This window comes from Anastrepha obliqua, chromosome 4, assembly GCF_027943255.1.
Source record: "Anastrepha obliqua isolate idAnaObli1 chromosome 4, idAnaObli1_1.0, whole genome shotgun sequence".
Lineage (NCBI taxonomy): Eukaryota > Metazoa > Arthropoda > Insecta > Diptera > Tephritidae > Anastrepha > Anastrepha obliqua.
The window spans coordinates 45,991,469-47,144,901 of record NC_072895.1 but is presented as its reverse complement, the minus strand read 5'-3'; the positions used below and the strand labels follow the sequence as shown (position 1 = coordinate 47,144,901).

Below are 1,153,433 nucleotides of genomic sequence, written 5' to 3'. Positions count from 1 at the left end.
TTTCCTTTCATGGCCAATTGCAATTTTCCGAATAGGTCACAGGGAGCCATATCAGACAAATATGGTAAGTGATTGATGGTTAAATGCGATTTCTAGTCAAAAAATCAGCCACAAGAGTGGACCGATGAGACGGTGCATTATAATGCAATAAGCGCCAGCTTCCTCCTTCGCGGTATTCAGGGCGAATTCGACGAATGCGATGCAACAAACGATTCAAAACGCCAAGATAGAAAATTGAATTGACGGTTTGGCCCGTTGGCACAAACTCCTTGTGCACAATTCCCTTGGAATCGTAAAAACAAATGAGCATCGACTTAATTTTTGAATTCTCCAAACGCGATTTTTTGGGTGATGGCTCGTCTGGGACCTTCCATTCGGCACTTTGACCGCTTGAAAAGTTGTTCAGAGGTGAAAAACGGCGTTCAACATCCCTTAGTTTTAACTCATAAGGAACCCAAGTCACCTGTTTCTGAATCATTCCCAAAAGCATGCAATCGCTTGGAAATGGATTGGCGGGTAACTCCTAATACTCCTAATACTGAAGCAAGCTTTTCGTTTGACACGAATCCTCATTGAGCAATGCCTCCAATTCAGCGTCTTCGAAGGTTTTTATCCTTCCTTCACGCGGATGGTCGTCAACATTAAAATCACCGTCTTTGAAGCGACGGAATCAATTTCGCCACATTGTTTCACTTAAAGCAGCATCTCCATAAAATTTTTGTAGCTCTCGATGCTCTTCAGCTGCCGTTTTTTTCGAATGAAAGAGGAAAATCAACACTTCCCGCAAATGACGATTATTCGGCACAAAATCAGACATTGTCACAAAACCAAAAGTATATATGTATATGTGACCTGGTCTATGAAAAGGTACCTTACGTGTGAAAAAATCATTTTTCACTTTTTTGTTGATTCGAATAGTGTGTGAAAGGCTCTTTAAAATGGTGAAAACCAGAAAGTCATAATTTGTTTAAAAGTTTGTTAAAAGAAAAAAAAAAGAAAAGTACAAATACGAAAAAGACTGATTTTTTTGTCATGATACAAATTAGAATACCGAAGATAATAATTTGTGCAAATTAAAAACTGAACCATTCCTGGACAGTCTGAGGTGTAATGAATACGATACTGAAGTCTGTTTTCAAAAAATTTTTGTCATCGGGTCTTATAAGTTTTTTTTGGCATGGATGATTTTTAAAACGATTTCTGCGATTTGCATTAACTTTTTCATTTTTTTTATATTTATATAATAATATAAAAAAATGTTTTTCACTGCTTCTGTGATTTTATTGATACTGTGATCTATGCTGAAGAAAATAAGCCAAACCGGATTGAAAAATATTAATGTTTAAAAAGTTACAAGGGTTTTTAGAAGTTTAAATTTTAACTGCTGCTTTCTCGAAAACTTGTCTAAGCTTGGTTTATGACGTTTAGGTTATGTTAGAATCGACTAGCACACACTGCTGGCGGCATCTATTGACAAACAGCGGGAACTTAGTCGCACACCTAATATATAAATCATTTCCACGTGTAGTGTTGCACCACGCCGCCGGTAATATTGTATCAACGGAACACACTACACTCTACACGTTTTAAGCAACAACAAAAAAATACTTTAAGACAGCAACATATGCGGTGCGCTTGTCATGTAAAATGTTCCCACATTAAATCTTCTCATTTGGTAATTTCATTTCGGCTGCTAAAAGATTTTGATTTTTCTAAGAGTTTCTATTTTTTTTTTTGTGTTTTTGTGTTTTGCTATCAATGGATACAGCAAAACGTGTGCGTATGTGGGCTTGTGCGCGTATACATACATACACACATTTTTATATAGAACGACTATTTTCATCAATGTATTCAGTAAGTTGGCGTGATTTCATTCACTTTCTGGTTTTCAGCAGAATGCTCCAATTGCCAAGGCACCGCACAGTATGCCAACATTTCCAGCATTCAACTGCTAAATATTGTGCATTTGTATGTAGGTATGTATGTATTTCACCAAAATCGCATTGTACATTTAAGTGCGCAAGTATGCGTGTACGCCTGAGTGTGTGTGAACTTCTATGGCGCGCTTATTGCTTGGACGCTTATTTTTTCATTTGGCCGAAAACAAATCAGGCGAAGTCAACAAATCTATTTTATGTTTTTCTCGCTTTGGTATAACAAGCCTGTTGTTGTTTCGTTTTGGTAGCAATTAATTTTTTTAAGTGAAGATTTGTTACACAATGTTATTAGAAGGAAATACAAGAACACACAAAATTTAATTCTTCTACTTTTTCTGTGTGAATCAATTGGAAGCGTTAAAGCTGTTGTAGTCTTATCGAAAAATGCGAGAAATGCGCGAACGCCTGTTTCAATTTGTTCGAAAATTAGAAATCAAATAATATTGTCAGCGAAACAAATTCAAACCGTAGAGCACATATGAGTGTATCGAGGGTGTGAAGCGAGGAGGAAACTTGGAAGCTGAAATTTTGGTCGGTCTAGAGGAAGATTAGATTGGATAAAGGAAATGGAAGAAAAGGCAAGGAGTTCAAAATTTACAGAAGCTTTAATAAACTCGAAAATAAGAAGAAGAAAACCATTTTTCTAATAGCGGTCGCCCCTCGGCAGTCAATGGCAAACCTCCGAGTGTATTTCTGCCATGAAAAAGCTCCTCATAAAAATATCTGCCGTTCGGAGTCGACGTGAAACTGTAGGTCCCTCCATTTGTGGAACAACATCAAGACGCACGCCACAAATAGGAGGAGGAGCTCAGCCAAACACCCAAAAAGGCTGTACACGCCAATTATATATATATTTAATAAACTCGAGTTGGATTAGCAAAGTTTGACGAAGCTGCCGCTCAACGTGGTACGTAGATATAACGACATATATAAGGCGAAGTCCAAAATAAACAAGATTGGCGTCATAAAAATGTTTTTGACGGCGCCATCTTTTTAATGAGTTAGTGCTTTGGAAGTTACATCCCTAGCTGACTTCCAGTGAAAGCTTGGTGACATTCGGTTTTGTGGAAGCGAAGTTATTGAGTCTAAAGTGGCAGTAAGTTTGTGTCATCGCCACAAAAATGAGTTTCGAACAAAGAGCTAATATCAAATTTTGTTTTAAAATCGTTAAAACGTTTACCGAAACATTTGAATTGATGAAAAAAGTCTATGGCGATGATTGTCTATCTCGTGCCAAATTTCATGAGTGGTTTTCACTTTCCAGAGATGGTTGAGAGGACATAAATGACAATGAACATCGTGTCACCGAAAATCAGTAATCACCGAAAACTCAATCGAAATTGTTCGTAAATATATCAAAAATTAACCGAAATTATCGTTAAAATTCATGGAATCGGAGTTTAATATCTCTAAAACATCGATTTATTCCATTTTAACTGATCATTTAGGCTTACTAAAGGTCTGTGCACGTTTCATGCCGCACAAGTTAACTGAGGACCAAAAATTGCTCAGAATTCAACATTCGAAAGACCTCATTAAAGAGGCGAGAAAAGACGAGAGTTTCTTTTACAACATTGTAACTGGTGATGAAACGTGGTGTTTCCAACATGAACCTGAAACTAAGCGTCAAAGTGCCGAATGGAAGGCCCCAGACGTGTCCTCACCCAAAAAATCGCGTTTGGAGAAGTCCAAAATCAAATCGATGCTCATTTGTTTTTACGATTCCAAGTGAATTGTCCACAAGGAATTCGTGCCAATGGGCCAATCCGTCAATGCAATTACTATCTTGGCGTTTTGAAGCGTTTTTTGCATCGCATTCGTCAAATTCGCCCTGAATACCGCGAAGGAGGAAGTTGGCGCTTATTGCATGATAATGCACCGTCTCATCGATCCACTCTTGTGGCTGATTTTTTGACTAGAAAACGCATTTTAACCATCAATCACTCACCGTATACGCCTGATATGTCTCCCTGTCACTTCTACTTATTCGGACAATTGCATTTGGCCTTAAAAGGAAAACGTTTTGCGTCCGTAGAGGCTATCCAAAAGCTTTGTAGCGACATCTGGAAGGACATTCCGCTCAATGACCTGAAGCACTCTTTCGAAAAGCTTTTGAATCGCGCAAAACAGTGTATCCAGTCGTTCCCATTTTAGCTCAGTCTTGTTTATTTTGTACTTCACCTTGTATTTCATATTCGTAGTGAGCACCAATTCAGGATCCAAACGAAAGTTAGTATTATATGGCCCAAACATACTCTGGTACTAAAACACTTTCGTATTTGGCATTCACGCCCAGCGCAGAATGTCCACGAATTTGGAAACTTTATATAGCCATATTTTTATATTGAAAGTCTTGCTTTAACGAGTCTCAGTGGTGTTTAAAATTTTTGGTCCCAACATGAATATCACGAGGTGAATAGATCATCGTGAATAGATCGTCGGGCCAAACGTAAATATCACGAGCAGAGGTCGTATATACGAGTAGTACAGAGAGTCGGATCGCACATAAACATCACGAGCCTGGGTCGTGATTGAGTGTTAGTTTCTGTCTGTACGCCATCATAGTTTATCACGAGTCTCATAATTGCTGTTACAAAGTAGTTTATATTTATAATTCTGCTCTGTTTACCACGCATTGACGCGTGACACTTGGACCCTAGTTTCGTCGAGCTAAATGGCACGGCATTGGGTTAAGGGGTTACATGGGTTTCGTTGGTTCAAAAAATCGATTTATTTTTTTTTTTTTGCTTATTAATTTCTACAACTTCTCAGGAATATTATCCAGAATTTTCAAGTCGATCTGAACTATAAATTCGGAGATACAGCCATTGGAATGTGTGCGCTCCAAGCCACTTTTATTGTTACTCAAAACTTTAAACGCGTTTTTCTCGGTGCAAAGTCGGTTGTCAAATGTTCTCGGAAACTACTCAACCGATTTTGATGAAATTTTACACAGGTGTTCGAAATATAATTTACTCAATTTACTAAATGTCAAGCAAATTTGACCGAAATTTTCATTTTTTTGCAAAAATGTCTGCCAAAACTCCAATTTTTACTTTTTTTCTTTCCTTCGTCCAAGCACGAGTTTATGGTCTTAACTAAAGCACTTATTTTTGTTTTTTCATTTTTGATGAGCCTGTTATGCTGACAACGCGGACGAACCTTTTTTTCGAGGGTCACAATGGAGGAGTTTTAATTTTTTTTTTGAAAATTTCAGAAATTATTCTTTAAATATGTATCTATAAGACAGAAAAAGTTTGAATTAAATAAATAATTTTTTACATAGAAAAAAAAAAATTGAAAATAGGCCTTTTTTTACCCGACGAAACCCATGTAACCCCTTAAAGGTTAAAATCCCTCAGCCCAAGCGTTTCAAATCTTGAAAGATTTTTAAACGGACTGCTTCTGAGTGATTTCAGATGGCGCGCCATCTTAGAATTAGCTTGATTTGAGAAATTGCTTGTGTGTTACAAAACACAGTTAATCGTTAATATTTTTCGGAAATTTTATTTCATTTCTCAAATACTTCATACATTACATTAGTATTTATTAAATTCATTCTCCACTCTATCAACTTATTAATTCATTTTGCTGTGGAAGATTATTTACCATTTTCGCTACGTCTAATAACATTTAGAAGTATGTGGAGAATTACACTGTGCTGAATATACTGTAAGAAAAAAATGTACCGAGTGAGCGCAAGTAATTACAGCGCACGCTCGATAACGTGAACTAATTCAAACCAAGGCAGTTCACGTTAACAAAAGTGTTCACGTTTTGAAATGCCCAAAAAGACTCAGTAAATATATTTTTTCACATTTAAATTCACATTTTATTCTTGTTTTCGTTACATATTAATTGAAAATTAAGTCATATGATGGTTTTATTTAAAAAAAATCAGACATCTTTTTTTGTATCTTCTGTGTTTCTAAAACTTGAAGCACGATGTCTTCATGACCACCCCTATTAACGCCTTGTTGAAAATTTCAACTGCTTCAGTCGGATTAATTTTCTCCAGCTCCTCTGATTCGGTGTCATCATCGGATTCGTCCTCTTGTTGATGATCGTCATCTGCATTGCCCTCCTCGATATCTTCATGCCATTCATTAATGGCTGGTAACGTGAATTAAATCTGAAATTTTTAATAAAAAAAGCTTTTTCAATAACCCACATACATATGTAGGTAGCTTTGAGCATATCTGCGAGGACGAACGAACCTCAGGATTTAAACTACTAAGGAGATCGACGGTGTTGCTCATCAAGGTTCAGGGAAGTTGAAGGAAGTTCGATTTCCCATTTTTCTTTTAAAACCGCCAAAGGAACATTATCTTCGGGATCATCATTGTTTACCGCAAAATTTAAAATATTGTTTCAGCATTTAGCTAATGTTGCTTTACCAACACGAAACCAAACCGCTTCCAAGAGATTTATAGCTGTTTTTAAGTTAATTTTCTTGAACGACTCGAACAAATCAGACTTTGTCGCTGCTATTGAAGCTAGAAGACTGTTTCTGAAATGCAACTTAGTGATTTTTATTGCATTCTGATCCATCGGTTGAATGAGGGGAGTAACGTTTCGTGGCATAAACATACCCGAAATTTGCCCATTCTCCGTTGTCAGTTCAGCTTCATTTGGGTGAGAAGGAGCGTTGTAGATTAGGAGGAGAGTTTTAATTGGTAAGGCTTTCTCCTTTAGAAACGATGTAACCTTAAAAAACAACCAGTTAATCTTAAAGTTAAAAATCGGACAAAACTTAAAAGGAATATTTACCTGTAGAACAAATGACTCATGAAACCATTGGTTGCAAATAGCCGATGTCATCCAGGCGGAGTTTGAGCTCTTATAGTCGGTGTGACACTGAAAGTTTTTAAAGCAGCGTGGATTCTTCGCCTTTCCAATTACAAAAAGCTTAAGCTTGTGGGATCCAGTGGCACTTGAACAGCATAAAAACGTGATTCGCTGCTTCTCGGACTTTACCCCTGGGGCTCTCTTCTCCAAACTTGACGCGTACGTTTTCTCTGGCAAAAGTCTCCAGAATAGCCCCGACTCATCAGCATTATATAACTGATCGTTGCACAACTCCAATTCGGATCCTTGAGGATCCACTAGCTGAGGTTGAGAAGACAGCTTTTCGCCTAATATTTTAAGAAGACGAATGCCGTACCTCTTCTTGAATCCTTGGAGCCATCCATCACTAGCGAAGAAGTTTGCTTCATTTTCTTTAATTTTTGCATGCAGTGTTTTTGCCTTTTCTTTCAACATTAGAGCACTTACTGGCCAGTTTTTATCTCGCATTCGGGTAAACCAACGATAAAGAGCGCTCTCCATTTTGGGCAACTCTGAAGAACGCAGTGTTTTTCTATTTCCAGGTCCACAATACGTGTTGTTTACGCATTTTAAAATCACTTGCTTTTTCGCTTTAATGTTACAAATGGTTGATTTAGCAACATTATATTTCTTTGCTAAAATCGTCACATATGAGCCTTTTTTTAAAAAGCCGAGAATTTTAGGCTTTTGTTTAAATGTCATGCACACGGGTTTTTTAGAACTCATTTTCACCAGAAAACATAAGACGAATCACTCTTTGCAAAACCAAAACCGCGATTGAAATATTTTACTCCTCACACGCAATTACGAATAAAATGCATATTTTATAATTAGGGGATTCCCTATTTTCAGAATTCCTTGAGATCAACGTAAACTACATTCAAATAATTGTGCCGTTTATTGTTCATGTTATTGGGCTTTTTGAGTTTGTACACGTTTTAGAGTAGTCAATGCACAAAAACGTCTGTTCACGTTTTGGGGTGTTCACGCTTTAGAGCGTGCACGTTATCGAGCGTGCGCTGTATAATAATTGTAGGTACCATATAATCCAGTGCCATTCTCGATGGAAGAGTTTTGTCGAGGCCCTATGCTCCCGAGAGGAGTGAACAAGGGGGAAAAAGACAAAAAAAACGTATATAATTTACTAACCGAACTAAAAACAACCATACTTTCACATTCGCAAAATGCCACTAGGGGGCAAAACTCAAAACAAAAAACGATTATTGTTAACTGAAACGAACCAATTTTATTATACGCTATGCAAGTAACTACGAGACATACATATGTATATGTACACATACATGCATATCAAGCAGATTGAAAGCGTATTAAGAAAATTATTTAAATGAGGGAAAATTTAATTCGTTACAGATTTCCAACTTGTTTTCAGTGACAAATCAGCCAACACAAATTGCTATTGTGCAAATTATTCATACATACATACACACAATTTTGCACAGTCGTACAATACATATATACGTACATATCAAAAAAAATTAAATAGTACATTTTGCATTTTGTAATTAGCTGAAACCACACACTTGCACTTGAACATTCACACCAGCTAATACTTTCATATTCCAGCAACGCCTACAAACCTACACAACAAATTAGTATTATTTTTGCATTTTTAATTGCATATGGCAACTAAAAAGTCCCTTTTTAGCTGAGGCACTTTTGCACTGACTAGCAGCGAGTAGGACGATCGCTCAGCTACATAGCAAGCCGGCATAATCGATTAGAAACCCCTTTAAACTATGATTTTTGCGGAATAGCCCCCTTCACTTTAACACGGATGAGTTGCTCTATTCAATAATGATCACAACGGATCAGCGCAAACGTCATCCTTCATAGTTAGTAGCCGCCAAAAGCATTTGCAGAGGCAGCTTGTGCAGTGACAGCATCGAGTGGGCCACTAGCCACTAGCCGGCGCACAGCCAACGTCTGCCACAGTCTTGCCATTCACTCACTCCATCCACAACTGCACAGCAGTGACCAAAAACAACAACAACAATTTAGCTAATAATAGAAGGAGTACCTAAAGTTGGAAAAGAAAATCGAGAATTAGTTGTCAACATTTTACACAACCTAGAATAACTCGAACAGCAAAAACAGACAAAAAAGAAGAATACTAAGGAATAACAAAGCAAAACGAAAAAATACAGTACACAAGTAACACCAGCGGAGCAACATTAGATGATGTCCAGTGAAGGTGGAGTGAAGCAGCAGCGAAACATCAATAAACGATCAAAGTTTTACGAGCGCAGCGTGTGCCACACGATCAATCGATTTGATGCCGGCAAAAATGTTACATCACTGCAAAATAAGAAATTAAAACAAAAAAACATTGGCAGGAAGAGTAGCAACAGCATAAGTTAGAGGAAAAATACAGAAATAAACAGAAAAGATCGGCCAGCGGCAAAAAATTACATTTCTCACGGAGAATCATTAGAGCGGTGATGAAGGAAGTAAATTGTTATTGTGTTGGTAATAATTTCAATGTAACCCACTCTGAGGCTCATAGCCGATCGCTGCATGCCGAAGAAACTAGAACAGAGTCATCGAAAAGCGTAGTGTCGCATTCAAGAACAAAAAAAAAAAAAAAGACAAACGCCGCTAATAACTTATTCCCTGCTTTAAATAACTATAGCACTAGGTCTTAATGGCAAGTTTTGACAATTTATTTGCTTCTGAGTTAACCATATCACAAAGTTTGCGTTTCACGATCAATGGCTGTCAAAATCCATACAAATTGCATTGCCGTGATATATACGTGAAATTTCGCATGTATATCACGGCAAAGTAGTACTCAGTTCCCGCCGTGAAAACACCCAGCAACATGCCAGCAATATTTTTTTACATCTATGATGTGTTTAGCAGTTGACAGTTCGTTTGCGAGTGAAGTGTCTGAGTTCGAATATTCCGAAGGTATGGCATTGTTAAGGGAAACGTCTTCGCAAAGAGTAAGTAAGTAAGTAAAATGTAAGTAAATCTTCTTCTAATTTTTTAGTGTCAATATATGTATATGCCCATAATTACGAAGGTGGTCTAAGTCATATATTTCTTGTTTCGAGATATTTAATGAATTGCGTTTAAAAAAATAAAAAAAATATTTTTGCATTACATACACTTTTATATAGAATTTTATAAGTCACGATTAACCAAATTTTTTTATAAAAATGAAATTGTATGTCAATTTCATAGGAAAATGTTGTTATTGTAGTTGGAACTGACTTAGACCATTTTCATAATTAACTGAATGTTCTATAAATGTCTTAAGGGGTAACACCACTGTACACGCGTAAAATAAACACGATTTTTAAAGAATTTTTTTGTATAGAAGGAAAGGGGAAACAATCACTCTGATTTGGGAAGTTATTACTTATATACTAAAATACAAAACTACAAAGTTTGATCGAAAAATTTTACAAAATGGCGGCATTGGAGACATTTTTGTAATGTGGTTTCTCTTGAAAGAGCTCCGCGGCACGCAGCACAGAGGGTGCAAATTTTAATCTGGAACAAAGAAACATTTTTTTTCTTAATCTAGATAAGAATAGCTAGAGAAACACGTAGGGGATTTAAAAAATATTTATTTTTGTGGAATTAGCAAGCATTTGAAGGAAAAAACTCTATTTTGGACTAAAAAAACGGCACTTAAATAATTATAACAATCGTTTAAATTAATCTATCGAAAATCCCCTACGCTCTTCTCTTAAGAAGGTTATTATACAGACGTAGTGAAAAACCTGATTAAAAATATTTAAAATTGTTTGAGTTATGCTGCGTGCCAATTTCAGAAAACGTGTTTTGAGAAAAACGCGTTTAAAGTTTGGAAATTTGGAGAAGTCGTTAGGTAGCAGTCACTAACGCTTGGTTAAAAGCTTAAAATATTTATGAAATAGACTTCGGTAACGTATAAAACTTTTTGTTCTGTATTTTAAAAGGTTCAAAGAATTGTTTAAGCTTATAAAAAAAAATCAATTTTTTGAAATTTCTACAGTGGTGTTACCCCTTAAAGCAATAAAAAAGCAATAACTTTAATGTGATAATTAATGAAAATTTATTAATTATTTTAAAAAGTAAGCCATTTTTATCATTTCGATTTTTTAAGATTCTTACTAAAATGTTCCTGAAAAACTGGTGGGATGCATGGCAGTGAACACATAATATCTTTATGTTTTTCTTCCGTTCCTGGTCTAGAGGTGGTGTATAATCGAAGTAGCTTAACATTTCCCTATATACCCTATGATCAAAAAGTACCGGGATTGTTTAATTTAAACGAACCACGCACGTGGGAACCGGTCCATATTTTTTTCTTATGTTGGTAGGACAATAAGACACACATCTGTCACTTTTTAGCGCCATCGGATCATTACTGTCTGTCGGGCCGGCCGGAAATATGGGCAAACAATTCTTGGATTTTGCATGATGATAACGCGCCAACGTACCGAGCCCAAATTGTGCTGAATTATTTGACCAAACACCTAGTAAATACCATAGTGCAAGCACCACATTCACCTGATATGGCCCCGTACGACTACTTTTTGTTGCCCAAGTTGAAGTTACCACTTCGTGGAAGGAGATTTCAGTCGATGCAGGAGATCAAAGAGAATGCGACGAAGTAGCTGAAGGTCGTCCCTCTGTCGGCCTACTAGGGGTGCATGGAGGACTGGGTTAAGCGTTGGCACATGAAGGAGATAAAATAAATTTGCCTGCAATTTAACTCTGTTTTGTTTTATTTAAACATTCCCGGTACTTTCTGGTCATAGGGTACATCGAATTTAGAAACATATTAAGAAGTTTTATATAACATTTTATATGGTTCATTTTTCAACCTAGGGCAGATTCGCCCGCTGTACTTGTACTCTTCTTCTTGTTGAGTCTTCCAGGTGCGACAATCTTTTTATCGAAAATTTATATTTTCTTCTATACTTTTCTATCAATTCATAGTAAAGCTCAGGTTTGTATAAGTAATATTATTTTTATTTTTATTTTTTCATTTCTCGATAGAAAGGAATGACCCGATACCAAAAATATATGGTAAGGCCCGACGGAGTTCTCAGAGGGGCCCGGATTCGAGAGTAATTCGAATTATACGAATTAGACATAATTGGAAAGGGCCCGCATTTGCAATTTTCTCCCGGGGCCCGGATTTGCTCTCTACGACCCTGTATATGGTTTATCCTTTCAATATTATTATTTGATGAGCTGGAATTTTTAGCCATGTTAATGCTACTTTAATGTTAAAATTACCACTGTAGGCTATTACCTTTTTTTCAGTAGTTATAGTTTCCATATGCACTAAAATGCAGGATGCTACTTCCTGTGCTGTCGTTTCCTCCCATGCATACATCTTGTCATTGTCATCATGGAGATGATCGAAACTCAATTTGTATACGTACATACATTTTTCGCTTATAATAAGAGAACGAAACAGAGAGTTTAGCATACGTAAGCTCTTTGTGCAAATCAAATGTGAATCCATAATATATTTTTGTTTTGAATTTTCTTTTACTTTTCTTTTTTTCTGGTCCTCAGCTATATAGTTCCTAGCTCGTTCAGCATTTTGTAAATGCTCATCATGACTTTCTGTAAGAAGTAATTTCTCTTCCTCATTATTTTTCTCATCACATTTTTGGCATGTGCCTTTTTGAAAAGCTTGGAAACTTAATTTATTATATAGTTCTGAAACACGGCAAAGAGGGCCACGCGCCATTTTCAAGTTATGTTTATATGACTTCTTTAAATTTTTGACTTAGACTACTTTTGTAATTAACACTAAATGAATTCCATATACTGTTGAAATCAAACCATGGTTCATTTTTGACGATATCTTAAAAGTTACATTGAATAAATTTAGTTTAAAATAATGCCGTGTGAAATAATTGATTTTTTAATTAATTTTTTTTTTCGATCTTAATTAATTTTGTTTTCAATTTTGACTTAGACCAGTTTCATAATTATGGGAACTTGTATATAGGTACTTTTATATGTATTAATTTATTTAAAAATACTTTTCTTACCAAACTTTTCTTCTCATTTTACGACTGCGAAGTTAATACTAGCCATTAGTTGTAATAATTTTTTATATGAAATTATATATTAGTGCATTCTCCAATATGGTGTATTTTCCTATAGGTGATTTCTTTCAATATAAAAAATGTCGAGCACTCCTTATATGGTAGGTACGTAGGTAGGGTGGTTGTCGCAAGACACACTTAGACCTTCAGCAGGTCCATTGTGATACCACTGGAGCTTATCCTTACTCTACGTGTTCCTTTTCAAACCATCCGGTTGCTTTAATAAACGAGCAGAGCTTCGTTAGTTTTAGATGGGCTATGTCCGCTACATCGGTTAGAAATGCTGTATCGAGAGTGCGCAGCCTCCTCATAGCTAGGCTTTCACACTCACATAAAAGGTGTCTGACTGTTTCCTCTTCTTCTGTATTAAGACAGCTTCTACAGAAATCGAAGTAGGGGAGTCCTAACCTTCTAGCGTGGCTGCCTATTAAGCAATGACCAGTTAAAACACCTATCATTTTTCTTATAGATTCTCTGTTGAATCGTAGCAAGATCTTCGATCGACCGCTGTTCCAGTTCGGCCATGTCTGTCTGCTTAGTTCGCATGTTGTGAGGTTTTGCCAGATTGTATTTACCTTTTTGATGGTTTCCCTGTCTATAAGTAATTTACAAGTGGCTATGGGCATGGGTATCAGCGCCTTATCCGGTTCGAGACCGAGCGTTGTACCGGTTCTTGCGAGTTCATCCGCCTTACAATTTCCTGCAATGTTTCTGTGGCCTGGTACCCAGATAAGGTGCACCTTGTAGCACTTAGATACGTCATCTAGTAGTTTAAAACATTCTAGAACTGTTTTTGACGAGTGTGTTTTTGATTCCAGCGCTTTTATTGCTGCTTGACTGTCCGAGTAAATGAAGACTTCATTTGCGGATAATACTCTCGTTTTTATCTCTTTAAGCCCTTCTTTTATGGCAGTGACTTCCGCCTGAAATACACTGCAATGATCAGGCAAGCGAAATGATTGGCATACTCCGAGTTTGTCGGAGTAGACCCCTCCGCCTACTTGGTTGTCTAGTTTTGAGCCATCTGTGTAGATGTTTAAGTCATTTATCTTGACAATGAGCCCGTTATCCCATTCCTCTTTGGAAGGAAATACTGTGACAAAGGATTTATCGAAATTGATGTCCTTGGTCTTACAGAAATCCGTTGTGCTGGGAATGCAGGGTAATTGTTCCAAAATTGAGGAGTGCCCTCTTTGGTACGTTCTGAGTAGGCACTCCTTATATAGAGCAAACAAATTTTTTTCAAAAAATCAACGCGATTGGCCTCTTCAAACTGCACTTTATTATACCAAAATTCAATCAGCTATATAACTGAATACTTCAAATTTTTCTAGAAAATCTGATTAAAAAGTATAAAATCTTGATCCGTATCGATATCAAATCCGACGCAACATTCATCAATCGCATCATTATTGGAGGCGAGACGTATATTTAAGGGTACGACATGTAATCTAGACACCAGGCGAGTGAGTGGAGAGCTCCCGATGAACCAAGACCAAAAACCAAACCATGCCATTTTCAGTCAAAAAAGAAAACGATGCTCACGCTTTTTATGAATTACAACGCCCCTTGGGCCCAGTTGGGCGTTATGAGACGTTTACGTGAGTCAATTCGTCCAAAAAGAAAATATTTGTGAGAAAACAGTTCGCACCATGGCAACTCACCGTCGCACAGTACCATAATTAACCGTGAATTGACCAAGAAACGAATTTGGTATCTAACAGCCATCGAATTCACCTGATAAGGCTACCAGCGATTCTTTTCTGTTTGATCGAGTCAAAAAACCTTTGCGGGGAACGCGTTTTAACCGGCGAAAAGAAGTGATGGAAAAACCGAGGACGGCTTTGATGGCTATGCCGAAAATAGAGTTCCAGAAATGTTTCGTAAGCTGGATCAAACGCTGGTATAAGTGCATTGCAGTTGATGGGGAGTACTTCGAAGGCAATATTATCACTTGTGAGTAATAAATTTGTATTTTGAATTTTATGAACATGAACTTTTCGATGAAGGTGGTATTGTAACTTTTTCCAATTATGAAAAAATTTCTCGTGAGGTAATATTGCAATCGAATTATGATCCTCTGTATGTTCCGATACGAGTGAGAAACCAATATCAGCTGCTTTATCTCTGATATTCACATCATCGAGCACAATTTTCTGAATTTTGTCGATATTTTCGTCGGTTAGCGAGTTGGATGAATGGAGTTGGTCATTTAACGCGGCAAATCTCAACCTCAGCGCAGTTTGCCATGTTCTTTGTAATACTCGCATGTTTGTGTTAGACACACAAATTTCAGACGCTTTGCTCAACTAAATTCCACCAAGCGAAGTTCGAGAATACACCCAACAATAATTTGTTACGCATACACCATCTGACCGATGGAGTCCAGAAATGGCATGTGGCAACTGGAAATAATTGATTTTGATATTATCTCAAGAGTGGTTCTTTTAAATAAGAAATTCCGGGTACTTTTTGAACAGAAACCATGTTCTTATGTACATATATGTGTACATATGTTAGACTGTTCGGGATACATAGTTACGCAGTACGTCACGTGTTGGTCAGCATGCAAGCTTTGCGAAATGTTACCCCTACATGCCCCAGTGCCGCAGAACGTGTCTTATGCCTAATTCGCAAACAAATAGCAATGCGGTCTGATGAGATTGTGGAAAAGCTCAAATCGACCGCGTTATTGCGGAAGGAATTCTGTTTGTGATAACAATACAATTGCGGAAGTAGAAAGGGTCGAAAGGAAAATGTAGGAAACTGAGTCGAAGAAGCACGATCACTTGTAATTGAGTCAAGTGCACACGTTTGATGTTATTTGGGTGTATATGGAAATAACCCAGCTTGAAATTTGAAACGAAATGAAGAACAGAAATATCAATAGATAATCACATAAGAACATCGATGCTGCGACCACTTGGTGCGTACGGCTATACAAAATTTAAAATTTATCTTCTTTTTTCGGTAAGGACTTCAGATCTAGGTTAGGTTAGGTTAGGTTGAAGCGGTTGTCCTGTGGGATACACTCAGGCTCATAGCCCATTGTGATGTCGCATGGGGAGCTTCCCATATTAGCTGGCGAATGTCGCTTTGGCTTTTATCTTATATCAGTCCTCGTTCCGCCATCTGGTGTAAACTGGCTTTCTAGGTAGGTAAATATATCGACGCTTTGGATTTGTTCACCTTGCACTGTAAAATTGTTTGTCTGCGAGGTGTTGATTTGCATTAATGTATTTTTAGCCCCATTTATACGCAGACCAACGCGCTCTGCGTGGAAACTCAGGTCATCAAGTTTCTTCTGCATGTGTCCGCTATGCCAATAGAGAAGGGCAATATCGTCAGCGTAGTCGAGGTCTTCTAGGTGTTCCATACCAAGAGGATTCCAGAGAATTCCCCTTCCAGAGTTGTTACCGAGGCTGTTATTTAGCACATCATCAAGTACCATTAACATAAAAATAACAGTGGCGATAATACTGCTGCAACCTTCCAGTGACAACTTTGCTTAACTACTGCTACTGGCTCAGATGGAGCACTATCATGATCAGGCCCTTGTAGGAGAACTGCTGATCCACGGTTGGCCTATTCATCGGCAATTTCGTTTCTTTGAACACCGGAGTGTCCTGGAACCCATATAAGTACAAGCTTGTTTTGTCTTGCGACATAATTAAGCTTCTTCTTACATTCTTGAACAATCTTTGAGTTTTGCTTCACGTTCTCCAGGGCCTTCAGTGCAGCCTGACTGTCACTGAAAACTCCAATCGATTTCCCGTCCATCTCCTCTCGATTATCCATTCGGCTACTTTCAGGATGGCAAAAACTTCCTTTTGGAAAACAGTTGCCGTTTCTCCCATAGCATAGTGAAACTTATTACTATCGTTTAAGTACCATCCGGCTCCAGACCCTATTTCATTCTTGGACCCATCGGTAAAGAAAATATCCGTCAAATCACGGTGCATGCGTTCTGGATTACTCACGCAATGGAAATCTGACATCAAATTTCCTTCCAAATGAAACTATGGGTATCAGGTCGTCTTTAGGTGCAAAAAAACAGTGGGTAGTGGTCAGATAGCAATTTAAAGATTTCTCTGTGTCTCGAAATTCCATCTTCGTGCCAGAAACCATATTTATGGAGTCTACACATTGCTTTTATTGCTTCCTGGTGTATCTTAAGATCCAGGCGGAGCACATCAAGCATACCATTGTTGTGGTACTCAGAGGTTGTACTTATCGCACCCGTGATGCATAAACAAACACTTCTTCTCCCGGATTGTGGACTTAACCATATTCCGTCCTACCACAGAGGTCCTTAATGCGCGATTCACCTTCAGTGAAACGTGTGTCTCCCAAGTCAGCTTCTTATCCAAGATTACTCCTAGATATTTAACTTCATCGGAAAGACCAAGTGTCACACCTTTCAGTGTTGGAAGACTGAGTCCATCCAATTTCCATTTTCTCGTAAACAAAACTATGGTTGTTTGTTCGGATTAATGGAAATACCTTGCCTCATGCACCAGTCATCGATTTGGTCCAGAAGCCTCTGCACCGAAAGTGCGATGTCAAACTGATTGGTCTAAAACTTTTTGTTAGGGAATAGTCGTCTTTTCCTGGTTTCTTAATAAATACTACTCTTACGCGTCGCCATTGGGATGGTATATAACCAAGTGCAAGGCAGGCTGGGAAGATCCTTTTCAGAGCCTCAATCAGCTTGTCTCCTCCTTTTTTAAGCATTGCTGGATATACTCCGTCCGGTCCAGGGAACTTAAAGTTCTCAAAGGAAGACAAGAAAAACCTTATCGATTCTCTTGTCACTACCCGACTAGCAATATACCAGCTGTACCTAGAGGTTCTAGGGTTGCTACCGTTATTGTTCATGCCACTCTCTACTTCAGAGAGAGTTCTACCACTCGGAAAATGGGTTTCGAGTAAAGCATTAAACGTTACCGATTTTGAAATGGCGTGTGAACCATCAGGTTTTCGAATGGAATCCAGCCTTACTGAGCGGTCTAGATGAAGGACCTTACATAGTCTCACTGTTTCCCTCACTTCTTCGACGTTACTGCAGAATTTAATTTAAAAAAAAAAAAAGAGAAAACAACAAAATCAAAAAATGCACTACTCCCTGAAACCTAATAAGAAAATAATAAAAACAACACCAAATTCTCTGCTAATAAGAAAATAATAAACACAAAAAATAAATAAAATACAGATGAGTCAAACCACGTCAAGTGGGCCCCGAATTTTCCATCAAATTCCCGATTTTAAAATCAAATGCATTTTTGGATAGAGAATTTGTCACATAATAATTGCTGTGAATAGTTTTTTTTATTTCGCTTTTTGTTTATGTTATTAACAATTGAATTTTTTTGCATGATATTTTTGTAAAATCAATATCTCAGAAACTACAATTGATAATTTAATGAAATTTATTTCGGTTACCGAAAAATGTTTACTTTACCGATTTAACGTTTAAAGACTGTGTATTTGTTGAAACAATAATTTTTAACAATAAATTTTATGAAAAATCGCCATTATTTTTGCGTTCTTCACGCTCTAAATGGACAATATTACAGTCAGATTAAGCGCACAATGCTCACCTTTAATAATCTGTAAAAAAAACTTTGTTCATCCAATCCGTTCTGAAGATATCGAATTTTTTGTCAGTCGAGGCACTACGCACGAAAACGAACTTGCATGAACTTGCTGAATTCAATTTTTTTTCCTTGCTGAATATTTACTCTCGCTGTATTTTTTTTTTTCGTTGATGATTTCTGCTATTATCTCTTTGACATTCATATCACTTAATTTTGAAAAACGTCGTTTTTTTATTGGCGGTTCACCAAGTTCCTGTAAAATATTGTTCACCTTTTCTAATTTTAGGTCATTCTGAATTTTCTGGTTTTCAGAATTAGCTTCACTATCCGAACATTCTTCTGTATCAGATGAAGCTTCAGACTCATCGTTTTCTGCTCCTTGGTCAGCACTAGAAAAAATTAATCAAAATTTTCTCTCACAAATTTTGAGAACTAATTGACTTTATTTGCCTAAATAACAACTATTCAATGCACAATATATGTATATAAATATGAAGATTATACCCACTGTGGACTTGGACGTATATACGCTGCACTTTCAGTAACACTTCCATCTCTATATATGACCTGGTCTATGAAAAGGTACCTTACGTGTCAAAAAATCATTTTTCACTTTTTTGTTGAATCGAATAGTGTGTAAAAGGCTCTTTAAAATGGTGAAAACCAGAAAGTCATAATTTGTTTAAAAGTTTGTTAAAAGTAGAAAAAAAAGTACAAATACGAAAAATACTGTTTTTTTTGTCTTGATACAAATTAGAATAACGAAGACAATAATTTGTGCAAATTAAAAACTGAACCTGAGGTGTAATGAATATGATACTGAAATCTGTTTACAAAAAATTTTTGTCACCGGGTCTTATTTAAAACGATTTCTGCGATTTGCATTAACTTTTTCTTATTTATTTATATATAAAAAAATGTTTTTCACTGCCTCTGTGATTTTATTGATACTGTGATCTATGCTGAAGAAAATAAGCTAAACCGGATTGAAAAATATTAATATTTAAAAAAGTACAAGGGTTTTTAGAAGTTAAAACTTTAACTGCTGTTTTCTCAAAAACTTGTTTTCGCACGTAAGATACCTTTTCGTAGACCAGGTCACATATATGTATCTTCATGACACGACATGATTTGCAAACGTATTTACCGATATATTGTTTGAATTTTACATCCCAGTGAGCGGTTATTTGGAATAAATTATGACGTACGCAATTATGACCTTCTTTCCCCAACGGATTGCAACACTCATTAGGTCGAACCATTTTCATAACAATACATAATAATTTTTTTCTAACCTCAAAGCATAGACAACATACTAGGAATCACAGCACACTGACACTAGAAGTTGCGGCGACTGTACGACTCTGCAAAGCCATGTTTATGCAAGTTCGTTTTCGTGCGTAGTGCCTCGACTGACAAAAAATTCGATATCTTCAGAACGGATTGGATGAACAAAGTTTTTTTTACAGATTATTAAAGGTGAGCATTGTGCGCTTAATCTGACTGTAATATTGTCCATTTAGAGCGTGAAGAACGCAAAAATAATGGCGATTTTTCAAAAAAATTATTGTTAAAAATTATTGTTTCAACAAATACACAGTCTTTAAACGTTAAATCGGTAAAGTAAACATTTTTCGGTAACCGAAATAAATTTCATAAAATTATCAATTGTAGTTTCTGAGTTATTGATTTTACAAGAATATCATGCAAAAAAATTCAATTGTTAATAACATAAACAAAAAACGAAATAAAAAAAAACTATTCACAGCAATTATTATGTGACAAATTCTCTATCCAAAAATGCATTTGATTTTAAAATCGGGAATTTGATGGAAAATTCGGGGCCCACTTGACGTGGTTTGACTCAGATAAAAAATCAATATAAAGAAATTGCATAGCAATTATAAATTAGAAAATTTTATCTACCTTTACAAAATTCTAGAATCCCCATGAGTAAGCATTCCAATTACAAGTAATTACAATAAATCAATTCCGCTCACCGTCTATTTACTCAGAGAAATTGCGATAAAGCCACGGTTGGGTCGTGCGATAGACTTTGAAGAACATTAGGCATTTGTTATAATACGTACATACACATGCACATATGTATGAGCAATACGTGTGTAATAAAAACGTTTAAAAGAAGCTAAATTCTTATCTGTGGAATTTCCGCTTTCCGCGCAAATGGTAAACGACATTAAAATGCAATTATTATTTTATTTGTTTTCTGTTTTTTTTTTTGTGCTTTTTGTTTTGCTGTCCACAATTAGTGGCCACAATTTATAAAACTTATAGTGATAGAAAATTCTTTGAAGAATATGGTTTGCAATTGAATTTTTATTTTTTAAATGCAAGTAAGTTTTTTTTATATCTTAAGGGGTTTAAGGTTTAAAGGATTTTTATATAAGAGGGACGACTACTTAAATAAAAATTCTGAAAATATTTCTTTAATGTGCGTGCAATAAACTACGTGTATATCCTTTTTTATTTTCAAATTACTTATAATGCGAAGGAAAGAGGCGGCTGCACAGTTTTTCTCTGGCGCGTCAATGCAATTTTGGTTAATTGTTTTTTTTTTATATGGTTAGGTTAGGTTAGCCTGGTTGGCAACAAGCCATGCATAGACCTTTTGGTCCCTAGCGATACCAGATGGAGACCGACCTTTATGAATACGGAAAGTAGAGATCATGTAGGATGTCAGCGCTTTTGGCGAATCTAAACAGTGCTGGGAGATCCGGTTGTGAGACGTCCTCCAGACCCTCTCCAGACAATGGGGCTCCCAGGCATTTTAAACGCGTTTTTGATAATGCCGGACAAACGCACAGAAGGTGTTCTAAAGTTTCCTCAACATCCTCTCTGCATTTCCTGCATTTGTCCGTGCGAGCAATCCCTATCTTGCACGCATGTGGAGCCAATAGATTATGACCGATAAGTACGAATTGAGTCAGTTTTTTGCCCTTAGTTCTACACATGACTTCTGCTGTTTTGCATGTGGTCAGATTAGTCCACCTAGCTTCCACTCGCCTTTTCATGTAGTCGTCCATTTCACTGTATATTGTGTTTGCTCAAAAGGTAGTCTAACAGCAATTTTTGCTATCTCATCTATTTCGTTCCGCATAATGCCTTTGTGACCAGGTACCCAGTAGATGTGCAGCCTACTGTTTGCGGCTAGCTTTTCTATGGCCTCCCTGCTCCGTCGAACATTTTTGGACTTAATACAATATGAGCTTATTGCTTTTATTGCTGCTTGACTGTCCACGTATATATTAATTGTTTAGTTCTTTCTTGTTCTAGTGTAGGCTAGCTCCGCGGCTTTTCCCACAGTAAAAACTTCCGCTTGGAAAATACTGCTGTGGTCTGGCAGCTTGATAGGCTGCCTTATCCCTATTTTTGAGCAGCAAATACCCGCTCCCACTCCATCTGAAGTTTTAGAGCCGTCTGTATACATAGATGTGAAAAGTTCTATGGCCAGGCTTCATACCTTTGTGCCATCCTTCCTCTTCAATTGTAGTGCGAAACCTTCTATCTCAACTAAAGTACGGAGTCATGTAGTCTGTGCAACCTGAGCTCCACTTTCCTATTGAGCTGTGACCGAGGGTTCTGTAGGTGAATACTCCAGCAGCCACCAACCTCCTCGCGGATTTCGCTGCCAGGTTTTTCGCCATAAGATCAGTAGGTGGCATGCTGAGTATCATTTCATTTTGATGAAAGCGCGGCCGCAAAAATTCGACGGGCAGTTCGCACATAAGTTATCATACAAAGAAAAATTACAAGTCTAATGTTTAAGAAATTATCTTCGTAAAGATATAAAAGTACATTAAATATTAAATTATAAAAGCTGTACTTACTACTTGATGTGTGTAACCATTTTAAGTTAGAGGTAAGAAATTCACCAAAAGCGCTACGAAACGCTTCGAGTTGCTGGTTAGTCAGCGCGGAAATGGCCTACAGTGCAAAGGGTTAAACAGTTAAAATTTCAAGTTCATAGTAGTGAAAACTTAATCGACCAGAAAAATGTAATATTGAGAAAAACGAGTTGGAAGTTTCCAGCGCCATATACAGGGTGGGCCATATAGCGTTTGCTTTTTGAACCACCTATTTTTTTGAGAATGGTAACACAAATGACATGTCAAATGTGTTGACATATATATATATGCTATATGCTTGAACAAAATTCGGAAATATTGAAAACCTATTTCCAAAGTGGTGAGTCTTCTTCTTCTTTTCTGATGAAGCTCATTTTCACATCACAATAAGCAAAATTGTCGGATTTGGGGCTCAGAAAATCCACACGTTACTGTAGAGAAACAAATGCATCCACAACAAGTCACTGTTTGGTGCGGTTTTTGGTCTGGCGGCATCATCGGGCCATTTTTTTCGAAAATTAGCGAGGAGCCACGGTTACAGTAAATGGCGAGCGGTAACCGTGACATGCTCAACGAGTTGCTTCCAAAAATTGAAGAAGATGACATGGACGACATTTGACTTCAACAGGACGGTGCAACTTGTCACGCTGCCAAAGTTACACTCGAACATTTGACTACCGTTTTTGAAAACCGAATAATCAGCCGAAATTCTGATGTCAATTGGCCGCCTCGAAGCTGTGATTTAAGCCCTTTGGACTATTTTTTGTCGGGAGACAAATGCTATGCGAATCATCCAGAGACGATTGATGGTTTAAAACACGAAATCGAAGTTGGCATTCATGAAATTGGAGCCCAAACAATCGAAAAGTTGCTTAAAAATTGGGTTGATCGAATGGCCTACTGTAAAGCCAGTCGTGGCAGTCATTTGAACGATATTAATTTTTAGTCATAAATGACAATGTTCAATCTTCAAAATAAAATAAAAAGTTTGAAAAAATATTGATTAGTTTTTTTTTTTTATAGCCGATGCAAAAAGCAAATTTTACATGGCCCACCCTGTAGAGCGCACTAAATGAGGTGACGCCAAAATTCAAAATAAAAGTATATAGACATTTTTTCTACGTTACTATTTTGATGCCCGGTTTCTCCAACTATTTGTAAATTTATCAGATAGTTAATTTAAAATAAATAGGTTTCGTATTTAAATTTAAAAACTTGATGCATTTTAAAATTGATTGCTGAAACCGAGTACGAGTATGATGTTTTTAAGTTATTACGGCAACTTTTGACAAAAAAATGTATTCTTGGAAGTTTCTACAACATGAGTTTATGAAAATGTCCTCTCTTTTTAATAGATGATTTTTGGCAATAACTAGTAATACCGATACCCATGTGAATAGCATTTTTTCGCCTAATTTTCTTATAACACTCAACCATTCGCAAGTTAGTTAGTTCGTATATTCTATATTTTGTTTTTGGCATTTAATTATCTCAGTCAAGGGCAGATATGCTCTGCGTTTTTTGCTATGGATAAAAATATCGAACAAAGAATTTGTCTTAAATTTTGTGTTTTGAACGGGACTTCGTATGCCGAATCGTTGCAAATGTTGCAGAAAGTCTATGGCGAGTGTGCTTTATCAAAAGCACGGGCCACCACTCGTAGCCCCGCCCCTAAGGCTTTTGCAGAGGTCCGAGAAGTCGTGGAAGATTTGCACCAAACTGGTCGTCCATCAAGCAGTGAACAGATGGCTGAATGGCGCTATCCATATCAGCCGAAACCCAAAAAAACCACGTCAAAGTCGGTCAAAAGTGAAAGTCATGCTACTCGTTTCCTTCGATTATCATGATGCTACGCACTCGGAATTCGTTCCAAATGGTTTTAATGTAAATAAAGAATATTATTTGGAAGTTCTCTGACGTTTGAGAGAGAATGTGCGCAGGAAACGGCCCAATTTGTGGAAAGAAACTCATGGACCTCGCTCTAATAATGAAGTACCGTCTCACAAGGCTCATATTGTGAACATTTTTTTGACCAAACGACAAATATCGTCGAACAACCATCGAATTCACCGGATTTAGACCCTGTGACTTTTTCCCTTTCCCAAAACTTAAATTTTACCGCTTTGAGTTGATAGAGACCATTAAAGAAAATTCGCTGAAGGAGCTGAAGGAGATCTCTTCAAACGCAATTAAAAGGTGTCTTGATGACTGGACTAATTGTATGTGTATTGCTTCGAATGGAGCCTAGTTTTAAGGCGACAAAATAAATTTTGATGATTAAACAATTATTTTGCGTTTTATTGAACAATTCCCGGTACTTTTATATATCTACTCGTATGCATATAAATGAATACGCGCCCATACATTTATGTGTACTTATATGTGAATATTAAAAACAAATCACTTATTAAACAAACTATTTTTAAATTAATTAATGATGGCATTTCCTGTCTTTCGTGCAACTTGCACGCCGTCTGTTGGCTTGTTATGTATCTATGGATGTTATGTTTATGCACGATGCAAATGCATATGATTGTATGTAGCTGAACGTGTTGCTGTGTTCTAGTTTTAGTTACAATATTTATTTATTTTCCTGTTTTTGTATATTTCGCTTTGTGGTTTTCATTTTTGACTTAGATGTTCATATGCACATACTATATATGTATATATATATATATATATGTTATGTATAACTCTTTTGCTGTACAGTACGCACATACGCATGAGGAGATGCCTGTCTGTACCGCGAATGTGACAAGCTGACTGGCTGCTTGATTGCTTCTTCACTGCTCCACTTAATTTGTGATCTCCTGTTTTATTTACGCTACGCACGGATGTACAATATGTGTGAGTGACTCGATATTACTAGACAGATGGATGAAAGTTGAAGATGACATTAGTTCGAATTTATATTACTTTGGGGAAGAAGAAATCCATTATTACTCATTTTGTATTATTTTGCGCAAAAGTGGCTTAAAACTATGTATTTATGATTGATCTTTAGCCCCTGGCCGATGTTGCCACTACTAACATTCCGGTCAACTTCGATTACTTCTGTGATTTTATCGATATTTCGACGACGAACCTATCTACGCGAGGTGCATCTTTAACATCAAAAATGCCTGAACGGAATCGACTTAATCAAAATTGAACGTATTTAGTAAAAAATTTTAAAAACTATAGTATCGCCACCATAAACACCATTCACAATTTTAAAGGACTGACTTGTATTTTCGACTTTATCAAAGGAAAACTGTAAAATGTACCGAATTTCCTCTTTATTGATTTCCATGGTTAACTTCATGTAATTCACAACTGAATAGAAGAAACCAAAAGCAGTAAAATAATTTTTTTAGTGTGAAATGTAGCCTTGACAACGAGTATCAAATCTAAATAGTTTGGCCGATACTTTACAAGATATCGATCCCTACAGCCGTCTATCGAGACAATAATGTATTTTTTATTCTTTTTTATTGGGTTGCTGATAACACCGCGTTACACACATTTTGGCCTATGAACCAAATATACTTTTTCGGAAAGGGGATAAAAAATAAAAATACACGTGTATCGGCGATTTTCATGTACACGTCACAATTTTTTTTTTGTATTTTATAACTTTAAACGAGCAATTCTTGTATGCATATCTGTATAGCCACACGATCTCAGGATTAGCTTAACGGATTTGAATGAAATTGGGCACACAGCTAGTGTATCACATTTCTAGACTTTTCAATTAGGTGTTGCCACTGACAATGTTTCACAGGGTTGCCACCTGTTCGAAATTAAAAAAAAATTGCATGAGATATGCCGATGTGGGTATCAAAAGAAAGGTATTTCGCTCCGCATTACAATAGAGATATAAAACCCCGAATTTTTTTATTAATTTTATTATATTAAAATTAAAAATTGTTACATTAAAAATTTTAATGCTTTTAAAGAAACTTAGGCCTTTTATTTTTGCGTTTGTAAGCATTTGTGTCAGTATCGCAACAAATAGACCAACAGTATTCGCTAAGCATATGCGTAATGTCTTGTCCTTTAAAGCGCTTTTCAATAGCCGCAATGTCCTGATGGAACCTTTCGCCATGTTCATCGCTACAAGCTCCTAAATCACCAGGGAAACAATCTAAATGATTGTGAAGGAAATGGAACTTTAGCGACATTAATATGCCCACTTCGCCATATGCCGAAATCATTTCTGCAACAATATTTTTATAATTGTCAGCTCGTTTGTTGCCATGCACGTTGTTCGATAGCATTCAATTTTGATGAAAATTCATAACTTGCAACTATTTTTTTTATCTGCGGACCACTGAAAACACATTAAATTATATACATCATTAAAAAAATAAAGTTAAAAGTTCGTAAAAAAAATACCTGCATGAATCTTTGCGCCGCTCAGTTTCGGAAAAATATTGCGCAAACTTGCAATCGCCTCGCCCTCACGATCCAGTTTTTTAACAAAATTTGATACGTCTTGAATATTTTCTGAAACGAATTAACCACAGTTTTCATAATATTTTTAAAACTTTTACTTGGTGCGAATAAGCCACAAACGTAACAAAAGTTATTTCGAGTCGGGCACTGCATTTTTCGTAAGATGAAATATACAGAAAGACGTTTTCGCGCAACAGAACTTAAAACAATTGTCAAAGTATACGTCTCCTAGTAGCGCAACTGTCAGATGATCGGAACTTCCGGAACTGTAACAAACACACAAACGGCACAGAGTGTGTTGTATAAAACAATAAATTAAAGGTTAATAAGTTGTTTAAAAATTTGGAGTTCCTTCAAATTATGCCGAAAATTTAGAAAAAAAATTTTTTTTTAGAAAAAAAAAATTCAAGAAAATCTGAGAATTGATAAATTTTTTTTTTAATTTTACATAATTACCCATAACTCACAGCCATACTTCAAAACTTGTCTTATTATTGTTTTGTAAAAACTGTTGCGAGAGTAGTCTGGACTTTAGTAGTTTCAGGTTGACGAAAAAAGCTCTGTTTGCTGTCGATCTTGTATGCAGTCCTGAACACTATTGTCTCCCAGGTACTTGAAACCCTCTACTCCTCCAAAAACGTACTGTCCAATAGTTATATTATATTTTCAGGCTTTCACCTTTCAACATCGCGTGATATTTTCACGTACTTGGTCTTATCGGCATTGATATGGAGCGCGGCAGCCTTTGCTTTTGTTTCAATGTTAGAGAAAAGAGAAGCCGTCAGCAAGATAAAAAAAAAAATGTATTCGCAAGAGTGAGCCACTACATATTCAGCCACTTGAATCAAATTATATTTATTTCACAATTAGTCTGAAGCTTGACTCTTCTAAACATATCATTTGAGAAAGGAAACCAGTAGGTCGGCCCTACTTCAAGTTCTACAATTTAATGCAGGTTTGATTCGACTCATTGACAAGAACTACTTAAGCCTCTGCTCATGAGCATGTAAATTTAATGCGCTGCACACTTTTAGGTATAAATACTTACATACATAAATTTAGCACCGCAACTACCATTCACTTTGAGCGCGAAAATGAACCAAAATTATTTCTTACTTTTCAACTAGCCAAAATGTTTGTCAAAAAAAATATATTATATATATATATACGCAAACATAATCACGAATGCAAATGTGTGTATACATATATATGTATGATTGTATGCAAATATTTATATGTACATATGTATATGCAGCTATGTATGTATAATTGGCGCATACATTCTTTACCAGATGTTTGCCTCAGCTTCTAGTTAATATACCTTTGCATATAATTAAATGTAGTATTAGAGGGGGGCTAGTCTCTTCATGCATATACATACATATTTGCATACAGAAATTTATGTGTTTGTATCTATATTAGAATGGGTCGCCCCTAGTTTGAAAGCTTACTTTGATAAATGTAAAATAATCATAAAAATGTCCTAAAACAGTCGGTATCGAAAAAGTTATACAGTACTTAAAATTATCTCTTCAGCTATGTAAGCTGAATAAAAGAGCTATGAAGAAAACTCGATTTTGAAAGAGTTTGGCACTCGCCAAGGACCAATTTTGATAGGCCATAAACTTCTCTAAGATTTAGATTACAAACTAGGGTGGGTATGAAAGAAAGAAAGTTGAAAGGTCGAGCCAACAAGTACTGAAAAATTTGGTAACTCCTAAAACACTGAGAATTAAAATCCCATAGTATTTAAAACACTGGAAAGTGAAAGGGTAGATAGTCAAGAAGGAAAGGAGAGAAGTCGCAGAAGGAAAAGGATTGGATAGAATAGAGGAATAGATGTAGTTATATCTGTGCGAATTTTCCAGATTCTTTGATAAATCTGAAAATATCCTCCAGTTTGAGAGAACGAATTTTGCTTGTTCTCATGACATCGGAACCTAAAATTCGTAGCTTTGCTTCAGCAAATGCGAGACACTTATAGAGAAAATGCTCAGTGACATCCGTCTCCTTAAATCAAGACAGGCAAATCGGATCTTCAATGATTCCAATGGTGGTCAAATGTTGACCCTATGGGTTGTGTCCTGTAATAATACCGACCATCAACCGAATGTATTTTCTTCCAGGTTTTAGAAGTAAGTGCGACAGTTTTCTGTTCGGGCTTGCCACAAAATACTTTGCAGTTCTACAGCGTTCTAGACCGGAATAGCGTTCTTTATGTAAATTGCATCCACTTCTTGATTCCTGCAGAACTGATTCCGATTATTGGCCGCTGATCCACAGTTGGTCAATTCATCGGCAATTTCAATCCCCTTGACACCTGCAGTGTCCTGGCACCCATATAAGTACGAGCTCATTCTGTCTTGCAACAGAATTAAGTTTATTTTTATATCTTGAACACTCTTTGAGGGCAGGTAGTTGCGAAGTTTTTTCTATCGTATAGCAAACGATCCGATCTAATGTATATGTATGATTCGTGTAGTGCATATACTTATACACATACATACACATACTTTCCATAAATTTTCGATGAAAAATATATGTACGAGTATGTACATATGTATGAGTATATGCACGCATCTGTTATTTACGCTTTCCTTCAAATTAGCGAATTTGCTATGGATTTGAGCAGCAATTAGATGAAGCAAACGATCATGCAAGCTCCACCTAGCGCGCTCAGATCTACATACATACATATGTACATACATCGGCACATACAATTTTTCTTTTTAATATTTTAATGTCTGCGTTCATCAATTTCATAGTCATCTACTTCTTTCTTATACGCTTTTTTATATCTCTATCGTTCTCTTGCTCTCTTTCTTTCTCACTTGTTGTTGCTGTTTCGCCTATGAATTTTTGCGCGTCCATTAATCAACGTCACTTATGCTTTGCATATGAAATAATTGAACTTAATTATAGCTTTTAGTACATAAACCTAAATATTTTCAGTTGTTTCAGTTTATAGTGTAGGTAGGCATGCACATATAATACGTATGTATGTATGAACGTATGGAAAAGCGTACGCCCCAATTTGTGTATAGAAAGATAAGTAAATATTTTAAGCGCTCACTCCATTCCTTATAATGCAATATAAGAAGTGAGGAGCACAATTTTAAGCGCCATATTTTGTGAGAGCTACAACGAATGCACGACATTTTTTTCATATGGCGAATATTATAAGAAAAAAAAATCATATAGAATAAACGAAATTTTAGCACTTTATTGAAATAAAACTTATTAAGCTATAAATCTGCATACCAAAAGTGTTGCTAGAAATTACAATTAAAAACCGCGAAATTGGAATGAAAAGTTTGTGAAATTTTTCCAAGTTTTGCATAAGATTTAAAAATTGGATTTATACGGTTTTTGGTGGACAAAGAACTATATAAAAATAATAAATATTAAAAAAAAATTTAAACAAAAACATATGAAAGCTCGTAAAAATATTGTTGTGCACCATTTTATCATGTGATTTACATACATATATAGGGTCCGGGTTGCGGCCACCGTAGCCAAATGGGTTGGTGCGTGATTACCATTCGGAATTCACAGAGAGAACGTTGGTTCGAATCTCGGTGAAATTATATATATATAATTATATATATGTACGGTCCGGCACTCAAAGGGTAATTAACTTCAGACCGCTCGCGCTGCACAGGCATCAGCTGTCTGTTAGTTGGCTAAATGACAGTCCAGAGTATTGTTTAGAAGAAAGTAAACGCGAAAAAAGAAAATCAATAATGGATTTCAAACGGAAAATGTTATTGCATTATATTGGGCTGGAAAACCACAACCAGCGCTTGCTCGTGAGCTCGAGCACCTTAAAGTAAATAAAGTTTACTCGTTACATTGTTACTGGTAGCATCGCGAAACGTCATGATCAAAGTATCTGCCGTATACTGAAAAATAATCTCAAAGTCAAGCCTTACAAGATGCAAAAGGTGCATAATCTCACACCAAAGCAGCGACAAGTCAGACTTGAGAGAGCGAAGGAGTTGCTTCGCGTGGCCGAAAGCGGTAAATTTCCGAACGTTGTGTTTTCTGACGAGAAAAATTTTCAAATTGAGCAATTCGTAAATTGCCGAAACGGTAGGGTTTATTTCACCAACCGTTGGTACGAGAATTTGAGTCATCGATTGGCTACCAGGAGGCAGCACCCGCCACAGGTAATGGTTTGGGCCGCTCCAATCGATGTCATCGAGCATGGCGTCAAGGTAAATGCGAAATATTATCGGGAAAGTATTCTGATGGTTGCTTTGAAGTCGTAGGCAGACAAACATTTCGGTGGCAAACCATGGACGTTTCAACCGGACTCGGCACCGTCACACAAAGCTCGAGTGAACCAAGAATGACTAAAAAACAACGTTCCAAAGTCCATAACGTCCACACAAAGGCTCTCGAATTCACCAGTCGTGGATCCGATGGATTATTCTCTTTGGGCCATTTTGTAGTGCACGGTCCGAACTAAAAGACTCACCAGTCTCGAGGCGCTGGGTAAAGCCATTGTTCATTAGGGCAGCTTGCGATTCGTTTCTGGGCCGTCTCAAGGCCATAGGTGGCAGGCAAGGCAAAAGGTGGTCATATCGAGCAAACGTAAATTGATTCTTAATTTTGTAGTATTTTCACACATTTCCTACTTTGAATTGAATAAAAGTAATTTTCCAAACTAAGTGTGGCCTTTTTAATTGGTTACACTTCGAGTGCCGAACCCTATATATTAGTTTGGTGTAAAAGAAATCCATTATTTTTGCGTAACATTTTTGCGAAAACGGCTTAAAACTCTTTTACGGTCGATCTTTAGCTCCTCGGAGACGTTACGACTACTTACATGCTTCAACTTTGATTATTTCTGTAATTTTATCGACATTATCAACATTTTCTTTAACATCAAAAATGCCTGAACGAAATCGACGAAACTAATATTGTACGTAATTAGCTACAAACACCATTCACAAATTCAGCGGCCTGGCTTGCATTTTCGATTTTATAAAAAAAAAACTGTAAAATATACCGAATTTTCTCTTTGTTGACTTCGGTTGTCAACACCCTGTGACTCACAACAAACAAAAAATAGCAAAAGAATTTGTTTAGTGTAAAATGTTTTTAACGACCTGAAATTTTAAATTGCTGGGGCGATACTTTACCGGTCTACCGATAAAGTAATGGATTTTTTCCCCCCAATTTTAGAATATTGTTACAAACACATACTTTCTTCCCACGGTGGAGAGAATACAAAAGGTGTGGCCGACATCAGACTGTTAACAGGTTTTTGGCGATTTAGAAGGAATCTGCTGATTTGCTGACGTAACAGAGGACGTGACAGCGGTTTTTTTACAACAGAGGTCAGCAAAACTGATATTGTGTTTGTGAAAAAAATTAACATGTTGAGGCACTCGCCGAATGCAAGCTGGTTTTGCTTACTGTATTTGCTTTGAACTTTGGCATAGCTATCAGATGATCCGCACAAGGAAAAAAGGAAACTGATGTGTTAGCCATATTCAATAATACATGGACCAAGCATGTGACGAGCGCTGGAAGCGACAGAATTTTTAGGGTAGCGAGAGATTTAATACCAACTGGAAGACGCAGGCCGGGCCGTCCATCAAAGCGATGGGGCGAAAGCTGGGTTTCAACTTCAACGGAAGTGCAACAATAAAATTACTTTTTAATGGTCATAATATTATAAGTATTTCAGTAAATTGTTAACTTATACCTGTTGCTCATTCTTATCTGTAAATTGTGTGCGGAAAAACCTATAATGAAAGACTAAGAAGAAGAAGGTATTCATGAATCCAGATGTTAACTAGAAACTGTGTAAACATATTTCGATTTTATCTTTTAATAGTAAAAATGTACAAGACGCCAATCACGTCAACGAGTAAAGTTTTGGCTGCGCGATTTATATTTAGATCGATAAAACTGTGGGCTGCTTGAAAGTCCTTTGCGCAAGCTTGCAAGAGGCGAGGAACAATTCAAGAATGATGTACATCTATGCTTTCCAGTAGCATTTATTACATATTCTTCAAGCATTTTTGAAAAGCAAATGTAAATAAATAATCACTCCAATCTGCCTAAAATTAAAAAATGAAGCTAAACCACATCAAATTAAATGAAAGACAGGGGTGCTATTTGAAACGTGGTCGTACTCAAGCGCTTCAAGCAATGCTGCTATTTGTTCTCTTTTCATTTTTGACAGTTATCGAAGTCAAGCCAGCAGAGCCAGCTTGCGTTGGGCCAGCACCTTCACTTCGTTGCTGTCTCAGTAGCGACTGATTGGAAAATTGTTTGTATTTAACTAGCCTAACTTTACACATTTTGCTGTCATTTCATTCCCTCCTCTACCTATGAAATACTCTCCGACGTTACAGCCAAAGTTTGCAATTTTGCTTCATATGGCGAAATCTTGTAATCTATCAAGCTTTATTCCTATTCTTTTTACAATTACCATCTATGTTTACATGAATTTTACATTTTTTTTAAATAAAAGTCTTCCACAGCTCCATCTTCGTAATTTTGGTCAAGCTTAACCAAACTCTTTTTCATTCAAACGATCGGTGAGTCAATCGCAATGGTTTTCTATCGTTTAAAAATCTACGCTCTATGATATGAGTGGCTATGATGAAATAATTACCTACAATATTAAGTGTGATTTTTGCTCATTGAGAGACAAGTTCACTCGTAAACTTTTTTATTTATTCCATGTCGAATAAAGATCGAATAAAGAAAACCTATTGACAAATTTTGAGGAAATTTAATGTTCCCCTCTTTGTAAGTTCTTGTCTCCTATCTATAAATGAGCTTACTCAAATATCCATATGTGAGTAGTAGACTTTATTTAATACGTAACCACTTTATTTCTTACTTCAAGTGTCAATTGAACTGTCAAATTAGTACCTACCCCGTTTACATTTATCTTAGTTGTTGTAGCCGCTTATGCTTATGCTCGTGTCGTTGCCGCTGTTGTTATTGCTATAGCTGTTGCCGCCATTTAACCGAATATGACCACACATTTGGAGCGCAATGACAGTACTCACCTACTGCCGGCGGCACTACTACTATACATACATACAATCACACACGTGTACATATGTATGTATGTATATTCAACGGCTGCAGGGGCCGACTCGACAATCAGTCACATGGTCAGTCGCACCTTCTTGGCAAACATGTCAATTAGGCGTCATTTATCTTCTGCCGCGGCATCTCAACATTTCCACAGGCAAGCGCGCACATCGGAGGCGCCGCAGCAGCAGCATCAGCAGCAGCAGCGCCTTAACGTCTCGGTTTTCGTCTGATGACAATTAGGCTAACAACCGTGTTGTCACCCGACAGTGCATACGATCTGTAAGTTTCCAGTCGAGCACTCAACCAGCCAGCCAGCCGGCGATGGCAGCACAAAAATTGCAAGAATCACAAAAATTCCAACAACAATAAGAATGACATAAGTAAAGCGGCAAACCGCCAAACAACAACTCATACGTGTATTCACAGCAGGAGTTTGCACGTTATGACCATCACAATGACCAGTTCAATTAGCAGCAACAACAACAATAGCAACATACGAAGGCATTGAAGCACTTTTATAAAGATAAAAACCTTGTTTTTTTTCTTTTTATGACTACTGTTGGATTTTCTTATTTTTTATAATAAAACTTATGTATGTACATACATACATACGTACATATGTGTAGCAGTACATGGGTTGAGATAATTTTTCCGGTTATTAATTTAGTAAGTTTCCATATTAATTGCAAGACTTTGTGGAAATGGGAAAAATTTCTTGTTTTTTTCTTCATTGAATCGAGGGTTAGCAATACTTAGCAGCTTTCCTGACAGAATGAAGGACAAAATTTGAAGCCTGCCAAATGATTTCAACCGTTAAAAATAATAAAAAGAGTCTTAACGCAAGTTCATAGAGAGCCAATCAAGTGGTAATAACGGAAGATCAACAACAAGATTTCGGAAAAATACTTTTGTTTTTGTTTTATAGCTTAAACAATAGTTTAGAACCTTGAAACTACATTCAGTTGGACAGCCAGGCGGAATACTCGGACAGCCAGGCAGTTGTGAAATCGTTAGAGTCAGTAAAACACTCGTCAAAAACGATAGTTGAATGCCACAAATTATTATGCGTAGTATCGCAACAGTCCGAAGTGTGTCGGAAGACAACAACTCAATCTAACCTAATCTAACACATGTTTTAGCGGAAATTTAGTGAAGCTGGTAATTTTTTATTTGGTATGGGAATAAGTTTCCGTCATTTCTTAGCCAAAGTTACGAATTATTTAAAGAATTAAATGAGGTACAACTTTATTTGATCTTTCAGGCAGCATACGGATTCCTCTGACGAAAAATTCGAGCTCTTTTGACTTGATGGATTCATTGCGAGTTTGCGGTGCTCTCGTAAGAAGTGAAGCGCTCTGCAATAAGGGCTGACTGCATTGATCGGAACAGATGGTAATCCGATGGTGCAATGTCTGGGGAATACGGCGTGTGGGGTAAGATTTCCCAATACAGTTCCTCTAAATATCTTATTTCTGGATCGATTTAGTAATGCGTGGCCTGGCGTTGTCATGCAGCAAAATCAGTTTGTCATGTCTACCATCCCATTCCGACAACTATTCTTTGATAGCGCGATTCAAACGCATTAACTGCAGTCGGTAACGATCGCCAGTGATAGTTTCCGGAGTTCATAATAGATGGCGCCCTTCTGATAAACTTTGAAGCATGAATATTTTTTTTCGCTGTCGATGGACCTGGTTCACCGGTCAGGCTCCAACATTTTCGATGCTTAGGGTTATCATAATAGATCCATTTTTTCATCGCCAGTGACGATGCGATGCAGAAAATCCTTTCTTTTTATGCCCTTCAAGGAGCATCTCACACGTCACCAAACGTCTCTCGATATCCTTCTCCTTCAATTAATGTGTCACCCAGTTACCTTCTTCCTGGACCATTTCGATCGCGTGTAAATGTTTACCAACGGTTGATCTGTCAGCATCCAAGGGTTCATCAAGGGTTTGACTTGTGTTTTCATCCAATAAGTGTTGTAGTTGAACATATTCGAATTTTTTCGGTGCCCCTTCGCGATCTTTATCACTCACGTCGAAATTGCCACTTTGGGAGCGTCGAAACCACTCTTTACCGTAAATATTGATCAACACATGACACGTTTCAGCTGCATTCGGGACGAACGTAAACACTTTGACGTCAGATAAAAAAGGGTCTTTACGCTTCAAACGAATGTCAACTACTGCGATCGAGACCCCACATATACAGCTTCAAATCACCAGTATATTACTAGAGCCAACACATCAGAACAATACACCGTGTCACAAGAGCATTTTGTCAGTGGTTAAAACCAATGAATGAAAGTTCGAATTATGGGGTCATCCACCGCATTCACCAGATTCGGCCCCCAGCGACTTCCATCTGTTTCCAGGTGTATTGATATTCAGGGAGACTATACTGAATAACAAAGTGTAATTGATATCATAAAATTGTGTTTTTCTAATCGATCCCCAAAAAAAGAAACAAAAATTAACATTTCACAAATAACACAGTCCTGCGAGGTACAGTTTCTAAAACGACTATGGGTGTTTCTTAAAGGTTTTTTTATGCTGAAAACGGATATGACCTTGAAAATGCTTCAGCACGTCAGGATTATTGGCAATTTTAACTTAAATAGTTAAAAAATGCGGATTTTGGCCATTTTTTAAATTTTTGAGCAAGGTAAAGTTTTTTTTTTTAATTTTCCCCAACGGCATCGCAAAGTACTACTCTTTAGCTTTAAGGTCCTTTTTTTAAAAGTTTTTTGCGATTAATATAAAAAAAGTTATACTATTTTGAATTCGTCCTTTACAGGGGCGAATTACAGCAATTACAGTCAAAGATCTGCATCACCCATGAATCGCCGTATAGTTACTTTCGATTGTATTTCGACCGAGTTCTAATAACTTACCCATGAGGCAACAAACAAATTGAGGCTCGGAAGAATTTGCAGAGCTGGAAGTATTTGCAGAGCAAACCTCTATTTTGAAAAATATTCATTGATGGTGAAATTACTTTCGTTAGTGTTTCGAACTCCTATTTCAAACTTATATTTATTTTGTTGCTTTGTCTTGAAAATCGTATAATATTTAAGTAAAAGTAAAACCTTAATATTTTATTTACAAATACAAGATTCAAAATTAAATTAGACGTTTTCCAAATACATTAAAAGTTTTGGCTGATGAAATTATTTCTGCAACGAATATTGATGGCATGCATTGGAAAGATGGTGTAAAGTTATTCAAGGCATTCTGCAATATACTCAAAGGTATTGTATTAAAATCTGAAAAAAATCGGATTTCTATATCTTATTTTAGAACCAATATCGGAAACGGAGGCATCGAGCCACGCGAAAATGCAGCTTCGAACATCCATGCAACTTCAAAACCGATACCTCAACGAAACTTTAACATCCGTAAATCATAAAAAGTAAAATAAAAATTATATTACATAAAAAGCTTAAAATAATGAAATTAAATAGTAATAAATAAAATTTCATTTTTCACTAGAAGAAGAGCATCGAAATCACCAGTGGATGATAGAAATTCACTTGTGCATTTGGCTTATTAAACTCTGTGGATTTCAGGAGCAATTCGCCCATGAATTCACATCTGATTGGTGTTGCTGAAAATCATGCCTGAACGTAAATTCATTAACAAAGTATAAGCGGAAAGTAGTGGTACTGAACAAACTATGAATGCATCTGTGATTCAGTGCTGAGATACATTTACTATAGAATTGTTATTAGTAGATGTGTATGAAAAAGATGCTAAATGCGCAATTACAAGAATTTTCAACATGCCCAACCCTTTGTCTACCGCAAAACAAAACTTGCGTTTGGAAGGTAGTTCAGCTAGAAAATTTGTTTTGGGAATACCAGTTATTTAAAAAAACAGTATTAGTGGAGTATTACAGAGGACATAGAAACAAGCAAAATTAAATAGTTATAGAGTTTAGAGGCAACAGATATTGAAATGACAAAGGGCTAAGCGCTCGTGCGCACATACACACGCACTCAGTGGTAAAAGCTCTTGTTTGCTTTTCTTCGTTTTACGATTGCTAAAAACATACCATTAAGCACTTATCGGCTTGCATAGTATTCGTACTTACTATAATTTTTGCATCGTTTGTGGCAGCTACAACATACTTTTGTTTAACCCTCTCGACCCCAACGTTGCCTGTGAGCAACTTCGGCAGTTTAACAGCTTACGGAAAGCGTTCGTCTTGTTTTTGCCTGTTCGTTATAAATGATAATAGTACTTTTATGTATCTACTCAAAATATGAGCAAAAAATATCATTTGTAGATCATTTAGCGAAGTTATGTTGAATAAACACCAAGTGTAGCGCAGAAAATGTTGTTGTGGAATTCAAAAGAGTTTTTAAAGTGGGTGAGTAACTTTTATAATAATGGAACAATTTAAAAAGTTTATGACATATGTTTTTTAGCAAGGATTCAACTTTACGAAACTGAATTTAAATTTGATTAGTTAAAAATATTAACCAGGTGAGTAATTTTCAAAGTTGCAATGTTGCTGGTGGGCAACCTTGGGCCATTGTGGTAATAAATATTTTTGTACTTAATTATGAGACCGAAATAGAAAGGATTGACAGATGATGATATTTAAAGGATTGTTAACTTTGATTGGAATGCCTCTTCTGACGACGAAAGTGATGATGAGATGGATGACATTTCTGCAGTGCTAGAGAAGAATTTGGAAGGGATCGTGCAAAGAATGGAAACTATACCTCCTCGAAAATATAATTGCAGAAGAATGTGAGCCGAAAACTTGTGTGGCTGATAATTGCTTTGAAAAAGTTGACCCCAAGACATTGAAGTGGAGAAGAAGGTCATTTGTACCTTCGGATACCAGTTGGGAAGAAAATACAGGGTGGCTGATGAAAGCCGCTACCAAAAAAAAATTGAATAACTTTTTTTCTTTTTAAGTTATCTGTTCAATTTTTGTTTTAATTTACAGATTGATCTTTAAAATTTATTAAAATGGATAACTGGGACACGCAAACAAGAATTTGGATAGTCCGCCGCTATCACGCACTGGAGTCCGTAGTTTTGGTACAGAGAGAGTAGAGGCGGATGTTTGGCGGCGATCCCCCGAGCAGATGGACCATAATGAGACTGGTGAATAATTTTGCTGAGCAAGGAACAGTCGCAAGAAGGCCTTATCATCGAAACCCACCAGTTCGGACGGAGGAAACGATCGCTGCTGTAGCTGCAGCTATACAAAGCAATCCAAGAGTTTCAACAAGAAGCTTATCTGCTCAACTTGGTGTCAGCCGACAGTCTTTGCAAACAATAATGCACAAAGATTTAGACTTATTTCCCTACAAAATTCAAATGGTTAACAAACTGAATGCAGCAGACTTGCCGATTCGCTTGGAATTTTGCCAGAAGATCCTGCAAATGGTGGAAGAAGACCATAACATGTTAAACTGCCTTTTCATGTCTGATGAGGGCCATTTCGATGTAAACGGCAATGTGAACAAACAAAATTGTCGAATATGGAGTACTTCTAACCCACAGATACTCAACGAGACGGAATTGCATCCTCTTCGCGTGACAGTGTGGTGTGCGGTTTCTTCACGCTGTATTGTCGGGCCTTATTTTTTGAAGAAAATGGTCACACCGTTACGGTTATGGAGACCGTTATTTGAAAATGCTGAAAGAATTTTTCTATCCAGAACTACGCCGAAAGAGAATTCCTTTCAACTCTGTGTGGTTTCAACAAGATGGGGCAACGTCTCACATAGCCCAGACTGTTATGACAGAGTTGCGACGAAAATTTCCCAATAAACTGATTTCAAGAAACTCCGAATTTCGTTGGCCCCCCAAGGTCGCCTGACCTTACTGCACCTGACTTTTTCTTGTGGGGTTTATGTAAACAAGAAGTTTGTAAAACAAAGCCAACAAATTTGGATGAACTAAAACAATCCATTCGGGCAACAATTGCGGTTATTCCTGTCGCAACTCTCAAAGCAGCAATGAACAACTTTTTACTAAGATGCCGCACTTGTGTCAACGAGCATGGGGGGCATTTAAATTCAATTATTTTTAAAACTAGTTAAGCTACATTTAATAAAATTTGACCTTCAACTTGAAAAAAAAATAAATGAATTCCATACATTAAAAAAAAAGTTATTTGAGTTTCTTAATGTAGCAAAATTCATCAGCCACCCTGTACTTTGAAAGTCGACGATGTGATGACGCCAGTAGAATATATCTGCACTTTTTTTAATAGCCAAGTTTTTTATTTGATCACACAACAAACAGATTTGTATGCGCTGCAAGAACACGGCATTGATCTGAAATGCACTGTTGAAAATATTAAACGCTATATTGGTATTTTGTTGTACATGGGTTTTTTAAAATTGCCTCCACTCAAAATGGCATGGTCAAAAGATTTAAATTCTACCGCTATAATAGATTCAATGAGCGCGGAAAGTTTGAAAAAAATAAAACAATGTTCACATTTCAACATAACACAAACAATCCAAAAAAGGCGATTTGAATTAATGACAAGTTGTACAAAATACGATCTTTACTAGACAGTCTCAAAGAAAATTTTGGAAAGCTACCCCGGGAAGAACATCAAAGCATTGATGAACAAATCATTGCGTTCAAAGATACATTCATAAATGTCATAATGAACATTTTAGTTTAAATTTTTGTTACAGGTCGATCGTCATTTAAACAATACAACCCTGCTAAGCCTCATAAATGGGGTCTGAAAATGTGTACGCATGCTGGAACCCCTGGATTAGTGTACTATCTTCGGATATAGTTTTATATTTGGCAAAGGTCTTCCTAAGGACAAATATTTTAAGCTTTATTTCGATACGTCAGGAAGCCTTCTTATCTCGTTGAAAGAAATGGGCATATTTGCAACAGGAACTGTACGTAAAAATCGCATAGGCAATTGCCAGCTACTTTCAGATGCTGAGTTAAAAAAGCGTGAAAGGGGATCTTTCGATATGAAATATGAAATCAACAATAATATTGTATGCGTCAAGTCGTTTGACAATAAGCCAGTTCAACTTATATCCTCGTGTGAAAGCATTGAACCTGTTGGTATATGTAAACGTTGGAATCCAAAGGAAAAAGTTTATATTGATGTTGCAAGACCTGTGATTGTTGCTTCTTACAATAAGGATCCGTTACAAACGCATAGCTATTGTATAAAAAGCATTTAAACTTGATAAACCCGAGGCAAAAGCATATTTCTCTAATATAATTGCAACTAGAAATGGCTCATGAGTTGTTACTGCCACTACTTCGCTCGGAAACAGGAACGGCCGACCATCGAATGTTGAAAGAGCTAGCTCGATAGTATCCCTGGCCTCCTCATCAAGCAGCGTGCTTTCCCAACAGTCGAAAAAGTACAGGTCCCAACCGAATCTTTCAGTCTCACAGCGTTACGATAAAATGAAACATTGGGTTGTCTTTAGTGAAAAGGGACGTTGCAGATTGTTCAAGACAGGAACCCCAATGTCCAAATGCCTTAAATGCAAAGTCCACCTTTGCCGTTATAACAATAAAAACTGTTTTTTGTCTTATCATATCTAACTTTTCTAACCATTAAAAGTTGTTCGAAAGAAAAAATTTGTTTATTTTGTATACCACCATTGCCCAAAGCGCTCAAACCGTGGGGCGTGACGACTCAAAATTTTGGGGTATTGCTTCTTAAGCAAATACAAAAGGATTAAAATTAAAAAAAAAAAATGTTTGTTCCACAGGAAAAATGTTGGGGTCGAAAGGGTTAAGTAATGAATTACTAAAAATTGCTGGGAGCCGAAATTTAGCTAACGACAATGGCTAAAAAGGAAAAATTGAATGAAAAGTCAAAATACTACAACAAAAATTAAAAAAAAAAACAGCGGAAATTGTGTATGCAAATTGAAAATAGCATTTTTATTGCATTTTCAGTGTATTTTTTTTTGCACCTTTGCTGTTGTTGTCTTACACACATGCATATATATGTATGTATTTATTTTCCTGTGTTTCCTTTTTTAGGCTTTCGTTTTGTTTATTCACCAGTCCCCACTCGAATTGTCATCAAATTTAATTTTGTTTGCCTAATTTGCTATTCGATTTGGCCAGACTTGTCACAGATTCGTAAAGCATCAAATGTAAAAAAAAGGAAATAGGTAGATAAAAAACAAAAAAGCACACACACTTGTGGTGGAAGTGGAAGAAAAAAAACAACGATACACGTCGCGGAAAACACCATAACCACTGGGCGCGCGATAATGCTTTCGAGCGAAAATAAATATTGATTTTTGGTGTAAATGACCGATGAGCCATAAACAACAGTTAAATGGTAAGTATTGTATTTATTTCGCCACGGTTCCACGGTTGGGATGACGAATTTCCACACATGGCAGAACCCAAACAAGCATACTCACACACACGTTTGAGCCCACAAATGCCCTGCAGAGAGAAGTTGACGTGTTGAAGAAGTTGACATAATATAACATTTTCTAGTTTAGAACTAATGTTATTTCAACGAATGCAAACCAGTGTGATGGTGAATAGATTTTCTAGTCGAAAAAAGTGAATTCAAATAATAAATGCTTCCATACAGTTGTCAATCCATAAAAGAAACTAATGATTACAGACCCTCATGCGGATTATCGAAATGTTCGTATTATTTAATTGTTGTCATAAAAGATGTGAAGCTATCGATAAAATGCCCGCGCAATAGTAGCGTGCAGCATTTGACGTGCAATCGGTAAAGTATCGACAGTTGTCGGTTCTTTCGGCAAATTACAACAAAGGAAATAATAAAAGGCTAGTCGGCCGAAATCTTTCGAATGCAGTACCGTGCACTTCAGTGAAAAGCCAGTATTGCTATGAGGAATTTCATTAAAATTTTGGAGCAACACGCTAATAAAACTTAGAAAGAAGAGAAAAACATGGAAATTCCATCGCATGCCGAATGTTTGGTGTCTTCAAGATGACTGAGAAGTTGCTAAAAATGATTCACATCCGAGTCTCCTTTCCATACTAAGAACGGACGAGAATAAACAAAAATTTGGTAACCTGATTCAGTCAGTTGGTTGGGATGTAGAGAATAGAACAAATGACGTCTTGCTACTTTATTTCTGACGAATGTGAAAATTGAGTAACGTTAGTAAAGAATTATTTATTTATTATAAATTTTTGTGTGCAAATGTATGCAGATGCACGACTAATTCTATATTTCTGCCTTTCCAGTTTCTTCTTTTTGTTTTTATTTATTTATTTTCTGTACTGACGTTACGGCACTAGGAAAGACACAATGTTGTATTCTACCACTCATGGATTAGGATGTGGACGGACAAGTAACCAGGCTTGTACCAAGTCACTATAGGAAAAACACCGTTAATATTAAGGGAAAGTTCTGCGTGCTCATGCGGATGTTCTATATGCGGCTGATATCCAATTTTGAGAGCTCCTCAAGTATAGTTAAAAAGTTAGAGCTAAAATGGCGTATGCTGAGATGGTTCCTCCTCATGCCCCTCGCTTAATTGTCGCAAAACCATAGTGTGTGGTTAGGACTCTTACGACTGACGAGAGGTATGACATTGCTAAGTTTTAAAATACTCCTCGACCTCTTTCGATCAACCTGCAATAAGGTTTTAGTTTTACGCTCAGCTCTCGCTGGGTTGACTCGAATTCCACTGTCCAATCGCAAAACAAAACTCTAACCATCTTTGAGGATGGAGAAGCCACCAAAAAAATTGACTTGTCTTGCCAGTTTATCGACCATATAGAGACTTCTAACGCCAGCGTGGTCTGGCATTCCTATAAGCTTTATTACCAAGTACCCGGATGTCAGCTTAAGTGACTGTTTTCATTTCCGACCATAGCAACGACTCACTTGGAAAATGCTGTAGTGATTTGGAAACCTAACTTTGCACTAAGTGGAGGGTTCCTTACAAAAGACTCCTCCGCCAACTTTCCTATCCAACTTGGAACCTTCAGTGAATATTTGCTTCTAGACGCCGCAGGCCACTAGTATCTCTTTCCCTAGAGAGAATGTGGGGGAGAAGGATCTGGTTAGACATGTCTTGGGTATGCACTGGTCAATCTTAACGGACTCGAATAGAAAGTTTTTGAGAATATCCGGATGTCCGTAGTTTTGACCAAACTTGTATGTTATGACAGCTTTTACTACTGCTCGTAGTACCGCTCTGATTCCAATGAGGACAGCACATTGCACCCTCTCCAGCTGTTCAACTAACGTACGTTCAGTGAGTTCTACTAGATAAAAGCTCCATATAACAGTATTGGTTTTACAATAGTTTCATAAAGTCAGTGAATTGGATTAGACGATAAACCTATCTATGTATTGCCAATTTACGCCTACCACTAAAAAACACAGCTGTTGCTTTTTTTATGCCTTGCTCAATATTGGATCTCCGTGTCAGCTTTATATCTAGGATCGGACCAAAAAGTAACCGATGGCACCCTTTCTACAAAATATTCGTTGGAGAACTTGCATATTATACTTTGAACATCGCAATAGTTCCATTATATATAGTTTATATAATTGGCGCGTACACCCTTTTTGGGTGTTGGGCCGAGCTCCTCCTCCTATTTCTGGCGTGCGTCTTGATGTTGTTCCACAAATGGAGGTACCTACAGTTTCAAGCCGACTCCGAACGGCAGATATTTTTATGAGGAGCTTTTTCATGGCAGAAGTACACTCGAAGGGTTGCCATTGCCTATTGAATAAAGTTACCCTTTAAGCAGCCATTCGAATGTAACTTAAATGGGATCCCTACAAAATGCTGTATATCAAAATTATTTTCGTACGAAATACTGTAAATTAACGTAACAAAATTCTGCAGTGACAAAATTCTGTATTTACAGAATTCTGTATTTACAAAATTCTGTAAAAACAAAATTCTGTACTGTCTTAAAAAAATTCTGTATTGTCAAAATTGTGTATTGACGAAATTCTGTACTGACGAAATTCTGTATTAACAAAATTCTGTATTGAAAAAATTTTGTGTTGACAAAAGTCAACGAAAAAAGGAGTTCTACGCAAAAATAGAGGGTTATTTTTTTGAACCGCGGCCGAAGGCCGCCCACGCGAAAAGAAGTTCTACGCAAAAATACGGTGGATTGCGTGGCGGAGTTGGACTGATGAGGGTTATTTTTTTGAAGCGCGGCCGAAGGCCGCCCACGCGAAAAGGAGTTCTACGCAAAAATACGGTGGATTGCGTGGCGGAGTCGGACTGATGAGGGTTATTTTTTTGAAGAGCGGCCGAAGGCCGCCCACGAGAAAAGGAGTTCTACGCAAAAATACGGTAGATTGCGTAGCCGGAGTTGGACTGATGAAGGCTATTTTTTTAAAGCGCGGCCGAAGGCCGCCCACGCGAAAAGGAGTTCTACGCAAAAATACGATGGATTCTATCGAAACTGAAGAAAAAAAGTGCGCACTTTTTTTATAAAATTCGTTGAATTTCTTATCATTTACTTACAGCATTTCGTCAATAACGAATTTTGTCAATACAAAATATCGTCAATACAGAATTTCGTCAATACAGCATTTCGGTAATACAGAATATTTTTTACAGAATTTTGAAATACAGAATTTCGTATACAGAATTCTATAATACAGAATTCTGAAATATAGAATTTTGTATACAGCATTTTGTAAACAGAATATTGTATCATACAGCATTACGTACCCAACCCAACTTAAATCACTTCCTAGGCCATAAACGTGTGAACAGTAGAGGTTTTATGGAATGAAAGAAATGCCCAGTACAGATGCAATGGATATCCCTGCAGGGCAACTATATGAGTGTGCAAACATATACTCTAATGCATACATACATTTATATATACAATTCGAGTATAAAACTGAGTATTTAGTTACCTTGTTTGTATATACATATTTAGGTAAATTTGCTTCGATTTGTCTATTTTCCTATGAATGTCAAATTGTACGCTTTCGGTTAGATTTACATAAATTCTCCATAGAAAAAAACATAAAGACATCAGAATTGCAATTACAAAAAAATATGCAGAACTTTTTTTTCTCAAATTCATTTTCATGGGCAATAATTGCCATGGTTAAATCCACTAACCGATCACTTGACCCGTAAGTGGATGAGACTTTTCGGTCATAGTGTAATATTATGCATACATATGTACATACCTAATGAATTACCCTGCCCGTATGTCTTAGCGCCTGATATAATCGATCTTTTCAAACCAGACAAATTTTTTGTTTTCAAATATTTTGTATCTCTTGTTCTCAGAAAACACACAAATTATATCTTACTCTAGTAAGTTTTTAAGGCGCAGCTTTCTAAAGGGTGGTTAAGTTTTAAGGGCCGGTGTTGATTTTAAATAAACTACAATTCTTTTAGGAAATTATTATCTTTTCTCTTTATTATGATAATATTGGTACGGCTCAATTATGCATGGAAAATATTGGCCAAATGACCGCCGCGGTCTCGGCGGCATACCTCCATCCGATGGTCCAAATTTCCGATGACGCTGAGGCATAATTGAGGTTCTATGGCGTTAAAGTGCCGAATTATATTATCCTTTAGCTCTTGAATTATTGCTGGCTTATCGATGTACACCTTTTCTTTAAAATAACCCCAAAGAAAGAAGTCCAACGGTGTCGTTGACATTTAGGTGTGGTTCACTTTCAGCATCGGCCTTTGAAATTTAACCACCCTTTACTACTAAATTATTAATATTAGTACGGTGATCACTTGAAAATTTAGCAAGGGCTTCTATCCCTAAACCCTAAGAGACTAATTGGGAGTCACATTTGATATTGGTAGCACATCTTAAAAAAATCCATTTGGTTTGAACAACAGTGGGTACAACTCATCCCGGCCCAAAGTGCACCGAACGTGGAAAAATACAAAAATTGAAAGTTTTGGAACTAGAACTTTTTGGTATCATTTGAAATTTAAAATTTAAGTTAGGAAAAGTTTCTAACCCATTTTGTGATAAAATAGACTTTAAACCTTACACGGGATGTGTAGTCACAGGTAATTTGTATGTATGTAGATACCATTTCACTTTCTCGCTTGGCATTGTAAAAGTAGGTGTGGTGAAATATTTGTTAAAAATACATTTTTATAACTTACTAGCATTTCCCAGTGGGCTTCGCACCACCATACATAAAATGTTTTTTTTATATCGCAAAAAATTTTTCATATTAAGTTTTCTTTATTGAACTCGTAAAATGTTTAAACAGTTGAATTAGTTGATTTTTTTCATTCAACATACTTTCTAAAGATGTCACAATAGCCTTTTCTGTACTTTTTTAAAATTTGATTGTGGTGGTCAGCTATATACAGGTAAGGTGAAAGAGCCGATAAAACCTTGTAATTAAACTTTGATTCTTTAATTTCCATTTCAATTTTTTACGCTAAATAAATTATGCTAAAATAAATAAAGAAAAATGTTTTTCCAGTTCCTTGAATGCTCCAGTTTTTATTATATTTTCGTCCAAAATTAATATTAACATAATACACTTACAACCACAACAGTACAACAGAAACGCTCATAAGCGGCTGTGTATTTGTTGTTGTTTTTCCCATACAGGCATTTCGTATGAGAGGAAACTATTACTCACATAAAATGTCATAACTCAGGAACGGCTGCACCGATTTCAATCAAACTTCATACAAACCACCTCCTCAAAGATAGAAAAGAACTCTAAAATTTTTGTGTCAATCGGTTCGGCGGTTCTTGAGTTATAAGATTACCAAGGAAATGTAATTTTTTTTTATATATATAGATTATTATATAATTATTTTTAGATATTTATGATGAGCCCAAAAGTATATGTCTCATAAAAAAAATTAAAAACCGTAACTGTTTTTCAAGTATTAAGTAAATCCGTGTTTGAAGATGCAAAAACCCCAGAATTAAGAAAATTTAGAGACATAAAAAAACTTCTACACACGACTGCAGGATTGACGATACCACTCAACCCCTTGCAGTTGTTACATGCTCAGTCTAGTTCGATACGAAACCAGTACCCAACGATTTTTTTTGTTCAAACAGTATATATAAATAAATATATATAATTAGCGCGTACACCCTTTTTGGGTGTTTGGCCGAGCTCCAGCTCCTACTTAATGTTGTTCCACAAATGGAGGGACCTACAGTTTGAAGCCGACTCCGAACGACAGATATTTTTATTAGCAGCTTTTTCATGGCAGAAATACACTCGGAGTCTTGCCATTGCCTGCCGGGGGGGCGACCGCTATTAGAAAAATGTTTTTCTTAATGTTGGTGTTTCACCGAGATTCGAACCCACATTGTCTCTGAATTCCGAATGGTAGTCACACACCAACCCATTCGGCTACGGCGGCCGCACAGTATAGGCACTTTCATTTCATTAAATTCATACACAATAGCTTTATAATTCGATGAAAAACGTTTCTTTTTGGCACAGAAGCTTGTAGGATGGCAATATCCGAAGAGGCGTCCCTTGGAATGTTTGGAAGAAAGATTCTGTGCAAGGTTTTGGGACTTCCCGAGGTGCGGCCGCTATTAGATAAAACAGTTTCTATCATTTTAGTATTTCATGCACGGAGATTCGAGTCTACTCCCTTCCGACTGGTAGTCACGCCTAAACAAATTCGGCTACGCAAACCTTATATACAGAGTCCGGCATTCGAAGTGCAACCAATTAAAAAGGTCATACATGTAGTTTGGAAAATTACTTTTATTCAATTCAAAGTAAAAAATGTGTGAAAAAAAAATAAATACAAATTTAAAATCAATTTACTTTTTTTCGATATGACCACATTTTGCCTTGACTAATGAGCTTTGAGACGGTCCAGAAACGAATGGCACGCTGCCCGAATGTGAAAGCTGAATTTGAGAGCCGTTGTGTAGACGTTATGAAGTTCGAAACTTTGTTTTTTTAGCCGTTCTTAGTTCGCTCGAGCTTTGTGAGACGGTGCCGAGTCCGGTTGAAACGTCCATGGTCTGCCACCGAAATGTTTGTCTACCAACGGCTTCAAAGCAGCCTCCGGAATACTTTCCCGATAATATTTTGCATTTATCTTGACGCCGAACTCGATGAAAACAATTGGAGACCGCCCATCTGCGATTACAGTGGCCCAAATCATTACCTGTGGCGGGTGCTGCCTCTGGTGGTCAATCGATGACTCTAATTCTCGTACGAACGCTCGGTCAAATAAACTCTTTTGTTTTGGGAGTTTACGAATTTTCTCGACTGAAAACACAATGTTCAGAAATTAACCGCTTTCGGCCAAGCGAAGCAACTAGCCTCGTTCTCTCAAGCCTGACTTGTCGCTGCTTTGGTGTGAGATTATGCACCTTTTGAATCGTGTAAGGCTTTACTTTGAGATCATTTTTCAGTATGCGACGGATGCTACGGTCAGATATTTTCAGTTCTTTCGCTATTTGATTGGCACTCGTCGGGGATTGAGCGAAATCCTCTTCACTTTTTGAACCATTGCAGTCTTTTGATGACCACCTCCATGACGCTTCGCGATGATACCAGTATCATTGTAACGAGTAATGGTGCGATAAACAAAAAATTTATTTAGTTTAAGATGCTCGAACTGACGAAAAATCACTGATTGTCGTTTCAGCTGTTGACTGCAGCACAAATTTAAAGCAATGCGCAGCTACAACTAAAAACTCTCTTACAAATTGCTAAGAACCAAAAATATACACTCTTTATAAAACAACAACACATTCAAACAAACCAGTCAACTCGATTCAATTCAATTTACACACTTTGATTGATTGCTTTCTTAAAATTCATGGCATTTTAAAAATGGCCAAATGCAACTTTTGAAATTTTCTAAAATACTGATATGAAAAGCAGTGCACGTGAGAATCGGGATGTCAAAACGAAACAATAAAAGTGTCACTTTAGTAAAATGGAAATAAAATAAAAAAGAAATACATTGAATTACGCGTACATATTGAAGGAGAACTCATAAATGTGCGTCCGATTATGAAGAAAATTATTTTAGTTCAGTCAAATGGCACAGACACAGCGCCCATCGCACTTTTCCCATTATTAATCAATGGCAATATGGAAAACATATGTGCGGGCACACACTGAACCGAAGCACTAACCCATGCGTACATTTTCCATATCGCACGAAAATTGCTTAAATCGCGATAGACTACAACAATAAAATGTACAGACATATAGAGCGGATAAGTTAGAGAATTGTAGGGAAATAAAGGAGCACAACTGACTAAGTATGAAAGTGGTAGGGTCGTCAACAGACCCGGTCACAACTACAGACATACGATACACTCACAGTCATCTCACTGCACACGCATTCATCTACTTGGACTCTTATTAATGTACCGTATTTGATATGCTCGTACGTATTTTCGTGTGTTGGTAATATTTTTAGAAACGTCATTTCAAGCAGTACTCGTACACTCACTATCCCGAAGGGAAGCTGTCAGTGTCAGATTCGCTGAAAGCGTTGATTGACGTATTCAAATTAAAAAAATGTTGATGTTGATGTTAATGCAATTGTTGTTATTGTTGTTGTTATTGTGGATGATGGTGATGATTATGAAATTCAAAATCATTTAAGTAAATGCGTATTGAAAATTTATTTGTAAATCATATGACAACTAAAAATAAATAATTCGAATGTAATTTGGGCACGCAAAATGGCATGCCGATGTTGTTGTTCATGAGTATATTTTAGAATACTCTGTCGTTAAGGTAAAAAGCGGAAACTATTTAAAGTGAAGGCTGTTTTCTGATTTACTGAAAATGTTTAATATAACTAATATCTGCTGTAAATTTGAAAGCTGGAACTTTGTTGATCTAAAACCAAGCTAATGAGAATGAGTTGAAAATGCTCTTAGAGTTGCTGTGCGTCAGAGCAGATGGGCCACCTGAGCCACCTCCATTAAAAAAGTGTTCAGAATCCTTACTTTTCATTATATCACACACCGAAACTTGAATTCCTCTCACAACTCTTAGCAACCCGACCCTCAGCAACTTGATGGCTAGAAGCTGCACTCCTTCTCGTTCGCCTGAAAATCAGGTATGCGTTACCGAATCGGCTTAGATATGCATACGAGGTGTGTTCAAAAGGTATCGTGAATTTTGAATTTTCGCAGGTTACGTATATTCGAATTTCGATTTTTTGTGGCGATATGTGGGTACTCATGTCTCTCACTCATGCCGAGCTCGGCCATTTTGAATATGGATGGGGTAGTCGTTGATTTCGGTGCTAATTTATCAGCTTAATACCTTATTTTAATGACTTGGTGATCAGGAACTTTTGTGAATTGAACGCTATAATGGTCGGCCTTCTCATTTAAAGATTCACGACATTCAGTAATTGTGCCCTCGCATGAGTCTAAAGCTTTCAAGGCAGCTTGATAGTCTAAAAAAATAATCAGTATACCGTATACTTGCTTTTTCTCATTAGATCTTTGATGCCCAGTACATCCAACTGATATGAACAAAAAGTCCGAATCATCTCCAAATAAGTTCATCGAATTAAGGTTCCAAATATTAAATCTCTCTTCCAGGGATAAGTGTCATCTAAAATCCCTTTGAAGCCGAGAAAGACGCACTCTGCTTCTTACTGGCTAAGTTGAGTTCAAATGTCTTACAATGATCGTATCCGAGACAATTTCAAAACTGAAACCTTTTTATAAAACACTAATTTTAACTACATTCACACAGCTATAAACATCATACGGATGGTAATTTCGCCAAAGGGATTAGTTGTGGTTACGAAAGATTCAGTAAAATAACTAAAACAGAAGTCGGAAAAACAATGAAACATGTTATCTCACCTATCAGAAGCACTCTGGATGCGCTCACGAAATGTATGGTTTCACAAGCGCCTAAGCGTGCCAGAAACGGCTTTGAAGCTTAATACTTTCTAATGTTTTCAAAAAGAATGCAAATTTCAAATTGCGTGTGGGAATTTTTACTGGCGCACCTACCAACTAAGCAGGTAAACAACTAGAATAGGTGAACAACTAAGAAACTAAGGCAATTAAGGATCAAAGATTAATCAGCATTACAAGCACAATCAGCCTCCCTTCAAATAGTTTCACTAACGCCTGGTGGGAACATTACACATAAAACTTTAAATAAATGCTAAAGAAACTTGGTCATACCTGAAAAGCCCACAAAAAGCACAAAGTAATCAGTTTCACTTTTTCACACCACTTCACTACAACCACCACCACATTCGTATATGGTGAGTACAAGAACAATTGTCTCTACGTTGACTAAATATTGCTTACTTCAAGTTGTGCCTTTGGATAATTTGATGTTTCTGGTGTTTTCTGTTGCTTTTGTTGTTACTGCTGTTACTATTGTTGGTTCCGGTGCTACAATGGCACATTAGCAGACCGTAGCTGGAAAAAGATCAGTGCCAATGACAATAATGTTGATGGCAAGAAAGTGAACTCCCAATTGGAAATGTGGATAAGTTCGTATGTATAAGTAACAGGTGTTTTTTTAAACATATAGGAATATATAAAAATATATTTGTCAAATGAAATGCCCAAAATTTTTTTCGCTTTTGATATTAATTTCTAGTATGTTGTGCGTGTTGGTGAGGAGAAAATGGAAGAGTCCAAAGAGGTATTCGAAAACTGACGATCGTTAATCGCGGCTGAAGAAATACGTCGTGCTAATAAGAAAGTACTAGGAAGACTAAAATCTAAGCCGGTGCGCTCCTCTGGCATTGATAAAAATGGGAGCCAAGAAGTCTGAATATTAATCATGCAAGAGGAAGAAGTTCCTCCATTTGTGGTGTGCGTCTTGATGTTGTTCCACAAATGGAGCTCGGCCAAACATCCAAAAAGAGTGTACGCGCCAATTATATAGGGTGGGCCGTGTAAAATTTGCTTTTTGAATCGGCTATAAAAAAAAAACTAATCAATATTTTTTCAAACTTTTTTTTTATTTTAAAGATTGAACATTGTCATTTATGAATGAAAAATAGTATCGTTCAAATGACTGCCACGACTGGCTTTACAGTAGGCCATTCGATCAACCCAATTTTTAAGCACATTTTCGATTGTTTGGGCTCCAGTTTCATGAATGGCAACTTCGATTTCGTGTTTTAAAGCATCAATCGTCTCTGGATGGTTCGCATAGCATTTGTCCTTAACGGCTACCCACAAAAAATAGTCCAACGCGCTTAAATCATAGCTCCGAGGCGGCCAATTGATATCGGAATTTCGGCTGATTATTCGGTTTTCAAAAACGGTAGCCAAAAGCTCGAGTATAATTTTGGCAGTGTGACAAGTTGCATCGTCCTGTTGAAACCAAATGTCGTCCATGTCATCCTCTTCAATTTTTGGAAACAAAAACTCGTTGAGCATGTCACGGTAACGCTCGCCATTTACTGTAACCGCGGAAAAAGAAGAACCCTTACCACTTTGGAAATAGGTTTTCAATATTTCCCAATTTTTTTCAAGCGTATAGCGTCCCATTTCGTAAATGTTAAACCTTTAAGTAAATTATGAACACATTTCACATGTCATTTCTGTTACCATTCTCAAAAAAATAGGTGGTTCAGAAAGCAAACGCTATATGGCGCACCCTGTATATATATAAGAGGAAGAAAGTTTAATCTCAATACCGGGGTGATTCCTCCTAATATTCATCCTCTAAACGCAGAAAAGACATCATATTGTGTTTGGTCTCGCCGCTTGGACTCTTCTCAGGCAGTGTATGGGTTGCGCCGTGGACAGCTCTAGAGGTCAAGAGCAAACCACACTTTGCCCTGCCAGTTCATCACACACACAATTCAATGCACCTGTGAATTTATACCAAAATAAGCTTAGTGGTAAGGTATTCAGAGATAAATAAGCGTAAGACACGATGCGCGACTAATTTCGAATTCACCGTCAGTTAGTCGATGACACATGCCGAATGCTAATAAGAATAAAAATGCTTAGTTTCTCAAAGTGTATTACACTGGCCAGCAGCTAAGTGACGACTTCTTTAATGGTGGCTACCGGGTAACTCCGCCTGAATAGCTCTGCTGAGATCCGAAAAGAGAAAATTTAAATTTAAAGTGGAGATCTTGAAAGTGTTACTACCTCAAATACCGATGCTTGCTCTGCACCCACGATTTACCAGTCATTGAGGAAACTATCGTCGGAACTTTTGCAGATGACACCGCTGTTCTCGCTATTGACTCTAACCCCCAGAAGGCTTCACTTAAACTCTAAAAAGAACTTAATATTTTTGACTTCAACGACTTGACTTTAAAGGATAAAAGATTGGAGATTAAAATCCAATGGCACAAAATCAGTTCCAATAATTTTTACACTAAATCAAGGCATTTGCATTCTCGTGAAACTCAATAATGCAATCATACCCCAAAATAATGTTACGAAATATCTCGGTATGCACCTCAACAGCAAGCTTATATGGAAAACACATATTTTCACTAAACGTAAGGTACTTGGAATCAAACTCCGAAATCTATAAGTATATTGGTTACTTAATCAAAATTCTGAGGTTTCTGTCAAGAGCAAGCTCTCACTCGGCAGTGCCATATTAAAAGCGATATGGACCTGCGGCATACAGCTCTGTGGAATTGCAGCCAATTTTAACATCGAAACACTCTAAGATTCCAATCGAAAACACTTAGAATGACTACAAACGCACCATTTTATTTCACAAATTCCCCAATCCATCGAGATCTCAAATTTCCCACAAAACCTTAAAAAAAAAGCTTGCCAAATCACACTGTAAAAAACTCCAATCGCACTCAAATCCTTTAATTGCAGAAATAACTCTGAATCCCATCTCCTTTAACAGTATTGTTGAATGTTAAAAAACAGATTGCAATAAATAAATGGATAAAAAAAAGATTTAAAGTTCTTGGTTCGCCAAGCCAAATCAATCGCCAAACCTCGCCAATCTTACCTCAAGCGAATCAACTTGGACCCAATGTAAGTAAGAATTGTTCAGCCACATCAGCAATGAACTTGAAAATTCTAAGAATTTTGGAGTGGATTTATTTAAAACTTACGCGTACCCACACGTCCTACAATGCCAATCTGACAGCCCCTCGACCAAATTACTTACGCTTAATCGTCTGCCTGAACAACTTATTGTACGTTCACTCTTGTGCACTCACGAATAAACAAAAAAATGGAAGATTAGACCAACACTCATATAGGATCCAAATGGTGCAACAATTCAAGTCATTCGATCATCGTTTGAGTTCCACATTCGCTGAAGAGGGTAACAATCAACTCCAGATAGCAGAAAATTTTCATAACCATATCAGCTGTAGTAATGATACTCATGTATAGTTGAATAAAGGAAATTACATATTTGGGTTGGGAACCATCTCACGAGAATATAAAAAAACGTCGTTCGTAGCGTACATGACGGAGACATTATTCGTTCAGACTTTTTCCAAACTTAAATATTTGAACACCAGATCCGAATTATCTGCAACTATTCGGATCACCACCAATCGTTCAAGTCTAAACGAATCCAAAAAATAGTACAATATGCCATTCAGCATATCGATGGTTTTCGAGAAAAGTGGCATAATTCAAAAATACAAAATACTGAGGTGGGTCAGTTTTCTAGATAATTGACGAGCCAATTCGATCACCTGACAAAACGACACTAACGCCATCTCTCAGAATTGCTTCAAGATTCGCTTATGACGCTTTTCCAGATAGAAATATATAAACTCTGTAGTTGATTTTTGCTTTTAACGGCAGAACTCCGAATTTCAGTTAATTTTGAGTTGTGTCGCTTTTCTCGAAAACCATCGATATGTAGTCATCACTTCAATAACCTCAACTGTTGGTAATTGAATCAACTCATGAAATTTGTGTGTCAATTGGCCGCCTGCACCAAGTGAGTTAACTTGTTTGGCTCACCTGTTGAAAGCTTGTGAAAATCGTTTGCCTATTCTATTTGGAGAATTGTAAACCAAAATTCAGAGTGTTCGGACCAGAGCTAACGTCGATTATGCTTGAAAAAGTGCCACAAAAGCAGATCGATCCAAGTGGCGTCACAAGGCGCAGTCTTTTATTTTTACAAAAAAAAAAAAAATTCTGGACCTCAAAAAACACCCGTTTTATTATGTCAAAGCTTAACCTATTGTTACTTTATTTTATTATGTGAATATTTTACATACATACATATTTTTACTGACGTTTGAGTGTTGAGCGATTCTGCTACTTGCAACTTATTAAAAAGTAATGACATTTACGCCGAAGAAAAAAAATCATAAAATCTAAAGCGTTGCCAACACCTTTCGGTTCTTTCTTATTGCCTCTTTTTTATTTATCATATTTCTAATTTTGTTTTGTACCCCTAACTTATGGTGACTATAGAGTCAACCATGAAAATGTCCTCTATCTAAGTAGAACGAATCACTGATGGTACACTTTTATGATTAAGTCCAATTTTGCAAACAACTTTGTCATCTATATTGACTCTTCTCGGCTATAATTTTTTCTGTAGATAACAGATGTGGGTACATAAGCGAGGTATCTATGCAAATGTGGAAACGTTAAAAATGTTCCATCTTCATGGTAAGGTTGTATCTTATTAGTTATTGATCGTTTTCGCACTAATTTTACTCTTCTCGATTCAAACCTTCACATAGAAATGTAGCGCGAAATGCTGAAAAAGACGCCAAAATGTACATTCGTCGTCGTTACCAACTTGTTGTCCTCTGTACTTCGAATACGTAGAAGAATTACTTAAACATCTTGGCTTATGTCCTTATAAAATTCAGCTCTTGTAAGTATTGTAGTCAAATTACCATCGTTTGCGTGGCATTTTTGCTGATTGGGCTCACTTAGATATGTCATTCAGATTTATTGAAAAGAGTAGTCAAAAATTGGGCTACGTACCGGTAACCGCCACAGAATGCGGAATGAGTTTTCACATAGAAAATAAATTTACAATGCAACAGAAAATAAATTTACAATTTATTTATAGTAAGTTGCGCGATTAACGTCGATTTACTGTTATCTCTGCTTTGCAATGATCACTTTGATGCTTTCATTTTATCATTCAATGAAAAATTTTCAATTGAAATATAGTTTTTTTTTAATGCTTGGCAAAAGATTATCCTTTGAGTTACGCAATTATTATGTTATAATTACCACTTGGGTAAAAGTGTTCAGGAATTGTCTGAAAGATTTTCGGTAACACGTCAGATATGTAGTTTATAATGTTATAAATCGAGCAAAAAAGAGGGTAGATTAGAGCAAAAGCATGCAGGAAGCGTCTAAAACTAAATCTACTGGACGTGCAGAACGCTTGTTGTTCCGAAAATAGGAGCAAAGTCATTATGAGTCATTCGCTAAAAATATTTCTGAAAGTTATTTATAATAATTAGAATATATCAAACTTGTGTGGAAGTAATGGGACAATCACAATTTGTCTTCAGAAATGGCATGGGTACAAGAGAAGCGTTATTTTGTGTCCATTTGCTAGTAGAAAATTGCATGGACGTGCAAAAAGACGTTTTCTTATGTTTTATTGATTACGAAAAGGCATTTGATAATGTGCTGCATGAAAAGCTCTCAACATTTTGAGGGCATTACATCTTAAAGAAAAGGACATACAAGTGATACAAAACTTATATTGGAATCAAACTTCACACATTGTTGGAAGGACTCCAACGATTGGTCGATAGTGTGACAAGCCAAAGCCAAATATATGGTTTGAAAATCAATGTCAATAAGAAAAAATTTATGTCAATCAGTCGTAAGAATGTCTACAATAATCTCACACTGACAAGTAATAACAGGCCGATTGAACGGGTTAATAAATTTAAGTACCTTGGCCGATATATTAATGATACATATGATGATTCAATGGAAATTAAATGCCGCATAGAAATGGCTAGAGCTACTTTTTAATAATACAGCAGCGTTTTAAAAAAACCATAATTTTAATTTAAACTTAAAAATACGTTTTATTAGATGTTATTTTCTGTCAGTTTTGTTGTATGGCATGGAAACTTGGACGATGAAAGTTTCTGATATGAATCGCATAGAAGCATTCGAAATGTGGTTACTAAGAAGAATACTTAAAATTCCGTGGACCGACCCTGTCTCAAACTCTGAAGTGCTTCGAAGAGTAAATAGCGAAATAGAGCGAATACGGTGCATTAAACGCAGAAAAACAGCCTACCTGGGTCATATATGCCGAAATTATAAGTATAATCTTCTGCAACCTATACTGCAAGGAAAAATTGAATGAAGACGAGGCATCGGAAGAAAAAAATTATCCTGGTTGCGAAATATACGTCAATGGATCGGAGTGCAAAATATCGATCATCTTTTGGAATTAGCTCGAAACAAAGACGATTTTTCAAATATTATAAAAAATTTATAATAATGTTTTTATTTTTGTGAGCATATTTGTTAAACTTTATTGTATTCATTTAATTTTGTATGCATATAATTATATAGTTACATTATATTTTATACATGATCGCTTACATTCGGTAACGAATTGCAAATAAAGAAAATTTAATAAAAAAAAACCGGTATTAAAGTTTGTAAAAACAGTTCACTGACAGTGTCGAAATATAGTGTTATTTGTTTTTGTTGCTTGAGTTGTTGTTTTTTTTATTAATTCCCTTTAAATGCTGTAAATAAATATTAATCAGTACAAAGAAGAAGTCAAAGATAAATAAAGATGGTTTTTTTTTGCTATTGAAGTAGAAAAATTTAATTTATGATATTCTCTATACCAAAATTCACTCCTAAATGTATGCCGGATATGATATTAAAAAAATTAGTGCCATGAAATTATCTACCAGATTATATATATACTCGATATTATACACGTAATGAGCTGTTGCAGACTTACCTCGCAAGCTACATGCATACATATTTACTTACTATGCCTACATATGAAATGAATCACAGAAATCTTTAGTAAAACTTTTCAAATTCATCTCCATGCTGACCGAAATGCGTTCAAAGAGATGTGTGTGACAAAATCGTTGTTTCTTTGAATAAATCATTACTTTCAAATTACGATCACTTTTCAAAAAAATTGTCTTCAATTATATATTCATTTGTATAAATGTGTGAGTGTGCAACGTCAATGGAAAGCTAAATAATTGACACATTCATCACCGTCACAAATTCATAATAATCTCACCTTTTTCTCTCGAACAAACAAGCAAACAAGCATACATACATACGCACATATTTTTAACACAATTTAAATTCATTTTGGTATTTTTTTGCCACATCAACTAAGCGGTGTAGTTGTGGTCGGTCAACAGCGACACAACACCCCAACACACAATACTAACAACAACGTTATTCACACCATATCACTCCCGCGATTGCAACAATACAATCTTTTGTGTAACAATATGAAATCTTAATAACAATTACAAACTACAGTATAATGAGCATCTATCAGCATTGTCATTTAAGCCACACATCGCATCGTCGTATTTATGATGAGATGAAAGGTAGAGCTCAGAGGTTTCCACCGAGACCCAGTTAAGCAGATGCTCTGACATTTATCATGACGATGTATTCATATCAATCAGACAAAGCGAATGAGTATATCGCAGATGGAATTTCAACATGCACAAATATGTTTTGTAAGTATGTATGTATGTATGAATAAATATACTAAATATGTACACTTTATACATTAACACATATTTTTTCCATCCGCATGCATACAAATGCCCACAAAAGCTTACTAATTTCACGCGTGTAATCCTGCCTAGTGCTACGTGATCGCAATCAATGAGATTTGTGCCCGAACATTTCATTTTGTCATTTGTTAATTGTGAATGAGTATGTTCGTAGTCGCGTAGATGTCCGAGTATGCATACTCGTATATACATTTGTATGTGTGTATGCGCAGAATGAATACTCGTAATATAGGTACTTACTGATATTTATATCGGTATAATTTACATTAAAGGTTCTTCGGTGGAAGCTTTTAAAACTAGTTTATAAAGCTAGAGATGCCTTTACCTCAGGTATTCGAAAGAGTGCGAATGCAGAGTTGCATTTTAGAAGGAAGAGTACTTAACGAACAGCAATATTTGGCAAATAATTTGCGTGCCACCAAAAGGAGTTGAAAATTTGACCTTTATCGAAGAAACAATGCACAAGTATGTCTATTTAAAACTTCGGCAAGAAAATTGCTCCAAGGTGTTAGAAAATTACAAATTGAAGATCACTTTCGCTTTTATAAAAATAACGACCCTAAGCACAAATCACAAATAGTACAAATATGGTTAATATTGAGTTGAGGAATAAGTTCATAGCGTTTTTATATTTACTTTTATTTTATAACGATTTGTTTGCTGTTTGGCAAAGGGAAGTATTCATTCGATACGACTCTTTCTGCTCCTCAAAACTATGTTAATTGTAAAGGGTGGTTAAATTTCAAGGGCCGTTTTTGAATGTGAACCACTTTTATAAGTCAAGCTTTTTCTGCATTTAATTTGAGACTTTTTACAATAATTCCAGACTAACTCAATTTGAACCATGGAAAGATACACAAACGAGCAACGCGTTAAAGTTATTCAGGCTTATTATGAAAACGGGCGTTCAAATCAAAATACATATCGCGTACTTCGTGATTTTTTCGGTCAATTTAATCGTCCAAATGTGCGTACAATCGGAAAAATTGTGCAAAAGTTTCAGCAAACCGGGTCTGTAGGAGAAAATATTGCTGCTATTCGCGATAGTGTGGTTGAAGAGCCGCCAACCTCAGCTCGTCGTCGTGCCCAACAATTGCACCTCTCACGCTCGTCGTTGATGAACATTATGCATAAAGGCTTGCATTTACATGCTTACAAGGTGCAATTGACTCAAGAACTAAAGCCTTTTGACCATTTCAAGCGTCGTCAATGGTCAGAGTGGTGGCAGGAAATGGCAACAGTGAATGACCAATTTTCGAAGAAAATCATCTTCAGTGATGAGGCACATTTTCACCTCAGTGGATTCGTCAATAAACAGAATTGCCGCATTTGGGCGAATGATAATCCAAGAGTGATTGCCGAAAAACCAATGCACCTACAAAGAGTGACTGTTTGGTGCGGTTTATGAGCCGGCGGCAGCATTGGGCCGTATTTTTTCCAAAATGAGGCCGATCAGGCAGTGTTCGCTATCGTGAGATGGTAACGAACTTTTTATGGCCCGAATTGGAAGATATGGATGTGGACGATATGTGGTTTCAACAAGACGGCGCCACTTGTCACACAGTTAACGAAACAATGGCTCTTTTCCGCTAAAAATTTGATGGCCGAATAATTTCACGTCGCGGCGATGTCAACTGGCCACCAAGATCATGTGATTTGACACCGTTGGACTTCTTTCTTTGAGGTTATATGAAAGAAAAGGTATACGTCGATAAGCCAGCAACAATTCAAGAGGTAGAGGATGAGATAATTCGGCACATTAACGGCATGGAACCTTAATTATGCCTAAGCGTCATCGAAAATTTGGACCATCGGATGGAGGTGTGCCGCCGAGGCCGTGGCAGCCATTTTGCCGATATTTTGTTCCATACGTAATTGAATCATACCAATATTATCATAATAAAGAGAAATGATAATAATATCCTAAAAAAATTGTTTTTTATTCAAAATCAACAGCGGCCCTTAAAACTGAACCACCCTTTATTTTTGAGTTATTTAATTTTTTATTAGCATAGAAATGGAATACCCAGAAGGCAAAAATCAACATTTTCGGCACCTGCTCTTCTTTGATCTTCATCGAGGTCAAAAAGCTGCCGAAGCAGCCCGTAACATTTGCGACGTGTATGGAGTAGATTTCATAGACAAGGCTGCAGCACGGAAATGGTTTACAAAGTTCAAAAATGGCGACTTTGACGACAATAACACGTCCCGCCGCGGAAGGCCATCTGAATGGGAAATGCTCGAAAAGAATGTCACGGTCAAAAAGGGGCTCTACATTGCTCAGCTACACCGAGTGAAAGATCTGATAGACATGGTCAACCCATACTCCTTCACGACAACGCCAGACCCCATGTTGCACAAGTCGTCAATGCCGCACTCCAAGATCTCGAATGGAAGGTCTTTCAGCATCCACTGTATTCTCCGGTCCTTGCACCGATCGATTACCATACAATGCATTACCTTCGATAACAAAGAAGTCCTTAAAAACTGGTTCAACAACAGCTTTGACACCAGACCAAACGATTTTTGGCGGAGCGACATCAACAAATTGGTCGAGAGGTGGGAATAGGTTAAAAATAGCAACGGCGAAAATATAATATAAAAACGCTACGAACTTATTCCCCAACCTAATATTATATATAAATGTCCCCACATTGTTGAAACTCCAGCACAATCTCCGGGCTCATCGAAAATTTGTGGTCGGTTTTGAAGACAAATATGTTACAATATAGGAAAATATGGCATTCATAATAAATCTGATCTTAAATAGGCGATACTTGAAGAGTGGAACCAAATTAGTGCAGAATACACAAAAAAATTGGTTGACTCCAAGCCACGTAGGCTTCAAGCTGTAATTGATAATAAAATATACCGAAGTAAGTACTAAATACCTTAAAATTTTGAAAATAAGAAATAAAAAGTTGCTCTTGTTTAACTTCATCATTTAAGCTGCGGCGTGAATTCTACCTATGTTTTTGTATTTTTTTTGTTCGTATTACAATAAATTGAGAGGACACTTCTGTGTATTTTATGTTGAGAAATGAAATAAAATGAAATAAATAAAATATCTGCATACTCTGTTTTTCCAATTTCGCAAAATATTATGAAATATAGAAGACTTTACAAAAAAATCGTATCTGTATCACATGAAGTGGTAATGACTGTATATGATAGCCTAGCATTACTCATCGCTCCTAAGTACTTAATTGCTGACCTGGTGTGAATGTGATTATTTGTCGGTAAAGTACCCGCTGCACTATTTTAAACATGAATATTTTTTTATGTAAAGTATAATTGGCACTTACACCCTTTGTTGGGTGTTAGGCCGAGCTCCTCCTCCTATTTGTGATGTGCGTCAACATGAAGTTTTCCACAAATGGAAAACCCATTCTCGAATGCCAGATGATTTTTTTGTTATAACACGCTTTTTCATGACAAAAACACACTCGGAGGTTTGTCATTAGATGGATTGGGCACGTACTGCGCATGCCGAAAGAGCGAAATGCTAGGAAAGCTTTTATTTTAACACCAATTGGAGGAAGAAAAAGAGGACGCCCACGAAAGCGATGGTTAGATGACGTCGAATCAGATCTTAAGCAAATGAACGTACACAACTGGAGAGATGTAGCCATGGATAGAATAAAGTGGAGAAAAATTGTTGATGAAGCTATGGTCCACCACGGACTGTGAGGCTAAGAAGAAGAAGAAGGTTTGTCATTGCCTGCCGAGCAGCGACAGCTATTAGAAACAAATTTTCTCTATCATTTTAAATCTAATACTTCAGTTACTATAATATTTTGGAAATATGACACAAATTCCATTTAGCTCAAATTTTCACTTTTTGCACATTTTTAGTGTAAATCGGCTTAGGAAGCTATGTGATCCGTGCATTATAGATGTGCATTACATTCTACGATGTGCTCAGCAGGTATATGTAAAAAATAAAGACAAACATTTTAACTCGCAGATGGCTAGTTTGGGAACGGGTAAAAGTACTCATAGCAAGGGGATATAGCGGGTTAAAAAGTAGCACAAAAGTATTTGCCGTAGAATTGGCGGAGTTTAACAAAACGCGCCAATTGTATCTTTCTCGTGCTAAACGGCGCCAGTCAGAAACACCAAGTAAAGCCAAGTCCTTTTCCAACTGATCCTTCCAACAAAGAGGAGGCCTTCTTCTTCCTTCTCTGCTACCGCTAGCTGGTACCGCGTCAAATACTTTCAGAGCCGGAGCGTTTGTTTCCATTGTGACATGGCATCAGGACCATGTCCTAATACGATTAGTGGGATCATTCAAAGGGCGCTAGGCGAGGTTAACTCACACATAGCCTATGCCGAAGTTTTTACCCGCATAAAACAGGACTTATGCTTTTTAGCACCAGATAGAAGGTACCAATTTTTACCAAATATTATGGACAATCTCCCTACTTCACCCAGTGCAAAGTACTTAAGGGTAATTCTGGACTCTAAACTTAGCTATAAATTAAACGTCGAAGAACGAGTAAGGAAAGCAGAAATTGCTTTATATGCCTTTATATGTAGGTTTGCAAAAATATAGGGTCTTCAACTTAAGTATACTTATTCATTATCGTTGAAAAGACGGTCATACGACCAATTTTATCGTATGGATTCCTAGTTTGAAGGAAAGCACTAGGGATAGATTACAATATCAAATTACTTAACAGAATACAAAGGTCAGCCTATGCACTAACACCCGTTATTCCGATAAATTTGCATGGATGATGGTTACCATTAGTACATTTAGATTAAATGACGCAGGTCGCTGGGTTGTAAAAACTTATGGTCTACCCAGATGTTATTGTGACGAACTCAGTACACTTCGGAGAGGACTGATTGCATCGTTCCGACGGTAATTTTCAATAGGAATTTTGCCACTCTCTTTCCATTTCAGGAGGAATGGAGCAAGGGGTTCTCACTAAGCAACTTCTACACTATAGTCTGTACATATGCCTTTAAAATGGATTGTGGTGTGAGAGTAGATGCATATTATCATAGACTTAGAATTGAAAAATGTGTACGTATTCTTAATGCTCGCAGTGTCTTCCAGGCCGAAATACTGGCAATTGGGGAAGCTTGTAGTTTACTAATAGTAGATTTCTCTTTCAAGGGCAATGTCGCTATTCTTCCGAATAGCCAAACTGCAATCCAGGCAATGCATTCGTTGACAACAACCTCTAAATTGCTGGAACAAAGCAGGACTAGCCTTACCACCTTGAGCGACAACTATAAAATTACCTTAATCTGGGTGCCGGGACATCGGAGCATTGAATGTAATGAAAAAGCAGATGAACTGGCAAGAAGGGGATCTACCATGAATAATGTGCTTGCTGAATCGGTATTCACACCACTGGGTGCAATCAAGAATACAATTTCCTCCAAATACCTCAGAATAACGTATTGTATAGGGTCCTCCATATAACTTTACGGAATTAAAAATGCTATAAAAAAGAAACTACTCAATATTTTTCCAAACTGTTTTTTTTATTTTGAAGTACGATCCTTCCGTTTAATGATGGAACACAACTTCATTCATATGGCTGCCTTGGCTAGCCATGCACTATCTTATACGATCGGTCCAATTTTTCAACACATTTTCGATTGTATGCGGCTGTATGACAGCTATGACATGTCCAATTGTTGAGAACGACCACTCTCGGCCACAGCAGCAATATTTTCGGGTGTACGCACGGTTTTTGGTCGGTCACGCGTTGGTTTGTCAATAAGCAACCCAGTTTCTCTTACTTTTTTCGCAAAGTAACGCACATACGCTTCATTCGGTACTTTTCTTCTTCCCATTGCCGTACGTAATTTTCGTACACATTCTGCAACATTACCATGATTTTCAAAGTAATGACGCAATATTTTCCAGCGTTCTTTGAGCGTATACACAACCATATTCGTTCAGCGGAAGAATAAAACTAATTTTCTGTCAAATCAGATGACAGCTAAGTGTTACCATTCTTCAAATAATACCTAGTTCAAATCCGTAACGATAGATGGCGGGCCCTGTATATGGGGAGACCACAGACGACATGCAAAATTAGTAGAACGTTATGGTCCACCTACAACCACAAACAAACGTCAGCATTGATAAAAATGGAACGACGGTACGCCTGGAGACGGTCATCACTAGCTTTTGGCCTATTGGGGAACAAGCAAGCAAAATGAGCAGCCCATTCAATGTCACAGTTGTAAGCAATCAGAGAAAAAGGAAAACATTTTCCGTTTCCTCTGTGAAAGCCCTGCCCTGTGGATGTAGGGCAACCCTGGCAAACCACTGTTCGATAGTCTCGAACGATTGTCTGACTTAGACGTCAACAACATAACGAAGCACTTAAATCTGTGCAGTTAGATATAGTCATATAGTTGGACTGGATATAGTCATATTGTAAATAACCATTAACCTAGTTGATAGTGAAGATGTGGCAATAAAAAAGTGCGGAAGCGCTAGTTGGATTCTGGGTGAATCACCACTTCAACCAACCAACCAACTGCATTAGGGAGATTGGAAATTCTAATTTATTAAATGTGTTTTTTATATAACTATTAAGTCACTCTGGTAAATAATTATACCGAAAACATACTAAACTCAGTTATAATCAAACAGTCATCGTTATGTAGTCGGGCTTCTTTCATAAGAGCACCTTGAAGGCGAAGCGTTGGATATACTCGTATTGCTACATAATTTAATAGCTTTATTTTATTTATTGAGTGCTTACAGTAAAATACGGCACACATCTTACAGCAGTACCTACTAAATTACTCCATTCTTAATTTCTCGATTTCATTGAGCATAAAATCTATTAAGCTGTTTGCAATTTCAGAACTTACCAAATGCCATCGATACACCGAAAGCTTTTAATTTAAAACCACCACAGATAGACGTGTTAATCCCTAATCCTATATGAATGGTATTCACACAAATCAAGTGTAATAGTAGGAACACAAAGAATAATACGAATAACGAAGCAGCAAAAAAAAAAGAAATAAACTCGAAAGAATCACAAAGAAATCTGTTTTCAAACGAAAGGAAATAATCAATACTAGCGCAGGAGTAAATTGAAAAGAAGACAAACGGTTAGGACATAAAATTAAGTGCTCTAATACGAAACCACAGAGTTGAGGGATTTATAATAGTCAAAGGACGCAAAGCTGGAAGGACGCCAAGTTGGTTGGTAATTCACTCCTACGTTTGAAGAAGCCGTACAAAGTCTGAAGAACCGAACAAATGTAATACATATTTATGATATCTGGTATGCAATCGACATGTGTGGAGTAGTAATGCCCTAGCAGAAAGTATAAAAACAAAGAAACGATAACAAATGCAGAAGGGAGAATTTAAACCCATAATTGTTGGAGACACGACAGGGATAATGTTGTAATATCAAAAAGATAATAAGTAGACAAATGAAGGGGAGTTATTATTACAATAAGTAAAATATTTACAAATTATCACCGAAGCCAAGGAATGACTTCGATCAGACAGAAATGTAACCCGATAATGGAATATTTGTAAAGTAAATATGAGCAATATTAATACGTCTACCGGACAAAAAGGGAAGTCATGTTCATACATACATATGTATTGAAACAGAAAAATTATAAACAGTCGTTAAACAGGAAAAATGTAGCAACCTTCGGTGGCTTAAATTGTCTTTATTACACACAAGCCGCCGCTCATACATGCAGGCATGCAAGTACTAAGTACAAAAACATCACATCCCTGTAAGGAAATCCATTGGTAACGAAGTGGTGCACCTCTAATAAATTTAGAGCGCTTGCTGAATTTTATATCGTGACGTAGCAGACTTCATGCACCAAAAATTCGACGATTTGCGGACGAATTTAGTAAGAACTGGATCTAGTGAAACTTTAAATACATTTGACTGATTTTTTCACTTGAACCGATTTTTGTGTTTTTCACATTTTTATAAAGTTTAACGCCTTCTTAATTTTTGTCAAAATTTCACGTAAATCAAAGGAAAACTGAGGGAGATATAGAACTTTGACTGAAGGGATTTATGTTAGTAAGGGAAACTTGGAACTACAGCCAATTTATTAGGCTCAGGTGTTACTGAAAATGAGCACATCCTAGATTAATAGCAGGTAATCATTCTCAAGCTACACAAGGATTATTTTTTATAGTATTATTAGGATTTTTTTTACCTATGAATATATAGAAGCACCTTTATAAATTGCTGATTCATTTTTTGGATCTGCCTTTTTAAAGCTGCATTTAAGCATATTTCACTAATTTCGATAGTTCTGAGCCTGCGACCTTAGCGACCGTTCTGTAGAGTCCACAATTCGTCGTTTTATACATACATTTGGGACTGGTGCCTGACGAATTATTGCCTTTATGTCGCAGAAATGCAGGATCGTTGGAGAATATTGTTGAAGTTCGGCCCAGTGTTTGATGGGATCATTAAAATCATGTAGCATTACATGGATTATTGCCAAGAGTAGCTACATAAGTATTCCGGCTAAATTTAAGAGCTTCAACCAGATAGTCACTTTACACTGTTAAAGTTCGAGCGCTCTCAATGAAAAACACTTTACATATTATATGTACTTATACATACACATCTATGAGAAATCGCTGTCACAGTAGTTTATCGGTAGATATAAATACCATTCAAGAGAATCTAAGGTCGGTTCTTTACGCAGCCAAAAACAGTTTGAATTATGAAATTTTCAACTAAGAATTAAATATAATCATTATTTTTTAAAAGCTTGTATTTGAATTTATAAATTTGATAACTTACCCTAAACGAATCAATGCCGCCATATAAGTGGCATGACAATGTTACTTACTGCATCCAGTGCCGAGTATATGACAGAAATTATTTTTATTATTATCATTTTATTATTTTTGTATTATATTAAGGTTGTGTTATACTTACGATTAGCGGGTTAAGCATTTCCAAGGCACTTCTGTAAATTTGCTTTTGACTTGCCTTTTTTATTCTGTAATCTTTTGCCGTTTTGTCTACACCAAGGACGGTCAAATGTTGAAGAAGGCGACTACATGAAACACTCCACATCATTCGCAGTACAATAAAGAAAGGCCGCCGTGAATGCTTGTATCAAAAATGTTCGAGCAGACGAGAAACGAGATTTTTGGCATGTTTTCACTCTCAAGCCAGAGAAAGGTATATATCCCAAGCGCATTAATCCCTAAAAGGATATAAAATACTGTAAATATGTAATACAGTCTGTGTCAGAAGATATATATATAAAATTTGTTTACATGAAAGTATGTACAGAACTACGAGTCGCAATTATTCAATGAACCGAGTAGTCGTCATCGTTGTCGAGTACAGCCTAGCATCTTCTTCATGCTTTGAATCAGCTTTTCTGCGTCGCTCGTCGACAAACAGGATTTGATTTTGCGAACTTGACGCACGAGTTGCTTTAAATCATGGACTGCCCTCCCGGCAAGATGCGTGTTCATAGTTCCCCACACATTTTCAATGGGGTTGGAGTCTGGGGACTGTGAAGGCCAGTACTGTTCTGTTCTTTTTCAATGTATTTTTCTGAGAGCAGTGGTTTTAATGATGTGGGATATGGTAGGATATGTTTACCCCCTTCAGTCGACGTTCGATGTTGTCAATACTCACTACGCAAGAATTGATCGTGCTTGGCGTAGTCACAAAGAAGGGTCCCGCTTAAAATGTTGGACGATCTTTTTATCCTGCTTTTTTGTCGTCACTCGCTTCAAGCCGCGCTCGGAAATGTTATCAACGTTTTTGTATGTGCCGCTGTTATGCCGCTGATTCCATATCACAACAAACTTTTTTGATTTTGTAATCCCTTTCAAATACGTGCATAAAAATACCGGCTCAAAAGTCTTCGCATACTTCTCACTCATTTTTGTTTGGTTGCGTTTACGGGAAAGCTTCGAACGACACTAACCTGAATTAGCACTGGCGTCGTAGCCCTTGAGTGGGAGTATTACGCAGCAAAAAGCAGAACGTAATATATCTTGAAGTTACAAGAAAAAACCCATTTCTTCTTCTTTTCATCAGATACTTTACTTGCATCTCGCTTCTTCGTCGGAAATTATATTTTCTTTTTCCTGCAGGGATACTCACCGGTATCCTTGTTTGTGCAACTGCTTATCATCACAACGCAGTCATTCACCACTCTGAAATGTATATGTGATTGTGTAAATTGCTGGCATTGGGGTCAGCTTTGAAGGTCACATTTCGACAGTTGTCACAACAACATATCCCCCGTTTAATAAATTTTATACAAGTATAGCACACGGATGTCTGAATTTATCTGTCTACATGCATTTACTAAATGTAGTGAGTGTACAAGTATGCCTAGAAGATTATCACCAGCTTATGGCTTCAATTCTACACACACACACATAAATTGAGTAATGGTGATTTTGTCAATATTAAACTGAGGAAATCGATATTGTACATAAAAATTGAGAAAATTTTATTTATTCAAAATTAGTTACTTCAATTACTACCAATGCAATAAAATCACGTACTTGTTGCGGTGAAATAATTTATAGCCCTTCCAAATGGATTGAACGTGATAACCGCTGGTGTAGAGCAATTAGAATATCATCTCAATGTTTGGTGTGTGTATGGAATAATTTTAATATGATTTTGTTATTCATAGTGGATAGGGCCCGCTCAGCAAAGTTAACAAACAGTTGCTTGTATGCCTTGGCGCAATGAAAAGATAAAACTATCTATTTTTAATTATTTATTTATTTTTATTTTTTTTATTCCTTGCAATTATATACTTTTATATGACATTTTTAGGCAGAACTTTCTATATAAAAAACCTATCTTTCTGCACGTATTATCGCTCCTAGTGGGAGCATGCAGCGGAAACAAAGGCTCTCCAACGATTTCTGTCAAGTGCTATATGTCTAATTTCGTTCCAGGTTGCGGTGGAAGAGCTCTCATTTAGGGTTGTGCGCATCCAAGTGTGTAATGGGCTTCCTTTGCAACGGCGTTGGTGGGTCTTCTTTACAGAGAGTAGATCCAATCCACTTCCATTTTCGTCTTTTAATTTCTAGATTGATTGGACAGCTATCAGTGAGCGAAGGAAGGTCAGCATTGGAGCTTCTTCTTGGTAAAAAAATGCGGCATAAAATTCCACTGCCGTAGCTGAATGGGTGGTGCGTGACAATCATTCGGAGTACGTAGGTTTTAGATCAATATAGGAGGATCGATTTTCAATTATATAGTACTCTCTTCGAAATTATTATAAAGGTACCACATAATTACTAGTTTTGACCATATAACGGATGCATGACATTTTTTTTTTCAATGCGGAGGATATGCGAAAAAATAAAAAAAAATAAAACAAATCAATGAAAATTTTGAGCGTTTTCAAATTTAAACTTTGTTGTACAAGAATTTAATGGGCTATAAAGCTGCGTTGCCTGCTTTTTGGTATAATGAACATTTTTCGAATTTGTATTCATCTCGTACAAAGTTTGAGACTTCAGTTATTATGGTATTGTTCTACAATTATCTATATTTTTATATATTTTAGTAATAAATTTTTTTCAAATTTTAATAAAAAAAGACGATTATAGTAATTTCTGGGGCTGTATCATCTACAATAGCCGTTTCATGTACCATGTAGCCGCATTTCATGTACAACCAATATCCGTTACGCCTGAGCCTGCAAGTATCCATCAGACCTTCTTACACTCAAATAAGCACTTAGTGAGTCTGATCACGGCCGTGCACTTTCGCGAGGTGTCGGTACGCTATGGTTTTCTTAAGACTATATTTCTCCTCCTAGAACTAATTCGAAGTACTAATCGTAAAAATCAAGGCAAAACCTCCTCATCTCATTCCTTTGCATTAGATTAGTTTCTACATTTTAAACGAATCTTGTATTTGAGATGGAGATCGTTAATTAAGAAAAAATCTTTCTATTTCCTTTATTTTATGTCTATTTTCTGTTATTTTTGTTACATTATGCCCGAAATGAGGATTGAATCTGCTTCTTAACTTCTCAGGAATAGTGCGCGAGCTCTACCATAGCCAAATTTGTCACACCGTTTTAATAACTCTTTATTAAATGAACTATTGTTGAACCATACAAATTTCCAGCGGTGTTTGTTTTAGGGATGCTACAGTAGCCCCAAAGAAACTCGTACAGTTAAAAAAAAATATTTATTTTCGTAAATCATACGTAAAACAAACGATTCAAAAAAGTTGTTATATATTTTACTACTACAGTGGTATCAATCAAGAACAAAATAATTAAACTCAAATTTTTAATTCAATTACATTTTAAGTGAGGTGAAAGAATAAAATTCATGTAATTCAATGGCAAAGTGAAACTCTTACATTATATAAAAGTAAAGTTAATTTAAATATTAATATTTCGTTGAATAAAATCACGTACTTGTTGCGGTGCAATAATTTACAGCCATTCCAAATGCATTGAAAGTGATAACCGCTGGTGTAGAGTAATTAGAATACCATTTCAATGTCTGGTGAGTGTTCTGAGCGTCCTCAAAAAAAGGAAAATCTTCCCCTAGACCAAGTTTTTCTTTACAAAGTGGCAATTTTTCTTTTAAAATGTTAAGATACACAGTCTGATTTATAATACCCTCAATAAATGTAATTTTCCTGGCCGAGATGCAGAAAATTAATGCCACAATACAGGGTTTGATTGAAAAGTATTGAGCCTTCCCGCGCGGAGCGTCTGCCAAGCGATCAACCGAATCGGCTGGTGGGGGAAAATGATCGTTGGACCTTCCTCTTGCACTAGAAACCGGTCCCAGTTCGCTGGCAACAGCGGTGCAGTCAACATCGCTCCGCGCGTGAAAGCTGTTTTAAAAGTGTGTTAGGATTTTGCAGTGGCGAAAATGCAGCGATCGTTAGAGCAACGTTACTCGATAAAATTTTGCGTAAAGCTAAACAAAACGAGTACCGAAACCATTGGGCTACTCAAGGAGGCTTACGGGGACCAATCTCTGTCCAGGGCCCAGGCAAAACGGTGGCACAAGTCGTTCAAGGAAGGCCGGGAGGACGTCGAAGACGAACAGCTCTCTCTCTCTTAGACTCTCGAGGCATCGTCCACAAGGAGTTTGTACCTCCAGGAAGCACTGTAAACGCGGCATTTTACAAAGAAGTGCTCCTTCGGCTGAAAAACCGCGTCGCCCGGGTTCGGCCCCACCTCGTCAACAATTGGATCCTTCATCGCGACAATGCGCCGGCGCACACCGCCTTCCTCTGTACCTCTGAATTGGCCAAGATGGGGGTTCCGGTGCTTCCCCACCCTCCCTACAGCCCAGACCTGTCCCCTCCGGACTTCTTCTTGTTCCCGCGCCTGAGAAGAAAGCTGAAGGGGAAGCGTTTCGACTCCATCGAGGCGATCCAAAAAACTGTGACAGCCGAATTGAGCGCGATTCCGGCGGATGAGTTTAAAAAATGTTTCCGGCAGTGGAAGGACCGCTACCAGCGGTGTATTGACGCTCAAGGGTCCTATTTTGAAGAATATTAGTTGTATAAGCCAACAGGTTTAATAAAACTGCTTAAAAAAAATAAGGCTCATTACTTTTCAATCAAACCCTGTACTACTGACCCATCACTGTGCTTTACTGTAGGCTTCATATTTTCGACAAGTAATGCTTCAGTTGATCCTCTCCTTACCTAGGGTCTGCCATCTTATTGAATATATTTCTAATTGTCTGTGGGCACCATTTTTTCCGCAAATCATTTTCAGCGATTGTAGCGAATTTTGGTGCACTTAAAAATGGATTCTTTTTGATTTGTCGTAGAATATATTGTTCATCACCCGGAGAGAAAATTTTGTTATTAGCAACTTTTAACCTTTTTTTTAACACTTCTATCCTCTTTGTACTGTTTTATGATGTACTGTATGGTCGATCGGCTTCGATTTAAAATTTCAGATATTTCTCGAAGCGATTTTCGTAATGATGAATTAATAATTTTCGGATTGGTTTCTCCTCTTGTTCTGCCCATTTCACTTTTTTATTATCCTTTATCAACAAAAGACACAATATTCAACATATGACGAAGATGTTTAATGCTTGAGACTTCCGAACTCCACTTTAAAAATAACGTGAACTTAGGTGTGATTGCAATACTGTGGCCTGATAAATTAACACTGTACGAGTTTGGCTTTTGCGTTGAAATCTGCCACTTGTTAAGGGGGAAGTCTACTGTGACAAGGGAAAAAACAGGCTTATTTTCCGGATTTTATTTCTAACAAAATATTGCTCATACATAAAATCTATTTAAACTCTTATCTTTATTATATATTTAAGTTTTTGAAAAAAAAAATTTTAAGTCAAAATATTCAAAATGGCCGCTGTGGCACTTCTGCAAGCGCAGGTCCGCTTTTCTTAGGTGTCTAAACGGTGTACATGAAATCTTACGTTTCGGTGATCTAAAACAAAAAAACAAAATATTGTTATCATCTACATAGTATTGACTCTCGTCTGACGTAGGATTATGTCGATAAAAAATTTTGGCGTTGAAAAAAAAATTCTTGAAATTTTTTTCTTTTTTTTGCCTAAAACTGATGTTACTATTGTTTATAACAATTTAACAAATAACGATATCAAAAAAATCCTATGTCAGACGGGAGACACTATTACAGAGAATATATAATTAAATTTTTAAGCTGATTCATTTATCAGAACTCGAGATATCGTGTACACCGTATACGAAAACTTAGTTTCGAGAAAAATGCGTTTAAAGTTTCAATATTAGCAGGTACGCGCTTTGGAGCGCTTCGGGAAAAGGTCGAAATTTCAACGAAGAAAAATTTAGCCAGCTGTAACACATATTGTACCTTATTTAAGAGGGTTCAAAGTATTTTTTAAGCTAATAAAAAAAAAATCGATTTTTTGAAAAAATCACAGTAGACTTCCCCCTTAAATAATTTGTTTTTATTTTAATAAATAAGGGAGCATTTCAAATTTTGCTTTTGCCATTTAATGCACTACCCAGTATACTAATTAAATAAAACCAATTCATTTTTATTGCAATACTATTCCCCCCTATTTAATGTAAAGCCAAATACCTAGGAGGACGTGCGAGTTTCGCTCTGAGCTACTGTTGGTTGGTTAGAGTGGCGATTCATTCAGATGGAGCTACTATAGCTGCGAACCTCTCCACGCTGTGTCACAGATGATAGTAGTTCCGGAAGGTTTGTTGCCGTTCCTAAGACCATAAGCCAAAACTAAAAATATTACTATGTACTGAGATTTGGTCGCAGGAGATAATATTTCAAAATTCCTACAACTCAGTCCATCTTGAACTCGTTAGTTTGGAGAGCATGTCGATAATGGTTCCTTGCCCGTTTCAGTCGTTTGTTATGGATATCCCAGTATTGAAATAAAGGGTCTTTCAAAAGTGAATCCTTTATGACAGTAGTGAATAATTCCTAAACGGTACTTTTTCTTATGTCATATTTGACATTTGTCAAGTAGACAAATGTCAAACTTTACATGATAGAAAATCCGTTAAAATTATTGAGACTTATTGTAAAAATTGTCCATGTTTAAGAACAACATATCGCAAAATTTGTGATTTTTTGGTATAAAAATAATCGTCCGAATGAGTGGACAATTCAAAGGTTGGTGAAAAACTTCAAGAAACTGATTTTGTTGAGGCTGGAAGAAGAACTGGTATTCACTGTTTTACCTTAGCTGTCGGCGTACTCATGGCGGATATTTAAATTATTTCGTTTTTCTCAATAATTGTTAAGAGCCGTATTTTAAATAAAAATAGTGAAGAATGAAAATTTTTACATGTGTTATTTTAAAACGACATCAGCGCGTCTTGATGTTGTTCCACAAATGGTGAGACCTAAAGATTTATACCATCTACGAACGGCAGATAGTTATGAGGATCATTTTTACGGCAGAAATATACTTAGTGTTTATCGAGGTGACCGCTTTTCTATCATTTGATGTTTCATGCCGACTTTGTGTTTCCAACCCAAGGCAAACGAATGTCAGTGATGTACAAACCCATTCAGTTATAGCTCTACGACCCTTAAATTAAAATTAAAAATTAAATATATAGTAGGCAAAAAATCGAATTTTTTTTTGCTATTTTAAGCTATTCTGCGTCGTGCTGAGAAGTGTGTAATTTAGCTCTTGGTTCTTCGAAACGTTTTATTTTTTTATTTATTCATTTTATTTTATACTAAGCAGTATAACATTTTGCCTCAATGTCTTGTGTGTCAAAAGTTTGATTATTTTTATGAGGAAAACATATATTTAAATAATTTAGTTCCTTCTCTCTACTTAACATATTGTCCCTTAACTAATTATGAGGCCTCAAACGCCATGAAATTTATTGCTTTAGAATCCATAATCACTCTACTAAACTTTCGAGAAATACAATTTATTACATTGAAAGTGCAAAGCCAAGTTGAATTGTACAATAAAATATTTCCTCCTCAAGGTATTTAGTATAGACAACAACTTGTTTCACGCCCACATTCTATGTCAACGCGCATCACAATTTACAACATTTTTTAATCTATTGGTGTAAAACGAAAAGCTTCCAAAAAAAGAACGAAACACCTCAGCTCTAACAACAACTACCATTACTAAATACAACAGAACAGTTGCTGCTGTCCATTTGCTTATAAAAAAAAATTGGAAAAATAAAGAATCAAATCGTGTTGTTCTTAATCGACAACGCGCATTCTGACAAATTAAATGAACAGTGGCGTTCAGGAATTGATGCAATCTAAACTTTAGTTATTTATAAAGCAGCAGCAGTTGTAGCTGCCTATACGGAAATAATGAAGGGTATTCAAAAGACGCGCCTAAATAATGTTTTAAAATAAAATTTGTAACACTTAGATTTTGGGTTTCACTATTTTTATTCCAAGTACGGCTCTTAACAATTATATATGAAAACTCACATAATTTAAATGTCCATAATGAGTCTACAGGGGAGGTAAAATCCGCCAAACAGTCGACTTATAAATGCCTAATTGTTGACAACGCCGAGATATCGATGTTGAATGTTGTTCAGCAACACCTTGCGCTACAGCAGCAATGTTATCAACAGAACTCCCAGTTGTTTGTCTACCAGTCCTTTTTCTTTCCTCGATAGAACCAGTTTCTTGAAATACATTCACCAACCTTTGAATTGCTGATTCATTCCGGCGAATATTTTCACAAAAAAAATCACGAATTTTGCGATATGTTCTTTTTAAAGATCTAACATTTCCATAATAAGTTTCAATAATTTTAACGCGTTTCCATAATTGACGCAACAAATGTCAAAGATGACATAGAAAAACGGTACCGTTTAGGAATTATTTACTACTGCTGTCTAGGCGTGACTATTGAAATACCCTTTATTAGCGGGCACCGGCGCACAAAGTATCAAAATTGTGCAAAGCTTATTTTCTTTAAGCACTTTTTTTGTTTTTCACCTTTTAAACGCGTTTGAAGAGATCTTCCTCAGCTCCTTCTGCGAATTCTCCTTAATGGCCTCTATCGACTCAAAGCGACTTCCGCGGAGTGTCAATTTAAGTCTTGGGAAAATGGGAAAAGGAAAAAGTCACAGGGGGCTAAATCCGGTGAATACGGTGGTGGTTCGATGATATTTGTCGAGTGTTTGGTCAAAAAAGTGTTCACAATATGAGCCTTGTGAGACGGCCCGTTATCATCGTGCGAGGTCCATGAGTTTTCTTTCCACAAATTGGGCTGTTTCTTATGCTCATTCTCTCTCAAACGTTGTATAACTTCTAAATAATATTCTCTATTTGCCGTAGAACCATTTGGAACGAATTCCGAGTGCACAACACCATGATAATCAAGGGAAACGATCTCTTGCCAACAAGTGCTACTTTGAACTAAGTAGGCGAATGAGTAGTAAAGTCCTCTCTCTACTTACAAAACTAACACTCTACAAGGCTCTCATCATGCCAGTCCTATCATATGGCGCAGAAGCGTGGATGATGAGAAGAGAAAGAGAAGAAAAGAAAGATTCTGCGCATGATTTTTGGACATTTGCACGTTGGCAACGGCGAATATCGCAGGCGATGGAACGATGAGCTATATGAGCTTTACGACGACATAGACATAGCGTAGCGAATGAAGATCCAGCATCTACACTGGCTGGGCCATGTCGTCCGAATGGATACAAACGCTCCGGCTTTGAAAGAGTACCATGCGGTACCAGTTGGTGGTAGCAGAGCAAGAGGAAGGCCTCCTCTGCGTTGGATAGATCAGGTGGAGAAGGACTTGGCTTCACTTGTGTGTCCAACTGACGCCGGTTAGCACGACAAAGAAACGACGGCGTGCTTTGTTAAGCTCGGCCAAAATCGCGTAAGCGGCTATCGCGCAAATTAAGAAAAAGAATAAGTATATGAGCAGTGATGATTGTTAAAATTCTGCTAAAAAAGAAACACTTGAAAGAGCCTTTAGCTACATTTTCATGGGTGTAGTCTCAGGAAGAGACAACGGTTTTTAATAAAATGTAGCGTCAAAGCACTTAAAAACGTAACGGTCCAGGTGTTTTGAAATAGAAGTTTCTAAAAAAGTTGAATTTCTTTAGAGTAACTTTTTTACGTGTACTCTGCCTCTTTATGTGCGTACCAAGGAACTCTTTCTGTTCTTTACAAGGCGAGGAAAACGCAAATAATATTTATCTTTATTGCTTACGATTTCCGTGCGTTTTTTTTTCATTTTGTTGTTTTGAACAATATTAAATTGTTAAAGAAAATCGCTTCGATTTATTTGCTTCGATTATATGTGAATTAGTCATAATATAAATGTGCCTTGGGGCTTATTCCTCCTCCTAAATTCGTATACAAAAAAATATATTTTCGCAAAATTCTCTCTGCTTCTACAGCTAACAGTCCGTCCCATTTGTGAACGCCACATTCCGCACCGCTGAATTTGATTTTCTTAAAAGCTCCATTGAAAATGTATAAAATTCGCTTTTGATATCTCAAATAAACAACATTTCGATTAATTTATTTTGGCACAATAATCTGTTATATCTTTTGTGTTCACCATATACTACTTTAGACTAATGTTGTTATTGTTGCTTTGCGTTGAGTGTGTTGCAGTGCACAGTATGTAGCTATTGTTGCTGCTGTTGTCGTTACGAGATTCAACTAATGCCACCACTAAGAAAATAAACAATCTTGTCACGAGACAGCCACACAAAGGTAGGGGCGTAGGGGCACCACATACACACACACACATATGTACATAAGCAATGGAAGAGATTGAAGTGAGGTGGCGAGGGCTTCAATTCAAACTGTACTATTGCGTCAGGCGCCACGACGTTTGTGCGTCAAGCAATTCATTACTAAGTATTCGATTTAAATGCTATAAATAAAATTAGAAAAAAAGCAAACTGCGTTAAATTATCTAACAGCAATGCTTGATGGAGATTATAGTTTTGTGGTTAATCGAAATGAGAATTATATAAATTGCGAAAATATACATACATCCAAATATAAGGAGCTCGACAAACACCAAATAAAAGGTGTAAGCGCCAATTGTATAAATGTACATATGCACGTATGTAGAAAGTATTTTCATCAAAAATATATATGTATGTACAGGGTGGGCCATGTAAAATTTGCTTTTTGAATCGCTTTAAAAAAAAAACTAATCAATATTTTTTCAAACTTTTTTTTTATTTTGAAGATTGAACATTGTCATTTATGACTGAAAAATAACATCGTTCAAATGACTGCCACGACTGGCTTTACAGTAGGCCATTCGATCAACCCAATTTTTAAGCACATTTTCGATTGTTTGGGCTCCAATTTCATGAGTGGCAACTTCGATTTCGTGTTTTAAAGCATCAATCGTCTCTGGATGGTTCGCACAGCATTTGTCCTTAACGGCTCCCCACAAAAAATAGTCCAACGGGCTTAAATCACAGCTCCGAGGCGGCCAATTGATATCGGAATTCAAAAACGGTAGCCAAAAGTTCGAGTGTAACTTTGGCAGTGTGACAAGTTGCACCGTCCTGTTGAAACCAAATGTCGTCCATGTCAACCTTTTCAATTTTTGGAAACAACTCGTTGAGTACGTCACGGTAACGCTCGCCTTTTACTGTAACCGCGGCTTCTCACTCATTTTCGAAAAAGAATGGCCCGATGATGCCGCCAGACCAAAAACCGCACCAAACAGTGACTTGTTGTGGATGCATTTGCTTCTCTACAGTAACGTGTGGATTTTCTGAGCCCCAAATCCGACAATTTTGCTTATTGACGTAGCCACCGATGTGAAATTGAGCGTCCATTCTCAAAAAAATAAGTGGTTCAAAAAGCAAACGCTATATGGCCCTCCCTGTTCTTCAACGGGCATTTAAAGCATTTACTTAGTATACAATTTCGTCACATTAAAGTTTCGTTTCTCTTACAACTACAAACATACACGTATACGAAACAAAATTTTTTTGCGCATACATATATGTATGTATATTTATGCATTACACGCCCAGCAATACCCGCCACTGGCATTAAATACTTTTCCACAGTATTTAAATTTTTTTTTTCTACTTGTAGTCTTGCATTACCTTGCCTCTACTATTGGCCGGGTATTGATGCACGTAACTATGGTCTGTTGCCGCTTTTACTACTGCTGGCAACACTACTACGTTTTGGTTAACTAACTACTAACCAACAACAGTTTTATTGACGTAAATTTATCAGGTGCAACGGCAGTAAACTGAAGAAATGCGAAAAAATGGAGAAAAGTTCAACCGTGGAAATTCGTTCCACTTGTCGAAGAAGTTAGCAGAAACAAACAAAAAGCTAGATAAGGTTTCAAAAGGTAAGTAGTTAAAATGAACTTGTGCATATGCATACATACATACATGAATATATGTATATTTTTTAAAATACATTGAAATGCATAATTTTGCTTGCAATAAATATAGTGACACCAAATTTTATTTGCATAAATGTGCAGCAGTAGGGGTGCTATCGTTAAAAAATAAGTGTGGTATTAATGTAGGCATCAGTGTAGGTATGTCTACTAAATTTTCAAAAAATCGATTTATTTTTTTACAGATTATTATTCTTTAAAGTTTTAGGCGTATTTCTGTGGAAATCGTTTGTAAAAATTCCCCATAGATACAAAGTTATGGTAGAAAATGTTACTGCCTGACGAGAGTTTGATGCGCACAGGTAGCTGTCCTTCCTTATAGGCGCGCGACCTCGAGCGAAATGCACTTGAAAGTTTAAACCCCTTTTTCTCGAAACTACTTTTTCCGGCACGGTCTGCATGATAACTCATACAGTTTGTAATATTTTTTGATGCGGGTTTTTTTAAATATTTCAAAGTGTTTTCTCTACAGTCTGCCGAGCCTGATTTTTGATATTTTTATTAAAAAATTTTATAAACATAATAAAAGTGTGACATTTACGCATTAAACGCATACTTTTTTTTAAATGCCGTAAATTGCAAAATTTTTCGAAATTAAAAATTTGGCGTGACAGACTACAACAACAATCTTATTTCACAAGATTTTTTTACTTTTTACAGGTCCATCAACACTTCAAGGAGAAATGATGCAGACCGCCGAGCAACTTTTTTTTCATTGAACTTTGTGTCACGTGTTTGTATATATACTACTTTTTGTAAAGAAAAATCAAAATCAATTTTTTTATAAAGTTTAAGTACAAATAAACAGTGCATAAAATGTTTTTATATTTCTTTCTATAGTTTCCCTTCTAAACACAGTTTTTCTTTTAGCGCATTTTTGGCGCTGCTGTACGTATATAACCGCTGAAATAATGAGGAAACATTTTATTAAAAAAAAAACATACTTTGATAAACACGCAGAACTGACCACTAATTTTTTTTACACTATATAAAAAATTCATGGCGATATCAATTAACTGCATATAATTATTATTATTTTTCCTTTTTTTATTCCTTAATAATTAATTAATTAATTTAGAGATATTGGATTTTAAATTGCAATAAAGCAAGGAAAATTCAAAATGACAGGGCAATATTTATTACTTTTGTATAAAACCAATCATGATATTTATTTAATAATTTATTTATTTATTAAAAATAATCCCATTCAAATATTGGCCGCAACTGCGCCGTAATTCGGTTAACCGTAAATACCAATTTTGAATGACTCACTAGAGAACTTCGGTCGGCATCTCGTGAATAACTGTAGTAATGTTGGCTTCCAACTCCTCAATCAAAGCTGATTTATCCACAAAGCATTTAGACTTTACATACCTCCACAAATAAAAGTCCAAAGGTGTGATATCACACGATTTTGGTGGCCAAAGCACTGGCCCGAGACGAGAGATGAATTACACATTGGAATGACGATGCAGTAAATCCATTGTTTCACGGGCTGTATGGCAAGTAGTGCAGTCTTGTTGGAACCAAATGTTTTCGAGATCACGGGCCTCAATTTCCGGCATCAAAAGGCGCGATAGCGTTCGCAATTCATTGTTACATTGCCGCCAGCCTCATATTTGAAAAAATATGAGCCGCTAATTCCTCCAGCCCAAATGGCGCGTCAAACGATTGCTTTTAATGGATGTATGGCCTCTTTGCCATACCCTATAAGTTGGCCTGAGCGCGCGATGAACACATTCACAGAGCGTCGATTTTCGTAATCCAATTGTACGATTTGTAAACGTTAATGAGACGTAAGTTTTTCCATGATGAAATGTCAATGAATACTTTAGTTTGACAGTAGTCACGCGTGATCTGTCAAAAAATCTTATTGGAAAAAGTACATGAAATCTGATCACCCTTTATATACTTTTAGATGCCATCTTATTAGATGAAAATAACTGCGGCTTTACCAAATTAAAAACTTCGAAATAGTTTTGCTCAACATTTGGGTTTTTTGACACTCTTGAGGGCAAATAAGCGATATGAATCTACTCCAATACACACCCTTTTTTTATTCCAACAACACTGCATGAAAATCATACCTTGTTTCAAACAGTGCTGAAAGTCTTCTGCTGCCAGCTACTATAGGACGGGTGCCGATTGCTCTTTCGCAGCTTCAAAGTGAAAAGGAGCCAAATATTGTACCTTTCAATGTAGATTTCATCTTAGGAAGCAGACAGAAATCGCACGGTGCAAAATCCGGAAAATAAGATGGATGAACTAACACTGGTAGCTATACTTGGCTAAAAAACTCTTAATCAGACAGTGCAGAACGAGTCTACGACTTGCTTAATATTATACTTATGGATATTCACATACACATTAAACCAGATTTGGAGCTCATCGCTAAATTTGGTTTCCCGTTAAATTTCCAATTTCTAATTAAGGTGCAGTGACTGCAATTTAAGCGCCAGAGAGAAGAAATGATGGCTGTCAAAGGCTTGCATTTATTCAAGCAGTGGTTTGTGCTGGTACTTTTTTCAATGCCCTATTTTATAAATCTAATTTTTATAATTCCTTCCTTCAAGCGATTTCAATCGGGTATAGAAACGCCAAGTGACGAGTCGTTCACAGAGTGCATTATCCTCAGAAAAGCTTGGAAAAACAATAAAGAAAAATTGCGCGATTTTATCAAAAATGATTACTAACTATTTGAGCATATAATAGTATTTGGACCGAGTTTGTGAATCTTCGTACGCCTAAATATCTAAAAATTGACAGTTGATCACTTTTGCACGATACCTGATCATCTCATCAAAAGTCATGAGTGAATTTTATAAGCTAAGAGTGAACTTCTGACAAAAATTAAAATTATTTCGTTGCATCACTTATCTTTCTTACCTAATTTGGCACCCTTGAAGGATGAACGGAAAGTGTTATGAAGTGATTGTAAGCATCATCAGCGCAACAGAAGGTGGATATGTTGATTTACTTATAAACTTTTTTTTTTTTTAAATACACACTTTGTAAACAGTTTTATTCAAGAAATAGGACGTATCTGTAGCAAGAATAGAATATCCAACCTCAACGAGTGCTTTTTGGTGCAACAGTTCCCCTTTAACATATCAGATTTTGCTTCGAAGCGTTTTTCCCATAAGGGGAACGAATTCCAATGTTTCTCACTCATCCTCAATCACCCAAATAGTTTGCAAAATTCTTCTTATATAGGCAATGCAAGCTGAAACTCATTAGATTGTTTCAATAAGTCGTACAGATAAAAATAAAGAATGTTCGTACAGATAAAAATAAAGAATGAATTTTGTAGGACTCTCAGGACCTCCATGCGCTCATAGCCATCGCCACATTGAGGGTAACTGTAGAGCTGATGAACTAGCGAGACTCGGCACTAAATTGACTGATGAGTACATAGATAATGATATAGGGATACCCTTACAAAAATGTAAGCTACTCATCCTTAAAGAAATTGTAAAGAAAACAAACGAAAGATGGCGCAATGAAGCCACCTGTAAAATCGCCCGTCAACTGTGGCCGACTCTAAATGCTCAAAGCACAGAATTTTTGCTAAGCCAAAATAAACACAGTTTTAGCACATTGATCTCAGTCATAACGGGACGCTGCCTAATAGGTAGACACGCCCAAAGGATGGGTGTGCAAACACATGACTTCTAGAAGTTGTCTAGATGAGGACGAGGAAGAGACAAACTCGCACCTATTGCGCCACTGTCCTGCTCCATCCAGACGCAAGTTTACTATTCTGGGTGAACAAGTTTTAGATGATTTGGAAGATCTCCGTTCTACAGAAATCAGAGATATTTTAAAATTTTTAAAAAGCACACACTGGTTTTAGGAGAGATAGGGGCAAGCTCCCCACGTGGCATCACAATGGGCTATGAGCCTGAGTGTGTCCCACAGGACAACCGCTTCAACCTAACCTCAGCACCTCCGCTCACCGAAAGTCCGACTACGACTATGGTTGTAAAGACAAGTTTCTGAATATGGAAATTAATTCATGATTAATACAAAATTTCATGGACTCCCTCTGTTTCACGTATTTATGTACTGTACTATATGCATGTAGGTGTCATGAAGCTCAAACCATCATGCGCTTGAGCGCCACAATTTTGTCAAATGTTGACAAGTTAAATTCTTTGTTTTATACACTTATTTTTCAACTCATTTAATTGGGCACATATTTTATTATATATGTGAATGTGCAAATAATTCGCTTAACTAAATATGTAGTAGTTGAAAAAATAAATGTTTATTTAAAAAAATATATATATATCTAAAAACAGCAACTTATATTTTCTATAATAAAATATCACACACTAAGCCAGTACGTTTGGTAGATTTCATAAATTATTTCTTAGTACGCATGAAAAAAAAATCAAGTAATTTATTTAGATGTCACCAAGCATTCCAAGTTCAACGCGAAACAAATTAATCAATCTTTTAAAGAGATTTGTGGATTTCCGTCAATTCCGTTGCCAACGCCGTAAAATGTAGTTGGATAATATTATTATTCGAAACTTGTATGTTATTTTATAATATGAATTTTTATCTAAAAATGCTCACATGTACATACTTGCATACATACCTGTACACTCTTAATATTCGAAATTTTCAATACAAATTCAAGGCATTATCGAAAGAGTTGAATAATCACCTCATCCTGCGTATGTTCCCAACAAAAATACTCAAGGCTTATCTACCTCACGACTGAGGGGAACATTGCCTATAGCTTAGATGAATTGCCACTAAAGTTACACATGCATACACACATACATATAACTAAATAAATAAGAAGAATAGCTATAAAGGAGCGCGTGAGGTGCTGCTGCTGCGAGCGATGGCCAAATAAAAGATATTTGGTGGTGGTGAGGGCGTCGGATTAATTAATCAAAGTGTGTGTGTGTGTGCATTTGTCTCCTCAAAATGATTTCGTCCGCATTGTTTTTCATTCCAACAGCGATCAGTCATTGCAGTTGCTGTTGTTCTAGGTGTTGGTGTTCTTGCAGTTGTTGGTCGTAATGTTAGTTTGTATAATAAATAAATTTCAGATCAACCTTTCCGCGCCTGAAGACCTCTTTCGCGTTCCTTCTCTCGCTCTCGCGCGCTCTCGGTTGGCTAATTTCAAATGGACGCGAACAACTGCGTTTGTTATTTTAAAGATTTAATTTTCTATTTCTATTTTTTCTACACTTGATCTCGTTTATCGTCTTATTATTGTGCTTGCATTTTTGGTTGGTTTTTGTTTTTTTTTTGTGTATGCGCCTTTGTATCAAATTAATAAAGATTTTTATCCTTCTTGCTTAGGTTAACCCAAAATGCGAGGAGTAAATAGATTTCTATAAACAAAAACAAAACACAAAAAATTGGTACGAAATTTATATTCTGAACAACAAAATTGTCGCAACGCCAAATACAAACATTTATATTCTTCTAAGTAACATTGTTGTTGCCGATTGCTGGTTGTAGATGGTGGTGTTGCTATTGCTGTTGCTTGTAATGCTGTGCTCCACATTCTCCCGTTCAAGTTGCACTAAACTTTCTCCATTCGGCGGTTTGAGGTGATGAATTGCCGTGCGGATGGTTTGGGGTGTTGCATTTAATCACACCGGATACATGGACGTCAATTAGCCTAAGTTTATTGTATAATTGTTTATGATATTTTGTGGCCCAAGTACAATTACGATATTTTAAGTAAAATATAATTATAAATATGAATGAATAAAATCTACAGCTTAGATTCGCTTAGATGGCTCGTAGGGTGCTCCCTGATACAGAGAATTCGTTTGCACGAAGTGTCGAATTTTCATGATTAACCTATTTGGAGGCAGTGAAATTTCTGAAAAGGGAACTGAAAAAAGAGTTATTTTATTTTATTTGTTTTATATAAAAAACAAAAATATTGTTTCCATATGGGGAGCCCTCGGTTCAAGCAGTATGAAAATTTTGCCATAAGTCTTTTCCGTTTCATTCAATTTTATTTTTCAATTGTTATACTTTTTTACTAAATAAAAAAAATTATACTGAATGATAGAAATCTGTATTTCGACCTTTACTAGCTCTATTGGTAGTCGGTTTGTATACAGCAGATGTCTAATTCACAAGTGTTAAATATAATTGACGTATGACGCCATCGGCAAATATAGGGTGGGCCATGTAAAATTTGCTTTTTGAATCGGCTATAAAAAAAAAAAACTAATTAATATTTTTTTTTTATTTTGAAGATGGAATATTGTCATTTATGAATGAAAAATAATATCGTTCAAATGACTGCCACGACTGGCTTTACAGTAGGCCATTCGATCAACCCAATTTTTAAGCACATTTTCGATTGTTTGGGCTCCAATTTCATGAATGGCAACTTCGATTTCGTGTTCTAAAACATCAATCGTCTCTGGATGATTCGCATAGCATTTGTCCTTAACGGCTCCCCACAAAAAATAGTCCAAAGGGCTTAAATCACAGCTCCGAGGTGGCCAATTGATATCGGGATTTCGACTAATTATTCGGTTTTCAAAAACGGTAGTCAAAAGTTCGAGTGTAACTTTGGCAGTGTGACAAGTTGCACCGTCCTGTTGAAACCAAATGTCGTCCATGTCATCTTCTTCAATTTTTGGAAACAACTCGTTGAGCATGTCATGGTAACGCTCGCCATTTACTGTAACCGCGGCTCCTCACTCACTTTAGAAAAAAAATGGCCCGATGACGCCGCCAGACCAAAAACCGCACCAAACAGTGACTCGTTGTGGATGCATTTGCTTCTCTACAGTAACGTGTGGATTTTCTGAGCCCCAAGTCCGACAATTTTGCTTATTGACGTAGCCACCGATGTGAAAATCAGAAAATAAGAAGAAGACTCACCACTTTGGAAATAGGTTTTCAATATTTCCCAATTTTGTTCAAGCGTATAGCGTCCCATTTCGTAAATGTCAAACCTTTAAGTAAATTATCAACATATTTGACAAGACATTTGTGTTACCATTCTCAAAAAAATAGGTGGTTCAAAAAGCAAACGCTATATGTCCCACCCTGTATTTTAAATATTCCGATTGGGTGAGTAATTTTGGAATCGCAGATATTCACGACGCTGATAGTTTTCCAGATTCCGATGGAAGCAAAAATGAAGATGATGTGCTCTCCACTACTTAAATAGCTGATGCTGCAAATGAGGTTAAGCATGAGGAAGCAACAAATTGATTAGAGAAATGATTAACCTATTCAATATCAAATAATGCTGAACTCCCATAACTTTTGGTACTTAGAAATTTGCAAGAAATCGCATTGCAGAAAAGCTTGGAAACTGAAGCGAAAGCAGATACGAATTGAAGACTTTTTCCGTAAAAAATAAATAAAATGTTAAATTTTTTTGTCATTGAATTTAAGACAATGTATACTTTTTTAAATTTATGCACTTGGTTATTTAATGGAAAATACTGTGGCATTGTGTGTAAAAAAAAATGTACGCAATTTAACGTATTTTTCGATTATTCGAATTTGGCGCACAACATAAGATGTGTTATATTGGGTGTCCACTGTAAAAAAGTTTTGTTAGTCGACTACTATAGCATATGTGCAAATACATATAACCAAATCACACTGTAAGTCATAAGATTAAAAAAATTACCAAAAATGTTGTTTTTCCAAAGTTTTTTTTAACAAGAAAATATAACTGGTTTTTCCAAATTTCATTTTTTAGTAGTATTAAATATGAAAAAAAGTCAAGAGTGCTGAAAAAAGCGAACAAATAAATTTTATTTTTTAACTTTGAATAAAATATTAAAAAAATGTCTCTAAAAATTGTTTGTAAATATGATAGTATATATATTTTAGCACAAAAGAAAAAAAATATGCACAAGCTAAAAAGTCCTCCAAAAAAATTTTTTAATAAAATAACAAAAATAATGTTTCAACTAATTTTTTATAATCAGTATATTTTACGCTAAAACTTTCAAAACAAAAAAATTTAAAAAGAATAAATAAAATAAATAAAATAAAATAAAACTTTCTCTAAGAACTTTTTATAATCAGTATATTTTATCCCTAAAAGATAAAAACACATAAAAATTTAAAAACAAACCGACCAAAAATGTCTTTAATAATTTTTCTCTAATTAATAGTATTATTATTTGTTTAATAGTAAATAAAAAACAAAAATGTATTTTTTAATTCTGAATAAAATAAGAGAAACATGTTCTCTAAAAATTTTTCATGCTTGTAAAGGGTGGCGCAAAATTAATCGGGTAGCGCAAAATTAACCATTCAACTTTTTACTAAAAAAAAAAATTATTTTGAATGACGGAAATCTTTATTTTGACCCTTACGTGCTCCATTGCTTGTCTGTTTGTATGCTGCAGCTGTCTAGCTCACAAGTGTCAAATATGATTGCCGTAGGACGATATTTGCAAATATTATAAATCTTTCCATAATTGATTAATTTTGCGCCACCTGTTAGTTAGTATGTTTTATCTTAAAAAGAAAATATAAAAAATTAAAAGCAAGCCGACCCAACAGAATTGTAATGTTTTTCATTTTGAATACAATAATAAAAAAAAATATTTTTGCATTTTTTTAAATAGTAAATTTTATCCTAAAAAAAACTAAACTATTAAAACAAAAACACAAGCCCAACAAAAAAATTTGATTTTGAATAAAATAATAAAAAATGTCTCCACCAAGTTTTAAATTTTTTATAGAAAATATAAAAATTTAAAAATAAAATGACCAAACAAAATTTTTATTTTTCAATTTAGAATAGAATAATACAAAAACTGCCTCTATTGATTTTTAAATAGAAAAAATATTAAATAATTGTAATACAAAAATTGTCTCTATTGATTTTTTTAAATAGTATAATATCTTTATACTAAAAAGAATAAAAAAATATTAAAAAATATTAAGTTTGAATACAGGGTAACAAAAAATAAGTGTAAACAAACTTCTCTGTGCAATTAGATGAATGTAAAATTTTTTTAGCGAATGCTCTTATTTTGTGATTGTTGTGTGTGTTCTGAAGTACAAAAAAAAGTATTCGTTTCTGTTGCAGCTCTTTTTAAATATGTACTCTGTGTAACGATGTCAAGTAGCCGCTCAGCTATTATAGCCCTGCATCAGCTAGGAGCACGCAACTGCGAGATAGCACGGAAGCTTGGAATTGCACGTTCATTGGTTTCTCATGCAATCAAACGATTTAAGGAGCTTAAGGGAGAAAACGATCTGTTAACACTTTCAACAGCCGAAAAATCATCAAAAAACAAGAGTTCAACGAAATTCCATGGTCTCGATGACGGAAAATGCTCGTGAGGCAGGCAACAACCGTGAATCGCCTACTAGCAGAAAAAGAACTTAGACTTAAGCCTTATAGACTACAAAAATGCCAGCTGCTCACGGAGGAAAACAAGAAAGTAAGACTCGAAAGATGCCGCTCGCTCCAACGTCGGGCCGCAGGTATGGGCTCGGAACGCAGAGAACGTAAATTCATTTATGAATTCATTATGAATTTACGTTCTCTGTTTACCGTTGAAGAAGATCACAATCATCAAAACGACAGAAATTGGTCTATAGAAGCCCCTGGACCTTCGCCCATTGTTGAACATCGTCAAAATCCGCGATCTGTCATGGTATGGGGTGGAACTTGCGCCAGTGGCAAGACTCCTCTGATTTTCATAGACCAAGGAGTCAAAATCAGTAAAAAAGTTTACCATCAAGACATAATAGAAGGTAAGGGTTTTAGCGAAAAAAAAACACTATTTTTGGGAATTTTTTCTTAAATATGGATTGAGCAAATTTATTAAAACCTTTTGTACATTATTAAGTATACTTTAACTATATTCTGTAACTTTTTCATGCGGAAATACTTAAAAAATAAGCCGGTGACAGACCACGTCCGGGAACGTCTTGAAAAAAAAAGCATTTTGCAGTGATCACTGTATCTCGGTCGGAAATTATCTGAAACCAAAACCAATTCAAATTTAGTTAAAGTATCATTAAATCTTCTCCACAAAGTTGTCCGCTTATTTTTTGCTTAAATTAAAATTTTTTGGCGGCGGTCTAACGTGAAAACTTCTATTTTCAACGAAAATTTCCGCCATTTTGTGGGCTGGAAACCCCCTTCATGCCAAAAAAAAAATACAAACTGAACGTTGGGGGGATGCATTTTATATGAAAAAAATGTGTGCCAAGTTTGGAATGAATCGGTCAAGTATTTTTTAAAAGGCAGTGATCACCGACTTTCCAAAAGTAGTTTGGAGAAAAACGCGTTTAAAAGTTTGAGAAGCCGAACGCTCGCACCTGTCAGAACTAAGACGCGAGACTAATTGGACAATAACTCCAAAAGTTTTGCTCAGATTGGCTTAAAATTTTAGGATATATTCTTGAAATGTTAAACAATAAGATAAGGCAAAAAAAATCGATTTTTTGAAAGTGGAAACCCTTACACCCCCTGAATATAATGTTGCTCAAACATTGTCTATTAAAATTTCACAATTTGTTTTGAGCTACTATCAATGATAGATTTTTTTTCATTAAAAAATGTTGTATGCACTTATGTAAACTATCAAAAAAAAAATGTTCTCTACTAATTTTTCTATATTTTATGATAAAAAATTTAAAATATAAAAATTTGAGCCAGAAATATTGCACTACAAAAAACTCCGTACCATAATTTTCGACATAGCAAAATATATTTATTTGTTTTGTTTTTGTCAGAGCTTTTGTTAATATGCAAAACAAATTTTTAGAAAAATTTCCCACCATTTCCAAAATCCTTGAATCACTTGATATGCTAATATGGGTGCCTAGAGTAATGTAATAAAGCGCATAAAAGGGAAAACAAGGGTGTATTCTAGTGTAGAGGCATGCATTTGAGGTGTTTTTGCGTGTTTGTTATAAATATAAAACGAAAAATATTTTTACCATCCATTTTTTTACAAGATATTTATTAATCTTCTAACAATACATCAGATATTATCTCAAGCGATTTGAAAAATGTAGTTTTGAGAAAAATGCGTTCAAAGTTTTCAGACAAGACCGATCGGAACCGATGCCATGTCACCAAAAAGACTATAACTCATAAGAGAAATTTAAAATTTAAAAATAGGAATTTAAAAATCCTCTTAATGACATATTCTTAAATTCCTAAACTTTGAAAATATGCAAAAAAAAATTCGATTTTTTCAATATTCTACACTAGAATACCTCCTTAACTCTTTGTAATTAGCTACCCCTGTAATAATCACCCCTGGATGTCTATTTGCAATTATATTCAAGCTTAAAGTCGTATATCGAGTCCCACATTTTATGCTCCCCAATAAAATTATATGTTTGCATTTTATTTTTTGACCCCATCAGCCGCCTACTACCGTAGCGTTCCACCCTGACCCCAGCCGCAGCAAATAGTATTGAGCTGAGTATGCCAATTGATTTTGTAATTTTAGAATTATTAAAGTGGATTATTTTTCATTGCAATACAATGAAAGAAACCACCTAAGTGCACAGAAAAAGACTACTTAGTGTATTTTTCATAACATAACATAACATAACAGACATACATACACATGTATGCACATATACTCGTATACACCTATAAAGCATACACATAAATGTCAATGGTATTATTTTTATACACTGTTCGGCATTTAACTTAAATACTTTCGTATGTTCACAACTGTCAACAGAATGACAATATAATACTGTATTTATTGTATTTTTATTTTATTGCATTATAAGTGTGTATGTGTGCACTGTATGTGCATACATATATTATGTACATACAACAAGTGCTATGACAACCTGTACTTGCAGTGCACTCGTGCGATTGGGGCGCTATAATGTTTTAGTATTTGTTATTTAGTTTTCTTGATTTTTTTTTTTGCACTTTTCTACTTTATGTTTTTTTCCGAATGTGAAATGATATTACGCAAATGCGATACCTCAATGTCATTATTTGTGTCATGTGGCAGCTACAAGCACCCATCTACATTTGTAGGTACATTAGTAGATAAGTGTACTTGTGCATGCACATACATACATGCAAATAGGTTTGTATGCGCAGAGGTACAATGTAGTTGTAAATATGGAAATATACTAATTATTTGTAGTTATGAATAACGACATTTTTAGATTTAATTTAATTTAGTAGTTGCAGTATTTCGTTCAAAACGTGTACCATATAAATTAATTAAAAAAGCAATGAACTAATGGGCTAATAACATGAATAAATATAACACAACATATACACATAGTTACATATATACACATGTGTATATAATTTACGCTTATATCATTTTTTGGGTGTTTTTGGCCGAGCTTCTCCTCCTATTTGTAGTGTGCGTTTCGATGTTGTTCCAAAAATGGAGGGGCCTACAGTTTCAAGCCGACTCCGAACGGCAGACATTTTTTATGAGCAGCTTTTTCATGGTAGAAATACACTCGGAGGTTTGCCATTGCCTGCCGCGCCTGGCGATCGCTATTAGAGAAACAACTTTTTCTAAAATTTTCGTGTTTCATGCACAGAGACTCGATTCTACGCGCTTCCGAATGGCAGTCACGCACCATCTATTCGGTCACGGCGGCCGTAAACGTAAATGTCAATATATAATCCCAGTGGAGATTAGTTTATCTGATGCACGCAAAAACAAATTGTGAAAACCCATTAACTTTTGAAACAAATAAAATATTAAAAGCTATTTTTCTTCAAAATAAAAAAAAAACTTACGCATACATATGCACATGTTTATTGGAGAAATATGGAAAAGAAAACATTGAAAAAGTAGGATAATCTGTGCTTTTGCTTTATTTCGGCGATGAAATTAGCAAAAATATAATTAGTCGTTTATATAAAATATGCGCTTCGCCCCGTTTTCAAGACAATTTCATAATTCCTCCATTGCAGAAGTTCTAGTCCCTATTGACAAAAAAATTCTGTTGCAAATGAAATTTTTACAAATACTTGAAAAGGTGATAATCTCTCGGTGCCAGATCGAGACTATACGGCGGATGCGATAAAACCTCCCTAAGCTCTGCGGGTCACTTGGGCGACGTCCAAGATGCTTTGTGTTGATGGAACACATAAAACACTTTCTGGTTGCCAACTCTGGTCGATTTTGCTTGTTTGCTTGTTTTATTTCCCTCAGTTGCTGGCATTAGAAGTCCAAGAAATTATCTTGGCCGTTAATTTGAGCTTGGCGATCCTTCGATCCGGCTCCGAATGACATGTACAAAATCCTTTGCGGTTGTTTTTCTCGTATGAGACCAATTTTCCATCGTCAGGAACCATAAACTTCGGTTTCGTTATGTTTCAGAAAATAATATCAGGTCTCAATTCAGTTCGAAACGTTATTTTACATCAATTGTTGTGACACCCATACATCGAAATTCTTTTTGGAACCAGACTTATTCAAATGGTTTTCGGGCGATTTCTTAGTGCCTGGTCAATGCAATAAGTTCTCACTTGTTGGTCTAACTCCACGCTTTTCATGATTTTATGGATACCTATAACCAAAATAGATATATAACCGGAACGCAGTCATTGCAACTAAAGCTTTGGTGTTGCATTTTTATAATCGTAGAGTTCCTTCATATTTGTTTTTAATCAATACCCATCTTCGTTAATATCTTTCACCAGCGTAGAAATTTTACACTTCTATAAAAAATCTGACTACATTAAACCGAGAGGATATTGGCGTCCTTCTGCATTGTTTTTGTTGTTGTTGAAGTCGTTGAGTATTTCTACTTAAATAATCTTAATTAGTGACTAAAAAACGGCACTTATTGCCACTGTTCTCATGTGATGTCTTCTTTTTGTTTTTAAGTCAGAGATCCAGAAATAAGAGCAAATTTTTAATCTCTATGCCTAAGATTTCATTAAATTGTTGTAGGAAAGGTTTACCAAATGAACGCAGTCTTGTTCTGGCTAAACCTGGACATACGCATAAATAATGGAACAGTCTCTCTTTCACCCTTTCCGCCTGACTGCTTCTGCAGATGGGATTGAAAGGCAGGTTGAGTCTGGCTTCACCTGTAAGGGTTGCAGTAATACGTGAAAGGTTTAAGCTAAAGCATCCTATACATAATTCGTCCTCTATATGTTGTACGATGACCATGTTTTTGTTGCTGTAGTACATGTAGTTCATTGATTCCACTTTCTTTCGGCTGAAGCATATTAGTGTGATGTAGTGGATGTTCTTATTGTATTGAATGGGGCAGCAACTGTCACCGCCTCTGGTGCGTCTAATGCCGAACCTTTTCTTGCTAGCTCATCTGATTTCTCATTACCCTCTATATTCCTGTGACCGGAAACCCATATCAGGGTAATTTAAAGCCAATGACCAAACAGTTCAAGTTCCTCTCTGCACTGTGAAACTACATAGTTTGTATGAAATGGAGTTGGCGTCTAAGACCTTGATAGCTGCTTGACTGTCTGAAAAGGTAGTTACTCATGCACCAATTTCTTTGTAGTGTTTCAGTGATTTGCAAGCTTCCCTGGTTGCTAATAGTTCTGCCTGGAGCACGTTAGCATAGTCAAGAAGTCGAATTGATTTGAATAAGTTGAGCTGTTCCGAATAGAGGCCAGCTCCTACACCACAGTTCATCTTAGAACCGTTAAGGTAGATTTCGAAATCGAGTCTACCAATCATTTTCCTTTTCCTCCAATCGGCACTCGGTGGAAAACGTACCGTAAAGTGTTTCTTCAAGCTGAGGTCGGGGATTGTAAAGTCTGATTTGTTTTTGAGCAGTTCGGGTCCCTGTAGAACGATCCTGCTGTGACCGTACAAACTTGTTGTCGAGCTTCCTATATCTCTGAGTCTCACCGCGCTGCAGCTGGCGGTTGTTTTTATGTTGTTACTATCGGTCTTACAATGGTTGTGTGGGATAACTTTGGTGGAAGACCCCATTTTTTATGCAACATTCTCTGAAACATGTTAAGTTCTATACTAACTTTCTTCACCCAGTTTTCTACACTGAGCCTCCAGCTGATTTTGGGATCGAGGATAACTCCTAAGTATTTTGTTTGTTCGGCTAGCGTAAGACTAACTCCTTTAATTTTGGGAGTTTTAAGTCTGGTATCTTGGTTTTCTTAGTGAAAAGCATCAATTCTTTTTGGCTTATACTGCAATTAGGACACCACAGAGTAGTGGGCTGGTCGTGCCCCTCCTGCAGGTCTTCCCCTATTATTAATCACCTATGCAAAGATATCCTCCCTTTGGGAATTTGAGCAATTTTCTTCAATTCCAAATGGTAATTTTTGGTCAGCTAACTTTTATATGACAAATCGATTAAACCCAGTCTGACTTGTGCTAGCGAACACATTCTTCTGATTTGCAGACACTGCAGGTTTAATTCTATTTTATACTAAATACGAGAGTTCGAATTTATGATTCTGGTCTTGTTGTCTGGCGCCATCCGACACTTCCACTGGAAACTATGATATATTTTACCATATTAGTTTTGCTTACAGTGCCTTTAAAAATTAATCTCGGAAAGAAATGCAATTAAACGACGAACATTTTCGTGCCAGACAAGAAGGCATCATTGAACTACAGCGAGCAAGCACCATCCTTTCGCACCCTAAAAACTGGTACAATGTATATTTTTATAGGCGTTATTCGCTCACCGACAAGTTCCAGGAATCACGCCCAAAATCAGTTGTTGTGCCAGAAAATATCGGGACTGAGCATTAATATGCATAAATATAACGAGCATCAATAAGATTTTGCGGGATCACCTTGTGGATCACACACAATTTAAAAGATGTTCTGGAAACGCGACTGGAAAAACTGCTTCGAAAATTGCAAAATTGTATATATCACGAAAAGCCATAAAACCGTTTTCAGCAATCAATGTTCATTTTCTTATTGTTAAGCCAGAAATATAAAAAGCAACCCCCGTATAGCGAAGTAAGACCATCAAAGTTACCCACTTTTTAGTTGTAATGCCGCAAGAATCTGTAAGTAGGTAACAAGGCTGAAATGTTTAGAGCATTAAAAGTAAAAAAACAAAAACATAATAACCTCTGCTAACGGTCACCTCTATTAGCCGGACAACTTCTTTGAGCGGACATTTTTTTCTGTACGAAATCTTATGTATCGAAAGAAGCTATCTTTTTTTTAAAGGGACACACCTTTTAGACGGATAAAATCGGACTGACGTTGAGTACCCGCTTAAGAGAGGTTTCACTGTAGGAGAAAAACTCAATGCACAAGAATCCAGAGTCTTCCGATTTCTTGCTGCTCCTATTATACTCGACTAATTGTATGATGCACCTGACATATAAAGCCTTTATTAGTGTCCTCTTCACTCACAAAACTTAATTTTATATTAAAATAATTTTATGATGCACCTGACATATAAAGCCCTTATTAGTGTCCTCTTCACTCACAAAACTTAATTTTATATTAAAATATTATTTAATAAAAAATTAATTTAATGTAAGGAAAAATACAGAGAAAATGTCATATTTTTTAGTTGAATACTTATTAGACTTTTTGACAACTGAACTTGCTCGATCTTCATCAATTTTTCCCCCAGGCGCTTAAACATTGTTTTATCGCCGCTCACATGTCACTCATGCTCAGACAAACACCCAAGCATATACTATAGTCAACAACTATGTACCCAGTGACAAGTTTATGTTACTCCAATTTCACTGAATTCTCCTTCCCCCATCACAAGCAGCACCAGCAATCTTAGGGTGCTGCTACTTCCTCTGTCAGCATGGCATGTGTTGTATCCTCCTGATCTCATTTTAATATTTGATTTTCAATATTCCTCACTATTGTTTGTTATTATACATATGTATTTCGTTTATTTTTCAACTGTTTGTCACTTAATCAATCACACACCAACACATCGCATGATTGACAGAAAGCCATTAAGCGCGAAAATAAGTTTTATACGAATGCGAGGAGCAGAGCAAGAAATTTCTGCTGAAAATTAATAATAACGCAGATAGAAATAAGTACATACCTACATACAAACATACAAGCACATATGTGTATGTATCCATATACGGCACACACATACATTCAGGTACACGCATTAAATCATGCATCCAGCCATCCATACATTCAATCAACCAAACGTTGACTTTCGGTGGCATCAAAACTAAAACGAGCAGACAACAAAATAAAAAATAACAAACGGCATCGAACGTTGAATGATTTGTGCTAAAAATATAAGATAATACATACGCGTACAGCGAAGAAAACCTGCGGGTATATAAAAAGTTTAATACAAATGAGAAAAATATGACTTTTGTATTGCAGTGAAATTGAATTTTGAATTATTTTACACATACACGCGTACCACTGCAATTCCTTACATGTATGTGGAATATATTTATACAGTATTGCGCAGAAAAGCAGCACTTTCATACCTACCATCTCTTTCTAGAGCGTTAGATGGCATACGAAGCGTTGAAGCTTCAGATATTTTTTACAAAATCTAGTAAAAGTCAGCTTTAAATTAAATGAGATTTTGATATAAAAACCAATTGACCCGAATTATATAACTTCGGCAACTTTTTATTCTGTTGAAAGGAATTTTAAAATGTCATAATTTTTCTAATTGAAAAATATAAATATATACCATATATCCAAGAATAATAGAAAGAAGATTGCGCCCATCAGAGAGTGCGTGACGTCACGTTTTTCCGAGTTGTGCAGTATGGCCAACCATTTGCTCTTCGTAATAAATTTAGTGCTTTTTTATACCGAAAATGCGAAAATTTTGAAGTTTCGTGTTTTCTTCTTTTTTTTAATTTAAAGCTACCGAAATTCTAAGTTAAAGAAAAGTGTATTATTGCACAAAATTTCTAAAATAATAAGTATTTTTGAAAAATAATAATATATCTATGAATGTGTCAATAAAGTGGAAATGTTTAATTTATTCGTTGAGATTTTTTTTCATTGTATGGAATTTTAAATTTTATCATTTAAAAATCTCTCTTATCTCTTATAAAAACTTATTCTAGGTATGTGTTATTCTGTTAAAAATTTTGTCGTTATAAAATTTTATAATTTTTATAATTACCTTCCATCTCAGAAAAACCAATACCTGGAACATTAATATTTATTTTATTTACTCTGTTGAAATTGTTTTCAATTTTAACAAATGTGCCAGAAATGTGTCAATAAAGCTAGCACGGTCCATTTATAACTTTTATTTACTTTAAAGTAATCTCCATTGTAGTCAATATGCCAACGCTTCTTTCAATCTTCCAAACTTCAGCCTTCAACTTATTCAACGGATTGTCCTTTATAACCGCAATTGTCTTAAAACGCTTCTCATTCCCCCTCGAACTTTCACAAAACTTAAACTTAGTGTTCCTCATATATGTATAAACACACCACCTATGCAATTTTTGCAACAAAAAAACAACCAAGACTTTAGGTTACGTTAGGTTGACTTGGCTGGCTGAAAGCCATCGCATTGACCTATTAGTCCTTAGTGTTACCAGATGCAGCTAGACCTTTATGTTTCTTTGTAGTAGACATATTGTAATACGTCTGCGTCTTTTGCGAATCTAAGTAAACTCTGAAGCTCTGACCTCGAGAGGCATTCTTTTCCTTTCTCATATTGTAGAGCTCCTAAGTATTTTAATCTGATTCTAGCTAACGCGTGGCAAGAACATAGAAGGTGTTCTAGCGTTTCCTGCGATAGTTCTGCTCTCTTTTCTATGCAGAGCTAGTACGAATCGGACGTATTTAACTGCATTCTGTGCACATGATTTTCGCGGTTTTGCAAGTGGCTAGATTATTCCACTTCCTCTCTATCCGTATTTTCACATGCGCAGGTCGTATTTAAAGGTTTCAGTATGACGTTTTTTTGTTCAAATGGTATGTAAACAGCGCTCTTGGCAATCCCATCTACAATTTCATTTCCTAATTGATATGTCCTCTAATGCCCTTGTGTACCTGCTTCCCTGCTTTTTAGAACACTTTTATATGAAATTTCATATGAGTTTTTTGCTTTTATCGTCGCTCGGCTGTCAACGTACATATATATTTATTTTGGTGTTGCTTGATGCTTTTGCTAATGATATTTCCGCAGTCTTACCTACACTACAGCAAAGACGGAGAGCTTAAATGGCTGCCTGATGCCTAGCTCTGCGCAATAGATCCCTGCCCCGACTCCGTCTAACATTTTCGAGCCATCAGTAAATATAGGAGGGGTGCCTTTTATATCTCGGGATTTGGCAACCCAGGTGTTGCAATCTGGCAACTGACAGCTGTATCGCAAAGTTTGACATTTTTTGACTTTTACGTACTCAGAATGTTTTGAAATACCAGCGCTATTTGTGTTGTTTACAGTAACTTAAAAGATTCATCTCGGTCCAAAAATGGAATTAAATCGTGAACATTTTCGTGCGATTATTTTTTACAACTTTCGACGTGGCTTAACTCAGCAACATTGCATGGACGAACTTAATTCATTTTTTGGCGATGAAGCTCCATCAAGGACCAGTGTTTATCGATGGTATGGTGAATTCAATCGTAGTCGTACTTCACTCAAAGACGAATTTCGTGAAGGTCGTCCAAAATCAGTTGTTGTTCCGAAAACCATTGATGCTGTGCGCGAACTGATATTGCAAGATCGTCATGTGACCTATCGTGAGATTGAGACAATCTTAGGCATTAGTGGGACCAGCATACATTCAATATTGCATAAACATTTGACTGTCAAAAAAATTTGTTCGCGTTGGATCCCACACAATTTTTCAATCGCTCAAAAAAAAGGCTCGTGTCGATTGGTCGAAGGAAATGCTCAAAAAATACGATCGCGGGGCTTCGAAACAGGTCTATGACATCGTGACAGGTGATAAATCATGGATTTACGCGTATGAGCCCGAAAGTAAACAGCAGTCGACTGCATGGGGGTTCCAAGATGAGCCAAATCCAGCAAAAGTTGTTCGCTCACGAAGCACCTCCAAGCAAATGGTCGCCTGTTTTTTCGGAAAAACTGGACACGTCGCAACCGTACCACTAGAACAACGCAGAACAGTAAATTCTGAGTAGTACACAACCATTTGTTTGCCAGTTGTCTTCCAAGAAATTAGGAAAACCAATCGCCAAAGACGGATCACTCTTCACCAGGACAATGCGAGCTCTCACACATCGGCTCAAACAACTGCATTTTTGAGCACCCAAAACATCAAATTAATGGGTCATCCGCCGTATAGTCCTGACTTGGCACCGAATGACTTCTTTTTATTCCCGTACGTAAAAAACAAACTGAGAGGTCACTGTTTTGCGACACCTGAAGAAGCGGGTGCGGCATTAAGAATGCATGTTTTGGAGGTACCTCATTCAGAGTGGCAAACGTGCTTCGACAATTGGTTCAAACGCATGCAAAAGTGTATAGATCTTCATGGAGAATATTTTGAAAAACAATGAAGTGATTTTCGATGATTAAAATTTGTTTTTGTTCTCTAATCCCGACATATAAAAGGCACCCCTCGTATTAAGATTATTTGGGGTAGGTTTCATTCCTCTTTCCTATCCCTCTTCTTCTATTTTTGTTCGGAACTTTTTCACTCAATTGCATTTCGGAGTCATATAGTCCGTCTTGTCCCTGTAACTCATGCCTATTGAGCAATGCTCGAATGTTTTAGAGGTAAATTCGCCTGTCGCGCTAAGTCTTACGGCAGATTTAGCTGCTAGACGTTCCGCCGCAATATCAATCGGTGGCAAGCGCTGCCGTGGGTGTAAGTTCTCAATGCACCTGTGGTGCAGAGTACACCAAGACGTTGAATTCTTTTCATAGGTTTTTTATATGTCGGTTTTCTTAGCGCAGTCCATCTCATTAGAGCACCGTATAGTAATATTGGCGTTACTATAGCGGAGTAGCACCAATACATTGTGGCCGGAGATAGACCCCATGTAACTCCCAGCATGGCTTTTGGGCCTTTTTCTTGCTCTCTAATATATTGTATTTCTAACAAGACTTTAATTTTGGTTCAAATTCATCGCGGTTGGTTCGTTTCGATATAAAATTTATAATGTCACCAGTAATGATTAAAGCCGGTAAACTACCGATGGCGCTATCCACTACACATCTGTGTTATTACAAAACACTTGGCTTGGCCACTTAAATTTGAGTAAGCAAAATACATAAGGCTAAAAGTAAAATAAAATTTCAACTAACAATTCCTTTTAATTCAACTTTTATTGGTGTTGAGGAGTTAAGAACATTCTCGACATGGAGAAGTTCTTGATTGATCCCATCAAACGTGAGAAAAAATCCTAGTATCCCGGCAACATCCACATAATCTGAACGAATGTTCGGCAAAACTGATATAATATCAATAATAGTAAGGTTGGACCTCACAATGGTCTAACTATTATGTTTAGCCTTTAAGTGAATCTTTTTCTTTTGGAATTATTTTGAAAAGAAACGTTTAAGTCCAAAAATGTTAACAATACTATCGACAGCATTGAATATTTTTCTTTCCAAACATCGAAAAAATCGAACGGAGCCAAAATCGATAACTTTTGAACTCTAGTAATGGCACCTTCGTTACATTTTGTCTAAAAGTAAGCATCCGTTAGAGCACAGAAGCTGTAGTTTCGCTTAATGCTCAGGTTACATATAAGAAATAAATTGGAATTAATTTGCTTAAATTTCGGAACCGTAGAGATTCAAAGGTTTCGCTTACTCCCTTGCTCACATAATCCTGGTAAGTGTACAGTTTTTCCGATATACTTCTCGCATAAGCATTTTAATATTTAGTATCATATCGAGTTTCATTCCCACATATTTGATTGAACTTTTGGAATTATTTGCACACTCAATGTTTCTAATTTACGAGGATTGCTATTTATATTTCTGGCCTAACAATTGAAAAATGGACATAGGTGGTGAAACGGAAAACGGTTTTACTGTTTTTCAAAATATTATTCTCTTTGTTGGTCAATACACTTTTGCATTCGTTTGAACCAATTTCCGAAGCACTTTGTTCACTCGCGCGCAAGAATGCCTCAATCCGTGACATTACAAACTTCCTCAATAATTTCGCGCACATCATCGATATTTTCTTGCAAAACAACTGATTTTGGTCGTGGTCCCTACCACGAAAAAAAACATTGTTCTAATTTTTTATGGTGCAAAAAATTGTGCGTGCTCATTTCATTCAATTCAATTCATCGAAAATTGTGAAAATAATCTGACGAAAATGTTCACGGTTTAGTCTCAGTTTTTGCCAAGATCAATTTTTAAAGCCACTGCACACTAATATGGCTCACACATCAAAACTTTCTGAATGCGTTTATGATAAAATATGTCACAGTTTCCAATGGAAATGTCAGATGATGCCTGACAACACCAGAAGTGTGCAAGGCCAGAATTATTAGCATGGGAACTGCAAGGCTAAGAATTTAATGCAATTAAGCAAACTAATGATGCATATTTTAATGATTTATTTCATATTTCTAGACAAACAAGCGAATATAAAACACGTAGTTAAAGTTTTTTATACACACATTTCGTAAATATCAAAAAAAAAACAATGAAATGCATTATGATGAAAAAGTTGCAATGCTTTTGCACCATACTGTACAGTTTTTAATTATTAAAAGTTATACTTGTGCTTCTTCTTCAAGTGCACACCCCCTAAATGCAGCAAATAATTCCGCGCATAAGATTTTGCTTGTACGTACAGTATGAGTGCGTGAGTTGGTGGCGTTTTTGCCCCCGCAGCAATGTCATAAATCAAAACGGATTCTCTTCTCCCCTATTAATCTCCTCTCTCTCTCTCTCTATCGACTACACATGCACCCCCAAGCAGTGCAGTCATCATTATGAGCCTTCCAGATCGCCAACATCGAAGTCGCACTCGTAGCCTTTTTTTCAGCCGCTGCAGTTGCAGATCTAAATTTAATGATCCACAACTGATCGCGCTTCGTTTGACCGTTCACACAACAACTCAGCAGCCGTGGCTAAGGCTATTAAAAATGAAATTAAATTGAAGACTTGATATATTTGGCGCGCATTCAATCAAAATTTTTATGGCAGAGATTAACGATTAAGGTCATTAGCCGCACTGCGGTTGAGGATCACTCAAAGAAAAGTAAAAGGTTTTATAGCAGCATTGAAATGATATTTTCAAGATGTTATTCATATCTTGATTTTTTATAATTCTTTTTTCATTTACTTGGAATTAAGGGTTATTATATGTAGAGCGTTACTGTGGTATTGATCAACGATTTTGGTGTAATCAGAGTGGATTAATCAAATTGCAACAATGTTGAAGTTTTTCGATTCAGGAATTTTTGGTTCATTTTGGCATGAATTGGGGACAAACAGCTAAATGAAATCTCCTAAAAAGAGGAGAAACAAATAAAAATGGCAATTTAATTACCAATCACACTGAACTTTTGTGGAATTATGGGCAGTTTGTTAACATTTTAACTACTACTCTGATGCATTTGATCCATATGAAGAGAAGAAGAGAAAAAGCGTAGCGATGATCACCTGTACTACAACTGCGATAGAGGTGATGCTCGAGCTGATTCCGCTTCACACAGTTAGTCAGCAATCAGTCAAGCGCACCCTGTTTAATATGACTAGGGAATGTTTTGGTAAAGTAAAAGTGCTCTCATTCAAGAACAATGGATCGTTGACCCTGAAGCTCCCACTTGCCTAGCTACCCAAGGATGATGTCACTAAAGTTAGTAAATTTAAGAAAAAATCCTTGATCGATATGGACAATAAAGTACACCTGCTCTCGAAAGGACACTTCAAGAACACTCAGATGGCTCGAAGAAAACATAGGTGCTGGATTATGTGGTCTCAAAACAAAGCCTTCTGTGCCGATGGGTGGTTTTCCCAGCATCTCCCAGGTGGAAGTGTGTGCCATCTGTCTATATGCAGGGATCCACATAGATTGAAACCTCGGGCATGAATGAATTTCCATTCTGAGCGACAGTTAGGCGGGACTCAAGACGTTCCATACTTTGAAGTTAAGCCCTCATTAGTCCTTGAGTGCATCAAAAAATTGCATTTGCTAGCAATGCACAATCGCAATTCATATGCACAATCAAAATCGAAAAAGATTCAAGCCACTCATAACCCTGCCTAAAGACAAATTTAGAATGCTTTTAGACATTCTCACAGGTCACTATAGATTGCGCAGCCAGCGGTACGAGCTTGGGGCATGGTCCACTGACGCCTGTCGCTTCTGCGACCAATAGAGGGCTAGACATCTTTGCCGGAAGAGAGGGTCATACGCTCAGCCCAACCCAGCTTCATCTTCACTCTATTGGGAGAGCCAGATTTGAATGAGTAGAGGGCATAAAATGCCGTACGTCGAAGTGCCAACCTCCTTTTCAATCATTCATTCATATCTCAATAAAAAAAACTGCGCGTAACGTAAAATTCGCTAATTTTCTTGAATGAATTTTTTCCGCGCCTATTTCACATACTTAGTTAATAAAAAGCAAAAGCAAGTATTAAAATATTTTATTTTTTATACAAACGTTTATATGTAATTATATGTTAGTATTTACGTACATATATGCAAAAATGCTATTAATATTTTTATTTTTTTTTAAATTTAAGATACATTCATGGATATTAATTTGTGACTATTAGCGCTCAAATTAATGAGTATTCTTTTTATAGCCTTAATTGTTTTATTTACCAAGTTATACGCTTAAGGTTATGACTCCATTCAGCGTTGTTATGTTATGACTGCGAGTTTGCAGACCCTCCAACATCATCAACTCCACGCGTTCGGATGGTGTTGGCTTAAGTTTGCGTTTAGTGGGTAAAGTGAGAGAAACAGGCACACGAAATCAATTACTAAAACACACAGAAATGCAGAAGAATAACAATAAAAACTAAAGCAAAAACTGCATTAAAAATACTCGTAGAGAAACCTTGTGGGTATATTTATTGCAGCATTCAATTCTTTCACTTCATTTTTTATCCCTCAAATTAGTTAATTATAGCTCTAATCTATATTCATAATTTTCTCATGTTCTCACATATCGTCTTAGAAACGAGCTATAAATACTTGTACATTATTAATGACTATTTAAAGGGCCTTTTATCGATTACAACGCAGTTGTGAAGTGAGCTACAAATTTATTTCCCACGAAAAAATTGAGAAAAGGGAATAAAATGAAAATAATCACAAGATCAGGCATCAATAGTTAAGGTGAACATGACTGCCTTGCATATTTGCTGTTCTGATCAAAATTATATCTGCCGATAATAAGCGCGGTTTGTGCCAACCTTCAAACCCTTAGTGCGAAGGAAGCCTCCCAAATGAGAGTTCAATTGAAGATTCAAGTGCAGATGAATTTTGCATAAATACACTGAAACCTGTTTGCTTTTTCAAAGACTACATTAGATTACTGACATATTTGAGGATTTTAGTTTCGGAAAAATTACTACTATTCGAACAATCCCAACAAATAAATTTGAAAATTCTTCGAAAATAGTGCCAAATGGTCACTTTGGCCTGTGTGGATAGCTTTGGGGTTGGTTAGCAGCGCAAAATTAATTAACCCATTTTGTTTTTATATACATTTTTTACTAGCTCAAAGAAAATAATTTTGAGTAATGGATACTTTTTTTGAACCTCTGCATTTTTACTGTTAAGTTGAAAATATGATATCTGTCAAGTGGCTGCCCCCAGTGTTGATACACATTTGTGTACGTTTTATCGCATTTTTCATAACTTTCCGCAAGATTCCGGGTAATAACAGTTCGTATTGCTGCCGAATATTCTCCTTAAGGTGTGCGCTTGTCTGAGGCTTGTTGGCATGAGCCCGCGACTTCTAGTTGCCCAAAAGCAGAAACCTGAAATGGTTAAATCGGACGATCTTGCTGGTCATACGAGAGATTACGCTTCCTTTACAATATTTTTTGTGGGCCGTGTTGTGTGCACGCTAACACCGTCTTGTTGAAGCCACATGCTCACCAAGCTCCACACATCCAATTCCGGCAATAAGAAGTTGTTTATTATAGCCCTGTAGCATTCACCGATGACGGCCGTAAAATTTACGGTCCAATTACTTCTCCGGCCGGAACCCCGTAACACGCAGTGCCTTTAAGTGGACATAATGCCTCTGCATGCATCACAGGCGGATTTTCAGTATCCCAAAAATGAAGATTTTGCTTATCGACTAACCGCTTAAGTAGAAATGCACCTCGTCGTTCATGATAATTTCCGAGGCCAAATCGTTCTCTTCTCTTGTTGAGGTTGACAGTAATTGCACTGTTGCAGTGTTTACACTTTGTACGGGAGCGTGTGTAAGTCCTTGACTAAGATTCACTGTATGGTGTTGCCCAATTGCTTAGCCCGTCGTCTGATTGATGTTTTTTCGTTCTCGGCGACCTCGGCATCCACAGCAACGATACTCTCGGCCGAACGAACAGTCCGGCGGCGACCATGCTCTGCAAAGCCTTCGGTGTTTCAGCCTTTTCGAGTCAAATCCAGCCCAGTCTTTTCGGCTAAGCGCCGGAATATTGGCCCAGTTGGCGTGACATAATTAGGAAATCAGCTTCGATATTCACACTGCGCCCACACCACCGACAAAAAAATCGACACAATTACTCCACGCTCTTGCGGAGTATAGCGCTCTATTGCTTGTCTGTTTGTATACCCAAGCTGTCTAGCTCACATGTATGATTCACGCACGACGCCATTAGAAAACATTATAACATCTTCCGGTAGGGTAATTCATTTTGCGCTTGCATAAAAGTTTTCGAGTATATTAAAAAAACTGTGTACATTATTCACTTGAGTGTTTTACATAAGGTTAGGGGCACCTGTTTTTTCTTGTGCAAGATGAATGTTTTTTCCATATAAGGATCTAAATCTATTGTAAAACTTTATTTGGGATAGCAATTTTTGGAGTAGCTCATTCAGTTTTTGCTTGATTGAATTTGTTTCCCCTTTGTTTGGTTTTTGGCCTCCTTCTAAGGTTCGTTCAAGTTGCTGTCGTACAGTGTGGTAATAGCATAACGTTCTCGCCAACAACAGCTCACCAATCCCCCGGCCGTGCTCCAGAGGAGCTGAATGTAATTGTACGCCGTTAAGAAGTTTAGGTTCTCTATACATTCCAGGCTTCGCTAACGATTTTACTTTAAAATATGATAATGCCTTGAGTGCAGTTAGGCGCAGTTAGGCTGTCAGTTTTACAATAATTTTTCTGTGAATTTATCTCTGCGGCAGGCTAATCACCTATAAAAAAAAAAAAAATAAATAATTGGCGCGTACACTTCTGTTAGGTGTTTGGCCGAACTCCTCTTCCTATTTGTGGTGTGCGTCTTGATGTTGTTCCACAAATGGAGGGACCTACAGTTTCACGTCGACTCCGAACGGCAGATATTTTTTTATGAGGAGCTTTTTCATGGCAGAAATACACTCGAAGGTTTGCCATTGCCTGCCGAGGGGCGATCGCTATTAGAAAAATGTTTTTCTTAATTTTGGTGTGTTCACCGAGATTCGAACCAACGATCTCTCTGTGAATTCCGAATGGTAATCACACACCAACCCATTCGGCTACGGCGGCCGCCACCTACCTGTCAGAAATCACCTACCCTGTCAGAAATCAAAAACAGATTAACGAAACCAACGCAAGACTGAGTCTTGTCGAGGCCCTATACTCCCGAAAGGAGTGAACAAGGAAAAAAAATCTCTGCGCACACACTGAAAAATTATGCTTTACGTGTAAAAATTTTCGTGGAGTTGCCGTTCGTATGGATGGCTTTGCTATACGGCCGCAGATCCCCAAACTTATGGCTTCTGGCGCTTTGTGCAATCTGTTCACCAATGCAGCTCCATGTTACGTGGTTATTTCACATTACCTTTTCCATGTGTAGACGAGTTCGTTTGGCTCATTGTTCTACTTGGTGTAACCCAATAATGCATTTCCTTCTAGCCATGGCGATGATTCATGCGTTGTGCAAACAGCATGGCAGCAATACACTCGAAGATTGTCTGTCGTGGGGTGACCGCTATGAGAAAAAACTTTTCATCATTTTTATCATTTTTGTGTTTCATGCACGGAGATTCGAGTCTACGCACTTCGGAATGGTAGTTGACTACGGCGGCCGCAAGGGTTGGATTGAAATATTTATATAAAATTTTTTATAGTTAACGGTACAATATCACGTAGTATTTAACCTCCGTACACTTTGGCCTGTGAGACCGATTAGCAACACTCGCGCCCATTTTTTTAAGCCAAAAAACTAGTTTATTGGAGTCTTTGGTAGCTTCCCTTTTCAATGGTAAACTTTAATTTAAATGCGTAGACAAACTTCGTACAAATTGTTGGTATTACTATACATGGCATAAATTAGTCTGTCAGAACGTTGCGGGTATAAGTGTCATATTTTTTTGTAAGTAATATTTGGAATATTTCAAATTATTTCCACAAAACAAAGTGGGTTTCCAAAACTAAAGGAAATGCGATGCCTTGCACAACCCAACTTAATTCCCAGGCATGGCTTCTCTTTCGACTTTTATTGGACTCTCGTGAATTGCCTCTTTGTCTTTTGAAGTTTTTGAAGCAAACTGCATAGTATGAAAAGGGTAGGCAAAAGTGAAGGCTAGAAAGAGGCAATATTAGGTTAGGTTAGGTAGTGAGTGGGCCCACTTGGACGAAGAAGTTTGGTTCATCCTTTGTGATACCATTGCAAGAGGAGGAAAAGAGGTGAAGGAAGAAAGAGGACGAAAGGGAAAGGGATGGGGAAGGATGAGTGTTTGTGGACTACGAACGGTGACTAGCCTGCGGTTGTGTTAACCTCTTTATGTTGCTGATGAAGTTCATCAGATTTTTGTTTTCAATACCTGCTATATCAGCAGGCTCAGAAAAGAAGTGAGAACCAGGATGCTTGAATCTTATTCCCGCGAGAGCTGGGCAGCTGAGGAGCAGCTGCTGAGATGATTCCATCTCATCTTCCATACAGCTGACGCAAAAAGGACTCGAAGTAACTCCGAGTCTCACGGCATGTATACCGATAGTGCACCATGAGGATGCCCACGAAATTTAAGAGATGAGATTTTGTCATCCTCAGAATATCCCTTGAACGCCACCTATCCAAACGTGGCCAGGAGGACTTCGCGACCTTACACGTTCGTGTACTTGTCCAGCGCTCGCTGAGTTGGTGCAAAGCCCATCCTTTCATGAGTAGAGCGCAGGTTGTCAAGGGGATCCCGATCCTCTCCTTTCGCGGGCACACAACCTCACAGGTCCCTTGTCTGGCCAACTCGTCGGCTTCGCAGTTTCCAGTAATGTCACTATGACCAGGTACCCAAATTATCTTTTTATCGAAGAATTCTAATGCAATCGAGAGAGAGACCAGGCATTCCCTGACCAGTTTCGAATGCACCAGCATAGAGCCTATGGCCCTAATTGCCGCTTGGATATCGGAGTAAATATTTACCTTCTTAACAGTTATTATGCAAATAAGTTGCCAGTCAGCTGCTTCTTTAATTGCGGCCACCTCTGCTTGGAACACACTGAATTTGAGTTTGAAGGCGAGCTCTTTGCAGAATACTCCTCCTCCAACCCTACCGTCCAGCTTCGAGCCATCCGTGAACAGGTGGAATGTGGGTGGAGAAAGTTCCGCAATATTAAGAAAAAATAAATAAAAATTTGGGATGAGAAATAAATACGCCGGTTTACTATTTGTACCGGTTTACATGTAGTAAATGAACATGGGATATAACATTAAATTTTTAGTTCAAAAACGATAAAAATTTTGTATCATTCACTCCAAACTGTTGTTCGGCCGATATAAAAGTAGTTAAATAAAATTAGTACATTTTATTTTTTTGTTATTTTGTGAGCTTTTTCAGCAAACAAGTAAAACAACGAAAACCATACAACGGATGTGAATAATAAATGCTTTTGTGTTATTTTCTTGTTCCGACCGTCGCGTCGCGCCGCTTTGAAAACGAAGAGGTGAAAAAACCTACAAAATTCAAATCTAAAGTTAAATATGTTATGCTCACTTCTAATTTCATTGTTAATCTATGAGCATATGGATAACTCAAAAGCTAGCTTGTAAGTGCGTATGTATGTATGTATGCATGTGTACTCATTCAAACCAATTTGGCATATTAATTCCTAGTAACGAACGAACGCTTTTGGTAATAATAAATACTTGTACATACTTATGACACTATTTGACAGGAAATTTGTAGAGTTAAGTCAATAGCGATGACAGTTTTGTTGTAGTTGCATTCTTTTTTCAAATAATAATTGTGGTAAATTTCAACGAAAATAGCGCATATGTAAAGTGACAAGCGATTTCACCAAATATAAGTACCTACGTACATACACGAATGTACGTTGTTGTTCTTTTACGTGTGCGTAAATCGTAATGCGCAAAAAAGCGAATGATTATACAAGGTGGCGCAAAAGTAACCTTGCGATGTTTTTTGGCTGTAATTTAAAAAAAAAAATGCAAAACTTTGATTCTTCTTGTGGATTATTTTTATTTGATCTTTTAATTTTTTTTACATCAAGTCGAGAATATGATGTCATGTAAATAGCCGCCGCCACAGTTGATTGCCATTTGAGCCCTTTTTATGGCATTTTCCATCACTTTGGCCAAAACTTCCGGCGATAGGTCCTCACATTCTTGACGGATATTGTCTTTAAGAGCGGCAAGAGTCTGAGGTTTGTTGACATAAACCCGCGACTTCAAAAAGCCCCATAAAAAGAAGTCTGGAGCGGTCAAATCAGGCGATCTTGCTGGCCAGTGCAAATCGCCAATACGGGAGATTAGCCGCTCGGGAAATGCATCCTTCAGCATATCGGTTGTGGCACGTGCAGTGTGTGCCGTTGCACCGTCCTGTTGGAACCACATGTTTTCCAATCCCAATTCATCAAGTTGCGGCAAAAAGAACTCGTTGATCATTGCTCTGTAGCGCTCACCATTCACAGTAACCGTTTGGCCCGCGACGTCTTCGAAGAAAAAAGGTCCGATGACTCCTCCAGCGAAAACAGCACACCATACAGTGACTTTGAGCGGGTGTAATGGCTCTTCGTGGGTTACACGCGGGTTTTCAGTGCCCCAGTGGGCCTCATCACTCATGATTATTTTTGATGCAAAATCATCATCCTCTTGGTGGTGATTAAGGATGGCTTGAGCGTATGTTAGACGCGATTGGCGGTCAGCAGCTAACAGCTGATGCACCGTCTGGACTTTGTACGGAAACATCTTCAAATCTTGTACCAAAATTCGCTGTAAAGACCGTCGACTGATACCCATTTGCGTGGCACGTCGTCTGGTCGATGTCGACGGCGCTTCCATGACATCCTCGGCTACAGCAGCAATATTCTCAGAACGGCTACTCCGGGGTCTGCCACGCCTGGCAGCATCTCGTGTTGTGCCAGTCTCTTCGAGGCGAGCGGCTAAACGTCGCAGTGTTTCACCAGTAGGCGTTGGACGGCGAGGAAATCTGCGACGAAATTCACGTTGTGCCAAAGTCACCGATCGATTATTGGTCAAATAAATAGTCAGCAATATTCCGCGTTCTGGAGCAGTGTAGCGTAACATTGTTTATTAACGTGTATTTCGCATGTGTTTACTACACAAATGTCAAAACAGAACTGACATTAAGGGCCAATCGCAAAATTTATAGCATTCTCTGATAGGAGGATTACTTTAGCGCCACCTGTTATAGGAAAGTACAAGGAAAAAAAGTTCTCAACAATTTTATTTTTCAATTTATTTACGAAGGTGCAAGCGTATATATATACACAAACATACATATGTACATATATATGTATTTTGTTGTTGTGTAAAATAATACCTAAATGTATGTTGGTAAGTATGGTACAAATGGAGCGAAATAAGAATACTGGGCTGCCCATATTCGACGGACCCATGTTTTTTTTTAATCAAAGAAAAACACAATTGTTTTGATGTTGACGATAATAATCATTTTATTTGGTTCAAGTAGATTTGTTGACATCACTTTTTGAATATGATATCTCTCAAATGGCCGCCTTGAGCCTGCCAAACAGTGACTTTTTCGTCGTAAAGAGGTACCTCTTGAATTTCGTGAGGATTTTCAGTGGCGTTAATACGGCAATTTTGCTTGTTTGCCGTCCCATTCAATAAGAAATGAGCCTCATCGGACATGATGATTTTGTTCTTCTTCTTCTTCTTTTGACTTCTTTTGTTGAATGTAAATTTCAACAATTTGGGAGCGCTCGCGTGGCGTGTACTGTTCCATGGTAAAAATCTGCTTGGGCTGACGCTTCGAACGCGGTATGTCATTAAGCGATCTGACGTCTCTGTGAAAAGATACAGGGTTGCCAGATGGGTCCGTCGAATATGGGCAACCCTGTAGTCATTCGTTTCGGCCTGTGTTTTTAAACAGGGCGAATAACGCTCGCGTATTTAATTATCAATGCAAATTTTGCCTTAATCATTTTGTGCTTATTTTGGAAAGCATGCACAGATACACTTCTAAGGTACGGACATTTTTTATCAAAAACTTAGAAAAAATAAAACAAAACTAAAATTAAAATATCGACACTTACTGCCTTGCAGCGGAATACTTTACTGCTGAATTGCAGGGCAATTCTTTACTGCTTCTAGCAAATTCTGGGGTTTTACCTTGTTTGATGAAGTAGATAAAACTCAGTTGTATTTTTTAAAAAGAATTTTGAACTTGCCCACCGTTTTATTGTATCTTTTTAGAAACTGGCTTTCCAAATTGTCATTTCTGTAAATTACAACTTCAACTCAGACATATTCATGAGTTCTTATTTGACTATAATGCTGCTATAGTGCCACATAAATTCTCCAAAATCATCCTACAAAGACAAATCTTGTTTTTGGGCAAAAGCAGTTCAGAATTTGGAAAGAAAATAATACAAATCTAACAGACAGCTGAGTACACTTCGAGTGTCGGACCTTCTTGTAACCACAGTCTGCTATCTGATTTACGATATGTGGAATACTAGAAAGTCCGGCATTCGAAATGTAACCACTTCGTGCATCAGCTGTCTCTTCGTTGGCTAAATGACAGTCCAGAGTACTGTTTACAAGCGCGCGGAAGCATTTTGCCGAGAGTTAACGTGAGAAAAGAAAATCAGTAATGGATTTCAAACGCAAAATGTTATTGCATTATATTGGGCTGGAAAATCACAACCAGCGATTGTTCGTGAGCTCGAGCATCTTAAAGTAAACAAAGTTTTTGATTATCGCATCATTACTCGTTACTGATGATACTGGTAGCATCGTGAAACGTCATGGAGATAGTCATCAAAAGACTGCAACGTCACGTGAATTCATTCAAAAAAAGAAGAAGCGACTTGAGCGAAATTCCCGACGAAGTACCAATCGAATGGTGAAACAACTAAAAATATCAGACCGTGGCAACCGCCGCATACTAAAAAATGATCCAAAAAAGCAGCAACAAGCTAAACTTGAGAGAGCGAAGAGTTGCTTCGCTTGGCCGAAAGCGGTCAATTTCCGAACATTGTGTTTTCTGACGAGAAAATTTTTCAACTTAAGCAATTCGTCAACCTCCAAAACGATAGGGTTTATTTGACCGACCGTTCATACGAGAATATGAGTCATCGATTGGCCACCAGGAGGCAGCAACCGCCACAGGTAATGGTTTGGGCCGCTGTAACCGCATATGGGCGCGCTCCAATCGTTTTTATCGAGTCTGGCGTCAAGGTAAATGCGAAGTATTATCGGAAAAGTATTGCGGAGGTTGCTTTGAAGCTGTGGGCAGACAAACATTTCGGTGGCAGACCATGGACGTTTGAACAGTACTTCGCACCATCTTATAAGGCTCGACTGAACCAAGAATGACTAAAAAACAACGCTCCGAAATGGAGTTCGGAATTCGACCGTTCACACAACGGCTCTCAAATTCACCAGACACGAATCAGATGAATAATTCTCTGTGGGCCATTTTGGAGAGCAAAATCCGAACTAAAAGATTCACCAGTCTCGAGGCGCCGAATAAAACCGTTGGCTAAAGTGGCGCAAGTGGGCTAAAATACCTGCAAATCACAATCGGGCAGCTTGCGATTAATTTGTGGACCGTTTCAAGATCATAGGAGGCTGGCAAGGTAAAAGGTGGCTATATCGAGCAAAAGTGAATTCATTCTTAATTTTGTATTATTTTCCCAATTTTTTTACTTTCAATTGAATAAAAGTAGTTGTCCACACTAAATTCATTGTCTGTTTAATTGGTTACACTTGCAGTGCCAGACCCTGTAACATAGATGCACTTCTTTCAACTGTGAGCTCGACGAACAAACAGAGATTGTGAGAAAAAGTTTTGAAAAGTACTTGCGTATACAAGGACCTGGATCATAAAAAATCCTTAGCTGAAGAAACATTTATTGATGATTGGAAGCTCACTTCAGTGACTCCAATTTGCAAAAGCGGCAATAGGAGCGACAGTGCGAATTACGGACGAATTCTCAAATTAGCTGCTTTGTCTAAGCCGTTTGAATTTGTTGTCAAAGACAAGTTACATATGTTTCAACGTGAAACGTCTGATTAGGTCTAGACAGCATAGTTTTGTAGTTGCAATATCTACGTTATCTAACTTATCAGTCTTTTCTGAAGATTGCCACGCAGACTTCCAGAATGGATACCAAATTGACGCGACATAGACGGACTTTTCTTAAGCCGCCGACAAAATCTCCCATACGATTTTAGTAACAAAATTGGCATGCCTCGGTTTTCATTTTACTTTCCTTGATTGGATTCGATCCTATTTAATAAAGAGGTACAGTACTGTAGTTATCGATGGAGTTTCTTCGACTTAAATTATGCCGTTTCCAATTCATTTGCCGTGCTCGCTTTTGTACGACGTCACTCATCGCACTTCACTGACTCATAACTCAGATATTATATTCTGCGTTTGTTCGTTCCAAATTAGATTACGCTATTTTTATTTGGATGCTATATCATCTAATCCATATAAATCAAGTGGAGAGGGTTCAAAAAATTCTTGTGCGTTTCACACTAACTCACTCAATTTTCAGACCCGAAACAATCATTCTAATCCCGCTGTCGATTGATTAGTCTTTTCCCATTGAGTAACAACAGATGTACTCTTCAGGCAGTATCATTTATTTTTGATCTCGTTAATGGCGAAATTGACTGCCCGGGTCTTCTAGAAAATTTTTTTTTACCTTGTTCACTCCTCTCGGGGGCATAGGGCTTCGACAAGACTTGTCTCGCGTTGTTTCGTTAATCTATTTGATTTCTGACACGCTAAGTGATTAGCCTGCCGGTACTAGTCCTAAGTGGTGGAAATGCCCACCTATCGTTGCTTAGGAACAACGCCTTCTTTAGCTGCTTGGAGCGCCATATGTGTTTCAAATTTTTCTGCAGAAGGATCGCACAGATGGTTTTGGGTTTGAGGAATGACGTTTTTTGGGTTTTTAATAACAGGGGAAGTAGGTATATTTGGAAAAGTGCGAGGACCGTGCTTTACGTGGGATTCGAAACCACAACCTCTGGGATGGCAGGCTAGTGCACTTACGCTAGACTACCGCTATACTATAAGTATGAATTATTATAGTTAAGTAGCTGTAGTCTCTAAGAAATCACGTATTCCTAGATTTACTAAGAATGAATGAATAAATACCGTCAGGCCTGATGGGAGATCTACAAGTATACTTCTGAAATGGTACAGATTTTTTGGATTTAAAACTAGTTCGCGTTCTTTCCTTCTTTACGGTGATGCCCCATGGAGTGCCAATTATACCCCACTGAGTACCTTTGTTGCAAGTTCGAAGCTAGTGTTAAGTATATATGCCAAATTATATTTCGTTTCCACAGCAATTGAGGCTGGACTATCGAAACGACCCGATGTTTTAATCGGTCAAGGTTTTTAGAGTTAAGTCACTGTAATCCAAAACACAAAATCCAAATAATATAAAAGTACTTCCACAGTAACAGCAACGTATTTTATCTGTTCGATGCAACTAGATCGCGTTAAACCCACTGTCCCAATATACATATTTAAGGGGTCCCAGTGACCTAAAGCTCGAAAATTTAGGGTATTTTCAGGAAGTTTTTTACAATAAAAAAATGGAAAACGCTATTTAAATTTTTTAGGCTTTTTATTTAACTTCTTTTACTTACAAAAATGCAAAAACAATAATTTAATTTAGTAATTTAAAAAACGGCGCTGAAGTTAACCCTCCCGAAAAATTGGACCTGGACGGTGATGTCCATTTTGTCTCTTCTATTTATCTGAAATACAAAACCTAAAAAACATATTAATCAGAATGATTGTAGCTATGCCCCGTTAAATAATAAAAAAAATTTACAAAATCGCGCGACTTTGAATTTGACACTCTAAAAATCGGGGGTTTTCAGTTTTTTAATCAAAAAAATACGAAATAATTGAAATAATAATATGATTCTAGAATGGGCGTTAGTCATTGATGTTGTGAACACATATTAAAATTTCAAACGATTTTTTTTTTTTTTTTAAATGAGTTTAATATTTGAGGTACAATAGCGCGCGGACAGCTCTCTAACTAGGTAATGGCCTGTAGAAAGTAAAATATTTGGAATTTCCGCATGAAAATTTCACAGTATATTCCTAAGATACTATATTTTCCAAATATCGAAAAAACCTAAAATCGATTTTTTGAAATTTCTAGACAACCGGGTCCCCTTCAGATATACATAGATACTAGAATATTGGCGCGGTACAGTCTTATAGGTTGATGAAATGGTTGAAGTGCCGGTCTGGCACTCCTCAAGTAGCACTAAGGCGCCGTTTTGATACCATTATGAGACCTCTAACAGGCAGATAGTGCAGTCAGATAATCCTTGGCTAAATTCTTTGCATCGTTAAACTTGTTGTGGCACTTCAATTTTACAATAATTTTATACCCACGTACTTAATTCAAGCTTATTATAATTTTCTACACCTAACAGCATAAAGGAAGCGAGAAAGATATAGACATATGCATAACAAAATGCTTGTATTGACGAGAGAAATCGATTGAGATATGCCTGCCCGCCCATTCCATTGTACGCGTGCTGTAAATATATTAATTTTAATAAATCTTAATTATAATTTAATAAATAAATAAATAAAAATAATAATTAGAGGTGCGGTAATTTTAATTAGTTACCTTAGAGTTAATACGTATAACAAATACAATTATATTACAAGCGAGCAAAATTATTTGTGATTTATAGCACGAAAAACGAATCATCATCCCGCGCACATTTGTACTTCGCAATTATACACTAGGAGGCCTTCACAGCAATATCCATAAGCAAAATGTGTGTAATCGCAATGTTACGACCGATACACGCGAACAAATATGGAGTAAATTTCAATCACCAGCAATCACATAAGCAACAAAAACAAAAATAATGGCAAAGCCCCGAACCTACCACCACAAAAAACTCAACAATTCGAATTGAACACGCCCCTGATGATGAAGAAGACGTTGAGCGTGAGCAGCAACAAATATGTGAAAGGGCGTATTTTAATATAAAGATACGAATAAGGTAAATGAGAAATAAATAACATATATAAATGGTTGCACACACACGCGCATACGTGGCGCATGTGATTATTCTGATTGAGACGACGGCGATGCCGGCCATATATCGACGACTTCCACTCAGACGACAGCAATAACGATGATAACTACCGCGCGCATATACTGACCTCCTAGGTAAGAGAAGGATAGCGTCACATGGGCTGAGCCGCGAGTAAAAGAGAGAGAGCTCGCGCCAACGATATCAATGCTGCAATATACCATATGCAGAATATGCTCGTATCAAGAGAGAGCCAATTTTTTTTCTTGATATTGAAACGATACGATTGTAATTCCACCACCTGCCAGGCGGCAACAGTAGCAGCAGAAAACAACCAACCAACAAGCCAACACCCGACGGTCGGATACCCAAAACAAGTTCGACGATGACGAGCAGCGCTCCAATAGCAGAGAAAATGTAATAAGAAGAAGAGACAACAACAAGCAAGCAATACAGCCAACAGTAATAATAAAACACAACATTTATTCATCCTGAGGTTGTTCTTGTTGTTGCTTTGGTGGTGGTACAGCTGTTAGAAGTATATTGGAGCGACAGACGGGCAGCTGAGCGTCGCATACTGCACGGGGATTGGCTGCGCCTCTAAACAATAGGCCAACAACAAAATGCAATAAAAAACCCCTTAATGATTGCGCTGTGTGCGCGAGTATGTGTTATGATAGTCGTGTGTTGGTGTTGTTGTGGTGGTTTGTCGGGTGATTGCTCGGTGGTGGCGGCACGAGGCGCAAATCATATATATAAAGAGCAGCTGCTGACTGTGCAGTTAACGCGCATGCAAGCGGTGAAGGGCATGTGGAGATCTAATAAAACGAGTCTCCATGCCAAAGACTAATTGGAACATTCGAAACAGCAATGATATATTGGTTGCTACAGAGAGTAGAAGAGAAGAGCGAATAAACCAGCAACATCTTAGGAACAACTATTGTTCCGCTGCGCGGCGCAGTTAAATGATTGGAATTGGCACATTGATGGCATCGGCACGTGAATGGGGGAAGTGGTTAAGGTAAAGGCAGCGAACATTTATGAAATCAACGTTCTCTGGTAAAGGTGGTAAAAAATGTAATAATAATTCATGCTCTGACTTCTTTTTTGTGTGTTTTTGATTAGCGTGCATTTTTATTATTGTTTGCTATGGCGCTATAGATTTCAACGCGCTCTCTCTCTCATTCTCTCTCCTCTATCGTGTGACTTGTGCATGTGCTCCTTCACACTCATGCGTTTGCTCTTATTACTGGTGGTGGGGCAATCAACATTTTCATCAATTAATGCAGCCGCTGTGATGAGCCAACCGCAACCTCAAGCGATCTAGCTGAGCGGCTGAGCAGCCGTTTTCCGTTTTGATTGCTATGCATGTATGGTGTTTACTTTGTCATTGTTTTTGTCATTGGGTGGCTTGTTTTTCATTGAGCTATCGTTTGACTCCTTCTCGCCGTTTGTTGCGTGCGCTCTTTTTTTTACATTTATTTCGCTCGTGTATCCGCATTTCTATCCCTACTCAATTTCAATTCGAATCGAGTGCTGCCGCGTCACGCCATCATCGTCAAACCAATTCGAATTGAAACGTATCAACGTCGTCGCGGCCGCGGTCTTCGTCGTCGTTGCCGCTCTTCCAATTGGATTTTCTAAAGTTGCTTCGCTGTTTCATTGTTTTGTTGGCCATTCTCATTCGTGTCTGGATCTTAGCTGCTCAAGCAACGGTGTGTGGTTTGTTTTTTAGCCAGCGGGTTATTTTGATTTGCGTCCCTATCGATTGAATAGATTTCAAACTTATGAAAATCGCATGGAAAACAGTTATCATCCGATCTGCATGGAGACAATGAATATAGAAAATTTAAATTAAAAAAAAATGCAAACGTGGTTTATAAATTAAAAACAATAACAATGTTATGAAAACTTTGTGAAAGGAAGTGAGCAAAAACCAACAAACATTTTTTTCAAGAATCTCAACAAAGTTGTGAAAAGTGCGGATAGACATAACGGCACGCAACAGCTGATCGGCATAACAGCAGCTGACTTATAAAATTGCTATATTTTCTTTGGTGATAGTAAATGAACGAAAAATGCAAATAAACAGCGGCATACGTAGTGATTATTCAAGCATAAACATGAATGAAAACATTCCGATAAATAGAGAAATAAATAATTAGAAAAGGTGATTGGCTAATAGAGAAGTAAAGTTAAGCATTCAAAGAAGAAAATCCAAGGAAATCCATACTTGACAAAAGGAATAAAACTACATATTTTGAAACTTGTAAAAATATTTGATATATCGGGAAGTGATATTAAACAGTTACAAAAATTGCTCAAAACGCGAGAAATTATAGTGTGCAATATAAAAGAACAATAAAAGCAGACACTGCCGGCCGTCAAAGTTAGCACATGCGGTGATAGCTGCATAACCACAGTGGAGCAACCACACCGGTAGCAGTGACGTCTACGAGGCGCAGCTTCGTTGTTTCCGTAATCACAGGGCGATGCTTTTGTAACGGTGTACTGTCGCGCAGTCTTCTTATTGCTCACTGCTATTGAAACTAACGAATGACAGCAGTCGCTCGCCAACAATAACAAGCGGGAAAGGCAATACAACATTACTATTTTTACCTGTGTGTGCGCGTATGTTCTGCATAGTTCAAAAGTTGGCTTACGCAAAAATTAACAGTTCAACACAACAAATCGACAAATGTAAAATTTTAATTCATATACACTTACAAACAAACACTCACCGAAGAACGATCAGCTCTCGCGGTGTATCGATCAAAATAACATCAGGTTTCAAGTAATTTCGAGTGAATGAAAACATTAAAAAAAAAATTTAACTGCTTACATGCAACTGCAAATATGTACGTTTGTATGTATACGTGTGCCTATGCAAGTTTTTAAATAAACTTTGAGTGATTTGCTTAATTCATTTGAATTTCCATACACAAATATTATGCGAGAGTGTAAGAAAAATATTTTTTTGCGCGCGTGTGTGTGTGCGTAAAATTATGGTGTAAACGTGAGCCTCAAAGTTCAGAAAAACTTAAAGAAGGAAAAAATTCCTTAACTAAATGCAAATATATAATATGGATTGTACTAACCGCCGTTCAAATCAAACTGAAGGTGACTCGGAGTTAGGCGACAATTTGGTAAGTGCTGTTTTTTTATTTCTATGTTACCGGAATAGGGGCTTACAAGTATGATACATAAAATGGAAAATATCACATAATAAAACTGCTCAATGAGTAATGCCTATCATCAAAACGGGTGATTTAATTTCAACATTAAGTTCTATGTAGGTCCAGTGCTCGGACCTTAATGTAATTGCAGTAAGCCTAGATCATCACAACCTAACTATTCCAATTTTTTGTTCGGTTATTCCAAACACATGTATGTCTCCCCATTGCATGTATGAATATCTCGCTTTTGAGAAACATTTTTCTAATATGAATCTAATAAGAATGTGTTGCAAGTTATATACTCATATACATATTATATAGCATGTGCATATATATATATATATATATAAGGTTGGCAAAAAAGTCTTGCGGTATTTTTATTGAATTTTCAATTGTTCATAAAATTGGTTATAATAATGCGATTTAAGTCAAATATGCGCCGTTTTGTTCGATGACGAGCTCCCAACGAGATGCCAACTTCATAATGCCCCTCTTATAGAAGCTCGCTTCCCTATTGTCAAAAAACTCGGAGAGCCAATTTTCACAGGACTCTCTTGTGGACAACTTCCGACTACCAAGCTCGTTCGCCATGGACAGAAATAGGTGGTAATCACTTGGTGCGAGATCCGGACTATACGGTGGATGCAAAAGAACCTCCCATCCGTGGAGCTTCTGGCGCGTCACCAAAGATGTGTGTGGCCTGGCGTTGTCCTGATGGAAGACAATTCGGCCTCTGTTGATCAAAGATGGCCTCTTCTGCATAAGTGCTGCATTCAAGCGGTCCAGTTGTTGGCAGTACAGGTCCGAATTGAGCGTTTGGCCATAGGGGAGCAGCTCATAGTGAATGATTCCCTGCCAATCCCACCAAACATACAGAAGAACCTTCCTGTCCGTCAATCCAGGCTTGGCCACCGTCTGGGCAGCTTCACCGCTTTTCGACCACGACCGTTTGCGCTTCACGTTGTCGTAAGTGACCCACTTTTCATCGCCAGTCACCATCCGCTTCAAAAACGGGTCAATTTTGTTGCAATTCAGAAGCGATTCGCATGCATCCATACGGGCAAAAATGTTTTTTTGCGTCAAGTCGTGTGGCACCCATACATCGAGCTTCTTTTTGAATCCAAGCTTCTTCAAATGGTTTATAACGGTTTGATGACTCATGCCCAGCTCTTGGCCGATGCTACGGCTGCTACTATGCCGGTCTCTTTCGATCAATTCAACGATTTTATCGCAATTTTTGACGACAGGCCTTCCGGACCGTGGCGCATCTTCGATCACCTCTGCACCAGAACGAAAACGTTGAAACCATCGTTGTGCGGTGGAAATGGAAACTGTATCGGATCCATAAGCTGCACAAATTTTATTGGCAGCATGAGATGCATTTTTGCCTTTATCGTAGTAGTACTGTAAAATATGCCGTATTTTCTCTTTATTTTGCTCCATGTTTGCGACGCTATAACTCACGAACGACTAAAAGCAAACAACAATTAATCAAACACGTGTTAGCACGTGAAAAGAGCTTTCCAAAAAGCTCTAGCGTGAACCGATGCGATGAATACAACTAGACCTACGCGCTTGCAAAGACAAGCTTGCGGAAATACCACAAGACTTTTTTGCCAACCTTATATATATATAATTGGCGCGTACACCCTTTCTGGTTGTTGGGCGAGGTCCTCCTCCTATTTCTGGCGTGTGTCTTGTATCACAAGTGGAGAGACCTACAGTTTCAAGCCGACTCCGAATGGCAGATATTTGTTTTTTTATGAGGAGCTTTTTCATGACAGAAATGCACTCTGAGGTTTGCCATTGCCTACCGAGGGGCGACCGCTATTAGAAAAAAACTCTTTCTTCATTTTGGTCTTTCACGGGGATTCGACCATACGTTCTCTGTGAATTCCGAATGATAGTCACGCACTAACCCATTCGGCTACTGTGGCCGTGGTAAGCTACAACTGCATATAATTTAATGGTTGCCATTAGCCGAATTGAAGCGGAATCTGCATTCAATTGTAGAAGCGTCTTGTTCAGAAAGAGTCAGTTCTTCAAATACGTTCCCGCGTCGTTATTCGGGCCAAGCAGGAAAGAAGATGTTTTTGCCATGACAGGTGAAGGGCCTGGTATACCATTGGTAGACGACTTATCAAAGGCCGTAGGTAATTATTAACGCTACAATGGCAATGAAAAGTCTTCGATATGCCGTCAACTGACAGGTCTTCAAGACGTTTGCACATCTCTTAATCTTGATTTACCTACACAGTCTACAAGCTCACTTCGTTTGCATTCTTCTAAACTACAAGCACTTACCTCAAGCTGCACGTAGCAGAGCGCGCCAGTCAAGTGACATTCACCGCCGTCTCTTACTTTTGAGTAACCAGTGCCGAAATTTATGGTATGACAGGTAAAACCAGAGGCGCACCTCCGTGCAGATAAACAAATATCGTCACACGTCCATGGTTATATGGTCTAGATTTCCTGAAAAATCCTGTCGAGAAATGGCCAGTTACACTTTGTATCCACATGCCATATCTGTCTTGTCATAAGGACTGAGGTAAATTTTTACTTTTAATAACACCGCGTTACACACATTCTGTCCTATGAACCAAATATACTTTTCCGGAAAGGGGATAAAAAATAAAAATACACGTGTATCGGCGATTTTCATGTACACGTCACAATTTTTGTTTTTTTGTATTTTATAACTTTAAACGAGCAATTCTTGTATGCATATCTGTATAGCCACACGATCTCAGGATTAGCTTAACGGATTTGAATAAAATTGGGCACACAGATAGTGTATCATATTTCTAGACTTTTCACTTAGGTGTTGCCACTGACAATGTTTCACACGGTTGCCACCTGTTCGAAATTAAAAAAAAAATTGCATGAGATATGCCGATGGGGGTATCAAAAGAAAGGTATTTCACTCCGCATTACAATAGAGATATAAAACCCCGAATTTTTTTATTAATTTTATTATATTAAAATTAAAAATTGTTACATTAAAAATTTTAATGCTTTTAAAGAAACTTAGGCCTTTTATTTTTGCGTTTGTAAGCATTTGTGTCAGTATCGCGACAAATAGACCAACAGTATTCGCCAAGCATATGCGTAATGTCTTGTCCTTTAATGCGCTTTTCAATAGCCGCAACGTCCTGATGGAACCTTTCGCAATGTTCATCGCTACAAGCTCCTAAATCACCCGGGAAACAATCTAAATGATTGTGAAGGAAATGGATCTTTAGCGAATTAATATGCCCATTTCGCCATATGCCGAAATCATTTCTGCAACAATATTTTTTATAATTGTCAGCTCGTTTGTTGCCAAGAAACTGCTCAATAACGGCAACTGTGCCTTTCCATGCACGTTGTTCGATAGCATTCAATTTTGATAAAAATTCATAACTTGCAACTATTTTTTTTATCTGCGGACCACTGAAATCACTTTAAATTATACATATCATTAAAAAAATAAAGTTACTAAAAGCCTTCGTAAAAAAAATACCTGCATGAATCTTTGCGCCGCTCAGTTTCGGAAAAATATTGCGCAAGCTTGCAATCGCTCTATATTTTATACGTAAAAAAAAAAATTCTGACGTGTACATGAAAATCGCCGATACACGTGTATTTTTATTATTTCTTCCCTTTCCGAAAAAGTATATTTGGTTCATAGGACAGAAAAAAAGTTCGTTTATGTAACGCAGTGTAATGAATCGCTTTTCGTCGTACTTAAAGCTGAAGCGGGTGATGGCCTGGGTTCAACGAGCTGCCAGTAAGTTCTTTTAGATTTACATCGCCGCTAAGAGAACGACGAGCTGACAACAATGCTAACCGCATTGCAACTCGGCAAAGCGGAGAAATAGCAGTCCTAAAAAAGCAGGAATCCAGGGAAACTTTAATGAAATTTTAGTCTTGCTGATAGAGGCCAGGAAACCAATTTGGATGTAGTCCAAACACGTAGTTTCCAAGCTCATAACGCGCCAGTATCACTAACAGCTTCACCACCAGAACTTCTCTGTCACTATAAATGAATGCAAAATTTTACAACTTGAATTAGTCTGTAAGACATCTTTCCTTAGATTGGTTGAATGAAGTCGTCAAACGCAATATAAACTGAGAGATCAACTGAGATTCTTTGGTGTTGCCAAGAATCTGCTACACAAAACTGTCAAAGAGAAGACACGTTGAGGAGCATACTGATAGAGATTGTAAACATACTGAACTCTAGACCACTGAGTGAGACTCATCGGACGAGGATGATCCAATCACTCCAAGTCACTTTTTAATTGGATCTTCCAATTCGAAATAAATACCTCAGGCAACTGATTTAAATGTATGCCTTAAAATAAAGGGTCTTTCAATAACAGGTGTTATTGGTGAATGGATTGCGCTATTGATAGGTCATTAACGATTTTTCATGGCCGGAATCGGATGGTATTGATTTGGACAACGTTTATTTTCAACAAGACAAAGCTACGTGCCACACAAGCAACGAAACCATTGATCTTTTACGGGAAAAGTTTCCGGACCGTGTTATCTCTCGAAGAGGTGATCACAATTGGCCACCGAGATCTTCTGATTTAACAGCATGTGACGTTTTTCTTTGAGGCCACGTGAAAGAGAAGGTCTACGCCAACAGCCCAGGGTCGATTCAAGGCCTCAAAGATGGAATTCGTGAGGCTATCGAGGACATAGGGCAGCCACTTTGCAATTCGATTATGGAAAATTTCATGAAAAGGATATTGTCTTGTAGGCGTGGCCGTGGGGGTCATTTGCCTAATGTTATTTTCGACTATTAACGGCATACCTTCCTCTTTATAATGAAATAAATATCCGATCATTTATAATGAAAACTAACATTTTTCTTGGAATATGAAAATAACATCTCTCATTGGATAACCCTTTACATTGTATGCTGAGAGAGATTGAGAGAATGTTTATGCTACAAAAATTATTAAGTATTTGGGATAGACTTTCCTTCTCAATTAAAGCAATGTAAATATTGCTAAATTAATGACATAATGTAGTTATTAAAGAAATAGTAATTAATAGTGGCCGACAGGCAAAGTTAATACTGTTAGCGTAGGTTTATCATAAAAAATATTCACACAAAAACTATTTGATCATCTCGATCGAGCTTAAGGAAAATCCTAGCCTTGCAAGCTGAACCGCTCGTTACACTGAAAGTTCCTGTGGTCTGGAACCCATCGCAGAGTGATGCCGAACCGTTGACTAAGCGAGCTGAGCTGCATTAAAAATATGGTAGTTATGTTGCTTGAATTTTATGCTTGTATAGCAGCCTGAATATTCGTGAAGATGGCTCCAATTCTGCCTGAAATTACGCTAGAGAAATTACGTTCTGAGTAGAATCTTGTTCCAACGCTGCAGTGCATTTGCATCAACAAATCTGAAGAATTGGCTTACTTTCTCATCTGCACTAGAAGGTAATACCACAGATAAACCTTTTGTGAAGTGAGAACTCGGTAATAGGCAGTCGGTAGTGATGCCTGAAATAGGATTTTGATGTGACCATACGTTTTAGTCCAGCTCCTCATGTCTTTGAGTCTGACCGCACTAGTTTTCGAAAGTATTCAATACGGTACCAGCTGGTGGTAGCAGAGGAAAAAGAAGACCTCCTCTACGATAGAAAGAAGAGGTGAAGAAGGACTTGGTTTCACATGGTGTGTTCAACTGGCGCCGGTTAGCACGAGAAAGAAACGGCCGGTGCGCTTTGCTAAACTCGGCCAAAATCGCGTAAGTGGTTATCGCGTCAGTAAAGAAGAAGAATACCACGCTAGTTGCAGTTGTGTGCATCGCCTGGATTAGAACAAAATGCAGCCATTATTATAATAGAACCTCAACTTTGTATTCTCTCGAGTTTGGTTTGGTTGTAGCTTTTTGCTAGTGCAGCTCACCAAAAGAAATGACGGACAATTGCAGTGTAAGACCAGAGTGAGATTTGTGGTTAGCGACCTCACTTCTATGCGCGTTGTTTGCTCTTTTAGCTCTTTTAGCTCTATACTCAATATTGGATTTCCAAATAGGTTTGGTGTCGAAAATTACGCCAAGATATTTGGGTAGTTCTTTGAGTAAATTTATTAGTAAGAAAATTTTGTACGCATTAATTTCCACCATCCAATTCTTGTGGGTTACTTGTGACCCTAATTATTAATGTTTTAAGAATTTTTTATATTTTTTTGCATAAGAAATAAAATGGAAAACAGACTTTTGTTTACATAATTAAGTTTTTATCAAGTAATTGAAATATTCTACACATTTCATGCCGTGCCTGCCTTTACCTTTGACTCTAATTAGTTGAGCGAATTGGGAGAAACATTTGAATGCTTGCATAACATCCTTTAATCATTTACGAATAAAACACACTCGAAATTTCCAATTGACACGATATTAAATTTCGCGCCTCATAACTAGCTACCCGCTCTGCTATTCAACGAATTCCCCTTCAAAAGCATTGACTCACCAACGGCCAACCAGTAAGATTCTATAGAAAAGTGTGAAATAGAATTGAAAGTAATAAGCGAAAAAGCGAATAATAATAATAATAAAATCAATAAACCATAACTGCCATTTTTTGAGTTAGCGTGAGTGTAAATTATACGATAAATAAATTCAATTAACTTTTCTCATTAATTGCGATTAGTTGGGCGAGGAGCAAGCGTTGGCACAAATGCTGCGCTATAAAATTGAAAACACGTCAATGGATTGAGATGACTTTGATGTGTTTGTTTGCATGTATGGTATATATGTATGCACATACAGTGCGTTAAATAACTTCAGCACAGAGACTTAATGACAAGTTTTAAAAATTTATTGCTTTCTTACAATATTTAATTTTAATAATGGTTTTATAAAATGTATGAAACCATGTAAATCCTAGTTTCAAACAAGGCGCAAATTTACAAAACAGTTCAAGAAATCTTTATGACAATTTCAATCAGCGTTTTTAGAAAATTTTCGAGTTCGCAGTTTTGTAGCCCATTAAGGGGGAACACCACTGTGATTTTTCAAAAAATCTTAAAGTATCAACATTATACCATCTCACTCAGGCCACGTTTCAGTCATGTAATAGCTTAATAGCATTCACACAAGTGAGTATGCCGTGCCAAGTTCATCCCCGCTCAAACCCAAATTTCTTTGATCGATCGTAGAACCAGCTCGCGCCGAATCTTATGTGTCCTTATGTGTCCATTGCGTCTTAGGTGATGGAATTTTATCTGACTGAAAACAAAGCGGGAGCGAATCGCGATCATCATATTGGCGAATACACCATTCTCCAAAGGGCAAATGTTGGATTTTTATAAAGAAAATTATTTTGGATTTGGGTGCTCAACTGAGCATCTAACGCAAATCTTTACAAACAAAATAGATGCTTTTGTTTTTGCTATAAGAAATATTAGTTTTTAAATGACACTTTGATATAAGCGACCGTTTTTTAACTCTCTAAAACATTTAGGCTGATGGGGTTTTTATGGGAAAACGATGAATAGATACTCTGCTTATTCAGAAATTCAAGGCAGTAATATGAAAGAAAATATCAGAGCAACCAAAATATTGATAGGCAAAAATATGTAAAAAAATGTTAACTTAAAATCTTGAAAATTACCGATGTTATACGTTACATATCATTTCAATTATCGCTACTTAATACCGAGCGCTCTCACTGAGCGTCGCCCATGAAAACTTTAAACGCGTTTTTCTCAAAACCACTTTTCTGAACACGGTGCCCTCGATTTCTCCAAGACTTATGAGCCGATTTAAATTTTTTTTTTAAGTTTAGTATGTACATGTATTGGCTACAGTCGTACATAGCCGTTTTTAAAAATTCCAGAAATTAATATTTTTTGAAGCCTTTCGAAAATAAAAAAAAGGGTAAAAACACGAACTCATTTTTCAAACCTGCACCATTTTCTCAGAAACAAAAAAATAATTAAAATAAAATAAAAAAACGCCACGTACGACGATAGCCATTGATGTATAGATGAAGAATTTGTTTGGTTTTGTGCTTTCAGATGATTTTGCACCGCTGCATCGTGGCCACCAGGGTGCATCAGTTTTTTATGACGTCATTGCATTAATATTGATAACAATTGTAATTTTTAATATTTTTTAACAAATTTGAATTAGCATACTTGAATATATCGCACTTGTTACGTTAAAGCGTAACAACTCAAAACCTGAACATTTTCAGTAGAGACGAAAAACTGTTTCCGTAAATATTAATAATATAGGTATTACAAGGGAAAAAATATGTAATTGCACGAAAATATCATTAAAAACAATATAACGGTTGTTTCATTCTTATTTGTTTAGTAGTTGCGCTAAAATAACAAATTTTTGAGTGGTTACTCTTTTCCTTTTCTTTTTGAGTTGTTACGCTTTAACGTAACAAGTGCATATGTTAAATAAATTATAATTTGTCCGATCCTCAAATAATTATCCCTACTTATAAAAAAAAATTGATGAAAGTCACTTAATTTTCACGCGTTCACAGTGGTGTTCCCCTTTAAATTTTACTATGTGCCAGTTTTAAATGGCTCAGAAATCGCATTGATTTTTGACTATTTTTTTGGTGGCATGAAGAAAATAGGTGCGATTGAAAGCGATTCTTGCAGACTCTGCAAAGAGGCACAAGAACCGACAGAACATGTTCAAAGTGACTGCCCAACAGTGGCACGATGCAAACTAAATTACCTGGGAAATGGAGCTATAGATCCAAACCTCGTCGCAGTGCAGAAACAGCCAATCATAATAATATCGGTCAGTCCATAAGTTCGTGCGTTTTTTAAAGCTGGTTTTAAAATTAATAAAAAAGATGTTTAAAGTATTTATTAATCAATAATATATAATATTTCCCTTCATTATTTACAATGTCTTCCCAACGTTTAGGCAAATTTTTAATTCCCTGCTCAAAAAATTTTTTGTCCTTGGAGCCAAAATACGCTTCGATATCCCTTTTTATAGCTTCTTTTGAGGAGTAGTTCTTGTTGCTCATATGGGTTTGAAGTCCACGGAAAAGGTGATAATCACAAGGTGCAATATCCGGAGAGTATGGTGGATGCGGCATTAGCTCCCATCCGAGCTCGTTCACCTTGCCTAATGTTTGCCTTGCGGTATGAGGTCTTGCGTCATCGAGGTGAAACAAAACTTTCCGTCTATTCACTAAAGACGGTCGATTTTTTTTAAGTGCCTCATTCAGGTTCGATAGCTGATGGGAATAATAATCAGCAGTTATCGTCTCGTTTGGTTCCAGAAGTTCATAAAAACAATACCGGCCTTATCCCACCAAATAGACAGGAGAATCTTCTTGGAGTGAAGGCCATCTCTAGGGGTCGGTTCTGGTGTTTCACCTTTATCTAACCATTTTTCATCACCAGTAACGATACGGGTAAAAATACTTTCATCTTCATGCCGTTGCGTTGCAGGTTGGCGACGGAAAGTCTATGCGGAACCCATTTTCTGAGCTTTGAAACCTTTCCCAACTGAACCAGGTGCCTGTGAACTGTTCCATGCGATGAATTTAACCTCTGAGCTATCATACCGACTGTCAAATTTGGCTCAACTTTCACGAGTTCGAGCCAGGCGTCGGAGTAAAAGACTTCAGGACGACCAGCGCGCGGGGCATTCTCCTCGTCGCAGTTACCACTTCGGAATTTTGAAAACGACTTTTGCTCAGTCTTTACACTCACGGTATCCTCTCCGTGAACAGTGTTTAATTCTGCAGCAGCAGTTGTTGCATTTTTACCACTTTTATAAAAGGAATACAAAATATGCCTGTTATACGCGTTCGAAGATTCCATTTTATTTTTTAACAACACGTGCCTCTATCCGCGATTAAAATCACTTGTTGAATGCAAAATATATCAAAGAAAATATAAATAGTTCAGTTATATTCAGCGAATAATTTTTTCTATGCAAAAATCGTACAAAAGTGAAATTATGGATAAAATACGCACGAACTTATGGACTGACCTGATAATAAAAATGGTGGCGGTCTTGCTTGTATTTGCTCGATATTTTTTCAATACTATCAGCAAAAAAATTTGGCAAAAATCAACGCGATTTTTGTGCCATTTGAGACTTGCACTTTATTATACTAAAGTTGAATGGGCTCTAAAACTGTATACTAATTTTTTAAGGTTTTATTAAAACGTGTGAGCTTTTGATAAAATGTTGTTGATGGAAACTTGTATTTATATGATTTTTATAGAAGAAATAGATGTATTTTCATCAAAAAAATTTAATAAAATTAACATACATTTTTTACATTAAAATTAATTTGTTTTTAATTAAAAAATTTGAATTAAATTAAATTTTAATATTAATCAACATAAATTTTTTACATGAAAAAAATTTTTTTTTAATTAAACAATTTTAATATTAATCAACGCACATTTTTTTATATTGAAATTAAATAAGAAGCAAAAAAAAATAAGTCTGCTATAAGGTGCTATAGCTATTCCACGCACTGTATACAGTGATAAACAGAAGTAACGGTGACAGTTCGGCTTCAAGTGGTTATTGAATGCTGAATGACCAACGAAATACTAAAAAGCAAAAATATCTAGGATTGAGTAAAGTTTTCGCACAAAAGTAAGTTGGTTTTGTACTGTATGCAGGCTTTTATCAACGCTGTTTTTGCGTTTTCTCCACTAAATTTGTTAGAAAATAATTTGGCCTACTTATTTTTTCATTTACTGTGATTAGAAAAAGGCCTCAAATAAAACTGTTTCAACACATTTTTCAATATACTGTTTGGACTTTCAAACCAACGAAAATAGGGGTGTATGGTATGTAGACTTTTGTTCTTCACTGTATATTGAAGCTGCATATATTTGTATTCAATTAAAGTTTGTCAATGACTAAGTGTTCTCGAAAGTCATAAAAAAGGCCCCACACAGGTATACATAGGTAAGTAAATGTGAGAAATCAAAAACTCGTCATTTTATTAAGTCAATATCTGCATATATCTGCATACATAACTACATAAATAAATGCTTATAAATGTGTATATGTCTATATGTTGGTATGTAAATACAAAACAATGCCGTCAATGTGATGCCGGCAACAATGAATGATTTGTTGTTGTTTTTTTGTGCCACTTACTGAGATGATATCAACACATCAGTAAGTCGAGTTGACGTTCGTGAACAATTTTTTGTGCCTCTAAATACCATGGAAATGGATAGAAAGGGGTAGGTGGTATGTGCGACAGGTAACTTCACACAGCGTTGTATGCTGCTGTGGGATTGTTCTGGAGTCAACTTGACTCGCGCATTCCTGCCAAAGCAGTACTGTGTGTGTGTGTGTGAATGTATACATCCTCACCTTGTTTGCACTACGTTTCGTCTGTCCGATTTCCAAGATTTCTTTTGATTTAAAATCACACTTGTTTTTTGATCGCATATGTGAATTAATTGTTTAAATATTTACATTATTTGTTAGTGAACTAAATGAATATTAAATGGTATATCTTTCTTTATACTCTGCCATTCTGCCATTCGAATGATGTCTCCAACACTTTGCGACTTAACAGCTTTTGGGGTGCTGAAGCGGTTTTTGTTTTGTTCCTTGTTTTTATTGTACTTCGGTTTTTATTATTACTGCTTTGGTTGAGTTCACTGGTATTTTTATTTATTTTTTGTCTTCTTTCGGGCAGCAGTAACAAAAACGGCCACGAAGAGTTCTAAGCGCGATCACTAAACGTTGATTGTTGCATGAATTGATCAGCTGCCAGTTGTGCTGGAACAAGTGAAATTCTGCTGCTGCTGCTGCTTCTTCATTTACTTGATTACACTACATTTTGCAGGTGCCAACAACAATCTACTCAAATCAATAGATTTTATTCAAGAATTAGTATTTTTACTCTATGCTTTATTGTCACATTGTTGGAGTTGTGCGAGTACGTGTATGTATGTATTGTATGTTCGTATGTGTGCAGCTAAGTTGCTTGGCATGCTGACGTACAGTTGATGGAAAAGGGTACTTGTTGCCACATTTGTTTACACACTATTGATGGCAACAACAACAACAACGTGAAATCTTACTGACAAATATCTTCCATGTAAATACTCGTAATATTAAAACGTAATTTTATTGCCATTGTTTATTGATACACGTGTTAGTTATTGTATTGTTTGAAGGCATGAGCTTTTAATAGGCATGCGCATACATACATACATGTACGTACATACTTCCCTACTTACTTAAGAAGTTTGTTTTTGTAATTTACACAAGCACAATGTAAGCATTTTCATGGTGATTTTGTGATTTAATTGAAAAGTACTTAATTAAATCTGTCCATACAAATGTATGTTTGTATGTACGTGTATAGGACTGCCATTAGAGTTAACGTTTGGGTAAAATTTACAAAAATGTTGACCAATTTATTCGTTACTTGCTAATAACTTAAAAAGGTGTTAATTTTCAATCTCTTTGCTGTAAGCCTGGGAATCTCGCGTATCTTTCGATAGCTGGGAAAGTGTAGAGAAATTATAAAGAAAGCGTTGGACAGTAGCTTGTTTAGATTTCTCAGTGATTTATTCAATATGTAAATACTGTGATCACATTGGCAGATGAGTTTCAGGCGTACCGATACTGACAATTTCTTTTACATTGGTAGTACACCGACATTTCTAATGCCTGTGTCAAACTTCAAACTTCTTTGATTATGCCCACTGGTTGGCATAGTTAGGCCAGCGCGTATTTTGTAAATAACAAAAAGTGAATTTGGTGACTTGGCCTACTTTGCTGTAGAAAAGTTGACCAAATTTTTTCCATAAAAAATTATGCGCAAACGGCTGCAATAAGCCAGAAAAGTGTTGAAAAAATGTTGTGTGCAATCGGTCAAAAGCCTTTGACACTCAAATATTGTTTGAGCTTTATTGCTGTTATATCCTATAAATTGGGTATGGGAATAAATTTCAGTCCTCTTAACAGAGGTGTCGCTACTGATACCAGTTTTGTGTTCGCTTTAGTAATATATTGGGGATTTGAAGGTGTATATGGGAGGTATCGATCGCAGTAGTTGGCATTCGTTTGAAGCGTAAAGAAACTTTTTTATCTGACGTCAAAAATGTCTACGTTCGTCCCGAAAAAAACAGCATTTGCGGGAAGTCATGCTTTAGTATTACCTTTTAAAGAAAAGTGCAGCTGAAACTTGTCGTATATTGATCAATATTTACGGTAATCACAATCCACCAAATAAAGCTTTTAAAGAATGGTTTCGACGCGAAGGGCCACCGAAAAAATTCGAAGATACTCTACTACAACAATTATTGGATGCAGACGCATGTCGAACCCTTGATGATGTGTCTAAAGAGTTAGATGTTGACAGATCAACCGTCGGTAAACGTTTGCACGCGATGGAAATGGTCCAGAAAGCTGGTAACTGGGTGCCACATCAATTGAAGGAGAGGGATATCGAGAGACGTTTGGCGACGTGTGAGATGCTTCTTGAACAGCAGAAGAGAAATGGTTTTCGGCATCGCATCGTCAATGGCAATAAAAAATGGGTCTATTATGATAAGCCTAAGCGTTGAAAAAGTTGGCACCTACCAGGTGAAGCAGGTCCATCGACAGCGAAAAATAATATTAATGTTTCAAAAGTTATGTTGTTATGACACCATCACTAGCGATCGTTACCGACTGCAGCTAGTGCGTTTGAATCAAGCTCTCAAAGAAAAACGGCTGGAATGAGACGGTAGACATGACAAACCGCTTTTGCTGCATGACAACGCCCGGCCACACGTTGCTAAATCGGTCCAGAAATATTTAGAGGCACTGAATTAGAAAATCTTGCTCCACCCGCCGTATTCCTTCGAATTACCATCTGTTCCGATCAATGCAGTCAGCCCTTCTTGGAGAGCGCTTCACTTCTTACGAGAGCATCGCAAACTGGCTCAATGAATGGATCAAGTCAAAAGAACTCGAATTTGAAATAAATTACTGCATGATCGACTAAGCCAATTTCTGGAAAAAAACGTTTAATACCGGATCATCAATTTGGATTTAGAAAAAACATTCGACTATCCAACAGATCCGTAGAATTACAAATAAAAACCAATTAAACCTTGAAATCAATCGTTATTGTGCGGCAGTATTCTTGGACGTAGCTAAAGCGTTTGACAAAGTGTGGCCCAAAGGCTTACTCCACAAAATAAAAATAATGATACTTTTTGACTACTATCTCATCATAAAAAGCTATCTAACTGACCGAAGTTTCTATATTAAATATAACAATCAATGTTCATATATTCACGAAATAACAGCTGGAGTTCCGCAAGGAAGCATTCTTGGACCACTGTTATATGTTTTATTCACCGCAGACATACCACCTCCTGACGAAACTAATTCATCAATTGCTACGTTCGCAGACGATGCAATATTACTGGCATCGGACAAAAGCTAAACTATCGCTACTGAAAAACTGCAGCGCTACACAAACGCAGTTAAGGAATGGTTCGATAATCGGTGCCTAAAAATAAATGAAGACAAAACCGTACAGGTTATATTTACTACCAAACTAATTTACTGCAGTTTCGATTAAAATAAATGGCTAATCAATTACAATTAAACCAACTACTATGATAAATACCTTGGAATACATTTGGATTCGTAACTAAATTGGAGTCACCACATAAAGTAACAGATCAAACAAATAAAAGAAAAACTTCGACAACTTCATTGGTTAGTCAGCACAACATCCGGACTTACTATACAGAACAGGCTATTCGTGCACAAAGCTATGATTAAACCAATCTGGCTATATGGACTAGAGGTGTGAGGAACGGCTACAATGTCTCATATAGTAAGAATTCAACTGCATCAATCGAAGATTCTTCGAATTTTGACCATGTCTGACAGGTACACGAAAAATGATGACATCCACAGGACTTTTAATATGGCAACAGTAGAGGAAGAAACCAAAAAATAGCAAGAAGGCACTTTGAAAAAATACAAGAATACAATAATGCAGAAATCAACAAACTTCTGGAAAGGGGAAAAAACACAAAAAGACGCCTAAAGAGAACTCGATCAAGCGACTTAATGAATGCTAGAAAAGAATAAATATGCAAAAAGAGTTAAATTGCTGTTATATTGTTGTACAATTCTAATTATGAAGAGTGAAACTTGTATTGAATATTATTTACTTGTACATTATTTGGTTTATTTTAATTTTCATCGCTTTGGCACTGGTCATTAAGCGATGTATGTATCAGGTCAGTCCATAAGTTCGTGCGTATTTTACCCATAATTTCACTTTTGTACGATTTTTGCATATAAAAAATTATTCGCGGAATATAACGGAACTATTTATATTTTCTTTGATATATTTTGCATTCAACAAGTGATTTTAATCGCGGATAGAGGCACGTGTTGTTAAAAAATAAAATGGATTCTTCGAACGCGTATAAGAGTCATATTTTGTATTTTTTTATAAAGGTGGTAAAATGCAACAACTGCTGCTGCAGAAATAATCACTGTTTGTGTAGAGGATACCGTGAGTGTAAAGACTGCGCAAAAGTGGTTTTCAAAATTCCGAAGTGGTAACTGCGACGTGGAGGATGCCCCGCGCGCTGGTCGTCCTGAAGTCTTTAACTCCGACGCCTTACTCGAACTCGTGCAAGCTGAGCCAAATTTGACAATTGATATGGTAGCTAAGAGGATAAATTCATCGCATGGAACAATTCACAGGCACCTGGTTCCGTTGGGAAAGGTTTCAAAAATGGGAAAATGGGTTCCGCATAGACTTTCCGTGGCCAACCTTCAGCGGAGAGTGAATGTGTGTTCTCAGGTGCTGCAACGGCTTGAAGATGAAAGTTTTTTTAACCGTATCGTTACTGGTGATTAAAAATGGGTCCTTTACAATAATCCTGTTCGCAAACGCCAATGGTTAGATAAAGATGAAACACCAGAACCGACCCCTAGAGATGGCCTTCACTCCAAGAAGATTCTCCTTTTGATTTTGGTGATATGGCCGGTATTGTTTACTATGAACTTCTGGAACCAAACCAAACGATAACTGCTGATTATTATTCCCATCAGCTATCAAACCTGAATGAGATAATTAGAAAATCGACCGTCTTTAGTGAATATACACAAAGTTTTGTTTCACCACGACAACGCAAGACCTCATACCGCAAGGCAAACATTAGGCAAGCTGAACGAGCTCGGATGGGAGCTAATGCCGCATCCACCATACTCTCCGGATATTGCACCTTGTAATTATCACCTTTTCCGTGGACTTCAATCCCATATGAGCAACAAGAACTACTCCTCAAAAGAAGCTATAAAAAGGGATATCGAAGCGTATTTTGGCTTCAAGGACAAACAAACGTTGGGAAGACATTGTAAGTAATGAAGGAAAATATATTATTGATTAATAAATACTTTAAACATTTTTTTTATTAATTTTAAAACCACCTTTTAAAAACGCACGAACTTATGGACTGACCGGATAAATCCTGTCCAAATTGTTAAACAACGTACTTAATGTCAATGGACAGATGTATAAAATAAAGGGGGAAGTCAAAAAAAATGCTTCTGATACAATTGCCGAACCCCCATCCATTCGCGTCTGATGTTTTTTAATTAAGTTCAAGGTTAAATTTTTTTCATAAACGTATATAGGGGCTCGCAAAAATATATTATATTTATGAAAAACTGTCTTAAAATGCTTAATAGATATTTCTACCTAGTGGCAGCATTACCAAGCGACTTACACAATGATCGAGCGCTACCTTTAAATAAAACCTATTTCTTTGTTATTTATTATATGGTAGGAGAGCTTCTCAACTAATATTGATGCAATTTTATCGAGTTAAGTTGTTGAAAATAAATACCGGGTGAAATTCCAAAAATCCCTAGATCGTAAGAAACGAAAAAATTCACATCCGTAATAAGCATGTCAACAGGGCGTTAAATATCTATAACACATTTTTACTAGTTATTTTTTTATCATTTAATTTGACTAATTTTTGTTTATGAAAATATAGTAAAATCTCCTGCGAATAAAGGGTGTGTTTTTTAGAGGTTAGGTTTTCAAGATGAAATAAAACGTATATAATTTAATGTTATGGCCAAGAATTTAGCTTTATTATAAAGACTAGCAAACCCGGCCCCCTTCGCTGGGCACACTAAAATAGAATAGATATGGTTTAGAACAGAAAATATATAGTTTTCATATTATTTATTTCTTTATTCTTTATTCAAGCGCTTTGGCATAAACAATATTTTTTGTTTTTCTATTTGTTTTTGAGTAAATATAAAATATAAATTGATGTTATATATATTTTTCAAAAAAAAAACGAAAAAATTGTATTTTCCACGAACACAGAATTTCATTCGGATTTCACATTAAATTCTCAAATTTCGTAAGAAATTATTCACTGTTCCAAAATCCACTCCAAAAAAATTCACAAACAATTTTTACATGTTGCACTTACGTTTTTTCCTTATGGCATCCAAATCAGAAAGAAATATTGACACATTGTAACTCACACTGTCAATTTGACAGTTCAGTTCCGCCCCAAGCGTTAAAAAAGTAAGCGATATTATGGCTGGCTCAAAAGAACGCTGTACCCGTTGCCACTGCTCCGAATTACAACCAAACTTTACGAAACCCATTTTCAATACTTACTTAACAATGTGCATAAGTTTGGTTTAATTCGGTGCAAAGACACGGCGGGTCCACGTTTTGGCAGATATTTCGAGACCCTAGTCATCAATAGGTATGAAAATTACCCCGTATTAAAGCACTTATCAACAGCTTTCATTTGATATCCATATTGTACAAACACATTCTAGGGTCCACGTTTCGGTCTCTATCTCGAGACCCTAGTCACGGAGCGGATGGAAATACCCTGAACTAAAGCATTCACCAACAGCTTCCATTTGATACCCATATTGTACATACACATCCGAAGGTTACCCGGGTCCACGTTTTGACCTATATCTCGAGACCCTATCTACCAATAGGTATCCAAACTATACGGAAACCATCTTCAATACCTCCTAAACAATGTGTATAAGTTTGGTTTAATTCGGTGTAAAGACACGGCGGTCCACGTTTTGGCATACATTTCCAGACCCTAGTCATCAATAGGTATGAAAATTACCCCGTATCAAAGCACTTATCAACAGCTTTCATTTGATACTCATATTGTACATACACAACCAAAGGTTACCCGGGTCCACGTTTTGACCTATATCTCGAGACCCCAGTCACGGAGCGGCATGAAAAATACTCTGTACTAAAGCATTCACCAACAGCTTCAATTTGATACCCATATTGTACATACACATCCGAAGGTTACTCGGGTCCACGTTTTGACCTATATCTCGAGCCCTATCCACCAATAGGTATCCAAACTATACGGAAACCATCTTCAATACCTTGTTAACAATGTGTGTAAGTTTGGTTTAATTCGGTGCAGACACGGCCGGTTAGCGAACACACACAAAAAGTTGACTTTATTTTATATATAAGATTTTTTTCAGTTTGTGTCCGAAAAATCCAAATATCTTACGGAACCCTATTTTTTCCAAAATAAAATGTAATCCATGTTACTCGTGGATAATGTAGTTTTCGAATGGTGAAAGAATTTTTATAATCGGTCCAGTAGTTTTTGAGCCTATTCGTTACAAACAAACAAACAAACAAACAAACAAAGTTTTCCTCTTTATAATATTAGTATAGATAAGGGTTTGCCATTATGTTTTAAAAATGATTTCGGGCAAGTGGCCGCCGCGGCTGGCTCGAATAAATTCCAGCCGAGAGGCCCAATTTTCGACCACTTTTTGCAGCAATTGGGGCCGTATGTCAGCAATAACGCGCCGAATATTCTCTTCCAAGACGTCAATCGTCTCGGGCTTATCTGCGTAGACAAGCGACTTCGCATAGCCCCACAAGAAATAGTCCAGCGGTGTTATATCGCACGATCTTGGAGGCCACGCCACAGGTCCACGGCGCGAGATAATGCGCTCACCAAAAGTTTCCTTCAATAAATCAATTCTTGCGTTGGCTGTATGGCATGTAGCGCCGTCTTGTTGGAACCAAAGGTCGTCCACATCAACATCGTCCAATTCAGGCACGAAAAAGTCATAAATCATGGCTCTATAGCGCTCTCCATTGACTGTAACATTATGGCCGGCTTCATTTTTAAAGAAATATGGACCAATGATTCCCTCTGCCCATAGAGCACACCAAACAGTGACTTTTTGAGGATGTAACGGCGTCTCAGCTATGGCTTGTGGATTATGTTCACTCCAAATGCGACAATTTTGCTTATTGACATACCCATTCAACCAAAAGTGAGCTTCATCGCTGAACAAAATTTTCTTCGATGCGTCGCGCGAACCGAACCATTATTTTCGTAATAAATTTGCACGATTTGCAAACGTTGTTCAGGTGTAAGTCTATTCATTATGAAATGGCAAACCAAACTGAGCATAAATCAAGTGACAGCTGTCAAAAAGACCATCTACGAAAAAAGGAATGCCAACTTGAAAACCTAACCTCTAAAAAAAACACCCTTTATAAATCTTACCAAAAAAATCCAAGCTTGACGCTTTGTGGAAATTAGAAAACAAAAAATTGAAGAAACGGCTCAAAAGTCACGTAGATTTTTGACTATTTTTTTTTACGATGCTGTCAATTCTCAGGCTTAAAAAATCAAGGTTTGAAGAGTCTACTATTCCAATTGAAAAATTGCTCTAAAGAATTAATTACAGGATTATCCTCGTTGGTTAAGGTTTACCTCTAATAATTAGTAATTTTAGTATAAAAGTAAATTTTTTTGTTATTTTTGAACATAGAAACATATTTTTTGATCATGTTAAATTCTGTAAACTTACACATTTTTTTGGTTATAAATTTATATCCGTTCCCCCTCATTCTAACTAGCATGACAGCTAATTTCCCCCATTTCAATGGGAGTTTTACAAAAATATATGTATGTATGTAGAAGTTAAAAACTCTTTTGATAAAATCTCAACTGAGCAAGATTTATTGTGGGAACACTGCGCTCACTCACACAAACAGATAGCCAATAGCCAAATGCCGAAGAAGACGAATGGACTGATATACATACATACATATGCCACTGTGGATGTGCCATCAGACATGCAGCACGTGTTGCTGTTTCCGTTTTACAAAATTGGCATAGAACAAATGAGACGGCGAACGACAAGCGGGTGTCGAAGAGCTGTAAATATGAACTGTACATTGAAAACATTGTTGGCATGATTGAGATGAAGAGTACACACATTCATTTATTAAAATGTGCATATACACACACATACACCTGGTCATTAGCAGTTGAAGAAATGATGGAGAAGTGACAGTGTAGCACCGTTATGGTATAAGCACAAATACTTACGTATACACAAACGGTTTGTGAGCCCAAAAGCAAATATCTACGCAAAGATGCCAATAATGAATATGAACTGCATGTGTAGATAAAAAGCTACATGTGTAGATAAATTGGGTGTAAACAGGTTCTTCTTCTTCTTTCATAGCATTACAACGCGGGGTGCGTCAAAGCTCCCTTCAAAATGCTCCTCCAAAGCGGTCTATCTTGAGCTGTTGCCTCGTAGTTACGTATTCCCAGCTTCTTAAGATCGTATTCCACTGCGTCTATCCAACGGTTCCTCGGTCTGCCTTTGGCCTTCACGCCCATTAGCTTTCCTGTCAAGGCTTTCTTCACGGTACAGTTAGTAGGCATACGGATCACATGACCTAGCCATCTTATGCGCTGCGTTCAGTTCCGAGTTCAATCGGATTCTATAGGTACCATCATCCATTCTTATTGGGCCAAAGATCTTTCTTAAAATTTTTCTTTCCATACGAGCAATCTGAGCACAATCATCAACCTTACGAGTCCATACCTCACAACCATATGTTAGGATTGGTCGAATAAGAGTCTTGTACATAATGAACTTTGTAGCTTTAGACAAAAGTCGGGACTTGAACAAGTTAAGGTGGGCGTAATACGCTTTGTTGGCGGCGTTGATGCGATCTCTGACGGCGGAAGTTGAATCACCGCTACATGCGAACATAACTCTTAGGTACTTAAAATGCTGCATTGCTTCAAAAGAATAAGCTCCCATATGGAAATTTGGCATCTGTGCAGGCCGTCTCGATTTCAACAGATATTTGTTTTGCCCTCGTTTACAAAAAGGCCAATATCGTTCGGAATCTTGTTAATTTTTAAGAAAATTTCTTTTAAGTCATTCCTATTTCTTGAGAGATTAGCGATGTCATCTGCATAAGCACATATTTGGGTTGTTTTAGTTATCAAAGTACCACCTTCGTTGACTTCCCTTACGACAAAGTGCAGCATCAAATTGAATATGACTGTTGATAAGGCGTCACCTTGTTTTACACCAGTTTCAAAAGGGAACGACTCTGTGAGCTTCCCCTGAATTATCACTTTTGCTTGTGTATTTGTGAGCGTTGCGCTAACGGGCCTTATTAGTTTGGCAGGTATTACAAGAATAAGCAATATGTGCTGGAATACCTGCTATCTCTTTTCACACTGTCGAAGGCTTGTTTGAAGTCAATGAACAGGCAGTGAACATCTAGTCCGTATTTATAGTGTTTTTCAAACATTTGGCTAAGAACAAAACATTGGTCGGATGTAGACTTGCCTCTACGAAATCCGCATTGGTAGTCTTCAATTATTCTCTCAGAATATTCGTTGATTCGTTCAAAGAGAACATTTGTAAAAAACTTGTAGGCCGTGTTAAGCAGTGAGATACCACGATAATTATCGCATACTCTCTTATCACCTTTTTTGTGTACTAGGAAGATTATGCATCCTAGCCAATCAGATGGTATGGATTATTTTTCCCATAAAAAGGTTAATAAGAAGAATAGTTGAGCGAGTTAAAATGCCAACAACCATTTACGTTTGAGTTTTTTATTGGAACTAGCAATTTTTTCTCGGTATATGACAGTGAAGAAAACGAAAACTGTTAAAGTACATTTTAAGCTAAGAAATAATTTATTGACTCTGTTAGTTAAGCTCAATTTATTGATTCGAAGAGAAAAGGGCTCTTAAAATTTTATAAATAACGGCACTAGGCAGGTACAACTCGAAAGTCAAGGTTGTTGATTAATGTATCATAGTTATGAAACAAAGTGCATATGAATTCAAATGATGAAAGGGAACACGAGGTCAAGTAATGGCCACATGTCTGGTAAATAACAGAGCAAGCAATCAACTCGCCATAAACCGTTTAAAGACAAGTCATAAGTCAATGGGCAATGGTTAATGGAAAATAACATAATTAAATATGCATAAATGTATTTAGTTAGCAGCGTCAAAATTCTGGCATATTAATGAAATAAAATTAAAATATTTTCAATTTATAAGTTTGATTATAATGCCACAGGGCGGGCATCAAGCACAGCAACCACTTATCGCTGGTCTCACACACACACACATCACTCATTAACACCAGTTTTCCACTATTCACCGCAATATCCACAATGACCTGCCATCCTCTTCAGGCGCCACTCTTAATCGCTCTTCCCCTCATCCCATTCTTTTGTATTTGTCGCCCATAGCTGTTGCGCTGCGCTCTTAAATCACTTGGCCCGCATGGATCTGCAGTTCATTTATTTAATTAAATTAGTAGCCGTTTAAATGCGCATTCAACGCTTTATAATCGCCCGATGATCGGCATAATTGGCGGCCGCTGTACAGTTCTCTCATGTTCATTCAACGTTTGGTGGCATGTGATTAAATCTAAATTATAGTCACACTATATATGGCACGAAATTTCATCAATTCCTAATGGGACTTCATTAATTTTGAAAATATCTCGTTAACTTTTTAGCAAATGTGTAAATAGGCAGTGAGCTCTGATCAAGCGATCGTCTGAATTTAAGTGTCCGCCAACACTATTGCTTATTATTTAAATGACTTTCTAGATTTTCGATTATTAAATTTTTCAATTTCCTCGCTTTGATCTGTTGTGATTTTTCGTGATTTACACATCATTCGCTTAATAGTTGCGGTCGGTTTAATTAAATTAAAGCGTTGAGAAATAACACCAAAGGAACATACAGTGAGTGTGACAAAAAATCGGACGCTATGTATTATAATGTTTTAATGTTAACTTTCCTTTGTTAATTTATTTAAAAAAATATGGTTCATATTCTAACAAAAGCAGTGTAAATTAGACTTTTGAACTGTTTGCAACACAAATTTTAATTTTGTTAAAATCTTAAATTTTTTTATTGAGATTTCTAAAATCTTGTTTAGTATTTATTTAAAAATTAGTTTAATATAATAAAAAAAAAAATCAAATCAAATGCCGGTATGTATGCTTTAATATTGGTACAAAACTAGAGAAAAGAGCTAAGCACAGGTTAAGGATAAGAAATAAAGATTGGTAAAGATAAGGACAAGGATGAAGGTAAATTTAAATACTGAATATAAGGAGGAAACGTCTAAGACAGAGATGGAGCAATTCATGTACTAAAACTCGAAAGCGAAATTCACCATGGTAAAATCTTGTTAGAATCAATTGATTTTTAAAGTAAGACAAAGATAAAGATAAAGATAAGGTTAAGGATACAAAAAATGTTCTTAAGCTTTATAAAATTCTGGCGATACTTTGTAAGCTTTTTCAAAAGTGTGGGACTTTGCTTTATAGTGCTTTTACTATATAAAGATGTAAATTTTGAAAACATTGCGTTCACTATTAAAAGTAGTTGTACGATTTTCAGTGACACTCACTGTACGAGTATATACATTTTAGCATTTCCTGTTAATGAGGGTTAATTCCTGTTAATGAAGGTTAATCTTTATATATTTTTTTTTGAATTATCAAAATTTTGCAAATCATTTGGAGGGTGAAAAATTAGAATATTAAATATTAAGTAACAAATCTAATCGGAGGGAAGAGAAATATTAATTAATGGAATTAAAATCTAGCTGAAGGAAATACTTTATAAAAATGCTGGAGACTAAGTAGTTTTTAGTGAAAGAAATATAACAGTTCTCGGATGGTCTGCTTCCAGTTCAGACTTAAACTTCATTGTGAATTGTTGGAGGTTAATTCTCAAAAAGCAATCCTTAAAGCATTAAAAAGAAAAAGCTTGAAAATGCTTGATTTTCTGCTTGCTGTTTTTGCTTAGTTAATAGTAAGTAATATTAGTTTTGTCCATACTTCGTTCTAACTTAAAACTGAATATAAGGTTTAAAGAAGTGAACAAATGAATTTATGTGAATTGCCACCAGTGTACATACATACAGGTATTTCAGTAAGTAGTGACTCTTAGCGTTTTTGGAAGTACTCAGTGACCGGTGATAATGTGCTTTGCTTTATAAAAAGGTATTACAGCAAATTTCCTTCGAGAGGTAGTTTTTATTTGCATTGGTAGCTTCTTTTTTACGTGGTCCTGAACCCAGCGCACTACCAGATACCCTGGGATGTTCGCCTTTGCACGTTAGCTCGCTCGCAAATGAGTGTTTGGAAGCTACCCATAGGATACTTGGATGAAGCCCGGAAGTTGTGAGCTGCTGAACCGTATTATAAAGAATCGTTCTGGGCACTCCCAAGTGAATGGAGATCAAAGAAATTCCTTACTTGTGTGGCCTCAACACACGGAACTATCCAATAGGGTTACTCTCCGCGGTGTGTGTTTAAGCTGATGCTGGTATCGCTAACTAAATAAAATATCCTAGAAGGATGGTAGATGGCTTGAAACAAAATAAAATGAGACCTCTTCGATTCAACATTTTTCTGCATATTATCTCTCTGCTCTGTTCACTTGACGAAAAATTTGTCTGTGAAAGCAACCACAAATTTATCAAAAAACTGGTATAACTCACTAATTTCTCAAACAAATAGAGTTTTCGTCAGCTCTACCAAGCGCTCCAGCGCTACCAAGGTATGTTTTTACCAGCTGCTTCATCTATTCGCCACTTAGCTGGGCAAAAGGAGAGGCCCCACTCGGCAAACAAACAGAGAGATGATCAATTTGAAATCTCTCGCTCCTATGTTTTGTGTTAGGTAAACACCTCCAGGGCGGCCGCCGTAACCGAATGGGTTGGTGCGTGACTACCATTCGGAATTCACAGAGAGCCCGTTGGTTCGAATCTCGGTGAAACAGCAAATATTTTTATGAGGAGATTTTCCATGGCAGAAATACACTAGGAGATTTGTCATGGCCTGCCCAAGGGTGGCTGCTATTAAAAAAAAATGTTTTTCATATTGGTGTTTCATGCACGAAGATTCGAACTTACGCACTCCCGAATGTTAGTCACGCACCATCCCATTCGGCTACGGTGGCCGCCATGGACGTCCATACATTTTCCTCCCTTTACCGTATAGTGACCGCCCGGCATTTGTATGCGCAGGAAATTTGCATTGAATGGAGGTCGTATTGATACACCTCCGTTATATTTAAACACCATCAATATTACCGTTACGGTTGCGAACTTTAATATACATACATATGTATGCATGTATGCAACTATGAAGTAGCGGCGGCAATGACGATGCAAAGCGACTGCTGATAATAATACTAGTATTCTACACGTATGTGTGGTGTTTATATGGTTGTGTGCGTCGGTGAGTTTGGATTAAAAGTAGTTTGCCGCTGTGTGATGAGTGTCAACAATGGTGCTCAGAGCTGTGGTGCGTGAAACTCAGCAGGGAGATAATACTGACCGGTTTCCGCGTTAAAATGCGCTGGTGTTATTATTTTAATTGTTGTTGTTGTTGTTGTTATTATTAATACTCTTTGCTTGCGGCATACTATTTGTTTCAGAAAGTGTTGGCAACGAATGCCATGTGCAAATACCTATGTATGTATGTATGTATGTATATGGATGTATACGATAAGTACACATATTCACACAAACGTGCATATCTATAGTACATTTACACGCATGCCTGAGAGTTTGGCTGCATATTCACGTACATATGAACGAGCTGTATCTGTATGATTGTGTTGGTTTACCCGCGCGCGCCATTGCAATGTTTTGTTGTTTTTTTTGCTGTATTTCTATTTGCAATAATTTTACTCTTTTTCGCTTCATCGCCTTGGGTTTAACCTAATCGCACACACTACAGCGCGGCGTTTGCTGTACGTGAGTATGAGTGGATGTGTGGCTGCACTGCTGCAAGCCACATTCGCGGAGTAGCCATTGCTTGGAATTAAAGGCTTAATCGTTGCCTCTTTTTTATATTTGGTATAAACTGTATCTTAATGTTTTGTTTTCATTTTTGTTTTCGCTTTGAACCAAATAAACAAACATTTTCCGTTGTTGCGGCAACCTAAGCGAAAATTAGTATGCATGATTACACACACACACACATTATCACGTGCAGCTGGGCTCATATGTAAATTGGTGCATTTAAATATTGAATTTTTACTTTTGCATGTATGTACATATGTACATATGTGTGTATGTTCAAATTTATTTGCAACGCAGCGTGTGCTTTGTACATACTTATATTTGTACATATGTATGTATGTACTTGCTTATATAAACTTTTGTATCGGTTTTTTTGCTTTCAATTTGTTCCACTTTTTGTGGATTGGTGGTACTCTGCGGTTTTGCATTCGCTAAAAAGCAACTCCGTGGGGCGCATCCGGAAATGAGCGATTGAAGAGAACGGGCTGTCCATTTTATTTACCATACATATGTATGCATGTGTGGGCATGTGTGTGTGTATATGTGTAGGGAAGTCTTCTTCTTCTTAAATGGCGCTACAAACACCTAAGCAAATTTGGCTCGCTTCGAAAATGCGCGCCAGAATTTTTTGGTTTTTAATTTTTGGTTCTTTTTTTGTGTGTTTTTCGCTATAGGCGAAGGGTCTAGCAGTTAGTATTGCTTTTTTAATTCATGCTGTAATTATAATAATTACGGAAGCGGCCTTACATTCTGCATTACAATATGCTTTTGGGTAAAAAACTCCGTAAAACAGAAAAAAAAATATCAATGTGGATAAAAAATGTGAAGCAAATTCTAAACAGCTTAAATTCCTTTGGGTCATAGTTCTGTAATTCGAAATTTTTCAAAGATAAAATAAAGTAAAATTAATATTCTGGGTATTAAAATTTTTTACGGGTATGGAAATTTATTTTGGGCCTTAGTTCTGTGTTGTTTTAAGGGCTGTCAAAAAAAAAAGGTATGGTGTGCCTTAAAAAAAAATTTTTTTTTTTAATATATCGAAGATAAAACATATAAAACATACATACATATGTACATTAGGGCAGGTCAATTTGTGTGGAACTCTTTTTTTCGACCAGCTTGGCCAATTGGTTGCTGCATGAGTACCTTTCGAAAGTGCGTTGGTTTGGATCTCCGCGCATGAAACACAAAATGGTAGAAAAAGTTTTTTCTAATAGCAGTCGCCCATCGGCAAGCATCCGAGTGTATTTCTGCCATGAAAAAGCTCCTCATAAAAAAAAAAAAAAAAAAATATCTGTCGTTCGGAGTCGGCTTAAAATTGTAGGTGCTTCCCTTTGTGAATCAACAACAAAACACACACCTGAAATAGGAGGAAGAGTTAAGATATGTACAATATATAGATATTTTTTCGACATCGTTTCTAACCCGAATCTGTTTTACATCAAATTATGAGAAAAAGTCTCTTAGAGCATAGCTCTAAAATAAACTTTGAGCCCCTCAAATTAAAATAAAACGAAATCTGAAAGGTAGTTACGGCAAAAAAGACTAAAACGAAAATAACTGCTATGACAAAGGTCTTGAAAATAAATTTTTTAAATAATGTAAATATTTATTGATTTCGGGGTTTCTGCAAGTTTCAATTTGATTTAGATATAAAAAATTAAATGCACTCACTTCTCCTTCACGGTATTATAATATTCCTTTTCTTGAAAAAATTTCACTTCATTGCATATAAAGGGTGATTTTTTAAGAGCTATAAGAAAGTTTTTCAAAAAAACACACACAAATTCAGAAAAATTCATGAAATTTATTTAAATCGATAGTACAGTCTATATAATTTAATGTTTGAAGATTATTTCATGCAAATGTTGACGCGACTGCGCTTCAAATGGTCCATCCGCTTAGTCCAATTTTGGCATACTCTTTCCAATATTTCGGCCGGTATCTCACATATAAATGCTTTAATGTTGTCTTCGAATGCGTTAATTGAAGCAGGCTTGTCTGAATAGACATCAGCTTTAACATAGCCCCACAAAAAATAATCTAAAGGCGTTATATCGCACGATCTGGGTGGCCAATTGACAGGTCCCGAACGTGAAATAAAATGTTCACCGAACTCGCCTCTCAACAAGTCCATTGTTACGCGTGCTGTGTGGCATGTGGCACCGTCTTGCTGAAACCACATGTCATGCAAGTCAAGCTCTTGCATTTTGGGCAAAAATAAGTTGGATATCATTATCATATCATCATCTTTGAAGAAGTACGGTCCAATGATACCTCAAGCCCATAAACTGCACCAAACTGTGACCGCTTCTGGATACATTGGTAACTCTTGCAATTCTTCTGACTGATCTTCACTCCAAAAACGACAATTCTGCTTATTTACGTACCCATTGAAACAAAACACGAAACGTGCGTCAGCTGTTTAAGCCAACTGTTTAAAAAGATAATAGCTAAAAAATGTATATGTACACTACGAAAATATTACGTCTTCACTTTCCGCCAAGCGCTAGCAAGTGGCGAATAAATGAAGTAACTGGCATAAATGCACATAAAAAAAAAAAAAAAAATGCACATACATGCCTAAAATTACATTTGCTAGTGAAATTAGTGATTTATACCAGTTTTATATGACATAACCAAATTTCGCTAGTGGCAAATCTTGCGCTATAACTTTGTTGTTGCTTTCACACACAAGTTTTTCGTCGAGTGAGCCTAGCAGCATGATAGCGAGCAGAGAAGTGGCGAACAGAAAAGACTTATATTTTATACTCCTATATCAGCAGTAACCTATCTGCGCTTCATGTTTGGATTCAGCAGTCAAAAAGTGATAGTTTAGATACAAATGTACGTTTAGTGCATGCGCAGGTCTCTTCTATTGCTACTTCTCTGCTCGACTAACTTAACGAAAGATTTGCTTGTGAAAGCAACAAACAAGTTATCGATTATAGCTCATTAGACTGGTATGCTGCACTGCCTTACCAGCACATGTATGTAATTTAAGGCAGCTCTCTTCCCGCGTTGCCAACATACATACATATGTGCATTTATACCAGTTGTTTCATCTATTCGCCACTTCCTAACGCTTGGCGAAAAGAATAGGCCTGGGAATTGTTGCGAGTGAGTTCGTATATACATATCTATATGTACTGTAATGTTTGCTGACTGTACTTGTTGATATTGCCAATAAAGAAGTATAACATGCAGGCGCGCAGCACACTTACCCTTCGTTGAGATCAAACCATTTTGCATACTTTCGGGCGCGAAATAATGCAGTGCTGCCAAATAATATGCAACGTTGGATCCAAGGGAAAGTCTTTGTTCTATTCACTACTCGCTAGGTGGTTGGTAAGTCGAAAGCTGTTAATGTGGATTATCAAGGACCTAAAGCTTTGTTAATCAAGGCATAGACATAATTTTACTTAACTTAGTGCAACCTACCAAAACTCAACTGGACTTAGAAAACTCACAGAAAGCTTTAAAAGGTGTATTATCCAAGATCCGATATTCAGCAAGCAGTTTTTAGTTTCAAACAACAGTCTGTATTTTGTTAGTGAATTTTTAACAGATCACAAAAAGAAAATATGCAGGAAGAAATTGTTACATGTTGTTTGATTAAAATGAAAATGCGAAAATAAAGCAAGATAATATTCCCTTGAATGTTAAGAGAATGAAAAAAAAGTAAATTTACCTTCCAGAAATGCCTATAGAAAATTTGGCTGCCTTACCAAGTATCGAAGAAAACTTTTTCAGGAGTTGTTTTTTAGATTTCCGAATTCATAGTGATTGTGCTTTGTCCAATAATTGAAACCGCGCAATAGCTACACTCGGAAATCTAGAGTTCTATTTAAACTTCGGGTCAGCTAAATATTCATACATACATAGAAACATACACTTTGCTATTTTAGTTTATTTCAGCCCTTAACACATGGAATTCCTTTTAAATGACTCATATCGAAGCTGGGTAGAAAATGGCCCTTCCTTGAGCTTCAGAATAGCAAAATTAGTTTTCCGAATGCAGCTGATCATGACAACAGTATTAAGAAGGGAGAGGTCGTTGCTACTAGCCTCTATTTTTTATCTTGACACACTCGTGATATGAATGTATGTGAAGCTGCATTTCAATCTATCAATTCGATCTTTGTTTACAAGCCATTTAGAGGCGCCAATATATTATGTAGATCAGTAGAAAGATGGGCTGCTGAACTTAAACGTGGTCGTACAAGCCTTAAAGACGATTCACGTCAAGGACATCCAAAAACAACAAAAAAAAAATATACCGAATATCGTATTGAAAAATCGTCGAGTGACTGAAAGAATCATCACAATTATAAATCAAAACAAGAAGCTAAGGAGTGGTGGAACCTGATTCTTCGGCTTCGAAGCGAGTTCGTGTACAGAAATCGGCGAAGAAGATGTTAGCATTAGGTTTTTGGTATGTGAAAGGATTGTGGATTACTTGCGAACTGGTAAAACAATAAATTGTGAATATTAATGTAACCTTTTAGATCAGCTGAAGGAAACAATTCATGAAAAAGACTCAGTTTTCAAAAGAAAAACATTATTTTTCATCAGGACAATGAGATGTGCCGCAAGAGCATTTTGACAATGGCTAAAATCCATGAATTAAAGTTCAAATTTTTGCAGCATGCACCAAATTCACCCGATTTTGCCTCTAGCGACTTCCATCTGTTTCATGCATGCGCGGAAAACGTTTTTCCTCAATTGATGAGGTCATAACAGCTGAAGCGTATTTTGCAGCCTTTCCAGATTCAGGGATGAAAATTATAAATGGAATCTCAATGGAACAAATGTATTGATTCTCAGGGAGACTATACTGAGTAATAAAAGGTATTTCAAACCACAAAATTGTGTTTTTTTATCGAACCGCAAAACTTATTGAACAACCTAGTATATGCAATGTAAAATCTACTTGTGAATATTTATCGCTCCGCTCGCAAGCATAGGGCTTCGACAAGACTCTTCCATCATACACGGTTCTGGGCTGTTTTTTTTACGCCGTCCCATGCGATGTCGGCAACTGTTAGCTCGCGCAATATCGACCTTCTTCAAGTAATCTTTGGCCGAGTACGACCTCTGCTCCTTTGTGGTTTCCAGCCCTGTGTCATTCTCGTGATGCTATCCGGTGGTTTTCTAAGCGTGCGACCTATCCATCACCACTTTCTGCATTTGATTTGTCGCTGTTCATGGTGTTCGGCCAGTGTATTCTACAATGATGCGAAAGATTGTAGCCTATGTGTGGTGGGTTGGAGACCAGCCATGCTTCACTTCCGTAAAACAATACAGAATTCACAGATGAACTGAATATTCGCAGTTAAGTGCGCCTGGCGATTTGAGAGTTCGCCCAGTATGCCTTAGCCCGAACGCCGCCATTGCTTTGTTTAGCCTGCAGTTGACATCTTCATCTGCTCCGCCGTCTCGTCGTGATGATGCAGCCGAGTTAACAGAAGCTTTCGACAAATTCTACCGGACACCCGTCAACTATTATAGGACTTGCTTTGTTGTGGTTGACTCTCATAGCCTTTGCCTCGGCGATGTTGACCTCCAGTGCAACAGTGCGTGCCAGCGTGACAAGTCTGTCCGCCTTCGCTTGCATGTCAGTGGGTTTATGAGAGAAGAGGTGGCAAATATCATTGGCGAAGTCAAGGTCCTTATTGTGGTTTTTGCAGTATATTTAACCTTGTCAGTGTAGTTTAGATCGTCTTTGTCTAGCTCATGTAACGGTAGATCCAGGAAACTTGCTGTTACGACGGTTGGGTCCAGAGGCATAGGGGTGTTAGGTGAGTGGTTTTGATGGGACATGTGAAAAGGTGGTTAGTGTCGTACGGGGTGCCTTCACTGCTGGACATATGTTTAGTATGTCGGGGTCAAGTTTGAATTGGTAGAAGTTTAACCTGCTGCAGTATCCAGTCCAGGTCCTCAAGCTGTTTGGTGAAACTCCATAGATGGCTCTTTTGTGCAGGGTCAATTGGAAAGAATACTATAGTATTAATCAATTGCTGAATTCTTACACATATTTGCAATGATCGTGATATATGAAACACTTATGAAAGAAAATTACCAAAGATGTTCATAGAAGTTTCGACTACGGCGTTCAGTTAATAAAACATACAAACGTGATTTTTCCTACAAATAGGCGAACTGTCGAATATAAAGACAAAGCAAACAAACCAAGGCGAATCTATTAAAGGTGGTATTGGTAGTAAATCAGCTGATTTGATTTTTTTTCTTTCGCTGTGTCCCTGTGAATGTCAGCACAGAATAAACCAAGGCGAATTAATTTTTGAAGTGAAACTTCTTTTGTCTCGAAGGATGAAACGCTGTGAGGAGTAAAACCATAGCGTTTCATCGACATGTGACGCTACGCCAGCGCCATCTGTTAAAAGCGTGGCGTGGATGAAACGCTGTGAGGAGTAAAACTACGCTAAACTACGTAAAACTCACGCTATGCCAGCGCCATCTGTTAAAAGACTGGCGTGGCGTGTCGTCGTGAATGTAATGCGGTCGTTTATTATTGCATTCTTATCGAAATATGGCAACAATGATTGCAATTTGTCAATATGACATTTGATTGACGGCCGCCGTAGCCGAGTGGGTTGGTGCGTGATCACCATTCGGAATTCACAGAGAGGTCGTTGGTTCGAATCTCGGTGAAAGCAAAATTAATAAAAACATTTTTCTAATAGCGGTCGCCCCTCGGCAGGCAATGGCAAACCTCCGAGTGTATTTCTGCCATGAAAAAAATCTGCTCATAAACATATCATAAAACAAAATGAAATAAATGTATAAAAAAAAAAAAAAAAAATTTTCTTGTGATTCGAACCAAGGATTTCGGATCGGAAGCCCACATTGCTAGCCGCTGGGCTATTGCGCTGTGCTGTCGCCGCAAAATAATGTATCATAAATCTGTTTACCATACCAAAGACCATACACTTTGCGAACGCATTTCGGTGGAAACAGTTGACAGTTCTCCCAAACACAATATTATTAGTAACGCGAGACGCGTCATAGAGTGTGTGTGTAGTTTTGAGCAAATCTTACAAACATATTTTGTTTTGTTGATTGATTTCTGTTAAATATGGCATCAAAACAACAAAAACGGAAACCGAAAACAGGTGCTGAACGGCAACGTGAGTATTTGGAGCGTAAAAAATTAAGAGCTACTGTTGAACACCGTGACAGTGAATCCTCCGATTGTACGATAAGTGATAATTTGTCATCTGTGCATCAGGATATCGATGAAGAACATTTCTCCGTAAATCGATCAGTCGATGGGCGGTCATTTCATCAGTATCATGGACCTAATTATGTTGTCTGAGTTGCTAGGACAACATGATCATCAAATTCCGATGATTTTAAGTGGCGACTTTAATGTCAATTTTGCAGAAGAGCGATCAAAGACTCTAATAAGTTTCCTCAAAGAAAAATTAAATTTAAATATGGTTAATGATGGTGAAGTACCAACAACAAGATGCGGAACTACCATTGATGCAGTATTTCATCGATACCTTGATAGATTAGAATGTAGATCATTTTTTACGTATTTCAGTTACCATAAAGCCCTTGTTTCATTTTTGGAAAACGAATCCAATAATGATAATGACAATGCCGAGAACCAAATGTAATTGAGTACAATAAATTCATTTCTTTTTATATTAAAATAAATAAATAATTCTGTTTAATAAAATTCCATTCCATGCTTTCCATGACTTCTGCATGCATTATATTGAAATAATAGTTAAATTATTGATTTGTTGATAAAAGAAGTTTCACTTCAATCGTGCGGGTTCCGTGAACTACCACACACTTTCTTTTTTTGTTTTCCATTTTTCCAATACTTTCCGTTCACGCCGGCGCGTACCACCGGGGGCTCGCACAAGTCTGCTTCATGGGGCGGCGTGTACCAGCGGTGGTACTTTATTAGACGGTACCTATGAGATGAGAAGCCATAAACGACTACCCTTATGAAAAAATTTCGTTTTATATAACCTGCAATCGCTTCCGATAGAGCGAAAAGATGAAAACGTTGCCGTCTGTGGGCGAAGACCATAAATAACAGCGCCGGCGGGAACGTGTTAATAAAGGCGCCTTGAAACAAGCCAACAATAACAAATATTGAAAACGTGAACGATGAGATTTTATAATCGGATGACATGTCGCGAAGCAATTTCGTGTGTCACCCGACACGCATACATATAAGCTGCAGGATATGCATGCTTGAGCGTCACCAGGAGCTATAAGACTTTTAACATACATACATACATACATACACACACAATGAAAATTTAACGGAGACATAAAATTCGACTACTCAAAAATGGATATCCGAATTGTTTGATATACACAATATTTTAATATAAATATAAGAGCATATGTACATATGTACATATGTATGTATGTATGTATACAAGTATTATTAAGCACATATTTCATTTATTTTCTTAAAGCATGCCATCAAGCGTGTTAAATTTCCAAGATTCTAAAACTCACAAAATGCTTGAATGTATTATTTTTGAGAAAATTTACGACTAATCCAATGCACATTAAAAGAAAAAAATCATAAAATAACATGAAAAACTCAAGATGTTGTCGATAGACCTCAAAATAATGCCGCCAGGCAACGGAAATAAATTTGTGATAGGCTATGCATTTGATGGTTTTAAATAGTTACTCTAGTGTGCGTGGGTGTGTGTGTGAAGTTTATCCTTGGGACCGACTAGTGTATTAATTTATTATTGTTGCAACTCCTTGTGTTGCTTTTCCTAGAAATGCAAAGAATCCTTAGCTGCGCAATAATATGCATACATATTAGTACACACACACACATACAGGCGAACAGGCACACCGATGCAGACAAAGGAAGATGTTTTGCAGCAGCAACTCGTGTACATAATCTCTCGGCTTCAATCATACTGCGATGATCCTGTTTTCACGTTGCGCCTGCGTGACCGATCAAACTTGTTTGCAGAGTTTAAATAGTGCCATAGATATATACGTTTATATGTAAATATATTTACATATATGGATAGATGTACGGATAGATGTATGTATGCATGCATGTTTGCATGTGCTTATGTGTGTTTGTATGTTTATCCAGCTATTTAAACTTGAAGTGAGATCTGTCCAAACGATGAAGCGAGTACTTCTTTGATGATGATTTTGAAGCAAACGAAGAGATTTCTCCGTTATTTTTGCTATTTAATTCAACAGTGGAAAACAGTTTCGTTTATTATATATTAAAAACGATTATTGTCAAACTGTGTCTGAATCAAATGAATGCTTAAACCAAAAAAAGCTTTATACTCTTAGTATCTCTTCGAAATAGAAAATTTACTGCTTTACTTACATAAGTAAATTCTCATTGCTCTTTTGTGTGGTTTTTATGAGTACCTACTTTTTAATTGCTTATCTATGTACATATACATATGTGTACAGCGGTCAAAAAAACTATTCGACATTAGAGTAATTTTTTAAAATTGATTTCAAAATGCTAGTATTCTTTAAAAATGTTTAAGTTTCTGATTAAGATAACATTATGTAGTAAGTATTTCAGAATATACCGTTATAAAATAAACCAATATTTCACATTTTAACACTCAGTCATCTTTTTGGATAAGACCGCGCAAATTCCAAAGCAAAAAAAGTATTCGACAACCGTTGTTTTTCTGGTGGTGGTGCGACCATAAACTCGGGACCGGACGCACATTCATTTTGCAGAGCAACTTCGTGAAGTCGAGCCTTTTCTCTACTCTTTCAAGCTTTTATCGAAAAAATAAGGTTACATTTGAATTGACTGAATTCATTTAAATTTCATTTATTTTCTGCATTTAATTTTATATATTAAAAAACACCATCGATAAACTATTTGTGCTATACAAAATTGTTCTTCTTTGAACAGTTGCCGTTTTCGCCGCACTTGTCGTACGGCAAAAGTAGAACGTTGCCAATATGTGGCGCCTTCGACTCAAATATAATCTATTTTGGTGTCAGTCAAATTCGTTGCCGCAACGAACGGAACGGACCCATTGTGACAGACCTATAAGAGTATGTCCACCACACGCGAGCACTGTTCGTTCAAAATCATTAGGGGTTAATCGTGTACGCTACATACATACATATGTATATTCGCATTCGCACACGACCAAACTAATTTTCACACAATGCCACTTGGGGTCAACAAACTTGGTTCGCCATATTACCTCCAGTCGAGAAAAGCAAAAGGAAAAAGCCCGAACAAACCACGATGTATCTCTTCCTTGAACTTCCCATAAGGAAGAAAGATAACCCGATATACATATTTACTTGTGAAGTCGCTGGACGCTAACAATAAAATTGTATCCGTCTTCTGCTTTGTCGTACGTATGTATGTATATGAGGCACGAGTGTGCAAGCTAGCAAAGAGGTAAACAATATCACATCACTATGCGATAACAGCTTTCTCTTCCTCGAAAATAAGTAAAATAGTCCTGATACATTTTTATCTACAAAACAGCTACCCGGCGCAGACGAGGTTGAAGTAACTCTTCACGTCACTTTTATCTCCATCACAGGCACGATTTGCACCCCATTCATGTGCCATCTTCCTGATGATGATAGTCGCTGGCCTCAAGGACTAAGGTGTATCCGCAGTTGACAAATTTACGAAATTGGAGAAAGGATCCGTGTAAACACTAATGCTATTTTGCTAACATTTGAAAAGTACGCACTATCTAAACGTATTGAAGAGGATTGGCGAATCCTAGACGTTCATCCTTACTACCCCAATCCTATGCCCTGCAAAATTTGTAATCTGTTGGGGCACACACTTAGCACACTTATTGCGAGCTTAAGCATTGAAACGTTGGGACCTGCGGTAACACCCTAACAGAAACTGCTTGCTGAGCAATGTATTGTGTTCCTTCACAGGGAGCATATGGACCTCGTCGTGTAAGTGTTGGAGTGCGGGCATCAGTAGACATCCCGTCGCAGCCCGAATGGCAGTCCACTGCGAATCACTAGTACGTAAGCCTCGTCACTCCCCATGGTTGGCTTTAAAATCTTCATTCATAGATCACTCCAGCACTCTTAGCGCAGTCAACAACTCTACTTATATTCCGCGAAACCATGACTCGATTCAAACAAGATAATTGACGGTTTGTCTTCACTGGCAGTTCAAAAGCAGCGCACACGATTTTCGTTGTCGTAAGTGAGAAAAACAAACCAATTTCATACGGCCTATTTTTCCTTTCTATTCCATCTTTACAGCTGAAGCTACTGCAGTATTGCACACTGAACAACACGCTACTAAAAATTCAGGAAATACATCATATAGACTGCTAGCAATTCCTGTTTTCAAACCATCAGTAATTGTAATAACTTCAAAAACATCATTAGCTACATTAGAAACTGTTAAGGGGTTAGGTGGGTTTAAGAGGTTGAAAAAAAGGAGATTTTGACTATTTTTTTTTAGTATAGAAAATCATATGTTTTATTTAAACAATTCACTATATCTAAGATGCATATATAAACTGTATCTTGTGAAATTTTTATTTAAAAATTTCGAAAACTCAGCCGTTGGTACCTCATCTTCCTTGACGTCTCAAAAAAAAATGCTCTTGCCGTGGACAGCATAACTCATTATTGGTTCATCTAAAATCAAAAAACCAAAAGGATTTCGTTGGTACATGGATAAATCTCGTTGTTGTACGAAGGAAAAAAAAACAATGCAAATTTGAATTTTTTACATGCTTTGAACCAAAAAACACATTTTTTAGTGAAATTTTCGACATACATTGGCTCAAAAAAAATAGTTGTAATTAATAAAAAACAAAATCCTTCGTTCAATAACTAGATAATGTTATTTCAAAGATTTGTACAAAATTTGAAGTAAATCGCTTCATAACTTTTCGAGATATCGTGTCCACCGACTTAAAAAATGGAGTTTTGAGATAAACACGTATGTATGTATACCTGCGAAGCGCTCAACTGACGTGGCCTAATGGGCGGAACTTCTGAAGGGTCTATCTCTTAGAATTTTACTCGGATCGACTTAAAATTTTAGGAGAGTATTTTAAACATACTGTACTATTTAATGAGACAAAAAAACAAAAATCGATTTTTTGAAATTTTCAAACCCACCTAACCCCTTAAAGGATAATGTGGGTACCAAGCCATACCGGCATCGGTCGCATTGCCTACGCGAACAAAATGGCCAAAGACACAATTTTCGTTTGAATAGATTTCAAGAACATGTTTACGCCAGAATAAACTCAACATGGATCAAAACCTCACTATTCTTCATACATATTAGTAAACACACCTTATAAAGGGTGATTTTTTAGCTATTATCTTTTTAAACAGTTGGTTTAAACAGCTGACGCACGTTTCGTGTTTTGTTTCACTGTCAAAAATCTTCAGTTTGATCTAAAATTTAACCATGAATCGTCTTACAAACGAACAACGCTTGCAAATCATTGAATTTTATTATAAACATGCGTGTTCTGTTAAGAAAGTTTAAGATCCACTTTCTTATCGAAAAATTGTGTTCAGCGACGAAGCTCATTTTTGGATCAATGGGTACGTAAATAAGCAGAACTGTCGATTTTGGAGTGAAGATCAGCCAGAAGAATTGCAAGAGTTACCAATGTATCCAGAAAAGGTCACAATTTGGTGCGGTTTATGGGCTGGAGGTATCATTGGACCGTACTTCTACAAAGATGCTGGGAATCGTAACGCAACTGTGAATGGTGAGCGCTACCGTGAAATGATATCCAACTTTTTTTGCCCAAAATGCAAGAGCTTGACTTGCATGGCATGTGGTTTCAGCAAGACGGTGCCACATGCCACACAGCACGCGTAACAATGGACTTGTTGAGAGGCGAGTTCGGTGAACATTTTATTTCACGTTCGGGACCTGTCAATTGGCCACCCAGATCGTGCCCAATAACGCCTTTGGATTATTTTTTGTGGGGCTATGTTAAAGCTCATGTCTATTCAGACAAGCCTGCTTCAATTAACGTATTGGAAGACAACATTAAAGCATTTATATGTGAGATACCGGCCGAAAATTGGAAAGAGTATGCCAAAATTGGACTAAGCGGATGGACCATTTGAAGCGCTGTCGCGTCAACATTTGCATGAAATAATCTTCAAACATTAAATTATATGGACTGTACTATCGATTTAAATACAAATATAATGCATTTTTCTGAATTTGTGTGTGTTTTTTTGAAAAACTTTCCTATAGCTCTTAAGAAATCACCCTTTACCTTTCATATGCCCCCAAATTCCACGCACCATACTTATATTTGCCCATTTTCAAGAAAGTGGCCGAATCAGCCTATGCCTCTTCTGTGATACTTCAACAACCATTCTCCATCTACATAATTGCTTTTGCCCGGGGCTCGTTGAAAAAAAACAAGAAAATTTCCTTGGAACTGACCTCATCGCACTTTTTATGAATCTATCTGAAGAAAACATATGAACAATGTATGGATTCCTAAAGTTGCCGACCTACTCAGAAGGACTTAGAAGCGTTGATACCTGCCGGAAACTGATAGCCTCATGCTAGCGCTGCATGACAATTTCAGTTTACATACATACATATGTACATATATAATCGTTATTAACATTGTATGAAACAAGCATACGAAATAATAAGAAAAATTAAAAAGATATAAAAAGAAATATAAAAACAAATATATAAATATTTCTAGTTACCACTCGTCCTCACGTAAATACATACAGACATATCTACGACCTTAGAATTATTGCAAGTCAATGCCAGTTGATATAAACATCAAACATCGTTGGAATGTGATTAGTTCTGCCTGTGTATGTCGCCTAGTGAAATCTAGTGAACAATAGGGTATGGAAAAATTAGGAAGACGCGCCGGAACTGACTGAAATGCAGTAAATCGAAATATAATACTAAGATTTGTTTGTGCTACGAACAGAAATACATACATATGCACATACCTATATTTTTATACTATTTTTAATCTGCTGGCCTGTGACTGCATGTGCAATCCTGTTTTGTTCCGAACAGCTGTGCATTGTGTTCGCATTGCTACTAAAATCTTGATATCTTACTTATAAGAAATTTTATGGTTCACGTTAATCCTATGCATTATATTTAGCAATTACTTCGAGTTGTGAGGGATGCATATTTCGATATTATGGAGACAATAGTAGAAAAGGAACTTGTTATTTCCATTTATTTTGTTAGTCCTAGTTTTCGTCGTCACTGTCGTGTCATATATTTTCGTATCTACATACATACATACATGTGAATATATTATATGTACAGTATGTCTGCGCTCATCTGCAACTAATTATAAATGTGCATAGATATTTTATGGTCTTCTACTCGATTTTCCATTAGCACTTTAGACGAAAATTTGTATTTTCCCGAGATAAATTATTGATGGATGGATTGATTAGAAACAGATTTATTTGAATAGTCATTACAAAAGGCATACAAATTTGTGTTAGTATTTTGCTTTGTAATATAAATAGTGTCTATCGACAGACGCCATTGGTTAAAGTATTTCCAAGTATCGTTAAATACACATATGTATGTATGTATGTAAGTAGTTATCGTTTTTCTGTAATATGTGCACCTACATACATATACCATACATTAGGGCGGGTCGATTTAAAAATCGCTCATTGCTCTGTTAAAATCGTATTCTAGGGATCAAAATAAGAAACTTTGCCGAAGGAACCATACCTCTAAAACGAATTCTGATGTCCCCCAATTTGGGTCGAACGAAAAATCCCACTTTGACCCATTTAGAGTGCTCCAATCGAGTCCAAATGTATGACCGACCCCCACTAACTTTGGACGGCCGATCCACCCATGCCAGTGGCACACCCCCTGGAACTCCCCTGGGGGGTTCCCCATACAATCATTTCATTTTTTGCCTCCCCACAAATCGACCCGGCCTAATATACATATGTATATAATTTAATCTGCCGATTCAAACAAGCGCTGCAGTATGCTATGCCAAGGTACTTTTGATATGTAAACTCTCATCGTACTGCTATATAAGCAGGTATGTGCATTGTGCACTGATTATATGTAGCTGCTATGCGATATCTACATTCACACATACACACATACTAGGAATACCAATATTAACTAGTGGAAAATTTTGATCTCGAGATATCAGGATATTTCAAAATAATTAGAAAAATAAAAAAATAATTCAACAAAAATTCAATATTCGAAAGCATTTAAATACACCATGAAACTATTCCATTCCAATTTAAGATAAACTGATTTAAAAAATCACATATGTACATAGGTATGTATGTACCCATAATTATGAAAGCGGTTTAAGTCATACATTTCTTGTCTCGAGATATTTAACGAATTCGGTTTGAAAAAAATTTTATATTATGCGACATTTTAAATAATAATTTTCTTAGTCTTGATTTATGGAAATTTATTAGCAATACGAAATTTTGTATGGATTTCATAAGAAAATTTTGTTTTTAAAGCTTTAATTGACTTAGACCATTTTCAAAATTAATTGACTGTCCTATAAATGACTTAATGCAATAAAGAACTATGAGTTTTATTTGAAAGAATAACTTTAATGAAATAATTCATGAACATTTATTAAAGGAATCCATTTTTACCATTTTTTCTAGTTTTTAAGATCCTTAAAATGTAAACACGTAATATCTTTTTCTTCCGTTACTGGTATAGAGGTGGTGTATAATGGAAGTAATTTAATATTTTCGTATATTTTTGCCCTTCCTCTTTTAGGTGAAAGATCCAAAATGTGGAATTTAGAATCATCTAAAGAAGTTCTGTAGAACATTTTATAAAACTAATTTTTCAAGAAACGTATCCATTGAATTTTCAGCCAAAAGACAGACTCGCTCGCGCTATTTTTTACTCTTTTTGTTATTGATTCTTCTAGTGACTTGGTCGAAATAAAATCTGACTGCGACATTTTTTATTTTTAATTTTACATATGTTACGAATGATAAATTTAGATTCATACAGTTCCAATATATATGTAATAATATATTTAAAAATAGTATTTATGGACAACCAAAATTAGTAGCTCTTCATTAAAGTGGAAAAAATTATTTTCGTACTGCGTCAAAAATATAGCACATTTATGGAATCAGTGAGTTTTAAACACATAACAATAATAAAGAAAGAAAAAAACTTATTCTAATAATGAATGGACCCTCCATTTTTCTTTATGACTTCAGGGGGTAGTATGGTATTTTTTTTCCCCTTTTTTTTTTTGTTTTTTTAAATTATTCTATAACATCTTAAGATTATTGTGTGAAAGTTTGAAGTGCATTAGAGTAAAATTGAGAAAGACACAAAGGATTAAGTATCTACCTCTCCAACCGGATTTCACGCTGCCGAAAATCTTTAAACGCGTTTTTCTCACACTTGCCTTTTTTACGGTCGGTGTCCACTGTAGATTCATATCTACTGCACCGATTCTTTTCAAATTTGGTTTTTTTGTTTCTTTACTTTATTCACGAGGTAATGACGTCGAGTTTTTTTTTTTAAATTTTGTCATATTTTAAAACAACAAAATTTTCAAGTTTTTTTTATGAAAAATCGGTGTTTTGACTTCAAAGCGCTTTAAAAAATTAAAAAAAAAAAAAAAAAAATTCGACGTTGTTACCTGCGAAACTTTATTAGCTGATGAAATCAATTTGGTTTTTTGATTTTAGTTGATCCAGTAATGAGTTCTGAGGGACACCGCAATAAAACTTTTTTATGAGACGTCCGCGAAGATTCGCTGCCACCAACTCATTTCTTCATAAAAATCAATGAAAATTTCACACAATATTCTTTAAATATGACTTTATAATGAAGTAATTTTAAAATTTTGAATAAATCAACTGTGTCGACAAAAAAAATTTCGAAAAATATGCTTGTTTTACACCGAATTAACCATACTACCCCCTTCAGTCATGCGATTTGGAAGTGATTTAAATAGTTTCTTAATATACTTTTGCGGAATCTCGTCCCACTGTGACAAAATGCAGGAGATCGGGAGGGCCACTTCAAAATATTAATGTTTTTTTCGTTGAAAAATTGTTTTACAATTTTTGCTGTATGCACAGCTGCGTTATCCTGCTGGAAAATTAGGGAACCTTTTGCAACATGATGGCCACGGTTTACCACTTCGTTGCCAATCAGATTTATGTAGTCTCTGCTGTTCATTCTTGAAGGTACAAATTTAATTTCACTCCTTCCACGATAACCAATCCCGGCCCATATCATGACACATCCTCCTCCATGTTGGGGACGGCTCAAAACCTTAGGCTCCTTCCGTAAGTCGTGTAAGTCAAGTAAGCCCAACCATCCGGTCCATCTAGATTGAACTTTTTTTCGTCAGTAAACATAACACGCCGCTAACGTTTATTCCACTTAATGTGCTCTTCTGCAAATTGTAATCTTTCTTGCCGATGCGTCGCTGTTAGTGGTGGCTTCCTTTGAAGTTTTTTGCGTTGGACGATTTCAGATTTTTGCAAAAATCTTTGTACATTACGTACACGTGTTTCAACACCAGCTGCTTCTGCAATTTTCTTGGCAGTGAGGTCAGAATTGGATGCAACACGCAAAATCGCTCGCTCTTGTCTAGTCGTAATTGATTTTGGGCGGCCTCCGGAATGAGCTTTTCCATAATTCTCGGGATCTTTTAATAAATTTGAAATTACTTTACGGCTTCTATTTAATTGATTTCACTTAAGATCGCAGCATTGCATTCGGCAAGAAGACGGGTTTGCATAGATCAGAGAAGACCAAGTAGGAATTGAACGCATGCAGTTTAGGAGTACATACATACATACATATGTATGTATTTATGTATGTAGATAAGATTTCGGTTAATCAACTTTTTTTTTTGGTTGCGGTTGTGTTATGCTAACTGAAACACTTTGTTGACAGAGCCGCTGGTAAATTTTGGTGTATAAATAATTATTTTTATTTATTTTTCTAATTAAAATGAAATAACAAAATATTTATCGTTCTCGTGTACTGTTATTAAATTTGCATGTAACATATTTTTTGCAATTAGTACAAAATAGTAAATTATTTTATTTGAGTCGTCGTGCATTTGGTGATAAAATAGCAACGCGTCAATGTGCACATCGCCTCAAGTACACTCACATACTCATCCATCCATCCATCCACCTAACGCACACAACATATGCATAGTACATTGCTTATTTGAATGAATGCCGAGAGCAACATCCCTGCCGGAAAAACTTAAAATACTAGAAGAAATATTTGTGTTAGCGAAAAAAAAATTCTATAAATGGGCACCAGCCTGGAAGTCAACTGGTTATCACAAGTGACAAAAAAGCCAAATTGAGCTCGGCTTTAATATAAAAAAAAAAAATGCTTGATATGTTTCTATATTCTTTGCCAGATTGAGTATCTTTTTTTAATTGCAGTTCAAAAAAATTCCTTGGGTCGATAGTTCCACATTCAGCCGTACTACACCAGTTTGGGACTAGTGTATTTCGCCAAAGCAACGTGCAGTGTTGCACACACACTTATACATATTATACAGAATGTCGATAAAATTTAAATAAATTTTCATTAATATTAAAAGTCATTAAACTGTTGCCTTATCGCATATATGTACATATGTATGTATGTGCGAGCTATGCCGCCGGCCGTTGAATAGCCCTAAAAGTATACACGAGGCAAAAATAAATACACATCTTCAGCCATATACATACACATGTATACATTTGTACATATGTATGTATGTAAGTGTCTGTATTTTATGGCATAGCTTTTGGTACAAATGATAATTAAAGTTTCATGTAAATTAAATTTTCCACGTTGCGAGCTGTAGGTATTCGTCTGTGAGTGAGTAGCTACGAGTATTTTAAGTTTTACATTTGCTTGAAGGTATTTTTTCTAAATAAAATAAAATAAAATAAGAAATCAATTCATGTCATAGAAATATATACGCTTGTCTTCAGATGTGTGTATGTTTATACATATGTATGTATGTAGGTATGCGTACAACGGGAATCGTGCATTCATATAGCGCGTTGACATTTTCTACAGGTACCAATATGAGCGCAGGTATGTATATAAGCACCTACTGTACCAATGCTATGCACTGCAAAAAGTGCGGCACAAAGCCAATAATTGCATAGCGATAAAATAAAATTTAAACGTATAGGTATGCAATTTCGTGTGTAGGTAAATAATTCATTATAATTTTCCGGCTCCAGTCACACAATCGTCTGATACAAAGTAATGTAATATTTATTGTAATTGTGTGTAGCAGGTAAAGAGGTTCGTAATAAATTTATTCCTTAAATTGTTTGACTTTTCTAGGTACATATTATTAGCCACTGTTGGAAAATATAATAAAAAGAATTATTTTCATGTTATTTTTGACTATATTTTTTTTGTTTTTGTTTTCTTATTGTTTTGGAAAACTCCATATATTTTGCGCCTTACAAGTTTAAATAATTAAGGGGGTATTCTGGTCTAGAAATTTGAAAGAAAACGATTTTTTTGCATATTTTCAAAGTTTAGACCTTCTAAAATATGCCCTTTAACGGATTTTTTGAAATTCGAATTATTCTCGGAGATGCAGCGGATTTTGTGACGTGGCGTCTAAGCTGGCCGAGTGGAGCGAATTGCACAATGAACGGCAGATGTTACTGGACGACTTGAGGACTCGTTCTTTTCAGAAAATCTTTTGTATCCACACAACCTTTATTTATTCTAGACGTATATTTATATATATATACTTTATACTTCTATAATATATACCTGGAAATATATCGCCTGTTAATCCAGAGTGAGTAGTAAATATTTTGGTCTAAGTTATTCTATTGGAACTGTTGCTCAAACTTCAAACGCGATTTTCTCAAACCTACTTTTTTTGAGATGGTCGTCATGATATCTCAAGTTCTACTTGACCGATCGCTTTGAAGTTTAATAAGAATTTTTTATTATACATCTGTCTATCGCGCCTGCCTCGGATTTTGAAAAATTTAAGTTTGAAGTACTTTTAAGAAATTTGAAAAGGTAAAAAAAAGAGGCGGCCGCCGTAGCCGAATGGTTTGGTGCGTGACTACCATTCGGAATTCACAGAGAGAACGTCGGTTCGAATCTCGGTGAAACACCAAAATTAAGAAAAACATTTTTCTAATAGCGGTCACCCCTCGGCATGCAATGGCAAACCTCCGAGTGTATTTCTGCCATGAAAAAGCTCCTCATAAAAATATCTACCGTTCGGAGTCGGCTTGAAACTGTAGGTCCCTCCATTTGTGGAACAACATCAAGACGCACACCACAAATACGAGGAGGAGCTCGGCCAAACACCTAACAGAAGTGTACGCGGCAATTAGTTATTTTTTTTTTAAAAAAGAGGGTAAAAAATTTTATTTTTTTGTTAAGTTGACGCCATTTTGTGAATTTTTTTCCTTGATTTGGCGTAATCCGATAGCCACATCCAGCTAATGAAGGATTTTTTTAATTTGCTTGCTTTAGATCACTACGAGGGTTGTAATCATGTCAACCATGGAGCACCTTTTTTATGTAGCCCTCACTCCACCGGCCTGTAATTCCACGACTTTTTTATATTTTTTTTTTATTAATTTTTTCTTATACTTTTTTAATATTAATAAAAACCATAAAAAAATTGATAGCAAAAATGTTTTTCATTTTTTTTTGTAACTTAGTTTTAAAAATACCTCAAATTAAGGCGTCTAGTCCGGGAGTATTCATTTTCAATTCAAATTAATCAAATAGAAAGCATCTTTTTCAAATATTCTACAGTATAATAAAATTTCATAGAATTTAAGAAACTAAATGCTTACATATGGATAATTAAATTGGCATTTCGTAGCACTTCCTACTTGTTTTATGACTTCTTCACATTTTTGATGTATGAGTTCATTAAATTTGCTCATTTATCTGAAGAAATATAGTCCGAAGGAATATTTCTTCCTTACTTTTGGCTTTGCAAGGCCCGATTATCTTTTTCATTTCTACCCATAGGTGCCCAATTAGATTTAAATCACGAGGCTGCGACGGCTATTCTAAAACATTTTCTTTTCCTTTGCGACCCTACAGGCATACAAAATGGAAGCGAGGGAGATATCAAAATTTTTCCGATAGTCAAGCCGCGAACTCCTATAAGGAAGAGATCATATATTTTGGGTGTGCAGGTTAGCATTTCTCTGATCTGGGTTCCACGACACAGGAGCATGGAGGGAATAGAAATTGCTGATGAGCTTCCCAGGAAGAGGACTGAATTGGTCTTAGTGATCTTTTACACAGTCATAACCATTCTCATGACTGTTATTAAAGGGTAATTGTACAACTTATTTCTCAGGAAAGCGCAGAAGAAATGGAGCTCCATTTTTTCATATGCTATTTCGAAAACCCTGTGGCCCCAGTACAAGATACGGAGGTCTCAAAAAGTCTTGGAAACTCAATGCCAATCAATTTCCAAACTCGTAGCTGTGACTTGACGATCGGCATACAGGCGGAAAAACTAAGTTTACCATTTAACCCTCATTGCAGAAGCTGTGGGAACTTTTCAGAGAAGGACACTGTTGAGTACTTTTTCTTTAAATGTCCGGGTTTGGAAGCTAGACGATGCTCCTTTCTTCGACAGCCTCGCGCAGTGCGCCAACCTAAATCCCATCAATCTTCTCCATTTTATCAACAGCTCTAGCTGACCGTAGATATCTGCCTGATGTAGGTCTCATAGTGGTATCAAAACAGCGCTTTATTGCTACTTGGAAAGTGTCATAGTGGTACTTCAACCATTTCACCTACCTACCTACAATTTTCGTGAAGCATAATCATATCCAATATTCTCACATGGTCCACCGTACATATATTATATTTATCCAAATTACTTTCGGACCCGACAGACTTCGTTCTGTCAAATAGATTTGGAATGTGGCAGTTTATATTTCGACAGACCTCCATCTGTCTTGCGTTTTTACTCTGCTGACCCTCACATACCGCCCTATCATCGTGGTGACGGTTCTGTTCAGAAGAATTAAAGAAAAGGGTCAGCTCGGGTGACCTAAGTATCGTCGCTTCCACGAACTTTGGCCACCCTTTTGGGACCGACCAAAAACCCCGACTGGGATGGTTGCCAGAGGGCTTCAAACTAAGAGGGGAACTTAAAGTTCAAACCTGATTGAGAAATAATCTAAAGGGATAGTGGGAACCTAAAGGTGACAAATATTAATAAAGTGGCAAAACATAGAGATAATTCATTATTTATTATTAGAATTATTAACATAGAGTTAATAACCGATACAATAAAGAATAATGAAATAAAACGTATATAAGTATTTTCAGTAATCGCTTTATTGTAAATCAAGTGAATCATAATTATTAACAAAAATCTGTCTTTTTTATAGTAATGCTTTATGATATACAATGTTTTTTGTTTGATTACCTGGTGAATATACAAACAAATCTGATGGTTTTCCAATACTGGAACAGGCAACATACAATTGACCATGTGAGAGACATGGGCTTTCTAGATTAATTAATACTGTTTGTATTTTGTTTTTCTTAAAATATGTTCATCTCTTGTTCTTCTTCAAATACATACATAAGTATGTTTATCTTTTGGTATTCTTAAAATATGTTTGGATTTGTTCAGCCCTGCATGATTATTCTTAGAATTTACTTAACTATTTTTATTTATTATTTGTGAATGAAATCATTCCTTAACTCGTTCTGAAACTCAGGTAGGTAGGTAAGATGGCAAGAGTACCCCAGGTACACTACAAGTAGCACTTACGTGCCGTTTTGATACCATAATGTGGACCATTACCTGTGAAAGGATTAAGGGAGGAGATAAAACCGTCTACAGCCATCCAGTGCTGTTGATGTAGCGGAGGAGAGAAAAGGGATCTAGGCTGGAGAATTTCATCAAGTCATCCCCAAAGGGGACGCTGAAGAATCTCAAGGGCCTAGCCGCCAGAGCCGGACATTTGCAGAGAAAGTGTTCCACAGTCTCTGTTTCTGCAGGATCCCCACAGCTTCTACAATGGGGATTGTACGGAATTCCAAGCTTCTTCGCATGAGTGCCGATCACCCAGTGACCAGTGATCACCGCAATGAGTTTGGAAATTGAATGGCGGGGGGTTCCCATCACCTTAAGCGTTCTGTTTATATCGTATTAAGGCCACAGTGCTTTTGAAATGGCGCACGATGAGACAGACCTCCATCTGTCTTGCGCTTTTCTTAGAAAGAAGTTGTGTAGTTTTCCTTTAACGACGGCCAAGGGGATCCCGAAGCGTTTTGCATGCCTGAATGATCGCGAAGACCTCTGCTTGAAAGACGCTGCTTGTCTCCGGCAGTTTAAAGGAGACCGAGATGCTGACTGATTTAGAGTAGACACCCGCTCCCACTCCAGACTCCATTTTGGATCCGTCAGTGAAAACAGAGGCATCTATATCCGTATCAACTCTCCCCTCTTTCCAGTCTTGCCTGCTCGGAAAGATATCCCTAGCACAACCCTCAACCTAGCACAGTTTGCGGATGGAGAGGTCGGTGCGAATATCAGAGAAGGAAGGGGAGATCTGCTTCAAGATGCTGCTATGTCCTACAGGAAGTTGTTTCCAAAGGCCAAACTCCTTTAGCCTAATGAGCAGCAATGTATTTAACCTGCAGATCCACAGGAATTAAGTGGAGAATAACGTTGAGCGCAGCGGTGGGTTATGTTCTACAGGCACCAGTGATGCCCACACATGCAGTTCTCTGCACTCTCTCTAATTTAGTGGAGTTGTAGGCCTTCTGAAGAGCTACCCACCAAACTAGGAAACCGTATGTCAAAATTGGCAGAACCACTAAGTTGTACATCCAAAGTACGACACGTGGCTTGTCTGAAACTCAGACAAAAGAAAGAATATTGCGCGACCAAACAAATCTATAGCTCTTACAATTTTTTACTTTTCAATTTGGTCGGGTTCACGATATTATCACTTTTATGTGAACGCATTAGATTATCCAACGCCAAAACGAACGCGCAATATTTGTATGGGAAAAAGAAAAGGGATGTTTTAGGGGTTTCCCGGAAATTATTCGAATTTGGAATTCAAGGAACGTTTAAAAAAAAAATTGTTAAGATTGGTTCATCCGTTATTGAGTTATGCGCTTACCAACACATTTTGCGATTCATTTTTATATTGTAGAAGATAATATCGTTATTTAAGCTCTTATTTTGTTAGGTAGTTTGTAAGTAATTCTTCCATAGACTGAATAAATAAACAAATAAATAAATATGCTTCCCCCTACAGGCATAATAACTTCCTTTTATTCAATACAACTTTTGGAAATTTTTGGTGGTAAATCAAGAAAGTATCGAACTCATCAAAGCCTGTAAGGATATGCCTCACAAGAGGTACCTATTTTCAAAATTGCTGCCAATTGAAAACCTGAAATATCTGGCTGTGGTAAATGCATACTTCTACATACAAACATCCATATTAAAATAAATATTTAGACCTTTGTGATCAACTACGAATATTTGCATACATGCACATATTGCCCTGTAACTATTTTGTTTTTTCATATACCTTAACATATTTCTACAAAAATAAAAACAAAAAACGTTCTACTACCTGTATGCTCATACATTCTAAGGTTTTTCTAGGATAATCTATTCAATGGAATTAGTTACACCTCTGAATGATTATAAACATGCATACATGCATAAACATGTTTTTACCAAATATTTCTATGACTCACAAATTCATTTCAATCCGAAGTCGTTTGCTTTTACATTTGGCCAATGGTTTGCCAAGTGCTGGCAATATATTAAAATGAAAGATTGATGCATTGTTGTTTGATGTTGTTAGTGGGGTGTATATGCAGGAAGTTATAGATGTGTTAGCATAGTACAGGAGAATACTAAAATATTTCACTAAAGACTAGTAAGTGCTAAGCAAAAATAATGGTGGGAAAACAAAGTCCTGAGACGATTGAAGCAAAGAGAGATCGATTACATAGATTTGTGTAGAATTTATCTATATTTCTTAGTTTAAGTAATGCATATACATACGAGTATATATTATATCATAAACGAGGTTGGACAAAATTAATCATCCAATTTAGATTTTGAATAACTTGTTTACCAAATAAAACTAAAAATTATTTTGTGTTATGAAAATCACCACTAAATTGCACTATCGCTATTTTTTTAGTGATCGTTAAAATAAGGGTCCAATATCACTAAATTTTCAATTCACTGAATCCGATTGTTTCGCTAATGTTTTTTTTTTTTGGACTATGCCCAACCCTGATGAAAATCTTTCTTTGGACTTTTATAGCCTAGACAGACGATGGCGCTGTTCGTAATTACCGGCGCAGTCAGTTCTGATTCAAATTGCAGTGTGACAGCCGGTTGTTACGCGGATTAGTGAGTAGCTGATTTGTTGATTTAATAGTTTTGTCAGTAAAAGATGGACCGCAGGCAACAAATACGGGTATTAGCTGCCCTGATACTAATGCTGAAAACAGTGACCGACATACGTAGTCCCTTACCGCAGCCCTTAACGAGCACAAAACTGAGCAAAACTCATCCCGTAGAGAACAACTGCGTTCTTTTAGTTACATATTTACACAATACATCGATTTGTGTGTGTGTGTGCTTGGTTGTATCTACACAATGTTGCTATTGATATTTTTGCTTACACACTTTTTCACACATCCGCGTTATCAGTTACAATTTTTCATTGTTTAATAACCCAAAGCCAGAAACCAACAAATGCAAATAGTTCATTTATCTATAATTAACATTATTCAACAGTGTTTTTAAGTTATTTTAATACAAATTATAATTTTTCTAAGTTTATTTTGTAAATGATATCGAAATGTACTGTTTGGCAACACTATGTAATGAGAGAGCAATCAGCTGACAGGGTTCTGCGGGATTTTTCAAAAATCGTGAAATAAAATCTACGATACTACGATACGGAAGGAAGTAATTTTTCATTTACATTGGGTTCTCATTAGTTTGATCGTAACAGCTGAAATGGGACTGCGTTTACGTCGGTCACTGTTTTCGGCATAAGAAATAGTTATTTATTTTAAAAATTCACCAATTGCAATTTCTCAAACTACGCCGAAATATAAAAACAAGTAATGTAATTTCGAACGTGTTCGTACAAATTACCATTGCATCCAGTTTTTCTGGTACTCCTCTTTAAAAGTTTCATTATTTTTCATGCACAATAGATATTAACTGTCATTTTTCGGCAATGTCGCCAGCGAAAATTTCTTAATCCACTTATATGTAGTATGAGAAATAAGTCTAGTTGTCAATCCGCATTATACGCACTTAGTTCCTGATATAACTTCGAATTAAGTCGTTAATCCCGATTAACCCCACCATCTGTTTGGGCTATTACGTGCTCCACTGCTTTTCTGTTTGCAGCTATCAAGAACACAAGTGTCAAATATGATTGACGTACGACGGCATTTACAAAAATTACAAATTTTCCGATAAATTGATTAATTTTGCGCCACCTGGTATATATGTATGTATGTATGTTTTAAGGGTCAATATTTAGCAGCCAAATCGTTCGTGCTCGGGTAAACTCTGAGCATGCGCTGTTTTGTTTTTTTGCAGCACTTTTTATTTTAATAGTGCATTTTTTTTTCTCTTTTTTTTACTATATACTTCGCTACAATTTGCATCTGAATTTCTTTCGTGCATAAGAGTAATACTCATGCTTCTACCAACAACTCGTCAGTTCTTAACCAGTTAATCAGTTAAGCATTCGAGCAGCACTCGTCTTTCTTCAATGCGATGATATTTCATATCGCTGTTCTTATTTTAGCTTTTGCTGTAGATTTGATTTTGAAGGGCAGTTTGCTATTGTCGTCACGTTACGTCTGTCTGGTTTCGCTCTCGCGATCTGCCGCACATACATATCACGATTTGCTAATAATATCAGCAAGCAAGCAGTTAATAGCCAACGGCCAAGAGCCAGTCGACTGACGGGTATGTAAGGCCAACCAAACAATAACTGGACAACCAGTCAACCGGTCAGTCGGACTGCTATTCAGCCGTCAACTTACCACTGTTGCACTTGTTCTTCACGTCCTCCACAATGCGATCGGTAGCTATCACGGCAGCGTTGTTGCTATTGGTGGCGATTCGGCTTGATACTTTGTCTGCTATCGTTCGCAAAAACGAATGATTTACCAACAATTGCGCACAACTTCAAAGAATTCGCAGGAATATTCGAAAACTATTCAAAAGTTGCAAAGTTGCGATTTCAGCAGCCGGTAAAGCACATTTTGTTAGGTGTCGATATCGGCCCGAGTACTTTACATACATATGTATGCATGTATGTGTGTAGAAACAGAAGCAAAGTTGTATTCGTATGTGTGGTGATAGTATGGCAATGGTTGGAAGTGAAGCAGCTGCTGCTGCTGCTATGTTGGCCAAGCGCAAAAGGCGGTGTTGATCTGACCAACAGGCTCTAAATGCCAAATGCCATTAATGCAATGACTGCCTGTTGGCTTGGCCATTGGATGTTTTCTTCTGCATTTTCAGTATTTAAATTGAAAATTCCCAATTTGCAATAGTCACAGTTGCGCTTAATTTGCACCTCTCTGCACTTCATGCATAAACAGAAATAGTGTAAGGAGCAATGACAACAACAATAAAAATGGAAACTGCGGCAACCATGTCGACTGGTCAACTGGTCAACCAACCTGTCGACAGAGCGTAAGCGCAACAACTTGCAACATGCAAACATTAACCAAACGAGTCATAGAGTGAGTGCGAAATATGAAGCATATTTTATTGGATGAAAAATAAAATAAAACGAAATGTATTTAAATAAAAGAATGTAAAAAAAGAAAATAAAATGCAATAAAACAATAAAATATAATAAAAAAATATAGCTACAAAAATAAATTTGTTTCAAGGAATTATAAAAAAAAGTTATCTAACAATAAACCACAAAAAATAAAAAATACAATGAATAAAAAAATAAATAAATAAGTAGATTAAAAAAATAGACAATACAAAATAAAACAAAACGAAATGAACTACATTAAAAAGAAAGAAAAATTTAAATATAATAAAACGGAGTTAAATGAAATAAAATAAAAGAAAAACATAACAATTTAAAAATATATAAAATAACATGAGATAAAAAAAAAATTAAATCTAGTAATAAAGCACAAAATAAATACAATTATATACATCCCAAATATGTAATATAATAAATTTATATAAGAAAGATTAAAGTGAATTAATAAAATTAAATAAAATTATAAAATATAAAAAACAAGAAACAAAAAAAAAAACAAAACAAGTCAAGAGTTCCAGATTTGATCTCAAAAAATAAAATGCAATAAAAGAAATAAAATATGTTAAAAGAATAAAAAGATATTTCTTAAGAAATGAAAAAATATGTCTAATAATAAAACATAAAAAGTAGAAAAAGAATAATTTAAACAGGAAAAGAAATAATTAGAAATTAATTAAAATTAATTTAGAAAAATTAGATAACAAAAAAAAACGCAAAACAAAATAAATTACAATAAAAAAAATTTTAATAAAATGGAGTTGCATAAAACAAATTAAAATAAAAAATAAATAAATAAGGCAAATTAAAAATATGTAAAATAGCACGAGATAATAAAATTAAATCTATTGATAAAGCACACAAAAATTTATATTATATGATGCAGAATAATATATTAAAAATAAACTATAAACAAATTAAATAAACTTTCAAAACATAAAATAAAATAAAATAAAAATAAATAAATAAGGTATATTAAAAATATATAAAATAGCACGGGATAGCAAAATTAAGTCTAACAATAATAAACAAAAAATAAATAAAATTATATAAAGCAAAATAATTTATGTACAATATATAAAAAATAAAGTAAAATAAAACATAGAAAAAATTAATAAGAATAAAATGAAAATCAATAAAATAACAGGTACAGCGAAAAGTTCCTGAGTTGAGGTGGAATAAATAAAAGCAATAACTTAATTAGCTTTTTTATTGTTGAACCTGCATTGAGCTTACTAAATAAAAATACGAGAATAAAATATTTGGAGGTCATTAAAGCAGTTTAAAATATGTAACAAAAAAAAAAAAAAAAAATGAAAATTACTTTAAATAAAACGAAATTTTAAATCTGCTTTGCCCAATATATTCCCGATCCCAAAATCATACACTAATGTTTTCATTTTTATGTCCTCATACTCGCACTGTGCACTTGTCATGGATATCTTACTAACCAGTTGCCCAATTTTACAATTACTTCACTTCTTCTCTTCGTCAAACTCTCATATAAAAACACCCAAACAACTAAAAAATGTTTAGAAATAGTGTATATTTATCCGCAAAATCAGTGCTATGTAGAAAATTACTAAACAGTTCAATTAGATTCAATCACTCAGTGCTCTGTGAATAAGTAAAATTATTCCATTCGGAGTGATTCAGTAGCAGTCGCCCAATAACCGCGAATGGGACAAACTGTTACTCAACTCAAGAAATAGGTCTATCCCAAACCTTTTTGCAAAGGATATAAGGACTACCTATGGCGGTTTATACTCAGACCGACCATCAGGGACATCCCGACCAGTAAAATATTAAGCATAAATTTCGTGCATTGGCATTTGGGCAGTAACTTCAGAAGCGTCAATGCTTTAAGTGAGCTGACAACGGTCTTTTAATTGGTCTATGCAATACTTAAAGTAGCAGACTGGAGAATTGGCGAAAGGTGCCGAGGAACTGAATACATTTTGAATAAATTTATGTTTTTTTGAAAGCCTTTATGTAGCCAAATTATAACAAGTACCAAATAATCTGAATTTTTGACCGAATTTTCAATTGCACTATACGCCGCTGCAAATTTAAAAAAATATACTATGTATATATACATTTTTTTTTTGAGATATTGACAAAAATATGTCGAATTTTTATAAGTCTTGTACTAAGTTTGAAAATAAGATTAATCTAAATTTTCGTGAAAATTTTCAATTTTTTTATCAGAATTGTGAAAAAAAATTCTCGTACCATTAAATTCTAGTATAACAAAGGGTTAGTCTGAAGTGGCTCAACATTTTTGTTAATTTTAATAATTGGATTTTGCCCCACCTTGTAATTATGGCATGAATAAGTATACTTCATATATAAAAATAAGTGCACATAAGAAGTTATTGGAACTTCATCAAATTTGCACTTTTGGCTTACTGGCTTATTTAGCTTTAAGGTACCATACGCGCTCCTACCGTTCCGACTTCACACATTGCCATATGAATGCGCTCATAAATCAGTTTATACCTATATACGAGTATGTATTTGTGTATAAGTAAGAGTATACACTATCTGAGATTATCAAACAGTCGTAAGGATGGGTGGAGATGCTAAGTGGTTGCGATGTGATCAACAAATTTGAGCTATCAACACTATTGGGTACTTACATACATCACATGCACATACATACATATGGACATACATACGAGGGGAGATCAAAAAGTTTGTCTAATGGAAGGTTGCAAGGAAGACGGACAATGTGTTTTTATGTATCACTACATTAAGGCTCAATGCAATCACAAGTACGAAGATTCAATTGGGATATGCCGGATTAAAAAGTCAATCGGTAAGAAAATATCAACTACTATATAAATAAACTTCAGTTTGGTGCCGTGATTCAGTTTCTCAATATGCAAGGAAATGCACCATGGGTAATTTTTGAAGAGAAGCCATCTTACTAAAGAGACTATTGGCCCGGAAAAATAATGGTTTATGTGTGACACACAACGTTTACTCAACCAAAGTAGATAATCAAGTGAAGATATTTAAAGCTCAGGCCGATTGGTTAAGGGAACGTACACAGGTATTGTTGAAGAAGTCAGCAAACTTTTTCTGGAAGATGCACACGTGAAAAAAGAAAAAAACGCAGAATTGGTTGGAGTATCATCCACAACCACTTTGAATTTACTCAATGCTCGATGATGGGTGCCGAGAATGCCTACACCACTTCAGAAGCAACTGCGCGTTGAGTGTTCACGTCAGTAATTGAATCTCTTTAGCGAGAACAGGAGTGAATTTGTAAATCGGATTGATACTAGAAACGAAAGCTGAATTCATTAGTATGAGCCTGAGTTGAAACAGGAGTTGATGAAGTGATACAATAAGGAGAGGCTTACAAGACACATGTTGCGATGGCTAACCTTTGCCAATTCGGCCTCGAAACATATATTCACGCGCGCTATAGTCCAGATTTAAATTATTTATTTTTAAAAGTGACAATAAAAGTTCATCCAATAAATAAATTTACTCATGATGGAGTAAGGGCGACCAATGCTCCCTATTTTAAAGCGCTGCACCCTCCTTTTTTATCGTTGAATAAACTGTTTGAAATATCTGGTAAGAATGTATATTAGGGTTAAAGGAAACTATGTCGAAGAGGAAAACAAAATTTTATATATAATTCATTCCACGAATTTTTTGAACTCTCTTCGTATTAGCAAATTACTTCACAGCTAAGATGGTTATGTAGCATTGAACGAAATTTCGTAAACGCGAAAGTGTTAAGCGCTTCAATTGGCGACTGCCGGCTGCCACTTGCCCCTAGTAATTAGCAATGCATAGCTCTACGTACTTATACTTAGAATCTGCAGCGAAGGTGATGCTGATCATTTGGATAACACTGGGTGTAAAGAAGTTGGTGGAGCTGGAGCTGCAGCTGCAACTGAAGTGAGTGTGGTAGGTGGCGGCATTAAGTTTATAAGGCAATTTGCCGCCTAGCAGTGTGTTGACTTGCAGCTCAGTGTTGGCGTAGCAAATTTTTACATGACACTACTAGTCTCGCTACATGAAAATGAAATAAATATTGCTGATTTATTTTTTAATTCAATTTAGCAACAAATAAAATAATACAACATTTTATTAGCCTAAAATTTGCTGAAACGAATAAATATGTTTATGCTTTTTATTTACCATATTGAATGCTTTTAGCTTAGCTTATCGGTGAATATTCGATGGTTGTTGATGCCATTTAACGATCTTTGCTATAAAACTGCATGCTTGGCATACTTCAAATTCATTGCTTTGCAATATTCAGGTAGGTTAGATGGCAACGGTACAACGGGTACACTACAAGTAGCACTAACCGCCAAAGTACCCTTTGCAAGAGCCTGCGGAACGATATTAACATTATTTTTGTTGAAATAATCGCGAACAAGACGTGATGTGTGAGCTGGTGCATTATCGTGATGCAAGAACCATGACTTGTTGTCCCACAATTCCTTCCTTTTAAGACGAATGTTCTCGCGCAAACGCTTTAAAACGTCTAAATAATATTCAGCGTTAACCGATCGGCCTTGCGGAAGGAACTCCGAGTGCACCACACTTTCGTAATCGAAAAAAACAGTCAGCATAACCTTAATTTTTGAGCGACTTTGGCGTGGTTTTTTGGGTTGATGTACGGCCCTCTTTGAACGATTTGTACCACTGGAAAACACGTGCACGCGATAGAGCAGAGTCCCCATAGGTTGTCTGCAACATTTTTAAGGCGTCTGAAGCCGAAATTTTGTTGGAATAACAAAATTTCAAACAAATTCTTTGTTAAACTTGAATTTCCATCGTTAAATTCGAAGAACACACTCGAGCTTGACTTGTTTACAGTAGCACAGAAAACAAACTATGTGACATATCACGCTGAAATTTGCCATGTAAGCTTATAACAGTCCTACTAAAAAACAAAAAATTTATTTTTGCCATATGTCATCCGCGGACCGTTTTATTGATACCGTCTCGTTCATATTTGAGCAGAAGCTATGTAAAACTTAGGTAGATATCTACAACAGGCAGTTATTTACAGCCAGCTAGAGCTGGTTATGTAATGGAGAGCTGGTTGATGGAAACTAGGCTAGAGCACTGCTCCATCGTGTGGAAGAAACGAGCGCTGACCTTAATAATTTAAAGGAGGGTTGACTTTAATCGTCTAGCTGCCAAGCCCGGACATTTACAGATAAAGTGGTGAACAGTCTCCTTCTCTGAAAGGTCCTCAAAACTTCTGCAATGGAGATTAAATGGTAAGCCTATGATTTCTGCGTGAGTGCCGATCATCCAATTACCGTAGGCTCCCACTTTAAGATTTTTGGAATTTTTCTGAATATTATTCAGAACCTACATATTTATCAATCATTTTCAACAAAAATTTATTACCATCATAACATGGTGTGTTAAAATACTAAGCTTTTTTGTAAAAAATTTTTTAAATTGAATTTAAGAAGTTTATATTGCTGTACAAGTCCCGAGATTCCGGGATTATATTAAAAATATTCAAAATCACGATATCAATAGTTACCGTTATTGTTGTCTTCCCTATCATGCACATCAGTTGACATTCTATAGTTGCTGCTTAATTTGATATTTTTCGCTGAGTCAAGTATTGGAGTCATTAAAAATTGGGATATGTAGCGCTGTCAATTACATTAATATTGATGACTTTATTAATGCAGAGGAGATCAGCAAATACTTAACCCCGCTATTCACACTTGCTTTACCAAAATAAACAAGAAAATTTAACTATAGGAATTATACCAGTCTCGGAATATTTGAATGCTTTTCAATAGAAAATATCAAGGAAAAGGGAGAAAGCATTAATGCGTTACTTATCGCACCAGTTCAAAAGCATTATGATTTTCATAGTGGGACAAATTTAGTAGTGGCGAATTATGTTTAGGAGGAAGCTCGTTTGAGGGTTCAATGCACGCTAAATGAATTTGGCACAAGTTCTTGAAATGTGAAAAAACAAAAACAAATTGAAAGAAAAAAAAAATCAGAAAAAACATAGCCGCGTCACAAAAAAGGCGAACTCATTAAGCGCCGTTGTTTGTAACAAAGTTCATTCTCCTCATTCAAAATCCATTCATATTCGTGTTGCAAGCATAGTTACACACACAAATTGCACACTCACTCAATCGTTGGTACAAAAACAAGAAAAAGAAAGAAAAAAAAAAATACTGCAAATGTCGATCATAATTCATTAAGAGTGTGCGCATAGGCGCACAAATCCCGCAGACCAACCATTCAACGCTCCAGCAATCCAGCAATCCAACGCGTTGTTAGCGGTTCCTACGACTGTTGCTCGCTTTTAATGATGAGGCTGCGCGACAATCTAAAATTGTTGGCAATTTATGCAAAAATCACGTTTGAATTCGATTATGCAGCAAATGAATGTAGAAATAAAAATTGTTTTCACCGAAGAGGAATAACGAAATCTTGCTAGACTCATACGTACGTACGTACGTTCGCTTGTCGCATCCATGCCGCATACTCGTCTAGTGGTTAGGTATGTCATGTCGCCTGTTGTTTTTGCATTTTAAACACTACATCTGCACTCGACTTGTCGCAGTGGGTTGCAATGTTGATCGATCGTTTGTTGCAATCCGCGCGACCTCAGCACGCTTTGTGTGCCCCACCAGCGACACTACCGGCACTGTATCTCATGCCCTGTTCAGCCCCTTAGTACGATAGTGTCGTTCGATTTGTTTGCCATTCTAAGTGGTTCATTTGTTTGCTAGAAGATGTTTGTTTTTTTTTATGCGCGCGTCTCTTATGGATGTGTTTTGCCTTTAATGTGTTTTCATGTTGCACCAAATCGTTGCAATAAATTTAATAATCACTTTATGCCATTTGTTCTTAACAGTTTGCGCTAAGTTTACTCAATTCATTCGTTTTCTTTTCATTCCTTTTCTATTTACAGAGTCGCGACGCCGCTTCTGATGATGAAGTGCGTGATTGTGATTCGATCGATGGTGATCATCATGTAATTCGTGCAAAGCGTTTAAAGGTCGCAACGCTGAAACGCAGCAATAGTAATGGCAATAACAATAGCAATAGCCACAGCAATAGCAATAAAAACAATCATAACAACAAAATTATTGGTGGTGATATGAGTTTTGGGGGTAGCACCGGCAGTGCAAGTATTGCTGTGGCCAGCGGCATGGCTGTGCGTAGTCCCGATCATCACGCTGATCTTCAAATAAGGTAAGTTATTTACTTTGCTGGCCATTGGCGGTTATTGATTGAAAGAGTGTTCAAAAGCAACTTTATGATATTGATATTTGCGTTTTTTGTTTTACTTTTCCTGTGTGTATTTCCAGTCATCATCATCAGTTTCCCTCAAGTCATCCGCTAAATACGCTCGGTAATTTCATGGGCATTGGCGGTTTACATGGCATTCCAAGTCTACAGCACAACGATGTGCTAGAAAAGTTAAAAATGCAAGTGCGTGATATGAAAGTGGGTCTAATGGTAAGTATGGCACCTAAGTAACACCAGCTGTGATCCAATGAATGGATCCGAATCCGCATACAAATTTTGCACACAAATACAATACCTGATAAAAATCTGATTCTATTTAGGATCTGTTCTGCTCGTTTTGGTTCTAAGCACTAGTTTGGAAACACAGCCTTTTGTGATTGGTAGCACTAGCAAGTGAATGTACATATATACTCAAATACTAGGCCGTTTAAAAAGATTTGTGTTTCGAAAAGAAAAACACAATTTTATGGTGTTATTATTCAGTATAGTCTCCCTGAACATCAATGCACTTATTCCAACGAGGTTTCAATTTATGAATTCCATTCCAGATGTGAAATCCCGCAAGGGCTGCAAAATAGTCATTAACAGCTTTTATGAACTGACCATATGTAAATTTATATGGACTATAGGTATTAGAAAGGAGGTGTGAATTTCATGTTGAATGCGGTTTTTGTAAAAAATTGTAATGCTACGTCAATAGACACAACCTATTACAACAAATTGATAGCATTTGAATTGAAGAAGCGCCATTTTCAGTTGAAATATCATTTTCTTAAAAATCTATATTATTCCCTGGTCTTTCAACTTCTATTAATGTTTCATCTTCAATGCTGTCATATAATTTTTTAACGAATTAGTCCAAGTCTATATTTTCTTTGAAATGAAGTCAGCGTCTGAATCTTGTTTGAAGTAGCCCCAGTGCTTCGACAACAATTCTTGTGGCAGAATTCAATAAATTGTTTGTACTTTTTCTTCTTCAAACTACCAAACAGAAGTCTTAAGGGGTCCCGGTGGTCTAGAGCTCGAAAATTTAGGAATTCAGGATTTTTTTTTTTTACAATAAAAAATATTATATGAAAATCGATATTTCAATTTTTTAGGCTTTTTATTTAATTACAATTATTTACATACAAAAACGAAAAAAAAAAATTTAATTTTAATAATTTAAAAAATGGCTCTGAAGTTGACCCTCCCGAAAAATTGGACCTGGACGGGGTTGTCCATTTTGGCTCTTCTATTTATCTGAAACACAAGAACCAAAAAAAATTATTAATCACTATGACTGTAGCTATGTCCCGTACTAGAATAAAAAAAAAATAAAAAAATAAATTGCTGAAATGACGCGGTTTTGAATTTGACACAGTAAAACTCGGGTTTTTTTTTAGTTTTTTAATAAGAAAAATACGAAATAATTTAAATAATAATATGATTCTAGTACGGGCGATAGCCATTGATGTTGTGAAAAACGTATTACAATTTCAGATGATTGGGTTGAATAGTTTTGTTTTTTGACAACACCAAATCGAAAAAAGTGGTTTCGAGATAAATGAGTTTAAAGTTTGAGGAACAAGAGCGCGCGGACCGCTCCCTACCTAGTTAATGGGTTCGCCCAAGGGAATACGCTAAGTGTGTGGTTGTTGTAGTTATTGTTTAAGCGGCTGCGAGACCCTGGATTAGCGTTTAGCACCCCAATACCAGCATGATTTGTTGCTTTAGTAGTTGAGTTCAAAAGTGCTGTGCCGCTGTGTTCTCTCTAGAAGCAGAACAGATACCTAAATTTGAAGCCTGAAATTGCGCCAATGCTGTTGAGCAATGGTTTGCCAAAAACTCGTAATCTGGCGCTTGATAAACCCGATACTAGCTTTCAGTATTCAGGGAGAGCACCAGTTAGTCTTGAGATGTTGGATGGTGCGTAGCTCAACAGTTGTTTGGTTTTGGATATGTTATATGCAGGCCATGAATTCCTGAACATGGCACAGGTTGTTAGTTCCTTCCATCGTGTACTTGTAATAGTGAGACTCTAGATGCGCGTTATTCGTGTTGAAGTAACTTCTGAAGGTTGCACTTCGGCAAAGCTCAAGGAGGGCATCCTAACCTATCAAGCTCATCCGCCAATGTTCTCGCTAACACTTATGTTCCTGCGGCCTGTTACGCTTATAGCAGCTTTTATAGTAGCCTGGCTAACCGCGAAGATAGCTGTCTTGGCTCCACCTAGCATGATGTTTATGTTTATTAATGTACGTAACGGCACTTCAATCGATGTGCTGTATTTAGCACTGATTTTTCAACGGTTCACTGTACGTTAAATATAACACGTAAAGTCAATGGAATCCCACTATGAAACTTTAAGAAATTACTGAGGAAATTCTCGCTGTCAATGAAAAACACCCCCATTTCTTAAATGATAAAAAAGTTTCCCCAAAAATTTTTAACTTAAAACAAAAATTTTTTAAAATTATATTTTAACAAAAAAAAAAATATTTGTTTGCAAATTTATATTTTATTCTAAAAAATTAAAAACAATTCAAATTTATAAAAATGTTAAAAAGAACAGAATATATTCGATTTAAAAAAACTCCATACCAAATTTTTTTCAACATTTAAGTTTCTTTCAGTTTTATTTTTATTATACTCAAGACTACGAAAAAACTAATGATCAGCAATATTTACGACGATGTCGAAAATACTTGGATCACTTGACATATAATGACGCAATTGTCAGTGTAAACAATTTACGAGATTTAAAACGAAAAACGTGAGCCGCATGTAAAAGCCCGGAATTGATATCGTTCTCAAGTTGGTAGTTGCGCATTGGAGTTTTAGGTCTAAGTGGACGATATAAGATACCAATTCGTGTTATATACTTTGAATCTTGAATGATGGAATTCATGTCATAGAATTGTTAATTAATTTTATCACCTCAATTCGATTGCTTACTCTATCATATAGCTTATGGCAATTTCTACTATCCTTTCCTTAACTCAAACACCCAGATTATCATACACGCAACTCAATAATTCCCTTATCTCCTCCACAGGAAAAAGATTACGCCGCTGCACATGCGGCCTCCTTCGCGCCAAGTCTTTTACCCGCCAGCTTGAATTCTGCATTCCCACTGCCGCCCACATCAATTGGTCAGTTCGAGCATCGGGCACAGAGTCTAGCTGTGGTGGCTGGTGGTGGCAGTGGCAGCGCGGGCGTTGTCAATGGCAATTCACCGACTTCACACAACAACGCCGGTAGCAATACGAGCGCGAGTGGTGTGCCCACGTGTCTGAAGAATAGTGGTGCCGGACTACTTGGTGGTGGCGGTACTAGCAGTGGAAGCACTGCTATGGGTGGTGGTGTCGGCGGCGTTGGTGAAGGTGGAGGTGTTGGTGGTGGCGTCGGCAGTAGCAATAGTGCCTTCTCATTCACCTCACCAACGGCGCCAAGCTCAAAAGACGGTAAATATTAAAAATTTTCAAAATAATTTATATTTTAGATTCATATTTGCATTAAAACTCGTAATTTGAGTTTAGAATAAGTTTTTATAAATGAGAACGCGTATTTCGGTATATTTTTATGAATCATTTTTCATTTTGGTTTCAGAAATAACTAAATTGATAGATATTAATTTCTTCTTGTAATATTATTTTAAATCCCCTTTTCAATAGTTAATCCCGCATCGAATTCTTCAACATCCAGTGAGGCTTCCAATTCGTCGCAACAGAATAATGGCTGGAGCTTCGAGGAGCAATATAAGCAAGTAAGACAGGTGAGTTGCAAATACAAATCCTTTTTACAATATTCAAGCTAAATATACTCCAAGAAAATAAATAACAACAGGAAATAATTGAAAAAGTCTAGGAAAAAGCGAGTGTAATCGGAGAAAAAGTTATTATTCTTCTGCTCCTCTGTGGTGTGTTGAAAGACGAGGAAAAAAAGTATCACTCCCCATTAATAACTTCTTGAAAATTAAATTAAGCAACAATCTATGCCATAAAAAAGTTGTATTTTGCAATAAATTCAATATTCAAATATTTTTCCTAACACTTATCAACGATTTTCCAAATTTTCTTAATGACCTCCAAATCGTATCTTGAATAAGTAACAACTTCGCGTGCTATGATTCGTTTCCTGTCTATACATATACATATATTCAGTGAAGAACTCAAGTCTATATACAGCAACATATTTTCTTATTTCCCAGTAGGTATAAATAATTGGAAAAACTGTTCATGAATTTATAAAAAATTTAATTATTTCGCTTGCTTTATAACAAAAAAAAAAAGTAACAAAACATCAAAAAAGTCTACATACAATCCAATTAACTTTAAAAAAAACAGATTCATTCAATTCAAAACTAGCTTTTTTGAATACTTTTAGTATTTAGTAGGTCCACTACCCTTATTAAACACTGCTTGAAGGAGTCGTGGGATTGATCCAACTAGTTGGGTAAACATCTACTACTGTGGGCAAAAAGTAAGGTGAATTTATTTGTCAAACTTCGCGGGATTAAAATTTCGCTCTAGTTATTTCTTTCATGAGTTGGCAGCACTGTTAATAACATCTGGGCCAACTTTCATGTGAATGTCATTATCAGTAATATATTTACGCTTGTGTTTACCAAACGATCAAGAGTGCATTTTTCGATTTTTACAATGTCTGATTTGATTGAGCAGAGAAGTGCCATCAAATTTTGTTTGCGGAATGAAATTTCGGCTGCGGAAACGTTTAGCATGTTGCAGAAGGCATTTGGTGATTCGACCATGTCGCAGAAAAATGTTGATAAGTGGTACAAAGACTTCAAAGAGGGTCGAGAACGTGTTGATGACTTGGAGCGCTTCGGACGACCATCGACATCAACAGATGACCAACACGTCAATAAAGTGAAGGAGTTAGTGCTCAAAAATCGTCGGTTGACTGTTAAAGACCTTACTGATATGATGGGAATATCAGAAGGATATGTGAAAACCATTTTGAAAGACCATTTGGGCCTACGAAAAGTCAAATCTCGTTTGGTACCGAAAACTCTTGGAAAAAAGTCGTCGCGTTGATGTGTGTGAAACAATGCTTTCAGACTATCAGGACAAGCTCAAATCCATCATTACGGGAGATGAGACTTGGATTTATGCTTACGACCCTGAAACAACCGACCAATCAAGCGAATATCGTGCTAAAGGCGAGTCCCGACCGAAAAGAGCACGTCAAAGTAGTTCAAAAATAAAGGTCATGATGACAGTTTTTTTCGATTTTCGTGGTGTGGTGCACTAAGAATTCCTTCCACCTGGCCAAACTGTTAATAAGTAATATTATTTGAGCGTTATGCGTCGTTTACGTGAAGGAATTCGTCTAAAAATACCAGAATTATGGGCCAACAACTCTTGGTTTCTGCATCACGATAATGCACCGTCTCACACTGCACTCGTTCTTCTTGACCATTTCGCCAAAAATTCCACGCATATCGTTCCGCAACCACCGTATTCGCCTGGATCGAAGAAGGTGCTGATGGCTATACCGGAAATGGACTATTCGGCATGTTTCGGGGATTGGAAAAATCGTTGGCTTAAGTGTATTTCATCGAGAGGCGATTATTTTAAAGGGGATGAAATTGATTTACAAGAATAAATAAAGATTGTTCATTTTACAACCAAATTCACCTTACTTTTTGCCCACAGCAGTACTGCGTTACTTGGTTCCATACCTCCATTAACTCTTTCTTTGTCGATTTTGCGTCAGTTACTATACTTCGTCGAAATTTTCTTTCTAAATGCCCCAAATGCTTCCAAACATGCTCTATCGGTTTTACATTCGGACTCTATGGCGGTGTATTTAGTTGGCTGTGTGCGTAATGTAAGGGCCATTCTTTGACACTTAGTTGGAAATAGTCATTGTTGAAAAACCTAGCCTTGCCCAAGACCCAAGCGCTCTACTGATGGCGTCAAATGTTATTCCAACATGTTTTTATATTTATATCATTCCATAGTACCTTCAATAAAGGTTATCTTTTCAACGCCAAATGCAGCTATAGCTCCCGAAACCATTACGCTTCTACCGCCGTGCTTCTTTTCTCCTCGTCAGTAAATAAAACTTTAAACCAGAAGTCCATTCCCTTGCCAATATGTGCCCGTGCAAACTCAAGCCGAAGGCGTGTACGTCTTGCTGTTTTTCCACAAATAGAAAGACTTTTTATGAGGAGCTTCTACACTCGGAAGTTTGACATGGCCTGCCGAGGGCAAACGCTTTTATAAAAAACATTTTCCTTCATTAGGTTTTTCCAAATCATTCGGCTATGGTAGCCATTATGCTTGCTATTATATTAGTGGCATTTCCCTGAAATGAGATATCGATCTTTGAGTAGTTTTTGATGCCAAGTTTCTTTTCATAGTCAATTTAATTACGTTATCGAAAATTCTTACTCTATGCTTGCACTCATTCGTCGCTTTAGATCAGATTACATCGATTTGTATGCGCTTAAACTGCTGTTTACATCTCGGGTACGATCCAAATTTGAACATGCAGTCTTTATATGGAGGAATTATATGAATTCAGATGAAATCGCTTGAAACATGTGTGTCTTTTGTCGTTACGATTTCATCATGCGATACTTTCTTATACTGCTAAGTGTCTGTTAATTAACTTAAAATTCCTATACAGTGGAAGAACTGTTCTATCAACGTCATTTGTTTAGGATGATTGATTCGCCATTCTTGTCTTGAATGTATTCGTTTTAATATAACATCTAGAGGCTTCCGAAATGATAATGTTTTTGTATTAGATTAAGTAAGAGCAATATATGCATCTTATTCAGCAACTGCTGGCGCGTTGAAGGGATATCATAAATTTTGCTTTACCTAAATCTGCAGTTACTCAGTTACTGAATGAAACATTTTTTAAGGTACTTTAAGGTACTCGTAACTGCACTGCACTGTACTTGTACTGTAAGGATATTTTTATATTTTCTAGATTATAACTAAATAAAAATAATACAATTTTGTAGCCTCTCAAAATAGGTGTTTGTTGCCTTGAAGACCTCTTCATAGGCATGATTCAAATATGGATTAATTTCTTCATAATTAAGAACAGTACATTTTCTCAGGTGTTTAAGTCTATGGAATATGTTGTAAGAGGAATCAATTCGTAACCTAATTATTAAATCTTGTCTTGTCTTGTCGATGCCAATCAGGTTAAAGAGAACTTTTTCCTCGCCAAATTCAGTGGGTTTCTGCTTCGAAAAAGCGTCTAATCGATAATCGATCTGTACTCAAGTAGTCGTGTGAATGACGTGAATCATCAAAACCTATAGTCTTTCCTCGATTGTGCCAACTCCTCCTACTGTGCCGTGCCAACTATTCATTAGTCTCGGGTTGTAATAAATCTATGTTTCGCCCAGCGCTCCGATTGAACGTCGTCATACACTTCTGTGTTTATCGTACCCATTTTAAATCAGGAATCTTTGATTTAAAAAAAAAATAAATAAATAATTGGCGCGTACACTTCTGTTAGGTGTTTGGCCGAGCTCCTCCTCCTATTTGTGGTGTGCGTCTTGATGTTGTTCCACAAATGGAGGAACATACAGTTTCAAGCCGACTCCGAACCGCAGATATTTTTATGAGGAGCTTTTTCATGGCAGAAATACACTCGGAGGTTTGCCATTGCCTGCCGAGGGGCGAAAAATGTTTTTATTAATTTTGCTTTCACCGAGATTCGAACCAACGACCTCTCTGTGAATTCCGAATGGTAATCACGCACCAACCCATTCGGCTACGGCGGCCGCCTTTGATTTACTTATTTTTATTTTGCTAAAGCAATCCAACTTTATATTTAAAAAAATATATGGTAACTAATATTTACTTTATATAGAACATTGAGGCCGTGAATCTCATTTGATGAACTATTTTTTCCAGTTTTACTTATTGAACGAATACGAAACAAACACTTTTTAACCCCTTCAAGCCTTTAAAAAGGCACTTGGATGAACAAATTAATATTATATTTATGTTAGACTATACATAACAACATCTAGAGATTCACGTAAGATTTTTTAATAAATAGATTTTTGTCCAAATGAGAAGTTCGCCGTAAAGTAAGAATTGCAAATAATTCTGAGCAAAAGAAAAACACCTCCAAACTTCTATAGACAATACACAATGCACTCACCCCATTGAGTCACTTCATCTTTTTACAATGTTCCCAATTTGTTTCGTTCATTCTTTATAAAAATATAATTCATTGTGTAGCACAAAATCTTACTCGTATGAATTAGACTTCTAAACTTTGTGTGTATAAAATGCAGAAACATTTTCGTCAATACTTTCAACTTTTGTACCAGGATTTCCACAATATTTCTTCATATCAGTTTTATAGCCCATTCAATTTTTGCACAAAATGAAAGTTTAAAGTCGCTCAAAAATTGTGTTGATATTTTACAAGTTTTTTTGCACACGATGTTGAAAATTTTCTTCCATATAAAGCTTGCTCGGCCAACTGGAAGAAGTCGTTTGAAGTCAGAGAAGGAGTTGACTGCGCAGCGTCTGGTCTAGCACAAAAGTTTGTAAATGGAATACTCTCTGATATTTCTTTCTGGCATATTCATTTTGAATATCAAGAGTCACCTCAGCACACCTACTTCTCGAAGGTTGAGATATCTCGGCCGGAGGAAAGGCACACACGCTGGGCCCAACCCAGCTCTATCATAGTTTTATTAAGGGAACTGGGTTTGGATGAGATTTGGGATAAGTAGAGAGCACAAAAGACCAAGAGATGGAAGTGCCAACCTCATTTTCATTCATTTATTGATTCATCAAGGAACCAGGGATATAAAGGGAATATCTAAAAACACGTTTTTGTGATAAACTAAAGAAGCCCAATCTCTTATGGGGTTAGTGGTAGGCAGAGGTCCGAATGAATTATGATTTTTAATAATTTTTTTTTTGTAATCAATTGCTTTATTTTACAAAAATAAAAACATTGCATTAATGTTTCATCATGTTTCGACTTGACTTTAGCAAAATTAAAAAAAAAAAAAATGAATAATTCTAAAAGTTATCGCTATTTGTGTGGAGCCCGTTTCTGCAAAAGTCCCTTGCGCTGATCATCACAAGTCCTTGGAGACTCATCTAAAATCAATCGGACAAGAGCGATTAGTTTTATTAATAGATAATTTTGTGCCTAATCGAAGCTTTTTTTTCAAAATTAACAATATGGCGGCTGCAGGAAATATTGTTCAGATTTTCGAGAAAAAACCGGCAATTAATTGTTAAAAAAAATCGAATTTTGAAAAAAAAGAATCCCTCGTTGATCATCACAAGTCCTTGGAGACTCATCTAAAATCAATCGGACAAGAGCGATTAGTTTTATTAATAGATAATTTTGTGCCTAATCGAAGCTTTTTTTTCAAAATTAACAATATGGCGGCTGCAGGAAATATTGTTCAGATTTTCGAGAAAAAACCGGCAATTAATTGTTAAAAAAAATCGAATTTTGAAAAAAAAAAGAATCCCTCGATCAGGCACCAGTTTTTTATGTTTTTCGAAAGCAGTATAAATTATATTGAAATCTACCAAGCGGTTTTTAAGTTACAGTGATCACCAGTTCAAAAAACATAGTTTTGAGAAAAACGCATTTAAAGTTTTGCTATCGATATCCAGAGCGCCCTCTGTTAATTGTTGAATAACTCGCAAAGCATTTGTCGCATTCACTTAAAATTTTCACACAATATTTTTAAGATATTTAACTCTAAAAAAAAGTAAGAAAAAGTTCTATTTTTTAAGTTCTGACTACTCCTAACCCCTTATGCTAGCACGATACAGTCATCGCTCTTAATTCAGTGGTCAAGGACTGTGCATTGTTCTCACATGAAAATGCTGGTGGTACATTTTGAGCGCGCATTTTGCGACATGTCCTAAAACATTCTTAAAAATAATTCATGCAACCAAGCTTTTTACATTCAAATTGGATAGTAAAAGCTTCCAATTGTTTTCTATACACATATGTATATACATACATTTTTTTAATGATAAAAATTTACATCTGTTAGGTACAAAGCCTAAACCGAACTAGGTTTCTACTTTGCACTAAATGCAAAATCGCGAATTTAAAATGCAAACGATTTATTTTGTAAACCATCTACCCAAGGAAAACTACGCAGCAGTTTATAACCTGTGAAAGGATAATTCCAAGCTGAAACCGATATTACCTACCTGTATAAAATATATGCGCATTGGCGATTGCTGTAATACCAACGACAGTAAGGAATAAGAAAAACCTTAACCAACCGATGTATAATCGATAATCCACTTAATCCACCTACAGTAACACAACCAGCATATAATAGACGAACAATGCAAAGACCAACCAAACAACAATGATCGAATACGAGCAACACTACATTGTAATAAATGAATATATGCACATATGTACATATGTATACTCGTACATATGTATATACATGCGGAGGGGAAGAAGTGTTGCGGAAGTTGGTGGTGAAGAATAACCATCAAATCAAGCATACCAAAACTGGTTACATCTCTCGTAAATAACTAATTCATCGCACTTTAGTATTAAGTATACGAAAAATGCATAAAATAAATGATAGAGCGCGTCGGGTGAGGAAAGAAAGAAGAAAGGAACAAAGGATAGAGAGGAGATTTCATGATTTTCATGCACATACATATGTACATATGTGTGTGTATGACTGAGTGTAGTGGTGTTTCGTGTAACGAATTTGAGTTTATGGCAAATAAAATGTACTATTCGGGCGCAACGGTAATCACATGAACTAACAACACTTAACGTACAGTGTCGGACAAAACATATTGGACTGATGCTTATTATTGAGACTATCATTTCCTGCGCTGACAAATATTAGTCAGAATATAGTAAAATTATATGTGGAACAACATCAAGACGCACACCACAAATAGGAGGAGGAGCTCGGCCGAACACCCAAAAAGGGTGTAAGCGCCAATTATATATGTATATATATAGTAAAATTATTTAAAATTAAAGATGAACTATGTTTGTAGTTATATTAAGAAAAAATTTGCAATCGTAAAACTTATTTCGCTTATATAAGTAATTTGGCGCGTACACGTTTTTTGAGTGTTTTTCCGACCTTCTCCTCTTATTTGTGGCACATGCCTTGATGTTGTTTCACAAATGGAGGGACCTACAGTTTTAAGCCGACCCCGATAGGCAGATATTTTTTTAGGAGGAGCTTTTTCATGGCAGAAATACACTCGTAGAAAAAAGAAAAAAACTAGAAAAAAACTTCTTTTCAGTTTGGTCTTCCACCGAGTTTCAAACCTACGTTCTCTCCTAAATTCCAAATGGTAGTCACGCACCAACCTCGTCGGCTACAATGGACCTTATATATACATTCATGGAAAAAATTGCACATATTCAATATTCAGTGCGGCAAAACACATTGGACTAGTTATTATTATTACATATAATACAAATAATAGTTATGGTACATTATTTTTAATCAGATAAGCATTTTGATAGAAGCAAAAAAGCATAGAGGCATATATGATATAAGGTTGTTAGTGATTTCTAAAGAAATGTTTTGCTATCATTATTTTTGTCGCTATTTACACTTTCCTCTCTGTCTATCTTCCTGCTTAATAGATCCCAGATAGTTTTTATTGGATTAAGGTCCGGCGACTAAGACCCCCATTGAAGGCCATTAATTTTTTCAGTTACAATGCATTTTCTAACGTGGTTTGAGCTGTGCTTTGGGTCGTTATCATGCTGGAACGACTATGATAGTAGCATACTCCACTCTTTAAAGGGAAGCATTACGGCACATTTTTGAATATACATAAATCGAGCTATTATGATATTTATTCGGTGCAGAGGTTCAGTGCCAAATCCAGTAAAACATCCTCAAACCATGAATCCTTCCTTCTTGCTTAAGAGTATGACGGATCTTGACAATATGGCGCATATAAGCGCTTATTTCGTAGTTGCCGAACTCTGCGTATTCCGTCTGAGTATTGTAAACCAAATTTGGATCCATGTATTCTGGAGCAATTTAAAAACGTTTTAATTGTTTTTTTTTCTGAAACAAATGGTTTTTTATTGACTTACAACTTCTTAGTTTACCTTCACATGCTCTTTCTTGCACTCTCCTGGTACTTACTTTTACGTTTAGAGCTTTAAATATGCTTGGCGCCATTTCATTTGCACGCTTCTTTAATTCTATATTTTTGAGTATACGCCTTCTTGTCGCTTTGTAACTTTAAGATGTCTTTCTCGATAATGAGATTCCACGGCTTCATCTAGCCTAAACTTGCTTATTGTGAAACATACTGTTGATTTTTTTTAATGAACACTTTTTGATAATGTCTTGCTACAATTTTTAACAAATTACACTAAATTTTGGCGGAAATATTAAACAATTTAAAAGGGTCACAACTCTTACACTCACTTGAGCTTCAACAAATATTTTAATTTTTAATTTATTACTTCATTGAATTATTATTATTTCGTCAAATGAAATCTTATTATGCCTGCGAATCTAAACTACACATCACATGTAGAACCGTGCACAAGTAACGGTATTTTTGTCAAGCACGACGAGTGTATGGTAATATGATTTTTCGCAAGGTGAATCTATTAAAGGTGGTGGCACTAGACCAACCACAACGTTTTGTATATTATAATGCCACGACAAAAGCAAGTAGAGTAGTATAAAATAGAACGGCTTTTCGTCATTTCATTTTGTGCTAACATCCCAATGCACAAGGCGAAAGAAAACAAAAAATAAATGAGGTAGTCTACTGCTATAACTTGCCTTGCTTTATTGCGGCATTTCTGTATAATTGTTGCAAATTTGTAAAAAAAATTATGATAATAATTCAAATCGTATTCGATTATGAAAAAAAATTATAGAAATTAATCTTAAGGGGTTTTTTTTAATTTTATTTGCCAATTTTTTAAAGTTATATGGTAATAAGTTTATCACTTCTTAGTTCAATATATTTTGTCTAACACTGTACATATTGCAAGACAATGTACTTACTAGTATAACTGCAAATAACCTCAGACAACAACAACAATAGATAAATTTGCACTGATATACACTCAAGTATTTGATTAACAAAGCAGGCTCTCTCTCTGACAGATAATTATCTAGCCGCTTATTTATAGGTTTTTTATGTTAAAAATCTGTTCAAGTTCTCACACGTCAACGAGTTAGTAAGTGAGCGAGTGGAGCTCAATTAAAATCACCCTACTGCGCTCAACGGCACACCTCAACCAATTCTTCCAGAGCGCCAATTGTACTAATAATGTGTGGGTGGGGATGTGAGTGGTGAGAGTGGAAGGGATGGCAATTCAACTCTAAACACGCGTTGACTTGTATGCACATATGCATGTATTTGTATGTATGTGTGAATACATGCTAAATTTATTACTTAATTAAGCTCGATGCAAACATTAAAAGCAATGGTGATTAATAGCAACTCATCAATAGACAATTTAATTGAAAGTGTGAGTTTGGGCATAAGCTAGTTTGCGTGTGAGGGGAACGTATGGCTGAAGAGAGATTGCAATCAGCAAACATTTATTGAGTAAATTGTTGTTGAGAATACTAACCGCATCCAATTTTCTGCAACACAATTCTCGGCATCGTGGAAAAAGACAGCTTTTGAATTTCAATTGACTTGCTTTTGGTTGGCACTGCTGCAAAAACCTGATTAATTTCCCACAATAAACGAGTGTTGAAAAATGCGCACGCAATTTATTGCCACCCAAATTAGTTGTAAACTTTCTTCTTCAGTACTCAATTCGATAATTAATGTACATACGTAGAGGATGATTGTGATATCTACGCTATACTTTGTAAGCATCTCTCAATAAATGTGATGTCCACTTGAGCTGCACGCCCTTTGGCATGGCACATATGTATGTTGATACCACCCGGCGAGCATATCCGGTCCCACAGCGCAGCATCCCTTTAGTGCCATTTAACATATCGTCTAGCAGATGTGTGCCCTCATATTATATGTAGCGTAGGTATGTAGTATGTATAAAAGTGCGTATTGGACATGCGAGCGCATCTTGTAAGTTAGAATTTCGAGTTTTTTTTACTAAGATTTTTTGTGCTATAAAAATTGGGACATAATTTCGGGGTTTATTGAGTTGGAAGAAAATAGTCGCCAGATTTGGTAAAAATAACCAATTAAACTGAATTGTGACGTTATTAGAAAAAACTGGTTTCATGCTTCAAGCAAATTTTTCCAGACTTATGTAACTGTATGGCGTTTAGAATGCTTTTGAATTATAGTTTTTGAAACGTTTAGAGCGATTTTTTATTAGAAATACACAATTTATTTCAGACAGGTTTTTAGCGGAACTAAATTCGATATGGCACCACAAGATCTACTCAGATTTCTTCGGAGATCGGGTAGATTTAAAGAAAATTAAAAGGGAATCCAAGTGTAGTACAATGGACTCAATTAATGTCTGAGTGCTGCACTTGCTAGTTGTCCCGACAAAAAAAAAAAAAAAAAAAAAAAAAACATTCGATATGATGGAACTCGCTAGATGCACCAAGCGATCACTCCTCGTAAGTCTCTCGGTAAAGATCAAATGAAATATATCGTTCGTTTGCTGGAAAAGCGTCATATTTCAAGAATAAGAAAGGTAAAAAGCACGGCTTCAAAATTTTCAATTTACTATGCGTCCTAAGTAAAAGTAAGGATACAGGAAGATTATTATAGGTTGGCGATATTATATGTACATCGCCATGTTTTTTCCAAACAACATAATGGTGATAATTTCTACATATTTATCTTAATTTTTTTAATTTTTGGGTTATGACATTCTTCCAGCAAGCAGGGCATACGCTATTTATTAGAACCTCGATCTACCCAGTGTAATTTTATTTTTGAATACAATTTAATGGGACGTGCGTTCTTTATGTAAATGATGGTTAAGCGTCATGTTAGCTAAATTTTTATAGCCTGCTCCTTCGATTCACAACAATGGAATGGACAAGAGATTTTATGACGCGATCGCCCATTTATTACTGTACTTTATAAGTGTTCCCAAAATTTGTGACCTAAATAGAATTAAATCTGTTCTTGACGGAAATGAGATGGGTCGATTGGCGCAGTCTACTATAATTATGACCAAAAGAAAAATTGATATTCGGGTGCAATTGCTGTAGTCATACTTATAAATAATACGTGCATTAAGGTGGGCCAACTTGTATGGAACCATTTTTCTCGACGTCGTGCTTAGCACATTCCAAAGTCAAATTTTAAAAGAAGCTATCTGTAATTAGTACGAAAATTGAGAAAGACTTTTAGTAATGAAGATAGAGAGTAGAAAATGCACCTCCTGTTGAAAGAAAAAGTGTCTAAAGCCGAAATAATTGTAAATGCGTTGTTAATTGGGAAAAAAAGAATTATATTTACAACAAAAATATTAACCCTTTACCGCATATGGGCCCATATATAGGATGGGCCATGTAAAATTTGATTTTTGAATCGGCTGTAAAAATAGAACTAATCAATATTTTTTCAAACTTTTTTTTTTATTTTGAAGAGGGAACATTGTCATTTATGACTGAAAAATAATGTCGTTCAAATGATTGCCACGACTGGCTTTACAGTAGGCCATTCGATCAACCCAATTTTTAAGCACATTTTCGATTGTTTGGGCTCCAATTTCATGAGTGGCAACTTCGATTTCGTGTTTTAAAACATCAATCGTCTCTGGATGGTTCGCACAGCATTTGTCCTTAACGGCTCCCCACAAAAAATAGTCCAACGGGCTTAAATCACAGCTCCGAGGTGGTCAATTGATATCGGGATTTCGGCTGATTATTCGGTTCTCAAAAACGGTAGCCAAAAGTTCGAGTATAACTTTGGCAGTGTGACAAGTTGCACCGTCCTGTTGAAACCAACTGTCGTCCATGACATCCTCTTCAATTTTTGGAAACAACTCATTGAGCGTGTCACGGTAACGCTCGCCATTTACTATAACCGCGGCTCCTCGCTCATTTTCGAAAAAGAATGGCCCGATGATGCCGCCAGACCAAAAACCGCACCAAACAGTGACTCGTGTGGATTTTCTGACCCCCAAATCCGACAATTTTGCTTATTGACGTAGCCATCGATGTGAAAATGAGCTTCATCAGAAAAGAAGAAGAAGACTCACCATTTTGGAAATAGGTTTTCAATATTTCCCAATTTTGTTCAAGTGTATAGCGTCTCATTTCGTAAATGTCAAACCTTTAAGTAAATTTTGAACACATTTGACATGTCATTTGTGTTACCCTTCTCAAAAAAATAGGTGGTTCAAAAAGCAAACGCTATATGGCCCACCCTGTGTAGTATTGCAGTTTTGATTCAATTTTATTTCCAAAATAAGTATTCTTAAACATTATATGTAAAACAGTTTGGAATCTTCAGTGACAGACAGGTGCCGCTAAAGGCTCTGGAGAACGCAAAGCAAACCTTCAAGATTGTTCAGGAATGTAAGAAGAACAAGCTCGTACTTATATGGTTCCAGAACACTGCGGGGTTCAAGGGAATGAACCATAGGTACCAGATTATGTATGCAACTTACATGCAGAGCGATGGTCCGGTCTGGAACGCTGCAGGACTGCAAAGTTTTTTGTGGCAAGCCCGAACAGAAAACTTTCGGACTTTCTTCTAAAACCTGGAAGAAAAGACGTTCGGTTGGTGGTCGGTATTAGATATTACAGGGAACAATCCACGGGATCAACATATGACCACTATTGGAATCATTGAAGATCCGATTTGCCTGTCTTGCTTAGAGAAGGCGGATGGCACTGAGCATTTTGCAGTGAGTGTCTAGCATATGCTAAAGCAAGGTGACAAATTTTGGGTTCCGATGTCATGAGAATGAGCAATATTCGTTCTTTCAAACTGGGGTTATTTTCAGATTTATCAAAAAATCTGGAAAATTCTCTCAGCTCTAACTAAGTCTATTCCTCTATTCTATCCTATCTGTTTCCTTCTGTTACTTCGCTCCTTTCCTCCTTGACTATATACCCTTACACTTTTCAGGGCTTTAAATACAATGGGCTTTTTAGCCTGAGTATTTTAGGAGTTAGCAAATTTTTCAGTGCTTCTTGGATCGACCTTTGAAATAAAAAAAATAAAAATTTAAGTATTATAAAATAATTCACACTTTACACCTTAACCCATCAAATATATGATTAGCAATAATTAAACGTTAAAATTGTCTACGATGTTAGGACTTTTGGAAATAACCTCACTTTTGTGCAAGTGGATGAAAAAGTAGGATTGAAGTGTGAGTGATTCATTATCAATAAATTATAACCGAGTAAAATGCACATACCTTCTGCTCAAATATGAACGAGGCGTTATCAATAAAACGGTCCGCGGATGACATATGGCAAAAATAAATTTTTTGTTTTTTGGTAGGACTGTTATAAGCTTACATGGCAAATTTCAGCGTGATATGTGACATAGTTTGTTTTCTGCGCTACTGTAAACAAGCCAAGCTCGAGTGTGTTCTTCGAACTCTCTTTTATGACTTCAATTGTCTCAAAATGTTTTCCACGGAGCGGCAACTTGAGCTTGGGAAACAGGAAAAAGTCACGTGGAGCCATATCAGGCGAATACGGTGCTTGCGGAACGATATTAACATTATTTTTGTTCAAATAATCGCGAACAAGACGTGATGTATGAGCTGGTGCATTATCGTGATGCAAGAACCATGACTTGTTGTCCCACAATTCCTTCCTTTTAAGACGAATGTTCTCGCGCAAACGCTTTAAAACGTCTAAATAATATTCAGCGTTAACCGATTTTGCGATTTGTGCGATTTTCAAGCACAATTTCCTTTACTTTTCCGATGTTTTTCGTCGTTTACTGATGTTGCTGGACGACGTTCATGAGGCAAGTTTTCAACCGATGTACGGCCCTCTTTGAACGATTTGTACCACTGGAAAACACGTGCACGCGATAGAGCAGAGTCCCCATAGGTTGTCTGCCACATTTTTAAGGCGTCTGAAGTCGAAATTTTGTTGGAATAACAAAATTTCAAACAAATTCTTTGAATTTCCATCGTTAAATTCGAAGAACACACTCGAGTTTGACTTGTTTACAGTAGCACAGAAAACAAACTATGTGACATATCACGCTGAAATTTGCCATGTAAGCTTATAAGATAAAAAAATAAATAAATAATTGGCGCGTACACTTCTGTTAGGTGTTTGGCCGAGCTCCTCCTCCTATTTGTGGTGTGCGTCTTGATGTTGTTCCACAAAAGGGAGGGACCTACAGTTTTCAAGAAATACACTCGGAGGTTTGCCATTGCCTGCCGAGGGGCGGCCGCTATTAGAAAAATGTTTTTATGAATTTTGCTTTCACCGAGATTCGAACCAACTACCTCTCTGTGAATTCCGAATGGTAATCATGTACCAACCCATTCGGCTATGGCGGCCGCCAAGCTTATAACAGTCCTACCAAAAAACAAAAAAATTATTTTTGCCATATGTCATCCGCGGACCATTTTATTGATAACGTCTCGTTCATATTTGAGCAGAAGGTACTTTCTGACAAAAACGAGTATTTTCAGGGAGTCGGAACACTCATGGATAATAATTTTTCTACATTTCAACTGTAAAGTATGGACAATTAGGTTTTACACATCGTTGCGTAAAACAAAAATATAAATTTTATTCATTATTTTTATTTTAATGTGTCTTATTAATAATTAAATAAAGCTGTTTCCTCCGTTTCCCAAGCTTTTTTCGACGTTTTATTAATTCGTGCATTAAAGGGTTAAAATAAATTTTTGAAATATTGTAAAATTCAATTATTTTTAGTTTTCTTGCAAGTTTTAGTTGGATTTACATATAAAAAAATTACATGGAGTCACTTTTTCTATAACAATATTAAAAAATTACAAAAATTTGCTTTTTAGCTTTATCCAAAAATTTTTAAAATAAAAAATAGATATAAATTATTCGCACCGAAAAGAAAAAACATTCATAATACTTTGGTCAATATTAATCTTCATATTGTCTACGTATTAATTACGATTTTTTTTAGATATTTCGAAAGTATAGTATCTTACGAATATACTGTGAAAGTATAGTATCTTACGAATATACGAAGAAATCAATTTAATTTTTTTGTTTCAGATCGTTAGATTAAGAGTAATAAAAGAGCAGTTTGGGATCTCGCGCCGTAGGCAGCCGACAAGAAATGATCCTGAGCCTGAGAAAAATGAAAAAAAATTGTTTGTACTCTCGAAAAGTTAAATAAAGTTGTGTTAAAGCTTCAAAATAATATAATTATTTTATCACCTTTAAAAATATGTTTAAAAAATGACCGATTTTGAGGCTTCTACATGGACTTCCCCCTTAAAAGTAGTTTCTTTTAAAAGTTGGCGGGTTCGAAATTGCGCTTAGAGCTATGCTCTAGTGGACTTTCTTCTTAAAATTGCATACATCTGTGAGAAACCATTTTGACAAAAATTGGACCGCCCTAACTTACATGCATACATACATACATATACATATAATTTTACAATCTCAGATCTCATTTACTTTCTATTAATAAATTTACACGCATATACTCGTACTCGTATTATTTCGAAGAAAATATCTTTAAGTGGCCGCAACTGATTAGTTAGTTTCTCCGAGAAAATGTCCGCAAAGGGTGTGAATAAAAAATTGGAGCTGAATGATATTCGTGGCTCGCCATGCACTTTCGGCTCTATTGTGAGCTACCGTATGGTGCACACATGCCAAAGAACCACTATCGCTTATACAAAGATAATCAATCGACGTCCTAGCACCTTCGGTGGTCAAATAGAAAGATGTATGAAAAATTTGCGTTACATACACACATTTGTAAATACAGTGGCGGTGAATTTCATAGACTTATATTTTTATTAAGGGATCGCGACTGAATTTGAGTTTTCGAATCATGTATGCATGTTAAGAATGGCAGTTCACATAGAATTAAAAAAATGAGCCAGTCCTAAGAATTTTTAAAAAATAAAAGGTAGTTGAGAATTGCTGTATAGATGTTACTTTAATTTGTAACGCTAAATATGTAATTATGTTTGTGAGAATGTCGGGGAGATGTCAGGTAGAAATGTCACCGGAGAAAATGTGATGCATTAAGGCTTTTGACTCATAACTTTTTACAAGCAGAGTCGCCAATAAATTGAAGAAATTTTAAAACTTAATTTGCGGTTATGGAAAATCACTTGATTCCTTTGGTGAAAAAGCTTGTAAAAATATAACTTTTTTGTGCTGCGTCAAATTTTATTAGAATACTTATAGCGGGACAGTAACTTTATTCAAAATATTGCACTCTAACCGGGACACATTTTTGAAAAATGTGTGGGTGAGCGTTGTCAAGTTGATTTTGAATTTTCCGAGAACTTAAATTGTTACAAAAAATGGAGGTAAATCAGTCAGTTTTATTATATTCCATACACAGTGTACTCTCTTCTAATGAACACCTCTCTTAAGCGGGCACCTCCCATATCCTTAAGGGGGGAGGGAGTCTGCTTTAGAGGCTTCTAAAAATCGATTTGTTTTTTGAATAAATGTAAACTATCCAAGAATGTGTCCTCAAAATTTCAGAAGCAAGAGTTACAGAAGAAATTGTGAGCAAGCGTCGAGCAGGTATACGTGCGGCCGGATCGCTCGAAGTGCGATTTCTCGGTTTTTTATTTTTGCGATTTTTCCTAATTGGCGGGAAATATAGGAAAAAAGTTAAACGTCCTATTGAAACGAGATAACATTGATTGTACTCGTTGAACTCGTTGTACTAGTTGAACCTAAAAAACCTAAGCTACGAAAGTTATGATTAACCCACTTTTTAAACAATCTAAAGTGAATTTGTTTTTCCAAAAAAAATATTGTTTTTTTAATTAGCGAAAAATTGTTGAATTTCTCACTTAATGTTTAATTTTCTTGGTTTAACTAGAAGCTTTACTATACTAAAATTAAATGTTTTTTGGGTTTTTGGTTTCTGATGAAAATCACGACCTGCATCTTTTCCGCCGCACGGCACATGCACGCTCGAGGCGCCTCGGAAAAATGCTTGCACCAGGCACAATATGACATATATGTTAATGAAGAAATTTGAGAAGACTGTTGAAATATATAACAATAAAACCTGAAAGTTTCGTTTCAATCGAATATTTCTTTCCTTCTCAAAAAAATCCACGAAAAAATCGATTTTTTGAAGCCTCTAAAGCAGGCTCCATCCTTAAGAATTAAAAGAAAAAAATCTCCCTTAAGCGAACAACGCTCCTGTACCACGTTAATCTTTCCATAACATATTATTAACGTTTTTTACACCTTTCTCTTAAGCGAATATCTCCCATTAGTGAACAGATTTTTCAGTCCCTTAGGTGTACGTATTTTCCTATTCTATACTCACATTTCTATACCCACATTTTCGCATTACGTAAATCAACATTTTGGTAATATTGCCGTATAGTTTGGGAACATTTTTTTCACGAAAAGAAAATTCTATAAAGCAACGTATATTAAAAAAATCTATTAAAATTCAATTCAATTCGACATAAATTGATCGCGAACTTAGTCTACCAATAAAGGATGGACGTCCTAGTGAAACAACTGTTGCTTATAAGGCCAACGAGAGGTTTAGATGGAACTTCTTACTAAGCGTTCAGCGCTCTATTCAGCTGGCAAACCTAATAATTAAATAAAGTGCTGAAAGCCATATCGCCTGAAACGCTTGATATGGAATTCTACTTGTAGATTTAGAGGTTGAAAGGCTTTTATCGGCGATGAAAAATGCTTGAAGTTAGATGTATCGGACAACTTGAAACTATTTGACAAAGAATCTTCCATCAACCGAGCGCTGTCAGATGGAGAAGTAGTGGAATGACCAGAATGTATGTGGCTCAAGTTGTACAACCATATATTTTAGAATCCATCGTATCTACTGTGATTTCTTGCAAACTATGATGGAAATATGAAGCGTAATAGTTGTGTGACCTTAATTCCATTTTCTAGTAGAATAATCGCTCAAATAATAGCTTTATTGCTCCAGGAAGATGAGAGGTTTTCCAGGCAAACAAATATTCAAGTTATCGAACTTGAAATAAAAATAAATACTATAAATAATTGGCGCCTAGATTCCTGTTAGGTGTAAGACCGAGCTTCAAAAACAAATACTGGAGTTGGTGCCGGGATCTTTGGACCCAACACAAAAATTTCAGAACCCATGGGCAAATGGCCCAGTGTCTTCCAGGCCGAAATCTAAAAAGGGGTATCAAAGGCGCCCACATAACTATATATTCGGACAGCCAAGCGGCACTGAAAGCACTAATGTCTCATTCTTTGGAGTCGAGACTAGTGGAAGAATGTGTAGACAATCTTCAAAAATTAAGTACAAAAAATACGGTTGTACTTTGCTGGGTTCCAGGTCACTCTGGAATCGAGGGTAACGAAATTGCTGATGAACTGGCAAGGGCTGGATCGACATCAGACCTTATAGGACCAGAACCATATTGTGGTATCAACTGGGCGGAAGCTAAATCCAGGGTAGACCAGTGGGAACATACTCTCAGAATAGCTTACTGGGAAGATAATCTGAAACTTCGTCAAGCCAAGAGGTTGGTTAGACCTTTTACCTACAAAAAGGAACTGATTAACTTACGGAAAGTAGATATCAGGAAAATAGTAGGCTTTCTTACGGGCCACTACTATCTAAACTATCATCTTAACAGAATTCAACTTCTCAGGGACACTGAGTGTAGACTCTGTTTTGAGGATGATGAAACAACGGAGCACTTATTGTGCGAGTGCGTTGCACTGGCGAGAACCAGAATGCAAATTTTCCACCGTGATCAACTGGATCCGGAAGAAATAAAGAAAGCTCCTATTACAGATATACTAAGGTTTATACGTATAACAGAAAAATTGTTGGAAGAACATGGCTTTCAACCAACTCCTTTCCAAAGGCAGAGAACAACTAGGCAAACTAGAACCTGATGTAGTGGTCGGGTAACTTTCACGGATGATCAGAAGGATCATCCATATTAAATTAGGTAGCTTGACACAAAAGATCTTTTAGGTCGCAGTGTCGGTCATTGGACCACCTACTAGGATAAATTATTAATTAAGACCGAGCTCCTCCTCCTATTTGTGGTGTGCGTCTTGATGTTGTTTCGCAAATGGAGGGCTGAAACCGATTTGAAAACCTTCAGACACAAACTGCGGTTAATTTGACACAATCAGGTCTGCCAAATTCCAATTTTACTTTTTATTTCTTTCTTTCGTTCAAGCACGAGTTTATGGTCTTAACTAAAACACTAATTTTGGTTTTTTCATTTTCGATGGTCCTGTCAGGAGTTATGCTGACAACGCGGACGGACCTTTTTTTCGAGGGGTCGCCGGAAATGACGTCACAATGGAGGAGTTTTAAGTTTTTTTTTTTTGAAAATTTCAGAAATTAAGGGGTAAGATCAACGAAATTTCGCAATAAAGCTTGGCTGATGATCAAAAATTTTCACTAGAAATCATTGTTATTTAAATAGTTTTTATAGTGAATTACTCAGCACTCCTATTTGCTACAAGTTATTTGATTACCAGAAGTGATTTAATTATACCTGTACGCTAGTACCCTTCATAACATGGGTTCCTGATCATCGCGACATTGAGGGTAATTGTAGAGCCGATGAACTAGTGAGACTCGGCACTAAATTGACTGATGAGTACATAGAAATGACATTTCATCCTTGAAGAAATTGTAAAGAAAGCAAACGAGAGATGGCGCAATGAAACCACCCGTAAAATCGGCCGTCAACTGTGGCGGACTCTAAATGCTAAACGCACAGAATCTCTGCTAAGCCAAAATAAACACAGCACACTGATTTCAGTCATAACGGGACATTGCCTAATAGGTAGGCACGCCCAAAGGATGGGCGTGCAAGCACATGACTTCTGTAGAAGTTGTCTAGATGTGGACGAGGAAGAGACAAACTCGCACCTACTGTGCCACTGTCCTGTTCTATCCAAACGCAGGATTACTATTCTGGGTGAACAATTTTTTGATGATTTGGAAAATCTCCGTTCTACAGAAATCAGAGATATTTCAAAATTTTTGAAAAGCACACACTGGTTTTAGGAGAGATAGGGCCAAGCTCCCCACGCGGCATAACAATGGGCTATGAGCCTGAGTGTGTGCCACAGGACAACCGCTTCAACCTAACCTAGTACACTTCTCACAAAAATTAAGGGAACGGAAAAATTTCCTTAATTTCTTAGTTATTTTTTAAAAGCTGTATCTCGGTGAAAAATGGTCGCACGGAGTTCCGACAAAAAGCAATTTCAAGCTTTAAATTTCTAGTTTTAAGATCTTTGAGCAAACATTTGTTTTTTATTTAACGGTATTTTGTAATCGTCAGTTAAAGGGGACACAATTATGTCACTTCGCCTTTTTACAATATTCGCAATATTTTTCATGCTAAATTTTTTTCATTAATTTTTATGAAAATTGTATAACTAAAACCTTATAAATCAATGTACCAAAGTTTTTGCAAAATGCGCAGAAATTTAAAATGGTTATCTTACAAATTGTCAACTTTTTAAACAGAGTTTTTAGAAAGCTTTTGCGTACATAGTTTTATATGTTTAATTTTAGTACACTAAAGTGCAATTTTGAAATAACGACAAATCGCGTTGATTTTTGGATTTTTTTTTATGCGAAGTGGAGCATTTTCTTGCATCTAAAAAACTTTCGAACACGTGCTTTGTATGGAAGGAAATTCTCAACATCGTCCACAAAAAACTTATCAAAAATGCACGAAATTTTTGAATGACTTCAAACTTGCACTTTATTATACTAAACTGGAATTGGTATTAAGCTGCTAAAAATTCTGATTAAAAAGTGGAAAAGTTAAATGAAAATTTTTTGAAATTTATTAAATTCTTGTGAATCGCGCGTGAAGTTTAGGACATTAATTTATAAGTTGTTTATTATACAATGAACTATAAATTTATACGAAATCAACGAAAAAAGTGTTGAATAATCTGGCGAATATTGTAAAATTTATGAAGTAGCTTAATTGTGTGAGCACAAGTGTATGAACGCTTTCAAGTGATTATTATACATACAAATGTAGCTCTTAACTGAAAAGTAATGTTAAAAATTCTAAAAAGAAATAGGTGTGCCTATGGAAGTAGCCATCGTTGTACTTATGAACACACATCCATACATGTATGTACATACATATATATGTATGTATGTATTTATTTGATGCAGCCCGCTGCAGCTGAAAACCTGATACCCTCAATAATTCACAGCAGGCATGCACCAAGCAGATGACAAATCTCATTAAATAAATATAAAAAGAAGTTTTTCTTTAAAATCAATATAAAACACAAATTTATCTTCAAGTGTCATTTTATTATTTGTCTAAAATACTCTTATTACTCATCTACGACGCCATTATGTATTTATGTAGTGGCACACATTCGCCTGCAACAGTTTGGTGGTGGGTCTTGCCAAAATTGTGTACACAAATTATGAATTCCAAATGTTCGTAGTAGATATTTTCGAGCGCATTGCAAGCATAATTGAGATAATTGCGCGCCGACTACCAGTTCGCTTACATTTTAATAGTTTATGTGTTCTGCATACTGCATACTCGTACATAACAACAACAACTTTGTCTAAGAAAAACAAATGACTTATCAATCAAACTATTTTTAAGCAAATTAATGTAGGCATTTCCTGCCTTTATTACAAAAATGTGCGACTGCCACTCGAAAATGCCGAATTGTCGCTGCAAGCATATGCGGGCAAGCAAGCCAGTACATACAGAATATGTGCAGCACACACTTATATGCATGTGTGTGTGTGTATAATTTATTTCAGCGCCTCTGTGCTTGGGTGTGTGTGTTGTGCTCGCTTATAAATACCTATAACGAAATTGCCACTGTCTGCCACATTGTCTGTCTGCTTTGTTGTAGGCTGTGGCTGTGGCGGTTGCCGCTGCGACTCTGGCTCTGGCTGTTCACTGTTGCCGAACGTTTCACATTCACTTTATGTTGCCCGCCATATTTGCGACCATTTTTTGTTTTTGTTTTTTACTTTTTTGCGATATTTTTTTTTCTTTTCCTATATCTCCTTAGCGCTTTTTCCGCTTCAGCACCCTGAAATGAATGTTTTATATGTTTGTATGCAAAAATATGCTGATGAAGAAGTAAAATTTATTTTTGGTTGCCGCCTCTTATTTTTACAGCCAATATGGGCATACATATAGGTACGTATGTATGCATGTATGTATGTATATTTTTTTTTTGTGTTGACGGGCGATAAGATAAAGGAGTGCCGATCGGGTTAGGAGAAAATGTAATAAAGAAGGAATGTATAAACAAAAGCACCTGAGTTATTAAATACGAATATTATCTAGTAGTTACTTGTGAGTTTATGTTCATAAAAAATGTATATAAAAAATACGATATGCGGAATTTTCGATTGTTTAGTTGAACTTCACCCAATCGTCAAGAGTGGCTATTATTTAAGTGATGCATAATTAAATCTAATTGTTTAGGTTAGGGAGAGTGAGCGCCGCTTCCATGAGGTAAAAGTGAGGAGGTCATAGAATAGGAGTGTGTGGTAAATTATTAGTTTGTAGAGTAATGAGACTCCGAAAATGATTTATTTTTGCTACATACATACATATGTAGATAGTGCGGTTGAACTAAAGTTGGGGTCTTTCCCCATCTATCGTATATTGGCTTTACACAGCAATTGTCAGACCAATCCTAACATACGGTATACTAGTATGGTGGCCGGCTTTAAATAAGTTATACATTAAAAGAACCATGATACATGTACAAAGAATGGCCAGTCTTTGCATCTGCGGGGCCCTTAGGACCACACCCACAGAGGCTCTAAATATTACGCTTAACCTTTTACGAATAGAGCAATGCGGTAAGCAACCAGCTGCCAAAGCAACTCTCAGACTAAGAGAAATCGGCCTACTCAGAACGAACCAAAGAGAAGACTCTTCAATTTTAGATAAATTCCCCTGCATTCCTGGCACAACGGATTTCTGTGAGACCAAGGATATCAACTTAAATAAATCTTTTGTCACCGTATTTGCTTCCAAAGAGGAATGGGATAGCGGGCTTATTGTTAGGAAAAATGATATAAACATCTACACAGATGGCTCAAAACTAGACAACAAAGTAGGTGGAGGGGTTTACACCGATAAACTCGGAGTATGCCAATCAGTTCGCCTACCTGATCATTGCAGTGTATTTCAGAAGGAAGTCACTGGCATAAAAGAGGGACTTACGAGAGTAGGCGGCAATAGAAGCGTTAGAATCTAAAACACACTCATCAAAAACAGTTCTAGAATGTTTTAAACTTCTAAATGACGTATCTAAGTGCTACAAAGTGCACCTTATCTGGGTGCCAGGCCACAGGAATATAGCAGGAAACTGCAAGGCGGATGAACTTCCACGAACCGGTACAACGCTCGATCTCAAACCGGATAAGGCGCTTATACCCATGCCTATAGCCCCTTGTAAATTACTTATAGACAAGGAAATCATCAAACAGGTAAATACAAGCTGGCAAAACCTCACAACATGCGAACTAAGCAAACAGACATGGCCGAACTAGAACAGCGGTCGATCCAAGATCTTGTTAAGATTTAACAGTGAAGCTATAAGAAAAATGACAGGGGTATTAACTGGTCATTGTTTAATAGGCAGCCACGCTAGAAGGTTAGGACCCCCGTACATCGATTTCTGTAAAAGCTGTCTTAATACAGAAGAAGAGGAAACAGTCAGACACCTTTTATGTGAGTGTGAAAGCTTGGCTATGAGAAGGCTGCGCACTCTTGATACAGCATTTCTAACCGATGTAGCGAACATAGCCCATCTAAAACTAACGAAGCTCTGCTCGTTTAGTAAAGTTACCGGATGGTTTGAAAAGGAACACGTAGGGTAAAGATAAACTCCAGTGGTATCACAATGGACCTGCGAAAGGTCTAGGTGTGTCTTTACGACAACCACCCAACTTACCTACCTACCTAGTTCGGTTGGAGTCGTGCTTTCGAAGAGCAGTTATTGATGATCGTTCGTGTCCATGTTTATCATTTTTTTATGATAAAATATTATTAAAATAAAAAAAATTTGAAAAAATTTCTTTGGATACGTTCAGTTAAAGCTAGAAGACTGTAACTTTGTTAATGATATTTTTTCTAAGTTCTGGTGCAGTTGCTAAACATTAAACCACTTTCTATACCGCAGCACTGTCAGTACGTTGAACCCAGCGAACGGAATATGCAAACAAGGAAATTAACAACAACAAAAAAAGAGCAACGAAAAACACAAGGGCAACGGCACGACGAAAAGAAGCACATGAAAGGACGTACATCAGATTCGAAGTGCAAGACCAACAAAAAGAAGCACCGCAGGACCGTATCACCGCAATACCGCAAAGCCACCGTAGCACGGCAAGATAGCAGGCGCTCAACTGTCATCAATCGATATTGTCACGAATTTTAAATAAATATTTTGTTTCTCATTAAGCAAAACCTTTACTTAATTAGCCAATATCTGGTATCAGAGGAATTTATCAAAAAAACATCAAAAAAATATGTCAAATAATTAGTTAGAAAAGCTATCAAAATAGTGTCAGTAGATATTTTTCACAGGAAATGTAAGCTACTACCACAACTAAAAATGCATGGAAGAAAATATACATATGTACATATGTATGTCCATCGGTTCGAATCTCAGTGAAAGATCAAAAAATTAAGAAAAAGTTTTTTTCTAATAGCGGTCGCCCCTCGGCAGGCAATGGCAAACCTCCGAGTGTATTTCTGCCATGAAAAAGCTCCTCATAAAAATATCTGCCGTTCGGAATCGGCTTGAAACTGTAGGTCCCTTCATTTGTGAAACAACATCAAGACGCGCACCACAAATAGGAGGAGGAGCTCGGCCAAACACCCAAAAAAAGGGTGTACGCGCCAATTATATATATTATATATTATGTTTACCGACATAGTTCAACCTGGATTTACAGGACTCGACTATCCCTGATGTGGCATAAATGACAAGAAAACATGTACTAGTTGGAATTGCTCACTACTGACATCTAGGCATCACTTTTAAAAGACCCTTCACGGCTTACGGCTTGCGATCTTTTTGGTTTTCTTTGCCGATGGCTCTCTTTGGCGTCGTGGCAAGAAGGTTTGTGTGTATGGGTGGATAATTTTTTTTTTTTTTTTTGGTGTTTACCAGTTTCCACTTGCTTCCTCTTACTCCTCATACTCTCTTTATTTGTTTTCTCGCCGTAGCCGAGTGGATTCGATAATGGACTATTATTCGATAATGCCCGTGTTCGAATCTCCGTGCGTAAAGTACCAAATGATACCAAAAGTTTATTGTAATGTCGATCGCTCTTCGGGACGCATTGGCAAAACTCCGAGTAATATTGAAAAATATGGTTTTTTGTTTTTTAATACTAATACTCCAAATTATATATACAACTCAAACACTGTTTTGATTTTTTCTAAAGAAATAAAAATTAAGAAATGTTTGGCCAAAGTTGAGCTTCTTTCTTGCCGTAGTCGAGCTGAAGTTTTGTGGCCGAATGTGGCGAAAGCCAAAGCCCAAACTCGGTTGTTCCCTACATACATTTGCCCATGTTTTACTCGCATGAAAATATGCTCACTTAAAATTTATAGAGCTAATCGCATTGCATTTGATTTAATCAATTCAACTATGTAAAATAGCATATAAAAGGCAAGCGTCCTACTCGACACCACAAATCGCTGATTACATTGCTTTTCAAACCCTCCCATATGAAAATATGCGATGAAAAATTATTATACACTCTTCCTATTTTGTTTTACACGTTTTCTTATGTGCACTTCACCATGCATCCTATATTTTCCCCGCCACAAATTAAGAGTTTCATATGGAATTTTAAAAAATATGTATTATTTTATCTATTTAATCATTTTTAAAAGAAATTTTTGGCCAACATTGTTTGATCCTGTCGTATATTTTTTATAAGCCTCGGGGAAATCTGAATCAAACTGCTAAATTTTGGAGCTAAATTTTCAGCTGGTGCTTGAGCTAAGTATACTCGTATGTAGGTACATGCATACTTCCAATGTTCTAAGTCTCCAGCTAATCGGTGAATTTCTTCATTGCAATCTGAGATAAACACGAAACCAAATTGATACTCTTATAAAAGTGGTAAAATAATATAATTAGCTAATTTTGATTTGGGAAAATATGTATGTCGTGCTGCACTAACATGAAAATAATTGTCATAAGAGATGAAATATTTGCATTTGATTTGATTCTATAAATACCGTTTTTCGCTGCACCCGAATGGAAGCCGCCTTGAACTTGCAGGTCTCTCCCATTGGAGAACGACACACACCACAAATTGGAGGAGAAGTTCGAGAAAATATCCAACAAAGCGATGCAAGCGCGAATTGTACATATATATATGTATGACCTTTTTCTTCTTTTTTGTCTCTCTTTCCTTCCCCGCGAAAGTCATATGCACGCAATATGTGCGAGTGAATAAAGTAAATCTTCACTATTAAATTATACCTACATTGTATATGCATTATTAAGAATGCTTTGCTAGGGACCAAAAAGTCTATGCGTGGCTTATTGCCAACCAGGCTAACCTATTAAGAATGCTGGAATGTGTTCGAGAATTCGTCATGGAATTTTTGCGGGATATTTAATACAACAATTGATTCTCTTTGAATACATACACACACAGAGGAGAAGTTACTAAATGACATTCGTATACGTGTGTCGTTTTAATGTTTGTTGTTTATACCTTAGTAGGTACGAGTATATGCATAACTATGGTATGGAGTGCATAAGTATGTATTAGTGTAAAATATCAAAAGATAAGTTTTGCTCAACTGCATTATACACTGCATATACACATATTCGTGTATGCTATACGGTATGGATTTGAAATTTTTATAGCCACCGCACACTGCAGAGTACAGGCTTTGTACTTTGCTAATCATTTGATCAGGTTGGCCGCACACTGACCAAACTATTGTAAATAATCGAGTATGTGGTGCGTGGGCGCACTGGGTGGGTAATTGCTTTCGCTGGCTTCCATGCGTACTAAATATGTAACTAAGGTTTTCTTTATGCATTAAGCCTATGGCATTTCTAGATTGGTGTCGAATAATTTAAAATTTTTCAGGTCTGCCAGATGATCGGCAAAATGTTGCCCAAAGATTTTATCAGCACAATTATTGAAAGAAGAATTGCGAAGAAGAATTAAAAAAGTAAGGAAGAAATGATTGGCTTCTTCCCTACAGCGAACGCTTAGTAAGCGGAAACGTGGTGTGAAATTTAAGGACGCAACTAATAGTTGTGGCCGGTAGCGACCTAGCCGAATGGATTAATGGGAGACTATCATTCGGGAATGCGTGCATGAATTTTGGTGCATGAAACAGCAAAATGAAAAAGTTTTTTCTGATAGCGGAAGACCTCCGAGTGTATGTCTGCGAGAAAAAACAGCTGATAAAAATCCATTAGCCGTTCGGAATCGGCTTAAAATTGTAGGTCTCTCCATTTGTGGGATAATATCAAGACGCACACCACAAATAGGAGAAGGAGCTCGACCAAACACCTAACAGAGCTATAGTACGCGACAATTATTTTTAATAGTTGCTCACGAAACGCTATTGACAAGGTGTCAGCACATGTCATCCTGTTTCATTTCTCCTCAAGGCTCCGTTGCATTTCAGTGTGATTAAGTTTTACCCATTTTTTGTGAGCATTCGTTTAAATATATTTTAAAACAAAAGAAAAAAATCGTTCAGTAGTTACAAAAGATTGAAAAGGAATTTACTCACAATTTTTTATACTGCATTTTACATCCAACAGTTACTTTTTTGTTTTTGTAATTGCATTTTTATATGGCATCAGCCTTAGCTGAAACAGTTGGTGCCTAACTACCATACGGTAGTGTCCAAGTTTTAAACTCCAAGTACGAAACGTCAAATGATAAAAAAAGTATTTTCTAATAGCAATCGGTCGTCGACATTCGAGAGTATTTCTGCCAGGAAAAGAGGCATGAAACAACAAGCTCTCCATTTGTGGTACAATTTCAAGACGCACTCCACGAACAGAAGGGGGAGCTCGGGTAATAAAGGGTGCAAGACACAATTATGCATGTGTGTAAATGTATGTGATATATATTAACTAAAATCGATGTGACGACTAAAAAGTCTGCAGTATGCGCAAATCGAGGAGCGATTTATTGATCAAGTCGTCGGCCGATAGTTTTGATTTCATTGCAATAGGGCTGCATATCCAATTATTTAATCGGCGGATATTAAGTTGATGTAGTAATGTTTCTTGATGCAAAAGAGTCGGCAGATAAAATTTGAAAGTGTGCGGCCGAAGTTAGTGATCGACCGAACTAACTTTTGTGGCCGAATACAGGCGAGGCCAAAGTTCGTCTCTTTTCGTATTGTATGTATGTATATGTGTGCGAACTACGATTGCCACTTCCAGGACTTAAAAGATTCAATTTCTTATACTCGTATATTTATAAGGACAAATAACCAGATAATCGATCGGATCTATGCCTGCTATTTCACTCACTCAAAAAGAGATGTTACTCTCACACTCACTACCTTCTTGATCTTAAGCAGCACTTATGTATGTTTGTCTGTATATAGGTGAGAGATCAAAATTATATTTTATGTGCACAATTGAGATCTAAGCGTATTTAACCATAAAGAGATTTTATGATTGGCCTATCGCTTGGTTTTTATTACCCCTATTTGTGGTATAAAATCTAGCATACACATACATACATGTATACTTATGCGCACAATTCTTCGGACACGCCTTTCGGCGCTCACTCTCGAACGCACTCGATTAAAATCAAATAATTTGAATTGAATACCATATACTCGTATCTTCGGCTCTGCCGCAGTCATATCCACACATACAGACGCACATAGCCGTAGATGAGCATATGATGCAAACAGGTTTCACCCTATCCATACAGACTTGATTTGTGGTCGCATTGGAGCTGCAGCAGCGACAGCATAATTGTTTTGTTGCCTTTGATGGGATTCTGTTGTTGGCCTTACTTAATTTTGATAGCCATCCCCTGTCTGCTGCATTATCAGGTCATTTTACAGAAGTGTCTCTCTTAACCGCCACTGTTGGTATGCGTACATACATGCATACATATGTACATACATTCATTCAACCTTTTTGTGCTGTGCCTGCGTTCGATGAATGGAAGGTGCCATGCCAACCTTCGTTTCCGATCGTCCACTATCCTGCCTTCTCCTTCTTGTACATGTGTATATTTATCCATTATTTTATTAGTGTTGGTTTCTGCCAACCACTTGCGTATGTATTTGTGTATATGAGTGATTGGCATTTAATTACTTGCATCCAGCAGGAAATTTAGTTGATTGAAGACCTCTGATATCACAACATCGACAGCTCTATGGTTTATTATGCCCTGTTAGAAATTACAATCATCGCCACTTTAATTCTATTCGGTAGCGACAATACATAGAAAGTGTAGCTGACGCGGACTTGATCGAGTTTCGTGGTGTTTAATTGTATTTTAAGTGTAAACATAAATGTTTTGTGAACAGTTTTAAGTGTTTAGAAGTGGTGACAGTGGCAATTACAAAAAGTGGCAGAAAACTTTGTGTTATAAATAATTGAAAGAAAAAAAATTTTAAAAGTGTAATAAGCTATTCGCTCGCAAAAAAAAAATCAGTTGAGATTTAGTGAACCAAGTATTTTTGAGGTGAAATATTTTATTTGACTGGAATAAAACTAGCAACGACAATGCTAGTTTCTGAGGACCAAATGCGACAGGTAATACTTGTTGAAAATTTTATGATATTTTTCCCAAAATAAACTGTCACTGAAAAGCAGTTTGCAAACTGAGGTTTTTAAGGATCGTCGATAAACTAGCAATGGGTTTGATTGTATTGAATTTGTTAGGTAATCTTTCTGTATTACGAATTGACCACACGATGCCATACAGAAATGCAAAATAGATCATTGTTTTTAAGAGCGGATAAAGGAAGCTCTTAACTATTTTTCAGGGAGAATCCGTTTCCTCTAATTTAAAGTTATTTAATACATACATATAGATATAAAGAGGAAATAAAAATCAGAGGAAATAATCTGAAAGGGCTGAGCTTTCCTTTTCTACCACGATATATTTGCTTATAATGTCTAAATGCGTGGACCGAATTTAAAAATTATAACACGCAAATGTAGTCACTATATCAGCCTTTTGATTTATATTACTTTTTATAAATTAAAATTAAGAATTAATATCAATATTTAACGTTAAAAATGCACCTTTTTTGCATAAGCTTGAAAAAATGCCCTATTACAGACGCTTATTTCACTTAAATACAAACACAGAAAAGTAACGAATTCACTTATAAACACTCTTTATTAATTGAAGATTTGATTTAAATAATAAATAATACTACAAATTCGATTAGAATTTTATTATTACAAATGTTCTTCTAAACGTTTGTAATGCCGTGCAGAATAAATGTGAGGAGCGAACTGTCAAACGAACGATGAGAGAGAAGAACAAAGCGAAATGAGAAAAACCCAGTCAACCTAAAGGGAATAACTCTTATATTATTATTTTTATTATTTGTAGGGGCGCTTTTTTGATTTCAAATATACATATACATATATAACAAAAACAAATATTTTTACAAATACTGAAAATTTGGAATAAAAATCGCGCGATTTTTAATCCAAATTTTCGCCTGCGGCGCTTTTTTGCTTTCAAATATACATATATTATATTTTACAAAAACAAATATTTTTACAAATGCTGAAAATTTGGAATAAAAATCGCGCGATTTTTAGTCCAAATTTTCGCCTGCGGCGCTTTTTTGCTTTCAAATATACATATATTTTATAAAAACAAATATTTTTACAAATGGCGAAAATTTGGAATAAAAATCGCGCGATTTGCAATTTGCGGCGCATTTTTGCTTTCAAATATACATATATATTACAAAAACAAATATTTTTACAAATGCTGAAAATTTGGAATAAAAATTGCCTAAATTTTCGCCATCGGCACTCATAACTTTTACGATAAAACAACATTTTCATAAGTGCTATGAATTATAAAACCTAAGTTAAATGCTTGCTGGGTTGTCGACTGCTGTATTCTCTTCTCTTCAACTGTATTTCAGTACAAACTGCAAATGTGGTCGGAAAAAACCTAATTTTTAAACTTCTCCTGGGGTTCTATAGGGACCCTAGGAGGTTGGGACTTTCACAGTTATGATGGTGTGACCTTGCTCTTTCTAATGGGCGGGGTGGGTGGTGCCACGCCCCCTTCCCCTCCGCCCCCCATTCAAATATATCGTGGTAGTAAAGGAAAGTTTTGCCTCTGAAAGAACCTGCAAATTAGGAATATCGTAAAATTTATTTTTAGGCAGCCATTGATTTTTGCCAGAAAATATAGCCGTATTAGCATATTTCGCTTTTAACCCTGTTCATCTGTCCGTTACTATTCTGTCAGCCTTTCTAAAAACTCACTTCAACTAAACAAATGTGGTCGGCGCGCGTTATGAGTAAACTCACTGTAAAAAATTATGTTAAATAAAAATCGCCAATATTTCAACTAATTTTAGAATTTTCCAAAATTTTTCGTGATTGTAGTTTCTTTCGCTCATTAAATTATAGCGGGGAGAGGTGGCGTAGTTTCATAAGCTTATATTAATGTGATCATGTAAATTTCCGTTAATTGTTTATTTTGAATTTGTAATTTTTTTTAGTTTCTTTTTGCTATTCCCAAACAATTCACCAAGTTTTTAAAAATTCGATAAAAAAATAAAAAAAATCATGCACACTGGAGTTAATTCTTGCAAACTGAGATTTTTAATTTGTCAAGAGCTTTTCGTTTTCTTGTTTAGTACTTTTTAAAGAAATAAATGTACCCATATGTACACTGCGCAAAAGTTGATGGTTAGATTTGTTTACGTGTGATTTTGCATCTTCTTCTAACTTATGGATTTTGTCAACAAATTAGACATATATCTGTACTACTCACTCTAATTGTTATTTATAGTAATTACTCATCACATTTGACAAATCGCTACTGTTGTAGTTTTTAGTGACAGTTGACAGATCAAACTTCATTTAAATATCCATCACAAATGCATAAATGAAAATAGCACAATTCAAATTTACCGCTGTTTTTTCTTAGCATTTTATAAATAATAATACAGGTAGTTTTCATATTTTTACTATTATTCGAAGCCTTGCAGCGCGGTATATACATACATACATATGTATGTAGTACTGTACGAGGATTATGTTGGCTATTTAGTGTTAGGCGGAATCACAAAATTCCTCCGGCATCCAACAAACTGAGTGCTCCACATTAATTTGTTCTTGCCCTTTAATTCATTCATAGTTTAGTTTTAATACTACTAGTGTCCCCACCCTCCACGAATCAAAGCGCTGCAGCCATCCTGATAGTCAGCAGCAGCTGCGGCAGTGGCAGAATAATTGTTTCGTTGCCATTTCTAAGGATTTGTTGTTGATCTTACTTAATTTTGATTGCCTTCCCCTGTCAGCTGCATTATCAGGTCATTTTACAGAAGTGTCTCTCTTTACCGCCCCCGTTGGTATGCATACATATGTACATACATATATGCATTTATACATATGTTCATTAAAATTGGTTTGTGTTGTCCCTGCGCTCGATGAATGGAAGGCGGGATGCCTTCGTCTCCGATCGTCCACTGTCCTGCCTTCTCCTTCTTGTGCATGTGTATATTTATCCATTATTTTATTAGTGTTGGTTTCTACCAACCAATTGTGTTTGCATGTATGTATGTGCATGATTGGTATTTAATTGCGTGCTTCTAGCAGGGAATTTAGTAGATTGAAGGCCACTGATATCACCGCATTGTCAGGTCGATCGCTTATGCCATGTTAGAAATCACAACTCCACAACATCCAACTTCAATTCTATCGATTCGGAATATCTTTCGTTAGCGGCAATACATGGCAAGTGTACCGGACGCGGCCTTGATCGATTTCCGTGGTGTTAAATTGTATGTTAAGTGTAAACATGAATGTTTAGTGAAAAGTTTAAATTGTTTAGAAGTGATTACAGTGGCAATTACGAAAAATGGTAGAGAACTTTGTGGTATAAAAAATTAATATACAAAAAGAACAAAAACAATTTGCAAAGCGAATAACCTATGCGCAACAAAATTAAGTGACATTTAGCGAGCCAAGTGTTTTTGAAGTGAACGTTAAGAATCTTTTACTTGACTGGATTAAAAACAGCAACAACAATGTCAAGTACAGAGGAACTAATGGGGCAGGTAATACTTGTTGAAAATTTTATGCTTTTTTCCGAAAATAAACACCACAGTGACTGTCACTGAAAAATTCCGTATAATTTGAAGTTATTTAACACATGCGAGTATGAGGAGGAAATAAAAAATAAAGAAAATAATTTCAGCGAACCCTAGAACTATTTTTAAGCCAACCATTGATTTTTGTTACGGAATTAGCCGTATTAGCATATTTTGCCCTTAATTCTGCTTATCTGTCCGTTACTATTCGCACGGACTCAAAAGATTTAGCCGGAATACATAAATATTTGGGTTCATGCCATTAAAGTCGTCAGTTTCAATCTAAAAAAATACATTTATTACTTCTCTTTTTTCTGCTGTTACAAATTAGTTTGATCAGTCTATATCTATTATATGGTAAATTTGCATTAACTGTTCATTTTGGAATTTGCAGTTTTTTGTTGTAATTTTTTACTATTTTTAAAAATAGGCTTAATAAATTCAATAAATTGTGTTATATAAAAAAGTCATGCATAAATGGGTTAATTCGATAAAGATAAAGTTTATATTTGTGAAGAGCATTTGCTCCTATTGTTTTAGAATTTTCATGCCTGGCCACACTAGTGAACATAACGGTTGTATGAAACAGCTTAAAGAGGTAGGCATTGCCATACATAAGTAGTACAGTGCAAGTACAGTAACTGACTGACAGTGACTCGTTTCCACGACAGTCGGTTCTACGTTACCGAAACGACCCGGATTTATATCCGGCCAAGGACTGTCACTCCAGCAGCATTCCCCGTATGTAAATATGGGGAATGTTTATGCTGCTACAACAACAACAACAACAACAACAACAACAACAACAACTGACAGTAACTGACCGCTCATATGTTACTCACTGTTGATGCAAATATTCAAAAAATGCTCTAAATAGAGTTTATTCACATTCTTAATACCAATGCAAAAATGTTGATGGACAGATTTGTTTACGTGTGATTTTGCATCTACTTCTAACTTATGGCATATAGCTATACTACTCGCTCTAATTCCACGTTGTAATAAATAATGAAATAAATATTCATCACATGTGACAAATTGTAAAGGATGTAAGTTGTTAGTGACACACTAATAACAAAATGAAAATCGTCTTGGGGGGCTATCACGAATTTCGCCTGGCATCCGACGTAGTGAGTGCTCACTTTTAGGATGGCCACCTTGCTTTCACTCATTAGTTTGTTCTGCACCGTTATTTCCAACTTATCAACGGTATGAAAAATATAATTTTTAATATCATAATTTTTCTTGAATTTCTTACATCAATTCCCAATGCACGTGTCCCACAAAACAATTATCAATTTAGCGTTCCTCTCTCATAAGAAATGCATTTTTGTCGAGTGCATTATTTGTTTTACTTTTGCATATGTATGTAGGTGTGTATATATGTTTGGAATGTAAAAAGCGAGGTGTGTATCTTAAAGGAGTGCAGTGTCTTCTCACTGACTCTATTAGGGTAGCTTCAATTTCTATTAATTTCTTAGGCCTTTCTGCACAATCCTCAATGCACACGCGTTTGTAGGCGAGAAGGACGAGGAGAGCCGAAGAGCCAGTGCAGAGAATTTGTTTTTGCACAGTTTCGCTTTGATCCTACGCATCCTCCAAATGAAACTTTTTCGCAAAACTTCTAATACATGTGAACTAGCTCCCACGTACATATGTGTGCACTATACATTAAACTAGTTTTTCCCCGCCCGCAACCACCAAAGCTTTTGCTATGCTCCCATGACATTTTATGTGCTCTCGCATTCGTAATTCGCTCTCTCATTCGTAATTCGATCTCGCATTCGTAATTCGCTCTCTCATTCGTAATTCACGCTTTTATCAAAATTCACTTCCCAAATACCCTTCGAATCACATAATTCGCCATACAAAATTTTGAGAGTGAATTACCTCATTTGTGAGCAATTCAGTCAAAATTACCCTGCAAATTTGAAAGAAATCGTTATATTCTCAAATTTTTAGCGGAACTTTTTCGAAATACTTTGTCAAGTTAAAACGAAAGAGTAAACTAAAACAAAGAAAGAAGTGAACCACCCTTGAATAATAGCAAGAGAAAGTTATTTTACAACAGTGGAAGCAAAAAAAAAATTGTTAAAAAAATAATTATGTCGAAAAGTTATGGGAGGAGTCCAATTTACCTTCACCGCAACTTTTGTAGTAACTGAATATTTTAAATACCGTGAAGGTATCACTAACCTTTGAGATTTAACCTGGAAGTCCTTAGAAAAATTTACATGAGCTTGTGAATATTTTAATAAAATATCTTTTTATGCCTATATTGGGATCAATTCGTTTGCGAGACGGACTGTTAGCGCGCTGATGAACCTCCTTGAAATAAAAAGTATAGAATAAGAATAACAAGCAGACGTTCCCACGACAATCGGTTCTACGTTACCGGAACGACCCGGATTTATATCCGGCCAAGGAACGGGGAATGTTTATGCTGCTACAACAACAACAGAAACAATAAGAAACCGAGTTGAAAAAGTGAATTACGAATACTCCATGGAAACGGGATAATTCGTGAATTACTTAGCGAATTACGGACTTTTATTCCAAAGAACGCAATCCTCTTTACAAATGCGGCCAGACATTTCTGATGAATAAATAATTTAAATAGGTTCTTCGTTTATGTTATTAATAATATAAATTTAAATATTACTTACATTCATATAAATTTTGTTTCGATATTTTATGAAATTTAAAACATAAATTAAGAATTTAAATGTTTAAGTATTTGCACAACCCTTATGTGCATACATACATATTAATATATGTGTGCATATTAAAATTAAATATTAGCTGTACCTTAAATCAAATACCAGACCTGTTTCAATATACTCAATGCTATTTGGTCGTTGACCCATTTTCATGTTCAGTTACATATTAAGAAGGACCAAAAAAAAAATTTAATTTGCGCTTCCATGCATACCTCGTTACTTAATACATACATATGTATGTACATATTTGAATGCACCTAGATCCGTATGCGCAAGTGATGATACAAATAATTGTCGGTAATGCAGTTTTCCCACGTAGCTTAGTTTACCTTTCTTCTCATTCAATCTTATAACAAATTCGAGCGTGTGAATAATATATCCCTCTCATATCACTCTCTCGACAAAAGTTTTCTTGCACTATCTGTTTTCTCTCGACATATGTGAATTTGTTGGTAATTATAGCCGTTAGCTATTAATTATATATTTAGCATTTTTTTGAACAACGCTAACGGTAATATATTCCTTATTTATGTGCACTTTTGCTGATGTTGTTTGTTTTTTGTTCTCTAGGTGAGTACACATTCTTGCACTCATTTGCTTCTGTTTCGTATCCTCTTATTATTTTAGCAAACTTTAAATAGAAGATTTCATAATCAAGGCGAATCTGGACAAAGTGATTTGAGTGTTAAAATAAAAACAAATTTACATGCACTTTGTTTTTGTAATTTGGTGTTTAGAATGTCAAAATTTTAATCAGAATGTAGACAAACAAGCAAGCAAAAAGCAAACAAAAGCAAACAAAAGACAACAACAATAAAAAAAGATAACTCCAAACCACCAAAGAGCAAGAAAACCAAAAAAAGAATTCAGCTACTCTAGTAAATTCACCTTTTATGAATTTGCCTGGCATCGGTGAACTCTAGAATATTTAGTCGATAATCTCGAGTGTTGAAAGATACCTACGCTCTCTCTCTAGACGAATTTCCAGCTGCAAGTAGTCATATTTAAGTTGGAGTAAAATATTGGCCAACAATCGAGCACTACATATCTCAGATTCGCTCTTGGCCAGCGACTGTTAAAACATCGCCATGGTTCTCTCTTGTCAAAAACATCTGAGACTAGTCTTGTGACCCATGAAAACTTTATTTCCCTCAGCTTTTAAAAATAAAAAGTGAAATCGTTGCTAGTAAAACTTGTAATTATTGAAAATAAACAAAAAACCATGTACCTTTTGGGTTGGTAAAAAATTAAATAAGATTAAAGATCGTAATTATTAGATACACGGACTTCTACGAAATTTTGTTTTTCATTTATTTTTATAAAGACGTGTTTAAATGTTACGAATATTAATTAAACAGACAAACGATATGAATAAGTTCGTGCGGTTTTACAACAGATGGCGTAACTTGATTATTATTCCATCGATCCACATTTCCAAACATTCATTGGAGAGCTACTGTCGTAAGGCACAAACGTCAGTATAAGTTTTTTATTTGAAGCGTAAACAACAATATTTTTACCACACTTGAAAATGTCGAATTTCGTGCCAAATAATGTGTTTTTGCGGGGAATTCTTCTTCATTATTTTAATATGAAGAAAAAAGCAGCCGAAAGTCATCGTATCTTGGTGGAAGTTAAGGTGAGCATGCTCTAGCTGAGCGAACGTGCCAGAAGTGGTTTGCACGCTTTAAAAGTGGTGATTTTGGCTTGGAAGACGAAGAACGCGAGGGTGCGCCGCCAAAGTTCATGGATACCGAATTGGAGGAATTGCTCGATCAAGATCCGGCTCAAACGCAAGACGAGGTTGCAAAAACTTTGGGAGTTGATCAATCAACCATTTCCAAACGTTTAAAAGCCATGGGAATGATCTGAAAGGTAGGCCATTGGGTGCCGTATGAATTGAAGCCAAGAGACGTTGAACGCCGTTTTATGGCATGCGAACAACTGCTTCAACGGCACAAAAGAAAGGGTTTTTTGCATCGAATTGTAACTGGCGATGAAAAGTGGGTCCATTACGACAATCCAAAACGTCGGGCAACGTATGGATACCCTGGCCATGCTTCAACATCGACGTCGGCGCAGAATATTCATGGCCTGAAGGTTATGCTGTGTATCTGGTGGGACCAGCTGGGTGTTGTGTATTATGAGCTACTGAAACCGAATGAAACGATTACGGGGGATGTCTACCGACGACAATTGATGCGTTTGAGCCGAGCACTGCGAGAAAAACGGCCGCAACACGCCGATAGACACGACAAAGTTATTTTGCAACATGACAATGCTCGGCCACATGTTGCACAAGTGGTCAAAACATACTTAGAAACGCTCAAATGGGATGTCCTACCCCACCCGCCGTATAGTCCAGACCTTGCGCCATCCGATTACTATCTCTTCCGATCGATGCAACATGGCCTGGCTGACCAGCACTTCCGTAATTACGATGAAGTCAAAAAATGGATCGATTCGTGGATTGCGGCAAAACCGACCGAATTTTTCACAAAGGGAATCCGTCAATTGCCAAAAAGATGGGAAAAAGTAGTAGTAAGCGATGGACAATACTTTGAATATTAAATTTGTAACCATTTTACGTCAATAAAGTTTCAAATTTCGAAAAACAACGCACGAACTTATTCATAGTCCTGCATAAAAAATAATAACCGCAATTACATAAATAAAATAATAAAGGGTGATTTTTTAAGAGTTATAGGAAAGTTTTTCAAAAAAACACACGTCAAATTCAGAAAAATGCATGAAATTTTTATTTAAATCGAATAGCATGTAATTTAATGTTTGAAGATTATTTCATGCAAATATTGACCGCGACTGCGCTACAAATGGTCCATCCGCTTAATCTAATTTTGGCATACTCTTTCCAATGTTTCGGCCGGTATCTCACATATAAATGCTTTAATGTTGTCTTCCAATACGTTAATTGATGCAGGGTTGTCTGAATAGACATGAGCTTTAACATAGCCCCACAAAAAATAATCGAAATGCGTTATATCGCACGATCTGGGTGGCCAATTGACAGGTCCCGAACGGGAAATAAAATGTTCACCGAACTTGCCTCTCAACAAGTCCATTGTTACGCGTGCTGTGTGTCTTGCTGAAACCACATGCCATGCAAGTCAAGCTCTTGCATTTTAGGCAAAAAAAAGTTGAATATCATTTCACGGTAGCGCTCACCATTCACAGTTACGTTCCGATTCGCAGCATCTTTGAAGAAGTACGGTCCAATGATACCTCCAGCCCATAAACCTTTTCTGGATACTTTGGCAGCTCTTGTAATTCTTCTAGCCGATCTTCACTCCAAAATCGACAATTCTGCTTATTTACGTACCCATTGATCCAAAAATGAGCTTCGTCGCTGAACACAATTTTTCGATAAGAAAGTGGATCTTAAACTTTCTTAACAGAACACGCATTTTTATAATAAAATTCAATGATTTGCAAGCGTTGTTCGTTTGTAAGACGATTCATGGTTAAATTTTGGACCAAAATAAAGATGTTTGACAGTGAAACAAAACACGAAACGGGCGTCGCTGCTTAAACCAACTGTTTAAAAAGATAATAGCTAAAAAATCACCCTTTTTGAAAGTCGGGCGACTCAAAACAATCGAAAAACATTTCGACGGTACAGTTGGGTAGCGAATTGATTGTTGACTCGATTGTAATTTTACAATGATAACAATTCACTAGATTGCTTAAAAATCTTGGATTTTAGAGCTGTGATATTACAGGTCCATTTCTCTTTGAAAATGTTGCGGGAAACGCCATTCCGGTAAACGATGATTACAGATCGTAATGAACATCTTTTGCGACCGGAAATTGAAGACATGAACTTGGACGATTTTTGGTTCTGCCAGATGGCACGCCATGTCAAACTGCTCATGCCACAACCAATATCTTGCCATACAAATTCGGTAATCGTATTATCAACCGGCTCTGCGACGTCAATTGTACACCTCGGTGATGCGATTTGTGCCATTAGACTTTCGTTGGTGAAGAGTCGTATGGAACTAATGTTTTGCGAACGTTCCTTTGATTATTCGGGCTCTTAAACTGAATATCGAACAAGCCATTTATAAGTTAAGGCCGGAAACTGTCACCTAGGCCTTGGAAAACTGAGTTAACAGTATGCGCTACTGCGAGGCAGCGACATTAATGAACTCATGCGCCATAAATAATAGAAATGTTTGTTCTTTTGTTTTAAACATAAATAACCATATGGATCACCCTGTACTTTGAATGTGATGAAACATGTACATATGTAGATTTGGAATAATAGAACTTATAATTTTAAATATTTTATTATCCATCTTACTTTTTAAACACAAAACGAAATGCCGTCGGTAAAATTTCCGATTTCTCTTCTCAAAGTGTTCTAATATGCCGACGGTAATGTTAAAGGCAATACACATAAGTTTTAATTTCTATTTATAGTTAAATATTCTTGTTTTAATACGCTTTTATATTCAAAATTATTATTTATAAAATCATTTTTTACAATAAAAAATAAAAATTAATTATTCGCGCGTACACTTCTGTTAGATGTTTAGCCCAGCTCTCCTCCTCTTATTTGTGGCGTGTGTCTTGATGTTACTCCACAAATTTTTAGAATTCTCTGCTTAATTTTATTCTATCGACTATATAAATTATTTTCAATGATAAATAGTTATGTTAACGCACTTGTTTTTCCACTAATTTTCTCTCAATGGATATCATTTATTAGGCCTCCTTTACCCCAAAGAAAATGTCAAACTAATAATGATTACCAGATTATCACCACTTCAATGCTGTCATTGCCATAGCAATTACATCCCCAGACAGAATCGATAACATACTTCCAATGCATGTTCGCAACGTACCCCTCCGGAAGAGAAATGCAGCACCGCATAGAATTAGTGCAGCAATCAGCACACTTTTGTTTGTTCACACTTTTTTTCCCAATTCAAATTGTATGAAAATATTTAGCATCCACTGAAGTATGTACATATGTAGACACCTCTGTGTGTACAATACAAACAAAGGTGATAGGTGAGTGGTAGAGTTTGGTATCATGTCGTGTGCTTATCTATCTCAAAGGACTTTGAAAACAGAGGGGAACATTGAGAGAATGAATGAGGAAATTTGTATATGAGGGGCGCCCGTGTGGAAACAATGAAAATGAAAATACGATCCAATCAATGGTAGGGGTTTACGCATTTGAAGGGATGTTAGGGATATAAAGGATGCAAGGGATATAGGCGCATAGGCGCATAGGCGCACAACCAAAACATTTTGCCGCAATTGTGTGAAAGATATGGTAGGCGGTCGGTCGGTATTTTTTGATTTCAGTGCTGCTGCTGACACTGTGCGGCCGCAACCTTTTTCCACACACTGCTTTAAATGCTACCATACATATTTTTATTGCACTTTTTCCATACATTTTTTTTGTTTGTTTGTGCCAGGGTTAGCTGATTGGTTGTTTGCCAGTTGTTTTGTTGTTTCGCTTGTTTGCTTGTTTACTATGCGCTCATGAAACGTCATTTGCTACTTGCAAGACTAAGGTGCGCCTGCAAAGGTGAAGGACCCAGCCAAACTACTACAAAAAATAGAAGACACATTTCTTTCAATGGAAATTTGGTAGTTAGATTGGCGTATTGTCGAATTTTTCATAGCAATAGCGCATGCCAAACGAGGCGTGAATGTTGTTGTTAATGTTGTTAGCACGGTTACTCAGCTTATCTCGGGAGTCAGTGAGTTCAAATAGGGGTAGCGCACATGCATAGCCACTGCACCCTCAAATTATTGTAAATTTTTTCTCTTCCTACCTCGTGGTGGTGTATGTTGATCAAATGAGCGTCGTTATTGGCTGTGGCTGCGATTGTAGCTAAGGCTGAAGTTGAGGCTGAGGTGAGGTGCCAAAATAGTTGTTCGTTCTCTTGATGTGCTAATTTTGACCCAGAAGTCAAGCCGCTGTTAACGCTTGTTTTGTGTGTAATCATTCACTGGTCTTTGTGGTTTTGTTAGGTGGTATCTTTTTTTGTTTTTTTGCTTTCTTCTCAGCTGCCTTTTATTCCTTTCGTTAAACAATGTAATTAATTTACAACTTATTTTTCCCCTTATCTTTTTTTCAGCTTTACGAGATCACCGATGATCCGAGGCGGAAAGAATTTCTTGATGACTTGTTTTCCTTTATGCAGAAAATCGGTGAGTACAATATGCGGATTTCTGGCTAAATCTGCTATGACATAAATATGTATATAAATTAGATATCTCATTAGCCCATATATAAATGGAGGAAGAGAAAGAAAGATACCCTTAATTACATATTTACATACAAATATTTAGTTAGTGTTTTTCACAGTTTTGTCTTTGTCGAAGCCAGTTCTGCACACAGCTGGAACAGGAAATAACTGGAAGGCTTTTGTTAACTTTAGAATCTCCATCGAGCGTGTTCGATCCACAACTAAAAGATTTGTGCAATTTTCCAGCGCTTGCTGAGTTTATGTGAAACCCATTTTCCCAGTAGTACTCGTAGACCACATAGTAGTTAAAGGGGGATCCCAATTCCCTCACGGGCAAACTACCCTACAGGTCTCTGTTTATCCCAGCAATTTCCTGCAATGTCCCCGTGTCCAGGTACCCCGATAAGCCTAACATTAAAGAATTCAGAGAAACCAAGCATCCCCTGGCTAGCTTCTGACGCACCATTATCGGCCCAGGGCCATTTTTGCTGCTTGGCTGTCGGAGTAGATATTTGCAGAGCACTCGTACATTGCCTATGGCTCGGTTCAGGACATTGTAAATAGTTACTGATTTGGGCTTGCGCCGTGTTGCTGCATAGTATGAATTTCATGCAAGAAAGGGACGGTGTTAATATCGCAAAATATATAATTTCCAGGGCTAAATCCGAACCAACATTCATCAAACGCATCATTACTTGAATGGAGACGTTGAATTTATGAGTAGGACATGCAATCCAGATATCAGGCGAGTGAGTGGAGAGCTCTAAATCTTCGTATTCAGTCAAAAAAATATCGATGGTCACGATTTTTATGGATTACAACGGTATTTTACACCACGAAATTTTCACTGCAAAGTCAAACAGTTAATAAAGACAATTATTTGGGCGTTATGAGTTGCTTACGTGAAGCAATTGGCCAAAAAAGAAAAGATTTGTGAGAAAACAACTCGTGGTTTTTGCACTATGATAACGCACCGTCGCACAGTGCCATCACATCTGTGAATTTTTTTACCAAGAACGAAACGAATACCATCCAATAACCAGTGAATTCACCTACGCCTCCCTGCTACTTTTGATTGAGTCAAAAAACCAATACAAGGACCCGTTTTAACAGCCAAACCGAAGTGAAGAAAAAATCGAAGTCGTCAGAGCTATACGAAAAATAGAACTCCAGAAATGTTTGGAGATCTGGATTAAACGCTGGCATAAGTGCGCTGCAACTGATGCACTTTGCAGGTACTTTGAAGGCGATAATATTACTTTTGAGGAATTCACGTGTATTTTGCATTTTCTGAATATTCTCCGGGAACTTTTTGATCAAGGTGGTATTCTTCATAGATGTGCACTATGTCTTTAATATTTTCAAAAAATTTGTATTTTCACAAAAATTAATTAAAAACATGTCCTCCAAATTACAAAATTACATTTGAAAAATAAATGAAAGCAGTAGTTCTCGTAGATTACACCAACGCACGCGTTGCATGATGTCGTTCACAACCAATGATTGGCATATTTCAATTAAAAGCTCACACCGCAAAGGTGATTTTTTTTAATTATAATTTCTATTTTCTGAAAATATCAAATTGATTTCTTTTTCACAAGATACCAAATGTAGCAAAGCTAAAACTTTTGTGCGCACCCGTCCATGCCATCCTTGTTAGATATACATACATACATACATACATACATACACACATCCACAATGTGCATACAGCACCGATATATACGTATGAATGTATGTAAGACCCTTGTTTGTTATTTTAGTAGAATTTTCCCGTGAATTCTCGCGCTCATAATCAATCAACGCAAAATGTGTGGCTGTGCCATCGTGAGCATGGGCATGATCTTTCAACCACGACATTCCGGCTGACTGTCTGGTACTCACTTACCCCCTCCCCTTACTAGGCGTTGTGTCGTATGCCAACCTCCCTATCGCATTTGCATTATATATGTATGATTTGTCCGCGCTTATTTAGGGTGTTGCGTGTGTTCGGTTTTGAATAGCAATCGCTGAAGCAAATTTTCCACGTCACGGAATTCAATTACGGAAAGTATGTCGGATTGCTGCTCCCTAGTCAAGCATTAAAACTATGTATTGGCGAAGGAATATACAAATAAATTTTCTTGATTTTCTATTCATATCTTTGCTGCTGCAACAACTTGCTCGTGCATCGTACACACACACACACATATGTATATGTATATGTATGTAGTTGAGCACTTAGCCACTAACTTGGAACTCTGCTTATTACTTTCCTGTTGCTGGCTAGAAACTGTGGCCGCCATCACACAGTCGTCAAAATAGCGTCAAGTTGCCGTCAGTGAACTTTGTGACAGATTAAAATCCATTAAGTTGTCATGTCAAAAATGAAAAATTCAATTTCGAATGTGCGCGACTTAGGGCCGATGGCGGGTCTATGAGTTGGATGCAATTGGACAAAAGGATGTGTGGGGTACTTGCAAATACACGTATATGTTTGTATGTATGTATTCATGTGATTTGGCTGTACTACGTTTTGGTGAAAAGATACTATTTTCAAATAAGTAATGAATTATATTCAATTACCTTTATTTTAATTGACACTCTTCCGGTAGGCTTACTCTAATTTAATTTAGTATTATATTTATTATATTTTAATATTATTTTACTTTACCTTTTACCTGATTTCATTTAATTTGATCTTTTTTACTATATTTTCATTTCATTTAACTTGATGTTATTAAATTTTATATTATTTTTCAATTTTTTAATCTTATTTTATTTGATATTACTTGATCGGATCTTATCTAATCTTATGTTACGTTGTAGTATATTATATTGACTTATCGCATTTTGCTTTTCGTCGGTTATTTAGTTTTTGAATTTTATTTTGTTAAATTTTATTTAATATTATTTTTTGGTTTAAATTAATTCTGTTTAATTTTATTTACGTTTGTTTATTATTTACCTTATTTTGTTTAATTCTCACTTATGCTGTCTTATTTTGTCTTATCTTATGTTATGTTAGGGCAGACCAACTTGCAAGAGAAGTTACCTGTATGCCAGACATAAGTAATTTTATGGAGATACCTCTCGCAACTTGTAAGCTTCTCATTAAGGACACACTAATCAATTCTGCAAATCAAAGATGGATTAGCGCTAACACCTGTGAAATTGCTAGGCAAACATGGGCAAGGCTAAACTTACGTCTGTCCAAGAGTATTATAAAACTGAGTAGACCTCAAATCAGGGCCTTGGTAGGGGCCCTCACAGGACATTGTCTCATAGGAAATCATGCAAGGAGATTAGGCGTTTACACGCATGATTTCTGTCGTAGCTGCAGAAATGAGGAGGAATTGGAAACAATTCAACACCTTTTTTGCACATGCCCGGTTCTAGCCAGAAGCAGGAACCGATTTTTAAAATCCTTCTTTTTAACGAATATAGATAATCTATACACTTTGAGTATGAACAACCTTTTACGCTTTGTCAAAAGCTCAGGATGGTTCAATATGGAGAGGGAAATGTAGCCCAGCCCCCGCGGCTCACAACGGACCCATTTCGTGGTCTAAGTGGCATCGTTGTCTCTATGTGCGTTATGTTATGTTGTGTTATGTTATGTCATGTCGTGTTATGCCATGTTATGTTATGTTATGTTATGTTATGTTATGTTATGTTATGTTATGTTATGTTATGTTATGTTATATTATGTTATGTTATGTTATGTATGTTATGTTACATTACATGTTATTTAATTTAGCTATACATAATTAAATATTAATTTATTTGTTTAATTTTATGTAATCTTATGGTACTCAACTTCCTTTAATTTTATGTTTTTTTATCTTACTTCACTTTTCTTATCTTATCTTTTCTTCATATCTTCCCTTATATTATGACAAGTTATGTTATGTTATGCTATGTTATTAAAATATTATTTTACATACGTCGATTTAACTTTGTAATTAAATTTTGTTTTAATTTCATATTATTTGGTTAAACTTAATTTAATATTATTTGATTTGTTTAAATTAATTTTATTTAGTTTTAGTCAATTTGATTTAATTTTGTCTTATTTTAATATATGTATCTTACCATATCTTACTTACACGTTATATTATGCTATGTCATGTTATCTTATCTTACCTTTTCGTATTTTATAATAAAATAGATTCTACCTTATTTTATGTTATGGTATGTTATGTTACTTGTGGTTATGTTATGTTATGTACCTTAGTCTTTTGTTAGGTAAATTCTGTTATGCTATGTTATCTAAGATGTGAAAGGGATCTTATGTAATTTTATGATATTATGATTTATATTATTTTACTTTAATTTTATTTCTTTTTTATTTTATTTAAATTTTTTGTTTTAAATTTATTAAATGCGTACTCCTCCATTCGCTAGTCTCCTGAAAATGATTTGGTAACCGCATGAGCTCATGTCGACTTAATAGCATGCGTACCTACTTTCATAAAAACCTGCATGTCCACATACATACATATTTACATACATACACTCACATGTGCAATGTGCACAGGGCATATTTGTTCAAGAGCCGGTAGAATATGTAGCACACACGAAAATATGTAATTAAGTTTTAATAATAAACTTTATCGCTTTTGTTCTCACTTTGTTCGCTTGCAAGGGGCCCCTCTCCTCGTATAAGTATTTACATATGCACACTTAGGCCACTGTAACCGATATGCACCGGTACCGATACCTCACCAGATATGCTACTCTTATTAAAATATTCGAGTTGTTTATGTTTCTGTTGTTGTTATTGTTGTTGTTGCTGCTATTCTTGTGGTTAAAGCGTTTAATATCCGTACGAAAAACATTAACGTTTTCGATTAATGTCGATACAAGAGCACATTTGCATGCACTTGCATACGCTCACATACAAAGATACATGCGCATTTATGAGTACGTATGTGTTAAAGTGCATACACATGCGATGCAACGACAAAAAGTCATTCAATCCATCCATCCATCGTTCCTTCAAACCAAGCAGCCAAGCAGCCAAGCAGCCATCCGTCGTCCAGCACGTCACCGTAATGTCGAATGCAATTTTTTATCGACTGTGACGGAGTGCAAACACATAAAATTCCGCATTTAAATTCCCCACAGACAGACTTGCCACATATTTACGCAGTCATGTACATATGTACCTTTATATATATGTATGTATGTAATACATGCATGCATATGCAGAAATATACTATATACTTACATATGCATATTTTTATTTTCGTGGCAGTTGCGCCCCTTATCAGCTAAGTGAGCTGCTGGCGCACTCACACCTGTGTCTATGTAAATATGCCTATTAAATATATAAGTACACATATTTGTACATATGATATATATGTACATGCGTATGTATGTGTAAATATTTTGTTGTGGTCAAAAATGCAACCAACAAAACCAATTCCTTGCTGGCCAACTAATTAACCAACTCAAGCGAATTGAAGTTAAAAAAAAATCTAAAACAAATCGCGACGACAGCTATAACATTAAATAGCAAGCATTAAAACGCTAAACACCGTAGTGCTGTGAAGCGCATTCAGCCCGAGTCAAGCAGCACGCTCCATCATGGTCTCCACACGCAACACACACACACACACTCATACTCGTCGTCGCTGCGGTCTTGCAAATCCTGTGGGCAGATGGTGTACTGTTGTTGTGCAGATGGGCAAGTAGGCGTTCAAATGCTCACAAGTTGTTGTTGGTGATGGCAATCTGGTCTACTGTTGCTCTTGGCTTTCCGCTCTTGGCCAACCCATCTTTATTGCCCATCAAGAAGTCCGTACCTGGCAAATAGGAAAAGCTGCCTGACTTTATTTGTTAACATACATACATAAGCGGCTATGTGTATATGTATGCATGTGCGTGTGACTAATATGTATGCGTAAACGTAACCAAATGCCTTTTTACGATATTAATGAAATAAATGCCGGTACTGTTGGCCCGCCTTTCGGCCCTCGGGGGGTGATTGTACCCAACGCGTATATACATACATATGTGTCAATGTATGCATTTGTTTGTCGCCGCAGCAGGTAAATTCATTTGCAATATAATATTCCTGGATTTACTTCTCGTTTTCATGTTTCACTTTTCAGTTTTTTTGTTTGCCTTTATGTGTGGACGTAGTGACTTTCCTAAGAGGTTTTCGTGCTTCCCGCAACACGAAAACACTTGCTTTTGTTTTTGTTACTGTTATTGTTGATGTTGCTGTCGCAGTTCTCGTTGCCTTTGCAATGTAAACACAAACAAATTAAATGCATTCTTCAAAATAGTCAAGCAATATGCGTACATATATACTAATATGTTCGTGTGTATGTATGTATGTATGTATGAGCAGAAATGCGCATGTAATCGAGCACAAAACAAAAAAAGCATAGCAAACAACCAGATGACGAAAGCATGGAAATGGCAAAATTATTAAACAAATACACGTTCAGACGTACCTAGGAAATACACAGATTATAAACTGAAATAAAATATATTTTTGTTTTTGGTTTTTATACTTATTTTTGTTGTATTTTTTTCTTACTGAGTTGTGTTTATTACTCATTCCATTTGCAACAACAACAGTGCCAAGTTATATGTTTTGCTTGCTATTTTGTACTTGAGGAGGTGTTGGCTAATATTTGTATGCATTTGCATACAGTGACGTTCAATATTTCAGCATTTATTTATAACCACTGAATGTTGTGTTTCTTCGCTTAACCTCTAAATATTGGATTGTACGCGTAAGTTAGTCCAGAATAAATAAAAGGTGTGTCTTCGATTCGTCAAGCATTAGCAAGAGGTGAATAGATGAATCAACTGGTATAAATAAGCTTATGTGGGGAGCGCTGGAAAAGAGTTGCCAAAAATTACATTTGTTTAGAAGCACTTAATGAGTGTTCCTAAAACGGCGTTCATACAGGGAAACATTTGGTTATTCAACTTGTTACTTGTGATGCTCGTGTTCTATCAACACCCTTTGTGTTCTCGTAAGAACTACAACAATTACAAGCGACGGAGTTGCCAACGGGCAACACCAAAAGGGAATGCACAATTTTGAAGCAACAAGATTTGCTCCGTATGAACGCGGCCTAATAAAACCTGCTTTATATAAGAACAGAGATTTAGGAGCATTGACAATAGTGAGTTATACCAGTTTTAACAGGTATAACCATGCTCGCTACCGGCGAACCTTATAGCTTTTTTCAGTAGCTCAAAAATCCTTAGAGATTTTTTGAAGTTTTTTCTCTTGAGCAGATAACTTCCCCATAACAGAGCGCGTACGCTTTTTTCCCTCAGCAAAGTCATTTTAGTTCCCTCATAAGCGGACAGCTTGCAAACTCTGCTTGGGAATTGTCAATTGTCAAATCAATAAATTTTTTAGATGTTGTTTATTTCATACACAAAGCGTGGGAGCAAGTGAGTCCACAGAGTGAAAAATTGTTTCAGAAAAGCTGGTGTTGGGGAAAATTGTTTTTTAAATCTATTTGAATACGTCGCCAAATAAAAATTGGTCATTTCGCATATTTCTCTACATTATATATTAATGAAAATTCTGTTTATTTTATAGAATATTTATATATATTCTGGTTTTGGAAATTAAACTCAGTTGATAAGAGATTAAAGATCTAAGAAACTGACTCCATATCGAAAACTGTTGAGATTTTGCTTTACACTGTGCATACACAATTTCGTTGCTGTAGTGCGCCAATGGTTGGCTGCGCTGTTAGGGTGCGGGTGCATTGACTAAATGACGGAAACTAAAACCTGCTCAGTGGCCGTGTGCTGCGAACGCACTTGTACGCTTTCATTTCAATGTACGGTTTTTATATGTTGTCCATAGAACTTGTAAATGCCGAGACGTTCATGAAAAATATTATTTTATTATTTTAATATTATTTTTAAGAATACATAGCATGTATGTATATACATATGTATGTATGTAGTGGCATGAGTACAAATGTTGAGGAAGAAAATTATACAATACAGTTACATTTATAAGTATTTAGGGAAGACTCGTGTCTTGAACATTATTAAATTAGTAGTTTTGTGTAGCTGTTGTGTTGAGGTTTCGTGTTGCCAAGCGAGAAAATACACGTTATTGAAATATTTTTTAATTAAATTAATTTGACGTATGGGGAAACACGTATGCAGAAATAATAATGTTATTTAATTGAAAATATTTTCTATTCGGTATAGGTTAGAAAAGAAGAAAATAATAATGAAATAAATAAAAGAAATTAAAATAAAATTAAACTGAATTATTTGTAACGAAAAGAAATGAAATAAAATAAAATTAAAAAACTTGACATAACAAGACATAACTTACTATTATTTAACATAACATAACATAACATAACATAACATAACATAACATAACATAACATAACATAACATAACATAACATAACATAACATAACATAACATAACATAACATAACATAACATAACATAACATAACATAACATAACATAACATAACATAACATAACATAACATAACATAACATAACATAACATAACATAACATAACATAACATAACATAACATAACATAACATAACATAACATAACATAACATAACATAACATAACATAATATAATATAATATAATATAATATAACATAACATAACTTACATAACATAACATAACATAACAAATCATATAATGGAATTCATATTAATCATAACATAACATAGGACGTCATATCATAACAGCCCATGACATAAGAAAATAAGTAATGAAAAATATTGCAAGAAATTTAAGCACTAACTATACGAAATGGAGAGCTTTCAACAGAAATATCTTAAAAAATAACATAGCGCTACAGACCATAATACAACATAGCACAGCATAACATGCTGCCACAAATATACAATTTTTCACATAACTTCTCTACTGTATTCAGCCGACTTTCATTGTTGCCCAGAACATATTTCTGACTTCTATTTCTATAAGTCTACCATTAGCAGCAGTTACTACTTGCTATGAGAAAACCGTTGGCAAATTCGTATTCGATAAGTTCGAGAGATTTTCCGCAAACGTGATAGGACAGGCCGCAGCCGATACAATGTGGACCTGTATCGAAAATGGTTGCAAAGCAAAATTCAGTTATTTTCACCATTAGATAAATCAGGTGCCGAAAAACTTGGTTTTACTTAATTCCTCTAAGTAATTTGTGCACTCATAGTGATGATGTTGTTGTTGTTATTGTTGTTGTTGTAGAAGCATAAACATTCCCCATACTTACATACGGGGAATGCTGCTGGAGTGATAGTCCTTGGCCGGATATAACTCCGGGTCGTTTCGGTAACGTGGAACCAAATGTCGTGGAAATGCAGTCTTTTGCTTGTTAAAGATTCGTATACACTATAGAGACGATAGTCCCTTTTTGTCTGATCATCACTAGTTTTCGAAGGCAGAGGTTTTTAGAATAGGCACAAATTTATTCAGACTAACAGGGAACAGAGATTGAAATATAGTCGCCATCTACCCAATCCCGAAGAAAGGAGGTATGAACCAAAACTGTATGTATATGGAAGGTTTTACAACTTCAATAAAATACCTTTCCGGTTATCGCTTCATTGGCATACACTCAATATTCCATCGTATACAGAATTTTGCTCCAGTAGTGCAGGCAACACGTGCAACAGCAATTACGTGGCACAATTTCTCTGCAACCTAATTTGATTAACAATTCAATTTCGAGTTCCACTTGTGCATCGAATAAAAACAAAATAATGAATTAATTAATTTTTGATTAACATAATTTTATCACCTACCAATTTAGCCATAAACAAAGAATGGCGATGTGATGACTCAATTGCCGCTGAAGATGATTACACAGCAAATTTGTATTGCTTGGCAACTGAAGTGATTTTCTTAAAGTTGTGCATTATTGTTATTATTTTTATTTGTATGAATGAGTGAGCTTACACATACACATATACATAAATAATTTAATTGAACGCATACCTGCACTTATGCAGAGCAACATTAGTGGGGGCTCTGAGAAAAGTACCAAACCGAATTGCAACCAACTGCGGCAACGCACTACAGCTGGCTGATACTTCCCGCTTCGCATATGACAAATATGTTTGTATGTTTGTATGTATGCATGTACACTGCGTGGTGTTGCTTTGAGTGTGTTGATTGTATTATTAGTGATAATTAAGCTGATGATGGGGCAGCAGGCTGTTGGGCACCTACTTGCATGGGACCGCTTTTAGGCACTCCACAAATGCGGATAGTCATCATTGCCACTATTTTTGCTTCTACCTCTGTACATATATGGAATTTTTGCTGCACTTTTACTGCATTCGATAGTCTGTCGCCGCCACTCAATCAGCGCGTATGTCTCTCACTTAGATATTATTTATTGTTGTTTGTGTTTGTGTGTCTTGTCTACTACCGACTTTTATTGCATTATTCACTCGCAATGTTAGCCATACTTATACAAATTTTTAATGCAGTTCCAAATAATTTTTATGCTACTCTACATTTTTATGTAGTTTTAACTCCGCTCCCCTCTGCCGTGCGTATGTGTGCTATAATAATTTTCTTTCGAAAGCAAAGATGTAATGAGTGGCACGATGGGTACTCGTTTGTGGTTTGGCGCCAGCGATCATTAGCTAAGGTGTCATCGACGATCGCACTGTTATGCAATCTGTGATTTAGTTTCTTCTGTATGCACTTAAATTTTGACAAATGTCTGAAACACAAACAAAAAAATGGTATTTGGTATTTTTATTTCGTCGAAACGAAAAACAAAGTTTGCGTTCATTAAAATTCTTTATTTGGCGCACTTTCTTCGCCGCTTGCTTTGCAGTCCATCTGACATGCAATTAATTTTTTTCCAGCTGCTTTACTTATTATTAACTATGTATATATGTATGTATGTATATACGTATGTATGTAGATTCGGCGCTTGTTTTTGTGCGCATCATTAAATCGGACTCCAGCGTTGGATCGTGCATTTGGGCGAACGTTCATACGCACGACTATTAAGTACTTTGAACTTGCATCGATCACTCGATCATCTCGATCGTTTAGCCACCACCTTCATCTCCTGCCTCTATTGCATGCAGGCAACGTTCAATCGTTGGGTAATTTCTCACTTTTTATTTCTCAACATTATTTCCAATTTTTATTTGAATTTGAATTCTTCACTGATCTGCACTGATCGATCTGCCGCCCGTTGCCGTTGCCTGGAGGCGTATTTTTTTTACTCATGTTTACGCATTCAAGTCGTATAATACATCACAACACAACAACGTTTTCATTCAATCAACATGTCGATCATTTGTAGTTTGATTGATTCCTCTGGGGCGAAGTCGTAAAAAACGATTGAGATAGAAAAAATACGAAGCAAAACGCGTGTGTACAAATTACTTTTTTATTAAACTGAATTTTATGACCATTAACTGATCGCCTTTTATTTAATTTCACTGCACACCGTTTATTTATTGTATGAAGTACTTGCTATGTATGCACTAATTTACATACATATCCATGTATATACGCATACAGGGTGTTTCTGTAGCCTGTCATGATTGATTGAACCAATTGCGATGGCAGGCGTTTCGTAAAAACAGAAACAAATCGCTAGTAAATAACTGCTATTCAAAAAATACCTGCCGTTTCACATTCATACGAAAAAAAAAATAAAAAACCAAAAAAAAAAAAAAAATAAAAAAAACAAGAAAAACAAAATAAAAAAACAGGAAAAACAAAAAATAAGAAAAACACTACACCTACTAAGGCTCTAAGTACGTTGCTTCACTTGTTCCCTATCGATCTGGCTGGCAAAGCGATTGCAGCGAAAGCAGCGACACGCATGAATGCTATATCGAAATGGAATAAGTATCTTGGCCATTCGGCCATACTGAACAGGAACACTGTTATCTCTTCCGACATATACTATCATGTAAGTCTGTGCAGATACTGCGAGGACGAAGATGAGGAAGTATCGAGCAGACATTTGCTGTGCAGTTGTCCCGGTCTAGCCAGAAGTCGACTCGCTCTTCTAGGCTCTCCAACAATTGACAATCTTTCAGTACTCTCGAACCTGAAAATCGGATCTCTTATCAAATTCTCGAAACGAATTATTATCTTTGACCAAAATCTACAATAAAAATCTCGGTTAGGTGGGGAAATCATATAACATAATGAGCTCTAGGGCAACTCAACGGACCCAACTTGCGGTCTATATGGCACTCCGATGCGGGGTCACCCTTAAACCAACCAACTAACCAACCAACCAAGAAAAACACAAGAAACTTAAAAAAAAAAAATTAAAAAAAAAAAATTAAAGAAGAAATAAAAAAAATTAAAAAAAAAATTAAAAACAAATTAAAAAAACAAAAATTATATTAAAAGAAAAGTTAAAAAAAAAAAAATAAATAAAAAAAATTAAAACAAAAATTAAAAAACAAAATTAAAAAAAAAAATTAAAAAAAATTTTTAACAAAAATTTAAAAAAAATTAAAAAAAAATAAAAAAAAAAAAATTAAAAAAAAAAAATTAAAAAAGAAACAAAAAAGCAAAAAAACGACAATTTCGACTTAAATTCAGAGTTTTGTCGAACATTGTTTTGAATTGCCATTGCTTGCTTAACTATGATAAATCAGTAAATAAGGAGTATTATGTGAGCTTACTGAAACGTTTCAGAGAGAATATTCGTCGCAAGAGGCCGTAATTGTGGAGCAACAATTCGTACTTCACCATAATAATGCACTGGCCCAAAAATATATCACTCTGAATGCATCTATTTGATCAAGTAAAGCTGCATATTCCCAAAAGAGCTTGAAGCAGTTGAAGGCGATTTCAAAATCGGCAAATGAAAAGTGTAAAGATGGGTGATAAGGTTTAGAAGAAGTGCTGTTATATATGTATGTAAACATTCGGATGGGTCAATGCGTATGAAACTATTTTTCGGATTCTACATTGAATTCTATAAACTCTACCCAGCTTTTCACATGTACCATCAAACCCACTCATCTAGCACCCCTCTCCTTGTGGTATCCATCAAACCGACTCATCTAGCACCCCTCTCCTTCTGGTACCCAACCCCCTGGTTCTACCGTTGGATGAGCTAGACGAAGACCACCGGTGGTCTACACTACACTAACAGGGTTAAGTGCACTGCTACAACAACAACAAGGAGTTAAAGCAATGCACATAGATAGAAATCGAAAAAATAAACCTCCTATTGAAAGTATCAGAAACTAAATTAATTGTAAATACATTGTTTATTATAATACAAATAATGATACAAAAAAATGTAATTGGAAATATTTTAAAATTTATTAGTTGATGTACACATACCAAAATTACATGCAGTCACTTATTAACTACTAAAAAAATTCATATAAATGGCTTTGTAGCGCAACCATGGAGTTCTTTAAATAAACAATTTATATATAAAATCTTGTGACAAAAAATCCTGAAATGCAAGTTTATATTAGAAAACTAGAAAAAATAACATTCAACACTTTGATCAATACTAATTTTCATATTAACTTTGTATTGTTTAAAGATAGCTTCTTTTAAAATTTAGACGACTCGAAATTGGCTTTAGAGCTACGCTCTAGTCGACTTTTTTCTTAAAACTTTATGTAGAATCCGAATCTGCTAGGAACGATGTCCAAAAAATTGGCCCGCCCTGGTATACATATGCATATGTGCATATATGTATATGTGCTGCTTTTGGTTGCCATGAATATGACAGGTACTTTGTAGGAAATGCCTATCAACAAGGTGAATCTATTACAAGGTGATGATATGTTTTTTTTCTTTTGCCGTATAAATCCGGATGTCAGTATAAAATGAAATGACGAAAACCCATTCCATTCGCACCATCGTCATATGCTTCTAGTTCCAGCTTCATGGCCTCTGTGCAACATAGTTCGTCCTACTACTACTTCTACTTTTGTTCTCGTGACATTGTTGCTGTTGTTGCTGGCCTAGTGCTACCACCTTTAATATGAATAAGTTTTAATTTTATTCACATTTTCCGAGTACTTTTTGAACAGAAGGCGAGAAAACATTGATTAGATTCTGCGATACATAATCACCTTCTGTATCATTCATCCCATTCATTTATATGCCTTCAATTTCTGTTTTACTTTTTTCCCCGCTTATTTTAGTTCACCATCAAATGCGGCAGCTATCAATTGCAACAATCATTCGCTCGTACACGCCTGCTTCCAAGGCTTTCCAAATCTATCTACATCTGATTTGTTGCATCGTTTCCCATTCGCTTCAAATGCAAAACGTTTCGCCGCAATTTTAGCCTCGTTACGCCGACAAACGATCGCGATCTTCTTCACTTGAGTGTTGGCTGTTGCTTACTTGTTGCCCCCTCCAATCGTCAATCGGCCAATCTATTGTGGCCAAAATTGAATGAGTGAATTGAATTGACTGACTGAGCGAACGTAGCAACGGCCTGTCGAACTTTGTTTTCATGAATGTAGCTGAGGGCAGTGTTGTGTTTTGTCGTTTTGTTGCTTGTTGCTTGTTGCTGCCGGCTTTACAGATAAATCTGTTTTATTAATTTTGCTGTTGTTCTGCCTAGTTGAGCATTTAACACTTTCGTTTCCAGTAATTACTCGTCGATATGCTGCGCGGTGCTCAATCTTCAGCCTGATCGTTTGATGATCGATACTTACATACTTGCGATCAGATCGATTTGTATGTTGCATACTTTTGTGTTGAACTGTAGAAAGACGACTAGTCGACTGATCGTTTAACGCCAGTCATCCAGTTAGATCGGCACTATCCTTGTAGAGGTTTTTGGGTTCACTACTTATCCGTTCGTCCGTCTGGTCGCTGTAGTTCATCATTGAGTGCCATTTCGTTTTTTCTTTCTTTTTTTCGTTTTTTCTCTTTAGTTTTACGATGAGTGTGATTCGAAGCATGTTGTTTGCTATTGGTGTTTTTATTGTTGCTGATGTTCTTAGTGATCATTTGATGATAATTGAACTGTAATTAAATTGATTGCCGGCAATTAAAATTTCATTTTTCATTTGTCTGTGTTTGTGTTAACTGATTTTCATTGGTTTTATTGTTGTTGGTATCTTTTAAGTTGTTGCTTCTATTTCGTTAAATGTTTTGTGATTCGCTACGATTTGTAGTTGTTTGTACATTTTGTTAGCTCCGCTACTTGTATGATATCTACAGACATGATGCAGTATTTACGGCCTGTGTGTCTATGCTGCTTGGCTATAAAAGAATTTATTACAGTTTTTTTATTGCAACAACAAAGTATGCACAGAATAAATATAAATTGTGTTTTTTTTATTTTTTTTATTTACTGTTAGGATTGCTCACTTATTCATAAAATATGTACAGGGTTGGCCATATTAAACTGACCCATTGAGTAACCCTATAACTTTTTACTGTAATTTGAAATCTAAGGTTTACGTCAACAAGCCAAAGACACTAGGCGCACTTAAGGCCAATATCCGACGGGAAATAGCCGCCATATCGGCCGAGACGCTGGCCAAAACTATGGGAAACGCCGAAAAACGGGCACATTACGCTATACGAGCTAAGGGCGACCACTTGCGCGATATCATATTCAAAAAGTGATGTAAACGAATCTCCTTGAACTAAATTAAATGTTTTTCACAATGAAACACAAAAAAATGTTTCTTTTTCCATATTTTTTTAATAATCACATGGGTCAGTTTAAGATGGCCAACCCTGTACATATCCAAATACGTGCTAAGGGCGACCACTTGCGCGATATCATATTCAAAAAGTGATGTAAACGAATCTCCTTGAACTAAATTAAATGTTTTTCACAATGAAACATAAAAAAATGTTTCTTTTTCCATATTTTTTTAATAATCACATGGGTCAGTTTAATATGGCCAACCCTGTATATGTATATATGTAAATGCAATAGTATTTTATAGATAAATATCTTCGACCCGTAATTAACTACTTATCACAAAATTAGCTGTAGAAAAAAATAATAATTAATTGTGAAAATAACCAGTGTTTACTATTAGGACGCGTCTTTATTTTCTAACGTTTTAAAGTTATACAGGGAGATGAGCCAAAAAGCAACTCCAGCGTCGGGTGATACTATTCACTAGACAAGGCTAGTTTACTGGGGCGGCAGCCCTTGGTCGGGAAAAACCCGAGTCATTCCGCTAATGTAAAGTCGGCTGTGAATGTGAAGGCACCCCGCGCGACACTAACCACCTTTTCACATGCCCTTTAAAACCTACTGGGCCTAGCGTTAGATGAGCCAGACGAAGACGACCGGTGATATACCCTACACTGACGAGGCTTGTATTACTGCTACAACAACAACTACAGCCAGCTTCGGGGTTGCATACGTTTGGTTCTTATAATCTTTGGTTGGTGAATAAGGGGAGGATAACACTTGAAGTATAGCTCACAAGTCCTACCAATAAGATTTCGAGATTTTTTTTTCTAAACTTCATATCCTGTGATTTGTTTTGTGCTAATAGAAGCGAAAAAAAAAATCGCCTTCGGTCTTTGGTTTGGTCAGTGCTGTTATAATTTTCCTTCAATGATGTTGGCCAGTTTCATAGCCTACCAACTGCCAGCCGTATACTATATGCCATCACCGGCATCTGCCCGCTGAAAAATATTCACATAAAGGAACGGCTTGTAGCTTGGAAGTGTCTCAAAAGTGTAGGCTCTTTCACCACCAACAACAAGACGCATACGACGAATTGAGAAAGAAACTCGACAAATACTTTTTGAGGATATGCACTATGTGCCCGTTCCATAATTATTCCGAAAGTATTTTAGTGGAAAAAGGGCAGGCCCTTAATGAAATTTGCAAAAACGCCCGAGAAACGTAGAACTATCTTATTACTTGAAGGTCTATAATGAAGAAGTTATAGCTCGTGACAAAATGATGCACCTCAACCTTTGGACCAGTTTTGAAAATTTTTTTTTTCACTTTTTTTATTTATTTTTTGGACGTTCATTATTTATTATTATTATTGTTTTTGTTTTTTGGCTGCTCGTTATTGTTTTTTTTTTTTTATAAAAGTAACAAAAACCGTGTGTATGTAAATCCAAAATAAAAATAAAAAAATCGTGCATTTGTTTTATGAAAAAAATGCGTAACACCAACACTGTCAAGCAAAAAAATTACAAAAAATCAACAGGATTTTTTAGCAACTTGGAACTTGTATTCGATTACATTAAAATTGTGCAAACTATAATACTTCATAATAAAATTTTTTCTAGAAAACTGTGTTAAAAAATGTTTGCTATTTTTCTAATTTTTGTATACAATTTGGAATTTGAGTTATATTTTTTATAAAAAGATAGTTCGCTGGTTAGGTAGTTATACATTTTTATATTATTAATAATTATTTTATCGTTTTTTTTCTTGCTTATATTTGCAGGTTCACCCATCAACCGTTTACCAATAATGGCAAAATCCGTGTTGGATTTGTATGAGCTATATAATTTGGTAATAGCGCGTGGCGGCCTAGTCGAAGTTATCAATAAAAAACTATGGCAGGAAATTATTAAAGGACTACATTTGCCGTCGAGTATAACAAGCGCCGCATTTACACTAAGAACACAGTAAGTAGCTACTTATTTGTAACATACCTTCTACTCAAATATGAACGAGACGTTATCAATAAAACGGTCCGCGGATGACATATGGCAAAAATAAATTTTTTGTTTTTTGGTAGTACTGTTATAAGCTTACATGGCAAATTTCAGAGTGATATGTCACATAGTTTGTCTTCTGTGCTACTGTAAACAAATCAAGCTCGAGCTCCTACCAAAAAACAAAAAATTTATTTTTGCCATATGTCATCCGCGGACCGTTTTATTGATACCGTCTCGTTCATATTTGAGTAGAAGGTACATATGCGTTGTTTTAAGCCTATATCACTAAACATTCGTCTAATAGACTACTTACGCCGGCAGTTTTGCAAATTCGACATATTCCCGTCACATCACTTCACTAACAAGACTTCCATAAATAGTTAAATAGAAATATTAATATAAGATACTTCTCTTAATTTACATTCATTTGTTTGAAATGAAAAAAAGAAATATAAAAATATGCTTGTTTTTAATTTGTAGTCTGTGAGACGAATGATTAGTAACAGGGTAACACTGATTTAGGTTTAGTTATTTAGGGTTAATTCTTCATTCGTCACAAAATTCTTACAGTGCTTTTGCTACGCAAAGAGGCTGGCCGTTTCCTTTACAATTTGTGCTCTGCCACATTCGAGACAACTCATCGAGTGCTTGGTGAGAGCACTGGCATTGTATGCGGTGAAAGTAAGCAGAGGTCTTATAACAACTTCAATTTATTTGTATCAGAGAACATATCAAGAAAGCTTCCAAGGCTATTAAAGTCGCAACTTTTGTTAATTTTGGGCGCCTTAATTGGCCACTATTCATTTCAGATCCACCCAACGTCTTCTGAGCCAGTTGTACTGACGATAAAGAGGTGAAATCATCTCAGTTGACTAGTCTTCGCAAGGCTAAGAATCAGTCATTTGCTTTCTCACCTCAACAGACTTGGATGTTTGTTTTCAATTGAGATCTCTTTGACTTCGCATCATTTTCGCATCGCATTTGGGTTTCGCATCAACTCAGTGAGTACATGCGAGATCCTTCACGAGTGGATCGGAGGCGCTCGAGGTAGCTTCTACAGTTAACAAAGCCTCAGCTCTCGAAATTTGTAAATGTTCTTACTGGGCATTGCTTGCAACTCGATATTACTTCGAGTCCTTTTCGCATCAGATGTATAGAGGATGATATGTCGTTCCCACGACAGTCGGTTCTACGTTACCGGAACGACCCGGATTTATACCCGGCCAAGGACTGTCACTTCAGCAGCATTCCCTGTATGTAAGTATGGGGAATGTTTATGCTTCTACAACAACAGCATGATATGGAATCATCTCAGCAAATTCTCTTTTTCAGTGCTGTTCTCGCGGGTCAAAGATTTAGGTACTCACTTCTTTGCGACAGCTGCTGATGTGATAGTCCTTGATATTAGCCACCTGATGAACTTTATTACTGACATGACGCGGTAAACTCATTCATCGTTCGGTCGTCATCCACACTCCCTTCTTATTCTCGCTGCCCTGTTCTTTATCCTCCTTTTTCCCATTGTAATGATTTCCCAAAATACGAATTTAATTTTTTTATCCATCGCTTCGAGCAATCATTTACCTAACCGCTACCATTTTCGCTTCCTCTTTCGCTCGCTTCCTTCGTGAGCTATCAGCAAACCTAACTTATTAAAAAAAAAAACAAAAACGTTTAAAGAAGTGAAAATGGCTAACCGTTTTTTATGCCTCCAAAGTGCAACACATTCATGCATGAAATTTGTTAGCGCGTGTGTTTGAATTTATGCAGAAATAATCGTATGTAAAAGTGCAAAAGAAAAGCGCCAGCCACCTATCTTCAATGGTAATGCTCGCATTGACAGCAATGTGAAGCCGTTGTTGTCCCAAGTTAGGCATTGTTATTGTGTTGATGACACATTTTATGTGGCAGACGTTGGCCGCGCACTTTTCACCGCACGCAGAAACCAAGCATTGGAAACTTGAGACACCAATTGTCTAACGAACGAACTAACTAATAAACTATTATGCAGTTGCATGCCCCAAATGTTGAACAAATGTTGCTTGCAACCAACCGCAAAGATATTTGCAGCAACGATTTCTATTGCATTTTATTTATTTTGTTTTTAAATATTTTTTGCTGCCACAAAAGGCGTTTGTGGCTTCTTGCTAACTGGCTAACTAACTAACTGTCTAGACGGCAGACGGCAGGCAGCAGGCAGCATCAGTAAATTATAAAATAAGTTATGTTTTGGTTAAAACTGTATATACATATTGTGGCAGACAACAAAGAGGCATGAGTAGTTTATAATTAAAAAACAAAAACAACAAAAAATAACCAACGGGAAACGGTTTTCTTTAACTGTATAAAATAATAGTATGCGTATACGCCATGGTGGTCGCGCGTTTATGGTGAAACACAGTGGTGCACAGTCGCCAACGCCCTAAGTAACAGTTACTTTCAGTCTATGTGTTTTTTGGAATAATTTTAGCTAAATTTTACGCGCATAATTTGCATCGAATGTCTACGTCTGTCATTTTTTTCTTCACAATAAAAAATTATTAATGCTTAAATATTTCTGTACATTACTGCGGTCGAGTGTGAGTGTATGTTAAAAAAAAATTGGAAAACTCTTAACTACCAATTTATCGTCTAACCAGCTTCTCCATTGTTGCCAGCAGTCGCCTCCACATTCGTTGGCTTGAATTGGCACATTCATTCACATTCGCGCAGGCATACATATTTAGAGAGGTAGAGAGTATGCATCTGCACTTCGACTAGTTGTCTAACTTACTAACACACATACATGCACGCATACATACATATTACGTTCAACTGCAGCAGTGCGTCGGCCAGACAGACAATGGCTCGCAATTTTTAGTGCTCATGCAATAATTTACAATTGCTAATAACAGATCATAAAAATGTTGGCTTTATTTGTTGCCATTCGCATTTATGTCTGCTGCCATGGTGGAAATAAATATAAACAACATAAATCGCAAATACATTTGTACATATTACTACTGCTGTGCACTAATACTGACGCAAAAACGCTCATTTACACACACACACACATATATATTGGAAAGCACAACACAGTCTTTACGTGAAAGCTTTTGACAGCCATAAAGCACCCAGTAGTACATAAAAAGCACAGGAAAATTAGCTAAAATATGATTTGTTTTTTTTTTGCGTTTCTACTGCATACAATTTTATTTTCACCCATCTAAAACACACACACACATACATACATACATATGTATGTGTATGATATAGAAAATTTTTTATATGGGTAAGTTGTACAATTTTGTACGTAAGCAAATGGTTTCTACTGCCCTCGTGTTGTTCTTTTTTTCTCACCCGGCTACGCCTCACACAAAGCATGTTTGTAATACTCATTTATGGCTCCTGCTGCTCTGCGGTTTTTGGTGCAGATATTTTAATTAAATTTCAATTTTTACTTAAATTATTACACCGCATAAAGACGCCTCATTGAAGCAAATAGTTGTGGTGGCGAGTCGGTGGGAAAATTTTCTCATACTTAAAAACAGTTTTGGTTTTTATGAGCATACGCCATTTGTTGGATGATTTTGTATAAGATGGCGATGGTGGACAGTGTCATTGAAAAATCCTGAAATATAGCAAATAAAAATATAAGTATATGTTTTCCTTTAAGTCCTTGAGGAGCATAGGGCGTCAGAGAATACCAACTCCGGATTCGTGATTACTTCCATTAATTTTTCCAGAATAAAATTCTCCTGATCCGGTCTATCCGATTTCGTTTAAGCACTGGAACGAAATATTATAGCGTTGTTGTTGTTGTTGTTGCGTCGTATTTCACGCTCAACTTGAAAAAGGCGTGCGTTCATATTAGGTTTGTTCTTGTTGTTGTTGTAGCAGTACCTTTGCCTTGTGAGTGTAGCGTAATCACCGGTCGGCTTTGTCTAGCTCATCTAACGGGAGAGGGGTGTTAGATGAGTGGGTTTAATGGGGCATGTGAAAGGGTGGTTAGTGTCGTGCGGGGTGCCTTCACATGCTGGACAAATGTTTAGTATGTCGGGGTCGATTCTGGATAAGTAGGAGTTTAACCTGCTCTAGTATCCAGAATGTAATTGTGCCAAGGTTACGCGGGACTCTCGGGGAAGTTGGAGCTCTTCGTCTGCGATTGGTGGTGGTTGGACTCCGATAACGGAATTCGGGGGTCGGGAGCTTAAGAAGAGTTTCCCGATGAATGTCGTTTATGGCCTATCTGTACACTGTCCGATCCAGTAGCTGTTTGTCTGTTTTGTCTAGGATCTCGTCCGCGTAGTTGAGGAAATGCCTCCTGATGTGCCTGGAAGGTGGCTCAGGCTCAAGCAGGTGTCTGCATGGGTGAGGCCTGCGGTAACACCCTAGCAGAAACTGCTTACTGAGCAATTTGTTATGCTCCTTAACAGGCAGCATAAGGGCCTCATCGTGTACGTGTTGTATCGGTGATATCATACGACATCCTGTCGCGATCTTTAATGCAGTGTTTTGGCAAGCCTGAAGCTTCGTCCACTGGGAATCACGGGTTTGAGGCGACCAGACAGGCGCAGCATAGTTTAGAACCGGTCGGCCTATTGCTTCATATTGGGGTCGACACAGTCGTTGTCCCTAAGAGTTTTTATGATCCAAATTTTAGTCTTTATTGATAGCCAAAAGTTGTCAACGAGGGTTTCCGATTATTTATCAGAGGCTGTGAATTTGACGATTCGTTAGCAATTAAGATACGAATAAGTAGGTTGCCACCCCGTCTATCCTAGCTTGGTGATAGTTAAACAAACTACCTACACCTCCAAGCAGGTGTTGCCTGTTTTGGTCCGCGAATGGTATTTTGTTCCCACCTAACCGGCTTATCTGTTGAGCGTTTCCCTTTCCGCCACCTGGGGATGCGCCGATGGGAGACAGGCAACTCCACACGACAGCAAAGCTGTCACTTTATTTATCACGGTGATGTGTCTGCTGTGAAACTAAACGTCAGCTCCGTCTACTTTCGCGCTTATAAATTCGCACTTTACTTGTAAACTTTTCGAAAATTTGAAATTATGTATATGCTAATATATGGGAGAATGCTTGTAGACTTATATTTTTTTTACAGAGCCTTAGAGATCCATACGACTGGCCTAGAGTGCTGATTTCTCCAAAACGGGAGGACTTGTTTTGATTTATTTGATTTTGGTCGTATGCGCAAAAATAATTAATGAAACAAATTTCATTTCGTAACCAAAGTTTCAAAACAAAAAAGAAATATTTCACTTCAAATGCATTCTAATTATACAATTTTATGAGAGCTGAGTCGAGTTTTCTTTCTCAAAGGTAGTTAAAAGTGCCACTATTAAATTTTTTTATTAACAAATCTGTTTTTTCTTTCAAATGAAACTTTAAGCAGCTTTGTTCCAAATTACAGTCACTCACACCTTATTTGAACCAAATTAGTCCAGAATACACAAAAGAATTGGCTGACTTCATGCCATGTAGGCTTCAAGCTGTAATTTATAATAAAGGATACCCGACAAAGTACTAAATACCTTAAAATTTTTAAAATTAGAAATAAATAGCTGCTCGTTTTTTTTTTTTTTTTTGTGTTTTTCTTGCATTACATGAAATAAGGGAACACTGTTTTATTTGTTATAAAACAAAATAAAAAAATATCTGCCTACTCTATTTTTCCATTTCCGCAAAAAATTATGAAATATAGAACACTTTCCACCAACAAAAAATCGTATCTGTATCAAATTAGGTGTTAGTTTTGTGCATTTTGATTTTAAGCTGGTTTTCTGGGCCTTCCAATACTTTTAATTGCCGAGAAAACTCTTTCGACTGACCCTGGTAGAGCAAAAGTCTATTCAATGAGAGCCTTGAATTCTGTAAAGCGTACACCATTTTTCAAAAGATGTATTTGAAACACTGAACCCAGCTTTCGTCAGTTGGATTGCCGCTCTGTTCCATTCATTCCTCTTCGGAAGTCCAAAGGGGGTTATGGTGGTTTAGTTCTCGTTGGTTGAAACTGAAACTAGCAAGGCGAAGAAGTTAACTTCGTGAGCCTTATTTCAAATAAGCTCCTCCTTATGTGGCTTCGCTCATCATTTACTCAAATCGCCAATTATTAGTGAATTAAAAAATGGAACGGCCATCGTAGTCGAATGGGTAGGTGCATGACATTCGGCAGTGCGTAGATTCGAATATCCGTGCATGAGACAGCAAAATAATAGAACGAGTTTTTTCGGCAGGCAATGGCAAACCTCCAATAGTATTTCTCGGGTGAAACAGCTCCTCTTAAGAAAACCATTTGCCGTTCGAAGGCGGCTTGAGACTGTAGGTCTCTCCATTTATAGGCCCCTCCATCAAGACGCACGCCACAAATAGGAGGAGGAGTTCGGCCAAACATCTAACAGAAGTGTACGCGCCAATTATTATTTTTATTTATTTTAAAAGGGTTATGGCAATATTAATTTGCGTTACCCGTTCGCGACCTGCATGCTAAATGAGTTTCAGACGTCATAGTACGTATAGAGACGGAAAATATGATACTTATCCAAAAAGTGACGGCCAAAATAAAAAAAGGTACAAAAAGCGAAGCGTGAGAATTAGTGCCTCAAATATACTCACGAACTATTTCATGAAGTACAAAAATAGGTTTGTACTCACATGCAAATTTTAAATTTTAATTATGCAAGCAACAATTAATATTATCACCTAACTAATGAAAGAAAGTGAAGTGGCAACAATTACTCGTACGCGGCCGCGGTTAGAAGAAGCAGGGTGGAGAAGAAAAAAAAGCTAAGTGAAAAAAGTGATTTAAAATATGAAATTGAGTTTAAATTTTATCGCATACAAGGAAAGAAAAAAAATAAAAATAAAATAAAATAAATCAGAATGACCCAAATGTGTGACTTTGAAGGTGGGCGAATGAAGCTTAAGCTTAATGGCGTCAACAGCGACACGGCATCTGCGCATTAGCAAATGAATGGCGTACATTTATTTGAGAATCGAGAAAATTACTACCAATCAGCGTGAGAAACGCTTAATAACAAGTTCATTTGGCAATAATACAATAATACGAAATAATAAATGTGGCAGTCAACCTCTACTAAGGCGGTGGTGGCAGAGGCAGGGGCAGCGAAACAACAATCGAATAGTATTGAAGTATAATATGTGATAGTACTTATGCGCATATGTATGTATATATGTGAATGTAGGAAACTTGGCTAATTGAATATACTAATGTATTGAATTGTTTTTGCATTTTATTGTATTTGTGATATTGAAGTCAAATTCTTCGCCGATTATAATCACGCTGATCTTCTTCGACGTTTCAAAAATGTACTTCATAAGGCAATAAAATTCATAAATTTATTCAATCATTGCAGTAAAATTCCTTTGGAAATCTTCAAGTACAAATTGCAAATGAGTATTGACGAGGAATTTCGCTGGCACTTATAATTTTGTTTTTTTTACTTTTTTGCTCAATAACTTGCTAATGATTGGCTTCTTGGCTTTACAAAGTGCAAATGTTGCCGAAGTAGGGTTCGAAAAAACGCTAAAAAAATTATTGCATTTAAAAAATAAAAAGCAGCTTCTCTTACTTTTCTTTTTGTTTGCTGTTTTTTTAGTTTATGCTAAATTTTTGGCACGCACCAGGCACATTTTTTTCTGCAAATTTGTTTTACCAAAACACTCCGTCACTTTAATATTTTTGCAATGCATTCTTTCCTTCATCGCATTTTTTCTGCTGTAATTTCTTGAATTAAATTATTATACTGCCCATTTGATAGGAGGGTTTCCTCTCAGTTTAAACTTTTTGTATTTAATTTTTTTATTTCTCGTCTTATTCCTTCTCTTTGGAGAATTTAGCATACCTTTGCATCACTTCCTATCCTCATACTCACACTTTTCACACGCAATGTGCGCTTGATATTGAAAAAGCTAAAAATCGGTTGCCTGTAGCTGGCAATTCAGTTTTTATTTAGATTCACCTTTTGCAATACATAGTACGCAGTTATTTGATCTAAATATGTGTGAGTTTATATACCAACACTACAGAGATTACTCTTAAAGTGCACAAATAGTTCACCTTTGTATTTCATGAAACTGAATTTTAAGATTTAATTTTTCCAATTGAAGTTTTAAGTGAGCTGCTATTAAAAGAAGGCGTGCGAGGCTTAAAAGTTTCATGAAGTCGCGTATGGAGAAACATGCTGTCTTTCCACCTCCATTTGTCGCTGAGTAAACCTGGCAAATCTTCATTCACAGCTTTATGGTCAATGAGCCAGTGAGCCGATAACGCCTCCACAACCATACTTACAATAATTCGATCTATCCTAATTAAATCAACGATGCTAAATTTTTGGATGAAGTGTGCCATTATTTTAATATATTATATATGCCATATTTTTCTAGTTTAAGTGTTTTGACAAGTCTGAAGCTTCGTCCACTGCGAATCGCTGCACTTGCTTCCGTCCATGGTGCTGAATGAAACACTTCTTACACCAGCACATCAATGTCTATACGACTGACTTTACGAAGCTAAGGCAATCATATTTTACAATGTCGGTAATTTTGAAGTACGCTCCGTCTTTCATTTTTTCGGTAAAGGTAGAAAAGAGCTCTCGAATGCTCCTCTTAATGTCTGCCCATCTTTTTTTTAATCACTCATGTTTCTGCATCATATAATAGGGCAGGTATAATGAAAGACATGTAAGACGTAGTCTATGTTCACCAAGAGAAAACCAAACATTATAGTTCTATATAGCTCAAAATTGCACATTCTCATTATTGCAGAATTATTCATCGCTTGATCTCAAAACTTGAATTCTTGGCAGCTTTTATGCCGATTCCTAAGCAGGCAATTTGGCAAGTGTGATAACCGCCATTGAACGGGGGTTTTTTGTGTTTTCAGGTACATTTTGTTCTATTCTCTTTTATTGCTCGAGCAGCCTCTTTTGCCTGCTTTGCTAAGCCCCAGAAAGCCGTTCTAACAACTCTGGTGAAAAGCCCAGCAAGAAGTCCCTCGTCTTCGTACGCTAGTCGCACGAAAGGATCACCTTATCTAAAACTTCATTTGGTTCAAACGGAGCTGATGGTAGTAATACCAAATTTAGCGAAGACGTCGTGTGTATAGACAGCTTCTGCTTATGCTATCAAATGCAACAAATAGGCCCGCGCCCAGTGGCCATCATGGAGAGCATTGATTTGTTCGCCTGGGGTCGTTCCAATTTTTCTGATAGAAAAGGCACTGGTGAAACCTCCACAAATTTTCTATTGGATTGAGATCAGGGCTCTGCGCCGGCCAATCCAGTACATCAATTGTTTCTCTTCTGAGCCACTGTCTTTGCAGTATGCTTTGGATCATTGTCCTGCATAAATTTCTATGTTAATGGCATAAACTTAAACACAAATGGCTCCATTTTATTCTGGACTATATCCAGATACTGAAATCTATCCATTTTACCAACCAAGCGAACAATCGGCACAACACCATGCCAGGGAAAAGCTCCCTAAACCATGATGCTTCCGCCGCCGTATTTAATCGACTTTTTTGTGAACCTGTTTGATTTTTTGGACGACGTTTAATAGTTTTCCCATCTGGTTCCATCCTATTTATTTTGGTTTCGTCGGTCCAAAGTACGTTTTTCCAAAACTGAATAGATTTGTCTTTGTGGGCTTTTGCAAAGGCAAGTCTGAGTGTGATATGTCTTTTTGAGAGGAGTGGTTTTTTTCTGCTTATTAGGCCACACAGCTGGGCTTTCTGGACACCTGTAGACCATATTCTTGGTTTATTTCAAGCATTATTTGCCGTGCCGTCTTAAAAGGACCTACTTTGCTCTTGCGTATTATGGCTCTATCCACATTAACATCAGATTTTCGCGGCTTTGGTTTTCTTTCCGTTTTTTTTTTTTTGGTGAAGTAGGATGAATCTTTTTTACTTAAATTAAGAACCATTTTCCGAGAGCACATCATGTTTTCAGCTATTTCTGCACAGCTTTTTCCGTTTTGACTCATGCGGTATATAAGAGCTCATTTCTCCGGCGTGCAATGTTTTTCACGTCCCATTTTTAGTAATTACTTTAAAATTGTGTTTAAGAAACAAAAAATTATACTAAAAATCGCTGAAACAATATTAAAGTTCTACTCTCCGCTGCACAAGTCAAAATGTGCTATTTTTGTGTCCAACTATTTCATAGGCGCAGACACAACTAATAATTTCAATGTACAGACCCGACGGTCCTACAAATTTATGAAAAAATGAGATATTTTTCATAAAACAGTGCCCGTAATCTCCATTTAGCCATCATTACATCATTAGTCTTCATGCTTTCCTTTGATTTGTGCATACCTTCCGCTTCACATACCGTTTCTCTCCACCAATAAGCACTGCTCAGCAGCCGTGTCGCATATACTTCGCGAGCTCGAGAGTTCCGCCGAGTGAATTCCATATTTTGCATTTAATTAATAAACACTACAAAAATCAGTCAACAGTAAACAATAAAGATGGTACCACGTACATACACACACATATATATGTATATGCTATACATACATACATGCATACATACTTATATACCTATTTGCCTATTTGCCAACGTCCACATCTGACGTGGCGTGATGTTACAAAAAAGCGCGAAAAGAAGCGTAAAACTGCATATGACAATGAGCAACAACAACGATCTTGGGAAACTAAAACAAACGTGCAATTAGAGTAAAGAGCCAAAAGTAACAAAGAAAAGAGTGCAGTATCGGAAAATGGACATTGGGCGCGGATAAGCTAACAATTAGCCATGAATGTCTCACGACCAGTAAGTAGATCCCTCTCAGCGAGTGAAGGATTGGTTGGTTGGTTGGTTGAATGTTGATCAACTTGGTGGTTGATCGCGTTGCTTAACTTGTATGCATGTTGCATGCACCATCCTTGCACTAGCTGTTGCCCATTGCTTGTAGTTATGTTGTTTTTGCTCAAATGGATGCTTCACATGAATTACCGTGTAAATATTAAATAAAAATGTAAAGGAGGCAATAGGCCACGTATGCGATTGCCTACAGCAAGCAAGTAGAAATGAATATGCATGCACATACATATACATACATACATATGTGTACATCCGTGTGATTGCGAGTGCATAAAGGGTTCGTTCGAGTGGCTGCTATGTACTCAGCTGCGACGGTATAGAGTCGACAGGAAGATTTTTTATATCAACACTGGTGGCTGGAGGACAAGAGTGCATAGTGCACGAGGCAAATACATATATATGTATGTACATCTGTGCGCCTGTTAATCATAAGTATTGCTTTTTGTTGCCTATTCGATTTCTTCAGCTGCTCGGCCAAGCTAAGTTCTGCGGAATGATAGTGGTAATAATTATTGCTTTTAACGCTAATAATGTTATTGTTTTTGTTGTTGCTTTTTGCCGCACTGTTGATCATGTCTGCTGGAAATGTTAATTTGAAGATACCTGCTTAAAATAACAACAACAATAATAGCATCAATAACCAGCCTGCATAGCTGCATTGCCATTATGCATGTTGACGTGTGTCCACATATGTACATATGTATGTATAGGTATGAACGTATGTATGAATGTGCGCCTCTGTGTGACTATGACCGTGTGGTGGATGGGCACACATTTGATGTGGGTAAACACCTGAATCGGTAATGGTGCAATTACCACCAGCCGAAGTCGGCAAAAAGAAACATCTATATGTATACAGTATTACAGTATATATGTATGTACATATGTATGTGCGAGCATCTTCATCGCATTCAAGCCGCTTTAGATGCCGACAAACTGGAGACAAAAGCCTTGGTTGGCATGGGCGTGCTTTGTTTTCGGATACCTATACAAATATAGCTGAACACTTAATTGACTTATTTCTATATCTTCGATGGGCTTTACATATGAACAAATATAAGTAGGAGACTATAGTCCCAAATCGTCAAACCTTCCCTGGAAGCACTTAGGATGGAACCCGCCGCTATCTCATGAACGAAGGCCAGTTCAGCTGCTAGTCTACCGTAGGCTAGGTTAGGTATATCTGGCTGATCTGAGTAGATCTCACATAGACCACAAGGGTCCGTAGTGTTAGCAGTGTTGTTGGAGTCGGGTTAAACATAGTGCGTATACACGTTTTGGCGAGTTTCAATAAACAGTTTAAACTTTTATCAGCAATATACTTCAGAGATAAAGTGTGTACCGATCCCAGGCAGTTGCAACGAGTTCTGCTTAGAGCAGAACAGTGGGTAAAGGAAGTTTTCTAACGCACCTCTTTTTCTTCTTCGCATAGGTTACGCGCGTCGTTCTGGACCAATCCCACTTTAGCTGCGTGATATGGAGTAAGAAAATGTCCCGTCTGTAATCCAATCAATATTTTACATTCCTTCCTTGGGAGTTATCGCTAGGTACCAAAAGGTCTATGCGTGGCTTATTGCCAACCAAGCTTACCTTGGGGGTGTTCAAATAAAGTTGGTTGTTTAGTCTACTTACTTATACTGTCAGCTATTTTATGGCATGGAAGCAGTCCAATATCTGTGAATCATACCAGTGAAGTGATGAAGTTCAAGGACTATCCTAACTAGACTGACCCTCCGTCGTGTACCCGGACAGACTTTTTCGATGTTGGACGCGAATTTTACATATTTCTATTATAGCTAACGACTTAAGCTTCCAGGTACTTGCCTAAAATTTATTTTTCTATCGCTTTATGGATATAACCTTTTAAAAAGGAGCATCGAACAGGACGAAAAAGGACAGACCCCGAGGCTCAACCAAAGGTTTTGTAAAAGGTGTTCAACGAAGGGCTAATTGCTATTTGTACGAGATTCAACGAGCCGCTAGCCCCGTCAAATGTTTGTGCAAGAAGCGGTAGTTTTCCTATAATGAGTAACATTTTTCACAATGACTTGAAATTTTAACTAAGGTGAACCTTGTTTCAAATGTTGTTTTCTAAGAATGAGTTTCTTAAGCCCCTTTTCAATAGCCATTTCCGAACATTGCTCAAACTATAAAGTCATGGTACAGATCCATAAGTAAAAACACTCTCAGCTGGTTATAAAAAAATGCCACAGCTAAGATCACCTGATTCCCAAACGCTCTTTTACTAAAGTGGTTGCATAAAAACTGATTAAATTACAGAAAATCGTATCAAAAAGTCTAAAAAATGGCGTAAAAATTTCGAAAAATTTCTCAATAAAAAGCACTATTGCAATTAAAAAATATTTGTTATTGTACATTTTCCAAGCCAAAGATATTATTTTATATTTTTTGTTGTCCATATTCTAAAGGGTTTTTCAATAAGGGCGGGTAGATGTTGAAATAGAATAAAATGGCGTTTGCTGTGTGGCACGTAGCGCCGTCCCGCTGGAACCACGTCTACCGAAAAATGGGCGCAATGCGCGCAACGTTTGCGTTAATGAACACTCATTTTGATAATAAAGTTTTATCATTTGAACGTGCAGTTCAATCGTGTAGCTTGCCAAGATGATTTGGCATAAACAACTGAATAATAAACAAAAGATTTGACAGATGTCACCAAAACAAAATAGCTGCCACAGGGCGCCAAAATCGACCCGCGCCAATTGAAAAACCCTTTATTATTTTTAATTTTGCCATAGAAATCTTAATTTGGCATAGCAACCTCGTAAATACACTTAAGCAAAAAGACTAAGCACTCATCCCATCACACACTTGACTGTCTGTCAAACTCACACCAAGAGTGCCTGTCAAAAAATAGGAAGAAGAAGAGAGGTGTTTTTACCTGCATTTTTGTACAATGGCTCTAGCACAGAGGTCGGCAAAGCTTACTCGTGCAAGCAGTACACCCAACTCATTTATTCTTATGCTATTAAAATCTTTGCGGGGAGATATATAATTTTTTTTTAACTCTTCTTTCTCTCTTGGAAACTCTTTTCTCTAATTTTGAGGACCGTTTTGAAGGCACAAAGCAAATTCAGAAAAAATCCAACTCAAAGAATTTTCTTTTAAGATATTATAATTTTTTTCTCCCACATACTTTTTCGAACAAATTATTCCTTATTTAAAATTCCAAGCAAGAAATATATTTAATACAAGACAAAAAATATACTTCTAACCAGAAACTGCCCCAAAAGTATAAATATTAACATTGAATAAACTTTGTTTTGAAGGGCATGGTTTCTTTGTCGTCAATTTAATTTCTTTTAAAGTAAACTATAGGGTTTTCCAAACAGATGTGTTATTTTGATATTCAAAGAAAAATGCTATTTTTTAATATAAATGATCGTTTTTTTATTTCATTATTAAGAGGAAGGTATGCCGTTAATAGTGGAAAATAACATCAGGCAAATGGCCACCACGGCCACGCTTACAGCACAATATCCTTTTCATGAAATTTTCCAAAGAAAAAAGTCACAAGGTGTTAAATCACAGGATCTCGGTGGCCAATTGTGATCACCTCTTCGAGAGATAACACGGTCCGGAAACTTTTCCCATAAAAGATCAATGGTTTCGTTGCTTGAGTGGCACGTCTCGCCGTCTTGTTGAAAATAAACGTTGTCCAGATCAATACCATCCAATTCTGACCAAAAAAAAAATCGTTAATCATCTCTCCATAGCGCAATCCATTCACCAATAACACCTGTTTTTGGAAAACCCTTAGAATTAAGTGCAATCTAAATGCTATGAAATTGCTAAATTCTTTATTTTTTTCTGTTAAACAATCGATGTTTTTTATTTTTCGCACATAAAAAATATATAAACTAATATATAATTTTAGGCGTAAATATAATATATCATAGTGGAGTGCAAAAGTATTATTTCTTATTGTTGGTACATTTGGTGGTTTACTGTTTTCACTACTGTGCAGTTCGATTACTCTGTGCACACCAACACTCTCGCAAAGTCAATTTTGCCGACCTCTGCTCTAGCACAAACCTTTTAAAGTGATATTTTATGAAGGTTTTTCAAGAATTTGCATACAAACCTGAGATTCTACCCGCTCATTTCACATGTTTCTTAGGCTTTCCAATCAGTCATCGTTCAGACGGCAATAAAGTAACATTGGTTGGGTGGGTGCTGCGCTGAGTTTTTTTTTTTTGTGATATCACAATTTTTTATTTTTTTGTTTTTTGATTTCACCTATGTCATATAATTTTATAGATTTTTTTTTAATCCTGGGTATTAACTAAAACTTTGTGGTCCTTGAAAACAAAAATACTTACATATGTATGTAAGTGATGGTGGAAAACTAGAAACATATATTCACTTTCATAGGGTTATAGTATCGAGCACATTTCATGTGTTAGAAAAAAAATGTAAACTTATTTCGCTGTGTCATTGCTTAGGAGTTTGTTTCTGTAAGAAAGTAAGCCTATAAATAAATTAAACTGGAGTAAATCCTTTGGAATAAATCGATTTTAAATGAGCATAGAAAGTTTTGATTGACCCCTTAACGCGAAAATATTGCTTATGCTTCCATCAATATTGTATCAAAGCGACCGATGCTGGAGTTATTGTGGTAGCAGCTTACTAAACCCTGTCTGTGCGTTGTAGTCAACTGTGGTCTTCATCTAATGGTAGACCCAGAAAGCGTGCTGTTTCAACAGGTCGGGCACAAAAGGTGGAGGGGTGTGAGGTGAGTTGGTTCATGCCATGCGCCGTCACATGCTGGACATTTCGTTCTGAGCTACTCTAAATACCACCACACTTGAGAGCAGCCTACGTTTTCGACAAGGATTCTGATGGCTCATCTTCTACTTTTTTACTTGGACTACTTTCCTTTGAAGTTTCATGTATTTACATGTCAATAATATCCTTTTCCCCCACCTCAAATTTCTACGCCACTGTCCTGCATGCAAACACCTGCTTTTGCACCATCGCTTGCCCATGCGTGTTGCATTTCATTTGCATATTGCAATTTACAATACTGTAGCTCACATAGTCGGCGGGGCTGTAGCGCATAACATTGCCGTCGTGCCTTACCAAACACGTCGATGCAAACAATTGCTGATTGTCTCATCTTCGTTCGCTTGTTGTGTTTGTATTGCCTTCCATTAGCATTCTTTTAATTTAATTAACACAATCAAAGGCTGCACATTTCCATATCCCCTCCTCCTTCTACCACTCAAACGCGGCTGCATCATTTAGACCCGTTGAAGTCAAACCACCGTCAACAAATGCACTATCGACAGCTAAAGATCATTTTGTCTTTTTCATATCATCCGCATTTTGTTGGTTGTTGCTGTCGTTCGTTCAATCGCGTTAGTACTCTATTATTTAAATATTTAATAAACATTTCTTTCATTCTCTGCAGCCGCCTGCACGTTCGTGTACTGCATGGCACCGTCCGCTGGCGGTATCTTAACCTGCCGGTCTGTGTTTACTCATTGGAGATTTTGCATTTGCATTTTGTCATGTCACCACCGGAGTTTGTCTTATTTCTATTTCTTCCTCTGCGCATCTCGTCCAGCCCGTTGTTGTTCTCCATTTATTTCATTTTTTTTTTTACCTTCATCCAAGTCGTCAAGTGCAACAATTGAAATATTTTGTTGATTTAGATCCATCGTAACGATCGTTGATAATCATCAGTCATAATGACGACATTTCTGGATGGATGCGCTTCAGGCCATCATATTTTTATTCGTTTTTTTTTTCAATTAATGTGTTAGCTTGGGTAAATACATACATAGATATTCAAATGTTTTGGAAAATGACTATGACTAATAATAAATGAGAGGAAATTTGGCTATTTTTATTTACTAGTATCGGCCGCGGTTGAAAATTCGGTAAATAACAATTCTTACTGTAAGAAGTAGCCTTTATCCAATTTCTATTGAACTACATGCATATATAATGTAACTTAAGAGACACTATAGAAACACACCCGGGAGTTTGCCAATTTTCTTTATTTTAGTGTTTCACGGAGATTCTAATCTAGGTCTTCCGAATGGTAGTCACGTAACAACCCATGCCCCAAAAATTAGGTTAATAAAATTTGATAAAGTTATCCAAATTGCCTTATGGTGAAAAGTGGTTGGTATTGGAAGAGGAGCCGTGACACTCGCTATAATCTGAAATTTCTAGTCCGGGAGCCAGGGGTCATTTTGACCTCATCATTTCATGCCGACTGATTTTAATACTGAAGGCAGACGCCATCCAATGGATGATGAAACCAACCGTCAGCTGGTCCAGTAGCGATGGGTACGTGCGTGGGATGCTGCGAAACGTGTCGAAAAAAAATTTTAACAACTCATTTAATACCGGCTGAAATTTTTTTTTGTATTGTTGACATTTAGTAGACTAAAAAAAAAGTCAGTCAGAGGGGGGGAAATACGTCGTACAGAAATTTAGTTAATGAAATTATATGCAGTTACAGAAATTGTCAATACCTGTCTTATGGTGAAAAGTGGTAGGTGTTGGAAAAGGGAGCGTGGCACGAAATAAATAAAAGGGGAAAATCCAAAACATTTTTGGGATCGCTATCAGGATGTCAGAAAAAACTTGTCATATTTTATCACAGGAAAAATTTCCCAAGCAAGCACCTCCCAAAACAGAGTTTCTTGGTATTTGCCAAATTAATTATTATAATGATTATTTGACGTTTGTTATTATTTTCTTACAAATTTGTAAATATTCATGACCACCCTCTATTTGCGCTGTACAAATCTACGTATGGCAACTGTTAACTAATTTCTTGTACATAAATGAAGGAAATGTACAGTTTGGTATTTTTGGTTTATGCGATTCACTATGTTTGTTATAGCAAATTCTCCGTGATGCAGTACTGACATTTATTCTCTACGCGTAAGAACAAGGCAGTTAGACCTCAAACTTGTTGGTAGTTATTTTGTACATTTACGTACATACATATGTACATGTTAACGGTATGAATTCGAACATTTAATTATACTCATCTTTGTTGCCGTTTGGCTCGGTAGTTTATTTAAGAACCGCAGTGTGTTGTTCCCGCGAATTCCCCTATCAGCAATTGAAGTGGAAGGACATACTGCGTTAAGTGTAATTCCTCATTTTGTTGTTTTTGTATTTTGTCAGAAATATTCTGCTCCACAGGTTCCGCGCCCGTTATTAATTTCTGTAAATTAATACTTAAGGCCCCAGTGAGATCCACCAAGTTATAGTCATGCACAAATTTATTTGGTCTAGGTTGATGATTTATGCATTAAAAAGTGTCTAATTATGGTTCTGCCTAAGAATTGTACAAAATTTTAACCCAAACATCGAGGATTAGATTTTTTGATTGTTCTGCTATTTAATTTAATTTTACTACTCTTTATTAATAATCCACCTCTGCCTTCTCTTCCAGGTATATGAAATATCTCTATAAATACGAATGCAAAAAGAAGAATCTTAGCACACTTGCTGAATTACAGGCGGCTATTGACGGCAATCGTCGCGAGGGCCGTCGCTCCGGTTATGGCCAATATGAGGCAATGCGCAGTCAGTTGCAAATGGTAAGGCAAAATAATGCAATCGAAATTATTGAATTACAATATGATTTTTAAAATGTCGCTGTAGCCCCAACCCAGTCGTCAGTCATTGCCAGCAGGAATTCCACAATTATATACGCAAGTCAGCAACAATCACCAAGCACAAGCGGCGGCCGCTGCTGCAGCAGTAGCACAGCAGAGATTGATAGGACAGATAGGACAGAATATAGTAGCGCACGGAATTGAACAACGCATGATGGAGTATTTCAACTTTCTGCAGGCGAATAGTGAGCAGCAGAATAGCGCTGCAGCAGCTGGAGAAGAGGGCGCTGGCGCCAATCCTGCTAACACTGGTGCAGGCGATGCAGCAGCAGCCGGATCAACGGGAAGGGTGGGCGTGAGTCCGGCTAGTGCAAGTGGTCCAAATGGTGGGCCAAATGGTTCAGGTGGTGCAAGTGGCACAAGTGGTACGGTTAGTATCAGGCATCAGCGTCAACATTCATTGAGTCCAGAGATGTTTGGAAGCGGGGGACTAAATCCGTTCGATATGTCTCATCTCGCATTCTTGCAAATCTACAACAATGGCAATGGCAATTCAGCGGCAATGAGTGCATCCCCGCAGGGCAGTTTTGTTGGTGCAGGCGGCATCAGTGGAGGAACACCTGGCGTCAGCGTTGGAGTACCTGGCTTTAGTGGTGGAGCACCTAGTTTTATTGGAGGAGCAGCTGGTGTTAGTGGTGCAGCACCTGGCTTTGGTGGACGAGCATCATCTGGCGCTAATGGGGGCACGCCAAACGAGCAGAAGTAAGTAATGAATTAATTTTTGCCACTATTCGCACTAAGTGGTTAGAGCGCCATCTGTTGGTCACGTGCTGTGATTTCTCAACACAGCGCTTCTAATACTTTGTGATTGCGGTTTGTGTCTATACTAAACGCTAAACTTTGTTTTTCACAATTTTTCTCGCAGTGAGGCATTAAATCTTTCGGATTCGCTTCCGAATATCAATATCGTCAAACGGGAACGGGCAGAGCAGCGGTCATCACCGTATGCCAGCAACGATTTTCAAAATCGATCGCAGTCGTCGAAACGTGGAGCCAATGGCAACGTCAATGGTGGCTCTATGAATTTTCCAGGCAACATGTATATGCCACCCAACATGGCTGCAGCGGCAGCAGCAGCAGCCGCAGCTGCGGCGGCGGCCAATTTTCGGCAACAGACGGGCAATCTGCCGCCGTACACTGATGATGAAGATGAAGAAGATGACGGAGATGTACATAGCATCATCAATTCATTGGCACGCCGCGAAGAGAACCACCGGACAGCATCAGTGAATGCTCATCAACAACGTCAACATTTGGCGCATAATCGATATGGCGGCACCAGAATAAATGGCAATAACGACAGGTCTAGTGATTCGGCCATTGCAAATTCACCCCCGACCAGTGGGGTGTCGTCTGGTGGTAGTGTCAACAACAGTGGCAATGACCACAGAAATGTACACATGTCAAAGCGGCATAACGTTTATGGCACGCCGGCAACGAGCTGTGCCACTGATGCAAGGCGCACACAGTCTGTGGAACCAGGTTTTGGCGATGTAGAGAATGCATTGAACCTGTTGTCTGGCCTGGCGTTCCACCTGTCACGAAATGGTGAGTTGAAAAAAGAGTCAACAGAGGGGCAAGCGGTCGCCTTCGGTCACTTATCCTTCATACTGATAAAGAGAAAGTAGTTGGTGCTTCCAAATGCAAGAGTGTCATAATCCAAAAGTGTTCAATTGATTAAGTGTCTCTAAGTGAAATGGGTTGGTGCGTGATTACCATTCGGAATTCACAGAGAGGTCGTTGGTGAAAGCAAAATCTCGGTCTCGGTGAAAGCAAAATTAGTAAAAACATTTTTCTAATAGCGGTCGCCCCTCGGCAGGCAATGGCAAACCTCCGAGTGTATTTCTGCCATGAAAAAGCTCCTCATAAAAATATCTGCCGTTCGGAGTCGGCTTGAAACTGTAGGTCCCTCCATTTATGGAACAACATCAAGACGCACACCGCAAATAGGAGGAGGAGCTCGGCCAAACACCTAACAGAAGTGTACGCGCCAATTATTTATTTATTTTTTTTAAGTGAAATGAAAGACTTAATTGCATCTTATGATGCACTGTGCTTTGATATCGCTATGTTTGCGATCATTTCCACATATTTATCTAAATTTTAAATTTTTTGTTTTTGACTATGACACTCTTGCAGATAGTGAACGATATGTGTGTGCATGCATAACAAAAACTGTCATAGGCGAGCATTCACAACAAATGATTCAGGTCTCCTTGTCAGCATTTGAAATAATAAGACTTTTTGTACAATAAAATCTTATAACATATTTTTCAGCTACTCCCATTTTTCTTACTCCCTTTCAAAAAAGGTTACTACAGCAATGGTCATCCGCAGCTGGTTGTAAATCTGAACATAAATAACGTTAAATATTCGGGTATGCTAGTGGCCGAGTCTACCGGTAGTGCCACCTCACCCGGTGCCGTAAGTCCCAATACGTCGGGAAGTAATACTATGAGAGATATGCTGCCAGAAGAACCGAATGCAAATGGTATGAACGGCGGTGCAAATGGCACGAATGGTGGGCACGAAAATGAGAGCATTGGCGATGGCGACCATTCGATTAGTATGGAAGAAGAAATGAGGGATGAGCTAAACGAGTCTGGAGTCAATAGGAATAGGATGGATCAATCGCCTCAGTAGGCGAGTGGCTTTTCCTTGGTTAAGGAAGGATTGACTCGATTGGCGAGTGGAATACAGGAATTACTATTATACGAGAACAATATTCTTATAACGCATTCAAGCACTTCACTCGCTGAAGTTGGTTCTTCATTCAGGGTACTTTTGGAGTACATTTGAAATTCACCTACACATTTATGCGAAAGAAAAATTTATATATTTTATACAACAACCTATAATTTTAAGCCACGATTATTACGCCATTGAAGTTAAATGTTAAATCACCGAAGTAATTAATGTAGCCAGCAAAAAAAAAAAACATTGAAAAAGAATGTACATATTTAAATGTAAAACAAAAACAAAAAAAAAAAACACTTGTAGTGTGTAAATTCATGTCCTCCATATTGATTGGATTTTAAAAGAATCTTATTGTTATTGTATTTTATTATTTTCTCTCCTTATGCGTTTTCGATCACGCCTTCGCCCATACATTTGTACATATTTATTTTACAACTCTTAAATTTATATATTGTTTTCAAATTCAAATGAGACGTTTGATGCTACGGGGTCACGCTCATGCATTTGCTGTCCAGAATCTTTTATGTTTGCGTGTCGGGTGACACACGTACTTGCTTCGTGTCACACTTGGCAGACTTTTTGTCGGCTTTTGCATGATGAAAATCAAAAATCTTAGATTTTTTCGCGGGCAAGCGTCATGCGCCCGACACGCACACATATAAGCCGCTGGACAGCAAATGCATGAGCGTGTGCCCGTAGCATAAGACCACCTTTCAAACAAGCTACAGTGGCAATTCGATAATCCGAACTAATGCGTTTAGATCACTGTTAAATAAATATATAAGTTTATTAAAATATATTAAAAAATTCATGAAAATTCAGTTATTTCAAAGAAAAGGAAGCTTTCGAGTGATATAATATGCAATATAAAAATACCAAATTTAGAAACGAAATAGTTTTAAAAAATATTTTGTGTTTACTATTTTTTTACATTGCCTCATTTTATGTTATATTTTGATTTACAGTTACGAAAAATTAATCTATTTCAATCATTACTTTTTCACTTGATTTTACTTACTTACTTGACACATGAGAACTATGAATAATTATTGAGTAATGCAACCATTTCGACTTACTTGATATATTAGGTTATGTTGGAATGGTTGCTCAGCGACAGAGCGCACATTTGGACGAGTCCCAAATTTGTCCTTTGTCATTGCGTATTTGATATATTACAATGATCGTAAACAATATCGAGAAGATGGCTATAACTTTCCGTCGATTTCCTTTGGAGCATTGGCCTTGAGAGTGTCATGTGGCTGAGGATTATTATTAATGTACACTTTGCCCTTTGAGTAGCCCCGTAGAGAAAAGTTCGATGCTGTTAAATTCGGCGAGTGCGGAGGCCACCCATAATCGCCGTTTTTGTCAAGGAGCGGTCGAGAGAACATGTCTTCAGCAAATTCATCGTCTACTATGCCATTCTACTGAAACTGATTCAAACCTCGCGGTTGATTTTTCTCAATGAAACGCTGCAAAAATTCGGTGATCAATGATCGGTATCGGTCACCATTGACTGTTACGTACCGTCATCCTCGATAATTTTCATAGTGCACACACCAAACTGGCACTTGCAACACCATGCGGGGGCTGCTACTGCACGAAGCGAAGATTTTCAGTGCGCCAGAGCCGACAATTTCGTTTATTTCGCCCTCCGCAGAGGCTGCTACTGCACGAAGCGAAGATTTTCAGTGCGCCAGAGCCGACAATTTCGTTTATTTCGCCCTCCGCAGAGGCTGCTACTGCACAAAGCGAAGATTTTCAATGCGCCAGAACCGACAATTACGTCTATTTTGCCCACCGTTGAGAGTGAAATTTGCCTCATCACTCATATTCAATATCCGAAGAGTTATTTTCAAAATTAAATTTCACGATCTCTCTGCGCGTTCCATGTAAAATTGTACTGGCCCAGTCGTTCTTGAAAAGTCTCCAGAGGAGAAGCAAGTCGTGCGCAACGCAACTGTCAAAGTTATTCAAAGTTCTCATATGTAAAGTATATGTAGATGAAAAACTCTATATATTCAGCGATCGGCCGTAAAACTATGATTGTATGAAAATTAAAATTTATTATAGTAGCAAATATGCTAATGTGCATTTATTTATTATAAAAAATTATAGTTAAAAGCTGCGTCTGCAAACTGTACTCACTGCCTGAGTAACAACACACCATTGTCTTGCGCTGTTGTCAATTTTCTATACCATTAAATAGTCTTTAATCAAGCCAAATTCAAATTTAAAAATTAATAATTTTAGGAAGTATCAGAAAAAAAGCAGTGTCCGAAATTTTGTGCACTAATTTTAATTGTAGGTATATTGGGCCACTTGCAATAAAATAGGAATAATGATTTTAGAAAATCATCCCTTTTGAACTACAGCAGAGAAAAAGCTATAAAAATCGCATACTCTTCGGGTTACTCTATTTATTGTCTACAGGGTGGGGTAGTCGCGTTATCGAATTACCGCTGTATAGAAAATTTTTCAAAGAAAAAGTAGTTTTAGATATCGTTTTTTGAGTAAGATTTTAGCATTTCGAAATTAATAATCGCATAAGGCTTATTTTTAAAATAGTTTAAGACTAAAACTAAGTTGAAGAATATGTTTCTCCTCGAAATTCAATATGATGCTGATATGCGTTTTAGAATATATTCAACTGGCTGGTTGAAAACTTGAAAAAATACCTCCTATTTTAGTTAAAGTTAAAAATCTCTAAATCCTTGTGCAGGTTTTTGATTGCATAACAATTAATTAGATATAACTCAGACATTATTTTTACATTATAATTATCTATACCCAATTACGGCTGAGGGAATCCAAAAAATGGATAAACAAAGTCGTATATACTCCTACATATGAATGTACATACATATACATATAAAAACTAAGTATACAAATTAAACTTTGCTATTTGTAAGAAATTATTTACGTGATGAATTTCATCAGATAAATGCATATAGATTAAATACACAATAACTTATGAAGACTTATACGCAAACGGGTCATTTGAGTTGTAAGTAAAATGAATGAAAGGTAAAGTTAGTATACATTTATAAATATACTGTACACACATACCCATATATATAAAAGCAATGACCATACACATACACTGATGAGTAAGCAAAAAATGTATAAAGATATGTAGTTTATGTAATATAGAAAAACCATTACAAATGTTAACTATAATTATTAGCCGCGAATGCTACGTCATTTAAGTTTAATGTTAAGTTACTAAAGTAAGTAAAAAAAAAATGTTAACGAATACATACTTATTTATATTTAAAAAAACAAAAACAAAAACACTTGTAGTATGTTTAATTTATGTTCTAGATTTTGATTTCATTTGAAAATAATGTTATTTGGTATCATATAAATATTTCTCCTTACCTCTTTTCCATCGCGCCTGCATTCATACGCATACACATTCACATGCACATATTTATTTTATAATTTTACAACACTTCAATTTATGGATTGTTTTTGATTTCAAAAGAGACATTTGTGTTTACATTCTATTAGTTTAATTACTATTAGTTTGATTGCTGTTTTCGAATTGTTGTAAAAAAGAAAGCTACATACCACAAAACATGCTTATACATGCACACTGCATATTTATGGTAATCAAGTAGTTTGTGTAGTGTTAACTATAACATTTCTATTAATCGTAATCCACCACTTAAGATAAATATCAATGTCAAAATATTTTAGCATACACATACAGATATCCATATACTTATATGAAATTTTCTTACTTTAATTAGTTGTAGCGCATCCAACTATAATGTTTAAAAGAGAGAGACAAAAAAAAATTTACTGAATAAATATTATACATACTATCTAAATGATTTATGTGCAGTTTCTGTAAACTTATTTTTATATACAGGTTTTCAGACAAGGCACAAATTTAGGAAAACAAGAAAAATTGCAGTATATGGGAACATAAATCTTCTTCCTCTTCTCAGCATCACAGTCCTTTGTAAACATTGCTTCATTCACAACCTTTCGCTATCCGTCTCTATCTAAGGCTACTTCCTTGCATCGCCGCACAGTGCGGCCGATTCCCGAAAAGCTGGCCAAAACTCAAAAAATTAAGTAATTGATTCAAAATTTCTTACTCGGGGGTTTTCGGGGTCGCTGATTACGAATTTGATCTTAAAATTTTGAAAATCCACCCCCTTCCACCCCTATTGGCCACCCCCTCACGTGAAATAGCGTATATTCAAGAACATAATCAAGATGCATGTAAATTTATATGTTTTCGGGGTCGCAAGGTAGCAAGTGGTAGCAGCTGAATCTTGTTTTATTCAGTAACCATTACTTTTTTGAGTAACCTTTAATAGGTTTCAAAGAAGCATATGACGGCGTTGTATTACTATACAGTTTGAAAACTCAAATTTTATAAAAAAAATTGCAAAAAATGTATCTACGTATTGCTGCAGCTAAAAATTTTGTGTCGAGGTATTGATATGTACTAAAGATTTCTCGTATTTTACTAACCTTCCGAAGATGATTCCATTTGGTTTTGTTCAATGTACTCCATTACAAAATCTTTCAAATGTGTACAACTTTCACTATTCATCGACAGTAATACGATGCTCAAACGAAGGCCACGTTGCGACTGAAAATACAGAGGATACTTAGGGTACAGGACGTTGCTATGAACGGTTTTCACTACTCAAGGCATTACTGTAGCCAACCCAAAAACAAAAAAAACTCTATCTAGAAACTTTTTTTTTCGACTTTTGGCCAGCTTTTTGGGAATCGGCCGCACTGTGCCCCGCACGTTCAGCTTTGCGAGGTCATCTTCAACGTCTTCGTGCCATCTTTTTCTGGGGCGTCCTCTTCTTCGGCCTCCAACGGGGCGCAATTCAACTACCTATCGAGTTGCTCTCTCCTTGCGCATTCTAAACATGTGCCCAAGCCATCTTATCCTCTGAGATTTTATAAATCTTCTCACTGTTTCGTTTTTTACTAAAAGTTCCAGCTCATTACTATATCTTCTTCGTTAAAAACCGTCCTGCAGCATTATTGGCCCATAAATTTTTCGCGAAATTTTTCTTTCAAAGACCATTAATGTCAAACTGATTAATGTCAGTTGTTTTTAGCGTCTACAGTTCGCAACCATAGGTGAGCACAGGGCGGATAAAAGCTTTGTACCAGGTAGATGCCTATGAAATGAGACTTTTTTCAATTTTCAACGTTTATTAACAAAAAATGGTTACAAATTTAATCTTCAAAATAATAGCCATCGCTAGCGACACATTTTTCCCATCTCTCAGGAAATTTGCGGATGCCGCGCCAAAAAAATTGGCCGTCTTTGGCCGCAAACCAATCATCGAGCCATTTTTTGGTTTCTTCGTGAGAATTGAAGCGCTGCTCGGAAAGTGCGTGGCCCATCGATGCAAACAAATGATAATCGGAAGGCGCCAAGTCTGGTGAGTAAGCCGCATGCAGCAGCGGTTCAGCGGTTCGTACGTCTCCACCAATTCCCGGGTCGCTCTTGTTCGATTTGGCGGTGTATTGTCATCAAGAAAAATGATCTATATCAGTCATATCTAGTTGATTCTGATGCAATTAGACGTTGATAGCTCTAATGTACTTATAAATTGTATTGATGTTGTGAATTGTGGGAGTTTTAAGTAGGTTGATTGGGATCTGGTTGTTTAAAAGGGATGGTCGTATTTTATGAAGTACTGGACAGTCGAGGAGATATTTGATCGGGACGTGTGTGGTGCAATGTTGAAAATGTCATAATTTCAGTCATTGGGCTCATGAAAAACTTGCCGATGCTCCGCATTTTGGGACCCGAATTTTGTTCAGCGATGAGGCCTCATTGAACAAAATTGCCATATTTGGGCTGAAGAGCAACCCGAAGCCATTCAAAAACAACCATTACTTCTATGAAAAACAACCGTTTGGTGCGACCCTGTGGGGTGAAGGAAACATCGACCCATATTTCTTTAAAGGCAAGGCTGCGCCAATGTAACAATGACAAACACTATCGCGCCATGATAAAACACTTTTTAATGACGGAAGTTGATGCCCTTGATCTAAACAACAATTGGTTCCAACAAGACGGAGCTACTATCCATACAGCAGGTGAAACAATGTATGTATTTACGGCATCATCGCTTCGGTGGATTGGCCAACCAGATCGTGTGATACCACACCTTTGGTATTTTATTTGTAGGGGTATGTAAAGTTTAAATGCTTTGTGGCTAAACCAGTTCCATTGAAGCATTGGAAGCCAATATTACAAAAGTTATTCACGAGATGCCGACACAAGTCATCCAGCGAGTCATTTAAAATTGGTGTTTACGGATGACCGAATTACGGCGCAGTTGCGGCCAACATTTGAAAGGGATTGTCTTTAAAAAATAGATGTCATGAATGGTTCTACACAAAAATAATACAGATCGCCCAATCAATTTTAATTTTCGTTCTTATATTTCAATTTAAAAACCAATGCCTCTAAATTGATCACCTTTTATTTTAAACTTTGACTCTTCTGTAAACAGAATCCATCTCTTTTTCCTTGTGTGTTTTGGCGAACTCCAAATAAAGTTTACGGGGTGTTTGCTTGAGAAATTTAGACCAAACATAAATTTACTGTTTACCCAATCCCGTGGGGCTTCCCTAAAAGTTATGTAATCATATTTCAAATAACTACTAGTAGATAAATATTATAATACAAGTAAATTTTTGCAAGGTGGCACAAAATTAATCACCCTATCGAAAGATCTAATATTATATTTGACCCTGGTGAACTAGAGAGCTGCAGTATACAAACATAAAAACAATGGAACGCATAAAGATTAAACAAAAGATTTCCATCACTCAAAATCATTTTATTTCTATTTAGTAAAAAATGTATTCAAAAATAAAAAATGGATGATTATTTTTGCGCCATTATTTTTACATCGAGTTGAGCTTCATTTTTCTGATTCCAATGTCAAAGTACTTGAAGCTGCCTTGTCTGCAAATTTCAACTTCTTAATTCTTACTGCTCTATAAAATTGTTCGCTTTAACACTTCAGCGTTTTTCTTTTCTTGCCTTGCTTATATTATATTTTCTCAAACTAACTTAAGCACTTTTCCACTTTGGCTCACAACAAAGTTAAGACCGCAAACTCTGCTCTGCCAACAAATCATTTCACCCATCTATACCTGTATAGTGCTGTGTAGCGGCATTTAGCGCCTGTTTTCCTGTTGCAGAGCTTGCTGGTTGACATTGTCATTTAACTGCTCAACCACCAGCATGTTGCCTATTGGCCTTGTTGCACCTGTCACACCTTGCCCCACAGCAAAACTGCGCACTTCATGTACACCTGCTGCAGCCGGATGCCATGACAACCCAGCGTAATCTGGCAGCCATCCAACCAGACAGGGAGTCACTCAGCCTGGCAGACAAGCAGTTGGCCACCATGCCACCAGGTTGCTAGTGATTTTTTCTTTACATCGTTTCAGTTTCGTTTTCATCCATCGCATCTCTTTGCATCGTATCCTTTCGTTGGCAGTTAAATTCAGTTCAGATGTGTCGAGCAACAAATTGTTGCAATTTGCAGTCAACTTATTGGCTCTGGCAGAAAGTGAGCCACATATATAGCAAAATATTATTATGTTAAATTTGTTGCAATGAAAGTTTTATGTTGCTCACCTGTTGTGAGGCAACAGATGTTCAAGGGCAAGGAAAGCGGTGTCATATTGGCGACAAGGATGTTACTTGCTGGAAAAGTATGTATGTATAGTACAGTATGCATGTGTATATGTATATGGTAATATATAAAGGGTGGTTAAGTTTCAAGGGCCGGTGTTGATTTTGAATAAAATACAATTTTTTTTAGAAAATTATTGTCATTTCTCTTTATTATGATAATATTGGTATGGCTCAATTACGTATGGAACAAAATATCGGCCAAATGATCGTCGTGGCCTCGGCGGCACATCTCCAAAGATCACCAAATGCAAATAGTTCTTTATATAAAGGATGGTTAAGTTTCAAGGACCGGTGTTGATTTTGAATAAAATACAATTTTTTTAGGAAATTATTATTATTTCTCTTTATTATGATAATATTGGTATGACTCAATTACGTATAGAACAAAATAACGGCCAAATGATCGTCGTGGCCTCGGCGGCACATCTCCAAAGACCACCAAATGCAAATAGTTCTTTATCTAAAGGATGGTTAAGTTTCAAGTTGCTATCGACGCATACCTTTTCTTTCAAATAACCCCAAAGAAAGAAGTCCAACGGTGTCGTTGACGTTTAGGTGTGGTTCACATTCAACATCGGCCCTTGAAATTTAACCACCCTTTATAATTCAAACTTGGTGCTTGGTACGTGCAACTTTACTTTATTATACTTGTATGTAGCCCTGTAGCGCTCGAATTAAGTGCTGCATTTAATGGTTCTAGGATGTCTGTCGTCATGGTGGCACTTTGTCTGTCTTGATGTGTCAGTAGCCTGTTGTCTGTTTTCATTGCAGAGTTGGCTTATATGAATTATAACCTGTTGAGTGGCCACCGATGTTAGCTGTATTTGATCTTTGTAAAAGCAGACATTAAAACTGATAAGCGTGTGTTGCTGCGGCAATCGAAAGTAGTCACGCATAAGCCCCCTTGGCTATGGCTGCTATGTGATTTCTTGTTTTTTCCTTCTTATTAGTGGCGTATTTTATGCGTTTAGAAAGGTGGTTATAGAAAATTTCTCACATAAATCATATAAATAAGCATTGAAAATTTCATTAACTTTAATATTTTATTTAATTTTTCCCACGCCAGTGGGAAGCATTTTTTTATCTAATTTTCTTGCATAAATGATTTAGCAACACGCTTCATTCCACTTGTTCAAAGATGGCGAGGCAAAATATGGTTTTCCCGGTCACCCCAATGACTTTTGATTTGAAATTGGAAGAAGAAAGTGTATAAGTGTTTGTTATCAGCACTTCTTTTTAACACACTTTTATTAGGTCGGGTTGTATGTATGTATGTATGTATGTATGTATGTATGTATGTAATATATGTATGTAACGGAATCTTTGAGGTTAATTTTCACTGGCTTCTAAAAATCTGATTGACTTGGAATTTTGCACACCTATCAAAGACCGATGACAATGCAATATTTTGATAAAAGTTTTCCACTATCCTTATTAGGATTGCCAGGATTAATATTTTCTTTTTTTACCTGTGGGCAAAAAGTAAGGTGAATTTGGTTGTAAAATGAAAAACCTTTATTTATTCTTGTAAATCAATTTCATCCCCTTCAAAATAATCCCCTCTCGATGAAATACACTTATGCCAACGATTTTTTCAATCCCCGAAACATGCCAAATAGTCCATTTCCGGTATAGCCATCAGCACCTTCTTCGATTCAGCCTTTATCTCCTCAACCGACTCGAAACGCGTTCCCCGGAGTGGTCTCTTGAGTTTTGGGAAAAGTCAGAAGTCACACGGAGCCAAATCAGGCGAATACGGTGGTTGCGGCTCGATATGCGTGGAATTTTTGGCGAAATGCTCACGAAGAACGAGTGCAGTGTGAGACGGTGCATTATCGTGATGCAAAAAGCAAGAGTTGTTGGCCCATAATTCTGGTCTTTTTAGATGAATTGCTTCACGCTCAAATAATATTCCTTATTAATAGTGTGGCCAGGTGGAAGGAATTCATAGTGCACCACACCACGAAAATCGAAAAAAAAACTGGCCAATGGAGTGGGGTAGCCGTTTCTCAGGCTCCCTCCACGAAATAAGTTCTTCATCCCGATTACTTCTTTATCACGCCCGATAACTGCATAGCTTTAGACTCACAGTCGATAAGAAAGGAATTAAATATAATACGAATATATCGAATCATTAATTCACTGACTGCAATGATAACAATAATTTTCATTCATAATAAAAAATATTTAAAAAAAAAAACTAAAAAACACGCTTTTTTGCTAATCGAACTAAAAAGTAGAAAATAAAAAATAGTTTAAAAAAACTAAAAAACACGCTTTTATTGCTAATCGAACTAAAAAGTAGAAAATAAATTTTAATGACAAAGGGACCTATAATGAAGTAATAGCGAGTCGAACGATCAGTCATAGTCAACTACCTCAGAACAGAATTATAACAAAAATTAAGATACAAATAGAATAATTCAAATTAGAGTTAAAAGCGTGGGATGCATTTTGCTTCATTTTCATAACCTTCTGTACATAGGTAGTTGCCAATAGAATGATTGTAATATTTACTATATCAAGCATCCCACGCTTTTAACTCTAATTTGTATTATTCTATTTGTATCTTAATTTTTGTTATAATTTTGTTCTGAGGTAGTTGACTATGACTGATCGTTCGATTTGCTATTACTTCATTATAGGCCTCTTTGTCATTAAAATTTATTTTATACTTTTTAGTTCGATTGGCAATAAAAGCGTGTTTTTTAGTTTTTTAAACTATTTTTTATTTATATATACTAAAGTATGTATCAGTAAATACTTAGTCCGGCCATGAGTCCATGAAATTATAATACTTTTTTTAATTAAATTAAAATTTTTAATTTTCATTCGAAATGGTCACCATTTGCTTTTACACAAGCCTTCACTTTCTACACCGACGGATCCAAAACCAGTGATGGAAGCGGATCTGATTGATACTTAGACGAAGACACTAAGTACTCCTATGCCACAGGACTTACGGAAGTCTATGCCACCTTGAATGTGGCGTACTGGCTAATTAAAAAAAGTGGCGAGGCATTTGGAATTTGGAGTGACAGTCAAGCTGCACTGAAAGCCCTTGCTAACCCACGCTGCTCTTCGAAGTTAGTCGGTGAATGTAAGACAAAACTGAATAGTGTTGCAAAACACAATAAAGTTAGTCTTATTTGGGTGCGTGGAAATTGTGGTATTGCAGGGAACGAGTTAGATGATAAATTGGCAAATGAAGGCTCTGCAAGTATGCCACTAGGCCCCGAACCCTTTCTAGGTTTCAACTCCGCAACGATTCAACTGTGGATAGAGGACTTCATGAGGTCTACCCACATACGTCGTTGGTCGGAGTTGAACTCGTGCAGAGTAGCCAAGTGCTTTGTGAAAGAACCAAACAGGAAAACAGCTACCTTTCTCCTAAAACTCAGCAGGAAGGACCTGTGAGTACTGGTGGGTGTAATCACGGGGCACAACATCTGTGGTCAGCATATGACAGCCATGGGGGCCGTGGACAGCCCGATCTGCCTATCCTGTCTTGAATATATACCACACTGAAGAGCATTTTCTCTGTAGCTGTCCTGCATTTTCCAGAATCAGACTTAGGATATTGGGTTGCGATACACTGAGTATGGACAAAGTTCATACTCTTCCTCTTCCGGATCTCTTAAAATTCCTCAATGAATCCAAGAGATTTGTGGAAGAGTGACCTCAAACTAATTTATCCGTTTTTACCGCCCACCTTTTATCTTTCCTAACTCTATTCCTTCTACTGATATCTATCCGGGTGTAGCAAAATGGTCTACTGACTGAGTCCAGCCCCCCACAAATGTAATCTCATCTAATCTAACCTTCATAACGAGTATAAACTCTAAATACTTTGATTGATACTTGTATTTTATGGAATATCGATCACTACAGCTGTCTATCAAGAAAATAATGGATTTCGTTTTCCCCAATTAATACGTTGAGGTTTGACTGCTAAGCTTCAGTGGTGTATAAGCCTTATTTTATCACGTTGCCGGGACTGAAAACATTTTAGATAGTTCTCCACTGCTACTCTTAATCCAGCCACATCAATTACTATTTTTGCTTGGGATTTTAATTGCGTTCACAATATTTTAGCGGTGAATGCTTTTCATGTCCCAAAACGAAAACAGGATATTCGCTCTTACCGTAATCCACACTCTGACAAAGACATCCACATTTGGTGCGCAGTTCTTTTATTAGATTTTGGGTGATTTATAATACTCGTATATTATTTAGGTGGGATATACAGGCTGAACGATATGAAGTGTTACCAACTTCACACTGCTTGTATCTGTAAAACAGCTCATGACATCAACGTCAAAATTCTTCTAATGACAGTTCAATACATTGTTTATAAACCATCAAAAGGATTTGCGTCTCAGTTTTGTGAATTTTTTTTTCTGTGATGGAATTCAAACGTAATAGTGTGATTGCGTTATATTTGGCTGGAAAATCACAACCAGCCAAAGTGAATAAAATGTTTGTGTGTCGCACTATAAAACGTTATAATGATACTGGTAGCATTGCAAAATGCTATGGAGGTGGACCAAAAAAAAACTGCAACAACGCCAGAAATGGTTCGGAAAGTGAAGCCTCGACTTGAACGAAGTCCACGTCGAAGTGGAAGAAAAATGGCCAAAGAACTGAAAATATCGCAGGACAGCATTCGACGAATATTGCAAAAATGAGCTCAAGGTCAAGGCTTACAAGTTCCAAAAAGCACACGATCTTTCACCCCAGCAAAAAAAAAGTTCGGTGCGAAAGAGTAAAGGAGTTGTTGCGCTTGCACAAACCTGACGAATTTCCTAGCATTTTGTTTTCTGATGGAAAAAATTTCCCAATTGAGCAGTTCATAAACACTCAAAACGATTGTGTTTACTTGATCGAACGCTCATACGAGAAAATGAGCCTACGTATGGCCACTCGAAGCAATTTCCCATCGCAAGTAATGGTTTGGGCCGCAGTGACCGCTGATGGACGCTCTCCAATCGTTTTTTATCGAGCCTGGTGTCAAAGTGAATGCGACTTATTATCGGGGAAATGTTTTAGAAGTTGCTTTAGAGCCGTGGACACGCAAACATTTCGGTCGTAGACCAGGGACGTTCCAACAGGACTTGGCACCGTCTCATAAAGCTCGTGTGAACCAAGAAAGGTAAAAAAATCATGTTCCACACTTCATTTCGACCACACAATGGCTTTCGAATTCGCCAGACACAAATCTGATGGACTATTCCATCTCGCCCGTTTTGGAGAGCAAGGTGAAGAATAAAATATATGCCAGTATGGTTGCGTTGAAAAAAGCGATTATACGAGATTGGGCGAAAATACCTCAAGATCACATTCGTGCAGCATGCAACTCATTTTTTGACCATTTGAAGGCTATAGTCAAGGCAAAAGGTGGTCATATCGAGCTAAAGTGAATATATGTTTGTCAAATTCGGCTCTTCTATTGCGGAGGTAAGCGTGTTCAAACAGACAAGCAGACATACAAAGCTTTTAAAAATGTTATTTTTATATTCTACTAAACTCCCTACTTCATCCACTTTAATAATATTTTTAACAGATAGATATACATTTCTAAAATATGTTCAACTACTTATTGAAAATGCATATGAAATATATGTATATTAATATCTTCATATTCATGAGGTTAACACACAAAAAAAAAATACATAAAATGTAAATGCAGAATGTGAAGCTTTGTTATCGAAAACACCTATTTTATTTTAAAGGCTAAGTTGAAATTTATATCCTGCCAAAATATTGATATCAAACACAAACAGCACTAAAAGCCAACTAAAGCGACATACGCGTACATACATATATTGAATCAAAACAAAGTCGATGTTTGAACATTGAAAGTCAAAAAATATAACACTAAGATAAACATAAATTTACCCGTATTGTTTCCAAAGTGGATTCTTTTCACACTTTTAGAATATTTAAGACTAATATAAAATTAAAACATTTTTCGGTGCTGTTGAATTGCAGACAAAAGAACAGTTTGAGGGAAACTTTTTTTTCAGGTTTTGTTCTTTGTATATATATTAAAAAACAAAAACAAAACATCATCTTCCTTTCGTATGTACATATGCATGTGTGCCCAAATAACCTTGACTTATTTATTCACATGTCACAGCACATCACATTCCTACAAGAAATCAGATACCCATACGCACTAGTGAACGAGTTTCTACCTAATAAGAGCAAAAACAATTCTGCTCTAAAGCTTACGTAGGTGTGTATGTATATTATATACACCCACTTTAAGTCGTAGCATGCATACATACACACATACCTATTTGCCTTCTAAGCTTCCTACAAAATAATAGTATTCATATGCACATTCAAACATACATGCATATATGCGCGAGCACAGGCCCCTGGGCCAGATGGTATACCTAACGCTGCCTTTAAATGCATTCAACTCAGTAAAGTGGGACAACATTTTAATGTCTCTCAGAGAACTAAGTGTACCAGGTTATCTACTGCGCATTATTCGAAGTTACTTCACCAACAGAATTCTGCAATACGATACAGACTGTGGCCAAAAAACATACCAAGTCACTGGCGGGGTTCCCCAAGGATCTGTCCTTGGTCCAATACTTTGGAATGTCATGTACGACGGGGTCCTCAAACTAAAACTACCAGACGGTGCTACTATTGTAGGCTAAGCAGATGATATTGCGCTGTAAGACAAACCTGGACCAGGTATCTATTGCGTCAATAGACTTAAACGCGGCTCCACCTTGACCAAATGTTAGCACGGTCCCAGGGTTGAACTCAGCCGATAAGGAGGGTTGTTATAGTGTTAGTGGGAGCATGCCCCACATACTACTGGAGCGAAGGCACCTTTGATAATGTTTCTGACATTTTGATTCTAACCTCCTTATAAAAAAAACAAAAAACAAACAGCGCTCCGTATACTTTTGTCTTCCACCAGTCGATATTCCGAATATTGCACTTACAAAAACAAAATGCCTTGAGTGACGCAAAAGCACAGCAAACACTACGCGAAGTCCGCTTTGGTACCACGCATTTCATAATGTTCTTGAACACAAAAATATACAGTGCATTCACTTCATTCCTCAATATGCGTATGTCGTCCAAGTCCAAAATCTAAACCTAGCGACTACAAAAACAAAATACATTCGTAGACGCAGTCACAGCGGCCATGATTCTTTTAGTCGCGAAGGCGCTGAACAATTTAGAATATTATATGGTACAAAAACAAAAAAAGGGAGACGTAAATAGCCTAAAGTGTATCTAAGATATCTATAAGGTATAGCTCTCTCTCTCCTTTTCCTCTACGTTATATATTTTTTCTCTCTAGCGGAACGAAAATGCCCAAAACGTTGCATGGCCTTGACATTTTACTCTCCATTCTGGCTCGCCCATCGACACCTAAGAAGTTTCACTTCAAAAAAATTGCTTAAATATCGTGACAGAATGAAGATAGTACACATAAACGAGTTGCTAGAACATAATCACTTAGTTTTCTGTATTACAACTTAACTACAAAACTACTTACCTACTTTTCAAATATGCTTTCCAAGTATTCCTATTGTATATTGCGAAATATTACATTTTTTCATACAATTAAATTTGCTTAAACGAGACGGTCTCGTATTTTATTCCTTGGAAACTCTATTTTGCTAATACGAGTAAATTCAGTCAGTCGCTCAATTCTTTTAACATACCGAATTACGATAAAAGTGGTACTTTCATAACCGTCATAATCCGATATTGACATATTTATGTGATGAGTTGCTCGTTCATGACAGTGGAGGCTCAACATCTGATTAAACTGATTGAAAAATATTACATATTATTTATATACTTATATATAATTGGCACTTACACCCTTTTTGAGTGCTTGGCCGAGCTCCTCCTCCAATTTGTGGCGTGCGTCTTGATGTTGTTCCAGAAAAAAAAAAAAATAATAGCTCTATGCAGTTAAAAAGTTGCTTAGGTTTTGCTCAATACTGTAAATGAAAGTGTCTTGGGAGGCGTGCGAAAAAGGTGCAAGTATAAAAATTCTTAAGTCAATGGCAACAAATTTCTCATTTTCATCAACACTTGGCTACGACCACAAAACATTTTTTCTTCGTAAATTTGTTTATGTTCTCAAAAGCGTAAATTACTTCAAAATATTTATTTGTGACTCTCCATACGTGCGTAACAACCCTGCAAGGAAAAGTCCAACTGGTATGGAAAAATTTGACTTAAGATGTTGGTATTAAATAGTAAAAATCGTACTGTCACTGTTCAGAATAATAACAGTAGTTAAATAATCAATTTGTGCGCAAATTAATGATTTTTTTTTTTATAAAAAGAGTCTAAGATGCCAATACGTCGCGGTGATTAGAAGATTATGAACGATCTACTTAGCGCCGACTTTTCAAATGGCTCTCGTAGAGTAAGAATTGTGCAGAATGTTACGAATTTTTGAAGAAGTACTTTGAAATCATTTAATGAGAGGTCTAGCCTTCTTTTATACTGAAGAATGAGTTGATTGACAAGCATTTCTGCTTGAATGATTGCCACATCGGTTCTATTACTTACCGCGGATAATATTTTTAAGTCGTTAGAATATAATTAAAACATCGAAAGAGTGTGTAGAATGAAACAAAAAGTAGGGAATCCAAAATAATTCGTTGTGGCACTCCTGAAGAAGTAGCAAGAGATTCTGGAGAAAAACCGTCAATAGTAACCACACAACGTCATAAAATTTCGGAAAAACGAATTTAGCAAATTTATACTATATAATTATATGTTATAAGAAACTTTATCGAATGCTTTTCAAAAATCTGTATAAATGCAATCAGCTTGAAACCCTGCTGAAAATGATTTTATATAAAATTCACTAACGCTGGATTAGAAAATATAAATTTTATATAGAAATATATTGGACTAGAATTTGTTTGGAATTGGTTTATTAACTAGTATATGGCTGATGCATGGCCGGACAATTGACGTTTCCTATGATATCGTCCTGTTGAAAATATCACTTGCTACCTTGCAAAAAAGACAGAACACAAACTGGTTGAGCTGAAAAGTGAAGCGATAGTATTCTAAATAGTAGACAAACAGAATTTTTCCCTGCAGGGATAGTACCGCTATTTATAATACCACAGGTATGTATACATTAATATGCATACATACATATAATCTATAAAAGCAAATGCTTCCAAATATGTGCATACATTTTATATTTCCGCTTAAAGAAAGAGTAATTGGCGCGTACACCCTTTTTGGGTGTTTCACCGAGCTCCTTCTCTTATCTGTTGTGTGCGTCTTGATGTTGTTCCACAAATGGAGGGACCTACAGTTTTAAGCTGACTCCGAACGGCAGATATTTTTATGAGGAGCTTTTTCATGGCAGAAATACACTCAAACCTCCATTGCCTGCCGAGGGACGACCGCTATTAGAAAAATGTTTTTCTTAATTTTGGTGTTTCACCGAGATTCGAACCTACGTTCTCTCTGTGAATTCCGAATGGTAGTCACGCACCAACCCATGCGGCTACGGCCAGCTTAAAACATATAAATAAGTTTATTTCCGATGCTACAAAAAGGAGGAATGAAAAAGAAAAGTTAAAAAATGAAATAGAAATCAGATAACAGTTACATAAAAGCAGTCACCGTAATTCAAACATCATCTAATGCCTCCAATATCAAGCAGATTTAGGTAGATTAAATACCTGCAAAGTCAATGGCAAGCACGGCAACGCGAAATCAATTGGTTTTTGCATCTAAGCTTTCCATGTATTTTTTATCTCTTTATTTTTCTAGGCTGCACATAAAAAATTAAAAAAAAATGTTTGATATCTTAACTAATTTTATGCAAAGCTCCTGGGAGAGGAATGAATGATGTAATTAACTTTTAGTGACTTCAAAAGTTGTACCCGAGGCCAAAGACCGTGCAAAGAAGCAGTTCCACTATCTTAATTTACCTAGCCCAGCATACCTAACGTATTGGCACTACACCTTCTTGTCTTTGCATGCTCTATGTATATCTTTGAACTTTGGTGAAAGCCACTGCGACTCTAAAATTGTGCTATGTAACGACTATCCTTCTGAGCAATACAGTCAAATCTTAGTCAGCGTAGAACCGTCAATTAGAGCAACCTATTTAAAAGCTTGCACGCATCTTAGGAATCCATTTGCTGCTTTTAATACCCTTGATATTTGCAGATACACAAATAAAAGCCCTGCCACTCAAATTACAGTCGGCTGAAAGCTTTTCTATACCTTTTTTCAAATAATTCAAATTCATTTTGTTCAAAGCTCCGGCATTGACATATTAAGTTATCTCCTGGATGGCTCAATAGATAAACTTATCCGGAAACAGTACAGCTCTCACTGAACCTTAGCGTGTGGCTTTCTGATTACTACAGGATCCGGGACTTGAAGTGTAACCACTTAAAAAGGCCATACATTTAGTTTGGAAAATTACTTTTGTTTAATTCAAAGTAAAAAATGTGTGAAAATAATATTATATAAAATTAAGAATAAATTTACTTTTGCTCGTTATGACCACCTTTTGCCTTGCCTGCCACCTATGGCCTTGAGATGGTCCAGAAACGAATCGCAAGCTGCCCCAATGTCACTTGCAGGTATTTCGGCCCATTCGCGGGCAATGGCTTGTCTCAGGGACTGGTGAATGTTTTAGGCCACAGCTTGCTCTCCAAAATGGCCCAAAGAGAATAATCCATCGGATCCACGTCTGATGAATTTGAGAGCCATTGCGTCGACGTTATGAAGTTCGGAAAGTTGCTTTTTAGTCATTCTTGGTTCACTCGAGCTTTGTGTAACAGTCCTGTTGAAACGTCCATGGTCAGCCACCGAAATGTGTGTCTACCCACGGCCTCAAAACAACCTCCAGAATACTTTTCCGATAACATTTCGCATTTACCTTGACCCAAAACCATTACCTGTGGCGGGTTCTACCTTCTGGTGGCCAATCGATGACTCAAATTCTGGTACGAACGGTCGGTCAAATAAACCCTATCGCTTTGGCAGTTTACGAATTCCGCAATTTGAAAAATTTTCTCATCAGAAAACACAATGTTCGGATAGACCGCTTTCGGCCAAGCGAAGCAACTCCTTCGCTCTCTCAAGTTTAGCTTGTTGCTGCTTTTTGGATCATTTTTCAGTATGCGGCGGATGCTATGGTCTGATATTTTCAGTTCCTTGGCCATTTGATTGACACTTTGTCGGGGACTTCGCTCAAGTCGCTTCTTCACTTTTTTTAACCTTTTCACGTGACGGTGCAGTCTTTTGATGACCACTTCCATGACGTTACGCGATGCTACCAGTAACATTTTAACGAGTAATTGTGCGATAGATAAAAACTTTATTTACTTTAGGGTCCTCGAGCTCACGACCAACCGCTGGCTGTGATTTTCCAGCCAAATACAATGCAATCACACTATTACGTTTGAAATCCTCTGGACTGTCATTTAGCCAACTAACAGATAGTTGATGCCCGTGCATCAGCTGCGTGGGCGGCTTACATTTGGACTGCCGGACCCTGTAGATCATCATATGACGTTTCGCGAGATAGAGGCATCCTTGGGTATGAACATTTGGTCATCAAGATGATTTGTTCTCGTTAGCATAAAAAAATTGCCCAAAAAAGGACTCGTGCTGATTGGTGTGAAATAATTTTAAAGAAATTCAGCGGGAGTGGTTTAAAGCACAAGGGACGCACCTTAGATCTATCGACAGTATCGACTAAGACGGGCTTAAGCTAACAAAAGTTTTCGCGGATGAAACACCTCAAAGCAAATGGCCACCTACTTTTTCAGAAAATTCAGTCATTTTGCAGTTGTACCACTAGAGAGACTTTAAACAGTCAATTCTAAGTGACCGATTTGGCTCTTAATTATTTCAAGTTGTTCCCGAACACGCAAAAATTAAATGCGAGGTCAACGTTTTTCATCCCCCAAAGTAGCTGTGGAAGTCTTTAAACAGCTCGCTTTGTAGGTACCTACTTCTGAGTGGCAAAAATGCTTTGAAAATTGATTCAAGTCGATGTGGATGACATCCAAGGAGAATATCTTGAAAAACAATAAAGCCACTTTCATAAATATTTTACTGAGTTTTTAAAGTTGAGTGGTAAAGCTAAATACACACCAGGCAACCGTTGCAGCAACTCGGCCATGTTGAAGCAACCGTTGCCTCGTGTGTAGCTGTGTTGCCAAATGATTTTCGTGTTGCTGCAACCGTTGCCTGAAATATCAAATAAATTTGATTTTTGGGATAGGTTGCTGCAACCGTTGCTTCGTGTGTATCATTGTTTACTGCTTTTACTCGTTCAGTTCGTTGAAAACAAGCGAAGAAGAAGGTTCGTGCGGAGTAAAATAAAGTGAATAAGGAAAAAATGGCAATTGAAAATAATGAAAATTATGTTAATTTTATTAACGAATATAAAAATTTGAGAGAGCTGTAGGATATAAGTAGTGAAAAATATAAAAATAAAAATTTTAGAAAAAAAGCATACGAACAATTAAAAAATGAATACAATAAAATTGATAAAAATTTCAAGTCCGCAAAAGAGTTTCCTGTTGCAAGATACCGCAAAGTTATTGCCAGTCTAATTTCTGCTGATATTGCCTCTCTCATTATGGTATCTTGTTTCGTTATTTTCGCCCTTACGGAGTCCAACAATTTTCTAAACAGGGCTTCGTCCATCCTCATGTAATTTTTATAGTCCGCTGGTTCATTTTCCTTCAGTTCTTTCAGCAGCCTCTCGTTCGAAAATTCGATTTTTTTTATAAACCAATTTTTGGACCAAATTTTCTTTCTCTTCTTTTGTTGCATCTCTTCTTCCTCATTTTCGTACAAAAGTTCGTCAATTATAATAAGAGAAGTAATTTTACGTATTTCGTCGATCATTTAAAAAATTTAATTTTACGTATCTTCCGCTCGTACCTTTCCTGCACCACAGTTATACACAATACTGAGATTGAAGCAACGGTCGCAACGTGTTTCTTAAACAAAGGCAACACGTTGCTGCAACCGTTGCTTCAACGGTTGCCTGGTGTGTATTTAGCTTAAGAATGCGAATGGGAAAAATGAGATGCGCTATTCGAAAATTTTTTTGCGAATGTCGTTTTAAAAGGTAACTTTTTTGCGAATGCGAACAATATTGCGTTCGTGTAGCATTGCAGAGTGAGGTCCTTGATCTAGTTAAAGTTAAAGTGAAATATATTTAAATCCCTAATCTCACTTGATGCCGTGCACAGCAAGCGGAAGGAGTTCCCCTCGTATGATTTTTGTAGCAGCTGCTGTTATGCTCTGAGATGATGTCCCAAACGGTACATATTTTTTATGACAAAAGTGTCATCGGTGTTTTAGGATTACTTGTCGAGAGGTAGCGCAAAGGTGAAATCATTCAAAGTGAAAATGAGGAGGAGCTCATTTCGTGACTTTGTGTGATTATTGTCAAAGTGACCTGCTGCTTTTTGCGTTTGTTTCCATTTTAATGGAAATTGTGAGGTGAAGAATCACTTTTACAAAAACCTAATACAATCAAAATATTGTTGCTGCACAAGTGCTATAATTTTTAATATATTCGCCTTTTGATCCACGTTTCATATCTCTTTTCACTGGTCATTCAATCCTGAACCAACCGAAAATAATTAACTAAAATAATAATAATAATAATATGCAAAAGTTACTTGAATAAGAGTTAAACACACAATTAAAAGGACAAAAAAAATTTAAATGCTAATTGACAATTTGCAAATTTAATCCTCGCTCTTTCAACCCATACAACAATAATAAGTATTGTGCTTTTGCTTTTGTCAATAACACTCTATTGAATACAATTGAAAGAAGCTCATTTGCGAATGAAATAAATTTCCTATTTAGATGACTTTAATAATTATTTAAGATATGGAGTCCTATTAAATGATGTGTAATTTCATTAACTTCGACAAAAGGCCAATCCAAAATGATGATACACATTTATATGCAAATACGTACTTACACACATACATATACATGTACATATCTTCACTTAGCATTTGTTTTTGCTTACTCAGAAATGGAAATTTGGCTGCCAGCGAAACTTTCAACAGGCGAATGCAAAAGTACGAGGATATCATTTGTTAGAAACATAGCCAGCTTACAAACAGAAAATTTCCATACATATGTACAACTTATAAATATATTTATGAATGTACGCAAATAAGTGACTTCCCACAGCTAAATGGAAAATTATTATATTCGCTGCTCTTTTATTCCAAGTAGTCGCTGTGTCTTTTGCATCCAATGCTTGAATCCGCTTTGTTCAGTAACATTTGAAATGGCAATGAAAAAGGAGAAATCATTACATGAAAGAGCAATGCGACTAAAGCATGTCTAAGGGCAAGGTTGTGCATGAGAGCACAAATACGAACTCAAGGAAAATGGAAGATGCGACTCTGAATAACGCGAACCCGTTAACAATGACAGCCACAAATCCGCACAGCTTCCGTGAGTCAAATAATTCCCAGTTGTGTAGTTGCATAACCCTGCAAGCAAAGAAGTGTTCAATTTTATTGACTTATAGCCTAGAGAAAGGCGGGGTTAATAGGGATTAACGACTTAATTCGGAACTATCTCAGGAATCAGGTGCAACTAATGCGAATTGACTACTAGACTTAATTCTAGTAATTTAGGTGGATTAGGAGAATTTTCAATAGCAATATTGCGGAAAAATTTAAGTTAATATCTATCGGGAATGAAAAATAATGAAACCTTTAAAGAGACGAACAGTAAAAACTGGATGCAATGTTAGTTTGAACTAACGCGTTCGAATTTACATTAATTGCTTTGATATTTCGGAGCAGTTTGAGGAATTGCAATTTAAGATTTTTTTAAATAAATAATGATTTGTTAGTATCAGTGCAGCTAATACACATATTTGCGGTCCATCTTTTACTGACCAAACTATCCAATGCAAGAATGATAGATTTTAAGGTGAAAAAAATTGTTTAGCGGAACTTTGGCTGCCACGTCGCTTGGGATATGTTTAACAAAATTTAGCTTGTGTTAGTGATATCTGGAAAAAATCAACACAGCCAATGCCCAAGCCGTGGCATTCGTATATCACTAACACAAGCTAAATTTTGTTAAACACATCCCAAGTAACGTCAGCCCATCAACCGATTCTGTTAAATTCGCTCAGAGTCGAAAAACGGTCTACTAGATAGATCACCTCTAAAAATCTTTTCACTATGTATCCAATACGAAAATCAGCTGTTCACTAATCCGCGTAATAACCGTCTGTCACACTATAAATTTTAATCAGAATTGGCTGCGACAGTAATGTCTAGTCCATTAGGCTTCGAAAATGTATTATTATTATTATTATTTTTTTCTTGTATTTTATTTTAGTTTATATTCAGTTGTTTTTCCGACACTTTGATCAGCATTATTATCTCAATAGTAGCCAAATGTAGCCTTTGTTTTTCAATAACATTGAGCTTTTCTTCTACTTTCACATATTCAAATGTGTGAATTGTTTTTTGACATCTGGCAGCACTTACAATCCCCAGTCCTTTTTTGCAATGCACTAGAAAACCGAAATTAGTGCCTTTAAAAATTGCCTAACATCAGCATCTATTAATAGCATTTTTGCATTTTTAATAAATTAAGAATTATTTAATAAATCGATTAATTATTTTTAACCCAAATTCCATCTTTTTCATTTAATTCATTTCGTTTTATTGAATGTCACAAAAAATTAAATGTGCGTTTATCTGAACACAGATTTTTAGTTCTACCTAGTTAGTTACCTACTCAGTCAGCAAAACCAGTTATTTCTTGCTTACCTCGCCTAGCTAATTTCTCCGAATTTTACTTCATTTTAATCCTATCTACAAGTTTTAAGGATCACATCAACTGTATTTTAAATACACCGAACCATCAGCATGATAAGCTGAGCTGTAATAGTAGAGGTTCCAAGATGGAATCGGGAGTCGGAGCAGGGGTTTTCTCTAAATCAGGCAATTAATCTATCTCCTTTAAACTGTCGAACACTGCTAGTGTTTTTCAAGCAGAAGTCTTTGCGATCTTGCAGGCATGCAAAATGCTTAAGGAACGCGGGAGAGAGGGAGATATTAACATTTCCTCCGATAGTCACGCCGCGATTAAGGCTCTGACGACGTCATGGTGCAGAACGAAATTAGTAAACTCCTGTAAAGAAGAGATCAAATCTCTTGGGTGTGAAGTTAACATTTCTATGATCTGGGTTCCAGGACATAGGAACATAGAGGGAAATGGAATTTGCTGATGAGCTTGCCAAGAAGGGGACTGGCCAATTAAGTCAGAGACCTCCACCCCGGTCATCGGCATCCCCTTGACAGTTGTTAAAGGAGAACTGCAAAAATTATTTCTCAGGAAAGCGTAGAAAAGATGGAGCTCCATTTCTTTATGTGCTATTTCGAAAACCCTTTGGCCCCAATACGATATACGAAGGACTCAGAAAGTTCTTTGGACTCCTCGCCATTCAATTTCCAAACTCGTAGCTGTTTTTACCGGACACTGGACGATTGGCACACACGCGGAAAAGCTAGGGTTACTATTTAGCCCCCATTGCAGAAACTGTGGGGACCTTTCAGAGAAAGATACTGTAGAGATTTTCTCTGTGAATCTCCGGGTTTGGCAGCTAGACGGCTAAGGTCACTGGGAGCTCCTTTCTTCGACAGCCTAGGGCAGTGCGCCAACCTAAATCCAATCAATATTCTGCATTATATCAACAACTCTGGTTGGCTGTAGATATCTGCCTGTTGGAGGTCTAATAATGGTATCAACACGGCGCTTTAGTGCTACTTGAGGAGTGCCAGGTGCACTTCAATCATTTCACTTACCTAGTAGAGGCTAACTGAGAAACCGCATATCATATGCACTACACCATCATTATTTTTATTACTTTCCTTGTTGGGTATTATATTTGCGTTCGTAACTGTGGTTGTGTGTGACAATATTTGCGGAGTTTAAGCCACAAGTTCGACTATGCTTTTTGACTGGACTGATAAGAGACCTCATAAAGCCCCTCATCTCTCTCCACAATCATTTGTGCTCCCACAAACTCTACCACCTCAACAAATTAGCAACCTCCCCTTCTTCTTCTGGGAAAGCCCATATCCATAGTTTTATGAAACGAGCCGGCTATTTGGTATGTGCGAGGTCATAATGAGGTTGACATTGATGATGCAGATGGAATTTCATTACGCTTATAATTAAATGCCATTGGCAAGAGCACGCACATGTATTAGTAAAGCTTACTAGGAAGTAGGCCAAAACTGCCACATACCTACATACCAAACATGAACAATAATAAACTGAACTTTACTACCATAAGAACCAAATAAATAGCTACATAAGTGTGCAGTTAATAAGAATACGGTCGTCTGCTCATAGTAATAACAAAGTTGTAATGACAACCAATAGCAGACACAGACGTCGGCAATGCCCCCGAAAGAGATTTTGCGCGGGAGTTGAAAATAATAAGAAGAAAGCAGTCACTTAATCTCGGACGTACACACTGCCCTCTCAATTACAGCTGCTGGCAGATTATGTATTTACATATATGTGTGTCCATATGCACGTATAAATAATAGTTATTAAGCTAACTTTAAACGTCAGAATGACACAAAGATTACATCTTTCTCTAATTTTTTCCAAGCAATTGCTTTCGTAGTGATCCTTGTACGGATTCTTGATATGTACTTATACATACAAATATTCTTGAAATGATTGTCAGCAAGCGCCATACCGTGAAGTAAATTGCAACTGACCCCCAGCTGGATTTAAACATGGCTGCATACACATTAATGACTATACTCATTTGTTGTTGGGTATGTAAATGTGTGTGTGCGTAAACCACAAGTGCATAGAGAAGCACGAGATATGCCTACCGGACACCAGCTGAGCCAGTACTCCGTCGGCTTGTTTTACTGTTTTCCCCCTGTATTTCTTATTTGACATTGCTCGACTGCAATTTCCACTGCCCGCACAGAATCAACAGTTGGTAGCCCCACATGGGCAAGGGCATGTGAGTATGCGAGAGTCACTTGCTCATGTTTATTGGTGTGCACTATACAGTGAAATACAGGTGTTAGGAGAATTCCCTTCAGCCTTAACACTTGCATTGCTGCTTTGATTTGCTACGCGGCAACTTAGACACATGTTTTTGCAACATAAAAACATGTTGCTATAGGATTATGCATATGAAACATTTCGTATGTATCAGGTTATTCACTATGTGTCGCAACTTGTATACAACTCTGGCAAAGCACTTATTTTGAAAATAACGTGTAATGGTGATGACAATGTTGTACGGATTAGGCTAAGTCCTTTATGCACTGCGACCAGATTAATCTATTGTGCGGCCCTAATTACTTAATTATAATTAGTATACCGAGGAATCGAACCAGCTCCTTAGGAGCGAGCAATTGTAGGTCTTCCTCCTCTAGTAGGTACGAGCTCAGGATTCCTGTGGCCTACTGCCTCACAGTTAGTGATTAAGTGTTCCATAGACTCCTCTTCATCACAGTAGAACCTGCAGAACCCTGTATGAGGGCTATCTAGCTCTATTGTGTTAAAGTGTTTATTACAGGCAAAGTGTCCTGTAAGTGCTCCACAGAGTAATCTGAAGCTCTTTTTATCTAGGGTTAGAGCAGATTTTGCTCTGTTGACATTGAAGTTCAAAAACTGAAACTTTTTGGAATGAATATGGCCGCTTGTGCCGTTCCAGTGTTCCCTGATTTTTGTTGGATCCATTTTTTGGTTTCCTGTTTTATGTTATTTTTGTTAAAGCCGAAAGATGTTCCTCATGTCCTGGGACACAAATCAGTGAGACCTGATTATGAGTGCATTGTTACACTCTATTAAGACTTTTGACTTGAATGTGAAGATATTCAAAGCTTTGAGAACCGATTGGCTGTCCGAAAGTATTTTAATTTTTACTTTCTCGAGCCCTCTTTGAGATATGATTTCTACTGTTTTCATTATGGCGAAGAGCTCCGCATGGAAAATCGTGGTATCTGTACTTAGCGTTAAGGATGTGTGCTCTAGGTCCCACTATTCCTGCTCCTACTCCTCGGAGCGTTTGTAGAATATTTCTGAATCATTATTTGTTTGTTCCACTTTTCCCTAGACGGGAAGATAACCTTGTATCTCTTAATAAAATTGAGTACGGGTTTCGTGTGGTCATTCGCCTGGGTCATTCATACTGCATGTTGAATCCTGTTCAAGACCTTAAGGTGTCCAGTAAGATCTCCTTGTTGACGTTTTTCTTAAACTATGAAAAGAAAGTGCTTGCGTAGTAGCTTTCTGTTGTATTGCTAAATGAACTGGTAGTAAATTTCAAAGCGCTTCCATGCCAGCAGTTGGGGTAGTTCTCATGACCCTGTTATGCTTAGATACGCCAGCCTTTGTAGTTTACACAATTATGATATTATTATATATATTATTAATATATCCACCATACCATAGCCCCATTTAGTACGATAGGTCTTACCATTTGGGTGTAGATCCAGGAGGTCATTTTAGGATTCAGACCCCAGGATTTACCCAATAGTTCTTTTGTTGTCCAAGGGGTTTTCGTTGCCTTTTTTATAACTGAGTTGAGTTGGGCCTCCTACCTCCATTTTTATCCAATGAATTATAGATATTTAACATTCCATTTATTCCCAGGGTAGGGTGGGTTATTTAGAACCCTCTTCCTGGTAAATGGGATAATAGTGGTTTTGGAAGGGTTGATTGATAATCCCAAAAAAAAAAAATAATAATAATAACGTGTAAAACGAAGAATATCTTTGTATGAGCAAACGTACGGGATTTGGCAACCCTGGTGTTGCAATCTGGCAACTGACAGCTGTATCGCAAAGTTTGACATTTTTTGGCTTTTACGTACTCAGAACGTTTTGAAATACCAGCGCTATTTGTGTTGTTTACAGTAACTTAAAAGATTCATCTCGGTCCAAAAATGGAATTAAATCGTGAACATTTTCGTGCGATTATTTTTTACAACTTTCGACGTGGATTAACTCAGCAACATTGCATGGATGAACTTAATTCATTTTTTGGCGATGAAGCTCCATCAAGGACCAGTGTTTATCGATGGTATGGTGAATTCAATCGTGGTCGTAGTTCACTCCAAGACGAATTTCGTGAAGGTCGTCCAAAATCAGTTGTTGTTCCGAAAACCATTGATGCTGTGCGCGAACTGATATTGCAAGATCGTCACGTGAGCTATCGTGAGATTGAGACAATCTTAGACATTAGTGGGACCAGCATACATTCAATATTACATAAACATTTGACTGTCAAAAAAATTTGTTCGCATTGGATCCCACACAATTTGTCAATCGCTCAAAAAACGGCTCGTGTCGATTGGTCGAAGGAAATGCTCAAAAAATACGATCGCGGGGCTTCGAAACACGTCTATGACATCGTGACAAGTGATGAATCAATTACGCGTATGAGCCCGAAAGTAAACAGCAGTCGACTGTATGGGTGTCTCAAGATGAGCCAAATCCAACAAAAGTTGTTCGCGCACGAAGCACCTCCAAGCAAATGGTCGCCTGTTTTTTCGGATAAACTAGACATGTCGCAACCGTACCACTAGAACAACGCAGAACAGTAAATTCTGAGTGGTACACAACCAATCGCCAAAGACGGATAACTCTTCACCAGGACAATGCGAGCTCTCACACATCGGCTCAAACAACTGCATTTTGGAGCACCCAAAAGATCGAATTGATGGGTCGTCCGCCGTATAGTCCTGACTTGGCACCGAATGACTTCTTTTTATTCCCGTACGTAAAAACAAACTGATAGGTCAACGTTTTTCGACACCTGAAGAAGCGGTTGCGGCATTCAGAATGCATGTTTTGGAGGTACCTCATTCAGAGTGGCAAAAGTGCTTCGACAATTGGTTCAAACGCATGCAAAAGTGTATAGATCTTCATGGAGAATATTTCGAAAAACAATAAAGTGATTTTCGATGATTAAAATTTGTTTTTGTTCTCTAATCCCGAAATATAAAAGGCACCCCTCGTATGTTCGAAAAAACAAATTGATAATAAAACAAAAAAACAAATTTTTTGTACAAATACCTAAATAAATTTAGTACCATGAAAACTAAAATAATTGATTTGGCCTCTTTGCTTATTTTCCGTAAATTTTATTTAAATTAAATTTTAAAATTAAAAATTTTTTTTTTTACTATTCTGTTAGCTGAGTCGCTGTAGATATAAAGATGTGTCCCCCATTCTTAAATCGTTCTTAGCCTTCGTTAGACATACCTATTTTCTTTTCTGAAGTAAACGACACTCTGAAGTAAATTTCACGCCAATTCATAAACTAGAAGTCGGCCTCTATAAGAAAGAGGTCGACAATTTTTTATCTGATTTGGATGACGAAATAATAGATTTTTATGACGCTGATAGTGTCCTAGGCTTGTCAATATATGGTGTATATTTTCCTTTGATGTTGACTATATATTGCAAAACAAAAGGACGCAAGCTACACACTCTGGTAAATTCCACCCCATCACTTTTTTAGATCTGCATAAATTCGATGCGCAGTAACTACTGAAGACTTACTGCACGAATTCGACTAGTAAAATCGGCGTTGCTAAAATACAGGAAAGGGCAACTCATCAAATATTTTGTGGAGCGGGTCCCACCTCAGAATGCCTTCCCTCTCACATGATTAAGGGGGGAAACCAGTTTAGACTGATCAAAAAATCAAATTTTTTTTATTGCATAAATTGTTAGTATAACTACTCAAGAATATGTGGTAAAAAATTTAAAAGGAAATTGGCATTATTGCCGAGCGGCGTTTTTCTCGAAACGACTTTTTTCAACTGGTGGGCACTCTAGCTCAAAAATATTGACCAATCGTTATGACATTTTTGGGGAGTGTTCTTTATTCAATTCTAAGCCAGCCAGATACTCTGGCTCTAAAGCCACTATTTCCGGCAGATATAGCTTGAAAAAATTGAAAAGTGTACTTAAAAATATGAATAAAATACCCTCTAAGTTTAAACAATTTCTGATTACTCCTTCCTTGTTAAAAAAATTCACGAAAAACACAAAAATTTCGGCCTCCTAAACCGATTTCCCCCCTTAAAGCCAAATATGTCCCATTTATTCTTGTGTCAAACTTCGTTTCAGAGTCGACAAACAAAAAAAAAACACATCGAGATACTCTAGTGTGATCGTTTTCTTCAAAAAAATAAATATTCCAAATGGACAGTCTTTGTCCATTTCCAAAAAGTTTTTAGTACTTCAAAACGAAAAAAAAGTAATACCTATATTTGAACATTCCTCGTATATACTGCAAATACATTTTTTTTAGTTTAGTTTAAGATTTGTACATTTTCGCCGATAATAGAATTTTTTTAATTTTCTGCTACAACGAAATTGGCTAGTTTCGCTTGTTTGTCTAGCCAGCAATAAATTTTTCTTCATTTGTCCGAGGCAATATTTGCGTTTTTGTTTTTAACATTAAAACCATTAAAATCTAAAATTAGCGCTGCAAAATTACTTACACAAGGATATAGACATATATACACCTAAATATATACATATGTATTAGGGCGGGTCGATTTAAAAATCGCTCATTGCTCTGCGAAAATCGTACTCTAGGGATCAAAATAGGAAACTTTGCCAAAGGAACTATACCTCTAAAACGAATTCTGATGTCCCCCAATTTAAAAATATCACCATTTTTGGCATTTACATGAAAAAATCAGCTAAATGACTATGTTTTTTCTTTACTTTTATTTATTTATAATATAATAATATTTATTATTTATTTATAATAATATCTATTTTTCTCTTAAGAAATTTATTTAGTCAGAACATATGTAAATGGAAAAATTAAATTAAGTGAGTTATAGAAAATAAACTAAAAAGTTCGACCTAAATTGGGGGACATCAGAATTCGTTTTAGAGGTATGGTTCCTTCGGCAAAGTTTCTTATTTTGATCCCTAGAATATGATTTTCACAGAGCAATGGGCGATTTTTTTGCCTAGCCACAAATCGACCCGGCCTAATATGTATACATATCTACAAAAACATTGTAGAACAATTCAAAAAACACGATTTTATTTCTTGGTGCTTGCAAGAATAAGCATTTTCAACTGTTGTTGTTATTGTCATGCCACAAATGCCCCAGTGCATCAGCAAATTTATGGCTTTATTTGTCCGAATTTTAATCAGCACGGAGAAAGAGTAGATGTGTGAATTTACGATGCCTTGGTATGCACTAAAAAATTTCACCTCCAGTCATGAAGGTAAATATGTATGTGCTTGGTTGAAGGATAATTGCTTATAAGAAATCAGGGTTGACGTATTGGTTTCAATGGAAAATTGGATGAACCAATTTCTAATTCTCAGTAAGATGAAGTATATATGTATTACGCATGTATGTGTGTACTTGTTCATGTTTGTGTGTTTACTTGAATATATAATTAAACTTTTTTAATAGCAACAATTAAACATTTATTGCTCATTCAACTGCTGCCAAATATTTACACATATGCATGCAAGTATTTAAATTTGTATGCATGCACTTATATGAATATAATTATGATACAGTTAGTCATAGCGAAAATCATACACTTAATAAATTGTTGTTATATTGAACAGAATAAAAAAATCAGTTCAACTTATTTATTTTTCTGATATATTGTAGAAAGTGCATGGTGCGAATCATGTCTTCTTCTTCTTGTTCCTGATTGGCGCGATAACAGCTTACGCGAGTTTAAAAGCGCGCCTGTCGATTCTGCTCGTGCTAAGCGGCGCCATGTCCTTCTCCACCTGATCTTTCCAACGCAGAGTGAGCCTTTCTCCTCTTCTGCTACCACCAGCTGGTACCGCATCGAATACTTTCAGAGCCGGACCGTTTGTATCCATTTGGACGACATGAACCAGCCAACATAGCCACTGGATCTTTATTCGCTGCGCTATGTCTATGTCATCGTAAAAGTCATACAGCTAATCTTTACATCACCTACGATATTCGGCGTTGCCAAGGTGCAAAAGTCCAAAAATCTTGAGCTGAATCTTTCTCTCAAACACTCCAAGCGACGTTTCATCGGATATATATTTCTGTAGGATATATCTTTTCCGGTAATATCTTTCGCCAGCATACAAATTTTACACTTCTATACAAAATCTGACTGCATGGAACCCGAGAGGATATTGACGTCCTCCTGCGGTCTTGCTGTTGAGGTGGTTGAGTATTTGTACTAAGTAATTTTAGTTAGCGACTAACGCCGTTTTATTACCACTGTTCTCGTCGTGTGATGCCTTATTTTTTTGTTTTTTTTTTTTTTGTGGAAGTCAAATCCCGAGATCCAGAAATAACAGCTAAATTTTGATCTCTAAGGTTTACCGAATGAGCGACGACTTGTCCTGGCTAAACCTGGACATTCGAGTAAGTAGTGGCACAGACTTTCTTTGACCCTTTCCGCCTAACAGCTTCTGCAGATGGGATTGAAAGAAAGGTTGAGTCTGACTGCAGGATCCCCTGCCTTTCAGTGACCTGTAAGGGTTGCAGTAATATGTGAAATGTTTGAGCTAAAGCATCCTAACAGGTAATTCATCCTCTGAACGACGACGGCCTGTTCTTCCTATTGTAGTACATGTACAGGGTTTAATTGAAAAGTAATGAGCCAAGCGATCAACCGAATCGGCTGGTGGGGGAAAATGATCGTTGGTCCTTCCCTTTCCACTAGAAACCGGTCCCAGTTCGCTGGCAACAGCGGTGCAGTCAACATCGCTCCGCGCGTGAAAGTTGTTTTAAAAGTGTGTTAGGATTTTGCAGTGGCGAAAATGCAGCGATCGTTGGAGCAACGTTCTCGATCAAATTTTGCGTAAAGCTAAACAAAACGAGTACCGAAACCATTGAACTACTCAAGGAGACTTACGTGGGCAAATCTCTGTCCAGCGCCTTGGTAAATCAGTGGCACAAGTCGTTTAAGGAAGGCCGGGAGGACGTCAAAGACGAACAGCGATCTGGAAGCCCTTCGACGACGCAAACAGACGAAGATGTGAACCGCCTCTGCATTGGCCAAGATGGGGGTTCCGGTGCTTCCCCACCCTCCCTACAGCCCAGACCTGTCCCCTGGGGACTTCTTTTTGTTCCCGCGTCTGAAAAGAAAGCTGAAGGGAAGACGAATTGAACGCGATTCCGGCGGATGAGTTTAAAAAATGTTTCCTGCAGTGGAAGGACCGCTACCAGCGGTATATTGACGCTCAAGGGTCCTAGTTTGAAGAATATTAGTTGTATAAGCCAAAAGGTTTAATAAAACTGCTTTAAAAAAATAAGGCTCATTACTTTTCAATCAAACCCTGTAATTAGTTGATTCCGCAATGACGCAATGGATGTTCTTATTCTGAATGAATGGGGTAGCAACTGCCACCACCTCTGCTACAAATGTCTAATCCCAAACCTTTTCTTGCTAGCTCGTCTGCTTTCTCATTACCCTCTATATTCCTGTGTCCGGGAATTTGAAGCTAATGACCAAGCAGTTCTAGTTCCTCCCATGAATAAATATGTATGTATACATATAGTGAGATATTCTCAAAAACAATCTTCATGAGTGCAATTTTTTCTAAAATCCGGCATAAGTTTCCCTTTTACTAGAAAACTGAATAGTGATTCCAAGAACGTAGCCTATGTTGGACGAGAGAAGCTATTGTCTGACTGTCTAAAAGAATGGAAGCTGTTCTTTAATCTCAAAATCTTTATGTAATACAGAACTTATAACATGCAAAAGCTTTGTTAAATTTTGGGAAAATGTTTGTATTTAGGTTTACGGCAAATATATGTATACTCGAGTAAACATTCACAGATGTCCACTTAAATCTTAACGCAATGATTTTCACCTTCAAAATTATGCAGAAACTGAATTATTCTTATACCTATACATATATAGCCGAGCTCCTCCTCCTATTTGTGGCGTGCGTCTTGATATTGTTCCACAAATAGAGGGACCTACAGTTTGAAGCTGACTCCGAACCGCAGATATTTTTATGATCAGCTTTTTCATGGCGGAAATACACTCGAAGGTTTGCCATTACCCGCCGAGGTGCGACCGCTATTAGAAAAAACTTTTTCTTAATTTCGGTATTTCACCGATATTCGAACTTACGTTCTCACTGTGAATTCCGAATGATGATCACGCACCAACCCATGCGGCTACGCCGGCCGCCTGAATTATTCTTATACCTTCGCTCAATTTTATTTTTATTTTGTTAGTTAGTACCGCAATTAGCATACTTTTAGTTTGAAATCCCAATTTTCTTCGAATTTGAAAAGATTTAAATTAATTAGGATTTTATCTTCTGTAGATGCATACAACTATGCAAATTATCTACAAATTTTCGGCTTCTTCATTAAATGGCTCCCAAGCATTAAAGCATTTAATTACCATAGGCACCAAAACAACAAAAAAAAAAAAAACAAGTAAGGAAATAATGAAGCGAACGTTATTAAAATAATAATTTTCAACAAAACCCATATAATGAGCATTTCATGGACGTAAATTTGGTTTATTTGTAGGCTTGAGTATAATAAGAAGTAACCTGAAAAAAGTGGGCTACTAGTGCATGACTACTATTCGGAAATGCACAGACTGAAACACCAATACAACAAGTTTTTTTTTGCCTTTAGGCAGGCAAGCGCAAACCTCCGAGTGTATTTGTGCCATGAAAAAACTCTTCATAAAAACTATCTGCCGATTTGAGGCGGCGTTAAACCCGTCCATTTGTGAAAAAATATCAAGAATCAGACCGCAGTCAAACAACAAATAAAGGTTGTAAGCGCCAATCATATATATATTATATAATTTCATATAATCAAAGCAGGTACGCTGCCTTTGTCTATCGGAAAAATTGTAAAGTTATTATTGAAATTTCGCTTTTTTTAGGTCAAAAATCTACAGAACGACGTGGTGGCAAGAACAAAAAAAAGCCTTGCCCTACTAATAATTTAATTTTGACTTTTGCCAAGAGGGATCATTTCAAGTTATCCCTTGACATGGCATCGTTTATTAGAGCGTATAATAATTTTGCTTTAGTGCAAATGAAACATTTGTGAAACAAAATAAAGACGCATACCACCGCAAATCGTAGAAGAGACTTGGCCTAAATAGCTTACAAAATTTCACATGCACATTCACATTATCTTTTGTTATTATTATTTATATTGTCATTGCTCTTCTATGGGACAAGCTAAAAAGTTCAAGGAATGATGAGGAAGTTGTGAAAAATGATTGTAATTTTTTTTTCTTAATTACATCTTTTAGTTTTTCTGTCAGTACTATAGCATAGCATTTTCTCGTAATTTTCACAAGCTTTCACAAAAAACCGTGGTTAATCGCTTTCCAGCCAATTGCGGCCACCTGAAAAACTTAGGTGTTGCATTTTTTGTATCCACGCATATTCTCCTGCCTCGTCTCGAGTGCATAATAACGAACCAGAGTTTCATCTCTATATGATGAATGCATTCTGTGCATTTACACAGTTCTAACAACTATTGGGTGGATGTGTTGCTTCATAACCATTTTAAAAGCATTAATTTCCACACCCATTTTGGGCTGTTCGAGGGCATCATGTTGTAACTACAAATGATGGTAAATGACTTATACTCCATGCATGATATAAATGCTCTTTCAAAAGTGACGTCTACCATATATGTCAGTAGGGAATCATTCGTAGATGGTATCTTTCTTTATATTCTCTTTCACATTTGTCGAATAGACAGTTGGTCGATCATATCGCAAAATTCGTGATTTGTTTTGTGGAAATAATAGTTCGAATGAGTCGTCAATTCAGAGGTTGGCGAAACATTTTCAAGAGACTGGTTCTGTCGAGGATAGGAAACGGACGGGCAGATCCGGACACTCTCTTTAGAATATTTCTACTGCAGCGCAATGTGTCCGAATAACCTTCAACATCGATATCTCGACTAGCAATTAGGCTTCATGAATCGACTGTTTGACGATAATATAATAATTGTGCACATATAATTGCTAAGAGTCGTATTTTCAGTAAAAATAGTGAAGCTTCAAAAAATCTAAATTTTTACATGTTTTACATGTCTTTCTTTGGAAAGACCCTTAACAACCCGATTTCTTCGTATTTTGAACGAGCGTTCTTCCAGAATAAGTTTTTCGACGTCTTCAACAATGTCTGAGGACGTCGTCTCAATCGGTTGGCCTGTGCGCTGATCGTTTTCAATTGACACTACTTTGGTTGAAGACTATGTAGTAGACAAGTAGGCTATATCTCTTATAAATCGTTGCTATTGCTGGAGAAGAGTATCCGTAAGTAGGTAACACCATTTCATACTGATTTGTGAGGAATTTCCTTGTCTATGGCATGAATTTAAATATTTTTTCAAGATGATATTTGCATATCAATTAATGGTTAGCTGTCAAAGCTAAATTGCCCGATGTGATTGAAACCTCGTTGTCATAGGCGTATTGAGCTAGTAAGTAGCACTAAGTAAAAAACAAAACAAAAAAAAAATGCGCCTTCCTCTCTTCAACTCCTCTTTTCCGTGCACGTTTGACATACTCATAGACGAAAAAGGAGCTACTACTCGTATAGTGCCAAAATGAAGTTCTCTGTCCCGATTGTCTTGCTTCTTGCTATTAACTCATTTTATTGGGAGATATTTATTAATTATCATCATGACAACGGACATATCGAATTTTCATTTCTAACGACAGAAGCTGTCGTTATTCTTTACTCGTTATTCTTTACAAGCATCATCCCGTCAAACTGTTACTGCGTATTTTTTTTGTATATATTTTTAATGTTGCTTTCATATTTCACTTCGTTATACTCTTTATGTCACTGTCGACTTCTTACAATAGATATCTTGCGTATTGTTGTTGACAAATAAGTCTGCCAAAAATTATGTATATTATAATATAATTTTTAAAAATACGTGCATATGTATCCATAGCAAAATCATTTTCTAGATTTTTTTCCATTCATGTTTTGTTTTTGTGTTTTCTGCTTAAAATATTTGTGGTTTCTGCATGCATTTGCTTAGAATATTTTGGTGTGCCCATTTTTCTATATCAATTGTTTTTATTGTGTTCGCATTTTCTTCATTTGTATTTAATTGCATTTGATTGTTTTTATTATGTGGCAACTCAGCCAACATCTGTTGCAGGCGGCACGTCATCCTTTGCTTTGTTTCTATGAGTTAGTAAGATTTTCGAGTAACACGCATTTATGTACATACATACATACGTACATATGGTATTTAGTTTTAAATAAAAACCAATGCAAATTCATAAACTGGGATATTAACTGGCTAAATAATAAAAATTAGAACTTGATTAAGATAATAAAAAAAGCATAGCAGTGCAAATAAAAGTTGTAACTGCGAGTTTAATATTGTATTTCCTATAGAGAATATTTCGTTTTGAAAAATGTATCGGCCCAAACAAAGTACATTTCGGGTTTTCATGGGAATCATAAAACTTACCATATTTTAAGACTTTTTCTAAAATAAATTTTAAAATTTGCGTGGGCTGGACCGCGTTGAGAATACCTCCATAATCGAGCTTTTTTAGAAATAAAATTAGTTTTTAAAAATAGTCGTCTTTTAAAAGACGTTTGACACTCTGAACCACGTTGCGATCTGAAGAGCCCTTCTCGGTAAAGGAGTACCCAAAGAAATCATCAACCTCATTAAAGTATAGTACGCAGAGTTTTGAGAACATCTTGAGCGGTGGCGTTCACGTGCAGACAGGAGTAAGACCAGAATGCGTGCTTCCTCGCTCCTATTCAATCAGGTACTGGACCTAGGAATGTGTCAAGCATCTCTGGCCAACAGTGGTATATCCTGAAGTCTTTACTACATCGACGACATATGTCTGTTGTCGCATAAATACTCACATATACAGTCAAAGAGCGCAGCAGTAAGCGTATAAACACCGAAAGTGGGCTTGAAAATCAACATTGTAAAGAAAAAGATGTTGTGCGTCGATAATGCGTGATCGCAAATCTTTCAGATAAACGGCACTAAGCTCGAAGTAGTAGATGAGTTTTGCTATCTCGGAAGCGCCTACGACAAAGGCTCAGCAGCCGATATTCGCAGTCGAATATCGAAGGCTCGCGCTACGTTTGGTCTTTTAGACAAAGTGTGGCGATCATCACATATATCTAGGTGTAGGAAACTAAGGAGCTTTGAATCTAAAGTAAAGTCAATTGTTCTGTATGGGTGTGAGGCATGGAACACAAAAATGCGTGATATGCTTGTATAAGCACTCCAGGTATTTATCAATCGCAGACTGCGCAAAATTGTGCGCGTTTTCTAGCCTTAAACCATCACTAACCCTGACCTCTGGGCATTAAGGAAGTAGATACCCGTTCAACTTGAGATTCGACGGGGAAGTGGAAATCGATCGGTCACACTGCGAAAACTATGTGGAGATATCACAAAATCAGCCCTCGACTGGCACCAGCAAGTCACCCGGAAATGTGGTAGGCCAGCTAACATGTGGAGGAGAATGGCGGAAGCAGAAGTACTACAAGCAGGTCGCACTTGGCGACAAATCTAATTCTTAGCTTGAAATAAATCTTGTTTTAACTTAGTTATTGAGGCCCTCTATTCCACCTAAGAACAAGGGGGAAAATATAAAGGGTGGTTAAGTTTCAAAGGCCGATGTTGATTTTGAATAAAATACAATATTTTTAAGAAATTATTGCCATTTTTCTTTATTATGATAATACTAGTATGGCTCAATTACGTATAGAGGCCGAGGCCGACGGCGGCACACCCCCATCCGATGGTCCAAATTTCGATGGTACTGCGGCATATCTTCTATGCCGTTAATGTGACGAATTATCTCATCCTTTAGCTCTTGAATTGTTGCTGACTTATCGACGTACACCTTTTCTTTCAAATAACCCCAAAGAAAGAAGTCCAACGGTGTCAAATCACATGATCTTGGCGGCCAATTGACATCGCCGCGACGTGAGATTATTCGGCCATCAAATTTTTCGCTCAAAAGAGCCATTGTTAGCTATGTGACAAGTGGCACCGTCCTGTTGAAACCACATATCGTCCACATCCATATCTTTCATTTCACGATAGCGAACACTATTCACAGTAACTGCCTGACCGGTCTCATTTGGGAAAAACTACGGCCCAATGATGCCACCGGCCCAAAAACCGCACCAAACAGTCACTCTTTGTGGGTGCATTGGTTTTTCGGCAATCATTCTTGGGTTATCATTCGCCCAAATGCGGCAATCCTGCTTATTGACGAATCCATTGAGGTGAAAATGTGCTTCATCACTGAAGATGATTTTCTTGACGAAGTGTGCGATATGCATTTTGATTTGAACGCCCGTTTCCATAATAAGCCTGAATAACTTTAACGCGTTGCTCGATTGTGTATCTGTCCATGGGGAGCAATTCGAAGTTCAATTCAAGTAGTTTTGCCATTGTTTTTGCCATTGACTTGTGACACGGTGCGTTGTCTTGATGAAACAAAATAATGAGCAGACCCACTTTGAACAGAGCCTTCACATAGTCAAATGCTCATTCAATACGTTTTTTTTGATATCTGTACGATGTCAGCTAACTCACGCAACTTCACTTTTCTATCATTCTAAACGATTTTGTGGATTTTTTTGATGCCCCTCATTTGGAAGTGTACTGCGTTGTGCGTCATCAGTATCTCTACGACAACGTTTGAAATCAGCAAACCATTTTTTGATTATTGTTTCTGATGGAGCGGAGTCCTCATAACACTTTTCAAGCCGTTGCTTTGCTCTAACGGTAGCTTTCCCATCAAGAACCAGTCTAAAATTAAAATATAAAATTCTACTTCATCCACTGTTTTGAAAATAACAAAAGTAGCGTCACTCTTAGCACAATAACTCACGAACTAATGAATAGAATATCATGAAATTTTAGCAGCTGTCTTTTTAAGGTTTCTACTAATTGAAAAAGAAGCTGGTGCAATAAAACTAATGCCATCTATGTATGTGTTCTTCTTCTTAGCCTCACAGTCCGTGGTGGACCATAGCTTCATCAACAATTTTTCTCCACTTTATTCTATCCATGGCTACATCTCTCCAGTTGTGTACGTTCATTTGCTTAAGATCTGATTCGACGTCATCTAACCATCGCTTTCGTGGGCGTCCTCTTTTTCTTCCTCCAATTGGTGTTAAAATAAAAGCTTTCCTAGCATTTCGCTCTTTCGGCATGCGCAGTACGTGCCCAATCCATCTAATTCGTTGGGCTTTGATAAAACGTATTATATTTTGTCCTTGAACGATTTCTTCGATTTCATTATTGTAGCGAATGCGGTAGCTGCCATCTATTGTTGCAACCGGACCATATATTTTCCTTATGATATGTCTTTCGAAGCATATCAGCTGATGAATATCATTTGTTTTCAGCGTCCATATTTCTGCACCATATGTAAGGACGGGTCGTATCAGTACTTTGTACATTCTTATTTTCTGTGCTTTGGACAAATTTTTTGATTTAAATAGTTTTATGTTAACGTAGTAGGCGTTATTTGCAGCTTGGATTCTGTCGTTAATAGCTATCGCCGAATCTTTATCTGCTGATAGTTTAAAACCCAAGTATTTAAATTCAGTGATATTTCCGAAAGCAAAGTTGTTAATACTTAGGTCATCGCGTGTCGTGTTGTTGACTGACCGAATCATGTATTTGGTTTTCTCGGTATTTACGTGTAGTCCCAGAGCTTTTGCATCTTTATCAATACATTTAAAGACGCGTATAAGAGTGTTTCTATCTTTAGCCATAATAAGAATATCATCTGCGTAGGCACATATCTGAAAATCATTATTAAATAATGTTCCATTCGTGTTTATTTCTTTAACAGTCGTGTGTAGCATTAAATTGAATACTAAACATGACAATGCGTGTCCTTGTTTTACTCCGGACATGATTTCGAATGGATCTGACAGGCTTCCTTGCACCAGTACTTTACTTGTTGTGTTCGACAATGTACAGAGAATCAAATTAATTAACTTCAGAGGTATTCCAATTTTCTGAAAGCAGTATTTTATCCGTTTTCTATTTATACTGTCAAATGCCTGTTTGAAGTCAACAAAGAGGCAAAATATATCAATTTTATATTCGTAAAACTTTTCGAATATCTGGTGGACAGTAAAACCTTGATCAATCGTTGAGCGGTTGTTTCTAAAACCACATTGGTAATCGTCTAGGATGTTCTCAGCATAAATATTCAGCCTTTCAAATAGAATGTTTGTAAATACTTTATAACCTGTATTAAGTAAAGATATGCCTCTGTAATTTGGGCATTCAGTTTTATGTCCTTTTTTGTGTATAGGCACTATTATGCTTGATGCCCATCCAGTGGGTATTTCATTTGAATGCCATATTTGGCTTACTAAGGTAAATATTTGTTTATGTAGTTCATGCCCGCCATATTTCAGAAGTTCTGCGGGTATTCCATCTTCACCACAGCTTTTATGGTTTTTAAGTTTTCTTATAGCCAATGGTACTTCGTCAAAGCTAGGTTCTTCAACATAGATTTCGGCCGTATGTACTACTTGTTCCTCCTTACTTGTATTATCGTAGTTTTCTTTGTTAAGTAGTTCGTTGAAATATTCTTTCCATCTATCTATTACTTGTTGTTTTTCGCTGATTATGGAACCATCCTTTGCTTTGCATATATTTGTTCGAGGTTGAAATGTTTTCGTCTGTTTTTTAATGTTCTGATACATAGCTCTGACATTTTTGTTTCTAAAATCGCTTTCAATTTGTTCAATTTGCCGTTTCATGTAGGTTTTTTTCTTTTTTCGCATTATTTTCTTAGCTTCTTTTCTTTTGTTTACATAATATAATCCGTTTGTACGTGTGTTTCTTTCCATATATTTTATTCTAGCTTCCTTTTTCGCATAATTAGCTGCTCTGCATTCCTCATCATACCATTCGTTCATTACTGATCTCTTCTCTCCAATAGTATTCTTTGCGGATTTTATGATTGTAGCTTTCAGTTTATTCCATTGATCTTCAATATCTAATTCAGTTGAGTCATTATTTGTGCTATTTTCATTAAATAAAATGTTTTCAATCGCATATTTGTACTTTGCTTTCATATCTTCATTATTTATAAGTTCATCTGTATTCCACTTTAATTTTTTATAGCCTTTGTTGTCATTTACTATTGAAATTCGTTGTCGTAACTATGTATGTGTTAGGCCCGGGATTTTTCAGTGCTCTCAATGTATGTAGAATCAGAAAAAGTTTGAGACATTTTTATTTTTTCTTTTTTATTATAATATTGAAAACGGGGGCATCGGGCTACAAACTGAAAAAAACTTCAAGCAAGCTTACACATCAGTCAATAAAAAATAAAATTGCAAACATTATAAATATTTTATAAATAATGTGTTTTATAAGTACGATAAATTAAATAATAAAGAAATAAATTCATATATATGTACTCTAATTAAGAAAAACTTCGAAATCACTAGAGACTAATGACTCATGAATTCACAACTGATTTGTATTACTAAGAATCATGCCTGAATGTTCAAAGACATGCCTGCGCTTAAACAAAGCAAAGTACGGCTCAGAATAAGTACTGGTACTGAACCCGAAGCAGTGATTTCATCCGTGATTCAGTGCTGATGCGTACTGAAGGGTTCGGGTACTCCATATATGGGAATTGAAATTCACGATGAAGATTGTGACTGATGGTGAAGATCTACATAGTCAAAAAAAGGCAAAAAATATTGGTGTTTTATTTCATTTCTATTCTCATTTTTTTCGCCAATTTCTTAGTACAAGCTGGCCCAAAATTGCCGATACATGTAAAATGTCCAATCTGCAGTCGATTGTGGTCTCATTTAAACCGCCATAAATTCGATAACTCGCAATTACGATATGCGGAATATTTCTGATTTTTTTCTTCTTCCACTGAAGTATATTTCACTAGTACTTGACGTTTTGTTTTGCAGATTTAAACTTTGATTTTTTCAAAGAGGTCTCCAAAAAAGAAGCAAACATTTATACAAACGATTAAATGAAGGTTTTTATTGATATGACAAAAACAAGTACATATTTTTTAAATAATTTATTGCACACGTCAAATGAATGTTAAATCGAACTTAATTCTTCCATTATTTTAGCAAAGCATTCAGCAAATGTGTGTTACTTGGACAATCGTCTAACCTTACGCAGGCGTGCATATGAATCTAAATGCAAATATACGCACAGAATATATTATTATTTTTTATTAATATTTTCATTGCAGCTCAAAGTCACAAAAAGAGGGAATAATGAAACTATAAAAATATATGTAAAAACATAATAAAAAAGATTGAAAAGCAAAGGCCGCCATGCGTACATAGTCGTACATATGACTATTTTTTATGTATGGTATATATAATTGGCCAGATCTCATACATATGCACGTACAGACATATGCATGCGCATGCACATTCAACTGAACACACTCTCATACAAATTCAAATGATGATGTTGCATGAATGGCCAATTAGTTAAGTAGTACGTGCAAAGTATCTCATCAAAACGATTTTAACATTAACTAAGTAGTTGAGTGAGATTTAGCGGCACATAATTGCGAATGCGCGCATGTTTGCCAGATTTGGAAAAAATACCAAATATTTGGTGATTTGCGAAAAAAACTACTTGCAACACGCAAAAAGTGCTGAAACATTTAAAGTATTGTAGTTTGAAAGCTATAAAACGCATTCTCGCAGCTTACACAGGGTAGTTAAAAATACGCTTTTCTGTTTGCACCAAATACATACTCTTTATTTGCCATTCATAGATTTCTCACGCTTCAAATTCTGACTGCTATCCAGTATCGTGCTTCTATGGCAAGAAATGAGACGCTTTATGTTGAAAAGCTTAGGTTAGGTTAGAAAGTCTAGCAATGGAAATAATCACCACTATGATACTCAGGCTAAGGAGAGATTTTCTCAGTTCCATACCTATGAGTTCTTAAACCATCCCAAAATGTTTATTCATCCAATCGGCCCTCTCGTCAAAATTGTGTCTAGACAAACTCAAAGAAATGATATCTGAGGCCATTCCCCGAAAGTAATGGTCGAAGTAAATGCGATGCTCTGCGGGTGAGACATGTGGTAAGTATTGTAATTTGGCCTTTAGCCGTAGATTTTTCTGAAAACTGGTTTATTTGTAAGTTTACGTACAAAAAGAAGTAAACTAAAAGAATTCTGAAAAAAATTTAATAGTTTGTTTATAGATTTATTCAATGCTGAAAATTTTGCTATGGAGTTTTTCAAAGTGAAATATCTTCGATTATTTTTAACTTTTAAAATTCTTTGTTTTTAATTTTTTAGTAGAAAGTGTGTGTGTGTCTATTAAACAGATCTTTTTTGGAAAAAAACATTATTTTTTTGCTGAATTTTTTTGCGGGAAAAATTTTTTTCACCGCATGAAAATTTTTTTTTATTTTGAGACTTATTCAATGATCACAGTTTTTGTAAATACACAGCTTTTTATAGCGAAATACCTATATTCGGTTCTTTTTAACATTTTTATAATTTTTTTTAGGGTGAAATATACTTAAGAAAAAAATTCTATAAAAATTGTTTTTATTTTCAAAATTGTAGAAAAATTTTTTTTTCAAAATTTTTGTGAAAAACTTTTTTTAGGTAAATTTTAAAAAATGTTCGCAATCAGATTTCTTTTTATGTTTTCTAAAAAAATTTTAGTTTTTTTCACAATTTTTATGAAAAAAAATGTTTGAATTAAAAAAAAAATTGCTTTCAGATTATTCTCTAATTTTTTTCATTAATATCTGTAATCCTCTAAAGTTTCATAATGTGATTACCATAACTTTTCGAGTTATGTTCAAATAAGTGCAGAGAACCTGTAACAAACAGAGATTACTGAACATAGTTCAGCTACTGATGACAAAAAAAAAAAATTTTGAAAAAAACATTAAATTTTTTTAGAAGAAATAAAAAAAATTAGAGTGCGAATAGTTTTTAAAATAAACAAAAAAAAATTTTTTTCGTAAAAATTTTAAAACAAATGTTTTTTCTAAAAATTGCGAAAATAAAAACAATTAGACAACAATAGAATTTTTGTTTTAGGTATATTTTATTCTGGGGGTTAATAGGGTCTCCAACCAAAACTATCCAATTGGTCCTATACAGCCATTGTAAGGCCAATAATAACATATGCGGCACTAGTTTGGTGGAATGCAACAGAAAGGAAATACAACAAAACTAAGCTCAACAAGATGCAAAGAACAGTGTGTATCTTAACTACAGGAGCGCTTAGCACCAGTCCTACTGAAGCGCTCAATGTATTAACACATCTATTGCCATTAGATTTACGCATTAAAACAAAAGCTACTTGTAGCGCGGTGAGACTCAGAGACATAGGAAGCAGAGCAACAAGGTCGAACGGTCACAGTAAGATCCTCCTACAGGGACCCTCGCTGCTCAAAAACAGATCAGACTACATAGTCCCTGACCTAAACTTCAAGAACGGCCTTACGGTACGTTTTCCACCGAGAGCCGAATGGAGTAAAGGGAAGTTGATGGGAAGATACGATATCGAAATCTATACCGACGGTTCTAAGATGAACTGTGGTGTGGGAGCTGGTTTCCATTCGATGCAAATCACTAAAACTCTACAAGGAAGTTGGTGCAAGAGTAGCTATCTTCTCAGACAGTCAAGTATCTATAAAGGCCTTAGACTCCAACTCCATTTCATCCAAACTAGTCTTACAGTGTAGAGAAGAGCTGAAATTGCTTCTTCATTGGCTTAAAATCACCCTGATATGAGTTCCCGGTCATAGGAACATACGGGGTAATGAGATAGCGGATGAGCTAGCAAGAAAATATTGGACACTAGAAATAGCAGAGGCAGAGCGAAGGAAAGTCTTTCCCACTATTTATGTGAATGTCCAGAGCTAGCTAGGGCACGGCTCCGCTGCTTCGGTAACCCTTTCTTGCAGCAAATTACTGAGATCTCAGACATAGAGATAAAGAATTTGCTGCAATACTTGGACCTCACTAAATGGATCTGACTTAGAACAAAAAAAACAAAACATCATTACACGAGGACAGTGGTAGTGCTGGTTACTAATTAGGATTATTTCAGTGGAAATACTCAACCACTTCAACAGCAACAACAAGATATTTTATCCTAAAAAATTAAAAGAAATAAAAACAATTATAAAAATATCAAAAAGAATCAAAGATATTTCACTTTTAAAAGCTGTGTACAAAAATTTTCCGTATTGAATAAATCGCAAAATTATTAAATTTTGTTTTTAAAAATTTTTCCAGTTTATTGAACGAATTTTCAGAAAAACCGATGTTAATGAAAAAAATGCTGGGATCGCTTGACATTAGTCCTTACGTAATAAAAACAGGAAACCCTGCTTTACCAGTACTTTGCACATTGCGGTCTGACTATCTATATACAAAGAAGCCTAGCATTCAAGGAGTGATTTTCATATTGCTTATTATTTTTGCCGAATTATCAATTGCATAGGTCCCAGTTTGCAAAAATATCGCAGTAATGCCGAAATCTGTAAGCTTCTTTAAATAGGAATTGTTGAGAGCAGCACCCGATCTTTTTCCAGTGTCTATTTTTGTACTCATACCATCTAGTAAGAGAGAGATGATGTCATTGCAGCATTAATAGCACTGCAGTCACATCTAACGGTTTATCGAACATCTTGGCCAACGCCATTCCAAGACAGTTTTTGCGTCAGAGAAGTTCAGATATTTATCTAATACATATATGTAAGTGGAACGACTGTAAATATGTCTTGCGCCGTCTGACGCGTCAACCGGGATAATCTCGTCACATATGTGAGACTCCAACCAGACCTCTGAGGAATGTTGCTGTGAGAGCTGTTTGCTTGACGTTTAAGGCCCCTCCCCTCATTTGAAATGGTGTTTTTTTGGGTGTTTCTTGAAAAGAGTGTAAAACGGAAACAAAAAAGATTTTTTACTTTTTTGTTTTATTTTTAAATCGCTTCAGCAGAAACGGCTATCTGTGTCCATTTTTTATGTGATGGCCATCTTTGAAGGCTGATAACTTTTTTAAAGAACCTCATATGGCCAAAAAAAAAATTTTATATTTTAATATTAAATCAAAAACTAAAATACTCAAAACAAAAATGAGATTACGATCTTTTTTCGTTTCCGTTTTGCGCTCTTTTAAAGAAGTACCCAAAAGAAACAATTCCAAATGAGGCGAGAGCCTTGAGGTGCATCTCATCTCGGTGGCTCTGTTAGCCAACAAATTTGCCACATTCAAGGATGGAGACCGTCGTGATGGAATTAGCGGTACATTTCTTTTCAAAACTGCTGGAACGGTTATTTCTCTGAACCGAAATTGAATTGAAGATCCGAACTTGGCTGGTCTTTGGTTTCAGCATGATGGCATCCGCAGAACACCAGTCAATATAAAAAAAGATCTTTTTCGCACTAACATCGGATCATTGCCTTAGCTATGTCAATTATCCGTCTATCAGCTATGAATTTAGTCCTGAGTTAGAGCTAGAAACCAGCAAAAATACCTTGAAAAATTGGTTGGAAGGATGTGCTGCTCTGAAGCCGCTAGAGTGAAAAAACTATGAGCAAATATATTACTTTGATTAGAGTATTTCGTTTGACTCAGTTAAGCTGGTATACTTCGTTCTTGTACGAGTATTGGCGCATGTGTATTAGTGTACAAAGTGGAGCTGATGCTGGTTGCTATTGTCATTATCCGAATCTGTTCAAGTGTGAATGGTGGAATTTATGTTAGACGGATCTATGTGCATATATTTAGACACAACATGAACAATGAATGGACTCAAAGTTCACTGCACCACATTGAGATTTGCGTGCAATTTCAAAATATTTTCTTTTTAATGTTTTCAGTTTTATTTCATTTGCTTCAATGAGTTCGTGCCAACTGCGCTTTAATACCGCACAATAGTTTTCATTTTTACTCTCTATGTAATTTGTAAAAAGACTGAAATGCAAGCAACGAGATGTATATAAATAGTGCACACGAATTTATATTTATTTTTCAAGATTTTTCATAAAGTGATAATGGATGTTTTTATGGTGGCATGAAAAATGTGTGATGAGGGTAATACATAAATACATTTTTACGACAAATGTAGTTTTTAGTAAGACAAAAAAAGATATTATATACTTATATACATATATACATAAACTAATATAACCCGAAAAATAAAAAATTAAACTAAAATTATTGAAATACAAGGAGAGGATCTTGCTCAGGTAGAGCTTCACAGGATGTACGGAGGTGGATATATTTCTCAGCGCTGCTGAATGTCGGCGGCGGTAAAAAATTCGATGGCGCGCACTATGGAATAAATGATGAAGTTTTCGTCTATGCATTGGAGCTAGTGCCTACGTGATTCGGTACGCCCAGTGATTAGAATATACTTACTGGTATATCTGTATAGGTGTACTCTCCCAACAAATATGACAGCTTCGCAGTTTGCGCCAATTACCAGGTGATAGATCCAATCAATATCAAATACAAGACTCTATGGAAAGATGGCTTAATGTAAATGGGCAGATATTTTGTTAAAAATAAGCAAAACTTGATTGGCGCGATAACTGTTTGGCCGATTTTGGCCGAGTTTAAAAAAGTGCGCCAGTCGTTTCTTTCTCGTGCTAATCGGTGCCAGTTGGACACACCAAGTGAGCCAGTTGGACACACCAAGTGAAGCCAAATCCCTCTCCACCTGATCTTTCTAATGTAGAGGAGGCCTTCCTCTTCCTTTGCTACCAGCAGCGTTTGCATCCATTCCGATGGCATGATCCAGCCAACGAAGCCGCTGGATTTTTATTCGCCGTCGTCGTAAAGCTTATACAGCTCATTATTCCATCGCCTGCCATCTTTCTCTCAAAAACTCCAAGTGACGCCTCATTGGATGTTGTCATCGTCCAAGCTTCTGCGCCATACGATAGGACGAGCATGAGCAGATCTTTATGTTTTGTCCTCGTTTACCACCAGATCCCTTCGCGTTGCTTCATCATCCAGTTTGTAGAAGACAGAACTAACGCGCGGCTGTTAAGGCCGATGATGTCAATATCATCGACATACGCCAGCAATTTTATGCCCTTATAGAAAATCGTGCGATTAAGTTCTGGGGCTCGATCGATCTTTTCCAGCAGCCGGTTAAAGAAGTTACACGACGGAGAGTCAGCCTGTCTGAAACCTCGTTTGGTATTGCGAATACTTGGTTGTGTGAAAGGCATAAGTTCACCAACAAATAAACAAAACATTAGAATCTTTTTTCATAATGTGTTTGTTCAAAGCTGCAAAATTTATGAGACTCTCAACCAATCTCTAACCTTAAGGGCAACTGTGTCGTTAAAGTAATTTGTGCCTTCTCAAGGCTTAAGTAAGCTCTCGAGCAGATATATTCTACAACAAGACTATTTGACAAGTCATAACAGTTTATTTTTTTCTTATTTAGTTTTACTAATTTTTTCTCTTATAAAAACCAAATATATCCAAGTTTCCCTCATTGCGAAAAAAAAATCCACCAATTTTTCATCAAAATTTCGTATTTCTGAGTAGCGTCTTTAGAAAATTTTGGAGTATAAGATTTTATATATTTAAATACATATATATAATTGGCGCGTCCACCCTTTTTGGATGTTTGGCAGAGCTCCTCCTCCTATTTGTGGTGTGCGTCTTTATGATGTTCCCCAAATGGAAGGGCCTACGGTTTCAAGCCGACTCCGAACGGCAGATATTTTTATGAGGAGCTTTTTCATGGCAGAAATACACTCGGAGGTTTGCCATTGCCTGCCGAGGGGCGACCGCTAATAGAAAAATGTTTTTATTAATTTTGGTTTCACCGAGATTCGAACCAACGTTCTCTCTGTGAATTCCGAATGGCAATCACGCACCAACTCATTCGGCTACGGCGGCAACCGAGATTTTATATCCCATACAATTTTGGTATAAAGTGCAAGTATACAGTGCCTCAAAAATTGCGTTAATTTTTGGCAATTTTTATGCGGCCATGCGCATTTTATCTATATAAAGAGTTCCTAATATCCGCATCCGCATGTGCTGGAATGTTTCACTGCCCTCAGTACCTTGAGAGCAAGAAGCACCGTCTTGTTCGGCTGGATACCAGGACATGAAGGTCATGGCAGCAACGAACAAGTGGGCTATCTAGCGAAATTAAGCGCTACATCAAAATTCCAAGGATCTGAACCTTTCTACGGGCTTACCAAAGCCCACATAAAGGAAGTTATCAAAGGCTGAAAACGGAAATGCTTAATTCACAAGGCACTGGATTGAAAGTCAAGCCTTTTTTTCCTTCTAGAGGAGCATCAAATAAGTTCCTGAATCTGAATGGAGCGGCCTTAGAAGCTCTTACTGCATACTACATACATACATATATGGATCCATAGGTCATTGAAGTCTCTGTTATCATTTCTTCGTCGGCCACATACTTTTTTAAAGTGGGATTATATCACTCAGTTTAAGCATATTAAAAGTTTTTTAATTTAAGGCTCTTCAAAAATTTATCTGTCTGTCGACTATTAATATTGTTATTGCATTGCTGTCTCGCTGCCACGTTAGCTTAATATTTTGTGCTCTCATTTTTTCAGTTAGCAAAAAATAAATATTATTCGTTTATATTTGAAGGTCAATTAGATGAAGAATTTTAATTTTTGTTAAAGTGTGTCTAAAACTGTGCTAAACTATTACCTTGTGTTTATATTATAGGGAGTGGAAAAGTTTATACGAATGTAGTAAAATTAGGCAACTAGAGCTTATGGGTGATTCTAATGAAAATAGGTGCCAGTAAAATGAGATTCGCTGAAAAATTACGAACTGCTGGATTGTTCATGACTCTCTATGATACCAGGTGAGACTATTAAATAGCGAGATTGACTTAAATTATATTATTCGAACGGTGAGTAGCAATATTTAGATGAAATACAAGGCTCTAAGCCTCTTGATTTCGGGTATAACATCAACACGATTCGGAGAAAGAGCTTGTGTCAAATACATTTCAAGGATGGATTTTTTATTAAACCATCAAATCTTTGTCTTTTGTTTTCTAATGTTTACCAACTGAAATATTTTGACAAAAAAGAAGCAAATATCAGCAATAAAAACAATAAAAACAATGAAAAATGGTTTGGTTGATGACCAGATGTTGCTAAACATTTAGCAACACTCAGCAACATTTGCCATCAAAGCAACGCTGCTAAGAGTGGCGACTGACGCCTGAGAGAGAAGAACAGAAGTTGTATGTATTGAGGTAGCGCTTTGTGTATATTGTTTATGCCGGCGTCACATACGTATCTGAAAGATACAGCAGAAAGCAACAAGCTGCTGCTGAGAAGAAGAGCACCGGCAACAGCAACAGCAGCAGCAACAGCAATGGTGGTGGCAGCTGCGTTAGAGGCAGCGTTCAAAGTAATTGAGAGAGAGGAGACACCGGCAGCAAACAGCTTAATAACAATTTGTTCGTATGTATTTACTTCAATGCATATATAAGTCTCAGATAGTTAGGTGTATTTGTGTGTGAACACACGGTAGCGGCTGGTTGTGGGTGAGTTTTGTTAACAGCAAGGTGAGAGCAAAGCAGCAGAATTAGCAAAAGCAACGAAAACAAAACCATCGACTCACAGCAAAGTGGCAAGTGCCGTACATTCGCCAAGAATGTGAAAAAGTGTTGCCAGATGTGCGTTAGCTAAGTTGTGGAAGGAGGTTTGCAAATATTACAACATTACAATTTTTTATAGAATAGCGATAGCAGAGATAGCAGAACAAATATTCGAATATTTGTAGTTTTATTTTTTGTTTTTACGTATAGGCTGCTTATCCCTATAGCTTACGTTTTGTAAGTATACCTTGAATTTTAGTACCGACGGGAAAATAGCACATTTTGGAATTTGTAATGGGAGAATCAAATAAGTAAAAATACGGAAAAATATGTTTTATAGTACATGCCATGAACCATATAATTACTTTTTTCAAAGAAAGTAATATGACGGCTGAATAGCTTTTCTTCAACGAGGCTTTATTCTTTAAGAACCGCGAGGCTGGAAAAACTAGATGCGTTTAATTTTAACTTTTAATTTACGGTGAACAAATTTGCCTTTCGATTATTTAATTATTATTTTATTTACTATTTATATTATATATCATTAGCTTTAAAAAAATCCATGTTATTATCTAGTCTTCTTTGCCAAAAAGGGTATTTGTCAAGTTCAAAATTAGAAAAAAAAAAAATCTTAAAATTGTTTATACAAAAACTACCCAGATATGTCTTTTGATTTGCTTTATGCTTTATGATATTAGGGTATTCTTTAAAGCAAAAAGCATTCGATTTTTTGAAAGTGACAGTCTGTGGATAATATTGGAAATAATAGTGAGCACTGGTCGTTACTGAGGAGCCAGATTTCGATAGTAAAAATCAATATCAAAAATAAAACACATTCATCATACTTCACGGACGGAAACTGGAGCAGAATAAAAAATGCTGTACGTTTTTTGCTGAGAAGTCCAAAACGGCTAGTTGAATGCGATCAAATGCAAAAAATTCCGAACAGAATTGTGAATAAATTAAGAAACGACTTTTTTGGAAAATTAGATTGCTCCGTCATGGAGCAGCTGCTAGATAAACAGCTTAAGTAAAAGGTGGTCAAAGTTTCTTCAAGGAATTCTGGAAAAAAAAGGCCAAAGGAAGCTTGAGCAATAATTTTTAATGAAAATAATGGCCAAACTGCCCAGATCTCAAGCCAATTGAAAAGTGCCGTGCTTTCGTCAAATATATTTGAATATGAAGCAATATAACAAAGAAAACTTCTAAGAATGCTTTAGATGTTCGGAAAAAATTGTTGCTCCCTAACTCGAAAGATATGAGTTAATATCAGAAAAGTAGCAGAAATTAAAAAAAAAATAGAAAAAGTATACTTTAAATATATGTATAATAAAGAAATGGCCCGAGTAAATTAAAAAAAAAAAAACAATTGTCCTAATAAACTCCATGATCTCAAACCCAATTTCTTACAACGATCTGGCAAGGCTACCACTGGCCAATAACGCTCTGCAGCAACCACCGTGGCAGCAGTAGACGACGACGTCGACGTCGTGAAAGAGGAGCGCGCGCAGAGAAATAAGCAGCTAGCTGTAGACGGCTGTTGGTATCTAGCTCCAGTAGTGGTTGTGTACGAGCTTTCCGTACAATTTTGGTTCAGTTGCGTTCTGGTAGAATCCAAAGTTACACTTATCGCGGTGGTCGATAAAAATAACGCAATCGTTTCGCTGCGAGAGCTGACTCGCGCGCGCATTTAGCTCAAGAACGCACAGACGAAACAGAGTAAAGTGAAGTGAAGCTACATATTTAGCTGGCAAATGTGTACAAGTAAAAAGTCAGCAAGCAAGCAAGCAATCAATCCAGAAATAAAGAAATAAAGAAAGAACAACGACCCGAAGTGCAAAGACAAAGTCAGTTTGCTTGATAATTAAACTATTCGAGTATTTGTTTATTATTTCACTCACCTGGTGCATACAACCGCAATTCACAATAGGCTTAAATATAAAGTAATTAACTGAAAATGCGCGCTATTAGCAAATTACAGTCAGGTTCTTATCAGTGGTAGTAGAAATTTCTTGCTTAAACAGCTTTCTTGACTTTTGTAGGTTCCACAGAAGTTAGCATCCACGTGCAAACTGCGCCTACCTGCGTTTACGTTTACTTTAGGTCATCCCATGCCTTGGAGGCATAGAGAGGTCGTAGTTTGGATGCCTGTCACGGGTTTTAACTTCGCAGCTAATAGACTAGGTATTCCGCTGCAGTAGAAGTCCATTCAATCCATTGGGGCTTATACTTTTTCAAACCTACAAATGATCAGGTTGCAATTTTTTCTGGACGAATTTTAGGTTCTACTCAAAACATTAGTATACCTTCGCATCTTGTGTAAAAAAACTTAAGCTCCGCCGAAATAAATAAAAAAACTATAAACAACTTTAATCGCACAAAAATGACAAACAAATTTGAGAAAATTCGACTCACTGACTATTGCTACTTCTACATGAAAATTAACACAATTACCGTAACTCTACTCCAACCTTCAATTTACTTTAACAATCGTTGCTTGCCACCCTTTTGAGTGTAATATTTACAAGGGATATCGCTGATAGGTACTACACGTATAATGGCAAAAAAAAAACACAAAATTCGTGCTGATAAAATGAGTGAAACTAATGGACAGCTAATGCTGTCTGTACTCCCACCGGAGCGTGAAATATTAACAGTTGAACGCTTAGAGTAATGGTTACGGCTACAGCTGCTTCTGTTGCTATATTCGCAAGTTAGCTTAGGCACCTCTCCATATCCACCAATTAACCAACCACAGTCGCCTGTCCGCAACCATTCAATGCCGCAGATGCTTCGATTTGGCACACGCTTCATGGAAACTCGCACGAGTTGCAACTTCCAGTTATAGAGCCAGGTGTCTTTGGCTTGTGGTGAGCGCCTGACCGTTTGCTTGGCTACAACCAGTTATGTGTCCGTTGCCCGTCAAATGAACTTTTAAAATTTATTCCTTACCGAAAGTGCTTTGAAAAGAGTTACGGGAAACCTGTTACATTTATTCAGAGTTTTCTTGAGATGTGCCAACCTAATTTAAAAGCATCCAAAGAATGCTTCGACTACTAAGTTCAAAGACAGACATTCCTCTATGGTTTTTCAAAAATTTGATAGAAGTTTTCGCTCCTTTGAACCCAATATTCGTGTTTCGTTAATTTGCAGGTTGAACTGAATACTATTGGTCAACGGTATATTAATGTTCGCTGGTGGTTATTGAATCCTTTACTGACTAGTCGATGACTTTAAAGCGAGTTACCTTTTACCGTCTCAACTCGACGAGTTGGCTGAACAAATTTTTTGCTTTGTGCGTTCGACTCATCCAAACAAAGTGCAGCAAATTTGTGCATCAGTTCTCCCTTAGTCTTTTCAGTAGGCAAGCTGCAGAAATATCAGGTAAATCCTCAAGAAATTTAGATGAGTGTGGGTTAGGTTAAGGTTATTTTCGCCTTTTTAACATTTTATATGTTTAGGATGTAAAAATCGATTGCGATACGATGAGAAAGCGGAAAGGAGAAACTAAATAGGGATTCTGAACGTAAACGATTTCAGTTTTATTGAAGAAACGCTACCCCTGAGAGATTTTCAGCAAGTAGTTTAGATCGTAGACTCTCGATAAACTATGAAGAGGATGCGGATGTGATATTACGGTAGGAACTTGAATTAAGGTTGGGTTTCGGCGCCAGGAACTACTTTTATACGCGGATGGAGAAATATAAATTTACAAATTTAATCTGCAGTTCAGTGAGTTTAGACCTTTAAACCAGCAGCATAATTTCACGGAGTGACGCATATTCTGAAGAGAAAAATACGCTAGTGGTTTACTTTGTTAAGTCACTCAGAAGCTTGGTATACCTCTGTATTTCTCTCACAAAACTGTAAGTTCCTCCATTTGTGGTGTAACGTCAAACGCACAGTACAAATAGGAAGAAGAACATCGTGGTTGAATATGACTTTTTAAGAGTCTTAAACTTAAAGGCTTTCTATGCAAAAAAACTGCACAACAGATGTTCATTAGCCATTTTTCTAAATTTATTGCTACAGATTTATCAGAAGTAATAAAAGCCTAGTAAAAATGAGCGTGGCCTGATTTCCCTCTTCGGTAGTCCTTTAAACCCAGTCGTCCAACATATCTATTCCTTTTGACTGGACCGCTCCATAGAAACAACTCATCGTTTGCGCTCATCTTTGGGTTACATCGACCATCACTACAAATCGACCAACCGATACAGGCTGGGTTCGATAAGCTGCTACAACTATTACGGCAATCGAATTCAATCTCGAATAAATAGAGCTCAGTTGTTGTTGTCAAAGCGCGTTCGACCACCTGTTTGAACTTCTAGAGCTAGGGAAATAAAAATCTTCCCTAACTACCGTAAGCCATGAACTTCTGCTGAGGTCTTGTTCTAGAAATGTGACTGCAGATTGCTATTTATGGGTCTGTAACTAAAACTGACAGTGAAAATGTTTGCACATACATTCACTCCTCTCGACATTCATGTGGGGGTTTTCCGACCCCAGCAGTTCGTGTTATTAGGGTAGTCGGCAGTATGATAAGGGATCTACAATACGTATACTTTGGACTGCTGCATAATACTGGAAGTAAATTTTCAATATTAAGAAATATTGATGTTCTGCTACCTCTCTGAGTGCTCTCAATAGCTGTTGGTGTCAAAATAGCAGTTCAAATTGTGAAGAAATTAGCTGATGACCTACTCCACGTAGAATTCAGCTTCAACTGAAAGATTCTGTGCTAAATATAGCATTCCCCATTTTCCCCATTCGGGCTCACTCCCTATAACATCAACTGAAGCAGATTCTGTGCTAAATGTGCTATTGATGGAAAATTTTAAGTCAGTCCTATTTTTAAGGTCAGTCCTATTTTTATGTTCCCGCAACGTCTTCGACTGCTAAGGTGGCGCCGAAATACCAATGAACGAACACCTGCCCACAACCCTCAACGTCTCGTCTTAGCTAATCTTTTGCGCCACCAGTACTCGCCGCGCACGCGAAATCACGAAATCACGTTCCATCGAAAGTATCTAACTAGCGCCTACACTAGTATATCTCTCTAGACAAAGCATTCTGCATACATATGTAAGCATAATGTAAGCATCGGTGTATATGCATATGTATGTATGGAATGTATGTATGTAACTCTGTGCACATATCTGAGCGCGCCGTTGTTGTTCGTGTATTCCAAAGCGTATCGTTCACTGCAAGTGCGGTTTTGTAATAAATAAACACGCGAACTTCGCGTACGTCACACCTTCGTCTCACAAATACCACCACCACCATCACCACCTCGCGCATTAGGCATGGAGCTCGTTGTCGGCGTTGCATTGCGCCGGAGGCGCTCAATGTCGTCGCTGATGTGCTTGCGCCGTCGTCTCAAAGTTGCTGTTCGCACAGAAGCATTGCTAACACTTTGTTCTGTTTTTGTTGTTATCGTGCGACTGTTTATTTTATTGTTGTTGCCGCGTTTGCTATTCTCCTTGTATCATCGAAAGCCTATATTTGTTTTTTTGTTTTTGTTGCCTTCGCATACAAATGTATCATACATGGATGCCTGTAATAATGTTAGTTTTTTTTTTAATTTCATTTTAAGTTTTTGTTTTTGTTTGCTTTGAAATTGTTTTTTTCGCTTGTGTTATCTTTTGTGTTTCAGTTTCTTCTTAGCAGCGCCAGCGACCGGCAATAGCAGCACAGCTGAGCGTGTTAAAGCGTTTGAGTTGAATAACTCACAAGTGTCGTGGTCATCGTGGTTGTCGTAGTCGAAAGTCGTCGTTCAACAGATGAAAAAAATATTGTTAAAGAAAATTGTTTTAATAAAAGATATTATTGCGGTCATTTAGACTGTAAATATGCGGTTATGTGGTGAAAGAGTGTGTTTGTGTGTGCAGATTTCTTAACCACACTGTGTTTTACTTAAATAACATCAACAGTGCTACAAAAAATTTATCAATCAAAAGCAGGCAAAAATAATTACACAAAAATGTATCTGAAAACAGTTGGGAAGTCGTATTGAAGAAATGAGCAGCCACACATACTTTCGTATACACACATATACATATACGTGTATGTGTGTGTACGTATTGTGAGCTTGTGCCGCTAAGAAAATATTTATGCATTTGTTGAGATACTTTTTTGCGTTCTGTATTTAGCTGTTTGCACACTGCTGAGAACATTTGTGTGCTTGTAGCGCAAGAGCAATGCGCTCCCTTACGCTCTGCCACTCTTCTTCTTCAATATACTGAATCTGTGCGCCTCTCACACTCGTGATTTGATGTGCAGTTGTTCAAGTGCAATAAATTAATTTGTGACTTTAATTGTTTCGAGTGAAACAAAAAAAAAACCAAAAGTTTTAATTGAAGCGCAGACCAAAACAAAACTACAAACTTGAGTTTGTAACTGATACAGTGCAGTGCATAAGAAATAACAAATAACAACACAACATAAAAATTATTTTATAACAGCAAAAAAATAAAACAAAAATTAAAGAAAAAATTATTAATAAATGTAATTTAAATGTAAAGAAAAGCAACTCTTTTGTGCGCATACGTGCTTAAACAAATAAACACCTAAACAAAAAAAAAAAAACAGAAATATGAGAAATCAACAGGTGCAACCAAAACAAGTAGTTTAATTCCAGAAAAATGTGACTGGCAAACGCAGAGCTGATGAAGTGAATAAATGAGTAGCAGCTAAAATATCCAAATAACCAAAACAAAAACAAAAATTAAGAATAAAAAATAAAATGAAGTAAAAACAAAGAATGCCATAAGAAATAATTATGAATGGAAATTTAATCAAATAATGCAGTAAGTTAGTGAAATTACATGAAAATTGTGGTGAAGTGTTTTATATAAGAAATTACAACTATTATATTTTTTTTATATTAGATGTTTTTTCAATTGAAATATTTTTTGTCACCGCTTAATTTGAAAACGAGTATAATGAAAATACCTTAAAATTTACCTGGAAATATACCTCTAATACGAAGTGCAACAAATATTTTAAAATTTTGTTTTTAATTACCACAGCTTAGACTTCAAAATAACTAAAAATATATAAAAATCTCCTCACATGCATAGCAAATAACTAATAAGTGAAGCAGGTGAAGAAGTGAATAGTGAAAATAAATAATAAATAGACGAATTATATGTTATAGTAGTAAATAAGCAAAACAAAAAAGTTATTAAAAAAGTAAGTAAACGATATAAAAAATAACTTAATAAATTTAAAAAAGTGAATCATAAAACAATGTTCACAAGCAAGTTAATAAATAATGAAAAGACAAATTAACGCAAAATATAATTAAATAAAAACCGAACTATTAAAATATACAATTAAATATGTTGACAGATAGGCAAACAAATAAAAGAAATATGTAAATTATTAAAAAAGTGGGTAAATGCATACAATAAAAAACAAATAAATAAATAAAAATTTGAATAAATAAAATATTAAATTAATATAATATGCAGATAAAATAAGTAAATAAACAAATCAAACAAAATACATAAAATAATTAAATTATATATAAGTTACATAAATAATAGTTAGTTGGCGGTCTCCGTAGCCGAATAATTTGCTGCGTGACTACCATTCGGAATTCACAGAGAGAACGTAGGTTCGAATCTCGGTGAACACCAAAATTAAGAAAAACATTTTTCTAATAACGGTCGCCCCTCGGCAGGCAATAGCAAACCTCTGAGTGTATTTCTGCCATGAAAAAGCGCCTCATAAAAATATTTGCCGTTCGGAGTCGGCTTGAAAGGTCCCTCCATTTGAACAACATCAAGACGCACACCACAAATAGAAGGAGGAGCTCGCCCAAACACCCCTAAAGGGTGTACGTGCTAATTATACATATATATATAATAAATAAACTAAATGAATAAAAAATAAAATAAATAAATCACAATAAAACAAAGAAATGAATAACATAAAAAATAAATTAATAAATTGAAAAATGTGAAAAAGTAATAAACAGAAGAAAATTGCGAATAAAATAATTAAATAAATAAAAAAAAGGGAAATAAATAATTAAATATTTTGGCAGATAGGCAAATAAAGTTATAAAAATATTTTAATTATTAAAACTATTTAATGAATAAAATATATAAGTAAAAATATAGTCTAGTTAGTAAATAATAAATTAAATTGTTAAAATATTAAATAAACAATTAATATAAAAAATGAAAAAATAAATAAAGAAAGGAAGAAAGGAAGAAATAAAACTTATAAACTAAATAAATAAAATATGTAAATAAAATAACTAAAAAAAATGAATCAAACAAAAGAGATAAACGCCGAAAACAAAAATAAATAAAGAAACATATGTATATATTCTTCAAAAGTAAGTAAATAAATATATGAAAGAATCAATAGATAAATACAAAAAATTATAATAAAGAAAAATTACAAAAATTCGATATACAAAAAAAAATCAATAATTAGATAAAGTAAAAATCTGCAAATAAACAGTTAAATATGTTGAGCGATAAGCAAATAAAGTAAAGGAAATAAATAAATTATTGAAAAGTAAATAAATAGATAAAATAAATAAACATAGAATAAATAAATAAACAAAGGAGTGAATAAGTAAAAAACTAAATAAATATAATTTATAAATAAAGTAACTAAAATAATTAAAATAAATTAAGTAAGCAATCAAGCAAAATAAATTAATAAATAAAAACATGAATAAATAAAAAATATGAATAAATAAAAAAATTTAATAAATTATATAACATTGGTATACATTTATATAAACTATAGTATTATATAAAATATTAATAACACTGGCTTACAGCCAAAATGCACCAGAGACGCCGTTATGAAATTCCTATGTAAAATCACCGTCTGATTCCTAAAATCAAGGTTATTTTTTATTCTGTGGTAACGTTTTTGAGATATTTACGAATTACCGTTATTTAAAAAAAAAATGTGGGCCCACTTAATCATATATATCTCGAAAACGAATTGAGCGATTCCAAAACCGTTTAAAGCTTTTAAAAGGTAATAAAATTTGCTATAAACTGTGTGTAAAACACTTTTTGCTAGGCCCTGCAGATTCAAAGATAGCGAACTATCATAACGGATTTTTTTAATTTTTTTTGTAAAAATATAAAAAAATTTGTAATTTGAGAGAAAGGATCTTTAAAACTTTTTATTTTTTCGTATATTTTTTGTTTTCACTCTAAGCTCTGTTTTATTACAAAAAAAAATAAACTTTGATAATACAAAAGTTACAAGCATTCAAGTAAATATATCCATATAGTAAAACTTAAGTACCCTACAAATAATAGCATATGTACATATGATTCTGTCTTAACTCTATGATCTTATTTTATAATTGAAAAAGTAATGTGTCTTGTTTTGACGCTTATTTATATAAGGATCGGTTTCTCTTATATTGCTTCAGCGTCGTTCAGCTTCTCTGTATTTAGGTATCTTTGTCTGATTTCCTTCAGTACAGGGCACCTTCCTAAGAAGTGATACATGTCTTCTTTTTCGTTTGAGTTGCCTAGTGTGCAAATTTTTACCGCGTTTCCATAAGCTATTGCATTCAGGTTTAACACACCACATCTTGCTTTAAATATTGTTGTTATGTCAGCTAACCGTATATCTTCTCTAAAGTATGATTCTCCTTTTGAGTGATCTAAGTGTTTATATTCGTATATTCGTGTGGTGCTTGATAGTGCTTTTTGTTTTGCCATGTTTAAATTTTGTAGTTTAATGTTTGATAGAAGCTGGATACAGCGATCTTGCCAGTCCGTAGCAGTTATGTTTTCTTCAAGCTTTAGACCCAACTCCATACCTAAGTCATTGAGTTGTTTGAGCCAAAACACGTTTTTTCGTAATATGCACTGTGTAAGTTTGTGCGAGAGTCTACTGCTGTTGTAATTATAGATAGTTTTCCAAATGTATTTCATATGTAGTTCTAACAAATATAGGTAGCATATAACCCCAGATTTGAGCGGCGTATGTTTGTATGGCTCTACACAGACAGAAACAGCTTCCATTTTGATTTGTATGAGATTTATGGCTCAGCTAAGAAATTGTTCTATGTACTATTAATGCTAGCTTTTGCTAAATTATTTCTGGCTTGCACATGTTCATCAAACGCCATTTTGGATGTGAGAATGACACCAAATTTTATATATATAAAAGTATTATTAATATAGTGAATAAATAAATATTTTTTTTCCTTGTTCACTCCACTTGGGAGCATAGGGCCTCTACAAGACTCAGTCTTGCGTTGGTTTCGTTAATCTATTTTGCTTTAAGTAAATATGCAAATAAAAAATATTAATAAATAAAATATAAAATTCAAGCAAAATAGGTAAATACACAAAGAAAATGTTTAACTAAATAAAAACCACAACAAATGTAATGGATAAAAAATATTAGTAACTTGATTAATGAATAATTAGCAACTAAATAAATAAATTTATAAATAAATCAAACAAAATAAATAAATACAACTGAAAACTTGTTTAACAAATAAATAAATAAATAAAAAGGGGAAATAAATATAGTACATAAAAAAAAATTATAGTCGTAAAAACTAAATAAACACACAATTAAAAATTTTTATAAATAAATGAACAAATAAATATATATAGTGAAAAATATCACTGATTGTATACAAAACGTTGAAAAAATAGTCATTTGTAAAATCACTTAAAATACAGAATAACAGCTTAAGGGGTCCCGGTTGTCCAGAGCTCGAAAATTTGGGGTATTTTCAAGAATTTTTCTTGCAATAAAAAAAATGAAAAACGATATTTAAATTTTTTAGGATTTTTTTAACCTCTTTCACATATAAAAATGAAAAAAAAAAAAAAAATTATTTTAATAACTTAAAAAATGGCGCTGAAGTTGACCCTCGCGAAAAATTGCACCTGGCTCTTCTTTTTATCTAAAACACAAAAACCAAACAAATTATTAATCACTATAACTGTAGCTATGTCACGTACTAGAATAACAAAAAAAAAAAAAATTTGATAAATTGACGCGGTTTTGTGTTTGACGCTCTAAAAATCTTTTTTTCAGTTTTTTAATAAAAAAAAAGACGAAATAATTTAAAAAATAATATGATTCTTATACAGGCGATAGCCATTGATGTTGTGAACAATATACAATTTTAGACGAGTCGCGTGACGAATCTGACTTTACCTGTTAAAACCTCTGTAGAATCGAATACTGGAATATCCTTCCAAAAATTTGACAGTATATGCTTAAACTCCTATACTTTCGAAATATCAAAACAAAAAAAATCGATTTTCTGAAAATTCTAGACCGGCTTAAGGGGGGCCTCTTAACAGTCGCTTCAAAAAAAGGTTTTTTTCTCAACCTTTTTTCGAGGCGAAGAAAGGGACACACAGGAATAATCTTTTGCATTTATTTGAAGGCATGATTAAATAGTAATAAACAATTCTTTAACATAAATAAAAAAACAAAATGGATCTCGTACAGATTCTCGTTGCGCGATAGTAAATCGGCGTGTAAGAGTGCGGTCATAGTTTTCACCTGAAACACAAAAGAAAAATACATATTGTCTTATTCATAAGGTTTTCCCGCATATAATAGAAAAAATGAACACACAATTAATTATTGAAAAAAATTGCTTTTTTCGCAATTTTTTTTCCAAAAAAGGTGTTAAATAACATTAATAAATGATTTGTTTTTTGGATTTTGCTAGTTAATTAGTTGCGCATTTTAATTATCTTTATATAGATTATCAGTTTGAAATAAAAATATATAAAAAAAAACTTCAGCTTAAATCTTATATTTCAAGATTACTAAAAAAAAAAATTAAATTATTTAATTCATCTAATTTTATTAGACAAAACACGTAAATTTATTGATTTTTTTATTGGCATGAAAAGATAGTCAAATATGCAGGAAATACTAATTTAATTTTAGAAAAAATAGAATAATTAGAAGTTAAAACCTTTTTTTGAACAATTAAATTTAATGATTATTATTAAAAAATTCCCATGAAATTTTTGAAAAAACTATTAAAAAAAATGTTCACCAAACATTTCTTAACCCAAATAGTTCAAGAAAAATAAATATAGTACATAAGTGAACTATAAAGCGTATGTGAATGTCATATTCTAATGAGTTAAAGCAATATAAAAAATAAATTTATATACAAATAAATAAGCCTCTAGGTAGCTTCGGCCAGCCATTAAAAGCTAACTTAACCTAAATAAGTAAACTAATAAATACTGCTAATTTACCGCATAATAAAAAAAAATTAATTTTAAACTAATCAAAACAACTTCTTTTCGTTAAAAAGGGTTTTTGAAACTAGTAAAATAATAGCAAATTCTTCTCAGCACCAGAAAGCAAGATAAACAATTTGTTAAAAGTTCCTGCGAATCGCTGCAAATGTGAAATAAATACATAAATGTAAAGCAAATTATTTTTTCTGACAAATGTATATATAAAACAATACATAAAAAATTACAGTGAAAGTGCATATTCAACAAATTGTATAAATCAGTAAGAGAAAAATTTATACAAAATTTCTATGGAAACCGTTTCGAAATATTTCTATTGAAATATACGCACATTGCTACATATTTGCTTGCATTTATGTGCAATTACTCGAATTTATTGTGAAAATAGTTCGCAAATAATTTTATAATGCAACATTTTGCAACAGACACACTTTAAAGTGGCTGAAAAGGCAGGTGAGTGAAAAATATTACAATTACAAAAAAATTATTAGCATAATTCATATTTAAACCTTTGCTGATAGAAATATTTTTAAAATATCATAGTAATCTTTTTTATATGCAGAAAATTGTTCTTAAATTAAAAATCTTTTTTTTTATACTCATTAACTTTTAAATTAAAAAATTTAGAAATGTCTTATTAAAAAAAAACATCCTCATGGACACATATTTTCTTGTTTTTAATTTGCGTAAGAAACGATGTTCTGCTCTGCAAATGCGTGATGCGAAACCATGTTTGCGTGGGGCAGTACTTCCAAGCAAAGCACGCAGGTAAATGTCAGGACAGGTTTGGTAAAATGGCTGTTTTGTAGAGGGATAAAGTTAGGCATTGTGGCAAAATTACGTTGAAATCTTGTCTATAACCAATTTGGGCTTAGCGTTAGTTTTAGAATATCTCTAGTTTCTACTAAAATATCTGGGAAACTTCAAGTTATTACAACTGAAAAATTGCTCTCCTAGAGTAAAAAGTCTATTTTTAGCTAAGGCAGAGCACTGGCGCAAAAACTCTTCTTCGTACGGACAGCTACAAAGGCAACGTTTAGTCCGCATTAAAATACGCCTATTGCACAATTTTTATAATAACAGATGAGCATCATTACAGGGCACAACCCAAGGGGTCAGCACATGACCACCATTGGAATCATCGAGAACCCGGTACGCCTGTCATGCTTGGAGGAGGCGGATAGCACTGAGCACTTTCTCTGTGAGTGTCCTGCCTTTGCTAGAGCAAGGCTACGAGTATTGGGTTCCGATGTCATGAGAATGAGTAATATTCGTTCTCTAAAACTGGAGGATATTTACAGATTTGCTAAAGAATCTGGAAAACTCTCACAGGACTAACTATCTCTATCTCTGTCTCTATTATTTTCTATCTCTTTCTCTGATACTTTTTTCCTTCCCTCCTTGACTATCTACCCCCTTTCCAGAGCTTTAAATACAATGGGCTCTTTGGCGTGAGTGTTTTAGGAGCCACCAAATCTCCTGGTGCTCCTTGGCTCGACCTTTTCAAATTCAAATTCAAATTCACACGAGGGACGGTGAAGAGGCCAGCGATAACATGCCAAGTGATCCAAGTATTTTCGACGTGGCCTTAAGCTTTTCTGAAAATTTATATATTTGTAGGCTTGAGTTGTAATAAGTAGTAATCTGAAATAAATTAAAAAAAAATTTTATAATTTTGAGATCTTTTCAAAATGGAAAATTTTAGTATGGAGTTTTTTAAACTTGTTGCTTATTAGGATAAAATGTTAAAACAATTTTTTTGTAATTTAAATTTTTAATTTTTTTTTTAATTTTTGTTTTTTATATTTTGGGAAACAATTTTTTTTTTTCAATTTTGAAAAACTCTCCTTCAGAGTTTCTTTTTATATTTTGCATTAATAATTCAGACAAAGCTTTTTTTTCATCAGTGCCAAAGACCTTAAACCTGATTCGAGCAAAGGCGGGGCAGACGCACAGGAAGTGGTCCGCCGTCTCATCCTCCTCTTCACAAACTGGGCAGAGTACACTGTCTGAGATGCCCACCCATTCCATGTGCTTCGCCCACAGAAAGTGGCCCAACCAGCTGTCTGCACTCCTTTCTGCTTAATGACAGGAGGGTTTGCGACAATCGATCGGACATGACAGGTAACATCAGTTTAGTCCATCTGCAGTCTCTCTCAGCCTGCCAAGCTCGCTGGTGGGTTTAGTAACCCATTTGCTAACCGTGGCTTTGATGGCCGCAGAAGGGGGTTGCAAAACGGCTCCGGGCCAAAGAAGTTGGCCTCAGAGCCCATCTTAACTAAGGAATGAGAGGTCTCGTTTCCCACGATACCCACGTGTCCCGGGACCCATGTTAACATCAGCCTGTTATGTCTACCGACATAGTACAGCCTAGATTTACAGGACTCGACTACCCCTGATGTGGTTAGGGGACTGTCTAAGGCCTTGAGCGCAGCTTGGCTGTCGCTGCAGACACATATAGATCTGCATCTCTATCTCTATCGGTTTTCTACAACAAAGTTCATCGCTTCTTGAGCTACATACACCTCCGTGTAGTTTTGTCCTGCTGGATTCCACGTAGACCCCAGAGCCGGAGCCATGCTCGGTCCTAGAGCCATTCGTACAAATGCGAAAACAGTGTTTGCCGGGCTCATTTCCTGAGTTTGACCACAACTGAACCTCTGGCAGCACTACACTGTATCTCTTTTCAAGTACGACTTTTGACGGCATGGAGTCAAAGGGCATGGAGAAAATCGTTGGATCGGATGCCGGAAAGGGGCCGTACCAGTTCCCATTGTATTTCAGCCTGCAGATGGTCTTCAAGGCCTCTACTTGGATGAAAGCATCAAGTGGTGGCAAACCAATGAGAGCATCTAATGCCGGGCCTGAAGTAGTCGGAAAAGCTCCGGTGCAACAGATGGCCACAGTGCGTTGTAGTCTCGATAAGGTCCTCCTGACTCCCACGAGAGAGAGTCTACTCATCCAGACTACTGATACATAGGTGATAATAGGTCTTATCTTAGCCGTGTAGATCCATATCACCTTGTTAGGAGAAAGACACCTTTGCACTGCCAGAAAGCTGTCAGTGCTTTGGATGGCTTTGTTTCAATGCGTGATTTCCATAAGAGCTTACTATCGAGGATTACTCCAAGATATTTGATTTCTTTGGATGGCTGGATTGTGACTCCTTTTAGCTTAGGCAGAACGAGTCCATCAAGTTTCCTCCTTCTGGTAAAGAGGGCAATACCAGTTTTGATGGGGTTTGACGATAGCCCATTCGCACATCACCAAGTGTTAGTCATATCCAGTGTTTTCTGTATTTTTCTACAGATGTACATAAGCGAAGAGCCCGTTATTAAACAGGCAACGTCGTCCGCATATGCTTGGGTGTAGACTCCAGCACCATTCAAGGTGGTGAGTAGAGGATCGATCACCATGCACCAGAGCAATGGAGACAGTCCACCACCTTGGGGGCAGCCTCTATTAACCCCGGGCGACACCAGCAGATCTTCCTCCGACCGCAACCTGACGATTCTTTGGGCTAGCATTGAACGAAACCAATTCACCAGCATCCGGTGTACACCATGTCTGCTGGCAGAGCTACACATGCTGTCGAAAGTGGCATTCTCAAAAGTCCCTCTATATCCAAAAATATGCTCATAGCGTAGTCAGACAAAGCTTAGTAATACCTAAATTTCTGGGATGCGTTAGTGGGATTCCCTTAACTTTTCGCGTTACATTCAAATACTAGTGAAAAATGTCCTGCATCTGCTTACTTATACGCGTAGCGATCGATCAGCAAATGGGTGTAATACAATATACCTAGATACAAGTGCTCTATGTAGTTGCGCTTCACTCTGCTTAAAGTCTGTTGGTGAGTTGGTGGGCCACAAATCAGCTCAGCGAACGTAGGTTAGAAACCCTGGTAGAAATGTTTGAAGGATTTTCTAGGGCTAGTTAAGTAAAAAAACTCCAAGTCTCTTCTGCAGCAACGGAAGATGATGAGGTGGAATCACCCAATATTTTATTCTTCAATTAATATATTACCTATGTATGAGAGTTACCAGGCTTAAATATTAGCCGCATAGAGGTTTTTTTGTTTTGCCATGTAACATTTTCTTTCCGCAATTCTTAATCTTCATCTCTCGATTATCTCTTTGCTCCATTCATTTGTCTGCCCTTTGTCGTTTAATGGTGTCACAACGGGCGGTTTCTTATTTACTCGTATCCAAGGCATTTCAATGGATAGCAGCAGGAGAGCAGCTGATTGCTTTTTTTTGTTTTATGTGTTTTCTAAACTGTCATATTTTGTTTACTTTGTTAATTTAATTAACAATAAAATATGCGACTTTGTTGTTCTTGCTGTAATGCTGCAATCTTTGCAAAATGCTACGTTCCATGTCAAAACATTTTTGTATTTCTTGAAAAGAGCAAAAGTTAAAAATAATCATGTCAAAATATTTATCGGCAAAAAACTTGCCAGCCGTGCCGGTTTTCCCGTGCATTATCGAATGATGTCTTTTACTTTTCCTCTTTACAAAATGGTCTGCTTAAACGCTAAATTTTAAGGGCTGCCGTACCTGCCCAAGTGAGCTTCATACTTCAGCCTAGTAACCTATCCTAACCTACCTAAAATTGAACGCTTTAACTATTGATTTACTGCATCCTTTTTGAGTGAATAATTCCTTTCTCTGATGAAATTATTCTGCATTATTGCATTTAGTTAACAAAGAAAACATTCTTACCATTATCCTTAGCGGCAATAACAATGACATTCATCCCTGCTAACTAAACAATTGTTATATATTCCGACATCACTGTGCGTACTCTGCTTTATTGTAAAGATAATCTTCCTCCGACCAAATTTTGTTTGTTTGGTTGTTAGTACACCCTGCGAAAAGTGCGGTTTAATGTCCTAACAATGGCAAAGTTGCATTTATCACTAAGAAGCAAGCACACTCGCATTACCCGTCACGCTCAGAACGCTCCCAGTTACTGACGTCAGCACACGTAATGTTGTGAAAAGTATTAGGATAAAGTTCAGCAGTATTGAGCTGTTTTGGACGGTGGGAAAGTTAAAATTTCCCAATACTTTTAGATGCAAGCCGTTTTGTGTAGACCCTGTAGGGAATGACATAGAAGAAGTTCTCATTAACGCTCGTTTTCATACAACAAAGTTATATGCATCACCGGCTTATACGTGGATAAAATTAGAGCATCTGCATGCTAAGATTACAGAAAGTATATATAAGTACAAAAAAGTGGTTTAAGAAGACAAAAATTATAAGACATTTACTAAGTGGCACTCAAAGGTTTCTTCATTTAGCTTAACACAATCAAAAGCAAAAAATGGTTGGTCTAACAAAAATGGTCCGTATATCCCTAAAGCACAACAATTCAATTCATACTTAGTCTTCCCTGGTTTAAACCTATCTATCTTAATTTGAATGCCTTTTTTATACTTTCTTATGTAAGTAGGTAAAATAATTAGCGGACTTCGTCTATGTCCGCTTTGTGTTCTTTTAATATAATTCGAGGTAAATATCATTGTAAATATATGTATGTATATTTAAAGACTGGCATCATAAAATTGTTTTTGGGGGCGGCATCTTTTTAATGAGTTAGTGCATTGGAATTCATATCCCTAGCTGACTTCCAGTGAAAGCTTTGTGACATTCGGTTCAGTAGAAGCGAAGTTATTGCATCTAAAGTGTCATTGTTTTAAAATCGGTAAAACCTTTACCGAAACATTTGAATTGATGAAAAAAGTTTATGGCGATGATCGTCTATCTGGTGCCAGAATTCACGAGTGGTTGAAATGTTTCAGAGATGGTTGTGTGGACATAAATAACAATAAACATACGGGCTGCCCAAAATCAGTAACTACCATCAGTACTCCATCGTAGTTGTTGGAACATTTATAAAAAATGAACCCAAATCATCATTGAAATTCATGGAATCGGAGTTGAATATCTCCAAATTATCGATTTATCGCATTTTAACTGATCATTTGGGGTTACGACATCTCAAGTTAACTGTGGACGAAAAATTGCTCAGAATTCAACATTCGAAAGACCGAGAAAAGACGAGCACTTTCTTTACAACATTCTGACTGGTGTTGAAATGTGGTGTTTCCAACATGAATCTGAAACTAAACGTCAAAGTGCCGAATGGAAGGCCCCAGACGGTCGACCACCCAAAAAATCGCGTCCAAACGCGAAGAAGTCAAAAATCAAGTCGATGCTCATTTGTTTTTACGATTCCAAGGGAATTGTCCACAAGAAGTTCGTGCCAATGGGCCAAACCAAACCCTCAGTGCAATTTTCTATCTTGGCGTTTTGAAGCGTTTGTTGCTTCGAATTCGTCGAATTCGACAGAAAAGCTTTAGGTCGCGCAAAACAGTGTATTGAGGCCAGAGGGGACTAGTTTTTTAATAAATAAACTCGAAGTTATCAGAACAAAGTTCCTGTCGTTTCTAGTTTAGCTCAGTCCTGTTTATTTTGGACTTCACCTTGTAATTCAAGCTATGCCATTTCAGTCGCAAAAGGTCGCATAGCCTATCGGATGAAAAGAAAAAAACCGATATAAAGAGAAGCAAAACCAATATATGTAATTATTTTTTCATTGCATGTCGAGAGGCGACCGATGTTAAGAAAAACCTTTTATATTATTTTGGTGTTTCGCGCCCACTGCGGGTTTCGAACCCGGGCGCTACCAAATGGCACTCACGCACAAGCCATTCCGCTACGTTGGCAGCATTTCTATTAGCTGCAAATTTATATATGTACTCGTTTACATATATACATATTCTGAGTATGAGCTCAGCGCCACGTAGAACCGGCCACGGATTTATATCCGGCCAAAGACTGTCACTCTAGCACAGGGGTCGTCAACCTTTTGAGTCGGAAGTTTCAAAAATTACAATTTACAAAATTTCAGAGTGCCCCAACTTGCGGTATTTTTTCTAAAGCTGTTCACTTTTGCAGCTCCAACTCTTCGAACTTGCTTTTCAGCTTTGTAAATTTTCCACTCCACACAAAGCTTTACTTTCTGAGATTACTTTTCTAGAGATTCAGTATCAATTCTAAATGGCTCTATGTGGATTACTTTACTAATTGCGTTGAGAGAATTTACTATGAATGCTAGAGTGATTTTTTTGGTTTTAAATTGCTCAAACCTGTCAGAAAATATCTCTTTAATTTTCTTTATAACTATGCTGAAAAAATTCGTATTCACAGTAGCACTGGTTTGATTGAGGTATCATTTTAGAAATTGAAAATGATTTACCACTCTGAATTGCTGCTGCAAAAATAGTTAATTTTTCTTCAAAACAAACCAATTCTTTCAAAAACACATAGGCTGGGTTTTTCCTACCCTGCAATTTTAGATTCAGTTCATTTAATTTCGCTGTGATATTCACCATCACCATTTGTCGTTCTCTAATTCCGGGGGATTATGCATTTTTAGTTTAGTAATGTATTTATTTCATTTATTATTTCAAAGCAAAACGTTTCAACACCTTACCTGTGGAAAACCATCGCACTTTATTGTGAAGAAGGAAGTCAGAATACTAAGTTTCCATTTCGTTCAAGAATTCTTTATAGTCAGAGAGTACAATTGGCTGAGAGATAGAATCGGATCCAGAACGATTTTTAAATTTTTTTTTGTTTTTTGATAAAATAATTAATATTTGCGTATGAAACTAAAGAGCTGCAGCTTCACATCCAAAGAGCCGCATGTTGGTCGCGAGCCGCAGGTTGCCGACCCCACTTCTAGCAGCATTTCCCGTACATGTATGGGGAATGTTTATGCTGCTATAACGACAACAACAACATTAACGAAATCTGGCAAAAATTACGAATTTTTGAATAACTCAATCACAGCGCCCACTTGCAGCGCTTTTTTAAAAGCTTTCCTTGTTAGGTAGTTAACGTATGTTTCGAGTATAAAACAAATTGGATCCCAACACCATCTAACGAGTCCAATGAAACTTACATATGCGCGATTCCAGACATGCACACAAACACCCACCAAAATTTTGTTGCAGGATGAAAGGCTTAGTAGTCTATAAACTATAAGGAAATTAACCTTCAGATGCTCACAAAAAAGATGAATAATTCCCATGGATACATACGTTGAGTATCAACATTATTGTAATGAGTGTATTTAGCACTGTAACCTGAAAGAGCTATTGTGCCCCCTTCGTGGACTCTATACTTAGTTCGCTTAGCCTATAAGTATGAGCATTAACATAACTTACAGGCGGCGGTGTGAATTTTAGTCTCCTCCTACGACAGTTACCCTTACTCGCTTATGTTCATTTCAGTAAATATTTTCCTATTTCTCAATGTAGAAAAAGCAGAAGCTCCGTATAAGTTTTTCACAAAAATGCTTAGTTTTTCCTACAGGCTACTCAACTGCTTTGAATCACTGCGTAAAAAGTGAGAAATGCAGAAGAGATTTGAAAGTTACGTAAAAAGTTTGGGAAGTAATTTTTTAAAATCTTGTAAAAAGCAAATAAGTATAATATATTGGCAAACTTCGTGATGAACCAAATCAAAGATATTCAAGTTATGGCTGTTGTATACAGATAATTATTCCTACTTATTGGAAATATATGTTTCAAGAATAACTTAAAAATCACTCAAAATACAAAATACCGCATTATCTGTATGTAAGTATTCATGGCATATAGGTGTCTACGAAGCAACAGACCACAAGGTTCTACTGGAACTTGTATTAGCTGAGATCATAATTATCAAACTATGCAGCGTCTCACTTATGCAGCACTACGAATCTGCTGTTGTCACAGGCAAATAACTTTTCATTACCCCGAGATCAGCGAGTATCAGTGCTCAGTCTAGTTAAACGCATTTGACTTGAAGCGCTACATTTGTCGATGCATCTTGCAATGCGTTTGGCTTGCACTTCAATGCTTGTCTCAGGATCTTACATTCCTCTGCCCTGATCTATGACGCCAATTATCTATGGATCCTTGGTTATTTCTATGAAGGCTCTCTTGAGCTTTGTTCTTTTTCGGTACTGCTCTTTGGCACATTGAATGATTTCGAATGAAATGAAAATAAAAATAATGAAAACGAGATTAGTTTTCTTGGCAAAGTCTTCCTTCGAAACATCATCCCCTCTGATCGGTGTGGTGTGACAAATATTTACTAGATGCCGTGCTTGTGCTACAAGTCTCCCGGCCGGTAGCACTTTTCAAAGTAGCACTAGATTACAGTATTTCAGATTATTTGGTATCTTAGTCCTAGCACTGATGGACCTGTGTTATCTTTAATTGTTGCGTAGGTTGTAACTTCGATCGGCTTTTGTTGGCGAATGCAGAACCACAGAGTGTTGAAAGTTTGCTCTTATTTCGTCACAAAAAAATTAATTTTTTTTCTAAAAAGCCACGGTATTTTCACTGAATTCTTTGAATATAACTCGGGACTGCCCCTATGAAACTTTTAGCGATTACCATAGTCTCAGCTATTAATGAAAAAATTGAAAATCGCCGACAATTTGTTTAAAAAAGTTCGTGTAGCGTAATACAACAGAAGTGAAACTTTCAAGGCAGATAAAGAAAGAGGGAGAGGCCCGAGAGAGAATGAGAGAGAGAGAGAGAGAGAAAGAATATATATCTGAAAAATTCACAACATTTGCAGAGAATACAAATAGACAAAATTTACAAAAACGGAGAAGGGTTGACCGGTGTAGGTAAACGCCGGACACAAACCGTGGCAACAACGCGCACTACTCCGAGCGTTTATCACCCGCACAAACGCAGCGATTCCAGGACCGCAGCAACGGCACAAATTACCGCAAGGCAATACCAATAAATCCGGATGGATAGCACTTTATAGTGCTAGTGCCAAAAAGTAGGCACCAAAAAAACAAAACGCCAAAAAAATTGGGACCAAAAAACGCTCCAAACAGCAGGCACAAAGGAAATATAACGCCAAAAATTAGGCACCAAAAATATATATTATTTCCTACATGTTTGCACCAACAAACAATCGCCAAAAGTAGGCAGTGTTATTTCTCACTAGAAATTGGCAGTCACAAGGAAAAACTCAGGGCAAATAGCCTAAAGTGTATCTAAGATATGTATAAGGTATAACTCTCTCTCTCCTTTTCCACTACGTTATATCTATTTTCTCTCTCGCGGAACGAAAATGCACAAAACGTTGCATGGCTTTAAAATTTTATTCTCAATTCTCGCTCGTCCATCGACGCCTAAGAAGTTTCAAAAAATTTAAATGTTAAAGAAGCTTAAGGTATTTCACTTAAAAAACCAAGCAGCAAAATTTTTAATCTTAAATATATCTCAAAACTTCTTATTATACTCAAGTCTATAAATGCAGCAATTTTTAAAAGATTTGATGACAATGTTCAAAATATATAAATCACTTGATATGGAATCGCTCAATTGTTAATTTTATTGCATCGAAACTACCAAGTGACGTGCGAGGAATCCGAAATTGTTAAATCCAGAATTTCCTATTTTTAAACCAAAACTCTTCAGAGAACGAAAACTCTTGAGAAACTCATGAGCAAACTAAGAATGGTGAAAATTGGTCTGTATAAACGAAAATATAAATTAAATTTCTTAAATTAAAATTTCTTGATATTATTTCACGTGATTTAGCTGCAGCAGTGATTCTTCTACAATAAAAATTCATTCATAAAAGTGCAGCTTTAAATATACCAAGCAAATTCTTTTATGTGTCTGACAAGCCATTCGTCACAAGCCACACAAAATTTCGAACAACCGTTTAAGCTAAGCGCACATTTTTCAACTTAAGTGAGTTATTTGTTGGGGTCATACGATTTGAGTAAAAAATAATGCACTTGTTTAAGTTTTTACGGACATTTGCACTTGCAATTACCCCCTAGAAAAGGCAAGAATAGAAAAAAAAAGAAAAAGAAAACTTACACATCAAAAAGTAGCATCAGAAATCAGGTTAATGCAATAACTGAGAAATGTTGAACACAAAAACATCCCGCCGAGCTCCGCACAGCTAGAGAAATTCATCCAAATGCTTTGTAGAATAGCACATAGCACAGTAGCCTAGAAAAAAAAGAACAACAATAATAAAGATTGCAAGTCGTGCGCAATGCAAATTTGTATGGCTTATCGAGCAGTGATGGAAATGCAGGCGAATTCGAGATTTATGCAAAACAAACAGATGCATTTTATTTTTCTTTGAAAATTATTTTTTTACTTACTAATAGGCCGCATTAAAGAAGAAGTCTTCCGACCAGATATAATGCGCTTTTTTCAAAACGCCGAAGCTGTTTCGATTTCGATGCTGCCTTTATTTGCTCAATCGTGGCAAATCGCTGTACGTTCATGGGTAGTTTTTGTTTAAGAGTAAGTTACATGGAGGTAAGTCTGGATAATACGGAGTAGTTTTTGGCCAAGAAATACTGATCCTTTAACTCATTTTATGCAATAGCCAAAAATCTGTGAAAAAACGTAAAATGGCAAATAATTTTAACATAAAAAAATCGAAAATCGAATTTACCCTTGCGCTCAATTATTTGGGGCGGCAGCATTTTGGCAAGTTTCACTTAATTTATTGTTTATTCTTTTTTTATTATATTAAAAATACCATACAAATTCAAGTTTCAAACTCTTAGCAGAATGTTTAAACATTCAACCAATTTTCACAAAAATATCCCACCTTTTATTCAGAGAAAAATTGTTTTTCAAAAATTTTTATGTCTGCGATTTTTTAGTCTGTAACATAATAATATGTAAATTTAAAGTAGCTTATAACTCTCGTTGATTTGTGATAGTTCTTTTGCTTGGCTGTGTTCTTTTTTCCATATAACGAAGGCGTGGAATTTTTTTTTTATATGGGAAAAATGCGCAACAGCGTCAAAGGCAAAAATTATAAAAAACGAATGAGACTTTGGTCACTTTGAACATGCACTTCACAATAGTAAAATTTAATAGACATTAAAACTGTACGCTCAAATTTTTACCTAAAACTCGGAATAAATAGGTTGAGTTTTTCGTAACATATTTTGAATTTTTCATTTTTTTTTTTTTTGTAAAGATGGAAATGTGAATTTGTATGGTATTTCTTATAGGCTAAGCTAGGCTTGTCTAAAAAAGTAATAAAAAAAATAAATAAATAAAAGAAAAATAGCTTAAACTACTTAAAATGTTGCTGGTTTAATTAGTTGAGTAAATACAACCGTGCGTAGGGCGTGAAATTTTCAGTCATAGTTTTTGAAGAAACCTTATATGTAACTCGATATGGCATTAAAAATCTTAAAGCGCTAAAGAATTTGAGTAATTGTAATATTTTGTAAAAAAAAATGTTAATTTGAAAGAATTTACAGGCCTCGCGTGGAAGTTGGTTCCGCAAACGCAGTAGTTGAGAAACACTAAGTTGCTTGGAATAAATTACAGTCTAAGAATGATGAAAATAATAATGAAATGTCGCATATCGTGGTACCGTTACTTTGCTCTCACCGAATTTGACCGCGAGTGACGTTAGATTACCATTCTCGTAACTCGATTTGGCATTTTTCAAGGGAAACTTCTTAGGCGTCGATGGACGAGCGAGAATGAAGAGTAAAATTTCAAGGCCATGCAACGTTTTGGGCATTTTCGTTCCGCGAGAGAGAAAAAAGATATAACGTAGAGGAAAAGGAGAGAGAGAGTTATACCTCATATATAAATCTTAGATACACTTTAGGCTATTTTTCCTGAGTTTTTCCTTGTGATTGCCAATTTTTAGTGAGAAATAACACTACCTACTTTTTGGCGCTTGTTTGTTGGTGCAAACTTGTAGGAACTATATTTTTGGTGCCTACTTGTTGGCGTTATATTTCCTTGGTGCCTCCTGTTTGGGGCGTTTTTGGTCCCAATTTTTTTGGCTCTTATTTCCGTTTCCTAGCTAGTGCTTGTGCGTACTATAAAGTAAAGTGCTATCCCTTCTGGCGTCGGATTTATTGGTATTGCCTTGAGGTAATTTGTGCCGTTGTTGCGGTCCTGGATTCACTGCGTTTGTGCGGGTGATAAACGCTCAGAGTAGTGCGCGTTGTTGCCACGGTGTGTGTCCGGCGGTCAACCCTTCTCCGTTTTTTGTAAATTTTGTCTATTTGTATTCTCTGCAAGTGATGTGTATTTATTTAGATATATATTCTTTCTCTGTCTCTCTCTCTCTCGGGTTTCTCCCTCTTTCTTTGTCTGCCTTGAAAGTTTCACTTCTGTTACGTGCACTACGCTACACGCACTTTTTTTTGTTATTTAGTCTAGAAGTTTTAGTTCTTTCTTCGTGACATTTTTCTAGCTTGTTTTAATTAAAATGTATTGTTTATAATTTTGTAAAATATACATATTTTAAAAATTAGTTCAAGAATTCACTCAGTTTTATTTAGCTTTACTTTTTTTAACATCTGGTCGCACTGCACATTTTTTTAAATAAATGTGGTTATGTACAATTTCATTTATGAGTTTTTTGTTAAGAGAAATACTTTTTTGCTATATTTCAGGTTATGTAACAAGATAAACATGTTATGGTTGCGTTAGTATTTTCTGGTATTTTCTTGCTTATTTTTACTATGGTTACAACTCTTGTTGATCTATGCCCCACTAAGGATTGAGGACCGGAAGAAACCTCTGTGGTTTTAATTCGCATTCAATAAATGGTAACGCTTTTTAAAATGAGTAAAAAGGTTTTCAATGCTAAGAAGAGCTGAGAGAAGGAGATTTAATATTCTAACATAACCTTAATGGAACCAAAAATTAAATTTTCACTTTCAAAATATCAAGTTTTATAAGAATAAACGAATTTTCATTAACACTAAAATCTTCTCAGAGTGATCTTTTTAACATTCTTCTGTTTAATAATACAGTTTTTGATTAATTTGTAGTTTCGTTAACTTTGAAATAAAAAAAGAAACAAACACCAAACTTAAAAATTTTCGCATTTTGGGAATAAAAAACACTAAATTCATTGCGAAGAGCAAATGGTTGGCAGCACTGCACAACACAGCTAATGCGACGTGACGCACTCTCCGATGGGCGCAATCTTGTTTCTATCATTCTGGCAGCTCAACATTACAGTACACATAAAGCAAGTCAGTAGAGAGAGAGAGAGAGAGAGAGAGAGAGAGAGAGAGAGAGAGAGATGCCCTCTCTATTGACGACTTAGATTGCTTTCCATGCTCTCTGTTTTTCTTTAAGCTAAAACTAGCTTTCAGTCAGTAGGCCGAATTGTCAACTGTATTTACACAAATCTCGGTACAAAAAGAGTGCAATTATTTCCATGTCAAGTGATTCCCGTCATTTGGACATTGTCGTACATTTTTCTGATAGTTGGTTTATTGGTAGGCTTAAGAAGTAAATTGAAAAAATATTGAAATATTGTTGAAAATTTTAATGCCGCATTTTTTAAAGTTAAATATCTTCAGTTCGGTTCGTGGTGGTGCTGCGGAATCGTGTATATTTCACGTAGTTTCTTACAAAAAAAAATCTTTGGAAACCTTGTAGACAAACCACTCAACTATCTCCATAAGACCCTCTTCTGACGCGAAGCGATTTCAGTATCGTAGCTCCTCTTCTCTGCTGACCTCGACCACTTGTTGTACTAGCACCTACTGCCGCACTTTACTATCAAACAGAAAGTAATGCACTGAAAGTGTGCGTCTATATGAATAGTTTTCGGTCTAACGCCGTTATAGGTCGCTCTAAATATTTTCCGTATTCACACCTCGACGGTTCTGTAGAAATAAATAATAGACTATTATCATTTACATATATTTAGGCGCATACGTGAATTAGATAAATTTTCCGCAACGGTTCGGTACAATTTGAAATTGTTGAGTTTTTGATCACTATTGCAAAAGTTGAGTCGCTTGCCAATTGACTACTCAATCATTTTTCATACTGTGGACGTCACAGCAAATGCGACGTGCTCGATCTTATTCATGTGCTTTTTTTGTGTGTTTTTTTTTTTTATTGAATTTGTAAATTCTTGGTTTTTTCTTTTAGCTGTAGTTGCTTGTTGTATTGTGTTCAGTTGTCGGCAATCGTGGGGTTTTTAAATGGATGCGTGCGTAATCTGTGCAATTTCAGCGCCCGATTTAAAATCAGCAGTTCGTGGCATATAAATATTTAAGTACGTATATCTTGTAGATACAATAAACTCGAACAATTGACACGAATACGCGTGTGTATGTATGTGTATAAGTGTGCAGCTCTGTCGTCACTGTTTAGCATTATTGTTTTTTTTGTTTTGTATTACTTACATAGCTTTTAGAGCACAGTTTTGTGTTTTTTGCCGGGCGACAGTGATTGTTGTTTGATTGCTGACTTTTCTTTTTGCGTTGTTGTTTTACTTTGACGTTCCCACTTTTGCATGCATTTAAAGGCAATCACAACGCTTAGTAAACGTGACAGAAAGGCTAGGAAAAAATTGAAAATTGAACTTTTGAGAAATGCATGCATTTTTCTGGTGTGAGAAATGCTTTCTATACCAAAAGCGTCAGCTGTTCAAGCTGCACGTGCGATTCTTGTATTCTCTTCACATTCAGCTGAGTGCTCAACTCTCTGCCTCTTGCTGCATTATGCGCTCTACCATTTGGCTTTTTAGAAAGTTATGCTATGTTGATATGTTTTTTCTGTTTCTTTTTCTTATGCAAGTTTTGAATTCATTTGCACTTTCAGCCAGTCGTTCTTGTAAAAATGTTTACTCCTTTAATTTGTTATTACTTCGTTCTTGCATTTTCTCTCCCTGCAATTTGTACTTCATTACTTTATTGCACTTACCATACATACGTGCACACATACATACATACATACATACATATTTCACTTTGGTATTCGCAGTTGCGTTTTGTTTGTTGTACTTTTCTTGTCAGCGCTTTTGCAATTGTTTATTTGCACAATGTGCTCATTTTTTCCGCTTTACATTCATTTTTGTATAAAATAAAAAATAAAAAAAGTAAAAATCGGAACGCGAAAAAATTCACTTTACTTTTTTCGTTGCTTATTTTCTTCACCTTACTTCACTTTGGTTTATTTTGCGTTAATAAAGGGTTACGCTGCTGTGGTGGTGAAAAAATAATAACATTTTAGATGTTGAGTTAAATGAACTTTCTGACGAAAATGAGTTAACGGCATTTTCTGAGGCTTGAACATTATACTTACGAATAATAAAGCGCTCCTGAAAATTATCAGAATTGTCTATTAATATAAATGTGCGTCCAACCATCGGTTTCAGTTTTTTTTCAGTGGGGTAATGAAACAAATCAAAATTGTGTAAAAATTCTGAAAAGGAAACATTTTGAAACTGTATAAATATTTTTTATTTTTTGTTTCGAAGTAATATGAGCGGTTATGGAAAAAAAATCTTTTCGATCATATGTATATGTATCTGCTCCTGTCGCTCTTGGATTTTTTGACTACTGCAGATGCTATTTTAGGTGCCTTCGATATGTCAAGCGAGTGATGAGGGGATAAAACGATGAAGAAATGAAGCTATTGACATAAATACAAATATGTTAGCAGCACTAGAAAGGAGCTGCCAAGAATTAAAATGTTTGCAAGCATTTAATGATTATTAGTAAGGACGCGTTCTTAGAGGGCAACTTTTGTTGTTTCTACTCGTTACTTGTGATGTTCGTGCTCTGCCAACAATCTTTGCGTTCCCGATATTGTTTAATATATTTGTTGACAGTGGACTAAGAACTACAACAATTGCAAGGCAACACCAAAAGGCAACAAAATTTGCTCTGTGTCAACGCGATCTAATGAAACTTGCCTCCTCCGCTGATACCATAGGAAAGAGTTAGTTATACCATTTTTTCGCCACACTCGTTAGTGGCACATCTTGTTCGATAACTTTGTTGCTGCTTTCATATACAAATTTTCCGTCAAGCAAGCAGAGTCTAAACATAGCGAGCAGAGAAGTGGCGAATCGAATGCGCCTATTATTCTATTCAGCTGGTTACCCTCTAGGTTACGCGCTAGCTAGTTGTTCCAGTTACCTTGCCGTTAGCGAGGGATTACCATATTCGTTACCTTTCTGATACCTCTATTACCTGAGAGATTATCGTCTGGTTACTCTGTCCATTTCAACCAGTTACCTGTTTTTATAAAACCTTCGTAAATAAAAACCAAAATTCCATTTTAATATAATTTGTTATGCAAAAAGTTTCGATATCTGCATGTGTATACATTTCCAACTTCAACTGAGACACACTCCGAAATTCATCTACGACGGTAACAAAACATTAAACTTTACCCCAATTCACGGCACACGCCTTGGCTACAAAAATTTCAAATATTAACAAGAAGTAACTGCTAGCTAAACGAAAAAATGTATACATACCTTTTTAAAAATCGCAGAAAAGCTATGCAAAATAAGTACATTAATTAATAAATTTAAAAATTCTTACGCTGCTGGGCAAAACTGTTCCAAAAGTAAATTTACATAATTTATTTATATATTATATATATATTAGGGCGGGTCGATTTGAAAATCGCTCATTGCTCTGTGAAAATCGTATTCTAGGAATCAAAATAAGAAACTTTGCCGAAGGAACCGTACCTCTAAAACGAGTTCTGATGTCCCCCAATTTGGGTGGAACGAAAAATCCCACTTTGACCCATTTAGAGTGCTCCAATCGAGTCCAAATGTATGACCGACCCCCACTAACTTTGGACAGCCGATCCACCCATGCCAGTGGCACACCCCCTGGAGCTCCCCTGGGGGGTTCCCCATACAAACATTTCAAAATATCACCATTTTTGGAAAGAAACTAAAAAGTTCGACCCAAATTGGGGGAGATCAGAATTCGTTTTAGAGGTATGGTTCCTTCGGCAAAGTTTCTTATTTTGATCCCTACAATATGATTTTCACAGAACAATGGGCGATTTTTTTGCCTCCCCACAAATCGACCCGGCCTAATATATATATATATAATTGGCGCGTATACCCTTTTTTAGGTGTTTGGCCGAGCTCTTCCTTCAATTTGTGGTGTGCGTCTTGATGTTGTTCTACCGGATCGTTCCGTAAGAGAGTCAATAGAGTATTCTCTTAACAATCTTGCACTACTTCTAGCTAAGGAAGTACAGTGGAAGTGTTATACTGTTTCTTCCTCTTCCTCTTCTGCAGTGTTGGAAGAGTGCCTACTTAACAACCAATGACCGGAGTTTGAGCAATTCTCCTGACCTTGTTTTTATCTATTTGAGAAAAATGAGCCTCTCACATTTGCTTCAACATTAGAAAATTGTCCTAGAATACCTAAAACTAAAATGTGAGGTTGTTTGGTAAACATACGAAAACTTTTGATTGTGGTCGTGAAAAAGTTATCGCCCCCTTGCAGGTTGGAAAAGGTTTTTATGCGTCGATTTTTGCAAAAATTTAACGTTTGTTTTTTTTTTTCTAAGAAAATTTTGCACATAAAAAATGTAATAAATCGGAAAAATCTATCCATACTTTCATGTAGAATGCAATTCTGAATATAAAGTAAAGTCTCAAGTCAATGATTTAAAAATTTCTTCGATTTTGCGTTTAAAGTTTTTGGTACGATACGCATCGGACTGTGAGGGTAAGAAGTATTCAGACATTTTTCACACCTGAATTTTTAATGGGCGTAATTTATAAATAAATTTTAACATTTTTGAGCAAAAACACAATAAAAAAGTAAGAACGTTTTTTAGATGAACAACAATTATAAATCTAATTATAATATAAAAACTAAAAACAAAAAAAAAATAAACAAAGTAGAAACAAAAAAAAATTTTTTTTCTAAGACAATTTTTAGGCAAAAAAGTTATAAATCGGAAATATCCATCCGTACTCTCATCCAGAATACCATTCTGAATATAAAGTAAAGTCTCAAGTCAATGATTTAAAAATATGTTCGAAACGTCGATTTCTACAATGGCCTAACCCCTTAAATGCACAGTTACATATTTTTTAGTTTTGACTGAAAGAAAATCACATTTTTCGCCGATTTTTTGCAGTACTTCGGTGTTTTGGTTTCGCTTCGGTTTGCATTAAAAACTTCATTACATTTTTTATTTTTGCATTGTTTTTGTTATTTGTTTTACCTTTCGGTATTTTTTTAGCATTTTTTGTTGTTCGCTCGCATTCAAGCCATTGTTGTTGTTGCTTATCTTCACTTTTGCGTTTATTTTTTTTTTTTAATTCTTGCGAGTCTTAGTCGTTTCGTCTAATTTTATTCGGATTCTGTTCAGTATCCACATACTGCCCCTTCCTTGCTTCTAGATAACAGCTAAATATGTACGTATGTATGTTGTAGATACCTTAAATATATATGTATGTATTATAAAAATTAAATTAGTATTCATATGAAATTTTCTGGATTAATTTTTTCAATTTTTTACAAAATTTTTAATTTGTAAATAAAAATTTTGTAAAAAAAAAATTGGCAAATATTTACATAAAACTTACTTATACTAAACTCCTTTAACTAGTCAGCTATGAACTATGTATATACATATATACGTATGTATTCAGTATATCATTTGCTTGTGCTAAAGGCTGTTATTATTGTGGCTTTCATTCGTAATTCTATTAAAAATTCTATTTTTAGTTTAGCGCACAACCTCAGCTTTTCAAAATTCTGCTTAGGAGTAGAATACAATTCATACAAAATTTTAAGCATTGAACTTTTTTTTGACGTGATAACGTCTTATAATTCGATTTAGCCGGCTGCACGCACGAAAAAATGTGTCGTTACCTTGCTCATTTGTCGTTACCTTGCTCATTGCCGTTACCCTGAATGAACTGCAAGCGAAAGCGCGGAACGAACAAAGCAAACGAACGGCAACGTTCGACATCTTGCTCTCTCCTACTTAAGTGAGCGTATATATGTATGTATGTGCGCATATGTACATATATAAATTCACGTATTTGTATTTGCATATGCCTTCTTATTGATTATTATTAATTTGATTTACTTGAAGAATTTAAAATAAAACCAAGTTTGTTAATAATACCTGTTGTTTTAATCTTATTATTATTAACTTTTTTATTATATATGAAGGAAAAAATGTATGGTAATATTTACCATATACCTTATAAGATATGTTGTATACTAATATATGTATATAAACATGCATATACATATACAATTTGGCGCAATTTTCAAAAAGAACAAATCTATATGTAAAGATGCATACAAGTCATATGGACATATCAAATATACGAATCTATTCGCAAGCGAGAGCGCGGAACGAACGACAAAGAGCACAATCGGCTCCCGCGTTCGGCAACGTTCGACATCTGTATGTATGTATATGTATGTATATGCGCATTTGTATATAAATTCACATACTTGTATTTGCCTTCTTGCTGTGTGCATGGTAATGAACCATTTCTCTGTTGAGAATAATACGATGATAGAAAAAGTAGGAAATGAAAGGGAGTGTTTCGAGTGTAAAGTGTCTTGAAAAAGGCAAATCGATGATGGTGCCTCTTAGTGTTGTTGACTTATTAACCATTGCAATTCCATTTACCTCCTCCTCTATATCCATACAAAATATCTATCAAACAAATAAAATTAAAATTTTGTTTTGAAAATTGCAACCATTCCATCAATATTTTCTTATGACGTTGTCACGTTAAACTATCGTCAGTAAACCGACTTTACAGACAACCTCTTTTTTGTTTTTTTTTTCGTTTTTTAAGGAGGTTGAAATCAAAATGTCAGAAACATCTCAAAGGTGCCGTCACAACAATGATATGTGGGGCACGCTCCCACTAATACTATAACAATCCTCCACCTCGGCTAATTTTACCCTGGGGCCACAAAAGTATAACTTTTGGGTAGAGTGCGTTTATGTCCGAAGACACAACAGGTACCCGCCTCCAGGTTCCTATCCTATAGGCGTATGAAGGCTATACACCGCCGATAGTCTCAATTACTCCCACTATGTTTATAGGTGGTCCAAAGTAAAGGAGGCATCGGAAAGTAGTAGTTTTATCTTAATTCACTACCGTCTTGTCTTCTGTACGACGCTGTATTGAGTGTTTCACTCAAACGTCTCTGCTTGTTGTCGGTTTGTCAGAAACTGTCCGCCTTCTCTGTTGCTGCATCGCTTGGCGTTCCCAATCAATATGGCGAAGTCGCGTTATAATCTTACATGCGAACGTTTGCGATGCCTCCCACTTACCGCTGGTTGCGCACATATCTCGTATGAGGGTGCTGGAGGACGGTTGATGGCCCAGGGCTCGCTCCAGGATAGCTCGTTCCTCTCTAAAGCGGTCGCAATAAAACATAACGTGTTCCGCGTTTTCGTCAGTATTCGGGCAGTTTAGACAGAAAGGGCTGTCTGTCAGCTTAAAACGGTGCAGGTATTCCTGAAAACAGCCATGTACGCTGAGCAACTGCGAAAAGTGATAGTCGGGGCTCCATGTTTTCTCATTAACCACTCATCAACACGTGGCATGGGTTTGTAGGTCCAACGTCCGCTTTGTGACTCATCCCACCGCTGCTGCCACTAGCCTATTGTCAGCGTCTCAACCTGTTGCCCTCTGTCTTTCGACTACGTAGAAGGATCTTGGTTTACGTGCCTATAAAATACAGCTCGTGCAAGATTTGAAACTAAATTACCATCTTTTGCATCGAATTTTGCTGATTGGGCACATTTAGATTTTTTATTCGCATTTATTGGAAAAAGTAGTCAAAAATTGTACTGATCGACTGGATCATGTAACTCGTAGCCGCGGCGGACATATGCCGGATATTATACTCAAAAAATGCCTTGAAATTATCTACGAGATTATAATAAACAAATATTAATTCCAATAATATTTCTATTTTCTATTATCATTTTAAGTTCTCATACTCTTAAAAAAACACTCTTAAAAAATCATAGAGGTAAACTTGACAAACCGTACGTCGCACCTTAACATTTGAACATTAAAAATTTATTAAAGGGTGTTATAAATAAATTTTCAGTTTTGAATGTAAATATCTAAAGCTTTTGAGTAGTTCAAATTATTTTATTTACTTACTAAATGTTGCTTAAATAAGGATTTATTGTTGAAGAACTAAATTATGCGCAACACAAATATGAATACATTAGAAAGTAGCTGCGCGTTAATTTAAAGTTTCTTTACATAAGAAATTAGCAATTTGCTCATTATTGCCCATCAAACTGGCTACTGGATGTGTTAGGAAATACATTTATTTTAACTAAGTAATTCCAGGCTTTAGTCGTTGGCAAGTTTTCATGCCCAATTTGCTTTACTATATTTTTAAGTGAAAAAAGTAAGATTAGATAAGAAAAATTTCCACCGCACGGTTCACTGAACTGCCGTTTTGTTTGTATAAATTGGGACTAGGCTGGGTGGATTCCTCCAAGATTAGGAACTTAAAAAGAATGTTTATGCAGTGTTACAGAAATGTAATTTGCAGCTATAAAGAGAAGAAATAAATCAAGTGTATTTAATTTTGAAGAAAGTCACTGACTTCGCTATGCGTTGAAGTGTAAATTTCTAATCTATTTACCATGATCAGCGAGGAGCTCCTCATCAGATTCAAATTCAGGTTACCAGACCACTGTAGTGTGTTCCAAGCAGAGGTAGCCGCAATCAAGGAGGCAGCTGATTGGCTGCTCACATGCGTACTAACAGTCAGGAAAGTAAATATTTACTCCGATAGCCAAGCGGCAGTAAGGGCCCTCCTGTCAGTGACGGTCACTGGTGACTGGTCAGGGAATGCCTAACCACACTTTCGACTGCGTCCGAGTTCTTTGACATTAGACCCATCTGGGTTCCTGGTCACAGCGACATTGCGGGAAACTGCGAGGAGGATGAGCTGGCCAGACAAAGGACATGTGAGGTGATCTCCCCGCGAAAGGAGAGAATTTGGATCCCCCTGACTACCTGTGATCTGCTCCTGGAAATATGGGCATCGCGCCAACTCAGCGAGCGCTGGACAAATACACAAACTTGTAAGGTCGCGAAATCCTTCTGGCCACGTGTGGACCGGGGGTGCTCTGGCGAGCTTCTGAGGTTGACTAAATATCAGCTCTCGAATCTCGTGGGTTTTCTCATAGGTCACTATGCGCCAGGAATGGATGCTGTGAGGCTTGGAATTACCTCAAATCCCTTTTGCGATGGATGTATGGAGGATGAGGTGGAATCATCTCAGCACCTACTCCTTAGCTGCCCTGCTCTGGCGAGGTTAAGACCCAGGCCTCTTGGCTACGCCTGCTGATATAGCAGGCGTTGACATTAGAAATCTGATGAATTTCATCAGTAGCACAAAGCGGTTGACGCAAACGTAGCACAGTCATCGTTCGTAATCCACACACTCTAAACCCACCCTCCTAACCATCCCAGCACCACCTCTCCCCGCCCTCTCCTCGCATCCCATCGGTCTTCCTCTCTCACCTCACCTCCTTTATAATGGTATCACAAAGGACGGATCCGTTTTTCCTCGTCCAAGTGTGCTCATTCCTTGGGCAACCATACCAACCTAACCTAACCTAACCATGGTCAGCTTTCTTTCATTTGTGTGCATTCCTTATAATTCTTGTAATTTGTTTCGCATAGTGTAAAGATGAGATCGAACCTTGGAGAGGCGCATATTTTAAAATTCCAACCAATGTTTCTGATTTTTTGGACTCAACAAAACTTCTGAACAAATGGCGACACGAAGATGAAACCTTTATGACTGTCAAGGCGAGTATTATTTTCGTTGACCTTCTCTTGAAGGGCAATCAATCAGATAGAAAGGTTGACTGACCTCCAGTTCAGCTCTATTGATCTGGCTACGGGTTTTCTCCTTCGTTCTTATCTCTACCTTTACCCTTCAGGGTTGTTTTAATTTTTTAACCCAAAACTTGTAGAGAAGCAATTGAATGAAAAAGAGAAACAAGGGAATTAATCAATAATGAAAAACTTGTAATTAGAAGACATTGATAATTTAAGATATTGAACCAAGGGTGGAGTCCAATTCCATTATTGAAAACATTTTAGAAGTTCGAAGTTTTTGGGTACGAAATATTCCAACTTAAGGCGTTTATGGAATCTGGTTTAATCCATCGACGTATCGCGAGGAAAACCGATCCCAGCCAGAAATTGGTCGCCACATTTTAAGAGATGAATTAGGTTATAGAAAAAACATGAAAGGAGGTAAGCATAAGGCAACAATAGCAGCCGATTATCAGAAAAGAAGAGAAGAGCGATTATCAGGTGCGCATGAAATTCGTATGACTCCGTATGACTAAAAGGCATTATCTCCTTAACACCATCAGAAAAGAGTGAAATTAAAAAAACAACTACAACTTAATGCCAATTGAAAAGCTGCTCGCTCTCAGTTCTGTTGGGAGCATGAAAGTAAGAAGGGTATCGAATTGTTTCAGCAGACGAAAACAACTTTAAATAGATGTCAAGGAATAGATTGGATGTCAAAATGTCCCACTACTGGATGGGACCCATAACTCCTCCTACCTAAATATCATTGAAAACGTGTGAGGAATTTTTTCATGTTAAGTTTATGAGTCCGGTGATCCATTTGACAATAAGGAAGCTTTAGTGTCTTTGGGAATCTTAGAGAAATTGTATACGGACACCTCTCTTAAGCGGACAATTTTTTCAGTACATGCCAAAAATCCTTAAGAATTTTTGAACATTTTTTTTCTCATAAACATACAACCTCCCATAACAGCTTAACCCTCGCATAATATATTATTAACTTTTTTACACTTTTCTCATAGGTAAGCTAGGGACTGAAAACTTTATCCGCTTAAGGGAAGTGGACGCTTATGAGAAGCTAACCGCGTAAGAGAGAATAGCACAGTAAATAAAATTGTGAAATTTTTTTATCATTTCAATTAAAAGTATTTTAGATTAGTCACTCATTCTTAAAAAAAATATTTGATTTAAAATATTTCTTGTTGTACAATCTAAAAACTGAAATGTTAAAATTTTTCCCCTGTTCGATTTCTTCGTAATTCACATTTTAATTAAAAAATTCTTTAAAACTATTCAGATGAGCGCCGGTGGTAAAATAATTGGCGCTTACATCCTTTGAAGGATGTTTGGCTGAACTCCTCTTCCAATTTGTGCTGTACGGGTTGAGGAGGGACCTACAGTTTTATGTCGCTTCTGAACAGTTGAGGTTTAGGAAGTTTTTTGTTTTAAGTGAATTACATCAATTACACTATCGTTTAGCTCTGTGCTGTCAGTAAAGATAGCAGTAAACCGTGGATTTATTTCCGTACGATTTCTCCTTTCGTTATTCTCCTAGATCTTTGAACTCTAACCTGATTGGAATTTTGTATGTACATTCGAGTGTGTGTAGTCTACTCTAGTCCAGTCCACTAGGGTTGAGGAATGTTCTGCTCACTATAGAAACACATACGTGAGTAAATGAGCACACCTTGAATTTAGTAGGATTCTTAAGCCTGAAAATATCGTTTTGGCTCTTTTGTTTCATATTACTCAAGAACGAGCAAAGTTTTGTTTATTCTACTCTTTTTTGCAATTGTTTTATTATATTATTTTGCCATCACTTTTTTCAATCATTTCAACGCTGTCCATTTTTCCGCTTCGATTGCACGCCTTAGGTTGATTGTTGTGACGTTTGCTTGTGTACACTTGGCGCGATTTGTTTAACTACATATGTATGTACATACATACATCAATAGAATAAATGATGACCCATTGAGTGGAATATTAGCGTAATGTACTTGCACGCTTGCCGGGGAGCGTTGCTACTCGTGCTTCGCCCGCTTCTTCTGAATTTGCTTACTTGCTTTTACGAAGCAGAGAGTAAGTCCCACAAACACCCATTCAGTTGCTACCCAGCAAAATTGCTGGGTACGCTATGATTAAATTTTTAACGCAATCCATTTTTTTGTGCTGTTGTTTTATAATTTTTTTATTTGTCATTTATGCGCGCTTATTTGTTCCTACTGATTGGTTAGAGTTGTGATATTCTGGTGTATTTTTGTTTCATTTAATGATGCATGGTTTTTTATTTCACTTTGGTGCTTGCTGTGACGTCACGTTGGCTGGAATCGCGTCAAAAGTGATCGGCGTCGGTGCCGTCATATAACTATATACTACTTGCATATATGTATGTAAAGGGTGGTTAAATTTCAAGGGCCGATGTTGAATGTGAACCACACCTAAACGTCAAAGACACCGTTGGACTTCTTTCTTTGGGTTTATTTGAAAGAAAAGGTATACGTCGATAAGACAGCAACAATTCAAGAGCTAAAGGATGAGATAATTCGACACATTAACGGCATAGAACCTGAATTATGCCTCAGCGTCATCGAAAATTTGAACCATCGGATGGAGGTGTGCCGCCGAGGTCGCGGCGACCATTTGGCCAATATTTTGTTCTGTACGTAATTGAGTCATACCAATATTATCATAATAAAGAGAAATGAAAATAATTTCCTAAATAAATTTTGTTTCATTCAAAATCAATACCGGCCCTGGAAACTTAGCCACCCTTTATGTAGCCATCAACAGTTTTGTGTTCAATCATTCACGACGTATGTACTTAATACTTGACGCTGTGGACGCGCTGTGCATTTAATAGCTCAATTATTATTTAAAAACAAAAATGAGTTTTTCAAGCTCTACAGGCGTGACCTTAAATAATTTTTATTTCTCAATTTTTTTATAACGTATTTGTCTTGTCTACTCGTACTACTTGTAAAGTTGTTTTTATTGCAATACTCATTGCAATTTTTTTTTTTTTACTACAGTTAAGTTTGCACAACATTTCATTAGCTAAATATTAATTATCGTTTGCCATTTGGTGGCTGTTGTTTGCTAAGCGAAACAAACACGCGGGTACACATGTAAGTGTGTGTGTGTGTGCTTGAAATCAATGCTCAATTATGGCTTTAATAGCTGAAATTTTGTGGTTCTTGTGGGAAGTAGGAAAATTAATTATGAATTTATTGCTGGGTAATTAAAAGTGTTCAGTTTTATGCATTTCAATAATAGGAAGACTGCCCTGGCACAAACCAGCGCTCTAATAAGATCGAAGAAATGAATTTTTCTGGGTATTGACAGCACCAATAAAAAGCTAAACGAATTTACTTGAGGAAATAACAGAATTTATTGGGGGATACAATAAATTAATTTAATTGATTTTGTTTTAACGTCATTTAGGTTAATTGAACTTAATTTATTTTATTTTAACGTCATTTAGTTTAATTTAATTTAATCTTATTTTATTTAATTAAATTTTCATTTATTGATTTTACCATTATATCTTGTACTTTGTTGAAGGGGGGCCACTGATAAGAGGTTTCAAAAAGAGGTGTTTTTTCTCAATTTTTTTTTCGAGGCGAAAAAAGCGATACACAGGAATAATCTTTTGCATTTATTTGAAGGCATGATTGATAAGTAATAAACAATTTTTTAACATAAATAAAAAAAAAATGGATCTCGCACAGCTTCTCGTTGCGCGCTAGTAAAACGGCGTGTAAGATTGCGGTCGTAGTTTTCACCTGAAACACAAAAGAAAAATATTGTCTTACTCAGAAGGCTTTCCAGCATATAGTTAATAGACTACTCTTGTATAAAAATATGCTAAAATGAGCACACAAATAATTATTGAAAAAAGTGCTTTTTTTCGCTATTTTTTTCAAAAAGGTGTTAAGGGGAGAGCCTGCTTTAAAGGCTTCAAAAAATCGATTTTTTTTGTATAAATGTCTTCCCAAACTATCCAAGAATGTGTGCTCAAAATTTCAGAAGTAAATTCAAAATATTTTCGAAGTTACAGAAGAAATTGTGAGCAAGCGTCGAGCAGGTATATGAGCGACCGGATCGCCCGAAATGCGATTTCTCGGTTTTTTATTTTTACGATTTTTCCTAATTGGCGGGGAAGATAGGGAAAAAGTTAAACGTCCTATCGAAACAAGATAATATTGATTGTATTCGGAACTAAATTCTCTTCTTAAAAAACCTAAAGAAAGTTATGATTAACCCACTTTTTAAACAATCTAAATTTAATTCGTTTTTCCAAAAAAATGATTTTTTTTTTAATTAGCGAAAAATTGTTGAATTTCTCATTTTTTGTTTAATTTCCTTGGCTTAACTAGAAGCTATACTATACTAAAATAAACATTTTTTGGGTTTTTGGTTTCAGGTGAAAATTGCGACCTGCACCTTTCCCGCCGCACGACACATGCACACTCGAGGCGCCTCGGCAAAATGCTTGCACCAGGCATAATATGACATGTATTTTAATGAAAAAATTTGAGAAGACTGTTGAAATACATAAAAATAAAACCTGAAAGTTTCGTTTCCATCAAATATTTCTTTCCTTCCCAAAAAAATCCACGAAGAAATCGATTTTTTCAAGCCTCTAAAGCAGGCTCCCCCTTTAAATAACATTAAGAAATGCATTTTTTTTTGATTTTGTTAGTTATTTAGTTGCGCATTTTTATTATCTTTATATAGATTATCGGCTTGAAATGATATCTTTCCTCGTTTTTTTTTAATCTTACACGCCATTTTCAAAAACATGGTTTTGAGAAAACGTGTTTCAAAGTTTTCAGAAGGTGGACAGTATACTCACACGAGGGACGGTAACTCCGAAATCACTTTGAATTCCGCTATAAAATTTTGAGGGCATATTCTCCTATAATATATCTATTGATTGCAGTAAAAAAAATCGATTTTTTGAAGCCGATTGATAAGAGGCGTTAGTACCAAAGTTTTCATTTTGTTCTGAAGATGGTTTTTTATAATAAAATTGATTTTATTTATTTAAGTTTTTTACACTTAAATATTAATATGAAATGCTACTGCAAATATTTTTTTGTGTGCTATGATAAGTCCGGCTTGCCTGAGAATGTAAACGTCAGAATCTAAATTAATTAATTCAATGTTTTATTATTTGTTCTTTATTGTATAAGTACTATATGTTTTAATTATTCAATTTTTTATATTACTTTATTAGCATTTTAATTTGCTTTTTATTATTTAACAATATTTGAGTTTATTTTATTTTATTTAACTTTGTTTTATAAATTTATTTTTATTTTGGCTTATTTGAATTAATTTTCTCATTATTTTTCTCTCCTATATTATTTCACATCTGTATATTTTTATTTTTAATATATTTTGTTTTTGTTATATTGCTTCATGATTTTTTCATTAAAGACAATTTTATTTAACTTTAGGTTAACTGTATTTATTTATGTATTTTATTTCCTTTTATTTTAATTTATTCTATTTTGGTTCCTTTTGTTTCCTTTTATATTATTTAGTTCATTTTAAATAAAAAAATTTACAGTTAAAAAAATTATGGTTTTTAATAATTTGTTTTTGCTAGTCAATAGCATCATGTTTCGACTTGAATTTAACAAAATTTCAACAAAAAAACAAAATAATATTTGTGAAATGTATCGCTGTTTGTGTGGAGCCCGTTTCTCCAGAAGTCCCTTGCGGTGAACATCACAAGTCCTTGGAGATTCATCTAAAATCAAACGGACAAGAGAAATTAGTTTGACTAACAGATAATGTTGTGACTGATCAAAGATTTTTTTTTAATATTTTTCCTCAGGAAATATTTTTCAGATTTTCGAGTAAAAAAACGAAAATTAATTGTCTTGAAAAAAACCTAAAATTTTTGAAAAAAAATCCTTCGATGAGGCACGAGTTTTTTATGTTTTTCAAAAGCAGTATAAATTTGAAATCTACCTAGCGGATTTTAAGTTACAGTGGTCACCAGTTCAAAAAACATAGGTTTGAAAAAACGCATTTAAAGTTTTGCTATCGGCTCCGGAGCACCCGAGCGCCCTTTGTTGATTATTGAATAACTCGAAGGTATTTTTTTGTCAGATTCACTTCAAATTTTCACACTATACTTTTAAGATATTGTACTTTAAGAAAATGCAAAAAACAACTAACTTTCTGAAAATTCTCACCACACCTAACCCCTTAATTTATTTGATATTATATTTTTAAAGTAAATTAAATTTCATTTTATTTTTAGATAAGTTAAGTTTATTTTATTTTATATAATTTAATTTAATATTTATTTAATTTTGAATTTGTTCTTTATTATCTGCTCATTTTTTTATATTTTAGTTTATTTTACAATAGCTTACTATCAGGTCAGTCCATAAGTTCGTGCGTATTTTACCCAGAATTTCACTTTTGTACGATTTTTGCTATTTATTATTTTTGGAACTATTTATATTTTCTTTGATATATTTTGCATTCAACAAGTGATTTTAATCGCGGATAGAAGCACGTGTTGTTAAAAAATAAAATGGAATCTTCGAACGCATATAAGAGGCATATTTTGTATTTTTTTTATAAAAGTGGTAAAAATGCAACAACTGCTGCTGCCGAAATAAACACTGCCCACGGAGAGTATACCGTGAGTGTAAGGACTGCGCAAAAGTGGTTTTCAAAATTCCGAAGTGGTAACTGCGACGTGGATGATGCCCCGCGCGCTGGTCGTCCTGAGGTCTTTAACTCCGACGCCTTGCTCGAACTCGTGGAAGCTGAACCAAATTTGACAGTCGATATGATAGCTCAGAGGTTAAATTCATCGCATGGAACAGTTCACAGGCACCTGGCTCAGTTGGGAAAGGTTTCAAAGATGAGAAAATGGGTTGCGCATAGACTTTCCGTCGCCAACCTTCAGCAGAGAGTGAATGTGTGTTCTCAGCTACTGCAACGGCTTGAAAATTAACATTTTTTGAACCGTATCGTTACTGGTGATGAAAAATGGGTCCCTTACAATAATCCTGTTCGCAAAAGCCAATGGTTAGATAAAGATGAAACACCAGAACCGACCCCTAAAGATGATCTTCACCCCAAGAAGATTCTCTTGTCTATTTGGTGGGATATGACCGGTATTGTTTGTTATGAACTTCTGGAACTAAACCAGATGACTATCGACGAAACTATCAGCTATCAAACCTGAATGAGGCATTTAAAAAAAATCGACCGTCTTTAGTGAATGTACACAAAGTTTTGTTTCACCCCGACAACGCAAGATCTCTTACCACAAGGCAAACATTAGGCAAGCTGAACGAGCTCGGGTGGGAGCTAATGCCGCATCCACCATACTCTCCGGATATTGCACCTTGTGATTATCACCTTCTCCGTGGACTTCAATCCCATATGAGTAACAAGTACTAATCCTCAAAAGAAGCTATAAAAAGAGATATCGAAGCGTATTTTGGCTCCAAGGACAAACAATTTTTTGAGCATGGAATTAAAAATTTGCCTAAACGTTGGAAAGACATTGTAAATAATGTAGGAAAATATATTATTGATTAATAAATAATTTAAACATCTTTTGTATTTATTTTAAAACCACCTTTAAAAACGCACGAACTTATGGACTGACCTGATACTTCCTTCAATTCCCTGCGCCTTAGAGGCGGCTCTTTTTAATGGCAAATATAGCCTATGCGGTACAGCCAACCTAATTGACAGTCATCAAAAAAGAGCCCAGCCTCTTTTCTTTGGTCGTTCAAGTGATTCAGAAGTTTCAAGAGCACTCAAAAACATATTATTATGTACCTCTAAAGATCCGTTGGGTACCCCGAACATTCTGGACACAGTTTTTTAACTGTGGACGTGACTTCAACATATTTCTATTCTATCTAACGACTTGCGCTTCCAAGCAGCTTCCTAAAATTTTATTTTGCATCGATTTATGGATATAACCTTTTAAAGGGGAACCTCGAACAGGGCGAAAAAAGGCCAAACTCGGGTACTCGGGTGACCAACCGAAGGTTTTAAAAAAGCTGTTACTTACAGCTCTGAAATGTGCCCCACCGGAACTCAGCTAATACTCGTATTTTCAAGTCGTATTTGCTTCTCGCATTACTAAATATTTCTGTTTGTTTATTTATTGACTTTGTGGTTTTTGTTCGATTAATTAGTGTTATGACTGACTAGCAATTGCTACTGCATTTTTCTCGAAGCACTCTTTCAATTTTTGTGTTCATCAATATGCAAATTCCACATCTGTTAAGTTGTTTATATATTCGAAAATTATTAAGTACACTACAGCTGCTAAGCTGGTTTGAATTATTTTGTTGCATGCAAATTAACAGACTATGGCGCATGAGTTTGGTAGATGGGTTTGTGCGTGATTATCATTCGGTAGATCCCGAGTTCGATGCGAATTGTGGGCATGAAGCATGAATTGATATAAAATAAGTTTGTGATCGTCCCTCGGCGGGCAATATTGAGCGCCCGAGTGCATTTTTGCAATGGAAAAGCTTCTCATGCCAGATGGCATTCGTGGGCGTTGTTCTTCTACTTGTAAGACAAGATGTTAAACAGAAATTGGAGGAAAAGTTGGGCCAAACGCGCAGTAAGGAATTTACGCAGCAATTATCTCGAATAGTCTTAATAAGTGAGTGTTTTAATTATGGTTATATGTAGATAATTAAAAATTGACTACGATAATTATACCCAATTCAAATTTTATCCATAAGTGTGCTAAGAGCAATTTTTGCTCGGTAATAAAAATTTCTTCTGTTTTTCGTTTTTCCGTCGCAAGCATCATCTCATTAATGCCATCTCGTACGAGTTTAGAAATCTTTACACTGTCAGTGTGAGGAATGTTTCATGCTATTACAACAACAATATCTGAAAATATTATAGAATCGGAATTACTAAAATACATTTAATAGTTTCCGCGCTAATTTTGCCAATACATCGATCATTGAAACAGATGCAGCGAGCGAAGTAATTAAATCCGGTAGCGGGGTGAAGGGGTGTTCACTGTTTCCTGTGCTTAGATAATATAGTCGTGATCACAGGTGTAAAAAGAGTTCATACGATTCGCATCCATTTCTGCTGAGACCGATTAGCGTATATCCGAGATGAATCTAAGCGGCGTCTTTTCCACTGCAAGAGCTAGCGTTCTGCGGATAGCGAAGCCTCAGTGCCATCGAAAAAGCAGAAGCACAAATACGAGATGGTTAAACCGACAAACAGCGACTATGAAAAGCTGCCGACGTCGAAAGCAGCGGCAGCGGCCAGTGACATTGCCAAGAAACATCTGAAGTGGCACTCACTGACCGTACGTACAAGCTGGGGCGAATGTCGCAGGAGCGGTGGAAGGTAGCGGAGATGAAGCTACTGGAAACTTTATTTACGAAAATGGACGCAGAGCCGAATGCACCAATACCGGAGCAGGATGGTTCAGCGGCGTCAATATTATAAAATGCAAGGATAATCCTACCCTCTCATAGATAAAGGAAGCAGTAATAATGCTTCAAGGCCTGTGGGAGCGGGCATCGCTTGAAATTGTTGGCCGCAGCTGCATTCTCTCAATACTTAAGTTTTCATTCGGTGCGTGGTAAAACCGGAAAATGCACTGCGACTAGTACAAAGACAAAACTCAAACGTGCCGACAGATGACTGGAAAATGTTGAACGTGGCAAAATCAGCGACTGCTGATGGAGGCCAGGACTATATTCTCCAGATCAACAAGCCGGCAGAGGACCTACTTTACGCACGATTCGGGAGGATGGCGTTGGGAGTTGTAGCGTGCACCTTCGCCTCAAAAAACATAACCCGACAGACGACAAGCACAACACGCTTGCTGCGGGGCAGGTGGAAAAAGATATCTTTATAGAAGAGATCTTAGAAGCCTTCCTCAATATACAGGAACTGGAGAAGGCTGAGCTTGAGGAAGTATCCAACCCCGCGAAGGTACTGTAGCCAAATGCTGGGGGTTCTTCAGATAAATCTCCACAAGACATAGATAACAATAATATAATGTTTTCCCGTGTTGTGTGGCTGGTGACTTCGTTGTGTTGAAAATAGAGCTTATCTATATTATATCTGTCTATTACCTACCTACCAATCTACCTACCTACCTACCATGTACATTCCTTCAACACTTCCTTCAGGCCACAAAAAAATCTTCAATCAGTTGCCTATAGGGATGCCCTTAGACAGTAACAACTCTTTCATTTTCATCTTCGAAGGAAAACTGACCAATTATTCCACCATCCCAGAAACCACATCAAACAGTAAATTCTAGAAGATGTAATGATTTCTCTGAAAATACTGGAGAGTTTTCTTCTTCCCAAATGCGGGCAAATTTTGTTTGTTGACAAATCCATCCAGTGTGGAATGAGTTTCAATACTAATGATGTTTTTGCGATATGTTGTTTTTAAAGATCGACTATTTTCATAATAAGTTTCAATAATTTTAACTCTTTGTTCTATCGTGTAAGTATCTATGTCTCAAAATGTACATCTGTCTCTTTGACAAATGTCAAATAATGACATAAAAAAGGTTCCGTGAAGAAATTATTTATTATTAATATCTACCCGTCACTTTTTAAAGACCGCTCGAATCTCAGTTGACCCTAAAATATGGAAAAATAGTATTTTTGTGGGGAGTTGCCTTAAAATAGGGTCCGCCATATAACTTTACGGAATTAAAAATGCTATAAAAAAGAAACTACTCAAAATTTTTCCAAACTGTTTTTTTTATTTTGAAGTACAATCCTTCCGGTTAATGATGGAACACAACTTCATTCATATGGCTGCCTCGGCTAGCAATGCACCATCCCATACAATCGGTCCAATTTTTCAACACATTTTCGATTGTATGCGGCTGTATTTCAGCTATGACATCGCTTATGTTGGTTTTCAGTGCATCAATTGTTACTGGTTTGTTGGCATAACACTGGTATTTGACGGCACACCAAAGATAATAATCCAACGGCGTCAAATCGCAGCTCCGAGGCGGCCAAACGATATCAGAATTTCGGCAGATAATGCGATCTTCGAAGACAGTGCGCAAAAGATTGATCGTAGCATTCGCTGTGTGGCAAGTAGCCATGATTTTCAAAGTGATGTCGCAATATTTCCCAGCGTTCTTTGAGCATAAACACAACCATTTTCGTTCAGCGGAAGAATAAAACTAATTTTCTGTCAAATCAGATGACAGCTAAGTGTTACCATTCTTCAAATAATACCTAGTTCAAATCCGTAACGATAGATTGCGGACCCTGTATATGCGTACGCTTGTGCTCACAATAATAGCAGCGCCACATAGTGCAAAGTTGCGACAATTTATTTTTATTTCTCAGATAGACTAATATTATTTAAATGATACCTCAGGCTGCAGTGCCCTGTAAGATATCGTGTTAAAAGACGCAGATCTACTCTGTTTTGCTATTCAGATATTCCCTTGTTGGGACTTAGAAATTGTTTGGCCTGATTGGCGCAGTTTAGCCAGTGTACAGCAAATTGTCTTTTCTCCCATTTCCCAAAAAGTTCATTAGTGTGGCTTCTTGTGAATCCACAGAAAGGCTCAGGACCAGTAAGTTGCATACTTGCTCCTGGTTTTGCAAGGCTATCAGCCATTTCATTTCCCTCGTGCCCTTCATGTCCCGGAATCCAGCCTAGTATTACTGTGTTGAGATTCCTTATTGACTTAATTACATACATTTTGTGAATTTTTATTTATAGTCAGTTCAATTTTAATTGGGCAAGTTCGAAGTGTTTTTTTTTTGCTGGCTCTCTTGGGCATTTGCTCTATATCAAATAAATTTCGGGCATTCGTTATATGGAAGAAAATGCATAACACCGTCAAAAACCAAAGATTTATCAAAAATTTATACATAAATTCAGCCACTTGAAGCTGGCAAAATATTATATCAAAATTCAATGGGCTATAAAAATTAAATAACTTTTCAATTTATTGTATTTATTTAAATTCAATGGGCCATAAAACTGCATACCCAGAATTTTTCAATTTATTGTATTTACTTAAGTTCTGATTTATATGGTTTTTGTGCTAATACATATTTACTATTTATATTGCTATTTTTGTTAGCATAGGTGTACATATCCAGATACATCTTTCACCAAGTAAGCGCAAAGCTATTTCACCAAATATATAGTTTTGTGGAAAGTTTAACGCTTGACTTGGTAGCTGACGAGGCAGTGAATGGCGAAACATTTGCAGCTTAGATAAGAAAAAAAAAAAAACTACGAGAAGAAATAAAAGTTCAAATTTAGCACATCATTAGAAAAAATATGACTTCAAACGCATTAATATAGTCAATGCACAGTAATGGCAATCCCATTAATAACATTACACACGCACACAATTACAAAGCTCAGTGGTATCGGTAGGAAAAACCTGAAGTAGCGTAATAAATATCTGCTTCAGAACTAAACCGATTTCGTCAATTACGAAACAATTCGTTATTAATGTTGCAAAGTGTAACATCTGTCTTCAAAATGAGGCAGTGCCTACAGAGAAAAGGATATGATGACTATGGATACTGCTGAAGTTGGCTGTTCGAGCTGTGGGTTTTTGAAAATAAATTTTTGAGTGAAATTTAAAATTTGCATCATATAAATAATTAATGTTAAGATAAATAAATTCTTAAATTTAAATACAAATACACTATTTTAGAACAAAAGAAAAAACAAAACCAAAAGCAGACCATCAAATTCCTATGTAAAATCGGTCGCTGAGTCCGAAAGAAAACATTGTTTGAAAGTTTGAATTTTATTGCCTTTAATTAGTAATATCACCTCTTTTCATAAGTTGACAGATTCTACAGATGCTAGAAATTTGTATCTATCATTTTTTCTTTAATTTTAAGCCATTATTTGGCGATATTTCGAAAACTATATGACAGCCTCAGCGAGCCATTTCAAATAGGAATTTAAATGGTTTGGTTATTGGGTAAAAAAAATTTATTTATTTATAAATTTTTGTAATTAATTAATTTTAAGATTTATAATTGATTGAAGGAGTTGAAGATATTTCCGTTCTTCCATATCAAAAACGGCTGACAATATCCACTATACAAATATTTGTTGGGTTGTGCATCTTCATTGCATTCCTTTAAATTAAATTAAAGAATGGAAATTTAAGTTGTGGAAAGGCATGGCACTGGTTGTTTACCAAGGCAAATCATCAGCTCATTTTGTATAGTCTGTCAAGAAGCTTCTAGCCAAGAATCACGCTTTTAAAAGTCGATTCAATGCAACTTGAAACATGTACCGACATACACAGGCCAATTAGCATCCTACAGTTTAAGGGGTTACATAAGTCCAGCAGCGCCAAAAATGCACTAAAAGAAAAAGTGTTTTTATAAGGGATAACGATAAAAATAAATATAAAAAAATGCTATACGTTGTTTATTAGTACTTAAACTTTGTGAAAAAATGCATTTTAATTTTTCTTAAAAAAAAATTTGTATATAAAAAATCACGTGACCCAAAGTACAATGAAAAAAAAAAAAATTGCTCAACCTTCTGCATCATTTCTCCTTGAAATATTGATGGATCTGTAAAAATTAAAAAAAATTCTTGTAAAATTAGGTTGCAGTTATAGTGTGTCGCGCCGGATTTTTGAATTTCGAAAAAGTTTGCAATTTACGGCATTTAAAAAAAAAGTATGCGTTTTACGTCATAAATGTCACTCTTTACTTATGTTTATAAAAATGTTTAATAAAAATATCAACAGTCCGGCTCGACAGCGTATAGAGAAAATACTTTCAAATATTTAGAAAAAAACCGCATCAAAAAATATTTAAAACTGTTTGAGTTATCATGCAGACCGTGCCGGAAAAAGTAGTTTCGAGAAAAGCGAGTTTGAACTTTCAAGTGTCTCAAACGAAGGACAGCTACCTGTGTGCATCAAACTCTCGTCGGGCCGTTACATTTTCTACCATAACTTTGTATCTATGGGAATTTTTATAATCGACTTCCACAGAAATAGGCGCAAAACTATATAGAATAATCTGTAAAAAAAATTGATTTTTTGAAAATTCTGGACGTATGTAACCCCTTAAGGGAATATATCCAAATATTTATTCGGGAGCAATCTCTGGCTCACTAAAAGGAGGACCCCAAATTGCATATTGCATAAAAGTATGGCGAACTTTTTGTTTTTTCAAAAATAATTTATTTATTCATTAATTTTGTCCCCTTCAAAGTAATCCCCATGAGATATTATGGACTTGTGCCAACATTTCTTCCAATCTTCGAAGCACTTCAAAAAATCATTTCTTTGTATCTTGTTCAGCTCCTCCTTCGATGCTGTCTTTATCTCGTCAATCGTAGCGTAGCGTCGTACTTTCATGGGCCTCTTTAGTTTCGGGAACGAGAAAAAGTCACAGGGGGCCAGATCTGGGGAATACGGTGGCTGTGGCATCATTAGTGTGTTGTTCTTGGCCAAAACGTCGCGCACAAGCAACGATGTGTGAGCAGGGGCGTTATCGTGATGCAAAATCCAATTTTTGTTCTTCCACAAATCCGGGCGTTTCTGGTGGATTGCTTGCACAAATTGCACATAACTTGCAGGTAATATCCTTATTGACCGTTTTACTCTGTGGCAAGAACTCATGATGCACAACGCTTCTGCAATCGAAGAAAACTGTAATCAAAACTTTTACATTCGACCGAACTTGGCGCGCTTTTTTCGGTCTTGGTTCGTGCGGCAGCTTCCATTGAGATGATTGAGCTTTGGTTTCCACGTAACCATAAGCCCACGATTCGTCACCAGTTATGACCCTATGGAGCAAATTTGGGTCGTTTCGGACAGAGTCCAACATCTCATTAGCAATGTTCAAGCAATGCTGCTTTTGGTCGAAATTGAGCAGTTTTGATAGGAATTTTGCAGCGACCCGTATCATGCCATCATTGAAAAAAAACTAATGGCATGAGCCAATGGATATGTCTAGGTCCTCAGCAATTTCTCTAACGGTGATTCGACGATTGGCCAATACCATTTTCTTCACTTCATCAATTTTACCGTCTGTTGTTGAAGTGCTCGGGCGTCCGGCACGCTTTTCGTCGTTCACATCATCTCGGCCTTCTGAGAACATTTTGTACCACCGATAAACGTTGCTTTGGTCCAAAATAGCTTCTCCGTATGACACAGTCAACATTCGAAATTTCGTTTTTCACACAAAATTTGATACAGGTTCTTTGATCCATCTTTTTGAATAGGTAAAAATCAAAGACGAGCCGAAACACGTGCAAGCAAAGCAGCTGTCAACAATTAACTGAACATTCAAAATGGCCGAACTCGTCGGCATGAGTGAGAGACATGAGTTTGGTACATATTGCCACAAAAAAATCGAAATTCGAATATACGTAACCTGCGAAAGTTCAAAATTCGCGATACTTTTTGAACACACCTCGTATGTACGGAGAGAAGAAAAAACATGTAGTAGTTGCTGTTCTATAGTCGCTTGAAGCACACCAAATCGATACTTTTTGTAGATTTTCCTACAAGGCAGTCAAATAATAATGAAGTACTTCCGCACTCACTTATGCTTTAGTCGAGCAACCAAAAATAAAACTTTTATGCGGCAAACTCAGCGCGACATACCTAACACTCTCATTCATGCACAACTCGTAGTTGCTCGGAACTTTTTTGTCTCAGCTTATCCTGCTCTGCACAGTTTCCGCATTCGTTCAGTTTCTAAATTCCAGCATCGATTTTGTTTTTCCGCTATTTTTGGCGAGTATTTGGCGTTTCATAAAACCGAAATAAATCATTCCTGCTGAGAAGCGGCGGATTTGTTGTCTCTCGCTATACTAAAAAATTGGTCGCTCTACATCGTTTTACTAAACATAGCCTAGGCATGCCTTTGATGACTTTGGATATTTCAAAACTTACTTGCACACTTCTTTGCCCTTTAGCAAGCTAATTGTGGCGCCATCGCCACTGTTCCCACTCAACTTCACTTTGAATTTATGGCTTTTACACTAATTAAACCACCTTCAAATTAATGACGACCAAAATGCAAACGAAAAAACCAAAAAGAAAACACAGAACAATAACAAAAGGGTCGAAAAAACGGTGTTTCAAATGAAAGTAATGAAGAAAGGAATTTAATAAGGTTTCACCCACGAGCTGTAAAAGTTTTATTCACTTGATGAATTTTTTTTTCCTTTTTTGTGTGTGGTTCATTTTCGCAGGCCATTTGGTTGCGTGTTTTTCCGTGTGGCTGCGGGCGTTTAACACTGTCGGAATGGAGTTAGAAAAAGCAAAAAGGAATGTTAATCATAAATTCTTTAATGCCTACTCCTAAGCGCAGAAGCTATTAATCCATTCAGTTCCTGCAACTGGCAGCAGTGTAAAAAATTTTTTGTACGCGCTAATGTTTAAAGATATTAACAAATTAGCAAAAATTTAAAATTGGACAAGGTTAGATAGCGAACATTTTTGGTGTTCTCTGAACTGATGGCATTTGTGTCAATTTAATCCTCATAAAGGGAGAACAGGCCTCGAAAATTTAGTTGGTACATTTTGAAAATCGAATACTGTTCGAGAAGAAGAGGTGGTTTTCTCAAACTTTTCAACTAATTTAGCTTCGTATCGTGGATTTGGTGCTTGGTAACTTTCTTTTGCGATCATAAGTAATGGTACAAAAACGTTTGGCTTTAGTACACCCTTTGCAATTAATATTTCACATTTTAGTCCCAGAAGATTCCTTTACTGCCTCCGACCCAACCAATTCACGGCATCCCTCGCGATCCTGCTTGTCAGTGCTTTCGATCCATTCTCGCTCTGCTGACTCAAAATCCACCTAAGTGGTTCCATGTTAAGTGATTTTGGACTGGGTCTTGAATATTTCTGGAAATTGCTGTATATAATATACAATATAAGGTTTAGTAGTTTTAATAATAAGTAAACAGGGAACATTTTTTAAAAAATTTCATAATATTGAGATTTATTCAATGTTGAAAATTGTGGTCTACGGTTTGAAGTTGAAGTAAAATATCTTTTTTTAACACTTTATCATTATCTTTACGTATACATAATATACTTTTTAAAAACATCTTTTGCAAAAAATTTTAATTTTTTTGATTTGAAAACTAGAGGGTTTGTTTCTTTCTCATATGTTATGTAACGTGAAAAGTTGATGGAATGCCACTATACAACTTTCAAGGATTGCTGAATCGGAATCGTTTTTGAAACATTCGTTGTGTGGGGTCGAAAACTTTTCAATGCTAATTAAATGGTAAAGCAAAAATGTTTAAAAGATCGCAAAAAAGACAAATCGATATCTTGACCTCAGAGGGACTTTCAAATCGGCAAATTGCCAATAAAAGTGGTCAAAGTCCAAAAGTTGTGGATGCTTACGTGAAACAAGGTGTCTCCTATGGTAAGAACTCCACAGGCAGAACTGCGATGGCGCCGAAGGACACCCGCAAAATCATTAGGATTGCAACAAAAGCAAAAATTAAAAAATGGCAAATGCTGCATCTAGCAAATCCACTGTTCGAATTTTCTCAATGACCATATCTAAAGCATAAAAAATTACAAAAAAAAAAACAACTTTGAATAAATTTCGCAAAGAACGCTGCCTCGATTGGCTCGAAGCCTCCGAGCGTATTTCTGCCATTAAAAAGCTCCTCATAAAAGTATCTGCCGTAAGGAGTCGGCTTGAAATCCATCAAATCCATTTGTGGAACAACCTCAAGACGCACACTACAGACAGGATGAGGAGCTCGGCCAAACAGAAAGGGTATATGCGTTAATTATAACAGATGGCGCAAAATTAATCAATTATAAAGATTTATAATATTTGCAAATATCGTCCTACGGCAATCATATTTGACATTTGTGAGCTAGACAGCTCAAAATAAAGATTTCCGTCATTCAAAATAATTTTTTTTAGTAAATGGTAGTAGTAGATAGTAATGGCAAAAAGTAGTATTTACGATTTGAAGACAAAAATGCTTTAAGTCCATTCATTAAAACAGCCTGGTCTGAAATTCCATAAGGCTATCTGGAGAATTTCAAGGTGGCAGCACAAACTATTAACCTTAAATAATAAAATCAATAAAAAAAAAAAAATTCCTTTATTTTTTATGACAAACGGGGCACCTTAGTGAACATATAGAAAGACTATTTATTGCAAAATCTCTTGAAAGTGGCACAAAACTGTAGATTCCTCTATTCCAAAACTATTTCCATTACACTGCTGCTGACACACAATTTCGTATGAAGAATGAATTTTATCAAAAAATTATTACAATGAATATCGATTGATTCTAACCGTAAATAATGAAATAAAGTAGCAAAAGCATGAAGCGAACGCGGTGCCAGTGAATGACTTTAATGGATCGTTGAAATTATCTTTTATCGGCATTAAAGATATGAGCTGCTTACCAAAGTCGAGTGTATAGTATTTTAACTGGTAGCTAAACCCTGCCGGAAAACTTTGAAGTAGTAAAAGAAAATGTTTAGTTTTCTGCTAAGAAGATTAAGCATTTAAAAGAGTTACAGCAGGGAAATATAATTCCAATGAGCCTTGTGATATAGTTTATTAAGACTTCTGAATAATATCACTTTATGTCTTAATTAGACTTCAAATAAATATTCAATAATATAATACAATGAGTTTACCCTAAAACTTTAACTTAAGCGGATTAGTTGTGCAATACTATACTTGAAGCTCTCTCACAATATTTCTAAATAAAGTCAAGGCATCCAAGTGGTGACCATTAGGTTAGGTTAGGTTATGGTGGTAGTCGATCTGCACAACCTACTCACTTATATCTTACAGGGCTGTTGTGATACCACTGTGCTGCATTTATCTTCCTTTGTGGAACCAGTTTGTTTCTCTTATGTAGAATTGATCTCAAATCCACGCCAGACAGCTCTGTAAGTCTAGCTGTTATACATGTATCTTCATCTCTCCATAACCTGTTGGCCCCTTGGATAATGTTGTTTTTTATTATTAGTTTATACGTGGCCAAAGGTATTCCAAGAGTACTTTTAGCACTGAGCAGTTGAAGAGCGGTACCTTTTCTGGCTAGCTCATTACTTTACAGTTTCCCTCAATATCTCTGTGCCCCGAAACCCAAATAAGGCTGACCCGTGGGGACCGTTAACTCAGGGAGTCTTTTGAATACGTAAATGTAGCACTTCGTGAAAGCACAAAAATGCACAAAAATATCAAAGTGGTAATAGTTTGGTGGGAAATTACCACAATCGATCTGGTAGAGTAGTGCTTTTTCGGATGACGCAAAGCCTGATGGCACGATGTAGAGTACATGCACAAACTACAAAAGTCATGCTTCATGGTGGATTAGACCACGCTGAAAGGAATGAATGATCAAGTGGAGAGTTGGTTGGTGTCATATGGAGTTTATTTATCTAATAAGCTGAAGGAATCAGGTTCGATTTGGAATAGGTTGAATTTCAACCTGCTACAATAACTAGCACGTAATTGCGCTATTAGAAAGCTCTCATGGTGACATGTTACGAATTATGAGTGGTTGTCTAATGTATTTCTGGATCGCGCCAGTCTTTTCGATGCGACAAATCTGTTAAATATCCATGTTGCTCAATTTCTAGCCAAAAATTACCATAACTGATTGGAAATGGGCAAGCTCGTATTCTTTGCCCAATAGGCAGAGACACGGAACAGCTGGGAAATGCTGCTCTATGAAGGCGAAGTTATAATTCTTATTCACTTATTTGCAACTATGAAATTATCCATTATGAAAAGGTAGGCTGCACCTTCGGGATTTTCGTTTTCTGATCGATATACATACTTATGTAAATCAGATTGCTGATAGCGATTCATAACACCGCGTTACACACATTCTGTCCTATGAACCAAATATACTTTTTCGGAAAGGGGATAAAAAACACAAATACACGTGTATCGGCGATTTTCATGTACACGTCACAATTTTTTTTTTTTTGTATTTTATAACTTTAAACGAGCAATTCTTGTATGCATATCTGTATAGCCACACGATCTCAGGATTAGCTTAACGGATTTGAATGAAACTGGGCACACAGATAGTGTACCACATTTCTAGACTTTTCACCTAGGTGTTGCCACTGACAATGTTTCACAGGGTTGCCACCTGTTCGAAATTAAAAAAAAAATCCATGAGATATGCCGATGTGGGTATCAAAAGAAAGGTATTTCACTCCACATTACAATAGAGGCAACCCCGAATTTTTTTATTAATTTTATTATATTAAAATTAAAAATTGTTACATTATTTTAATTATTTTAAATCAGCCGCCACTATACTCCACTGGTTAAAGCGTGATGCAAAGAGTTCGGCTGTTCTCTTTGACAAATTTCCTTCTCGTACAAGGTCATTGAAGTCGGCTTGCGTTACTAAATGCGGCACTGCAGTCCCAAGTTCACTGGGGTGTTGGTACAAACTCCGATACTTCTGGTTCCCCGCATCTCGCATTCGATGCAAGAAATATTGATAGCATTGTTGGTGCTACTGTTGGTTCTCCATCCCTTAATTCGGGAACATCATCAAAAATCTCCATTGAAGCCGCTATACGTTCTTCTGGTGAGTACAGAACTACTGGAATAACCGATTCTACATTAGCGTAGCGAATTTTGTTGCGGCGAAAGTATTGGTACCCTTTAGTTTGAGTAAAAGTTACGCAAAAGTAGCACAGTTCACTGCAGTGCTCCGTACGTGGTAGCCAAGTTGCTGGTACAGAGTACTTTATTGTTGACCTTCCATCAGTAAACTTGCATAAATTTCTATAGCAATAGTCGCACACGACTTCCGGAATATACCACAAGTAAGGAACATAAGCAGTCTTGAATATTTTCTGAAACGAATTAACCACTGTTTTCGAAATATTTTTAAAATTTTTACTTGGTGCGAATAAGCCACAAACGTAACAAAAGTTATTTCGAGTCGGGCACTGCATTTTTCGTAAGACGAAATATACAGAAAGAAGTTTTCGCGCAACTGAACTTAAAACAATTGTCAAAGTATACGTCTCCTGGTAGCGCAACTGTCAGATGATCGGAACTTCCGGAACTGGAACAAACACACAAATGGCACAGAGTGTGTTGTATGAAACAATAAATTAAAGGTTAATTAGTTGTTTAAAAATTTGGAGTCCCTTCAAGTTATGCCGAAAATTTAGAAAAAAATTCAAGAAAATCTGAGAATTGATAAATTTTGTTTTTTTTAATTTTACATAATAAAAACATTTCCACGAGTCTGCCTGCAGAAATTCAGCGCGATTGGATCACGGAAAAAGGGTTAAAAATAGATCCAAAGTTTTTCACACAGGCAGACTACGAGCTCTATATTTTATACAAAAAAAAAAAAAAATCTGACGCTTACATGAAAATCGCCGATGCACGGGTATTTGTATTTTTTCTCCCCTTTCCGAAAAAGTATATTTGGTTCATAGGACAGAAAAAAAGTTCGTTTTTGTGACGCAGTGTAATTATTGAGAGAGGCAAATAAGCCTAGATGTGCAACCTTAATACATATATTTAATATGATATGATTTGTTGGCCTAAAATGTAGTTAATTTTACGGCATGCCTACAGGGTACACGTAATAACGTGAGTATATGTTAGTACACACATACACACACGCGTATCTGAATAGACTTACAAAAATTTATTGGTGACATAAAAAGCAAAAAAAAAAAAAAACAAAACCAATAATAATAATAATTGGAAAATTACCAACAGCTTCTCGTATGTGGAGGGGTTGATAGCGCTTTATAAACCATGGGGTGTCTAAGACAATTTTATATTTTAACATTTTAACTTAAAGTATTATATAGCATGTAATAAATGGTGTACATAGAAATTAAGTGGAGTAGAATTACGGGTATAGAGGTACATAGATCCTGAAGTGGACAGCGACAAGCATATATCGCCCCTGCCTAAGGCAGCGCGGGGAGCTATATATTTGAAGAGAGAAGAAATAGGAGTTATTGTGGAGATGGTGTAGTAAGTTATTAGTTTCTAGTGCTAGTGTTTATTTACCGAACCCTCCGACTATAAAATTAATTTATTAAATTATTTATTTGTAACTGAACAATAATAAAATAAATTAATAATATTTTTGAAGCTTGGTGGCACAGCGATTTCACACGAATTCATCCAAGTAATCTGGGAAAAGCTGATAGTTTAAGATGCTTGTGTGTTATAATATTCATTGTGAATTAATTTATAATAAATAAAGATTAATAATAATAAAATATTTCGATTTTTCTGCAAATTTGTTCATTTGTAAGCTTGAGTATAATAAGAAGTAAGCAAATTAGTTCGTCCGCCGTAGCCGAATGGGTTGGTGCGTGAATACCATACGTAATTCACAGAGAGAACGTCGGTTCGAATCTCGGTGAAACACCAAAATTAAGAAAAACATTTTTCTATTGTAATAGCGGTCGCCCATTCGAGTGTATTTCTGCCATGAAAAAGCTCCTCATAAAAGTATCTGCCGTTCGCAGTCGGCTTAAAACTGTAGGTCCCTCCATTTGTAGAGCAACATCAAGACGCACACCACAAATAGGAGGAGGAGCTCGGCCAAACACCCAAAAAGGGTGTATGCGCCAAGTATAGTGTTTTTTATAGTGAAATATTCCCTGTTATTTTGAACTTAAAAAAAAAAACAAATTATTTTTTATAGTTTTTTAGCATAGTTTATATAGTTATATCAATGCCGCCTCCGAATGGCAGATGGTTTTTCGTAAATAGTTTTTGAATGGCAGAAACACTCTACTAGGAAGTTTGGCAATGCCTGCCGAAGGCGACTGCTTTTAGAGAAAAAAATGTTGTGTATCATTTCAGTTTTTTCGTGCTCACAACAGGTTTTGAACCGGCACAGACACTATTTTGAATTGTGTTCTCGCGCCAGCACATTCGCCTACTGTGGACGCTAACAAAATCGTGAAAAATACTTTGTATCTGCTTACTAATATACGTAGCGACGCTTCGATCGCTTTGCAAACGGACGTAAAATACTGTGCGAATTTGAATATAACTCGAAAAATTAAGGGGTTATATACCTTGTGTTGGACTAAAAAATCGAAATTTTTTTTATAGCATATTCTAAAAGTACATCATCTTAAAAATATAGATTCAAAAAATCATAAAGATCGGAGCTCTAGAACGAAAGTTACAGACCGTGGAAGTGCGCGACCTTTCTTGGAACGAGAAGTGCACGCAAAACTTTACACGCGACTATCTCGAAGTCGTGTTTTTTGAAGATTACCGTCGCGGTGCCCATTTTTTATCAAAAGCTATTTGATCGGTTTGCATAAACTTTTTTTTTAATTATTCGAAGTTACAACCTCGTGTATCTGAACGGTTCACTTTTTATAAATATTTGCATAGTTCGCTGGAATTAATTTTTCTTTTTGATTTTTCAACAATTGTGACAATCGTCCATTTTTTCGGGTTCACAAAATATCTTCTGCTCAAATATGAACGAGACGTTATCAATAAAACGGTCCGCGGATGACATATGGCAAAAATAAATTTTTTGTTTTTTGGTAGGACTGTTATAAGCTTACATGGCAAATTTCAGCGTGATATGTCACATAGTTTGTTTTCTGTGCTACTGTAAACAAGTCAAGCTCGAGTGTGTTCTTCGAATTTAACGATGGAAATTCAAGTTGAACAAAGAATTTGTTTGAAATTTTGTTATTCCAACAAAATTTCGGCTTCAGACGCCTTAAAAATGTTGCAGACAACCTATGGGGACTCTGCTCTATCGCGTGCACGTGTTTTCCAGTGGTACGAATCGTTCAAAGAGGGTCGTACATCAACCCAAAAAACCACGCCAAAGTCGCTCAAAAATTAAGGTTATGCTGACTGTTTTTTTCGATTACGAAGGTGTGTGCACTCGGAGTTCCTTCCGCAAGGCCGATCGGTTAACGCTGAATATTATTAAGACGTTTTAAAGCGTTTGCGCGAGAACATTCGTCTTAAAAGGAAGGAATTGTGGGACAACAAGTCATGGTTCTTGCATCACGATAATGCACCAGCTCACACATCACGTCTGGTGCGCGATTATTTGAACAAAAATAATGTTAATATCGTTCCGCAAGCACCGTATTCACCTGATATGGCTCCATGTGACTTTTTCCTGTTTCCCAAGCTCAAGTTGCCGCTCCGTGGAAAACATTTTGAGACAATTGAAGTCATAAAAGAGAATTCGAAGAACACACTCGAGCTTGACTTGTTTACAGTAGCACAGAAAACAAACTATGTGACATATCACGCTGAAATTTGCCATGTAAGCTTATAATAGTCCTATCAAAAAACAAAAAATTTATTTTTGCCATATGTCATACGCGGACCGTTTTATTGATAACGTCTCGTTCATATTTGAGCAGAAGGTATGTGTGTAAAAGTGAATATGTATATTATATTTTTGAAAAATGCTTAAAGGTATTAAGAAACACGTGTAAGTATTTACTAATAACTGCAACCTAAGCTCCTTCGTGCCAAATCAGTGGCGTTTTTAGCTCACTCGTAAAAGCCATCATGCGCCTCTCTAAAAAGGAGCAGCAGCAGTTGACTTGCAAGGATTTTGACGTCGTGCGCGATTATTTGCCTTCATTCTTCGGTTTACGCAATGAATACATTGCACTTTGCAAACGGTGGTGTAGTAAGGCGCCAGGTGACCAGAAATAAAAAAAGGGAGAATAATGCAAAAATAAGAAGGTGTCGTTAGAAGGCACCCGCTTGGTGCTTCAGTACAGTTGCGCCATAAGTAGGTAGTATAGAAGTTCACTGATGGATACTTAAGTCACCGAGTCAGCGAAACAAACACTGATCAACGAAACGAATTCTTTCTCTGATTACAATATCAAATTGGGGGCTATTTGGCAGCAAATTGGTAGCGAAGTTGGCGTGAATGTGGCTAAGATTTTACGGATATGGGTTTGGCGTTCATGTGTATAGGCACCTATATATAGGTCTATATAAGTCTACATAATACCATATGATAGAATACTTTTCATAAAACACATCAGATAGCAAAACATGCAGCTTTGTCGATGCCGATTCTTCCAAATCATTTGCAGACTATTATTCCAATTTTTTAGGCATTACGCTATCCGGTATTAAGTATCTTCCTACTTACTTACTTAGATGACACTACAACCATATGTTGGTTTTGACCGAGCCTGAAACATCGCGCCATCTATGTACCTCAGTTCGTTTCGTCTTATTGGCGCCAGTTGGAGGTACCGAGTGCTGCCAGTTTATGCCCCACTTGGTATCCCCAAAATAGGTTTTCTTCTTCTTTTGTCCAGCAGTGGGTTTCGTCTCGAAGGACTGTCATGCCGGAACACTTTCGTTCATCCTCGATACAGAACAGCCACTGTATTTTAATATGTTTCGCTATGTCCACATCTCAGTATAGTTCATACAGCTCGCTGTACCATCTGCTAGGCTACTATGAACGCAAATAAACAAGAAAAAGACAAAGGAATAGTTTAGCCTCTCAAGAGATGATATCTCGAAGGTCGTGGCTTGCATAATCGGTCATTAGCTATTTGGCAGGCATTCCTCGAGACTAGGAGTTTTCTCCCATGCATATTGCAGAAGTTGTAGAGATGAGAAAGAGGGAGAAATAGTTGAGCACTTCCTTTGCAACTGTCTAGCCCTAACTTAAATCAGAGCAGGTTTTCTCGGTGAATACTTTTTTAATTCTCTTATAGAGCTGTCTGACGAATGGATGAGATGCATCCTGCATTTCAAAAGAGCCACAAAATGGTTCCACGAAGGAAAGTAAATGAGAAGGAAGGAATTTGCATAAATTCTGCATATGGCATGACTAAGCACAATTTAATTAACATACTAGGCAGAGGATAAATGCAGATCATTTTTTTCCTATAAACTCTTTCTATATTTCATACTAAACTCATACCAAGAGAAAAGCAAGCAGCATTGTTTTCATCAGGGAGCGTCTTCTGTTAAGTGTCGACCGACATTTAAAAAATTTTCGGCTGTGTAAACCAGTGAAAATAACTATTATTTGGCAAAATACTTTCTAAGAGAAATCCACTACCAATCGGAGTGACGAACCCTACTTAAATTCACTGTCGATGCGTCACAATATCATTCATTATTCAGTGCACACTTTTTACTAGTACGAGTATCAGGAAATACAACAAAAATGTGTTCATCTACTCTATACTTTGTAAACTAGTGCTTAAAGCTTGCCCCTCACGTATGACATGTTTGCGTACTCCGCCACTAACGTGAAAAATTACGCCGAATACGGCTAAATCAGGCGGATTTATTGGTCGTTAGTGGCTAGCTTTATGCAACTGAACTTATGCATAGAATCTGGTCAATGTACTGGTCAGGGTAAGCAAGTAGCTTATGAGTTTAACGAAAACAAATTTTTATTTGACAAACGTGCGCAGAATTTATTCAACAAGTGTGCTGCTAGATAGAGTAAGAGTAAGAGAGAGAGAGAGAGAGAGAACGAGAGAAAGGGTAGGTTGGTGCCGAAAGTCCGCCATCAAAACAAAACGGTTTGCGGACGGAACCTTCATTGTAGCCATTGGTTCTTGCATTAATATTCACGAAATTTTTTGTTGTTACAGCTTTTGGTGTTCATTTGTTTGTGGTGATGAATTTTTGACGACATAAGCTGTGCGGAAAGGAAACGCGTACCGCGTAATGGGCTGCCATTATTCATGGCTGAGGGCAGGGTGCCAAATTAGGTGTATGAATAAGTTGAATGACGTAACGAAATAATTTGCGCCTCAGTCAGAAATTAACCTGCAAATCTTCAACGATGAAATGGTGAATTATCAGCTTGTGGTGCAATAATCTTAAATTGAGCTCACGAAGGCCTTCATACTCGATTCATAGTTGTCTAAGGTATCCTCAACTCCAATTTACTGATTTTTGTAGGTACTAATGGATCCAGATTATTTTTCACTACTTTCAGTAGATAAACCATTCTGTGGATGATCCAGAAACTCATTGGTTAAGTTTTTTTTAGAAGAGGTAGACATAGCCCGCGCTTCCTGCCAGGTTTGGAATATCAATTTTAGTAAAAGCTGTTATAACAAATAAGAGCCAGAAACTGTCAAGTGTCTATGCGTTGAATGCTTGAGAATGAATGTATGAGAAGTCAAACATTTTTCTGTACCGGCCACTTAAGTGAAATGAGCGCAGAAAAGTAGAAATTTCGGCAGTTGCTCAGGTTCGTTAACTCCACGGACTCCATTGAAGAACTGTTGTGGCTTCGAACTATATGCTATTGTATTTATATGGGGCAAACTAAAGCCACTACAAGTAATATTAGAAGAAAGAGTTCATTAAGAAAGCTCCCCGTCAACAGGCCATCAGGATTTGCTTACCGTAGGTAACTATTCTCAATCGCTATGGATTTAATTGCGACACGATTTTACTCGATTTCGGGCGTAGAAGTATGAGGGGCCAGACACCTTGGCTAAACCATGTATTTATTTACATGACGCCTTCGTGGTGATAGTGCCGAAATGTTTATTATTTTTATGGATCGATACGAAGCCGCTATTGAAGTAAAAGCGACCGAATTGTGACAAGGAAGCGTTCTTTCCATCTTAAAATTGCATGAATTACTTTAGGAATTTCTCCCTTATCTCTCAAGTTAGTCGTGTGCGACCATCTTCTGCTAACAAAAAAAGTTTTAACCGTCTATTTTGGGGGTTACAGGAGGGTAACAAAAAACATAAAAAGTTAGATCACATGTATCGAACTTAAAGAAGGGTCTGCTGGAAAGTGGTTGCTCAATAAGCTTTCCGGTGCGATGAGAAAAACACAATTTTATGCTTTGAAATACATTTTATTATTCAGTACAGTCTCCCTGAAAAATGGAGAGATTGCAATTTATGAATTCTATCCCTCAAGTGAGAATCTGGAAGGACTGCAAAATACGCTTCCACAGTTGTTTGATGAAAAACACTTTTCACGCATGCATTTTTTGAGGTCTGGAAACAAATGGAAGTCGTGAGAGATCAAATCTAGTGAACGAGGTGGGTGCTCCAACAATTCGAATTTTAGTTCATGGATTATAGACTTTGTCAAAATGTTCTTGTGACACGGTGCATTGCCCTGAAGAAAAACAGAAAAAACAGTTTTTTCTTTTGCAAGCTGGGTTCTTTCTCACGACTTTTTTCTTGCAGCTGGTCTAAAAGGTTACAATAATATTCAAATATTTATTGTTTTACTAGTTTGCAAGTAATCCACAAACGAAATGCCTTGCGCATCCGAAAATTACTAATGCTAACAACTTCATGCCCGATTTCTGGACACGAACTCGTTTCGGAGCCGAATAACCAGGCCCACACCACTCTTTGGCCTCTTGTTTTGATTTAGGATCATGGTGACAGACCCAAGTCTCATCCATTGTGATGTATCGATGCACAAATTCACTTTATCCTTTCGAAAACGCTTTAAATTTTGCTGAGAAAAATCGCATTCGAATATGTTTTTGTTCCATTGTGCACACAGCTTTCTGAAACCCAATACTTCAGTGAAAATATTGCTTACACTGCCCAATGACATGCCCAGCGCTTCTACTAAATTTCTTCCAGTCGCTCGCCGATTTTGCAATACGACATTCAAATTTCATTCAACATCCGTTCATAAATTTCTTTCACTTTTAATTAAAGTTCTATTCAGACAATATTTTTTCAGTAAATTTAATTTCGCTGGCTTTGATATTTATTATTGAACTGATTCAATTTAAAATTCGCATGAGCATATGTACATACATATATGTAAGTATGTATGCATGTTGTATCCAATCTACAATGTATCCAGTAGACAATTGAAACTGCTGATTTTTGTTAATTTAATCAAAATATAACAACCAATCCGAACATATGTATCCATTTCTTGAAATACTAAAATATTTTTATTATAAAAAATTAATAAAGCATTAAATTTAATTTTTTCAGACAATTCTACTATTTTAGTTTATTTATATGTTTTCTAAAAATATTAAAATACTACTTCGTTTTTTAATTTGAAGAGCTCCAAATGCATATTTTAGAAAACAAATTAATATTAAAAAATAAAAAAGACTGTGCTTGACCAATTTAGTAGTCGACCGTGACAGGACTCGAACCTGCAATCTTCGGATCCGAAGTCCGACGCCTTATCCATTAGGCCACACGGCCCCATAATCAAACTACCCGCATTGCCACACTTGAGTGCGCACACTTGTTTGCTTGACTGGCAACAAACACAGTTTCGATTTTAGGGCAGATTAAGTTAGTTTACTTATATGAGGAAGAATGCGAATTGTTGCTTGTGAATACGATAGATGTTTGCATAACTTTTTATTAATATAGCACAGTTGTTGTATACATTTGGGTACTACCTAAAGACTTATAAAATTTTTATTTGGCAAACTTTCGGGTTGAGCCATATCTATTAATAGCCACAGTGTAGTGGTTATAGTATTTAGGAAAACATCTTAAAAAATTGTAAGCGGATTAGTGGCAAATAAACTTTGATCAATTATATAATAAAGAGTTTAGTTACAGTAGCGTATTGAAGATGATTTTTTGTGGGTGAAAGAAGTGGATAATTTTTTCTTAAACTTAGCGAAGGAAGCGACCTTCTCGACAGGAAAGGAAACTTATTTACTTTGCTTAAATATATTCGCATTCGCATTAAATGCTTAGATAGAGAAAATATTACTGACGCGTTTTGTTAAACTCGGGCAAAATCGCGTAAGAGGTTATCGCGCCAATCAAGAAGAAGAAATATATTTACGAGTGAAGTGTGAAAATAGTCAACAGTGCGGCCAAAACTAGGGTTGTATGTCCATAAACTCCAAATGAAAGTTGTGTTGTGTTTACGAAGATTACACACGTCTACAAAATTAAGTATTTTTATAGATTTGATATCAAAAGCAAAAAAAAAAAATCTTCCAGTTTATGAATAGTGTTTAAAGCTAAACACCAAAATAGCTCTTAAATTCATTTTTAAAGCGCTAACTTTGCATTTACCAGGAGAATGCCCTCAAGACAATTAACAATCGTATTACCTGTCAAAAAAGAGAAAAATTCTTTTTGTAATGTAGACGTTCATACAGAATAAATTACTTGCTCTGACTAGAGGGAAGCGCATATTATAATATTTTACAACCACTCATCAAAATCTCCAAATAGAAAGTTTTCTCCAAAGTAGCTACTCTTTTGCGATTAAGTATTATTTTTTCGCGAATTAAGATGAAACGTCAACAAATTGGTTAGATACGTGAAATCAGTTGCCAGACTTAAGCTGCAATTAATGGTGCTATAGCCATAACGCCTTAGCCGTAACCATAACCATATCCGCAATATTACAGCATTTGTCGATTCGCCATGTCGTAACCATAAACAGCTGATATGGAAGTATAATTAATGACAATATTTGCATTTTGTCATAAAATACGGATAATTTGCCACTAAGTCAATTAATTTTTCGAGTTTTTTAATTAATATACAAATCTTCATCGTAAATATCAAAACAAATACTAAGTATTTCCCAGCTGCTTACGATTAAGTGGAAAAATCTAAATACAATAGATACATACAGCTACGGTTATGGCTCTGGCATTATTGCGGGGCATGTATAATCGTTTACAGTGATGCCCATATATTGGATCCGAACAGTTGATTGCTATGGTTACGGTTATGGCTAAGGAACAGCACCACTAATTGCAGCTTTAATGACTTCGTCATATCATCGACAGTGGGACAGTGAGAGCACGTTATACGGAATGCTGACGTTGGGCCAACATCAGACAGAAAGAAAAATCTGATTTGCTGACGTAACTGCGGATGTGACTTTGGTTTATTTATGACAAAACTAAGATTGTGTTGGTGATATACAAAAAAATCAACGCAACTATCGTTTATAATACGTTTACATATGCATTAATTACCTGTAAATTCACCAAATTAATCTACCCCTCACTTATGGCAGATTACCTGGAAAATCAGCTGTCAATACTGCTTTAAGAGGTTTTTCTTCATAGAAACTATTTTGGTGGAATATTTCGGCGCTTTTGGTTTCTTTAATTACACAGGCCGACAAAATTTAACCAACATTCAGACCCAGAAACCAGACTATATATTTCCGAAGGTTTATGATGCGCTGAATCCAAATCTGGCCTCAGAATTGCTCTATCAGCTCTGGTTTTCGAGATATCCTAACCTAAAAGGGCAAAAAACCCCATTTTTGCCCATATTTGAGGTTATGTAGCCTTGCAGATGTTTTCTTTCACCAAAATTAAAGGATGGCATCTTTAAATACAATCCTTCTTTTTTCAAATGGCGTTTTGTTTGCTCAAATATCATTTTTTTTCGCAGAGATATCGCATTTTGAAATTTTCATGTTTTTTTTGTATTTTTTGCACTTTTAGGTTAGGATATCTCGAAAACCAGAGCTGATAGAGCAATTCTGAGGCCAGATTTGGATTCAGCGCATCATAAACCTTCGGAAATATAGTCTGGTTTCTGGGTCTGAATGTTGGTTAAATTTTGTCGGCCTAGTTCCATTAAACACGAAAGATACGATTATCGTAAAAACTCAAACTAATAAATTAATTTTAGTTATCAATCCGAATTTTGCATGGACAGAGAAGCAGATATTAGTTTAAATTATTTCGGATACTTTTCCTTGTAGACTAGTGTTATTCCTAACGATATGAAGGAAATACAAGGCGAAGGAATAGCTAATTTAATTGCGCAATTGGTTGTTAATAATAAACAATTGGAGGAAATCCGTGTGCGACGTTCACTGAGGTTGCAAAAAATTATGGCAGCAATGTGCATGGGATATTCTATATTACATTTTATTGTATTATAAGTAATAAGAGGACAAAACGTTTATGGGCACACGCTTTTTTCTGTAAAATGATTCCATAATTAATAATATTTAACAAAAAATTTATTAGAATTATGTCTCCAAACCTGTTTTCTTTGCCGGCATACATTTTATTTAGCTTTTATTTTGATACACAAAAAACACAGAGTTGTGTGTCGAAAAGTATCGTTAAAATCTTAGAATTATTTTATAATCTCAGATTTTGGAAGAGAAATTTTGTATGGGAAATCGCGCTTTTTAATTACGGATTTTGAGTTAAGCGCAAAAAAGTAGATCATCTACTTATATGTGAACGTATTATTATGTTACTTCGTTGCCAACGAGCAAAATTGTGAGAGTAACTTCAACTACCACGTCACCGGAGACGCGTCAGCATAATTCGGCTCGCTCATTAAACACGATTACCTAATTTCAAGGAAAAGATAGACTTGAATTATATGATAAAAACAATTATATAGGGATGCATTCCGCATAACACTTTCTAAGGAACTTGACAGCATAGAAAATCCACATACTAATAGAAGATAAATAATACACATTTCGGCATCAAAATTGGCACTTTTCAAGAGCTAATCGATTTGCCGTATTTTGTTTTTTTTTGCAAAGAACTTCATTCAAAATGAAACCTATCTCTGAAATAAAAGCATCTGAAATTTACTTCGTACATCTTACTGTTTATGTTTACATTTACTTGTCAGTGCTACCAATTACGAAATGCTGAAAAACAAAAGGGATCATAAATTGAACCGGTAGTGGAATTCACTAACATATTTTCACGATATTTTTTATTGTCATCTTTCCGTAGTAACTATTTTAACGATTTTGCTATTCGGCAACACGTTTCACAGTAAAAATCGATAATCAGTTATTTTAGGTAACAGGCCGATTATTACAAACTAGACGACAACAATTTTGGTGCGGTTAACTGAAACGAATAAAAAGTTTTTAAGTATTTGTCTTATGATTTATCGCGTGGAGAGCCCTCAAACTGTAGATCGAAGTTTGCTCCGGGATGTGGACACTCCTTCCTAGTTGGCTACAGCAGAGTTCCAAAATCTATTCCGCTTAACTCCAGACTTCACTTACAATTAACTCAGATATTGCAGAATTTCATCGATTTAGACTAAAAAATAGTAATAATAGAAAATATCTATGAGCCAGTCGTCCATGTAACAGATGCAATCAATCGTTCTGTGCTTGCGCAAAGATGAGGTTTCCTATGCCTTAAGTGGAGCGACAGGATGCAAAACAAATTTTTGATTGAGCTGTTCGGCTGCGGCGCGAGCTCTTAATGAGCTATTAATGTCATCCTAAAGCAATACACATACATACCAAAAGTAGTAGGTATTAATTAAAAAAAAATGCCATTTTAGTTCATTTACATTGAGCAAATAAAGGGTTGTTAAATTTTAAAGGCCGATGTTGAATGTGAACCACACCTAAACGTCAAGTTCTTTTCTGCATTTCATTTGACCGCGGCGGCCATTTAGCCGATATTTTGTTCCATACGTAATTGAGTCATACCAATATTATCTTAATAAAAAGAAATGACAATAATTTCTTAAAAAACATTTATTTTATTCAAAATCAACACCGGCTCTTGAAACTTAACCACCCTTTATAATTGCAGAGAGCACTCAAAGTTCAATTTAACAGCTTGTTGGGTTTGCATAAATTATTCGTTTTTGCTATTCGTCTTTGCCAATCTCTATCAGTTTGAACAAATAGCAGAAGACAGCTCTTCAGTGTTGAAACACATCTACAGCAAAGTTCTTATAAAATATCACCAAAACTTTCATCTTTTTTAGAATATTTTTAAAATCTGTTTTCACTATTTTATAGCTCATTGAATTTTAGCATTACAAAGTGCAAGTTTCCAGAAACTACCAAATACTGTTGGTTTTTCACAGTTTTTTTTTCGCTGAGGTGTCACGTCTTTTCTTCCAACAAAAAAAAGACGTGCTCAATTTTGTTTTTTTTTTTTATGGAAGTAAAAGCATATCAACTTATCAATGAAAATTGCCAAAAATCAACGGTATTTGGTATTTAGTTGAAACTTGCACTTTGTTATACTAAAATTCAATGGGCTATAAAACTGTATACCCAAGAAATTCTAAAATTTCTATTTGGAAAAATGTTAAAAATTTTGTATAAACTTTGAAACTTTATATGGTTTTTGTTGTAGTTTGAACTTTAATTTTATAAAGCAATAGTTGTGTGTTTTTACTTTTGCAACGGAGTGTATATGATAATAATTGTCAGGGCAAGTACAGTAGAACGTCGTAGGATACCAAAAGACAAGCACTGGAGTACGTTAAGATCAAAAGAAAGATTTCCATCACTCAAAATTACTTTTTTTATTTAATAAAAAAGTTATTCAAAAACCAAATTGGTTGATTAATTTTGTGCCATCTTATACGTTGGCTCTTACACCCTTTTTGGGTGTTTGGCCGAGCTTCTCCTCCTATTTGGGGCGTGCGTCTTGATGTTGTTTTACAAATGGGCAGACCTACAGTTTTCGCCGACTCCGAATGGTATTAGAAGCTTTTTCATGGCAGAAATACCGACGCGGAGGTTTGCCATTGCCTGTCGACCGCTATTAGAAAACATTCATTTTGGTATTTCATGCGTAGAGATTCGAGCTTACGCACTTCTGAATGTTAGTCACACACCAAACCATTCGGTTACGGCGGTCGCCGCACTCCAATTGCATACCATTTAATTCCGCCTCTGTTTGCCTTTTCTGGCAAGGGAATATCCTACATCTGCTAAAAGAAAAACTTGTTGTCAAACCCTTCCCTGTGCCATTGGCGTTGATTGTCTGACTACAGACCCTATGACTACAGAACCTATGCAAACCCTACTTGGCCTAAACAATAGTAGAGGCAGTTGCAACAGCAGATGTGGTAACCATCACCCAACCACACCATGTCGACCACACCCAACGCAACCAGCAAATGTGTAGGTGCAATCAAGACCAATCAAGAGCCGTTCAGTCGCCTTAGCGTTTAGGAATGCAGGTTACATTCCACAACACCTGAATATTATGAAATCTATTTTTTTTTTTTTGTTTTTGTGTTTTTTTCTTTTGAAAATAGTAATCAACCCCTGTGCCGTTGTTGCTATTTTAGTGCTTCTGTTGATTGCTGTTCCGCTGTTCTGTACTGCCGCTGCTGGTTTATTTCCGTTGACTTTGCTTATCTCGCAATCGGCTTCAATATGAGTGCGTGCGTTCATAAAATGTGTGTACTAGTATGTATGTATGTATGTGTATACACAATTTGCGTTATTTTGTTTGCTTAATATTTTTTCATATCTTTTTCACTTGCTTGCGCTATACACGCGCGCACCGTTCTGTACACATGCTAAGCACACATACATGCATACATACTCACATACACATAAATGATTTATAATTTTCCTGAATTATTTTTTTTTGCACTTCTGCTTCTTTTGCTCTTTCACTATGTACGGTATGTAAATGGAGGTGTATGGCTGAACTTCGTCTGTGCAATGTTGTTGGCCAAGTTCTCTCATTCACCAGCGACGTGAACAGTCCGCGGGCAATGACGGGCTTTGGCGGCCTTTGAAGGCTTATTAGGTGCCTGCTGGGCGCGTACGCGTGCTTCGGTCGGCCATTGAGGCCACAAGATGCGAGCGTGCTCATCTGTAATATGTATGTATGTATGCAGGTGAACTGTCGAGCCCACTAGTTCATATATTTTATTAGCATTATAGCCGCACCTTTTGAGTGTTTGCACTCATCGTACTCGTAATTTCAAGTATTAACGAAGCAATTTGTTAGGAAATAGCCAACCAATTGCCAACATCCAACAGCCAACAGTCAGCTGTTTTTTTGTGCTTGTGTGCTTGTGTTGTTGCTGGTGTACAATATTGGTGGTCGTTGGTGGCAGAGTTTACGTTGTTTGGTCATTCCATCATAAGTATTCATGGCCATAGATCTGTGCATACATACCCGTAAATTGAATTCTAAATTGTTGTTGTACATAGTTTGTTGTCTGCTGCATATTTATTGTTACGATCGGAAACTCAGTTAGAAAAGTCAAAAATTCCTCTTAAGTAACCTGTAATAGTCGCTTTCGAAATCGTAAAATTTAGCAAATAAATTAGACAAAAAGTTGGTTAAGTGCAAACAAAGTTTAATTCAGCTCATATTTGTGTGCGTATGGTGTGTATGAAGAGTAGCTTTGCATATGTAGGTATGTACACACAATTTTTTAATATTATTCAGAGCGCTAGGGAGCTGCTTTCGTCATAATATAAAATAAAATAAAATAAAATAAAATAAAATAAAATAAAATAAAATAAAATAAAATAAAATAAAATAAAATAAAATAAAATAAAATAACTACTCTGGGGATAACAGACAAGACTTTTTGCAGACGGGAACTGATTCGCAAGCATCGCATGCAGCTACCAGCCCAGTTGTAGCAACTAGACAGCGTAAAAAATGGACATCAGAAATTAACGAATTCTTATTACGCACATACCTACAGATCACTAAATTAGAAACACACAGAAATCTTTTCCGAAAACGTTTACGTGAAAAGTTTGTAGAAAAATATCCGCAAATGAACGTGTCAGAGCAAAACTTGTCTGATCAATTAAGAACAATACGCAGACATGATTACATCACAGAAGCAAGAAGGGAAGAAATTACTCAGGAAGTGGCGAGAGAGAACGAACAGAATGTCCCTTTAATTATTGAGCCCGTCAACGACAGTGCAGAGTCAATAGATTTTGAAAGCGCATATAATAGTTTTCACGAAAATTATGCGAAATATAGGGGAATGCCTGTGATGAGTCTGCCGCACTTGCCGAAACTAAACACCTCTAGAAAACTCGGAAACTTAGTTTTCTATTACAACGCTGTTGTATTACCGGAAACACTGAACGAAGAGATTAATCTTGAAGAACTAATAATAGTCATATACTGCGTTGCTAAAACTATATCTGAAATAATCACTTATAAACATTTTGTGAACAATCAACACAATCTGAAGCCAAAACACTCCAGATCAACTGACAAGAGTAATAAACCGAAGTGGTTGATAAGACTCGATAAGAACATTGAAGAGCACCGCCGAAAAATAGGAAAAATAACAGCATTGGTAGGGGGAAACACCTCCGGACGACTGAAATGCCAAGTCCTCAAAATACAATATGTAAAAACTTTAATACTCACTCGAAGTTCGAAAATAATGAAGAAATGCCCAAGCGTACGCTCGATACGCTCAAGCAAAAATTAAGAACGCTAACCACCAGAAGAGAAAAATATAGGATGTCTATAAAACGCAAGCAACATAATCGTATGTTTGAAAGCAATTAAAAGCTATTTTTGCGACAATTAAAACAAACCACGAACGTTGAAAAGCAGACGCGACAGGCATCAATGGATGAATTTAGGTCATATTGGTCGTCTATTTGGTCCAAACCTCAGAAATACAACACCTCGGCAAGCTGGATAGCAGAAGTGAAAGAAAAGTACTCTAGTATTCCAATACTTGGTTTCTTTGCATTGGAGCAAAATTGAAGTAATTATTATATGTAGATATATAAACGTCAAATATAATACATTTCATTGTCCCGTGTGAGACACCCTAATGTATATATTTATTTAATCTTTCAAGTTGAAGTAGAAGCTAGCTAAATTTTTTTCATTTACATATATATTAGAGTTCTTGGGTCTTTATTTGGTTTCTAAGAAGCCAGTGGCAAAGTGAGTAAAATTTCAGATTGATGGCACGTGCAGTAACCAAAGCAACAAGGACATATTGATTAAGCTGTAGGCACACTTGACTGAACATTAAGCCACGCAAATAAAGTAAAATTTGCAAATCCGAAGAAAAAAAAACTTCTGAAGATATGCATATGTATATATATGTGCGTGTGTGTGCCATACCAGAATTAGAAATGTTTGTTAAACACTTTGACGGCTGTCACACTGCAGTTCAAATCTGCATTTCAAAATAAGTATCAAAAACAGAACCAAATAAACAAAAACAGAACTAAAATAAAAAATATAAAAAATCCTCAAAAAGCTAGACTGTTGAGATCGTCTGTCATAAAATATCAAACGAGAGTGACGGAATATAAAGAAAAAATGAAAAAATGTAACTCTTACTCATACAGCTGTTTTTGGCTTGGTGAGATACCAGTATTGCTGCTCGCTGTTCGCTGCATTCGCATTCCTTCGAATAGTCAGTCAATTAACTAAAAGCATTTTGTAGTAACGATAGCGACTGGTTGCTAAGAAAACTAAAACAAAAAATTTGGTTTGTGTATTTAAAATATGCCGTGCATAGAAGCAATGAGCTAATAAAATGAGATTCTAATGCACAACCATTAAACAAGGCTGCCTATAAGAGAGAACTTCGAACTTATGTTTCGAAAGAAGTCTCTACTTTGACCTACGCTGTAGTGTTATTTTGCGACCTTCAAAAGATGTACGTCATCTGGACAGTTCAAGTATTTTAGCGACTTCCATTAGCCCTTGCCCTGAGTGATGGGTACATATTTCTGTTGTTGTTGTTGTAGCAGTTATCAAGCCCTGCTAGTGCGGTGTAGTCACAGATCGTCATTGCCTATATTTCTAACGGTAGGCTCAGGAAACACGCTGCTTTGACGGGAGTCTCCAAAGGGAGAGAGGTGTATTCGATGAGTGGGTTTAAGGGATCATCTGAATAGGTGATTAGTACAATGGAGTTAAACTTGCTACAATATGGATTAAACCTGTTCAATATCCGAAACATAATTTAACACAAGTTGCGGAGGTTAGGAACGCAGTAAGAGACTCTTGAGGAACATCGTTTAATGTTTGTTTAAAACTATCTGTCGTATGGCGCAGAAGCGTTTACGTTGACAATATCCGATGAAGCGTTGCTTGGAGTGTTTGAAAGAAAGATTCTGCGTAAAATTTTTAGACCTTTGCACGTTGGCAACAGCGAATATCGCGGGCGATGAAACGATGAGCTGTATGTGCTTTCCGACGACATAGACATAGCGCAGCGAATAAAGATCCAGCGGCTATGTTGGCTGGATCATGTCGTTCTAATGGATACAAATGCTCCAGTTCTGAAAGTATTCGAAGCGGTACCAGCTGGTGGTAGCAGAAAAAGCGGAGGGCCTCCTCTGCGTTGGAAAGATCAGATGGAGAAGGAGTTGGCTTCACTTTTTGCGTCCAACTGGCGCCGGTTAGCACGAGAAAGAAATGACTGGTGCGGTTTGTTTAACTCGGCCAAAATCGCGTAAGCGGTTATCGCGCCAATTAAGGAGCAGATAAACTGTCCGATCTAGTAATTGTAGTTGTGTACGATCCTTGATCTCGTCAGTGTAGTCGAAGAGATGTCTTCTAATTCACGTTAGAGGTGGCTTAGCCCCAAGCATGTACCAGCACGGGTGGTTCCTGTGGTGGTTACCCAGCACGAATAAAAGCATAGGGAGCAAAGTAGCCTCGTTGTGGAGATCCTGCAGGGGTGATATTAGGAAACATTCTGCGGCTCTTCTGATGACAGTATTCTGACAGGTCTCTAGCTTTGTACACTGCGAATCATTAGAGCCCGGCGACGCGGACGTAGCGTAATGCAAAACCGACAAAACAATTGGTCATTTTAAATCTCGCTAGGAAAATTTCTTTGCCTTTGCTATTCACAATTTTGCTACCGGCTAGCGATTTGCGGAGCTTGTTGTGGTTTCGAGCTGGATATATATCTTCATCTTCAGTGCATTTAAATAAAATTTCATTAAGTAACTTAATCAGTTCAATCGTCCTTCTCATTTGCCCAAACCAATGATGGAACCCAATCTGCTATGAGTTTTTTAAAAAGATTTCAAGTAAAAATGGTAAATAATCGGCAGATTAGATGCAATAACCTGAAAATGAGACGTGAAGATAATATTTTTATTATATATTTTTTTACGGCCCAACCTGTATATTTAGATGTTTCCTTAACTATAGAGGTAATGTAGACATTCTATAAATTGAAAAATTCCAGTAGACTTTACATCATTCAACTTTTGAATATTTGACTTGAGCGATTTTTTATTCCTTTAAGAGGAGTAATATTCTCGATCTATTAAAAACCCAAGCAAATACTTTTCACTTTGGTACAATTCTTTGTTCAATCACAGAACCCTTCGTTTTGTCATAGTGGCATATATTGGGTGGTTGGTTTGGAATTTCAGAGAACTTCGTTGAGTGGGATGTGGGTATTTAAAACTTTATTTAAATCTTCTAGGGCTACATTTAGAAGAGAGGAAAATATACAAAAATAAAAATATCAATTTTAGTGATCTGAGAAGTATATGATTGAGTGAAGAAACATCCTAGGTATGGTAAATACATAAGCACATACATATACACTTTAAAAAAATATATATGAACTTTTCTATAGGCGTATAAATTTGTATTTATTTGCCTGTAGTCTTGTCGCCATCGCATTCGATATGCAATTAAATGGGACGAGCTTTTACTATAGCAAAGTAGTAGTACAACTACAACTACTATACATTGAAAAACGTAAAAAGATATAAGATAGCAAAAAGTTATAGCAAAAATTAACACAAAAAGGCGTAGTATTAAAAAAGTAATATAAAATAAAAGAAATACACATAAAAATAAAAACGTATTTTTTCATCATAAAATTCAATTATAGCAATAACAACGAATTAAAGGTGCGAACTGACTGTGAATTGATAAACACCGCTACCTGCTTCTGTTGCTACTGCTAAACATTTTCACAGCGCACACCTATATTTTAAACCCAACCACCAGGTTGCGCGTTCCGTAGCACTTTTGCACTTTGCACGTATGCACTTTTACTGCAGGACTGATGTAAGGCATTGCATATTTTTTGCTGTTAGACGAAATTTCACAAATAAGAAGTAAAGTTGAGATCTATCACAGAACACATCAGTGCCGCATCAGTTCAGAATTATTGTAAATCATTATTGATAGCAAATACTAATTCATATACAACCCTAGGACTTATCTGAAAAGATCCATTTGAGATTAAGGAACGATATTTTATATCTCACTGATATTGATACTAATACTGAACTGACGTGGCATTGACTTGTGTAAGTAAACCTTAATCATACAATTATCATCTTAATACGGAGAAAATTAATGTTGAATGTCAAATAAGTATGAAATAATTCTTACTGATCAGGGAAAAACTTAATTACTTTTCAGTCTTTTCTTTTCAAATTAAAAAAATCGAGACTCTTCTCTCATTTATAATATGTATGTTGCCTTATATATCACGGAACTAGAGCTTTGTGCCGACTCCGAACTGTAGACATGTTTTTTATGAGAAACTTTTTATGGTAGAAATATTCGCGTTGACTGACTTCTCATTGCGCTTATTTAATCGGTTACTATACTCGCAGTGGTCTTGGAATAAGAACAAATTGACTGGCAGCCAAGCATAAATTCTCTCGACTATCGTAACATAAATATGTTGGTGACGTAGCGGCAGGAAGGCCTACTCTTCTTCTGTTTCTTAAATGGCGCGATAACCGCTTACGCAATAATTTCTTTCTCAGGCTAACCGGCGCCAGTTGGACACACCAAGTGGTCCTTCTCCACCTGATCTTTCCAACGCAGAGGAGGCCTTCCTTTTCCTCTGCTACCACCAGCTGGTACCGCATCGAATATTTTCAGAGCCGCAGCGCTTGTGCCAATTCGGACGACATGACCCAGCCAGCGTAGCAGCTGGATCTTTATTCGCTACGCTATGTCTATGTCGTCGAGAAGAAGACCTGTTCTACCAAGTGAAAATACCAAATGTAGATTGGTCTACGTTCACTTTTGCTTTAATAGGCGTCAGTTGGCGTAAGTAGCTAAGGTAGAAGAGGTCGTTGATGAATTCGGCTAAGCTCGCTTGAGCCAGTTAATGTGCCAATTACGTAGAAGAAGAAGGCATGCAAACTACTGACTTGGAAAATATGGACTATTTTTTGTAGAATCATCTTTCAATAGACAAAAGTTTTAATATATCTCATATCTCCTTCAAGAGATTCCAGAAATTTCTAAGGCTCAATGGGAATAATACGAATAATAATCGGCTTCTTTTGCATGCTGGGAAGTGTTAAAATCCATCTCTAAATATAGTACGTCTAGTCAAAGTAGCAGCAGAGTATATCGACAAGAAGAAGAAATCTCTGTTTTGCGTAGTTTAAGTAGAGTGTGAAAAGTTTTACTAAGTTTTACTTTCAGTATTGTATGGGAATAAGTTTCCGTCCCTTCTTAGTCAAAGCTACGAGTTATCTAAACAATTAAATAATAGTGTGTGTCATTGGAAGCTACAACTTTACTCCATCCTTCAGACAGAATACGGATTTCTCTGACGAAAAATTCGAGTTCTTTTGACTTGATCCATTCATTGAGCCAGTTTGCGATGCTCTCGTTAGAAGTGAACCGCTCTCCAATAAGGGCTGACTGCATTGATCGGAACAGATGGTAATCCGAAGGTGCAATGTCTGGGGAATACGGCGGGTGGGGCAACATCGTGTGGCCTGGCGTTGTCATGCACTGTAATCAGTTTGTCATGTCTACCGTCCCATTCCCGCCACTTTTCTTTGAGAGCTTGATTCAAACGCATTAGCTGCAGTCGGTAACGATCGCCAGTGATGGTTTCAAACCAGGAGTTCATAAAAGATGACACCTTTCTGATCCCACCAGATGAAAAACATAACCTTTGAAGCATGAATATTTTTTTCCGCCATCGATGGATCTGGTTCACCTGACCAAAATTTTCGACGTTTAGGATTATCATAGCATTTATGCGATGCCGAAAACCTTTCCTCTTCTGCCGTTCACCAAACGTCTCTCGATATTCCTCTCCTTCAATTTATGTGGTACCCAGTTACCTGCTGTCTGGACCACTTCCATCGCGTGCAAACATTTACCGGCGGTTGATCTGTCAACATCCAACTCTTTAGACATATCATCACAGGTTCGGCATGCGTCTTCATCCAATAATTGTTGTAGTTGAGTATCTTCGAATTATTTCGATGGCCCTTCACGATCTCTATCAATCACTACGAAATTGCCACTTTGGAAGCGTCAAAACCACTCTTTACAAGTTTTATTTGATGGAGCGTGATTAGCGTAAATATTTATAAATTAAAAGGTAATAGTGAAGCATGACTCCCGCAAGAAAAGGATCTTTAAGCTTCAAAAGAATGCCAGCTACTGCGAACGAGACCTCATATATACACCTTCAAATCACCAGAACATTACTAGAGCGAACACTAAAATTCTACGAGCAGCGACACGACACCTCTTTTACGAGGGCGGAAACTTATTCCCATACCCAATACAAAGCAAAGCTTTTACGATGTTAATTGCTTTCAATGCTTGGCATGGCGATACATATCGTATACACTCACGGACAAGAAAACAGGTGTGCAAGATTTTGATCAGTTTTGACTGTTATACTTTCATTTATTTATTGTATTCCATTTTAGTTTTTATAAAATTTTAACTCTTTATACAAAAAACCATAGAAATCGTTTGTTAAACTTACTGTAAAAACTATAAAAATTCTGCAAATTTTCATCAAAATATCAAACTTTTTAGTAAGAATTTTTAGAATGATTTGTGGTACGCAGTTTTATAGCACAACCAGTTTTAGTAAAATGAAGTTGCAAGTTTTAAGTGGCTAACAAAATTTCCGCGATTTTTCATTTTTTTTTCTCTGATAGTGGCGTCCATCTTCTTCCATACAAATTTTGTTCGACAATTTCTTTCAATTATTTGGAGGAAAATGGCTAGGAGGATATGCTTTAGCTATTTCGTAGTGTAGCCCCGATAAGCCAGCAGACAGATATAGACGAATAAACTTAAAGAAAGTATTAAAAATAGCTTTTCTTAAAAACATCAAAGACCGATACTTTAACTTTCGTTATATGAATATAAGTAAGTACTTGCTCGAAACTCTATTAGCTCGTACCCCTACAATTTCTTCTCATATCTTTATATCTTTTTTATAAAAATATGCTTCATAGTACAGCACAAACCGTATAACACAAAGTAACAAACTTGGCACACAATTCTTTTAAAATTTTCAAAATTCCATTAAAACTTTTTACTTTTAACCAGAATTTTTTTAGCCCAATAGATTTTAGTATAATAAAGTGCAAGTTGCAAGTGAATACAAAAAATTGTTAATTTTTGACAATTTTATTCGCTGAGGTGTCTTTCCTTCCATACAAAGTAAAGGCTAACATTTTTGTATGTAGAAGAAAAAGTTTGATATAACAACAAAAAAATTCGCTAAACCCAATGGGCTATAAAACTTTTTATCTAGAAAAATTCTAAACATATTGATTAAAAAATTTGTAAAGTCTTAATCAAATTTTGAAAAATTTTGTGCAAAATGTAAAACTTTGCGTCACTGGTCTTTGGTGTAGTAAGAAAAATATTTCTATAAAAAAAGTATAGTGTGTGGAATTTTGCAACGGAACGAAGAAGAAATCATAGGTGTACGTATTTGTAGAGGTTAGGGCAAGTATATATACCTATAATTGGCGCGTACACCCTTTTTGGGTGTTTGGCCGAGCTCCTTCCTCCTATTTGTGGTGTGCGTCTTGATGTTGTTCTACAAATGGAGGGACCTACGGTTTTAAGCCGACTCCGAACGGTAGATACTTTTATGAGGAGCTTTTTCGTGGCAGAAATACACTCGAATGGGCTATTAGAAAAATGTTTTTCTTAATTTTGGTGTTTCACCGAGATTCGAACCGACGTTCTTCTCTGTGAATTGCGAATGGTAGTAACGCACCAACCCATTCGGCTACGGCGGCCGCAAGTGTAGATGTATAAATGTATATTAACAGTTTTTTATGATATTTAACGTTACTAAACATCTATTTTTTATCTCTTGCAGAGAACAGCATCTACTGGGCAATTGGTAAGAAACATTTTTGTGAATATTTATTTAATGCTTATGTAATCATGACATTTGAACTATTTTTTTGTATTTCGTTTCTTTGTTTAACATTTTTGAATTATTTATTTTCCTGATTTCGTTCAGTTTTTCTTAGCTCCTTTTTTCTCGTTGGTTTTAAGGGACGCTATGCTTACAAGTGCAATGCATAATATTATAAAACCTGATTAGATTGAAATTCAAACAATTTTGAGATAAAATAATTCTCTTCATGTAGTTAATTTATGTTTCACGTTAGAGCTAAATCAGACCATAAATACAATGTTTAGTGATATTTCGACCACATCGTATCTATCGAATCAATTTCATGTGGTTAATGAATGCTTCGATTTTCAGCCGAATTGGACCATGAATACGATTTTTAGAAATATTGCGACCACGACTCACCTATCGGAAAATACTACGAGTTTCTTTTAATCGCCGTGAAGATAAATTATTCTATGAGTTTGAACTTAAACGGCTGGCTACATTTTACGCGGAAACTTGTATTTATAAGATTTTGGAAAAAGCCAGCTTACTTAGTTACATTTTTTTTCTTAAAAAATTCTAGAGATTTCGATTTTTAGATCTTCAAAACAGGATCTCCCTTAAATAAAGCTCATCCTCTAGCTTTATTACCTCCCGATTAACAGGACTATGCTCGTTTGATTAATCCTATGATCCATATGTATATATGAACATTAGGGTGGACCAACTTTTGCGGCATCGTTCCTCGCAGATTAGAGAAGTCCGCTAGAGCTTGGCTCTAAAGTCAATTTCCAGCCCTCAAACACTCATAAATTTCCTCTAATATCCCGATGCACATACTTTAAAAGATCTATAAAATGTTTCGAATCTATGATTCTTACTAAATTTTATAGTCCTGACACGCTGGCGAAAAACTGAAAACGAGCTTTACTTCCGAATGTATATCTATTCTACTCATAAGTAAGAAATATTGTCAAGTGTTGATTTACATATGGAGATACTTAATTTTTATATACATACATATGTATGTACAATGTAGGTATGTATGCATATGTGTTACACAAATTAAGACTGCCCAAGTTCGTATGCACGCATTGGCTGTAAATAAGGCCATAAACCCTAAGTAATATTTCTTCATACCGAAAACATTGAACTCGACGCAATGCCTACTTATCATTGTCAAAATAATGTCAGCAGTAAAATGAATGCATTAATAATTTTTATTTTTTATTTAAACACTTTATCATTTTATTGCTTACGTTATTGTTTTGTTTGACACTGTACGAGTGTGTGTGTGTTTACTTTTCATATTTGCTATGAGTCAAGTGACAAACAATTTGACGATTTCATTCATTAACCATGAGACCAATTTTTTTTATGTTTTTGCATTCATTGCGTTGCACGGTACGCAGTTTCTAGTTGGAACTGTGAAATTAATCGAATAAACGCGAATAATAAAATGCTGACGCGTAGGAACTTTGTGGTCAATCATTTTCAACAATTTGACAAACGCACTAAGATTTTTCCTTCAAAGGAGAGACGGCCAATTCTAACTGAAAAAGGGGTTTTAGAAGAAATCTGTGGACGGAAAATATTTACTCCATGATTTGCCATTGTTGTTTAGTGCAACACGAAAACACAAGGTAATTTGTTTTATCATTTAGATCGTTTGAACGTGAGATATTTTTTTATTTGGGTTATTTACTCTTTGACTCGGCCCCCGTAGCCAAATGGTTTGATGCGTGACTAACATTCAGAAGTGCGTAGGTTCGAATCTCCGTGCATGAAACACCGAAATGATAGAACAAGTTTTTTTTAAGTGATCACCCCTCGGCAGACAATGGTAAACCTCCGAGTGTATTTCTGCCATGGAAGAGCTCCTCATAAAAATCATCTGTCGCTCAGAGTCGGCTTACACTTGTATGTATATATATATAGTATAATTTACTGTTTCATTTCGAAAGTATTTTCGCATAACAAACTCCATACACTGAACAAAGTTTCAAACACAATATGTACATATATATTCAACTTTATCCCATAAATTATTATTTTTTTTTCGTTTTGTTGGAAACCACGAATACCCATAGATTAGCAATTATGAGATATTACCCTGTAGTATATACTTCTTTTTAAATCAAGATACCATTTAAGTTATTTTTTTATATTTATAGCTGTGATCTTTATCTTAGTTTTTGGGGCAGATATAACGTTAATAATTAAGACAAAAACAATAATTATGTATAATAATAAAAATAAAAACTAAGAGACCATAATATTAAAAATAGAATTTTAAGATATGATTGGAGAGTTGTGACGTTAATATTTACACTGTGCGACAAAATCAAATATTTTCCATCAAAACCCTATATTTTCCATGACATATCTCTGCCATTTAAGTAGAGTTTTGAGTTTTAGTGTATAAAGAGAATTATAGTAAAATGCATTATATGAAAAATATTTGAGACAGAACAGATCAATCTATTGGAAGTTACCGGGATTAAAATGTTCCACAAAAATTTTTGTTTTTGTTTTTTTAAAATACATAAAACTGCTACACTCATCATAGACAAAGTGGGGCATTTGAAAATGGTGGTGTGCCTCAATCATATTTGACACTAGTGAACTAGAAACAGCTGCAGTATATAAGTACAAACAGACAAACAATCACTCAAGATCTCTTTTATGTAGTAAAAAAGTTATTCAAAAACAAAAGGTTGTATTAGAGCCTTCGCAACAGGGCAAAAAGTCGACTGATTTTACACGGATTTTTCCAAAGCTTTCGACAGAGTCTCTCACAACATTTTACAGGTTCCATTACTCGAAGTGACTTCAGATCGCTCGCGCAGCTGATGGCAGAAGAACGGAAAATATCTGACCTAGCATTCGCCGTATATTGAAAAATAATCTCAAAGTCGAGTCTTCCAAGATCCAAAAGGCCCATGATCTCACACCAAAGCAGCAATAAGTCAAACTTGAGAGAGCGAAGGAGTTGATTCGCTTGGCCGAAAACAGTCAATTTCCGAACATTGTGTTTTCTGGCGAGAAAATGTTTCAAATTGAGCAATTCGTAAACTCCCAAACGATAAGGTTTATTTGACCGACCGTTCATACGAGAATTTGGGTCGTCCATTGGCCACTAGGGCCACCGCAGATGGGCGCTTTCCAATCGTTTTCATCGAGGCAGGCGTCAAGGTAAATGCGAAATATTATATTATCGGAAAAGTATTCTGGAGGTTGCATTGAGGCCGTGGGTAGACACATATTTCGGTGACAGACCATGAACGTTTCAACAGGACTCGGCACCGTCTCACAAAGCTCGAGTGAACCGAGAATGGCTGAAAAACAACGTTCCGAAGTTCATAACGTCCACACAATGCTTCTCACATTCACCAGGCATGAATCCGACGTTTCAACAGGACGCGTCACCGTCTCACAAAGCTCGAGTGAACCGAGAATGGCTGAAAAACAACGTTCCGAGGTTCATAACGTCCACAAAAAGCTTCTTAAATTCACCAGACATTAATCCGATGGAGTGTTCTCTTTGGGCCATGGAGAGCAAGGTTCGAACTAAAAGATTCACCAGTCTCGAGGTGCTGAAAAAAGCCATTGTCTCCGAGTGGCCCAAAATACCTGCAAGTCGCATTCGGACAGCGTGCGATTCGTTTCTGGGCCGTCTCAAGGCCATAGTCAATGCAAAAGATGGTAATATCGAGCAAAAGTAAATTGATTCTTAATTTTTTATTAGTGTCACACATTTTTTAATTTGAATTGAATAAAAGTAATTTTCCGAACTAAATTTATGGTCTTTTTAATTAGTTACATTTGGAGTGCGGACTCTGTACTATATAAATTATCTTCGCTTGGGTTTCACTCTGTCTTCTTGCAGTGGTGGAGATCCTATTTATGCGGAAGGCGTCACAATTGGTCACAATTGATGGTATTTTCTCCGAAACATTCAATGCCTACTCTAGAGTGCCACAGTGAAGCGTTTTAGGCCCGTTACTCTTTGAGCTACTCATAAACGACATTTGTAATTGCTTCTTATTTGCTAATTTTCTGTTATATGCTGACGATTTAAAAATATTTTCAGTTATAAATAATACAACTGACATATGTTGGCTTCAAACCGCAGGAGTAGAAAAATGTGTTAAGTGGTGTAAAAAATTTCAACTTTTTTTAAATATCAAAAAATGTTGTCATGTCACTTTTTCCAAAATCCCTATTGCCTTTCACGCTTCTTATAGCATATCTAATATCGTACTTCAATCTGTTAAAGAATTTAAAGATTTGGGTGAAACTTTTGGAGAGTCGTTTGTGATTTAATAGCCACATTAATTTCATCTTAGGCTTTGTACGACGAAATAGCTAACGGGCCCTAATACCCTGAAATTTTTGTTTACTGTATTCCTTCGCTCAAGCTTGAAATACGGCGCCTTTATTTGGAGGTCATACCATACATTTTTAAAAGACAGGATCGAACGTGTTCAAAAGGTGTCTCTGAAATTTAAACTAAGTTCAGTAAAATTTTCCGATCATATCCCAATTTACACATCCCATCTTTGATGTCCTGAAGTCCTTAGAAAGTAGAAGATCGTTTATTTCTCTCTCGTTTGTTTTCTATGTTATTAAAGGCGACAAAGATTGCCCCTTTCTGCTTCAAAGTATTCATTTTCTTACAGTTCCTGGAATTCTTCGTAACGCTCTTCCTTTCTATTTAATAAGTCCAAAACAAGTTATGCTTGAAATGCTCCTATTGAACGTGCCCTTCGTGATTTAATAAGATCTCCAATTTTAACGTGCTAGATTTCTCATTCTCTAAGAAAGGATTTTCTGTACTAATGAACTCTGTCTCTTAGTTAGCTTGTATATTTTAATTAGATGTAAGGGTGCAATTGAGTTTGTATATATTTTCATTATTCATCAGTTTTAGTAGCCAGCCACAAATTATGCTTTTTTGACTTCTTCAAATAAATACAATAAATACAATTGCATGATTAATTTTGCACCACCTTGTAAGAATGTGCAAAAGCGTGAAAACTTTGATCCCTCTAAAAAATCAGCCGCAAACTTTCAAATGGCCGATATTTATTTTTTTTATTTTTCTTCTCTACCAGAATCTATTATGTTTTTGTGTTGTGGGGTGTATAAAAAAAGAATTGTATTAAAAATAAAAATAAAAACTAAGTGACCATAAAATTTTAAAAATAGGATTTCAAATAATTTGTTCAAATGTCTTTGACTTTCGTATTACTAAAAAACACTAAGTTATTTATAGCTTCTGCGTTATTTTGAAAGCTAAAAAATTCAAGGCGATGTCGTAACCTTGACGAAGTATTATAAAATATATGAGGTAGTTGAATATAATGGGTGTTTTTATAGAAGCCGAGAACTTTCAATTGGCAAAACTATTTTCTGTGACAGTGGGATAGGGAGCTCTCGATATTTTTGAATTGTTGCCAATTCGTCATGAACAGACCCGCAATGGGAAATATGCAAGTTGTTGAAATTTATTTTGAAAAACATGATTCTAACCGAGAAACTTTTCGCATATTCTTTTCCTTTATCCATAAACCATTGCTCTTAAAGTATATTACCATTAATACTTTTTGGTGTTTGGCCGAGCTCCTTTTCCTATTTGTGGTGTGCGGCTTGATATTTTTCTTCAAATAGAGGATCATACAGTTTTATGCCGTGTTCGAAAGGTGGTTGGTGTTTTTATAAGGAGCTTTTAAGGCAGAAATACACTCGGGGGTATGCCATTGCCTGCCGAGGGACGATCGTTATTGAAAACAAACTTTGCCGTCTCGCATTTGGTGTTTCGTGCACGAGGTTTCGAACCTATTCCTAGTTGATATAAAATTATCTGTGAAATAAAGGCTAATTTATTATTATTATAAATATTTCCATGTATTTCATTTTCATTTAAGCTTCTTCGCTTCCAAAAAAACACCCTTTAGAAGTTGAAAATATGAGGCTAGTCAAAATAGTTTCTTACTGTCTTGACAGGAGCTAAAAGTTTTCAGCTGGTGTGGTTTCAAGTGAATTATATTATATTCGTATAGATGTTGCCGATTGTATTAATCGACGTCGAATTCTTAGTAGAACATTTTAAATCAGCTGTTCGTATCCGTGATCGTCCGTGCCGATTTCGTTATTGAATGTAGGGATGAGTAGCCAAAAATGTTCCATACAACTGACTTTAATTTTTTTATAAAAAGTAATTTAAACACCAATTTGCATATCACTAAAACTTTGCCGCCCACTCTAAAATGGATGGATATGCTTTATAAAGTGGTTGATAGCGACTATATTCTCGGATGTATAGTTTTTTAATAATTCAATCCAGTTCTTCCTGATTGGTTATCTATGCGAGTAGGGAGACCATGCAAGGGTTGACTCTACGCTTCAAGGGCAATAGAGTTCAAAGCCAGGACAGAAACTAGACAGGATTTCTCAACTGAGCCTGCACCACCAATTTAATGGTGACGTGTAAGGAACGTACCCGAAGGCTTGCCAGAGTTTTAACGGGACGGAGGCGAATGTAGCATTAGACTGTCAGCCATTTCGGTGAGGTGTCACCCTCCAGTACTGAGGTGATAGAATACTACTTTCACCAGCCCATAAACTTCCTAATCTAATATTATTTTCCAGTATACCGTAATCAGGATCTTACTGGTCTCGATCCTGATGAGCTTTACAGCCCTGCCGCTGGAGGAAGTCGGGGTATATGAGGCCTTTCGAGCTGAACCCTTTCCTCTCCTGCCGGATTTTAGTCGCCTCTTACGACAAGCATGCCTTACCACGGATGTATTCTTCCCCCCGACCCGCTGGGGTCAATAGTGTGGCCAAGCCTTAGACGGCAGAAATGTTTTATTTATGTTTTCCATACGCCGGTGGGGTACTGTGCGGATGGGATATATCCTCTCGGTTCACGGTAGTGTAGTGTTGGTGGGTGCAGTTTAACCATTCTAGTTTTGTTCTGGTGGTTCTCTCTTTTCACATGTGAGGTCTTTTTTTATCCTTGCTGAGGAGGCTTGTTTGGCCGCACTGTCTGCCATCTCATTCCCGTAAATTCGTATGTGACTTTGTACGTAAGTGTAAGACAGCCTTCTTGCCAATGAATGTATCTCTTATTCTGCTAATGGTGAATGAATTGGATAAAGGGATTAGAACTTTTAGAACGAATTTACTGTCGGTGCATATACAAGTTTTACAATCGTTTTCTAAAGTCATGCTTATAGCGTGACAAACGGCAACTGCTTCTGCAGTAAAAACAGATGCCCAGTCCGGCAAAGTTTGCACCCGTAGAGTGTCTATGTTTGTGTCAACCACTGCAAAGCTGGCTGGTCCATTATCAGATTTTTAGCCATCTGTGAACCACAAAGTCCAATTGTCAGCTTCATACTATGACTTGCGTTCCTGGAACATAGAAAGGAATGCTTCAGGTGATGTAGTTTTTTTTGCAAAATTGGATAAGCTGAGGTCGCACGATAATTTCGTTATCTCCCATTGTGGGTTTTTTGCTTGGTATTGTTCAGTTAATATTTGAGATGTCCTTGTGAATGATTGAGCTGGATGGAAAAAGAAGTTTAGGGATGAGTCTCGCTTGAATTTCCAATTCATTTTCAATTTTTAGTAGGCCAACCTCTGCTAAAAGGTTTTTTATTGAAGTTGTGCGAAGTGCAAAAATACTCGTTTGCGCCGCTTGGTGATTTACCGTCCTGAAGATGTTTAAAGTCGATTTTGGTGAGTTCCCAAAGAGGAAAAGCCTGCAGTCGATTTTGCTTGGCATAAGCGTTTTGGTTAAATATATAAGGGTAGTAATGTGTACATGACATTTATTACTTGCAAGGTATAAAATAATGTTTATTCTGGCAGCTAATGTTTTTGTTTAAGATTAGAAAAGCGGCAAGTCCTTCGGTAATTATAAAAATAAAAATAATTAAAAGGCGATGGAAGGCGACATGGAAGCCAACTCGGTCAAATGCTTTCTCAACGTTAAGCAAAAGGATGGTGATGTGGTTGCGAGCTGAGAGGGCTTTCATAAAAGGCATCGGTGCAAGCTCTATTGGGTATAAATGCAACTTAGTTAAAGTTAATAAGGTGATGTGTTTCAGTAAACCATGCGATTCGAATTGCTACGATCCGTTCTAGTAATTTTGAAAGGCAAGAAGAAGAAATATAGGGCGGTAGCCATCCGTTGAGAGACACATCTAAGCATCAAATTTGGTGCAAATTTTAAAAAGGAGTTCAATAAAATTTTACGCTCTTTAATCAGAAATTCATTTATGCAGGCTTATAGCCTACTAGATTTTGAAATAATAAAGTGCAAGTGACTCATAAATTGCGTTGATACTTGATAATTTTTTTGCTGACGGTGTTGTGCATTTTCTACCATATAACGAATGCTCGAAATGCTTTTATATGGCAGAAAACAACGCCGTCAGCAAAAAAATTGTCAAAACGCAACATGGTTTTTGAGTCACCTGAAACTTATATTTTCTTAAGCTAAAACTTTAAAGGCTTCAAAACGTTATACCTAAGTTTTTTATTAGAAAATGTGAAGTTTGGATGATAATTTATTGATTTTTTTTTTTCAATTTGCACCAAATTTGAAACTTGCTGCTTTTGTACAACAATCAACAGTGTTTTCATAAAACACTTTTCAAATTAAATGTGAAACAAATAAATGGTCACAATTTGTCGCTTAGTTATAGTGCTAAAGTTGTACAGTTAATGCAGTGCACACGACCGCGCTTGGAAAATCGTTCCTATGCGAACCTCTACATGTACACAAAAACATTTATGACCAAGCTGTTAAATTTAGATTACGATTAGAAATCGAAACGTTTAGGTGATCTTATTAATCATAATGGCCCGGAGATTAATAATCAACTCTTTCTGTAAGTAATGAAAAAATAATTACAAATTTTTTATTCTCTATTTAATTTATTAGTTCTTGATAATTTATGATTATTCTTCGTTATAAATCATTATTTTTTAATCTTGACTGAAAATAATTTGCTTTGATGATATATTTATTATACAGGTATATGGTGTTATGATTATTATTGGGAATGAAGGACCGCAACCTTAAGATCTTTTGCGACCATTTAAGTAGTTTAAATATTGCCTTTTAATCATACAGGGTGACAAAAAATAACGGCAAACAAACTTCTCTGTGCAATTGAATGAATGTTAAATTTTTTAGCGAATGCTCTTATTTTGTGATTGTTGTGTTTGTTCTGAAGTACAAAAACTAGTATTCATTTCTATTCCAGCTCTTTTTAAATACTTTGTGTAACGATGTCAAATAGTCGCTCAGCTATTATAGCCCCGCATCAGCTAGGAGCACGCAACTACGAGATAGCACGGGAGCTTGGGATTGCACGTTCAATGGTTTTTCGAGCAATCAAACGATTTAAGGACCTTGGTAATGAAGGTGACCGTCCGGAAGAAGAAGAAAATGAACTATTAGCACTTCCAACAACCGAAAAATCATCAAAAAACGAGTTCTACGAAATTCTATTGTCTCGATGAGGAAAACTGCTCGTGAGACAGACATCAATCGTGAATCAGTTCGCCCTATACCAAAGAAAGAACTTGGACTTAAGCTTCATAAACTACAAAAATGCCAGGAGCTCACGGATGAAAACAAGAAAATAAGACTCGAAAGATATCGCTCGCTCCAACGTCGGGTCGTAGCTACGGGCTGGGAAAAGTCGTCTTTACGGATGAGAAGCTATTTACCGTTGAACAAGCTCACAATCATTAAAACGACAGAAATTGGTCTACAAAAGCCCCTGGGGGGGGAATTTGCGCCAGTGGCAAGACTCTTCTGATTTTCAGAGACCAAGGAGTCAAAATCAATAAAGATGTCTATCGTCAAGACATATTAGAAGCAGTTGTTCTTCCCTGGTCCCAGCAGCACTTTGGTGACGATGAGTGGACGTTTCAACAGCACTCGCCAACAGCCCACAGAGCAAAAACAACCCAAGAGTGATGCAAAGCCAATTTCGCCTCGTTCATTACTTCCCGAGAATGGCCACCCTACTCACCGGATCTGAATCCGCTAGATTACAACGTATGGTCGATTTTGGAAGCAAGGACCTGTCCAAAACGCCACAAAACTTTGGAGTACCTGAAGCAAGCGTTGCGTCGAGAGTGGAATCGCATAACGGTAGACGAAGTACGGCCTATAGTTTACGAAACGTTTGAGCTTGTGTATTCGTGCTAAAGGTGGCCACTTTGAAACTGACTGAATATAATGTTACTCAAACATTGTCTATTAAAATTTCACAATTTATTTTGAGCTACTACCAATGATAAATTTGTTTCATTAAAAAATGTTGTATACACTTATTTTTTGTCACACTGTAATTCTAACTAAAATCTTACCATCTTTGATACATCTTATTAGCTCGACTTTTTTAACTTAGGTGTTTTCCCAATGAATTGGAAAGTTGCCAAAGTAATCCTTGTTCGCAGGGAAAATAACGACCTTAAAGTACCTTGACATACATATGCAGCGATTAGCAATAAATCCACATAAAATAATCAATCACCTATAAATACCGTTTGGAATGGGTTTCGGTTCATAGAAATTAGGAGTTGGAGTAAATCCGTAAACGGCGTCTACTGAGATTGCCAAAAATTATGGCAACAATATGCATGCAAAATTCGATATTACATTTTATAACAAGCTATAAAAGGCCTATGGACACCATTTCTTCTACAATATGAATGTATAATTAATAATATCTACCAAAAAGTTGTATTTGAACTATGCTGCAAGCCTCTTTTCTTTGTCGGCGTCCATTTTATTTAGTTTTTTCTTTGACGTTTACCCTTCATCCGTAATAATAATTGTCGATGCCATAAAAAACACAGGGTTGTAAGAGAAAGAGTATCTTTATAATCTAAGATTATTTTATAATCTCGGATTTCGGACATTGTGTGGACATTGTTTTTCAGCCATTCTTGGTTCACTCGAGCTTTGAGAGATGGCGCCGAGTCCTGTTAAAACGCCCATGGTCTACCACTGAAATATTTGTCTGCCCACGCCAGGCTCGATGAAAGCAATTGGAGAGCGCGCATATGCGATTACAACGGCACAAACCATTACCTGTAGCAATTGCTGCCTCGTGGTGGACAATCGATGTCTCAAATTCTCGTATGAACGGTTGGTCAAATAAACCCGATCGTTTTGGGAGTTTACGAATTGCTCAATTCGAAAAATTTTCTAGTCAGAAAACACAATGTTCGCAATTTGACCGCTTTCGGGCAAGCGAATTAACTACTTCGTTCTCTCAAGTCTGACTTGTTGCTGCTTCGGTGTGAGATTATGCGCCTTTTGGATCTTGTAAGGCTTGACTTGGAGATAATTTTTCAGTATACGGCGGATGCTACTGTCAGATATTTTCTTTCACCATTTGTTTTGCACTTCGTCGGGGACTTCGCTCAAGTCACCTCTTCACTTTTTGAAACATTTCAGGTGACGTTGCAGTCTTTTGATCACCACCTCCATGACGTTTCGCGATGCTACCAGTATGATTGCAACGAGTAATGGTGAGATAAACAAAAACTTGATCTACTTTAAGGTGCTCAAGCTCACGCGCAGTCGCTGTTTGTTATTTTGCAGCCAAATATAATCCAATCACACTATGTTTGAAATCCATTACTGATTTTCTTTTTTCGCGTTTAATCTCGGCAAAATGCTTCCGCGCGCTTGTAAACAATACTCGTACTCTGGACCGTCATGTAGCCAACTAATAGACAGCTGATGTTCGTGCATCAGCTGCGTGAGCGGTCTGAACTTGGTTACACTTCAAGTGCCGGACCCTGTACATAAACGGATGAATTCATATGTGCACGGTAATGGACTCCTAATTAACAGGCTGTCTGGTTTCAAGCGAGAGAGAGGCTTTACTACCGAATTTTTAGGCGTTACTGAGTACATTAGGTCACCAATAGATGAAAATAACATCGACTTCTTAAATTTGTTTAATCTTTCTAAGGCCTTTGATAAAAATGGCCACAATTTAAAATGCTACGAGCAGTGCCACGAGTCTGTCTGCACTTATTGGAGAAAGAAAGTGCACTTTTCTCTCTGTAGTTAGGCGCTAATTTGGATGCTATATTGTTCGTGCTGTATATAAATGACTTGCCAGATATATTGAATAACTATAATATCCATATTTGTGCTGACGACCGATTATATGTTAGCCATCCCAGTTGTTAGATTGGCCGAGTAAAAGGAGATGATGCTCTTTCTTTGCGTGCTTGTTTTGCTTCCAAGCAAATCTTGTACCCAGAAAATTCAAACCTGATTGGTCATGCTAAGAGTGTTTAGTTTACTAGGTACGGCACCGTCAGTTCAAATGCTATCAGATTCAATCAGGTCCATCTGTAGCTGCTTGGTTGTCCGATAGGTGTGAAAAATTCTGCTTTACGTAGCCTTTACGCCTTGTGACTTTTTTCTTTGGAGCCACGTGAAAGAGAAGGTCTACGCCAACAGCCCAGGATCGATTCAAGACCCTCAAAGCTGGAATTCGTGAGGCTATCGAGGACATTGGGCAGCCACTTTGCAATTCGGTTATGGAAAAGTTCATGAAAAGGATATTGTGCTGTAAGCGTGGTCGTGCTGGTCATTTGCCTGATCTTATTTTCCACTATTAACGGCATACTTTCCTCTTTATAATGAAATAAACATCCGATCATTTCTATTAAAAAATAGCATCATTTTGCTTTGAATATCAAAATAACACCTCTTATTAGATAACGCTATACAAGGTGGCGCGTAATTAATCATGCTATCGGAAAACTTACAATTTTTGTGAATGGTGCCATACATCTTACGCTTATCACACTTTTGAATTAGTCGGCTGCACTTTACAAACAGACAAGCAATGGAGCTAGTGAAGGTCAAAATAAAGATCACAAAAACAAAATTTGATGATTATTTTTGCACCATCTTTTATGTACAGTCACGCCAAAATAGTGTATGTATACACCATATATTGACAAGTCTAGGCTATTAACTTATTGGTTTTGTAATTTCATGCATTGTTTTGTTTTTAATATAATGCATACTACAACAAAAACCATGTGAAGCAAAGTTTGGATTTTTGCATACAATTTGTAAAAACTCGTAAATTTTCATCAAAACTTCAAATTTTGTATGCAGAGTTTCTAAAAAATTTCAAGTATGCAATTTTATAGCTCATTACATATTGGTTTTAAAGCGCAAGTTTCAAGAAGGTCAAGTATTAGACTGATTCTTGAAGAAAACACTCAACGCCATCAGCAGAAAAAAATGGCAGAAACCAACGGAATTTTTGCACCACTTGAAACTTGCACTTTATTAGACCAAAATTTAATGAACTATAAAACTGCATACCCGAAATCTTTCTAACAATTACACAGTCCTGCGAGGTACAGTTTCTAAAACGGCTATGGGTGTTTCTTGAAGGTTTTTTTGTGCTGAAAACGAATATGACCTTGAAAATGCTCCAGCACGTCAGGATTTTTGGCAATTTGAGATTAAATAGTCATAATTTTTTTAATTTTTTTTTTGAGCAAGGTAAAGTTTTTTTTAATTTTCCACATTGGCATCGCAAAGTACTACTCTTCAGCTTTAAAATCCATTTTTAAAAATATTTTAGCGATTAATATAAAAAAAGTTATACTCTTTGAATTCGCCCTTTATAGTGGCGTTAGAGAGTTAGAAAGGTTGAATTTGCATATCTAAAAGTCTCCAATTCAAAATAGAATAACTTTTTTTATATTAATCGCAAAAATATTTTTAAAAATGGATTTTAAAGCTGAAGAGTAGTACTTTGCGATGCCAATGCGGAAAATTAAAAAAAAAAACTTTACCTTGCTCAAAAAAAAATTTTTTTAAATGCCGAAAATCTGCGTTTTTTGACTATTTAACCTCAAATTGCCAAAAATCCTGACGTGCTGGAGCATTTTCAAGATCATATTCGTTTTCGGCATAAGAAAACCTTCAGGAAACACCTATAGCGGTTTTAGAAACTGTAAAAAAGCGAGATTTTGCAGGCCTGTGTTATATTTCCATCATTTGTGGTCTCGAATGCACTTCTGAATGGTAGTCATGCACCAATCCATTCGGCTTCGTGAACCACCATATAGTAAGCGAATAAAATCGGCAGAAGTGATGATAAAGTTGGCAGTGGCCATTAATATTTAACTAATATTGAATATTTAATTCAATAAATACAATAAATTTAATACTTAACTTTTTTTTAAAGAATAATAAATTCATTCATATTTTTGTACTTTACTCTAATTTAGTAACGAATAAAACAAATATAGAAAATCACAGCACATAAATAAAACATTAACTTTTCTAGATAACTCAAAATTTCTGCCTTCTTAGTGTTCAAGATGGAACCACATTTGGGAATAAGTGAATATATTTCACACAAAACTTATTCGTTTAAATGCAATCAAAGTTCGTTGTTTTGTTTTCAAAAATTATTTATAAAGATCCGCTCCACTTGAATTCGAGCTTCTTAATTTGTTTGATTTCATTTGAAACTGTTTCCCATACAAATTCGTATTAAAATTTGATCACCTTTCGTTTTGACCTTCTTTGTATTCGTGGGTATTCACGAGTATTAATTTACTTTTCAGCTGTTATGCAAATGTCTGCTGTCCTTTAATTAAATCAATTAAAAATGTTACCAAATCGCTGAAAAGAAGAAAAGCATGAACAAAGAAATGATAAAATCAACGAAAGGAAGAACAAATGAATCTGTAAAGCGTGACTTGTTTCGGTATGCTTATGAATGTACCTTAAGTGAGATGTAATCAGTGCGATGTTTTGTTCGAAAATGTACAGGTTGAAATAAATACGGTCATCTGCTTGGGACTTTCAATTTGTACAGGGTGGGCCATATAGCGTTTGCTTTTTGAACCACCTATTTTTTTGAGAATGGTAACACAAATGACATGCCAAATGTGTTCATAATTTACTTAAAGGTTTGACATTTACGAAATGGGACGCTATACGCTTGAACAAAATTGGGAAATATTGAAAACCTATTTCCAAAGTGGTGAGTTTTCTTCTTCTTTTCTGATTTTCACATCGGTGGCTACGTCAATAAGCAAAATTGTCGGATTTGGGGCTCAGAAAATCCACACGTTACTGTAGAGAAGCGAATACATCCACAACGAGTCACTGTTTGGTGCGGTTTTTGGTCTGGTCCGGTGATGCCGGCCATTTTTTTTCGAAAATGAGCGAGGAGCCGCGGTTACAGTAAATGGCGAGCGTTACCGTGACATTGTTTCCAAAAATTGAAGAGGATGACATCGACGACATTTGGTTTCAACAGGACGGTCACAACAATTTGTCACACTGCCAAAGTTACACTCGAACTTTTGGCTACCGTTTTTGAAAACCGAATAATCAGCCGAAATTCCGATATCAATTGGACGCCTCGGAGCTGTGATTTAAGCCCGTTGGACTATTTTTTGTGGGGAGCCGTTAAGGACAAATGCTATGCGAACCATCCAGAGACGATTGATCGATTAGTGCTTTAAAACACGAAATCGAAGTTGCCATTCATGAAATTGGAGCCCAAACAATCGAAAATGTGTTTAAAAATTGGGTTGATCGAATGGCTTACTGTAACGCCAGTCGGGGCAGTCATTTGAACAATATTATTTTTCATTCATAAATGACAATGTCCAATCTTCAAAATAAAAGTTTGAAAAAGTTTTTTATACCCGATTCAAAAAGCAAATTTTACATGGCCCACCCTATAGTTTAAACCTTGGTGGATTTTGTACTCATATCCGTGTACTTTTTAGCATTAGTTTATTGTATTGGTGATAAACCAAAATAGCTGTTACACTAAAAGTGATAAACTAAATGGGAAATTTTAGCCGTCGTTCCGTTCCAAATTGCGTTATAGCAAATGCCAAAAAGTATGCGATATGTAGAAATGTGTACAATAAGTAAAATTCTGCAACCTTTCCTTATCTGATGCTCTACCGAATGATATGGGCTTAGAGCCATTTCTGAACAATAACACAAAAATACCAAAAAGGCAAGAATGAGGTAAAGCAACTATGAAAAAGGAAGAGTTCTATAATATTGGACCATTGCGTTCCTAAGTTGATCTTCATTATGTGAAAAATTCATTTAAAAATATAATAGATTTTAGGTAGGTATAGTGGTTGTCGGTTGATACACCCAGGCCTGCTGTAGGCCCATTGTGATTGCTCCCCTCTCCTCACTCTACATTGTCCTCATTGAACCAACCTGTGGCTTTAATATATCTAACAAGACTTGTTATTTTTATATTGGCTACTTCTGCCAAGTTATTCAGGGAACTTTTTCCTAAAATATTGAACCTTCTTCTATCCAGAGCCTTGCACCCGCATAGTAAGTGTTCTATAGACTCTTCTTCTGCGATGTCGTTCCCGCTTCTGCTATAGTCGTTATAGGGCGCTCTTAGTTTGCCGGCATGCCTGCCAATCAGACAATGCCCTGTTAGGACCCCGATAACATTTCTCATGCTTTTCCTGTTTAGTTTCAACAGGCGGTTTGTGCGGCCCATGTTCCATTCCGGCATAGATTTTACATTTTTATAGTGTTGTCTTTGAGAGTATCTAAAAAAATGTAATGGTATATACTTTTATATGTAGAACAGACCACTATTTTTCATCCGTATGGGTAATTGGTAAAATCATTGTTTTTTTTTAAATCTGAAAAGTAGTAGTTTTTCGGGTCGATGGAGGGACAGGGGTTCTCTTGGATAAAATCAGTATGTCTTGTCTAAGACATTTCGTAATTTTTATGAATTCTTGTTGGCCAATTCAGATCAAGTCTCTCTTGCCTTACTTTCTAGTTACATATACATATCACCGTGGCACTCGCTATGTTCAACAACATTTCGTTCAAGCCTGTAACTTTAAATTAAAACAAAAAAATTAAAAATTACTACTGACTTGTAGCGTTCGCCTTTAAAGGCGCTGAGCTTCATCAATGGCGCCGGCCCAAAATCTATACCAAAGAATTACTCTTTATGGATGCATAGCAGTGAGCCTATGTCGATTGCAGTCATTCAGCAATTTTGCTTGCTAATATAGTCATTCGCCATATTCTCTGCTTCTTAGCATCACAGTCCATGGTGAACCATTGCTTCATTCACAACATTTCGCCACCCGTCTGCATCTAAGGCTACTTCCTTCCACCGCCGCACGTTCAGTTTTGCAAGGTCATATCCTTCGAACCATCTCTTTTTGGGGCGATCTCTTCTTCGGCCTCCAATAGGGCACAATTCAATTGCCTTTTGAGTTGTTCTTTCCTTGGGCATTCTAAACACGTGTTCAAGCCATCTTATACTCTGAGATTTTCTAAATCTCTTGCTGCATTTTCTTGCACCCGAGTCGCCAAAGAACATTCCAACTCGGTTAATTTAGCTATGGCAGTACTGATATAAACTATCAATTGCCCACAAAATTTAACAGAGAGCCAAACCCGTTTGAAGTTGAAATTTTCCATTGATCAATCACAAAAGTGGCATACTTGAACATCGCAGCACCACACAAAAGTCGAGTTGGATTCTACATTTAAACGCGTGAAAAGAATAAGACTTCATATAAAAGTTTGTCTCGTCTTTAAAGTTGATTGATTTAACGGATAATCAACATTGTCTGTGGCCATCAACTTCGAGCTTTTGAGTCGGTTGGATCCTGTATGGTTGAAGACTTAAGTCCCGACATAAAATTCGCCAAGTTAAAGTCTTTGAAAGGCCATGTTCATGTGCGCGGCGTGAAATTGACTGCCTCTGGTTTCCCTGTATACTTTCACAGACAGGCGTGATTTGGCGTTTATTGAAGGGGCGGGTGTTGTCTGATTATTTACCTAAGTGGTAGTCTCGAATTTTGGTCACCAAATGTTATGGAGTCGACTGTGAGGGGACACCGCGTCTGCCGTGAAATGGTGAATACTAATTTTCACAAAGAAGTTTTATCATTTGCACAGGTCATTCAATCACGTAACTCGCGTGGTGATTTGGCATCAGTGACTGAATAATAAGCAATATACGAGGGGATCAGCAAAAGTTTGGCAAATCGAATTGAAAAAATTATACATTTTTTTACTTTTAACTTCGTTATTTTTTATCATCTCCACCCCAATCCCCATTAATTTCAGTAAATTTTTTGAATCTGTAAATCCACTGCTGCCCAGTCCTCGAAATCCCGTTTTTCCAGCTTATTAAGCTCAGTATTAACCGCATTTATTTTCTCTTCGTGGCTACCAAAAAAATTTCTTCTCAAAATTTCTCTTAATTTTTTTAAATAACCAGAAATTACCCAGCACCCGATCCGGAGAATATCGCGATAGACGAATTTCTTCAATGCCAAAAAGCGCAATGAAGTTACTTATCACTTCAGCAGTGTGTGCTGGGTGAAATATCGTAGTGTAAGGAGTAGCGGCGCAGTTCCTTGTTTGTTCTATTTGCAAGTAAATTTTTGAACACTTTTGGTAAGCAGTATATCATTTGACACTTACTGTTTGAGAAGAATCTAATGGAAAGCAACAACTATTTTTGCAACTTTTGTTGCTGAAATTTGCTGCCTGGCTGTCACAGATGGATTTGCCCTTTTTGGGCTCTATACCATAGACTGCTATTTCGTTTCCGGGTCATACATAAAAAAACAAGCTTCGTCATCTGTTACGATTATATTAAAGTTGCTAGACTCCCCGTTTTCGAATTTGCTTAAAAAATATTGTATTGAGCAAAATTTACTTTTCTCTTCTCTGCTTCTTTTGGGGTCTGATTTAAAATTCATCGAACCCATCGAGCAGATTTCTTTGTGCAATGCAAATCATTTTGCAATATTCCCAATACTGCCATAGAATTCAAGCCTAATGCACTATATATCATATATATCATTTCCTGTACCTCTTGTGGGTCTCTAATAGTTTCTCGCTTCCCCAGCGCCACATTTATTTCGCCGATCGATGATTTTGGCCGTCCTCCCCGCGGCTCGTCCCCCACAGAAAAATGTTCAGTGTGGAATCTTTGTTACCACTTACAAATAGTCTTAAGAGATGGAGTGCCCGTTTTATAATATATGCAGTTTGGAATTCAGTGAAAGTTTCCATAGGCTTGAGTTGACGTCGAAAGCCATAAAGTATTGAATAACGGATTTCCTGCTGCGTCGGTGGCGGAGTTTCTATTCATAATTGATCACTTGTTATTTTACGTTTTCTCGTCGCTATTCGAACCGATTTTTCAGAAAGTTTATATGAAACTAATGGCATTTTCAAATTTTTGAAAAAATCCAGTTATGGAATTTTGGTTAGTCCCCTCGTATTTATTTAACAGAGGCCGTCGACATAGGTAGTCTGTCAACATGCACTCGTCTCCTTGGTTAGCAGCTTAGACGAGCTTAAACGCCAATTCCTGGAAAGGAAATGGAAAGCTCTACAGTTTGATACCATTTTTTCAGCGATAAGTAGTAAATAAATAAAAAATAAAGTTATCTCCAAAGCTAAAAATATGAGTATATTTATTTTTAATTTATATATAAATCAAATTTATATTTAAATCAAATGTAAATTTCAATTCGAATTCGGCCACAAAACAAAAAAGCAACAAATAAGCAAATAGTATTTTAAAGAAAATGTACCAATAAGCAGTCAAACGAGGATAATCAACATGAAACGAAGAGTAATTAGGGCTACCCGAACAAATTAAAAAACTTTTGAAAACTTCACTTTTATTCCGTGGAACGGGAAATAAATCAAAATAAACCGTAAACAATTAACTGCGTACTTATAGAATCAATACTTAGCAGAGAAGTGGAAGGAAATGACATAAAAGTTAGACCCAAAGAACTTTTTATTGAACGCATTCAAGTAGCAATCAAAGTTGTGGAAAACAAAAATTGTGTTGAAGGAAAATTTCGCACGAAATGAAAGCGATGGATGCAGCACTGGGCGTGCGGTAGTGGTGGTGTGTAGAGCCTTTATAGGTATGTATGTAGGTACATCTTTACATATGTATGCATCATATTTAAGTGAGAAAATTGACAGCTGCCAAAGGTGGGATGTTGTTCACTTGGCATCGCCAGCCATCCACTGTAGATGCCATAAATCTTCGAGAACCGTTATGAAATATAAAGCATTGTGGGGCATCGTTTACGTACTTTCGCACAAATACCTATATATATGCATGTATGTGTGTACGAAAACATAAAAATTCATATGAAATCTACTGAATGTGTCGAATTGCCCTGGATGAATGGATATGTACATACATATATCTATTTGCTGGTGCGTGTATGATGCATGCGACCTGATGAGAAAATCAATATCAACATTCTGATGAAAGCACATCTTCTCAAAGCCGCCATATCGTATTCATAACGTGGGCATGTATAGCATAAGTATGTATGCAATTTTGTGTGTACATATAGTACATTTGTTTATACTTCTGTATAGTTTTCTACGGTGTTGTTTGATTTCTTTTTTTTTTTTGTTTTGCGGTGCACATTTTTCATGTGATTCTATTGTTTAATTTACATGCCGACACGTTTTTTGAAACAAATAAGCATGCCAACCAAATTTTTTACATTCATACATACTTGCGCATAGTTATATGTATGTATGTATATGTATGCATGTATATATATACAAGTACGTTAGCATCTGTACAGATATTTGTGACTTTGACTTCAATTCAACGTCTGTTGTATTTGTGGCGTTGACATGCTCCTGTTTTATGTGTGATTACATATGCAATTGCTTTGTTGGTCTCAATAAATGAAAAAAAAAAAAAAAATATTGAGTATGGCAAATAGCAAAATATGTGAAGTACGAAGTGAGAAGATAGTAAGTATGCTTTTGGCGTAAATAATAAAAATGTTGAATGAAAGAAAAATCTGCGGAATGCATTTGCACCTAAATGCTGTTAATGCCGTGCAAAAATGTGACCTAAAAATAAAAATAAAATTAAAAAAGTGTATGCTAAGTGTAGAGCTTATTTGAGTTTTTGTGAAAATAGCAAAATTGTAATTACTTTTATTTTTTTATTTGCTTATTTAAATGTGTATTCTGAAATCACTAAAAAAATGTTCATACATACTGACTACTTACTACTTACTTACTTACTTTTTTTTTTTTAATTTAATTTTTAATGCTGTCTACATACTAAAAACATATCGCTATCAAAAAGTTAAATTACAACATGCAGTTTAATTGAGCAGAAAAAGGTTAAGACAAATCTAATATAAAACCTAATTCAATAGCTTAAGAGATGTCATAGAGTTCATGAAGAGAGCGGGTTGGTTTTGAATATATTCAAATAAAACGGATATTTAATACGCAAAGACTTGGTAAGAACCGAAGAGTTTATCATTTCTAGAATAAAGAACAGTAAATTTTCCCCTAATAATACTACGGCGGCCGCCGTAGCCGAATGGGTTGGTGCGTGATTACCATTCGGAATTCACAGAGAGGTCGTTGGTTCGAATCGCGGTGAAAGCAAAATTAATAAAAACATTTTTCTAATAGCGGTCGCCCCTCGGCAGGCAATGGCAAACCTCCGAGTGTATTTGTGCCATGAAAAAGGTCCTCATAAAAATATCTGCCGCTCGGAGTTGGCTTGAAACTGTAGGTCCCTCCATTTGTGGAACGATATCAAGACGCACTCCACAAATAGGAGGAGGAGCTCGGCCAAACACCCCCAAAAAAAAAAGGGTGTACGCGCCAATTATATATATATATATAAGACTTCGTGTATTTAGGAACCAGCATTAACACCGATAATAATGTCAGCCTTGAAATCCAACGTGGAATCTCTCTTGCCAACAAGTGCTACTTTGTACTAAGTAGGCAACTGAGCAGTAAAGTCCTCTCTCGACGAAGAAAACTACCACTCTACAAAGCTCTCATCATGCCCGTTCTAACATCCGATGAAGCGACGCTTGGAGTGTTTGCGATACAGATTCTGCGTAAGATTTTTGGACCTTTGCACGTTGGCAACGGCGGATATCGCAGGCGATGGCACGATGAGCTGTATGAGCTTTACGACGACATAGATTTAGCGCAGCGAATAAAGATCCGGGCCATGTCATCCGAATGGTTACAAACGCTCAGACTCTGAAAGTATTCAATGCGGTGCCAGCTGATGGTAGCAGAGGAAGAAGAAGGCCTTCTCTGCGTTAGAAAGATCAGGTGGATGCACTTGGTTTGTCAAACTGGCACCGGTTGGCACGAGAAGCTACTACTCGGTCAAAATCACGTAAGCGCTTATCACGCCAATCAAGAAGAAGAGGAATACTAATATTGTGCATAAGTAAATAAACGCTGAGTTGGAAATGCGTACCTTCCAAAATATTCACTTTTAGGTAAATTTGAAATCCAATTCGTGTTGCTCTAGGCTCCAAATGCATAAGTGATTGTAATTTTGCTTTATATTTCCGGGTTTATTGTATCTTTGTTCTACGTTGTTGCACCAACTTGGATTTATATACATAAGTATATGCATCCAAGAGCTGCCACTTCAGTAGTTTTCTCCAAAAATGTATAGAACATCTTGAAGGTTGCTACGACAAAAAGAACAACATGCCGAGGCGGTGTTCCCAATTTGAGCAGTACAGCTCGACACTAGTAGCCACATTCTGGTTAGTATGCACGTTACGACGACGGTACGCTTAGTATGGTGTACACTAGCAAGAATGTCTTACTAACTTTTTACACAAACTTGCATACAGCAAAAACCCATTTTTTGAATTCAGTTTGCAGCATTACGCAATGTTATGCAACCGGCTTATTTCATTATATTGTGGCGTGATATTTATTGATATTCAGTACTTTTTCTCTTTCATTCATTTCATTCAATAGTTTCACTTCCACATTAAAAGAAAAATGAAAGCCAGCAACCACATTTGCAAACAACTACGCCCATTCAAACACAAACAAAGTGGAAATAACTCAATAGCGAATGGTATAAACATAAATCTCTCACTTATTGCTATCGTAACTACATTACCGCGATAAGACCAGATTTTATCAACCACTTGGTGAAAGAGATGAGTAGCAAAACTACATAAACGCAGGTTGTATGATGCAAATACGAGATTACTTATTTCTACCAAGACCATCTGGCACATTACAAACCTAATCGTAGATACCTGTACGAATAATGTAAGTAAAAAATTTATTACATCCTTAGCGATGCAGAAAAGAAAATAAGGCGTATTTAATGCCTACTTTCGTACTGAGATACAGGCAAGTTTGAATATAAACATCCTTTATGGGCTTAGTTGAAATAGCAGCTTACGTGTGTATGCTTAAATATGTGAGTGTGTTGTGCTTGTTCATTGCATATGTGTAGCAGAGCATCAAGCTGTTAACTTATTGTGGCGCAAATTATTCATATGTACATACATTCATAAATGCATACTTGTGGGTGTAGTTGTGTATACATAAATATACCATGTAAATATTTATGTGATTGAAAGCGTGAGAGCGTGATTTGCTGAGCGTTTGATGATTGATGGTGTGACGATGAGCGATTTGTTGTGCTAATAGTGGGCGGCCATAGTTTGTGGCGCATATTTATTTTACCAACTTTAAATGGTTGCACCGCCTTGTTTTAAGACACGAAGAATTCAAATTAAGGTGCAGCTTGCAAGCTCGATAATTCCGCAATTCCTACCGTCACAAATAAAATGTTAGAGTTGACTTCTACGGTCAGCTGCTCGTTATTGTATAACGTCCCACAAAATTCGCCAGTTAGCTGGTTGAAATAGGGTGCTAAGATAAGTAGTGACTGCTGGTAAGATATAAGAGAATGCCTGATTGGTGATCACCTATACTTCTTATACAGTCAAAACAGGCAACAGTGCGGCCAAAAAAAGGGGTTGCATATCCATAAAAACCGATTGAAAGTGGTGCTTAAGGGGTTAGGGGTAGTCAGAATTTTCAAAAAATTGATTTTTTTTTTTTGCATTTTCTTAAAGTATAATGTTTTAAAAATATTGTGTAAAAATTTGAAGTGAATCCGACAAATACTTTTCAAGTTATTCAACAATTAACAAAGGGCGCTCGGCCGCTCCGGAGCCGATAGCAAAACTTTAAATGCGTTTTTCTCAAAACTATGTTTTTCAAACTGGTGAACACTGTAACTTAAAAACCGCTACGTAGATTTCAATAAAATTTATACAGCTTTTGAAAAACATAAAAAACTTGTGCCTGATCGAAGGATTTTTTTTTTCAAAAATTTCGATTTTTTTTAACAATTAACTGTTGGTTTTTTTCTCTAAAATCTGAAAAAAATTTTCTGAGGCCGCCATTTTGTTCATTTTGAAAAAAAAAGCTTCGATCAGGCACAAGATTATCTATTAATAAAACTAATTTTTCTTGTCCGATTGGTTTTAGATGAATCTGCAAGGACTTGTGATGTTCACCGCAAGGGACTTCTGGAGAAACGGGCTTCACACAAACAGCGATAACTTTTGCAATTATAAATTTTTTTTTTTTAAATTTTGGTGAAGTCAAGTTAAAACATGATGTTTTTATGCTATGTTTTTATTTTTGTTAAATAAATTAATTAAGTAGCAAAAAAAATTCGTGAAAATCATCATTTTTTCGGGCCTCTGACTACCCCTAACCCCTTAAGGTGAGTTACAGAATAGGACGATAAGTTTTGAGCTAATACTAGCAAGCGATGAAAAATAAGTCACATACGAGCAATTATGGTGATAAATTTGGGATTCGCTGGCCCAAGCAATCTTCAAGTTCGGAATAATAGCCAATAAGATTTTGTCAAGCATTTGGTGGAATTGCAAGGTAATCATACACTCTGGACTGACCCCATTAGACAATATGCTTAGTTTTAATAAAAAGTTTTTCTGACAAGATCGCTAATCCTGAAGTGGCCAGAGAAAGGCAAATACAGTGGGTGCTGTGTACCTTTTAAGACAATTTCAAACTGTACTCAGCTTTAAGACTGCCCTGGAAGTTTTGACAGCTTGGATAGGATGCTCTACCTTCTAATATTCTTGATACAGATTTGGTAGTACGCAACTAAAACATCTTCAATAATTTGCAGAATTTTAGTGTTGGGGCAAAACTGCTTGGGGCCAGAAGCATGTGGAAATGGGTTGATCAAGTTGTTTATCATAAGGGAAAGTCAAGCCAGAGTTTGCAATATTAAAGCACGGCAATTTGTAAATTATGGGTTGAGTGGGTATTTCTTTCTTTGAAATATAACTAAAGCACCATAAGGTTTTGGACTAGTATACAGGGTTTGATTGAAAAGTAATGAGCCTTATTTTTTTAAGCTGTTTCATTAAACCTTTTGGCTTATACAACTAATACTCTTCAAAATAGGACCTTTGAGCGTCAATACACCGCTGGTAGCGGTCCTTCCACTGCAGGAAACATTTTTTAAACTCATCCGCCGGAATCGCGTACAATTCGGCTGACAGAGTTTTTTGGATAGCCTCGATGGAGTCGAAACGCCTCCCCTTTAGCTTTTTTTTCAGGGGCGGGAACAAGAAGATGTCCGGAGGGGACAGGTCTGGGCTGCAGGGAGGGTGGGGAAGCACCGGAACCCCCAAATTGGCCAATGCAGAGGTGCAGAGGAAGGCAGTGTGCGCCGGCGCATTTTCGTGATGAAGGGTCCAATTGTTGACGAGGTCGGGCCGAACCCGGGCGACGCGGTTTTTCAGCCGAAGGAGCACTTTTTTGTAAAATGCCGCGTTTACAGTGCTTCCTGGAGGTACAAACTCCTTGTGGAGGATGCCTCGAGAGTCTAAGAGAGAGAGAGCTGTTCGTCTTTGACGTCCTCCCGGCCTTCCTTGAACGACTTGTGCCACCGTTTTACCTGGGCCCTGGACAGAGATTGGTCCCCGTAAGCCTCCTTGAGTAGCCCAATGGTTTCGGTACTCGTTTTGTTTAGCTTTACGCAAAATTTGATCGAGTAACGTTGCTCCAACGATCGCTGCATTTTCGCCACTGCAAAATCCTAACACACTTTTAAAACAGCTTTCACGCGCGGAGCGATGTTGACTGCACCGCTGTTGCCAGCGAACTGGTACCGGTTTCTGGTGGAAGGGGAAGGTCCAACGATCATTTTCCCCACCAGCCGATTCGGTTGATCGCTTGGCAGACGCTCCGCGCGGGAAGGCTCATTACTTTTCAATCAAACCCTGTACGTATAGTAATACAGTTGTTTTTACATGCCCCATCCTAACACTCTATGGGTATATGTAACAGGTAATCATTCAGCTTTTGTTTTTTTAGACCAAACACGTCCTACTTTAATAAAAACTATATCAGTTGTTATTTTTAGCAAAATTACCTTCAACGTCTCATTATGCCAAATAATCGAAAATTCCACACGCGTTCTAGGTTACGTATACGCCCAGGTTGCGTAGATGTTTGGTTGGCAAAGCCGTGCGCTCTTGAACTGTAAAAAAACCACGCACAAAAATCCACACACATAATTAATCAATGGAATTATTCAATTTGTTCGACAAGACTAATGTTTTTTTTTGTTTCTGTTGTGGTAACTTGCTATCACACAGTGACAAGCGGTTTATGTGGTGGAAATTGTTTGAGAGAGAATTTTCCATATATTTACATACACATGTATACATGGGGAGTCTGTATATGATTTCATTTGTGAATATGAATAAATAAATACATTTTTGCATATTTAAATGAACGTTTAAGGTTCTTTTGTCTTAATTTCCTTAGTTCTTTTTCTGTGTGTTGGCAACAACTTTCATATGGCATTTAAATAAAAATTTGTTGAATCATTACACACAATTATATACATATAAATTTTGTTAAATAAACATTTTTATTATACTTTTCTTTTGCAAAATATTAACATGAATTTTGATTAGTATTTATCTTGGGGTTCAATGAATAACATTTTTTCTGTTGTCTTTGCAAACAGCTGTGCAATTTTTTGGTGTCTTTGATTCTGTTTTTCAGACTTGTGTGTATACGTGGGTATGAACAACATTTATCTGTATAATAAAATAAAGCAGACGGTCTTGAGTATGAAATAAATTATTAATTTTATTTTAAATATGCACTTATGAGTAGTATTTTGCAAAGCTAAAAGAATTTGGATAGTCCGCCTTTTAGCGTTTAGAGCTTATTTTAATTTGGCTTTAAATAAAAGTCACGTGAATATATCGTGCCATTAAATATAAAACAAATTTGAAGTTCAATAATTTTTTTTCTAATTTCAAGTAATTTACTCTGAGCTGTTTTTTTCTTATTTTTTCGGGTATATCAGTTTGGTGACCATTAAATCTTGATTTAATTTACTGAAAGTATGAAATTACTACTAATAATAGCTTATAAGCGTTCCCGCTCCATTCGTTCTCCGTTAGCGGAACGACCCGGATTCATAACCGGCCAAGGACTGCAACTCCAGCGACATTCGCATAATAGTTGGGGGGAGTGTTTATGCTGTTATAACAATAAAATGGACAGCTTATCGCTGTCTCCTGAGGATTTTCCCTATGGAAATAAAAACTACGTCAATGAATTCTTTTGAAAAAAGGTTACACAAGGAATATGAAAAACTTGCATAGACTTAGAAAAAAGTATGGATGGAAGGGCTAGCTCAGTCCCTTGACCTCAATCTTACAGAAAATCTGTGGGGAGACTTATAAAGAGTTGTGCTAAAAATGTTACCATTTTTCAATCAACAACTTTGGGAAAATTTTAAAAATACGTGGATTGGTTTACGCAACGCTTCGCCGTTTTGCTGCCGTAAAAAAAATTTGGGAGATTTTCCAATATAATTACAACTTTCTGTAAATATTAATTACCACTTTGCAAATCTTGTCAATCCAGTTTTTCTTGAATTTTTTTATAAACTTGGTTACTTATATGATCACTGCTATTTTAATGTTAACCGTGAATTTCTATTATTTATTATACAAATTTTTCTTTTTCATTATAGAAATTATTTAAATAAGTTTTCAGTTAAAGAATAGAATAATTTTTTAAAATATGAATAAAAACTTCCTAATCACATTAAAGATTAAAATTTTTCTGGAAAAAGAAATCAAATATTTTTTTGGTACTGTCATTTTCGTGTTCACAACTGTATAAAATGATTTTATCGAAAACATGATTTTCGATTTAGGTGGTTTTTGTCTGCAACAAAATCTCGAAAAAGAAATATCTCGTAGAAGTAGTATGTACGTATACTTATATAAGTATACATATGTAGATCTTTTTATCGAAAGCCAGATTTTTCAGGTTCAAACAGCAAAGCCCACTTAAATATCTTGACAAAACATTAGAAATTTGAGGTACTTCAGGGGTCCCGGTGCTCTAGAGTTTGAGAATTTAGAGTGTTTTCAGAATTTTTTTTGTACAATGAAAAAAATGAAAGACGATATTTAAATTTCTTAGGCTTTTATTAATTTCTTTTACAAAATGAAATTTTTTTTTTTTAATTTTAATAATTTTGAAAATGGCGCTCAAGTTGACCCGCCCGAAAAATTGACCTGGACGGTGTTGTCCATTTTGGCTCTTCTATTCTTCTGAAACTCAAATACCAAAAAAAATTATTTATCAATATGAATGTAGCTATTTCCCGTACTAGAGTAAAAGAAAAAATTGACGAAATGGCGCGGTTTTGAATTTGACACTCTAAAACTAATGAATTGAAATAATAAAATGATTATTGTACGGGCGATAGCCATTGATGTTGTGAGCAACATATAGTTTTTGATGCTCAAGCGATTTTACCACCAACCAACTCATCTTAGGAATTATCGGGATAAAATATTTATTATTTTTCTCGAAGTAAGTTCCATTCTCTCTTCTCGCTACTTTAATTTCAAACTGATATATGACACTTTCAGCTGCCATACATAGTTGAATTTCCGTGATTCTATTTGGTTACAGTAAGAACGCTCTCAAGTTGGAATTATTATTTTTTATTATATTTATTTTTACATTATTTGTGCACTTTTATCCATGCATAAGTGAATCCAATAGAGCGAAATATAGTTTCTCTTTCATGTACTTGAAGAATTTTGCTTTTAACATTTTAGCGGTGCCTTCTTCCATAAGTGAACAAAACTTGTTAAAAGCATAAATTCATTACATCGTTTTCTACTCGTCCTTAAAAACAGCTGTGCAGGGATTCCTGTCGCATCTCACTTTGCCAAAGCTACATGTACACATAGCAGATTCATTTGCATTACCGAAGCTGCGCTCCAAGGGCTTAGTGGATTTTCACGCTCATCTCTTTAGCAAAATTATTTATTATGATTTCTTCAACTAGATACATTAAACTAAAAGTTTGTGCATAAGTGAAATGAAGTGAATTTGACTTGCTAATGCTCTGGCTAAAAGGTAGTTATCGTGTACACACCTACGCACATACACCTAAATCATATACAGTTAAGGTAATTGCACCACACTCGCGTATGGCGCGAAAAGCTGTGATAGTGATTGCGAATAGTGGGCGCAAATTTCCATTTCTAACTTTTCAATCTTCGCTAGTGAAGTGGAAGAGCAGGAGTATACTTGTATTTTAGAAGCAAAAAATCAAAACTCGTATGTATTTGATGAAAATGTTTCGTGTGTATTTGTGAGTTCGCGACTTTCTATTGACTTTTGCTCTGCGCTAGTGCAAAGTTGCGTATAATTTCGTGAATGAACTTGCCCAGCTCGAAAAAAAAACCAAAACTGAAAATTTATGCATGAATGCGCCATGGAATTTTCCGATGTCGAAAGAAACGCGAATATTCTCAACATCTTGCTCGACTACACCATGCCCTGGGTAGATAATTTAAAATGATTCGGATTTCATGTACACCCCGCGACAAAATTTTAGCACATCAACAATTTTACTAATTTTTATTCCTTTTTTAATGTTCGAAAATTTTGTATAAAAATATAACTCATTTCGTCAAACAAAAACCATATAAATTAGAAAAATTCATCTCAATTCCTAATTAAAATGTTGACAAAGATTGTTAGTATGCAGTTTTATGGCTTAATAAACTTTTGCATAATAGATTGAGAGTTTGCAGTTGCTGCAAAACCCCGTTAATTTTTTATAATTTTTTCGCCTTGATGGTGTTGCGCCATATAAAAAATGTTCGCGCATTCGTTCTACGGAGAAAATGGCAAGGAAAAAAAAATAAAACGAAGCAAAAGAAAAATAGTAAAAATTTTTTAAAATGCTGATGTGCTACCAATTGGACGCAAAATGTATGCCAATGTGTGTGCATTGTGTAGCTTTACTGGAAGAATTTTTTCTAGTGCTCAAATTTGCTTAAAATATGATCAAATTAAACTACAAATTGCTTTAACTGAAATAATACTTGAAAATATATTACAAGGAAAAAATACCCTTTTCAGGACATCTGAGGTATAAAATATGTTCAAAAGTTGTTTGTAGAATACTGAGAAAATGATTTCGAAAACTGGTAACATTCTCTATCAACACAGAAAATCAATCAACTGTGGACAAAAAGTAAAGTGAATTTATTTGTCAAACTTCGCGGGATGAAAATTTCGCTGTAGTTATTTTTTTCATGAGTTGGCAGCACTGTTAATAACATCTGGGCCAACTTCCATGTGAATGTCATTATCAGTAATATATAATATTTACGCTTGTGTTTACCAAACGACCAAGAGTGCATTTTTCGATTTTTACAATGTCTGATTCGATTGAGCAGAGAAGTGCCATCAAATTTTGTTTGCGGAATGAAATTTCGGCTGCGGAAATGTTTAGCATGTTGCAGATGGCATTTGGTGATTCGACCATGTCGCAGAAAAATGTTTATATGTACGTGGTACAAAGACTTCAAAGAGGAGAGAACGTGTTGATGACTTGGAGCGCTCCGGACGACCATCGACGTCAACAGACGACCAACGCGTCAATAAAGTGAAGGAGTTAGTGCTCAAAAATCGTCGGTTGACTGTTAAAGACCTTACTGATATGATCGGAATATCAGAAGGATCTGTGAAAACCATTTTGAAAGACCATTTGGGCCTACGAAAAGTCAAATCTCGTTTGGTACCGAAAACTCTCAATTTCTTGGAAAAAGTCGTCGCGTTGATGTGTGTGAAACAATGCTTTCAGACTATCAGGACAAGCTCAAATGCATCATTACGGGAGATGAGATTTGGATTTATGCTTACGACCCTGAAACAACCGAGCGATCAATCGTGCTAAAGGCGAGGCCAGACCGAAAAGAGCACGTCAAAGTCGTTCAAAAATAAAGGGCATGATGATAGTTTTTTTCGATTTTCGTGTTGTGGTGCATTTCGAATTCCTTCCACCTGGCCAAACTGTTAATAAGGTATATTATTTGAGCGTTATGCGTCGTTTACGTGAAGCAATTCGTCTAAAAAGACCAGAATTATGGGCCAACAACTCTTGGTTTTTGCATCACGATAATGTACCGTCTCACACTGCACTCGTTCTTCGTGACCATTTCGCCAAAGATTCCACGCATATCGTTCCGCAACCACCGTATTCGCCTGATTTGGCTCCATGTGACTTCTGGCTGTTCCCAAAACTCAAGAGACCACTCCGGGGAACGCGTTTCGAGTCGATTGAGGAAATAAAAGCTGAATCGAAGAATGTGCTGATGGCTATACCGGAAATGGACTATTTGGCATGTTTCGGGAATTGGAAAAATCGTTGGCATAAGTGTATTTCATCGAGAGGGGATTATTTTGAAGGGCATGAAATTGATTTACAAGAATAAATAAAGATTTTTTATTTTACAACCAAATTCACCTTACTTTTTGCCCACAGAGTAAAACTTATGTGGATATCTGGACATGTCGGAATCTGAGGAGACGAGTATTCTGATCAGATGGCCAAGAGTGATGTTAAGGTTAGGTTAGGTTAGACTTGGTTGATCCTGTAGAGCGCACATAGACCAGAAATTGATCCATAGTGATACCAGGTGTTTGTATGGGGAGTTTTAGAATTTTATATTTTGTCTTTAATAAACAGTTTAGATAATTTAAGTAGGCTTCTAATTTTTTGATCTGCCACAGTTCCTAAGGTTGAAAATTATGTGAACCTATGTAATTAGTTTATTCGTGTTTTGCTAAGTGTAGTGCAGTGGCTGAGTAGATGTTGCAGAGTTCCTCTCGCGATGGAGTTAGATAGTGTCCCGTCAGTATCCCCACTACAAATTTTCATTCTTTCCAGGAAAGAGATAAAATTAGTTTGTAGGCCTGAGTAGCCGATCTTCGTGACCCTGCATGAGCTAGTTCTTTAGGGTATTTTCAGAAATTTTCCACAATAAAAAAATTGAGAACCGATTTTTAAATTTTTTATAATTTTTATTTCACATCTTTTACATATAAAAATTAAAAAAAAAATTGCATGACTTTTATTTAAATTCTTTTCATACAAAAATTAAAAATAATTTTTCTTTCAAATTTTCATAATTTTAAAAATGACGCTGAAGTTGACTCTCCCGAAAAATTGGACCTGGACAGTGTTGTCAATTTTAGCTCTTCTATTTATCTGAAACACAAAAACCAAAAAATGGCAGGGTTTTGAATTTCGGTCTTTTTCAGTTTTTTAGTAAAAAAATACGAAATAATTGAAATAATAATATGATTCTAGTACGGCCGATAGCCATTGATGTGGTGAACAACATATCGTTTTTTTTTTGTTTTGACTACACCAGGCCGAAAAAAATCGTTTCTAGATAAATGAATTAAAGTTTGACGTACAGTAGCGCGCGGACCGCTCTCTAGTTAATGGGCTGTAAAAGCTATAATATTGGGAATTTCTGCATGAAAACTACTCAGTAGATTCTTAAGATACTATACTTTCGAAATATCGGAAAAACAAAAAATCGATTTTTTGAAATTTCTAGACCATCGGAGACCCATTAGGGTCATTTCCAATCTCACAAACTTCGTTGTGATCGCCTGCTTCCCCGGAAGATGTGGCGCCTGTGATCTGCGTACATCCAGGAATGTGCGTTTCAGTGAGAACCTCAATCGTTTTCTTTCCATCCTTGGTGGATTCGCCAGTGTCTTTGCGAATCAGTGTAGGAATAATAGAAGATTTGATTGTATTCCCTCCAAGTCTCAACCCAATCTTCTAGTTTAGCTAGCTTCGGAAACTCTCTAAGTTCTCTTCGTTCTTTACCAATATCCTTGTTCCACCACAAAGGCTTGGTTTTATCTCTGTGCCTTGTGAGCGGACTGTGAGATTAATGGTAGAGCGCCATTATATTGTTTTAGTAGTTTCGGCGAGCAAAATAGCCTATACCTTAAAATTTTCAACAACAATACAAGAATTCGAACTCTTGGGGCAAGAAACAAAATCAGGACTTTTATTTGTCTTAGAATTGACCATACCTACCCATTCTTATGTGCGGTAAAGATAAAGCAGTCTGCCCAATTTGTGGGTCTATCGACTTTACAAGATCCGACTAATTGAATTCATGCACCGCATTAAGTAATCATATTTCAGAACCACTAATTATAGGTCTCTTAATTTCTTTCACTGAAGGTTCTATATGAAAAACCAAACTAGAAAACGGTGAATAAGAACTTAAAATTCATACATTATAAAAATGTTAGGCATACAATTTCGGAAGCAAAACTTCTTGCATACATTTTTAGTGGAAATGATGCCAACCCTTTTTAAGAAAAGTGAGAGTGCCGACTCCATTTAAAAGACATCGACATTTACAATACATTTTATATGAATGTTTAACTTTAGCTGAACTTACACTAAGAAAATTTTTTTTCAAGTATTGGTAATTCTATGGTTCTTTGGTAAACTCCATTTCAAGTTTTGCTCAATCATTTTTTTCAATTTTTCTCGCTGGTGTGTCACGTTTTTTCAACCAAACAAGGCATATGCGGACTTTTTTGTATGGAAGAAAAAGGAAAAATTCGTATGGACGATAACTCTGCATATCCAAAAAATTCTAAAAAATTTGATAAAAAAGTTGAAAATTTGACGAATTTTTTTTTCTCTTTGAAAATTTTTCCAAAAATTGATATTTTGTTTCATATGGGTTTTGTTGTGCTATGAACAAACTTTTTATTACAAAATAGTGGTGTGCTTATAATTTTGCAACGTGGTGTATATGAGAAGTAAGCGTAGGGGTACGAATTAATAGTGGTAGTGGCAAGTATAAAAATATATATGTACTTATATATGTGCATGGACATATATACAAATATTTGAACTTAACGGAGTGTGAAAGTAACACATATCTAGTGAATGAGAAAAAATAAAGGATACAGAGCGAGCAAAAGAAAACCCAATGCAGATGAACCAACCGAGAAAAACTTTCCTGAAATGTCATTTGCATGACAAATAAGCATTACTGTGCATGCATATGTATATGTATACGTAAATATGTATGGGCATACACCCTGCAGCGAAAAATATGGTTGTCTACTAAATAGAATACTACCATTTCACTTTTCAGCTCAACCAGTTCGTATTCTATGTTTTTGCAAGTTGGCGAGTGGTATTTTTAACACGGCGATGCCCTAGGAAATGCCAATGGAGTGTGTAAGCACCAGCAAAATACCAGTTAGCGTACTAGTTCATACTAGTCCAGTATAGTACTAAAATAATAAGTTTTAGACCAGTTAAAATATACAAAAAAAAAGAGACACTTCTTTCCATTTCAATTTTCTATTTTATATTAAAAGTGTATACTGAATTTGTTTTTTCTTAAAATTCAATGAGACTTCTTTCAGACACAATAAATGATTAAGCAATAAAAAGAATTGCTTCAAACTCGCACTATAAATCTTAAGAAAATTAAAACAAATTATTTAAGGGGTTAGGGGTAGTCAGAGGCCCAAAAAAGTTATGACTTGCAATATTTTTTTGCTAGTCAGTTGCATTATTTTACAAAAATAAAAACATAACTTTAATACGCCATCTTTCTTTTGCAAAATACCAAAAAAAAATTATAATAATAATTGTAAAAATTATCGCTGTTTGTGTGGAGGCCGTTTCTGCAGAAGTCCCTTAAGGTGGACATCACCAGTCCTTGGAGATTCATCTAAAATCAATCGGACAAGAGAAATTAGTTTTATTACTAGATAATCTTGTGTCTGATAGAAGCTTTTTTCCAAAATAAATTAATGGCGGCGTCAGGTAATATTTTTCAGATTTTCGAGAAAAAAACCGACAATTAATTGTTAGAAAAAAGTCGAAATTAAAAAAAAAAACAAAAAAATAAAAAAATCCTTCGATCAGGTACGAGTTTTTTATGTTTTTCAAAAGCAGTATAAGTTTTATTGAAATCTGCTAAACGATTATTAAGTTACAGTGATCACCTTTTTAAAAAACATAGTTTTGAGAAAAACGCATTTATAGTTTTGCTATCGATTTATGTAGAATTATACGAATTATTTAACTACTGCTTCTTTCCGGCAGTTTAAAGAAGACCGAAATGCTGGCTGATTTAGAGTAAACCCCCGCTCCCACTCCAGGCTCCATTTTATTGTAGATCCGTCAGTGAAAGCACAGTTTGCGCATGGAGAGGTCAGTCCGAATAACAGAGAAGGAAGGGGAGATCTGCTTCAAGATGCTTCTATATCCTACAGGAAGTTGTCTCCAAAGGCCAATCTCCTTCAACCTAATAGCGGTCTGAGCAGCAATGGATTTAACCTGCAGATTTGCAGGAAGTAAGAGCAGAATAACGTTGAGCGCAGTGATGCCCACACATGCAGTTCTCTGCACTCTCTCTAGTTTAGTGGTGATATAGCCCTTCTGAAGAGCTTCCAACAAAACTAGGCAACCGTATGTCAAAATTGGCCGAACCACTAAGATGTACATACAAAGTACGACACGTGGCTTGAGACCCCGTTTTTTGCCGAACATAGATTTACAGGCGCAGAAGGCAGTACTGGCCTTCTTAACTCGATTTTCTATGTGCAGCTTCCAGTCGAGCTTGGGGTCAAGTATTACACCAAGATACTTGACTTCCGATGAAAGAGTAAGACACTGGTTGTTAAGTCTAGGAAGCTTTAAGAAAATGCAAAAAAAAAGTCTATCTTTTTAAAATTCTGACTACCCCTAACCCCTTAAACAAAACTAATAAAGGAATGAAATTTAAGGTACTCACTTTAAGAACGTAAACGAAATTAATGCTAATTAAATTTAGGTTTCAAATTGTATATGTCGTGTTGCTGCAAAGATTTAGAATGGCCGTTTCTTCAGAAACAAAACCGCTTCCCATTCAATTAAAGAGATTTTCTTAATCTCATTTCTGGTTCTGCGGCGCTGGCAAAGTTCATTATTGGATCTGAAATAAAATATATTTACTAAAATACATCTTTACTTTAATATTATGTAAAAGCTCATTACCAAAAAAAACCGAATAGAAATTTTGATGCTCTTTGAGATTCTTATTTCTGTGGGCCCCGTCTATGTTGAACTCTATTATTCTATCAGTCCTAAACACATTTTTAAGATTTTTGCTAATGGAATGCTGAAGCGGACTCCCTATTGCAGAAATCCTTCAAAGATAAACATAATATTTATTTTGGGATCGAAGATCGATTACACACCATCAGAGTATAGTTTTCCGGCACCACCATTTCATCCATCTCAACTAAACTTCTTTAGAATACAGCGGAAAACAAGATTCCATCGAGCCTACCCCCATATACTCCTTTAATCATCGAGATGCATTGGTGTGTCCATAGACGAGTGTGAAACTTTCTTAACAAAAAAAGAAATTATAATTTGCACATAAATTTAGGAATCATTTTACTACTGGTATTATTGTAGTCAATGACAAACTAGTACGATTTCTTCCATTAATACTAGTATCTGAATTGAAATATCTCTATACCAGCTTGGCTTTTCCCTGCCGGGTATTTATAGTGTTATATAAGTTGGAATAAATATTTGTGTATTAAAATATATGGGTGTGTGTTTATGTATATGCATGCATTCATTGCAGAGCCAGCATGGGTATGTGAAAGTGTTTTGGAATAATGTACTTGCCTAAAAGTTTTCTTCGCACTCACGCAATTTAGTGTCTTACAAACAAAGTTGGGTTGAGCCAGTGATTTTACATACTTATAGCTTAAGACGCACACACCAAAGGATATATAACACATATGTTTATATGTGTGTGTGTAGAAAAAAAATGAACAACTCAGTGTGCAAACTGAGGCATGGAGAATTGGCTATGAGTGAATTTCTTTCCATATGTAACTTAGTAAGAAAAATATGAATAAAAAGAAATGTAGGCTTCACATCCAAACAAAGAAAAAAAAAAGCTCATAGGTTAGGTTAACCAAATTGTTTGTCTAAGACAAAACACTCGGTGGTCCTAATGTCCATTGTGATACTTGCATTCGATTGCCATTTCCTAACTAATTTGCTTAAACCACTTTGATCTTCTTAAGAAGGTAACTAGTTCCTCCAGTAAGACATTTTGCAAATATCCCATGTCTTCAAAAAATATTCGCCAAGATATTTGGCCCGGCTTCTTTGGAGTGCAGGACATTCACAGAGGAGGTCTTGTACTGACTCAATTTCTTCTTCTGCTCCCCAATTTTTGCAGAAGATATTGTGAGGTACATTGATTCTACTGACTAGGGTGCCAATAGTGCAGTGCCCCATTATAACACCTGTGAGGACGCTAGTAGTTGATCTGTTGAATCCAATCAGACATTTTGCCCTTTAAAGATTCAGTTTTGGCCAGAACGCTCTAGAGATCCTGCAATTAGTAGTCAGAGACTACCTTCCACTGGTTTCCACGATTACGCTCAAGTCAATCGCAGTGTACACTTCGTTTAGTCCTCTATCACTGACAGACGGTCAAGCTTAAAGCCTTTTGTTGCACACAGATCTTTCATTTCCCTCCACTCCAGAGTGGCTGGAGACACAAAAAAGTGTGATTTTGTATTATTGAATAAGCGGGAGCGACTTCTTGCATTCGTTAACACATCTTGAGTTGATGCGCGCTGAGGCCAGGGCATTGTTCGTGGCTTAACTATCAACAAAAATGGTAAGGTTTGCCACATAACAACTGTTATAAACTTTTTTCTTTCTTTTGCATTTTAATAACCTTTGGCTTATTGTTTATGTATTCTTAAGACTTACTCTTAAATGCGTAAAGCTCTTCATCAATCTTTTATTATTCGGAATTCTCTTTTTCTCATTATTGTGGGCGCCTTTCTAGTAAAAGTAGTAGATGAGTCGTCTTCTTTCTGGAACTCTCATTAGAGTAGCTTACGCACTACCTTACTACTGTTTTTCGATACGAGAGCTATGCAAGCGACATAACAACAAAGCTATTTCGCTTCTACACCCTCGCCTTTTTTATGGTTACACTAACCACTACTAATTCATATCTCTAAGATTTCTTCTCTTTAACACCCTGTTAGAAAATAGAAGTACACAACTTTTTCTTTATAAAAATATTTTATAGCATGAAATATAAAAAAACCATATAGTGCAAAGTTTCAAACTTTGTGCAAGATTTTTTAAAATTTTTCACAATTTCATTAAAACTTTCAACTTTTTAGTTAGTATTTTTATAAATTGTCTGACCAGTTTTATAACCAATTAAGTTTTCATATCAAAACGGACCTGTTTCAAGTGACTACAAAATACTGTTGATATTTGGAATTTTTTTCTGGACAGTGTTGGGCTTTTATCATATAGAAAAATTGGGGTATGCACTTTGTATGGAAGAAAAGGCGCTGCACCTCAGTTTTTAAACAGTAACGATTAACTCAAAATGTATGCAGGACGTTCGAAGGCCTCTTATAAAGGGTATTTCAATAACGGCGGGTAGATGTTGAAATGGAATGAAATGGCGTTTGCTGTGTGCCATGTAGCGCCATCCTGCTGGAACCACATGTCGTCTAGGTCCATATGGTTCAATATGGGCCATAAGAAATTGGAAGGGCCACCACGTCTACCGAAAAATGGGCGCAATGCGCGCAACGTTTGCGTTAATGAACACTCATTTTGATAATAAAGTTTTATCATTTGAACGTGCTGTTCAATCGTGTAACTTGCCATGATGATTTGGCATAAACAACTGAATAATAAACAAAAGATTTGACAGATGTCACCAAAACAAAATGGCTGCCACAGGGCGCCAAAATCGACCCGCGCCAATTGCAAAACCCTTTATTTATATCGCTACGTCTGACAAACCTAATTCCTATAGTATTCTCGTCTTTCGAGAATCGAACGTTCGATTACAATCGACTTATTAAGGGGTTAGGTGGGTTTGAAAATTTCAAAAAATCGATTTTTTTTTGTCTTATTAAATAGTATAATATGTTTAAAATATTCTAATAAAATTTCAAATTGATCCGAGTAAAATTCTACGAGATAGACCCTTCAGAAGTTCCGCCCATCAGGCCATGTCAGTGCAGCTTTTCGCAGGTATACGCGTTTATCTCAAAACTCGATTTTTTAAGTCGGTGGACACGATTTCTCGAAAAGTTATGAAGCGATTTTGTTCAAATTTTGCACACATCTTTGGAATAACATTATCAAGTTAGTGAACGAAGGATTTTTTTTATTTTTATTACAACTAATTTTTTCGAGCCAACACATGACGAAAATTTGACCAAAAAATGTGTTTTTTTGTTCAAAGTCTGTCAAAAATTCAAATTAAATTTTATTTTTTTTCCCTTCGTCCAGTAACGAGATTTATCCATGTACTAACGAAATATTTTTGGTTTTTTGATTTTAAATGAACCAATAATGAGTTATGCTGTCCACGGCAAGAGCATTTTTTTGTGAGACGTTAAGGGAGATGAGGTACCAACGGCTGAGTTTTCGGAATTTTTAAATAAAAATTTCACAAAATACTGTTTAAATATGTATCTTTGATATGCTGAATTGTTTAAATAAAATATATGATTGCATATATTAAAAAAAAAAATAGTAAAAATACCCTTTTTTTGAACCTCTGTAACCCACCTAACCCCTTAAGGCTCTCAAAAATGAGCATACAGGTTCTCATAGGAATACCAACGGGACTCTCGACTATTGACTTTATATAGCCTCCAGCCTCCGTTGGTGCTGCAGAGTTGAGGGAGGGAAATAATGCTTTTAACACTGGATGTTCGAATGTCTCGTGCTTTGAAGTTTACATTTCAAGTTCTGAAGGATTACATTTTTGAGAAACTTCACAGCTTAACCAAAGCCTCACTGGACGCACCTTCTAATCTTGTCTAATCCATCAGCCACAATTGTAAAGATTATTAACTTGCTGATATGCATCAGCGGCGTAGGAATATTTGGGTTACACTTTTATATCTCTTTTTCATATCTCTCGAGCTTGATTATTTCGGCACTTATCCTCACAATTTAAGGTCAATTCATAATTTTGTGAGCTTAACTAAATTTACTTTTGTTAAATAAGCCACATCAGTTTGAATACATTCATAACATAGCAGAATGTATGTACACTAGGGTGTATAATTCTCCTTTCAAAAAAACAAAAAAAGGTACAGGTTTTCCAAGGGATTATAAAATTTATTATAATTCAAAATTTAAAATTAATATTCAGATTAAAATTTTTGGGGAAATATTAACCCTTTGCACTCGAAGCCTTTTTCGGCTATTTCAACTAAATTAGGTAAACATTTTAAAAGTACTTTAAAAACGTTTGCAAACAAAGGAGCACATACAAATAAACAATCAAAAACAACAAACTTTGATGAAAATTACACTCTGTAATTAGTGTTGGTGTGATATTTAGTGCAAAAATAATCAAGAATAATCGAGGCTTATCACCAACCGCCAGGCCCGTTACGGTCAGAGCAAACCCTGCACTCCTTTTTTAGCGCTTTTTGGCTAAGACTATAGTGGCATAGCAGCGTTGCTCGATTTAAGACTTAAAATCACTCGAGCGCTGCAACAGCGCTGCTCGAGTTCACATTTCATATCGGCCTCACGCCGTATCGGCACCGCCCCTTGTGCAAAGGGTACGTGAACTGGACGGATTTGAAAGTACTATTATTTTATTCCATTGATATTTTTGTTAACAGACATTTTGAGCCTGAACTTTCGTATTATCCGAAGTGATTTTTTGAAAAATATTTTTAAAATTAGTTTTATTTATTAAAATGTCGATTTTTGGTGGTTTTTCAAATCGGTCCAGCTTACACAAATTTTAATATTTTTTTGGAAACAATTTGGCAAAAGTCGTAAACTATGATTTTATATATTAAATTTGTAACTCCATTAAAAGCCTGCAACTTTTTGGCGAGGCACCCTAATGTACATATTTTCGTATGTAAGTGAAATCGAGTTCTATTTTGTTGAAAATATTTTAATATTAATTAATTAGAAGAAATGAAATCTGCAGGCAACAGTTAACAAAATATTTAGCCACAAACATGCTTAGGTACATATGTATACACCTACTAACATGAAAATGTTCATAAATCAGTATTCATTTGAAGGTGTGGTTTCTGTAGCCAAGTCGAAAGTGTTACTCAATTAATTTATGCACAACAGACCAACAGCTGCTGGTTTTAATTTATACATATTTACAGACCGAAAACATGCATAAATGTATTTGCCTCGAGTACTAAATAAATTCACAGTCAATTAGTGAGAGTAAATATAGGATGTAATTATGTACGTATGGATGCATACTTCGCTGCCAGAGAGTAAGTACAAGAAAATTTGCTGCCAATATTCTATGAATCGATGTATTTATTTATTTCGTGTATGCTACATACTCGCGATTAATTGTTTGTGTAGCACTAATTACCCATGATCGAACATAAATGTGTATAAACATGTATATATATATATGTGTGTGTGTGCGCATTGCACTAGCTTTGATTTAAATTATCTTGTCAGTTATTTACATAGCATTTAACAAGGATGAACACATGTTTGGGCATAAGTCTGACGCCTTTGAACATTTTAATAAACTTATTTCAAAGGCAGGTTGCATAAGTAAAGGGTGGCTAATGAAGTGTACTACCATAAAAAGTGCAATAACCTTTTTTTAATTGATACCTGCCTTTGAACATAGTAGCAAGTCTTTTGATTTTCATGTTGCAGGGAATCTCGGATATAGATTGGACCTTCATCTTTTGTGATGAAAGTGTTTCTAAGTTCTTTGAGTTCTTTGAAATCTACTTTTTCTGAAATCGTTCGCAGAAGCCTTTCCTTTCTTCCTGTTCGTATACAAAAATAAAAAAAAAATACCAGTCTAACGGTTAGACGCGATAGAAGTGAAACCTTCCGTAAAACAAACTTAGAGAGAATGAGACGAAAGCAGCATTAGGGGCGGGATAATTATAGGTTCATTATAATATTGCTATAAAGTTCATATTTTATTTTCTTCATTTTATTATTATTCATCCTCAATGTTTTCAATTTCAACAAATGATACGAGCGGCTTATGATAGCTAAAATATGATACAAATGCTTTGGTTTCGATGTTGTCAACATATCTTTGAAATACCGCGTCAATTGTTGTTCTTGATCGTGTTGTCGATTCAGTTCGATTGTTACACATTTTTAAATTGAATGTTGTACTGAGAAAGTCAATTAAAGGAACCGCTGTGTCCAATGCAAAATTTACGTTAAAATCGCCACTTAAAATCATTGGAACTTTATCATAATCTTTTCTAAGTATCCGCGATACTTCTGGTGTATACTTTATTAAATTTTCGTGAATGAATTCCGTGATGCTATTTATTGATTTTTTTCTGTCGATATTCACGACACTTTTCTGCATTAGTTTTCGGCATAATTGCGGTAAATATTTAAAAATGAAAATATTTACGAATATAAAAATACGGACGCAATACAGCACACGCGGTTGCTATTATGAGCGTCGTACTAGCATACATTCAAACATACATACGTATGACGCTTGAACTAAACACCAAAGCAAGTAATAGGCAGTGTAGTATACATACTACAATACTCACTATACTAGCGTGGTTCAGCAATACGCAGCCACACACATATTTGTAGTTATATCAACATATAACACTTCGTAGCCAAGAGTGTCGCTTTTTCGTTTCATCGAGTCTCAAATCACTCCCAACGATTCTAAAGAAGTTTTCACTTCAAAAACCTTAAAAAACTTAAGAATCAAAGAAACTTATTTTTATACAAAAACAAAAATAGCAATACATTTAAAGATATTATATCAATCAATTCAATATTCTTAACAAATTTTTATATAATCGATATATACTGAGCTTCGAAGAAGAACTGACATGAACCCCTAAGGCGTTTCGGAAGTACATACATACGTTCAAAGAGAGGCTGCACAACGTGCTGTGACTCTGCCATTCCCTTCTGCAGCCATCAAAGCCACGGTTAGCAAACGATTTACTCTAACCCACAAGCGAGCTTGCCAGACTGAGAGAGGTTGCAGATGGGCGAAACTGATGTTATCTGTCATGGCCGATCGACTGTCGCAGTTCCTCCTGTCACTAAGCAGAAGGGACTGTAGGCAGCTGGTTGAACTGATGACAGGCCACTTTCTATCGACGAAGCACATGGAAAAGGTGGGCATCTCAAACAGCGCACCACTCTGCCCGGCATGTGGAGAGAAGGATAAAGTAGCGGACCACTTTCTGTGCATCTGCCCGGCCTAAGTAGGTAGGCCTTCGCTCAAATCTGATTTGAGGTTTTTGGCACTTGGCTCCTTGGCACCACAAGATCTACTCATATTTCTTCGGAGCTCTGGTGGATTGCAAAAAAATTAATTCAGTACAATGGACTTAATTGCTTCTGCATGCTATACTTGCTACTCTGTTCCGACAAAACATAAACAAAAAATTACCTACAGTAATCATTTCTCAGAATTTTGTTTCTAATCTTGAAGTTTCTGGCACCCCTTTCAATATTAATGTTCTGCGTAGTGTCGAAATTGGTTCGATGTTGGTGACTGAAGTAGATATCATTAATGGCAGTGCTGCCCTTTTTATGGTGGAAACTTGAATGCTTAGGTTTTCATTCAACTTTCATTTCATGGTTTATTATCTTCTTCAAAAAAAACAAACGTTTGTACAAATTAAAAACACTAAATCGTAAACTTTTGTAGCCTTCTCGGCTATAGCAAAGGGAAATATTCTTGGTCCTATTTTATTTTCCCTTTTTATTAACTTTTCCCTTTAAAGTAACTTGCTAATTGAATGCTTCTTTAGTGCAGCAAAATTTAAACAACCTTGTCCCTTGCAGTGCTCAAAATAAGCTTTTAGTTAAGGCAAAGAAATGTTTTCATCTCACCTTTGCAAAAACTCTGAACAACTCTTTCATACTTTATCAAATGCGGCTCTGTCTAAAGTTAAAGAGATTTCTGATTTAAGCGTGACATTTGACATCCGATTTTACATTATTAGTCAGATATTACTGAAGCATTGCTGAGATTTCTATACTAGAAAAAATGTATATATACAACTGGAACGTAGCCATCTGTTGTGGTTTTGGTCTTGGTGAAAATTTGTTCGTCAAAAAAAATCTTTACACCTCAGGCGCTTCAGGGTGTTTAATTCAGTTTAGAAGGCGTTTTGATCGAATAACTCGCTATTGTTGTGTGTGCTCTGACATAAACCGCCCTCTGCGCATAAAGAAGGGCTTATACCTCAGATCATTATGAACAGCTCAACATATAAGTTCCTCAGAAACATTAAGCTCGCTCGCTCTTAAGAAAATTAGAGATTTCTAAATCGGAAATATTGGCATATTGCAAAGAGACGATAACTGCATATCTCTTCATTTCTTGAGTTAAGTTGTAGTCCTTCATATCTTATCTGAAACAGAGCAAACAGAAAAATAATGGGCACATACATATACGCATGTCCTCAAATACTTGTTAATAATTGGCGCTTACACCTCTTATTTGGTGTTTGGTCAAGCTCCTCCTCTTATTTGTAGTGTGCGTCTTGATCGGCAGATGGTTTTTTGCGAGAATCTTTTTTATGGCAGAAATACACTCGGAAGTTTGCCATTGCCTGCTGCGGCCGCTATTAGCAAAAACTTTTTGAATCATTTGGTGTTTCACTCAAATTACATAAATGTAAATCACAATTAAAAAGTCCATTTTTTATTTTTATTGATAATTTCACTGAAGTTTTGATATAAAAATAATGCAAAGTTGATTAAATAAATTCTTAAACGAAATTAAATATTCAAAGAAGAGACTTGAAATGTTTCTTTTTCAGTCAGTCAGTCACTTCTTATGGGATATGCGCCTACCCTGTGTACACACTGCACTCAAGTTTTATGATGAATTCCATGTGCTCGCTTAGAATTTCATATATTTTTTATTATTTGTTCCTTCACTGCTAAATTTTGTTGTTTGATTACGCAATTGCTTTTTTCCATGTCTAGATTATTTCCTGCAGTCGGTAAGCTTGTCTGCCTTTCTTTGCCTTCAGCACATTTATGCTTATTTTCACAAGAGTACTGCATGCCAACTCCTCTAGTGGCGCTTCAGGTGATTTTATTTTCCGCTTTCACCGGCGCCTCTGCCGACTGCTACAACCTGTTGATACTTGTATTTTTCCTGTTATTTCGCATTTTCTCATTTCTATGTAGTTACTGTTGAATGTTGCTCCTTTTGATGCTGCAGTTATTTTCAATACAAATTCAGCTTTGGAGTATCCGAGACTTTCTATTGATTTTTTCGCCATATAGCGCACATAATATTTTTTTAATTTTGTGTGATAAACTCAATTTAATTTGTATATTTATAAACATGGAGCATTTCATTTATTTTTTTATTAATTTATTTTTTATAAGTCACTCATATAACAGCCAATATGCGCAGATATTCTTGATTTGCATTTTAGCTAGAAAACATAAAATGTGGTCATTGAAAGGAGCATCAAAAATACAAAAAAATCTGATATTGAAAAATATGTAGACAAAAATTTAATCTATCACCTATAACGCATAGTGCACTTCAGCTTGACTGTTCACCGTTTACCTCTTTAGTATATATCTTCATTCTCTCTTTTTTCTAGTAACCCGGGATGGGTTAGCATGATTTGGTTGCGTTTGGCGTATACCTATGGAATAGGAATTCTCACATAGATCGCGCAGACTACAAATTTGCGTATTTAGTTTTGATTTTGGCATCGACTAAGAAGTTTTACTTCAAAATGTACGGTCAATGTATTACGTCACAAAATAAATTTCGAGGCAGAAAAATTTTCAAACAAATTATTTTTAACTAATACTATGTTTTTATGAAGATTCATATTTATTAAAATATTATTGGGTAGTCGAAAAAGTCTTTTCGTATTTCTAATCAAACCTCAACTCATTTTTTTTTATATTTATAATGAACTTTATTAAACCAAATATGTACCATTTTGGTCGACCATCTTTTGCCATTTTTCTTCTAGAGACATAATTCCATCAGTGTAACCAGTTTTGTGATCAGTTCTGGCCGTTTTTTTCGATTGCTTGCTTCAATCTCATCAGTTGTTGACACTAAAGTGTAGAATCAATCGTTCTAGCAGGCTGGAGCAGCTCATAGTGGATGATTCCTTTCCAATCCCACCAAACACACAGCATAACCTTTCGAGGCGTCAATCCTGGCTTTGCGACCATTTCTTGAGCTTCACCACCCTTGCTCCATGATCTTTTTCGCACATTATTGTCGTATTTGATCCACTTTTCGTCTCCTGTTACCATTCGCTTCATTTCGTTTCAGCAAAGAGTCGCAGATGTTAATTCGGTCCATTAAATTTTTCACAGACAGTTCATGTGGTACCCAAACATCGAGCTTCTTTTTGTAACCAGCCTTTTTTAAATGGTTCAAAACCGTTTGATGATGAATGTTTAGTGCCTTGGCGATGTCATGGCAGCTTATGTGACGGTCCTGGTCAATCTTTTCCATAATTTCATCGAATTTTTCAACGATAGGCCGACCGGAGCGAGGTGCATCTTTCACATCGAAATTTCTAGAACGGAAGCGAGCGAACCATTGTTGTGCTACACGAATTGATACAGCATCGTCTCTGTAAACTTCACAAATTTCATTGGTGGCTTGCGTGGCATTCTTCCCTTTTTTATACAAAAATTTCAAAGTATAGCGAATTTCTTCATTATTTTCACTCATTTTTGAACAGCTATAACTTTTTTTCAACTTCTCCGAATTTAATCTTTTTTGGTCAAATGAAGCTTAAAATGTCACCTTTCTAACACCATATGATATGACACAATGTGATTGGTTGCACTGGAGATAGATGACTCCAACGACATCTATTGACAAAATACGAAAAGACTTTTTCGACTACCCAATATGAATTTTAATTTTTTTAATATATATTAACTTGTGTTCGGGATTTTTTTTGAAATAATAATTTATTTTTGATGTCCAATTTTTATTCAAAGCACTGCAAGATGGCGCTACAAAGCAAATTATATTTATTGCTATTATTTTAAAAGGGGGAGTGACTGTTTGTAATTTTTTTCATATGTAAATCAAACCTAATAATTAATATTGAAAAAATGTAATTATTTTCAACATATTTTCGGATCGTAGCGTCTTTGCAAGCTATTTCAAGGAGCTTCATCTTGCATTTGTGCTGTATGCGCAGAGATTTTCTTTGAAATGGGGTAAGTCTCAAATTCATGCAGAACGGCATCTGATTTTAATGTAATATATGACAAACTTTTCCATAGGCGGAATGCTATCGGATATTTGTCATGACCTTTTTGTCTCAGTTGATGTTTCACGTCCACAAAATAATGCTCATACGATTATTATTATAACTTAGCGCTACGGACAAGAAATATTTGAATTGAACTCAATTTCGCTTCAAAATACCCAGAACACCAAAAGAGGCAACACAAAGTGATATTTCTTGTAGACAAAGCACTGAATACCTAAGAAGGCATATAGAGAAAATGGTAGAGATACTAAGTGAGCCAGCAATGCCCCATTTGGCATATTCCCCACACTAATTAGCATAAGCAACTTTTCATTTCTTGCGAGAAGGTGTGAATATTGTGCGACGTCAGTTGTGCGTCTATATTCAGCAATAGTATTGTTAGCTATGGTGAAAAAGAAAATTGTGAGGGGAACGTGGGCTTCCACGTTCAGATGTATTCATACACTCGTTCAGTCAGCCGTTGTTCAGACGTCGACAAAGTGTCATTGGTTGATTTTTATCGTATAGCACCACCATCTCAGTTTTTTGTAAACTTCCCTCAAGTGAAGTCAACTCATCAGCTGATTCTGTCAAATCCGCTCAAAGCCAAATAACGGTCTGTTAAAGAGCTTACCTTTGAAATCTTTTCACCATGATTATTTTGAATAAAATAAGTTATTCTAAAATCTCGTTAGAGCGGACAGCTGTCTCACGTGATTTCCTGTTTTGACTGAGATTTGGTATTTACAGTTGGATTGATTCTTGAAGTAATAAGGAATGCCAACATTTCCGAACCTCCTATAAACAAAGCAATCTTTTTGACCACCACTCGTATGCTTTAATGTTACTGTACTTAGAGCCTGAAATAAATTTTAGCTATGGACTTTCCTTCTACCAAATCAAATTTTGAATTGTTATTAAAAGGAAGCGTGAATTCAAAGTGGCGCAAAATTAATCATTCATTTTTTTTTTAATAATTTTCTTACTAAATATTGTAAAAAAAAATATTTTTTAATGTTGGAAATCTATATCTTGGTCTTGTCTATTTGCAGCTGTTCAGTTCACAAGTATCGATTATGATTTACGTAAGCCGCCATTTGCAAGAATGACTAGTCTTCCAATAGTTTGATTAATTTTGTAAGTTGTGTAACACTCTGCGACAAAAATCAACTTTTCCTATGCAAGTGAAACTATTGTTGCTACTTACCTACCTTAATTTTTAAACGACTTTATGGCTTCAAAGTACCTATTTTTCAAGAAATAGTTTTAAGTACTACGATAAGTATGTGAATGTCAAAGGAAAGATAAAATAACCAACTACTAAAAAATTTGTTGTTTACTTTCCAAAATATTCTTCTTGCTGTTTTAGAAAAACGTAAGCAGTAGTTGAACGTTCCCCCTATGAAATGAAGTAGGTATACGCAATGGATACTATAAAAAATTTAAATTGGTACCGTGCATACGAAGTTTTTCTTTGATGACTGTTAGTTGCAAGTCGCTTTATACATTCTTGAATAATACAAATAAATAATAATTGTTTGTTATCTATTACACATATTTCAGTAAAAAATTTATTTAATTTTTTTTTATGTTTCAATAATTTTACTAAGCATTTTTTTCATACTACTTTCCACTACAATTCAAAACTCATCCTAGTTTATTTTTTTTATTTTTAGAGTATAAAGCGGGAATCCTAATGTGGACTGACTTTTAACGCGAACTTTTGTGGTAAGTTTTCAATAAAATAAAGGAGTATTCTGAAACCATATTTTTTGTGCAATACTGCTGTATAGTTAAATTTATGTAGGCATGCAGTGAGACCTGTTAAAAAGCGTATTTGCTTTTATTTTTTAAATTTATTCTATAAGCACGCCTTGTTTTATTGAAAATTCGGTATAAACCAAATAACCAGGTTTTTCAAAAGGTATGCACTTTTCTAGCTCATCAAATTTTCATATCAAATAGCGCAAGTTTTAAGTTGCCACTGTTAACTCTTAAATAATTATGGGACTTCCAGGGCATATTCTGACTATTTTTCTTCTATATTTACCTAAAATAAATAAATAAAATTAAAATTAAATTCATAAATTTTCTATTATTAAAAGTTCCATATTAAAAAAACTCGGCAAAGTAAAAAAGGTACAAAAAAAATGTAAAAAATGTAAAAAATTTGTTTAAATGCTGTATATGTTTTTTAAGTTTTTCTAGAAATCTTGGATTATTATTTATACTACCTGTTTTTTAAGATTATTAACTACATACTTGTAATAAGTAAATTACGTAGAGAACGACGGAATTCGGTCAGACTTCAACCATGTTCGGCCACAAAAGTTCAGTACGGTTTCGGTTCGGCTTTGGCCAAAAAAGAGGCGAACTTTGACCGAAAATTTGTTAAAATTTTTTTGTTCAACTTTCAATTCTTGCAAAATTTTTTAGATACTATCAAAAGGTATCGAGGTTTCAAATTAAAATATTTCGTTTTCTAATATTTTGGAATATCTTCTGCTCCTCCATAAAGTGTGACTAGTGCGCAATTATTCAGTGCTGCAAGTTAGCTGCATACCGATGTGCTATATTTAAACCCGCATAGCCTATATGTCTACATCTTTGCATGATGAAAGCGGGGCAGCTGAGAAAAAGGGGCTGAGATGATACAGCTTCGTCCACCAGACAGCTTCTGCCGAAATGACTTTCCAAGATAATTTCCAAGATAATATCCCGTAAGGATACTTACCAAATTCGAGAGCTGGGGCTTTGTTAGCCTTAGAAGTTCTCTCGAGCGTCCCCGATATACCCGTGGGCAGAAGAATCTCGCGATTTGTGCAAAGTCCAGCGCTCGCTGAGTTTACTCCAAACTCATCTTTTCATAAACAGACCACAGGCTCTCAAGGGAATCACAAGCCTCTCATTTTGCGATGAAGCCATCTCCAGGGTCCCCTGCCTAGTCAACTCATCAACCCAGCAGTTTCCTACTATGCCGCTGTGACCGGGAACCCGAATGAGTTGAATATCGAAGTTCTTTGATGCAATCGAGAAAGGAGTCAGGCATTCTCCAACTAATTTCGAACGCGCAAACAACGAGCCTTGAGCGCTAATTGTCGCTTAGCTAACGGAGTAGATATTTTCATAATTGCATCCACTGCTTTCTGAATTGTGGCTACCTCCGCTTGGTACAACCTACAGTTGTGCGGAACCCTTAATTTGAGCTTAATGAGAAGTTCCTAGCATAATACTTCCGCACCAACTCCTCTGCTCAACTTCACGCCATCCGTAAACATATTTGCCATGCCCTGCCTCCAAATGTTGCACACCGCCCACTCCTCCCTTGAGGGCATATGAATGCAAAGAGTTCCGCTCGGACCTAGCGAGACTGCACAACGATCAAGCACCATGGGGATGAACTCAAAGAATACTAGACTGTCCATAGCTTAAGTCTAGTTTATGTCCCGAACATCTCACTCTGATTGCGGCACGTGCAGCGGTTAAGGTTCAGCCTTAAAAACTGATGTTACTTAAAGAAAACAGGAAACTTTACAAAAATAATGTACGATTTTCAGTGATACTCACTGTATATAAGCAAGCATATATCGCTAATTTCCTGCAAGGGTGTCATAATTCAGATAACCAAAATGCCGAGGAAAACGACTTTAAAATTTTCAATTTACCATGCCTCCCTTAGTAAAAGTTAAGACCTACTAATTTTCGTCTAATGGTCTACTGTTAATTCATATCGCCATGGATTTTTCGCACAGCATAAAAGAAAAGCTTGTAATAATTTTTTTTCTGTTTTGTGGATTTCTATAAAAATATAAATTTGTACACAGAAATAAATTCAGCACCACTTCCAATTAAATTAAAGTTTTCGAAATTATAAAAAGTGCATGCTGACGCAGCATTTATAGGAACAAGCAATAAAAATTAAATAATATTAAATATAAAAAATTGTTCGCCTACACTTTCAAACTCAATCTAAGCTTTAAGCTACGTCACCAACAATTGTGAAAAGTGTACAAGTTGGTTGGCTTCGTGCAGGTTAACAAGCTGTGTGGTTTTTTTTTCAAAGTTTTGGAACTGCGGAAGGGTGACTAAAATTTTTCCTTGCTTTCTCTGTCACAATAAATTTTTATTTTTTCAACACCCACTCTCATGCACACACACACACACATACATCTAGCGTTCGGCATTCGGCATCCGGCGTGAAATTGAGTTGATTGTATTTTTTATGAGTTTGCGAAACCAAAATGAAATCAGGCGTTCAAGGAACGTGACAGCGTGCTATGAAATTTTCTCTAATTTTAACAATTCGCATTGGAAATAAAATGCTCGCCATTAACAGCATTCTCACACCAGCACGCCCAAGTGTACACGTACATGTAAGTAAACTGCTAGAAGTGTGTGGATGTAAACGTCAGTAATCCGCAGCCTGCCTGCAGGGAAAAATACTAGTTATGCACTAGAATATCAACATTTCACTTTCCAGCTCAACCAGTTCGCGTTTTACATTTCTTAAAAGTTGGCAAGTGGTATTTCTAAAACTGAAATGTCTTAAGAAATGTCAATTTTCCGGCTATGCATCTGCAAAATACCAGTTAGAATACCATTTTATACTAACAATTTAACAAATTTCTATTACAGCTAACGAACTGGACCGCTGTGGTCGATCGAAGATCTTGCTAAGATTCAACAAAGAATCTATAAGAAAAATGATAGGTGTATTAATTGGTCATTGTTTAATAGGCAGCCACGCTAGAAGGTTAGGACTCCCTTACTTCGATTTCTGTAGAAGCTGTCTTAATACAGAAGAAGAGGAAACAGTCAGACACCTTTTATGTGAGGGTGAAAGCCTAGCTATGAGAAGGCTGCGCACTCTCGATACAGCATTTCTAACCGATGTAGCGGATATAGCCCATCTAAAACTAACGAAGCTAGAGTAAGGATAAGCTCCAGTGGTATCACAATGAACCTGTGAAAGGTCTTTATGACAATCACCCTACCTACCTACCTACCTATGTAAAATTTCATTATCCAACCAAAATTGATAGAAATATTAGTGTTCCGTGACTCTTATTTCTGTCGGTCCCGACTATGTTGTACTCCATTATTCTCGTCCTATTGCCTGTCTGGGCACTGCAGGGATCTATTGTGCAGCTATGTAGCCTATTCAAACAGTTTGAGGCTGTTAGCAAATCCTAAAACTGCTGTAGGCTTAATTTCCACCAGGAGATTTGGATCTATGGCCCCATTTCCAAGTAATTTAGTCTGTGTCATGTCACCGCTGAGCATTCACATAGAACGTGTTCTGCTGTTTCTTGTGCCTCTTTGCAGAGTCTACAGGAATCGTTTTCTATCACACCTATAATTTTCATGTGATAATTAAGTTTATAGTGCCCTGTTTGTGGTTCAGTGTAAAATTGTATATCCTTTATACTTATGTTAAGGATTGCTTCTGCCTTTATCAATTCTGGATCTATGATCTTTTCGATTACCGCATGTCCGATACCGATTACCGCTCTCCAATAATCGATTAGGCCTCGTTGATATTGCTCACGCAGAAAGGCACTTTTAAAGCCATTATTTACACCGCAGAAAGCTTCAGGACCTATGAAGGGAGTGCTTGACCCCTTTTTCGCTAAAGTGTCCGCAATTTCATTCCCTTCGTGTCCCTTATGTCCCGGAATCTACATCAAGGTAACAAAGTTTCGAAGACATTCTCTGGCACACAGCTCTAAGGCGTGGACCTCCGACTGGAAAATGGTAGTTGATTATTATTCTCTTAGTCCCAAACACGCTTTTAAGGTGTTTGCTGATGAAATGCTGAAGCGGACTGTTTACAGCTGAACTTCTCCAAAAGTGTTGGAGGCTTGCATTCTGGCGGGTGGTACTTTCGTTTATTTCCAACCCTATCTTTCTATACTACAGTCTGATTTCCACCCGAAAAACATACCTTTTTTTCAAAAGTCCGCCATTTAGTTATTTTTCCATAAAAAATGTCCCATTGTAGCACCTGCCAGAATGACAAGCGTACAGAATAATAATCAGTTTAAAATTTTCGTTTCAGATATCCCGAAGAGCACAAATCCTGTTAACAAGCCACCTATCTTTTTTTAAGACGCTTACTTTGATGCCACACTACTACAAAAAAATATATTAAAAAAAAATTGTTTTTGTAAATTATTCAATGTCAATAATAACATACTATAAAATCAAAACGATCGCATTTTATATTCTTAAAAAAAAACTCCTAAAAAATATATATAAAAAATGAGTATTTGCTTATTTCTCTAATGTACTTTCTTATCAAACAAAAGGAAAAAAATAATCAACTAAGTTGCTGATAAATTTAGGAATCCTTTTACTACTGGTATTATTGCAGTCAATAACCATATTTCTTCCATTAAATACCAGTATCTGAATTAGAAGGTTTCTGTACGTGTTTGGCTTTTCCCTGCAGGGATGCTAAGAGTCGCACTCACGCATGCAAACACGCAAAGTTTGAAATATTTGTTACTGTCGGATATGTTGGTTGATTGTAATGGGTTTGTCGCTTGACTGGCTGTCTGCCACAACTGTCAACTTATCACTTCCTCAATCGTTTGCATTCATACACATAGATACATGTATATGTACATATATATATATATTTTACATATAGACTACGTTCGGTTGCGTAAAGCCACATTGGTTTTCGCAATGTTGAGTTCCTACATTTTTGTTCGTGTCACTGGCTTGGTTCATAGGCCATTTTTGTGCCTAAAACTGCGTTGGGTTCCCCTACTGTGACTTTTCGTGCATTTCATGCTTTTCATGCTTATCTTTCTTTGTTTTTATATTCTTTTCCAAATGCGTTGGATTTAACTACTGTGACTTTTCGTGCTCTTCATGCTTCTCTGTCTTTGTTTTCATATTTTTCTTTCAGTTCCTTTTCAATTTCATACGCTTCATGCATATCGATATTTTGGCATTAAATGCACAATAAGCACGGCCAATTGTGAAGGGAAGTTATTTAGCGAGAAATACTCCCTTGAATTTTGTGTAATGTGCTTAAACTTACTTCTAACCACATGAATGTGGGTTTCCATTGCGCCTAAATACATACACCAGGATTTACGTATTTGCTTAGTTTCATTTGTTTGGCTTGTTTTGTAAATTGAAATGGACTCTGTTTTTAACAAACTTTAATTATTTACCACAGGTGCCTTAGAGCGTTAGAAAATTCCGATTTTGGAGAGTTAAAATTCATGAATACGAAATTCATGTTGCAGAGGAGGATACTCAGTTTTATATGTATTTCCCATGAAATTGGGAAATTTACAAAAAAATTACTCAAAAATATGACTTTTTCGTTATTTTTTATATTTTCAAAGTGCAATTGCCGAGTTATTAATTTTTGCATCAAATAGATACTTTTTGTCTTGGTGGTAAAGTAGCAAAAGATTTATTTGCGTATTCGAGAAATTTTTTCTGAGCATAAACGGAAAGGGTTCAACATATTTATCTATTTCAAATTATATAAATAATTATCATGGAATAACACTATAGCACAAAATTAAGCTTTTTCCAAAATAATAACGTAACTATACGACAAGGGAGTCTAAAACAAATCTTTTCAGTAAAGGCTAACGAAATTAAAAAAAAAAAATACAAGTTTTGTTAGTTTCCATTTTAACTTATTTCAGGCACTTAACTTGAATTTTGAGCCTTTTTGTATTATTCTAGAGCTGTATATAATTATTTTGTGGTTGTTGTTGTTGTTGGAGTGGTTTACTACCACCGACCTCGTATAATGATGCTTTTTTGTGTTTTTTTTTGTTTTGTTTTGTTCTAAGTCAGATCCATTTAGTGAGGTCCTAGTATAGCAACAAATTCTTTATCTTGATGCCTCAAATCTCATTAATTTGCTGCAAGAAAGGCTTACCAAAGGAGCGGAGTCGTGCCCTAGCTAGCCTAGGACATTCACATAAGTAGTGGAAAAGACTTTCCTTCGCTCCTTCCGCTTGCCAATTTCTGCAGAAAGGATTGAAGGGTAGGTTGAGTCTAGCTGCATGATCTCCTACTTTCCAATGGCCTGTAAGGGTTGCAGTAATGCGTGAGATGTTTGGCTGAGAACATCCTAGCAGGTGATTCGTCCTTTGGATTTTGTATGACGGCGAGTGTTTTTTTTTTGTAATACATATATTTAATTAGTTGCTTCCATCTTCTTTCGGCTAAAGCATGATAGTGTGAAGCAATGGATGCTTTTATTGTGTTCTGTGGGGTAGAGACTGCCACCGCCTCTGCTAAGTCTAGTGTCGAACCTTTCCTTGTTAGCTCATCCGCTATCTCATTACCCCGTATGTTCCTGTGACCGGGAACCCATATCAAAGTGATTTCAAGCCAATGCCTAAGCATTTCCAGCTCCTCTCTACACTGTAAGACTAGTTTGGATGAAATGGAGTTGGAGTCTAAGGCCTTTATAGAAGCTTGACTGTCTGAGAAGATAGCTGCTCTTGCACCAACTTCCTTATAGAGTTTTAGTGATTTGCATGCTTCTCTGATCGCCAATAGTTCTGCCTGCAACACGCTGGCCAGGTCAGGAAGTCTTTTTATTTCCGACAAGAATTTACGAGCCATTGGAAAACTGCAGCGATATGACGTCCTACAAATTTCCATTCCAGCCAAATGTTATGAGATATTTTAACTGAAAATTTTTTTTTGTAGTGGTTTTCTTCCAAAAAACAGGCCAATGTAGGTGTACTACAGCCAAGATTGCTGACATAGACAAGATTGCCGCACAGCCATGGGAGGCATGTGAAGAGTAATCCTATACATAAAACATATTTGTATCATTGAGGAACGGTTCGAAATCTCCGCTGTCTGTATACTGCACAATATGCCACATACAAACTCTGACAGCTAGAATTTTAATTCATTGCATATGCTCGAGGTGCACTTATCTATTAATCACCTTGTAGAAAACTTAAGTTGATTAAATTGAAAATGTTCAATTCATAACATACAAATTTAAAAAAAAGTTCATCCCATCCAATGGCATTATAAAATTGAGCTGACGAAGTCTAGCTTATGGCATTGACTAATGAGCAAAATAGACGAAAGCAACGTGTGATTAAGTCAAACGACGAAGTTGAGTCGTTCGCGTGGAGGGCGTAATTTCTGGCAATCAACTCGAAAAGCAGTTATCAGAAGATTAAGTACCTAATTGAACATAACAGGGGTAGTAAATTACTGTGCACTACAAACAATTAACAAGAATATCAAGTGCGTGGCGTATATTTCATTTTTCATATACTCAGCGCCTTCATGAGAACTTAAAAGTCAATCATACGCCAAGGCGTCTAAAGTAACGAAATTCTAACTAATTAGAAGCTGTTAGGAAAGTAAAATTTGGTGGGAAAAGGCGCGCGTTTACGAATTTTCAATTTATATATTGTATATTAATACATATAAATGTACGTATGTATCTAAAAATCGCAGTGCATATTTACGCGGACCTTAAAAGTGCACCTTCCGACAAAGTAGAAAAATCTATATATATAAAAATGAAATGATGTTCGTTCGTCCGCATTTTTTTCGGCCGATACGAGGCCAATTTTATTCGTTCTTTTTTCATATTATAGGGATCCACTAGGGGAAGGTTTTTAGCAAAAAAAAATTTCTTTTAAATATTTTCTTCATATAAAAAAAAGAAAAAATCAAAATATTGTCCAAAACAAAACTTGCTCGATTGTTAGATTAAAGTAAGTTTCGAATCGACATTCATTTTATGTGTACAACTTTTTTTGAATTTTTTGTATTTGTATTGTGATACAGAAATGTATTGTATACAGAAATTTCAAATGATTCGAATGAAAATTTTTTTTTTTTTTTTTTTATTTCTTCCATAAAATATTACACCTGTCGTTAGACAATAAGTAATTTGATTTACAAAAAGATGGAATGAGAGTGATATTGAAGGGCCAATGCCCCCAAGCTCATTTAGAAGAAATATATACATATTATTTAAAAACAAGTGGTTAACAAACAATGATATATACGATTAGTTGACAATTGATTACAAGAATTTTGCAAGATCTGTTGGTGTTTGACGGTTAAGCCGACTTTGGGTAGATTTTTCTTTATTTGGTAGTCTTCTCATCATAGGATTTGTATGCGTTAATAGTCTATTTATGTGTCTTCTGCTAGCGCTTTGTATTGTTTCATCAATAGTATCGATGTCAAGGTCGCGATGAATATCTGCGTTAGGTATGTACCAAGGTGCATTAGTTAAGGTCCTAAGTATTTATGAAAATAATGTTTCAATTCAATTGAGCAATGCTTTCTTTGACCAATTCTATATGGAAATGAATGCGTTTGCAAACGATGTTTTCGGCTATGAACAAATGTTGGAATCGAATGAAAAAGGAAAGAAACGCGAAATGATAAAAAAAATTCTTGAAAAATTTAAAATGAATGGTGCTTCATTGGAAAAATTCAAAGGTAATAAGAACATACACAAGATAAAGTTAGAATTCGAATTTTTAGATTTATTTTGTTTATTTCTCATTTTTTTCAGAAGTACACCACATAACAACTCATTCCAACTCTGATTTTGAAATCCTGTTGGAATTGGTGATCGATAATTTTGTCACTATAATGGTCAATGGAAATTTGCGTGTATCAGACCCTGCATATTATTTACCATATCAACTTTTTATGGAACATATGGACCAAATGAACACAAAAAAATAATTTAGTTTTGTTTTGATTTTTTGCAACATTTTGGTTTTCAGTTAATACAATAAAAACAATACTGTTTTTTCGTGAACACAAAATTCTAAATTTATTACGTTGTTTGTTTAGAATTTTTTTAGAAAAAAAGTAAATTTTTTGGTTTTGAGGAAATTTGTTTATTGTTGCTATTTGTGAAAGCGTAGATATTTGTAAGTATTTGACTATAATCCTAAAAGTTAATGGAATACCACTATGACACATAGAAAACATTTTTTCAAAGGGGTGTTTTTCGAAAATTATAAAAAAAATTGTTTTCAAAAATTTTGAAGAAATAAAGTAAAATAAAAAAATTTCGAAAGCATGAAATTTTTTCAAAACCAAATTTTCCTCAAAAAGATAAAAGAAATTTCTTCGAAGAGGTGTTTTTCTAAAATTACAAAAAAAAAAAATTTTAAACAAATAAAATAAAATAAAACTTTTTCAAGGGTATGAAATTTTTTCAAAACAAAATTTTCTGAAAACCAAACAAAATTAAAAAAAAAATGGTGTTTTCAAAGCATTTCATATTCCACTATTAATAGAGAATACATTTTTTCGAGGGGGTGTTTTTCAAAGCGGAAAAAATTTTTTTTAACAAATCAATTTAAACTTTTACAAAAGTATGAAATTTTTTCAAGAACAAAATTTTCTCAAAAACGTTAAATTAAAAAAAATAGTTTTTTCAAAATATTTAATTTTCAGCAATTAACTGAGAAGAAATTTGTTAGAGCGAAGTGTTTTTCAAAACTTCAAAAAACACTTTTTAACCAAAAAAAATAAACCTTTTTTCAAAAACAACAGGAATGATAACATTGCCTAACAATTTCTGCACTTTTGCACAGTCTAAAGAGGCATTGATACAGAGTGTATTTCCAAACATAGTTCAACATTACAAAAACCATGATTGACTCAGCGAAAGAGCAATTTTAGCTGGGAAAAATAAGGACGTCAATGATATAAATTCAGCTATTTTAGATCAAATACCTATTGACATAGTTGCGTATAAGTCAATAGACACTATTACTGATCAAGATGAGGTCGTAAATTATCCAACTGAATTCTTAAACTCACTCGATTTGCCAGGCTTACCACCTCATAATTTACGATTAAAAATTGGAGCACCGATTATTATGCTGCGCAATAGTAATGTGCCCCGACTTTGCAACGGTACCAGACTCGCTGTGAAGAAGCTAATGGGTAACGTTATCGAAGCAACAATTTTGAAAGGGAAGTACAAAGGAGAAGACATTTTGATACCCTGAATTCCACTGATTCCGGCGGATTTACCATTCGATTTCAAACGTTTGCAGTTCCCTATTCGCCTTGCCTTCGCTATGAGAATTAATAAGGCGCAAGGACAGTATCTACAAATGTGCGGCATTAATTTAGGTAACCCAATTTTTTCTCATGGACAATTGTATGCAGCTTGCTCACGAGTTGGCAAACCATCGTCATTATTCATTTACGCGAAAGATGGAAAAACCAAAAACGTTGTTTACCAAAAAGTGTTACAATAAAGTTCGAATGAAATTGTATCAAAGAATTTGCTTTGTTTCGTATTAATTTTATTCTCTTTCAGCAAATCATTGAATTTATCGTCTAGCGAAGCGGGCGAGGGTACGCTAGTTAATTATAATGTCGGTGTCAAATGAAAGCAGTTTGAGAAAGCTTTAATACAGATATAATTCGAGAGAGGTTGCCACCTATCTAGAAACATAAAATTTATGAAATACTTTAGTTCAATAGTGCATTGGGTATCAAAGAACAGTAACATTAAGTTGTGAATCAGTCGCAAACTACTGCCCCAAGCATACGAACGTATTTTCGCGAAAATCGATATTAAAGCAAAACGCGCAAAGTCTTATAGTCAAAAAAAAAAAAAAAAAAAAAAAAAACAAAAATAGTGATAATTAATTTAACAACTAGACCATTAACAAACTTGAAATATACATATATATATATTATATATATATATATAATACTAATAACATTGAACAAGTGAATTTTCAATTTGTGTAATAGGAATTACCTTCTTATCCCTCACTCAAAATGAATAAGCCACCGGACAATAAAGTAAATTTACCTCCCAATTTACCTGCACTCAAATGGGACAAAACAAAACAATCAAACTTTACATCGAACGAACCGGTATACCTACTCATGTCCAGACCCAATAACTCAGACAATTTAAAGAATGTATCACCTTTTTTGATTCAAAAAGCAATCAACTCAACTTGCGGCGAAGTTGAATATTGCAAAAAAATTATTAGCGGCCAAATTTTGATCAAAACCAAAAACGGCTCACAAGCGAACAAATTAACGACATTAACAGCACTTTCAAACACAATCATAGTTGAGATTACACCACACAAGACACTTAATTATTCGAAAGGCGTAATATATTGTAACGAACTAAGATCAATACCCGAAAGTGAAATTCTCGATGAACTAAAACCCCAAAATGTATGCGAGGTGAAAAAAATACTCAAAAAAGTGAACAATGACCTGATTGAAACAGGATTAATTATATTAACATTTGCCACAACAACATTGCCAACGAAAATAAACATCGGTTATATTAAAACAACAGTTCGCCCATACATCCCCCCACCAATGCGATGCAAAAATTGTTTTAAATTTAATCACGTAGCAAAATTCTGCAAAAGTCCAAAGTCCTGCCATAACTGTGCAAGCAATTACCATGTTAACGACGAAAACCAAGAGAAGTGTAATAATCCTACGAAATGCGGCAATTGCGATGCGAACGGACTAACATGTACTAATCACACCACTCTCGACAAAAAATGTCCCATATTCATACGCGAGAAAGAAGTCCAAACAATTAAGATCACCTCACAAGTCGACAACAAAACTGCACGAGCTATTTACAAAGAACGACATCCACACAACAACTATACATTTGCACAAGTCACCAGTCAACATACTTCTAAACAAACAACACTCAACTCACAATCAGAACATCAAAACTCACCACACTTTAATCACCCACTCGCAGTACAGCCAACAAAACCACCAACAAAGCCAACCACACCAACTACCAATTCTCTCACTGAAAATAGCATGGAAAGACAAATCATGCAATATTCAGATGTAATGAGCGAATCAGAGACAGATGACAGCTTAGAATCCACATCTACATCAAAGCAGAAGATAAAAATCCTACCAAAAAATACATCGAAACGACTACAATCACAGATAAAAAAACTTAACAAAAAAAAGTAACCCAACTAACACCACAACTAGCCAAAACATTAATTATCCTAATATTCCTAAAAACAGAACTATATATACTTATACATACTTATTCTTAACTTACTTACACCTTATATAAATACTTATTAAATCTTAATTTAGTTAATTCAAAACAAAAACACGAACACTTATCTATTCTACTGATATATGACGCCCTCACTAAAAATCATACAATGGAATATACGAGGATACCAAAATAACTACAACGAACTACAAATATTACTAACACAAATCAGACCACACGTAATTACCCTGCAAGAGACACACATCCAAAACTCGATACCAATACCAACGCCTATTAATTATAATATATACACATCCACAAACCCATGCAACTCATTTGGAGGATCTGCTATTCTTATACATAAATCCATACAGCATAAAATAATAAACCACACTACTAACACTTTTGATATAGTTAGTATACAAATACAGTCCGTACTCAAATTTACAATTAGTTCCATCTACCTTTCACCAAACAAAAACTTCAATACCAAAAACCTTCAAGATATATTTGACAGCTTGCAACAACCAATTTTAATTACCGGTGACTTTAATAGTTGGCATCCAAACTGGGGATCCCCCAAAAGCAACAGCAGAGGTAATAAGCTCTTTAAATTCGTTAGTCAATCAAGACTAATTCTTTTGAACGATGGCTCACCAACCCACTTTACAACACACCATACATTCACTCATGTGGATTTAACCATAGCTTCACCTTCCATAGCCCTGCAGAGTAATTGGCAAGTAGAATCCTGCCTTTTTGGCAGCGACCACTTCCCAATAACCACAACCATCTTTAACAACCAATCAAACACCACAATAAATATCAGACCCAGGTTTAACCTTAATAAAGCTAATTGGGAAAAATTCAGCACCCTAGCGAATATACTATGTCAAGCTAAACCACACAGCAATAATACAAATAAAGAAGCGGCCACGCTACACAAAATCATACTCCAAAGCGCAAATGAAGCAATCCCTCAAACGAATTACAATACGAAAAAATGTACACCTTGGTGGAACAAAGAACTCGAAAGATTGAAGAAAGATAGAAATCGCTTTTGGAATAAAGTAAAAAGACACATAACAACTGAAAACATAATTAACTACAAAAGAGCAAATGCTCTATTTAAAAGGGAACTTAAATTATCCAAAAACAAGGCAATGCATAAGTTTACAAGCCACATTCACCCCCATACACCCACTGGACAGTTATGGCACACTATACGTCGATTATGCGGCTGAAAACCATATCTTCCGATACACAGTATAGCCCTACAAGATCCAATCCAAACTACCACAACCAATAAACTTACAATAGCCAACTCATTTGGAAAATACTGGTCAAATGAAGCCAGCGACACCAACTTTACACGATCATTTTTAGACCACAAATACTCCTCCTTAACACCAATTAACAGCTTAACCCCAAGCAAAACTGCGCTCCAAATAGAAAGCGATATAACTCCAATAGAACTCTCTATAGCTTTGTCAAAACTTAAGGGTCGCACCCCAGGTACTGATAGAATTTCTTACCCCATGATAAAAAACTTACCGGCGGCCATGAAAACCCGTTTACTTTGTCTTTATAACAACATTTTAAACAATCAAATTCCTCAAATGTTCAAAAGCAGTCTCGTCCTCCCTATACATAAACCAAACCGAGATAAATCCTCCATCAAATCCTACCGTCCAATATCCTTGAATCCGGTCTGCGCAAAATTATTAGATAAAGTAGTAGCTAATCGGCTATGGTGGTTTGTTTCCTGCAACAAACTACTACATAGCCAGCAAATTGGATTCAGAAAGGGTAAATCAGTGTCTGATTTTCTAGTATATCTAGACCATCAGATCACGTCCTCCCTATCCCAAAAAAAGCATTTGTCAATCATCTCACTCGACTTTACTAAAGCATTTGACAAAATCGGAGTACACACCATTCTAGACCAGCTCTTAGAATGGAAAATAGGTCCTAAAATATTAAACTATATCAAAAATTTTATGACAAACAGAAAAATTAAAGTAAGAATAGATTCTCACTTCTCCGAAACATATCCACTACAGAATGGGATACCCCAAGGATCCCCAATTTCAGTCATACTATTTCTTATAGCATACCACAAACTCAGCAACATTTTATCATTACACAAAGAAATAGACTTTCTGGCTTACGCAGACGATTTCACTCTCATAAAAAAAATGAATAAACATGAAAATACAAACATAAATCTCAACGACATTCACAACGATATTTTGAACTGGTGCAATTACTCAGGTGCAAGCCTCTCAACAGAAAAAAGTAAACACATACACATATGCAGGAAAAAACACTGTCATCCAAATATCACATGCAACAACTTTACAATAAACAACGCCGAAAACTTAAACATATTAGGTATCGAATTTAATAAAAGATATAGATGGGAAGCCCACATTTCAAAACTTGTCAACTCATTAAATAAACGTTTGAACATAATAAAATGCCTTTCGAGCCCAAAACTGAATGCTAACACTAGTTCAATCATTGCCGCTACCAAATCTTTAATTGTATCAAAAATTTACTATGGATTATACCTTTTTGGCTATACACCTAAGTCCAATATCAACAAACTCAACTCATTACTAAACTCTGCTATACGAACCGCCTTAGGCGCATACCGTACTACACCGATTCGCAACATGACGTTCGAAACAGGCATACCTCCGTTAACACAAATGAGGGAGTTTGCCACAACAAAACTTTGCAAAAACCTAATCGTTAATGACCAGTCAACACTTTCAAAACTTACACACAAAATAATAATTTCTAAACGAAAACACAAAATTCAATCAACACTCAAACGCATAATAGAAAAATCACTGGAATTAGATATTCCCATCAATTATAAACCTAAGACCATCACCCGATTTCCTGGATGGCAACTACCTTTCAATGCCATAGATACATCACTCCACCATTGGAAAAAAGAAAATACGCCTTCAACAATATTCCAAAAACTCTTCTCAGAATTAACCAACAAACTTATAAAAAAAAAGTTCAAACTAATCTTCACAGACGGTTCAAAGAGCGCAAACCAAACAAGCTTCAGCGTTATATACAATGACAGAATATTAATTAGCAAGGTTTTACCTTATTACAGCACAAATTTTGCTGCAGAAACGATAGCCATATTTGAAGCAGTACAATATGCTAGCAAAACACCTGGAAAATTTGCAATTTGTTCCGATTCCTTAGCCTCATTAGAAATGATAAAAAATATAAACAATAATAATTATTACACAGACTACATAAGAAACTGCTTACGAAAATTCAAAAATAAAATCGAACTCATATGGATACCAGGACACGCTAAAATCAAGGGCAACGAATTAGCAGATTTAGCAGCAAAAGAAGCACAAAACCGCCCCCTAACTATGTCTCTGAACCTCCTACACACAGATATTAAAAAACATATAACAAAAATATTCAAAAATACACAACACTCCACATACGAACAAACAACAAGTTGGTACAAATTTGTTAACCCAAAGAAGCAAGCGATCAATGAACACACATTTACACATAATACTAACATAACTAGAAGGGAAATAACAAAAATAATTAGACTACGACTTGGGCACACACGACTAACACACGAATATTTAATAAAAAAAGACCTAAATATCTGCAAATACTGCAATACCTCAGCTCCAAACATCAAACACATCCTAGACGACTGCACACATTTTACAAACCACAGAAAATCACTAAACAACACAAAACCTACTGATCTACTTTTAAACAATTCTACAGAGAACATTATTAAACTTATAAACTATTTAAAATATTGTAATATCTTAAATGAAATTTAGCTAACACCCTACATACACATATATACACACCCAGTATATTAGCTTAAGGCCGCAGTAGCCATAGCTATAAGTTTTTTTGTATTTTATAGTTAACTATAAATACAATTGTCAATAAAAAAAAAAAAAAAAAAAAAAAAAAGTTGTGAATAGAGTTGCCATGTAACTGTAAAAAATTAACAAAACTAAGTATATAATTTATGTAGTACGATATGGTACGAAAAGAATAGAGAACAATATATATTTTAATCTTTTCAAATAAGGTTGCCATCTATTTACAAAAATAAAATTAGGTAAGTAGGGGTTCACAATATATATCGAAGTGGGCATCAAATGAGGGATGTTTTGGGCAGTTTAAATACAAAAATATTTGTTTTTAATTTAAAACTATTTAAATACAGTGTGGAAAATATTAGAATTTTGGAAGCAAAACGAAGCAATTTAAAAAAAACTTTAGTGTTGAAAAATTTTGAAGCAGGGTTGCCATATTTTAAAAAGTATTTAAGACGAAAAATTTGTATGAATTATTAATTAAACAAAAACATAATGTTCAGCAGACTAACCACTTTTTCATAAAATTTATAAGTTTGATTTTAAACAAAAATGTATTTCAATTGTAAGGCTTTTGAACAGATACACTGTCTAAAATTTGTTCAACAGGGTCACCACTTTTTAATATTTAGGTAACAAATGTTAGTACAAGCGTCAGACAAAAAAATTAAATATTACTTTAAAAAGCAAATATTTTTGAGTAGGGTTACCACTCTTTGAAAATAATTAGAAATAAAAATATTTTTAAACTGTAATGGTTTGAAAAAGCTGTAGAGTCTATAACTTTTTGAACAGGGTTGCCACTGTTAGAAAAAAATTTTAAGTTTCATTTGAAATAAACTAATTTCTAAACTTTAATGGTTTAAAAAACCTGTACCACCTATAATTTTTTGAACAGGGTTACACTTTTTTTTAATATTTAAGTAATTAAAGAATTTTAATATGAAATTTAAGGCGAAAAAATTAAATTTTTTTTGAGTAGGGTTGCCACTTTATAAAGGTATTGAAACGTTAGCGGTTTCAAAACCTTTAAATATGCATCATTTTTGTAAAAGGGTTGCCACATACAAATAAAATTATTTAAGAAAATTAGAAAATACTACTTTAATAAAGAAACCAATTTTAGAAGCGTTGCCAGTTCTTGTTAAAAATTTAACTACAAGTAAATTCTACTTAACACAACTTTTCTGACACAAATATAAAAATTATAACAGTTAAGTAAGGCACTAATCAAATATAAACAAAATGATATAATGAGAACATCAAATACATGTAAACTTGGGCAAAACCTTTTAAGCAAAATATATTCTAATACCGCAAATTCCTATCCTTGCAGCGGAGCTGCCATTTGAATTAAAGAAAATCATTTTCCTCATCAATTGGCGCCTGCAATCACAGCAAAAAAAATTAATCCAGAGGGCGAACTTTTTTCAGTTTTGCGATTTAGATAGAAACACGAATTGCTTTACATAAGGAAAATTATATAAGTATAAGTCTGTACATTTAGCAAAAAAATATGTATATTTTCCCATGTTTTTATGGGCAGGAGAATTTTAAATTTTATTGTAATATTTTTCAACAAATCTGTATCAAGCGTGGTGCGATAATTATTTAAAATATAAATGATGGTCAGTTGTTACATCAGTCAGATCGCCCATCGTCAGTCATGTTGCTGCTGTCACTGTCGGACTGACTGTCGGTCAATCATGCTGTCAGCTTATTCTGCAAAAATACGGCAAATAAGTTAAAGAGGGCTGCCTTTTGCACGCTTACATGTAGTGAAGAAGATTAAAATTTAATTAATTACGCAAAGATGAAAAAGCGAAAAAATGGAAGCAAGAACAAAATGCGGATTAGTTGGTATAAGAGAAAAAGTAGCATATTAAATAATTTTTTCCATGCCCACATAGATAATTTACCAGGAAGAAGTTGTGGGGTGTTTTCTTGCATATAAAAAAATGTCGAGCTTTCTGTAAATGGAGAAAAGGCTTTAAGCCACTAGCAAAAAAATTGTCAAAAATCAATGCGATTCTTAAGCCATTTAAAACTTGCACGTTATTATATCCAAATGCCTCGTTCAAAAAGTGCATAATCGAAATTCGTCTCAACATTCTGGCTCAAAAATATGGAATTTTTAGGGAAATTGAAATGAATTTTTTTTAATTTTTTGCAATGTTTTTTTGATGATGAATCGTGATGAGTATTCGTTGGAAAAGTGCTGTGAAGGGTAGTCCGCTTCGATTGCAAGATGGTAGACTGGTAGACAAAGACTGCGATAGTTGGATCATCTCTCATATGCCCCCAGAAATTAATCGTTTCATACAACCGCGTAGCACCTGAAACACGAGGACGTCCAAGACTAATATGGTTTGTATAAATTCTAATGGTCCTCAGGACATTGGATGTTAAAAACTAGAGAACTGTTACCGAGGATCAGAATGCATAGAAACGAATCGTGATCGAGGCTAAACATCACCCCGAACTGTAAAGCGGCCCGCTTATGAATATTTTTAAAAAGTAAAGAAATAAATAGAAAATAAATAAATAATCAAATCCTTTCAATATATTGCGTTGCTATTATTGTGATCACAAGTGTATGCAGGTATATAAGTAAGAAGTTTATCGCTCAATCTTAGACTAGCATAACTTGGTCAATCATAGTATTTATAAAATAATCTGCAAATATTAAGAGATAAGCAATACTTAAAGGATTTTATGGTTATAAAGCCTCAACGTTTTGATATCTGGCGAAAACATCGGATGCAGTGCGCATTGCAGAAAAAAGTTTGCTGAAGAAAAATTAAAAGAAACACACAACAAAGTTGAAAAAATAATCCTATATATCTGGGGGAAAAAGCCTGAAAAGGCAGTACTCGTAGTATTTTAAATATGTTTCTAAATGTATGACAGATGTTTTTAGTACGGCTAGAAAATAATAATCATTCCGTCACCCGTCCGCTAATAGCTGAGCAATGTTTGTGCCGTAAGACTTCTCTTAGATACATTAATGTATTTAACAACTTCTGCATAAATCGGTGCAGATATCATCTACTGTAGTTGCGTATAAAACTACCCAGTAATGTTCAGAAGCGCAACTTTATAGCTATACAAATACCCTGTATACTGGGATTGAATAAAAATTTGATCCTTTGGGATCTTAGGCGGCGAAAGTTGTCATATAACTAGCCTGACAAGAAAATCTGTGTGTAAAATGCCGCGCCTCATGTGCGCTGCCAGGCGGTAAACGCGTTCAACAGTTCTTTCCGATGTCGGGAGTTTGAATAGGGGAACAGCCGCCTGGCTGTTAACGAAAATGCTGATAAATGTCGATATCATCAGGAGTCGTATGATAAGTATCAAGTTCGCCCAAAAAGCACTATAGTAATCAAACAGGCAAAAGTAGAAAGTTTTGCATACCTAAACTCTATAAACCTGCCCTTCATCAAGCTTTAACTCCTCTTTGTAAAAATGTACGGTGCCAATTGCTCTCCACTCATTCCTTGCTGACGAATGGATTGCGAATTTGTTACTGGTCGCACAAATCTTAGGCACAGTCCGTTTTCATGTTCTAAGGCAGTATTTGTTTTGATTTAATTGTAACTCTCGCTGCCTGTGTATACAATTAAATGCACAGGTATTTTATCACGAGTAGAAGTACATGAAGAGCAGCACTTTATTTTTAAAATTGATTTCAAATCAACAAAGTAATTAGAATTTCACGAATGCTGAGCAATCGCTGTCATATTTGTAGCTCCAGTTACTGATGCTTAATCGGTGCTTAGTCGCAGACGACATCGGTTTTTAAAAATAAGTAACTTGTTTGTTGTACACTTTGAGAGAACTAAATTTACAAACCATCTGTCGCTTAGAAAATTTACTTTTACTTATACGTAAATTTTTTATAGTTACAAGACTCATTTGCAGCTACTTGAGTGCTATAAAAATTTCCAATTAATCAAACACCCATTTGTCAACTGAACACCGTCCAATCTTATGTTTGTATGCCTAAAGTGACTTTCGTTGCACGCTGGGAGCTCTACATATTCTTGTGTGCTCATTCAACTTACGCAGTTTTTTGATAGATTGCACTGACATAGGAATATTGCCACACTCTTTCCATCTAAGAAAGAATGGAATAAGGGATTCTCTCTAAACAACTTCGATACCACAGTCTATACAGATGGCAGTAAAATGGACTGTGGAGTTGGAGCTGGTATATATTCTCATAGACTTGGAATTGAAAAATCTGTGCGTCTCCCTAATACCAGCAGTGTCTTCCAGGCGGAAGTACTGGCAATTGGGGAAGCTTGTAGGTTACTGATCGTAGATTTCTCTTTTAAGGGCAATATCGCTATTCTTTTCGGATAGCCAAGCTGCAATCCAGGCGCTGGACGCGACTATAACAACCTATAACCTCTAAAGTGGTGGAGCAAAGTAGGAATAGCCTCACCTACTTAAGTGAAAACCATAAAGTAACCTTAATTTGGGTCCCGGGACACCGGAACATAGAAGGTAACGAAAAAGCTGATGAACTGGCAAGAGGGGGATCTGCCATGAATAGCGTTCTTGCAGTACCAGTATTCACTCCATTAGGTGCGGTCAAGAATGCAATTTCCCTAAAATACCTTCGAATTGCAGATTGTAGATGGAGAGACCCGACGGAATGCAAAATCAGCAGAACGTTATGTCCCCACCTACAACCTCAACCAATTGTCGACATTGATAAACATGAAAGGACGGGACACCTGTAGACTCACGGCAGTCATAACTGGCTTCTGGTCTATCGGAGAACAAGCCACCAAAATGGGTATCCCTCACAACACATACTGTCATAGTTGTAAACAACCGGAGAAAAAAGAAACAATCTTCCATTTCCTCTGTGAATGCCCTGCCCTATGGAAGGACAGAATGTTAACCCTGGGCAAACCGCTGTTCGAGAGCCTCGAGTAACTGTCTGGCTTAGATGTCAACAACCTGATAAGGTTCCTGAACCGCACAGACTGGATATAGTCCTGCTGTAAATAACTGTTAAACAATTTGGTAACGAGGATGTGGCAACAAAATGGTGCAGAAGCGCTAGTTGGATTCTGGATGAATCACCACTCTAACCAACCAACCAAGCACTGGCAAAACGCTCCTGAATATATCGAATATGCCCATAATGCTAGCAGAAGGAAAAATTAAAAACTTTTTCAACAGAAAATAAATGAAAGGAAAAAGCAAAAAATTAGTAAAAACCTAGTAACTGAACCGAATAAAAAAAATTTGTATCCAATATGAAGAGAGTATTTTATGTGTATATTTTCTCTGAAAAGCTGGCGGAGTGATAAAATAATACTGACTGAAAATAATTGGAGTTGGGTACGAAAAAATTTATTTTAATTAGCAAAAAACGGGAAAGCGAAACCTGAAGGTTAATAGTATTAAGCAAAAGTTAGTCTGTGTGTCTCAGGTTGGCTGAAAAGTAGAACGTGTGTGATGAAAAAAGAGGAACGCCAAATGAAGCATTCTGATAAAAATTCATAATATGCTCGTTAATGGAATTGTGTACACAGATACTTTTATAAATATTTGCACAACCAGTAGGGCAGCTATAACCTACAGTTGTGCGGCGCATGAAATAAGGCCAAGTTTTTCCTCTAATTTCCCGTGTACGGTGGCAATATTTCAAATAAGCTTGGTTCTCCACAAAAAAAAAATTTTACCTGTTTTTGTTTATTCGTGCCTAATTTTTAGCTCAAGTCCGCCCACCTAATTTTATACAAATATGGGAAAGCATAATTTAAAAAATTATGTAAATAATCGTATACTTCCTGCCCGCATTTATATTACTTGTTTGTTACTTGACCGTGTAGCTGTTGGTATCAAAACATATTTTCTATTTTGTCAACGAAGTTTAGAAGGTCGCAAAAGAAAAATATGCAACTTATTTGATTTAAAAATATATGAAAATGAAGCGAGGTCATGTTTTGTGGAATAAATTTTTGAATGAATACAATATGGAAGCTGGTTTATTTTCTAGAAATGCTAGTAAGAAATATCTGGCCACTTTACTGAGTATGGAAATTTTTGTAGAAAGAAAATATTATCAGTAGTTTCATTAGATATCCGGAACCAATGTGAAAGGACCTTACGGAAGAACTGAATCCGCATGATAGCTACGCTCAGAAATTTAGAATTATTGTACATTTGAGCTTCGGGTTAGTTAAATACTCATACATAGAAACGTAAACGTCGCTAAATAAGTATTTCTGTTAGGTCTATACTTCCTTTTAAATGGCGCATATCAACGCGGCATCAGAAATGGCCATTTCTCATCAACAAAAAAATGTACAAAAACAAAAAATACACTTTTTTTTACATTTACTTAACTTTTCCCCCGATTTATATCAAATATGCGTAGTGATGAAAAACTGCAGCAATCGATTGCTGACTTTTTCACCATTCACACATTATTGTAATAGTCGATTCAAATAAAATAATATACTTATGAAAAAAGATAATGAAATACATTTGTTTTTAATTTTTCAGTTATCGAATTCCTATATTTTCAATGAAAAATGCCACTGAAATATTTATTCAACAAATTATTTCAAGAAAAAAAATTATTTCAATCGACTAGAATAGATATTTTTTTTTGCATTCCTTATACACGAGGGTCGTTCGAAAAGTCCGTCCAATAAATACATTTTCTTTTTTACTTAGTCTCCTTTTAGGCTTACACACTTCGTCCAACCCTGTTCTAGTTTGTTGATCACTTCCAAATAATAGGATTTGTCTAAAACTGAAAAATAGTCATTCGTTTCTGCAATCACCTCCTCGTTTCAACAAAATCTTTTTCCCGCCTGCCATTTCTTCAAATTTGGGAACAAATAGTAGTCCGCGGAATCCGAGGCAGCCAATTATGGATAATTAGGGAATGTGAAATAAGTTGGAATCCTATTTTCATTAATTTTGCGCCCACATCTACTGAGACGTGAGCAGGTGCGTTCTCGTAATGGAAAAGGACTTCCATGTTTCCACTTTTTTTTTAAATCATTCGACTTCCTCGATGCAAGCGAATGCCAAACACAAAGAAATATACCGTTTTGAAACTTGGTGCGTGTTCTTCCAGGAGATGCCACAACTAAACATAACCTCGATACGTACCAGTAGTGCTATCACTCTGACTTTGCACAGCCTTTCAAACAACCCTCGTATATCCTTAACTGCAACGCACTAACAGCTGACTGTCTCTATTGATTTTCACCACTAAATTTGGTAAAATTTTTGTGACTGCAGGTTTCTTAATCACCTCAGGTCACAAAAATAGTCTGAAGCAAAAAATTTGAAAAATTTTGACTAGAGACTGGGATAAATTATTGAATAATAGTCTACTCATAGTCTACATTTAAGAAAAAGTTACTTATAAGACTCTTGTCATAAGGTCTTTATTTGTATCTGTCTATAGATAGGTGAAGGTAGGTGAAATGATTGAAGTGCTGGTCTGGAAATCCTCAAGTAGCACTAAAGCGCTGTTTTGATACCATTATGAAACCTCCAACAGGTAGATATCTACAGCCAGCCAGAGCTGTTGATATAATGGAGGAGATTGATTGGACTTAGGTTGGCGCACTGCCCCAGGCTGTTGAAGAAAGGAGCTATCTTATAGTCTGTAAACATCCTGTTTGTTAATTAATAAAGAAACAAATAAAAATAAATAAATATTATCTAGTTAAGCCCAAGGAGAGTCTATGAAAGGTGGTGCTGTTTCATAGCTTATTGGTGCATGATTATCAAAGTGATAGTATTTGAATTTTCCTTTCATCTTCTCCTTCAGCTGAAACTGGACAATAGCCCACCAAATTTTTGTATTTATAGAATTGATGTCACCTTGTGGATTCACCGTCCATTAAGGGACCCGATGGTCTAGAAATTTCAAAAAATCGATTTTTTGTTCTTTAGATATTGCGAAATTATAGTATTTTAAGAATATACTATGAAATTTTTATGCGGAAATTTCCAATACTATAGCTTCTACAGCCCATTAACTAGGTAGAGAGCGCTCCGTACCTCAAACTTTGAAGTCATTTATCTCGAAACGATTTTTTTCGGCCTGGTTTTGTTAAAAAAAAAAAATATTCTATTTTAATATGTTGTTCACAACATCAATGGCTATCGCCCGTACTAGAATCATATTACTATTTCATTTATTGCGTATTTTTTTTTGTTACAATACTGAAAACAAAACCGATTTTTAGAGTGTCGAATTCAAAACCGCGCCATTTTGTCAATTCTAGTACGTGACATAGCTACAATCATACTGAGTAATAATTTTTTTGGTTTTTGTGTTTTAGATAAATTGAAGAACCAAAATGGACAACACCGTCCAGGTGCAGTTTTTATGGAGCACCACCAAATTTTTTTTATTTTTGTATGTAAGAGAAGTTAAATAAAGGCCTAAAAAATTTAAATATCGTTTTCCATTTTTTATTGTAAAAAAAATTCCCGAAAATACCCTAAATTTTCGAGCTCTAGACCACCCTTGAACCTCTATAATTTGATATTGAATTTAAAAATAAAACACTTTTCCGATACATAAAAAACTCAGAAATGCTGTTTATTCAATACCTATATATGGTACATTGCATATGCTTCCACTCTATGTATTTTATATCTTTTTCTTCTTCTTAATTAGCGCGATAACCGCTTACGCGATTATGGCCGAGTTTAACAATTTTACATAAGCGTATCAAAAAAGAAGTTTTCTCTTGGACTACACAAACGAGATCAGTATAAGGCAAAAACTTGCAAATTATGAAAAAAGCAAAACCTTGAATTATAAATTCGTCACTGGTCTCAACTTTATGCCCTCCACACATCTGATTTTTTTGTAATCGACAGATCAATTTTGTCCTACTTCCTCTTTGGTAAGGACAGAATCTACACATATTTCTTTTATTATTACTGGCTAAGGATTACTGCAATTTTTATTATCATCTGCGGTTATTACACTCTCAATACGGGTTTCAACAAAATTCCAGAGAATATCTTTCACCTACTCTCACCAGCTGACTGAGGTTACATTTTTGAAAGTACGAGTTGGTGCATAAACTCTATTGGCTAGATGAACAACATTGCACCCAGTGTGGTGACTTCGCATGGTGAAAAGATTTTTAGAGATGTGTTCTCTTAAGCATACCGTTATTCGGCTCTGATCGAATTTGACAGAATCAGCTGATGAGCTGACGAAACAAGAGATGTGTTAACAAAAAACTGAGATTGTGTTAGTGATATGGAAAGAAAATCAACACAATGTCACTTCATCGCCATTTTAACAACGAATGATTGGACGAATCTGTGAAATTATCGTGCAAATTTTGGCTGCCGAATCTCCCTCAAAATTTCTTGTTCACCATACTTAAAGAGCAAGCCTTTTTAATCTTGGTGACTTTGTTTTGATGGCAGACGATTCTTTCTTTACTAGTGTGTTTCTCAAAAATTTATTACATTTCATGTTTGATGAAGAAATTATCAGAATCTTTTAAGTTATCCTTATCGCTGGTACATTCAATCAAAATGAGCAGTGTATTTTCAGGGTGAAGGAGTTTTGCTAATTCCTCTTCATTGGCTAAAAAGGACAGATAAAACTCCTCCTCAGAGTCGTCACAAGCTTCCAGAAATCTTTCAATATCAGCATCTGAAAATGTTCATCTATTTTTTTTTATTTTTTTTTTTTTTATTCTAAAGGAAATAAATAGAGAAACGATGTAAATGAACAATCCAAAGTATATAATTGACAAATACAATAACTGATGTTAATACTAACTATCGTCGTTTCAATGTACATACAAGGCCAAAAAACTACACTCGGATATTCCAAAAAGAAAAAAAAATATGTAACAATTCTGCTCCAAAAAAACGAAGAATGATGGAATATATTATTTGATCATCTAAAGCAAAATAGTGACAGTAACTTTAGCTGCTACGCCATAAGGGCCTAGGCAGCACAATTGTGCCCACTCACAAGGATGATTTGCCCATCCGCTATGGTGAAAAATGAAATTGAGCGTGCGGTAGCAGATTTCTGCTTGCTCATTTCACACGTATTCACAAAATCGTGCGATCAGTCGTTGTTCAGACGGCAACGAAGTGAAATGGGCGGAGGCTGCCTTAATTTTTTCGTATATCACCATCACAATTTCGTAAGCAAATCGCTGTGAAAACTCCGATTACGTCAGCCAATCAGCTGAATTTTTCAAATTTGCCGAAAGCCGGTTAGCGGTTACCGGTCACACCTTCTGAATTTTTTTCAGTATGAAATGTTATTGCAGTCACACCACGCCGTAAAGAGAAAATAAGTAGAATGAGAGTGTTAGTCGTAGGATCAACGAACAACAGAGAAAATCTTCATTTCAGCAAACTATTGGAGGAGGTTTTTGACCATCAGCTGAACTTCGTTGAACAATTTCGTTAGCCTTAGATGTATCAGCATCCGTATCGGAGGCTCAACTTTCAAAAATATTAACTCTCAATCCTTAAAAACAAATTTTTTGCCTAAGTTTAAGCGTAATATTGTACTCTTTTCTAATAGATTTAAATTTTTATCTTTACAAGCTATCACAGCTTGTATTTTCCAGCTGGGTCGCCATTGTATTTGCCATTCCATTTTAAATGTTCTCATGTGTACTTTTACAAAATTAGTGATAACAAACAACAAGGAAGGAAAATTTAAAATGTAAAAAGATTATAAACATAAACACAAACGCTTAATACAAGCCAAATTAAGCTATAATAAAGCCATCGAGGAAGCTTTGTGCGCTGAACGAGCACTTGGTACGGCTAATGGGCTGCGGCATGGGAACGTATCAGTAATAAGGGTGCACGGCATCACTAATAACAAAACAGTTAATGTTGTATGTTGTACGAAAAGGAAAAATTAAATTTGAATACATACAAGGCGCAGAATTAAGAGAAACAAAGAAAAAGGTAAAATACAAAAACATGTTTCCTTTTAGCTACGAAAACCTGCATTATTGCGTTTGGCTAAAAAACAAACAAAGGCCCCTGGAAATATTTGTGTTTGGTAAAAAACGGTACTGATGAAAAGCCGTGAAAAACAAATATGCACAATCACAAGGAAAAGCACACACAAATTTTAATTTAGTGAAATATACACAAACGAAAAATGTATTCACATAAATACTAATGAAGTGGCTTTCAAAGTAAAACTTCACAAAGTTTATTTGTTTCAAAAATTAAGTTCTACGGGAATGCCTTAAAATCAAAAAAATTACACAGGCCAACTTTTTCGATAATTTTAACTAATTACTTTGTAATTTGGTGTCCTGATTACGAAAAAAATTATTAAAAAGTTATATCACACATCAATTTTTCACATTTTAAAATTAAGTAAAAATAAAGCTTATGTACCAAAATGTATCGGATATATTTCACAGTCCTGCGAGGTATAGTTTCTAAAACGGCTATGGGTGTTTCTTGAAGGTTTTTTTGTGCTGAAAACGAAAATGACATGAAAATTCTCCAGCACGTCAGGATTTTTGGCAATTTGAGGTTAAATAGTAACAAAATGCAGATTTTGGCCATTTTTAAAACTTTTTTTTGAGCAAGGTAAAATTTTTTTTTAATTTTCCACAACGGCATCGCAAAGTACTACTCTTAAGCTTTAAGGTCCATTTTTAAAAATATCTTTGCAAGTAATATAAAAAAAGTTATACTATTTTGAATTCGCCCTTTACAGGGACGTTAGAGAGTTAGAAAGGTTGAATTTGCATATCTAAAAGTCTCCAATTCAAAATAGAATAACTTTTTTTATATTAATCGTAAAAATATTTAAAAAAAAGCACCTTAATGCTAAAGAGTAGTACTTTGCGACGCCGTTGTAGAAAATTAAAAAAAACTTTACCTTGCTCAAAAAAAAATTTATAAAATGGCCAAAATCTGCCAAAAATCCTGACGTGCTGGAGAATTTTCAAGGTCATATTCGTTTTCAGCATAAAAAAAACTTCAGGAAACACCCATAGACGTTTTAGAAGCTGTAAAAAAGCGAGATTTTGCAGGCCTGTGTTATTTATTTACTTATACCTTTGTCGTGGGGCTTTTTTATTGTTTTCTTCATTTTTTTGTTATAAATCAGGTGCAATAATTTAACTTTTGTAAATTTATGAATAATTATGTATTCCGAAAAAACCTACACAAACAGTTTTTCAATTATTGTACAGGATGAACGATATGAAGCGTTACTTATTCAAAACACCATAACTTTTTTGTGTGAAATTAGTTTTTTTTGATTTCAATGACAAAATTGTTCAAAAATGACCACCTTTTGCCTTGACTATAGTCCTCAAACGGTCAAAAAATGAGTTACATGCTACATGAATATGATCTTGAGGTATTTTGGCCCATTCTCGTATAATCGCTTTTTTCAGCGCATCCATATTGGCATATTTATGAACTGCTCAATTGGGACATATTTTTCATCAGAAAACACAATGTTAGGAAATTCGTCACGTTTCTGCAAGTGCAACAACTCCTCTGCTCTTTCGCACCGAACTTTTTTTTGCTGGGGTGAAAGATCGTGTGCTTTTTGGAACTTGTAAGCCTTGACCTTGAGTTCATTTTTCAATATGCGTCGAATGCTGTCTTGCGATATTTTCAGTTCTTTGGCCATTTTTCTTCCAATTGGACGTGGATTTCGTTCAAGTCGAGCCTCACTTTTCGAACCATTTCTGGCGTTGTTGCGTTTTTTTTGGTCCACCTCCGTAGCTTTTTGCAATGCTACCAGTATCATTGTAACGTTTTATAGTGCGATACACAAACATTTTATTCCCTTTGAGGTGACTGAGCTCACGAACAATGGCTGGTTGTGATTTTCCAGCCAAATATAACGCAATCACACTATTACGCTTGAATTCCATCAGAGAAAAAAAAAATTCAACCAAACTGAGACGCAAATGCTTTTGATAGCTTATAAACAATATATTGAACTGTCGTCAGAACAATTTTGACGTTGATGTCATGAGCTGTCTTACAGATACAAGCAGTGTGAAGTTGGTAACACTTCATATCGTTCACCCTGTATATCTTCCGGAAAATAAGAAATTATACTGACGTAGTTTCTTGTGTGACTACCATTCGGGGTACGTAGTTTTGGATCTCCGTGAAACAAAACAAAATGAAGAAAACGTTTTTTCTAATAGCAGTCGCCCCTCGGCAGGCAATGGGAAATCTCCGAGTGTATTTCTGTCAGGAACCCAACACCCAACTCGGATGTAAAAACCAAGTCCTTCACAGTACACGAGTAATTATATATCACTTTGAGCAAAAAGTTCCCGGAATCAAATACTCAAATAAAGTTTATTCCTCAAAAGTGCTATTATCCGCTTCAAAGTACTCACAAAGTAATATACAACAACCGTAACGCACTTATACCAGCGTTTGGTCGAGCTCTCGGTATTGTCATTAGAGTCGTCTTCGATTTCCCATTACTTCCTTTCGTGTCGCGCGTATTTGTTATTTGACTCGCTCAATCAGAGGCGCGCGCATTTCCAGAAATACCTATTCAAAACAAGGAAATGCGAACACTCCAAAAGCATATACGGTGACGCAGCCAAAGATGGAGCCGAACAAATATTTTTCCAATACATGCGTTGAGAACAAGAACGTCGAACATTGGAGAATGCAGTCGGCTACATAATCACCGAAAATGTTATCGAGAAGATTTTAAGCAGAGCGGAAATCATCTGTGGTTCTCTGTAGAAAAAGTGGGACATGGGCGCAGACATACAAACATCCAACTTGTAATGAGGAAGATAGGAACGCCACTCTAAAGTATTGCGAAAGCGGTTCCAGGATGGGCGACGGTTCCAAACGAGGGGGAGTTTTTTAGTCTGCGGACATACCATTGCTGCGATGACAACTTTGATTATGCATTAACGAGTCTTCATTTAATACTATTTAATTGAAAATTTACTCACACACAAGAAATTTAAATAGCGCTAAATTAATATTCTCTGCTGCCTTAGTGGCCATTTTCTTTATTTAAATTATGCTGAAAATAACGCCATCAAAAAGCTGATTTACTTCCTCCTTCAGATATTTTATGTTGACTATCAAATACCTATCCAGGTTAAAGGAGATTACGATAAAATTTAGGCAAAACCAGTAAAGAATTTAAGAGCAGCACAATAATATTTCTGGGGGCAAAAGTACATTGGCATATTAATAGTTAGGCAGAAGTACGCAGCTGCTGATTATTTTTTATTTATAAATAAATAAATGTGCCATATAGCGGTGCGTAAGTATAAATATGTCTATATATGTATATACATACTTATACATATACACAAACAAAAGCGGCATATAACGTTCGGCTCAACGGTATATAAGCAATTGCTTTCTGTTAGGAGTATTTGTGGTAAAATTTATGGTCGTACAATAAAAAGGGGGACTAGCCAATATTTTGCGGTCACTGCTGCTGAGTCAAAGCATACATTTAGCTATAGAAATATACAATATTGTGCATTAAGGTGAATCACTAAAATAAAAAAGTGGCTGTTTTCCAACTGAATCATAAAATTTGGTATATTTTATGATTTCCACAGGAATATTTTCACTATGTCATAAGTATATATGGACAATGATGAAATGAGCAGAGTCAAGTAAAATGGAAGGACCAAGTTAAGAAGGATGCTGTAACTTCTGCTCAAATATGAACGAGACGTTATCAATAAAACGGTCCGCGGATGACATATGGCAAAAATAATTTTTTTGTTTTTTAGTAAGACTGTTATAAGCTTACATGGCAAATTTCAGCATGATATGTCACATAGTTTGTTTTCTGTGCTACTGTAAACAAGTCAAGCTCGAGTGTGTTCTTCAAATTCTCTTTTATGACTTCAATTGTCTCAAAATGTTTTCCACGGAGCGGCAACTTGAGCTTAGGAAACAGGAAAAAGTCACATGGAGCCATATCAGGCGAATACGGTGCTTGCGGAACGATATTAACATTATTTTTGTTCAAATAATCGCGAACAAGACGTGATGCGTGAGCTGGTGCATTATCGTGATGCAGGAACCATGACTTGTTGTCCCACAATTCCTTCCTTTTAAGACGAATGTTCTCGCGCAAACTCTTTAAAACGTCTAAATAATATTCAGCGTTAACCGATTTTGCGATTTGTGCGATTTTCAAGCACAATTTCCTTTAATTTTCCGATGTTTTCGTCGTTTACTGATGTTGCTGGACGACGTTCATGAGGCAAGTTTTCAACCGATGTACGACCCTCTTTGAACGATTTGTACCACTGGAAAACACGTGCACGCGATAGAGCAGAGTCCCCATAGGTTGTCTGCAACATTTTTAAGGCGTCTGAAGCCGAAATTTAGTTGGAATAACAAAATTTCAAACAAATTCTTTGTTCAACTTGAATTTCCATCGTTAAATTCGAAGAACACACTCGAGCTTGACTTGTTTACAGTAGCACAGAAAACAAACTATGAAACATATCACGCTGAAATTTGCCATGTAAGCTTATAACAGTCTTACGAAAAAACAAAAAAATTATTTTTGCCATATGTCATCCGCGGACCGTTTTATTGATAACGTCTCGTTCATATTTGAGTAGAAGGTATGTCGAGAGGGTAGTTTTACAAAAAATAAAATACGGATTTCACGGTTTTCTTTGGTGAAACTTAATGGTTAGCTAAAGTTAAATTTGTTTATTATTCATTATTATGGATGGCTACGAAGTGGTCATTAGGCATAATGAGTAAAACTATTTAAAAATTTCGAGAATAAACAAAGCTGACATTCCGACACGCTAGGGAAAATCTTTTATTTATCATTATTATCATGATTTTTTTTAATAAGTAAACATAGTAATTAAGTAAATACCTATGAAATGACACTTTTTTCAATTTCAAACGTTCATTAACATAAAAATGGTTACAAATTTAATCTTCAAAATAATAGCCATCGCTAGCGACACATTTTTCCCATCTCTTAGGCAATTTGTGGATGCCGCGCCAAAAAAATTGGCCGTCTTTGGCCGCAAACCAATAATCGAGCCATTTTTTGGCTTCTTTGTGAGAATTGAAGCGCTGCTCTGAAAGTGCGTGGCCCATCAATGCAAACAAATGATAATCGGAAGGCGCCAAGTCTGGTGAGTAAACCACATGCACTAGCGGTTCCCAATCGTACGTCTCCACCAATTACCGGGTCGCTCTCAATCAATTACCGTGTCGCTCTTGTTCGATGTGGCGGTGTGTTGTTATCAAGAAAAATTACTTTGTGACGCCGATCGGCATATTCTGGGCGTTTTCGGTGTATAGCGCTGTTTAAATCGGCCAATTGTCGTTAGTAGCGTGCACCGTCAACTGTTTTACTTGGTTTTAATAGCTCGTACCAAATCATACCACGCTGATCTCAGAAAACACAGCATTGCTTTGCGGCCGAGGCGATTTGGTTTGGCCGTTGTTTTTGGCTTGTGGCCGGGATTGGAGAAATACATCCATTTTTCATCACCCGTAACGATTCGATGCAAAAAAGGCTAGTGGTAACTTAGATCATACGATCATAAATGCACTTATTAAAAAGGAGCTGAGAGGTATTTCACAGCTTTTTCTTTTTAAATTAAAAGTTCGTTTCTAAGAATTTTAAAAATATAGTACATTTTTTTCGAATTCTTATTTTGTAGGCTGGCTAGGAGGCTCTTACTTTTTTATTTAAGAAGTTATTAACTTTTTCTGTAATCAACTCTACATATACTTGGACTTTTATAACTTTCTCTTCCTGCTTCTTCTGCCTTGCTTTAATCCTATTGCCCTGGGAGTCAGCGCTCCTAGAACGTAATCTACAGATTTTTCGATTCTCTCTCATCTCGGTGTTTAAGTTAGCACGTTTCATATCATTTTCTATTTATTTCGATCTAGTCGACCTGGCGCAGTGGCGATACTTAATACGTTTTTGTCATATCTAATTCAGGCTTCCTCTGGGCATGTCCATAACAGTGAAGACAACTTTCTCGTATTTTTTGCCCGATCGGAGCGATTTTAAGACTGTTTGAAATTTTTCTTCGTAAGATTTTTTTGTAGGCCAGCATTTGACTCCATATACCAAAGTAGTACACACGGTAGCTTTATATAAAGGGCTTTCCAATAAGAGGTGTTATTTTGATATTCAAAGAAAAATACTATTTTTTAATATAAATAATCGGATGTTTATTTCATTATAAAGAGGAATAGTCGTTAATAATCGAAAATAACACCAGGCAAATGACCACCACGACCACTCTTACAGGACAATATCCTGTTCATGAAATTTTCCATAACCGAATTCCAAAGTGGCTGCCCTATGTCCTCGATTGTCTCACGAATTGCATCTTTGAGGTCTTGAATCGACCCTGGCCTGTTGGCGTAGACCTTTTCTTTCACGTGGCCTCAAAGAGAAAAGTCACAAGGTGTAAAATCACAAGATCTTGATGGCCAATTCTGATCACCTCTTCGAGAGATTACATGGTCCGGAAACTTTCCCCGTAAAAGATCAATGGTTTCGTTGCTTGTGTGGCCCGTAGCGCCGTCTTGTTGAAAATAAATGTTGTCCAGATCAATACCATCCAATTCGGGGCCGTAAAAAATCGTTAATCATTAAAATCGTGATAGCGATAGATAACACCAGTTATTGGAAATCCCTTTATTTCTTTTATCACATAGAATCCGGTTAGAGTTTTCCATTTCAACCATGCCTGTTTAACCTTATACTGCATGTCTTCATTAACTTCTCCTATATTTGTTATAAAGGAGTTTAAGTATTTAGACATGGGTACCTCATTTATTGTGCTGCCGTCCAACAAGCTTAAGCTTGTAAAGGATGATTTTTTAAGAGCTATAGGAAAGTTCTTCAAAAAAACACGCGTAAAATTCAGAAAAAGGCATGCAATTTTTCTTTAAATCGGTAGTACAGTCCATATAATTCAATGTTTGAAGATTATTTCATGCAAATGTTGACCGCGACTGCGCTTCAAGTGGTCCATCCGCTTAGTCCAATTTTGGCATACTCTTTCCAATGGTTGGGCCGGTATCTCACATATAAATGCTTTAATGTTGTTCTTCCAATGCGTTAATTGAAGCAGGCTTCTCTGAATAGACATGAGCTTTAACATAGTCCCCCAAAAAATAATCTAAAGGCGTTATATCGCACGATGTGGGTGGCCAATTGACAGGTTCCGAACGTGAATTAAAATGTTCACCGAAATCGCCTCTCAACAAGTCCATTGTTACGGGTGCTGTGTGGCATGTGGCACCGTCTTGCTGAAACCACATGTCATGCAAGTCAAGCTCTTGCATTTTGGGCAAAAAAAAAAGGTTGGATATCATTTCACGGTAGCGCTCACCATGCGCAGTTACGTTACGATTCGCAGCATCTTTGAAGAAGTACGGTCCAATGATACCTCCAGGCTATAAACCGCACCAAACTGTGACCTTTTCTGGATACATTGGTAGCTCTTGCAATTCTTCTGGCTGATCTTCACTCCAAAATCGACAATTCTGCTTATTAATGTATCCATTGATCCAAAAATGAGCTTCGTCGCTGAACACAATTTTTCGATAAGAAAGTGGATCTTAAACTTTCTTAACAGAACACGCATTTTCATAATAAAATTCAATGATTTGCAAGCGTTGTTCGTTTGTAAGACGATTCATGGTTAAATTTTGGACCAAAATGAGGATGTTTGACAGTGAAACAAAACACGAAACGTGCGTCAGCTGTTTAAACCAACTTTTTAAAAAGATAATAGCTAATAAATCACCCTTAAGTTGAGGAGCTGGTGGAAAACTCGCGGCGCATACCCTCTGTCTTTTTCCAGCCCGTGCGACTCGAGGTTGTGTGCGTACTTTCTCTTCCATGATCTTATAATTTCCCGCTTATGAGTATCACTGCATAAGAAAACGCATTAAGTGCAAATATCGAAAAAAGGCTAATGAAAGCTAAAAAAATATCGCATAAGCTTGCTTTTGAACATTGTCAATAGTTAGAAGATAGGATGTATTATAAATTGGAAGTGGTTTGATGAGTGGAAACAAAGGAAAATATGCTAAGTGCGCTTAGAAATATGATAGAAATCCTATTCCATAAAACTCTAAGCGCTGAAGATGGGTGGTTAGTTTGTAAAATCTTTATGAAGTTCAATTGAAGCTTTCAGAGATTGTAGACGTAAGAGGGCAATTTTTGAGAAAAGGCCAATTGTTTTGACTGCAAGCCATATTTTGTGTGAGCTTACCTGCGAAGCCATCTTCACTATATTTCAGAACTATTTAACTTTTTTAACAAAACCAAATACGCCACCCAAATTTATTAAAAATCGGATAATTTTGAAAACTTTCGCGAGAGAGAAGTGGTAGTAGGTCACTTCTGATCATATTTTACATATCTTATTGTTTAAACTTTCATTAAAATCAGTGCCTGTTTACAATTTTTGACTTCAGCTTAGATGAAGACGCCACACACTGTGCGACGAAAATTGTAATTTGAAAGTGTTTGCGTCAATAAAGTCCGTAGCAAAGGTGAATGAAAAATAAGATTTGGCAATGATGTGATTTAAGTGACTGAGAAATAGAAATTTCGGGTCAAGGCATTTCGAATGAACGAATGAAATTCAAATGAGTTGAGTTTTTCAATAAATTTTCTATAACCTTTTACAGCCTTTATATTTGTAAAGCCGTCAAGTTTTAATTAAATAATATAATCAATATCGGTCGTCCTTTTGGCTCCCAAGCACCCACTACTTGCCGAATTTGCCTAAAAATGTCGAGGATTCGTGTGGTACCCAGTATATTTTTAATAAACGCTAATTTTCAACGAAACTAATACTTTCGAAACTCTTTTTTTCGGTGTTTGGCCGCACTCCTCCGTCCATTTTCGGCGTACATCTTGTTATTGTTTCACAAATGGAGGAACCTACAATTTCAAGACGACTCCGAACTGTAAATGGTTTTTTATGAGGAGCTTTTTCATGGCGGAAATGCTCTCGGAGGTTTGCCATTGCCTGTCGAGAGGCTAGCGCTTTTTAGAAGAAACTTTCTCTATCATTTGGTGTTTCATGCACGCAGATTCGAACCTACGCTCTTCCGAGTGGTAGTCACGCTCCAACAAATTGGCTATAGCGGCCGAGTTTTATTAGTTGAAATCAGGCCAAATTTATAAGTTGAATTTACACCGCGATTTTGAAACACCTATGGTCCAGTGGTATAGAGAAGCATTTTTTTGGACTCATTACAGCAAATCACACCATTCCAATCTTTGTAATGGGTTATTCAATAGGTGCGCTTCTGACTTTTTTCCAGTAGGGAGGGCGAACGACGCAATATTTTTTATTTTTCGCTTGTCATTTGTGAACTTCATTAGTATACATTTCATCATGGAACGCTACACACTTGAGCAACGATTGCAAATCGTGCAAAATTTTTATGAAAATAATCGTTCTGTTGCTGCTACTTTAAAAGCATTACGGCCATTTTACGGTCCATTTAACAAGCCGTCCCGTTTTGGGGTTATGTGATGTCATTGGTCTACAGTAACAAACCGGCGACGATTTGTGAGCTCAGAGCCAATATTGAACGCGAAATTGCTGGAATTTCGGCCGATTTATGCAAAAGAGTGGTCGAAAATTGGGTTCAACGATTGGACTTCGTAAAACGTGCACGCGGTGGTCATGCAAAAGAAATCGAATTTCATACTTAAATGTATATGTTCAAACTCGATAATAAAAAAAAAATTAGTTAAAAAAGTCAAACCGTTTGTGTTTTATTCAAAAAAGTTCAAAAGTTGCTCTTACTGAAAAACCCTATACAAAACGGGAATCGTTAGCACAGGACGGAAAAAACACTTGTTCGTTAACTCCTTTTTTTAATGTACAAATTCTGATTTTAGGCGTCAAATTATACATTTGTAACTTTTAAAGCTTTTTGTGGTTTATTTTATGTCGTCAAGGGATTTATTATAAAAAAACCATATAAGCATAAAAAACTCAATTTCGAATATTTGATTATTTATTCTACAACGTTTTTATGTTATTATTAGTCAGTGTTGATTTAACAATATTCCAGTGTTCAGCAACAGATTTTCTACAAAGATTTATAACAAAAATATCTAAAAATCAGTAGTTTTTCTCCTGAAGTAGTAGCTTGCGCTGCTCGGAATATTTCTCACTGCTTCGGGAGAAACCACTGGACTAAACAGTTACTTAAGCTCTTTAAGTTCTGTAAGTTCATCAGCAAATGTCTTACTAGTATCTTTCTTACCTCTGGTATTATTACATTTATCCTCTAAATTAAACGTTTCGTGGTCGCTTGCTAAAATGATTTCCTTTTTTTTACTCAGCGCTATTTGGTGACTTAATTCAACTATAAATACTAAGTTTCAGTCACGACAGACGGTTTTACGTTAGCGGAACGACCCGTATTCATAGCCAGCCAATGACTATCAATCCAGCAGCATTCCCCACGCATGTGAGGGAAATGTTCATCCTGCTATAACAACTACAACCAAGTTTCAGTCCATGGATCATCTTACCATTGAGATATTGCCGCCTTAACAAGTCAAACGGGAAGTCAAGACAAACAGGCAAAATTGAGTTTGAAATAACAATTAAATTGAGCTCAGTGAAAAATATCATTTACCACTTTGAAATAAAAACGATCTGTTTACAAGTGTCACAGTGAAATCAGGAAAAGTGTATTAATTGGAATGCTGGAGAATTGGAGTATTAATTGGAATACTCAGGCAAGCGAATTAAAGCCACGTCCCAAGACTTGTTGAAAAATTCAATAAACTTGTTCTCGAGAATATGCGATTCTCAAGGAGGAGCAATTGCAGAAATAGTAGGAGAATCAGCTGTGACTATTTTGATGATTCGTCTCTCATAATCATCTTGGTACGTCTGTATTTCAACGCAAGATGGGAGCTGAAAATGTACACACCCCTTCAGAAGCGATTTTTATTATTATTATTATTATATATAAGAAAAGTAGAGGAGATCCACTACTCTACATTAAAATGGAGCACTAGTGTAAACACCTTCGGTTCGGCCAGAAGCGATTTATTTTATATTTAACTTGGAAAACAGTATTATTTGTTGTGTTGTTGTATAGATGGCGAGGCACCTTAATGTAGGATTACGTGCGCATCTGGTGCACATACCGATTGACCTCCTTTTTTCTCGCACATTCACCCACATTTCGCTTATCCTTCTGCGGTAATTTTATTGTTCAGCATTTAGAGGCTGCTGCGATGGTTTCAACACTTTCACATACACATGCATGCATGTACATGAATTGTATATGGCATGGCAGTCACGTGCTAGGCGCTAATGCTGCCATGTACGCTTGTATGACTACCTCCCCTAATCAATAATTATCAACTGACTTGGAAGTTTATGCGGATGGCCATACTGGCTACAGCGGCCAAGTGATTCAGTATCGACTATACTCGTCTATGGCGTTTTAATCACGTCCCCAGTCAACGGCCAGGGCCAACACCTTCACTTTGTTTACAAACAAAAAAAAAAAAACAAAAAAAAATTGAATACATTAATATGCACAGACAACCATATACACATAGATACGCGCATATAAACAATTATACTATATAGGCATGCATTTTTTTCTTATGTTAGCTAGTAGAATGTGTGGCAATAGCATTCTGACGTTAGCACTTTTTGTTTATTTGATATTTCTAGTCATATGCTGCATACTTCACCACATCTTTTTTTTTGTTTTTGTCAATTTTGCCTCTAAACTTTTGTTTTGAAAAACAAAACAAAGAAAAAAATTCATTGAATAAATTGATAAAGTTTTATCTCTCTGTTTTGTCTACTTCTATTACGTAGACACTTTATTTTTCTAATAAGCCTGCATTTATTTTGCTTCCATTACTTTTCGCTGTTTTCTCTGTTTTATGTGTTATTTTTTTCACATTGCTTCTTTTGTCTTCGTTATTATTGTACCTTCCATGAGGTCTTTGTAGTCATCAGCTTGTATGGAGAAATTCATTGCGTGCGCTTTGCAATCGTACTACGTGAAAATCCCATTGCATTCATTCCCACAAATGTGGCGAGTAATTTTTTATAAACAGTGTACGTAAATAAAAAGTTCTTCTTTTTTATCTGCGCTTTACTCACGTGGGCAACTTACCGGATGACATGATGAGCGATTATTTTTCTAGAAATATTTGTGTGAATTTGCGTAATAAGCTCATGTGTTTTGATGGGAAAGTGTCTGGCATGACTGGTGGCTAAAATAAATGACGGTAATTTGTAGAAAGAGCAAAGTTCGGATGTATCGTATTATAGGTGATTTCTGCATTCGAATTTCATTGAATTGAAATGACGCATGAGAGTGGAAGGAATGGTTTAAGCACGTACAGACAACGACTGGTAAAGCATCAATGATAGAAAAGCCGACAGCTTCAAGACGTTCTCGTCGACCTCCAAAGAGATGGCGAGAATGTTGAACTTCAAGCTCAACCGATACGTGATTTTAATATAGTATACACCGAAAGGCGGCTGCCGTAACCGAATGTGTTGGTGCGTGACTACCATTCGGAATTCACAGAGGGAACGTAGGTTCGAATGTCGGTGAAAAAACAATTTTCTAATAGCGGTCGCCGCTCGGCAGGTAATGACAAACCTCCGAATATATTTCTGGCATGAAAAAACTCCTCATAAAAAATATCTGCCTTTCGGAGTCGGTTTGAAACTGTAGATCTCTCCATTTGTGGAACAACATCAAGACGCACACCACAAATAGGAGCAGGAGCTCTGCCAAACACCCAAAAAGGGTGTACGCGCAAATTATATATATATAATATATATAGACAGAATTTAATTCTAAATGATTAAATGGAAGAAGAAATTACGCACAAATGATTGGCAGTTAAAATAATTCATCGCCCGCGAAAAAACGATAGTGCCAAAACACTTTGAAAAGTTTTGTATAATTTTCTTTTTTTTCATAAATTTTTTATAAAACTATAGTTCATTCTATAACAAGAACCATATTAATCCAAGTTTGAAGCTTTGTATTGTACAAGATTTTTAAAAATTCTACACTTCTTTATCGATTTTTTTTTTATTTCAATCGGAATAAAAAAAAAATGGGTACTAAATTCTTTAACCTATTAAATATTATTGTAAAAAAGTGTACTTTTAGAGTGTCTCAAAACTCCTGATGAGTTGTGAGAATTTTTTTACTCGACGCTGTTGTGCATTTTAACGAATGCACGAAATTTTTTTATGTGCAGAAAATGCGCAATATCAGCATACAAAAAAATTATAAAAAGCAACATTAAGCTTTTTTTCTTACTTTTTCTAATAGCACCATTTCATAGTAGAAATAATAAGATGAAATTTATTCAATTTGATGCTCATTTTCGCACAATTTGAGTCTTATGAAAACCAGACGTCTGAGGATCATATCAGATTTTTCTTTATGGATTGGTCACCCGATATGCTACCACTATCAACAAGCTCTTTGATGGTCAATCAATGATGTGTGAGTGCCAAATCTTTGATTCTTGAGATGTTTTTTTACTCGGTTGATTTGTTTTGCCAACTGAAAACCGCATTTTTGCAACACTTCTGCCCTCTAGGACTTTTGCGTAGCACTTGCAATGGTTTTGCAGCAAAAATTTCTCTACGCAAGGAGAAATTAATTGTAAGTTATAGCTCAATAATCTGAAAATCGTCTAATCCAATTTTTTATTCTGCACAAAACGCAATAGTAACAACGAAACCGATAGAGATAAAGTCATGCATTTTGGTATACGTGCGGAGCGTTCAATGTATTCTCGATATTGTTATGAAAATTAACTTTAATTAAGTTAACTGTATTTCTATTTTTCAATTTATTCACCCATAACTTCCGTAATCTTGTTATACCTAAAAATTAGTTTTCCAATACCATAAAAAAAATGTATTTCCTTCTCGTCTGAAAAATGTGCCGCTATGCAGAGCACTGTGACCTTGATCAATATGGCTGATGAAGGACTTTAAATTTGTATCTGCTTCTACATATATAGACTCTTCTCTACTTTCAGGGCCATATTAATGAATTCGTGTCTCATTTCCAAAATAATCGTTGAGATTTCCCAACAGAGTTCCAAAAACTCTCCGCACGACTCCCCTTGCACTTGTATTTGAAGTGCTGTGATCATTCACGTATCTATCTAGTACAGGGTTGCCAATATTCGACGGACCCATCTGGCAACCCTGTATCTTTTGACAGAGACGTTCGATCGCTTAATGACATACCGCGTTGGAAGCGTCAGTCCAAGCAGATTTTTACCATGGAACAGTGCACGCCACGGGAGCGCTTATAAATTGTTGAAATTTACATTCAACAAAGGAAGTCAATTGTGAAAACTCAACGTGCGTATAAAAAATTAAATAATGTGAAAAGTGCGCCTTCTAAGAACATCATTAAACGTTTGTACGAAAAGTTTTCGACTGGTGATCCTCTTTCTAATCCAAAGAGGCCAAATTGCTCTTGTACGGGCCAGTGTTGAGACGTTGCCAAGGACATCCCAAAATCGCCATTCTCAGCAGTTGGGCATTGCCCGGACCACTTTACAACGAATTATTCGCATTGATTTGCATTTATTCCCGTATAAGTTTCAATTGACGCAAAGATTGTTGCCTGCCGACAAGCCTCGTCTATTGGAATGGGCCCAAAGAGTCATCGAAATGGCTGAAGCTGGCGACCAATTTTGGAACAAACTCATTATGTCCGATGAGGCTCATTTCTTATTGATTGGGACGGTAAACAAGCAAAATTGTCGTATTCATGCTATTGAAAATCCTCACGAAATTCAAAAGGTACATCTTTACGTCGAAAAAGTCACTGTTTGGTGCGGCGTTAGTGCGAAAACGATTACCGTCAAGCTGCTACCGTCAATCAAGAGCGTTAACGCGATTTGATAACCACTTTTGTGATGCCAATTATTCGTCGAAAGTGTTGTGCAGTTTTCCATCACACACAGCTCGCACCACAATCGATTTTTTGAAGAAATTGTTTCCTTGTCGTTTGATGTCGAAAAATGGCGATTTTGACTGACCACCGCGTTCGCCCGATTTAACGCCACCTGACTTCTTCTTGTGGGGATATTTGAAATCAAAGGTTTATATTAATAAGCCAAAGACCATAGAAGAGCTCAATAACAACATCCGTGAGGAAATAGCCGCTATTGCAGCCGAAATGTTAGCTAAAACTATGGAAAATGCTGCAAAATGGGCACAATACGCCGTACAGGCTCAAGGCGGCCATTTGAGAGACATCATATTAAAAAAGTGATATCAACAAATCTGCCTGAACCAAATAAAAAGATTATTATCGTCGACATCAAAAAAATTGTGTTTTTCTTTGATTTAAAAAACACATGGGTCCGTCGAATATGGGCGTCAGTCATTACGATCTTTTCACGGAGTATTACTAGATAACTAATGACCGTAATTATGTGAAATTTTGTTTTCATACCATCAAGTGCTATATTTATTTATTGCAATTACTAAATTACCCGCTTCATTAGTAAATTAGGGCCATAGCGAGGATACACTGAACGAGCCTCGTAAATCAGTGATAGTATTACGACTGACATACGTAAGCGATTTTTATATATTTTGTTTGCACACAAAGTTACAATTTGGTCACAAAGACGAAGTTTGGCCAAACCTATTATTAACTATTGAATCGCTGTAATCGACATAGACATCATCGACTAGTTTGAATCACCGCGGTTGATTCTCTGCAGCATTTTTTTACGCCAGTCCGCACGAATACTTTTTTTGTTCAATTATCAAATTATTCCAATGAGAACAAATCTTCTTGGTGTGGTGACTAATGCTGGTCCCAAGGATGATTCTATCACGCGATATGTCCATGTTATCATGTTATTGTTTTTAGCACAACAACCGCCTCTGAACGAGCGAAATTCATCCTACAAGGGTCGACGAAAGTAAGTTGATCAGTGCACTTTGGCCTCGATAAGCCATATCCAAAATCACAATAAATCATCGCACGCAAATTTTCAGGAGATGAATTTTTCAGCTCACTGAAAAAGGAAAAATTAGGCGTCGTGAGTGAAAACGTTATATGAAAGTTTATGCGTAAAAATATGGTATCAAACTGTTCTATAAAAATGTAATATTACATTTCATCACACGTAGTGTTGTAAAATCGTAAAATATAAAAGGCAGCACTCGTAAAACTTTTATTTGTGCCAGCTAGCGAATAGGCTGGTACTCCTCAAAGTACTGCAAAGATTAGTAGCAGTTGAACCGTGTTGGGCATTCCTTCTGCCATGGACACGCTCTGGCATAAAGGCCACACCACTGTTTCTGCGAGCACTTCTTCAAACGTTCAGTGGACTTGGACTCAACGTGCTTTTGGTATTTCTGCGGTACCTAAAATAAAAGTTATTGCAATCACTTGATATGAGTCTCACTGCAATTAGTTTCAGAAGAATAGGCCCACAGTATCCAGGTGTGTATGCACATATAATATAAAGATGCTTGTGTATGGAATCGTCCGAAAATTGTTCATACATTTGTCGACCAAAAGTCGCACGTTGATTGGTTTTTGCGGTTTGTGCGTTTTCATTTACGCATTTTGCAAAAGCCATTACGCCTTTGTTAAATCAACAAGAAAAGCCAAATGCATGACTGCTATAAATTTGCATTCAAATATTAAAAGGAATATGAAAGCTACGGAGTCTGCCCAAATATGTTGTAGTGAGGGTTGAGATGTTGAAGTGAAAATAATAATAAATTTAATTCCTGCTAGTGCATATAAAAAATTAAAAAAAAAGAATTAAAACTAATGCGTGCGCAAAATAGAACTATTTCACGTTTTTCTTCAACAAAATATATTTTGGTGGTGCCTTGAAATTTCATAAGGACAAGGAAAGTTAAAAAGTTATTCAAATAAAATATAAAAGAGAAGGTCACTGTTTACGCCGTACACCATTTTCTTTAGGAACAAGGAATATCTGAAACGTAAGCAATCTATTTCGCACCGTGGAGATATTCTACTACTTTCCTGAACTCGTACATAGTATCTATTTGACATCTAGTGATGCCCTTAATGCCATTCTGAACTTGCAACCTCTAGATCTTCAAATTCGAAAGGAAGCAATGAAGGCGGCGTACAGGCGCAAGTTAAACGGAGTCTGGGGAAATGAAGTAAGCACTGGACACTGTCAGATATACCACCAGTTGTCAGAGCGGTGCACACTGTTCTCGATGGCGGTGGACAAACGGGTGCCTGTCGTTGGCTTCGGTATGAAGTATGACGTTTCGATCCCAGATAGAGATCAATGGTTAAGTCCAGAGAACCTATTAATGAGATATCAGCACACTTTCTACACTGACGGATCCAAAACCTGTAATGGAAGCGGATCTGGATGGTACTTAGACGAAGACCCTAAGTACTCTTATGCCACAGGACAGATGGCCACGGTATTCCTTACAGAAGTCTATGCCATCTTGAATGTAGCGTACTGGCTAATTGAGAAAAAGTGGCGGAGCAACAGTATTGGAATTTGGAGTGACAGTCAAGCTGCAATTAAAGCCCTTGCTAACCCACGCTGCTCTTCGAAGTTAGTCGGTGAATGTAAGACAAAACTGAACAGTGTTGCAAAACACAACAAAGTTAGTCTTATGTGGGTGCCTGGACATTGTGGTACTACAGGGAACGAGTTGGCTGATAAATTGGCAAATGAAGGCTATGCAAGTATGCCACTAAGCCCTGAACCCTTTCTAGGTTTCGATTCCGCATCGATTCAACTATGGATTGAGGACTTCATGAGGTCTACCCACAAAGGTCCTTGGCTTGAGTTGAACTCATGCAGAGTAGCCAAGTAGTTGATAAAAGAACCAAACAGGAAAACAGCGATATTTCTCTTGAAACTCAGCAGGAAGGGCCTGAGAGTACTAGTGGGTGTAATCACAGGGCACAACGTCTGTGGTCAGCATATGGCTACCATGGGGGTCGTGGACAGCACGATATGCCTATTCTGTCTTGAGAATGAAGACACTGCAGAGCATTTTCTCTGTAGCGGTCCTGCATTTTCCAGAATTGGGCTTAGGATATTGGATTGCGATACAGTGAGTATGGACAAAGTTCATACCCTTCCTCTTCCGGATCTCTTAAAATTCATCAATGAATCGAGGAGATTTTTGGAAGAGTGACCTCAAACTAATTTATCCGTTTTTACCATCTACATTTTATCTTTCCTATGTCTAGGAATTCTAGTGAAATCTACCCGGATGTAGTACAATGGTTTACTGACTGAGTGCTTGGACTTGTTCAACCCCCCACAAATCTAATCTAATCTAATCTATTTGAGCAAAATCTAATGTGATTTAGAAAGAAACCGTTCGAATGCTTACCCTTTTATTATATCGACTAGAAAGGCTTAAATGTCTTCTGTGGCTAATTCCTAAAAAAGTAAAGATTAAGCTTAAAAATTGATGTTGTTTTTTTATTTTTTACTTTGCTCATTAGCTTTAAGTGTATGATAAAAAAACTAAAATATGTAGGTTCCAGTATAAGGCTTCTCTATCAAAATATATCGTCTTCGTAGTGAGGTAAGATAATTTCTAGTTTGTTCGAAGGTCTCACTCGCCATGAAATTAGGCCCCGAAAGTAACCTTAAAGTCTTTATTTGTACAATAATGTAACGTAAAATGATGTTGCTGATTTGAACCATTGCCTGAGTTGTGGAAGTGTTCGTAGCCGATGTACCATAGGTCTATTTTTAAACAATCTCGTTCTATCATCATCATCAGGCAGCATTACAGCTTGGGGTGAGTTTTAACTTCATTCTTCTTCTTCTTGAGCAAGGTTTTTTGCCGACGGCCATTGTTCATGCATTCATTATGACCGAGCCAACGTTTTCTTTGTGATTAAATGTGCTTAATAACAAAATCCCTTTTTCATAAGGATTATTTTTATTCGGTCTTCTTGTCGTTTCTTAGTAAATCTTCGAGGCATTTAAATTGCTGAGCTCCTTCAAAACAATAGCTTCCAAAAGTTATATTTTTCGGTCGGCGTTTCCTTTTGCATCGGTAAAGCTCTAGGTACCTTGCTTTACTTTCATTCATCTTCAAACCGGCATTCTTGACGCTGTATGCGATATCCTCGAAGATTTCGACGAGGTATTTTTTACTGCAAGCTATGTAGAACAGCTATGTCGGCGGCATACGCTATTTTTAGGTCTAGTCTATTGAAAAGGTTTTCCGATTTTACTTCCTTTTTTATAGCAAAATGTTACAACAAATTGAAGATCGATGTGGATAAAGTATCAATTTTAAAATGATTAAATAAAGCATGTCGCACTACAATTTTTCCAGTGCTATTTGTCAAAATGACCATTACTAGACGCGTTAATGTGGCATTTATGTTCAGATGAGCAAAAGCTTTAGCGAGTTCCCAGCAGTGGAGGTTATCTGGTTGAAGTCCAAAGAAAGCGCTTATTCAGAAATAAAATTGGATGATTAATTTTGAGCCACCTCGTACTAATATTTCATTAAAAACATACGCCATGTACAAGACATTCAATTTCGCCTAATTTTAGAGTATTTTTAAACGCCTCTTTTGTATGGTAATTTCTTAAGAAAAAAATCTTGAGCATTTTCTAATTCAATGGATTAGAAAACTTGCAATTATCTTCCAGTCTAGCGGTTTTTGTGGCATGTGAAACAACCATAAGAACTTTCGCTCTCGCTAATTGCACCCAAATGTACCAGAAACAAGTTATTAATAGTAATTTAATTAGGTAGAAGTCTATTGAAAAATCGTTAATACACAAATTTTCATATACATATCTACATATATATGCTTCGTGTCTCATTTGGGGTAGTAAAAATAGTCAAATAGAGGCAATATCTGGGTTGCATTTTCTTCGTCCCGCATTTAAGACAAAAGTTACATGAGGGAAAACTCACCCATATCTGTGGTGGCCATTAAATAGTATTTACTTTTCATAGTCATAGCAAGAAACAGTTCAGATAAATGTGTGTTTTAGATCTCTTTAATCTAGACTTGTTCCCGAAAAAATGGCTTCTTTATTTGGCATACTGATTACTTTATTGAAGTAAAAGCGATATAACCCAATTAGGTGCCCAATTCAAATGTTTTAAGTTCCAAACAAAAAAAGAACAAAATAACAACTAACGAAAATCCACAACAAGGATAAACTAAATATTTTTTGGATACTTTTAAAGAAAATCAGTGAATTTCAGCTGAGTCTACATCTGTTACTTGCCAATCACATCACAGTTGCCAAATTTATAAATTTATACGCCTATTTGTGTCTCGTCTAGCAAACGTAAGGACTTCCATATTCGTATTCAGTGAGCGTGAGTTATTTGCGATTTCGTGACTTAATGTTGGGTAAAATATTCCACTTTGATTACTTGTACTTTTCGTGCTCACCAGGAAGTAACGGGTGTTCTTCTTAAGTTAGTAAAACTTCAAAAAGAATATCTGTCAAATGGCCTACCTAAGCGAGTGCAAGACCTCGAATTATGTCGTAGGAGTATTCAGTGATTGAGCTCGCTTTCATTTTAGTGGTCAGGTGTATAAGTAAAACTCTTGCATTTTGACATTGTGACTCTCACAAGTGGCTTATCAATTACGTCGAAAAATGCATAATGTCGTGACTTGTACTCCGGATTTGTCACTGCTGCATACTTTTTAATATTCCAACTAGAAATTGCGTTACCGTCAATGATGGACGCTAAATCTATAGCAAAATGACTTGAACTCTTTACTTCACGACGCCCGTAGTAACCATCCACGTACAGAGCGTAAATCACCACTTTAGTGGCACGAACTTTTTGCGGCGAAATCATGTTTATCAAGACTTAACTTAGTGAGTGCTAAGCTAACCTGGAGGTTGGAGAAAATGGTTTGTATTTGGGAGCCATGCCCAGATTTTCCAATTCTATGAGCCGCTCGAATCTTTCGGATAATTCGTTAGTTCAGCGGAAAGCAATTGAGGAGAATTTACCTCTGAAATATGCGAAAGGCAGCAACATAAAACTTTGATTTGGTCATATTTACCTCTTATAAGCTTTGAATGTCATCTATCAAACACTTTCGATAAATCTGTTTAATAAAGAAGAGCGAGCGTTTGTGCAAAAAAATATTACGCACCTCTAAGACGGCCGAAAAAGTAGCAGTAAATCGAATAAAATTTGCTCAATATTTATTTTCAACAAGAAATTTAGGAATTTGTCTTTCACTAGAGAAACATAAAGGAGAACTGTTTACAGAAAGCCTAAAAATATATCTTCATGTACTCTGTCAAAATAAGCTTTGGAAAAGATCCATTTAGCGCTTTTTCTTATAGAGACATAGTTAATGGCGTTCAGCCGGAAATCAGTGTCATCTGGGGGTATGTAAAATAGTTCTAGCATCAGAATGACTTGATATTGCTATAATAGACAGCTCGCCAGGAGTGAAAGCATTTGTTTCAGTTTTAAAGAAGTATAGGGAGTACGTAATGGACTTAGTTCATCAGAGTAACCTTAGTATGGGCCACTGTGGCCTATTTGTGGCGTGTGTCTTGATGTTGTTCCACAAATGGAGGTAACCTACAGTTTCAAGCCGACTCCAAATTGGCAAAATGGTTTGTTTTTTATGAGAAGTTATGGCAGAAATACACTCGGAGGTTTTCCATTGCCTATCGAAGGGGCGACCGCTATTAGAAACATCTTTTTCTTAATTTTGATCTTTCTCCGAGATTCGAACCGACGTTCTCTCTCTGAATTCCGAATGGTAGTCACGCACCTACTCATTCGGCCACGTGACTTAGAATGGGCAGAGGAAATAGAGGTTTCCGTGCCTCTAACTTTCATCAGGGTATAAATCTCACAACACTGGTTATGCTTGGATAATTGCAGGTTGAATGATTTAATGTATCGAGGTATGGACAGACACACCTTGGTATGGTAAAGACACACCTTCGGTATCCACTGTGTTTATGGGGCACTGCGAACTTAGTGCTTAAGCAGGCAAACTGGGACTAGAGCACAACATCTCCTGTCTTTGATATTACTAACCAGGGGTGGCAGAAACGGTGCACTATTTTTTCTTTACCCAAACTAGATTTAAGTGCTTTTAACAGGCCTTATTTTGGTAGTCTAACAGGTCTAAGCAACATAAATCACCAGATTGTATTTAAGAGGTATATAGGGTTGGGAAATAAGTTCGTAATGTTTTTACCGAAGAATTTTATTTAAACAAGAAACATTAATTATAATAATTAATAAGTTACTCAATTATTGTATATATTCACAGTTGCTCTTTACAACCTCTTCCCGCCTCTTGACAGATTTGTTGATGCCGTTCCGCCTGGTCCATTCGAGCTCTTGGAGGAAGAAGGATGAAGTATGGTTGAACCGAATTGATCGAGTATTTTCAGTTGAAAAGCCTCATTTACATGATCTAGATGGGCAAATCAGAGCTCCTTGTTGACCGTGTAATTACCCTCGAGCATTTCCCAGTGCACCATGCCCTCCCAGTCCCAACAAACACATTTCATGATCTTCTTCCCCCAGCTGCTTCGGCCGCGTTTTGACCTCGATGAAAAGCAATGCCGATACTTTCGCTTCTCTGGGTATTTCATTTATAAGCCTCAAAACTAATAAAAAATTAAATAACTCAAAAATACAATTAACATAGTTTTGTAGAGCAAAAAGAGCTCTATGGAATGAATATTTATCATTTGCCAAACAGCAAACAAATCATTGTAAAATGAGAGAAAAATATAAAAATGCTACTAACTTATTCCCCAACCTAGTAGAAAGTTTTTCGACAACCTGTTTTTAATTGTTTTGTCTTTAGGTTACTCGATATATCATCATTTGAATTTCTTTTTTGGAAGTGCGATTAGGGTTACCAAAACTAAATCCGGATTCGGGAGTAAAGATATTTATCCTCCTGCATACATACATTTTTCTAATATTTAATATTTATGTGCCGTACCAACGATAGCCCTACAAACTTGTATGGATATTTGAAACTATAAGTAAAACTGGACATACGATTAGTACAATTTTTATATTTAAAAAAATTTTGGAAAACCTATTTTTTGGACTCTTTGCGCAGATAAAGAAAACAAATAAATATCAAATCTGAAAATGTGTTATTGATTTCAGAACTAATGCTTTTATTTTTAGTTGGGGTGAATGCTTTGATATTCACTTCAAAATCGCATTTCCTGATTACATCTGCTTCCGCTTATAGTATAGTTAGTCCCGGAATTATAATTTAAGACAAAATATGTGAGATAAATATTTTTAGTTTAGTTGGAGAAAAATCTTTTCGCACCTTCATAAACCACCCGTTACCTCAATTTTTGCTGGGGTAATTTCGGACGCATCCAGCATATGGATGTTGCGCACACTCTGACCTTGCATGCGTATTGTACGCATACATATTGCGTGCGTGATTAATAAGTATGCGTATGCTGTGACATGAAGTTTATCAACACATTTGCATCACCAATACCACCGCTAAACGGCTATCAATCCTTGGCCACCAGCCAAAATTTCGTTGCGCATCCACAAATATGTGGAAGTAGCGCGCCCATTGCGTAATGGAACATTCCCTGATGCCAAACATGCCTTAGGGTATTGCCACATTCCGAGTTAGATGGAGTAATAATAAACAAAGAAGGATTTTCCATAAATTCTGGCGCCACAGTTGTGGGGTGCTCAAATTGAAAAGCTGCATGTCGGAATGGTCGTACACATCAACTGATGTGCTTGGCCAACCAAGTACTACACAAAGTCACAAATCAATTTGCCAACGCACACAACTACACAATCAAGCATATTTGCATAGAAAGTGCGCTGCATATATATATATATATGTATGTGTGCATTGTTTGTGCGTGACCTCTGAAAGGGTTTAGGTACTTTGAACTTAGGCTTAAATGCCTGACAACTTGAATGGATACTCTTCAGTTTTGAGTGTTGAGGTTACTCATACGCACCGTTCGCCACGCAAATGGGTATGGATGTATGCATGGCAGTTAAGGAAACTGATGTGTCCCAAAACTCATTTTGAAACATTTATCCTTTTTTTGGATTATATCCACATTAACTGAGTGGCATAAAGGTTTCAGGGCGATAGTTTTAAGTGCACTAAAGATTGCTTTCAAGTGCTCATGTTTACTTAACAAGCGGGCAGCGCAAGGCTTCCGTGTGTTATGATTGTAAATACCTTGAGGTTAATTAAACCCACGCTACAGCCTTTTCATATGAAGTTCTTCAAACAAAAGACGTAAATAAAATAAATTTCAGTTTTGGAAAACCACTTTCACAAAACGGTTACAAGTTGACTCACTTACATATACATAAATATATGCCAGGGGACATTGTACATTGCCTGAAATTATGAAACTGCATTCGCTGCTAAATCCTTATGCGAACTGCTGAATAGTTCAGTTTTAATTGAGGAGCTATGAAAGAGTGAAATTGTTGTTTGCATTGAAACAGTGCTTCTCGGCACTTAAACCACTCGTGACTTATTTCAAAATAATAGAAACTTATTTCGCTTGGAAACCGAACTTTAATAATGACATCAGAGAAATGTCTTGCAGAATCCTTCTTGATTGATGAAATTCGACAGTAAAGAGCTCTCTTTACACTGCAAAAGTCTCTCATTCATCCTGCTCTGTTATACAAATTCCCATGAAGACATTTTTGACTATTGGTTGTTTGTGATGGCGAAATTATAGACAATGTGATAGATGGATGAGAATATTCGTTTTACTGTTGCATGAATAGGAGAAAAAAATTCATACCAAGTGGAGAAGAACTTGGTTTTACTTGGTGTTCGTTATCAATGCCAGTTGGCATATAAAAACAAACAACTGCTGCGTTGTGTTAAACTCGTGCAAAGCTCTTAGGCTAAGTTTTAATGTAGTAATCCAGATATGGCTAGAAAATAATACTTATGCTCCTAGATTTTTTAAATATTCTGAACTAAATGTGCTTACATAATATCTAAGAAATCTAGCAATAAAAATTACAATCACAACCAAGATATTTTGAAATGTATTTACACGTAAGTTTAATTCGCCTTATGAGCTCTTAATGTTTCAGTGATTCACGTTTGCGCTTAATTTCTATTTTTCTTTTAAAAATTTAGGTAGTATGCCATTTAAATTAATTTTTGAACTCATTTAACTACGTTCTTAGTTAATTTATCTTTTGCCATTAAAAATTAGTTGGTAACTGCACTCAATATTTTTTATTTAGGTTTTTAAAACACCTGTCATTCGGTAATAGTTTTCCATTGTTATATTTAAAATTAGTTGCCAAACTTACTCAACAATAATTTTAATTCATGTTTTCAAAACAACTGTCGTTTGATACTCATTTCACTCAAAACAAATTAATTTTTTTCTGTCGTACACTACCCATATTCTAACATTTAATTCAGTTATGTAATGGTTTACTATTTTTTTACAATATTTTTTCATTGGTTGATAACTTCCCCCAAAATAATTTTAAAACATCTTTCTTTCGATACCCATATTCTAATATTTAATGCATTTCTGCCTTTATTTCCTATTTTTTCATTAAAAATTAGTTACCAACCTTACTTAGAAATATTTTGTTACTAAATTTTTAAACAATCTGTTCGATATTCATATTCTAGTATTTAACTCCTACTGTTTCTATTTTTAATTTTTTCATTAGTTGGCAATTCCACTAACAATAATTTTTTATTATGTTTTTAAAACAACTATCGTTCAGTATCCAGATTATTAGTTCTGTCAGTTCAATTAATAGTAACCAGTAATTAGTTCAATTCAGTTCTGTCATTTTGTTCTATTTTTGCCATTAAAAATTAGGTGGCAACTACGCCCAAAAATATGTTGGCATTCAAATTTTTCAACTCTTTTTGCGGGGTACATATCGTTTTTCAATAAGTTTTTATTTTTGCAATAAAAATTGGGTGGAAACGCTATAAAAAAGAGTTTTTGGGTTATCTTGGGTTCTTAAACACCGAACAGAAAACTGTCGAATTTTCTTCTAAAACTTGGTAGAAAAGACGTTCGATTGATGGTTAGTACTATATTTACAATACAAAACCCAAGTGGTGAGTGAATAACCACCATTGGAATTATTGAGTATCCGAGCAAGGCTGAAGATATCCTCCAGTACACATTCGTAACACCCGTTCTCTCAAACTGGATAATATTTTCAGATTTGCCAAAGAATCTGAGAAATTCTCAAAGGACTATCTCTTTATCATACCTCTGTTTCTCTATCCCTTCTCTCCTTTTCTCCTTGACTATCAACTCTTTTAATTTCCTGAGATTCCAATTCGATGGGCTTTTTGGCCTGAGTGTTTTAGGAGTTACCTTTCTCTCGGTGCTTTTTGGCTCAACATTTTCACAGTTCCATTTCAAACAAACCCACATAACTTCTCTAGTTATGTGAAGGTACAGTTTAGTAGTGATGCATTAAAATACACTCTGAAATATGCCGATGACAAATGGAGATACTTGAGTAGTAACTGGTTTCTCCTCTACCACTCCATTCGGTAATTTAACCGCACAACCAACATATTGACTAAAATTGGTGGCGGAATAATGGCTTCTAAAATGCTGAGAAATTGTATTTTATCCTTTTATTCGCTTATTCAAAAACTGACTTTGTACCAACCAAAAGTAATAAATTAAATAAACTTTCTACATATACTTATACTTAAGCACATATGTATGTACTTATGTATGTGCGTATAATTTACTAATCATGCGTATACATTTAGAACTGTTGACACTTGCCCCAATAACTACTGTGAAATCTATTGAGGCTTCAAGTAATCAAAAAGTAAGCGAAAAGTTTACAATTTAACAGCTCTTCATGTTTCCATTTGAAAAGGGATGCTAGAGTTTTTTTTTTTTTAAATAGTTTTTGTAACATGACATAAACAAACTCCTGCTGCTTCCAACTTTCATGCTAGTCATTTTATAATTGTAAAGTATTCGACTTGTCGGATGTGGTCTAAGAGTTTGTCGAATAATTTAGTGAAGTGCCGCACAACTGTCACAGAGCACAAAAAGGACTAAAAACAAACTCTTACCAATTTACGCAAAAACAATTCCAGAAAGTGAGAATGTAGTGAAGGAGAGTGCTTTTGCATATACATACATACAAATTTATGTAATACTTACAGCTGTAAAAGTTTCTTCAGTATTGCGAAAACTTTTACTGGCTTAGGAGGCTTTTATTTTCTATAAAAAATGAGCCATATTTGCTTTGCAGTAAGTAGGTTTCGACACATTTTGTGCAGAACTTGTATAGAGTTGAGAAGAAAGTGTTAAACTAAGTGAAATAAAAATGGTTGTCTTATTTTAGGAAAGGGTACTTGTGTTTCGATATGCACAAGCACACGTTTATTTTAAACTTCAAAGTTAATGTTGGTACAAGATTATTGTCAAACGTTTGACGGTGGTATTTCTGAAATCAATACTTGAAAAGATCAAATACAAAAAATATATGCATAAGTACTGAAAAGCGAAATAAATAGTTAACATAAGCACTTAAAAAAAGGCTACTGCAAAGTGTTTGCTTCTTGGCAGGCAAGCAATCCATCACTACGCTGGCTGAAATACATTTTAACAAGTAAAGGCAATCTGCCACATTGTTAGTAACTTGTAATATAATAAATACACTCAATTTTATGGATGGTAAAGTTATTGGTATACCATTGTGTTGTTTTTATTTTATATTCAATTTTTTATTTAATATTTTTATTGAATTTTTTTCTTAATTTGTTTATTTATTTTAAAATTTCAACTTGTTCTCCGCCAACAGCATTTAATTAAGTTTAGTTATTTTATTCAGCATTGTTGTGTGTTATTTATGCCATAAAATAACCAAACCAAATTCGATTAAATGCATTTAAATGCTGTCGCTTCAGTTTTCAGATTGCTGTAGGATAGAAAAAGGTGGTGTGCCGCATACGCCCCGTGCACCTAGAAGCGCTAACTGAGGGCGGCGTATAAATGGCTTACAGCAGAATTTGATTATTATTTCGTTATCGTGTATTGTGTTGCAATTTTAATTAAAAGTTTTGTTGCTATTTTTGTGAAATATTTAATTATTTGTAGGAATTTTGTGATTCGAAGAGAAACAGACCATAAAAAAGACGAGTGAAGGTGGGCATACCTGTTTTCTGCCTACGAGTCACAGAACATAGATTCAATAATGGTTTTATTGAAAATTATTACAGGAGCAGGTTTTTAGCTATGCAGTATGGAAAGTGCAAGGTGTTTCTTACTTTAATAAATGTAGTACACCTATACTAATCCATTCAAAAGTATTTGTTACTTTGTCGATAAATTTTATAATCTTTATTTATTCTTCCAAATTTATTTAATTTCTTTTCGAGTGTATTTCTAAGTAATTGCACCAATAACTATGAAAACCAATTCGCTTCATGAACGGCAAAACAGTTGATGCTGGGATGCAAAGTCATATATTAGCATGAGTAGGTCGATGTGCTAGCCAACACAAGTATAAGCGCAGCAGCTATTTTTGAATTAGTAAACTAGAAATATCTAGCTCCTCTTTTAAAGCATTACCACCTTGTGAGAGTGTACCAAATGCGGGTTACACAGGCTTACGAATAAGTAATGATTGTTTTGCACACGAACCACACATTCCATTGCCAGTGGTTACCCACTTCTTAAGCAAGACAAGAATAAAATGACCTTAAAGCTAGAACTGCAGGCCATGCATTCCACGCGTAAAAGCTTTCAACAATTTATTCAGCCAACAAATATTATAGTAGCTGAAAAAGACACTAAAAACCACGGCGCCTGAAATGCTAGCTGTGGTGTTCTGGCTTAAGATTCGAGCAGCGCTTCCTACCATCTTTTTTATTACTTCCTTGGATAGTGCCCATTTATACACAGAAACATTTGGAAGGGAAACATTTTGTTCGGGGGTGAAGGACGGCCGCGGAAGAGAGAAGGGAATTCGTCTCCTGTACTGGCGACACGCTTTGCTCTTCTTATTCGTATTTCCAATCTTAAAGCAATGTTTGACAGTTGCTTCATTTGTTTTCTTCTTTTGTGGGAGAAAGTTCTGAGTTATGTGTTGGTTTTCAATCAAACGGAAGTTAACAGCGATGACAAACATCCGAACACTGTTTGGAAAATGCACGAATATTTTTGCTAGTAAAGTAGGTATAATTTGAAAACCTCTGAGTCATGTTTAAGTTGAATTCTCATTTCCCCCCATTTCTAGATACTCAATTTGATTTTAAGTTAATTATTTATATATGAAGTATTTTTATAATAATTTAATTTTTTTTTATTCAAGTAAAACAATTTATAAATATATTTCAATAAAAAAAAAAAACAAATTATTTATTATTTAACCAGTTTGCATTTTTCATTCATATATTTATGAAATTGTTGACGAACGTTCTCCGCTTTACATGCAAGCGCGTGCGAGAATACATCCGAACCAGGAGATGCTAAAGTATTAAACGTCAAAATGTTGCCGAAAACAATTTTGCTCGTGTGGCCGCGAATGAGACATGAAAAGAGAATTTCCAGTGTCTCCATTCCAGATGTCTCCGTGTGTAAATCCGGTGATACTCGTATGTATTACAACTATCTATGCATCACCACAAATTTAGGATCACTTCCCGATAAATTCGCAGAAATGTAAATTTAAATTTTTTTCACAAATAAATATTTACTACCCGTATACCATTTGACTAAACATGCAAACCAAACAATCGAATTATACTTCAAGAGAACAGTTTTCTATAAAAAAAAGTAAGTTCGACATATGTTGCTATATGGAATACTCGTGTGCTGACCATCAGCTCAAAAAGCAAGTTATAAGAAAATGATGAACAAGGTCTAAAGGTCTACGTTTTTGTGCATCGCCGACGCTTTGAAGATTACCCCAAATAAAGCGCTTGAGGTGATAGGCAACTTGCCTGCACTACATCTGGTAGGAAAACACGTAGCCGCCACTTGAGAGTTTAGACTTAAGAGCATGGCGCTGTGGAAGACGGGGCGGTTCGGTAACGATTCTATACTACGTACCATGAGTAGTTATAATCAACATCCCGGCAAGAAGAGAGTGGCAAATTCAAAGATCATGGAAAATGGGAAAAATCAATTTGTACATGGATAAATCCAAGCGAGAAAACAAAGTAGGCTATGGAGTTTCTTCAAAAGAACTAGGACTAGAAGTATCTGTCCGACTTCCGAAATACTGCAGCGTCTACTAGGCAGAAATTTTAGCCATAAAGGAGGAAACTGTGTACCTTAACATACACGCCTACGATAAATATCTTCTCGGACAGCCAGGTGGCCATCAAATCAATGGAGGCAGTTATACTAAGATTAACGATTGCTGAGCAATGCCTGTCAGCTCTAAATGGTATTAGCACTGTCTTCATGATCATAGAGACATTGAAGAAAATTGCAAGGCCGATGAGCTAGCCAAAAAGCGTTCTAATCTTCTACTGGTTGAAAACAAAGGCACTATAGGAATACCTACGGCAACTTGCAAGTTAAGGATAAAAAATAATATATTTCAGGATGCCAATAGGCCATGGAGAGAAGAAAACACTTTTGTTACAACCAGGTTAAATTGGCCGCAAATAGATAAGAAAAGGGATGAAGAATTGCTCAACCACTCAAGGGAGGTAGGTAGGCACTCTTCTAGGCTAGGAGTATTTTCTCATGAATACTATAATACCTAAGTTGTTGAGACGAGGAAGAGGAAGAAACAGTGGGACACTTCCTCTGTAATTGTCCAGCCTTAGCTAGGAGTAGAGCAAGATTGTTAGGAAAATACCGAACTACCCAGTGTTGGGATAAAACCTACCCTAGGCTTCATAAGAGCATCTAAATGGTTCGATGATGAATAAAAACTCAGGTCTCATTGAGTTGGCAAGTCTAAACCGACTGCCACAAAAACCTAACCGAACCAATTATTTTGCGATATTTTTGATTTTCTGTTGCGGGGCCAGTAAAGTTTTCTAAAGCAATATTCAATAATAATAAAAACTTAACTTCGCGTCGATAGAGATCCTTAGATATTTGGTCAGCATCTTTATGAACTTAACAATTTCCGTGTTGCTACAGACACCCTAGATGTAAAATTTATCAAGGAATAAATAAATACGAAATTTGGTCAGCTCTAGTAGTTTCTGAATTGCAACTTATGCTATTTCTTGTCGATCGCAGATATTTGAGTTATAATATTGGGCCTAATATCTTCGCTTGAGGATTTCAATTATTTCGCCTTTTTTTTAAACTGAAAAAACCGTTTCAAAACCGCGCCATTTTTAAAATTTTTTTGTTTTTATTCTAGTACGGGGCACAGATACAGTCATTCTGATTCATAATTTTTTCGTTTTTTGTGTTTCAGATAAATAACGGGTGGGCTATATAGCGTTTGCTTTTTGAACCACCTATTTTTTGAGAATGGTAACACAAATGACATGTCAAATGTGTTCATAATTTACTTGAAAGTTTGATATTTACGAAATGGGACGCTATTCCCTTGAACAAAATTGGGAAATATTGAAAACCTATTTCCAAAGTGGTGAGTCTTCTTCTTCTTCCGCGGTTACAGTAAATGGCGAGCGTTACCGTGACATGCTCAACGAGCTTTTGTTACCAAAAATTGAAGAGGATGACATGGATGACATTTAGTTTCAACAGGATGGTGCAACTTGTCACACTGCCAAAGTTACACTCGAACTTTTGGCTACCGTTTTTGAAAACCGAATAATCAGCCGAAATTCCGATAGGAATTGGCCGCCTCGGAGCTGTGATTTAAGCCCGTTGGACTATTTTTTGTGGGGAGCCGTTAAGGACAAATGCTATGCGAACCATCCAGAGACGATTGATGGTTTAAAACACGAAATCGAAGTTGCCGTTCATGAAATTGGACCCCAAACAATCGAAAATGTGCTTAAAAATTGGGCTGATCGAATGGCCTACTGTAAAGCCAGTCGTGGCAGTCACTTGAACGATATTAGTTTTCATTCATAAATGACAATGTTCAATCTTCAAAATAAAAAAAGAGTTTGAAAAAATATTGATTATATTAGTTTTTTTTTTTATGGCCGATTCAAAAAGCAAATTTTACATGGCCCACCCTATAGAAGGGCTAAATGGACCACACCGTCCATGTCCAATTTTCAAGGAGGGTCAACTTCAGCGTCATATTTAAAATTATTAAAATTAAAAACAAAAATAAAAAAAAATCGAAATTTTTTTTTTTTAATAAAAAGCCTAAAACAAGTAAATATCGTTTTTTCATTTTTTCTATTCTAAAAAAAATCCTGAAAATAGCTTACATTTTCGAGCTCTGAACCACCGGGAGCCCTTAAATAAAATCTCTAGTTGTCTGTGAATAGATTTTTCTTTAGAGAAATATCAATTCCCTAATATGTACTACGAATTCTTATTTTTAATCTCTTACTTCACTAAAATTATTTAGTTAATTTTTAGTCCCTCTAGTAATATACTTTTTATTTGCCTATAGTCTGTAAGAAACTTGTATTTTCATAGGCGAAACTTATGTGAATAAATGAATAAATGCATAAATGAAAATCTCACACCTTCATATAAACTTTTGGAACCAATTCCAATCTATGTGAGTTCACTGTTTAGTAGCCGCAATAACATAAACTAAACTTTCTCATATCATATCACGATTTGCATGGCATATCACGATTGCCCTGGCAAACGTGTGAATGCTTTTATTTATGTTTTTATTTATTTATTTAATTTAGAATTGGTCACGCACGTTCGCTGCTAAGTACTTACAAAGTAGCTTTATTAAATAGACACAAAATACTTAGAAAAATATGCCAATTTCTGATAACAAATTGCTTCGCTTCGATATTCCTCAGCACAGCTGATGTGTGTACTAATTTAGTATATAACCTTAGGTGAACATATTTTTATTAGGTAGTGACCAAATTAATGTCCTGCTTTATTGGTCATTAATAGTCGAAAATTGGCAGTTTGATTACGCAGCAGAACTTATTGGACTTAAATTATTTATTTATTACGTGGCTTGTATGTAGGTATGTATGTGTAAAGAAGGTAATAAGTTGGTCACTGTGGGTGACTGGTTCTTGGTTTATGGTACATACTAGATAGTGGGCATGAAACAACAAATGCGGGAAAGCTCTGATTATACTCCTAACATGAAAAAACTAGACATGCAAGCCAGCTACCATTAAATGGCGTTATTTAACTGTAGAATATAAATAAACTGTGCATATACAGTACTAGAAGATGGAGAAATTGGGCTAAATATGCATGTATATAATTGGCTCTTACACCCTTTATTGGCAGTTCAGCCAAGCCCCTCATCCTATTTGTAGTGTGTGCGTCTTGGTGTTGCTCCAGAAATGGGCTAATGGAATGGGAATGGATTAATGAGAATGGGCTAATTTATGCAGAAATTAAGGCTAAATACGTAAAAATAATATATTTGCTCACTCACCTATTTATGTGGCGTTACAACGTGTACGCTGACAGGTCCGGTTCCTTCCCACGAAGATGTATTGTTCCCCTTCTTCGACTTCCTTTTTAGGGTGCCGTGTCATAGAGTCGCCTTGTTAGAGTGCACTAGTCAACCCAGTGCATCCACTGCATTTTTACAAACTTAACTATGTCCATGCCCCTTTATAGTTCACACAGCTCGCTACTCTACCATACACGATTTTCCTCACCCCCGGGGCTAAGGTCCTTCTCTTTCCCTCGAAAGCTCCCAAAACTTGCTCATCTGCTGTTGACATCGTCCATGCTTCTGCACTATATATCAGGATGGGCGATGATGAGCATTTTATAGAGTGTCAGTTTGTTTCTTCGAGAAAGAGAGCTCTACTTTTAGTTGCCTACTGACCCCATAGTAACACCTGCAAAGACTTATTCTCCGCTTGACCTCTAGGTTAACGTAATTTTTGTAGCTTATGCCAGCCCCAAGGTAGACAAAGTCGTTCACCAATTCGAATTTCTGGTTGTGAACTCTGATATATTGCCTAAAACGCGAAGGCTCCTTTTGTTTTGCCCTCATTCACAGCAAGCCTTACATTGATCGCCTCTCTCTCTGACCTCGGCAGCGCGAATGAGGTTGAAAAAGTCACAGGATAGAGAATCTTCTTGTCTGAAACCGCGTTTGGTATCGAACGACGCGGAGAGTTTACTTCTTCTTTACCCTATGATCAGAAAGTACCGGGAATGTTTAAATAAATCCAAGTTAAATTTCAGGCAAATTTATATTATCTCCTTCAAAATATGACCCGTCTGAAGCAACATACATGTGCCAACGTTTAACCCAGTCCTTCATGCACATCTGGTAGGCCGACGAAGGGATAGCCTTCAGCTCCTTCGTGGCATTCTCTTTGATCTCCTCTATCGACTGAAATATCCTTCCACGAAGTGGTAACTTCAGCTTGAGAAACAAAAAGAAGTCGCATGGGGCCATATCAGGTGAATGTAGTGCTTTCACGATGGTATTTACTTGGGCTCGGTGTGATGGCGCATTATCATCATGCAAAATCCAAGAATCGTTTGCCCACATTTCCTGCCCGCCAGGAAGACACTAATAATTCGATGGCACAAAAAAGTGGCAGGTGTGAGTGTCTTACAGTCCTACCAATATAAGAAAAAAATTTTGACCGGTTCTCACGTGCGCGGTTAGTTTAAATTAAACATTCCCGGTACTTTCTGATCATAGGGTATATCTAAGGCGACTTTAAGATCAACAAAGCGATGTTATGTGTCGAGTTGTTTTTCGTAGGTAATCTTTAACACTTCGCGTATTGTGGAGATCTGGCCTTTGTTGGACTTATCGGGGCAGAAGACCCACTAATAACTATCAGTTTGTTGACGATGAGCTTCATTCTCTTACACAATGCGCGCGACAGAAGCTTATATGCGATGTTTGGAACGAACTAAGATCCCTCGCACAAAACCGTGTCCGTTGGCGAAAACGATTGGTTGACGCCCAATGCTCCAAATAGAAGTTGAAGGATCGCATATACATATATTTTAAATGTGTACTTGAATTTATTCTATTTTCATGTAAAAGTACTTCGAATAACAGGGCAATAAAGTTATATTATATTTTATTATATAAACGAGTGTACGTTTATCATTGGATGCACATCACTATATAAGCATATTTAAAGCATAAATTAATTGAACGCCAGTAAACTGTTCTTCGTTAATCAATGTCAATGTAAGCATCTAATATCATGTAAATGTAAAGCATCAATAATTTTTACTCTCTCTCTCTCTCTTCACTTAGTTTTTAAGCTGCTTAGTGGTGGCTATCGCTCTACACCGCATGTGCAGAAATACGCTTCGAACGACTGGGCCAGACGGTGCCGGTGGGCCAGAATGGTGCTTAATATTTTATTTCTAAATTAATGGCATCTAAATAGCCTACGAATTTGCTTAAATGCTGGGCACATTTGCCCCCACACTCTACTTCTTCTGTAAAGTGACATTTGCTCATGAGCCTTTATTTATTCTACTACTTGCCAACGCTTCAATCTTAATATTCACATCCTTTATATGACTTCCTCCGTACGTCTGCGTCTTTGCTCGCAAACACTTCTCTCTAAGCCACCTGTTGTCGTCGTAAAATGTCCTTGTTTTGCCACTAAAGCCTTCTGTAGGACATTAACTTTGCCACTTAAGGTGGTGAGGGATCTTTTGCGACACTTTCATATTTATTTGCTATATGAGGTATATTATTCATCAAGTGGACCCTATTGTCCATTTCAACGAGAGATTGTGGCCTTCTTGAGATTTATGAAGCTTTATGGTTGTTTGCTTGAGCTAAAATAAATGTCAACAAAGTCTACGCTCGTGCAATTTGTAAAAACACATACGAGTATGCACGTGTGGGTAGGTAAACAACTGTTGACGTTTACTAGTGTGCGTAAATAATGAAGGTCCGAAACCAGGGAAAGGGTAACAGTCAAGCGTATATACATTTTATATATACAATTCTTGACATAAGTAAGTTGCTATGTATGAAGGTGTGGTAGTGAATGCATTTGTCATTCATCCCCTTGACTGCTTTCAATCGGAATAAACAAAAATGTGTACCTTTGTTGAGTTTCAATGATTGTATATCGCAATTGTTCAAATATTTATTGTATTAATTTTTCTTTTTGTGTAATAATTATTTTCAAAAGTTATGAATTCCACGAGCTAAATACGTGAATTTTCAGAAGAGCTTTATTTCAAGTGGCATATAAAAACCTTAATTGGCTCTTTGTACAATTGAAGCTTGCGTAGCGTATTTGTGTCTATTCACGCGAAAATAGGAAAAATTGTGAAACAGCTTCACAAGTGATATGCGGTATTTGGGTGGCGCATTTTACTGTAAATTTGTATTGCCAATGAAATAAATAACAAAACACTTTCTGGAAAAAATAAAACCCAATAATGGTAGTATTGTTTCCCATCCAAACATTTTCCAAAAATTTATCTAAAGGGTGGTTAAGTTTAAAGGGCCGATGTTGATTTTGAATAAAATAAAATTTTTTTTTTGGAAATTGTTGTCACTTCTCTTTATTATGATAATATTGGTATGGCTCAATTACGTATGGAGCAAAATATCGGCCAAACAGCCGTCGCGGCCTCGGCGGCACACCTCCATCCGATGGTCCAAATTTTCGGTGACGCTGCGGCATAATTGAGGTTCTATGCCGTTAATGTGCCGAATTATCTCATCCTTTAGCTCTTGAATTGTTGCTTGCTTATCGACGTACACCTTTCCTTTCAAATAACCCCAAAGAAAGAAGCCCATTGGTGTCGTTGACGTTTAGGTGTGGTTCACATCCAACATCGGCCCTTGAAATTTAACACCCTTTAAATAATATACAGTACCTTTTATACGAGAAACCTTGGCAGAGCGACAAGTTATTTGTTTCTTATTTAATTTTAACACTTTTTTTGTTTTTGGAAATGTTGTCCTTTCCGTACAAAAGTCATATAGATTTCAGTTTGAAACTTCGTGGAAATTAAAACTTTCATAAGTAAATAAATCTAATAAACAAAAAAAGATGTAATCTAAAATATTTATCAAAAAAGTTCAATTTAAATTTAAATATCCATCAAAAATTTCACACTTAAGATAAACACAGAGATTTAAAAAAAAATCGATTGTCTCGTTTTATGGCCCATCAATGTTTGATATTACAAGTGCAAGTTTGAGGCAGCTCAAAACTGGCGTTGATTTAAAAAGAAAAATTTATTTTTGTTGGCAATTTTGTGTATTTCTCAATATAACGAAAGCATATTTTTATGTGGCGCCATATAAAAAAATAAATTGTCCAAACTTGCCAGGTCCCTCTAGAATATATGTAGTAACATCCAACATCCGTATTTTTGTTGCGATAAGCATTTGTGTTTAAATGGAAAATGGTAAATGTCACTAAACATTTCTCTTCGCGCAAAAAAAACAACACAAATACCAAATATAAGAACTATCGGGTCTCTTGGAACCATTCACCATTAGCTCCTTTAAATTCGGGGAGTATAGCCAGCAAAAGGACACCAAACATTTTGGCCATTACATCAAGATCGTTCATAAAATCCATAACCATTTTTTTTTGGTGGGTGAGGTAGTGTTCAAAATGCCTTCGCACTTATAGCGACCGTCGTCAACTGCGTCGAATGGTGTAGCCATTAAAACAATCCCTCCTCCTCTTCTGGGGAGACTGCCTTCCCGGAACTACCTTGCATTACTTCGAGAAGGCCCGGAACGATGTCCATTAAATGGACCAATACTATTCGCCCACGTCTAGGTCCACCATATTTGTAGCCAGCTTCATGCTATAGGCTCGTATTCTAATGTCTCAGTGCCGTCATACCAGTGGTATGTGTGACATGCTCTCAGGTTCCTCTCACATGGGCGTATGGATGTTATACGCTATCGAGGTTTCTTTTGCATCTGCAGCAAAGTAGATGTTGCGGTAATATTAAACCGTCTTATGCCGTCGTGAGCAGATGACTCGACCGTCTGTTATTTGTCGTCAGTTCGTAGACAGTCCACCTCCTATCGAGGGCTGATTTGCTTTTCTCTGCGTTTTGCGCTGACACTTCGCGCGTTGCAGGTGCAGCATTGTCCTCTTTGCAAAACTTTAAACTGTGTTCCAACACATGTTATTGATTAAGCTGTCTGCGCTCAGCTGTTCACCCAAGATTAACTCAAGCGTTCGGCGTTCTTCGTTGAAACGATCGCAGTAGAAGAACACGTGCTCAGCGCTTTCTATTGCATTGTTGCAACTTGGACAGAACGAAGTATCTTCCATGTGAAAACGATGGAGGTACTTCAAGAAACATCCGTGACCGCTCAATACTTAGGTTAAATACTGGTCTACGTCACCGTGCCTTCTGGTCACCCATTGGCTAATTTTGGAGATATGTCTATAGGTCCAACGTCCGTTAACAGACGAGTCCCATCTGCTTTGCCATTTTTCTAACGAATGCAGACGTTCTGCATTTTTGCTTCAGTTGTGGGCTTTTCTTCTTGCCTGTCATAAAGTTGACCCATTTCCTGCACAACTTTTTCTATTGGTAACTTTCCAGCGATGACGCAAACCGCGTCGTCTGGAACGGTCTTGTATGAGGACGCGACTCTTAGTGCATTTCGTCGGTGCACTTGAGCTACTGGTCTAACATGCGATGGCTTAGCTCCTGCCCATCTAGGAGCAGCATATAAGATGACTGAATCCGCCACACTTGCCGGGAGGTGCTTTCTGGTGCCTTGCGGTCCGCCTATGTTTGGAAGAATTCTTGTAAGAGCACCGCTGACTGTTTTTTGTACGGCCAACTTCAGCCCCGCTGAAGAAAGCCATAGTTGAACCCTAGCTGCTGCATCATTACACTTCTCCTGCAGGTAGTCTAGCTTCTTGACCGTGATCACGAGAGCGATGTCATCGGCATAGCCTACCACTGTTGCTTTATCCGGCAATTTTAAGCTAAGTACTCCATCGTACATGGCATTCCACAGAGAGGGTCCAAGAACTGATCCCTGAGGGATGGCACCAGTGACTTTATATGTCTTTAGACCGTCATCTGTATCATACTAAAATATTCTATCCCTAAAGTAGATTCGTATTATGCGTATTAGATATCCAGGGCTTTGGAACTTTCTTAGAGACAGCAAAATGTGTGACCACCTCGCCGAATTGAACGCATTTTTGACGTCTAGCGTGACAATTGCACAGAACTTCATTCGTGTGTGTCCTAATGGCGTCGCGCGCTATATTTGTCACCGTTCTAATAGCGTCCACAGTCGATCTAGCTTCTCTGAAGCCAAATTGTTTGTCAGATAGGCCGGTTGGGCATTCCAGATAGCTTTGCAGCCGGTCACAAATGATGCGCTCAAGCACTTTACCCATCGTGTCGAGCATACACAGGGGTCTGTATGTCGAGGACTGATTTGGTTGCTTACCTGCTTTGAGTAACAGCACTAGTCGTTGCAATTTCCTTCCATCTGTGCGGGAAGGTCCCTTCATTAAGGCATGCTTCATACATAGTCGCGAAAATTTCTGGCGTCGCCTGCGCTGCTGCCTTAAAGGCGATGTTAGGAATGCCGTCTGGGCCTGTTGCTTTGTTGTCTTTTATACGCCTCAACGTGCTTAAGACTTCTTTTGTTGTAACTGGCGGAATATAGTCGATGTCAGTCAGCAATTGATGACGATCACTAGTTTCCTCCTGTTGGGGGAAAAGCTCCATTACCACTTGGCTGAGCAGAATGTGGCAAGTAGGTTGCAGTGCTCACGGTCCTTTCACTTTCCGCATTACCATTTTGTAGGTAAGGCCCCAGGGATCATTGTCAACGTTGTTTCGCTTTTCCTCAAAGCATCGAGTTTTGCTCCGCTTAATAGCTGTTTTCAGCTCCAAACTTGCGTTCACAGTATTCGCCGTGCAGCACTGACCATGTTGGACGATGTCTTGCTCTTTGCGCTTTCCTTCGCGCTTTATTACAGGCTTAACCTATACTGGATACCTCCTGTGTCCACCAATAGACGGGGTTTCTTTTGTTGTTGAATATGCATCTTGGCATGGCTGCATCACACGCCTCTTTCATGTCTTCGGAAATCTGTTCCGCCACATCCTCCGCCGCAGTGCGGGAGACACTGACATTTCTCCAAATCAATTGGAAGCTCTCGGCGTTGAAAGCAAGTCTCTTCCATTTTTGTCGCGAGCTTCGTTTTTCAGCGCATGATATAATCTCCGTTAGCCGAGACCGTACCCAGCCTACCTTGAGAGATCCAAGCGCTAGTACCTTCTTAGCATCTTCAGCCTGGAGTGCAATGTAGACAGACTGAGTGCCTCCAAATGAAGTCCGGACACTTTTGATGGCTGTTTTATCCGGCTTTCTTACTTGCGCCTGCTCTGTGATTGCTTCGAGTAACTCCTCAGTTGTGTCTAAGTCGGATATGAGACCTTTGCCTTGTAGTGTTACAATGTGGGTCTTCAATTTAACCATTGCAATGCCTTCCAGCGCCTTTCCGAAGGCTTTCTGGTAATGAGTAGAGTCACCTTCTTCTGTGATGGTGTGCATAAAAATTGATTTAGGTAAGCGGGCGTGACTCTTCGCATCCACCTGAAATGCAGCCAATTAAGTAAGACAAGGGACACAAAAGACCTTTGGGTCGCGAAGTACAAACCTCCAATTATTCTATTCCAATAATTTTTTTATTTTCCCGACAAAATTACGGAACTTTCAGCCATACTCTTAACTGAACTGAACAGTATACAGTTAACCAATCTTCTTAACGAAAATTTGACAAAATTTAGTGTGGAGAAGCTGTCGTTCGAGCTAGAAAGCGAAGGAAAGAGAATATCCAGATGGGAGGCTAGTTAAACTTCACTTCTACCAACTGCCCTCACTTTATATCAATCAAACCCACCCATGAGCGCTTTCAGTAGCCAACCTATGGGCTTAAACTGAACCAGTAGAACAATTAAGGGGGCCTCTTATTAGTGGCTTCAAAAAAAGGTGTTTTTTTCTCAATTTTTTTTCGAGGCGAAAAAAGCGACACACAGGAATAATCTTTTGCATTTATTTGAAGGCATGATTGAAGAGTAATAAACAATTTTTTAACATAAATAATAAACAAAATGGCGGACATATGAGGGATCTCGCACAGCTTCTCTTTGCGAGCAAGTAAAACGGCGTGTAAGGTTGCGGTCGTAGTTTTCACCTGAAACACAAAAGAAAAATTATGTCTTATTCAGAAGGCTTTCCCGCATATGATAGACTACTCTTGTATAAAAATATCGAAAATGAAGGCACAATTAATTATTGAAAAAAGTGCTTTTTGTGTAAAAACAAATAGATTTTTTGAAGCCGACTGATAAGAGGCCTCCCTTAATATAGTAAAAGAATGATACGATTTAGCCAATTCCAAGCGAGTTCTCATCTGTCAAATTAAATCCAAAAAATTTCTCATCTGTCAAATTAAATGCAAATATTTCACATCTAGCATGAGTCAGACATATAGGGTAGGTGGGAAATGAAATACCACCCGCGTACCAAAACAGGCAAATATCAACTCGTCGAGTTGTCTGTTTTAGGAAAAGCTTCTTATACTCTTTTTAGAATGGCTAGACCATCAGCCGTGGTCGTTGTCATCATCAAAAGGTAGGCTTAGTAAAATAGCTGTTTTGGCGGAGTGTTATATCAAGGGCTTTAAGTGAGCAAGTGAAGAGATAGTCAGCGGCTTGCGAAGTACCTATACATAAGGGCGCAAGTCTGAACAAAATCGTACAGAACAAAATCGTACAGAACAAAATCGTACAGAACAAAATCGTACTAGATTAACAAGGGCCCCTTGAGGCAGCTGAGAGGCAAGAGTTTGTAAAGGTGATAATAAACTCTCGGTGAATATCGTTTAAGGCCAATGTATAATCCATAAAATTTACTTTTAGTTTAATAGCAGATCAAACAATGAGGTCTAGGGCTTGGGAAGATAGTAATGGACTCTCCATTAAGTGGTCCCGGTGCTCTAGAGCTCAAAAATTTAGGATAGGAAAAATCGATTTTTTGAGAATTCTAGACCCCATAATTTAATAACACAAAAGGCAAACAAATTTCTTTTTTTTATCAAATTGATTAAATATAGATAATAAATTTAAAAATTTAATTTGATTAATTAATTTAATCAAATATTTTATAAGTCTGGTAATATCGAACGTGAACCCACTTGAAGTGTATATTATTACTCCATACCATCGCCTATTGAGAACGACTCAGTAGTGAAAGGAATATAGTTTTGTTTCTCATTAAATGATTTGTTAGTCTTAACACTGATTCAAGTCTTTATCAAGAATGAACCAGCTCTCATCTCTCAATTTAGTACTAGTACCGAATTGTCTCAAGCGAGGTGCAGCGGATGCCAATACACACTGTCTCGGAATTTGCTGAATAAAATTAACCAATGGCTTGAGTGAAAAGAAGAAGAAATTCGAACTAGTTGTGGTTGTCAATGTACGAGAAATACACTTGAGAAAATTTTCTTTCCGGTATGCAGTTGTATGGCCCATTAAATTTTAGAGTGTTTTCTTCCATATAAAAAAATGTCGAGCCTAAATAATTAAGCCTCTTTTTTGAGTGTACCGTTCGCCCGATTTCAACGAAACATGCGAACGCAAATTTTAGGAAATATGTAACTTCCTTTAGTGCAGAAATGTTAACCGCGATATCTGGTGGCCGAGCATCTGACACCAATATATATTTTAAGTTAGGAGACTGATTCCCGGCACTGTTGCATAAATTATGTTTACCGTACTTATGGTGAAAAGTGGCAGGTATTGGAAAAGGGGACGTGGCACCTCTCATTTGACTGAAATTTCCAAATCGCTTTTCTGCGGAACCACAAAAGCTAAGATAATGAAATTTGATACAGTTACACACATTGCCAATACCTGTCTTATGGTGAAAAATTGTAGGTACTGGATAAGGGGGCGTAGCACCTTCCATACAAACTTATATCTCAGATCGTGAGATTGAGAGCATTTTTATTGGTTGAATTTTCGACCAACGCTATTTTTGAGCATCTTCACTTATTCAATATATCAATTCAATGGGCAATATCAAAATTCAATGGGCTATAAAACCATTGGGAAAAAATATGTTTATAGGTGTGGCCAATATCAGACTGCTAACTGGCTCTCGGTAAATTTGACAGAATCAGTTGATGGGCTGACATAGCAGGAGTTATGAATCGGTTTATTTACTAAAAAAAAATGAGATTGTGTTGGTGATAAATGATAAAAAAAAAACAAACAACCTCCGTCCATGCTGCCGTTTGAATAATGACTGATTGGACGAATGTGTGAATACGTGTAAAATGAGCGGGCAGAATTCGGCTGGCGAGTACTCCTGTGACGTGGCAGGCGAAGTTACTCGCACAACTTTGGTTTCCACCATAGTTGATGGCCGAAGCTGGAAAATCTATCATCCTTGCTATAAAACTATGTGCTAAAAGTTTTTACGGAAATTCTGATTGAAGAATTTGAGATTTTAATGAAAAATTCCTGCTTTTGCACAAAGTTTTAAACTTTAAATATTGAATATTTTGATTCAAAAAATTAATAAAAAAACAAATAAATTTGCAGAAATTGTCTCAATGCCATAGTTATTTAAGGCACTATATATTCCTGTACCTCTGTGCCGATCTGCTTTATATTCTTTTTAAGTTCGTAAACTTTTATTCGTTGGGTAAGCGTACATTTGAGTATGCGTATGTGTGCGTGCAGCTCGACGAGTACTACTGCTTAGGTGCGACAGCTTGACAGAATCCACTTTTTGCCTTGCCTACTCCTGTTTGTGCATGTGTTAGTTTGCCAGGTGTTTATTATGCTGCAGAGCAACTCTTCTCCCACCCACCCAAGTTAGCCTGCAGCAGTTGGGTATTTGTTTTGCTTTTCTTATTTACTTGCTTATTTATAATACTTTTTCCATCTATCTCCATCCCATGCCAATTGAAGCACAACACATGTCTTTATTTTTTATTAGCCATGTTCTTTAGTTAACCTTTAAATTTGTTCTTCGCCCAATACATTTTGTTCAATTCAGGCATTCATTTCGGGTCACTACATAGTTTATGCCACACAATAGGGTTTTTTGTTGCATTTCTCGCCTTTCTGCTGCTCTCACCTTAGGCTTTTTAGTTCTTTTGAAATTTGATAAAAATGTCACGTTTCAGTTTAGTTGAGTTAGTTAATGAAATAAAAACAAGTAGAGTAAAGTAAGATAAATTTGAGAGTTAAATTGCGAGGATGAAGACGTCCAGGAAGTCACCTATAACTTTTGAGTAGGGTTTCTTTAACAAAGTTTTTATTAAGGAAATTTTTTGCGCGGAATTCAGGTGTACATTTTTTACGGAAAATGTGCACATAACTCGTTTTATATACTTCTTTTGTACTGTTTACTCGCAAATAAAATACTTGTTTTCTTAATACACTTTATTGATATATTTATTTATTACGTACACAGTAAGTTGGCGCGAAATAAATCATCCTTTTGAAATTTTACAATTTTTGCAAATGGTGTCGTACGTCAATCATATTAGACACTTGGGAAAAACAGACAAGCAATGGTGTGCGTAAAGATCATGTATTTTCTAAAAAAGTTATCTAAAAACTAAATGGGATGACTAATTTTGTTTTAGACTCATATAAAACAAATCTATCCGTAAATCTATGTTCGGCAAAAAATGGGGTCTCAAGCCACGTGTCGTACTTTGGATGTACAACTTAGTGGTTCTGCCAATTTTGACATACGGTTGCCTAGTTTGGTGGGGAGCTCTTCAGAAGGCCTACAACACCACTAAACTAGAGAGAGTGCAGACAACTGCATGCGTGGGCATAACTGGTGCTTGTAGAACTTGTCCCACTGCAGCGCTCAACGTTATTCTGCACTTACTTCCTGCAGATCTGCAGGTTAAATCCATTGCTGCTCAGAGCTCATCAGGTTGAAAAAGCTTGGCGTCTGGAGACAATCTCCGGTCGGACATATTAGCATCTTGAAGCAGATCTCCCCTTTCTTCTCTGTTCTTCGCACTGATCTCTCCATCCGCAAACTGTGCTTTGAGGGCTGTGCTAGGGCTATCTTTCCGAGCAAGTAAGACTGGAAGGAGGGGAGAGTCGGCACGGATATAGGTACCTCTGTTTTCACTGACGGATCCAAAATGGAGTATGTAGGGGAAGCGGGGGTTTACTCTAAATCAGCCAGCATTTCGGTCCCCTTTAAACTGCCGAAAACAAGCAACGTTTTCCAAGCAGGGAGACATTAATATTTTTTGAAGGTAAGGAGGAACTCAAACGTCTCGAACGTGCAGGAAACGTTTCCCTTATCTGGGTTCCTGGGGAAGGAAATGAAATTTCCGATGAGATTGCCAGAAAGTGGTTAGCAGAACTGGTTCCAGCTGTCCCCTTCTCAGACATCGGTGGCCGTCGTTAAAGGGAAACTACACAATTTCTTTCTAGAAAAATCGCAAGACAGATGGAGGTCTGTCTCATCGTTCGCTATTTCGAAAACACTATGGTCCCAATACGATAGAAATAGAACGCTTAAGGTGATGAGAATCCCCCACCATTCAATTTCCAAACTCATTGCGGTGTTCACTGGTCACTGGGTGATCGGTACTCATGCTTGGAGAAGCTTGGAATTCCGTACAACCCTTATTGCAGAAGCTGTGGGGATCCTGCAGAGAAAGAGACTGTTCAACATTTTCTCTGCAAATGTCCGGCTCTGGCGGTTAGGCGCTTGAGATTCCTAAGCGTGCCCTTTGGGGATGACTTGAAGAAATTCTCCAGCCTAGATCCCTTTTCTCTCCTCCACTACATCAACAGCACTGGATGGCTGTAGACGGTTTTTTCTTTTACTCTTTTCACAGGCGTTGGTCCACATTATGGTGTCAAAATCGCACGTATATAAGTGCTATTTGAAGTTTACCTGGGGTACTCTTGCCAACTTACCTACCTACCTACCATACAAAACATTTTAAATTTTCCACGAATACTTGGGCCATGGGCCTGAAAGAGTTATTATTGCCCTAACAACTACAAATTTGAACTCCAATGATTTTTTCTCATATACATTTACTAAATTGCATGTCTGATTTTTTCTCATACACATTTCGATGCAAAATTGTAAACACACCTCAACGTTTTTCTAAACTATAGCTCATTCTACAACAAAAGCAGGTTAGGTGGTTAGGTTAGGTTAGTATGGTTGCCCCGGGAGTGGGCACACTTGGACGAAGAGAAATTCGTCCTTTGTGATACCATTGTCAAGGAAGTGAGGAGAGGGGAAGGACCGATGAGGTGCAGGGAGAGGGCGGGGAGAGGTGGTGATGGGAAGGTTAGGAGCGTGCGGATTATGAACGATGACTATGTTTGCGTCAACCGCTTAATGCTGCTGATGAAACTCATCAGATTTTTAATGTCAGCGCCAGCTATCTCAGCAGGCGTGGCAAAGAAGTAAGACCCAAGATGCTTGAATCTTAGCCCCGCCAGGGCAGGGCAGCTAAGGAGAAGGTGCTGAGATGATTCCACCTCATCCTCCATACATCCAGCACAGAAAGGACTCGAGACGATTCCAAGTCTCACAGCATGCATTCCTCGCGCATTGTGTCCTGTGAGAGAACCCACTAGATTGGAGAGCTGATATTTTGTCAGCCTCAGAAGCTCACCCGAGCGCCTTCGGTCCACACGTGGCCAGAAGGATTTCGCAACTTTGCACGTTTGTGCATTTTCCCAGCGCTCGCTGAGTTTGCGCGATGCCCATCTTTCCAGGAGCAGACCGCAGGTAGTCAGGGGGATTCCAATTTTCTCCCTCCGCGGGGAAATCACCTCACATGTCCCTTGTCTAGCCAGCTCATCCGCCTCACAGTTTCCCGCAATGTCGCTGTGACCGGGAACCCAGATGAGGCTGATGTCAAAGAATTCGGACGCAGTCGAAAGTGAGGTCAAGCATTCCTTGACCAATTCCGAATGCACCGTCATAGACCCGAGGGCCCTTATTGCCGCTTGGCTATCGGAGTAAATATTTACCTTCTTGACTGTTAGTACACATTTGAGCAGCCAATCAGCTGCCTCCTTGATTGCGGCTACCTCTGCCTCGAACACACTGTAGTGGTCTGGTAGCCTGAATTTAAGTCTGATGGGGAGCCCTTCGCAAAAGACTCCTCCGCCAACCTTTCCTTCCAACTTCGATCCATCCGTGAACAGGTTCACCAGGCCCTGCCCCCAAGTGTAGCCCCCCGTCCACTCTTCCCTTGACGGGATGTGAGTGGTGAATGTTCCGGTCGGACTAAATGAGGGTATACACTGGTCTGTTGACAGAGGGATGAACTCAAAGTTTCTGAGGATGCTTGAGTGCCCATAAGGGAGATTGAGCTTATAGCTCCAGCCCCTCAGTCTGATTGCGGTACGTGTTGCGGCAGTTCTGCCTGCGATATCTACAGGTACCACATTTAACATTGCGTTGAGCGCCAGAGTAGGAGTCGTTCGAAGCGCCCCACTGATTCCAATGAGTGCCGACCTCTGAACTCTTTCCAGCTTCTTCACCAATGTCGTCTTCTCTAGTGAGTTCCACCAGACTATGACTCCATATAACAAGATAGGCTTTACAATGGTATTATACAGCCAGAAAATAACTCGAGGCGAGAGGCCCCATCTTTTGCCAATTGCGCCCTTGCACCCATACAAGGCGATTGTTGCCTTCCTCACCCTTTCCTCAATATTGGGCTTCCATGTAAGCTTGCTGTCAAGGATAATACCAAGGTACTTCACTTTGTCAGAAAGCATCAGAGGAGCGCCCCCTATTGAGGGAAGTTGAGCTCTGGGTATTTTATATTTCCTCGTAAATAGGACGAGCTCCGTCTTAAGAGGATTCACCGACAGGCCACAATCCGTTGCCCATCTAACAACTGCATTCAGATATCCCTGCATCAAGTTGTACAGAGTATCCAAAAATTTTCCTCTAACAATTAGTGCCACGTCATCCGCGTAGGCAATTACCCTGCAGCCTCCCTTCACCAGCTCCTCCAACAGATCATTTAGCACAACCACCCAGAGGAATGGTGAGAGAACCCCACCTTGCGGAGTGCCTCTACTCACCTGCCGGTGGATGGAGATACCGCCCCACTCTGCCGTGACAGTTCTGTCGCTAAGCATTTTGTGGATAAGTCTTATAAGGTCGGTTTCGACCCCTAGTTTACCTAGAGACCTGGTAATTGCCTCCGGAAGGACGTTGTTAAAAGCCCCCTCGATGTCGAGGAAGGCGCCTACCGCAAACTCCTTCTGAAGAAGAGATTCTTCGATTTCTTCCACGATTGTATGTAGGGCAGATTCCACCGATCTACCCTTGCAATAAGCATGTTGAGTATGCGACAGTCGGCCCCGAGGAATTTCGCTTCTTATGTGCAGGTCAATCAGTCTCTCAAGGGTTTTCAGTAAGAAAGATGAGAGACTAATTGGTCTGAAGTCCTTAGGGGAGACGTGCGAGCTCTTTCCTGCCTTGGGTATAAAGACAACCCTCACGGCCCTCCATGATCTTGGTATGTAGCCCCTGGCTACGCAGCTCGCATAGATGGGGCTCAACCAACGGCATGATACCTCCACAGATTTCTGTAGTTGGGCAGGAATGATGCCGTCAGGACCAGGAGACTTGAAGGGCTTAAAGGAGTCAATGGCCCAAGCCAGGCGACGCTTATCCAGCAACCAGCCCCGGTCCGGAATGCAAGTTGAAGTGCTCTCCAGGCCGGTGCTGCTAGGTGCTGGGCTCGTCGGAAAATGGGCGTCGAGAAGTAACTTCAGTGACTCCTCGCCGCTCATCGCCCAACGCCCCGATTCGTCTCTTAGGTACCCCAAGGGAGCGGAACTCTTCGTGAGTACTCGTCTAAACCTGGAGGACTCATGGCAGCCCTCTACGCTTTCGCAGAAGCTTCTCCAGGAGTCCTTCTTAGCCTTTCTAATTTCGGACTTGTATATTCCTAGCCCTGCTTTATACAGCTCCCATCCCGAGGGAGACCTAATTCTTTTAGCCCTGTTAAAAAGGCGGTGGATGGAGATACCGCCCCACTCTGCCGTGACAGTTCTGTCGCTAAGCATTTTGTGGATAAGTCTTATAAGGTCGGTTTCGACCCCTAGTTTACCTAGAGACCTGGTAATTGCCTCCGGAAGGACGTTGTTAAAAGCCCCCTCGATGTCGAGGAAGGCGCCTACCGCAAACTCCTTCTGAAGAAGAGATTCTTCGATTTCTTCCACGATTGTATGTAGGGCAGATTCCACCGATCTACCCTTGCAATAAGCATGTTGAGTATGCGACAGTCGGCCCCGAGGAATTTCGCTTCTTATGTGCAGGTCAATCAGTCTCTCAAGGGTTTTCAGTAAGAAAGATGAGAGACTAATTGGTCTGAAGTCCTTAGGGGAGACGTGCGAGCTCTTTCCTGCCTTGGGTATAAAGACAACCCTCACGGCCCTCCATGATCTTGGTATGTAGCCCCTGGCTACGCAGCTCGCATAGATGGGGCTCAACCAACGGCATGATACCTCCACAGATTTCTGTAGTTGGGCAGGAATGATGCCGTCAGGACCAGGAGACTTGAAGGGCTTAAAGGAGTCAATGGCCCAAGCCAGGCGACGCTTATCCAGCAACCAGCCCCGGTCCGGAATGCAAGTTGAAGTGCTCTCCAGGCCGGTGCTGCTAGGTGCTGGGCTCGTCGGAAAATGGGCGTCGAGAAGTAACTTCAGTGACTCCTCGCCGCTCATCGCCCAACGCCCCGATTCGTCTCTTAGGTACCCCAAGGGAGCGGAACTCTTCGTGAGTACTCGTCTAAACCTGGAGGACTCATGGCAGCCCTCTACGCTTTCGCAGAAGCTTCTCCAGGAGTCCTTCTTAGCATTTCTAATTTCGGACTTGTATATTCCTAGCCCTGCTTTATACAGCTCCCATCCCGAGGGAGACCTAATTCTTTTAGCCCTGTTAAAAAGGCGTCTGCATGAGGCCCTAAGCTCAGATAGCTCCGTTGTCCACCAGGGCGGTTTTTCCTTCCTGGGAAAAACTGTTATTGGACAAGAAGTTTCCAGGGCCGTGTTGCAAGCTGAGGTGAAAGTTTCCACCAGTTCGTCGATCGTTTCTTCCGATAGATCTAGATTTCCTCCCGGTGCCTTGGGGAGTAAGCTCAGCAAATTTCTATAATATGCATCCCAGTCCGTCCTCCTCAGGTTCCTGTAGGGGGATCTTATTGGACGAGTTTGAGTGAGAGAGAACTGAATGTACCTATGGTCCGAGAAGGAATGAGTGTTTAGCACCCTCCAATCAGAGATTTGGTTTATCAGTGAGGAAGAAGCCAGAGTAAGGTCAAGCACCTCTTCTCTGGCTGCGGTAATAAAAGTGGGGTCCTTACCCCTGTTACATATAAACAAGTCCTCGTTTAAAATATAATCAAAAAGTGACTCACCTCGTGCATTGATGTTAGAACTTCCCCAGCAGGTGTGATGGGAGTTCGCGTCAGTGCCTATGATAACGCCGATTTTCCTGCGTTTTGCTTCAGCCAGGGTTTCCCTAAGCAGCGCCGGAGGTGGTTCCACCTCGTCATCGTGTGCCATATATACGGACATCAGCCATAGCTTTCCAGCCGGGCCCTCCAGACTCACCGTCACAATGTCTTCATTGCTGAAATTAGGCAAAATAAATGCGTTAAGTTCCCTCCTGATGAGTATACAGGATCTTGGTTTACCTGTCCTGCTATACGCCACCAGTTTGTAGCTTTTCGTCCTGAGCCCAGAAATGCCGTTGCTGCTCAGCCACGGCTCCTGAATCAGGACTATATCAGCTCCACCTTGCTCAAGGTGGATAAGTAGGTTGGCGGACGCCGCCTTAGAGTGTTGAAGATTTATCTGAAGAATATTCATCCTCCAGGATCCTCTCCATCACCTCCAGGACGGCGTCCTCGCTCTCCGAGGCCAGAAGCCTCTCCTCCTCCGCCCTGTCGAAGAACGACCCGATGCTTATGACGGACCCCGGTAAAGAGCGGACGTCATAAGCATTGTCACCCTCCGACGTGACGGAATCTACCTCCATGTCCACAGGAGCTTCCTCTACTGTGGGCCTTGCTTCTCCCAGCACTTCCGGATGTGCGGGGGCATCTCCTCTGGCATCGGTATGGTAGACCTTAAGGACTACCTTCTCGAAGCCATAGTTGATGATCCCCTTTGCTTCAGCAAGAGGACTGAGAGACTCTGCATTCAGCAGAATCAGCGCTTGCCGATAGGATCCCTCAGTCTTCTCCACCTTAACCACCCTCCAGTTGTGCGTGGGAAGTTTGGGGTTACAGTAGCGGAGGATTTCCTCCATCTCCTTCGAAGCAGAGGGTTCGGAGGGGAGCCAGACACGTGCCCGCGGACGCACAGGTAGATCCCTTCTGTCCACTACCTTCAGCTTGGCTCCCTCCCATACCTCTCCCACCAAGGCTACTGCCGCCCTATACATCAAAGCTGACCGTTCGTCAGCGCAGACGATTCTCTTGTAGGAACCGTAGTGCCATCCGGCACTTTCACAGCTTGGAGGTGGTCCAGGGTTTTCCCTCACCACCTTCATGAATACGGCAGAGATGGCGGACGCTACCCTCTTCCACTCCTCCCTAGAGATAGCGCCGTCTTCTCTACCGCTGTCCATCACCCCGAGAATGATGGAGCCCGCCTGCTTAGCGACTTCGCTAAACGATTTTGGTGGGCCACCACCAATCTTGGGTCTCTTCTCTTTGGAGACGTCCTCCTCCTGGGAGCGTTGCCTTTTTACTCCCGAGCCCGGGTGTGGAGCGCTCGCTTCCACTCCCTTTCCGCTGCCCTCCTCTGCTCCTCTGACCACCTTCCTGGCCCACTCGAGCGTCTGAGAATGCCTCTCAGATAACTGAGGGTCATTCTGGCCACCGTAGCGCTCCAGGATCCTGGTAGCCATACGAAGGTCAGAGAAGGACCGCTTACTCTGGCCAGGCTGCCGTTTAGGCTTAACGGGGGGTCCTCGAAGAGATACCCCCGAAGTCCCCGGAAAACTAGGTGAAAGCCCTTTGCTGGTGCTGGCTACCCCATCCAGCGCCACTGCTCCAGGAGTCGCAGACGGTTCCGTCTGTGATCCGCTACCTATTAAAGGTGGGTTCCCACCTTTAACCCCCGAATTTGTGGAGAAAGTCGGTTCCGACTTTCCCCCGGTGTCCCCCTTGGTCACTGCCCTACTCGTCGGTTCCGACGACTTACCCCCACTAGAGACTACCCCCCGGGGCGCAGGTTTTTTGGGAGGTGATTTCCCTCCTCCAGTCCTGAGAGAGGTGGTTTTGGGGTTCGGTTCCGAACTCCCGCTACCCCCTGAAGTTTTCTGCAGGGTTATTGTGTTGTTGTTGTTTGTTGTTGTTGTGTTTGTGTTTTTTTTATTGTTATTGTTCATTGTTGTTGTTGTTGGGTCCCCACTCGAAGCCGCTATCCAAACCCGTAGTGTGTAGTCGTCCTTAAATGGTCCCATGGTTGTCTGTGCCATAGCAGGGAGGCCATGCGAGGGTTGACGCATGTCCTTATGGGGCATGCGTTCAGAGCCAGACCGGACACAAAGACGGGAGTCGTCTCAACCGCACCTACACCGCCAACCCAATGGCTACGGATTTGGAACGTACTCCGAGGCCTGCCAGGGTTTTAACGGGACGGGGGCAGTCACGTCATTAGCCCATCAGCCATTTCTGCTGAGTTTCACCTCAGCATACTCAGGTAACAGAATGCCGCGACTACCAGCACAGGGGTCAGAAAATGTCGAAAAAAGTAGTGAAAAGAATTTGTCCAAATCCGAAAAAGCGAGGGGGGGTCGTCATCGTTCAGGAGGCCGTTGAGGCCGCAGATCATTTAGCGCTACCCAGGGTGCACCACGCGGAGGCGATCTGCCCTACACAACAAAAGCAAAAAACAAAAAAAAAATAGTGGAACACAAATTTTTCAAATTTTTTTCCAATTTTTATCAAAACTAACCAGACTTCTTAAAATAATTCTGGTTACGCAGTTTTAAAGCTCATTGAATTTTAAATTAACGAAGAGCAATTTTCAACTGACTACAAATTACTGTCGATTTTTGGCATTTTTTGTTGACGATGCTAGGCGTCTTCTTCTATGTAAAAAAGTTCGATCATGTAATTTTGTGTTATTCTTTTTTACGCTAACAAATAAGTTGCTTTATTTGCTTTAACTTTTGCTCATTTATTTTGTTCACTCGACTTTTAGGTTATTTTATTTTCTTCAATATATGATTTTCTTTTGACCATTATATTATTTGGCGCTACAAAAATGCAGGCGCTTTTTAGGACTTCTTTTTTAGATTTCATACTCGAGATCGCAAGAACTGAGTGGTTTTATGAAAATAAAATCTTTATCAAATTTCTAGTATGTTTTATGAATTTGTTTTAAGATTCTAGGAAGTTTTAAAAGTATTCCATGCGCTTTATCTAGATTCTACCTAATTTTTAGAGGACTTCGTGAGTTTTTAGAATTTTCTTGAAGACTTCTATGAAATTTTAAGAAAATATGTATTGATATGGAAAGATAATTCAACTTTTTCTGTGAAGTTTAACATTCAATAGGTGCTTCTATGAAAGCTCTACAAATGTCTGTGAGGTACTAAAAAGTACTTCAATCATTCCTCAGTCCAACCAATAATTATAAAATTCCTAAGAAGTTCTAACAAAGTTTTTAAGCTTTTTTATAGTGGTGCTCAAGTATTTTTTTAGTTTAAACAGAAAGTTGCAAGCCTAAAAAATCTAGAAAACTGGTGTAATAACTCCGGTATAAATGGAGAATGAAAACTACCTGGCACATAGTATGCTGATAAGAAGATCTGCCTTCTCTATTCTGTTAGTGTTTATATCCCAAATATCAGTCGTTGGGATCTAAAATGGAAGAGGAGAAAATGGCGCTCACATATTTGGGCCGAATTTCCAAAATTCGATTACTTTGTACCAGTTTTCAAATGCTGATCCAGGCTATATAAATTTGCGATAGAGAATACCTGCAAAGAGGCATAACGACAGCCCAGGGTCCATTCAAGTCCTCAAAGATGGAATTCGTGAGGCTATCGAGGACAAAGAGCAGCAACTTTTCAATTCGGTTATGGAAAATTTCATGAACAGGATATTGTCCCGTAAGAATGGTCATTTGCCTAATGTTAGTTTCCACTATTAACAGCATACATTACTCTCATATGAAATAAACATCCGATCATTTATATTTATTAAAAAATAGCATTTTTCTTTGAATATCAAAATAACACCTCTTATTGGAAAACTCTTTAAAACCGTGCCAGTACTTAGCTTTTTCAAAAATAGAAAATTCGATAAGTCAAGTATTTTTTACAAAACCTAGAAAATAACTGCGCGGTTCCATGCCGATCATCCAAGTATTTTGGATGTCTTCATTAATTCTCCAAAAAATTTGTGTATTTGTGGGCTTAAGGGTAAACTGAATAACTTCTGAAAAAAATATTAGACACTTTCTGAGCTTCATTAAATGTGGGAAATTTTTTCAGCGACTTTTTCCGGTTCCTTTTAAAATTTCTTTAAAAACTTTTTTTAATTGTTTTGCTAATTTTTTATTACCAGCTGAGACTGAATAAATATTGAAAAAAAAAATAATAATAACTTTGGGATTTATTTAAATATTTAATATTATTAAATATTTGATCGAGTTTTTTCGGTTCTTTTTAACCACTTAAAAACTTTTTTTTCGTTTTTACAACCCAATATATGTTTTAAAAAAATTTTTTTCGGGAATAAAATTACATTTTCTTTTCTAAATTTTCTTTACAAATGTTTCTTTTAAAATTTTTGGAAAACACAACCTCTTAAATGGACAGATACCTGTAAAATTTCGAAACAAAAAAAAATTTTTTTATAAAATGTTAAGATAATCTTTTAAGAATATGTCAAAAAATTTTTAGAACGTTAATTTAAGTATTTCTTATATTATACATCGTCAACCGTGGCGACTATATTCTTTGCGTTCGAGCGCTGGGAGAGGTATACGAGGTGTGTTCAAAATTTATCGCGAGTTTTGAATTTTCGCAGGTTAAGTATATTCGAATTTCGATTTTTTTGTGGCGATGTGTTGGTACTCATGTCTCTCACTCATGCTGAAGAGTTCGGCCATTTTAAATGTTCGGTTAACTGTTGGCAGCTGCTTTGCTTGCTCGTGCTTCGGCTCATCTTCGATTTTTACCTATTCAAAAAGATGGATCAAATTTTTTGTGAAAAACAAAATTTAGTGCGCGGATGCATTCCGAATATTGACTGTGTCATACGGAGAAGCTACTGTGGACCAAAGCAACTTTTATCGGTGGTACAAAATGTTCTCAGAAGGCCGAAAAGATGTGAACGACGAAAAGCGTGCAGGACGCCCGAGCACTTCAACAACAGACGAAAAAATTGATGAAGTGAAGAAAATGGTATAGGCACATCGTCAAACCACCGTTGGAAAAGTTGCTGAGGACCTAAACATATCGATAGGCTCATGCCATTCGATTTTTTTCAATGATTTGGGCATGAGACGGGTCGCCGCAAAATTCGTACCAAAACTGCTCAATTTCGACCAAAAGCAGCATCGCATGAACATTGCAAATGAGATATTGACTCTGTCCGTAACGATCCAAATTTGCTCTAGATGATCCTAACTGGTGCCGAATCGTGGATTTATAGTTATGACGTGGAAACCAAAGCTTAATCATCTCAATGGAAGCTGCCGCACGAACCAAGACGGAAAGAAGCACGCCAAGTTCGGTCGAATGTAAAAGTTTTGCTTACCGTTTTCTTCGATTGCAGGGGCGTTGTGCATCATGAGTTCTTGCCACAAGGTAAAACGGTCAATAAGTAATGTTACCTGCAAGTTATGCGCAATTGCGCAAAGCACATCGCCAGAATCGCCCGGATTTGTGGAAGAACAAAAATTGGCTCTTGCATGCCGGTAACGTCTCTGCTCACATATCGTTGCTTCTGCGCGACTTTTTGGCCGAAAACAACACACTAATGATGCCGGCGGCCGCCGTAGCCGAATGGGTTGGTGCGTGATTACCATTCGGAATTCACAGAGAGAACGTAGGTTCGAATCTCGGTGAACACCAAAATTAAGAAAAACATTTTTCTAATAACGGTCGCCCCTCAGCAGGCAATGGCAAAACTCCGAGTGTATTTCTGCTATGAAAAAGCTCCTCATAAAAAATAACAGCCGTTCGGAGTCAGCTTGAAGCTGAGGTCCCTCCATTTGTGCAACAACATCAAGATGCACACCACAAATAGGAGGAGGAGCTCGGCCAAACACCCAATTATATATTTATATAATGATGCCAAACTGAAGAGGCCCATGAAAGGGCGACGCTACTCTACGATTGATGGGATAAAGATGGCATCGAAGGAGGAGCTGAACAAGATAAAAAAAATGATTTTTTGTAGTACTTCGAAGATTGGAAAAAACGTTGGTATAAGTAAATAATATCTTATGATATTTATGAATAAATAAATAGTTTTTGAAAAAACACAAAATTCGCGATACTTTTTGAACACTCCTCGTAGTTATGTATTCAAACTTTAGACTTGTTTTTTCTCAAAACTATATTCTTCGAATTGGCGTACACGATAGTTTGAAAAGTTATAGACCGATCTCCCTGAAATTTTGCACACATCGTTTTTATGATATTACTTTCTATGTGAATTTACAAGTTTTCGAAAATTTTTCGGAAACATAATTTTTTCGAAGCAAAAAGAGTTAGTAAGAAAATTCGCCCCAAAATTCTCTTTTTTTTTGAAGCATTTTATTTCGCGAATTTTTTTCCCCCTCATTTTTTTTAATTCATATAGAAATTAGGACATAGATAAACAGGTTTTTGGTTTCTTGTATTCAGGCCACTGACGCCGATGCTACAATGCCCACCGATTGAGAAGCCCCGCTGCGACCTTCCTGGAAGAATTAAGTATACATCCGCCATTTTAAATGATTAAAATAAAAAAAAATGGTAATATTTTAGTGTATGAATAGACTGTATGCCAATTTTGAAAAAAATATATTGACTTCTTCATTTTAAATAATTTTAATGAAAATAGAGTCAGTAATCCCTGCAAGCTTCATAGTGGGACTTGCACAACATTTCGAGTTAGATTATTGTACGTACAGCAAATAAATCAAATATATTACTTTATTACGGATAAAAAATTGTGAGACTTTGATGAAAGCTTTAAGAATATTTTTAAAATTGCACAAAGTTTGAAACTCGGCTTTATATGATTCTTGTAAGAAAATAACTATATTTTCATAAAATATTGTTAAAATTAAGAGAAAAACCAATATTGGGTTAAAACTTGTAAATAATATCCTGTGATGTAGTTCTTTAACGCAGTGATTAGGTATGGAATTCTAGCTTAGAACAGGATTTTTCTATGAAATGTAGCAAAAGCGAGTGAATTGGTAAAAGTTTGCATGCACATTCACTATTGTCCACCACATTGAAAATCTCTGAGTTTATTGGAACAATCGAAGGGTTTGCCACCTTAATGTTCATACATATCTGATGCTTGGCTGACACTAAACATTTATTTTAAAATTTTTTACTTTTCCTGCAAAAGTACATTTAAATACTCCTATACATATGCATGTATGTGTGTGCATATTATTCCCATAAGCTCCATTAAGCTTATTGTCCTTTTGGACCTTACTTGCCTCTGGCCACACAACCATTACCACTCCTGTTGCGGTGGTCAACAAACCGCAAGTCAACCACAACCATGCAAACAATAAACTGCAATCATTTACATTTCCGCAATGACAAACTCAAATAATAATGGATTTTTTCCTATTTTTTTATTTTATTGCAGTTCAACAACGGCAACAGTCAGCAGTCAAGCGCAAACCAACAAAGCAGAGAATATGCAGTGGAAAACCACGAAAGCATACCGAATTGAATGAATGGTTTACGAGAAAAATTTAAATTGAAAAGGGAAACAGGCGTTGGAAAGAGATAGTGGAAAAAGGTAGTAGAAAAAAGTAATAAAATACTAGCAAAAAAAAACAAAAAAAAAGGATTTGAGAGAGGTATGATATGCCTGGTGCGTGGTCACGAATTTTAAGAAAAAATATAAGCATCGCTGCTGTTCACCACTATAAAAAATATGCCGCAACTAATTTGACTGATTAATTTGTAAGCAAAAGAAGAAAGGAACGCACATGAACATTTCAAAAGACGCCAAAATAAATATGTTTGCATGCATGCAATTCATACACAAAATTGGTTCTTAATTAATCAATGCAGCAGAGGAGTAAATGCTGCATATCGCAAACGCCCGCGCGCACACTGACAAATAGCGTAAAGTGCAACTGAAATAGACGACGCACTAAGAAGAGCGGTTAATTGGCATCCGCTGCACTTCCATTTGACTTTGTCATTGCACCAGTTCTTGGAGAGCTTAACAAAAATGGGCTGCTCACCGAGCACTTTGATGTCATCCACTAGTCACGATGACGATGAGACGCATGCAGCAGTAGACACACAGCTGAGCGGTGCTGGCACTGCTCTTGCTGCAGCTGGAGATAGTGGCGGCGGAGGTGGCGAGAAGGAAAGTAGTCTGTTCTTTTGCATAAAGTTGCGCCGTTCACGTCCGTTGCGTCGGTGTAGTCAACAGAATGGCGGCGGTGATGGCAGTGCGGGGAGTGGTGGAACCGGTAGCGCCATCAACGCTGACGATCTACTCGGCCATGGTACTATGTGTAATCAGGCATTACTCAATCCATCGCAGACCAAGAACGAGGCGGACTATGACAAGGTGAGTAAAAATTTCACAAATTTTTAAAAATGTCTGGTAACTATCGGTATTTAAGTAACAAGTGAAAAAGTGAAAATTGGACCTCCGGATATGAAAAATTTTTGAATTAAGTTGAATTGCGGGTTCGGTTATAATATAACATTTTATTTTCTTTCCATTGCAAAATGTCCAACTTTGGAACCCCAAAAGTTTTCTGTTGGCTTCAAAAGCAGACAGGTGACAGCCCTTGTTTCCATGGCTATACTTTATATCATTTTCCAAGTAAAAAATATATTATATACAACACTGAACGCTCTGTACTATAAATTTTATATGAGAAAAGAAATTAGCCAACCCTAGGCCCTCGAATTTCTTACTGGAGCGACCTGCCCAATAAGATACTGAAACGAACTGATGACATTTTCACTTCAAGTGCTTAGATCTTATGAAGTATGGAAAGTCTTCTACTTGCAAAGGTGGCGTCTGACAAAACAAAAATAAAACACCGCATGTACAATACGGCTCAATTGAGTGTTCTTTGGTTCCGTGACGAGCATCGTTGCTTTGGGTATAACGTCGACTCTGCTAGAGGTGTGTACATTCCGGACGAAAAGAAGCAAGCCGATCATCAAAGATTATTGCAATATACTGGTGATTTGAAGATGTATATGTGAGGTCTCGATCGCTCAATCGATCTCGATAGTTGACATTCGTTTGAAGCGTAAATATCCTTTTTTATCTGCCGTAAAAAATGTCTACGTTCGTCCCGAAAAACAGCATTTGCGGGGAGTCATGCTTCCTTATTACCTTTTAAAGAAAAGTGCAGCTGAAACGTGTCGTATATTGATCAATATTTGTGGTAATCACGCACCACGTCGCTTCCAAACTGGCAATTTCGACGTAAGTGATAAAGATCGCAAAGGGGCACCGAAAAAACTCAAAGATACTCAACTACAACAATTATTGGATGCAGACGCATGTCGAACCCTTGATGATATGTCAAAAGAGTTTTATGTTGACAGATCAACTGTCGGCAAACGTTTGCACGCGATGGGAATGGTCCGGGAAACAGGTAACTGGGTACCGCATCTATTGAAGGAGAGAGATATATACAGACGTTTAGCGGCGTATGAGATGCTTCTTGAATGGCAGAAGAGTAAAAGTTTTCTGCATCGCACCGTCACTCGCGATGAAAAAATGGATCTATTATGATATCCCTAAGCGACGAAAATGTTGGAGCCTGCCAGATGAACCTGGTCCATCGACAACGAAAAAAAAATATTCATGCTTCAAAGGTTATGTTGTGCATCTGGTGGGATCAGAAGGGTGTCATCTATTAAGAACTCCTTAAATCATCTGAAACCATCACTGACTATCGTTACCGACTGCAGCTAATGCGTTCGAATCAAGCTCTTAAAGAAAAGCGGCCGGAATGGGACAGTAGACATGACAAACTGATTTTACTGCATGACAACGCCAGGCCACACGATGTTGCCCCACCCGCCGTATTCCCCAGACATTGCACCCCATTGGAGAGTGGTTCACTTCTTACGAGAGCATCGCAAACTGGCTTAATGAATAGATCAAGTCGAAATAACACCCATTTTTTGTCAGAGGAATCCCTATGCTGCCTGAGAGATGGAGTAAAGTTATAACTTTAAAATGCACATACCCGTACTTCACATAATATCAAGTATTATTCAATTGTTTAAATAATTCGTAACTTAATCTAAGAAAGGACAGAAATTTAATGTGGTTAGACATGCTAATTGCTGGCGTATGCCGATGATATTGACATCATCGGCTTTAACAACCATGCTGTTAGTTCTGGCTTCATCCAAACTGGATAAAGAGGCAAAGCTAATGGGTCTGGTGGTGAACGAGGACAAAACGAAGTACCTCCTGTCTTCAAACAAAAACTCGTCGCACTCGCGTATCGGCACCCACGTCACTGTTGACCGTTATAATTTTGCGGTTGTAAAAGACTTCGTTTATTTAGGAACCACCATTAACACCGATAACAATGTCAGCCTTGGAATCCAACGAGGAATCTCTCTTGCCAACAAGTGCTACTTTAGGCTGAGTAGGAAACTGAGTAGTAAAATCCTCTCTCGACGAACAAAACTAACACTCTACAAGACTCTCATCATGCCCGTCCTGACGTATGGCGCAGAAGCTTGGACGATGACAACATCCGATGAAGCGACGTTTGGGGTGTTCGAGAGAAAGATTCTGCGTAAGAGTTTTGGACCTTTGTACGTTGGCAACGGCGAATATCGCAGACGATGGAACGATGAGCTGTATGAGCTTTACGACGACATAGACATGGAGCAGCGAGTAAAGAACCAACGACTTTGTTGACTGGGTCATGTCATCCGAATGGTCACAAACGCTCAGACTCTGAAAGTATTCGATTCGGTGCCAGCTGGTGGTAGCAGAGGAAGAGGAAGACCTCCTCTGCGTTGGAAAGATCAGGTGGAGAAGGACTTGGCTTCACTTGGTGTGTCCAATTGGCGTCGGTTAGCACGAGAAAGAAACGACTGGGGCGCTTTGCTAAACTCGGCCAAAATCGCGTAAGCGGTTATCGAGCGAATTAAGAAGAAGAGTCATGCTAAGCCACATGGTAAGTTGGGCTTATTTTGAAACAGCTACAAAACCACTGTCTTATATTTTTCCACGATTTTTGCTTTACTAAGAACAGTAAACATTCTGGTTATTCGTCGAATATAAATTCTTTCAAGTAGTTGCCTAGGCTGGCTTATCCTCTCAAACTCTATTTCTGGCGAAATCCCTATTTATTTAAGTGCCTGATTACTAATGACTAATGACTAGAAACTAATGCCTATCACAATGTATACATTTTCAGACCCACCACTTTATTGCCAACTGCACAAAAACGCAAAATATTTATGATTATTTGTTCTGCAGTAGGAAAATGTCATTTGTTTCCTAAGAAGACAACTGACCTACTTTTCACCAGAAGCTTCGGTTAACTCAGTTATTGTTGAGTGCTTACCAACATTCAATGTGATTTTATATTTCCGGCCCATTGCATTCTACCCACATGACAGCTGTTGTCCTGTTTTAGTAACTTTCCACATTTGCAACACACTTTCAGCTAACAAGTTTCATATAAATACTTTCAAGAATTACTTGACACGTATCGCTTTTGTTTGCTGCTAATCAAAGATTTAAAATTTTCCTTCCATTCTCTTTCAACCGGAGTGACGTATATTGTGATGGCTGAAATACTAAATACACATTTTATATTGAAAGACCGCTGAAGTAAAGTTAAACAAACAACAAGAAAAATGTGTCCCTACTTCGACTTCCTGGCAGAGTATAACTAATACCCATAGAAATTGTGAGATGCGCATTGACAGTTTGAAAATTATGTCTTCTTTTGTATAACCACAATTGATGGGTATCAACTGTCAAATACAGAAATAGACATGCATACGCTTAAAAAAGTGCGACAGTTATATATGTGTATGTGTATACATACAGGTATATCACACACACTCGTGACGTTTTAAATTGACACCTTCAGCTTAAATCTACCCTCACTTTCCCGTAACATTCCAGCTGCATTTATTAAATCAATTTTATACACCTCCGGAGGGTCGAGTGGATCATCATGTCTTCTGAGGACATGGCGAATGGATTGGTTGTTTGGTATTGGGTAGCTATAAATTTTGTTGCACGTGTAAGAGGCATTGAGTGCTGGTGCGGGTACTGAGATGGGCGGCGAAAGCAACAAGTGCGGTTTTGCCATTACTCTATAGACACAATTTTTTTAATAGACAAATATTTTGATGTATGAGAAGCCTACCATTCAATACCTATTTTTCAATGATTTTTGCTTTAATAAAATGAAAGACTTAGCTGGCAACTACATCCGATGGTTGGTCTTGGTCACTACCAAAATGTTGCCTCAATCGCCTCTGCATTGACCGCATTGACCCCATATAGAAAGATCAAGGGCGATCAGACCGTCGTAGATTTTATCTTTTCAACGTAAATGAGGACGTCCTTTTCTGCGAGTCCCACCATTACATTTCGAAAATAGCGCCTTCATTGCTAGAGCGTTATTGTCCATTCGCTCAACGTGACGTAGCCAGCGCAGCTGCTGAATTTTAAATCGCTTCACTACGTCGATGTCGGCGTACAGTTCGTGGTTCCATCTTATTCGGTATGCATCATTAACGTAAATTAGACCATAGATCTTGCGAAAACTCCTAAAAACCCCCGTTGGTGTTCGTCAATGTCCAGGACTCACCGCCGTATAGTAAGACCGGGAGGATTAGTGATTGACAGACCTTTGATTTCCTGCGTCGAGAGAGCGATCTGAGAGTTGGCTGGCGGTACTAATGCTGGATCCTTGGTACACAAATTCCTTGACTACGCCGAACTCGTAATTATCAATCGCTACCCATTGTCCAATACTTCTTCTTCTTAATTGGCGCGATAACCGATTACGCGATTTTGGCCGAGTTTAAAAAAGCGCGCCAGTCGTTTCTTTCTCGTGCTAACCGGCGCAAGTTGGACACAGCGAGTGAAGCCAAGTGCTTCTCCACCTGATCTTGCCAACGCAGAGGAGGCCATTCTCTTCCTCTGCTACCACCAACTGGTATCGCATCGAATACTGGAGGATGGTTCCATATGTATGAGTGGGGAAAGTTACTGATTGCCATTCACTTGAGAGTAGCCAGGACGATTCTTCTGCATATAAAGCAGCTGACAACGTCCGGGATTAGCCCAAGTATCCCAAGAACACCCGTTCGGGAGTAAGGCAACGTGAGAAGGCGCAGCATCCTAGGATAGCTGGTTAGGCGCTGGGTTTGGGACCCGCCACTTAAAAATCCTTCCCAATGAAATGATGTACAAAGCCTCGGTTAAGAACTTCCTATACTGATGGCGATCCCTGCAAATGAACTGAGGATTGTCCAATACGCGTAAACTTTTTGTTTGTTGACACAAGATACTTTATCTTGCCGTGGTTTACCGCAGGAGACTGGAGAAAGTTGCACTGGCTGCCCACTGACTAATGCCAACAATGTCGATATCATCAGCGTAAGCGAGCATCAATTTTATACACTTTTATAAAAATGGTACCGGAGATGTCGATATAGGCGACGCGCATAATTTTCTCCATCATCAGCGGCACCCTTTGATTACCTCAAAGAAGCCTTTATAAAAATTGATAAAGCGGCAAGAATAATGGGACTATGACTAAATGCATTCAAGACGAAGGCAATGGTGTCCATACTTCAAAAACAAGCAGTACAGAACATGGGCCAAAGTCTTAAAATAGGTCCATACATTTTCGAAATTGTGGAGAAATTCTAATATCTCGGTGTTGAAATCGGCAATAAAAACAACATAACGATTGAAATAGATGAAAGAGACTGAGACTGAGACTGCTACTTTGAGATACAACTATACCTCGTCCCATTATTGGAAGACCAGCAAAAGTAAGAATTTATCGTACTCTTATTGTCCTAGTGCTTATTAATGATAGAGAAACTTGAACACTAAGCAAGGCCGATGAGCAAAAACTTTACGTTTTTGAGCGTAAAATCTTACGAAAAACGTTATTTGGAGAATACAATTCCGAAAATGTTTTTAGGTTCGAATTCTTATAGTGCGGAAAAGTTGCACTGTTAGACTAATAAAGTGTGTGCCAAATTTCAGCCCAATCGAACGATATCTTCTGTCGCCAGCAGAGGCCTTCAAATATTGAAATTTCAGTTGATGTTCTGAAAAATTTTAGGGAGGGCGAACGACGCAATATTTTTTATTTTTCGCTTGTCATTTGTAAACTTCATTAGTATACATTTCATCATGGAACGCTACACACTTGAGCAACGCGTTGAAGTTATTCAGGCTTATTATGAAAAAGGGCGTTCAAATCAAAATGCATACGGCGCACTTCATCTTCACTGAGGACGCACATTTTCACCTCAGTGGATTCGTCAATAAGCAGAATTTCCGCATGTACGCACAAAGAGTGACTGTTTGGTGCGGTTTACATGCCGGCGGCGTAATTGGCCCATATTTTTTCGTTGACGAGAACGATCGCCACGTTACTATGAATGGAAATCGATACCGCGACATGATAAACGATTATTTTTGGCCGCAATTGAATGGTATGGACTTAGACGACATGTGGTTTCAACAGGACGGGGCCACAAGCCACACAGCACACGCTACAATGGATTTGTTGAAGAGTAAGTTCGATGAGCGCATTATTTCCAGAAATGGACCGGTCGAATGGCCGCCGCGCTCGTATGATTTGACGCCTCTGGACTATTTTCTTTGGGGTTATGTGATATCATTGGTCTACAGTAACAAACCGGCGACGATTTGTGAGCTCAGAGCCAATATTGAACGCGAAATTGCTGGAATTTCGGCCGATCTATGCAAAAGAGTGGTCGAAAATTGGGTTCAACGATTGGATTTCGTAAAACGTGCACGCGGTGGTCATGCAAAAGAAATCGAATTTCATACTTATAATAAAACTCGATAATAAAAAAAAATAAGTTAAAAAAATCAAACCGTTTGTGTTTTATTAAAAAAAATAAGTTGAAGCGCTCTTACTGAAAAACGCTTTACCTATACACTCATGTATGTATGTATTCCGAACTTTTAACAATCATAGGATATATGTATATTTATTATCTTGTACAAATAATTGGCATTCAAACAAAATTATAGTACCAGAGACCTTCCTGAGCACCAGTTGTCAATTTTTAATTAAATAGCTCTTGCGTGTATTTGATTTTTCGTTGGCCTTGTGATTACTGTTTCTGAAAATAAAAGCGATTTGCAAATTCTGAAAATATTTAGGCTTAAGGCATACACTGTACGAGTACCAACGTTATATGCCTTGCACTCTTCTTCCTCTTCCGTTTGCCCTTTTCCTTTTCATTTCGTAATAAAAGCTTTTATTTTCCTCAATTCAGCTTTGTGACGTTTTGTTACAACACCTGCTCATTCATCTGCAGTTCCAAAACTTTGTTATACATATATGCACGCAGATACAATACATATATACATATATACATATGTATGTATCTGTTTATGTGCACAAATATATGTAAAGTTCTGAAAGCTTACCCAGTCTAAATAAGTGTGTGGCATGCGTTTGAGTGGGAGTGTTTGATTGTTTTAAAATATTTCCATAGAACGACATTTGCGACAACTGCTGTTTTCTGTCTTTCAGCCCCTTTGAAAGCTGCCATGGATATGACCACTACGGAAAGGCCACAATGGGAGAGTTTTTGTTAAGTTCTTTATCGCTGTGGTATAAAAGTTGTGCCATGTAATATGAAATGGTAATATTTGAGTATTGCATTAGGTCACATGTCACTGGCTTATAATGCTCGTTTAAAACTTTGTATACTGGCTTATTGCGTGAATAAGTACAGCATAGTCATAATAGTTTTATGTGCCAATATGAATGTAAGTTTGTATATAAAATTTGTCCGTAGGGAATACTTAGCTTTTCGGCGTAATAGGAACTTATGGGTAAGACTCCGTCAGAAAATATGAGATTTGCAAGTGGTCTTTCGATTTCTTTGAAACTTTGGGAAATATTAGTTCTAGGTAAGATACATTCAAGCCTAAAAGGATTTTGAAAAATTTTCAAAATTGAGTCATCTACGCCATGTTGAATATCGGGACCGTGTTTTTTCAAAAATCAATATTTCTTGAACCGGTGGATGGATTTCAATGCAATTTACAGACAATATAGAAACAAATAAGTAGTTTAAATTAGTATTATGTAAAAAAAAAATTTCGAAATTTTGACCAAAAAAAAGTCTAAAAATTTTTTTGAATCAATTTTTAGTTGATTTGGCCACTTTTTTAGATTTTCTGTTATACACGTAACGATTCCTTATGATTTAACCTTTATTTTGAAAAAAAAAATTTTATGGTGTCTATAATAGTTCTCGAGATATTGCGATTTTAGTGGAAGCGAACACCGTGAATTTCGCGAACACCGTGAATTTCGCGGTTACGCAGCGCAGGAGTAGAAAAACGCGCACAGACCTGCAGCAGTCTGCTCCAGTCACTTCATACAGGAACACATAACGCAGCGCGAACCGTGCGTGCGTACGCGAAAGTGCGTGCGCGCTTCCACTAAAATCGCAATATCTCGAGAACTATTATAGACACCATAAAATTTTTTTTTTCAAAATAAAGGTTAAATCATAAGGAATCGTTACGTGTATAACAGAAAATCTAAAAAAGTGGCCAAATCAACTAAAAATTGATTCAAAAAAATTTTTTGACTTTTTTTTGGTCAAAATTTCGAAATTTTTTTTTTACATAATACTAATTTAAACTACTTATTTGTTTCTATATTGTCTGTAAATTGCATTGAAATCCATCCACCGGTTCAAGAAATATTGATTTTTGAAAAAACACGGTCCCGATATTCAACATGGCGTAGATGACTCAATTTTGAAAATTTTTCAAAATCCTTTTAGGCTTGAATGTATCTTACCTAGAACTAATATTTCCCAAAGTTTCAAAGAAATCGAAAGGCCACTTGCAAATCTCATATTTTCTGACGGAGTCTTACCCTTATCCAAGTTTGCGCTATTATATTTGGCATTTTGAAAGCCTCCTTCATACAAGGTGTAGCCAGCGACTGTCTGATGCTTTGATAAAACAGAGCTATGAAAGAGAAAGCCTCAAGCATCCTCAAAGAGCAGTTAGAAGTAGACTTTCAGTACTAATTCTTGCAATGGAACACACACATGAGACACTGAAGGAATAGAGCACGCGAAAAAAATTTGACTTTGAAAAGAAAATGTGACTTTTAATAATTTCATAAGCTACATACAGTTCGTGACAAGTAATATCACATCAATATTTATACAGATTTTGAATGCTCTTCGTTTTTTTCGAGTGGGCATTATTTATTTCTATAAAAGTATAGCTTTTAGAGGTTCAGCAACTACCTGATTTATGCAGTACAGGTACGCTAAGAACGACTCTAACGGTGGACCTCGAATACACACTCGATTTATCACCGATGCAAAACTAAAAGCCATAAACGAACTCTCATAAAGGACCTATGGACATAGACTATATGGACTTGGGCACCAAACGCAATGCATTTAACTTTTATTCGGATGATTTTAAAATGCCTAGCGGAGTAGATGCTGGGATATACTGTGCAGAGTAAGACCTAAGAAAGTCGTATAAGCTTCCAGACTAATGTCTTTACATATACAATCGGGCAGCCATTAAAGCAATTACATCGTTTAATAAAGGGTGGTTAAATTTCAAGGGCGGATGTTAAATCTGAACCACACCTAAACATCTAGCCTTTTTCTGCATTGCATTTGACAGTTTTCAATTTCAGACTAATTCAATTTGAACCATGGAAAGATACATAATCGAGCAACGCGTTAAAGTTATTCAGGCTTATTATGAAAACGGGCGTTAAAGTCAAAATGCATATCGCGCACTTCGCGATTTTTTCGGTCAATTTAATCGTCCGAATGTGCGTACAATCGGAAAAATTGTGCAAAAGTTTGAGCAAACCGGGTCTGTAGGAAATGTAGAAATACCAGTGCATGCTCGTACAGCTCGTACTGCAGAAAATATTACTGCTGTTCGCGATAGTGTGGTTGAAGAGCCGTCCACCTCAACTTATCGTCGTGCCCAAAAATTGCACCTCTCACGCTCGTCGTTGATGAACATTATGCATAAACACTTGCATTTATATGCTTACAAGGTGCAATTGACTCAAGAACTAAAGTCTCTTGACCATTTCAAGCGTCGTCAATGGTCAGAATGGTGGCAGGAAATGGCAATCATCTTCAGTGATGAGCCACATTCTCACCTCAGTGGATTCGTCAATAAGCAGAATTGCCGCATTTGGGCGAATGATAATCCAAGAATGATTGCCGAAAAACCAATGCACCCACAAAGAGTGACTGTTTTGTGCCGAATAATCTCACGTCGCGGTGATGTCAATTGGCCGCCAAGATCATGTGATTAGACACCGTGGGACTTTTTTTTTTTTGAGTTTATATGAAAGAAAAGGTGTACGACGATAAGCCAGCAACAATTCAAGAGCTAAAGGATGAGATAATTCGGCACATTAACGACATAGAACCTCAATTATGCCTCAGCGTCATCGGACCAATTTGGACCATCGGATGGAGGTGTGCCGCCGAGGCCGCGGCGGCTATTTGGCCGATATTTTGTTCCATACGTAATTGAGCTATACCAATATTATCACAATAAAGAAAAATTATAATAATTTCCTAAAAACATTGTATTTTATTCAAAATCTACACCGGCCCTTGACACTTAACCACCCTTTATAACACGTCCAAGATCATTTTTAAGAGCAAAGAGGTAGTAGAAAAACTGGCAGCGAATTGTAAACTTTATTTCCATTTGGCTCCAGGCGATAAGTGCATTGCAGGGAACGAGACAGTAGACGACATAGCGACTAACGAGGCAACTCTATCTTTCGATATTGCTAACGAAATGCAAAAGTCAACGTGAACATTACACAACGAACTAGACGAAAACGTGAGCAGGACAGGATGGGAGAGCTTGTCTACTTGCAAGAATGCTAAGGTCAAGACAATCACAGTCTTGCTCCATTTATACTATCATTAGCACATAGAGATTACAGAACTTTGATAGGCGGGCTAAGGGGGTATAGGCCAGTAGCAGCGTATGCTTTCAAAATAGGAATCTCGGACTGCGAGGAATGCAGGAAATGTAGGGAAGAAATTGGAGAGCATTTTTTTTGAGGATGTTCTGAGTTATTCAAAACACGCTCAAAATATTTAGGACATATTGGAAGATGGGTTGGAAATGTCTTCTGAAATTCGCAAAAGAAACAGGCACCATGCGAGTGCACTATTTCGAAACGCATAACTAATGAACTGCATCAGGTATCGCTATGCACCGAATCGGTCTATGCGGGACTGCAAGTTAACAAATCGACCGTAGGTTATTATCGAACAAACCATATATTTATATACATCCAAGTTTCAAACTCCATTAAGTAATTAAAAATAGTCCACAAACTTTTCATTCAATTCCACGGTTTTCAGCTAGCATTTCTAGAAAGATGTTTGATATGCAGATTTATGTTCCATTAAATATTAGTATAAAAAATGCAAGTTTGAGTGATTCACGATTCTCGTATAATCTACAATTTTTCCCTTCGTGGTGTTGCGCATTTTCTCCATTGGCAATATTTGTCGGAATTTAAATTTGGATTGTTGCGATAACGTAAAACCGATCGTCGAGGGGATGAAGGCTAGACATATTTTGGTGTGCCTGGAGATCTTTGGCTACTTGAAATAAATTATTAAAAAATTATTATTTCTGTAAATGTCAACGTAATCATGCCTCAGCCACCACAGTACTAACCAGACCCCCCCGCGATTTTTTTTATGTATTTCTAAAACCAAAAATATCAATGTCAACCACAATAAAGCAAGACATATCATAGTTGACGAGTGGTCGGTGGAATTTGTCGAAAGCTTTTGCCACCTCAGCTCCACTATCACGGCAGACGGCGGAGCAGATAAAGATGTCAACTGCAGGCTAAACAAAGCAAGGGCGGCGTTCGGGCAAATGCCTACAGTATCGGCGTGTTCGCAAATCTCCAGACGCTCTAAACTGCAAATATTCAGCTCATGCGTGAAGTTCGTATTGTTGTACAGAAGTGAACCATGGTTGGTCTCTAACACCACCAAACAGAGTCTACAATAAATATTTTGTCAACAAATGGCTCCGCATCATCTGTAGAATATTCTAGCCGAACACCATCACCAACGACGTGTTGTAGAGATCAACATATGAGAAACCCATCCTATGGCAAATAAATCAAATGCAAAAAGTGGCCATGGATAGGCCACTCGCTTAGCACAGCACCAGACAGCATCTCGACAATGGCTCTGGAGCGGAAGGTAATCAGCCAAAGAATACTTAGAGCAGGTTGTTGCGCAAAAACGAAAGCCCAGGACAGTGTACGATGGAATAGTCTTGTCGAGGCCTTATGCTCCTGAGCGAAATAATAAAAAAAATTTATTGTCGAACAAAACCCAAATTTCAAAAGATTTCGACTTGGAACGTAATGTGGAATTTTGATGCAAGCTTCCGGAAAAACGGCGGCAATTCAATATGTGTGCCTACTTTAAAAGTGAAAAAAAATAAAAAATAAAAAATTGTACTTAGATATTTATGTATAGGTAATAAAATATTCTAATTGATTTTCGAATAAAAATTTTACCTTTATAGTAAAGACTGATATCCTTCGATTTGATTTTGAAACACAGAAACTCATACAATAACCGTAAATCAAGACTGCCAAAGGTAAATGCGTTAAGCAAAAGAAAGTAGATTAAAAGAAAAATTACGAAAATCACCCAGCCAGCGCCGTATGAATGAGAGCAACGTCAAAACTTTTCACATTAGGCGCCTGAATGCATGCAATGTTTTAGTTACTCATGCCACTGTTATTCTTGTTTTGTTTATTTTACTCATTGTGTGTGTGCGATGAATTCTTTTCACACATGCATACGCATGTAAAAGTTAATGTAGTCAATTGTGCAGTTACTGTGATTTTTCCCTCGTTTCCAAGGTTTTCTTTTAGTCTATGATACTTTCCCTTTATGTGTGTGGTGAGTCAGTTATCCATGTTATGCATTCATAAAGTTTCGCACAGCTTGAGATTAAAATGAAATGTTGCATTTTTGTTTCAACGCAAATGTAAATTGAAAGCGTATTATGATGCTCACATAGAGTGCGATTGGCTGGTATGCTTTGGATTCCTTTATTCTGTTTAAGTTTAAACAAAACAATAATGTTGGAGACTGCAACACTGAGATTTGCGTGTTCACATATTTTGTAGTTTAAACAAATCTGTAGTAGGCCAACAATCCAGAGTTAGCCTAATATGACACTTATAACCCTTGATGAGACGTAAAGTTTGAAATAATTCATTGGAAAGGCCCTTTTATTAATTTCGCTTGGTGAACTTACATCTATCGTTAACTAACTAATTGGGCCCTATCCTTGTAGCTTCAAAACTGGGAAATTGATTAGCGTCTAGATTTTAATCGTGCTTCTAATCCTGCGGAAGAATCTAGACAAATAAATGGGCATCCAAATTTCGATACCCCCGAGAAACATATACAGCTACGTAGAAATGTTTTGCCATCAGGAGGTGCCCTGCCATCAGCTCTTTCAAAATTGGTAACGAATGGACGATTTAGAGAGCACAGCTCCCGTGAAATAACGTTAGACACAAACTTTCAATCAAATTTGTTTATTTATTTTTGAAAGATTGTCACACAATTAAGTCAGCCGTGGTGAAAACATTAAGGATTTATGTGAATAATTTCGTTTGATTAAGTTTCTAACTTATCAATGGAAAAAATCTCTGATTATTATGCAGAGATGCTATTTACAGTGACTCTTATCCGGAAAAATGTATGATTTATAATCGAGCGACTCCCCCTTAAGTGATCCAAGTGTTCTGGACAAGGCATACATGTTTCCATTTTTCTGAAAAGTGGTTCATTGTAGACTTGATTTATATCAATGAAAAATTTTTATAGCAGATGTATTCAATGTTGGTAAAAAAAATAAAAAGATTTTATAACTTTTTTTATACTAGAATTACAAAAACTGTTTTATTAATATTTTTAATATTTTAATATTATAATTAACAATATTTTTTAATAATAATAATTCATAAAAATAAATGTTTGCCTAAGATTCAATGTATTTTCCACAAGAACTGTAGCACAAACACTTATTGAGAAGTTTTGACAATTTATTTGTTTCTTAATTAATTTTAATATTTTTTTATGAAAATGAAAAGTTATTCTCCTATAAAAACTATATAAGTGGAATCTTCAAAATTTAAATTAATAACTCCAGCAATAATAACTTCTATCAACGCTATTTTTGGGCCAGCTAAAACTTGCACTTTGTACTTTAAAAAATTTAATAGCCTATAACTCTGCATTCAAGAAAATTTGCGGGAATTTCTGATACAATCTCCAAACTTTAGACTTCCCAATTAAACAACCACGTCCACGTTCCGTTTTCCTCGGATGTTAGGTATCTTGCAGTGATACTTGGCTCTAAACTCCTTTGGACACTACACAATGAAAATCTGGTAAAGAAGGCCAGTGTAGCTTTGTAGTCCTGCAAATCTATGTTCGGTAAAAAATGGGGACTCAAGCCACAAGTCGTGCTGTGGATGTACAACTTAGTAGCTCTGCCAAATTTATCGCATAGATGCCCGCTTTTTGTGGGAAGTTCTTCCGAAGGAATATAATATCACCAAACTGGGGAGGCTACAAAGGACTGCTTGTATTGGCAGCACCGGAGTATGTAGCACTTGTCCTAGTGCTGTCCTCAATGTCGTTTTGCATTTACTTTCCTACGACTTTTATGTTATTTCCATCGCTGCTCAAAGTGCAATCATGTTAAAGAAGGTCGGTCTCTCGAGGCAATCTTTAAAGAGACATGGTAACAAACTGGAGTTTGAGAGCCGTGTCAGGGCAATCTTTCAAGTAGGCGGGATTGGAACGAGGGGAAAATCTACACGAAAATCGGTACTTCCATGTTGTTGTTGTTGTTATAGCAGTACCTTTGCCCTGTCAGTGTAGCGTAATTACCGGTCGTCTTGGTCTAGCTCATCTAACGGTAGGCCCAGGAAACTAGCTAATTCGACGGGTTGGGTCCAGAGGGAGAGGGGTGTTACATGAGTGGATTTAATGGGGCATGTGAATAGGTGGTTAGTGTCGTGCGGGGGTGCCTTCATATGCTGGACATATGAATGTATGTTTAGTATGTCGGGGTCGATTCTGGATAAGTAGGAGTTTAAACTGCTACAATATCCAGAACGTAATTGTGCCAAGGTGACGCGGGACTCTCGGGGAAGTTGGAGCTCTTCGTTTTCGATTGGTGAGCATTCCGGGGTCGGGAGCTTCAGAAGGTGGTGAGAATCTCCCGATGAATGTCGTTTATGGCCTGTCTGTACACTGTTCGAGCCAGTAGCTGTCTGTTTGTTTTGTCTAAGATTTCGTCCGCGTAGTTGAGGAAATGCCTCCCGATGTGCCTGGGAGGTGGCTCAGGCTCGAGCAGGTGTCTGCATAGGTGAGGCCTACGGTAACACCCTAGCAAAAACTGCTTACTGAGCAATTCGTTATGCTCCTTAACAGGCAGCATAAGGGTAATGTAGGTGTTGTATTGGTGACATCAAAAGACATCCTGTCGCGGTCCTTAATGCAGTGTCGGTACTTCTATCTTCACTAACGGCAGCAGGGATTTTCTCAAAATCAGCCAACTTTGCTATTAGTTTAAAATTGCCGAATTCTACTGGTTTTCAGGAAGAAGTGTTTGCAATACTGCAGGCATGCAAAATGCTTACGATACGTGGCAACGGGGATAACATTAACCATTCTTCCGATGCTCAAGCCGCGATCAAGACTATGACGACGCCATGGTGCGGATCAAACTAGTCAATTCCTGTAACGAGGAGATCAAACCTCTTGGGGGTACAGGTAACATTTAAGGGGGAAATGAAATTGCTGATGAGCTTGCCATGAAGGGGTCTAAATTGGTCTAAGGGATCTCCAACCCGGTTATCGGCAACCCCCTGACTGTTGTTAAAGGGCCATTGAACACAATACTTCAACCATTGCTCCTACTTATCTACCTGAATCAAAAGTTTGAAATATTGAAAATTTGTTGGATTTTTTTTTCTTAATTTGCGTAAGGTTGTACTTTTTTTGTCAAACAAACTATTCCATTTCAGTCAAGATTCACATCGCTGACCAGCCGCATCTTCTAAGGCTCCCAAAATTTCTGAAGCTCATGCAGGCGGAGCAGCAAATCTATAAAGTTTAGATCACGGAGATCATATTGCCGAATTTCTTATAGTTTTTGCTGAAAGACAAATGCGTGGATATTAATACCGAAGTCTGGAAATTTATTAACAACACAACTAAGGAAATATTCCATAAATTTGGTATTCTCTCCCTAAAATTGTATGACACTTTGGCCACTTACAATCAAGTTTGCGCATTTTTCGAATATCCTACTCGCGCCCTTATTTGTTCACTATACCCCAATATTATTTCTTACAATGGCACTTGTACCCTAGGATGTTACACTTTATAGTTAGCTGGCCGTTTATGAATTGTGATGCTTTAAAACATTTATGTGATATTAAGGAAGCTACCGGCATTTCCCTTGATTCGACTTGATTGCTTCACTAGTTTTTGATGAGCAAATGACGGGATTGGTTTTTCTCGTCAGGAACATAAACTTTATAATAAAAATGCATCACCCATACGAGTACATGTGAGCATATAAGCACACGTTCGTGCTATTTTTTTACAAGACAAAATGCAGAAAAAAGATTAAGCGAGCAGAACAGTTGATACTCCGATGTTGATGGGCAAATAAGGCCCACATTCACTTTTCATTGAAACATGTAAAAGTAGGGTAGAGCAGCAATGTCAATATTGTGCCTTCGCTGCTGGTGTCAATGAAAACAGATCGTTGGTGTAATGACAGTGAGTGGCTATACTCCTAAGCATACATATGAACGGTACACCTGCGTTCAAAATATTAAGATAGTGACGAATTACTACGTTTTAACTATTTTTTAAGTTTTTTTACATTTTTTTTTTTTATAAAAGTTAAGTGCATTCTACAAAAAAAAATCATATGGCCTAAAACTACAAATTTTGTAAAAATTTCACGAAACTTTAACAAGTTATAAAAACAACATTTGCACAGAAATTTTCAACTTTTTAATAAGAAACTTTAGAAAATTTCAAGTTAGTGTGGTAAAATGTAAGTTTGAAGTCACTCAAAATTCTTGTTGGTTTTTCGAAATTTTTGTGTTGAGAATTTTCTTCCATATAAAGCTTATGATCGGCCTCTTAATTGGAAAAAAATTCTGAATGTCTCAATAAAAAAAAAAAATTAAAACCAATGGGGACTTTGCACCACTTGAAAATTAATCATCCATTTTCGTTTTTGAACTTTTTAACTTTGCGTGTAGCGTAGTACACATAACAGAAATGAAACTTTCAAGGCAGACAAAGAAAGAGGGAGAGACGCGAGAGAGAATGAGAGAGCGAGAGAGAGAGAAAGAGAGAGAGAGAGAGAAAGAAAGAGAGAGAGAGAATATACATCTAAATAAATTCACAACATTTGCAGAGAATACAAATAGACAAAATTTACAAAAAACGGAAAAGGATTGACCGGTGTAGGTAAACGCCGGACACAAACCGTGGCAACAACGCGAACTACTCCGAGCGTTTATCACCCGCACAAACGCAGGGATTCCAGGAGCACAACAACGGCACAAATTACCGCAAGGGAATACCAATAAATCCGACGGCGGAATGGATAGCACTTTATAGTACGCACAAGCACTAGCCAGGAAGCGGAAATAAGCGCCAAAAAGTAGGCACAAAAAAAACTCCAAACAAATTGGGACCAAAAAACGACCCAAACAGTAGGCACCAAGGAAATAGCACGCCAAAAAGTGGGCTCCACTTTTGCACCAACAAACAAGCGCGAAAAAGTAGGCAGAGCTATTTCTCACTAGAAATTAGCAACCACAAGGAAAAACTCAGGAAAAATAGCCTAAAGTGTATCTAAGATGTACATATATAAGGTATAGCTCTCTCCTTTTCCTTTACGTTATATCTTTTTTCTCTCTCGCGGAACGAAAATGCCGAAAACGTTGCAATCTTTGAAATTTAACTCTCCCTTCTCGCTCTTCCATCGATGCCTAAGAAGTTTCACTTCAAAAATAATAATTTTGAGTATTGCAGACATTCTCGTTCACGTGCACAGCCAGTAGAATGGGTGTACCTCACAATGACTTCTGCAGGAGTTGTAGAGGTGAAGAAGAAATTGAGTTGGTACAACACTTCCTCTATGAGTGTGCCGCACTTCAAAGAAGTCGTGACAAATATCTTGGCGACTATTTCTTTGAAGACCTGGGAAATGTGAAAATGTCTCACGGGAGAGACTAGTTACTTTCATAAGAAGATCTAAGTGGATTAAGAATTAAGTTGAACTAAGGAGAACGAAATCAAAGGCAGGTATCACAATGAGCCTTAGGGTCACCGAGCGTCTTGTCTTAGACAAGCAACCTGGGTAACCGAACCTTACCTTTACGCCGTCGATTGCTTGACTCTTTGTATACTGCAGCTGTTTGTCAAATATAATTCACGTAAGACGCCATTTCTAAGAACAATATATCTTCCGAGAGGATGATTAATTTTGCGCCACCAATAAAACGGCATACCAGAACGTTTCTAAAAAGTCCGAAAAATTGTTTGAAATTTTAATGTCCTTTTTTTTATTACTTCAATTTTTGTGAATTTTGCGGAAAGATTGGAGCTTAGAGTAACTTTTATATTTATGCTTTTGCACTTTTATAAAAAAGGCAAAAAAAAGTTAAATAAAAAATTTATTAAAATTTCTAATTCATTAAATACATACTATATAATTGGGGCGTACACCCTTTTTGGGTATTAGGTCGAGCTTCTCCTCCTATTTGTGGCGTGCGTCTTGATGTGGCGGTTCCACAAATGGAGGGACCTACAGTTTCAAGCCGACTCCGAACGACAAATAGTGTTTTTTTTTTTATGAGGAACTTTTTCATGGCGGAAATACACTCGGAGGTTTGCCATTGCCTGCCGAGGGGCGACCGCTTTAGAAATATGTTTTTCTTAATTTTGGTGTTTCACCGAGAATCAAACCTACGTTCTCTCTGTGAATTCCCAGTCCGCCATTTCTAATTCATTCGCTCTTATTATTTCGAACACAAGTGTACATATGGATGTGCGTACGCATGCATAAATAACTCCTTTTGTAGGTCATATAATATATTCCCATGATATCTCCTTAAGTGTTTATTGTTCATTTCTGTTAAGAATTTGAAATGTGGAAGGGTGTGTGTGTGTATTAACACCGTTACTAAGAGTTTATTATTTTCTGATTATGTTGTGTTTGTATTTACCTTTAACATTAAATTGCACTCCAATTTAAGGTTACCGTCAGGAGTACGCATAAAAACGTCCAATTTCGCATAAAACCGAGATAATGAGATAAGAGATAATATGAGTTTTCAGCTTAGAGTATAGTAAGCAATAAATGCTTTCCCCAGCAATTTCGTTTACATGCATACACATACGAGTATATATGTGTAAGTGTAGTACTTTATGTGAGCATAAAGCAAGTTAAGGGATGTATATTTCCGGCACCTGATAGCGTAGTATGTATATACATATGTGTGCATGAAGGGTGGATGAGTCTAAAAGCAATTGGAAGATTTTTCGGAATTATGAAAATAAATTAATTAATTTAGCATAGTTCAGATGACTTGCTCTTAAATAGTTCACGTGGTGACCTCAGAAACCATTACAGTGCCCAGTGTAGATTTCCCCATCGCGACCTTTTAGGAAATCAGAACCTCCAGCGAGACGCTAGATAAATCCACAGTGGAGAGAATACAGATGGGGGCGACCGCTATTCCGCTTTCAGTGGATTTTACTACTGTCCTACTGTCCTATTAGTATTCCCTTTAGAAGCTATATGGTCGTTTTTTAAACTCTCGCGGGATTTGTGTTCTTGGACATGACGATTCAAGCCTCTCTCAGACGTCGCATATTTCATCAGTTGAAAAGATTATCGGCGTCCTCGAAACTCTTGGACACATTTCAAGTTAAACGTCGACTCAACCCTCTTGATCACAGACGGACTATCTACACAATTTACTATACAATATTACAATATTACAATATTACTATCTACAATTTTGAATTTGAGATCCATATGATTTTAACCATCTGTGAAGAAATTTTTTACTATTCTGAATTTTCAAATATTTGACTACCTTCTCTTAGCAAGCTGAATGGGTTTGTTTGATCAAGTATCGTCGAACCAACATTCTGGACTTTACCGGAGAAGCTATTCATCCATAATGCGCGTATGGCCGAAAAAGAAGATAAGAGAGATTACGATTGACTGAGAAATTGCACTGCTTGACTAATTTGGATCTAGTATTAGGCAATCCTAACGTTAATAGTGTCGCCTGGCCCTCAGAAAATACTTATTACTGCTTCCATAATCTTAGTAGTTCTACCTCTTAAGACTCTGCAAGCTACACATATTATAGAATTAAAATTTCTCTTGGGAAACACTCACGAAGTTGCCCAGCTATAGTGTCTAAATGATGTCAAGCTCCTCGGGATAAAGAGAGGAGCATTTACTCTTCACTCGATCGCATGCGCTTGCCCTGCGCGGAGTCTATTTTGGCCTTCTTCCGGTGTTCGGTGATAAAGACTTCAGCCTACGCCTTGGAGTCTGACTGTTCCACCCTCAGTTCCTCTTCTCTGATGTCTTTCAGTGTCTCTGAAAGCCAATTGCTTGGTAGGATAGTCTAATGATGACAGAAGAGCAAACATCAGGAACCATTGGCTGAGACATTACTAGGTGTGACGAAACAGCCACCTGGAGTGACGGGGACAGCAAGATCCGCTTGTCTTCTGACAGGGTAACTCTTGCTTCCCAAGAGTCTTGTTGCGAGGGGACGTCTACTGCTGGCACCGGAAGTAGATGGAATGTCGTCTCCAACTTGTCTTATGACAAGGTTGAAATTGTTACGGGTAAGAGGCTTCGCTGACGTAGAGGCAGTCCTTGAACGGACGAAGCGGGAGCTAGGCCCTAGCTTAGTCACAGGCTTTACTCCGTTTGCATGAGTGGTATTTCTTGAGAGATTTGGTCTTGGTTTTGGGTTGCCTTGGTTGTCTTAGGCAAGATTTTGAGAGGAGATAATGGGATACCAGGCTAGGGAATGACAGTGGAATCGTAGTCGGTACGGTAATCTCCACCTGGTGATTGACTGGCCACCGCCGCTTTGCAGATGGATGCCCAGCCAATACCCATAGGGAGCTTCCTTCTTAGTTCGTGGTGAGTTAACTCCCATGATGTGGGAGTTAACCGGACACTTAAGCCCCATCCCCGCGCAAGGAGACCAACTTGATGAGAAATGTCGGTTGTATTTTTTTCATGCTTTTTTCTAAAAAAAAGTTCAAAATTTCTTTGTTTTAACTATAGAACATTTTTGTATGGAAAATTTCACAGCAACGAGGTTTTTTCAGGATACTCAGGAACAATTTTGTTATATTGAGGTTTTACTGTAAATACATACATCCTCATTTATTTATCTCTCCTTAATGAATTTCATTTGAAACTTAGTTGCATTATTCGACTCCTTTAATTGCAGATGTGCAGCGGCAAAAAGGATTCCATCGTCACCGTCGCTGCGTTGGGCAATTTCACGCATACAGTGGTGCGACGTGCAACAGGCAGTGAGTATTCGACTTCCATTACCATTTTTTAACCACACACGTATATATATATCGATACTTTGTAGCTAAAACTCAATTTGAAATTTAAGTGGTTGTTTGAACACAGATTTATTTATGACAAGCAGTTAGTGCAAAAGCATCATTTTACTCTCACAAGCTTGGAGTTAATTAAAATGAAATTCGATTACGTCAAAAGTTATTGTGTTGGCGGAAAAATCGCTTTTGTTGAAGTTAAACGACAAATAAAATAAACCCTTTAGCATAAAGTTCGTTATGCAATAACTAAACTAAAAGCATTCTATGTTGATGGGGTTGCTTCAATGAAAGTGATAGAGAACCTGAAGAAAATGGAATACGAAGAGCGAGAACTGTTCGGCTGTAGCAATGGTGAAGTAACATAAGCTTGCTACAAAAAATACAACAAATTTTACCTGCATGGCAGTGCTGATGTGAGTAGGAAAGGAAGATTCTTTTTAGCTAATCAGTTTAAAAGATATAGAGACAGAAGTTTGTGTTGCCCTCACTTTTCATCAAAATCAATTTAACTATAATATTCAGAGGAGGTCGATTTCCATATCGGACGAATTTTCCATCCGTATATGTCATACAACCATTATTAAAATTGTAGGTACGCGATATTTTCACTATTTTTGACTACATTGACATTTTAAGAAAAATGTACTTACATTCTACAAAAAATTTCATATAAACCAAACATTCAAACTTCCCATAAACTTTATAGAATTCCACAAATTTTCAGCAATATTTCAAAGTTTTTAATCAGAATTAGAAAAAATGTGTACGCAGTTCTATAGCCCATTAAATTTTAGTACAACAAAGTGCAAGTTTTAAGTGACTTAAAACTCCTGCTGATTTTTGATAATTTTTTTCCCCGAAAGTCTTGCGTATTTTCTCCATATAACGAATGCACACAACATATTCTTCTGTTAGTCCAATGAAAGCCTCTTTAAGCCAATGTTTATATGAAAATAATTAAACGATCACATTATGGCTATTTGGCCATCATTGATTGTTTGTAAATTAGTTGCTTTAACCATCAGCTCGTTTATGATACGAATGGATAGACCTTTTTTGTCTATCCCCCACTCACTCAGAGGTGTGATTAGGCTTTGTTCTTCCGTCGATGAAAATAATAGTCGCGTTGCAGTCAATAGCTTTGGCTAACACAGCATAAGGTTAGACAAGGATTAGACATAAGAGATGAGAACTGAGAGTTATTGTGTCCAAAAGGACATTTTCTGTTCTGATATCACAAACCCTTTCTTTAACTACAATGCAAATGAAAGCTCAAATGTTACTGGTTGACGTTTTATTAACAAAAATAGAATCAGCTCTTCAAGTAAGTTAACCATTAGATCCAGCCAAAGCAAAAAAAACAAAATAAAGCATTGAGATATCTCGTCGTCCTCGAGATCTAGACGGATTATCACTCAGTATGCGTACCCCTTCTGTGCAGATTAAAACATATTGCTATGTTGCAAGACTATTTTTGCTTTCTTAACAGAATTGAATATGTAGTTCCAAGAAGATGCTTCCACATGTCACTCAGTTGATAAAACGATTATTCTACTGAAGGGTAATGGTGTAATCTTGAGCCATGCTTCGATCAAATGGGCAACACCTTCAAGCGAAACTACTTCATTAGATTTATTTTTATGAGATTATTATAAGCTGTTAGTTTATGATAACAATCAAATCATAAGCAATATCGACTCTAGCGAAATTGACGGCCTCTGGTCCAAATGTGCGTCAGAGTGTTGGAAAGTTGTCTGTAAAATATAGTGGGCTGCGAACAAGCCCGTGCAGATGTGAAATTAATAAATTATGGCACTTTTCATCATACTGAATACGGCATGAAAGTTAGGAAATTCATTCATTGGCCGAGAATTATACTCCAAAGAATATAAAATGTACCGTCCAAAACATAAAAGTTGTGCAGTTTGTCTTCGTGGTTTACACGCTTTGCATCCCAGACACTGTTTAATTTGTTTAGCGTGGACGCGTATGTTAACGGGAAAGAGGAATGGTCAAAAACAGTTTCCAAGGCCATTGGATTATGCCGAAAAGGTCACTGCCGAATATATATAGTCGTAATTTATTAACTATTCTAGCAACTCTTCCCATAACAACTTGCGGGAATGAAAGATTGTTTTGAGTACTTCTTGGACTCAAAACGTATTTAAGAAATACGCTATCATAGGCGCGGTTGAATGCGGCAGCACTTCTCTACCATATATCCATCGATACTTAACTCCCACAGGCACACCCAGAGGATGGGCTGGCAAACATTTGATTTCTGCAAAAGTTGCCTAGATGAGCAAGACACGATTTCGCAACTTCTGTGCCATTGTTCTGATCTATCTACATAGACGTAGATTTACCATTTTAGGTAGACAATTCTTTAATGAATTGGAAGAACTCAGTGCAGTGGAAATCACGGATCTTCTAAAATGTTTGAAAAGTACACACTGGTTTTAGCAGAGATAAGGACAAAATTGCTACACGGCATCATAATGGGCTATGCCCGAAGTGTATCTCACAGCAGACAATCGCTTCAACCTAACCTAACCCACAGTGCAAGCAATTAAGAAAAAATTGCTTAAAACAAGCGACGAATCGAAGTCAAATTTTTTTTTTTTAATATTTCCATGTGACTAAATGTTTGTATTTTCTTCATTGTGATTGGAATTTGGTTTATTCGCATTAAAATGATATTTTTTAGTTTTATTAACAATTGTGAGTATAATAGAATAGAATATAAATTTTTCATTAATAAAACGTGCCGTGGATCTCAGTCGGATCTAGATAATCTTAAGCTTTGGTATGTGACAAATCGCCTATATTTGAATTTAGCCAACGTTTTCATATTCCTTCTTCAACAAAGAATTCAACTACCGGCTCCAAACGGCAGATAGTTTTTTATGAGGACCTTTTTCAGGGCAGAACTACACTCAGAAGTTTAGCATTGCCTGCGGGTGACCGCATTTAGAACAAAAAAGCAAACAAACACATTTTCTATCATTTCATGTTTCATGCTCGAGGTTTCAAACCTTGTACTACCGTATGGTAGTCCGCTCCAAGCCATGCGGCTATGGCAGCGGAGATTAGGAGAGGCAAAGAGGCAATTAAATACCTAGGAGTGTTTCTTGATGTGGGGTCTCACTTTTTTCACTCATATTAACTACATAGTCTCAAAATCATTATAAAGTTTTCGCTTGCGTTTTTTCGTCTTAATTACTCATACCTCACTGATTCTTATACCTTATCCGGCATTCGTTAAATTGCCTTTAGAATATGCCACTTGTATTTAGGCTGACGCAAACGTTTTGCCAAACGTGCTTGGCCGTTGCAATATTAAGGCCGTAAACCCATTTCCTGGACGAACAGTTAAAACGTTAGCTATGCTAAAACGCCGTTAGTCGAGGTTACTTTCGATTAAATTCAATTTTAAAGCAACACTGGAAATTCAGGAGCGAGAGCTAAAGGGAGGAATCAGCCATCGGCGGAGAAAAACCAAAGGTATTATGAAACTTTGATTGAGGTTGTCCCGTCAGCGCCTTAACCTCTCGTTTCCACGACAGTCGGTTCTACGTTATCGAAACGACCCGGATTTATATCCGTCCACGGACTGTCACTCCAGCAGCATTCCTCGTATGTACGTATAGGTAATGTTTATGCTGCTACAACAACAACAACAACAATACAACTTTGATTAGATCAAAATTATATATATCTGCACATAGCATCGTCCCTTTTAAATAGAGACCATTCCAGGTTACCCACTTAAATATTATATGTAAAATTGAACGTCTTCAAAAATCATTTTCAAGCTTTTCTCTGTAGGATTTAAAATTCAAAGTATCTATTGCCTAATATAACAGGTGGCGCTAAGGTAATCCTCCTATCAGAAAATGCTATAAATTTTGCGATTGGCCCCTAATGTCAGTTCTGTTTTGACATTTGTGTAGTAAACACATGCGAAATACACGTTAATAAACAATGTTACGCTACACTGCTCCAGAACGCGGAATATTGCTGACTATTTATTTGACCAATAAGCGGTCGGTGACTTTGGAACAACGTGAATTTCGTCGCAGATTTCCTCGCCGTCCAACGCCTACTGGTGAAACACTGCGACATTTAGCCGCTCGCCTAGAAGAGACTGGCACAACACGAGATGCTGCCAGGCGTGGCAGACCCCGGAGTAGCCGTTCTGCAGAGAATATAACTGCTGTAGCCGAGGATGTCATGGAAGCGCCGTCGACATCGATCAGACGACGTGCCACGCAAATGGGTATCAGTCGACGGTCTTTACAGCGAATTTCGGTACAAAGTCCAGACGGTGCAGCAGCTGTTAGCTGCTGACCGCCAATCGCGTCTAACATACGCTCAAGCCATCCTTAATCACCACCAAGAGGAAGATGATTTTTCATCAAAAATAATCATGAGTGATGAGGCCCATTTCCATCTCTGGGGCACTGAAAATCCACGTGTAATCCACGAAGAGCCATTACACCCGCTCAAAGTCACTGTATGGTGTGCTGTTTTCGCTGGAGGAGTCATCGGACCTTTTTTCTTCGAAGACGTCGCGGGCCAAACGGTTACTGTGAATGGTGAGTGCTACAGAGCAATGATCAACGAGTTCTTTTTGCCACAACTTGATGAATTGGGATTGGAAAACATGTGGTTCCAACAGGACGGTGCAACGACACACACTGCACCTGCCACAACCGATATGCTGAAGGATGCATTTCCCGGGCGCCAAATCTCCCTTTTTGGCGATTTGCACTGGCCAGCAAGATCGCCTGATTTGACCGCTCCAGACTTCTTTTTGTGGGACTTTTTGAAGTCGCGGGTTTGTGTCAACAAGCTTCAGACTCTTGCAGCTCTTAAAGACAATATCCGTCAAGAATGTGAGGACCTATCGCCGGAAGTTTTGGCCAAAGTGATGGAAAATGCCATAAAAAGGGCTCAAATGGCAATCAACTGTGGCGGCGGCCATTTACATGACATCATATTTTCGACTTGATGTAAAAAAAATTAAAAGGCCAAATAAAAATAGTCCACAAAAACAATTAAAGTTTTTCATTTTTTTTTAAATTACAGCCAAAAAACATCGGAAGGTTACTATTGCGCCACCTTGTAGCACGAAATGCCTGATCGTAAACCTAAAGTGTAGGTCAGAAGAGCAAAAGTGTATTTTCGTTTGGATCTTTGGTGGCTAATATTTTACGAGGACATAGTGACCATCTAGCGCTATTGAACACAGTAAGCTTTAATTTTTCTTCTCACAGTCTGCGTCATGTAGACAACTTATTCATTTCGAAAGGTAAATCCTAATGCGCTTTTAAATACAACTTTAGCTGTATTTAATAAGTCAGTGTTACTATTTCTATTTCTATTTCTTTCTTCCAAAGCAATAATTTTAAATAACCTAAGCTTAGTTTCTAGTTCATTGTATTCAATTGCTAATAACGATCAATAAAAAAATAAGTGAAATTCAAACAAGCAAACAAAAAAAGTTCACTTGTCATTAAAACCTCAAAATCGTAAGAAAAAAAAACAATCAGCTATCGCCTTGTATAGACTAACCTGGGACTGTAAGTTCTTCTCTTCTAAATTCTTTGCACTGGCTATAAAATAAAGCAAAGATTATAAAGAAAACTTTTATTTCGTAGATCTCTACTGGGCCATCCCAATTATGTATTTGCTCTCTCTGCTTGGATAGCGCTGCCAACTTAATTGGCGCGCAGCTGTTTGTATGCAGAAATTTTGCTGAAAACCATTCAAAGCAAATTGTGATTTTGAGAAACAGCTGCTACCCGCATTCCAAGGAACTGGAAGCACCGGCCGGCTTACTCGTTTGGCGACAAACTTGCATGCTTATGTATGTGCACTCGCATAAATGATATTATGTTTTTATGTGCTTGCCGAAACCAGCTTGCGGCGATTAACCGCTGAAATAGCTGGCAAAACAACAAAACGGCAAAAGGCAATTGAACTCTTGACGTAGTCTAAAAAATGTATGCAACAAAGAGGTTGAGTTTTATGCAAAGGTTCATTGTAATCCATGTGCATACATACATATGTATATATATAGAATACACACACCCATTTATGTGCATACACACAGGTACATACATACGTGTGGTACTTAATACATCTTTCCTGAATTGGTGACTCAGAGTCAGATTTCGGTTAATATGCCAGAAGCTGAAGACGAGTTGTTGTGCGAAGCCGTAACCTGAATCCCTCAGCGAGAAAAATGAACATAAATATAAATACTCGTACATAAATATTAGCCGTAAATGATAATGGGGTAAACCGATTGAGAGGGTACAAAGGTGAGGCCTAATTGATCGCGTAAATTCGAGCAGATGACACTGGTGTGCAAACAAACAAAAAAAAACACGAAAACGAAATCGAAGAGCGAAATGAAAATAAAAAATATATAAAGAGGAATAAATATGAGTAAGAAGCAAGCGATTGGAAACAGCTGTTATCGGCCAACTGAAACTGATGTTGGCTGTAGCAAAAAAAATGAAAATAAAAAATATTATCAACACAATACAACAACATCAGAAGAGCACATGTAAACCGCATAACGAACAAAAAAACAGAACAAAAACAACAAAGACAGCTGCTCTACTCTGCTCCACGCTTCAATATCACATCACAAAATGAAACGAAATTAAATAGAATACTATCCAAAGCAACAAACGAAGCAGAAAGTTGGTTGGCAAAACAAGTTGGGAAACAGCAACAATAACTACAAACATAGGTACATTAGTAGGTGTGTTTAGTACCTTTGGTAGGTAATACAAAGCACACAGCGAAAAGCGATATGCATATGTATGTATGTCACATATGTATGTGTGTGTGCGTCTGTTCATGTACGAGCACAGTAAAGTCGTGTTAACTCCGACATGCCGCTGGCGATTTGTGCGCGCACTGATCAATGCATCTGTGCTCTCATTCCAGAGAGCGATACTCGCGCCAGACCAGCCGTGTCTCGCCTAACGCCTCGCCAGGTCTAACCTTCAGCGGGCACAGATTGAACTGATAGCAGCCTGACTTTAGATAGCAAACCAGTAGCACTGGTGAAGTGGTGTTAGGTGGTGCCATTGTAACAGTGTTTTGTGAAAGGCTAAAGTGCAGTGAAGTAGGCGGATAAATAGCAATAACAACATAATTGGATATCAATAAATAACTGTTTCATGTTTCAGTAAAATGAAATGAGAAAATGATATTTGGATATTATTAACCCTCTGTTTGCCAGTTGTTATAGTAGTCACATTTCCACCTAACGAAGCGGTTAGACCCATATACATTTTGAATGGGAACGCAATCAACAAAATTTCAGAAATTCAAAGTATGCGTACTTTATTTAGAAGTTAAATCAAAAAGCGCTTGTGCAGACTCATTTGTCTAACCGATGGTTAAATGCACGTGTTTAAGTAAAATCGTATGAAATTTTTTGAATAGAAATAGCTTACAGAGGTTTTGCTTTCGACAAGCTGAATCGAATAATTTTTTGATGATTTTTGGTTGTTTGATTTTGGTAGGTAAAGAACGCGGAGTACATTCCTGTGGAATACAATGCAGTTGGGCCGCAACAGCCTAACCTAATTATAGTAGCAAACAGCGAATGAAAAGAACGATTTTTACAAATAAGACTGTGACAGAGTATGAATATGAAAAAAATACTACAGGGTCAGGCGCTCGAAGTGTAACCAACTTCAGACCGCTCACGCAGCTGATGCACGAGCATTAGCTGTCTGTTAGTGGCTAAATGATATACCAGAGTATTGTTTACAAGCGCGTGGAAGCATTTTGCCGACAGTGAATACAAAGAAAGAAAATCAGTAATGGATTTTAAACGTAAATCCGCGCAACGCGAAATCCCCAACGCGAAATGCCAATCAAATGGCAAAAAAACTGCAAATATTATATGATAATATCTGGACATAGCATCCGCCGTATACTGAAAAACAATCTCAAAGTCAAGTCTTACAAGATCCAAAAGACGCATGATCTCACACCAAAGCAGCAACAAGTCAGACTTGAGAGAGCGAAGGAGTTCCTTCGCTTGGCCGAAAGCAGTCAATTTCCGAACATTGTATCAGAAAACTGACGAGAAAATTTTTCAAATTGAGCAATTCGTATACTCCCAAAACGATAGAGTTTATTTGACCGACCGATACGAGAATTTGAGTTATCGATTGGCGGCCAGAAGGCAGCATCCGCCACAGGTAATGGTTTGGGCCGGTGTAATCGCAGATGAGCGCTCTCCAATCGTTTTCATCGAGTCTGGCTTCAAGGTAAATGCGAATCGGGAAAGTATTCTGAAAGTTGCTTTGAAGTCGTGGGCAGACAAACATTTCGGTGGCAGACCTTGGTCGTTTCAACAGGACTCGGTACCGTCTCGCAAAGCTCACCAAGAATGGGTAAAAACAACGTTTCGTTCACATAATGGCTCTCAAATTCACCAGACGCGAGTCCAATGGATTATTCTCTTTGGGCCAAAAGAGAACAAGGTCCGAACTAAAAGATTCACCAGTCTCGAGGCGCTGAAAAAAGCCATGTTTCGCGAGTGGGCCAAAATACCTGCAAGTCAAATTCGGGCAGCTTGTGATTCGTTTCTGGACCGTCACAAGGCCATAGTCAAGGCAAGAGGTGGTCATATCGAGCAAAACTAAATTGATTCAATTGAATTTAATAGAGATATTACAAGTTACTCAAACAGTACATTTACTTAGGACCGAAACAAAAATTACATAAAAGTAAATATACAAATATTAATAAAAATATTCTCTTCTTCTTAATTGGTGCGATAACCGCTTACGCGCTTTTGGCCGAGTTTAACCAAGCACGTCAGTCGTTTCTTTCTCGTGCTAACCGACGCATGTTGCACACACCAAGTGAAGTCAAGTCCTTCTCCACCTGATTTTTCGAACGCAAAGGAGCCCTTCCTCTTCCTATGCTATCATCAGCTGATACCGTATCGAATACTTTCGGAGCCGGAGCGTTTGTATCCATTCGAGAGGATACGTGGGCTAATCCCAGACGTTGTGAGCTGCTTGAACCATATGCAGGAGAATCGACCTGGCCACTTCCAAGTGAATGGCGATCAGTAACTTTCCCCACTTGCTTGGACTTCTACACATGGTACCATCCTGCTCAATACTACTAGGTACACCTTATTTGGGTTTCAGGAATGTAGCAGGAAATTGCAAAACAGGTGAACTTGCTGGAATTGGTACAACCCTTGATATGGAATCGGATAAAACGTTAATACCTATACCCATTGCCACTTGTAAATTACTGATAGACAGAAAAACTATTAAAATAATAAATACGAAATGGCAAAACCTTAAAACATGCGAATTCAGCAAATTGGCATGGCCGAGTTGTCGTTCAAAATGACTGCTAAAACTCATTAGAGAAAATACAAGAACATTGATAGGTGTATTAACTGGTCATTGTCTAATAGGTAACCATGCAAGAAGGCTGGGAGTTCCATACTATGATTATTGTAGAAGCTGCTACAATACAGAAGAAGAAGAAACTATTAAACACCTCCTTTGTGAGTGTGAAGGATTAGCTAGAAGATGTTTTCACACGCCTGGTAACGCTTTTTAACAGATGTGGCGGATATAGCGCATCTTAAACTAACGAAGTTAAGCTCTTTTATAAAAGTCACGGGATGGTTTGAAAGGGATCCCATACTACTACTACTATAATTGGCGCGTACACCCTTTTTGAGTGTTTGGCCGAGCTCCTCCTCCTATTTGTGGTGTGCGTCTTAATGTTGTTCCACAAATGGAGGGGCCTACAGCTTCAAGCCGACTCCGAACGGCAGATATTTTTATGAAGAGCTTTTTCATGGCAGAAATACACTCGGAGGTTTGCCATTGCCTGCCGCGGGGCGACCGCTGTTAGAAAAATGCTTTTCTTGATTTTGGTGTTTCATCGAGATTCGAACCGATGTTCTCTCTGTGAATTGCGAATGGTAGTCACGCACCAACCCATTCGGCTACGGCGGCCGGATCTCATAGTGTAAGGAAAAAGATCCAGTGGTATCACAATGGACCTACGATAGGTATAAATCTGTAATTTGGGCAGCCAACATACCTATCTACCTACCTACTACCTGTTCAATGGCTTTAGTTTGAACCCACTGTCAATCTATGAGGACGGAAATTTTCTAAAACAAAAAATTAAAAAAAGGATTTGTGTTTTTAACTAAGAAATTATATATGAATCCAAGAGGGTTAAACAAATGCGTCGACTTGTTTCATAAATTGCACACACTAAAGTCACTTACTAATTCTTCTCAAATAGTTGTGTTAAATTTTTCTAATTTTTTCAACTTTTCTCTAATAAATTATCCTCTCCTTTTTATGCATCAAAAAATTGCATCGCTTTTTCATCAATTTCTTCCCATTGTAGCAAACAATGTCTCAAATCTGAATTCGTTAGAGCTTTTTATTCAAGAGCTTCGTACGACCATAAGCCAATGGGGGCTTGTGCCATTGTCGCAGCAGCTGTGCGCGATCAGTTACGTTGTGTCTAGCATTCTTGACGGTTGTTAGAGGCGCTTATTTGACGGTCTAGCTTAGTTGTTTTATTGTAAATTATGATATATTGCAAGCGTACATAGCTTACAATTCACACTTTACTCAACTGTTGTTCATTTTTTTATTTTCAACTGACGATTTCTCAAAGATTTGCAAGTCAGTCGAGTTAGCTAGACGTTTTTCTTGTGTTCTTTTTTATTTGTGTTTTTTGTGCTTTTTTTCTTTTCTGTGCTTTCTGTGTTCATTCATACTTAAGTTCTTGCGCTGTCTACTTCGTGTGTTACGAATTCGCTTTGTACCAATGGTGTTTTTGTTGTATATTGTGGTTGTAGCTGTTGGTGCTAATGGTGTTTATTAGTGGTGCAGTGTGTGAAAAGGTGTGAGTGGCGCGCATTTACTCGTAGTTGGTTCACAGTTGATTGAACGCGAGCGGTGCCAAGCCAGAGAAGCTGGATTTTTATAAATCTTTTCTTTATTTATTGTATAAAAAAAAATACATACATGCGCACATACGTACATTGTTGAGTTTTTTTTTTGTTGTTTGTTAATTCTCGCACTTTCAATGCGCTTGTCCGTCTGAATGAGTTGTGAAGCTCGTGAAGTCGCTGTCAAATCAAATCGAGTACAAGCTGTAGTGTGGCATTGCATATTGTGTTAGAAATGAAATCGGTTTAATCGTAAGATAAAATTGACGAATTCAGAATCGAGAATTGAAACTACGTACGTACATACCGACGTAAAATACCATATAATGCGCATTTGAAGTGTGCGCGTGATTACGAAAGTGTGAGGTGTGACGTACATACATACATATATCAAAATAGTAACGTGCTTTGTTGTGCTCTTCATACTCCAGTTGTTGCAGTGTGAAATAATATTGTTGTTATATTTCGGTTATTGTAATCGTTGCTTAAAAGTGACGCTTTGAACGCAGACTGCACGCAGTTTAGGCGCCAGCGCTACTCACTCATAGTTTCCACAAGATTTGGAGAGCCATTCAGGCGTGCACAGAGCGACATTTGCTATAACCAGCTCTAATTCCAAATTTGGCTGCAACGTTGGAGTTTAAGGTAAATACCAAATTATTACTAGAATAGGTGATGCCTATATTTTTTATATTGGTTATGTTTTCCAATCGCGGTAAGCATGCACCAGTTGCGGAGTCGGAGGAGAGTGCCGTTAATGCTTCACTCCGCAATGCACTTAGCTATCTACACTTTTACTTAGTTATCTAACAATTTATGCTTCCTATGCTAGAGGAGCGTCAAGTAGGCTCTTAAATCTGGATTGAGAGGTTTTACGAAGTCATCTGGATATGTTGCCGGACACTTTAGGCTTCGATATCATTTCTGGAAACTAAGATTAGCAAAATCAAGCATCTATCGTTTTTGTGAGCTGGGCGATGAAATACCGGAGTACATTTTTTACAAATAGGCAGATCTCGCAAGACGAATACTAACACATCTACATAATGTGACTCTGAATATTTTTTAGTGATAAGGAACGAAAATTCCGAAGAAGTGCCCACACTCATTAGAAACCTTCAATTATAGACTCACGTTTAAGCAAAGTAGACCACATCAGAGGTTGCAATAGGAACATGCTTTCCATTAGGAATATTTTTAACACACAGTAATTGCCAGTGGCAGTCATTAGAACTCTCTATAAGATCACTAAATATGCAATAAATACAAATAAATAGCACAAACTTTTCAGAACCATAGCTTTGTAGGGTGTGGCTTATGTACAAGGTGGCTCAAAATCACCTTATCGGAAGACAAAAAGTTTTTCCAAATGGTGTCGTACCTCAATCATATCATATTTGACACTTGTGACTAGACAGCTGCAGTATGCAAACAGACAAAAAAGTGATTCAAAAACAAAATTTATTCATTTTGCGCCATACGACGTTGGTGCTTTATGAAAGAAATGAAATTGTATATTTAGTTGGCTAATTATTTACTTAACTTATTACTTACCTAATTACCTTCAACATTGTTTAAGGTTTTCTATTAGTTACGGGCCGTTGCTCACATGCCGTGGCGGTCATATTGTTGTGGCGGCTTTTAATGTTTTTGTTGTTGTTGTAACAGTTTGCTGCATCGGCTTTCATCAAATCTGTTCACTGATGTCAAATCTCATAACAAATTATACGCCACGAACAAATCATACAAATTTATTACGAACAATTTGAGAGTACGAAGCGAAATATCGCGGAGATGACGTGAATTCGTCACCAAAATCGTGCATTCGATGAGGCGCTTCGAATTTCCTATTCCTCGTACATACCTGTGGGCAAAAAGTAATGTGAATTTGGTTGTAAAATGAAAAATCTTTATTTATTCTTGTAAATCAATTTCATCCCCTTTAAAATAATCCCCTCTCGATAAAATACACTTATGCCAACGATTTTTCCAATCCCCGAAACATGCCAAATAGTCCATTTCCGGTATAGCCATCAGCACCTTCTTCGATTCAGCTTTTATCTCCTCAATCGACTCGAGACGCGTTCCCCGGAGTGGTCTCTTGAGTTTTGGGAACAGCCAGAAGTCACACGGAGCGAAATCAGGCGAATACGGTGGTTGCGGAACGATATGCGTGGAATTTTTGGCGAAATGGTCACGAAGAACGAGTGCAGTGTGAGACGGTGCATTATCGTGATGCAAAAACCAAGAGTTGTTGGCCCATAATTCTGGTCTTTTTAGACGAATTACTTCACGTAAACGACGCAAAACGCTCAAATAATATTCCTTATTAACAGTTTGGCCAGGTGGAACGAATTCATAGTGCACCACAACACGAAAATCGAAAAAAACTATCATCATGACCTTTATTTTTGAACGACTTTGACGTGCTCTTTTCGGTCTGGCCTCGCCTTTAGCACGATATTCGCTTGATTGGTCGGTTATTTCAGGGTCGTAAGCGTAAATCCAAGTCTCATCTCCCGTAATGATGCATTTGAGCTTGTCCTGATAGTCTGAAAGCATTGTTTCACACACATCAACGCGACGACTTTATTCCAAGAAATCGAAAGTTTTCGGTACCAAACGAGATTTGACTTTTCGTAGGCCCAAATGGTCTTTCAAAATGGTTTTCACAGATCCTTCTGATATTCCGATCATATCAGTAAGGTCTTTAACAATCAACCGATGATTTTTGAGCACTAACTCTTTCACTTTATTGACGTGTTGGTCATCTGTTGACGTCGATGGTCGTCCGGAGCGCTCCAAGTCATCAACACGTTCTCGACCCTCTTTGAAGTCTTTGTACCACTTATAAACATTTTTCTGCGACATGGTCGAATCACGAAATGCCTTCTGCAACATGCTAAACGTTTCCGCAGCCGAAATTTCATTCCGTAAACAAAATTTGATGGCACTTCTCTGCTCAATCAAATCAGACATTGCAAAAATCGAAAAATGCACTCTTGGTCGTTTGGTAAACACAAGCGTAAATATATTACTGATAATAACATTCAAAAGTTGGCTCAGATGTTATTAACAGTGCTGCCAACTCATGAAAAAAATAACTAGAGCGAAATTTAAATCCCGCGAAGTTTGACAAATAAATTCACCTTACTTTTTGCCCACTGTACTTAAGCCTTTCATTCGGATGTTCCAAATATACACCTGTTCAATTTTAATATCGAATCAGCCTAATTGGCAAACTTCATACATATGCAAAATGTGATGCCGGTCAAGCACAATTGAACAATCACACTGTGACAAAAAGACTTTTTAATATAGTTATCTGCGGCTTCGTACGTGTTAATCAAGTATAAAAAAGGGAAGTTTCTCCCAACTATCAGCGGGCTCATGCAATCAGCGTTAAGCGAACTCTCTAAGTCGGCGATCTCAAACCGGTGTAGCGTTTCCTAAGCTCTATGATCTATGCTAGAGACAATAAGGTAGAAAACCGATAAGACTAATGAACTTACCTCCGACAAACCTTACCATTTTTGTTGATAATCAAGCAGCTATCAAAGATGTGTTAAAGAATACAAAAGGTCGCTATCGCTTATCCAACAACACAACACCACACTTTGTTGGGTTCCCGGCCACTCTGGAGTGGAGGAAAAGAAAGAGCGAATGAGTGTGCAAAAAAGGCTCCGGACTTGACCTTGCGCAAGTGATAAAGGGCATAAGCATTCCTCTAAGCGAACTGTAGTACACTGCGACTGACTTTAGCGAAATCGCGGAAACCAACAGAAGGTGGTCTCTGCTTACTAACTGAAGGGTCTCCAAAGCGCTCTGGCCAAAAGTGAATCTTAAAAGGGCAAATGCTTGCTTGGATTCAGCGGATCAAGTACCAGCGTTCTCACAGTTGTTATAACGGGTCACTGCACTATTGGCATCCTAGCCAGTAGAACAGGTGTACCTCACAATGACTTCTGTAAGATGGCATTTATTTTTCTGAAGACCTGAGAGATTTGCAAAATATCTCACTGGAGGGACTAGTTATCTTCTTACAAAAGATCTAAGTGATTTAAGCAACTTAGTTGGGAAAAGGAAATCAAATGCAGGTATCACAATGAACCTTGGGACCACCGAATGTTCTGCCTTATACAAGCAACCTGAGTAACTTAACCTCACCTAAGACATTTGATCCTTTTATTTCATCATAAACAATTAACATGCATATTCTAGAGAAAATGCACAGTAAGTTAAAAAAGTTTACTCAATCGTTGTCTTTTGTAGAAATCATCGTCGGTTTCTCATTTACGAGACCAGCAATAGTTTGAGACTTATGGTTGGATGTATAATTCGAAGAAAGCACATACACATATTTTCACTACCAAAAAAATTTCATTGAGCTTAAGGTTCACCCAGTGGTCCAACATTGATTTCCCTCATATAAATAAATGCCCAAATTGAATAATAATCGACATACAGGAGACTCTTTCTCTTTCTTTGTGTTCTAGCTGCTCCTGCACTACGCGATACGCAACGAAGTAAAATTTGCAAATTTAGACGTCTACTTATAAATACACTGCTTTAAATAATTATAATTCTAGACTTTAGTCACAACTTTTTGCAATTTGTTTATTTCTTTTTTTAATTTTGATAATTTCTATTATATTAAAAATATGTTTCATTCTCCTACAAGATTCATATAAAGTCAAGTTGCAAACTTTGTGCAAATAAAACAAAAAAAAAGTGCATGAAAATTTCTTGGAAATTCTTGGAAAACTTCTAGGTACGCAGTTTTATAGCCCATTGAATATGAAAGTGAAGTGCAAGTTTTAAGTGGCTTAAAAATTACGCTGATTTTTTTTGTTTTTTTTTTGCTGGCGGTATTGTGCATTTTCTCCATATATGTGCTCGACGTTAGGATAAAAAATTACCAAAAATCAACGAAAATTTTGAGCGACTTTAAACTTGCACTTTGTTATACTAATTTTTAATGGGCTATTAAACTGTGTACTCAGTTTTTTTTAACGAACTCTCATTAAAATTTGTCCAATTTTAATAAATCTTGTACAAAGTATGAAACTTGGATTATTATGGTATTTGTTATAGAATGAGCCATTTATTCATAAAACAATAATTGAAATTAAAAATAAATACCCAAAACTCGTCAACATGTGGTGCCTATGTAAAAATTTCAAAGGCATATTAGCTATTGAAGAACGAGTCTAGCGCTGCTGCAGAAGGAGTACGTAAGCGTCAAATACCATTGCACGCCAGATTCTCTTTCGAATGTTAATAGTTCAACTCGCTTCTGTTAGCAAATGTGAAAATACTCGTAGCCTTCATTCGAATCCGGGTTCTTTCTTTAAATGAAGTCTCCTAATATTTTAGTATTATGTGCATATATACAAACAGAAAAAACAAAGTACTATACCGTTACTTCTTTCAAATTCGGTAGTCCAGTACAAATGAATACGTTTCTATTTGCATGTGCGTAAAAACTTTCCAGCATAATCACGTGAATCATAATTTAAAATGTTTTTTTTTATTTGCTTTTAAATGGTATTGGGTTTTTAATGAACAATTTGTAAAGTAATCACATAACTTTTTACAACAACACGCTTTCAATGATATGATAAAATAGCCCACTTTTTTCATAGTTTCTTTTTTCGCTTTTTTCAACATACTCACTTCAAACATGTCATGGAAATTATCTCATCTCGGTTGTGCTTTAATATGCGTTATATACTGTGGTGTAATGTTTTTGGTGTTGTGGTATTGTGATAATAAGCGCGCGTTGAAAAAATACTTGATAAGAAATTTAGTATTACCAGGCAAAGCTTTTTTTGTTTTGGAAAGAGTGAGTAGTTGTTACTATTTCTCACACAATTAGTCATTTTCGTGTACGCACCTATAAATAATTATATTAGCACTATTATGCGTATAACCTTGACAATTTTTGATCGAGTTGCTACTCTAATTTATGTTGTGCGTCTTCCATTTGGCCTACAAGCATACAACCTCCATTTTTCCCCCTCTGAACGCATTTTTTTTCTTATGAGACGTTTTTTCCTGGTAGAAATCCAGAGAGTGCTAATTACGTACGTATCTGTGTGCACGTTTGGCAAAACAACTTAAGGGGACCCGGTGGACTAGAAATTAAAAAAAATCGATTTTTGGTTTTTTCAATGTTTCGAAAGTATAGTATCTTAAGAATATACTTCGAAATTTTTATGCGGAAATTCCAAATATTATAGCTTCTACAGCCCATTAAGTAGGTAGAGAGCGGTCCGCGCGCTCCCTTTGCCTCAAACTTTAAACTCATTTATTTCGAAACTACTTTTTTCGGCCTGGTGTTGCCAAATACAAAAAAAACTATTCAACCGAATTGTCTGAAATTTTAATACGTTGTTCACAACATCAATAGCTATCGTCCGTATTAGAACCATTTTATTATTTGAATTATTTCGTATTTTTTTGATAAAAAACTGAAAAAACCCGATTTTTAAAGTGTCAAATTCAAAACTGCGCCATTTGTCAAATTTGTTTGTTTCTATTCTACTACGGGACATAGCTCCAGTCATACTGATTGATCATTTTATTGGTATTTGAGTTTCAGAAACATAGAAGAGCCAAAATGGACAACACCGTCCAGGTCTAATTTTTTCAGCGCCATTTTTAAAATTTTTAAAATAAAAAAATTTTTTTTTTTCATTTTTGTAGGTAAAATAAGTTATGTATGTAAATAAAAGGCTTAAAAAACTTAAATATCGTTTTTCATTTTTTTTTTTATTGTAAAAAAAATCCTGAAAATAGCCCACCCGCCCCCGTAATTCTATTTAGCGCTTTGCACTTACTAGCAAATAAATTTATGGCTTCTAATGCGGAGAGAAAGATTCTGCGGAAGGTTTTTGGGTCTTTGTTCGTTGACGACGATGAGTATCGCAGGCGATGGAACGATGAGCTGTATGAGTTTTACGACGACATAGACATAGAGCAGCTAATAGAGACCCAGCGGCTTCGTTGGTTGGGTCATGTCGACCGAATGGATACAAACGCTCCGGTTCTGAAATTATTTGATACGGTACCAGCTGGTGGTAGCAGAGGAAGAGGAAGGCCTCCTCTGCATTGGAAAGATCAACTGGAGAAGGACTTGACTTCACTTAGTGTGTCCAACTGGCGCCGGTTAGCAGTAGAAAGAAATGACTAGCGCGCTTTGTTAAAAAATTTTTAATTTTCCGCTAAAAGGCCATCGTCTATTCGTTCTGCCAAAATCAGATTGTTTTTGTTTTCTCGAAAATTTTCAGGTGCTCTTATATATATGTGCTTTTCTCCCACTGGACATCTTCAAATGGAAAACAAAAACTAGGTGTATTTTGTAAAAACAACAAAATCACAAAAATCACTGTTAAGTCGAAAGTTTGTATTTGAAAAAAAAAATGTTTAAGTCCAATATAGAATAGAGCTCCTGATACCCGAGTATCAAGCAGTGCGAGTAGTTCGATACTCGCTTGAAACTCGTTCACTGTTCAACTGTTGAAATGTTTGTACGAAATTTTCGAGCTGTTAAAAAATTTTAGCAGCTTAAACACAAATAGTAAGTTTTAGTGGTAAGCATTCCTTCAGTTTTCTAACGACGTTAGCATTGTATACAATCAATTTGCAAAAAAATGACAGCAAAAAAGTCAAAATAATCAAAATTATTGTTCGAATCACTGGAAGAAACTCGATATACTCGAGTTCATGCTCGAAAATTTTTAAGTAATAAGCATCAAACAGGTGTGTGCGTACTCGTTGCTCATTTGCGTGGGCTATTCGAAAATGTGCTCGAACAAAATTGAGAGCTCTAATATAATAAACTTACTGAATAGTTTTGACAATTTATTTATCTCTTATTTAATTTAAATAATAATAATATGTGAAATTTGCTGATGATCTTGACAGGAATGGGACTGAATGGGACTGAATTGGACTCAGAGACCTCCTACCCGGTCATCGGCATCCCCCTGATAGAGGGAGAAAATATGGAGCTCCATTTCTTCATGGGCTATTGCGAAAACCCTTTGGCCCGAATACGATATACGAAGGTCTCAGAAAGTCCTTTAGACTCCGCGCCATTCAATTTCCAAACTCGTAGCTGTGTTTACCGGTCACTGGACGATCGGCACACACCCGGAAAAGCTATGTTTACCATTTAACTCCCATTGCAGAAGCTGTGGGGACCTTTCAGAGAAAGAGACTGTAGAGCATTTTCTCTGTAAATGTCCGGGTTTAGCAGCTAGACGGCCAAGGTCACTGGGCGCTCCTTCCTTCGACAGCCTGGAGCAGTGCGCCAACCTAAATCCAGTCAAACTCCACCATTAAATCAACAGCTCTGGCTGTCTGTAGATATCTGCTTGTTGGAAGTCTCATAATGGTATCAAAACGGCGCTTTAGTGCTACTTGAGGAGTGCCAGACCACCACTTATAGTTAGTATAGACCTCTATCTCAGATATAATTTTTATTTATAAGCTAAAAATTATTCGCAACACTTTTCATTGGAATAGATACTCGAGTTGAGACCCATCTGTCTTTGTTCTCGAACTTGTTATACCACCTAATAATTCTATGTTGCTGTCGTTAAAGGATAAAGCTACACTGGTAATACCCTACTACTGCGCATCTGCCGAAAAAAAGATTAATTTACCCTTGTTGACATGTTGTATTTCAATTATATCATGGCACACACATTTCTATCTATCACTCACTAACACAATTTTAATAACTCGACGGTGACCTTCATAAACTTTATTAGCGGCTCGCCCTAAATTTCCCAAATTAAATAAATAAATAAAACTAAAGCCAACTTTTTGGTAGGCGTAGAATGTTCTTAAGCACACGATTGCGAAGCTGAAAAAGAGCAAATAAATATGAAATTTTTTACTTGTAGATGCACACAAAAGTCGTTAATGAAACTCATTAAACAGTCTACATCAATAAAAAAGTGCGAAAAAACAAGTGGTAAACTTAAAAATGTACATTTACACATACACGCATACATAGTTACAAATGTGTGTTTGTGTGCTAGCATGTACATAAATGGCTCTTGAGGGGTATGAAGTAATAGCAGTGGTCGACACAATCTCATCCAGCCTCCCCCTTCTTCCCTCCTTCCAAGCCTGTGCAAACATCAAAATTCTCAAGAATCTCACCACAGCTTCGCTGGCCTAACGAAACAATCATCAATCGGCTGCTCAATCTATCGAAACAGCAACGGCTAAATCAAGCCTAGCAGCTGAAATTAAAGCTTAAGTTGCGTTTGTGTGCCATAAAAGCAAAAGGGGAAAACAACCAAAAAATAAAAATCAAAAATCAAATATCAAAAACAAGTATAGCCTTATAAGTGAGTAGAGTAAGGTATGTGAGAGGCGTGTGGGCGCAAAGGCAGGCGCCGACATCGATTCAGCTACGTATTCAACTATTGGCGCAATCGTACTCATACACGCATAAGATTATTTAATTTTTCATTAACTCAACTTGATTTCTTTCTGCAGCTGATTTTTTTTTTTTTTTTTTGTTTTTTTTTAGTTTGCGTTTCAGTCGTTAAATGATACAAATTCGCACTGTAGGCGCGCGTCGAATTGGCGAACGCAAGTGAATCGCCAAATTAAATGACATGACAGGTTACAATTTATTCAGTTTCTGATTTTTCCTACTGAGACCTGTATTTTCACTTGGCCGTTCAAACCCCCTCTAATTAAGGCAATTTGCATTGGCATTTTAATTTCTATTTCCATTTCAGTTTCATTTTTCACTATTTTAATGAAATTTTGTCTTAATGTAAAAAATTATAATCATTAGCCGCGTACGCGATGAAAGCCCCATTTCACATGACAATCGCTGCGGCTGATTGTCTTCTCCCCTTGTCTGATTTTAGACGTACCTACATACATACATGCATACATTTGCGAGCGCATCACACACCAGCCAGAACGCTAACTAATCTCGTTGGCTGAGAGTTCGTCATACGTATTTGGTTTATAGAGTACAACAAATATATGTGGCGCACACATACATGCATACATTTACTCGTCTAGTAAGCAGTAGAGCGTTATCTCCTCTACGAGTATGAAGCGTAGTGATGCTTTTTACGATTTGTTGAATTTGATAAAGCACATCACAAAAATGGTAGAAATTCCAGTAATTCGCTATTTTCGCTTTCAAAATATTCTGGTCGATTCAAGTAAAACTAAAAAGCAGCTAGCAACATTTAGATAAAAGTAATCTACTTCTGAGGTAAATACTCAAACCATGCGCTTAAAAGTAATACTCTTACCCATGTCTGCTTAAGGAATTTTTTTATTGAAAATTGTATTTACAGATAACTATAAGATACAATAAGCTTATAGCCATGGCTATAGTGGCCTTAAGCTAGAAAATTGTCGAACTTTATTTTCCAAAAAATAATTTACAATCAATTAATATCTGATCCATAAATTAGAAAAAAAGGTACTTCCATTTGCACTTTACTTAATTAAACATAAGATTTTTGACATTTGCTCAAATGTAAACATTTAGCCAAGCGTTATTAGCATTGTTGGCGGATGAGGGATTTTATATTATTGTATATATTTGGGAGTATATACAAAATGTTGAATGTTACTTATCCGAAGCAAAAACTTATGCATTCAATTTGTTATGATTTCTTCAATCAATTCAAATATTTATTCCAAAAGCGGAAAATGATGCAAAATGATAGATAATACGCTTCAAAAACGTAGATGCCTATGGAATGAGACTTTTTTTCAATTTGAAACGTTTATTAACAAAACATGGTTACAAATTTAATCTTCAAAATAATAGCCATCGCTAGCGACACATTTTTCTCATCTCTCAGGCAATTTGTGGATGCCGCACCAAAAATATTGGCCGTCTTTGGCCGCAAACCAATCATCGAGTCATTTTTTGGCTTCTTCGTGAGAATTGAAGCGCTGCTCGGAAAGTGCATGGCCCATCGATGCAAACAAATGATAATCGGAAGGCGGCAAGTCTGGTGAGTAAGCCGCATGCACCAGCGGTTCCCAATCGTACGTCTCCACCAAATCCCGGGTCTCACTTGTTCGATGTTCAGGTGCATTGTCATCAAGAAAAATTACTTTGTAACGCCGATCGGCATATTCTAGGTATTTTCGGTATATAGCGCTGTTCAAATCGGCCAATTGTCGTTGGTAGCGTGCACCGTCAACTGTTTCACCTGGTTTTAATACCACGCTGATCCCAGAAAACATACAGCATTGCCCTGCGACCGAAGCGATTTGGTTTGGCCGTTGTTTTTGGCTAGTGGCCGCACGGACCATACGATCGTTTACGCTTGGGATTGGAGAAATACACCCATTTTTCATCACCCGTAACGATTCGATGCAAAAAAGACTTCTTTTTGAACCGGGAGAGCAGCATTTCACAAGTGGTTTTTCAGTTCTCAACGATGTCCGCAAATCGAAATTCGACATTTTTACCAGTAAGTGCGATAAAAATGCATTGTTGTATGAAGCGTAACAAACAATGAACTGAATATTGTTGACAGATGACAGACGAAAAAAACAAGACATTTGGGAAGGTTTAAAAATACTCCTAGGAACATCTAAGGACTAATAGCTGAAAGTTTCACTTCATAGGTATATCATCTCATAGGTAAATGCTCTGAATCAATATTAATATGAAACAAAAATGTTTTCTCACTTTTTCCTTTTTCGCACAAAACTAAATTAGAATAAACCGCGTATGTGCCTATTTTTTTTTTAATGAAATGTTATTTCAATTTTAAAAAATTAAAAAATTAAGTTATTATAAAAACTTAGATTAATATGGGATTTGTTATAGAATGAACTATATTTTTATTAAAAAAAAATAATTGGAATGAAAAATATATAAATAGTCAAATTTTTCTCAAGCTGTGCTCACATACTCCTAGAAGGCATTTTTTTAAATACACCAAAAATTGTATGAACACATGAAAGTGAATGCAAATTTAGTGTTTTTATACTTTTTGTGATTTTATAAAAATATTTGACGATGTTAAATTTAAAAGAAGGTATTTCAGATTTTTTTTTAATGAATAGTTGTGAGCAAAATTATTTTTAAATTTCATTTCGATTCTTCTTCTTCATATGCTTTTAAATTTATAATAATTTTCGAAATTTTGTATCATATGTACAATATTGAAGTCCTTCAAAAAATTCCTAACATGCTATCGAGGCACCAAAAATTTCGTTTTTTAAGAAATTGAGTTCTTGAATCGCGTGCATAACAATTTTCTAGTGTGTGGGTCAGACATTGTAAAAACAACTTTGTGAATTTCACTAAATAAATAAATCAAATAAATAGTAAAAAATATTTATTGCTGCATAATGTTGGTTTGTTTCTGTATAAAACTAGAATTTTGTACGTAGTTATAATTTAATAAACTTTTTCTAATAAATATTGGCATATTTCTTATTTAACTAACTCACTAATACTAACATAAAAGAAAGTATTTACTTCAATTTGAATATTATTTTAATTTTTTCTCGAATTTCTCGCCCAAACACCATACAATTTAAGTAAAGCAACAATTCGAGCTTCACACTAATAAACATAAAAAAATAATAGTAATAAACCTGTTAATTATGTGTTGTTCCATCTTCATTACAAAGTTCATATGGCATTGTCAAATAGCAAAAAAAAAATAAATCGGAAATACCATCAGTTTTCGACCGAACTACATTCAGTTTCGACCGCACATTGCTGGTTTCACAATTTGCCATTATGCATGTCTGTATGCACATTTGTATGTATGTATGCCGACATTTAGTTGACAGGTGTAATAATATTAAAAGTCCAAAGCTAATTTGTCGCTGACGTCGCTGATGTTATTATAAATTTGTTGGCCACAAGCGCGCCTTGTTGTTGTTGTCGCTGTTGTTTGCTTTAATTTGCTCGTGCAAAAATTCACTAATTATATTAATTTTGTAAATACTTAGCATTTAGCTAATTACAGTTGCATTTGTGCGTGAATTGTATATTTTGGAATTTTCACTTTGGAATTCGTTCGCTAAGTGAATTTAGTTTTTAATGTTGGCTTTTAAATGGAAGTTGGTTAATTAAATTTTAGGGAATTATTTTAAACTTTTTGGCGGTCGCCGTAGCCGAATGGGTTGGTGCGTGACTACCATTCGGAATTCACAGAGAGAACGTAGGTTCGAGTCTCGGTGAAACACCAAATTAAGAAAAACATTTTTCTAATAGCGTTCGCCCTTCGGCAGGCAATGGTAAACCTCTGAGTGTATTTCTGCCATGCAAAAGCTCCTCATAAAAATATCTGCCGTTCGGAGTCGGCTTGAAACTGTAGGTCCCTCCATTTATGGAACAACATCAAAACGCACACCACAAACAGGAGGAGGAGCTCGGCCAAACACCCAGAAAGGGCGTACGCGCCAATTATATATAAAAGGTGGTTAAGTTTCAAGGACCGGTGTTGATTTTGAATAAAATACAATTCTTTTTAGGAAATTATTATCATTTCTCTTTATTATGATAATATTGGTATAACTCAATTACGCACGGAACAAAATATCGGACGAATAGCCGCCGCGGTCTCGGCGACACCTCTCCATCCGATGTTCCAAATTTTCGATGACGCTGAGGCATAATTGAGGTTCTATGCCGTTAATGTGCCGAATTATCCCATCCTTTAGCTCTTGAATTGTTGCTAACTTATCGACGTACACCTTTTCTTTCAAATAACCCCAAAGAAAGAAGTCCAACGGTGTCAAATCACATGATTTTGGCGGCCAATTGACATCGCCGCGACGTGAGATTATTCGGCCATCAAATTTTTCGCGCAAAAGAGCCATTGTGTCGTTAGTTGTGTGACAGGTGGCACCGTTCTGTTGAAACCACATATCGTCCACATCCATATCTTTCAATTCGGGCCATAAAAAGTTCGTTATCATTTCACGATATCGAACACTATTCACAGTAACTACTTGGCCGGCCTTATTTTGGAAAAAACACATCCCAATGATGCCGCCGGCCCATAAACCGCACCAAACAGTCACTCTTTGTGGGTGCATTGGTTTTTCGGCAATCACTCTTGGATTATCATTCACCCACTTTGTCACTTTGTTCAAGGCCCCTGATGTATCTAGAAATACTCCTAGAGCATACTCCTTATATTCTAATGCCTTTCCTATGTTTAGTACAAATAAGTGAAGTTCAGTTTCAGTAGATCTACCTTTAGTGTAAGCGTGCCGCGCCTTGGATAATTCGTCCGGCGCAATTGTGTCTCTAATGTATGTGTCTAGAATCTTCTCCTACGCTTTTAGGAGAAATGAGGTCAGACTAATGAGCCTGTATTCCGTCGAGTAGAGAGAGTTGCTTTTGCACGCTTTTGGAATAACCACAAGATAACTTACTTTTTGGAGCATGGCTGGGAAGATTCCATCCAGTCCTGGCAATTTATGTGGGTCGAAACTTTGTATAGCCCATACTATCTTGTTGGTCGTACTAACGTTCGTCGGAATGTCGTGCACAATATCTCTTCTGGGTTCGAGTTCTGTAGTGTCCGCACACCCCGGAAAATGTGTGCTGACTAGGTCTTCTAGAGAGTCCTCACAACTCTCAGCCCACTCCGCGTTAATTTTTCGTATTGTTCTTGGCATAGACGGATTTTTAGATTGCAGTTTCCTAAGTCTAGCCATCTCATTAATGTCTTCTATTCTGCTACTGAAGTCTTTCCTAGATTATCTCTTGGCTCTACGTATTTCTTTCTTATATACTTTTAGTAGATCCTTATACCCCCTCCAACTGAACTCAGCGACCTTGGCTAACCTATACAATTCCGATGTAAGAAACTGTCTATAAATTTTCTGATCTAAGTACCACAATCCACTCTTCATATCTTCGAATCGAATTTGTTAGAACATTTCTTCTCCCTCTCTTCGGACCATAAATTGTATGGATAGTACACGGTAATTTTGTTCGCCATTCCCCGCTAATAAATCTTAATTCTTTATTTATACGAAAAACTACTTCAGCGCTTTCTGCGGAATTTCTTCCCCTTCGGTTGGCTAATATATTATTTCTCACTTAATTTACAATTTACTGTCGCTCCGGGCTTATTGTTCTCAAGGGCATTGTTTTGCTCTATTTAACTCAGTATATTTTTTTTTATGCTTTTAATTTATGGAATTAATTTAGTCGTTTTAAGTGAATTTTTTCCGATAGTTTCTTCTAGGCATTAATAAATACATAAAAATATCGGCTCGTGCTACATAGCTTTGATCTATATAATGACGCGGTACGAATATTTACCAAAGATAAATAGGGGGTAATTTTCAAAAATTATGACCACATATATACAGTGTACAACGAAATCCCACTTTTTTGATACTAGCAAGCCGGCGAAATATGGTTAGTACGACTAATATCTGATTTTTTTGTTAAGTGTGTCCAAACTTCGTTAACCGCCGAAAGTAGGCTGAAACTACACATGGAATTCAAAGACATCCTCCTGGTACACTTTAGCCCCGGTCTTAACACCTTTTTCGCAGAAATGAGGAGATGTAACGCCTTTGAACCATTTTTTGCGTTTTTAGAAGTTTTAGCATAGCTTTTGTCGTTTTGCTTATTAAAAACTACTTCAACAGTCAAAATTTTCTCATCTGTAAGGAGAATATTTTCATGGCCGTTGACCGCGTGCTACCGAAGAAGCTACTTGCTTCTATCGAATCAAATTTTTTTCAAGCGCGTTGTCAGACGATGTCCAATTGAGCGACGGATCGCTTTTATGTGGAGATCATTTCTAATTAGTCTTGCATGGATCTGGTCGATACATTTCACTTCCTGGACATGATTTTCTGTTTGCTAAGGAGGTTTCTGCGAATTCTATCTCAAACGGCTTTTATGGCTGCAATGGCTCGAACCACTTCTTTTTCTGTCTGTCATTTCACACGATTGATCGTGCGGTAAACAGGCATTGCTAAAAATGTTACGTTTTTTCAGGAATTCGTAAATCTCACAAAATTTGCCTGAGTATAATTTATGAGTAGACAATGCAAACGAACAAAAGCAAAAATTACGGAACTTTTTTTTGCGAATTTATTCTCGTCGTATGCATTATAAAATTTGTCACAGAATTCAGAGCAAGACTAAGTATAAAAAAGTTTTTTTCCTAGAAAATATTAAAACTCAATCTTCCACACATTTGAGTATTTTCTGCTCCATTCATGGAAAATAAAATTTAATAGTTGCTGCAGTTGCTTGCAGACGACCGCCGTAGTCGAATTTCAACAAGACGGCGCTACGAGCCACACAAGCAACTAAACCATTGATCTTTTGCGGGAAAAGTTTCCGGACTGTGTTATCTCTCAAAGAGGTGATCACAATTGGCCACCGAGATCTTTTGATTTAACACCTTGTGACTTTTTTCTTTGGGGCCACGTGAAAGAGAAGGTCTACGCCAACAGCCCAGGGTCGATTCATGTCCTCAAAGATGGAATTCGTGAGGCTATCGAGGACATAGGGCAGCCACTTTGCAATTCGGTTATGGAAAATTTCATGGAACGGATATTGTCCTGTAAGCGTGGTCGTGGTGGTCATTTGCTTGATGTTGTTTCCCACTATTAACGGCATACCTTCCTCTTTATAATGAAATAAACATCCGATTACTTATATTAAAGGGTTACAAGGGTTTCGTTGGTCCAAAAAATCGATTTATTTTTTTTTTGCTTATTAATTTCTACAATTTCTCAGGAATATTATCCTAAATTTTCATAATCAATAATAAATTCGGAGATACAGCCTTTGGAATGTGTCGCTCCAAGCCACTTTTATTGTTACTCAAAACTTTAAACGCGTTTTTCTCGGAACCGTGTTTTCAAAGTCGGTTGTCAAATGTTCTCGAAAACTGCTCAACCGATCTTGATGAAATTTTATTCGTGCTTGAACGTTTTTTTTTTTCAATTACAACTATTTAAAAAAAACAAAATGTCAAGCAAATTTGACTGAAATTTTCATTTTTTTGGAAAAATGTCTGCCAAAATTCCAATTTTTACTTTTTTTTTCATTCCTTCGTTCAAGCACGAGTTTATGGTCTTAACTAAAACACCTATTTTTGTTTTTTCATTTTTGATAAGCTTGTCAGGAGTTATGCTGACAACGCGGATCACCTCTTTTTCGAAGGGTCAGCGGAAATGACTTCACAATGGAGGAGTTTTAACTTTCTTTTTGAAAATTTCAGAAATTATTCTTTAAATATGTATCTATTAGACAGAAAAAAGTTTGAATTAAATAAATAATTTTTTACATAGAAAAAAAATATTGCAAAATAGGCCTTTTTTTATCCGACGAAACCCATGTAACCCCTTAACAAGTAGCATTTTTCTTTGAATATCAGAACAACACCTCTTAAAAAAGCCTTTATATATAGTTGCTGCAGACCTTATTTCATAGCGAAATATCTTTAAGAAATTTCGCTCGCCAAAATTTCATTCAAATTCTTACACCGAATCACAAAATCGATCCATTCTAATGTACATACAAACAAAATTCTGTACATAAAATTGACGTCTAAAGCAAGCTACAAATAATAAAATCTTTCATAAAATTGCTTTCATAAGAAAAAACAAAAACAAGCTAAGCAAAAAGCTGTTGTTTGTAAATAATGTAATTGCGAACAAATGCGCTTAACGCCACCTAATCGAATTGGTTATAAAAAGTGTTAAGTGATTTCTGGCCGTGATTGCGGCGACTGATAAGCAAAATAGCTGTTGCTACTGCTACACATATCCACAAATACTCACACACCTCAGTGCCATTAGTTAGTTGTTGTGCAATGCAATTTAATTTTCAAAACCTTTTAAGTTTTATCGCTGCAAAGGATTACAACTAAATTATAAAATGTAATGTGTGGGCATTAAGTAATTGCAAAATATTAAGTGTTGAAAAAATATGACTTGGCACATATAAAAGTACATAAATATCTACTATCGGGTGGTTTTTTAAGAGCTTGAGAACTGAGAATATTAGTAAAAAACAAAAATATTGTTGAAACGAATTTTTTTTTATTAAAATCTGCTAGATAATTTCATGGCTTTTATTTTTTGAATACAGTAAACGGCATATGCTCGCCGCGGTACGAAATGCGTGATCCCTTCGATCAGTCTAATTTTTGTCTACTTTTGTCAATAAATCTAAACGTATGACGTCAATGGTGGCTGGCATATTGCAATAAATCGACTGTTAAGCGCGCTGTGTGGCAAGTTACGCCATCTTGTGGGAACTAAATGTCGTCGTTGTTTAGTTCAATAATTTTTGGAAACATAAATTCGGTCAGTATGGCTCCATAGCGCACGCCATTCATCGTAACCACCTCACTTTGAAAGAAATAAGGACTTCGCGAACAGATTTATTTAATTTTTTTTTTTTTTTTTTTTTTTCAAAGTAGATTTCAAAAATTTGAAACTTTGCTCTAGCATTAAAGGATTCATGATGGCTTGCCAAACCTTACTGAACAGAGAAATGTCATCACAGTTTTCCATTCTCTGCTGTCAAACCATAGTTATCGATATCGATAGTTCCCATACAGTTAAAAAAAGAACACCCGACTACAAATATGCGTTTTTCTGGGTTAAATTGTTAGCAGTATGAAATCGGTTACCAGTAGATTTTCAAGTATTTCGTATTAAATTTAGAATTCATTTAAAAATTACTTAGAGATTTTTTTTTAATATAATTTATGTATAAACTGATTGTAAATCATGCACAGCATTTAACTGACATACCATAGAAACTAGACTTACTCAACAAAAATACTTACAGTGGCGAGCGTAATGACGATTTGTTTAATATTTACGATTTGTTTGAAGTAGATTTTTTTATTATTATCTATTTTTGCTTTTTTTAAACATTGCTCATTCTTTTACCAAAACCACATAAATCAAACTTTACAACTTTACACAAAATTTGAAAAAACTCAACAAATTTTCATCTAAATTTTGAGCTTCTTAATATGAGTCTTTAGAAAAATTTCGGGTACGGAACGACAGGAGCCATGAAATTATAGCAAAATAAGTCAAAACTTTAAGCGGCTAAAAATCACTTACATTTTTAATCATTTTTTTCTTGACAACTTTTTGTATTTTATTTATTTTATTTTACCAAAATTCAATGAGCTATAAAACTGATACTCGAATTTTTCTAAAAACTGAGATTAAAATGTTCCGAAGACAATTTTTGGAATTTTTCTAAAGCTTGAGAGCTTAATTTGTATGGTTTTGGTAGAAGAATTATCAATATTTCATAAAAATTATCTCAAATTTTCATCTAAAAAACCCTTTGAAAAAAAAAAAAAAAAAAATTATCATGCATTTAGTTACGCTCGCTACTGTATATATGTATATACCTCTAAGAAATAAGTACATACATATATGCCCAAGGGTATTTTCACATGAAAAACTATAAAGAAGCAGGAGAAATGTTCAACCAATAAGTTCAATATATATTTAGGAAAAATAGGAACAAAAAAGTATACAACAAAAATTCAACTTGACTAAACTTATTAAATTAAAATAATTTCATATGAAATAAGTATATGTGCATCGGCCTTTCTTTACACTTTTTTACAACGATTCTGTAACTTTCGATTTTCTAATAATTAATAAGTTTTCCAGAAAGGGCATCATTTATACGTTTAGACATAGAGTATGCCAAGTTATGAAGAGTGAAATAACCTATCTTATCCCACTCTTCCACTAAAGCACCTTTCAGGTCTTTGATTGTCTCAAACTACCGACCGACGGGACTTAGTGCTGGCCAATCGGGAACTGAAATTTTTCTTGACGAAAGGTAGTTAAACGAGCCATACGGATTGGGAAGTTGTCTTGCTGGAACACCCAGTCGTCTCCGTATATGTTTCCCGCAAATTCAATGAGAACATCCTCTAATATTTCAACATAGAATTCTGCGTTGGTTCTTGTCGGAATAAAACAAATTGGAGACTTTCCACCATGACCGAAAGCGGCCCAAATCATCAAAGACCCGCCACCGTGGTTCCGCTTATGACGCGTTTGCCGTGGTTGATTAAGGTCCCGCCAATATTTTTGGCAACCATCTGGACCATCTAAGTTGAACTTTTTTTGTCGGAAAGTACAACGTTTCGGAATTCGTTAGTCCAAAATTTATATTTTTCGGCAATTGCTAAACGAGCCTTAATGTGGCTTGGTACCGGCTCCCGCAAACAATATTTAAGTGTTCCGTCCTCGACCAAAATTTCATGTATTTGTCCATCGGTGACCTTAAGACTTAAATGATGGTTAATTTCATTGCAAGACATTTCTTTTTGAGCAGCCAGACAACGGATATCTCGTTTGCATCTGCTGTCGATGTTAGTTGGCCTGCCGCTTCGTTTGAGTTGACCATATATTTCTGAATTTTTAAGAAATTTGCTAATGGTATTCCTATGCCGATTTACTCTAGCAGTAATTTCATGAATACTTTTGCCACTTTCGCTTAGCCCTTTAATCAGACCACGCTCTTCATCGGACAAATGTCTTCCACGTGGCATTCTGCAGATTAACCCATCAATAATTCAATTATTCTTTGTTCAAAAGAAGTAATCTATTTTACTTACATTTTTCTTTATGATATTAGTGCAAATAACACAACATTTTTTGATAACTTGCTCTATATGTGTGCCAAATCAGTACTGATCTCTGATTGCAGATATACTTATTTCATATGAAAACCAAATCTCGCAACACAAATTTGTAATAACGGTACCAAGAATAATGACTAAAAAAGAATTTTGCAAGCGAATAGTTAAGTTGGATTGCAAATACAGACTTTGGCATACCAAACAAAAATGTACCATTCCTATCAAGAAAGATAGCGGTATAAAAAACTTTGCACATATACTTATTTCTGTGAGGTATAAGACATCTATATTTGGAGCTTGCATGTCCTTTATTAGGACATTGCGAAGTTTCGCCTTTATTCTGTTACCTCAGAGATTCGTAATGGGCACCACCCACCACGCTTAATGGAAAGAGCAAGGTCACACCATTATAACTATGAAAGTCCAAACTTACTAGGGTTCCTATAGAACCCCAAGGAAAAGCTTATAAATTAGGGTTTTTACGGCCGTATTTACATCTTGTACTGAAATATTGTTGAAGAGATATGTATAAAGCATTTGTTAGCTTAGGTTGACCTGGCTGGCTGAGAGCCATCACGTAGAACTATAAAAATTGTTAAACCAGCAAGCATTTTACTTATGTTTTATAATTTATACTATTTATGAAAATGTTATTTTATCGTAAAATTTATAAGTGCCGCTGGCGGAATTTTTTTATTCTCCATTTTCACTGTTTATAAAAGTTTTTTTGTTTTTGTAACATGTGTATATGTACATTTCCAAACAAAAAGGCGCCTCAGTGAGAATGAGTTATATTCGTTCTCTAAAACTAGAGGATATTTACAGATTTGACAAAGAATCTGGAAAATTCTAACAGGACTAACTATCTCTATCTCTGTCTCTATTCTTTTCTATCTCTATCCAATTTGCTCCTTCCCTCCTTGACTATCTGCCCTCTTTCCAGAGCTTTAAATACAATGGGCTTTTTAGCCTGAGTGTTTTAGGACGTGTGATCGCTCGACCTTTTCAAATTTTAATTTCAAAACAAATATTTGATTTGTGGAGCTGATGTGATTAGGCGGAAGAAAATTCTGTTTAGGGGCGCTAGATTATTTCCTTTTTGCAGCCTTCTGCAAACAACTAAGTTTTCTCATAGAATATTTGAGTTCACAATTTGACTGTTGGATTGTCGAAATTGCAGTGAGAACGTAAGCAAGCAACTCAGGCAACAACAAAGAGACAGTGGACTTTCAAACAGTCCACGCAGCAAATCCCTAGATTAAAAAACAAATGGGGGTCTATTGCGAAGTCACTTCATGTGTATACGTCTTGATTTTATCCTTCCATTTTTTCCAACATACAAAATTCCTTAGTGCCCATTTATATAGAGAAACATTTGGAAGGGAAACATTTTGTTCGGGGGTGAAGGACGGCCGCGGAAGAGAGAAAGGAATTTGTCTCCTGTACTGGCGACACGCTTTGCTCTTCTTATTCGTATTTCCATTCTTAAAGCAATTTTTGACAGTTTCTTCATTTGTTCTCTTCTTTTATGGGAGAAAGTTCTGAGTTATGTGTTGGTTTTCAATCAAACGGAAGATAACAACGATGACAAACATCCGAACGCTGCTTGGGAAATGCACGACTATTTTTGCTAGTGAAGTAGGTATAATTTAAAATAGTTATAGTTATTATTTCTAATTTTTCCCCGCATTTCTAGATACTCAAGTTCATTTTAAGTTAATTATTTATATATGAAGTATTTTTAATTTAATTTTTTTTATTAAAGTACAAAAATTTATATATATATGTAAGTAAAAAAATAGCAAATTCTTTAATATATTATTTAACTAGTTTGCATTCCTCATTGAAATATTTAAGCAAATGTTGTCGAACGCTCTCTGCTTTACATGTAAGCGGGTTCTAGAATATATCCGAACCAGACGATGCTAAAGTATTAAATGTCAAAATGTTGCCGAAAACAATTTTGCCCGTGTGATCGCAAATGAGACATGAAAAGAGAATTTCCAGTGTCTCCCTTCCAGATGTCTCCGTGTGTAAATCCGGTGTTAGATATAAATATCTACATCAAAATGTTTACTTACTTTACTTAGATAGAACGCAACATAATCTTTCATTGTCTACAAGGACGTTTGTTATTTGCTTATGTTCGTAATTAGTTAAATTCTATTTTAAGCAACAAAAACTGTACTAATCAAAGAATAGAGCGTGCATACTAAGAAGATAGTTACATTCACGCACAGCTACACGCTAGACTGCTACACAAGCCCATTCGGTTTTCTTTGCATACCGTGTGATTCGGAGCAATTGGCGATGCTAGCTTTGATTCGGTTCAGCAGACGATCAACATTCACTTGACAACAAATGAAAGCAAGAGTTGAAAGGCAATGAAGTTCACTCTTCTCTTCTTATATGTAAACTATTTTCATTACTTTTCGAGTACATAGCGAAGTAACAGATGATACAACACGAGAAAACACCATAAGCAATACGATTCACGTGTTGCTTTTCGCTTTTTACACAATAGAAATTAAAATGGCGCTACAATGGAATAAAAACAAAAACAAATACTAATTTTAGTTATATATAAGCATATGTACATTAGGGTGGTCCAAAAAAAATTTGTATGCTGCCGCCCCCCAAAATAGTAAAGAATGAAAAATAAAAAGACCCGTATTGTTTTTTTTTTAATCAGACCATATTTAATGGTGCCGCCGGGGCTTTGAAATATCCCATGTATTTTGCATGGGAAAAAAATACTTTTTCGTAGATTTCATGTAAAAACCTGGAAAATGAATATATTTTAACCGGATAACTCAGTTTCTCTTCATAATTGGTCAGGGAATAACAACCAATTATGAAATAATTAATTTTTTTTGTATTAACTATTTTCATAAAAGTAATATAAAATATTGTTTTTTCGATTTTTTCTTAGATTTTCGTTTTATGGGGGCTTTTTGGGGTTCTATAAAAAATAGTTAATGCAAAAAAATTAATTATTTCATAATTGGTTGTTATTCCCTGACCAATTATGAAGAGAAACTGAGGTATCCGGTTAAAATATATTCATTTTCCAGGTTTTTACATGAAATCTACGAAAAAGTATTTTTTCCCATGCAAAATACATGGGATATTTCAAAGCCCCGGCGGCACCATTAAATATGGTCTGATTAAAAAAAAAAAAAAAATACGGGTCTTTTTATTTTTCATTCTTTACCATTATGGGGGCGGCAGCATACAAATTTTAATATAAATTTTTCCCCATGCATTTTTGGACCACCCTAATGTACATATATATTAAATATAAGAAATTATTTTGTATTGTATTGTTGTTGTATAGCTCAATGCGACTGCACACGAAATCGGAATGCATGGAAACTGGCAAATTTCTACTTCTGCCGTGCGGCAAGTGCGGCTGGGTTCTTTCTTATATCAAAATAAATGGAATTTAAATTAATTAAGTCAATTTAAATGCCCTTTGTTAAAAGCCTGAAAAGGGGTTATGGATAATCAGAATTTTCAGAAAAGTGGAATTTTTTTTTTACATTTACATATTCTTAAAGTATAATATCGTGAAAGTATTGTGCGAAAATTTGAAGTGAATCCGACAAATACTTTGGAGTTATTCAACAATTAACAAAGGCCGTTCGGGCGCTCCGGAGAGTTCGAGAGTAGCAAAACTTTAAATGAATTTTTCTCAAAACTATGTTTTTTGAACGGGTGATCACTGTAACTTAAAACTCGCTTGGTAGATTTCAATAAAATTTATATTGCTTTTGAAAAACATAAAAAACTTGTGTCTGATCGAAGGATTTTTTGACGTGATAACGACTTATAATAATATCTTGCTCATACAGCGTTATCTTGCTCGTTCGTCGTTATCATGCTCATACAGCGTTATCTTGCTCATTCGTCGTTATCTTGCTCATACAGCGTTATCTTGCTCATTCGTCGTTATCTTGCTCATGCGTCGTTACCTTCATTGAACTGCAAGCGAGAGCGCGGAACGAACGACAAAGAGCACAATCGGTCCCCGCGTTCGGCAACGTTTGACATCTGGCTCTGTCCTACTTGAGTGAGCATATATCTGTATGTATGTATATGCGCATATGTATATAAATTCACATATTTGTATTTGCATATGCCTTCTTCCTGTGTGCATGGTAATGAACCATTTCTCTGTTGAGAATAGGACGATGATAGAAAAAGTAGGAAATGAAAGGGAGTGTTTCGAGTGTAATGTGTCTTGAAAAAGGCAAATCAATGAAGTTGCCTCTTAGTGTTGTTGACTTATTAACGTCTGATGCACAATCGAAATTGAAGATATCTTTCATGAATTTGATAAATGTTTCGTCATTTTTCACGTTTGTGTAAATGTAACTTGACCTATTCCATTGCAATTCCATTCCTCCTCTATATCCATACAAAATATCTATCAAACAACTAAAATTAAAATTTTGTTTTGAAAATTGCAACCATTACATCGGTATTTTCTTATGACGTTGTCACGTTAAACTATCGTCAGTAAACCGGCTTTACAGACAACCTCTTTTTTTCAAAAATCTTAGATTTTTTTTAAACAATTAATTTTCGGTTTTTTCCCGAAAATATGAGAAATATTTCTTGAGGAATTTTTGAAAAAAAGCTTCGATCAGGCATAAGATTATTTATTAATAAAACTAATTTCTCTTGTCTGTTTGATTCCAAGGATGATCACCGCAAGGGACTTCTGGAGAAACGCGCTCAACACAAACAGCGATAACTTTTACAATTACTAAATTCGTTTTTTTTTTGAAATTTCGCTAAAGTCAAGTCAAAAAATTATGTATTAAAGTTATGTTTTTATTTGTTGTATGTTTTATACGTCTCGTCTGTCAAATGCGTTGCCACAACGGACGGAACGGACATATTCTGACAGACCCATTAGTGCTGTGCAGATTATGTAGCGTAGTTTTATGTGAGTTGCTTAAAACGCACTCATTACAAGCATTTATATGAGGAAAAATATTTACAAAATGTGTGGAATAATGTGCTTTCGCTCAAGGTCACACAGTTCGCATAAACTTTCTATGTATATGTATGTATGTAAAGGGTGGTTAAATTTCAAGGGCCGATGTTGAATGTGAACCACACCTAAACGTCAACGACACGGTTGGACCTCTTTCTTTGGGGTTATTTGAAAGAAAAGGTGTACGTCGATAAGCCAGCAACAATTCAAAAGCTAAATGATGAGATAATTCGGCACATTAACGACATAGAACCTCAAATATGCCTCAACGTCATCGAAAATTTGGACCATCGGATGGGGGTGTGCCGCCGAGGACGCGGCGGCCATTTGGGCCATATTTTATTCCATACGTAATTGAGCCATACCCTAAAAAAATTGTATTTTATACAAAATCAATACCGGCTCTTGAAACTTAACCACCCTTTATATAAGCACATTGAGCTTTGTATAATTTCTGCAAAACACATTTCAAAACCTCATTCATTACCACTCTATGTACTCATTCCCGCAGGTTGCCATGTAATTTAGCTCTCTAGGTATTTTATCCGACTATTCTTATACTAATATCACACTCACTTATATATTTATTTATTATCTACAGTGTACTCGTATGGTGGTGGTATCAATATTGGGTGCCGCAATCTCTAAAATGAAATGCCTACGCACCCGTCGGCTGTTCCATAGCAGAAACATTTCAAGCCATTTACATACGAGTACACTCGTAATGCAGCGGCAGCCTAATGCGAGCATTTGTACATTATAACGATGTATGTGTGCATTTGTATGTATATATTATTAAATTAATTTGTCTATAGATAAATATCACACATCTATTTAAGTATGTGTGTATGCCTAATACCACAGTTTGAAACCAGATGACGTCAATTAGAGACAAATAAACGCATGCTGGGGTTACATATTACGAGTACTTACAAGAGTGCGTATGTCTATATGTGTCTGTGTATGCATACATTCTAAGTAACTTACAACTAAAGGGGTACACATATCCTGCTGGAAATTCACTCCCCCAGATCTAAGTGAAGTTGACGCTTGTGCTAAGTGTGAAGTTACAAAATTTATCTGTCTGAGAAACCAAATGAACTTAGTACGATCAGAATTAAGTCTAGATGGATATGTTGTATACCAGGACGTTCAATAATGTGTGTGACTGACACATAGATGGCGGCACTAGTACTAAATCAATATTTTTTTCGAAAGTTGGCAACCTTTTTAGGCTTACTGTCAAAATCATATGTTAATCCGACCATTTGTTTACAAGTTACAGTGCTTTAAGTGACGCTACTTTTGAGTTAAAAAAAATGAATTCAAAGCAATTCCGTGTGCTGATTTATCATTGTTTTTTAATGAAAAAAAATACTGTTGAACGCCAGGAATGGCTTGAAAAACATTATTCGGACTCTGCTCCATCAAAAAGAAGCATTTGTTATTGGTATGCCGAATTCAAACGTGATCGTACACACACCGATGACATTCCATTTACTGGAAGGCCAAATGACGCTGTTATTTCGGAAAACGTTGAAAAAACACTGAAAATCATTATGTCCGACCGTAAAGTGAAAGTGAGGGAGATTGCTGACATTCTAAAGTTATCAGCAGGCAGTGTACACACCATAATACACGAACATTTGGGTATGAAAAAGGTGTTTTCCAAATGGGTGCCGCGTTTGCTCACATCGGAGCAAAAACAACAACGAATCGATGATTCAAAGAGCTGTTTGGACATGTTTACGCGCAATAAGTCGGAGTTTTTGCGTCGGAACATCACAATGGATGAAACATGGATCCACCATTTCACTCCAGAGTCAAATCGACAGTCTGTTGAGTGGCATGCAGCCGGTGAAAGCCGCCCAAAGCGACCAAAGACGCAGCAGTCGGCTGGCAAGATTATGGCGTCTGTATACCGACCGATAACAGGTGTTATTATATATTATATTGTGCTATCGAGAGATGATTAACGATTTTTTATGGCCGGAATTGGATGGTATTGATTTGGACAATGTTTATTTTCAACAAGACGGCGCTATGTGCCACACAAGCAACGAAACCATTGATCTTTTACGGGAAAAATTTCCGGACTGATCACAATTGGACTGATCACAATTGGCCACTGAGATCTTGTGACTTTTTTCTTTGGGGCCACGTGAAAGAGAAGGTCTGCGCCAACAGAACAGGGTCGATTCAAGATCTCAAAGATGTAATTCGTGAGGCTATCGAGGACATAGGACAGCCACTTTGCAATTCGGTTATTGAAAATTTCATGAAAAGGATATTGTCCTGTAAGCGTGGTCTTGGTGGGTATTTGCCTGATGTTATTTTCCACTATTAACGGCATACCTTCCTCTTTATAATGAAATAAACATCCGATCATTTATATTAATAAAATAGCATTTTTCTTTGAATATCAAAATAACACCTCTTATTGGAAAACCCTTTAGATAAGACAAATTTTTTTTTCTTGTTCACTCCTCTCGGGAGCATAGGGCCTCGACAAGACTTGTCTTGCATTGGTTTCGTTAACCTATTTGAATTCTGACAGGATTGGTGATTAGTCTGCCGCTATAGATATAAATATACACTTCGTTAAAAAACTATAGCACTAAACGTCAACGTCCGAGTTTTTGGAATTTATGTGTTTCTCATTTAGCTTTGGTTAGGTCGAGTCAATGTCATCTTACACGCTTAGGCCTTAATAGTCCCATTTTGGTACCATTGGATCTCCCCCTCTACATTCCTGAGGCTTTTCTGAACCAACTTGTAGACTTAATAAATTTTGTGAAGCTCTCCATAGCTTTCAAAAGTGTATCTGAGCGTGGAAAGCTTTTTTCTATATAAAGCTATGCATGTACACAGGAGGTATTCCACGGTTTACTCTTATTCAATATCTTGACAGCTCCGGCAAAGTCATTATGTGGTATCCCCAGTCTATGTATTTGTATGCCTTCCAAGTAGACAGCCCCCTAAGAGAATAGGTATTAGTAAATTATCTGGGTTTAGTTTATTTAGTGTTGTAACTTTCCTTGCAAGCTCATGTGCTTCGCAACAAGCATATTATCATATTTCTATGATCTGGCACCCAGATCAGGTTTATTTTAAAATATTCTAATGCTTCGCATATTAACTTGTGGCATTCAACTACCATTTTTGACGAATGTTTTACTGACAAACGATTCGAGAGCTGCCTGACTATAACAGCAGATTTCCCTCGTTGTTATGGGCATCTTCTTTGAGAGTAATAAGCTCTCTCTCATGGCAATAACTTCTGCCTGAAAGACACTATAGTGATTAGGCAAGCGCGAGGATACACTGATTCTTTAAGAGTAAACTACTCTACCAACCTGTTCATCAAGCTTAGATCCGTCACCATCTACCGTAACACTGTCCTAGTCCTGTGTCCATATTCGGCTAAAGAGTTTAATAAAATATTGATTTTTATTTAAACTAAAATTAAAACTATATAAATCAAAGTCTTTAATTTAGCGAAAATTAAAAAAAAAAATAAAAAATTTTCATCAAAATTTCAAACTTTTTAATTAGAAGATGACATGGCGGTTCTTTGTCGCATACAAATCCTACTTATTTTAATTCCATAAGCCCGAATTCACTATGCAAGGCTGCTTCTCTGTTATAAATTTTACCGGCCGTATAAAATCAAAGTTTAAGAGACCCCAGCTACACATTAGGCCTTAATATTAAGCTTTTAGGGCATTAGCCCATTTTATTATTTTGAAAATCTTGAATTTTTGATACATTTCGCCTAATTTTGCATCTTTGTTTCGTAATGAAAATTCTTAAAATTATTTGTTGGTTGTAATTATGCGACACATTCATTTCACTGATTTAATATTTAATGGGCAAAGATAAGCCAACATTTAATTTTATAATTTTTTTTATTCGTAGTATTTAATAAGAGTTATATGAATGGGGACAGATTTGATTTTTCTTAATATGGCTTAGTCAAGTAAGTACTGCGGCGAAGCCAAATACGACTTTTTTACTCATTCTGATTGAAAACTTCAGTGCCTTTGTATTTGGTATACCTCTACCTCTTTCCACTACGGGCAAGTTTTCCTACGGGTATGTATACTTTTATGTCTAGCTAGTTATGTATGCCATATTTTTGTATGCCTATCGTTCACTTATTTAGCTCTGAGTATGATTATGCAATAAACAGACTACAATAAAAAATATCTATTAATAAAATAAATGAAATTGCTTGCCTTGAGATTTGTTGATATTACATATTTTATTTACTTTTTTGGTTTGTCCATTTTCATACAGAGCAAAATATGCGAAATAAATGTATAGAAAATTCTGAGTAAAAATTTTGAATGAATTATAACAACTTTTTTCATATGCCCCTTTATTTATAGGTCCTATAACAATACTAATTTTATCCTATGGCTTATAAAAAAATAACTATATGTAGTGACACTGAAAACCCCCCTAGTTGGTTGATTGGTTGGTTAAAGTGGGAATTCATCCAGGTGAATCATGGTGATTGTTTAGTGGTTATTTACAGCATGACTATATCCAGTCTGTGCGGGATAAGAACCTTATTAGGTTATTGACGTCTAAACTAGACGGTTGTTCGAGACTCACGAACCCAGTGGTTTCCCAAGGTTTCACAGAGGAAATGGAAAATGTTTGCCTTTTTCACTGGTTACTTACAACTGCGACAGTACAGGGTTTGATTGAAAAGTAATAAGCCTTATTTTTTTAAGCAGTTTTATTAAACCTTTTGGCTTATGCAACTAATATTCTTCAAAATAGGACCCTTGAGCGGCAATACACCGCTGATAGCGGTCCTTCCCCTGCAGGATAGATTTTTTAAACTCATCTGCCGGAATCGCGTTCAATTCGGCTGTCACAGTTTTTTGGATCGCCTCGATGGAGTCGAAAAGCCTCCCCTTCAGCTTTCTTTTCAGGCGCGGGAGCAAGAAGAAGTCCGGAGGGGACAGGTCTGGGCTGTAGGGAGGGTGGGGAAGCACCGGAACTCCCATCTTGGCCAATGCAGAGGTGCAGAGGAAGGCTGTGTGCGCCGGCGCATTGTCGTGATGAAGGGTCCAATTGTTGTCCTTCCTTGAACGACTTGTGCCACCGTTTTACCTGGGCACTGGACAGAGATTGGTCCCCGTAAGCCTCCTTGAATAGCCCAATGGTTTCGGTACTTGCTTTGTTTAGCTTTACGCAAAATTTGATCGAGTAACGTTGCTCCAACGACCGCTGCATTTTCGCCACTGCAAAATCCTAACACACTTTTATTTTCCCCCACCAGCCGATTCGGTTGATCGTTTGGTAGACACTCTGCGCGGGAAGGCTCATTACTTTTCAATTAAACCCTGTATGTCCTGTGAGGTATGCCCATTGGTGTTTCGGGATAGACTAGAAGCCAGTTATCACCGCCATGAGTCTCGGGGCATCCCTTCCTTTTATATGTATTAACGTTTGTTTCTGGGTTTCGGAGGCCTATAACGCTCTGCTAACTTTATATGTTGTCTGTTCTTTTCATCTGCATCCCGCGATTTGTAGATATTTTAAGGAAATTGTATTCTTAACTGTGACCAGTGATAAGAATACCGATTCTACAAGAATGTTTTTTCATGGCAGATCTTTCTCTTACCAATTCGTTTGTTTTTTCGTTTACTTCAATGTTCCGATGTCCTGGGACCCAGACTAAAGTAACTATGTGGTTTATGCTCCAGGTGGTAAGGCTGTTTCTGTTTTCTGTTTGTTCCACCAGTTTAGAGGTTGTGTTGTAACTAAATCCGGTGCTAGGATTGCAGCTTAGCTATCCAAAAGAATAGCGATATTGCACTTAAAAGAGAAGCCTGCGATGAGTAGCCTACAAGCTTCCCCTATTGCTAGTACTTCCGCCTGTAAGACACTGTAAGTATTTATTAGTAAGGCGCACAGATTTTTCAATTATAAGTCTATGTGGATGTATACCAGCTCCAACACTACAATCCAGTTTTGAAACATCTGTGTAGACAGCAGCACCGAAGTTGTTAAGTAAAAGTCTCTTATTGAATGCCACTATTGGGAGCTAAACTGAATAATAGACTGTCATGGCCACAGCTTTTTTCCCCCCAGCGAGCCGTTTCATCTAACCTAAATGCATTCATGCATCTTCTTGCTTTGCAGATCTACCGGAAAAACATGTGTCAGTGCATTCAGAGTCTCCCTAGGATCAACCCTAAATTTAAAAAAATGTTCAAATTAAAAATTCTGAAACATTCGTTTGGTATTTTTTTACTTTTGGTATCATTTTTTGTCATTTTTGAAGAGAATTTGAAGGAACAGATTAAATATAGAAATAAGTGTATTTTTTCCTACTTAAATTCAATGGTAATTTTTAAAGCGTCACGACACGCGACACAAATAAAAATATAGGCAACTATATTAGTTTTTTTGGCCAAAGAACAAATCTAGGGGGTAGTACTGGGCTATTCAATAAGTTTTGTGGTTCCAAAAGGGTGTTGTTTCGAGAAGGCGTTGCTACTAGCCTAAATTAGCCTCTTCATATGAACGTATGTTAAGTTTCATTTCAATTTGTTAATTCGTTCTTTGTTCACCAGCCATTTAGTATCGCCGTGTCATAGTATTTTCCGCAATGCAAGAACTCAAGTCTCGTGCAATGACCGAATTTTTATTTTTGGAAGGTTTAAAAGCAAAGGAAAGTTATGAACGAATGCTGAAAGTATGTATATAAGGACTTTCCGACATCAATTAGTACAATAGAAAGATGGATTGCTCAATTTAAAAGTGGTCGTACAAGCCTTGAAGACGATCCACGTCAAGGTCGTCCAAAAACACCAGAAATCGTAGAAAAAATACAGAATATCGAATTGGAAAATCATGGCGTGACTGAGTGAGGTTTATTAGCTGCCCTGGGCATTTCATTGGGCAGTGTACGTAATATTTTGACTGATGTATTGGATTTCAGAAAGCTGTGTGCACAATTGGTGCCGCATGCGCTAACAATGGAACAAAAACACATTCGCGTGCGACTTTCTCAATAACATTTAGAGCATTTTCGAAAGTATATAAAGTGAATTTTGTGAGTCGATTAATAACTATGGATGAAACCATAATCTTAAATCAAGACAAGAGACGTACCACAAAGAGTGGTGTGAATCTTATTCTTCGGCTCCGAAACGATTTCGTGTACAAAAATTGGCGGTGAAGGGGTTAGCATCAGTTTTTTGGGATGTGAAGTGAATTTTGCTTAACCAACTGCAAACTCTAATAAATTGTGAATGTTACTGTAACCTTTTAGACCAATTGAAGGAAAAAAATCGTGAGAAAAGACCCAGTTTGCAAAAGAAAAAAATTCTGTTTCATCAGGATAATGCACCAAATCAAACGAGCATTTTGACAATGGTTAAAATCCGTGAATTAAATTTTGAATTGTTGAGCCATCCACGGTATTCACTAGATTTGGCCCCTACCGACTTGCATCTATTTCTAAACCTAAAAAAATGCATGCATGGAAAACGTTTTTCTTCCAGATTCTCACTTCTAGGATGGAATTCATAAATTGGAATCTCGTTAGAATAGATCCATTTATGTTCAGGGAGACTACACTGAATAATAAAGTGTATTTCAAACCATAAAATAGTGTTTTTTTATCGAACCGCAAAACTTATTGAAAAACCTAGTATCAAGCAAAGTTTTTCTGTACCATCTTAATAATTATAGCATCCCAGTGTACCAGTGCTGACAAGTATGAACGGTTTTGGTGCCATTGTAAACTCAAATGAATCAACATTTCAGATAAAAGTTTTGCAGTTTAATTTTTTGGAGCTTGGTGTCTTTATAAAGGGATTCATAATAGGAATGTCCATTATGTTGGTTTGGAAATAGAACACTCCTATACCAGAATCCCGCCCGAAAAATGCACTTAGAATTCTACTCGCTGAGTTACAAATACAACGCACGCTCGATAACGTGAACGCTCTGAAGCGTGAACACCCCAAAACGTGAACAGGCATTTTTGTGCATTGACTACTCTAAAACGTGTACAAACTCAAAAAGCTCTATAACATGAACAATAAACGGTACAATTATTTGAATGTAGTTTACAAGTAATTCTGAAATTGGGGAATCCCCTAATTATAAAACAGGCATTTTATTCGTAATTGCATATAATGAGTAAAATATTTCAGTCGCGGTTTTGGTTTTGCAAAGAGTGTTTCGTCTTATGTTTTCTGGTGAAAATGAGTTCTAAAAACCCGTGGGCTTGACATTAAAACAAAAAGCTAAAATTCTCGGCTTTTTAAAAAAAAGGATCATCTGTGACGATTTTAGCAGAGAAATATAATCTTGCTATCTGCCAAGCTTAAGCTTTTGGTAATTGGAAAGGCGAAGAATCCGAGCTGTTTTAAAAACTTTCAGTGTCCCACCGACTATAAGAGCTCGGAATCCGCCTGGGTGACGTCGCCTATTTTCAAACAATGGTTTCATGAGTCATTTGTTCCACAGGAGAATATTCCTTTTAAGTTTTGTCCGATTTTTATATTGTTTTTAAAGGAGAAAGCCTTACCAATTAAAGCTCTCCTCCTAATCGACAACGCTCCTTCTCACCCAAATTAAGCTAAACTGACAACGGTGAATGGGCAAATTTCGGCAATGTTTATGCCACCAAACGTTACTCCCCTCATTCAACCGATGGATCAGAATGCAATATAAATCAATAAGTTGCATTACAGAAACAGCCTTCTAATTTCAATAGCAGCGGCAAAGTCTGATTTGCTCGAGTCGTTGAAAAAAATTAATTTAAAAACTGCTAAGACGGTTAAGGGAGAAAGCTGTGCTTCAAGTTCTAGAAAAACAGAAGATACAAAAAAACAGAAGATATAAAATAAAACCATCGTATGACTTAATTTTTAATTAATATGCAACGAAAACAAGAATAAAATGTGAAAAATATATTTACTTAGTCTTTTTGGGCATTCCAAAAGGTGAACACTTTTGTTAACGTGAACTGAATTAGTTCACGTTATCGAGCGTACGCTGTACAGCCTTTGCATTTCGTTTTATTCAATTACTTGACTGTATTACAACTACAACTGTATTATAGCTACAACAACCTTCAATCGAGTGGTGTGTAAGTTTGGTGAGCTGAGTATCATATTTAGAATAGATTTTATTTTCAATTACTAACCGCACAAACATTTTATCTCGTCACTCATCTATGTTACCTTCGACACAATCATAAATCACTGCACAAAATATCGATTAATATCTTTTTAAATTTTTTACAGTTTTTTTCGAATTTTTTCTATGGGTTATTGAAAAATAACTTACTAAAAAATTTGCATAATTGCGCAAAACTTTTCTATAAATTTATGCGAAATAGCGCAAATGCAACGCCACTTACTGAAAATACACACATTCACAGATGTATATACACAGATGTATATACATACAAAAAAGCACCGCGCCGCTCAAAAAGATTGCATTAAGGCCGGCAAGAGATATGCAAATTTAATTGAGCCATATTTGGGCGTGCAGCGTAAACAAAATTATGCGGCGAATTAACAAACGCAGTAAGCAAGCTACTACAACAACAGCAACAACAACAAAACAGATGCTATAGTTTATAGCAAAAAACCAACAACAAGCAATCGAAGCGCAAACAGCAACAGCTGTGTTGCAATCACCAGCCAAAAAGTATAGGCACTTCAAGCCGCACTCGTAGCAGAAAGCAATAAACGATGCAATAGCATTACAGCGATGGCAGAAAAGTATAAGCAACAACAAGAGCTGCAACAGGAGTATCGCAGCACGTGCATAGCTGTGGTTGGGATGTGGGCGGTAGGAGCGGCAGATAAACCGCAATTTTCCAGCGGTTCAATAAGCGTCATTAAACAAATTTGCATAGTCGCGGCGTCGCAGCGTCGACGCCGATGGCAACAGTACCGACTACGGCAACAGCAACATTATCGCCAACGCCTGCACTGACGCGATTGTTAAATTGCGTTAAATCGTGCCATAAAAAGCAGTTTCACTGCAGTGCATATGAAATACACGCACACAGTTGCACCCAGCTAGCCAAATATATTGCTAATTACTTAATTCGTTTATGAGTTCTAAATGCAACTTTCATTTTCGAAACAATTTTAAAAAGGAGTATTTGATGTTTTTTGTAGAAGCTATCAAGATGAGGAAGAGGAAGAGACGATCACGCACCTTCTGTGTAATTGTCCTGCTCTGTCAAGACGTAGTTTTATATTTTACGTAGACAATTTTTTAATTAATTTCTGCGGATATGTGGGATATTTTAAAATTTGTGAAAAAGCACACATTGGTTTTAGGAGATATAAGGATAAGTTTACCACGTGGGATCACAATGAGCCTGAGTGTGTCCCACAGGATAATCGCTTCAACTTAGCCTAACCAAATGCTTTTCGCTTAAGTTATTTAAGCTATAATTTTTCAATCCTATGCAAATTAGTGTATTTGTGTGTTTGTGACAACTTAACGGAATTAAGGCCCACGGATCGTCTCATTATTTTATAGGCACACCTCTTATGTAAGTTAACAATGACAATGATCCACAAGTTTATTTTCCCCTCCAGTACGCCACTACTGGGTTGCATTGTAAACCAAGCTGATGCTGGGATATAAAATGCACAAAGATACATATTTACATCAGCTAAGAACATAATTATAATAATGATATTGGCACCGTGTGCAAAAGCATTGTTTACTCCAACGGAATTGTCACCTTATGCTAGGAAAAACAATGGTATCAATAAGTACAGCCTAACTGCAATGCAAAGCGACCAAACGAGTATCGAGAGAAACTGAATTGTTGCTACACACAAAAATGCAACGGAAGTGATCAGCATAAAAAAGATGGGCAAACAGGTATGGAGAAAGGAAAAACCAAAGCTCTGCTGATTGCGCAAATATTAGGGCATTCATTGCACGAGTTTTGAAACGACCACTTGTTAGAAGCTAGCCACTTCAGTCGAAATACATAGCATTGCTTTGAACTTAAATAAAGTCTTTTGTAAAACCAAAGGAAGTGAACTTTATTTTGTACATAGATATTCATGGTGTATACGAAAATGATCAGAAAGGTGATGGGAAATTCAAATTAGCCAGCCTGTCTGTTTGTCCATCCAACAGATAACTCGTGTAAAAAATTACAAATCATAGCCATGCACATAATAACTTTAGTCTTTAGTCTTTTGCTAGATGGGGAATTTCAGCGCATAGATCATCTTTTGTGTTTTCGTCATCCCAAGGGTATCTTTCCTAGTGCAACAAAACCGGTGCCAAAAATTTCAACAATTTACTCTAACTCTGCTTGGTATGGGATAGAAGGTAGTATAATCATCATTATCAAGCAGCGTTACAAATCGAGGTGAGCTTTTGCTTCATCAACTTCATCACTTTCTCGAAGTTACACCATTCAATGCAGCAGATCTCCAGTTATGCATTTTTAGTTTCTTGATATCTTCGATGACGTCGTCGAACTAGCGTTTCTTTAGCGTTCTTTTACATTGGAGTCGTTGTGATATGACGAACTTAACGCACCACAGCAACTTCTAGTTTTAACTGCTTCTATAAAAACCATCCGCAACTCGGGTTTGGCCACACACTCTTCATAAGACACTTCTTTCGAAAGTTCGGAGATTTTGTGCATCCTTGATTGACATTACTCCCAAAGCCATAAGACATTACCCCAAAGCCTTACGTTGACACTTGTCTGATTATTGTTTTGTAAATATTGTATTTACAGCTGCGCGAGAATGGTTTCCAACAAGTCGTTATTGGATGCAGTCCCAAATACTATTTTCATTGTTTAGTAGTACCCTCAGTTCTTAAAACACTCCAGTCCTTCGAAGCATACTGTCCGATATTTATATTTTCGGTCTTCCGCCTTTTGCGTAACATTTTCATGTATTTGGTCTTATCGGTGTTGATATGGAGCCCGACAGACTTTGCTTTTATTTCGATGTTAGACAAAAGTTCATCCGTGTATCATACTTTCAGTTTTGAGCGAGGATGGAAATGTCATCAGCATACGCGATGATTAGGTTTGAGCAGCTGAATAGATGACCGGATTTTACATGGACCTTGATTGTGTAGTACGAAAGCGAATTCAAAACAGTCGCCTTGTTTGGCACCACTTTCGATGGCAAAGTGTTCCGAGCTTGGCTTAGTAGACGCTAGGTATAAAAATTGATTCGAATTGAAAACTGCATCACTAATACATATTTACAAATATATCAACTTATTCAGTCTACCTGGGTTAGCTTTTGTTGTTTAAAAAGCTTCACAAACCAAGCTAAAAAAAACGTTTAACGATACACTTTTGTGACAATCACCTCAACACATAAACACAAGCACACCCTAAATGATATATTAAGAATTATTTATATTTCTTTAATGGAGTAAAAAAAATATGTTAAGAGGTTTAGCTTGGCATATTTTACTTTAAAAATATCCAGAAATCCTTGTAGTTTACTTATCTTAAATAGTTGTGTCCCAAGGCGGGTTCGGGATTGCTTTAAAAATATACGGAAAACCTGGAATCAAAATTTTCCGCTGATACTGGCATCCCTAGTATGTATACACCTATCCACAATTGAAGCGGAGCCGCGAATAATGTTGTAAAATCGTTTTTTACAGGAAAGAAAAAAAATCGTTTTTGGAGGCTTTGTGATTGTTTTTTGTTCCTGTATTTTTGGCTTATCCAAAATAATGACATTAATAACTTATACGAAAAAAAATTTGGGAATTTTAATTTCGAATTACAAGTAAGCGACCATTTGAAAATTTTTTCAGTGGAAAAACGTTTCATATCCCAAGCGCGACAGCAGTTAAAACGTTTTTCCACTATGCACAGCATCTATACTGATAGCTTTTAAAACGTTGTTCCATTGAGCAATACGGTTTGTAGGAACTCATTTAAAATGTTACTATCGGAGAAAAAAATATTTATTTATTTTTTTTTTTTTTAATAAAGAGTATTATTTAATACAAAACGTTACTTCGGCATCAATACAAAAATGGGTTCAAAACAGAAATGAAATTATTCTAAAAACTGTGAATATAGCTTTGAGCCCTTTTACACAATAACTTTCCAACCTATCTTTTTTGTTTACTTCTTTTTAAATATTAATTTCCGAATGCTTTCACGGTCACTTTTACATAAATAGCGCGAAAAACCATCGTGTGTGATCTTTCAAGTAAAAAGTTTATAGAATATACTATCTTTATTTGCTGCAGATCGATTTATAGAACTCCGCGTACTTCTCAGGCAAGTATGACGTCATTGCAAGATCTTTCTTTCTCATCACTTATACTAATGTATTCCTTTCGAAAAGAGCGGAGGAAGGTTAAATTCTTTCTCTTTTCACTCTCTCCGAATAATCAAAACACGCTGGAAATTTACTGTTTCATTAGTGAGTTAGAGAAAACCCACACACGAGTTCTTTTTTCTCTTTGCTTTAACAAATCTTATCTGAAATATATGGCAAATCATTTTTTTGCACTCTCTCTCTTTTCTACCGAACTGGCTCTGCAAAAAGTAGTGACGCTACGATATGAAATTGCGTTTTTAACTCTTCTTCTTCGAGGCTCACTCAATTCGATCAAAGACGATACAAAACTGTTTGTTCATTCTAATTTTTTCATAGAATTTGACAAAATAATCCTTTATTTCACTAACACTAAATTTTTCGCAATTGAAATAGCAACGACAATCACAAACCTAAATAAAAAAAATTAAAATAAAATTACAGCAAGTACACTTAAAACGTTCTTCCACATTACCTGTTCTGGGGCGTTTTTTTGAGGGATACTTTTGTGTTTCCGGGTTATATATGCATTTCCACTATTTCTAAGCTTTTTGTTTTTATTATCACTCCACTTTTCAACATTACATTTCCTTTTTGTACCACTGTTACACTTATCAATTACCTTCGACAATTGCGATCGTACCATTTTGCGTGTAACTTACAACGTTCTTCCACGGACTGACTTCTTGTAATTGCTTTTTAATTGCCTTATGGTCCGAAATTTTAACTTGTTTGATGCTTTAGAGATGCAAGAGAGTAATGTTAACGGAAATATGCAAAAAAACACGTTTTCGAAAAATGGCTTTTAAAACGTTATTCGCGGATTCGCTTCAATTGTAAGTTAGTTTACTGATACGAAGTTTATATACAATACAGAGAGACATTATGAAGCACGTGAGGTCATCGCACCTATTTTATGTAGAATCTCACAAATAAAAATTTTCAAGAACCTATTCCATGTTTTGGGTGATATAAATTCGAATTGGTTTTTCTTTAAGAAAATTGCTCTCCACAATAATCAGTAATTCATGGAACCCAATCAAAAACTGCTCACAGCACATTTTCAAGAGTCATTCAACTCAGCAGTGCTCACAAATTGGTTTGGTGGGTAGACGTTCGTGCCTGCAATTGCAATAGTACCAGCAGCAACGGCGACCGAATCACATTGAAGTGGCAATAAAATTGATTTCCAATTGAAAATCGTGCATACAATCAAGTCATAAGAGATTGTAAAATATGGCACAAGAAGCAGGCACATACAACGCACACACAGAATTGGTGTGCAACAGGGCGTATACGTACTCGCAATGCAGCACCAAATCAAATTCTCAAATTTTTGAACTCTTATCTGATTGCTGATGTGAAGCAACGTACGTAAATGGACCATCTATGGAACCATTCAGATTTGAATTTTACGCATAGAAATATATTTTTCAATTCGATTGTAAATATTTGATAAAAATGCTGGCGGTGCCAATTCAATTGACAGCTGTCAGTTGCGAATATAGCAAATGAATGAGTTATGCATTGCATGTTGCAACGAACGTCATGTATTTGAGTGTATATGTATGTGGGTGTGTTTTAGTTTCGATTTTAATGCCTTAAGGGGGTCTTCTACCGTCACGGTTTGAAAAAATCGATTTTTTTTTTTAGATTTTTTAAAAGCTACTAATGTTAAGAGTATGCTATAAAGAGGGTTTTATGAAAAACATGTTCCTTCATGAGCATTTCGGGGAGAATACATGCATGCGCGTGGCATTTTCGAGCGTTTCTTTATCTTTAAACGCCTTTTCCCGAAAGTTGACTTTTTTCAACTTTCTGGTCACACATCTACTATAAATATTTGTCGAATTCATTCCATCTTTTTTCCAGTTATTCAGTGAACATCTCGCTATGTTTTCCCAGACCACTTTTTTCAATTTTTGATTAGTTTAATTTTGCGGGCCTCTAAAGTGTAAAAAAAAGAGGAAATTTTCAAACTTTTTTTTTAAAATCACGCATTTTTTACAAATTTCAAAATATTTAAAATCGCCACTGGAAAAACATAGCCAACGCTACACTTTATGATAAAAAAAAATTTTTTTTGATTTCAGATAAGTAAAATGGTCGATCGCGTGCCACAAAGTCGCCTAGGACATTTTTACAAGGGCAACCTCGAGGACGGTTCAAGGACACAGGGCCAAAGAATTCGATTTGAAAAATATATTTTTAAATAGTGCAAACTTGTGCAAATTAAATAAAAAAAATCTGATTTCATTATCTCAAGTGGTTGCTTTGTAATTAATTCCCAAAAATAGGCCCGAGATTAAGGCGCGACGGTAGAAGACCCCCTTAACAAATTTTGCTGGTTATATTTGTGTTTTGGCTGTTGCTTTGGTGTAGTTGCTATTGCATTTTGAGTAAACATTTATGCATATGTGTGTACGTATGCTTGTAGTGCTGTCAATTCAATTAATTCCAAAGCTTCTCACAGCGCTATTGTGATGGTAGTGCTTTGATATTTTAATCACACAGGCATTGCTGTCAAATGCGATAAAATATCCACTGCTAAAATAGCTGCATCGTCTGCAAAAAAGTCAATAGTGGCACCACCGACTATGACCAGAACGCATGTTTGAATGTGCAGAGCAGACAAAGCAAATCTGAAGTAGATTTGGGAAGCCTTCATTGGGCACGAACTATTCCGCCAGTTTCTTAAATGAAAGAATAACAATTTTTTCTGTTAGAACCGAGACTCTCTATAATTTTTGAGTTTTATAAAAAAATTGTTTTTCATCACCATTTTGAGTTTTTAAAAATTATTATCCATTAAATTTCTGAGTTTTTGTTATATCCTTTGATAAAAAGTAAAACCATTTCTTTGAGTTCTATTTTTTCGCTCTAAAATAATGATTTATTAGTGAGCTGCTCATTTCTTTTGGTTTTTGAGTTTTATTTTTTTCAGCAGACCGAAAAACTTAAAACCACACACCTTAAACCACCTCAACTCTACTTATACAGGGCCCGCCATCTATCGTTACGGATTTGAACTAGGTATTATTTGAAGAATGGTAACACTTAGCTGTCATCTGATTTGACAGAAAATTAGTTTTATTCTTCCGCTGAACGAAAATGGTCGTGTTTACGCTCAAAGAACGTTGGGAAATATTGCGACATTACTTTGAAAATCATGGTAATGTTGCGGAATGTGTACGAAAATTACGTACGGCAATGGGAAGAAAAAAAGCACCGAATGCAGCGTATGTGCGTTACTTTGCGAAAAAATTAAGAGAAACTGGGTTGCTTATTGACAAACCAACGCGTGACCGACCAAAAACCGTGCGTACACCCGAAAATATTGCTGCTGTGGCCGAGAGTGTTCGTGAATCACCAGGAACATCAGTTCACCGTCGTTCTCAACAATTGGACATTTCGGAGACATCATTGAGAAGAATTTTGCGTAAAGACGTTGGTATGACGCCGTACAAAGTCCAATTGGTTCGGCAGCTGGAGTAAACCGACCACCCAATGCGTTTTCGCTTCGCTTCATGGGCTTCGGATCGACTTGAAGAAGATGAAGACTTTTACCGAAATATCATCTTTTCGGATGAAGCTCATTTCCATCTCGGCGGGTATGTTAACAAGCAAAATTGCCGCATTTGGGGTTCAGAAAACCCGCACGCACTCGAAGAAAAGCCGGTTTTGGTCGAGAGGCATCATTGGTCCATTTTTCTTCGAAAATGAGCGAGGAGGGGCCGTAACCGTCAATGGAGAGCGTTACCGGGCCATGTTGAACGAATTTTTGTTCCGAGAAATTGAAGAGGAGGATATTGGTGGCATTTGGTTCCAACAAGATGGCGCTACTTGCCACGCAGCGAATGCTACGATCAATCTTTTGCGCACTGATTGCGCAAGATCGCATTATCAGTCGAAATTCTGATATCGTTTGGCCGCCTCGGAGCTGCGATTTGACACCGTTGGATTATTATCTTTGGGGTGCCGTCAAAGACCAGTGTTATGCCAACAAACCAGCAACAATTGATGCACTGAAGTCCAACATACGCGATGTCATAGCTGAAATACAACCGCATACAATCGAAAATGTGTTGAAAAATTGGACCGATCGTATGGGATGGTGCCATATGAATGAAGTTGTTTTCCATCATTAACCGGAAGGATTGTACTTCAAAATAAAAAAAACAGTTTGGAAAAATATTGAGTAGTTTCTTTTTTATAGCATTTTTAATTCCGTAAAGTTATATGGCGGATCCTGAAAATATTGTTGGAATGAATATTTTTATTATAATCTGATAGATAACTTCATGGCATTTATTTTTTGAATATAATATCCGGTATTTGTATGTCCACCGCGGCTACGATTACGCAATTTTTACCGAGTTTAACAGAGCGATCCAGTCATTTCTTTCTCGTGCTAACCACACCAAATGAAGCAAAGTACATCTCCATCCGATCTTTCCAACCCAGAGGGGGCCTTCCTCTTCCTTTGCTACTATCAGCCCAACTAAGCCGATGGATCTTTATTCGCTGCGAAAGCTCATGCGGCTATTGAACAATGAACGATGCGCGCCGTCGCTAACATGCAAATGTCCAAAAATTTTCCGCAAAATCTTTCTCTCAAACACTCCAAGGAACGCCTCGTCAGATGTTGTCAACGTCCAGGCTTCTGCTATACGTTAAAACGGACATGGTTTGAGCCTTGTAGAATGTTAGTTTCGTTCCAAGCTTTTGCCAAACTTATTTAACTGAAAAGACAACACAGTTTGCCATTTCATTTCATTTCATTTACTGCCCAAAATCATTTTAACACAGGAGTTTACAAAGTTATGATAAAATTAGATTATTTAGCGTTAACCTAACATACATTTGTATTTATCTAGGAGTTTAAGACTTATTTTTCTTTTGATATACACAATAGGCTATGATTATTATTTTGTATGTCTTTGGCTGAATTTTTAAAACTTATTTATATTCTGCCAAAAAGGGCTTAAAAAGAGATAACCTATATTAAACTTCTATAATTTATTTGGTTATAAATTGATCAACGTTATAAACTAAGTTTTCATCGTTGAAGTTGTAAGTATTGTATCGCCTATGATAATAGCTTGCTTTACTATTTTTATGTAACATTTTATTATTTTTTAGTATTTTTAAGTATATTGGTAAAAAATATTTTTCCGTTAGAGGTAGTGATATTTCCTTTGCTTTTGACAGATATTTATTTACCAGTTCATTTTCTAGTAGTGTCATTTTATCAACAAATCTTATTGGCGATTTCATTAAGAAAAAGTCTATGCGTGATATTTTACATTTTTCATATAAGCTTTTATTAGCAATTCTTTTCCGAAAAGTACCACTTCTGTAAGGTTGGCGGTTGAGACCGCTACAAATTCTTAAGACATATCGTTCAAATCGTCTTAGTCTCTCCATTTAGTTCGACGAAATGTTGAACCATATATGATGAGCATAAGATTTTATTGGTCTAATTATTTGTTTGTAAATATTTATTTTAATGCAGTTCGATAGGCCCCCCTGCCTTGTTACTACATAAATTACAATAGCTAAAGAAATTTTTTTTTTGCTTTTGTCAAAATGAAATCTACATGTCTTACAAAGGTAAATTTGCTATCCAAAATTACGCCCAAGTATTTAATTTGTTCTTGTTTATATGTTGGGTCGATTGATTTTAATTTGAGACTCATATTTACGAGCATTTAGATATAAGTTTTTGCGTATTTCTTTAACAATAGTTGTTTCGCTTTCATTGAAGTTTATTTTTAGCTTCCGTTTGTGAAAGTATGTATTTAATTCATTTAAGTAAGCCGTTAAGGCTTCGTTGGCTTTGGTTATGCGTGGGTGAGATCCCAATATAATTAAGCGTATATGAGCACTTTAGTATCGCAATTATTAATTTAGGAACTTAATGGTGGGTCAGGGAAATCGGCTGAGAAGATGTTGCAGAGAATTGGTCCCAACAAAAAGCCTTGTGTCACACCTGAGCTAACGTCTCTTGTCATAGAATTAAATATAACTTCATTAACATAAAATGGTCGCTCTTTTAAATAACTATACAACATTACGCAATATTTTTTTCGAATTTGAACTTTCTGTACATTTTGATTATGATTCCTTCCACCCAAGCAGTATCGAATGCTTTTTCTAAATCTAGACTGACTAAGATCGTCGCCTGTCGTCGATTTAAATTAGTAAATACAAATGAAATCAGAGAGTAATGTTAGTGCGAATGGTATGGTCGGAACCAAAATTGATCATCTTTTAAGACATGTCGCTCTTCAATATGTTGTTTTATTATTTTCAAGCGAAAAATCTTCCAATAATTTACTATTGTAATATTTGAAAGAAGAGATATTGAGCGGTAATTAAGAAGAGAACTAAACAGTTTGCCATTCTCAGCTGTCAAAACATACTAGTAGTTATCGATAACGATAGTTTTCACACACCCCATAGACACATACGTGAAATTTATTGACAAGTTCTAATAATTTATTTCAATAATTATTTCATTAAAATACAGCTCATTCTCCTACAATTCCATTTAAATCCAAGTTTCAAGCTTTGTGCAAATTTCAAAAACAAAATGCACTAAATTTTCAACAAAATTTCACACTTTTTAACCAGAATTCTTAGGCAATAAGAGTTTTGGTGCTGATTCCAGGTCCATGTTTGAAGCTGCTCAAAAATGGCGTACTTTTCTTGCATATGAAACAGATTTCTTGGAAACCTTGATGAACTAAACTTTTATTAAAATTTAGTTAAAATTAAATTAAAACTAAAAAATGTCAAAATTTATAATCACAAAGGGTGCATTCGTTTTTTACGACGGGCATAATTCCGAAAAAACGTATACGTATACAACTGCTTTTTAGTGTTGTTTATTATTACTGTAATTTTATTATTACTTTTTTAATTTATTTTGTTTCCCAATTTGCATTCCCCCAACTTCTATTTTGCATTTATTTACCTTTTCAACTCAATATTTTGTTCATGAAACTGTTTGTCTCATAAAGTGCAATATAAAATTTAGTTTTATGGTAAAAAATTACCAACATTTATTGGAAAAATGCGGCATAACGCGATGTGAGGCGTGAAAATATATAGGTATGCATATAAGTATATACTTAGTATGCATAAAGAGAAGAGATAGTACAATTTCAGCAAACAAGCAGATAGAAGCTACACATGGAGAAAATACCACCACCTGAAACTCCATATAGACTCGGCTAGATGCGGATGTTATCTTATCAAATGCTAATTGCTGCTCATACCGACCAAATTTGTGCACAAATAACAGCAGAAATATCAGGGACACAAAAGGTATACTACAATTTTGAAAATATTTGTAAAACAGATGCGCTTTCGTATTAGTTATAAAGTTGGGTTAGGTTAGGTGGTTGCTCACAAGCTGCAGGGTGTAGTTGGATGTGAACTCTGATACATATGTCCGCTGTGGCACGCTTGAACAGGAAAAGGAGAGAAAGAAAAAGGATCCGAAATGATATTTGAACAATGATGGCTAACGAACGTAATGAACATTGCGTAATACCTATAAATATAAGCGGGCGGTTAATATCGGGGCTTCCTAAACCAAATGCGAACAACAATTTTTGGCAACAGCAAAACATCTGACCATCTAAAATTGTCAATCTCAGATAATATTAACGCTTTCCTCAAATTTCAAGTATTAGGTAAACTAAATATATAAAATGATGGTTACTTTCATCCGACATATCACCAAATTTTTCGTACTTAATGGAAATTATCACTAAAGCAGGTTTTTATAAATCTCGAGCTGAAAGCCTTAGTAGCCAGCGTTCTTGTTAAATTTTAGTGTAATGGTTAATTATAACTATTAGGCTTACAAATAAATAAAAAGAAATTAATATATGGTAGTCGAAAAAGCCTTTTCGTATTTCTAATCAAAATTCAAGTCATTTTTTTTTTATTGTATATTTATAATGAACTTTATTAAACCAAATACATATGTACCATTGTGGTCGACCACCTTTTGCCATTTTTCTTCTAGAGACATTATTCCATCAGTGTAAAACTTTTGTGGTTTCTCGGCGAAAAACTGCGACAAGTAATTTTCACAGGCTTCTCTTGACGACAACTTTACTCCTTTAAGGGAGTTCTGCATTGACCGAAACAAATGGTAGTCCGATGGTGCAAGATCAGGGCTATATGGTGGATGCATCAAAACTTCCCAGCCAAGCTCTCCCAGTTTTTGTCGAGTCATCAAAGATGTGTGTGGCCTAGCGTTGATCAGTTCTGGCCGTTTTTTTTTTCGATTGCTTGATTCAATCTCATCAGTTGTTGACAGTAAAGTGTAGAATCAATCGTTCGAGCAGGCTGGAGCAGCTCATAGTGGATGATTCCTTTCCAATCCCACCAAACACACAGCATAACCTTTCGAGGCGTCAATCCTGGCTTTGCGACCATTTGTTGAGCTTCACCACCCTTGCACCATGCTCTTTTTCGCACATTATTGTCGTATTTGATCCACTTTTCGTCTCCTGTTACCATTCGCTTCAGAAATGGTTCGATTTCATTTCGTTTCAGCAAAGAATTGCAGATGTTAATTCGGTCCATTAAAATTTTCACACACAATTCATGTGGTACCCAAACATCGAGCTTCTTTTTGCAACCAGCCTTTTTTAAATGGTTCAAAACCGTTCGATGATGAATGTTTAGTGCCTTGGCGATGTTATGGCAGCTTATGTGACGGTCCTGGTCAATCTTTTCCATAATTTCATCGACTTTTTCAACGATAGGTCGACCGGAGCGAGGTGCATCTCGCACGTCAAAATTTCTAGAACGGAAACGAGTGAACCATTGTTGTGCTACACGAACTGATACAGCATCGTCTCTGTAAACTTCACAAATTTCATTGGTGGCTTGCGTGGCATTCTTCCCTTTTTTATACAAAAATTTCAAAGTAGATATAGCGAATTTCTTTATTATTTTCGCTCATTTTTGAACAGCTATAACTTTTTTTCAACTTCTCCGAATTTAATTTTTTTTGGTTAAATGAAGCTTTAAATGTCACCTTTCTAACACCATATGATATGACACAATGTGATTGACAGCACTGGAGATAGATGACTCCAACGACATCTATTGACAAAATACGAAAAGACTTGTTCGATTACCCAATATCTAGGCTTAAAGTTCGTTAGGCTTAATTAAAAAGTAAAATATGCTATAAGAGGCCTGAAACTTTGACTGGCGAAAACAGATGATGAGATGATTCTATCTTGAACTCTCAAAAGTCGCTTCAATGGTTAGACACTCACAGAGCAATGCCAGTGATACATTTTTTGTTTGTTTGTTCTGTGAATATTTATTTGTCTCTGAGATATCGCTTGGTTCCAGGAGCTTTTATTTTGCTGTCCTGCTCAAATCATAAAGTGTGCTCAAGTGAGAGCTTATTTGGCCAAGTATTGTTTTCCTTGGGAGCCTTTAGTGAATTTAAGGCTATGTGCCCTGATAAATCGAATTAGATATCTTCAGTCACTGTATATTTGGCAGGAATGTGAGTAAATCAAACACAGTTTACGTTAAGGTCGAGCGAGTTCATACAACTGATTTTATTGGTGCCCTTGAATACCTGACTCCATAACTGCTGACACCTCACGTCGACTGCCGAGTGACTCTTTTTGGCTCGTTCAGCGACTCCTACAATTTTTGTCCGCCACTATCTGCTTTGTCTTCCATTGTTACTTGTGCGTTACCTGAGCTGCGCTTTTGTTTTTTGTTTGCTATGCGTTTCTATAATCTAGTTTTTGTTGTCGTTGATGCCTACTGCTGCGGTATGTTAACTTATACTTACATTGTTTGATGCCGTGGTAATCGAAAATACAGTCAAAATTGCCGCTTTCATTGGTCCCTGCCTCCCCCAGTACTGACTTTTTTTCCACCCACTACTGACTTTTTTACAATTAATAATAGTCAATTACCCATACTATATCTCCGGCGGTTAGTCCACTGCTCCAATCTCTGTCGTAGCAAAAAATTTCCGCAAGTCGATTTACGCACTCATTTTCACGGCTCCTTTAAAAAACGTACTTTCGACAATTACCCTTAAAATACAAGCCAAACAACACCTAAGAAAAGTATACGTAAAATGTATGCAAAAGATACTTAATAAATCGTATATCTGCTGTTCGTCGCTTAAGTTCGTCTAACCTGCGTCTATTTTGCAATCTCTCTAGACACCTGTCTCGATTTGCTGTGGCTTCAGAATTGTTTTTGGATAAATTCAATTGCATTTAGTATAAACTGTTCAGCATAAATCGCATTTGTATTCTCAGCTGCACTCTGTTAATTACTCTGTTATTCACCGGCTAGAGTAATCTTCTTATACCTCAAATCAAATAGAGCCATAGTCATGAGGTAGTCAGAGCGGTCAAAAGAAATGTTGGGCCCTGAGGTAAAAACATAATTTGTTGTAATATTTGATACGTCTTCCGAACGATTTCTTTACTCTATTGTACGGTGTTTTGAAAGAATGAGTGAAATGCGACATACTCCTATGATTATTCTCAATTACAATTCACCCACAAATTCACGCACTCATCACACTTTTAGTTATGATACCACAGTCCCGAAAATATCAAAAAAAGCATGTGAAGTTGTATACTTCTCTCTATAAATAGATGCTTTATACAATTGACCAGTTCCCTCGTGGGACTCAGGGGTGAGCATAACTAACATCTGGGCAAGTTTCCCCTTAAGGCGCCGTGAAAGGCAACGCGTTGCGGAAGGTGATCGGCATTCTCTACCGCAATCCTAATTGATGAGATGACTGACAAGAAAAATGCGTTCCTGTTGCTATTTTTTCTACATCTACAGCAACAAAATTGGTTGACATTTTGCGTCTAATAAAAGATAAAATGAGACTTTACAAGTAACATCAAAATATTAATGAGAATCTACTGCATCTTTAGTTCAACCCCATAAAAAAGGAGATAACAAATAGATAAATTTGCTATTTTAAAATTTATAAGCTCATTTGCTTTTAGTAAACTTATTGCAAAATGCCGAAAATACCTCTCACTACTCTTTGAACCCAAATTGTGGTATTTTAGCTGTGTATGGTGGATTTTTTTGTTATCGGCATTCCTAACAAAAGTAGGTGGATCTAAACTAAAAAAGAGCTGGCTTTTGGTATAAACTAATAATCACCTCAACTTGTGTGTGCGAAGTAGCTGCCCTAATATGCACCGATAGCTATCTGCTAGTATTTGTCATAATTATTATCACTATCACTACATTGCCTTTCGTTATTTTTGTATATATTTCCTTTATTTTGCTTAATTTTGAATATTGTTGCTCTTTTTCGAGAATCCGTGCGACTCTTTTCACCTGGCATTTTTTCAGCTCTTACACTCTGCTAGCAGCTGTGAAATGTGCGCGTTCACTTTTGTCTCCAAAACTACAATATCAGGTAATGGGCAAACGGGTAGAAACCACTTTTCGCATTCAGTTCGCAAAAACGTGGCTAACAATTCGTGAGGTGGCAGCCCGCAGCACTTCTATTCTACTTAAAGTGCAAAAAAAATATTTTTTTATGAAAATTAAATATTTTATGATGATGCAAATAGCATTAAAAATGAAGCACCTACAAATTAACCAAAGAAAGTTGAAGATTGTGGAACAGGACTTGCTGCAATTATTATTGCTTGTTTTTTTTTTTTAATTATGCTGGTGTTAAAATTTAGCATATGGTGTATTGATAAGAGTGCCAAAGTTGAAAATTAAGTGTTTGATAAGTTTGTTGGAATTTCAAAATTAAACCTGGACAAATTTACACAATTTGGAGCATTCCGAGTATGTTATCGAAAACGAAAAACGAGAATACTCTAAAAAAAAAAAAGAATTTAAAATTTTCAAGTAATGGTCTATGGATAAGTTCGTGCGGTTTTACAACAGATGGCGTAACTTGATTATTATTCCATCGATCCACATTTCCAAACATTCATTGGAGAGCTACTGTCGTAAGGCACAAACGTCAGTATAAGTTTTTTATTTGAAGCGTAAACAACAATATTTTTACCACACTTGAAAATGTCGAATTTCGTGCCAAATAATGTGTTTTTGCGGGGAATTCTTCTTCATTATTTTAATATGAAGAAAAAAGCAGCCGAAAGTCATCGTATCTTGGTGGAAGTTTATGGTGAGCATGCTCTAGCTGAGCGAACATGCCAGAAGTGGTTTGCACGCTTTAAAAGTGGTGATTTTGGCCGCGCCGCCAAAGTTCATGGATACCGAATTGGAGGAATTGCTCGATCAAGATCCGGCTCAAACACAAGAAGAGGTTGCAAAAACTTTGGGAGTTGATCAATCAACCATTTCCAAACGTTTAAAAGCCATGGGAATGATCCGAAATTCAAATTTCGAAAAAAACCGCACGAACTTATTCATAGACCTATTATAAAATAGTTTGAGTTAAATTTGTGTCACAGACTTTCCATTACGTTACTTTTTTGTTCTGTTTTTTTTATTTTTTGCTTCCAAAAAATATTAAACCTGTCTATATGACAATAAATCATTTGTTTTACAGATATTTGGAAAGTTAAATGATACTGTGAGACCATCATTCCTCTATATATGCAGTTTACTTTTTGTTTAATATTTACTGTGATAATTAAGATAAGCACATTTCTTATTATTACATTATAAAATGTCAGTTGGTGTTTTTCGTTTAATTCTCTTCTTGTAGAATTTTTCATCATCGTCGGGTTTGTGCGCGTCAGAAGTCTGCTCATATACCTTCTGCTCATAGTTTGTATTGTCGTACAGTAGTCTAAAGCGATGTTTAATTTCGTTTCGTTATACTTAAAAAAAATGCGTGTAGCGTAGTACACATAACAGAAGTGAAACTTTCAAGGCAGACAAAGAAAGAGGAAGAGACCCGAAAGAGAATGAGAGAGAGAGAGAGAGAGAGAGAGGGAGAAAGAATATATATCTAAATAAATTCACAACATTTGCAGAGAATACAAATAGACAAATTTTACAAAAAACGGATAAGAGTTGAACGGTGTAGGTAAACGCCGGACGCAAACCGTGGCAACAACGCGCACTACTCCGAGCGTTTATCACCCGCACAAATGCAGCGATTCCAGGACCGCAGCAACGGCAGAAATTACCGCAAGGCAATACCAATAAATACAACGCCAGAATGGATAGCAGTTTATAGTACGCACAAGCATTAGCCAGAAAACGGAAATAAGCGCCAAACAGTGGGCACCAAGGAAATATAACGCCAAAAAGTAGGCACCAAAAATATATTTCACAAGCATTAGCCAGAAAACGGGAATGAGTGCCAAACAGTGGGCACCAAAGAAATATAACGCCAAAAAGTAGGCACCAAAAATATATTTCATACAAGTTTGCATCAACAAACAAGCGCGAAAAAGTAGGCAGTGTTATTTCTCACTATAAATTAGCAATCACAAGGAAAAACTCAGGAAAAATAGCCTAAAGTGTATCTAAGATATATATAAGGTATAGCTCTCTCTCTCCTTTTCCTCTACGTTACATCTTTTTTTTCTCTCGCGGAACGAAAATGCCCATAACGTTGCCTTGGCCTTGAAATTATACTCTCCATTCTCGCTCGTCCATCGACGCCTAAAAGTTACACTTCTAAAACAAATACGGAATTGGAAGCCTCAAAGGGAAGTGATTTTTAAAAAGAAAGGGGCCGCAACCTGCATTATTACCAGATTTACATATACTAAGTACTTACATATACTAAGTTAAATTGCTTAATTGATCGGCTGCTACTTGTTTCAAGTGCTCTCTATTAGCTTCTGCTTCTTGCTCTACACTGCGTATACGTAATCAAATGCTTGCTACAGATATCAATTTAGATTTGGTTAACGAAGGAAAAATCTGATTTTTGATGTCATCGAAGATTGTTACATTTGGTTCAACATAACTCTAAAAATTATTCTCGTACATCCAAGTTTTTAAAGCGTTTTTAATTTCGGAAACGTAATGGGACTTTTTGGCATTCGCTTTGTGTTTCATATATTAAATTAATTCAAATAGCTTTATTGTGTATCTAACATGCCTCAGGCAAGTTAAGTTAATTTCAGTTAAGCAGAGTTAAATGAAGTTAATTTTATTTAAGTTAAGTCAAGGAGAGTTGAGTCAGTTCAAGTTAAAGTCAGCTAAGTCAACTTAGGTTGAGTTAAGTTAGGTTAATCCCAGGGCTCGTCATAGTGCACTAAATAAGTAATGCAAGACACGGATAGTTAAAACACTGAGAAACTGAAAACTTAGTGATAATGAAATCCTTATTTTAACTACTACTAAAAATGTGTGACATCCTTTTGCATAACAACATCAAGTCGCACGCCATAGAAGGATGAGCTCGGCCAAATACCCAAAAAGGGTGTACGAGCCAATTATATATATTTAATTTTTAATTAATTTTCCATAGTGCAATTTAGTGGTAGTTTAAAATGTCCAAGCCTGGTTAATCCTAGACTATCTGATCTAACTTCAGAAAACAACAACAGCAAGAGTTTGTGAATATGAAAATGTGTATCTGAAAAAATTGAAAATAGGTGAATGGAGCAAAATACCATTCAAATAAAGTTAAATAAAAAGCGAGGCATGCAGCCTCCAATTGATTAAAATATTTTTGGCGTACTTTTATAAACAACTTATTTTATAAGCAACGCACATTTGAAAATCCACCCACATTTGACAACAACAACTACAAAATACGCTTATTTCTTGCGCGCCCCGGCGAATAGGCTGTTGTCTACCGACAGTGGCATGTACTTGAAGCGACATAATAAGCTCTGCTGTAGACGCAACAGTGAGTACTCGTACTTTTTTCTTATTACTATATTAAGTTTTCAATTAGCTCGCGAAAATTTGCACTTGCAACTGACACTTGCGGCACTTGATGCTTCTTCTTTTGAGTATTTTATTGCTGCGCCATTCTCTTTACACTATCTTTTAAGAGGTGGGAGTATTTTTTTATTTCATTTATTAATATTTTCGTCGTGAAATCCACGCCATCCATGGCTTTGGACAACATACTACATCTGCCACCCCTAGATCTCTTCTTTAAATACTCAGCGGCCTGCTCCGCTTTAAGGCTCAAAGCGAGCTCACAATCGAGGACTGTCGCACATGGACATTCAACCATCTTAGACTCCTACATGGATATACCCAGTGACTGTGATTATCACACTCCCATTCTTTGCTTCGAAAGGCATTTCCTAATGAAAATCCCTTCTAGACTGGAATGGGTTGAAGAAGATCCAACACCCAACACACCCGTTAAGATCTACACGGATGGATTTAAAATGGACACCGGTGTAAGATCAGAAGAACTTTCTTTTAGATCCTTTAAACTACCGGATCACTGTAGTGTTTTTCAAGCGGAAATAAACGCTATTCATGAAGCCTTAAAATGGTTAAAGATAAACAGAATATTATCAACGGATATCTGCATTCTATGAGACAGCCAAGCTGCCCTAAGAGCTCTGGATGCATTCCAAACAACATCAAGGAGTGTCTTACGTTGTCGCCAATCTCTAAATGAGATGGCCAAACAATATCATATAATCTTATGCTGGGTTCCAGGCCACAGAGATATAGCAGAGAACTGTGGGGCAGACCAACTTGCAAGAGAAGGTACCTGTATGCCAGACATAAGTAATTTTATGGAGATACCTCTCGCAACTTGTAAACTTCTCATTAAGGACGTATTAACCAGTTCTGCAAATCAAAGATGGATTGGCCTGTGAAATTGCTAGACAAACATGGCCAAGGCTAAATTTACGTCTGTCCAAGAGTATTATAAAACTGAATAGACTTCAAATCAGGACCTTAGTAGGGGCTCTCACAGGACATTGACTCATAGGAAATCATGCAAAGAGATTAGGCGTTTACACGCATGATTTCTCTCGTAGCTCCAGAAATGAGGAGGAGTTGGAAACAATTCAACACCTAATCTATACACTTTAGGTATCAACAACCTTTTACGCTTTCTCAAAAGCTCAAGATGGTTTAATATGGAGAGGGAAATGTAGCCCAGCCCCGCGGCTCACAATGGACCCATTTCGTGGTCATCGTTGTCTCTATGTGCGATGCGGCTGCCAAAGCTAACCTAACCTATTTATTTTTTTTTTGCAATTACTTTTCGGTTTCTATTTGAAGTTGGTGTAATGGATGGTGTCTGTTATTTTTCACAGTCTGTTATTTTTTTGGAAAAACGCTCACTTTTTATCTAAGTAAATAATTTATCGATTTTTTTCGCTTAGATTACATCGCCTGATAAGCACATGTTGTTATCTGGGCATATGGGTATATGGCATAAGAGGGAAAAAAGTGTAATGTAGACCCATACATCCATAGAGATGATATTAGCGTGCTCATACTCGTACGGTGATGGTAACGATTTGGACGTCTATTTACTCGTGCATTATCTACATAGTGAAACTCATAGCTGACATTGTTTACCAATAAAGGAGATCTTTTTTTCTTTTTTGTTATTGTAGGTAATTTACCATTTTATAAGTTTTTAACGAAGCAATTGAAGAAGTGTGAATCATGTATTCTGAGCAAGTTTTTGGAGGAAAAAAACAGGTGACTATTGTAAGCCCCATTTAGTGTAGTATTAATTAATTTATTTAAATTAACAAATTTTTTTGTCAACCTGAAACTAGTCGCAGTTCGGATACATTTTTTTGTCTTTTATCTGCCTCCCATTTAGGGGGGTTGAGCTATTTCGGTTTGAAAAATATTTCGTACCAGTTAACTAATATTTGTCTTAACCGATTTCAAAGCTGCATTCGACAGTACAGAAAGAAGTTACTTGTATGCCGCGATGTCTGAATTTGGTATCCTCACGAAACTAATACGGCTATGCAAGATGACGTTGCTCAACACCAGCAGCGCCGTCAGAATTGGGAAGGACCTCTCCGAGCCGTTTGATACCAAACGAGGTTTCAGACAGGTTGAATCGCTGTCGTGTGACTTCTTTAACCTGATGTTGGAGAGCATCGTACGAGCCGCAGAACTTAATCGCTCAGGCCCAATTTTTTATATGAGCGTACAATTACTGGCGTATGCCGATGATATTGACATCATCGGCCTTAACAACCGCGCTGTTAGTTCTGCTTTCTCCAAACTTGATAAAGAGGCAAAGCGAATGGGTCTGGTGGTGAACGAGGACAAAACGAAGTGCCTCCTGTCATCAAATAAACAGTCGGCACACTCGCCTATCGGCACCCACATCACTGTTGACAGTTATAATTTTGAGGTTGTAAAATACTTCGTTTATTTAGGAACCAGCATTATCACCGATAACAATGTCAGCCTTGAAATCCAGCGTAAAATCTCTCTTGCCAACAAGTGCTACTTTGGACTAAGTAGGCAACTAAGCAGTAAAATCCTCTCTCGACAAACAAAACTAACACTCTACAAGGCTTTCATCATGCCCGCCCCAACGTATGGCGCAGAAACATGTACGAGGACAACATCCGATGAAGCGACGCTTGGAGTATTTGAGAGAAAGATTCTGCGTAAGATTTTTGGACGTTTGCACGTTGGCAACGGCGAATATCGCAAGTGATGGAACGATGAGCTGTATGAGCTTTACGACGACATGGACATAGCGCAGCGAATAAAGATCCAGCGGCTACGTTGGCTGGGTCATGTCGTCCGAATGGATACAAACACTCCGGCTCTGAAAGTATTCGATACGGTATCAGCTGGTGGTAGCAGAGGAAGAGGAAGGCCTCCTCTGCGTTGGAAAGATCAGGTGGAGAAGGACTTGGCTTCACTTGGTGTGCCCAACTAGCGCCGGTTAGCACGAGAAAGAAACTCGGCCAAAATCGCGTAAGCGGTTATAGCGCCAATTAAGAATAAGAAAAAGAATCCCGTATAACGTTCAAATTTCATTCACTATCTAAAGGTTCATTTTTGACGATATCCTCAAAATTCCATTAAAAACATATAGTTTAAGATAAAGTGGATGTGAAATGAGTGATAAACTTTGCTTTTTTTTATCTTTTGGATTAGACCATTTTCATAATTATGGGCACATATGTACAGCACATGAAAAAAATATAACATTTTTTATTCTTTTTAATAATAATAAATTTTTCGTGAAAGTATAGAAGCATTTTAATTGGTAGTCTTAAGGTAGACAATAATACAAATTCGTATAATCCAATTTAAAGCTTATGCAAAAATTTAGGCAAAACTGGACAAATTTTTATCGAATTCATCAAAGTTTTTAATCAGAATTAGAAAGTAAAAATAATAAAATAAAATTTAAATACAACAAGTGCAAGTTTGAAGTTACTAGAGAGCCCCTTTGTTTTTTTATAATTTTTCTACTTGACGGCATTGCACATTTCTCCATACAACAAATCCTCAAAACATGTTTTTAAAGAGTCTTATATGCCTTGTTGGCATTTGCAATGCTACTTATTTTTCGTTGGATAAACAGGCATTCATATCTAAGCTTAACTGACAGCTCTTTATTATTTTCCACTACATCTAAACTGTCTTTCGACGACATTGCCAGCCAGTATCTGCTTTTTGTTTTCATTCCTAGCATAATTGCCAAGGGTAGGCAGTTCACTTATTACTATATAGTACACTTATGTGTGTATGAGGGTGTATGTATGTGTATGCAGACATTAATTCTGTTTTTCTGCTGCTATTATCTACGTAGCACTTTTGGCCAACTGACCGAGATGGCATATAGTACAGTACGCAAAAAGTCACTAGTACCGAACTAGTTCGCATATGGTGAACTTAGAACAATAACTAGTTCGGGATCTTACTCTTTTACGTGCAAGCAACTGGCAACTTAAAACCACTGAAGCGGCTTATCAAGAATGACCGCTCCAAGCTGTAAATTAGGCCGGGTCGATTTGAGGGGATCGCCCATTGCTCTGTGAAAATCATATTCTAGGGATCAAAATAAGAAACTTTGCCGAAGGAACCATACCTCTAAAACGAATTCTGATGTCCCCCAATTTGGGTCGAACTTTTTAGTTTCTTTTCTCATGTAAAGGCCAAAAATGGTGATGTTTTGAAATGATTGTATGCGGAACCCCCTCAGGGCAGTTCCAGGGGGTGTGCCACTGGCATGGGTGGATCGGCCGTCCAAAGTTAGTGGAGGTCGGTCATACATTTGGACTCGATTGGAACACTCTAAATGGGTCAAAGTAGGATTTTTCGTTCGAAAAGCTTCATATTATTCATGTCATCTATGCTGGTTCACAATTTGAGCAGTAATCCAAATTTCAAACCAAAAATTTGTTTCACCAGGAATTTGCTTACACATTCTCTTACTTCTGGCATTGCCATTTAATTATAAGCTTAATGAAATTTCATCTGTATCATCAATGTCAGTCTCGTCAATAGCAGTCTCAATATGGCCTTGGCAGCTACCAAATAGTCGAGTGATTCTAGAAAAGAATGGGGCGGGCACTTCAAGCAAGTATAAATTGTTGTCAAGTGAAAGGAGAAAGGTGATGGTAGTCTCAATATTATCTATGCTGTGATTTCAATGAAAAGGCTTTGTTGAATTTGCGGCTTCTTTGCCCATAAGCACCACAAATACTACAACAGCTTATGTGCTCACATACTGAACATGCACTTATACAGAACCACAAATATGGCTATGTACAGTACATAGACTTCCATTCTCTAAAACAACAAAAACCCATGGCTGTACATGATCTGTGCAACATGGAGTTAATGGATATAAGTAAACTTAAATTAATATTTTTATTTAGATATGATTTTCTTTTTCCTATCACTTGAAATTTATAATGAGCCTGTACAATAAAAAAGTTATCAATCGAATAATTGTGAATAAGGCACATTGAACAGGTAGTAGCAGTGGAACAGCTGATTTGATTTTTCATTTATTTGGTTTCTAAATTTTCGTATTTTATTTAAATTACTTTAAACTAAAAACAAAATATTTTCGCTGTTGTTGGTTTTGCTCTGGCATCTTCAATGAGTCTTGATTGTGAAAGATGGAGGAAATGATATATAGTGAGACAATTTGTAGGAATATTGCCTGGACTTCCACTTTTTTTTTTCGTCGGGATAGACTAGTGTACTTGACACTACACAGACACAATTAAGTTCACTGTACTGCCCTCGGGTTCCCTTTTTGTCTTTCATTAAATCTTGACTTCCGAAGAAATCTGAGTAGATCTGGTGGTACTAGGGAGCCAAAGTAGTCGCTTCTTAACACATCAGTGCCAAAGACCTCAAACCTAATTCAAACGAAGGCTAGACAGACGCACAGGAAGTGATCCGCTGTCTCCTCTTCCTCTCCACATGCTGGACAGAGTACACTGTCTGCGATGCCCACCTTTTCCAAGTGCTTTGCCCATGCTCAGTCCAACCAGCTGCCTACAGTTCTTTCTGCTTAGTGCCAGGAGAAACTCCGATAGAACGTAAGACATGACAGGTAACATCAGTTTGGTTCATCTTCAGCCTCTTTCAGCCTGCCAGGCTCGCTTGTGGGTTGCTCGAATCTTTTGTTAACCGTGGCTTTGATGGCTGCAGAAGGGAGTGACTAGCTAAAGAGTCAGAGATCTTGTTACCCGCAATCCCCGTGATCCCGGGACCCATACTAGCATTAGAGTATTATATCTGCCGACATATTTTAACCTGGATTTACAGTACTCAACTACCCTTGAAGTGGTTGAAGGGCTGTCTAAGGCCATGGGCGAAGCTTTACAGACACATATCAATCTGCCTCTTCATCTGTTTTCCACAACAAAGTTCTTCGCTTCTTGAAGAGCATACACCTTTAATTCGAACACGGATGCATGCATTCCAAAAGCGAAGTGTAGTTTTCTCCCGCTTGATTCGACGTAGACACCAGAGCCGGGTCCGTGCTCGGTTCTGGAGCCATCCGTGAAAATGCGAGAACAAGGTTTGGCGGGCTCATTTTCTGAGTTTGACCTAAGTTGAGTCTCTGGCAGCACCACAATGTTTCTCTTGTTAAACACGACTCTGGATGGCATGGAGTCAAGGGGTATGGTGAGGATCATTGGATCGAAGTCCATGTCTACTCTGTTAACCAATGCCGGACAGGGGCCATACCAATTCTCATTGTTTTTCAGCCTGCAGATGGCTTTGAAGGCCTCTACTTGGATGAGAACATCAAGTGGGGGTAGACAAAGCAGATCATCTAATGATGGGCCTGAAGTAGTCGGAAAAGCTCCGCTGCAACAGATGACCACAGTGCGTTGTAGTCTCGATAAGGTCCTCCTGACTTTCACGAGAGAGATTCTACGAGAGTTCACGATTTAGAAGATAATTTTTTTGAGTAGGTTAAAGGCTACTTTCGTCTTCGAAAGAATTATGATACAGGTGGCCTCGGATGGAAAATTTCTAAATATTCCACTAATGGTCCATTCAAACCATAAAATGAATACCAAACCATAGCTGAATATAAAAAAATTAAAAAAAAAAATTCTGACTGGATTTTGTTCATCAGAGTGAATTTAAATCCCACATTAAGTTGACATTTTCCTGTGAAATGTCAGTAGACCTGTATCGAAGTATGACAAAAAACAGTCCAAACCTTCAGAAGCAATATGACAACACCGACATCAGGGTGTTCAGACATCTAACCATTGTACAAAATTACAAGAAAAAATACTCTTCTTCTTCCAATTTTTTGACAGGCACCCTTGGTGTGAGTTTGACAGGCAGTCAAGTGTTTGGTCATGTGAGTGCTTTATCGTTTTGCTTAAGCGTATTGGCGGGGTTGCTATACTCAATTAGAATTTTTATGGTAACATTAAAACAATAGAATTTTGACAAAAAAAAAACACAAAGTAATATCTTTGACTTGTGAAATTTACAATAACAAATATTTTTAATATATTTCTTAGCTACAATATTGCCTGTTTCTGAGAAATATCTAAATTTGTACGACATTTTTTAGACTTTTTGATACGATTTTCTATGAAATTATATCATTTAATGCAGCTGTGTTAAATAAAAGAGCTTTTTTGAATCAGATGATCTCAACTGTGGGACTTTTTTGACAACCAGTTGAGAGTGTTTTCACCTATGGTTTTGTGCAATGCATATAACGCAGCGATTACACACACTTGTGTGCACAATAAAAGCAGCGTGAAATATTGCAAAGTTTTGAATATTCAACTACTTGCAATTTAATTTTTTTTTTATAAAAATATAGTACTTATATATACTAAAACAAAGAAATCCATATCACTTAAAATTTCAAACTTTTTACAAAAAATTAAAAAACCAATAAATTTTCATGAAAATATCAAACCTTTTCATCTGAACTTTTGTATGCAGTTTAAAGCGCAGGTAATTTCGATGTAATTAAGTGTAAGCTCGAAGTCGCTCAGAAATCGCGTTATTTTTATTTTTTTTTTTGTTTGCGGGGGTATTGTGCGTTTTCTTTATATACAAAATGTCGAGGAAATGCATAACACCGTCAACAAAAATCAACGCGAGTTTCGAGCCACTTTATACTGGCACAATATTACACCAATATTGAATGGGAAACAAAAAAAGGAGATTTGGAAGGAGATTTGTGGAACTTTTCAAATTTGTTTGCAAAGTTTGAAACTTGGAGTTACACCCAATTCTCTTTGGACTCGGCATTTTTTACACGATTTTAAAATAATACGGTTCGCTACTACATCGTTCAACACGAAATTTTTGTTCTTGCACGAATCTCAAAACAAAAATGTTTTTTTAAACAAGTCATTGTTCCTAAAACGATGTCTTATTGAATAAACAACTTTCGTGTAAGAGCAATAAGTACATACTAACCAAGTCCAACTTTATATAATATTACAGTTTCAACGTAATTTTGAGGTCGCGTCTAGCTGGATAACAAGTATTGTATAAGGTGGCGCAAAATTAATCATCCAATTTCGTTTTAGAATATTTTTTTTTACTGAATGAAGAAAAGATTTTTGAGCAATGGAAATCTTTATTTGACCTTTACATGGCCTATTATTTGTTTCGGTGCAAAAATTATAAATTTTCCGATAGGATGATTGATTTTGCGCCACCTTGTATAAACAACTTGAGAAAGGAAACAACAGTCGCTAATAATAGACTTTATTGCAACGAAAAACCCAACAGGAACTGTTAATAGTTTGAATAAAACCCGACAGAAGGGGGGACATATCTAACATAGTGTCTAACATATCTACTCATGATAGTAATTTTGGTTCAGTCCGCAATAAACATGCCCGCTTCTTATCAAGGAGCTATGAATAGCTGCAAAATAGATTTTTATTCCTAATTTCAATTTCAATTTTTATGTGTTTGTACTTATGGATTAAAATTTCACTGTACAGATTGGTTTTTTTTTTGTTTTTTTTTTTTTTTGTAATAAACATGAATCGCTTTTTTTATACATACTTACATATGTAAAATCGATTTCATTATTAATTCTTTTGTACGGTTTTTTGGGCAAATATTTAGAGTTCTCTCATCTTACACGATTTTTTTAAGTGGAACTTACAGCAAGTTTTTTCACGTGGTGCATGGATTTTTTTACGCTATTTTTTTGCACGCTTTTCTAAGGAACGTATCTACCGTGTAAAAACAGAGTTGAGTCTATATGGTTCTCGTTGTTGTATTTCTATAAAAAATGTAAGAAATTAAATGAAAAGTCAATAAGTAGTTACAATTTTGCAATATGTCACGCTCCTATTATTGTGAACCATGGATTACTTTCTCAGAAATAATATTAGGCCAATTCTAACGAAATACTATAAAAAAAAATCAAAACAAAGTTTTGTATTTTGCATAGGTAGGTAGGTAGGGTCAGGTCCATTGTGATACCACTGGAGCTTATCCTTACCCTACGTGTTCCTTTTCAAACCATCCGATAACTTTAATAAACGAGCAGAGCTTCATTCATTTTAGATGGGCTATGTTCGCTACATCGGTTAGAAATGCTCTATCAAGAGAGCGCAGCCTTCTCATAACTAGGCTTTCACACTCACATAAAAGGTGTCTGACTGTTACCGCTTCTTCTGTATTAAGACAACTTCTACAGAAATCGAAGTACGGGAGTCCTAACCTTCTGGCTGCCTATTAAACAATGACCAGTTAATACCCCTATAATTTTTTTTATAGCTTCTCTGTTAAACCTTAGCAAGATCTTCGATCGACCGCTTTTCCAGTTCGGCCATGTCTGTCTGCTTAGTTCGCATGTTGTGAGGTTTTGTCAGCTTATATTTACCTTTTTGATGGTTTCCCTGTCTATAAGTAATTTACAAGTCGCTATAGGCATGGGTATCAGCGCCTTATCCGGTTTGAGATCGAGCGTTGTACTGGTTCGAGCAAGCTCATCCGCCTTGCAGTTTCCTGCTATATTCCTGTGGCCTGGCACCCAGATAAGGTGTACTTTGTAGCACTTAAATGCGTCATTTAGTAGTTTAAAACATTCTAAAACTGTTTTTGACGAGTCCGCTTGACTGTCCTAGTAAAGGAAGACTTCATTTGTAGATAATACTCTCGTTTTTATTTCCGTAAGTCCCTCTTTTATGGCAGTGACTTCCGCCTGAAATACACTGCAATGGTCAGGTAGGCGAAATGATTGGCCTACTCCGAGCTTATCGGTGTAAACCCCTCCACCTACTTTGTTGTCCAGTTTTGAGCCATCTGTGTAGATGTTTAAATCTTTTTTCTTAACAATAAGCCCGTTATCCCTTTCCTCTTTGAAAGGAAATACTCTGACAAAGGATTTATTTAAGTTGATGGTTTGGCCTTACAGAAATCCGTTATGCCAGGAATGCAGGGGAATTTTTCTAAAATTGAAGAGTGTCCTCTTTGGTTCGTTCTGAGTAGGCCGATTTCTCTTAGTCTGAGAGCTGATTTGGCAGCTGTTTGCTTACCGAATTGCTCTATTGGTAAAAAGTTAAGCATAATAATTAGTGCCTCTGTGGGTGTGGTCCTAAGGGCCCCGCAGATGCAAAGACTGGCCATTCTTATAGTTATATTTGGCATTTTGTGTTTCCTGGTAAAGAGGATGAGTTCAGTTTTAATGGGGTTGACGCTTAGCCCATTTGCTTTTGACCAGTTTTCAACCGTGTTTAGTAAATCTTGCATGACTTCTCTAAGTGTATTGGGAAATTTCCCTCTTACTACCATTGCAACATCGTCCGTATATGCTACGACGTGTTGTCCTCTCTCCACTAGGCTCTTTAGCAAGGGGTCTAATGCCAGCACCCATAGGAGAGGGGACAGCACACCGCCTTGAGTTGTTCCTCTGCTAACTTTTTTCTTGATCTTTGAGGTCCCTAGGGTTGCGATCACAAATCTGCTAAAGAGCATGTTTTTGATGAACTCAACCAGAGCGCCAGTGATCCCGAAATCCGTCAGTGCCTTTATTATTGTATTCGGTTGGATGTTGTTGAACGCGCCCGCGGTATCAAGGAAGGCTACCAGTGTGAATTCTTTATTATAAATTGTCTTCTCGATTTCTGTAACAAGTGAGTTAAGTGCTGTCTCAGTAGATTTCCCTTTACAGTACGCATGTTGTGAGATACTAAGCTTATTAGGGCTGATGTTAGCCTTACTATGCTCTTCTATTATTCTTTCTAATATTTTTAGCAAAGAAGAGAATAGGCTAATTGGCCTAAAATCCTTAGGTGTTGTGTGTGAACTTTTTTCCGCTTTAGGAATAAAGACAACTTTTACTTCTTTCCATATTGATGGGACACTTGTATTTTGCATATTACGATTATGTTTATTAGTATCCATTGTTTTTTATTTTCTATTATGCGTCTGACAAATGATAAATCTGCAAAACCAAATTTTCTGACCTGAAATGACTATTTTTAAAATGTTCCATCTCAATTGAAACTAAATTTCTCTTCGATGGGCGCCCTAATAGACATACTACTGTGGGCAAAAAGTAAGGTGAATTTATTTGTCAAACTTCGCGGGATTAAAATTTCGCTCTAGTTATTTTTTTCATGAAATGGCAAGTGCCATCAAATTTTGTTTGCGGAATGAAATTTCGGCTGCGGAAATGTTTAAAATGTTGCAGAAGGCATTTGGTGATTCGACCATGTCGCAGAAAAATGTTTATAAGTGGTACAAAGACTTCAAAGAGGGTCGAGAACGTGACTTGGAGCGCTCCGGACGACCATCGAAGTCAATAGATGACCAACACGTCAATAAAGTGAAGGAGTTAGTACTCAAAAATCAACGGTTGATTGATGTGTGTGAAACAATGCTTTCAAACTATCAGGACAAGCTCAAATGCATCCATACGGGAGATGAAACTTGCATTTATGCTTACGACCCTGAAACAACCGACCAATCAAGCGAATATCATGCTAAAGGCGAGGCCAGACCGAAAAGAGCACGTCAAAGTCGTTCAAAAATAAAGGTCATGATGACAGTTTTTCCGATTTTCGTGGTGTGGTGCACTATGAATTCCTTCCACCTGGCCAAACTGTTAATAAGGAATATTATTTGAGCGTTATGAGTCGTTTACGTGAAGCAATTCGTCTAAAAAGACCAGAATTATGGGCCAACAACTCTTGGTTTTTGCATCACGATAATGCACCGTCTCACACTGCACTCGTTCTTCGTGACCATTTCGCCAAAAATTTCACGCATATCGTTCCGCAACCACCGTATTCGCCTGATTTGGCTCCGTGTGACTTCTGGCTATTCCCAAAACTCAAGAGACCACTCCGGGAAACGCGTTTCGAGTCGATTGAGGAGATAAAAGCTGAATCGAAGAAGGTGCTGATGGCTATACCGGAAATGGACTATTTGGCATGTTTCGGGGATTGGAAAAATCGTTGGGACAAGTGTATTTCATCGAGAGGGGATTATTTTGAAGGGGATGAAATTGATTTACAAGAATAAATAAAGATTTTTCATTTTACAACCAAATTCACCTTACTTTTTGCTCATGCAAATAGTCGCACTCTCCCTTTTATTCGATGTCCCATTTATCTTTACTGAAAGTCTAAATAAAAAAATAATAAAATAAAAAAAAAATAAAAATTATGAATGATAATGACAAATGTTTGGAAACTGCTAAAAAATGTAGGCCTGCGTAATTTTATAATGCCACATTTCTTACTTAGACATTTAAGTGTATCCCATTTCATATAATTTTCGTTTAACTGGCAACCACTAACTTGTTCCATATGTTTTATTTGTCATCAATCAAAAACGAAAAACAAACATATACGTATACACATGTCATTGAATCATGGATACATGTGACAAACGAAAATTAATCAGAATTAATTATTTAAGAAAATGTGAGGAGAAAAGTCAAAATGACAATAATGAGCGAATGTGTTGTCTCTAAAAATTTGAAAAATAGTAAACACGCAACAAAAGTGCAAGAGAAATGCCAAAATGTTCAGCAGTGCAAGCGATGCGAAAATAACACGGCTAGTAATGAAACGGCTGAAGCGTCGTCTGTGAAAACAACGGCCCCTGTAAACACCAACGCTGAGGCAGAAACATTGGTTTGCAAACAGCAACTTGACGATAGAATCGCTCTCGAATTAGCGCATCCCTGTGACGATTTGCAAATCGTGACTTACACTACTTCCACTCGTAGAATGTCAAGAATTAATGCGCCCAGAAAACCTTCCATAGCAACGAGCCTTGCGAGTGGATCACTAAAAAATGAGGAGTTCATACGGCGTACCCTTGACGATGTTAGTTTTCATTCGCGATTTCGTCGGAATCCGCAGTTAATTCACGTAGAAACTGAAGACTCAATCAGTGTATCATCGCCAACATATCCCAGAGCTACAACACCAACCAAACCTACGGTGGAACGTTTATCGTATGCAGTTAAGAAATCCTTCAATACAAGCTATCATGGTTTTTTCGTTAAATCATCCTTTCCGTCAATTCTGCCAGGTAGTGTGTGTGTGTGTGTGTATGTTTATTGCTGTGAGAACTGAATAAATAGTGAGAATAGTGTAAAGAATTAGTGAGCGCTACACCAATAATAACCATTGCGGCTGAGTGTGCTTTTATGTGTGTATGTATAGATGTGAGCAAGTGAGTAGAGGAGTGTTGAAATGTGATTGCATGTGAGATACCGCAATATTCAATTGCGTGCTTTTAGGCGCTCACTTAAATACGTTGCTAAATTGAGCGGGAGGGTGTGGTAATGTATTATAAATATATTGAAGAGCCCCCGATTTGTACGTTCAGCTAAGTATACTAAAATAACTAGAATGTGATGAATGGTTTTCATATTATTGAATGCATTCCATAAAGTGATAATAATTAAACAATCAGATAACGTTAATTTTTAGCCCTAACCTTAGAGAACAAAGAAGCGATAGTTTTGGCAAGTGAAGTATATTATTTACAAACAGCTTTGTAATTAAAAAACAATATATCTACCATATAATATTTATTAGATATACAACTAGGTTTTCCGTTTTTCTCCCAAAAATGTAAAGCTTTATTTTAACAAAGTAACTAAATATTTACCTTTCGAAGCACTCTTCTTTAATTGGTTCTTTTAAGAAGATATACTGTACGAATCGATCTGCTATTGATTTCTTCTTAAGAGCGAAAATGCTGATCAGCATGAAAATGTGCCACCAATCTGAACAGTTGATAATCGCAAGTATGAAGGATGAGATAAGAACGCACGCCTTCCTTCACCCTTTTGCGATATGAGGCAAGCAAGTGTGTTTGATGTGGCTTAGCCGCAGCCTTCTTCGAATAGAAGATGAACCTCAAAACTTCCCACAAATTATGCAAATTTGATACAACAACTGACAACTTTCACCTTGCGAAAATTTATGAATGAATACAAATTCACTAAGGCGGTGTTGTTGTTATGTTCACAGATGTTCAAACTTACGGTAGAATATTCTAGATCGGTTTATTTCGACTAGCGCTATCGAAAAACGACGGAATTAATGTTGTAATTGTAAAAAAAAATTAAAGGTTAGATTAAATTAAAAAAACATACACTTTTATTACAATATCAAACTATTTCATAACAATTTTGCAAAGTATGGGTCGGTTGAAGATTTATTAGACATGTACTAGATAAAGGGGGTAGGTATAAATAGCCATAGATAGTTTGGTGACAGAACCTTTCCGCAAACTATACGCAAAAAAACAAGAATCCATGAAGTTTTGAAGATTGCGCTTACGAGTATAATCATCAGCAAAGCAGCGACTATACCCTCTCCAGTCAGCTGTTCACATTCAAGTTTATTAAGTTGTTGCGCTATGATACACTTCAGCTTGTCACAGCAAGAAATACGGCTATACTATGCTGAGCATTTGGCTACTGCTGGGTCGAATACAATAAGCGCATCGACGGGAATGAGTCCTCCTCTCAGTCGAAAAAGTAAAAAGAATCAAGGCAACCGATTACGTGAGATTTTTAGTTATATAAAATTTACTACATTCCGTTCATCAATTGAAGCGTTTCGATGAAAGTTAACAACAAAGCTTAATCGGGGAACAGGAACGTCAAGTTGTAATTGCCAATATCTGGCCTCACTAGAACAGCTCTTTTTTAAATCATAATAAACCCACTCTAATATTCTTTTATAATTATTATCCACATCTATTTTTGTTTTTTAATTCATCTCTAATTGTTGTCATTGTAATATTTAAAGAAATTTTTTCTTTTCTTTCCAAAGGCACTGGTTCATCGGGCCAAAGAAAATCATCTATTGCATTAACACCTGAAGATGAATCAATGGAGGTAAGTTTTAATTAAAAAATATGGTAATAATATAAAGTCTACATACATATAATATAAAGTCTACATACATATGTACATATGTATGTATACGTATCTTTAAATCTCACTCGCCGTTTAGTACTATAAACGAGAATAAAGCGTATTTAATATTTGTGATTTGTAACATTTTCTATGGGGTTTCCTCATGAGCGTTTCCATGTCAAGTAATCCAAGTATTTTTGGTCATGGTCCTAAGTTTTTCTGAAAATTGGCTTATTTGTAAGCTTGACTATAATTAGAAGTAAACTGGAAAAAATTTAAAAAAAATTAGTAATTTTGAGATTTAGTCACTATTGAAAATTTTGGTATGCGATTTTTCAAGTCAAATATGTTTTTTCTAAATTTGCATAATTTTTTTCTTTTTTAGGATCAAATATATAATTAAAACACAAAATGAAAACAAATTTCGATAAATTGTAAAATACCTAAAATTCAAATTTTTAGTTAAAAAAAATTTGTATTCAATTTTTTTTTATTTTTGGGAAAAAGTTTTTTTTTGCCATTTGTGAATTAATAAAGCAACAAGAAAAAAATTTGAGGGGGTCGGTGTATCTCAAAAAAAATCTTTATGTATATTTTATCCTAAAAACCAAAAAACAATGTAAATCTTAATTTTTCTGAAAATTGTTTTCTTATAGGATTGAGTGTAATCAGAAGTAAACTGGAAAAAAATTAAAAAAAAAATGTATAATTTTGAAATTTATTCAAGTCAAGCATGTTTTTTTAACACTTGCATAATTTTTTTTCTTTATAAAAAAAAGAATTTTAGATAAAAAGATTTTAGATAAAAAAACTTTTATTGCAAAATTTTTTTTTGTTTTTTTTTTGCCATTTGTGAATTAAATTACTAAGAAATAAAATATATAATTAAAAAAAATGTAAAGAAAAATTTAGATAAAAAAATTTTCAAATCAAATTTTTCAAACATTTTTTTTAATTTTTTTATTTAAAAAACCAAAAATAAAATTTAAATCATTTTTCTGATTTTCTTTTTATAGGCTTAAGTATAATTAAAAGTACACTCAAAAATGTGTACAATTTTGAAATTTATTCATTATTAAAATGTTTGGTATGACGATTTTTCAAGTCAAATATGTTTTTTAACATTTTCAGAGTTTTTTTTCTTTTTCAGGATGAAATATATAATAAACAATTTTTTTTTTAAATTTTAGATAAAAAAAGTTTTTGATAAAATTAAAATTTTTAGATAATTTTATTTGAAAATTTTGATTGCAAATTTTTTTTTATTTTTGGGAAAGGGAAAAAGAAAATTTTTTTTAATTTTGGGAAAAAGAAAAATTGTTTGATAAAATTCAAATTTTTAGATAATTTTATTTGAAAATTTTGACTGCAAAATTTTTTTATTTTTGGGAAAGAGTTTTTTTCGCCATATGTGAATTAATAAAGCATTAAAAAAATTTGAGGGGGTGGGTGTTTCTCGAAAGAAATTCTTTAAAAAATATGTATATTTTATCCTAAAAACCAAAAAAACAAATTTTTAATGTAAATAGTTGCCGGCACTTTACTTACTGGTCCCAATGCCGCGTATACGGCGGTAAAAACTATATTATATTACAATATTATTTTTACAACTTTTGTTGTTGTCTCGTTATATTTACAAATAATACGTTAAACATTGGTTCAATCTTTTCAACTATAATCGGGCTTCTTTTGCCGTTCTCTGCACATCGAGTACGCGCAGCTGCCTAAAAGCTCCACATCATTGGCAGCTCTAATAACAAAAACTGCTTAGTGTGCTCGGACCGAAAGGTTCTGGGAAGAAGACGAAATATAAGATTTTTTTGCGATATTATCATTTTCAAGCCAAGAATACTAAATGCTTCAAAGTGCGCCATACCCTAAAAGAGTGTAAAATTTAAGACCTCCCGTTATTCTATTATCTGAAATATAAATATAGATAACTAAAAAAAATTTTATTTCCTGTACACATGCATAGCAGCTAGGTTACTATGGCCGCAAATAAACACGAAGAAGACTTAGGAACTTCTTAGCCCTTCCAGAGAGGATATCTCGAAGGTCGTTGATTGTATAGATTTCATTTCATTGGCTACTACGCAGGTATTCTTTGAGACTAGGAGTATTCTCCTATGAATATTGTAGAAGTTGTAGAGATGAGGAAGAAACAATTGCGCACTTCCTTTGCCATTGTCCAGCCATAGCTAAAATCGGAGCAGGTTTTAGGTAAATATTTTTTCCATTTGCAATTCTCTTACGGAACTGTCTGGTATGGGCTTCATAAGAGCCACAAAATGGTGACACCAAAAAATAAATAAGATTACACAGTGGTACTACAACGGACCTGTAAGGTCTAAGTGAGTTGGTCCTATAGACCGACTACCACCATAACCTAACCTAATCTTCCCGTACTTGAATAAAAATACTGAGTACACAGTTTTCCCCGGTGGTCTAAGCTCGCAAATGTGGGGTATTTCCAGGAATTTTTTTACAATAAAAAACGATATTTAAATTTTTTAGGCTTCTTATTGAATTTCTTTCCATACAAAAATGAAAAAAAAAAAAATTTTAATTTTAATAATTGAAATTGAAAAATTGAATCTGGACGGTGTTGTTCATTTTTGCTCCTCTATTTATCTGAAACACAAAAACCAAAAAACTATTAATCAGAAAGACTGTAGCTATGTCCCGTACTAGAATAAAAAAAAACTTTGACAAAAGGGCTCGGTTTTGAATTTAACAAATCGGGATTTTTTCGGTTGTTTAATCAAATAAATACGAAATAATTGAAATAATAATATGATTCTAGTACGTGCGATAGCCATTGATGTTGGGAACAAAATATAGAGTTTTTTTTTTTGACAACACCAGGCCGAAAAAAATCGTTTCGAGATAAATGAGTTTAAAGTTTGAGGTACAGGAGCGCGCGGACTTCTCTCTACCTAGTTAATGGGCTGTAGAAACTATAATACTGAAAATTTCCGCCTGAAAATTTCACAGCATATTTTTAAGATATTATATATACTTTCGAAATTTAAAAAACAAAAAAATCGATTTCTTGAAATTTCTAGACCATTAGACGAGTTGCAGAGATTACTGAGTATAGTCTAAGTTATTAAAATAAAAAAAGGAGCGGGTTTTTAAAATGGTAAACAAAATGCTTGCGGGGAAAAATGTTTAACAAAAAAATTATACTTTTTTTCTAAATATTTTTTTTCGTATATTTTAAAATACTTAAGAATAATAAAAATTGCAAATCTAAATAGAACTTAAGATATTTCACTTTATTTCAAACATTAAATGAATCTCAAAATTATTTAGAGATTTTTTTTTTATACTACATTTTTGTTTAAAAAATTTAGCAAATATTTTCACAAGCCTAGAAATAAACAAATTTTCAGAAAAATTTCACGACAATGTCCGAAATACTTGGATCACTTAACATGGAATCGCTCAATAGCTCATTTTGTCAACCCAATTTTTCATTACATTTTCACGATTTTTGGCAATTATCTCATCAATGCTAACTTCAGTTTCATGTTGCATCTCTTGAATACTCTCTGGATAGTCCAATAGAGTGAAATTACAACTTCTAGATGAAAAATTGGCATCACCGTTTCGGTTGATTATCGATTTTCAAGGGTAGACTGTGTAAATTGTAACGCCATTCTGTTGAAAACAAATGTCGTGCATTTTATACTCGGTTAAAGTGTCATGTTAATGCTCGCTACTGAACGTAGGCAACAGCAGATTTTCGCTCATTTTCGCATCAAAAAAAGAAAATGCTCCAATGATGCCGCCGACCAAAGGCTGCTCTAAAACAGTTACTCGTTGGGGATACATCGACTTTTTCATGGTGATGCGTAAAGTCCTACAATTGAAATTGCCTTTCAAAAGTGACAAAGTATAAATATTATATTTAATCATAAACCCTTTATCTTTACCCCAAAACACAGACTGCTTTTGTTTGCTTTCAATTCGTTTGACTTGGCCCATCACTCAGGAGAATCGATACTAAAATATTTGGATTGATTGAGTGGGTGATTCATCAATCGCGTTCGATGTTTTCGCAATATATATTTAGCCAGTTCGTTATGGTTTTCACAGACTGACACACATAACATACAAACATCAGACGAGCTACAATGTTTTACTATCCAAAACAAGAAAACAAAAACAAAAAAGCATAACTGAAATAGAATATACTCGCTGTAAATGTGACAAAACAGGTATGAATACTGAATTGTACTGAAATAAATGAAAATTTGAAAATTTTAAATCCGTCAAGCCAACTCTCAAGTACTCATAGTTGGCTAACTGTTTGGCTGACCAGTTTTGTGCCTAATATATAGACGAGTGAGTGAATACATGTTGACACAATTCCGAATAGCCATTTTTGGCAGCGCAATGACTGAGTTAGTAAATTTTTCGTGCTGTTATTTTATGTGTATTTACTATTTTATTTTATAATTTTTTTTTTATTTAAATGCATTCGTTTTTCACATTACAAAAACTGCTCCGTTTCAACTTAAGGCAAAATAGCCTACTTTTTGACCAATTTTGTGCATGTGGAGGTATTTTTTTTATTTATTTATTTATTTATTTTTTTTTTTTTATTTATAGTTTTTTATTTTTTATAGTATTGACTATTTAGTAAATTATCCAGCATTAACGCTAACACTTTCAGTGCTCGTATATATGTATGTAATTTATGTTGAGATGCACTTTGTACTACGAGCGTGCGCTTAGCTCAGCCGGCGCTATATTCTGTTCTGAATTGAGTTTTTTTGTTTGTATTTCAGTTAATTTAGAGCCTGTTTGACTGCATTGAGCGTGGTTAATTAATTAATTGTGAGCACATTTTTTCACAGTTCATGTCGTTGGTTATTTTCAATTACGTTTCTTAGTTTGAAGGTAATTTACATCCTAAAATTGACTGCACTACGCGAAAAATCCAAAATATTTGCTTAATTAAAAACTAAATCTAAAATGACTATTTGAGCGTTCGAAGAGGCGCTTCAATTGTTGGCAATAACGCTGGTACGAGGTGGCGCAAAATTAATTACACTATCGGAAAATTTATACTTTTGGCAAATGACGTCGTATGTCTGTCATATATGACAATTGTCACTGCAGACAGCTCCAGTATAAAAACAGCCAAACAACGGAGTGCTTAAAAGTGAAAATAGAGATTTCCATCGCCCAAAATATTTTTTTTTGTTTTGTTTTTTATTAAAAAAAATTCAACAATAACAAAACTGGTTGATTAATTTTGCGCCACTTTCTATCTTCAATTCTGCTCATTAAAATTCGGATCCCCCATAGTGTTCCCCTTTCCTTATTCACTTCTTTAGTAGAAGCGATCATAAAATCGTAGATACTTTAACATATGCCCATTGTACTGCAGGTGAAGAACCTTCCTTTTGCTGCAAGTCAGCTACGGCTAATATGCCTATCAATCCGCTGGCTCTTCGTGTATATGAAAATAGTAGATTGTATCAGCTGACTACGCAAATTATTCAGACTAAAGAATGCTCAAGGACTCTTTCGCAGCACTTATATCTGATTCGATCAAACTCTGAACATTCACATATGCAAAATGCAATGCTCTATGTCTCTTCACTGCTCCGGCACATATCAAACCAAGCCGAGTCTGTAGCCACAGGCACAAAGGCTGTAACTCATGAAATAATTGAAATTAAAAAAAAATCCTCTTAATCCTAACCTTAATCCCTAACTTTGAAAATATGCAAACAAAAAATTTCGATTTTTTCAAACTCCACACTGGAATACCCCTTTAAGTCTTGTGGTTTTTAATCAAATTTGGCAATATAATATAATGGCGGCCGCCGTAGCCGAATGGGTGGGTGCGCGACTACCATTCGGAATTCACAGAGAGAACGTCGGTTCGAATCTCGGTGAAAACACCAAAATTAAGAAAAAGATTTTTCTAATAGCGGTCACCCCTCGGCAGGCAATGGCAAAGCTCCGAGTGCATTTCTGCCATGAAAATGCTCCTCACAAAAATATCTGCCGTTCGGAGCCGGCTTGAAACTGTAGGTTCCCCCATTTGTGGAACGACATCAAGGCGCACACCACAAATAGGAGGAGGAGCTCGGCCAAACACCCAAAAAGGGTGTACGCGCCAATTATATATATATATACTATATAATATATTATAATATCCTTTTTTATCAGCTAAATCATGTGTCTATAAAAAAATAAAACAATATGTAAAAAAATATGACGAAAAAGTTTTAGTAACCAAAAAAATGTGTTTTTTGCTTTTCATGGTGCAACTCCAGATATCCGGGTGTGAAGCAGTGCAAGTCGTAACTCGTTCATTGCTCAACTGCTCAAATGTTTGTATGAAATTTACGAGCTTTTGAGCAATTCTGCCAGCTTAACAAAAATTATCGAATTTTTTGGCAGCATTTCTTTAGTTCTTCAACGACGCACAGTGGGGATTTTGCGGAAAAAAGTCAAATTTCCAACATACCACCTACGCAATGTTTAATGGTATTTCTAAATTCCAGAATAGAACCAACAATAAAATCAAAAAGAATTACTAAATTCCGACTTACAGTTTTTTTTTATAGATATGTGAAAAGTATAATTGTTTTATAGTATTGAACTGACTAAGAAAAAACCTCAAAGCCCAAGGTGGTTTTTTTTCCTTTTGCTTGAGCCGACTTCGAATTTTTTATTTTTCATTTAAGGTACGATATTTTTATATATTTTAGCCGGAAGAACAAAGGCTGTGAAGCATTTGATTATATATTTATAATTAATTTTACAAAAACAAAAAAAAAAATCATATTCCTTCATATTCTTGGATCTGTAAGTTGAGCTACATTTACCTACGGTCAGAAACTAGTATCAACGTGTTCCTTAATAACGTCTCTTTCAGTTTTAATCAATTGCAGGTGCCACCAGGCGCCACTGCCTTTTTTTTTTGGCAATGATAACACAGGGCAACAAAAAAAAAAAAAAATCTGCGGCAATAATTTTGTTAATGGTTTTCATTAGCACTATGAATAAAATTGAAGAAGTTCAATCCAGGCCCGTAAATGAAGAAGCACTGAAATTCGGCATGTCACCTCTCCATGCTCGTATCAAGCTGATGGAGTGTCTTCTGCATGTAGCCTATAATATGGAATTTAAACGAGGACGAGTCGACTCACATACTCGCCCAATAAAAAAGGCCAGAAAACAATTGATAAAACGAGAGCTAAAAGATAAAATTGGGATACAGGTTGATACTGTCAAGCAAGGATCCGGCACAACAAATTCCGGAAACACGTCACGAAGATTCTTTGCCAATCCAACCTTAGTTTCTGAAATAACAGGTTTGGACGAAGATTTAATTAAAAGATTTGCTGTTATTCTTGAAGCCATAACCATACGTGAGCCAGTGAACCCAACAAAATTTGGAGATTTTTGTATGGAGACAGCAAAAAAGTTTGTTACTTTGTATGAATGGTACAATATGCCAACTACTCTCCATAAAATTCTCATACACGGTGAGGATATAATGGAAAATTGTATTTTCCCTGTGGGTATATTGTCTGAAGAGGCTCAGGAATGTCGAAACAAAGACTACAAAAAGTATAGACTCAGACACTCCAGAAAATGTAGCAGAATTGCCACGAATCAAGACATCATGCACCGAATGATGGTGACATCAGACCCGTTGATATCACATTTGACACCTTCTTTCAATAAGAAAAATCACAGTGATTTAAGCAAGGAAGTAATTGCGCTTTTACAAGAATAAAATTTGCAAAAAAATATGTTTTATATGAATATGTAATGTGTATAATTTGTGTATGTATGACATCATTAAAAATAAATATTTGTTCATTATTTATTCACTTGTCGGCAGTCCATATAAAAATTTTCATATTTTTACAAATAACGCAGTAGTATATATTTCTATATGGAAAAAACATTGATTTTCAACATTTTTTTAAAACAGTTTTTAAACATTGTTTTAAATCATGTTCTTTCCATATATTTTTAAAAATAAAATTTATGAATTTTAAAAAACATTTTTTAAAATTTTTTAAAAAAATTTTTTTTAAAAATAGTTTTAAAAAATAATGTTTTTAAACATGTTCCTTTCATACACAAATATATACAACTTCGTTAGTAGTAAAAATGTAAATATTTTTTGGTATGTATACTTTTTTCCGCATCTCAGTACAAAAATCCCCAGTGTGCGACGTTAGCGCTGTTTATAAATAATTTGTAAATCTTCAAAAAAAAAAGGTACTGACAAAAAAATTGAGATACCTAATAGATATGCTCGATCTAGTGGAAAAGGCTCAATATACTGCAGCTCCGCTCGAAAATTTTCGAGTAATGAACATCGAACAGATTTGCGGCTATTTATTGCTCATTTGCCCGTGCTATTCGAAAATGTGCGAGCAAAATCGATGGCTCTACTTTGGAGATCGAACTACAAAAAAAAATATTGTGGCAGTTTGGGATGGAATTCTTTCTTTTTTGTGATTTTGCTGCCTTTTAATTAATTGCTGTGCATTTAATCTGCCGAATCTTCTTCTATACACAAAAACGAGTCAATGGAGTATCAACATCAACCCTGGCCGTTTGCTAGCACAACTGGTAACCAGAAAAATGGTCCATACTTAGAAAATATTAAAAATTAGTTATTTCCGATCTGACAAGCTTTCACTTTGAGTTGTTGTTGTTTTTTTTTGTTCTTCTTCTTCGAATGTTCATTACATGGTTGATTACGATATACTATTTCGTTAGATGTAGCGCAGATTTCCTCCTATCCGAGCTTGAACTTCCCAAACCATACCTCCGCTTATTTGCTCATAAACTTCAATATAAACTTCAAAATTGAATGCCCCCGGGCATCTGCTTCGATAACATTTTTTCTGTATGGGCTGTAGTAGTGGAAAGATGATGGCGATTTTATTCCAATGTCATTTCGCATGAAGCCTACATTAACAAGCAAAATTGCCATTGCCGTTATTTGTAGCTTGGAAAATCCACGCGCATATGTAGTCGTATTCACTGAGTGATATTAACCAACATTTTCGGTGGCGCATTGAAGAGTTGGACGTGAACGTGCTCTGATTTCAGCCAGATATCGCTGAGTGCCGCGCAAGACGTCCAACAATAGGTACTTTATGATAATCTTGTAATTAGCTGTTAATGTAAAATATGGCGGATGCGGCATTAACTCCCATCTGAGCTTGTTCAGCTTGCTTAATGTTTGCCTTGCGGTATGAGGTCTTGCGTTGTCGTGGTGAAACAAAACTTTGCGTCTATTCACTAAAGACGGTCGATTTTTGTTAAGTGGCTCATTCAGGTTTGATAGCTGATGGGAATAATAATTGCAGCAGCTGAGAACACACATTCACTCACTGCTGAAGGTTGGCGACGGAAAGTCTCAGCGGAACCCATTTTTCCAGCTTTGAAATCTTTCCCAACTGAACCAGGTGCCTGTGAACCCTTCCATGCCATTCATCCATCATCATCAAGGAGTTTTGAAAACCACTTTTGCGCAGTCCTTACACTCACGGTACCCTGTCCGTGAACAGTGTTTATTTCTGCAGCAGCAGTTGTTGCATTTTTACCACTTTTATAAAAAAAAATCAAAATATGCCTCTTATACGCGTTCGAAGATTCCATTTTAATTTTTAACAACACGTGATTCTATCCGCGATTAAAATCACTTGTTGAATGCACAATATATCAAAGAAAATATAAATAGTTCCGTTATATTCGGCGAATAATTTTTTGTATGCAAAAATCGTACAAAAGTGAAATTATGGGTAAAATACGCACAAAATTATGGACTGACCGATAAATTAAGATTTTTACTCAAGTCAAAATTTTTTGATCTCTTCATCTCATCTCATCTCAATTCGAACCTAGCATCAAAAAAAGTATCCTTATTCTATGAAACTATTTATATGACATGGACATATGAATATTAAATGAAAGAAGAAAGTCGAGATAATTTGATATTTTAGAACAATGCTTGTCAAAAAATTAATAAAATGTGTTTTGAAATCAAGGAATATTGCTTTTTTTTAAATGCAGTTTTAAAACCTCATTTTGAAAATTTCGTCCTTCCATATACTTAAAGATTTTGTTGTAATTTAATCAGACTCAAAATTTTAATAAAGACCGTTCTCACCGTTTTAGTTTCGCTAATAAATTAATGTTAACCAACCACTTTTCATGTCTGAGAAATAAAATTAAAAATTGTCGCACTGTGTTAAAGATTGATATTAAGTCGATAATGCAAAAACTTTTGAGTCACTTAAAAATCCATTGATATTCGCAATTTTGTTTACATTAATTAGCTTTGCTCTTTTTAATAAAATACTCGTAAACATTTTGGAAATATGACACGGTGTTATTTCCTAGAAACTAGCAGATGGACTATCAACATTTTCTTTAACATCAAAAATGCCCGAATGGAATCAATGAAACCAAAATTGCAGTCTCAGCACCATAAACACCATTCACAATTTCAGCGGAATTCTACCTGGCTTGCATTTTTGCTTTTATCAAAGAACAACTGTAAAATGTACAAAATTGTCTCTTCGTTTACTTCCATTGTTTACACCCTGTAACTCACAACTGAATGAAACAAAGAAAAAGCAGCAAAAGACAACGAGCATAAACTTTAAATTTTTGATCGATACTTCAAGAGATTTCGATCACTACAGTCATCTACCGAGAAAATTATTTACAATTGGCGCCTACACTTTTTATAGGTTGTTTGGCCGAGCTTCTCCTATTTGTGGTGCGCGTCTCAATGCTGTGCCGAAAATCGAGGGGCCTACAGTTTTATGCCATTAGAACGGTAGATATTTTTTTTATGAGGAACTTTTTCATGACAGAAATACACTCCGAGCCTTGTCGTTGGCTGCCGAGGAGCGACAGATATAAGAAAAAACATTTTCTATCATCGGCACTACTCAATGGTAGTCACGCACCAACATATTCGGCTACGGCTGCCGCTGTATTTTTTATTTTATTCTATCAACAAATATTAGATGACATTTTTATGTACTTTTTTTTTACATGGCGTACTCAAACAATCAATACCATGGTTTTCTCCGAATTCCTTAATGTCAAAAAACTACTAACATGCGTACATGCGCACTCACTACTTTGTCAATTATTTGGCCAATTTCCTACTTATAAGTATAATTAATTGAATTAGTAAACTCGCCGGCGATGCTAAAGACTCTAGTAGCAGTTTTTTCTGCAGTTAGCATTAAATTCAGTTAAACAAGTTATTTACCTACCGACGAACTACTCTTTTAGCCACTTTTTTTTTTATTTTGCCTTAGCATGTCTATGTTACATGTATGATACATACACACACATGCCAGATTTACGACTGACAACTTGATACAAAATTTATACATAATATACAATTTTTTTCACGCTACAAATTTGGCTATAAATAAAATGAAACGTGTATACAAGTTTTCACACCTTTAACCGAAACGAAGCCTTCAAAAATTTTCCAAGCCAACAAAACCTGAAAATCAACAATTTATAAAAAAACAAAAACATTACCGAAAAATGTACATATGTAACAATTTCCATTTAAAAATGCGGAAAATTTACAAAGGTCACTAGGCTTTTACAAAAGGAGAGTTGAGAATAACAAAAACCAAGAAAAATGTATTAAGAGTTACTTAAAAAAATTGTGTTTCAATTAAATAAGTCTAGGCGAATATTTTTTGCAGGCCATGTGCGCGCTCAATACGCGTCTCTCACATTTGCAATTCTATTCATACAAATGGTCACCATATGAAGAGTACAAAATCTCAAACATATATTTTTATTGACTCAAGCACTTGGCAGCGATTAATTTGTTAGCGCTATTATGGCATTTAATTCCGCACATTCCGTGCAACACCCATCACTGGCACCCCCATTCCACATCTCTGTGATCTACCTTTTGTTAAATTATTCTCACCAAAAGCAACTCAGCCGTAAAGATTGTCAAAGGCCGAAACGAAAGCCGGTAAATTGATGGCTTGCCACTTTCTTATTGATACCTGAACGGTGACAAGTTCTGTTGAATTCTTTCTGCTTGTGTAGTCTTGAAATTGTTTTATTAAAAAATGTATAAACACTAAACTGTGAAAATCAGAAAAACTACACTCCTTCGGAATTGGTGTTTGCCGTTTGTTGAAAAATATTAATTTGAAAATGCTGAGACGAATATTCTCGAAATACCCCAGAGCGTCAAAGCGTGTAAGTCTTGAAATAAAGTGGGAAAAAATGAAACAAAATAAGTGTGTGCGGAACTACCACTTTTTTCTAACAGCTGCCGCTTACCGACAGGCAATGGAAAAATCTCTCTTAAAAACGTTTCAAGGTAAAATTAACCCTGGAACCCTCCATTTTCGGTATAACCACAAGACGTGTACCGTAAATTAAAGGAGCAACTCCAAATAAAATGAAATGAAATCAAAATTACAATAATAAAATAAAACCAAATAAAAGAAATTAAATTTAATAATACAAAATAACAATAAAAAAGTATAGAATAAAACAAAAAATAAATAAATAATTAAAATAACAATGAAGAAGTTTAAATTAAAAAATTTAAAAAAAGTGAAATAAAATTTAAATAAAAATAAGAAAAAATTGAATCAAATGAAATAACGTGACAAAATTAAAAAAAAAACATTATTTCAAAACATATTTTAAATACTAAATATTAAAAAAACAACCACAACAAAAAGAATTAAATTTAAACACAAAAATTCAAATAAGAACAAAAATTAAATCGAGTGAAACAAAATTTTTTTTTTATTTCAAAATTGGAGAAGTAATGAATTACAATCACAATGATTTTAAAAGCATTAGCGACTAGGCCATCAGCTTTACGTATCATAAATATTTACATTTTATATTTCAAAGTACAAATTATTTTGTGAATAAAGTGTATAAATCTTGTAATGTTTTCTGCGTTTACTTCGGACAGGAGTTCTTCTATTGTGTGACTTGGTTGCCTTATTGAATGTAATGCTTCACAATTTGTGTGTTTGATAGAAAGTATCCCTTCGTTGCCGAATTGACAAACGTGGTTTTGTGGGTTGCTGTTTTGAAAGAGGTTGCTGTGGGTCAGGCGTGTATGTCCAAGCCGAAAACGGGTTGTGGTTGTTGCTGGGAAGATTAGAGGGATGAAGCTTGGATGAAAGCATTTATAATAATGGTTTATGTTTTGCCATCGTTTTAACATTTGTTGTCGATTTGCTTTGTTGGTTGCGTTTTTTAGGTCGACCTTGTTAAAGCTGTAAATTGTGTGTAACGGCGACTTGGTGGCAAATTTTGCTGCTATCAAATATTAAAAAATTAAAAGAAATAAAAAAAAAACATTTAAAAAAATAAAATTTAATTTAATTAAGCAATAAAATAAAAGCAAAAATAAAATAGAGCAAAATGAAAACACAAACAAAATTGATATTAAAAAAATAAATAGATAGTAATAAAAACAAAATAAAAAAATTAATCAAATTAAAAAAAATTAATAATATTTATTAAGTTAAAAAGTATTTTTGTGTTAAATATTTAAAAGATATTTCAGTTATTTAAATAAAAAATGTTTTGAATATTTAATATTTAACAAAATAAAAGAAACTAAATACAATAAAACAAAATCAAAAAAAAATTTAATAAAAAAAAACAAGAAATTGTATTAAATTGTATAAAATAAAAATAGAAACAAAGCAAAATAAATTGAAATAAAAAAATTTAAATAAAAAAAAGATAAAAATATACAAAAAACTGAAAATTAAAAAAGGATTAAATAATAAAAATAAAGTAATAAAACAATTTCAAAAAATAAAAAAATTGTATAAATAAATAAAATAGAAAAGTATATACACATTTTAATTTAAAAAGTATATATTTTAAATGTTAGATATTCAAAAAAAAAATTTTAATATTAAAATATTAAGAAAATAAAAGAAATTATATAAAAAAAAAACAAAAACAACAAAACTTTAATAAAATAAAATAAAAATTTAAGTAAAGTAATATAAAGTAAAAATAAAAGCAAAATAAATTGGAATAAAATAAAAAAATACGTAAATAAAAATTAAAAAAAATAGAATACAAAATATAAAAGACTGGAAATTAAAAAGTATTAAATAATAAAAATAGAGTAATAAAACTCAATGAAAAAATTATTATTTTTTTAAATAAATTAGCTGTGCCCGGCGCGCGTTGCTACACCAACAACTAAAATAAATTTAAGGAAAATAACTTTAAAGAAAAATTAGTACACAAATATTCAATTCTTTCTAAACCATTGTTTATTTCGAAAAAATTGTGACATTAGAAAGTTTAGTTTCAATTCGATGTTTATTGCAGTGCTGTGGGATACACAATTTTTCTTGTTTTTCCATCTGGTGCGTAGACGAATAAATCAGAAGGTTTTCCGACACGTGAGCAAGCCACATAGAGTTGTCCATGTGAGAAGCATGGATTCTCCAAAATTAATCCAAGCACTTGGAACGATTGTCCTCGTGCTTTGTTAACACTTTATCGACCGGTTATAGGCTTTTCGATTGCTAGCGCTTATTGACCGGTAGCCTATTAATCGGCTTTTGGTTATCGACGGTTTTTGTCAGTGGGTTGCTCTTTTTATAACTACGCAGCGCCAACGTCGTTAATTATTTGCAGCTTTCCTCTCCAATTTTTTTATCAATTATAATAGTTTTTTACCGTTTCTAATGGATAAAGAAAGTGCAGATGAAGAGTTTTGCTTAGACGCTCAAATAACTACCAAAATACTTACTGAGTGGCAGCCTCAACCACAACCGGTCGATAAAGTGTTAATAGTCGTTGCGAAAGCGAGTCGCACTGGGAGCTGTAAACGTTTGAATTCAAATGGCATATCAGACGCGATCATTGGGATACGTGGCAACAGTACGTCTTCACCTTCTTCGGCCCCCATCTAAAAATCCAAAAGAGTTGCCGCAATTCCAGATGATGCAATAGCCAGTGCAATATTATTTTGTGATCGCATGCTTGCCAAAATTAGTGAAAGAAGAAAAGTCTTGCCTGTACCACCGGGCGCATCTATGTATAAAAGCAGTCCACCGCTTTGATCTGTGATTGCACTCATAATTCTGTCAAACGCAATGCGTTGTTCTGGAATCAACTGCGGAAGATTTGTTCTAACGAATGTCCCCAGTTTGTCAGAATCATAGTGTGTTTCTCGTTGCAATTCACGATCGAAAAGGTTGCTTGCAGGTCGGTTTGAAGCAGGCATTCCCAGTTGCACCAGTGCCTTGTTAGCGATTGTTAAACATATGTCTTCAATGTGCAGTGTCCCAATATGCAACGTTCTCAAGAAGATTTAGTTCCTGGAAAGCTTGGCGATAAGTGGCGCAAAGCATAATATTGAAATTAAACAACAAACATTTAATAAAATAAAAAAGTTGAATTAAATAATATTAAATACAAACAAAATAAAGTAAAACAAAACTAAAAACAATAGAATAAAAAAATATAAACAATAAAAAAAAAAAACAAATAAAAAAAAAAAGTAATAAAAAAAATAGAAAATGAAAAAAATTTAGTCAAATGTAAGAAAATAAAAATAGTTTTTTTTTCATTAATTTTAAAAATATATATATATATAATTGGTGCGTACACCATTTTGGGTGTTTGGCCGAGCTCCTCCTCCTATTTATTGGCGTGCGTCTAGATGTTGTTCCACAAAGTTTAAAAATATTTATTTTAAAAAATAAAAAAATTAGTAAAATAAAACAAAAAGAACAAAAATGTATTAAGATAAATTAAAATTAAATAAAAAAAGTAGAATTAAACCAAATTATATTATATAAAATAAAAATAAAAGCAACAATAAAAAAATCAAATTAAGTAAATTGAAATAAAATAAAAAATATGAGAAAAGCAAATATATAATAAAAGTAAAACTAATATTAAAACACAAAAATAAAAGAAAATGAATTATGAAATAGGGTGAAAGGAAAGGTGGAAAACCCATTGCACACAATGCGACAAACAAATGGAAACACTAGAATACTCGTATACTGTCATGGTAAAGATCCTTTTACCTTCTTCTTCTTAATTGGCGCTATAACCGCTTACGCGATTTTGGCCGAGTTTAACAAAGCGCGCCAGTCGTTTCTTTCTCGTGCTAACCGGCGCCAGTTGGACACACCAAGTGAAGCCAAGTCCTTCTCCACCTGATCTTTCCAACGCAGAGGAGGCCGCCCTCTTCCTCTGCTACCACCAGCTGGTACCGCATCGAATACTTTCAAAGCCGGAGCGTTTGTATCCATTCGGACGACATGACCCAGCCAACGTAGCCGCTGGATCTTTATTCGCTGCGCTATGTCTATGTCGTCGTAAAGCTCATACAGCTCATCGTTCCATAGTCTGCGATATTCGCCGTTGCCAACGTGCAAAGGTCCAAAAATCTTACGCAGAATCTTTCTCTCGAACACTCCAAGCGTCGCTTCATCGGATGTTGTCATCGTCCAAGCTTCTGCGCCATACGTTAGGACGGGCATGATGAGAGTCTTGTAGAGTGTTAGTTTTGTTCGTCGAGAGAGGACTTTACTGCTCAGTTGCCTACTTAGTCCAAAGTAGCACTTGTTGGCAAGAGAGATTCTACGTTGGATTTCAAGGCTGACATTGTTATCGGTGTTAATGCTGGTTCCTAAATAGACGAAGTCCTTTACAACCTCAAAATTATAACTGTCAACAGTGACGTGGGTGCCGATACGCGAGTGCGCCGACTGTTTGTTTGAAGACAGGAGGTACTTCGTTTTGTCCTCGTTCACCACCAGACCCATTCGCTTTGCCTCTTTATCCAGTTTGGAGAAGGCAGAACTAACAGCGCGGTTGTTAATGCCAATGATGTCAATATCATCGGCATACGCCAATAATTGTACGCTCTTATAAAATATTGTGCCTGAGCGATTAAGTTCTGCGGCTCGTACAATGCTCTCCAACATCAGGTTAAAGAAGTCACACGACAGCGAGTCACCCTGTCTGAAACCTCGTTTGGTATCAAACGGCTCGGAGAGGTCCTTCCCAATTCTGACGGCGCTGCTGGTGTTGAGCAACGTCATCTTGCATAGCCGTATTAGTTTTGCGGGGATACCAAATTCAGACATCGCGGCATACAGGTAACTCCTTTCCGTACTGTCGAATGCAGCTTTGAAGTCGACGAAAAGATGGTGTGTGTCGATTCTCCTTTCATGGGTCTTTTCCAAGATTTGGCGTATTGAGAATATTTGGTCGATGGTGGACTTTCCAGGTCTGAAGCCACACTGATAAGGTCCAATCAGTTGGTTGACGGTGGGCTTCAGCCTTTCACACAATACGCTCGCTAGAACCTTATAGGCGATATTTAGAAGACTAATCCCGCGGTAATTGGCACAAATTGCAGGATCACCCTTCTTATGGATTGGGCAGAGCACACTTAAATTCCAATCGGCAGGCATGCTTTCATCCGACCATATTATGCATAGGAGCTGATGCATGCACCTTACCAGCTCCTCGCCGCCATGTTTGAATAGCTCAGCCGGCAGTCCGTCGGCGCCCGCGGCTTTGTTGTTCTTTAGCCGTGATATTGCTATTCTCACCTCGTCATGGTCGGGTAGCGGAACGACAATTCCGTCGTCAACGATTGGGGTATCGGGATCTTCACTTTCTCGGTGACATGCGCAGTTGTCACTGTTTAATAGGTTCGAGAAGTGTTCCCTCCATAATCTAAGATTGCTCTGTACGTCAGTCACCAGTTCGCCGTCTTTGTTCTTACAGGAAAACGCCCCGGTCTTGAAACCTTCTGTAAGCCGCCGAACTTTCTGGTAGAATTTTCGGGCGTTGTTCCTGTTGGCCAGCATCTCAAGCTCTTCGCACTCACGTATTTCGGCCTCTCGTTTCTTCTTTCGGATAATACGTCTCTCTTCCTTTTTCAGCTCTCTGTAGCGATCCCACATGGCTCGCGTTGCGCCCGATCGCAGCGTGGCTCTATAAGCGGCATCTTTTCTTTCTGCGGCAGCATGACATTCCTCGTCGTACCAATTGTTTTTTCGGGCTCGCCGGAATCCGATTTCTTCTTCGGCGGCGGTACGTAGGGAACGAGAAATGTTGCTCCATTGCTCGCGCATGCCGATTTGTTGGGCAGTGCTTTCGGAGAGCAGGAGTGAGAGTCGAGTGGCGAATCTTCTGGCTGTCTGTTGTGATTGCAGCTTTTCGATGTCGAACATTCTTTGCGTAGGTAGATGTACGTTTTTTGCTGCACAGAGGCGGGTGCGCAGCTTGGCTGCAACAAGGTAATGATCCGAGTCGATGTTGGGTCCTCGGATCGTGCGTACATCTAATACACTAGAAGCGTGTCTTCCATCTATCACAACATGATCGATCTGGTTTCGCGTTTTTCGATCAGGAGACAGCCAGGTAGCTTGGTGTATCTTTTTATGCTGGAATCTGGTGCTGCAGACTACCATGTTTCGGGCCCCGGCGAAGTCGATCAGCCTCTGTCCGTTACCGGATGTTTCGTTGTGCAGGCTGAATTTTCCGACTGTGGGACCAAAAATTCCCTCCTTGCCCACCCTGGCGTTGAAGTCGCCAAGCACGACTATTATGTCGTGGCGGGGGCAGCGCTCATAGGAACGTTCCAGGCGCTCATAGAAGGAATCTTTGGTCGCATCGTCCTTCTCTTCCGTCGGGGCGTGGGCGCAAATTAGCGATATGTTGAAAAAACGGGCTTTGATGCGGATTGTTGCGAGACGCTCGTCCACCGGAGTGAACGACAGTACTTGGCGACGAAGTCTCTCTCCCACAACAAATCCGACACCGAATTTGCGCTCCTTTACATGGCAGCTGTAGTAGACGTCGCAAGGTCCTATGGTTTTCTTACCTTGCCCCGTCCATCGCATCTCTTGGATGGCAGTGATGTCAACAATAAAAAAATCAAATTAAGTAAATTGAAATAAAATAAAAAATATGAGAAAAGCAAATATATAATAAAAGTAAAACTAATATTAAAACACAAAAATAAAAGAAAATGAATTATGAAATAGGGTGAAAGGAAAGGTGGAAAACCCATTGCACACAATGCGACAAACAAATGGAAACACTAGAATACTCGTATACTGTCATGGTAAAGATCCTTTTACCGCCAAGTGTAAAATTTTTGAGTAGAGCAACTCTCATTATTGGACATATGTACAAACATACACATGAGCACACTGCTTGATTTCATTCATTTAATTTTAAAGTGAATAATACAATATATAGAATTTGTATGCACATTACCGACGCCTAGCGCCTGCCCTTACATATAGTTTCCACATTGCATTGGTAAGTAAAATATCTAAACAATTTTTAGGCAATAGTTGTTGCTGATACTTTACCTTACAAAAACAAAATTTTAGTATAAGAAGAAAATAAAAAGTTTTGTCTTAAACCTCTACTATAGCACTTTGTAACACTCATCTTATTCAAGCCTGGTTATTCTCACACCGTACACATTTTTCGTGCACACAGTGTTACTAATATGCTTCCGCCTTTAAAAAGCCGGCTAATTTTTTACTACATACATTCATATATCAATTACCTACATATTTAATATTTTTACTTCATTATCAATTTTAATTGCATTTTGTCATACACACATACATATGGATCACCATCTATATAGGACCAGAATGACAAACAAAAAATAAAGAGAATTGCAAGCGTGGCTTTTATGGATGTATTTTATTGCATTTCCAGTAGACATATATGAACAGGGGGTTTCAATACGATATAGTTGTAGACGTGCTGTGAAAGTGTGTGCTAGTGATTAGACAGTCTAGTGTAAGAACTAGAATTTAGTTTGACAATAATTTAGCGTCTCCTAATCAATGAATTCAACAAGGTGCTAATCTGGCACCAAACAAAATTAGGGGATCTGTGCAATGCTAAATCGTATTTCTGTTATCTTATCAGATTACGTATATTGCAGTTGACGCCAAGTTTGTATTGCTATTTAAATATACGAGTATAGATAGATATATTTAATAACACAAGTTATATGGCAACCCTATTCAATTTTTTGCTAACCAAACATATTTGTGAGTTCTCTCGTGTGCCATTGGGGGAACTCTAATAATATTATTAATAAAATATTTTAAAAGCACAACATAAAAAATTAATTTGTTTCTGCTATAATCGTATTTAATCTATATTTAGTATACCTACACCCCGTTGCATAATTATAAACGCACAATAATTTTGCTTTTATTTTTTATTGTATTTTAGAGAAAATAGTTTTACATGCACAGTTTACACAAGTGTCTTAAGAGAAACAAGTTCATATTACAAGCAACAAAAACAACATCTTTTATATTAAGCGAGAAAAGGGTAGACGTGAAATTTGGCATAACGTTTAATGGTTTTTTAAAGCGGCATTTTTATAAATTCAATAACTAATTTTGAAGTCTGATAAGTGATTGGCAACCCTATACCCGCGCAAACCATAGCTAGGTTAGGTTAGGTTGAAGCGGTTGTCCTGTAGGACACACTCAGGCTTGTCCCTGTCTCTCCTAAAACCAATGTGTGCTTTTCAAAAATTTTAGAATTTCTTTGATTTCTATAGAACTGAGATCTTCCAATTCATTCAAAAATTGTTTACCCAGAATAGTAAACATGCGTCTGGATAGAGCAGGACAGTGGCACAGTAGGTGCGAGATTGTCTCTTCCTCGTCCTCATCTAGACAACTTCTACACCCATCCTTTGGGCGTGTCTACCTATTAGACAGTGCCCCGTTATGACAGAAATCCGTGTGCTAAGACTGTGCTTATCTCGTCTTAGCAGAAATTCTGTGCGTTTAGCATTGAGAGTTGGACACAGTTGCCGGGCGATTCTGCATCTGGTTTCGTTGCACCATCTATACTTCGCTGTTCTTACAATTTCCTCAAAGATAAGCAGCTTACATGCTTGCAAAAGAATGCAAATATGTACTCATCGGTCAATTTGGAGCCGAGTTTCGCTAGTTTATCGACTCTACAGTTACGCTCAATGTCGCGATGGCCAGGAACCCATGTTAACTTTAAGTGAAACGACTCAGCCCTGTCGTTAAGAGATGTGCGGCATTTCATGGCTACCTTGGAGGTTGTCGACTGTTTTGTGAGGGATTTTATCGTCGCTTGGCTATCAGTGAAAATGTAGATAACATTTCCGGATATCGCATCACACTGTATCAGTGTCGCGGCTTTTATTATTGTCATCAGTTCTGCCTGAAAGACACTACAGTAGTCGGGGAGCCGAAAACTGAAGGAGATCCCCAGATGTTCGGAATATACACCTCCGCTCACCCTGTACTTTGCCTGCAGGTCTACAAGAAGGAAATTTAATATCACATATAGTGCTTTCGATGCTGTGGTTGACATGGCACCGGTTATCAGAACAGATGCTAGTCTTTGAAACTTGTCAAGTTTTTTTATGTACACCCCCGTCTCAAGTGCATCACTGCTGTGTAGAGCCAATGTATCATTCTGGGTTCTAATCGCCACTTTTTCCAATAAGTACATTGGGGCCATAGCTTTGCGTGCTCTGTCTGCGACTGTGAGCCCCCAATTTAGCTTCCTATCTAGTACAAGTCCTAGATATTTTACCCTTTCTGTTACTCTAAGTGGTTGCCCTCCAGGTGTTTTGTGTTTCCTACTAAAGCATAGCTATAGCAGTTTAAATAATTTTCAATTGCCATCCACATTATTATTTTCTATACTTTTATAGTAATAACATACTTATGCGTTTTTAAACTAAGCATATTTGGCAACCCTATTCTAATACTATTCTCTTATAAACCTTATAAACCTTCTTTGTTTTCATGCGATTATGTTTCACCTAGGCGTCTTTTCTTAAACTAAAAAAATATTTGGCAACCCTGTTTTAATACTACTTTTTAATAGACATTTAGATTTAATTTCATACGATGATATTTCCTCTACGCGTCTTTTCCTAAAATAAAAATATTTGGCAACCCTGTTCTAATAGTACTAAATCTTTAAATTTATTTTTTTGCGATGATATAAGGTGAAATTAGGCGCCTTTTCTTAGTTTAAAAAATATTTGGCAACCCTGTTTTGATACTACTTTCTAATAAATATTTAGATTTAAATCCATACGATGATATTTCACTTTCGCGTCTTGTTTTAATCTTAAAATATTTGGGAATCCTGGTCCAATATTATTTCCCGATAAACCTTTAAATTAAATTCCTTACGATGGTATTTAACTCTCGCGTTAGTTTACACATTTAATACTTCATGTACATTATATTCATCTCAAGTCGACCGGCATAGCAGTAACATCCTGAATACAGACTGATTAAATGCATATAACAAAGTGTGTTTTATTTAAATTCCGGCCTGAGCTCCACTTAGTGTTAATTACTAGTATTTTGTTAATATACATTTTTTGGAGGTTCTTCGAACATAATTTGTTTCTTTTTTAATAGATATTATAATAAAATATTCTTATACTTTTTAACTATTTTTCCACAAACAAACAAACGAAATTTCATACATAAGTTGGGTGCCAACCTTTTTTAAATGACGATTTATAATTTGAAATTTACTTTTTAATATTTTCAAGTTATTAAATTTAATATTAGTAACGACCGAAATTTCGACGTTTTTTCATGAATCTTTTTTAAAAAGAAAATAAAATGCGATCGTTTTAAAGTTTTTACATGTTTTTATTGGCGTTTGGAGCAATATAAAAAAAAAATTTTAAAGTTAATTTTATATTAATTTGTTTAAAATTTTTGACGTCAAAGTGGAGTCCTAAAAAAAAAGATGAGTTGGTTCGGGGAAACACACAGCCTTCCAAAGTCATCTGAAATAAAAAATTCGAAAAGATTATTATTCTGTAGACTTTATTTTAGGTCCCGAACCTAAAATATACATAAAAATAAAAAAACAAAAACAAACTGGCGGACTTGTGAAAAAAGTTCTCAAAATCTAATTTTTTTCTTCACAAATTGTTTAAATTAAATAGTTTATTATTAAAAAATTAAATGTTTTAAAGGTCACGGATCTAGATATGTGTGTCTAGAATAACGGGTTAAATTTTTAGACAAATCGGTTGAATAGTTTTGAGTCAGTGATTCCTCGAAATTTCGAAAACATGGTTTTGAGAAAAACGAGTTTAAAGTTTCGACAACAGAAGAGGGGACGGTCAGAGTAGCTGCTGCTGGCGTGTCTCACGCTTTCATACACACTAAGGCGCACTCTCTTATTTTAGCTATAACTTTGAAAATAATTAAAATTTCTGTCTGAAAACTTCATAGTATAATTTTAAGATGGTTTTCTTCCGAAAAATGTAAAAAAAAATCGATTTTTTGAACCCGTCACACCGGGCTACTACCTTAAATATTTAACAATTTATTAAAAAAAATCACGCGGCAACCCTATTATAAGTACTCTTTAACTATTTAACTAATCGCCTATTTTGATCTGCTGCATGCTAGTTTCACCCTTCATAATCAAACAAACGTAACGAAAAAAATATACTGATTTACTGATTTTTGTCCTTCAAAACTCGAATGGTACTCTAAAGTTAATTCTAAATCACAAATCACGAACAGACACATTTAATTTGATTTATGCGTGATATCAATTATAGTACAGAGGCTTTCAAGCTCTAGTTTCGTTTTTAGCAATGCTTCGATTTGACAGCTGTTACAGTTAGTGATATCTCGTTGAAATATTTTATTTTTATTTTATTTTATAAAGGTTTACATAACAATAAAATTATTATACAAACTGAAAGTAGTGCAGCGCTAGCATCGGAGGCTTTCGGCTGCTCGTTGAAATAAAAAATCAGCATTCTTCTAAAATGAGTTAAAGATAATTAAAACCAACATGAAGCTTATGGATCTGTGAAGTTTCGCAACCTAGAAAAAAATGTGGATACACTTCGTTAATATAACTATGCGAAAGAACTCGAAATAATAAAGTGAATCCATTAATTTGAGTCGACTAACTCGATTAAAAACACAGCAACCACAATGCATGTCCGTGTCGGCCGTTCAATTGCAAATGACGACAACGTATGGAAATGCATCAAGAAGATTAAATCCAGGTGAAAATGCGCTTACCGATAAGACAAACGTTATCGAGATATCTCCAATAGTATTTAGAATAGAATTGTGACGATATGTGATTTCAACAAGATGGTACGAAATGCAATGCATCTAACAAAACAATCAGTATTTGTGAACGAAATTTACGGAAATTTAATTTCATGATATTTTTCTCGAATTTTACCGCCACGAATGTCTGATTTAACATTTTTATTACATTATATGCAAGCTCATTTCAAAGCTAGAATTTACATGAATAAACCAAAAATAATCGAAAGTGTAACATTCAAAAAGTAACATTCGCACGAAATTACCGACGTAAGGCCCCAATTATGACTAAATGTCTTTCAAAATTTCACCTCAAATTTATCATTAATTTGTCATATACCCCCTACCAATAAATGCCAAAAAGGAAATAATGAATTTTTTTTTCAAAATATGTTTGAATTGAATTTACGAAAGAACCTCTAACTTGAAAGGTCCTGTTTATTTCTAAGTATGCTTCTTTATCGTAACTGATTGCTTTTGTAATTGTGCATTTGTATTTAAGCTTACAACTGTGCCACAATAATTGTTACATACAATTTCTGTTTCTATACGCACACATATGCATATTCCATTATTACCTGCCTTGCTTCCACGTACCATATAACGATACCCTAATACACTTTGTCTGATTTGTCACTTTTATTGCTCTTTTGTCACGTAAACGGCATTAAGCGATAACTAGTAATCACTATCAGCCACCCACAGTAAAAGTATAATAGCAACAAACTTTTGCAGCTGTTTCCAAATGATACTTAAATATTACGAAACAAAGATAAAAATCGAAAAAAAATGCAAAAGCACAAAATTCCAAAGACTTGATGTTATGTGGGTGTGAAATGAACGGGCGTTAAAAACACATGTTTGCGAAAAATTCTTACCATAACCTAGCGCAATTTAATAAAAAATTAGTAAAATTAAAGATAATGCTCTCTGTCAGCGTCAGCTGATTGTCTGTTGTAGAGCTTTAAAGTGGCATAGTTTTAGAAACAAATTCATAGGTATAGGGGAAAAAATTAGGGCTCTCAAATGCCTAAAAAGTAGCTTACCGTCGACGTTTTTTTTTTATCTCACATATATACATTGAGTCGAAAAAGTATCGGGAATTGTTCAACAAAACGCAAAATAATTGTTTAATCATCAAAATGTATTTTGTAGCCTTCAAAATAGACTCCATTCGAAGCAATATACAATTATATAGGGTTGCCATAAAAGTTGTTGTTGTTGTTGTTGTAACAACATAAACTTTCCCCATACATTTACTGAGAATGCTGCTAGAGTGACAGTCCCTAGTCGGATATAAATCCGGGTCGCTCAAGAAGCTTATAACCGAGTGCCGTGGGAACAGTTATCATAAAAGTCGTCATTGGTACTTTAAGGGACAGATACGTGTAAACGGCCACATTTTCCTTGATTTTCATTAAAATTATTTAAAATGAAGAAGTCAATATTTTTTTTTCAAAATTGGCATACAGTTTATTTATACATTAAAATAATAAAAAATGTCATACATTAAAATAATAAAAAATTTAAAATCATTAAAAATGGCGGATGTACACTCAATTCTTCCAGGAACGTCGCAGCGGGGCTTCTCAATCGGCGAGCATTGTAGCATCGGCGTCAGTGATCTGAATACAAAAAAGCAAACATTTTTTTATTTATTAATGTCATAATTTCTATATGAATTAAAAAAAAAATGGGGGAAAAAAATTCGCGGAATAAAATACTTAAAAACAAAATGAATTTTGGGGCGAATTTTCCTACTATTTTTGTTTCGAAAAAATTATTATTTGAATACAACGTAAGTATACCTTCCCTAGCGCTCGAACGCAAAGAATAGAGTCGTCACGGTTGACGATCTACAGGGTGAACGATATGAAGTGTTACCTATTCAAAACACCATAACTTTTTTGTGTGAAATTATTTTTTATTGATTTCAATGACAAAATTGTTCAAAAATGATTACAATTTTAAAATATATTCACTTTAGCTCGATATGACCACCTTTTGCCTTGACTATAGCCTTCAAAGGGTCAAAAAAAGAGTTGCATGCTACATGAATATGATCTTGAGGTATTTTGTTAGGAAATTCGCCACGTTCGTGCAAGTGCAACAACTCCTCTGCTTTTTCGCACCGAACTTTTTTTTTGCTGGGGTGAAAGGTCGTGTACTTTTTGGAACTTGTAAGACTTGACCTTGAGCTCATTTTTCAATATGCGTCGAATGCTGTCTTGCGATATTTTTAGTTCTTTGGTTATTTTTCTTCCACTTCGACGTGGATTTCGATACTACGGAACGGAACGGTGGTGAGAATTCATTTACAAGGAGTTCTAATTAGTTTCATCGTTTCAGCTGATACGGGCATACATATGTTTAAGTTGGCGAGTGTGAGCACCATCAAATATTACACGGTGAGACAGGTTATGTTGTAACAGGTGGCGCAAAAGTAACCTTCCGATGTTTTTTGGCTCTAATTTAAAAAAAATGAAAAACTTTGATTCTTCTTGTGGATTATTTTTATTTCATCTTTTAATTTTTTTTTATATCAAGTCGAGAATATGATGTCATGTAAATGGCCGCCGCCACAGTTGATTGCCATTTGAGCCCTTTTTATGGCATTTTCCATCACTTTGGCCAAAACTTCCGGCTATAGGTCCTCACATTCTTTACGGATATTGTCTTGAAGAGCTGCAAGAGTCTGAGGCTTGTTCACATAAGCCCGTGACTTCAAAAAGCCCCACAAAAAGAAGTCTGGAGCCTTCAAATCCGGCGGTCTTGCCGGCCAGTGCAAATCGCCAAAACGGGAGATTAGGCGCCCGGGAAATGCATCCTTCATCATATCGGTTGTGGCACGTGCAGTGTGTGCCGTTGCACCGTCCTGTTGGAACCACATGTTTTCCAATCGCAATTCATCAAGTTGCGGCAAAAAGAACTCGTTGATCATTGCTCTGTAGCGCTCACCATTCACAGTAACCGTTTGGCTGGCGACATCTTCGAAGAAAAAAGGTCCGATGACTCCTCCAGCGAAAACAGCACACCACACAGTGCTGAGCGGGTGTAATGGCTCTTCGTGGGTTACACGCGGATTTTCAGTGCCCCAGAAGCGTAAATTTTGTTTATTTACGTACCCGCTAAGATGGAAATGGGCCTCATCACTCATGATTATTTTTGATGAAAAATCATTTTCCTCTTGGTGGTGATTAAGGATGGCTTAAGCGTATGTTAGACGCGATTGGCGGTCAGCAGCTAACAGCTGATGCACCGTCTGGACTTTGTACGGAAACATCTTCAAATCTTGTACCAAAATTCGCTGTAAAGACCGTCGACTGATACCCATTTGCGTGGCACGTCGTCTGGTCGATGTCGACGGCGCTTCCATGACATCCTCGGCTACAGCAACAATATTCTCTGCAGAACGGCTACTCCGGGGTCTGCTACGCCTGGCAGCATCTCGTGTTGTGCCAGTCTCTTCGAGGCGAGCGGCTAAACGTCGCAGTGTTTCACCAGTAAGCGTTGGACGGCGAGGAAATCTGCGACGAAATTCACCTTGTGCCAAAGTCACCGACCGATTATTGGTCAAATAAATAGTCAGCAATATTTCGCGTTCTGGAGCAGTGTAGCGTAACATTGTTTATTAGCGTGTATTTCGCATGTGTTTACTACACAAATGTCAAAACAGAACTGACATTAGGGGCCAATCGCAAAATGTATAGCATTTTCTGATAGGAGGATTACTTTAGCTCCACCTGTTATAAGAAAAAATTCATATGCACGTGAGATTATTGATCTTATATAAAAATGCTGCATACTCAGTCTTTCATTTTCTCATCATTTTAAATTTCAGTCTACTATATTACATTTTCAATTATTACTTTTAAATACTTATACTCATACTCAATGATGTTAATATTGACTCCAAAATAAAAGAGAATAATCCAGCTATTTCCCAAATAAATTTGCTTACTTTTCTAAATCGGTCTTCTTGTGACAAAATTAATTCAACTTCTACCTATATTTCTGATATAATATATAGGCAAAGCGCACTATAAAAAGTATATATTTGTCCTGGCAAAAAGCAAAACAAAAAAAAATTATAGCTGAGTATATCCTTTTTCGTTTGATTTCAATATTACTATCATAAAGTGAGTTCAAGTATTAGAAAATATTTTTTGAGAATGTAATACTTTGAAGCTTAAAGTCCTTTAAGCAATTAATTTGACAAGAAAGTGAAAAGCTGAGTATGCGGCGTCACTGTACAAGGTCAATAGTTGTTAGTGCATATGCATTTTTTCCTGGATATCAAAGCAAGTTGGCTATTTCCATATGGTGTTATATATACATACAAGAATACTTATAGAATATCCATTTATTTCACAACAATGTGAATGAAATTAGCCAATTGACATAAGCAACTTTTCCTGCGCAAGTTTCAAACTGGAAAGATGGTGTCTAAAGCTTGAAATAGGGATATCGAATACTCATTTAGAGTAATATATATATGCTGATGTCATATGTACGTATGGATCTGTACCTTTTTTATAAGCGTTACCAGTAAAAATTAAAAAAAATTGAAATATGTAACAATAAATTTAGAATTGTTACATCTCTTACGTCAACAGTAATAATTATTGCTCGGTGTTTTTTCGCTCTTGAATATTAATAATATTTTGATTTATTTGGTCTTTTGTTATCAGGAATATTGATTTACTTGTGCCGAAAGATAATAATTAGAGGAATGTGTTGATTTTTTTTTTCTTTTTTGTAATTTTTTTTATATTTTTCCGTAGTATTTTTTTTCTAGCTCCATAACTTTAGCGAAAACCACTTTTAAAGTTGTGTGTATTATATATATATATACACCCTTTTTGGGTGTTTGGCCGAGCTCTTCCTCCTATTTAAGGCATGCGTCTTGATGTTGTTCCTTAAATGGAGGGACCTACAGTTTTAAGCCGGCCCCGAACGGCAGATATTTTTTATGAGGAGCTTTTTCATGGCAGAAATACACTCAGCGGTTTGCCATTGCCTGCCGAAGGGCGACCGCTATTAGAAAAATGTTTTTCTTAATTTTAGTGTTTCGCCGATATTCGAACCGGCTACGGCGGCCGAAAGCAGCAAGATAAATTGAATTTTCAGTTTAGTAGAAACTGACTAGGCTTATTTAAATTTCATTTCATAAAAATTGTGAGCCCTAGCGAAAATATGTGTTTGAAAATTTCCAAAAGGAATTTGATAAATTGCACGGCATATAATATAAATTAAATTAAAAATTAGCAGTACTGATAAAATGTTGATTTAATTGACTAAAATTACAAAAAACAGGAAAGGTCATGCAATTGAAACTATATCAGTTTGATATTATTCAGATTCGTAATGGGGGCATGTTTTGGGTATTTTTTTAGCTTCATGGGAACTACCGATATCGATAATTATGGTTTGACAGTTGAGAATGTCAAACTGTGTTGACATTTCTGTTCAGTAAGGTTTATCATCACTGACTTTTGTGATTCGGTGAATACATACCTTGACAGACCTTATACAATCCATTTCCATCTAGAGAGAACTAGGAAAATGGTGTAATAAATAATGAAATTGGCGCCAGTATATAGACTAATGGCTCAAAACTCAATGGTCAAGTGGGAGATGGTGTATACTCGGAAACTATAGACACCAATATATGCTTTCGCTTGCCTGATAATTGCAGCGTGTTCCAAGCCGAAATCTTGTCAACCTCAAAAAGCCTTTAGTGTTCAATAAAAGCGTGGCCACAGTTAGAGAAATCTTTATATACTCCGATAGTCAGACAGCTCTGAGTATTTTTTTTTATTAATCTACTGTGAGTGCCAGGAGGTTACGTAAAGCAGATGAGTTAGCTAGATTGGGCTCATCGCTCCAAATTAGTCAGGATACGGTCGACATGCCCAAGCCCTTGGCAACATGTAAACTTGTAATAGACAGAGAGTGTATTACTCTTGCAAATACCAACTGAAAACAGTTAAACACCTGCGCTATCAGTAGACAAACTTGGCCTGAATGAAGCATAGGTCGCCCTAAGAGTCTACTTAAATTAAGTAGGAAGGATCTGACAATCATAGTAGGTATTCTATCTGGGTACTATCTAATACGAAGACATGCTAGTACATTAGGTACACCTTCTAATGCCTGTTGTAGAAGCTGTCAGGATATACTCGTAGAAGAGGAAGAGACAGTGAACACCTTCTATGCGGGTGCATGGCTCTGTTTAGAAGATGATTAAGCTTGATCGATATTGCTTTTCTGGATAACATTGCGGATGTTGCGGATCTCAAAATAGATGGCATAGCCAGCTTTCTAAGAATCAGACAATAATTTAGAGAGAATTAAGTAGAGTAGGGATAGCCTAGTTCAGGTGGTGTCACAAGAGGCGGCCTCTAACTGGCCTATATTTGTCGACCACTTTACCTAACCAAACCTAAGGTTTAGCAATTCATCGTGAGTCGTTTAACATCACAACAATATTTCCAAGTTATGGAAATTTAGCCAGGAAGGTAGGTAGGTGAAATGGTTGACGTGCCGGTCTGGCACTCCTCAAGTAGCATTACAGCGCCGTTTTGATACCATTATGAGACCTCCAATAGGCAGATATCTGCAGACAGCCAGAGCTGTTGACGTAATGGAGGAGATTGATTGGATTTAGATTGGTGTATTGTCCCTGGCTGTCGGAGAAAGCAGGGTAATCCTAGGCTTTCCGCGTGTGCCGATTGTGTAGTGACTGCTAAGTACAGCTACGAGCTTGGAAATTGAATGGCGAGGAGTCCAAAGGACTTTCTGAGTCCTTCGTATATTGTACTGGGGTCAAAGGGTTTTCGAAATAGCACATGAAGAAATGGAGTTCCATCTTTTCTGCGCTTTCCTGAGAAATAATTTGTGCAGTTCCCCTTTAATAAGTGTCAGGGGGATACCGATGACCGGGTAGGAGGTCTCTAAGGCCAATTCAGTCCCTTTCCTGGCAAGTTCTTCAGCAATTTCATTTCCCTCTATGTTTCTATGTCCTGGAACCCAGATCAGAGAAATGTTATCTGCACATTCAAGAGATTTGATCTCCTCCTTACAGGAGTTTATTAATTTCGTTCCGCACCATGGCGCCGTCAGAGCCTTAATTGCGGCTTGACTATCGGAGAAAATGTTAATATCTTCCTCGCTCCCACGTTCCTTGAGCATTTAGCATGCCTGCAGGATCGCAAAGTCTTCCGCTTGAAAAACAGTCGCAGTATTCGGCAGTTTAAAGGAGATAGATTAATTGGCTGATTTAGAGAAAACCCCTGCTTCGACTCCCGATTCCATCTTGGAACCGTCAGTGAAGACAGAGGTGCAAGCTTCGGTGCAGATTTTCCCCAATCAATCGGTCCAATCCCGCCTATTTAGAAAGATTGCCCTAGCACGACCCTCAAACTTTAGTTTACGGATAGAGAGATCTGTCCGAAGTTCGGAGAAATACAGTGTTAACTGCCCGAAAATGCTACCATTTCCCTTGAAAGATTGCCTCCAGAGGTCAATTTACTTTAATAAATTAAATATATTAAATAAATCTGTTCGCGAAGTTCATGCACTGGCGGCATCATTGGTCCTTATTTCTATGGAAATGAGTAAGAAGTTGCCATTACGGTGAATGGCGAGCGCTTTCGCGCGATGATGACTGAATTTTTGTGCCCAAAAATTAATCAGCTAAATATCGACGACATTTGGTTCCTACATGATGGCGCAACTTGCCATATATCGCACTCAACGAACCATTTATTGCAATATTCAAGCCGCCATTGACCCCATACGGCCAGATTTATATGAACCATGTAAGACGCTGCGGACTTATGCTAGAAATTAATACCATGAAATTATCTACCAGATCATATTAAAAAAAATCGTTCCAACAATTTTTGTTTCGTATTATCATTTTAAGTTCACAAGCTCTTAAAAAAACACCCGACATAGTAGGCATATATAATTGCATGAATAGCAATGAATGGAATGGTTTCGGTTCAATTTCTTCGGTGTTCCTCACAAATTATTCTCTAATCAACATCTTAGATTTCCAAAATAATTTAGTTTGGTTTTGGATTTAGCTAAAATGTTCCTTTTTTTTAACTGATACCTTAGCATCTGTTTTGCAATCGCTTTTCCCCAACTTTTTACGTTTGATATGCACAGGCTTTCTCTTTCAAATCGGAAATAATTTCAGGAAACATTAAATGCGCAGCTTGCATTGACTTGCGGCCACGAATGAATTTTCGAAGTGGCTTACCAATATCTGTTAATGCCTTGTAAAGCGATGCAGGTGAGATGGTAGCAGATGTGGATGTAGTTATCACTTTTTCACAAACTGCGATTTTAAGTTTTAAAAAAGTACATTTTTTTCGCTTTGTTTTAATCTTTTATCACATACGATTCTTTTAAAAAACTTCAACTGAGTAGCGCTAGCATCAAATCGATCAGTCGTACAATCAAAAAAGTGACATATTCTGTATATCACAATTCCCAAAAAAAAATATTCTTAATTTCCCAAACGCTTCTGTTGACAAAATACCCGCATATGAATCACTCGTTGAATGCTTACACAAAATTCCGTTTGAGGTTTGAATAGCAAACGTTAATTATAAAAATACATATCGACGTGAATTGATTCTTCGAAAATCGTTGCGAAAACAATGCCAACAAAAGCTCATGAAATACTATAAATAATTGAATACAACTGCTGCATAGCGTTTATGAGCAAGTATACACGCATAGATTTCTAAAGGAGAATTTCAGTTGGTTTAAGACAAGACCACAACAAAATTCGTTTGAGTCAAACGTTCCAAACTTTATAAAAAATTACGTGTTTCGGTTTTTTTTCTCATAAGCAATAATAATACTGTTCAACAGCATTTTTGAAAAAAAAAAGTGTCCAAATAACTCTGATAGTCCAGCTGGTGTCAGTTTTTTTGTTTTACAGTGGCTTTTCAACTTTTGGTCTGATAAATATTTTCCTTACGAGTAAGAAGTGTTTGTAAGTCGATTTCTTTGAAAAGTTTCACAATAAAAATATTTGGGACGTACATATTTTACCCATTCGTGCCCCTACGATTTCTCCTCATATATACTCCTTTATAAGTTATAAATATACTATTATTGTTGTAGCAAAAAAAAATTAAAAGTTTGATAAAAACTTTCAACTTTGCACCAACAAGGTGCAAGTTTCAAGTTGCCGGGAAAAACCTTTGGTTTTTAGCATTTTTTTTTACTGAGGTGTCACGCCTCTCCTTCCTCTCTCTTCCCAATTTTTTTTATACGGAAGGAAAAGTGAGTTCCGCCATAAAAAAATGTTCAAAAATCAACGATATTTCATAATAGAAATAAAAATACTGGTTAAAAATTTTAAAGTTTTGATGAAAGTTTAAAAATTTTTTTTACAAAATTTGTTTGTACATATTGGTTTCTTACGGGAATTTTCAAAATATTCGGTGTATATACTATAATACTATATCAAAAAGTTTTGCGGTTGGATAAGAGAAGAAATCGTCGTTATGGCAAGTGCACTCGCTTGTCAGTTCGAATAGGAAATTCTAATTTTGTTGTACTGAGTTTTTTTTTTTTATTTATTTACCGTATACTATTTTATTTGGCATACCATTAAATTGAAAATATCGTACAAGCCACCTGTGTAAACGGAATTTCCGAAGCAAATGAAATTATTTTAGGAGGATCTACATAATGAAAAATATCCATGTTAGACTAAAAGTTTGAGCTTGTGGATAGTTTGCTTTTTTCTTTCAGCTTGCAAAAGATCATTTTCAATTTTTTATCCTTATTAAATCTTTAGGTATTAATTTGTGAATCGCTTATACCATAAATATTTATAACTCAAACAAAGGAAGTTCGGACGAAAATATACTTCTGTGTTTATTTTCCGAAAAAAAAGTTTTGTCATCTTCAAAAAATACAAGGCCAGTTCATACCCAACTTTTCCTGCAATTATACTTATTTTTAATTTAAAAAAACTACTAAAATATTTGTCATTTTGGATAAAAATAATTTCTATCTCATAGTATAAGTATGCAGTAAAACCACAATCGATCCGGCTTACTGTTTAACATATACAGTACAGCAATGAACATTGGAATGTGGAAGTAACTGAAAAATAAATTCTGCTGCATACATATCTACTTATATACCGATATTCTGCACTCGTCAGTTCTGTTTCGATTGAAAATATTTGCGCTGACGATAGAAAATTCTAAGTAGCCATAGCAGTGGTTCAGCGTATACGAGGTGTGTTTAAAAAGTATCGCGAATTGACTGTGTCATACGGAGAAGCTACTTTGGACCAAAGCAACGTCTATCGGTGATACAAAATGTTTTCAGAAGACCGAGAAGATGTGAACGACGAAAAGCGTGCCGGACGCACGAGCACTTCAACAACAGACGAAAAAATTGATGAAGTGAAGAAAATGGTATTGGCCAATCGTCAAACCACCGTTAGAGAAGTTGCTGAGGACCTAGACATATCAATTGGCTTGTGCCATTCGATTTTTTTCAATGATTTAGCCATAGACAGGTCGCCGCAAAATTCGTACCAAAACTGCTCAATTTCGACCAAAAGCAGCATCGCATGAACATCTCTAATGAGGTGTTGGACTCTATCCGCGACAATCCAAATTTGCTCCAGAGCGTCATAACTGGTGACGAATCGTGGGTTTATGGTTATGACGTAGAAAGCAAAGCTCAATCATCTCAATGGAAACTCACTGGAAAAAACGCGATAAGTTCGGTCGAATGTAAAAGTTTTGCTTACAGTTTTCTTCGATTGCAGAGGCATGAGTTCTTGCCACAGGGTAAAACGGTCAATAAGGATATTACCTGTAAGTTATGCGCAATTTGCGCGAAGCAATCCGCCAGAAACGCCCGGATTTGTGGAAGAACAAAAATTGGGTCTTGCATCACGATAACGCCCCTGCTAACACATCGTTGGGTGTGCACGACTTTTTGGTCAAAAACAACACGCTAATGATGCCACAGCCACCGTATTCCCCAGATCTGGCCCCCTGTGACTTTTTCTCGTTCCCGAAACTGAAGAGGCCCATGAAAGTACAACGCTACGCTACGATTGACGAGATAAAGCCGGCATTGAAGGAGGAGGTGAATAGGATAAAAAAAAATTATTTTTTGAAGTGCTTCGAAGACTGGAAGAAACGGCACAAGTGCATAATATCTCATGGGGATTATTTTGAAGGGGACAAAATTAGTGACAAAATTAATGAATAAATAAATAATTTTTGAGAAAACACAAAATTCGCGAAACTTTTCGAGCACACCTCGTATGGTACTATTCTTGTGGAGCCTACATATGTTGTCGTTACTAAGAATAAAGGTGATCCTACGAAGAGCTTAATAGATATACGTATGTACGTTAGGGTGGGTTAATTTTTTTATCGACATAGTTCCTAGCAAAATCAGGTTTTACATAAGATTTTTGGAAAGAACTCCATAAAAGCATAGAGCTAAAGAAATCAATTATTTTTGTGTACAATTTTTGCGGCTAATGGTTTAAACTAAACAAAAAAAATATTTTCATGGATTCGATATACTCACCTTTCTCGATGGATAATACTTTTTCCGCTTTTCAACTGTTTTCTATACTTTACAACTAGGTTTTATATATTGTTTCGTAAAACCAAAAAAAAAAAAACAAAACTATGGAAGTTGTTCATTATTTTTCTTTTTCAATAAGACATGATAATTAAATAAAGCTATTTCCACCGTGAAATAATTTTTTTTTCAACGCTTTATTAGTTCATGCAGTAAAGGGTTAAATATAGTTTCTTTTAAAATTTGGGGTGCTCAAAATTGGTTTTTTTCTTAAAATTTCACATCGAATGCTATTCTGCTAGGAACGATGTCGAGAAATGTCGTGCTTTATAAATTGGTCCACCCTTATGTGCATAGATAGAACTTGAAAAAAAAAAAACATCATTATTTATTTTATAACAAAAACGTGTATTGTGTGTATGTCAATACAATTTTCCTTTTTTATAAAAACTGTTAAGGAAACAGATAGAACTTGAAAAAAAAAACATCATTATTTATTTTATAACAAAAACGTGTATTGTGTGTATGTCAATACAATTTTCCTTTTTTATAAAAACTGTTAAGGAAACAGTTGTTACATTTGCCCACAATATACAGTAAGCCAGGCATCGACAATAAGCTTACATGAATGTAATATAATGTTTATAGAGATGTTTTCTATCATTAACCCATAACAACGACTTGTGCAAAAAGTACCCACAAATTTTTGGCGATTTGATATGTAAATTTAGACACAACCTCATTAACAATCCTTCAAAATCTTTCATTAAGTGGCATATTCTGTTACTTTTTCTACATACAAAATGTTTTTGATTTATTGTAAAATAATATTAATCAATAAAATCAATCGAAATGTCTATTCATTTTTACTCTTTTTGCTTTGCCTTACCGGATTGTTGTATACTTTTGCATTGCAACCGATGACGAAATTATTTGAAATTTTAACTTAAAGGGATATAAAATGTTTGTAACTCATTGCTCGCTGCTGTGCACATACTTACATACCCTATGATCCGAAAGTACCGGAAATGTTTAAATAAAACAAAACAGAGTTAAATTCTAGGCAAATTTATTTTATAACCGGTCTGAAGCAAAACACATGTGCCAACGTTTAACACAGTACTCAATGCACCCCTGGCAGGCCGACGAAGGGATGGCCTTCAGGTCCTTCCACGCATTCTCTTTGATCTGCTCTATCGGCTGAAATCTCCTTCCACGAAGTGGTAACTTCAACTTAGGAAACAAAAAGAAGTCGCGCGGGGCCATATCAGGTGAATGTGGTGCTTGCACGATGGTATTTACGTGGTGTTTGGACAAATAATTCAGCACAATTTGGACCCGGTGCGATGGCGCGTTCACGCAAAATCCAAGAATTGTTTGCCTACATTTCCGGCCATTTGCGACGTACAGCATCTCTCAAACGCTTCAAAACTGATAAATAGTGACAAATGTGTGTCTTACAGTTTAAATAAAACATTCCCAGTACTTTGTAATCATAGGGTATATATTTTTTATGCCTGCGTATGTATGGAAAATTATGTTGTTTTAAGCAATTATCAGAGCTGACGGTAGTACAGGGTGGGCCATGTAAAATTTGCTTTTTGAATAGGCTATAAAAAAAACACTAATCAATATTTTTTCAAACCTTTTTTTTATTTTGAAGATTGAACATTGTCATTTATGAACGAAAAATAATATCGTTCAAATGATTGCCACGACTGGCTTTACAGTAGGCCATTCGATCAACCCAATTTTTTAAGCACATTTTCGATTGTTTGGGCTCCAATTTCATGAATGGCAACTTCGATTTCGTGTTTTAAAGCATCAATCGTCTCTGGATGGTTCGCATAGCATTTGTCCTTAACACATCCTCCCCACAAAAAATAGTCCAACGGGCTTAAATCACAGCTTCGAGGCGGCCAATTGATATCGGAATTTCGGCTGATTATTCGGTTTTCAAAAACGGTAGCCAAAAGTTCGAGTGTAACTTTGGCAGTGTGACAAGTTGCACCGACCTGTTGAAACTAAATGTCGTCCATGTCATCCTCTTCAATTGTTGGAAACAAAAACTCGTTGAGCATGTCACGGTAACGCTCGCCATTTACTGTAATCGCGGGAGAAGAAGAAGACTCACCACTTTGGAAATAGGTTTTCAATATTTCCCAATTTTGTTCAAGCGTATAGCGTCCCATTTCGTAAATGTCAAACCTGTAAGTAAATTATGAACACATTTGACATGTCATTTGTGTTACCATTCTCAAAAAAATAGGTGGTTCAAAAAGCAAACGCTATATGGCCCACCCTGTGCGAGTGACCAAAGGAGCTACAAGTAGACTCACCGTCTACATACCATATTTTACATACTTATATATAAGTACCCATTATTTTCTCGGTAGACGGCTGTAGTGATCGATATCTCGCAAAGTAACGATCAAAAAATTTAAAGTTTATGTTCGTTGTCAAGGCGACATTTCACACTAAAAAGCTCTTTGGCTGTTTTTTTGTTTACTCTATTCAATTGTAAGTTACAGAGTGCTAACAATGGAAGTCAACAAAGAGAAAATTCGGTACATTTTACAGTTTTACTTTGATAAAGGCGAAAATGCAAGTCAGGCTGCTAAAATTGTGAATAGTGTTTATGGTGCCGATACTGTAACAATTTTGTTATGTGCAATTTTAGTTTCGTGGATTCCGTTCCGGTATTTTTGATCTTGAAGAAAATGTCGATAATATTGATAAAATCACAGAAATAATTGAAATTGACCGGCATGTTAGTAGTCGTAGCATCGCCCAGCAGCTATTGAGCGACAGTTTTAAACCATTTGCGCAAAAATTTTACGCAATAATAATGGATTTATTTTTCCTCGGAGTAATATATGCATTTTTTTTAAGTTTTTCAATCCGTTACGGCAATGCGGTCGTACAAAATGCAAAGGGGTGACACAATAAAAGTTTTGCCATACAAATCAGCTGTTCTATGTTGTATGGCACCTATTGTGACGTAGGTATATGCCGTACGCGGTATGTTTTCGTTTTGACAAGACCAGCATACCAACAATGAATTCGTTAGTCAGTCAAATGCGGTGCCGCAGCAGATGCAACGTACTCTTTCTGACGAGCCTATTAGTAAGCACAATCAGACCCCATATGAAATATAAAAGAACTCTTGTGATGAAGTTTTCGCGTGACGTCAACCGAAACCGAAATGTATGATAACTATTTCGTGACGAAAATAATTCGCACTTATTGAGTTATTTAACGGCAATTTTAAAATGTTGTCTACTACTGAAATACAAAGCAAAAAATGTGATTTTAGCAACGATTCGGGTGATTAGAAATATTTAATATCCGTTATGAAATACAACGCATACTTTGTGTAATGAAATTTATAACATCAATTGTATGCTTCTAATCGCGCTCTCGTCACTCAAAAATCTTGACTCAGAGACATTTTTATTTTTCTTCTTTTTAATTGACTTCAATACATATACATTACATACAGGTACACACATGTTAGTACACTTGTTGATAACGGATCTTATCACTGTCAATCAAAGTCAAGTGAAGAAAAGGCAAACAAAATAAAGAAACTGAAAATGTATAGAAAATTTTACAAAATTTACTATGAGAGCAAAGAGTAGCAGTGAGAGCAAGCGATTGCAAATTGCAATTTGAAATTATTTAAAATTGTTTTCACAACGTTCCAACAACAATGAATTTAACAATAGGGCGCACCACACCTACAAGATCAGCGTATAAATGTGTGCGTGTGTATATGTAGCTGTAGTACCTATTAACAGACACGCCGAAGAGCTTTAGTACGAGCACCAATACCAGCATGTGATTCATGCGCAACAACACCTACACCTACAACGGTAAGTCGCTTAAATCAATTGGCATAACAATTAGAGCGGTGGCGGCGATCCGTAAAGCGCTGAACAACTTGCCGGAGGTTTATGCGGTAGAAAAGTTGAAATTTCAGTCAAGAAGTGTTGGCCGCAGTGATAGCAGAGATGGCTAAGTGAATAGTGAGCTTTGAACAGTGAACAGTGCATTGATATATACGCATACAGACATACCTGACAATGTCTACAATTTTGTGATATGAGTGATAAGGATCATATAAATGTTTGACAAAATGAAATATGTATAGATAAAATTTTTTTTTAAATTAAATATATATAAAAATTTAAAAAAGTTTAAAAAAATGTAATAAAGTTAAAAAAATATAATAAATTAAAAAAAAAACAATAAAAGAAATAAAAAAAATGAAAGCGGAAGAAATAGAAAAATAAAAAAGAAAGCAGTTAACGGTTGAGAAAAAAATAGAAATATACACCTAAGTGTAGATGTGTGTGCGTATGTTAAGAACCAGCTCAAATAATTTGGTGTTAAAAAGTTAAAAATAATTCAGTTGAAATTGTTTACTTTATTTAAATGAGCTCATCAACATCGTCACGCCTGTAATGGGTGCAATACTTACGTGAAAAAGTCGTCCCCGCATACATACGCTTTTTTTCTTTGAATTTTCGCATACGTCCCAAGGCTGCGCGAGATAAGTGAAAGCATTTCAGTTGCTGTCTTAACCCGCCTGCTGTAAAACAAATAATATTAAAATTTAAGTGGTTCATCGTCTCGAATGCAGGCCGCGAAATCGTGTTTCGTGTTTCGGGTTTTGTAATTTTCTTTTTTCAATTTTGTCACACACTTTTCTTTTTCGCTGTTACCTTCGAAAAGTCTGACTGTCTACTTTGTTTATTTTGCTTGCTTTTCACCTTTTTTCAATTTTTTTGTTTTACATTTTCGCCTCTTTATCGCCGTTGCTTGTCAAAAAAGCTTAAAATAAATAAATTTAATTCCGGCCATTAATCACGAAAAACGAAAAGCCAACGCTGTGTGATGCCACAAAAAAGGATTTAAGTTGCTAGAAAAAAAAAACTTTTTTTGGAATTTGCTTATTTAGCGGAATAATTAGTGACGTAAAACATTGTTTGAACAATAAATATCATAACAATGTTTTTTTTCTTGTGAGTGATAAAGTGCGAATGGCATAGGGTTAGCACATATTTGCACGTTTCCATGCAGTGAAAATAATAAAATACTTATTTACTTTATTTTGCGAAATTCACACATTTTTTATATATAATTAATAAACAGCGCTCTACAAAATGCACTTTGAAAGGAAAAACTAAAAATTTTGGGAAAATATTAGCGCAATTGGCTACTTACTAGGGAAAAAGCTAATAAATACAGCTTCTTTTGGCAAAATTTCAAGACCACTTCAGTACTGAAATGAATTATGGATCACATTAAAATAAAAACATCGTAAATTTATGCATTCACACCAATTAATAAACTCTTAAAAAATCAACAGGAATCGTTCTCAAAATCGTGAAAATCGTTAAAAAATTTGTTTAATGGTAAAAGTTTTCCTCAAAATCTTTCTCGAATGTGAAAAAAAAAAAATTTTTTTTAAACAATAGTTATTTTTTAAATTTGGGGGGGGGGGCAAAATTGACTTTAGAGATATGCTCTAATAGGATCTTCTCTTTTATAATCTGCTAAACACGATGTTAAAAAAAATTTGCCCGCCCTAATGTACAAATGTATATGCATATCTTAAATCTCATGATGGGTAAATTCGCCAATTTGCGGGATTTTCTTATATTTTATAAGACTAAAAAATTTTTTTTTTTTATTTTATATATTTTTTTTTTTTAATTCGGCAAACTTCTACCTTACATTTTTCAAAAATTTTACATTTTGTTTTATAATTTTTTTTATTCGACCAACTGCCACCTATTCCATTGAAAATACTAACGACATTTCTCTTGAACGGACACAGTAGACCGACACACAAACATGTCGATTTGTGGAAAAAAAATGTTCATAAGCGGGGGCGAAACTTCAGTAAGCGATTAACTTTGTCTCTGTTTTTTGTGACAAAGCGTGTTTTTCTTGTCGTTCTTTTTTTAAACGAATTGACTCATATTTTTTAGCTTTTATTTTTGCTGATCCCTTGTTACGGCATAGTAAAATATTAAATCGTAGTGTTTGCTGTAGTTTATGGGAAGAACAATACTGGTGATTTTCAAGCACAATTCAGTTCAAAGTTGACTGTTGCAAAATGTCATCAATTAAAAAAGTTATTAAAATTTAATGAAAAAATAGAGATAATAAATGTCTATTAAAGTAAACAAGTTGTTTGCGGTAGAATAGCGGCAGAAAGCCAACAGGGCCGATAGGAGGGAGCATAAAAATGCTCAATGCCAAAGTAAATTAAATATTAAACTAAAAAATACACAATGTGATCGACTAAAAATTTATAATTTATATTTGGAGTGATTTGCCAAAGACGAGGAATCATAACTTGCCAATATTTGGTCCCCTAAAACAATTCAAAAAAGGCAAACAGGCTGATGGTTGGTTAGAAAAACCATTTTTTTTTTTAATTATAGGTAGATGAGCACTTAACAACGGAAGAACGTAAAAATCCGTCGTTTCTAAAAAGTTCTCTTCTAGCAGAAAATGTATGGAACATTTGGCTTCCGTTGTATGTGCTAAATATACATTCTGGCAAAAAAGTACCGTGAATTGTTCAATAAAACGCAAAATAATTGCTTAATCATCAAAATTTATTTTGTCGCCTTCAAAATATGCTCCATTCAAAGCAATACTCATATGTCAACGATTAGTCCTTTTAAACGCGTTTGAAGATATCTTCTTTAGCCTCTTCAGCGAGTTCTCCTTAATGGCCTCTATCGATTCAAACCGGCGTCCGCGGAGTGGCAATTTAAGTTTTAGGAAAAGGAAAAAGTCACAGTGGGCTAAATCCGTTGAATACGGTGGTTTTTCGATGATATTTGTTGAGTTTTTGATCAAAAAAGTGTTCATAATACGAGCCTTGTGAGGCGGTGCGTTATCATGGCGCAAAATTCATGAATTTTCTTTCCCCGAATTGAGCCGTTTCCTATGCGCATTCTCTCTCAAACGTCGCATTACTCCCAAATAATATTCTTTATTTAGCGTAGAACCATTTGGAATGAATTTTGAGTGCACAACACCACGATAAACAAAGAAAATGAGTAGCATGACTTTCACTTTAGACAGACTTTGACGTGGTTTTTTGGATTTCGGCTCATGTGGATAGCGCCATTCAGCCGCCTGTTGACTGGTTTGCATGTCAAACTCATAAACCCATGTCTCATCACCTTCTATGATGCGCTGGATAAACGTTGATTCCGAATTCACTTGCTTAAGCATGTCTTTAGCCACCTTCTTCCGATGAATTTTTTGAAAGAAATTCAACACTCTTGGAACAAGTCAAGCAGCCACGCTGATTCGTGAGCCACGCTAAGGTCACGAGCTACCTCCCTCAAACTTAAATGATGGTTTTCCAGCACCACGTTTTCAACCGTTGAAGACATTGATGGGCTATCGGGGTATATCTTCCATGACTTCTCGACCCTCTGCAAAAGCCTTATACCACTCGTATAATATAATTTTTTTACTTTTAATAAAGCACACTCGCATTAGGCTTTCTGCAATATTTTCAATGATTTGGCACTCGAAATTCCATTCAAAACACAAAATTTAAGACAAATTCTTTGTTCGATGTTTTGATCCATAATGAAAATCGCAGAGCACACCTGTGATTGACTGATATAATTAAAGGCCAAAGACAAGCTAATTGACAGATCACGCTCAAACTCTGCGACACTAAGGAGGACAGTTGTGCCAACATTCCAGCAAAATTTAGATAATAATTTAGATAATAACTTAAAAGAAGAACTGACCTCATTATTGCCAGGTGCCTTCTCCGATTTGAGAATTGGGTTGCCTTTTTCAAGGCACTAATGGGACTAATTAATAAAATCAGATTCATATCTTAGCGCAGTTCCATATAAAAGTTGGGCAAAACTTGCCTAAGAAGTTCGTTCTGAAACTTTTAAATACATTGCGATATGTGAATGTTAAAGAGCGTCACGCCTATGCTCTCGATGATTATATTACCAGAGCGGAATCGTTGGAACCACTGCTTTACTGGTGCATTTTATATTGTGTCCATAAATAGCACAAATTTGTTGGGACTTTTGCCGAATTTTCAGTTTGGCCGTAGTGATATCGAAGAACGTATTGAGTTTTCTGTTTTCTATCTCTATTTCTGAACGCTGTAACATATCACAAATTTGTGAAAGAACTGGTTTTGAAACATATCGTCTTGAATGAAAATAGCCAGGAATTTTTACTTCAAATCCTCATACTGGTATTAGTTATCATTTCCGCTTGTCATGCTTGACGCACCGTTTCTTCAGCCTACTTGAGGAAGTATTTTATTATGCACATCGGGTGCTACCAAAAAAAATTATGACGTAAGATCAACAATAAGCCAAACTATTTTTTATAACCACAAATGCCAGAGGGCATACATACATATGTATGGCTTTGCATACCAACACACAGAAACAGGTACATTTGTTAATAAAATACATATTCAACGGGCATTGTGCTCTCGTTAAGAGAACAATACTTTACCAAATGGATTGATGGCAATATGAGAGTGTTTGTTTTGAATGTTTTTTGTATATATAGAAGTATTCGTAACTGCATACTGGAAAATTACAACAAAAAGAAGCAAAGTTTGCTTAAGCAAAATTACTAAAAAAAAGGTATGTACTCGTACATACACATCTATTAAAAAATAATACTTGAAAATTTTTTATACGAGCGATAAAACATATTAACATCTGTTCAAATGACTTAGATCGATTTGTGGTTATACGCGCGAGTATGTGGGTACATATGTACATATAAATTGTTTTTGAATGCAAGCCCGGTAGGGAACTGATCCATGTATTTTGAAGAAAATTAATGAATCACCTAGAGTACATAGTGGCATATACATACATAGGTATATAATTATTTTCAGCCAAATAGGTCTACCCATACCTAGACAAAAAATTGTATTTACCAATTTTTATTTTCATTTACATAAACTCTTCTTTTAAGTTCGATAGGGGCACTGAAATCATTTGAGGAAACTTGTAAGAATAATAAATTTGCCACTATTGTTAGTAGTGGGGGTCTTAACCAACCATTGTCCGATGGAAATCAACAGGTTTTCAAGTCTATTTCGCGTTAGCTTTTAGAAGGATTATGAAGCGAAAGCATTTCGGCATTGATTGCTTGGCGATCATCGTTTTGAGGTTATTATGCGCACACACCGAGAAAATCTTTCAACAAAAATTTCGAGTGGTAACATTTTTCCTCAGAATCTTTCTCGAGTTAAAACAAAACATTGTGTAATAAAAATAGCTCCCTTTGAAATTTTCGTGGCTCAAAATTGGCAACTTAGACATCACTTTTTAACTGCGCCTAAGGAATACCCGGCATGGATATTAGCCATCTGTCAAATTGAATATCTCCTTATTTTTTTGCTTTTTGCTTTACTTCATCAATTTAATAGTACCTGATCACCAGGTTTATCATTTATGTCTCTTTCTGCGCCCACAACCACACGCTACCAAGTCTAAGCTTCTGCGAAGTATTGAATATAACTCGAAAAGTTATGGAGATTCTATTAAAAAACATACAGAAATTACGAGGCATAGATGCAGCTATTAACAAAACGAAATCTGAGACAGGGTGATCTTCAAAGGTGAAAACAAATGGTTTTTCCAAAAACTTTCAATACAAAATAAATTTTTTATTTTTAGAAAGTATATTGTTTACCCTACAAAAATATATGTATAAAATGTGCAAAAGAAGTGAATATATTTCACTTAAAAAACTCTATCCAAAATTTCACCATTGAATAAATCTCAAAGTTAATAAATCTTTTCGGCTTATTTATTATTCTCTCAAGCCTACAAATAAACCAAGTTTACAATTTTTAAAAGAATTGACAACAATGTCCAAAATAATTGGATTACTCTACATGGAAGCGCTCATATGACGATCTATATTCCTATCATAAAACTTCGGTTCTGAGGAAAGGAAGTCTTGTTCAGATTTGATTTGACTGTATCTATATAATATAGAATTTTCCAAACACAGGTATTATTTTGATATTCAAAGAAAAATGCTATTTTTTAATATAAATGATTGGATGTTTATTTCATTCTAAAGAGAAGGGTATGCCGTTAATAGTGGAAAATAACATCAGGCAAATACCCACCACGACCACGCTTACAGGACAATATCCTTTTCATGAAATTTTCCATAACCGAATTGCAAAGTGGCTGCCCTATGTCCGCGATAGCCTCACAAATTACATCTTTGAGGTCTTGAATCGACCCTGAGCTGTTGGCGTAGACCTTCTCTTTGACGTGGCCACAAAGCAAAAGTTAGAAAGTGTTAAATCACACGATCTCGGTGGCCAATTGTGATCACCTCTTCGAGAGATAACACGGTCCGGAAACTTTTCCCGTAAAAGATCAATGGTTTAGTTGCTTGTGTGGCACGTAGCGCCGTCTTGTTCAAAATAAACGTTTTCCAGATCAATACTATCCAATTCCGGCCATAAAAAATCGTTAATCATCTCTCGATAGCGCAATCCATTCACCAATAACACCTGTTATTGGAAAACCCTTTATTAGCATTATTAACCCGCCGTTTAAAGTCTGCGGTTGGGCACGCGGATCCTGTTTGAAGATCCTCTTTAAACGTTTATTAAGTCGATAGAAAATTAAATTTTAGGCTTCCAGGTCGCTCAAACCGATAGCTGTAATAGAAATATGTTAAATTCGTGTCCAAATTCGAAAGGCCAGACGGAGGGTTAAAAAAGTAACATATTTTCGATAGCACTAAATCGTCTGTGGACCTATAAAATAATGTCGTATAAAATTGGTTCTAACTTAAGCTGGCTTTAAAAAAATCGTAAACCACTGCCGCCGATATATTTGTCTGCACACGGCTTTAAAGCAACCTTCAGAATATAGAATAATTTCGATGAAAATGATTGGAGAGCGCCCATCTGCGGTTACAGCGGCCCAAACCGTTATCTGTGGCGGATGCTACCTCCTGGTGGTCAATCGATGACTCAAATTCACATATGAACTGTTGGTGAAATAAGGTCTATCGTTTTGGGAGTTTATTAATTGTTCAATTCGAGAAATTTTCTCGTCAAAAAACACAATATTCAGAAATTTACCGCTTTCGCCTAAGCGAAGCAACTCCTTCGCTCTCTCAAGTCTGAATTGTGGCTGCTTTCGTGCCTTTTGGATCTTGTCAGGCTTGACTTTGAGATAATTTTTCAGTATGCGGCGGATGCTACGGATGGTTGTGATTTTCCAACTAAGTCCAGCAATCACACAATTAAGTTTGAAATCCATTACTGTTTTACTTTTTTCACATTTACTCTCAGCAAAATGCATCCACGCGCTTATAAACAATACTCTGGACTTTAATTTACTCAACTAACAGACAGCTGATGCACGTGCATCATACAATATACCCTCTCAGAATTGTGTCTAACTTTTATTAATAGCTGTGACTATGCAAAGTACTCCATTCAAGTTTCATAATGCGATTTCCATAATTTTTTATTTTTTTAAGTTATAGTCAAATATACACCCCTGAAATTTTGCATGAGTTCGGAAACTTGACATTTTATCAAAAGAGAAGTTAAAATTTAAAAAATACATTTTCTGTATTTTCAAATACTTTTTTTTACGTTTCATTGGTGTCTTTATTTCAAATTATAGTTACTGAAAGTAATTGTTATCCAGGCACAAGAGGCTACCTCTACATCCCCCTGGAGAGTGGCGACACTGTAATCTACTAAAATCACAGCTACTAGATAATTTTGCCTTTCGTAAATTATGGCCACTGTGCACCAGTTTGCTGTGTTCCTGCAGGGCAATCTTATAATCTTAGGTGCTCGCATATCACTTTTAGTTTATAGATATTTTAGTGATTGAAGGTTTGTTGTTGGCTGTGCTTACAAGCTATTTAAACTGTTAAGTTATTGTTTGGCAAGCGATTAAAACTTTGAAAGAGAACTAGTGGAATTTTTTTCTAGTTATCAATTTATTCGAGAAACGTGGGACGTTATTCGAGACGGGCTAAATTGTTGACGTAAGAAGTGAAAATCTGGCAAAGAGGCGATTTTTTAACCAATTCAGTGAAAATGGGGATATGTGTTTATAATAAAAACAACTGGAAACTGAAAAATAAATAAATAAACACATATACATTTTGCGTAGAAATATTTTTTCGAAAAAATTAAAAATAATCAATGCAAAAACTTTTCATAATAAATTAAAAAACTCTTACTTTTGAAAATAGCGATGTTTGTCGGTTCTACGAAGCGCAACAAAAGTGATACTAATACAAAGTGATTGAAATGTGGTGAAGTAAAAATTTGTGCTTTAAAAAGATTAAATGTGCGAAAAAAAATTTTAGGAAAATAAAAAATTTTGATTTACTGGAAGTTTTTGCACAGTCGTTATAATTTTGAAGTGTTCAAGCATTCAACATGCAATTTTCAAACCTACAAGTATAAATATCAAACAGTTTTAAAAAGCGAAAATATTCTCCTTAAAATTGGCATCAACACGCAACTTCTAACGAATCACTTACCCACACAATTTTCATAAGAAAATGCATAAGTGCTTCGTAAAAATCGCAAATGTGTTTCGTCAAAAATCCACAAACCCTCCAACTGAAGTTGAGTATTTGAACGGCGTTTCGGAAGTGGATATGCGTCATGGTGGTGCATATGTAGACAATGTTGGCGAACGGGAAAGTAACGAGCGGGAAGTCGGTGAAGCGAACGGCGAGAAAGCCAATACACGAACGGCCGGCGTCAAAGACAAGCAACGACCCAATAACATTTCGAGCGATAAGCATAAGGAGTGCAGAGATAAGTGCAGCGATAATATCGATAAGACAATCAACGTCACCACCAGTACGAGTACAAGCATTATTACCAATGCTGCGAAGCCACAGCGCGTCGATGGTATCGTCAATAGCGTGTTGAATGAGCGAATGGCGCCGAGAAATAAGCGAGGAAACGAGGTCGTCAAGCAGAAGTCTCCTAAGACTAAATACTTCTTGCGCAGCGCAACGTCACCAAGTCTAGGCAAGGTTGAACATGATGTAGGGATGATGGGCTCTACCGATATGAGTGATGTAGTCTATAGATGCAGCTACCAAGGCGGCGGGGCAGGTGAAAATAGAAATAGTGCGCGTAGTAGCACACGAAGTAGTGGTATATTTCGACTATTTTTGGGTAGCAGCAAGAAAAAGAAAAACGAGAAAGGGAAGGATAAGGAGAAGGAAAAAGAAAAGAAGAAAGAGTGTGGCAATGAAAAGGAAAAAGAAAAAGCGAAGAAAAAAGGCAAGGAAAAGGTAGCGCCATTAGCGGCAATGGAACCACAGCAATTGGGTTTCGACGAAGATGAGGAAAAAGCATTCACTAAAGTCAACAAGAGCTCAAACATTGCGCCAAAGGCGCTAAAGGAAATGCGTACCGACGCTGACGTCGACAAAAAAAAAACCACCTCAAATGATATCAAAGCGGAACTGTTACACAGCACAAATGATAAAAGTGCGCGTGGAAAAATCGCCACTCATACAAGCACAACAACCTGCGGCAATGGTATTGACGATAGCGACACACATCGGTATAGCACAAAGGGAGGTGTGGACGTTACGTGCGAGGCTGCGGTGGACATCAAGTGCACGCCACACCGTGCAAAGACTAAATCCATTGAGGCACACGATGAACGCAGCTACATTTCCGAGTACAAGTCCTTTGTCGAGGATGAAAGGCCTAACTTAATTGGCTCGCCATTCCCCGAAACGGAAGCTTTCAATTTTGAGAAGGCGCTTAATCGCAAAACGAGTGAACGCCACTCAAGCCCGTTAGTGGATATACAAAACAAATGTGGGGTCGATGTGAAAGCACAGCTATCATCATCGCACGCCAATCTTAATGATTACATTCTGGCGCACACAAATGGATTAACACCAAAAACGCCTGAGGAGATCGAGTATGAGAAAAATATTGCAGCGGAGAGTGCTGACATTATGACACCACTTCCACAGAATCTTACGTTTCACTCGGCCCGTTTGTCTCTCAGTACTGGACGCACACTCGCCTCAGATATTGCCGATATGATACGCAATTTGGATGCGAATACATTGCGAATTAACAATATGACTGTTGAGGAAAAGATGGAGCTCATGAAGCGCTTCGAGCAAGCACAACAGCAGCAGCAGCAAGAAAAACAATTACAAACATCACAAATCCATCATCCACATTATCAAAATCATCACGCGTCCAACACAAATCAGCATAGTCCACTGAGGCGTGCGAGCACTTCACGGAATGTGAATCCCATGCGTCTGGCGATGGAAAACCGCATTGCTATGCAGGCTACAGCACTAACATCTACAACCGCATCAGTATCTGCGGCGCAGCAACTACAAGGTGTTGGTGGCGGTGGTGCTGACGAATCTACGTGCGACTCAGATGGCGAGAATGTGGAGGTGGTATTGCGGCGCAAATTTGTGGACTATCCCGGCGGCGAGAAGGTGACAGTGTCAACGTGCCTCTACGAACGCCGCCAGCCGAAGTGTCCCAAACTGAAGTTGTTGGTGCAATCACAAAATAACGAGAATCGTGAGGAAGGAAGCGCTGAGGTAGGCAATATTAAACTTTGAGAAAATATAGTCCTTAAGGAGTAATAGCGGAAAAAGTACTAAAAAGGGGTTAGAAAAGTCAGGGTAAGAGTTCGCGCACTTTGCCAAAGAAAAAGTTGGACATTTTTTCTTCAAGGTTGTTATCTAATATAATTAAGATTTTCATTCTTCCTTTTTACGCGTCATCCGCATTCTGCCACAACCTAAAAGCATTTGTTGCTGTTTGCATAAGCGAAGTGCTGCCAAAAATAAAATTAAAGGCCTTTTTCATATTAGTTTTATGGCAAATTATTGTTGTTTTCTTAGAACACCGAAAACACTTCTTTTTGTGTAAGTAACTAAGCTGCCATCGATTTAAGTTCCAAAAGTCAACAAATGCGCAGTTGATCCAATTTAAGAGAAGAAAAAGTTTGCCGTGGTTTTTTTGCTATATCTTGACAATGAAATCAACATAGTTAGAATTATTCAACTCATGAGCAATCACATCAGTTGGTGAGCAATGAGATAAGTGTACTTTCTTATCACTATTTTAAATATTTGGTGAAAAAAAAATGTTTTTGTTTAAAAAGAGCAGATTTTTTTGGTAAATCAGTTGTAAAAAATGGCGCAGTAAAACTAAACCATTAAAATTTTTCAAAAGAAAATGGCGCGAAAATTGCTTATAAAAAAAGCCATGTAATACGAGTAAAAAATATGTTGTTAATCTGTCTGGGTTAGTAAGGTATTTAAACACAGTTTTTGGCTTCCAGGTGTGGTGAACAAGAAAAAATCTAAAAAAGTAATCATCCAAGGGATACCTAGAAAAGCATCAGCTGTAACAAATGCATTTTATTTTATTTTTTTTTTTTTGTTTTTGATTCTGAAGATTCTGTTGTGAGTTATGATGAGCACTGGAAAAAAACTCTTTTACGAAGCATTTCGGGATTTTCACGGTGACTCGATCAATTCTTAATGTTTTGCCTTGAAAAGTAAAAAACAAAGTTTCTCAAATGTTGAATTATTAGATACAGTCTGTCTAAAGGAAGTGTGGCTAGCCAAATTCAAACTTAAAGTTCCGCTGCTAAATAGGAGCATCCTTTTCGCGTTGTATAATTTTCTAGTTTTGTGAGAGATTTAGAAAGCATACGCTGTTTTTACGAAATGAGTTCCGCATTAGAAAAAAGATTTAATGCAGTATTCTTTTGTAAACATCCGAAAGGTCACGTGCATCTGCAGCGAATTATTTGAAGAAGGCGAAGACGTTCATAAATAAATGGGTGCAATGGGATACCAAAGTTAAAAGCTTTGTTAAAAAAGACTTCTCCCGACCAGGCAAAAAAAAAACCCTGTTCAAAGTAAGAACAGAAGATCTTTTTTTTTTTTTGTGGCGAAGCCGAAATTGTCGTTGCGTAAGATTGAAGCAGTTTTAAGGAAAAGTGGCATTAATGTATCCAAAGACACGATTTGAGGGCATTTACCTGCAGAAAACGTCAAATTCCGGAGCACATTGAAAAAATCGCTGCTCTCATTCATTCACAACAGAATTATTCAATTGCTACTCCGAAAAAGTTTTGATGAATGAAATTTACCAAATAAATGTATTACCATCTGCTGAAGGATGTTTGAAAGAATTAGAAAATATTTGGGCAATGGTTAAGTAAAACCTGAAGGAAAACAAATAAAGAGGGCCAAACCGTTATCAAAGCAATTTCTTCTGATTTGAAGCCGATGACCTCCACAACTTGTGCAGAAATCAGTTGCATACAATGCAGTTTATGAGAATCGAAGTGGCGAAGAATTTATAAGCTGTCGCGCTTCTATTAGAAAAACTGTATATGGAAGTGGACTTAATAAAATAACACTATCTGTATCGCCAAACAAACTTATTAAAAAATGATTTTTTTGAGCGAATTAACCTTTACACGCTCTTAAGGTATTAAGGCATCATTTAAAGCATATTTTTTGTCTTTAATCTCTACAGTGGCCTAATTCCTTAAACTTCCTTTTTAGGTGTTGACACTCAACAAAGCTCTTTATTTCAACCAAATAACATCACAGTAGGTGGGATTTAATGCAGGTTGCGCTAAAATTTAGCCACCTCATTTTTGCATTAAAAAATGTCCAGTCATGTCGGCGTCAACTGAGCGAAGAGCTCAGCCAACAAATACTTCTGCGGATATTCCAAATAGGAAAAAACACAGTAGTAGTAACCACATTTCTCTACTTCACCATTTTTTAACCCTTGGTAGTACAAATGTGGCGATAAATTCCTTGGACGACCAACATTAAGATTCCCAGCTTTAGAGTCGCCAAAGCTTCATGGTAAAATCCTATGGCCTCTCACAGAAGTGAAATGCCTGATGGTTATACGAGTACGCACACTGAGAAAAGGTTGAAGTTGCAAGAACTAATTATATTTTTCGATTTTTAATAATACTTATGAACTATGTATTACCAAAGTTTGGCCAGTATTACCACGCGCTTTGCAATTAGTGAAGCCCTTCTACGTTGAGTAAAACCGGATATTTTGTTGAAGGGGGGTTGTATGGGTTTGATATTCATGAATAAATATTTCGAAGACAGCGAAGTCACATGTGCACAAAGGGATTTGTATTCAACATGAGATTAAATGGCGATGCACTTCTAATATTACCTTACCTAACTTTAAAAATTAGTTCTCAGCATTAATCTGTTCTCCCAACCAAATATGTTGTACATTATTTTTCGGTAATTTAGCCAGCAGTTATATGCACAATCGCTTAGCACGTGTGCACACTAGGCTTAACAGCAGCTGCCTCTCATATTTTGAGCAGGAAGGCACTGCTCCATGCTTTACACGCAGTAGCCTGGTTACTGATGTGGTAGCTTTGGATTTGATTGGCTATGAAAGAAACATGATTATTTGTCATTCAACTTTTGTTTCAATAAAGTTTTCGAGTTTCTGCACTTATCGCACCAATGACAACTTCAATTTGATATTTCAATTCTTAAATAGTCTCTTTGGGTTACCGTGGCGCTCCAAAAAAAGCAGTCAATGAAGTTAAACTCCAGTTTTTTAGGCACCCAATTAACATTACCTTATCGGCGAATTAGTTGTTAGATTTATATGTTACTCAACTTTGTTCAACCTAAAAATTACCCATTTCGTAAATATCTACCCATAAACTACATTTCTAGCTAATTACGAATGTTTTTTAGTTTTCAAAGTAAAAATAAAATATTTAGAGCTCCCTTAATTCCCTAATTCCCTAAGCGGCGATCAATAAATTAACGCGTAAGTCTGCCCTCTAACAAAATACACACACTATGTCTAAGTGCTTGGCTTGTCTCTTAAGGGGGCAAATACCTGTAAACGGCCATATTCTCCCTGATTTTCATTAAAATTATTAAAAATGAAGAAGTCAATATATAATATTTTTTTCAAAATTGGCATACAGTCTATTTATACATTAAAATATTACCTTTTTTTTTATTTTAATCATTTAAAATGGCGGATGTACACTCAATTCCTCCAGGAAGGTCGCAGCGGGGCTTTTCAATCAGCGGGCGTTGTAGCATCGGCGTCAGTGACCAGAATACAAAAAACGAAAATTTTTTTTGTTTATAAATGTCATAATTTTTATATAATTAGCAATAAATGGAAAAAAAATTCACGGGTCGAATTTTCGTACTATTTTTGCTTCGAAAAAATGATTTTTTCCAAAAATTTTCGAATTGTAAATTCACATAGAAAGAAAGGTGTGTGCATTTCAGGGAGATCGGTCAATAACTTTTCGAGTTATCGTGTGCGCCAATTCGAAAAATATTGTTTCGAGAAAAAAGCGTCCAAAGTTTGAATACAACATAACTAAGTATATCTCTCCCAGCGCTCGAACGCAAAGAATAGAGTCGTCAAGGTTGACGATCTATTATATAAGAAATACTTAAATTTACGTTCTAAAAATTTTTTGACATATTCTTGAGGGATTATATTAACATTTTATGAAAAAAAAAACATTTTTTTTTTCGAAATTTTACAGGTATCTATCCCCTTAATGAAATGTGAATTTGGTAAAAAGTACTCGTATTGTTCTAATAGTGGCAACTTAAAATTTATTAGCAAAATAAACAGATGAAATCAATTACTTGCAACTACAAAAGTTTTTCCAACTCTTTCACAAAATACTTCTCATAAAAAAATAATTTATTACGTTTAGCACAATAAAGATCACTTAAATGGGCAGTAAAAAGATTGTTCGCCCTGCTAAATATAAAATATTGTGAAATGCTCGTTAAGTATTTATTGAGTGTAAACAAAAGTTATGAATTACCTAAACAAACGTCAATCGCTATTTCAGCTTGGTTCACTCAACATTGGACTAGCATTCAGTTGGCGAGTGCACATTGCTAGTACAAGCGAATACTTTGAATTGTTTATAAAAATTATAAATAACAAAACTAAAAGTGAATTTTTCGCCTTTGTTCAAACCCATAATCGTTTCAAAATTTCAAAAAATGTCTGTTCAGCGCGTTTTGTTTATGGTCGCCGATTGCTGACTGAAAGGTAGGGTTGAAAAAATCGAACTTAGAATTTAATCTCTCCCGTTCTAACTGACCGGAAGTTAACATTCATCAGAAAGTTCGCTATTAAAGCGTGTTTGAGAGGTTTTTATAGAGCTGTATATCTTATAAACCACATAAAAGGTCGTATCCATACTAGTGGCTATGGTATTGCTTAATTGGAAAGTTTACTTTGTGGGCTTCAGGGTGAGCGTGATGGTCGAGCAGGGACTGTATTTCCTTGTAGCCGTTAACCCCTTGCGCTGAAAATTAATTTCCAAGAGCCGGTGACTATATCGCGTAAACGAATTTTTGAGTATAACGAGCCCATGCTGGGAGTGATTTCTATTAAAGATTTTAGCGGAGTGTTTTTAACAAATGCATATAGTCGCAATATTTAAATGGATATAAATCAAATTAAATATATTTTAAAAAATTGTATTAATAATTTTGTGGAGTGTGTTATATTTCAAAACAATCAGGAATGTCCAGTGCCATAAAACATTTCGTGCATTCCCATGCAGTATCACTGCGTTTATTCCATCTCGTGCATACCTGGCATCTTCGTCGGGGCTTTTTTTACTTTGTATACAAGGAATTTTTCTGTTTTGCTAACAAAAGCAATGTCGTGTTATCTAAAGAAGTCCTTCCGCATGTTGGGCATTCAGGAATATTAACATTTAGTAGAATCTCTTCTGCAATGTCCAGCCGAAATTTTGAAAATGAATATTTCATGAATGAATAGAATAGAATGAAAAACAAGTCGACGTGCATTATATGTCTTTCCAGCGCAAGCGATTAATTTTGTTTCGCAAACAGTTCAACGTTAATGGTTTCCCGGCGTGGACTAGTAACTACACAAATCCGCACAGAAAATAATGCATAGATGTAATTTAATATGACCGTGGAGGTGAATAAAAATGTCATTTATGATTATTTTTAACATAAAAAAAAAAGTTTGTCTTTTGTTTTTGTGCGATAAAATATCCTTTTTTGAATTTGAAAAAAAAATCTTATTTTTCGTTGAACATTTTTGGGGAAACTTTTTTGTTGGTCGTATTTGAGAAACTCCCTCACTTTACTAAGTAGCGACTGCAAGTTTCATAATGACATTTTCATAACTTTTCGATTTATATTCAAACATGCACAGTGGACCAGTGAAAATCAATGCAAAATATTCCAAAATATGTATATATGTATATATATTAGGCCGGGTCGTTTTGTGGGGAGGCAAAAAAATCGCCCATTGCTCCATGAAAATCATATTCTAGGGATCAAAATAAGAAGCTTTGCCGAAGGAACCATACCTCTTAAACGAATTCTGATGTCCCCCAATTTGGGTCGAACTTTTTAGTTTCTTTTCTCATGCAAAGGCCAAAAATGGTTATATTTTGAAATGATTGTATGGGGAACCCCCCAGGGGAGTTCCAGGGGGTGTGCCACTGGCATGGGTGGATCGGCCGTCCAAAGTTAGTGGGGGTCGGTCATACACTTGGACTCGATTGGAACACTCTAAATGGGTCAAAGTGGGATTTTTCGTTCGACCCAAATTGGGGGACATCAGAATTCGTTTTAGAGGTATGGTTCCTTCGGCAAAGTTTCTTATTTTGATCCCTAGAATAGGATTTTCCCAGAGCAATGGGCGATTTTTAAATCGACCCGCCCTAATATATATATATATATATATATTTTTCACTGAAGGAACTTAATATCAAAATTTTCGGCATTAATTCGAACAGATTTTAGAACTATCAGTTTTTCAAATTTTTTCACTTTACTTCCTATTATACTCAAACCTGCGAACTAAGCAATTTTCAGGAAAATTTACGACAATGTTCGAATCGCTCAATTGTTCTGCAACCAGAAGTGCACTCAACATCACGTTGCCGGTCTTGCACTCCTTTTACTGCGTATAATAAGAGAATTGAAGGTCTTTTTCGTAATGCTGCTGTTGTCCATCCTGAGTAGGTGTCCAAACTATCGCAGCTGCTGAGCTTTAACGAAACGCATAATGTTTTGACCTGATACCAGCTGTTCGCTCTCATCATTGTATCTGATTCTGTATGATCCATGAGCTGTCCTTACTGGTCCATATATCTTTATTGGAATTTTATGCTCAAAGCGGAGAAGGTAGTTCTTTATCTTGTATGTCAGTAACCATGCTTCGTAGCCGTATGTTGCTATTGATCTTATTAGCGTCCGGTAGGTTTGTTGGTTACACGACCTCGATAGTAATTTTTTATTTTGGGAAGTTTCAGGTGAGCAAAATAACTTATATTAGCGCCTTGTAGTCTACGATTCACGCCGATTGAAGTATATGCAGCGTTGCTAAGGTTTACCTCCAGGTATTTAAAACTCTCCACTTTGTGAAACGGGCCAAACTCCAGGTTGCCATATCGTGTGGCGCTTAAAGACCTGACGAGGTATTTTATCTTAACGACATTAACTTCAAAGCCAACTAGCTTTACTGCTATCAGCTCCAGCGTGCAGGCAGCAAGTCTGCGTTGGTTTCTCGCAACGATGGCAAGTTCGCCAGTATAGCCGCAGATCTGGATGCATTTCCTGAAATTGGTAGCTCCAGCGTCGATATCGCCGACTACAAAATTTAAAACTAGGTTAAATATGACGGTAGAGAGTGTGTCTCCTTGTTTCACACCTGTGACAGCATCCTCATTCTGTAAACGCGAAAAGAAAAAATATGGAATTGATTACTCTGGCAAAAGGCTCTTACATATATTTATTAGCGGCTTTCATTAGTCCTATGTGATTAAATCTGAAATTATTATTTCGGGGCAAATATTTTTGGTGTGAGGTACATCATTAAACATATGACTCCTAATAGAGATCAACGGTGTTTACTTGTAAATCGACGTCATATAAAGTTCTCTTGAAATCTGCATACTTAAAACGCTCCTTGCCTACTAGCCTGCAAAATACTAGTCCTCGGCAACCTCTCCATAGGTACATATGTATGTAGTTAATGGCCGATAGCAATCACAAACTCGGATGCTATGGTAAATCTCAATATTTATTCAGTGCTATAAGGTGGCACAACATTTTATTCTTAAATAAAAACAAAATGATTTTGAGTGATGAAAATCTTTATTTTGACCTTAACACGCTCGTTACTTTTCTGTTTGTATACTGTGTTAAGTGGTAGATATGGCTCATTTGCAAAAAAGACAAACCATATATCCTATACAAGGTGATTAATTTTCTGCCACCTTGTATTTAACATGTGGTAACAATGCCACGAAAATCTAAACCTGCTGCTATGACTTACTTTGTGCAGATGATAAGAAAGCATGCCGCTGAATAACGAGAAATAGTTTTACAGTCACGCAAATTCAAAAAAAAGGAGAAAACGATAAGTGAAGGTAGGGAGGCCATTATTTCAATTGTTTATGATTTTAATATATTTAATGGTAATGGCAACACGCTCACCTCTCTGGTAACTTGAATTCTCCGCGTGAATGCTTGGAGTGATGCTTAAAACTCCTTGGTATATATTAAATTTTACTTAAAATTTAAATGTATTATCTTTAAGCGAGTCGGTTGTGAATTATGCCTTAGCAACTAAATCTTTGCCTTATTGGCACTTTTTTTAAGGATCTTTGCCTTATTGGGTATTGTGTTACGTTTTGTAATACTTTCTTTCGGAGGTGCACTTGAAAAGAATTATTTATACCCTTTTTCCTTGACAATACAAAGCATTGGATTTCACCAAGAAAGGCAAATAAAAAGGAAATAACAAAATCCTTTAATCATCCTATTCTTTGGAAATTCGTTGCGCTGCTGTCAAACAAAAGTTGGGGTGTACGAGCGCGAAAGTTACAGAAATGGGAAAATAAAGAGTGAGGCTTCGCAGTCTATTAAATGAAAAGAATTCGAAAGGTAAAATTTGATGCTTTAAAATATGAAACAACTTCCATGTAGGTTTGCATACTTACGTGTGTACAAATGTGTGCATATGTATTTGTACGCAGACATGAAACAAGCTTAGCTTTTAACAGAAGTTGCAAAGGAAAAACTGGAGCGCGAAATAATTTATTATAATGCGATTTTATTTTGGCCTAACTGCGTAAGCTTTATATGAATGCATGCAAGTATGATAACTGAGGCGTTTACTTTGTACGTACGTTTGTATGTATTTGATAAGTGCGTACATTAGGACGGGGCGACTGTGTTGACGCTTACTGATATAATATTAAGTCTGTTTTACAAATCGCCGAAGCAAAAGTGTAAAAAATAAATTTAGAAAACATAGTTCGAAAACATTGGTCAATCCTGAAATATGTTGGAAAGTCACATGTAATAGAAATATTTAAATATCCATAAATCATTGGCATTTATTACAAAGTTAAAAAAATTTTAAATATTCGCTGCATTCCTGATTTTAACAAACTTGCAACCATTTTTTCAAGTAAAATTGGTGCTGATCTCAAACAAATTATACATTTTTACTAGTATTGATTCCATAACAGGTACTTGATCTTCTGAAAATAAGTTACATCTCATCTAGTTTTTCATATAAAATTGGATATCTAACTTATTCTCTTAATTGACCTGTGTATCATTGAAATCTAATAATCGAATGCGTTATTAACATTTTTCTGCCCTAAAAATATCTGACAAAAAAAAAACATCTCACAAAATGACACCTCGAAAGCAAATACATATACAATTAAGGGGTTATATACAAATTTGCTTTTTTCGGCCTTAAATTGTTTATAAAATCATTGTTTAAAAAATCGATTAATTACTAAAAAATATATTTAATAAGCTCGTATTAAAATTTGAGACTAATCGGTTTAGCCCTTTTCGAGCCAAACTTTGAGAAAAACTCGTTTAAAGTTTGAAAAGCACCTTACGGAGGATATAATTTTTTTCCAAATTTGCGTGTAACTTTGAAAATATTCACCAGAACGATATTAAATTGTCTGTGTGTATCTTAAATATATGTACACTATCGCTTTTTTGAAAATTGCAGCTGTACTCACTTTAGCACTTAACGAATGAAAAAGGAAGAACGGCGAACTTACTGAGACTTTCAGAAATGACTAAAAGACTTCTCACAGAAGTGTTAACGAAGCACTGGATGATTGGTTATATAGCCGTCAGGTGGAGCTCCTCTTATCTGTTAGAGCTGCCGAGATAAGCAAGGCGTTGAGTATATTAGGCATTCTCTGAATATATGCTCTACGTTTCGAGGAATACGCTTCAGATTTCTAAAGAACCACTTTTTTTAAGAATACGAAGAGTTTAGGCACAGACTCGTAAGGCAACTGATTGGATTTGCTAAGAAATCTGAATAGTTAACATACATTGGCCTGCATAAAATGCTGCACTCTGGAAAAATTGGATTTAGGTAATGAATTCAGTGGGAACTATTTTGTTTTTAATTACGGTCATTATTTACTTTGCTTTCCTTTCCTTTCCTTTCCTTTCCTTTCCTTTCCTTTCCTTTCCTTTCCTTTCCTTTCCTTTCCTTTCCTTTCCTTTCCTTTCCTTTCCTTTCCTTTCCTTTCCTTTCCTTTCCTTTCCTTTCCTTTCCTTTCCTTTCCTTTCCTTTCCTCTCCTTTTCTTTTCTTTCCTTTCCTTTGCTTTTGCATTTTTATTTTTATTTTATTTTTTTCAATACATTTGAGTGCCTATTTTTAAGTTTTTTATTGTTTTGCAATACAAATGAGACATTTTTTTCCTAGATTCTCTACAGTAGCTGCAGTTGAGAAAAATGTGCAACACCATTTTATTAAGAACTACTTACTTTTTCACACGCTCGAAAATAATATCCGGTACTTTCTTTCATTTGTGCAACGACATGAATTGTGCGTATATTAATGTAGGTATACTTTTTCTCCGCCTGCAAATCAGCCCTCTCTAGTACATGTATGTAGATATATGTGTACATAAAAGCATATGTTCGCCTGAGAGTGGTTGTAAGCTTGCATGTTCATAAATAATACTTGATTTACCCTATACTTTTGGGCAAAGTCGTAAAGTATTACGGCTAAATTGAAAATGCTCACTAAAGATATCAAAATTGAAGCCTTAAAATATTCGCTTTTCGCTGAAATTGGCATTGGTGGCTTTTGTTAGGATTTTCATAGGTATCGCTGTCACGCTTGACGGGGATAATAAAACGGCTCGATAGATTAATGAAACGTTAAGGTTTTTTTACTGTCTCACATTAATAAAATACGTATTGTAGTATTATATAATAAAGGCTATCAAGTGAATATGAAAAAGGAGATTAGAATAAAACAGTCATATTAATAGCAAACTGTTAGTTTTTATATTATAAAAATCAAAGTATATAAGTAAAATTTTATAGTACACTAATTGCATATAATTATGGTAAAAAACAATATCGTAAAATTAATTAGAATAATTAATCATAATATTGAAATAGTGTAGTATACAATACCTTAACGGCCAAACTTTTAATGAACCTCAGCAGGCATTGGCAATCCTCTGCGTGCATTTCTCCCATTCGGAGGTAGGATAAAAGCGGATGTGCCTCCTTTTTTAGAGCAACTTCAAGATATGCACCACCAATTAAAGCAAAAGACCGCCCAACAAACACTTAACAAAGAATATGCCATATGCGCCAATCAATCCTGGTCCTATCTTACCTGCTTATGGCTATACTTATCCATAATAAAAATGTTCAATTTTAACAGAATACTTATTTGTTCATATGAAGTGCGTTTCAAAACTACTAGCACAAGGGCATATTGATAAGTTTTGACAATTTATTTACTTCCTATTTTTTTTTTTTTAATTTTCGCATGGAAACCAATTTTCGTATGAAAAACATACTTGTATAAATGCAAATTTCAAACTTTATGCAAATTAAAAAAAAAAAAATCGTCATCAAAATGTCACGCTTTTTATCAGATTTTATTTTTATTTCAAGTATGCAATTTTATAGTCCATGAAAGTGCAAGTTTGAAGCAAGTCGAAAATTGGGTTGATTTTTAACACAACAAAAGTTGGTAAGAAGTTAAAAACATATTATTGAAAAAAGTGGTACTGATGGATTTTCATTTCTTGAAAACTTGTTACTCCTTCCACTATACTTATCTCTAATATATAGATACCGTTAATGCTACTATAGGCAGAAAGGCACCGTAATATAAACTGTCACTATAGAAATAGCCACAAGCCCCAATAAAACTGCAATAGTGCTTCCAAATAATGCTATTTAAGTATCATAAATAATAAATATGAAACTGTGCAAGAAAATCCATCGCCTTCGAAAATAATAAGGCTTCGCCGAGCGATCAATATAAATAGGTTGCCGAAATAATACTTTTCATATACCTATGAAATAAGACTTTTCTAAATTTCAAACGTTTATTACCAAAAAATTGTTACAAATTTAATCTTCAAAATAATAGCCATCGCTAGCGGCACATTTTTCCCATTTCTCGCAAACCAATCATCGAGCAATTTTTTGGCTTCTCCGTGAGAATTTAAGCGCTGCTCGGAAAGTGCGTGGCCCATCGATCCAAACAAATGATAATCGGAAGGCGCCAAGTCTGGTGAGTAAGCCGCATGCACCAGCGGTTCCCAATTGTACGTCTCCACCAATTCCTGGGTGTCTCTTGTTCGATGTGGTGCATTGTCATCTAGAAAAATTAATTTGTGACTCCGATCGGCATATTCTGGGCGTTTTCGGTGCATAGCGCTGTCGGCCAATTGTCGTTGGTACTGCACCGTCAACTGTCTCACCTGGTTTTAATAGCTCGTACCAAATCATACCACGCTGATCCCAGAAAACACACAGCATTGCCTTGCAACCGAAGCGATTTGGTTTGGCCGTTGTTTTTGGTTTGTGGCCGGGCGGACCATACGATCGTTTACGCTTGGGATTCGAGAAATACACCCATTTTTCATCACCCGTAACGATTCGATGCAAAAAAGACTTCCTTTTGAACCAGGAGAAGCGTTTTTCTTCAATTGATAACAGAAATTCAAGTTTGTTAGTTTGAAGGCACGAAATTCGACATTTTTAAGGGTGACAAAAATGCATTGTTGTATGAAACGTAACAAACAAGGAACTGAATATTATTGGCAGATGACAGACGAAAAAACAAGACATTTGGGAAGGTTTAAAAATACTCCTAGCGACATCTATGGGCTAATAGCTGAACGTCTCATTTCATATGTATATGAGCATTTATAAAGTTTACGTCAGAATTTTTTTTCAGAAGAGGTTAAAGTGTATTCCTTCTTAGAATGAAATGGCTTACGAAGTCACAAAATTCTTGCATTTGAGATAATTTTATATGGAGTACTGCAAAAAATATTTCGGTAGAGCACATTAATAATACGAGACACTAACAATAAGAAATTAATAGGACCTAAACGGATCGGCACAATGTATTGTAGTATTAATGTGACATATCGTATGCACGTACTTACTTCTACTCGTACTTGGATGCAAAGAAGAACTTGACTAGCAATTAAATTACTCATACGCCCTGCAGCACCAGCACGCTCTTAACAAGCCGGTAACGTGGGCTCCTTGCATGGAATATTATTTCATAGAAATTGAATATAAACTAAACGAAGCTTACTAATAATATATATATTATATATATCAAGCTTGTTTTTATTACACTCAGCAATAATTCGAGTAGTTTCAAGGTAGATAATTGGAACAAAATACATAAATTTAAAATTTAAGGATGTGTCACTCCATATGCTGACTATGTGTTTACACACATATGTACATAAGTATAAAGAGACATAAACAACAAATACGAGTTTGCACTTTAAAATTAAGAACCACTTAAAATTGCAAACAACGCATCGTTTATGTCAGAGAAGAAAAAGTGCGCAGAATACACCATCATCGATTTTTCATAAATTTCAATTTGTGAAGTGAAAGTCACTGCCACTATAGAAGAGCTCTCTTGTTTCATAACTTTGAACTGTGATAAAAAGCAGTAAACAATTTACAATAAAACAGAAGCAGGTCGAAAATTGCTAACTGGAAGTGTATTAAGCAATATAAGGGAGATCGCGAAGCTACTAAGAAATAGGTGAATAAAAGTAGTGTTGGAGTAACATATGCTTAAGACAAAAAAGTGAAGGAAGGTAAAGGGTATGAAGAATAAAGAAAAATTTCCGACAGTAATTTTATCAATGTCAGAAAAGTATAAATAAAAATTGGGATGTGAAGCGCTTCAAATTGAAATTGACTGCTTGACACTTAGCGAATTTAAGGAAGAAGTTTCACACACAAAAAAAACCTATTTCACCACACTTCGACATTACGAGTATGAATAAATATTTGAGAAAAAGTAAAAGAAATACAGTGTTATTTGCCCTTACTTAGAATGTTACTATAGCAGCACTGGGTAACAAATCAAAGATCTTGGCGATTGCGGAAGTCGTAGCCCGATAGGTTGGTATGTGAGTGCAATTCAGTAGTGCCCGAGCTCGAAACCCCGGATAAGAAACACTGAAGGATAGAAAATGTTTTTTCTAATAGCGGTCTCTTCTCGCCAGCCAATGGCAAACTTCCGAGAGCATTTCTGCCATGAAATGCCTCTTCATGAAAAATCACCTGTCGTTCGGAGTCGTCGTAAAATTGTAGGTGTCCAAATTTATCGAAAAAATCAAGTAGGCGGGAAGCTCGACCCAACACCCATATATATATGATATATATATACATATATGCGATTGCCACTGCAGAGGAAGTTAATGTACTCTCTACTGCACAAAGTACAAGACTTGCCCAAATACGCTTCAAACTAAATTTAATTAAAAAAGCTGGTGAACGGTTTCTGCGTTAGTGTGTACACTTCTTTGAAGAAGAAAAAGTACAAGCTCTGGCGAACGAAATATCGTGGTGAAACTATGCAATGAAGAAAAATTCTCTCGATTTTGGCCGAGTTCAACAAAGCGCGCCAGTCGTTTCTTTCTCTTGCTAGCCGGCGCCAATTGGACACACCAAGTGAAGCCAACTCCTTCTCCACCTGATCTTTCCAACGCAGAGGAGGCCTTCCCCTTCCTCTGCTACCACCAGCTGGTACCGAATCGAATACTTTCAAAGCCGGAGCGTTTGCATCCATTCGTTTGTATCCATACCGTAGCCGCTGAATCTTTATTCGCTGCTCTATGTCTATGTCGTCGTAAAGCTCATACAGCTCATCGTTCCATTGTCTGCGATATTCGCCGTTGCCAACGTACAAAGGTCCACAAATCTTACGCAGAATCTTTCTCTCGAACACTCCAAGCGTCGCTTCATCGGATGTTGTCATCGTCCACACTTCTGCGCCATACGTTAGGACGGGCATGATGAGAGTCTTGTAGAGTGTTAGTTTTGTTCGTCGAGAGAGGACTTTACTGCTCAGTTGCCTACTTAGTCCAAAGTAGCACTTGTTGGCAAGAGAGATTCTACGTTGGATTTCAAGGCTGACATTGTTTTCGGTGTTAATGCTGGTTCCTAAATAAACGAAATTATAACTGTGAACAGTGACGTGGGTGCCGATACGCGAGTGCGCCGACTGTTTGTTTGAAGACAGGAGGTACTTCGTTTTGTCCTCGTTCACCTCCAGACCCCTTCGCTTTGCCTCTTTATCGAGTTTGGAGAAGGCAGAACTAACAGCGCGGTTGTTAAGGCCGATGATGTCGATATCATCAACATACGCCAACAATTGTTCGCTCTTATAAAATATTCGGCCTGAGTTTGTTGTTAAATTCACCTTTCTGAAATTAGCTATTGTAATGCAATAAAAGCAATAAAAATACCTGTTTTATTTCTAACCGTTTTATTCAGTGATAGGCAACTTTGTTAAGTTCAAAATACTCACCCAAAATGCAAGCCCAGCAAAATACAAAAAACGTCTTATTATTCCCTTCAAGTTTTTTTAACTTAGAATAGGCGAAATTGTAAAATTTTTAAAATTAGGAATTTTTGTAACATAAGAAGTGCTTGTAGAAAATTATCACACTTTGAAAGATTTTTATTCTTTCTTTTAAAATTTGGTAAACCGGAACTTAACATATTTTCTCTCTAAGCCAGTGACATATAATATATTTTATTTGTTTGGTAATTTGAAATTTCCTTGCACTAGCAGGCTCATTTCCCACCTGAAAACTTTTTTGTAAAATATTTTTTTATTCATTTCATAAAATAATGCGGTATATGTTAATTTTGTCTGATTCGTGTATGCACAGCTGTGAATAACTAAATGGAGCCGTATGCAATAGACTATGGAAAACTATTTAAGCCCCACATATTGACAATTTTGGACTAAATATTTTTTTATTTTTTAATAATTTTTTATTATTGTTTTTTTAGTTTACTTTTTTGTAACAATTATTTTATTTTTTTTCTTTAAATTTTTTAGTAATTTTTTTTTTCAAAATTTTGTATCTATTTTTTTAATTTAAAAGCTTTTTAGAAAATACCATATTAATTTAAGTACCAAACTTAATATAAAATATTACGTAATAAATATACGTAAAATATTTAGGAACTGTTGGCAAAATGTTAATCAAAATTTCAAACCTTTTAATGAGCATTTAAGTTATTTAACTTATTAAAGTTTATTTAAGTTTTACATTTTTTGTAAAGTAATCTGAAAATTTGATTATCCAGAATTTTTTACTTGTCGCATTTTCTCCATACAAAAGAACAATGCCGTGCATTCGTTAAATGCGCCACACCATCAAGGAAAAGTATTATCAAAATTCATTAAAAATTTTGAGCCACTTTGAACTTTGCTGGAATTAAATTGCTTATACAACTGCTTACGCAAAAACATTCTGAATAAATGTTTCGGAATATAAAGGTTTTGAATAAAAAGTGGGAATTTTTAAAGGAAATTGGACGAAAGTTCAAAAATTTTCCACACACTTTGAATTTTAGATTTATTTGGCAGGCTATCATCATGTCAATAACTTTATTATCTAAGGTACAATATACGATACAATTTTTTTGTTATACAGACATCTAAATATTTGAAAGTAATTAAAAATAGCTTATGTTCATTTTTGGGAACATACTTGGGATAAAGTAATTCGTCAATTCGTTAAAATTTACAATTTGGTAAAATAATGAATATTTTCAGCCTTTATAATTATCCAACAAAGTTCGAAATGGCAAAGTTAGTCGAATTATTTGATTATATAGGGCAGCAGAGCTCCAATTTAGACGTAAAAGGGTGAAGAAATACCACAATCTTCAATAAAAATATAATGAATTCATTCCAAAAAATTTTTCAAATTTGAATTTAGAACAATAACTTGAACAGGAAGAGCCCTGTATTTCGGTGCAGAGCAAAAATGTTTCGTTTCGGCAAAATGTGGCTTACTGAAGGGAATAGCCGAAGGGAATAGCCGAAGTATAAAGTTAGTTACAAATGTAATCCTAGGCAAATAAATGAAAACAACAAACAACTAAGGAAGATTAAATTCGTTACGTCCCGAACTTTATATACCCGAGCACGGGTAGTAATTTAATTTGATCTTTCTCTTAATTTTGGAACTCAAACAAACACGCAGACACGGAGAGTTATGTGTAGCTTGTAACGTCTGATGGTCGCATAGAAACCTAGCCTTAACGATTGAAAAAGAATGCATGGTTTTATCCGATCTCAATAATATTTATATCGTAGTTAAATGAGGTGGATAAATTGGACAACAAAATAAGCACAAAGTTTAGGCAAGTTTTATTAAATTGTTACCGAGATACACGCATTCGTCCAAAAAATGGGCGTAGCATCTCCCATTTCTCAAAATTTTTTCTTGCATTATACTTTCTTCTTTTTTTTTTGATATAACACTTTCTCCTTTTAAGTAATTTTGCATCATTTATAATACGTTTTCCACTTTTTTAAAAATTACCGTTATATGAAAATTGGGTGTGGTTATTGACCGATTTTACCCATTTTCAATGCCTAATATGTGCATCAACTTCATTGAAAAATATTGATTTTGGCTCCAGACAGACAGATAGACCTCGCTAAATCGACTGCTCTCGCTATCCTGAGCATTTTGGTTTATATATACCTACCAAATGACTACCTATGAAATGAAACTTTTTTTCAATTTCAAACGTTGATTAACAAAAAATGGTTACAAATTTAATCTTCAAAATAATAGCCATCGCTAGCAACACATTTTTCCCATCTCTCAGGCGATTTGTGGATGCCGCGCCAAAAAAATTGGCCGTCTTTGGCCGCAAACAAGTCATCGAGCATTTTTTGGCTTCTTCGTGAGAATTGAAGCGCTGCTCGGAAAGTGCGTGACCCATCGATGCAAACAAATGATAATCGGAAGGCGGCAAGTCTGGTGAGTAAGCCGCATGCACCAGTTGTTCCCAATCGTACGTCTCCACCAATTCTCGGGTCGCTCTTGTTCGATGTTACGTTGCATTGCCATCTAGAAAAATTACTTTGTGACGCCGATCGGCATCTTCCGACCTTTAAAATCATGCCCATGTCTTTCAAACGTTTGGAAATGGTTTTTTTGGTCACTCCCAACTGCTCTGCCATCATCTCTTGCGTTTAACCATCATCTTCATCCAACAATGCTTGCAATTTGGCGTCCTCAAACTTTATCGGTGGCCGACCACGGTCCTCGTTCTACACGCTAAAATCTCCAAGGAATTTTTTAAACCACCTGAAGCACTGTGGTCTACTTAGAGCATGTCCACCATTAGCTTCTATAAGCATTTGATGAGCTTGAGAAGCGTTTTTCTTCAATTGATAACAGAAAATCAACGATGTGCGCAGATCGTAGCTTGAAGGCACGAAATTCGACATTTTTAATAGCGGCAAAAATGCATTGTTGTATGAAACGTAACAAACAATGAACTGAATATTGTTTACAGACGAAAAAAAACAAGAGATTTGGGAAGGTTTAAAAATACTCCTAGCGACATCTGTGGACTAATAGCTGAACGTCTCATTTCATACTACTTATATCAATTCATTTATTGATGCTGTTACGTACAACTGAGCGCGTGTATACACAAATTTTGCCTGCCTCCCGACACCTTAAAATGCAAAAAAACTATAAAAAAAGAGGCAAACCTCTCGTAATTACATCGAATATACTACATATGTATGTGCAAAATTAGTTAAACAATGTGCTAAGCACTTAAATTCTAAACTTTTTAAAATATATGAAAGTTTTAATACTCACAATCACTTTCACCTCTTCATATTTTAAGCAAAAATATTAATGTGTTTCCAAAATCTCTCACTTAAGTGTAACAAAAGTGTTGAATCCTCTGTAAGATACTAACTAAATAATTTTAAAATATTTATGTAGTCATCGCGCAGTGACCACACGTAGCACATGGCCCACTGGCTAACTGCTGAGCGAACTTATAATTTATCTTCGTATAAAATGCCAACATGAAAACGGATATAATAATTTATGCACTGACTAGCTGCCTCAATATATCCTTTTCACACACAAATACACACAAACTTACTCACGTGCATTGTTGAAGTAAGTCTCCAACTGCTTGTGCTCTGCTAAAAGCATTTTAAATGCGTAACTTAAGCTACGAGCATTGAAAACTAAATGGATTTGCCATGATACCAAATTCAATTTGTGTGGTATTTTGTTGCCAAAGCAAAGAGCTAAAGTATACTTTGGACCAATACTTATGTAGATACATAGACTCTCGTACATATGTATGCACATATGTACTTACATATCCTTCTACTTGTTATACTCGCACTGCTGTTGAGAACTAAAATCGTAAACAAAAGCCAACAAATACTCTAAATACGTACATATTTTTCCTTGTAATTTCAATTAACCACAAAAATTTAAGTTTCTTTTCAAAAAATTATATTTTCTTTTTATTTTCTCTTATTTGCAGCGATCTCTCATGGACGTGAAATTTCCAACCGTATTACCACCGAATCCCCAACTAAAGGTAAATGCATGCAATCGACTTTCACTCTGTACAGCATGGCTATAAATTTACCCTTCAAATAATATAAAAATAAATATATATATATTTTTATGTAATAAAACTATTTATGTCACCATTGAGGTATTAAATTTTATTAAGTACTTACCTCTGTTCAATTTTCACGCATGCAGGCTTTATTGGTTTTCCACAAGTCGGACAATATCTGCGAAGTGGTGACGGAGGCATGCCATCGACAGCAACTCGATGTGACGGTGGCGCGCACAAAAGAGGGTGCCCTCGAGACTTTGTCCAGCACAAGTGAGGAGTTTTATCATTTGATTATAATCGATGCACGCTCCACAAAGCATTTGGATGCTGAGTATATAGCCAGGTGGGTGATAAATGATGTAACGTAAGGTTGCTTTCACATACACGCATACATACATATGTACATACATACATATGTACATACATACATACACATATGCATATACTATAAATAAACATATTGAGACATATATTTACACACATTCACATACATTTAAGTAAGAAAAAAATATGTCGCTCTACCTTGCTCGCAGCTACTCTTACTTTGTGTGCCAATAGCTTACAGAGCTCCCATAGTTAAGCGGCCTTGACTTTTGAGCTGCAGCATTTGTAAGCACAATTGAACAATAGAGCTGTTGTTGCACATTTTTTCTGATTTCTTGCAATTGATTAATACTCGCTTGTCTACCTCTTCCATTTCTTTAGATCCATACGTCATACAAAAGGTCATCATTTTACGACAATAATTGCTGTGGTTAAAAAGAGGTAAGTGCAAAGCTTTGAAATTTCATTTCAGTTATTTTGAATTCATCGATTTTTAAAGCCTTAGCTTAGGCACTCAAATAATTTTACTATATATTTTATATGAGCATTTTTTTTATCACATATACAGCGCTCGAAAAAACTATAATATCACAAAATTTTTACCAGCTTCAACTACTTTTTTTTTAATTTTCATTGATTTTTCATAAAAACGTAATTCATTCTACAATAAATGTCACCTACATCAAAGTTTCAAGCGTTACACAAAATAAAAAAAAAATATCGAAAACATTTCATAAAAATTCTAAAGTTTTTTATAAGAAGTTCAAAAAAAGAAATTAGGTACGCAGTTTTATAGACCATTGCATTTAACTATAATAGGGACAATAATTTTTGATGATTTTTCCCCCGCAGTTGGACTGTTGGGCATTTTCTCCGCATAAAAAAATATCTTTCATCACAACTAGAATTTTGAGCTACTTAAAAATTCCACTTTATTAAACTAAAATTCTGAGTAAAAAGTTAAAATTTTTATGAAAATATACTGTGTTAATTTTTCATAAATTTTGTACAAAGTCTTTAACTTACAACTCATGGGCTGAAAAGTCCGGGGCCGAACAAAGAAAACACCTTATTATTATTTTTTTTTTTTTTGTTCAAAATTAGCTTTATTCATCAACGCAATTTCTATCAAGAATAATGCAATCATTCCAGCGCCGCTGCAACATCTCAATACCACATTTTCAGAATCGATTTACCTTTGCCTAAAAATTGGGCTCAGTTTCAGCGGGTCAGTTTTTATGTGTCGGGTCACAAACCCAACGCACAACCAGCTATCCTGGGGTGCTTCGCCTTCTCACGTTGGCTCGCTCTCGGACGGGTGTTCGGAAGCTATACAGAGGATACTTGGGCTAATCCCGGAAGTTGTGAGCTGCTAGAACCATTTGAAGAAGAATCGTGCTAGTGAATGGCTATCAGTAACTCTCCCCACTGGCGTGGACTTCCACATATGGAAACATCCTTCTTTATTATCATCACTAAATTGTTCACATCGCAATAGTCAACCAATAAACTGGCCTTTTAATGCAAAAAAAATCATTTTTCAGAATCCCATATCACTGCATTGACGCTTGTTTCCACTCAGCTTCATAGTAGAAAACTAAAGTTCCGCCTGCAGTGACAAGCAAAAACTCGAATTTCTTCTTCTTTTGGCATATGGAGGACGTTTAAAACGATACGAGATTAGTTGATCTTCGATCTATTTCTTCGGTTTGTATCTTCTCCGAACCTACATATTTTAGTGCAAGTTTTTCGAATCCTGAGCAGATTAACTCAATTGCCTGGCTTTAAAGCTGTTCGTCTTCTTTTGGCTTGAATAAATTTTGCCTTATTTGTATCATTGATTTTTTCTGGGCTTTCATAAACATCCCTTTGGTGGTATTTTTCGTTGCATTGTGAGAAACTTAATATCGATACTACAATCCATTTTCTCTCTTATTCTTACTTTCTTCTTGACTGACTTGATTACTCGACGATATCAGACTGTGAAAATACAAATATGTACAAATTGTCACTGCTGATTCGGGCGCGCTTTTTAAGATTTGACTGCTTTTAATGAAATTATCATTTGAGCTGACAAAACTTGTAAAATGAAAGCCAAAAATAATCAATTGAGTGAAAATGCTACCTCACTCATTCAGTTTAAATTAAACTAAATATGCTTATGTACTTTACTCAGAGTCTTCCTTTTACTTTTCGTAAAGTTTTAAAAAGTTTAATTATGTGTAATTAAGTGTAAAAGTTCAATTATGTTTTTATAACCAAAATACAGGAGCTTACACAAGAATAAAATGGTAGACATAATGACTATACATATAAAATATTTTTATATTTGACCATACATTTTTTTTTAATTAATTACTTTTTTTATAAAAATATATTTCACTCTACGACATAAGCCACGTAAATCTAAGTTTCAAAGTGCGTAGAAAATTTTCAAACATTCATCGAATTTCCTTTAAAATTTTACACTTTTTATTCAAATTAAAAAAGAGATGTTGGTATTCAGTTGTATATATATATGTATATATCATTGGCGCGTACACCCTTTTTGGGTATTTGGCCGAGCTCCTCCTCCTATTTGTGGTGTGCGTCTTGATGTTGTTCCACAAGTGGAGGGGCCTACAGTTTCAAGCCGACTCCGAACGGCAGATATTTTTTATGAGGAGCTTTTTTTTCAGTTCAGTTGTATAGCCTATTTAATTCTGGTATAATAAAGTGCAAATTTAAAGTGGCTTAAAATTCGGGGTTGATTTTTGGTAATTTTTTTCCGGGAGTTGCGCATTTTTCCAATATAAAAAAATGTCGTGCATATACTCCAACCCCAGTTTTATTTAAGAACACATGCCGTGAACACAACTTCTTGTCTTTATACGTTCCTTAATTCATTCTCAGTTGAAAAAAATTTAAATAATGTGATGCAAAAAAATACAAAAGTTGAACGAACCACTTAAACACCCCCAGTCTGCTTTTATAGCTTTTACGTGCAACTTGTTGCGTTCAACCTTGAAAATGCCGAAATAGCAACAGGTAACTAATTTTAACTACTATTTACTTAACACCTGCCTGATTTCGCAGCTTTCGAAATCAAATAAATTGTTAAATGAAAGATAGCACGCGTTATATGAATTGACTTTTAAAAAGTCATAAGTTTCTAATTGCCGTGAGGTGGTGAAATGTTGCGTTAAAATATGCATGTGTGTGATCTTATATATGCTCCGATTTGTGTGAGTGCACACTAAAGAAACCATTTCTCGTTGAAAACGCAATTAACAAGTCACAGACGTATTACTTTACTCTGTTTCCTTTAAAACTTTTCATCAACTTGGAAGTTAAATGCGCGGTAAATCACATAAGTTACCAAAGGCAACCCGCAGCGCCATTAGTATTTAATATACAAAAGCGTGAAAAAAAGTAATATTGGAATTAGAAGTATGTAAAGAAGGAGAGATTGCTCCCCTAAGTACCACTTTAATTAATAAACTAATCCAATAAGTGATTACCTATCGCGCACACTCTTACCGAGCTAAACGCTCCGCTCAACTGGATTGCCAAGACCAACTTCGATGCTACATAGTTTAGTAAATAACCGTGGGTGACACCATTTATTGGGAGGGAAGAGTGTTTGTAGTATGTTGTACAAATTGAATGAGTAGCGTTTTGAAGATAAGCAGAACATTGCGTATCGCTGAGCGAAGGCAAAATCTACTCAACGAGTTTGCTGATGCTCCTACATAAGTGCAGACTCAAATCAAGGGCAGAAAATTGCAGTTTATCCCACTTGAAATTGGTTAAGAAAAAGCGAAGTATTGCTAAATGCAATTTGCAGTCAAATTAAAAGTCAGCAGCAGTCCGCGAGACAAAATGAATAACAAGAAGATAAAAGTTGTCCGAAAGAAATTGAAGTCAGCGAAGAATTAATGCAAACTTATTGGTGGGGTCAGATTTTTAACATATTTTTGCGCCTTTGCTTTGCCGGCATTTCTTTCTGTATATGGTAAATGCAAAATGGCATTAAAGTGATTCAGTTACAATAAAGTGAAATTTTATTTTGTTTTGAAAAACAGTGAAGAAGTTGGGAACCAGGGAAATTCTATAGAGGAAATCTTTTTTAGGATTCTTTTAAATTGTGTATTAGCTTATTGAGTAAAATTTCATATAATAATGAAACTTTCGGCCAATAAGTTGCTGAATTTTATTGCGAAATACTGAAAATTTTAAAAATTAGCGAATCTCCAGAGGAATTTTAATACAAGTGGGGTAATTCGCAACAGAATCAGTTTAATACAGAAACCGTAACTGTCATTTAATTTTTTTCAAAAAAGTTAATAAAAAATTTTAAATTTTTTCATCGATATTACTTCATTCAAAAAAGTTAGAATTTCCCTTTATTTCTTGCAGTCACAAAACAAAGCTTTAAATTTGACTTTTAATTTTTAGCTGAAAAATATTAAAATATGACTAATTTTTTCGGTCAAAAAAACAAAATTAAAATATGTCTTTTATTACTATCAAAAACAAAAGTTAGAATGAGACTTAAATTTTTAAGTAAAAAAAATTAAAATGCGACTATTACTTTTCCTATCAAAAAAACAAAAAAAAAAAAAACAAAAAAAATAAAAATAAAAATCTGTCTCTTACATATTTTTCCTGTCAAAAATAAGAAATACAATTTTCCCGAGAAAATAAAATACAAAATTTTAAATTTAACCATTATGTGTGTGAATGTAAAAATAGCGATAAAAAAATAACGTTAAAATAACTTCTTTGCACGAAATGAGAAAAATTTAAATCATATAAGATTAATATTTCTTGAGCAACAAACTTCACATTGTAATATATACATAAAGGGTGGTTAAATTTCAAGGGCCGATGCTGAATATGAACCACACCTAAACGTCAACGATACCGTTGAACTTCTTTCTTTGGGGTTATTTGAAATAAAAGGTGTACGTCGATAAGCCAGCAACAATTCAAGAGCTAAAGGATGGGATAATTCGGCACATTAACGGCATAGAACCTCAATTATGTCTCAGCCTCATTTGGACCATCGGGTGGAGGTGTACCGCCCTGGTCGCGGCGGCCATTTGGCCGTTATTTTGCTCCATACCTAATTGAGCCATACCAATATTATCATAATAAAGAGAAATGACAATAATTTTCCAAAAAAATTGTATTTTATTCAAAGTCAATACCGGCCCTTGAAACTTAACCACCCTTTACATTCTGTCCAAAAAATATCGGGGATTGTTCAAGCGTTACATATACATACATAAATATTAAAAATATCATTTCTTTCCCATTGACATTTTGAATTAGAATTTAGAATAAATAATTATTATTTTCGATCCTTAGGTGAGACAAAAACAAATTTAAATGATTTTTTTGAGGTATCTTTGGAAAGATTTTTCGCAAAACAAAAATCGACTTATTTGTTTTTGTACGGTTATTAATTATCCACACGTAGTATAACTTGGACAAAAATTTTGATAGTTTAATTTACTTAATTTGGATCTTCTAAATTCAACGGCGATTTCCGCTTTACTAGATTGGCCCCAGTTTTTGCAATACGGTATTTGGCTTTTACAGTTATTGATTTTCAAAAATAACGCATATTGTGTTGAAAGCAATCATAACTAAAGTATCTCGCAGGCTGGCGCCAATCTGACAAAATGGGAGGATTGAATTTAGAAGGCCTCAGCTAAGTAAGGCCACCTGGCAAAACCTTTGGGATTCAGAACTTGCACAGTTTAATTATTTAAAGAAGCAAAAGAAAAAAACTCTTTAGGATATTTGGTGAATTATGTGAAGAAGTGCCGTGAAAAAGCCATTGCCGCTGTAGTTATACTATAAATAAAGAAACGTTGCCTGCAGCCGTGGACGCTCAAATAGATTTACTCCAAAATTTTACTCCAATCGACTTGAAATTTTGACAAAATATTGTGTGGCAAACATTCTGAAGTGCACGGGTTCGAAACCAAGGGCATGTAACACCAAATGATAGTAACAGTTTTTTCTAATAACGATCGCTTCTCAGCAGACAATGGCAAGCCTCTCAGTGTATTTGACCCAAGAAAACGCTGCTCATAAAAACCATCTGCCATTCGGAGACGGCGTAAAGCTGAAAACATTTGGAAAAACATCAAGGCGCACACCACAAATAGGAGAAGGACCTTAGACAATTAACCAACAAAAGGTGTAATGGCCAAATATTATATCGTTCTTTTTCTTTTTGAGATTGTGTGAAAGCTTTTAAAAATATAAAATTATAAAAAAAAACAAAAAAAGCAAAAATAAAAAATATAAATAAAAAAATAAAAATTGCTTACCTAAGAGGATTTGTATTGTAAACACAAAATAAAAAAATAAAAACAAAAATATAAAATATAAAATATAAAATATAAAATAAAACCAAAAATATAAAATAGCAATAAAATATAAAAATAAAAATAAAGATAAAGTTTCTTACCTAGGGGGCTTGCGGTGGTCAGTATTGCGGCCAAACTATTTGAAACTCAAAATTCCAACGAGTTTAATTGAATCATAATGTAAGGAAGTTTTTATTCGAGGTTAAAAAGAAAAATAACAAAATTACGGAAGGTCAAAACCATCAGCCGATTTTCTGTAAAAAAAACGTTGAAATGCTCACTCCGCACTCCCAACATTCACGATATTTATTATAAGAGAAAAGGCACCAAATGTTTTTTTTTTATTCCATGATTGTTTAAGTACATATTTATATACTTTTCGATGACATTTTTAACAAGAACTAAATTTCGGCCACCGTAGTCGAATGGGTTGGCGCGTGATTGCCATTCGGAATTCACAGAGAGAACGTTGGTTCGAATCTCGGTGAAACACCAAAATTAAGAAAAACATTTTTCTAATAGCGGTCGCCCCTCGGCAGGCAATGGCAAACCTCCGAGTGCATTTCTGCCATGAAAAAGTTCATCATAAAAAATATCTGCCGTTCGGAGTCGGCCTGAAACTGTAGGTCCCTCCACTTTTGGAACAACATCAAGACGCTCGTCACAAATAGGAGGAGGAGGAGCTCGGCCAAACACCCAGAAAGGGTGCACGCGCCAGTATATATATATATACATATATAAAGTTCCTCAAAATAGGCAGTCTCAAATCGCCACTTTTATTCTTATTTAAAGCTACTTTTATGTATATATTTTTTAATTGGCTTGTAGTTTATTACATTGCTGTCTTCTTGAAATTTCAGTTAAAACATTTTTCTCTAAGTGCTCGCAATACCATTCTGTTTGTTTTCCAAACGATCCCTTTAATTAAAACCTTCCAGTAGAGCTGCCCCTTGATATGCCAGTTTCGAAATTTCTTAATTGTCATCTTGCTGCTGAACTAAGTTAATTTACTCTTGTTCACTTTGACCTGCCTCTCTCTCTATCTTCCTCTCTATCTCTCTGTCTCCTTCTCTTGCTACTCCTAAGCTTTCTGTTACAATTAAATTGTGCATCGAAGCGTCAAAATGAGTTTCCATCAAAACTTTTATCAAACGAACTAACTAACTACAGGTATGTGCACAAGAGGACATTATTTTCGATTGCTTCCAATTTATGTGTTGAATATACCAGCCAATTTAGCTTTGACAGGAAGCTGAGTAAAAAGTATTTAGGTATGTTTAGTGTGTATTTATTCTTACACTTTCACTTGGCCAGAGGAGTGTTCCGAAATGAAGTTGGTAATGAATTCCAATAACTATTGATTTTTTGAAGGGATGAAGAGAGCCTTTTCGACACAGTCAATTGTAATTCTTCTTGTTATATGCGTCAAAGCACTTCTTTGTTATATGCGGATGTCTTTTGACCAAGAAAGCAGAGGAGAATTCAACACAACATATAAAATGTGCCAATTATAGATTTTGTTTTAGAAAATTATTTTATTATGAGTGCACCGGTTAATATGGCTGACTCATATAACAGGGATGGAAAGTACGAGGGCGCAGAAGAAAAACTAAAGCGTTCATTACTAGAACAAGAGTAACACCAGAGAAGGACATCAATAAACCAAGGATAAGCAACTGGAGAAAAGTCTCAAACACTCGAGATCTATGAAGATCCCACGTGCAGCAGGCCAAAGCTCACAAAGAGCTATAGTGCCAAAAGATGGTAATGATGATGAGAGAGCTTAGCACGGCGACCTGAAAGATGAATTGTGCCACCTTCATGAACTCTGAGCCCAACTTCCTCAATAAATATTGGCACAATTGCGACAGTGTTCACAGCGTATCCAAACCCTTTCTATACCTTTTTCGCTCAACCTATTAGTGTTGAATTAATGCTTACAACTAACAACCTGATATGTGGATTTAAGTCGCCTCTAGCCCTCTAACTCACAGTGGCCGTTTTAGATAATACAGAGTCCGGCACTCAAAGCGTTACCAATTAAAAAGGCCTTAAATTTAGTTTGGAAAATTACTTTTATTCAACGTAAAGTAAAAAATGTGTGAAAATAATCCAAATTAAGAATAAATTTACTTTTGCTCGATGTGACCACCTTTTGCCTTGCCTGCCATCTATGGCCTTGAGGTGGTCCAGAAACGAAACGCAACTGCCCGAATGTCACTTGCAAGTATTTTGGTCCACTTTTGGAAACTCTTGAACACCTTCTATGTTCGTGCCCTGCATTAGCTAGAACGCGAATGAAATGTTTAGGAGCTCTACAATATGAGAGGTTAGAATGCCTATCGGGATTAGAGCTTCAGAGCTTACTTCGAATCGGAAAAGACGCTGGCTTATTATAAGAAGCCTACTACAAGGAAACGTAAGGGTCAAGCCCCATCTGGTACCACTAAGGACCAATAGGTATATGGTTTTCAGTCAGCCAGGTCAACCTAACCTAACTTTGGCCCACTCGCGGACAATGGCTTTTTTCAGCGCCACGAGACTTGTGAATCCTTTAATTCGGACCTTTCTCTCCGAAATAGCCCAAAGAGTATAATCCATCGGATTGGCGTCTGGTGAATTTGAGATCCATTGTGTGGACGTTATGAAGTTCGGAACGTTGTTTTTTAGTCATTTTGGGTTCACTCGAGCTTTGTGAGACGCTGCCGAGTCCTGTTGAAACATCGATGGTCTACCACCGAAATGTTTGTCTGCCCACGGCTTCAAAGCAACTTTCAGAATACTTTCTTGATTCGCATTGACTCTGAAGCCAGGCTCGAAGAAAACGAATGGAGGGCGCCGATCTGCGGTTCCAGTGGCTCAAACCATTACCTGTAGCAGTTGCTGCCTCCTGGTTGCCAATAGATGACTGAAATTCTCGTATGAATGGTCGGTCAAATAAACCCTATCGTTTTGGAGGTTGACGAGTTGCTCAATTTGAAAAAATTTTCTCGTCAGAAAACACAGTGTTCGGAAAATGACCGCTTTCGGCCAAGTGAAGCTACTCCTTCGCTTTCTCAAGTCTGACTTGTTGCTGCTTTGGTGTGAGATCATGTGCCTTTTGGATATTGTAAGGCTTGACTTTGAGATCATTTTTCATTATGCGGTCAGATATTTTCAGTTCTTTCGCTATTTGATTAGGACTTCGTCGGGAACTTCGCTCAAGTCACTTCTTCACTTTTAGACCATTTCACGTGACGTTGCAGACTTTTGATGACCACCTCCATGAAGTTTTGCGATGTTACAGGTATCATTGTAACGAGTAATGGTGTGGTAAACAAAAACTTTTTTTACTTTAAGGCACTCGAGCTCATGAACAAACGCTGGTTTGGACTTTCAGCCAAATATAATGCAATCACACTATTACGTTTGAAATCCATTACTAATTTTCCTGTAGTTGAGTATAACTTCAAGGGTGCAAACTTTTGGTTCATTTATGTATAATGTCTTTCTGCAAGTATTTGGGAAACTCTAAAAAATACTATATTGACACTATAAAATATGACATTGTACAACATTCCTTTGTTTTCTAGCACAAATGCCGGAATTAAAAATAAACATTTTTGTATTCATTTAGTTTCGCGTAAGCAGTATAATGATATGACCACCAAACTAAAAAGAAAGGCCGTGGCATATGCAAAAATTTATCATCTTTATTGTACGGTTTTAAATGTTTAATAAAAGAAAGTAGCATAAATGTTCCTACAAAAATGTATTTTCCATTAATGTAACTTTGGCATTACGAATACCACAACTAAATGTGTACAAAATGTATAACCTTAAGGCATTCTTGAAATGAAAAATCGTAAAATTTTAACGACCACGAAGCCGCACAATAAATACTTTCTTAAAAGTTGTGACTCGCATTCGTTCAGCAGCAACAAGCAGGCATAGTCGTTAAATGTAATGAGTTGTTTGAAATTTGCTCAGAATTTATACTACACTCTGTGAGTAGTAATTAAGACAAATGGGTACTCCAGCCATGGTAAACGCGAAAAATTCATAAGAAAGATATTAAAGTGCTGTTTGTCATGTGTTAGAAGCGATATTCGTCTTATTTTTATTCCACTATGCTAAAGAGAACTATTACTACATACATATTATACATATACACAAGGGTTCAGTTAATCGATTATTCGAATTACCCGAATACCATTGTTCTGTAAGCAATATTCGAATAACCGAATGCTATCGACTATTCGGTTAACCACTCATTTTCGACTATTTAGTTAAGCGTTGACTACTGTGAACTTTCGAACCTAGGCTCCGAAAATGTTATGAATTCCCTGAAGCCATCCGAAAACACAATTCATTCATAATGGTAGCATATTTTTTAAGCTTAAATGAGCTATGTATGCTTAAAAAAAGATTTGTTGGCGCTCATGGGGACAGACGCCTGTTACTTCCTCATGTCGCTTTAGCTCTTTCCTCCTTGGGCAGAAATTTTGTCTGCTCCATTCTTCGGAAATTTATGCACTTAAATCGATTTTGTTATCACTAAAGATTTTGATAATAGCTCTAAGGAGGTCTTACATCTCACACGAGCGATATTTTTTAAGGATCCGCATCAGATGACTTTGGTGAAGTGGAGGCGGCACAACTTAACACCCCACCACATGTAGAGTACGTTATCTGCTTCTTTCCTTAGCACATTTCGAAAAAATCCCAGACCCAACTTTGTTAACGTGCACTCATTTCCAAATTACGGAGAAATGTGTTTTGTATGTATATATGTATGAATTGTATGCAAAGATTCTTCTTCTTCTTAATTAGCGTGATAACCACTTATGCAATTTTGGTCGAGTTTAACAACTAATCGGCTAAAAATAATGCTAATCGACGTTAGTTTAAAACACCAAATGAAGCCAAACCCTTCTCCGCCTGATTTTTCCAATGCAGAGGAGACCTTCCTCTTCCTCTGCTACCACCAGCTGGTACCACATGTAATACTTTCAGAGCCGGGGCGTTTGTATCCATTCGGATCTTTATTCGCTGCGCTATGTCTATGTCGTCGTAAAGCTTATACAGCTCATCGTTCCATCGCCTGCGATATTCGCCGCTGCCAACGTGCAAAGGTCCAAAACTCTTTCGCAGAATCTGTATCTCAAGCACTCCAAGCGGCGCTTCATCGGATGTTGTCATCGTACAAGCTTCTGCGCCATACGTTAGGACGGGCATGATGAGAGCCTTGTAGAGTGTTAGTTTTGTTTGTCGAGAGAGGACTTTACTGCTCAGTTGCCTACTTAGTCCAAAGTAGCACTTGTTGGCAAGAGAGATTCTACGTTAGATTTCAAGGCTGACATTGTTATCGGTGTTAATGCTGGTTCCTAAATAAACGAAGTCTTTTACAACCTCGAAATCATAACTGTCAACAGTGACGTGGGTGCCGATACGCGAGAGCGCCGACTTTTGTTAGATGACCGGAGGTACTTCGTTTTTTCCTCTTTCGGTAGAGCTAACAGCAGGATTGTTAAGGCCGATGATGCAAGGATTCGTTTACTCAGATATCAATGAATCGGTTCGATTCGTAACATTTGAATTGGTTCAATAAAAACCATTGTTCGAATAGTCGTTATAGCTTTTATAAACCGATTAATAACTATTTGTATGAATACTATCCGAATATTCAGTTAACCGAGTAAACGATTATTTGAGTACTTTTAATATCCCTAATTTATGTATATGTATGGTACATACAGAGGCGATCAGAATCATAGCATACAACAACAACCATACAACTCTAAGTTTCAAACTTTATGCAAAATTTCAATAAATTAAACAAATTTTCATCGAAATATTAATTTTTTCAGAATTTTTATTTATTTTGATAAGGTTTTACTAGTTTTGACAGAATCTTTAGGGAAATGTGGCTATATAGGTTTATAACCCATTTAAGATTGACACATCGATATGTAAGTTTAAAATGGCTACAACTTTGCATTGCGTTTTAGATTTTTTTTTTTTTTTTGCTTTTTTTTTAATATAATGAACGTTTGAATATTTTTATATGCAAAAAACTACGCAAAACCATCAACAAAAGAAATTATCAAAACTCATTCCAAATTTTGAGCCACTTTAAACTTGCACAATATTATAAAAAATTGAATGAGCTACAAAATTACACACCCCCAATTTCTGTAGAGGTTCTGTCGAAACTAGCTAAAACTTCGGAATATGTCGCTCCGGTATTATTGTGAGCGTTTCTGTGCATATCAGGTGTATACCTATGAAAGCGGAATTCGCGCAGAAATGATATTAACTATGATACAAATGCGAACTCTTAGACTTCTGTATACAACATGCAATTCACACCATTACAGATTTGATGCTTAGTTTTTGTAATTTTTACATCTGATCTGAGCTTTTAAGACTACACTTGATCAACGCTGACATAGGCAACCAAACCGAATTGAATGATTTTTCCCTTTTTCCGAATTTTTAGAATAAATTAAAAAAAAAAACGAAGCACAAATTGATTTTCCTCTAAATAAGGCAACATCACACCAAGTAAAACGTGCCTTTCAAATATTTCATCTGATTCTTAAGCATTCGCAAGTAGTCATAAAAGCCGGTGACGCCAGTCATTAGATTTCCGGGATCAGTAGAATTGAGATCACGCTATACTTGTAAACACAATAAATCAGTTTCAATGAATTCTGTGTTTTCTAATTTCCATATATTTGCTTTAAATCACTAAGAGACATGACAATAACTCCGAAAAGCTAAATTTTTTCCAACTAGCTGGTACTCCCATTAGAGGAATCCGCCTATCGTAAAGGATTAAAGGACTCTAGACTAACGCTGGGAAAGGCAACGCAAGGGATTTGAATGAGCTCTCGGTGTTTCGAAAATTCTCAGAATACAAAAAAAAAGAAGAAACGCAAATTGGTTTTCCTCTTAATACGGCATCATTATCAATCAATCTGACATTATGGCATATTTTTTATAAGAACACTACGAAATTTAATCACATTTTATTAAATAAATTTCTAAATAAAATTTTTCCACTTTTTGGCATAAAAATATGTCCCCTTTTTAGTTTAAAAAATTTCGATTTCATAAGTATACGCCTGACTGACATCCATACGATGACTTTAATTATTAAATTAATTTGACATTCTTTCCCTTCATTATTTATTTGCAGTTTCTTTGAAAAGGATGATGTCCTAATCGCACTATTAGACGCTGGCGTTAATAGGGTAAGACAAAAGTCATCTATCATATATAGTAAACTACTACGTTAGTGTTAGTGTGATTGTGGTTTAATACAAACTTCTAACAAACTGTTTTTCGTTTACATTTTCGCTTTCAATTTATGTTACTATCTGCCATTTGGAAATTTCCACAATTCGCTGAACCTGCAACCATGGAATTCATTTCACATGAATGCACACTCACGCAAATACAATCGTTTGGCGCTGCGGATGCGGTTGTGAACACACAGTGCGTTCCCGAGACCACAAATCTTTCAATGTGCAGCATTGAGCTAAAACAAATCCTGCATTCAATCGTACGACCACACAATGTCATGTCAACCCAGCAAGTAAGTAGGAATGAAGGTCAAGGAAATTTAAATACCATAAAAGCTTAAATCGTGTACATTTGAGCTTTAACGTTGATGATAAATATTTCAAAACTGAAAGGAACATGAAAAACTAATTTCATTCATATCTCTTCATTCAACAGGCCCTATACACTGCGCTGCATCGGCTGAAGGAAGTTATCCTCATCACAGACAACCACCTACGCATACAGTATGCCAATCGGGCGGCCGAACGTTTGCTGAATATGCGACTGGTAAAACAAAACTCCTTTAATTTTCCTTTTTTTGTGCTTAATTTAATGCTAACTACGAGTATGTACGAGGGTTGCCTTCTAACAGAGTCGTCTTTGCAATATTACGTGTGACGAGCTGTAATTCGATATTTTTGCCGAAATGTTTTAGCATAAACTGGCTTATAGCGTTTTCACCTACGAGCTCTATTTGCTCTTTTTTCAGAGACTTGAAAAATTTATCTCGCTCACAAGAGTGAATTAACTCGTGACAATTTTCGTGCAATGATTTATTACGAGTTTCGCCTTAGGCTATCGAGACAGAAGGGCATTGATCAATTTACTTACTTACTAACACTGTGAAACGCTGGTACAACAAATTCCAACGTGACTGTCGATCTTTGCAGGATGAATTTTGTGAAGACCGTCCAACAGTTGTTGTGCCAGAAACAAACGATGCTGTGCGTCAAATGATAACGCAAGATCATTATCATATGACATGTCGCGAGATGAAGACATTCTTGGGACTAGCATACATTTAATTTTTTATGAACATTTGGTCGTCAAGAAGGTTTGTTATCGTTGGATACTGTATAGTTTGGCAATTGCGCAAAAACGGACTCGTGTCGGTTGGTGTAAAAATATATTGAAGAAGCTTAGCCGCAGTGGCTGAAAATACGGCTATGTCTTCGTAGCAGGTGATGAATTCCGCAGGAAGCAGCCATCGTCAGTATGGGTATTCCAATACGAGCTTAATCCAACAAAAGTCCTTAACGGAAAAAGGACCTCAAAGCAAATAATCGTTTGTATTTTCGGAAAATCTAGTAATGTCGCAACTGTACCACTTTCAAAATTAAAACTTAAAACGGTCAATTCTGAGTGGTACACAGCTATCTGTTTGCCAGAAGTTTTCGGAGAATTAAGAAAAACCAAACGGCGGAGGCGAATCCTCCTTCACAAAGACAGTGTGAGCTCTCACGTATCGGCACACACAAAAGAGTTTTTGAGCATTCAAAAGATCGAATAAATGATTTATCCGAATTATAGCGCTGATTCCGCACCTAATGACATAGCACCTAATGACGAGCATCAAAAATATAATGCGAGTTCAATGTTTTTCAGCGCCTGCAAAAACTGTTGAAGCCTTTAAACAGCTCGTTTTGGAGGTATCCACTTCTGAGTGGCAAAAGTGTTTTGAGAATTAGTTCAAGCGAACACAAAAGTATATTGACTTCTCTTCTTCTTAATTGGCGCGATAACCGCTTACGCGATTTTGGCCGAGTTTAACAAAGCGCGCCAGTCGTTTCTTTCTCGTGCTAACCGGCGCCAATTGGACACACCAAAAGAAGCCAAGTCCTTCTCCACCTGATCTTTCCAACGCAGAGGAGGCCTTCCTCTTCCTCTACTACCACCAGCTGGTACCGCATCGAATACTTTCAAAGCCGGAGCGTTTGTATCCATTCGGACGACATGACCCAGCCAACGTAGCCGCTGGATCTTTATTCGCTGCGCTATGTCTATGTCGTCGTAAAGCTCATACAGCTCATCGTTCCATCGTCTGCGATATTCGCCGTTGCCAACGTGCAAAGGTCCAAAAATCTTACGCAGAATCTTTCTCTCGAACACTCCAAGCGTCGCTTCATCGGATGTTGACATCGTCCAAGCTTCTGCGCCATACGTCAGGACGGGCATGATGAAAGTCTTGTAGAGTGTAGAGTATATTGACTACCAAGGAGAATATTTTGGAAACCAATAAAGTTCTGTGGAATTATTCATTTAATTTTTCAAATATGAAATTAACGTAGCTAGAATTATCTGGTTTAGATTGAATGTATATTTTAATTTAGTCTATAAATTTTATCAATCTCGAAGGCATTTCGCGATTGAGAAAGTTATCGTACTTATACCTAGATAACAACTTAACCAGCTCATTTACTATATACAAGCCCCTCTTGTGTCCAGTTTTTTACCATTGAGAAAATTTTACAAATTGCCCAAAGTATGATATTCGTTCAGTATGCGCTTGAGTCTCCCACCCAAGCTCTCGGAGGTTCTGATGTGTGCGGCCTCGCGTTGTGTTGATCCACAATGGCGAGCAGAACTGGCTAAATGTTTGCCACATTCATGCATTTTTGATTGCTGTAGAGTCAATTTTCGAAATAATGCCAACAAATTTTCAGCTTAAATGCATAATTTATTAAGAAATGAAAAGCATTAAAAATAACAAAAAATTCTATTCAAATTAAAAGTTTGCTTCTATTTAGTAGATAATTTTCTTGCAATATCACCAAACACACAACAGCAAAACCTTCTAGGTGGTGAACTCGGGCCGGTAATGTTCTTTACAATAGTTGATGTTCTCGAAGCTGACCAATTGTTTATCGCCAGATTTCCTTTCTCTCAAAAATGGCTCGACTTTCTGTTCTGAATTGTCACTTTTATCGATCGAATATTCTCTTTTTTCTAACTTTACTTTGGAACGCTCTGCCGCATAACTAAAAACTGGCTTATTGGTGTAGGCTTAAGTATAATAAGAAATAAACTGAAAAACATTTAAAAATTTTGATAATTGTCCGGTGTTGAAAATTATATTGTATTACGAGTATACAGTTCTTTAAAGTCAAATAGGTTCTTTTAAGCATTTTTATTTTGTATATGTTTTTTAGAATAAAATATGGTAGTTAAGCTGGTAGGTAGAAGTAACAGTCGTTCTCTCAACCAATGCACTTAGACCATTGCCGATTCATTGTGATACCACAGTTTATCTGCTACTCCTGTTTAAACCATTTTGTTTTAAGTGCAAACCCATTGATCTGACTGATATTTATGCATATGCCTATGGCTATTTAAGAAATATGAGCCAAAGTATCTAAACCCACCATGCCATGCGGGAGAGTAAAAGAGAAGATGTCTGGCAGGCTCTTCCTCCACCTCATTCTTGCAGCTTCTGCAATAGCCGATATGAGGTACGTCCAACCTTTGTCGACCTAGAAGACAGTTGGCTGTCATCAATGTAACTAACATAGAGACGATTTTCTTTGACCGTTTAAGTTGCGCCTTTGAGCGTGTGACGTCCTATTTTGGCCAAATTGGTTTTGTAGGATTCCCTGTCCGAGCTAGTAGGATAATAAAGGGTGGCTAAGTTTTAAAGGCTGGTGTTGATTTTGAATAAAATACAATTTTTATAAGAAATTATTATCATTTCTCTTTATTATGATAATATTGGTATAGCTCAATTACGTATGGAACAAAATATCGTCCAAATAGCCGCCGCGGCCTCGGCGGCACATCTCCATCCCATGGTCCAAATTTTCGATGACGCTGAGGCATAATTGAGGTTCTGTGCCGTTAATGTGCCGAATTATCCCATCCTTTAGCTCTTGAATTGTTGCCGGCTTATCGATGTACACCTTTTCTTTCAAATAACCCCAAAGAAAGAGGTCCAACCGTGTCGTTGACATTTAGGTGTGGTTCACATTCAACATCGGCCCTTGAAATTTAACCACCCTTTATATAATTTGTAAAATCAATTTTTATTTTATTATTTGTAAAAAATTTATTTGTGAAAAAAACTTTTTTTCAGATTTTTTTGTTAAATTTTTATTGTTTAAATTTTGGACAAAAATTTTTTTGTTCATTTTTTAAAACTACTTCATCTCAAATAATTTTGTTATTTTTTATGCTATTTTAGACTATGCTCAGTAATCCGTGCACGTCTCATAATCAGGTTCCCACAATTTTTCGAGTTATATTCAAACACATTTTCGATAATGACCAACCCAATTTTTGTCCCGCAAATTTTAGACAAAAATATATATTATAATATTATTTTATTTTTTGTATTAAATTTTTTTGAAAAATAAATTTCATCCTAAAACATTAAAAAAGAAATCTAAAAAAAACTTAAAAAAACTGAAAATATTTCCGTTCACAAACTGTATACCACATTTTCCTGCATTGAATAAACGATTATGATTAAAATTATTAAATTTTTTTCAAAATTGAATTCTGAATTTGTAGAAGAATTAACGGCAATGTCCCAAATACTTGCTAACAGTTGGCATGGAATCGCTCTACTTTAAATCTCCAAAAAGGACCCGTTGTATATATATATCATCAAGGCGCACGCCACAAATAGGAGAAGGGAGCTCAGCCAAACACCCGAAAAAGGTGTACGCACCAATGGCCGAGCTCCCTTCTCCTATTTGTGGCGTGCGCCTTGATGTTGTTCCACAAATGGAGGGACCTACAGTTTCAAGCCGACTTCGAATGGCAGATATTTTTATGAGGAGCCTTTCCATGGCAGAAATACACTCGGAGGTTTGCCATTACCTGCCGAGGGGCGACCGCTATTAGAAAAATATTTTTCTAATTTTGGTGTTTCCCCGAGATTCGAACCTACGTTCTCTCTGTAAATTCCGAATGGTAGTCACGCACCAATCCATTCGGCTACGGCGGCCGCCGTTACAATGTATAAATCTGAGATATGGCTCACTAAAGATGGTCACTACTCAGAATTTTTACCTTTTACTTGTCCAATAGATACTTAAAAGTAATATCTATAGATAGTGCATAATCGCTCCTCAATTTCCCCACTAACCTTAATTTTATGTGATTTCTATGCTTGTGGCAACACGAATCCCAGTAACATAAATGTAATTATAATTACTTTCTTTTCATTTAGGACGAAATAATTAGCAAGCCGTTGACGGATATTTTCATTACCGATGTCTCATCATTTATGATGCAAAGCCGTAAGAATAAAGAATTCGATGAGATATTGACTGTGCGGCGCAAGGGACAGGAGGATGTTTCAATGCATATACGTGTCATACAAGTGGCATGCATAGGCAGGTGAGTGAAATGTTAAACGTGCATATACACTTACGAGGGTGGTACGAGTATTATCTTACTGTACTCCTTCCTATTGGGTTAAGGCTAAATAGAAAAAAAAATAGAAAAATAGAATATGATTCAACACATTGTAAAGCCAGTAAAAAAAGAGAATAACAGCTTTTTCTTATTTCCACAGAACACCCACACACTTTGTCTTTAATCTCGATGTACCTGGATCACATGGTGACTTTGTCGCCACACTACCACAAGCCAGAGAAGCACCACGCGGTTCACAGCACTCCATACGCCGTGGCAGTGTCGATGTGCGTTCTGTGGCATCCGATGGCTTACGGCGTACCAGTCTGGCCAAGTTGACATCACTACCGCTGGAGGCGCCCATTACAAAAGTAGGATTTATTACTAACAACCAAACAAATGCACTAACAAATATCAATTGCAAAATGCGCAGAGAAGCAAATAAGAGTAGTATACTAACCCCAGTAGTCGATTTGTTGTGCTGTCATATTGAGTTCCCAAACGCTCACCCACCAATGTGCAAATCAAGTGTGTAAATGTGTGCGTGTGCGTGAAAAACAAAATCCATGCTTTTTTGTCTTGCAAGTGTTTTATGAAATTTGCACTCTAACAATTTATGTGGAAATAATGAAATTGGCCTTAATACTGAAGCTGTTCTAAGAACACAATAAGAAAAAAAGAATACTACAAATTTTACTAATTGGCTTTAAATTACATGCATATACGCACACAAACGGACACAAGTAAACACACAGCCATATGCTGTATAACTACAATGGCCCTCTAATAGGAAGAATGCGAATTATACACTGAAAAAATGTGGCCGACAAAATTTTAATTATACCTTCTACTCAAATATGAACGAGACGTTATCAATAAAACGGTCCGCGGATGACATATGGCAAAAATAATTTTTTTGTTTTTTTGTAGGACTGTTATAAGCTTACATGGCAAATTTCAGCGTGATATGTCACATAGTTCCTGTGCTACTGTAAACAAGTCAAGCTCGAGTGTGTTCTTCGAATTCTCTTTTATGACTTCAATTGTCTCAAAATGTTTTCCACGGAGCGGCAACTTGAGCTTGGGAAACAGGAAAAAGTCACATGGAGCCATATCAGGCGAATACGGTGCATGCGGAACGATATTAACATTATTTTTGTTCAAATAATCGCGAACAAGACGTGATGTGTGAGCTTTAAAACGTCTAAATAATATTCAGCGTTAACCGATCGGCCTTGCGGAAGGAACTCCGAGTGCACCACACCTTCGTAATCGAAAAAAACAGTCAGCATAACCTTAATTTTTCAGCGACTTTGGCGTGGTTTTTTGGGTTGATGTACGGCCCTCTTTGAACGATTTGTACCACTGGAAAACACGTGCACGCGATAGAGCAGAGTCCCCATAGGTTGTCTGCAACATTTTTAAGGCGTCTGAAGCCGAAATTTTGTTGGAATAATAAAATTTCAAACAAATGCTTTGTTCAACTTGAATTTCCATCGTTAAATTCGAAGAACACATTCGAGCTTGATTTGTTTACAGTAGCACAGAAGACAAACTATGTGACATATCACGATGAAATTTGCCATGTAAGCTTATAACAGTCCTACCAAAAAACAAAAAATTTATTTTTGCCATATGTCATCCGCGGACCGTTTTATTGATAACGTCTCGTTCATATTTGAGTAGAAGATACATAAATCGCCAAATGCTTTGGAAGGCAAGATATTAGTGTAGAAAATCCTTAACTAGAAAACTAAGAATAGCCGCCTAGAAATAAATATGAGGTTTGTTCTTTGTACTCCTAGCACTCCTCATCTCTACAGCTACTTCAGAAATCATTGCAACAGTTCAAGCAGCCAGGGCTCAAATAGCGGTATAACCTGTTTATATTTATTAGGTTAAGGAATAAGTTCGTAGCGTTTTTACCGAAGGCTTTTATTTAAACGAAAAACAATAATTATATCAATAAGTTAATCAATTACACATGCGCCGTTGCTGTTTAAAACCTCTTCCCTCGACCAATTTGTTGATGCCGTTTCGCCAAAAATCGCCATCAGACCTCTTTGTTATCGAAGGTAACGCCTTTCATACGATTTGACAGAGAGCAGAAAGGATGATAATCGGTCGGTGCAAGGTCCGAAGAATACGACGGATGCTTAAAGACCTCCCATTCGAATTCTTGGAGTGTGGCTTTGACGACTTGTGCAACATGCGGTCTGGCGTTGTCGTGAATGAGTATGGTTTGACCATGTCTATCAGGTCTTTTCAGTCAAATAGCCTCATTCACGAGGTAAAGTTGGGCAATGTAGAGCTCCTTGTTGATCGTGGCATTCTTTTCCAGCATTTCCCAATGCACTATATCATCCCAGTCCCACCAAACACATATCATGATCTTCTTTGTTTCTTCAAGTTGTTCTCTTGGTTTTTTTTTTCGTTGAGCTTGTGAGGCACCCAGACTCCCAATTTTTCGGTAAATCCCATTGAATGAAGGTGATTGAGAATCGTTTTATGATCGTAGTTAATTTTTTTCGCCGATTCACTACTGGTTTGGCGACCGTCATCTTTCAAAAGTGATTTGAGACGTTCTTCATCGCATTAAGAAGGCCTTCCGTTGCGGGGCGTGTCATCGACGTCAAAGTTGCCATTTTTAAACTTTGCAAACCATTTCCATGCAGTAGACTCGCCTATGACACCTTCTCCATACGGACTGCTTCGGCAGCTTTTTGACCTCAATGAAAAGCAAAGAAGAGAAAGTGTCGAAAATACAATTAATATAGTTTTGTAGAGCAGAATGAGTTCTATCGAGTGATTGCTTACCCTTTGGCAAACTTGTTTGCTGTTTTCATCAGTGTAAAATAAAAGAAAATATAAAAACTATAAACTTATTCCTCAGCCTAATAAATAAAAGTTAGAATAATTTAGCTTAGTTATGTTTGGGTGTGAACTTCAAAGACTCACAACTGATCTTATAACCGGCGCAATGTCGAACACTTCATCGAAAGTATTACATGCGACATAGAATTTCCTTCCGGTAAATCTGCAGGCAAGATATATCGTGCGCAGTACGGCAATAATGCTAAACACTTTAAATAAGTGGTCAAACATAGACTACGGTAACGGTAAAATCGTGGCTGCCATTTCAGAGCTTCTCGGACTGTTGGACTATGCCATCCCGCCGACACTTATCATCACAATGTTCACGACCCACCTACACTGAAAGAAAGAGTGGAAACGGGACGATGTAAGACAGGGCGTGTCCATCCATGTATGATAACAGATGTCACAGGCTGGGCGGAAGGGTACATTTCGAACAACTGGGAATCTCCTTCAGTTATCGGCTTCTCGCCTGCTGCAGTGTCTTTCAGGCTGAACTGGTGACAATAATGAAAGTTGCGACACTGGTACAGTATGATGCGATACCTGGAGATGATATCTACATCTTCACTGATGCCCAGGTGGCTATAAAATCCCTCGAAAAGCAGTCGATAACCTCCAAGGTAGCCATGAAATACCGCACATCTCTTCATGAAATGGTTGAGTCGTTGCACCCAATGATAACATGGCTTCCAGGCCATTGTGACATTGAAGGTAACTGTATAATCGATAAACTGGCGGGGCTCGGCACCAAATTTATCGATGAGTACACAAACAATGACATGGACATACCATTACAAACCTGTAAGCGAATAAAAGATGCCGTAATGAAACCACCGGCAGAATCCCGGGCTGACTCTGAATGCACAGATTCTCTGCTAAGCCAAAATAAGCACAGTCTTAGAATATTGATTTCAGTTACAACGGAGCACCGCCTAATAGGTGGGCATGCCCAGAGGATGGTTGTGCGAGCACGTGGCTTCTACAGCAGCTGTATGTGGATGAAGAAGACGAAGAGACGAACTCGCACCTTCTGTACAATTGTGCGGCCTTATCCAGACGTAGGTTTACTATTTTAGGTAGACAATTTTTGTAATGAATTGGATGATCTCAGTTCTGCGGGAATCAGGAATCTTTAAAAAATTTTAAAATATTCACACTGGTTTTAGGAGGAATGAGGAAAAGTCCTCCACGCGGCATCGCAAAGATCTATGAGCCGGAGTGTGTCCCACTTCAAACTAACCTTACCCAGTACGAGATTCGATATTGCTCACATGACCATCGCAAGCACTTTGCACCGGACGACTCTTTTGAGCTCCTTTCTACCACTCTTCCATACAGTTCGGCTAAAACCTTGGCAGTTTCCCCTTCTATATCGTTTCTGAGCCTCTCTAGCGAAGTTAAGCGCTTCAAATAATCAAGATGCCTCACTTTTTGAGTAAGTTTGTTTTTAGGTCAAGGTGTAGGTCAGAATTTTATAGAAAATGTGCCTCAAAATGGGCGAATTTAGTAGATTAAGATGGTTGTCACTCTCAATAAAGGTGTATAGAGCCCGATTGTGAATGCAGTAAGCAACTCCAAAGATAGAATTTAGGTGTACATAATAATCAAGCCATGATGCAAATAAAATACCTGCGTTACGTTTTTGTATTGCCAGATAGTAGGTCAAAATGTAAGGCTGCGCTTGTATTCAAATGCAAAACTATTAAATATACATATATCTATTGAAACCCGTTATGGTTAAGATTTTGAGAGCGTAGCCATTATTCAGCGCTTTTAAAAACACCTTTACTCATCCACTGGGAAAAATTTGGCACATTGTACAGGTAGCAGCAGTAGAGCAAAAAACGAAAAACAAAAACCAATGTATTTCGTTTTTGCTTTTCGTCCCTAACATGCCAAAATCTATAAACAATGATTTAGCTTAGAGCAATTTAAACCAAATAGGACAAAATAGAGACCAAATAAATAGCTGCTCTACTGCTATTCCCTGTTCAATGTACCTTGGCTCTTCCAAATTATATTAAAAAACGAAAACACTCACAAAATATGGCATCCAAAATGATTGAAATTTTTCTCAGTGTAAACCATGATATCGAATACTCGCACAAATTGATGCTTTGAAAGCTTTAATTAAAATACTAAAAAATATGTTTGCCAAATGTTAATTTCTAATGCACTCTAAAACTTTGTTATTCTCTTTTTTCTCTCTTTTCTTTTACGTTACATTTTACGTTATGTGTGTTGGTTTTATGTAATAAACAAAAAAATAAATATTCATACATATAAACCAAAAAAATAAATAAAAAATAAAAACAAATTCGCTCTTGCTGCTCGCTCGCTCGCTCGTTCGTTCGTTCGTTCGTTCGTCCGTTTTGTTTTCGTTTGATTACGTTTTGTCGTTAAATGCTCTCACAATCAAACAATGAACCAATCAAACAATCAATGAATCAATCAACCTACCAACCACCAACAAATTCCATCAAACAACTACGCTCGCTATATAGATAATCAATTTACTCTCCCAAGTACAGGAGAATTGTTCGCCGGACGAGGCACGGCTCATCGATAAAGTGATGGAGTTCTTAAAGCGTGAAGGACTTTATAGTCCACAAATGAAGGAAATACGCACAGATGATCCAATAGCCACTGATCTAATCGGAGCGCTGTTGACGGTGAGTTTTACAGTAAAGTATACTTACATGTGTGTATGTATTTAGTATGTATAAATTACTCAAATTACTCAGAGAGACTCTTACTACTTACTCACATTCGATATTTTTGTTTGTTTGTGTAGGGGCCAAGTCTATATTCATCACGACGCAGTTCAAATGACTCTATCATACGCGTAACTGGGCGCCAATCCACTAGTATGCCTGCCAAAATGAAGGTAAACTATGCACGCAAATTTATTATACTACCTTCCACCACTAATTGCCACACTTTTTCACTAAAATTCCTATCAGGCCACTCCGCACATAATGGAACTACTTGAAGAATCTCTTAGTTGGGAGTTTGATATTTTCAAACTCGAAGAAATTACCGAAAAGCGACCACTCCTCTATTTGGGCATGGAAATGTTCCGGCGTTTCAATGTCTTCGCAACGCTTAATATCGATGAGAATGTCTGCAAGAGTTGGCTGGCCGTAGTCGAGGCCAATTATCATGCGAATAATTCATATCACAATAGCACACATGCCGCCGATGTCATGCAGGTCATTATCATGATTTTAAACTCATGGCAGAGAAGATATTAAAAAGAAAAGGTGCACTCCAGGTCCATTAATTTACCCATACAGAGATGGAATAAATTCACTTGTATTTATGAATTGTTTCCGAATTGATACAATTGAGCTTTTGTATGCAAATTCATTGCGTGAATTGTCACACAGACGTGAGCTGGAGCGGCGCCTTCTCTCTCTTGGACATTCTCTGCTTATAATCACTCACATGCACATATGTATAATCTATTATTTAACTTGAATATCCTACCAACAGGCCACCGGCTGTTTTCTCACTCAGCTAGCTGCCAAAGATATGGGCATGGACCATACCGATGAGGCCATCGCGCTAATTGCTGCCGCCGCACACGATATCGACCATCCAGGCCGCTCTTCGGCGTTTCTATGCAATTCGCGCAATGCCCTAGCGCTACTGTACAATGATCTGTGCGTCTTGGAGTCGCATCATGCTTCAATTACCTTTAGGCTAACATTAAGTGAGTAGCCCAAAGTGAAGTGAATCTCTGACTTACATATATATATACTTAAAAATACCCATATGTGTCTCCTCTAACATAGGTGATGACAAAATCAATATCTTCAAGAATTTAGACACTGAAAGCTACAAATCGGTACGCAGCGTTGTGATTGACATGATTTTAGCTACAGAAATGACGCGGCATTTTGAACATCTGGCCAAGTTTGTCAGCATTTTCGGCTCGGATGAGGAACCCAAGGATGTTAGTTTGTGATTTTTACATGCTTTTTATAACACAATTTTGTTATTGAATTATTAATTCTTGTAAAAATATATTCTTCTAGATCGTACAATCAGAAGAGGAGAGTTCCATTCTCATACGTCGCATGATGATCAAAGTGGCGGATGTGAGTAATCCGTCGCGTCAACCATCCTATTGTGTTGAATGGGCGCGACGTATTGCCGAGGAGTACTTCACTCAAACCGATGAGGAGAAGGCGAAGGCTTTGCCAATTGTTATGCCAATGTTCGATAGAAATACGTGCAGTATACCTAAGAGTCAGATCGGTTTCATTGAATACATTATACAGGATATGATGCACGCATGGGATAGTAAGTGATATTTACCATCTTAATACAAAATTATTAAAGATCTGAAATTTCACGAGAAATCTTTTGTGTATCCCCAAAATGCACTAATTAACAAGAGTAGTATAACTTTGTACACATAACGGTAGTTTGTTACAGCCTAATCGTATTGAAACTCATATCATATAATATATGAGGATTAGGGTGGTCCTATGAGGAAAACATTGTTGGAAGAAATTTTTTTAAATCCGATTTCCTAACCTTCAGCCCCTACATGGATACTACCCTCGTCAAGTATATCACATATTTTGATCCCACTTGGAGACAGTTAAGACATATCGCACAGAGAACAAAGAGCAAGAGATTCCTCTATTGTTAAGACATATCGCACAGAGAACAAAGAGCAAGAGATTCCTCTATTGATACTCAACAAATTTAAATTAAAGGTGGTATTTTCACTTTATTATATTAAAAAAATATATACCATCTTGATCAAAAAGTTCTCAGAATATATATATAAGGTTGTCAAAAAAGTCTTGCGGTATTTCCGCAAGCTTGTCTTTGCAAGCGCGTAGTTCTAGTTGTATTCGTCGCATCGGTTCACGCTAGAGCTTTTTGGAAAGCTCTTTTCACGTGCTAACACGTGTTTGATTAATTGTTGTTTGCTTTTAGTCGTTCGTTAGTTATAGCGTCGCAAACATGGAGCAGAATAAAGAGAAAATACGGCATATTTTACACTACTACGATAAAGGCAAAAATGCATCTCATGCTGCCAATAAAATTTGTGCAGTTTATGGACCCGATACAGTTTCCATTTCCACCGCACAACGATGGTTTCAACGTTTTCGTTCTGGTGCAGAGGTGATCGAAGATGCGCCACGGTCCGGAAGGCCTGTCGTCGAAAATTGCGATAAAATCGCTGAATTGATCGAAAGAGACCGGCATAGTAGCAGCCGTAGCATCGGCCAAGAGCTGGGCATGAGTCATCAAACCGTTATAAACCATTTGAAGAAGCTTGGATTCAAAAAGAAGCTCGATGTATGGGTGCCACACGACTTGACGTAAAAAAACATTTTTGCCCGTATGGATGCATGCGAATCGCTTCTGAATCGCAACAAAATCGACCCGTTTTTGAAGCGGATGGTGACTGGTGATGAAAAGTGGGTCACTTACGACAACGTGAAGCGCAAACAGTCGTGGTCGAAAAGCGGTGCAGCTGCCCAGACGGTGGCCAAGCCTGGATTGACGGCCAGGAAGGTTCTTCTGTGTGTTTGGTGGGATTGGCAGGGAATCATCCACTATAAGCTGCTCCCCTATGGCCAAACGCTCAATTCGGACCTGTACTGCCAACAACTGGACCGCTTGAATGCAGCACTCATGCAGAAGAGGCCATATTTGATCAACAGAGGCCGAATTGTCTTCCATCAGGACAACGCCAGGCCACACACATCTTTGGTGACGCGCCAGAAGCTCCGGGAGCTCGGATGGGAGGTTCTTTTGCATCCACCGTATAGTCCGGATCTCGCACCAAGTGATTACCACCTATCTCTGTCCATGGCGAACGAGCTTGGTAGTCGGAAGTTGTCCTCAAGAGAGTCCTGTGAAAATTGGGTCTCCGAGTTTTTTGACAATAGGGAAGCGAGCTTCTATAAGAGGGGCATTATGAAGTTGGCATCTCGTTGGGAACTCGTCATCGAACAAAACGGCGCATATTTGACCTAAATCGCATTATTATAACCAATTTTATGAACAATTGAAAATTCAATAAAAATACCGCAAGACTTTTTTGACAACCTTATATTTAGAAATTTCAAAATACTAGTTTATTCATCGAAAGTGTTATTATCGCCTTCAAAGTACTCCACATTCCTGGAGCTCTATTTTCGGTATAGCCATCAGAACCGTCTTCGTTTTTCCATTACTTTCTTTTGGCTCGATAAAACAGAAAAAATCGCAGGGAACCATGTCAGATGAATTCAATGGCTATTGGATGGTATTCGTTTTATTCTTGGTCAAAATTCACGGATAATGATAATACTATGCGACGACCCGTTATCATAGTGTCCTTATTAACTGGCTGACTTTCTGCCAAATATTCGTGGGGTACAATACCATTGTAATGCGTTGTAAACCGTGAGCTTCGATTTCTTTTTTGACTGAAAGCGACGAGGTTCTTTTTGGTCTTGGTTCATTCGTAGCTCTCCACTCACTCGCCCGATGTCTGGATTGCGTGTCGAACTCATAAACCCACGTCTTGTGTACAGTAATGATGCGTTTGATAAATCTTGAGGCGAATTCAGCCTTGGATTTTATGTCGTTGGCGATACCAACGCGGTCCTTGTCTCATACAATTCGGGTCCCTTAAGACCAACACGGCACAAACCCAAACCATTAATTTGCCAGCTCTCTGATGGTTAATGTGCGGTTGTTAATCAACTTTTCTTTCACTTTATTAATATTTTCATCAATTTTCGATGTCGACGGCCTAACACTACGCTCGTCGTCCTCGATGGACTCACGATCTCTTTTGAATCATTCTTGCCATTCGTAAAGGGTTGGTTTCTTTAGAGGATCATCACCGAAAGACTTTCCCAACATTTTTTAAGTTTTCGCACTATTAAATCCATATTTCGTCCCCTTAGTATAACAATAGCCTATGTGCTCATAGGCTATTATTTTTTTATTGAATTTTTGGATTCTCCATCGTCGATTTTATATGTGGTCAAAATTTTGTCAAATTCTAGTTCCACAAAGTGGGTCAAAACGTCAGTCAAAAAATAATAAATATTTACAGACATAACGAGATTTGAGTGAGAGCTACTTTCGACAAAAAGTTTGAAATTCATTTTCTCAAAACATCAAAAAATTTATAGGCTATTTTAATACTAAGGGGACGATTTAATGTAGACTCATCGTTGAAAATTCAATCCCATTGTTAAAACTGTTAGAAATCGAAAACACGTGCTGAGGTAGATTTACTCAAGGTAAAGTAAATTTTACAACTGTTAAGCAATAGTTCATGCAGTTTAAGTAGGAATAGTTATCACAGATGTGGCAACCTTACGAAAAATGCAGAACTCAATTCAATTCACTTAGAGCGTCGCCTGGCCTCCCGGTTGGTGCAAGAACTTTTTGATCAATGTATACCACATTTTCTTATAGTTTTTTGTGTCTTCATAGGGTAACCCTTTTGCAACACGCCTTAACAATCTTCTAACAGTTCAAAAATGTATATGTATATGGTATCCTTCACCGTGGTATTACCGATTGAGGGGGTGAGACTGAAAAAATGATGAATTCGATTTTTTTGTAAGGACCGCACTAATGTAGGTAGTTATACACTAAGCAAAAGAGCTATATGGGACACAGAACAAAATTTTTTTTTTATAATAGAATAATACTTTAATAATTTTCAAAAACGTGAAAAGAAATAGATATATAAAACAAAACTATCATAATATTAAACCTAAGAAAATAATCTTCAATAAATCTTTAGAAAACAGTATAAAATAATTTTTAATAGCTTGTATGTCCTCCGTTATTTATTGTAACTGATACTAGTCGTCGTGGTATCGAATTTACGAGTGACTGAAGGACACTAAGGACGATTTTTGGTCATTCTTATTGAGTAGCTTTTTAAAGTTGCAAGAGGCTAATAAACTTGCGTCCGCCTTTATAAACTTGCTCGCTAAGAATGCTCCAGAGGTTCACGATTGGATTTAGATCTAGACTATAGGGTCTGCCACTCGAAGTATAACCAATTAAAAAGGCCATAAACTTAATTTGGAAAAATACTTTTACTCAATTCAAAGTAAAAAATGTGTGAAAATAATACAAAAATAAGAATCAATTTACTTTTGCCCGATGTAACCACCTTTTGCCTTGCCTGCAATCTATGGCCTTGAGACGGTCCAGAAACGAATCGCAAGCCGCCCGAATGTGACTTGCAGGTATTTTGGCACACTCGCGGACAATAGCTTTTTTCAGCGCAGCGGGACTGGTGAATCTTTTAGTTCAGATTTTGCTCTCCAAAATGGCCTAAAGGGAATAATCCATCGGATTCACGTCTGGTGAATTTGAGAGTCATTGTGTGGACGTTATGCAGTTCGTAACTTTGATTTTTAGCCATTTTTGGTTCGCTCAAGCTTTGTGAGACGGTGCCGAGTCCCGCCGAGCTCGATGAAAACGATTGTGGAGCGCCCACCGGTCCAAACCATTACCTGTGGCGGGTACTGCCCTCTGATGGCCAATTGATGACTCAAATTCTTGTAGGAACGGTCGGCCAAATAAACCCGATCGTTTTGGGAGTTTACGAATTGCTCAATTTGAAAAATTTTCTCGTCAGAAAACACAATGTTCGAAAATTGGCCGCTTTCAACCAAGCGAAGCAACTTCTTCGCTCTCTCAAGTCTGACTGGTTGCTGCTTTAGTGTGAGATCATGCGCCTTTTGGATCTTGTAAGGCTTGACTTTGAGATCATTTATCAGTATGCAGCGGATGCTACGTTCGTCGGGTATTTCGCTCAGATCGCTTATTCACTTTTTGAACCATTTCACGCGACGTTGCAGTTTTTTGATGACCACCTCCATGACGTTTCGCGATGCTACCAGTATCATTGCGACGAGTAATAATGCGATAAACAAAAGCTTTATTTACTCTAGGCGCGTGAGCTCACGAGCAAGCGCTGGTTGTGATTTTCCAGCTAAATATAATGCAATTACACTATTACGTTTGAAATCCATTACTGATTTTCTTTTTTCGCGTTTACTCTCGGCAAAATGCTTTCGTGCGCTTGTAAACAATACTCTGGACTGTCATTTCGCCAACTAACAGACAGCTGATACCCGTACATGAGCTGCGGGAGCAGTCTGAAGTTGGTTACACTTCGTGTGTCGGACCCGGTAACTGCGGACCACTGCAACACCGAAATATTTTTCAACGCGAAAAACTCCTTTGTACGCTTAGCGCTGTGGATTCGAGCATTGCGCTGTTGATACGTCCAGGACACCATGAAACTCTTCGGCAAAATTCAATAAAACATTATCCTACGTAATTTGCTGCGTTCAACTTATGCAAAATTAAGGGGGGACCCTCATTTATCGGGTCAAAAAAATCGATTTTTTGGAAATAATTTTAATCTATTCTACAACTATTTAAGAATATACTTTCAAAATTTCAAGTCGATATCTGTATTTTTGAAAGAGTGACAAAATTTTTAACAGGACGCGACGGGTGGCCTGATCGCCTGTATCCAAAACTTTAAACGCGTTTTTCTCGAAACATCATTTTTCGATTTTGTGTACACAATTGAGAACGCTGTATTGAACCAATCAGGCTTTACAATAGCTCATTTTAAAGATAATTAAATTGTTTTCAATGTGACATTAAGTGTTTTTTTTAAAAAAAAGATTTTCATATTTTTTTGTAATTTTAAAGTGAATTTTTATGCATGAAAAATCACTTTTAACATAAAACTGGGTAAAAAATATCAATTTCGACATTTTTTTTTAAATCAAAATGTCACATCGAAGGTATTATCCTAAAGTTTTAAAAAAAATTTGGTTTTTTTATTTCAGAAAAAAATTCAGAGCGCTAGAATGTACACAGATAGAATGAGGTGCCATGGACGAGGTGTATATTTCCATACTTAAAATGTTTTTTTTCTTCTCCGAAAATTTTTGTAGACAGTCAAGACATTTATTAAAGTACTTTAAGAATTACAAAACGTTTGAAGTTATTTTACCTGAGAAAAAAATTCCCAAAAATGATGCATTTTTCGACCGTCTAAATGAGGGTCCCCCCTTAAACAAATTGTGGTATTGCCACGGTAGCTAAAACACCCCACGTCAAGAGAAAAGCCACCCTGGATGTTTAGTGACTCGTTTGTCGCAGTTCGCGAATATCTCTCCAATAATTCTGACACCCATCAGGCCCATCAGGAGTCAACTTGTCTTCATCGCTAAATTCATCGATGAATTGCCATTCATAATCCCAGAATTTATGATTATAGGCGAATTCAAGTTCAATTCTTTGTGGCGTGTTGCAAGCTGCGGCTCAGCAAATCTATTTAGACATTTTAAAATCGAATCTGTTCAAAATTTGCTGTATTCTTCTCTCCGTAATATTGGGAGAAAGTGCATATCTAATTTGGTTAGGGCTGGTGTTTTTCTTGACAGCCCACCGTTGAACTCTTTTTTCCATCATAAAGCTTCGGACCGGTTCTCTTCATTTTTCCATATCCTTCAGAATTTTCCAAAAAATTGCGGATAATACTTTTATTTCGATTTGCTTTTAATGCTTCTTTGCGAGCTGAGACGCCCGTTTCACTACAAGCTAGAATACTAGCAGGCTCCTCGCTAGTTAGCTGCGTTGCTCTTGGCATAGTGTCTCAAAAAGTTATTTTTTGCGCATGAAAGTTATTTATTTGCTAACAGAAACTACTCAACTTACTTTAAGGGGTTTTTAAATAGTGAAATGTATATAAAAATATCACGCAATTGCCACAACAAGGAATAAAATCATAACGGAAGCTGCTGTACCTTATAACTATTTCGTTCAAGAAACTCAAATTTTAAGCAACGATCAAAAGTAATGGGACTTGAAGTATGAGAAGACAAAATAATTCGAAATTACCAGTAGTTCGTGCACACATTTATACACTTCTACATTATTAGACAATTCAAGAAAAAAAATAATAAAAAATAATAAAATAAAAAAATTAAATACATAAATAAAAAAAACTATAATAATATTATAATAAACAAAAAAATGAAGTTGGTTTCTTCCATTTAGCTTTTTCGCTTAGTGCACTTAATTATATTATTTCGATAAGAAAATGACCCATTGAATTTTAAACTTTAAGTCGACTTTAGGAATAAAAGTTTGCTATAACTCGGCTAATTTTACAATAAAGAGCATACTTTAGATTAAAGTGAGTTCTAACTCATCTAACATCAAGCCTACCACGACTATGGTGCACAATCGTATTTCATCAAATATTGCTTTCATTCTAGGTTTCATCGATATGCCTCAATTGGTTACCTATATGCAGATCAATTACTCGCAATGGAAGAAATTCGAAGAACAAGGTGTACACACACTTGCGGACGTTAAAAGCAAACAGCACAGTTTGAGTGTGAAGAAGAGTGTCAAATAGCATTTGGCATTCAAGAGGTTGTTCTCAGGACTATTAAAACCACAGCCGGTCCAGCCTCCATGTGCGATGACGATTGGCGAAAATGAAATGGAATATTGCTTACAGAAATAAAGTACATAGAACAAGAACAGAAGAGTTGAAATGAAATGAAATGAAATTGAAAACATGGAGGTAAAGGAGGTGAAAGAGAATTGGCGCAAATTTAAACGCACGTAAGAAAGAGGAAGGAAGGTACAGCTAACGAGATCAACGGGTAGTGAGATGTCATAAATATACATACATATTTATGAGTTATTGGCGAATCTATAGCTCAATGTACATGTATATGTGCCGAAGAGCTAAAAATGTAAGGTGCAGCTAACAGATAGTTTCGTACGCGAAGATGGCAAAACTGAAGAAATCTCTTAATTGTACTCAACGCAAATGCCACGCTTTAAGCCGCCTACAGATTCTGAAATTTTAATAATGGCTAATAACAACTAGTAGAGGTATTCACTTTGCACGGCAATTAAGCACTTTAAACAATTCTTAAAATTATTTTTATTAGTTTTAAAGAGACGAACTGAAAAGGAATTTTACAAAAAGTTGCCACTGGCTATTTTGGATATCATATAAAGAGCTCTTGAAAATATTTTGCAGCACAGGCAAAAGTTACAATTGCTCAGCTTAGTGAATACTGCTGCTAGTTAGTTGCTAGAAAGAGTGAAAAATCTAAAAAAAACAAAAACAAATACAAAAAAAAAGAAATAAAATAGTATATATATTTGCACAGAGAGTAACCGATACGATTGCGCCGGCACCGGCTGTACAGCACACACACACAAAGCTATAATAATGTTCATTTTTCTTGGGCTGGACTCAAAATTTATAATTTCTCAAAACAAACAAACAAACAAACATGAAAAAATCACAAAATGACCAAATGAAAAAACTATAAAAATATAAAAATACAAAAAAGTGGTTTTCTACACTTTTAAAAGGCAAACAAATATTTTAAGAGGACATCTTAGAATTTATAAAAGTTATTGTTCAAAAAAATACTTATGTATATTGTAATAAATGTTGTTGGGCGTTATGAATTAAACAGTTTTTAAGAAAATATGCAGACTTTTTAGTAAAATTTTACTGGACAATCTCTGTGAGGCTAACACTGTCACAAAAGCCATTCATTTTCTTTTAATGTTACAAATTTCTAGGGTTTTCCAATTATTTTTCTATAAGAAATTTTTGTAAATTTTACAACAATAACGCAAACAATATTTCAGACAACAAAAACAACTAAGTAATTTAGGCTTCTAATAATTGTTTATATACATATTTTTTCTTGAAATATTTTTTTTAAACCAAATGACTGATCTAACTACCGAAAATAAAACCAAGCTGCATAAGCTGATGTCGTATGCAGGCACTGTAACTGTTACTGGATTTTTTTGAAAAATTTTTAAAACAATTTCTCAAGTAAAGCAAAGCGGAAAATGCAAAAAACTTAAATTAACAGCCTATTTATGATATACAAATTTCTGCAACAACAACTAAAATAAAATTAATATTTATGTAGTTATTAGAAATTAAATAAAAAAAACCAACAAAAATCACAAATTAGTTAAAAATGGAATCAAATCAAATATAAATATTTAAGCTATCTTGCATACAAATGTATGTGTATCTTATTGATGTGGAACAGACTAAAACCTACTTACGCAATACATTTAGTATCGTATTTAGGTACTATAATATTTAATTACATAAATGTAAAGAGAAAATTCAAACAAATTTATACGGATTTAGGCAATTGTTTGCTTGTGCCAAAAATGCGCGTAACTACAAATTATATACTTATGTTGCAACAACAACAATTTTAAAAACTCCGTGACTGAAGCTCGCTCGAGCTGCATTGCGTTAAACTTTGTCTTTTTTTAATTCGCTTAAGCTCTTTAAACTCGCTTAAAACTTTGAATCGGTGTTAGTTAAAAACAGATAAGATTTTCAAAAACGTCTGCGGAAAAATTAAGAAAATTAAGAAAAATTAAACTACAAAATAGAACAAAATTTGTAACTAAACAAAAATTAATACTTAAGTTTGATTGTACTAAAAGATATAACATATGAAAACAAAAACAAACAAAAAAACAACTAAAAACAAAAACAACTAATAACAAAATACAAGATTTGTTTGCTCCTTGCAGGTTAAGGATAAAAAGAAAATGTATGTTAAGCCTTAGTGAATTTTATTGTAAGAAATAAAAGAAACTACAAACAAATTTTATGTTGCTTATTCTTTTTTTATCTTTTCATATATTTTTCACTTTATTTCACTTCTAAGTTCGCCTCTGTTGCTCTGCCTTTTTGTATTGCTTTTTAACTGTTTGCCAGGCTCCCCAGGGTAGGGCAGCAGGCCAGCGCTAATTTGCGCTCGAAATTATAAAAATTACTTTTTTCTTCTTCTTCTTTTATTTAGGACATGCCTGTTTTTCTTTACACAATTTCTTAGATACAAAATTTTATAATTTATCATATTAATAATAGAGTAGAATGGGGTAAGATAGGTCATTTTCTTTTTTTGGAGAGCTCTTGCTACGGTGTTTTTGCATTGATTTTGAAAAATAAGCAAGATTTTGAAAGGTTATTTATCTGCTAACATTTTGGTTACACTGACTTATGTTTGGCTAAATATTTTGGAAGCTGCATTCAATAAGACAAAAAGTACTTTTTTCGATATTTTCAAAATCGGGGGGCACGATAGGTCACTATATGTGAGGGGAAAAGAACAATGTACATGGCTTGGAAATTAACGTTTTAACTTTTATTTATAGAGTATGAACACTGCACATGTTATAAACGTTAGGAATTTTTCTTTAATTAATTTTTCTTCTCTTCTTTGGCGTTTTTGTATGAGCTTCTGCCTCTTTGCAGCCTCTCTTTCTTTTTTTCTTTCGGCGGCAAATTTTTTTTTTGCTTCCGCGTCCGATTTCTTCTGAGCTGCAGCTGCTTGCTCAGCGCGTAATGACTCTAGCATCACTGCATGTGTGAGAAGTGCAGCTTTACGTCGCTTCCGGCCTCGATTTGATGGTTTGCGCAGTGGAGCTTTAGGAAACGGCCGAATGTCCTCAATTGGAATTAATAGGTCGAGATTCGATCGATCTGGCTCTTCATGGGCATTCGATGGACCAGTCTCTTGATGAGCAATCGATGGACCAGCCTCTTGATCTGGTTCGTCCTCGTACGGACGATTAGTTACGAATGCTGGCGTGAAATCATCTTCCGAAAAAATGTCGCGATTAAATTGCCAAATGCCAGTTGATCTGAATCCAGCGATGATATTCATGCTGGAAGCACCTTTCAACAAGCGTTCAGCTACCAGTTCAGCTATTCGGTCGATGATAATAGGAATGCCGGAATGATTTAACATCCACGCCTTGCAGGAATGGTCAAAATAAGTTTTGAGCGGCCCAAATACTCCTCTATCGAGAGGCTGCAAACGATGGCTGGTGTGCGGAGGTAGAGTTAATACTTCAATATTATTATTCTTACAAAAGTCTAATCCAGAAATTGTCATGTGAGATTCGTGGTTATCCATGATGAGCAAAGTTTTTTCAGTACGGGATCGAATCGCATAATTTTTGAAGTGCTTCAGCCATTTACGTCCTCTTCACTTCGTTTCGGCGTTTTTCGCACATAATTACGCACCATTTTGCTGCCAAAACAATTAAAATTTATTTTATTCAATTAAAAGTAGTGACCTATAATGCCCCCAGACGGCTGACCTATAGTGCCCCCCAGCACATGTTTTATGTTAGTGTTGATATTTTTTTAAAAACAAAAATATCAAAAAACTAACACATTATTCGTGTTCATCATTATTTTCTACGTAAAATAAAACTCACCTGACAAATATTTACATACATTAAATGCACTGCACCGTAGAATAAAAAAATGCTATGTCGGAGAAAAGCTCACAAAAAACTAAACGACGCCAGAACTAGGATAACTAATCAATGGTGACGGCCGAAATGACAGTTGCGAACGTTGTTCCCCACCACGTATTCAATTCACATAAGACGAGTGACCTCTGCAAAAACAGTGCGACGAAAACCCCACCTACCTATTGTGCCCCCGTACCTATCTTACCCCATTCTACTCTACTGAATTATATACGTAATATTTAAATACATAACTGATATTCATTTTCTATTGAAGACGATATCCAGCTTTGCGCCCGTCTTTTCGGTGGTCTTCCAGCACGTCGTCTTCCCACTGGAATTCCGTCACGTGCTATCTTAATTAATCGGTAGTTGGAAGCTCTTGAAACATGCTCGTTCCATGTGCGTCTTCTTGATCTTATAAATTTGACAATGTCATCGGTGTTCGTCTGGTTTCTAATATCATGGTTTCTACAGCAATCCCACCTCGTTTTTCATGCTATCGTCCTTAATGTGTGCATTTCTGTAGAGCGCAATAATTGTTTCGTTTTTGTATTCTCCGCACGTGCTTCTGCGCCGTATGTTAATATCGGTCTTACGATCGTTTTATACGCGTTTTGCTTTCTACATTCATATATTTGTTCTTCCATATAATATTTCGCAGAAAACCTGATATTTTTGCACCATTTGTACATCTTTCTCTCACTTCTGTGACGATGTTCCGATCGTTCGATACATCTATTCCCAAATATTTGAATTGCATTACTTGTTCTATAATGTTCTGGTTGTTTTTGCAGTTGAAACTTCCATTTAAATTTCAAACCGATAGTAACGAAACGGTGCAAGAGCCTTTGAAGATTATCTTCACTTATTTACTTATTTATTCACTAATTTTACCTATGATTAGATTAAAAAGTTGCGGACTTAATGAATCCGCTTGTCGTATTCCTGTGGTGCACTCTATACTGTTGGTAAAGTTTTCATTTAGCATAACTTTGGTTTTGCAATTGGTATTGAGATTCCCAATGACTTCAACAAAATTTCGAGGAACTTTTCTCTCTTTTAAAATTTCCAAGACGTCCTTCAGCCTGACTCGGTCGAAAGCTTTTTCAAGCTCTACAAAACACTTGAAGGCTGGACAATCGAACTCAATTGATTTTTCCATTATTTGTTGTAGGATCAAAATGCAATCTGTTGTTGATCGGTTTTTACGAAATCCTTGCTGTTCTTCTTGTCCGTATAGGTATGGCTGTAATTTTGATGATAGGAGTTTTGTGAAAAGCTTTTGGGTGGAATGCAGGAGCGTTATTCCGTGGTAATTATGCGGGTCGTCTTTTGTCCCCTCCTTAAAGATCGGAATTGTTATACTTGTTTTCCATTCTGATGGAGCTTCTTCGTGATTCAAGATGATATTGAAAAGTTTTATAAGCTCTTGTTGAAGCTGTATTCCGCCATATTTCAGCATTTTATTTGTGATATTGTCATGGCCATGTGCTTTTCTGTTCTTCAAAGTTTTTATCGCATATTCAATTTCGTTAAGCGTTACCACTTCGCTTTCAGTTTCATATTCATGCAAGAATCAGATGTTGTCGCGGTGTCGTTTTTGTTTTTGTATAGCTCTTTAAAATATGATAAATATTAGTTTGGGGAAAAAGACCGCCATTGTTTTTTCGGTAGATAGCTGTAGGGATCGATATCTCGTCAAGTATTGATCAGACAATCAAAAGTCAAGGTGACATCTCACACTAAAAAATGTGTTTGCTGTTTTTGGTTTGTTCCATCAGTTGTGAGTTACAGGGCGTTAGCAATGGAAATCAGCAAAGAGAAAATTCGGTATGAGTAGTAGTAGTATTTATTGCCAATAAAAGTAAAATATGCAAAATTTGAAATTTGAAATTTACTTAATGTAATATTAAGAAAAAAATAAATATTTACAATAATTTAACGACAAGGGCATAAGCCGTCTGTCGATTGATTTTTCGTGCAAAACAATTATTCGGTATTATAAACTAGTTAAATTCTTTTATTAAGTAGACTCTGTAGCTAGAGGCATATTTTATGAAACGTAAAAGTTTACCCCAATGTTCATTTTCCCCATTGAGAATCTCAATCAGTTGTGAATCATTTAAGGTAAATTTTCCGAAAAAGACTTTTCTATATTCTCTTAATATTGGGCAGCGCGCCAGGAAATGTGCTATTTTTTCAAGCTCGTCTAAGATAAAGATTACGCAAGTTTTATTTTCTGTGTCAAATCTGTTGTTATTTAAAATTATCATGTCACTTCTAGCACTCATTATCGACATGCTTTATTCTAAAGGGTGGTTAAGTTTCAAGGGCCGGTGTTGACTTTGAATAAAATACAATTTTTTTAGGAAATTATTGCCATTTCTCTTTATTATGATAATATTGGTATGGCTCAATTACGCACGCAATAAAATATCGGCCAAATGGTTGCTGCGGCTTCGGCGGCACACCTCCATCCGATGGTCCAAATTTTCGATGACGCTGAGGCATAATTGAGGTTCTATGCCGTTAATGTGACGAATTATCTCATCCTTTAGCTCTTGAATTGTTACTGGCTTATCGACGTACACCTTTTCTTTCAAATAACCCCAAAGAAAGAAGTCCAACGGTGTCAAATCACATGACCTTGGCGGCCAATTGACATCGCCGCGACGTGAGATTATTCGGCCATCAAATTTTTCACGCAAAAGAGCCATTGTTTCGTTAGTTGTGTGACAAGTGGCACCGCTCTGTTGAAACCACATATCGTCCACATCCATATCTTCCAAATTGGGCCATAAAAAGTTCGTTATCATCTCACGATAGCGAACACTATGCACAGTAACTACTTGGCCGACCTCATTTTGAAAAAACACGACCCAATGATGCCGCCGGCCCATAAACCGCACCAAACAGTCACTCTTTGTGGGTGAATTGGTTTTTCGGCAATCACTCTTGAATTACCATTCGCTCAAATGCGGCAATTCTGCTTATTGACGAATTCACTGAAATGAAAATATGCCTAATCACTGAAGATGATTTTCTTTAATATGCATTTTGATTTGAATGGCCGTTTTCATAATAAGCCTGAATAGCTTTAACGCGTTGATTGATTGTGTATATTGCCATGCTTCGGATTGAGTTAGTCTGAAATTGAAAAAGGTTAAATTAAATGTAGGAGAAAACTTAACGTTTAGGTGTGGTTCACACTCAACTTCGGCCCTTAAAATTTAACCACCCTTTATATAAATAAATTATATTATAATAAAATTTAATTGATTTGTTATATGGAAAAAAGGTGCGGCACCGTGAAAGAAAACAATTATAAAAAATCAACGAGATTTGCAAATTACTTTAAACTTGCACTTTAATATATATATAAAGGGTTTGCCAATAAGAGGTGTTATTTTTATATTCAAAGAAAAATAGTATTAATAAAGAATCGGATGTTTATTTCATTATAAAGAGGTAGGTATGCCGTTAATAGTGGAAAATAACATCAGGCAAATGACCACCACGACCATAAACGAATTGCAAAGTGGCTGCCCTATGTCCTCGATAGCCTCACAAATTCCATCATTGAGGGCTTGAATCGACCCTGGGTTGTTGGCGTAGACCTTCTCTTTCACGTGGCTCCAAAGAAAAAAGTCACAAGGTGTTAGATCACAAGATCTCGGTGGCCAATTGTGATCACCTCTTCGAGAGATAACACGGTCCGGAAACTTTTCCCGTAAAAGATCAATGGTTTAGTTGCTTGTGTGGCACTTAGCGCCGTCTTGTTGAACATAAATGTTGTCCAGATCAATACCATCCAATTCCGGCTATAAAAAATCGTTAATCATTTCTCCTGTTAAACACCTAACGTTTGTTATTGGAGAACCCTTTATAAATATATAGAATTGGAGCGTATACCCTCTTTGGGTGCTTGGCCGTGCTCCTCCTCCTATTTGTGGCGTGCGTCTTGATGTTGCTCCACAAATGGAGGGACCTACAGTTTTAGGCCAACTCAGTATAGCAAATAGTTTTTATGAGGAGCTTTTTCAATGCAGAAATAAATTTGGTTGTTTACCATAGTCTGCCAAAGGGCGACCGCACAGTTTTATAAATTTTAATATACTATAATAAAGTGAACGTCGGTTCGAATCTCGGTGAAAGATCAAAATTAAGAAAAAGTTTTTCTAATATCGGTCGCCCCTCGGCAGGCAATGGCAATCCTCCGAGTGTATTTCTGCCATGAAAAAGCTCCTCATAAAAATATCTGCCGTTCGGAGTCGGCTTGAAACTGTATATCCCTCCATTTGTGAAAAAACGTCAAAACATGTACACGACAAACAGAAGAAGGAGCTGGGTCAAATACCCAATAAAAGGTATAAGCGCGAAGTTTTTGTATAACAAACGGTAATTTGTTCGAGTAAGTTTGATGTATAGAACAGACTTTTTTTTTACTTGGCCAGCTTTTGTATAATAGCTTTTTGGGCTTTAGCCACATTAAAATAATTTAAATTTTTAATGTAATAATTTTTTTAATGTGATTAAAAGCAATTTATACTTTAAATGACTGCTAAGGGACTTACCCTACACCACTTTTAAAGTCAGCAAAAAATAAAAATCTTACATTTATATTTATTTTTATGAAAACTTATTAAATACTTCAACAATAAAAAAAAACGAAGTCTGAAAATAAAAAGCCTTTATTTCAATATTTACCATTCAAACAAAATTATTTATACTATTCCATCTGTTTTAACTTTTTTCATTATGATCAAGTTTTCGGAAATAGTAATGATGTGTTTGAGGGACAAAAGGCAATAAATCAATCATATTTGTAAATTTTTGGAATGTGATTCCTCCGGAAAGATGATATACACATGTTAGTACTATATTTCCAAAGTTCTGTGGCCTAGCCCACGAGAGAAATAAATTTACTGATAAAAATCCTCACTCTCATTAAATGCAGTTTGCTTTTTTAAATCCTCATCCAACATATCTTCAACAAATTTACTTCTTGACCATTAATATTTCCGACTGATATTTCCGCCTTCTAGAATCGCATCTGCTAAGGATTTTGTTCAAACAAAATCAGCTTGCTTCATTTCAAACAAAATGAACCTTTTAAATTTTCGGAATTGTTTTATGATAGCCTTTAGGGACATACAATAAATCTTTTTTTTTTTAAGTACTCTCGATGCTTCCAACAGCGATATCATTTGGTAGATAAGAGTGCACAGAATATAAAAATGTTAAAGAAATTTCGGTCATTTCTACGATCTTCTTGCGGGAATGAAAAACTTTAAGCCACATTAAAGTCAATTTCAAATTTCCATTTTGTCGCTGTAGGTTATTAAATGTTGTGGTCTAATTTTCTAAATGCTTCAACCAACGAGAAGCAATTTTTTGGACATCCCTGGATGACTTTACAAACGTGGAAAATCAACATTCCGGGAAACTATAAAAATGTTTATTTCATTTACAAGGTTGTCACACATATAAAAATGTACTAAAGAAATTATGTGGCACAATTTTGAACTAAATAATTGTATGTTCTTAAGGAAAGTGGACTTACACCATTTTCAAAGTAATTAAATATATTTGTAACTTCATTAACTACGAAAATTTGTATAATAATAATAATACAATTAATAAAAATTTTAACAGATTTTTTTGGAAAAAGTTTATAAATAAAAAGTTCATAGTAAATTGTATTCATTTTTATTATTAACTATTTTTTATTGAAAATGGACTTACACCACTTTCACAGAAAACGGCTCATAAAATGATTACGGCCCCTGATTTATACACCCTTGATTTCAGTGTAAAAAAATGCGTATTCTAAGAGACTACATTCGAGTAAGAAACACATGTTTCGTGTGGTTTTATATTCTGTCAAAAAAGTACCTGGAATTGTTCAATAAAATGCAAAATAATAAAGAAATTCAACTCTCTTGGAACGAGTCGAGCAGCCACGCGTCTAAGGCCAATTGTAAGTGTAAAATGTTGCGAATTGATTCGTGAGACACGCGAAGGTCACGAGCTACCTCCCTCAAACTTAAATGATGGTTTTCCAACACCATTTCCTTGACTTTGTCGACGTTTTCAACCGTTGAAGACGTTGATGGGCTATCGGAGTAAATCTTTCACGTCTTCTCGGTCTTCTGCAAAAGCGGTATACCACAAGTAGACCCGTGTTTTTGATAAAACACACTCGCCTTAGGCTTTCTGCAACATTTTCAAAACACACAAATTAAGATAAATTCGTTGTTCGATATTTTTATCCTTAGTGAAAATCGCAGATCACACCTGTGGTTGACTGATATATAGTAGATAATTACAATAAATGCCAAAGACGAGCTAATTAACAGATCACGCTCAAATTCTGCGACACTATAGAGGACAGTTGTTGGCACATTCAAACAAAAGAAATTTAGACATGCTTATGTGTAACGCGCGCTTTTTAAATGAACAATTGCCGATACTTTTTTAACGGAATGTAAAAGGAGCGAGAATTTATGCATGAAATGTTTTTTATACTAATACTTAAAATTATGTATGCAGCTATAATTTAGTTAAGCAGTAAAATGCGGTAAAATTCTCCAAATTATATTACTTGAATATAGAGAATGCATACTTCCATGCATACATACATGTAAAAGTTGAATAGTAAAATTGCATTTTCTAAATATCAACCCACTTATCTTAGTCTTATAAAAACAAAATATTATTTATTAGCGTACAACCAATAAATATACAAATGAACAAATTTAATTAAATACATGTAAGTATCTACATATCTCTTTTCTATCGATGTATTGTTATGTATTATTGTACAATGTAATTACTTTAAATAATACTTAAAATACTAAACTACTGACTATGCTGGTCATGGTACTCGTAAATACTTTAATTTATAAAAATAAATAAAATTACAAATTTTGGCATTTTGCTCTAAACTATGAAAGCTATTAAATGGGCTACTGGCGCATAAAACTGATATGTATAAATATGATACATAGAATATTGTTATGTAATGTATATACACATATACATATGCAAGTATATACATATGTACGTGCATATATGATGGAATTCTCACAGTGTACGTGAGCAACTGTCTATAGAATGTTACAATAAATGTAGAATGCAGATACTATTTATGTGTACTAAATGTTACTACATACATACACACATACAAATCTACACAATAAAAATGTTTAAAGGAAGATCCTTAATTATTTGGTTTCGCATTTTTTCTGCGCGTTTTAGGAATTCATTAGGATTTCTAAGCTTTCTTTTCACCATCAACCGCATGTAACTTCTTCATCCGTTTGCGCTGTTGTGTCAAATTGAAATGAAATGCATTGCGTTGCTGTAAAATTAATTAAAACATATAAACAAAACAATGAAAGAAGGTACAATAATATAATATATTTTAAATTAAAACTAAAACATGATTTAAAGCAAATATATTCGAAAACTCAGAATATAATAGGACTATGAATAAGTTCCTTGCGGTTTTACAACAGATGGCGTAACTTGATTATTATTCCATCGATCCACATTTCCAAACATTCATTGGAGAGCTACTGTCGTAAGGCACAAACGTCAGTATAAGTTTTTTATTTGAAGCGTAAACAACAATATTTTTACCACACTTGAAAATGTCGAATTTCGTGCCAAATAATGTGTTTTTGCGGGGAATTTTTTAATATGAAGAAAAAAGCAGCCGAAAGTCATCGTATCTTGGTGGAAGTTTATGGTGAGCATGCTCTAGCTGAGCGAACGTGCCAGAAGTGGTTTGCACGCTTTAAAAGTGGTGATTTTGGCTTGGAAGACGAAGAACGCGAGGGTGCGCCGCCAAAGTTCATGGATACCGAATTGGAGGAATTGCTCGATCAAGATCCGGCTCAAACGCAAGAAGAGGTTGCAAAAACTTTGGGAGTTGATCAATCAACCATTTCCAAACGTTTAAAAGCCATGGGAATGATCCGAAAGGTAGGCCATTGGGTGCCGTATGAATTGAAGCCAAGAGACGTTGAACGCCGTTTTATGGCATGCGAACAACTGCTTCAACGGCACAAAAGAAAGGGTTTTTTGCATCGAATTGTGACTGGCGATGAAAAGTGGGTCCATTACGACAATCCAAAACGTCGGGCAACGTATGGATACCCTGGCCATGCTTCAACATCGACGTCGGCGCAGAATATTGGCCTGAAGGTTATGCTGTGTATCTGGTGGGACCAGCTGGGTGTTGTGTATTATGAGCTACTGAAACCGAATGAAACGATTACGGGGGATGTCTACCGACGACAATTGATGCGTTTGAGCCGAGCACTGCGAGAAAAACGGCCGCAATACGCCGATAGACACGACAAAGTTATTTTGCAACATGACAATGCTCGGCCACATGTTGCACAAGTGGTCAAAACATACTTAGAAACGCTCAAATGGGATGTCCTACCCCACCCGCCGTATAGTCCAGACCTTGCGCCATCCGATTACTATCTCTTCCGATCGATGCAACATGGCCTGGCTGACCAGCACTTCCGTAATTACGATGAAGTCAAAAAATGGATCGATTCGTGGATTGCGGCAAAACCGACCGAATTTTTCACAAAGGGAATCCGTGAATTGCCAGAAAGATGGGAAAAAGTAGTAGCAAGCGATGGACAATACTTTGAATATTAAATTTGTAACCATTTTACGTCAATAAAGTTTCAAATTTCGAAAAAAACCGCACGAACTTAACCATAGTCCATTATTGAACCTGTTTTATTGTGATTAATACTCGTAGTATAGTTTTCTACTGATGCGGGAAATCTTTCCTTTCTCTTAATAACATCTTTCCGGCAGACTGGCGGCACCGACTTTTACGACAACTTGTGAATGCCACCACTGTTGCGCCATCAACCGCAAAGGGTTAAAACTGCACTAATTTTCACTCTTCAGCAGTGCTTAATGGCCCAAACACCGTTCCAGCAACTAAGATGTCGCTGTTAAAAAATCATTTCTGAGAATTGGAGTCCATATGACCTTAAAAATTCTTTACTCGCATCATCATCTGACTTATTTCAGCAATCAGGTATGCATCTCCCCTCCAACAGGCACATATGTATCTACAGCATGCCATGCTATTCATGTAATACAGAAGATTGAAAGGATTTAGGTGTAGTGCGCCAACTCAGGCTGTCACCCAGGGACCTTAATCGTCTAGCTGAACGGTGCTTTTTGCTTTTTGAATCGGCTATAAAAAAAAACAACTAATCGATATTTTTTCAAATCTTTTTTTTATTTTGAAGATTGAACATTGTCATATATGAATGAAAAATAATATTGTTCAAATGACTGCCACGACTGGCTTTACAGTAGGCCATTCGATCAACCCAATTTTTAAGCACATTTTCGATTGTTTGGGCTCCAATTTCATGAATGGCAACTCCGATTTCGTGTTTTAAGGCATCAATCGTCTCTGGATGGTTCGCATAGCATTTGTCCTTAACGGCTCGCCACAAAAAATAGTCCAACGGACTTAAATCACAGCTCCGAGGTGGCCAATTGATATCGGAATTTAAAAACGGTAGCCAAAAGTTCGAGTGTAACTTTGGCAGTGTGACAAGTTGCATCGTCCTGTTGAAACCAAATGTCGTCCATGGCATCCTCTTCAATTTTTGGAAACAACTCGTTGAGCATGTCACGGTAATGCTCGCCATTTAGTGTAACCGCGGCTCCTCGCTCATTTTCGAAAAAAAAATGGCCCGATGATGCCGCCAGACCAAAAACCGCACCAAACAGTGACTCGTTGTGGATGCATTTGCTTCTCTACAGTAACGTGTGGATTTTCTGAGCCCCAAATCCGACAATTTTGCTTATTGACGTAGCCACCGATGTGAAAATCAGAAAATAAGAAGAAGACTCACCATTTTGGAAATATGTTTTCAATATTTCCCAATTTTGTTCAAGCGTATAGCGTCCCATTTCGTAAATGTCAAACCTTTAAGTAAATTATGAACACATTTGACATGTCATTTGCGTTACCATTCTCAAAAAAATAGGTGGCTCAAAAAGCAAACGCTATATGGTCCACCCTGTAGTAAACCTAGCTTATCCGCGTGTGTGCCGATCGTGCAATGACCGAATGGCCGGTAAACATGAAGAAATGGAGTTTCATCTTTCCTGCGCTTTCCTGAGAAATAAGTTGTGCAATTCCCCTTGAACAACAATCAGGCGGATGCCAATGACCGGACAATTCATTCCCCTTCATGGCAAGCTCATCAGCATTATCATTTCCCTCTATGCTCCTATGTCCCGAGATCAGTGACATGTTCCCTGCACATCCAACAGGTTTGATCTCCTCCCTCCTTACAAGAGTTGACTAGTTCGGATTTACACCATGGCGTCGTCTGAGCCCTGATCGCAGCTTGACTATGGGAAAAGATGTAAATATCTTCAAAGACTTTTGCTTGAAGAGCACTAGCAGTACTCGGGAATTTTCAGGAAGTAGATATAGTTGGCTGATATAGAGAAAACTCCTGCCCCGACTCCCGATTCCATCTTTTGTTCTTGAAATAAAAAGATATTCCTTACTTATCCTTACATTACTGCAAATAGCGCAAAGCATCTGAAGTAAATACTGCATTTTTTAATTTCAAAATAGGCGATTTTAAATAATCCGAGACTCTATAAGTATAATATATAAAAAGAGGGCTTCCTAAAGGAATAAATGTTACTTATAAGCTAGGCTGAGTTTTTTCTCTTTGTCTCGCAGAAAGATTAAAATACTTTGTATGGCTGCCGATTTTAAATCTGCTGGACATCGATATATGTAAGAGTTTAAACAGCGATATCGCGTTCTGGCAAGAGCGGGCTATCGGCAGAGAAATGCTCAGCGCTCTTCACCTCCTCCTCGCTCCTACAGCTGCGACAGAAGTCATTTGAGGAAGGACCCATACGTTAACCAAGTATTCATATTAGGTAGTGTCCGGTGATTATACCAACCACCTTATTAATGGAAGGTCGGTATAGATTAATGATCTAGTTCTGTACTCATCCCTTCTAAGCCAAATCTGTCTAGTTATCCCACAAGCAAGCTCCGTGATCCACCTATTGGTGGCATGCGCGATGTAGATAGACCTGATCCTGAGCAGAATATTGGGCAGAATTGCCTGATGTAATATCACTTACCCTCCTAGCCAGCTCATCCGCGACGCGATGTTCGCAAATGTCCCTGTGTACACGAACTCGGGCAAAGTTAGCCAGCTCCATAAGAATAGCTTATAGCTTTTGATAGTAATCGGGTGTGCTGCAAGAAATAAGTTCCTAAACGCTGCCTCTTTTATAACTTTAAGGGGACCCGGTGGTCTAGAAATTTCAAAAAATCGATTTTTTGGTTTTTCAATATTTCGAAAGTATAGTATCTTAAAAATATACTGTGAAATTTGTATGCTGAAACTCCCAGTATTATAGTTTCTACAGCCCATTAACTAGGTAAAGAGCGGTCCGCGTGCTCCTGTACCTCAAACTCATTTATCTCGAAAAGACTTTTTTCGGACAGGCGTTGTCAAAAAAAAAAAAAAACAAATACTATTCAACTGAATCGTCCGAAATTTTAATATGTTGTTCACAACATCAATGGCTATCGCTCGATCTAGAATCATATTCTTATTTCATTTATTTCGTATTTTTCCATTTATTTATTTTTAAAAATTATTAAACAATTTTTCGGGTGTCAACATAGTTACGGTCATATTGGATAATCATTTTTTTTGGTTTTTGTGTTTCAGATAAATAGAAGAGCCAAAATGGACAACACGGTCCAGGTCCAATTTTTCGAGAGGGTCAACTTCAGCACCATTTCTTAAATTATTAAAATAAAAAAAAATATGTAAAAGGAGTTAAATAAAAAGTCCAAAATATTTAAATTTCATTTTTTTATTGTAAAAAAAATTCCTGAAAATACCCTAAATTTTTAAGCTACTACTTTTCATTTAAGTACAATGCATTCTTCGTTCTGCGATTTTGTATTCCGTGTTTTGTTAGACAATTATGACTCTTTTTCCAAATGAAATTTTCACAGGTCTACTATTTCCACACTGGATTTTAATTGAGATTTTCGACTTAACATCTGTGAAAGTAACTTGGACTTGAAAAACTGTGTATAAATGCACTAACCTAAATACTCTCTAAATTATAAAAGTGAGGAATACTCGTGTAAAGAGATGCAAATAAATAAAATATCATCACATATAACTGGTGTTTTATAAATATCTACATATGTACCTATGTAAATATTTATGTAAATATAGTAGGTATGAATATCGCTGAATTGGTGAGATGCATGCTGCATTCACAAATGGCGAAAGTAATTAGTTATACATACAAATTTGTTTACTCAAAGTGACTGTTTGTTGATTCATTAAAATAAATGATGAGAACAATAAATGAAGTGCTGTCTTTGTGCCCAATGTGAAATACGGTTCAGGAAATTAAGTACTAAGTTTGCCTGGGAGTAAAATATTACTGTTGATTTAAATTATTTTCCACTAGTAAAGTCCATAAAACGGCGAGACCTAAAGGACATAAAACTACTATAGAGATAACCGCACACAAACAATATAAATATATGTGTATATTAGGGCGGGTCGATTTAAAAATCGCCTATTGCTCTGTGAAAATCCTATTCTAGGGATCAAAATAAGAAACTTTGCCGAAGGAGCCATACCTCTAAAACGAATTCTGATGTCCCGCAATTTGGGTCGAACTTTTTAGTTTCTTTTCTCATGTAAAGGCCAAAAATGGTGATATTTTGAAATGATTGTATGGGGAACCCCCCAGGGGAGTTCCAGGGGGTGTGCCACTGGCATAGGTGGATCGGCCGTCCAAAGTTAGTGGGGGTCGGTCATACATTTGGACTCGATTGGAGCACTCTAAATGGGTCAAAGTGTGATTTTCTTGTTCGAACCAAATTGGGGGACAACCGAAATTCGTTTTAGAGGTATGGTTCCTTCAGCAAAGTTTCTTATTTTGATCCCTAAAATATGATTTTCACAAAGCAATGAGCGATTTTTTTGCCTTCCCACAAATCGACCCGGCCTAGTGTATATACTACTGTGATCAAATCTCCGTTCAATTGGTCTTAATTTATTCTATCAAATCTATTCCATCCACTTCAAAAACATCTTCCTTCTACATTAATAGCAAGTACAGCACTCAGACAAGATTAGACCATTCGGGATGTACTCGGGTTCCGTTTTTAATTTTCTTTAATTGTACCCGACCTCCGAGGATATCTGAGTAGATCTTGTGGTGCCAAGGAGCCAAAGTAATCGCTTTTTAACACATCAGTGTCCTCAAGCCTGATTCGAGCGAAGACCGAACAGACGCACAGAAAGTGGTTCAGCGTCTCATTCTCCTCTTCACATACTTGGCAGAGTGGACTATCTGATTTTCCTACCTTTTCGATGTGCTTCGCTCATAGAAAGTGGCCCGTCATCAGTCCAATCAGCTGTCTACAGTTCCGTCTGCTTAATGACAGGAGGCTCTGCGATAGTCCGTTGAATATGATAGATAACATCAGTTTTGCAGCCTCTCTTAGCCTGTCAGATTCGCTTGTGGGTTAGAGTAACCCGTTTATTAACCGCAGAAAGGAGTGGCCTCCGAGCCCATTCTAGATAAACAGTCAGAGATCTCGTTACCCACGTGTCCCTGGACCTATGTTAGCATCAGGATATTATGTATGCCGACATAGTTCAACTTAGATTTACAGTACTCAACTACCCTTCAAGTGGTCGGAGGGCTGTTCTAGGCTGCTGACTCATACAGATCTGGCTCATTATACTTAGTCTTGCCATAAATTCTATGACAAATTTTACAATTTAATACTCGTATTTCGAGGATGATTGTTTACCGCACAATCAGTTTTTCCCGAACGTCTGTAGTGACAAATTAAAAAAGAAGTAGTCGTTCTCGCGTGATTCGAACCAGTGCAGCCATAAACGCCGTTCGAGAAATGGCCAGGGCAATGAATGTATCGACCAGATCCATGTCAAGACTAATTAGAGATGATCTCCACATGAAAGCCTTCCGTCCCTCAACTAGTCATCTTCTGGCAACGGACCCGAAGAAGATTAGACTCGACAGAAACAAGCAGCTTCTTCTGTGTCACGCGGTCAACGGCCATGAAAATATTCTTTTCACAGATGAGAAAATGTTCACTATTGTAGTAGTGTTTAATAAGCAAAACGACAGAATCTATGCTAAAACTTCTAAATACGCAAAAAATGTTGTTCCAAGGGTTCAGCGCGACCACCATCCAGCGTCCGTAATGGTTTGGTGAGGAGTGTTTTTTAAAGGCGTTACATCTCTTCATTTCTGCGAAAAAGGTGTTAAGACCGGGGCAAAAGTGTACCAGGAGGATTAGGCGTGTAGGCAGCAGTACTCTCTTCAATGGGGAGCCTTCGATCTTCCAGTAAGAATGCGCTCCAGCCCATTAAGCAAAAACCAAAAAGTAGTGGCTAAAAACCATTATTCCTGCGTTCATAGTCGTAGATGATTGGCCATCTGGAAGTCCAGATCTGAATCCAATGGGCTCCAATTTGTGATCAGAATCGGAGAGCATACCCTGTTGAAGACCTCACAGAACTTTGGAGAGTCTCACACAACCTTTTTTTCGAGCAGCGACATCAATATCCATGGAAACCGTGAGTGCTGCAATAGCAGAATGGCCTAATCATTTAGGCTTGTGTAAAGGAAAATGGTGACCATTTCGAATGAAATTTTAAAATTTTTTCTTTAATATTTATGTGATTATAATTACTTAGAAAACCACCGCTCTTAGAAAACACTTTTTTTATCATTTGGTGCTTCATGCACAGAGATTCGAGCCAGCACACTTCCGAATGGTAGTCACGTACCAACCCACTCCACTACCACTACCCGAAAAACAACCCTTCCCCCTGTTTGAAGGCGCTAAAACTTTCTTATTGGAACGTAAGTCTAATTACTTATTTTTCTACATTTGACAAGCAACAATTACCAAATTTATTGTGCTTTAAAATTGAGAGAAATATGCTACGAGAACCCAGAGAATTTGTTTTCAAAGTTTTTGCGGAATAAATCGGCAGTGGTTTCAACTCTACGTGAATTTTGACACGAGTCGCTTTTCTATCTCTTTGAACAAGTAAACTGACGAGATGTGCGATTTTGGGCAACCGGTAATGGTTATGTTCTCCATAAGGCAAGCCTCCATCCGCAAAAAGTGGCCATATGGCACGCTGACTGCCATGTGATAATTTCATACTTTTCAGAAGACTATAATGAGCTTGCAGAAACCATCACGTCGCGGTAGCGGGCCATATGAAATGATTTTTTAATATCAAATATGAATGAATTCGAAGGATACTCAATAGTCATATGAGTTGAAGAATAACCCACAATGCGCGATGTAATGGAAATTTTGAGATACCCTTGTCCCGAGCGTTTGATTTGTCGATTAGGAAGTCCTGGAATGACTACTTTCTGTGCAATTATCTAAAAGGCAATATAAGAAATTTAGGGGGAAACATCAGAAAAAAAAATTTTTTTTTTTGTTCTATTTTTTGGTTGAGTTTTTACTATTAATAGAGAGGTTTTAGGCCTTAGTGTCGACCATAAGAGGCGGATTGTTTTTAAGGAAATATTTTTCATGGTAGAATTGCACGCAGAACTGTGCTATTACCACTATTAAAAAAACTGTTTATATCAAAATAGCAGAATCGTCCGACAGTGCTAAACACACTTTGGCCTCTTTACTAGGCCAATTTAAGTTGATTTCCCTTCTAACGGGGCATTGCACATAGGCACATGCCCAGCGAATGGACGTGCATATGACTTCTGCAGAAACTGTCTAAATGAGGAAGAGTAAGAGACGATTTGGTATTAACTTAGACAGACAACTTTTCAATGAGTTAGAAGAGCTCAGCTCGGGGGAAATCAGGGACTTCCTAAAGTTTCGGAATGGTTTACATTGGTTTCAAGATAAATAAGGACAAATTCCCCACACGGCATCACAATGGGCTATGAGCCTGAATGTGTTCCATAGAATATAGAACCTAGTAAAAAATAGCATTTGCTAGAGAAAGATAAGATTTCAAAATGTGTGTTTTTATACGCCTACTTACGCGAGTTAGTATTTGATATTAACTGTTAATGCCTTGATGCAGGTACTCGTATGCATGACAGGTTTGCATTGTCATTTTTTGTTAAACAGACACTTCAGTTAAATTCAATTGCCTCTTTATAGAACTATTTTTTTGATAAGAATTCTTAGCAATTAGTATTCAACACGTGTATTTCCCACACACAATTACATAAACTATTATTTGCACTATACTGCATTTTTAAGTAGGCGTTTTGCTCATTTTTTTTTTACACTGTTTCTCGATATGTTCTTGTAACGTTTGACCGAGACTTTGAATTCAGTTTGTATTCATTCGTCAATCGGCGCATACGGTACAGTCGGAATATAGTAAAGCGATAGAAATTTCGCGTTAAAACTGATAATAGTTATTTATTATCTATATTTTCACTTCACTTTTGACCCATAAGTGAGCGACTAGAATCTGGGAATGTAAGCTTTGTAATTTAAGTTGGTGAGGGGAAGAAGAATGCAGCACTGCTCAAATGCGTTGTTTATCACTGTTTATATACTGCAGCTGTGTAGTTCACAAGTGTCAAATATGACTGATGTACGACGCCACTTGCAAAAATTATAAATCTTCCAATAGGATGGCTAATTTTGCGCCACCTTATATATTATCAAAACGGCTTTGATAATTTTTGTAAAATATTATACTATCTTCATGGCTTCTGCATCTAAAAACGATTTTTATTCCCTATCTTTTCCCATTTCATATTCTAGGAAACAGCAATAAGGATTGCTGCACAAATTTTATCCTTATTTATAATGATCTTCTCCGCGTACTTTTTGTATAGAAATGATTATTGTACGGTGTGTTGTATGTTGGTGCGGTATGCGGGTCGAGCTCTAAGGCACAATCACTTGATGGCATGCTGGTGTGATGTATGGGCCCCTTCAGGTATTTACGATAATTTTGATTTTCAGTTTTATTGGAAATAACCTTTGAATTTTGGATTTATCGCACCATATCCGGAGAATATGGCCTGAAATATTATCAATTCCTGCAAACGGCGTGGCCAGAAGTGAAGCTTTAAGTGGCTATCTATCCGCAGAGAAACATTCAGAGTTTAATATATTGGCGGTCGCCGTAGACGAATGTGTTGGTGCGTGACTACCATTCGGGAGTACGTAGGTTTGAATCTCTGTGCATGAGCATCAAATAATAGAAAAACTTTTTAAGTTTTAGCGTCCGCTACTCAGGAGGCAATTTCTGCCACGAGTGCATTTCTGCCATGAAAAAGCTCCTCATAAAAACCATTCGCCATTCGGAGTCGACTTAAAACTGTAGGTCCCTCCATTTGTGGAAACACCCACACCACAAGTAGAAGGAGGAGCTCGGCCAAATACCTAAAAAGTGTACGCGATAATCATTTACTTTATTTTTATTTTTAATATATTGCCTCATATCTATAGTAAAAATTTCAGGGTAATTTTTGTAATTTCCAAAAGTTGCTCGCACTTAAATTACACTATTAGAAAAATGTAAGCCTTGAGTAAAATTTTGACATTTTCAGGTCATAAAAACAAAATTTAAAACCCCAATTACGATCCTATTTAAAAACTACAGTATCAGCAACAAGTGCCTTGATATGTTGAGGCCAAGTGGCCAGCTAAGTGCTGTTAGTTGATATGTGTGAGCGGCTTTGACACTCCAGTTGCAGCACTGGATAATCTGATGATAAGTTTTATATAAGGTTTTCTTTTTTTTAATTAAATTAAATAATCGTGCATAGATTTGCAATAAATATTCAATAGCAAAAGTTTTGCAATTGTTTAGTGGAAGATAACATAAATTGTTATTGTTTTTTCTTGTACCTGGTAGATACTTACATATGTACATACATCAATATTTCGTGAACAATTTCGTGAAGCCAGCTTCAGGCCGCACCGATCATGTGTTGAACACGTAAAAAGCCTTCGGATAATAGTGGAGGAAAGCATGGCATATCGGTCACCTCTCTATCTAATATTTACTTCATGGTGTTCAGCGATGAGGCCCATTCTTGGCTTAATGGCTACGTTAATAATCAAAAGTGCCATATTTGGGCTGAAGAGCCAACAAAGCGATTCAAGTAGAGCCATTACATCCATTGAAAACAACCGTTGGTGCGGCCTTTGGGCTGGAGGAATCATATTTCTTCAAAGACGAGACTGGCGCGAATGTAACAGTGAATGCCAAACGTTATCTCGCCTTGATAAACGGCTATTTGATGCCGAAAACTGAAGCCCTGAAACAACATTTGTTTTTAACTAGACGGCGATACTTGCCATGGGCCGTACCATGAAATAATGGATTTACTGCATCGTCGTTTCGGTGAGGAATTTATCTCTCGTATCGGCCCAGTGGATTGCACACACATATCACACATTTCGAATTTTATTTTTGGAGATATGTGGAGTCTAAATGCTTTGCGGATAAAACAGCTGCGATTGAGGTATTGGAAGCCTACATTACTAAAGTTATTCACGATATACCGACCGAAATCCTCCAGGGAGCAATTCAAAATCAGTGTTTACAGATGGCCGAGTTACGACGCACTTGCGACCAAGATTTGAAAGGAGCTATCTTTAAAACCTAAATGTCATGAATGGTTCTACACAAAAAAAATAAAGATCGGCCAAACAATTTGAATTTTCATCCTTATATTTCAGTTTAAATCCGATACCTCTACATGTATCACCCTTTACATGCTCGAATTTTTTTTATATAGAAGAAAAAGCCTAACACCGTCTACAAAAAAAATGCCAAAAATAAGGGGTACACTTTGTCATACTAAAATTAAATGAGCCATAGGAGTGCATACCCAGAAAAATTTGTGTAGACTCCCAAAGCGGGGAAACAGCTCTAGAAGAAATTTGGCAACGAAATTTGTTTTTTCTCTTTCGTAGGACAGAAACTTTATATTTTGTATGACAAATTGAGATTTTACTTAAACTACAACTTGCAAATTGGTTTTTTGATATAATTTTTTTTTTTGTGTGGAGTATCTGACTACAGGCTGGTCTCTTAGAAGTGTTGGAAATATCCTTTCTGGAAGAACTTTTTTCCTTTTGCTGCGTCATTTAACTGATTTAATAAGACAGGCATAAGTAAATTAGCTATATGAGGAAGTGGTCGGGTTGCAGAAAGCACAGTCGCATATTTCACGGCATATTTTTACGTCAAATTCATTACAAAATTATTCACCCTATCAGCAGATTTATAATTTTCGCAAATCGTACATCAATAATTTTTAATACTTATAATCTATAGATACAGCTGGAAAAATACAAAGGGAAGAATTTCCATCACTAAAAGTATTTTTTTTTTAATTCGTAAAAAAGTTATTAAAAAAAAAATTGATATCTAATTGTTCGTAGCGCCGTGTGGCATTAAAAATTATATACGAAAAATTTTGTATGAATATGAAACTAGGATTTTTATATTATCCTAAGTTTTTTATTTTCTCACCAATTTAATTTTTTATAGGATTTAAAGTTGCATAGGACTCAATTTTCAATAAATAGTTTTACATACTTAGACATATGATATTAGTATGGATACCAAACGAAGAATTGAAAAATGATTAAAAAAATGTGTTTACCTTCCAAATTCGTTTTATTTATTATTATGTAAAAAAAAATGGAACTTTCCTCGTATGAAATAAAGTAGACGCCAAAGACATTATAAAAATCTTTCTGCGGAAAAGTAAATACATTTTGTTTTTTTAGAAATCGGACATAGGCCAGATTTTGCTAAAGTTTACTTGATAGCCTGTAACTCTTTTCATTGACGTTTTTTGTTTATAAAATTATTATATTTGTATATTCCACAAATAAGTAGACACTTTTTAAACGTTAGTTATTTTGCACAAGACACAAAAGTTTTTTCTTCTCAACACCAAAATAATACCAAAAATATTTAAAAATTCAAAAGTTAATGTAACTGGTCGTCTTGCTCCAATAAGCGAAGTTTATCGCTGATATAATCCGCTACCTGCCCCTACTTGCGATCCATACCAATAAGTTCAGCCTTCGTCATACCTTTCATTGCCTTATAAAGTCGTCTGAGCGATACATATATAAATATGTAGATGTAAACCGTGAAGTATAATTCCACACCCAGGACAAATAAAAATAAATAAAATAAAATAAAAATCATTAAATTTCATCTTGCCCATCCGAGCTATAAATCTTGAAAGTACATTTTGGTGCCTGTCAGGTATTAACAAAAAGGTAATAATCATTCATTCCAGGCCTCCTCACTACTATTCTTTATAACCGGCTCCCGCTCGCCGTAGCTTAACAAGTGCATTAAAATATGAACAGTGCTGAAAAAAATCATACTCAATTTTTAGAAATGCTTTAAAGCAATAACAACTACAAACAGTTAATCGCATGATAACCGATTCCACGTTGCCGTTTTTATCCGTTCATAGACTGTTACAGTTAGCAGAATTCCAGAAAAATGTATAGAAAATGTTGATGTTTTCAACACAACAACAAATAAAAATAACATCTTTCTATATATATATTAAAGTAAAACAATTCAACTTTTTCTATCTATTCAGATGCAAAATGCTACGTTCTACGCTGAAAGCTTACCTTTCGAACAAATCGAAAAACTGACTGTCAGCTGTGGTTACTCATCGATCTATGCCATTTCAAAGCCCAGTGTCGATGTCGTAGGGAATTGGCAGACTCGCTGTTGCTCATTGGCTGACACCTTTCAACCCGTTCTCGATCGTATATACAACTTCGAAGTGCGTGAAGATGATGTTTTGATTGTAACGAGCCCAAAATGTGGCACCACCTGGGCACAGGAGATGACATGGTTAATATTGAACGATTTCGATTTTGAAAAGGCAAAATCAAAGGATATTTCCTTACGTTCACCATTTTTGGAGTAAGGAAATAACAAAAGTAGATTTGAGTAACAAATTATAGTTAGTATTACTTCATTACTTTGCTGCAGATTCAATGGATTTATACCGAATATGTCAGATGACACAATTGAAGCTGCTAATAATCTATCGTCACCGCGTTTGATAAAATCTCACTTACCCGCTTGGCTGCTGCCGAAACAAGTGTGGACCAAGAAGAGAAAGGTATTATAAAATAATTAAATTAAACAAAACTCGTAAAGTTGTTCACTATTCACTGCATACATTCCAGATCATTTACATCTTCCGTAATCCGAAAGATGCAGCTATTTCATATTTTCATCATTGGCGCGGTATGGTCGGGTATAAGGGCACAAAGCAGGACTTTTTGCGTTCCTACATCGATGGCTATGCGGTTTTTAATCCCTTCTGGCCACATGTGCTCGACTTCTGGCAAATGCGCAACCAACCAGAAATCTTTTTCACCAGCTATGAGCGCATGAAGCGTGATTTGGCTGGCGTTATTAAGGATGTGTGCAAGTTCTTGGGGCGTGAAGTTAAAGATGAGCAACTGTCGCAGCTGGTGGCACATCTTTCTTTCGACAAAATGAAGGATAACCCCGCTTGCAATCATACCAAGGAGTTTGAAGATTTCAAGGCGGCAGCTGGTAGAGAAGTGGATGAATTTAAGTAAGAAATTTGAGAATTTGAAAATTTTGAAAAGAAAGATTAAAAAGCTATTTGAAATTAATAATTGTTTAATATTTTAGTTGTAATTTTTTTCTGTTTTTATATATTAAATATTTCTTTACCGCAGATTTGTACGCCGTGGCATAGTTGGCAGTCATAAGGACGAAATGCCACAATCAGTTATACAGGAATTTGATGACTGGACGCAGGATAATTTGAAAGACTACCAACTGACTATTGATGATTTTACAAATTATTCAAAATATTAAATGTACTTATTTTATAATTAAGCTAAGCAATATTGTATATAATGAATATTTTGTATATATTTTGAGAGCATTTTGGGAACATTTTATGGGAAATTGTAAATTACGACTACGCTAATTTGTGTTTTTGTTTTTTTTTTAATTTAACTTATTGCAAATATACTACATAAACTTTACCATGCAAGCCGATTTTCCAATAAATTTTTAATTTCTAATGAAAATCCTTGTAGATGAATTTATTATTTTCATTATCTAGCTACTATTTTTACTATAGAGTTACTATGACATTATTATGGCTACCGAAGTCCGAATGGTTGGTGCATGACTTCGACACGGAAGTGTCTGGGCTCGAATATTCGTCCCCCTCGGCAGGCAATGGCAAACCGCCAAGTGTGGTTGTGCCATGAAAGGTTCTTATAAAAAAGCATTTGTCGTTCGGGGGCTGCATAAACTGTGGCCTCAATTTGTGGAACAATAAGTTGGAGGAAGTTGAAGGAAGAGCTCCGCCAAACAGCCAACAGAGAATAAAAGTAACAATTTCATCGGGTTTTTTATTGAGAATTAGAGGACTTAAATGATAATGTAAATACCTACAAATACATAAATCGATTGTTAAGCGCGCAGTATGGCATGTTGCGCCGTCTTGTTGGAGCCAAGTGTCGTCGCTATTTACAGCCCGTTACGTAAAAGCGTGGTCACTGTGAAATAATAACAACAATTGATTTTTCGAAAATTCGCAAATTTATTGATAATTTGGTCGTCAATACTCAATGCAAATACCTCAGTAGCAAGTCCAATCTCCTGCATTGTCAATTATGGCCTGGCACCGTTTTCACTAGTTTTTCTGCATATTCTACTGGAAAATACCTCCAAATTTTCCAAATTTTTAGTGAAAATTGATCTAAATTACATGACTTGCGTCTGCGAAGCGCGGAAATGCTCAGAAGGAGGATTCATCAGAAAAAATTACGTTGCTCCAATCGTGGTCCAAGTTTTCCTTCGCCCATTCCACTTGTTTTTCAACGTGTCTTGCACTCAACATTGGTTTTTCCAAAGTACTGCGATATTTCAGTTTATTGGCAAGCCAGTACCTGCAAATCGTTCCGTAAGATATATCAATACCTTTTGCTTTCAATTTTACAGTAGCTCCACGTAAAGTCAAAGTTGGATCTTTCGAGAACAATGCGATAATATTTTTTCGCCTTTTTTTGAGACTTTGCATGCACTTCCGCGATCAGGAAAATCATCAACGTTACCGACCTTTTTATAGCGATTTATGCACTTGCTAACGATCTGCTTCGACTTTCCCATGTATTTCGCAGCAGCAGTTTGCGTTAATTTGGGTCCTTTTTAATGCAAACATAGAAAAATTGCCTCAAAGCGAGAGGCGTAAACAGCACTCATTTCGAAAAACCACTCAATTGAAGACTAAATTTGACAGACAGCTGACTTTTTACAAAAAGCATGAAGGACAGAGGTGCCGCCCTCTATGCCATAGAAAAAGAAACAGGACGCTCTGATTTTTTATCAACGTGTATCGTAACAGTGACCACGCTCTTATGTAACAGACGTAGGTGATTAAATTTTGGAAACAAAAGTTCAGTCAGCATCGCCATTCACCGTAATGGTCGCTCCTTCCTCATTCCGCAAGAAATAATGACCGATGATGCTGCCAGCGTGTAAACCGCACCAAACAGTCAATTTTAATTTAATAACCTTCACTCCATATATGGCAATTTTACTTATAGGCGTAGTCATTTCACCAGAAATGAGCTTCATTCACTACACACACTTCTTCGCCAAAACTGCTCATCTTCGACCAGGTTCAAATAAGCGCAATCGGCGAAAATGCACGCAAATGATGGTCATTTGGCTTAAACTCTTGCACGAGCTATATTTTATAGGCACCTAAGCCAAGATCCTTACGTAAAATTTTCCACGCAGTCGAAGATCAAATGCCAACAGGATGAGAACGTCGACGAATCGACATTTCGGCGTCGTCTTCAACACTTTGCGCTACAGCAGCAATATTCTCTCCGGTACGCACGAGTAAAATTAATGCAAAAAAGATCAATAACTACATGAATTGCTTGCTCAGTAGGCCGATTAAGTATGACTGTAAAATCACTTGAATGAAGTGGTCTATGGATTTCCCGAACAGATTTATTTATTTTTTTTAAAGTAAATTTCCACAATTCTGGCATTAAACGGATCATGATGATATGTATATGTATAAATAAAGTCTGACCACTTCAGAGGGATCGGATTTTAAATTGAAATATAAGAACAAAAATTCAAATTAATTGGGCAATCTTTCTTATTTTTGTGTAGAACCATTCATGACATTTAGTTTTTAAAGATAGTCCCATTCAAATGTTGACCGCAACTGCGCCGTAATTCGACTAACTGTAAACACTAATTCTGAATGGCTCGCTGCAGGACTTCGCTCGGTATCTCGTGAATAACTTTAGCAATGTTGGCTCCCAATGTCTCAATCGAAGCTGGCTTATCCACAAAGCATTTAGATTTGACATACCTCCACAAACAAAGGTACAAAGGTGTGATATCACACGATCTTGGTGGCTAATCCACTGGTCCGAGAGATAAATTGCTCACCGTAACGACGACACAGTAAATCCATTGTTTCATGGGCTGTATGGCAAGTAGCGCCGTCCTGTTGGAACCAAATGTTATGTACATCACAGAATTCAATTTCCGGCAACAAAAAGTCGTTTATCATGGTGCGATATCATTGCTATTCACTGTTACATGGGCGCCAGCCTCATTTTCAATGCATGTAATGATTGTTCTTGAATGGCTTCAGGTTGCTCTTCAGTCCAAATATGACAATATTGCTTAAGCCAAAAATGGGCCTCATGGCTGAAGATCATAAGTTAGCCTGAGTGCGCGACAAACACTTTTCACAGAGCGTCGATATTCGCAATATAATTGTAAACATCTATTTGTAAATGTCGTTGAGGCGTAAGTCTTTCCTTGATGAAATGTCAATGAATACTAAACAAAACAACATTTAGTTTGACTGTAGTCACGCATAAAGTATAGTACCTCCAATCTGATATCCCTTTATATATTTTATATTATTACAATTCTTGGAGCATTACTAAGTTTGAAAATAACCGAAATGGACAGTGACTTCTGTCTATTCTACTTACAAGGTGAAGTCCAAAATAAACAAGAATGGTGGCATAAAAATGTTTTTGATAGCGCCATCATTTTAATGAGTTAGTGTGTTGGAAGTTACATCTCTAGCTGACTTCCAGTGAAAGCTTGGTGATATTCGGTTCGGTGGAAGCGAAGTTATTGTGTCCAAAGTGTCAGTATGTTTGTGCATCGGTACAGAAATGAGTTTCGAACAAAGAGCTAATATCAAATTTTGCTTTAAAATCGGTAAAACGTTTACCGAAATATTTGCATTGATGAAAAAAGTTTATGGAAATGATTGTCTAACTCGTGCCAGAGTTCATGAGTGCTTTACTCGTTTCAGAGATGGTTGTGAGGACATAAATGACAATGAACATACGGGCTCAAAATCAGTAATGACCGAAAACTCCAGCGAAATTGTTCGTAAATTTATCAAAAATGAACCGAAATCATTGTTGAAATTCATGGAATTGGAGTTCAATTTCTCCAAAATATCTATTTATCGCATTTTAACGGATCATTTGGGCTTACGATAGGTCTGTGCACGTTTCATGACACACAAGTTAACTTAGGACGAAAAATTTATCAGAATTCATTATTCGAAAGACCTCATTAAAGAGGCGAGAAAAGACAAGAACTTCCTTTACAACATTGTAACTGGTGATGAAACGTGGTGTTTCCAGCATGAACCTAAAACTAAGCGTTAAAATGCCGAATGGAAGGCCCCAGACGAGCAACCACCCGAAAAATCGCGGGCATTGTCCACAAGGAATTCGTGCAACGGGCCAAACCGTAAATGCAATTTTCCATCTTGGCGTTTTGAAGTGTTTGTTGCATCCCATTCGTCGAATTTGCCCTGAATACCGCGAAGGAGGAAGCTGATGCTTATTGCATGATAATGCACCATCTCATCAACCCACTCTTGTGTCAGATTTTTTGACTAGAAATCGCATTTTAACCATCAATCACTCACCGTATTCGCCTGATATGGCTCTTTGTGACTTTTACTTATTCGGATAGTTGCATTTGGCCATGAAAGGAAACCGGTTTGCGTCCGTAGAGGCCAACCAAAAGGCTTGTATCGACATCCTGAAGGACATTTCGGTCAATGGCCTGAAACACTCTTTCGAAAAGCTTTTAGATCGCGCAAAACATTGTATCGAGGTTAGAGGGGAGTATTTTGAATAAATAAACTCGAAGTTATCAGAACTAAGCTCCTGTCGTTTCTATTTTAGCTCAGTCTACTAAACAAATTTATTTTTATTCGTTCGGCCGTTTCTGTGACGAATAAAAACTGAGCTATATTTGCAAAAAAAAAATTATTTAAATTAAGTAACAAATAAACAAAGGAATTTTCAAAACTTGCCAATAAGTCCTGGTGCTATAGTTGCTAAACTACTCTTTATAGTCATTTATTTACATACACATCAGAGTATGTTGATTATAGAATTAACTAGCCGAACTGGCGGTACACTTCCAGTTATGATTTACACTGGAAATTTCAATATTTTTACTTTTATCTAATTCGATATTTGGTTCAGTGAAGGCGATTTGTGTTCTTTATAGCTACTTGAAATTTGTTTTCTACGTTTTTCAATGTAATTTTCACGACAAGATCGTACCGACGAATTTATGTTGACTTTTAGCGGTGAAGCAATATCCTCTGCCATTGTGAAATGCTGGTGTAACGAATTTCATCTCCGACATTCTTCGCTCATTTACGTCCAAATTGTCAAAAACCGTTTGCTGTGACAAATCACATTATTGCTTTGCCCGAAACTGATGAAGGTAAATTTTCATGTAGCATACTGTGAGATTGAGACAACCTTGAGTATTGGTTCTACTAGCATATATAAATATTTTATGAACATTTAATAGTAAAGAAATAGTACTCTTTAGAGTTAATTTAAAAAAATAAAAATTCAAAGAGATTTAAAAAAGCGCTTTAAATAAAGTTTACAAGATAAAGGGTCCCGGTGGTTTAGAATTTTCAAAAAATCGATTTTTTCTACTTTTTTCGGTCTGGTGTTATCACCACCACTACTATTCAACTGAATCGTCTGAAATTTTAATCTGTTGTTCACAACATCAATGGCTATCGCCCGTACTAAAATCATATTATTATTTCAATTATTTCGATATTTTTTTATTAAAATACTAAAAAACCCCGGACTTTTAGAGCGTCAAACTCAAAACCACGCCATTTCGCAAATTTTTTTTTTATTCTGCACTCATACTGATTAATAATTTTTATGGTTTTTGTGTTTCAGATAAATAGAAGAGCCAATATGGGCAACAACGTCCGGGCCCTTTTTTTCCGGAGGGTCAACTTCAGCGCCATTTTTTAAATTATTAAAATTAGAAGAAAAAATGTTGTTTCATTTTTGTATGTAAAAGAAGTTAAATAAAAAGCCTAAAAATTTTTTTTTATTTTTTTAATTTTAATTTTCGAGCTCTAGGCCATCCCTTAATATTATTTTTTTAATAGACTCACGCATTCAATCAAATTTCCTGAATTTCCTTTCCACAGGGTCAAAATGTAATTAAACGTAAACTTCAGTTACAATAAAGCTCCAACTTGCTGTTAAAAAGCTCTTTAGTTAACAGAGCGTAAGAGAGAAAAAAAGTTAATGTAGCAAAATCTGTTAGCATGTGAAATTCAAATAAATGCAGACATACCATATTTTGCTTTGGTTTCAAAATATAAAAATTATAGGTAAGTATTTCTAAAATTAACTGGAATTTTGCAAAAACTAAAAGCGGAAACTGAATTACTAGTACCCTGGTCTGGAATTTATGTATAATTGAAAGGCGAGCGGAATTTATTTACATGGCCAAGGTCTTTGTTTTTGTTCATAATACAAGGGTAGCAGTATATATTTTGTGCCTAATAACGAAAACACATTAAAATAATAATAAAAATGGGTTTATTGTTTTTGAAATATTTTGTTTATTGTATATTGTATATTGTTTTTCCTTTGCCACTCTAGAAGTGAATACCTCCGAAACGAGCTGTTTAAGAAAATAGAAATAAACAATTTTTTGTAAAAAACCTAATTTAAACAAAAATTAGATGTCAAGTTAGATAAAAGAAAAAAAGAGTACGCAAATAATAAATAAAGAAATGAGTTATTAGGGAAAGTTAGAAAGAATAACAGTTACCTATTTGCTAACGAAAACATTTAAATAAAAATCTAACATGACGTTCGGCCAACAGTCGGTTCTGTAAAACTCACGGAGAGCAGAATATCACTCATGCCATTGTAACTGCAGACCAGGTAATTTTGTTGTTGTTTTTACTTTTTTTTTTGTTTTTTCGCCTTGTAGGATGAAAGCACAAAATAAAATTACGATTAACCTTTCTATTTTACGCCACTCTACTTTCTTTTGTCGTGACATTCCACAGCGCCATTCGTAACCGGTGTTGCCGTTTTCGTTATATTTAGCCAAAGTTGGTAATTTATATTTCCCAGATGAACGCTTTTTGGTGAAACCCCATAAAAGTGCATAGTTAAAATTTTTTTACTTCATTATGAAATTGAACCTTTTCACTTCACAGTTTGGCAACATTTTTGTACACTAAATTCTATCGAAGGTGTTGGCAACATTGCAATTTTTTGTGTCCAGAAGTGAATGCTAATTACGTTTAATGGCATAAATTTCGTTTGGAAAATCTATTTTAGACAGTTCAAAGTAAAAATGTGTGAAAATACTACAAAATTAGGAATCAATTTACTTTTGCTCGATATGACCACCTTTTGCCTTGCCTGCCACCTATGATCTTGAGACGGTCTAGAAACGAATCGTAAACTGCCCGAATGTGACTTGCAGGTATTTTGGCCCACTCGCGGACAATGGCTTTCTTCAACGCCTTCAGACAGATGAATCTTTCAGTTCGAACCTTGCTCTCCAAAATGTCCCAAATCGAATAGATCGGATTCACGTCTGGTGAATTTAAGAGCTAGTGTGTGGACGTTATGAAGTTCGGTACGTTGTTTTTTAGTCATTTTGGGTTCACTCGAGCTTTGGGAGACTGTGCCGAGTCCTGTTGAAACGTTTATGGTCTGCCACAGAAATGTTTGTCTGCCCACGGCTTCAAAGCAACCTCCAGAATACTTTCCCGATAATATTTCGTATTTACCTTGACGCGGTTACAGTGGCTTGAACTATTGCCTGTGGCGAGTGCTGCCTCGTGGTGGCCAATCGATGACTCAAATTTTCGTTTGAAAAGTCTGACTTGTTGCTGCTTTGGTGTGAGATCATGCACTTTTTGGATCTTGTAAGACTTGACTTTGAAATCATTTTTCAGTATGCGGCCGATGCTATGGTCAGATATTTTCAGTTCATTCGCCATTTGATTTGCACTTCGTCGGGGTTTCGCGCAAGTCGCTTCTTCACTTTTTGAACCATCTCACGTGACGTTGCGTCTTTCGATGACCACCGCCATGGTGTTTCGCGATGCTACCAGTATCATTGCGACGAGTAATGGTGCGATAAACGAAAACTTTATTTACTCTAAGGCGCGAGCTCACGAGCAAGCGCTGGTTGTGATTTTCCAGCCAAATATAATGCAATCACACTATTACCTTTGAAATCTATTACTGATTTTCTTTTTTCGCGTTTACTCTCGGCAAAATGCTTCCGTGCGCTTGTAAACAATACTCGGGACGGTCATTCAGCCAACTAACAGAAAGCTGATGCACGGGCGAGCAGTCTGAAGTTTGTAACACTTCGTGATCGAAAATTTGGTTACTCTTTTCGAAAGGTTGGTAACTTTTATTTTTCGCTCGCGGCAACACTGTTCGTAACTCGATCGTAATTTGCTCTCCAATTACTAACCGAATATTGTCTATTTTATCAAGCAACATTTTGAGAGTAAATTCCCTCATTTTACTTTCATTTAGTTTCAATTATCATGCGAATTACGAACAAATCGGGAAATTCATCAAAATGAGCACTTAAATGAACATAAAAAAAATAAACCTCAAAATTTTTCAGAAGAACTATGACATTTTTAAAAGAAGCAGTTACAGCTCTTGCAGCTATAGTACATCCTAATAGGATGAAATTATTAATTATTACAAATATATAAAAATATATAAAATTTTTTTTTTATTATATAAGAATGAACGAGCTGATAAGGTTGCTACTTAAGGTACTTAGCGATTACTGATAACAAAAATTGCATGACTCTTTCTTGGTATAAATAACACCCCCATTTTAATTAGGTTCACTAATAGTTAACCTTGGAACAGGCAACAAACAACACAGTGTCAATTGTATCTGGCACTTCATGCAATTTGGAGCACCGCGTTGTGATTAAATTCCTTGTTGAAAAGGAAACACAACAAAACAAATTTTGAAGAGCTGTCATTGGTTCTTGACGTTCATATGGAATTCATTGTATGGTAAATAGGCTCGGCTATTTCAACAAAGAATAAAGAAACCTATGGAGATGATTCCGACCGGGGTCGCCCAATAAGCGTAGTAAGGGAAAAAATTGTCAAAAAGTCAAAAAAATTAGTACTGACCGATCGAAGAATATAATTTTGGCACATAAGCAGTAGCACATGAATAAATTAGTGCGCATAGGGTGCCGCTATTGCTCATACCGCTGGATAAGCACATTACTTAACCAAACACCTTACAATCTGGACTGGTTTTCAGTGGTTGATGAATAGATGCATAAAAATCTAAAGACTATTTATTCAGTGTCATAAAGTATGAAAATTATGTATATTTTTATTTATGGGCATTACATATGGTAGTTAGGTTCTGGTTGGATCTCCAAAAGGAAGATATCTACAGCCAGCTAGAATTATTGATGTTATGGCGAAGATTGATGGCATTTAGGTTGCCGCACTGTCGAAGAAAGGAGCACCCAGTGACCTTAATCGTCTAGCTGCCAAGCCCGGACATTTACAGAGAAAATGCTCTACAGTCTCTTTCTCTGAAAAGTGCCCACAGCTTCTGCAATGGGGGTTAAATGGTAAACACAGCTTTTCCGGGTGTGTGCCGATCGTCCAGTGACCGGTAAACACAACTACGAGTTTGGAAATTGAATGGCGAGGAGTCCAAAGCACTTTCTGAGTTCTTCGTATATCGTATTGGGGTCAAAGGGTTTTCGAAACAGCCCATGAAGAAATGGAGCTCGATCTTTTCTACGCTCTGAGAAATAATTTGTGCAGTTGCCCTTTAACAAAAGTCAAGGGGATGCCGATGACCGGGTAGGAGACCCCTGAGGCCAATTCAGTCCCCTTCCTGGCAAGCTCATCAGTTAATCAATTTCATTTCCCTCTAAGTGACTATGTCCTGGAAGCCAGATCAGATAAATGTTACTTGCACACCCAACAGATTTGATCTCCTCCTTACAGGGACTTACTAGTTTAGTTCCACAGCATGGCGTCGTGGGAGCCTAAATCGCGGCTTGACTATCAGAGAAAATGTTAATATCTCCCTCGTTACCACGTTCCCAAAGCATTTTGCATGCCTGCAGGATCGCAAAGATAGACAAATTGGCAGTGTAAATCAGATATATAAATTTGCTGATTTAGAGAAAGCCCCTGCTTCGACTCCCGAGCTCATCTTAGAGGCGTCAGTAAAGACAGAGGTGCAAGCTCTTAAAATACGTATTTTTTGGACTCGATCAATATCAAATGAATTCGATGGCTATTGGATAGTGTTCGTTTTGTTCTTCGTTCGAAACTCACATTTAATGATGTTACTGTGAACGGGACGTTATTAAATTCTAAAAGTTATTTTCCAACAAATCGGCTTTTTGTTTTTTGCGAATTGCTTCACGTAAACGTTTCATTACACCCAAATAATAATCCCTATTAACTGTCAGCCAAAATTTCGTGGGCTACATACAATACGTTTGTAATCCATAAAAACCGTAAGCAACACTTTCTTTTTTGACTGAGAATGACTGGTCTTGGTTCATTCGGATCTCTCCACTCACTCGCGTTATGTCTGAATTGAATGTCGCACTCATAAACCTACGTCTCGTCTCCAGTAATAATGAGTTTAATAAATATTGGGTCGCATTCAGCCTTGGAAATTATGTATTCGGCGATATCAACGCGATTTCTGTTTGTATTGAATTCGGATCCTTTGGGATCACCTTTGCAGCAACGCGGTGCAAACCCAAATCATTAAGTACAACGTGTTAAACGGTTCCCTAAGCGATGTTCAAATTCCTTGCCACCTCTCTGGCGGTTAATTTGTAGTTATTGATCAAAATATCTTTCACTTTATTGATGTTTTCATCAGTTTTCGATGTCGACGGCCTGTCAATACGTTTGTCATCCTCGATAGACTCACGATCTCTTCTGACGCATTCAGGCAACTTGCAAACGGCTATTTTCTTTAAAGTATCCTAACCGAAACAGTTTCTCAACTTTTCTCAGATTTTTGCACCATTCAATCCATTTTTAATGCAAAATTTAATACAATCTCGTTGTTGCAAATTCAAATCTATTTCAAAACTGTAAATACAGGGTTGCCCATATTCGACGGACCCATTTGGCAATCCTGTATCTTTTGACATAGATGTCAGATCGCTTAATGACATACCGCGTTGGAAGCGTCAGTCCAAGCAGATTTTTACCATGGAACAGTACACGCCATGCGAGCGCTCCCAAATTGTTGAAATTTACATTCAACAAAAGAAGTCAAAAGAAGAAGAACAAAATCATCATGCCCGATGAGGCTCATTTCTTATTGAATGGGACGGTAAACAAGAAAAAATTGCCGTATTTACGCCACTGAAAATCCTCACGAAATTCAAGAGGTACCTCTTTACGACGAAAAAGTCACTATTTGGCGCGGCGTTAATGCGTAAACGATTATTGGGCCGTTTTTCTTCGAAAATGAAGATGCTCAAGCTGTTACCGTCAATCAGGAGCGTTATCGCGATATGATAACCACTTTTGTGATGCCAAAATATTTGTCGAAAGCGTATGAGGCGGTTCTGGTTGCAACAAGATGGCGCTCCACCACACACAGCTCGCACCACAATCGATTTTTTGAAGAAATTGTGGTTTGATGTCAAAAAATGGCGCCCGATTTAACGCTACCTGACTTCTTCTTGTGGGGATATTTAAAATCAAAGGTCTATATTAATAAGCCAAAGACCATAGAAAAGCTCAAGAACAACATCCGTGAGGAAATAATCGAAATGTTAGCTAAAACTAAGGAAAATGCTGCAAAACGGGCACAATACGCCGTACAGGCTCAAGGCGGAAATTTGAGTGTCTCAAAAAAAGATGTCAACAAATCTACTTTAACCAAATAAAATCATTATTATCGCCAACATCAAAAAACTTCTGTTTTTCTTTGATTTAAAAAAAAACGCATGGGTCCGTCGAATATGGGCAACCCTGTAATTGAAAACACGTGCAGGGGTAAATTTACTCAAGACGGCGTAGCTGTTACAAATGTCAAGGAATAGCGATAAAATTTTGGTAAGCATATTAATCACAGATGTGGCAACCAAACAAAAAATACTGAGCTAAAATCACTTGACTTCGAGCGTCACCTGGCGGTTGTTCTGGGGACTTTTTGATCAGGGTGGTATGTAAATATATTGCTTAATTGTGGTGATGAATGCTGCATTTACAAATTGCGAAAATAATTGCCGAGCTGTAATTAATGTGAACACAAACAATTATATTTGTTTACTGAAAGTAACTCTTTATTTATTTATTATAATCAACAACGATAACAACAAAAGCATTGCTGTCATCGACCGAGCCCTAGGTTGAATACGATTCAGGAAATTAAGTACTAGATTTGCTTGGGATGTAGCGCAAAATAGGCGCGTAATTTCATTTTATTTAAAAGTGGTAATAATTTGCAAACATGGAAACCAAAGGAAAATAAATTAGTTTATCAGAAAGAAAAGCAATTATGAAATTGTGGAAAGATGGAAAGATGGAAATAGTTGCCGTAATATCGACAAGGAGAACGTTTTCATCTCTTTAACGCTTAGTAAACAATTACATACGAACCGCTATTTTTAACGTCTAAGTCCAGGTCTGGGCGTCCAAGTACACTATCCGTACGAGAAGAGCGCAGTATAATCACTATGGCACGACTAACCCTCGAATGACATCAACAAAAATTGTTGAAAACGTAAAACAAACATTTAAAAAAAGTATTTGTGCGGGAACTGCTAGAAAAGTTTTGCATAAAGCTGGATATCTTCGTAGAGTCGCGCGAAGCTAAAAGGCTCACTTGTGAACAGAAGAAGGCGCATTGAATTTGAGAGTTTTGGAAACAAGTCATTTTTTTAGACTTAAGTAAATTTTGTATTTTTGTGATAAGAGGCTGTCACATTGTTTAGTGAGAAACAAATTCTTGTTCGTATAGTTAAATATGGTGGTTGTCGAGTTCTGGCGTGGGATTGCACAGCGGCAATTGGTGCCGGCAATTAGAATTTATTGAATACAGAATGGATAAATGGGGGATCTGAACAATTTTAAAAGGAATTGGAAACAGAATGCCGAAAATCTTGACTTATCAAGAACGTTTTGGTGCCAACAAGATAACGAACCAAAACACACAGCCGAGATCGTTAAGGTGGGCAGCTCCTCAAGTCAACAAATTTTTCAATAATTTTTGGCGAAAAACTGGGAGTATTTATCTTAAAATAAATTACATATTAATATTCATGCTTAAATGAATATACAAAAAAACTTTTGAAATAAAAAAAAACAAAATGACGGCGCTACAGCTGCTCAAACGTAGCTCCTTTAATTAGCGCCGTGAAATGTACAGCCTCATGTAATCTACTGAAATCAAACAGAGAAAAATTTTAATAAATTAATAAAAAATTAAAATAAGTTTTTCCGCTTTGCACTTATCTATTTTTAACGAAAAAAATGAAAAATGAAGTGAAAAAGAAAAAAATTACACTTTTTTATAAACAAGTCGATATAAACAATATTTTTAGTCATAATTAATATTAAAATTGAGGTTCATGCAAAGGCCAATGTGTTAAAGATAACCATGTAAAATTTTAAGTTGATATCTTGATTACTTTTTGAGTTATATTCGACAGCGCGGAAAAAAACGTATTTCGAGAAAAAACGCGATTAAAGTTTTCATGCTTACCCATCTTTCGTTGGACGCTTATCCCTTCATTGACTTTATAGCGACTTTTTAGACTTTCTATTAAGCTTAAAACATTAAAAAGATATTTTTTAGATTGTAAATGAATTCTTAAAGCCAAAATGAATGGAAAATTTGAAAGTGCTGGCGGATCTGCCCAACTTAAAAGCAATCAAACCTACTTCCGATGATCTCAGTTATGACTTAGGTAATTGTGAGCCTGATTCTCATCGGTATGCTGAAAACAAAGCTGCTGCGCGTATGAAAGTGGCAGATAAGCGCGCTATGAGAACACCTGAGAAGGTAGAATGCTACGTAGGCAACAACAAATAGATATTTTGAAAGCTGATATGACGGCTGAAGAACTATTATATGGCCCAGGATAGAATAGATAACACAGTGTAAGTAATTAAATAATTCATATAACTCTACATAAATCGATAGCAAAACTTTAAATGCGTTTTTCTCAAAACTATGTTTTTTGAACTGGTGATCATTGTAATTTAAAAACCGCTTGGTAGACTTCAATAAAATTTATACTGCTTTTCAAAGACATAAAAAACTCGTGCCTGATCGAAGAATTGTTTTTTCCAAAATTTCGATTTTTTTAAGCAATTACTGTCGGTTTTTTTTCTCGAAAATCTGAAAAATATTTCCTGAGACTTCAATCAAGCACAAGATTATCTATTAATAAAACTAAATTCTTTTGTCCGATTGATTTTAGATGAATCTCCAAGTACTTATGATGATCATCGCAAGGGACTACTGGAGAAGCGGGCTCCATACAAACAGCGATAACTTTTACAATTATTAATTTTTTTTTTTTTTTGAAATTTTGCTAAACTCAAGTCGTAATATGATGTATTAATTCTGTGTTGTTATTTTTGTTAAATTGCAATTGACTAGCAAAATAAAATGATTGAAAATCATAATTTTTTCGGGCCTCTAACTCCTTAAGCTTTGACTCTTGTACAAAACACCGCCACGGTCGCCCGATCTCAATCCTATTAAGCATCTGTGAGATTTTTTAGAAAAACGAACTCGGTGGCATCTAATAACAAGTAAGGAGGGCTAAGATTACGACTGACGGGCGAAGATTACAACTGAGGAAACAGAAAAGTTAGTAAGCTCAATGCCAAATAGATCGAGTGAAATCCTAAACCATCGTGGCTATCCAACAAAATATTTAGTAATTTTCGCCTTTTATATTATTTATAAAGTTTTTTCCATTTGTTTTAAAAGTGAACGCAACTTTTTTGGTTGCTATATTCACATGTTGCCGCAATTACTTACCGTTATTTAAACAATGAAATGAGGAATATTTTTTTTTGCTCTTGCTTTTGTATTTTAAGAATGTAATGAAGCAATAAATAAGTAAAATATGTTTTCAACCACTAATTTATATTGCGTTTTTAATCAATTCAAAAATATTTGTGAGGTGTATGCAGACTTTATGGGCTATGTGTATGCGTGTATTAGACTCCATGCGACAACCTGAAACCGGCATGATGGGAATATTATTGTTCGGTACAAAAACAAATTTACCAAACGTGTTCGAGAGCGTACAATTTGTGTGGCTCCCATCAGTAGTATAGTAAATAGCAGCAATACGCATGGGAAAAGAAGAAAGCCTTCCTTAGCGCTTCTCGCACATGCAAACATACGCATGTATATTCATATATATACATATGTGCTGATTTCACTCGGTTATCAACGAAGAAGCACATAGCAAACACAAATACGTAAGAGCTAAAAGATCAACATAGAGAAAAAAATCAAAAAACAAGCAAGCGCATTTTGTTAAATCGTTGTCTGCAGAGAGAAACTTTCGCTTTTATTGACCCACAATTATTGAAAAAACTTAAAAAAATGTAGACAAAGAAAAATGAATGAAGAAAGCAAAGAAATTTGGTCAGTATATATATATATGTACCTATATGTATATACGCACATTGTGTGCATGTGCATGTCTGCAGTAGATTATAGGTTGTATGATACATAAATGTTGGGGTATTGCACAGTGGGAGAATTGCGATCGCACATAAATAATGTTATGCGAAAGTAACTGAGCTCTAGTTTTTTGGCACTAAGAATGTGTTTTTCCGAGATAGTACTCTATTTTTTTTAAATTTATGCAAATAAAACTAAAATATTAATATTTTACTCGTAGTTGAATACTTGGTAGGCTTGAAACTACTTCTGGGTACCCACGTACGCATCCCTTTGACAGTTGTTAAAGGGGAACTGCACAAGTTATTTCCCAGGAAAGCGTAGAAATGATGAAGCTCCATTTCTTCATGTGCTATTTGGAAAACCCTTTGGCCCCAATACGATACACGAAGGACTCAGAAAGTTTTTTGGACTCCTCGCCATTCAATTTCCAAACTCGTAGCTTTGTTTATCGATCACTGGACGATCGGCACACACGTGGAAAAGCTATATTTGCCATTTAACCCCCATTGCAGAAGCTGTGGGGATCTTTCAGAGAAGGAGATTGAAGAGCACTCTCTCTGTAAATGTCCGGGTTTGGCAGCTAGATGACTAAGGTCACTGGGAGCTCCTTTTTTCGACAGCCTGGAGCAGCGCGCCAACCTAAATCCAATCAATTTTCTCCATTATATCAACAGCTCTGGTTGGCTGTAGATATCTGCCTGTGGGAGGCTTCATAATGGTATCAAAACGGCGCTTTAGTGCTACTTGAGGAGTGCCAGGTGCACTTCAACCATTTCACCTACCTACCTACCTACCCACGTCTGTAACCTGCGTTATAATTGTTTTTTTTTTTTTTCAAAGAAGGTGACGAGCCACGTTCAACCGTCGACATACAGTTTGATATGGAGTCATACGAAGATAGTGCGTGGTACATCTTCACGGCAAAAGTGGTCACAACAAATAAAGTCATTGCCTCTGAGCTGTGTTCGGCATGATTTGGACCACATCACCCCTTCTGATACCTCCATTGGAACCTTGAAAAACGACATTATTCCACCCTGGTGTTTCCTACAACAAATTGCACACTTTCTCGTTTTATTATTTGTTTTTGAAAAATCTTTTGAATTTAAGTAAATTACAAAATTTAAATTTTTAAATAACAAAATATAAATGTATAAAATACGATGCGTCATTTCAGTCTGTGCTGACAGCTACATGGACGCGGCGAAAGAAAAAAAATACATCAGCTGATTTACTGATATAACCTTTAATCAATTCGCCTTAATTTTCATATAATTTATTATTTTTTCCACATTTGACAGACAGTTACTATTTCATTGTATTTTAAAATCAAGAGCAATTTGCTACCAGAACGCAGAAAATATTTTTTCACTCTTTCTGCGTAACAAGTCGTCAGTGATTTTAACCCAACGTGAATTTTGTCATGAGACGCATTTCGAGATACGCAACTTTGGGCAGCTCGATAATGCTTATGTTCTCCATAAGACAATGTTCCATTCGCAAAAAGTGACCATATGGTATGCTGTTTGCTCAAAACATGTGATAGGGTCATACTTTTCTGAAGACGATAATGAAAACTCAGAAATCGGCACGTTACGGTGCCGGGTCATATGTAATGAATTTTTAATGCCCAAACTGGATAAGTTTGAAGCATATGTGGTGCCAACAACGCACGTCGTCATGGAGATTCTGAGTAACACTTGTCTAGACCGTTTGATTTCTCCATTAGGAGGTGATAGTTGGCCGACGAGATCAACCGATTTAACCACTTTCTGGGCTGGGTGTGTGTAAATAATCCGCAGACTCTCAAGAATAGTATTCGTATATTCGTATATATATACAATATATATTGTAGAATGCCATAGAAAGGCCGAATTTTACATTAGCTCATTTCTAAAAAATAAATGCATTGCTTCAAGTAAACTTATGTATGTATGTCGTTAAGCAATACAATTTATTATTTGTTGTTTTCAAATTACACCAAACTGAAATCGGGCATCTTATAGTTCATTTCTATAACTTTTCGATTTGCACTAATGAGCTCTTTGCGAAAATTTCAAAACCATATTTTTAAAACTTCAGAAGTTAGGGTCCCTTCAAAAATAGTTTAAATTATTATTTTTTTTATTAGTGTATAACTTCTTTAATATATTATAATTATTGTGTGAATTCAATTATTTCGGCCGCCGTAGCCAAATGAGTTGGTGCGTGACTTCCATTCGGATTTGAGAGAGAGAACGTTGATTCCAATCTCGGGGAAAGACCAAAATGAAGAAAAAAGCTTTTTCTAATAGCGGTCGTCTATCGGCAGGCAATTACAAACCTCCGAGTGTATTTCTGCGATGAAATAGCTCTTCATAAAAAAATATGTGCCGTTCAGAGTCGGCTTAAAACTGTAGGTCCCTCTATTTATGGAACAACATCAAGACGCACGCCAAAAATAGGAGGAGCTCGGCCAAACACCCAAAAAGGGAGTACGCGCCAATTATTTATATATATAAATTATAAGTATAGATAAAATAATATCGATCTGTAAACATTTTGTTCGAAATTTAAGGAAAAACGCAGTTATGCCATGGGAATTCAATGATAATTTTCAAAGCTTTGGTGGTACAAGTAAATATTACATAAAAACAAGAAAGAAAAATTATACGTATGTATTTCCCATATTTTTGACAATAAAACAAATTTAAGAGAAAGCATCAGAAAAAAATGTTTTTTTTTGCATCCTATTGTCCAGCTTGTCCTCTAAATAGGAAGACTTTTTCATCTTTATATCGCTGCTGAGAGGCAGATTGTTTTTATGAAAAGATTTTTTTTCTGGTAGAAATGCACTCTGAATTCTGCCATTGCCCGCGATGTAGCGACGAAGATTGAAAGAAAAAACTTCTTATATCTAAACAGTCAAAATAGCACTTGCAGTTTCGCCCGACAATTGTGTCCGACTTTCAATACTAAACCCAATGATTTCCATTAAACTGGGGTACTGCCTAACAAGCAGATACGCTCTGAGGATATTATTAGTAGCTCTAGCTACCAGGGCTATCGGCTTAGGTTCTGAGGATAACTTCTGCAGAAACTATCTAAATGGGGAAAATGAAGAGACAATTTTGCACAGTTTTTACCACTGTCCTACTCTATAAAGACGTAGATCTACCATTTTAGGTAGACGAATTTTCAATGATCTCGATCGAAATCAGGGACCTTCTAAAGTATCTGAACAGCTCACATTGGTTTTAGGAGAGATAAGGGCAAGTTCTCCATGTGGCATCATAATGAGCCTGAGTGAACAGCTGCTACAACCAAACCGAACCCAGCACAAAAAAGGTTTGTTAAAGAAGGACAAGATTTCAAACTTGGTATTTTTTATCCGTATTTTTTTATTTATTATTTAATACTTTTTCTCTTCCAGAATCATACTATTTACTTATACTATCACCAGTTATGAATTGCGATTAAGTATTTGATATTAACTGTTAATGGCAGATATGCACTGACATTGTTTGTGAAAGAGAGTCCCACATACATACGAACAGCAATTATAGAGTAAATTCAACTGCTTCCTTAAGGAATTATTTTATTTATAAGAAATTATTTTAATATATTAGACATTAATATTCAACAGTTCTGGGAAAAACCCCATCACATAAACTATTGTAGCTACCTTAAATTTGCATTATTCATATCGCAGTCATTAAAAAATATTACAATATGCCTACATACATATGTATTTTGAGAAGCCCTCATTATCGTTTTTAGTAACGCCGCCGCACACCCAGCCAAAGCATACGCGCAGTTATCTTTGTTGTTGTCGCTTAACTTCATATTATTTTACTATCTTTATTGCCTTTACAGCATACTGTATTTATTTAAATTATGCGTTTTGTTTATATTTTTTTTGTCATACTATACGAGTATATTTTTTCAAACTGTTTCTCAGCATGGACTTGCAACGTTTGAGCGAAACTTCGAATTCAGTTTGTATTCATGCGTCAATCGTCGCGTACCGTACGCGGAATATAGTAAATCGGTAGAAATTTCGCTTTGAAACTGATTATAGTTATTTACTTTGTATCTTTTAACTTCACTTTTAGCGCATAAGTGAGCGACTAGAACCTGGAAATGTAAGCTTTGTAATTTAAATTGGTGAGGGGAAGAAGAATGCAGCACTGCTTGCATGAGTTGTATGCATTTTTGGTAGTGGTTTAGTGTAGTTGTGCTTTATAAAAACGAGTATGTGTCAACACCAAAAGTCGGTCATTGCACGCATCTAAAAATATAAAGAATTAAAAATGTAAAGAAATCAATCAGAGTTCTTTTGTAATTTTGTCACACACCTTAAACGAATGAGATTGTGCAAGCCTGCCATACGATTTGCACCGGGTTCGATGGCTATTGAACCGGGAGGGGGGCATAAAAAACTAATTTTAAAAAAGTGTTTTTCCAATATCGGTAGTCCACCAGCAGGCAATGGAAAACCTTTAAGTGTATTTCTGTCATGAAAAAAGTTCACATAATAAAACATCTGCCATTGGGAGTTGACATCAAATTATAGCAGCAGGTTTCTCTATTTGTAGGACAACATAAAAATTTTCACCACAAACTGCAGGGGAAGATCGGTCAAATACCTATGAATATGAGGTTGAACATATCGGCAGAGAAATATTCAGGGGATAATATGTTGACTCCCATCTATTTCAATTTCTAAAGTATTTTTTATACATATCCAGAAGTAGCTCGCTCGTGAACTTCATCATTACAAAAATGTAAACCTTGACTGAAATTTGAACATTTTCAGGTAAAAAAAAAAAAATATTTAAAACCCCAAAATGAAATCAATTTCAATTTCAATTTATTTGATTTGTTTTGTACATAGTAAGACAGAGTCTTGTGGTAGTACATCTTCTTATAATTCTAGAATACGAGGATGGTATACATAGAAATGCTACTTAGATGTAAAACTATTTTAACTATTAAACTTATAGACTAAAACTTAGAGTAGTAAGTGAGAAGAAGAGAAAGATGGTGGGAATGGGAGAAGGAGAAGGAAAAAGGTTAGAAGTAGTTAGAAACTGCAGTTTTAAAACACCTTGCTTGTTTTATAAGTTTTATTGTAGTTGGTATAGAATTCCATAGTTTTATGGCACTAACAAAGAACATACGACACTATTTAATAACTACAATAACAGCAACAAGTGCCCTGATGAGTTGACGCCAAGAGGCATATGTGAGTGCCAGTTTTAAAATTTTGTACAAAATTTTTCAAAATTTCATTAAAAGTTTCAACTTTTTGACCAGAACTTTTCTGAAAACCTTTGAAAATTTTCTGACTTTTCCAACAAAAGAGAACACCATACAACGTACGAGAACTGTATTTGCCCCGATATCGTTTGTTTCCTGCTCCTCCCCTGATATTGGAAATATCTTGAAAACTTTTTCCATTTGCTGCGTCATTTGGCTGATTTAACACTATAGGCATAGGTAAATTAGCACTATGAGGAAATATAATTTAAATTACATTACATTGCAAAATATAATTTAAATTACATAGGACCTGAATTTTCAATAAATAATTTTAAATACTTATACACACACCCATAATATTAACATGGATACCAAACAAAAGTGGAATTAAAAAGATGTTAACAACAACAACTAAGAATAAACTATTTGCTTATATGATGTTAAAGTAAAAGAAATCAATTTCTCCTGAATTTCTTACCCATGCAGATGCCAAATGCTACGTTCTACGCTGAAAGCGTACCATTCGAACAAATCGAAAAACTAGCCATCAGCGGTGGTTACTCATCGATCTATGCCACTTCAAAGCCCAGCGTTGATATCGTGGGAGACTGGCAGAATCGCTATTGCTCACTGGCTGACACCTTTCAACCCGTTCTCGATCGTGTGTACAATTTCGACGTGCGCGAAGATGATGCTTGGATTGTCACAAGCACAAAATGTGGCACCACCTGGGCACAAGAGATGACATGGTTAATATTGAACGATTTCGATTTTGAAAAGGCAAAATCAGAAGATCTCACCTTACGTTCACCATTTTTGGAGTGAGAAAATAACAAAAGCTGATTTGAGTAACAAATATAATTTGTTTTACTTCATTACTTCTCATCAGGTTCAATGGAGTTGTACCGAATGTACCGCATGACACTATTGAAGCTGCTAATAATCTACCGTCACCGCGTTTGATAAAATCTCACTTACCCGCCTGGCTGCTGCCGAAACAAGTGTGGACCAAGAAGCCAAAGGTATTATGAAATAAATTAATTATACAAAACTCGTAAAGTTGTTCACCATTCACTGCATGCATTCCAGATCATTTACATCTTCCGTAATCCGAAAGATGCAGCTATTTCATATTTTCATCATTGGCGCGGTATGGTCGGATATAAGGGTACAAAGCAGGACTTTATGCATTCCTACATCGATGGCTATGTCAATTTTAATCCCTTCTGGCCACATGTGCTCGACTTCTGGCAAATGCGAAACCAACCAGAAATCTTTTTCACCAGCTATGAGCGCATGAAGCGTGATTTGGCTGGCGTTATTAAGGATGTGTGCAAATTCTTGGGGCGTGAAGTTACAGATGAGCAACTGTCGCAGCTGGTGGCACATCTATCTTTCGACAAAATGAAGGATAACCCCGCTTGCAATCATGTCAAGGAGTTTGAAAGTATGAAGGCGGCAGCTGGTCGAGAGGTTGATGAATTTAGGTAAGAAGGTAGAAAATATTGCAATATGAGGCTTAATAGCGATTTTTATTATTATTTTAAATTTGAATCATATTTTAATTTTAATTATTTTTTCATATTCTCACCGGTGCCTTACTTTTAAAGCAGATTTGTACGCCGTGGCATAGTTGGCAGTCATAAGGACGAAATGCCACAATCAATTATACAGGAATTTGATGACTGGACGGAGGATAATTTGAAAGACTATCAACTGACTATTGATGATTTTACAAATTATTAAAAAATATTAAATGGACCTATTTTATAATTAAGCTAAGCAATATTGTATGTAATGAATATTTTGTAAATAAGTTTTTTTTAATTAAATATATTTGGAACATTCCAAGGGAAATTGTAAATAACGACTACGCAAATTTGTGTTTTGTGTTTTTAACTTAACTTATAGCAAATATATTAAACTTTACCATGCAAGTCGATTTTCCAATAAATGTTTACTTATTTGATAGAAATTTTTATTTTCATTCGCTCTGCCGCCTCTGAAAGGAATAACTCGAGTGCCAGTTCATATATAAACTGCGTTAAGCAAGTAAAGCACCAGGACTTATTGAAAAGTTTTAGTGATTTATATTTTTCTCCTTTAATTTTAATATTTTTTATGAAAATATTATGAAAAAAAAGTTGTACATTTTTTAATCAGAATTTTTAGAAACATTTTGGGTACGTAGTTTTATAGCCCATCGAATTTTATTATAAAATATAAGTAATAAAGTTTTAGTTCCAAGTGACTCAAAATTCGTGTAGATATTTGGCATTTTTTTTTATTGCCGGTATTGGTTGCTTTCGGGCATTCATTAAATGGAGAAAGGGCACAAGATCGCCAAAAAGAAAAAATTGTCAAAAAAAGTCGCGATTTATCAGCCACTTCACAATTACACCTTCTCAAAACTCTATTGGCTATAAAATTACATACCCGAAACGTTTATAACAATTTCTATTAAAAAGTGAAAAATTTCGATGTAAGTTTGTTGATATTTTTTAATTTTCGCAAAGTTCTAAACTTTGATTTATACGTTTTTGTAGAAGAATGAACTGTATTTTCATAAGAAAATTATTAAATTAAAGGACAAATTAATAAATTAAATCATAAAGGTATTCATGGGCCAAACTCCAGCGAATGTTAGTTGTTGTTTTGCTCGCAAAGTATTCATTTAAAATAGATCACCAATTTTTTTTTAATTTTACAAGCAGGTATTAAAAACAAAAAATTAGGAAGAAAAGTGTATTGTTTTTTTGAATTTTATCAAAGGACTTGATTTTTTAGCGACTTTGACAAGTTTTTCTGTCTTTTTCACCTTTGTTTTAATAGGCGCTCAATGTGTCATCGGTTCTGTTGCATCGGTTCCATTTACAGTTATAACCCTTTTAAGGGCTCGTCTCATAATAATCTCTTCACAAGTTTATCGGAATATATTAGTTATAGACTTAACTACCTTTGAAATCTCCGGGTTCGCGGCTACTTTTCTCAAAAAATACATTCGGTGCGATCAGATATTTTCCGTGGTCTTCCACTTTCAGATTTTGAGGCCGGCCTATTTTCAATTTTCGCACGATTTACTATGTTATAAATAGTATGTAGGGTTACATCAAATATTTCTGATAACTGTTGCACATTTTTTCCTATTATATAATTATAATATACCAACTGAGTCACTTCAAACGAAGTCCGTCTTTCAGACATTTTACTTTCTTTATAATTTACTTACGATTTGGTATTTTTAACAAAAAATTCCCCTTACGATCACTTTATGACTGCTTTTTGACCAACGCGTGTGTAAAAACTCAGTGAAATAGCGTTATATCAAATCATCTTAGCAAAAGATTCCGAAGATAGATATATAAAAACACTTCCTTGACAGCTGCGAAAAGCTTTGGTTTTGTTTTTGCTTGCTTTGGTGGATTTAAAAAGTTTACCGTTACGAAGTTATTGGGATATCGGTCAGTCCATAGGTTCGTGCGTATTTTACCCATAATTTCACTTTTGTACGATTTTTGCATACAAAAAATTATTCGCGGAATATAACGGAACTATTTATATTTTCTTTGATATATTGTGCATTCAACAAGTGATTTTAATCGCGGATAGAAGCACGTGTTGTTAAAAAATAAAATGGAATCTTCGAACGCGTATAAGAGGCATATTTTGTATTTTTTTTATAAAAGTGGTAAAAACGCAACAACTGCTGCTGCAGAAATAAACACTGTTCACGGAGAGGATACCGTGAGTGTAAGAACTGCCCAAAAGTGGTTTTCAAAATTCCGAAGTGGTAACTGCGACGTGGAGGATGCCCCGCGTGCTGGGCGTCGTGAAGTCTTTAACTCCGACGCCTTGCTCGAACTCGTGGAAGCTGAGCCTAACAGTCGATATGATTGCTCAGAGGTTAAATTCATGGCATGGAAGAGTTCACAGGCATCTGGTTCAGTTGGGAAAGGTTTCAAAGCTGGAAAATGGGTTCCGCTGAGACTTTCCGTCGCCAACCTTCAGCAGAGAGTGAATGTGTGTTCTCAGCTGCTGCAACGGCTTGAAAATTAAAGTTTTTTGAACCGTATCGTTACTGGTGATGAAAAATGGGTCCTTTACAATAATCCTGTTCGCAAATGGTTAGATAAAGATGAAACACCAGAACCGACCTCTAGAGATGACCTCACCTATTTGGTGGGATATGGCGGTATTGTTTATTATGAACTTCTGGAACCAAACCATACGATAACTGCTGATTATTACTCCCATCAGCTATCAAACCTGAATGAGACACTTAACAAAAATCGACCGTCTTTAGTGAATATACGCAAAGTTTTGTTTCACCACGGCAACGCGCGATCTCTTACCGCAAGGCAAACATTAGGCAAGCTGAACGCGCTCGGATGGGAGCTAATGCCGCATGCACTATACTCTCCGGATATTGCACCTTGTGATTGTCAAATTTGGTTTTGATTCCTACAGGGTTGATATGTAAGCAACATTATTTTTTGGAAAAGCTATGTTACAATAAAGCTCCAACTTGCTTTTAAAAAGCTCTTTAGTTAACAGAACGTACGAGAGAAAAAAGTTAATATAGCAAAATCTGTTAGCATATGAAATTCAAATAAATGCATACATACCATATTTTGCTGTGGTTTCTAAATATAAAAACTTTATGTAAATATTTCTAAAAATAACTCGAATTCAGCAACAACTAAGACCGGAAATTAAATTAATAGTACATTGGTCCGTAATTCAAAATTTATTTACATGGCCAGCGTTTATTTTTTTTTTTTTGAGATATTACATTGAATTACCATGTAAAATAAGTGCGTGATTAATCTTGACATGACATATGTAGTTATTAAAAATTATACAATTTTTTTAGGGAAAAGCAGAAAAAAACAAAAATATGATATGTAGAAGCAGAGAATGTTAATGGACATTCTCTGGTAGAAGATGTCACGATGGAGAGATTAATAAGGTGGCACCGATCGTGGTGCCGCTACGTTGCTCTCGGCGAATTTGAGAGAATCGCTGTGTGTGTGACGTCGCATTTGTGCAATTTATTCGTGTGTTGCTTGAGTAATTTCTTCTTCTTCTTGCATTCTAGTTCGCATTTTCACCTCTCTCTCTTTTGCAACTGCACCAATGTGACGTCATGCACTATCTGATGGATGCAATTTTGTTTCTATCATTCTTGCCAGATACTGCTGCTAGCTTGTCATTCATTTCGTAAAAAAATTAGTAGGTGATAGATTACATACGAGGGGTGCCTGTTATATGTCGGGATTAGAGAACAAAAACAAATTTTAATGATCGAAAATCACTTTATTGTTTTTCAAAATATTCTCCATGAAGATCTATACACTTTTGCATGCGTTTGAACCAATTGTGGAATCACTTTTGCCACTCTGAATCAGGTACCTCCAAAACATGCATTCTGAATGCCGCAACCGCTTCTTCAGGTGTCGAAAAACGTTGACCTCTCAGTTTGTTTTTTACGTACGGGAATAAAAAGAAGTCATTCGGTGCCAAGTCAGGACTATACGGTAGATGACCCATTAATTCGATGTTTTGGGTGCTTAAAAATGCAGTTGTTTGAGCCGATGTGTGAAAGCTCGCATTGTCCTAGTGAAGAGTGATCCGTCTTTGGCGATTGGTTTTCCTAATTTCTTGGAAGATAACTGGCAAACAAATGGTTGTGTACCACTCAGAATTTACTGTTCTGCGTTGTTCTAGTGGTACGGTTGCAACATGAACAGTTTTTCCGAAAAAACAGGCGACCATTTGCTTGGAAGTGCTTCGTGCGCGAACAACTTTCGTTGGATTTGGCTCATCTGGAAACACCCATACAGTCGACTGCTGTTTACTTTCGGGCTCATACGCATAAATCCATGATTCATCACCTGTCACGATGTCATAGACGTGTTTCGAAGCCCCGCGATCGTATTTTTTGAGCATTTCCTTCGACCAATCGACACGAGCCTTTTTTTGAGCGATTGACAAATTGTGTGGGATCCAACGCGAACAAATTTTTTTGACAATCAAATGTTTATGCAATATTGAATGTATGCTGGTCCCACTAATGCCTAAGATTGTCTCAATATCACGGTAGGCCACATGACGATCTTGCAGTATCAGTTCGCGCACAGCATCAATGGTTTTCGGAACAACAACTGATTTTGGATGACCTTCACGAAATTCGTCTTGGAGTGAACTACAACCACGATTGAACTCACCATACCATCGATAAACACTGGTCCTGGATGGAGCTTCATCGCCAAAAAATGAATTAAGTTCATCCATGCAATGTTGCTGAGTTAATCCACGTCGAAAGTTGTAAAAAATAATCGCACGAAAATGTTCACGATTTAATTCCATTTTTGGACCGAGATGAATCTTTTAACTTACTGTAAACAACACAAATAGAGCTGGTATTTCAAAACGTTCTGAGTACGTAAAAGCCAAAAAATGTCAAACTTTGCGATACAGCTGTCAGTTTCCAGATTGTAACACCAGGGTTGCCAAATCCCGCCATTTAAAAGGCACCCCTCGTACAAGGTTTGGCCATCCCAAAATAGTGAGGGTAAATTTGGCTAGCCTATCGCCGGGCACTCGTCCGCAAAATTATATCCGCTCTTTTTACATGTATTCACACACTCGTTCAATCAGTCATTGTTTAGACGGCAACCTAGTGAAATGAGTGGAGACTGCGTTGATTTTTTTCGTATATCACCAACACAATATCAGTTTTGTCATCAGCTAACCGCTGTCACATCTCCTGTTTCGTCAAAAAATCACTGAGAGCCAGTTAACGGGCTGGCATTGGCCACACCTCTGCATTCTGAGCTATTCAAACATGGCGGCGAGGAGCTGGTAAGGTGCATGCATCAGCGCCTATGCAAAATATGGTCGGATGAAAGCATGCCTGCCGATTGGAATTTAAGTGTGCTCTGCCCAATCCATAAGAAGGACGATCCTGCAATCTGTGCCAATTACCGCGAGATTATTCTTCTAAATATCGCCTATAAAGTTCTAGCGAGCGTATTTTTTGAAAGACTGAAGCCCACCGTCAACCAACTGATTGGACCTTATCAGTGTGGCTTCAGACCTGGAAAGTCTACGATCGACCAAATATTCACAACACGCCAAATCTTGGAAAAGCCCCATGAAAGGAGAATCGACACACACCATCTTTTCGTCGACCAAAAGCTGCATTCGACAGCACGGACTTGTATGCCGCGATGTCTGAATTTAGTATCCCCGCAAAACTAATACGGCTATGCAAGATGACGTTGCTCAACACCAGCAGCGCCGTCAGAATAGGGAAGTACCTCTCCGAGCCGTTTGATACCAAACGAGGTTTCAGACAGGGGGACTCGCTGTCGTGTGACTTCTTTAACCTGATGTTGGAGAGCATCGTATGAGCCGCAGAACTTAATCGCTCATGCACAATATTTTATAAGAGCGTACAATTGTTGGCGTATGCCGATGATATTGACATCATCGGCCTTAACAACGGCACTGTTAATTCTGCCTTCTCCAAACTGGATAAAGAGGCAAAGCGAATGCGTCTAGTGGTGAACGAGGACAAAACGAAGTACCTCCTGTTTTCAAACAAACAGTCGGCGCACTCGCCTATCGGCACCCACGTCATTGTAGACAGCTATAATTTTAATGTTGTAAAAGACTTCGTTTATTTAGGAACCAGCATTAACACCGATAACAATGTCAGCCTTGAAATCCAACGTAGAATCTCTCTTGCCAACAAGTGCTACTTTGGACTAAGTAGGCAACGGAGCAGTAAGGTCCTCTCTCGACGAACAAAACTAACACTCTACAAGACTCTCATCATGCCCGTCCTAACGTATGGCGCAGAAGCTTGGACGATGACACCATCCGATGAAGCGACGCTTGGAGTGTTTGAGAGAAAGATTCTGCGTAAGATTTTTGGACCTTTGCACGTTGGCAGCGGCGAATATCGCAGACGATGGAACGATGAGCTGTATGAGCTTTACGACGACATAGACATAGCGCAGCCAATAAAGATCCAGCGGCTACGTTGGCTGGGGCATTTCGTCCGAATGGATACAAACGCTCCGGCTCTGAAAGTATTCGATGCGGTACAAGCTGGTGGTAGCAGAGGAAGAGGGCGGCCTCCTCTGCGTTGGAAATATCAGGTGGAGAAGGACTTGGCTTCACTTGGTGCGTTCAACTGGCGCCGGTTAGTACGAGAAAGAAACGACTGGCGCGCCTTGTTAAACTCGGCCAAAATCGCGTAAGCGGTTATAGCGCCAATTAAGAAGAAGAAGAAATATATTGACAATTGCAGAACTTGCTAATACTGTTAGCATTTCAACTGGAAACAAAATAAGAAATTTAAAAAAAAATTATTTTTTTAAATCTCAATGTTTTGAAACGCATCTTTACATTAAAAAGGCGAAATTGTGGAAAACATTTATTTATGATCGGCCCTCAATAAAATATTATTAAAATTGCCACTTTAATTTTTACAATTTTTGTCCAGATGCGTTACACTGTGCGTCGTATCTATCAATTCAAGTGATTTTTGATAAGTCGCATATGGGAGCAAATCAAGCTAGCTATCGAAATACATATTACTGAAAGCAATCAAAAAACTTAGAAGTACCAACTAAAAGTATATAAATTGCAACTCTCCAATTTTATTTTCTCTTTTTATTTTACATATGAATTTACTTCTCAGCTCACAGTGTAGTGTTGACAGGAAGCAAAAGCAGTTCATTCAAACTTAATTTATAATAATCAAGACTACTTTGTATCCAGGCATCGATTTTAGCAATTACCTCTGTAGATAACTCGTCTTTGTAGCCACCTGCCTCACCGCGCCGCACAAAGCTATTAGAACGAAACAATATTTAAATATATTTTAATAATGTTATAATAATTTTTAGTAATAATTTCGTGCGTTACCTGTGGTCCTCATATTTGGTCTGGAATCTAGCACGAGCTTGTTCCAACTCCCAGTGATGATTTAGTTTGGGATTATCTGCAAGCAATGTGAAAATAAATTTCTATTAAAAGAATGCTCACTGAAAGCAGTTTACTGTAATATTTTGACTAATCATCATTATTTCGTTTACAAACAAAATAATCGAAACAATAACCCACTTTTCATTTCGGCAAACGACAGATGATGCAGCATTTGTGTCATTTGCTCTTCTGTTATGTTTTTATTTAAAAACTGGCATATATCTTTAATGACTTTTCGTAAATCCTTTTTCATACACTCAAAACTAGTGTAGAACACCCAGGGTTCGTCACGCAATGCATAGAACTCAGTAACATGCTCGAAATCCACAGCTGGCACCGATTTATCTTCCTCGGAATGCTGCAGAGCAAGTTGCTCAAGCGTGGCCTCCATATTAAAACCGAGACTACGTGAATGATAATAACGAGAAACGATATAATCTTTCGGATTGCGATAAACATAAATCAACTACGAAAAGAAAAGTAAACTGAGTTATTTAAATAAGAAGAAAAAATGCAATTGAAGAAGAAAATTCTATACCTTCGGTTTTTTAGTCCACAATTGCTTAGGTAGAAGCGGTAGTGGCATGTGTGATTTTATAAGGCGTGGCGATTTCAGCGCTTCCGTTGGTGCGAGAGCGGTATCCAAGTCTTTGTGCATCATATAATTAAATCTATTAAAATAAAATATTTTATTCACATATTCATAGCAAAAACGATAGAATACAAGATAAGGCAGATTGAGGTGGTTTGAAGGGCGTAACTTTGCCAATGACGCAATAGTAATAGCGAATATTCGGAAACAAAAATTAAAAGTTAGGTTAGCTTAAGGCAAAAACGGAAGATAAAAACGGGCAGGAAAAAGTTTTTTATAAAGAAGAAAATTCAAGCAAAAATTAATAGTTAGATTTGGTTGAGGTAAGAAAAGAAGATAACAGGAAGGAAACACTTTTTTATAAGGAGAAAAATTCAAGCAAAAATTAAAAGCTATGTTAGGTTGAGGTAAAAAGTAAATTATAGGAATAACAAATAAATAAACGAGTTATTAAGCAAATAGAAAGAAAAAAAGTTGTTCGTAAATGAAGAAATTAAAAAAAAACGTAAAATGTCGTTCGCTCAACAGCTGATTCTCTAAAATCCACTGAGCGCAGAGTAGCAGTATCACGATATGCGTACTCTCTCATCCAAAAACGCAGAAGGTGTGGCCAGTATTGCACCGTTAATCGGCTCTCAGCGAGTTTGAAGAATCAACTGATTGGCTTACAACACCGTGGTAATGACAGCGGTTTGATTACGAAAAAAGTGAGATTGGGTTGGTAGTACCATATACGATAAAAATCCACACAAACTCTGCTCACATTACCACGACTGAGTACAAAAATAATAGAAACAATATTGTGCCCAGCAGGGAGTGTTTGACGTCGCATTGGTGCAGTTGCATGGGAGAGCTCTAAAAATGAGAACAATAATGCAAGAAGAAGAAGAAATTATACAAACAACATACGAATAAATTGCACAAGTGCGTCGGCACACACACAGCGAGTCTGTCGAATTCGCTGCAAGCAAAGTAACGGTACCACGATCTCTTATTATTCTCTTCACCTTGAACTGTTTATGGTGTTCACACTCATCACCTAGTCCCTTTCCGCTGCCCATAGGATACACAAAATTGAGCAAAACTTATCCCGTAGAAAACAACTGCGTTCTTTTAGTTACATAGTTAAAATTATTCAACATTGTTTTTAAGTTATTTTATTAAAAATTATAATTTTTCTAAGTTTATTTTGTAAATGATTTCGAACTGTACTGTTTGGCAAAATTGTGTGATGACAGAGCAATCAGCTGACACGATCCTACGAAACTATCCAATATCCTACGCTAAAATCTACGATACTACATAACGGAAGGGTGGTGAGAATTCAATTACATGTGGCTCTCATTAGTTTCATCGTGTCAGCTGACACGGGTCTGCGTTTACGTTGGTGACTGTGAGCACCATTAGACGAGTTTGTGAATACATGTGAAATGAACGGGCAAAATTGGACTCGCTCATTATTGTTTTTTTTTTTATCTAAAAGCTGTAGTCTAAATTTGTAATCTATCAACCGTGATTCGTCATTCGATCATAATTTATCAAATTATGTATAATTTAGATAATTTGAACGAATAAATTTAAATGTCTTAAACATTTTTTTTACAAAAGAGACTAAAAAAAATTCCAAAACCATGTATAAAAAAAATTTAATTAGTAATTCCCGTACTCTCTCTTAAAAAAAAGATTTTTTAAATAATATTTCGGATTGTACTAAATTTAATTAACAACGAAAAATAATGACACTAAATTTCATAAAAACAAATTCTGATTTAATTTCAATATTCCAGTTTATGAGGGGAAACTTGGTTTATCTATATATATGTATATATATATAAATGAATGTTTGTCTGTATGTCATAGATGAACTCAAAAACTACTGGACCGATTATTATAAAAATTGGTATATATGTATGTATATGTATTTTTCCATGAGCAAGGTTTGTAGAATATTCTCATTGATGCCACTCGCCACCATGTGGCGCTGCAGAGTAGCAACTTCTGCGCGTTCAACCGATTGTCATAAAAAATAGTATGACCATGTATTTTTACACAGAGGAAACGAATATGGCATCGAATATTGCTCGACCACAGCAGATACGCACGCTATTTGCCATAATATTGAAACCGGCTTCTCATCTAATCCCAACGGTCAACTTTGCGCCACTTATCGCCAAGCTTGCCAGGAACTAAATCTTCTTGAGAATGTTGCACACTGGGACACTGCACATTGAAGACATATGTTTGACAATCGCTAACAAGGCACTGGTGCAACTGGGGATGCCTGCTTCAAACCGACTTGCAAACAACCTTTTCGATCGTGAATTTCAACGAGCAACACACTATGATTCTGACAAACTGGGGATATTCGTTAGAACAAATCTACCGCAGTTGATTCCAGAACAACGCATTGCGTTTGACAGAATTATGCGTGCAATCACAGAACAAAGCGCTGGACTGTTTTTCATAGATGTGCCCGGTGGTACAGGCAAGATTTTTCTTCTTTCACTAATTTTGGCAAGCATGCGATCACAAAAAAATATTGCACTATTCCATCATCTGGAATTGCGGCAACTCTTTTGGATTGGGGCCGAAGAAGGTGAAGACGTACTATTGCCACGTATCGCAATGATCGCGACAGATATGCCATTCGAATTCAAACGTTTACAGTTCCCGGTGCAACTCGCTTTCGCAATGACTATTAACAAAGCACAAGGACAATCATTCCAAGTGTGTAGATTAAATTTGGAGAATCCAAATCCGTCCATGAAACGACGGGAGGCCTGGAGACTAACGGCAGTCATAACTGGCTTTTGGTCTATCGGAGAACAAGCAGCCAAAATGGGCATCCCTCACAATACATACTGTCACAGTTGTGCCCTGCCCTATAGAAGTACAGAATGTTATCCCTGGGCAAACCGCTGTTCGAGGGTCCCGAACAACTGTCTGGCTTAGATGTCATGCTGGATATAGTCATGCCGTAAATGGCTGGTAAGCAAGTTGGTAACGAGAATGATGGCAACAAAATGGTGCGGAAGCGCTAGTTGGATTCTGGAAGAATCACCACTCAAACCAACCAACCAACACCGGTCGATTAATTGCATGTAATGGTGACATAAACTGGCCACCTAGATCATGCGAACTAACTGCAATAAATTACATTTCGTAGACTACATATGTATTTATCTTCTTATTTTTTATTTGATTTCTTATTTGATTTGATAGCCTCAATGCAAATTGATTAAATCTTGCTAAACACAAAGATTTAGGTGTATATTCTTTTAGGTTTGCATTCTTGAGTTCAGTTCAAAAAATAGATTTTTATTTAGGCATAGCTCAGCTTTTATAAAGAAAAGTTTACGTTGATTTCGAATGGAATCATACATAGGTCCCGAAAACACGAAATTCTGAATCCCGAAAAACATAAATATTTATCGAGATTTCGGACGGTGCATCACTGTTTATAATTGAGGTAAATATTCATATATATTAGGTGCGCAACTAAGTTCTCGCTGCTTTTTTGATGAAAATACAACTTTATTCTGAAAAAATGGTTACAAATGAATCATTGAAAGTATTGCCCATTGCTGGCTACTACTTTTTCTCATCTTTCGTATACAGTCACGGTAAAACTGTTCATCTTTTGAGGCTATCCAAGGATCAAGCCATTTTTTTATGTCTTCATATGAATGGAACTGCTGGTAAGCTAGACCATGTGCCATCGATCGGAGCAGGTGATAATCGGACAGCGCAATATCTGGAGAATATGGCGGGTGGGGTAGCATTTACCAATTCAGGGTTACCAGGTAGGTTTAACGCTTCAACGTGAGGCCGAGCGTTGTCATGCTGTAGCATCACTTTTTCATGCTCTCCGGCTCAATCGAAGTCGATACCGATCCCCAGTGATGGTTTCGCTTGGTTTTAACATTTCATAATAAATAGCACCAACTTGGTCCCACCAAATAAATAGCATAACCGTCGCCGAGGCGACGACGTAAAAGCATGACCGGGCAGTCCCTATGACTTTCTTTTCTTTAGATTGCTGTAATGAATCCATTTTTCATCACCCGTCACGATGCGATGAAGAAAACCTTTCCTTTTTTGCCGCTAGAGCAGTTGTTTACAGGTGAAAAAACGACGTTCACCATCCCTTGGTTTTAACTCATAAGGAACCCAAGTCCCCTGTTTCAGAATCATTCTCAAAACATGCAATCGCTTGGAAATGGATTGGCGGGTAACACCTAATACTGAAGCAAGCTTGCGTTTGACACGGATCCTCATTGAACAATGCCTCCAATTCAACGTCTTCGAAGGTTTTTGGCCTTCCTTCATGCGGACGGTCGTCAACATTAAAATCTCGGCACGTTGTTTCACTTAAAGCAGCATTTCCATAAACTTTTTGTAGTTTTCGATGCGCATCAGCCGCCGTTTTTTTTCGAATGAACGAGGAAAATCAACACTTCCCGCAAATGACGATTATTCGGCACAAAATCAGACATTTTCACAAAACCAAAAGTATATGATACCAAAAAAAATCACTAAATTTTAACGCGTTGTTCTATCGTGGTTAAAATCGTGCATCTGTCTACTTGACAAATGTCAAAGATAACATAAAAAAGGTACCGCCAGGAATTATTCACTATTGACTTCTAGGTATCAGTTTTGAATTTCTTACTCAATTTTGTTTGTACTTAATTTTTTAATTCTACTTAAAATTTAATTTACATGGTACTTGTTATAGCACAGGCTTCATTTTCTATAAAAATCAATTAAAATTAAAAAAAAAAAATAAAAAAATTAAAAAAATAAAAGGTATCCATACTTACATATAAGTTAAATTTTCATGAATTCATACTTATCAATTCCATACTTATAGCAAAAATGTATGTAATAGAAAAGGGGGCTTGACACCTTCTGCTATCATATTTTAGTATGTATAATGAAATATTTACTATCAAAATTCCATTCTATTTGGAATTATTGAAATTTAAAAGCTATTTGGAAAAAGAACCAGCTTAGTTCGTCTTTTGTACCAAAACTGTCCCATCAAATTCTTGTGTGCCAGATTACTGCCTGTTATTCGGTAGTGCTCAGATTCGAAACTCCGGGCATGATATACAAAATCATAGAAAAATTTTCTAATTGCGGCCACTCCCCGGCAGGCAATGGCAAACCTCCGAGTGTATTTCTGCCATGAAAAGGCTTCTTTAAAAAACCATTTGCCGCTCGGAGTCGGCTTAAAAATGTGGGTCCCTCTATTTGTAGCACGACATCCAGACGTACACCACAAATACGAGAAGGAAATCGGTCAAACACCCAAAAAGGGCGTAAGCTCCAATTATTTTTAATTTTTTTATTTTTGTATTTAAATTTATATGCCTAAAACCTCTTATACAAATCTATTTGCCCTTCCCACATTTTTATGGAAAAATTCTATAAAAAAATTTCAAGCACACTAATTTCTTAAACCTTAAACGAAACCTTCGATTAATTGAATTTCATAAAAATTTCACAAATCAATAAATAAATAAACTCCCCCACGTCTTACTCCAAAAACGGCGTTCTCACTTCCAAATGTTCGTTGCGTGCCGCTGCAAAGTCGAAATCGTTCAAAACCAACCAACACAGTTCTTGCATCCAAGTAGTGCCGCATTTTGGCAGCGTCACCAGCCAAACATCATCGTCTTTCACCTCCATATCGTGCACCTTGTCGACGAAAGCTTGACCAGTATGTTCGAATAGCTTACGCTTAGTCCAGTCTTTTTTCAACAAATTAGTTGGATAACTTTTTGGTATCACCGGAATTTCTTTCATTTCGTATAAAAATTGAAAACCACCGATTAAATGAATCTATTCAAATAGTGAGAAACTATGTAATGTCTACTCTCTACAAAAGTTGAATTACTACTATTGTTATTTGTGCTTTATTATATGTAGAGCCTCTCACATGCCTTTGCACTTATTTACGAGTATGTAAGTGTACATAAAAGTGTGTTACTATTGTTATCAAATTTCGGGAATGTGTGCGTAGATTGTGAATCACATATGCACTAGGGTTGATCAATTAAGCTATGAAAAAAACCTTATCTTTGTATTGTATAGCAAAAGTAGAGTAGAGGACTATGTAAATATAAATAAATACGTGAAACACGATACAAGTTTTTTCGATTTTTTTAATTAAAATGCTATACCCAGGTATTGCAAGTTCACAAAGAGTGCATTACCTAAACAAATTATGCCACAACATTAATTCGCAAAAAGTTTGTGTTCCCCTAATGCCGATAGTTTGTTTTTGTGTCCTACTTAGATTTGCTTTGTTTATAAACCGCTAAGTTTGTATGTAAATTATAATAAGTAGTTACTAACAAATCATAAAAAATAAAAATAATAACCTGAAACTATAAAATCGCAAGTTACAAATTTATTTACATATGTAATTCGCATCTGCATAACTACTATGGTATTCTAACCATTTTCCACAAGATGTCTATAGTGAGCCATAATTCACTAAGTAAGCACACATTGCATCTTGTCACACTATACGACAAATCTTTAAAAGATTGTTTGGTGAAGTCAGTTGTATTTTACATACTCCTAAATGGAGCTAAAACAAAAAGAGATACTTTTATAGTAAAGGGTTTTCCAATAAGAGGTGTTATTCCCGTAAAAGATCAATTGTTTCGTTGCTTGTGTGACACATAGTGCCGTCTTGTTGAAAATAAATGTTGTCCAGATCAATACCACCCAATTCCGGCCATAAAAAATCATTAATCATCTGTCGATAGCGCAATCCATTCACCGTAACTTTTGCTCCAGCTTCATTTTCGAAAAGGTAAGGACCAACGACTCCACCGGACCATAAACCGCACCAAACAGTCACACGTTGAGGATAGAGAGGTTTTTCAAAAATAACTCTTAGATTTTCTGAGCCCCATATCCGACAATTTTGCTTGTGGACGAAGCCACCGAAGTGGAAATGGGCCTCATCACTCAAGATAATTTTTCGATGGAATTCCGGATCATTTTCATGCATTTCAACAACCCCATCAGCAAAGACACGACGTTGTTGATGATCGGCCGGCCTGAGTTCTTGTGCTAACTGCACTTTATAAGCCTTAAGACCCAAATCTTTATGCAAAATACGGTGTAATGACGTTTCTGGGATACCTAATTCCAAGGAACGACGAGGAATGGACAAACCTGGGTTTCCTTCAACACTTTCGGCTACAACAGCAATATTTTCGGCTGTTCTTGAGCGACGCGGCCGAGTTTTATTCTTCACATCACTAACTAGCCCCAACAGCTCGAATTTTTTCACCAATTTCTGTATTGCGGTCCGACAAGATGCTTCACGACAACCCAAAAAAGTTCGAGTTTTACAAACCGTCTCTGCCAAATTTTCACCATTTTTATAGTGAATTTTAATAATTTCAATGCGCTGTTTAAGCGTTTATCGTTCCATTTTTATTAATGGCGTAGTTTCTAAAGGGTGCTTTTTTTAGAGGTTAGGTTTTCAAGATGAAATAAAACGTATATAATTTAATGTTATGGCCAAGAATTTAGCTTTATTATAAAGATAAGGGTTTGCCCTTATGTTTTAAAAATGATTTCGGGCAAGTGACCGCCGCGGCTGGCTCGAATAAATTCCAGCCGAGAGGCCCAATTTTCGACCACTTTTTGCAGCAATTGGGGCCGTATGTCAGCCATAACGCGCCGAATATTCTCTTCCAAGACGTCAATCGTCTCGGGCTTATCTGCGTAGACAAGCGACTTCACATAGCCCCACAAGAAATAGTCCAGCGGTGTTATATCGCACGATCTTGGAGGTCACGCCACAGGTCCACGGCGCGAGATAATGCGCTCACAAAAAGTTACCTTCAATAAATCGATTGTTGCGTTGGCTGTATGGCATGTAGCGCCGTCTTGTTGGAACCAAAGGTCGTCCACATCAACATCGTCCAATTCAGGCACGAAAAAGTTATTAATCATGGCTCTATAGCGCTCTCCATTGACTGTAACATTATGGCCGGCTTCATTTTTAAAGAAATATGGACCAATGATTCCCTCTGCCCATAGACCACACCAAACAGTGACTTTTTGAAGATGTAACGGCGTCCCAGCAATGGCTTGTGGATTATGTTCAGTCCAAATGCGACAATTTTGCTTATTGACATACCCATTCAACCAAAAGTGAGCTTCATCGCTGAACAAAATTTTCTTCGATGCGTCGCGCGAACGGAACCATTATTTTCGTAATAAATTTGCACGATTTGCAAACGTTGTTCAGGTGTAAGTCTATTCATTATGAAATGGCAAACCAAACTGAGCATAAATCAAGTGACAGCTGTCAAAAAGACCATCTACGAAAAAAGTAGTGCCAACTTGAAAACCTAACCTCTAAAAAAACACCCTTTACTTGTCAAATATCAAAAAATGACAGCTTCAGAAGTGACATTTACCGAAATAGCGGGCTATTCAAAATAACACCTATTATTGGAAAACCCTTTACAATATTTTTCAGTACCACGAGGGTAAAATCATGGAAATCGTGAAATCGTGAAGCCCGACCGGCATGCGAACACGTATTTCATTATTTAGAAACTGAAGATAAGCCAGCCTGACCTTTAAAACAGGCTTATTGCATGAGAATTACCGAAAAATACTCTACACCTGGGACTCTTTGCTAAAACGCAACGAAGTCGACCCATTTCAGAAGCGAACGGTAACATGCGTTCAAAAATCGGCCACATGTGAGAGAAACAGTCACAAACAGTCATGTGAGAAAAAAATCACGGTGAGCCTTCTAAACGACCATCAAGCCCTAATTAATGGCCGGTCGAGAAAGTTTCGCTGTGTGTTTACTGGGATTGGAAATTGAAATCATATACTACAATAAGTAAACGTGAGCAGCAAACATTGAGTCAAATACTTAAACCGGGTCTCTAATAGCATCAACTGACCAAACAACAAAAGCTACCAAGAGCAGCGATGAGTGAGGGTGTTGTGTTCCATCAAGATAACGTTAGACCCCACACATCTCTAACGATTATTATTATACACAGTTTATTTCAAAGTGTGAAAAATAGACACTAACAGCTAAGGTTTTTTGCTTACATCTCACACGATATGCCAGAAAGTCTGAGAGTTTGGATTTGCAAACCGTTCTTGATGAGATAAAACTGGCCTTAAGAGATGATTGTGAAAAGGGGCTGGTCAGATATTTCACCAATAGAGAAGAGGACTGCTTCGTTAGCGGAATTATGAAAGTGCCTTCAAAATCAACAAAAGTTATAGAAAAAATTGAGCATATTTGATATACAGTTGTGTTCAAAATAATAGGAGTGACCTCAACATAAAACAAAAAAATAATATATATTAATATTTATTAATATAAAGAAAAACAAATATTTTAATACAAAAACTCAATAAATCACTGTTCAAAATAATAAAAGTATAACAAATTACTCAATAAATAAGAAAATAGAATAATATTTAACAAATTATTATGAATTATTTGCTTTAGTTTTTCTAATATTTAGTTGCATAACCACGATTTTTTACTGAGATGAGATCCTGGACTGTGTTCCATAGATCTGTGGAGTTTGATGGTTTACGATCGGCAACACTCTATTTTGTATCCACAGATTGTGTATAGGGCTGAGGTCAGGTGACTGAGCAGGTCACCACATGATATCAACTCCCATAACCAGAAACCAATCCTTGGCAAATTTACAATAGCGCATTCCATTCAGTGTTTGGCAACATTAGATTTTCTTAAATTCCCACACACACCTGCTGATCCATTCTTTCTTTCATTTAGTGGATTGGTCCGACGCCACTCTAAGAAAAACTTCCCCATATCAACACTTTCGCATCGCCAGATTTGATTGTCTTGGCCGTGTATTGGGAATTATATTCAGCATTTTGCGGACGATGGGCATACTGCCTAGACCCAGTTCCTCCAAATAGAACCACCTTAGCTTGACAGCTGCGAAAAGCTTTGGTTTTGTTTTTGCTTGCTTTGGTGGATTTAAAAAGTTTACCGTTACGAAGTACTGGCACTATGTAAGTTATTGGGATATCGGTCAGTCCATAGGTTCGTGCGTATTTTACCCATAATTTCACTTTTGTACGATTTTTGCATACAAAAAATTATTCGTGGAATATAACGGAACTATTTATGTATATTTTCTTTGATATATTGTGCATTCAACAAATGATTTTAATCGCGGATAGAAGCACGTGTTGTTAAAAAATAAAATGGAATCTTCGAACGCGTATAAGAGGCATATTTTGTATTTTTTTTATAAAAGTGGTAAAAACGCAACAACTGCTGCTGCAGAAATAAACACTGTTCACGGAGAGGATACCGTGAGTGTAAGAACTGCCCAAAAGTGGTTTTCATAGTTCCGAAGTGGTAACTGCGACGTGGAGGATGCCCCGCGTGCTGCGCGTCGTGAAGTCTTTAACTCCGACGCCTTGCTCGAACTCGTGGAAGCTGAGCCTGACAGTCGATATGATAGCTCAGAGGTTAAATTCATCGCATGGAACAGTTCACAGGCACCTGGTTCAGTTGGGAAAGGTTTCAAAGCTGGGAAAATGGGTTCCGCATAGACTTTCCGTCGCCAACCTTCAGCAGAGAGTGAATGTGTGCTCTCAGCTGCTGCAACGGCTTGAAAATAAAAGTTTTTTGAACCGTATCGTAACTGGTGATGAAAAATGGGTCCTTTACAATAATTCTGTTCGCAAAAGCCAATGGTTAGATAAAGATGAAACACCAGAACCGACCTCTAGAGATGACCTCGCCTATTTGGTGTGATATGGCCGGTATTGTTTATTATGAACTTCTGGAACCAAACCAGACGATAACTGCTGATTATTACTCCCATCAGCTATCAAACCTGAATGAGGCACTTAAAAAAAATCGACCGTCTTTAGTGAATATACGCAAAGTTTTGTTTCACCACGGCAACGCAAGACCTCATACCGCAAGGCAAACATTAGGCAAGCTGAACGCGCTCGAATGGGAGCTAATGCCGCATCCACCATACTCTCCGGATATTGCACCTTGTGATTGTCAAATTTGGTTTTGATTCCTACAGGGTTGATATGTAAGCAAACATTATTTTTTGGAATAATAAAGCTCCAACTTGCTGTTAAAAAGCTCTTTAGTTAACAGAACGTACGAGAGAAAAGAAGTTAATATAGCAAAATCTGTTAGCATATGAAATTCAAATAAATGCATACATACCATATTTAGAGCCTAGAGGAGAGAGGACAACACGTAGTAGCATATGCGGACGATGTTGCAATGGTAGTAAGGGGGAAATTTCCCAATACACTCATAGAAGTCATGCAGGATTTACTAAATATGGTTGAAAACTGGTCAAAAGCAAATGGGCTAAGCGTCAACCCCTATAAAACTGAACTCATCCTATTTACCAGGAAACACAAAATGCCAAATATAGCTCCCCCGACTCTAGGTGGAACGGCACTGTCATTCAGTGATGAGGCCCGCTACCTAGGTCTAATACTAGACCGAAAGCTAACATGGAAGGCAAATGTCGAAGATAGAGTAAAAAGGGCGACAATAGCACTATACTCTTGTAAACAGCTGATAGGACTAAGTTGGGGTCTCTCCCCATCTATCGTATACTGGCTTTACACGGCAATTGTCAGACCTATCCTAACATACGGCATATTAGTATGGTGGCCAGATTTAGATAAATTGTACATTAAAAGAACCATGGCACACGTACAAAGAATGGCCAGTCTTTGCATCTGCGGGGCCCTCAGAACCACACCCACAGATGCACTAAATATCATGCTTAACATTTTACCAATAGAGCAGTACGGTAAGCAAACAGCTGCCAAAGCAACTCTCAGACTAAGAGAAATCGGCCTACTTAGAACGAACTAAAGAGGACACTCCACAATTTTAGAACAATTCCCCTGTATTCCCAACACAACGGATTTCTGTAGGACCAAGGACATCAATTTTAATAAATCCTTTGTCACAGTATTTCCTTCCAAAGAGGAATGGGATAACGGGCTCATTGTTAAGATAAATGACTTAAACATCTACACAGATGGCTCAAAACTGGATAACAAAGTAGGTGGAGGGGTCTACTCCGACAAACTCGGAGTATGCCAATCATTTCGCTTACCTGATCATTGCAGTGTATTTCAGGCGGAAGTCACTGCCATAAAAGAGGGGCTTAAAGAAATAAAAACGAGAGTATTATCCACAAATGAAGTCTTCATTTACTCGGACAGTCAAGCAGCAATAAAAGCGCGCGAATCTAAAACACACTCGTCAAAAACAGTTCTAGAATGTTTTAAACTACTAGATGACGTATCTAAGTGCTACAAAGTGCACCTTATTTGGGTACCAGGCCACAGGAACATTGCAGGAAATTGTAAGGCGAATGAACTTGCAAGAACCGGTACAACGCTCGATCTCGAACCGGATAAAGCGCTGATACCCATGCCCATAGCCACTTGTAAATTACTTATAAACAGGGAAACCATCAAAAAGGTAAATACAATCTGGCAAAACCTCACAACATGCGAACTAAGCACACAGACATGGCCGAACTGGAACAGCGGTCGATCGAAGATCTTGCTAAGATTCAACAGGGAATCTATAAGAAAAATGATAGGTGTATTAACAGGTCATTGTTTAATAGGCAGCCACGCTAGAAGGTTAGGACTACCTTACTTCGATTTCTGTAGAAGCTGTCTAAACACAGAAGAAGAGGAAACAGTCAGACACCTTTTATGTGAGTGTGAAAGCCTAGCTAGGAGAAGGCTGCGCACCCTCGATACAGCATTTCTAACCGATGTAGCGGATATAGCCCATCTAAAACTAACGAAGCTCTGCTCGTTTATTAAAGCAACCGGATGGTTTGAAAGGGAACACGTAGAGTAAGGATAAGCTCCAGTGGTATCACAATGGACCTGCCGAAGGTCTAAGTGTGTCTTACGACAACCACCCTACCTACCTACCATATTTTCCTTTGGGTTCTAAATATAAAAACTTTATGTAAATATTTCTAAAAATAACTCGAATTCAGCAACAATTAAGACCGGAAATTAAATTAATAGTACATTGGTCCGTAATTCATAAATGAAAGGCGAGCAAAATTTATTTACATGGCCAGCGTTTTTTTTTTTTTTGAGATATTACATTGAATTACCATGTAAAATAAGTGCGTGATTAATCTTGACATATGTAGTTATTAAAAATTATACTATTTTTTTAGGGAAAAGCCGAAAAAACAAACAAATGATATGTAGAAGCAGAGAATGTTAATGGTAAAAGATGTCACGATGGAGAGATTAATAAGGTGGCACCGATCGTGGTGCCGCTACGTTGCTCTCGCCGAATTTGAGAGAATCGCTGTGTGTGTGACGTCGCACTTGTGCAATTTATTCGTGTGTTGCTTGAGTAATTTCTTCTTCTTCTTGCATTCTAGTTCGCATTTTCACCTCTCTCTCTTTTGCAACTGCACCAATGTGATGTCACGCACTATCTGATGGATGCAATTTTGTTTCTATCATTCTTGCCAGATACTGCTGCTAGCTTGTCATCCATTTCTTAAAATACGCCAGAGGGTAGTAGATGATAGATTACATACAAGGTTTGGCCATCCCAAGCAAAATAGTGAGGTTAAATTTGGCTAGCCTATCGCCGGGGACTCGTCCGCAAAATTCTTCTGATTTTTTTCGTCACCAACAGTATCAGTTTTGTCATCAGCTAACCGCTGTCACATCTCCTGTTTCGTCAAAAAATCTATGAAAGCCAGTTAACAGGCTGGCATTGGCCACACCTCTGCATTCTGTACATCGTGAGTGGCTCCAACAATCGGGGAAGAGGTGCTTGTCGAAAGTTATCACTAACAAGAGCTTAGTTTTAGCTTGCAATTTCGCATTGCTGTGGTCAAAAAGTGAAGTAAAATTTCGAATCTAACATACGCTGATCCATTAATTCAGGCAACTTTATTGATAAGTTGACAATGCTATCAATCTAATCGGAACAAATTCCATATCAATACTGACCTTTGTTTGAAAAAAAAAAACATTGAAAATAATGCAGAAGTCCTTCCATGACCAGGTTATGTTACAAAAAGATACTTAGAAGTGATGAAAAAAATCAATAAAGTTAGAAGATGTTTTGTATTGGAAGACCATCAACTTTGTGATTGAAAACCGTCGTTTCACAATTGGCAGCCATCATAGCCGAATGGGTTGGTGCGTGACTACCATTCGGAATTCACAGAGAGAACGTAGGTTCGAATCTCGGTGAAACACCAAAATGAAAAAAAGTATTTTCTAATAGCGTTTGCCCCTCGGCAGGCAATGGTAAGCACCCGAGTGTATTTCTGTCATGAAAAAGCGCCTCATGAAAAACAAATATCTGCCGTTCGGAGTCGGCTTGAAATTGTAGGTCCCTCCACTTGTGGAACAATATCAAGACGCACCCCACAAATAGCAGGAGGAGCTCAGCCAAACACCCAAAAAGGGAGTGCGCGCCAATTATATACTTGTAAATATATTGACGACGAGGAATGTCATGCTGCCGCAGCAAGAAAGGATGCCGCCTATAGAGCCACGCTGCGATCGGGCGCAACGCGAGCCATGTGGGATCGCTACAAAGAGCTAAAAAAGGAAGAGAGACGTATTATCCGAAAGAAGAAACGAGAGGCCGAAATACGTGAGTGCGAGGAGCTTGAGATGCTGGCCAATAGGAACAACGCCCGAAAATTCTACCAGAAAGTTCGGCGGCTTACAGAAGGTTTTAAGACCGGGGCGTTTTCCTGTAAGAACAAAGACGGCGATCTGGTGACTGATGTACACGGCAATCTTAAATTATGGAGGGAACACTTCTCGAACCTGTTAAACAGTGACAGCTGCGCATGTCACAGAGAATGTGAAGATCCCGATACCCCAATCGTTGACGACGGAATTGTCGTTCCGCTACCAGACCATGACGAGGTGAGAATAGCGATAACGCGGCTAAAGAATAACAAAGCCGGGGCGCCGACGGACTGCCGGCTGAGCTATTCAAACAGGGAGGCGAGGAGCTGGTAAGGTGCATGCATCAGCACCTATGCAAAATATGGTCGGATGAAAGCATGCCTGCCGATTGGAATTTAAGTGTGCTCTGCCCAATCCATAAGAAGGACGATCCTGCAATCTGTGCCAATTGCCGCGAGATTAGTCTTCTAAATATCGCCTATAAGGTTCTAGCGAGCGTATTGTGTGAAAGGCTGAAGCCCAAAGTCAACCAACTGATTGGACCTTATCAGTGTGGCTTCAGACCTGGAAAGTCTACCATCGACCAAATATTCACAATACGCCAAATCTTGGAAAAGACCCATGAAAGGAGAATCGACACACACCATCTTTTCGTCGATTTCAAAGCTGCATTCGACAGTACGGAAAGGAGTTACCTGTATGCCGCGATGTCTGAATTTGGTATCCCCGCTCAACACCAGCAGCGAGGTCAGAATTGGGCAGGTTTCAGACAAGGTGACTTCTTTAACCTGATGTTGGAGAGCATCGTACGAGCCGCAGAACTTAATCGCTCAGTCACAATATTTTATAAGAGCGTACAATTATTGGCGTATGCCGATGATATTGACATCATCGGCCTTAACAACCGCGCTGTTACTTCTGCCTTCTCCAACCTGGATAAAGAGGCAAAGCGAATGGGTTTGGTGGTGAACGAGGACAAAACGAAGTACCTCCTGTTTTCAAACAAATAGTCGGCGCACTCGCCTATCGGCACCCACGTCACTGTTGACAGTTATAATTTCGAGGTTGTAAAAGACTTCGTTTATTTAGGAACCAGCATTACCACCGATAACAATGTCAGCCTTGAAATCCAACGTAGAATCTTTCTTGCCAACAAGTGCTACTTTGGACTAAGTAGGCAACTGAGCAGTAAAGTCCTCTCTCGACGAACAAAACTAACACTCTACAAGACTCTCATCATGCCCGTCCTAACATATGGCGCAGAAGCGTGGACGATAACAACATCCGATGAAGCAACGCTTGGAGTGTTTGAGAGAAAGATTCTGCGTAAGATTTTTGGACCTTTGCACGTTGGTAGCGGCGAATATCGCAGGCGATGGAACGATGAGCTGTATGAGCTTTACGACGACATAGACATAGCGCAGCGAATAAAGATCCAACGGCTACGTTGGCTGGGTCATGTCGTCCGAATGGATACAAACGCTCCGGCTCTGAAAGTATTCGATGCGGTACCAGCTGGTGGTAGCAGAGGAAGAGGAAGGCCTCCTCTGCGTTGGAAATATCAGGTGGAGAAGGACTTGGCTTCACTTGGTGCGTTCAACTGGCGCCGGTTAGTACGAGAAAGAAACGACTGGCGCGCTTTGTTAAACTCGGCCAAAATCGCGTAAGCGGTTATAGCGCCAATTAAGAAGAAGAAGAAATATATTGACAATTGCAGAACTTGCTAATACTGTTAGCATTTCAACTGGAAGCAAAATAAGAAAATTTTTGAAAAAAATTATTTTTTTAAACCTCTATTTTTTGAAACGCATCTTTACATTAAAAAGGGGAAATTGTGGAAAACATTTCAGCCCCTTTCAATTAAAGTATTTATAATCGGTCCTCAATAAGATATTATTAAAATTGCCACTTTAATTTTTACAGTTTTTTTCCAGATGCGTTACACTGTGCGTCGTATCTATCCATTCAAGTGATTTTTGATAACTCCCATATGGAAGCGAATCAAGCAAGCTATTGAAATACATATGTATTACTGAAAGCAATCAAAAAACTTAGAAGTACCAACTAAAAGTACATAAATTGCAACTCTCCAATTTTATTTTCTTTTTTCATTTTACATATGAATTTACTTCTCAGCTCACAGTGTAGTGTTGACAGGAAGCAGAAGCAGTTCATTCAAACTTAATTTATAATAATCAAGATTCCTTTGTATCCAGGCATCGATTTTAGCAATTACCTCTGTAGATAACTCGTCTTTGTAGCCACCTGCCTCACCGCGCCGCACAAAGCTATTAGAACGAAACAATATTTAAATATATTTTAATAATGTTATAATAATTTTTAGTAATAATTTCGTGCGTTACCTGTGGTCCTCATATTTGGTCTGGAATCTAGCACGAGCTTGTTCCAACTCCCAGTGATGATTTAGTTTGGGATTATCTGCAAGCAATGTGAAAATAAATTTCTATTAAAAGAATGCTCACTGAAAGCAGTTTACTGTAATATTTTGACTAATCATCATTATTTCGTTTACAAACAAAATAATCGAAACAATAACCCACTTTTCATTTCGGCAAACGACAGATGATGCAGCATTTGTGTCATTTGCTCTTCTGTTATGTTTTTATTTAAAAACTGGCATATATCTTTAATGACTTTTCGTAAATCCTTTTTCATACACTCAAAACTAGTGTAGAACACCCAGGGTTCGTCACGCAATGCATAGAACTCAGTAACATGCTCGAAATCCACAGCTGGCACCGATTTATCTTCCTCGGAATGCTGCAGAGCAAGTTGCTCAAGCGTGGCCTCCATATTAAAACCGAGACTACGTGAATGATAATAACGAGAAACGATATAATCTTTCGGATTGCGATAAACATAAATCAACTACGAAAAGAAAAGTAAACTGAGTTATTTAAATAAGAAGAAAAAATGCAATTGAAGAAGAAAATTCTATACCTTCGGTTTTTTAGTCCACAATTGCTTAGGTAGAAGCGGTAGTGGCATGTGTGATTTTATAAGGCGTGGCGATTTCAGCGCTTCCGTTGGTGCGAGAGCGGTATCCAAGTCTTTGTGCATCATATAATTAAATCTATTAAAATGAAATATTTTATTCACATATTCATAGCAAAAACGATAAAATACAAGATAAGGCAGATTGAGGTGGTTAGAAGAGCGTAACTTTGCCAATAACGCAATAGTAATAGCGAATATTCGGAAACAAAAATGAAAAGTTAGGTTAGCTTAAGGCAAAAACGGAAGATAACGGGAAGGAAAAAGTTTTTTATAAAGAAGAAAATTCAAGCAAAAATTAATAGTTAGATTGGGTTGAGGTAAGAAAAGAAGATAACAGGAAGGAACAACTTTTTATAAGGTAAAAAATTCAAGCAAAAACTAAAAGCTATGTTAGGTTGAGGTAAAAAGTAAATTATGGGAATAACAAATAAATAAACGAGTTATTAAGGGGTTAGGTGGGTTTGAAAATTTCAAAAAATCGATTTATTTTTTTTTTGTCTTATTAAATAGTATAATATGTTTAAAATATTCTCCTAAAATTTCAAATTGATCCGAGTAAAATTCTACGAGATAGACCCTTCAGAAGTACCGCCCATCAGGCCATGTCAGTGCAGCGTTTCGTTTTTAAGCGCGTTTATCTCAAAACTCGATTTTTTAAGTCGGTGGACACGATTTCTCGAAAACTTATGAACCGATCTCTTTCAAATTTTGCACACTTCTTCAAAATAACATTATCTCGTGCTTGAACGAAGGAATTTTTTTTTTTCTATTCCAAGTAATTTTTCAAGGGCATGAAGGGTGCAAATTCTACTCAAAATAAGGGTTTTTTGTTTTCAACGCCGCCAAAAATGTAATTTTTGTTTTTTTTTTTCCTTCGTCCAAGCACGAGTTTGAAACATCTACTAACAGAAAATTTTTTGTTTTTGAATTTCAGATGAATCTGTCATGAGTTATCCTGACTACGCCGAGAGAACTTTTTTTTGAGGGGTCATAGGAGACGACGTGTCCACGCCTTAATTTTCAAAATTTTTCAATGAAAATTTCACAAACTACTTATAAAATATGTATCTTTTATGTGTTAAATTGATGGAATGAAATATTCTGTTGATTAAATAAAAAAAAATTCATAAAAATGTACCTATTTTGAGCTTTTGAAACCCACCTAACCCCTTAAGCAAATAGAAAGAAAAGAGTTGTTCGTAAATGAAGAAATAAAAAAAAAACGTAAAATGACATTTGCTCAACAGCTGATTCTCTAAAACCCACTGAGCGCAAAGTAGCAGTATCACAATAAACGTACTCTCTCATCCAAGAACGCAGAAGGTGTGGGCAATATTGCACCGTTAACCGGCTCTCAGCGAGTCAACTTATTGGCTGATGACACCGTGGTAATGACAGCGGTTTGATTACGAAAAAAGTGAGATTGGGTTGGTAGTGTACGGAAAAAATCAACACAAACTCCACTCACATTACCACGTCTGGGTACAAAAATAGTAGAAACAATATTGTGCCCCGCAGGGAGTGTTTGACGTCGCATTGGTGCAGTTGCATGGGAGAGCTCTAAAGATGAGAACAATAATGGAGAACAAAATTGCACAAGTGCGTCGGCACACACACAGCGAGTCTGTCGAATTTGCTGCAAGCAAAGTAGCGGTACCACGATCTCTTATTATTCTCTTCACCTTGAACTGTTTATGGTGCTCACACTCATCAACGCATCGTAGTCCCTTTCCGCTGCCCATAGGATACACAAAATTGAGCAAAACTTATCCCGTAGAAAACAACTGCGTTCTTTTAGTTACATAGTTAAAATTATTCAACATTGTTTTTAAGTTATTTTATTAAAAATTATAATTTTTCTAAGTTTATTTTGTAAATGATTTCGAACTGTACTGTTTGGCAAAATTGTGTGATGACAGAGCAATCAGCTGACACGATCCTACGAAACTATCCAATATCCTACGCTAAAATCTACGATACTACATAACGGAAGGGTGGTGAGAATTCAATTACATGTGGCTCTCATTAGTTTCATCGTGTCAGCTGACACGGGTCTGCGTTTACGTTGGTGACTGTGAGCACCATTAGACGAGTTTGTGAATACATGTGAAATGAACGGGCAAAATTGGACTCGCTCATTATTGTTTTTTTTTTATCTAAAAGCTGTAGTCTAAATTTGTAATCTATCAACCGTGATTCGTCATTCGATCATAATTTATCAAATTATGTATAATTTAGATAATTTGAACGAATAAATTTAAATGTCTTAAACATTTTTTTTACAAAAGAGACTAAAAAAAATTCCAAAACCATGTATAAAAAAAATTTAATTAGTAATTCCCGTACTCTCTCTTAAAAAAAAGATTTTTTAAATAATATTTCGGATTGTACTAAATTTAATTAACAACGAAAAACAGTGACACTAAATTTCATAAAAACAAATTCTGATTTAATTTCAATATTCCAGTTTATGAGGGGAAACTTGGTTTATCTATATATATGTATATATATAAATGAATGTTTGTCTGTATGTCATAGATGAACTCAAAAACTACTGTACCGATTATTATAAAAATTGGTATATATATATATGTATTTTTCCACGGAGAAGGTTTGTAGAATATGCTCATTGCTGCCACTCGCCACCATGTGGCGCTACAATGTAGCAACTTCTGCCCCGTTCAACCGATTGTCATAAAAAATAGTATGACCATGTATTTTTACACAGAGGAAACAAATATGACATCGAATACAGCTCGACCTCAGCAAATACGCACGCTATTTGCCATAATACATATTGACAACCTGCTTCCCATCTAATCCAAGCGGTCAGCCTTGCGCCACTTATCGCCAAGCTTGCCCGGAACTAAATCTTCTTGAGAACGTTGCACATTCTGACACTGCACATTGAAGACATATGTTTCACAATCGCTAACAAGGCACTGGTGCAACTGGGGATGCCTGCTTCAAACCGACTTGCAAACAACCGTTTCGATCGTGAATTTCAACGAGCAACACACTATGATTCTGACAAACTGGGGATATTCGTTAGAACAAATCTACCGCAGTTGATTCCAGAATAACGCATTGCGTTTGACAGAATTATGCGTGCAATCACAGAACAAAGCGCTGGACTGTTTTTCATAGATGTGCCCGGTGGTACAGGCAAGACTTTTCTTCTTTCACTAATTTTGGCAAGCATGCGATCACAAAATAATATTGCACTGGCTATTGCATCATCTGGAATTGCGGCAACTCTTTGTGGATGGTGGCCGAACAGCGCATTCAGCATTGAAATTGCCGTTGAATTTGCAAAACACTGAGGCACCAACATGCAACATCAGCAAAAACTCTGGAATGGGAAAAGTACTCCCAACGCGTCAAATTATCATATGGGACGAATGTACAATGTCTCACAAGAAATCATTGGAAGCGCTTGATCGTACACTGCGAGATTTGAGAGGAAACAGACGGATCTTCGGTGAGGCACTCATTTTATTGTCTGGTGATTTTCGACAAATACTGCCCATTATATCACGTTCAACACCCACTGATGAACTTAATGCATGTCTTAAATCATCAGTTGTATGGCGTCATTTACAGAAATTGGCTTTGAAAACTAACATGCGTGTACAACTACAACGGGATGCACCGGCTGGAAATTTTGCAAAGCAGTTATTGGATATTGAAAACGGGAGAATGGAAATTGATGAATCTACACAATGTATAACCCTGCCAGCAAATTTTTGTAAGATCACAGAAAGCATCAACGAATTGCTGCAAAAAGTTTTCCCAAACATTGCACAAAACTACAAAAACTATCAATGGCTCAGTACGTGTGCTATATTAGCAGCCAAAAACATCGATGTCAATACCATAAACTTCACCATTCAGCATGGAATACCCAGTGAAACGACAACATATAAGTCCATCGATACTGGTGGAGAATCAAGACGAGGTTGTCAACTATCCAACTGAATTTTTGAATTCGCTTGGTTTGTCAGGCATGCCGCCGCACATTCTTACATTGAAAATTGGCGTACCCATCATTCTTCTTCGAAACATAAATCCACCACGACTTTGCAACGGAACCAGACTCTCAGTCAAGAAAATTATGAACAATGTTATCGAGGCAACAATTTTGACTGGAAATTTCAAAGGTGAAGACGTACTGTTGCCACGTTTCCCAATGATCGCGACAGATATGCCATTCGGATTCAAACGTTTACAGTTCCCGGTGCAACTCGCTTTCGCAATGACTATTAACAAAGCACAAGGAAAATAGTTCCAAGTGTCTGGATTAAATGTGGAGAATCCATGCTTCTCACAGCTGGACAACTCTATGTGGCTTGCTCACGTGCCGGAAAACCTTCTGATTTATTCGCCTACGCACCAGATGGGAAAACAAGAAATATTGTGTATCCAACAGCACTTCAATAAACATCGAATTGAAACTAAACTTTCTAATGTCACAATTTTTTCGAAATAAACAATGGTTTAGAATGAATTGAATATTTGTGTACTAATTTTTCTTTAAAGTTATTTTTTTTTTTAATTTATTTTAGTTGTTGGCGTAGCAACGCGCGCCGGGTACAGTTAGTTAAATAAAGGGTGTTTTTTTAGAGGTTAGGTTTTCAAGATGAAATAAAACGTATATAATTTAATGTTATGGCCAAGAATTTAGCTTTATTATAAAGATAGGGGTTTGCCATTATGTTTTAAAAATGATTTCGGGCAAGTGGCCGCCGCGGCTGGCTCGAATAAATTCCAGCCGAGAGCCCCAATTTTCGACCACTTTTTGCAGCAATTGGGGCCGTATGTCAGCAATAACGCGCCGAATATTCTCTTCCAAGACGTCAATCGTCTCGGGCTTATCTGCGTAGACAAGCGACTTCACATAGCCCCACAAGAAATAGTCCAGCGGTGTTATATCGCACGATCTTGGAGGTCACGCCACAGGTCCACGGCGCGAGATAATGCGCTCACAAAAAGTTTCCTTCAATAAATCGATTGTTGCGTTGGCTGTATGGCATGTAGCGCCGTCTTGTTGGAACCACATCAACATCGTCCAATTCAGGCACGAAAAAGTTATTAATCATAGCTCTATAGCGCTCTCCATTGACTGTAACATTATGGCCGGCTTCATTTTTAAAGAAATATGGGCCAATGATTCCCTCTGCCCATAGAGCACACCAAACAGTGACTTGTTGAGGATGTAACGGCGTCTCAGCAATGGCTTGTGGATTATGTTCACTCCAAATGCGACAATTTTGCTTATTGACATACCCATTCAACCAAAAGTGAGCTTCATCGCTGAACAAAATTTTCTTGTGATGCGTCGCGCGAACCGAACCATTATTTTCGTAATAAATTTGCACGATTTGCAAACGTTGTTCAGGTGTAAGTGTATTCATTATGAAATGGCAAACTAAACTGAGCATAAATCAAGTGACAGCTGTCAAAAAGACCATCTACGAAAAAAGTAGTGCCAACTTGAAAACCTAACCTCTAAAAAAAACACCCTTTATAAATGAAACTATTTATGTTATTTTATCTTATGTAAATTTTTTTGTTATTTATGCTTGATTTTCTAAATAAAAAAGTGTGGTAAATAACACACAATGGTAAAAATACCAGCGCCTCTAATAATACAAATACCTGTGCGTTTGAAAGGTGAGATTTCGCAGATTTAAACAAACAAAAAATGTAAATGGGCAATTTTATAAAGCTACCAACATTTCAATGAGTGAAAATCATGGCTATACAGACTATATTTGTATATCTTCTTAAAGAAAGTAAAATTGTATTTAGTAGAGGCGCATAATTGTTTTAACAAAGTTCATTATGACAAAATAAATAAAAACGCTTTAAATGCCAATACAAGTATATATTTCTGTTTAATAAAAGTCGAGGTTATTCAAAAGAATTCATATGTTAGGGTTAGGTTACACTAATGTGGCTGCCAACCTCCATCAAGTGCAAAAGCACCTTTATTTATTTATATGTAAGAGTAATAGTTATAAATAACCAATGCAATAAAATTTAACAAGAACACTGGCTACTAAGCCCTTCGGCTCGAGATTTATACTTATAAGGCAAAGCACTTTCAATGCGTCTAAGAAACTATTGGATATATCGCGAAATTAGATCCGCTAGGCTTGAAATAAGACATTGTAAGAGTGAAAAGTATCGCGATAAAGGAGAGGGTAGCATAATTAAAGCATAGACGATTTTTTTAAGTTCTTAAGAAATCACTTGCTGTGATTGCTCATTCTAGTGGGCATTGTAAGAACTTTTTATGCCTGGCCAGATGGATATAAGTTAAAAATTTTTAAAACTATTTCACAATAGACGAGACCAAAGCGAAGCTCATATATAAAATTTATATATGTAAACATTTTGTAACGAACTATGAACACGCCAAGTGTGTATATGTAAATTGAGTTGGCCCAATTGCCAAACTGTACATCACACCATTCAACATAGGCGACATAGAGATAGAGAGATAGACGTACAGAGTAGGAAAGAAAAATTAATATTGATGATTTCACCTGCGTAACCAAGAGTGTAAAAAGCACACAAATTGCATAAAAAAAGCCTTCAGTTTTAATTATGTTAATATTAGAGCACTCAATCCCGAACCTCTTTTAAAAATCTGAAATTTCGGGGCATAGCATTCACGTCAACTTAACTAAAAACTTTTATTTTCGTGTTATCGCCTGTGTCTTATTGCAGTTTACTCGAAGTTATGCTGTACGCGAATTTGTTCATGTTTAGTTGAAAGTTGGTTATGTTTCAATAAAGAAATACATAAAAAAATAAAATTAAACAAATAAATAAATAACTAAAATACATGAAAAACGGTTGACTTTCGATAACAATTTAATTTAGTTCAAAAAAATAGTCTTGCTCTCTAATTAGACTAGCAAAATTTCCTGAATAGTTTTCAAAGTTGACTTTTCAAACGTTTCCATTAGTTTCTAACTGAGGAATATTCCTGATAAAAATTTGTTTTCCAAAGAGTACACGGGTCAATTTCCCTAAAATACCTTCGAATCGCGGATTGTAGATGGAGAGACCAGACGAAATGCAAAATCAGCAGAACGTTATGGCCCACCAACAACCTCAAACAATCGTCAATATTGTTAAACATGAAACGACGGGAGGCCTGGAGACTAACGGCAGTCATAACTGGCTTTTGGTCTATCGGAGAACAAGCAGCCAAAATGGGCATCCCTCACAATACATACTGTCACAGTTGTGCCCTGCCCTATAGAAGTACAGAATGTTATCCCTGGGCAAACCGCTGTTCGAGGGTGCCGAACAACTGTCTGGCTTAGATGTCAACATCCTAATAAAGTTCCTAAACCGCAAAGGCTGGATATAGTCTTGCCGTAAATGGCTGGTAAGCAAGTTGGTAACGAGAATGATGGCAACAAAATGGTGCGGAAGCGCTAGTTGGATTCTGGAAGTATCACCACTCAAACTAACCAACCAACACCGGTCGATTAATTGCATGTAATGGTGACATAAACTGGCCACCTAGATCATGCGAACTAACTGCAATAAATTACATTTCGCAGACTACATATGTATTTATCTTCTTATTTTTTATTTGATTTCTTATTTGATTTGATAGCCTCAATGCAAATTGATTAAATCTTGCTAAACACAGAGATTTAGGGGTATATTCTTTTAGGTTTGCATTCTTGAGTTCAGTTCAGAATATAGATTTTTATTCAGGCATACCTCAGCTTTTATAAAGAAAAGTGTACGTTGATTTCGAATGGAATCATACATAGGTCCCGGAAAACATAAATATTTATCGAGATTTCGGATGGTGTATTACTGTTTATGATTGAGGTAAATATTGATATATATTAGGTGCGCAACTAAGTTCTCGCGGTTTTTTTGATAAAAATACAACTTTATTCTGAAAAAATGGTTACAAACGAATCATTGAAAGTATTGCCCATCACTGGCTACTACTTTTTCCCATCTCTCTGGTAGATCTCGTATACCGTCACCGTAAAACTGTTCATCTTTTGAGGTGTATTCATATAAATGGAGCTGCTTATCAGCTAGACCATGTGCCATCGATCGGAAGAGGTGATAATCGGACGGCGCAATATCTGGAGCATATGGCGGGTGTGGTAGGATTTCCAATTTCAGTGTTTCCATTTCATGGTTTCGCTTGGTTTTACCATTTCATAATAAATAACACCAACTAGGTCCCACCAAATACATAACATAACCGTCGCCGAGGCGACGACGTAAAAGCATGACCGGGCAGTCCCCATGATTTTCTTTTCTTTAGATTGCTGTAATAAATCCATTTTTCATGACCCGTCACGATGCGATGAAGAAAACCCTTCCTTTTTTGCCGCTGGAGCAGTTGTTCACAGGCGAAAAAACGACGTTCAGCATCCCTTGGTTTTAACTCATAAGGAACCCAAGTCCCCTGTTTCTGAATCATTCCCAAAGCATGCAATCGCTTGGAAATGGATTGGCGGGTAACTCCTAACCTCCTCCTCCTTCACGGGGATAGTCGTCCACATTAAAATCTCGGCACGTTGTTGCACTAAAAGCAGAATTTCCATAAACTTTTTGTAGCTCTCGATGCGCTTCAGCCGCCGTTTTTTTCGAATGAACGTGGAAAATCAACACTTCCCGCAAATGACGATTATTCGGCACAAAATCAGACATTTTCACAAAACTTAGTTTTTCCTATTTATAGCACACTCTAGACTTCATAATCCGCATAAGCTGTTCAACTATGACCCAAATGTAACGTTCAAAAACGGTTTGAGATAGAAAATTAATAAAAATAATTTTGCGTGATCTTTTTCTGATTGGTTGTTTTGATTTTATTCAACGAGGCATAGCAACGGATGCCGGGTATTGTAATATTATGGTTATTAATAAAAAATTATTTTCTATGAAATTATTGTTTCTAATTCTTTGACATATATATCCTAAATCCCTCAAAACTACTCCTAGGCGAGCGGGGCCGCGGGTTAAAGCTAGTATACTAATAAATTATACAGAGCGTTTCTCCTTCCACAAAAATTATATTTTAATATCTTCTACATCTGTTTATCACTGCTTATGCTAAGGTATCAGAACTCGTAACCTTTGGATACGACTATAACTATTATTAATGGTTTATCTATACTAATATTATAAAGAGGAAAACTTTGTTTGTTTGTTTGTTTGTTTGTTTGTAACGAATAGGCTCAAAAACTACTGGACCGATTTTAAAAATTCTTTCACCATTCGAAAACTACATTATCCACGAGTAACATGGATTATATTTTATTTTGGAAAAAAATAGGGTTCCGTAAGATATTTGAATTTTTCGGACACAAACTGAAAAAAATCTTATATATAAAATAAAGTCAACTTTTTGTGTGTGTTCGCTAACCGGCCGTGTCTGCACCGAATTAAACCAAACTTACACACATTGTTAAGAAGATATTGAAGATGGTTTCCGTATAGTTTGGATACCTATTGGTGGATAGGGCTCGAGATATAGGTCAAAACGTGGACCCGGGTAACCTTCGGATGTGTATGTACAATATGGGTATTAAATTGAAGCTGTTGGTGAATGCTTTAGTACAGAGTATTTTTCATGTCGCTCCGTGACTGGGGTCTCAAGATATAGTTCAAAACGTTGACCCGGGTAACCTTTGGTTGTGTATGTACAATATGGATATCAAATGAAAGCTGTTGATAAGTGCTTTAATACGGGGTAATTTTCATACCTATTGATGACTAGGGTCTCGAAATATATGCCAAAACGTGCATCCGCCGTGTCTTTGTACCGAATTAAACCAAACTTACACACATTGTTAAGGAGGTATTGAAGATGGTTTCCGTATAGTTTGGATATCTATTGGTAGATAGGGTCTCGAGATATAGGTCAAAACGTGGACCCGGGTAACCTTCGGATGTATATGTACAATATGGGTATCAAATGGAAGCTGTTGGTGAATGCTTTATTTCAGAGTATTTCCATCCGCTCCGTGACTAGGGTCTCGAGATAGAGACCAAAACGTGGAGCCTAGAATGTGTTTGTACAATATGGATATCAAATTGAAGCTGTTGGTGAATGCCTTAGTACAGAGTATTTTTCATGCCGCTACGTGACTGGGGTCTCGAGATATAGGTCAAAACGTGGACCCGGGTAACCTTTGGTTGTTTATGTACAATATGGGTATCAAATGAAAGCTGTTGATAAGTGCTTTAATACGGGGTAATTTTCATACCTATTGATGACTAGGGTCTCGAAATATATTCCAAAACGTGGATCCGCTGTGTCTTTGCACCGAATTAAACCAAACTTACAACAAACAATGTGTCAATATTTCTTTCTGATTTGGATGCCATAAGGAAAAAACGTAAGTGCAACATGTAAAAATTGTTTGTGAATTTTTTTGGAGTGGATTTTGGAACAGTGAATAATTTCTTACGAAATTTGAGAATTTAATGTGAAATCCGAATGAAATTATGTGTCCGTGGAAAAAACAATTTTTTTCGTTTTTTTTGTTTTGAAAAATATAAATGGATAATGGTTAAAAAAGCTCCAATGCTTAATAAAACATATAATAGGACTATGAATAAGTTCGTGCGGTTTTTTTTCGAAATTTGAAACTTTATTGACGTAAAATGGTTACAAATTTAATATTCAAAGTATTGTCCATCGCTTACTACTACTTTTTCCCATCTTTCTGGCAATTCACGGATTCCCTTTGTGAAAAATTCGGTCGGTTTTGCCGCAATCCACGAATCGATCCATTTTTTGACTTCATCGTAATTACGGAAGTGCTGGTCAGCCAGGCCATGTTGCATCGATCGGAAGAGATAGTAATCGGATGGCGCAAGGTCTGGACTATACGGCGGGTGGGGTAGGACATCCCATTTGAGCGTTTCTAAGTATGTTTTGACCACGTGTGCAACATGTGGCCGGGCATTGTCATGTTGCAAAATAACTTTGTCGTGTCTATCGGCGTATTGCGGCCGTTTTTCTCGCAGTGCTCGGCTCAAACGCATCAATTGTCGTCGGTAGACATCCCCCGTAATCGTTTCATTCGGTTTCAGTAGCTCATAATACACAACACCCAGCTGGTCCCACCAGATACACAGCATAACCTTCAGGCCATGAATATTCTGCGCCGACGTCGATGTTGAAGCATGGCCAGGGTATCCATACGTTGCCCGACGTTTTGGATTGTCGTAATGGACCCACTTTTCATCGCCAGTCACAATTCGATGCAAAAAACCCTTTCTTTTGTGCCGTTGAAGCAGTTGTTCGCATGCCATAAAACGGCGTTCAACGTCTCTTGGCTTCAATTCATACGGCACCCAATGGCCTACCTTTCGGATCATTCCCATGGCTTTTAAACGTTTGGAAATGGTTGATTGATCAACTCCCAAAGTTTTTGCAACCTCTTCTTGCGTTTGAGCCGGATCTTGATCGAGCAATTCCTCCAATTCGGTATCCATGAACTTTGGCGGCGCACCCTCGCGTTCTTCGTCTTCCAAGCCAAAATCACCACTTTTAAAGCGTGCAAACCACTTCTGGCACGTTCGCTCAGCTAGAGCATGCTCACCATAAACTTCCACCAAGATACGATGACTTTCGGCTGCTTTTTTCTTCATATTAAAATAATGAAGAAGAATTCCCCGCAAAAACACATTATTTGGCACGAAATTCGACATTTTCAAGTGTGGTAAAAATATTGTTGTTTACGCTTCAAATAAAAAACTTATACTGACGTTTGTGCCTTACGACAGTAGCTCTCCAATGAATGTTTGGAAATGTGGATCGATGGAATAATAATCAAGTTACGCCATCTGTTGTAAAACCGCACGAACTTATTCATAGTCCTATTAAATTGAAACGAAAAATTCATGGATGATCAGGAAAAAAGACGATTTTTTATTCATATGCGTTGATTTGAAATTTAAAAACAATCTTCTTTTTTTCCTGATTTTCAATTTATATTTTATATTTACTCAAAAACAAATAGAAAAACAAAAAATATTGTTTATGTTGAATAAAGAATAAAGAAATAAATATATTAATATGAAAACCATATATTTTCTGTTCTAAACCATATCTATTCTATTTTAGTATGCCCAGCGAAGGGGGCCGGGTTTGCTAGTTATTAATATTCTACTAATATCGAAAAGTGGTAGGTATTTTGAAAAAGGGTGTGACACCCCCATACGAACAAAAGTTTTTATCTCTGGAACTGCTTATGCGAAGGTACTGGAATTCGGCACATCTGAATAACATTTTTTCACAGAATTTTCAAAAATCAACGAACCACGAAATTGGCACCACTTCAAACTTTCACAGATATTGTTTTAAAATGAAACATGTACACATTTAGATTCTTTCAGATTTCACTATTTTTATTCCAAACATGGGTCTTAACAATAATACTTGTATGTGAAAAATGACGTCATTTAAATGTCTAACATGAGCAAATCTGTAGTGTTTCTACTCTGGGATCGTTGTTGGCTTTCTCACATGTAGTAGACTTCACTTTTCAAAAAACCGCATGAAAATGAGTGGCGTTAGATCGCATGATCTAGGTGGCCATTTTATGTCACCATTACGTGAATCGTATCGACCGGGAAACTTAGATGGCAATACTGGAATTTTTTCACGTATTGTGTGACTTGGGGCTAATAAGTTTCAATAATTTTAACGCGTTGTTCTATCGTGGTTAAAATCGTGCATCTGTCTACTTGACAAATGTCAAAGATAACATAAAAAAGGTACTGCCAGGAATTATTCACTATTGACTTCTAGGTATCAGTTTTGAATTTCTTACTCAATTTTGTTTGTACTTAATTTTTTAATTCTACTTAAAATTTAATTTACATGGTACTTGTTATAGCACAGGCTTCATTTTCTATAAAAATCAATTAAAATTAAAAAAAAAAATAAAAAAATTAAAAAAATAAAAGGTATCCATACTTACATATAAGTTAAATTTTCATGAATTCATACTTATCAATTCCATACTTATAGCAAAAATGTATGTAATAGAAAAGGGGGCTTGACACCTTCTGCTATCATATTTTAGTATGTATAATGAAATATTTACTATCAAAATTCCATTCTATTTGGAATTATTGAAATTTGGAAGCTATTTGGAAAAAGAACCAGCTTAGTTCGTCTTTTGTACCAAAAGTGTCCCATCAAATTCTTGTATACCAGATTACTCATACATACATATACAATATTTGCCTGCCTGTTATTCGGTAGTGCTCAGATTCGAAACTTCGGGCATGATATACAAAATCATAGAAAAATTTTCTAATTGCGGCCACTCCCCGGCACGCAATGGCAAACCTCCGAGTGTATTTCTGCAATGAAAAGGCTTCTTTAAAAAACCATTTGCCGCTCGGAGTCGGCTCAAAAATGTGGGTCCCTGTATTTGTAGAACGACATCCAGACGTACACCACAAATACGAGAAGGAAATCGGTCAAACACCCAAAAAGGGCGTAAGCTCCAATTATTTTTAATTTTTTTATTTTTGTATTTAAATTTATATGCCTAAAATCTCTTATACAAATCTATTTGCCCTTCCCACATTTTTATGGAAAAATTCTATAAAAAAATTTCAAGCACGCTAATTTCTTAAACCTTAAACGAAACCTTTGATTAATTGAATTTCATAAAAATTTCATAAATCAATAAATAAATAAACTCCCCCACGTCTTACTTCAAAAACGGCGTTCTCACTTCCAAATGTTCGTTGCGTGCCGCCGCAAAGTCGAAATCGTTCAAAACCAACCAACACAGTTCTTGCATCCAAGTAGTGCCGCATTTTGGCAGCGTCACCAGCCAAACATCATCGTCTTTCACCTCCATATCGTGCACCTTGTCGACGAAAGCTTGACCAGTATGTTCGAATAGCTTACGCTTAGTCCAATCTTTTTTCAACAAATTAGTTGGATAACTTTTTGGTATCACCGGAATTTCTTTCATTTCGTATAAAGCCATTTCGCGAAAACCACCGATTAAATGAATTTATTCAAATAGTGAGAAACTATGTAATGTCTACTCTCTACAAAAGTTGAATTACTACTATTGCTATTTGTGCTTTATTATATGTAGAGCCTCTCACATGGCTTTGCACTTATGTACGAGTATACATATGTATAGGTGTGTGTATATGTAAGTGTACATAAAAGTGTGTTACTATTGTTATCAAATTTCGGGAATGTATGCGTAGATTGTGAATCACATATGCACTAGGGTTGATCAATTAAGCTATGAAAAAAGAGGTTGTCTGTAAAGTCAGTTTACTGACGATAGTTTAACGTGATAACGTCATAAGAAAATACTGATTGAATGGTTGCATTTTTCAAAAGAAAATTTAAATTTTATTTGTTTGATAGATATTTTGTATGGATATAGAGAATGAGTTAACATTAACATAACATAATATACTTTAACATAACATAACATAACATAACACAACATAACACAACATAACACAACATAACATAACATAACATAACATAACATAACATAACATAACATAACATAACATAACATAACATAACATAACATAACATAACATAACATAACATAACATAACATAACATAACATAACATAACATAACATAACATAACATAACATAACATAACATAACATAACATAACATAACATAACATAACATAACATAACATAACATAACATAACATAACATAACATAACATAACATAACATAACATAACATAACATAACATAACATAACATAACATAACATAACATAACATAACATAACATAACATAACATAACATAACATAACATAACATAACATAACATAACATAACATAACATAACATAACATAACATAACATAACATAACATAACATAACATAACATAACATAACATAACATAACATAACATAACATAACATAACATAACATAACATAACATAACATAACATAACATAACATAACATAACATAACATAACATAACATAACATAACATAACATAACATAACATAACATAACATAACATAACATAACATAACATAACATAACATAACATAACATAACATAACATAACATAACATAACATAACATAACATAACATAACATAACATAACATAACATAACATAACATAACATAACATAACATAACATAACATAACATAACATAACATAACATAACATAACATAACATAACATAACATAACATAACATAACATAACATAACATAACATAACATAACATAACATAACATAACATAACATAACATAACATAACATAACATAACATAACATAACATAACATAACATAGCATAACATAACATAACATAACATAACATAACATAACATAACATAACATAACATAACATAACATAACATAACATAACATAACATAACATAACATAACATAACATAACATAACATAACATAACATAACATAACATAACATAACATAACATAACATAACAAATTACCCCGTATTAAAGCACTTATCAACAGCTTTCATTTGATACTCATATTGTACATACACAACCAAAAGTTACCCGGGTTCACGTTTTGACCTATATCTCGAGACCCCAGTCACGGAGCGGCATGAAAAATATTCTGTACTAAAGCATTCACCAGCAGCTTTCATTTGATACCCATATTGTACATACACGTCCGAAGGTTACCCGGGTCCACGTTTTGACCTATATCTTGAGACCCTATCTACCAATAGGTATTCAAACTATACGGAAATCATCTTCAATACCTACTTAACAATGTGTGTAAGTTTGGTTTAATTCGGTTCAAAGACACGGTGGGTCCACGTTTTGGCATATATTTCCAGACCCTAGTCATCAATAGGTATGAAAATTACCCCGTACTAAAGCACTTATCAACAGCTTTCATTTGATATCCATATTGTACAAACACATTCTAGGGTCCACGTTTTGGTCTCTATTTCGAGACCCTAGTCACGGAGCGGATGGAAATACTCTGAACTAAAGCATTCACCAACAGCTTCCATTTGATACCCATATTGTACATACATATCCGAAGGTTACCCGGGTCCACGTTTTGACCTATATCTCGAGACCCTATCTACCAATAGGTATCCAAACTATACAGAAATCATCTTCAATACCTACTTAACAATGTGTGTAAGTTTGGTTTAATTCGGTTCAAAGACTCGGCGGGTCCACGTTTTGGAATATATTTCGAGACCCTAGTCATCAATAGGTATGAAAATTACCCCGTATTAAAGCACTTATCAACAGCTTTCATTTGATATCCATATTGTACAAACACATTCTAGGGTCCACGTTTTGGTCTCTATCTCGAGATCCTAGTCACGGAGCGGATGGAAATACTCTGAACTAAAGCATTCACCAGCAGCTTCCATTTGATACCCATATCGTACATACACATCAGAAGGTTACCCGGGTCCGGTCCACGTTTTGACCTATATCTCGAGACCATATCTACCAATAGGTACCCAAACTATACGGAAACCATCTTCAATACCTCCTTAACAATGTGTGGAAGTTTGGTTTAATTCGGTGCAAAGACACGGCGGGTCCACGTTTTGGCATATATTTCCAGACCCTAGTCATCAATAGGTATGAAAATTACCCCGTATTAAAGCACTTATCAACAGCTTTCATTTGATACCCGTATTGTACATACACATCCGAAGGTTACCCGGGTCCACGTTTTGACCTATATCTCGAGCCCTATTTCCAAAATAAAATATAATCCATGTTACTCGTGATGTAACTTTCGAATGCTGAAAGAATTTTTAAAATCGGTCCAGTAGTTTTTGAGCCTATTCATTACAACCAAACAAACAAAGTTTTCCTCTTTATAATATTAGTATAGATATGGTAAATATTACCATACATTTTTTCCTTCATATATAATAAAAAAATAATAATAATAACATTAAAACAACAGGTATTATTAACAAACTTGGTTTTATTTTAAATTCTTCAAGTAAATCAAATTAATAATAATCAATAAGAAGGCATATGCCAATACAAATACGTGAATTTATATATGTACATATGCGCATATACATACATATATACGCTCACTTAAGTAGGAGAGAGCAAGATGTCGAACGTTGCCGTTCGTTTGCTTTGTCGTTCGTTCCGCGCTTTCGCTTGCAGTTCATGCAATGCAATGACCAAGGTAACGACAAATGAGCAAGGTAACGGCAATGAGCAAGGTAACTACATATGAGCAAGGTAATACTAATGAGCAAGGTAACGACACATTTTTTCGTGCGTGCAGCCTGTTAAATCGAATTATAGGACGTTATCACGTCAAAAATAAAAATAATAACCTGAAACTATAAATCGCAAGTTACAAATTTATTTACATATGTAATCAGCATCTGCATAACTACTATGGTATTCTAACCATTTTCCACAAGATGTCTATAGTGAGCCATAATTCACTATGTAAGCACACATTGCATCTTGTCACACTATACGACATTTCTTTGATAGATTGTTTGGTGAAGCCAGTTGTGTCTTACATATTCCTAAATGGAGCTAAAACAAAAAGAGATAATTTTATAGTAAAAAGGGGTTTCCAATAAGAGGTGTTATTCCCGTAAAAGATCAATTGTTTCGTTGCTTGTGTGGCACTTAGCGCCGTCTTGTTGAAAATAAATGTTGTCCAGATCAATACCATCCAATTCCGGCCATAAAATATCATTAATCATCTGTCGATAGCGCAATCCATTCACCGTAACTTTTGCTCCAGCTTCATTTTCGAAAAAGTAAGGACCAACGACTCCACCGGACCATAAACCGCACCAAACAGTCACACGTTGAGGATAGAGAGGTTTTTCAACAATAACTCTTGGATTTTCTGAGACTCATATCCGACAATTTTGCTTGTAGACGAGGCCACCGAGGTGGAAATGGGCCTCATCACTAAAGATGATTTTTCGATGGAATTCTGGATCATTTTCATGCATTTCAACAACCCCATCAGCAAAGACACGACGTTGTTGATGATCGGCCGGCCTGAGTTCTTGTGCTAACTGCCTTTTATAAGCCTTAAGACCCAAATCTTTATGCAAAATACAGTGTAATGACGTTTGTGGCATGCCTAATTTCAAAGAACGACGAGGAATGGACAAATATGGGTTTCCTTCAACACTTTCGGCTATAACAGCAATATTTTCGGCTGTTCTTGAGCGACGCGCACGAGTTTTATTCTTCACATCACTAACTAGTCCCAACAGCTCGAATTTTTTCACCAATTTCTGTATTGCGGTCCGACAAGATGCTTCACGATGACATAAAAATGTTCGAGTTTTACAAACCGACTGCCAATTTTTCACCATTTTTATAGTGAATTTTAATAATTTCAATGCGCTGTTTAAACGTGTATCGTTCCATTTTTATTAATGGCGCAGTTTCCACTTGTCAAATATCAAAAAATGACAGCTTCAGAAGTGACATCTACCGAAATAGCGGGGTATTCAAAATAACACCTGTTATTGGAAAACCATTTACAATATTTTTCAGTACCACGAGGCTAAAATCATGGAAATCGTGAAATCGTGAAGCCCGACCGGCATGCGAACACGTATTTCATTATTTAGAAACTGAAGATAAGCCAGCCTGACCTTTAAAACAGGCTTATTGCATGAGAATTACCGAAAAATACTCTACACCTGGGACTCTTTGCTAAAACGCAACGAAGTCGACCCATTTCTGAAGCGAACGGTAACATGCGTTCAAAAATCGGCCACATGTGAAACAGAAACAGTCACAAACAGTCATGTGAGAAAAAAAATCACGGTGAGCCTTCTAAACGACCATCAAGCCCTAATTAATGGCCGGTCGAGAAAGTTTCGCTGTGTGTTTGCTGGGATTGGAAATGGAAATCATATACTACAATAAGTAAATATAAGCGGCACACATTGAGTCAAATACTTAAACCGGTTCTCTAATAGCATCAACCGACCAAACAACAAAAGCTACCAAAAGCAGCGAAGAGTGAGGGTGTTGTGTTCCATCAAGATAACGTTAGACCCCACACATCTCTTATGATTACTATTATACACAGTTTATTTCAAATTAAATTTTACAAATAAGTGTGAAAAATAGACACTAACAGATAAGGTTTTTGAAGTGAAAACTTCTTTGGAATCGTTGGGAGTGATTTGAGAAAAAGTGAAACGAAAAAAGCGACACTCTTGGCTACGAATATTACATATAAACGTAGCGACGAACTAAATAACTTTTAGGCCAGCGCCGACAGCATGGCGCGATAGCCGAGCGGCTAGCAATGTGAGCTTCCGATCCAAAATTCTTGGTTTGAATCACAAGAAAAAAAATTTTTTTATACAGTTATTTTATTTTATTTTATGATATGTTTATGAGGAGCTTTTTTCATGGCAGAAATACACTCGGTGTTTTGCCATTGCCTGCTGAGGGGTGAGCGCTATTAGAAAAATAGTTTTCCTTAATTTTGGTGCTTTCACCGAGACTCGAACTGACGTTCTCTCTGTGAATTCTGAATAGTAGTCACGCACCAACCCATTCGGCTACGGCGTTTGTTTAATTTTACTGATGCAAAAATGAGGAAAAATATATGAATAAAGTTTGCTTACTGTTTACACATTTTCCAAAGGTGACGGAGAACCAAAAAAAAAAGTCGATTTTCAAACAAATACGAGTGCATATGTGTAATTGTGTTAGAGTTTCGGTCACGCCCCAGCAAAACCTGCGTGCATATGTGTTTGTAACATTCAAAAAAATGTAATTGTGTTAGAGTTTCGGTCACGCAGGTTTTGCTGGGGACGCTCATAATAGCAACCGCGTGTGTATTTTTATATTCGTAAATATTTTCATTTTTAAATATTTACCGCAATTATGCCGTAAAATAATACAGAAAAGTGTCGTGAGTATCGACAGAAAAAAAAATCAATAAATAGCATCACGGAATTCATTCACGAAAATTTAATAAAGTATACACCAGAAGTATCGCGGATACTTAGAAAAGATTACAATAAAGTTCCAATGATTTTAAGTGGCGATTTTAACGTAAATTTTGCATTGGACACAGCGGTTCCTTTAATTGACGTTCTCAATACAACATTCAATTTAAAAATGTGTAACAATCGCACTGAATCGACAACACGAATAAAAACAACCATTGACGCGGTATTTCAAAGATATGTTGACAACATCGAAACCAAAGCATTTGTATCATATTTTATCTATCATAAGCCATTCGTATCATTTGCTTACATCTCACACGATATGCCAGAAAGTCTGAGAGTTTGGATTTGCAAACCGTTCTTGATGAGATAAAACTAGCCTCAAGAGATGATTGTGAAAAGGGGCTGGTCAGATATTTTACCAATAGAGAAGAGGACTGCTTCGTTAGCGGAATTATGAAAGTGCCCTCAAAATCAACAAAAGTTATAGAAAAAATTGAGCATATTTGATATACAGTTGTGTTCAAAATAATAGGAGTGACCTCAACATAAAACAAAAAGTTTTATTTATTAATATTAAAAAAGAACAAATATTTGTGTACAAAAACTTTAATAAATCACTGTTCAAAATAAAAAAAAAATACCAGTCTAACGGTTAGACGCGATAGAAGTGAAACCTTCCGTAAAACAAACTGAGAGAGAATAAGACGAAAGCAGCATTAGGAGCGGGATAATTATAGGTTCATTATAATATTGCTATAAAGTTCATATTTTATTTTCTTCATTTTATTATTATTCATCCTCAATGTTTTCAATTTCAACAAATGATACGAGTGGCTTATGATAGATAAAATATGATACAAATGCTTTGGTTTCGATGTTGTCAAAAAAAATACCCAAACGAACCGAAGAAACAGACTTACAAAATTTCTTCCATTTTCGTCTACTTGTATTCATATAAAAATTTATGTCTCTTCCCACCAAAGCTAAATGTATTAGTATATTTCTTCTTGTATTTATTCAAGGCCGAAATCGCGGCGGTACTGCAATACCGGGCCAACCCGTGGCAGAGGTGGACGACCAAGCCTTTAAAACACTCCGCCCATTTCCAAAAATCAGTTTAACATTTGTTGTCCTCCGATGGAGGATCTATCAGATGTTAAGCTACAAAGCTACACTTTGATCTTAGCCATAAGGCCGAGAAGCGATAACCATACACAACCAACAAACTCAATATATTTTCAATACATTTTCTAATAAACCTTTTGAGAATTACACGCTCACAAAAATTAATGTACGAAATATTTATACCGATTCACTTAAACTGACTTTCAGTATCTAAACCAAACATAGAAAAGCCAACAAGCAACGGCGAGCTGTTTGATTTCATGTTCGTGCCTGTGTATGTGCATTTGTGCGTTCATATCGCCACAGTGCATGACTACCAGCCTTGGCTGAGCACAGTAAGAAAATGTATTCGAGCGTATATATGTATGTATGTACGTTAGTGTGTTTGTACGATTGTGCTCTGCGCTCAGCTTTGTGTCGATTTTACTGTGCGCTGCGCAGGTTGGGGTATTCTTGCAGAATGTAAAGATGATTCACACACTGTCGACCGACTGGGTACAGTTGTCACTAGTGATGATATGTATAATTTTTATATGAAAAATCAAGGCGAATCTATTGAAGGTGGTTAGCAATAACACAGCTGATTTGTTATTTTTTTCTTCAGCCGTGTACATTTGGATGTCAACACAAAATTGAATTACGAAACGTTTTACTTAGCTTAGTGTATGAATTCACCTTGGAAAAAATTCAATTTTCTTCTATAATAAAATTTTAATAAAAAAACTGTTTTCAATAAATAATCAGAAATGTCCTACAATGCAAATTTCAAAAAAAAAAAATTCCATTTTCGTCTACTTGTATTCATATAAAAATTTATGTCTCTTCTCACCAAAGCTAAATGTATTAGTATATTTCTTCTTGTATTTATTCAAGGCCGAAATCCCGGCGGTACTGCAATACCGGGCCAACCCGTGGCAGAGGTGGACCAAGCCCTTAAAACACTCCGCCTATTCCCAAAAATCAGTTTAACATTTGTTGTCCTCCGATAGAGGATCTATCAGATGTTAAGCTGATAAGATAACCATACACAACCAACAAACTCAATACATTTTCAATGCATTTTCTAATAACCCTTTTGAGAATTACACGCTCACAAAAATTATTTATATCAACATATAATATAGCCGTAGCCGCGGTAGCCGAGCGACTAGCAATGTGAGCTTCCGGTCCAAAATCCTTGGTTCGAATTACAAGAAAAAATAAAAGTTATTTTTATTTAGTTCGTCGCTACGTTTATATCAACATATAATATAACGCTTCGTAGCCAAGAGGGTCGCTTTTTCGTTTCACTTTTCCTCAAATCACTCCCAACGATTCTAAAGAAGTTTTCACTTCAAAAGTGTAACAAAATACTCAATAAATAAGAAAATAAAAAAATATTTCACTAATTATAATGAATTATTTGCGATAGTTTTTCTAATATTTAGTTGCATAACCACGATTTTTTACTGATATGAGATCACGACACCTTTTCAGTGGAATTTGCTTTCATGCCTCCTAGACTGTCATCACATGTCATCACATGATATCAACTCCCATAACCCGAAACCAATCCTTGGCAAATTTACAATAGCGCATTCTATTCTGTGTATGACAACATTAGGTTTTCTCAAATTCCCACACACACCTGCTGATCCATTCTTTCTTTCATTTAGTGGATTGGTCCAACGTACAGTGCGGCCGATTCCCAAAAAGCTGGCCAAAACTCAAAAAATTAAGTAATTGATTCGAAATTTCTTACTCGGGGGTTGTCAGGGTCGCTGATTACGAATTTGATCTTAAAATTTTGAAAATCCACCCCCATCCACCCCTATTGGCCACCCCCTCACGTGAAATAGCGTATATTCAAGAACATAATCAAGATGCATGTAAATTGATATGTTTTCGGGGTCGCAAGGTAGCAAGTGGTAGCAGCTGAATCTTATTTTATTCAGTAACCATTACTTTTTTGAGTAACCTTTAATAGGTTTCAAAGCAGCATATGACGGCGTTGTATTACTATACAGTTTGAAAACTCAAATTTTATAAAAAAAATTGCAAAAAATGTATCTACGTATTGCTGCAGCTAAAAATTTTGTGTCGAGGTATTGATATGTACTAAAGATTTCTCGTATTTTACTAACCTTCCGAAGATGATTCCATTTGTTCAATTTACTCCATTACAAAATCTTTCAAATGTGTACAACTTTCACTATTCATCGACAGTAATACGATGCTCAAACGAAAACTCTATCTAGAAACTTTTTTTTCGACTTTTGGCCAGCTTTTTGGGAATCAGCCGCACTGTGCAACGCCACTATAAGAAAAACTTCCCCATATCATTACTTTCGCATCGCCAGATTTGCTTGTCTTGGCCGTGTATTGGGAATTATATTCAGCAGTTTGCGGACGTTGGACGTACTGCCTAGACCCAGTTTCTCCAAATAGAACCACCTTAGTTTCATCGGTCCACAAAATATCTCTCCATTTTTCTTTTAGCCAATTTACGTGTTCTTTGGCAAAATTTAAGCGTGCGGTTACGTGCTTTTTTGTCGACTAAGGAACTTTCAAAGGCTCAGTATGGCTGGCGTTGTATAGAGAGGGAGTTCTCGCTAAGACGATCCACCTCATCAGAGTCCTTTACGAGAGATCCGAGCCGGCAGTGCTGCACAACAACAACAACCCTTTCACCCTGTCGCCCCTACTCTTCGCCTAGCCAACTGACCTGCACAAAAGAGGTATAGTACGGAGTTGTACCAGATATCTTGAGGATCTGCACTTCGCCGATGACATCTGCCTCCCCTCTCACAAACTTACTGGCATGCAAGCGAAGGCGGATAGACTAGTGACGCTGGCACGCACCGTCGGACTTGAGGTCAACATCGCCAAGACAAAAGCTAGGGGAGTGAACCAAAATAAAGCAAGACGGGTGTCCGGTGGAATTTGTTGAAAGCTTCTGCTACCTCGGCTGCACTATCACGAGAGACAGAGGAGCAGATGAAGATGTCAACTGCAGGCGAAACAAAGCAAGGGCGGCGTTTCGGGTGAATGCATACAGTAGGGCGTATTCACTAATGTCAAGACACACTGACCTGCGAATATTCAGCTCATGTGCGAGTCTCGAGTATTGCCTTTTTTCTGACACTGTTCTTCGCTGCTTAAATTTTCCTCTTTGGTATCTAATTCGATTCTTTATACTTACTTTTCTGTTTTCTACACGAAATGTTTAATAATACGTTTTTATAATAGTTTGTAGCTCACACTGCTATTTTTTTGAACACCACAGAAGCAAACCTCACACAGAAGTGAATGTTCCTTAGCAACTAACTCAAGATAATGCTTCGTATTGTGATTGAATATACCTATGGTAACATGGTTGGCATAGCCACTCCTATTATTTTGAATACAGCTGTAAAACGGTTAGGTTAGGTTAGGTAGTGATGGTTGCCCAAAGAGTGGGCTCACTTGGACGAAAGAGTTTGGTTCATCTTTTGTGATACCATTGCAAGAGGGCAAAACGAGGTGGAGGAAAAGGACGATAGTACGAAAGGGAAAGGGTTAGGGAGGGTTGAGTGTTTGTGGACTATGAGCGGTGACTGGTCTGCGGTTGTGTTAACCTCTCTACATTGCTGAGGAAGTTCATCAGTTTTTTGTTATTAAGACCCCCTATATCAGCAGGCGCAGAAAAGAAGTGAGAACCAAGATGCTTGAATCTTAGTCCCGCGAGAGCTGGGCAGCTGAGGAGCAGGTGCTGAGATGATTCCACCTCATCCTCCATACAGCTGATGAAAAAGGAATCAAAGTGATTCCGGGTCTAACGGCATGTGTACCCCGCGGATAGTGCCCCGTGAGGATGCCCACGAAATTTGAGAGATGAGATTTCGTTATCCTCAGAATATCCCTCGAACGCCTCCTATCCAAACGTGGCCAGAAGGACTTCGCCACCCTACACGTTCGTGTACTTACCCAGCGCTCGCTGAGTTGGTGCAAAGCCCATCCTTCCAGTAGTAGAGCGCAGGTTGTCAAGCGGATCCCGATCCTCTCCTTTTGCGAGCACACTACCTCACAGGTCCCTTGTCTGGCCAGCTCGTCGGCTTCGCAGTTTCCAGCAATGTCACTGTGACCAGGTACCCAAATTATCTTTATTTCGAAGAACTCTGATGCAATCGAGAGAGAGATCAGGCATTCCCTGACCAGTTTTCGTAAGTAGCCAGTCAGCTGCTTCTTTAATTGTGGCCACCTCTGCTTGGAACACACTGCAGTGATCCGGTAGCCTGAATTACGGATAATTCTGACGATATTAACTTGATAGTCGAAATAAGAGGAACAAAATCATGAGAACTTTTTCCCTTTCTCATGGGTTATTGGCAAGTTATGACAGCTCATATATTTTTCATATAATTGTAATAATTTGTTTATGAAAATATGTATAGTTCAACTTTCTACCATATAAATCCAATTTTCAAACTTTGTACAAATTAAAAAAATCAGGAAAATTTCAAACCTCTTAATCAGAATTAAAAAAAAAATCGAGAATACAATTTTACAGCCCAATAAATTTTAGTACATTAAAGTACAAGTTTCAAGTGGTTATAAAATCGATTGATTTTTTCACATTTTTTTCTTCCATTGAAAAAAACTATTGAACTTTCGCCAGCAAAAAACAATTCCCAAACATCAACGCAATTTTGGAGGCACTTGAGAGTTGCACTTTCTTATACCAAAGTTTAATGGGATCTAAAATTGCTTACTTGAAATTTTTCTAAAAAAACTTAAAGTTGATGACAAATTGTTGAACTTTTTTTAATTTGTACAAAGTTTCAAGCTTGGAATGTGATTTTTGTAGAAGGATGGAAATATATCATCAGATAATTATTGATAATAAATGAGAATAAAATAAATTCTCAAAACTTGCAATAGTTATTATTTTATATTATATTATCTGACCCTATAAATGCTAGGAATATGGCTCTCTTAGCCGGCATACGAGACTTATAGGATGTCGAGAGGTTATGGAGTCTCAAAAGTCGATTTCGTGATGTGAGTTATTTTCGGCATCGCAGTGCTTCTCTATTTCTCGACTACTAAATACCTGATCCTAATATTGGATAGCCCAAGAACAAAGAGGTAATGCGGCCGCCGGTATGAATTCGTAGCTTATAAACGTTCTTTCTATACCTACCTAACCTTCCTCGCTACTCCATAACCGTATCTCTGCCTGGGCCGTCAAACCTATGAACTATCTGTAGTGGACATTGGTAAAAGGGGTAAAGGAGTAGTAGTCCAGGGAGGCCTAGAAATTTCCATATGAATCATAAAAACTCCATTTTTTTTATAAAGTTTTTATCTTTCTTTTTTCTTTAGTATAAAAATTAATTACAAACAATTATAATGATTGTTATCATGCATAACTAATAACGATGAGCCATGAAAAAAATAATGTTTATAAAAGATGCAAAACAGTCTGTTTGGTTTAAAATTCATTGAAGCATATTAGGCGGTGCTAGTCTCAATTTTTTTGGCATTATCTTCCTTCGAGGACGGACCAGTTTGTGCGATGGGCACCACACGTTCGGTGACTGGTGGTGGCTCCTTCTTCAGGGGAGCAGTGATGGTCAGCAGACCATCGGAGGAGAGTGATGATGCCACATTGTCGGGGTTGACGTCACCTTTTGAGATAATATAAATGCGAGGATAAGTTAATAAATTCATTTATCTCTCTACCATTTAAAATGCGGTACTAAATAATTTCACTTACTAGGCAACATATAACGCCTGGAGAATTGTCTGGACACGAAACCGTGCTCATCCTGTCGTTCCTCATGTTTACCCTCGACGAGCACAAAACTGTCTGTCACCTTGACTGTGATCTCATTGGGAGTGAATTGTTGCACATCCAAAATGATTTCGAATTTTTCTTTGCCAATATTCAATGTCGAACCAGATTCCTGTTTTTGCAGGCTGGTGGGTGAATGGTGCCAGGGACGCAGGTAACCGGAACGCAACATTGTAGGCCGCGAACTCCAAACGGATGAGAGAAGATCATCACGTCTGCAAAAAGTTTTCAAAATTATTAAATAAAATCCTTCACTACCTCAAACACGCCGAGAATTTGCTCTAAGTACTTACTTCAGTCCAGTGCCGAAATGTTGGTCCAAGAGGCGCGAGGTGCGCGTTGGAAATTCAAAATCATCCCACCAGTCACGGAACATGAGTGGCACTACTGACATCTACGGTGTAAAATCCAAAAATTCAAAACGAGTGTGTTCGGCGTAGCGATGCACAAAGCCACAAGGATTCGTGTGCGGGGATCAGTTGTAATGTTACAAAAATGGAAAGTAGAGAGAAACACTAATGGTAATTAATAAAATCACCACCATATGTTTATAGTTTATTAATTTAAGCCGAAATAAGCACTTATAAAATTTAGATTTTTTTTTATATTGTAAAAAACAAATTTGGAAAAATTCGAAACTTTTTTTCTAATTTTAAGTCAATTTCCACAATGATTCACCTTTTATATGAAATTAATAGAGTAAAATCACACTGTTTGCTATACTCCTGCACTTTCTCGCGATTTGCTGCTCGTTCGCGTCTTCACTGCTACGCGTTTCTTACGATTTTGAACTGAAAAGTCTGTGCGATCGCCGATTTTATATCCAAGCAAAATTATTTGTGTTTTCAATTTGTTCGCTCTTTCCGCTTTTCTAGATGATTTTCATTTAAAAATATGAAATGAAAAATGTTGTGTCTATTTTTAGGGAAGCGTCATTTCATGTTGTTAGCATTTTCACGCCAATCCAAATGGTTTATACGTACCTAAGTACATACATCTGTACATACTTAGGTGTAGTATGCGGCGTAAAAGCCGGCAAATGTAAAACACACACATGCATAGTAGGTGTTTTTGTTTGTTTCGGGGAAGATGTCCAAAAAGGCGTAGGGGTGCGATAATTAAATCCAAAAATATCTTAAGAAAAATAAAAATAATAAATAAAACTTTGAGATTAAAGTGATCTCATTGGATACGCTTGGTGAATGATGGGATGAATAATTCATTATTTTATGAGTATAGATTTTATGTTTTTGCAGTCAAAAATTATAATTATAAACAATGAGACTCAGGCAAAGTGCTTTGAGTTAGAGGTACAGTTTAAGAAATGTCACGAAACACCTACCTAAGTCAGGCTCAAACGAAACTAAAAATGTGCTCATCAACCATCCATTTTCTCAAGCCGATTTGTTTGACAACCTTTTCCATCGAAAAAATTTTTCTAATAGCGACCGCCCCTCGGCAGGCAATGGCAAACCTCCGAGTGTATTTCTGTCATGAAAAAGCTCTTCATAAAAAACTATTGATTTTCGGAGTCGACTTAAAAATGTGGTTCCCTTTATTTGACGTCTAGGTGTGGTTCACATTCAACATCGGCCCTTAACCACCCTTTATATACTTACGTGGAACAACATCAAGACGCACACCACAAATAGGAGGAGGAGCTCGATGAAACACCCTAATAAAAGGTGTAAGCACCAATTGAATATATACTTATAAAGGGTGGTTAAGTTTCAAGGGCCGGTGTTGATTTTAAATAAAATAAAATTTTTTTAGGAAATTATTACCATTATGATAATATTGGTATGGCTCCATTACGCACGCAACAAAATATCGGCCAAATGGTCGCTGCGGCTTCGGTGGCACACCTCCATCCGATGGTACAAATTTTCGATGGCGCTGAGGCATAATTGAGGTTCTATGCCGTTAATGTGCCGAATTATCTCATCCTTTAGCTCTTGAATTGTTGCTGGCCTATCGACGTACACCTTTTCTTTCAAATAACCCCAAAGAAAGAAGTCCAACGGTGTCAAATCACATGATCTTGGCGGCCAATTGACATCGCCGCGACGTGAGATTATTCTGCCATCAAATTTTTCGCGCAAAAGAGCCATTGTTTCGTTAGCTGTGTGACAAGTGGCACCGTCCTGTTGAAACCACATATCGTCCACATATCTTCCAATTCGGGCCATAAAAAGTTCGTTATCATCTCACGGTAGCGAACACTATTCACAGTAACTGCCTGACCGGCCTCATTTTGAAAAAAATACGGCCCAATGATGCCGCCGGCCCAGAAACCGCACCAAACAGTCACTCTTTGTGGGTGCATTGGTTTTTCGGCAATCACTCTTGGATTATCATTCGCTCAAATGCGGCAATTCTGCTTATTGACGAATCCACTGAGGTGAAAATATGCCTCATCACTAAAGCACGAAGTGCGCGATATGCATTTGGATTTGAACGCCCGTTTTCATATTAAGCCTGAATAACTTTCACGCGTTTGTCGATTGTGTATCTTTCCATGGTTCAAATTGAGTTAGTCTGAAATTGAAAAATGTCAAATGAAATGAAAAACTTGACGTTTAGGTGTGGTTTACATTCAACATCGGCCCTTGAAATTTAACCACCCTTTATATATTTACGTCTCTCGAAAAAGTATGAAAAATTGATCAATAAAACAAAAGAGGCTCAATTATTCATTGATATATACATATTTTCATCCCTTCAAAATAATCTCAAGTACACGTATTTCATCTTTCCTTTCAGCATTTAAAAAATCTTTCATAGGCTGATTTAAACACATTCAGCTTCTTCTGCAAAATTTTTTTTCATCTGCAAAATCGTCTCAACTTTTGTTCTGCTTTATAAGAAGGTCAAGTTTGCAAGATTTTCAGATTCTAGCTTAGTAAAGTGTTTCGAAATATACCCAGCATTTCCTTTTTCAAAACATACATATACCACCCATTTGCTGCAGGAGGGTCAGAGACCAAGAAACCAAAATGTCGGAACAAATGGCTTCAAAGTTTTCAAATCACTATACCTCCCTAAATACAATAAAAGAAGAGATATTTTTAAATTTTATTGGAATGCATTTTTTCTTCTTCTTCTTAATTGGCGCTATAACCGCTTACGCGATTTTGGCCGAGTTTAACAAAGCGCGCCAGTCGTTTCTTTCTCGTGCTAACCGGCGCCAGTTGGACACACCAAGTGAAGCCAAGTCCTTCTCCACCTGATCTTTCCAACGCAGTGGAGGCCGCCCTCTTCCTCTGCTACCACCAGCTGGTACCGCATCGAATACTTTCAAAGCCGGAGCGTTTGTATCCATTCGGACGACATGACCCAGCCAACGTAGCCGCTGGATCTTTATTCGCTGCGCTATGTCTATGTCGTTGTAAAGCTCATACAGCTCATCGTTCCATCGTCTGCGATATTCGCCGTTGCCAACGTGCAAAGGTCCAAAAATCTTACGCAGAATCTTTCTCTCGAACACTCCAAGCGTCGCTTCATCGGATGTTGTCATCGTCCAAGCTTCTGCACCATACGTTAGGACGGGCATGATGAGAGTCTTGTAGAGTGTTAGTTTTGTTCGTCGAGAGAGGACTTTACTACTCAGTTGCCTACTTAGTCCAAAGTAGCACTTGTTGGCAAGAGAGATTCTACGTTGGATTTCAAGGCTGACATTGTTATCGGTGTTAATGCTGGTTCCTAAATAAACGAAGTCTTTTACAACCTCGAAATTATAACTGTCTACAGTGACGTGGGTGCCGATACGCGAGTGCGCCGACTGTTTGTTTGAAGACAGGAGGTACTTCGTTTTGTCCTCGTTCACCACCAAACCCATTCGCTTTGCCTCTTTATCCAGTTTGGAGAAGGCAGAACTAACAGCGCGGTTGTTAAGGCCGATGATGTCAATATCATCGGCATACGCCAACAATTGTACGCTCTTATAAAAAATTGTGCCTGAGCGATTAAGTTCTGCGGCTCGTACGATGCTCTCCAACATCAGGTTAAAGAAGTCACACGACAGCGAGTCACCCTGTCTGAAACCTCGTTTGGTATCAAATGGCTCGGAGAGGTCCTTCCCAATTCTGACGGCGCTACTGGTGTTGAGCAACGTCATCTTACATAGCCGTATTAGTTTTGCGGGGATACCAAATTCAGACATCGCGGCATACAGGTAACTCCTTTCCGTACTGTCGAATGCAGCTTTGAAATCGACGAAAAGGTGGTGTGTGTCGATTCTCCTTTCACGGGTCTTTTCCAAGATTTGGCGTATTGAGAATATTTGGTCGATGGTAGACTTTCCAGGTCTGAAGCCACACTGATAAGGTCCAATCAGTTGGTTGGCGGTGGGCTTCAGCCTTTCACACAATACGCTCGCTAGAACCTTATAGGCGATATTTAGAAGACTAATCCCGCGGTAATTGGCACAAATTGCAGGATCGCCCTTCTTATGGATTGGGCAGAGCACACTTAAATTCCAATCGGCAGGCATGCTTTCATCCGACCATATTTTGCATAGGAGCTGATGCATGCACCTTACCAGCTCCTCGCCGCCATGTTTGAATAGCTCACCCGGTAGTCCGTCGGCGCCCGCGGCTTTGTTGTTTTTTAGCCGCATTATCGCTATTCTCACCTCGTCATGATCGGGTAGCGGAACGACAATTCCGTCGTCAACGATTGGGGTATCGGGATCTTCACTTTCTCGGTGACATGCGCAGCTGTCACTGTTTAATAGGTTCGAGAAGTGTTCCCTCCATAATCTAAGATTGCTCTGTACGTCAGTCACCAGTTCGCCGTCTTTGTTCTTACAGGAAAACGCCCCGGTCTTGAAACCTTCTGTAAGCCGCCGAACTTTCTGGTAGAATTTTCGGGCGTTGTTCCTGTTGGCCAGCATCTCAAGCTCTTCGCACTCACGTATTTCGGCCTCTCGTTTCTTCTTTCGGATAATACGTCTCTCTTCCTTTTTCAGCTCTCTGTAGCGATCCCACATGGCTCGCGTTGCGCCCGATCGCAGCGTGGCTCTATAGGCGGCATCCTTTCTTTCTGCGGCAGCATGACATTCCTCGTCGTACCAATTGTTTTTTCGGGCTCGCCGGAATCCGATTTCTTCTTCGGCGGCGGTACGTAGAGAACGAGAAATGTTGCTCCATTGTTCGTGGATGCCGGTTTGTTGGGCAGTGCTCTCCGAGAGCAGGAGTGAGAGTCGAGTGGCGAATCTTCTGGCTGTCTGTTGTGATTGCAGCTTTGCGATGTCGAACATTCTTTGCGTAGGTAGATGTACGTTTTTTGCTGCACAGAGGCGGGTGCGCAGTTTGGCTGCAACAAGGTAGTGATCCGAGTCAATGTTGGGTCCTCGGATCGTACGTACATCTAATACACTAGAAGCGTGTCTTCCATCTATCACAACATGATCGATCTGGTTTCGTGTTTTTCGATCAGGAGACAGCCAGGTGGCTTGGTGAATCTTCTTATGCTGGAATCTGGTGCTGCAGACTACCATGTTTCGGGCCCCGGCGAAGTCGATCAGCCTCTGTCCGTTATCGGATGTTTCGTTGTGCAGGCTGAATTTTCCGACTGTGGGACCAAAAATTCCCTCCTTGCCCACCCTGGCGTTGAAGTCGCCAAGCACGATTTTTATGTCGTGGCGGGGGCAGCGCTCATAGGAACGTTCCAGGCGCTCGTAGAAAGAATCTTTGGTCGCATCGTCCTTCTCTTCCGTCGGGGCGTGGGCGCAAATTAGCGATATGTTAAAAAAACGTGCTTTGATGCGGATTGTTGCGAGACGCTCGTCCACCGGAGTGAACGACAGTACTTGGCGACGAAGTCTCTCTCCCACAACAAATCCGACACCGAATTTGCGCTCCTTTACATGGCAGCTGTAGTAGACGTCGCAAGGCCCTATGGTTTTCTTTCCTTGCCCCGTCCATCGCATCTCTTGGATGGCAGTGATGTCAGCCTTTACTCTCACGAGGACATCAACCAGCCGGGCAGAGGCACCTTCCCCATTAAGGGACCGGACATTCCAGGTGCATGCCCTCAAATCATAGTCCTTAGTTCGTTTGCAGGGGTCGTCATCAGTATAGGGAGGTCTCATCCGAGGCTTTTTTAAAGTTTTCATTGGGGGGGATTTTTAAGTGGCGGGTCCCAAACCCAACGCACAACCAGCTATCCTGGAATGTTTCGCCTTCTCACTTTAGCTCACTCCCGAACGGGTGTTCGGAAGCTACCCAGAGGACACGTGGGCTAATCCCGGCCGTTGTGAGCTGCTTGAACCATATGCAGAAGAATCGTCCTGGCCATTCCCAAGTGAATGGCGATCAGTAACTTTCCCCACTTGCGTGGACTTCTACACATGGAACCATCCTCCGAATGCATCATAAATTAAGAGCTTGTGGTCATTTCTGCATACCTATCAATTTTTAATTTTTTATTATGACACTCTTGCTGTAAATGGGCGATATAATGATGAGGTTGGTCCCCAGAAGTTTACTTCCTTCAATCATACCTAATTCCTACATTATGAAGAGGATTTTAAACTTTTCAGGAGAATTACCTGCATGTCGGATATTTCATTGCATAATATATTCCTCCAAAAATATTTCCACATGACCTTCTCTAAAACTCTATATCCGATTGCCTGTACTTATACCACTTCGAAAACTCGTCTTTTCGCTCTTAATGAATTTTCTGATTTAGGTGTTAGTTTTTACTCAGAGTTTTCATTTATTAATCACATTAGTTTCATTATTCTTAAGGTTTTGAGCGAACTTATACCTTTTGAGGCACTATGCGCAAGATTTTAAGGATCCTTATACCAGGAAAACATGGCCAGCATTGGTATATGCCTCCTACCTGACTGTCAAGCTGCCATAAAATCTCTAAAGAGTACTTTTTACTAGAGAGTACTTTATACTAGTAGCAATCGAATATAGAACTATGGTAAATGAGCTGGCTAAGCGGTGTACCGTGAATGTTGTGTGGATCTCTGGACACAGAGATATTCCTGGAAAATTATGTCGTGTACAAGCTTGCAAAGAAGGGGACTAATCTTAATCAGTCAACTCTATCCGGTATTTGGGCATACATTTATCCTCAAGCAAGTTCTGAGTATCGATCTTCAATGCGCAGGTGTACATTAGATAGACCTCAGAGATCACCTGCGAGGTAACTAGACAAGTTTGGCACAGAACTGGGTCAAAGGGTATCGAGTTTTCATTTTCCGTTGCATGCTTTTACTGAAATTATTTTAATTATACACCCATTGCTAGGCCTCTTAATGAACTCAGTGGAAGTTTTAATAGTCGCGATCTTAATTTCGCGCTTCCCAGATCTCTTTTTCTTTTTATCTAAACTGAAATCACTTTTTTTTTTTTTTTTATTGACAATTGTATTTATAGTTAACTATAAAATACAAAAAAAAAACTTATAGCTATGGCTACTGCGGCCTTAAGCTAATATACTGGGTGTGTATATATGTGTATGTAGGGTGTTAGCTAAATTTCATTTAAGATATTACAATATTTTAAATAGTTTATAAGTTTAATAATGTTCTCTGTAGAATTGTTTAAAAGTAGATCAGTAGGTTTTGTGTTGTTTAGTGATTTTCTGTGGTTTGTAAAATGTGTGCAGTCGTCTAGGATGTGTTTGATGTTTGGAGCTGAGGTATTGCAGCATTTGCAGATATTTAGGTCTTTTTTTATTAAATATTCGTGTGTTAGTCGTGTGTGCCCAAGTCGTAGTCTAATTATTTTTGTTATTTCCCTTCTAGTTATGTTAGTATTATGTGTAAATGTGTGTTCATTGATCGCTTGCTTCTTTGGGTTAACAAATTTGTACCAACTTGTTGTTTGTTCGTATGTGGAGTGTTGTGTATTTTTGAATATTTTTGTTATATGTTTTTTAATATCTGTGTGTAGGAGGTTCAGAGACATAGTTAGGGGGCGGTTTTGTGCTTCTTTTGCTGCTAAATCTGCTAATTCGTTGCCCTTGATTTTAGCGTGTCCTGGTATCCATATGAGTTCGATTTTATTTTTGAATTTTAGTAAGCAGTTTCTTATGTAGTCTGTGTAATAATTATTATTGTTTATATTTTTTATCATTTCTAATGAGGCTAAGGAATCGGAACAAATTGCAAATTTTCCAGGTGTTTTGCTAGCATATTGTACTGCTTCAAATATGGCTATCGTTTCTGCAGCAAAATTTGTGCTGTAATAAGGTAAAACCTTGCTAATTAATATTCTGTCATTGTATATAACGCTGAAGCTTGTTTGGTTTGCGCTCTTTGAACCGTCTGTGAAGATTAGTTTGAACTTTTTTTTTATAAGTTTGTTGGTTAATTCTGAGAAGAGTTTTTGGAATATTGTTGAAGGCGTATTTTCTTTTTTCCAATGGTGGAGTGATGTATCTATGGCATTGAAAGGTAGTTGCCATCCAGGAAATCGGGTGATGGTCTTAGGTTTATAATTGATGGGAATATCTAATTCCAGTGATTTTTCTATTATGCGTTTGAGTGTTGATTGAATTTTGTGTTTTCGTTTAGAAATTATTATTTTGTGTGTAAGTTTTGAAAGTGTTGACTGGTCATTAACGATTAGGTTTTTGCAAAGTTTTGTTGTGGCAAACTCCCTCATTTGTGTTAACGGAGGTATGCCTGTTTCGAACGTCATGTTGCGAATCGGTGTAGTACGGTATGCGCCTAAGGCGGTTCGTATAGCAGAGTTTAGTAATGAGTTGAGTTTGTTGATATTGGACTTAGGTGTATAGCCAAAAAGGTATAATCCATAGTAAATTTTTGATACAATTAAAGATTTGGTAGCGGCAATGATTGAACTAGTGTTAGCATTCAGTTTTGGGCTCGAAAGGCATTTTATTATGTTCAAACGTTTATTTAATGAGTTGACAAGTTTTGAAATGTGGGCTTCCCATCTATATCTTTTATTAAATTCGATACCTAATATTTTTAAGTTTTCGGCGTTGTTTATTGTAAAGTTGTTGCATGTGATATTTGGATGACAGTGTTTTTTCCTGCATATGTGTATGTGTTTACTTTTTTCTGTTGAGAGGCTTGCACCTGAGTAATTGCACCAGTTCAAAATATCGTTGTGAATGTCGTTGAGATTTATGTTTGTATTTTCATGTTTATTCATTTTTTTTATGAGAGTGAAATCGTCTGCGTAAGCCAGAAAGTCTATTTCTTTGTGTAATGATAAAATGTTGCTGAGTTTGTGGTATGCTATAAGAAATAGTATGACTGAAATTGGGGATCCTTGGGGTATCCCATTCTGTAGTGGATATGTTTCGGAGAAGTGAGAATCTATTCTTACTTTAATTTTTCTGTTTGTCATAAAATTTTTGATATAGTTTAATATTTTAGGACCTATTTTCCATTCTAAGAGCTGGTCTAGAATGGTGTGTACTCCGATTTTGTCAAATGCTTTAGTAAAGTCGAGTGAGATGATTGACAAATGCTTTTTTTGGGATAGGGAGGACGTGATCTGATGGTCTAGATATACTAGATAATCAGACACTGATTTACCCTTTCTGAATCCAATTTGCTGGCTATGTAGTAGTTTGTTGCAGGAAACAAACCACCATAGCCGATTAGCTACTACTTTATCTAATAATTTTGCGCAGACCGGATTCAAGGATATTGGACGGTAGGATTTGATGGAGGATTTATCTCGGTTTGGTTTATGTATAGGGAGGACGAGACTGCTTTTGAACATTTGAGGAATTTGATTGTTTAAAATATTGTTATAAAGACAAAGTAAACGGGTTTTCATGGCCGCCGGTAAGTTTTTTATCATGGGGTAAGAAATTCTATCAGTACCTGGGGTGCGACCCTTAAGTTTTGACAAAGCTATAGAGAGTTCTATTGGAGTTATATCGCTTTCTATTTGGAGCGCATTTTTGCTTGGGGTTAAGCTGTTAATTGGTGTTAAGGAGGAGTATTTGTGGTCTAAAAATGATCGTGTAAAGTTGGTGTCGCTGGCTTCATTTGACCAGTATTTTCCAAATGAGTTGGCTATTGTAAGTTTATTGGTTGTGGTAGTTTGGATTGGATCTTGTAGGGCTATACTGTGTATCGGAAGATATGGTTTTAAGCCGCATAATCGACGTATAGTGTGCCATAACTGTCCAGTGGGTGTATGGGGGTGAATGTGGCTTGTAAACTTATGCATTGCCTTGTTTTTGGATAATTTAAGTTCCCTTTTAAATAGAGCATTTGCTCTTTTGTAGTTAATTATGTTTTCAGTTGTTATGTGTCTTTTTACTTTATTCCAAAAGCGATTTCTATCTTTCTTCAATCTTTCGAGTTCTTTGTCCCACCAAGGTGTACATTTTTTCGTATTGTAATTCGTTTGAGGGATTGCTTCATTTGCGCTTTGGAGTATGATTTTGTGTAGCGTGGCCGCTTCTTTATTTGTATTATTGCTGTGTGGTTTAGCTTGACATAGTATATTCGCTAGGGTGCTGAATTTTTCCCAATTAGCTTTATTAAGGTTAAACCTGGGTCTGATATTTATTGTGGTGTTTGATTGGTTGTTAGAGATGGTTGTGGTTATTGGGAAGTGGTCGCTGCCAAAAAGGCAGGATTCTACTTGCCAATTACTCTGCAGGGCTATGGAAGGTGAAGCTATGGTTAAATCCACATGAGTGAATGTATGGTGTGTTGTAAAGTGGGTTGGTGAGCCATCGTTCAAAAGAATTAGTCTTGATTGACTAACGAATTTAAAGAGCTTATTACCTCTGCTGTTGCTTTTGGGGGATCCCCAGTTTGGATGCCAACTATTAAAGTCACCGGTAATTAAAATTGGTTGTTGCAAGCTGTCAAATATATCTTGAAGGTTTTTGGTATTGAAGTTTTTGTTTGGTGAAAGGTAGATGGAACTAATTGTAAATTTGAGTACGGACTGTATTTGTATACTAACTATATCAAAAGTGTTAGTAGTGTGGTTTATTATTTTATGCTGTATGGATTTATGTATAAGATTAGCAGATCCTCCAAATGAGTTGCATGGGTTTGTGGATGTGTATATATTATAATTAATAGGCGTTGGTATTGGTATCGAGTTTTGGATGTGTGTCTCTTGCAGGGTAATTACGTGTGGTCTGATTTGTGTTATTAATATTTGTAGTTCGTTGTAGTTATTTTGGTATCCTCGTATATTCCATTGTATGATTTTTAGTGAGGGCGTCATATATCAGTAGAATAGATTAGTGTTCGTGTTTTTGTTTTGAATTAACTAAATTAAGATTTAATAAGTATTTATATAAGGTGTAAGTAAGTTAAGAATAAGTATGTATAAGTATATATAGTTCTGTTTTTAGGAATATTAGGATAATTAATGTTTTGGCTAGTTGTGGTGTTAGTTGGGTTACTTTTTTTTGTTAAGTTTTTTTATCTGTGATTGTAGTCGTTTCGATGTATTTTTTGGTAGGATTTTTATCTTCTGCTTTGATGTAGATGTGGATTCTAAGCTGTCATCTGTCTCTGATTCGCTCATTACATCTGAATATTGCATGATTTGTCTTTCCATGCTATTTTCAGTGAGAGAATTGGTAGTTGGTGTGGTTGGCTTTGTTGGTGGTTTTGTTGGCTGTACTGCGAGTGGGTGATTAAAGTGTGGTGAGTTTTGATGTTCTGATTGTGAGTTGAGTGTTGTTTGTTTAGAAGTATGTTGACTGGTGACTTGTGCAAATGTATAGTTGTTGTGTGGATGTCGTTCTTTGTAAATAGCTCGTGCAGTTTTGTTGTCGACTTGTGAGGTGATCTTAATTGTTGAAATCACTTACTTTTAAGTCTTATTTCTAAGTACTATCTTTAAGTCATTTTATACCTAAAGTCTGTAAGGTTTTGTTACAATAGACTCAATACATGAAATGAAATAAAATGAAAGTAAAAGTCAGTTTTTTATTTATTTTTTTTTTTTTTTTAATTTTAGATATCAATAGACAATTGTTCTTACTGACTACCTACTACAAAAGTATATTTTCCAAAACAACAACAAGTTAAATTACACTTTTTCCTACTCACCAAATACTACAATAATATCGTTATTAAAAAATTAAATTACAATAGGCAATTTAATCGAACAGAAAAAACATAGTTTAGATAATATAAAATAGATTTCAATAGACTTCGAGATCTCATTGAGTTCATGGTGAGAGCAAGCAATAGAAGCATTGCGGCATAATTTTTTCTCAACCTATTCAAATGAAACGGATATTTATTACGTAAAGATCTGGTAGGGACCAAAAAGTGAATCATTTCTAGAAGAGAGGAACAGTCAATTTCCCCCTAATAGTATTAAGCAAAAAAGGCAGCGACAAAATCGATCTTCTACTTTCTAGCTGTTTGAGATTAATTAGAAGTAAACAGGACTTATATGATGGGACAGGGTCAGAGAAATACAGGGAAGAGTGAGCATACCTAAGAAGGACTTTTTGTACTCGTGCAATTCTATCAATAAAGAATTGGTGGTAAAGGGACCCAAATATACACGACACATTCTAATGTAGATCGAAGAAATGCAAAGCAACTTATGTTAAAAGTCTTGAACTATTCCTTCTCCTAAAGCCAAGAGTAGAGTATGCTTTAGGTAGAATAAAGTCTATATGATTAGGAAATGTAAAGCGTAATTTCCATGTACTTCGACTCGAGCGCCACCAAGGGAGTAAATTTTTAGCAGATTTTTTTTTTCTATTTTCTATATACATATTCTTAATTTGAATAGACCAGAAATATGGTTTTTGGTGCTCAAATCTATTCAATTATAATTAAAAAACAACAATACGTCTATTGAAAAATTAATTTATTCTCGCTAACGCTCTTTTGGCGTTTCAGGATCGTTATGTTTTGAATCTGAAGGGGAACGTTTTGAAGAAACTTGCTCTGAGAACTTGCTCAGAGAAGTTCAAAGTCTTGTCAAATTCAGGAAATTACCATATTCGAACAAATTCAAACAAAGTTTTTAAAAATTGTCTTTTATTTTAATCTGCAGCACCCCCCTACACGATCAACAATTCTTTTTTTTTTTGTAATAGGTTAGATTAGGTTATGGTGGTAGTCGGTCGGTATGACCAACTCACTTAGACCTCACAGGTCCGTTATGATACCACTTTGCGACGCGGGAACCTTGTTTACTTACTTTCATGAAACTATTTTGAGGCTCTTAAGAACCGCAGGATTGGTCTAATCCCGCGCCAGATAGTTCTGTAAGAGAATTGAAAAAGTGTTTACCTAGACAACCTGCTATGATTTTAGCTAAGGCTGGGCAAAGGAAGTGCTCTACAGCTTCTTTCTCCTCCTTATCTCTACAGCTTCTACAATATGCGTGTGAGAATACTCCTAGTCTCAAAGAATACCTTCCGAATAGCCAGTGGCCGGTGACACAAGCCACGACCTTCGAGATATCTGCTCTTGAGAGGCTAAACTATTCCTTTGTCTTTTTCTTGTTTATTTGCGGCCATAGTAGCCTGGCTGTTACGCATGTATCTTCATCTTCCCATGACCTATTGGCCTCTTGGGTAATGTTGTTTTTTATTATTAATTTACTCGTGGCCAAAGGTATTCCAATGGTACTTTTATAACGGAACAGTTGAAGAGTAGTACCTTTTCTGACTAGCTCACCAGCTCTACAGTTTCCCTCAATATCTCTGTGTCCGAGAACCCAAATAAGGCTGACCTTGAATACGACGTTGGTATCCATTAGGGCCGCTCGGCATTCTTGCAACATTTGATCTTAGTATCTGTATAAAAAATGAATTTTCCATGGCCTTGGTGTCTGCCACTCTAAGTCTAGGAGTAGAATAGTCTATTTCTTGTTTGTGACTGTTCAGAGTGTGCAAAATACAGGCCTGGCCAAACCGCCGTTCTTTCCATAGCGCCATACTTGTGAGTCTAAGCGCCGAGGCGGCGGCCATGTTTTCCCCTACGAGATTTAGTGCAGGCAAATTGATTAGCACGTCTAGCGCTTTGTTTGGGGTAGTCCTGCAAGCACCAGAGATGCATAAAAGAGCTGTTCTTTGGACCTTACTCTCGATTTTAGCGTAACTCGCTTTTAGAGTAGATGGCCACCATACAAGTATTCCATATATTAAGATTGGTCCAACTACCGAAGTATATAGCCAATGAGTAACGCGAGGTGTTAACCCCCATTTAATACCGACCGCTCTTTTGCAAGTGTATAATGCAACGTTGGCCTTTTTTACTCTTTTCTCACTCTCCATGTGAGTTTCCTATCTGATATGAGTCCTAAGTACTTGACATTCTCTCTCAAAGGAATCTCCACACCCTTGAAAACCAGCGAGGAGATTATAGGAAGCCTATGTTTCTTTGTGAAGAGAATTATTTCAGTTTTTGTGTGGATTTATAGCGAGTCTCCTACTCTCAGACCAGCTCCTAAGCGTGGCCATGTTAGAGCGCAGAATGTCCATGAGGGTGTTAGGGTGTAATATAGTCATCAAAAATTCCACACCCCTTATGATTATAAATTTTTACAACTAATTTTTTTAATTTTGAATAAAAATAAATTTCTTTCTTAACAGACGATTTATGAACCGAATTTTGTACAAAATTTAGAAAGTGTCATAAATTTTTTATCAAAATTTTCAACTTTTGCGTACTCAGTTTCATGGCCCGGTCGATTCACTTTTAATATAATAAAATTATGGTTCGAACTACTTTGAAAATTGCATTGATTTTTGGAAAACAAAAATTGTATAAAAAAAGCAGATTTTACATAAAACACATTTTTTATATGGAGGAAAAGCTCAACATCGTAAACAAAAAACAAATTCCAAAAACAAAACGATTTTTGAGACCCTTCAAATCTACACTTAATTGGACTAGATTTGCATCAGCAATAAGTCCAAATCCTCAGAAGTTTTATAAATATTCTGATTAAAAAGTTGGAATTTTTGATGAAAATTTTATGAAAAAAATTGTCAAAAAGTATAAGTATAAGCGGCGCGGTTTTGTTTTCAACAGCTGTATTTTCAATTTACAGCCATGATGATGCTATAGTTTTATTATAGTGTAAATTATATCTATTAAAATTAATTTTTGGCTTAAATTGAAAAGGAAAATTTGTTGACAAATAAACCCATACTGCGTAAACAGAATAATATAATATTTATTAGAGAAATCCGGATGACAACAAATAGTTGTTATTGTACAAATTATGTATAATTAAATGAACTGTTTCACGAATTTAAATATTTTTTCAAAAACACCTCAACTTTTTATTACACAAGCGTTCAAAAAGATTTCGAAGTACCTATGTAAGTAAGCATATGTATGTATGTATGTTTGTATGTATGTGTATATGGAATGCACGAGAATCGAAAAGTAACAAGAGGAATACTGTGAAATTTCAAAATTGCCATTCTTTTTTCGAAAAAAAACTCTGTATTTATTAGCAAGCACGCGTGCTTAGTATCTACATACATGTATGTAAACGTATGTATGTATGTGGAGCAAAATTGTTTGAGTATGCGTTGTGAATATTTCAAAATATCGGTTTATTTACCAAACGAAATTCACCTGACGACCTGTGCATTTAAAAGCCGAAGCGTAGGTGCAAAAAGATTTCAGAATGTCTATACACATTTTTTGTATCAAACATTTCTAGAATATTTTTGAGTCATTCTAAAAAACTCGACATCACAATGACTAATGACGAAACAATTAACTTTTAAGACCATTCGGCAATGGGTCCACAACGTGAGCAATTAAAATAGGTAGGCGAAAACAAAACAAGAATTTCAAAAAATAAAAATAAAAATTATTAGTTTTTCTCGCATAAATACATGCATACTGTAGAAACTCGATTCTTGTACACCTCAATACTTGCGATTTTTTGTTTTTCAATGCGTACTTAGTACTTGCGGCATTAGAAGATTTTTTCCTCGATACTTGCAAATGGTTTTTGTGAGGAGCTTTTTCATGGCAGATATACACTCCGAGATTTTCCATCGTCTGCCGAGGGGTGACCGCTATTAGAAAAACATTTTTCTATTATTATTATAATTTTTTTTTTTTTGTTTTTTCGGTTGATTGGGTTGAAAACTATAAAAAGGAGCATAAAATACTATGTCAAAAAATGTGTGGAGAAAATTTTTCAAACGGGAATGACTCCATCAATCTATTTTTGGACAAATTTAACAAAACAATTATGGATTTAAATTTGAAGAGCAGATTTACAATGCCGATGAGTCTAGCTTATTTGGGAAGCACTTACCTGATAAAACTCTTGTGCGCTCAAAAGAAACCTCGACTCCGGGACATAAGATCAGTAAGAAGAGAATAACGTTCCTTGCTTGTATCATACAAATATTGCTGGAAATCATAAAGTAAAAATAATGGTTATTGGGGACATCGGGTAATCCGTATTCGTTAAAAATGTTTACTGATATGTCTGTTGTCTACAAAGGAAATAAAAGTGCTTGGATGACCTTAGTTTCATTTTAAAAATGATTTCGCAGAACATTCGCCTCAAAGATAAGTTCATTTTTTATCAAAACAAAGAATCCTCTTTTTATCAAAAATTGCTTAAATAAACAGAAAAGTTTCTTCGTACACAAATTCTTCCGGAAAAAGCACTTCTTATTGATTATACTCCATGCCATCTCAAAAAAGTCGCTTTAAAGAGCTATGATGATCAAATATTGCTTGTATCAGCTATGGCTACGGCTCTAATACAGCACATGGATCAAAACGTTATGAGGCTTACTAAATAGAACTACAAAAAAGCATCTTAAGTAACATTATTGCTCGTGGAGAAACTATCGATTAGCCACTACGAAATATCGACCTGAAAAGTGCCACATGATTTTTAAGTAGTGTTCTTACCGTAACTTCATTTCACTCATCGGTTCAAAAACTATGTGAAAACGCGTCTGACTGGAATTGTGACGATATCTTTCCTCTATCGGAATTACGATTACAGATATCTGATGATGCATTCAATACACAATTCATTGCAACTTTGCAACATTGCAGCAAGTCTCCCAATATGAAATCGAGTAATGGATTGTTGAACCTCATTCGGTACCCACAGCCTTAAATCAGGAATACTGTAATCAAGGCGACGAAATAGTCGGTGAAGGAACGAACGACCTGTTGCTAAATACGAATAAAATGACATCGGAGGAGGCAATATCAACATTCAATATACATATGCTTGGATTGGGCAGAGCAAAATAATGCTTGCTTAAACGATGTTATGCCGCTGCAGACGCTCAGAAACAGTGTGGTACTGAACAAGTGAGTGTATACAAAACATTTAAAAATCGAAAATTTCTTTAGCTCCAAATGAAATTTATCGTTTTAAAGTGTATTTATTTAAAATATTTGGTATGGGAATAAGTTTCCGCCGTCGAAAAAAGGTGTCGCTGCTGATAGTAATTTTGTGTTCGCTCTAGTAATACATTAGCGATTTTAAGATATACCTATATGTGAGGTCTCAATCGCAGTAGTTAACATTCGTTTGAAGCGTAAGGATCTTTTCTTATCTGACGTCAAAAATGTCTACCTTCGCCCCGAAAAAAACACCATTTCGACGCTTCAAAGTGGCAATTTTGTCGTGAGTGATAAAGATCGCGGAGGGGGTATGTCTAAGCGTCGAAAATGTTGGAGCCTCAGGCTGCAGTGACCTGTAAGGTATCCGGTTAAAAGACGCAGATCTACTCTGTTTAGTGAGAGAAGTTTGTCAGATATTCCTTTGTTGGGACTTAGGAATAGTTTGGCTTGACGCTGACCGGCACAGTTTAGCCAGTGTGCGGCAAGTTTTCTTTATTCCCATTTCCTAAGGAATTCATTAATGTGGCCTTTTGTCAGTCCACAGAAAGGCTCAGGACCAGTTAGTTGCATATTTGCTCCTTGTTTTGCAAGTTCATCAGCCATTTCATTTCCCTCATGTCCTTCATGTCCCGGAATCCAGCATAGTGTTACTATGTTGAGGTTTCCTAACGTGTTTAGAAGGTTTAGGCAATCATTTACCAATTTAGAGGTGATAGTTGTTGATAGAAGGGCTTTTAGAGCCGCTTGGCTATCTGAAAGTATGTAGATGTGAGTACCTCTCATTTTCCTTCTAAGGCATTCTCTCACACATATTTCAATGGCATGTAGAAATACATGGAATATTGTTGGGTAGGATCCCATCGGAATCGATTTTTGGAATTTGGGCCCATTAACTCCTGCCCCTGTTCTACCATTTTCCAATTTGGACCCATCAGGAAACCATAGCTGGGAGCCAGGTTTGAAAGTGATAGAGTTAGTTCTCCAGTCTGTTCGTTCATTGATTATAACTTGGAAGTTCCTGAAGAGTATTGGTTTGGGTGATAGTATATCATCCCTATGAAGAATGGGACTATGTAAGAAGTCTTCTAAGATCTTTAAATGTCCTTTCATATCCCCACTTTTAAGTTCAGATATACCTTTTAATCTTAAGGCACTTGAGCGAGCTTCCCTTTCAATTAGAATTGGAAGCGGTGGTATGTTCAGGAGCTCACCCAATCCATCCGTGGGACATGTTTTCATAGCCCCTGTAATACCAACACATACCAGGCGATGCAGTTTGCTTAATTCGTTTGCTGCCTTTCTTTGCTTGATCTTGGACCACCATGCTAAGGATGCATAAGTGACTATGGGTTTCACAACTATGGTGAATGTCCAAAAGGTCATTCTAGGGTTTAGTCCCCATGTCTTACCAAAAAGCCTTGTACAGGCAAAGAATGCCCTTGTGGCTTTTGAAGTAACTCTCTCAATATGGGAATTCCACGTAAGCATTTTGTCAAGACTGACGCCAAGATAGTTCGCTTCTGTCGAAAGTTCAAGTGTTAAGGGTCGGACGTTTGAGATTTATGTTCCTTCTCCTAGTAAACGGTACAAGTGTTGTTTTGGATGGGTTGATGGAGAGCCCTTTTTCCGTGCACCATTTGTTTATTATTGTAAGGGCTTGCTGCATGCGTTCCGAAATGGTTTCCTCATGCCAGCCTAATACATTAACTACTAGGTCATCAGCGTAACCCTGAGTGTGAAATCCTAGGTTATTCAGTTTGTGGAGAAGTTCATCTATGACTCAATAGCCTTTTCAATAACTGTTACCAGGCTGTGTATTGCAGTCTCAGTGGATTTTTCCTGTTGATAGGCAAATTGAAGTCGATGCAGTGGGAATTTACCTAGATTGTTCAGAAACACTTAGAGGACTGAATTGGGAAACCTTGCCCCACTCGCCGTATCCCCCAGACATTGCACCTTCGGATTACCATCTGTCCGCAGTCTTTTCAATTCAGTCAGCCCATATTAGAGAGCGGTTCACTTCTTACGAGAGCATCGCAAACTGGCTCAATGAATGGATCAAGTCAAAAGAACTCGAATTTTTCATCAGAGGAATCCGTATGCTGCTATTTTAATTTGAAAAAAAAAACTTCAGTACTTGCGACAACCTCGCAACTTTCACGGAACCCTGTTTTTATTACATGCAAGAATCGAGTTTCCACTGTACATATGTATGTATTTATGTCTCGAATAGTATATCTCGAATGTGCTTAAGCAGACCAAATGGCATACATTTGTATAAAAGTACATATATATATTCATAAATCAAGCAGAAAATAAATGCTAAACAGATGTGTAGGTAAAACATGATTGCTTAAATATGTACGAGGGTCGTTTTAAAAGTCTGTGAAAAATGAAAACGGCCTACATAAATGTTTGGGGTAAACTTTTTTATTTGTTGGAACACCATTTGCATTAATTTTGCGATCTCAACTGCCGAGGCGTGAGCTGGTGCGTTGTCGTGATGGAAAAACAAGATCACTCCACTCCCTCGAATGAAATTAATGTCAAACACAAAGAAATTAACTGATCTGACTGAAAGTTGGTTTGTGTTCTTCTAAGAGGTGTTACCAACTAAACATAACCTCAATACGCGCCAGTAGTGTCATCTATCTGACTTTGCACGTACTTTTCAAACGACCCTCATGCATACAGTATAAACATATGCACTTTTACATATATATACATATGTATTTAATAGGGAAGATATTTTCAAGTATTAATTAAGGAAAAAATTGTATTATTTGCTTGAAAAATATATTAATAATAATAAAAAAACAAATTTCATACCTTCAACTTCGGTTACACTCACTATATGGGTATTTCTGTCCTCAATTATGTATTTTCGTTTTTTATATTAATACCTTCGCTGCTACTAAATTATTAATAATTTCGAATATTGAAATGTTCTGTTTTGAGGTCTGGAACAGTGTGTGGCCCAATAGCTTATACTTTCTCTTACAGAACACCTATAAGGTAAAAATTCAGGCCATTAATTAACTTTCGGATATGGCAACACCAGAACGCATAGGTTAAAACCGGTATTGCCATTATGCAGTTTAATATTTTTAATGATAAGCGTGCTCATAACCTTTTTTTATACGAGTACTATTTATGTTGCTTATAAATACTTGAAATTCATTTTAGTAAGAAAATACAACTAAATAGTGAACATTTTCAGGCAATGATTTGCCATGATTTTCTACGACTATCGATGTGAACTAAATCAGTAACAGTGTTCAGGCTGCACTGAAGGCCTTGGAGAATGCGAAGCAAACCTCAAAGATTGTTCAAGAATGTAAGAAGAAGCTTAATTCTGTCGCAAGACAAAACAGGCTTGTACTTATATGGGTTCCGGGACACTCCGGTGTTCACGGAGACGAGATTGCCGATGAATTGGCCAAGCGTGGATCAGCGGTGCCCCCACACAGGCCAGAGGCAATAATCGGAATCAGTTCCGCAGGAATCATGAATTGGATCAGCGATTATGTATGCAATCTACATAAAGAGCGATGGTCCGGTCTAGAACGCTGCAGAACTGTAAAGTGTTTTGTGACGAACAGAAAACTGTCAAACTACTAAAACTTGGAAGGAAAGACGTGCGGTTGGTGGTAGGTATTATTACAGGACATAACCCATGGGGCCAGCATATGACCACCATTGGAATCATCGAGGACCCGGTATGCCTGTCATGCTTGGAGGAGGCGGATAGCACTGAGCACTTTCTCTGTGAGTGTCCTGCCTTTGCTAGAGCGCGACTACGAGTATTGGGTTCCGATGTCATGGGAATGAGTAATATTCGTACTCTAAAACTGGAGGATATTTACAGATTTGCCAAAGAATCTGGAAAATTCTCACAGGACTAACTATTTCTATCTCTGTCTCTACTCTTTCCTATCTCTTTCTCTGACACTTTTCTCCCTCCCTCCTTGACTATCTACCCCCTTTCCAGAGCTTTAAATACAATGGGCTTTTTAGCGTGAGTGTTTTAGGAGCCACCAAATCTCCTGGTGCTCCTGTCACATTACAATTTTAATCAGATTAACTACCTGGGTAATCCAAATTACCGCTACCATCTGTTAACGCTATTAAATTTACTTCCAAGTACGATTTTCAACGATTTTGAAATAAAAGGTAGTGGTTAATTATCTACCCATGCCAAGGTTAGATTGTGTTAGATGATGTGCTCTTAAAGGAGGCCACTTGGTGTCCATGAAGGTTTATTATTTGCTATCTAAGAAAAATCATGAACCCTGGCGAAAAAAAAATCAGCGGTATTTTGTAGTCACTGAAAACTGGTAGGTTGTTAGACAAAAATTCAATGGGCTATAAAATTGCAGACCCAGTTATGATGAAATTTTGAAAAATGTTGTACAAAGTTTGAAATTTTGCGCTATATGATTTTTGTTGTAGAAGAACTAGGCGACTATATTTTATACAAAAATAGTAGTGTTCTTATAATTTATCAACGGGATGGGTATGAGAAGAAATTAGTTAGGTCACGTCCATATTAAGTGTAAGTTTTTAATTAATTGATACATCCTTGTTCTTGAAAAACGCTATTTGTCTTTGGCGCGGGCATTTACACGCAAGGGGCCTTTCCAAGAAACTGTCGCATTGCAGAATAGTTATACCGTTAAATCTTATGAATACCAGCTCCAGTTTTTAGCAGTAGGTACTCAGCAAGCTGTGTATGGGCTTTTATTAAGCCTCTGAGCACTTCATCCATCCATTTGAAGGTAGGCTCATTGAAAACATATTATTTTTACTTTTTAGACCCGCTAAATGAAAAAGTTCGTACAAACGACCCAGTTTGAAAAAAAAATATTTTTCATCAGGATAATGCACCGTGTGACAAGAGCATTTTCACAATGGCTCAAATACAATATATGAATTAAGTTCGTATTGTTGGAACATCCACCGACTTGCAATCTATTTCCAAACCTAAAAAAATACATACATCTTAAAAATAAATACCTCAAGAAATTTAAAGCAACAAGTAATTAGTTATTTTTTGCAAAATATAAGCATTTACAAAAGAAACTTAAGTCCTTAGTTGATTTGCTTTTCAAAACCTATATACTTAATACTGAGCGGAACATCAAAGCTAATCCGATTTTGGAGTTTTGTAAAATCTAAAAAGTCGATTTCGAGTATACCTGCTTCGATGATGTTGGATAATAAATTAGCAAGTACACCTGCTGAAGTAGCTAACTCATTTGCAGACTTTTTTATGTCTAATTTTGTTTCAGTTGATGGGGTAGCCCCTGACTTTTCATCCGAGATATCCTCATCTCTAAATTTTAGCAATCTGCACATCTCATCTGATGACATTTACAAGGGATAATGCTTTCTCTCAGAACGTCGTCACATACAGATGCTGATGGTCTTTCAGCTATTTTGCTTAAGAATTGTCCAGCATAATCAATTCATCTAGAGATTATTTTTAATAAATCTTTATCTACGGAAGTGGCAGAAAGTCTTTACGGTTTGTAACTGGCCGTTATACAGCTTTTAATCTTGTTGTTTTTAGCGAATTTTGTATTTCATCGTTTTCTAAAGGGCTCCAAGTCGATTGCGTCTACACTGACATTTCTAAGGCATTTGACAAACTATCGCACGAGATATTAGTATAGACCCTTGCTTGGGCCTTCACTCCACCCTTCTGCAATGGCTTAAATCATATTTGACGAACATACGGCGTGTGATAAAAATTGATGGAGTTTTCTCGAACCACTTTGTTGCTACCCTGCTGTAGCTGTCCCCCAAGGTAGCATCTTAGGGCTACTTTTTTTTGTCATTTTTATCAATGACATAAGCAAATGTCGTACTTTTTCTAATTTTTTGCTCTTCGCAGACTCAGTGGATGCTCAGAAGCTTCAACTCGACTTGTACAATCTTCATCGTTGGTGCAAAAGATCGCGTCTGTTCTTAAATATTAAAAAATGTTTTCATTTAACATTTTCGAGACGTTTTGATACAAAATTTTCCTTCAGTGGTCACATTATTTTTATTCTTTCTAAATCGTATTCGATTCAAGGTTTCATCCGTCGTAATACAGGGTAGGCCATTTAAAGCGGGTCCATCGGGCAACCCTATAACTTTTGACAGGAACGTCAGATCGACTAATGACATAGCGCGTTGGAAGCGTCAGTCCAAGACAATTTTTACCATGGAGCAGTACACTCCAAAAGAACGCGCTGAAATAATTCAGCTTTACATCCAAAATAACTTCTCAATTGTGAAAACTCAACGTGCGTTTAAAAAAAAAAATAAAGTTAAAAGTGCGCCATCCAAAAGCACTTTACAGCGTTTATACGCAAAATTTATTAACCACGGTAGTCTCAGCAATACCAGCCACGCATCCAGACAACGTACACGACGTTCTGCTGAAAATATCGAGGCTGTACGAGCCAGTGTTGAGGAGGCTCCGCGAACATCGAGTTATCGTCGTTCTCAGGAATTAGGCATCGCCAGGACAACACTCAGGCGCATGGAAGGCTACTGGTTCCAACAGGACGGGGCTACTTGCCACACTTCACGCGCTACAATCGATTTTTTGAAGCCATTGTTCCCTGGAAGGTTGATTTCGAAAAATGGTGATTTTCCGTGGCCACCGAGATCACCAGATTTGACGCCACCGGACTTTTATTTGTGGGGTTATCTGAAATCCAAGGTATACATCAACAAGCCAAGGACTCTAACTCAACTTAAAAACAATATCCGACGCGAAATCGCCGCCATACCGGCCGAAATATTGGCCAAAACGATGGAAAACGCCGAAAAAAGGACACATTTGGCCATCAAGGCCAGAGGCAAACATTTGAAGGATATCATTTTCAAAAACTAGCTGGAACAAATCTCCTTGAATCAAAATAAATGATTTTTCATATCAACACAAAAAAAAATGTTTTTTTCAATGTTTTTTTTCAGAAACAAATGGGCCCGCTTTAAATGGCCTACCCTGTACTACTGAATTTTCTGCTCTCTTTTAGAGTATGCTGTTGTCATATGGAGACCTTACGACCAACTCTCGATTAATAGAATAGAACGCGCTCAAAAAATTTTTCTTAAGCAAGCATTACGTTCCCTCCGATTTGAGTCGCCTGTTGCATCCTATAATTCTCGGCTAAAGCTAACTAATCTAGAATCTCTTGAAAAGAGAAGGACAGTCGTTTCACTTTCGTTTATTTTCAGTGTTGTTAATAGCATCGTCGACTATCCAGATCTACTTGAACGGATAAGCTTTGATGTTCGCCAAAGAAGTCTTCGAATTTTTTACCCTTTCTATGGGGAAAAATGTAAGACTAAATTTACAAATCGCGCACCTCGAGACAATAATTCATTATGTAACACCCGTCTGCTTGATTTTGCATTATCCAGCCCTAATTTTGTAAAAAAATTTAGTTTAGTTACTTAATATTGTATTTGTATTTGCTTTTGCTTACATTTGTGTCTAGTCTGTAATTGAAACGTTATTCATCAAATGATGAGGTCATAAGGTAGTAGTCCGGTATAACGACCGAAATTTCGACTTTTTGCATTAATCTTTTCTAAAAAGAAAATAAAATGCGATCGTTTTAAAGTTTTTACATCTTTTTATTGGTGTTTTCAAGTATATAAAAAAAATTTTTCAAAGTTAATTTTATATTAATTTGTTTAAAATTTTTGACGTCAAAGTGGAGTCCTAAAAAAAAGATGAGTTGGTTTGGGGAAACACACAGCCTTCCAAAGTCATCTGAAATAAAAAAATTCGAAGAGATTATTATTCTGTAGACTTTATTTTAGGTCCCGAACCTAAAATATACATAAAAATAAAAAAACAAAAACAAAATCTCGGACTTGTGAAAAAAGTTCTCAAAATCTAATTTTTTTCTTCATAAATTGTTTAAATTAAATAGTTTATTATTAAAAAATTAAATGTTTTAAAGGTCCGGGATCTAGATATGTGTGTCTACAATAACGGGTTAAATTTTTAGCCAAATCAGTTGAATAGTTTTGAGTCAGTGATTCCCCGAAATTTCGAAAACATGGTTTTGAAAAAAACGCGTTTAAAGTTTCGACAACAGAAGAGGGGACGGTCAGAGTAGCTGCTGCTGGCGTGTCACACGCTTTCATACACACTGCGGCGCGTCCTCTTATTTTAGCTATAACTTTAAAAATAATTAAAATTTCTGTCTGAAGTTTTTATAGTATATTTTTAAGATGTTTTTCTTCCCAAAAATGTAAAAAAAAATCGATTTTTTGAACCCTAACAGCTGTGGAAGCGTATTTTGCAGCCCTGCCATATTCTCACTTCAGGGATGGAATTCATAAATTGGAATCTCATTGGAACAGGTGTATTGATGTTCAGGGAGACTATTCTGATTAATAAAGTGCATTTCAAACCACAAAATATGTTTTTCTTATCGAACCGCAAAACTTATTGAACAACCTGGTATATTGCAATGTATGATTTTCACTCTGGCTCACTATACATATATAAGAGCAGATAATTTTGAGGCACCCGTTATACATGCTGCCTATCATACATACATATGTATGTATATTACATTGATTTATTTTAATTTATCCGGCACAACCAACAGCTGAGTAATTGCGGGACATGACGATTTTGTGTTAAAAATAACTGAAAAATCAAAACTTTGTTTATATATAGTATTTATTTTTAATTTAAAAAATCTTTTGTTTTGCTGTCTTCTCCCGGTATCTCATATTTATTTGGGTTTTAATGCGTAGGGGAAATGCTGTTAATATGGCAGGTATGTACGTCAATATAAACCTACATATAAATGTATGTATGTATATGCATTCACACGTACATAAGAGTAGAAATCGCTCAATGGAACACAAAAGTGTCATAACACATTTTTTTAATAAGCAAACAAAAATGATTATTATGATGCCTCGCCTTTTGAGGCAGGAGCAAAAATATAACAGTATCTCATTTGATGAAAATTTGTCTTTATATTTACTTAGAGAGTCATTGTGAATTGAAAACTTGAAAACGTGTTGCTCGAATTTTTTAATTATGACGTTCTTTCAGCAAACGACCGAAATGTATACACATACATATATTACATTCATAAAATATGATACAAAATAAAAACTACTGCGTGTTTTCTATTTAAACTTTTTGGTACGGCAAAAAAAAATTGTTTTTACATTTTGCGCTCAGTCAAGATACATTTCATTTGATGGCAATAAACCAGCTATGAAATTTTTATTTTACGTATAAATTTGTTTATTTGCTTATATATGCTTCTGTGTATGTGTTTATACTTGTTGCTTCAGATACTTGTGTGTGTGTGTGGGTTGGAAGGCGTGAAAGAAAGATAAACACATGCATTTAATGTGGAATCTGAATAAAAGTAATCAAAACATTGTTGTTGTTATTTCTTATTTTGTTTAAATTTTGTTGGATCTCATTAAACACATAATTATTTCCTAAACAAAAATAATTTGTTAGTGTGTAGGAATATTTTCAGGGTCGGTAGTTGCAATCGCCGCAGGAGAGTTTGGAATAAGTATCGGAAATCGAAAATGCATACTCAATATTTAGAATAAATATTTAGAATACTCAGTAAAATGTTTTCAATTAACTTTAAAATACAAGGTGCATACGGTATTTGAAGACATGCAAATAAGTACCATATGTGGCTCTAAAATCCCGAAAACGTTATCTTACTTTCTGCTCTTATTCAGAAAAGACATGAAGGAGTAGGCATTTAACACAAGAAATGAAGAGGCATGCAGTTATCGTCGCTATACAAGGTGAAGTCCAAAATAAACAATACTTGCGTCATTAAAATGTTTTTGATGTTTTAAAATCGGTAAAACGTTTACCGAAATATTTGCATTGATGAAAAGAGTTTATGGTAATAATTGTCTATCTCGTACTAGAGTTCATGAGTGTTTTACTCGTTTCAGAGATGGTTGTGAGGACATAAATGACAATGAACATACGGGCCCAAAATTAGTAATGACCGAAAACTCCAGCGAAATTGTTCGTAAATTTATCAAAAATGAACCGAAATCATTGTTGAAATTCAAGGAATCGGAGTTCAATTTCCCCAAAACGTCGATTTATCGCATTTTAACGGATCATTTGGGCTTACGAAAAGTTTGTGCACGTTTCATTCCACACAAGTTAACTGAGAAGCAAAAAATCCTCAGAATTCAACATTCCAAAGACCTCAATAAAGAGGCAAGACAAGACGAGAACTTCATTTACAACATTGTAACAACATGAACCTGAAACTAAGCGTCAAAGTGCCAAATGGAAGGCCCCAGACGAGCCACCACCGAAAAAATCGCGTTTGGAAAAGTTCAAAATTAAGTCGCTGCTCATTTGTTTTTACGATTCTAAGTGAATTGGCCACAAGGACTTCGTGCCAATGGGCCAAACCGACAATGCAATTTTCTATCTTGGCCTTTTGAAGCGTTTATTACAACGCATTTGTCGAATTCGCCCTAAAACCGCAAAGGAGAAAGCTGGCGCTTATTGCTTGATAATGCACCATCTCATCGATTCACTCTCGTGGCTGATTTGTTGACTAAAAATCGCATTTTAAGCATCAATCACTCCCCGTATTCGCCTGATATGGCTCCCTGTGACTTTTGGAGAGGAAAACGTTTTGTGTTCGTAGAGGTCATCCAAAAGGACCTGACCCCCTGAAGGGCATTCCGGTCAATGACCTGAAACACTCTTTCGAAATACTTTTAGATCGCGCAAAACATTGTACGAAGGCTAGAGTGAACTATTTTGAATACATAAACTAGAAGTTATCAGAACAAAGCTCCTGTCGTTTCTATTTTAGCTCAGTCTTGTTTATTTTGCACTTCCCCTTGTATGAGCAAGTCATTTAATGCCGCAAATTGAAGCCGATGATGTACATAACATTTGGTTTCAACAAGACCATGAAAGAATTTATTTACTGCGTCGTCGTTTCGGTGAGGAATTTATCTCTCGTATCGGACCAGTGAATTGGCCACCAAGATCGAGTGATATCAAATCTTTGTGCTTTTATTTTTGAGAGTGTGCATAGTCTAAATACTTTGTGGATAAACCAGCTTGGATTGAGGCATTGGAATCCAACATTACTAAAGTTATTCACGAGATACTGACCGAAGTCCTCCAGCGAGTCATTCAAAATTGGTGATTACAGGTGGTCGAATTATGGCGCAGTTGCGGCCAAAATTTCAAGGGATTATCTATACAAGAATTTGAAGAATTGCCCAATCAATTTGAATTTTCGTTGTATTTGAATTTAAAATCCGATACCTCTAAATTGGTTACCCTTTATAAACAAAAAACTTTAATATTTATATAAGTGCATATATACGAGGGCGGTCGCTGTAGCCGGATGGGTTGGTGCGTGACTACCATTCGGAATTCACAGAGAGAACTTAGGTTCGAATCTCGGTGAAACACCAAACTTAAGGAAAACATTTTTCTAATAGCGATCGCCCCTCGGCAGGCAATGGCAAACCTCCGAGTGTATTTCTGCCATGAAAAAGCTTCTCATAAAAAATATCGGCTTAAAACTGTAGGCCCCTCCTTTTGTGGAACAACATCAAGACGCACACCACAAATAGAAGGAGGAGCCCGGCCAAACACCCAAAAAGGGTGTAAGCGCCAATTAATATATATATATACATATATACATATATACGAAAATATTATTTTAGAAGTTACAATTTATTGCAAACTTGTAAATTTAAGACTATAATATAAATTTTTTTTATTTACCATTTTTTTATCTGACACGATTTCCCTCTTCTAACTATTAAGTGCAGCACGTGCGCAAAAGAGAAGAGCGCAATTGACAACTCAAGGCTGTGCAAAGTGACAGTTCACTGTGAGAAGGGCTGCAATGCTTCACGTCTGCTCCAATCATCACTCATCAGTCGACATGGATACGACAGGGCAACAACAACGACGGTAATACACTTGACGTTGTGACATGACGATTGCAGCATCTCGAATAAAAGTTGTAAAGGGTTCATCTGTTATGGCAGCTTTAGAGAAAATACAACAAAAGTAAACAACAGAGAATCGGCAAACAAAGGGAACATTTTGTGCATGCAGGCCACACAATACGATAGACAAAACGCTTCTGATTTAACACAAAAAAGGTTGCAAATACAGAAAAGTATCAAAAATGGCTAGCACTGAAACAGATAGCAACAATAAAATGCAAAAATATTAGTGCGTATGCAATGTGAGATATACGCACGAGATTTCGATATGAGAAGTAAAAAGGCTACTGCGGAAGCACAAATTTAATGAAAGCAGCAGGATAATACAGGATAACTTGCAAAGCGAGCTAAATTGAATAACACTAGCATGACGACTGACGCTGCCGACAACAGCGGCATTGAAAAGAGCAACAGGAATCAATAAAGGGCACAACAACTGTAACACCAATAGAGGCGTTAGAAGGAAGCGAATTAACAGAGAAATCAAGCTGAGTGAGGATAAGACATAATTGAAATTGAAGTGGGTCTTCAGGCGGCAAAAGTGAAGTGTAAAATTTGAAGCGGAAGCTGCAGTAAGCCAGCCGGAAGATAGCAGTAGACTGCGGGAGAGAAATAATATTATACAACATGAAAAGGGTGCGTGTAATTTGTGTAAAAAAATATAAATGAGTTTTGAGAAACCTTTGAAAGCTTAAATGCTATATTTATATACATGTGGGCGTGCATCCAAGTTGAATGAATATTTATTGCTTTTACATTAAAGCTACCGATGGCAATTTTGGTCAGCACTTTGCTTTTGTGGCACACCGCAGCGCTGGCGGGCCGCATTGTGAAGCGCAGCTACTCCGATCAAAGCGTGCATGGCTATCAGGCGGAGGTGAGTATGGATTCGGATACATACACTCGTACATGTATACAGCGTTAAATAACCATAGAACTAGGATTTATTGACAACTTTGAACAATTTAATATATTACAATTACAGTTCATTCGCCTACAAAAGCCGCATATGTAAATCCAATTTCCAAACTTTAGGCAAATTAAAAATAATAACACTGTTTAAATAGAAATTTTAGAGAAATTTCGAGTGTGCTGAGTTATAGCGCATTGAATTATGGTTGCAAGTAGTTCAAAATCGCGTTGATTTTTGAGAATTTTTTTTTTGTTTCGCTGGAGTTCTTGCACATTTGCTCCATATAACGATATCTCGCCTCTTCTATATATGGAAGGTAACAACGTCCTTAGAAAAAAAATATCAAAAATTAGCGCGTCTTTTGAGTCACTTAGACCATAAAACTACATACTTGAAATTTTTCTAAAGTTTCTAATTAAAAATTGTCAAATTTTTATGGAAATTTGTTGAGTTTTTTTGTAAATTGCACAAAATTATAAAAAAGAAAATTACAATTATGTTTTTTGTAAATTACACAAAATTTGAAAAACAAAAATTCGAATTAGGTATGTAAATAAGAAATTAATAAATTGTTGTTAATAAGCCCATGTGATATAGTTGTTTAACGCAGTACATTTACTATACTAGGTGTATATAACAGGTGGCGCAGAAATAATCACCCTCTTCAGCGGCCACCGTAGCCGAATGGCTTGTTGCGTGACTACCATTCGGGAGTGCGCAGACTCGAATCTCCGTACATGAAACAGCAAAATTAAAGAAAGTTTTTTCTAAAAGCGGCCCCCTTCAGTAGACAATGGCAAATCACTGAGTGTGTTTCTGCCATGAAAAAGCTCCTCATAAAAAATCATTTGCCGTTCGGCGTCGATTTAAAACTGTAGGTCCCTCCATTTGTGGAACAACATCAATACGCAGGCCACAAATAGGAGGAGAAGCTCGGCCAAACACCTATCGGAAGATTCATAATTTTTGCAAATAGCATCGTACATCGATCAACTTTGATACTTGTGAACTAGACAGCTAGACTAGCATTATATAAACATACAGGGTGGGCCATATAGCGTTTGCTTTTTGAACCACCTATTGGGGAATATTGAAAACCTTTTTCCAAAGTCGTGAATCTTCTTCTTCTTCCGCGGAGTTTTTGTTTCCAAAAATTGAAGAGGATGACATGGACGACATTTGGTTACACTCGAACTTTTGGCTACCGTTTTTGAAAACCGAATAATCAGCCGAAATAACGATATCAATTGGCAGTCTCGGAGCTGTAATTTAAGCCCGTAGGACTATTTTTTGTGGGGAGCCGTTAAAGACAAATGCTATGCGAACCATCCAGAGACGATTGATGCTTTAAAACACGAAATCGAAGTTGCCATTCATGAAATTGGAGCCCAAACAATCGAAAATGTGCTTAAAAATTGGGTTGATCGAATGGCCTACTGTAAAGCCAGTCGTTGCAGTCATTTGAACGATATTATTTTTCATTCATAAATGACAATGTTCAATCTTCAAAATAAAAAAAAAAGTTTGAAAAAATATTGATTAGTTTTTTAGAGCCGATTCAAAAAGCATATTTTACATGGCCCACCCTATACAAACAATGCTGTGTCAGTCGAAAATAAAAATTTCCATCACTCAAAGTCATTTTTTATTTAGTAAGAAAGTTATTCCAAAATTGGATGATTAATTTTGTGCCACCTATTATTTAGCCATTTGTTTATTTACATACAATTGAAATATACACAGCGCACCTGCTGGTGGAATGAAGTGTGCAAAGAGGAATTCCAAAATCTCTTCCGTTGCAAATGTCCACAATTCTCATACTGCCGGTAAGTGTTCGAACGAGCAAATGAATGATTGCTAAGGAACATTTTCTTTATAAAAACGTTCTCTTACTATTTTTCTACTCGATCCATGCAGCTCACCAGGACGCTATTACAATGCGTATTGTTCAATGACCGACACTGGTTACATATGGACTCAGCCAACATGGGACTGGGTACCATGAAAATAATGAATTGCCGGTCGACTGCCTATAAATGAATATTTAAGTGCTAAGCACACATAAATACACGTACATATGCCTATAGGATATTAAATAATCGAAAAACAAAAAAATGAAGAACAATGAAAATAACTATAACGAAGAGATGTACAGATATACATACATACATATACTTACATATATATTATAAGAGAGCTTTAAGTGCAAGACAATGAGCGCATATTTCACTTATAAACTTGTGTATACATACATACATAAAAATGGTGCTTTATTATTCACGCACACAAACACGCTTACGAACTTGTACACATTCACACACATTTCAGCAAAGTACAATCGTTATCAAGGGGACTTCAGTACACACATTCACACTTATGTATATATACATATGTACTTACGACAAAATTCTTCCAAACACTCATGAACTTAGTTTTCCCCATAAGCATACTTACATACTTATGCAAGTAGCTACTATACTTTTAAAACTAAGTATTTACACACAAATACATATACCTTAAAAAAATCGCATATCCTTTTTAAATGCTCATCAACATACAAATTAACCTTTTCTGAAATATGTACATATCAACAAACTTACAAGATACGCATGGACTTAAGTTTTAGCATGATTATACGCTCATCTTCTTAAGTACTTCAATGTATACTTGCGTGCATACCATTTGTAAATACGTACATATGTATGTATATACGGCCCGTCTATCATTTAAGTCCGCAAGGTGCACTATTAGTACTCCCTGTACGTTACGCTGATCCTCCTAGGGGAACTCCGAAAAGGATCCCAAAGGAGCATATCCACCGGAGCAAAGTGTTATTTATTGCCTTATTCATCTATGATCTTTTAAAAAGAACTCCTTAAATCACACGAAGATGAAAAAGTTAACTCTTTTGGGATTATTTTATACGCTTTCCAGCTTCGCACTTGAGGACGCCTTTTTCACACCTGCTTCGCGGAGCCAGGCATTTGGCTGGCTAGGTGCGGAGAAACAGGAACATATTTTGTCTCCCAATATTCCGTGCCAAGCCTTCAATATCCAAAACATTTTGATACAGCATGAGGTCGCCGTAGCCAAATGAAGAAAAAGGCCAAAATGAAGAAAAAGTTTTTTCTAATAGCGGTCGCCCTTCGACTGACTATGGCAAATCTCCGAGTGTATTTCTGCCATGAAAAAAATTCTCATAAAAAAACAAATATCTGCCGTTCGGAGTCAGCTTAAAACTGTAGGTCCCTCCACTTGTGGAACAACATCAAGATGCGCTTGACGATTTGAATTTTGAAAGAGTGAAGTGTAAGATCCTTCCCCAATGTTTCATGCACACTAATTTTTGAAAATCCCAGAGCAGCAGTTCTCTTGCGCACGGACTGATACGGATTATCGTGGCAAATTCCAGCGACAAGTTCAATATTTACATTAGTTCTGGATGGCCAGCTGGGACACCGCCAAACTTGTTGCTCGGAACCTTCACACCCCTAAACGAATAAAATATTCACTAGGGTCATCATGTATTCGCCGAATATTGTAACGTGAACAAAATCTACAATGAGTAGTTGTACAAGAAAAGAACGAACGATACCTAGACTAAATAACCCACACGAATAACGAAGCTAACGCGGTCACTTCCCCGCGTATACGCTCAGCGGTTAGGGAGAAACTTTAAATAAAAAAAATTCTGCCACCAGATACCCTGTACCTGCACCCATTCGTTGAACCTTTATCTAAAGGGTGGTTAGGTTTCAAGGGCCGGTGTTGCTTTTGAATAAATTACAATTTTTTAGAAAATTATTGTCATTTCTCTTTATTATGATAATACTGATATGGTTCAATTAGGTATGGAACAAAATATCGGCCAAATGGCCGCCGCGGCCTCGGCGGCACACCTCCATCCGATGGTCCAAATTTTCGATGACGCTGAGGCATAATTGAGATTCTATACCGTTAATGTGCCGAATTATCTCATCCTTTAGCTCTTGAATTGTTGCTGGCTTATCGAGGTACACCTTTTCTTTCAAATAACCCCAAAGAAAGAAGTCCAACGGTGTCAAATCACATGATCTTGGCGGCCAATTGACATCGCCGCGACGTGAGATTATTCTGCCATCAAATTTTTCGCGCAAAAGAGCTATTATTTCGTTAGCTGTGTGACAAGTGGCACCGTACTGTTGAAACCATATATCATCCACATCCATATCTTCCAATTCGGGCCATAAAAAGTTCGTTATCATCTCACGATAGCGAACACTATTCACAGTAACTGCCTGACCGGCCTCATTTTGGAAAAAATACGGCCCAATAATGCCGCCGGCATCACCAAACAGTCACTCTTTGTGAGTGCATTGGTTTTTCGGCAATCACTCTTGAATTATCATTCGCCCAAATACGGCAATTCTGCTTATTGACGAATCGACTGAGGTGAAAATGTGCCTCATCACTGGAATCACGAAGTGCGCGATATGCATTTGGATTTGAACGCCCATTTTCATAATAAGCCTGAATAACTTTAACGCCTTGCTCGATTCTGTATCTTTCCATGGTTCAAATTGAGTTAGTCTAAAATTTAAAAAATTCAAATAAAATGCAGAAATAAAACTAGGTTTAGGTCTGGTTCACATTCAACATCGGCCCTTGAAGTTTAACCACCCTTTATAATGTGTACCAATGTGCATGTCTAGGGCCATGTATGTCTGTAGGGGCAGAAGTTGGGACCCTATTTTTCCTAACTTCTAGATCTGGCCAGGTAAATTCCTTTAGTCGCTGAATACACAACCTCGTGCCTTTATAATAGAGCATCTCTCCCCAAGACATCTGTTTGGCATTTATCTTCCGCCAAAAGTCTATCAAATATCCAATATCCCACAGTTTTCAGCTCTCTGTATAAAAATGTAAAGAAGAATAAATCCTGAGTTCATCACTGCATTTATACAAATTTCTACCGCTCTGAGTTCAAGTGGCAACCTACCCTCTGTAATTTTTTAAGCCGAACACTACAGATACCCAAGTTATAATCAGCCGGGCAATCACACTGTAAAGCCATATCAACTTTGAATTCTGACACCGCATGAATATTTTCCCATGATTTTTTCTGTTATTGGAAGAGTAAGCCTTACCAGTGAGGAAGGAATACAATTTCATTCTGACCAGCCAATTTTTTAGTAAATTTTTCCGAATTTTGACATTTATCTCAACAATAACAACTTTTGAATCATCTGTGGATGGTTGGTATAATATTCATGCTTAACGGTGTTGCCCAAAAATAAGTCGAATGGAGTCAAAACGTAGAAACATGTCGGATACTGCAGAAATCTTTTGATGACCAGGCTTTTTCGAAAATAAAGGAAACAAATTATCAGCAGTATAAGCAATTCTACGGAGGGGACAGAGTAGGAAAAGTTGGTCATTAAAAATACTAATTGATGACCACAATTTGGTTCTTAAAAATAATCCATTAACCATTGAAAAAGTCATCTTAACAACTGCAAAGAGATGTTTTGTGACTATGGCACGGTCAACACATGAGAGGTATCTGTGCATACGACACAGAAAGAGTAGACCAATTTTCTTCAGTTACTATAAGTTCTTGAATGAAAATCGTTCTGTCAGACTAAACGGTCCGTAAGGAATATTATCCGAGTATCATGCGTCGTTTGCGCGAAGTTATTCCCAAAGGAAGCCAGATTAGTTTCTGATTTAGCTTCATGTGATTTCTGCCTATTCAAAAAACTAAAAAGACCGCCACCGGTAGACCATTTCGAGTCTATAGAAGATATTTAATGTGAACCGCTGCGTGAACAGAAGATCGTTTCCGAAATTGAGTTCAACAATTTTTTCAATAATTACAAATAAATTTGGCCTACTAAGCGTAATTTGTCGAAGGGATCGGAGGGGCGAAAAAAAAGTGGAAGAATAAAACCACATTGTTTAATTTATTATTATTAACAAACACTAATAATTAAGTCACAGACGAATAATGAAAGGTGGGTTCAGTTTTGAAATGACTCCAAAGACTTGAATTCACCAAAAAAAAAAAAGCTACCTATGAAGTTATATCTTGTGACAGTCCCTGAGAGAAAGCAGCTCATATTTTAACAGAACTATCCTGGTTTCACAGATCCACTTGAGAATGGCGCCTAAACATATATATGCACATACCTGCATGCTTCAAAATGAAACTCATTTTGAGAAATTTACAACGAAGTGTAACATCTGAATGGTACAAGAGTTACATATGACCCCGATTCAGGCTCATTTGGTGTATGAATTGAGGCTCTGTCCAATAGAAACGTCAACGGCAAAAATCCGTCTTACAGTTCAGTTATAAAAAAAGATGAATGCTGCTAATTAGGCGTATGCTTTTCGCAAACGGGTTGTGCAATTTGTTAGTTTTGTGAGAAATTTAGAAAGCGTACGTTGTTTTAGAAAATGAGTTCCGCGTCAGAAAAACGATAAGTTGTTCCTATCTACACAATCTTAAGGTCCAAAAATGTGACGCCCATCTGCAGCAACATATTTGAAGAAGTCGAAGACGCTCACATTCATAAATAAATGGATGCAACGGTATACCGAAGATAAAAATGTTGACGATTTCCCCGGACGAGGCCAAAAAAAAAAAAAATATCTCTCCAAAGTAAGATTAGAACAGCATTGAGTTTTTTGTGATAAATTAGAACTTATCGTTGCATGAAGCTGGAACTATTTTGAAGAAAAGTAGTGTTAATGTATCCAAAGACTGATGATGACAGATGATTCAAGGACGTTTTACGTGCAGAAGACCTCAAATCCTGGATCGTATTGAAAATACCGCTGTCACACATTGAAAAACGACTTGCATGGGTTAAGATAAATTGCAGAGCGGAATTATATATATGTATATAATTAGCGCCTACGCCCTTTTTGGATATTTGGCCGAGCTCCTCCTTCTATTTGTGGCGTGCGTCTTGATATTGGTTCACAAATGGAGGGACCTATAGTTTTATGTCAACTCCGAAAGGCAGATATTTTTTTATGAGGAGCTTTTTCATGGCAGAAATACACTCAGCGGTTTGTCATTGCCTGCCGAGGGACGACCGCTATTAGAAAAATCTGAAACGAAATTGGTCAAACGCAATACTGACGACTGAGTCTTTCTTTTAGACGAAAATTTGCTTACGTCTGCTCTGGTGTACCTACTGCTGATAATCGACAACTTCAACGAACTGTTAAGCAGCCAGTTAAGGTTCATATTTGGAGATGCTACTCCGAAAAAAGATTTCGCCGTTTATTTGTGTTTGCCGCCACTTTAAATGCAGTTATGATAAATAAAATTTAAAAAATTAAATTAAATTAAAAAATTTTATTTAAAAAAATTCAACTGCACAAATTTTTGGCAGAATTAGCCAGCTTTGGATTCTGTAAGAAGAAAAAGGTTCCAAATATCGAAACCCAGGGTGTGTAGAGTGGAAACAGCAAAATGGGATTGAAATGTTGGATTTAACTTCACAGTCGCCAGATGCCAAACTTATTGAAAATATTTTTACAGTAATTAAACAAAAACTCAAAGGAAACCAAATATCGACGGTCAAACAGTTATCAAGACAAATTCGGCTGATTCGGAGCCGATTACCTCCACAACTTATGCAGAAATAACACAAAGTATTGCTCGAAGATGTGAAGCCATTATAGCAAATGGTGGTAACTATATTTATTAGGGCGGGTCGATTTAACACGTTCCCTGTCCCAATACAAAAATGCAAAATTGACCGACAAGTCCAACAGGGTTTTTTGAATAATTTGTTTTTTTTTGTAGTCATAGGATAGCTTTAGTAATAATAATAATTTAAAAAAAAAACGGACGTAGGGTATTTCTACCTGAAACACATATCGTCCATGAGCGTAGAGGGACATTTTTGCTTCTGCACGTTCATGAAACACATGTGGTTCATATACCCCTGACGCACATATGGCTCAGGAACGTATCAGTGCTTATCAGGCGCACGTTTACTGAACCATATGTGGCTCAGCGGACAGGGAACGTGTTAAAAATCGCTCAAACGTATTCTAGGGATTAAAATAGGAAACTTTGCCGAAGGAACCATACCTCTAAAACGAATTCTGATGTCCCCCAATTTAAAAATATCACCATTTTTAGCCTTTACATGAAAAAATCAGCTAAATGGCTATGTTTTTTCTTTATTTTTATTTATTTATAATAATATTTATTATTTATTTATAATAATATCTATTTTTTCTCTTAAGAAATTTATTTAGTCAGAACATATGTAAATGAAAAAATTAATTTAAGTGAGTTATAGAAAAGAAACTAAAAAGTTCGACCCAAATTGGGGGACATCAGAATTCGTTTTAGAGCTATGCTTCCTTCGGCAAAGTTTCTTATTTTGATCCCTAGAACACGATTTTCACAGAGCAATGGGCGATTTTTTTGCCTCCCCACAAATCGACCCGGCCTAATATTTATATATAATATTTTATTAAGTATTATAAGCCCATACAATGCGGTTTGTTTGAAACGAATTGGTCAAATAGCTTCTAAGTTATGACGTTCACGCTTCTATTCGACAGACTGTACTTATATACATATGTAAGTGGTTGTATATGTACTTACATATATGGCTTGATACATGACTACCAGTTGAAAGTCCTTAGGATTGAATCTCCATGAATGAAACACCAAAATAATAGAAAAAGTTATTTTCTAATAGCCTTTTCCTTTTGCCTCTTGGCAGGCAATACCATCGAGTGTATTTCTGCTAAGAAAAAGCTCCTCACAAAAAAAAAACATTTGCCGTTCCGTGTCGGCCTAAAATTGTAGGCCCACCCATTGTGGAACAACATCAAGCTGCGCACCACAAATAGGAGGAGGAGCTCAGCCAAACAACAATCATTTATTTTTTTTATAATGAAAATGGACCTACGCTAAAGTGGAAACGTACGGCTTAAACGCTTCACGCTGACACTTTTCAATGGCTAATTTATGACTCTGGGTACTTACTGATATCCTTTCGAATAGGGTTTGTTACGTGTAATTATTTAATATAAGCACTTTTCCTTTTTCTTTTTTTTTTTTGCATAGCTGCAGTCATTCATACATCGACGCTTGCATACTTACGTACAAACGCACTTAGATACTTACATACTTCCAAGACCGTAACACATTTATATACATACATATCTATATTAACTCCTAAAAGCTTTTATGAACAACCACATACTTCCAAACTAGTGAACCTTATATTACTTATATGTACGTCATTAGAATTAAAATATTGTGTCTTGGAAGCATACAAATACATACATATACCTATGTAAATACATAACTAAATGCATTTGTACATAAATATTATTTCGAAATCGATCAAAAGAACTACAGCGATTATCCTCAATTATACATATCTACATACATATGGAGTTCAACCATCCCATACAACGCGTGGTACACATTGTCCTAACGATATCCATACATACACCCCGTGCCAAAACTGGTCAACATTTTGAGCAGTGTTGTCTAATTTCTTTTTTTTAAGATAATTTTTTTATAAAAGTATAGCTCATTATCTAACAAAGTCAATATAAATTCAAATTTGAAATCTTATACAAAAATTAGAAACTACCACAAACTTTTCCTCACAATTCCACAGTTTGCCCAGAAAAGGCCCACTTGGACGAAGAATTCAAGTTCATGCGTTGTGATATGATTGCAAGGGAAAAGAAGCGAAGGAAACCGATAGGACGAAAAGAGAGAGATGCGAGGGTGGGGGGAAGGAGGAGGGGCTTAGTATTTGTTGATTAAGAACGATGACTGATTTGCGGTTGTGTTAGCCGCTGCTTTAAGCTGCTGATGAAGCTCATCAGATTTTTTATATCAAGGTCAGCTATATAAGCAGGCATAGGAAGGAAGCGAGAACCAAGATGCTTAAATCTTAGTGCCGCGAGAGCAGGGCAGCTAAGGAGAAAGTGCAGAAATGATGCAATTTCATCCTTCATACAGCTGACGCAAAAAAAACTCGAAATAATTCCATGTCTCATGGCATGCATACCTCGCGGATAGTACCCCGTGAGGACACCCACGAAGTTTCAGAGCTTTGAATTAGAAATCCTAGGAAAATTTTGAGTATGCAATTTTTCAGTTTGCAGGGTCCGGCACTCGAAGTGTCACCAATTCAAAAGGCCATAAATTTAGTTTGGAAAATTATTTTTATTCAATTCAAGGTAAAAAATGTGTGAAAATAATATATATTATATGAAATTAAGAATCAATTTACTTTGTCTCGATATGATGGCCCTAAAAGAATAATCCATCGAATTTGAGAGCCGTTATGTGGACGTTATGAAGTTCGGAACGTTTTTTTTAGCCATTCTTGGTTCACTCGAGCTTTGTGAGACGGTGCCGAGTCCTGCTGAAACGTTCACGGTCTGCCACTGAAATTTTTGTCTGCCCACGGCTTCAAAGTAACCTCCAGAATACAGAATACTCGAATTCCCGATAATATTTCGCATTTACCTTGACGCCAGACTCGATGAAAACGAATGGAGAGCGCCCATCTGCGATTACAGCGGCCCAAATCCATTACTTGTAACGGGTGCTGCGTCCTGGTGACCATTCGATGACTCAAATCTTCGTATGAATGATCGGTCAAATAAACCCTATCATTTTGGTAGTTTAAAAATTGCTCAATTTGAAAAATTTTCTCGTCGGAAAACACAATGCTCGGAAATTGATGCGAAGCAACTCTTTCGCTCTCTCAAGTCTCACTGGTTGTTGCTTTGGTGTGTGATCATGTGCCTTTTTTATCTTGTAGGGTTTGACTTTGAGATCATTTTTCAGTATGCGGCGGATGCTACGTTCTGATATTTTCAGTTCTTTCGCCATTTGATTGGCGCTTTATCAGGGATTTCGCTCAAGTCGCTTCATTCTAATTATTTTTAATTTTAAGATTTTTAAGATTTAAATTTATTTAAAAAATGGGTTTTGTTTTAGTTTTGTTCATTTGAAAAAAAGTAAAATGAACATACATAGGTAAAAAATAGTCAGAACTGTTCAAAATGTTGATGTGCTATCGTTTGTCGCGGCCTGTACTCGTATGTGCACATCCATGTATCCATACCAGCAGTCACAGTAATGCAAAAAAAAGTTACATATTATTACAAATATAGTATTCACACATGTCAAAGTTACACTTATTATATCTACATATTTGCAAACAGTCAAATGTCTGTATGTATTACATTGTTCATAAAGTTTTATTAAATGACATAATAATAAATCTGTCATTTGACAAATAACAAACTTACTTACACACAAAGTTGGCAATCTATTATCTTGACAAGCGTCAAGCAGCTCAATCTGCATTTGTGAACTCACGACGATTACAATGATTCCTAACCATAAATAATATTCTCGTACGTATGTATGTGCCTACATACACAAATGTATTGTATACTAAGTGGTCGCATATTGCTTTGCCACTCTGATTAGAAATGGTAAAGGTTTTTGTTGTTATTTTTAGATCAAATGCATACACATCTCGAATATCTACGTATATAATATTTTTATGTATTCCCATCATCGACCATCGACGTCAGCAATATATTGGAAAATCGATATATTCAACATTTTCCCTCATTTTCTGATAACGCACAGTGAAACAAAACGCAGCAAATAGTTATCTGCTGCCAAAAATAGTTTCATTATCATTAGATTGAAATTTTAAGCTGGAGATCTGATTAAAGAGGGGACTACTCACTTTGGAAGTGTACGAAATATTTGAAAAGACCAAACAGTGATGTTCCTCTAATCAAAAAAGATAATAATACATAGGCAAAAAGTGACAAGGACAAGGCAATAGCTTTTGCAAAAACTTTCCAACGCAACGAAAATCAATGTGACAATTTGTATACTGTTTACTTTCAACGAAAACTCCCCTATTTCATTTATTGCCATAAAAGAACTCAAAAGAGAAATAAAACAACTAAAAGATAAAAAAAAGCGCCCGTACTCGATTTAATTACAGCGAATGGGTCTGGTGGTGAACGAGGACCAAACGAAGTACCTCCGGTCATCAAACAAAAGTCGGCGCACTCGCGTATCGGCACCCACGGCACTGTTGACAGTTATGATTTCGAGGTTGTAAAAGTCTTCCACCGATATCAATGTCAGCCTGGAAATACAACGTAAAATCTCTCTTGCCAACAAGTGCTACTTTGGACTAAGTAGGCAAATGTGTAGTAAAGTCCCCTCTCGGCGTACAAAACTAACACTCTATAAGGCTCTCATCGTGCCCGTCCTAACGTATCGCGCAGAAGCTTAGACGATGACAACATCCGATGAAGCGACGCTTGGAATGTTTGAGAGAAAGATTCTGCGTAAGATTTTTGGACCTTTGCACGTAGGAAACGGCGAATATCGCAAGTGATGGAACGATGAGCTATGTGAGCTTTACGACGACTATGTCTATGTCGCGAATAAAGATCCAGCGGCTACGTTGGCTGGGTCATGTCGTCCGAATGGATACAAACGCTCCGGCTCTAAAAGTATTCAATGCGGTACCAGCTGGAGGTAGCAGAGGAAGAGGAAGGCCTCCTCTTTATTGCGCCAATTAAGGAGAAGGGGCGAAGAAGAAGGTGTTAAAAAACACTATACCCTATATAAGTTTGGTTAAATTAATAAAGTTATTTAATCATTCAATTAATCTACTCTATATTCCAACCCTGTGGAAAATTGAAGAAAAAATAATGATTCAAAAACCGGGAAAAGATTTACATATTGTTTCCTCATACCGACCAATCTCGTTGTTGCCTCAAATTAGTAAGCTATTTGAAAAGCTTATCCCCAATCGATTAACGCCAGTTAGCGACTCTAAAAAATGTTTACCTTCGCATCAATTTGGCTTTCGGAGTAAGCACTCAACCGTCGATCAGGGGCACAGAATCACAGTTGAAATCGAAAACTCTTTTGAACAGAATACTCGTAACGTGTGTTCAGCAGTATTCTTGGACGTCGCACAAGCTTTCAACAATGTTTGGCATGGCGGTTTAAATAGCAAACTAAATACCTGCCTTCCAAATGATTTTTGCGCCCTCCTAAAGTCATATCTGAGCGACTGCTACTTTCGCGTTAATCAAGGAAACGAACACTCTAACCTGGTGTGCGGCAGGAGGCATTCTTAGTCTGCTCGTGTACCTTCTATATACCAGAGACTTGCCGATGCCCCCGAATAACTTGATCGCCACTTTTGCCGACGATACTGCCATCCTAGCAACTGGAAAAAGTGCTGAAAAAGCTGCAGCCAAAGCATGGACGATCAAAGCGATCCATATAGGTATAACAAAATATCTATATATTTATAAACAAATGATAAAGCCTGTGTGGTCCTATGTTGCGCCAATCAAAGTAGTATAAATATACTTCAACGACTCCAGAACAAAATCCTTCGAGATATTTTCAACTCACCTTGGTTCGTTCGCAATAATGATATTCAAGATCCCTACAGACCTGACGAAATTAAAAAACAATCAGAAGTCCACTCCCTCAGACTTCAAAGGCACGTGAACGAGGAAGTTAGTAAGCTCCTCAACACTTCAGGTCTAACCCGACGACTCCATCCAATCAAACCACGTGATCCGGCATGTTGGCTGTTAACTTAATGAAGGATCTAGGAAAATCTCTTCACAAAAATTCTATATATGTTACCAAAATTGTACTGCTCGTTAGTTTATGTGTAACTAGTTAGTTGCAGTGTCAGCAAACAGTGTTAGGTATCTATGTATTTTTATTACATCTATGTTTGTTTTATAAAAAAAAAATTAGATTGATTAAATTGAGTTAAAAGAATTGCTGTAGTGCCCTAGTAAACCATGAATGGCGGCCACTGTAACCGAATGTGTTGGTTCCTAATAGCAGTCACCCATCGCCAAGCAATAGCAAACCTCTGAGTGTATTTCTGCCATGAAAAGGCTCCTCATAAACGATCATCTGACATTCGTAGGCGGCATACCGCCGTCCCACTAATTGTGGAATAACACGTCCACCACAAGTTGGAGGAAATCGGCCAAACAACTAACAGAAGATGTAAGAGCCAATTATATAAATTATATGTAAAGGGTGCCTGAATTGGACGATGTTGATGTGGACGACCTTTGGTTCCAACAAGACGGCGCTACATGTCATACAGCCAACGCAACAATCAATTTATTGAAGGAAACTTTTGGTGAGCGCATTATCTCGCGCCGTGGACCTGTGGCGTGGCCTCCAAGATCGTGCGATATAACACCGCTGAACTATTTCTTGTGGGGCTATGTGAAGTCGCTTGTCTACGCAGATAAGCCCGAGACGATTGACGTCTTGGAAGAGAATATTCGGCGCGTTATTGCTGACATACGGCCCCAATTGCTGCAAAAAGTGGTCGAAAATTGGGCCTCTCGCCTGGAATTTATTCGAGCCAGCCGCGGCGGCCACTTGCCCGAAAACATTTTTAAAACATAATGGCAAACCCTTATCTTTATAATAAAGCTAAATTCTTGGCCATAACATTAAATTATATACGTTTTATTTCATCTTGAAAACCTAACCTTTAAAAAAACACCCTTTATATGTACAATCCTTGGGCTAATCTACAGGACCCCTCTGTTCCATGTACACTTAGTTTAGAGAGATTAATTTTTTATCAGAAATTTCTGGGAACTGTTACCGTGTCGTTCCGGTAACGTAAAGCCGTATGTCGGATATTTCATTTACCAGCTTTCGAGCTACTCTTGTCTACGTATTTTGAAGGAATGAGTTTTTCTCAAAGTCTAAATGGATGAGAAAAGGCAATTCTGGTAATGAGTTAACAAAACTCCTCAATTGTAATCTGATACCAGTACAGAACTAACTTTGGTGAAATCTTTGCCAGAAAAATTATACAAAGTCAGAAACGAGTTGAGAAGAGGATGTTTTTTTACTGCTTCTGAAGTGTATACGCGAACAAAACTATTTAAAGATCCCTTTTGAGGAACGGCTTCTGGAGAGCACACATTTTCAGCGGATCTTATCTAGAGGCCAGAAGCTTGAACTTGAGAACATAGTATCCTCAAAGCAAAATTATATGAAATTATAAAAGGCTGCCAACAAACCAAGACCACTTTTTTAATTAGATCTTCTGAGATTGGGCGCTTCTAAACTTCGGTCACATACCGACTTTCGGTTCAACATAGTTATGAAAGGAAAAAAGGTTCACCCACATTCTAACTCCGCTTTATCGGTCAGAGGTGGAAGTTGTATTCATGACTAGTTGCGAGACAAATGGAAAGTGGTTAGGCATACACTCTCGGCTGTCTGTAGGTATGATTTCATTGGATGACGACCTGGTTCTAGCTAAGGCATGTATGCGCCAACGTGCAATAAAGATTGTGAACCAGAAAGTACAATGAAAGCTGGACATCGAGGAACGTTAGACACAACCAAGAAATTTGATATCCACAATCGAAAATGTCGACTTTAAAGGTAACTCTGACAGCACGAAACAGCCACGTCTAATTTTGGTAACCCTGTGAAACACATTGAGCAATGTGAAATATTGTTGAACACGATCATCAGCGCCCTCAAAATTGGGAGGGACTTCTTCGAACTATTCGAGGTTTAATGTTTGCTGCCAATCTGCAACACATATGAAAAAGTACGATACTCTTGGCGTACTCGGACGATATTCACATAGTTCATCTCTCCACAAGTGCCGTCAGCACGGCTTTTTTCATCTTGGAGATTAGTCGAGCAGTGAGAACAGCGAGCAGTCGAGCAGCGAGAACAAAACAAACTAGCTTACAATTAAAACTTCGAATTTATGAAGGACATTTTATACATAGGAACCAGCTTTTAGACACACCAACATTCGGGAAAACTATTCTATGAAAGATCTGTGGCGTTGTTCTTGCGAACGGCAGGCACCAAAGAGATGGAATTATTGGCTCTCAAAGTTTTATAATAACATGAATGTCCAACACAAATACGACTACGATGTCTTATCCATTTTATATGTACAGAGGAAAAAACCTTGATGAAAAGATTATTCGAAGAGCTAAATTCGAAGGGAACTGTGTGCAAGTACACACATATTTCTGATCTGAATAACTAACGCCACTTCGCAAAGGGGAAGAGTAAAGGGTGAAGGTGCAGAGATATATGAAAATAAAAAAATTGTATGTGAAATACTCGAAGGTCTAATAGACTTCTTGTGTAAAAAGCGTTGCACAGTTTTTCAATTTTAAATTGCAGCTATTTTGATGGTTTCTTTAATCAAGCCCACTGTCTTCGGCTTTAATACGCCTGCGCCATACAACTGCCTGGACGTACAACCTTAATCTACGACAACATTAATACTCACAATAGTAACTATACCAGTAAAAAAAAGAAAACAAGAGGAGAAGCCCGATATTAAGTGTATAGTCACAAATTTACTGCAACGCAGATTTACGAGTACAAATCAACGACTATGGTTGGTTAAGGATTTTTCGTAAAGCTCATTTAACCAGCTGTTGTATTGCTGCGAATTGTAATTGACAACACACAAGATACAAAAATTGACTAAATACACTTGAACCTTTCACAAATGAAAGGCATTCACTTCACAGCAACAGGATGAGCAACAACAAGGCAGTTAATATGGAGAAGTTGTGCGGTTTGATTTTCGTTTTGGCCGTGGTCGCAATCGATTGGAGTGCGAGCAGCCATTTGCCAACACATCGCCTCGACTATCCAGAGGATGCATTGACGCTAAATGAGCGTTTCTTCAATGACGTGCGTGCACTGATAAAACGACGTCTAAAGGAAAATGCAGCGGTGAGTGGGAAACTTACTAATTGTGGATGGGAAAGGAATATTAAATTATTTTTTTTTTTTGTTTGATTTCACAGTTACAGGAACTGCATTTGGATAATGAAAATGTAATTAGCATTGGCAGCAGCGGTGGCAGCAGCAGTAACAGTAATGAGTTACAAACGAATTTGGAACATAGCAGCGCTGGAGGCGGTGGCGGTGGCGGTAGCATGAATATTATAACTCCACCGCCCGTGGTACCCACGCCAGTGCTGGTAGAGAATTGGCCAACTGAAAGCCACTCCTTCGGGCAGGTCACCGCCGTTTCCATTGATCAACATGGCAATCCGGTCATCTTTCATCGCGCCGATAGATATTGGGATGCGAAGTAGGTCAACAGCTGTTACAAATCAGTTGTGTGTGTGTTTATTGGAGTAGGCGTGCGGATATACATATATTTAACCGCTACTTGTTTTCTTTTTTGTTGTTTTAGCACCTTTAATGACAGCAACATTTTCTATTTGATTGAATATGGACCGATTAAGGAGAAGACTATTTACATTTTGGATCCCAAGACGGGTGCTATTAAATCTGGGTGGGGAGAAGATATGTTCTACATGCCACATGGCTTGACCATCGATGTGCATGGAAATTACTGGATTACGGATGTGGCAATGCATCAGGCGTTTAAGGTGGGTAAAAGTAAAATTAGCGAAATTAAATCAAATAAAAGATGATTAAATTTAATTAAAACCATAATAATTAAAACCATAAAAATAAAGTAAATACAGTAAAGTATAAAAAATTAAGGATAAAACAGGTAAATCAAGAAAAAATTAAAAAAAAATTACAAATAAATACATTGAGATAACCTAAAATAAAATTAAGTATGACAAAATAAAAAAAAATTAAAATGTAGTAAAATTAAATAAATTAAAATTAAATTAGTGGCAAAACAAGTGGAATATGAAATTAAATTATTTAAAATAATTAAATAAGGAAAAAAATATAAGAAATATAATAAATTTAAACTAAATTAAATTAAATTAAACTGAATTAAAATACAATAGAATAGCATAAACTTTAATTGAATCGGGGATTACAAAATAGAATAAAAAAAAAAAATAAAAGAAAATAAAACAATGTATTTTAAAATAAAATATAATAAAAATATATTAAAATAAGGCGCATAAAATAAAATTAAATAACGTAAAACTAAAATAAAATAAATATTACAAAATATTAAAAACAAAATATAATATAATAAAATTAAATTCCAATAAATAAAAAATGATTAATAAAAAGGGTTATATAAAATACGATATAATTAAATAGAGAAAGTGAAGTTAAATCAAGTCAGAATTATAAAAAATTACAATAACATAAAATTAAATCAATTGAGACAAACTATTACAAAATAAAATTAAGGAAAAAAAATATAATAAAGTAAAGTCAACTCGATTAAATATTACAAATCAAAACAAAATATGATAAAATAAACAAAACAAAACAATAAAATTAATTTAATTAAATTACATAAAAAATTCATAAAACGAGGTGTAATACGAGGTGGGTTGAAAAAGTATCGCGAATTTGGTGTTTTTTCAAAAAATATTTATTAATTCATTAATATCTATTTTGTCCCCTTCAAAGTAGTTCCCATGATATATTATACACTTGTGCCAAAGTTTTTTCCAATCTTCGAAGCACTTCAAAAAATATTTTTTTGTATCTTGTTCAGCTCTTCCTTCGATGCCGTCTTTATCTCGTCAATCGTAGCGTAGCGTCGTACTTTCATGGGCCTCTTCAGTTTCGGGAACGACAAAAAATCACAGGGGGCCAGATCGGGGGAATGCGGTGGCTGTGGCATCATTAGTGTGTTGTTTTTGGCTAAAAAGTCACGCACACGCAACGTTGTGTGAGCAGGGGCGTTATCGTGATGCAAGAGCTAATTTTTGTTCTTCCACAAATCCGAGCGTTTCTGGCGGATTGCTTTGCGCAAATTACGCATAACTTGCAGGTAATATTCCTTATTGACCGTTTTACCCTGTGGCAAGAACTCATGATGCACAAGGCCCCTGCAATCGAGGAAATCGGTAAGCAAAACTTTTACATTCGACCGAACTTGGCGCGCTTTTTTCGGTCTTGGTTCGTGCGGCAGCTTCCATTGAGATGATTGACCTTTGGTTTCCACGTAACCATAAACCCACGATTCGTCACCAGTTATGACCCTCTGGAGCAAATTTGGGTCGCCGCGGACAGAGTCCAACATCTCATTAGCAATGTTCATGCGATGCTGCTTTTGGTCGAAATTGAGCAGTTTTGGTACGAATTTTGCCGCGACCTGTCTCATGCCCAAATCATTGAAAAAAATCGAATGGCACGAGCCAATCGATATGTCTAGCAACTTCTGTTCTCAGCAACTTCTCTAACGGTGATTCGACGATAGGCCAGTACCATTTTCTTCACTTCATCAATTTTTTCGTCTGTTCACATCTTCTCGCCCTTCTGAGAGCATTTTGTACCACCAATAAACGTTGCTTTGGTCCAAAGTAGATTCTCCGTATGATACAGTCAACATTCGGAATGCATCCGCGCACTTAATTTGATACAAGTTCTTTTATCCATATTTTTGAACAGGCAAAAATCGAAGACGAGCGAAACACGTGCAAGCAAAGCAGCGGTAAACAATTAACTGAACATTCCAAATGGCCGAACTCGTCGGCATGAGTGAGAGACATGAGTACAAACATGTCGCCACAAAAAAATCGAAATTTGAATACACGTAACCTGCGAAAATTCAAAATTCGCGATACTTTTCGAACACACCTCTATAAACTAAAATAATTACAATTTATAATTAAAGTCCATTAAATTAAGTAAAGCGAGCTAAACTAAGAAAAAAATATAAAAAAATAATTTAGGGATATATTGTATACGAGTATACGCCTTACGCGAACTGTCGTACCGTCCAGATGTGTTTTTTTAATATTCGAGTGTTAATTAGCCACATGTGCTCAATGCAAAGAGTACTGCCACTTGAACTGTGTTGGTATTCTGCCAGCTGATTTGGATTTCCTAATCGCGGCCGATAAGCTTTTCTTTTGCAAAAACTGCACGGCTGAGCGCCATAATTCAAATCGCTCATTTCCCCCATTCAATTTGTGTGTTGAGAAAGCTGTCGTAATAAAAAATTATATTGTTAATAAACAGCAGGTTACCTTGCTTATAGTCGTCAAAGAATTTGCCGCTCTTCGGAGTGAGAATGCTCGGTCGCTATCTGTAGTGAATACTCTGCATGAAAATAAACAACAATTACCGCAAAAGTTCGATGCCCTGCAGGCACAAACAAAGCAAACTCGCAAATAGTGAAGCTAACATATCCTTACTCACATTCGAACTAATAAATATACGTCACATAGTGACTAGTGCTGTAAACATCAAACCAGCTGTGAGTACTCGTAACAACGCTAACACTGTTTGCTCATCGCCTGTTGCTAGTGCGAATCTCCCCCCGCGTGCTGCATTTTCCTCGGTTTCCGCTGCTTCCAGCGCTAATGATGCTGCTTTTGTGTCTCAATCAACTATAGTACTATCACTGGTACAGAGAGTGCGAAGCCAGGCTCGACTTCTGCCGCTGCGCTAAGTGTGCGAGCGCTATGTGTGCTAGTGGAAGTCGCTCTTCGCGTTCTGTCTGCTCTCCTAATGTAGTCCCTGCGCCAAATAAATAATACCTCCATATTTCCAATTAAAGTTAATCGAGGCGCCATTTCATTCTAGAAATTGTATTCTTTGATTTTGAATTTCCATTTCATGGTACAGCGACAAACGGTGGCACATCAACATTTTGGGCACGACACGTTTTTATATTTTACTCCATACCGCAATACCGCCAAGCAAAAAAATTATTAAAAATCAACGGGATGGTTTAGCAAATTCAAACTTATTGTTCTAAAATTGAATAAGCCATCATACTACATACAAAAATCTTTCTAGACCGTGGAATTGGGATGAAAAGTTTTTGAAACATTCACTATTTTTGTAAAAAAAAAAATGAAAATTTGGTTTTTTTAGGCAATATTATAAAAAAATAAGATTCAAAAAAAGGAAAATAGTCAAAGTTGGTCAACATTTTGATCTACAATACTATCGTCTGGTCAAGGGGCATGGGTACATCTCGCTACTTGTCAGCAAGTCACTACCTAAAAGTCCTTTGTTCCAATATTTCAAAATCCTTAGTTTATTTTCATTGATAAACGCTTTCTACTTGTGATTTCAAGTTCTCAGCCAAACGGATCTAAACTGATTGCTTCAAATCCTATTTATTGAATTGAAAATTCGTTATACCGAAAGTTTACTATTATAGACGCTCCACTGTAACGTAAAATTATAAAATTAAATTAAATTTAAAACAATGGAATAAAAAAAATATTTAAAAAAATTAAAATAAATTATAATATATAAATTTTTATTTTTTCTTTAACTAAATTAAAATTTTTATTTTTTCTTTAACTAAATTAAAAGTTCATTTTAAATTATAATCAATTAAAAAAACCAATTAATGAAATAAAAAACCTAAATAAAAAAATGTTATTAATAAAATGTGTTTAAATTATATAAAAAATAAATTAAAAATAAAAAAATTTTATTAATTTTTAAATTTTCAAATTTTCTTTTTAAAATTTTAATACAACTTTTTATTTTTATTTATAATTTTTTTTTTGTTTCAGTTAATAAAATTTTTTCTTTTATTTTCTAATTGTTTTTATTTAATTAATGTTCTTTTTCTAATTTCTTTTTATTTATTGTTTTTATTTTATCTATTTTTTTATCTTTCGCTTCTTTTATTGAAGAAGATATTAAATTTAAAAAAATTAAATGAAACAAAAATGTATTAAATAAAAAAATTTTATTTAAAAAAATTTATTTAAACTATATAAATGTTTATTTTTTCTTTAATTAAATTAAAAGTTAATTTTAAATTATAGTCAATTAAAAAATGTTATTAAATAAAAAAACGTAAAAAAAAAATTTATTTACAAAAATGTATTTGAATTATATAAAAAGTAAATTAAATTTAAGAAATTTATAAATTTTTAAGTTTTCAAATTCTTTTATTAAAATTGTAATACAACTTTTTATTTTTTTTTTATACATTTTTTTTTTTGTTTAAGTTATATTAATAAATTTGTTTCTTTTATTTTTTAATTTTTTTTATCTACTCAGTGTTTTTTTTTTGAAAATTTTTTCTATTTATTGTTTTTATTTTATTTATTGCTTTTATCTTTTACTTCTTTTATTGAAGAAGAAAAAGATATATCATTAAAAAAAAAATGTATTATATAAAAAAATTTTATTTAAAAAAATTAATTTAAGTTATATAAGTTAGTATTTTTTCTTTAATTAAATGAAAAGTGGATTTTAAATTATAAACAATTAAAAAAAATTAATTAAATAAAAAAACGTAAATAAAAAAATTTTATTTAAAAAACTGTATTAAAACTATTTAAAAAATAAATTAAATTAAAAAATGTTATTAATTTTTATCAAAATTTTAGTACAACCTTTTTACTTTTTTTATAATTCTTTATTTGTTTAAGTTAATAAAATTTTTTCTTTTATTTTTTAATTGATTTTATTTAATTAATGTTTTTTTTTTACTTTTTTTTATTTATTGATTTTATTTTATTTATTTTTTTTTATCTTTTACTTCTTTATTTTTTTTATTGAAGAAGATATTAAATTAAAAAAAATGAAATTAAGAAAAAAATTATTAAATAAAAAAATTTTATATATTGTAAAAAATTAATTTAAATTATAATATATACATTTTTACTTTTTCTTTAATTAAATTAAAAGTTAATTTTAAATTATAATCAATTTAAAAAATTAATTAAATAAAAAACGTAAATAAAAAACGTTTATTTAAAAAACTGTATTTAAATTATATAAAAAATAAATTAAATTCAAAAATTTTATTAATTTTTAAGTTTTAAAGTTTTTTTATTAAAATTTTAATACAACTTTTTATTTTTTTTGTTTATTTAAGTTAATAAAATTTTTTCTTTTATTTTTTAATTAACATTTGATTAAATATGTTTTTCTCTAATTTTTTGAATTTATTGTTTTTATCTTTTACCTCTTTATTTTTTTATTGAAGAAGAAGAAGAAAAGATATTAAATTAAAAAAAAATGAAATTAAAAAAAAATTATTAAATAAAAACATTTTATTTAAAAAAATTAATTTAAATTATATACATTTTTATTTTTTCTTTAATTAAATTAAAAGTTAAATTTAAATTATAATCAATTAAAAAAAAAATAATTAAATAAAAAAACGTAAATAATAAAATTTTATTAAAAAAAAAAATGTATTTAAATTATATAAAAAATTAATCAAATTAAAAATATTTCATTAATTTTTAAGTTTTCAAATTTTTTTATTAACATTTTAATACAATTTTTTGTTTTTTTTATAAATTTTTTTAAGTTCATAAAATTTTATCTTTTATTTTTTAATTGCTTTTATTTAATTAATGTTTTTCTTATTTTTTTATTTATTGTCTTTATTGTATATTTTTATCTCTTATCTCTTTTATTTTATTTATTTTTTATTTCATTTTAATTTTTTTATTGCTTTTTAAATTTATTTGTTTTTTATTGTTTTTTTTTGATTTATTTTTGTTTTCATTGTCTTTTTAATTTCTTTTTTTTTAATTTTTTTTTTTACTTGTTTGTTTTCTTTTATTTTATAATTGTTTTTATTTAATTAATTTTTCTTATTATTTTTTATTTTTAATTATTTTGTTTTTATTTTATTTTTTTATCTCTTATTACTCTTATTTTATTTATTTTTATTTTATTTTAATTTTTTTATTGTTTTTTAAATTTATTTTTTTAATTTATTTATTTTTATGGTTTTTTAATCTTTTTTTATTGTTTTTTATTTTTTTATTTTATTTTATCGCTTAGTTTTTTGTTTTGCCTATTTAAATCAATTCAATTTAATTTAACAAACTAAATTTAATGCAATACCTCTCAGTTCAAACCATTCGATACTCAACCGCTGCTAACCATTGGAAAACTCTTCAAACCCGGCTCAACCATTAATCACCTTTGCAAGCCCACTTCTATTGCAGTGGCCACAACAGGCGAGGTAAGTCATTAAGCAAAACTCTTACAAGTTTCACGCATTTGTGCATAAAAAATTCTTCCCTACCTAAATTACTCTTATGGGCGCGCTTTCAAAACTTCTAGTTCTTCATTGCCGACGGTTACTGTAATAGCCGCATTTTGAAATTTAACGCTGCTGGACGAATATTGCGCACCATACCACAGCCACCGGGTAAACAACAAAATAAGTGCACTAAAGAAGTTTAATAAAAATAATGTATCACATTTTGACAAAATTTTCAGAATTCCTCTCGCTGCAAGTGCCACATGGCATCACTTTATTGGAACATCTAGATCTCCTGTGTATTGCTGATCGTGAGAATATGCGTGTGGTTTGTCCAAAGTGAGTTTAACAGAAAATCTGAAATTTTAACAAATAAAATAATATAAATTATAACTCCTTACTTTCCAACATAGAGCCGGTTTAAAATCGTCACAGGGTGAGGGTCAGCCCGCCGCTACCATACAAGAGCCTGATTTGGGTCGTGTTTTTGGCGTGTCAGCTTACGGAGACATTGTATACGCAGTGAATGGACCTACATCAATGTTGCCCGTTCGCGGTTTCACCATTGATCCACGCTCCGAAACAATCATCGGGCATTGGGGTGAATTCAAAAATCCACATTCGATTGCTGTATGCGTGAATGGGTCCGCACTGTATGTTACCGAAATCGGTACGAATCATCAGACAAATAAAGTGTGGAAATATGTGTTGGTTTAAGTGCACAGAACAAAGTGGTATGAAGTGAAGTGAAGGAGGGTGAAGAGGAGTGAAAGTATAAGAAATGTTCAAGATGATGATGAAAAGTTGTAATAAAAACAGAAGACAAAACAAAGAGTATTTTAAAAACATAGCAAGCAACAATAATTGAATAGAAAACATTGAGTTCAATATAAAAACAAAACAATAAAGTATAGTTGTAAAACAATAAACCTATAAAGAATCTAATCGAAATTAAATGTAATAACTTAATATCGAACGAGACCTTCAGTTTACACCTGAAAAAAAAATTTTTTAAATAAAAAATGTGAGAAAAATAACACAAAGCACTACACATTTTTACCTCGAACGTAGCAAGCACCAAGTTGTGCATGTTTTAAATTACAGCTACAAAAGCAACTCAAGTCATATCTCGGAATCACAAAAAGAAAAAGAGGAAAAGCAAGAAAATAATAAAATATGTGACCAAAAACACTTCGATTTTAGTAATTTCACAAATCTTCCATTGTCTATATTTGGGGAGCATCTGCTCAGCAAGTGGTTAAGTTATCCACACACATACACGTATAAAAACATAACTATGTATATCAACCACAAACGAAAGATAACCAAAAGTAGTCACCAATACAATTAAAACTATAGTAACAATTTCTTGAATATATAACATAAAATAATAATAAATGAAACTAAAATATTAAAAAGTTATAGAAGAATGCACAAAAAACCTATATAAATATGAGAAATAACCAAAATGTGGTGGTAAAAGTAATAAAGTAAATATTTGCGTACAAATAGATGATGAAAAAATTAGTTTATTACATAAAAATGTGTATAAATAATCTGCTAACCCTATCACCCTAGTACCTACATATTTAAAAAAAAAGTCGTAGTAAACGTTTTATGTGGTCTTTGCTCCGTCGTGGTAATGAAACACCCTGTAGTAACCTACCCGGTTTGCCTTTCAAAAATTGTAATGGTGATTTATAAAAACGTTTGGTTTTAATAGTTTACATATACATACATACACAAAAAAAAAACATAAATTGATTTGTAATTTGGCCTCCTGTACCTAAAGTAAACTTTTAACCAGTATATGTACAAAGAAATGATAAATAAAATTGTGTCTACCCCACTAAACTGTGCTGAGTTTTCTGTTTAATGAAAATTATATTACGAGGGCGGTTCAATAAGTACCCGTGTTTGATGACAGAGGGCGTTTCTGAGGGGAATTGTTATCGTGTGCTGCCTTCTATCAAACGACGCCAAAACAAAATTCAGACTGATTGATAGGTTAGTTTGGATTTGGCAGCTATTCGAGTAAGACGTGTTTCGTGATTGTCGTTAAGGTGGAAAAAGAACATTATATATATATATATATAATTGTCGTGTACACCCTTTTTGGGTGTTTGGCCAAGCTCGGAGGTTTGCCATTGCCTGCCGAGGGGCGACCGCTATTAAAAAAATGTTTTTCTTAATTTTGGTGTTTCACCGAGATTCGAACCAACGTTCTCTCTGTGAATTCCGAATGGTAGTCACGCACCAACCCATTCGGCTACGGCGGCCGCCTGGAAAATGGAAAAATGAACATTACCGTTCGCTAATTCGCTTTTTGTTTTTGGATGGGCAAAAATGCGCAGAGATAAAAGCAAAGTTGGACGCTGTCTAAGGGGACGCTTCGCCATCGATGACCACAGTTAGATATTGGTTCAACGAATTTAAACGTGGGCAAACATCCGTTTTAGATGAGGAGCGACCAGGACGCCCGGCAGACGTGGTTATCGAGGAAATCATTTAAAAAATTCCACGACAAGATTCTCACTGGTCGACGAACGAAAATGCGCGAAGTAACAGAGGGGAACAGAGATGTGTCGATCGGAAAGGCAATTAATATTTTACATGATAAATGGGCAATGAAAAAAATTGTCGGCCCGATGGGTGCCCCGATTGCTCACTGTGGACAACAAGCAGATGCGGCTGTTAACTTCAAAGCAATGTTTGGAGCGATTTAAGCGAGATCCGAAGGAATTTTTGCTACGTATTGTCACCGTTGATGAAACCTGGACTCGTCATTACACGTCAGAAACTAAGCAGCAATCAAAAGAATGGATTTCTCTTGGTGATTGTACTCCAAAGAAGGCGAAGACAATCCATCGGCCGGAAAGGTCATGGCGACGAGTTTTTGGGATGCGAACGGCGTCATCCTCATAGATTTTTAGAAAAAGGAAGATCGGTCACTAGACAATACTACAGTGTCTTATTGGAACGCTTTCACAAAAAAATTTAAGGAAACACGGCCTGATTTGGCGAAAAAGAAGGTGCTGTTTCACCACGATAACGCAACAGCACATTCATCCAGAGTTGTCACCGCCAAATTGATTGAATTGCATTATGACGTACTGCTGCACACCTCGTATTCACCCGATCGGGCGCCTTGTGACTTTTTCTTGTTCCCTATTATAAAGAAATGGCTCGGGGAGAAAAAATTTAGTTCAAACGAGGAATGCATATTTATTTCTAAAAGGGGACTATGTTGAAGAATAAAAAAAAATAAATAAAAATGTTGAAAAAACTTTTGAACAACTTTTTTTTTGAAATAGCAAGAAGTGATTGTGTCGTGCGAAATTAAAAACAAAAAAACGAAGCTATAAGTAATCAGCGTTTAAGAAAACAATTTCCAAACACACGTGAAGTAGGAAAAGTTTTTCGCGCGTCACGAAACAGTAAAAAGAACTGACGTGATATCAAGGCTGAATGTTGAATGTTGTTCCACGGGCCACGTTAAGTCGAGTTTTAAAGCGTTCGGCCAGTATTAAGTTCTCTAAAATTAAGCCAGCTCCAAAACTTACCGCTGACCACAAAATGAGACGGAAAACCTTTGCTCGTTATAATATGGAACGTAATTAGAATCGGGTAGTTTAAAATAAGTAAAACAGCTTTTGAAAAATGTGTAAATTTTCCAAATTTAACCAATTTTTTAGGTTATATTTTCGAATGAAAATAAATTTAACTTAGATGAATTTAGTAAATATTGGAGAGATTTGCGTTCACAGCCAAGATATCTTTTAAAAAGAAAATTTGGCGGTGGATCTCTGATGGTGTGGGCAGCTGTGAGTACATTTGGCAATATCAATATCCACTTCCCATCAACACACACGCATTCCGAAGGGAACCTAAGCTAACTTTCGCATAAATAACTGCCATTTCTCCAACCCATTTCTTTTAACAGATTAAAGAGGAAATCAACAATATTGAGGAATGGTTGCACCACTGGGTGTTTTCCATGCATGTCTCGTAGAGTAGCTTAGTTTTAAGTATAAATATTGATAAATGTTATTTAACAGATCGCAATAAATAAAGGGATAATAAAAAAAATTCTCAATGGGAATTCTGGCGAAAATCTTATCTTAATAATACGGCCAGTCGTTCAGCCCGATGCACTTTGAGTTGGTTTGAACAATTTATCCGCTTTATTGAGTGGCCATCAATTTCTCCAGATTTCAATATCATGGACAAGGTGTGAAGTGCATTGGTTCAAGCAGTTTGAGGAGGAACTAAATGTATCATACATGGGACACCCTTCGTACGCAACTCGTGCAAAAGTTACTTGATTCAATGCCGTACAGAATCTTTGAAGTTATTGAAAATAATGGAAATACCAAAAATTACTAGGGAGAGCAAATAAAAAATATTTTAAAACAATCCCCAAAGTGCGTTTATAATAGAACTGTGTGAGGACAAAATTGCACTTCATCTTTAAGGGAAGTTTGCAACAGTTTACTGGATAAATTTTTACTTGTAAAAATGTGCAAGTGAAAAAAAAACTGTTGATCGCAAAGTAAAAATAAACACGAGTTAAAATTTGCGAATTGAGTCAAAGTTCTAAGTTTAAATAAAAATGGTGATTAAAGTGGAGAATGTAAGCAAAAATATTTTAGATAAAATTTATAAAGTTTATTTGAAGTCATATATAGGGTGATCAATCATGAGGTGCTTTTTTCAATAGTTAAAAAAAAAAACAAAAATGTAAATTATGTTCAAAACCTTTATTTATCATTTGAAAGGACATTCTTTGACATTTACTTTTTGAATATGACTTCATTCAAATGTTGGCCGCAACTACGCTTAAGGTGGTCCATTCTGAAGGTCCAATTTTCAATCACTCGTTCGAGCATTTCGACTGGTATGTCGTGAATAACCCGCGTAATGTTGGCTTCCAGAGCTTCAATCGTAGCTGGTTTATCAGCATAGACCTTGGACTTCACGAATCCCCAAAGAAAAAAGTCCAAAGGTGTGATATCACAAGATCTTGGTGGCCAACTCACAGGTCCTAAACGTGAAATCAGCTGCTCTCCGAAATGACTTCTCAATAAAGTCATTGTTTCACGAGCTGTATGGCAAGTGGCTTGTCACAGAACGCTGATTTTCATAATACAGTTGAACAATTTGTAGACGTTGTTGCGGTGTGAGTCTTTCCATGATGAAATACCAAACGCTGTTCAACAAATCCACGATGACAGTTTGCCACAACTCGCGCGCGATCTGTAAAAAAACGCAAATGAAAAAAACTCCTCTTAATTGATCACCCTATATTATAGTATATTAAATAGGAATCGTCGTAGAGGTAGCTGTAAAACTAACTGACGCAGCACGTTCAAATTTTGACAGGAGTCAACTGACAGATGCCTGTTGGCAGGAGCAGTATTTCTTTTTCAGTAAAGAGGTCAGAAATACAAAAAGTCACGGACTTATTGGCCCGCCCTCGTATATATATACAATAGCTCAACAGAAACAATTTTTAATTTTTGTTATTTTTTCTGCCAACAATTTAATCAGCTGTTCGTTCATGCATTTTTTTTTTTTTTATTTTTGTTTTTTGAGGACGAATTAAGTTACTGGCAAGTGAAATGAATTCGACAAATACTTTTCGAGTTATTCAACAAAAAAGGGCGCTCGTGCGCTCCGGAGATTTTTGAACTGGTGATCACTGTAACTTAAAAAGCGCTTGGTAGACTCACATAAAATGTATACTGCTTTTGAAAAACATAAAAAACTCGTGCCTGATCGAAGGATTTTTTTTCAAAATTTCGATTTTTTTTAACAATTAATTGTCGGTCTTTTTTTTCTCGGAAACTGAAAAATCCTGAGGCCGCCATATTGTTAATTTTGAATAAAAAAATTTTTTAAAGCACAAGATTATCTATTCATAAAACTAATTTCTTTCGTTCGATTGATTTTAGATGAATCTCCAAGGACTTGCGATGATCACCGCAAGGGACTTCTGAAGAAACGGGCTCCACACAAGCAGCGATAACTTTTCCAACTATTAATGTATATTAATTTTTTTTTTTTGATATTTTTTCTTTGAGAGCGAATTCTTGGATACTAAGTTACTGGCAACTTACTGAATAATTTTTACATGAACAACCCTAATTTTGCAACAACTATATTTGCTTACTCTCTTCTTTTTTTTCTTTTCACTCCTCTCGGGAGCATAGACTCAGTCTTGCGTTGGTTTCGTTAATCTGTTTTGATTTCCGCCTTCTTACTACTTGGAGCGTCATCTGTGTCTCACATTTTTCTGGCAGAAGGATCGCACAGATGGTTGAGGACTTCGCTATATTTCGTGTGTCTGCGCTATTACCGCGGCTTCCCGCTTGCTCTTGCAGGAGCCACTGATGCAATGTGTAACTGTGTGTTTGTCTTTGTTTTTGCTTGTTTAAGCAGTCACAATGCAAATAATGCGTAGACTATTGTGCGGGAGTAAGGGGAATGAATTGCATTATGAATTACTGCTGCACCCCTCGTATTCACCCGATCTGGCTCCTTGTGACTTTTTCTTGTTCCCTAATACATATGAAGAAATGGCTCGCGGAGAAAAAATTTAGTTCAAACGAGGAATGTATATTTCTAAAAGGGGCCAATGTTGAAAAATAAAAATTTTGAACAACTTTTTTTTTGAAATAGCAAGAAGTGATTGTGTGGTGCGAAATTAAAAACCAAAAAAACGAAGCTACAAGTAATCAGCGTTTAAGAAAACAATTGTGCGGGAGTACGTATGGAAAGGATAAGTTTTTAGGGTTGAGGAATGGAATTGGATGAATTTTTTTTTTCAGAAACAGGGAAAGTAGGTAAATTTGAAAAAGTGCGAGGACCGTGCTTTAAGTGGGATTCGAACCCACAACCTCTGGGACGGCAGGCTAAACTTACTTGAACTTACGTGAACTTGTTTCTCTTAACACACTTGCGTAAACAGTGCATGTAAAAATATTTTCTCTAAAACACAAAAATCTTAGTAAAATTATTGTGTCCTTATAATTATGCAACGGGGTGTAGTATTGTACAAATACATTTAATAATAATAATATTAGGTGCTATTTAAGAATCTAAGGATACAGCCAAGAAGCTGTTCCTAAAATTGCATGGAGAATGTTTTATTTTGTTACAAAAACAACAATCAATAAAACAAATTAATTAAAGCCAAACATTTTATACAAAGTGAACTGGAAATTTTAATGGCACTTCGATATGTAAGAGCTGCACAATTAATTTACTCATTAATTTGGATGTGACGGCCCTAAGCTATTTAAATTCAAAAAATAGGTGCAAATGAGGTACAAAAATTGAGGTTATACAAATTTTCAACGCCACCTTAAAATTCATGAGACACAGAAACTAATTATCTTAAAACAATTACATGTAAATTTAGTGGAATTCCTTGAGTGTTAATGACACTTCGCTATGGAAGGGCTACATCTTTCAGAACGCAAATTTTACAGCCTACCAGGCAGGTTCTGTGATTACCTTCCGAGTAGATTTCACTGAAATTTACTGCCAATCGCATTGAAACTGCCTCGGAAGTAAATTACAGAACCTGTCCGCATATCTACCACTCAAGTTCTATGAAAGTTAAAGTCTAAAGAAAATGTCCGGCGAATATCTCACAATTCGCCTAGACTAGCTTGACAAATATACATTCATAAATATATATATGTATATACAGTTATTATATATGTATGTAACATGCATGAGCGCATTTTAAACCACGCTTAAATAGATTTATCTGCAATTATTACAAAAACAAAAAAACAAAAAAAAAACAGCAAAAACAAAGTATCAAATATAAGGCATATAGAATTTTATAATAAAAGTTATGTAAGGTAAGAGTCGCTTAGAAAAACAAAAACGCCTCATATCAACATTCATCATTCCGTCCCGCACCCAACCACTTATTCACAAACTTAAGCACTATATTTAGCTGTTCCAGCCACACCTCCAGCTCCTCCTGTGTGTCTGCAGCAAAAAACACCGCCGCCGTGTCCACCTCCTCGCCTCCCTTTCGTAGCGAGCACTGCAAACAGAAAGCGCGTGCCCGCGCGCAAAGCTCTCGTGGTGCGACTTGCAACGGCGTTGACTGTGCATTCGAACGCATATCCAAAGTCAATAGCAGTTGATCGTCCATTTGATGCTCATCGGACCACACGCGCATGTGTATACCATCCAATGTGCACCAACGTCGATTCCAATTGTGAAGTGTGTGCGGATCTTGCACATTTAGAAAACCGCTGTATGTGTGTTTGGGCAAACGTATTTCAGCGCGACCATTTAATTGAATTTCGGTGCCGAGGTTTGTGGATTTTGTGCGCGGTTTTAGCGGTAGCAAGCAGGTTTTGGCACTGGCACGCAAACAGAGTTTATTTGTGTTCTTAGATTCGCATTCCACATACTCGTATGGCAAAAAACTACGAGCGTTAAGCGAAAAGCTGGCGTGAAGTCGAAATCGTGAAATAATTTCATCGCCGGACGATGATGTCGATGAGGAGCCAGGTGTGCGTATAGTGGGGAGTTTCTAAAAAGAAAGTATAAAAAATGGTTCATAATAAAATATGTATATGTATATTTTTGGTAAGGTACAGTTGAAGCTAAACTCACTACTATAGGCCGCTTTGGTTCTAGCGATAGTGTGGATACTTTGCGCAAACGCAGCATAAATATCTGACAGCGTATTTCGGCATCCTCTTGCGCTAAACCACCGACAAATTCAATGCCACATTCACTAAATATCGCCTGTCCATTGTGACACTCGGCCGATTGGGTGGACTTAATAACACCGCCGCACTCAAAAGTCACTATATAGAAGTAGTTAAAGAAGAAATCCTGATTAACATCCACTTTTATGGGCAAACGCATGCTATCCACATAGAAACGTTGAGTGTGTTGTTCGGTAGATTTTGCCACTGCTGCCGACACCAACTTTTCCGGTCTCTGTGGCCATACGTCACGACGTAGGCGCGAGAAAAGCAATAAGCGTTCAGCTTCCACCATTTCAGGTGAAATTTCCACTTCCGGCAATTGTCTACAGATGGTCACAGCATGCGCTAATTGCTGCGTTACTGGCGTTTGTTCATCCAAGGCGAACAATGCGTCCAGATCATAAGTGGACGAGGAGGCATACAGTTGTGGATCGGTTTGATTGTGTGCGTTTATGCTCTTCGATAAACCTATATGTGCCGCAGGGAGGCTAAAGGAGCTAGATAGACGTCGTGTTTTATTTTTCACGAAATTTGTGCTGCGTTTAAATGATTTGCGCAACACATTTTTCAAACTTTGATAACGTGCAAGATTTGAACTGGTGGAAGGTGTTTCAGTACAAATATTAGCAAACGCTGCTTGTTTCATGTTCCCATGAAGTTTGGCATTTTGTGTCGAGTGTTGCTCTTGTTGTGTTAGGACGCATTGCTGCGCTTCATTTACATCCTGTCGCATCTCTTTAAGGCTGGAGGTGTGTGGTAGTTGCGCTGGGAAGTCTAATTGCACTTTTCGTGGTGTGACGGGGCAACTGCTGCTCGGCTGATGACCAGATGAGGGCGATGTAAAGGCATTTTCAGTGGAGAGGTTGAGGTCAGAAGATCGCTGAGTGCTTAAATGTGACTGAAATTCGTAGAATGGAAATGAGGATATTTTGAATATTAACGTTTAAAATGATTTAACCCATAAGGAAGGCTAGTTTAGTTTGCACTTAAAACACTAAAACACATTTGTATCAATTATTAGTGAAAGTAAAATAAAATTATTTATAAAAATATACGAGTAAAGGGTTATAGAATAGGAAAAGAAAAGAAAATGAAAAGCATGTTAGAATTGATAATTTGGATTGTGTTTTGTAAAATCTTACTTGCAATGCATCTGCAACCGGAGTAAATAAAAATAATCATAAAAATATGTTCTCGTGTCTATTTTTGAGTATTATTAAGAATTGGCAATAATATGATAATTAACAAATGGCATTAAACGCAAGATGCATGATTAGAAAAGCGTTAGTAACAAAAGAGTTCATATTTATACTTAAGTTTATGCCTGTCGAAAATGTTAAGTGTTTGACCTTAATATGAGTCTATGAAAATCTCTACCTTAGTTGTAAATTTGGGAGCGTTTTGCTTCTTCGGTGTGTTTGGTGCACCAGAAGTAATTGATTCGCTAGCCAAACTTAAACCTAAACGACTAATATCTCCATGGGAAAAGTGATCAAAGTCTGCGTCATTTGGTGTATCATAGGATATGGAATCATTTGGAGTAGGCGTTGATGTTGAAAAGTGCCGGTAAGTATTTATCTGACCAATAGAATCGGTGCGCAATGAGCTGCATGATTTGTTCAAATCGTCCTAGGGGAAAAATATACAATGAAATGAAAGGTAAAATAACAAGCACCAAACAATTAAATTAAATATATATAACATTATTGCAAAAATATTACGGGGTTAGGCCGCTGTTGCAGTGGGACAATGAATTAAAATAAAACTATGAAAAATATCATTTATTGTATAGGGTTTTTCAGTAAGAGCGCTTCAACTTTTGAACTTTTTTGAATAAACCACAAACGGTTTGACTTTTTTAACTAATTTTTTTTTTTATTATTGAGTTTGAACATATACATTTAAGTATGAAATTCGATTTCTTTTGCATGACCACCGCGTGCACGTTTTACGAAGTCCAATCGTTGAACCCAATTTTCGACCACTCTTTTGCATAAATCGGCCGAAATTCCAGCAATTTCGCGTTCAATATTGGCTCTGAGCTCACAAATCGTCGCCGGCTTGTTACTGTAGACCAATGACTTCACATAACCCCAAAACGGGACGGCTTCTTAAATAGACCGTAAAATGGCCGTAATGCTCTTAAAGTAGCAGCAACAGAACGATTATTTTCATAAAAAATTTGCACGATTTGCAATCGTTGCTCAAGTGTGTAGCGTTCCATGATGAAATGTATACTAATGAAGTTTACAAATGACAAGCGAAAAATAAAAAATATTGCGTCGTTCGCCCTCCCTCTCGGAAAAAAGTTGAAGCGCACCTATTGAATAACCCTATACTTATGTTTAACTAAATATTTAATTATTTGTTTCAACAGAAATTGGCGGCGGAACCATTTTCTGTGCGTCTGCCCGGCCTTCGCTCGAATCAGCCTTGAGGTCTTTGGTACTAATGTGTTAAGAAGCGACCACCTTGGCTCTTTGGCACCACAAAATCTACACAGATTTCCTTAGAGGTCCTGTAGATTTAAAAAAAATTAAGAGGTTAGGGGTAGTCAGGGGCCCGAAAAAATTATGATTTTCAATCAACTTTTTTTTTTTGCTGGTCAATTGCTTTATTTTACAAAAATTACAAAATTTCATTAATACAGGGCATGTTTCGACTTGACTTTTGCAAAATTCCAAAAAAAAAAAAATTTATAATTGTAAAAGTGATCGCTGTTTGTGTGGAGCCCGTTTCTCCAAAAGTCCCTTGCGGTGATCATCGCAAGTCTTTGAGGATTCATCTAAAATCAATCGGGCAAGAGAATTTAGTTTTATGAATAGATAATCTTGTGCCTGATCGAAGCTTTTTTTCCAAAATTAACAATATGGCGGCCCCAAGAAATGTTTTTCAGATTTTCCAGAAAAAAAAACTGACAATTAACTGTTTAAAAAATCGAAATGTTTGAAAAATAGAAATTCTTCGATCAGACACGAGTTTTTTATGTTTTTTGAAAGCAGTATACATTTTATTGAAATCTACGAAGTGGTGTTTAAGTTACAGTGATCACATGTTCAAAAAACATAGTTTTGAGAAAAACGCATTTAAAGTTTTGCTACTTGCTCTCGAACGCTCCGGAGCGCCCGAGCGCCCTTTGTTAATTATTGAATAACTCGAAAAGTATTTGTCGGATTCACTTAAAATTTACACAACATTTTTAAGATATTATACTTTAAGCAAATGCAAAAAAAATTTTTTTTTTAATTCTGACTATCCCTAACCCCTTAATAAGGGAGCCGAGTGCATCCCGATTGGTCTAATGTTGTCTGAGTGCCGTACTTGCTAGCCTGTCCTGACAAAAAAAAAACAATACACAAACAAAAATAATAATAAGAATTTAGTAGCACATTCAGTGTACATTTTTGCAAAAACCGCGTTTTTATAAATATCATAACATTTCAAAAAAATCCATCGGTACTTCCATGCATAATCTTATGGTGAATAAACGGTTTAAATCTCAAGTCAATGGATCAGAATTTGTTCGAGTTAGAAGTCTGACCGACTTGAAAAGAATAATTTGGAGAAAAACGCGTTGAAAGTTTTCTGTATCTAAACATTTTACCGTCTTGATTCTCTCGCTGCATAATTTTCAAGGTATTAGGAAGAAAATGACCGAACATCACTGGTTGAAGCAGAGGCTGAATATATCCAAGAACACGAAAAAGACGCAACAATTTGCAAAAAAAAATTGTTTATTAATAAGGCAAAACAACGGTAAATGAATTTAAATTACACTCATCTTTAATAAAAGAAGTTCCTTCAATTTGTAGAAGCTTCGCATAAATACATATACATGCACGGTAACACTATGCAACACAATTTTATTTTGTTGTTTGAATATCACTTAGGAGCGATTAGGTTTTCCATGTAAGTATTTAAGTCAGAATCGAAAATATACAAGTGCATGGAAAAATAGTAGCGATACTGTTCCTACAGAGTGGGCCAAATAAGAGCTACTAATGTTAAGCACAAATAACTTTTTTATTTTTTCACATATTTATTTTTCTATTTTTGTAGGTTATAATTGAAGTGTTGGAAATTTATTATGGAACCCTACAGTACAACACAACGCGTTAAAATTATCGAGTTTTTCGTTTTACACAATTAGCCACACAAATTGATTTTTTAAGTAATGTTTTGATGTCGGATGAAGCGCATTTCCATTTAAATGGTTATGTCAACAAACAAAACTGTAGATTGTGGTGCTCTGAAAATCCAAAGGCAATACACCAACATCAGTTGCACCCATCTAAATGTACTGTTTGGTGCGGTGTTATGGCCACTAGAGTTATCGGTCCATATTTCTTCGAAAATGAGGATGAAACGCCGGAATCGATTTTAGGAGCTTCTTACAGAACATTGACTGAAAACTTTTTGCGGTCAATGGCGGATCAGTATCCCAATTTGTGGTTTCAACGAGATGGAGCAACTGCGCATACTGCTAGGCACACTATGGACCTGCTGCGTGAAATTTTTGGCGAACGTTTGATTTCCAAAAATTCAGATTTCCTTTGGCAACTCGTTCGCCAGATTTGACTGCGCCTAACTTCTTTTTATGGGGATATTTAAAAGACAAAGTGTATCTTAATAAGCCAGAGTCTATTAGACAGCTGAAGCAAAATATTCGAGACGAAATACTGAGCCTTCAACCAGAAACATTATGTGGTGTAATGGAAAACGCGTTAAAAAGAGCCAATCTTTGTATCGAGAAAAATGGTGAAAATTTGTCTGATGTAATATTTCATACAGAATTTTCATAAAATATATTCAATGTATAAAAACAATTAACCAAAATAAATGATTATTGCAAAAGTTATTTGTGTTTAATATTAGTAGGTCTTATTTGGCCCATCCTGTATTTACCCAGCTGATGGTAATACCTTAATTTTTTTTTTTTTTGACTTCGATGAACATCACTTGAAGTTTTAGCCATCATGGCCGACTCACTTCGATTTATCGCAATGCATGTAAATTTACAGTATTCTGTTAACTTTTTCTGTTAAATGCTAATATTGCTATAATAGCACTTACGGGCAAATCCTACTAAATAAAATAATTACGCAAAATATTAACTTCAATTTTCAACAAATCTCAAATTTCAGCGACATTTTCTCTTAATTGTTATTTGGCATACCAATAATCGTCTACTCACCCGGAGGAATGAACAATTAAATACTTCAATAGACAATGATAGAGCAGCAAGGTAGGTATTTTAGAGTCACATTTTCTAAGTTTAAATGTATAGGGGAAAATGGGGAGTTGTGAGACACAGGGAGTTGTGAGACATTGTTACCTTTCGGCATTATTCATTTGTTTACATTCGATGTGTCAACAAGTGTTCTCGATGCGATCTCACTTTTCAGCTAGCATTGGTCATATTTACACGCATTCGACGGGTCTCTCCAGTTACTGTGTTTCTGAATTTCTCCGTAAGTTTTTTTTATCATTTGTTTTGCGCTACATTCGATCAGTTGTGGAAGCAAATTGCAAATGTTAATATATACAAATTATTAATTGTCCTATTAGCTTTGAATTTACACATTCACTTGGGCATGAACGTTCGATGTGTTTATGACTACGCGGCCATTTATAAAAACAACGATTTGGGGAGTTGTAAGACAACAAATGTGGGGAGTTTTTTTTCGACGTTTTAACGCATCTTTCAGCAGCAATAATTTCAAGTTCATCAGAATTTGAAGAAGAAGATTTTTGCATCATCTGCAAAGGTGCAATGCCGAAAAAGTTAAGCAGAAACAACTCCATTCATTGCAATGCATGCGATCGAGCTGTGCACCTAAAGTGTGCCAATTTACGAACTGGTTATTATACATGTTCTCACTGCGAATCATCAGATTGATGGCATTGCATTTTTTATACACTTTTTTATAACAATTGTCTTTTCTTTTTTATTTTTCATCTTAATAAAGAACTAACAACTAAAATAAGTCATTTTTATTGATTTAAACCAGGGAGTCTCACAACTCCCCACATTTTTGTATTTTATATTATATTTTATATTATTATATACAATTTTAATTTTAAGGAAAATTGTAGTTTTGTTAAATAGGCCATACCAATAGCTTCCAGTATTCATTGACTAAAGATTCCATCGTTGACATATGCAGAATATTAAGATTTTGAGTAATACGGGTCCAAAAACAAAACCCGTCTCACAACTCCCCATTCTCCCTTACATAATTACAAAAATAAAAAAAAAATAAAAACAAGTAAAGAAATATTTGATCACAGCTCCATCGAAGCAGAACAAGCATTTTATGGCCGAACGTCGCAGATCGTTTTCTACTACTAGCGCATATTTTAGGCAACAAAATGATTTTTTGAAACTTTTACAGTGGCTTAACCCCATAATACAAGTAAGCTTAAAAATAATACAAACACAAAAAAAGGTACAACTCACATTATTTATTTTCTCTACACGTTCCAAATCGCTATTATCTGCTATTAACTCACTGCGGCAGAGGTTGTCTAAAAATATCTCACTACGGTGCAGTGACAGATCGGATTTACTTAAGTTCCGATCACGTTTTGGCGGTGAATGTTGTTCCTGCACGCGCACATTATTCAATGATTGGCAATGTGAGAGGGTTGTTGAAGTGTCCGATATACGCGCATGTGGTTGCGGGGGCGACATGTATGAGGTTTCACTCCCAGATTGTTCTTGCAGCGTTGGCAGTTGTAATGTATATTGGGGTGTATTAAAACTGCGCATCGAATCATGCAGTAACTTTCCCAATGCAATCGGAGTGTCTTGTGTAAAGTGTGCTTTAGGCTTTTTGTTAGTCTTATTCACTTTGGCATACAACGCGTCTACATCCTGTTTGGCTGCCAATACCTCCTTGGCGCTGGTTGTGTTATCATATTGTGGCGTGCCTGTAATGTGCATACTATCCTCCTCAATTTCAGAGTAAATAGGTTCGTGTTGGTAGACGTTGCGTTGCTGTGAGCGCTGCCGTGCAAAATCCATGTCAGCAGGAGTTTCCAGCCGTCGAATCTGCCCATCTGTACAATCAATACCGGCAGCACTTTGTTCGCGGCGCTCAATTTCCTATCAAAATAAAAATATATAAATATAAATTTTAAAGAAAATAATGTAGCATAAATATAAATTAAATTTACAACATAAGTATTTATTTTACATTTTGCACTCTAGCACCTAATTTGAAAAATATGCTAACGTATTTTCGAATATGACTTCCACCTTCAACTTATAACATCCCTGGTTAAAATTGGGCGAATGTGCGTTGAAAACAAAATCCGTAAATTTCCATATTTGCTTTGCACCCATTTTAGGCCTGATAAACAGCTGATTTTGTATTCAATGGGACATAAGAACTTAATAAAGGAGTCAAAAAAATTTAAAGCATCAAACGAAATCGGTTCTAGCGCTTCCGCGCCAAAATTAATGCTCTAAATTCGGATGTTACTGGTGAAATGTTTAAAACTCTGTTTAACTGCATCCACACAAATAATCTACTGAGTTCAGTAAAAACGTTAGGAAGCCACGTCGAACAATTAAAGACATACACAAGGAGTAGGTGGCAGCGCACAAAGAAAATGAGACGCACATGGGAGCGGGTAAGCGGAGCTGGAGACAGAAAAGAATATACCTTATTGTCGTACAATATTCTTGCGCAAGACTTGTTAGTGGAACATTTGCATCTGTACATCGACATAGAGCCACCGATGTTGCGTTGGGATCATCGGCTGTTACGATTAACGGAGGAGATTCAGTACATCAAACCCGACATACTCTGCCTACAAGAGATGCAATTCAACCATTTAAAAGGCTTCGTCAGACGTATAAGTTTCAAAAGAGAGTTGGAATATGTGTTCAAAAAGAAGACTGGATGTCGGACAGATGGCTGTGCAATTATTTACGATAAAAGTAAATTTCGACTCTTGGCAGAACACCCAGTAGAGTATTACACCCGTGGTCATGCAGTGTTAAACCGCGATAATATCGCTTTACTGGCCAAATTTGCGGATAAAAAACAACCAAAAAAGAAATTTGTTATAGCCACAACACATTTATTGTACAACCCAAAAAGGCAAGACGTCCGCATAGCACAAGTACAAAGCCTGCTCGAAGCCATTCATGAATTTTCTGTGGAAACAGAAGGGGGCAAAGATAGGCCTCTACCGGTGATATTGACTGGCGACTTCAATTTTGAATCCAAAACAAGACCATATCAAGTGTTATCCGAGCCATTCAAATCTGACTCAGTCTCGGAAAAGCCTGTGGGGGGTGATAGTGCGAGAATTTACAGTAAACAAGAAGCTAATAGGGAGTATTATTTACGAGCGGCTGGCGGGGAAGAATCTGTGAACAATCTGCAAATGGCGCCAATCGATTTTGGTAATCAATCCGCTTCAACGTTTCAACAAAATTGGATTACGGTTGACTACGTTCTACATTCAGTTGATCAGCATCGCAACAAAATTCAAGTACAATCGGTATATGCGCTACCAAAAATCAACGACTGCATACAGCATGGACAAATTCCTAATAAGTTTTTAGGCTCGGATCACTACTCGCTTGCAATAAAATTTTCAGTGCTTTAGTATTTAATTTTAGCTTGTGTGAAAATACATAAACGACTTATATAATGTTTACCTGTAAGAAACGACCATTAAATGCAAAACTGTTGGCCTTCAAAGTATACACATAAACTATCTATAGATGTTCAACTATGGTATGTACGTAATTCCACACTCACCTGAAAAGTTCTAACTGCATGCTCGTCACTAGCCTCCAACTTTGCGCGTATATTTCCAAGTATATAGCCTAGCTTGGAAAGAGTCACATCTTGATCCAGATCCCCATGGTATGAGCGATACGTTTTCGTTTTCATAGGCTTATTGAGCGTATCATGCTCACACGAAATGCAATTTCCATCCGTACAGCCACCGAGTGGAAAATTTAGTTTACGTTGCGTGTGAGCGCGTGGCGCTTTTTTGGGCGGTGGATGGACAGTGCGTGAAAAATCGAAATTTTGGGTCGCCGTGTCATTAGTATTCTGCGAACAAGTGGGTGTGGTAGTCTGCGTCGATGTTTGTACTGCAGAGTGGTAGCTACCAGGTGGAGATTGGGGTGTCATGCTGGCTTCATATGGCTGCAGTTCGTCCTGAGATGTTTGAATGCCAATGCTGTGGGATGAGTAATTTCTACCGCGTTGTAAATTATCGCGCTTGGGTGTAACTAAACGAAGAATTTTTTTCTTCGAACTGCGCAAGAATCCGCGCGAAGATTTCAAATTACTTTTCAAAGCACGATTCCCACTTTTCGATTGCTTATTACACCACGGAGAAAGATTACGCCACTGCTCACTCCAAATAAATTTTTGTGAATCCCCTGGTTTCTTTGGCGTTGAAATGGGTGTCGACTTAATGGGTGTTGTTTTAGTTGATATATTTGCAGCCAAATTGGAACATACACCATCGACTGTGTCGAGATTTACTTTAGGTGGCATTTGCCAACCAATAGCTTGTTGGGGCTCAGCTTGTACCGCTTGCGACCTGAATTGCCGACGCTTGGTAGTGGTGTCACAATTGAGCATATCTGTTATTTTCGGTTCTCTCCAACCGAAACTGATTTCTTTAACCGGCTTTTCAGCTATACGTCGTATATTTTTCTCATAATTGCAATATTTCTTGTTCGAATCCAAAGCGGAGCGTTCGATATCACTAAGCGAGGGATAGGAATGTAATACCAACTGGCGCTGCAACTTTTCTCCCATTAAGCCTGAATGAAGACACAACGCAAATTCTACAGATTAGCCAAAGAAACTATAGCAATGCAATACTTCATTTTTTTTTTTCAACTTTTAGTATAAAGAGTAAATGCAGCTACAGTTAGTGTACAAAAAATACTACACATATAAGCTAAGTAAGCATTGTTTGAAGCTTAAGATAAAATAATATTTCAACAAATAAAACTGCAGAAAATATTTTAAATAAAAGCAAACAACTTTATTACCTACAGTTTGCGGTGCATTCCACACAAACCCCAAAATATAAACAAAAATTAGCTACAAATCTAAGACCATAAACCATAAACCATTTTTACTCTTTTGCACTACCTACTTTTTAACGTTTACGAGTTCAATAAAACTTACTCGTCGGACAAGATTTGCGATGTTCGCGTTTCCTCTCAGTGGCATAAATCACTTTCTCTACATCCATCTGCACGGCTCTATCTACTTTTTTCACACTTTTCTCCCTTTTACCCTCGGTGTCTTTCACCATTGCACCTTTTCGAATCAAGAACTCATCGAGTATACGCTCTGCTTCACGCAACGATGTTGAAGTAGATGTAATGGAAGATGCGCTGGATTTTTCCTCAAGGCACAAATATGTGCGCGGTGGTTTGGGTGGTGCTTGTAGTGACCGTCTGGGCTTAGAATGCACCGACGAAAGGCTTAAACGCTTTTGCAACAAACGTCCGCCGGATTTGTGCCTACGTCGTCCCGTATCAGTGTGTTTTGAACTATTGGTCAGTGGCGTGGAGTATGCGAAAGCATCGGAAAGTGAATCCAATTCACTGATTTTATCTAGAACTGGCCTAGGAAATGTTTCTCTTTTAGTTTGTGCTTGCTTGTCAGCTAAAATATAACTTTCTAGAGGTGGTGCGGTAGGCTCATGCATATACGTAGTCGGATGTGGTTGCCGAGTTTTTTGAGGCGATGATTTGGATTCTTGTCGCGCATTTAAATGCTGACCTTGTCGATTAGCTTGCAGTTTGTGTTTATTTACGCGCACCTCAGATATTACACAGTTGTTGTGCAACTCTTGAATGATATGTATCAAAGGAGCATCTGGTGCACTTGTCTCTAAACGACTTATAGCAGTTAGCTCATTTTCATTAGAAGTAGCTTCTGCAGATGCGTTATGTTTAATTTTATCATGCTTCGGTTTTTGTGGTGAGACTTGTTGCACATGCTCTGCTGGAACTTTAAAGTAAGTAGGTACGCTATCGCGTCGAATATCCTCGTGGTCAACTGGCTTTACATGGGATTGCGGTATCACTGTAGTAGGCTTTGGAAAGAACACACATGGACACATATTTGCATTACAAGTAGTAATTAAAAAATATAGCCAACGTACCTCAAGACACTCAGAGCGCCTGTGGCGCCTCAAATGACGAGCGTGCCCGCCACGTGTGCTCGCTCCTGCAGCATCACACACGCCGCCGCCCTCACCGCTATCACTTGTAAAACAATAACAAAAACCATCACGACAGGGCTTGCACTTGCGTTCCTGTTCTTTGTTGGAACGATTCTGGTTGATTAAATCCTCATCGGCTGGATCAGGTAACGCTTTCTTTTCACTCTTGTCTCCTACAAATGCACTTACCAGTTCCTCTACTTGCGCTACTTCACGGCTTTGTGTCGACAGGCGTCGTATACGGCGTGCACGGAACTCATTTATGCACTCTTGTAGACTGAAGGATGAGCAAGAGTTTGCTTCATCTTCTTCCTCTAAGCCCTCAGAATTAGAATCAGCCTCGAAAGGGTAATCTTAATTAGAAAATTAAAATGAAATTAACATAGAAAATGAAAATAAAATTAATACAGAAAATTAAAATAAAATTAATGTACATACACATATATACTTATGGGCGCACTAATTAGCTTACACAGCTTGTTTAAGCTTACCGTCTAAATTCAATAGCACCCCGTCGCCAGAATCGTCAAGCACATTTAAAATTTCACCTCCGTCATTGTTTTGCTGATGCTGCACATTTACATCCGCTGCCGGTGTTTTATTCGATTTTCTTATTTTCGGATTGGTCATAATGCAATTTCTAAGTGCATTGGGAGCCGCTGCCAAATACGAACTGCATTAAACAAATTGCACTAAACGAATTGCACTCTCCAACGATAGCACAAATTTGGTTTCTTCGTAATGCAACAATCTGATCAATTTTTTCTCTTCAATTGCGGCTTATCTTTTCAGTGCACTATGAGAATGATACTTTTCACTTTGCACTTGCACTAAACGAGTTTTACTTGTCTTTTCAAACAGATTTCAAATGCGGCCTAATTAACGTTAGTTGGCGTTATCACTAAAATTTTATTTTTATTACGCTTTACGATTGCATTCGTCAGGCCAACCTTACAACCTCTTTGGCGCAGGGTTGTTTTTTTCTATTAAACATTTTTTGCAGGGTATTACAGGAGATATTGTAAATAATGCAGTAAAATTAATATTTGTGCTATGCTGTATCATATTTAAATATTTGACCCGAAGTAACTAGAATTTTGAGTATATTGCGAATTTCTTAAAATATTTAATAATAATGCGTTCGAGTTAGTTGTATGTTGTTTGTTAGCACGTCATTTATATTTGTTAAATTTCCAAACGCATCCCATTGGAACTGTCAACAAAAACTTTGAGAAGAGTGCAACAAAGAAAAATTGACGAAAGCTAAATTTTTGCTGACGGAATTTCTGGAGGCTGTTGACGTTGTTTTTCCACAATTTTCCTTTGTTGGTTATTTTTTTCGGTGTCTATTTTTTGTTGCAATATATGTTTGCTATTTCAGTGCCCTCGGAGATATAATTGCGAAACGGTGAATAGGCAAAGTATTATAGTTTTGGTCTCAGTTTGCTTAGCACAAAAGTTGTAATGCTTTCCCGAAGGGCAAACATTCTACTTATTTGTTCCCACAACACCACCTCCCTGCACCAACACATTTCTTCACAACAAACGTCAACCTACTGCGATGTCTTTACGTGCAATTAAGAAACGGGAGAACCAACTTAATTCCTCAGCTGGCGTGCGCCAACCGCTCTTTAAAAAAGCCTCAACACAGCATCAACAACGAAAATCATCGATAACAAGTGGGTCTAACAGTGATAATAACTCGAAAGTGAATACTGCCATTTTTAAACAACCAGGCGGTTTACATACACTAAGCAACCTGCGAAAACAATACACGTTGCTGGGGCGCGCTATATACTCCAGCCCGGAGCTACGTCATCCATTAACCGTCGACGACGATACGGTTGAAAGTCTCGCTCATGTTGTACGCACCAAATCTGAGGGCGATTTGCATGCGCTGCTGAAAAGCTGTACAGGTAACGCAGCTGATACTACCGGGTGCGGCTTGATTGGTGCTAAATCAGAAGTGTGCTTACAGTCGATCTCCTCGCACAGCTATCAAGAAGAAAGTCAAACAACACAAACGTCTCCATCAAATTATACAACTGAGTCAACAATTAATAATCGCCGCACACCCGTCTCAGAGCCTATAGGCGCATCACAGAACACTGGGAAAACGTTCAACCGCAGCATGATGTCGGGCGCGCGTTCGCATCGTGACCTCACACAGTCAACGTATGCCGGCAATAGTGGTACGTATGATGTCACACTTTCTCCGACGCGTCGGCGTATGAGCGAATGTAGCTTGAACTCGATCGCGGGTTATTCACAACGCACCAGCGCAATGTCCAGTAGCGTTTTGACTCTCTCATCCAACAATCCTGCCGCAAATGAGCCCAATTCTGTTATGCGAGTGCCCATCATCGGTTATGAAGTGATGGAGGAGCGTGCGCGATTTACAGTGTACAAGTTGCGTGTGGAGAATCCATTGACAAATGATTGTTGGCTTGTGCTGCGCCGCTACACAGATTTCGTGCGTCTAAATACAAAACTTAAACAGTTGTTTCCAAACATTGTTCTCTTGTTGCCACGCAAGAAAATATTTGGCGATAATTTCAACGCTGTCTTCCTCGATAACCGAGTGCAAGGACTACAGATATTTGTTAATTCCATTATGGCCAAGGAAGAGTTGAGAAAGTGTAAACTAGTGCGTGAGTTCTTTTGCTTGGACGAACCGCCTTCATATTCAGAATCTATGGAAGAGTGCAGGGTACGAACGAAAGGATCAAAAAAATATTTATGTATATCTGTTAAATAAAAACGTTTATTTATTATAGGCAATTTTCGAAGCACAAGAGGAGACGATAGCTCATCTAAAGGTGCAAGTAAATAGCAAAAATGAATTGATATTAAATTTACAACAAAAACTACGTGATGAAATCGTGGAAAAAGAGCAGCTCAAACTAACACTTAAGTAAGTAAATGTTACTCGGAATGCAAACACCTTGCATATGCTGTTTGTGACAGCAATACGCATTAAGAATTTATGAATTTGTTATTTTCCTTTTTCAGAAACACTTCCAATACTTGTCCACAGTGCACTGCTACAAATTCCAGTGCACCTTAAGGCAGATAAAATGTACACCTAGAATTATTAATTAATTAAAATTATTTTCTCAATGATGCTGATATTATAGTTACATGCGTTATGCGGTGCATAGCACATTAAAGTAGGAAATTCAGCCAGCGAGAAAATATTCTGTTCCAAAAATTCCAAAATAAAACTTCGGGCAAAGTTCGAAATTTTTAATGCTAAGTTAAATGATTTCATTGTGAAAATAAAACAAAGTGTGAAGATGTAAATTCTCATTGAAACTGTGTTCTCGAACTGTAAGATATAATATTTTAATTGTGTAAATTGCTTTCCTTGTACTGTAATCCGTAAAGTGCTTCAGTTTTAAAAAATGATATTATAATGTACACGTAAAATCCTTAAACGATCTATGTTAAATCAAAGCAAAAACATAAATCGAATTAGACAAATGTATGGTTATGAATAGTTATTGAAAATATGTATGTGAAAATGTATGTATTTGAAAATTTTCCATGTATATTTATATAATATACTTTAGTATATTGGTGTAATTTTGCTACAGAGTTAGAAAAGTGTTAAAATATGTAATAATGAGCATTCATTTAGGTATACTTATTTATAATTATTTTCCTTAAAAATATACATTGAATAATAAAAATGCACGCAAAGTGTAATATATTTTTCCTTAATTAGTTTATGAAAAGTTGTTAATTTTTAAGGCATATATTTTCAGGCAAGTCGTTGCAAAGGATTTTTTTTTCATTAAAATTGTTCAACTTAAGTGCTAGTTGCTGTAGTAGCATAATACATTCCTCAACAAGTTTGTGGCATGCAGCTGAAATTGCAGTTCTTGGATGGTTATCAACCCAGCCTCACTTGTAAGTGGCACAGTTGTACATATAACGGTATTTAAAGGCTAGTCATAGCGGGCGGTCGTGCGTAAGCCTTCGGTATGAAACCATATTTGCGTGTTTTCGGCGCATATGCCCACAGCCAGCCATCGACCGTTTGATTATTCAAATCCGCATAAATCCAGTCGCCTCGACGCACATTCAAATCGTCTGGAGCTTGAGCCTACAAGCAGGTAGATAACACAGTTTTCAAATTGTATAGATTTATATGTATTTATTGCGTTAATTATTTCTATTTTCACCTTATAATCATATAGCATAACCAACTCGGTGCCATGATAGCGCAGATCGTCTGCCCCAATACTACCCATCTGCTGTTGCTGCTGGTGTTGTGCTGCATTTTGTTGTTGCTGTTGCAAGCTGTTAATGCACGTTGCATCCAATTGAGCAACTGGTGTTGTGAGTGTTTGACCCAATGAATTCAAATTGCCGTTGAGGTTGGCAGCTGTAAGCTCCAAATTCAATTGTGTTTGGGATTTGTGTACACCATTGTTGGTAGCTCCTCCTGCACTCACCACACCTACACCAGCGTCCTGCGCTGCGCCGCATGCATTCAAAATCTTTTGCTGTGTTTGCAGCACACTTTCAGCTGGAAAAACAAATGCAGAAGGTATAAAACCCTCCTGACCATCGCTGCGTACAATCCAAAACCAGTCGGGATCTTCACGGTTTAAAACCGTAACGAATTCACCACGCTCGACAGACAAATCATTTTCGTCGCGTGCTATAAATGTGTAAAGCACTATATAACGACCACTTGGCTCTTTGTGAAACGGAGTGCACTCCGGTTCGAGAATCAGATTTACTTCGGAATTCTTCAAGGAAGCACCAATTGGCGTTGTGTTAGTACCAGATCCACTACAACCGCCACCACCAGCACCGTTACTCCCATTGACGATACCATTACCGCCCGCACCTACATCGTCAATCAATTCGATTTTGCTTTCTGCACTTAAAAGTGGCATATTCTCCTGATTATGTTCCTGCACATTGACGTTTTGGTCGCGTGGCAGCTTTTTCTTTATAGCGAGATCAGCCAATTGTGTGTTGTATGGTGCACAGTACGAATATGGTATGAATCCTTCCTGTCGCGTATCTTGACCAATTACATAGACCCAATCATTTTCACGATACAAAATGTTGACTATTTGTCCACGCTTTACCTCGAGTTCGTCGTCTACACATGGGGTGAAGTCGTGCAGAACCACCATTTTTGAGTCTGGACTCAGACCATGTTCCTTTTCGATGCCAACGCGAACCAGTGTTTCTATGCTAGACGAGCCGGTGATGCGGCCGAGGCCAACACCTGGTATTGGCAAATCGCGTTCAATATTAGCATTTGTGGCTTAAAAGTAAAAAAGAAAAAAAAGTTAATGGGAAAATAATGGGGTATAAATAAAAAGTCAACAAACGGGTATGCGCCTTTAGTCTTTTGTTTAGTAGTTCGTCTCTTATTTATTCTGTGCTTTCGTGGTAACGCAATCAACTTCATCATAAATTGAAATCTCATATGCTTAAGATCTAACATAGAATATTTGAAAATCTATACTTTTTCACATATAGTTTAACAAAAACTTTTACCGCCAGCGAAAAATCTTTTATTTACGAAGCCAATAGACAATACCTTTCTTTTTATCGCGCCGCATGCGCACCGGGCATAAAAATGCCATATTTTAGTTGGTTATTTTTCTGTTACGAATATTTACTCTTCACATTTTATAAAGCATTCATTATATTTTATTAAATTACACTGCGCTGATTAGATGAACTTGGAACTTTTGTGGCTTAAAATCTTTGTTGCTTTCAACTAAGTGTGTACAGTGACATCTGTGCGGTGGAATTTTGCAATACATTTGTGTTCTGACTTCTAATCTTTACAAACAAGGCGAATTGAATATAGAAGGGGGCGTCTTCACAAAACCGTTATTTTATTTCTTGCGATTTTGACAAGCGTGATATCAGGCACCTTAATAAGGCAAAACAAAAAAAAAAGAAGTGAATGAATGCAGGTGGTTAGCAGTATTGTGATTTGTGGCTTTTATACTAAACAAGCGCAAATAAATATAAGGCCTACAAATGCATTATATGTAGTGTGTGTGAGTATATTTTCACAGCGAATTCGAAAGGTGCAATATCATATTCCATCATTTTTGAAATGAGCGATTAGAATTCTGCCGCAGAGTACCCGGTGACGTGGTAACCGAAGTTACGCCCTCAATTTTGTTTTTGACGTGATAACGTCTTATAATTCGATTTAACAGGCTGCACGCACGAAAAAATGTGTCGTTACCTTGCTCATTAGTGTTACCTTGCTCATTGCCGTTACCTTGAATGAACTGCAAGCGAAAGCGCGGAACGAACGACAAAGCAAACAAACGGCAACGTTCGACATCTTGCTCTCTCCTACTTAAGTGAGCGTATATACATATGTATGTATATGCGCATATGTACATATATAAATTCACGTATTTGCATTTGCATATGCCTTCTTATTGATTTTTATTAATTTGATTTACTTGAAGAATTTAAAATAAAGCCAAGTTTGTTAATAATACCTGTTGTTTTAATGTTATTATTATTTTTTGACGTGATAACGTCTTATAATTCTATGTAGCCGGCTGCACGCACCAAAAAATGCGTCGTTACCTTGCTCATATGTCGTTATCTTGTTTGAACAGCATGTTATGTTATGTTATGTTATGTTATGTTATGCTATGTTATGTTATGTTATGTTATTTTCTGTTATGTTATTTTCTGTTATGTTATGTTATGTTATGTTATGTTATGTTATGTTATGTTATGTTATGTTATGTTATGTTATGTTATGTTATGTTATGGTATTTTCTGTTATGTTATTTTCTGTTATGTTATGTTATGTTATGTTATGTTATGTTATGTTATGTTAAAGTATATTATGTTATGTTAATGTTAACTCATTCTCTATATCCATACAAAATATCTATCAAACAAATAAAATTAAAATTTTCTTTTGAAAAATGCAACCATTCAATCAGTATTTTCTTATGACGTTATCACGTTAAACTATCGTCAGTAAACCCACTTTACAGACAACCTCTTTTTTACCATAGCTGAAGGCTAAACCTAGTAATCTATCTTCCTTTGGTTATAATACGTTCACTTTAAGTAGATTATCTACTTTTTCATGCTTAACTCCAAATCCGTAACTAAAAAGCGAAATTACCCATACAATATTTCTCTCCCGAAATCTGATATTATTAAATAATCCTAGATTATTACCATACTGTTTTACATACAATCCTGTGTTTTCTGTGTTATAGAAAATTATTCTTACGAATTTAAAGAGAAACGTCAAAGTAAAAACTAAATAAACGAGACGCTAGCAAAGAAAACTGGTTTGTAGGCATAATTTTAATAAAATTTTGTTAAGTATTATTAATTATGCATTCATATAACAGAAAATAAACGTGTATTCATAAACGCTTTGTCCTCTTATTATTTATTATAAAATGTAATATCGAATTTCGAATGCGTATCGCTGCCATAATTTTCTCAAACGTCAGTAAACGTTGTTAACGGATTTACTGCAACTGTTTATTATTAGCAGCCAATTGCGCAATTAAATTAGCTATTCCTTCTACTTGTATTTTCCTCATATCTGTAATAATAATTAAACAAGCCAAAAACTCCAAAATATTCCAAAAAAAAAAATTATGTTTAAGATGGAAAACATTTAAAGCAATATTGACAGCTGATTGTTAATTTTGCAGGTAATCTGCCTTGTGAACGGGTAGATTATTTGTGGATTTATTGATAATTACTGCATATGTGAACGTACTTTTATTAGATTCCAGGTGAATCCATAGATTATTATTTTTGTTTTTTTGCGATTCGCTGGTCTGGAAATCAAGGGTGTTTTCTATTTGTTGCCAGGTTTGTTTGTTTACATCCCCATTAAAATTTTGACAATCAAACTAACTGTTGCTGTAGTTTTAACGAAGTCACCTTCTATAAATTAGGTTTTTTACTTTGCAGATATTAACAGACTTGCCTTGGCAGAGAGAAAATTATCAAAGCCAATACAACACTTCTTCATGAACTAAATATACAAGATCTCGCATGCACGAGAACGTGTTGTTGTAACTGGTTTTAAGAAAGAGTAGCACAAATGTGGGTATTTTATTTGCATTTCGCTATCCATCTGTCTAATAATACTGTGTTTTTCATTCCACAAATGCAACACTGAGCACATTGTTTCCTTGTCTTCTTTTTGTATTATTTCTAAATCGTATGACCAGCTGGAAATTCGGAAGCGTATCTAAACAAGGTGTCGATGTCCCGCTTGGAGAAGCTTTTTTTATGGTAGATACAGTAGATATATGTACAACCTTATTTTTGTCTTAATTTCAACGGAATTCAGAAATGTCTGCAGCTTTTTTCAATTCAAGTTCAGAAAGTTGCAATTCCATGTAATCATATTTCTCTCCACTTGTGTCACACCGCTCTCTACAACAAATTGGAATGTCGTATGAAGCGCATACGCCGCTTATTCCTCTCTGCTTGTTTTATGTTATCCATTGCATTTAAATTTATTCCCATTCGATGCAATCAATGGTGTACGTGTTGGTTTATGTGTATTTTATGCAAAAATAAAGTAAATCGTTTGTTTAAAGTTTAGAAGTCCGTCAACAAATTTGTGTAGATTGAGTTCAAACGAGCATGGTGCAAGGCGTTTAATTCCAGTGACTTTGTATGAATTCAGTGCTAAGAAATTGAATATCGCCGCACAAAACTTGCTCAATTATATTTGTTGGCAACCGTTTCAAGTCGGAAGCAGCTTAATAAAAGTGGGCGTTTTTAAACAAAAAGTGCTTGTTGATTTGCCGTATAGTTGCATATCTGCACTTCAACCCGTTTTCAAGGTAATCTGCAAAATAGCGGAGAGCCCTACACAATTTCAAGGTAAGCGTGCAAAAGATGCTGTGAAATTGTATTGATTTGAGTGCCATCAACATGGGATCTTGGTGCGACTAGAATATTAAAACAATGTTAATAAATATGCAAGTATTCTAATGCACCTATGTATATGTCGAAATTTGGGGCTCGTCCCTATATTTATTTGCATTTATTTGTTATGGGTGTCCAGTTTTTGTTCATTCATCCCTCTCTGATGACACATATATACATACTTATGTATAAATGCACTCATGTATGTACATACTCGTACATATGTAAACATACCTATATATTCAATTAGTGTATTCCAACATCACATGTAACTGCGTGCACTAAATTGGGGTTGTTTGCCGTTTTTAGCTCGGCCAGTGATCAAGGTTCCTCCTGCTCTTAACTGTTGCGAATTGTGGTGAGAACCATTAAGAAAACCCCAAGGTCAACTCATCTTTGTAGTACAAAATGCAACCAAGGACAATGCAAAAAAGGTTTTTCTCAATTTCAGAGACTGGAGAACTGTTTGATATCACGTGCCATTACTTTTGGATTTGGGCTTATTTCCATGAAGATTCTGATGAAAATGAAATGTTTACAAAGATTAATTTTCAATAATACGGAATATTTTTGCTCCCTGGGATCTTAAATTTATGATGGCTTCTTACAGAAATCAGTGGCTTAAGGCAGAAATTATTAACTCGATTTTCCTCCAAATAATTTTATGACCTTTTATCCCGAAAATGCAAAACTTGCTCTCATCTGAAAAAATCACACTGGAATGCCATCTTCTTCCTCCCATTCAGAATATTGACCGAAGCCGGCTTTTCTAAAACAATTAGAGATGGTTTCAGGCTTATCATCGATATTCCATGCATTAGTTATTTCATCAACACAGTCCATTAATGTAATGTTAAGATTTTTGTATACTTCAAAGCATTTTATAGTATTTTTTAAAATTCTGCGACGATAATGACATTTTAAATTTTGTATGACACCTTGATCGAGTGGTTGTAATTTTGATGTCATATTCGGGGGAAAAAATGCAAGTTTGATAAATTTTAATTTCTGTTGGATGTCTTTAGGATAGGCCGGGCAGTTGTCAATAAAAAATAGAATATTTCTTCCGGCTTTTCCAAATTGTTTGTCTAAGTTAAGAAGCTATTCTTCAAACAAGGCTCCCGTCATCCACGCCTTTAAATTTGCTTTATAGTCGAGAGGTAACCATTTAACACCTCTGAAACAGCGGGGTTGATTACTTTTACCTATCAAGAGTAATTTCATTTTTTCTGATCCTTCCATGCTTGCGGCAATCATCAACGTAACTCTCTGTTTACTGTGCTTTCCTCCATGGCATTTTTGGTTTTTAAAAGTTAAGGTGTTATCTGGAAGACATTTAAAGAATAAGCCCGTCTCGTCTGCCATGAATACGTCCCGTGCTTGATAACCTTCTAATAAATGAGGTAAAACATCACGTTGCCATTTCATACAGTCTTCTTCGCTTACATCATTACTCTCACCACAAGCCTTTTTATGACATATACCAGATCTTAGAAAAAAAAAAAACTTTAGGTGCCAGCTTGCACCTTTATTTTATGAATGTACACACCTTCGTTTCCAATTATCGAGCCAACCAGTGCTTGCCTTGAAATTCGGTTGTTCTAATTTTTGACTAAATTCCAATGCTTTTTCTTTAAGTAATCCTCCGGATATAGGCAAATTCCGTGTTCTTGCCGATTTAAACCATTCTAAAACTGCTTTGTCCACATTTACGTATGTTTGTCTTTTTTAGTCTCTTTGAACTCCCACTTGCGCCACTACTTTCGATTGCAGTAATAACCGTTTGTTTATTTTTTAAATAGTTGACACTGTATTTGCCGGAATAGCATACTTTACAGCTATATCTTTTTTTCGCGCACCCATTTCTACTTCCTTTATTAGTTTAAATTTTTCATCAATAGATAAAGTTTTTAAACAACGTTTTGATGACATGTCAGCAGAATTTATTTTCGCGTAAGAACTACTAATAAAATACCTGTGGACTTAAACAGTGCAGCGACCCAACTGCTGACATCTGTTTGCTATAAAATAAGCAACACGTAATAAGGGATTCCCCCGGAAATTCGACTTATCAAAGCTGGCGCCAAATATTCTGTTCGAGTTATCAAGATATTCGAGTAATAGAAGTTCGAGTTATCAAGTAAAAATTACACACAATTCTAACTCTAAACGCCATTGCCAAGCAATTTGATTCGAGATATCAAATATTCGAGATATCAAATATTCGAGATATCGAAGTTCGACTTATTGAGGTTCGACTGTATTTAAAAACTTTTACATCAAAGTATATACAAAACTGCGAGTCGCAATTACTCAATAAGCCGTGTAGTCTTCATCGTTGTTGAGTATAGCCATGCTTTAAACCAGCTTTTCTGCATAGCTCGTCGACAAACAGGACTAGATTTTGCCAACTTGACGCACGAGTGGCTTTAAATCATAGACTGGCCTTCCGGTAAGATGAGTTTTCATATGATAGTTCCCCACACATTTTCAATGAGGTTGACGTCTGGTGACTCGGAAGGCCAGTCCAATACTGTGTCGCCATTTTATTATTTTGTTGTTTCTTAATGTGTTTTTTTGAGACCAGTGTTTTTGATGAAGTGGGATGGTAGGATATGTTCGCCTGCTTCAGTCGACTTTCGATGATGTTGATACTCACATCTATTCCTTCTCTCCTTTTTTTCTACGTTATATCTTTTTTCTCTCTCGCGGAACGAAAATGTCCAAAAGTTGTATGGCCTTGAAATTTTACTCTCCATTCTTGCTCGTCCATCAAGGTCTAAGAAGTTTCACTTCAAAAAATAAATCAGCTGATTTACTGATACCACCTTTAATAGATGCGCCTTCATTTACAGTAACTTAAACAAAATTTGACAGTGTAGAGACCAAATAAATAGAAAAAACTCAAACACTTGGCTCAGTACAAGGCATATTGAAAAGGTAGTAACACACACATATTTGATTTTCTCTTTTAATTTTATGCGTTTTCCAAACTGTCATACTTTTCTTACCTTTAGCTTTGCTATTACCGAGGGAATTCAAGCAACAACTAATACACGCCATTGTTGTTCTTGCTCTATTGCTGCTACTGATATGCCTTGGATTTAGCAATACCATTTTCGTCGTATTCACAGCTCGCCTTCACATTCGTATTTCCTAGTCATTTGTTTCTACCAGAGAACGACCGTACATCGGCTACGCCAGCGTCTTTGAGGCCGTCCGGTCAAAAGTTCAGTTCGGTTTCACTCGGTTGGGCTTTGGTAATAAGAAACCGAGCTTTTGCGAATATATTTACATTTTTTTGTTCGAAAATTTTCATGAATTTTATAAACTTTTTGAAAAGAACTGCTGCTCCTTCATCGATCTTGTCTAGTGAACAATTGTTTGGTGCTGCAGGTCAGCTCTATACTGATGGACGGTTCCGCTTGTAAAAAATTAGCGATCAGCTTTGTTTGTTTTTTTAAATTATGATATAAAAATATGCATCTATGAGTATTAAATAATAACTACATGTACATATGTATGTAAAAATAAGTTTCTTTATATATATTATGAGTGTGCATATTTTTGCCTTTTTATTATTAATAAAACTGGATATTTAAAAGTCATTGCTTGCTTACTACTTGGATCCTTGCAAATTTTCTGTTCGGTTTCATTCGGCTTCAGCCGAAATTGCCAGGAGGTTGCTATATCATAAGAAGCTCATCCTCATGATGGAGTAATATGCAGGTGTCTTCGGAGTGCCTCTGTCTCACAACGCAGCCCATCTTTAACCTTTCGCTGCCGCTGCCATCACTTACTCATTCTACATCTCTGTCAGTCGCTATTCGATAGGCAAATTAATCTAGCAGACCATATGAGAGTTGATTAACAGACATTCAACACATTCAATGGACAGTGTTTGACTTTAACAACCACTTTCTACTGAAGAGTTTTATGACGTCATGCGACGCCTATGTATGTAGTTCAGCTTGATGTCTATCTTGAAGCTTAAGTATGTTCTCTGGAGGATAACAGGAAAAACGTGCCAATGGTGATGTGATCAGCGCTTTCTTTGCCTTTGTACATATATAACCTGCGCATGATTTTCTCTACTCATGACCCTTTCTAAAGTTCAACTACTAACACCTTAATACCACTAACTAAAATAGTATTTTGTGTATTAAGTCCTCATCTATTTAACACATTGTTTCAAGTTACCTTGTTGACTGAGTCGGTTAGAGGGTGGTGGAGTGCCATTTGTCACCCTTAGCTTGTGATATAATCTTTATGAAACCAATCATAGCTCTGATTATCTATAAAAATCACATTTAAAATACCAGTTTACCGTTGCTTTCGACTCAATTAAACTGCTCTTTGATAGCTTGGATTATCATTTGATTAATTGAATAAAATTGAGCAAAGAAATAATACAAAAAAAAAAAAAGAAAATATTAATCCTGGCAATCCGAATAAGGATAATGGAAAACTTTTATCAAATTATTGCATTGTCATCGGTCCTTGATAGGTATGCAAAATTTCAAGTCGATCAGATTTTTAGAAGCCAGTGAAAATTAAGCTCAAAGATTCCGTTACATACATACATACAACCCGACCTAATAAAAGTGTGTTAAAAAGGTCGGCTTTCAGCAATTCCATTTTAGTTGGATTTCCTACGAAACCGCAGGCTTTATTTCGCTATTGCAACTTTCCGTAATTGTTTTGGTCAGCAACATCACGCTTGTATTCATCCCACTTCATTTACAAAAACTTAACTGTACATATGTACACATTCAATGGTTAACTAGTTACTACAGCTTAAAAGGCAACCTTCATATTTTAGCGACTATCAGCCACACTGATCACATGATAAACAAATAATTTGTTGTCCTTCAAGCACTCCATTGGCTGCACTTGTGAGGAAGTTTCTGAGACTTCTGAGTTTATGCCAACACGTACATACATACATATGTTTTTGTTGGTTTTATAGCTAAACGATGTTAATTGCTTTTTTCTACACAAAGTAACCGGTTGGAAGTAGTTGCTGAACCAAATATTGTGAGAAGGTACTATATGAAAGGGAAAGGGGGTCACTTTATGAATGAATTTGGCATGCTGGCAGTGCAGACATAAACTTAAAATAGTTATTAAAAAGATATTCACAAATGAAATACAAAGACGATTTAGCAAAGTAGATATGTATGTACATTTTTTTCGGCACTCTGAAAAAGTTAAAATTTATAAAATGTGTAACCTCCTGGTATACGTTTGCTTTAAGAAAATGCATTAAGAAACGTTCGAAGTGCAACTCAGCTCGTATTGATCCTACGCTAAAAATAAATTCTGCAACTAATCGTATACAATGCAAAAAAACCAAAAAAAAAAAAAAAAATAACAGTGTATTTCATTCTACGACTTTTTCAGAATAATCTGGTGGTAGAAAGACGGGACAATGATCAAAGAAAATTCTAAACATGTATTTTAAATACAAATAAGATTACTGGCCAAATCGTCCTCCTCGTTATATTAGTAGACTGAAATTTTTAGACCTACTGTCATTGTCTGATAGAAGAATTTACTCCTCATTAATTTTTGTTTATACTGTTATCAATGATAACATTAACTGCAATGAGTTGACCAATCTCTTCCAAACTCATAACTCGCCTCATAGTCTCACAAATAATCGCTTGTTTGTTCATTCAACTAACAAAACCAATGAGCCTATTATGAGATGTGCCCGATATGTAATATACATTATAGATTTTAATGTTAAAATTAAGAAATTTAAACTTAATATTTTTGTGAAATTTAATTAATTGCATTTGTCGGTAAGACATCTCTCTGTAGATTGAAATAGGAAAATAAAGTCCCTCACGAAATATGCCAACCATAAAATAAGTAGTATTCCTTTGCGTTCGAAGGTCAGTTGGTGTGTCCAATTGGCGCCGGTTAGCACGAGAAGAAAACGACTAGCGCGCTTTGTTAAACTCGGCGAGCAATGTCATGCTGCCGCAGAAAGAAAGGATGCCGCCTATAGAGCTACGCTGCGATCGAGCGCAACGCGAGCCATGTGGGATCGCTACAGAGAGTTAAAAAAGGAAGAGAGACGTATTATCCGAATGAAGAAACGAGAGGCCGAAATATGTGAGTGCGAGGAGCTTGAGATGCTGGCCAATAGGAACAACGCCCGAAAATTCTACCAGAAAGTTCGGCGACTTACAGAAGGTTTTAGGAAAAATTGGCAACTGTTTTTGAAACGGAAATTCTTGCCATTCTGAAAGTAGTAGAATGGATAATGGAAAGGAGATGGCGCGGGAAGCAGGTTGGAGTCTTTAGTGACAGTCAGGCTCTGCTAAAGGTTGTAGAGAACGCAAAGCAAAGCTCAAAGATTGTTCAAGACTGTAAGAAGAAGCTTAACTCTGTTGCAAGACAGAATAAGGTCGTACTTATATGGGCTCTAGGACACTGCGGGGTTCAAGGGAATGGAATTGCCGAAAATTGGCCAACTGTGGATCAGCGGTTCCACCACTGGGACCAGCGGCAATAACCGGAATCAGTTCTGCAGAAATCAAGAAGTGAATCACTGATTATGTATGCAATTTACATAAAGAGCGATGGGTCCGGTATGGAACGCTGCAGAATGGCAAAGTATTTTGTGACAAGCTCGAACAGAAAACTGCCGGACTTTCTTCTAAAACTTGGAAGAAAAGATGTTTGGTTGACGGTCGGTATTGTTACGGCACAAAATCCAAGGGGTAATGACCAACATTGGAATTATTGAAGACCCGATTTGTCTGTCTTGCCTTAGAGGAGGTGGACACTGATAATTTTCTCTGTGAGTGCCCCTCATTTGCTAGAGCAAGGCTATGAACTTTAGGTTCCGATGTAAAGTAAAATTCGTTCTCTCAAACTGGAGGCTATTTTCAGATGTATCGAAAAATGTAGAAAATTCCCACAGGTCTAAGATAGGATGGAATAGAGGTATCCCCTTTCACTTTCCATAGGCTTAAATACAATGGGTTTTTAAGCCTGAGTGTTTTAATATAGGTGTTACCAAATCTCTCGGTACTTCTTGGCTCGAGCACTCAAATTTCAAAAAATTCCAAGGCTTCACCAAAAAATGTATGCACCCTTAAATTGATTATACCCCGTTGCAAAATTATAAAAGCACTCACAAGACAATTTTTGACGATTTATTTAATTCTTTGAAAGTATTGTTGTTTTTGTTTTTTTATTGTTTTTTTTGTTTTTTGGTTTATTTATTAAAGAATGCAGTGCATTCGTTTTATGGAGAAAATGCGCAATATCGTCAGAGAAAAAATTATCAAAATCAACCGAAACTTCGAGTCACTTCAAATTGCACACTATTATATTAAAATTTAATACATAAAATGTTGTTGGTTGGAAGTCTTTTATATGGAGGAGAATACACAAGACAAAACATCTAAAAAATTGGGTGCAGCAAGCAACTCTAGTGACGTTGTGACTACGTCCACGGCTATTTAGGACAGAATTCTAATCTAATTTGTGGTGTGTGACTTGATGTTGTCTTACAAGTTGATAGCTCAAAACTAAAAAGTTTACGCACTCGGTGGTCTTTATGTTAAGGTTAATAGTAATAATATCTTTTACTGGACTTAATTAAATTGAAATTATATATATAAATAATAGGCGCTTACAACGTCTTTGATAGTTTTTGCCGAGCTCCTCCTCCTATTTATGGCGTACGTCGTGATGCTGTTCCACAAATGAAGATAAAATTGAAATGTAATTATATAAAATCGTATCATATAAGATCCATATATCCATAAGATCCATAAATTAGTATCATATAAGATCCATATCACTATTGTTGTTGTGTTCATGTTTGTGTTTCTTGTTGTGTAATGATTGAAAAGTAATAAAAATGATTATCGACCCTCCACTCAACCGAAAAGAGCAGCTAATAAGCCAGGGAGCGGACGAGCGTATAAGTGAATGGATGCACATAAAATTAACTAATAAAGATTTTTCAAAATTCAGCAGATCACATGACTGTAAAATTTCTGAAATCTCCAGCTAGCTCGCCAATACCATGGAGGTTTGTTTTAGTTGTTTGTCAGAGTTAATTAATGGCCAAACAGCAAGTTATGAATGTGCCACTTTGTCTAGCGAAAAAGCCCGTCAGCGGAGGCAACTAATGCGAATAAAAACGGCTACTTGCCAATTGCTACGTGATACTCGGCTGCTCGCTCGCCTACATACATACATACATACACAATATCTATATGCATGCTGCAAACATGAATACAACGGCACATAATTTCAGTAAATATGTAATATAATAAATGAGTATATACAGTTGTGAACATAGAAATGCGGACATTTAAGAATTCGTCCAAAGATTTGCAAAGTCAAGCAGGAAATGCATGCAAAATGTGTATTTTATAATCAGAATCATCATAAATTAGTAATCATAAAATATTGGTGTTTTGTGAAAAGCAATAATGCAGAATTAAAAAAAAATAACCGAATGTGGCACGAACAGGATTTTTTCGTTATGCGGAACGAAATTAAAACTGACTCAAAAATAAGTGAAAGAGAAGGGTTTGGCAAGAGCTCCTTCGGAAATTTCTTTGAAAGTCGTAGATGGCCGGGTGTGTAAAGAAGAATACTGACCAGAATGAGTAAGAAAGAGTATCTCATTGCAGAATCGTTGTCTGGAACAAATGAGTCTGGAAAATATATTCAAAACTGTCGAAAATATTCCTCGAAGAAAGCTCATAGAAGAAGGCGGCATAGATGCTTGTATGACAGAAAAATTTCGAAGATTTCAAGCTGCTGATTTAAGGGGTAACACCACTGTAGAAATTTCAAAAAATTGATTTTTTTTTTATAAGCTTAAAAAATTCTTTGAACCTTTTAAAATACAGAACAAAAAGTTTTATACGTTACCGAAGTTTATTTCATAAATATTTTAAGCTTTTAACCAAGCGTTACTGACTGCTACCTAACGACTTCTCCAAATTTCCAAACCTTAAACGCGTTTTTCTCAAAACACGTTTTCTGAAATTGGCACGCAGCATAACTCAAACAATTTTAAATATTTTTAATCAGGTTTTTCACTACGTCTGTATAATAACCTTCTTAAGAGCAGAGCGTAGGGGATTTTCGATAGATTAATTTAAACGATTGTTATAATTATTTAAGTGCCGTTTTTTTAGTCCAAAATAGAGTTTTTTCCTTCAAATGCTTGCTAATTCCACAAAAATAAATATTTTTTAAATCCCCTACGTGTTTCTCTAGCTATTCTTATCTAGATTAAGAAAAAAAATGTTACTTTGTTCCAGATTAAAATTTGCACCCTCTGTGCTGCGTGCCGCGGAGCTCCTTCAAGAGAAACCACATTACAAAAATGTCTCCAATGCCGCCATTTTGTAAAATTTTTCGATCAAACTTTGTAGTTTTGTATTTTAGTATATAAGTAATAACTTCCCAAATCAGAGTGATTGTTTTCCCTTTCCTTCTATACAAAAAAATTCTTTAAAAATCGTGTTTATTTTACGCGTGTACAGTGGTGTTACCCCTTAATTGCTCGGTACCCTATCAGAAGCGGTTTTCGACAATGAAGGGCTATATTAATACATTAAAATTGTACAGAAGAAAATACAAGTCCAAATTTCATATTTTTAGTTCCGGTATGTTGTACGTTGCAAGAAACAAGTGTATTAGGTTATGTTAGCCAGGTTGCTTGTCTGAGACAAGACACTTAGCCTTATGGCCAGGCCTATTGTGATACCTGCATTTGAGTTCTATCCCCGCACTAAGTTGCTTAAACCACTTAGATCTCTTTAAGAAGGTAACTAGTCTCTCCAGTGAGACATTTTGCAAAATTCCCAGGTTTTCAAAAAAATAATCACCAAGATATTTGGCACGGCGTCTTTGAAATGTACAGTTCGTTTAAAGGAATGCTAATGTGCTCTACCACTTCAGAGCCTTTCTTTACATACTTATTCATTTACATACACACCAAGGGGAGCGAAGGCTTTCTCCACCTGATCTTTCCAATGCAGGGAGGCCTTCTTCTTCCTCTGCTACCACCATCTGGTACTGTGTCGAATGCTTTCAGAGCCGGAGCGTTTGACATGACCCAGCCAACGTAGCCTCTGAATCTTTATTCGCTGCTCTATGTCTATGTCGTCGTAAAGCTCATACAGTTCATCGTTCCATCGCCTGCGATATTCGCCGTTGCCAACGTGCAAAGGTCCAAAAATCTTGCGTATAATTTTTCTCTCAAACACTCCAAGCGTCACTTCATCGGATATTGTCATCGTCCACGCTTCTGCGCGATGGGCATGATGAGAGTCCTGAAGAGTGTTAGTTTTGTTCCTCGAGACAGGACTTTACTACTCATTTGCCTACTTAGTCCAAAGTAACACTTGTTGGCAAGAAATATTCTGCGTTGGATTTCCAGGCTGACATTGTTATCGGTGTTAATGGTGGTTCCTAAATAAACAAAGTCTTTTACAACCTCGAAATTATAACTGTCAACAGTGACGTAGGGGCCGATGCGCGAGTGTGCCCACTGTTTGTTTGATGACAGGAGGAACTTCGTTTTGTCCTCGTTCACCACCAGACCCATTCGCTTTGCCTCTTTATCCAGTTTGGGGAAGGCAGAACCAACAGCGCGGTTGTTAAGGCCGATGATGTCAATATCATCGGCATATGGCAACAATTGATGAAAATTGTTATAAAAAATTGTGCCTGAGCGATTAAGTTCTGCGGCTCGTACGATCCTTTCCAACATCAGGTTAAAGAAGTCACATGACAGCGAGTCACCCTGTCTGAAACCTCGTTTGCTATCAAATGGCTCGGAGAGGTCCTTCCCTATTGAATACCAACTTACCATGTATAAAGAGTTGTACGTGTTTGAAATTTCATTTAAATACAATAATTTTCGATCTGATAAGGGAAGTTAATATATTGCAGAGTTCTATTCACAAAGGAATGATCTGCCATTGTTTTGATGTCCGCAACTGTACTTACTTTTTTATACCTATTTATTTTTGCCTACACTGACAGATCATGTGACAACGCCTGCCAACAATTTGCTGCGAGCTTGCCTTGGCATTTTGTCTAAGGCAATTCTGGTGCATTGACCTGAAGCATCGCAGCGCCTCAGTTTGTGGCCAACGCTATAGGCAGTGTTGCAAGTTGCGTGCGAGTCTTTACATAGCCTGCTTACTATGTGGATTAGATACGTACATATGTTTGGTTTTAATCGAACGCCCACTATTCGCGGCTAGTTTCGCTAACAAAGTGACGGAGAGTTGAGTCGTAAGAAAAATGCATGAAAAAACATCTAAAACAGCTGAGGTATTAAGCTAATTTTGCTATGTGTTTTTTTTTTTGTTTTTTTGCTAAAAAATTTACACAGCTGATTGGGCTCGAATGTGAAACCAGTTTGACGCATGTTTTGCCTTTTCAGCACATTTAGATTTCGACATTATATGCATTTATATCTAGTACAGTAAAACCCGGTTAAGTTCCTTACCTAGTCGTTAACGATAAAGTGTATCAACAATTTTTGAACAAATTTTGAAAAAAGTCAAGAAGCTTAGATTTGAAGTGTCACATATTTTGAAATGTAATACATTTTTTAACAGCATCTGAAAGTATGATGCAATTACTGCGTTAAGAGGGAAGAGATGTTCATGAGGGCTGGTATATTTAAAGCCTCTGCAAAACTAAAGGAACTACCAATAGATAGAGCGTCGGTTTCTATCCGGCAGATATGCAGATCAGACAAAGGGTTTTCCAATTATTTTGATATTCAAAGAAAAATGTTATTTTTTGATATAAATGAACGGATGTTTATTTCATTATAAAGAGGAAGCTATGCCGTTAATAGTGGTAAATAACATTGGGCAAATGACCATCACGACCACTCTTACATGAAATTTTCCATAACCAAATTGCAAAGTGGCTGCCCTATGTCCTCGATAGCCTCACGAATTCCATCTTTGAGGTCTTGAATTGACTCTGGGCTGTTGGCGTAGACCCTTTCTTTCACGTGGCCCCAAAGAAAAAAGTCACAAGGTGTTAAATCACAAGATCTCGATGGCCAATTGTGATCACCTCTTCGAGAGATAACACGGTCCGGAAACTTTTCGCGTAAAAGATCAATGGTTTCGTTGCTTGTGTGGCACGTAGCGTCATCTTGTTGAAAATAAACGTTGCCCCGATCAATACCATCCAATTCTGGCCATAAAAAATCGTTAATCATCTCTCGATAGTGCAATCCAATTCAAAATTACACCTGCTATTGGACACCTCTTAGCTACAAGAGATATTTACATCAGTTGCACGACAACTTTAAAGTTAGCAGAAATCTCTGCATTGCAGACGACAGTTAATCTTCGTTCCTCAGGCAACTAATCTCTATAACTTCATTGACAATTAGATGCCATTGAAGGTAAAACAATCAAAAACAGAATAAAATAGCAATATGAAATTATCAGATTGACTTAAGATGAGCGATAACATAGTGATTTATGTGCCAAGATTAGATAAAAGAGAAAAAAATTCACTTCAACTTAAACTGCTTCGTATTATGTATGTGTACTGAGAGCGAGCATTAGACCTGCAATGCCCACAGTTTGTACGATGCAGCAGTAGCCTAAATGAAGAAAATTTAAAATCGATCCACCTTTTCCTTTGTTGATGGCCAGGGCTTGCAGCTAAAGCATCTTAAATAACAATGGGTCGATTTTTTCAGACATGCATTTCAGTAGCCTGAGAGGAACAATGAGGTAGAATTATGGAGCGTATTCAATTTCTCTCTCTCAGACGGAGAAGGAGCTTTAGTTCCTTTTCTTGACAAAGTGTGTTTAATAAAATCTAACTTTCTTATGAAGGTGAATTCTTGAGTTTGCCTCCCGACTTTGTTAGAGTAACAACAATATTTACATATGCATATTTGGTTTTAGCAATTTGATAGTTGGATTGTCAATATTTCAATGCAAATTTAAGCAAACAACTGAGGAAACCACGCAGAAGCAGGTAACTTTGACAATCTAATCAGCAAAATACAAGGTTGCAGACAAGGCGCAGTCATTAAAGGTGACCAGACCAACAACAATGTTTTGTAAATTGTAATATCATGGCACAAGAAAGTAGGAAAGAAAAAAAGCAAGGACGAACTATGTGGCATAGCCGACATGAAGTTGGAGCTAGAAGCATACGATGAAAGTGCGAAGGGAACGGCTTTTCGCTATTTCATTTATACTGACATCTGGATGGAGACAGCGAAAGAAAAATCCGCCTTGGTTGGGGTTGAATAAGTGATATAAAAAATATCATATATTGCTTTATTTTAAGTTATGCAACGTCATGACAAAAATTATCATCAAATCAACAAGAATTTCGAGTCATCTCAAACCCTCTGTTTAAAAATTTTTTCGAATATTTATAAACTTATACAAAGTTTGAAACTTTAATTTATGTGATATATTATATTTGTTGTGGAGATAACAATAATTTTTACAAAGCTTATTAAAATTAAATACACAAAAGAAGAGTAGTTAAATCAAAGTCAAATGTGGTAGTGTAATTTTTTCGATGGCTGTATTTTTTTAACGTAGAAGTCCTCCGAAGATCAAAAAAGAGCGAGGATTGCTGCAAAATGTTAAACGCCTCAAAACTGCTGGACACCTGGGACACCTCATTCGTGGAGCGAAATATGAATTACCCCAACCGAAAGGGGGAAATAGAAGGGAAAAGGGGCATAGGACGAAAGCAGATGTCCTGGTTGAGAAACATCTGCGAAGTATATATATTTTGTTGACAATATATATAATTTAAATATAATAGTGTAATATAAAAAAGTTTGTAATAAGAAATAATTTTTATTAGTAAATGTGAACGCCAACATCCATCAGTAGATAGGCAGTTGAAGAAGAAGATTTTTTAAAGGCCGCAACAGTAGCGCAAATTATAATTTCCTCCATTTTCAAGAAATTCTTACAGAAAGACGTTTTTAATTTTTCTCTGAGATACCCGCTGTGATGTTGTACGTCACACATCTTTGGAAAAATGTAGAGTTTTTGGTTCGAGTCTAAGTCGCCGATAACTTCTGATATTTCACTGACAATAACTTCGCAATTTTCTATAGCAATAGAACTTAAAATTTATACAGTTTCGCTGCTAGAAATATATTTGGGGGCTATTAATATCAGGACCTATGAAAGTATTTAAATTAAAATAACTGATTTAAAAAAAATATTTGCTGGCAGGTATCTTTGGGGGCATCTGCGGGTAAAACATGAGCGAGCGAAATTTGATTTGAGTTTCACTTGTGGATAATACACTTAGCATAAAGTATACAGCACCAAAGCTGGGATGAACTTAACCAAATTTTACTGTATTATTTCTTATTAGCATATTCTACAAGGGGGCAAATGCTCAGAATAAAAAAAGGCGCACTGAATTCCGTAGGTGATTAGTAACGGATCCATAAAAGTGTATGCAGTCCATTCAATGCCCATACATATAGTATATACGCATACTTATGTATATGTACATATACAAACACACATACATATGCACAAATGTGCTTACAAAAATACCACACAGCAGGTCGCTAGCAAACTCTCTCCACTCCAGTCAACTACGTTAAATAAATTACACAGAAGGAGTTGTTGCTTGTATTGTTGGAAACAACGTCATGCTGAAGTAATTTAATCATTCCGCACATAGGTAAAACAACAACTCAATCACTGTATTGAAAAGTTGTATTGCCACTGAAAATTGGCGCAAGGACGTTTATTGCACTTAGAATGTGCGACTGCGAGTTAAAGACAAACAAAGGCAAACGGAGGAGGGCAAAGAAAACAAAGAATGACTTTACATTCAGGAAAATAAAAACGTTTGAAAAGCAAAATACAACAACAAAACGAATGTCCAACCGAAAACAAGAAAGGCCAACATTGGTTGTCGCCAGTGGGGCTTAAGCGCCTTGTGGTAGGCAAGCTCACACAGAATTGCTTGCACGTACATGCATTTACATATACATATGCACATATATGCATGCACTTTGTATCGGGTACTGACATATGTAGGTATATAATGCATACCTATTTCATTTGTAGTATTATTCGCTCATTGACTATTAATTTTTTGCCATGCGTTCCATTTTAATTTCTATCTTTCATGGCGTACAGCTGCTTGGTTCGAATGCCTTAATTGCTGTTATAAATAAAATATTCAAAACTAGAAGTCCTGGAAAAGAAAACTAGTCGCACCAAACACATTTAAGGTGGTAGAGAATTAATCATCCAATTTTGTTTTGGAATAACTTTTTACTAAATGAAACCAAAAATGATTTTGTGTAATGTAATCCTTTATTTTGACGCTTGTCTATTTGTGTACTTCAGCTGTCTACTTCACAAGCGTCAGATATGATTGACGCGCGACACCATTTGCAAAAATTATTATATAAATCTTCCGATAAGGTGATTAATTTTGCGCCACCTTGTATAAACTTTTGACCTACAAGTGTCCAGTTTTGGGATGATAAGTCTTTTTTAAGACTGATTTTTTCCCAACGACGAAAATAAATATTTCGAAATAGTGCCTTTTATAAGTTTCAAACCCATTTGATTTTTTAATAAATATGAATTTCTGTAGCCATGGAAAAATCTCAAAGTAAACAAAAACAATGGAAAATCTCCATATTATTGGGTGAAGTAAAAACTTTTCGTTTTATTAAATAGTTGTTTAATTAAGCTTAAATTTCTGGGCAATAGGGCTCTCATACCAATTCGACGTGAGGATTTCCATGATTTTATCATCTTCACCGGTTTAGTCGACTAATGAACGACCAGGCGTTTCAAGTACGATACTTGGTACTCCCGATATCCGCTAAGTTAGGTATATCTTATTTTTTCTAGCCACTGTCGCACTACATAGTTGATGTTTAGTGAACTGTGATGAGTACTCGACTAAATTTATTTTCACTAGCTTTTCTCGGCAGGGTATTACACATTTATATAAATTTCTATCTATTGCCGTATTAAATTATAGCTTCGAGCAATTCTAAATGCTAGTCGTAAAATCTCAATATCACAGCTATACTCGTTGTAAACGGCAGCAGTCATAGCGTTCAGCTTCAACCCACTAATGGAACTTTAGGGTTTTCAACTGTGACTGTGACTGCATTTCTAGGACACTGTGGAATGGGGGGAATGGGAAATAGAGAATGGGTGGCGACAGGCAATTGCAAATCCTATCGAGGTTGTAATTGCTGACATTATAGCTGTAAATTATGCATTAGTGTAGCCGGCTGTCACGACAGTGGCAATTGCAATTTGCATTTTCACACATTGGGCACACACAATCAGGCAGATATGGGTCATTCTTTTTTGAAAGTTGGTGCAATTTTTATACTTTAGAGTTTAAATTTGTTCACATTTATATGAGTTGGTCTATGTAAATAAGAGACATTTGTGTTGCAGAGCCATTTGAGTTAGTAAGTTTGTGAGCAGTTACTTGAAAAAATAGCGGTAATCAAGAACAGACCATAGACCATACAGCCCATAGAAACTGCTTTAAATAACTGTGCCACTAGAACTTAATGACAACTTTTGGCAATTTGTATGTGTTTTTTTTTTTAATTTTAATAATTTTTTACAAAAATGAGTTCGTTTTCCTATATAAAATTATATAAATCCAAGTTTCAACTTTTGTGCAAATTTATAAAATAATTCAACAAATTTTTATAATGTTTCAAACTTTTTAATAGGCATTTTAAGAAAACTTTTGATATGCAGTTTTATAGCCCATTGAATTTTGGCATCATAAAAAGCAAGTTTTAAATGGTTAAAAAATCGCGTAAATTTTTGAAATTTTTTTTTTTTCGCTGGCGACTTTGTTCTTTTTCTACACATAACGAAAGCTCGAAAATTGTTTTGAGTTTGAAGAATTTCCGTTTTCTGCTGTTAGATACATCTTCACTTATCTCCACTGCATACTCCCTATTGTTGCAATCTTCCTTTCTTTTTGTGGCGCTAGCAAGCCATTTCAAAGGAGAAAGAGTAAAATTGTTTCGGGGGATTGGGGACTTTTTACCACGCGCCCGGAGTTCTCAGAGGGGCCCGGACTCGAGAGTAATTCGAATTCTATGAATTAGACATAATTGGAAAGGGTCCGCATTTGCAATTTTCCCCCGGGGCCCGGATATGCTCTCTACGGCCCTGCAATCACTAACAGCCACAGCATCATTCCAGCGCTTGTCAATCATCAAGTAAGTGTTTTGAATTTGATCCAAATTGGACAAAAAATACGATTGTTAGTAATATCTCAAACCAAGCGCCTCCTAGCGGATAGCATTGCAGCAAAGGTATGTTATGTTTTTCGATTTAAGTAGTTAATCATCAATTGATCAAAAATACTATTTTGCAAAATATCTGTATCCGAGCGCCATATAACGAGCCAACTTTTGAAAAATGTTTTTTTTTTCAATTAACCGAAATACATTAAAAATATCTTGCTGGGAAGCATTCCAATCCGTTAAAGCCTCATCGAATTCGGTTCAGCCGTTCAAACAGACAAACCAACAGACAGAGATTCTATTTAGAATTGGTCGCATTATAGTTTTCCTATAATATATGTAGATTGTATAGAAAGATAAGCTGATCAGTGGCTGCCGTAGCCGAATGGATTGCGTGCAGAATGGATGGGTTCGAAACATCAGATGATAAGAAAAAGCGTTTTCCAATAGCGGTCGCCCCTCGGCAGGCCACGGCAAACCTCCGAGTCTATTTCTGCTATAAAAAATCCTAAAAAAAACACCCGTTCCATATATATTTATATATACATATATGTGCAAGGGAATGTTTGCCAGTCCATACAATTCTCTTGGGTGTCGTGGATCAATCCATTTGCCGTTTAAGCAGCCGATAAAGGTATTGTCTGTCAGCTATGGAACTGTACACGTAGTCGTACATTTGTATGTATGTAAGTAAATATGAGGTATGTCGGTGACCAACTGTGCCATGGAATCAACAGCATTTGCGTCTTATCGAACGTTTCGCGTGACGGTTCTGACCCAATCGACGCTGCTGCGACGCCGCCCAGGTTTATTGACCTGGTGCATGATAAACATAGCAAATGGGAGAGTGAGTTTTTGCTTTGTTTTTGCTAATATGAAAAGTGAATGCGGATAAATAATTTACATATGCATTAACGGGTGTGCATGTCGTATGATTGAAGATTGTGGGGTGAATTGGAATGTTTGCGCTGTGCTTTTATACTTTTTTTTTTGTATTTTGGATTTGAGGTTTTATCCATGCAATTATTTTGTATTTTTTTAATTGATTTATTATTGAAAAGTGATTTGTTGTGCAAATGTATGCAAATGTAATTTGAAGCGTTTTTATCGCTTTAATTGATTTTTTGTTCTGTTTTTATGTCTGTCTGTTTTTGATGACTGCGACATCTATATCTCTAGCGACAGACAAAAAAACAATGTGTAATTGTAATAATGTCTGCCGCAGATGGTTAAGAATATATTTTTTCACATCTCATATTTCAGAAAATGATATTCACAATCATTTATAAATTCCCTCAAATACACCTCCTGTCAAAAATAACGCGAAGTTGTTCATATTTTAACAGGTAGATATGTATGTGTGTGTATACATTTTATCGGCGTGTAGAATGGCTGTCCCATAGGCATGAGCGAGGTAGATATCGGCAAGCATACAATCACTAGCCCATGATTGCATAGGGTGGATAACACAAAGATTTGATGTGTTGCTCAAGAGGCACTTAGTTCTAGTGAAGGTGGGAGAGTGGCAGGACTCTTTCAACAATCTGAAGAGCTAATGATACGGAGACAGTTCCCGTTCCTTAACTCTGACCGTTGAGACGGGTTTCCATCCGTTTCTGTCATTGTGTATACGAACGGGTCTCTAAGACATTAGTAAGTCGAAACTTCAGCTAACTTTAAGTAATCGTTATTCGCGGACTATTTCTGGCCTAATCACGAGATTTATTCTCTTGAGTACAACTGTAGTAACAGGCGAAATGCGCTTAGAAGACGTCGATACAATTAATTCCCAGCCGTAGGTAGGACGGTAGGACGATCCTCATGGATGCCAAACTCATGGAGCTCAATCTAAAAACCGTCTCATTGACGCTCAAAGACTTTGGAAATCTTATAGACTAAGAGCTGGCGGCCGCGGAGGTACTACGATAACACCTCCGGCTAGAATTTTGAGAAGTGGTTGGGAGAACCATGAAGCAGTGCCATTTGCAAGGATTTTGCTCAAAACCCCTGCAAAAAAGACGTCAGACAACTTAAAGTTGCAAAAAAAAGTTGCTAAAAAAATGTTCGTACCTCCGGCTGAAAATTTGTAGGCTTACTGTTTGAAGGTCACAAATGCTGTAAATAAATCGTCAGACATCTAGATCGCTGCAAAAGTAGTGTCAGACGACCCCAAATTTGTAAATTTTTTTCGAAATTTTTTTTTTTTACCTCCGTCTGACATTTTTACATACTATTGCAAAAAGCATTTCAAGTACACATTTAAATTGTCAGACGAAAATACCGTTGCAAAATACTTATCTCAAGCTACATACAGTGCTACATATTCGTTTAAATGCATTGCATTTTTTTCGTTTACTTTAGAACTGTTTTAAGATTACAATAATAACAACAACAAATATTACTATTCGTTTAGGTCACAGTAAACCATCGTTGCATTTGTTTATTATCTATTGCTTTTTGTTGTAAAATAACGGGTGTCTATTTAAAATTGTGCTTAGAAATGCTACACATTCGTATAAACGCATAGTTTGTTAAAGAGTGCAGTAGTGAAATTAAAAGTGATTAACTTGTGAATATTGTTTGTAACTGAATATTTTGGTAAATTCTTACAATTTTTTTACACATTCATTCAAATTTCTTAGCTAAATTAAATTTTTTAACCTAATTTCTTCAGATTTTCTAAAATGCCTAAGGCAAAATATGTAGCACTGTATGTAGCTTGAGATAAGTATTTTGCAACGGTATTTTCGTCTGACAATTTAAATGTGTACTTGAAATGCTTTTTGCAATAGTATGTAAAAATGTCAGACGGAGGTAAAAAAAAAAAATTTCGAAAAAAATTTACAAATTTGGGGTCGTCTGACACTACTTTTGCAGCGATCTAGATGTCTGACGATTTATATACAGCATTTGTGACCTTCAAACAGTAAGCCTACAAATTTTCAGCCGGAGGTACGAACATTTTTTTAGCAACTTTTTTTTGCAACTTTAAGTTGTCTGACGTCTTTTTTGCAGGGGTTTTGAGCAAAATCCTTGCAAATGGCACTGCTTCATGGTTCTCCCAACCACTTCTCAAAATTCTAGCCGGAGGTGTTATCGTAGTACCTCCGCGGCCGCCAGCTCTCCGTCTATTAGGAGAAGCGGTTGGTAAAAAATGCCTATTCTGTGTCAATTTGGGTTACTTGCTTGACAAATCTGAGTGAGACACTTCATCGGGGTACAATGGGCAAGCATTTAAGTGTCTGCGATCGTGAATTGCTTACAAACTTCAAATGAAAAAAATGTCACTAATAATCACGGCTATAGGTAATGCGAGATTGTTGATATTTTAGCAAAAATCATAAAAAATGATAAGAATTGTCTAAATTTCGACGATCGATTGAGTCGCGCAGTTTTCGTAAAAAATCTGTAATTAAAGGGAGACAAAAAATATATATATAAAGTTCGTTTTGGGATTAAATTGTTCAACAAAGTCGAGAGTCTTATCTGTGAAGAGGCTCGGAAGACTCACCGAAGTTAGCTTATATTAAGACAGCGTAAAAAAACCCATATTCTCATATAGAGATATGTATTTAGAGACGTTGCTCATGGTGAAGGCCATCCTTCACCAAGGTTAATAGTAACATACAGGTATTGTCTTTGGAGTATTCGAGAGAAAGATTCTACGAAAGATTTTTTGAACTTTGCACGTTGGAACGGCGAACAGCGTAGGCGGAACGAGGAAAATACTACTGGCCGCTTTGTTAAAATCGGCCAAAATCACTTAAGCGGTTTCAGCGCCAATCCAGAAAAAGAAGAAGGTACTATTCTTGTTAAATCAGGCTAACGACTAAACGTTTAGGCTATTTCCACTTTTTATTTTCCAAACTCTGTTGTGTGATCTTCTAAGTTTATGTCATGGCTGGAGCTTTCAGCTAATATTTAGCACATTGAGTAGTTGCTCCCTGTAGTAGGGCTTATGGCGAACTTTTTCTTAAGACCAATCATTTGCGTGTAACCATGGACGACACATGAAATCCTCACAATACAGCAGACACCATTCAGGCCAAGTTAGATTTGTCGGCCAACGAGGATATATTTCGCATCGATTACATTGAAAACTAGAAAACAATCGAAGGCGTAGAGTCGTTGGATCGATTCGGTGCCGTGTTGATGCCGTTTTAAATTGAAATTGACGGGATTTGCCAATAAAAAGCTCTCTTCCGTCGCACAAGTTCGCAGTCGCATCGGGTGAGGCTAAGAATTTCTCCCTCCTTCAGCGCATTAACGAGTCTCAAATCTTGAAAGTATTTCCTGTTTCCAAATATGAAAAATTGGTTTTGTGGCAAGAGGTTTTGGCAAAAAATGTGATTAGAATAAATGTGGTGAGCTGAAAGAGATTAAAATAACCAATTTTTTGCATAATGAATGTTCCTTATTTTCAGGGACTTATTGAACCAACTTAGCTTTTGAAAATTTCATTACCCACGGTCGTTTTTCAGATTAAGATTTATCAGAGTGTTGGAATTCAACAATGGATTGGTCTGGTACGAGGGCTGTTCTTTATTATTTTGCGCCCAATAATGAAAAACAGTAAAATAATACTGAAAGTGGCCTTATTGTTTTTCAAAATATTCTATTTGGAATTCAATACACTTCTTCACCACTCAGAGGTGGACACCTCCTCTTGAGCTATTAAAAGACTTCAACAGGCTCTTCACGCGTTGAAAATGTAGACCTAACATTTTATTTTTAATGTTCAGGAAGGAAAAGAAATCATTTATTCGATTTTTTTAGTGCACAAAAACTCTCTTTTGTTAGCCGATATGTGACCGCTTGCATTGCCTTCGTGAAGCCTGATTCGTCTTCAGCGTATGCTTTTTCTTTATTGTCCGAAATCTGCTGGCAAACAAATGGTTGTGTACCACTCAGAATTGACTGCTCCTCAGACTAGCTTTTCCGAAAAAACAGTCGACCACTTGCTTTGCGGTGCTTTTTCTGTGAATAACTTTTGTTGCATTAAGTTCATCTTGGAACACACATACTGTTGATTGCTGTCTTATTTCTGGCTCCATTTTTCACATCCTTCGCGAAATGCATCCAGCAAGTATTAATTGCCACGTTAGAAACCGTGCGTTCGAAAATTGGCCTAACTTCTCTATCGACACCATCCGAATACTTCGAGATTAGCCTCATATTTCGGTTCCCGGTTACAGCGGAGGGACGGTTCCCTGGAGATGTTTTCATTGCAAAACGAGGGGATTGGGGTTCCCTTGAGAACCTGTGGTTTACTCCTGGAAAGATGGACTTCACGTCAACTCAGCGAGCGCTGCGCTAGTGCGCAATCATGCAAAGTCGCGAGATGCTTCTGGCCATGGGTAGATTGCGGGCACTCAAGGGAACTTCTAACGCTAACAAAGCCGCAGCTATCGAATTTGGTAATTATCTTTACCAAACACTGTCCGTTAGGTACCATGCGCTGAGACCAGGGTTCAAGTCCTTTCTGAAAAAGCTGGTTAGAGGATGCGGTGGAATCATCTCAGCTGTCCTGTTCTCATCGGACAAAGATTTAGACATCTGGGCCCTCCTTTTTTGACGTGATAACGTCTTATAATTCGATTTAGCCGGCTGCACGCACGAAAAAATGTGTCGTTACCTTGCTCATTAGTGTTACCTTGCTCATTTGTCGTTACCTTGCTCATTTGTCGTTACCTTGCTCATTTGTCGTTACCTTGCTCATTGCCGTTACCTTGAATGAACTGCAAGCGAAAGCGCGGAACGAACAAAGCAAACGAACTGCAACGTTCGACATCTTGCTCGCTCCTACTTAAGTGAGCGTATATATGTATGTATATGCGCACATGTACATATATAAATTCACGTATTTGTATTTGCATATGCCTTCTTATTGATTATTATTAATTTGATTTACTTGAAGAATTTAAAATAAAACCAAGTTTGTTAATAGGTCTATCGATAAGTTCGTGCGGTTTTACAACAGATGGCGTAACTTGATTATTATTCCATCGATCCACATTTCCAAACATTCATTGGAGAGCTACTGTCGTAAGGCACAAACGTCAGTATAAGTTTTTTATTTGAAGCGTAAACAACAATATTTTTACCACACTTGAAAATGTCGAATTTCGTGCCAAATAATGTGTTTTTGCGGGGAATTCTTCTTCATTATTTTAATATGAAGAAAAAAGCAGCCGAAAGTCATCGTATCTTGGTGGAAGTTTATGGTGAGCCTGCTCTAGCTGAGCGAACGTGCCAGAAGTGGTTTGCACGCTTTAAAAGTGGTGATTTTGGTTTGGAAGACGAAGAACGCGAGGGTGCGCCGCCAAAGTTCATGGATACCGAATTGGAGGAATTGCTCGATCAAGATCCGGCTCAAACGCAAGAAGAGGTTGCAAAAACTTTGGGAGTTGATCAATCAACCATTTCCAAACGTTTAAAAGCCATGGGAATGATCCGAAAGGTAGGCCATTGGGTGCCGTATGAATTGAAGCCAAGAGACGTTGAACGCCGTTTTATGGCATGCGAACAACTGCTTCAACGGCACAAAAGAAATGGTTTTTTGCATCGAATTGTGACTGGCGATGAAAAGTGGGTCCATTACGACAATCCAAAACGTCGGGCAACGTATGGATACCCTGGCCATGCTTCAACATCGACGTCGGCGCAGAATATTCATGGCCTGAAGGTTATGCTGTGTATCTGGTGGGACCAGCTGGGTGTTGTGTATTATGAGCTACTGATACCGAATGAAACGATTACGGGGGATGTCTACCGACGACAATTGATGCGTTTGAGCCGAGCACTGCGAGAAAAACGGCCGCAATACGCCGATAGACACGACAAAGTTATTTTGCAACATGACAATGCTCGGCCACATGTTGCACAAGTGGTCAAAACATACTTAGAAACGCTCAAATGGGATGTCCTACCCCACCCGCCGTATAGTCCAGACCTTGCGCCATCCGATTACTATCTCTTCCGATCGATGCAACATGGCCTGGCTGACCAGCACTTCCGTAATTACGATGAAGTCAAAAAATGGATCGATTCGTGGATTGCGGCAAAACCGACCGAATTTTTCACAAAGGGAATCCGTGAATTGCCAGAAAGATGGGAAAAAGTAGTAGTAAGCGATGGACAATACTTTGAATATTAAATTTGTAACCATTTTACGTCAATAAAGTTTCAAATTTCGAAAAAAAAACCGCACGAACTTATTCATAGTCCTATGGACTATGAATAAGTTCGTGCGGTTTTACAACAGATGGCGTAACTTGATTATTATTCCATCGATCCACATTTCCAAACATTCATTGGAGAGCTACTGTCGTAAGGCACAAACGTCAGTATAAGTTTTTTATTTGAAGCGTAAACAACAATATTTTTACCACACTTGAAAATGTCGAATTTCGTGCCAAATAATGTGTTTTTGCGGGGAATTTTTTAATATGAAGAAAAAAGCAGCCGAAAGTCATCGTATCTTGGTGGAAGTTTATGGTGAGCATGCTCTAGCTGAGCGAACGTGCCAGAAGTGGTTTGCACGCTTTAAAAGTGGTGATTTTGGCTTGGAAGACGAAGAACGCGAGGGTGCGCCGCCAAAGTTCATGGATACCGAATTGGAGGAATTGCTCGATCAAGATCCGGCTCAAACGCAAGAAGAGGTTGCAAAAACTTTGGGAGTTGATCAATCAACCATTTCCAAACGTTTAAAAGCCATGGGAATGATCCGAAAGGTAGGCCATTGGGTGCCGTATGAATTGAAGCCAAGAGACGTTGAACGCCGTTTTATGGCATGCGAACAACTGCTTCAACGGCACAAAAGAAAGGGTTTTTTGCATCGAATTGTGACTGGCGATGAAAAGTGGGTCCATTACGACAATCCAAAACGTCGGGCAACGTATGGATACCCTGGCCATGCTTCAACATCGACGTCGGCGCAGAATATTCATGGCCTGAAGGTTATGCTGTGTATCTGGTGGGACCAGCTGGGTGTTGTGTATTATGAGCTACTGAAACCGAATGAAACGATTACGGGGGATGTCTACCGACGACAATTGATGCGTTTGAGCCGAGCACTGCGAGAAAAACGGCCGCAGTACGCCGATAGACACGACAAAGTTATTTTGCAACATGACAATGCTCGGCCACATGTTGCACAAGTGGTCAAAACATACTTAGAAACGCTCAAATGGGATGTCCTACCCCACCCGCCGTATAGTCCAGACCTTGCGCCATCCGATTACTATCTCTTCCGATCGATGCAACATGGCCTGGCTGACCAGCACTTCCGTAATTACGATGAAGTCAAAAAATGGATCGATTCGTGGATTGCGGCAAAACCGACCGAATTTTTCACAAAGGGAATCCGTGAATTGCCAGAAAGATGGGAAAAAGTAGTAGCAAGCGATGGACAATACTATGAATATTAAATTTGTAACCATTTTACGTCAATAAAGTTTCAAATTTCGAAAAAAACCGCACGAACTTATTCATAGTCCTATTAACAAAAAAAAATTGTAGCTACAAAAAATTGTTAATATTAAAAAAGCACTTAAGGTGGTCTAGAAATTTCAAAAAATCGATTTTTTGTTTTTTCGATATTTCGAAAGTATAGTATCTTAAGAATATACTGTGAAATTTTCATGCGGAAATTCCCAATATTATAGCTTCTACAGCTTATTGACTAGGTAGAGAGCACTCCGATACCTCAAACTTTAAACTCATTTATCTCGAAACGACTTTTTTTCGGCCTGGTGTTGTCAAAAAAAAAAGAACTATTCAACCGAATCGTCTAAAATTGTAATATGTGTTTCATAACATCAATGGCTATCGCCCGTACTAGAATCAGATTATTATTTCAATTATTTCGTATTTTTTGGATTAAAAAACTTGAAAAAAACCGAGCGTCAAATTCAAAACCGCGCCATTTTGTGATTTTTTTTTTTATTTTAGTAGTGGGACTTAGCTACAGTCATACTGATTAATATTTTTTCTGGTTTTTGTGTTTCAGATAAATAGAAGAGCCTAAATATACAACACCGTCCAGGTCCAATGTTTCGGGAGGGTCAACTTCAGCGCTATTTTTAAAATTATTAAAATTAAATTTTTTTTTCATATTTGTATGTAAAAGAAGTTAAATAAAAAGCCTAACAAATTTAAATATTGTTTTTAATTTTTTTATTCTAAAAAAATTCCTGAAAATACCCTAAATTTTCGAGCTCTTTACCACCGAGACCCCTTAAGATTGAACTCCTAAGAACTTAAGTTTTAATTGCTAAGATTTAAGTGTAATTAGTACTTCAGTTCCATGTATATTTAACTGCAACTAGCCCTTGAGACTCTTTTACCTTTTCCAAGAATAATTCTGATTTATAGCCGTGCAATGACTGTCACTCCAGCAGCATTCCCCAAGCATTTAGGGGTAATATCCATGCTGTTACAAAATAACAATAACAAACAATTCGTGTTTAACCCTAGCCAGTAAGAAGTGTTTGCAAATAAAGCGATTAAGTACCGTTTGAAAAAGATGCGAGAAGCCAGTTTACATTTGAGGAGAAGGTATTCATACTATTTCATGCGAGAATGATTGCCCAAAGTAAATTTGCTAGTCCAAGATTTGGTCATCCGAAGTAAATTTGCTAGAGTATCTTCGGCTACCACGTCATAGGGTATTTTTAGCCGCTCAATTCACACATACTCGTATTCTTGCGCTCTTCCAATTAGTCGTTGTTCAGACGATAACGGGCAATAGCCAAGAATGATGGATTTCAAGATTTGCTCTTTAACTATGGTGAAAAAGAAAATTGTGAGGGGAACTGTGGCTGCCACGTCAGTTAGAGATTCGGCAGCCGAATTCTGCTCGATCATTTCACATGTATTCATATACAGGTCCAATTAGCACCAATCATCACCAACACAATCTCTTTTTTTTTTATTCGTAAACGCACCTCAAGTGACCCCAGCCCATTAGCTGATTCTGTCAAATTCGCTCAGAGCCGAATAACGGTCTGTTGAAGAGCTCACCTATAAAATCTTTTCACCATGGGCAACGGCTGCGTTGTTTTTTCTTGTATCACCAACATAATCTTGCCTTCTCTGGTGGAACTCGCTGGAAAAGATGGAAGCAGTTAAGAAGCTGGAGGGTATACAAAGGTCCGCCCTCATTGGAATCAGTGGGGCGCTCCATACTACTCCTACTCTAGCGCTTAACGTTATGCTGAATGGGACACCCGTGGACATTGCAGCAAAACTACCGCTGCGTGCGCCGCAATCAGATTAAAGTCTTCGGGCCATAAGCTAGACTTAAACTACGGACATTTTAGTATTCTTAAAAATGTTGAGCTCATCCCCTTGGTACTTGGGATACTTGTCAAATATGTTCACGGATGGCTCGAAGTTGGACGGAGGGGCTGGTGGGTGAGTACTCCGTGAGAGGCTCCCCATCAAGCTCATATTCAGGCTTCCGAAACACTGTAGTGTTTCCCAAGCGGAGGTGGTCGCAATTAAGGAAGCAGTGGATTAGTTGCTCACTTCGGTAATTACCGCTAAAGAAGTAAATATTTACTCCGATAGCCAAGCGGCAATTAAGGTCTTGGACTCGTTGTTCCTGCGTTTGAGATTGGTCGGGGAATGTCTGGCTTCTCTCTCGATTGCATCCGAATACTTCGATATCAGGCTCATTTGGATTCCCGGTCACAGCGGTATTGAGGGAAACCACTGGGCTAATGAGCTGGCTAGACAGGGAGACGGTTTCGTCGCAGAATGAGAGGATTGGGGTTCCCTTGAGAACCTGTGGTCTGCTCCTGGAAAGATGGATCTTGCGTCAACTCAACGAGAGTTGGGTTAGTGTGCAAACGTGCAAAGTCGCGAGATACTTATGACCACGTGTAGATTGGGGGCGCTCGAGGTAACTCTTAAAACTAAGAAAGCCGCAGCTCTGAAATTTGGTGAGTGTCCTTACCGGATGTTGTCCGTTAGGTGTCCATGCGGTGAGACTTGGGATTACTTCAAGTCCGTTCTGCAGAAAGTGTCTGGAGGACGAGGTGGAATCATCTCAGTAACTTCTTCTCAGCTGCCCTGTTTTCGTCTGGCAGAGATTTAGACATCTGGGCTCTCACTTTTTCGCTAAACCTGCGGATATAGCGTGTTTAAATATCATACATCTGGTGAAGTTCATCAGTAGCTTCATGCGGCTAATAACGAACTAAATTAGCCACCATCGGCGTCGACTTAAATGCATGGTCATCATTCTCTAATTCCGAGGTCTCTTCTTCCCTCCCTTCTCCTTTCCCCTGTATGGTATCGCAACGGTCGAATTTTTTTATTTATTTGTCCAAGTGGGTCCCAAGTCCAAGGGCAACCATTTAACCTAACACAATCTCAGAGTTTGCCGACCTCTGTTGTAAACAAACCACTGTCATTTCCCGTATTACGAATGAAAATGATATGATTCCTTCAAATTCCCTTCATACTGGTTACACCACCTTTGCATTCCATACGTCGTGGATTTGGTGTGTTAGACACGTTTGATTGATTTTTCGACCAGCTGATATAACCCATTATGCACACGTTCACACATTTATATATAAGGATATTCCTGCATACACATGATTGCATTCGCGAGGCCAGATAAAATTTTATTCTTACAATATTATAGCCGATATTTTCCTTTCGAAAAAAACTTTTTTGTGAAATTATGACTGGCTACTTACGTTGTACATATGCAAGCGTTGAGAGTTTGTCCACATAGTGCATATCAATAGAAACTTTCAGCTGAATATAGAATTGTACGAGTATGTGAAACATTTTACAAACATTCGAGCTGCAACATTCACTTTGCACATTCAATGCACTCTATTCATGCCAAGGCTATTGCTATCGCTCGCAAATACTGGCGATGTATGTTTGTATTTGTAAGCTGCTATTATATATATATGTGGATGTGTGTACTTATGTGTGTGTCTGGATTATGCAGGCGCACAAATAGATTTACATAAACGTGCCTACTAATTTTCAGGTATTTAACAAACCTTTTTACGTAGTAAAATTGAAGGTGAATTGAAGTGAAGGCAGTGCATGCCAGCGCATTTGGTCTGTATGCTGTTTGCTACAGTTCATGCTCTCTTGCTTTGAAACGCGCTTATTGCAAGGATATCAAAAATAAATAACCAATTTAAGTCATTCACAAATATGTATGAGAAAAAGAAAATGAAAAATTTCTGTCAACATTAACATTAAAGCAGTTCTGCTCATCTGACCATCAACTTAAAGTGGCACGCGATGGCAGCATGCCATTATCAATACAAGTCGCTTGTTCTTGCTTCCCCAGCCCATCGTACTAAGCCAACATGCTAATGCTGAATATCACGTATGCCATTGCTGTTGTCACGAGGACGTTGAGTGTTTTCTCTCCCCCTCTTTCGCCGGTATCCTTTGCTACCTTATAGGTCATGTTGCACGACAAATGCCACCACGTCATCAATGCGAACTGCGTAGCCTCCGCCCACTTACCAAACAAACGCAACCGTTCATTCGTTTGCTATTGCACCTTACCCTACCTCAATAAAATTATTGCGCAGCACAGGGAAATACGAGTATGCAGTGGAAATCGATAAAATGGAGCATGCGCTGCAAACGTTCCGTGAGCGTGTCGACTTTTGGCGCCATTCACGATTTTACCGCACGAGAGCAGCGAAATTGCTCTCCTATTTTCGTTACGGATTTGTCGAGCTGTGATTTTTACTCTCTTCCGCAGCAGTTGTTCGCACAGCAGCCTTGCTTATCTAGTTTTGTGTGAAAATATAGAATATACTTTTATACATACATAAATTATGTATTAGCTCATTATGTCATATGCACATATGCGACTATCTATTTTCATATGCATTTGTATTTGTATGCGGCGTAAAATTCTCACAAAAGAGCATCTTCTTCACCATTCCATACTCAATCCTTTATTGTTCCACAAATTTATGCCTTTGTAATTTTCTGTAAAAATTTTATTGCCATTTATATTTGGCTTGTGGCTAAAAAAATATAATCTGACCTTAATTGTAACAATGTTTGGCGTCGTGTGTTTTTCCTTTCTCTTCCTTTCGTTTAATTATTAGCGACACGCATACACCTCCTTCCGTTTCCAAAAACATGTCAATGTTGCCAAGGCCACCGACAGATAGCGGCCAAAATCGATCAATCATTCGCTGGAAAATTATATTCCTTAATATTTGATTGATTGGCGACCGTGTAGTCGTGTTCCTTTATGTAAGGCACACCTGCCGTTGTTCTTGGGTTCACTGGCCACTTACAGTTCGGTTCGCCTGATTAAAGGCAATAACTTTTATGAAAGAAAATGGAAATATCAGGTCAGTCCATATGTTCGTGCGTTTTTTAAAGGTGATTTTAAAATTAATAAAAAAGGATGTTTAAAGTATTTATTAATCCATAATATATTTTCCGTCATTATTTACAATGTCTTCCCAACGTTTAGGCACATTTTTAATTCCCTGTTCAAAAAATTGTTTGTCCTTGGAGCCAAAATACGCTTGGACATCCCTTTTTATAGCTTCTTTTGAGGAGTAGTTCTTTTTACTCATATGGGATTGAAGTCCACGGAAAAGGTGATAATCACAAGGTGCAATATCCGGAGAGTATGCGGCATTAGCTCCCATCCGAGCTCGTTCAGCTTGCCTAATGCTTGCCTTGCGGTATGAGGTCTTGCGTTGTCGTGGTGAAACAAAACTTTGCGTCTATTCACTAAAGACGGTCGATTTTTTTAAGTGCCTCATTCAGGTTTGATAGCTGTTGGGAATAATAATCAGCAGTTATCGTCTGGTTTGGTTCCAGAAGTTCATAATAAACAATACCGGCCATATCCTACCAAATGACAGGAGAATCTTCTTGGGGTGAAGGCCATCTCTGGGGGTTGGTTCTGGTGTTTCGTCTTTATCTAACCATTGGCGTTTGTGAACAGGATTATTGTAAAGGACCCATTTTTCATCACCAGTAACGATACGGTTCAAACAACTTTCATTTTCAAGCCGTTGCAGCAGCTGAGAACACACATTCACTCTCTGCTAAAGGTTGGCGACGGAAAGTCTACGCAGAACCCATTTTCCCAGCTTTGAAACCTTTCCCAACTGAAGCAGATGCCTATGAACTGTTCCATGCGATGAATTTAACTTCTGAGTAAAATTTCAACAGTTGTAATATGCCCTTGATTTATTGGCTCGTTGAATAGAGGTACTCAGATTGTCTACATTATTTGCGCTGTAAAAAGGGATCGTTTTTTTAAGCATTCATTGTGTTTGGTTAGCGAACAAGTGCGTTACGATCTCTTCTATGTAGAATCAATTTGACCTTAGCCGAAGCTTTCGACGATCTGTAATTTCTATGCGTCGAACTAAGATGCTCAAAATTATGGAAAAATTGTCTGCCTAGTACAAAGTGCCGTCCGCAGTTGCTTGATAATTTGACAGGTGCCCTCATCACGCGAACTATCATTTGTAACTTTAGTGAGTTTTTCAATAATTTGTAAGTTTGCAAGGGTGTCGGTTTGCATATTTGCATAAAATTATTGCAATTGTATTCATATTGGAAAAATAGGTGTGGAGTCACGTAAGTCATTAGCCTTTTAATTCCGCTCTATGTCATGCATATTTCATGGCTACTATAGAGGTTGTAAACTTTTCTTTGAGTCATATTATATTATTAGATCATATTATATAACCTCGCCCTTACAAAAGTAATAAGGGAATCTGGCGTAACCATAGACGAAGCTATACATATTCTTTAAATCGATACAAATCTTGGCATATGCAGATGATTTGGAAATTAAAACGACATACCTTGATGACCTTAAAATTAATAGAGTGACAAAAGGATTGGGATTATCACTTAATACAGACAAGACGAAGGCAATGGTATCATCGCCATAAGGACAAGCAATGCAAAATTTTAAAATAGGTCCCTAAATTTTCGAATTCAAATATCTTGGTGTCAAAATCGACAAATACACCTAAAACGCTACAAAGGCACCTAAAACGTCGCATTCTTGGAATATAAGCGAAAATAACAATTCATCGTACTCTTATCATCTCAGTTCTCTGTGAGTGGAAATACATATACCTACATATCAACTTCGAGCATCGCATTAAACAATACCAGATTTACAATTTTATTTATTATTAAGACACTTAAATGATTTTACTTCATTCTCCAGAAAGCTGCTACGGAAAGGACTCTTAGCAATATCAAGTCTCAATGCGCAGGATTTTGCTACTTTTCACGTTTTTGAAATAACTCAGTGCTCGCTTAGTTGACCTTTCCAGGAGTATACTAGAGATTTTTAAGGGTGCCCCCAATATTCTTATTACGCGTGTAAACTAACACACGATAATCAGACGTGGTTGAGAGCTAAGTTCGGCATTCCCCGACTAATCTCGAGCGCACAAAACACGAATCTATGGTCTTATTGCGGTGGGCTTAAATTTTTATTTCCCCACCAAGTAAGCAACCAATCAATTGCATCTTTGATTTTGGCTACCTCCGCTTGAAAGACACTGCAGTGGTACGGTAGCCTATATTTGTACTTGATGGAATACTTCGTGCTACTATCTGCTTCGGAGTATATGTAGGTATGACCAAGTAAAGAATAATTGCTTCACAAATGAAAAAAGTTTGATAGGAGTCTAAAAAAAAATTAAACGCTCAGTTGGCCCATGATATTAGTTGTCACACGAGTAGAAGCGCACCGAATAGAATAGAATATCTCCAATACCTAAGACACTTACAGACTCCCTTATGGAAACTAAGAGTCCCCTGTTATCTGCAATGCTTTTAGTCGTGTGATCAGCTATACTTTTCGGAAGTTCACATGATATAATAATAATACTAATAAGACTTCTCATCATTTCACATACTTAGTTGCCATTCTGTTTCGGTAGATGGACCCATCAGGTGGAGATATGGAAGCAGTCGATTACAACCGATAAGGTAAACTAAGAGCAGTCTTAATTTTCGCATCTGTGTTTCAAGCGGAGGTGTATGCTGCTCAAGAAGCGATGAACCTTATTGTGAAAAACAGATAGAGAGGCAGATCTATATGTGTCTGCAGTGATAGCGAAGCTGCGCTCGTGGTCTTAAGCAGCCCTTCAACCACTTCAAGGGTAGTTGAGTACTGGAAATCCAGGTTAAAATATGTCGGTTAGTAAAAGGGTTACTCTGAGAGAGACTGCAGATGAACAAAACTGATGTTACCTGTCATGTCCGAACGACTGTCGCAGTTGCTCCTGTCACTAAGCAGAGGGGACTATAGGAGGTTGGCTGGACTGATGACGGGCCACTTTCTATTTGCGAAGCACATGGAAAAGATGGGCATCTCAGACAGTGCACTCTGCCCAGCATGTGGAGAGGAGGATGCGACGGCGGACCACTTTCTGTGCGCCTGCCCGCCCTCGCTCGAATCAGGCTTCAGGTCTTTGGCACTGATGTGTTAAGAAGGGGCCACTTTCTCTCCTTGGCATTACAAGATCTGCTCAGATACCTTCGTAGATTGAGTAGATTTAACAAAGGTTAAAAACGGAACCCAAGTGCAGTACAATGGACCTAATTGCGGCTGAGTGGTGTACTTGCTAGTCTGTACCGACAAAAAATAATGTAATGTTTTAAGAAAATAAAAAAAATTTAAGTTTGGTAATTACAAAAAAAGCAATATTTTTTATGCATACATATGTAAAATAGCGCGTGTCACGTATGAACAATAATGAATACGCAAAATTCGATGCACTCACACTTCTTCAGTTTCGTAAATTGCTTTTGACAATTAATAAAACAAACCTCTCGGATTATATTACCATTTAGCACCTAACACTCACTGCCCAATTCCTAGCTAATGTGATTAAATGTAGCGCAACGACAACCAATATTTAGTATATACTTGTACGTAGTATGTTTGTAAGCGTGTGCGTATATTTCGTACTCACAAAACTTTGGCCCGTGGCATCAGCAAGGATGGGTGAGAAATCTATGTAAATATGGATAAAATATATCTATGTATGTAAGCACATATTAACTGTTGATTATGTTGATGTAAGTGCTCTATATAACGGACTTACGTTAAGTATCTATTTATGAGTGTAGTTGTTTTTGCCGAAATGAATGAAAGGTGTAAAAAGTTTGCTTCTACTTTTAGCCATTCTGAATGTGTAGGCGAAATTCAACAATCTCGTAAAAAAGTTGGAATAAAACAAAAAATGTAAACAAAAATATTTGCGTCGTAAATTTCTTTATACGACGTAACTTTAGTTTTCTTCCTGTCTTTTGTGCTCGTTTCCTTTTGTTTGAATATTTACTTAACGTACACGCATTTCGATACATACGAATGTTTGTATGTATGTATATTTGGTAGAAAGCGCGCACTTGTATAAACAAATATTTGAGTACTCTCTCTTGTTGTAATTCGATATGCCTATTGCAGTGAGCGGCTTTTGTCCTTTTGGCGCAACTTTTTGACTTTAGGAAATTTAAAGCTTTAGCTTTTTTGGCCTTTGTATTACGGCAAACCAATCTTTTTATAATAAACTTTGAGGATTTGATCATTTAATCTGCCTAATTATAATTTAAAAATAAATCTAAACTAGCAGTGTAAGTTTAACTGAATTGTAATTTTCGTTCATTCTTAGTATTTCGTTCATTATCTGTGTGTGAGATGATCGAAAGAAGGAGAAATATGTATATTAAGTAAATTTAAAGGTTAGAAAATGTTAGATGCTATGAAAAAAGACTCGAAATAGCTGCCAAACATTTATGTGCAATATTAATTTTATAAATTTTATTTTAGTTAATTAAAAAGTGATGTAAGAAAATTCTTAAAAACAAAACGTTTGTTTATCACCGGAACAAAGCTATTGTTTAAGGGGTTATACATAGTTAAGGCTTTCAAAAAATCTATTTCTTTATTTTTTTTTTTTCTTAATGTATGTACATATATTTAAGAATACACGCAGAAAATTTAATATCGTTCCGATAAATATTTTCGAAGTTAGACGCAAATTTGAAAAGGCGTTTCAGAGTGTTTGAAAAATGCTTTTCAAACTTTAAATGCGTTTTTCTCAAAATGGTGTTTTCAAAGTCGGTGACCAACATCTCTCGAAAATGGCTACGCTGATTGGTCTCATATTTCAACACAAGCTTCTTAAATCTATTTTTTAGTAATTAATATTTGTCACCGATAAGTATTTTTTTATAAACAGCTTTAACCCGCGGCCCCGCTCGCATAGAAGTAGTTTTGAGGGACTTAGGATATGTATATAAAAGAATTACAAACAATAATTTCATAGAAAATAATTTTTTATTAATAACCATAATATTACAATATTACGGATTATGAAGTCTAGAGTGTGCTATAAATAGTGGGAAATAGGAAAAGCTAAGATTTTTTAGATTAAATTTAAGCAAATATTCGATTATTAGCGACGAATGAGAGTGGTGCCGCGGCCTGGGGGCTGTGGGAAGGAAAAAATATGCCTATAACCTTCATTGGGTGGAATTATGAATGTATACAAATTTTTACGTAATTTGGAGTTGTCGTTTCGTAGTGATGCGCGGACAACGTACAGACATTCACCTTTATAGTATTAAACAATTTAAGGGCGAAATTTTGATCAGACATCGATATTATTTTTGAGAAACCGCCATTTTGTAAAAAAAATGTACTTGCTTATTCCCTCAATTAATTACTAGATTTAACATTACTTTAACGAAATCTGTTGGGTTTTTTTTTTCATTTCAGAGCATCCAGTTCAGAGATATAGTGGTCACCGCAAAACGTCTTTTTTGGGAGGAGCTCCTGGAGACCAGCTGTAGCTCCTTTCCAAATAAATATTTTTACTAATACTAAGTCTTAAAATACAGCTAAAAGATAACATAATAGGTATATGGTATATACCTTTGAAGTGAGACTTTCAGCTATTAGTCCATAGATGTCGCTAGGAGTATTTTTAAACCTTCCCAAATGTCTTGTTTTTTTTGTCTGTCATCTGCAAACAATACTCAGTTCATTGTGTGTTACGTTTCATACAACAATGCTCTTAAAAATGTCAAATTTCGTGCCTTCAAACACGATTTGCGGACATCGTGAAACCACTTGTGAAATGCTGCTCTCCCGGTTCAAAAGGAAGTCTTTTTTGCATCGAATCGTTACGGGTGATGAAAAATGGGTGTAGTTCTCCGATCCCAAGCGTAAACTATCGTATGGTCCACCGGGCCACAAGCCAAAAACAACGTCCAGACCAAATCGCTTCGGCAGCAAGGCAATGCTGTGTGTTTTCTGGGATCAGCGTGTTATGATTTGGTACGAGCTATTAAAACCAGGTGAAACAGTTGACGGTGCACGTTACCAACGACAATTGACCGATTTGAACAGCGCTATATACCGAAAATACCCAGAATATGCCGATCGGCGTCACAAAGTAATTTTTCTTGATGACAATGCACCGCCACATCGAACAAGAGCGACCCGGGAATTGGTGGAGACGTACGATTGGGAACCGCTGGAGCATGCGGCTTTCACCAGACTTGGCGACTTCCGATTATCATTTGTTTGCATTGATGGGCCACGCACTTTCCGAGCAGCACTTCAATTCTCACGAAGAAGCCAAAAAATGGCTCGATGATTGGTTTGCGGCCAAAGTCGGCCAATTTTTTTGGCGTGGCATCCACAAATTGGCTGAGAGATGGCAAAAATGTGTCGCGATGGCTATTATTTTGAAGATTAAATTTGTAACAATTTTTTGTTAATAAACGATTGAAATTGAAAAATAGTCTCATTTCATAGGTATACACCTGGTATGTGAACAAATTTTTAAATTCTGGAAAATTCTTTTTTTCGGCCTTCTAACTGTATATAACCCCTAAGATGGCAGATAAAGTTCTCAATTTTTTTTGCCATTATTTTTAAATAAAGGCATAATTTTTAAGAAATATTGTGTACAAATTTCAAGTGAATCGGAGCAAAATTGACGAAGTTATGAGTATTAGGGCATCCTTAGCTCCAGTCTGGGCTTTTACACCTGCTCGACTTTAAAGCGTTTTTCTGAAATTTGCTATTTTGGAAGTCCGTGTATGACATAACTTAAGATCTACAATACAAAACACTTCTTCACGTAATCAGCCAGGTACCCAAGAGGTAACTTGTAATAATTATATATCTTACAACAACATTTTATATTAACGCAAATCAGTGTTTTGGCTTCCAAGTTCTATGAAAAATTGAGAAATGGAAAAAGTCTCCCAAGATTACATTAAGAAACACCTCCGCATATTCACTGTCACTCGAGTAACCCTTTTTCATATTTCTAATATATTATAACTAACGACTTAAGCTTCCAACAATTTAATTTTCTCTCGTTTTGTGAGCATTAGCTTATAAAAAGTATTATCGAACAGGCAGGTTTTAAAAAAGGTGTCCAACGGAGGGTTAATATTGAATATTTTGCAATGAAACTTTAGAAAAATTTTGTTCAAATATTGCACTATGATATGAAAATTGACTAAATAACTTAGCACAATCTGTATCTCAAAAAACAAACAAAAAAATTTCTAAAATATGCTGACACGAAATATTTGTCTGAAGGATATTCGAAACCCTCTTTTGAAATCTTTTCAGTAGCTGGGATTTGTTGTAATTTTTGGTTACTTCGTACCTGTAGCTCTTGAAGAATTACAATAGACTAATATTTTTAAATATCTTAAAAAAAGAAACGTAGATGGTTTAAATCAGGCGATCTCACAGGATATAATACAGGTTCTCGCCCCTACCTACTCAGCTACGTTGAAAAGTTTGGCATAAGTGCTCTCTAACGGCAATGGAAAAATATGATATCGTCATGCTCGAACCACATTTGTTCAATGGCAACAAAGGAATGTTGTCCAAAAGAAAGTTTAGGTAAATAGCGCCTGTTAAACGGTTTGGTAAAAGGGCAGAACCTAGATACTTGCCGTCTATAATACCCATCCATATGTCTAAGGGAATGCGTGTCTGATCCCCAGACTCTATTAGCGCATGGAGATTTTCCTCTGCTAAAACATGTCTATTCTGTGTATTCTGAAAATTAATAACTCCGTTTCGTATGAACTCAGCCTCGAGTATGCCAGTAAAAAGGATATTGACAACAAGGCGGGGATTCTCAGCATTATTGCTCTTACTGCTGGTTGGTACGTCTATTATTCTCGATGACAATGGATAATTTTCTTCGAATTCAACACGTAAGCCTTGGCCGCTGATGTTATTTGTTTGTATTTAAATATAAACATTTCGCAAGACATCAATGAGCTGTGTTTGATAGGAATAGCCAAGTAAAAAGGGGCTAAAAAATAATAACTAGCCATATTTTCAAAGCCGGTAGTTTGACGACCCATGTTTTTAAGACCTTTTGGCTTTTTTTATCCTATACTCCTCCTCCCTCATACTCCTTAAATATATAAATATTTATATTTTTTTTATAATACTCTGTGTATATACTCATGTACTGTCCCTTATCTTTTTACAATGGTCGCTATATTTTTTACGCTGAACAGCTTATAAATCGAAGTTCCAATATTTTTACAAAATTCACAAAAATTTAACAAATTTCAAAAATTTAACGAATTTCAAAAATTTAACAAATTGCAAAAATTTTTCATGAAAATTTTCAACATTTTAACAAAAATCTTTAGTAAACTTGTAGGTATGAGTATTGTAGTACATTTAATTTTAGTACAATGAAGTATAAGTTTTAAATCGCTCAAAAACCGCTTTCATTTTTGACAAGATTTTTCGTACCATGTTGAGAATTTTCCGAAATAAATATAAAAAAAAAAATTCCAAATAAATGCTAGACATTTAAATCACTTAAACTTAGTAATAAGTTCGCGTTTAAAGTGAAATGGCTGTCAAAATCCATACATGCAGTGAAATATGCGTGAAATTTCTTATGTATCTCACGTCAACTAGTACTCAGTTCATGCCCTAAAAATACTGTGCAATATTTAAAATACGATTTGTCACATGTCATTTCAAATTGAGCGACAACTGACAGTTCGTTTGTGAGTGAAGTGCCTGAGTTCGAATACTCCGAGGATATGGTATTTTTAAGCAAAGAGTGTGAGTACATCTTTTTTGCATTTTTTTGTGCCAATATTTTATATATTTATTTATATGTGTATTAATTTGTTTAAAAACACTTTCTTTGCCAAAATTTCCTAATTGCTTCTGGGGCGATGCTCATAAATTTGATGTTTCTTCACTTTTGACAATCAAAGCAACATTCTACGGCAATCCAGGGTATGTGATTATTTAATTTTTCCTTCTATCCTGTGTTACTGTTTAACCCTTTGTCGTTCACCAAAGCAAGTCATTGAGAGGAATGTGAAAAGTTGGAGCTTTTGAGCTCAATTAACCATTGCCAGCTGCCGGTTGGTAACTGTGGAAAGTGGCAGAGACATAACCATCTGACTGGCAATCGATTGAGTTTTGATTTGATTGACATTTAGCACAAACAGAGTAGTAAATGAAATGATCTATTTTAAAATGCTGAACAACTGTTACTGTGTGTGAGTCACTGAATATACAATTCATTTGATTTCACAGCACAGAACGCTTCAGCTCCTATTTCATAGTTCGGCTAATAAAAAGTCACAATATTAAAAAAACGTATGCTGCCCTATAACGTATTTCAACATACCTTGTATGAGAGTTTTCTGAGAGTTTTGTATTGATCAATTTGTTAGTTTAAGTTCCGATTGAAATGATTTTACAATTAAGACTTACTAAAGCGTCTATTGTGATACTCGTAAAAGGCGGAAAGTTGACGAACACATTTCTAATAAGCAAAATCCGCTTTTATGGTTTAATAGTCTCATATTTCGACGAAATAATAAAACAAAGCGTAAGTATGGATTAGTAATGTACATTTTCAGGATTTCACTGATCCCGGGTTTTTGCCCCGAAAGTAAACATATTTAACCCTTAGTTAAGCACCCGTGTCTGGCCAGACTTTTCTGCCTCCAAGCGTCACCTAAATTTATTGCATGCAAAGCCAGCCGATAAGAAACTTCGTTTTGCTTCATCATTTGTTGGCTGCATTGTTGGCGGCTATAGTCTGTTAGAAAGAATATCAATTTCTTTAAGGGGCTCACTTCCTCCAGACAACGAGTTTTTCAATAATTTTTTGCGAAAAACTGGGTGCATATAATAGTAGTAGAGAATAAATTACATACTAATTTTCTTGTTTTTAAATAAATATACGAACATTTTTTGGAAAAACAAAAAAACTATGGTGCTACAGCTGCTCAAACGTGGCTCCTTTACTGTGCGCCGTGGAATGTACAGCCTCTTGTAATTAACTGAAATCAACCAGACAAAACTTGTTCATTAAAATATGTTATTCCACTTTGCACTTACCTAAATTAATTAAAATTTGAAGTGAAAAACAAAAATAATATATTACACTTTTTTAAAACGTATTTCGAGAAAAATGCGATTACAGTTTCCTTCTCGCTCATCTTTTGTTCAATGAAAATGTGAAAGTGCTGGCAGAGCTGCCTCTTTCAATCAAAAGGTATAAGGCTGTTGCAGAGGGCCGAGAAGTTATGGTACTGGAAAACCAACACTTAAGTTTGAGGGAGGTAGCTCGTGACCTTAGCGTGTGTCACGAATCAAATCGCAACATTTTACACCATCAATTGGGCAGGAGACGCGTGGCTGCTCGACTCGACAAATCATCGGAAGGTGGGCGTAAGTAAATTCGGACCCAACGTTTATCCAGCGCATCATAAGAGGTGATGAGACGTGGTTATATGAATTTGAGATGCAAACCAGTTAACAGGCGGCTGAATGGCGGTATCCACATGAGCCAAAACCCAAAAAACCACGTCAAAGTCGGTGGAAAGTGATAGCTCTTTTTCTTTGAACAATTACCGGTACTTTTTTGACAGAATGTATAATACGATTTTCTATTAAGTAAATTAAGTTTACGAACTGAAACTTTAAAGCCTTATACAATTAGTCTTTTAGGCTAACTGCTTCATAATTTTTGGCTGCTGTTTTTCGCACTCAAAATATACAAATCTCTGCTAAATAAAAACTCAACTATTTTATAAAAAAAGCCAATGCCTCAAAGCAAGCTTTTCTTTACTCAAGACGTGGAATTTTGTGATAAAAATTTGACTAATTGCATCGGATGAAAAAAAGTTATACTAAACAATCCCGGTATTTTAGTCGATTCAAGGATTTTTAGAATTCAAAACAAAACCTGGATCCTGGTATCCCGTTTCCCTGCAATAGATATCGCTAGTATAGATATATTTATTTTTTCACAGAAGCGAGGCGTATTGCATTCGAAAATGAAGGCTTCACACTAAACAGCGGACGATCGCTGATGTTTGTCACATACGAACTTCTCCTCCGCAGCTTCATCCTCCTTATTTAATAGCTTCATTTCGTATCATAATTTCCGATTCAAATTTTCTAGATAGTAAATATGTAAATTTTATTACCGCAATATCTCATTGAGGTGCGTCTGCCAAGCGATCAACCAAATCGGCTGGTGGGGGAAAATGATCGTTGGACCTTCCCCTTCCCTTAGAAACCGGTCCCAGTTCGCTGGCAACAGCGGTGGAGTCAACATTGCTCCGCGCGTGAAAGCTGTTTTAAAAGTGTGTTAGGATTTTGCAGTGGCGAAAATGCAGCGATCGTTGGAGCAACGTGCTGATCATCTTTTTCGACTCTCGAGGCATCGTCCACAGGAAGCACTGTAAATGCGGCATTTTACAAAGAAGTGCTCCTTCGGCTAAAAAACTGCGTCGCCCGGGTTCGGCCCGACCTCGTCAACAATTGGACCCTTCATCACGACAATGCGCCGGCGCACACCGCCTTCCTCTGCACCTCTGCATTGGCCAAAATGGGGGTTCCGGTGCTTCCCCACCCTCCCTACATCCCAGACCTGTCCCCTGCGGACTTCTTCTTGTTCCCGCGCCTGAAAAGAAAGCTGAAGGGGAGGCGTTTCGACTCCATCAAGGCGATCCAAAAAACTGTGACAGCCGAATTGAACGCGATTTCGGCGGATGAGTTTAAAAATGTTTCCTGCAGTGGAAGGACCGCTACCAGCGGTGTATTGACGCTCAAGGGTCCTATTTTGAAGAATATTAGTTGTATAAGGCTCATTACTTTTCAATCAAACCCTGTAATGATATCAGACAAACTGTAAAATTTGATAGATTTAAAAAAAAGTATAAAAATCGCTTTTTCCAAAATCTTTTCTTCCAAAGTAGTTTATATATAAAATATTCCGAACAAGTATCAAATCTGACTATAAATATGATTTTCAATTTATCTCAACACCATTCTTATCCAAAAATATACGGTCCTCAAATTTATACATTTTTATAAATAATACGCCAAATTGTAAGTGAGCAATTTTCTATATATTATATTACGTTGACCAGTTGCCAATATTAATTTGGCTATTTTTGTCATTTTGATTTTGCAAAAATTTTCACTGAAGAATAAAATTACAAAAACTTAAACGAAATAAATGCAAATTATGTTTGTTTACTCTGTCTTAGCTAAGTGACCCAGCTCTTATGCCTTTATATAATAAGCTCGTCTGGGTACCTACTATGCAAAAATAATAATTTAAAATAAAATATATTCTTTTGCTACAAGAAAATACGAAAATAAAGCTATACCATTGCTGCATATAAGTTCCAATAATGTGATTTTCGAATTACATTTTTTGGCGCATCGCCAAAGGCCACTTGTAAATTATGTAAACAGCGCTAATAGAAATAACCACTAGAAGGTGATTGTAGTCATAATATATAGCTGGATGAGAAATAATGAGGGTATTCGCCAAGATGAGCAAAATATCTGGCATACTGGCGGAAAGTGTCCAGTGTAAATGAGTTTAGTGAGCGCGCTTTTTAAAAGTGTGGCAGTATTACTGAGAGCTAAAAATTTAAACTTTAACATTTCCTTTCATGTTAACATTTTCACTTTTAATTTTTGTAAAGATGCTATGTTGATTGAAAATAATATAAAATAAGTTTTACGAGTACATTGGCGGGTACTATTTGCAGATATTGCAGGCAAGTCACTGTATTTGGTTGTTAAAATTTATAATTTAAACTGAAAAATTGTTGAAATCAACTTAAGCCTAATTGCTTGCATCGAAAATAAAAGTATAAGGGTATAAAGCAGCGTTGCATTATAACTGTGTCAAACTTACCAATGAAATTTCTTCATAATCATGCGACAAAGCTTCCTTCAAAATGCCCCTTTCAAAGCCATCTATCTTGAGCTGTTGCTTCGTAGTTACGTATTCCCAGCTTCTTAAGATCGTGTTCCACTGCGTTTATCCAACGGTCCCTCGGTCTGCCTTTAACCTTCACGCCCATTAGCTTTCCTGTCAAAGCTTTCTTCTCGGTACATTCAACAGGCATACGGATCACATGACCTAGCCATCTTATGCGCTGCGCTTTAACAAAACGCATAGCTCTCTCGTTCTGAGTTAGATCGTTCAGTTCCGAGTTCAATCGAATTCTATAGGTACCATCATCCATTCTTATTGGGCCAAAGATCTTTCATAAAATTTTTCTTTCCATGCGAGCAATCTGAGCACAATCATCAATCTTAAGAGTCCATACCTCACAACCATATGTTAGGATTGGTCGAATAAGAGTCTTCTACATAGTGAACTTTGTAGCTTTAGACAAAAGTCGGGTATTGAACGAGTTAAGGTGGGCGTAATACGCTTTGTTGGCGGCGTTGATACGATCGCTGACGGCGGAAGTTGAATCACTGCTATATGTGAACATAACTCCTTTATTTATTTATTTTTATAATTGGCGCGTACACCCTCTTTGGGTGTTTAGCCGAGCTCCTCCTCCTATTTGTGGTGTGCGTCTTGATGTTGTTCCACAAATGGACGGACCTACAGTTTCACGTCGACTCCGAACAGCAGATATTTTTATGAGAAGCTTTTTCATGGCAGAAATACACTCGGAGGTTTGCCATTGCCTGCCGAGGGGCGACCGCTATTAGAAAAATGTTTTTCTTAATTTTGGTGTTTCACCGAGATTCGAACCTACGTTCTCTCTGTGAATTCTGAATGGTAGCCACGCACCCACCCATTCGGCTATGGCGGCCGCTGCACTGCACTGCTTCAAAAGTATATGCTTCCACATGGAAATTTGGCATCTGTGCAGACCGCCTCGATTTCAACAAATATTTGGTTTTGCCCTCGTTTAGATAAAGGCCAATATCGTTCGCAATTTTGTTAAATTTTAAGAAAATTTATTTTAAGTCATTCCTAATGCGATGTCATCTGCATAAGCACATATTTGGGTTGTTTTAGTTATCAAAAAACCACCTTTGTTGACTTCCCTTACGACAAAGTGCAGCATCAAATTGAATATGATTGACGTACAATCACCTTGTAAGGCATCACCTTGTTTTACACCTGTTTCAATAGGTAACGACTCTGTGAGCTTCCCTTGAATGATCACTTTTGCTTGTGTATTGTGAGCGTTGCGCTAACGAGCCTTATTAGTTTGACAGGTATTCCAAGAATAAGCAATATGTGCTGGATCCTATCTCTTTTAACACTGTCGAAGGCTTGTTTGAAATCAATGAACAGGCAATGAACATCTAGCCCGTGTTTTTCAAACATTTGGCTGAGAACAAAACTTTGGTCGATTGTAGACTTGCCTCTACGAAATCCGCATTGGTAGTCTTCAATTATTCTTTCAGCATATTCGTTGATTCGTTCATAGAGAACATTTGTAAAGAGCTTGTAGGCCGTGTTAAGCTGTGAGATACCACGATAACACAGGCCTGCGAAATTTAACTTTTTTCAGTTTCTAGAATGGCTGTACTTGTTTCTTGTAGTTTTTTATGCGCTGAAAACGAATCTGACCTTCAAAATGCTCCATCACGTCAGGATTTTTGGTAAATGAAGCCTAAAAGGTCAAAAAATGGCCATTTTAGCCATTTTTGATAATTTTTTTGGGATAGAAAATTTTTTTTTTTCAATTTTCGACGAAAAGGTCGCATAGTACAACTCTTTAGCTTTAAAACCCATTTTTTTAAATTATTGTACGATTTTTTAAAAAAAAGTTATGACATTTTGAAATTAACAGTTTCAGTTACGCCAATAGACGTTATACCCAACGTATACGTAACTGAAACTGTTAATTTCAAAATGTCATAATTTTTTTTTAAAAAATCGTACAATAATTTAAAAAAATGGGTTTTAAAGCTAAAGAGTTGTACTATGCAACCTTTTCGTCGAAAATTGAAAAAAAAAAATTTCTATCCCAAAAAAAATTATCAAAAATGGCTAAAATGGCCATTTTTTGACCTTTTAGGCTTCATTTACCAAAAATCCTGACGTGATGGAGCATTTTGAAGGTCAGATTCGTTTTCAGCGCATAAAAAACTACAAGAAACAAGTACAGCCATTCTAGAAACTCACCCTCGCAGGACTGTGTAATTATCGCATACTCTCTTATCACCACTGAAATGTAACAATTTGGTGAATACACATCATGATGATAAATTAAAAAAAAATACAAGGTATTGCCAAAATGCGGCAATTGCAGATGCATATGAAAGTTAATATAATCCAATATTAGTTAAACACAATACAAAAATAGAAGAGATAATAATATTAATCACCAAATTGTTTATTTGCCCAGCCACGGCTGTTATTTATTTTAATTGTGAATTAATTTTAATTATTAAAGGATTTAACTACGCAATGCACCAGCCAAACCACTGCGATCAAAAAGTCGATAACTTTTTCCTGTGCAGTTAGTACTAAGTTTTTCCTATGTAGTAAAAAGTTAGCACAGTTAAAATAATCAGGCATACACATTACAGGCACAAAATTAATCGCCTGGAAGATTTATAATTTTTGAATTAAACAGCTGGAGCCAAGCAGTGGGACACATAAGGGATAAAATAAATATTTCCATCACTCAAAATCATTACTTTTTATAGAAATTAAAAAAAAAACTATTCAAAAATAAAATTGGATGATTAATTTTGCGTCACCTTGTACGAATTGCAACTAACTATCACGTTTTGCCGCTCTCGTACCCAAAGAATTTGCAAGGAAGGAGAAATTGAGAGAGCATTTCATTTTGAGGGGAAGTTGCAAGTTTTCACTGGATACATTTTTAATTGTAATCATTAGCCAGCTAGAGAAATAGTTGAATTGTGAAAATCATGTTTTAGTACGTGGACTGTTTGTAGTCAAAGTATAAGTGCAACTGTTGTCTATTTCAAGTACCAGATTGACCTCTTTCGGTTAAGAAGTGTATAAGGACACAGTGGGTAGATAAGGACACTCACAGTGGAAAATTGTAAAAGTTTCGAACAGCAATCAGCTTCCTCCGATTATGTTACAAACATGTTCTAAAAGTTCCGAAGCAACCCGATAAAATCTCTGGAATGTACGAGGTGTTTCCAAAAAGTATCGCAAATTTTGAATTTTCGCAGGTTACGTATATTCGAATTTCGATTTTTTTATGGCGGTATATTGGTACTCATGTCTTTCACTCATGCCGAGGAGTTCGGCCATTTGGAATGTTCAGTTAATTGTTGACAGCTGCTTTGCTTGCACGTGTTTTGGCTCGTCTTCGAACCAAGACCGAAAAAAGAGCGCCAAGTTCGGTCAAATGTAAAAGTTTTGCTTGCCGTTTTCTTTTATTGCAGGGGCGTTGTGCATCATGAGTTCTTGCCACACGATAAAACGGCCAATAAAGAATATTACCTGCAAGTTATGCGCAATTTGCGCGAAGAAATCCGCCAGAAACGCCCGGATTTGTGGAAGAACAAAAATTGCATCACGATTATGCCCCTGCTCTCACATCGTTGCTTGTGCGCGACTTTTTAGCCAAAAACAATACACTAATGATGCCGCAGCCACCGTATTCTCCAGATCTGGCCCCCTGTGATTTTTTGTCGTTCCCGAAACTGAAGAGGCCCATGAAAGTACAACGCTACGCTACGATTGACGAGATAAAGACGGCATCGAAGGAGGAGCTGAACAAGATACAAAAAAAAAGATTTTTTGAAATACTTCGAAGATTGGAAAAAACGTTGGCACAAGTGCATAATATCTCATGGGGATTACTTTGAAGGGGACAAAATAGATATTAATGAATAAATAAATAATTTTTGAAAAAAAAAATCAAAGTTCATGTATCAAATTTAGAGTAGGTATAATTAATTTTTTTTTTTAATTTCAAGTTTTCATTTGAAACATTGATCGAAAAAAGAATTCAGAAATTAATTAAAAAATTGAAAAGACAGTTTAAAAAAGTAAAATAAAGAAGTTTTAAAAATAAAAAAAAGTTATACAAATTGAAACAAAAAAATTTAAAGAGTTTTAGAAACTAAAAAAAGTTCTAAAATTAAAAAAAAAAACAAGTTTAAAAAAAGTTTTAAAAATGAGAAAAAAATTCTAAAATTAGAAAAATTTACAAAAAGTTTTGAAAGTTAAAAAAAATTAAAAATTAAAAAAAAAACAAATTTTAAAAATTAAAAAAATATATAAATAAAATAAAAACAAAAATAAAAAAAAAAAATACCTACACAATTAAACAAATCTATACCAAAATTAAAAAAAAAATTAAAAACAAAAGTAAAAAAAACATAAACGAAATAAAAAATTAATAGAATAAAAAATGAAAGTAAGGTTAAAGAAAAGGTTAAAAAAATAAAAGACGATTTAGAGAAAATAAAAAAGTTATAAAAATAAAATTTAATAAAATAAAACAAATTTTATTTACCACAAACAATAATAAAAATATTATAAAAAAATGTTTATATTGTATAAAAAGGTGATCCCTTCCTGAACAGGTAGATGATTTGATTTTTTTGTTTTCAATTTATTTGGTCTTTAAGTTTTGAATTTTGTTTTTATATTTTATTACTTTAAACTGTCAATGTTTTTTTATACCCTAGATTTTGACATTACAGGCATCAAAAGCAAAAAAAAAAACAAATGCATTGCTATTGTTGTTTTTGCTGCTACTGTCTTGATCATTCCAAAACACAAAAAAAAGTCTGAGTAGCGGCTCTTTCGCTTATTTGGAAAACTATTTGGAAATTAAAGACCAAAAAGAAAATAAAGACCAAATGAATGGTAAATTAGAAATTAATAGAATAAACAAGTGCGTTGTATTGCGGCCATCTGCCTTTTTGCGAGTGATCTGCAGTACCATATCATATTTCCCATAAAAGGATTGACTTCTAAAAGATTTAATTCTGAGTCGTAGGAAATTCCAGATATCCAGAATCGAAATACAGAATAGACTTGCATATTATTGAAAGTCATTTTACTTATACAATCAGTTCAGCTTCCAATTCACACGCTGCCTGCTAATGTTTAGTTCCTCTTGGAATCGCATTCTAAGTCCACTTTTATGTGCTTTACACTATTCTAGAATCTGGTGTCATGACAAAACTGTGTATGAATTTCCAAGAGAAAACGGGTTTATTTAATTGAATGCTCAGTGACAATAACCATTGCGGGACTTCTTAGAATAAGTCTACTAGGTAGCCGATTTGCAAGTCTCCAGTGTCGGATTGACAATACTGCGTTTTAGAAGGTACGGCTTGTGTATTCGTCGTTTACGCAATCACCCTGATATTTGTATTCACATGCGTGTACAAGTCCTTAACCCTAATAAGTCGCACCGCTACGATTTCTTCTCATATACACCACGTTGCAAAAGTATAAGCACATCTCTATTTTGTTTTTATAAAAATATAACTCGTACTACAACAAAAACCATGTAATGTAAAGTTTTAAACTTTGGAAAAAATTTGGAATATTTCCTCAAAACTTTCAACTTTTTAACCAGAATGTTTTGAAAGTTTTTGGGCATATAGTTTTACTTTAAGGCCTGTAGGCTTAGATTATATTATACCCTACTAGATAAATAATTTCCAGAGCAAATGCTTGTTTGGTTTTGGTACAGTGAGTTTGGCAATTTTTTTATAAACTATATTTTTTATATTACACAAAAAAAATATATTTAAGATTTTTGAAGTATTCCACCTTACAACGCTTCAAAGTAAAAAACGGAAAGACCGCCAGCAGAAATATGATTATTAAAAATCAGCGGGAATTTTCAGCAATTTTACATTTTCACTTTGCTGCACTTGAATTAAGTGAGCTATAAAATTGCATATCACAAAAAAGCATATAAGTTCTGAATAAAAAATTAGGAAATCTGAAGAAAAATGCATCAACTTGTTTTGAATTTCGGACAAACGTTGAAACTTCGACTTATGCCAAAAACTTATGTTAAAAAATATATATTCATACACAATCATTTCACTTTGTTGTACAAATCATCACCTTCTTGTCGAACTGTACATGTTTGTTGCTTTTCCAATTGCTTCTCTGCAGATCAGAGATGAACAAATTTCAAATAATAAAAGCATCTACTCGCTTGGATCGCTTATTTTTCAGTTGCTAACAGTTGTGAGCAATACAAATGAATATCCCACCACTGTAAAATTTTGTTTTTAAAAAAATGTGCCAGAAGCAGTAAATATAGAATAGAATAACTAAATGGTAAAAAATGTATATTTAATTGGTATACATTTTTTTAATTTAATTTCTTTTATTTATAGTTGGTTTTTAATATTTCAGCTGACCACACAATGCTTTCGATTATCTGCTATGTACTTTGTGATATGATTCATACATTTTATAGCATTTTGGTTTTAGGTTACTTCGTTTGTTCTCTCTATGTTTACGCAAATATGTGCATACAAATATTTAAATGTGTACGTTTTTGGCTAATATTTGTTTATTCTGAACTGTTGCTGACTTGCTTGCGCTCCTTGTGCTCATCTAAAATGGAAGGTGTGTTGTTTAAAATTGCACATTTCCCTGGTGATCTCAATTTTACTGCATTAGTCAAGTTTTATTTTGTATTTTTCTCGATGATCTCAATGCAATTGAGTATTTGGTTGACGTTGTTATGATGAAATAGCGTATTGTATGCGTTATTGTTTACTGTGCTTGCGCTTTTATTGTGAAACTAAACGAACAGGGTGGTCCTACTACTGCACAGTTTTGAGTTATACCACTCTAATGGAGGGGGAACGCCACTGTGAAAATTCAAAAAAATCGATTTTTTTTCTGCATAAATTGTAAGTATAACTACTCAAGAAAATGTGGTAAAAATTTTAACGCGAAATTCGCTTTATTTCCGGTTCTATGTGCACTTAAGTGAGCGCCCGTCGGTTCGGCCCCGTAGCGCTTACGATACGATGCTTTATTTCAAACGCGTTTTTCTCGAAAAGACTTGTTGTGATACGGTGGCAATGATTTCTCGAAGACTAATGAACCGATTATAATTTTCTTTTTTTTCAAAATTTTTGTTATCGCATTGGTTGTACATAGCCGATTTTCAAAATTTTGAAAATAACTATTTTTTTGAGCCTGTTGAAAATCAAAAAAAATGGTGAAAAACACACATCGAAATTCAAACCACCAGCATTTTGTCAAAAAAAAAAAGGAAAAAACGGCTACGTACAACGATAGCCACTATTGTGTGGATTAATAAAATTGTTGGTTTTTTGAGTTCTGATGATTATTCATTGCTGTATCGCTGCCACCAGATGACATCATTTTTTTTAACTCGTTATGTTTATTTTTACATAAATTTATCAATTTTCAATATTTTTTAATAAAAATTTACATCAACATAGTTTAATACATATATAATATATATTTATAATAAATGGCCTTTTGTCCTATCCTCGAATAATCATTCCTATTTACAAAAATAAATTCCCAAAAGTCGATTATTTTTTGACCCCCAACAGTGGCGTTCCTCTTTAAACTATGCAGGCTCATCATTTCGGGAATTTTTTTTCTTTTATCGACGTCTGTGTCAAATTACATACCAATATTAGCAAGAATAAAATAATAAAAGTATTCAGTTATTTATCAATTTTATAATGCCTTGCCTTTGTTGAGCAAACAAGATGTATGAAATTGTACTAGCATGAAATTTTTGTGCTATATGAAAGAGCAAAAAGCCATCGGTAACCAGGTTACGTTACAAAAGAAATATATTTTCAAGCGTCAAGTAAACCAAATATTCGGTCCCCAAGAATTATGGATTAACAACACCGTACACCACAAAAAAAAGTCACATGGTTATGATAATGGATTCTGGCACAGAGGACACAAATAAGAAGTAAAACGGAAAATGTATACGGATTAATTTCTTTAGTGTTGAAAAACTTGTTTTGGTCGAGTTTTAATATAAATTAGTAAGTTACTGTACACACTTATTTCTGACTTATTTCTGAAAACTTGAGTTTTGAGCTTTAGTGTATTAAGACACTTATTGTATAACTCTATGACAAGTATTTTTGTGGTACATTTTACAAAAATGTTCACTGCTATTTTTTGACTATATATGAATAAATAGTTTTAAATAAAATTCAAGCTCCAACTTTGAAAACACCAATACACTTATATTTTTTACTCCTCTCTATCAGCATCCATTGTCGAGACTTTATTATTTTGCAAAATATTTGATCTTGCGGTACAGTGCAACTAGAGGTAGAGAGCTGATACGATAACAGTTTCTTTTTGGCCATGCCAAAGTATTTAGAAATATGTTTTGTGCCTGGCTTTTCGAGAGTATTCCGCGTAAAATTTAGTAAATCTCGTTCCACAACCATCATTTTGGCCCGACTTAGCACTGCGCAACATTTGCCTATTCTATCAGCCCAAGAGGAGACACCGTTTTGACACCATAGGAAGAAAAGAGTAGAAAAAAGCACTAATCGCTGCATGCTTTGAAGGCCATTCCGGAAGTCGACGTGTACAATTCTTTCAGTAGTTTATTTCAGTGGAAGTACTTGGAAGATAATAAAAAAGACTTTGCATAATAATAAATGAAATTTGTAAAAGTTATAAATATCACTTTTTTTTGTGATCACAGTAGACTATTTTGGCACTAAAGGCTCCGGCTCAAAATTTTGACGGTCAATCAGTATTAGACTTGTAGTACAAGCACAGATTTTTCCTACCCGAAAGTGCAGATAGTACTCTTTTTAGTGAAGCTTTAATATACTCGAAAATAACTTTTACTTTTATTAAAGCTTTTACTTTTATTAAACCTTTTGCTTTTATGAAAGCTTGAACTTTTACTAAATTGACGCTTTAATATACTAAAAACAATATACTTTCATTGATATTATTTAATTTTTCAATATATACTTGTAGTTGAATCACCCTGTAGATGCTTTAATGTCTCCAGAAATTATTGGCAATAAATATCTACTAAGAGGGTATGAAGCGCATCTGATGTCGTAATCGAATTAATGAAGGTGGGAAGTTAAACAATATTTTTATTGTCGTAGGTTATCGAATTAAAATAATAGCCAACTGTGCATACATGCAAAGGCAAATGTGATCACATAAATAGTCCACAGAAAGTCTTAAATGAAGAAGGCATATATTTTAGTTTAAAGAACTGTGCTAAAAAGATTTGAAATAAACTCAAAATCTTATAAAAGTATAGAAATTCTAAAAAAAATGTAGTATTCAAATAATTACAAACGTGTTTAATTTTTACGCACATAAAAATCTGCGAACACTTCTTCGCCAGTTTTTTGCATGCAATGGATCGGATCATACGCCGGCATCATTGCCAAAAGTTGTCTGCGATGCTCTCCGAGGATATTATAGCGATCAATCTTAATTAAAAAGAATAAATTGTTAAGATCTTTATATTTGACGTTTAAGCCGTCAAGATGGGATTTTGTATACAGGCCAGCCGAGAATCCGTTTTTTTTTTTTCATTAAGTCATCTCTTCACTAATTGCGAGCAGTGATGAGCAAGGTTTCGAAATTTCTGAAAATGATTACGTAAATTTTAAGTCAGTGGTCACAGATAACCGAGTATGAAAACTTTCGGTCGTATTAATGGACTTTGATTTAATATTTGCTTTATTGAATATTAGAATAATCAATACTATCCCAGTCGTATTTCACGTCGTTCACAAAAATCGAGATTATCTCACTTAATATTGTGGCGAATTTGCGTACAGATCTTAGTCTTATTTGAAATTTCTTCGAATACACTTTGAAATAGTTATGTTATGCATGGCCTTAGTGGAAAAAAAACTGAGAAAACACATTGATGAAAATTTGCTGTATAGTAAGGCGAACTTCAATAATTTTTCCAAAAAAAATTTAAAAACTTAAATAAATATCTGTGGACTATTGAAAAAAATAAACTTATTTGAAGTCATCATCTGTCACAGGAAAATTAAACATTTTGGTTCCACTTTCATTAAGGTGAATTCTCAAGCTAAGGTTGCTATTGTTAGCATTTTAAAATTGCATTTTTACTGAGACACTAAGTGCTTAATACACCTCCCGAAATTATTATAAAGTCAACACAAATTGAAACTATTGACTATTTGACTTTTTACTTATGTATTTGCTTTTTAGTTTAAATTAACTGTTTTTTCATAAAAATGTGGTTTATTCTCTAACAAAACCCATCATAATCCAAGTTTCAAACTTTGTACAAGATTTATAAAAATTAGACAATTTCTCATCAGAATTTTTAGAAGTGTTTAAATTTGAGGGAGGATGGTTCAATGTGTAGAAGTCCACGCAAGTGGGGAAAGTTACTGATCGCCATTCACTTGGGAGTGGCCAGGACCATTCTTCTGCATATGGTTTAAGCAGCTCACAACGTCCGAGATTAGCCCACGTATCCTCTGGGTAGCTTCCGAACACCCGTTCGAAACATTACACTGGTTGTGCGCTGGGTTTGGGACCCGCCACTTGGCAACGGCGAATATCGAAGGCGATGGAACGATGAGCTGTATGAGCTTTATGACGACATAGACATAGCGCAGCGAATAAAGATCCAACGGCTGCGTTGGCTGGGTCATGTCGTCCGAATGGATACAAACGCTCCGGACTTGAAAGTATTCGATGCGGTACCAGCTGGTAGTAGCAGAGGAAAGGAAGACCTCCTCTGCGTTGGAAAGATCAAGTGGAGAAGGACTTGGCTTCACTTGGTGTTTTCAATTGGCGCCGGTTAGTACGAGAAAGAAACGACTGGCGCGCTTTGTTAAACTCGGCCAAAATCGCGTAAACGGTTATCGCTCCAATTGAGAAGAAGAAGAAGAAGTTTGAATTTGAGTATGCAGTTTTATAGTCCATTCAATTTTAGTTCTTGAAGTTTTTATTGATTTTTGATAATTTGTGATAAAATCAAATTTTGACCCAGCCCATATTTGCACTTTATTTTACCAAAATTTAATGAGTTATAAAACTGCGTACCCAAATTTTTTAAACAATTCTGATTAAACATTTTACAACCTTGATGAATTTTCTTAAATCTTGTGCAAAGTTTGATAGAGTACTTATATCGCTGTCTTGTTTTATTCTTCTTCTTAACCCACTCTTTATTTTCGTAACTATATCCTTTCTTTGCGTTCTTTATCACAAAAAGAGTTGTCTTAGAATCACGGGTAGTTGGCTTCAATAAAATCATTCAGTATCGTAAAACTTTATAATATAAATTAGCTAACTTTTCACATTTTCTCTCATTTTGTATGTGCTTTTCTCTATGAAATAACACCGAATTGTCTACCATAAGCACAATTTGCTTGTACTTAAATTATCCACTACAGTTAAAATACCCCAATTTCGCTTAAATTGTATGCCTTCTTAATTTGCTATGCATATCCTTTCAAACTCTTTTCCTTTTCACCTTACCATCGGTCACGTCTTTTACTTTCTCTGACTCTGGCCTTGCATCATCCACCGTCATTCAAAAGAGTGTGAAAAAAGTGGTATTGGAAGGAATGCATTAGAAACAATAAACCCTAGAATCTGTCGTTACTCGTGCACGCGTACATCAAGTTGCCCGTCGTTGCGCCATCGCAACTTTGCAACGTCAACACTTTCCCACACAATTCACCACATCCAATTGAATATTACTCAACAATGCCACGTAGCAAAGAAAAAAGTAGAGAGACATTTCTGGGAAATTGAAGTAATTTCTCAACACTTCACATTGTACGAGTACAAAAAAATGTGTAGTCATAAAGACTTTTTTTGCCACAAAACGAAATATGTAGCAAATACGAGGATGTGTGAATAAGTCACTGAAAATGTAAGCATATCATCCATTTTACTTGTTAAGAACCATCTTTTAAATAAAAGCGGACCCAAACTTCTTACTATGCTGAAGGGCATTTTCTTAAAAATGAGAAAGCGGTAAACTTCGTGTGCTCATTAAAAAATATTTTCTGCGCCAAACAAACGAAAAGCTTTAAAGAAGTATCGGATATATTCACTATTATTTGACACCACCCACCAGTGGTTAGCGAGTAATCAATATCGGGTTAGTTGTACCAACGCAACTGATGCCGAACGGTACGATCGCCCTATTGAGATCACCACACCAGAAATGGCCGATAAAATAATACGGTATGACATACTAAAGTGAGTGAACGTGCAGACACTAAAGAGACTTTTTGCTCTTGTTCGACATAAATATATGAATATGAAAAATTTATACCAAAACTGCTAGTCGCATTTGCTTACAATTGTCAAATATATCCGATCGTTTTGTCAGCTTCAAAGGAGTATTCAATGCGTCGTCTCATAACCGCAGATTCATCAAAATAGACAACAGGTCAAGCTAACTCCGATGCAGTAAACTGCTCGGCTTGAATCGAAGTCGGTGACGGAAAAGAGCTGATATGAGCGTAGTGCACCTCAAATCAATTGCATCGAAAAAAGTAAAATGATAACCGGTGTATGTTCTGCAAAGCTGTTAGTTCGATTCTAAATCAATTTGAAGCAAAATTGACAACAATTGGCGAGGAAGCAAGACCCCTTCCACTAGGATAACGCGTCGGCCCAATGACTATTTTCGATACACAAATGCGAAGGATGGGTAAAAGACAAATCAAATTATTTGGATATTGTTAAATTTTTAAGATGCTTTGCTCGTTTTAAGTTGAAAATATATTATGTGGAAAATAAATTTTGTTGTTTTTTTACCATATAAAGGGTTTCATATTTAAATTTTCAAGGATTTATTAACCCGCGCTTCTACTGTATATTACGTCCCTAGTGATGGACGAGTGTGCAATTTCTGTTGAATTTAATTTTTGCTCATACATAACTGAATAGTTAATACAGCAATTTTTATTTCATTTTTAAGTTTGCAGAATTTTTTATACTTTTTTTTATTATCTTTTCCAATATACGTATGCAAATTAGTGCTGTTTTATGAATGCGGTAATTGCGTTCAATGCAAATGGTTAGTATGAGTTGTTGTTTGGTTTTGTCGTACCGCTATGAGCGCAACAGACAGGCACGCCTATCGAATTGTAACTGCGCATCAGTATCAGTCTGTAAAAAGAAAAGAAAAAAAAGGAGAAACATATAAAAAATTTCGCTGCTTGCGAAGGATACGCAGCTTGAATGGCATAGACTCACAGGAATACGCCTGACGTGTTCCTGCATATATGTTTTGTATACACATATAAATATACATATGCATATGTATGTGAAACACCCACGCACACTCAACTTACTATTAATTTTTTCATATAAATACTCCCACTGCATTTTTATGCGTTCATGACGTCCCTCGCGCGTCTCTGCGCCTTGTTGTCCAATACGACCCCGGGCGTATGCGGCTGCATATAAATGTTTAGTTACTCATACGTCCTGTGACCTCAGTTTGTTTCAAAGCAGTTATGTTGACATTAAATATGTAATTGTTAAATCCATTTATTAGAATTTAAAGCTTGAATATATTAAAATAATATTTCTCATGACAATTTGCCTCGCCTATTTCGCATCAAACCACTCTACAAAGGCAATTTGTTCGTTATTCTCTCTCACTTATTCTCCCGCTCACTGTTTTCACTCCTCAGTCTCACTACTACAAAATCAAAAAAACAAAAGCGTACGCGACAATCTTCTTCGCTTACTGCTCAACCAGCTACTTTGGCTTCCTTTTTGCCTACGGTTTTAAATCGTATGTTGTCCTTGCTAAGCTTTCAGTTCGTTCGCAACATTTCGAGAGTTAAGTACAGCCGTATTTAGCAAACAGTCGAATAGCGAAAAATACGAAAAGGACTAAAACAAACAAAAACGCGAAATTCATTCATACAAGCCATGCTTGCTTCTACACGATAGTTGCTGTACCTGCATTCAACTGCAACTGCAGCAATAACAACAACATAGCAAGAGCGATTATATATTTCTTGGTTTTTAATTTTTGTATGTGTATTTGTGCATTCAAATCTTGCATATAATAATTTAAAAAAAGGAAAGAAAATAGTGAGCGCTGAATTTACTGCGCAAAGCCTGCCAGCCAGTTGCCCGTCATCACTAGCCGAGCACTTTTACCCAAACACCTAACAACCTTCAGCCATCATCGGCTGCAACGACAACAGCAGCCGCACTAGCGTAATTCGCAATTTGTTCTCAGTTGATGTTGGTCGCTTGTATGGCGCAGTTAGTGAAATTCTTACTCTTCTTCACTCTGACTCAACCGCCGTCGTGCGAGTGGATAAGTGAAAAGTGCGAAATTTTAAATGGGCCAAGCATATTGAAAGCAGCGCTCTAATTTATTTGGGTTTGCATGCGTGAGTGCGTACGTGAGTATCTCTTGAAATTGCAATTAAAATCGTATGAAACACAAGAGGGCGCACACTGCAGTCCGACTGTGTAATTAGTGATTGTTTGGTGGGCTCACAAAGGTGGAAGTTCTAATTTTTTATATTTGTGATGTTGGTTAAGTTGTTTAAAATTAGCGAGAACCGTTTTTGTTTTAGTTTTTTCGTTTATATGCATTTTTATTAAATTTTCCAGCCTATTTTCATTGGCTTTTTTCAACTACAATTACGAGCAGTTAAGAAATTTGAGGCAGAGCCTCCAAAGGCATCTCTGTCACGTCGAAAATTTTAACATTAGAGTAATAACTAACTATGAAGTTGTTTAAAAAATTTGAAAAAACTCTTTCACAATCCCTGTGTATTTATTATATGTATGTATTTAATGACCTTACAAAAAATGTTTTTTTTCTCTTTAAGTTTTCAGTGAACATTAGCAGAGTAGGCAGCTAGTTATTTTGACCGAAGAGATAACTGAGCAGCTTTTACCGCGTCAGCGACGAATTTTTAGTTTGACAACTCACCTTGACGGCGTTTGCAACGAACTTATTTGCCCCACTCTTCTAACAGTCCGGTCGATGGTACCGGAATGATTCAAACTTATATCTGGCTAAGTACTGTCCCTCAAGTCTAGCATTCCCCAGAAAATTGTGGCGAATGTTTTACGCTATTACAATAACAACAACTGATTTTTTCGACAAAATTTTTCAAATAAAATGTTAGGACGATTAGTGCTCACATTAATAAGCAGAGCAAGGAAAGAAGAAGAAGACAAGAAAAAAACAAATGTCAAGCTGTTAGTGTTACAAGGCGTAGATGTGTTGTAAAGTCTGTCTGTTTTCCAGTGCTGCCCCAATTTTTTGTGTAAAGCAATTTATGTGCCAATTTTTATTAATAACTGGTGTACTTTTTCCTTGTTTACTTGAAACAATATTTATGCTAAAAATAAAAGAAAAAATAATTTTCTGTATAAAAATTATGCCACGCAAAATTCAATTGCCGATCCCTCTTTCGTTTGAATAGTGGCGCCTCTGGTTGCGCCTGAAATTATCTTGTAAAAAATTCACCTCTGTTATACGGACAACTCTGTTAACATAACATCGTCTGTTAGGCCAGCAAGACTGAATAAACTTTGTTCTGAAACAGGATTTGCGCATTTAAATTTTCAGTTTAACTGCAGTTAAGCGCAAATTTTAGTTAAGGTTCGTTGAAAATATCATATTACATAGAATCCAGGATGAGCCAATGTTGAAATTTTAAAAATAATTTTGACGGCAAGTCACTGTTTGCGCGACCTTATCGTCGATTGTTTGATATATCTTCGCTCCTGGTGAAGAAAATCGCTTCGAATCGAAGCGAAATGATGGAAATCAACAGTTGAATGGAGTTGTGAATATACGAGGGGTGCCTTTTATATGTCGGGATTAGAGAACAAAAACAAATTTTAATCATCGAAAATCACTTTATTGTTTTTCAAAATATTCTCCATGAAGATCTATACACTTTTGCATGCGTTTGAACCAATTGTCGAAGCACTTTTGCCACTCTGAATGAGGTACCTCCAAAACTTGCATTCTGAATGCCGCAATCGCTTCTTCAGGTGTCGAAAAACGTTGACCTCTCAGTTTGTTTTTTACGTACGGGAATAAAAAGAAGTCATTCGGTGCCAAGTCAGGACTATACGGCGGATGACCCATTAATTCGATGTTTTGGGTGCTCAAACATGCAGTTGTTTGAGCCGATGTGTGAGAGCTCGCATTGTCCTGGTGAAGAGTGATCCGTCTTTGGCGATTGGTTTTCCTAATTTCTTGGAAGACAACTGGGAAACAAATGGTTGTGTACTACTCAGAATTTACTGTTCTGTGTTGTTCTAGGGGTACGATTGCGACATGTCCAGTTTTTCCGAAAAAACAGGCGACCATTTGCTTGGAAGGGCTTCGTGCGCGAACAACTTTTGTTGGATTTGGCTCATCTTGAAACACCCATACAGTCGACTGCTGTTTACTTTCGGGCTCATGCGCGTAAATCCATGATTCATCACCTGTCACGATATCATAGACGTGTTTCGAAGCCCTGCGATCGTATTTTTTGAGCATTTCCTTCGACCAATCGACACGAGCCTTTTTTTGAGCGATTGACAAATTGTGTGGGATCCAACGCGAACAAATTTTTTTGACAGTCAAATGTTTATGCAATATTGAATGTATGTTGGTCCCACTAATGCCTAAGATTGTCTCAATCTCACGATAGGTCACATGACGATCTTGCAATATCAGTTCGCGCACAGCATCAATGGTTTTCGGAACAACAACTGATTTTGGTCGACCTTCACGAAATTCGTCTTGGAGTGAACTACGACCACGATTGAATTCACCATACCATCGATAAACACTGGTCCTTGAAGGAGCTTCATCGCCAAAAAATGAATTAAGTTCATCCATGCAATGTTGCTGAGTTAATCCACGTCGAATGTTGTAAAAAATAATCGCACGAAAATGTTCACGATTTAATTCCATTTTTGGACCGAGATAAATCTTTTAAGTTACTGTAAACAACACAAATAGCGCTGGTATTTCAAAACGTTCTGAGTACGTAAAAGCCAAAAAATGTCAAACTTTGCGATGTAGCTGCCAGTTGCCAGATTGCAACACAAGGGTTCCCAAATCCCGAAATATAAAAGGCAGCCCTCGTACGCTGCGTTAAGTTACCATAGCATAGGGACTTGTTGACAAGTTTTGACAATTTCCATATTTATTTCGCATTTAATTTTTATATATTTTTGTGAAAATAATGTTCATTCTCCTATAAAAGCCATATTAATTGAAGTTCCCAACTTAGTGCAAAATAAAAAAAAAATTGAATAACTGTTCTTCAAAGTTTCGCACCTTTTAATTAGAATTTTCTTTGGCATAATAAAGTGTAAGTTTGATGTGGCTCAAAAACCGTGGACGCGTTGTTAAAAATAATTGTAGCAATTTTTGACTTTTGCATTTGAATGCAAGAAAATTTATGTTGAGTTATGACAATTTTTTTGTGACGTGTTTGGGTGTTTTTTTCCATATCAAACAAATTCGAGCAGTTGTTATGTGGGGAGAATGCACAAAACCCTCAGCAAAAAACAAATTCCATTTTCAAATTCAAACGCAATTATTCAGAAACTTCAAATTTGGACTTTCTTTTACCGAAATGGTTCTAAAAATTCCTATTAAAAAGTGTGAATTTTTTTTCTCATTTTGCAAGTTCGAAATTTTGATTTATATGGATTATATAATAAAAATTATGAAAATTAAATTAAGAACAAACTTGCCAATAAGTCCCTGTGCTATAGTTTTTTAACGCAGTCACAACAATTTAATTTCATAATATTATTAAGGGTCTGTCCATTGCTTTTTTATGGCTGCTTCCCATTTCCAGGGTCTAAACCCAATGTTGTTGCTTATAAGTTCGTCTGAATTGCGCTTCCAGTTCGGCTTGTATGGGAAGCGAGCCTTGTTTTTGCAATGTTCCCGCTGACTCTTCCGATCTACAATTTCCAATAGACACTCTATGAGATTGGGATCCAGTAAGTCCGCAACCCACTGGAAAATCTCTACTTTGTTGGAAAGAAATCAGTTTTTCATACTTTATTCGTGTGGCGAAGAATGTTTTTGTTTGTTTACGTCAAGGACATTATGGCATTAAAGGAGTAATGGATAGGACCTTCACGATCTGGAAACTGTCCCCAAACCCAAACTCATCAGAAAATACTACTTTTGGCCATTTTGTGATATATATGTATATAATTGGCGCGTCTACCATTTTTGGATATTTGGCCGAGCTCCTACTCCTATTTGTGGTGTGCGTCTTGATGTTGTTCCACAAACGGAGGGACCTACAGTTTCAAGCCGACTCCGAATGGCAGATATTTTTTACAAGGAGCTTTTTCATGGCAGAAATACACTCGGAGGTCTGCCATTGCCTGCCGAGGGGCGACCGCTATTAGAAAAATGTTTTCGTCATTTTGGTGTTTCACTGAGATTCGAACCTACGTTCTCTCTGTGAATTCCGAATGGTAGTCACGCACTAACCCATTCGGCTACAGCGGCCGCTCCGGCAAATTCACGACATTCTGGTCGAATTTTTTGAATAACAAGCACATCTCTCAACAGCTCGTCGCGGAATTGATCTCTGGGAAATGGATTGATTTGCTTGATATAAAAGGATTCGATTTGTATAGTACTTTGTCCTCATGGCATATGGCTTACCACCCTCTTCTATTATATGACAGTAAAGGTGCCGGAAGAGAAAAACCAATATTAGTCACCGATTCACCTTTAGATTGAAATTCCGTGCCATTTTGAAAATATTTTCATTTAATATGAAACGCTTGCGCTAAAGACGAACTAGAAAACTATTGCAGATGAAGATCTCTAGTTTCATCGAGAGCCCCGCGTAACCTTGGTACGATTACGTTCTGGATATTGTAGCAGCTTAAACTCCTACTTATTCAGAATTGACCCCGACATACTAAATGTATATGTCCAGCATGTGAAGGCATCCCATCCCGCACGACACTAACCACCTTTTCACATGCCCCATCAAACCCACTCTGGACCTAACCTGTCGAAACAGCAAGTTTCCTGGGCCTAGCGTTAGATGAGCTAGACTATGACGACCGGTGATGTACACTACACTGCCAGCGTTAAGTACACTGCTACAATAACAACAACGAACTGGAAAATGTGATTTAAAATTATTGCAAACTCTATTGTGTGTATCGAAAAAAATTTCCCTCTTGTAATGATGATTTCCGGTGCTCTAGTTTTGTTGTAGCAAATTTGCATATTATGCCACGCTATTGTAAATTGCGGTCTTATTAACAAAAAACATTTCCGTTTGATATGCGTTTACTTTAAATATATATTCTTGCGTTTTATTATTAAAAAAATTAAAACTTTATAAGAGTTTTAAGTCTTTTTTTTGCGGTTACGTGTGGAAAGTAGACTACACGCTTTAGTTTCGTTCGATAAGTACGTGGAAATGGTGAATAGACGTACTGATAATTATTAAGTTAATAATTGTATTGAAATGCAGTAAGTTGTATTTTCACAGGACTCATTTAATTTTATTCAAAAAGTAGTTAACAAAAATTAATCAAAGAGTAAGCAAAATAGCCAATCTAGCACAAAGTTCAAATAAGAAAATCATACCGTGCTTGTTTGTACTCAGCTTCACAGCTATATTGGTCTGCTCATCCTCTCAGGTACCACCTGAGTTATCAGCAGAAACTACAAAATAATTGCACACCATTTAGTACTCGGAGTCCCTGGAGGTGCTGTGCCAAGAAATACTTCTTCGCTGGGTTTTACTAGCTCGTTACTTGCATTGCACATAAGAGCTGACAGAGCCCACAGAGAGCTGATAGTTGCGCTGATAAGCGCAGAGAGATAAAATACACTACGTGCATGCAAGTGCGCACACCAAAGCTTAGCTCCGCTGTGTTTGATCAAAACTAAACAAAATAAATACATTCTACTCAGAATGTCCGTAGATTAACATTCTTAAGTAATTCATTAATAAAATAAATATTTAATTAAAATACTTACCTCCTTTATTCTCAAGGTGTTCGAAAGAGTGATCGACTATCACATTCGAGAGCACTTGGAAACCAGACTTTCTCCAGCCCAACACGCTTACCTGAAAGGGAAATCTACCGAGACAGCATTACATGAGGTAGTAGGGACTGTAGAGAAATCTCTGGAGGGAAAACAATTCACTTTAGCGGCCTTTATAGATATAGAGGACGCCTTTAATAATATTACGGCTGAGTCAATTGTTTCTGCTCTAAATAGGTTGGGGGTAGAAAGACCTATCTACCTCTGGATCTCGTCCCTGCTTGGCGGTAGGGAAATAAATGCCGTGGCCGGAGGGGCTAAAATCGTTCGTTCATAGAGTTACATCACAGGGCGGCGTCCTCTCGCTTCTTCTTTGGCTAGTAGCTGTGAATGAAGCTTTAACTCTCTTTAACAGGGGAGGAGTAAAGGTGGTAGCATATGCCGATGACTTGGTCCTAATGGTCTCAGGACCCTTCCCATCAGCAAAGGCTGACATTTTGGAAGATGCATTGGCTACACTCAGTAGTTGGGCTGCCAGTTGCGGTCTCAGAGTGAACTTTGACGAAACGGAGTTGATGATATTCACCAGGAAATACAAGCCTCCGCCTTTTAAGCTTCCAAGACTAAACCAGTGTCTTACCACTGGTACACTCGCATCGGAAGTCAGGTATTTTGGTGTAAAACCACGGGAAGCTGCACATAGAAAATCGAGTTAACAAGCCAGTATAGCCTGTAAATCTATGTTCGCCAAAAAATGGGGTCTCAAGCCACGTGTCGTTCTTTGGATGTACAACTTAGTGGTTCTGCCAATTTTAACATATGGTTGCTTAGTTTGGTGGGTAGCTCTTCAGAAGGGCTACAACACCACTAAACTAGAGAGAGTGCAGCGAACTGCATGTGTGGGCATCACTGGTGCTTGTAGAACATGTCCCATTGCTGCGCTCAACGTTATTTTGCACTTTCTTTATTTGGATCTGCAGGTTAAATCCATTGCTGCTCAGAGCGCTATTTAGTTGAATTAGCTTGGCCTCTGGAGACAATTTCCTGTAGGACATAGGAGCATCTTGAATCAGATCTCCTCTTCCTTCTCTGTTCTTCGCACTAATCTCTCCATCCGCAAACTGGGATTTGACGGTTGTGCTAGGGCTATCTTTTCGAGCAAGCAAGACTGGAAGGAGGGAGAGTCGGCACGGATATAGATACCTCTGTTTTCACTGACAGATCCAAGATGAATTTGGAGTAGGACCAGGGGTTTTCTCTAAAGCAGCCAGCATTTCGGTCTCCTTTAAATTGCCGGAAACGAGCAGCGTTTTTCAAGCAGAGGTCTTCACGATCCTGCAGGCATGCAAAATGCTTCTGGATCGCTGTTGGGAGGGAGACATTAATATTTTTTCCGATAGCCAAGCTGTGATCAAGGCCCTTTCGTCGCCATATTGCAGCTCTCTTCTGGTGAACTTCTGTAAGGAGGAACTCAAATATCTCGATCGAGCAGGAAACATCTCCCTTATCTGGGTTCCTGGGCACAGCAATATAGAGGGAAATGAAATTGTCGACGAGCTTGCCAGAAAGGGGTCGACAGAACCGGTTTCAGCTGTCCCCCTCTCAGACATCGGCGTCCCTTTGTCCGTTGTTAAAGGGAAACTACACAAATTCTTTCTAAAAAAGCGCAAGACAGATGGAGGTCTGTCTCATCGTGCGCTATTTCGAAAACACTATGACCCCAATACGATAGAAACAGAACGCTTAAGGTGGTGAAAATTCCCCGCCATTCAATTTCCAAACTCATTGTGGTGTTCACTGGTCATTGGGTGATCGGTACTCATGCGGAGAAGTTTGGAATTCCGTACAACCCCTATTGCAGAAGCTGTGGGGATCCTGCAGAGAAAGAGACTGTTGAATACTTTCTCTGCAAATGTCCGGCTCTGGCGACTAGGCGCTTGAGATTCCTTAGCATGCCCTTTGGGGATGACTTGAAGAAATTCTCCAGCCTTGATCCCTTTTATCTGCTCCACTACATCAACAACACTGGATGGCTGTAGAAGGTTTTCTCTTCCCAAAAATGTTTCTTTGCACAGGTTATGGTCCACATTATGGTATCAAGACGGCACGTAAGTGCTACTTGAACTGTACCTGTGGCACTCTTGCCATTTTACCTACCTACCTACCATGCCACATACACTACGCGTCAAAACGATAGCATGTCAACATTTAGAACAGCTTCTACTATTTTTCTTCGTTTTTTTAATGTTCATGCTTTTTATTATAAAATTATAATTATTGTCATAGGAATTTGATTTGAAAAATTTATACAAAAATGAGCTTAATTCCACAAGCTTTTCATCGTAATTTCACTGTTTTTAAAAAGATCTTCTGTTGAGATTTTTGGTATGTAGTTTTACAGCTTATCAAATTTTAGTGTTATAAAAGCAACTTTAAACTCGCTAAAATATCCCGTGATTTGTTATATTTTTTTTTTTTAAACGTTTTGTTTTTTGAAAGAAGACACCCAATACCATCAGGAAATAAAAATATTACTTGAAATAAACGCGATCTTTGAGCTATTCGAAAGTTTCATTTTATTACACAAAAATTCAACGGGTTTTAAACTGCGTACCGGAAAATTTTCTAAAAATTCTGTTTAATAAATGTGAAATTTTTATGAATTATAGGAATTTTTTTTTAATTTGCACAAATTTTGCGTCTTTGATTTATATGGGTTTTATAGAAGAATGAGTTATATTGTTATAAAACCTACTATTAAAATTAAACAAAAAACAAATGAAATGTCAAGTTTTGGCAATTTTTTACTAGCAACGCTCGTAATAACACAAGGTGTTACATTATAGAAGCTTAGGATCCATAGCGAAATTTTTTTTAAATATCTAGTCGGACTCTTGGTTTTTTTATACTACACAGAAATAACTTTAAGGTATATTAGGTATAGTAGGGCCACTCTATGAAACCGCTGATATACTAGGCTGTTCAATAAGTTTTGCGGTTCGGTAAGAAAAACACGATTTTATGATTTGAAATACATTTTATTATTCAGTATAGTCTCCCTGAACATCAAAAAACCTGTACCAATGAGATTCCAATTTATGAATTCCATCGCTGAAGTGAGAAACTGGAAGGGCTGCAAAATACGCTTCCAATGGTCGCTAGGGGCCAAATCTGGTGAATACGGTGGATGCTCCAACAATTCAAACTTTAGTTCATGGACTTTAGCCATTCGCAAAATGCGCATTGTTCTGTTGAAAAATATTTTGTTTCTTTTGCAAACTGGGTCTTTTTTCCCGAAATTTTTTCCTTCAGCTGGTCCAAAAGGTTACGATAATATTCAGACTTTATTGTTTTACCAGTTTGCAAATAAACCACAAACAAAATTACTTCCGCATCCCAAAAAACTGATGCTAATACCTGCTTGACCGATGACTGGACACAAGCCGAGTCGAAGAACCAGGTTCACACCACTCTTTAGCCTCTTGTTTTGAGTTAGATAGACCCAAGTCTCATTCTTAGTGATGAGTCGATGCACAAAATCTACTTTATGCTTTCAAAAATGCTCTAAATATTGCTGAGAAAGTCACATTCGAATGTGTTTTTGTTCCCTTATAGAGGAATGCGGCACCCATTGAGCATACAGCTTTCTGAAACCCAATATTTTAGAGAAAATATTGCTTACACTGCCCAATGAGATGCCTATGGCTTTTACTAAGTCTCTATCAATCACTTGATGATTTTCCTATGCGATATTCTGGCGTTTTTCTACGATTTCTGTTTTGGTTGTTGCTTTTGGACGTCCTTGCCGTTGGTCGTCTTCAAGATTAGGTTAGGTTAGCCTGGTTGGCAATAAGCCACGCATAGACCTTTTGGCCCTAGCGATGCCAGATGGATACCGACCTTTATGAATACTGAAAGTAGACTTCGTGTAGGATGTCAACGCTTTTGGCGAATTTTAACAGAGCTGGAAGATCCCCTTTTGAGACGTCCTCCAGACCCTCAAACAATGGGACTCCCAGGTATTTTAATCTTTAAGGATTGTGCTGTACTCATTGATAGCGAAAAGTACTTATATACTTACATCATTTGTTCAAAAATTTCCTTTGCTTTAAACCTTCCAAAAATAAAAGTTCAATCACTGTACCACACCTGATTTTTGCTATTGTAGAAAATACTGTGACACTTCGATACTAAATGGCTTGTGAGCAAAGAATGAATTGACAGTACTTGTACAAGAAACTTCACATACGTTCATATGAAGAGTGTACCAGCAAAAGAAATGTATCGCTTATCGAACCCTAAAACTTATTGTATTGTACTTGTAATAGTACTTGTACAGGTTTGTGGGTGAATTTCCATGAACGCCACTACTAGAATAGTCATATCTCAAAAATTTTTTTTTCTTATAATAGATACTATGTAATGCTATAAATATTAAAATACCAGCTGCTAGTTTACAATTTTCATTAAAATCCGTCAGTTTCGGAGCTGTTTCAAATAAAAAAACACAGCTGCAACATAGCGTAGCTGGCGCTATATCGGGCTCAACATATCTTAAGGTAGTAGCCCGGTGTAACGACCGAAGTTTCGACGTTTTTTCATGAATCTTTTTTTAAAAAGAAAATAAAATGCGATCGTTTTAAAGTTTTTACATGTTTTTATTGGTGTTTTGAAGTATATAAAAAAAATTTTGTAAACTTATATTAATTTGATATTAATTTGTTTAAAATTTTTGACGCCAAAGTGGAGTCCTTAAAAAAAGTTTAGTTGGTTCGGGGAAACACACAACCTTCCAAAGCCATCTGAAATAAAAAATTCAAAGAGATTAATATTCTGTAGACTTTATTTTAGGCCCCGAACCTAAAATATACATAAAAATAAAAAAACAAAAACAAAATGGCGGACTTGTGAAAAAAGTTCTCAAAATCTAGTTTTTTTTTCTTCATAAATTGTTTAAATTAAATAGTTTATTATCAAAAAATTAAATGTTTTAAAGATCCGGGATCTAGATATGTGTGTCTAGAATAACGGGTTAAATTTTTAGCCAAATCGGTTCAATAGTTTTGAGTCAGTGAATCCCCGAAATTTCGAAAACTTGGTTTCGATAATAAAAGAGGGGACGGTCAGAGCAGCTGCTACTGGCGTGTCACAAGCTTTCATACACTCTACGGCGCGCTCTCTTATTTTAGCTATAACTTTAAAAATAATTAAAGTTTCTGTCTGAAATTTTTATAGTATATTTTTAAGATGTTTTTCTTCCGAAAAATGTAAAAAAAAATCAATTTTTTTTACCCGTCACACCGCGCTACTACCTTAAGGTCGAAGTCCCTTTGCTCTATTCTGTTCTACTATATTGTTCGAAATCATTTTGAATTTTAAAGTTGCTCATATAAGACTATTATATCCAAACGTTTAAAAAAATTGAAACACTACTTGTATTTTGCTCACTTTTTCATCACTACCCAGTATCCACAGTAAATTTTTCGCGCTTTAATTCAATTTAAAAATTCGTTATCGATATAAACTCGTTTTTATTCGCGCTTTTCAAAACTTTTTTTTATAAATGTCTGCACACATATGTATATGTATTTACATCTATACACATCGCACCCTAAATACAAAAGGGTCACAACTCAAAATTTTCCACACTCGAGCTTGACTTGTTTACAGTAGCACAGAAAACAAACTATGTGACATATCACGCTGAAATTTGCCATGTAAGCTTATAACAGTTCTACCAAAAAACAAAAAATTTATTTTTGCCATATGTCATCCGCGAACCGTTTTATTGATAACGTCTCGTTCATATTTGAGCAGAACGTACATTTTGAGTTGTGACCCTTTTGTATTTAGGGTGCGACATATTCGTTTGCAAATCCAATTTTACACCACAAAGTTATTTACAGTTGCAACTACTGGTTGTGTTGCATGCATGAATTGGTAAACGCTGCCACCGCACCGTTCAAAAAAGAAAATACAACATTTTCACTTAAATAACGAACAACCTGCACCCACATACAATACAACAAACAACCTCCCAGCCTCAAGTATTGGCGTTTTCACTCAAGTGGCCACCACTCACATCGCAAAAAAGAAAGAAATAAAGGTTCGAAAAACAAAAAAATAACAAGTCGACATTCAAAAGCACCCTTTTTGCATATTCAGCTTTTTAACCTGCTATTTTTGATCCTTTTAAAATGTAAATTTCTTTCATGTTTGTGCTGCTCAATTTTCGATGCATTTCGCTTGAATAAAATTGTGTCAGTGTCGTGGTTTCCAGCGGTTTGAGTTGTGCGAAATTAAAAGCAACCTTTGCCTAGAGGGTGTGGCTTGTAAGCGTTCTTTTCGTTATGTTTTATTCCTGCAGCTAAAACGTACTGCTTACCTAATGAATTTGCTTTTGTATTATTATTGCATAGGCGGCAAAAAAAAGAAAAACCTATTGAGGAAACCGAAATATGAGTTATTGTTACAAACAAGCAAATTTGCTCAGGTTCAAGAATGTTGAACACAGTACACCGCCGTCCTATGTAATTGTGTCACGTGCTTAGTGGCCAAGTAAAAATCGATGGCTACGCTAAGTAGTGAGCCACTGACTGCGTCAAATTTCAGTCACTTGGTTTACGATAGCTATTATAGGATGGGACATGACTGTGGGTAATTGGGAAGTATGCCAAGCTGTGGTATCAGCATGTCAATTCAAGTAGCTATTAACAATCTCAACTCATTTACAGCTTAGGATTCGGAAGGCTTCATATCGAATATAAAGGGTGGTTAAGTTTCAAGGGCCGGTGTTGATTTTGAATAAAATACAAGTTTTTTAAAGAAATTATTGTCATTTATCTTTATTATGATAATATTGGTATGGTTCAATTACGTATGGAACAAAATATCGGCCAAATGGCCGCCGCGGTCTCGGCGGCACACCTCCATCCGATGGTCCAAATTTTCGATGACGCTGAGGCATAATTGAGGTTCTATGCCGTTAATGTGACGAATTATCTCATCCTTTACCTCTGGAATTGTTGCTGGCTTATCGACGTACACCGTTTCTTTCAAATAACCCCAAAGAAAGAAGTCTAACGGTGTCAAATCACATGATCTTGACGGCCAATTGACATCGCCGCGACGTGAGATAATTCGGCCATCAAATTTTTCGCGCAAAAGAGCCATTGTTTCGTTAGCTGTGTGAGAAGTGGCACCGTCCTGTTGAAACCACATATCGTCCACATCCATATCTTCCAATTCGGGCCATAATTCGTTATCATTTCACGATAGTGAACACTATTCACAGTAACTGCCTGACCGGCCTCAATTTGGAAAAAATACGGCCCAATGATGCCGCCGGCCCATAAACCGCACCAAACAGTCACTCTTTGTGGGTGCATTGGTTTTTCGGCAATCATTCTTGGATTATCATTCGCCCAAATGCGGCAATTCTGCTTATTGACGAATCCACTGAGGTGAAAATGTGCCTCATCACTGCAATCACGAAGTGCGCGATATGCATTTTGATTTGAACGCCCGTTTTCATAATAAGCCTGAATAACTTTAACGCGTTGCTCGATTGTGTATCTTTCCATGGTTCAAATTGAGTTAGTCTGAAATTGAAAAATGTCAAATGAAATGTGGAAAAAACTTGACGTTTAGGTGTGGTTCACATTCAACATCGCCCTTTGAAATTGAACCACTCTTTATTTTAAAAATCGTCGGGCATTGTGATTTTACCGTTATTTTTTGTACCTCGTGTTAAGATGATTTTGTAGGTAATCAAAAATCTAACTATAATATTATACTTCCGACTATAAATGCCAAAAATATGACGAAAAATGTAAAAAGGCGACCTTTACATTCGGCCGGAAAAAAAATATTGGTCAACTTTTTATCGAACGGTCTAATGTACCCTTGCTGAAAAATATTGGCCAAGTAAATATGTAGTCCTGAGCGGGTTTCCGCTTAATTTGAGCCATGAATTTCTTAGTTATGCGATTAAAGAAGTTCGCGTCTCTATTGATAAAATTAGTTGACCAGCTTATTTTCATGAGGCCAGTTTTGTGCCATAAAGAAAACTTCTTGAAAAAATAATAGTCGCTTGGTGCCAGATATATGGACTATGCGGTGCATGTGATTGAACGTCCATTTAGGCTTTAGGTGCTTGTGACACGTAGCTAAAGATGTGCGTGTTCTGACGTTAGCTTAATGGAACACAACATCCTTCCTATTCGCACATTCGGGCTTCTTCTGATCCTTCGCTAGATCTAATCTAGTCAGTTATTGACCGAAAATAAAATATTTGTCTCTTTGCAAGCAACTGACACTGAACGATTCCCTTCCAACCCAAGGGAACATATAGAAAAACTTTTTTCACTGTTAATTGTTTTAGCACAGAATTTTCGAAATCAGTTCGATTCAAATGTTTCGCTTGCGTAAATTCGTGTGATACCAATACATCTAGCCTCTTCTTAAGACGAACGTTTTGCTAATGGTCATAAACGATTACCCAGCCCCACTTTATGATTTCTATGATTTTGTCGGCATTTTCGACGATTGACCTACCAAAACATGGCACATCTGCGGCGTCCATATCAGCAGAGGGGAATCGTTGGATGCACCACCTTGCTGTAACAATCAGGACTGTATTGACACAATTTTGTTTGACTGAGTTGCTCTACCTAGTCAACTTGGTCACAGTGATACTGACGAATCTATTATACATACTCATACAGACTACCAGGCATTCATCATTCATCGCTTTTCTTCTTTTTGATTGGCGCGATATCCGCTCATGCGATTTAGGCCGGGAAGATGGTCCTATATGTAAAAGTCCACGCAATTGGGAAAAGTCCCTGATCGCCATTATATTGGGAGTGGACATGACAACTCTTTTGCATATCGTTCAAGCAACTCATAACCTCCAGGTTTCGCTCAAGTATCTTCCGAACATCCATTCGTTAGCGAGGTAATGTGAGAAGGAGGAGCAACCCAAAATATCGGGTTATGCGCTGAGGTTGGGACCCGCCACTTTAAAATCTCCTCCAAATAGTCAATACTTTATTAAAATACTGAGTACTTTTTGTAGTCGATTTCCTCATGCAAGTATTAAGGTGGGTATCTACGATGCGGTTTAGTAAAAGTATTTTGTGAAGTAGAGTTCCAAAGACCCATTGCTAGAGCTACAACCTTGTACTCTAGATTCAAACGTATTCATTTCAGGGAACCTGTTGCAGTCCAAAAAATTAGAGAGCTTGTTTCACCACTGCAGTTCTCGTGCTTGGGTAAAGAAAGGTAAAAAACGGTATTGGCGAATTTTCAAGATATTTAGTGGCCCCCATTGCGATCGTAAAGATTAACCCGCTAGAATAATGGGAAGATCTTGAAAGCACATTTCGTATACTTCATGAAATATGCAAGAGGTTTCTCTGGGTGATTTTCAGAATGAGTCCGATACTAGTTAGTGTTGAGCATTTCATTAAGATGCTTTTGTAGCATCGATACTTTTAACGAGTGCAGGTATCTTTTATTCTAAAATTTGGAAGACCGGTATTATTTCAGGAAACAACGCATGGAGTCAGCGTATGACCACTGTTGGATTTATTGATGAGCTGTTGAATTCATTTGCCTGTCTTGCTTAGAGAAGCCGGATAGCATTGAACAGTTTCTCTGTGAGTGCCCTGTCTTTGTAAGAGGAATTTTGGGTTCCGATGTCATGAGAATGACATTAAGGAGGTATGAGGATATTTCTGTATTTGCCAAAAAATCTGGAAAATTCTCACAAGATTAGCTATCTCTGTTTTAATCTCTATCTCTATTCTATCCTATCTCTTTTTTCTGTTACTTGTCTCCTTTCCTCCTTGACTATCTACCCTTTTACTTTCCAGAGCTTTGAATACAATGGACTTTTTTAGTTCGAATGTTTTAGGAGTTACCAATCGGTCAGTGCTTCTTGGTTCGCCTTTTTCAAATTCCAATTTCAACAGGCATCGGAACAACACTTGGTACTGTCGTGGCCCGGTGGGTAGAGTTCAGAAGGTGCGGCCAACATCAGACACCAACTAGCTCTCAGCGATTTGAAGGGATCAGCTGATTTGCTGACATAACATGAGTTGTGACAGCGGTTTGTTGACGACAAAACTGAGATCGTGTTGGTGATTTAAGAAAAAAGCAACGCAGCCATTGGTTACATTACTTCGTTGCCTTCTGAACAACGACTGAATCCGCTATGACTTGGTGGCCAAAGTTACTCTAACAATTTTACTTCTGTTGGCCAAATATATTCAAATATCATACTCGTAGTTGTAGTACTCCGCAAGCGCTCCAAAATAAGTATGGAAAATTGTTGTTAGCAAGAGTTTGGTTTCTTGAACACTCGATATCTTTTAAGCATTTCAGAAGCAGATTGAGAACTAAAAACTAATGAAATAACAAGTCTCGTTTTAGTGGATTTTTTATTGGTTTTCAACATTCGTAGCTAAGCTTCTCACAACTGTTGCGTTCTATTTTGCGCTAAGTTTGCTGTTGTGAGAAGAAATAATCCTATATAAGTCCTATATTTACTAGCATTGTGATGAGCTTTAAACATTTTTTTTCTTTTTATTAGACTTACAACTTTTCATTTGATACTGCCCTACAAATTTATTACACTATTTTTATATTTGCCGGCAATCTTACTGCGTTGCAATTCTAAAAACTGCAGTTTTTACTTATTACAGACATACACACATCTGTTTATATATCCACAAATACCAATGCAGCACATTAATATTTCAATTTAAATACAAATCAGTGTAATAATTGCATTTATTCGCCTTGTGTTGCCAATGATTTATCGAGTGAAAGCCGACTGAGCTAGAACATTTCGCAATACACATTAGGTCGGTGTAGCACTTGCAAAATTATATGTGTAAATGTGTGAGTGGGCGCATGTGTGGTTTGTGGCATCGGCATCCTTTGTCGACATTGCTCTGGTGATCTAGAGAGGAAATCAAGCGTCAATTCATAACAACACTGAGGAGGTGCTTAGGGTTGATTCAGTTGGAATAGACTTTGAGCAATATATAAGTAAATATGCACAGTATTGTGCATAATCTAAGCAGCTTTCTTTCCTACAGCTAAATATTAGCTTATATTTTTCTTTCAATCCATGTTATTGCATAGTTTTTCGGTTTAGTTCACTTACAGTATTCAATTTAAATTTGAAATAAATATCTGTGGTGAATTTAATAATGAAGCTAAAAAGAGATATTGTCGTAAAATGTGCCAAAGCAATTATAGCTGATTTCGTAATTGAGGTGTGACTATAGAAAATCCTGCTGCTATGGACGAAATGCTCGTACGCTCGGCGACAGTGACACCCAGTTGTTTAGCGTGCAACCTTCTTTTTCGAAGGGAAATCAGCAAAGCCATAGCGTTGAAGATGTGAGAGAAACAGCGATGAGTGTTTTAAGCATAAATTATAAACAAATATTGATACACATAATACAATTTTATACAGCTTAAGTCTCGCTGTTTCTCCTTTAAGGGGACAGATACCTGTAAATGGCCATATCTTCCCTGATTTTCACTAAAATTATTTAAAATGAAGAAGTCAATATATTTTTTTTTAAATTGGCATACACTTTATTGATACATTAAAATAATATACACATTTTTTTTATTTTAATCATTTAAAATGGCGGATGTGCACTCAAATCTTCCAGGAAGGTCGCAGCGGGGCTTCTAAATCGGCGGGCATTGTAGCATCGGCGTCAGTGACCTGAATACAAAAGACCAAACAATTTTTTTGTTTATGAATGTCATAATAAAAAATAAAAAAATCGCGGAATAATATGCTTCAAAAATAAAAATGAATTTTGGCGCGAATTTTCTTATTATTTTTGCTTCAAAAAAATTATTTTTTGAAAAATTTTCGAAAACTTGTAAATTAACATTGAAATTAATATCATAAAAAAGATGTGTGCAAAATTTCAGGGAGATCGGTCAATAACTTTTCAAGTTATCGTGTACACCAATTCGAAAAATATAGTTTTGAGAAAAAAGCTTCCAAAGTTTGAATACAACGTAACTATACCTCTCCCCGCACTCGAACGCAAAGAATAGAGTCGTCACGGTTGACGATCTAAAGGGTTTTTTAATAAGGGCGGGTAGATGTTGAAATCGTCAATCGTGGCGTTTGCTGTGTGGCATGTAGCGCCGTCCTGCTGGAACATGTCGTCTAGGTCCATATGGTTCAATATGGGCCATAAGAAATTGGTTATCATCGTTGTGTAGCGCTCGCTGTTGACGGTGACCGCCTCACCAACGTCGTTTTCAAAAAAATACGGACCAATGACGCCGCCGGCCCAAACGGTAACTTTTTGAGGATGCATTATCACCTGGTGAACCTCGTGTGGATTGGTGTCGTCCCATATACGGCAATTTTGTTTGTTAACACAGCCATTTCTCCAAAAATGCGCCTCGTCACTAAAGATGATTTTTCGCCCAAAACTGGGGTTCTCTTCCAAACGATTCGAAGCCCAGTTAGCGAACAAACGACGTTGTCTATGGTCATCAACTTTGAGCTCCTGGGTCAGTTGGATCTTGTACGGGTGTAGGCCCAAGTCCCGACGCCAAATTCGCCAAGTTGAAGTCTGCGGAGGGCCAAGTTCTTGTGCACGGCGAGGAATAGACTGCCTCGGGTTCTGCTGTACACTTTCACCGATCGTGGCAATGTTCTCGGCTGATCTTGCGTTCCTTGAACGTGCGGGTGTTGGCTGATTGTTTACTGACCCGGTCGTCTCAAATTTGGCCACCAAACGTTGAAGAGTCGACTTTGAAGGACCACCACCTCTACCGAAAAATGGGCGCAATGCGCGCAACGTTTGCGTTAATGAACACTCATTTTGATAATAAAGTTTTATCATTTGAACGTGCTGTTCAATCTTGTAACTTTCCATGATGATTTGGCATAACCAACTGAATAATAAACAAAAGATTTGACAGAAGTCACCAAAACAAAATGGCTGCCACAGGGCGCCAAAATCGACCCGCGCCAATTGAAAAACCCTTTATAATATAAGAAATACTTAAGTTTGCGTTTTTAAAAATTTTTGACATATTCTTAAAGGATATATAATTCTCATTTTATAAAAAAAAGAAAAAAATTTCGAAATTTTACAGGTATCTGTTCCCTTAATTATGGCTAATCCGTTTTCGTGCCATTTGTCTGGATATGGGGCCACAAAGACTGCTAAATTTGCAAGATCATATTGAGTCCGCAGTAAAAGTTGCATTGGTTTTGCACATTACTGCACATACACGCGTATATACAGTTTTGTTCGCAATAAAAGCATATTAACTGCGTTTTACTTATTTTTTTAATATTTTTTTTTATTTTTTTAATATTTTTTTTTGTTTTTTTAATATTTTTTTTTATTTTTTTTAAATTTTTTTTTATTTTTTATTTAATTCGTTTATTTTTATTTTTAATTAAATTTTTTATTTTTTTTAATTAAATTTTTTAATTTTTTTTAATTAATTTTTTTTATTTTATTTCTCTATATGTATATTTTTTTTAAATTTCATTTGCTTATTTTCCCCTTTTTTAAAACAATATAACTCACATTACAGCAAAAACTATAATATAACTCAAAGTTTCAAACTGTGTACAAAATTAAAAAAAAAAATTCAAACAATTTTCATCAAAAATTCAAGCCTTTCAGTCAAAATGTTTGGAAGTATCAGGATACACACTTTAGTAGAACATTAAATTTTCATACATATGTTGTTCTTGTTGAAGTGGTTCAGTATTTCTACTGAAACAGCGCCGTTTTACTACCCCTGTTCTCGAGTGGTGTCTTAAGGCTTACCGAAAGAGCGGAGTCTTGCTCTAGCTAGACCTGAACATTCGCATAAATAGTAGAAGTCTTTCTTTCAACCATTCGCCTGACAGCTTTTGCAGATGAGATTGAAAGAGAGGTTAAGTCTGGCTGTATGATCCCCTATCGTTTGGTGACCTATAAGGGTTGCAGTGATACGTGAGATGTTTGGGCGAGAGCAATAGGTGATTAGATGATTCGATGGCCATGCTTTTCTTATTGCAGTGCATGAAGTTAATTGCCACCTTCTTACGGCTAAACCATAGTAGTGTGCGGTAATGGATGTTTTTATTCTGATGAATGGGGTAGCGACTGCCATCGTCTCCGTTATGTCTAGTGCGAACCTTTTCTTGCCAGCTCATCGGCTATCTCATTACCATCTAAATATATTTCTATGACCGGAAACCCATATCAGAGTAATTTGAAGAGAATGACTAAGCGATTTTAATTTCTTTCTAAACTGTAAAACTGTTTTTGATGCAATGGAATTGGAATCTTGAAAGATAGAAACCCCAATTTCTCTCTTGTACCAATTTCTTTGTAGTGTTTTAATATTTTGTATGCTTCTCTGAGTGCTAATAAATCCGCCTGGAATACGCTGGCGTAGTCAGGAAGTTGAATTGATTTGGATAATTTCCGAATAGAGGCCAGCTCATTCGAATAGAGGGTAGTTCATATTAGAACCGTTAGTGTAGATTTCAATATCGAATCAACCAATCACCTTCCCTTTCCTCCATTTGGCTGTCGGTGGGAAACGTACCGTAAAATCTTTCTTGAAGTTATGGTCCGGGATTGTGAAGTCTGATTTGTTTTTGCACAGTGAGCGTCCCTGTAGGACGATCTTGCAGTGATTGTACGATCTTGTTGTCCATCTTCTTATGTTTCTGAGTTTTACCGCGCTGCGTGTAGCGATTGTTTTTATGTAAAAGTCATTAGCTGAACTAATGTTTTACCCACCACGCCGATGATTATTCTAGTTTTAAGCATGTTGTTTATGTAGTCGTTGAGATCAATGTCCGAGCCTAAGATATGAAGAGCCTTGTGTTAACGTTGTTGAAAGCATCTTCTTTGTCGGGAAAAAGCGACAAGTGAGTGTTGTTTGTATTATTTGCTTCTCGCAACCCTACTCACAACTTCAATAAAAGCAGTTTCTGTAGATTTCCCTTTGAGATAGGCGTGTTGGGATGTTGAAGTTGTTGTGTTTGTAATCTTCTCTCTAAGATATGCATTGAGCAATCGTTCGTACATATAATATTGTGCCAGCTTAAAGTGGCTCAACATTTGGGTTTTTGTTAATGGCTTTATGCATTTTCTTTCACATGAATGTAAGGAATGCTCGAAATTTTTTATATGGGGAAAATACACAACACTCGTACCATCAGCAACAAATTTTCAAAAATCAGCGGGAATTTGGAGCCCATTGCACTTTATTGTGCTAATATTGAATGGGCTATAAAACTACATATCCAGAAATAGCTAAAGTATATTACAAATTTTATAATTTTGACGATTATTTTTTCAAATTTTTTCAATTTTTCTTAATTTTGTACAAAGTTTGTAGCTTTGTCTTATATAGTTTTTGGTGCAGAAAGCACTGTATTTTGATAGAAACAGTAAAAAGGAAAAATAAACCACAAAAAAAAATTTGAAGACTTGGCAACTCGTTACGCTCCTATTATTGTGAACTACTCCTGTGTTATTTAGAAAAGAGAAGTTTTAATTACGACTCAGCAGCAGAAGTTGCATCTGTTTTGCACAATACTGCATATGCAAGCATATGTACATACCATAAGTATATATGTATGTATGTGTGGAGCTCATTGGTATAAATTTCATTCTGCTCTGTCAACTGCCACTTGGCAGCTGCAACAGTTGTTTCTGACACAAACTTTTCTTTTGCTGGCAATTGGCAGCAATTTATTTTAGGGTATTCCATATACCCAAGTGTATGTACGTAGTTACATTTGCAATGGCATGGGTTCAGGTGTAAAACACTAAATATGCATATGCGCGCGCCTGTCCATCAATGCCAGACCCCAACAAGCTTCATTTCTCCTATATGCACGCATACAAATGTACATACACATATGCACAAACACACATACATTCATGTATAAGTAAAAATTACCAGAGTTCAGACTGCGTCAATGTGCCAATTCCCGGCTACACTCAATGTAATGCTACCTATCTCTGCGGCCCTACATACAAATGCACAATTACACTTGGACCTGCACCACGTCCGGATTGTATGTATGTACACACATTTGTACATAAGGGTGTGTAATCAATGTAAATGTGTGAAATTGATGCCAATTGGCATTAATTATAAGGAACTGAGTAAACTGAGTTATTGAACATTTTTGTGAGTTGTGCAATCGAGCGTTCGAGCTGACTAGGCCGCTAAGCTGACCATTGACCATCAAGTGTTTCAATATTTTACTCGTACGTACATATATATGTACTATTGTATTGTATTGATTTGCTGTGTGTATATGTATGTACGTATGCACTCATACTTGCAACCATTGGATACACATACACAATTCTATCATTTAGCGTTCTTTCGATTACCTCCGTTGCCGGCATTTCGCTTTATGCCGTTCAATTATTTATTTATTTAGCTTTGATTTACCCGGTCTAAACACTGATATGAGTATGTGTATGTCTTTGTAACGCTACGTGCTTTCATAAGATATAAAATTTCTTCGACATTCCAACAAAAAACAAAAAATAAAAAATAAAAATGAAAATCGGTACGTACTCACGGGTTGGCTATTGTGGAATATTCTATTTTAGAAGTATTTATATTTAGTTTCAGTATTGTAGAGACTATTTAACGCTGTGTATTTACATATACAATAACTGAATTTGCATCTGCTTTAATTTTCTTTTGTTTACTAAAGTGGAAAAAATTCCATTTGTAGCAACTGCTTTGGCGGTAAGCCGATATCTCACAACAAATTTCCAACGACAAATGTTTTTTTCCAAGATTTCGTTCACTTATTTGGAATAAGTCGATATGTACAGCTGAAAAATCATTTCTTTTTTTAATATTTTACAGAAAGTTCATTAAGATGAAGGCCCGTTTGATACACAGTTAGGCTAACTACTCCGCTTTTCCAGTATCTCTCAAAAAGAATATGATGACTCGCTTTAATCCTATATCTGTCGACTTATTCTACATACTCGTACATATATATAGGGTGGGCCATGTAAAATTGCTTTCTGAATCGGCTATAGAAAAAAACTAATCAATATTTTTTCAAACTTTTTTTTTATTTTGAAGATTGAACATTGTCATTTATGAATGAAAAATAATATTGTTCAAATGACTGCCACGACTGGCTTTACAGTAGGCCATTCGATTAACCCAATTGTTAGGCACATTTTCGATTGTTTGGGCTCCAATTTCATGAATGGCAACTTCGATTTCGTGTTTTAAAGCATCAATCGTCTCTGGATGGTTCGCATAGCATTTGTCCTTAACGGCTCCCCACGAAAAATAGTCCAACGGGCTTAAATCACAGCTCCGAGGCGGTTTTCGGTTTTCAAAAACGGTAGCCAAAAGTTCGAGTGTAACTTTGGCAGTGTGACAAGTTGCACCGTCCTGTTGAAACCAAATGTCGTCCATGTCATCCTCTTCAATTTTTGGAAACAAAAACTCGTTGAGCATGTCACGGTAACGCTCGCCATTTACTGTAATTGCGGAATAAGAAGAAGACTCACTACTTTGGAAATAGTTTTTCAATATTTCCTAATTTTGTTCAAGCGTATAGCGTCCCACTTCGTAAATGTCAAACCTTTAAGTAAATTATGAACACATTTCACATGTCATTTGCGTTACCATTCTCAAAAAATAGGCAGTTCAAACAGCAAACGCTATATGGCCCACCCTGTATAATTGGCGCTTACACCTGTTGGGTATTTCGTTGATCTCCTCCTCCTATTTGATATTCACCCAAAATTGGAGGAACCTACTATTTTATGCCGCATCCGAACGGCACACTCAGAGACTTACCATTGCTTGTCGAGGGGCGATCGCTATTAAAAAAAAAACTTTTCTGTTATTTGGTGTTTCATGTCCGAAAGTTCGGTAGTCACGCACCAATCCGTTCGGTAGCGGCGGCCGGAACTACAGTGAAAATGGTATTCCGTGATGCCGAAGTCTACAACTCTATACGGTGGAGATGGTAAATCGTTTCTTTCTTCTCATTGTTTTTGCTACTTCTGTAGCATCTTCAGAAGAACATTTCCTTTTGCATGCAGTAGGCCAAAAACAAGAGGATCATATTTCCGCTGTTTTAAAGGAGTACACATCGCACCTCCCGTGTAGTTTTCCATGGCAAGATATTTTACTGCCGAGCCACCTGTGGCAGAGGTCGGGGAGAGGCTAGAGATTGAGTTCCAATTTGCTCTTCAGCCACAATCGTAGCGATTACTTAAACCTGGAAAGTGCTCGGGTAATCAAAAAGAAACGCTTTCGCGAGGGCAAGGGGACTTCGGGGGAAGCCAACTCTCAAGGGCAGTAAATGCCGAATACCAGTGTTTCGACTATAAGAAGGTATGTCATCATCATCATCATCATCATCAAGTAGCGATAACAACGCGTGGGGAGATTTAGCTTCGTCCACAATCCTCTTCCAATATACACGGCTCATAGCAATAGACATCCAGCTCATAACTCGTAGCCTTTTCAAGTCGGCTATGACTTGGTCAAGCTAGGTTAACTTTCGATGTCCTTGGGCCCGGGTCGTTAGAGAGTTTATTTTTCGGATTTTTGAGGGCGGCTGTCCTTCATGCGCACTGTGTGTCCTAACCATGGAAGCCTTTGGGATTTAATGTGTTTAACGACATCTTCTCCCCGGCATAAGTTCAACAACTCACCGTTGTAGCGCATTCGGTAAATGCCATCGTTGCAGCGTATGGGGCCAACCACCCTTCGGAGCACTTTCTGCTCGAACACTCTTAAGCTGCTTTCGCTTTGGCCAGCACTCGCAGTCATACGGCAGCACCGGCAGTATTATTGACTGGTAGAGGCGGAGTTTACATTCGCGTGTTAGCAGTTTAGACTTAAGCAATTTTGTGTGGGCATAATATGCTTTGTTTGCTGCTAATATTCTGTCTTGTATTGCGTTGTGACTACTGTTGTCACTTTTTTTAACACTCACAAATATTTGAAGTGTAGAACTCCCTCAAAGTTAAATGCCTCGATTTCGATATTTTCAGGATTTCGTCTGCGCTGCGAGAGATCTTCAGATATTTAGCTTTGCCTTCATTTATTCTAAGGCCTTCTGCTTTTGCACGACTTTTAATGTTGCAAAAGATTTCAGATAGATCTCTTTTATTCCTTGCCACGATATCTTCCGCATATGCGATTGTTCTTCCTGAGCGTCTGAGGTTTCCAAACTTGATATCATTTCTTATCGCATTGCTAAGAAGGAGATTAAAGACAGATGTAGAAAGCGTGTCGCTTTGTTTTACGGCACAGGGAATTTCAAAGGGCTTCGACACGGTTTGATAGAAATTCCTTCTTAGAGAAGGAAAACTAATAGTTGTAAACAAAAATGGATTACAAGATATGACCATCCAAACCAAAATTGTGAGAATAACTTTGGTTGCGCCGCCATATGGTACTTGACAGCAGAATTATGTCCGTTCATTTTACACGTTTTAACACATTCGTCCTATCAGTCGTTGTTCAAACGGCAACGAAGTTAATGGCTGCTTTGATTTCTTTCGTGTTTCACCGACGCAATCTGAGTTTTTTCGTAAACGAACCGCTGTTATTATCCCGGTTACATCGGCAAATCAGTGAGGCTTTCAAATTCGCTTTGAGGGTTTTCTTAGTCGAAATGACTAACACCATCTTTGAATTTATATTCTTGCAACTTATGGTATAAAAAACTCCCATTTTTTTCAAATTTGCAACAATTTAAAAAATTTGATTAAACAAATTTTGCGCAATTACATAAGTTTTCTGGATTCTTCCGCAAAAATACCAACCAAATAGAAAATAAGACACGCCGACTCGATAATTTTTGAATGTCTCGGAGCCGTTAGAGGGTTCAGACACTCACGTTTTGAAGACAGTTATCCCTACTTATGTCATGAGCGATGATGTGGTGCGCAACTGGCGAGGTTGTACTAGTTTTAAAACAGACATTTATTTTTTTACTTCGGGTTTTCCCTGCTGGGTACTTCGTATGCATGATATACACTTTGCCTAGGCTTGCGTGCTTAAATGAGATACTATGAAAAACGCATGCAATTAATAGTGAAAAGTGACATTAATAGAGGGGGTTTTAGTGAAACAGTGGGTCTATCTTGCTGATATGATTTCTACTTTTATAGATTTGTATAGAAGAAATAAACTTTTTAAAAGTTAGTATTAGTAAAATATAATAACAGAATAATAATTGTAATTGTTGAGCAACTTTTAGTTCGCCAAAACCATTAATTTTTCTTATTTACTCTCAATATAATTCCAGCAACGTGTAGACGAAAGTATAGCGAGCAGTAAACAGCAGTCATAACATACAGCAAACGCAATATATTGGCTTTACACTTAATAATACGAACAGCTGCGACGTCATAAAAATTTGCGATCGACAAAAAAAAAGCGAATAAACAAATTATTTGTGAAATCAACCATTTAGCGATTAAGCAAAAATTTTTGATTGAATCATTTTGCTGTTTTTTGTCTGTGGTAAAAGCGAGTGCTCAACTGCAAGGAGAGCATTTCATTTATCACAAATTCGCTGCGCCAAGAAACCGGCAAATCACTTAATTCTCTATTCGAACGCATGCAATCAGAATACCGGCGCAAGTTCTGCGTTGCATTTTTAGCCGTGCAACACACCCATCAAATTGGCCAATCAGCATTACTTACTTGCGGGATGTGGTATAACGGATTGCAAGCAATATAAACAAAGAGAGGAAGAGAGAGAGAGAGAGAGAGCAGGCCTAAGAGCAATAGAAGTCAATAGGTACGGTAAGCTACAACATATCCTAAACGTATCTATTTGCTGTTTCGATAGAACATTCTAGAATTTTTCAGTAGCAAACATCAGTGAAAATATACATACATACATATGTAAGTCAGAATACAAAAGCAACAAACGGCCTTGCAACATAACGGGGAAGCGCATAAAAGCACTTGAAGTACATTCTAGTGAAGCATAAATGAGTGTTGCCAGTTTTGGGCATTCCTCATCAAAATTGGACGGTTTTTTTTCCTCTTACTAGGTCAAAGTAAATTTTTACAGGTTTTCGCAATATCAAGCAAAATAATTATTTATATATGTATTATATAATATTTAATATATTGATTTTATAATTTAATCTGTTTTCTACATACAACCCACGCCAAACGATATCAAATAGCCATTTCGATCAGTTCCCATTTTTTTGAATCTTCATTACTTTAGTTTTATAAAAACTATGTATATAATTCGAAATTTCAAACTTTTATCATTAATTAGAAATATTCCACAACGTTTTTTTTCACATTTGAACTGTTTTTAATTAGAATTTCCAGAACGGTATGCAGTTTTATTGCTTATTAAGTCTTAGCAAAAATCTCCTTGATTTTTATAAAAATTTGATAATTGATTTTGATTTTCCAGCAAATTCAAGTTTGCATTCTATTATGTGGGTACTAGTGTATCATCTCTTACAAGAGTTTAAGTTCATATTAAGATGTGATTTAAAAGCATCAATAGTGGCGTTATGAGGGACGAATGAACACTTTGCTGTTTGTATACCAAAAGAAAAACAAGAAAAAAAAACAGAATGTACCTGACAATGCATTCATACAAATTTGGCAATTTGGCATTTCAAAGCAAGACCATTCTAAGTAAGAAGTGATACGTAAAATTTATTTTCGTGTGATGATTCATTTGCTTCGAAACTCATAATACCACTATAAGCAATCACAACTAATTACACCTGTTAAAGTCTTATCAGAAGAAAGTAATCAGAGATATTTATGTTCTCTTTTAATCTTTTACTTTATCAATTTGCGTGACTCTCATTCCGACCAGGATATAACAAAGTAGATTTTGTTTAATGGTTGAGTGTATATATGTAGAGCCGCTGCATATGGCAGTTCCGCTATTTAGCGTTCAGCATTTGATGTTGCGCTGACGTAATTGTATAACTTTTTGTGTTTACGAACACATTTTTTTTCTGCATTTTCCTTGTGTACAATAACCTTATCTAAGTTTTCGTATTAGTTTACTATCGGCTTACACACTTTTCAAATTTCCGAAATATTTCATCTACATTTCCATTACGGAAAATTACAATATTTTTCGTTTGGGCACCTTACCTAAAGTCATAATACAAATACTTTCAGTTCATTGCTCGGTTTAGAAAAATATTATATATAAATATAATTTGCGCATACACCCCTTTTTTTGGGTTTTTGGCCGAGTTCCTCCTCCTATTTGTGGCGTGCGTGTTGTCCAACAAATGGAGGAACCTACAGTTTCAAGCCGACTCTGAATGGCAGATATTTTTTATGAGGAGCTTTTTTCATGACAGAAATATACTCAAAGGTTTGCCATTACCTGCTGAGGCGTGACCGCTATTAGAAAAAACTTTTTTCTTCAATATGGTGTTTCTCCGAGATTCGAACCTACGTTCTCTGTGAATTCCGAATGGTAGTCATGCAGGAACTCATTCGGCTGCCGCCTAAAAATATATTTGCTGTAAAATCTGTTTCAATTGAAAAGTTGAAAAGTTCCTTCAATCTTATAAAATATTATATACAAGTAAGTTAAATTGAATCTGTTTGTATGTCTTATGTATGCTGAAAGTTCCTAAACCGTTTAAATTTCAATTCAATTCTAAGCGAACGGAGAAAAAGATGCATCCAACCTCAAATTTATATGATATCCATACATTTGAGATTATTGGTAATCAAGCTTTAGGCCAGCCTCCTTAAATTGCATTTAGAAACCCAGAGTTTTGCGCATGAACTGCTGTATGTTGTGCGTTTGCGTTGGAAAATCTGCCGATTTATTTATTTAACTCTTATAAATATGTGAATAAAAAAATGTTTGATGCAACTAAATTTAATTGGAATTATTATTTAGAATTCTATTGGCAGTCTGTAGATATTTATAATTTTTTGCTAATAAATACTTGTTAGCTGAAACCTTTCCCAATGGCGAAGGTATTTTTATTTGGAAATTTGTGCGGAATAAATTTTTTAAGTGGCAAGACTAGCATAGATTGAGCAATGGAAAAGTGAGAGTAGTGAGAGAGAGCTTATTTCAATTGAGTAAAGGTGGTTTAGGTGTGAGAAGTAAAGTTTGTATTGCTCATACTCACAAGGCATACCTACGGTTTGTTGTTGTTGCTATACGTATTGTATGGTACATTCATAACTCCACCAAACTCGCGAAGTTACTACAACTTCTCATTCACAGCATAGCAACATACTCATATCTATGTATGTTTGTAAATATTTGGAAATTTTCCATTGCTATTTGGCCGAAGGAGTTGTACATACATATGTATATGTATGCTTGCATATAGATAGCGATTACTCATCGATTTACGCGACCAAAAACAACAAGGGAAAAATAACAACATAAGCACAATACTCGTAGCAGCTAAGGCAAGCATTTTACGGCCCTCTTGAGTTGCCACATTAGAACTTTTGATTTCATCATGTTGACCTAAAAAATATTTATTGCCTATGGAAGTGTACTAAAATCACAAGTGAGTATTTATATATAATAAAAAAACTACTCTGCTGGCTAGTTTAAATAGCTTAAATTTTAAACTTTTTCTGATATTGATGAGTTTGAAACAAGCATTGAATGTTGAAAATAATAATGAGTGCGTGTATATGGTTTCCGATGTCCAATAATGCAGTGCCCATCGCAACCGATACAACGATGGGCACAATTTAAAATCACGTACGAGTGAAGAATTATTTGAATAGTCGGCCATAATATACTCTAAATATCGGTACAAGATTTTTGATGACTTGTGCGTTCCCGAAACGCTTCGTTTTCAAATGTAGAATACATATTGCGTTACGGAGATCCTCTCTGATCAACCTGTATCCATTATAAATGAAATGAGCTGGTGCGTATTCTCGGTTTTTAGGGAGTGCATAATTTTTTTTTCAATAATCATTTTTAATCACCATGGCAGCCCTGAACACGATGGCCGCACATATGTGCACAAAACATAAAAAATCGACGAACCGAAAATTACGAGCAACCATTTGTCAACTCACAAACATATGCGAGTAATAGAGCGCTCAACGGCAACGTGCAAAACGTGAGAGAAACGTGAGTAAACACATACCACCACCAAATAATTTTGTATACGTTTACAGTTGCTCACTTGAAATAACCACAAGCCGGCAGCTAGGGCAAGAGACCCCAAAGGGGCCATCAAAGCCCAAACGAAGTGTAATTTGGTTCGCTCGCACTATTGCCATCGATATATTTGCCGCTGCCACCGCTCTTTTTGGCTTCGGTTGCATGCATCAGTAGCAGATAGAAATTGCGTCTTTCGAATGACACAACGTGAATCGGACGACGTCCATACAGTGTACGCTAGTGCCATAGTGAATAGTATTTATTTCAAATTGTGTTTTTTTCTGGCTGTTGTAAAACAAGCAATAAGCAGCAGTGCACACTACCACACACACGTGTGCATTGCGATTGTCTCTACTACTACTTGTGCTCGTGGTAAGCATACAAGAAAATAAAGAGAATAAGCGAAAATAAAAAAAATGTGCATTTAACTAATACAGTTGAAGGTAACACCACTAATAGTTGTGGCAGGCGTGGGAGGAGGGCAGAGCTAATTTTAGCGTAACAAATTTATATTTTGCAATAAATTTGTAAATGAAAGTGGGCACAAAAACTTGACTGCAACGAAAGAATTGCAATGAAAATATGAAAAAAACGACAGCACACAGAGTTTTTGGCGACAAGTGCGAAAAAGTAGCATTAGATAGAGAGGCAGGTTATTGATTTTCTTAGGCGAGGAGATGTGAACAGAAAATTTGTGTAAAATTATGAAAATGACATGAAATATGTGTGTATGGGAATTTTAGTTATGCATAATAGGCAGAAAACTGAATGGAAATTGAGTATAAGCATAAAAAATTTTCTTTGAAATAATGAAAACTAAATATAGAGAAAATTGCTCGAATGGAATAGGAAAATTTGAAAAATTATTGAGAAAAGTATGAAAAGATGATATGCACGAGTAGGGAAAGTTGTGATTAACAGCTTTTTTAATTTAATTAAAGTTTTCTTTGGCTTTACTTTTTATTTATCTTATTTCGTTATATTTTATTTTATTATAATTCAATTGATTTTATCAAATTTTTCTATTTTCCTTATATATTTTTTTAATGTAAATAGTCTAATATAATTTAATTTGTTTTATTTAATTTAAATCAATTAAATTTATTATTTTTAATTTAATTTAAATCAGTTAAATTTAATTTGTTTTATTTAATTTAAATCAATTAAATTTAATTTGTTTTATTTAGTTTAAATCAATTAAATTTCATTTGTTTTATTCAATTTAAATCAATTAAATTTCTTATTTTTAATTTAATTTACTAATGTAAATTTTTTTAATATACTTTAGTTAAACTTTGTTTTTGCTTTTTAAGTTTTTTAATTTATTTATCTTGTTCGTTATATTTAATTTTATCTAATTTTTTATAATTAATTTTATTCTAGTAAATTAAATTTATTTTGCTAAATTTTGTTTTATATACATTTTCTAATTTACTTTAATGTGTTTTATATAAATTTGCTAATTTAATTTAATTTATTTTTTTTTATTTAAATATATTATTTAATTTAAATAACTGAAATTAAATGAAATGAAGTTTTGTATTTTAATTTTTAATTTGTTTAGTATAATTTATATTAATATAACTACAGAATAATTTTTTAATTTAATTATATTTTCAGCAATATTCAAAATAATTTGATTGAATTAAATTAAATTGTACAATATGTTTTTTAATGTTTTTTTTATTTATATTTTTTTTATCTAATTTATTATAGCTTAATTTACATATTTCAGTGTTTTTATTATGTTTATATTTTTTATATATTCATTTAATTTTTTTTTTTTATTATATTTAACTTTATCTGAATTTGTTTTATTTAATTTATATCATTTATTTTATTATATTAAAGGTTTTTTTTTGGGAAAAGTTGTTTCTAATAGGAGTCGCACCTCGTACGCGCCAATTATTTATTTTATTTTTTGTTTAACAAATTGCTTTTATTTTACTTTTTATATTCAGTTTAGTTTTGTTTATTTCATTACATTTTATCTTATTTACATTTTTAAATTTATTTTATTTCATTATATTGTACTTAATTTAATTATTTATGTTACGTGGCGGCGGCCTTTATATATAAATTAGGCCGGGTCTATTTGTGGGGAGGCAAAAAAATCGCCAATTGCTCTGTGAAAATCATATTCTAGGAATCAAAATAAGAAACTTTGCCGAAGGAACCATACCTCTAAAACGAATTCTGATGCCCCCAATTTGGGTCCGCCGTAGCCGAATGTGTTGGTACGTGATTACCATTCGGAATTCACAGAGAGGTCGTTGGTTCGAATCTCGGTGAAAGCAAAATTAATAAAAACATTTTTCTAATAGCGGTCGCCCCTCGGCAGGCATGGCAAACCTCCGAGTGTATTTCTGCCATGAAAAAGCTCCTCAAGAAATATCTGCCGTTCGGAGTCGGCTTGAAACTGTAGGCCCCTCCATTTGTGGAACAACATCAAGACGCACACCACAAATAGGAGGAGGAGCTCGGCCAAACACCTAACAGAAGTGTACGCGCCAATTATTTATTTATGTTTTTTTTTTAATGAGCGATTTTTAAATCGACCCGCCCTAATATATATATACTATGTTGTTTAAATTATTCAAGTTTTTAAATTTAATTTAATTGGATCGAATGTAATTTAATGTAATTTAGCTTAAACTTTTGATTTTGTTTCATTTTATTTTATTTTATATTATTTTTTTTTATTTTACTTACTTTTATCTTTAATTTAATTTTTTCTTTCATTTTATTTTATTTACTTAAGTTAAATTATTTAAATTTTTTTATGGCGCTTATTTTTTAAATACATTAGTGTAAGAAGATACTAAAGTAAGTGAAAAATTTTAATGAACTGGTATATAATTTATAACAAAGAAAATAGTTTTTTAGTCAATTTTATTTATAGAAAAAAAACAGAATTTTTTCAAAGCTTCTTTACCTACAGGTAATTTTTCTTATTTAACCCTAGACCGTCACCATTTCTCTAAAAGGCGACGCGCCTTTTTATTTTCAAGCTCTCTCATGTTTTCATCGTCTGTTTTGCTTTAAGCTTTATGCTATAAAAGTGATGAAATGATAGGTGTTTCTTTTAACTTTGATTAAAAAGTAAATGAACATGAAAATAAAATCCACCTGGATTAGGATACTCTTAATATGAATTTGAAAAGGTCATCCTCAAAACGACCTAAGTATACAAGAAATAAGCATAACGTTCCAGGGTTAAACAATCGGAATAGAACCTGCATAGCGTTGATGAAAAGCAAAATATTTACATACTTCAAATTCAAAAGAGAGTTAACCAAGTCAATGTAGAGTTAGATAAGGCTTTAAGTAGTGGCTTTGTACTCAGAAGTCGACAAAGGAAGTTGCAGTTACCAACAGTAAGATCGACAGAAATCTCTGTGTGTTCTGTGGATTTTCAAGATGCATAAAAGTGTGGTCAGATATGGTGATGTGAAACTTGTCGTGAAATTGTGAAATCATAGGTCATATCACTTTGGAATTTCTTGTGTGGGCACAACTGAGATAAATACACATACTAAATATTTCTTCATAGAAATGTGATTTGTTCATAGAAACGAAAGCAGTAAGCTGCCAAAGCATTTGTATGCATCAGAACAACTAAAGAACTTAATTGTTTCTTCAGAAAAATAAACAACAACCTCATCGCATCGCTTCGAAAACAAGTAATAATCGGTTGAATACATTTCCTTAAGCTTCCTACTATTCGTCAGCTATGGCTTCAACAGCTCAGAATAAAGGAGTTCACCTTGATTTTAACAAATGCAGAGCATACCCTTTGATCTGTGCATATTTGACTTCGGTGCTGATGCAAAAACTCTTTCATTTCCTGGCATATAAACGGAAAGTCCAATACTGACCAACTTCTTTCAACGTCCATTGGCCTTATTAATTGCGATTGCAGTTGCTTCGAAATGGCTTGGAGTGTCATACTGCGAAAGAATTTGAAAGTTATTTTTGTGTTTGAAATCTTAGAACATTTTTTTGTTTGTTTTCTTATGCAATATTTAGTATCAGCACAGTTCATTATAGTCGCCCCCATGAGTAGTGATTTTTCATAGTTTATGAGCGATATAAAAATCATATTCAAATTCATATGTGATTTCCATACAAAATTGAAATGTGTCAAGTACTATAGCGCAGGTAAAGTTTTTATTTTTGTTTGTTTTTATACCATATAACATCCAACTGAATTTTGTCAAAGACGCTATTTATTTGTATTGGACAAACAAAACGGAAATAAATTACAGAAATAATACTTATGAGACAAATAAAAAGAAAATAAATGAAAAAGGTAAATAAAAGTGATTTCAGTTGGGCAATCAGACATTTCAAATGCATTTGCATGTATATAAATCAAGAGAAAATAAAATTAGTTATTCACACTTTGCTTTTATATGAAGTCATACCTTAGAACATTATAAAGTAATGACAGAACTGGTCTCTGAATTGAGCTGGTAATTGTCTACATAGATAATTCTAAAAAAAGAAAAAGAAAAACAAAAACCGGTTTGGATTTGTTACCAAAATTCAATATTTGTTATTTATAGTCCTGATTTGTAAAATTTATTCTCAAAAGTCTTGCCCAGATAACTTTATTGTCCATCACAGAACCAATTTAAAACGATTGTTGTTGTTGTAGCAGCAGAATCATTCCCCATACATATACGGGGAAATGCTGCTAAAGTGACAGTCCTTGGCGGGATATAAATCCGGGTCGTTACGGTTATGTAGAACCGACTGTCGTGGGAACGTTAAAAAAAAAACAAACGATGGTCGAAGACTTTGGGTACTGGGCAAATAATATGCTTCGATTTTGAGTGGAAGTGAAATAGCAGTTCAACAAAGGAAAGAAGTTGTCAGCAACAGTCGGAAGGCGATGAAGAAAACCTTTCACCACCAGAAAACCAGTTGTTCATAGGCGAAAAAGAAAAAAAAGACGTTCACATCGCTTGGTTTTAAATCATAAGGAACCCAAGTCCCTTGTTTCTGAATCATTCCGAAAGCATGCAATCGCTTGGACATGGAGGGGCGGGTAACTCCTAATACTGAAGCAAGCTCTTCATGCGTTTGACACGGATCCTCGTTGAGCAATGACTCCAATTCAGCGTTTTCGAAGGTTGTTGGTCTTCCTTCCATCGGACGGTCGTCAACATTAAAATCACCGTCTTTGAAGCGACGGCATTAATCTCGGCTCGTTGTTTCACTTAAGACAGCATCTCCATACACTTTTTGTAGCTCTCGATGCGCTGCAACCGCCGTTTTTTTTCGAATGAACGAGGAAAATCAACACTTGCCGCAAATGACGATTATTCGGCACAAAATCAGACATTTTCACAAAAGCAAAAGTATATGATACCAAAACAAAATCACTAATGTGTCGAAACAGTTTGTTTACCATATTTCTAAGCTTGGTTTATGACGTTTAGGTTACGAATTTCCTATACCCAGTAAAGTCCAGTTCTAATACAAGACAGTTGTTAATAGTAATCACTTCAAATTTTCACCAAATAATATTAGAATTGAATGAGCTACAAAACTGCATAACCGAAAAAATTCTAATAAAAAATCTTTAAAATTCTTCATTTTTTTATGAAATTTTATTAATTTTTAAAAAGTTTTTTAAAAGCTATTAGTAAAGATTACAAAAAAAAAAAAATTGTACGATTTTCACTGAAATTCACTGTAAATGTGTGTGCTGCACAACTGTTTCCATAGTGAAATGTGTTGTTTGTGTGTCACGATTTTAAGTACTGCTTTCATAGTTTAAAAAAAAAATATTTTTGTTTTTTAGGTCATCCCTAATGCTAATTTAAATACATTTTATTGACAGCCAATAAAAAATCTGATAAAATATTTGAAGCTTTTGAAAATTTCTCTTATTCATATGCAGAAGTATGAGTAAAGACACACTCTTTAAAAAATATCATTCATTTTGAGCTTTTGTAATCTATCGTTATAAGTGTATGAGCCATATGAGTAAGAATACAATTTTTAGTACTGCTTCCAAAGCATAAAAAAAACTATTTTAGATTTTTAGATCAACCCTAATGTGAATATACATATATACATTTTATTTACAGCTAATAAAAAATCTCATAAACTATTTTCAGCTTATCAAAATTGCTGTTATAAATGGATGTATTTTTAGTACCTTAGGCAAAAATATGTACGCAATTATATGATTATTTATTTAATTTCTAATATACAATATTTTTTTTCTATCTTGCAGAAAACTCATATTTCCCGAGAAAAGTGGCAGTGGATGTTGCCAGAGAATTCACCGCATTTTTTGTGCTAAAAATTGCTCAATAAGCAATTGAACATTATCCAGAGACAAATCTCATCGATGCTAATATAAAGTACAATTAAAAAAGTTTGCAAAAAGAACTTCACAAGTGCCATAATCGCACAGCTACACACTATCATCAATTGAGACAAACTCTAATTGTCTTGAAGGAATTCTCTACAGTCGCCGCATTGTGTGTGTAAAACCCAAAATTTAAACATTTAATATGTGTGTAAAAAACGATTGTAAAGTAGCGTAAATACACGCCACTAACACAGGAGACACCCAGACACACACCCCAAACCGTATACAACAAACCCCCCATGCTAAGATATCGGCTGGTGTCGACACATTTCCTCAAACAGCCGTAGATTGTGTACCGCCGCCAAGCCAATCAAGCAGAGACGAGTCCAGCCGAGTCGCGTCAGCGAACGTGAAACGAGTGTAACACAAAAAATAACACCACCTACAAATACATAACAACAAGCATACCTACAAATAAAACATAAAAAAACAACCCTTACACACCCACACACTGACATACGCTTCGTAGGCTAGTACGTCTAGTGCCACAAGTGCGTGTGCGTGATTAGCGCAGTGAGAGAGTAAGTAGGCGTGAGCGAGCAGGCGAAAGTAGCAAGGAAGGCCAAATTTTGTGTGAGAGCGCAACATAAACAGGCGTGCGTTCGCGCAGAGTAGAACAAAGAGAGAGAGAGAGCGAGAAAAAGCGAGGAAGAGTTGGAGCGGTAGGTCAATTAATAGGCATAACGCCCGAGAGCCTAAAAGTTGACTACATAGTAAAGAAGAAAAAAAAAAACAAAACACATTATTGTGGCCGGCGTATATTTGCAAGTTTTTCCGTGGAAATTCGCCAGCTGCGTTTGCGATCGCAGGCAGATAGAGGAGGATTTCTATTGCATTTGCCGAACTGCATATCCGGATAATCCGACTACCAGTCAGCTTTATTTCTTGCTTACGACATCGCTTACTAGAGCGAAGGCAGCAACGTCGGCGACAGCACCGCCGTTTCGGGTACAAAAGAGTCGTTTAATCAATAAAACGCTGCGCCGTTAGCCACAAGCTAGACATTTTGACTTGCTGCATTTAGCCGGCAACAACCGCAAAACATTTGGAAGCGGATAGTGGATTCCTCAGCTGAAAACGCCCAAAACTCTAGTAGGAGACTTCGTCTGCTAATTGATTTGATAGTCGGTTGAGAAAAAGCTTTCTTTGGATCAACTGTTGTTCTTGGAAAGCGCTAGTAAAGGCGATTTTTGAGTCAATCGTCAGCCACAGCAGCAGTAGCCGCCCTCGTATTTGGTGCTTAAATCCTTTCAGAGGTTACACACGGGGTCGTGGTGACTTCTTCTCGACTGGCTCTGTAACTTTTGTCACAACGTATTCGCTAAAAGTTTTCCGTTTATTCGGTACGTACGACAACAATTTCAACAGCGAAAATGTGCAGAGATCGCGATATGATTTTGCCATAGATCAACGGAATCGCCAATATAAAGTAAAGAAAAAAATCAAGCTGAAGTAAACTGTGCGCTGAAAGGGTGGGAGTGAGTGAACTGATAGATACAAAAAAACAGAGAGAGAGAGGGAAAGACGCTAAAGCGATTAGCAAAAAAAACAAGCAAAGTGTCACAAAGTCAAAAAGAAAACCCTCGAAACAAGAATTGTCCATTCGTTAACTGCGTCTCCCAGTAGATGTGCTTTAGATTATTTAACGAGTGCGTGCGAAAACGATAAACGCCAAGCGTCAGTCAATAATCATCATATTGAGTTTCTTTGGAAAAAAAAAATTATATTAAGTGCTTAAAAAACAGCTTGGAGAAGCAATACGCTTTTTAATAGCTAAATAGTTAACAGCATCAAGTTAAAGTCGACTTATTTTTATCGTTTGCTGCAATCATCGACATCGATAATATCCACTCATCTTACATCTGCGTATATGTATATGTATTTTTGAAAGCTAACAGTTCATTGAATTGTATCGTGCACTTTTCCGTAAAAGATTTAGCAATGTGACTGCTGAGCTTCGATTTTTTGTTCAACTACGCACTACAATCGATTTATCGTTCGATCGGAATCGGTCGCGTGTTGTGAATTTTGCCAGTATCAGCCACAAACAGCGTGTGCGTGAGCTAGTGAAGAACTGTTTAAGCGTGTTAAAGTTTGCGTGTAGAACTTGTGAAGAGTGAGAGAAGAAATTGACAAAAGAAATCGATAATATTAAAAAGTGAAAAATCGAAAGCATTTTGTTTTACATAGTTTAGGTATTTTGAGTTGTGAAAGAGTTAAAAAAACGAATAAATAATTTATCTCACTCAACATTTTCGTTTGCTGGTGCCAAACGAAGAAACTGTAACAGGGCAAGGATTTAAGGAAAAAGCGGCAAGATTGAAGACTTTGCGAGGAACTTTTGGAAGTCTATTAAGGCTTGCGTTGTGAGTATAAACACATTTGTTACAATTAATTTTTGGGTACAATATATAAACAGATGCATATACTACATATAAACAAAGTACAATATTAATGAAAATAATATAGCTTCATTGTTTTTCAAACTATACTTATTTTTCAAAATATTCTGCATTCGCTTGAACCAATTTTGAAAGCACTTTGGTCACTCAGAAGTGGACAACTCCAAAACGAGCTGTTTAAAGGCTTCAACAGCTTCTCTGGTTGATCCCGATTATTATTTGTTTTTAATGCGCGGATATAAAAAGATATCATTAGGTGCCAAAATCAAGGCTGTATGGTGCATAATCCATTAATTTGTTTTTCGAACGCTCAACAACTCCTTTGTACGAGACACGTATCGGCTGAGCCCGCATTGTCTTGGTGAAGAATAATTTGTCTTCGACGACTGGTTTTCTCTAATTCTCCGAAAACATCTGGCAAAAAAAAATGGTTGTGTACCACTCAGAGTTGACTGTTTCAAGTTTCACCAGATTTTCCGAAAAAACAACCAACGATCTACTTTCCCATGCTTCTTCCACGAACCAATTTTGTTGGATTAAACCCATCTGTGAACGCTCATATTGTCGATTGCTGATTTATTTCCGACTCATAGGTATTGAACCAAGATTCTACGACGCTATAGATACCTTGCCGAAAAAGAAGTACACTTAACGCTTTTCGTCAAGAGAATTCAAAAATGTATATTTGTTTCCAATTTTTGTTGGTCTTTCAATTTATCATGAGCTTTTTTCTGGAACTTTGCCCATTTAACAGAAAGTTGGAAAGCGTTCTATTTCAATGTACTTATGGAAGGAAATATTCCTTTAACATTTGTAAAGAACTTTACAGTGCGACCGTACACTGTTATTCGAGCTAGGTGTGATTCTCTCTTATAGAGCATTTTTGGATTGGACTCTTTTCATATTCAGCAATTTTGCTTATTCATATTGTTTTGGCTGAAATTGGTTTCAATTGACATCGGTCATGGTTTTGTCCTCTTATATCATGCGAAGAATTCTCTGAAAAAATGTTCAGCGGATCAACAAGTCTGCAGGGTAGTCTGCTCCAAGGCGTACCGCCAACAATGGCTCGTCGAAATTCCCATTAAACAGAAATTACCAACTCCATTTACGTTTCTCATCATCCCATTTTTCCATTTTTACGAAATTTGCACTTGTGGTCACATAATTAATTCACTTCATTTTTTTACAATATTAGCAATATTTTTCATCGAATCTTTTTATTAATTTTTTATAAAAAATAATTCATTGCATAATAAAAACCTTATAAATTAAAGTTCCAAACCTTTTACGAAATTCAGAAAAACTTAGCAAATCGCAAAAAGTTATCAAGCAAAATTTTCAACCAGAATATTTAATGCAGTTTTACTTTCGATTAAATTTTAGTATAATAAAGTGAAAACTGGAATTCGCTCAAATCTTATAAAATAACAAAAATCTTCTAAATCAAATTCCCAAACTTTGTATTAAATTCACATAAATTTAGCGAATCGAAAAAAATTATTAGCAACATTTTCAAATTTTCAACCGTAATTTTTTGTAAACTTTTTACAACAATTTTAATACCGTATTTAGTAAAGTGAAAGTTGGAACTTGCTCAAAAATCGTGTTGATTTTTACAATTTTTTTGGTATATATTGTTAAGAATTTTTCTCCATATACAGCATATGTTCGGAAGACTTTTATGTGAAAAATTGTGTGAATATTGTAAAAAAAATTAAGCGACTTTTTTATGTGACCACAAGTGCAACTTAATACTACATTTGATCTGCCACCCTGTATCGATGTTTACCTTTTACATTTACCATTTTTTTCCATTTGATTGGGTGATAAGCTTTGTACATACAGACTATGTAAGTTGGGTACTTATATAGTACAGAGCTTGTTTTTTTTTTGAAGTAGGCGCTGAAATGTCTGCAACCCTGAAAGTTTACGCCATCGTGGTAAATAGTTAGTAAAAATAAAAGTTTTATTATCTTATCAATGATAATATAACCAAAAATACCTCTTTACTTACTCGTGATTACAATAGATTTCTTAACCAAGTGTAAACGTAAAAGCGGTGCATGCTGACTCCAGTGAAGCTGACATTCATACGTAAATCGTATAATAATAGTTAGCGGCAGTTAATGAGGAAAATGATTATATAGGCGTTTCCAATACGGATGGATTGATGTTGACTGGCTGGGGAGTCGTGCGTGGGGGCCATTGAAGTGTCATATTCAATACATAATGGCGTACTTGATGATATTTTCTAATAAAAAATAAACACCTCTAATTTGGGGGTGCATTTATATGCTCATACAAATACTGCCAGCGTCAAAAATAAACAATTTTTTTCTGGTATTTTTTTTTTTTGTACTAATGATTTTTATTCATTTTTAGAAGCGTCATACAATTCCACCTAGATGTATAAAAGAAAACTGATAAGCAAATTTCATTTTATAATCTAACTTGTTTTAAGAAGCTCTGCACAAGGTCTGCTGCCGTTGTGCGTTTTAAACGTATTTGAGAAGAATCCAGCTGAAGCAAACTGGATGCTGCTGCATCGCTAACATGATTTTTCAGTCGTTGTTCGTGACCTATGATAAAGTGCTTCGTCACTTCAGTTACAGTTGCTATGCCAAGATCAGGATGAAGGTCGTTATTCCTTATACTCGTATAGTATGGCGCGTTTACTATGCTCTGCAGGATTTTGTTTTGAAAAAAGAAAGTGTACGCCATACTCGTGTTGTGGTGACAAGTTTTGACTATTTGTTAATTATTTTTTTAAATTTTTTTTGGAACATGAAATTGTTTTGTTTTTAATTTTAGTTAACAATAAAAAAATTGAAAAAAATAATAAAAAAAAAACTTTATGAAACAAAACTTGTTTTAATGAAATTTGTTTTGATACAATATTTTTCCTATTAAAATATTGTTTTTTTATTATTTCTTTTAGATTTTTTTCATAAAATTGTTTTTATAAATTTGTTTCTTTCGTTATTAAGAAAGACGCAATAAAAACACAAATTGTAATGAAAAACAAAACAAAAATATTTTAACTAAAATTTTTTTTTTATTTCCTTTTTTTTAATAATAAAAAATGCCTTTTTCTTAATAATTAAAACAAAGTTAATTAAAAAAAAATCGAATGAATTTGATTTTTTAAGTTACGACTTTTTTTTCAGTAGGTATGTACACATAATTGCGAAAAGTTTAGTTCGAACTCCAATTAGTACTTCAGTACTACTACTTTTTTTATAAATTTGTTTTTTTTTCATTATTAAGAAAGACGAAATAAAAAATAAATTTGTAATGAAAAACTCAAAAAAAAAAAAAAAAATATTTTTACTAAAATTTGTTTATTTGCTTTTTTAATATTTAAAAAATGTCTTTTTCTTAATAATTTAAAAAATATTATTTAAAAAAAATCTGAATGAATTTAATTTTTTGAGTTACGACTTTTTTTCAGTGAACGAATTTCGAAAAGTTTAGTTCGATTATTCGAATTAGAGATTAGTATTTCAGAACTCTTTTATCCAACACATGGGTTTTGGGCAGAGTTGCCATATATTTTTACTAAATAATTTACGTAATAACATAATAAACATCTGATGAGCAATACATTTTCTAGTAATGAAGTGTATAGGAGTCACGAACAATTTTTAGAGGCAAAAATTTTCAACAGGGTTGCCCTTTTTTATAAATACCAAAGTTTTCAAATCAAAGGGCCAAAGAAAAATCTTAAAATTTTGATGTTATGCGAAAGGCATTGAAAAATGTTGCCGAGTTGATTTATTTATTCACCCTGTATGAACGATATAAAGTGCTACCAGCTTCACACTGCTTGTATCTGTAAAATAGCTCATGATATCAACCTCAAAATTGTTCTCATGATAGTTCAATATATTGTTTATAAGCCATTAAAAGCATTTGCGTCTCAGTTTCGTTGAATATTTTTTTCTGAGATGGAATTCAAACGCAATAGTGTGATTGCGTTATATTTGGCTCGAAAATCACAACCAGCCTTTGTTCGTGAGCTCAGTCACCTCAAAGTGAATAAAATGTTTGTGTATCGCATTATAAAACGTTACAAAGATACTGGAGCATTGCAAAACGCTATGGAGGTGGACCTCAAAAAATCGCAACAACGCCAGAAATGGTTCGGAAAGTGCTCGACTTGAACGAAATCCACGTCGAAGTGGAAGAAAAATGGCCAAAGAACTGAAAATATCGCAAGACAGCATTCGACGCATATTGAAAAACGAGCTCAAGGTCAAGGTTTACAAGTTCCAAAAAGCACACGATCTTTCACCCCAGCAAAAAAAAGTTCGGTGCGAAATAGCAAAGGAATTGTAGCGCTTTCAGGAATGTGGCGAATTTCCTAACATTGTGTTTTCAGATGAAAAAAATTTCCCAATTGAGCAGTTCATAAACACTCAAAACGATCGTGTTTACTTGACCGAACGCTCATACGAGAATTTGAGTCAACGTATGGCCACTCGAAGCAATTTCCCATCGCAAGTAATGGTTTGGGCCGCAGTGACCGCAGATGGGCGCTCCCCAATCGTTTTTATCGGGCCTGGTGTCAAAGTGAATGCGACTTATTATCCGGTAAATGTTTTAGAAGCTGCTTTAGAGCCGTGGACACACAAACATTTCGGTCGTAGATCATGGACGTTCCAACTGGACTCGGCACCGTCTCATAAAGCTCGTGTGAACCAAGAATGGTTAAAAAATCATGTTCCACACTTCATTTCGTCCACAAAATGGCTTTCGAATTTGCCAGACGCAAATCCGATGGACTTTTCCATCTGGTCCATTTTGGAGAGCAAGGTGAGGACTAAAAAATATGCCAGTATGGATGCGCTGAAAAAGCGATTATACGAGAATGGGACAAAATACCTCAAGATCACATTCGTGCAGCATGCAACTCATTTTTTGAGCGATTGAAAGCTATATTCAAGGCATATTCAAGGTGGTCATATCGAGCTAAAGTGAATATGTGCTAAAATTGTAATCATTTTTGAACAATTTTGTCTTTGAAATCAATAAAAACTAATTTCACACAAAAAAGTTATGGTGTTTTGAATAGGTTCATATCGTTCACCCTGTATATACAAAATAATAATTTCGAACTCAAGAGAAAGGAATACCAAAATGCTTGCTTTAGTTTGCTTTCATATACCTGCCTGCACTACTCTAAGCAGCCATTTTAGCCTTGGCAAGCGCATTTTCTAGTAATTTTTTTCGCTGTGAATTTTATTACGATATAAGTTAAAACTTTTCATGGCTGAAGGTAAATTGAAATCACCGATCTTCAAATGGTTTATTGCCACAATTTCGGACCGTTATCGTGAACAATCACTTGTCGAATATATTTACCAACTATTAACATACAATAAAAAATATGCGCTTGATTATTATTTATTTATACGAGTATACCACGCAATTAGCGGAACAAGTAATTACCACATGCTTAGGTATGTAGTCACGTGTCTGCTGTGATGCTTGAAACATTAACGAGCCGCACCTTTATTTAACTTTGCAAATAAAACTGAAAGAAATATATTAGTACTGTTACTACAATTAAATGTCAGAAAGGCTAGAGAATTATTCCCTGCATGCCAAATATCTTCAACGGTAAATTGCTGCCTTGATTACTCAAATACACCTAGGAACTAGTAAGAAATTCTGCATGTCGCGCAGTGATAGGTCAGTTCAGGAAAAATCTTATCTGTTACAAGCCAAAACGTTAATGTTGTAAGGTACTAAATTGGTATCATTAAACATTTCTGTGCACCTAAAAAAACAACAACAAGAAAAAATAAAATAAAAATTACGAAACAAAGGTTTTGTTTATCAAAACAGTTTTTCTCTATCAGCAAAGTATAAATACTTAAAAATTCTCCGTGTTTTTTCCCTGATAACTGGAGCAATACTGCCTTATTATTTTGATATTGCCTGAAGCAATAGCAGAACAATGTTAAAGTTGGAACTTGTGAAATATTTTTTTTTGTTTTTTATCGTTTGGAAACAAAAAGTTTATGTGAAAAAATTTTAGTAATATTTTACGTCTAATACATTTTTTGTTTTATGAAATCGATGTTAATGAATGCTGTTTATTTATTTTGTTATTCCAATTATTTGTTGTTGATAAACAAAAACTTTTAGAATTCCGTGTTTTGTAAAAGTGTGAAAAAGACCACCTAAAACCACACAAAAGGGGGGAAAAAACACATTTCTTTTGAATAACTTTTCTTTCTTAGACAAAAACAAACGAACTGAATGAGAAAGTCTATTTAAAGAAAACAAATTGTATTGAAAATAACTATTAGTTAATGAAGCGGCCGGCGTAGCCGAATGGGTTGGCATGTGACTACCATTCGGTTGGGCCCGGGTTCGACAGCTCATGCCTGAAACACCAAATGGCAGACAAAGCTTTGTTGGTGTTTCTAACATGAACCTGAAGCTAACCGTCAAAGTGCCGAATGGAAGGCCCCAGACCAGCCACCACCCAAAATATCGCGTTTGGAGAAGTCAAAAATCAAGTCGATGCTCCTTTCTTTTTACGTTTCCGAGGTAATTGTCCACAAGTAGTTCGTACCAATGGGCCAAACCGTCGAATTCGCCCTGAATATTACGAAGGAGGAAGCTGGCGCTTATTGCATGATAATGCACCATCTCATCGATTCCCTCTTGTGATTGATTTTTTAACTAGAAATCGCATCAATAACCATCAATCACTCACCGTATTCTCCTGATGTGGCTCCCCGTGACTTCTACCTATTCGGAAAATTGCATTTGGCCATGAAGGGAAAACGCTTTGCGTCCGTAGAGACCAACCAAAAGTCTTGTACCGACATCCTGAAGGACATTCCGGTCAATGATCTGAAACACTCTTTCGAAAAGCTTTTAGATCACGCAAACACAGTGTATCGAGGCCAGAGGGGACTATTGTGAATAAATAAACCCAAAGTTATCAGAGCAAAGCTCCTGTCGTTTCTATTTTAGCTGAGTCTTGTTTATTTTGGACTTCACCTTGCATTACACCCCGTCTTGATTGTTTGGTTTACACCATTTGTTGTGCGTTTGATCAAGCTCCTCCTCCAATTTGTCATGTGCGTGTTTGCAGATTGTTTTTGTTTTTTTTAAGAAAAACTTTTTCACGCCAGAAATATAAACCGAGGTTTGCTATTTTCTGCCGCGGGGTCTGAGACCACTTTAAGTTGCGGAACATATTTGATATCTCCAATGAAACGATCTTGCGATTTCGCAGGCCATTGCACCTTAAAAAGGAGTGAGCATTGACTTAATCTGGAAAATGTTCGGACACGAAGCTTAAAATAGATATATAATAGATATTTGTCTTTGGCCCCATCCATGATTAGCCATTGTCAAAACCTTCTAATCTTTTATTGTTGTACAATGTAATATTTGAGTGCATAAGCAAGTGGAGATACTTTGAATACGTGTTGATGTTTTCAAAACGTGAGAATATGTCAATGGAAAATTCGTTGTAAACTTTTCTAAGATTTTGTCTTTTGTTTAAGAATTATCAGAATATTCTACGGAACAGTAAAGAAAGCTTTTACAAAAAGTAAACATTTTTTATTTAAACATTTAAATTTTTTTTTTAATTTTTTTAATTAAAAAAAAAATTCTTTTTAAATTTTGTTTCTTTTATTTTGCTATTAGCTTATTCACGCAGCTCAATTTAGCTTTTCTATGTACGCTGCAAAATTTAGTCATAATGGTAAATCCTTTTTCTGTTTTTTTATTGTTTATTTTACAAGTTGGCGCAAAATTAATCACCCACATTCGTTTTAGCATAATTTGTTTAATATAAAAAAAAACAATAAAACTATTTTGAGTGTTGGAAATCTCTATTGAGATTTTTGCAGTAACAAATGTCCAAAAAAAGGTGGTTAAGTTTCAAGGGCCGGTGTTGAGTTTTTTAAGAAATTATTATCATTTATCTTTATTATGATAATATTGGTACGGTTCAATTACGTATGGAACAAAATATCGGCCTCGGCGGCACACCTCCATTCGATGGCCTAAATTTTCGATGACGCTGAGGCATAATTGAGGTTCTATGCCGTTAATGTGACGAATTATCTCATCCTTTACCTCTTGAATTGTTGCTGGCTTATCGACGTACACCTTTTCTGTCAAATAACCCCAAAGAAAGAAGTCTAACGGTGTCAAATCACATGATCTTGGCGGCCAATTGACATCGCCGCGACGTGAGATTATTCGGCCATCAAATGTTCCGCGCAAAGGAGCCATTATTTCGTTAGCTGTGTGACAAGTGGCACCGTCCTGTTGAAACCACATATCGTCCACATCCATATCTTCCAATTCGGGCCATAACAAGTTCGTTATCATCTCACGATAGCGAACACTATTCACAGTAACTGCCTGACCGGCCTCATTTTGGAAAAAATACGGCCCAATGATGCCGCCGGCCCATAAACCCCACCAAACAGTCACTCTTTGTGGGTGCATTGGTTTTTCGGCAATCATTCGCCCAAATGCGGCAATTCTGCTTATTGACGAATCCACTGAGGTGAAAATGTGCCTCATCACTGAAATCACGAAGTGCGCGATATGCATTTTGATTTGAACGCCCGCTTTCATAATAAGCCTGAATAACTTTAACACGTTGGTCGACTGTGTATCTTTCCATGGTTCAAATGGAATTAGTCTGAAATTGAAAAATGTCAAATCAAATGCAGAAAGAACTTGACGTTTAAGTGTGGTTCACATTCAACATCGGCCCTTGGAATTTAACGTACGACTCCATTTGCCCAAATTGTAAATCTTCCCATAGGGTGGTTAATTTTGTGCAACATTGCTATAAATTATAATATAATAATTATAGTTTTTTAAGTTTATTAAATATTTGTTTATAATAATTGTTTGCTGTTGCTGCATGTGTCATATACAGATACTGTTGGTCCTCAATTATTATGGATGTACATATATAAAATTTAGATGGTTAATCTTTTCAAATTTACATGCATACATATTTATTTACAGTTTTTTCTCACAATCAGTTCAAAATTTATTTTCTAATATCTCATTTCGATTTTACAAAAGTGCGTTACTCTCTCCGGTGCTCAATTTTACCAAATTTTACATTGACTTACTAAAGATTTACACAGTTTACAGGTAGTTGGAAAAAATCGATTTATATGAAAATAAAATGAAAATAAAAGAGAGAAAATAAAAACTTTAAAATATTGTACTGAGATTCCAAAACTGATACTTAATGGAAAATTACAAGCAAATTGTTGCTATTTATTTATCCAAGTGTATGTACATATGGACGTGCCTACTTGTAAATATATATTTCATCTGAACACATGCGGCATTCTCGGAATGACATTTAAACTTAGTCACACTCACTGCAAGCTATTGTTTGCTTGATATCGTGGCACTGCCTTGACCATATTACAACAGTTTATATATGTGTATATGTGTATGTGCATATATTCCTATGTACTCACAATAAGTACAAGTGCACTGTGGAACTGTGGAAGCGCAAAATGCAGCGATAAAACCTTTTGTAACAGCGCGCGAAAACACTTGCGGAAAGATATGCATTTATATGAGTGTGCATGTATATGTGGAAGCATTTATACATACTCACATATGCATATATGAGTTCTTACATTTGTGCTTGTGTGTGCTCAAGTGTGAATTCAGCTAACTCTTATCGATGCATATAAGCCAAAGAGCAAACTACCAGGTTTATACATTAGGGTGAAAAAGAAAAACAAAAATGCAGCAAAAATAAAGTTTAAAATTTACAGCGCTCACCTCCTAGTAGTTTTCTAAAAACCTGTATTTTTTAAATTATGTTTTGAATTGCCTCAAAAACCCTTTTATAAAGAAAAAAAAATCAGATTTAATATAAAATCCTGAAAAAAACCCTTTCATAAAGAAAAACAATTCCAGATTTATTATTACATATATAAAATACTGAAAAAAAACATTATATTCTTATTGTGCTGTTCCGTTTCTATTCGAAAAGTTATAGCCAATAATTTATTATCAACTAGTTTTGATAGGGGCAACCCAGAACTGCATGGAATTTAAAAATAGGGAGAGCATTAAAAAATAGCTATTAATATTTCTTCTGCACTTTTGGCGTGAATTTCAATCAATAGTCGGAATATATCGAAAGAAAAGGTTTCTGGTGCAGGAGTTCGTGCCAAATCCACGAAACAATTTCTTCCCATATAAAAGGCATCTACAATTTCATGGGTTTTTGAGGCACCTCTAAATATGATTTTAAACATGTTTTTTGTCTTAGGAAAATTTTGGGTGGTAGAGCCGCCCTAATGTATATTGGGAACAGTTTTGTTTTAATTTTTTTTCAGTACTCTTATATATAAAATTTTTTTTTTTTTTGATAATCAACGCGATTTTTTAGGCATTTCAAATCTTCACCAAAATTGATTGGACTCTAAAACTGCATACTCAAATTTTATTTAAAGTTAAAAATAACTAATTGGGCTTCATTTCTGTTAGGTGTGTGGCCGAGCTCCTCCACCTATTTGTGGATGTGGGTCTTGTGGGGTGCGTCTTGATGTTTTTCCCCAAATGGAGCGACCTACAGTTATAAGCCGACTTCGAACGGCACGGAGTTATTCTTAAGTCATTCTGTTTAAAAAGTTAAAAAGTTTGATGAAAATCTGATTAATTTTTCGGAATTTCTTGCACAGTTTGGAGCTTTGATTCCTATGGTTCTTTGTAGAAAACGAACTTATATTTATATTATATAAAAAAAACTAAATGTGAAAAAATATAATCACAGCAGCTGCAGGAACATGTTTTTTTTTTGTTGATGCTGTATTTGACATTTCAAACTTTGTTGTTTTAGCCTCCTTGAAAACTAAATTGTTATTTCAAACATTTTAAGTGGTATTTTGTTAAATTTGTTTTTTATGAAACTCAATAAATGATACTGGTGCATCTAAGTAAATAAAATAAATGACCCTTGGACACAGTCGACAGCATACAATTCGCCAGTTGAGTAACTGGGATATTAGTTCCATTTATCAAACTTCGAAATATCTTTTGGCTACGATGCGACCTGTAAAATTTTGTCAAATTGAAGTTCGAGAACTTTCATTCAAATATTTTTTGAGTAGATATAGCATTTCTGTTTTTTGCATTCCGAAATTTCTTAAACACCCAATTGAGTTATAGATCTGTCAAAGTCCATTTTGATACACCATTGATGTAATCGTTGCTTAAGCCCACTTCCTTATCCTTCCTCTGGAAGTAGCTTCGATTAGATAGCCTATTTTTTAAAAATTCTGCATTCAGCGTTACGGTTCATGTACGAGATTTAATACTTAGGCAAAATCCTAATTTGCGCCGTCTGCGCAAAGAAGTGCAAGCAATGAAGTTCCAAGCTTCCGTAGGCTCCTACTAGCACAGCTTAAAAGTGCTCTCCCTGCGCTATTGTATGTATATGAGTAGTTTGTGGCAACCATGCCAGAGTGGGCTTCTGTTTGACTACACCTGTGTTCACAATAATAGTAGCGCAAAATAATGCCAACTTTTAACCACTTATTTATTTTTTTTTTATTTAAAAATTTGTTTACTATAATAAAAACCATACATAGCCAAAATTTTTAACTTTGTACAAAATTAAAAAAAAAACACAACAAATTTTCATCAGAATCTTTAGAAAAATACTGGGTATGCAGTTTTGTAGCATATTCAATTTTGTTATAATATTGCGCCAGTTTCAAGAGGCTGAAAAATCGCTTTGATTTTTGATCATTTTTTTTTTATTTTTTGGTTGACGGTTATGTGTGCTTTCTTCTATATAACAAAGTTTCGGGAGTTTTTTTTATAAGCAAAAAAGGCATGAGAAAAATGTGAAAAAAATTAACAAAATAAATTAATAATTAAAATGAATTACGAAAGAAATAATTAATTAAAACTACGCAATTCGTGCCGCTGTTAATATAGAATTTGTTTCTATCTTCATAGCTCCGGCATGCCGTAGTGCCTTGTCCGCCCTTCCATACACTCAATATGAAAAAGAAGGTGTGTTAAAAGAGAATGATTTAGTATCAGAATAGTTTTTACCCTATCAGGAGTTAGAAAAGCGTGTTTGTTGTCGCCGCTTTTATTTGCACTATATTTAAATGGCATACATGAAGAGTTAGGCTACCCCTACTCGCATATCGATGATAAGAATATTAGAGTGCTCTTATATCCAGATGGCATAGTGATAATGGCAGATGAAGTTGACGTATTACAAAGTATGATAAACAAGTGAGAGATTTACTGCAACAAGTGGAATGAAGGTTAATTTGGAAATCAGAAATCAGCAATAATGGTTTTTAGACAGGGCGGAAAATTATCGCGTCGGGAAAATTGATAATTTAAAACTGTACATATAGCAACTCCAAATGAGTATTGCTATCCGGGATTAGTACTGAGCCCTAAAGTGAGCTTTCAAAAAACAGGCATTAGCAAAAATTAGCATAAATTCAGCTTCGACAAGCTTCTACTCTAAAAAGAGGAAAAATCTTAGCTCAAAATGGCAAATGTTTCAAGTCACTCAAAGTTATGCCGCTCAAGTATGAGGCTACATTCTATTTGAAGACGTTGACAACCTCCAACTGTAATTTGTTAAACAAATCGTAGGATTTCCAGAATATTACCCTACTTATGCCATAATGTTCGAAACGAATATGAAAAGGGGGCACATCTACACTCTTGCACTACATCTAAATTATATAAAAAGACCAATTTTTGAGTACATCAACAAAAGACTACCGCACTTGTGTCGTTGAAAGTATTGCGAAAAAAATATTCTGGGCTGAATCATTTACATGGGTTACATGGGTTTCCTTGGTTCAAAAAATCGATTTATTTTTTTTTTGCTTATTAATTTCTAAAACTTCTTAGGAATATTATCCTAAATTTTCAAGTCGATCCGAATAATAAATTCGGAGATACAGCCTTTGGAATGTGTGCGGTCCAAGCCACTTTTATTGTTACTCAAAACTTTAAACGCGTTTTTCTCGGAACTGTGTTTTCAAAGTCGGTTGTCAAATGTTCTCGAAAACTACTGAACCGATTTTGATGAAATTTTACCCAGGTGTTTGAATTACAATTTACTCGTGCCTGAACGAAGGATTTTGTTTTTTTTTTTTCATTTACAACTATTTAAAAAAACAAAATGTCAAGGAAATTTGACCGACATTTTCATTTATTTGCAAAAATGTCTGCCAAAATTCCAATTTTTACTTTTTTTCTTTCCTTCGTTCAAGCACGAGTTTATGCTCTTAACTAAAACACTTGTTTTTGTTTTTTCATTTTTAATGAGCCTGTCAGGAGTTATGCTGACAACGCGGACGCACCTTTTTTCGAGGGGTCACCGAAAATGACGTCACAATGGAGGAGTTTTAATTTTTTTTTTTTTTTAAATTTCAGAAATTATTCTTTAAATGTGTATCTATAAGACAGAAAAAAGTTTGAATTAAATAAATAATTTGTTACACAGAAAAAAAAATAGAAAATAGGCCTTTTTTACCCGACGAAACCCATGTAACCCCTTAATAAAACAAGAGTGGAATTCAATTTAAGATGGAATGATAGAGATCTAAAGCAAAATGTTTGAAAACGAAAGAAAGCAACCCGTATAATGAATAGGAATAATAAAATTCGAGATAGAATAAGGCGCGGTCCTAAAAAAGTAAAGAAAGAATATATAAATATTTAGACTTCAACATAGGGAAAACTTAATTCAATTTTCAATAAAATTGGCAGGTACAAAATATCCGTAATATTCAAAGCACCTTTTGAAAGTAAACGGTATATAAGTACTTACATAATAATAATCTTACACTCTGTAATCTAAACAAAACAGAAGACGTTGAATATTTTAGTGGAAGATGCCCAATATTATCACAATTCTTCTTCTTCTTACCCCCACGATCCTTGGGTGAACTATTGCTTCGTTCACAAATTTTCGCCACCCGTCTCTATCTATGGCTACTTCCTTCCACCGCCGCTCGTTCAGCTTAGCAAGGTCATCTTCAACGTCTTCGAGCCATCTCTTTCTGAGGCGTCCTGTTCTTCGGTCTGCAGCAGGGCGCAATTTAATTGCCTTTTGAGTTATTCTCCCCTTGGGCATTCTAAACATGTATTTAAGCCATCTTATCCTCTGAGACTTTATAAATCTTATCACAGTTTCGTTTTTTGATAAAAGTTCCTGCTCATGATTATATCTTATTCGATAAGTACTGTCCTGCAGTCTTATTGGTCCATAAATTTTTCGCAACATTTTTCTTTCAAAGACCATTAATGTCAAGCTGATTAATGTCAGTAGTTTCGAGCATCCATAGTTCGCAACCATAGGTAAGCACAGGGTGGATCAAGATTTTGTGTGTTCTTAACTTTTGGTCGCGAAATAATAATTTTGACTTAAGCAGTTTCAAATTAGCGTAATAAGGCTTATTTGCTACTAAAACTCTGTCACTAATTGTCAATGACATATCCTTATAGGCTGATATTTTGATACCCAAATTATTGCACACTCTTGAACGCATAGTCTCCGTTCAGCAGGTCATCATACCTTAAAACGGAGCTGGACCGGTCCATAAACTAAAGTCCAAACAGGATGTTGGTACAAGCCTTTTGGATGGCCTCTACGGACGCAAACATTTTCTTTTCATAGCCAAATGCAATTTTCCGATTAATGGTTAGAATCCGATTTCTAGTCAAGAAATCAGTCACAGGAGTGGATCGATGAGATGGTCCATTATCGCCACCTTCCTCCTTCGCGGTATTCAGGGCGAATTCGACGAATGCAATGCAACAACGTTAAGATAGAAAATTGCATTGACGGTTTGGCGTGTTAGTACGAACTCCATGTGGACAATTCGCTTGGAATCGTAAAAACAAATGAGCATCGACTTGATTTTTGACTTCTTCAAACGCGATTTTTTGGGTGGTGGCTCGCCTGGGGCCTTCCATTCGGCACTTTGACGCTTAGTGCTTAGTTTTAGGTTCATGTTCGAAACACCACGTTCCATCACCAGTTACAATGTTGTAAAGGAAGTTCTCGTCTTGTCTCGCCTCTTTAATGAGGTTTTTCGAATGTTGAATTCTGAGCAATTTGTGGTTCTCAGTTAACTTGTGCGGAATGAAACGTGCACAGACCTTTCGTAAGCCCAAATGATCAGTTAAAATGCAATAAATCGATGTTTGGAGATATTAAAACTCCGATTCCATGAATTTCAGCGAGGATTTCAGTTCATTTTCGATAAATTTAACCCTCTACTGCATGAACTTAGAAAGCTTCGAAAAAAAAGAAAATTGTTTCGCCGTGGAAATAGCTTTATTTAATTACCAATAAGACATTAATCGAAAAATATATAAGTTTTATATTGTTTTTTACAGAGCCATATATAAAAACTAGTTGTAGAGTATAGAAAACAGTTGAAAAGCGAAAAAGTGTTATCCGTCGAGAAATATGAGTATATCGACTCTATGAAAATATTTTTGTTTTGGTCAAAAAGTGCTTATGTTTTACTCTATTATCGTTTTTTTGAAAACTAATCACTCGCACCTCAATTCTGCTCTTTCACTCACTTGCACAAAAGTGAGGTTATTTCGAAATGTCATAAAATAATAGGAAATTTTTTGGTTTTTTATATTATTTGCTAAATATATATTTGATAGATTAAAATAGTGTGAAGTATAATATTTTGTAATATTCACTTAATGAATAAAATTGAACTAAGTCTGCAATGCCATATATGGGCCCATATGCGGTAACGGGTTAAGAACAATTTCGATGGAACTTTCGGTGATTACTAATTTTGGGTAGCCCGTATGTTCGTCGTCATTTATATCCTCACAACCACCTCTGAAATGTGTAAACCACTCATAAACTGTGGCACGAAATAGGCAATCATCGCCATAAACTTGTTTCATCTTCGCTGTGATATTTGTGAGCTTCATAATAGAAAGCCGCCGTAGCCGAATGGGTTGGTGCGTGATCACCATTCGGAATTCACTGAGAGGTCGTTGGTTCGAATCTCGGTGAAAGCAAAAATTAATAAAAATATTTTTCTAATAGCGGTCGCCCCTCGGCAGGCAATGGCAAACCTCCGAGTGTATTTCTGCCATGAAAAAGCTCCTCATAAAAATATCTGCCGTTCGGAGTCGGCTTGAAACTGTAGGTCCCTCCATTTGTGGAACAACATCAAGACGCACACCATAAATAGGAGGAGGAGCTCGGCCAAACACCTAACAGAAGTGTACGCGCCAATTATTTATTTTTTTTATAATAGAAAGCTCAATTTACGGCATGCCTATAGACTGCAGCAAAAATTTAATATGCCTTCTGTCTATGCTGTCAAATACTTGTCTACAAAGGTCCACAAATAAGCAGTAGACGTCAATGTCATATGCGTATAGCTTCTCGAAAGTTGGTTTCGCTATGAAACCTTGATTTGTTGTAGACCAGTTGGCTCTAAAACCTACTTAGTAATCATCCGGAATTCGTTCGGAATATTCGCTTACTTTTTCATATTCATAGTATGTTTATAAATATTTTATATGCAATTCCTTGTTGCAAAAATCCAAAAAAAACAACTTTGACTCCTTGTGATGTAGTGAATGTGTTGAATGGAAAAAATGATATGTTTCTCAAAATAATTCGCTATTGTGGTATATTCCTTATTTGTTTGTTTAAAAATTCTATTTTTTAGTCTGTCAGCAATTATTGTGAACTGTAAATTAATATAAATAAAGAACTACTCTATTCTGCACTCAATATGATTCTTCCATTATTACATAGTAGCGGTTTCTGAATTTGTGTGCTTCAGTACGAACTTTGCCGAGTGCTGTGTAAACAAAGTTTGGTTGACTACTTGCGCATACATGCACACGCACTTACATACCTGTTCTGTATCGAATTTCAATAAGGTTATTCGCGTAAGCACAAAAGTACTCGAGCATAACTAATGCTGTGTTTATTTGTTTTTGTTTTGGTCTTATTATGACTTGAGTGCGCTTCTTTGGAAATAAACTAGAAGAATAACCAAGGTGTGAACCTTTGGAATTCGTTATTGATGTTTACTTTTTTGCTAATGTATGCATGCGTTTTTTGCTCTTAGCATTTCCACATCGATTCATAATTCACTTTCACTTTAGGTATATATAAAAAGGTTTCACAAAACACTTAACAAATTGAGCCAAGTGTGAATTGGTGCTTGGTTAAAGTGGTAATTCTTCCAGAATCCAACTAGCGCTTCCGCCCCATTTTGTTGAATTAATGCTAGCTTCTATTCAAAATAGATCTGAAATCGATTTCGCGCCTTTTACTTCAATTTATACTCACCAAAATCGATATCCACTGAAAGTTTGACTGAAATATTTGGAAAAAGTCATGCCTTTTCATGCCTTTCGCCTGCATCTACTTTCCAATTTCCCTTTTTATACCTATACGCATACCGATAAGGTTCATTGTTGGTGGCCTTTCTCTTTCACGCAAATTGCTTGTCATAATGACCGAAAAATACCAGCTCCCCTTATTCGTATTGAATAGCTCAGCCGGTAGTCCGCACCTGTTTTTGTTCTTAGCCCGCCCTTTGTTTGTATTTCTCATAGTCGAGGATCTCAAAAAGGGTCATGGGCTTCGGGTCTTCATTTTCTTATAATTTCCGCTACTAGCAATGGAATGGAACCCATTAACCAAATTTTTGGTTTTGATGCCCTTAAGCGCTCTATCGATCGCTACCGATTCATACATAAGAAAAAGTAGGAGGGTTGCCCTTTATATATACTCGTAGTTTACGAGCAATATTGAAAATACAGTAAAATAATTATGAAAATGTATTTATTGTTTTTAAAAATATTCTCCTTGGAAGTCAATGTACTTCCACATTCGCTTGAACCAATTTTCAAAACACTTTTGCCACCTAGAAGTGGATATCTCCAAAACGAGTTGTTTAAAGCTTTCAACAGCTTTTTCAGGCATTAAAAACATTGAACTCACATTTACATTTGATGTTCGTATACAAAAAGAAATTATTAGTTGTCAAATTAGGGCTGCAAAGCGCATGACCCTTAATTCGATCTTTTGAGTGCCCAAACAAAACGTAAAGCTCGCATTGTCTCAGCGAAAGATTATTCTTTTTCGACAGTTGGTTTTCCCTTGGAAATTGATACTTGAATTGGTCGAGTCAAGGAGCGCCAAGAAATTTAAACACTATGGCTAAAAAAGCCCATTGTATTTAGAGCTCTGATAGAGCTAGATGGTCAAGCAGGAAAGGAGAAAAGTATCAGAAAAAGAGATAGGAAAGAATAGAAACAGAGATAGATGTAGTTAGTCCTGTGAGAATTTTCCAGATTCTTTGGTAAATCTATAAAGAGAACGAATAGAACTCATTCCCATGACATCGGAACCCATGAGTCATAGCCTTGCTCTAGCAAAGGCAAGACACTCACAGAGAAAGTGCTCAGTGCTATCCGCCTCCTCCAAGCACGACAGGCACTTTGGGTCCTCAATGATTCCAATAGTGGTCATATGCTGACCTCATAGGTTATGTCCTGTAATAATACCGACCATAAACCGAACGTCTTTTCTTGCAAGTTTTAGTAGAAAGTTCTGTTCGGACTTGTCACAAAACACTTTGCAGTTCTGCAGCGTTGTAGACTAGGTTTTCGGTAATTCTCCGAAAACTTCTGACAAACAAATGGTTTTGTACCGCTCAGAATTTAGTGGTTTGCCTTAAATATTATTTAACCAAAACAATGTAAAACAAATTTTCAAACTTTATACCAAATTTAGAAAAATTCAAACAATTTTCATTTCCTTTTTAAAAATTGTAACCTTAATTTTTAGAAAAATGCCGAGTATGCTAATTATGCTTTTAGGCGGCTAAAAAATTGGGTTGGTTTTTTTTTTTTTTGCGTATTGCTGTTAGTTTGCGTCTAATTGTTATCTAGAATAACGTGCGGAAATCCGTCAGAAAAAAGTCCTAAAAAACCAGCGATTTTTATTCGCCCGAAACTTACAAGATATTCCAAAATTCACTGGGATATAAAAATTGCATTCTCGAAATTTTTCTAAAGATTCTTATTAAAAAATTTTTTTTTTATATAAATTTTGTAACTTTAAATTAAATAAGTTTTTTTGCAGTAGGGCCTATATTGATATGATGATGATTGATATAAACCATATCAGTGCTACAACAAATATTTTAATAAATCCAGTGGCGGATTAAGGGGGTTGGTTGGTTGGTTTAAGGGTGACCCCGCATCGGAGTGCCACATAGACCGCAAGTTGGGTTCGTTGTGTTGCCCTAGATCTCATTATATTACATGATTTCCCCACCTAACTGAGATTTTTATTATAGATTTTGGTCAAAGATATTAATTGGTTTCGAGAATTTTATGAGAGATTAGATTTTCAGGTTCGAGCTCGATACATCTTCATCTTCGTTCTCACAGTAACTGCACAGGTCATTTTGAGGAACCCCGAGCCGACGTGCATGAGTGCCCAAAAGGCAGTGGCCGATGATAAGAGATATTATATGCCTTAGTTCGTGTTTCGAAAGATTTATAAGGGTTTTTGTCTGTTTTAGATTGTAAGATGGCCAGATTTATTTGACGTAACGCAAGTAGTTCCCACTCGCCACCTCCGATCAGCAATGCTGTGAAATTCTCGATCAATGATCATTTTACATGTTGAGAGCGGAATGTGGATTGTGGGTAAGTTACTAACATTTGATTGCGCAGCTCCAGCTCTTGCGAGCTCATCAGCTTTGCAGTTACCTTCGAATCCACTGTGACCGGGTATCCAGATAACTTGGACAGAATTATGAACACTTATTTCGTTAAGAGATAAGATACAGGATCGAACCACATCTGAGTGGGTATAAGAGGAGCTGAGTGCTCGTACGGCCGCTTGATTGTCAGTGAAAAAGCGGATATCCTCTAGTGATATTCTCTTTTCTAAGAGAGTTTTCGCAGCATACCAGATAGCGCATACTTCCGCTTGGAATACACTACAGTAGTCGGGTAATCTAAATGATAGATTGATGTGAAGGGAATTGGAAAATATTCGAAATCCTACTTTACCGTCTTGTTTTGAACCATCTGCATATATAATCAGAGGGCCATCGATTTCGGTAAGATTTGCCTTCCATTCTTCCCTAGTTGGGAGTGAACAGGAGAATAGCAAGGGTGGTGATGGAAGATGATAGTCTATGCTGGAAGAGATAACAGTGTTCCTGTTCAGTATGGCCGAATGGCTAAGATACTTATTCCATTTCGCTATAGCATTCATGCGTGTCACTGCTTTCGTTGCAATCGATTTGCCAGCCAGATCGATAGTGAGCAAGTGAAGTAACGTATTTAGAGCCTATCCAACAAGTGATCCGAGGTGAAAAAACCCAGGTTTTGCATATAGCTTTCTTACAAGTATAAAGAGCTATAAAAGCTTTTTTTACATCTGTTTTCAATGTTCATTTTCCAACTCAACTTCCTATCTAGAATTACTCCTAGGTATTTAGCTGAATTTGATTATTGAATATTGAGCAGAATATTGACCTTGCAGCCTGCTTTTTCGAGATTTCGAAGCAACTGTTAACAGCGAGATTCCAGAGAAGGGGTGAAAGTACTCCGCCTTGAGGAGTGCCTTTGACGACGTACATTCTCATGCGGCTTGGAACAAGCTCTGAAGTGATTAAGGGGGTTAATAATATAATATAAATAAAAAGGAAAGTGTAATATAAATATCGCACAAAATGTAGTAGAATCAGTCCTTTTGAGATTTCTTAGACTTTTTGTGAAAATCGTGTAGAATATCTTTTTCAGTTAAATCAATGAATATTTACGAAGGCAAAATTATTGAAGCGCTGCAGACCCATCGTGCTTCTTGACTAACTATTGATGCTTCTAAATGTCCAAAATTAACATTCTGGAGCCGCTTTAGATACAGGCAAGACTGCCAAAACTTGAGATATGAAGTAAAATTTTTGAATGTTATTCCATTCATTAGCTGAAAATAGATTTTAATGAGCTGAGGGGTTTGATACATATTTGCTTTGCCAAACATTGTTGTATACGCCACTAGCGATATTTGTTGAAAAAATGGTTATTTGTAAAAAAAAAGTATTGGACCTTATCCCGCCTTTTCCAGAGTTTTACAGTTGCCACTGAGCTCATCATATGTATATAAGTAATATACCAACTAAAAACCGACACATTCAATCATCATTACGGTCGGGTAAGTGTGTGTGAATAGCAACGAACCCACGCAATATGTAAACATTCGATACGTGTTGATTCTAAGGCAATAAATAATTCATTGCGGAACACTTATCGGTCTCAGACCATATCAAAGATAGACGCACTGCTGGCATATACATGCATACTCATATATTCACACATGTAATACACATATACAGTGGCGAACATAACTGAGTGCAAGAGCCGACCAAAAAAAAATTTTTTTTAATCATCGCGCTTCGTTCACCGCCTAAAACTTAGGCTTTATTATACCAAAATTCAAAATCTTTTAAAAATTTATATTAAAAATTTTAAAATTTAGTCCACACTTTGTTGAATTTTTCTAAATTTTGTATGCAGTTTGAAACTTTAAAGAAAGAAAAAAAGACAAACGAATTTTAACTCGCGAAATACTGTAAATTAAAAAAAAATGTTATTGTACACTCAGCTATGCTCGCTACTGTATTCTAACTATCGAACTCTTCGGTTCCCACTGGTCGGTTGCATAATTTTTGAACCCTGTTAAATTAAAAACAAAGTAAACCTGAACGCCTGTATGCTTTATATTGTCTGTGTGTGTATGACTTACTACCAGTAAATTGCGCCTAAAACCACGCAACAGTTAATTTTCTTTTTAGAAAGTACACGACCATGAAAATGAATGTGTCGCCAGCGCCTCTATTGTATAGGCATACAAACACAGCTAAATACATATATACGTACACATATACTTGAAGAATGAGGCTTGTATAGGAAAGTTGTCAGCCTTAAAAATAGAAAAACTAAAACTTACCAGCAAAAAAATATCAGCACAAGTAACTGAACTCACCTACCTTCTTCTAACATGCACCCCGCTACAAAACGATGGCACATTCTGAGCAGTTTAGATTGTTTTTTGTTTTTTTTTTTTTGTTTTGGTTTTGGATGTTCATGTGTTTTTTAATGAATACTCATTTTTATATAACTGAATGTTGGTTATTTGGTTTTCAATGAATGTTTATTTCGTTTTTAAATTAATGTTCCATATTTGGGTTTTTGGAATTTATGTTCATTATGTTTTTGTTTTTTAATTACTTAATTACTTAATTACTTACTTAGGTGGCCATAACAACCCGTTACCAAGTTACGGCCGACCTCACTAGCTCTGCTCCGCGCGCGTCTTCTCCAATTCTGTACACCAAGCGAGCATAGGGTTTCCTCCACCTGGTCTTTCCAGCGGAGCAATGATCTTCCTCTGCGTCGGCTCCCTTGCACATCGCCCTCGAACACCTTCTTTGCTGGAGCTTCTTCATCCATACGCACGACATGCCCTAGCCAACGCAGGCGTTGGATGGCGATGCGTTGAACTTCGTCAATGTCGGCGTAGAACTCATACAGCTCGTGGTTCATTCTTGAACGGTAGTCTTCGCCAATGCGCACAGGACCGAAGATCTTACGAAGAAATTTTCTCTCAAACACCCCAAGAGCGGCTGCATCGCTTTGTGACACTACCCATGCCTCTGCGCCATAAAGCAATACGGGTATGATGAGCGTCTTGTAAAGTGTCAGTTTGGCCATGCGAGAGAGGGCTCGACTACTCAATTGCTTCCTCAGTCCATAGTAACACCTATTAGCAAGAGTGATTCTCTGTTTGATCTCCAGGCTGATAGCGTTGTGGCTGTTAACGGCGATGCCAAGATAAATACATTCTGGAACAACTTCGAAGGTATAGTTGTCCGCAATGACGTGCGTTCCTACACGCCGTGTGTTCCGCGTTGTAGACAGCATATACTTCGTTTTACCCTCGTTCACCGCCAGACCCATTCGTGATGAATACTTTTCGATACCAGAAAACGCTACAGTGACATCTCGCTTACAGTGGCCGATAATGTCAATGTCATCGGCGTACGCAAGGAGCTGGACACATTTGTAGTAAATAGTGCCATTGCGATCAAAACCTGCTTTTCGGAGCACCCTTTCCATCACGAAGTTGAAGAGGTTGCATGACAGTGGATCGCCTTGTCTGAAACCTCGAATGGTACTGAATGTCTCGTAGAGGTTATTTCCTACCTTGACGGAGCTGGTTGTGTTGCTCAACGTCATTCTGCATAGCCGTATGAGCTTCGCTGGTATACCGAACTCAGACATGGTGGCGTACAGGCAATCCCTTATCGGGCTATCGAACGCAGCTTTATAGTCGACAAAGAGATGATGGGTGTCGACTTGCTTTTCGTGGGTCTTTTCCAGGATTTGGCGTAATGTGAAAATCTGGTCGATGGTGGACTTTCCACGTCTGAAACCGCACTGATAAGGCCCGATCATTGTGTTGGCAAACGGCTTAAGTCTTCCACATAGGACGCTAGACAAGACCTTGTAAGCGATGGTTAGAAGACTGATGCCCCGGTAGTTGGTGCAGATCGTCGGGTCACCCTTCTTCAGTACAGGGCAAATACCACTTTTTTTAATTAATGTTCATTATTTTCTTATTTTTTGTTTGAATGCCCATTATTTTTTTAAATACATTTTCATTATTGTTTTAATGAATTTTCATTATTTTACATATACTAGTAAAGGTATGGCTTATTATCTAACGAAAACCATAATCACAATTTTTAAATTGTATAGAAAAACTAGAAAAATTCCACAACTTTTTAATCTCAATTCCACGTTTTTTAATTCGAATTTAGAGCAAGATTTTTGTAATGCAATTTTATAGCTTATTAAATTTTCGTAATTGTTAATTTTATAATTTTTTCCCTCACGGTATTCCGCATTTTCGCCATATAATGAATCTATGACATTTTTCTTCACTAAAAAGAAAAAAACGGCAGAACTCAAAAAACTGCGGTGCTAACGTTTGTCGCGGGCTGTGTGTTAATTGAACCACACATTGATTTGGTTACCCACTTACCTTCAAGCAACTACATTCACATAAACATACTTTTATTGGCTGGTTTTAATATACGGATTAGGTTTTTTTTTTTAAATGCAAGCCTTTCAATTTGTATTACTTGTACTATCTAAGTAGTTGCTGTTAAATAATAGATCTAATAGTGGGTAATTTTGTTGCATGCCTCTAAGCTTTGCATTTTGTACTTTATGCCTTTGCGTTCGCATGAAACCGTAAGTAGGAAAGTAGACAAAATAAACACATGAACCTCGTAATTGCTTTAAAGTATTTGCTTTTGAAATAATGTCATTACCCAGTAATTGAGTTGCCGCTCATTGCTTGTACGCTCGTATGGCTCGCTTTGTTTGTGGTTGTGGGTGGATTGGCTTGTTTATTGTGCAATATTTAGGGTCGAGCTGCGTTAGATGGCATTTTTCGCTTTCGATTTTTGTTAACCTTTGGTGGTCATTTCTATGTATAACTAATTAAATTACTTATGAGACAGTGTTTGGTTAGCGCGTGTCTAAATTTATGATTAGCTAAAACAGAAAGCAACTTACACCCATACAGACAAGAAGATAATTGTTTTCCAGTATAGAGTGGAATAGCAAATAATTTAACTTTGATCGCTTAATTGCTTTATGCTTTATGCTTTTATTTTATTTCGATCGTGATAAACACATCTTTGAATTTTGCCAGGAGAATTTTCATAAGGAAGCACGCTTGAATAAAATGGAATAAAATGTGTTTGTCCACGAATATAAATGCACCTAATTTTTGGTCTTATTTGGCTATTAAAATCCTGCTAAGCAAATAACCAAAAAATATCCCTTTGTGGGATATCCAACGTGGCTGACATTCGGAATTCGGGGAACGTACGCTCGAATCTCCGCGAAACACCAAAATGAAGAAACATTTTTTTTTCTAATAGCGTTCACCCCTCGGCAGGCAATGCCATGAAAAATCTCCTCATAAAAAATATCTGCCGCTTGGAGTCGGCTTGAAACTGTAGGTCCCTCCATTTGTGGAAAAAACATCAAGACGCACCCCAAAAATAGGAGGAGGAGCTCGGCCAAATACCCAAAAAGGGTGCCAGCGCCTATTATATATTTATGTATATTTTTTATTAACATGAAATACAATTATAAATAATTACACTACACGAGTGAAACCAGTAGCAGTTGAGCCTATCGGCCTGCCGGTTCTTATAAATACGTATTGAACTACCCTTCGAATGAGCCACTCGCCATTCGTTGTGATAAATCCTGCCAAAACACTTACCTTATAGTATATTTGAGTTCTGTTCTAATTATACGTTTGTATAAATAAATTCCAAATATAACACCTTTTTGACTTATAACACCGTGCGACAGTAAAAGTAATCCAGGAAATATTTCATATGCAGATCGAACTTGGATACATGGATAGATTTTATATAGCAATGCTGCATACTTAGTTTTTCATTTCCTCGCATACTGAATTTTTTAAAGAACTCGAATTTTTTTATAAATAGTTTTAAGAACTTATACTGACCCCATGATAATAATGTGGATGCCAAATGGAATACAATATATCCAGCTATTAAACAAAATTTGTGTTTACTTTTTGCCAAGACAAATATAGTGTTTGGACAACTAGCAAGTGCAGCACTCAGACATTAATTGAGTCCATTGTACTACACTTGGATTCCCTTTTAGTTTTCTTTAAATCTACCCGATCTCCGAAGAAATCTGAGTAGATCTTGTGGTGCCAAGGAGCCAAGATGGTCGCTTCTTAACACATCAGTGCCAAAGACCTCAAACCTGATTCGAGCGAAGGCGGGGCAGACACACAGGAAGTGGTCCGCCGTCTCATCCTCCTCTTCACAGGCTGGGCACTGGACACTGTCTGAGATGCCCAACCTTTCCATGTGCTTTGCCTACAGAAAGTGGCCCGTCATCAGTCCAACCAGCCGTCTGCACTTCCCTCTGCTTAATGACACAGATGCATGCATTCCAAGAGCAAAGTGCAGTTTTGTCCCGCTGGATTCCACGTAGACCCCAGAGCTGGAGCCATGCCCGGTCCTGGAGCCATACGTAAAAATGCAAAAACAGTGTTTGCCGGGCTCATTTTCTGAGTCTCCCCACAACTGAGCCTCTGGTAGCACTACACTGTATCTCTTTTCAAGTACGACTCTTGATGGCATGGAGTCAAGGGGCATGTAGAGAATTGTTGGATCGATGTCCATGCCTTCTCTGTGTTCCAATGCCGGACAAGGGCCGTACCAGTTCCCACTGTGTTTGCAGATGGCCTTCAAGGCCTGTCCTTGGATGAAAGCATCAAGTGGTGGCAAACCAATCAGAGCATCTAGTGCCGGGCAAATATTGTACAAATATAGACAAATATAGTACAATAATGCCATTTGAAAAATGTATCCTTGAATATTCTTGAATTTGGTTCATGCATTGTCGTGGAAAGAATATATATTTGAGGTATATGTATGCCTCAACTTCGTTCTCCTTGCTGTTTTATATAGTGGCACTTTCCTTATGTGACGTGAAGTATACGCAACGGATACCTCCGTTTATACTTCCTTTAAAAGACTAAGTTAGTGAATAAATATTTATGAAATATTTACGGGATAACAAAAGAAGTTGATTTTTGACTCACAGTGTTTTGATTGTATAGGCACTAACCGAAGTCTAGAGTATACGATATATAAAATAATGATAAAACATGAAATTCATGCCACCCAGAGCTATAAATAGCCAGTTCCATGTACTACTTCCTTTAAGGAAATCATTTTTTTTTGTTATTAATATACGGGCGATATACCTCACTTAACACGGCATCGACAAAAATAAATTTCTAGATTTACTACTTAACATGTTCGGGCTATCGATTTAGATCGACAACTACAAATAATTTCTCAAGTGGGAAAATTTGCTACGTGTTAATCATATCTGCAAACATTTCTTCTCATGTACCAGCTCTTAATTGAATTCATCTTGATATTTCAATTATTGCTGTCAAACCCAAACAAAAAAGAAATTTGTTCATACGTATTTCAACTATAGAGAATTTGATAATATTTTGACAGTTTGGGCAGCAGATGATAGGCAAAAGTTTGGAATTTAACTACAAAAAAATTTAATAAAAAATTGTTGAAGAATTTTCTGAGTTCTAAACTGGCTTTATTAGTAAACTTATTTTTGTAACTTAATGCGCAGTTACGCATTTAATAGTGCTTTTACAAAAATATTCTTCAAAATAAGATAACTTTTAACCAGTTCTGATTTGTATAGTCTAATCAGATTTTAGTTCGGTTAGCGAGATAGTTATTTCTTCGTTCTGTGACTTATCAATTCAGCTACATACTTAAATTTTTACAATATTTGAAATATTTTCTATGCAAAACTTTTACTATTAATTTTGTATCAAAGTATAAAAAAATACTTATAAATCAAAGTTCCAGGTTTTGTACCACTTTAGTGTACTAAAATACGCAGAAGTTTTCTAAAAGTTCTGTTAAAAAGTGGAAAGTTTTGATTGCACTTTTGAATTTTGTTAAATTTTTGTGAATTTTGTATAAAGTTATGAGCTTCGATTAACAAGGATATTTTGTTATACCGGAACTATTAGGCTGGAGAAATAGCAAAAAACAGTATTTATTCAATAAGTTAATCAATTATACGAGTATATTCGCCATTGCATTTTTCTACGTATTCACACCTCTCGACCAATTCGCTGAGATGCCCTTTCCCGTACGAGCTTGACTATGTCGATCAGGTATTTCAGTCGAACAGCCTTATTCACGCGGTCTAGCTGGGCAATGCAGAGCTACTTGTTGACCGTGGTATTATTTTCGAGCATTTCCCAGTGCACCGTGCCCTCCTAGTCAGACCAAACACATATCGTGATCTTCTTTGGATGAAGATCCGGTTTGGCTTCCGGTTTTGGCGTATCTCCTGGAGCCACCTTTTTTTGCTTCATATTGATGTATAGGCACCATTTCTCATCTTCTGTGACGATTGGGTACAAAAGCAACTGTTTATGACCGCGTGTTGCTCGATGGCGGGCGAGATGCTGAGAAGCAATTTGAAGGCGACTTTCTTTATTTTTTCGTTGAGCTCGAGAGGCACTTAGGCTTACAATTTTTCGGTAAATCCCATTGAATGAAGGTGACTGAGAATGGTTTTATGAGCACAGCTCATTTTTTCCGCCAATTCACGACTGCTTTGGCGACCGTCATCCTTCAAAAGTGATTTAAGACGTTGTTCATCGAATTCAGAAACCTTTCCGCTCTGGGACGTGTCTTGGACATCAAACTCGCCAATTTTGAATTTTGCAAACCATTCAAATCCAGTCGAAAATGTTTCTAAGCCGCAAAACTAATAAAAAATGAAATAACTTCAAAACATATATTAGTTTTGTAGAGCAAAAAGAGTTCTATCGAATGAATACTTACCCTTTGCCAAACAGCAAACAAATCATTGTAAACTAAAACAATTTTTCATTGTAAACTAAAACAATATTTCAGTAAATCCAAAAAACAAAAAAAAAACATAATTCACGCTCGGATAATCTTTGGCTTAGTACTCTTACTCCCATATTTGACTGCTCGCTTACCACAGCTACGACTTGACTTGTGTATAACCTCAGCAACGGCGCCATTAATCCATCTGAATGAGCCCGTAATTGTGCAAGGAAGAAAGATTACCCTATTTAGCCATCCGAAGCAAAACTGTAAGAGTAACTTCGGCTGCCACGTCATCGGCACGGTACAATTAGTCGTTGTTTAAACGGCAACGAAGTAACATGAGTGGAAACTATTTGTTGTTAGATTTGAGTGTTATTATTTTACATAAACCACCAACATGCTCTCAGTTCTTTCGTAAACAAACCGCTGAGAAGACCGCTGGTTACGTCAGCCAATCAGCTGACTCTTTCAAAATCGTTGAGAGTCGGCTAACGGTCTGATGTTGGTCACACCTCCGCAGTCTGTACATGATGATGATTGTGTGAATTTAAGAAGATGAAAAATATACCTATTTTGGAAGTCCCTCCTATTCTAAGCTCGAATTCTAATGAATCTAAAAAATGTTATCGTCTCTATCTAATATATTTGTAATAAAAAGCAACTGAAATGAGGTTTAACAAATATGAGAAAGTCGTTGGAAATCTATAAATAAAACAGAAATTCAAATGTGACAGTTCATTTCACCGATCGAAAATGGATTTCATTCCACACGATATTATAAATTATATGTACAAATAATTGCTGTAAGCAGTACACGTAGCTCAATCTGAGTCTGATACGCTTGATTTACATTGCATTTACTTATTTACTTTGGAAAATTCCTTAACTATACACTCGGTTAGATTGTAATTTAGTAGCGTCTTTAGTGGCACATGTGAAGAATTACTTAATAAGTAGTTATACGTTTTTTTTTCTTTATTATGCATCTATAAAATGTCATCCCAACTTGACTGGCTTCGTCAATGCTCAAATTGATTTAATAGACGATAATTAGTTTAGCGATGTGCAGATAAATTTTTAGCAAATTTCCATGGGAATTGTTATTTTTTTCTTATTTTTTATTTATTTTGTAAATAATTTCCCTTTAAAGTGGCGAAAGAGTGAAGGGTAATGGAAAGAATGTACAAATCAGTAAATCAATAGTGTTCGAAATTCTAGAAACATTTTGTTCACATAAAAAATGAGCAAATCGATGAATAGCCAACGAGAAAATATAAGTAGAAAACCGACTGGCAAACTTTTGTAAATATTTGTGCTTGTCCGAGTTTGTATTTTCATTAACAACATTCTTACAATGAGACCCCCTAAACTTTAGATATTAACAACAATGCATTTCATTAAAAATTAAAAAAAATTAGATGCTGTGACGATATTTGTGTAGCGAATTTTACAGATACTTAATTTGATTGGCATTGCTTGAGACGATAACACTAAATAAAACGATAATTAAAAAAAATGTTTCTGGAAAAATAATGTTTTTTTGTTAAATTTTTGTGGGAAAATCTCCAATTTTGAGATTTATGAATGTTAAAAATTTTTGTATATAGCTTTTCAAAGAGAAATACCTTCGGCTATTTGTCACATTTTTATCATTTTTGTTTTGTAAAGTTGTTAGGATAAATATATTTGAAAAAAAAAAACAAAAAAGAATAGCTTGGGGGAAAAATTTTATTTTTGTGCTACATTTTTGTTGGAAAATTTCATAATTTTGTGATTTATGAATGCTGAAAATTTTGATATACAAATTTTTGGATTCTAAAATATTTATTTCCTTTTAGCATTTCCATATTTTTTTGTTTTTTTTTGTACTTTTAATTTTTATATATATTTTTTACAATGTTTATGTATTTTACTAACATTTATATTTTTTATTTTAATTTTGTTTTTCATTATTATTTTTTTTTTAATAATAATTTTTTTAAATAACTAAAATTTTTTTTTTTTTTTTTTAACTTTCGTTTATTTGCAATCTATTTTTAAAATAATAAGCAAATTATCTAACTATTAACAATTTGACTTATATTATTGAGCTCCATTGAGGTCAATAATAATATATATGTATACTACGATTAATGTACACTTATATTCAGACTTATGTGTTAGATTTTAATACCTTTTAATATTAGATTTATCTATTAGGTTCTGAATGGAATGTCTAATACATGATGTCTTTTAAGTCTATTAATTTCATTAGTTTCATCAAGTAATGTAATTGCTAGCAGGTTATCGTGATAACTTAATCTCTGTAAATATTTTGTGGTAATTTTTTTAATTTCATCTTTTATAAAGGAAATTTCTAGATCAGTATGTATGGCTTTATTTGTGACGAACCAGGGTGCACTTGTGATAAGTCTTAAAGTTTTTGACTGATATCTTTGCAGAATTTCTATGTTAGAATTGCAAGCAGTTCCCCACAGTTGTACTGCGTAGGTCCATACTGGCTTTAGTATAGCCTTATATATTAATATTTTGTTATTTAGATTAAGTGTTGATTTTGGTCCTAGTAGCCAGTAAAGTTTGTTTGTTTTTATCTTTAACTGGGTTGTTTTTGCTTGAATATGGCATTTCCAGGTTAGCCGTTTGTCCAAATGTATGCCAAGGTATTTGACCGTATCATGTTTGGGAATTAAATTACCATTTAGATAGAGTGAAGGGCATTCTTTCCGTCTCAATGAAAACAAAACATGCACAGATTTGCTTGTGTTAACTTTTAATTTCCATCGGTCCAGCCACGTCTGTATCTCGTTTAGTTCTATCTGAACTAGATTGGTTGCATCAATTGGGGACGGACTTGAAGCTAGTATAGCGGTGTCATCAGCGTATGTAGCCATTAGGACATTTTCGGTTTCGGGTATGTCAGATGTAAAAATCGTATAAAGTATAGGACCGAGTACGCTACCCTGTGGTACTCCAGCTTTTATGTATCTAATATCAGTTATTTCTTCATTTACCTTAACGTAAAATGATCTTTCGGTGAGGTAAGACTTTAGTGTTAGATAAAATGGTGCAGGAAGTATTTTTTTTAATTTATATAACAGGCCTTGATGCCATACTTTGTCGAATGCCTTTTGTACATCCAAAAATACGGCTGAACAATATTCCCTTCGTTCAAAGGAGTCGGTTATGAAATTAACAACACGGTGACATTGTTCAGGTGTACCATGGTATCGGCGAAAACCAAATTGATGTTCGGGTATGACCTTATTTTCTTTCAGTATTGGGAATACTCTGCGCAAAAATAGTCTTTCGAATATTTTGGAGAATATTGTCAATAAGCTGATTGGTCTGTAAGAGGATATTTGATTTTCAGGTTTTGCCGGTTTAAGGACCATAACTATTTCGGCGCACTTCCACTGTGTAGGAAAATAGTTTAATCTTAATATTGAGTTATATAACAGAGTTAAGAACATAACTCCTTTTTTCGGCAAACACTTGGCTACTTTGGCGTCAATTTTATCATATCCAGGAGATTTGTTGTTACACAGGTTTTTAATTTCAAAGCGAATTTCATTCGGTGTAATATGTTTGATCGGTAGAGATAGTTGACATGGGGTATCGAGAAATGCTAACACATCATCATCGTTGTTGCTTTGGTTTATAAACGGAGAAAATATTGCCTCTAAATATCTAGCATATGCATAAGCCTTACTCTTGTCTGTCCTACACCAAACGTTGCCACAATCTTTTATAGGCGCATTTCTCTTTTTGGGATGTTTGAGATATTTTGTAGCATTCCAAATCTTATGATCATCAACATTTCTATCGTTTAGGCTGTGTATATAATCTGATACTGATTTATTTCTAAATTCTTTTAGTTTTTCTTTAACGTCAGTTGTTGCTTTATTTAGAGCAGTTTTGTCTCTTGGATTCCTAGTAGTTTGCCATTTCTTTCGAAGGCGTCTCTTATGCTTAATTAATGCTCTTATCTCTCCACATACATGTATACGGCTACGATATTTGATCTCATTACCTTTTTGGGGAGTAGAAAAAAAGGCCGCTTCGTGGATTTTATTTGTGAAATATTCGACTGCATTATCTAGCTCAATTGTTGTTTTAATTGAAATATTAAGTTCCAAATTTTGGGTTAGCCAATCTTGAAAAATTTTTATTTGACTCTTACTAGTTAATGTTTTGTATTTCTGTTGCCGTAAGCTAGTTAGAGTGTCGTAACTGATAATGACTGGAGAGTGATCTGAGCTGAGTTCTTCAGAACTGACAACTTCCAGTAATTGGGCTGGGATACCATTGTATACAGCAAAATCTAATAAATCCGGAATTTTCGATGGATCACTCGGCCAGTAGGTAGGCTCCCCCGTCGACAACGTTTTAAAATTATGTTTAACAATACATTTATAAAGCTCTCTTCCTTTTGGGTTAGGAGTACGTGAGCCCCACCAAGGGTGCTTCGCGTTATAATCGCCTCCCACTAGAAATCTAGGTCCGAATGAGTTAAACATGTTTTCGTATTCAGTGGTTTTGATAGTATGCCGTGGAGGTGAATACAATGCATAAATTTGTAAGTCAGCATTGTTTGCTTTTATTTTGATTCCAGCGGCTTGTATTGATGCGGTTTGTATCGGTTCTAGCATATCATACTTTATACTAGATCTTACAATTACAGCACAACCAGCATGTGCCCTATTGCTTGGATGATTACATGTGATTATATCGTAGTTTTTAATTTTGAAAAATGTTTTGGCTGTAAAATGAGTTTCTGAAACTAACATTATATCAATAAAATTTTCGTTTAAAAATACTTCTGTTTCATTAGTGTGACAGGTTAAGCCATTGGCATTCCATATTGCTAATCTCAGGTTTACTTGCATAATTTATTAATGAGCAGAGACATCATATTGAGTAGGGTGTTTGTTAACTCTATTTGCTTAGTAAGTAGCTGCTCAATTTTTTCCATTGTGTTTTCATTATTCTTTTCATTGTAATTGCCTGTACCTTTTACAACATTTGCATATGAGAGATTGTTGTTGTTGTATTCATTGCAATTATTTTCAGTATAATTAGCTTCATTACCCAGATGAGTGTTATTTTGTTGGTTGATAATTATATTCTCTTTGGCGCGATTAGAATAAACCGGTTTCTTGCGAAGAAGTTGTTGGTATACAGCGCAGCCTTTGTAATTTGCAGTGTGATGTTGGAGACAATGAACACATGTCGGTGGAGAGTCTTTGGGTTTTGTGCATTGTTCCGTTGGGTGCATTAAATTACATTTAACACATTTATATGGTTTTTTGCAATATGACTTTGTGTGGCCGAATTCTTGACATCTATGACATTGAACGATATCACTTGTTTGACGAGGAGGTTCAACTCTAATTATTGCATTATTCAGATGTCTCATTGCGTATATTTCTTTGTTGTTGTCTTTCGGTTCCAAATCAACAAAGAACATTGATAGCGGCTGTTTATTTATTCTGCTTTTAACATTATAAATATTCCGGACTTTATGACCTAGCTGTGTAATTGAATTAGTAATTTCTTCGATGGGAGTGGAATAGTGAATTCCTTTTAACACTACTCTATATGATCGTTCTTGTTTTGGTTGATAAGTGTGATAACTTATTTTGCTTATATCTAGATTTTTAACAGTTTTTCTGTAAGCCTCAATGTTATTTACCATAAGTCTAATTTTTCCATCTGTTAGTGATTTATAACTAAACTCTTTTTTGTCAATTACACTAGAAATGTAATTTATCATTTCACTTATGTTCGATACCCCTGGAATGATTAATGGTGGTGGTTTTGGAGTAGTTGGCTCAGCTTCTTTGTTCGCTGCTAGATTTTCATCGTCGCCAGCTTCCATTTGATCGCCATCATCGCTAAGTAGGTCGAATCGATTCGGATGTATAACAAACTGCTTTTTATTTTGATGTAACTTAGGAGACTCTTCATTTACACGTTTTGCAGATTTAGTTGGTACATTTTGCCACTTCGAAACAATATTGTCATTTTCATCATCGTTCTCTCCTGATTCTTTCATATTTTTATTTTTTTATTTTTATTTAATTTACTCTCAGTCACTTTGTCAATAGCGGAACACAATATATTTATATATTGAGAAACACGTGTGTTCGCTCGCGCGGTCAATCAACGACTAAATAACTAAATTAAAATTTTTTTTTTTTTTATTGTTATTATTATTTATTGAATCTATTAATTAATCATCATACTAACAATAAGGTTCCGACTCTTAACCTAAATTAGAATACCTACAGCTTCTTGAAGAAGGTTAAGGTTTATATGGGGGCCTCACGCGTAACAAATTGACGGTATGCAACAGCGACCGAGCCAATGGATTTGGGTAGCCTTTGGTAGTAGTTTTGTTGGATTACTGCTATTTCTGCTGCCAATAATGGAACATTTAGGTCTCGATGGATATTTTCATTGATTATGTACGACGGCGCTCCAGTAATCATTCTTAATATTTTAAATTGCCTTCGTTGTGTGATTGCAATATTGCTGGCACTTGCATTATCTCACAATTGTGACGCATACGTCCAGATTGGCTTGATGGTCGGAACGTGAATTTATTAGCCAATGAAGATCTTTCGTTTTTAGCTTCATCTGTTTTGGCCTCAATGTGCCTTTTCCATGTCAGGCGACTGTCGATACGAACACCAAGCTATGTAACTTCTTTAGAATAAGGTATGAGTGTGGAGTTTAGGTGTACACTTGAGTTGTCGCTTCTATTTAGCGTAAAAATCGTATGATTACATTTTTGCTCATTCACTTGCGCCGGCCTGCCAACGACTTTAGTATGAGTTTCAGATGACTGTTCACGCTCTTATTGGACACTCAGAGCGACAAAGGATTGCAGTGTCGTCAGCAAGCGTGAATATTGCGGGTTGTTGGAAGGTCAGCCGTGTATATTACATATAAGAGCGAACCCAGGCTTGTGGTACGCCGGCTTTAATATCGACTATCAGTTAGATAGTTTTTTATAGCTTACCATAAACACCCTATTTGTAAGATAAGATTGAAATATTTCGAGTGAACTTTGTGGCAGTGTGCGTTGGATTTGGTGGATAAGTCGCTCGTGCCATACTCTGTCGAACGCTTGAGCTACATCAAGAAATATGGCTGAGCAATATTTCCGTCGTTCAAAAACATTCCTTATTTCGGAGCTGATGCGATTGACTTGCTCAATTGGGCCGTGCTTCTCACGAAAACTGAACTGATGAGCTGGGACAATGTTGTTTTGCTGCAGATGCGGCATCAGTTTTCGTTTCCGCAATTTTTAAAATAGTTCGGAAAGAGATGCCAGGAGATTTCTCGGTCTGCATGAAGTTGCCTTGGATTTATTTTTACCTGACTTCGGGATCACTATAATGGTTAATTTTTTCCATTTTTTTCCATTAAGAAGGAAAATGGCTAACTTGAAGAATTGTGTTAAAAAGCACACTGAGAAATCTAAAGGCGCAGTTTGGAGTCTCTGCTCGTCTCGTTCTCAATTTTTATTGCATTGTTAAGTGGTGATAGAGACTCACTACTAAAATTCGTAAAATCGGTTTGAGTTGCAGGCAATTCAACCCCATTAGTTGGTAGGTGGGTTGGTTGAAACACCATCCTCAAATGCTCAGCAAACACATTGGCTATTTCTGCATCTGTCCGAGCGCTGGCGTCTTGATCGACACGAATTGGTATCTCAGATTCAGTTAATTTTTTTTAATAATTTTATTTTTTTAATTTGCTTTTTTTAATTTTTTTATGATATGTAAATATTTTTTTTCACCGTAAGTGATACATACGCGTTTGATGTTAAATTTTCTCCCAAATGTCTGGTATTGGACTAAAGCTATAAATGGCAAATCAGAAATTATTATGTAAAAGTATGCGTACACTAGCCAGTGTAGAGGTAGTATAATGCAAGTATATAAGTATAATAAAATGTACAGTTAGATAAAGTAAAAGTGCGTTTCACGTCAAATCAATACTGCATAGTTATTTCTATCCTTTCGGCAACTTTATTGTTCGAAGCGACATGCTTTTTCATATCTATACTCCATCATATTCAATATTCCAACAGAATAGAATATATGATTTACTATTTCCTTTTTATTATGAGTTATGGTACTGAGACACTCATTAAATTTTTGCCAACTTTATTATGCCGTATTTTGTCAACGAAATAATGCATACAAAGCTATGAATATTAATGTTTTTGTGCATAATGGCGGAACATAAAATACATTTATCTTTTGTGCTTGTCTTTTTTGTTTTTGTTTTTTGTTTATTTGATATCAATAAAACGGTCGCCTTGACTTTGCGTAAATAAAGCAATTTATAAGTGAAACTATGATTTAATTAAAAAAAGGAAATAATCAGAAAATATTATTTTATTATAATTTTTCTGTTTCTCAACGTATTTTTTTGGTTTTTTTTGTTTATTTATGTTTTATGCCAAAATTTGCATTGATTAAGTAAAAAGTTTAGAGCATTTTTTCCCCGTATTTCGACGATGAAATTAACAATTTTAGTTCAGATTATTCAATTCAAATCAGAATATATTACGTTTTTTTTCAATAATTTGTGTATATTTTGAATCATATCGCCACGTTTAAAAAGGTGCTGCCCCATTAGTAAGAAAGAAAAACTTGACTCTTAATCAGCTCATTTTCACAAAGCTTTCTTACACTATCAATAGAACTTTGCGATTGCTTGAAAAGGTGACAATCGCTTGGCGCCATATCCGAACTACATATAAAGCGGATGAGACAGAATCTTCCAAAAAAGACGTTATAAAGATATGTGCCTTCTGACACTTTCTTGGCAGAACATAACAGCCTTCCTATTCGGCAATGGTCGCTTATGGCCGATCGCCTGGCTAACTGTGACAAATAAAAGTAAAAATTGGGTGTGTCAGATTCCACAAAATACACAGAACAACTTTCTTAACCATTAATCTGAGTTGTTGTTCTATTATATTTCCCATTTTTCAAAACCAGGCGTCATTTCCGTTCAAAAAGTTCGTTTACATCAATTCGTGTGACATCCATATATCGATCTTCTTCTTGAAAATTCAACAAAGTTTATATTATTGGTAAAGTTACATAAGACTCGCTTGCGAATCTTAAAAATAAAACAACAACAATAAGTGTGCTTAGTTGAAATGTAGTTTCTAAGTTAAATTCGGCTTTATTTGTGGCATTCCTCATATTAGCTGCTCACAATTGCCGAGCGACATGCGATTTATGCACACCTCAGGGGCTTCACGTGATTGTGCGGCTTGCCACATGCCTGCCAATAGCAGCAAAAAATGCAAAGAAAATAAAATGCTAACAAAATACACACATAGTGGGCGGTTGCATCCCCCAGTTCATTTGGAAAGAAATCTACTTGTTTTATCGATGCTCATCAAAATTTGTACAGCTAACATTTTTCAATACTCAAATACCATAGATGTAAATACACTTGTAAGGGTATGTGTGCGCGTATATCTTTACATGCCATTCGTCTTATAGGTAAAAATGAATATAAGTATTTTGTAACAATTATTACAAACGAACCGAATGCCAATCGATAGTATCATTTTCTAGCTGGTGATTTTCCACTCAACAGAGAATTACAATAAACTCGTTTGCTTTTTACCGATTTCCAAAAACGGAAACGGTCTCTGTTCGTATTTATTTTTAATTTTTTGTTCACTCTACATTACTTGGATACCGTTGATATTCAACTTCTACATTCTCATATGTACACATTCACACATTTACACTTATACATAATTAAATATTACATATATACATCTCTACACTCGCACATTACGGGTATTACATTGTTGAATATTCCAATTTGACAAATTGCCAAAAAGTCCGAGTAACGACGCGTCGGCGTAAGGGAAGGTTTCTACAAATTGACAGCGATTATTTACCCTGTAGAAAAAACTATTTGCACCGAACTGGTACGCTTTTAATGCATTTAACACCAGTACTGCTTCGCGTTTATTCCTTTTTATATAGTCAGTATATTTACGGGTTCGAGATTGTTTTAAACTCTCTAAATTTCAGTGAATGGAAATGAATACTTATCTATACTTCAAAGCCGGATGACTCTTGCGTGTACACCAATGTTCTATATTCTAGACCATAGCTCAATGTATAAATGCCCGAGCTCAAGCAAAACTCAGGTTAACTTCCTTCTCTCCTCTCATAATAGTCAACCTAGTATTAACAATTCCTACTCGAGTGCAAAACATTAAAAGCGGAACAAACAATTTATCGATGAGTTCATATCTTACTTTTCTGAAGTGGGTAAAAAATTTAAGTCATTGAAATCAGTTTTGCCACGTTTCAGTAGCATTGAGTGTCTCTCAGGCAAAGGTATTCAAAATAAAAATAAACAACTACATGAATAATACTCGTTAACCTTCATTACGCCTTAACTGATAACTGCAAAGTATGTAGATAATAAAGTCAGTTATTATGCCATTGGGAAAAAAATCGTTCCTTATTGACCTACTGTATGCCTGACTACGTCAACACGATTGAATTGTACGAGTAGTTTTCTTTTTATCCAATGAATTGATTTGATTTGTGATTTGGATAGAGCAATTTGTTTTTTCTTTTTTCTACTTACTTTTAAATATTCTGTTTGTTTGCTAACATTATTTCTTTTTTCTATTCCAAAATTTGTTCGCAACGGAACTCAATGCTCAGGTGCGTTTTGAAGTGTTAAACATTTAACAATGCGATAAAAAAAACAACCCAAAGCCGTGAAAAAGTAACTTGAGTTCAATTGGTGTTTGAGTGAAAATTACTCTGCGGAGAAACCTGATTTAACTGATCAGTAGATTTTCAAAGTATTGACCTACAATCAAAAATCCTTACTTTCGCATTGGCAGCTCTTTAATTTACTAATAAAAAAGTAGTTTGCTCAAACGGTGTAGTTGGAATAAACACATTCCGAGACTAATTTTGCAACACAAGTGTTCGTAGCTCCATAATGAGATTTTTATGAGAATTTTTAATGTCTTCACATCCATACTCATATTCGTATCGTTCTTATATTAATACTCGTACTCATATTCATATTCGTACTCAATTTCATACTCGTATTCGTACTCAATCTCATACTCATATTCGTATTCATACTCATACTCATACTCATATTCGTACTCATACTCATATTCGTACCCATACTCATATTCGTCCTCATAATCATATTCATGCTCATACTCATAATCGTACTCATACTCATATTCGTACTCATACTCATATTCATATTCATTCTTATATTCATATTCATACTCTTATTCATGTTTATTTTTATATTCATATTCGTACTCTTATTCATATTCATATTCGTACTCTTACTCATATTCGTACTCTTACTCTTATTCGTACTCATACGCATATTCATACTCATTCATATTCATTCTTATATTCATATTCATGCTCATATTCATGTTCATTTTTATATTCGTACTCAATCTCATACTCATATTCGTACTCATACTCATACTAATACTCATATTCGTACTCATACTCATATTGATACTCATATTCATATTTATTCTTATGTTCATATTCATACTCATAGTCATACTCATATTCGTACTTATACTCATATTCGTACTCATACTCATATTCGTACCCATACTCATATTCGTCCTCATAATCATATTCATGCTCATACTCATAATCGTACTCATACTCATATTCGTACTCATACTCATATTCATATTCATTCTTATAATCATATTCATACTCTTATTCATGTTTATTTTTATATTCATATTCATACTCATATACATATTCGTACTCTTACTCATATTCATATTCGTACTCTTACTCATATTCATATTCGTACTCTTACTCTTACTCATATTCATATTCGTACTCTTACTCTTACTCATATTCGTACTCTTACTCTTATTCGTACTCATACGCATATTCATATTCATTCTTATATTCATATTCATACTCATATTCATATTCATTTTTGTATTCATATTCACACTCATATTCATATTCGTACTCTTACTTATATTCGTATTCATACTCATATGCGTATTCATACTCTTGTTCGTACTCATACCCATATTCGCACTCATATTCGTACTCATACCCATATTCGCACTCATACTCATATTCGCACTCATACTCATATTCGTACTCATACTCATATTCGTACTCATACTCATATTAGTACTGATACTCATATTCGTACTCATACTCATATTAGTACTCCTACCCATATTCGTAGTCATACTCATATTCATACTCATTTCCTTACTTATATCATATTTATATTCATACTCATATTCACATTCCTATTCATGCTATTAGTAATATTAATTTTCGTACTCCAATTCATATTCATATTAAGATTAACGTAATTTTTTATTCTCGATATATTTGAGGTTAATATCTTTTCATTCAATTATCGACATTTGTGTCATTGTGTCAGAGAGTGGTATAGCCTTCCTAAAACCTAATTTAACACTGTTTTTATGCACTTCGCGAGCTGTGCGTATCCTTCCTCCAAATACACCAACTACTAAAAATTTAATTCTCACATTTGACATACTCAGAGCAGCAAAGGTGTAGTCACACATAATCAAAATAAATTCCGCATTTTGGAGACTGAGTGACACGTGCCGTTAAATATTGACCTTAGTAACTCAACCCAATATTTTATTCCTTCTTTGTGCTTTCCGAAATGCCTTTCCTGTAGTTATTATATGCAGCAAAACTAGGGCAGCTATAAAATACATATAAATAGCTGAGGGAAGAGGGCACTTCAAAAGATAGTTAAGATAGTAGTTGTGCAGCCGGCATATAATTATCTCAAACCAAGAGAGTCCTGTTTGCCGGCGTTGTTGCTTTCCTTGGTTCTGTTTGTCTTTGCCAAGGCGACATTTTATTTAGTAGCTGTCATGATGCGGATGTAGCGAGAGCAACTGTAAGTGTGTGGATTTTAGTGAACCGGAAAATCGATTACGTGTTTTTGTGAGATTTTGGTGAACATTCTGATATTGAGATATGCCATCGGAAAATATAAAATATCTTTATATAATATTTTGTTCAAATCTCAGTGAATAATGAATACATCTACACATAAATTTACTTTAAAGATAGTGAAAATGAGATTGGTAAGTAGCAGACAATTTTGTATGCTTTATGTTGTGAAAAGAAATTTAATTTAATGTGGTTGTAATGTTTTTTTATTCAGCTTAGAGAGAGTGGAGTGTGGAAGTTATTTTTTCCCTCAAAAAGCTGATTCATTCCACTCGGGGTCACTGTAAAGATAGAATGAAGCATTATGCCTTGAGCAGTTAGGCGAACCAAACACCAAACATCTAGAGCCTGTTACTTTATTATAAAGGGTGTTTTTTTTAGAGGTTAGGTTTTCAAGATGAAATAAAACGTATATAATTTAATGTTATGGCCAAGAATTTAGCTTTATTATAAAGATAAGGGTTTGCCATTATGTTTTAAAAATGATTTCGGGCAAGTGGCCGCCGCGGCTGGCTCGAATAAATTCCAGCCGAGAGGCCCAATTTTCGATCACTTTTTGCAGCAATTGGGGCCGTATGTCAGCAATAACGCGCCGAATATTCTCTTCCAAGACGTCAATCGTCTCGGGCTTATCTGCGTAGACAAGCGACTTCACATAGCCCCACAAGAAATAGTCCAGCGGTGTTATATCGCACGATCTTGGAGGCCACGCCACAGGTCCACGGCGCGAGATAATGCGCTCACCAAAAGTTTCCTTCAATAAATCGATTGTTGCGTTGGCTGTATGGCATGTAGCGCCGTCTTGTTGGAACCACATCAACATCGTCCAATTCAGGCACGAAAAAGTCATTAATCATGGCTCTATAGCGCTCTCCATTGACTGTAACATTATGGCCGGCTTCATTTTTAAAGAAATATGGACCAATGATTCCCTCTGCCCATAGAGCACACCAAACAGTGACTTTTTGAGGATATAACGGCGTCTCAGCAATGGCTTGTGGATTATGTTCACTCCAAATGCTCACCAAAAGTGAGCTTCATCGCTGAACAAAATTTTCTTCTATGCGTCGCGCGAACCGAACCATTATTTTCGTAATAAATTTGCACGATTTGCAAACGTTGTTCAGGTGTAAGTCTATTCATTATGAAATGGCAAACCAAACAGAGCATAAATCAAGTGACAGCTGTCAAAAAGACCATCTACGAAAAAAGTAGTGCCAACTTGAAAACCTAACCTCTAAAAAAAACACCCTTTAGCTAATAGAGCTTCAACACACGGTGTTTAAAATTTTCATCCATATAACGCAAGTGTTGGAAAGTTTTTGTTCAATTTTTGTGGATCTCTTACAAAGCTTGAAACTTTGATGTATAAGAAGTATTTTATGCACTACTTTCCATTTTATAAAAAATTACCGAAAAGAATTTGGCATGCAAAATATTGGGAATACTGTAAAAATGTAAAGTGACTTAATTAAGTGCGCACAAGTGTACGTATCTGGTTTTTAAATTTACTTCGATTTCCTTGCACGTACTTGAAATGTTACAATGCATATTATATTCATACTTTTAATCTTTTAAGTCCTTGTCGGATTTAAGTTATTCCACTTGTCGCCGTCTACATTTATCGATATTTAATGGCGCATGTAGCGTAAAGCTTCTCTAATGCTACATGGAAAATGAGTGTCTATTTGCAAGGAGGATTTCCCGTGGTTTCGTACTAGCACAAGCACTAGAACCGGTGTCAAGTCTTTATAAGTTTTTTACATGTCTGGGGGTTTTTTTTATTGTTGAAAAAGCTAACTAAATATGCAGGTTAGTGCCCTGTACATAAAATGTAAATAATTCAGCGAAGTTGTTTTAGTATTACATTCGTACACTTCGTTAAATAACTGCAGCACTAGGGCTTATTAAGCAATTCATTTCTTCTTAAATAATTTTAACAAACTTTTATGAAATAAAGTTAGTTTTCCAACGAAAGCCATATAAATCTAAGCATCACACTTTGTGATAATTAAATAAAAAATAAGTATTAAAATTATCAGCAAAATTTCACGCTGCTTAATCAAAATTAAAAAAAAAAAAAAAAAAAAAAAAAAAAAAAAACAAATTGTTGTACGTAATTTTATAGCCCATTGAATTTCGAATTAAGTACAAGTTGGAGTGCTTCAAAAATCGCGTTAATTTCATCCGTTTGAAAAAATGTCGAGCGTTTGTTATGTGGAGCAAACGCGTAAAACCGCCAAAAAAAAAATTGCCAAAAGCCACTTGAAACTTGCCCTTTATTGTACCGAAATTTAATGGGTGATAAAAGTGCATACACGAAACTTTTCTACAAATTCTGATGAGAAAAGTGTAAAATGCACAATGTGTGAAACTTGGATGTACTTATATATGGTTTTTGTAGGAGAATAAACTATATTTTCATAAAAAAAAAATATTAAAATTTAATAAGAAACAAATAAATTGTCAAAACTTGTCACTAAGTCTTAGTGCTGTAATTATTTAACGAAGTGTAGACATTTTTATTATGGGCGAGTCGATAATAAAATACAACAAGCTGTGTATTAATGAAAACCTGTCTTCTTGGTGTTTGATATTTTTATTTTATTTTTTTTCGAAGCAATGCATGCCGCCTCGTTCAAATATACGGAGCTGGTTCGCGCGGTGGCACCGTTTCAGATGGTTCAATTTTCACTGACTGCGGCATGCATTCGTTTTCGTCTGGAAAACTAGCCATGTTTTCGAATATATGTTTATAGATTTTTATAATTTAATTCAATATAAATTTTTTATTTTAATTTAAGTAAGAATTAAACCAATCAAGAGTGTAGTTTGACAGAAGTCTAAACGTCGCCAATTCGCTTAAATATAATACTAGGCCTCTTCTTTTCACCAAGCGCTAGAAGCAACTGGTATAAATAAACAAATCTACCTAAAATCACATTTGTCGGTAAAAAAGTGATTATATGCCATAACCATACTTGCTAGTGGTGAATCTTGCTTGATAACTTTATTGTTGCTTTCACATAAAAATGTTTCCTCCAGTGAGCCGATCAGAGAAGTGGCGAATAGAAGAGGCCTACTAACTCTAAAGCGAATCCGATGAAATTTTATAAAGTCCGTTTTGCTTGCTTCTGATCAAGCAAAACTTATTATTAAACTTCTGATGAATTACTAATAGTAGTCAAATCTGTCACTAAAAAACTCAGAAAGAAATCTGAGAGGGATTTTTTTCAAAAATGCAAAAAAAAAAACAAACAGTTTTCTCTAATATTTTGAATAAAAACTGTTTTTTTTCTAACATTTTTTTTTAAGTACCTTTTATCATAAAAATCAGGGAATGCATAACTCCTTACCGACATTTTCAGCATTAAATAAATCTCCAAAATACTTGGATAGATATGCAGCCTTTTCACTGAGTCCGCTTAGAAAACTACTGCTAGCTATGCCGCAGCATACATACGCACTCATATATTGAACCCATATCGATCGAAGCGTCGCTACGTACATTAGCAAGCAGATGCACGGTATTTTTCACTGAAAAACTAATGGCAATCCCATTATGGAAATTGCAGAGATCACTGAGTATAGCCTAAGCTATTGATATAAAAATAAGAAGAAAATCAGACGGAGGTGTTCTTTTCTAATTTGGACAAACAAAATAAGTTTTTTTTGTTTTTCAAAAGTAAATTTTGTGGTTCGCTGCGAAGGCTAAGTCTGGCACACAGCCACAAAGAATGAAAAGCTGAGACCAATTGACCAATACGCTCCATTTCCTCCTCATTTTGGCAGCGGCAACAGCAGTCATTAGAGGCAAAACTTCTGCGCTTCCCATGTGTTCTTATTGTGCAGTGCCTGGTGATGATACACATATATAATATATATATATAATTGGCGCTTGCACCCTTTTTGGGTTTTTAGCCGAGCTTCTCCTCCTATTTGAGGTGTGCGTCTTGATGTTGTTCCACAAATGGAGGAACCTACAGGTTTAAGCCGACTCCGAATGGCAGATATTTTTATGAGGAGCTTTTTCATGGCAGAAATACACTCGGAGGGTTGCCATTGTCTCCCGAGGGGGATCGCTATTAGAAAAATGTTTTTCTTAATTTTGGTGTTTCACCGAGATGCGAACCTACGTTCTCTCTGTGAATTCCGAATGGTAGTCACGCACCAACCTATTTGGCTACGGCGGACGCCTAAATACCTGATGCCTGCTACGGAATAAGTGGAAGGTCGGTCGAGATACATGTGGGACCGGACTTCTCTAGTTACCTCACAAGGCGACTCCATGATTCATGTATTGTTGGCCTGCAATCCAAGGCTTGCTTGAGCATAAAGAGATTTTTTACCAATTCACTGAGTAGAGTTGACCGATTTGAGCTAAGTTCTAGCTCTTACGTTTGGAAATTTTCATGAATGCCTTGGTGCCTCTTTTTTACAAAATTTTTACAATTTTTTTTTCAAATTCTTTTTACAAAATTCTTAGAAACTGTTTTTACAAAATTTTCTTTTTACAACAAAAAAAATGTTTAAGTATATTTTATTCTAAAACATTAAAAAAGTGCAAGATATTTATTTAAAAAAGAAACCGAAAATATTTGACTTTAAAATTCTCTGTACCAAAATTTACAACATTGAATAAATCTCAAAATTATATTTTCTTAGGTTTTTCAGTTTAGTTATTATATTCCATTTTAGAAAAAGTTGCTGCAAGGTCCAAAATACTTGGATCATTTAGAATCGCTCAGGTGCAAAGTTTAGAAATGTTTGTAAAAGTTCGAATAATCATTTGGGGGGGCAGTCATTTAAAAATATCGGAAGTAACATATGTATATAATACTATGTATGTATGTGTGTATGGACGTATGAAAGTTTGAATGTAGGTATTTATATGTGCCTCTATTTCATTAAACTATTTTGCATTGTACTTTGATTTGAAGGTTTTTAGCTTACCTGCAGTCAATTACTTATTTGTGGTTGTAAATAATAAACAATATTTTTCGCCTAAACAACATTCATAAGCAAAAATAAAAATAAATAGGTGAAGTTGTTGTGTTTTTATTTGTTTTTGTGTTGAAGTTCAAATGCTTGCTTTTAGTTTTTGATTTTTTTCCTTATTTTGAATTCGGAATGAATCGAATGATACAGAAAAAAAATAGAATTTCGTCACAAATAAGGAATATTAAAAATTTGTATCATATCAGACATATGTTTGAGTAGCAATGTGAAGTTGCTAGACACATATTTTATAGCATTTTATCAGTCTCAATTGCATTGCTGCTAAACTTGTTGAGTATTTAATTGTTGGGGTTTGCGCTTGCGCAGCAACATTGAATTTAAATGGCATTCGTTAGTTTCATGCAAAGTTCAAAAAAATATTTGAAATCATGTTTTGAATTAATTTTGTTTTATCAGCTTTGGTTTGTTTTTGTACATTGCTTAATAAATTTTCTTTTTCTCTGCGAGCTGCTTGCAAGTTGCATACAAATTATGTGGGAATTCGACGATCTGGCGAGAGTAAAAATTCAGCGGTGTGAGTAGTGTGTCTAATGACAAACACCATTGTGGGATCGTGGGAATTTTTCTTGTGATGCAACTTCATTTTTTTTGTCATTTGTCTATTTTGCGCAAGCGCTAAGCTCACTGTTTTGTGTTGCAAATACGGGACGGTTCGTCTGGTCTTAATTATAAATAAAGTCGTATGAATACTTTTTAGTGAATTTCGATTTCGCAATTTTTGTTTTTTTTTTTTTAAAGGAGGTTGAAATCAAAATGGCAGAAACATCTCAAAGGTGCCGTCACACCAATAGTTTGTGGGTCGCGCTCCCACAAATACTATCACAATCCTCCACCTCGGCTAATTCTTCCCTGGGACCACAAAAGTATAACTTCTGGGTAGAGCCGCGTTTTTGTCCGAAGACACAAGAGGTACCTGCGTTCAGGTTACTCTCCTGTAGGCATATGAAGGCTATACACCGTCGATAGTCCCAATTACTCACACTGTGTTTATAGGTGGTTCCAAAGTAAAGAAGACTTCGGAAAACTTGCAGTAGTGTTATCTTAACTCACTACCGTCTTGTCTTCTGTACGATACTGTATTGAGTGCTTTACGCAAACGTCTGTGCTTGTTGTCGGTTCGTCAGAAACTGTCCGCCTTCTCTGTTGCTGCATCGCTTTGCGTTCCCAATCAATATGGCGAAGTCGCGTCATAATCTTACCTGCAAACGTTTGCGTTGCCTCCCACTTACCGCTGATTGCGCACATATGAGGGTGCTGGAGGCCGATTCATGGCCCAGGGCTTGCTCCAGGATAGCTCGTTCCTCTCTAAAGCGGTCGCAATGAAACATGACGTGTTCTGCGTTTTCGTCAGTATTCAGGCAGTTTGGACAGAAAGGGCTGTCTGTCAGCTTAAAATGGTGCAGGTATTCCTGAAAATAGCCAAGTCCCCTAAGCAACCGCGAAATGTGATAGTCGGTGTCTCCATGTTTACTCATAACCACTCATCAAAACGTGGTATGAGTTTGTAGGTCCAACGTCCGCTTTGTGACTCATCCAACCGCGGCTGCCACCGGCCTATTGTCAGCAGTCGCTCCGCTGCTTTTTCTCCTGGTGTGGGCCGCGTTCCCTGTCTGTTATAGAGCCAAAAGATTTCATCTGCCAAGAGGTTTAGAGGTATCTTTCTAGCTATAACGCAGATTAGATCATCAGACACCGTTCTATACGCGCAAGTTACACGCAGCGCGCCTTGCCTGTATGTCTGGGTGACTTCCCGTAGGTTAGACTTTTTGGTCCCCGCCCAGATTGGTGCTGCATAAAGAATTATAGAGTCAGCGGTTTCCCTGGGGCCCTCCTATATTAGGGAGAAGTCGCGTCAGGGCACCATTGACAGAAGCCGCCTTGGAACTTACATTTATTAAATGCTGCTTGTCTTGTGTCGATCCATTCGATTTCGCACTTGAACTCTTGAAGCGCATCTTTGTAGTTAACTCTAACGGCGCCCCACAGAAATTGTGTAATGAAATCAAATGGCATCTTTCGAATACTTTCGATTGCTTTTAAATTTTTAGAGCTTTTTTCAAGGGAACAAGTGCTCCTTGTATAAATGTCTAGTCATAAACTAAATTTCTTGCACGGTACAGATGCTATTTTACTTGCCAAACCCAAAAACAAGTCTACAGTTCAAATTCCAAATGCTAGGTAAACACGTAGAAGCATACTGTGATTATTCGGCGTTCTTTAATCTGCAGCAAATGAGTTTATTAAATTATTGCTTATCTGTTAATTAAACAGTGTATTTTTTTGATAAATTTGGCGCGACCTAAATAACTCAATTAAAGTCTTCTATTATTGTAGCTAAATTTGTATAAAAGCAATCTATTGCGAAAAATATATGCTAGCAAACATATAAACAGACTAATTAAATATTATTTTTATCACAATTCGAATAAGTGGGCATTGAAAAAATTAAACAAAAAGAAATTTATACAATTAGCGTGGAATGGCTGAAGTACCACTTTGGTGCTCCCGAAGTAGCACTAAAGCCACGTTTTGATGTTCCGATTTATCAGAATTTTTTGAAGTGTGCGTACAAAGTACGCTATTTTTAGAATTTTATAAAGAATTTTGCCAGCTACTAAGATAAACTGGCCAGTTACCAAATATAAAGGGATAAAAATAGAAGCTTTTTCATTTTTACTCACATTTTTGCTAATTTCCGTAATCTTCATCATAGCAAATATTTGCAAATTCATATAATATTTTGTGTGAGTATACATTTTAGATAAGAAAACGTATAACGGATGTGATAATTTCAGAGGAAGTTTCGTAATTATAATTTTTTGTAATTGTATGAGAAATTTTGTTCATCGCTCCTGTTCTCTCTTTCCCTTCACCAAACAGAAATCTGTTGAAATAAGGCATTTATTGCAGTGCGTTAGATTCCGGACCTACAAATCCTCGAAATTGGGGGTTTTACAAAGGCTATTCCGACGTACCGTGAATTTTCGGGATTGGCTTTATTCTTGCTGAAAAATTTGATCGCGATCGCCGTGAAAGCTATTTTTGTCGCGTCATCATTAGTGAAAAACTTGATCTATGTCACCGTAGCATTCATTATGTTCCAAAATGGTAGTCTCACAGTCGGGATTTAATATTTTCGTTATTGTAGCTGTAAAATTTGACCTAGTGTACCGTAGCTGTCACTACGTTGAAAAATTACAATCCCGGTAGTACCGCTAATTTGGGAATTTTTCATTCACGTCATCTTTACTGAAGTGTTCATCTGGATGATCGTGGACGCTATAGCATTCAGTGCGTACATCAGTCAGAATATGAAATTTGCGCTACTCTTACCAAAACTTGGAGTTGGCATTAGTAACAGTTCAAAAAATAATTGCCTGTTCTTGGGGAACCAAAAAAATAATACTTAATAAAGGGTTTTTTATTTGGAAGGAGGAAATCTTGCGTTATGGCCCACCTACCTACCCACAAACAAACGTCAACATTGACAAATATGAAACGAAAGGATGCCAGCAGACTCACGGTAGTGATAACTGGTTTCTGACCTATAGGAGAGCAATCAGCCAAACGGGAATCCTTTGAAATATATATAGGCTTATCTAATAAGAGGTGTTATTTTCATATTCAAAGAAAATGCTACTTTTTAATATAAACGATCGGATATTTATTTCATTATAAAGAGGGAGGTGTGCCGTTAATAGTAGACAATAAAATCAGGCAAATGACCACCACGGCCACGCTTACAGGACAATATCCTTTTCATGAAATTTTCCACAACCCAATTGCAAAGTAGCTGCCCTATGTCCTCGATCGCCTCACGAATTCCATCTTTGAGGTCTTGAATCGACTCTGGGCTGTTGGCGTGGACCTTCTTTTTCACGTGGCCCCAAAGAAAAAAGTCACAAGGTGTTAAATCACAAGATCTCGGTGGCCAATCGGGATCACCTTTTCGAGAGATAATCGGAAACTTTTCCCGTAAAAGATCAATGGTTTCGTTGCTTGTGTGACACGTAGCGCCTTCTTGTTGAAAATTAGGGCGTTGTCCAGATCAATACCATCCATTTTCGGTCATAAAAAATCGTTAATCATCTGTAAATAACGAAATTATCACAACCGTAAGAGCTTCAATTCAAAGAGAGTCAAATCGCACGTGGAAGTTGGAGCATTTCATGATCTTTATCCGAAAACTTGCCATTTCAGGTCCAATTCTTATGAAGTGTGTGGAAGCGATTAATTTCGCTGGTGTTAAACTGATAATTCAAACAGATTCAAAGCGAACTTCACTGTGATACTAAGATGTTGGCTATAAAATCGCTAATAGCTTTGCGTTTGACCAAAAAAGAATGAAAGAATAATAAATAGAAATTTTGAATTATCCTCTTTGATCTTCTTCTTCGTAGCTGGCGCTATAACCGCTTACGCCATTTTGGTCGAATTTAACAAAACGCGCCAGTCGTTTCTTTCTCGTGCTAACTGCCGCCAATTGGACACACCAAGTGAAGCCAATCCTTCTCTACCTGATCTTTCCAACGTAAAGGAGGCCTTCCTCTTCCTCTGCTACCACCAGCTGGTACCGCATCGAATACTTTTAAAGCCGGAGCGTTTGTATCCATTCGGACGACATGACCCAGCCAACGTAGCCGCAGAATCTTTCTCTCGAACACTCCAAGTGTCGATTCATCGGATGTTGTCATCGTCCACGCTTCTGCGCCATACGTTAGGAGGGGTATGATGAGAGCCTTGTAGAGTGTTAGTTTTGTTTGTCGAGAGAGGACTTTACTGCTCAATTGCCTACTTAGTCCAAAGTAGCACTTGTTGGCAAGAAAGACGTCGAGTTGGCAAGAGAGATTCTACGTTGGATTTCAAGGCTGACATTATTATAGGTGTTAATGCTGATTCCTAAGTATACGAAGTCTTTTACAACCTCGAAATTATAACTGTCAACAGTGACGTGGGTGCCGATACGCGGGTGTGCCGCCTGTTTTGTTTGAAGACAGGTGGTACTTCGTTTTGTCCTCGTTCACCACCAGTTTGTGGAAGGCAGAAGGAACAGCGCGGTTGCCGATGTTGTCAATATCATCTTCTTTTGTTACGTCAATATGTGTATTTTGGATTTGTATTAGTATGGTGTCTTATTTTAAAAGAGATAAGAACATTCACATGTATCTATATATTTGACTTGAAACATTTTTTTGGTTATTGTTGAAATAAATTTTGCCTACAATCCTCCAACTGAGAATAAAACCTGCTAATTCACCATAATCTACTATCTATTTATAAAATAATGAATCACTCTGAGTTTTGCAAAAAAAGAAAAGGAAGACATATAAATGAATAAAAAGTGCAAAGCTATCTAGCCCTTTAACATCTGGTTATCGCTCAAACAGCTTGTTGCTATAAATAGTCAGGCATGGCGTATGAGTGACGCATATTGCGGAAGGAGAGAACCGCTAGCGTATACTTCGTATTTTCACTGTTTATCTTTGCTTGGCGCCAGCAGCGCGCAGAGGCCTATAATCAGCAGACACGCTGCCATCTGCCTGGATTACAAAGCAAAAGCGTAAACCGAAAAAAATGTAATTTTCACTAAAAATAGCCTACGGTTTGAGTTACGTAAAGTTTCGAATATTTCAGCAATAACTTCCTTAGCAATTCACAAATTTTAAAGATATGTTAACTTGACAAGTAATCAAGATTTTTTCTAAAGCTTTTAATTTCGAAAGCTATAAGTGTTTGTATTTTGTATATTGTATGAGAACTTACGCGACATCTCAAAAAACCACAAAAAAAAAAAAAATGGACTCATTCGACGATAAGGATAACTACGTATAAGTACTTATATCTATGTAATTCAATATATTTATTTTATTTCTTAGTGTGACAACTATTGCGTGGGGAGTTCTGTTGCGCTTGTCAAGATATTGGGCAATAAAATTTTCTACTTACTTTTTTATATTTGGTCACATGGCCTGTCGATGATTATCCATCCATCATTTCCATATAAGTACACTTTAGTTAAAAGCAAATAAATAATACTCTGGCAGCGCATGGTTTCATTTGTTTCTTACTTAGTATGTACTTAATATTTCGGCATTACACTACTTTCAACCACTTTAAGGCAGTTCATTGTGGATGCTTGTTGATAGACTTGGATGCTTTTTTGACTAAGCATCTAAATTTTACTAAGCATCTAATAAAATAAGTGCTAAAATAAGTTAAAGTATGTACATCTGTGTGCACACATATATGTACATATTTAATAGCGATTGAATGTGAATTTCTGTGAAGCATTTTTCTTTGGGTACGATGAAAGCTAAAAATGGGAGTAAACAATTTACATTAGTATATATATTTGCATTTATTTATTTACAACAGAAGTTGTTAGAATTCGCGACTAGCGCCAAATTTGTGCTCTGAAGATTTATATACTAGGTTGTTCAATAAGTTTTGCGGTTCGATTAGAAAAACACGATTTTATGATTTGAAATACACTTCGTGTTCCAACAAGATTTCAATTTATGAAATCCATCCCTGAAGTGAGAATCTGGAAGGGCTGCAAAATACGCTTCCGCAGCTGGTATTACCTCATCATTTGATGAAAAACGCTTTCCACGAATGCCGGTCTGGAAGCAGATGGAGGGCGCCAGGAGCCAAATCTAGTGAATTAAGTAGATGTTACACAGCATGGATTTTAATCAACGTTAAAGTGCTCTTGTGGCGCGGTGCATTGTCTTGATGAAACACAAATTTTTTTTCGTTTACAGACTGGGTATTTCTTCCTTCAGCTGATCTAAAAAGTTACAATTAAATTCAGAATTTATTATTTTATCAGTTTGCAAATAATCGGCAAGCGAAAAATCTTTCGCATCCCAAAAAACCGATGCTAATAACTTCTTGCCCGATTTCTGGACACGAACTAGTTTCGGAGCCTTATAGATTTTCAACATTCGTTCATGAATTTCCTGTGCTTTTAAACCTTCCAAAAATAAAAAAAAAATCAATTACTGCGCGATACTTGATTTTTTCTATTGGAGACCCTAGTGCTAAGGGCCGAAAATGTCTAGTGTATCCGCCTAAAAACTTCGTGTTTTCAATGTAGATGAACTTGAACACGTTGAGCGCGATCTTCCCCCGTGGCTGGCTACGGTCCCTGGGGCCTGTCGTTATACTTTTCGTGGGGCCAACAGTATTGAAGTTAAATGATAAATCTAACCTAAATGAATGTAGCCAAATATATTTTTAGAGATTTACACAAGTAACAACTTTTTTTGTTACGTGTTTAGCTTTCTTAGACCCAAATAATCTTGAGTTTTCATCATAACAAGCAGAACAACATTTTCGAACCAGAACAGTATTTTCGTACTTTTCGATTAAAAGGTTAACAAAAACTAAAAATTAACAATTTAAAAAAAATTTTCAAAAAAAAAAGGTTTTTGGAAAATGTTCTTTAATTTAAATTTTTTTTTTTCAATTTTTAAATATTTCTACGTTTTTATGTTTGATTTTATTAACTCGCAAATGAAATTTCTAAAAATGAAAATTTTGAAAATTTTAAAATGGAGTGACAAAATTTCATGATTGAATTTTCATCTTGAACCTGGGGCGAAAATAATGTGCCCTTTCTGTGGTTCTTAAAAAATTAAAATTTTTTAACTTCCTGTATATGTACAAGGCACTTACAACTATTTCCAATTTTTTTTTGTAGTCATTTGTAATTATTAGCAGTCCGTGCCCATATTACGTTCATATCAATAGCCAACTAACTGATATTTATAACCGTTAATGGCCAAGTTACTAACCATGAACAATAAATTGTGTTAATATTGGTATTCCACGCACTTCAGTTTGAAGTTTTCTGTTGCTACTGAAACGAAAAATTTATTACTTTCTATAGCGCTGTTCAGCTTGTTTTGATTTTTGCGCCGATGTTTCTGTAGGATTATTTTAGCGTTCAAGTGTCAGACGATGATGAGGGCTTTTATGCGTTTATATTTATTTTTTCTCATGGTTATCTTATAAAAATTCGAGTACTGAACATTTGCTTTTTATCGGCGCGCGCCTGTCTCTTTTTCCACAATTTTTTTATTGCAAAACTGTTTACAGTCTATAGTTGATAGATGAACTTTTTTGTGTTGTCTGAAGTGTAGTGATAATTAAAAAACAAAAAAAAAAAAAGCTATAAATATTGGTATGTGAATCTCAAAAACTGTTGATACTTTTAGGCAGCTTAAAATATGCCATTTACGGCACACAAATATTTCTAATACATTAGCTCATGCCTCACTTTGATTTATTGTTGTTTTATTGATATTCGATAATTTTTAGTCTTCAAAGTGTCATTCAACATTGACTATTGTGCTTAATTTTTGATAAATTGATTGTTCTTGTATTTGCTGAACTTTTGTGTTTCTTTTTTAAGTAAATCCTTTAATAGGTTTCTTTGTTCATATCGCTATAAGGTGCGGAAAATTAAAATCAAAGTGTTATGAACGGGAAACCCCGTATTTGGAAAAGCTGCATTGATTAATGCGTTGTTTGCTTTAGAAGAAAAGGGAATTTGGGACACCTTCGTGCATCAAATTTAGCAGAAACATGTATTTTTATTAAAAAAATAAAGGGTGGGGCTCCTCCGACTGCTTGATTTTCAGAAATTGCTGCAAAACGGCGCCGTTCAATATTTTTTTGATATTGTTTTTATTCTTTTAGAAATGGTAAATTCTCCGATTAACTATGGGGAGAAAAGCTTCATTGAAATATCTTCCTCGGCGAGCTTCGCAGTAGCGCGTTCATTCATTCCAATTTTTAAGCACATTTTAAATGATTTTGAATCCTATTCCAGCAATGCCGCTGAAAATATTGTGTTTGAGTGACTGAATCAGTTTCGGTTTTGTTGGTATAACCTCGATTTCCAGCGGCATTCAGGAAAAAAAATTAACAGCTTCCTGTAGACCAAATAAAATAAAAAATTCTTTAAATAAAGCGTTTAGAGAAAAAAAGAGTCGAATTACTAGGCTTTGCAAAAAGTACAATTTTATCTACTTATATTTAATTATCTATTATTTATTTTCAACAAACCTGACTGAATACGATTGCTTGATAGACAAAGCTAAGTTATCGCAGTAGTTCTGAAACTCCCTATTACTGTTGCAAGTTATAAGATATAGATGGACTTTGTAATTCAGTCTATTTTTATCAGCTACAACTTGTCGGAAATATTTTAATATTTGCCTATTCGCTCGCTGAGTAACTGCATATAATCGCTCAGACTTCATATTTCTGTAATACTCGGAATATCTGTGTAAGAAATTTTAACTTGATTAAGATACGTGCAATCGGAAACTAAAAAATACCAAACGTGCAAATATGTGGCATTCATTTAATGCGAAAGTCAGCAAAAAATTGTATTAAAGATTTTTATGAAAAATTGTGCACCAAGAAATGTCAATTGTATTAATTAACTGAAAGGAAAAGTAAAAAAAAAACAATGTGCCACAAAACTTATTAAAAAAGCACAAACAGTAAAAAAAAAAAACAAAAAAACAATGCATATTTTAATTAGGCTAACTATTTGCTTTGAAACTATCATCAAAAGTTCCTTTATTTTGCAATGCAAATGTAATTACTCAATATTGAAGTTGCCGGTGCGTATGATGAATGGGCGGTCATTCCCTTGGCAGCCGGTGCTACGTTATCGGACTAACTCGACCCGACCAAGGGCTGCCGTCCCCGTAAACTAGCCGTATCTAGTGTATCGTACCTCTTTGAATTTGCGGTCTGGTTAGTTGAAAAATGTTGTATTAACTCATGCACAAATTGTGTGAATTTAGAATTAAATTTTAATCCAATGAATTTTCATCACAATTTGACATTTATTAGAGAGAATTTTAAGAAAACTTTGAAGCACTCTCATTAAATTTGTGAATAATAAAATGCAACTTTGAAGTGCCTCAAAAATAACCTTGATTTTTAACAATTTCTTTGCTGTTCGTCTTGGGTGTTTTCTCCCATATAAAAAAACCTTGACACCTCACAGCGACATTTTACTATTATAAGTTCTGACTTTTTTTTATTTGTATTTTTATTCTTACTTTTACTGACAACATAAGTTATAATACAATGAAAGACATATAACTCGAAGTTCACATTTTGTACAAAATTGAAAAAAACTAAAAAAATTCCAATTTTTGTCAGAAGCCATTTTAAGCTTAGGTAGGCAGGTAGGGTGGTTGTCATAAAGACACACTTAGACCTTTCGCAGGTCCATTGTGATACCACTGGAGCTTATCCTTACCCTATGTGTTCCTTTTCAAACCATCCGGTAACTTTAATAAACGAGCAGAGTTTCGTTAGTTTTAGATGGGCTATGTCCGCTACATCGGTTAAAAATGCTGTATCAAGAGTGCGCAGCCTTCTCATAGCTAAGCTTTCACACTCACATAAAAGGTGCCTGACGGGAGTCCTAACCTTCTAGCGTGGCTGCCTATTAAACAATGACCAGTTAATACCCCTATCATTTTCGTTATAGCTTCTCTGTTAAATCTTAGCAAGATTTTCGATCGACCGCTGTTCCAGTTCGGCCATGTCTGTCTGCTTAGCTCGCATGTTGTGAGGTTTTGTCAGCTTGTATTTACCTTTTTGATGGTTTCCCTGTCTATAAGTAATTTACAATTGGCTATAGGCATGGGTATCAGCGCCTTATCCGGCTCGAGATCGAGCGTTGTACCGGTTCGTGCAAGTTCATCCGCCTTGCAGTTTCCTGCTATAACCTGTGGCCTGCCACCCAAATAAGGTGTACTTTGTAGCACTTAGATACGTCATCTAGTAGTTTAAAACATTCTAAAACTGTTTTTGACGAGTGTGTTTTAGATTCGCGCGCTTTTATTGCCGCTTGTCTGTCCTAGTAAATGAAGACTTCATTTGTGGATAATACTCTCGTTTTTATTACCGTAAGTCCCTCTTTTATGGCACTGACTTCCGCTTGAAATACATTGCAATGATCAGGTAGGCGAAATGATTGGTTAGTTTTGAGCCATCTGTGTAGATGTTTATATCATTTTTCTTAACAATAAGCCCGCTATCCCATTCCTCTTTGGAAGGAAATACTGTGACAAAGGATTTATTTAAGTTGATATCCTTATTCTTACAGAAATCCGTTGTGCCAGGAATGCAGGGGAATTTTTCTAAAATTGAAGAGTGTCCTCTTTGGTTCGTTCTGAGTAGGCCGATTTCTCTTAGTCTGAGAGCTGCTTTGGCAGCTGTTTGCTTACCGAATTGCTCTATTAGTAAAAGGTTAAGTATAATATTTAGTGCCTCTGTTTGTGTGGCTTACACATACCCATAATTTTTCTAGAAATGCTGACTAAAAGGTTTGAAATTTTTTTTCGAGTTATGATGTTTTATTTTTTTTTAACTGTTAATTATTTATTTAACCAAAGGCGGCGTATAAATCAAACTTTCAAACTTTGTATAAAATTTAGAAAATTCAACGAAATTTCGTCACAATTTTGAACTTTTTGATTGTCCAACGGGACAATTTTTGGGTATGCACTATAATATAGCTCGTGAAATTTTAGTTTAAAGCTTCTAAAATCGATTTGATTTTTAAAAATAGTATTTTTGACGTCTGTTTGCACTTTATTGCATTTATTACGAATTTGTGGTGGAAGAAAATGTGCAAGACCATTTGAAAAAAAAAAAAAATTTATAATTATCTCCAGTTTTTACAAATTGCACTTGTTATATGTATGTTTGTATGTATAAAACCGCAAAGGGTGCCACCAAAAATAAGTTTTCTTAAATAAAACGTTCACTTTATTATCCCAATACATGACGGACTATAAAACTTCGTACATGCAATTTTTCTAAAAATTTTTATTAAAAGGATTGAAAATGAAATGATGAATTTTGTAAAGCTTCAAAGTTTTGTATAAAGTTCCAAAGTGTGATTTATATGTTTTTTTGAAAGATTGGACTATATATATTACTTATATATAAAATAAATAATAATATTAAAAAAAAAAAAAAAATTAACTCAAAAAAATTAACTCAAAAAAATTAAAACAAAAATTAAAAAAAATCATCATGCACTTAATTATGCATTCCTTAAAATCCAAAATTACAAGTTTTCTGGACAATATCTATGTATGTGTGTGGCTAAGTGAGCGTACATGTACATACATATGTAACAACTATCCATCTCTGTTATGTTTTTGGTTGTTTTTGTTTATCTACCTCTGCACTATTTATGTTTCTGTTTTGGTTGTATGAAAGCTCTATAATTTTAATTAAGTTTTTTTCCATGCAAGTGCAAACGGGTGGCAAATAGAGCAAAGCAGTGCGTACGTGACGCGTAGCACGGCTGCATTGGATGTGTGCATATCTGTATGGTTGCGTGTATGTGTGTTGTTCTGTTGTTCTTTAGAAATATTTCAATATTCTTGTTCAAGGGTATTTCTAATTTCTTGTAGTTCTTGTTGTTTCCTCTATTGCAATGGTCAAGGAAATCTCTGCGTATAAAATTAATTTAAAATAAATTTATTTTGTAAGCAACTTCCAACTTCCATTAGTGGCAGATTAGTAACTACTTATTTTTTAAATGATTAAATAATATTACAACTTCCTAACTCATAAAAGAGCTAATTAATCAAAGGTCAAACAAAATGCTATTCAAGGGCGGCGATATTAGTAAACGTTTGGTTTTTCGTCTTTGGGAACATTTTTCATTGAGCTCTCGCGGCGGCAATGAGGTATCGTTCATTGACGTAACAAATTTCCGTTTTGAAGTGATTCTAGGTAGGTAAGTGAAATGGTTGCGGTATCACTCTGGCATTCCTCAAGTAGCACTAAAGCGCCGTTTTGACACCATTATGAGACTTCCAATAGGCAGATATCTACAGCCCGCCAGAGCTGTTGATGTAATGGAGAAGATTGATGGGACTTAGATTGGCGCACTGCCCCAGGCTGTCGAAGAAAGGAGCACCCATCGTCTAGGTGCCACACCCGGACATTTGCAAAGAAAGTGCATAACAGTCTCCTTCTCTGAAAGGTCCCCATAGGTTCTGAAATGGATAACAAATGGTAATCCTAGATTTTCGGCGTGACTGCCGATCGTTCAATGACCGGTAAGCACAGCTAAAAGTTTGGAATGGCATGGATATCCCAGGACTTTTTCGAGTCCTCCGTCTATTGTACTGAGACCACAGGGTTTTCGAAATAACACATGAAGAAATGGCGCTCCATCTTTTCTGCGATTTCTTGGAAAATAACTTATGCAATTCCCCATTAAAAAAAAATATACATAGTTAGTGGGTCATGTCGTCCGAATGGATACAAACGCTCCGGCTTTGAAAGTATTCGATGCGGTACCAGCTGGTGGTAGTAGAGGAAGAGGAAGGCCTCCTCTGCGTTGGAAAGATCAGGTGGAGAAGGACTTGGCTTCACTTGGTGTGTCCAATTGGCGCCGGTTAGCACGAGAAAGAAACGACTGGCGCGCTTTGTTAAACTCGGCCAAAATCGCGTAAGCGGTTATCGCGCCAATTAAGAAGAAGAAGAGTTAAAAAAAAAACTAATTTCCACTTGTAAAAACATATAATTTAGAAAAATCTTCATTGTTACTGGGTAGGTAGGTATAATGGCTGTTGACGTACCGAGGCCTGGTGTAGATACCAACAGGGCTGTTCCCCTCCTCTTTCTATACTGCCCTTATTGAACCAACCTGTGACTTTTATGTATCTAACAATCTTTGTTAGTTTTAAGTTGGCTACATCTGCCAAATTTTTGTAAAAATTTTTTCCTAGCTTTTTCCAGCTTTTGTAGTAGGTAATGTCCGTTAGAACCCCCAAAAAGATTTCTCACGCCCTTCCTTATTCCATTGTGGCCACGTCATCCTACTTGTTGCACAGCTCAGGAACTGAGTTCATATCATGTTGTCAGATTTGATGGTGTGCCTATCTATTAGTAGTTTACAAAGCGGTGTAGGTATGTTGGCTTTATCTCGTTGGATCGGTAATGTGGTACATCATTGTAAAGTATTGTATTAGTTCTGTCAAAACGTCGATACATTATTTTACTGTTAAGTATTTAAGAGAAACGGTGAGGACATTTTTCTTGAAGACTAACAGGGTTTCTCTTATAGCCAGAATTTCAGCTTGAAATACGCTACAATGATGCGGTAACCGGAAGGAAATGCTCGCATTTATCTTCTCAGAGTGAAGGAAGGCCTCCGTTTTTTTTTTTGTTTTTTTGTCGGAACAACTAGCAAGTGCAGCACTCAGACATGAATTACGTCCATTGTACTACACTTGGATTCCCTTTTAATTTTTTCTTTAAATCTGCCCGATCTCCGAAGAAATCTGAGTAGATCTTGTGGTGCCAAGGAGCCAAGATGGTCGCTTCTTAACACATCAGTGCCAAAGACCTCAAGCCTGATTCGAGCAAAGGCGGGGCTGATGCACAGGAAGTGGTCCGCAGTCTCATCCTTCTCTTCATAAGCTGGGCTGAGTACACTGTCTGAAATGCCCAACCTTTCCATGTGCTTCGCCCACAGAAAGTGGCCCGTCATCAGTCCAACCAGCCGTCTGCACTCCCCTCTGCTTAATGACAGAATGGTTTGCGACAGTCGATCGGACATGACAGGTAACATCAGTTTAGTCCATCTGCAGCCTCTCTTAGCCTCCAAATCTCGCTTGTGGGTGGTAGTTACCCATTTGCTAACCGTGGCTTTGATGGCCGCAGAAAGGAGTGGCAAAATGGGCTTTGGGCCAAAGAAGTTAGCCTCAGAACCCACCTTAGCTAACGAGTCAGAGGTCTCGTTACCCGCGATACCTACGTGTCCCTGGACCCATGTTAGCATCAGGCTATTATGTCTATCGACATAGTTCAGCCTGGATTTACAGGACTTGACTACCCCTGATGTGGTTGGGGGGCTGTCTAAGGCCATAAGTGCAGCTTGGCTATCGCTGCAGGCACATATAGATCTGCCTCTCCATCGGTTTTTCACAACAAAGTTCATCGCTCCTTGAACTGCATACACCTCCGCTTGAAAGTCCACGGCGACCCTCTTTACCACCTGGACAAAGGAGGTCAAACAGTCCCTTAAGGTAAAAGTTGACGATACACCAATTCCGATGGTAAACAACCCCAAAATTTTGGATGTAACCTTCGACAGTTTGTTCTCCTTCTTAGCTCACACAACCGTAATTGCCACTAAAGTTCAAAACCGCAACAAGGTCCTCAAATCGCTTGCCGGCAACACTTGGGGCAAAGACAAATTACTGTTGCTATCGACATTTAAGGCAATTGGTCGGCCGGTTCTGAAGTATGCTGCGCCTGTCTGGTCGCCTGGAACTGCTGACACGCAGTGGATAAAGCTGCAGACATGCCAAAATACTGCCATTCGGACAGCGGCCAGTTGCTTCCTGATGCCCCCTGTTCAACGAGGCACAAATGCTCCCTGTAATGGAGCATAACAAACTGCTCAGCAAGCAGTTCCTGCTGGGATGTTACCGCAGGTTACACCCTTGCAGACATCTGCTTGAACCTGAGCCGCCTCCCAGGCACGTCAGGAGACACCTCTTAAACTACGCCGACGAAATCCAGGACAAAACTGACTTTACTGGACCAGACAGCATTTAGACAGTCAATAAACGACATTCACCGGGAGACCGTCACCACCTTCTTAAGCTCCCGTCCTGTGAATGCCGTAATCGGAATCCAACCACCACCTATAGCAGATGAAGAGCTCCAGCTTCCCCGTGAGACACGTGTAACACTAGCACAATTACGTTCTGGATATTGTAGCAGGTTAAACTCCTACTTATCCAGAATCGACCCCGACATACCAAACATATGTCCGGCATGTGAAGGCACCCCGCACGACACTAACCATCTTTTCACATGCCCTCTAAAACCGACTCATCTAACACTCCCCTCTCCCTCTGGACCCAACCCGTCGAAACAGCATGTTTCCTGGGCCTACCTTTAGATGAGCTAGACAAAAATGACCGGTAATATGCCCTTCACTGACGGGGCTTTTATTACTGTTAAACAAATAAACAAACCGATTGCCATGATTGGTCTTACCACTGCTGCATATAGCCACTGTACTATTTTCGGGGTTAAGCTCATTTTGCTCCTAGGTAGTTTGCTTTTTCCCCAACTGACAGTGAAATACCACCAAGGGCGGGAGGGTTTAGAACAGGTATCCTTTGTTTTCATTAGCACTAACGTACGCGAATTAAGAATAATAAGATTGTTCTTTTGAAAGCTCTGATTTTTTTCCAGCCTGCTGAGCCGTTTCGTAAGACTCAACTCTAGATCGCGCTCTCTGTACTAAAATCAAACCTAGTCGGTACAGCTGATTGGGGGTCATCAATTTCATCTCAGACTTTCTCTTCTATGCCCATGGAGATCGTTTATTAAGCAAATTCCAAACTTCTGAGGCATGACATCATTTTATGATACTGCAATCAATGACTAATTAAATTAAATTTTCGTTTGCTACTCTTAAAAAATTTGCTTAAAAAATGCTGACTTCTTCGGATACTTCTTGTTTAAAGAGACTTGATAGTTGATTTATACATAGTTTGTTTTATTTTATTTTTATTTTTATTTAATATATTAAATTTTTTAGTTTTTAATTTTTTTTTTTATTTGCTTTTTATTTTCGGTTTTTTTTTTGGAAAAATTCCCATCACCATATGTATTTCGCAATAACTTGCAACTATTTCGAAGTGAATATTTCATTTACCACCATAGAATAGGCTTAAAAAAACAATTTGATCACATGCAAATACTTTACTTTCCATTTTCTTAATATTCTTCATTTTTTCACTCCAGACTAATTGCGAAGCCACATTGTCATTTATTTTTCGTGATAACAATGTTTACATAAACGAAACGTGAGGCTTTCTGTAGGACTTACACAACAATTTCCCATATGTTTATGCGCATACGTATATATATGAATGTGTATGTATGTAAGTGTGTATATTTAGAAGTGCAAATGTGAGCAAAGATAAACGAGAAGTTTACTCGTACGCTATCAGCCATGTAATTAATTATTAACTGGAGTATTTTTGTACATATGTATGTATGCAATCATGTATGAGTATAGGCGTGCATGTGTATAAGTAGCCATTGACACATTGTCAAATAATGCAAATTTCTAAAAATCAAAGAAATATTCTATACTGTGCGTACTCTCACACGCCCACTTCTACGAAATATCTCACACACACTTTCGGTAGCAAGTGGTTCCCCCATTCTAAAGAGTGTCTGTTCAATACTTGTTATCTTGACTATCGGACATGTACAGTTGTGGACATTAAAATCAGTATACCAAAAAACAAAAAAAAAACATCCCTTTTTAAAATTTCATCGTTTTATACGACGGTCGTTTGAAATTACCATACAAAAATTAAAACTACTTAATTCTTAATTCAAAATAGTCTTATTTTAAGCTAATACACTTTGATCCCTTCCCAAGGTCCAAGGTCCCTTTGTCTGAAAAATAGCCACCGTTTCTGCAATCACCTTCTCGTTTCTTCTTCTTCACGTAAGCAAAACCGGGCTGGAACCATTAAACCATGTGAAACGAGTTGAAAATTGCTAAGGTGTGAGCGGATACGTTGTAGTGATGAAGATGGAAAATCAGTCGACTTCCTCAATACAGAGAAATATACCGATTTGGCTGAAGCTTAGTGTGTATTCCTCTAAATACTACTAGCTAAATACATTATAACCTTGATATGTGACGATGGTGGCTTTGCACGGACTTTTCAAACGACACTCGTACTATGCATGGGGATGCACAAAATTTCTTAATTGATACAATCCTTCTCAGGTAAAGTCTTGAGTCGCCTCTATATCACCTCTTTTGCACAAAATAGGGGACAAGATTACAAAATATTTATCTATAGTATCTTTCAAAAAATAATTTAATGAAATTAAATTAATTAAATTAATTTGGCTACCAAATCTCGTAGATGGCTAAAATAAAAGTGGGAGACAACGTGTTTGTGCCTTAGCATTGCAAAGTTAAGAAAGCGGAGGAAAATATGTTAAAATAATTGTATCTCCATAAGTTTCTGTAGAATTGTACTGAAATGACAGTCCTTGGCCGGATTTAAATTTGGGTCATTCTTATAAACTATAACCGATTGTTGAGAGAACGGAACGAGGGACACCTCGCCGTATTCCAAGCGTCTACTACAATAAGAATTCAAAATGGTGTGCAATCAGAGCACGTAGATTTTTACTAGTGCCCGTGTGGGATTCCTACTTTTGTCGTGAGAGCCGCTGACTGTTTCTGAATGACTCCGAACAGAAGTCCTACAATTTATCAAAGCACTGATCTTCCCTAACGAAATGTGTTAATATTGATCACTACTATACTTTTTGCTTGCCTCCTTCTTGTCCGTATTTCTTTCGCCGCCACTGTATTTTTATGTATGTATGCATGTATGCGCTTGCGCTACAATTTCTCCACTTCATGAAATGATGAATGAATTTCAAGATTGAATTGTTTACTTTAGAATGAAGCATGGGCTACAAAAACGATGACGTATTGCATTATTTGTAGCTATGTGACTAAGCCCACAAAAATTCAACTTGCAATGTGCAATGAAGTACTTGAACACTGAGTATAAACTTCCGACTTTTTTCCTGAATACAGTTATAAATTAAAACAGCAGCTGTTTTATCTATGCATTTAAATACAAAAATAAAGTTAAAAAAAAAAAAAATGAAAGGAGAGAGAAAGCTCAACTGGCACCCGTTTACCGCTAAAATACTTCAAGCTTCAAGTTAAATCTACAGTAAAAATTTGTAGTAGCCGTAAGTGCATTGCACTTGGGGGACTTACTTACATTTTGTAGTGCAAAAGAAAAAAAAACAAACAAACACACACAGTAGCAATCAATAAATGCTGCCGTAACTTAGCGTTTTTAATGACTGACGTGGTTCTGCCTCCCCTATTGATCTTCATACGCCCACAATTGATCTTACCTACTACACATTTGCATACAATAATTCATCGGATATGATATAACATATTTTATTATTTCAATTAAAAAATGTCTACTATCTACAGGGTGTTCCATCTTGCGTTTGGCCTTTAATTTAATTTGATTACAAATAAAAAATGCATTAATACTTGCATTCATTTTTTGGAAAGAGTTAACCTTTCCATTCAATTTGAAACACAATTAAATTTAAGTACAATAACTTCCATTGTTGGCATTTCAGTGGGCCTTTCTGTCAATCCAATTTTTCATTATATTTTTGTGAGTTTCCCTACTTAATTCACAAGTGCATATTTCAGTTATCCTAATATATATCCTTAACGGTGACCCAAAAAATAGCTTAATCGAGTCAAATCGAAACTTTTGGTGACCAAATGAAATCACCATTTCGGCTGATTATTCCATTTTCGAATGCTACCAATGTTTCGCAACTTTGTTTAAGCGAAAAGCCACTCATTTTTAAACGCTTAATCACAAACTAAATTTCTGGCACATTAGGGATGTACATAATTTTACTTTCCAGAGTAAAACAAAAAAAAAAAAAGAGTTCAAATTCCAAATTCTGAATGGAACACCCTGTACTCCTACCATATATCAGCGTAAATCCGCTGAAAATCACATGCATTTCAGTTAAATTTTATTAGTACCGTTCGACGCAACCACTTACGTAATGCTGCTCTCTTTGTAGTGCCTGATTTTATAGATTTAAAATTAATAAAAAAGCTTGTTGGATTAATTTTGAGTTAATTAAAATCCGAACGCGAAAAGTACTTATAGTTGCGCCTTTATTGAACTTTGATCTTTTCGTGTTAGCGGTATGAAAATTAATATAAAATATTTTTGATATTTCACTATAAGTAAAATGAAGAATGAAGTATAGTCTTTTCACTGTGAGTTATTTTGTCAAAAAATATTGACAAGCAGTATCTCACCGTAGTTGTTTTCAAAAAATGTACGGGTGACTAAGGCAAACAACAAAAAAAATATTGAAAATTTATTTTTAAAAATAAAAAAATTAATATGTCAAAATTTGTTTGAAAAATTCTTATTATTGATTGAATGTCTCACTAGAATGATTGACAGAGAAAATGCACACCAAATGTAACTATTCAATTCCTGTGCAGACTCATTGCAAAATTCGCGCTAATTTTTTTTACTGAGAAGTTTTCGAAAAACACTTAACCACGTTTATCTTACGAACCCATTTACTGAAACTGTTACAATTTTCTTATTTACCCATCGATTTTCTTCGTTAGTAGCTTGATTCTTTTCTATCAGAATAGGCTCTGTAATATAGAGGAAAATATTACTTCTGCAGAAAGGACTTGACCAAGTCTCACCGCATGGACATCTAACGGAAAGTACCCAGTGAAAACACCCACTAAATTTGAGAGCTGTGGCTTTGTTAGCTTCAGAATTTCTCTCGAGCACCCCTGATATACCCGTGACCAGAAGAATCTCACGACTTTGCACGTCTGCGCACTAACCCAGCGCTCACTGAGTTGACGTGAAGCTCCATTGTTCAAAAGTAAATTACAGATTCTCAAGCGAACCTCTTTTCTTTCATTTTGCGATGAGGCCCGCTCATCAGCTCAGCAGTTTTCCGCTATGCCACTGTGAGCGGTGACCCAAATGAGCCTAATATCGAAGTATTCGGATGCAGTCGAGAGAGAAGCCAGGAATTCCGCGATTAATTTCGAATGCACAATCAACGAGCCCGGAGCCATAATTGCCACCTGGCTGTTGGAGTAGATATTTACCCACTCACAGTAGTTGCAGTGGTAAGCAACCAACCCGCTACTTTTTTAATTACGCCAAACTCTGCTTGAAAAACAAAAAAATATACAAATTTGTTAACCAGTGTTATTGATTGATTAATTGATCATTTCGAAATATCTCGGGCACAGTGTTTCCTAGGTGGTCTATTTTTTTTAACAACAATTGAAACAGTTATATTTTTCGAAATATCTTGATTCGAGCACCACCTAGCGTGGCAAGTTTTTTTGGAAAAGCATTTGATTTCATCTAGTCAATATATATTTTTAATATGAGTCAAATCTGAATATAAATGAGCTTTTTAGAAATATTTTGATGCTATCTCCAGGATAAAAAAGTAGCTTTAACCTATTAAAAAATGACTCCCCAGCGGCGAAAATCCAGTTAAATTCTGTTCATATCTTACCGCGTCCAAACAACCGAGTGAACTGACGAACTGCCAAGGTTATTAAAAACGGTTTTAATAATAGATTCCGTTACTCTCTGTATACCAATCAAATGCATTTAATAAATATGATAATATTTTTAATTTTATAGATAATTTTATAGAGTGTAAAGCTATAAAATTACGGAGGAAAACATAAAAATAACTGGAAATGTCGTGTGAATGGTACGGCAAGTAAACTAAGAAAAGGAATGAAAAATAGTTTTTGGGCACTCTTTATTTCGCCTGAGGCAATTTCATACCTTGCAGAAATTGTTTGCATTGAAGGTTAGGATCGGTTGATTTGGCTGGCTGAAAGCTATCACATAGACCTATTGATCCTTAGTGTTACCAGATGGAGCTAGACCCTTATGCTTCATTGTAGTAGACATCTTGTAACACGTCTGCGTCTTTTGCGAATCTAAGTAAACTTTAGAGCTCTATCGCCGATACTCTAACTTCTCATATTGTTAAGTTCACCAAGTTCTAGCGTTTCGCTCTCTTCTAGTTCATTGCAAAATCTGCAGCTACCGTTGTGTGTAATTCCTATCTTGTATGCGTGCGCCGCTAGCAAATTGTGGCCTGTCAGCATACCTACGATAGTTCTGCTCTCTTTTCTATGCAGAGCTAGTACGAATCGGACGTATTTATCTGCACTCTGTGTACACATGATTTTCGCGGTTGTGCAAGTGACTAGATTATTTCACCTCCTATCTACCCGTATTTTCATGTCCGCAGCGATGTCTTTGCATACCGTATTTAAAGGTTTCAGTATGTCGTTTTTTTGTACGAATTGTCTGTAAACAGCGCTTTTGGCAATCTCATCTACAATTTCGTTTCCTGCAATGCCCCTATGTCCGGGTACCCAATAGATATGCAACAGTCTGTCTGCGGCTAATCTCTCTATGGCTTCCCTGCTTCTTAAAACATTTTAGGTGAAATTTCATATGGGTTTATTGCTTTTTCGCAGCTTGGCTGCCAACATATATATTTATTTTGGAGTTGCTTGATGTCTTTGCGAATGCTATTTCCGCAACCTGACCTACAGCAAAGACTCCTGCTTGAAAGATACTACAGTGGTCAGGAAGCTTAAATGGCTGCCTGATGCCTAGCTCTGCGCAGTAGATCCCTGCCCTTACTCTGTTTAACATTTTCGAGCCATCAGTAAATATATATAGAGTATTTGGGTTAGGTTTCATTCCTTTTTGCCATCCCTCTTCTTCTATTGTTGTTCGAAATTTCTTCACCCAATTGCATTTCGGAGTCATATAGTCCCTTTGGACCCTATAACTAATGCCTATTAAGCTATGTCCGAATGTTTTACTGGTAAATTCGCCTCTCGCGCTGAGTCTTACGGCGGATTTAGCTGCTAGGCATTCCGCCGCAATATCAATCGGTGACAAGTTGAGCATTCTTTCAAGCGCTGCCGTTGGAATAGTCCTCAATGCACCTGTTGTGCGAGTGCACCTAGACGTTGAATACTTTCCATAGGCTTTTTATATGTCGATCTTCTTATTATATATTGGCTTTACTATAGCTGAGTAGCCAAGTGTATCATACATTATAGCAGGGGATAGACCCCATGTAACTCCCAGCATCTTTTTGCATGCGTATAGGTTACTGGCCCTTTTCTTCCTCTCTAATATATTGTGCTTCCATGATAGCTTACTATCCAGAATTACTCCAAGGTACTTTGTGTGGTTTTTAAGAGTCAGTTCCACGTCGTTTAGCTTCGGGGGATCTTGTACCTTCTAGTAAAAAGTATCATATCAGCATTTATCCTTAAGCCTTCCTGTGTTGTCCATTGGTGCACTGCTGCGAGTGTATTATTCAGTATGTCACTCACGTTGTTAAGGTATTTGCCTGTCACTACTATGGCTATGTCATCTGCATATGCTACTAGTTTCGATGCCGTACCTTCAAATTTCTTTAGTAACTCTTTAACAGCGAGTAGCCAGAGAAGTGGCGATAAAACACCTCCCTGTGGCGTACCCTCGCATGCTACTTTAATGAGTTTAGCTTCGCTCCATTCCGCCCTTATTATTCTACAATCTAACAGGTTCTTTTTCCATGAAAAAACAGCGGGTTCTGTATTCGTTGTATTTAAACCCCTTAAAATGGCTTCTCTCGACACAATCTTGAAGGCACCACTAATGTCTAGAAATACTTTTGCATTGAAAAACAAAAATAGGAATTTTTATTTTTTTAATTCTCAATCAGTTCAAAAAAATTTAGAATCAAGCAACAAAGCATGAACACTTATATAGGGTTTGATATGGTATTTTTTCACTTGCAATTGCAATTAGTAACAAAAGTGTGTGGGCAGTAAAAGTCTTAATACATTCAATACTTTATTATGACATTTTATTTAAAATTACTGTAGAGATAACAAAGTAGTTAGCACCTAAACAATAAAATATAAAAACGAATAACAATTAATTATAACATCATATAATTTATTCGAGTTTATTGTTTATTGCAGTAAAAGTGGCACGTTTCAAATTTGTTGAATTTCGTCAGCCTCTGATCCTGGATATTCGTTAAATATTTTTTATTAGTTGCAGTCATACGACTATAGTAGAGGTTTCTTTTACGCCGATAAATTCTGACTTTCCCCGAAAAATTGTCATATTTTTATCCAAGTTTTATTTTTGTGCTAGCGTTGTGAATAATTAAAGGTTTACATATTGGCTTAGAGTCAAGCAATTGTCTGCTTAGGAGGAAGAAAGTAATGAGTCGACTTAAGTTGTTTTGTCGAAAGCCCACAGATTTGTATGTGTGTGTACATTTTTTACTATCAACTTCGCTTATTTCAAATTAACACACTATCTTGCCTTTATCAAAACCTACGGGTCGATATAAACTCTTCAGATTCCGTTGGCTGGTTGTTCATCCTTGGAGTATCCGGAATTCAGGCAAATTTGTTAACTTTCTCTAATTTATTCCTACATCTTTCATAGATGATTGTGATTGAGACGGAAGTATAACAGATCCTCTTCGTTTTAGTTTCATGTAGCGATTGGTTATCGCCATTAAACTAGTTGGCGTTGGGTAAGTTTGCTTAAACTGAATTTATATTACCTCTTCATTAGTACAATTCTGGTCAATGAACAAAGCCATCCGATATTATTCAAAAATGTTAAGGAATACCCAGTGTAGAGGCATGAATTTGAGGTGCTATAAATAAAAAATAAAAAATATTTTTACCATCCATTTTTTAATAAGATATTTATTAATGTTTTAAAAAGACATAAAAAATTAAAAATCTGAAAAACAAACGAAAAACTCGAAAAGTTAGAATTTGTTGAAGGTTAACAAGCAATGGCGAGCCACACCTACCACGATTGCAAGCGTTCTAATCATCTGAAACAAAAAAATAAAACAGATTATTAATCTTGATGAATGTTGCTATCGTACTTACTACAAAAAAGTCTAAACAAAATTTTTTTTGGCCAAATTAGGGCTGCCCGAAAAAATGATAAATTTATTTACTACTTTTTGTTACTTTTTAAAATTTAGTACAGATTTTTATTCTGTTTATAATAATAGTAAGTGCAATAGATATATATGTTGAAAAGGCTCACACCAAATTTCAAGTATATCGGTTAAGTAGAACCTGAGAAATCAAGGTAAACACTTTGAAATATATAGTTTCGAGAAAAAATGTATAGTTTTGGGTGCAATTACGCCCTGTGGCGTTCCAGCTGAGCCAGTTTAGAAGTCGTGACACTAAAATAGCTATATTTCTGGAAATAATTAAAATTTTTACGAAATCCATTTAAGGACATATTCTTGAAAGGTTAAGCTTTGAGAATATCAAAAAAAAAAAAAAAGACTTTTTCGAATTTCTACACTAGAATACCCTCTTAAAGACTCCTACTTACATCGTTTGTTATATTAAGTATCATATTCCCCCGTAATAATTTCCCAGTGACATTTTGCTAAGTTTAGACCATTTTTTGTTTTTAATTTTTTTATATATTTACATATACATATTTGTATAAAAAGAAATTAAAAATAAAAAAAAAAAAAAATTCGAGCTCAATCTCATGGCCTGAACAATTTTCAATATCTGTAAAAAGTTTATCCAATGCTCTGCCCATCGTTTTGGCAAAGATGATGAAAGAGCTTCGTAAGACTTGGTCTCGACAGAAAAAGTACTCGTCTGTAATATTCGAAAGCATTTCGAGACCTTTAAAAATGATGATTTATTATTAAATATATTTCCGCAGCCTACAGGTGACACCGAAATCCATGTAGAGCGACAAAGCAAACCTCCTGCTATGATGGCGATAGCGACTCCTTCTCAATTGCATTGCCTTTTGACTATCTCCATGCTGGCTATTTGCAGTGAAATCTTAAACTAAATATTCGAATAATAAGTCAAGGCAGCCAAAAATTTGTTCAGTGCAGCGAACTAAACAAACTTTTGTTAGTCTCCTCGTATATTGGTTTTTGACAAGTAATGAAAAATCAACAATTCTTGCAATAAAAAAAAAAATCGCAAAAATATTAATTCACTCAATTCTTAAACGAAAACAAGTCAAAATAATATATAACAACAACAATGACTCATTTCAGCAAATAGTACATTGTATTGGCTCGTTAACCGAAGGTCGTTCACCACAGACAGACCCACGTAAAAGTATGATACGTCATAAAGCGCTAGCACGCACCTCATGCTGCAATGGCGTTGCAGTGCAATAAAAGAAATTAAGTAACGCTAATTGAAGTAAGAAAAGTAAACAAAAATATTCATATTAACATATACAATATACCTACATATGTATGGAAGTATACTAGACTTTGATCTTGCCACTGAGTGAACGCGGAGTGTGCATAAGTGAACTGATGCCCATGTGATTAAATACGAAATACTTGTGAGCATAATTGATCTTTTAAGCGATGTGTATTTGAACAGAAACAGCAATTTACATATGCACATACAAATGTCTTCTGTGACTGAGACTTAAAATAGGAAAATTGCCAATTTGCTTCATTGATAACAATTGCGCATAGAGGAGTGCTCACTCGTGATTAGAACTGACCATTTAAGTGATTTTAGCTTTGAGGGAAGCAACACATTTTTAACGTACAGGGTGCGCCATCTTTTATGTCAGTATGCATAACTTTCTTATTTACCAACCGATTGACTTCAACATGCATGTTTTCGGTACGTCAATTCAGTACAATTTCAACAATGGATCACTTTACACCGAAACAACGCGAAATCGTCGCTATAAAACCCGAAATGCTTGACAAGGTGTTGACAAACGCAGAAAAAAGATCGCAGTTTGTGATTGCTAATAATGGTGGCCACTTGATTGTTATTGTATTCAAAAAATAGTTTTAATAAATTGTAAATAACAAAACCAAATAAAAATACCTCACTTATACAAATCAGTTGTTCTCTTTTTTTTTTAAGTTATTCAATGTTTTCATATCGACATAAAAGATGGCGCACCCTGTATTACTATTCATCCTACTTCTTGATATATTAATTATGAAAGTAATTCGCTATCCAGTTAAAGAAAAAATGACACGTATGTTTCTCTCTACCATGCACTTGAATACCAAGTCAGTAGCCGGCAATTTACTAATGCCACTCTACGTCTGACGCCTGATACAAAGAATATTTGTCAGCTTAAAACTCGGAAAATGAAACTGGTTACAGCAGGCGACAAACGAGTGTCAAGTTCAAGAGGTGCCCGCCAGTTCGCGATGTTGACATTGAAAATTACTGTTAATCATACAAATGTAAGTATGATATTTTACTCAAGTATGTACAAATAGAGATTTATGTACGTGGGGAGGTCAAAAAGTTTTCGGAATGGCGTGGTTAGTGAGCGGAATGTTTTTTTTTTTTTGCTTGGCACTACTTGGCGGCTTAAAATAAGTATAAATGGTTAGTTTAACTGAAATCGTTTCACGAATCTTGCGAAATATCGACGATTAAACAATTCATTATCGACATTGCAAGCTTGAAATTTAGGTATCTTCTTCTCTTCTTAGACACAACGAAATGGCTATGGGAAATAACATCTTTGAAAAATCCACGACCAAAACAACAGGGGATTGTAGTAATATATCGGCGCTAGACGCTGAGTAAGTACTACCAAGTTCAGAAAATGCAGCTACCCAAATAACAACAACATAGGTGGCATAGCCCATGCCAGACAAACCAATTGAGGTGTCGTCCTCTGAGATTGTTGCAAAAGTCTTGTTCGAAAGATCTTGTTCAGGTTGATGGGTTTTTGGATACGAAACTAATCACAAGAATGGTTGGGGTCTCATCTACGACCGTTTTAAACATTCTCCCTGATCAACTCGTCTTGGTTGCCGGCAATGCAAAAACCACTCCGAAACCACTCCGAAACTAGCAATCACTATGAATCGGGGTAGAAACAGGAGTATATAAAATAAAAATATATAAATAATTGACGCGTACATTTCTGTTAGATGTGTGGCCGAACTCCTTCTCCTTTTTGTGCTGTGCATCTTGGTGTTGTTCCATAAATAGAGGGGCCTACAGTTTTGAGCCGATTCCGAACGGCAGATATTTTGTATGAAGAGCTTTTTCATGGCAATAATAACATTACCTGCCAAGGGCTGACTGCTAGTAGAAAATAGTTTTTCTATAATTTGATATTTCGAACGTACGCACTCCCGAATGGTTGTCACGCACCAACCCATTCGACTACAGCGGTCGAGGAAATAGGTGCAGCACCATCGCAGACAGCCGAGGAGGCGTAGTGGGCTGAAAAAGTTAGTGAAGCTTTTGGAGGATTACAGGAAACAATTTGTTAGTCGAATATACAGGGTTATTGATACCTTATTATACGACAGAATACTAAGCTGCATGATGACAGTAAGAAGAAATGTAGGCCTAAATGGGCACCAGATGCGACCCTTTGGGCGAAAATACGGCAGCTCACAGCAGCCAAGTCGACCAAAGTGCATGCCAATGAAGTTGCAGTGAAGTTTCATGAAAGATTTAAGCAGAGTATTAAATTTAAGGAAGAATATAGCGACAGCATCGAAAAATAATTTTATATTTAATTTTGATGCCTTCTGCTTCATTCCGTGTACTTTTTGGCCTCCTCTAATATATGTATGTGTGTGTATGCTTGCTACCTCGGCTTGAGTGCGGCGTTCAGCTGTAGAATAACATCATCTCTTTAACAATAACCGGTTGAAACGATCACGAAAAATGATCGTGTGCTCACAATTGATCGCGTGTGCCATTTAATTATATATTTGTTTTTGTTTGTTTTTTTTTTAGTAAATTCTGTTGAGCATATTTTATACAACCACTTTTTTGTAGAAATGTGATCATATTTTTTTAATTTTGTTTTCTTTTTTCTTTTGGTCCAATTATATATTCTTTATTCTATGAAAAATATGCAAATATTTTTTGTTTTATTTATAGTGTCTTTTCTGCTAAAGTTTCCATTAAAAATGACGGTTTGTGATTCGAAAGTACCATAAATTTAAATTAAATACACAATTCTATATTTTCGTGTGTGTAAAAACTCGTTAAGTATTTTAATAAAATCTCTAATTTTAATAAATGCACCTTAGCAAACAAATATGAATGAGCTGCAAAGCCAGTTCTTCGCACGTAGCAACAAAACGCGTTCATTCATAAACCATTTGTACGAATTTGTGCATGTATAGGGTCTTTCAAGTGTGAGTTTCTTTTTTTTTTTAACTTACAACTACTAAAAAAAGTTTTATCGCGCTCGAAAAATGTATAGAATCCACAGCGCAAATGGTGGAATTTTAAAAATTGGCTTTTCCTAGTTTTGTAAATACTTCCTGTCAGTAGAATCATTAAATAGAACACGATAGTAAGAAATTAATTCAGACATTTTTGACGAAAGACAGAAAAAATATCAGTTCACAATCATATCTGCCGTTCCATTGAAAATATTGCTGATGAGAAGGTGGTCAAAGAACAATTTTTCTTGATGCTACCCCTTAAATAGTTCTATGGCCAAAAAAATGCTGTCAGAACTAATAAAAACAAGATAAATATATAAAGGGTGGTTAAGTTTCCAGGACCGGTGCTGATTTTGAATAAAATACAATTTTTTTAGGAAATTATTATCATTTCTCTTTATTATTATAATATTGGTATGGCTCAATTACGTATGGAACAAAATATCGGCCAAATGGCCGCCGCGGCCTTGGCGGCACACTTCCATCCGATGGTCCAAATTTTCGATGACGATGATCCATAATTGAGGTTCTATGCCGTTAATGTGCCGAATTATTTCATCCTTTAGCTCTTGAATTGTTGCTGGCTTATCGACGTACACCTTTTCTCTCAAACAACCGCAAAGAAAGAATTCCAACGGTGTTAAATCACATGATCTGGGCGGCCAATTGACATCGCCGCGACGTGAGATTATTCAGCCATCAAAAGAGCCATTGTTTCGTTAGCTGTGTGACAAGTGGCACCATCCTGTTGAAACCACATATTGTCCACATCCATATCTTCCAATTCGGGCCATAAAAAGTTCGTTATCATCTCACGATAGCGAACACTATTCACAGTAACTGCCTGACCGGCCTCATTTTGGAAAAAATACGGCCCAATGACGCCGCAGGCCCATAAATCGCACCAAACAGTCACTCTTTGTGGGTGCATTGGTTTTTCGGCAATCACTCTTGGATTATCATTCGCTCAAATGCGGCAATTCTGCTTTTTGACGAATCCACTGAGGTGAAAATGTGCATTATCACTGAAGATGAAGTGCGCGATATGCATTTTGATTTGAACGCCCGTTTTCATAATAAGCCTGAATAACTTTAACGCCTTGCTCGATTGTATGTCTTTCCATGACTCAAATCGAGTTAGTCTGAAATTGAAAAATGTGAAATGAAATGCAGAAAAAAACTTGACCTTTAGGTGTGGTTCACATTCAACATCGGCCCTTGAAATTTATAAGTATACAATTTTTTTTCAATACATTTTTTTTTAATTTGTGAATCCTTTATTCTTTAATTTAAGAAAAATTTTAATTTTGTAATTTTTAAACATTTTTTTTTTAATTTTTAACATTTTTTTTTTTTAATTTTTAATATTTTTGTTCAATTTTGGAGGGGGAGGGTTTACAGTTTTTTTAAATTAGGCTATCAGTTTGTGGCTATTTGTGAAGATAAATTAAAGAAGGATATTAAATAATATCCCAAATTTACGGAAAAGTGCATTTTTCCCATGGGAATTTAATGGTAATTTTCAAAGCGTTGGCGGCGCAGATAAATATTGAAAATAAAAATAAAAACTGAGTGTCTAATTTTTTTTGCCGTAGAAAAAATTTATGTGGTAGGAACAAGAAAAAAAATTTTTTTTGGACCCCTTATTGAAGTTTTTGTTTATATATGGATATTGTCGAAATATGTTTCCAATATGACGACGCCGCACAACTAATGGAATAAGCAATTTATTACAAACGAAATTTCCATTAGGAATAATTTTACGATATTTGGCAGCAATGTGACCCTCAAATCGTCCGAACTAACGCCTTCGCATTTTTTTCTACTGACCAGTCTCAAAGTGAGAATTTCTGTGAATAAACCAGAAATAATTAAAGCCTTGGAAGAAAAGATTTGGCGCAAATTTGCCGAGATGGAGTTTCAATTATGTTAAAAAAAATAAAAATTTTTACCAATAGAATTTTGCAAATTTCATTTATCATTCATGAACTGTAGCCGCTCCACTTCACCACATATGCAAATTAATAGATAATGCCTTTAATTTGAGTTTAAAGTGAAACTCGCACTCGACCGACCCTACACTTTTATTAACATCAACCGCTTCAACTTCATTCTATATAAACTTAAATTGGTCTGTATGTAGATATGCATGCACATTTGTGCATGTATCCGAGTCATATGATTTTGTTGCTTTAATTTATTTGTCGCGCTTCCACCAGAATCAGCCACCGGCGAGGCAACCAGAAAGCCAGCGAACCGGGTGGCTGCATAATAAACGAGATGATCAAATGACCAAATGGTTGTGCTTTTAGTACTCGCCATCAAGTCTCGTCTCGAATATAAAAGTTAAATATTGCAAACACTTTTTTTGTTTTTGTTTTTTATTAAATTTTTTTTCCTGTATGTGCCTTTAACGCCCCGTTCAAATGCGGACTTGCGGATGTGCGCTGAAAGTCACGGGAATCGCATAAATTTGCAGCGAAATAATAGGTCGATCGTGTGACTGCGACGACCGGTCGAAGTTGCTTGAATACTTAGCTTGCGCGCTAAGCCAAGGCCGGTGTGCGAATGGTATGGTTGGTACGAGATTATAAGCGATTAACTAATAAGTTTTGATTATACTCTAGACTTTTTCTATTGGTGGCTAATTATAGCTGAAAATATTATTTTAAAACACTCTAATTTGTGGATTATCGTGATCGGTCTATTTAACAAAAAAAAAAACAAATTTAATGTGTGAAGATTTATTTTTGAAAACAATTTAATTCACAACTTGTATTTTATTGATCTTAGCACGCTTTTTCATGTTTACTCTGCTTTTCATCATAAATTCATAAAGTGTGAATTTTTGACACAGAGATGAACTTATGCTTTACTGCGAACTGCGCAAATAATACAGAAGTGTGTCTACGGTGTGGCCAAAAAAATTTCTGCATAAAAAAAGCTGTAAAGTCATATTTGATGTAAATGTTTGGAATTGCACATATTTGTAGATATCGGTTTTTTTCTCTTTGTAACCAAAAACCATCAGGTTTCTTTTTTTTATTTAAAAAGTTTATATTGTTTAAAAATAAAAATAACAAATGGCATGTAGCGATTAGCAAGTACGATGGGTTCATGTGTCGTATGCAGTACAAATATGTCGAAACTTATGAGCAGCACTCGGGTTGCTGCGTTCAAGTATGCCCACCGCACGATGGCGCTGTTCGTTCAAAATCGACAAGCGGTTAAGTCATGAGCTGAAGTCATATCCAACGTTGCAGAAAAAATGTAAACCTGTGGGACGCATTGAATTATGTTTATATAAAGAGAAAAAGAGTTGATATAAATAAGAATTTTGAGCAACTTCAAACTTATAAATTCTCGTATATACTCGTATATAAAACTGCATACCGGGAAATTTTCTAAAAATTCTGAATGAAAAGTTGTAAATTTTGATGTTTTTTTTTTTTAAATTTGTTAAACTTTGGTTAATTTTGTGCAAAGTTTGGAGCTTTGTGTTATAAAAAGCAGCAAAAAGAAAAAAAACAAAAATAAAAAAAACTTAGAAAAAATAGTTAAAACCGCGTTTCTATTATTTTGAACACAGATATGTATATCTCCATTTTCCGCTCACTCTCTTAGTGAGTTTTCGACTTCGATCCTCTGATTTAGATTGTATGAATTTCGTGTCAAATCTTCTTATAAAATGACTTTCTTTGACCTTTGACATATCACAGAGTATACAGGTTTTGCTTTTCCAAGAAATTCAGTTTTGTGTAGTCACGAATGGCGGTTGCTTTCTGATGAAAGATATCCATTTAACATTACTTTATTTTATCTTCTTATTTTTCTTTGGAGTGCTGTTATTAATAGGACCAAATCTCGAACAGTATATAAAGTCAAATATAATTCCCTGCTAATGTTTGATTTCCAATCTCCATTGCTATGAAAAGTTTAAATTGACTTCTTGAATTTTCTGAAAGTAAGCTCCATTTTGTTAAATATTTTCTAATTAAAAATGCATGAGCCTAGTTTAAAAAGAGTTAAAAAAAGACGTTAACAACATAAAAAGCAAAAAAAAACTAGTATTTTTGAATATCGAAAAGTGCTAAACTTAGACTCGCACTTGACATAACCTCAAAAATGTATATATGAGAACACAACATAAACACACAAAAAAGCAGCTGATTTATTGCTAAAAGTTCGAACTATCATTTAATTTTTTTATTTTCTCCATTCTTTTTTTAAGGAAAACTTTTTTTTTTATTCTTATTGGTTTGAAAGGATGTATGGACGAACATTTGATTTACTTGTATATAAGTAATAAAAACATAAAGCAAGTTGTGCTACTGAATAGTTCACGTCAGTGCAATTTTGTTTTGTAATATATAGGTAGATACAATTTTCTTGGTTTACAATCCATTCAAAAAATACAAAACTTACATATATATTTTTTCAAGAAAGTTGAAAGTTTGTGCATACAAAATTTTGGCAATGAATCATTTTGTGTGAAAATAACGTTTTTTCTTACAGAAATAAAAATGAAATAAAAATAAAAAAAATTCTGTTTACCCAATCCCTTTTTGCTTACTACTACCATTTTAGTTAAGCGAGGTAGTTTTGAACTAGCGCAGGCTGGTTGCTTGCAAGAATTATAGATTATCAGGTTTAACCTTCAGCTACGGTGAAAAACGAACGATTACGTCAGCCAATCAGCTGATTTCTTCAAAACCGGGAAGAGCCGTTTAACGGTCTAGTTTTGGCTACACCTGTAAAAATCTGTTCACCATGGGCTGTGTGGTGAATTGTTCTCGTTTGCTCTGTATCTCCACTCAATGCGTTCAACTGTCTGCTATTATAAAAAAAAGAAAAGATAATATTAATAATAACAGTAATAATAATTATAATATAATAATAATAATTATTGAGTATGGGAATAAGTTACCGCCCTTTCTTAGCCATAGTTACGAATTATTTAAACAATTAAATAAAACATGATATTATGTGAAGTATGTGGAGAGAGAGATAGATGTGGCAGTTGAAGCTACAACTTTACTCCATCTTTCAGGCAGCATACGGATTCCTCTAACGAAAAATTCGAGTTCTTTTGACTTGATCCATTCATTGCTCTCGTAAGCAGTGAATCGCTCTCCAATTATGGCTAACTCCATTGATCGGAACAGATGGTAGTCCGAATGTGCAATGTCTGGGTTATACGGCGGGTGGGGCAAGATTTCCCAATTCAGTCCCTCTAAATATTTCTGGACCGATTTATCAATGTGTGGCCTGGCGTTGTCATGCAGCAAAATCAGTTTGTCATGTCTACCGTCCCATTCCAGCCGCTGTCCTTTGAGAGCTCGATTCAAACGCATTAGATGCAGTCAGTAACGATCGACAGTGATGGTTTCAGATGGTTTAAGGAGTTCATAATACATGACACCCTTCTGATCCCACCAGATGCACAACATAACCTTTGATGTATGAATATTGTTTTTCGGTGTCGATGGACCTGGCTCACCAGACAGCCTCCAACATTTCATAATAGATCCATTTTTCACCGCCAGTGACGATGCGATGCAGAAAACCTTTTCTTTTCAGCCGTTCAAGAAACGTCTCACACGTCAGCAAACATCACTAAATATCCCACTCCTTCAATTGATGTGACACCCAATTAACTGCTTTCTGAACCATTCCCATCGCATGCAAACGTTTACCGACGGTTGATTTGTCAACATTCAACTCTTTGGACATATCATCAAAGGTTCGACATGCGTCTTCATCCAATAATTGCTGTAGTTGAGTATCTTCGAATTTTTTCGGTGCCCCTTCGCGAACTTCGATTTTTATCACTCACGGCGAAATTGCCACAAGTTCTATTTGATGAAGCGTGATTACCGTAAATATTAATCAATACACGACATATTTCAGCTACACTTTTAAAGGTAATAGTAAAGCATGACTTACCGCTAATGCTGTTTTTTCGGGACGAACGCAGATATTTTTGACGTCAGATGAAAAAGGGATCTTTACGCTTCAAACGAATTTCAAGTACTGCGATCGAGACCTCACATACATATACCTTCAAATCACCAGTATATTACTAGAGCGAACACAAAAATACTATCAGCAGCGACACCTCTTTTATAAGAGCGGAAACTTATTCTCGTACCCAATATAATATAATAAGTCTAAGTCTAGTCAGTTAGTTAGTTCCTGGTTCTGATAGTATTTTTCTGATAAGTTACGGAAAATTAGAAGACACATGTTTTACCAAATATTTGTATCGGTATCTTTGTTTATGCCTCCTCAAAGTTAAAAGGAAGGCTTTTTGTGTGAAATTCTGAAATATTGTTGCAAAAACAATATCTGAAATCCTCCAAATCTATTTGGAGTATATATAAATGTTTAAATTGAGCTGTAGAACTTCAAATTTTCCTTTACATTTTTTTGTAAGCGAAACTGTTAAAAGGTTGTTTTATCTATAAGAAATTAGTGCTGTAGAGAGGTGGTTAATCCCTATGGTGATTATAAGAAAAGCAAAATTAATCATCCAATTCTCTTTTTAAATAACTTTTACTAAATAAAGAAAACAATGGTTTTGAGTGATTTTTATGCGCTCCATTGTTCGTCTGTTTGTACACTGTAGCTGTGAACTAGAACAAAAGTCAAATATGATTGACTAATGTCGCCATTTGCAAAAATTATAAATTTCTCCATAAATTTTATTTCGCTTACATACCTGGTAACCTACCTAATCAATGCAGTCTATTTGCGTCGTTTTTTTAAACCCATGACCGGCAAAATAAAATGAGTAGATGTTTCAGTAAACGATGTGTAAAGTTTGTTGGTCGCAGTACGAATGAATTTAATATACAATAATCAGTTCTTTATATACTAGTAGTTTGAATCAAATTAAAGAGAAACTGTTAAGAAATTAACTGCTAGTTAGTTAGTCAGTTTAACTGAGTAAAAATTGCGTTAGAAAATATTGTAATAAGAGGAATAGAAAATTCAATGCAAAGTTAACATACGTCTGTAATGTAATGTTAACACAGCATGGCAGAGTTAACAGATTCTCGAAAGTGAAACAAAAAGTAAAGGTATTAGTATTTGCAGCATATCCATATAAAAAATATATGAGAATATAAGAGGGCCGCTATAGTGCTAATATATATTTTACTTAATAGGTATTATTTTCTTTTTTTGTTGCCCAATGTAATAGGCAAATAATAATAATTATAGCAATTATAATACATATATATATATTAGGCCGGGTCGATTTGTGGGAAGGCAAAAAAATCGCCCATTGCTCTGTGAAAATCATATTCTAGGGATCAAAATAAGAAACTTTGCCGAAGGAACCACACCTCTAAAACGAATTCTGAATTCTCCTCCTCCAATTTGTACTGTGCGTCTTGATGTTATTCCACAAATGAATGGACCTACAGTTTTAAGCCGACTCCGAACGGCAAATATTTTTTATGAAGAGCTTTTTCATGGCAGAAATACACTCGGAGGTCTACCATTGTCTGCCGAGGGGCGACCGCTATTAGAAAAAACTTTTTTCTTCATTTTGGTCTTTCACCGAGATTATAATAATACTGAAAGTAATATAAGTTTAAAAATGTTATGAAATAATAGCCAATTTAGTAAATAAATTCACATTATTTTTTTGTTATTAATGTTTGTGTTTTTGAATCAGCCGTAGTGCGAGTGCGCTATATTTTGGCACTAAGACCGAGTCGTGTGACTTTGGACGAGCTACTGCAAATGTTCGCAAATCAGCAGCCAAAATAATTCAAAATAAAGCAAACATTTGTGCAGTATACCTACAAATTAAATAATAAACAATCAGCTTCAAAAGGCTTGCCTTCTTTGCTTTCTTTTATTTAATACAAAATCACGCTCATATCAATTAAACCTTTTTTTTTTCAGAAAATCAGTGCAAAATTTTTAAAACAAAAGGTAGCAAGGCTGGGTGTGGCAAATAAGTAATCAGCTAACTAAAATCATAAGCAAATATTGACGTTAGCATTTTCGTATAAATTTTGTTATTCGATACGATTTTAAAATCGCTGCGAATCCTGGTTGCGTATTTGCACAATTTTCAACACAAAAATATGTGGCTTAACATGAATTTCACTGTCTAATTTTTTAATGTATTGTTGGTGGAATATTTTTAAAGCAAATTAAAAATTACATATTTACAAATTTATATTTATTGGCAGCTTAAATGGCGGACGTGCTTCTTTATTTTGCCAATATAATTATTTTATGTACTTAAAATTGTTTTTCCCCCTTTTAACCAACTTTTATTTACCAACAAACCTACGTCAGAGCACAACTTCCCGCATATGCTGAAATTAACAAAATAAATAGTCTGAAATTTCGATAAATGCCAAGCGAATAGTTAACGTTTGGGGTTCGATGTTCACTGTAGAGATGAAACATCAAATAATAGGAAAAGTCCATTCTGACGGCATAAGCACACCTCCAAGTTAGTAGGGGAAATGCAGTCTCATAGTAACGAATTTGTAATATTAGCTAAATCCGAGTTCTTCCCCACTTGATTTTTCTACCCTAGAAAATGCCTTCTTCTTCCTTTGCCACCAACATCGTTTACGCATTGAATGCTTATGCTCAGAATGTAAAGATGTGGCCAATATCAAACTGCTAATGGGCTCTCAGCGAATTTGAAGGAATCAGCTGATTTGCTAACGTAATAACGGATATGACAGCGGTTTGTTGAAAACACAGGTTGGCGAAAACCCAGATTGAATTAACGCAGTCACTGCTCATGTCACTTTATTGCCGTCTGAAAAACGATTGATTGGAACGGATTGAGCGGGCAGAATTCTGTTCACAACACCGCCTTAACGTATCAGCCAAAGCTACTCTTATAACTTCGCGTAAAAATTTAATGTTCATGCATGGAGATTCGAACCTACGCACTCCTGAATGGTATTCACACGCCAACCCATTCGGCCAAGGCGGCCGCTTGGCTTAGGGTGACCAAATCTTGGATTCTATCATTCTTGGCTATAAAACTCCTACAGCTTATCGTCGAAGGCTACTACGCAATTATGATAAGATAGCTCGGCTCTTTACGATATTTTCGTATAAATTTAATGTAAGATTATCCAAAACTAGTCTAGAAATTTAAAGAAAAGTTATAAATATCTAATATTTGTCTTTATGTGAACTATGAAACACTCAAAAAATTGTGAAACTCATCTTGGTTTTTTTTTGTTTTTTTTTTGTGTGTTTTTTGAAATATGAATCTGGGCATATGGCTTCGTCTTTTAAGTTGAAGTGTACATAAGCGTTAAGGATTTGCTTGCATTTGAATGTCTGTTCTGAAACTCAAGCTGTGGATAAGTCTTCTAACTAATCCAAATCTAAGACCGAACCGTCTCACTGGTGATCAAGATGAATCGTTCAAAATTTTTTAGCCTTTGAAGATTATACGGTAGTATCTGCATAATTTTACTGAAGGTCTCCATTCTCCTATCGCTGCCACCGCCTGAGAATTGGTGATCTTTTTGTACAATCATTTCGCTTTTACCATAAATGGGATGTAAAAAATCGTATATTAAATCTCCAATATTGTCTATTAGCGCTAGTTTGAGACATCTAGGGGAAAGTTATAATATTTAATTCGACGCTAAATAGTATTTGGGACTTAGTGAGATAAAAGTGTGCGAAATTGGTTTTTTGGTTCTGGTTTGGTTTTTGCCAAATTTATGTTTTATTACAGGCAACCTTACAGGTGCAAAACTTGAACGCATTTCGCTTCTTACTCAACATGTAGTTTCGAATTTTTTTTTATTTGTCAAAATTGATTAACTTCATTCAACCTTTCGACATATTTGTTATTTGATAGTACTTATCTGAGCTGCTAAAAAATGGCAAGCATGTCCAATAATGATTGTGGTACATAAAAATAAATATCTTCAATAGCTTTCTCATTATTTCTAATATGAATGAATAGTATATGTCTAATACATAATTAGTTTCGCTTTAAGTTTTTTTTTTTGGCTCAAAAATCAATTTTCTATTAACGTGACGTGACGTATGTAGCCGTTGACGTGTTCATTACGTATTTGCCTAATAGTCACACCTCCGGAGATTGTTGGATAAGCGACACTATCTCTGCTTAACGCTTGTTATTATATTTTATTGCATTTTCTTTTTAGTTGAAGCCACGGCAGATTTCTGTTTATAGCTGAGTTGTGCGAGCAAAGTTCTAGCGCAAATTTCTATGCAAATTTTAAGCTATGATTTTGAGTAGTTAATAAAAATGCAGCCCGCGAAAAATAATACAGCACATGAACATTTTAAACAGTATTGAATTTTTATTTTTATGTTCATAGGTTTTTTATAATAAACGAGTAGCAAACCCATACTTTTCTCAGAAAAAAAACTAAATCAGAACATCAAACAAAAATCAAAAATCAGAAAAATGCCACAAATGTTTTTAAAAAAAATTTTCAAAAGCGCAAAAAATCTCGCAGTTTTATAGCCCATTAGGTTTCGATACAATAGAGTGCAATTTGGAAGTGGCTGAATAATCGCGTTAATTTAAATTTTTTTTTTTTTTTGCTGACAGAGTTGTTCGTTTTCTTTATATACAAAAAAATTGCACGAAAAAATGTGCAACACCAGAAAGGAAAAAAATTATAAAAAATTAATGGAATTTTTTACCATGAAATTAGAAAGAAAAGTTTGTAGAATTTTTGTATAAAATTTTAAAATTAGATTTATATGGCTTATGAGCTACACCTTTTTACAGAAAATAATGAAAATTGCGAACAAAAACTGAAAATAGTCAAAACTGGTAAAAATGTTGGTGTGCCATCGTTTTGTCGCGGGGTTTTATAGACCACATTGGGGATCTAATAATAACAATAGTGTATGAAGTTGCATAACCTTACCGTGTGAAAAGAATTGCAGCGGGACTGACGGGTACCCGCTGTCAAAATCAAAACACATTTAATGGCATGAAATTGCACAGAATTACGGCGGGGACGAATTTCTTGCTATCTCTTATTTTTACGGCGGAAAAACAATTAGATTTGTTTCTATTTTGTCCGACTGGTTGCAGACTCAGGGTTACTTTCTGATTACTTGATGATAAATTATTCGTGTTTAACCGTCAAATTTTCGGACGGAAGTGGATCAGCTGAATTCAACCGTCAACCCGTTACCCGCTGCAATTCTGTTCCGTGCTTTAGTTAGAAGATCGTTTCTAGTATGTATACTGATTTGTTGTATGTAGGTATGTATAATGATCATTTGCAAAATTTTGTTATAGATGATGATGAGCATCATGCAAACTCGTAACTTTATTGAAATATAGTGAATGAGTGTAATATAAAAAAAAATTAATAACTTTTAGTTTTAATTTAATTTATTAATTAACGAATTTCACAGATATCGTAACAGCAATTTTTTTGATCTCTAAAACTAAATTAAGGGAAAAACAAAAATTGTATGGGTTGTCTGATTTTCGGCTTTCAGCCACCAAATTTTCGTAGTAATTGGATAGTGGTGTTCTTGCGTTTTTTTATTTTTTTTTTATTTATTTATATTTTTGTACTGTAGACTAGTGTAATCATTATAGAAGAATTCCACAAAATAAAATCATATAACATCCAATTGCCATTAAATCAAATATGTGTATAGCTTTGGGCAAAAGTGCTTTAGCTGTAAGTATGGCGCCATATACCTAATTATATATATAAGTAGATATACAATTTTTATTCCAGTAATTGTTTTAGTTACAGTAATTATGTAAATATTTTATAACACACAATCTCGTGACTTCTCCTATTCCTTTATCAAAATGTTTAATTCGCTCCAAATTTGACTTTAATGCTAAAAGTTTTAATTTACTGCTTTAATTTTCTTCACATTTGGACAGTCGTATGAACTTCGATTTTATTGGACTCATAACTCTATATACTCGTACATGCTAATCAAATTTGGCTGCATACATGTTTGTATACACATATGTATGTATGTCTGTATATAGTCCAATAAAGTTAGCGTCATAAACACCCAACGAAATGAAACAAAGAAAAAAACAAAAAACAAACATACATGAAACAAAATATAGGCAAAAAAAACTAAAAACCGTTTTAACACATTTTATTTGTATGCAAGCAGAATACTAATATTAACAAAAAGTTGTTTTCTGCAAATTGGCCAGATTTTACACTAGACAGCTTTCGAAGAGAATAAACGCGAGAAATAGAGGTAGAGAAAGAGAAATGAGCCAGCAGTGAGTCTGCAAAATATTTGTTGCTCACTTGCAAATACACGTATGTATGTATGTATGCATTTCACAAATATTTTTATCTAACCCTAAATACTCACTTACGCTCAAATATTTCTATTTAAATCAAAGCGCTCAAAAAGCTTGTTGACTTACTCTCTTGTTGAAATGATCGATATGAGGAGGGCTATCGCACTGATCTAATTAATTCGCTTTGGTGATGCCAGATCTAATTTATTAAGGCAAAATGTGATTCCGGTTGATTCCGTAGCCGAATGGTTAGGTACGTGACTGTTATTCGGTAGGGCTCGGACTCGAAACTCCGAGCATGAAACACCTAATGATAGAAAACGTGTGTCTATAATAATAGGCAATGGCAAACCTCCGAGTGTATTTCTGCCATGAAAAAGCTTGTCATAAAATTCCATCTGCCGTTCGAAGGAGGCTCAAAATTGTAGTTTTCTCCATTTATGGAAAATATCAAAATTCACAACATAAATAGGAGGAAGAACTGGTCAAAGTATACACATCTACGAGGTCTGTTATTTCTAACACCTGACAAATTTGAATTACACGCGCTCGCATAAGCAGACCTGTAACCTTCCTGCACATCTGTGAATTTTTTTACGCATGTCGCTAGCGTCAGTTTCTGTCCAGCAGTGTGAACGTAACATGGTAGTGCTCTCGTCGGTTTTTGAATACGTCTTGCTGACGTGGAATGCTTCCACTGTGACGACTGCACTTTGGTTTCCGGGTCGTACCCGTACACCCAGGACTCATCACCAGTGATAATGGTGTTCATGAAGTCAGGATCACTGTTTATGGAGTCTAGCAAAATTTAATGCAGTAACGCTGCTCCAAACGTTCCGTAATTTTGCTTGTATTCAAATACAAATATATATTCCTCCTGCACCGAATTTGATACTAATATCTAGTCCGTGTTTTAATTGCATTAAGCCCTTTTGCTTTACTTATTTGAAGCCAGGCGATACCGTGCCTATTTCCCAAAAAGTTTGCGTAATCGCATTCCTTAATGTGATATCATAGAAATAACGAAAATTTAGCAAAAATGAAGATCTGCGTTGGGAGGTGAGTTGACCGACTTCGTCCATTTCAAATGGCAGCTGCTTCGTGAGACCTGCGTCATCTTACCACAATTCCGTTCAATAGTAGGTTCACCTCATGATACCAACTTTCTATGCACGCGCACTCAAGTCCACTCATCTACGTTAGGTTAGGTTAGATTAGTTACCACTCATCTACGTTAAGTTAGGTTAGATTAGTTACCATTCTCCATAAGAGTGTAGAGAGAGCTTCCTTGTTAAGCATTGTGATGCTCCCAGCTTGGACTCAATGTGGTGAAACTACTTCCACTGTCAGATAAACAACAAAATCCTGTGGATGGTTGTTGACTAACTCACCTACCACCCCCTTTCCCATTGGACAACCTCCGTAGCAACAGGAAGTATCTTGAGTCTTCTATTATATGCGGATTGGCGCTGATGACCGTACTGCCAGGGCTTAATGAACTGATACAACAACTACAATAACAATCGAGCCTAAACAATGGATATATTCGATTCTCAATAACACTTCTCCGAAAGCTTGGTGTCTATTATCAGAGCGGCCGCACAATATTTGTTTTATTGCTTTAGACCCAAGTTTGGCGCCTCTTATCATGATGTTATCATTAATGGAATTGGAACCTTTTAAAATGGCATAAGGAAGCCTCGAAAGTTTGTTCATCTATTCAATGCCTGTAGACCTAGCTACATTTACTAGATTTCTTGTAGCTACGATCAAAATGTAATCTGATTTTTTCAATTGATAATATAAAATATTTACCCCTCACTATCAGATAATAGCTCCATTAGCCATGGAATGGACTATTTCAGCTGTACTTTGATAAAACAAAGTCTGATCAGAACCTATTCTGGTTAAATGGGCAGCTGTCTCATTTCAAGAAATTCGCATGCAGTTGCGAAAACAGCGCAAGTGAAACCATCGTCCGCGACATCCATTTAGGAAATTAAAAAAATGGCACATATGGCATGATATGAGTAAAAAAAAGAAAAAAATTGCTGTTTGCACATTCTTTTGAGAGGTTAAACAGCAAAATCCAGTTTATTCCCTTTCCCATACGCTCGAGCCGGCCCTCTTGCTCAGTGTTTATAATAACTTACTTCCTTTTCTTCTGAATTCCATTGCGAGCATTTAATTCTTAAAGCTCAAATAACATTTTTCTCTCTTTCTCTCTCTCCCTCTCACTATCACTCTGTGCCACTCTGTGTTTAACCGAATATTGCTAGAGATGGCTCACATGTGACTCCTGTGTTCGAAGTGATTTACTAATCGAACGACTATTTACCCACCCTCGTCAACTGCTCCAACTTGTCTAGCGCGAGTGGGTGGGTTGCTCTGGTTTACTTTACTTCACTCGCCTAATGCAGTTTTATCTTATCGGCATTTGTCAATGAACTTAACCGCTCTCACGGCAACTGGTGTCACATCTGTCAACCGTATGTTCGCTCAGTACTTTTGGGTGGTAATGCTATGATCGAGCGCTAGAGCTGAGCACAACACAAACAGATACTAAAGATAAATATGAGCGTAATCTATACCATTGAATTGTGCGCTCACAGTGTGCGCTGGGTAGCGTTTTTTGGTATGTGAGAGAGAGTAGATCACGAAAACAAATGTCGTTCCTCCTTCTCGAAGGCGGCAATTTTTCGCATATATAATATGGCCTGCTGCGGCGGCATTGAATTTATTAGTGAAACAGATTTCGCAAAGAGACCATCAATTCGTCGTGGAGCAGTAATATAAAAGTGTGATGAAAGAAAGTTTAGAAGAAAAAAGATTAAGAATTTTTTGAAAAAGATACAATATTGTAATCAAAGAAAAAAAAAGAAGAAATATTGATTTCTTTATTAACGCCTAAGCACGTTAAACGAATGGTTAGAGAAAAAATCTTAAATAATTCCCTTCGCCAAAACTACAACTGGAGTGTTATTTGGGAACGCGCTCAAAGACATTTTGATGAACGCTGAAAGCTCAGTACGAGCTCGCTGAAATTTTTTTGCAAATTCATTTGAACACAAGTCTTTAAAAAATTACTTGTTCACTAATATCGTGCGCGACAAAATAATTGAATTCAATTAAGGCAATCAGTGATTAAAACAAAGAACAAGCCCCGCGCCGTATGCATCACATGCGATAAAAAGCGATCGAGCAAAAAAAAAAAAAACAAATACATGCGTAGTTAAATCGTTATATGTACCATTCAAGCAAACAGCAAGCTAGATAACGGATAGAAAAATTGGTAATTAGCGATAAAGTGATTTGGAATTTGGAAATACCTTCCGTTTGAAAAACGCGACTGGTGACTTTAAGTTTGAGTAATTTCTCGAGTGCTACAACCGCATCTCCAACGAATAACAGTATTTTACAATTATTTAAATAATTTTAAAATGACACCCAGGCTCATCACATACTTCTTGGTAATTTTCATTTAATATATTACACATTGATTTATATTTTTATTATGCAATACTAATTTTATTGATAGCAAAAAAAAAAACTGCTCAGGTGCTTCTAAAGGCCTTACAATCGAGCAAAAAATGTAGAAAGTTTCAGTATGCTTTTTTTCCAATTTCTGCTATGTTAGAGGTTTTCAACTTTTACATAATAAAAAATAAAAAACAAAAAACTACGAAGATGACAATTTATACACCCTATTAGATTCCTCAAAATTTTCCTAAAGTATGACGTAACGAAAGCATACCAAATTTGGGCTTATCTCCCATTGGCCAATTTATAATTTGAAAGAGGAGATTTATAAAATTCTAATTGTAAATTTAGGTAAAATAAAATAAACTACAACGAACTTAATTAAATTAAAAAAATATAATAAATTAATTAAAATAAAATAAAAATTTGGATTTGCAAAATAAAATAAATTAATTAAAATAAAATATGTATAAAACTCAATATTATAAAATTGAACAGAAAAACATGAAATAAAAAAATAACTTAAAGTAAGAAAAAAATATATAAAATAAATAAAAAGCAAATTTTTAATTCAAAAGAAAAAAAATTAATTTTTTAATAAAAAAAAAAAAGAATTTAAATAAAAAATATTGAAAGAAAGCTTAAATTAAATTAGAGCAATACAAAAGGTAAAGAAATAAAAATAAAAATAATAAAATCTTAACTAAAGAAATGTTTAAATTAAATTAAATTAAATAAAAAAAAAATAATAGCAATACATAAATTTAATTTAATCAATCAAAAATCAAAAATTAAAATTTACTAAACTTGAAGTAAAATAATTAAAATTTTATAAAATATTTAAAATGTAATAAAAAAAATTTAAACTGTTTGTTGTTGCTGTAGCAGCATAAATATACCCCATACATATGCGGGGAATGCAGATGAAGCGCAAGTGCTTAGTCGGTTATAAAACCGGGTCGTTTCGGTTACGTAGAACCGACTGTTGTGGGAACAAAACTTTTTGTATCACTTGATGCATATTTTAATATATATCCATAGCGGGTTTCGAATCTAGGATATACCGAATGAATGCTAGGAAGTCCTTAGTAGACGAATTCTCCACGTTAAGAGATTCAACTAAATGGGAGTTAAAATTTTTCTTTCTCTGCTTTTAACAAAGTCAACTTGTTATACAAAATATGATTAGACGTCTCATCAACCTGAACATTGAGCCAGCATATTTAACTGCTGCATGTGAAAGCACAGTCGATTGTTACCGGTTAGGTAATCAGTTAGTACAGTTGGCATTAGCTGTACGTAATATCTTGATGTATTTTCTATCGAACATTTTCAGCAGTACTTACTGGCTCCTCATAAACTGTAGGTCGCATTTGTGGCCCAAAATCAAGACGCATACCGCAAATAGAAGGAGGAGCTCGGTCAAAAACCTAACAGAAGTGTATGCGCTAATTATTTTGTTATTTTACCTACTGAGCTCTGAATTTACCCACTCGGTAATTGTAGATCTGGAAGATGACTAGTTGAGGTCGCAGAGGCGTTCCGATCGCAGTGTTCTCCGATCTTCCGCTTATCAGCCACCGTTGTCAGCCTCATTGCTTCTTTGCTTTAAATCTCGCTGGGGTCCGGTATGCAGCACAGCATTATAGTATTTTTTAGAATTACAGTCACCCATAAATCCATTCGCCTGCAATAGTCACATATATGTATCACATGTATATGCATGCCTTTTAGATATGTTTGTGCCCGTAAATAGTTACGCAGCAAATAGCAATCGCAACTACTGCTAATTAGAGTTTGCCTACACTTTACCACATCGTGCGCCATAAAATAAAAATTCACTTGGTCATTTCGGCCATGCTTTCTTGAAAACAAGTGAAGTTTCAATTATTTCTGATAAGAAATGAGTCAGGCGAAAATTGACTAAGGCATACAAGTAAACAAACCTTTTTATGATAAAAATCTATTATGATGAAGAAATTGCATTAAAACCACTGCTACTGATTAACAATATTTGTCAGCATTTAAACATTTCTTTTTAATATTTAGTCAATTTACACTAAATCAGTGCTTTGAATCGTTCAAAGATTAGTCAACGCTCAATTCAAATGCGCGCTACAGTTTTTCAATTATTTCATTAATTAATGGCTTGTATAAATTAGATTATTTTTAATCGCAATTTAATTGCTTATTACACAATCACGTCATTAAACTTCAATTCAAACAGGAATTGTAATGTTAAGAGAGAATATTTTGTATGACAACCCAGATGTGTGGGGAAATTTACAAAATATTACTCATACGCCAGCGTGCTCCATCGATGCAACCAGTACAAAGTACGAGTTTAAAGTAAATTGACAAAATGACAAATGCTAAGTAGATATTATTTATAATTAATTCAACACTTTTAACTACTCATTAGTTTTAACTATAAATTATTTGCACGCAAACATACATTTTTCGACTAAATATGCGTGCATGTGTGTGTATGTATGTAGAGGAATAGACACGAAACCAGTCGGCACGCTTAGCTGAGAAATATTATTGATGTTAGTTTATCAATTTAATAGCGACAAATTAATGCCTTATTAAAACAGCATATTTGCCGGCAAAAGCGATGAGTGGAAAGCAGTCACGCTAGAAAAATTGTTCTCTGCGAGTATATAATTATAAAAAAAGTCTGGAATGGAGATTTGCAGTTTTATAAAGGATTTTAAGGTTATTTACATGCGGTGTACGCATACTCTTGCCTTAACCTCGCATATAAAAAAAGTACCTAGTTGTTTTGCCAAGGACATTTCTTAAGGAGGTATATTTGATCCTACAAAATAACAAAAAAAAGAAGAAATTCTGAAATGTCATAAAGAATCGAAAAAACTCTATATTAAGATATTCAACATTGCATAAATCGCAACATTATAAAATTTTGTTCAAAAGTTTTTCAGTTTACTTCCTATTATATTCAATTCTGCAAAAAAACAACTTTTAATAAAAATCTAAGACTATTTCCAAAACGTTCCTATGCCAGTCGGTTCTACGTTATCGGAACGACCCGGAGTTTTCTCTGACCAAGACTGTCCCTCTAGCAGTTTTCTCCGTACATGTATCGTGAATTTTTTTGCTGCTGCAACAACTACAACAGCCGTGCCCGAAATACTTGAATAACACAACTTAGAATTTCTCGACAGGTACTTTTCGAAGCAAGAATATTTCTTATTTCGAATTTTTGAGTAGGAGGGCTGTTTAATGTTAAGGAATGTGAACATTTTCCAATTTAATATAAATAATTTTGAAGATTTTCACTAAAATTGTAATTGAATACACTTGTATGTATGTATCTTACTTTCAATATGTACTAATCTTTCTCAAATATACTAAATTATACAATTTTCCATTAATTAACTTTTTCTCATTCTCTTTGCAGTGCGGCATGCGCCATCCTACCACAGGACTAAGCGAAGACGACCTCAGTCGTCTCACTGGTTCATCCTCATCGACAGCATCTTGTGACAGCAATTCATCATCCTCCTCCTCTTCGTCATCATCGTCTTCTTCTTCGTCGGCGGCTAATACGCCCGCGCACAAGGAGGGCGTTGACGAGTGCGCTCATCACACACTCGCCACGCTAACAAACTCCGATAAAACGACCAATAATACATTAGCCCTGGTCGCCAATACACTTAAGCAGAATAACAATAACATCATCAACATTAGCAACAATAACAACAATACTAATAATAATAACAACAACGGCACACAAACTAATTCATCATCACGCTTCAGTTCTACATATCTACCCGAATTAATCAATCCGCTGGAATGGCAAAAATCACGTAAACGCAAAGAGCGCCTTGACAGCACATCATCGGTGACACAAGATCGCAAGTTGCAACGCTCTAATAGCGAAGAGCTACTTACACAAGAACAACAGGCGCCAGCTGTAGGGAGCGCAGATGCGCTCAATTCTGGCGGTAATGCGCTGAAAACGATTAAGAGCGCAGATGTGATTCGACGCGTCTCGTCGGAGGATTTCAAGAAGACTGCTTCGTATGCTGTCTACGAACAGGAATTGCGTGAAGCAGCTGAATGCCGCACTGCAGATTTGAAGCAGCGTCAATTGCAACAGCAACAGCAACAACGTGCCGCCGATGAGAATGACGGCGCGTTAGCCAATCGACAGCGTCATCAACAGCTGCAAAATCAGCAAACACAACAACATCAGCAAACTGAGGAGTCAACTACCGCGCCCGTCTATCGTGACTCTTGGATCACTGGCCCCACCAAAGACATGACGCGCCGTTCACGCTACGAAACTAGCCCGGCACGTTCTCAACGTTTTTCGCCCATACGTACCAATGGTGGTGCTAACGGTAATAGCAAGCATCGTGACAGCGACGATAGTGAATGCGAACATGAGCGTCGTCGCAGCAGTGAGCGTTCGTGCAAATCACGTCCGCCACCAGGTCGCAAAGTGGGCGTTGTAAAGAAGAGTAGCGCCGGCGGTAGCGGCAGCACTGCGGCAAGTAGTGCCGCCAAGTATTTGGCCTCTTCGAAGCGCTGCGATGAGAATTCCGCTTATAAATATGATCTGTCAACGCTGAAGTATGAGCGACGCGGTTTTATCAGCAAAAAGGGTACTGCCGCTAATGGCAGCAGCGGTAGCGGCAGCAGCAGCGAGAAAACGACTAACGATCACAACGACAATAATCTAATTGACTTCCATCAACAGCCACAAAAACAAACTTCAAGAGCACCACAGTCTCAAGCTCAGACCTCCGTGGCGGCATCGGCGCAATTGCAACTGAAAAGTGTCAATGGCGTTGCAACCGCTCCACCCAAAGAGGACAAGTCTAACACAGTAGCAGCGCCACAAACCGTAAAGCGTTCGAGTGCTATTAGCAACGCCTATAACTCTGTGCCGCTAACCGCCGCACAGGAGGCATTGCCTTGGGGCCGCAGCGTGCCCGAAGATGCCACACCGATGTTAAGTCGCCGTTATGCGCCCGTGCGTCATCACCCCGTCGATAATCTCGACACCGCTGCCAAACTCTCGAAAGTCATGCCGTACCCTCAGCATTTTCACAAACAATCCGCTGTACAGCGTTTCGATGACGACATGGATTGCATGGATTCGCTCAGCACTTTCCGTGCCTTCACCTCACGCGATGTAATGGAACAGGTTATACCAGCAATGATGTCTTTCCAATCGCCGGAAGAGCGTCTCAAGCAGGTCAACAAACGTTTGACAGCTTTGAAGAAGAAGCTCGTGCAGTTGGAAGAGGCTTATGAAATACGTGTTGGCTATCGTCCGTCACAGGCGGAACGCATGAACGACAAATATATGAAAAATATATTAGTAGAGTTAAATAAGTTGCGCAAAGAGCGACAAGAGTTGAAGGCAGATCCGATGGGCGCATTGGGCATGAAAGTAAGCGGCGGCATGGATGCAACTATGAAGTTGAAGAAAATTAAGGAGACTTTACAGGAAATTGAACAGGTAAGGGAATATTGTTTTATTGGAAATATTATTGTCGTGCACAATTGTGTAAAAGTATCGCTCAAATGCCTTATTTTTTGTGAGCAATTAGAGAGAATGAGATTAATTTTTGAGCTCTATCAAATGCCTTTCTGCTACTGATTTTTATTTTTATTTTGTTACCCTTAAAGGCTCATTTTATTAGCTTATATAAGTATAACTGAGTTTTTTTTTGAGGTTTTTTCATATTTTGTTATTGTTCACCAGCATCATCAACTCTTGTTTACATTTCTGAGCTTTCTTCAATACACATCAGAATATTCCCATTTGTATGTATCTCCTTATATGCGTGTAAGTGTGTGAATTTGTTTGCGAATACCGACATGAACAAGTATGTTACGGTTCTCCGTATACAAAAAAAAATATCCAAACAACAATAATAACGTAAGCAAAGAAGTGAGATAAAAACAAAAACTGGAAAAATTTAACGAAAGTGAAATGCAAGCGAACCGACAACCGAACACAGTAGCGAAACGAAATGCACGCCCACTACTTGTTGGTATTTTAAGCGTTGAAAAATTTCGCAAGGAGACACGGCTGCGAGCCACCTCACGTGTATACGCCACGCATTCAAGTGATTAAGCGCTGCTAAATTTAAATACGTCGACGATGAAACACAAAAATTGTGCAAGCAATGGACATTAGCGGAATATTAAAAGAATATGATGATATGCAACAACAATAATACGATAATAATGAGTGATGAAAATACACATTTGTGTACTTCCTACAGCTGTGTGGACAATAAAAGTAGTACTATAGTATATTGCAAGGTTTCTACTATGTTTTTCGGGTTCTTTTAATTAAAATATAGGTTATAATACAACAAAAAAAACTATATAACACAAAGTTTCATACATTGCACACAATTTTTAAAAATTTAAAAATGCAACAAATTTTTATCAACATTTTAAACCTTTTCGTCAGAATTTTTAGAAACTTTCTTGTGCTTAAATTTTTTAGCCCATTAAATCTTAATACAATATTGAGTCAGTTTAAAGCAGCTCAAAGTTGCGCTCAGTTTTGATAATTTTTGTGTTTTAGCGCGGGAAATTCACAAGACCGTCTGCAAAAAAACAAAAAAAAAACAAATGTCAAAATGTTTGAGCCACTTTAAAGTTGCACTTCATTACACCAAAATGTGATGGCCTACAAAAAGAAATCTCGAATTTTTTCTAAAAATACTGATTAAAAAAATTTTTTTGTATGAAAATTTTTTAATTTTTGTTTTAATTTTGCACTAAGTTTGAAACTTTAAGTTACGTGGTTTTTGTTGTAGTATAAACTAAATTCTTATGAAAACAAAACAAGCAAAAAATTAAAATTTCACACTGCTATTGTTATGCACACAGGTGTACAACAGAAAAAATCATGTGTCTGCCACTGATTTTCAAATAGGAACTTTACTAAGCCTCACATACGTATCACAATCTTATGTGACTAAAACCTACATAAGTGAGCGTTTTTCAATTTTTTGTCTGTCTGTTTGTTCAGTGTAATTTCCTAAGCGGCTGTACGCATTTTGCTGTGACTTGCACTGATCGATAGATGGCTCTTGTAAACGGGTTATAGGCTATAATTTATACCGAAATACGCACACTAGGTAGCGCCGAGACTAAGTTATATGAATAGTAAGCAACCTTCTAAGAAAACCTTAGGAAAATCCTGGTGGATTTTTATGCAAAACCACCAGCGTTTCATGGCATCCATGACTTATTACACTAAATTAAAATACCAAAAGGAAAATATAATGCAGCCAAAAACACTTTGTAACATAATCTACCAAAAAAAAAAACAAAACAAAAAAAAAAGCTCCGCCTTGGCGCCACCGTGGCTACTCTTAACTTATGTTAAACAAAACAAATGCTAACTAAAATCAAACATTTTCGCAGCAACAGTGAATACCCTACCCCCAAATAAGAGCATAGACATTTGTTTTTAAAAAAGCTTTTAGTTTTTAATTTCTGCGTCCAATTTGCGAAACGACGTGTGAGTCTTTTAAGAGGTGGCTATTTTGAGTAGCCATCTTGCCATCGTCTGTCAGTTTTGGATAATTGCGTTTATTTTTAGAAAAAAAAGAGCGACTAATACAATTTCAGACGAGTATACTTACATATGAATGTATCTATTTTGCATGCTTCATCATTTCGAAATTATTCACTGCTGATGACGCTTTGTTGAGTTTTTTTTTTGTTTTTTGTTTTTGAATAATGATGTATCCAACGCTTACTCTTCTCCCTTTGACTTTTTCTATTAAAATTCACTAGCTGTTTGTATGTAAAAGAGAAGGCCTAGGACTTGTTTGTCCCTAAAAGCGCACTAGTTCGGTACTACTCATGCAAGGTAGTTCCAAAAGTTCTCACAATAACCCACCAAATTACTCTGATCGCTCTTAGAGATGAACCCACATTCTGATACTTGTGGGTTTTATTTACTAAAAAAAAACGTTATGCTGTGGTAATTGCGTCCCTAATAAAAGTAGTTTCAGTATACAAACAAAAAATTTTTGAAATAACCTATCCCTGAGTAACCTTGAGAACACATCTGGGGTATCTTCGGAAGAGATCTAGAAATCGCCGAACTCGTATCAGTATTTTTGTTTTAGAGTCACAATTGCTTTATAGAGTCACAATTTACCTTGAATCTGAATTGCAACAAAAAAAAAATATACTGAGAAAATACCGTAATAAGCAGAGCTTTATTGAATATTGTATGCCGTCGTCTACTTGCGCTTAGCGCTATTAATTCGTACCCCTACGATTTCTTCGCAAAATTATAAACATTCCACTATTTTTCTTTTATAAAACCTTAGAACTTATATTAGTTCAAAATTTATATTTTATCTATTTTAAAATCCTATTAATTTCTTAAATTCTACCAAGCCTTTTAACTTTTTAATCGGAATTTCTATAGAAAAGTTATATGCAGTTTTAGAGCTCATGGAATTCTAAGTCTAAGAGCGTGCAATTTCAATTGACTACAAAATACCCTTGGTTTTAGACAATTTTTTTCGCTTTGTTCTCACCCCTTTTTTTGAACGAAATGTGTGCAGAATTTTTAGAATTTTTCTGGGCTTGCAGTTTTAGAGCTCATGGAGTTCTAAGTCTAAGACAGTGCAATTTCAATTGACTACAAAATACCCTTGGTTTTAGACTATTTTTTTCGCTTTGTTCTCACGCCTTTTTTTGAACGAAATGTGTGCAGAATTTTTAGAATTTTTCTGGGCTTGCAGTTTTAGAGCTCATGGAGTTCTAAGTCTAAGAGAGTGCAATTTCAATTGACTACAAAATACCCTTGATTTTTGACAATTTTTTTTCGCTTTGTTCTCACGCCTTTTTTTGAACGAAATGTGTGCAGAATTTTTAGAATTTTTCTGGGCTTGCAGTTTTAGAGCTCATGGAGTTCTAAGTCTAAGAGCGTGCAATTTCAATTGACTACAAAATACCCTTGATTTTTGACAAATTTTTTTCGCTTTGTTCCCACGCCTTCTCGTCCAGTACATTTTCGAACGAAATGTGAGCTGCAATATTAACTCTTTGAACTTTTTTCCTCTTGACCTCTGCTCAAAGCTTTTTCTTTAATAACGCAACTTTGTTAGCTTAGCTAGCATCAAATTTCGCTGCTAAATAATTTAGAAGTTTAAAAGTAGCAAAGGATTGATCGCGAAATGGTGACCCTCTAGTGCCAAATGATGACCCATTACAGTTTGTTATGCATCACGTGTGTTCCTTGGTACGTTACGCCTTTCATTTGCCCAGAGCTTTTGTTTATTATAAATGATTTACTTATTTCACTATTTATCTTTCTGTTTATCATCACCATCAAACTTTAATTGCATTGTTTTTTTTTTGTTTTTTTTTTGCTTTCATAAACTCAATATAGAACTTCATTAAAGGGCGGAGGCCTGAAACTGTAGAAAAAGATCAGTAAACGTCATAAACCTGTAAAGATTATAAAATGTGGCAGACTATTGTATAATTACCTGAATAGCTGTTATTAAAAATATTTAAAAATAAACTTGTCTTTCTTTTCCTTACATTATTATTTGAATAAAGACGGCACAATTCAATTAGGATATTTGCAAATTGAAATATTTGCAATGCTTATATTATACTTATATACACATACATATATACACTTGCTTACACATATACAAGCGCACAAGCTGTAGGGGAATTGTTGTGCACCTCTAGGCAGCTTAAAGCGTATTTTGATGATTGATTGCATTATATTCACATTTTCAGGTTTGCCACTTGCAAAAATTTTCCATTACATTGTAGTTATCTAAATACTTATGAGGGTAGGATGAAAATAATCCAGTAGACAAGGAATTCCATTTCTAGTCGCCATTGCGGGTATTGCTTTATTTTGAGAGACCAAACTAATCAAACTAAATCATAACTAAATTCATTAAATTGCCTTGAAAACACGACGAGTGAACTTCCTCGATATTAGGCTTGCGCTGCAGGTTGAATAGCGGCTCCAGTTTTCACGCACAATAATCGACCAACCAACCGTATAGGGATTGTGTCTGGTTTATTAAATAAATTGGAGCTATCATACATATGTACATAGATATACTTTCATATGTCTATGCAATACCGAATTTTCATATGTCGGTGTGACAAAGTAAAGTAGCGGTCAAAGTACCGAAAGAATCGAATGAAACGAAATTGTAGGGTTACGAATTAATAGAGGTTAGGGCAAGTTTTTATATACATATTATTATTGAATAGGCCTATTTGTTTTACATACATCTCAAGTTGTCCATTTTGCAACTAGTACAATTGTAGTCACTCTCGAACTAGTATGCGAATTCTTCCTTTATTTAGAATGTTTTCCGAGTAATTTGCCTTTTCACTGTAGGGATACTGCCATACGCTACGTATGTATGTATTGTACGTATGTATCTTTTAGTTTTGTGTTGTTGGTAGGTATAAGCATTTGTGTTTGATTTTGTTGGAAAATTCGTGAAATGCAATTAGCACATTTTTATAAATTTCATGGCAGTTATTTTATTTGGTATAGCGCTTGAAAAATTCTTATTTCCCTGCTCTGCACCCTTTTATAAGCATATTTTTGTTTACTAAATTATGAAAAGATTTCTTCGCATGCATTGCTGTTCTTTGCTTGCCTTATTCCCCCATTTCTTTTCTAAGACATAATTTTAATTTTTTTTCCTTTGGCATTCCTTTCGAAAATGTGCGACGTTCATACTATGAATTTTTATTTAATTTTTGCAATGTCGCAATTTTCTTGGTCGCACATCAAGTCAAGTGTGGTCGTTTTTACAGGGTGGTCCATGCACCGTTACATCTCTTGACGGATCAAAGATTTAGTTTATGGTTAGGCATTTTCAAAAGTGGCTGCTTTTCGCTTTGGCAAAGTTGCAACATATTAGAATCGAATATCGGCCGCTTAGAAAGTGCAATTCACGACTATATCCAGTCGGTGCGATTGCGAAAACTTATAAGATTGTTTTCGTCTATGCCGACTAGCTCTTTGAGGTTTTCAAAAGGCTCCTTGCCAAGGGTTAACATCCCCGCCTTTCATAGGGCAGGAGATTTACAAAGGAAGTGGATGATAGTTTCCTTTTTCTCCAGATGATTAACGATTTTTTATGGCCATAATTAGATGGTATTGATCTGGACAACGTTTATTTTCAACAAGACGGCGCTACGTGCCACACAAGCAATGAAACCATTGATCTTTTACGGGAAAAGTTTCCGGATCGTGTTATCTCTCGGAGAGGTGATCACAATTGACCACCCAGATCTTGTTTCTTTGGGGCCACGTGAAAGAGAAGGTCTACGCCAATAGCCCATGGTCGATTCAAGACCTCAAAGATGGAATTCGTGAGGCTATCGAGGACATAGGGCAGCCACTTTGCAATTGGGTTGTGGAAAATTTCATGAAAAGGATATTGCCCTGTAAGCATGGCCGTGGTGATCATTTGCCTGATTTTATTTTCCACTATTAACGGCACACCTTCTTCTTTATAATGAAATAAATATCCGATCGTTTATATTAAAAAATAGCATTTTCATTGAATATCAAAATAACACCTCTTATTAGATAAGCCTATTATATTTTAAGGGATTATCACTACCGTGAGTCTGCAGGCATCCTTTCGTTTCATATTTGTCAATGTTGACGTTTGTTTGTGGGTAGGTAGGTGGGCCGTAACGCAAGGTTTCCTCCCTCCAAATAAAAATGAGTGAATGGAAAAATATGAAACTAAATTGGAAATGCTAAATGAACCACCCTTTATTTTTCTCGCCATTTTTACTTAACTCTTATAACACAATTTTTTCTCAACAGTTTTTTTTTGTTTAAATCGTTTTTTTTTGCTTTGTTTTGCTCAACAGTTTTTTTGTGCACTCGTGACTTGCTTTTGCACTTATTTAGACTCATTTAAATAGCAGCTAACTTTTGTGCGCTTTTCGGTTGGTCGTCTGATTAATGTTAAATGTAAGTGTCAACAAATTGTGAAAATGTCAGCTATTTTGACGCAAGTCTTTGTAGCTTGAACTACATACAAATAATATTTTGAATGGCTTTGTGCAGGAGTGAAGGGCAAATAGATGCTTTTGAAAATAGAAATACTCGTACGTTGCCAATGAGAAGTGTAGTGGAAAAATCTTTAATTAACACACAAAATTGAAAACTTGCGAAAAAAAATTGTCTACACCCAATGTTTATATAATTTTCCCTTTATTTAAATGAAATTTGATTTCACGTTGAAATTAGCAGAAAATAAGTTGATCACAATTTAATAAAATTTACGAAATAATTCTGTTTTTTTCGCGTCAACTTGTCTATAGTTTTAGTTTTAACTTTTTTGTTGCTCTAGTGCCAAAACTTGGAAGATTTTTATGAATACCTTTGTCAAGCATTAGGCGACAAGTTTTTCAATTGGTTTTAGTGGTGAGTAGGCAAGAAGTGAGTAAGATGGTAGCGGTACAGCGCTTTTATCGTTAAAAAAATGTGACTGATAAAAGATTTCCTATCGAAAATAAAGTCAAAGGTATATTTTTAGTTATAAGATATTAAAAGAAGGTGTAGAATATATTATATAGTGCAGGATATGAGTTTATTTATAAAGTCACATTCTAAAATATTTAAAAACCTGCATTGGACTTGTGGAACACTGAGCCTAATAAGTCTTGTTAAGTCTTCATTGTGAGTGAGGCTTGCCCTCTTATTTTATGAGACTTTTTGTATCTGCCTATGCATGGAACCATACAAATACGCTTAATGGACTTGTGGAACACTTAATACAGGGTGGGCCATATAGCGTTTGCTTTTTGAATCACCTATTTTTTTGAGAATGGTAACGCAAATGACATGTCAAATGTGTTCATAATTTACTTAAAGGTTTGACATTTATGAAATGGGACGCTATACGCTTGAACAAAATAGGAAAATGTTTCCCAATTCCAAAGTGGTGAATCTTTTTCTTCTTCCGCGGTTACAGAAAAAGGCGAGCGTTACCGTGACATGCTCAACGAGTTTTTGTTTCCAAAAATTGAAGAGGATGACATGGACGACATTTGGTTTCAACAGGACGGTGCAACTTGTCACACTGCCAAAGTTACACTCGAACTTTTGGCTACCGTTTTTGAATTCCGATATTAATTGGCCGCCTCGAAGCCGTGATTTAAGCCCGTTGGACTATTTTTTGTGGAGAGCCGTTAAGGACAAATGCTATGCGAACCATCCAGAGACGATTGATGCTTTAAAACACGAAATCGAAGTTGCCATTCATGAAATTGGGGGCCAAACAATCGAAAATGTGCTTAAAATTGGGTTGATCGAATGGCCTACTGTAAAGCTAGTCGTGGCAGTCATTTGAACAATATTATTTTTCATTCACAAATGACAATGTTCAATCTTCAAAATAAAAAAAAAAGTTTGAAAAAATATTTATTAGTTTTTTTTTTTATAGCCGATTCAAAAAGCAGATTTCACAGCACCCTATATATCAATTACTAGGCTCTATTTAACTCTAACAATGAAAGCGATTGTCTAATTCTAAAAGTCTCACGTGTCTGCTCTATGAATTTAAGTCATAATGAGATAAATTTATTTACAATGTAAGCTTTGCTAATTATAAATACCAGCTAATTACAATAACAAACAAACACGCAGAACAGACACCTCTTTTAAGAGAACACTTTTTCAGTACTTACCACAAACCCTTAAGAATTAAAAAGAACATTTTTTCTCCCATAACATATTATTCACTTTTTTTACACTTTTCTCATAAGCGCATAAATTTTTCAGCCCTTTAGGTGACCGCTTAAGTAAGAGAACGCTGTTCTACAAGACGCTTAGAGGCCACTAGCAAAGGTATAACGTCTCACAAAAATTAGGCAGACTGTGTCTTAACTCACCACTTTGTGTTGAAATCTTTGTAGTACCCAAGGCGAATTTATTCATTGTGGTGGCCTTAGAACAGCTATATTGCTTTTCCACTTGTGATTTGGTATTTTGAATGTCAAAGTGACCTGCGTCTTTGTTATTGCTTTGTTGTTTGTTTGTGTGTTTACATTCTGCATGAAATTTTGATAGTCAAAATACCATTGGCGTATCTGCTCGAAGAGTGGACCACTTCGACTTCATGGTCTTTTGTGCCCGCGTTTGCTCATAGTGGACCGGAAATCCAAGCGGATGGTCACCTCGAAGCAATATAAAGCTAAATTTAAGCGTATTTAACATTAATTTATGCTTTGATTCATGACCATTAATGAAATCCATTATTGAGGACAAAGAAAAGTCAAAATAATGGATATGATCTACGACCGGGCTCATTGGGATGTATCTTAGAGTGGAGAGAAATTTTTTTGAATCGCTTCTGGCAGACCTGCAGAAAGTTGCCTTTTAAGCCCAGAAATATGAGTGCAAAATATTATTTGTCCCATCCTATCTTAAGTCGTGCCTCCGATATCAAGTTGTGAAAGGAAATATAATATATCAACCTTTGAGCAAATCGTCTTTTCGAAATTCAGATAGTCTTAACTTGTCCCTTCCTCTCTTTACCATTTACTCGTACTATGTATCATGTAAAAACATAACGAATGGCAAGGTGAGCTATATTTTTTGCTTGCCTGAAATGTGAATATACATAGATTTCAAAGATGGTGTTCTTCGTCTAATGCAGGAAGAAGGAGATGTAAGCCACCTGGCCACGTGCAAAGATTCTTCGATTATTAGTAAACTTTTCATTGCTATGCCTGATTCTTATGAGTTTTAAAATATATTTATGGCAACAGCTTTGCATAGGAGACATTTTTCTCATTAAATTTAAATATGTATTTTTTTTTTTAGAAATAATCGACAGCATCAAAGATTACCAAATTGTTTGCTTTTCATACATTTTTACCCCTACTTGTACTTAAAGAAAAATAATTTTTTTATTACTTGCCATTAATATATTTACTCACTAACTCATCCTTCTCTTTTCGCTTCTATTTCCAGAATCTCGCTGACAAGCGCGAGGATACCAATCGCTCCGAGTCACTGGACGAACTCAACGCCGATCAGCTGGTGCAAGAGAAAAGTGCCGTACAGCATGGTCTACTCTACTTTGAATCGCTCTATGGTCGCCCCGCCACCAAGGATGAACGCGATGCAGCACGTCCACTCTATGATCGTTACCGCCAACTTAAACGCATGGTTTTGCGCAGTGTCATGCAATCAGGCAGCGCTGCCGCCGGCGCACCCGAATTGCCAACCATATTGGAAAATGAAGCAATGGTCTTCGAATTCACGCCACATCAGCTTTCATCGGCTAATAGCACTGAATCGAATTCGCCTAGCGATTCGACGGCAGCGCCAAATGCATCATCCGATGACTCGACCACCACCACAACTGGTGTCGCAGCTGATGCATCAGCGACCAATACAACCACAGCTACAACTACAACAGCAGCAACGACTCAGACATCAACTGGCGCTAGTGAAAATATTAGCGCACTAAATATCGAACAGTTGTGGGAACATTTGGAGAAGACACGCGAAGAGAAAAAGCTACTCAAGCGTACCATACGCGAGTACGAGACTATTTTTGAGGAACAAAATGGCCGCAAGATGCTGAAGAATGACCGTAAAACCATCGAAGAGACTTATGCGCAGTACAAAGAGAAGAAAGCGAAGACCCGTTTATTGCAGGAGCTCATCAAGAAGCAGAAACGTTCGTTCGCCTAAGCTGTGGCAGGAGTGACAAAAAGCGCTTTTGCGAAAGCTTCGCTGGATATAACTATTTTATATACAAACGGAAAGGAAGACGAGTGAAGGAAAGCTCAATTTATATGTGTTTGTGGCGACGATGACAAATTGTTGTCGTCTTTTTTGAGGCAAAATGTATGCTCGATAAAGCTGTACTCGTAGCAGAGCAACAAACCAACTCAAAGCTTTTGCAGTTGTAGAATGTAAAGCATGAAAGCTTTTTTATAGCGCACGGACGGACATATATATATATATACGTATATGTGTGACTATTCGCTTTTATTGGAATGTGGAATGCAGCGCAGCGTAGTGTTGGAGAAAGCGGAAAATATTATATACGAGTATAGCGGAACTATTATATATTTTTTTTGGCGTAAAAAATTACAATAATAGATTTCTATAATGTCAACATTTTATTATTTGCTCTTTTTGAATCATTTTTTGCATTGACTTGAATAAACTGATATTTTGTCATGACAAAACATACTTTAGTTTAAATAATTCATTGTTATATAATTTGTATGCACTTATCTAACTAAAAAAAATTATATTTATTTTGCATCTCATTTATTAAATATACATATACATACATACATATATACTTATATACCAAATGCGATTATATAATGCGGTTAACTGATTTAACGCATAGCCATCAAACAGTTATTTAGTTATTTAAGCTCTTGAGAACTGTGTTAATTTTTATAAAATTCACAAAAACTATTATATATTAAATTTTAAGTGGAGCGCAAATTGAAGCTAAACAATGAAACAAAATATTGTAAAATGCACGAAGGAGGAGGGAAAGAGAAAGTAAAGTTTCAAGTATTGAAAATTAAAAAAATATGCATTGTTTGTAAAACAACCAAAAACGCTATTTGATGTACAACAAAAATATAATAAAAGAAATAATCTGCAAAGAAAACATTACCATTTTTTTTTATTAAAAATTATACAAATTTTTGTAAGAAGAAATTATGCATGATGTTCGATTTATAAAACCTAGTTGTACTACTAAGATTAGTTGAAAACTTTTGACTTCGGATGAGTAATAATTTTCTAGAAAACTACGTACTAATAAAAATTCATATACATATCGCTCATTTACTTCACTAGGTCACAATCCAAGAAAGCAGAACGTTGAGGAAAACGGCTGCAAACTTTTGAACTCACTTTGCCTACGTAAGTAGAAGTAATAAAGATATATTTCCATCTAATGAAATACTAAGCCTCTTCTTTTCGTCAAGCGTTAGCAAGTGGCGAACAGATGAAGCACCTTGTATAAATGAACATATCTTGTCAATGCTGGAAGAGGCTGCCTTAAATTACATGCGTTTGTAAATTGAAAGTGAATAGTGAATTTTACCAGTTTAATGAGGTATAATCAGACTCACTATCGGCTAAGCTTGGTTATTTGGTTACTTTGTGGTTGTTTTCGCATGAGAATTTTTTTTCAAGTTAGATGGGCAGAGAGATAGGCATCAGACAAGTGGCGAATAAAAGAGGCCTTCTATTAATAGATATCGCCATGAAATTTTGACACAGCACAAAAGAAGAGCTTGTGGCAGCATTCCCCGTAGATGTATGGGGAATGCATATGCTTCTACAACAACAACAACAACAACAATCACGTAATAAAAAGCGGTAATACTGCTGCACTGATGACAATTTGCAACACTGTTGCAATTGCTCAACTGATACTTTTCTGATGTTCGGCAAACAAAAAATTTTTGAAGCCGATTTATTTGTATTCGCGCGCAACATTTGCCGAATTTTTGACACTTCGAACATGATGCTTTTGATAATGTTGCCAGAATTTTACATCCAACGTGATACTTTCACAAATCATGCAACACTGCGGTTGTGATTGAAGCTCGAACAAACCCTTTGTTTGATTATGACACTATTGGATTAATGAGCGATATGTTTTATAAGTGTAGGGTATTTTACACTTTGTGACTCTAAAGCCTACTAAGATTTTTTAATATTACACAATTTTTTATATTAATAAAAACATTTTTTTTATGAAAACTATAATTTTTTTTCAAAAAAAAATTTCTTTAATGAAAACTAAAATTTTTATCAAAAAAAATTTTTTTTTATGAAAACTAAAATTTTTATCAAAAGAAATTTTTTTTTATGAAAACTAAATTTTTTATTAAAAATTTTGGTTTTTTCATGAAAACTAAAATTTTTATTAAATTTTTTTTTAATTTAGTTTTGAAACTAAAATGAAAACTAAAATTTTTATTAAAAATTTTCTTTTTTAATTTAGTTCTAAAAAAAAAAATATCTTAGTTGAAATATTCATAAAAGGCAACAATTTAAGACATGTATAATATATTTTAAAGAATAGAATTTTATTTTCAGATTCAAATTAAAAATAAAATAAAATACTGAAATATATTTTTTATTTATTTTTTATAAAATTTTTTTTCATTCCTTTTCATTTTACATTTAACTTTTTTTTGTTAATTTTTTAAATTATTTTTTTAAATTATTTATTGTACATAATTTTTTTTTTCAATTAATTTTCTAAATGCCTTCATTATATTTAACGAAATTCAAATTATTTACCTGATTGTTGAAAATATTTATGAAAGACAATAGAATGTACATATACGAGTATACATTTGTGTGTTAACACTTCATTTTGCGTAAGCAATATTTTTTCTAATTATTTTTTATTATATATTTCAAATTGGCACTTTTCAATTGATTCATTAATTTTTTAACTTTTTCTTTTCAAATGAATACATTTGTTGGTTGACAGTGTATTTGAAATAATAATAAATAACATATTTATTTTTGATCTTTATTTGATTAATGTTTTTTGTTTTATTTTTTCATATTTTTATATACGATTTTTAAATTTATTTTAATTGTTTTAAAAGTGGCTTAAACTCGTTCATGTGACACATATTTTTTTTATATTTCACTCTAAAAATTTAAATATTTTTATTCAACATTTGCGTTTTCCTTGATTATAGTCACATTGACTACAATTTCAAACTCTAAAGTTTCTGGAAAAATAAATTAATTTAAATAACAAATTTTCTGCGAAAAAGCGAAAATAAAATCTAAATTGTGCTCGAAGTTATTAATCAAAATGCAATTTTAGATGAAACATTTGCAGCGAATACTACTTTGCGTCTAAGCAGCTTTATTTTCTAAGATTTTTGTTTATTAAAAAGTATTGATCTTTAATTCATGGGAATGTTTTTTATAGCCATATTTATAAAAAAGGCTTTATAAAACGGCATTTGCATGTTTTTAATATTTTTTTTAATAAATTAAAATTAAATATTTTTATTTTATTTTTCTCTCATTTGGTTGTTGAATTAATAAATTGAGAGGTAGGCCGTAACCAATATTTAACTTTATTATTTCGTAGCGGAAATAAAAAATAATTTAAAAGGGAAACGTTATAAATAATTTTTAGAAGTGTCTTAAAATATTTTTTCTTTAACGTGCCCAATTTTTTTTGTCGGCAGTCTTTCATATACATATGTACAAAGCTGCTAAAATAGATGCAATTTGAAAAGCAAAAAAATTGGTTAGGCCTGTTATTAATGCTAGTAGACATGTAAATACATAAATTTGAATATATGCATGCATTTGCCAGCCAGTTGTTTAATTGAATTACACTTTTTTTTGAATATTTTTTTATCAATTTATAAATTTTAATTTGGTACTTATTTTTTTTTTTGCTCTTAATCTTTAATTCTTTAGTTATTTTTTTCATATTAATTGCTATTAATTTTTAATTTAATTCGCATATTTAACTTCTTAAGTTTGCTGATTTCAATTCTAAAAAATACTGTTTTGTTTTTTTCTTTCTTTGATTTTTTTTTTTATTGTTTCGAAAAATCTTACTGTTTGCTAATTTCACTGCTAACAGGAATACACTTACTTCTAGTAGTATTTTGATGTCAATTTCTTAATTAGAAAATAATAAATCTACTGAAAATAACTTCGAACTTATTTGGAATACATAAAATTGGCCGTTGTAGTGAAGTACAGTACTGAAGCAATGAAATTGCTAAAAAAAAATCCGCAAACTGTTAATAAAATAATTTTATTAAAATGCATGCTAATAATAATACTTTCCAAACAAAATTAATAAATTTCCTAATTTTTGTAATTTTTTATATATCTGCAATTTATATAAATTTTTTAACATTTTTAAAAAATTCAATGGTATTTTATTTTTAAATTTATATATATTTTTTTAAATTCAAAATTTGTTTTTTACATTTAAAAAATGCAATGGTATTATTTTATTTTATTTTTTTTTTAATTTAAATTTTTTTTTACATTTTAAAATTTCAATATTATTCTATTTTTCAATTAATATAATTTTTTTTAAATTCCAAATTTGTTTTTTACATTAAAAAAAAGCAATGGTATTATTTTATTTTATTTTTTTTAATTTAAATTTTTTTTTACATTTTAAAATTTCAATGTTATTCTGTTTTTCAATTTATATAATTTTTTTTAAATTTCAAACTTATTTTTTACATATAAAGAATGCAATGGTATTATTTGATTTAATTTTTTTTTTAATTTAAATTTTTTTTACATTTAAAAATTTCAATGTTATTTTATTTTTCAATTTATATGCTTTTTTTAAATTCCAAACTTGTGTTTTACATTTAAAAAATGCAATGGTATTATTTTATTTTATAATTTTTTTATTTTAATTTTTTTTTTTTTTACATTTTAAAATTCAATGGTATTTTATTTTTCAATTTATATAATTTTTTTTTCAATTCCAAATTTGTTCTTTATATTTAAAAAATGCAATGGTATTATTTTATTTTATTTTTTTCAATTAAATTTTTTTTCACATTTTAAAAGTTAAATGATATTTTATTTTTCAATTTATATAATTTTTTTAAATTCCAAATCTTTTTGTTACATTTTAAAAATTAAATGATATTTTATTTTTCAATTTATATAATTTTTTTTTACATTTAAAAATTCAATGGTATTTTATTTTTCAATTTATATAACTTTTTTCAACTCCAAATTTGTTTTTTACATTTAAAAAATACAATGATATCATTTTTATTTTATTTTTTTTTAATTAATTTCAATATTCAATTGTATTATTTTCTTTATGCAATTTATATAATTTGTTTTTTTAATTTTAAAATTTAATTGTATTATTTTATTTCTGCAATTTATATAACTTTTTTTATATATTAAAAAATCCAAGGTATTATTTTGTTGCCTTTGATATGCTTCAATTACATTTGTCGAAAAATAATATGCAAAAATCCCAAAGTAAAGAATTAGAAGCAGAAAAGTTTTATTCCAAGTTCCTTACCACATAATCTTAGTTTTAAGCGGCAGCATGTTTTCTAATAATTATTACTTCGAAGTTTCATTTTATATAAGGCATGCGCCCATCCAATCGTTGTGATAGTTTTAGTTAAAAATCTTTATTTCTACTTTATTTGAAAAATAATAAAATAAATAAAACAAAATCGATGTGGGCATGTTTGTGAAGCTATGGAAAAATAAAATACACAAAATATCTTTATACAAATTATATATACATATATATTTATCTGAGCAGTAATCATTTATTTACACCCTAAACAAAATATGGGAACAATGAAAATTGCACTGGAGCAAAATAAAACACATTTTTTTTGTCTATATTCTTCTGAGAGTAAATGAAGCTTAAAAGTGCTGTTGATTGCCATATGTGTGTAGGAAATATTTGTAAACAATTTACTAATGAAAAATGCACATATTTGAAAAATGTATCACTAATAGCAAGACAAAATATTTATGGGCATGAATGGTGAATTATTTGCACAATTTATGCGCTAATGCGTTGCTACGAATATGTAATGAATGCAGTGACGCTCCATGGGAAAAATGTAAGGGAGCCGGCGTGCGTGTTTATATGTATTTGTGAACGAAATTTTTCATAATTCTTTGGAAGCGACATACATATAAAACTACATATATTATACATATACATAAGTAGGCTATTGTACGGGTTGTTGTTTTTTTTTTTCTTTCTTGCATTACGAAAACTAATTCAAATTTTACATACACTTACACAACTATTACACCTATTCATAAGCATATATCAATATATACATATATATAATACATATATACATATATTTACATATGCTCACTTACACAATGACACACTTATTATTCATGTTTATTGAGTATTCATTATATATATCTCCAAATTGATATATAAAAAAAATAATAATTGTTATAAATACCGTAAAGTGAAACAAAGTAAACTGCAATCATTGCAAATATTTGACTGTAAAAACTGAGTTGGCGTAAAAATGCTGTTAAAAGCAATTGACATTTGCCTATGAGTATAATTAAAAAAAAATCAAATTTATTCTTTTTAAAAGAACCTAATTAATGTGTTTGTTTTATTTACATACGTATGCGTTGATTTTCACTTGGTTGGATTGATTTTTTCACTCACTGCGTTTTCAAAGGTTTTGTAACTATATTTACATACATACATGCCTATATCATTATTTCATTCTTTGTGTACTTTAATTTTTCTTTATTTCATTTCATAGAAAACTGCAAAATTATTATTTTTTCATCAAAATATGCACAAATTTTTACAATATTTATAATTATATTATAAATTTAAATTTAAAACTTTAATGGCTTCGAAAATTTGTTAGCATATTTATTTTCATCTTCAGATTATTCATTGTTCATTGTACAATATTTATTGAATAGCAAACTTCACAAACTCTAATACACCCATCTAAGTTCATAATAAAAGTAGCGTTACTTCTTATTCATGTTTTTTTTTTTTGATAAAATATAGTTTATAAGTTTCAAATTTTGTATATTGTAAATAAAACAAGTCAGAAAATGTTCATAAAAATTTTTAATCAGAATTTTTAGAAAAATTTCAAGTACGCCGTTTTATGACCCATTCAATTTTGGTGCAATAAATTTGAACTTGAAGCGACGGAAAAATCGCGTTGATTTCTTTTATGTTTTTTTGCAGGCTGTCTTTTCTATTTTCACCATATGAGCATTGATTGTATAAGAGAAACAAAAAACTATTATTAAAAATTAACGTAAAATGGCAACCACTTAAAGCTGGCATAATATTGTATTTAATAAAAAAAATTAATATTTTTTAATATTTTGTACAAAGTTTGAAGTTTTGTATCTCATGACTTTTGTTGTAGTATAAACCTTGAATTGCTCAATTTGAAAAATTTTCTCATCAGAAAACACAATGTTCGGAAATTGTCCGCTTTCGGCCAAGCGAAGCAACTCCTTCGCTCTCTCAAGTCTGACTTGTTGCTGTTTTGGTGTGAGATCATGCGCCTTTTGAAAATTGTAAGGCTTGACTTTGAGATAATTTTTCAGTATGCGGCGGATGCTATGGCCAGATATTTTCAGTTCTTTCGCCATTTGATTCGCACTTCGTCGGGGTTTTCGCTCAAGTCGCTTCTTCACTTTCGGAACCATTTCACGTGACGTTGCAGACTTTTGATGACCACCTTCATGACGTTTCGCGATGCTACCAGTATCTTTGTAACGAGTAATGGTGCGACAAACAAAAACTTTATTTACTTAAAGTGCGCGTGACCAATCGCTGGTTCTGATTTTTCAGCCAAATATAATGCAAATACACTATTACGTTTAAAATCCATTACTGATTTTCTTTTGTAAACAATACTCTGAACTGTCATTAAACCAACTAACAGACAGCTGATGCCCATGCCCATGCATCAGATGCGCGAGCGCTCTGAAGTTGGTTACACTTCGAGAGCCGGACCCTGTAAGATTATTAATTATTAATTCCGGTATTCAAACAAGAGTCAATAGTCACTATTAATGATTTACTAATGACATGATTGAGGTTCAATGCTATCTATGGCACAGAGGTGCGGAATTTATTCTTAAATTATTGGCAAGAAAGAAATTCAAGAGTGTAAAATTCTACAATCAACTTAATTCACCTCTAACAAACTCTCAATGAGTTTCAGAGGTAACGGATTTTCAAAATCAACAGAAACAAAAAAAAAAAAAAAATATTGCAGAATTCAAAATAGCCGCCGGAAAGTGGCACTCAGTATTAAATTAAAAGAACTTACCTCTTCTTTTGTGCATTGCGATCTATTGTGATAGCCAGTAGATACATCATATTCAGTAGCAGTTGTTACGGAATTTCGTGAGGTCATCTGGAAAGGCCATAATATAGCTTAAGTCATGGCACACCATCACCATAAAGAAAAGTGTGGCTCCAGTAAGAGTTTCATAGCGATCCATTACCTGGGTTCCCATGACACTTGCACCTCTGTACGAGGTTCAAGAAGAATGAGAAAACCATTTCCGTTTGGAAGTAAAGGTGTTAAAGGATAGAAGATGTAGTTTCGAAGCAGCTCATGTCGTATTGAATAAAAAAGTCATTGCGGTTTCGATGAGTATGACTAAAGAGCTTTCTTTTGGGTTTTTTGCTTGTATATTAAAAGTTTTGTATATATTAAGAGTACCTTTAACAACATTTTTGGAATTTTTTTTGGCTCTTAATCTCATGCTGTTGAGTAATTTTCGAGTACAGCTTTATGAATTAAAATATTTTCTTTGTTCGTCGTGAGATGCGTGAATTATTTTCGTGAGTGAATGTGCTGTTAAAAGCCTAGGTTAAAGTTCATGATTTTGAGAATTAATATTAGTGGAAAAAATTAAACAACTATAAGAAATTTTCAGATTTTCAGGGATTTTTCAAGAGTTTGGAAAAAAGCAATTTGAAGCTTTTCAGATCTTTTAAGGAGCAACTTTTTAAAGTAATGGGTACTCCTAGGAAATATGATTATGCAGGATCGTTTTGTCTTTGACCGTCGCTATATCATCAACTGAAAATCGCATAGGTAATTGAAGAGTGTTTTCAAAGACTTGAGTGAATTTTCTCTAAAAATTCCACATCTTTTTTCCCCCCCTTATGTGACATAAATTTGAAAAAGCAAGATGATTTATTTGAAAATCAAGCACTAAATTGCAAATATTGATAAAGCGAATAACTTGGAACCAGTTTTTTACAGCTCAATGTACCCATAAAAACTCTACGAAGTTTCAAATTTCAAAAATTAAAATATCATGTTTTTGATCTTAAACCCGTATAATCACTATTGAAGTGATTCCTTTTTCCACATTTTTATGGCAAACAATGTACAAATTTAGGAAAACAAGAAAAAAAAAATGTTTTCCAATATTCAAACATGTTTTTAAACAGCTTGAGGAATTTGAAGAAAAAAACATTACCGCCGGCATTAACGTTATCCAAAGCGTACCACATAGAGACTGCATGGTCGGCTTTTTTGTGTTAGGGTGGATCTGCGTCTGTCTGCCTTTTGGCTCGGTCGTCTGCTTGTTCACCAACAGGCGACTCCCATCCTTACTCTCACAATTATCGAGCTGCGAACTTTAATGCAGCTAATTTCTACAAATTGTTTCGATTGGGTATGTCACATACCGAACCGCCTCAGTCATTTCTCTCACAGCATCGATATGTGCTGGAAAACCAGCAGTTGAGGGACGACCTGTATGACATTCGGCACTAAGACTAACTTGAATTCAGCAAACCAGTCGTATCCAGTAGTTTTTGATTGTGTTTTATTCGTAAAAAATTGTCGCACGAAAAATTTCTATTTTTTCCCAAAATTGTCGCCATAAATAAAAGTTTCACGGATTTTTTGATTTGTCAATTATGATTGCCATGAAAAATGTAAAACTTTGAAAATTCCAAATAACAAAGCCGGCAAATGCCAACAAACGATAGATACCAGAAGCCTTTAGGCTTCCCAGGTAATTAGGTCTGAACGCTTTAAATCCCCGTAAACGGGGTGTAGCGAATTAATAACAGTGGCTTCACTGGATTAATCATCTACGAGTCAAAGTATTGTATGCGTTATCTACTGGAAATAGTACAGTAAGGCTGTAACACCGGCATGGATAAAGATTAGACCACACCTGGTATTTCTATTTTGTGTGAGTCACTTTTTATTATTATAAGGACAGTTTTGTTTTCGGACTCACTCAAATGCTTTTCTCTTCAATTATGGACATTTGATTGCCGATGAGGAGGTTTAAAATGGCTTAATGCATTATCAAAGCTGCCGTCGCGGCTATGATGTGTCTGGAGACTAAAAAACTCCTCCTCGTGTGGAATCGTCGCCCACCCTGGAACCGCTGTCGCATTACTTCAGAGTGCTGTTCATTCATGAACATCTGTAATCATTCCTTTGATACAGATTTAATTACCTGATACTCGTATATTATATACTAGCAAACCCGGCCCGCTTCGCTGGGCAAATACACGGTGGATCCACGTTTTGGCATATATTTCGAGACCCTAGTCATCAATAAGTATGAAAATTACCCCATATTAAAGCACTTATCAACAGCTTTCATTTGATACCCATATTGTACATACACGTCCGAAGGTTACCCGAGTCCACGTTTTGACCTATATCTCGAGACCCTATCTACCAATAGGTATTCAAACTATACGGAAACCATCTTCAATACCTACTTAACAATGTGTGTAAGTTTGGTTTAATTCGGTTTAAAGACACGGCGGGTCCACGTTTTGGCATATATTTCGAGACCCTAGTCATCAATAGGTATGAAAATTAACCCGTATTAAAGCACTTAACCACAGCTTTCATTTGATATCCATATTGTACAAACATATTCTAGGGTCCACGTTTTGGTCTCTATCTCGAGACCCTAGTCACGGAGCGGATGGAAATACTCTGAACGAAAGCATTCACCAACAGCTTCCATTTGATACCCATATTGTACATACACATCCCCAGGTTACCCGGGTCCACGTTTTGACCTATATCTCGAGACCGTATCTACCAATAGGTATCCAAACTATACGGAAACCATCTTCAATACCTCCTTAACAATGTGTGTAAGTTTGGTTTAATTCGGTGCAAAGACACGGCGGGTCCACGTTTTGGCATATATTTCGAGACCTTAGTGATCAATAGGTATGAAAATGACCCCGTATTAAAGTACTTATCAACAGCTTTCATTTGATACCCATATTGTACATACACAACCAAAGGTTACCCGGGTCCACGTTTTGACCATTTTCCCGGCAATTATTCGAATTTTTCTCACCTTTTAAACCTTCCCTAGACCTCCACGAATAATTCAAGACCAAGATAAGATAAATCCGTTCAGCCGTTCTCGAGTTTTAAGCGAATATAGGGACAGATTTTCACATTTATATATATAGATTTTTCCTATTACTTACACTAGGCTAGCCAACATTTACAAGTACTTATGGTATACTGTGTTAGTGTATGTGGAAATGTTCAAAAATGTAAAGAAAAGGTGAAGTTTCGTTTTGGTAAAATATTCTTATATAATTGTCATTCTCACAAATGAGTAGATTTTCGATCAAATAAATAGATATAAAAAATATCATGAGATCATATCAGATGATGATATCACATGACGTGATCATATGATGTGTTCATATGATGTGATGATATGATGTGATCATATGTTGTAATCATATGAAACGATCATATGTACTAGGTGATCATTCGATGTGATCATATGATGAGTTCTGTAGTTCATTTCAAAGCAACTTTATAGGCAAAAATAAATTAATGTATCAAACCTGAAAATCTGTCTTATTTCAGCCAATTTGCAAAATTTATTTCGCCTTCAAAAGCGAAAGTCTTCCTCTTTTGAAACAGTCTGGAAAAATGAATACGCCAACGTTTTCAGCATGCGATAGTTTTTTTCGGTAGTTACGCGTAAGTGCCTCGATAACTGAAGAATACTTCTTTTACCAGCACAATACCATCCCATGATCCCATTTTCTCATTATTTTACTTTACCATTTCAAAATATATTGAATGTAGTATTACAATTTTTTTAGTTGAATATTTCGTTTAAAGTTTTTTTTTTTTAATTTTTCAATAAAAAGTTATAAAAATAAAAATTCTTTTATAAATTATGCATACAAAAATTTTTATTAACAACTATAAATATACCAATTGTATGTATATGAATAATGAAGTTTTCTATGTTATATTTGAGAAAATGAAAGTTAACTTATTAGAAAAGCAAAACTAGTGAAGTAGTTGCATATTTGATACATTATTGTACTGTATTTATTGATTCTATTTAGTACGAGTATACGTAGTGTTAGCGATGAAAAGCTCTTTATAAATGTTGTAATTGTAGAATTCAAAAATTTATATTTACGTATAATAATTATTACTTATGGATTATATATTAAAGATTCTTAAATTAAAATGGAAATATATATAAATACATATATTATATAATATATCAATTTATAAAAAATTATACTCACTGAAATGAAAAAATATCAAGGATTACTTAATCTTATGGACTTTAAAAGAGAGCAAAAGGATGTAGTAACACAAAAAAGCTCTAACGAAATTAATATCTTGAAACTTCAAACTCGGTACATTAGTAAGTTCTAACACAAATAAATGCATATAGCCCACGAAAAAAATAGAGCACCTTAACATTTTGATAAGTTTTGACTATTTTTTATGTATTTATTTATTAAAGTAAATCATTATTTTTTTTATAAAAATGAAGTATATTCTAAAACAAAGACCATCTTAATCCGAGCTTAAAAATTTGCACAAGATGTATGAAAATTCGACAAATTTTCATGAACATTTCAGAATTAAAAAAAAAGAAGTTGGTTATATATTTTATAGCCCGTTTAAATGTAGTAACTAGGAGGAGCAGCTCGGTTAAACACTCATAAAGGGTGTACGCGCCACTTATATATAAAGTAAGATCGGGTATTGTGGGCTATTCGGGTAATGTGGTCAACGCCTGTACTTTTCATAATAACGAATATTCACTAGAAAGATTGCTTATGAACTTGAAAATTCATATAATGGATGTTTTACGCTGTACGCCCTTTGAATTGGACTCTTTACTGATGAGCAGTTGATCAAAATATTTTGTGAGTCGATTTGTTTTTCAGTGGCGTGTAATATTAATGGTATTTTTTAGCAAATGATTATTCTTAGAGTGTGAAACTTCAGATAGAACTCTTAAACTAATCTGCATTTTTTATTGCGGTAAGAAACTCTTTTTAAATTATTTAAACAAAAGTTTGTAATACTTTTTTCTTGTAAGTGGTACAGTGGCTAATGTGGGCTAGTCAGCGTCGGATATTGTGAACTAGTAGCCCACACTACTTCCTTAGTATTTTCCTAATTCTCCTTAATTCTCCCGTTTTGTATTTCTCAACTATACATATTTAGACAAATGGAGAAATAAGGTAATGGGACCTCGGTATGATGAAAAAAGCCATTGTAGCTGTTAGGAATGAGAAGATGGGCACACTTTTTGCATCAACGACTTGATGTGCCGTTTTTTATATTGGAAAAAATGGCAAGGAGTAATGCATCCCCTAGCCTGCTTTTAAAAACCGCACTTAGACGTACGCCAATACTGGACGAAGCCACAGAAAAATACCTTGTAAAATATACATTAGACGCCTCACATTACAGTTGCGGCCTCACAAGACACGATATTCGTTCCCTGGCGTTTTAATTGACGGAATTGCTAAAGTGCAATGGGTTCACAAAAGAAAATGTAAAGAGGTTTTTACTTGAGCAAGAGTATGAGAAACAGAAATTTCAACCATATGCTATACAGATGTGGATTTATATTTACCTAAGTTTAACAATTTTTTTTTTCAAATAGTCAACCCAGAAGGTCATTCATTAAAAAAAAAAAATATGTATGCATAAATTCATTGGCTTATTATTAACTCTTACAATTGTTTTTGGTGATTTTATCTAATGGCCCACTTTACCCGGATCCCCTTGGCCACATTATCCACCATTTTTCTTTTGATCAACTTTTAAGGTGGTTTCAGTTTTTCTATATTATCAGACGAAAACCATTATATTAGGGTACATTTTGCAATAAAACGTAAAGAAAATTCAATATCTATTAGAAAGAAAGAAAGATTGCTTTTTCATTAAATGGTGCCCACAATACCCGACTTTACTCTTTATAAATTGTAGTATAATAAGGTGTGAGTTTAAAGTGGCCCAAAATAGTCATGGATTTTTTCTAATTTTCTCCTCTTACGACATTGCCTATTTTCTCCACACAATTTTTTTTCATAGTTCTGATCAAATTTTAAAATATTGATGAAAATTTGTTCAATTTTTTTAAGCGTGAAATTTCGATTTCTATGGCTTTTATAAAAAAAAAAAAGTATAATGAACACTAAAAAAGGAGAAATAGTCAAAACTGGTTAAAATATTGAGTTGCTCTATTCGTAAGATTATTGGGATCATTGCTATTTACACTGTTATTGTTTACTGAAGCGCCAAAAAATAAATTTAGTCTATCGAATCGCTTTAGTGTAAAAAATACTTATTGAACACCAGCTCGATATATGTAGAAATAGATGACTTTCAAAAATGGAAATATGGATTTAATTGAGAAGAATTTATGCTTGAAAATATAAAGTATTACATATGTAAAAGTTTATTACATATAAACTGAATACAAAGACTAACTTTTGCAATATTGTATCTTTTGTCACACTTTCTTTATAGAAAACGAAAAAATTTTAAACCTAAAACCAAAAAAAAAAAAAAAAATTGCATAATCGTATTATACTTTTGAAGCGGAAAAAATAGAATATATAAAACAAAAATTGTATTAATATTAAGTCACATTCTAGCACAAATTTAAACATTTATTTATGAAAAAGTCGAAAGATTACTACTCACTCGAAGTAGAGGCGTTGTCTATTTGTTCGAATATTTTATTAGTTTCGCCAGTTAGTGCAAAGTTGTAAGTAAAGAAATTTGCGCTCATTCAATAATCCAGTTTATACATAATTATAAAAAGGAAATATGTACTTTTAGTCAGTTCAATGTCTCATGCCACATACTGTATTTATACATATATACATATGTGTATAAAATAATTGCAAGGATAATAAAAAATATACGGAAATATCAATGTTAACAAGAAAACGAGAAATTGTTTTGGTCTATAAGAAAAGGACAGATTAAAGTAGGGGTTAATCAGATTGGATGTACTTTTTCCAAAAGGATTTTTGACAGATTACGCGTGACTACTATCAAACTAAATACAGGGTGGGCCATATAGCGTTTGCTTTTTGAACCACCTATTTTTTTGAGAATGGTAACACAAATGACATGTCAAATGTGTTCATAATTTACTTAAAGGTTTGACATTTACGAAATGGGACGCTATACGCTTGAACAAAATTGGGAAATATTGAAAACCTATTTCCAAAGTGGTGAGTCTTCTTCTTCTTTCGCGATTACAGTAAATGGCGAGCGTTACCGTGCCATGCTCAACGAGTTTTTTGTTTCCAAAAATTGAAGAGGATGACATGGACGACATTTGGTTACACACTGCCAAAGTTACACTCGAACTTTTGGCTACCGTTTTTGAATTCCGATATCAATTGGCCGCCTCGGAGCTGTGATTTAAGCTCGTTGGAATATTTTTTGTGGGGAGCCGTTAAGGACAAATGCTATGCGAACCATCCAGAGACGATTGATCCCTTAAAACACGAAATCGAAGTTGCCACTCATGAAATTGGAGCCCAAACAATCGAAACTGTGCTTAAAAATTGGGTTGATCGAATGGCCTACTGTAAAGCCAGTCGTGGCAGTCATTTGAACAATATTATTTTTCATTCATAAATGACAATGTTCAATCTTCAAAATAAAAAAAAAGTTTGATAAAATATTTATTAGTTTTTTTTTTTATAGCCGATTCAAAAAGCAAATTTTACATGGCCCACCCTATACATACTTTTTTTTAACATTAATTGACATTTCATCATGGGAAGACTTACGCCTCAGCAACGTTTACAAATCGAACAATTGTATTACAAAAATCGACGCTCTGTGCAAATTGTTCATCGCGCGCTTAAGCCAGCTTATGGTGTTCAGCGATGAGGCCCATTTTTGGCTTAATGGCTACGTCAATACGTAGGCAACCCGAAGCCACTCAAGAATAGCCATTACATCCAATGAAAACAACCGCTTGGTGCGGCCTATGTGCTGGAGGAATCATCGGTCCATATTTCTTCAAAGACGAGGCCAATGTAACACTGCCATAATTAACGACGTTTTGATGCCGGAAATTGAAACCCGTGATATCCAAAACTTTTGGTTCCAACAAGATGGTGCTACTCACCATACAGCCCGTGAAGCAATGGGTTTACCGCATCGTCGTTTCGGTCATCAATTTATCGCTCGCCTTGGACCAGTAGATTGGCCACCAAGACCGTGTGATATCACACCTTTGAACTTTTCTTTGTAGGTGTACGTAAAGTCTAAATTTTTAATAAGGAAAAGTTTGAGCAAATAGAAACAGACTTCAACTGTCACAATTCACGAAGATTTTTTAAAGGCGTGAAAATGACTGTAAAAATGAAGATGGTTCACTCTTAACGGAAAAAGACCAAATCCTCGAAAGGTGTGCCATGTATTTTGATAAACTTCTTAACAGAAACGTTACAGGTATTGAACCCGAACTCCTACAGTTAAAGTCTTCAGAAATGGGGGAAGAACTTACCTTCCAGGAGTTCATGGCAGCAATTTAAGCCAAAAAAACAGCAAATCCTGTGGTTTTGACGAGATCTCAGCAGAGCTCTTTAAACGCATGAGTAATGAAAACCTCGTTACCATATATCAGTTTGTTTGCAAAATCCGGAATGAAGAACGCATGCTTCCCACATCTTTGGGAAATTGGAATATTTTGCCATCTACATAAAAAAGAAGGCATGTTGATATGTGAAAATTATCAGCCCATCTACATCTTGAACAGCATCTACAAAATATTTTAAAATATTTTAAGCGCTAGACTTAAACCGCATGCTAAACGCATCATTGGTAGCTACCAGACTGGTTTTCAAGAGGGAAGATCAACGATTAACTACATTTTCGTACTAAGACAGATTTTAGAAAAGGCTCGCGAATACGACATGACGACGTATCATCTTTTCATAGACTTCAAAGCAGCTTACGACAGCATAATTAGGAGCCAGTTTTTCTCAGCGATGGCAGAATTCGGTATTACCAATAAGTTAATACGTTTAACACGCTCGACCATGCAGAAAGGAAGGAACGTAGTAAGGGTTCAGAACAATCCGCTGCGAGAGTCGTCACCCTGAACGGAAAAGGCGATGGGCTCTCATGTCTCCTCTTTAAAAGTGCTCTTGAAAAGGTTATCACGGACTCTACCGTAAACGCAAAGGGAACTATTTTGCTTAAATCAATTCAATTGCTGGCTTACACGGACGACATATACATAATCGCAGCTTCGCTGCCGAGTTTGAAAGAAGTCCTCTTAAGTATTGAGAGAGCAGCAAAATGTAAGGGTTTAGAAATAAACGAAGCCAAAACTAGCGCTAGTTTCAACTACATCGGTCCCTTTCAGATACAATGTGGGTATAATACTAAAAATTGGCGACCATGGTCTCGAAGTAGTGAAGGAATTTAAATACTTTGATGTAATCATTAATCATGACAACAAAATTTCTGCAGAAATCGGCAAAAGAATCCATATGGCCAATCGCTGCTATTTTTCGTTGGGTCAACACCTAAAGAGTCGCCTCCTAGCAGAAAAACAAAAATTTCACGGTATCGCTCAGTTATTACTTCCATCTTGCTATACGGTAGTGAACACTCAGAGATGTGGATAAACAGAAGCTGCTGATTTTCGAGAGGACAGTTTTGCAAAAAATTTTCGGTGCGATATGTGATAAAGGCAAGTGGTGGAAACGCTGCAATCATGAACTCGAAAAACTATACGCGCATCTATCTGTGATAACCACAAGCATGATCAACAGATTGAGATGGGCAGGTCACTTATTGCGGGCTAATACGGATTACCTCCCTCAGCAAATACTCTTCTGCCACAAACAGATAAGAAGGGGCCGCTCGCCGCTTAGATGGATTGTCGATGTAGAAGAAGACGCAAGCTTATTGGGATTTTGGGCATGGAGGACACAGGCACGAAACCAAGGCAATTGGAGGCATACGCTACAGCACACGATGTCCTGCTAGGGTTGTCCCGCCAAAAATGATGATGATGATGGTAAAGTCCAAATGCATTGTGGATAAATTAGCTTCGATTGAGGCATTGAAAACCAACATAACTAAAGTTTTTCATGAGATACCGATATGAGATATCATTATGCTGCTGATGTAGTTCAGGGCGCAGAAAAGAAGTGAGAACCAAGATACTTATAGATATAGATAAGGAGCAGGTGCTGAGATGATTCCACCTCATCCTCCATACAGCTGACACAAAAAGGACTCGAAGTAATTCCGAGTCTCACTGCATGTGTACCTCACGGACAGTGCCCCGTGATGATGCCCACGAAATCCCCAGGATATCTCTCGAACGCCTCCTATCCAAACGTGGCCAGAAGGACTTCGCGACCCTACACGTTCGTGTACTTGCCCAGCGTTCGCTGAGTTGGTGCATATCCCGTCCTTCCAGGAGTAGAGCGCAGGTTGTCAAGGGGATCCCGATCCTCTCCTTTCGCGGGCACATTGCCTCACAGGTCCCCTGTCTGGCCAGCTCGTCGGCTTCGCAGTTTCCTGCAATGTCACTGTGACCAGGTACCCAAATTATCTTTATGTCGAAGAATTCTGATGCAATCGAGAGTGAGACCAGGCATTCCCTGACCAGCTTTGAATGCACCATAATAAAGCCTAGGGCTCTAATGGCCGCTTGGCTATCGGAGTAAATATTTACCTTCTTAACAGTTATTACGCAAGTAAGTAGCCAGTCAGCTGCTTCTTTAATTGCGGCCACCTCTGCGTGGAACACTCTGCAGTGATCCGGTAGCCTGAATTTGAGTTTGATGGGGAGCTCTTTGCAGAATACTCCTCCTCCAACCCTACCGTCCAGCTTCGAGCCATCCGTGAACAGGTTAACGAGGCCCTGTCCCTAGATGTTGCCCCCGGTCCACTCCTCCCTTGGTGGAATATGGGTGGAGAAAGTGCCGCTTGGACTAGCGAAGGCACACACTGGTCCGTCGACGAGGGGATGAACTCAAAGTTTCTGAGGATGCTTGAGTGCCCATATGTGAGGTTGAGCTTATAGCCCAAGCCCCTCAGTCTGATTGCGGTACGAGCAGCGGCAATTCTGCCTGCGATGTCTATAGGTACCACATTTAACATTACATTAAGCGCCAGAGTAGGAGTAGTTCGAAGCGCCCCACTGATTCCAATGAGTGCAAACCTCTGGACTCTCTCTAGCTTTTTAACTGATGTCGTCCTCTCCAGTGAGTTCCACCAGACAGTGACTCTATATAACAAAATTTGCTTTATTATGGTATTGTAGAGCCAGAATACAACTCTGGGCGAGAGGCCCCACCTTTTGCCAATTGCGCCTTCGCACCCATACAAGGCGATTGTTGCCTTCCTTACTCTCTCCTCAATGTTGGGCTTCCACGTCAGCTTACTGCCAAGGATTAGACCTAGGTACTTCACCTTGTCAGAAAGCACCAGCGGAGCGCCCCCCATCGAGGGGATTTGAGCTCTGGGTATTTTATATTTCCTCGTGAAAAGGACGAGCTCCGTCTTAAGAGGATTCGCCGATAAGCCGCAATCTGCTGCCCATCGAACAACTACGTTCAGATATCCCTGCATTAAATGGTACAGGGTATCTATAAACTTTCCTCTAACAATTAATGCCACATCAGCCATATTTTACTGTAACTTTATAAACTTTATATTTTTTAAAGACAATTTATATTACTAAGCACATACAACCAAGAGTAATCATTTATTGCCAATCAATTGAGAACTTTCCTCATATTATACTTACAGGGTCACAGGGCTTCATTCATTCAATATAAATTTTAATTTACACAAAACGGTTTTGTGAAGCCAAAGAAGTGCAATCCGCAATAAATCAGAAAATGAATCAGTGGGCCAACAAAGCAATGGCAGTGGTTGTATAGAATGAAAAAAAGAGAGAAATCAAATTATTTGCAAACTTAATACTTTTTTCATCAGATTCTCATAATGCAATGCAAATGCAATCCACTTTGGACTTTTCTATTATATTTATTTTTATCTTTTTTGTTTAAACTATACTTTTTTTGGGCTTTTAATTCAATATGAAATGTCTGAGCTATGCTTCACATTCTGCGCGTTAGTATTTTTTGGTAGATAATTTTTAGTGGAAACGATGCAAGTTCGCGGTAAATTCTGCATTAATTAATTTTAATAGCATTGAGCAGCATAAGCGGAATATACCTATATATATGTATATGTATGTGTATAAATAGTTCATTCAACCGACAACGAAGCAAACAAAATGTGGCTTTTAAAATTCAACGACTATACATAATTAATCTCGTGTTTTTGGTGAATTCAGGATTATGACTAGCTTGTATTTCCATATAAGACGCTATTTAGTATTCTAAGAAGGGTCAGTGGCTCCCACAGCATCTCCTTCCGATAGTATGGAACGGGTACTTAATTAATCAATTTAGTAAATGAGATATATTCGGTACATCGTTCCTCTTTATCCGTTTGTTCCGACACAGCGTTTAATTCAAAAATTATATCAATGAAATGAAAGCTGTATTCTCGTACAACTGTAGTTGAATAATAACACTGGATCACAAATTTCAACTTTTTTTCTGCACCAGAGACGCCGATATGAAATTCCTATGTAAAATCACCGTCTGATTCCGAAAATCAAGGTTATTTTTTATTCTATGGTAACGTTTTTGAGATATTTACGAATTACCGTTATTTCAATAAAACAAAAAATTGGGCCCACTTAATCATATATATCTCGAAAACGAATTGAGCGATTTCAAAACCGTTTAAAGCTTTTAAAAGGTAATAAAATTTCTTATAAACTGTGTGTAAAACACTTTTTGCTAGGTCCTGCAGATTCAAAGATAACGAACTATCATAACGGATTTTTTAAATTTTTTTTGTAAAAATATAAAAAAATTTGTACTTTGAGAGAAAGGATCTCGAAAACTGTTTACTTTTTCGTGTATTTTTTGTTTTCACTCTAAGCTCTGTTTTATTACAAAAAAAATAAATTTTGGTTAAACAAAATCGATGAACTAATACAAAAGTTACAAGCATTCAAGTAAATATATCCATATAGTAAAACTTAAGTACCCTACAAATAATAGCATATGTACATATGACTCTGTCTTAACTCTATGATCTTATTTTATAATTGAAAAAGTTATGTGTCTTGTTTTGACGCAAATTTATATAAGGATCGGTTTCTCTTATGAGAAACCAACAGTAGTCACCCATCATAGCGACATCCCAGAATCCTTGATACCGACTTTCAATCATTTTCATTTACTGGTGAAACCTTTCGCCGTGCTCGTCGCTAAGATTTTGCGGGAAAAAATTTAAATGGGAGTGGAGGAAATGAATTTTTAAAGACATATTTACTCCTGAAAGAAAATTAAAAAGGGAATTAGATAAATACATAAGTGACACATTAATCTTCCAATTCAGAACAAATTTTGGTCGTTCTTGTTTGTTCGGAGCAGGGCAATAAATTCAGATTAAGGGCTATATATTCTCATGTAAATTTAAAAATTTGCTTTCAAATTTTTTGTTTAGTTTTAAAGTTAACTGAGAAAACGGTCTTATATGTGTTTTTTATTTACTCATTTCTGCATAGTTTTTGATTAAATCGTTCACTATCATCTCGAAGTTAGGACTTTTGTATTTGCCTAAAAAAGAAGTAACGACCTTTTCAAAAGAGTCCCACGCCGCTGCCTCCACTGGTGACAATAGTTCTTTGAAATGGGTATTGGCCATTATTTTCCTTATTTGCGGCCCCACAAAAATCCCTTCCTATATTTTTGCTTCTGAAATCTGTGGAAAGATTGTTTTCAAATAATGAAAAGCTTCGCCTTCTTTGCCCAAAGCCTTGACAAAGTTTTTGATAAGGCTGAGATTGATGTGGAGCGGAGGTAGAATTATTTTTTCCTTTTTTATAAGTGGTGAGTATTTTATGTTATCCACCCCAACTTGAAACTCGATTCGTTCTGGCCAATCCTTTATGATGTAGTGTTCTTGACGTGCTCGGCTATCCCATTTGCATAGAAAGCAACAGTATTTTGTATATCCAGATTGTAGACCACATAGCTTTCCAGCGACTTCTAGATCGTCACATATTTTCCAATCATGTTCTTCGTATTTAATGAATTTAAGCAATTTTTGCATTGTCTCATATGTTTCCTTCGTATTTACAGCATGCGCGATCGGGATAGATGGCTTTTGGTTGCCAATATGCAATAATACGGCCTTAATTGCCGTCTATGAACAATCGCCACTCTTTTGAATCATATGATTCACCAAACTGTTTAAATAGACCAGCAATGTTTTTGCAATAACAAACACTGTCCTTCTTCGTATAGTGCTGGGAGAATTGTTCGTGACGAGTCCTATAATATGTTACCTTAACATCGGATGAAACAAATTTAAATTGTTGCATACGAGGGGCGTGTAGTTCGGCATTTTCTTTTGACAATTCCAAATCCCTTATCCAATCAGTGAGTTGTGCTTGTGACAAAGGGTTTCTTTCGTTTTCCGTTTGCAATTCAGTACAACATGATGCTGCGTAATCAGATACTGCTGTTGACAATGAAACTGGAGCCGAAACTAAAGTTAAATTTGATTCTGGCAATGTAGCTTCCGTTGAATTTAGTTCTGGTAATGACACTGTAGATATGCTCGCATAGGTTACTTTTCTAGACTTTCCAACCTCAAATATAAATATAGCAGTCCGTTGAATGGCAAGTTGGTTCCCTCCACTTCATTGGTGTAAATGTCGCCTAAATAGATAGTTTAAGAATCATATGTACATATGCTATTATTTGTAGGGTACTTAAGTTTTACTATATGGATATATTTACTTGAATGCTTGTAACTTTTGTATTAGTTCATCGATTTTGTTTAACCAAAGTTTATTTTTTTTGTAATAAAACAGAGCTTAGAGTGAAAACAAAAAATACACGAAAAAGTAAACAGTTTTCGAGATCCTTTCTCTCAAAGTACAAATTTTTTTATATTTTTACAAAAAAAATTTAAAAAATCCGTTATGATAGTTCGTTATCTTTGAATCTGCAGGACCTAGCAAAAAGTGTTTTACACACAGTTTATAAGAAATTTTATTACCTTTTAAAAGCTTTAAACGGTTTTGAAATCGCTCAATTCGTTTTCGAGATATATATGATTAAGTGGGCCCAATTTTTTGTTTTATTGAAATAACGGTAATTCGTAAATATCTCAAAAACGTTACCATAGAATAAAAAATAACCTTGATTTTCGGAATCAGACGGTGATTTTACATAGGAATTTCATAACGGCGTCTCTGGTGCATTTTGGCTGTAAACCAGTGTAATTATTAGGGTATATCTGAAGGCCTTAGGTTTCATGCTTGAAAGAGCAAAAATATTTCAGTCGATTTTTTTAAGGTTTTTAGGTAGGTTAAGGCTTCTACAAATGTTGGCGATAGCACGCGTTTTTCTCTTTCTTAATATATACACCTGCGTTCCAAATAATAGCAGCGCGTCATATTCTAAAGATTTGATTTAGTTTTTTTTTATTTAATTAAGAAAAAAAATTATGAAAATATAGTTCATTTTCCAACAAAATCTATATAAATAAAAAAAAATGTTAAAAAATTCAATAAACTAATATATCATCAAAGTCTCAAAATGTTTACTAAGAATTTCTAGAAGAATCTCGAGTATGCCGTTTTATAGTCTCTACATTTTTTTTCTTAAAAGATAGTTCGTTCTTCTACAAAAACCATACAAAAGAAAACCAAAAAATTTAATAAAATTCAATAAACTTTCATCAAAGACTCAAAACTTTTAATCGGAATTTCTAAAAAAATTTCGAGTAAGCAATTTTAAAGCCTATTAAAAGTGCAAGTCTCAAGTGGCTGAAAAATCGTTTTGATTTTTGACAATTTTGTTTTTTGTTGGTGGCTTTGTACAGTTTCTCCATAAAAAAAATTGTAAGCGCAAAAATCATCAGAAACCAATACGAAATTTGAGCTACTTTGAACTTGTATAATAATATTGTAGCAAAATTTAATGGGCTACACAACTGCATATCCAGAATTTTTTTAAAAACTAAATAGTTTGAAATTTCGATGAAAATTTATTGAATTTTTTTACAATTTTATATAAACTTTTATTGGGTTGATCAAAATGGACAATACATTACAGAAGAAAGTTAGTTAGTTCGGATTTTTTTTTTAGTAAATCAAAGACAATTTTTCCAAGAAACTAAATAACTTTATTGTGTAGTGTATTGCCCATTTTGATCAATGATCCACGTTCATAAGACTTCTGGTTTTTATTAGCAAGAAACTGAATAAGGTACGATTTGACATCATCATTATAATTGAAATTCTTACCATTCAAGGAGTTTTGTAAAGATCGAAACAACAAAAAGTAATCAGATGGTGCAAGGTCTGGACTATATGGTGGATGTGGCAAAACATCCCAACCAAACTCCAATAATTTTTGCGCATTGGCCAAAGATGTGTGTGGCTTTGCATTGTCATGATGGTGTACAATACTCTTTCGATTTGTCAATTTGGGCCGCTTTTCTTTAACTACATTGTTTAAAATCGTTAGTTGTTCAATTTAGACATCAGAATGGATCGTTCGGTTGGGTGGTAAAAGTTCAAAGCAGATAATTCCTTTGTAATCCCACCAAACTGATAACAAAACCTTTTTTTGATGAATATCAGCTTTTGATGTTGTTTGAGTTGGTTCACCTGGTCTGCTCCACGATCTTTTCCGCTTCATATTGTTGCAAAAAACTCATTTTTTATCGTTTTAAAAATTGATCATTTTCATTATGTTGCTTTAACAAATCGCAGCTGTTAATGCGTTACGTTAAATGAGTTTCTTTCAGTTCGTGAGGAACCCATGTATGGAGCTTTTGAACAAAGGCAAGGTGTTTTTAAGTAATTTTCAATGCATGTATGTGATACATGAAGCTTATCTGCAATCTCACGTTTTGTACTGTGACGATCCGAATCTATTACTGCTTTGATTAGAACGTCATCAACTTTCAACTGGACGATCAGAGCGTTTTTCATTTTTTAGTGCAAAATCACCAGAACGAAACCAATTTTGACACTGCCGTTCTTTTAAGGCTTCGTCACCATAAACAGCACATAACTTTTTATGAGCTTGCGATGCAGTTTTCCTTTTGAGGAAATAAAAAAGCACAATATATTGAAAATTTTCCTTTTGATTTTCCATTTTTCAACGAACGCCGAACGAAAACTACGCAACCGATCAAAAACCTTTTTTACTGATTGACAGCTGAATTGCGAACTATCAAATAACAAAATGTGTTTTGCATTTGTACTACGTCTGCAAACCTAAAAGTTCAACTGCAGCCATCTATGAGTGAAATCCGCAATTGCTTAGTTGCCAACCCAATAGTTATATGCTTTTTGTTGTTTATATTATAAAAGAATAAAAAAATCATTTGTCGGGTAAAAAATTGTTTCGGGTGGCAGACGTTATAAACTCTCTTGTTGCAGGCAATGCCGTAGAAGCATTCAGCTCTAGAGATTATGAGTATTCGAGGCTAGTTTGTACCGAACCAAATAATTGACAGAACTTATCAATACAGCGTATAAGGTAAGAATCTAATGAAGCGTTGCGTCCTAGGATGCTCGAAGTTCACTTGAATTCTGAAGATTTCATAGAGAATGAAAAGGAAGCTTGTGCAAAAAATCAACAAAAAAAAAAATGCTCAGGGCAATGGGAGCTCATTTTCAGCAGAATTGCGACATAGCGAAATGAGTTCATTCCCGTCTCGTGTGCGAAT

General features: G+C 36.2%; 17 protein-coding genes, 1 long non-coding RNA gene, 2 other non-coding genes and 1 pseudogene across 36 annotated transcripts; 11 read left to right on the top strand and 10 right to left on the bottom strand.

Annotated features, from left to right (window-relative positions):
* The first annotated feature begins 120,170 nt into the window (after nucleotides 1–120,170).
* LOC129243522 (protein dead ringer) lies at nucleotides 120,171–268,491 on the top strand. 2 transcript variants are annotated; one of them, XM_054880595.1, is made up of 11 exons: nucleotides 120,171–121,011; nucleotides 181,978–182,261; nucleotides 182,378–182,528; nucleotides 185,356–185,764; nucleotides 185,975–186,075; nucleotides 228,571–228,643; nucleotides 246,066–246,249; nucleotides 264,574–264,721; nucleotides 264,786–265,501; nucleotides 265,665–266,347; nucleotides 267,077–267,271. In XM_054880595.1, exons 1-11 carry the CDS (start codon nucleotides 120,934–120,936, stop codon nucleotides 267,160–267,162), a joined length of 2,913 nt encoding a protein of 970 aa, XP_054736570.1. In that variant the 5' UTR covers nucleotides 120,171–120,933; the 3' UTR covers nucleotides 267,163–267,271. The 2 variants fall into 2 exon arrangements, with proteins under 2 accessions (XP_054736570.1, XP_054736569.1); XM_054880594.1 differs by having other exon boundaries at nucleotides 120,487–121,011; nucleotides 267,111–268,491.
* A 52,008-nt stretch (nucleotides 268,492–320,499) lies between these two features.
* On the top strand, nucleotides 320,500–742,227 carry LOC129243487 (high affinity cAMP-specific and IBMX-insensitive 3',5'-cyclic phosphodiesterase 8). 6 transcript variants are annotated; one of them, XM_054880534.1, is made up of 23 exons: nucleotides 320,500–320,657; nucleotides 325,918–326,080; nucleotides 331,191–331,587; nucleotides 399,637–399,660; nucleotides 448,981–449,032; nucleotides 534,242–535,186; nucleotides 556,494–556,578; nucleotides 636,303–636,367; nucleotides 706,193–706,249; nucleotides 706,420–706,619; nucleotides 706,982–707,041; nucleotides 720,149–720,203; nucleotides 720,449–720,547; nucleotides 720,691–720,801; nucleotides 725,462–725,631; nucleotides 725,810–726,020; nucleotides 731,031–731,198; nucleotides 731,321–731,413; nucleotides 731,490–731,738; nucleotides 732,022–732,241; nucleotides 732,324–732,484; nucleotides 732,567–732,834; nucleotides 739,824–742,227. In XM_054880534.1, exons 6-23 carry the CDS (start codon nucleotides 534,839–534,841, stop codon nucleotides 739,964–739,966), a joined length of 2,763 nt encoding a protein of 920 aa, XP_054736509.1. In that variant the 5' UTR covers nucleotides 320,500–320,657; nucleotides 325,918–326,080; nucleotides 331,191–331,587; nucleotides 399,637–399,660; nucleotides 448,981–449,032; nucleotides 534,242–534,838; the 3' UTR covers nucleotides 739,967–742,227. The 6 variants fall into 6 exon arrangements, with proteins under 6 accessions (XP_054736509.1, XP_054736510.1, XP_054736514.1 ...); XM_054880535.1 differs by lacking the exons at nucleotides 320,500–320,657; nucleotides 325,918–326,080 and adding an exon at nucleotides 320,717–320,733; XM_054880539.1 differs by lacking the exons at nucleotides 320,500–320,657; nucleotides 325,918–326,080; nucleotides 331,191–331,587; ... (2 more) ...; nucleotides 534,242–535,186; nucleotides 556,494–556,578 and adding exons at nucleotides 567,178–567,335; nucleotides 568,036–568,249.
* On the bottom strand, nucleotides 383,949–384,021 carry Trnar-ucg (transfer RNA arginine (anticodon UCG)). Its single transcript has one exon. It is a non-coding gene; the product is annotated as a tRNA-Arg (tRNA).
* LOC129244119 (uncharacterized) lies at nucleotides 460,100–461,293 on the top strand. The gene has a single exon (XM_054881734.1). The coding sequence runs from the start codon at nucleotides 460,100–460,102 to the stop codon at nucleotides 461,291–461,293; it is 1,194 nt and encodes a 397-aa protein (XP_054737709.1).
* On the bottom strand, nucleotides 527,281–528,372 carry LOC129244118 (uncharacterized; the record flags this gene model as incomplete). The annotated part of the gene is made up of 1 exon (XM_054881733.1): nucleotides 527,281–528,372. A coding segment is annotated over exon 1 (1,032 nt), but the record flags the coding sequence as incomplete, so codon positions are not given.
* An 18,128-nt stretch (nucleotides 742,228–760,355) lies between the features above and the next one.
* On the top strand, nucleotides 760,356–766,064 carry LOC129245576 (sulfotransferase 1 family member D1-like). Of its 2 annotated transcripts, none has more exons than XM_054883830.1 (5): nucleotides 760,356–760,486; nucleotides 764,608–764,942; nucleotides 765,012–765,144; nucleotides 765,212–765,609; nucleotides 765,737–766,064. In XM_054883830.1, the coding sequence occupies exons 2-5, from the start codon at nucleotides 764,608–764,610 to the stop codon at nucleotides 765,876–765,878; spliced, it is 1,008 nt and encodes a 335-aa protein (XP_054739805.1). In that variant the 5' UTR covers nucleotides 760,356–760,486; the 3' UTR covers nucleotides 765,879–766,064. The 2 variants fall into 2 exon arrangements, with proteins under 2 accessions (XP_054739805.1, XP_054739804.1); XM_054883829.1 differs by lacking the exon at nucleotides 760,356–760,486 and adding an exon at nucleotides 760,829–760,955.
* On the top strand, nucleotides 760,965–763,314 carry LOC129245577 (uncharacterized). Its single transcript, XR_008582417.1, has 3 exons — nucleotides 760,965–761,181; nucleotides 761,238–761,413; nucleotides 761,572–763,314. It is a non-coding gene; the product is annotated as an uncharacterized LOC129245577 (long non-coding RNA).
* Nucleotides 766,065–785,081: 19,017 nt separating the features above from the next.
* LOC129243651 (sulfotransferase 1 family member D1) lies at nucleotides 785,082–788,226 on the top strand. Of its 2 annotated transcripts, none has more exons than XM_054880834.1 (5): nucleotides 785,082–785,227; nucleotides 786,834–787,168; nucleotides 787,237–787,369; nucleotides 787,437–787,834; nucleotides 787,961–788,226. In XM_054880834.1, the coding sequence occupies exons 2-5, from the start codon at nucleotides 786,834–786,836 to the stop codon at nucleotides 788,091–788,093; spliced, it is 999 nt and encodes a 332-aa protein (XP_054736809.1). In that variant the 5' UTR covers nucleotides 785,082–785,227; the 3' UTR covers nucleotides 788,094–788,226. The 2 variants fall into 2 exon arrangements, with proteins under 2 accessions (XP_054736809.1, XP_054736808.1); XM_054880833.1 differs by having other exon boundaries at nucleotides 787,958–788,226.
* Nucleotides 788,227–795,019: 6,793 nt separating this feature from the next.
* Nucleotides 795,020–801,826, bottom strand: LOC129243653 (luciferin sulfotransferase-like). Its single transcript, XM_054880836.1, has 5 exons — nucleotides 801,485–801,826; nucleotides 795,886–796,018; nucleotides 795,486–795,813; nucleotides 795,288–795,363; nucleotides 795,020–795,212 (listed from the first exon to the last, which is right to left on the bottom strand). Exons 1-5 carry the CDS (start codon nucleotides 801,748–801,750, stop codon nucleotides 795,062–795,064), a joined length of 954 nt encoding a protein of 317 aa, XP_054736811.1. The 5' UTR covers nucleotides 801,751–801,826; the 3' UTR covers nucleotides 795,020–795,061.
* Nucleotides 801,827–812,771: 10,945 nt separating this feature from the next.
* Nucleotides 812,772–827,805, bottom strand: LOC129243652 (luciferin sulfotransferase-like). Its single transcript, XM_054880835.1, has 5 exons — nucleotides 827,458–827,805; nucleotides 813,658–813,790; nucleotides 813,258–813,585; nucleotides 813,060–813,135; nucleotides 812,772–812,984 (listed from the first exon to the last, which is right to left on the bottom strand). Exons 1-5 carry the CDS (start codon nucleotides 827,736–827,738, stop codon nucleotides 812,834–812,836), a joined length of 969 nt encoding a protein of 322 aa, XP_054736810.1. The 5' UTR covers nucleotides 827,739–827,805; the 3' UTR covers nucleotides 812,772–812,833.
* A 6,899-nt stretch (nucleotides 827,806–834,704) lies between these two features.
* LOC129246649 (U2 spliceosomal RNA) lies at nucleotides 834,705–834,897 on the bottom strand. Its single transcript, XR_008582513.1, has one exon. It is a non-coding gene; the product is annotated as a U2 spliceosomal RNA (small nuclear RNA).
* Nucleotides 834,898–835,680: 783 nt separating this feature from the next.
* On the bottom strand, nucleotides 835,681–835,855 carry LOC129246595 (U2 spliceosomal RNA; annotated as a pseudogene).
* A 4,296-nt stretch (nucleotides 835,856–840,151) lies between these two features.
* Nucleotides 840,152–841,439, bottom strand: LOC129243654 (protein lethal(2)essential for life). Of its 2 annotated transcripts, none has more exons than XM_054880838.1 (4): nucleotides 841,310–841,437; nucleotides 840,925–841,146; nucleotides 840,554–840,846; nucleotides 840,152–840,464 (listed from the first exon to the last, which is right to left on the bottom strand). In XM_054880838.1, exons 2-4 carry the CDS (start codon nucleotides 841,023–841,025, stop codon nucleotides 840,289–840,291), a joined length of 570 nt encoding a protein of 189 aa, XP_054736813.1. In that variant the 5' UTR covers nucleotides 841,026–841,146; nucleotides 841,310–841,437; the 3' UTR covers nucleotides 840,152–840,288. The 2 variants fall into 2 exon arrangements, with proteins under 2 accessions (XP_054736813.1, XP_054736812.1); XM_054880837.1 differs by having other exon boundaries at nucleotides 840,154–840,464; nucleotides 840,925–841,025; nucleotides 841,310–841,439.
* A 28,697-nt stretch (nucleotides 841,440–870,136) lies between these two features.
* LOC129243656 (uncharacterized) lies at nucleotides 870,137–873,295 on the top strand. Its single transcript, XM_054880839.1, has 4 exons — nucleotides 870,137–870,593; nucleotides 870,721–870,834; nucleotides 872,614–872,696; nucleotides 872,788–873,295. Exons 1-4 carry the CDS (start codon nucleotides 870,585–870,587, stop codon nucleotides 872,873–872,875), a joined length of 294 nt encoding a protein of 97 aa, XP_054736814.1. The 5' UTR covers nucleotides 870,137–870,584; the 3' UTR covers nucleotides 872,876–873,295.
* A 13,959-nt stretch (nucleotides 873,296–887,254) lies between these two features.
* Nucleotides 887,255–896,702, top strand: LOC129245590 (peptidyl-alpha-hydroxyglycine alpha-amidating lyase 2). Of its 2 annotated transcripts, XM_054883854.1 has the most exons (8): nucleotides 887,255–887,393; nucleotides 887,473–887,695; nucleotides 887,770–888,059; nucleotides 888,165–888,363; nucleotides 894,714–894,827; nucleotides 894,929–895,016; nucleotides 895,088–895,187; nucleotides 895,262–896,702. In XM_054883854.1, exons 2-8 carry the CDS (start codon nucleotides 887,495–887,497, stop codon nucleotides 895,563–895,565), a joined length of 1,296 nt encoding a protein of 431 aa, XP_054739829.1. In that variant the 5' UTR covers nucleotides 887,255–887,393; nucleotides 887,473–887,494; the 3' UTR covers nucleotides 895,566–896,702. The 2 variants fall into 2 exon arrangements, with proteins under 2 accessions (XP_054739829.1, XP_054739828.1); XM_054883853.1 differs by having other exon boundaries at nucleotides 887,255–887,695.
* Nucleotides 896,703–902,067: 5,365 nt separating this feature from the next.
* On the bottom strand, nucleotides 902,068–915,973 carry LOC129245586 (uncharacterized). The gene is made up of 8 exons (XM_054883848.1): nucleotides 915,313–915,973; nucleotides 914,762–915,174; nucleotides 913,774–914,692; nucleotides 912,376–913,400; nucleotides 910,056–910,703; nucleotides 904,973–905,224; nucleotides 903,495–904,493; nucleotides 902,068–903,411 (listed from the first exon to the last, which is right to left on the bottom strand). The coding sequence occupies exons 1-8, from the start codon at nucleotides 915,449–915,451 to the stop codon at nucleotides 902,758–902,760; spliced, it is 5,049 nt and encodes a 1,682-aa protein (XP_054739823.1). The 5' UTR covers nucleotides 915,452–915,973; the 3' UTR covers nucleotides 902,068–902,757.
* On the top strand, nucleotides 910,836–912,318 carry LOC129245589 (protein angel). Its single transcript, XM_054883851.1, has one exon. The coding sequence runs from the start codon at nucleotides 911,090–911,092 to the stop codon at nucleotides 912,218–912,220; it is 1,131 nt and encodes a 376-aa protein (XP_054739826.1). The 5' UTR covers nucleotides 910,836–911,089; the 3' UTR covers nucleotides 912,221–912,318.
* Nucleotides 915,974–916,058: 85 nt separating the features above from the next.
* LOC129245587 (sorting nexin-16) lies at nucleotides 916,059–918,500 on the top strand. The gene is made up of 4 exons (XM_054883849.1): nucleotides 916,059–916,146; nucleotides 916,203–917,531; nucleotides 917,599–917,735; nucleotides 917,834–918,500. The coding sequence occupies exons 2-4, from the start codon at nucleotides 916,383–916,385 to the stop codon at nucleotides 917,886–917,888; spliced, it is 1,341 nt and encodes a 446-aa protein (XP_054739824.1). The 5' UTR covers nucleotides 916,059–916,146; nucleotides 916,203–916,382; the 3' UTR covers nucleotides 917,889–918,500.
* Nucleotides 918,501–918,514: 14 nt separating this feature from the next.
* On the bottom strand, nucleotides 918,515–920,556 carry LOC129245588 (SH3 domain-containing protein Dlish). The gene is made up of 3 exons (XM_054883850.1): nucleotides 920,391–920,556; nucleotides 919,009–920,111; nucleotides 918,515–918,929 (listed from the first exon to the last, which is right to left on the bottom strand). The coding sequence occupies exons 1-3, from the start codon at nucleotides 920,434–920,436 to the stop codon at nucleotides 918,765–918,767; spliced, it is 1,314 nt and encodes a 437-aa protein (XP_054739825.1). The 5' UTR covers nucleotides 920,437–920,556; the 3' UTR covers nucleotides 918,515–918,764.
* Nucleotides 920,557–923,355: 2,799 nt separating this feature from the next.
* On the top strand, nucleotides 923,356–1,128,426 carry LOC129246372 (protein FAM13A). Of its 7 annotated transcripts, none has more exons than XM_054885134.1 (5): nucleotides 923,356–923,707; nucleotides 1,007,722–1,008,219; nucleotides 1,017,827–1,020,333; nucleotides 1,115,158–1,117,230; nucleotides 1,126,750–1,128,426. In XM_054885134.1, the coding sequence occupies exons 4-5, from the start codon at nucleotides 1,115,164–1,115,166 to the stop codon at nucleotides 1,127,476–1,127,478; spliced, it is 2,796 nt and encodes a 931-aa protein (XP_054741109.1). In that variant the 5' UTR covers nucleotides 923,356–923,707; nucleotides 1,007,722–1,008,219; nucleotides 1,017,827–1,020,333; nucleotides 1,115,158–1,115,163; the 3' UTR covers nucleotides 1,127,479–1,128,426. The 7 variants fall into 7 exon arrangements, with proteins under 7 accessions (XP_054741109.1, XP_054741110.1, XP_054741112.1 ...); XM_054885135.1 differs by lacking the exon at nucleotides 923,356–923,707 and adding an exon at nucleotides 981,507–981,771; XM_054885137.1 differs by lacking the exons at nucleotides 923,356–923,707; nucleotides 1,007,722–1,008,219 and adding an exon at nucleotides 981,507–981,771.
* Nucleotides 1,060,502–1,061,268, bottom strand: LOC129244117 (putative uncharacterized transmembrane protein DDB_G0281883). The gene is made up of 2 exons (XM_054881732.1): nucleotides 1,061,025–1,061,268; nucleotides 1,060,502–1,060,749 (listed from the first exon to the last, which is right to left on the bottom strand). Exons 1-2 carry the CDS (start codon nucleotides 1,061,266–1,061,268, stop codon nucleotides 1,060,502–1,060,504), a joined length of 492 nt encoding a protein of 163 aa, XP_054737707.1.
* Nucleotides 1,128,427–1,153,433: the final 25,007 nt, after the last annotated feature.

Bases quoted from the DNA above. Each gene is read 5' to 3' on its own strand.
- LOC129245588 (XM_054883850.1), bottom strand. From the start codon at position 920,436: ATGGCATTTTTATGCCCGGTGCGCATGCGGCGCGATAAAAAGAAAG. The intron at 920,112-920,390 runs GTATTGTCTATT...TTTACTTTTAAG, and splicing joins GCGGCGCGATAAAAAGAAAG to CCACAAATGCTAATATTGAA. The intron at 918,930-919,008 runs GTGAAAATAGAA...ACCTGCTTGTAG, and splicing joins TTATGCTATATGATTATAAG to GCTCAAGCTCCAGACGATTT.
- LOC129244119 (XM_054881734.1), top strand. From the start codon at position 460,100: ATGAATAAGCCACCGGACAATAAAGTAAATTTACCTCCCAATTTACCT.
- LOC129243653 (XM_054880836.1), bottom strand. From the start codon at position 801,750: ATGAAAGAAATTCCGGTGATACCAAAAAGTTATCCAACTAATTTGTTG. The intron at 796,019-801,484 runs GTAAGACGTGGG...TTATTTTAATAG, and splicing joins GTGAGAACGCCGTTTTTGGA to ATTTAATTATATGATGCACA. The intron at 795,213-795,287 runs GTAACGCACGAA...TCGTTCTAATAG, and splicing joins ACCAAATATGAGGACCACAG to CTTTGTGCGGCGCGGTGAGG.
- LOC129243487 (XM_054880533.1), top strand. From the start codon at position 684,769: ATGCATAAGTGCTTCGTAAAAATCGCAAATGTGTTTCGTCAAAAATCC. The intron at 726,021-731,030 runs GTAGGATTTATT...CTCGCTATATAG, and splicing joins TGGAGGCGCCCATTACAAAA to ATAATCAATTTACTCTCCCA. The intron at 732,485-732,566 runs GTTAGTTTGTGA...ATATTCTTCTAG, and splicing joins CGGATGAGGAACCCAAGGAT to ATCGTACAATCAGAAGAGGA.
- LOC129245587 (XM_054883849.1), top strand. From the start codon at position 916,383: ATGTCTTTACGTGCAATTAAGAAACGGGAGAACCAACTTAATTCCTCA. The intron at 917,532-917,598 runs GTACGAACGAAA...TATTTATTATAG, and splicing joins AATCTATGGAAGAGTGCAGG to GCAATTTTCGAAGCACAAGA. The intron at 917,736-917,833 runs GTAAGTAAATGT...TTCCTTTTTCAG, and splicing joins CAGCTCAAACTAACACTTAA to AAACACTTCCAATACTTGTC.
- LOC129245590 (XM_054883854.1), top strand. From the start codon at position 887,495: ATGAGCAACAACAAGGCAGTTAATATGGAGAAGTTGTGCGGTTTGATT. The intron at 888,060-888,164 runs GTAGGTCAACAG...TTGTTGTTTTAG, and splicing joins GATAGATATTGGGATGCGAA to CACCTTTAATGACAGCAACA. The intron at 895,017-895,087 runs GTAAACAACAAA...CAAAATTTTCAG, and splicing joins CACCATACCACAGCCACCGG to AATTCCTCTCGCTGCAAGTG.
- LOC129245576 (XM_054883829.1), top strand. The intron at 764,943-765,011 runs GTAAGGAAATAA...ACTTTGCTGCAG, and splicing joins TTACGTTCACCATTTTTGGA to ATTCAATGGATTTATACCGA. The intron at 765,610-765,736 runs GTAAGAAATTTG...TCTTTACCGCAG, and splicing joins AGAGAAGTGGATGAATTTAA to ATTTGTACGCCGTGGCATAG.
- LOC129243654 (XM_054880837.1), bottom strand. From the start codon at position 841,025: ATGTCAGTAGTGCCACTCATGTTCCGTGACTGGTGGGATGATTTTGAA. The intron at 840,847-840,924 runs GTAAGTACTTAG...AACTTTTTGCAG, and splicing joins CATTTCGGCACTGGACTGAA to ACGTGATGATCTTCTCTCAT. The intron at 840,465-840,553 runs GTAAGTGAAATT...TTATCTCAAAAG, and splicing joins CAGGCGTTATATGTTGCCTA to GTGACGTCAACCCCGACAAT.
- LOC129245589 (XM_054883851.1), top strand. From the start codon at position 911,090: ATGTTTAAAACTCTGTTTAACTGCATCCACACAAATAATCTACTGAGT.
- LOC129243522 (XM_054880594.1), top strand. From the start codon at position 120,934: ATGCAAATATATAATATGGATTGTACTAACCGCCGTTCAAATCAAACT. The intron at 182,529-185,355 runs GTAAGTATGGCA...TCTCCTCCACAG, and splicing joins ATATGAAAGTGGGTCTAATG to GAAAAAGATTACGCCGCTGC. The intron at 185,765-185,974 runs GTAAATATTAAA...CCTTTTCAATAG, and splicing joins GGCGCCAAGCTCAAAAGACG to TTAATCCCGCATCGAATTCT.
- LOC129243651 (XM_054880833.1), top strand. From the start codon at position 786,834: ATGCCAAATGCTACGTTCTACGCTGAAAGCGTACCATTCGAACAAATC. The intron at 787,370-787,436 runs GTATTATGAAAT...CATGCATTCCAG, and splicing joins TGTGGACCAAGAAGCCAAAG to ATCATTTACATCTTCCGTAA. The intron at 787,835-787,957 runs GTAAGAAGGTAG...TTACTTTTAAAG, and splicing joins CGAGAGGTTGATGAATTTAG to CAGATTTGTACGCCGTGGCA.
- LOC129245586 (XM_054883848.1), bottom strand. From the start codon at position 915,451: ATGACCAATCCGAAAATAAGAAAATCGAATAAAACACCGGCAGCGGAT. The intron at 910,704-912,375 runs GTGAGTGTGGAA...TTATTTTGATAG, and splicing joins ATGCAGTTAGAACTTTTCAG to GAAATTGAGCGCCGCGAACA. The intron at 903,412-903,494 runs GTGAGTTTAGCT...CTTTCTTTTTAG, and splicing joins AACCAAAGCGGCCTATAGTA to AAACTCCCCACTATACGCAC.
- LOC129243652 (XM_054880835.1), bottom strand. From the start codon at position 827,738: ATGGCTTTATACGAAATGAAAGAAATTCCGGTGATACCAAAAAGTTAT. The intron at 813,791-827,457 runs GTAAGACGTGGG...TCATTTTAATAG, and splicing joins GTGAGAACGCCGTTTTTGAA to ATTTAATTATATGATGCACA. The intron at 812,985-813,059 runs GTAACGCACGAA...TCGTTCTAATAG, and splicing joins ACCAAATATGAGGACCACAG to CTTTGTGCGGCGCGGTGAGG.
- LOC129243656 (XM_054880839.1), top strand. The intron at 870,835-872,613 runs GTGAGTATGGAT...AAATATACACAG, and splicing joins TGCATGGCTATCAGGCGGAG to CGCACCTGCTGGTGGAATGA. The intron at 872,697-872,787 runs GTAAGTGTTCGA...CGATCCATGCAG, and splicing joins CCACAATTCTCATACTGCCG to CTCACCAGGACGCTATTACA.
- LOC129244117 (XM_054881732.1), bottom strand. From the start codon at position 1,061,268: ATGAGTATGAATATGAGTATGACTACGAATATGGGTAGGAGTACTAAT. The intron at 1,060,750-1,061,024 runs GTAAGAGTACGA...AACATGAATAAG, and splicing joins GAGTATGAATACGAATATAA to AGTATGAATATGATTATAAG.
- LOC129246372 (XM_054885133.1), top strand. From the start codon at position 1,111,694: ATGACACCCAGGCTCATCACATACTTCTTG. The intron at 1,111,724-1,115,157 runs GTAATTTTCATT...TTCTCTTTGCAG, and splicing joins GGCTCATCACATACTTCTTG to TGCGGCATGCGCCATCCTAC. The intron at 1,117,231-1,126,749 runs GTAAGGGAATAT...TTCTATTTCCAG, and splicing joins CTTTACAGGAAATTGAACAG to AATCTCGCTGACAAGCGCGA.